This window comes from Symphalangus syndactylus, chromosome 21 (assembly GCF_028878055.3).
Source record: "Symphalangus syndactylus isolate Jambi chromosome 21, NHGRI_mSymSyn1-v2.1_pri, whole genome shotgun sequence".
Classification (NCBI taxonomy): domain Eukaryota; kingdom Metazoa; phylum Chordata; class Mammalia; order Primates; family Hylobatidae; genus Symphalangus; species Symphalangus syndactylus.
Genome location: NC_072443.2, coordinates 44,643,634 through 45,634,572, shown reverse-complemented (window position 1 = coordinate 45,634,572; position 990,939 = coordinate 44,643,634). Strand labels below are relative to the sequence as shown.

The following is a 990,939-nucleotide window of genomic DNA, read 5'->3' as shown; positions in this document are numbered from 1 at the left end:
TGCTCTTTGTAAAATGAGTGAAAATACCAGTATTTCTGGATGTAAAGACCAAATTGTATAATGTTATGCAATCTCTAATGTTAACTTTAGTAAAATTCTAGTCAAAATTCCTATATTTGTACATATAATTGGAAAAGAAATGTAGAAAAATTATGTAAGAGTGTTGCTCCCAATTTAGCAAAGAAAATGCCAGATAGTCTAGAACAATAATTTTTCTTGAGCCCATTAGATAGCTGAGGACTCAAGCCAACCATGTAAACTGGGATAGGAGTCTGTATCTGTGAAATGAAGTATTTCATCTATAGTACAGCACAAGAGAAAAGTGGCTAGGTAAGAAGAAATCAAATAAAATTTTAGCAAATTCTTAAAGGCCAGGTGTGGGCTAGCATGTCTATTTAGAATATCTAAGAGCCACAGACATAAGAAGTTGGGCCTCTACCAGATGCTCACAAGAAAGATTGAGAGTTAAGGCCAGGCACAGTGCCTCACTCCTATAATCCCAGCATTTTGGGAGGCTGAGGCAGGTGGATTGCTTGAGCCCAGGAGTTCAAGGCCAGCCTGGTCAACATGGTGAGACCCTGTCTCTACTAAAAATACAAAAATTAGCTGGATGTGATGGCATGTGCCTGTAGTCCCAGCTACTCAGGGGGCTGAGGCAGGAAGATTGCTCAAGTCTAGGAGGCAGAGGTTGCAGTGAGCTGAGATTGCACCACTGTACTGCAGCCAAGGCAACAGAGTGAGATCCTGTCAAAAAAAAAAAAAAAAAAAAAGGTTGGGAGCAAGGCAAGAGGCCTGAAGAAGACCTTCATGGTACAGGCAAGCATGAAGTGATAGGCTGCTACTGGGTGACATAGGCAAAGTTCCCACTTCCCCTTTTAAAAGTCTTAAGCTGCTAGAGCAAGGGCAGTGAACTCTCTTACCTTTAAGGCTCAGGCAAGATTCCATTGCATGTAAGGAAGGAATGAGGGAAGGATAGGAAACACTAGCCCCAGACACAAGCAAAGATCCAGTTTCGCTGAGGTAGAGGTAAAAACAAAAATGCTTCATCACCTAGCAGAGGGAAAAGAAATCGTCTTGGGCCCCAAAACCCCATATCAATACAAAAGAGAGATCTGCTAGCGATGGGGAGGAATCTCCTACCCAAGACCAACCACGGACACAAGGCATTTTGGCTTTTCTGGGACATATGAATAGGAACCCTGAGAAAGTCTTACCTTCAACCACAGGCAGAAGAGACAGCCTAAGATTTAAGATAGATTGGGACAACACCCCTAATCCTAACAATGATCCTGGCACCAGGTAATAAACAAGAGCAGTTTACCACTAGGATAGGAAAAAGTGCATGGAGAGAGACCTCTGGAGACAAAGGAATACAGAGATGGCTCAACATGGAGAGTGGAGCAAGAACACAAAAAGCCTCCCAGAACCCACCTTAAGCACAGGTAACAGCAGCTAAAAAAGGAATTTGAAGACTATGATGCTGTGTTAAGCTGTTCTTGCATTGTTATAAAGAAATATCTGAAACTGGGTAATTTTTAAAGAGAAGAGACTTAACTGGCTCATGGCTCTGCAGGCTTTATAGGAAACATGGTGCTGGCATCTGCTTGGCTTCTAGGGAGGCCTCAAGAAGCTTACAATCATGGCAGAAGGTGAAGGAGGAATAGGCACATCCCATGATGAAAGCAGGAGCAAGCAGAGAGAGAGTGGTGGGAGGAGGTGCCACACACCTTTAAATGACCAGATCTCACAAGAACGCACTATCATGAAGACAGCACCAAGCCAGGAAGGATCTGCCCCCATGATCCAAACACCTCCCACCAGGCCTTACCTCCAGCATTGGGGATTACAATTCAACATGAGATTTGGGCAGGGAAAAATAGCCAAACTATATCAGATAATGTTTTTAGGTAGGCTATGATGAGTTGTTGCAAACCCTAGAGCAACCATTGAAATAATAATAAAAAAGAGGTATAAGATAATAGTGAAGATATAATGGAATTGTAAAATAACTAGCAAAAGGATAGTTTTTAATTCAATTATATCAATAACACTAAATGTAAATAACCTTGATTTTGACTTTGGGAATCTATTACTAAGCAGATAAATGGGAGATAAGAAATGTTGCTTTCTAAACTTGTCCTGGCCCCTCTATGCTCTCTTTAAATTACATTTGCAAACTGGCCTTTTATCTCTTTAGCTCATCATTTGCTTATCGTACCTTATCATACTCACAAAGTGAAATCTTTTTTCCTGAAAGAGTCCTTACTCGCATACTAAAGTTCATCAGAACTTTTCACTCTGCCAAGTTTCTGCAGGTGATAGGTTTACAAATAGTTTCACTACTTAATGCAGTTTGTCAGTTTTCTAATTTCCTTGCATGTGTTTCCAGCCTATGCTTGCTGCCTAGTCACAAAGCTGGCACCACATATTGTAGGGTTTTCTTTCATGGAAACATCCCATATCTAACTACCAATTTTAGTTTTGATTATAGCTATATCACAAACCACCCTAAAACTTAGTACTTTAAGACAACAACTATTCCATCCAAGGCAGAGTAACAGAGACCATATTTGCCCTCCCGCCTGAAAAACACAAAAGCAAACAAATAATTTATGAAACAACAGTTTTAAAGACACTGAACATCAAACAATGAAGAAATGTCTCTACAGGAAATGAGTGAGTGAAACCAATTATTGCCACAGCTTAAAGCCAGGAGAAAATAGGTCATGGTGCATTTTTCCCAATTTCTGCTTTCCAGTTCACTTTCTACACTCACACTATAAGTATCCTCCATCTCACATTTCTTTTATATTCTTAGAGGCAAGGGACTTCACATATAATACTGTGATCCCCTGTATCTCTCTAGAATGTTTTAAGAAGCTTTCTTTATCATTTCATGTGTCCTCCTTCCACTGATGATTATCCCATTCATACTGATGAAGAAATCGGGCATTGAGACATAGGGATTTTGCTCCAGTCACTACAGCCAAATTAATGTTTGAGTGGAAAGACACTGAGTAAAGTGCTCAGACGTGACCTAAGACAACATTCTAGGAGTCAGAGTGCTGACAATGGTAAACTCAGATTTCCCTTCTCTTTCTGACACATTCTCCAGCCAAAGCAATGTACCCAGAAAGTTTTTTTTTTCCTGTCTTACGCTGTCTCTGCTAACTTTTCCCAGCTGAGTCCTTTTCTGCACCAAGGTTTGACAATCACTCGCCAAACAAAACCTACCTCTGCTTCTCTTCCTTCTCCTCCTCAGTACCCCAAAGTTTTCATGGCAATGACAAATCTAGGGATTGCCTGTTAAAACCAAGAGACAGTAGATGGGTTTTGTTTTCGTCTAAGGAGAGACTCCAGTTATGGAGAAAACCAGAAACAGGGAAGAAGGAACAACAGGTAGCAGACAGGTAAGGAGTGTTCTCTAAGTATGAAGGCAAAGGGCACAGGACACTCAAGACATCTGTGTGAGAGACTGCAAGTGTACAAAGAGACTGTGTGTATATGTGATAAGAGTGTGCTATCATTTTCTTCCTCTTGCTTTGTCTCATTCACTGTCTGTATTACTGCTGGACAAAAATCATAGAACTAGGCCCCCAGGAATTTATGTTCGGATCCTTATGCCTTCTTCCTCAAGCAGTAAGGCTACTATCTATAAAGACTGCTATCCTCTTTACCAGTCTCTCTCTCTCTCTTGATCTCTCTCTTGCTCTCTCTCTCTTTGGATCTTAACCCTGAGGGTCTGGAGATGGGTCTGAGCTCATTGTCCTGCTGTCTCCTGCATCTCCTTGCCTAAGCACTAAGGCTATGCTGGCTGGCTGGTTCCATTCTTTTTCATTTTAGTTTGCTCTCATTGGTGGTTTGATAATAGTGGGATGAACACCAGAGCCTAGGACTAGTGGGTGGTAGGCTGCAGCCTTCTTTCTGACACCGGGAATTTGCAGCTTATAAAGACCTTAATGTCTCTATGCACTCATTTCTAAACTGCAGACAGATGCAACCTTTAAAACATCCAATGTGGAGATTGTTGCCTCTTTTAATTTTAGAGAAAGGATAGTCCTCAATCAATTTTGATTTCAAGAAGATCTTAATATCTAATAGAACTTAATGGCAAAGTCCACTCTCTAGTTTAATCCTTTGAGAAGACGGGGAAACTAACTGGACAGCAACTTTACCCCCCTGGAATCATTTTATAATTACGCATTTCAAGTTTAGATAGTATCTATTGACTTTCTGCTATAGATAAGGAAATTAGCCTGCTCATGGCTTCTAACCTTCTTTCTCCCTTTAGACTTTTATTTTTTTAATTCTAATAACATTTATATTCTGTTCTATTACCTTAACTTCCACAATTATTCAGTCTCCATTTTACATTGAAATCGATTCAGTCCTCACTATCAGTCTTTTACGATTTCTTCTCAATTTCTAAATATTTTTATTCACCTCTTGGTTATCTGGATTTTGTGGCCAAAATTCTGTCAAGGAAGATTTATGAGTATTGTATTTCTTGAGTGTTTACATATTTAAGAATGGCTGTCTTTGAGCTTTACAGTTAAAATGACGACTTGACTGGACATAACATTTTAGGATCACACTTTAGGGTCATTATTTTCCTCCGAATTGTGTAGACATCACACCACTATTTTCTGTCACTGAAAGATGCTATGGAGAAATCTGCATGTAACCCAGAGTAGTTTAGTTTCTCTCTCTCTCTTTCTCTCTCTCTCCCTCCCTTCCCCCCTCCCCCTCTTTCCTGTTCTTTCAGATTAAGGGACAGCATACATAAAGTGCACTTATATGTAAAAATATGTAAAAATGACTCCTTCAAAGTTAGCATCTTTTGGTTTAAAATTCATTATCAAATCTCTTTGAAGACTGGTAAATGCCTCATTATTTTCTTTAGCCTGAACAGTGTGCCAGCTTTTCTTTTTCTTTCATTGTGAATACGGTTTTCATCTTTCTTGGCTGCTCTCTGTAGATTCTCCAATATTTCTTAATTTCAGTATAATTCCTCAAATATTTTTGAGCACTTATCATGTCCCAGTGACTGTGCCAGGTGCTGGGAACTCAAAGGAAGTAATAAAGGACTCTCAGGAAGCTCTCTCAGGAAGCTCTTTGTCTAGAGGGAGAGAGAGAGAGAGAGAAGAGGGGATGATAATGATACAGCCTTGTTACTGGCATTGAAAGCCAGTACCAAGGCTGGTTTGGAACAGAATAGAGAACCCAGAAATAAACAATGGAACAGAACAGAGAACCCAGAAATAAATCCACACATTTACAATTTAACTCATTTTTTCCCAACTTTTATTTTAGATATGGGGGTACATGTACAGGTTTTTTAGAAGGGTATATTGCACTCAGGTAATAAGCATAATACTCAATAGGTAGATTTTTGACCCATGCCTTTCTTCCTCCCCTCTCTAGTAGTCTGCAGTGTCTATTGTTCCCATGTTTATGTCTATGGGTGTTCAATGTTTAGCTCTGTTAAAAGAAAAACTTCAGCCAAATTAAATTTAAAGGAGTTTAATTGAGCAAGGAACAATTCAGGAATCGGGCAGCCTCCTGAGCCGAGTAGGCTCTGAGACTCAGGCGCAGCCCCTTGGTGGAAGAAGATTTATTGACAGAAAAAGGAAAGTGATAACAGAAAATGGAAGTGAGGTACAGAAGCAGCTAGATTGGTTACAGCTTGGTGTTTGTCTTATTTGAACACAGTTTGAACAGTTGGCTACATTTGATTGGCCAAAATTCAGTGATTGGTACAAGTGTAGGCTACCATCTGTTTACACCACCATTTGTTATAGTTCACAATGTACAGAGAAACCTTTGGGCTGAATTTAAAATACGTAAGGAGGCAGCTTTAGGCTAAACTTGATTTAATAGCTCCCACTTATAAGAAAATGTGATATTTTGTTTTCTGTTCCTACGTTAATTCACTTAAGATTATGGTTTCCAGCTTCATCCATGTTGCTGCAAAGGATATGATTTCATTCTTTTATGGACACACATTTAACTCATTTTTGACAAAGGTCCAAGAACATACATTGGGAAAAGAACAAACTCTTCAATAAATGGTACTGGGAAAACTGGATATTCATGTGCAGCATGAAACTAGGACCCTATCTTTTGCCACATACAAAAATCAAATCAAAAATCAAAATAGATTAAAGACTTATTTCTCTTTTTTTTTTTTTTTTTTTTTTTTGAGATGGAGTCTCACTCTGTTGTCCAGGCTGGAGTGCAGTGGTGTGATTTTGGCTCACTGCAACCTTCACCTCCAGGGTTCAAGCTATTCTCCTGCCTCAGCCTTCTGAGTAACTGGGATTACAGGTGCCCGCCACCAAGCCTGATTAATTTTTGTATTTTTGGTAGAGATGAGGTTTCACCATGTTGGCCAGGCTGGTCTCAAACTCCTGATCTCAAGTGATCCGCCCACTTCAGCCTCCCAAAGTGCTGAGATTACAGGCGTGAGCCACCGCACCTGGCTTAAAGACTTAATTCTAAGACATGAAACTACTAGAAGAAAACATTGGGGAAGTACTCCAGGACATTGGTCTGGGCAAAAATTTATTGAGTATGACCTCAAAAGCATAGGCAACCAAAGCAAAAATAGTTTTACTTTTTTTTTTTTTTTTTTTTTTTAAGACAGAGTTTCATTCTTGTTGCCCAGGCTGGAGTGCAATGGCCTGATCTTGGCTCACCACAACCTCCGCCTCCTGGGTTTGAACAATTCTCCTGCCTCAGCCTCTCGAGTAGCTGGGATTACAGGCACGTGCCACCACGCCTGGCTAATTTTTTGTATTTTTAGTAGAGATGCGGTTTCTCCGTGTTGGTCAGACTGGTCTCAAACTCCCAACCTTAGGTGATCCACCTGCCTCGGCCTCCTAAAGTGCTGGGATTACAGGTGTAAGCCACCACACCCAGTCAGTTTTACTTTTTTTACCCAAGATGGTGGATTAGAAACTTTCGGTATGCCTCAGCCATTTGGAAATAGCAAAATAGTGCATAAACTCAGTGCTGGGCGCGGTGGCTCATGCCTGTAATCCTAGCACTTTGGGAGGCCGAGGCGGGCAGATCACTTGAGGTCAGGAGTTTGAGACCAGCCTGGCCAACATGGTGAAACCCTGTTTCCATTAAAAATACAAAAATTAGCCAGGCATGGTAGCGCATGTCTGTAGTCCCAGCTACTGGGGAGGCTGAGGCAGGAGAATTGCCTGAACCTGGGAGGCGAAGGTTGCAATGAGCAGAGATCGCGCCACTGCACTCCAGCCTGGGCGACAGAGCAAGACTCCGTCTCAGAAGAAACAATAATAATAATAATAATAAACTCTGGGAAGAAAATGGGAATTCATCAGAATAGTGAAGGACACCCTAGACCCTGAGGAGGAGAAGATTAAGCAGCCCCTATGATGGCATTCAGCTGATAAAGTGAGTGAAGCCCCAGTACATGAAAGAGGCAGCCAGTCCCAATCTTCCTATATTTCTTACCTTCCTGCTAGTGATCCGTGCAACCCAGGCCAAGGGAAAGCATCCTGTTTCCTCCAAGCCCAGGAGCGAGCTTAGGGAGAGGCTGAGAGACAGAGAGGGAGAGACACTGGAAAAAGCTGCAGACATTTTCCCAGACCTAGGACTGAAAGGAGGACGCCATTTTTAATCTGGGCTCATACAAAGTCATTGTTTGGCGTCCTGGCAACAGCAGCCAGTGCAGACATTTTAGTCTCAGGCTAGAGATTGCTCTGGAGTAGGGGAAAGACCCCCACAGCTAGAACTGTGCTTGCTCTGGAGTGGGGGAAGAAACCCCACAGCCAGAATTGAGCAGTGAGTGTAAGAGCACCCCAGCAGTAAGTACTGAAATTAGGTTCTCTTCTATCGCGGGACTGGAGTGCGAGGAGAATTGCTGAAGCCAAGGCTTCTCCTGGGTAGGATGACTTGCAGCCAGGGATAGCTTTGTGACTTGGAACCAGTCTATGTGTGTCATTACTGAGTGCCTTAGCATGCTCCCTTGGTCAGTTTGGGAGCGAGTGCCCCACGTGCTCCTAGGGGAGAGAGGGAGTTGGACCCCTACTCGCCTGGCCATCCAACTCTTGGCATGGACCACCCTTCAGGGTGGGGAAAATGCAGCCCACCAAAGCCTCCCTTGGATTGAAAGAAATGAAAGTGCAGTGCCAGCCACTGAAGGAGGCAACACCAAAGCTCTTAGAGACTTGGAGAAGGGGTTATCTCTTGCACCCTGCCCCCATCACCGGTGCACTGCTACAGATGTGGCAGCAACACTTTCTATTGTGGCCCCAGAAGCATGGGCTGAAAGAGGCACTTCTCAGGCTTCTCCAGGGCCTCCACTCCTACCAAATACCAGCTACACTGGGGAAGGACGTTTTTCACCCTTTTCTGTTCCCTCTGTCCCATCAAGGGTGAGCATGCAGAGTAAGAACCTCGTAGTGGCTTTTACTCTCAAGCACTATCTATTGGTCTGCAGCTTGAATTATACCACCAAACAAAAATATATTGCTACATCAAGCAACATTTGAGAAAGTCACTGTACAAATCTGTCTGCAACCAAGGAACCTATACAGAGCCCTGGCCCTCTGAAAGCATCCAGAAATGAAGCCTGTCATATACAACATACACCACAGTCATACCCTCAAGGGAAAAAAAGAATAAAAAATTAAAAAGCCTCACCTCATCAAAAAGCTTCAGCTTCACTCACTTTATCAGCTGAATGCCATCATAGTGGCTGCTTAACCACTTTCTCCCCTTATGCACTATTTTGCTATTTCCAAGTGGCTGAGGCACCCTGAAATCCTCTAAGCCACTATCTTGAGTAAAAAAAGTAAAACTCTGTTTGCTTTGGTTGCCTGTGCTTTTCAGGTCTTACTCAACAAACGAGAAATAAAATCCTTCTCAGACAGGTAATTGCTAAGTGAATTTATCACCAACCTGTAAGAGATGCTTAAGGAAGTTCTAAACATGAAAATGAAAGAATGATACTCACTACCATAACAGCACACATAGGCACATAGCCCATGGATCCTGACCCACGTATAAAGCAACTACATAAGCAAAACTACAAATCAAGTAGCTAACAACAGTATGACAAACAAAATCTCACATATTAATATTAACTCTGAATGTAAACAAATCCTCCACTTAAAAGACGTAGAGTGGGAAATTGAATTTAGAAAAATGCCCATCTTTCTGCTGCCTTCAATAAATTCATGTCACATGTATTGATATCCATAGGGTCCAAGTAAAGGGAGGGAAAAAGGTCTATCACGCAAATGAAAAACAAAAAGGAGCAGGGGTTGCTATTCTTGTATCAGATAAAACAGACTTCAAAACAACAGTTAAAAAAGAATAAAGGGCATTACATAATTCAACGAGAAGATTTAACTATCCTAAATATGTATGCACCCAACATTGAAGCACCCAGCTTTATGAAATAAGTACTTTTAGACTTACAAAAAGATTTAGACACTCACACAATAATAGTGGTGTATCCCACTGACAGAAACAAATGAAAATAGAGACACAACACTTCAAAACCTCTGAGATGTGGCAAAAGCAGTGTTAAGAGGAAAGTTTATAGTGCTAAAAACCAACATCAAGATAGAAAGATCTCAAATTAACAATCTAACATCACACCTAAAGGAACTAGAAAAACAAGAATAAACTAATCCCAAAGGTGGCAAAAGAAAGTAAGCAACTAAACTCAGAGCAGAACTAAATACAATTAAGACCAAAAAAACCATACAAAGGATCAATGAAACAAAAAGTTCTTTTTTTAAAGAATAAACAAGACTGACAGACTGCTTTAGATTAACAAAGAAAAAAGAGAAGATCCAAATAAAATCAGAAATGACAAAGGTGACATTATAACCAATCCCACTGAAATACAAAAGATCCTCTGCGACTATTATGAACACATCTATGTGCACAAACTAGAAAATCTAAAGGGAAAGAATAAATACCTGGAAACACACAACCTCCCAAGAATAAATCAGGAAGAAATCAAAACCTTGAACATACATATAATAAGCTCTGACGTTGAATCAGTAAGAAAAAACCTACCAACCAAAAAAGTCCCGAACCAGATGAATTAACAGCGAAATTCCACCAGATATACAAAGAAGAGCTGCTATTAATCTTACTGGAAATATTCCAAAAAACTGAGGAGAAAGGATCCCTCCCTAACTCGTTCTACAAACCGGTATCATGCTGATATAAAAATCTGGCAATGTCACAACAAAAAAAGAAAACTGCAGGCCGATATTCTTAGTGAACATAAACACAAAATTCCTCAACAAAATACTAGCAAATTGAATCCAACAGCACAGCAGAAAGTTAATTCACCGCGATCAAGTGGGCTTTATTCCTGGGATGCAAGGTTAATTCAGCGTATGCAAATCAATAAATGTGACCCACCACATAAACAGAATTAAAAACGAAAACCATATGATTATTTCAATCGATGCAGAAAATGCATTTGATAAAATCCAACATCTCTTCATGATAAACACACTCAACAAACTAGACATAGAAGGGACACACCTCAAAATAATAAGAGCCATCTACTAAAAACCCATAACCAACATCATACTGAAGGGGCAAAAGCTGGAAGTATTTTCCCTAAGAACCAGAACAAGACAAAGATGTTCACGCTCACCACCTGTATTTGACATAGAGCTGGAAGTCCTAGCCACAGCAATCAGGCAAGAGAAAGAAAAGGCATCCTGATAGGAAAAGAGGAAGTCAAATTATCTCTCTTTGCTAGTGATATGATTCTATACCTAGAAAACCCTAAAGACTCTACCAAAAGACCCCTAGACCTGATGAACGACTTCAGTAGAGTTTCAGAACACAAAATCAACATACAAAAATCAGTAGCATTTCTATACACTGATAACTCTCAAGCTGAGAGCCAAATCAAGAACACAATCTCATTTACAATATCTACAAAAATAAAATAAAATTTCTAGGAATACATCTGACCAAGGAGGTGAAATATTTCTATAAGGAGAACTACAAAACACTGCTGAAAGAAATCATAGACAACACAAGCAAATGGAAAAACATTCCATGCTCATGGATTGGAAGAATCATTTCATTAATATTTTCATAATGCCGAAACCAATCCACGGATTCAATGCTATTTCTAACAAATGACCAAGGCCATTTTTCACAGTTCTAGAAAAAAACTGTTATAAAATTCATATGGAACCAAAAAAGAGCCCGAATAGCCAAAGCAATTTTGAGCACCAAGAACAAAGTCAGAGGTATCACATTACCCGACTTCAAATGATACTACAAAGCTAGAGTAATCAAAACAATGGTATTGGTACAAAAACAGACACAGAGACCAATGGAACAGAATAGAGAATGGAAAAAAACCTTAGACAAGTTTATATTTTAACTAAGTTTATTTGAGCAAAGAAAAACAAAACAGAGCAAAACAAAACAAAGGAAAGCAAAATAAAACAAGAATGATTTGTGAATCTGGCAGCCCTCCGAGCCAGAGCGGATTGAGAGAATGCCCATCAATAACATTATGACATGAGTTATAGGAAATGAAAGTGCAATGCAGAGACAACTTAATTGATTACAATTTAACTGGTTAATTGGTTACAGAGCTTCCTGCAATCAACTAAAGCTCAGCTGCTATAGTTAAACTCCATATTGGTTTGGCATGTTAGACTTAGTGTAGGATCCGAGTCCAAATCAGTGGTCTCTCATAAATTTTATTTAACAGAAGACATGATGACTAAATGTAATGTGCTATCCTGGATGAGATTCTACAACAGAAAAAAAAGACGGTAGGTAAAAACTAAGGAAATCTGAATAACGTATGGACGTTGGTTAATTTTAAAAGTTACATAAACTTATGGTTAAATACATAATATTTAAAGCAAAGTAATATGTTTACTGCATCTGTATGGGGGAAATTGTGTGTGTGTGTGTGTGTGTGTGTGTGTGTTCCTGCACAACTCTCCACATTCAATGAAGGCGTATTGATAGCTTAAAATTAGACGTGGTGAGATGGTGGGAATGGTAATATCACAGAAATAAGTAAACAGTACAAGTCCAAAATTTTTCCCTGCAGTAACATTTCTCCTGGTTGCTAAACGCTTACCAGCATACCACTAGCTATAACCCATCTAAATAAAAGTTCTTTGGGTTCCTCATTAATAGTTAAGTGCTTGAGAGCTGCCAATCAAAGATAATCATTTCAGCATTTGTCTTTTGTAGCTGGTCCCCTGCCTAGCCTATTGAGAATGTAATAGTATGCTATTTATAGATCCTTCATTAAATCATCCTACCTGACCCTTCCCAGGAACCTAAAGATAATAATAGCAATACTACTACTAATAAATAATTTTTAACATTTGTTTTGTGATATGTACCAGATTCTGTGCTGAGAATTTTACGGTCATTATCTTATTTAATCCTCACAACAACACTTTAAAATAGGAACATTGATAATTTCCATTTTACAAATGTAAAAAATAAGATGAGAAACATAAAATGGTCCAAGGTTCAGCCCATTTTATATAACTCTAAAATGAACTGCTTATTCATTTCATTTAATCATTCATTCACTCACCCACTCTTTTCGTACTTGGGATATGTGTAGACATTTAATTCTTTGTATGCAAATGGTCCATCCACTTTATGGAGGCCCTCTTGAGGGCCGGAATGGTGCCCTATAACTTTTTCTAGTCCTCTTATTATGTACTCTGAGATGCTCAATTAGCTAAATGACTGAGCTCTCAGTGTTTGACCAAGAATCTATTTTATCAGAGATATTAAACTCTAAAATACATCTATTCATTCAATGAACATCTATAAGCATTTATAAGGTAAAAGACACTGTAATAGATGCAGAAAACAGGTAAGAGTCTCTGCTAGTGGAGGTTTCATCTCAGTAGAAGAGATAAACATTTAAAAAATAAATGTGTATGTGATGACTATTATTTTGCAGGTAGGCATTTTTGTGTGAGAGTCATTAGCTTAGTCCTGGAGATGTTCAGAGGAAACACCTCAAAGAATGAACTGATGGATGAACTGACAGATGAAGGAGTAGAATGGGAATGTTCCAGGCAGAGGGAATGAAAAAAGTATTGTATCTGTTAAACCAGTTTATAATTTAGGAGGCACTCAGTAACTATTTGTTAAGAGTGGATTTGTCTAGCACACATGCAAAAGTGTACTTGCCCTGCCATTCAGATGTCCAAACAATTTTAAGTACTCTGAATTTTCATATAATATACTCAAAATAATAAAAAATAAGCAGAATAGAAATACAAATAAAAATAAGTTAAATGAATTAATATGGAATGAATAAATTGGTTTCACAGAATGCCCATATATGACATAGAGAAGACAAGAGAGTTGAGGCAAGGTCCTCGATGACCATCTCTAGAATATGCACCCCTCAGTGCCACACAGGCATAAAGAGGAAGTCACATATCTTAATGGAAAAGAATTTTCCAGGGTTAGGAGAAAACACCTGTTTCCTACAAAAGTTTTATAAGTCATCTCGTTACTAAATCTATGAATTATGTAGCCTTCATTTATATTAATCAGCCTGTATTTCTTGTGCCTGTCAGCTGAATTAAAATCTGTGTGAAGGATAGGACTGAGAAGGTTGGTTATCTGGAGGGTTGGGAGGAATAGGGCAGGAGGCAGAGGTTCAGGCTGAATTCTCTTCTGGGGTCAAAAGCGGGTCTGTAAACAGCTGGCTATACAAAACCTGTTGACAACTTGGTTTTGACTCTAGGTTGAATACACTTTCCTAAACAATGTGCTTAGGACCCTAAAGTAGTAAATCTAGAAAATATCCCAAATGTTAAAGATCTCCTGATAAAGATCAAGGGGAGTGTATTGAACAGGACACATCTAGGACAAGGTTAGAGACATTTAGGGAATCCGTAGACTTTCTCACAATATCTGCTAAACATGCAAATCTTCACATCTACTAGTTGTATCAGCAATAGTGGGGAGTGTTTTTAAATCCTGGTGATGTTCTTTGTTAGGGTAAACCTTAGTGGAACACTCCATGGAAGTGCTTGTAAAGCATATCTGAGATGTCAGTTTGATATGTAATTTGAGTTACAGTGGCCTCTTTGTGCTGGTATATTAACCCATTAAATAGATCTATGTCCTGAAGAAACTCTATAGTACTTGAGAGCTCCCCAAAGAGGGGCCTGCCACCTATCTCCTAAGATACATGATAATAACTTTCCTCACTTTGATGGCCTAGAGAAATCCTCCTCACAAAGCCTGCTTTCAGGACTGTGATTCTTTCTTAGATCCTGGATCAAGAATAAGCCACACCAGTGTCTGCCACAAGGTCTGTGCTTAGTTAAGTACTTGTTGAATGAATGCTGAGTAACAGCTTTCTGGTCACACCTCCTAGGAATTTTCTTTGATTTTAGATTTTAGATTCCTTATGCCCCTTGCTCTAGGTGCTCCAGGATGAGAAAGTCACCATTGCTCCTCATATGACTTCTTCATTTATTATAAATGCTCAGTAATGATTCATAGAGTAATAGTGCCTGAGTTCTTATGGAATGAATGCTGCCGCTGCTTCTCCATAGTTCCATTCCCTTTGAAAAGTGGAAATGGCATATGGATCCAAGCATAGAGACCGAGCCCACCTATCTGGGCCTTCTCTGACACATTGCTCATCATGGATGGATTTCAGAGTTTCATTCCTGGCTCCATGAGCTCCATAATGACCCAGAGTCTGCTGATTCTGTCAGGGAAGACTCTTGGAGTTAGCAGATGCCTTAATTTTAGAGCCTAGCCAACTCTAGGCCCTTCAGTCAAATAGCTGTGACATCTCTAGCTCCTGTAGACATGGAGTTTTAACAGGGATTTCTTCATCTATCAGAAAAGGAGTTCCCAGCTGGAAACCATGCTTGGGAGGCAATCCTTGCCATTCTTCATGCAAGGATGGCTGGCTCCTTTAGCTCTCCGGCTCCCCGATATGACAGCGTTCCTGCTCAGCCCTCCCTACCTTTGGGCAAACTATAGTGATGCTTGAGGATGCTCAGTGAGAGCTGAAAGACAAGCATTGAGATCTTAACACCAAGGCAGGAGCAGGAGTCTCTGATGCTTCTGAGAAACCTGGAACCATGACATCTATTCATTCTACATCTTCAGCCTTCCTAAGGCTCGACCTGCCATGCTCACTCCTCATTCCAAAATTAATCAAGCAGGAGGCAAGGAAGCACCTTGCCTGCAGCTCCACAGAGAACAGACCCCCAAATCTCAATCACCTGCACCTCAGAAATGGACTACATACAGGGACCTGCAGAGACCAAAGGCCTAGAGCTGGGCAGGAAAATACACATCAAGGGCTTCTGTACATTCTAAGTTTTGAGAAGTTCAAGAGGATGAAACAAAAATCATCAGGCCTTGCCTCAGTTTCCCTAAAGCTAGCCCAGTTCTCTGTAAGCCTAGTGCCTAAATAGGAGGGCCAGCATTCCAGAGAGGAAAGTCAGGAGAACAAAAACCCAAATTCCCCTAGAAAGCCTCCTCTGGCATCTGTTTCTAGGAGTCAATCGGTTTGAGGGACGGTTATCAACTGTAACATGGAGACAAATGGTCTGAAATCTATCTCATGTCATATTGGCCTCCTTTGAATACCAGAACAGAGCCCACACAATTCACAGAGCAGCAGTTCCTCTGTCATGAGCACTGATTGGTCCCCAGTTCATATCTGCTGCAGCTGCATTCTGCAGGTAGATCCTAGTCAAGCAGAGGGTACCAGTGTGTGACCAGGTATCTCCACATTTTCCAGAGGAGATACCCATGATTCACAGAACTTATCTTTTGAAGTGCCACCATCATGCTGCCTAACTTCATGCTTAAAGCACCTGACTTTTCAAACTTCAGAGCCTGTCTCCAAAAAATAAAGGATGGAATCATTGGTTTGGCTCTGGACCTGATTAGGAAGAAATAGAGAACTGATGCAGCCAGTAGTGCCAGATTCTGTGGGAGAATGCTCTGCTAAATGATTCCATCACCTACTTTTGGAAGCCCTTTGTTGGCTGTAGATTTTGCCTATTGTGTGACAGGAATTTTTCTTATCCCTGATAAGTGCCTTAAAATAAACCTGAGCTTCCTCAATTTTGAGCAAGTCTCTCAAGGGACTTCTCGGCTGAGGCTGTGTCTGAATTCAGTAAACCTCCCAAGTAGGCCTCAACTTGCTTAGAACCATGATACTGAAGCTGAATCATTTCTAACTAGCTTCGATTAGAGGTGGTTGAGGAAGTATCTATTCTGGAAATATGCTGCCTTAAGACAAGCCCAAACCATCAAAATGGAAAATTTTGAAAATTATGAAAAGAGGGACAAATAGCCTAGTTCCTTTGCATAAGCCATTCCACTACATTTGATGCCCTTCCTGCCACATCTCCCCTGCCCCACCCTGCCCACATATGCCCATATGTTCACCCTCTTCCAAACCTTTAATCCAGAGCAATTTCTAAGAGGCAATTCTTTAAAGCACATAACACTCTGACTAATCCTTCCATCTGTAATGCCTTGAGCTTCTGTACAACGTATGTTTTTCTTTTGAACTTACCTGTATACTGCTTAGAAGTTATTTTAAGGCATTGTGTGTTTCTGCATATATGTGTATATAAATATATACATATATAATAATCTATAACTGGATTGCAAACATCTTGAAAATAAAGGCAACATTTTCTTCTTTATTATGTCCAATAGAGCACTAGTTGTGTGTCCTATACCCAGGTTGACCAATGAACTCCTTTTCCCGTTTTCAGAGATAATTCACTGAGGAACAGGTTGTAAGCTTGCTTCCAGTAGCTATAGTCCTAAGGCTGCCAGGACCCTATAACTCCCAAAATGCTAAGTTTGCTGCCCTGAAAAATAGTAATTCCTCTTTGGAGAGTTCCCATTGCAAATGAGAAAGAGGAAAGGAAGAAAAGATCACAGCAGACTCAAGTGTCTGGAGAGGTAAAGTCACCCTGTGGGCAGTGAGCAGAACACCAGGCAGTGCAGTGTAGTGTTTACATGTCAGAATCTCTGAATACGAATCATGGCTCCACCATTTTACTGAGGATAAAGAGCCTAATCTACATGTATGGGATTGATGCCTAGCAGCATGAAGTTAACATAACATAAGTTATCTATAAGTCTCTTAGTTTCTGGGAGAGCTGCCAAATTGTGTTGTCTAGTATGATGTCTGATATGAATTTGGGCATTTGAGTTGAATCGGGGGAAGTGTTATGGGGCTGGAGTGGCCCATGATCCAACTTTCAGGTGCCTACTTGGGTGCAGGAACAAAGATGTGCTGCTCTGGCTGGAGATAGCCAGCATGAGTGAGGTGCTGCTTGGTAAGTAAATCTCTGTAGCCCTCACTGAATAAGCTGCATTGTCTCTGGTGAGGCAGGTGAACTCTCTGTTCTAAGTCAGTCATGATGACCCCACAGATAACTATTTGGCCATCATAAGAATAAAACTACTGAATTCTACTGCAGGAAACTGAAATAAATAGAGATGAGTTCAGGGACACAGGAAAGGTTAAGGAGCTACAGAGATAACATAAGGGGGCACCTAGATGGTCTCAGGGCATGTATGGCAATTTGGGTTCTATTCTCAAGAGATTGCAGTTGATTATCTCACTACAGGTCCTTTCCTCCCACCCTGAATTCCCCTGCCTTCAGTTCTGAGCTCCAGGGACCTCTAGCTAATCCATTATCTCCTTCTCTTTTTCCCCTAAATTGGCTTGTAATTATGCTCTTTTATGATTCAACTTGCCTCTCCAAAACTCCCCTGGCTGCCCCTGGTCCCAAGGGCAGTGGTTCCAACGACTCCTAGAAACAGATGCCACTGGATAGTGCCTTACAATAAACTTGAACTCCTTCAATTTTGAACTAGTCTCTCAAGGGACAGATGTCCCTGCTATCTTTTAGGCATCCTGGACCCTGGTTGTGACCACTAATCCAGCCCTGGTGTTTTTTTGTCCCTAGTGGTGTTCTGGCACCTCAGAGAGATGTCAGATTCAGCCCTACTGACATGGCTTGGCAACCATGGAAGCCTGCCAGGAAGGAAAAATGCAGCTGAAGATTGCTGCATCCATGCCCCAGCACAGGGGTCCCCAACTCCCAGACCACGGACCGGTACCAGTCCGTGGCCTGTTAGGAACCAGGCCGCGCAGCAGGAGGTGTGCAGCGGGCGATGGAGCATTTCTGCCCGAGCTCCGCCTCCTGTCATATCAGCTGCCGCGTTAGATTCTCAAAGGGGCGCGAACCCTACTGTGAACTGCTCACGCGAGGACTCTAGGTTGCACGCTTCTTATGAGACTCTAACTAATACCAGATAATCTGAGGTGGAAGAGTTTCATCCTGAAACCACCCCCTACCCCGCCACCTGCCCCTTCCGTCTTCCATGAAACCAGTCCCTGGTTTCAAAAAGGCTGGGGACCACTGCCCCAGCATATTCAGAAGCCCAGGTCAAAGGAGATCCAGGAATTTGCTCTTCCAGTCATCACCTCCTTGTCCCCTTCCAGAATGTGCATTTCCTCTGTATTGCTGATAGCAATAATCTCTGGCCCCTCCTACTGCTTCCTGTCCAGCACCAGCCCCTACTCTTGTGGATAATCTACAGTACAAGCATGGGGGTGGGGCTTAAATTCTAGTAGTCTTGCCAGCTTTTTGGTTTCCTGGCATATGAAGGCCAAGGAATTCAGAAAAATTATCTTTCTTAGGCTTGGACTATGTGGTGTTTGGTACACTCTGGATCCTTCTGGGAATTTTGCTCATGTAGAGAAATACAACAGATAAGGACCCAGGGCAGGGTAAGTATACAGAGATATTTTCATACAAAATCCAAATCTCACAGTTAAGGTTCATCTTCACCCTAGAGAATCCTGATTAATGCGGATTTTTTATTTAATGACTGTATGTAAAACTAATTCTAGAGACCAGCTATGTGAGAGACACACACATTATTAGGGAGCAGTGTCAGCTGTTGATGCGATCTGCTGGGCATCTCAGTCCTGAACAGCTGCAGTTGATATTCAGCAACATTCTGTTGCGCATTGAAGTCCTGCAGAGCCTGCAGAAGATGTTCTAAGCCCTGGCTCATGTCGAGCTTTGGAAGGGCTAGGGCTCTAACTGCGCTATTAGTTTCAGTGGCCCTGCCATGGAGCCACCACTTGATTGCCTACCCTCATTTTACCTCTTTCTCGTTATAGGCCCCATGAAGCTGCCCTGAAAATAGATACTTTTGTCAACAATATCTTTGGGTAGAGTAAATATGGAGACAGAAAAGTGTAATGACAAAGGTAATCACAGTTAAACTACAAAAAGACCTTTTTTTCTTTTTTTCTCTTTTCTTTTTTTTTAGACCTGAATTAGCTGGGAAACATTCCATCTGTTCATATGCTCTGTATAGATTGTATAGCATAGGAAATATCTGTTCCTTGAAAGCTTGTCTTAGTCTGGGATGCTATAACAATATCATAGACTAGATGGCTTATAAACAACAGAAATTTATTTCCCATAATTTTGGAGTTTGAGAAGTCTAAGATTAAGGCACTGGTAGATTAGGTGTTGCGTGAGGGCTCACTTCATGGCTCACAGACGCCATCTTCTCATTCATCCTCACATGGCAAAAGAGGCAAGGGAGCTAAGTGCAGTAGCTCATGCCTCTAATCCTAGCACTTTGGGAGGCCGAGGCAGGTGTATTGCTTGAGTCCAAGAGTTAAAGACCAGCCTGGGCAACATGGCAAAATCCAATCTCTACGAAAAAAAAAAAAAAAACCCACAAAAATTAGCTGGGCATGGTGGGTGTACACTTGTAGTCTCAACTACTCTGGAGGCTGAGGTGAGATGATCACCTAAGCCCTAGAAGTTGAGGTTGCAGTGAGCCAAAATTATGCCACTGCACTCCAGCCCAAGAGTGAAACCCTGTCTCAAAAAAACAAAAAAAAGACAAGGGAGCACTCTGGGGTCTCTTTTATAAGGGCACTAATCTCATTCATGAGGCCTCTACCTTCATGACCTAATTATCTCCCAAAGGCCCTAACCCCTCATACTATAAAATTGACAGGACATCAGCATATGAATTTTGCCGGGAACACAAATATTCAGTCTATAACAAAGCCCCAAAAGCAATTGCCTGAAAAACTGTCTGGATTGTATACTTTTCTTCTGAGATTAACAACTTTTAAATGTTTTTTTTTTTCTAGAACTTGTCAAATTCCTCTACTTTTTCTTGAGTCAAATTTGGAAATATATGTATACACATACATTCCTTTATTTTTTGGCACAGTTTTAGATTTACAGACACATTGAGCAGACAGACAGAGTTTTATATATTCATCTCATCCTCCCCCCACTTCCCACCTCTCAGCAGTTTCCCCTATTATTACCATGTTTATTACATTTGATGAACCAATATTGAGACATTATCATTAACTAAAGTCCACAGTTCACATTAAAATTTACTCTTTATGTTATACAGTTCTATGGAGTTTGACAAATGCACAATACCACATATCCACCACTGCAGTATCATACAAAATAGTTTCTCTCCCTTAAAATATTCTCTCCATTCCATATATTAATCCTTCTTTGCCCCTTCCCAACCCCATCCATGACAGCCACTGATTTTCTTTTACTGTTTCTATAGTTTTGCCTCTTTCAAAATGTCATATTGCTCCACACAGTATATAGCCTTTTCAGACTGATTTCTTTCACTTAACAATATGCATTTAACATTCCTCCATGTCTTTTCATGGCTTGATTGCTCAATTCTTTTTATCACTGAATAATGTTCAGTTGTATGAAATACCACAGTATATCTGTTTATCTACTGAAGGACATCTTGGTTGCTTTCAAGTTTTGGGAATTATGAATAAAGCTGCTATAAACATTCATGTGCAAGTTTTTTTGTGGACATACATTTTCACTGATTTGGATATATCTAGGAGCATGATTGCTGGATGGTATGGTCAATCTATGTTTAGCTTTGTAAGAAACTGCTTAACTGTCTTCCAAAGTGGTTGTATCATTTTGCATTCCCACCAGTAATAAATGTGAGTTCCTGTTGTTCTACTTCCTTGCCAGCAGTTGATGATGTCCGGGTTTTGGATTTTTGTCATTCAGATAGGTGTGTGGTGATATCTTATTGTTCCTTTAATTTGCAATTCCCTAGTAACGTACGATGTTGAGTTTCTTTCTTTTCTTTTCTCTTTTCTTTTCTTTTCTTTTCTTTTCTTTTCTTTTCTTTTCTTTTCTTTTCTTTCTTTCTTTCTTTCTTTCTTTCTTTCTTTCTTTCTCTTTCTCTCTTTCTCTCTCTTTCTTTCTCTTTCTTTCTTTTCTTTCTTTCCTTCTTTCTTCCTTCCTTCCTCCCTCCCTCCCTCCACCCCTTCCTTCCTTCCTTTCTTTTTTAGACAGGGTCACGCTGTGTCCCCCAGGCTGGAGTGCAGTGGTGCAATCTCAGCTCATTGTAACCTCCGCCTCCTAGGTTCAAGCGATGCTCCTGCCTCAGCCTCCTGAGTAGCTGGGATTACTGGTGCGCACCACCACGCCTGGTTAATTTTTGTATTTTTTTAAGTAGAGGCGGGAGTTTCATCATGTTGGTCAGGCTGGTCTTCAACTTCTGACCTCGTGATCTGCCTGCCTTGGCCTCCCAAAGTGCTGGGATTACAGGCGTGAGCGACCGTGCCTGGCTGCATTTTTTCGTGTGCTTATTTGCCATCTGTGTATCTTCTTTGGTGAGGTGTCTGTTCAGATCTTTTGCCCACTTGTGAATATTTTAATTAAAATGTTTGCATTATAAGTGTTCCTTGTGTATTTTAGGTAACAGTCCTTTATCAAATAGGTATTCTGCAAATATTTTCTCCCAGTCTGTGCCTTGTTTTTTAAATCTTCTTAACAGTGCCTTTTGCAGAGCAGAAGTTTTTCATTTTAATCAAGTCCAATTTATTATGTTTCCCCCCCTGCATTGGATCATGCTTTTGGTGTTGTATCTGAAAAGTCATCACCAAACTCCGAGTCACCTAGAGTCTCAAATTATCCTATAGATGTTTTATAGTTTTACATTTTGTATTTACATCTTAAGATCCATTTTCAGTTAATTTTTATAAAAGGTATAAGGTGTGTGTCATTTTTTACATGTGGATCTCCAGTTGTTCTAGCACCATGTATTGAAAAGACTCTTTTCTCCATTGAATTACCTTTGCTCCGTTGTCAAAGATCAGTTGTCTACATTTACGTGGATCTATTTTGGGGCTCTCCATTCTGTTCCAATTGTCTATTTGTCTATTCTTTTGCCAATACCATGCTGTCTTGTTTACTGTAGCTTTGTAGTAAGTCTTGAAGTTGGGTAATGTCAGTCCTCCAACTTTGTTCTTCTTGAATATTCTGTAGATTAGCCTGGGTCTTTTACTTTTTCATATAAAATTCAGAATTAATTTGTTGATATCCACAAAATAATGTGCTAAAATTTTGATTGAGATCTTATTGAATCTACAGATAAAGTTAGGAAGAATTCACATCATAACCATACTGATGCTTTCTGGGAATGTGGAATATTTCTCCATTTATTTAGATTTTAATTTTTTTAATCTGAGGTTTGCTAGTTTCCTTCACATAGAGTCTGTACATATTTTGTTAGATTTATGCCTAAGTATTTATTTCTTCTTTTTTTTTTTGAGGCTAATGTAAATGGTGTTGTGTTTTTAATTTCAAATTCCAATTGTTCTTTGCTGAGGAAAGCAATTGACCTTTTACCCTGTAGCCTTGTTAAAATTGCTTATTAATTCCAGGAGGTTTTTGTTTATTCTTAGGTATTTTTTTACATAAAAAAATCATGTCATCTACAAAGACAGTTTTATTTATTACTTTCTAGTATGAATATCTTTTATTTCCCTTTCTTGTCTTACATTAGGCAGGAGGTTTCGTATAATGTCACTTAGGAGTAGTGAGAGGGGACATCCTTACCTTGTTCCTGATCTTAGAGGGAAAGCATCTAGTTTCTCACCATTAAGAATCTGCAATATTTTTCTATCAAGTTGAGTAAATATCCTTCGATTCCGAGTTTTCTCAGTTTTTTTTTTATTATGAATGGGTGTTGATTTTTTTTCTTCCTCCCACCTTCCCTCTTCTTCTTTCCCCACCTTCTTTCCTCAGTTTCTTTTCCCTATCCCCACCTTCCCTCTTCTTCTTCCCCCACCTTCCCTCTTCTTCCCCTGCCATTCCTCTTCTTCTTTCCCCTTTCCCCACCATCCCTCTTTTTCTTTCCCCACCTTCCCTCTTCTTCTTTCCCCACTTTGTTTCCTCACCTTCCATCTTTTTTCCCCGCTCATCTCCCTTCCTCTTTCCCCACCATCCCTCTTTTTCTTTCCCCACCTTCCCTCTTCTTGTGAAAATATTTTTCTTCATTGGTTGATGTGATCATGTGAATGTATATTTTTGCATATAATTGATATGTCTCGAAGTTACATTTTTCAAGACAATTTCTTATTTCTCTAAGATTTTAAGATTTATTCATATAGAATTATATGTTGGATATTTTATTGAGTATATACTTATTGAGTATATACTATGCTGAAGATACATTAGGTATGGAAGATACATTAATAAATAAGGATGCATGAAAGTTTTGGAATAAGTTTGCATTTGGTATAGGGGAAGGTAAGATGATGATGAGGAAAGAACTGAAAAAGGGGAGAGGGAATTGGGCAATGGTAAATCACAGAAAATGTGACATTTCTTGTCTTTCAACTTTTCCTCCCTGTACTTTTAATTAGGGAAATGGTCACTCTCTAAGGGACACCTGAATGACTCCACACTTCTGTGATTTCTGCAGTCTCTAACTGCTCTGGAGCTTACAGTCATATCCAAACCCCTTAGCATAAAATGGCACAATTTTCTGACCTACTCTTTGCCTATCTGTTCAGTCATATCACTTATGTCAAATTGCCCAAATGGTCCATGCACATGCTGCTCCATCTACCTCCACTATTCTGTACCCTCTTTTTTGCTGGGGCAATCCCTAATTATCTTTTATTATCTTGATCACCATCTCAGAGCCTAAATTGCTTCCATTAATTTGCATTCTAAATTATTTCCAGTCCTTCAGTGAACTTAGAAATAATATCAGTTTTGCTCTCTAACTTCTCCACCTCATTTTCTTCCTTCACGCCCCTAGTGTTCATTATAATTCTCATCATACTGTGCTCACCCAATAATAGAAGGTAGAGCCATAAGAAGACCTACTAGACAGACAAAATTCTAATCTCTTCTCCTATAAGAAAGTTTCATTCTGTTCAAACTGAAAGGTAAATTCTAAGATTGAATGTGGAAATAAGTATGTAGAAAGGTAAATTTTGTGTAAGGGAGTACAATAGGATTCTCAGTGATGGTTTCTATTTTCTCTAAGATAGAAGCAAGTTCATCTGCTAGGAGTGTGAGGTGTAGACACAGGGTTGGGACTTAAAGAGGATGTTAAACGTTTGAATAATTGTGGCAAATAGGAGAGGAAGCTGAAGACAAGAAGGATTTGGGAGTGTGCTGAAGATGGAGTTCAGCTGGAAACTGAATGTGTAGTGGTCAGGACATTGATGTCACTGATGACATTGTCCTGATGTCTCCTGCAGCATTTTGCTCCCCAAAGGTAGGAGTAGAAACCAATGGTTGGACTGATGCAGGTTTAGGACTTTGCTGGGTGGATACAATCAGGTATATAAGAATACGATGTATTCATGAAGTACTGCAGCATTGACATTGAATACCCACTTCAAATTCTGTCTCTGCCCCTCACTATGTGACCTTGTGTGAATTATCTGACCTTCTGAAGTCTTATTGCCTCACATTTAAAATAAGGATAATCATATATACTTTATTAACAGATATTGAGTGCCCTCCTCTATACTTTTCTGGGACCTGGAGATAAAGCTGAGATCAAAATTACTACCTTCCTGGAGCTTATAATCTAATGAGAAGAGAGATACGAGATAAATGAAATATATAGTATGTTAGATGGCAAAATGCTTAGGGGAAAAAGAAGCAAAGAAGAAGTATAGTGCATGCAGGAAACTGCAATTTTATTTATGTTTGTATTGATACATATTTGTACATATTTATGGGGTTTGGTAGTTTGATATATACATACAGTGTGTAATGATCAAATCAGGGTGTTTAGGATATCTATCACCTCGAACATTTATCATTTCTTTGTGTTGGGAACATTTCTAATCTTCTAGTTATTTTGAAATATATAACATATTGTTAACTATAGTCACCCTACTGTGCTATCAAACACTTGAACTTATTTCTTCTATCTATGTTTGTACCCATTAACCAATCTCTTCCCTGCCTCCCCCAACTCCTCTGGTACTTATCTTCCCAGCCTCTGGTACTTATCTCTGCTCCATGAGATCAACTTTTTAAGCTCCCACATGAGTGAGACCATGGGGCATTTGTCTTTCTGTGCCAGACTTATTTCACTTAGCATAATGACCTCCAGTTCCGTAAGATGGGCAGCCAGGAAAGGCCTTACTGAGCTGATGTTTGAATTGCGAAGTTATGTAATCATTAAGATGAGTATACATACAATGGGCCAGCTGAGTGCACAGTTAGATTCAATAAATTCCAACTAACATTACTCTTATTGCCAAGAGAGTGCCTGAAATGACAGGTCATTGGGAGCTGGCTACTTTCCCTCCCTTTCCTTAGGGGTTTAAGGAAAGCATGAGTGATTTCAGTCTTTTGCTGGAGCTCCTCACTGACACTCATTGCAGAGCCTGAGCCCTCAACTCTCAATCTTTGCTTAGGTCCTGGCTCAGGCTCCACTTTGTAAGAGGCACCTTCCTAGTATTCACTACTCTCTCTCTCACAATCATGTCCTTACAGACATCGCTGATCCTCTTTCATACTGACACCGGGTTCTGGTCCGAGTTCCATCACTAAGTCGCTGTTTGACTTTGGGCAAGTTACTTCTATGGTTAATTATTTTTCATCAACAAATCAAAAGGTCAAACTAGACGAACAACTAAGAGGCTCCAGTATTTTTTGAATCTAAGAGTCCCATATCCCCGACTCCCTTCTCACAGCTCATTCAACAATCCTAATGGCAGCGGGTGCCCGCAGTCTCAAGTCTCTGCGGAAGCCCAAGCCGCAGTCTCGGTCAGTCACAGCCGACGAAGCGCAGGAATTGGAGAACGCCAGCATAACTACCTCACGCTGAGAACATCTGACCTTTCCCAGAACGCCCACCCACTCGGCATTTCCTGTCCCTCCCCAGATCTTGTTCCGGGGCACCTACTCCCGTCTAATCACGCCCCTCATTCACCCTTTAGGGTCCATTGGCTGTTTCTTTGAGGAAGCGGAGCATCTTCTGTCGTTGATTGGTTTCCGTCATTGTTGATAGGTTGTTAACAAACAAGGCGTGCCTGGTCTCCCTGGTAACGTCCTGCCGATAGTCCTGATTGGTCGGTGTCTTAATCCCATCTTCCGTCCCAACTGCTAGTGGCTGAGTCCCTGGCCGGGCGCGGCGGTGGAAGGTGTCGCGTACGGGGTTCCCGAGCTGACGTGGCTTGAATTGGGAGGGGGGCAGCTGGAGCCTCAGGCGGCAGCGCTTCTAGGTGAGTGGGGAACGCTACCCAACTCTTCCCTCTGCGAGTCCAAGAACGGTCACCCCCGCCAGAGGGGCCGCGGGAGCTGCCCAAGCAGCTACACCGGAGTCCCCTCCTCGCCCCGCCTCTCCCGGATTCAGTCCTGGATCCGGCCCTTCACCCGCCTCCTTCACCTACCAGGCCTCGTTCTAGTAGCCAACAAGCCTCTCGGCCTCTCCGGTGGGCCTTCGGGGTCGCCCTGCGCAGACTTGGACCACTTGCTCACAGTCTGTCCCCTCCCCGGTACGTTTCTCCTCTGGGAGCGACGGGGAAAAGCGCCTAGGTCAGTCCTGTCCGCACGGCCTTGTTCCTGGAGCGGCCTGCCTAAGTCGGCCTCGGTAGGCAGCCGCTGACGTCGGAAAGAACCTGCCGGGCCCCTGTGCTCAGGCCCTAAACAAACGTGGTGTGCCGAAGGGGAGGCGCGACCAAAAGAAATCAAAGGTCTTTAGGGCGGAGATCACAGAATCATTGGAGATATTAATGCAAACGGAGGCCTGTCCAATAATCCTGCTAATGCTAATGGGTTACTGGAAAGATGAGAAGAGAGGAAAGATCCCAACGATCCCGTCAACACGAAAATCCCAGGAATCAGAGGTGGGCAGGCTGTTAGAGAAAAAGGAACCTCGAAGAGAGTTCTCGAGGAAAAATAACTTGGTTTGATGGTGTGGAGTACGTTTAATCTGCACAACCGGAATGTGAAAGGGAGGGTGAGTCCCTTGAGGAATGAGGAATATATTTGTCTGACTTATTTAAAGAGCTCCAGTTGGTCTATGGGGAGCGGACAGTTTGAGAGTGGGACAGGGATATGTACAATCATGGATGAGTACTTTCACTTTTGGGGATAGTTGGAAGCTGTCCGAGCACTTAAAGGACCTTCTTACGATTCTGTGCAAGAGGCAAGCAAGTGGAGGGCTCTTTACAGAACGGCCGGAGGCCTTCCCAAAAGCGTGAATTGATAAGATTTAGATAGTCAGAATGGTTATGAAGGGGCAAACTCAGGAAATATCCTATTAGAAAAATGGCAGGATTTGGTTTTGGAATAGATGCAGGAAAAAGTTGAAGAGTACTCAAAAGTTGCCGGCATTGTGCATTAACTGCTTCATAGCTTTTACTTCTCATCCCTTGACCACAGAATGACCATTTAATGTTTTTCTTTTCACTGCATTAATATATTTTACTACCTCAGTAGCTTCCAAACCTTTTTAATTGCACTCCCTGTCAGTAAAACATTTTTGAGCATGCATCTCCCCAAATGTTGTATGTTTAATTATTTATAGTGTATGACTACCACTGTAAATATGTTGTGTATAATATGAAATATGCAAAAGCATAAACGTAAAAGAATGAAATTTTTAAAAAGGCTTGTCCACACCTTGGGACCTCCCAACCCAATTTGACAATCACGTAAAGATACTTCCTTGTTTTTCAAGAAGGTCATTGGCATTTCTGGCATCCAGACTTCGGGATGCAGCCTTTCTTAAACATGATCTTTAGAAGATTTTTTTCAACCTTCTGCTTGAGGTTTATAGGCCCCTGTTCTTTTTCTCCCTTTGATTAATGGATTAATTAAAGGGATGTTGACTTTATCCTTGTTTATAAAATAAATCATTCATTAGTTTATCTAGGTGAATTACTATTAGGAATACCACTGATCATTACATACCAGTCTGTAGTTAGAAACCATTATGTAAAAGGAGACTAGGCTCTATATTGCTGTATTTTTAATTAAGCTATTTAAAATCAGCTATATGTTTTTGATAAAAGGAAATTTAATACAGAAGGATACAATGTAAAAAAAGTCTTTTTCTTTCTCTATCTGCTGATCTACCCATCTCCATTCCCCACCTCCCAGAAGTAAGCACTGTAAATAATTTCTTGGTTATATTTAAGAAATTTTCTGATCATAATAAAGCACATGATAATATATACCCCTTCTGTCTTTCCCACAAGTGGAATCCTAATACACATGCTTTTGCCATTTAATACTGTATATTAGGCACTTTTGATATCCATGGGTATAAAACTACCTCATCCTTTTTATGGCTACACAGCAGTCCTTTGTAAAAATATAAAAATAGTATTTAGCTTGTCCCCATTGATGGACATTTAGATTTTCAGTCATTAGCCATCAAAACACTGCTGTAGTGAACATCCATGTATATACATATCCTAGGGCCCTTGTGTGAACCTGTCTGTGGTATAAACAATATGGAATTATTTGGGGCCATACTACTATGAATCATTTTAGTTTATGTACTGCTTAAAAAAAAAGTACTTACCTATTAACATAGTGCTTTTATCCCCTCATTCTGTTTTCAACCCGAGTGAAGAATATTGGATAATGAGATTATTCAGAAAATAAAATATTTTCTGTGTATCTTCACCCACCAAGAAGCTTTGTCAAACTATGTGACTGGGGAAATTACTTAACATCCCTCTGTCTTAGTTTACTCACCTTAAAACTGGGAATATTGACAGTACTCCCTCTTGCGGTTGTTTTAAGAATAAAGTGAGTTAGGCCGGGCTCAGTGGCTCACCCCTGTAATCCCAGCACTTTGGGAGGCTGAGGCGGGTGGATCACTTGAGGTCAGGAGTTTGAGACCAGCCTGGCCAACATGGTGAAACCCCTGTCTCTACTAAAAATACCAAAAATTAGCCAGTCGTGGCAGCGGGTACCAGTAATCCCAGCTACTCGGGAGGCTCAGGCAGGAGAATCGCTTGAACCCGGGAGGCAGAGATTGCAGTGAGATCGTGCCACTGCACTCCAGCCTGGGCGACAATAGTGAAACTCCGTCTCAAAATAAATAAATAAATAAAGTGAGTTAAATAATGAAAAGTAAGTTATATATAAAGATATTGGAGCAGTGCTTGGTGGGTCACGCTGTGTATGTATGTTATAGCTACCACTTACTTTTAAATTCATTTAATTAAAATAGTGGCTTCTGCATCATGAAAAATAGTTGTTCATTTTCTAATCGTAAAATTATGTCATAATATTGAATATGTTATTTCCAGCTATACAGCACTACCTATTAGCCCCTCAACTTGGTTGAAAATCACTTCGAGATTTAAGGAATTAAGGACAGCTACTGAGGCCTAACTAAATAAGCATGAAATAAGTTTGAGGAGTCACCTCAACTGAAACCTAACCACCTTCTCTGTTTCTGTGGGAAAATGTGATTTAAATTCCAAAGTAGATGGTGTATATGCATATACACACAAGCATGCACTCACTGTCTTCAGTTATTTCGCTTATTTTCCTGTGCATATTGTTCTGTTTTTGGTGGCTAGGGACATGCTTTATAATTCTTTTTATATTTTTATAGTTCCTAGCATAATGCTCAACACCGGGTGGTTGTTATAAGAATAATCATTGATAACAGTGCAGACTTGGAGAAAATAAAACTTACTTAATTCTAAGTGCCACTTCAACACATAAGTGTTAAGGTCCTATGGCAGGGTTTGTGAAAGCTGTGACCAGCATAGACTTTGAGGAATTGTTTTATTTGCCTTAGTGTTTTGTGGAATCCCTGGCCTTGGCATGAAGCTCTGCATTTTATTCTTTTCCTTAGTTGCTATTCATTATTTTGATGCTTTATAAGATAACAGCAATAACATTGTTTGTCCAACAGTCATACATATTCCTTACATGAATTTATGACTATGAATATGAATATTTCCCCTTTATTTTTACATATATGTATACGTATATATATACATATACATATGTATATATATGTATACATATGTATATATACCATATATATGTATATATGGTATATATACTTATACGTAAATGTATGTAAGGAATATATATGTATTCCTTACATACATTTATGACTATGAATATGAATATTTTCTCCTTTATTAATTTTTATCTATACATTTGCCCATTTCTGTCCTCAGTGAGCCTAATAGAGGGGAGTACCCATCTTTCTTCATTTAGCTTAAGCATGGCTACTTACTGGCTTTCTTGCCCTGTAGTTCCCAACCATTGAGCTACCAAAAGCCTACAACTGTGGCTGAGATGCCCTTCCATTTACATTTCCAGGTTTTTCCTTTAATGTCAACAGCTGTAGAGTAGGGGGCATTAGAATGGTCCTTGTCAGTCTTCATTTTAAGACGAGGAAACTGACGCTGTAAGGTGACTTACCGACTATGATGCAGCTTCTTATTGAGCCAGGATGGAAAACTTCCCAGTTTGGTGCTCTTCCCACTATGTCACCTGCTTTCCTGTGGATCTCTGAGTTTGTTGAATCAGTCTATGAGAGACTCCTTTTGTCCTGCCTGAACTGGTACATCCCTAGCACTCTCCCAGATTTTTATCTCATTTAAATATTAGTCTTTCCTTTCTTAAAATGTACATATTTTTAAATGGTTATGTGAGAAAAGTAATCTATTTTTCCTTTAAATAGCTTTTTATTTTATTCTATTAATCTTTTTTATTTTATTCTTTTTTTTTTTTTTTTTTTTTTGAGACAAGGTCTTGTTCTGTTGCCCAGGCTGGAGTGCAGTGGTGTGATCATAGCTGACTACACTCTCAAACTCCTGGGCTCAAGTGATCCTCCTGCCTCAGCCTCCCGAATATCTGGGACTGCAGGCATATGCCAGTATGCCCAGCTAATTAAAAAAATTTTTTTTGTAGAGACAGAGTCTCACTATGTTGCTCAGACTGGTCTTGAACTCTTGAGCTCAAGCCATCCTCTCACCTCAGCCTTCTAAAGTGCTGGGATTACAGGCGTGAGCCACCCTGCCTGGCTGCTATTGTATTATATATTTAACTGAGGGACCTTGAAATGTCTTAATTTCTGAGTGTCAGTTTTCCCTCTATAAAATGGGGATGATGATAATACTTATCTTGCAGATTTTGTTAAGATTAAGGAGTATATAGAGTTTGCATTTAAATTAAATGTTTCTCAATAATTGTTGCCATTAATATTATCATTATTATCCTGTGTTCATGTGTATGTGTTCTTCGTTTGCTATGATATTCAGTGATATTCAGTAGGATGCTGGTGGGCACACTCCTTTCTAGGGAGGGTCAATCAGAAACTCATGTGGTAGTGGTATGGGTTTCCGTAATGGATTTCATAATATTTAATGATATTTGAATTACTAGAATAAATCCACTTGGTGATAATTTTTTTCAGTATCTAGTCAGATTTAGTTTGCTAATATTTTATTTAAAATTCTAATTAAAATTTATTTAGAATGTTGGCATCAGTATTCATAGGGAGATGGTTTGTAATTTTTCATTTTCTTTTTCTATGTTTTGGAGCAATATAAATAGCAACTTCTGTAGCACTTAGATTATCTCATTTTTGACAATTTGGTAAAATTTTCTAACAGCAACTATTTCTGGTGTTTTAGCATTGGTGACTTATTTTATAATTTTTCCGTGGAAATTTACGTGTTTATAATTTCTATTCCTAGAGGTATTAATTTTGATTAACTGTATTTTTTTATTATACTTTAAGTTCTAGGGTACATGTGCACAATGTGCAGGTTTATTAAATAGGTATACATGTGCCATGTTGGTTTCCTGCACCCATCAACTCGTCATTTACATTAGGTATTTCTCCTAATGCTATCCCTTCCCCAGCCCCCAACCCCTGACAGGTCCCGGTGTGTTGTGTTCCCTGCCCTGTGTCCAAGTGTTCTTATTGTTCAATTCCCACCTATGAGTGAGAACATGCGGTGTTTGATTTCTGTCCTTGTGATAGTTTACTGAGGATGATGGTTTCCAGCTTCATCCATGTCCCTGCCAAGGACATTAACTCATCCTTTTTTATGGCTGCATAGTATTCCATGGTGTATGTGTGCCACATTTTCTTAATCCAGTCTATCATTGATGGACATTTGGATTTGTTCCAAGTCTTTGCTATTGTGAATAGTGCTACAATAAACATACATGTGCATATGTCTTTATAGTAGCATGATTTATAATCCTCTGGGTATATACCCAGTAATGGGATCGCTGGGTCAAATGGTATTTCTAGTTCTGATCCTTGAGGAATTGCCACACTGTCTTCCACAATGGTTGAACTAATTTACACTACCACCAATAGTGTAAAAGCATTCCTATTTTTCCACAACCTCTCCAGCATCTGTTGTTTCCTGACTTTTTAATGATCGCCATTCTAACTGGCGTGAGATGGTATCTCATTGTAGTTTTGATTTGCATTTCTCTGATGACCAGTGATGATGAGCATTTTTCCATGTGTCTGTTGGCTGCATAAATGTCTTCTTTTGAGAAGTGTCTGTTCATATCCTTCGCCCACTTTTTGATGGTGTTATTTTTTTCTTGTAAATTTAAGTTCTTTGTAGATTCTGGATAATATCCCTTTGTCAGATGGGTAGATTGCAAAAATTTTCTCCCGTTCTGTAGGTTGCCTGTTCACTCTGTTGGTAGTTTCTTTTGCTGTGCAGAAGCTCTTTAGTTTAATTAGATCCCATTTGTCTATTTTGGCTTTTGTTGTCATTGCTTTTGTTGTTTTAGTCATAAAGTCTTTGCCCACGCCTATGTCCTGAATGGTATTGCCTAGGTTTTCTTCTAGGGTTTTTTATGGTTTTAGGTCTAACATTTAAGTCTTTAATCCATCTTGAATTAATTTTTGTATAAGGTGTAAGGAAGGGATCCAGTTTCAGCTTTCTACATGTGGCTAGCCAGTTTTCCCAGCACCATTTATTAAATAGGGAGTCCTTTCCCCATTTCTTATTTTTGTCAGATTTGTCAAAGATTAGATGGTTGTAGATGTGTGGTGTTATTTCTGAGGGCTCTGTTCTGTTCCATTGGTCTATATATGTGTTTTGGTACGAGTACCATGCTGTTTTGGTTACTGTCGCCTTGTAGTATAATTTGAAGTCAGGTAGCATGATGCATCCAGCTTTGTTCTTTTTGCTTAGGATTGTCTTGGCTATGCGCGCTCTTTTTTGGTTCCATATGAACTTTAAAGTAGTTTTTTCCAATTTTGTGAAGAAAGTCATTGGTAGCTTCATGGGGTTGGCATTGAATCTGTAAATTACCTTGGACAGTATGGCTCAGTGTGCTGCAATTCTTATTCATACATATTCAAATTATCCTTTTAGCCAATGGGAACCTGTGTCCTTTGAAAGCTTCCTATCTTGTATGACAAGATGTTTCAGGATCATTTTGTACATTTCCACTTTAGAACTGGAATTAGCCATTTCTCTAAGAAAACCTTCTTTTAAAAACTTTTTTAAAAATGGGAAACAGTATTTCAAGACCCCAATCTAGGCACTAGAGATATTCATTGCTTCTCAGTTTGTCATTACTTTTAAGCCTTTTCAGTGGACAGAGCTAGGAAAATATGTGAACAAATATAAAATACTGAATTGTCATTTCACACTGATTGTTCCTATTCAGATTCAAAGATCAGTTTGTATTTTGGGGTTCTTAATTTCTTCTGTATTACATCTGTATCTTTTTTTAATAACTGAAAATACAGAATTAGTGTATCCATAATTACTCATTTGCTTTAATTCTATATTTCACATATAGTAATCTAGGAGTGATGATACTAATATCACCACCACAACCACTTTAGATGAGATCGGATGTGTTCAGGGTGGTATGGCCATAGATAACCACTATTTTTAATTATTGAAAACTGTTTAAAAATATTTATTTTTTGCATGTGCTATTCACATTCTTCCCGATTTTTTTTCATGGTTGTCCTATATATTGTCAGAGCATATAATCATTACATACTATGCTGTCTCTTCCCCAGTCTTTACTTAGTCTTAATTCTGTTAGTAACCGTATATTTAATGCTCACCACTAGTTCTTATAATGATGTTTCTTTAGTCATTTGGATTGCCTCAAGTTTTGCCTGTAGTAAATTCTTTAGGAAAGGCTTAAGGGAATATTCATATGTCATGAATTTTCTTGCTTGTTCATAACATTTTGTCTGTGTTTTTTATATCTAAAGTTTGTGTTTGCTAGAAATAGAATCCTTGGCTCACTTTTTCTTTTCTTGAATATCTTAAATTTGTAACTCATTTTTTTTTTCTGACAAAAGCATTGCTGTTGAAAAATCTAATGCTTTCTTTTCTTTGTCTTACTAGTCATATGATGTTTTAACCTAAAGTCTAAAGGATTTTTTTAAGTCCAGTAATTTTACTAGAGCGTTTTGTTGGTCATTCTGAGTTGACATTCTGAGGTACATTGTGGGCTCTTTCAAGATGTAGTTTCAAATCTTTTTAAAAAATTTTTCAAATAAATATTCTTGGATTATGGTTTTTCATATTTGTGCTGTTTCTTTGCTTTGCTTTTCTTCTTCAGGGAATCCTGTTATTCACATTACTTATCTTCAATATTTATCTGTTTCTCGCAAATCCTACGTAACTCTTAATTTCTTACTTTTTAAAAAATAAACAATTTATTAGGAATTATTTCAGATCACTACAGAAAGTTTACTACAGAAAATTTGCAAAGATAGTGCAGAAGTCTGGTGTATCCTTTGCTTAGTATTCCCTAAGATTAACATGTGACATTAGCAGTGTACAAAATTAAGAAACCAACATTGGTACATTAATATTAACTGAACTCCAGACATTGTTCACATTTCACCAGTTTCTCCATTAATGTCCATTTTCTGTTCCAGGATTCAATTCAGGATATCATGTTGCATTTAGTTCATTTCTTTTTCATTTGTTTTTTAAATATGAAGACAATTGTAGAGTCACATGCAGTTGTAGGAAATAATACAGAGCTCTTTTATACACTTTGTTGTTTCTTCCAGTGGTAACATTTTGCAAAACTGATACATAATATCAGAATTAGGATATTGAGATTGATATATTCCCCAGTTTTACTTGTATATTCATTTGTATATGTATGTGTGTGTATCATTAAGTTCTGCAATGTTATATCACCTGTGTAGGTTCCTGTATCCACTGCCATAGTCAAGGTATTGAACAGTTGCAACACCACAAGGATCCCTTGTGTTGCCTTGTTATGACCACAGTCGCTTCCCTCCCCAACCCCTCTCTAACCACTGGTAACCACTAATCTTTTCTCCATTTCTAAAATTTTGTCATTTCAAAAATGTTATAGAAGTATGGAATTGTATAATATGTAACCTTTTGGGACTGGCTTTTTTTCATTCAATGTAGTTTTCTGGAGATCCATCTAAGTTGTGGGTCCATCAGTAGTTCGTTGCTTTTTATTTCTGAGAAGTATGCCATGGGATCTATGTACCAGTTTGTTTAACCATTTCCCCGTATATACCAGTTTGCTTAACCGTCTGTTAATAGAAATAAAGCTGCTATGAATGTTTATATACAGCAGGTTCTCGTGTGAACTTAAGTTTTCTTTTCTCTAAGATAAATGCCGGGGAGTGGAATTGAGGATCATAAGGTAGTTGCATATCTAGTTTTTTAGGTCATTTCTTTTTGATTTTTAAAATTATCCTTCATTTCCACTTTGCTTTTTTTTAAATGATATGGTTTGTTATATTTACTCATTTTCCTGTTCCTTTTAGTTTCATCTTCATTTCCAAAATGATTTTTAAAATTTTTCAGTCACTTCTTGTTTTCACTTTATTTCTGGATTTTTCTATTTCTGGTGTTTATTTTTTCACATCTTATGTCATTTTTAATGCCTTTTAGTTCCTTCAGTAGATTTAAGTGGCTATAGTTTTGAACCGTTTTTTTGAGCATGGCTCTCTGACATGCTTCCATTTTCTGTCAGGTTGTTATTATGATCGTTTTCCTCCTTTTTTTTCTTCTAGTAACGTATCTGAATTGTGATACTTTTCAGTTGCTCTTTTTTTTTCTTTTTTGAGACAGGGTCTTACTCTGTCACCCAGGCTGGAGTGTAGGGGTGTGATTATGGCTCACTGCAGCCTCCACCTCTTGGGCTCAAGCAATCTTCCCACCTCAGCCACCTGAATAGCTGGGCCTACATGCATGTGCCACCATGCCTGGCTGATTTTTTAAAAAAATTTTGTAGAGATGGGATCTTGCTATGTTGCTCAGGCTAGTCTTGAACCCCTAGGCTCAAGTGATCCTCCCTCCTCAGCCTCCCAAAGTGCTAGGATTACAGGATGAGCCAGCACGCCTGGCCTCAGTAGTTCATTTTTAATATGAATTTAGTGTTGCTGAACTTTTAGAAAGAGATTTTATGCAGCTTTTCTAACTTGATAAGGTTTCCTCTTGTGCTATTTCAGACATTGTTCAACTACATGGCAGCTGGATTTCTCAGATTTCCTGCCTTTCTTTCCTTGCCACTTTCACCTGCTCTTTATCTGGACCTCCTCTTTCCTTAGTCACTTAATTTTAATTCCCTCTCAGCAGATTCTCCTCATTGTGGGACCCTATCCTTCAAGAGAGCCCCAACTCTTCAGTTCTGAGAATTAATAAAGGTCCAGACTGCCTCAGCTCTTTCAGCCCTCATAGGTCCCTGGCAGGTACCTGTTTTTGGAATGGGAAGACCCCTCCTTGTATCAACTACTGTTCTGTAATTGGCTTGGCACATTTGCCAGTGAATGCCCACGGGCTCTTTTGAGGTCCTCTTGGTGTTGTACTCCTCTGGCTTCCCTCAATTTCCTCCCATTTGAACACCAGTGACACCCAGATCTTGTGAGTGTTGCCGGTTTGTCTATATCCACGTTTACTTTGGGGTTTGTAGGAAACTTTGTTAAGTAGTTTTTTGCTAAAGGCTGTCCATGAATCTTTTGTTATCTAGTTGCTTTGTCTGTTTTTATGTGGGAAAGTATCTCTCATCACTTATTTCTTAAGAACTATGGCTGCCCTAAGCACTATTATTATCCCCAGTAGAAGAAAACCGTAGCAGAGCCTAGTTTCATTTAAGTGTTTATTTTGTACAATAGTTTTTATATTTCTTCCTGCTGAGGGGTTTTTTTTTTTTTTTTTTTGAGACAGGGTCTCGCTCTGTTGCCCAGGCTGGAGTGCAGTGGTGTGAATCTTGGCTCACTGCAACCTCCACCTCTCAGGTTCAAGTGACTCATCTGCCTCAGCCTCCTGAGTAGCTGGGATTACAGGCATGTGCCACCAAATCCAGCTAATTTTTGTATTTTTAGTAGAGATGGGATTTCACCATGTTGGTCAGACTGGTCTCAAACTCCTGACCTTGTGATCCACCCACCTCAGCCTCCCAAAGTGCTGGGATTACAGGTGTGAGCCACCACGCCCGGCCCCTGCTGAGGGTTTTAAAAGCCAAATAACATTTTATCACAAAGTGTAAAATTAGGCATAATCACATAAACTAATGCTATGCACAGTCCAGTTCTATTTTGATTTTTCCTATCACAGCATTAATATGCTTCTCATTTTCATGGACTTTATGGACTAGCAGTTGACACTGATCTGAATATGTAGCCTACACAGTGGTTATAAAAGTAAATTGATTTTGGAATAACTTTAGATTTACATACAACTTGGAAAGATTAGACAGTTATTGTATACACTATATCTAGCATCCTCTAATGTTAGCATTTTACACAACCATGGTAGGTTTTTCAAAACAGAGAACATAGGTGCAATGCCATAAACTAAACTATAGGTAGACTTCATTCAGATTTCACCATTTTTTCCAGTAATGTCCTTATTGTGTTTCAGAACCCAATCCAGGATACTGCCTTGCATTTATTTATTTATTTATTTATTTAGAGACAGGGTCTCACTCTGGCACCCAGGCTGGAGTGCAGTGGTGTGATCTCAGCTCACTGCAACCTCTGCCTCCCAGGTTCAAGTGATTCTCCCATCTCAGACTGCCCAGTAGCTGGGACTGCAGGTGCATGCCACACCAGGCTAATTTTTGTATTTTTTAGTAGAGACGGAGTTTCACCATGTTGGCCAGGCTGGTCTCGAACTGTTGACCTCAAGTGATCTGCCTGCCTGGGCCTCCCAAAGTGCCAGGATTACAGACGTGAGCCACTGTGCCTGGCCTACTTTGCATTTAATCAGCATGTCTCCTTGTCTTCTCTAATCTGTGACTGTTTCTTAGTTTTTTGTTGTTTTTCATTACTTCGACAGTTTTGAAGAGTATTGGTCAGGTATTTTTAGAATGTCCCTGAATCTAGGTTTTCCCAGTGTTTTCTCATGATTAGACTGGGCTTATGGGTTTTGCAGAAGAATACCACAGAGGTAAAGTACCCTTCTCATCATATTATATCAGGGGTTACATGATATTACGATGATTTATCACTGGTGATGTTAATCTTGATCACTTGGTTGAGGTGGTGGTTGCCAAGTCTCACCACTCTGATGTTGCTGTTTTTCTTTTTTCATATTCTATTCTTTGGAAGTGAGTCACTAGGTCCAGCCTATACTGAAGGAGAGGGAATTAAGCTCCATTTTTAGAGGGGGACGTATCTACAAAAATTATTTGGAATTCTTTTGTAAGGAAGATTTGTCTCTACCATTAATTTATTTAATGATTTATTTATATCAGTATTGACTGATGGATATTTAATTTATTTGGGTTATAATCCATATAATCCAATACTACTGTTATTTATTCTGTAACTCAAATTATTCTAGCATTGACCATTGGGAGCTCCTTCAGGTTGGCTCCTGATCACATACCCCGTTTTTTTTCTTTTTCTTTTTTGAACACTTCCTTACTTTCTGGCTCCTGCCCCAACCCTAGATAGGCAGCCATTTCTCCAAGGAGCCCTAGTTCCTTTTATTGGAGATTGGCATTTAGAAATCGACATCTGGATGCTGGATGCGCTCATTGCTACTGAGGTGTTACTGTTTCTAGGACTTTTCAGTGGACATGGCTAGAATATATATGTCTCTGTAATAACTGATTAATTATAATGCATACATATCTATACTTATTTCTGCATTTATCTATTTATATATATATTAAAATAAACATGAGTTCATACTGATATCTCTGACTCTAATCCAGTATCATGGGGTTTATCCTAGCCTTCTTGCCTTATTTGTAACTTCTTTCACTGATAGTAAAAAACCTGAATCTCATTATCTACAATTTACTTACTCATTTAAACCTAGTGTACAATGAAGTAGTTTCAGAATTGCTAACCCATACCACTGTGAGAAAAATATACCAACTAGAGTACAGTGTTTATGTCAGTTCTTTCTGTCTTTATCCTTATAGTACCCAGTCAAAACACCATTTTTGTTTCTTAGGTTAGCCCCATCTCCTTTAGTGAGGTTATATCATATATTTACAATATAGTTAGATCTATTTGTCACAGTCTGCATTCCATTTTTGGAACGCCTGACATCCTGGCTGAAGTTTTAAAAAAATTGTATACAATTAAGTTTGCTCTTTGGAATGTACAGTTCAGTGAGTTTTGACAAATGCATATGGTTATGAATTTACTACTTCAAGATCATACAGAACAGTTCCTTCACCTTAAAAATTCCCTTGTGTTGCTCTTTTATATTCAGCCACATCTCCTTCCCTCAAGCCCTGACAACTATATTTGTGTGGGTTAATTTTGGACTTGTTCAAAATGTTACATAAATAGAATAATATGATGTGTATCTTTTAATGTTTAGCTTATTCCATGTAGCAAAAGGCATTTTAGGTTTAAGTATTGTGTGAATCAATTGTTCATTCTTTTGCTGAGTAGTATTCCATTGTTCGGATGTGCTACAGTTTGTTATTCATTCACTTGTTGAAGGATATCTTGGCTATTTTCAGAATCTGTGATTATGAGTAAACCTACTATAAACTTGGTTAGATGCCTAGGAGTGGGATTGGTAAATGTACATTTAACTTTTAAAGAAAACTGTCAAACAGTTTTCCAAAGTAGCTGTACCATTTTGTATTCTAATCTGCAGGCATTGAAAGTTCATGTTACTCTATATCCCTGCCAGCATGAAAAAATACATATTTTAGCAATTCTATTAGGTAGGTAGTGGTATTTCATTTTGCTTTTAAAGAGTGTTTTCCTAATGCCAGATTAACTTAAGCATCTTTTCACATATTTATTTACCATCCATCTATCTTCTTTGGTGAAGTATCTATTCATGTCTCTTGCACATTTCTTTATCAGGTGTTTTACTTTATTGATGTTGAGTTTTAAGATATTTTTATTGTTTTAGATTCTGGATACAAGTTATTTACTGGATATGCTATTTGCAAATATTTTCTCCTAATCTATGACTTGTCTTTTTTTTTTTTTTTTTCGAGACAGAGTCTTGCTCTGTTGCCCAGGCTGGAGTACAGTGGCATGATCTCAGCTCACTGCAATCCCTGCCTTCCAGGTTCAAGCGATTCTTGTGCCTCAGCCTCCTGAGTAGCTGGGACTACAGGCATGCGCCATCACGCCCAGCTTATTTTTGTATTTTTAGTAGAGGTGGGGTTTTGCCATGTTGGCCAGGCTGGTCTTGAACTCCTGGCCTCAACTGATCTGCTTGCCTCAGCCTCCCAAAGTGCTGGGATTACAGGTGTGAGCCACCACGCCCGGCTTCAATGACTTGTCTTTTCGTTTTCTTAACATTGTCTTCACAGAGCAAAAGTTGTTATGTTTTGATAAATTTTTAATCAATGTTTTTTATAATGTATTGTGCTTTTTTGATGTAGAAAAGCTCATTGCCAAATTCAGCATCACAAAAATGTTCTCCTGTGTTTATTTCTAAAACCTTTACAATTTAAGTTTAGGTCTCTGATCCATCTTGAGATATGCTTTGTATAAGGTGTGAGTTGTATGTCAAGGTTCACTCTTTTGCAGATGTCCAATTGTTCCGTAACCATTTATTGAAAAGATTGTCCTTTCTCTACTTAATTGCATTTGTACCTTTGTTAAAAATCAATTGACTCGATTTGTATATGTCTATTTCTAGGCTCTCCATTTTGTTCCATTGATCTGTGTGTCTATACTTTCACCAGTGCTGCCCTGTCTTGTAATTGTAGTGAATAATTTCCACACTCCTTGCCTTTTCATATGTTTTAGAGTCAGCTTTTTGATGTTTACTAAAAGCTTGCTGGGATTAAGTTTGGAATTGCACTAATTTTATAGATCAAAGTGGGGAGAATTGATACTTTAACATTATAGAGTTCAAATGCATGTATATGTTTTATTTCTACATTTATTTAGATTTTTTATGTCTTCCTCAGTTTTTCAATAGTTTTCAGCATTCAGCAAATTCTGCACATATTTTGTTAGCTGTCTACCCAAGTCCTGCTCTGTTTATTCAGTGCTGTTGTAAATGGTATTCTTATTGGTTTCAAATTCCTCTTGTTCGTTGTAATGGGAATGCAGTTGACTTTTATTTATTTATTTATTTATTTTTTTGAGACGGAGCAATCTAGGCTCACTGTAAGCTCCATCTCCTGGGTTCACACCATTCTCCTGCCTCAGCCTCTAGAGTAGCTGGGACTACAGGCACCCACCACCACACCCGGCTAATTTTTTGTATTTTTAGTAGAGTTGGGGTTTCACAGTGTTAGCCAAGATGGTGTCGATCTCCTGACCTCGTGATCCGCCGGCCTCAGCCTCCCAAAGTGCTGGGATTACAGGCGTGAGCCACTGCACCTGGCCTGCAGTTGACTTTTATATAGTGACTTTGTATCCTGCAACCTTGCTAAATTCACTTATTCTAGGAGTTGTTTTTTAAGGAAAGTCTACATGGACAATCATTTTGCTAGTTGAGACAGTTTTATTTCTTCCTTTCCAATTTGTATTTCTTTTCTTTTTCTTGCTTGTTGCATTGGCTGGGACTTCCAGTATAGAGTTAGATAGAAGTAGTAAGAGATAACATCTTTGCCTTGTTTCTCATATGGTGAGAACATTCAGTTTCTCACGATTAATTATAATGTTGGCTGTAAGTTTTTTAAAGATGCCTTTTATTAAGTTAAGGAAATTTACTTCTTAGTTTGCTGAGGATGAATTATTCTCATTATGAATTCATAATCATGAATAGATATTGAAATGTGTCAAATGCTTTTTCTCAGTCTATTGATATTATGTGGTTTTCCTTATTTAGTCTATTAATATGGTGAATTACATTGATTTTCATACTATGAATTTACATGACATTTCTTGAACCCCACTTGGTTGTGATGTATTATCTTTTTATATATTACTGGATTTAATTAGCTAATATTTTATGGAGTATTTTGAATATTTTGTTGACTGTGACCATGAGGAACATTGGTCTATAGTTTTCTTGTAATATCTTTGTCTGCTTTTAGTATTAGGGCAATGCTGGTCTGGTAAAATAAGTTAGAAGGTGTTCCCTCCTTTTCTATCTTCTGGCATAGATTATATAAAATTGATATTATTCCTTAAATGTTTGTTGTTACCTACTAATGAAGATCTGGAGTTTTCCTTTTTTAGAAGGTTTTTAATGTATGAATTCAATTTCATATTTATGTGTGTGTGTGTATATATATATATATATATATGTGTGTGTGTCTGTACACACATGCACCCACACACATATACTCATTTATATTCAGGTTCTCTATTTCTTCTTGAGCTTTTGGTAGCTTGAATCTTTCAGTGAACTGACCCATTTTATCTACATTGATGAATTTTAAAGTATAGGGCTATTTGTAGTGTTTATTATCTTTTAATGTATGTTAGATCATTAATGATGTTTCCTCTTTCATTTATGATGCCAGTAATTTGTGTCTTCTCTATTTTTTTCTTGGTCATCTTGACTAGAGTTTTATCAATTTTATTGATCTTTTCAGATAATCAACTTTTGGTTTTGTTGATATTCTCTATTTTTCTATTTTTATTAATTTCTACTCTGATTTTTATTTTTATTTTTGTGCTTACACTGGCTGTAATTTGTTCTTCTTTTTCTAATTTTCTATAGAAGAATCGTAGGTTACTGATTTCTGTCGTTCCTCCTTTTCTAATATATGCATTTAATGCTGTACATTTTGAACAAAGTTTATGTTTAAATTTTAGCAAAGCCACATGGTTTATCAAGAAAACTTTCTGAAAGAATGGGGTTCATAGGGCACATAAAAAGAAAAATGTTGCAGTATCATGGAGTTTATTTGAACAAGTGGGAGAGAATAACAGTCTGGCAGAGGAAAAAAGAGTAAGACATTCATGTTTGGGCATGTGCCTGTAGTCTCAGCTACTCAAAAGGCTGAGGTGGGAGGATCGCTTGAGCCCAGGAAGCAGAGGTTGCAGTGAGCTGAGATTGTGTCCCTGTACCTCCAGCCTGCGTGACAGAGCAAGAACCTGTCTCAAAAAAAAAAAAGAAAAGAAAAGAAAAAAGAAATTCATGTTTGTAAGTGAAACTACTATGAAAGAAGGGCATTAAAGATAAAAATTACCTTTAAGGTGTATTTAACAAGTATAAATTTGTATTTAACATTGTATTAATGTTTAACGATTAGGTACTTATATTTTATTTTAGAAATGATGTTAGTGATGGTGATAACCTCTATACAATTGCCACTGAAAAGAACAGTGTGTGACTACACTGTAAGTACTCAAATGCCTTTTTGAAGATGTCATTGTGCTGCAGACTGTGTCTAATACAAATCACCTGTACAGTATTCTTTTTTCATTCACGGATGATATGGTTATCAATATAGGAGAAGCCCATGTTCATTTTGCTGATTCTTAGTTTTTTTCCCCCCTTCTTTTTTTACAGAAATGCTGAGCCGATTATCAGGATTAGCAAATGTTGTTTTGCATGAATTATCAGGAGATGATGACACTGATCAGAATATGAGGGCTCCCTTAGACCCCGTGAGTAGTTCTGTTCTAATTTAAACTGGTAAGACATATGTTCTGTGTTCTTCTAAGGAAAATAATTTGAGATAGAAGGGTATGAGAAGCCTCCCTGGTACTAGGTGAAGCGAGGATTAAGAAAAATATTGAAATTTTATAAGTGATCCTTCTCTTGTAAGTTTTTAGCTTAAAAGCCACAGTGATGGGAAACAAGTCCTGGATACAATTTGAAAGGGCTTTCTCGTTTTTCTCCCTGGGCCTTGTTTAGTGCCAGATTGTTTTAAGTCCTTTGTTCTCATCCTTGGCTTTTCCTGTTCCACAGGAAAGGTCTAAGTGACAAATGAGGAAACTGGAACACCTTTTGAGTTTCAGAATATCTGTTTGCTTTATAATTTCATTTACCACTTCTCCTATGGTTTGTATTGTATTTTCTTTTTTTTTTTTAAGATGACACAAATTGGCAGTATGTATTATGTTATCTGAAGTCCACGTAAGGAATTAATAAAAGTCCTTGGTTTTCTGAAAAGACAAGAAGTAATGCTTAGTGGTTAAGAGAGTTTTACTTAACTACTCTCTTAATTTTAACTTTTGGCCTTTTACCCTTACTGGTTTATGATTTTTGCTTTCCTTTATTTTTCTCTTTGGTAAAATTAGGATAATAATACCTTAAATGGGATAATGTTTGTAAAATGCTTAACATTTATAAAATACTTAATATATTGTAATGGCTATGATAATGATTATTATTGGATCAGAGTTAGATTCTTAACAAGAATATGAATTGGGCAAAACATAAAAAGTTGGAATGAAGAAACTCCTATTGGGAAGCTAATACCTTTTCCTGGTGCACTGGCAACTTTTTTCCTAAATATTAGGAATTACACCAAGAATCTGACATGGAATTTAATAATACTACACAAGAAGATGTTCAGGAGCGCCTGGCTTATGCAGAGCAATTGGTGGTGGAGCTAAAAGATATTATTAGACAGAAAGATGTTCAACTGCAGCAGAAAGATGAAGCTCTACAGGTACTATTGTTTTTATCCTTTCTTGTGGAGCATTTGATAAAGGACAGATGATACACTACTCACTTTGATTTTTGTCTCCACTTAGATTATGAGGGAATCTGATTATCTCTCTAGTACTGTAACCTTATGCCTACTGAAAATAACTTTTGGGTGGGGCGTGGTAGCTCACACCTGTAATCCCAGCATTTTGGGAGGCTGAGATGGGAGGATTTCTTGAGGCCAGGAGTTTGAGATCAGCCTGGGCAACGTAGTGAGACCCTGTCTCCACAAAAAAAAATTAAAAAAAAATTAGCTGGGCATGGTAGTGGGCACCTGTAGTCCCAGCTACTCTGGAGGCTGAGATAGGAGGATCACTTGAGCCTAGGAGTTAGAGGCTGCAGTGAGTTGTGATTGCGCCACTGCACTCCAGCCCTGGTGACAGAGAGAGACCCTGTCTCTAAAAGTAATAATAATAAAAATAACTTTTAGTATGTGCTAGATAAGAGGTGAATAAACATTTATGTATTTACCATCATTTTTGGGCAGGAAGAAAGAAAAGCTGCTGATAACAAAATTAAAAAACTAAAACTTCATGCGAAGGCCAAATTAACTTCTTTGAATAAACACATAGAAGAAATGAAAGCACAAGGAGGGACTGTTCTGCCTACAGAACCTCAGTCGGAGGAGCAACTTTCCAAGGTATGGTGACTGGGTATAGTGTATATTTCCTAAGTTGAAAAAGCCTAGCAATACAGCAGATCTTTACCAATCACAAACATTTAGGATGCTAAAATGATACAGCACTAAATAATGTTGTTGTTTTTTTCTTATAGAGCTTATAGTTCAGCTGGACTGTAGGCCACACACAGAGAGAATGAAAGGCCTACAGAAAACATGGATATGAAATGCCAGTTGTGACCTAGACTTTCAGGGATTAAAAAAGGCTTACAGGAAGAAATAAGTACTGAAGTGAGGCATTTAGAGAGGAAGGAAACATACTTTTTGGAGGAGTTTCATCATTGATTAGAAGATTAAACTAGATTATCTCTAAGGTTTCATCCAGCTCTGAGATTTTTTAATTCAATGACTTAACACAGAATATTCTGTGTCCTCATATAGTCACATAGTGGTGGATTAAAGCTTCATGCATGTGGGCTGAATCAGCTGAATTACCTTGGACTCTCTAAAAGGGAGGCTCTCTAGGTTTATGACTGCAGCCAACAAAGCAGTTTAAGGTTGGAGATACAGAGGAGGAGTAAGGAAAGTACTGCCCTGTGAGGAATATTGTCCCAATACTCAAATTTTCATTATCTTTCCTCTGTGGTTGAACTCCACATATTCACATTCAGTCAGCTCTTTAGAGAACAAGAAACTTCAGTTTTGTGGAGAGTTTGGTACAGATTATATGGAGGCAGGCATATCACATGCATACTGTAGTTACAGAGTGAGCCTAGACTTCACCGTGTGTAAGAAATCTTTTATTTTTTTAGTTTCATTTTGTTTTACTCTTTGACCTGCTAGCATCCTTAGTTCTTGGGAAATGAGATTTTAATCAGTTTTCTAGGCATAACCCTTGGGATCGCTAGTTAGTGACCCAGTTCCTACTTAGTCTTTCCTCTCAGGGGCTAATGTTCAGAGAACATTACTTTCCCTGAATTGATAACCTTATTTAACTTCTTGAAGCTTATTTTAAAAGCTTTTCTCAATATTCTCAAATAATTTCACCTTGATCCTTCTTTTCCTTTTGGTTTTTCCTCTATCAGTTCTCTTCCCCTCACTGTGGTAGCACCAACCTCTCTCCTCATACTGCTTTGTTCCCTCCAGCTTCTCTTCAGCTATGATGTCAGATTTTTAAATTATCCATTTTATACTCTGCTTTTTAATTTAATTTTTAGCTGAGACCTTAAAGCAGTAATGTCTTAGAGCTCATTTTCTTCCTCTGTTAAAGAAATGATTTCTAAGTTTCAGCAATCAGTCACAGCAACCCTTTAACTATTATATACTCCAATACAGAGCTAGGTATTCTGTGGAAAGTATAGTTGAAGAAATGACAACAGTCCTCAGGTGCTTGACTGACTTATGTGAAAGTATAAAAGTATTCTTTGTAATTCCAGTAAGCAGAAATAGCTTTGTTTAGGGGGTTGGGAGGGACTAAATTTACAGAGAGGCAGAATCTCAGTCTAAGGGAGAGCTTTTGGAAAAAAAAATAGATTATTGAAAAATTTGGATTTCCCCTCACTGGCTCTTTTCTGATGTTTTGCTTCTCACTTAACAACAGCTATAGTTTCCTGAGCTCTCTCCTTGATTTTTCAAGGCAACAAGACTTCGGGTTTTCTAATAAGGTTTAGTCCTGCATGGCACTGACTGGTTTTGCCCTCAGAATAAAAGCTGTCAAAATGGGAAACTCAGTACCATTTCTTCCAATTATCACATCCCCTCTAGTATCTTCCTGCTTTTGGTTGCTCTGCAGTATTTGCAGATAGCTGTTTTCTATGTTGTCCACAGTTTTGGGTTCACATGCTTGGTGTGGGGGGAAAAAAAAATTATATATATATATTTCACAGTTTATAGCTATTGTGTGAGGGAGGGTAGGTCTAACAGGAACTGCTTGGCCATACAAAAACTGGACAACCCTAAGATTTCTTATTTGTTAGATCAGCTGGTTTTTCTTGCTCCCATCAGTTTAATAAAATTATAACTAAATGGTTGTAAATGAAAAATTAGAAAAAAATATCAAATGTATATTAATTGTAATTCTTTTAAATAATGACTTTATCTCCTGCATTTTCAGCATGACAAGAGTTCTACAGAGGAAGAGATGGAAGTAGAAAAGATAAAACATAAGCTCCAGGAGAAGGAGGAACTAATCAGCACTTTGCAAGCCCAGCTTACTCAGGCACAGGCAGAACAAGCTGCACAGGTAGGGATGGAAGTTACTTCATAATCATTAGGTTAACGAATCACTAAAACCAATGGATTATTATGTGACAAATACATTTTTCTAGATGCACAATGGGCATTTATCTATGTATATATCAGTCTCCTTTTCTTCGTTTCTTCTTGTCTGGTAATTTTATTAGAATATGCATTGGTGTTTGTCATTTTTAGTTGTTATTCATAGATACCCAATATACTCTTTCAGTATATGGTTTCACACATTTTAAGTTTGTTTTTCTGTTTGTTGTTTTATTTCACTTTAGGCATTCTATTTTTTGTTTATTTTTGTGTTTCTTCTGTTTTTTTTTATCTTCTATACTGCAATGATTTTTTCTTTTCTATTGGATTTTTCATGAGTTCAGTCACCTCATTTCTGATTTTTCTAAATCTGATTTATGTTTTTCTCTCATCTCTGTATAATTTTTTTTCTTTTCCTTTTTTTTTTTTTTTTTGAGACAGGGTCTCACTCTGTTGCCCAGGCTGGAGTGGAGCAGCACAATCTCAGCTCTCTGCAACCTCTGCTTGCCAGGTTCAAGCAATTCTCCTGCCTTAGCCTCCCGAGTAGCTGGGATTACGAGCATGCACCACCATGCCTGGCTAATTTTTTGTATTTTTAGTAGAAATGGGGTTTCACCATGTTAGCTAGGCTGGTCTGGAACTCCTGACCTCAAGTGATCCACCTGCCTGGGCCTCCCAAAGTGCTGGGATTACAGGTGTGAGCCACCATACCTGGCCTGTATAATTTTCTTAATTTTTAAAAACTTTTTGAAATAGATTGCAATTTTGATTTTTTTTTTATTTTAGTGTGCCTCTGGTATGCTTTTATCACCTATAATCATATCATTCTGCTCCTTAGTTTTGTTTTTAATTTATAATAACAGAAATATAATTTAATTTAAATAAAAGAATTTATTTCTCACATTTATGGAGGCTGAGAAGTCTAAAGTTGAGGGACTGCATCTGGTGAGGGTCTTCTTGCTGATAGGGCTCTCAGTGGTGTCCCAAGGCAGCGCAAGTCATCACATAGTGAGGGGGCTGAGTGTGCCAATTTGCCAGCGCAGGTCTCTCTTCTTCTTATAAAGCTACCAGTTCCCCTTCTATGACAACCCATTAATCCATTAATCTATGAATGTGTTAATCCATTCCTATGTTCAGAGACCTCCTGAACCAGTCCTTTCTTAAAGGCCTCTTGTCACACTGGGGATTCAGTTTCAACATGAGTTTTGGAGGGGACATTCACACCATAGCCTTCCACCCTTGGCCCTCCAAAACCCATATTCTTCTCACATACAAATACATTAATTGCATCCCTGCAGCCCCAAAGTCTTAGCTCATTCCTGCACCAGTTCATCTGTGAGCCTGTGAAATAAAAACACATCATTTTCCTCCAAGATACAGTGGTAGGACAAGCATAGGGTTCACATTCTCATTCTAAAAGGGAGAACTAGGCAAGAAGAAAGAGAGTAACAGACCCCAAGCAAGTTTGAAAACCAAGAGAGTAGATATTAGGCCTTAAAATTCCAGAATAATCTTCTTTTACTCCATTTTCAGCATCCTCTGCAGGTACAGGGGTTGAGTCCCCAAGACCTCAGGCAGTTCTGTCCCTATGGCTTTGCTGGGCTTAGTCCAGCCAGCTCTCCTAGGCTGACTTTGCATTGCACACTGGTAGCTCTATAGTTCTAGTATGGCAGTGGTAGTCCCACACCATGGTTCCACTAGGCATTACTCTAGTGGGGACTCTGCAGGGCAATTCCAACCCCTCATTTCCCCTTGGCATTGCTCTAGTGGGGCTCTCTGTGGTGGTTCTGCCCCGAGACAAGCCTCTGCCTGAGCCCCCTGGCTATTGATGACATCCTTTGACATGTGAGTGGAGACTACCAAGCCTCCACAGCTCTTGCTTTCTGTGAGCCTGCAGAATTAGCACCATGTGTATGTTACCAAGTTTTACAACTCGTACCTTTTGAGCTGTGGCATGAGCCGTACCTGAGGCTGCTTTGCACTAACCAGAACAGCTGGGCTGCAAGGAGCAGTGTCCTGAAGTGGCACAGAGCAGTGGTGTCTCAGGGCCTACTCGCAGAAACCATTCTGTCCTCTTAGGGCTTTGGGCCTGTGATGGGGGCTGTTGGGGCAGCCTTAAAGATTTCTAAAATGCATTCTGAAATGCCTTTAGGGCCTTTTCCCATTGTCTTGACTATTAGTAACTGGCTCCCTTTTAGCCATGTTAATTTCTTTAGCAAGTGGTGGCTGTGCATTCTTGGATTCCCGTCCTGAAATCTTCTTCCATTCTTTACCACATGGCCAGGTTGCAAATTTTCCAATTTTTTTTTTTTTGCTCTGTTTTCGTTTTCTCTGTTCACTGTAAGCAGATAGAAGTAACCACATAGCAGCCCAAGCAGTTTGCTGCTTAAAATTTTCTCCTGCCATATACCCTAGTTCATCACTCTCAAGCTCAGCCTTCTACAAAGTTCTTGGCCATACAAAAACTGGACAAGTTCAGCCAAGTTCATCGCTAATTTATAACAAGGATGGGCTTTTACTCTAGTTTCTGATACTTCTTTCCTCGTTTCTGTCTGAAACCTCACCAGAATGGGCTTTACTATTTATATTTCTATCAGCATTGTTGTCACAACCACTTAACCAATCTCCAAGGAGTGCTAAGCTTTCTGTAGTTGTCTTATCTTCTAAGCCCTTATCAGAATCTAGGCTTTTTTTTTTTTTTTTTAGCTAGTTCCTTAGAATTCTTCCAGCCTCTGCCCATTACCCAGTTCCAAAACTGCTTCCACATTTTCAAATAATCATTATCAACAATGACCCCACTTGTCAATACCAATTTTCCTTTTTAGTCCGTTTTCTCTTGCTTGTAACAGAATACCTGAAACTGGGTAATTTATAAGAAGTTGTGGAGGCTGAGAAGACCAAGGGTGAGAGGCTGCATCTGGTGAGGGTCCTCTTGCTAGTGGGGGCTACTCCATTTTTTTAATAGTAACTTAAATGGGATATGACCTTCATCCTTTTCTGTTCCTTATTTTTGTGTCAAATTCATTTTCCTAAACCTCTATTTGGAAGGAGACTTGATTCAGGAAAGCTTTTCTTAACAGACTTCCTTTTTCTATTGTTTTTGTGTTGTGTTCAAAGATATGGGAGCCGGATTTCTGAGATTTCCTGGCTTTCTTCCTTCTGCCCTTCACTTTGGTTTATGCCAGCACTGTCCAATAATAATAGGTTTATTTGTAATAATTAAAGACTGGAAACAACTCACATGCCCATCAATAGGGAAATATTTAAACTGTGGTATATCCACACACTGGAATACTACTTAGAAGTGAAAAGGAACCAACTATACAACAATAGAAGGCCTTCATTTTAAATTTTGAAATGCGTCTATATTTATTTTTGAACTTGGAAAATAATTCAATTATAATAAATGTTTATATTGCAATTTAATTATTAGTTATGATTAAATTGGTATCAACTGTTACTAATGCTGTCTGCATTAAGTATACAAATAAACATATTACAGTGTTATATAGGGGTCTAGAAAAAAGTTAAACTGAATTAACCCACTGCTACCAACTGCATATACACTTGTTGCTTGTGCAACACCTCAACAGTAACTTAAATGATGCAACAGATAAGATGAAATATAGTCATACCAAAACAAAGTTGTACTTAATGGAAAAATAATCTATATTTCAGTTTTCAAATTAAAATTAAATAATGTTAAAAATTAAAAATATTTCTTTTCTATCAGACCCATTTCAAGCCCTCTATATCCACATGTGGCTAGTTGATACTGAATTATGCAATATGTTTGTAGACCTCTTTCTTCTGTCTCTTTAATTCCTCTTCTGCGTAATTTTTATTTCACTCCTGGCAGTTTCTTCTTAGTACAGGTTCATGTCTCAGAAGGGAGCCATGATGAGTCAGTTTTGAGAGTTCAGGGGGCCTAGATTGCTCTCGCCCTTTTAGTCCTTCTTACTGTGCACCCCTTGCATTTACCTAGTATTAAGGAATGGCAAAGCCCTGCCACTGTTCTAAAATTGGCCAACTGTGCATTCCAGCAAATAAATACATTGGCTGTTTAGGGGTGTCCCTTTCTCAGAGCCGTCAGATTTCACTCCTTTGCTGCCTTCTTTTTCTTACACAATGTAAGACTCTAATACAATGTAGTTCTTGTGGGTTTTGGTGGTTTGTCCTTATTAGCTTATATTTTAGGGTTTTTAGGACGGTCTGCCTAATTTTACTGTAAATGTTATCTGTGGTTTTTTTGGTTTTACTATCTTGTGCTGTCTCTCTATGTGAGGAATCAGAGAAATTGAAAAATTGCCACTACTGCTTCTGTCTTCTTCTGACAAATCAAATTTTGATAATGCATGCAATTTCCTTTTGTGTTCAATGGAAACTAGAAAGAAATATGGTAGGCATTTAGGTCAAGCAAGAAAGGGAGGTCAAAGAATTAATAATGCTATTTCTTTTGCTTAAATAATTTTTTTTCCTTGTATGTCTTCGGTTTGATAAGAGTTCTACAGAGATGGAAGAATTTGTAATGATGAAGCAACAGCTCCAGGAGAAGGAAGAACTCATTAGCACTTTACAAGCCCAGCTCAGCCAGACACAGGCAGAGCAAGCTGCACAGGTAGGGACCTCACAAAATTAGGATAAAGAGCCATGAAGTCCAGTGGGTTATTATGCACAAGTCAATTCAGTGAGTCACTTTAAAAAATCTTAGTAGATAAAAGTATAGTAGCATGGGTGTTGCACTAGAAATTAGAAGGATATGTAGTAGAAGAGATTAGGAGATGTGTGGTAGGTAAGTGTGTCATTAGGGAACACCAGAAAACCTCACAATGTGTTATTTACCTTGATGAATTTTCTATAGCCTAATTGATGACTGTTTCTTAGTTCTGCATGTCCAGAAACTTAATTTTAATAGCAGACAGAGATTCAGTCTTTTAGGAATGGGTTCATGCTGAGTTCAAAAGAGACCAATAAGTAAACCAAAAGAAATAAAAATAATTAGGTTCATTCTTTCCCTAAAATAATATCTATCTTAATAGGAAATAAATTATAGTTAGATTACTTAGTGAGCCTGTAATGAGAAAGTGGTGTAGGTCATGTGATTTTAGTTAAATGGCACCAGTATGTGACATTTTTTTCATCTGTCAAGACCAGACCATTTGGATTGGCATCCTCAACTTTTTCTATTTTTCTAGGTGTCTTGGTTGGCCACCCACTCCCACATATTTATTTTTGAAATTGCGTCTCACTCTGTTGCCCAAGCTGGAGTACAGTACAAGTGGTACAATCATAGCTCTCTGCAGCCTCAATCTCCTAGGCTCAAGCCATCCTCTCACTCACCTCAGCCTCCCAAGTAGCTGGGACTACAGGCATGTGCCACCACATCTGGCTAAATTTTTTACATTTTTTGAAGAGACAGGTTCTCACTATGTTGCCCAGGCAGGCCTTGCACTGCTGAGTTCAAGTGATCCTCACACCTCGGCCTCCTAAAGTGCTGGGATTACAGGCACTGTAATTTTTTTTTGGGAGGGGGGTGGCGGTGGGGGAATGCTTATGAATCATGAAAGATTTTTTTCCCTGAAGTACCTTTGTACATAGCTAATTATCTATTAGGTGTTTACTTTATTAATAATTTGTAGTATTAGTGGTGCCTTCTCTCTGTGGTTGGCCTACTGCTGTGTATACAGTTAAAATTGTATATCCTGAAATTCTTGGTTTTACCTATTAGCTTTTATTGTGTCCTTTTTAAATTTTTTATCTATTTTTTATTGTGTCCTTTTTATGTATAAGCACTATATATACAGTGCAGGGTGAAGAAATACAAAATATGGTTTTTAGCCTATGTGTTGCTAAAATATGGAAAGCCAAGATACGTAAATGTGTTAAGAGATTCATCGTAATTTAAGGCTTTCCGAATAAGTGCCAAAGCAAGCAGCAATACAAACAAAATATTCTGGGAGGCGAAAGAGGTTACTGTGAGTATGACAGTTAAGGAAAATTACATGGAAAAATTGGGATTTAGGCAAAACCATGATAGCCAAATAATATTCCAGACAAGCTGGGAGAGATATTTCAGTGATGGAGAACGGTGTGAGCAAAACTGCAGAGAAGGAAAAGAATATGGAACATTTATGGGAAAGGAGTTAGAAATGTTTGGCTAATGAAAGACTCCAGTGCCTACACACTTGAAACACAAGAGTCCAAATTCCTAGTGAGGTCAGAATCCAGATAATAAAAACATTATGAGGATTTTTTTTCTCCTACCAAAGAAGAGAGCCAAAGTTTGATTCAAGGTGTCAGAAACTGAGATATCAGCAGTAAAGGACCAATGCAAAATGGGAAAGCTAACAGCTAAGCAGCATGCTCCACTGTAGATCTTAAGGAGATGAATAAGCAGATGCACACATGCACAACCTAAAACCAAGACAGAAGCACTGATACTGAGCAGCTCACCATCAGTCCATTTATTTCCATTTCATTCTGTTCAGAGCCAGTTAAAAATGAGCATGATCTAGAAGGCTGCAAGTAATGACAGCTGAAAACAGCTGTCTGGGGAGGTGGTGGGGATTTAGAAGCACACGAGGTTCTTTGGTAGAAGCAATTCTTTGAAAATAAGACTAGAAAGATAGATTGGTATTTCCAGTTGTAGAGAATCTTGAATAAATGATACGTTAGTTTGAATTTTCACTTATAGGGCATGATAATTTTACTGAAAGCTTTTCAGCCATGAGCAAGAAGTGTCCAGGGTTTAATAGAAATCTAACTTAACTTCACCTTATGTATTTAATATCTTAATCTTTTTAGAACTTTAAAAAATACACTTCTTGTATATTTAAAACATTTCTAGTAACCATGAACATATGATTTTTGATCAAAATTTATGTTAGGCTAACTTCTGAATAGGCTTTCTCTCGCATTTCGTAGTTACTGTCCAGCCTCTCTTCCAACATCCTCCTCCTTGACAATCAAAATTTCACTTTAAAAAGCTACTATCAAGTCTCAGTGTCTGTCTTGGAAAGTAGTCTGTGAGTTTTATTTGTGCAATATTTGGGGAGTGTAACTTGCATAGTTTCTCTGGTATGTGTCTTCAGTTGAGTTCCATGCAGCAGGTGGTCCGAGAGAAAGATGCCCGCTTTGAAACACAAGTTCGTCTTCATGAAGATGAGCTTCTTCAGTTAGTAACCCAGGCAGATGTGGAAACAGAGATGCAACAGGTGTGTTGCTAAAACTCGGTAGAATGACTGTCATTTTGGTTAATATTTAATCCATCACAGCCAATTTCCTACCCTTACCCACTGCTCTTCCCTTGGTGTTAGTGTTTTCCTTATTGGCCTCTTTCGTGTCCTTGTCTTCTGTTGCATAAAAATTATTTATTTTTTCTTATCCTTTTCTTGCCTTTTACCCCTGTAATCAGGTTGTTGGTGCTCAAAAGCTGAGTTTAGTTGGTGAATTTATGTGGTAGTCAAAAATTGGGTTCTCTTCAGTTTTCTGATTATAGCTACCTTTGTGCATTACACACCTAACCCAAAGCTTCAAATCAATGAAGTCAGTTTTAAATATTCAAAAAATTAGAGAAGAAAAAGAATGATTTTGAAGCCATGAAGTCTTTTATTAGATCAATAATTCTTTTTTTAAAAAATTTGAGTAGATTTTGAAAATTGGCTTCATTGTATTTGAGTCCACCATCTACTAACTCAAAGTATTTAATTTCACTTAGTGTGTAGTGCAGTGTGGTACTGAAAGGCACTTCAGTGATACTTTATGTTTGATCTGTTTAATTAGATTGAAAATTAATTAGAGTTAATTAGAATGGAAACTTTTAAGTTCTAAGCAATCTTTCAGAATGCACTACTAAATAAAGTTTTAGAATACAACATATTATTAAGTAGAATACTAATTGTATATGTGTATCATTGCTTTATTTATTCAACAAGTGTTTTTCAAGTGCCTGCCCAGTGCATGAAACTAGGAGAAGAGAAATGATTCTTGCCTGCAGAGAATGTTCTCTTGGGTGGGTAAGATGTACATGTACCTGTGCTATCTAGGTACAGGTTATTAACTGTATGATTTTGAAGGCAGATATGTGTTACTGTTTTTTCTAATTTTTAAAGAGGCTCCCTAATTCAGGGACTTGCTTGGGTCTGGGTCTGGTTGTTGTTGATGCTCTGGAGAAGACATTTTGGAGAGTCTTCGTTGCTGCTGGATGGGGAGCGTGACATGCTGGTCTCCCACTCTTTAAACTGTCATTTTCAACACCCCAAAATTTAAGTACACAAATCTACATGACATTTTGAAAGATAAGCAAATACAAGCACTCATTTGTTAGCATATTATGTCTAAAATGTTTTCTTCTCAGAAATTGAGGGTGCTGCAAAGGAAGCTTGAGGAACATGAAGAATCCTTGGTGGGCCGTGCTCAGGTCGTTGACTTGCTGCAACAGGAGCTGACTGCTGCTGAGCAGAGAAACCAGGTACTGCCTTTTAATCTTTACTTCCTGCCTTGGGGGGTATTCATTTCCACTTTTGTTTGCCAGGCAGTAGATATAAAAGCCTATTTAAAGTCTTCAGAGAATTGATGCCATTTATTCATTCTTTCAATGAATACCTCGTACTTAAGTGGTGGGGATGCAGTATAATTATGAGCAAAATTAAATACAGTTCTTTCCCTCATGGAGCATACATTGCACTTCTTTATTGTTGCTCTTTCACTTTGCCATTTTAGATCTAGGGTTCTAGTTTATCTAGAATGGCATACAGATTGAGTATGCCTAATCTGAAAATCCAAAATGCTGCAAAATCTGAAACTTTCTGAGCACCAACATGACACCACAAGTGGAAAATGCCACAACTGACCTCGTGGAACAGGATAACAGATCAAAGGCAAATATGCACAAAATCATTTAAAATACTGTATAAAATTGTCTTTAGGCTATGTGTATATGATGTATATGAAACAAATGAATTTCATGTTTAGACTTGGGTCCCATCCCAAGATATCCAAGATATTCCAAAATCTGAAAAAAATGGAAAACTGAAATACTTCTGGTCCCAAGCATTTAGAATAAGGGATACTTGGCCTGTATTATCCTTTAGTGAGTTTCTTTTTCATCAGTTACTCTTCTCTGTCTTGAATGGTTTTTATGCTTTATGTACAGCCCCATCTTTTCTTGTTTTTGTAAATTGACCTTCTGTTAGATTGAAATGATCTCATTCTGCAATATTCCATTGAATCTGAAGGTAATCAGTAATGCTGATCTGACTCTAATCCATCCTGCCATTTTCTTTCTCATATTGTCCTGATCTTCATTCTCATTGAATTCCATTGAATTCCACTTTGCTTCTCCAGTATGTTAATTCTTTCTTACCCTTGCTCCTTTCTGTGTCCTATATGGACCCATGCTTGACAATTTGAACTACCTTTTTGCTAGCCCTTGGATTGCTTGTGTTCCTATCCTGTCACATCCAAGTAGTCTCATCATAATGCAGAATTGGTGCTACAGTCCACATTCTCTGTTTGTTTTTCTGGATGCCTGTGTGCTGCTGGAGAAAGTCAGCCATCTCCTCTCTTCTTAATTTTCAACTCTCCTTCTTGAGAAGGGCTTTCTCTCTAGCATAGAAACATGTTCCCATTTTTTTCCATCCTACAAGAAAAAGCACTTTACAATGCTTGTTGAAATGAAATAATGTATTTATGGCTCAGGAGACTGTCTTTTTTCTTAGATTCTCTCTCAGCAGTTACAGCAGATGGAAGCTGAGCACAATACTTTGAGGAACACTGTGGAAACAGAAAGAGAGGAGTCCAAGATTCTACTGGAAAAGATGGAACTTGAAGTGGCAGAGAGAAAATTATCCTTCCATAATCTGCAGGAAGAAATGCGTCATCTTTTAGAACAATTGGAGCAAGCAGGCCAAGCCCAGGCTGAACTAGAGTCTCGGTATAGTGCTTCGGAGCAGAAGCACAAAGCAGAAATGGAAGAGAAGATCTCTCATATTTTGAGTCTTCAAAAGACTGGACAAGAGCTGCAGTCTGCCTGTGATGCTCTAAAGGATCAAAATTCAAAGCTTCTCCAAGATAAGAATGAAAAGGCAGTTCAGTCAGCCCAGACCATTCAGCAACTGGAAGGTCAGTAGCTGATTGCTTTTGAAGTCCACATCTCTACCACCTGAGTGGCTTGTATTTCATATTTTCAGGGATCTGTTAATGAAATCTTTACTCAAACCAATTGAACCAATAGAAGGACTGAGAAAAACAGCTCTTCTGAACTTCTTGATGCATTTTTCTTGCCTCTGACTGGCTATAATCTTTCTTAATATTCTAATTATCATTACAATACTAAAAATGTGATAGTGATGTTCCAGATATTAAATAGAATGCTATGTTAAATATGACTGACCTGAAGGATTCAATGACTGAAACGAGTAGGATTTGAATTAATTTTTGGAAAACTCAGGCCAGATCTAGGTGCATAGGTTAGGAGACTAAATTGCATGGAGTCATCCATAAATCTAAAGAAGGATGGATCTCAGTGCTTTTCTTCTAGGTGAAAATCTCTTTTCACCTGATTTCTTATAGGTGAAAATTTATCCTTTATGAAGGTATAAAGGAAACTTTTTAAAAATGTGTTATTATAAAAGTAATATGTGCCTATAAAAAATTGAACATTTTAGAACTTTATAAATTAAAAAGTGAAACTTCCTCAACACCAATACTCCATCTCACCAATCCTCTTCCCCAAATTATAACCTTTACTAATATATTGGCATAGACATAAAGGAAAGATTTTAGAAAGAATTAAGTTGAAAATTTATATTGAATAACTGAACATTAGCCAGACAGTTTTGTTTTTTGTTTTTTGTTTTTTTTTTTGAGTTTCACTCTTGTTGCCCAGGATGGAGTGCAATGGCGTGATCTTGGCTCACTGCAACCTCTGCGTCCCAGGTTCAAGTGATTCTCCTGCCTCAGCCTCCCAAGTAGCTGGGATTACAGGCATGTGCCACCACACCTGGCTAATTTTGTATTTTTAGTAGAGACGGGGCTTCTCCATGTTAGTCAGGCTGGTCTCGAACTCCTGACCTCAGGTGATCTGCCCACCTTGGCCTCCCAAAGTGCTGGGATTACAGGCGTGAGCCATTGCACCCTAGCCAGACAGTTTTGAAGGGCATCACACAAGACCAGGCTGTTACATGAGCAAGCTGTTCTCTTAAGCATGTTGATGTTTAAAACCATGTGGTAGAATCTTGGTGGGATCCATAATACCTAAGTCGAGAGTGAAGAAAACAAAAACCGTAAAGCCATTTTCAAGGGGGAAAGGGAAAATGAACTTTTAAAAAATGCCTAGGGCCGGGTGCGGTGGCTCACGCCTGCTATTCCAGCACTTTAGGGAGGTCAAGGTGGGGGGGATTACCTGAGGTCAGGAGTTCGAGACCAGCCTGGCCAACATGGTGAAACCCCATCTCTACTAAAGATACAAAAAAAAAAAAAAAAAAAAATTAGTCAGACATGGTGACATATGCCTGTAATCCTGGCTACTTGGAAGGCTGAGACAAGAGAATCCTTGAACCCATGAGTCAGAGGTTACAGTGAGCCGAGATCACACCACTGCACTCCAGCCTGGGCAACTGAGGGAGACAGCGTCTCAAAAAAAAAAAAAAAAAAGTGCCTAGGCCTATTTTATTTTACTTTTGAAGGAAGTGATTTACTGAGGTGTCCTTTGGTTCTTGAGAACATTTAACATTTAGCTAATAATAATGTTGTCATTGGCATCATAATGTTAACTAAGGCAACTAAACTAGTAAACAGCATACAGTGTGTCTTTAGAAGATAATAATAACTACATTTCAGACTTGAAGCAAATATTACATTTATTTTTTTTCTTTTCCTTAGATCAACTCCAGCAAAAATCCAAAGAAATTAGCCAATTTCTAAATAGACTGCCCTTGCAACAACATGAAACAGCATCTCAGACTTCTTTCCCAGATGTTTATAATGAGGGCACACAGGTAATTAAATGTGAACTTCTTATGAATATTAACTATTTGTCTTTGCTGTATCTGTACTTCGGTGCTCTAATGAGGATTTATTGCAGAGAACTATATAAACCTTCTGCCTGAAAAAATACTTTTTTGAGGACAATTCCATTTGAAAGGAATCATGAAAGTCATCAATGCAGTGTTTCAACAATAAAGAATGAGAAAATAGTAGATAACAAATACCATGGTCTCAGAAGCCTTTCTGATTCTAAGGTCTTAACAATTTGTATCGGAGATGAATCATTACTTTTGCTTTTATAGTTAATTTTCCCAGTTTGGAAGTCTTTCTTTTTTGTTTTGGTAAACTAAGATGTGATCAGGTTTAGTGAACATGAGTCAGTCTAATCAAACTTAAAAGTCTACTATGGAAATCATATTGTTCCCATTAATTAATTAACAGTAAAAAAAATATATAATGGCCAAGTAGCTTCTTATTGGCCAGTATATTCTTTCTCCCATCTACAAAAATCTCTGTAGAGAGCTAGATTATAATCATCAAAGGCTGATTCAGGCTGATTGAGCCTGAATATCAGAATGAAGGTAGTTAGTTTGATGTTCTTAATTGACTAATGTCAAGTTGAGATAACTAGATTCAGTCATCTCCATTGTAAGATTATATCCTTCCAAACTCACAAACATATTGGTCAGCAGAGTCCTGTTGTTCCTGGGCTGTGCTGTCCACTGATGAAAATTTTTGCCTCTTGGTTTCTAGCATCTAGGCTTTCCAGTCTCTTGTGTTCTCCCATTCTCGACTTTTTCCTCCAATGTTTTGTTAAGACATTTTCCAACCATTCAAATAAGTTGAAAGAGTTTTGTAGCGAACATCTGTATACCCACCATCTGAATTCTATCATTAACATTTTACCACATTTGCTTTATCAAATGTCTATTTATTCATCCCTCTGCCCATCCATCAGTTCATCTTAAATTTATAATACATTTCACTGTAAGTTGTAGACATCAGTACATTTCTCTCTAAATTTGTCAGCATTCATATCATTGACTATATTTTAATATTTATTTATAATTGTTCTTTTTCTTTTGAGGTAAGATTTACAAACCTTTAAATGCACAGATCTTAAGTATACCATTCCTTGAGTTTTGTCAAATGCATACAGCTGTGCTACCCAAACCCCTATTCAAGATATATCACATTACCATCACCTCACACAGTATCCCTGTACCCCTTTACAGTCATCCTCACCCTTCCCCTCCAAAGACAACTACTGATTTTTCACCATAGATTAATTTTGCCTGTTTTACAACATCATATACATTTAACCATACAATAGGTCCTCTTATGTGTAAAGCTTTTACTCAGCATATTTGGAGATTCATCCATATTGTGCATGTATTATAATTTAATCTTTAATATTGCTGAGAAGTATTTTATTTTATGAACATGCTGAATTTTCTTTTTGCATGATTGTACTGCATTTTCCTATTGATGGACACCTGGGCTTTTTCATGCTTTGGCTATTATGAATTAAACTGCTATGAACATTCTCATACAAATAGTTATGTGGACGTATGTTTTCATTTATCTTCAGTAAATACTAGTTGAGGAATTGCTTTGCTGGGTCATAGAGTACCTATGTATTTAGCTTTATAAGGAACTGCCAGGTCTTTACCCAAAGTGGTTGTACTATTTTTTTTTTTTTTCAAGACGGAGTCTTGCTCTGTCGCCCAGGCTGGAGTGCAGTGGTGCTATCTCGGCTCACTGCAACCTCGACCTCCCGGGTTCAGGCAATTCTCCTGCCTCAGCCTCCCAAGTAGCTGGGATTACAGGTACTCGCCACCATGCCTGGCTAATTTTTGTATTTTTAGTAGAGACAAGGTTTCACCATGTTGGCCAGGCTGGTCTCAAACTCCTGACCTCGTGATCCGCCCACCTCGGCCTCCCAAAGTGCTGGGATTACAGGCATGAGCCACCGCACCTGGCTGTGGTTGTACTATTTTATACTCCCACCTAAAATATATGAGAGTTCCATTTGTTCCACATCTTCTCCAAGATTTGGTGGTGTCTGTTTTAAAACATTTTAGCCATTCTAATGGGTATGTAGTGGTATTTCATTGTGGTTTAAATTTGCATTTCCCTGATGACAAATTATGTTGAACTTTTTTTCTTGAGATTCTTAGCCATATATATACCTTCTATTGGTGAAGTGTCTGTTCACATCATTTCCCCATTCTTAAAATTGAGTTCTTTGTCTTTTTATTATCAAGTAGGAATTCTTTATATATTCTGAATGTCAATCTATTATCATATATGTTTGGTGAATATTTTCTCCCATGCTGTGGCTTTGTGGCTTGCCTATTTATTTTCATTATGATGTCTTTTCATTAGCACACACTTAAATTTTGATGAACTTAATTATTTATCATTTTTTATTGTTTTTTTTCTGTGTCCTATCTGTGAAACCTTTGCTTAGCCCCAGTTCATGAAGATGTTCTCTTATGCTTTCTTCCACAAGCTTTATGGTTTTAGTTTTCATTTGAAGTCTCTGAATCTCAAATGAATTTTTGTGTGTGTTGTAAGGTGAAGGTCAAGTTGTTTTGTTTTTTCCCATACGGATATTTCGTTGTTTCAGCACCATTTCTTAAGGAGACTTTACTTTCCTCATTGGATTCTTTTGGTACCTTCGTTGCAAATCAAAGACTAATACATCTATTTCTGAATTTTCTGTTCTGTTATATTGATCTATTAGTCAGTCCCTATGCCAGTATCACAGTCTTCATTATTGTAGTTTGTTGTTAGTCTTGAAGTCAAGTATTAATAGTATAAGCCCTACAACTTTGTTCTTCTTTTCAAGATTGCTTTGACTATTCCAGGTCCTTTTAACAGAAATTATACAGTCAGCTTCTCAAATTCTACTTTTTAAAAAAAGACAGATGAGATTTTGAATTGGTATTGTGTGGAATCTATTGATCAGTTTAAGGAGAATTGACAACACTACTGAACTTTTAAATCTACGAATATAGTATATATCTCCATTTATTTAGATCTTTAATTTCTTTCAGCAGTGTTTTGTAGTTTTCATTGGAGAAATTATGCACATTATAACATTTATTCTGAAGTAGTTAATATTTTTGATACTATTATAGATGGAATTATTTTTGTTTCATTTTCCAATGTATGCTAATACATAAGTATACAACTGAATTTTATTAAGCTTATATTCTGTGACCTTGATAAACGAATTAATTTTATTGGTTTTAGTCTCTTTTTGTAGATTCTCTAGGATTTTCTATGTAAGCAATCATGTCATCTGAAAATAAAGACAAATTTTACTTCTTTCTAATTTTTATGCCTCCAGTACACTGTTTAATAGAAGTGGTGAGACTAGACCTTCTTGCATTGTTTCTAATCTAAGAGGAAAGTGTTCCATAATTTACCATTGGCTGTGATACTAGTTTTAGGTATTTAAGGAATTTCCTCTATCAGATCATCCTCAATCTTTTAGAGGAATTTTTCTCTTAGTTTTTTTGATATTTCTTAATTTTTTCTTAATTTTTAAAATAAACTTTCTCTTAATTTTTTTTATATTTCTAGCCTATGTGGTTCTTCTATGAGTAATAACAAATGTCTAGTTGTAGCAAACCTCCTAAAAATTTTTCTATTTATTTATTTTTTGAGATGGAGTTTCACTGTTGCCCATGCTGGAGTGCAGTGGTGTGATCTCAGCTCACTGCGACCTCCATTTCTCAGGTTCAAGCGATTCTCCTGCCTCAGCCTTCCCGGTAGTTGGGACTACAGGTGCCCACCAACACTCCCGACTAATTTTTGTTAGTTTTAGTAGAGACAGGGTTTTGCCATGTTGGCCAGGCTGGTCTGAAACTCCTAACCATACCTCCTAACCATTGGTGATCTACCCGCCTTGGCCTCCCAAAGTGCTGACATTACAGGCGTGAGCCACTGCACCTGGCCCTTTCTTTTTTTAAATTTTATTTATTTCTTTTTTTTGAGACAGAGTCACTCCATCACCCAGGCTGGAGTGTAGTGGTGCGATGACAGCTCGCTGCAGCCTCAACCTCCTGGGCTTAAGTGATCCTCCCACCTCAGCCTCCTAAGTAGTTGGGACTACAGGCACATGCCACCATGCCTGGCTATTTTTGTGTGTGTTTGTTTGTTTATTTATTTATTGGTGGAAATGGAATTTCATCATGTTGCCCAGGCTGGTATAGAACTTCTGGACTCAAGCAATCCCCCTCCCTTGGCCTCCCAAAATGCTGGAATTATGGGCATGAGCCACCACACCCAACCCCAATATATTTGTTGAAAAAAATCTGCATATAAGTGAACTCATGTAGTTCAAACCTATGTTCAAGAGTTAACTGTATTACCCTTTTTCTATATTACTGAATTTGATTTACTAATATTTTGTGAAGGATTTTTGTATTAATGTTTATGAAGGATATTAGTCTACAGTTTTCTTGTTTTATAATATCTTTATCAGGTTTTGGTATTAAGGGTATGGCAGCCTCATAATATGTTCCCTTTTCTATTTTCTGGGAGTGTTTCCTTTCTATTTTATGAGAGTTTGTATATGATTGGTATTATTTCAGTTTTTGAAAATAATTTTTTAAATACTTTTTTTGAAAGAATTCACCAATGAAACCATCTGAGTCTGGAGTTTTAGGAAGGTTTTGATAATGAATTGAATTTCCTTTACAGATATAAGGCTAATAATAAGATTTTTTTTTTTTCGCTCTGTGCCAGTTTTGGTTTGTTTGGGCTTTTTTTTTTTTTTTCCTGGGGTTTTGTCCATTTCATTGAAGATGTTCTATTTTTGTCATAATGTTGGTTATAATATTTACTTTTTATCCTTTTAATGCCTGTAAGCGCTGATCCCTGCTGTTGTTAATTTGTGCTTCATTTTCTTTATCAGTCGATCTAGAATTTATTCAGCTTTTTCCTCCCATCTTTTCAAAGAACCACTTTTGGTCTTGTTAATTTTCTCTCTTGCTGATTATTTTCATTTTCATTGATTTCTACTCTTTAGTATTTCTTTCTACTTACTTGGATTTACTTTGCTCTTCTTTTTATAGCTTCTTAAGGTGAAACTTTATATCAAAGATTTCAGGTCTTCTTTTCTCATATGAACATTTAAAGTTAACACAGTTCCCTCTAAGCATAGCTTGTTATGTTGTGGTTTTCAGTTTTTGAAGATTTTTGTAAGTTTCTCTGTGATTTTTTCATTGACCATGGATTGTTTAGAAGTGTGTTCTAAATAAACACATTGTTGTAGAATATCCAGATATTTGGTTTTATTTCTAGATATCTTATTGATTTCTAATATAATTTCATTATGATCAGAGAATATGTTTTATATGACTTCAATCCTTTGAAATTTATTGAGACCTATTTTATGACACAGCATATGGTGTCTTGGTGAATATACCTTGTACACTTGTAAATAGTGTGTATTCTGTAGTTATTGGATGTAATGTTCTACAAATAGCACTTAGATCATAGTATTGTTCAGGTTATCTTGTCTTTGACTTTTGTCTGGTTATTGAAACATTTGCTAAGAGGGGGTTGAAATCTCCCAACTATGACTGTGGAATTGTCTGTTTCTCCTTTTAATGTAGTCATTTTTTGCTTCTTAGTAATTGGAATCTCTGTTATTAGTACATACACATTTATTTTTCAGATAAAATGTTCCTTTTTTCACTTACAAAATGTTTCTCTGTCTCTAGTAATAATTCTTTATTTACATTTCTCTGTATCTGGCATTAATAAAATAATTCAGTCTTATGTTTATTGCTTGAATGGTGTATTCTTTTCTATCCTTTTACTTTTAACTTATGTCTTTCTTTAAAGTGAATGTCTTGAAGGCAACATATAGTTGGGTTATACTTTTTTATTTCTTCTGTTCTTTGTGATTGGAGTGCCTAGTCCTTTTAATGTAATTATTGATGTGATTGGATTTAGGTCTACCATTGTGCTTTCTGTTTTTTCTCCTCTGTTTTCTCTTCTTCTTTTTTCCTGCCTTCTATTCAATAATTAGAAGTTTCTTGAATTTAATTTTCATTTATTGATTGACAACTTTTTCTTTTAAACAGCTCTATTAAAGGTATACTTGACATACAGTAATGTGTACACATTTAAAGTATACAGTTTAAAGAGGGTTTTGTTTGTTTGTTCATTTGTTTTTTGAAACAGGGTCTTGTTCTCTCACCCAGGCTGGAGCACAGTCACATGATCACAGGTCACTGTAGCCTTAACTTCCTGGGCTCAAGCAATCCTCTCACCTCAGCCTCCTGAATAGCTGGGACCACAGGCATGTGCCATCATGCCTGGCCAATTTTTTTTTTTTTGTAGAGACAAGGTCTCACTATGTTGCCCAGGCTGGCCTCAAACTAACTCCTGGGCTCAAGTGATCCTCCTGCCTTTGTCTCCCAAAGTGCTGGGATTACAGGTGTAAGCCACAGCACCCAGAACAATTTGATAACATATAAAACCATCACTACTGTCAAGAAAATGAACATATTCATTATCTCTAGAAGTTTTCTCATGTCCTCTTTTAATCTTTTCCCTCACATCTTTCCCTACCTAGACAACCACTGATCTGCTTTCTGTCATTATAGATTTTTAAAAGGTTTATATAAGTTGTATATGCACTTTTGTTGGCTTATTTTACTCAGCATACTTATTTGAGATTCATCCTAATGTTTGTTTAGTAATAATTCATTCCATTGTATTGTTGAGTATGTTGTAAACAGCACAATTTGTGTAACCATTGACTCATTGATGGATAATTTGGGTTGTGGACAGTTTTTGGCTAATACATATAAAGCATTTATGTTTATGTTTTAAGGAGATTAAAATAAGAAAATAAATCTTAACTACCATTGCAGTTACCATTTCTGATACTTTTCGTTCTTTGGTGGTAGATCAGAGATTGCCAATCCTTTTATATATAGTAAATATTTTAGGCTTTGTGGGTCATACAGTCTTTGTTGCAGGTACTCAACTCTGCCATTGTAGAGCGAGAACAGACATAGAGCCAAGGTAAACAAATGGTTGTGGTTATGTTCCAATAAAACTTTATTTATGTAGGCCTCCAAAGTTTGCCAAACCCTGGCTTCATATTTCCATCTGGTATCATTTTTCTTCTATCGGAAGGACTTTTTTTTTTTTAATAGAGACAGGTTCTCATTTTGTCACCCAGGCTAGAGTGCAGTGGCATGATCATGGATCACTGCAGCCTCATCCTCCTGGGCTCAAGTGATTCTTCCACATTTGCCTCCAAAATAGCTGCGACTACAGGCATGCACCATGATACCCAGCTAATTTTTTTTTTTTTTTTACTTTTAGTAGAGATGAGGTCTTGCTAAGTTACCTAGGCTGGCTGGTTTTAACCTCCTGAGCTCAAATGATCCTCCTGCCTTGGCCTCCCAAAGTGCTGGGATTACAGGTGTGAGCTACTGCACCTGGCTCTGAAGGACTTCTTTTAATTTTTGTGTCTGTGTGCACATGGATGTGTGTGCAAGTCTGCTGGGGTTTTTTGTTTGTTTGTTTTTGTTTTTGTTTTTTAGAGATGGAGTCTCGCTTTGTCACCAGGCTAGAGTGCAGTGGTGCTATCTCAGCTCACTGCAATCTCCGCCTCCCAGGTTCAAGTGATTCTCCTGCCTCAGCCTCCCGAGTAGCTGGGACTACAGGCACCCACCACCACACCTGGCTATTTTTTTGTTTGTTTTGTTTTTGTATTTTTGGTAGAGACGGGCTTTCACCGTGTTGGCCAGGATGGTCTCAATCTCTTGACCTCATGATCCACCTGCCTCGGCCTCCCAAAGTGCTGGGATTACAGGTGTGAGTCACTGTGCCCGGCCAGTCATGGGTTCTAATAACACTTTATGTCTGAAGACATCTTTATCTCACCATTGTTGTTGAAAGATTATTTTTTGCTGACTAGAATTCTACATGGAAAGTTTTTTTTTTTCTTTCATTTCTCTACGTGTATTACTCTACTGTCTTCTTTCTTGCATTTTGGTTTTTTTGTTGGTTTTTTTTTTTTTTTTTGAGACAGAGTCTCACTGTGTCTTCCAGGCTGGAGTGCAGTGGCGCAATCTCAACTCACTGTAACCTCCACTTCCCGGGTTCAAGTGATTCTCCTGCCTCAGCCTCCCATGTAGCTTGGATTACAGGCACCCACCACCACGCCTGGCTAATTTTGTATTTTTAGTAGAGATGGGGTTTTGCCATGTTGGCCAGGCTAGTCTCGAACTCTGGTCTCAAGCAATCCACCCCACTCAGTCTCCCAAAGTGCTGGGATTACAGGCATGAGCCACTGCACCTGGCCCTTGCATTTTGTTTTTAATAAGAAATCTGCTGTCATGCTTCTTTCTCTTTTTTCCTGCCTGCTTTTAGGATTTTACCACTGTTTTTGAGCACTCAAATTATGATGTACTTTGACATAGCATGTTTCTTGTGATTGGGGTTCATCAAGCTTTTTCAATCTCTGTGTTTATAGTTTTGGAAGATTTTCTGCCGTGAATTAGTCAAATATGCATATTTTTCTGACTCCTTACTCTTCTTTGGGAATTCTAATTACATGTATATTAGATTACTTGAAGTTGTTCCAAAACTCATTAATGGGCTTTTAATTTTTTTTTTTTTTTTGAAATGGAGTCTTGCTCTGTTGCCCAGGCGGGAGTGCAGTGATGCAATCTCAGCTCACTGCAACCTCCGCCTCCCAGGTTCAAGTGATTCTCCTTTGTTTCTATCTTTGTTTTGTTAACATATTTTGGAGCTTTTATAATGGGACTTAGTTAAATTCTTTGGAAAAAACCTGGTCCTTTCAGATCTTGCTGCTTTGATTTGTTAGGAGGGTTCGAATCAGTGCTCAGTCATTCCATACTCCTGAGGCAAGACCTTGCTGAGTATTCTACTCAATGCCCTGAGAAGTGTTTTATCACATTTGTCTATGTAACTGACACTTCCGGGTTTTGTGTGAGCACCAAGTGCTATTCTTTAATCTCTTCAGATAGGTAGGGGTAGTTCAGGTAGCCTTGGATGCTTTCCTCACATTCATGTGCTGCTCTGTACTTCACTGAACACTTGTTCAGTCCCTTTGCAGATCTGCAGAGTTTTCTCTTTATGTGACTTTTTCCCATCTGGTATTCTATTCTGTGAACTGCAGCCATCTTGCGCTTTCTTGACTGTCAGCTCTGTCTCATGAACTTAGGGAGTCTACCAGGCTCAGCCTATGTTCCCCCTTCTTGGACCATAGCCTGAAAACTCTCTTAAGGCATGAAGCTTCGTCAGTTTTAGGGATCACTTTATTTGTTTTCTGCCTCTCTCAGAGATAATTATCCTTTGTTGCTTGATATCCAGTATTCTGAAAATGATTATTTTATTATTTTGTCTGGTTTTGGTTGTTATTGTTTCAGGTAGGAGGTTAAATCTGTTCCACGTTACTCAGTCTTTACCAGAAGCAAAAGTCCTCTATTGGGTATTGAGCTATACCTTTTTACAAAAATTTTTCAAGTCGTTGCTCTAGGAAGTACAACATATATCCATAACTTTTCAGTCTTCTTGAGTTAATACTGTACTACTTCACTTAAAAGGTAGAATCTTCATAATCATATACCCTCACCCTATTCCTTATGCCACAGTTGTTGTATGTATTATGTTAACAAAAGTGATAAGCCTCAGCACACAGTTTTAATATTTGTGCTTAAAATGGTTATATATATTTGAAAGACATTAAGAGGAAAATATTGACCTTAACATTTATCCACGCCTTCCTTCCTTTTTTTTCTTTCTTTCTTTCTTTCTTTCCTTCTTTCTTTCTTTCTTTCTTTTCCTTCCCTTCCCTGTCCTGTCCTGTCCTGTCCTGTCCTGTCCTGTCCTGTCCGTTCCTTTCCGTTCCGTTCCTTTCCTTTCCTCTCTTTCCTTTCTTTCTTTTGTTTCTTTCTTTCTTTTCTTCCTCTGTGGCCCGGGCTGGAATCGAGTCGGCTCGCTGCAGACTCCCTGCCTCTGGCTCCCGTGATTCTCCTGCCTCGGCCTGCGGGCTGCCTGGGATTGCCAGCGCGCGCCACCACCGCTGCCTGCTCGCGGTTTCGCCATGTTGGCCAGGCTGGTCTCCAGCTCCTGACCCCGAGTGCTCTGCCCGCCTCGGCCTCCTGAGGTGCTGGGACTGCAGACGGAGTCTCGCTCACTCGGTGCTCGGTGTTGCCCGGGCTGGAGTGCGGTGGCGTGGTCTTGGCTCGCTGCAGCCTCCGCCTCCCAGCCACCTGCCTTGGCCTCCCAGGGTGCTGGGATTGCAGCCTCTGCCCGGCCGCCGCCCCGTCTGGGAGGTGGGGAGCGTCTCTGCCCGGCCGCCCATCGTCTGGGATGTGAGGAGCGCCTCTGCCCGGCCGCCCCGTCTGGGAGGTGAGGAGCGAGGAGCTCCTCTGCCCAGCTGCCACCCCGCCTGGGAAGTGAGGAGCGCCTCTGCCCGGCCGTCCATCGTCTGGGATGTGAGGAGCGCCTCTGCCCGGCCGCCCATCGTCTGGGATGTGAGGAGCACCTCTGCCTGGCCGCCACCCCGTCTGGGAAGTGAGGAGCGCCCCTGCCCGACTGCCCCGTCTGGGAAGTGAGGAGTGCCTCTGCCCAGCCGCCCTGTCTGGGAAGAAGTGAGGAGCGCCTCTGCCCGGCCGCCCCGTCTGGGAAGAAGTGAGGAGCGCCTCTACCCGGCCACCCCGTCTGGGATGTGAGGAGCGCCTCTGCCCAGCCGCCCATCGTCTGGGAAGTGAGGAGCACTTCTGCCCGGCCGCCCCGTCTGGGATGTGAGGAGCGCCTCTGCCCGGCCGCCCCGTCTGGGAAGTGAGGAGCGCCTCCGCCCGGCCGCCCCGTCTGGGAAGAAGTGAGGAGCGCCTCCGCCCGGCCGCCCCGTCTGGGAAGAAGTGAGGAGCGCCTCTGCCCGGCTGCCCCGTCTGGGAAGAAGTGAGTAGCGCCTCTGCCCGGCTGCCCCGTCTGGGAAGTGAGGAGCGTCTCGGCCCGGCCGCCCCATCTGGGAAGTGAGGAGCGCCTCTGCCCGGCCACCCATCGTCTGGGATGTTAGGAGCGCCTCTGCCCGGCCGCCCATCGTCTGGGAAGTGAGGAATGCCTCTCTCCTGCCGCCCCGACTGGGAAGAAGTGAGGAGGGCCTCTGCCCGGCCGTCCCGTCTGGGAAGTGAGGAGCACCTCTGCCCGGCCACCCCGTCTGGGATGTGAGGAGCGCCTCTGCCCGGCCACCCCGTCTGGGAAGTGAGGAGCGCCTCTGCCCGGCCGCCCATCGTCTGGGATGTGAGGAGCGCCTCTGCCCGGCCTCCCCTTCCGGGAAGTGAAGAGCCCCTCTGCCCGGCCACCACCCTGTCTAGGAAGTGAGGAGCATCTCTGCCCGGCCGCCCCGTCTGGGAAGTGAGGAGCGCCTCTGCCTGGCCGCCCTGTCTAGGATGTGGGGAGCGCCTCTGCCTGGCCGCCCCATCTGGGAGGTCTACCACGGAGGCCAGAAGCAATGTGGGGGCTGGACGTGGTGGCTCACGCCTGTAGTCCCAGCACTCTGGGAGGCCGAGGCGGGTTGATCACTTGGGGCTAGGAGTTCGAGACCAGCCTGGCCAACATGGCGAAACATATGAAAAATACAACAGACAAACCAACCAACCAACCCAGCGACAACAAAACAGGTCTACCCTGGAGTCATACTCTAATTTTTTCTATTTTCCTCCCTTTCTGATCCTTTATCCCACTTTCTTTTTCTTCCTCTTCCTTCTTCTTCTTTGTCAAATAGAGGATTGAGTTATTATCATTGATGCATACAAAGTCCCTCTCTCATTTATTTTCTTTAATTCCCACTCCCCATTTCTATTCCCCGTCTTCCCATGTGCAACCTTCCTAATATATTTGATATGCGTCTTTTTGTTTGTATGTATTTTTAGAAAATGTTTATTGTTTTGTGTGCAAAAAAATTGATAAAAAATTAAAATAAAAAATAAAAAAATTAAAAAAACATTTATCCACATATTTACTATTTGTAATGCCCTTTCCTCTCTGATGATCAGATATCTATTTGATACCATTTTCTTCAGCCTCTACAACAACCCATAATATTATAGTATAGGTCTGTCTGTGAAAAAATTTTCTTAGTTTTTTTCTTATCTAAAAATGTCTTTATTTTATTTTACTTTTATTCTTGAATGATATTTGCTACTGGATATTATAATTCTGGATTGACAATTTTTCTTTCTGAACTTTTTTTTTTTTTTGAGATGGCGTTTCACTCTTGTCACCCAGGCTGGGGTGCAATACTCAGCTCACCACAACCTGTGCCTCCTGGGTTCAAGCAATTCGCCTGCCTCAGCCTCCTGAGTAGCTGGGATTACAGGCATGAGTCACCATGCCTGGCTAATTTTGTATTTTAGTAGAGATGGAGTTTCTCTGTGTTGGTCAAGCTGGTCTTGAACTCCCAATCTCAGATGATCCACCTGCCTCGCCCTTCCAAACTGCTGGGATTATAGGCGTGAGCCACTATGTCCATCCAGCCTTTCTTTCAGTACTTTAAAGAAGGTGTTTCCCTCTTCTGGCCTATATTTTTTCCCTAACAATTGGTCAGTAGTCATTCGAATTATTGTTCCTTTATACGTAAAGTATCATTTTTCCATGGAGATTTTAAGACTTTCCTTTTATCCTTGTCTATGATGTACTTAGTTATAGTTTTCTTTGTCATTTTCTTGCTTGCTTTTGTTGAGTTTCTTACATATATAACGTTATGTTTGAGAAATTTTTGGCCATTTCTTAAAATATTTTTTTCTTCCCGTTCTGTCCCTCGTCTCTTCTGGTACTCCAATTACACGTATATTGAACCTTTTAATATTTTCCCACATGTCCCTGAGGTTGTTGTATTCATTTTTTTTTCAATTTTTTTTATTCTTCGGTCTTCAGATTGAATAATTTCAGTTGATTTATCATCTTCAATTCACCAAGACTTTCTTCTGTCGTCTATACTCTACTGTTAAGCCTATCACATTAAAATTTTCATTTCAGATATTATGTTTATTAGTTCTAGAATTTCAAACTGGTTCATTATTATTTTTTTTGTTCCTACTAAGATTTCTTTTCTTCTCATTCATTATGAGCATATTCATTTATATCCTAAGCATAGATGTAATAGCTTCTTTATTAAAATTCTTGTTTGCTACTTACAAAATCTGCATCATTTTATGGCTAGAATCTGTTGATTACGTTTTTTTTTTCCTTGAGAATGGGTCACACTTTCCTATTTCTTCATGTGTAAATGGTTTTGTTTTGAATTCTGGATGTTGTGTTTTGTTCTCAAGATTCTACTTTATTATTTCTAAAATTTCAATTACTTTTTATCTGACAGTAAGTTGGACTCAAACCCCAAACTCCGGCCTATGATAGAGAGGCATCAAAACTCAGTTCAGTTATTTTTGCCTTAGCTGGGCTGCTTTAAGTCAGTCCAACAAATACATTGTGCCATTGTTCAGCCAGAAATTTCAGCTAAGTTTATACACAGAATTCAGGGCTCCTCCTTCCTAACTCTTTTTCTTCTCTCCGATCTCCCTCCTCACATCCTGGCATCTATGTTTGTCCCAAACTTTTCTCATTCTTCAAGCCAGAAATATCTGTGGCTATTCTATTGGAATTTTACTTGCCCTGTATACTGCAAACTGGGAACTTCCCTTAAGGTAAAAGCCATAAAAACCCTAAATTCATACCTTGCTATTTATTTTAAACATCAAATGAAGATTTTGGGGTCAAGTATGCTGTAAAGACCCTCATGGCTTAAAAATTCTACAACTGAATGAAAATTTTATAGAATAATATCCATGGAGAATAAAAAAATATATATAAAGACATAAAACTAAAGATGTGGCATAATTAGATATATGCCTATCCTTAGGAAAACCAAAAATTCTGGATGTATAAATTAAGCCAAGGGAATTTTTATTATACTTGGAAAACAAAAAAAATTTTATAAATCTTCTTCCTTTCTTAAGAGGTACATATTCCTTTGCCTCTATTCCTCTTTGTGAAACCTCTCTTCATGTTCATTCTCCTTCAGGGGAGAGACCATGTTACTTGGTGGCATTAATCTAATCTTTTAATACTATTTTTTTGTGAACCTGAAAATGTTCTTTCTTATGCTATAGACTTGGGATTTCTATCTTTGTAATCCAGGCTTCAATCTTAAATTTAAAAGCCAATGAACTTGATATTTGTGTGAAATACTTTTTCTAAATCTTTAAATAAAACACTTTTCTTCAAAGATTGCCTAGGCAGATAAGTAGATGTTATTTTTAAAGTATTTTCATGGCTGGAGAACTAGAAGACAAAAATGCTGGAGGCTATCTGGGCATTAGTGTGAGAATTTTCTGCTGGAGAATCATTAATTTGTTGTCTTTCTACAATTTAGGCAGTCACTGAGGAGAATATTGCTTCTTTGCAGAAGAGAGTGGTAGAACTAGAGAATGAAAAGGGAGCCTTGCTCCTTAGTTCTATAGAGCTGGAGGAGCTGAAAGCTGAGAATGGTATGTATAAAAGAAAACCATAATTCTCTGTCTTCTTATCCCACAAGTGCCTCTACTTTTATCACTAATTATGTATAACATGTAGAATTCTCTGATTCCATGATAATAAAGATTTAGATAATAGAGCTGGTAACTATCAAAGATAATACACATTAAACAATTAGAGCATAGTATCAGTGTTTACATAAGTATAACATTTTGCAATATGGACTATACATGCTGCAGGATTTCTTTATAACTCATAATCATTTTGGAATGGTCATTGTATCCTACAGGAAGTATGGCTTGAACAGGACCTTAATAAGATGATTTTTAAAATAGGTAAAATGAAGAAAGAAAGGACATTCTGGTAATAAATTTGTGGGATGAGGTAACAGACATCAGTATAAAGGTTTAAAGGTAGAAACTATGTTGTGAGTGAGTGGTTTATGCTCGTGCTGTACCCTGCTTAGAATCCTGCTCCTTTCCTTTAGTCTGGATGATTCTTACTCATCTTTCCGGCCTCGACTAGCACATTATCTTTTTCAGGAATTTGGTATTGGTCCCCAAAAGTTGGGTTAAATGATTTTTTTTGTGCTTCCATAACATCCTTGTATACTTTTAACATTGTATTAAAATGATCTGTTTATATGTTTGTCTTTTTTACCATATTATAAGCTCTTCAGAGTTTAAATATAAGCTCTTCAAGGGCAGGGGCCATTTTTTTTTTCCGTCTTTGCTTTACCCAAAACTAGTATACTACCTGGCAAATAATGGCTACTGAATAAAGTTTTGCTGGATTGAACTGAACTTAGCATTTTATCCTATTGGATTGTGTGTGAACAGTTAGTGAGAATGAAGACGTGTCTCCTTCCACTTATCATATGCTTCATGTAGACTTTATGGATTTAGTAGCATGTCGTTAATGCTTTATTGATCTAATTCATCTTTAACTGACTACTACACTTTATCATCTAGGAGTGAGAATGAATAGCAAGTAAAGGTTGTAAAACTTTTATTAAACTCTAGAGCCAGTATTTCTAACTTAACTATTTGACAGTTTTCCACTTAGATCTAAATGGAAGCTTATGCACTTGTATTAGACGATTCCCACTATTTCTAATAAGTAAAGAACACCACAAATTCAGCTCATTATTTAACCCATTCAGAGCACTTCTTTGAGACCTTATCCATGATGCTTATTTTGCAGTTTTGCAAACAGTCTGTATCCTGTCCATGTGGCTTCACATGGTTTGGAGGTATTATATGGATTCCATTCCTCTTCCTACAGGGATCACTGACCTTAAGGTTTTCTGTATTGGTTTTTGTGTCTGGCCTCATAGATTACTTTTACCTTGTATGTCATGTTGTTTTCAACTCACCTTTTGCACTGACATTTCTACCACTGTACTCCTTTTTCAAGTAATCTTGTGAAATGTCTGAACATATATACTGTCTTGAATTCCCTTGTCTCATTTATGGTGCCTTTCCTATGTGCCAGGCACTATTCTAGTTGCTGGGGATATAGCTATGAACATATTGGAGGTGAAGACAGACTACAAACCTGTTTATACACATAAGAAAATTTCAGAGAATGATAAGTATTAGGCTAAAAATAAAACAGGGTATTTCAACTATGCCTTGGAGAAGAAGAACGCAGAATTGGAGTAGTGAGAGTAGGCCTTTCCGAGGACTTTAAACCTGAATGATGAAAAGGGGATAGCCATGCAAAGAGGCTAAGCAAAGAGCATTCCAGGCAGAGAAAAAAGCAGTACAAATGTTCTCAGGTGTGAATGAACTTGATAAGTTTGCAGAAGAGAAAACAGACCAGTGTTTTTGGAGCAGAGTGAACAAAAAGGGGGCAATACAAGAAGAGGAGGTTGGAGAATTAGTAGGGTCAAAGCATGAGGGTTCCTACAGGTCACATTAAGACATTTGGATACAGTGTAAAAAATATATATATATTTTTTCCTTTGGTGTATCTGTTTTATCTTCTCAGAAAGAATATAAGCTTCTTGAGGATATTGATATCGATGCTCAATATATACACATTGTCACAGAACTTGGGTTAAAACTCCAAAGACTTGGATTCTAATCCCAGCTCCCTGAACTAGCTGCGTAACCTTTCGGGTCATGTCATTTCTTTGTTTTCTTATATGATCATTGAGGAGATAGGATAGCTCCCTTTTAGTGCTAAAATTTGATATCTTTATGAACATTGAAGAACATTGTAAGTGCTATATTAATGCAAAATATATATTACAAACATAGTAGGATTATGGATAAATTATATGTATTGTCCTAGAAGTTCCAGATTATGCCACAGAAATAGCTGCTTTATGTCCTGCATCCTGGCCTCCTTCTCCTTTCAAACCTTCCACTATTTAGTATACTTCACTCAGGTTCGTTATCATCACCTAGTACTGTTCTATCTTATATCTCATGTAATCATATCCTCTTGCCACTTCTTTATTTTAATAAGGCTTTCTCCTCTCCCAAACTATTTTATTTTTTAAAAAATTATTTCATGCAATTCAAATAGCTTCACATGCAATCCTGTTTTTTCACACACTCCACATATATCTTCTAAAGATATTTATTTTGTGACTTTCAGAAAAACTGTCTTCTCAGATTACTCTCCTGGAGGCTCAGAATAGAACTGGGGAGGCAGATAGAGAAGTCAGTGAGGTAAGTGATGTGTTCTTAATATAACCAGAACATGAACTAAATTAAGAGAAGGTAGCTTCATATGAAAACACATCTATAATTTTCTAGTGTTGCCAGAGAAGTACATTACCTACAGAGTAAGATCTATTAAAGAGATTCATAATGGTTATTATATCTCATTTATTGTTACTTGTTTCTGAATATTAGAATTCATTGTTCTAAAGCAACATAAATACAGTAGCTACTAATTTGGGATTTGATAACCCATTTTTTATACTGGATTATCATCTATCTCAACTTCTTTGTTCATCTCAGAAAAGTTTCTCAGTGAAGAGATTAGATAAGATTGGCACAGTTTTACTAAGATTAAATAAAAAGGGATCTTTGGAGAATGATCCTTTTAATAATCTGAAAATTACTATAAGAAGTGTATGGTTGCTTAGTATCATTCTGTTGATTTAAGAGTATCGTTAGCTGCATTGTGTTTAGTTAGCTGTGTTTTTCTAATCAGTAAGTCAGTGATAGAATCATACATGCCCTTGAGGAATAATGTGGCTTCCTAACAAAAGTATCTGCTTACTTTTTAAAAAAAATCAATTAGGAGTTTTATTCTGAAAAAAAGCTTCTTATGTAAGGAATATCTAGAAAATGAATTCCAGATTTCCTTAGGTCTTATGAATAGGGCTTGACTTCAGTGCGGGATTGGCAGAGTGCCCTTGGAGGTCCAGTTGGGAGATACAAACTGATTTTAAAAGGATTTAGCAGTGTTATGGTACAAAGAAGGTTTTGACCAAAAAGTCTGAAGTTTTAGAAGATGAAATATAAGTTTTTAGTTGGGCTATTTTTTTAATGTTATAAAACATTTGATTACAGCTGTTTTTTTCTTTTTTAAAAATAGATCAGCATTGTTGATATTGCCAACAAGAGGAGCTCTTCTGCTGAAGAAAATGTACAAGATGTTCTAGAAAACACATTTTCTCAGAAACATAAAGAATTATCAGTTTTATTGTTGGAAATGAAAGAAGCTCAAGAGGAAATTGCATTTCTTAAATTACAGCTCCAGGGAAAAAGGGCTGAGGAAGGAGATCATGAGGTCTTTGACCAGAAAGAAATGAAACACATGGAGGGTGAGGGAATAGCTCCAATTAAAATGAAAGTATTTCTTGAAGATACAGGGCAAGATTTTCCCTTAATGCCAAATGAAGAAAGCAGTCTTCCAGCAGTTGAAAAAGAACAGGCGAGCACTGAACATCAAAATAGAACATCTGAGGAAATATCTTTAAATGATGCTGGAGTAGAATTGAAATCAACAAAGCAGGATGGTGATAAATCCCTTTCTGCTGTACCAGATATTGGTCAGTGTCGTCAGGATGAGTTGGAAAGGTTAAAAAGTCAAATTTTGGAGCTTGAGCTAAACTTTCATAAAGCACAAGAAATCTATGAGAAAAATTTAGATGAGAAGGCTAAGGAAATTAGCAACCTAAACCAGTTGATTGAGGAGTTTAAGAAAAATGCTGACAACAACAGCAGTGCATTCACTGCTTTGTCTGAAGAAAGAGACCGGCTTCTCTCTCAGGTGAAGGAACTTAGCATAGTAACAGAATTGAGGGCTCAGGTAAAGCAACTGGAAATGAACCTTGCAGAAGCAGAAAGGCAAAGAAGACTTGATTATGAAAGCCAAACTGCCCATGACAACCTGCTCACTGAACAGATCCATAGTCTCAGCATAGAAGCCAAATCTAAAGATGTGAAAATTGAAGTTTTACAGAATGAACTGGATGCTGTGCAGCTTCAGTTTTCTGAGCAGAGTACCCTGATAAGAAGCCTGCAAAGCCAGCTGCAAAATAAGGAAAGTGAAGTGCTTGAGGGGGCAGAACGTGTGAGGCATATCTCAAGTAAGGTGGAAGAACTGTCCCAGGCTCTTTCACAGAAGGAACTTGAAATAGCAAAAATGGATCAGCTCTTACTAGAGAAAAAGAGAGATGTGGAAACCCTCCAACAAACCATCGAGGAGAAGGATCAACAAGTGACAGAAATCAGCTTTAGTATGACTGAGAAAATGGTTCAGCTTAATGAAGAGAAGTTTTCTCTTGGGGTTGAAATTAAGAGTCTTAAAGAACAGCTAAATTTATTATCCAGAGCTGAGGAAGCAAAAAAAGAGCAGGTGGAAGAAGATAATGAAGTTGCTTCTGGCCTTAAACAAAATTATGATGAGATGAGCCCAGCAGGACAAATAAGTAAGGAAGAACTTCAGCATGAATTTGACCTTCTGAAGAAAGAAAATGAGCAAAGAAAGAGAAAGCTCCAGGCAGCTCTTATTAACAGAAAGGAGCTTCTGCAAAGAGTCAGTAGATTGGAAGAGGAATTAGCCAACTTGAAAGATGAATCTAAGAAAGAAATCCCACTCGGTGAGAGTGAGAGGGGAGAAGTAGAAGAAGATAAAGAAAACAAAGAATACTCAGAAAAATGTGTGACTTCTAAGTGCCAAGAAATAGAAATTTATTTAAAACAGACAATATCTGAGAAAGAAGTGGAACTAGAGCATATAAGGAAGAATTTGGAAGAAAAGATGGCAGCTGAAGAGCAATTACAGGCTCTGGTCAAACAGATGAATCAGACCTTGCAAGATAAAACAAACCAAATAGATTTGCTCCAAGCAGAAATCAGTGAAAACCAAGCAATTATCCAGAAGTTAACCACAAGTAACACGGATGCAAGTGATGGGGACTCCATAGCACTTGTAAAGGAAACAGTGGTGATAAGTCCACCTTGTACAGGTAGTAGTGAACACTGGAAACCAGAAATAGAAGAAAAGATACTGGCCCTTGAAAAAGAAAAGGAGCAACTTCAAAAGAAGCTGCAGGAAGCCTTAACCTCCCGCAAGGCAATTCTTAAAAAGGCACAGGAGAAAGAAAGACATCTCAGGGGGGAGCTAAAGCAACAGAAAGATGACTATAATCGCTTGCAAGAACAGTTTGATGAGCAAAGCAAGGAAAATGAGAATATTGGAGACCAGTTAAGGCAACTCCAGATTCAAGTAAGAGAATCCATAGACAGAAAACTCCCAAGCACAGAGCAGCAGGAATCGTGCTCTCCCACTCCAAGTTTAGAAGAACCTCTATTCAAAGCCACAGAACAGCATCACACTCAACCTGTTTTAGAGTCCAACTTGTGCCCAGACTGGCCTTCTCATTCTGAAGATGCAAGTGCTCTGCAGGGCGGAACTTCTGTTGCCCAGATTAAGGCCCAGCTGAAGGAAATAGAGGCTGAGAAAGTAGAGTTAGAATTGAAAGTTAGTTCTACAACAAGTGAGCTTACTAAAAAATCAGAAGAGGTATTTCAGTTACAAGAGCAGATAAATAAACAGAGTTTAGAAATCGAGAGTCTAAAGACAGCATCCCATGAAGCTGAAGTCCGTGCAGAAAGCCTGCAGCAGAAATTGGAAAGCAGCCAACTACAAATTGCTGGCCTAGAACATCCAAGAGAATTGCAACCTGAACTAGATGAACTGCAAAAACTCATAAGCAAAAAGGAAGAAGACGTTAGCTACCTTTCTGGACAACTTAGTGAAAAAGAAGCAGCTCTCACTAAAATACAGACAGAGATAATAGAACAAGAAGATTTAATTAAGGCTCTGCATACACAGCTAGAAATGCAAGCCAAAGAGCATGATGAGAGGATAAAGCAGCTACAGGTGGAACTTTGTGAAATGAAGCAAAAACCAGAAGAGATTGGAGAAGAAAGCAGAGCAAAGCAACAAATACAAAGGAAACTGCAAGCTGCCCTTATTTCTCGAAAAGAAGCACTAAAAGAAAACAAAAGTCTCCAAGAGGAATTGTCTTTGGCCAGAAGTACCATTGAACATCTCACCAAGTCTCTGGCAGATGTGGAAAGCCAAGTTTCTGCTCAAAATAAAGAAAAAGATACAGTCTTAGGAAGGTTAGCTCTTCTTCAAGAAGAAAGAGACAAACTCATTACAGAAATGGACAGATCTTTACTGGAAAATCAAAGTCTCAGTGGCTCCTGTGAAAGTCTAAAACTAGCTCTAGAGGGTCTTACTGAAGACAAGGAAAAGTTAGTGAAGGAAATTGAATCTTTGAAATGTTCTAAGATTGCAGAAAGTACTGAGTGGCAAGAGAAACACAAGGAGCTACAAAAAGAGTATGAAATTCTTCTGCAGTCCTATGAGAATGTTAGTAATGAAGCAGAAAGGATTCAGCACGTGGTGGAAGCTGTGAGGCAAGAGAAACAAGAACTGTATGGCAAGTTAAGAAGCACAGAGGCAAACAAGAAGGAGACAGAAAAGCAGTTGCAGGAAGCTGAGCAAGAAATGGAGGAAATGAAAGAAAAGATGAGAAAGTTTGCTAAATCTAAACAGCAGAAAATCCTAGAGCTGGAAGAAGAGAATGACCGGCTTAGGGCAGAGGTGCACCCTGCAGGAGATACAGCTAAAGAGTGTATGGAAACACTTCTTTCTTCCAATGCCAGCATGAAAGAAGAACTTGAAAGGGTCAAAATGGAGTATGAAACCCTTTCTAAGAAGTTTGAGTCTTTAATGTCTGAGAAAGACTCTCTAAGTGAAGAGGTTCAAGATTTAAAGCATCAAATAGAAGGTAATGTATCTAAACAAGCTAACCTAGAGGCCACCGAGAAACATGATAACCAAACGAATGTCACTGAGGAGGCAACACAGTCTATACCAGGTGAGACTGAAGAGCAAGACTCTCTGAGTATGAGCACAAGACCTGCATGTTCAGAATCGGTTCCATCAGCGAACAGTGCCAACCCTGCTGTAAGTGAGGATTTCAGCTCACATGATGAAATTAATAACTACCTACCGCAGATTGATCAGCTCAAAGAAAGAATTGCTGGATTAGAGGAGGAGAAGCAGAAAAACAAGGAATTTAGACAGACTTTAGAAAATGAGAAAAATGCCTTACTGAGTCAGATATCAACAAAGGATGGTGAACTAAAAATGCTTCAGGAAGAAGTAACCAAAATGAACCTGTTAAATCAGCAAATCCAAGAAGAACTCTCCAGAGTTACCAAACTAAAGGAGACAGCAGAAGAAGAGAAAGATGATTTGGAAGAGAGGCTTATGAATCAATTAGCAGAACTTAATGGAAGCATTGGGAATTACTGTCAGGATGTTACAGATGCCCAAATAAAAAATGAGCTATTGGAATCTGAAATGAAGAACCTTAAAAAGTGTGTGAGTGAATTGGAAGAAGAAAAGCAGCAGTTAGTCAAGGAAAAAACTAAGGTGGAATCAGAAATACGAAAGGAATATTTGGAGAAAATACAAGGTGTTCAGAAAGAACCTGGAAATAAAAGCCATGCAAAGGAACTTCAGGAACTGTTAAAAGAAAAACAACAAGAAGTAAAGCAGCTACAGAAGGACTGCATCAGGTATCAAGAGAAAATTAGTGCTCTGGAGAGAACTGTTAAAGCTCTAGAATTTGTTCAAACTGAATCTCAAAAAGATTTGGAAATAACCAAAGAAAATCTGGCTCAAGCAGTTGAACACCGCAAAAAGGCACAAGCAGAATTAGCTAGCTTCAAAGTCCTGCTAGATGACACTCAAAGTGAAGCAGCAAGGGTCCTAGCAGACAATCTCAAGTTGAAAAAGGAACTTCAGTCAAATAAAGAATCAGTTAAAAGCCAGATGAAACAAAAGGATGAAGATCTTGAGCGAAGACTGGAGCAGGCAGAAGAGAAGCACCTGAAGGAGAAGAAGAATATGCAAGAGAAACTGGATGCTTTGCGCAGAGAAAAAGTCCATTTGGAAGAGACAATCGGAGAGATTCAGGTTACTTTGAACAAGAAAGACAAGGAAGTTCAGCAACTTCAGGAAAACTTGGACAGTACTGTGGCCCAGCTTGCAGCCTTTACTAAGAGCATGTCTTCCCTCCAGGATGATCGCGACAGGGTGATAGATGAAGCTAAGAAATGGGAGAGGAAGTTTAGTGATGCGATTCAAACCAAAGAAGAAGAAATTAGACTCAAAGACGAGAATTGCAGTGTTCTAAAGGATCAACTTAGACAGATGTCCATCCATATGGAGGAATTAAAGATTAACATTTCCAGGTAAATGAGTAGTGAATTTTTCCTCCTCCAGAGGTAACTGGAAGCAAAGAAGGTCTCTAAACTGTTTCTGTTTCCTTTTAGACAGTGGGACTAATTTTGGCATAAATTTCCATGGAAGATATATTCTCTCTCACTTCTGACTTTTTTTGGCAAACAACAATCCTGCTACAACTTCATGAACATGAAAAGTTCACATCTTCTCTTCCCATCTTTCTATTGAGAGATTTCTGTACTTCTGTTTTGTTTTGTTTTGTTTTGTTTAAGATGGAGTCTTGCTCTTGTCACCCAGGCTGGAGTGCAATGGCGCGATTTTGGCTCACTGCAACCTCTGCCTCCTGGGTTCAAGCAATTCTCCTGCCTCAGCCTCCCGAGTAGCTGGGATTATAGGAGCCTACCAACACACCCAGCTAATTTTTTGTATTTTTAGTAGAGACGGGGTTTCACCATGTTGGCCAGGCTGGTCTCGAACTCCTGACCTCAGGTGATCCACCCACCTCGGCCTTCCAAAGTGCTGGGATTACAGGCATGAGCCATTGCACCTGGCCTCTGTATTTCTTTTCATTTCCATTTCAACTACTCTTGCCTGGATTTTTACCACAGTACTCTCAAATTAACTGCCTAGTCTCATCTTTTCTTCTTCCTTTAGTCCACATTAATTCATACTGCGTATACCTCTTAGAGTTATATTTTCTCAAATTTCAATTTTCTATCACTTTTTAAGCTCTAGAACTATGTCTCTCATCCTTTGTATTCCTTACTTCTAATAGGACCCTTCTGTTCTAAAATAGATTTCCTCACTGTCTTTCATATCAAGATTATCCCTTAGAGAAGCCAAACATTAGCTTGTCTGGAGCAAAGTAGAATAAAATAGGAGAAAATGTTACTTTTCAGTGTTGAAAACCATGTCACTAAAATAAGTGACATATTTTGGAGTTTATGACTTAAATATATGAACCCTTAGGTGTGATATACCTTTAATACATAGCACTCAGTAGATAAACATGTAGGTGCAGAGAATTAATACCTCTTCAGTAAAACATTTAACACCTGTTATGAATGTTAATTCATTTGTAAATCTGTTGAGTACCTGTTACAGTATTTGTTCCTTGGGAAACATAGTTTTTTTCTTGAAATCTGTAACTAATGACCTTCTCTGTTTCAGGCTTGAACATGACAAGCAGATTTGGGAGTCCAAGGCCCAGACAGAGGTCCAGCTTCAGCAGAAGGTCTGTGATACTCTACAGGGGGAAAACAAAGAACTTTCATCCCAGCTAGAAGAGACACGCCACCTATACCACAATTCTCAGAATGAATTAGCTAAGTTGGAATCAGAACTTAAGATTCTCAAAGACAAGTTGACTGATTTAAGTAACTCTTTAGAAAAATGTAAGGAACAAAAAGAAAACTTGGAAGGGATCATAAGGCAGCAAGAGGCTGATATTCAAAATTCTAAGTTCAGTTATGAACAACTGGAGACTGATCTTCAGGCCTCCAGAGAACTGACCAGTAGGCTGCATGAAGAAATAAATATGAAAGAGCAAAAGATCATAAGCCTGCTTTCTGGCAAGGAAGAGGCAATCCAAGTAGCTGTTGCTGAACTGCGTCAGCAACATGATAAAGAAATTAAAGAGCTGGAAAACCTGCTGTCCCAGGAGGAAGAGGAGAATATTGTTTTAGAAGAGGAGAACAAAAAGGCTGTTGATAAAACCAATCAGCTTATGGAAACACTGAAAACCATCAAAAAGGAAAACATTCGGCAACAGGCACAGTTGGATTCCTTTGTTAAATCCATGTCTTCTCTCCAAAATGATCGAGACCGCATAGTGGGTGACTATCAACAGCTGGAAGAGCGACATCTCTTTGTAATCTTGGAAAAAGACCAACTCATCCAAGAGGCTGCTGCTGAGAATAATAAGCTTAAAGAAGAAATACGAGGCTTGAGAAGTCATATGGATGATCTCAATTCTGAGAATGCCAAGCTAGATGCAGAACTGATCCAATACAGAGAAGACTTGAACCAAGTGATATCAATAAAGGACAGCCAACAAAAGCAGCTTCTTGAAGTTCAACTTCAGCAAAATAAGGAGCTGAAAAATAAATATGCTACATTAGAAGAAAAGCTGAAGGAATCTGAGGAAGCAAATGAGGATCTGCAGAGGTCCTTTAATGCCCTACAAGAAGAGAAACGAGATTTATCTAAAGAGATTGAGAGTTTGAAAGTATCTATATCCCAGCTAACAAGACAAGTAACAGCCTTGCAAGAAGAAGGTACTTTAGGACTCTATAATGCCCAGTTAAAAGTAAAAGAAGAAGAGGTACAGAGGTTAAGTGCTTTGCTTTCCTCCTCTCAAAAGAGAATTACAGAACTGGAAGAAGAATTGTTTTGTGTTCAAAAGGAAGCTGCCAAGAAGATAGGTGAAATTGAAGATAAACTGAAGAAAGAATTAAAGCATCTTCATCATGATGCAGGGATAATGAGAAATGAAACTGAAACAGCAGAAGAGAGAGTGGCAGAGCTAGCAAGAGATCTGGTGGAGATGGAACAGAAATTACTCATGGTCACCAAAGAAAATAAAGGTCTCACAGCACAAATTCAGTCTTTTGGAAGGTCTATGAGTTCCTTGCAAAATAGTAGAGATCATGCCAATGAGGAACTTGATGAACTGAAAAGGAAATATGATGCCAGTCTGAAGGAATTGGCACAGTTGAAAGAACAGGGACTCTTAAACAGAGAGAGAGATGCTCTTCTTTCTGAAACCGCCTTTTCAAGGAACTCCACTGAGGAGAACAGCTTGTCTCACCTTGAGAAACTTAACCAACAGCTCCTATCCAAAGATGAGCAACTGCTTCACTTGTCCTCACAACTAGAAGATTCTTATAACCAAGTGCAGTCCTTTTCCAAGGCTATGGCCAGTCTACAGAATGAGAGAGATCACCTGTGGAATGAGCTGGAGAAATTTCGAAAGTCAGAGGAAGGGAAGCAGAGGTCTGCAGCTCAGCCTTCCACCAGCCTGGCTGAAGTACAGAGTTTAAAAAAAGCTATGTCTTCACTCCAAAATGACAGAGACAGACTAGTGAGTAGCTAGTTCTTTCTTTCTGATCTGTTTATGAGTTTTTGAACCTTTCTTTAAATTTATTTTTATAGAAAAGGATAAACACATTCTTATACATATTATCTGGGCACTCAGGGGAAGTATTATGTATCCCACAGGTTCTGTTTGGTCTTAGAGAAACACAGAAACATGATTTAAATTGCTAAACCTGCCAATACCATTAGAAAAAAAATCAGAAATTTCCTTGGCACAGAACTCTCCATTGGTTATTAAAGGACTAAGAGGTGGAGAGCTGTTTTATGTATTTTATATACACAAAGACACATGTAAATGTTTCCAGAATTTGTCATAGCTTAACTGAAAGAAAGTAAAAGGACCACTTAGTGCCTTCTTACAGTGAAGTATAAGGGTCACTTAGTGGCTTGCTTACACTTTAGCAATAGATTATCTGGTAGAATTTGGAACAGAAAGGACTTAGTTCATCTCATGGGTAGCTCAACCCTAATTTGTCAAAAATTTAAAAAAGTAATGTAAAAAGAGTTTCTTTAAATAAGTTTAAATGACTTTTTAGTAAAGTTTTATTTGCAAGCTGAACCATTTACCCACTTCCTTTTAATACCCAACATTTCCAATGGGAGAAAAAGCTAAAGAGGCTTCCTAATGCTGACATTTGACAGCTTTTAGTAGGAGCCAGGAGTTTAATCCAGGTCTCCCAAGATTCAGGGGCAAAAACTGGAACTGTATGAGCCAAGCCAGGTTGTCGGGATTCTACTGCTCCTAGGCTCAAGCAGTCCTCCTGCCTCAGCCTCCCAAGTAGCTGGGATTACAGGCATGAGCCACTACTCTTGGCTTGTTAGGGGATTCTACTTTGCAACATTACTGTCTTCACTTTCATGATAGTCTGTTAACTCTATCAAGGCTTTGTATTTGTAGGAAAATAGGCCAAATAGGAAATAAATGGAGTTTTGAAAGGCTAGGCTTTCCATTTTGAAATGTGACCCATACCCAGAATCTGAAAATTCTGATTTTTAAGATTAGCTCTAGTGAAAAGATTATTTCCCCTAACTGTAGAGTGAGTTTTTTCTTTTCATTGTAGGTAATTGTGTTCATTCCTATCTCACTTAATATCCTATATTTATAGACAGTCTTTCCCCTTTTGTAATCTGAACAAAGCCCCTCTGTTCAATTATGGTTTTGACTTCCAACATACGCATACTTGTTTATATTTTTTAAATAATTTGAGTTTAGCTGACTTTGCCCCGGGAGCTTGGCCTTTTGTCTGTCTTTTCAGAACATAAATGCAAAAGGTTTTATTCATCAGGATGGTATGTGCCTCAAAGCTGTAATTTATGATATGCTGGTATTGATTATCTTCTAAGTCAAAATCTTTTTTCATGGAACTGTTAGGATAGATTCTGAATTAGCTAACTATGTTTAATTCAGTGAATTGCTTTATTATTCTTATCTGTTATAAACACTAGGCACTAAACTTCGCACATTTTTGTCTGCTGGATAGTTACAGCCAAGCCAACTTTTTTATTTTCGTGTTTCTGTAATTCACAGTCATATTATTCTGTTCCCAAAGGCTCATAACTGTGATTTTATTTTATTTAACCATCAAGATGCATCACTCCTTTATTCACAATGTGCCTCAAATATTTTTATTTTCCATCTTCAACATCCTAAGATAAGCTCTAACACTTTACCCTTAAACTGTTGTAATAATATTGCTTCCAGGTTATCATCTCACCAGTATTTTCAGACCATGGCCATATAAGTCTTTCTGAAACTCTACTTTATTACTGCACTACTCAAACATACTTAAAAGTTGTACTATCTCTAGAATAGACTTAGTATTCAAACCGCCTTTAGTCTGGCATTTAAGACCCTTTTTTTCTTTTTCTTTTTTTTTTTTTTTTTTTTTTTTGAGATGGAGTCTTGCTCTCTCACCCAGGCTGGAGTGCAGTGGTGCAATCTTGGCTCACTGCAACCTCCGCCTCCCAGGTTCAAGCAATTCTCCTGCCTCAGCCTCCAAAGTAGCTGGGACTACAGGCATGCGCCACCATGCCTAGCTAATTTTTGTATTTTTAGCAGAGATGGGGTTTCACTACATTGGCCAGGCTGGTCTTAAACTCCTGGTCTCAAGTGATCCACCTGCCTCGGCTCCCAAAGTGCTGGAATTACAGGCGTGAGCCACCGTACCCGGCCAAGACCCTGTAATTTATTCATACCTTTCCAGCATTCCCTTTTACTGCTCCCTACGGATACCCTTCATTCACACCAAACTGATCTACTCAGTATGCAATAATCACACCTGGTACTTCCTACTTACCCATATTATCATCTGCAGCCAAAATATTCTCCCAATTGCTTTCCTTTTTTAAGTATCTATTTCCCACTATTTAAAGGTCATTCCAGAGCTCAAATCCTCTTCTTACATTTCATGATTGCCTGATTTTCTTTTGCCTTTGTACTTCCCTAGTACTTTACTTATCATTTGTCCCATATTGCCTTATTGTGTGTGTGTGTGTGTGTGTGTGTTTAATTTCTATACACAATTTTGTATTTCCCCAATTAGATTGCAAACTCTTGGTAAGTGTCATGTCTTATACTTATTTGTACATCTTTAGCATAGAATTGACTAAGCAGATGTCATATCTCTAGGGGGTGCCTGTATTTATCTATACTCTCCTGATTCTGAAAATGACTTGGGGTAGCATATAAAGATATAAACAGTTTTTCAAGATAAAATAAAAGGGACTGAGAAGGAGGAGAAAAAGAGGATAGGCTAGAAAAAGATTAAACCAGGAGTAAGGTTAGTGTCCCAAGGGGAAGTCACCATATCCTGTACTGTGTTAGAAAGAGGGATCCATAGTTTGCTCTGAGGTTTCTATTAGCCATCCGAAAGAGGGAATGAAAACCACATGCATGAACTGTAGTATTTATAGTCTAGGAGAAAAGGAGAAAGAAAAATCACCTACTCAAGACAAGAATAGTCTTTAAGTATTGAGGCCTGTAAGAAATTTCTTCTGTGTTCCCATAAAAAGAACACTATGCAGTTGTGAAACATCCATTACTTCTCTACGGTAAATATCATAATGTGTTTTTTAGGGTTTTTATTTAGCTGTCCCTTAATGTAAGTGCAGAACAAAAGAATTATGTCCAGTTCACTAAAACTACCACTCCAAGGAGCTAAAATGCAGTCCCAGGCACATAGCTTTCTGATGATCCATTCTAGGATATCTCTAGTCTAGTATCTAGACTAGGAGTGAGTGTATTGCATAAAGGAATATGTTTTTGCCTTAAATCAAAACAAAAATATATTTTGGGGTTTGGGTTAAAAATAAAGTTATATGGCACATATTTAATTAGTCACTAAATTCTACAATGTTTGGTGGGAAGAGCTAAGAGCAGCACTACCTCAACCCCATTTCTTCTGGGGCAATTTGCTTTCAACCCTTTTAGCTTATTCTTTCAGTATTTCCTCTGTATCTAAATATCATGCTTATATTGCATTTTTGGCTCTTTGTTGCATCAACTATTGACTTTCTTTACACTAACAGGGTTTAGCTCGCTGTACTCTCCCTGCTTTCACAGTAAACCTTGTTAGTGTATCCACTTTCTATTTATTTATTTATTTATTTTGAAACAGAGTCTCGTTCTGTCACCAGGCTGGAGTGCAGTGGCACGACAGTTCACTGCAACCTCTGCCTCTCGGGTTCAAGCGATTCTTCTGCCTCAGCCTCCTGAGTAGCTGGGACTACAGGTGCGTGCCACCTTGCCCAGCTAATTTTTGTATTTTTAGTAGAGATGGGGTTTCACCATGTTGGCCAGGATGTCTCAATCTTTTGACCTTGTGATCCACCTGCCTCGGCCTCCCAAAGTGTTGGGATTACAGGCGTGAGCCACTGCACCCGGCCAGTGTGCGCACATTTTAATACAAACCCCTTCCCCATTTTCTTGATGTAATTTAATTTTTAATTTTGGTTAAATCAATTCAGAGTTACATTTTTATGACTACAAATGCTACTAGAGCATTAGAGACATGTTACTTTTATTTTCCTGAGTCTTTCTGTTTTTCCCAGATTAATAACAGTTTTTGTTATTGTTGTTACTTAGTTTTCTTTGTACTTAATGTAATTTAACCTCAGATTTACTGCCATTTGTCCACATCTCCTTTCAAGATGTTTATTCCCATCAATTTCTTCTTCAGGAAGAAAACTCTCCTGGAGTACCTGATTTGCTCCTATATCAACCAGTGGCCCTGTACTCCTAGGATACCCTTTCTATCCCAGAATATTTCCTTTCACCTTTCTCCTATATTAGATCTCCTATTTTGTCTATTCTATGTATTCCTTTTCTTGGTTTTGTGCCATCTTTTTCTTGGAATAAGTCATTCAGTAACTCCCTAAGAAATGATACCTGGAAGGTAAATTTATTGAAAATGTCTTTATATCTCTCTTATCTGATTGATAGTTTTGCTGGATATAAAATTCTAGGCTGAAAATAATTTCCCTTCAAAATTGTGAAGACATTGGTTTATTGCTTTTTAGCTTATACGTGGTTTACAAGTCTAAAGCTATTCTGATTCCTGATCCTTTGTATGTGATCTGTTTCTCACTTCCCTTCCCCTCACCCCACCTTCCCTCCCTTTCTCCCCTATTCTGAAATTTTTTGATAGTATAATTTGGTATAGGTCTTTTTCTTCATCATGCTAACTAGTCCTTTGAATCTAAGAAATCATACTAGTAGCTTTTTGGAAATTTCATTGAATTTTTTTTTTTACCATTTTCCTCTATCCTTTTTCTCTGTTGTCTTATTTCTGAAATTTTTGTTATTTAGATGTAAGACCTTCTTGATTGCTTCTCTAATTTTCTTACCTTTTCTCTTTTTTTTTTTGCTGTATTTCTGGAAGATTTTCACACCTTCATCTTTTGATTCCAAAATTTTTTTCATTTTTGCCATTATATTCTTAATTTCTAAGGTTTTTTTTTTTGTCTCATAGCTAGATTTTCTCTTTTTTTTTTTTTTTGAGATGGCATCTCGCTCTGTCACCCAGGCTGGAGTGCAGTGGCATGATCTCAGCTCACTGCAACCTCTGCCTCCCGGGTTCAAGCAATTCTCCTGCCTCAGCCTCCTGAGTAGCTAGGACTACAGGCGCCTGCCACCACGCCCAGCTAATTTTTATATTTTTAATAGAGACAGGGTTTCACCATGTTGGCCAGGATGGTTTCGATCTCTTGACCTCATGATCTGCCCGCCTCAGCCTCCCAAAGTGCTGGGATTACAGGCATGAGCCACCGCACCCGGCTGGTAGATTTTCTTCTCTTTCTAAGGCTAGTGGTGGTACTTTTGTTTTTTGACATTTTCTTATAATGAGTTTCTCTTTATAATTTTTAATTTATGCTATAGTGTTTCTTATTTACAATGTTATCTCTTAAATCTTTGAGTACATTACATTTTCTCCCCTGGTAATCTCTTCTAAATTACCTTCTCTAGTTGGTTTTCTTCCCTTCCTTAATGTTAGCCATTCTTCAGGTGAAGGTTAATCCTCGATGTACTCTTCATGTTTAAGGGGAGGGTCTAAAAGCTTGTGAGTAGGACTTACCAATGGAGTTTCATTGCATGATGATCTTACTGAGCTTATTGGTAGCCCTTATCTCAGTATCTTTAGTTTCTCTTGGGCTGGTCAGATTTTCAAGAGAAGACTTCTCATTTCCTTTGCGGAGGGAAAAGGACTTTTACCAGCACCCTTCAAGCTCAGTAGGGAAAAGGCTTCAAGCACTCAGGAAGCATGCATTCACTCTATTTGGAACAATACCCTTACCTGCAGCTGTGCGTCACGTGCCATAGTCCACAGACACTTCTTTTACCTCTCGAGAGAATAAAATTAGTTGTCTGTTGGGGTAACAGAAAGTGTGGAGCTGAGGAGAGTATCTATAGATGAAGTTGTTTTCTGGCCAGGCACAGTGGCTCACACCTGTAATCCCAGCACTTTGGGAGGCCAAGGTGGAAGGATCATTTGAGACCAGCCTCAGCAACATACTGAGACTCCGTCTCTCCAAAAAAAAAAAAAAAAAATTAAAAGAAATTGCTTCTTAAGCAGCTTTCATCTAGACCTCCTTATCTCAGCTATCACCTCCCTCCCACCCCCATCACCATATTTTCCAGAGGTACCTGATGCTGTTAATTCCTGAGCCTTTTGAAGATTCTGCAGAGTAAGTTCTACTGATTCTTGGATTTCTTACTGCCAGCTTTAGATTCTGTTTTCTCAGATCTGTTAAGTCAGTTACCACTTACTCATCTGCTTTTCAGCTTCCAAAATTAATTTTATTGCTGCTGATTCCTCTATTGTTTTTCCTGTTCTTGTGTTTTGTGCTTTAAAAAATGCTATTATTTTAGCTTTAGCAATGTTTCTAAGTGGGTGAAAGAGGTGTGTGAACAAGACCCCCATCTTTGCCCAGATGTCCTGACATTATTTCTCCCTTACTAAGCTTTTAATGGGTATTGGAAATAAAGAAGTTGAAAATATATCTGAAATGTAAGTAGGCAGTGTTGTTAATTAAAGGCAAGTCTGTCATCATCACTAACTTTATGTGTGAAGTGCATTAATTTGCTCGTTTACTTCTCATATTCTTATGAAAAAAAGTACTATAATTATCTTCATTTAATAGATGAGGAAAATTAGCCCGGGCGACAGAGCAAGACTGCCTCTCAAAAAAAAAAAAAAAAAAAAAAAGAGAGAGTATGAGGAACATGCATTGGGTCACATGTCCAAGAAGTAGTAGGATATCTAACTCCAGAGCCTAAGTGTCCTTAACCACTGATCAGCACTGCCTTCTTTATAATCAGTATCCACTAAGCTACAGTTAAGATTGATAGCCCTGTAGGAAAGTTAAGAACCGTAACAAGGACACATGACTAGTTCTTGTTTTAGGATGTGACCACCCACAGTGAAGCTATAGGTCTCTTAAGTCTACCCCACGTCAGAATTGTAGCCCTAAAGTGAACTTAGGACCTTAGGAGCCGGGGGAAGGAGTGGAAGTTGCAGGAATAGTCAGACCTTGTAGCCTTGATGGCAGCTCCATGGGTGATTTCCACCAGCCTAGCTGCATGTATTTCACCACTTTAGAGACTTATGCTGCAGTGATATGTCATCAGTGGACTGTTAGGTGCTGGTTTCATGTTGTGGTGTCTGACTACTTGGTAGGGAGCTACCAGTGACTTACAGTTAGATGAATGAGATGTGACAAATAATCCTTTTACTTTCCCTTTGGTTAAAGCTGAAGGAATTGAAGAATCTGCAGCAGCAATACTTACAGATTAATCAAGAGATCACTGAGTTACGTCCACTGAAGGCTCAACTTCAGGAGTATCAAGATAAGACAAAAACATTTCAGATTATGCAAGAAGAGCTCAGGCAGGAAAACCTCTCCTGGCAGCATGAGCTGCATCAGCTCAGGTACTATAATCCCTCCTTTTCAACTCTTTTCATTTTAACTTTTTATTTTGAAATAATTGTAGATTTGGGAAAATAGTGCAGAGAGGTTCTATGTATCCTTCACCCAGTTTCTTCCAGTGATGACATCTTACATAACTGTAGCACACTATCAAAACCAGGAAACTGCCATTGGTACAATTCACAGACCACATTCAGATTCCACCAGTTTTACATGCACTGATTTGAGTATCTGTGTGTGTGGTTCCATGCAATTTTGTGACATGTATATTTTAGCACCACCAAAACCAAAATACAGAACTACTCCATCACCACAAATACGTCCTTTGTGCTACTAGTTTATAGTCACGTTCCTCCCTTCCCTACCTTCCTCACATCCTTAACCCCTAGCAACCACTAATCTGTTTTCAATTTTGTCATTTTGAGAATGTTTTCTAAGTGGAATCTTGCAGTATATAACCCTTTGAAATTGGCTTTTTTCATGTGCCATAATGCCCTTGAGATCCATCAGTTTTATTGTATGTATCAATAGTTCATTCTTTTTAGTATAAATAATGTTTCATATTATGAATATACCACTGTATTCACCTGTTGAAGGACATGCATATTGTTTTTAATTTTTAGCTATTCTAATACTACTACTATGAACATTTGTGTATAGGTTTTTGTGTGGACCTACGTTTTCATTTCTTTGGGATAATTGCCCAGGAGTACAAATGCTAGCTCATATGATAAGTGAATGTTTTGTTTTTTAAGAAACTGCAAAACCACTCTGCATAATGGCCGAACGTCTTTTTAATGTGTGTATTTGACATCCATATATCCTCTTTGTTGAAATATCTGTTCATGTCTTTTGTCCGTTTTCTAATTGGGTTAATTTTTTACTGTTAAGTTTTAAGCGGAACAGCTCCAGTCTACAGCTCCCAGCGTGAGCGACACAGAAGACTGGTGATTTCTGCATTTCCATTTGAGGTACCAGGTTCATCTCACTAGGGAGTGCCAAACAGTGGGTGCAGGACAGTTGGTGCAGCGCACTGTGCGCGAGCCGAAGCAGGGCGAGGCATTGCCTCACTCGGGAAGTGCAAGGGGTCAGGGAGTTCCCTTTCCTAGTCAAAGAAAGGGGTAACAGACGGCACCTGGAAAATCAGGTCAGTCCCACCCTAATGCTGCGCTTTTCCAATGGGCTTGGAAAACGGCACACCAGGAGATTGTGTCCCGCACCTGGCTCGGAGGGTCCTATGCCCATGGAGTCTCACTGATTGCTAGCACAGCAGTCGGAGATCAAACAGCAAGGTGGCAACGAGGCTGGGGGAGGGGCGCCCGCCATTGCCCAGGCTTGCTTAGGTAAACAAAGCAGCCAGGAAGCTCGAACTGGGTGGAGCCCACCACAGCTCAAGGAGGCCTGCCTGCCTCTGTAGGCTCCACCTCTGGGGGCAAGGCACAGACAAACAAAAAGTCAGCAGGAACCTCTGCAGACTTAAATGTCCCTGTCTGACAGCTTTGAAGAGAGTAGTGGTTCTCCCAGCACGCAGCTGGAGATCTGAGAACAGGCAGACTGCCTCCTAAAGTGGGTCCCTGACCCCCAAGCAGCCTAACTGGGAGGCAGCCCCCAGTATGGACAGACTGACACCTCACTTGGCCAGGTAATCCTCTGAGACAAAACTTCCAGAGGAACTATCAGACAGCTGATTTGCGGTCTCACGAAAATCCGCTGTTCTGCAGCCACCGCTGCTGACACCCAGCCAAACAGGGTCTGGAGTGGACCTCTAGCAAACTCCAACAGACCTGCAGCTGAGGGTCCTGTCTGGTAAAAGGAAAACTAACAAACAGAAAGGACATCCACACCAAAAACCCATCTGTACATCACCATCATCAAAGACCAAAAGTAGATAAAACCACAAAGATGGGGAAAAAACAGAGCAGAAAAACTGGAAACTCTAAAAAGCAGAGCACCTCTCCTCCTTCAAAGGAATGCAGTTCCTCACCAGCAACGGAACAAAGCTGGACGGAGAATGACTTTGATGAGTTGAGAGAAGAAGGCTTCGGATGATCAAACTACTCCGAGCTATGGGAGGAAATTCAAAACAATGGCAAAGAAGTTAAAAACTTTGAAAAAAAATTAGACAAATGGATAACTAGAATAACCAATGCAGAGAAGGGCTTAAAGGAGCTGATGGAGCTGAAAGCCAAGTTTTGAGAACTATGCAAAGATTGCAGAAGCCTCGGTAGCTGATGCGATCAACTGGAAGAAAGGGTATCACTGATGGAAGATGAAATAAATGAAATGAAGCGAGAAGGGAAGTTTAGAGAAAAAAGAATAAAAAGAAACGAACAATTTCCGGCCAAGATGGCCGAATAGGAACAGCTCCGGTCTCCAGCTCCCAGCCCCAGCGACACAGAAGACGGGTGATTTCTGCATTTCTGCTTGAGGTACCGGTTTCATCTCACTAGGGAGTGCCTAACAGTGGGTTCAGGACAGTCGGTGAAGCGCACTGTGCGCGAGCCGAAGCAGGGCGAGGCATTGCCTCACTCGGGAAGCGCAAGGGGTCAGGGAGTTCCCTTTCCTAGTCAAAGAAAGGGAAAACAGACGGCACCTGGAATATCGGGTCAGTCCCGTCCTAATACTGCGCTTTTCCAACGGGCCTGGAAAACGGCACACTAGGAGATTGTGTCCCGCACCTGGCTCGGAGGGTCCTATGCCCACGGAGTCTCGCTGATTGCTAGCACAGCAGTCTGAGATCACGCTGCAAGGCGGCAACGAGGCTGGGGGAGGGGCGCCCGCCATTGCCCAGGCTTGCTTAGGTAAACAAAGCAGCCAGGAAGCTCGAACTGGGTGGAGCCCACCACAGCTCAAGGAGGCCCGCCTGCCTCTGTAGGCTCCACCTCTGGGGGCAGGGCACAGACAACCAAAAACTCAGCGAGAACCTCCACAGCCTTAAATGTCCCTGTCTGACGTGGTTCTCCCAGCACGCAGCTTGTGATCTGAGAACGGACAGACTGCCTCCTAAAGTGGGTCCCTCACCCCTGAGCAGCCTAACTGGGAGGCACCCCCCCAGTGGGACAGACTGACACCTCATTCAACCGGGTACTCTTCTGAGACAAAACTTTCAGAGGAACTATCAGACAGCTGAATTTGTGGTCTCACGAAAATCCGCTGTTCTGCAGCCACCGGTGCTGACACCCAGCCAAGCAGGGTCTGGAGTGGACCTCTAGTAAACTCCAACAGACCTGCAGCTGAGGGTCTTGTCTGGTAGAAGGAAAATTAACAAACAGAAAGGACATCCACACCAAAAACCCATCTGTACATCACCATCATCGAAGACAAAAAGTAGACAAAACCACAAAGATGGGGAAAAAACAGACCAAAAAAACTGGAAACTCTAAAAAACAGAGCACCTCTCCTCCTCCAAAGGAACGCAGTTCCTCACCAGCAACGGAACAAAGCTGGATGGAGGATGACTTTGATGAGTTGAGAGAAGAAGGCTTCAGACGATCAAACTACTCTGAGCTACGAGAGGAAATTCAAAACAATAGCAAAGAAGTTAAAAACTTTGAAAAAAAATTAGAAGAATGGATAACTAGAATAACCAATGGAGAGAAGGGCTTCAAGGAGATGATGGAACTGAAAGCCAAGTTTCGAGAACTACGCGAAGAATGCAGAAGCCTGAGTAGCAGATGCGATCAACTGGAAGAAAGGGTATCGCTGATAGAAGATGAAATGAATGAAATGAAGAGAGAAGGGAAGTTTAGAGAAAAAAGAATAAAAAGAAATGAACAAAGCCTCCAAGAAATTTGGGACTATGTGAAAAGACCAAACCTACGTCTGATTGGTGTACCTGAAAATGATGGGGAGAATGGAACCAAGTTGGAAAACACTCTGCAAGATATTATCCAGGAGAACTTCCCCAATCTAGCAAGGCAGGCCAGCATTCAGATTCAGGAAATACAGAGAACGCCACAAAGATACTCCTCGAGAAGGGCAACTCCAAGACACATAATTGTCAGATTCACCAAAGTGGAAATGAAGGAAAAAATGTTAAGGGCAGCCAGAGAGAAAGGTCGGGTTACCCACAAAGGGAAGCCCATCAGACTAACAGCTGATCTCTCAGCAGAAACTCTACAAGCCAGAAGAGAGTGGGGGCCGATATTCAACATTCTTAAAGAAAAGAATTTTCAACCCAGAATTTCCTATCCCGCCAAACTAAGCTTCGTAAGTGAAGGAGAAATAAAATACTTTACAGACAAGCAAACGCTGAGAGATTTTGTCACCACCAGGCCTGCCCTAAAAGAGCTCCTGAAGGAAGCACTAAACATGGAAAGGAACAACCGGTACCAGCCCCTGCAAAAACATGCCAAATTGTAAAGACCATCGAGGCTAGGAAGAAACTATAGCAACTAACGAGCAAAATAACCAACTAACATCATAATGACAGGATCAGATTCACACATAACAATATTCACGTTAAATGTAAATGGGCTAAATGCTCCAATCAAAAGACACAGACTGGCAAACTGGATAAGGAGTCAGGACCCATCAGTGTGCTGTATTCAGGAAACCCATCTCACGTGCAGAGACACACATAGACTCAAAATAAAGGGATGGAGGAAGATCTATCAAGCAACTGGAAAACAAAAAAAGGCAGGGGTTGCAATCCTAGTCTCTGATAAAATAGACTTTAAACCAACAAAGATCAAAAGAGACAAAGAAGGCCATTACATAATGGTAAAGGGATCAATTCAACAAGAAGAGCTAACTATCCTAAATATATATGCACCCAACACAGGAGCACCCAGATTCATAAAGCAAGTCCTCAGTGACCTACAAAGGGACTTAAACTCCCACACAATAATAATGGGAGATTTTAACACCCCACTGTCAGCATTAGACAGATCAACGAGACAGAAAGTTAACAAGGATATCCAGGAATTGAACTCAGCTCTACATAAAGTGGACCTAATAGACATCTACAGAACTCTCCACCCCAAATCAACAGAATATACATTTTTTTCAGCACCACACCACACCTATTCCAAAATTGACCACATAGTTGGAAGTAAAGCTCTTCTCAATAAATGTAAAAGAACAGAGATTATAACAAACTGTCTCTCAGACCACAGTGCAATCAAACTAGAACTCAGGATTAAGAAACTCAGTCAAAACCGCTCAACTACATGGAAACTGAACAACCTGCTCCTGAATGACTATTGGGTACATAATGAAATGAAGGCAGAAATAAAGATGTTCTTTGAAACCAACGAGAACAAAGACACAACATACCAGAATCTCTGGGACACGTTCAAAGCAGTGTGTAGAGGGAAATTTATAGCACTAAATGCCCACAAGAGAAAGCAGGAAAGATCCAAAATTGACACCCTAACATCACAATTAAAAGAACTAGAAAAGCAAGAGCAAACACATTCAAAAGCTAGCAGAAGGCTAGAAATAACTAAAATCAGAGCAGAACTGAAGGAAATAGAGACACAAAAAACCCTTCAAAAAATTAATGAATCTAGGAGCTGGTTTTTTGAAAAGATCAACAAAATTGATGGACCGCTAGCAAGACTAATAAAGAAGAAAAGAGAGAAGAATCAAATAGATGCAATAAAAAACGAAAAAGGGGATATCACCACCGATCCCACAGAAATACAATCTACCATCAGAGAATACTACAAACACCTCTATGCAAATAAACTAGAAAATCTGGAAGAAATGGATAAATTCCTCGACAAATACACCCTCCCAAGACTAAACCAGGAAGAAGTTGAATCTCTGAATAGACCAATAACAGGTTCTGAAATTGTGGCAATAATCAATAGCTTACCAACCAAAAAGAGTCCAGGACCTGATGGATTCACAGCTGAATTCTACCAGAGGTACAAGGAGGAACTGGTACCATTCCTTCTGAAACTATTCCAATCGATAGAAAAAGAGGGAATCCTCCCTAACACATTTTACGAAGCCAGCATCGTCCTGATACCAAAACCTGGCAGAGACATAACCAAAAAAGAGAATTTCAGACCAATATCCTTGATGAACATTGATGCAAAAATCCTCAATAAAATACTGGCAAACCGAATCCAGCAGCACATCAAAAAGCTTATCCACCATGATCAAGTGGGCTTCATCCCTGGGATGCAAGGCTGGTTCAACATACGCAAATCAATAAATGTAATCCAGCATATAAACAGAACCAAAGACAAAAACCACATGATTATCTCAATAGATGCAGAAAAGGCCTTTGACAAAATTCAACAACCCTTCATGCTAAAAACTCTCAATAAATTAGGTATTGATGGGACGTATCTCAAAATAATAAGAGCTATCTACAACAAACCCACAGCCAATATCATACTGAATGGGCAAAAACTGGAAGCATTCCCTCTGAAAACTGGCACAAGACAGGGATGCCCTCTCTCACCGCTACTATTCAACATAGTGCTGGAAGTTCTGGCCAGAGCAATCAGGCAGGAGAAGGAAATAAAGGGTATTCAATTAGGAAAAGAGGAAGTCAAATTGTCCCTGTTTGCAGATGACATGATTGTATATCTAGAAAACCCCATTGTCTCAGCCCAAAATCTCCTTAAGCTGATTAGCAACTTCAGCAAAGTCTCAGGATACAAAATTAATGTACAAAAATCACAAGCATTCTTGTACACCAATAACAGACAAACAGAGAGCCAAATCATGAGTGAACTCCCATTCACAATTGCTTCAAAGAGAATAAAATACCTAGGAATCCAACTTACAAAGGATGTGAAGGACCTCTTCAAGGAGAACTACAAACCACTGCTCAATGAAATAAAAGAGGATACAAACAAATGGAAGAACATTCCATGCTCATGGGTTGGAAGAATCAATATCGTGAAAATGGCCATACCGCCCAAGGTAATTTATAGATTCAATGCCATCCCCATCAAGCTACCAATGACTTTCTTCACAGAATTGGAAAAAACTACTTTAAAGTTCATATGGAATCAAAAAAGAGCCTGCATCGCCAAGTCAATCCTAAGCCAAAAGAACAAAGCTGGAGGCATCACGCTACCTGACTTTAAACTATACTACAAGGCTACAGTAACCAAAACAGCATGGTACTGGTACCACAACAGAGACATAGATCAATGGAACAGAACAGAGCCCTCAGAAATGATGCCGCATAGCTACAACTATCTGATCTTTGACAAACCTGACAAAAACAAGAAATGGGGAAAGGATTCCCTATTTAATAAATGGTGCTGGGAAAACTGGCTAGCCATATGTAGAAAGCTGAAACTGGATCCCTTCCTTACACCTTATACAAAAATTAATTCAAGATGGATTAAAGACTTATATGTTAGACCTAAAACCATTAAAATCCTACAAGAAAACCTAGGCAATACCATTCAGGACATAGGCGTGGGCAAGGACTTCATGTCTAAAACACCAAAAGCAATGGCAACAAAAGCCAAAATCGACAAATGGGATCTCATTAAACTAAAGAGCTTCTGCACAGCAAAAGAAACTATCATCAGAGTGAACAGGCAACCTACACAATGGGAGAAAATTTTTGCAACCTACTCATCTGACAAAGGGCTAATATCCAGAATCTACAATGAACTCAAACAAATTTACAAGAAAAAAACAAACAACCCCATCAAAAAGTGGGCAGAGGACATGAACAGACACTTCTCAAAAGAAGACATTTATGCAGCCAAAAAACACATGAAGAAATGCTCCTCATCACTGGCCATCAGAGAAATGCAAATCAAAACCACAGTGAGATACCATCTCACACCAGTTAGAATGGCCATCATTAAAAAATCAGGAAACAACAGGTGCTGGAGAGGATGTGGAGAAATAGGAACACTTTTACACTGTTGGTGGGACTGTAAACTAGTTCAACCATTGTGGAAGTCAGTGTGGCGATTCCTCAGGGATCTCGAACTAGAAATACCATTTGACCCAGCCATCCCATTACTGGGTATATACCCAAAGGACTATAAATCATGCTGCTATAAAGACACATGCACACGTATGTTTATTGCGGCACTATTCACAATAGCAAAGAGTTGGAACCAACCCAAATGTCCAACAACGATAGACTGGATTAAGAAAATGTGGCACATATACACCATGGAATACTATGCAGCCATAAAAAATGATGAGTTCGTGTCCTTTGTAGGGACATGGATGAAACTGGAAAACATCATTCTCAGTAAACTATCGCAAGGACAAAAAACCAAACACCGCATGTTCTCACTCATAGGTGGGAATTGAACAATGAGAACTCATGGACACAGGAAGGGGAACATCACACTCCGGGGACTGTTGTGGGGTGGGGGGAGGGGGGAGGGACAGCATTAGGAGATACACCTAATGCTAAATGACGAATTAATGGGTGCAGGAAATCAACATGGCACATGGATACATATGTAACAAACCTGCACATTGTGCACATGTACCCTAAAACCCTAAAGTATAATAAAAAAAAAAATAAAAAAAAATAAAAAAAAATAAAAATTTAAAAAAAAAAAAAAAAAAAAAAAGAAAAAAAAAAGAAATAATATATATAAATATAAAAAAAAAAAAAAAAAAAAAAAGAAACGAACAAAGCCTCCAAGAAATATGGGACTATGTGAAAAGACCAAACCTACGTCTGATTGGTGTACCTGAAAGTGATGGGGAGAATGGAACCAAGTTGGAAAACACTCTGCAAGATATTATCCAGGAAAACTTCCTCAATCTAGCAAGGCAGGCCAACATTCAGATTCAGGAAATACAGAGAACGCCACAAAGATACTCCTCGAGATGAGCAACTCCAAGACACATAATTGTCAGGTTCACCAAAGTTGAAATGAAGGAAAAAATGTTAAGGGCGGCCAGAGAGAAAGGTCGGGTTACCCACAAAGGGAAGCCCATCAGACTAACAGCTGATCTCTCGGCAGAAACTCTACAAGCCAGAAGAGAGTGGGGGCCAATATTCAACATTCTTAAAGAAAAGAATTTTCAACCCAGAATTTCATATCCAGCCAAACTAAGCTTCATAAGTGAAGAAGAAATAAAACACTTTACAGACAAGCAAACGCTGAGTGATTTTGTCACCACCAGGCCTGCCCTAAAAGAGCTCCTGAAGGAAGCACTAAACATGGAAAGGAACAACCGGTACCAACCACTGCAAAAACATGCCAAATTGTAAAGACCATCGAGGCTAGGAAGAAACCGCATCAACTAACGAGCAAAATAACCAACTAACATCATAATGACAGGATCAAATTCACCCATAACAATATTAACTTTAAATGTAAATGGGCTAAATGCCCCAATTAAAAGACACAGACTGGCAAATTGGATAAGGAGTCAAGACCCATCAGTGTGCTGTATTCAGGAAACCCATCTCACGTGCAGAGACACACATAGACTCAAAATAAAGGGATGGAGGAAGATCTATCAAGCAAATGGAAAACAAAAAAAGGCAGGGGTTGCAATCCTAGTCTCTGATAAAATAGACTTTAAACCAACAAAGATCAAAAGAGACAAAGAAGGCCATTACATAATGGTAAAGGGATCAATTCAACAAGAAGACCTAACTATCCTAAATATATATGCACCCAACACAGGAGCACCCAGATTCATAAAGCAAGTCCTGAGTGACCTACAAAGGGACTTAAACTCCCACACAATAATAATGGGAGATTTTAACACCCCACTGTCAACATTAGACAGATCAACGAGACAGAAAGTAAACAAGGATATCCAGGAATTGAACTCAGCTCTGCACAAAGTGGACCTAATAGACATCTACAGAGCTCTCCACCCCAAATCAACAGAATATACATTTTTTTCAGCACCACACCACACCTATTCCAAAATTGACCACATAGTTGGAAGTAAAGCTCTCCTCAGCAAATGTAAAAGAACAGAAATTATAACAAACTGTCTCCCAGACCACAGTGCAATCAAACTAGAAATGAGGGTTAAGAAACTCACTCAAAACCGCTCAACTACATGGAAACTGAACAACCTGCTCCTGAATGACTCCTGGGTACATAACGAAATGAAGGCAGAAATAAAGATGTTCTTTGAAACCAACGAGAACAAAGACACAATATACCAGAATCTCTGGGACACGTTCAAAGCAGTGTGCAGAGGGAAATTTATAGCACTAAATGCTCACAAGAGAAAGCAGGAAAGATCCAAAATTGACACCCTAACATCACCATTAAAAGAACTAGAAAAGCAAGAGCAAACACATTCAAAAGCTAGCAGAAGGCTAGAAATAACTAAAATCAGAGCAGAACTGAAGGAAATAGAGACACAAAAAACCTTTCAAAAAATTAATGAATCCAGGAGCTGGTTTTTTGAAAAGATCAACAAAATTGATAGACCACTAGCAAGACTAATAAAGAAGAAAAGAGAGAAGAATCAAATAGATGCAATAAAAAATGAAAAAGGGGATATCACAACTGATCCCACAGAAATACAATCTACCATCAGAGAATACTACAAACACCTCTACGCAAATAAACTAGAAAATGTAGAAGAAATGGATAAATTCCTTGACAAATACACCCTCCCAAGACTAAACCAGGAAGAAGTTGAATCTCTGAATAGACCAATAACAGGCTCTGAAATTGTGGCAATAGTCAATAGCTTACCAACCAAAAAGAGTCCAGGACCTGATGGATTCACAGCCGAATTCTACCAGAGGTACAAGGAGGAACTGGTACCATTCCTTCTGAAAATATTCCAATCGATAGAAAAAGAGGGAATCCTCCCTAAAACATTTTATGAGGCCAGCATCGTCCTGATACCAAAGCCTGGTAGAGACACAACCAAAAAAGAGAATTTCAGACCAATATCCTTGATGAACATTGATGCAAAAATCCTCAATAAAATACTGGCAAACCAAATCCAGCAGCACATCAAAAAGCTTATCCACCATGAACAAGTGGGCTTCATCCCTGGGATGCAAGGCTGTTTCAACATACGCAAATCAATAAATGTAATCCAGCATATAAACAGAACCAAAGACAAAAACCACATGATTATCTCAATAGATGCAGAAAAGGCCTTAGACAAAATTCAACAACCTTCCTGCTAAAAACTCTCAATAAATTAGGTATTGATGGGACATATCTCAAAATAATAAGAGCTATCTGTGACAAACCCACAGACAGCCAATATCATACTGAATGGGCAAAAACTGGAAGCATTCCCTCTGAAAACTGGCACAAGACAGGGATGCCCTCTCTCACCACTCCTATTCAACATAGTGTTGGAAGTTCTGGCCAGGGCAATCAGGCAGGAGAAGGAAATAACGGGTATTCAATTAGGTAAAGAGGAAGTCAAATTGTCCCTGTTTGCAGATGACATGATTGTATATCTAGAAAACCCCATCGTCTCAGCCCAAAATCTCCTTAAGCTGATTAGCAACTTCAGCAAAGTCTCAGGATACAAAATCAATGTACAAAAATCACAAGCATTCTTGTACATCAATCACAGACAAACAGAGAGCCAAATCATGAGTGAACTCCCATTCACAATTGCTTCAAAGAGAATAAAATACCTAGGAATCCAACTTACAAGGGACGTGAAGGACCTCCTCAAGGAGAACTACAAACCACTGCTCAATGAAATAAAAGAGGATACAAACAAATGGAAGAACATTCCATGCTCGTGGGTTGGAAGAATCTATATCATGAAAATGGCCATATTGCCCAAGGTAATTTATAGATTCAATGCCATCCCCATCAAGCTACCAATGACTTTCTTCACAGAATTGGAAAAAACTACTTTAAAGTTCATATGGAATCAAAAAAGAGCCTGCATCGCCAAGTCAATCCTAAGCCAAAAGAACAAAGCTGGAGGCATCACGCTACCTGACTTCAAACTATACTACAAGGCTACAGTAACCAAAACAGCATGGTACTGGTACCACAACAGAGACATAGATCAATGGAACAGAACAGAGGACTCAGAAATAATGCCGCATATCTACAACTATCTGATCTTTGACAAACCTGACAAAAACAAGCAATGGGGAAAGGATTCCCTATTTAATAAATGGTGCTGGGAAAACTGGCTAGCCATATGTAGAAAGCTGAAACTGGATCCCTTCCTTACACCTTATACAAAAATTAATTCAAGATGGATTAAAGACTTACATGTTAGACCTAAAACCATAAAAACCCTAGAAGAAAACCTAGGCAATACCATTCAGGACATAGGCATAGGCAAGGACTTCATGTCTAAAACACCAAAAGCAATGGCAACAAAAGCCAAAACTGACAAATGGGATCTAATTAAACTAAAGAGTTTCTGCACAGCAAAAGAAACTACCATCAGAGTGAACAGGCAACCTACAAAATGGGAGAAAATTTTCGCAACCTACTCATCTGACAAAGGGCTAATATCCAGAATCTACAATGAACTCAAACAAATTTACAAGAAAAAAACAAACAATCCCATCAAAAAGTGGGCGAAGGACATGAACAGACACTTCTCAAAAGAAGACATTTATGCAGCCAAAAAACACATGAAAAAATGCTCATCATCACTGGTCATCAGAGAAATGCAAATCAAAACCACAATGAGATACCATCTCACACCAGTCAGAATGGCCATCATTAAAAAGTCAGGAAACAACAGGTGTTGGAGAGGATGTGGAGAAATAGGAACCCTTTTACACTGTTGGTGGGACTGTAAACTAGTTCAACCATTGTGGAAGTCAGTGTGGCAATTCCTCAGGGATCTAGAACTAGAAATACCATTTGACCCAGCCATCCCATTACTGGGTATATACCCAAAGGACTATGAATCATGCTGTTATAAAGACACATGCACACGTATGTTTATTGCAGCACTATTCACAATAGCAAAGACTTGGAACCAATCCCAATGTCCAACAATGATAGACTGGATTAAGAAAATGTGGCACATATACACCATGGAATACTATGCAGCCATAAAAAATGATGAGTTAATGTCCTTTGTAGGGACATGGATGGAACTGGAAACCATCATTCTCAGTAAACTGTCGCAAGGACAAAAAACCAAACACCGCATGTTCTCACTCATAGGTGGGAATTGAACAATGAGAACTCATGGACACGGGAAGGGGAACATCACACTCCAGGGACTGTTGTGGGGTGGGGGGAGGGGGGAGGGACAGCATTAGGAGATATACCTAATGCTAAATGACGAGTTAATGGGTGCAGCAAACCAACATGGCACATGGATACATATGTAACAAACCTGCACATTGTGCACATGTACCCTAAAACCTAAAGTATAATAAAAAAAAAAAGTTTTAAGCATTCTTTATATATTATAGGTATGTGTTCTGTGTTTGATTTGTGGTTTGCAAATATTTTTCCTCAATTTGCAGCTTATCTTTTCATCTCCCTCAACAGGGTCTTTTTAATTTTGATGAAATCCAATTTATTGATTGTTTTCTCTTTATCATTCAGATTTGGTATTTTCTATTTGATTTTCAAGTTCTCTGCTTCCTACCTCCATTCTGCTATGGCATCCAGTGAGTTAACTTTTTATTTTGGATGTTGTATTTTTCAGTTCTAAAATTTCCATTCAGTTCTTCTTTATATCTTCTATTTCTTTGCTGAAGCTTTCTATACTTTTTCCGGTATGTTAGTAATCACTTGTTTAAGCATTTCTATGATGGCTGCTGTAAAATCCTTGTCATATAATTCTAATATCTGTGTCACCTCAGTGTTATAATCTGTTGATTTCCTTTTCTTAATCAAGTTGTGGTTTTCCTGGTTCTTGGTATGATGAGTGATTTTTAGTTATATTCTGGACATTTTGGAGATTATAAGACTTTCCGTCTTATTTGAATCTTCTGTGTTAGCAGGCTTCACTGATACCACACCAGCAGGGGAAGGAAGACACTAGGTGGATGGTGAACTCCAGGCACCCCATTCAACTTTCGTTGATACCCCTAAAAGGAAGGGATGCCCTGATACTGCCAGGAGGAAGTGGAAGTCCATGCTTCCCACATGGCCTCCAGTGATACTGTGCTGGAAGGAATGGAGAGGGGCATTCCTCAAGTCTGGGAATCCCTAGCTGGTTTGCCACCATCTTTCTAAATTTTCTTATGTTTGTTTTTATTTATAAGGCCCAAGGGTTTTATCTATGCAGGTTAAGTATTCCTTATCTGAAATGCTTGGGATTGGAAGTGTTTTGGATTGCGGATTTTTTTGGATTTTGGAATATTTCACCAGGTGGTGGTGAAAATCCAGGCTATCCGCTTAGCCTCCACTGACACTATGGGGAATGGTTGAAGAGGGGCATCTTGTTACCACTGGGTAGTACTCAAAGTCCAGATTCCCCACTTGATCTCTTCTGATACCACCTCTGCAGGGACAAGAAATAGTGCCTTATTAACCTTGTTACGGTGGAGGGGGATGTCCAGGCCCCACATGTTGCCTCCACTGATAGCACAGTGGGAGTGGGGGGAGGAGGGGCAGTCGGAGAGAGGCATCTTCTTAGCACTAGGTGATCATAAGAGTCCAAGCTCCATACTTGGCCTTTTCTGACACTACTCCAGTAAGGAGGGTGAGGTGTACCTTGTTATCACCAGCCAAGAATGTACCTAGCTTATCTACCAGGTCTTTGTTAATGGGAGTGGTGAGATACTGTGTTTTTTCTGTGTTGTTTGCCTGGAGTATGGTGGTTATTATCATTAATGTCTCTGTCTAGCTAGACTGTCCCTTCCTAGTCCTTTGGCAAGACTGAGTAAACTTGGTACTCACTGGTGTTTCCGGGTCATGGAATTCTCCAGTATCCAGTTTGGGATACGCAGAATACAAATGGTAAACCGAGGAACTTGCCACCATGTCATTCCTCAAGTCTGGGAATCCCTAGCTGGTTTGCCACCATCTTTCTAAATTTTCTTATGTTTGTTTTTATTTATAAGGCCCAAGGGTTTTATCTATGCAGGTTAAGTATTCCTTATCTGAAATGCTTGGGATTGGAAGTGTTTTGGATTGCGGATTTTTTTGGATTTTGGAATATTTGCATTATCTAATGAGCATTTCCTTTGAGTGTCATGTCAGTGCTCAAAAAGTTTTGGATTTTGAAGTATTTCTGATTTTCTGATTAGGGATGCTCAGCCTTAGTTGGCGGAATAAGGAGAAATGTGTCTTTTTTATCTTGTCTAGAACCAGAAATCATAGCTTTTTTCTTTTTAAGGAACAGAACAATAATAATGCTATCATGGCAGAAGAAATTAAGATAGGAGCTATAATTCTGATTTTTTTTTAATTCAGTTTTTCTAACAAATTTAATCCCAAGATTAAACACTTAGTGTATAAAAACAGGTCTAGTTGTTGCAGCCTCATTTTTGGGAGGTTGTTACTGTTTAACTTAAGATGGTTCATGCTGCCTTAATAAATTCAAACTTGGCCGGGTGCTGTGGCTCACACCTATAGTCCTAGCACTTTGGGAGGCCAAGGCAGGTAGATCATCTGAGGTCAGGAGTTCGAGACCAGCCTGGCCATCTCTACCAAAAATACAAAAATTAGCTGGGCATGGTGGCGGGCGCCTGTAATCCCAGCTGCTTGGGAGACTGAGGCAGGAGAATTGCTTGAACCCGGGAGGTGGAGGTTGCAGTGAGCCAACATCATGCCACTGCACTCTAGCCTGGGCAACAGAGTGAGACCCTGTTTCAAAAAAAAAATATTCAAAAAGCTTTCAAGATTTGATATTAAAAGGAGAATTACCATGTTGGACATTGCTGCTGATCAAGCAGCACCTGCTTTGTCTCACCAATGCTAGAGGACAAGAGGCAAATGAATACAGAAAATATGAGTTGGAGTCTCAATTTCTATCCAGCTTACAAGGGGCCATTAGAATGACAACTGTCAGTATAGTATAAATATCATAACATCTCTAAGAGAGTTCTTAATGTTCAGACGCAGGAGATTTCAAACCTTAAGCAACATTGATATAGCAAAATGCTTTTTAGAATTTAATGATTTAAACTTTATGGAGTAAAATTACATCTAAAAGATTTTCATATTTAACATCTTTATGGACTTGATTGTACGTGAACATTTATCAAGCTCATTGCATGGAGTTGGCAGCTTCCCCAGATAATACAAGAACAAATTTTTTCTTTAAACAAATGATGATGATTGCAGAGCAAGTAAAAAGAAAAAGGCAAAAGAACTGAGTTTTGCTCTCTAGAAATATAAATTTGTTTCTTCTTTTGAAATTGAATCTCAAGAGAAAAGATAAATTGCTCCATTTTAACCTCCATTTTTCTTCAGGGAATAGCACCCCAGCTTTATTCTGTTAGAATCTTAATTTAACATCAAAAGTTTAGGTGCTTTCTGTGTCCTTCAGATGCACTTGAATTTAGGGCCCTCCAAAGGTGATTGGTAGCATATCAGAGCATCTCTTCATGCCTCTCATATTATCTCCACATCACCTAGAACTACAGAAATATTAAAGTGTTCAGCTACTAGTGTAAACCTAAAAAGAGCTGCAAAGCTCTAAAGGCTTATTTCCTGCAGCCTTTCTTCTTTAAATTTCCTCTAGTGGCAATCTAAAAGGATATTTATTTTCCTTATTTCCTTCTATAATTGACCCTTAGGGAAGAGAAAAGGAGATAGAGAAAAAAAATTTCTGTTTTTTCCCCACATTTTCTCTCTTTCCACCTTTTTATTAGCCTTTCTTTCTTTACCTTCCAGATTTGAGTAACTGAAGATAAGCAAAGTGCTGAGGTTACAGGTGCGAGCCACCATGCCCAGTTACAAGTATATTTTTACCTGTGATTGTGTCATGTATTTTCTAGAATGGAGAAGAGTTCCTGGGAAATACATGAGAGGAGAATGAAGGAACAGTACCTTATGGCTATCTCAGATAAAGATCAGCAGCTCAGTCATCTGCAGAATCTTATAAGGGAATTGAGGTCTTCTTCCTCCCAGACTCAGCCTCTCAAAGTGCAATACCAAAGACAGGTGAGTAATTTCAATGCTGATTGTTACTCAGAGATAAATTTTTAAACAAATGATGATGATTGCAAGGTTTTTTTTTTTTTTAAGTCACTACCCAGAAAGCATCAGCTTCCTACAAATTAAGTGTCCATCTGCCACTATTAAGTGCCCATAAGCCACCTTATGACTTCTATGGGGCGGACAGGATTTCTAGAGGGAAGGAATTAAGCATGCGCAATCTTAGGAGAGAATCTCATCAATGTTTGTGTCCTGGCAGGCATCCCCAGAGACATCAGCTTCCCCAGATGGGTCACAAAATCTGGTTTATGAGACAGAACTTCTCAGGACCCAGCTCAATGACAGCTTAAAGGAAATTCACCAAAAGGAATTAAGAATTCAGCAACTGAACAGCAAGGTAAGTGTTTCTTGTTAGACTGGAATTCAGTTTCTTTTTTCCATGACTGGAACAAGAAGGCAAGTAGAAGCATAGAGTCCCAGCTGTAGCATATCTTAGGGTACAGAAGTTTCACCTTTCTCAGAACCTGGGTGCTTATTCCAAAGCACTGAACACAGGGCCATTTCTTGTTCTTTGCCCTTGGTGAGTCCTTGGGAATGACTGGATAAATCCAGACAGTAAGAGTAAAGAAGCCAACTACGTTAGGAAGCCTTCCCCCTGACCTGTATCACTTGTAGTAATGCTGAGGCTACTCCCTACCCCACCCTCTTAAGAATTGTCCTCCTGTTGCTCACTGACTATTCAAAATACTCTTTAGTGGCACCTGCCCTGGTTCTGCCCTCTTGAGAGGAACTCAGCTAAGTAGTGTATGATAGAACTACAAGATATTTAGAGATCAGTCAGAATCAGAAGTCCAGAGATTAGCTTTGAGGAGAGCCAAGAATGCCCAAAAATTGTATGCACACTAGTGTGTGTGTGTGTGTGTAAGCTTTTCATCACAAGAACTCATCAGTTGACCAAGGGGTCTGTGTTCCAAAAATGATAAAGATCGCTAGACTGTTTTCACAGATGAGGAAAAAGGCCCTGGAGTAGTAAGTAACTTGCCTGAGGTGTTAGGAGGAAGTCAGTCTGAGATAAACGTGATCATGCATGTGGAAAAGCACAGTGCCTGCATATATAGTAGGTACTTATTAAATGTAGTTAAATTCAACTAATTGACACTGAAGTATCAGAGACTACACTATTAACTTGGAGGAGACATTTGCAGTTTTTAAAGTCTGCAGGCCCAACTGAATTAGTTAAACTGCAGACGCTTTATTGGTAGATTTGTCTGGGAGTTTTCAAAGGGACTCCAGAGCAGCTCCCATGGAGTTCCCCTTCCAGCGAATCAGCTATTTCCAGAAGTTCCACCCTTTACAGCTCTAGCCTGTCTCTTTTTTCTGTAAACTAACCCCCATCTCAGCCCTGTTACATTTACTCTGCAAACATTAGACTCTGAATCACATTGGGCATTTGTCTGTCTAGGACAGTGTTTTAAACTGAAATTCAGGACCATTAATAAATGATGAAATCATTTTGGTGGGTAACAACTAAAACAAATTTTAATGTTTTATTGAAGTAAAACATACAGAAAAGTAAACAAATCATAAGTACAGCATGATATATTTTCACAAAGATACCCATATCATCAGCACCCAGATCTAGAATCAGAACATACCAGAACTCCAGAAGTCCCTTGTGTCTTCTGTTCACTCCTACCCACTTAGAACTACATATAAATGGAGTCATACCTTCTCTTTTGTATTGCTTCATTTATTTTGTGAGATTCATCCATGTCGTTGCATATAGTGTCATTTTTCCACTCTCATGCTGTGTAGTATTGCATTTTAGGCATATACCACAATCTCTATTCTGTTGAAGGACATTTGGGCTTCTCCAGTTTGGGGCTATTACAAACAGTGCAGTTGGTGTTTTTGCAAAAAAAAAGAAATGAGGTAAAAACATGTATGTAATATATAATAAAGAATATGTCTGTCTTTGACAAACTTTAGTTTTAATTGTATATATTTATATACTGGGTTCTAAGTCATAAAGTTGTGTTTTTTAACACCTTTATTGAGATATGTAATTGCACTTAAAGTGTGAGAAACACTGCATAGGTAGGTCACTGTCGTTCTGAGTGAGAAGCAGTTTTTCCTTTAGAACTCAACTGTAAGTCAGTGTGGCGATTCCTCAGGGATCTAGAACTAGAAATACCATTTGACCCAGCCATCCCATTACTGGGTATATACCCAAAGGACTATAAATCATGCTGCTATAAAGACACATGCACACGTATGTTTACTGCGGCACTATTCACAATAGCAAAGACTTGGAACCAACCCAAATGTCCAACAACAATAGACTGGATTAAGAAAATGTGGCACATATACACCATGGAATACTATGCAGCCATAAAAAATGATGAGTTCGTGTCCTTTGTAGGGACATGGATGAAATTGGAAAACATCATTCTCAGTAAACTATTGCAAGGACAAAAAACCAAACACCGCATGTTCTCACTCATAGGTGGGAATTGAACAATGAGAACTCATGGACACAGGAAGGGGAACATCACACTCCAGGGACTGTTGTGGGGTCGGGGGAGGGGGGAGGGACAGCATTAGGAGATATACCCAATGCTAAATGATGAGTTAATGGGTGCAGGAAATCAACATGGCACATGGATACATATGTAACAAATCTGCACATTGTGCACATGTACCCTAAAACCTAAAGTATAATAAAAAAAAAAAAAAAGTAAAAAAAAAAAGAACTCAACTGTAAGAAAGGCACCTCATTCCTAGCCTTATTCAGTCATTAAACTAATAACTATTATTTGTCTTTCATGAGCCTGGCTGTATGCTAGATACTGAGGATATACATATTCCTTCATGAGCTTAGTCTCACTCTGAATGAGTCCCAGCTAAATAGGAGAATTGCTTCTTGGGCCCCAGAATGAGATTGTAGTAGATGGGCTGTCAGCATAGATTGTTCTTCTCTAAGCCACTGCCCTAATTCTTTCTTCAGATGTTCAGGTTTTATATTTATAGTTTGCCCTTCATATTGGTGGTTTCTGCATTCACAGATGTAACTAACTGTAGATTGAAAATATTTTGGAAAAAGCATGAATTTTAAAAATACAGTATAACAACTATTTATATAGCATTTGTATTGTATTAGGTATTATAAGTAATCTAGAGATTATTTAAAGTATATGGGAGGCCACAGGTAACATTGTACTGAACAGGGAAAAATTGAAGGCCTTTCCTCTAAGATCCGGAATAAGACAAGGATGCCTACTTTCACCACTGTTATTCAATATATTACCAGACACCCTGGCTAGAGCAATTAGGCAAAATAAAAAATAAAAATAAAGCGCATCCAGATTGGAAAGGAAGAGGTCAAATTAGCCTTTTTTGCGATGATATGACCTTATACTTAGAAAAACCTAAAAGAATCCACCAAAAAACTGTTAGAACTGATAAATGAATTCAGTAAAGTTGCAGGAGACAAAATTAAGAGGCAAAAATCAGTAGCATTTATATATGCCAACAGCAAACAATCTGGAAAAGAAATCAAGAAAGCAATCCCAGTCAGCCATGGTGGCTCATGCCTGTAATCCTTGCACTTTGGGAGGCCAAGGTGGGCGGATCACTTGAGGCCAGGAGTTTGAGACCAGTCTGGCCAACATGGCAAAATCCCTTCTGTACTAAAAATACAAAAATTAGCCAGGCATGGTGGTGCACGCCTGTAATCCCAGCTACTCGGGTGGCTGAGGCATGTGAATCACTTGAACCTGGGAGGTGGAGGTTGCAGTGAGCCAAGATCGCACCACTGCACTCCAGCCTAGGTGACAGAGTGAGACTGTGTTTCAAAAATAAATAGATGATAGATAGATCGATAGACAGATAGATAGATAGCAATCCCATTTATAATAGCTACAAAGAATTTAAAATACTTAGGAATCAATTTAACCAAAGAAATGAAAGATTTATAAAACACTGTGAAAGAAATTGAAGAGGACACTAAAAAAGGAAAGATATTTCATGCTCATGGATTAGAAGAATTAATATCATTAAAATGACAGTACTACACAAAGCAATCTACAGATTAAATGCAATCCCTATCAAAATACCAATGACATTCTTCACAAAAATGGAAAAAAAAATTTAATGTGTATGTAACCACAAAAATCTTGATTAAAAAGAGGAAAACTGGGCCGAGTGTGGTGGCTCACGCCTGTAATCCCAGCACTTTGGGAAGCCGAGGTGAGTGGATCACCTGAGGTCAGGAGTTCGAGACCAGCCTGGCCAACATGGTGAAACTGCGTCTCTACTAAAAATACAAAAATTAGCTGGGCGTGATGGCGGGGGCCTGTAATCCCAGCTAGTCGGGTGGCTGAGGCAGAGAATTGCTTGAACCCGGGAGGTGGAGGTTACAGTGAGCTGAGATCACGCCACTGCACTCCAGCCTTGGTGACAGAGCGAGACTCTGTCTCAAAAAACAAACAAACAAAAAAACACAAAACAAAGCTGGAAGCATCACACTACCTGTTTAATGAGCATGATACTGGCATAAAACAGACACACAGACCACCAATGAAACAATTAAAAACCCAGGTATAAAGCCAGGCATTTAGGGGCAACTTGTCTTTGACAAAGGCACCAAGAACATATGATGGAGAAAGGACAATCTCTCCAATAAATAGTGCTGGGAAAACTGGATATCTATATGCAGAAAAATAAAACTAGACTCCTATCTCTCATCATACAAAAATCAAATCAAAATGGATTAAAGACTTAATTCTAAGATCCGAAACTATGAAACTACTAGAGCAAAACTTGTGGAAATGCTTCAGGACATGGATCTGGCCAAGGCTTTTTTTGTGTAAGTCCTGAAGAGTACAGGCAACCAAGGCAAAAATAGACAAATGGGATTATAGCAAGTAAAAGGCTTCTGTATAGCAAAGGAAGCAATCAACAGAGTGAAGAGACAATCCACAGAATGAGAGAAAACATTTGCAAACTACCCATATAACAAGGGATTAATAACCAGAATATATAAAGGACTCAAACAATTAAATAGCAAGAAAACAAATAACTCAATTTAAAAATGGGCAAAAGATCTGAATAGACATTTCTCAAAAGAAGACATACAAATGGCCAACAGATATAAAAAAAAATACTCAGCATCACTAATCATCAGAGAATTGTAAATCAAAGCTATAGTGAGATGTCATCTCACCTCTGCTGAAATGGCTTTTATCAAAAAGACAGGCAGTAACAGATGCTGGCAAGGATGTAGAGAAAGGGGGAACTCCCATACACTGCTAGCAATGTAAGTTAGTACAGCCACTGTGGAGAACAGTATGGAGGTATCTCAAAAAGCTAAAAATAGAACTACCATATGATCCAGCAACCCACATATCTAAAAGAAAGGAAATCAATATATGAAAAAGACATCTGTACTCCCATGTTTATTGGAGCACTATTCATAAAAAACAAAACAGAATCAACCTAAGTACCCATCAACAGATGAATAGATAAAGAATGTGGTATATGTACACAAAGGAATATTATTCAGCTATAAAGAGGTATGAAATTCTGTCATTTGTGGCAACATAGATGAAACTGGAGGACATTATGTTAAGTGAAATAGCCAAGAACAGAAAGACAAATATCACATTCTCACTCATGTGGGAGCAAAAAAAAGTGAATCTCATGAAGATAGAGAGTGCATTGGTAGTTACTAAAGGCTAGGAAGGATAAAGGAGAGGAAGGAATGAAGAGAAGTTGATTAATGGGTACAAATACATGGTTTGATAGAAGAAATAAGACCTAGTGTTAGGTAAATCAATAGGTGATTATAGTTTACCACAATCTATTGTATATTTCAAAATAGCTAGAAGAGAAGAACTTAAATGCTTCTAGCATAAAGGAAAGACAAATACTTAAGGTGATGGATATTCCAGATACACTGATTTGATCTTAACAAATTATATGAATATATTACATTATAGCTTGTATCCTGAAACTATGTACATCTATTATGCATGAATTAAAAAACATTTTAAGTATATGGGAGGTTGTGTACAAGTTATATGCGAATACCCTGCCATTATATATAAGGGATTTGAGCGTCCTCGAATTTTGGTATACTGGGAGTTGGGAGTCCAGGGGTGGTCCTGAAACCAATACCCCATAGATAAAAAGGGATGACTGCATTTCTACCAGCTGTTTGGATGTTTGTATGTAATGTAAGAATGTGCTAGAAACTTAAAAACATGAGATGGATGATTAGTGACATAATGTAGTCTAAATTGTTCCCTCCTATTTCATTTTTACAGGTATAGATACAGTGAAATATAGTAGCTTATAAGCTAGAGGAGAGGTCGGCAAACTTTTCCTTCAGGCTCAGACAATATTTTAGGTTTGTTGACTGTACGGTCTTTGTTAACAACTACTCATCTTTGCAGTTGTAACACAAAAGCAGCCTAGACAATATAGAATCAATTGGGCTGGTTGTGTTCCAGTAAAATCTTATTTACGATAAAAGGGCAGCAGGCCCTGGATCATAGTTTGCCAACCCCTAAACTAGAAGGACCTATGTTTTTGTTTTTGGTATGGTTTGGACTGTTCATTGTGGCCAAGAAAATTAACTTCCTCTTAGGTTAAAGGAAGAATATGTTGTTCCCTGTCTCAGAATCCAATAGTTGTCATTGTACCCAGTTAACTCTCTTCAAATTAGTATCACTTCCCAAATATTTACATCCTTTCCTATTCCCACCTCCTCCCACACCCCGCCCCCAAAAAAACCTATAATTTTCTTAACTTTCCTTGCTAGACTGTCAGATTGGACACCATCAGATAGTAGATAGAGTCTAGACTTGGAATCAAGAACCACACTTGAGTCCTGGTTTGACATCTACTAGCCATTTGTAAACAAGAACAGAAATCCTTTCTCTACCCCTCTCAAATAAGATGATACTGGTGAAAGTACCTTGTAAGCTAACATTGCTCTTCCGAATGACAAACACAAAAAACAACCCTACATCTGAAGAGCAATTTTCAGCTAACAGAGCACTTTTACAAGTATGTATGGATTATCTCGTTCTAATTTTCTATATGCATCAAATGCCCTTTCTCACAGTTGTCTCTAGAAAACTGTCGCCTCTCCTCTAAAACATTGTTTGTTTCAACTGTTTTTCACAAAAACTTACAAAAAAGAATCATCAAGAAAAAACTGAACATGCAACTGGTATACTGGGTTCCTCTCATATAATGTACATGGTCCTACAGTAGATAACTTGGAGAGACATCTCTGTGGTTATTAATGTACCTGGAGGCTAATCACAGCTAAAACTTAAAACTTGACAGCCTGCAAGTGAGAGAATTATAGTTCCAGAGTACCAAATTCAAATCAATGGGTAGAAGCTACAATAGGTAAAGTTTTCATTCCATATAAAAACGAATTTTCAGTTTTTTAAATGGTTTGGGTTGCTTTGTCAGGTAGTGGGTGCCCTGACACTGAACACGTTCAAGGGAAGACTGAACGATGACCTGTTAGTCATGCAGTAGAGGAGAGTCCTGCTTTAAGGGACTGGAATGTTTCTATCTGGGAGAATCTATGCTCTCAACACAGTTTCTGACATATACATATACATGTTGGGATTTATTCTGTTTCTCCCGTCTACCACATATTATAATTTTTTATTCTATTCTCTCAGTAACTTATAACTCTTTATGGCATTGAGGAATCTGCCTAGTAATATTATTGCACAGATTTTGGGGTGACAGCTCTCTCCAGCCATATTGAGTTCTAGAGATTATAGTCATTTGTTAGTAGCATGAACTTTGACCCTGAGGTACTGCCTTTTCCCTCTTATGTACCCAGAATAGCCTATCTAATTAGATTGCTTATGGATTTCTGCTTCATGGTTTTTCAGTTAATATACTGGGCACCATTTAAAAAAACAAAACAAAACGAAAAAACCTTTCTGTTACTCCTCCAGAATTGTTTTCTGTCTTGGTCAAAAAAAATTATGCTTTTTCCAACTTTGAAGGCACACAAAGTGCTATTGTTGCTGTTGCTGAAACAAAGGTCTTCCATAGGAAAATTAGATCCTAAAAACTCAGAACAGTTCACCTAAGCACTGCTTATAGTACTGCAGGATGGTGCTTATCCTCACCTCTCTTTCAGTTCTCTCAGCTACTGGAAGAGAAAAACACCCTTTCCATTCAGCTCTGCGATACCAGTCAGAGTCTTCGTGAGAACCAGCAGCACTATGGTGACCTTTTAAATCACTGTGCAGTCTTGGAGAAGCAGGTTCAAGAGCTGCAGGCGGTGAGTAAGGAGAAGGTGAGAGACTGGGAGAAGTGTGATGAAATTTAGTGCAAGTGGTGAAGCACTAAAGAGCAGTATGGAAGAAGTTAATGTAATTAGGGGTCAGGGAAGAAAGTGGGAGAGAAGAAAGAGTTAATTGAGATGGGAATAAGGTCTGAGAAAAATTACAGTGAAGCAATTAGAAGAAAAAAGATCAGTGAGATGGTGGGAGAGAAATCAAAACATGAGTAGGAAACAGTGATGACTGAGACTTTGGTACTCTGACACAGAGAAAGTGTTGATTTTGCTTTAAGTAATAAGAAAATTGTGGGAAACTTTGGACCTGAGAAACAAAACAGGCAGCACTGTTGACAGCCAGGGAGAGGAGTGCAGCGTTGAAGTTGGAGGAGACTGAGAATTAGTATGGAGACATATAGGATACGGAGGAGGAGAAGGGAGTTGGGAGGGGCTAGGCAAGCAAGGGAAGGATCAAAGTGGCATCTGGAAAAGCCATAAGCATCCACAGCAGACTTAACTTTTTTTTTTTTTTTTTTTTTTTTTTTTGAGACAGAGTCTCGCTCTGTCGCCCAGGCTGGAATGCAGTAGCACGATCTCGGCTCACTGCAACCTCCACCTCCTGGGTTCAAGCAATTCTCTGCCTCAGCCTCCTGAGTTGCTGGGATTACAGGCGCCTGCCACCACACCCAGCTAATTTTTTGTATTTTTAGTGGAGACAGGGTTTCACCATCTTGGCCAGGCTGGTCTTGAACTCCTGATCTTGTGATCCACCCGCCTTGGCCTCCCAAAGTGCTGGGATTACAGGCTTGAGCCACAGCGCCCGGCCCAGACTTAACTTTTAAGAGGAGAAATTCAAGAATGAGAATCTGGGAGAAAAATCTAATCAAGACAAGAGTTTTATGTAGGTGAGTAATCTGCTAGAGCAGAAGCTTCTCACTTCTAAATTTGGACTTGAGCATTATAAGCGGGGATAGTCCTCTGTAAACAAGCTCTCATTCTGCTCGAGTACACTTTCTTAAGAGCTTTCGTCACTGAATTACTAAGCTTATTCTTCTTCCAGGGGCCACTAAATATAGATGTTGCTCCAGGAGCTCCCCAGGAAAAGAATGGAGTTCACAGAAAGAGTGACCCTGAGGAACTAAGGGAACCGCAGCAAAGGTAGGGGAGTGGCTCTCTCAACCCTGGAGCATACACCAGAGTCCAGAAATTGGGCAGTAATCTAGATTTAACTGGAGTCCTTTATATGGATTTAATATGTCTTATTTTATTAGCCTCACAGAAGTGATGTGAGGATCAAATAGTAACAATAATAACTAACATTTGTGTGTGAAAAGTTTGTAAAACAAAAAGAGCAACACCAACACACACACACCACTAACAACTACTCTATGATAGTAAAATGAAAGCTAATCAGTTCCTGAAATTTCTTTAGGTATTTTCTGCAGCTTCATTTAACCCCTCTACAGCTTTGCTTTTAAAATATCGTTTTCAGACAAGCTTATATAAATTTTCTTGCTTTACAACCTTATGAAGACTTTGAATCCCTTGTATTAGCAACTGTTTTCTGCATCTGATGATGCTTTTTGTTTTCCTCTCATCCTAAAGCTTTTCTGAAGCTCAGCAGCAGCTATGCAACACCAGACAGGAAGTGAATGAATTAAGGAAACTGCTGGAAGAAGAACGAGACCAAAGAGTCGCTGCTGAGAATGCTCTCTCGGTGGCCGAGGAGCAGATCAGACGGTAAAGGCTGAGGGAGATAGCCTCTGTTCCCTTCCGATCCTTTCTGATCATACTCATATATATTTCCTGCCAGACTTAGGATTTCTTAAGATCTTTTTCTCATTTTGAGTTAGTTGCTGCAATGAGTTTACCGACATTGTGGTCACCCAAGAACGCTGTACTTTTGGAGTATAGGAGAGTCAGTGTTTTCTAAAACAGTTGTTCTTAGAGAATAATAATGATATCTACCATTATTGAAAGATATTTTATTTCATCCTAACCATAACTATATGAGGTAGGTGTTGGGTTCTCTAGAGGACCAAATAAGTGACAACCTCATTTTCTACCTGAGATCTGAATCCATGGAAATCTTTTTTCAAAGATTAAAAGATTGAGAGATTAAAAGACTGCTTTATAAATGATGTTAAAAGAATGTAGCTTTTTATTTGTTGGCAAATGCACTTCCTAACCCTGAACTTCCCCTCCCAGTCACAGACAATGTTGGGCCAAGGTAGACCTCCTTCACAGAAAATCCTGCTCTTGCCAAACAAAAGCATTGGAGTAACAGAGTGAACTGTGCTTCCTATGAGCAGTTTGCTCCAAGTGTAATTTGGAAGGGCAGAGCTACACATCCCTAGTTCCTTATTCTCATCAAAAGAATCACTATGCATGACAGGATAGAGAGTTGCTACAAGTATTTTGCTGCTGGAAGTCCCTTTCCATGGAAAATATCGTTAAAAGCAGGCACTTTTATTATATTTTGGGAGAAAGCCACCTATGTATATGATCACTTTCCTCAGAGAATGACATTTCTGATATTAATGCATTCTTGTAAAGTTTATGTGGCAGAGGTGACAGCCCCATTGAGCAGGTGTTACTTGAGATACCTTTCTTTCCAATCCAACATTTTCACAACTTCTTAATTTCCATCATCTATTCAGGCTTTTATATGCAGCTTTGAGGGTGGGCCAGCTTTGCTTAAATGCCTTGTGTGGTGTCTTGCCATCTCTGCCGAGCATTTTCAGGCCTGTGCCCTAATGACTGTTTCTCTTCTACTTGCTATTGAATTGTTTAGACCAGTGAAACCTGGCCAGTGGGGAGGTTGATCTCCCTCTTGTGTAACTAACCTGTCCCAAACCAACTGAGACTGCATGTGTGGGATGATGACCCTTGAGCCTGTGCAAGCCGTATGAATTCAAGCCACAATTCCCTCTTTAGCTCTGATGCAGAATGGAAGTTGGGGTAGCTAATTAAGGGCTGCCTGCCTAGTCCAGGTACTGCCATTGTAATGTTAGAATCTCACATGTACTCTAAAGAGCAGGTGGAACTCAGTGGCCTTCCAGTTTAAAGGCAGTCAGTACCATCTTCCTCATCAATACCTACAAACTTCTCATCCTTCCTCAGCATAGCCTATGTTGACAGACTGACCTCCATAGTAACAGACCATGCTGTTCCAGACTAAAGCTGCTTCTGAAAAGCTTATCACATGGAGGAATAGACACAGAGGTGTATTTTTTAGTCAGCCTGTCTCTCAGGAGGGAAGCAGGAAAGAAGGAGCTAGGCTGTGCATGCTCAGTTTCTCTGTTACATGCAGCTCCTTTGTTCGTTTGACATAACCATTGAGTGAGTAATGGCAGCTTCTTCATTAAATGGAGAAGTTCCAGTATTAAATAAGCAAATCAGTAAATCAGCAAAAACTGAGCCAGAAGGCAGTAGAGACTGCCAATTCAATTTAATTTTTTTTAGTTCAATTTAATTTTTAAAACCCCACAGAAATCTTCCTTGGATGCTTTTGCCTATTAGCCTTTAATAAAAGGAAAAAATGTAATGAGTGTCTCCAAGTCAGGTGTGGTGTGGTGGAAAAAAGAACGTGAGGCTTGAAAGACAAAGCTGGGTATTGAATTCTGGCTCTGCCGCTTACTGGCTGTGCCGCCATGGGCAAATAATTTAACCTCTGTAAGCCTTAGCACTTTGAAGATAATAAGACCAACCTCAAAACCTGAGGATTAAATGTATGTAAAGCACCCAGCCTAGAGCCTGATACATAGTAAGTAGGCAGTCAATTCCTGATAGTTATTGTCACATTTTGCTGCTGCTGAAGGAAACATATCTACTGGTACCCCCCTTGCATGGGGTTGGGTTTGTGGGAGCAGCTTTTGCTGCAAGTCTCCTCCTGTGCTGCATTGTGTGGCAGGATGACTGGGAAGACTGGGCCTCATCAGCCTCTCATGCTATGAACCAATGCTATGCCTCTTTTTTTTCTCAACTCAGGTTAGAGCACAGTGAATGGGATTCTTCCCGGACTCCTATCATTGGCTCCTGTGGCACTCAGGAGCAGGCACTGTTAATAGATCTTACAAGCAACAGTTGTCGAAGGGTAAGAAGGAAGAAGGATAAAGAGAGGGTGTTCTGTTATCTGACAGGGCTGGCTATATTGGGGGCAAGGAGCTGAGGAGAAGGAATGTGGAAGTCCAGCCACTGAGCAGCTGATGAGTCTAAGGCTGGAAGGGTTTGGAAGATTAGAAGAACCTGGTGGAATTTGCCAAGTTGTTGACTCTGAGGCAACTTTCCTCTCAGAATACCCCTTTCTACAGTGGTTGGGTCAGCTTTGCTTAAGTGCAAGACTACTAGGAGGGAAAGCAACATAGCCCTATAGGGTGAAAACTCTCTGACTTTTTTCTTTCAGACCCGGAGTGGCGTTGGATGGAAGCGAGTCCTGCGTTCACTCTGTCATTCACGGACCCGAGTGCCACTTCTAGCAGCCATCTACTTTCTAATGATTCATGTCCTGCTCATTCTGTGTTTTACGGGCCATCTATAGACTTAGTTGTTACTCTTTGGACCACTCCCTTCAGAACTTGGAATTCTCTCACCTCTAACATCAGAACATCAATTCCAGTGGAACAGTCTTCCCATTTACAGGTCTTCTCTCCAACTCTTCACGGAAAGTGCCTGCAAAAACAGAGGTGGATACAAGGACAGGTTGGAGCTGCAGGGACTGGCAAGTCTGCTTTCTTCTACTGCCCTGAGCCTGAACACTTCTGCTTAATCTGAGAATCACATTTGGTTTGTTGAGCCTGATATTTGTTGAGATTTTGCAGGACCCTGATCTTTTGTGGTCCTGTAAAAGATACTGAGCAATGTCTTTCAGCCAAGTCAAGAGGATGGTTTCAATAAACCTAATAATCTGAAGTTCAGTATCATTTTGATTGATAACTTTCTTTGCCTCGTTTGCCTGTATTTTCTCCTGTTTCAGGGAGAAGGTGGCTCTGCCATAAACAGAGTTCAGAGAAATGAACATGTCACCTCATAGGACGTCTGATTTAGGTATCTTGCAGAATAGGGTGGTGAGAGCTAAAGGAACTCCCTAGGGGTTTTAGCTATTAGATCACATGGGAGGACAGCATCTTCTTCCCTGCCAATTTCAGATATAATTGGAGGGAGAATTTCAGGTCCTAGACTATAAGGATAGAATCCCTTTGCTTTTACCCTTGATCACATGTATGCTAAGGTATTAAGTGGCCCAAGTCTTTCCTTTCACCAAAGGGCAGGGAGAAGTGTCTATGGACAGCAGGGTTCCAATTCTTGTCATTCCAGGAATATCTGGATATTCCTGGAATGTGGGCCCTGAGACAGTGCCCAGGGGCTACTGGGAGCCAGTATTAGGCATTGACTGTCAGTCAGGAGTCTGACTTGACTGGTCTAACGCCACACTGCAACTCCTGACCTCTTGAAGTACTAAGCTACTTTGCTGTTAGTGACAGTTATTACAGTTTCTCAGCCCCATTGTCTCTACCCTCTGTGGCAGTGGAAGGAGAATATAGAGAAGACAAAATTAAATATAGATAGACCTGAGAAGGACAGCCAGGATAGAATTCCATTTGTGCCTATTCCCTGCCTCCCCTCCCCTCCCCTCCCCATCCTACCAGTTGGTTATTTTCTCATTGTATACGTGATATGTTCACTGCCTAGTCTCTCCCTAAAGAAGAGAGAAGACCGGTGGGCTGACTGATCTGCTCTAAATCTACTGTGGTGATTAAATCTTGGTCACAACATCCTGGGAAGTTTCCTGAACAACTGTAAAATAATAAAATTATTTTCAGAATGAAGAGTTTATGTGTATGTGTGTGTATGTGTGAGTGAATGGATATGTGCGCAGGTGTTTTGGTACCTGTGTTTGCACGCTGGGAGGTGGAAGGTGGACAAGGGAAGTAGGGAAGGAGGTAGCCAGGAATGGTTATAGGGGTAGAAAGCTCTACATATTCAGGCTTACTTCTCACTGGCTAATATCAGTGACGGCAGCATACATTTTTCCAGCCTTAGCTGCTAGACCCCAGGTGATGAATGCAGTGAGGAAATTCTATCCTAACACTGAACCAAATACGCCGGGCCTTAGGGCATGAAATTGATACAGGTCCATGCATGGTCCTGGGAGAACTCTTGTCTGGCACATAGTGAAAACATTAGGCCCCTAGGGATCCCTCCGGGTGGGAATGGGAGAAGAGAAGCTTAATAGCATGTAGCAGGTTAGATAGGCATTATTATGTTTTGTTTTGTTTTGTTTTGTTGGGGTTTTTTTGAGACCGAGTTTCACTCTTTCGTTTCGGCTGGAGTGCAGTGGCACAATCTCAACTCACTGCAACCTCCGCCTTCCAGTTTCAAGTGATTCTCCTGCCTCAGTCTCCCAAGTAGCTGGGATTACAGGCACCTGCCACCATGCCCGGCTAATCTTTGCACTTTTAGTAGAGATGGAGTTTCACTATGTTGGCCAGTCTGGTTTCAAACTCCTGACCTTGTGATCCACCTGCCTCGGCCTCCCAAAGTGCTGGGATTGGAGGCGTGAGCCACCGTGCCCAGCTATTATGGATTTTTAATATTAAGTTGCTTCTTGAGAGAAGATAACTCACTTTCTCAAAGTACAGTAAGTGGTTTAATTGAACCAAGTCTATCTGGCTTCAAGGCCCATTCTCTTTCTGTGTGATACACCTCACTACCTCATCAGTAATGAACTTGTGACGTTTGCTAAGGAAAGATGGGGCTTCTTGGTGTCATCTCTGATTAATTTCTATACTTTCTCTAAAGAACTATGTACCTGGATGGTGTGTCACAGCATCTAGTCTAAATCGTATCTTGACACTACATGAGGATTCCAAGTGATTTTAAAAGACTATTTTCCCTTCTACGAATGTACTCTTCCTTATCATAACTTGGGTACCACCATGATAAATAGGTAATAAAGTAGGAGGAATAAATAAAGCTCCCCCAGGCATAGAATCCTTAGATTTGGAAGTGACAGAGGCTTCATAGTCCTAATGCAGAAAAGTGCCTGTATCATGGGCCAGTTTCATCCAGTCCTGCTTAAACTCCTTGGAGAATGCACCGTTGTGGACAAATCAAGAAGTCCACAATCAAGATTAGGAGAGGCTAGGTCGGATACAATAACAGACACCCTCAAATTCTCAGTAGCCAAAACAAAGGACTTTTTTAGTGAACGACTCCAATTCCCTCACATGGTGGATGGGGCTCCACTTGTGTTCTTTCTCACTCAGGGACCCAGTCTGCTGGAGGAGCCAATATGAAGAATTGCAGGTCGCCTTGGGCAGTGGTGAAAGCATGGCAAAGCTTGCAGTGGTCTTACGGTCTCCGCCAGAAAGTGGTATCTGTCACTGGCCAAAACAAGTCACCTGAGTGTAAGTCTGACTTCAAGAGGGAAGGGAGGGGCAGCAAGTCTTGACACACAGTAAAACAGGATACCACAAAGACCTTCTTCCATCAGCTGACCAGCACCTGATTCTTTCAGAATTCTTCCTACTCTCTGGAGCCAAATCTTTAGTTTGTTAGCTCAGGCTCCACAGTGCCCCAAACAAGCTAGGAAACTCTCCTTCCATGTCTTGCCTTTTCCCTCATGAGTTATTCCCTTCTGGTATTCAATTGGTCGGTGTTTATTTGAACATCTATATGAAAACTCCACTTTTAAGTGCTGTGGGTCATATAGGGGTGAGTTTCTTTTTAAGTCTCATGCTTCAAAACCCACATATAAATCACTTTTCCCATAAAGCCTTTCTAGATGAATACACCCAATACCAAATGCTCTGAATTCCTTTACTGTCTCAAACTTAACTGCCACCCTATTTAGGACACAATGCTGTTCTACAGCATTCTCTAATGTGTTTTCTGGTTGAATGTTTGTTTCTCTCACTAGATTACAAACTCAGAGTCAAAGCAGCATTTTCTATGACTGCCCTATGCCCCCCATTGTCAAAACCTTGCAAAAGACCAGGCACAGAAACATTTAATCCTTTTAAAATTTAAGTGTCTAAAGCAGAAGGAACTGACTCAAATTTCAGGAAGTAGCTGTGAGGATGGGGTGGTAGGAAATGACGAAAACCTGAATACGGAACTGAAGCAGCAGCTCAGTTTCTCACTCCGAAGTGGCAGCAGCCAGAGAGGGAGTCGGTGTGGACGCGAGGAGCCAGGCGCTTAGAACAGAGGCTCGTACAGGTGGAGGTGGGTACTCTGAGCCATGGGACAGTTGGGAAACACAGAGTAAGAGTTGAGGAGGAACCTACCTGGCTCTTAGTCCTTGGCGATGGGCAAGGTCACCACTAGTAGGCTTTTATCCTTTTATGGCCAGAAGGCCTGGTTGTGAGTGGTTGTAGCAAATCAGCATCTGGAGATAGAAAGAGAAGGGAGGGGCTTAAACCCAAGGCAAATGATTCAGGAGCCATCTAGCACCAACATCAAGCAAAGTGTTGCCTAGTTTCTGCTGACAATCTACAACCCACTCTAAGGCCTGTCTCCCCTAGGTACTGAGTTGGGAGGAGGACCACAGGAGACAAAAACAGTGTCTGCCCTTGAAGAGCATATGGTCTCAGGGAAACAAACCCACATAGGAAATGTAACAGATCAGGAAGTAGTCACTGATGTACACTAGCACTGAGTACCAAGTGCTGATGCAGCCCAAGAGAAGGCACGATTGTTCTGCTGGGGCTAGTTTCTGTGTTCGTAGATCATGGAATCCCAGAATGTCAGAAATCAAGGAGACTACAGATTAGCTAGGTTAACCCCTTCATTATTTTCCACTGGGGAAATCAGAGATAATTGCTGATTTGCCAAATTATTAAAGTTAGTATTTCTTAATCGCCTGGTCTGGTACCTGGCAAATGAGTACCTACTCTGTTGATGCCCTCGTGATGGTCCTTCAGAGGCTTAGTCACAGAGCTGGGGTGACAGCCAGGGCTTCTGACTCCCAGTCCGTGTACTTTGATGCAGGAGGTCAGCATCGCAACAAGGTCTCACCAGATTACTCTCTGGTTCTCACCTCTAGATAGCACTTCTTACCTTTCTGGTTTCTGGTCAATAGGTCAAGGATATTAGATAAATTGTCTCTATTTCAGAAACTCTTTATTTCAAAAATGGGTGAATGGGAGAGTCAGGCTGACAGAGGAGCCACAGGAAGGAGGATGGGACCATCAGTCCTCATTGCTTCCTTATTGCTCATGACTATTTCAGAAACTTCTCCATTCCAGTTTTCTGTGTGACAGTCCTTTTGTTGCACAGCAGCCCAGGAGCCAGGGGATGAGAAGCAGAGGGGATGATAAGTAGAATCCTTACTAGGATGCAGGATGCTAAGTCTTGTTTTGCTGTCTCCACCCGCATCAGGGAAAGCCGAGCTGCTTTCAGCCGTGACTCATGGCTGACTCAGTCAATATCTCTCCAGTGTCCCCTTAGCATCTCTTTAACTGATTTACCCAGACTTCCCCTGGGCTGGTTTTTAAGGGGTTGCTCAATGGAGAAGATGGAGTTTGCAAGTGGAAATAGAAAACTGGAGAATCTGAAGGCCTAGGTAGAGACAGAACCCGAGGAGTGGTTGTAAAGGGACTCTTTGGAGACAATGGAGAGCATGGGGAAGGTCTCCAATGGGATGAGGTGTCCGAGGAGGGAAGGGTTGCCAGCTAGCAAGTGCTGCCAGGGTCAAGAAGTCTCAGTGGCGACCACAGCAGATGAGCATTGTCTGTTGTTACTTCTTCACACCAAGATCCACAGATGCAGAGCAACTGTGCTGCTCTTCTGCCCAGTCCAGAAGGCCGACTAGAACACTGGGAATTCCCTAGCAGAATAAGTTTGGCACCTTTCCAAGCTAGTGTTCTCTAAATATTTCTGCAACATTTATTTAGTTGATAAAAATTGAATACCTCTTAATGTTCAAAATCAGATTTATTACATATTATTCTTTTTTCTACGATAAATTGTCAACTTGAAAACATGCTATTTTTTGAATTACTTTTCTTTAGCAATTAATTGAACCATTTTTTAAAAATTGAGTAATAACTGACTTATTCCCAGCAAATATTGCTTTCCCAATGCATTGTTCCGTGTGGAAATTTCAGCTGACTGTCCCTGCTGACCTTACACAGCTGTGAGGTGACCAGACTCAGGGTGGAGGTGGGACAGCACTTGGACCAGAGGCTGGAAAAATTCTCAGTATAGTTCAGCAGGTTGTAAAGAGGGATGTAGATGTTCACTTTGTGAGAAGCAGAACCAATTTGTATTTCAACAGCGACAAAGGAATCATATATAGAAACCTGAGTGAAATGAGGCCATAATTCTAGGGATATTATAGCACCCCTCATTGCCAACCACCTTCAGCCACTGCCTGGCTGGCCTCGGGACACAAGTGAACAATTCCAGCAATTTTGACTCGTGGGTTACCTAGTGTTACCCACACCCATGATGACGTCTCTCTAGCCCCAGGTGGGCCCAGGCCACATCAGTTCGTCTTGAATAAAGTCCCATCTTTCATCTTGTAACTGAGCAGAAAAGCCTTCCTACAACTCCCATTTGCTTTGCTTCATTTTCTATTTTCTTCTAAGAAAAAAAAAATGGCAGGAAATATTGGGCTGCTATATTTTGACTTCAGCATTCCTATTTTCCCTCCTCTTGATGCTTTTTTGTCCCTAATTATTCCCATCTCCGGTCACTCTCAGATGTGGAAGTCTGTAGTGGGCCATGATGTGTCTGTTTCCGTGGAGACCCAGGGTGATGATTGGGACACAGATCCTGACTTTGTGGTGAGTTCGGAAGTAGCTTTGCTTGGACAGTGCAGAGGGTGGGGTAGGGAGAGCATCTGGGCCACTCTGTGACCTTTGAGGATGCTTGGAAAAGGGCCTTCTAGGATGAGACAGCCCTCATGCTGGGACTAATTGGTAGGACAATTGGCTGTCACCTGTGGGGCATGCACGATACCTGGTATCAGGGATGAAAGGAGACAGGTGTGGGCGAGTTTGACAGTGTGATTGACAGGCCATGGCAGGCTATACTGAAGGTGAGAAGCAGGTGAACCTGGGTCTCTCCTGGCCCATGATCCAGGATTCAAGCTGGACATGTGTAATTGGGGGATTAAAAAGCTGTAGGAGACCAGATGGGGTAGGCATGAAGTATGAAGAAGAGGAATGGAGGTTTCAGAGCTCACTAGTTTAATTCTTTGTGCTTTCTTGTTTGTTTTTTGAGACAGAGTCTCACTCTGTCACCCAGGCTGGAGTGCAGTGGTGCAATCTCAGTTCACTGCAACCTCTGCCTCCCAGGTTCAAGCGATTCTCCTACCTCAGCCTCCCGAGTAGTCCCTGTAGCTGGGACTACAGGTGCATGCCACCACACCTGGCTAATTTTTGTATTTTTTTGGTAGAGATGGGGTTTCACCATGTTGGCCAAGCTAGTCTTGAGCTCCTGACCTCAAGAGATCCACCCACCTCAGCCTCCTAAAATGCTAGGATTACAGGCATAAGCCACCACGCCTGGCCTCACCAGTTGAATTCTTACATGGGGTCAGGATGGGATAAACAGAGAGAGGATGTGAATAAAGACCCAGACTGAAGAAGGCAGTGGACACAGGGGACATGGAGGGCATGTGTCAGTTGGGTGGCCCTTCTCAATGTGGCACATTTCTTGCCGTCATGTATTACTGAGTGCTGTCATTTACAGAATGACATCTCTGAAAAGGAGCAACGATGGGGAGCCAAGACCATCGAGGGCTCTGGACGCACAGAACACATCAAGTAGGTGCCAAAAGGACTGGGGAAAAGGAAGTGGGTTATGGGAAGAGGCCAGAGAAAACTCAGAGACTTGGGGGAAGGTGAGGGAGGAAAAGGTTAGGGTAGTTCATGTCTATGTATTATTGTGTTTGTTTTTTTCTAGAGTCTGTTCCTGTGTGTACCTGTGTGTGTCACTGCGTATTTCCATTTTATGTCTCTCCTCTTACCCTCCTCAACCCTATTATCTGTTTTTTATACCTAACAACTCTGCTATTTCCCCAAGTGGGTCTATTGGATTAACTGCCTCCCTTTCTTTAGTAAAGCATGAGAGATTCATAGAGGAAGTGGCCCAAATACTAAGGTCCTCTCTATCTATCTACCTGGCAATCATCTATCTCCTATCTATCTCTTCAGATAAATGTAAATGTGTATTTAGAATTCAGGGCGACTTCCTTCAGATGAACTAAGAACAATTCAGTAAAATGTCAAGGTGAAGAACTCAGAATAAATGCTATAAAAAGAAGGCACTTCAGCTCCCATACCTGGCCCAAATAACTTTTAAAATACAGGTTTGTACTTAGCTATCTGACAAAAGTTGGAAGCCATGAATGGTAATATGAAGAAATGTAACACTTGGAAAACCTGTTGATAAAAACTGTTTTGGCAACGATGTTCAGGGATCTTTAAGATTATAGCCCCATATGCATTTTACCAGAAACAAACAAACAAACAAAACCCTCTGATACCAGAAGATAAAAGGAACTTACAGACATATCCAGGGGTTTCTGTGGGATATGTCATACATTCAGGCTGAGAGATCCCCTCCTCTCTTCCTCATCATTCCATGGATGATTCAGGATCATCTAACCAGGACCATCTGCTTTGCATAGTATCAGAATGTCAAACATTAGTAGCAAGGTAGACACAATAAATAGTGTAACAAGCAAAAATTCAACAACTACACACAAAATGGCAAGATTAATAGAGTTTTAAGCTCCATTTTTAACTCCCCCCACCGCACCCTAAAAGCAGTGGTTTTACCTCTAGATTTTAAAAAATGTCAGTGGATGACCACATTGCACAAGCAACACACTGTGAAAGCCTGGCACAAGTTTATACAACTGGATGACAGTACCACATTGTTTAATCAGAAATAAATGGTTTCAGCCAGGCGTGGTGGCTCACGCTTGTAATCCCAAAACTTTGGGAGGCCAAGGCAGGAAGATCACTTGAGGTCAGGAGTTCAAGACCAGCCTGGGCAACATGATGAAACCCTGTGTCTACTAAAAATACAAAAATTAGCTGGGCGTGGTGGTGGGCACCTGTAATCCCAGCTACTCAGGAGGCCGAAGCACGAGAGTCTCTTGAACCCAGGAGGCACAGGTTGCAGTGAGCTGAGATTGCACCACTGCACTCCAGCCAGGGTGATAGAGCGAGACTTGGTCTCAATAAATAAATAAATAAATAAATAAATGGTTTTAATTAAGTAGCTATAATGAATATTATTCTAAAACCATGCCATTCTGGAAAAAGATTGAAACAATGGAACAGGGTCATTCAGGAAGCTTCTGTGATACCCCTCTATAGACTCATAGATCAAAAAAAAAAAAAAAAAACCACAAGACCCTTTTCCTTTTCTGAATAAAGGCCACTCAATGCTGGTATTCTGGGAATTGTCCAGATGAGGATGCACACTTCATACCTTTTTTCTCCCACTGCCTGTTTCATATATAGGAGGTAGGAATACAGTATTTTAAGGAAGTCTCCTAAATTCCTGCCATAATGTTATGGAAAGAGCTTGAATTTGGATATCAGATAGATTTTTAGATTCAATTCCTAACTCTGCCACTCTTAGCAATGTGAACTCGGTCACATAACTTTTTTGAACCTCAGCTTATTTATCAAACGGGGATAAGAATATCAACCCTAGCTTTGCACAGTGGTGGTATTGTAGCCAGTGAGGTTTATCCGAGGTGTGATTATTGCTAATTGAAAACTTTTCCCAACACTCCACCATGATGACTTGCAATATAGTAGGCACTGGCAAAAAAAAAAAAAAAAAAAAATAGCCACCCTGAAGATGTATAGTTAGAGTTCAATGGGATAGCCAATGTCTAATGCAGTACTTAGCACTTCTGAGCAGCTCAGTGAGGTTATTTTTGTTTCCTGTTAATATAGGTTAGTTTAATCAGATTTCCTTTCTAAAATCTAACAAACATGTAAACAGACAACAGCCCTCTTTTCTCCTAAGTGGTGTCTACCTGGGCTGTTGTATTGCGCAACTCCTATACACAGATCACTCTGACTGGTGCTGCCTGGAGTGGTACAACATGGTGACCCTGCACATTTCCTTGTTAACCTAAGTGAATCTATCAGATAGAATAAACGATGGAGATATTGACGAAAAAAGCTCGCTCATCTCCCATTTACCCAGGTTATCAAGGAGTAAAAGCCTGGTATCTGCTGGTAACAGGCCAGGTGGCTTTAGACAAGTCCCTTTTCCTGTCTGATTCTCATTTTGCCCATCTGGATCAAAAAGACCTCTAGAGGACTTTCCAGTAGTAAGTCTCCACTATTTGGGGATTCCCTCTCGTTAGTGTGGGCTAAGCCAGTCTTTAACATCTGATGGGAATCACCATGGTCCTTGGAAAGGAGAGGGAAATTGGAGAGGAGAACAGTAGCTGTAGATGCTAACACTGACAGATCCCAAAATGAAAAAACAAAAAGCCAAACAAACAAAACAAAACAGTAGCTGTAGAGCTGAGACGACTAAAAGCAGGAAAAGGAAGTGCTTGTAGTTCTTACTAATCTTACTACCTTCCCCACACCGTGATGTCTCTTTTTAGGTCTGTCTTGAATAAATTTAGTTTGGATAGTAATTTGGTAATTCAGTGAATAACTCAGATGGTCCTATGCATCCGTTATCCATTCTGTAAAGGAACTGCCTGGTTTTCAAGAACTATCACCCTTCTCTCCACCTTCTTTTCTCCACTCTTGCCCATTCATTCTCAAGACTCAAGGGTGTCTTTTCCCTTGACTAGTTTGTTTATTTTCAAATCTGTCACAGACTGATACTTTTGTAAAATAAAATAAAATTTGAGTTTCTGGAAAAATAAATGGTTAAAAATAACACAGACAATACAAACACAATTTTTATTTTTAAATTCAACAGATATAAAATCACGATGTTGTCAGGCATGCTAGTCTGTGCCTACAGACCCAGCTACTCAGGAGGCTGAGGCAGGAGGATCACTTGAGTCCAGTAGTTCTGGGCTATAGTGCTCTATGCTGATTGGGTCTCCACGCTAAATTCTTAATCAATATAGTGACCTCCCACCTCCCAGGAGTGGGGGACCATAGGTTGCCTAAGAAGGGGTGAACTTGCCCAGGTCAGAAGTGGAGCAGGTCAAAACTCCAGTGCTGATCAGTAGTGGGATTGTGTCTGTGAGTAGCCACCGCATTCCAGCCTGGGCAACAGTGAGACCCCATTTCTAAAAAACAAAAAGAAAAAGAATAAAATCACTGTGTCAAATTGCTATAAAAGTTTCTAAACGCATATTCTCAATTTTTATTCTTATTTCCCTGTGAAACAGAAACAGTTCAGCTTGTGGACCACACTGAGTGGCACTGCCCTGGAATAATCTTTCAGCACTTCCTGGAACCTGTCTGGCCTTCAGATTAAATCTTTACTAAGCTATAACCATAGGATGTCTGCCTCAGTGGCCCTGTCCTCTTTCTTGTGCCCTGACATTTTATAGCAAGTGGAAATAAAGAATGGTGTAATGCCAAGAGTATAGAAATAGAATTCTGGAGCTCTAGTGACTGATTCCAGCTCTGCTGTAAAAGGGCTCATGATGCTGAGGAGAGTAATAATATTTTACCATCCTATCTTGATTTCCAGCGGTGACTGGAGATTATAGTACCATCCCTGTTTCCCTCACAGGGGTACTGGGAAGAGCCATGGCTATAACTTAAGAATAATGGCTAACATTTATTAAACTATTATATGTCATGGAAAACACTGAGTACTTTTTAAAAACAATCCTATATCATAGATGATGTTGGCATCCTGATTTCACAGAAAAGTGAATGGATATATTAATGTTTAGCAATTTGTCCAAGGATACAGAGATACAGGTTGAGCATCCCTAATCCAAAAATTCTAAATCTAAAATGTTCCAAAATCTGAAATTTTTGAAAGCCCACATGATACCACAAGTAGAAAATTCCACACCTGCTACATGTGATGGGTCACAGTCAAAATACAGGTGCACAACAGTTTTTTCAGCATCCCCAAGGGAAAAATAAAGTTACCTCCATTTATTTAGGTCTTCCTTAATACCTTCCTTAATATAGTGTATATGACACATAAATGAATTTCCTGTTTACACATGGGTCTCGTCCCCAAGATATCTCATTATATATATGCAAATATTCCAAAATCTGAAAAAATCCTGAATCCAAAACACTTCTGGTCCCAAGCGTTTGGGATGAGGGATACTCAACCTGTAGTAATTTGAATTTGGCTCAGTCTGACTCCATGGGCTGAAATCTTAACCATTATATTGTTTTTGTCTAATAAACATAATATCATCATGTCCATAATTCTTTTGTTGAAATGAAATGCAAATTCCCATGAACTAAGCTATTGTCATTCCCTAAGGCTGCTTGCTATTCTGTTTACAGTGACAAAGTACTTGATAAGTTGGCCTTAATAATACTACAGTCACTTCATAAACAAACGTCTTTATGAGTGCCCAAAGTCTCTTTCATTTAATGTTTTCTTCACTTTATTATTTTTCAAAAATTAACTTTTTTTTTTTTTGAGACGGTGTTTCGTTCTGTCATCCAGGCTGGAGTGCAGTGGTACAATCTTGGCTCACCGAAACCTCCGCCTCCACCTCCTGGCTTCAAGTGATTCTCCTACCTCAGCTTCCTGAGTAGCTGGGATTACAGGCATGTGCCACCTCGCCCAGCTAATTTGTGTATTTTTAGTAGAGACAGGCTTTCACCATGTTGGCTAGGCTGGTCTTGAACTCCTGACCTCAAGTGATCCGCCTTCCTCGGCCTCCTACAGTGCTGGGATTACAGGTGTAAGCCACCATGCCCGGGCAAAAATTAACTTTATTGATACCTAATCATTATAAAAAAATAGTTCAATGAGTTTTGACTATATATATATATATAATATAACCACCAATGCAATCAAGATATAGAATGTATCTATTACCATGAAAATTTCCCTGCACCTCCTTGCAGTCAATACACCCCGTACTGATCTTTTTGTCACTATAGATTAGTTTTGTCTGGCATAGAATTTCATGAAAACAGAATAATATAGAATGTATTGTTTTGTGTTGTCTTCTTTCAGCATAATGTTTTCCAGATTTATCCATGGTGTTGTGTATATAAGTCTTTTGTTCTTTTATATTGTCAAGTAGTATCCCATTGTATGGATATGTCACAGTTTGATTATTCATTATCCTGTCGATCGACATTTGGATTATTGACAATTTGGATCTATTACAAATGAAACTGTCATGGGCATTTGGGTACAAATCTTTTTGCTGACATATCCTTATTTCTCTTGGGAAATTGCCAGAAGTAGAATTGCTGAGTCATGTAATAAGTGTACGTTTAACCCTTTGAGAGATTCTCAAACTCTTTTCCAAAGGGAATTTACCCTCTTTCATTCCTACCAGTAATGTGTGGGTTTCAGATGCTCCACATTTTTGTCAACATTTGTTATTGTTAGTATTTTTAAATTTAGCTGGGTGCAGTGGCTCATGCCTCTAATCCCAGCACTTTAGGTGGCCAAGCCAGGAGGATGACTTGAGCCCAGGAGTTCAAGACCATCTGGACAACGTGGAGAGATTCTGAGTCTACAAAAAAAATAAAAATTGGCTGGATGTGGGGATGCTCACCTGTGGTCTGAGCTATTCGGGAGGCTGAGGCAGGAGAAGCACTTGAGCCCAGGGGGTTGAAGCTACAGTGAGCCGTTTGCCCCACTGCACTCCAGCCTGGGTGACAGACTGAGATCCTCTCTAAAAGACAAACAAAACAAAACAACAACAACAACAAAACCAACTTAACCACTCTTTTAAGTATGTGGTGATTTTAATTGGAATTTCTCTGATGACCAGTTTTATTGAGTACATTTTCATTTGCCATTCATATATCTTCTTTATGAAGTATCTGTTCCCATCTTTTTCTCACTTTTAAAGTGAGTTGTTTGTCTTTTTATTAAGTTGCTGAAAGTTCTTTATATATTCTGGATGTAAGTCTTTTGTGAAATATGTGTTTTATAAGTGTATTCTCCCAGAACATAACTTGCTTTTTCACTTTATTGATTGATTGATTGAGATGGAGTCTCGCTCTGTCACCCAGGCTGGAGTGCAGTGTCATGATCTCAGCTCACTGTAACCTCTGTCACCTGGGTTCAAGCGATTCTGCTGCTTCAGCTCCTGAGTAGCTGGGACTCAGGCACCCGCCACCACGCCCGGCTAATTTTTGTATTTTTGGTAGAGACGGAGTTTCACCATAGTGGCTAGGCTGGTCTCGAGCTCCTGACCTTGTGATCCACCCGCCTCGACCTCCCAAAGTGCTGAGATTACAGGCGTGAGCCACCGCGCCTGGCCACTTTTTCATTTTATTAATGGCATCTTTTTAAGAGCAAAAGATCTTAATCCTGATGAAGTCTAATTTATTGAAAAAAAAATTTATGGAGCTAATGTTTTATGTATCTAAGAAATATTTACCTACCCCAAAGTTGTGAAGACTTTCTTTGATGTTTTGTCCTAAAGTACTTACAGTTTTAGCTTTTACATTTAAGTCTATGATCCCTTTCAAGTAGACTTTTCTGTGCAGTGTGAGGTCAAGATTGAGGTTCATTTTTTTCCATGTGATTATTTAGTTGTTCAACACTATTAAAAGAGTATCCTGTTCCCATTGACTTACCTGGCATCTTTGACCACGTACATGTGGGTCTATTTCTGGACTCTATTCTGTTCTGTTGACTACCCTGACAGCATACCATATTGCACTGATTATTGTAGCTTTATAAGTCAAGAAATCATGTAGTCCTCAACTTTGCTCTCCTTTAAAAAAAAAAAAAAAAGGAAACAAATTTTACTATTCCAGGACTTTACATTTTCACATAAATTTTACAATTCACTAGTCAATTCCTACAAGAATGCCTGTTCAGATTTTGATTGGGATTGCACTGAACCTATAGATCATTTTAGGGAGAATTGACATATTAATGATATTGAGTTTTCCAATCCATGAACATGGGATATCTCTCCATTTATTTAGGTCTTCTTTAATATTTTCAGAAATTTTTTTAGTGTTTAGATCTTGCACATACTTTGTTAAGTTTATCCTACAATGTTTCATGTTATTTCATGTATTTATATTTAACTTTCAGTTTCCAAATGTTTATGGCCAGTATGTAAAAATACAATTGATTTTAATATAATGACCTTGTATCCTGTGACCTTGCCAAATGCACAATGCTTTAGTAGCTTTTTTTGTGTGAATTATTTAGGATTTTCTACATACATGATCAGGTCATCTGTGAATAAAAACCTTATATTCTGAGTCACTCACATTTGTGCTTTTAGTTTTGTAATAAAAAACAAACACAGATTGAGGAATGAGTCATCTTTGAGGTGCTACATTTTGCTTGGTTCACATAAGCTGCATTGCTTTATCAATCCAAAGTCTTTTAAAACTTAAATTGGATATCTGAGAGTTAATATGTCAAAAGTTTCTTAGGCACAACACAGCATATTGAATTGGAATTTTTTGTTTTCCTCTCTATCTCTTCCAGCTGTCCTCTATCTCCATACATTAAACATCTTTGTGTCCTCAGAGCCTAACAGTACCTCACACTTAAAAGTTTTTTAGTTAGTAGTTATCAAATGAAGGAATGATATAATTAAGACCTGTTTAGGCCGGGCATGGTGGCTCACGCCTGTAATCCCAGCACTTTGGGAGGCCAAGGCAAGAGGATCACTCGAGGTCAGAAGTTTGAGACCAGCCTGGCCAATGTGGTGAAACCCTGTCTCTACTAAAAATACAAAATCTAGCTGGGCATGACATGCATGCCCGTAATCCCAGCTACTCCGGAGGCTGAGGCAAGAGAATCGCTTGAACCTGGGAGGCAGAGATTGCAGTGAGCCGAGATCATGCCACTGCACTCCAGCCTGGGTGACAGAGCGAGATTCTGTCTCAATAATAATAATAATAGTAATAATAATAATAATAGTAATAATAATAAAGACCTGTTTAGAATGACTTCAGCTATAACCTAAAGAAGTCTGTTTTCTTTGGCCCTCAACAATTTCATTCAAATTATATCATCTATTGGTATGATCCCCTGACTAGTGTTTCTGTTATCCTTTAGATGAATATTCCTGAGTATCATTTTCTAATCCCTTTTAAAAACTTGTTTTAACTATAATATAGTTATAACCCATTTAACAATTATTATATTCATTAAAAAATTGCAGATTTTTTCCATTTGAAAGTAAATTTTGGCCCCATTTTCTTCATCTTTCACCTGAATACTTCAGTTGGAAGATATTGGGCAGGCATTTACATGTCCTTGGTACTAGTAGCTTATGACACAGTGTTGGTGTTGAACTGACAACACAAGATCTCTGCTTTCAACGCTGCCAGAGAGTTTAGAGGAGGCATGGGAACAGGGGGTTCTTCCAGCACTTGGCTTAATTTCATCTGGTTCATAGCCAGCTTTCTAAAATTAACTGTGGCTAAAGCTAAGAAGGCTTTTTTAAAAGACCTTTAGTGGAATTATCCACTAAAGGCCACCAGATGGATCTATACTTCCGCAAAAGAAGACAATTTCTGCTGAGAGACAGCCATTCTACATATAACCAATGTGTCTGGTTGTCCTGAGCTGGTGAAGTCCCAGCTCACCATCTAACATCACTACTTCAATACCCTAAACCCTCATTGCTTGCTGCAGAAAGTCAAATTTCTTATTTAGGGTTCTCTTGCCCAAATGTTTCCAAGAATCCCCGGATCCTTATATGTGTCCAAATAACAGATCTGATTGTCACATGGGGCTGAGCTATCACTTCATATCCTCAAGCCAAAGAGGTTGGCCAAGATGGCTTTCTGCCCCTTTAATTGTTGCAGTCACCTTTCATGGTAAAGATGGAAGTGGGTGTGAAGTAAGAAAGAGAATGCCTTTTTTTGGTGGTGCTTTCTCTTAGGGATAGAGGTGTCCCTTCAAATCAAGAGAATTTGAGGCTTAAAGTGTTATAGCAATTATTGTGAGTGGATTTTGTTAGTTAGTTTTCATTAGTCCTTAGTTTTCTTAGGTATTATCAGCCTGGGGGGAAGGGGCAGAAGATCTTAATTCATGACCAAAAAGCATAAAAAATACTACTAATGTTTAAATAAATTTCCCCAATTCTGTGTTTTTATAAGCATTATTTTTAATGACTTCCTAGTACACTAGTGAAAGGTAGTTATTTCAATTTATTTAACTATTATCCAACAATTGGTCATATAGATTGTTTCTTAGTCATTGCTATTATGTACAATGCTTCAATGAGTATCATTTAGACATTAAGGACATTAAGCTTTGCCATATTTAAAATCATTTCCCTGGTGTAGACTCCTAAAACTAGAATGTGTAGGTCCAATGGTATGTGAATATTTTTCTGCTTTTTGAGACACATCCTCTAATTGATAGAAAGCAGATCCATTCAGAAAAGAAAATAACTTTCCAGTTATCAGAATATAGGTATCATTGTCCTCTAATATTTAAGAACATGAAAAATGGGACTAAAAATCACAAGGTTATTTTAGTGAGCAAAATAACAGACTAGAGGAAATATTACTGGCCTATGGAGAGTTTAAATCAGGCTATGGTATGCAGGCCAGACTGATCTTTTACTTCTAGACCCATCACTAGTATCTTTTGGGGGCCCAGGTTATTACTGAAAATAAACAGGACAGACTTCAAGACTTCCGTTTTTCTGGGAAGATGGGTTTGTTGATCTCCCTGGGATAGATGAGCCTTGGTCATGTGGTTTCTTCCAGCATCCACCAGCTGAGGAACAAAGTATCAGAGGAGCATGATGTTCTCAAGAAGAAAGAGATGGAGTCAGGGCCCAAAGCATCCCATGGCTATGGAGGTCGGTTTGGAGTAGAAAGAGACCGAATGGACAAGGTAAGTTGAAAGGGAAAGATTTGCTTTAAAAAAATACATTAAAAAAGAGATATATTATATATACTTATATATTTTGTAAATATATATAATTATGTACTTATATATAATTATATGTCTCTATAATAAGAGCCAATTATATATAAGTATATATAATTGACTCTATAATAAATCATTGGCTATAAAATAATTGGCTCTGTAAGAGCCAATATAAGTATATAATTATATAAGTATATATATAATATATAATATATATAAGTATATAATTATATAAGTATATATAATATATAATATATATAAGTATATAATTATATAAGTATATATAATATATAATATATAAGTATATAATTATATAAGTATATATAATATATAATATATATAAGTATATAATTATATAAGTATATATAAGTATATATACTTATATAATATCTATAAGTATATATACTTATAGATAATATATATTACATATTATATATAATATATATAATATATAATATATATTACATATTATATATAATATATATAATATATAATATATATTACATATTATATATAATATGTAATATATATTACATATTATATATAATATGTAATATATATTACATATTATATATAATATATAATATATAATATAGATATATCTATATTACATATTATATATATAATATATAATATAGATATATCTATATTACATATTATATATAATATATAATATAGATATATCTATATTACATATAGATATATCTATAGATATAATATAGATATTATATATTATATTATATATTATATTATATATTATATATAATATTATATATAATATAGATATTATATATTATATTATATATAATATAGATATTATATATTATATTATATATTATATATATTATATTATATATAATATGGATATATATTATATTATATATATTATATTATATATATTATATTATTTATATATAATATATAATTATAATATAAATATATCATATAATTATAATATATTAAAATATACATATAATATAAATTTATATATTTACATTTACTTATAATTATGTTACATATATTAATAATATATATTTATAAATATATTTATAAATCATTATATAAGTATAGAAGTATATAATATATAATGTATTAATATATAATATATTAATTATATACTTATATATAATATATACTTATAAGTAACTATATACTTATATATAACAGATACTATAAGTATATATAATATATCTATATTATATATATCATATATATACATATATTATATATTATATATACTAATATAATATATAATCTACATTATATATTATATATAATTATATAAGCATATATTTATTATATATACTTATATATTTTGTATGTTATAATAAATATAATATATATATTATATTTTATATATACATATATAAAATATATATTATATATTATATATTATATTTTATATATACTTATATATACTTTATATATACTTATATAAAATATAATATATATTATTAAAATATATATATTTTATATATTTTATATATATTATATTATATATACTTATATAAGTATATATAAGTATAAATATATTGCATTTTATATATATACTTATATAAGTATATATAATATATTATATGTTAATTATGATATATAATATTAATATTACATTATATTACATATTATTAATATATTAATGCATTAATTTATTAATATATTAATATATTATATTACACATTAATATATGTAATATAATGCATTAATAATGTAGATTATATATTATATTAGTATATATAATATACAATATATAAGTATATATAATATGATATATAATATAGATATATTATATATACTTATAGTATCTGTTATATATAAGTATATAGTTACTTATAAGTATATATTATATATAAGTATATAATTAATATATTATATATTAATACATTATATATTATATACTTATATAATGATTTATAAATATATTTATAAATATATAATATTAATATATGTAACATAATTATAAGTAAATGTAAATATATAAATTTATATTATATGTATATTTTAATATATTATAATTATATGATATATTTATATTATAAATATATAGTTTATTCATAAATATATAGTATATAATATTAAAGTATATATAAAATATTTCACTAAAACACCCAGATACTTTTGTTCTAGATCAGAATATATATTTTTTGACTCATTTATTGGTTCATGAGTTAAAACTCATTCAAAAGTACAGTATTCATTTGGTCTCTAAAATATAATGTCCACATGTTATTTGTATCAAATCTTTCTGATCTCAACACATAAGATATACATGGCAGAAAATAAGAGCCAAGATATTAGAACTGCTGGCCTGTTGTAGCCCCAACAGCACTGTAACTCCTAGACCAAGAAGACAGGGAGCACAAGTGGAGAAGGAAAAAATATGTTTTAAAATCATTTGCTGCTTTTAAATGTTTATGTATTATGTCTATGTTGCAACTTCTCTTTATTATTTTCTTTGCTGTGTATTTAGTGATTTTTTTTGTATATATGTCCTACATTACATGTTGTATAAAGCTCAGAGTTCACTTCTGAACTTTGACGGCCATACAGGAGCAAAGATCTAGAACAAAATCACTGACTTTCCTAATGAAATATTCCATCCTGGCTATGGCGTCCGGTCAGTCCCCTTGGTCGTTCCTCCACACTACCCCACACTACACTCTGTTCTGCTGCACAATTCTCTTGTTTCAGCTCTTTTTGTTTCTGGTTTAAAACCTGCTCTGTCTACCTAGTCTCTATCCCCTGGTTCCCAGCCCATCCTATGGGAGTGTTCAGAATGAAGGATTCCTTAATGATATTAAAGAAGAACAGGGATGAGCAGGTCTCCAGAAAAAGTCATCTTGCTCTCCCATCGCATATTTTTTGGCACCACTGTCAGAGGCCATAGATCTGACCCAGAATGGAATTTCTTACATGCCTACATCCCACTCCATCTCTGTATTTATTTTTTTAAGGTCATTTTTATCTTTTCACTCACTCCATCCTTGATTTTTCTCAGAGTGCAGTGGGCCATGAGTATGTTGCCGAGGTGGAGAAGCACTCTTCTCAGACGGATGCTGCCAAAGGCTTTGGGGGCAAGTACGGAGTTGAGAGGGACAGGGCAGACAAGGTAAGTGACCACTCTCTCCCAGCCACTCACCTCCAGTCATGTGAAAGTTGCCCACACTCACCCCTGGATGGAGGCACATGCTTCTTTGTTGAAAGACAGGCAGTGGATGCTGTGAGGACCTGACACCATCACAGGTATACCTCCGTCAGCAAGTCCCTTGGTGCCAATGTTGGAAGCCACATGCTGAGCTGAAAGACAGTGATTCAAATAAGGAGAAGACTCTCAAACTGTGTATTTGAATGAATAATTCCTCAAGCCACTGGTTTTTATTATACTCATATGCATGAAGATAGAACAGAGAATCGTCTAAGCTCTTCTTTTGGCTTAACATCAAAACCTTATAAATACTCATGCCTTTTAGGAAAACAGAGTCATCCGTTTAAATATTATTGCCATGGCAGCAGATAATCAAGTTAAACAACTAATTAGGGTTACTATTTACAGGATTTAGCGTCAATCTATGAAGTCCAGATATCTTTAAAGACTTCTTTGTACAAAACAAAACAAAATGTTGTTTTGAAGAGAAAAAAAAGTACCGTATGATTACAGCATCATATTGTTGACAGGAGAGTAAGACTGATAACTCATTGATGTTTTTAGTTCCATGTCTTATTAGGTCAGATTCTTTGAACTCATTTTTTATGGTGTAGAATAGTGTCTCCTGCCCTGCAGCTGCACACAGAGAGAGGACATCTCCTTCACAGTTAGCCGAGATTTTTTCTTTGTTTTTACCAACGGTTGTTAATTAGGTGGACATGAATCCTTAAAGCTAAAGATTGGAAGCTAAGGCAGCTAAGTTCTAGAACATTAATTGTTTGCATCATTGGAGGGTAAAACTATGAAAAACAAAACCAGGGAAGTTTAAAACATACTGCAAAGCTAAGGGAAGATGTAGAAGGCAATAGTGGAATATGGAGCATGCAATGTTCTAGAATCAGGACGGAATTCCCTGTTCCATCTTGGCCCCACTCTTGCCTGCCTTTGCTTAATCTCCGATTCTTACATCTTTTGCTCACAAGCCACAAATGGAATCATCCAGTCAGTGTGTCATGTAAATCAAGAAACAATACATGTTAATTAGTTCTTAAGATGCAAAAACCCAGACTTGCTTAGATACCCATAGTTCCTGAGCCAGATGGAGAACAAAGCTCCAAAACTCTGCAGTAATGTTGGGTATCTGGGCAACATGTCCAGTCCCGGAGCCAGCTAGGATCCAGACTCTCCTGGTTGCAGTTATCCCACCAAAATCCACATATTTGTGTTTCCATTACTGAGTAATGAAAGAGAAGAGGCACAGCATTATCAACTGGGAATAGGATAATGTCTCTTCATGAGCAGAGTGCTTTGTACCTTACAAGGCACTTTTCTAGGTATTACATTTCACTTTTATGAGGATTTGTTAGGAAGAAAAGCATTAAGTTAGTGAATGAACCTAAGTAGACACTTTACCTTGTCCCATTTAGTTCTCATGATATCCCAAAGGAAGAGGGATCATTTCTCTCATTTTACAGTCGAGGTAGATAAGGCAGGCATGCATGCCTCTCCTGATTTTATATTAAAAGAGACTGGGGCTTAGTAATATAAAGGAACGTGCCTAAACTTCAACAACTATAAATAGGGGATGTAGGGTTTGAACCTAAAACTGTCTGTGTCCAGAGCCTATGTTCATTGCTCTGTAGTATCCTGTGTCCATACCAGCCTGTTTCTACATTAAACACCCATACTCAGCCCGAAGCCCCTACAAACTACCTCTGGGGCTGGCTGGGAGTAAGGGGAGGTTAGGAAGGGGAAAACCTGTCAGCTCTGACTAACCAATTCTCTCTCCTCTTCTCTGTAGTCAGCAGTCGGCTTTGATTATAAAGGAGAAGTGGAGAAGCACACATCTCAGAAAGGCAAGGACACTGTACTTCACTCAGCCTCAGCAATCTGACTGGCAGGCTCTTCTGCTAAGACTATCTTCCAGCAGTTGTCATCAGCTTTTTAACTTCCATGACCCAGCTCGCCACTATTTTATTTACTTTTTGTTCATTTGTTTGTTTTTGAGATAGGGTCTTGCACTGTCACCCAGGCGGGAGTGCAGTGGCACCATCACGGGTCACTGAAGCTTCGACTTTCTGGGCTCAAGCGATCCTCCCACCTCAGCGTTCTGAGTAGCTGCGACTACAGGTGTGCACCACCATGCCTGGCTAATTTTTTATTCTTTGTAGAGATGGAGTCTCACTATGTTGCCCAGGCAGTCTTGAACATTTTGGCTGGAGTGATTCTCCCCTCTCACCCTCTCAAAGTGCTGGGATTACAGGCATGAGCCACCGCACCCAGCGCTATTTTATATACTTTTTTATTTTTTTGAGAGGGAGTCTCGCTCTGTCACCCAGGCTAGAGTGCAGTGGCACTATCTTGGCTCACTGCGAGCTCTGCGTCCTGGGTTCACACCATTCTCCTGCCTCAGCCTCCCGAGTAGCTGGGACTACAGGTGACTGCCACCATGCCTGGCTAATTTTTTGTGTGTATTTTTAGTAGAGACAGGGTTTCACTGTGTTAGCCAGGATGGTCTAGATCTCCTGACCTCGTGATCCACCTGTCTCTGCCTCTCAAAGTGCTGGGATTACAGGTGTGAACCACCGTGCCTGGCCCTATTTTATATGCTTTTTAAACCCAGTGTGTACTTGCTTCTGTTTTTCTCTATGATCACTTTCTGTAATATTGATCAAGTTTTTTTTTTTTTTTTTTTTTGAGATGGAGTCTGGCTCTGTTGCCCAGGCTGGAGTGCAGTGGCGCAATCTTGGCTCACTGCAAGCTCCACCTCCCTGTTTCACGCCATTCTCCTGCCTTAGCCTCCCGAGTAGCTGGGACTACAGGCGCCCACCACTACGCTGGGCTAATTTTCGTATTTTTAGTGGAGACGGGGTTTCACTGTGTTAGCTAGGATGGTCTTTATCTCCTGACCTCGTGATCCACCTGTCTCTGCCTCTCAAAGTGCTGGGATTACAGGTGTGAACCACCGTGCCTGGCCCTATTTTATATGCTTTTTAAACCCAGTGTGTACTTGCTTCTGTTTTTCTCTATGATCACTTTCTGTAATATTGATCAAGTTTTTTTTTTTTTTTTTTTTTGAGATGGAGTCTGGCTCTGTTGCCCAGGCTGGAGTGCAGTGGCGCAATCTTGGCTCACTGCAAGCTCCACCTCCCTGTTTCACGCCATTCTCCTGCCTTAGCCTCCCGAGTAGCTGGGACTACAGGCGCCCACCACTACGCTGGGCTAATTTTCGTATTTTTAGTGGAGACGGGGTTTCACTGTGTTAGCTAGGATGGTCTTTATCTCCTGACCTCGTGATCCGCCCGCCTCGGCCTCCCAAAGTGCTGGGATTACAGGCTTGAGCCACTGCGCCCGGCCATATTGATCAAGTTTTTGAATCCTTCTTTTTTCTCTAATGGATTGAAAATAAGGTATTCTATTCCTTTTTTTTAGAAGGTTATTGCTAAATTTTAACATGCATCTTTGACTTAAATTTAAAATTAATCACAATCTCTTCCGGAGTATATCGGAAACATAGAATATTTTAACTACATTCTTTTTAACCAACCATATTGTTGTTCAGTATGTTGGTTCCATCTTATTCCATCTTATTATTGATTCCATCTTATAAACCCCACAAAAATGAATCATTATTATTACTTAGTAAGTGCTTTTTTAAATTGACCAAGGTATTTACCCATTTCCTAGCTCGACATTGCTTATTGTATTTCATTGTTTCACCTTTGTGTCTTCTATTTCCTTCTTGCTAAAATATTCCATTGATAATTCTTTTAATGAGTCTATGAAAAAACTTTCAGTGTAAAATGTCTTTATGTTGCATCATTCTTCATTTTTATTTTCCCTTCATCACTTTGAAGATCTTATTTCATCGTCTCTGACATCTCTCTTGTGTCAGACTGTCATTCCTGAGTAGGTAACATGTCTTATATCTCTGGGTTTTTTTTAATTAAAGATTTTCTTTTGGTCTCTGATATTCTGCACTATTATTAGGGTGTGTCTGGATGTTAGATCTACTTTTATTATCCTATATGGGACTTACTGCCCTTTTTCAGCCTCAGATGTGACTTTCATTATAGAAAGTTCTCAGGCATTTTCTCTTTGAATAATACCTCTTCTCTCTTTCTTTATGTCCCTGTGCCACATTTTGGGTTATTCCTTTAGATCTAGGTTAAGTTCACTAATTCTCCCTTTAGCTGTATTTCATTATTGCTTAAGCTGTCCATTACATTTTAAACTTTCTTTCAAATATCTTCCCTTCCCTTCCTTTCCCTTCCCTTCCCTGCCGTGCCCTGCCCTGCCCTGCCCTGCCCTGCCCTGCCCTGCCCTGCCCTCTCCTTCCCTCCCCTCCCCTTCCCTTCCCTCTCTTTTTTTAGACAAAGTCTCATTATGTTGCCCAGGCTGGCCTCAAACTCCTGGGCTGAAGTGATCCTCCTGCCTGGGCCTACCAGAGTGCTGGGATTACAGGCATGAGCCACCACATCAGATATTTTCATTTCTGGAGTTTCTTTTGGTTCTATTGCACATCTGCTGATTCATTTTCCATAAGGCATTATGGTTTCATTACGGTTCCCTGTGCCACTTCTTTAAGCTCTTTAATTATTTTAAACATGTACTTTACAGCTTCTTTCATATTTTATATTATTTGCAGTTCTTGGCTGTGCCATTTCTTCTGACTAATCTGTTGTTCCTCATAGTTATTTATTTCTTTGATGGTTTGTAATCTTTGTTTATAAACTTATTTGAGTGAAGGAGAGGGATATTTGTTTTATGAGAATTACATGTGCCCTGGGTTTAGTAGGTACCTCATCCAGGGAAATATTGCCTCTACTTCTGGCTCAACTCTAGAGGTCTTAATAGTAATGGACTTTTTTTTCCCTTTATTATTATTTTTTCCCATGGAGTTCAAGTCTTTCTAGTTTTTAAGTTGTTTATGGTATGTTGTGCTTTTCAAGGAATTTGTTCATTTTGTCTGTGTTGTCAGGTTTATTGGCATAAATTCATTTATAATATTTTCTTCTTTTTAACTTCTGTAAGATTTCTAGTGATATGAAATGCCTATTTTCATTTCTGGTCTTATTTATTTATGTTTTTTCTCTTTTTAATTATTCTTACTGGAAGTTCATCAATTTTATTTATTCTTTCCAAAGAACAAGCTTTTGGCTTTGCTAATTTTCTCTATTGTTTACCTGTTTTAAAAAATGTATTGGTTTCTGCTCTTATGTTTATTATGTTTTTCTTCTACTTAGTATTGATTTAGTTTGTTCTTTTTCTAGCCTCTTAAGGTGGAAACTTAGATAATTGATTTTAAGCCTTCCTTTACTATATGGGCACTTAAAAAGCTATAAATTTCCCTCTGAACACTACGTTCATTTGCTACAAACATTTGCTACATTCAACAAATATTATATGTGTTTTAATTTTCATTCATCACAAACCTGTGGTCCCAGCTATTCAGGGGGCTAATGTGGGAGGATCACTTGAGTCCAGGAGGTTGAGGCTGCAGCAAGCCATGATTGTGCCACTACATTTTGGCCTGGGCAACAGAGTGAGACCCTGTCTCAAAAAAAAAAAAAATCATTCAGTTAAAAATACTTTCTTATTTCCCTTGTAATTTCTTCTTTGACACATGTATTACTTAAAAGTTGTTACTAATTTTCTAAGTATCAGGGAAATTTTCTAGATAATTTTATTGGTACTTTAATTTTATTGTGATCAGAATATGATCTCTAATATTTCAGTCTTTTGAAATGTACTGAGACTTACTGTCTTAGAGACTTATGGACCGGCACATGGTCTATTTGGTCAATGTTCTATATGCATGAAAAAAAGTATATTCTGTAGTTTGGGGTATAGTGTTGTATAAGAGTCAATTAGGTCTTATTAGTTGATAATGTTTGGATCTTCTATAATTTTACTGATTCCTTTTTGCCTAAAATACCTATTAATTAATGAAAGGATGTTGTTAAATTTTCAACTACTGTTACAGATTTATCTATTTCTCTTTCTACTTCTGTCAGCTTTTGCATTGTGTGTGTGTGTGTGTGTGTGTGTGTGTGTGTGTGTGTGTGTTAGAGTCTTGCGATGTTTCTCAGGCTGGTCTCGAACTCCTGGGCTCAAGCCACCCTCCTGCCTCAGCCTTCTGAGTGGCTGGGACTACAGGCGTTCACCACACCTGGTTTTTTACATTTTTCTTTTATTTGAGAGCTTCATGAATTTTGGTTCAGTGAATAGGTTTATGCCAGCATACATATTCCTGATGAAAGGTATTGTTCTTTTATCATTGGAGCATGTCTTTCTTGTCTCTTAGAATGCACTTTGTCTTGAGATCACTTTATCTCGTATTCATGTCATCTTTCTTATGCTTACTCTTTCCAAAATGTATATTTTCCTGGATCAGTATTTGGTTAATTTCTCAGCTTAGAATTCCTGCATCACACAAGTGGAAAAAAAAATGTGTATTTGCATTCTACACTTAGATGTAGGCTTGGAGTTTCCAAGTCTCATAAGCAAATCTTCCCCCTATCAAATATTGAACAGGTTACAAGCCCCCCTCACGATTTTCCTGGGTAAATGAGTAGAATTTTTCTAGCACTCTCTTATAGGAGTGGACAGAGCTTCATTTCTGGCTTTCCTCCCTCCTCCCCCATTCTTCTATGGAAATTAGAATCACAGAGCCTCAATCCTAATCCCTTTTCATTACATTTGGAATTTAAAATCTGACCAGGTGTGGTAGTTCACACATGTAATTGCAGCACTTTGGGAGGCTGAGGTGGGTGGGTCCTTTGAGCCCAGGAGTTGAAGGCTAGCCTGGTCAACATAGTGAGATCCTATCACTACAGACTTTTTTTTTAAATTAGCAAGGCATGGTGGCACATGCCTGTGGTCCCAGTTACTCAGGAGGATTGCTTGACCCGAGGAGCTCAAGGTTACAGTGAGCCATGATTGTACCCTTCACTCTAGCCTAGGTAAAAGAGCAAGACCCTATCTCTAAAAACAAACAAAAAATTCCCCAAAAATGGCCTTGGATTTTCTGTGGTGTCAGTTCATAATTATCTTCACACATACAGCTTTGATTCATCTCTTTGTCTCTGGTTTTCTGGAGCCAGGATTTTTTCCCTTCCTTTCTTCTGAGCTTCACTTTTTTTTTTTTTTTTTTTTTTTTTTTTTTTTTTGAGATTGAGTCTCGCTGTGTCACCGAGGCTGGAGTGCGATGGTGTGATCTCGGCTCACTGCAACCTCCACCTCCCAGATTCAAGTGACTCTCCTGCCTCAGCCTCCCCAGTAGCTGGGACTATAGACACACATCACCATGCCTGGATAATTTTTGTATTTTTTAGTAGAGACAGGGTTTCCCCATTTTGGCCAGGCTGGTCACAGACTCCTGACCTCAGGTGATCCGTCTGCCTCGGCCCCTAAAGTGCTGGGATTACAGGCATGAGCACTGCGCCTGGCCTGAGCTTCACTCTTTAAAACAAAATTGTTATGTTTTATCAGACATTTCTATGTGCTTATATTGGAGTAGGGGAAAGGCATAGATTTCATGTAACTGCCTTTTTTTTTTCCTGCAATCTCCTCATTCTCTATACTTGCCCCTTCTTGAAGAAGAAGGGAGAAAATGGGAATGTTCTTCTCATCTTGGCATGGAAATGAGAGAAGAGAGGGAAAAAGTAAGCAATATTCAATTAAAAGACTACTTAAGACACGGCTTCTCTTTAATTCCCCTGTATTCAAGCCCTGCTCTTTTCCCAGGACCCTAACACTCTGTACACATTCCTGCTGACCTCTCTTCTCCAGTGCTTCCCTGTGTGCTGGAGCCTAAGGGTGGGCTCTCATGACTGCTCCTTTGACCACAGATTACTCTCGTGGCTTTGGTGGCCGGTACGGGGTGGAAAAGGATAAACGGGACAAAGCAGCTCTGGGATATGACTACAAGGGAGAGACGGAGAAACACGAGTCCCAGCGAGGTGAGTTGGGGTTGGAAGGGGGAAGGTCACAGATAGCAGAGGGCTCTCCTTTCTTTCTTTCTGGAAGCTCACCCGAGGGCCCCAGAATACAGAGGGGCAGATGTGCAGAGCAGGGGGTACCAGGGCAGTAAGCACATGTGTGGGGACGGGTGATGGTAGTAAGGGGAGAGAGGAGAGATGGAGAGGAAAACAGCAGGATTAAGAGCAGGGCCTAGGAGGGAGGTGAGAGAGAATGGGGCATTCAGGAAGGAATGAGAACAGACAGGCTGGGTGATGGTCAGAAGATGGTTTGCCATGAGTCTTAGAGGGATCTCTGCTGTCCTCACAGAGGATAAAGAGGTTTACTGCTTCCCTGGAACCCATAGGGATGGCTGGAGTGCTCTCTGTATTTTTTCCTATTTCTTTTACATTTTTCCTTATCTGTTGCTTTCTGCTTTCCGTATTTCCCTATTTCCATCTTTCTCTTCTCCATTCACTCCCAGATTTTTTCCCCATCTGTTTCCCTCTCTTCCCATCCATGCCTCCCTCTATCCTCTGATTCTCACATTTCTTCCTACGTCTGTTTTCCACATTCCTGTTTTTCTTCCCACTGATTCTTCTCACTACCCATTCCCAGCATTTTGATCTCCTATAACTCAGAACTTTCTGTCCTGCAGATTATGCCAAGGGCTTTGGTGGCCAGTATGGAATCCAGAAGGACCGAGTGGATAAGGTAAAGCACCAGAACACCAATGTCTTAAGAAGAGTTCCCTAAGTTTAGGCAAGTGTGCAGAGAAGAGCGTGAAGAAGGCTGGGAGAGGGAGGGGATGGTGGTGCCGGGCACACAGAGCCTGTCCTGTTGGCATCATTTACTCCCCACTGACTGCCCTCAGCATCTAAGGGGCATGTCTTCCAAAGCCTGAGCTTTGAGGACAGTGGGAGATGCATACAGAGACACAGGTAAACCACAGGGAAAGGTCGCATTGGACTGGAAATTGTATTGATTTCTTGGCATTGCTTAACCCAATCTTAAGTCTCTTCCCACCCCATGCCACTGTCCTCCCTACACTAGTTCCTTCTCACGCATTGGCCAAGGGCCCTGCTACGTTCTAGGCAACTGGGCTTGGAGACGTGAGATTCTAAGGTCACTGAGCTGCTGAAAGTGGGAGCTGAACTCAGCAGTTAAGAACTTCTTTACCCCCTCTCTACCACAAAACAACATTGGAACATGCTGTCCAGCTGTTGAGCATCCAATGGTTAGGGATACCTCCTATAGTGGCCCCCAACCCCCAATACCGCCTCCAGGTCACCACTACCCTTGCCCCTCTCCCGCAACACACGTGCTGTTCTCCTGCCTGCAGAGTGCTGTCGGCTTCAATGAAATGGAGGCCCCGACCACAGCTTATAAGAAGACAACGCCCATAGAAGCCGGTGAGGCTTAGTGATTCACTCTCCATGCACCTCACTTCCTTCTCCCTCATTCTTTTTCTTCCCCAAACTATATCCTCCATGCCTTTAACTACCTAGATTAGCTGAGTTAGACCTGATCCCTATCCTCATATTCCCAGATTCTGTCTTTCCTAGAAAAACCAGGTAAGGCGGAGCTCACGCCTGTAATCCCAGCACTTTGGGAGGCTAAAGTGGGAGGATTGCTTGAGCTCAGGAATTTAAGAACAGCTCGGACAACATGGGGAAACCCCATCTCTATAAAAAATACAAAAGTTAGCCAGACATGATGGTGCGCACCTATAATCCCAGCTACTTGGGAGGCTGAGGTAGGAGAATCGCTTGAACCCAGGAGGCGGAAGTTGGAGTGAGCTGAGATCATGCCACTAAACTCCAGCCTGGGTGACAGAGTGAGATGAAAGAAAGAAAGGAAGAAAGAAAGAAAGGAAGAAGGAAGGAAGGAAAGAAAGAGAGAGAGAAAGAAAGAGAGAAAGAAAGAGAGAGAGAAAGAAAGAGAGAAAGAAAGAAAGGAAGGAGAGAGAAGGAAAGAAAGAAAGGAAAAGAAAAGAAAGAAGAAAGAAAGAGAAAGAAAACAAAAAAGAAAGAAAGAAAAGAAAAGAAAAGAAAAGGAAGAAGGAAAGTCAAGTGGATAGACAGAGTGACGTCGGGGAAGGAATTGGAGGCCCAGAACAAAGTGTGGCTTGGGACAGGGGTGGGGTGGCATGGGAACATTGGTGAGGAACCACTTGGGAAGGACACACAGGGATAGGAACTTTGGATGGGGTTGAGGATGAGTGGTGGCTCGAAGAAGGCATACAAATTTATTGAATATGGACAGGGGAAGATGCTGGTTGGAAGCCCAAGGTTTACAATTTAGAAAGGACACAAGTCAGCTGGGCATGGTGGCTCACACCTGTAATCCCAGCACTTTGGGAGGCTGAAGTAGGATAATCACTTGAACCCTGGAGTTCAAGATAAGGCTGGGCAACACAGCAAGATCCCCTCTCTACAAAAAATACAAAAATTAGCCAGGTGTGGTGGTGCACACTTGTGGTCCCAACTACTCCAGAGGCTGATGTAGGAGGATTGCTTGAGCCTGGGAGGTTGAGGCTGCAGTGTCCCATGACTGCACCACTGCACTCCAGCCTGGGCTGAGACCCTGTCTCAAGAAAAAAAAAAAAAAAAAGACACGAGTCTTAGGTCGCATAGCCTGGCTTTATACAAATCCAGGCTTCAGGGCTATGCCATCCTCCTATTATCCCCTTGTTCCTCTATCAATACCTCTTTACCTTCCTGTCCCACAAATCCCTCCTCCTGTATATTTAACTGATTCCCCTTCTTCCTTCAAGTGCCACGCCCTTCCTCACCCTCCAATCCAAGACAACCCTAATTTTTCTTGCCTGTGTCTGCAGCTTCTAGTGGTGCCCGTGGGCTGAAGGCGAAATTTGAGTCCATGGCTGAGGAGAAGAGGAAGCGAGAGGAAGAGGAGAAGGCACAGCAGGTGGCCAGGAGGCAACAGGAGCGAAAGGCTGTGACAAAGATGAGCCCTGAGGCTCCACAGCCAGTGATAGCTATGGAAGAGCCAGCAGTACCGGCCCCACTGCCCAAGAAAATCTCCTCAGAGGTGAGCGCCTGGCCCTCTGGGTTCCACATCCAGGATCTCTTGCCCAGACAGGAGCCTAAGGGGTCCAAACCATTGGCAGAAAATAAGGCAAAAGCCTCCCCTGGGTTAGGCAAGGTCTGTTGTCTCTGTCTTTAGAAGACTTCAGTCTGACTGTAATTGGACCTCCTATCAGAATGTTAGAAAAAACCCTCAAGATTTACATAGTACAACAGAAAGCAAGTCACCAGCCAGCACAGCCAATTATTGCTGTAGGAACTATGAGGAAGGGGCCGTCACTTCAGGTTGGAGCCCATCTTGAGGGGTGAGTTCCATTTGAATTGGCAGAGAGCAGGAGAGGGTGTTCCTGGTAAATGTAACAGTGAAGACATGCATGGTGTGGTGGCTGATGCCTGTAATCCTAGCACTTGGGGAGGCCAAGGTGAGAGTATCACTTGAAGCCAGGAGTTCTAGACCAACCTGGGCAACATAGTAAGACCCTATCTCATAAAAACAATTAAAAAATTAGCTGGGCATTGTGATGCATGCCTATAGTCCCAGCTACTTGGGAGGCTTAGAGAGGAGGATCGTTTGAGCCCAAGAGTTTGAGGCTACAGTGAGCTATGATCTCACCACTGTGCTCCAGCCAGGGCAGCAGAGTGACACCCTGTCTCAAAAAATAAATAAAATAAAATAAAAAGAATGAAGATGGGCCGAGTATGGTGGCTCATGCCTGTAATCCCAGCACTTTGGCAGGCCAAGGCAGCCAGACCATGAGGTCAGGAGGTCAGGAGTTCAAGACGAGCCTGACCAACATAGTGAAACCCTGTCTCTACTAAAAATACAAAAATTAGCCAGGCATAGTGGCGCGTGCCTGTAATCCCAGCTACTCAGGAGGCTGAGGCAGGAGAATTGCTTGAACCCGGGAGGTGGAGGTTGCAATGAGCTGAGATCATGCCACTGCACTCCAGCCTGGGCTACAGAGCGAGAGTCTATCTCAAAAAAAAAAAGAAAAAAAAGAGTGAAGATGGAGGCTTGCTTACTTGAGAGATGCTTCATTCTCCACAGGCCTGGCCTCCAGCTGGGACTCCTCCGTCATCAGAGTCTGAGCCTGTGAGAACCAGCAGGGAACACCCAGTGCCCTTGCTGCCCATTAGGCAGACTCTCCCGGAGGTAAGCAAACCCCCAAAGATTCTCTGCCCCCACCCCGTCTCCTCGAGTCTTAGGAAGATGGGCTGTGCAGGGTGGCCAACCATCCTGGTTTGCCTTGCACTGTTCTGGCGTTAGCACTGAAGACCTTGCCTTCTGGGAAACTCCTCTGTCCTGGGCAAACTAGGGGAGATGATTATCCTAGCTGTGGTAGCTCAACAATGTGCTTTTGCTTCAGTGTTTTCTTGGTCTCCCAAATAATCTGACTTGTTTTCTACTTCCCTCCCCGCACACTTTTTACATTCTCTTCCCATTGCCTCTGGAATGTGTTTTGGGTAGGTGGGTGTGGGAGGAGATTGAAGAATGAAGATGGATGAAAGGCTGTGTTCCCCAGGAGAGGCTGTTAGATGGAGTCAAAGGTGGAGGGGAGAAGAGGCAGGGTGGTGAAGGGAGGGGTCTTGGCAGTCCTCCATTGAGTCCTCCTGGAAAGTGAAAGTCACAGTGCTCCACACTGTCTCTTCTCAGGACAATGAGGAGCCCCCAGCTCTGCCCCCTAGGACTCTGGAAGGCCTCCAGGTGGAGGAAGAGCCAGTGTACGAAGCAGAGCCTGAGCCCGAGCCTGAGAATGACTATGAGGATGTTGAGGAGATGGACAGGCATGAACAGGAGGATGAACAAGAGGGGGACTATGAGGAGGTGCTTGAGCCTGAAGATTCTTCTTTTTCTTCTGCTCTGGCTGGTGAGTGATGGGAGGAGAAGCAGGAGAATTTGGTCATGTCCAGGGGAGGGTAAGAGGAAGAAGAATTTCTCCATTGCCCTAGTAGGATCTTTCTCTGCTTGCCTTCTTCATGTTGATGATACCATGTTTGTGTTTCTCATTATGCAGGATCATCAGGCTGCCCGGCTGGGGCTGGGACTCTAGGGATCTCAGCTGTGGCTCTATATGATTACCAAGGAGGTAGGTTGGGAGTGGCCTGAGGAGCCTGGTACCTGGAGGCCCCTGATATAAGACAGGGGGACATGTGAAAAGAGAGATTCATGTCTGACCATTCTAATATCCCCTCAACTTTCTCCCCAGAGGGAAGTGATGAGCTTTCCTTTGATCCGGACGATGTAATCACTGACATTGAGATGGTGGACGAGGGCTGGTGGCGGGGACGTTGCCATGGCCACTTTGGACTCTTCCCTGCAAATTATGTCAAGCTTCTGGAGTGACTAGAGCTCACTGTCTACTGCAACTGTGATTTCCCATGTCCAAAGTGGCTCTGCCTCCACCCCCTCCCTATTCCTGCTGCAAATGTCTAACCAGATGAGGTTCTGGACAGACTTCCCTCTCCAGCTTCATTAAGGGCTTGGGACAGAGACAGCATGGGGAAGGAGGTCCCCTTCCCCAGGAGTCCTCTCTATCCTGGGTGAGCTCATGGACATTTCTCTTGTGTTCCTGCCTCCTTCCCCATGAACACCTCTCTGCCACCCCAAGCTCTGCTCTCCTCCTCTGTGAGCTCTGGGCTTCCCGGTTTGTTTACCCGGGAAAGTACGTCTAGATCGTGTGGTTTGCCTGATTGTGCTATTTGCCCACTTTCCTTCCCTGAAGAAATATCTCTGAACCGTCTTTCTGTTCAGTCCTAAAATTCGAAATAAAGCGAGACTATGGTTCACCCGTATGCTGAGGTAAATAGTACTTTTTGTGTGGCCCTCATGGCCCCAAATCTTAAGGCTCCAACCTTTCCTCTTCCAGGCATATCCAGGAGACTTTCTCTTACCACTGCCAATTCCCCTGCACCCTAGATGTCAAAGCCTAGGCCTTTTCCTTAGGCTGAACTTTTTTTTTTTTTGAGAAGGAGTTTTGCTCTGTCACCCAGGCTGGGGTGCCGCAGCGTGATCTCAGCTCACTGCAGCCTCCACTTCCTGAGTTCAAGAGATTCTCCTGCCTCAGCCCCCCGAGTAGCTGCGACTACAGGCGTGCGCCACCATGCCTAGCTAATTTTTGTATTTTTAATAGAGATGGGGTTTCCCCATGTTGGCCAGGCTGATCTTGAACTCCTGACCTCAGGTGATCGCCCCCCTTAGCCTCCCAAAGTGCTGGGTTTACAGGCATAAGCCACTGCACCTGGCCTCCTTAGGCTGCATTTTAAACCCAGTCCAAAACAGATCAGCCTGAGCAATGGCTGGGCATGGTAGTGTGGGCCTATAGTCCCAGCTACTCAGTAGTCTGAGGTGGGAGAATCACCTGAGCCTGGGAAGTCAAAGTCAAGGCTTCAATGAGCTGTGATCACACCACTGCACTCCAGCCTGGGCGACAGAGGGAGACCCTGTCTCAAAAAAAAAGAAAGAAAGAAAAGATGGAGAAGGCATTGGGATCGAGGAGGAGCTAGAATGAGTTGCTAAGACCCACAGTTAGTTGCTCCAGGGCTTCATAGAGTTGGTGAGCTGCCCAGCAGGGTGTCCAAGGGAGCGAATTCAGCCGTGGGTTCGTAGTTTCTGTTTCTGGTTGGGCCAGTAAAGTCCCTTTCTCATTCCTCTTTTCTGCTTATCACTAGAGACAGAAACTAAAAACCATGGTTTCAGGCTGCTAAAAGCCTAAAACAAAAGAAAACAAAACAGAACAACACCACAATAAGGCAGGTTGGACAAGTTTGGTCTCGGGCTTGTGCTCTGGTCTTTCTTCATGATACACACTTGGTTTCAGCAACAACTTCTATGCCTGTGAATCACACATCTGTCTCTAGACCTAACTTATAAGATTCACCCAATTAGCCTTTCAGAGTGCAAAGCAGCTTTTATTTCCTCTTCTAGAGACACTGAGGTTTCTAGTATACGGAGGTCAGTCACCACAAATATACTCAATCTCATTCTTCATTTCAGTTTGATTTGACATCACACATAAATCAGACTTTTATAGTGATTTTCGTGACACATCTTCAAGTTCCACCTTGCTTTTCACTTTTTCCTTTGTTGTGAGATAGAAACTTCTTTTCCAGACCCTTATGCTACTAAGGCAGCAAGGTCTTCTCTGGCCCAGTTCTACAGACCTCAGCCTCCATATTTGGCTAATCTCTACTCTGGACTGCCTTTCTTGGTGATGATACTCACCAAGGGCTCTGCCCATAGACATCTTCACTCCCTGTGTACACAGTCCCTCTTTGCTCCCCTCAGCTGTTTCTAAATCTGAAGCCACATGTAGCTGTCTTGCCTCTGTCAGGTAACACTCGCTGTTCATGCTGTTCACTCCAGCTTCCTCTCACAAATCATTTCTGTCTAATCCATAGTTGCTCTGAAAGGCTTTGGTGCCACTGCCCTCTTACTATGAAGTGTGCTTGTCTTATTGAAGCTCATGCTTCAGTACGGCTCTGAAGGCAGCAACTGGAGGGGGAGAGTGCGGCTGGAAGTGTGCAACCCACAAAGCAGTTGTGGGCAGTGCCACTCTCCTGAACTGAGGCTTCCCCCACTTACCCAGTTTGGGAAGGGAAAGCCTTCTGCCCTCTTCCTTTCTCTTTGTAGCACCTTGTTTCTCCTCCATCCATCCATAGCCCCTGATTTTCATCTCCATTGGTCTATAGTTTCCCTTTCTATTTCTATTAAAATCACAAACCCAGAGTGGACTTTAGGAGCTTTTATCCTCCATGTAGGAAGGACTAGATTCAAAACACGTCAAACTACCACCTGGACAACTCTCTTCCTTCCTTCCCACTGCAGTGTTAGCTTCTTTCCAGTTACTCATCTTCACGGAATAAAACCTTAGGTCACACCCTAGTCATATTTTTAGAAAATGGTGCCTTATATACAAATATGAAATACAAACCAAAGGATGGGATTAGGAAAAATAGAGTGACATTACCAAATAGTACCGAGTGGCACATTACGATGAAAAGATGAGCATATTTCTGGTCTGGGACTTGCTCTACTGCCTTCTTGACTCTTTTCAGAGGTTTCACCTACTTCATCTACACCAGCTCTGAACCATGTTTAGAGAGAACCCAGGAAATAAAAGCACCCAGATTAACTAGATTGTTTCTTTTGTTGGCTAAATTCTTTATCCTCTGCTTCCCTACAATGCCTGTCCTTTTCTTTTCCTATTTCCCACTTGCTTGAGGACTGCTAGGACTGCTGGGAAAATGACACTAGTTGCAGTGAGAGGAATATAAACACAAGGCTAATAACTCAGCGCTCCTGGCTTCAGGTATAACCAAAGAGAGCTGAAAGGATACATTCTTGTGTGTGGCTGAAGGACATGAAGCCATACCAAACAAATCACTTCCTTCTGGTTCCCAACTTAAAATCACCACATGTCTAAAACCTATTTCATAAATAAAGAGCTGCATTAAATCATAACTATTGTGGATAGCTATGTGCGATAAGATTTTGCTGTACTAAAAAATAAGCATATCCTAACTTATTGTCACTAGTGTGACATCCTTTAGGGATTTTCAACGGGGAGCCATTTTGCTCCCTGACATTTAGCAATGTCTGGTGACATTTTTGATTGTTGCCACTGTGGGGGTGCTACTGGCATTTAATGGATAGGCCAAGGATGCTGCCAAGTATCCTGTAGTACACAGAACAGTCCCTTGCAACAAAGAATTATCCAGTTCAGGCAGGGCACAGTGGCTCACACCTGTAATTCCAGCACTTTGGGAGGCCAAGGCAGGCGAGTCACCTGAGGTCGGGAGTTTGAGACCAGCCTGAACAACATGGAGAAACCCCGTCTCTACTAAAAATACAAAATTAGCCAGGCGAGTAATCCCAGTTACTCGGGAGGCTGAGGCAGGAGAATCGCTTGAACCCAGGAAGCGGAGGTTGCAGTGAGCCGAGATCATGTCATTGTGCTCCAGCCTGGGCAACAAGAGTGAAACTCCAACCCCTCTTCACCCCCACCAAAAAAAAAAAAAAAGAATTATCTATTTAAAAATGTCAATAGTTCCAAGGCTAAGAAGCCCTGCTTTAGGGGATGCCAGTTTCTACTGTGTCTTTTTTTCTATTACTTTTGTTCTTATGAATATTCACTGTTTGTTACCAAAAACAGTAGTATCATCCATTTTTGTCAGACTGAAAGCATGACCAGAAATATGGATGGGTAGGAGCAATTTCAGGGAGCCATTATGTTCACGTGTCTTCCTCTCCAAGACCCCAATGGGGTACCCAAGTGGTGTCTAGGAGCTGGTGACTGGCGCCATAGGAACTGCAGTGGGCCTTGTCTGGACTTCGCCAAAGGTGTGGTCTCCCTGGGCTGCCCTGTGCATTCTAGCATGACGCTGAGGTTGGCATTAGTGTATTGAGGTCATTTCAGATAGCACAGGGTGGCCCAGGGCCATGCCTATATTCTGCCTAACTCAGAACATAATTTTCAGAAGAAAAAAATCTTGACCCTTAAGTCATTATTAAAATGTTACAAAGTAAGTTGGTGACTTTTTGTCCTAATGTTCTCCATAAATATGGTGTCTCCTTTGGACTCCCCATTTATCAAGGCTTTCCTGCTGTATGTTGCCAAGATTCTAACAACAGACTCTGTGATCCCGTTTCTGCCCCTCATGTTTTGGCCTGTGGTGTCTTCAAGGCTGCCATGCTCAGCCAGGGGCTCTCCTATGTCAGGCTGTGTTAGGACTACCCTGGCCTAGAGGCAGTAGAATAACCAAAACGAGCCCCGGACTTGACAGTCAAAACAGACCCAGCTCCAGAGCCTCCAGCTTTTTTCCCTTCATCCTGCATTCCCTGGGGAGTAACTGTCTGCTCCTTAGTCCCATCCTGCGTTTCCTGTCCCATAAATTTGAAAGTGCTTTGTGAACTAAAAAGCCCATGTAAAAGCACAGGCCTGTACTGGTTATGGAATTTCGTGCTCTCTCATCGCTTAAGAAATTGGGTCCATCTTCCAAATGGCCTCAAATTACTTATTTTCTTCTCAGACCAATCTATTTTAGAAAGAAAGAAAAAAGAAAAGAAAAGAAAAAAGGAAACAAGTCATCAATGTGGCACTATGGTACAAGACATGGCTTAGGAAATTCTTAGGCCTTGTGTTGAGGTTTCCAAGGACATTGTGTGTTCCAATACACCCCGATAAGCAAATAGGCAGTTTACAGAAGGGAGTCCTCAAAACCACACTCTGTCCTACTTCAGGAACTCCGAGAAGAAATCCAAGAAGGGTGCATCGAGTGGCATCTAAATTTTTAGGAGACGTATCTTCCTCGTGGTCTGACTCTAAAGGTGGAGACTAAGCTCTCTCGGGCCTGCTCACGGGGCTGACGCATGCTGGTCAAAAGAATCGGGTCAGTTTTGTGCTCTACAATGTTGAAAGGACAGGACTTCAGGTGCTCAGACATGGAGGTGACTTCATTAAACTCCCAGCTCTTGATTTTGGAGAATAGGCTGCTGAACTGCCAGATCTGTTGAGAAAGATAGAAGTTCAAAGGTGAATATAGGGGCGTTACCCTCTGGCTGGCTTTATTTGGGCACTATAAGGAAATATCCTCCTGTTCTTCATATTCTTAGACTCCAGAGTGTTTAGTGGCTCCTGCAGACATTTGGTAGCCCCTTCTCCAGCATCCAATTCCTAGTTCCCCCTGCCAACCAATAATCTTCCCAACCAGCCCTGTAGTTGTGAGAATCACTAACACCAATCAGCATATTGACACACACTCTCTCTTGCTCCTCCACCAGCAAGTGATTAATTTTCAAGTAGATGCACAGTTCAAATCAGGACAATTAGTACCAGTGCAACTCTTATTCCAGAACTTTTGTTGGAGATATCAAAAAGCAGATTCTCTTCTTCTTTCTGTACTTGAACTGCAAAGCTGAAGTCCTAGGAGGTGCCAGCAATCACCAGAGACCACCGAGTGAGAACTATCTTACAATGTAGCCATTATTGAGGAAGTAGAGGTAAAAAATAGAAAGAAGAGATGTCATTTGGGGGCATTTTTTGAGCTGTTAGATCAAGCCTTACCTGAAGCCATTACCTTTAGACTTTTTAGTTACATAGGCCAATAAATTCCCTTTATTGTTTATGCCACTTTAGGTTGATTTTCTATTGCTTGAAATTAAAGTATTGTAACTCATAAGAGTCTCACTAGAATGGGAACCCCATAGGAGAATTCTATGAGTTCTGAAATATCCTCTGGTCTTTCCACCTGGGATGTGATGGCAAAGTCACCATTTTCAAGTCTGGTTATGTGAGTAGGCATAACCTAATACTCTTTCAACCTGACTACTTCACCTATAGTTTCTTGTCCTTGTTGCTATGTAGGAAAAGTGGTTTTTTTGAGATCTTAGAACTGTTTCCCTTTTTACTTTAAAAATCCATTCTAATGTGAGTATCCTTTAGCCCCAACTAAATTTTCTTTATTTCTTTCTGCAAGGAAATTAGCTTGTCCCCAATAATATCTGAGAGTGGTCAGCCATCATTGAATTGGGGACAAACTTGAGCCAAAAAATAATGGGATTTCTAGTATCTAAATTAAATTATTTACATCGGATTTTAGGCATTTTTAGACAATACTATTCCTGAAGGCAGTGTGTTAGTCTTCATTCATGTTTCTTCCTAATATGTGCTTGGTTGGCAATCAGTATTTAACACTTGAATGCAGGCACGTATACGAGAGAGAGTCTTGTAATTACTTTTTGAGGAAGACTGCTCAGGAATAAATAATGGAAAACATACAAAATATTTTAGACATGATCAATACAAATAGATACAAACAACTCTAACTCCCCAATGCCAATTTGCAAATACCACGTATTAGGAAGAAATTCAACAGTGAGATTATAGAATTATTGACCTAAATGGGCATCACAAATTCATGGCTCATATTACCAACATGTTTACCATGAGAAAGGATGCTACAGGCCTTGGGATATGATGAATTAGGTGCCTCACTTCAGTATGGTACAAGCTGGTAGAAATTATAATACAGTTAAACAAACATGACCTATTGGGGAAAAGGAACAAGGTATTTCTGAAGGGAAAGGTTCTTTGATTTATACAGCAGAGTGTTTTTTGAACAATTAAGTTAGCACTTGAACCGGGGAAATCAGTGGGCCAAATTCATTTAGAATTTCAAAATGTCTTTATCAAAGGCAAAAACTGTTTTAAAAAATTAGTTGACACAGGACTGAGGAGATTTGTTGGCCTCCTGTATCAATCAGAGTCACAGCAGGGAACAGGTGGCACTCTCAGACTGGGTAATTTGAAGAGATTTTTTTTTAAAGGAATGATTTACGGACACGAGAGCAGGGTATAGGAAAGCCACGAGATACAGTGCAGTATCCAGGGTGAGTAGCTACCTAGAGAGTTATGTCCTGGGCCTGAAGGAGAAGAAGGAAGGTCGTTGGATCCCAGAGTGAGTAATTTTGTGTAGAGAGCCACCTGATAAAGCCACCTTCAGTGGAGGGACAGCCCCTGCTCAAAGTGTCACAAAGGGGAGGGACCATGCAGGGGGGAAGCCAGGAGAATAGATACTTCAACCTCATTCTTCCCTTTCTCCCATCTCCTGCTGACACACTCCATTTACGTTAGCCCCACTGGAAGGTGGAGGGTAAGGGAGCCAGCTGAGGCAATCTGTCCAGGTCAGCCTCCTGGGGGACAGACAGGGTGGAGAAGGATGGAGAATGGATCTTGAGAGCAAATAGAAGATACTCAGCACACATACACAGATGAACAGGCACTACCCGCTGGATTGCTATTTATGTGTTTATAGGTCTTTTTCTACTAAACTGACTTCCTTGAGTCGGTCTTATTCTCAGCAACTGTTCCCGTGCCTAGTACCCTGCTTGGCACATAAAAAGCTCTTTAATGCTGGGTGCAGTAGCTCACACCTATAATCCCAGCACTTTGGGAGGCTGAGGCTGATGGATCACCTGAGGTTGGGAGTTTGAGACCAGCCTGACCAACATGGAGAAACCCCGTCTCTACTAAAAATACAAAATTAGCCTGGCATGTTGGTGCATGCCTGTAATCCCAGCTACTCGGGAGGCTGAGGCAGGAGAATCGCTTGAACCTGGGAGGCGGAGGTTGCGGTGAGCCAAGATTGCGCCATTGCACTCCAGCCTGGGCAACAAGAGCAAAACTCCATCTCAGAAAAGAAAAAAAAAAGGGCCGGGTGCAGTGGCTCATGCCTGTAATCCCAGCACTTTGGGAGGCCGAGGCGGGTGGATCATCTGAGGTTGGAAGTTCGAGACCAGCCTGACCAACATGGAGAAACCCCATCTCTACTAAAAATACAAAATTAGCTGGGTGTGGTAGTACATGCCTGTAATCCCAGCTACTTGGGAGGGTGAGGCAGGAGAATCGCTTGAACCTGGGACGTGGAGGTTGCGGTGAGCCAAGATCATGCCATTGCACTCCAGCCTGGGCAATAAGAGCGAAACTCCATCTCAAAAAAAAAAAAAAAAAAAAAGGCCTTTAAAAATATTTGTTAAGGCCAGGTGCAGTGGCTCACACCTGTAATTTCAGCACTTTCAGAGGCCGAAATGGGAGGATCACTTGAGGTCAGGAGTTCAAAACCAGCCTGCACAACACAGTGAGACTCCACCTCAATTTAAAAATTAGTCAGATGTGGTGATGCACATCTGTAGTCCCAGCTACTTGGAAGACTGAGGCAAGAGGATCACTTGAGCCCAGAAGTTCAAGGCTGTGGTAAGCTATGATTGCACCACTGCACTTTTGCCTGGGCAACAGAGAGAGAACCTGTCTATAAAAAATGAAACAAAAAATTGCTGAATGAGTCAATCGATAAATGAGTGTTTACTTACCTCTCTGTGGACTCTCCAGGAGGTGCCTCCATGGGAATATCTCTTCTTCTTCCATTGCAAAAGGACCATTCCTCTCTCTTGTAACAAAGTGGCACAGATATTCCTCATCAGCACAGACACCTGGGAGAGCTGGGCCAGGCTGACACTGTCCAAGAACCCAGCAATGTACTGCAAAATCTCCAGGGGCAGGCTGGTTAAAGAATTCTGGCCTTTTCCTCCATGACCCAAAAGATGGTTGTTCTTCCTTCCCTCGCTCAGCTCTGGAGCAACCTCCGGCTTAATGGCAAAGGTCTTGAGCTCCTGGCTATAGATTACTTTTGCCTTTTGCCCTGGGGGACGGAAATGGTTTTGAACAAATGTACATCCCAAGTAGGCGAGGGGGCATCGATGCTGGAACCAGCCATTGAGACATGACTGAATGTCTGTGTGGACATTCTTGAAGTGCAGGGGGAACTCATCCCTCCTGAAGAATTTGTTGCAAGTGAAAGTGAAGGCAGAGCTGCTTTTGTTGTGTCTCCTGGTCACACACTCGCTGTGGAGCTCCACGTGGAGTCCCCCTGGGGTGGCAGCGGTTAGATCAGCCAGCACTGTCCCAGAGGAAAACTGTTCTGGCTCAAAGTTGTATGTTTGTGTGGCAAAATCCATGAACAGCCCATCAATGCTTCTGGATTCAGAGATGACGTGGCCTTTGAGTTCTCTTTCCAAAGCACACTGGAGGGTGGTCTTGATGAGATCTGATTTGGGCAGGTCCTCCACAGTGATCCCCAAATCTGAAGTATCCACTGCCTTGTGTTCACTTGGCTTACAACTCAACATGGCATCTCCAAGTCGAGCTCGCTTTCCACAGTAGCTCACAGGAACTTTGAAGGTGTAAACAGTCTTAACTTCCTGAGCCTCGAGCTTGCCATAAACAAAGTCTCTCTCCTTGGGTGTACAAGCAGGCATCTGACCAAAGTGAATCAGCATCCGCCCATTGTGCACTAGATACATGTTATAGTCCTTTGCATCCACAGCTGTTTTCAGTCTTTCCAGAACACCATCCTGCCAAGGGGCAAGCCCTGTGGTTTCCACAGCTGTATGAACATCCTGCTGCTTCTGATTTTCCTGTGGTTCTTTCTTTTTGGGGGCACCCTCTCCTTCTACTATGTTATTGCCACTGGAAATCTGTTCTTTCTCTGGGCCGTTCTTGTTCTTGCTCTCACAGCTCGCTGATGAATTTGTTAAAGCAGAGGCTGCGTGCTCTTTGCTGAAAATATTTTCCCACTGGCCAAACTTGACCAGGTCCATCCCTTCTTTGGTTTTGGCTAGCACCTCCCGTTCTTCTTGACTTAGTTCTGCCATCTCCCCATTAGTTGCTGACAGACCATGTGGTACCAAACCGATATCCACTCCACCCACTGCTCCTCCCATTTCCTCCACACTGTTTTCACCATTCATAGCTGGTTCCTCCTCAGTAGCCTCTCTAGTTTCTGGGAAAAGTTCCACCATTTTCAAGGATCTGAAGAGGACCTTCTGGTCCTGCAGGGCCAGGGCTGTGTCCAAACACTCCTCACTGGGGGTCTCTTTCATGATGTTCTCATGAAGGGTGGTTTCAGAGTCCACATTTGGCCAGCGGTTCCACTCCATGGAGCAGCAGACCACGCTGGCGGGGCACACCTGCAGGTGCTTGGCCAGTTTGTGGCGGGACATGGACAGAGGGCAGCCATATTCAGAGTTGAGGCACGGAACCTGCTCTAAAGGGCAGAGGAGCTGGTGCTCTGCCTCTTTGCACATGTGGAAGGTGGCACCACAGAGCAGGTGGCAGCTTATTACCAGGCAGGAGGTGTTGGGTTCCACAGGAATGTGGCAGTGGCGGTTGAAGCATCCCTCACAATGCCTGTGGTGCCCTGGTGGGGGCCTGCGGGCTTTCCCCTGGACACACCAAGGACAGGGGAAAGAAAACAAATGAATACTGAGTAGAAGCTCTATGCATGTCTATGACTGTGTTTTAATTGACACATTTCCTGTTTATACCTGCTTTTTGTAGAAACCTTGAAATATATGGAATATCACAATCCCACAATCCAGAAATAACAACTATAAGTACTTTTTAGAATTTTTCAATAGTTTATTGTATATATGTAGTAGATGTGTTTAGAATAGGAAAAAAAGAATTGAATATAATGGACTACACTGTTGACAATTGTTATTTCTGAGTTGTGGATTACAGCTTATTTATATCATACGGATAATACTATGAATACAACTTTTCATCCTGTTTTTTACCTTGCTATTAGAACATGAAACTAGATTGTTTTATTAGTTATTCTTTACAAACTTTCTTCATAATGGCAGTGTAACATTCTGGAATACTGGTGTGATATCATTTAATCAACTACCACCAGAGGGCGGGCTGGGAGGACAGCAGCCATGTCTGGTTTTGCTCGCCTTTATGTCCCTAGCATCTAGCATGGGACCTGGACCTTTGTGGGTATTCAGTGCTTGCTGAATGAAGGAATTGCTAGCCATTTAGATTATTGCTGGCTTTTTGACTATTTTATTTAAACTTTCACTTAAACTCTTTGCTCAAAAATTCTTCTCAACTGTTTTCCCCTTACTCTGTGTCAATTTCTTCCAAGTTCTGTTCAGCATCTCTGGTTTGGAAAAAAGTTCATAAATATCATCAAACCGTAACAGCAAGTCTGCTAGCTGCTTGGGCTACAGGATAAATGAAGGAAGACCTGGACCTCTCAAAGGTGAAGCCTCAATAAACTCCTGGTGCTTACCATGGCGCCCCAATTTCTTCTTGCTTCTTAGCTCTAGGGGAAAATATGAATATAAATAATTAGTAAGAAAAGCAGTTAGGTTACCTATATTAATAGGGGCTAAAGAGACTTCACACACTGTCTCGTTTGATTCCTTCCACCATCCTGGAGGTGTCTTTACCCCCATTTTTGAGTCAAGGAAACAGAAGCTTGAAGGTAAGTAACTTGTCCAAGGTCACACAGCTGCTAAGTGATGGACTCAGCTTTGTAATCCAGGCCATGCTGGCCCATGTTATTTTCACTGACCCCCACTGCCCACTGATAGGGCATATTACCAATCATGGGATGTGTAACTTCTGCTTCCTATAACTTTCTCCATTGTCTGCTGACAATTATCCTGGCATTCTAAACACTCTTCTACCCACAGTCTGGCCTAGGTTACCTTCTAACCTTCTCTTCCACTGGGGCTTCCTGTCCACTTAGAGGTTAGCCTGACATCTAACTTGGTCTAGGGCAGTGTGTAGGTGTCTGTGAAATATCTGTAACATGCCATTTCCCCTGGTGTATTCAGCTGTGCTAGAGCAGGGGTCAAAACCCCAAAGGTCGCAGAAGTTGACTGAATGGAGACTCTGGCAAGTGAAAGAGAAAATGCCCTGTCTTCAGGGAAATGAAATTTCTCAGCCCTGGTTAATTGATGCCATGTGGGAATGTGTTGCCAGACCTGGTTTTTCCAGAGACAGTGGGGAGGCGTACTTTTGTGAGTGGTGATATGGTTTAGTGGTTAGAAGGCAGACCGCACAGGTTTCCACCCTGGTGCTACAAGTCAGTGGCTGTGAGACTTTGGGAAAGTTACTTCACTTCTTTGTTCATCAGTTTCCCCATCTGTAGAGAGAGGATAATAATAGTACCTATTCCATAGTGCTGCTGTAAGGAGTAAATGAGCTAAATATACATGAAACTCTTAGAACAGTGCTTGTTTCACAGGAAGTGATCTATACATGTTTGCTATTATAAAGTAATATTGTATATTTCATCACAATGCAAAATATTTTACTACATAATATATCAAAATAAAAATACTCTGAATTTTAAATGTTAACAACTAACTTAATTTAAAACAACACTCTATTTGAGCCAAGGAAAAATGTGAATGCTGGCCAGATAGGATCTGTAGGTTGCCAGTTTGCAATATCTGGTCTAGAGAATTTGTAACATAATTTCAGCACTGTGTTAGTCTGTGAAGGAGTGGGGAGGTTAGCATCCAAATGTCAGAAGATCCATAAGTTTAAAATCTGGCCAGGCGCAATGGCTCACACCTGTAATCTCAGCACTTTGTGAGGCTGCGGTGGGTTGATTGCTTGAGCCCAGGAGTTCAAGACCAGTTTGAGAAACATAGCAATACCCTGTATCTATTAAAAAAAAAAACCAAAAAAAAACAGTTAAAAAATTAGCGAGGCATGGTGGTGCACGCCTATGGTCCCAGCTACTTGAGAGTGACGCTGACGTGGGAGGATCACTTGAGCCTGAGAGGTCAAGGCTGCAGTGAGCTGTAATGGCACCACTGCACTCCAGCCTGGGTGAGGGAGTAAGACCCTGTCTCAAAAACAAACAAACAAACAAACAAAAAACCATTTTACTTTACTTTAGAATTTGCCAATTCATTGTGGGTAAAATTTCCCCCAACTTAAAAAAAAAAAAAGACATTTCAAATATACAGAAAAGGTGAAGGAATACATACAACAAACACCAAAATATACTTTATCTAGATTCAACAATTGCTAACATTTTACCATTTTTGTGTCCTTTCTTTCTCTCCTGTCTCTCTCTCAATCTCTCAATCTCTCCCCGCCCCCCAACCACACACACACGCACACACACAAACATACACACACAGTTTTGGCTGAGCCACTTGTAAATAAGTTGCCAGCTGGGCGCGGTGGCTGAAGCCTGTAACCCCCGCACTTTGGGAGGCCGAAGCGGGTGGATCACCTGACATCAGGAGTTCAAGGCCAGCCTGGTCAACATGGTGAAACCCCGTCTCTACTAAAATTACAAAAAAAAAAAAAAATTTACTGGGCACGGTGGCATATGCCTGTAATCCCAGCTACTTGGGAGGCTGAGGCAGGAGAATTGTTTGAACCCGGGAAGCAGAGGTTGCAGTGAATCGAGATCACGCCACTGCACTCCAGCCTGGGCAACAGAGCGAAACTCCATCACAAAAAAAAAAAAAAAAAAAAAAGAAGGAAAGAAAATAAAAAGAAAATAAGTTGCTGATATAGGATGCTTTATCCGTAAGTACTTCAGCTTGTACTTCCTAAGAATAAAGACTTATAATAATATTATCTCACCTAAGAAAACTAAAAATACTTTTCTAATATCATGTAAAATGCCTATAGTCACATTTCACCAGTTGTCTCCAAAATGTCTATTATAGTTATTTTTAAATTTTTAATATTTTTATTTATTAAACATTTTTATTGATATATAACAGTTGTACATATTTTGGGGGTATATGCAATATTTTGATGCCTGTGTACAATGTGGAATGATCAAATCAGGGTAATTGGGATATCTATCACCTCAAACACTTTTCTTTGTGTTGGGAACATTATAATTCTTGTCTTTTAGCTTTTTTTTTTTTTTTGACAGAGCTTCACTCTGTTGCCCAGCCTGGAGTGCAGTGGCACATCGCAGCTCACTGGAACCTCCACCTCCTGGGTTCAAGCGATTCTTCTGCCTCAGCTTCCCAAGTAGCTGGGATTACAATCATGTGCTACCACGCCTGGCTAATTTTTGTGTTTTTAGTAGAGACAGGGTTTCACCACGTTGGTCAGTCTAGTCTTGAACTACTGACCTCAAGTGATCTGCCTGCCTCGGCCTCCAAAAGTGCTGGGATTACAGGCATGAGCCACCACGCCTGGCCTCTTTTAGTTATTTTGAGATACGCAATAAATTATTGTTAATTATAATTTTTCTACTGTATTATCAAATACTAGAACTTATTTCTTCTAACTGTATTTAAGAAAAATTTTTGTTGTTTTTTTTTTGAGACAGAGTTTCACACTGTTGCCCAGGCTGGAGTGCAGTGGCGCAATCTCAGCTCACTGCAACCTCTGCCTCCCAGGCTCAAGTGATTCTCCTGCCTCAGCCTCCAGCGATTCTCCTGCCTCAGCCTCCCGAGTAGCTGGGATTACAGGTGCCCACCACCATGCCCAGCTAATTTTTTTGTATTTTTAGTAGAGACGGGGTTTCACCATGTTGTCCAGGATGGTCTCGATCTCTTGACCTTGTGATCTGCCCGCCTCAGCCTACCAAAGTGCTGGGATTACAGGTGTGAGCCCCTGTGCCCGGCCCAAAATTTTTTAATTGATACATAGTATTTGTGCATATTTATGGTGTACATGTGATATTTTCTTATATGCATATAGAATCTGTAATCAAGTCAGGATATGTAGGTCAACATGTCAAGTATTTATCATTTCTATGTGTTGGGAACATTTCAAGGCCTCTCTTCTGGCTATTTTGAAATATACAATACATTGTTGCTAGCTATAGTCACCCTACTCTGCTATCAAACACTAAAACTTGTTTTCTCTGTCTGTTCATATCCATTCACCAACCTCTCTTCTTCCCTCTCCTACTATCCCCTACACCCTTCCCAGCCTCTGGTAACTCTCATTCATTCTCTACCTCCATGTGATCAACTTTTTTAGTTCTCACATATGAGTGAGAACATGCAATATGTGTCTTTCTATGTCTGGCTTTAAGACCTCTCATTTTTGAACAAGGATCCTGATTGCCAAGTCTTTTTAGCCTCTTTAATCTGGAACAGTCTCCCACATTTTCTTTTTCAGGAGAGACAGCCTTAAATCGCAAGGAAATTATAGTCTGGTTCATTCGTTTATTAGTTCCTCCACCCATTCACCCACTCAACAAACATTTGTTGATTACCTACTACTACTTGCCAGTAAGTGAGCATAAGGATCACCTGGACGGCTTGTTAGAGTCTTAAATACTGTTGTTCATTAGAGTCAGCTGTGATGCTTGCTAAACCTATAGATCTGCACTGTTCAATATGATAGTCACCAGCCACATGTGGCTATTTATATTTAATCAAAATGCAATAAAATGAATAATTCAGTTTCTCAGTCACATTCGCCACATTTCAAGTGCTCAATCGCCACGTGTGGCTAGTAGCTCCTCTTTAGGACAACACAGAATAGAACATTCCCATCTTCACAAAAAGTTCCACTGCTACAGATGCTGACTGTACCCCTGGACCTGAGGGAAGGAGGTGCTCCTGGAATTTACATGCTTAACACACTCCCCATCCGATTCTGATGCACATTAATAAATGAGAACCCTTGTTCTGTACCCCACTGGGGCTACTGAATGTGAAACAGGAATCAGGATAGAGTGCTCCATACTCCTAATAGCCCTAGTCAGGGGGCAGGTGAGAAGTCGCAAGCAGGGGCATCAAACAGGGTCAGGGCCCAGCAGAAGATAAACAAAGGTGTTAAAGCCAGAGAAGGAGAGGAACAGAGTGGGGTAGCTGAGAGGGTTGGACTGTGCTATGGTCTGAATGTTTGTATCCCCCCACAAATTTATATGTGGAAATCTAATTCCCAATGTGAGGGTGTCTGGTCGTGGGGCCTTTGAGAAGTGATTATGTTAGAGGAAGCTCTGCTTACCAGGCCTCTGGTTTAATAAGACATGACCAGAGTGACTCCATCTTAAAGTGAATAGCGAGGCACTCACAAGACACCTGTAAGGTTAATACTTATGGTCTGAAAATAGCCACATCCCAAGCTGACCACCGCTTATAATTACAGAATATTTATGGCCAGACAAAACTTCTCCCACCAAGCCTGCAGAGCATCCCGATGTCCTGAGAGTGCAGCCTTTTTTACTTAAAGATAATGTTAATGAGCAAGCTGAGGTTAAAAGATTGATGGTCTTCGATAACACTGACAGCCACTACCTTTAGTGAGCACATCTGCGCATTTCAAGTTTAATTTAGCTCCGTATAGTTTCTTTATAGTTTATTTTTTATTTTTTATTTTTTTGGAGACAGAGTCTCACTCTGTTGCTCTGTTGCCCAGACTGGAGTGCAGTGGCACTATCTCGGCTCCCTGCAACCTCCGCCTCCAGGGTTCAAACGATTCTCCCACCTCAACCTCCCCAGTAGCTGGGATTAAATGTGCGCACCACCACGCCCGGCTAATTTAATATTTTTAGAAGAGACAGGGTTTTGCCATGTTGGCCAGGCTGATTTCAAACTCCTGACCTCAAGGAATCTGCCCGCCTTGGGTTTCCTATAAGCAGAGACACTAACAAAAGAGGGAGCGTTCCTCCTGCTGCTGCAGATGCCCTAGTCTGTAACAGAGGAGTTTCCAACAAATGTGCTTTTTTTTGAGATGCTCTCTCTGTCACCCAGGTGGCACGATCTTGGCTTACTGCAACCTCCACCTCCCAGGTTCAAGCAATTCTCCTGTCTCAGCCTCCTGAGTAGCTGGGACTACAGGCACGTGCCACCACACCCAGCAAACTTTTTGTGGGGGTTTCATCGCGTTAGCCAGGATAGTCTGGATCTCCTGACCTTGTGATCTGCCCGCCTCGGCCTTCCAAAGTGCTGGGATTACAGGTGAAAGCCTCTGCACCCGGCAAATGTGCTTCTTTCACTTGCCTCAAATCCTTTCCTGTGAGAATCCAAGAACCCACTCTTGGTGTCTGGGTTGTGATCCTCTTTTCCTGCAACATCCTTCTGGTGTCCTTGTCTGGGGATGGACAATAAGAAGAGACTCCCACTTGGAAGGAAAACAGTCTGCACAGCATCAATTGGCCGACTTTGGGTAAGTGGGGCTCATTTTAGAGTCATTGAGCTATTCCAGGGGACAAGGATGCTTGTCCACTGCTACTTGAGTTTGAGGCCCAGGACCCAAGGAGTTAGAAGCCCCAGGGTTTATTTGGAAAATGGATTTGGCCCTATGAGATGTTTGCCACTATCTCCTTAGGAGTAATCCACCTGGCCTGAGTGTCCTGCTTCTTGTCTCCTGTTGGCTTGCTGCCTTTGTTTCACAGAAGCCCTGAGGCTGCCACGGGAAGGATGGCCCAAACAGTTTAGCATTTTTTTTTTTTTTTTTTTTTTTTGAGACAGAGTCTCACTCTGTCGCCCAGGCTGGAGTGCAGTGGTGCGATTTTGGCTCACTGCAACCTCTGCCTCCTGGGTTCAAGCAATTCTCCCGCCTCAGCCTCCTGAGTAGCTAGGATTACAGGCGCCCACCACCACGCCCAGCTAATTTTTTTTTTTTTTTTTTTTTTTTTTTTTTTTGAGATGGAGTCTCGCTCTGTCACCAGGCTGGAATGTAGTGGCGCAATCTCGGCTTACTGCAACCTCCGCCTTCCAGATTCAAGCGATTCTCCTGCCTCAGCCTTCCAAGTAGCTGGGACTACAGGCAAGCGCCACCATACCCAGCTAATTTTTGTGTTTTTAATAGAAACAGGGTTTCACCATGTTGGCCAGGATGGTCTCGATTTCTTGACCTCGTGATCTGCCCACCTCGGCCTCCCAAAGTGCTGGAATTACAGACATGAGCCACTGCGCCTGGTCTGATTTTTGTATTTTTAGTAGAGACAGTGTTTCACCATGTTGGCCAGGCTGGTCTCGAACTCCTGACCTCAGGCGATCCACCTGTCTCGGCCTCCCAAAGTGTTGGGATTACAGGCGTGAGCCTCCATGCCTGGCCACCAAACAGTTTAGCTTTTACTTTCCTTGCCTCTCCTCTGACTTAATTCACCACTTGTCTGAGGGACACTGGAAACAAGAAGTCACTCAAGAGCTAGTCTTTTTGTACCTTAATTATTGGAAGAGATGGGCAATAACTTCTCTATTACTGCAGTTACAAGTTAAAGTGTGGTATTTAACAGCCATATGTGACACGATTAGAAATGCCCTTTAAGCAAAAGCCTCTTTTATGTCTGTCCCTACAAAAAATTAGCCCCAGAATGGAGGACAGGAGACTTTTTCTTAACAGTTTTCTCTTGTCTATTAATCAGAAGATCATCTTTCATTGGCTGGTCATGGACAGCCGGGCCCCGCTTTCTAGACTGAGAATGTCATTTTTGCCCTGAGATAGTTTTGTCACAGGATCCCAAGTTACAGCTTGCCCGCTTCCCTTGTTTGGTTCAACATCTTTTTTTTGCTGGGTTCCTTGTGGCATTGCCTCAGGTGACCATGGGTCTGCTTACTTGTTCTTATTATCTGATATGAACAAGGGGACCCTACTGGCTCCAGGAGTTCCTCCCTTGGCCAAATTGGCACTAAGAATTATCTTGTCCCTTTTAGTGGAGCTCGGCTGGAGGCAGTACAATCTTGCGGACAAGGAGTGGTATTCAGCACCTTCAGTCCTGGTAGAGAACGTGGTATCAGTCCTGAAGAGCTCATTGCTAGGGTGCATTTTAACCTATTAGGGAAGGGAAGGTTTAAACTGGATGGACTTAAGAGAAATTTTTTTTTTTTCTGAGACGGAGTCTCACTCTGTCACGCAGGCTGGAGTGCAGTGGCTGGATCTTGGCTCACTGAAAGCTCCGCCTCCTGGGTTCTCACCATTCTCCTGCCTCAGCCTCCCGAGTAGCTGGGACTACAGGCGCCCGCCACCACGCCCGGCTAATTTTTTTGTATTTTTAGTAGAGATGGGGTTTCACTGTGTTAGCCAGGATGGTCTCGATCAGCTGACCTCATGATCCGCCAGCCTCGGCCTCCCAAAGTGCTGGGATTACAGGCGTGAGCCACCATGCCTGGCTGAGAATTTTTTTTTTTTAATATAACACTGGCCCCAATATCCTTTGAGAGGATCAGAAAGGTGGACCTCAGGTGTTACAGCAGCCCCTAACACTATACTTCGGCTTGATTTGCTTTGTAGAAGGGAAACTAAGTGCGGAAAAATACTCTATGTGCAGGTCTTCCTAATGGTTAGCCAGGATAAGGATTTAAAATACGCTTGTATATGCTTGATAGAAGGAAAGAAAAATGAGGGACTAGACATAATTCATGACCACTTATGCAAGAGCCTCCTAATCCCAGGCTTCCCCCAGCTGGTCCCAGACTCCCCATTGTAAGTTCAAGTGCTCCGAAGGAACAAAGTCAGACTCCTAGTTCCCCAGAAGTGTCCAAAGTATTATTAACCCCTCCTAGTTATTTGGGGATGTCCGATGTCCTGCCATCACCTCCTCCTTACCCTTCAAGCCCTGTCTTACATTTGTTCCCCAAAGAGCCTAGCCCCACAAGCACCACTCTCAGTGGGGCCTCTTACCAGCCGTCAAAGTTGACTCTTTGCTCTCTTCAGGAGGTGGCAGATGGTGACAAGGGCACTCTATGGGTACATGTACCGTTTTCTGTGGCTGACAGCCTTATGCTAGGAAAAATTCAGCTGGTTTTTAGAGGGTCTAGGAAAATTCATAGATGAATTTGAGAGACTAACACTGACATATTGTAGGGAAAAGAAAGAGGGATCAGACTGTTACTGCGTCTATGTAGAAAGGGAAGACATAAGAGACTCCATTTTGAAAAAGACCTGTACTTTGAACAATTGCTTTGCTGAGATGTTGTTAATTTGTAGCTTTGCCCCAGCCACTTTGACCCAACCTGGAGCTCACAAAAACATACGTTGTATAAAATCAAGGTTTAAGGGATCTAGGGCTGCACCTAGGACATGCCTTGTTAACAAAATGTTTACAAGCAGTATACTTGGTAAAGGTCATCGCCATTCTCTAGTCTCAATAAACCAGGGGCACAATGCACTGCGGAAAGCTGCAGGGACCTCTGCCCTTGAAAGCGGGGTATTGTCCAAGGTTTCTCCCCATGTGATAGTCTGAAATATGGCCTCGTGGGATGAGAAACACCTGACCGTCCCCCAGCCCGACACCCGTAAAGGGTCTGTGCTGAGGTGGATTGGTAAAAGAGGAAAGCCTCTTGCAGTTGAGATAGAGGAAGGCCACTGTCTCCTGCCTGCCCCTGGGAACTGAATGTCTTGGTATAAAACCCGATTGTACATTTGTTCAATTCTGAGATCAAAGAAAAACCGCCCTATGGTGGGTGGCGAGACATGTTTGCAGCAATGCTGCCTTGTTAGTCTTTACTCCACTGAGATGTTTGGGTGGAGAGAAACATAAATCTGGCTTACGTGCATATCCAGTCATAGTACCTTCCCTTGAACTTAATTATGACGTAGATTCTATTGCTCACATGTTTGTTGCTGACCTTCTCGTTATTATCACCCTGCCCTCCTACTACATTCCTTTTTGCTGAAATAATGAAGATAATAATCAATAAAAACTGGGAACTCAGAGACAGGTGCCAGTGCAGGTCCTTGGCATGCTGAGCGCTGGTCCCCTGGACCCACTGTTGTTTCTCTATACTTTGTCTCTGTGTCTTATTTCTTTTCTCAGTCTCTCGTCCCACCCGACTAGAAATACCCACAGGTGTGGAGGGGCGGGCCACCCCTTCAACATATGATTTATCCTGGCAATATTTGCATATACTTCTGTCTACCTGCTTCACAGAAGAAGAAAAGCAGCATATTATGGGAGCTGTTAAAGCATATGCAGATGGAGTGGCAGCCTGCAACCAGGGGCATGACATCTATCCAGTAGGAGGTACAGCAGTGCCTGACTGGGACCTAAATTGGAGTTATTAAGAGGAAGTAAGTTTGGGCAGCCAAGGTGGGTAGATCACTTGAGGTCAGGAGTTTGAGACCAGCCTGGGCAATGTGGTGAAACCCTGTCTCTACTAAAAACACAAAAATTAGCCGTATGTGGTGGCATGTGCCTGTGGTCCCAGCTACTTGGGAAGCTGAGCCAGGAGAACTCACCTGAATCTGGGAGGCAGAGGTTGCAGTGAGCCAAGATCTTGCCACTGCACCCCAGCCTGGGCAACAGAGTAAGACTCCGTCTCGAGGAAAAAAACAACAATAAAAAAAGGAAGTAAGAACCTAGAGAGGAGAAACCATATGATTATTTGCCTCCTTGAAGCAATGAGAAGATTTGTGATAAAGCCTGTTAATTATGATAAAGTCAGGGAAATTACTCAGGGAAAGGATGAAAACCCAACCTTGTTCCAAGGGCAGTTAATTGAGGCCTTGAGGAAATATACTAACACTGACCCTGACTCCAAGGAGGGACAGGCATTGCTAGGAGTTCATTTCATAACCCAGTCTGCTCCTGATATCTGCAGGAAGCTACAAAAGCAAACTTAGGCCCCTGGACTTCCATAAATCAGCTTTTAGACACGACTTTTACAATTTTCAATGGTCAAGATAGGGCAGAGGAGGCAGAGAAAGTAAAGCAAACCTCCCAAAAGGCCCAGCTTTTAGCTGCAGCCTTAAGCTCTCCACCCCTTCAGAGCCAGCCCCTTATCCCCCAAGCCCTGCCAGAGGAAGCTAGCAGGCAGAAAGCCCCATTCTGGGCCTCTGAGCCACTGCGCCCTGGGCCACTGTGCCCTGGGTGTAAACCAATGTGTTTTCTGTAAGAAGGTTGGTCACTGGAAGAGGGAATGCCCTGTGCTCCCAAGAGTTGGCTCCTGAACCCATATGGCCCAACAGACCTAAGAGTGACCGGTCTGAGACTTCACACCTCAGTTCCTGTTGGACAATTAGCCATTGCTCTGGAGGAGACTCAGGTGACTCTTGAAGTGGCAGATAAGATTATTAATTTCTTATTCAATACGGGAGCAGTTTACTTTGTTCTGGCCCAGCATAATGGAGCCCTGTCTTCTATAGCTGTACAGGCATTGATGGGCAAGCCCAGAAATGCCACTTTCCTTATCCTTTAAGCTGTCCTTCAGGGATTCTGGTTTTCTTGCATGGCTTTTTAGTACTACCTGCATGCCCTACCCATTACTGGGGAGGAATTTATTGATTCGGCTGCAAGGCATGGTTACCTTCAGAGAGCATAAAGCAAATGAGTGTTACTTTTGTTCCTCTCCCCTGAGGAGAGAAAAAAGGAAGATAAGGATGCATTTTTGTGCACCCAATGCATCCAGATCCACACGTCTGTTTGACTTTGAATGGAATGATCCAGATACTCATTCAACCTCACAACTAATCTGGACAGTTCTCCCTCAAGGGTTGCGGGATAACCCACACTTGTCTGGAAATGCTCTAGCTAAGGACTTGAAGAATCTACAGCTGCAAAATGGCACAACTATCTAGTATGTAGATGATTTGCTCATTGCTAGCCCAACTAAAGAGAACTCAGATAATACTACTGTTAAATTGCTAAGTTTCCTGGGAACTAGTGGATATAGGGTGTCACCACACAAGACTCAGATTTCTACTCAGAAAGTCAAATATTTTGAATATGTCTTTTTTTTATAAATTTTTTTATTATTTACTATTTGTTTCTCTTTTTCTTATTTATAACACTCCTCCAGAATCAATTTGGGATGTATCTTAACCTCTGGTACCCAAGCAATAGCCTCAGAACGGAAGGAAGCTCATTCAAGAGCCCCAGACCAAGAAACCAATGTGGGCCTTTTTAGGGATGGCTGGGTTCTGCCACTTATGGGTGCCTGGATTTGGGCAAACATTTCAAGCCTCTATGTGAGGTTCTATAAAGGACAGATTTAAAACCCTTTGATTGGAATGAGAATTGCAGACAAAACTTCAATACTGTCAAAGTGAAATTGGGCTCTGTTCCAGCCTTAGGAATCCCCAACTTGGATAAGCCATTTTTCCTTTATGTGGCCAGAAAGCAAGGTGTGGCCTTGGATGTTCTTGTCCAAAAATTGGGGAATATTCCACAGCCAGTAGCCTACTTTTCTAAGCAACTAGACCATGTGGCTTCTGCATGGCCTGGATGCCTTTGGGCTGTTGCAGCTACTGCTCTTCTGGTAGATGAAGCTAATACACTAACATTAGGATAGCACCTGGAGGTTTTGACCACACACCAAGTCCAGGGGGTCTTAGAAGCTAAAGGGCACCAGTGGATGATGGGAGGATGTTTATTAAAGCATCAGGCCTTACTGTTAGACACACCAGACATAACTCTTAAAGTTCTCCAAGTAAACCCAGCTGCTTGTCTGCCAAACTCCACAGATGCTCTAAACCATTCCTGCATACAGGTTATGGAGCAAATTTATTCTAGCGGGCCAAACTTAAGAGATGAGCCCCTTAACAATCCTGAGACAGAATGGTTTACAGATGGAAGCTGAGCTAATTGCTCTTACTAGGGCCCTGCAATTGGAAAAGGATGTAAAATTAACATTTATGATGATTCCAAGTATGCCTTTTTAATGCTTCATGGTCATGCCGACATTTGGAAAGAGTGGGGACTCCTCACCGCTAAGGACTCCTCCAGAAAACATCACTCAGATATTTTGAGCTTGTTAGATGCTGTTTTACTGCCAAAGGAAATGGCTGTAATTCATTGCAGAGCACATTTTGATGATATTATTAAAGGAAATGCCCTTGCAGATGTGGGGGCCAAAGCCACTGCACTAAAAGAGCCAGTTATGCTTATGGGCATCCTAGTGCCCACAGCCCCAGATACAGCTGAGCCAGTGTACTCCAAGGAAGAACAAAAATGGGCCAGGGATCACGATTTGGCCCGGGACCCCTCTGGCTGGCTAATGATAATAAATTACTAATGCCAAGTGCCAATCAGTGGAAAATAGTTAAGCATTTTCATTATTCCACTCATTTGGGAAGGGATTCTTTATTTCAGTTGATATCTTATTTATTTATGGGAAAACTTTTCAAGACACTAAAACAAATGACTTCAGCCTGAAAGCTCTATGCCCAAAATAACCCAAGCAGCCAGCCATTGCCCCCACCTCTAGTTAAACCTGTCCAACATAGAGGAACTTATCTGGGTGAAGTCTGGCAACTAGACTTTATTTAAATGCCTCTCTGTAGGGGATTCAAATATTTACTGGTGTTTATTGTTACCTTCACTGGTTAGGTTAAGGCTTTCCCCCACTCGATCCAAAAGAGCTTTAGAGGTCTCGGCCAGGCGCGGTGGCTCACGCCTGTAATCCCAGCACTTTGGGAGGCCGAGGTGGGGGATCACAAGGTCAGGGGATCGAGACCATCCTGGCTAACACAGTGAAACCCTGTCTCTACTAAAAATACAAAAAATTAGCCGGGCGTGGTGGCAGGCGCCTGTAGTCTCAGCTACTTGGGAGGCTGAGGCAGGAGAATGGCAGGAACCCGGGAGGCGGAGCTTGCAGTGAGCCGAGATCGTGCTACTGCACTCCAGTCTGGGTGACAGAGTGAGACTCCATCTCAAAAAAAAAAAGAGCTTTAGAGGTCTCTAAAATTTTTTTTTTTTTTTTGAGATGGAGTTTCACTCTTGTCGCCCAAGCTGGAGTGCAATGGCATGATCTCGGCTTACTGCAACCTCAGCCTTCTGAGTTCAAGTGATTCTCCTGCCTCAGCCTTCCAAGTAGCTGGGACTACAGGCATGCACCACTATGCCCAGCTAATTTTTGTATTTTTAGTAGAGACAAGGTTTCACCATATTGGCCAGGCTAGTCTCAAACTCTTGACCTCAGGTGATTCACCTGCCTAGGCCTTTCAAACTGCTGGGAATACAGCATGAGCCACCACACCAAGCCTATCTAAAAGTTTATTAAAAGAAATAATTCCTCAGTTTGGATTACCTGAAAGATTGCAAAGTTGTTTCAAGGCAGGCATAACCCTGCCTTGGTGTGTGGTCAAAACCTCCAGGTGCTATCCTAATGTTAGTGTATTAGCTTCATCTACCAGAAGAGCAGTAGCTGCAACAGCCCAAAGGCATCCAGGCCATGCAGAAGCCACATGGTCTAGTTGCTTAGAAAAGTAGGCTACTGGCTGTGGAATATTCCCCAATTTTTGGACAAGAACATCCAAGGCCATACCTTGCTTTCTGGCCACATAAAGGAAAAATGGCTTATCCAAGTTGGGGGATTCCTAAGGCTGGAACAGAGCCCAATTTCACTTTGACAGTATTGAAGTTTTGTCTGCAATTCTCATTCCAATCAAAGGGTTTTAAATCTGTCCTTTATAGAACCTCACATAGAGGCTTGAAATGTTTGCCCAAATCCAGGCACCCATAAGTGGGAGAACCCAGCCATCCCTAAAAAGGCCCACATTGGTTTCTTGGTCTGGGGCTCTTGAATGAGCTTCCTTCCGTTCTGAGGCTATTGCTTGGGTACCAGAGGTTAAGATACATCGCAAATTGATTCTGGAGGAGTGCTATAAATAAGAAAAAGAGAAACAAATAGTAAATAATTAAAAAAATTATAAAAAAAGCCATATTCGGCATTGGGAATCCAATACCATCTTCGTTCTGCATGGAGACCCCACTCCTCTGCAAAGGTGGAAAGGGTTAATCATAGGCTAAAGAGGACTCCAGCTAAATTTTGCCAGGAAACATCAGAGACCTGGCTATCTCTATTGCCTGTAGCTTTACTGCAGGTTTGAGCTGCTCCAAAGGGAAACTTATAATTAAGTCCCTTTGCATTAACATATGGAAGGCCTTTCCTAACTGCAAATCTCCTAATAGATAAAATGATTCATTAATTACAAAAACATGTTATCAATCTAGGACAAGTGCAAAACGCATTGTGTGAATATGGATATAAAAGGCTTTCCCTCCCCATATGAGAGGAAAATTCTGTTTCAGTTCAAGTAGAGTATTTAACCTTTCTGAAGACTTGAATGGAAGGGTCTGTAGCAAGCAGGTTTCCCCAATGTGGAAAGGACCATATCAAGTGCTCTGAGCACTCCAGTAGCAGTTAAATTGCAAGAGATTCACAGTTAGGTACATTTGTCTTGAATTAAACCTGTTTCTTATGGAGCCCCACGAGCTACCGACGCCCAGTTTGCTAATCTAGTCTACTCTTGTGAGCCAGTAGAAGGTCTACACTTCTGACACCCAGTCTCTTGTGAGCCAGTAGAAGGTTTACACTTCCTCTTCAGGAGAAATCCTTGGAAGCTTCTTACTGCAAAGTGATGCTCTGGATAAGCTTGGGGGCAAGGTTAGTCTTCCTGATCCTCCTCCTGGTCATCTTTTACTTTTACTGGTATGAGTCTGTCCCAGCTGTGGGTAAGCAATATCTGTGCCCTTACAGGATATAACTATAGAACGTAGCTTCTCTTTTATTCGTATCTGTTTTGGGGCTTCTATCCTTCCTTTCACTATTGCTGGAGGTTCAAGTCTGTTCTTACAATGGGCACAGGACTATGCCGATGTCCCCTTGCTGGATTTGTGAGCTATTGCCCTTCTCTAGCACCTCAGGCTTGCCCTAGTGGATATTCCCCACACAGGGACATGCTTAGATAACTTACGGACATACTTAGAGGGACTTAAACAATGGACAGAAGCACAAACGTCTGGCCTAACTTGGAACAATGTAACCCAATGGCCAATTAATAACACTTTTAACAATTCTGGGCATAGGAAGCCATTCTCAGTAAATGAGACCACAGAAAAGTTTCTTGCACTGGGCACCTCCTTTCTAGACCCAAAGATAAACATCCAAACTAAAAAGCTCAAAAACTCCAGTTTTGAAGAATGATTTCTTCAGACTTGGGATGGTTTTCTGTGACTAACCACTTCTGCAGGACACCTAAGTCAGGTAGTCCCATTGTGTTAGGAACAATGGAATCACTCCCTTGATGCTTTGACAAATGCTACTTGTGTCATGGGATGGATTCCTGCAAGACAATGCCAACATACCATAGTCCTGCAACAAATGGACTTATCTGCTACTGATTAGTCGCAACGACCAAAACCCAACTGATATGCATCCCTTAGGAGCTCATTGGATATGTAGCACCAATCTTTGGCCATGATTGCCTTCTGGGTGTCTAGGACATTGTAGATGAAGCTTATCTTGACCCCAGGTCACTGGACAAAGACTATTTTAAAAAGCCAGCCACCAGGCCAGCCTGTAATCCCAGCACTTTGGGAGGCCGAGGTGGATGAATCACTTGAGGTCAGGAATTTGAGACCAGCCTGGCCAATTATCCGGGTGTGGTGGTGCACACCAGTAATCCCAGCTACTTGGCAGGCTGAGGCAGGAAAATTGCTTGAATCCGGGAAGTGGAGGTTGCAGTGAGCTGAGATCATGCCACCACACTCCAGCCTTGGCAACAGAGGGAGACTGTACCAAAAAAAATAAATAAATAAATAAAAAATAAAGCCAGCCAACCTTCTCCACATAACCGGTATGTGGGCCAGATCCATTTTTCATAGGTATAACCACTTGGCCTCATTCTTCCTACCACCTATTAGATTATAAGATGGCATCTGGCATGTTGAGGTCATTGCCAATGATACCCAATGGGCTGTAAGTAACAGCCTGTGAGATATATCTTTTATAAATGCTGAAATGTATTATATGCGTAAGGCTGTCATGCAAAACAGAATGTCATTAGATACTCTGACTGCGGCACAGGGAGGAACCTGTGTTGTTATCAGAATCAAATATTGTATATATAGCCCAAATAACTCAGACAATATTTCTTTGGCCCTCCAGATATGCACCAACAAATTAAAGCCATCTCTAATCCCACACTTTCTTTAGATAATGGCTAACATTGTGGTTTGGGTCAGGGCCATCATGGTGGAAAAAATTCTTTTTGTCACCCCAGCTATAATAATTGGAATAGGCATAGCTTTACGTTGTGCATTTTATTGTTGCTGCATGTTTTGTATGGAATGTAGGGTTTACTAGGCCCTATTCTTATTATTAATCCTTAATTCACAATGTATGGTACTCATATATCATGATTTATAATTATAGCTATAATTTTTATTTTATAAGTTTCTATGTTTAGGATATCAACTTGTGAGTGACCTACAAACCTACAGACCTATCACTCCTCCAGTTAACTGCAACAGCTTCAAGTTACCTCTGGTTAAGACCTCTCCCAACATGACAGGTCCCTTAAAGTTAGGCAGAGTTAACATCAATGACCTTTCTCAGCAGGAAGAGGTTGCAGAAGACTGACCTCTGCCCTTCAGTGTCCCTTAGTATTAAGGGTCCACTCATGACAGAAGGGGGAAATATGTTAGAGGAACCTCTACTTACCAGGCCTCTGGCTTAATAAAACATGACCAGAGCTGGGCGTGGTGGCCCATGCCTGTAATCCCAGAACTTTGGGAGGCCAAGACAGGCAGATCACGAGGTCAAGAGATCGAGACCATCCTGGCTAACATGGTGAAACCCCGTCTCTACTAAAAATACAAAAAATTATCTGGGCGTGGTGGCACATGCCTTTAGTCCCAGCTCCTTGGGAAGCTGAGGCAGGAGAATCGTTTGAGCTGGAGAGGTGGAGGTTGCAGCGAGCCGAGATCGTGCCACTGCACTCCAGCCTGGGCAACAGAGTGAGACTACATCTCAAAAAAAAAAAAAACCATGACCAGAGTGATGTCTTCTTTCAGTGAATAGTGAGGCACCCACAAAGCACCTATAAGATTGATACTTATGGTCTGAAAATACCCACATCCCAAGCTGACCACCACTTATAATTACAGAATATTTATGGCCAGAAAAAATATCTCTCACCAAGCCTGCAGAATGTCCAGATGTCCTGAGAGTGCAGCCCTCTTTACTTAAAGATAATGTTAAAGAGCAAGCTGAGGTTAAAGGATGGATGGTCATCGATAACACTGACAGCCACTACCTTTAGTGAGCACATCGGAGCATGTCTGCACATTCCAAGTTTAATTTACCTCTTTATAGTTTCTTGTAAGTACAGACAGTAACAAAAGATGGAGTGCTCCTCCTCTTGCTGAGGATGCCCTAGTCTGTAACAGAGTAGTTTCCAATAAACTTGCTATTTCACCGTGCTCTGCGACTTGCCTCGAATTCTTTCCTGTGGGAATCTAAGAATCCGTTCTTGGGGTCTGGATCAGGACACTCTTTTCTGGCAACAATTAAGACATCAGGGTAAAATCCTCATGAACAGAATTAGTGCCCTTATAAAAGAAGCCCAAGAGAGATCCTTTGTCCCTTCCACCACATGAGGACAGGAGTAAAAGATGGCAGTCTGTGACCCAAGAAGGCCCTTACCAGACGCAGAATCTGCTGGCATCTTGATCTTGGCTTTTCCAGTCTCCAAATAGTTTCTGTTGTCTGTAAGCTGCCCAGTCTAGAATCTTTTGTTACAGAAGCCTGAATGGACAAAAATGGACTGTGATGGAGCAGACTAGGATCCACATCTTTCGGGTCCAAGAGTCCAGCTACTGATCTCTTAACATGCAATGTAATATACATGTAGATTCCTGCCATATTCCAGGTCACTTTTGGAAAAAAAAAAGTCCATTATGGACTTAATGTGGAAATTTTTAAATATTATGCTAAAGCATCTGGAATTATTTGATACACAATAGGGAGACATTTAATACTGTAATTGGGGTGTTAAGTAAGAGTACTGGAGGAATAAATGGAGTAGGAAGACCTAGAGTTAGAAACTGCTGTGTAGAGAATGCAGTGGAGGCTTGGATGGGTGAGACCAATGACAGTAAAAATAGTCAAGATGAGACACATAGAAGACATTACAAAGGGAGAATCACATTTTTATTTCTGGCTGGGATGGTAAAAAAGGAAACAAAGTTGATGCCAAGATTTCGAACCAGGAAAAAGGAATGTTGGCTATAATTTTTGAGAAAAATAGAGATCTAAAGAGGGAACAATTTGGGGAGGAAAGATGGGTCCTGAAAGTTTAACACAAGTTGCTTGAGAGGATGATAGATCTCATGGATGGGAAGATGAGGGACTGGAATGTGGAGATGCAGATTTGAGAAGTATCCACTTACAAGTGAGAGAGGAAGCCATATGTGGGAAAGTAAAAACAGAATAGAGATTGGAGCCATGGCACTCCAGCCTGGGTGAAAGAGCGAGACTCCGTCTCAAAAAAAAAAAAAGAAAAAAAAAGAAAAAAAAAAAAAAGAAATTGGAGCCATGAAGTACATAGCCAAGTATGATGGCTTTGGGGGAAATTAGGAAGAAGTAGAACCAGAGAAGGCGAGATCAGAGAGCTAAAAGAGTCAGGACTATGGTGTCACAGATGCAAAGGAAAAAGTGAGCTACGGCCTCAAATGATACTGCAAAGTTAAGAACAATGATGACAATGCCACTGCTTATGGCAGGTCCCCAAAGAGCTCTTGCCAGAGCAAGTGTGGCATTTTAGCTGTGCACTGGGACCCTTGGCCATTGAAAATGTGTTGTTTGCTTGTAGAGGAAGGAAAAGCTATTAAGCATACACTCCATTGTTGGCAGGGCCTGTCCTGGCTGAGAGAATGTGGCCATCTATTTTTATTCGGAAGAGAAATTCACCAGTGAGGACAAAGTCTGGATAATTCAGAGTCCCCTGCTGCTTTTTAGGTGGGAAAGAAGGGGAAAACCACAAATGGAATAATGCTCTGTGAAAAAAGCTACCAGCTCCAGGAATGTCTAACTTCATATTTGCCAGCCTGTTCTGTCATTAAGTTGAGCTCAGTTCCTGGGAAGGAAAAGAAGGGCTGGCTAGTTCAGTGTGCTTCCATGTGTGCAGTGAGAACTCTGCCCCAGCAGCAGGGATGTGTCTGGCTGGAGGGACACTGGTGACTAACACTTAAGCTCAATCATTTCTTACCCTTCAGCACTATGGAGTATGGTTCTTGGGAACAGTATTATTGAAGCTGGAAACATTTGTGGTACAGCCTTATTGTTCTCCAGCTCCTTGAAGTTACCTGAAAATGTCCCTTTAAGAGATAACAAAGATGCTTTTCTTTTTTCTCATGTTGCTATTTAAAGCTCTCCTACCAGGCTTTGGAGCTACACCCGATGAGTGACTTTGAGAGAGGACATGTGCATAGCAGAAAGGCACGGTGAGTGGAGACCACTCCAGAGAAGTTTGGCAATGAAAGGAAGGGGGAAGATGAAATAGCCTCACATCTATAAACAAATCACATCTGAGCCTTTTGTTGTATGTGTGGGGGAAATTGTTCTCACTGATATAAGGGTCAATCTGGAACTCTCAATAGTCTATTCATGGCTGGGTAAGTGGGATGACCAATTTGTCCTGGTTTGCCTGGGACTCCCCTGGTTTAGCACTGAAAGTCCCATGTCCCAGAAAATGCCTGAGTCTCAGGCAAATTTGGACAGTTGATTGATCACCTTAAGTAGGAGCCAACTGCTGTTGCCCCAAAATGATCAAATTAGATATATCATTGGTTGCCTTGCAATAGAAGATGCCCTGTTCTCCCAGTATTCTCTGTTCCTGTGCACATAACAGATCCTTATCCCCCATGGGGTTTGTGTGACTTTCCTAGATTGAGAGATTTCTCTGCATTTTGGATGTCATGGAGGCAGAGAAATGAAATTTTAGTGCCTTTCCTATGCTCTTACATAACACCTCATTTAATTCTCACAACAACCATGTGAGGTGGGTACTACCATTTCCAATTTATGAATAAGGATTCTGAGGCACAAAGAGGCCTAGGCCTGTCTGTCTTCAAACTCCATACTCTTTGCTACATCACCCTTGTCCCTCAAAGACCCACGGAGACACAGTGTTTGATCCACATGGTCTGGGGAAAATGCAAGCCCATTGCTAGAGTTGGGGCACAGAATAGTATCCACATGTATTAATTTTTCAGGTTGTAAAGGAGCCAGATGCCCTTCCTTGGGAAGCACCTCCATCCTTATGGTGATTATTTTGATACTTCTTTGGATCATATCCCATACTGTGCCCTCTCTGAGTACAGAAAACAAGAGGAGCATGCAGGCCCGATGGCTTTGCATTTCAGAAGATATAACTGTGAAAGGGAAGGTTGTAGGGTTAAAAAATATGCACTACATAGGTCAGGTGCTATGTCAAATGTCTGTAATCCCAGCACATTGCAAGGCCGAGGCGGGAGATTGCTTGAGCTCAGGAGATTGAGACCAGCCTGGGCAACATAGCAAGACCTTGTCTCTACTAAAAAAAAAAAAAAAAAAAAAAATCAGCCAAGTGTGACACATGCCTGTAGTCTTAGCTGCTTGGAGGGCTGCCACGGGAGGATTGTTTGAGCCTGGGAAATTGAGGCTGCAGTGAGCCGTGATCATGCCACTGCACTCCAGCCTGGGCAACACAGCAAGATCCTGTCTATATATATATAGTCTCTATACATGTCTATATAGACTATATATATATATATATATATATATTTAGACAGGGCATGGTGGCTTATGCCTGTAATCTCACCACTTTGGGAGGCTGAGGCAGGGAGATTGCCTGAGGTCAGGAGTTTGAGACTAGTTTGGTCAGCATGGAAAAACCTCATCTCTACTAAAAATACAAAAATTATCCAGGCATGATAGTGCACACTTGTAATCCCAGCTACTTGGGAGGCTGAGGCATGAGAATCTCTCAAACCTGGGAGGCAGAGTTTGCAGTGAGCGGAGATGGTGCCACTGCACTCCAGCCTGAGCACCAGAGTGAGACTCCATCTCCAAAAAAAAAAAAAAATATATATATATATATATGTGTGTGTGTGTATGTGTGTGTGTATGCACTACAATATGAATTCTGATATTTAAAATGAAATACCTACTAGATCAAAGCACTCAGATTACAGAAATTCTTCACTGTGAAAAGGTTGACAAAAATCTATGCCTGAGACAGAGTATGGCTATCCAGGTGCCATTTCCCTTTTAATTTCTATGCCTTGTGTTCACTTTTTTTTTTTTTTAGTAGAGACAAGGTCTTGCTGTGTTGCCCAGGCTGGAGTGCAGTGGCACGATCTTGGCTTACTGCAACCTCCACCTCCCGGGTTCAAGTGACTCTCCTTCCTCAGCCTCCTGAGTAGCTGGGATTACAGGCGTGCACCATCACACTCAGCTAATTTTTGTATTTTTAGTAGAGACGGGGTTTTGCCATGTTGGCCAGGCTGGTCTCAAACTCTGGGCCTCAGGTGATCCACCCACCTCGGCCTCCCAAAGTGCTAGGATTACAGGCGTGAGCCACCGTGCCTGGCCCCTGTGTTCACATTTAAATTCTTGCTTCTTGTCTGAAAAAGCAGTATGTTCTATCCTCTTAAAAGTGAACTACAGTTAAATATATGGTCAACACATTTTCTCCAAAATATGAGTTTTAAAGTTCCCCTGTCTAGAGGAGATAGCAGTCAAACTAATATAGTTTAGATTTAAATAGTCCCAAGATCTATATGGAATGTGCTGGACATAGTTTAAATGAAACATAGGCTGGTGGAAGGACCAGGTGTGTGAGCCTGAGGCATAGCTTGTTTTTTAAAGAAATAGGGAAGCATTTAGCACCTGGCAAGGCGGGCAGCAACTCGATTTGATGCAGATTGTGGTGCTGTGTGGATCACACAGAAAGCAGTAAATTGGGCCCAGTTCAGTGGCTCATGCCTGTAATCCCAGCACTGTGGGAGACCAAGGTGGGAGGATTGCCAATTAGGTGGGAAGGCCTTGACAAAAGATCTGGAAAAGGAGTGGGCAAATTCTACCCACTTCTTTCCATCTCCGCCACTGCCCAATGCCAGGCATCATCCTTGCTCACCTAGTGCAGTGCAATGGGTTTATAATCAGCCTCACTCCATTTTGCATCATGTCTCAATTCACACCCCAGGTCCTTCCACCAACTCATATTCCATTTAAACTACATCTAGCACATCTAGTAAAATCTAGTTCTGTATGAATCTTTGGAGTATTTAAATCTAAATTATATTATGTTGACTGCTAAGACAGGGGAATTTTAAAGCTCCTATTTTGGGGAGAATGGATTGGCAATATTTACCAGCAGAAAGCATAATTTTTCACAATTTACAAAACTAGGTTATTACTCCCCCACTTAAAATTTCCAGTGGATTCCCTTCACAAGGAAATAAACTCTGAAGTCCTTCTCTTGGCCCATGAGGCCATGCATGAGCTCTTCCTTGCTCGCTCTTTTGCTTACCTCCCGCCCTTATGCACTCTACTCTGGTCTTGTCACTTATTCCAGCACAGGGCCTGTGTACCTGCTCTTTCTACGAGGAGAATTCTCCTCTTGTTCTGTATTTGCTCTGTGGACTCCTTCTTGCCACTTAGTTTTCTGCTTACCTGTTACCTCCACAGAGAGTCCTTACCTGACACCCCCAATATAAAGTAAATCAATGAGCACTCCCATGAATAAGCTGAGTGATTTTTGACAAGTTAATCTACCTAAAACTAATTTATTAATTCAAAAATAGGGCTTATAAGCAGGGCACAGTGGCTCACACCTGTAATCCCAGCACTTTGGGAGGCCAAGGCAGGTGGATCACTTGAGGTCAGGAGTTTGACACCAACCTGGCCAACGTGGAGAACCCCTGTCTCTACTAAAAATACAAAAAAGTAGCTGGGTGTGGTGCCAGGCACCTGTAATCCCAGCTGCTTGGGAGACTGAGGCACAAGAATCACTTGAACCCGGGAGGCAGAGGTTGCAGTGAGCCAAGATCACGCCACTGCACTCCAGCCTGGGCAACAGAGTGAAATTCTGTCTCACACAAAAAAAAAAAAAAAAAAAAAAAAGGGCCTATAGTAACCCATATGGTTGCACAAGCATCCAATGAGATGAAATAGGGAGTGTGTAATAGATGAATCACTCTATGAGGAAGGTCATTCTCATGGTCACCTCCCTCCTCCAGGCCTTCATGTGTTCCCACTGCTCTCCTGTAGCCCGTGTCTGGCCTTTCCATTTTCAGTCCCCCTCACTCCAATGTATCTTATATTCCACTGTCAGTTTGATGATATTCAAATTCTATTTTTTAAAAATGATTTCCTCACTCTTTTAAGAATGTAAGCCTCCACACTTCCCCCCACTTTCAGCCCCCTTTAATCACCACGAGCCATTCCTTAAGCACTTAGGAATTCAAATAGTACTGCTTTAGGACTGAAACTTTGTAGATGCCATAAAGACAACTTGAAGGCATCTTTGTTTCCTAGGCCAAAATTTGTAAATATTTTTGCTCATCTGCATTATTCTGCTCATTAAGAAAAAAGGAAAGCGTGGTCCTTGAGACTTGCCTTCTCTCTTGTGATTGGCTGTGGCAGTTGGCAGAACCTGGCAAAGTTGCTGTGATGGTGAGAATGGTGAGAGAGGTTCCAATGATGGGCATAAGTATTGTCGCCAGCAAGGTGTGTGCAGGCAGTGGAAGGAGGTCTGACTGGAATATCAACAGAGGATGCTAATACCTCTTAAGGACCCACCAAATGGGCTTCTAGGGACTGAGAGTGAGTAGAGCCAACACTGGCCCCCTTCACTCAGTCAACGAACATTGAATAGGATTGAACTGAATTAAAATGAACCCTTAAAGAGGCAGCATTTTAAAAGCTGCGAGAGTAATTTGAAACAAATTTAGGAAGAAAATAGAGTGATGTCAGATGTATGCTAATTGGGGCTGCATTTTTTTAAGGTGAAAAGGAAATCATTTCAACTTAGGTTAATGTAGGCCTCATTGAAGAAAAGACCTCAGTGGGCTGGATTTATAATAGATACTCAGCACTGCCAGATTGTTTGCAGGGGATTAAAGTACTTGTTCTTTTAAACACTTGGCAGGCATAGAATCCGAAATCTGGATCAGGCAGATAATAAGAAATCCGCTATTCCATAGCTTCTCAAACTTCAACATGCAAAGGAATCACCCGGGCAACCTTTTTAAAAGGCAGATTCTGATCCAGTGGGACTGGGGAGAGGCCTGAGACTCTTCCTTTGTAACAAAATCCAGATGAAGCTGATGGTCTAAGGACCTCGTTTTGAAAGGAAAGGGTCTGTTTTAACCTCCCTGTTTCCTAAAGGAGAAACTGAGGCTCTGAGAAGTGAAATGTCTTGCCTATGCTCCCAGAGTCTCTGGCTCTAGTCACGTGCCTTTTTTCTATTGTGCTTTGATGTTTTATTGAGAGAGTCTATAGAAATCACAGCACCACACAAAGCTACCTGAGTGGTGACAGCCAAGGCATGTTGGCAGCTTAGATGGTACCAAGGGCAGAGTAGGACGAAGTGTGGAAGAAGGAGGAGGAGGTGGTGACCAAGTGTTGCTGGCCAACAAAGTCATGCTAACACATATAGCAGGTGTATTTAAATCACTGACTCAAGCAAAAGAGAATGGGATTAACAGATAATAGTTTTAACATTCTTTTCTATAATTTTAAAGTTAGTAGGCAAACAGGGTTGATGTCAGGGAGATATTTTTAGGTAAGGGGCCCTCTCAGCACCCCTCACATGATGTCAGTGACTAAACTATTCTGCCTCCTCATGTGGCTGGCGCTGGCAATAATGATTTATTTCTGAGCTTTAACTTCAGTGAAAGTGACAAGGTTAAAAGTTAAAGGTCATAGATATTTTTAACTCTTAACCTATTAACCAGCCAATTAATTCGTTACTTTAAGTATGCATTGTTGACCTGTTTCCCTGCTATGGAAATATTTAATTGTAGGGAAAGAAAATGTATAAAGTTAATTATTAAAGTAATCTCTTTGCCTTCTAGAGATTTTAACACAATCAATTTGCTGAGGCTAATTCCCACATTGGGTTCCATAATCCTTGGCTTCGACGCTACGATTCCAGTACCTTCACTGTCTCCTAAAACATAACCACCCTCTCCCAGATCCATTCCACTTCACAATCTGAAGTTTTCCACCTATACTAGAAATCTCTCTACCTTTATACTTATTAGTTACTGAATTAGCTAGTTAATTCTCATATCTGGTGCTTATGTATCAGTACTATTCTATTAAACTACTGTTGCATTGGCCAAGATAGTGCTAAAGTAACTGGATTATCTAGGGGTAGCTGGGACTCAACCTGTCTGCTTGGTTACTTGTAAGCCAACACACCCTAGTTTCACCAGGACAGCACCCCAGCATACACCTTGGAGACCTTGGTACTGTGGAAGCCCTGGAAAAATTAAATGAAGTTAGGTGACTATACACAGTGAATTTGCTTGTGCCCAGGAAACAGGCATAATTATAACCCAGACACCTATAGCAGAGTCTTGGGGTACATATGGAGGTTACAGAGACAGGCAGGCAGGAACCAGGAGTTCAGGTATCTGAATAGTTACTTTAGGTCTCCTTTTACTTGGCATCGGTGGCTTTTTAGCCTGTACACATCAAAGGTCAGAGTGTACAGAATCCCTTTTGCTGCATAGGCCACTTCCCAGGATGTCCTTAGCTGAACTTTGAACCAGTGAAAAACAAGAAAATAAACACTGCTCCCTTACCTTGCCAATTTTTAGTGCATGCAACACTATACAGTTATTCCAGAAGTGAGAAACTATCTGTCTAAAGTTATAACTTTTGATACCTCAAGTATCAATCATTTTACTTTTATCCCTCTGAATATGCAAAATTGTTCAAGCTTGTAACAACATTTGGTTTTGGTGCATAAGCCTATATAAGTTTTTCAACTTGGAAAATATTTCACTTATATTTCATGGATACGTTTTGGATTCAAGAGAGCTAGGGAGAAGAGGGCCACACTTAGAGAATATTGTTGGAGAAAAAAAAGGTTATAAACTCTGCGGAGTTTCAATAGTACATGCAGAAAATACAGTTGTACTTATTAACCAGTAGTATGACACAGCAGACGAAATTTTAAGCTACGTGAGAATGACTTGCAATTAAACATAGCAAGTGTTGACTGGAGAAAAGATCACAGCATTTAGACTTTAGAAAATAGAAATTCTGACCAGGCACAGCAGCTCATGCTTGTATTCTCAGCATTTTGGGAGGCTGAAGCGGGTGGATCACTTGAGGCCAGGAGTTCAAGACCAGCCTGGCCAACATGGTGAAACCCCGTCTCTACTAAAAATACAAAAATTAGCCAGGCGTGGTGGCACAGGCCTGTAGTCCCAGCTACTCAGGAGGCTGAAGCAGGAGGCTCTCTTGAACCTAGAAGGTGGAGGTTGCAGTGAGCTGAGACTGTGCCATTGCACTCCAGCCTGGCCGACAGAGTGAGACTCTGTCTCAAAAAAATAATAACAATGAATTAAATAAATAAATAATAGAAATTCTGGGCCAGGCACAGTGGCTCACACCTGTAATCCCAGCACTTTTGGAGGCTGAGGTGGGTGGATCACTTGAGGCCAGGCGTTCAAGACCAGCCTGGCCATCAAGATGAAACTCCGTCTCTACTAAAAAAAATACAAAAATTGGCCGGATGTGGTGGCATGTGCCTGTAGTCTCAGCTACTCAGAAGGCTGAGGCAGGAGAATCACTAGAACCTGGGAGGTAGGGGCTGCAATGAGCCAAGACGGTGCCACTGTACTCTAGCCTGGGCGACAGAGCAAGACTGTCTCAAAAAAGAAAGAAAAGGAAATAGAAATCCTGGGTTCTAGGCCTTCCACTTGTTTCTTCACCACCTCCTCCACTCCCCCACATCCCCCCACCCATCACCATGTTGTAACTTTACAGATACCATAACTACTCTGGTTGATTATAGAAGAAAGAACCTAAGCTGTCAGAAAGCAAGTACTCTACCTGCTCTTGAACTGGAAATAGAAATGTACACATGGCTGGATCTCATTCTCAGTGCCAGCGTTTCCCCCACATCTCTACATAACTAACTTGCTTAACAATCCTCTTCCACAGGACACAAAAGTGATATGCGGCTCAGCTTCATCTGCATATTCACCTCTGAATGTCCTCGTCATGGTGCACCTGCTCCTGTTCGAATGCTTACCTTAATGGAACGGGCTGAGTCAGCATCAGCTTGCACCTGAACCCTTGATTGCAAGTAAGCGGATTGCCGGGAGGTGGCCAGGTTGCATCAGCTGCAGTAGAGGACAGAGTTCTGTTGGGAAGGCAGGGAAAGGAGAGAAAACTTCAACAGAAATAGTCCAAGTGTTGCGAAGTTAAAAATAAAACGATATCACAAGGGGCAATGTGACCAGGCTCAGCTTACCACTTTTTCCTTCCCCTGTATTTACCAACACTCAGTCTCTACTGGAGTGGCATTTAGCAGGGGAAACTGAATGGGAAGTGTAGTTTTATATCAATAGGTTTTCTTTCCCTCGAGGAAGGAGGAAAATCCTTTTAAGAAGGATCATTTTCAAGGCCAGAACAGCCTCTCAGATTCCTGCATGTGCAGTCGGCAGGCCCAGCTGTGCTGGAGGAGGCTGGCAGAGCCTTTGGCACTGGCTGCTGCTCTAATTATAACCATGCTCCTCACCTAAACTCATCACTGGCTGAAGCAGCAACTTGTGCAAGTGACATGCTGTCCTGCTTCAGTTTCTCCTATCTCTTGTCATGACAAGTAAGTGTTTGTCCTCCCCTGGTCCTCATCTTTCCTAGGTGGCTGGAAAAGGAAGAGTTTGTAATTCAGAAACCAGGTGTAGAGTAAATCCAGTGTGAGAGAATTAGAGGTTGTAGGAGGCTTTAGCTGTCATTTAGTCCAACTCCCTCTTTTTACAGATGAGGAGACAGTGATTCAGAAAAGGGAAATTGCTCATCCAAGGTCACACATCTCATTAGTGGAAGGGCCGGAGGAAAGCCCCAGAGAGCTGTTTAACTCTCAGTCTAGTGTCATCTTATCATCTTCAGATAAACTCATTCAGGATCTTGTGAGAAAAAAAATATAGAATCCCGGCTTTGGTGTTTTCTTTCTTTTTTTTTTTTTTTTTGAGACAGAGTCTCGCTGTGTCACCCAGGACAGAGTGCAGTGGTGCGATCTCAGCTCACTGCAACCTCCACCTCCCGGGTTCCAGTGATTCTCCTGCCTCAGCCTCCTGAGTAGCTGGGATTACAGGCACGTGCCACCATACCTGGCTAATTTTTGTATTTGTAGTAGAGACGGGGTTTCACCATGTTTGTCACACTGGTCTCGAAATCCTGACCTCATGATCCTCCCACCTCAGCCTCCCAAAGTGCTGGGATTAGGTATGTGATTTTGACCAATTTACTTAACCATTTTCTATTTCAGTTTTCTTCATTGTGAAATGGTGATGATACTTGGTGTGACCACATGTAACTGTATCAGTACACATAAGGCACATGAATGATATGTACCACATACCAAGTGCTCCACAATGCCAGCTGTTATTTGTATGTATTTGAATGTATTTTGACGAAGAGCAGATGTGCTGTGATTAACAGCCATCGAATTAGCCTTTCCCCTGGATTCTTCATACATATATGTCCATGGAGGTAAACTTATTTGGAATGAGCAAATAGCAGTTGAAAATTGTAAAAAATTTCTACACTGATCTTGTATCTTGAAACTTTGCTGAACTGGTTTATTAGATCTAATAGTTTTCTTGTGGATTCCTTAGGATTTTTAAGATCATGCCATCTGTTAACAGAAATATTTTAACTTCTTTCTTTGCAATTTGGATGCCTTTTACTTCCTTTTCTTGCCATTTTTCCCTGCCTAGAACTTCCAGCACTATGTTTAACAAGAGTGGTGAGGCCGGGCGTGGTGGCTCACGCTTGTAATCCCAGCACTTTGGGAGGCCGAGGCGGGTGGATCACGAGGTCAGGAGATCGAGACCACGGTGAAACCCCATCTCTACTAAAAATACAAAAAATTGGCCGGACGTGGTGGCGGGCGCCTGTAGTCCCAGCTACTCGGAGAGGCTGAGGCAGGAGAATGGCGTGAACCCGGGAGGCGGAGCTTGCAGTGAGCCGAGATCGCGCCACCGCACTCCAGCCTGGGTGAGAGAGCGAGACTCCGTCTCAAAAAAAAAAAAAAACAAGAGTGGTGAGAGTGGCCACACTTCACTTGTTCTTGATCTTAGGGGGGAAGCATTCAGTCTTCCACCAGTAAGTATGATGTTGCCTGTGGATTTTGGTAGATGGCCTTTATCAAGTTGAAGGAGAGTAGTTTGATAGTTTGTTCTAGTTTGTTGAGTGAATCAAGAAAGAGTATGGATCTTCATCAAATGCTTTTTCTGTGCCCAGCAAGATGATCATGTGGTTTTTGTCCTTTATTCTATTAATATCGTGTATTACATTGATGAATTTTTTTATGTTGAATCAATCTTCCATTCCTGAATAAACCCTACTTGGTCATGGTATCTATCCTTTTTATATGTTGCTAAATTAATTTGTTAGTATTTTATTGAGAATTTGTTTTTTCAAGTCAGAGGCATAATGTGCCAACGTTGAAACAAGGTTCGAGGGTGGCACTCACACATCCACGTGAATGCTCAGTCATGAACTACAAAAGGATCTTATTGAGGATTTTTGCATCTATATTCAGAAGAGGTATTACAGGTCGAGTATCCCCAATCTGAAATCTGAATTCCAAAATGCTTTAAAATCCAAAATGATTTGAGCGCTGATGTGACACCACAAGAGGAAAATTCCACACTTGGCCTCATATGATGGGTCATAGTCAAAACGCAGTCCAAACTTTGTTTCATGCACAGAGTTACTTAAAATATTGTACAGTTACCTTCAGGCTATGTATATAAGGTGTATATGAAACATAAATGAGTTGTGTTTAGGCTGGTGTCCCATCCCCAAGACATCTCATTATGTATGTGCAAATATTCCAAAAACTCCAAATCTGAAACACTTCTGGTTCCAAGCATTTCCGATAGGGGATACTCACTTTAGTCCGTAGTTCCCTTATGGCGTCTTTGTTCGGCTTTGGTATCCGGATAATATCGATCTCATAAAATGAGTTCCCTCCTCTTTTGTTTTTTGGAAAAGTTTGTGAAGGACTGGTGTTAATTCTTCTTTAAACATTTTGGTAGAATTTAGCAGTGAAGCCATCTGGGACTGGGCTTTTCTTTGTGGGAAGTTTTCAATTGTTAACTCAATCTCTGTGCTTGTTATAACTCTGTCTTAGTCTGTTCTTGTGCTGTTATAACAGAATACCTGAGACTGGGTAATTTATGAAGAGAGATTTATTTCTTATAGTTCTGAAGGCTGGGAAGTCTTCCAGTCTCAGGTGGAAGATGGAGGGGCTGCACCTGGCCAGGGCCTTCATGTTTCATCCTCCCATGGCAGAAGGAAGGGAGAGGAGGAGGTGAGAGAGAGAGAGAGAGAGAGAGGTGGGGGTGGGGATAAAGATTTTGGGGAAGAAGAGGGCCGAACCCATTCTTTTATCAGGAACCCACTTCTGAGATAACTCACCCACTCCCACAATAATGGCATTAATCCATTCATGGGGGCTCTGCCTAGTAACCCTTAAAGGTCCCACCTCTCAAAGCTGTTGCTTTGGGGATTAAGTTTCCAACGCATGAGCCGTGGGGGACATATTCATACCATAGCAAGCTCTATTCACAACATCTATTTCTTGTGGAGTCAGATTTGGTATTCTGTGTCTTCCTAGGAATTTGTCCATTTCATTTAAGTTATCTAATTTGTTGGCATTAAATTGTTCATAGTATTTCTAATAATTTGTATTTCTATAAGTTTGGTAATAAAATCTTGACTTTTGTTTCTGATTATAATAATTTGAGTCTTTTGAGGGGGTAGTCAATCTAGCTAAATGTTTGCCATTTTGTTGATCTTTTCAAAGAACCAGCTTTTGATTTCATAAATTTTTTCTGTATTGCTTTTCTATCCTCTATTTCATTTATTTCTGCTCTAGGCTTTCCTTCTTTCTGCTTTCTTTGGACTGTTATTATCAATTATTGAGAATGTTGTATGAATATACCACATTATGACTATGTGTTGGTGAAGTTTTCTCAAGAATTTTAATTTTTGTTAAAATTTGCCTCATATATTTTGGGTATATGTTGTTAAGTATATTTAAGTTCAAAGTTATGATATATTTCAGGTTAATTGTTCCTTTTGTTGTTGTCTAATATACTTTATTTCTAAAAAAACTGTTTTGGCCAGGTGAGGTAGCTCACACCTGTAATCTCAGCCCTTTGGGAGGCTGAGACGGGAGGGTCACTTGAGCTCAGGAGTTTGAGGCCAGCCTGGGCAACACGGCAAAATCCCATCTCTACTAAAAATACAAAAATTAGCCAGGCATGGTGGCGTACACCTGTAGTCCCAGCTACTTGGGAGGCTAAGCCAGGAGAATCGTTTGAACCCAGGAGGCGGATGTTGCAGTGAGCCGAGATTGCACAGCCTGGGTGACAGAGCAAGACTCCATCTCAATAAAAGTGTTTTGCCTTAAAGTTTAATTTGACAGATATTAATAAAACTATGCCACTTCCTTCCTGTGTAAAACTATTGATCTGAGACCTTTTTTAAAAAATTTGTAAGTATTTGAAGCTATAAATTTCCTTCTAAGCATTGATTTAGCTTCATCCCATGTTTTGGTTTGCTGTGCCTTTGTTTTTTTTAGTTAACAGTGTTTTCCAATTTTACTCATGATTTCTTCTATTTATTTATTTATTGAGACAGTATCACTGTGTTGCTCAAGCTGGAGTGCAGCGGCACAGTCACGGCTCACTGCAGCCTCGACCACTGTGGCTCAAGGGATCCTCTTACCTCAGCCTCCCGAGTAGCTGGAACCATGGGCTCTGGCCGTCATGCCCAGCTAATTTTTTGTTTTTTTGTAGACACAGGGTTTTGCCATGTTGCTCAGACTGTGATTTCCTCTTTAACTATTGGTTATATAGGAATGTGTTGTTTAATATCCACATATTTGTGAATTTCCCAAATTTTATTGATTTGTAATATCATTCAATTGTGTTTGGAGAACACACTGCATAATTTCAATCCCTGTGATTCTTCTGCCTCAGCCTCCCAAGTAGCTGGGACTACGGGTGTGTGCCACCATGCCCAGCTAATTTTTTTTTTTTTTTTTTTTGTATTTTTAGTAGAGGCAGGATTTCACCATGTTGGCCAGGATGGTCTGGATCTCTTGACCTTGTGATCTGCCCTCCTTGGCCTCCCAACGTGCTGGGATTACAGGCGTGAGCCACCGTGCCTGGCCTATTCAAAACATTTTCTATGTCCTTTTTTAAGTTTTGAAGTTTTCTCCACAGAGGTATTAATTTTCTGTGAATTTCTAGGTACTTTCACATTTTTCATTGAGAGGTACTTATGTTTCTTTATTTTTTTATTTTTTGAGACAGAGTCTTGCTCTGTTGTCCAGGCTGGAGTGCAGTGGTGTGATCTCAGCTTACTGCAACCTCCACCTCCTGGGTTCAAGCGATTCTCCTTCCTCAGCCTCCTGAGTAGCTGGGATTACAGGCGTGTGCCACCATGCCCGGCTATTTTTTTTTTTTTTTTTTGTAGTTTTAGTAGAGACAGGGTTTCACCATGTTGGTCAGGCTGGTCTCAATCTCCTGACCTCGTGATCCGCCCGCCTCGGCCTCCCAAAGTGCTGGGATTACAGGAGTGAGCCACCGCACCCGGCTCTTATGTTTTTTTATTACTGGTGTTCAGAAATGGTATTAATTTTGTAGGTTGATCATGTGGCTGGAAAATATGCTAACTTGTCATTCTAAAAGTTTGACTCTTTATTTTGTGAGTTTTGCAAGTTTATCATCTCACCTTCAAAAATCTGTTTTTATTTCTTCCTGAGCTAGTTTTTACACCTCTTATTATGTCTGGACCATTGTACTCTATATATATATTTTTTTTCATTGTACTATATTAAAACTAGTGGTGACAGTAATTTCCCCTCAAATTAGGACTGAAAGTTCCCTTTTAAAAAACCCCAAATTCAGCCTGGGCAACAAGGCAAAACCCCGTCTCCACTAAAAATACAAAAATTAGCCAGACATGGTGGTGCATGTCTGTAGTCTCAGCTACTCAGTAGACTGAGGTGGGAGGATTGTTTGAGCCCAGGAGGCAGAGGCTGCAGTGAGCCAAGATGGTGCCACTGCACTCCAGCCTGGGTGACAAAGTGAGACCTAGTTTCAAAAAAATAAAGTGGATTATCCCCAAAACCACTGTCCTACTTTTAGAAAATTCAAGATAGTTTTGGGAAGGGAATTTTGGAGTCTCATTGGCCATGTAAGGGACTGGGCAGGCTTCTCAGGGAGAATCGTGGGGCTGATTACGTAGTGCCCAGCTCTACTTGGAAAACTCTTTTCGCAACATTTACATGGAAATCAGAGACACAGGCCCAGATGTTTGGGTTAAAATGAGACAAAGGAAAAGAAAAGTCATGTACAAGAGGCAAGAAGACCTCTTTTCTAAATGGTCCATATTTATTAGTACTCTGGCCAGAGAAATCCCAAGTCTACCATATTGGAGGTTTTCTGGAATTCCAGGCTATCTGTTAGATTGTAGGCTTCAAAGCCTTGGCTTGTTATACTGGGCCAGGTTTGTGCGGAAGATAGGCCTACAGCTGGACCAGCAAAGGTGCTGAGAGAGGAACCCTGTCCTCCTACCTGGTACTTTGTGGGTGAGAGATACTGATACAGACAGTGGAAAGAAGAACTGGCTATCTCATTCTCATCAGGAAGATTGTACAGTTGTATGATTTGGAATATGTCATAGGCATCAGAGTACAAAGCAGGAACCGAGGCCACCAGCCTCTCCCACTGAGTATCTTGCATTTGGAAGTCACTTGTGGAACTCTCAGTGAAGGTAGAGTTCCATGCCCATTTGGAAGGGTCTAAGGGATGAGGTGGAAGGGAGCTGTAGAAATCTGAAATCACAGGAGAAAAAGCATGAGGACTAGGGGATGTTCTGGGGGAGGTGGGCACATTCTTCTTGGATGGAAGGTTCTGGTTTCGTTGCTTTGCTGATTGCTGCTGCTGCCGCTGCTTCTTCAATTTGAATCGCCGGTTCCTGAACCAAACCTGGGAGTGGGGGAAGAGGGGAGATTGTGGTCTGTTATTGGAGGAGGCATTGGAGGTTTCTCCTGACTGAAAACAGCCAGGTTATAATCTTCATGTCCTCTCTAATTCACCATGACACTGGGCTTTGCAAGAGCAGAGATGGGCATGACTGGAGTCAATAGGAGGGATGATGGAGATCAGGTCTGGGACCCCGGAAAGGAAGAAAGCGGGTGTGTTTCAGGGTTTGTGCTGGGGGTTCAGAGATAGGGTCCTGAACTCTAGAGAAGAGAGGCTAGTTCAGGGATCTAGGATCTAGGGAGAGGTGAAGAATTTGAACTGAAGGATTTTTAAGGATTATTTTAGGAGGCCTCTCCTATAAGGAATACTCCAATAAAAATGTATGGCCAGTCACGGTGGCTCACACCTGTAATCCCAGCACTTTGAGAGTCTGAGGTGAGAGGATCACTTGAGCTCAGGAATTTGAGACCAGCCTGGGCAACATAGTGAAACCCCATCTCTAAAAAAAGAGAAAAAAGAAAAATGTCACGGGCTTTAGCAGGCTCAGAGGTTAGACGGAGTATTGTTTGTCCATTGGTAGCATTATGAATAAACAGATTGCAGGGCTTTGCTTAAAAAGACTCCAAGGGAGGAGTCTGTCTGGATGAGCACCTTTCCACTATTTGAACTCTATAGTACAAATATTAAAAATAAGATTTCTGGAGTTTTCGTTCTAGCAACACTATTTCTTATCTCTGTGGCCCAGTCACTTTGCCTCTGAACCTCATTTTTTCTCATTTTTCAAACTGCATGAGAGTGAGGCCAGTATTTGCGACGTCCCCAGTTTGATACCGTTTCAGTAGGTACTCAATTAATGAAATATTATTGTGGGGCAGGGGTGGAGGGTGGGGAATTTCCAGGCTGGATAGGTGAATGTGGCTTGGATGGGGGTACCAAGCACACCACAGGGGATCAGACCTTTACTGTTGACTCCGGTAGGTTGAGTCTCAAAGCTAGTTTCTCCTGAAGATTTCTATCTGGGAACATGGTCTGGCTAAACAGAGCTTCTAGCTCTTCATACTGTTGGTTGCTGAAAGAAGTACGTTGTTGATGCCTTCTCCGTATTGCTTCAGGGCAGAGATAAAGAAGGGGTGGTTACATTTACATTACCAATCTCTCCCCGCCACCAAAAAAACAAAAAACAAAAAACAAATCACCATGGTGAATCTCCCATGCCTTTCCTCCAACCAGGCTTAGGATCCAGAAAATGCAGATCCCAGGTCTTGAGTCTGAATGGCTGAGCCCTGCGTAACAGTGCTCTGTTCTCCACTGTCTGAGATTTTGTCTCTGTTAGGACATGAGTTACCTCTTCAATTTTCTGTGTACTCGGTCTGTTCACTCTGGAAACTGGCTCCCTTGAGTTTTAGTTTGCCCTGCCTGCACTGAAAAGTTTTCTGTTTTACTTTTACTCTCTGGTACTCAGTCTTTCTACCCTACCTAACCTCAGGACAGTGGATAGTAGCTTCTGTCTTCTCATCTTTTTCACACTTTTCTTATTCTAGAAACTAGTAATATTCTGTGCAAGAGCTAGCCAAAATTTTTTTTTTAATTATGAAATAGATAAAACTAGGAATAAACCCTATGTCTTTGCATCTGAATATAACCCACTCTTCTAAATGGGTGTCCTGTCTTCATTTATTTGTTCAGGAATCCAGTCCATCTCATCTGGCAAATAGGCTCTTTCTTTCTTTCTTTCTTTCTTTCTTTCTTTCTTTCTTTCTTTCTTTCTTTCTTTCTTTCTTTCTTTCTTTCCTTTTCTTCTTCCTTCCTTTCTCTCTCTCTCTCTCTCTCTCTTTTTTTAGAGACAGGGTCTTGCTCTGTCTCTAAAAAAGACAGTGCCAGGCTGAATGCTGTGGCACGATCATAGTTCATTGTAACCTTGAACTCTTGAGCTCCTGCAATCCTCTGGCCTCATCCTCCTGAATACCTAGGACTACAGGCACTATCACCACTTCTGGCTAATTAAAAAACTTTTTCTTTCATAGAGATGGGGTTTCCTTACATTGCTCAGGCTGATGTTGAACTCCTGGGCTCAAGTGATCCTCCTGCCTTGGCCTCCCAAAGTGGTGGGATTACAGATGTGAACCACCATGCCTGGTAGAGCTTTTTCTTTTATGGGATTTGAGGCTCTATTCACTACTTTGGGGAAAAGAAATCAAATGTGGTCAGCACAATATGCTCACACCTGTAATCCCAGCACTTATGGGAGGCCAAGGTAAGAGCATCACGAGTGGAGGAGTTGGAGACCAGCCTGGGCAATGTAGGGAGACCCTGTCTCTATGAAAAATTAAAAAATTAGCTGGGCATGGTTGCATGCCCCTGTGGTCCCAACTATTCTTGAGGCTGAGGTGGGAGGATTGCTTGAGCCAGGAGGTTGAGGCTGTAGTGAACCATAATGGTGTCACCACATAATAACTATTCTTGAGGCTGAGGTGGGAGAATTGCCTGAGCCTGGGAGGTTGAGGCTGTAGTGAACCATAATTGTGTCACTGCACAATCATGTGTCAGCCTGAGTGACAGAGTGAGACCCTGTCTCAAAATAAAATAAAAATAAATACGTATAGAAGATTGAAAAAGTATAGTTTTTTAATGGCAATGAAAAAGAAAAGGGTTTTTTCTTTAAAAATGCAATTATCGGCCAGGCGTGGTGACTCACACCTGTAATCACAGCACTTTGGGAGGCTGAGGCAGGTGAATCACTTGAAGTCAGGAGTTCGAGACCATCCTGGCCAACATGGTGAAACCCCGCCTCGACTAAAACTACAAAAATTAGCCAGGCATAGTGGTGCATGCCTGTAATCCCAGCTACTACGGAGGCTGAGGCACGAGAATTGCTTGAACCCAGGAGGTGGAGGTTGCAGTGAACCGAGATCATTCCATTGCACTCTGGCCTGGGTGACACAGCGAGATTCTGTCTCAAAAAAAAAAAAAAAATCCCGCAATTATCAAAATTTGGCCATGCACAGTGGCTCACAACTATAATCCCAGCATTTTGGGAGGCCAAGGCAGGAGAATTGCTTAAGGCCAGGAATTTAAGACCAGCCTGAGAAACATAATGAGACCCTGTCTCTACAGAAAATGTTTAAAAATTAGGTGGGCATGGTGGCACATGCCTGTGGTCCCAGCTATGGGAGGCAGAGGTGGGAGGATCACTTTAACCCACGTGGTCAAGGCTATAGTGAACTACTATCATGTCACTGCACTCCAGCATGGGCAACAGAGAGAGACCCTGGCTCTAGAAAAATAAATAAAATAAAAATAAAAGGAGGAAAGGTCCTCACTTGGACCTCCCTTCTTGTACTTAAAAGTCCATAATACCAACACTAAAATTAGGCAAAAATAAACACTATAGATAAAACTATAGGCTAATGCCACTCATGAACATAGATGAAAATAACCTATATAAAACATATTTAATCCCACTTTGAATGTACATATTTCTAAACTTCTATTTTTTCAGTTCATATATATACATATATGTGAAATCCAATATACTTAGAAATATTGATTTTTTTCTGCTCACATTTAATAAAATTATTCTACTCAAACTGTATTTACCTCAGATAGACATATCTTAAATATTCTGAGCCTGTTCTTTTAATTAAACAACATCGTTTTACCAGGCACTTATTCTTTACTTTCAAATAAGTAGTTTGTGATACAATATTTCTGGAATGTGTCTATGGAATACTGTTACTGGGAATTTTGTTCTAAGCCACAGGGAACTTATTTATATAATATTAAGATAACCACTTTCCCCCCACACTCATCCTATAGGGGTGCATTTGTGACTTCCACAACCTAACTACTTACTGTAAATTGTTTAAAAATAAGAACTTGATTTATTCATTTATTTTGAAAAGCAGTATGTACAAATAGTACAAAATTGAAACCATCCCTGTTCCCCAACTACCCAATTACTCTCTAGAGCTCTTCTGTTCAATACAGTAGCCACTGCTTCAAATGACTATTAATCATGGGAAATGTGGCTAGTTCCGCTGAGGAGCTGATTTTTTTTTTTTTTTTTTTTTTTTTTTTACAGAGTCTCCCTTGTCAGCCCAGGCTGGAGTGCAGTGCAGTGGCTTGATCACAGCTCACTGCAACTGCCATCTCCCTGGCTCAAGTGATTCTCCCACCTCAGCCTCCCAAGTAGCTGGGACTAGAGGTGCGCATGCCATGCCTGGCTAATTTTTGTGTGTGTGTAGAGATGAGGTTTTGCTATGTTGTCCAGGCTGGTCTCAAACCCCTGGGCTCAAGTCATCCTCCCACCTCCACCTCCCAAAGTCCTAGAATTGCAGGTATGAACCACCGTGCCTGTAATTTTTAATTTTATTAAATGTTAATTTAAAATTAAAAACTGATAGTGCAATTATTGAGAAACTAGTATGCTTGGAACAACTTGGGTAGGTCAACTTTTTTCAACTGTGATTTTATGAAATCTAAATGCAGATCAAGTATTTCTCATGAAATATTTAGCATCTAGACTGAGATATGCGAAGTGTAAAGTATTCACTGGATTTCAAAGTCTTGCTATGAACAAAGAATGTAAAACATCTCATTGGATTATATTTTGTCTGCTTAACAAAATTGTTACATTTTATTAATATGTTGCATTCAATGTTATATATACATTGTTTAATTACCTATTAAAAGTAAAGTTAGAAGCTTTAAACTTACTATTTTGGCCAGGCATGGTGGCTCACACCTGTAATCCCAGCACTTTGGGCAGACCACCTGAGGTCAGGAGTTCGAGACCAGCCTAGCCAACATGGTGAAACCCCATCTTTACTAAAAATACAAAAATTAACCTGGTGTGGTGGCATGTGCCTGTAAGCCCAGCTACTTGAGGCACGAAGAGTCGCTTGAACCCGGGAGGCAGAGGTTGCAGTGAGTTGAGATCATGCCATTGCACTCCTGGGTGACAAAGCAAGACTTGGCCTCAAAAAAGAAATAATAATAATAAACTTACTATCTACTTGTGTGTATCTAAACATGACATATAAAAGTAAATTAAATAAAAAACATATAGATGATAAAGTAAAGGAAGCAGTGGGTTTTTAAGTGTGTTTTAGCTTTTTACATACTTTTGAATCATTAGCTTGCTTCTGTATTTATTCAAAATGTCACCCCTTGAAATAGGACTGTCTCTACTAAAAATACAAAAAATTAGCCAGGTGTGGTGGCACACCCAGCTACTCAGGAGGCTGAGGCAGGAGAATCACTTGAACCCAGGAGGTGGAGGTTGTGGTGAGCCGAGACCGCACCACTGCACTCCAGCCTGGGTGAAAAAGTGAGACTTCATCTCAAAAAAAAAAAAAAAAAAATATATATATATATATATATATATATATATATACACACACACACACACACTTTTCTTTATAACTTAAAATTATAATTTATGAATATATAGAGAGTAGACTACAAAAATTATGAGAAACCTATTGTAATGACAACCTCAGAGAGGAGGTAGAATGGAACTGAGAAATGGTCAGGTACTTTTGTTTTATTTCCACTGTCTTAATTTATTTTGTTTATTTATTTTATTATTATTTTTAGAGATGAGGTCAGGCATTCGAGACCAGCTTGACCAATAGGGTGAAACCTCATCTCTACTAAAAATACAAAAATCAGCTGGGCATGGCGGTGTACGCCTGTAATCCCAGCTACTCAGTAGGCTGAGGCAGGGGAATCACCTGAACCCAGGAGGTGGAGGTTGCAGTGAGATAAGGTCTGGCTCTGTCTTAGGAGTTTGAGACCAGTCTGGACCACATGGTGAAATCTCGTCTCTACAAAAAAGGGTGTAGTGGCACGCACCTGTATTCCCAGCTACTCGGGAGGCTGAGGTGGGAGAATCAGTTGAACCTGGGAGATTGAGGCTGCAGTAAGCCGAGACCGCGCCACTGCATTCCAGCTTGGATAACAGAGTGAAACCTGTCTCAAAAAAAAAAGAAAAAGAAAAAGAAGGAAAGAAAGAAAGAAAGAAAGAAAGAAAGAAAGAAAGAAAGAAAGAAAGAAAGAAAGAGAAAAAGAAAAGAGAATATAAATTTGATTTTGGAAGGCCAGGTGCAGTGGCTTATGCCTGTAATTCCAGCACTTTGGGAGGCCGAGGCGGGCAGATCACGAGGTCTCGCTATGTTGTCCAGGCTGGTCTCTAACACCTGGGCTAAAGGGATCCTTCTGCCTCAGCCTTCACAGTAGCTGGGACTAAAGGTGCACCACCGTACCCAGCTCGTCAACCTCCTGATTCTATTCCAGGAAAACCCATCTCAATCAAATATGACGAACATACAAGATATTTAGTCCTAGATTTAGGTCTGTTATATTCACACCTGGTAGCTACCCTCTTGGGGAAGGACAAGTAGGCTCCCTGAGAAGAGAGACAGACTACAGAGTGGGCACAGGGGAACACTGCTTGCTGGAACTGGCTTGGTCCTGTGGTATCAAGGACACACTGGAATCACTCATGCTGATTAAACTATGTGGCTGACGAGTCGCAAAGGATACCCTATTCATCAGAGTACTGTGGAAATAAACATTATATACTTGAAAGCATTTTCAGTCAGCCTTGGCTAAAAAGAAAATTAAAGAAACTATAGATCAGTTTGGTATCAGATAAGGAAAAATAAAAAGCCTGGAGCCAGGATATACTTTGAGTTACAAATACTTCAGTAATTGTAAATGCAGAGCTAAGTTATTTTTTAGGGCAATGTGATAAGGAAGATTAAGTCAAGGAAACATCATACATGGACAACTACCAGTGACATCCCGGGAAAACTCACATCCATGTGGGGCACATTTCTTCCAGAAATTTAAATGTATACATGCTGTCTTCTGAAAACATTGATCTATGTCTTACTCAGTTAGCTCAAGGAGTCCATAATATGCAAGTTGCACTGTGGAAAAGTTTTAACCAGTAATCTTGATATATGTTCAATAGTAGAAATTTTGCTTTTAAAACTATACTTTTCAGGCCGGGCATGGTGGCTCATGCCTTCAATCCCAGCACTTTGGGAGGCCGAGGCAGGTGGATCATGAGGTCAGAAGATCAAGACCATCCTGTCTCGGCCGGGCGCGGTGGCTCACGCTTGTAATCCCAGCACTTTGGGAGGCCGAGGCGGGTGGATCACGAGGTCAGGAGATCGAGACCACGGTGAAACCCCGTCTCTACTAAAAATACAAAAAATTAGCCGGGCGTGGTGGCGGGCGCCTGTAGTCCCAGCTACTCGGAGAGGCTGAGGCAGGAGAATGGCGTGAACCCGGGAGGCGGAGCTTGCAGTGAGCCGAGATTGCGCCACTGCACTCCAGCCTGGGTGCCCGGGTGACACAGCAAGACTCCGTCTCAAAAAAAAAAAAAAAAAAAAAGACCATCCTGTCTAACATGGTGAAAACCCATCTCTACCAAAAATAATAAAAAAAAAAATAGCCGGGTGTGGTGGCGGGTGCCTGTAGTCCCAGCTACTCAGGAGGCTGAGGCAGGAGAATGGCATGAACCTGGGAGGCAGAACTTGCAGTGAGCTGAGATCACGCCACTGCCCTCCAGCCTGGGCAACAGAGCGAGACTCCATCTCAAAAAGAAAAAAAAAAAAAGATAAAACTATACTTTTCTAGGAATGTGATTATGAACCCATTACCCAAACTTTTCACCTCAATTTCTTCTTTAAAATTTTTTAATTTTTTTTTTTTTTTGAGACAGAGTCTCGCCTTTTGCCCAGGCCGGACTGCAGTGGCATGATCTTGGCTCACTGCAAGCTCCACCTCCCAGGTTCATGTCATTCTCCTGCCTCAGCCTCTCGAGTAGCTGAGATTACAGGCACCTGCTGCCGCACTCGGCTAATTTTTTTGTATTTTTAGTAGAGACGGAGTTTCACCGTGTTAGCCAGGATGGTCTCAATCTCCTGACCTCGTGATCCACCCGCCTCAGCCTCCCAAAGTGCTGGGATTACAGGCGTGAGCCACTGCACCCGGCCAAAATGTTTTAATTTTTTAAATACAGATGGAGTCTTGCTATGTTGCCCAGGCTAATCTCAAACTCCTTGGCTCAAGTGATCCTCCCACCTCAGCCTCCCAAAGTGCTGGAATTATAGGTGGAAGCCACCACACCTAGCCCACCTCAGTTTCATCAAGCATAAAAGGGGAATGTGGCCAGATGCGGTGGCTCACACCTGTAATCCCAGCACTTCGGGAGGCTGAGGTGAGCGGATCACCTGAGGTTGGGAGTTCGAGACTAGCCTGACCAACATGGAGAAACCCCATCTCTACTAAAAATACAAAATTAGCCAGGCGTGGTGGCGCATGCCTGTAATCCCAGCTACTCCAGAGGCTGAGGCAGGAGAATCGCTTGAACCTGGGAGGCAGGAGGTTGCAGTGAGCCAAGATTGTGCCATTGTACTCCAGCCTGGGCAACAAGAGCGAAACTGTGTCTCAAAAAAAAAAAAAAAAAAAAAAAGTGGGGTAGGGAGAATGTTAAGAGTATGTACTTTAGGCTGGGTGTGGTGGCTCAGCCCTGTATTCCCAGCACTTTGGGAGGCCAAGGCAAGCGGATAGCTTGAAGTCAGAAGTTTGAGACCAGTCTGGCCAACATGGTGAAACCCTGTCTCTACCAAAAATACAAAAATTAGCCAGATATGGTGGCAAGCACCTGTAATCCCAGCTACTCAAAAGGCTGAGGTAGGAGAATTGCTTGAACCCCGGGAGGCAGAAGTTGCAGTGAGCTGAGATTGCGCTACTGCACTCCAGCCTGGGCGACAGAGTGAGACCTTGCCAGACGCACAAAAATGAATATCTACTTTATAATAGGGTTTGTAAATTTTTTACATGAATGTATTAATGTAAGGCACTAATTATATTGATTTATTAATGTAAAGGCATTAATACACTAGAATAATGTGTGGTACATTGTATGCACAACATACCTCTCTTTTGTAAATTAATTTTATTTTAGTTTGGAGTATGTCACTGAAAATGAAGTATTTTCACTTAAAGATATAAGATATTGAGCGTAGGCTGTATAACTTCATCAAATTTCTGATAATTAACTCACTGCTTATGACCCTACTGATCTTACAATATAGTTAACCTCCTCTGCGTATCAACTATGAGTTAGGAAAATATTACTAAAACATGTACATAGTTTCATAGAAAACAAATTTTAAAAACTAATTTTTATTTTGCAATGTAATGTGACATGTAAAATATACTTTTCTGGCCAGGCGTGGTGGCTCATGCCTGTAATCCCAGCACTTTGGGAGGTCAAGGCGGGCGGGCAGATCACTTGAGGTCAGGAGTTCAAGACAAGCCTGGTCAACATGGTGAAACCCTGTCTCTACTAAAAATACAAAAAATTAGCTGGTGTGGTGGCATGCACCTGTAATCCCAGCTACTCGGGAGGCTGAGGCAGGAGAATCGCTTGAACCCAGAAGGTGGAGGTTGCAGTGAGCCAAGACTGTGCCACTGCACTCCAGCCTGGGTGAAAAAGTGAGTCCATTTAAAAAAAAAAAAAAAAAAAAAATATATATATATATATATATATATGTACGTGTATATATATATATATATATATATGTACGTGTGTATATATATATATACACACACACACTTTATAACTCAAAATTATAATTTATGAATATATAGAGAGTAGACTACAAAAATTATGAGAAACCTATTGTAATGACAACCTCAGAGAGGAGGTAGAATGGAACTGATAGAAATGGTCATTAAGTACTTTTGTCTTATCTCCATTATCTTATTTTATTTATTTTATTGTTATTTTTAGAGACAAGGTTTTGCTTTGTCTTAAGAGTTTGAAACCAGTCTGGACCACATGGTGAAATCTCATCTCTACAAAAAAGGGTGTAGTGGCATGCACCTGTAGTCCCAGCTACTCGGGAGGCTGAGGTGGGAGGATCAGTTGAACCTGGGAGGCTGAGGCTGCAATAAGCTGAGACTGTGCCACTGCACTCCAGCTTGGATAACAGAGTGAAACCTGTCTCAAAAAAAGAAAAAAGAAAGAAAGAAAGAAAGGAAGGAAAGAAAGAAAGAGAGAGAAAGAAAGAAAGAGAAAAAGGGGCCGGGCGCGGTGGCTCACGCTTGTAATCCCAGCACTTTGGGAGGCCGAGGCGGGCGGATCACGAGGTCAGGAGATCGAGACCACGGTGAAACCCCGTCTCTACTAAAAATACAAAAAATTAGCCGGGCGTGGTGGCGAGCGCCTGTAGTCCCAGCTACTCGGAGAGGCTGAGGCAGGAGAATGGCATGAACCCGGGAGGCGGAGTTTGCAGTGAGCCGAGATTGTGCCACTGCACTCCAGCCTGGGTGACAGAGCAAGACTCTGTCTCAAAAAAAAAAAAAAAAAAAAAAAGAAAGAGAAAAAGGAAGGAAAGAAAGAAAAAGAAAGAAAGAAAGAAAGAAAGAAAGAAAGAAAGAAAGAAAGAAAGAAAGAAAGAAAGAAAGAAAATATAAATTTGAGTTTGGAAGGTCAGGCATGGTGGCTCATGCCTGTAATCTCAGCACTTTGGGAGGCCGAGGTGGGCAGATCACAAGGTCAGGCATTTGAGATCAGCCTGACCAACATAGTGAAATCCCGTCTCTACTAAAAATACAAAAATTGGCTGGGCATGGTGGCGTGCGCCTGTAATCCTAGCTACTTGGTAGGCTGAGGCAGGGAAATCACTTGAACTCAGGAGGCAGAGGTTGCAGTGAGTTGAGATCGTACTACTGCACTCCAGCCTGGGAGGCAGAGGAAGACTCCATTTCAGAAAAAAATAAATAAATAAATAGAATTTGGAAATAGACACACTTCAGCCACTGGACCATCCAAACCACTACAGTCTCAGGGAACACATATGTCCATTATTATTAGAAAATTTGGGTTGGGCACTGTTCCTGACATCAGTAATTTCAGCATTTAGGGAGGCAGAGCATTCAGCTTGACCTCAGGAGTCCGTACCAGCCTGGACAACATAGTGAGACCCCCATCCTCCACAAAAAGGAAAAAAAAAAAGGAGAAAATTTGGTAAAACATTAATGTCTGTTTACATGGAGAGTCTCAGTTTTCACATTTATAAAATAAAAAAGAATAGCTTTATTTTATTGAGTCACTTCACAGATTATGTACAATGAGACCTTATTTTCCTCTTCCTTTTCTCTTTGTCCTACATTTATTTCATTTATTTCCAACCGCACTTTTTTTTTGTTTAATGTTTGAGACAGAGTCTCACCAGAACTCCCAGGCTAGAGTGCAATGGCTCAATCTCAGCTCACTGCAACCTCCACTCCACAGGTTCAAGCGATTCTCCTGCCTCAGCCTCCCAAGTAGCTGAGACTACAGGCGCTCACCACCATGCTGGCTAATTTTTTTACTTTTATTAGAGATGGGGTTTCGCCATATCGGCCATACTGGTCTCAAACTCCTGCCCTCAAGTGATCCGCCCACCTCGGCCTCCCAAAGTGCTGGGATTACAGGCATGAGGCACTGTGCCCGACCCAACCACACCTTCTTAATTGAGTCAGAGGCTGACACTCTGAAGTGATGATGCCCCCGCCTCAAGAGGCCGTGCATGCTTCTGTGCTCGCTCTCATGCCTGCCCTCTCTCTCTCACCCACTCTCTCTCCCTCCAAGCCTGGACTAGCCTGCTAGAGGATGACAGACTATAGCAAAAAGAGCTCATATTCTGCAACCTAGGCTACTTTAAATGAGTTTACAGCTAGTTAACCCTCAAGCATGCAAGAGATGCCAGCCAAGATCAGAACTGGCCAGCTGGCTTGTAGATTTTTTTTTTTGAAATGGAGTCTCGCTCTGTCACCAGGCTGGAGTGCAGTGGCATGATCTTGGCTCACTGCAATCTCTGCCTCCCGGGTTTAAGAGATTCTCCTGCCACAGCCTCCCGAGTAGCTGGGACTACAGGCACGTGCCACCATGCTCAGCTAATTTTTGTATTATTAGTAGAGATGGAGTTTCACAATGTTGGCCAGAATGGTCTCAATCTCTTAACCCCGTGATCCGCCTGCCTTGGCCTCTCAAAGTGCTGAGATTACAGGCGTGAGCTATTGCACCTGGCCTGGCTTGTAGATTGACAAACAACAACAAATGCTTATTTTTTTAAAACCACTGAAATTGTATGAAACAGCAATGACTAATAATTTGTACATACATTTGGTCTTCAAACATATCAATTTTCTGAACTTTCTTCTGTTCTCTCAGTTCTCACCACGTTCCTGCAGCCTGTATTTCCACATTACCATTCTGCTGGGGATTTTCTGCAAAATTCTTAGCCATGTACTGTGTGAGGTGTAAGAAATAACAATTCTATTTGGTATGTAACACATTCTTCCACATCTCCTAAATCTGGGGTCCCTAATCCCTGGGCCACAAACCGGTATGGTTCCATGGCCTGTTAGGAATTGGGCTGCACAGCAGGAGGTGAGCGGCGAAGGAGTCAGCGAAGCTTCATCTGTATTTACAGTCGCTCCCCATAGCTCACATTATTGCCAGAGCTCCACCTCCTGTCAGATCAGCTGGTAGCATTAGATTCTCATTGGGGCATGAAGCCTATTGTGAACTGCACAAGTGAGGGAGGGATCTAAGTTGCGTGCTCATTATGAGAATCTAATGCCTGGTGATCTGTCACTGTCTCCCATCACCCACAGATGGGAGCATCTGGTTACAGGAAAACAAGCTCAGGTCTCCCACTGATTCTAAATTATAGTGAGTTGTGTAATTATTTCATTATATATTACAATGTAATAATAATAGAAATAAAATGTGCAATAAATGTAATGTCCTTGGATCATCCCAAAACCACCCCCCAACCAGTCCTTGGAAAAACCGTCTTCCACAAAACAAGTCCCTGGTGCCAAAAAGGTTGGAGACTGCTGCCCTGAATGCTTCTGGAAAGAGCTTTTCACACCTTTCAGTAAATATATATATTTTATAAGATGGGGTCTCACTATATTGCCCAGGGTGGTCTTGGAACTGGGCTCAAGTGATCCTTCCACCTTGGCCTCCCAAAGTGCTGGGATTATAGGTGTGAGCCACCACGCCTGGTCTCTTTCAGTAAATATTTATTCAGCACCCACTGCATGCATGCTGCGATGCTAAGTTCAACAGTAGATGAAAGGATGAGTATGAAACAGCATGCTGGGATACCACAAGGCATCACAGTGCTTCAAGTACTGGATAACTTTGTACTAAAAATAAGTAATCATAATCAGAATTTGTATGTTATTCTCTCCCAGATCAATGCAAAGTTGTTTTGTTTTTAAGGAAACCAAACAGGTTAGACTGCCTTCTAACAAAACTTCCCCTAAATAGGTAATATGTGGAGCACTTTGGTATTGGTGCCAAAAAAGCAAATTTAGCAGTGGCTAAATTACAGTGGCTCACACCCATAATCCCAGCACTTTGGAAGGCCAAGGCGCATGGATCACCCAAGGTCAGGAGTTCAAGACCATCCAGCCTGATCAACATGGTGAAACCCTGTCTCTACTAAAAATACAAAAATAAGCTGGGTGTGGTAGTGCCTGCCTGTAATCCCAGCTATTTGGGAGGCTGAGGCAGGAGAATCGCTTGATCCTGGGAGGTGTAGGTTGCAGTGATCCGAGATCGCGTCATTGCACTGCAGCCTGGGCAACAAGAACGAAACTCCGTCTTTGAAAAAAAAAAAAAACAACAACAACAATAATAAAAATATTAAGCTGGCCAGGCGTGGTGGCTCACTCCTGTAATCCCAGGACTTTAGGAAGCAGAGGCAGGCAGATCACAAGGTCAGGAGCCAGCCGGGCGTGGTGGCTCACGCCTATAATCCCAGTACTTTGAGAGGCCAAGGCGGGTGGATCACCAGAGGTCGGGAGATGGAGACCATCCTGGCTAACACGGTGAAACCCTGTCTCTACTAAAAATACAAAAAAATTAGCCAGGCATGGTGCCACATGCCTGTAATCACGGCTGCTCGGGAGGCTGAGGCAGGAGAATTGCTTGAACCTGGGAGACGGAGGTTGCAGTGAGCTGAGATCACACCATTGCACTCCAGCCTGGGCAACGAGAGCAGAAACTCCATCTCAAAAACAAACAAACAAACTCCAAAGGTCAGGAGTTTGAGACCAGCCTGGCCAATATGGTGAAACCCCATCTCTACTAAAAATACAAAAAAAAAAAAAATTAGCCGGGCATAGTGGTGCATGCCTGTAGTTCCATCTACTTGGGAGGCTGAGACAGAAGAATCACTTGAACCTGGGAGGTGGAGTTTGCAATGAGCCAAGATCGTGACATTGCACTCCAGCCTGGGTGACAGAGCAAGACTCCGTCTCAAAAAAAAAAAAATAATAATAATAATAATATTAAGCCTTCCCATTTATGCACATAGAGTGTCTTTCCATTTGTGTCTTTAATTTATTTCAGCAACATTTTATAGTTTTCAATGCACAAGTCTTTCACATCCTTGGTTAAGTTTATTTCTTAGTACTTTATTATTTTTGATGCTATTGTAAATGAAGTTATTTTTATAATTTTCTTTTCTGATTGTTTATTATTAGTGTATAGAAAAATCTGATTTTTCTACGATTTTACATATATTTTTAAAGGTAAACATTGTATACGAACAATGTTTGGAAAATCTCCAGGATAAAATATCAAATAACAAATATATATTTCAGAACAATTCACTCAGATCCACCTTATATAAATAAATATCTTTATACAAATAAATATCTTTATACATGTATATACTACTACTCTGAATAATGAGGTTTTTTTTTTTTTTTTTTTCATTTTCCCTCCATATTGGGCCACAATTTACCTGCCTTGGAAAAGGAGATTTCTCAATTTCTATCTCTCTATGCTTCAGATCTTTTCTCCTAGAAAAACATGCTCACTTGCTCTATATATTATATTCTTAGCTAATCTCTCATAATTTGAATCAACCATGGGCCAAAGGCCCATTTGATTTGAAATGTATTTCTCCTTTTATGATAGGGAGACTTTTTGAATAGAGTTTTAAAAACAATCAATAGCTGCCTTAAAACAAATGCAAAATGCAATTATAGGGCCACATGAGAAGGGGGCAGTAGAAAGGGAAAGAGGAGAAAGAAGGATGATACTCACTGGGACCAGCTGGATCCTGTGGTGGTATCACCTTCATGTTGGAATAATTCCTGTTGATGAAAGGGTCTGGCTGGGGATTCTCTGGGGCCATTCTGTTCATTGTGGTTTCTGAAATCTGAGATGGAAGGCCTGTGAGATAGAGAATGCTGATGAAGAATTCATTCACTGGATAGCAATGTTTTCAAGGAGCCTGGGCTTGCTGTATGACCTCTGGCAAGTGAGGTTAACCCCCAATTCCTCTACCTCAGCTGGAAAATGATTCATATCTTATACCATAGAGAAATACTCTAGCTGTACTTGTCAAAAATGAAACTTTAGAAATAACAAAAGAAATTCTGTGTCAATATCTTCGTGACTCAAAGTAGAGGGATATTTCTTTGATGAGATTGTTGAAGTGCAATCTATACACGAAAAGATAGAGATCAAATGACCACAGATTTCTCATCAGAAACAAAGACAGTTCTTTTAGCACTTCAAAGATTTTGTTCCACTGTCAACTTAGATTCTTTTTTACACCACTTGCCATCACTCCCAATCAACTCAGATTCCATATCCAGGGAAAATATCTTTCAGGAAAGAAGGTGAAATGAAGACATTCTCAGAACTATGAGAATCTGTGGCCAGTAGTCCTGTTCTGTGGAGTATTAAAGAAAGCTCTTCCTAAGAGGAAAATTGGAACTTCAAGAATAAAGGAAAAGCCACACATATGGTAAATATCTGGTTACATATAATAGGTCTTAAATTTTTAAAAGCTATTTGGAATATATATGAATATTGAAAGCAAAAATTACCATATTGTTTATTGGTTTTGTTTTGTTTACTTTTAATTTTGAACTGATTTCAGATTCACAAGAAATTGCAAAATAATATATATGGTTAAGGTGCTGCACACACTTCAGCTAGCCTCCCTCAATGGTGACATCTTGCATGTTATTTTACTTTTTCACTCTTATTCTATAACAAATGTACAGGGGAATAAATTTAGAAGAGCTTCTTAATTCATAAACCAATATTTTGCAAATGAACAGTATGTAATGTTACAAAATCCTGCATGGGTAAAAGATCCACTCAAAGTTCAATGTAGAACAATGGATTTTAATGTGACAGAATTTGAAAAGTTCATTCATATGATTTCAAATTTTACATTGCAGGCCGGGCATGGTGGCTCACGCCTGTAATCCCAGCACTTTGGAAGGCTGAGGAGGGTGAATTACTTGAGGTCAGGAGTTCGACACCAGCCTGACCAACATGGTAAAGCCCCATCTCTACTAAAAATATGAAAATTAGCTGGGCGTGGTGGCACGCAACTGTAGTCCCAGCTACTAGGGAGGCTGAGGCAGAAGAATCGCTTGAACCCGGGAGGCAGAGGTTGCGGTGAGCCGAGATCATGCCACTGCACTCCAGCCTAGGTGACAGAGCGAGACTCCGTCTCAAAAAAAAAAAAAAAAAAAAAAAAATTTTCACGTTGCAACTCATCTTTAAGAAACTGCTACTTGTTGAGTTTGTGTTGTAGTTTCAAAGAATATCCACAATTATTTCAAAGGCTATAAGAATACTCCTTTTTCTAGCATCATATCTGTATGAGGTCAGATTTTCTTCTTACACTTCAACAGAGTAATGCATCAGAAAAGGTGACTGCAAAAGCAGAAGAGAATTCTATCATCTTCCATTAAGCCCTAAAGTACTAAAATGTAAAACAATGCCATTGGTCTCACAATTTTTTTGTGTGTGGAAAATATAGTTAACACATAATGCATTTATCATTTTATTTTGAAAGGAATGAATAAATATATTTTAATCTCAGTTTTCACTTTGAATATGGTAAATATCTAGGTATATTCTATAGAAACAAAAGTTCTTTGGAGTCCTCAACAATTTTTAAGAATATAAAGAGGTTCTGAGACCAAAATATTTGAACAGCAATAACAACAGATGGCCTAAGGCTTGGCATTTAATTGAAAAGAAATTAAACTTCACTAAGCATCTGTTCTTCAGTACAACCCTAAGAGTAAATAAATGATGCAGTAACATTCAGTAGCAACATTAGGATACTGTCAGACATCCAAGTGCTTCATATACATGATTCATGTGATCCTTGACAAACACATGGGGTAATGGACAATTATTATCAACCTCTTAAAGATGAAGAGACATGAGATCTAAAAGTTTGGCCAGGTAGAGGAGAAGCATAGCTGAGAATGAATCAGGTCTTACTGACTCTTGTACACATAGTCTAAACCCTGGCCCACTTTCCTGGGATGGGTATTGAAAGTCTGCAGCTTAAACTAGCATATTAAAGAAACAAAGAAGCAAATGATTCAACTGGTCTACAGTGCTTTCCCTGATTGAGGCTATCAAGAGCATAAGGCAGAATTGCCACTAGCAGAACCACATTTACTCAGCAAATTTTTATTGCCTGCCTCCTACAAATGGGCACTTATATAGGTCTGTGGATTCTGCAATGAACAAAGTACACAAAAATATTTGCTATAATAGAGTTTACATTCTAATTAAGGATTTCCAAAGGCCTGGCTAACACAGATGGGGAAAGTTTGGGAGCCCTGCAGAACAGACAACCACACTCAGTAAGTAAGGAGTCTCACATTCTCTCCCTGATTTTCATGGGGTGAATAGTCAGTCTTTCTGACCTTCCTTCTGTCCCCAACCATCTATATCATGTCCCTCTAATGTGAATGGGCTGAGTGGTTTGTATCCTTTAGTATTGCTCCTTTGATTTTTCAAATCCTCTTTGGGCACTTAAAGCCCCACATTCTGGCTACCCTCCCCGCTCCCTGATGCTTACCTGTCATGAATCCCCTTAGACTAACCATTTTCAGTCCTACGTGGTGTGTCTCTCTCCGGAAATGCAGTTTCCTTAGTGTTTCCTCATGCAGAAGACCCTGTATTTAAATGTAATTTTTATACAATCAGACCTCCTCCTGCCCTTGCACCACCCAGACACACCCTGATGTCCCACCCTTCATTCATTCATTTGTTCATTCAATAAAAGTATGCTTAGAGCATAGTGTAACTGTTGCTGAAAATAGTCATTATTCTTTTTTTATACTCAAACTTCCTACCTTTGACAACCCTTCAAGGCAGCTCCTGTGCTTTTTGATGCAACCACCTTTTTACTTTTACACTTGCGTTGTTCAAAGTTTTAGGTGTAAAATTCCTCTAGGCGTGGTAACACACGCCTGTGGTCTGAGGTATTCGGGAGGCTGAGGTGGAAGGATCACTTGGGCCTGGGAAGTTGAGGCTACAGTGAGCCCTAATTGCACCAGTCTACTCCAGTCTGGGCAACCGAGCGAGACAGCAAGACCCTATCTCAAAAAAATAAAAGTAAAGTTTTAGGAATGTATCTTTAAAATAGTGATCCAATCTGACAATTTTCATATGCAATAATCCATTTATGTTTGATAGGATAAGAACAGAGTAATCCCACCTTATCCACAGTTTTGCTTTTTGTGGTTTCAGTCAATTGCCATCCAAAAATATTAAAGGGAAACTTTCTTTTTTTTTTTTTTTTTTTTTTTTTTTTTTTGAGACGGAGTCTTTCTCTGTCCCCCAGGCTGGAGTGCAGTGGTGCGATCTCGGCTCACTGCAAGCTCCGCCTCCCGGGTTCACGCCATTCTCCTGCCTCAGCCTCCCGAGTAGCTGGGACTACAGGCGCCCGCCAACACGCCCGGCTAATTTTTTGTATTTTTAGTAGAGACGGGGTTTCACCGTGTTAGCCAGGATGGTCTCGATCTCCTGACCTCGTGATCCGCCCGCCTCGGCCTCCCAAAGTGCTGGGATTACAGGCTTGAGCCACCGCGCCCGGCCGGAAACTTTCATAAATAAAAAATGTGTAAGTTTTCATTTCTTTTCTTTTCTTTTTTAGACGGAGTTTCACTCTTGTTGCCCAGGCTGGAGTGCAATGGCATGATCTCAGCTCACTGCAATATCCACCTCACCGGTTCAAGTGATTCTTCTGCCTCAGCCTCCCACGTAGCTAGGATTAGAGTCGTGTGCAACCACACCAGCTAATTTTGTATTTTTTTAGTAGAGACGGGGTTTCACCATGTTGATCAGGCTGTCTTGAACTTCTGACCTCAAGTGATCCACCCGCCTTGGCCTCCCAGAGTGCTGGGATTACAGGCGTAAGCCACCATGCCCAGCCCTTTTTTTTTTAATGCTCGAATTTTAAATTGGCTGTACTGCTCCGCCCAGGATGTGAATCATCCCTTTGTCCGTGTATCCATGCTGTATAAGCTACCTGGCCTATACAATGTGGTCGTATAGGAAGAAACCGAGGATCCTGGAATGTATCCGCATGGATAATGGGGGGATCACTACTTATTTCTACCTAATTTCTTACAATCTTTGTGTGTTTTTAACTTTTCCAGCCTTCTGTTAGAATGGTTGCATTTTATTTTCTCCCCCTCTCAAATGGTGTGTAAGTTATATGCAAGATTTAAAGTTAACATTATTTTTATTTATTTATTCTTTGTTTAGAGATGGTATTCACTCTGTCACCCAAGCTGGACTGCAGTGGTGCCATCATGGCTTACTGTAGGCTTGACCTCCTGGGCTAAAATGATTCTTTCACTTCAGCCTCCCCAGTAGCTGGAACTACAGGTATGCACCACCACCCCCAGCTAATTAAAAAAAAAAAAATTTGTAGAGATGGGATGTTGCTAGGTTGCCCAGACTGGTCTAGAACTCCTGGGCCCAAGTGATCCTCCTGCCTTGGCCCCCCAAATTGCTGGGATTACAGGCATGAATCACTATGTCCAGCCTAAGTTTGCTTTTATGTTCCTAAAAGTGGTCATTATTATTTTTGTCATAAATATTTATTTAGATTTAACCATATGTTTATCAAGTGCTTTGATCATCATCGCTTCTTTCATCCTCTTTCTTTTGGGCACAGTTTTATTTTTTCTGATGTAGAATCAAAAATAGTTCTTTTAATTGTAAACATTTTCAAACTTTCTTTGTCTAAAATGTCTTTATTACATTATCATTCTTGCATAATAGATTAGATGAGTACAGAAACCATTTATTTGAGAATTCTGCTAACATCCAAACTTTTATTCCTTTGCAGGTAATTGTTCTCTGCTCTCTAGTTGCTTTTATTTTATTTTATTTTTCTAAGATGGAGTCTTGCTCTGTCACCCAGGTTGGAGTGCAGTGGCACAATCTCGGCTCACTGCAACCTCTGCCTCCCAGGTTCAAGCAATTCTCCTGCCTCAGCCTCCTGACTAGCTGAGATTACAGGCGCGAGCCACCACGCCCCAGCTATATCTATATATCTATATCTATATATATCTATATCTATATATCTATATCTATATATCTATATCTATATATATGTATTTTTTGTATTTTTTTAGTAGAGACGGGGTTTTACCATGTTGGCCAGGCTGGCCTCAAACTATTGATCTCGTGATCCGCCTGCCACAGCCTCCTAAAGTGCTGAGATTACAGGCATGAGCCACTGTGCCCAGCCTCTAGTTGCTTTTAAAAGATGTGTGCAGGCTGGGCGTGGTGGCTCGCGCTTGTAATCCCAGCACTTTGGGAGGCCGAGGCGGGCGGATCACGAGGTCAGGAGATCGAGACCACGGTGAAACCCCGTCTCTACTAAAAATACAAAAAATTAGCCGGGCGTGGTGGCGGGCGCCTGTAGTCCCAGCTGCTCGGAGAGGCTGAGGCAGGAGAATGGCGTGAACCCGGGAGGCGGAGCTTGCAGTGAGCCGAGATTGCGCCACTGCACTCCAGCCTGGGCGACAGAGCGAGACTCCGTCTCAAAAAAAAATAAAAATAAAAATAAAAAAGATGTGTGCTTTGTCCAGAGTGTCTCAGCCTCCTGAATAGCTGGAAGGCATACAGGCGCCCGCCACCATGCCCAGATAATTTTAGTATTTTTAGTAGAGACAGGGTTTCAGCATGTTGGTCAGGCTGGTCTCAAACTCCTGACCTCAAGTGATCCTCCCATCTTGGCCTCCCAAACTGTTGGAATTATAGGCGTGAGCCACCGTGCCCAGCTTCTCCTGAACTTTCAGAGCTGCAGCTTGTTTAGCCATAATGCCAGAGTCTGGTATGTATCTTTTATCACTGTAGCTGATACTTTTTTCTTGATGTTTAATTTTGTTTTTTTCTGTAGTACTGTGCCCACTCAGCCCTGCCACCATCTCCCTCAAAATGACTGAAGTCTTACTTATTCATCTGTTTTTTAAATTTATTCATTCATTGATGACTTATTTATTGAGCACCTACTGGTAACAAGCACTATTCTGGGACTAAGCAGGGTGGAAGGGGTCTCCAATTATGACTATAACACAGTTGTCTCTTGCTTCCCACTTTGGTAGTACTATCAGCTTGCTAGCCTACACTTCTCTGGACCAGGGAGGGGGCTCTGACCCTTGATCCTTCCTGCTGCTCTGCCAGCTGGCCCAGAGGGCACAAGTCTTAGACTAATGTATCAGATCTAGAAACAAAACATGAAAGCTATTGGTCTGCATCCTACCAAAGAAAGAAGATTCACTCTTATTGCCCAGGCTGGAGTGCAATAGCGTGATCTAGGCCCACTGCAACCTCCTGGTTCAAGCGATTCTTCTGCCTCAGCCTCCCTAGTAGCTGGGACTACAGGCGCCTGCCAACACGCCTGGCTAATTTTTGTATTTTTAGTAGAGATGGGGTTTACCATGTTGACCAGGCTGGTCTTGAACTCCCGACCTCAGGTGATCCACCCGCCTCAGTCTCCCAAAGTGCTGGGAATTACAGGCATGAGCCACCACGCCCAGCAATGCCTAAATCTTTTGGCATTAAAAGATTTAGTCATTTTTGGCCGGGCACGGTAGCTCACGCCTGTAATCCCAGCACTTTGGGAGGCTGAGGCGGGTGGATCACGAGGTCAGGAGATTGACACCATCCTGGCCAACATGGTGAAACCCCATCTCTACTAAATACAAAAAAATTAGCGGGGCATGGTGGCGGGTGCCTATAGTCCCAGCTACTCGGGAGGCTGAGGCAGGGGAATCGCTTGAACCCGGGAGGCGGAGGTTGCAGTGAGCCGAGATTGCGCTACTGCACTCCAGCCTGGTGACAAAGCGAGACTCTGTCTCAAAAAACAAACAAACAAACAAACAAACAAATAAATAAATAAATAAAGATGTAGGCATTAAAGGATCAATCCAGGAAATTGGACAATAATTGACAGATGTTGCAGAAAGAGCTAACACAGTAGCTACAGAGAAACCTCACAATTTAACCAAATATCTCTCTCAAAATCTCTGTCTTATTCTTTTCAGAAGTATCTCACTCCTTTTTTTTTTTTTAAGAGACAGGTCTCCCCTGAAGACACTGCTGGCGTGATCATAGCTCACTGCAGCCTCAAACTCCAGTGCTCAAGTAATCCTCAAGTAAGCCTCTTGAGTAGCTGGGACTACAGATGCACGGCACCACACCAATTATTATTATTATTATTATTTTGTAGAGATGGGATTTCCCTATGTTGCTTAGGCTTTGCTTCAAGAGATCCTCCCAGGCCGGGCACGGTGGCTCATGCCTGTAATCCCAGTACTTTGGGAGACCGAGGCGTGTGGATCACCTGAGGTTGGGTTTCAAGGCCAGCCTGGCCAACATGACAAAACCCCATCTTTACTAAAAATATGAAAATTAGCCAGGCCCAGTGGTGTGCACCTGTAGTCCCAGCTAATACTACTCGGGAGGCAGAGGTGGGAGAATTGCTTGAACCAGGGAGGCAGAGGTTGCAGTGAGCCAAGATGGGGCCACTGAACTCCAGCCTGGGCAACGGACTGAGACTCCATGTCAAAAAAGAAAAGAGAGAGATGATCCTCCCACCTCAGCCACCCAAAGTGCTGGGATTATAGGCATGAGCCATCGTGTCCAGCCAACTTTCATTTATTTATGCATTTTTGAGACAGGATCTTGCTCTGTTGACCAGGCTGGAGTGCAGTGGCATGATCATAGCTCACTGCAGCCTTGACCTCCCAGACTCAAATGATCCTCCCACTCTAGACTCCAGAGTTGCTGGGACCATAGGTGTGAACCACTGTGCCCAGCCCCTCAGCCAACTTTTTAAATGTCTCTTGGTTATCTATGCCTACCAAATTCTCTTTTTTTTTTTTTTTTTTTTTTTTTTTTGAGACGGAGTCTCGCTCTGTCGCCCAGGCTGGGGTGCAGTGGCGTGATCTCAGCTCACTGCAAGCTCCGCCCCCCGGGGTTCACGCCATTCTCCTGCCTCAGCCTCCCGAGTAGCTGGGACTACAGGTGCCCGCCACCACGCCCGGCTAATTTTTTTGTATTTTTAGTAGAGACGGGGTTTCACCATGGTCTCGATCTTCTGACCTCGTGATCCACCCGCCTCGGCCTCCCAAAGTGCTGGGATTACAGGCTTGAGCCACCGCGCCCGGCCCAAATTCTCTTATTCCTGTCAGTCTGTTGCGCTCCTATCCATCTCCTCCTTCCTCCTTCCCTCCCTTTCTCCTCTATTTCTCCTCTTTTACCCTTCCTCTCTCTAAATCTCTTTCAAAACTCAATTTCTCAGCCAGGCACGGTGGCTCATGCCTGTAATCCCAGCACTTGCGGAGGCTGAGGCGGGTGAATCACTTGAGATCAGGAGTTCCAGACAAGGCTTGCCAACATGTTGAAACTCCATCTCTACTAAAAATATAAAAATTAGCTGGGCCCGGGGGTGCATGCCTGTAATCCTAGCTACTCGGGAGGCTGAGGCGGGAGGATTGCTTGAGGCTGGGAGGCAGAGGTTGCAGTAAGCTGAGATTGAGCCACTGCACTCCAGCTTGGGTGAGAGAGCAAGACTCCATCTCAAAGAAAAAAAAAAAAGAAAATATACTGAAACAAAAAGGCCAATAAAGAAAAACCAAAATTAAAGAGAGAAGGAAGCAAACTATTAACAGGGGTTCTTAAGGGATTGGGATTCCCTTGAACAGATGCATTGTTCATTATTTTCATTTTTTTTATAAGAATGAGAAAAAGGCTGGGTGCAGTGGCTCACACCTATAATCCCAACACTTTGGGAGTCCGAGGCAAGGAGAATCACTTGAGCCCAGGAATTTGAGACTAGCCTGTGCAACATAGCCAGACCCTGTCTCTATTTAATTATTTTTTAATGAGAAAAAAATGAAAATTTAAAATAAATCAGATTTGCTGAACTCTTTCTCCATCTCTTCCCCATTTTCAGTCAGCCTGTTTATGTGCTGAGCTTTACCTTGAGTGGACCTAGGGTAGGGACAAGCCCAGCTTTGCCCTCAGGTAGCTCCTCCTTTCTTTTCTCTACCCTTCTGTTTTCCTAACTCATGGGAAATGCAGATTCCTTTCTTGCAGATAGAAGCCAGTCTGTGAAGAGATAAGACTGTAGGAGTGCCCGTAGCACGAAGGGGAGAGAATGCCCTAGGTGAGAGCACCCCAGATGACAGCAAAGATTCCCAGCTTCAGAAATGAGCCAGGAGAGAACTGTCAGCAGAGGTAGAAGCCCATGGCTTGTGTTGAAAGGGAGGGAAATTGTCTGGAAGGAGCCTTAGGGGCCTGCTCTTAATCTCCACTCCCACCCTGAGGGAAGATCCTGTGCATCTATGTGGCATAGATTATGGTTGTTGGGGATATTGTGTCTTCATTCCAGTAAATCCATTTATTCATTCTAAAAGACTGGTGCCCTTGGGACAAGACCCTTATTCCAGGAGCTGGTCTTGTTTCTGAAAGTCTGATTGGCTCATTCTTCCTTATCCCCAGGTTGCTTCTTCCCCAGCTCGCCCTCCTCTGAGCTTGGCAGGGCCTAAGACTCCTCCCTAACTCCTGCCTGCCAGTGTCCTTGTTCAAACGTGAAGAGCTAAAAGAAGGCAAAGATGTAAATAAAACTTTGGCAGTTCCCCCAGAAGTAAAAGTATCTGCAAGATGAGGAGAAGGACAGAAAAGGAAGGATAAGGAGAGTGAGAAAATGTAGAAAACAGTGAGAATGGGCCCTGGAGCCAGAATATATGCATCTAGGCTCCACTATTTACTAGATGTGTGGCCTTGGGCATGTTTTTGTTTATTTATTTATTTTTTGAGACGCAATCTCGCTCTGTCGCCCAGGCTGGAGTGCAGTGGCACAATCTGGGCTCACTGCAAGCTCCGCCTCCCGGCTTCACGCCATTCTCCTGCCTCAGCCTCCTGAGTAGCTGGGACTAGTGCCCACCACTGTGCCCCGCTAATGTTTTGCATTTTTAGTAGAGACGGAGTTTCACCATGTTAGCCAGGATGGTCTCAATCTCCTGACCTCGTGATCCGCCTGTCTAGGCCTCCCAAAGTGCCAGGATAACAGGCGTGAGCCACCACGCCCGGCCAACCTTGGGCGTATTACCTAACCTTTTGGGGTTGTTCTGAGGTTGTCAACCCAAGTAACAAATGGAAAGAGGCCCTCTAAAAGGAAAAGATATAAATCTGGGAATAGAGCATTGCAAAGGGAATACACATGCCATAATAAATTATGGGCATATTCAGGGAGGTAGAGGAAGACAAAGGTGTTTAAAGGAAAAAATGAAGAGAATTACATAATTATTTTGAAACAATTATCCCCGGCTACAAAAATCAATAACAAGGATGATGCCAGTCCGAGGTTGGACAGGCAATTGCTAGGCAGATGTCCTTGCAGAAGTATCTTTTGTGTAAGATTGGGATGGCCTCTGTGTAAGGTTGTATTTTTGGCAGAATCTTTTGTGATAGTTTTTGTTATCAGGCATATGAGCATGAGCACCTTCTATTCATGGCCTTCCCAGCTCTTTTCGTCACGATTTTTGTTTTTGTTTTTAACATTAATGACACCATTTTGGTTCTGATTACTTTCACAAGGTTAAAGTGATTAATATCACTGGAGCAATCAGAACATTAAATCATCTGTGATATTGTGATTTACAGTAAGATATATATGCACATGTATATTTCCTGTCACAGAGCTCCGGAAAGTCAGAATCTCTGGAGTGATAAGCATGTGTTTTGTATGTCAACACAATGACTGGTAGCTGGCAGCCCCTAGGTAGCTTCAGTGTGGGGCTGGTCACCAGAAAGACCAAGGCGTGATTAGAGGATTGGGGCTTTCAGCCCCACCCTCCAATCTTCAAGGAGAGGACAGAAGGCCAAAGGTTAAGATGGTCACTAATGGCCAATAATCTAGTCAATCATGCTTACATAATGAAACCTCCATAAAAACCCAAGAGGACAGGATTTAGAAGAGCGTCTGGATAGCTGAACATGATGAAGTTCCTGAAGGGTGGTGAGCCCAGAGCAGGCATGGAAGCTCTGCACCCCTTCCCACAAACCTTGCCGTAGGTATCCCTTCATCTGGTTCTTCAGTGTCTTTTATTATATCCTTTATTAATAAACCAGTAAACATAAGTAAAGTGTTTACCAGGTGCAGTGGTGCATGCCTGTAATCCCAACACTTTGACAGACCGAGGTGGGAGGATCACTTGATGCTAGGGGTTTGAGCCCAGTCTGGATAACATAGTGAGACTCCATCTCTACAAAAAAATAAAAAAAATTAGCTGGGCAAGGTGGCACATGCCTGCAGTCCCAGCTACTCAGGAGCTGAGGTGGGAGGATCCCTTGAGCCCAGGAGGTCGAGGCTGCAGTGAGCTAGGAGTGCACCACTGCACTCCAGACTAGGCAACAGAATGAACCCTGCCTCAAAAACAAAACAAAAACATGTTTCTCCGAGTTCTGTGAGCCACTCAAGCAAATTAATTATACCCAAAGACGGGGTTGTGGGAACCCAAATTTATAGCCAGTTGGTCAGAGCATAGACCATAACCTGTGCTTGCAACAGGCATCTGAAGTGGGGACAGCCTTGTGGGACTGAGCTCTTGACCTGCCGGATCAGATGCTATTTCCAGGTAGGTAGTGTCGGAATTGAACTCAATTGGAGGACACTCAGCTGGTGCCCACTGGAGAATCTGCTGCAGAATTGGTTGCTGCTGGGGAGAAATCCCCACATACATTTTGGTGACCCCAGGTGAGGTAGTCTTTCTTTTTTTTTTTTTTTTTTGAGACAGAGTCTCGCTCTGTTGCCCAGGGTGGAGTGCAGTGACACGATCTTGGCTCACTGCAAGCTCCACCTCCCCGGTTCAAGGGATTCCCCTGCCTCAGCCTCCTGAGTAGCTGGGACTACAGGCACCCACAATGACACCCAGCTAATTTTTTTGTATTTTTAGTAGAGACAGGGTTTCACCGTGTTAGCCAGGATAGTCTTGATCTCCTGACCTTGTGATCCACCGGCCTCGGCCTCCCGAAGTGCTGGGATTACAGGCATGAGGCACCACGCCCGGCGAGGTGGTCTTATATTGAGAGTTAGGGTAGGAAAAGACCAAAGTGGGTTTTTTTCTATACTTTTAGACTCCCTAATAATAAGCACTCTGTACCCCAGGAAGACAATAAGTCTGGAGGGAGGCAGACATAAAATAATTAACAACAGCTCTTGTTTGTTTAGTAATTGATTGCTTGGGTGATAGTGTACATTCACTTATGATGTGCCAGGTCCTGGGTTATGCATTTTATTTGTATTTAACTCTCATGTCAAACTTCTGAAATAGATTATTTTATATATATATATATAATTTTTTTTTTTTTTTTTTTTTGAGACGGAGTCTAGCCCTGTCGCCCAGGCTGGAGTGCAATGGAGTGATCTTGGCTCACTGCAACTTCTGCCTCCTGGGTTCAAGCAATTCTCCTGCCTCAGCCTCCCGAGTAGCTGGGACTACAGGCACGTGCCACCATGCCTGGGTAATTTTTTGCATCTTTAGTAGAGATGGGGTTTCACCATGTTGGCCAGTCTGGTCTCGAACTCCTGACCTCATGATCCGCCCAGCTCAGCCTCCCAAAGTGCTGGGATTACAGGCGTGAGCCACCATGCCCGGCCAGATTATGTTCTTATCAGTAAGAAAAAGTGGGGCTTATATGGATACGACAGTGTGCCCAAGGTTATACTCAGGAGGTGGCAGAGCCGGGTTCTAATTCAAGACTTTTCTGACTCCAAAGACTTTGCTCACAACCCCCACTCTATATATAGAGATGAGTCACAAAAATTAGAAATGTGAAAGAAGGAAAAAATTCAATGAGATTCAGAGATAGAAAAACAAAGTCAGAGGAAGAGAAGGAGAAAATAGGAGGAGGGAGAGACAGCAAAACAGCTGGAGGGAAAGAAATTGAAAACCTTGAAGACAGAGGCAGAGAGAGAAAGAGATTTTTATTTATTTATTTATTTATTTATTTATTTATTTATTTATTTATTTATTTATTTATGTTTTTGAGATGGACTCTCGCTCTGTTGCCCAGGCTGGAGTGCAGTGGTGCGATCTTGGCTCACTGCAAGCTCTGCCTTCCGGGTTCATGCCATTCTCCTGCCTCAGCCTCCCGAGTAGCTGGGACTACAGGCGTCTGCCACCAAGCCTGGCTAATTTTTTTTATATTTTTAGTAGAGACGGGGTTTCACCATGTTAGCCAGGATGATCTCGATCTCCTGACCTCGTGATCTGCCCATCTTGGCCTCCCAAAGTGCTGGGATTACAGGCGTGAGCCACCGCGCCTGGCCAAGAAAGAGATTTTTAAAAACATCTGGAAAAGAGACAGAGGCAGAGAGGCAGAGTTGACAAAGATGGAGACAAGATTAGACAGAAAAAGAAAGCACATGACTGAAATCTTTTTTATATTTGTTTTTTGGAGACAGGGTCTCACTCTGTTGCCCAGGCTGCAGTGCAATGGCATGATCATAGCTCACTGCAGCCTTGACCTCCTAAGGCCCCAAGCAATCCTCTAGCCTCAGCCTCCTGAGTAGCTGGGAGTATGAGTGTGCACCAACATGCCCGGCTCCTTTTTTGTTTTTTTGGAGACAGAGTCTCACTCCATCACCCAGGCTGGAGTGGAGTGCAGTGGTGCAATCTCGGCTCACTGCAAACTCCACCTCCTGAGCTCAAGCAATCCTCCCACCTCGGCCTCCTGAGTAGCTAGGATCACAGGCGCGGGTCACCACTCCTGGATAATTTTTGTATTTTTAGTAGAGATGGCGTTTCGCCATGTTGCTCAGGCTGGTCTGAAACTCCTGGGCTCAAGCAATCTACCTGCCTCAGCCTCCCAAAGTGCTAGGCTTACAGGTGTGAGCCACTGGAAATACAATTCTTGACCTTTGCCTCATTCTTCCTTCATTGGTGAAAGCCTCTTTCAAGGGTGTGGTGGTGCATGCCTGTAGTCCAGCTACTTGGGAGGATGAGGCAGGAAGATCACTGGAGCCTGGGCATTACAGGCTACAGTGTGCTGATTGTGCTTGTGAAAAGCCACTGCAGTCCAGCCTGGACAACACAGTGGGGCCTTGTCTCAAAAAAAAAAAAAAAAAAAGTCTTCTTCAAGGTTTTCATAGCTATTCCCTCTCTCATTCCAGGAGGAAGAAAAAGGACAAATCAGACTAAGGAAATCAGGGCACAGATAACAAACTCCAAGAGATTCAAAGTTTAGGAGTCATTCTCAAATGCTCACAACTCTTGTCTCTAATATGAGTGGTTAATATTTATATCTCAGGGAACATATCACACTCAGTAAAGCCTTCCTCAGACTAAACCTCTCTTTTTCCAAGTCAAAGAACAAAAGTGAAAAACTTTAGAAAACGTAGTCAGATGGTTTGAAATTGAGATTCGCAAAAGGGGAGACTGGGTCTCATTCATTCATCACTGTATCCCAGAACCCAGCAATGTGTCTGACATAGTGGTCACTCACTCATTCCACAAATATCTGTGAGTGTCTGCTATGTGTCATACATTGTACTAAGTGCTGGAGATAAGACACAGAAGGCAAAGTTCCTGCCTTCATGGAACTTACTTTCTGGTGAGGAAGTCTATAAAAATGTAAATAAATGCAAACCACCAGGTGTGGTGGCTCATGCCTGTAATCCCAGCACTTTGGGAGGCCCAGGCAGGTGGACTGCTTGAGGCCAGGAGTTCAAGACCAGCTAGGCCAACATGGTGAAAAAAACATGTCTACTACAAATACAAAAATTAGCTGGGCGTGGTGGTGCATGCCTGTAATCTCTGCTGCTTGGGAGGCTGAGGTGGAAGAATTGCTTGAACCTGGGAAGGGGAGGTTGCAGTTAGCAGAGACTGTGCTACTGCACTCCAGCCTGGATGACAGAGCAAGATTCTGTCTCAAAAAAAAAAAAAAAATTAAAAATGTAAACAAATAATACATTACAGAGACTTGTAAGTGTTATGAAGAATATAAAGCAGAAGAAGAGAAAAGAGCTGAGCCAATGGGGGATATTTAGAAAGGGTGGTCAAGGAAGGCCTCGCTGAGAAGATAACTTTTAAAGCAGAATATCTGTGGAATAGTTGCATTAATTAATGTAATCTTTTTCTTTTTTTCTTTCTTATTTGTAAAAGAAATGGGTGGGCCTTGATCAACTACAATTTTGATTGTGACAAAATATTTTAGGAAAACCCTAAAATCAATGTTTAAAGTTGGTCTTCCATAACTAAGTGAGCAGAAACCCTCAAGTCCAAACAGTTTCCTGAAAATTTTTCTTAAAGGACACAAGATAGTCTATGGGAAGAGGAAATGCCAAGATCCCGGCTGCTGGAAATATCTTTTTCCCAAGGAGGAAGAAATTAACAAATGGGGCCAGGTGAGGTGGCTCATGCCTGTAGTCTCAGCACGTTGGGAGGCCGAGATGGGGAAATCACCTGAGGTCAGGAGTTTGAGGCCAGCCTGGCTAACATGGTGAAACTCTGTCTCTACTAAAAAATACAAAAAAAAATTAGCCGGCCATGGTGGCGGGTACCTGTAATCCCAGCTACTGAGGAGGCTGAGGCAAGATAATTGCTTGAACCTGGGAGTCAGAGGTTGCACCGAGCCAAGATCACACCACTGCACTCTAGCCTGGGCAACAGAGCAAGACTCTGTCAAAAAAAAATAAGAAAGAAAGAAAGAAAGAAAGAAAGAGAAAGAAAGAAAGAAAGAAATTAAGAAATGGGGATAATAGATTGGGAAAGGCTAATGTATTTCTAATTAGAAATCTGGAAGTGAGAGACAATATATTTCAGCAGTGATACAGTTTGGGTATTTGTCCCCACCCAAACCTCATGTTGAATTGTAATCCCCAGTATTGGAGGTGGGGTCTGGTGGGAGGTTTGGATCATGGGGGCGGATACTTCATGAATGGCTTGGGCCATCCTCTTGCTGATAAGTGAGCTCTCAGACTCTGAGTTTATACAAGACCTGATCGTTTAAAAGTGTGTCACACCCCCACCCCCCAGCCATGCACTCTCTCTCTTGCTTGCTCCTTTCTCCATGTGAGGTGCTTGCTCCCCCTTTGCCTTCCACTGTGATTATAAGCTTTCTGAGGCCTCCCTAGAAGTTGAGTAGATGCTAGCACTATGCTTCTTTTAAAGCCTGCAGAACCGTGAGCCAATTAAACTTCTTTCTTTTATAAATTACTCAGTCTCAGGTTTCCCTTTCCGTCCTTCTCTCCCTCCCTCCCTCCCTTCCTTCCTTCCTCTCTCTTTTTCTTTCTTTCCCTCTTTCTTTCTTTCTTTCTTTCTTTCTTTCTTTCTTTCTTTCTTTCTTTCTTTCTTTCTTTCTTTCTTTCTTTTCTCCTTCCTTCCTTCCTTCCTTCCTTCCTTCCTTCCTTCCTTCCTCCTTCCTTCCTTCCATCTTTCTTTCTTTCCTTCTTCTTTCTTTCTCTCTCTCTCTCTTCTTTCTTTTTTTCATGGAGTTTCATTCACTCTTTTGCCCAGGCTGGAGTGAAGTGGCTCGATCTCCGCACACTGCAACCTCTGCCCCAGGGTTCAAGAGATTCTTCTGCCTCAGTCTCCTGAGTAGCTGGAATTACAGGCATGTGTCACCATGCCCAACAAATTTTTGTATTTTTAGTAGAGACGGGGTTTCGCCATGTTGGTCAGGCTCATCTGGAACTCCTGACCCTTAGCAATCCACCCACCTCAGCCTCCCAAAGTGCTGGGATTACAGGCGTGAGCCACCGCATCTGGCCTTGTTTTGTTTGTTTGTTTGTTTTTTAGATGGAGTCTTGCTCTATTGGCCAGGCCGGAGTGCAGTGGCACAATCTTGGCTTGGTTGGAGTGCAGTGGCCTGATCTCGGCTCACTGCAACCTCTGCCTCCTGGCTTCAAGCGATTCTCCTGTCTCAGCCTCCCGAGTAGCTGAGATCACAGACTACAGGCGCGCAGCCACCACGACCAGCTAATTTTTGTATTTTTAGTAGAGACGGGATTTCACCATGTTGGCCAGGCTGGTCTTGAACTCCTGAACTCAAGTGATCCGCCCGCCTCAGCCTCCCAAAGTGCTAAGTCACTGCTCTCAGCCTTAATTTTTTTTTTTTTAATATAGAGACAAGAAGAGGAGCTTTCATTATTCTCTGCATGTCCCACTCGACTATCCCTCCAATTTCTCTGATTTAGACTGGGTGTCTAAGAATGCTCTGGACAGGAGAACTTGAGCATTTTTCTACAGAAGACCAGGACAGGGACAGAAGGCTACTGGCAAGAGGGAGCACAGGGTGTGGCAGAGAACAGTGAGCATGGCAGAAGATAGTTGGGAGGAGTGAGACGTGTTCTGGACTGAGCAAGAGGCGAGGAGCACAATAAGATGGAAGAGCTGAGGTACCAAAGGAAAGCAGAAGATGCCCACCCTTTGCAGTGAATTTTACACAGAGAAAATAATATATATCTTTTACAAATTAAAGTATAAAATAGAGTAGGTAACATAAAAGAGTCTGAGGCAATGGAATTACAATACAAATTGCTCCTGTCTATTTTCTCTTATTGTGTTCCAAACCCTGTGCAAGTGCCTGTAAGTGCATGATCTTATGGAGTGTGTGAGGTAGGTACATTACTCCCACTTTGCTGATGAGATAATTGAAGCTTAGAGAGCTGAAGTGAGTTGAGATTAGCTTTGTCCACCTTGACATCACAGAAACACATTTAGAAAAATGGAAGGAGTGGCCGGGAGCGGTGGCTCACGCTTGTAATCCCAGCACTTTGGGAGGCCAAGGCGGGCGGATCACGAGGTCAGGAGATCGAGACCACGGTGAAACCCCGTCGCTACTAAAAATACAAAAAAATTAGCCGGGCGTGGTGGCGGGCGCCTGTAGTCCCAGCTACTCGGAGAGGCTGAGGCAGGAGAATGGCGTGAACCCGGGAGGCGGAGATTGCAGTGAGCCGAGATTGCGCCACTGCACTCCAGCCTGGGCGACAGAGCGAGATTCTGTCGCAAAAAAAAAAAAAAAAAAAGAAAAATGGAAGGAGTAAAAGAGGAGAACCAGAGATGGCCAAAGTGGAAACAGGTAGCAGGGGAGAGAGAGGAGGGATGGGAGATAAATGCATAAATAGCATTAACCATAAGAGAAAAGATGGATAAATTCAGCACCATAAATATCAAGAACATGGTCTCAGCTGCAGACTAGCTTCAGTCTCACTTCAGGAGGAAGCTCTGTAGCACAAATCTGCAGCATTGATAGTAGTCAGGCCCTGGCCAAAAGGGTAGATGGTGGTGCATAGGCCACACAAAGACAGCTTCTGTTTGTCCCTGAGATATTCCTCCGAGGAGGGTGCAGCTGTGAGTTATCAACCAACAAGGCAGCCAGGGGTTGGGTTAATCACCCAGTAAAAGTCCCTGAGCCGGGCGCGGTGGCTCACGCTTGTAATCCCAGCACTTTGGGAGGCCGAGGCGGGCGGATCACGAGGTCAGGAGATCGAGACCACGGTGAAACCCCGTCTCTACTAAAAATACAAAAAAAAAAAAAAAAAAATAGCTGGGCGTGGTGGCGGGCGCCTGTAGTCCCAGCTACTCGGAGAGGCTGAGGCAGGAGAATGGCGTGAACCCGGGAGGCGGAGCTTGCAGTGAGCCGAGATTGCGCCACTGCACTCCAGCCTGGGCGACAGAGCGAGACTCCGTCTCAAAAAAAAAAAAAAAAAAAAAAAAAAGTCCCTGAGATATCCTCTGAGGAGGCGGCAGCTGTGAGTTATCAGCCAACACAGCAGCCAGGGGTTCCGTCAAACAACCAATAAAAGGGATCTGGGAAGGGCAGTATCATACACTGTAAATGTCTGTTTGTAAAAAGACGGTTGAAAGACCAAAAGGTGAGAATTCTCTTCTGGGACGATGAAGTAGACATGCTTTCCCCTGTTCCTCCTGAGAAGTGGAACTAAAAGCCCTGACCATTATATGTAAACAAACTTATGAAGATTCCGAAGGCAGACCAGGCAAGGACCTGGGGAACCAAAAAACTAAACTTTTGTGAATCGCTTGGGTTTTGTTTTTGTTTCTTTTGTTTTATATATTCTAAACTGGACACTGGAGAGGCCAGCAACCTGAAAATGCCAGTGAACGCAAACCAAAACCAAAAACAAAACAACACAACAACAACAACAACAAGTCACAAGAAAATCCTGTTTTCTCTAGTACAGGGACAAAGGAAGGTCAGCCAAGCAAGACAGACAAGACAGAAAACATTTTTTTTTTTTTTTTTTTTTTTTTTTGAGATGGAGTCTCACTCTGTCACCCACGCTGGAGTGCAGTGGTGCGATCTTGGCCCACTGCAACCTCTGCCTCCTGAGTTCAAGTGATTCTCCTGCCTCAGCCTCCAGAGTAACCGGGATTACAGGCACACACGAGTATGCCTGGCTAATTTTGTATTTTTTGTAGAGATAGGGTTTCACCATGTTGGCCAGGCTGGTCTCAAACTTCTGACCTCAAGTGATCCACCCGCCTCGGCCTCCCAAAGTGCTGAGATTACAGGGATGAGCCACTGCCCCCAGCCAACAATACATTTCAGTTGTTTATAAATTATGCAGTCAAAGGAATTTTACTATAGCAGCCAAACTAAGACAGGACTATGTATGAATCTGGAAGTCATGGGTTTGTGTTCTTACATATTCAAGTAATTTAGTCTTTTTATTGGGATTCATTGTTTAATTTTACTACCTTCAAGTTGGCTTTCTGATGTTTTAACCTAGACTTTTGAAATTATTTCAATTGTGCTTTCATCTGCATCCACAAGTAAGCTATTTCAACTAGTTCTTTGAGGCATTGTGGAAAAATAGGTCTTTGTCAGAGTTCCTTGTTAATTTAAGCCTCTTATTAAAACTTTCTCACTGAAGCCACCTGAATTCAAGTCAGCTTCATCCCTTGGGTACACCGGTGGTTTTCTTTTCTTTTTTTTTTGAGACAGAGTCTCACTCTGTCACCCAGGGTGGAGTGCAGTGGCGTGATCTCAGCTTACTGCAACCTCTGACTCCTGGGTTCAAGCGATTCTCCTGCCTCAGCCTCCCAAGTAGCTGGGATTACAGGTGCGTGCCACCATGCCTGGCTAATTTTTTTGTATTTTTAGTAGAGACGGGGTTTCACTGTGCTAGCCAGGATGGTCTCGATCTCCTGACCTCGTGATCCACCCGCCTCGGCCTCCCAAAGTGCTGGGATTACAGGCATGAGCCACCATGCCCGGCCTTTCTTTTCTTTTCTTTTTTTTTTTTTTGGTAGAGACGGGGTTTCTCCACGTTTGTCAGGCTGGTCTCGAACTCTCGACCTCACGTGATCTGCCCGCCCCGGCCTCCCAAAGTGCTGGGATTACAGGTGTGAGCCATCGCGCCCGGCCGCACTGGTGGTTTTCAATTCCAGCATGTCAGAATACCTGGGGAGCTTTTAAGACATGTCAGTGCCTGCACTCCATCCCAGATCAATTAACTCAGAATCTCCAGGGGTATTATAATATTTTAAAAGCTCCTTAGGGATTCTAATGTGTACCACTGGACTTGTTTTAGTTAAGAGTCACTGGATTTCAAACACAAAATCTCCTTAATTAGCATCTCATTTGTTCTGAGTACCTTACACCTAATCAGTACTACTCTTATCCCACGTTCGTTGTTTATTTTCGAGCTCTTTCTTTTTTTTCCCTTTTGTAAATCACTTCCACTCACATCACATGAGAAACAGAGTTTTCAGTCTGGGTAGATAATTCTGTTTTAGTCAATTCACAAATGTAGTTTGAATAATTTTTTTGTTTATTTTAATTTTTGAAACCGGGTCACTCGGGGGATTGCAGTGGTGCCATCACAACTCACTGCAGCCTCAGCCTCCTGGGTTCAAGTGAACCTCTCTCCTCAACCTCCCTAGTAGCTGGGGCTACAGGCATGTGCCACCACTCCTGGCTAATTTTTAAATTTTTTGTAGAAATAGGGTTCCACTATGTCATGCAGGCTAGGCTCAAACTCCTGGGCTCAAGTGATCTTCCCGCCTTGGCCTCCCAAAGTGTTAGGTTTATAGGTGTCAGCACTGTGCCTGGCCTAGTTTGGGTAAAATTTTATTTTTCCATATAACTTCTGAAATTTCCATGGGAAATCACTCTTGATAATTTATGTAAACTTATAAAAAAATCAGATGATATTTTTGAATGTACATCAATTATTGTTATTTGAGGGCTTTTTTACTTCTGTTTTTAGCAATATTAAACTGAAAAAGAAACCACTTTGAGTATGGCACATCTTCCTTAAAATTCTAAATATTATATTTAAAAAACTTTTAAAATTCATAACTAAGTTGATTAAAATCAGGGAATCCTTTGTAGAACAGAAATGTCAAACACATTCTAGAGGATTAAGAAAAGCACTAGACCCAAAGTTTTCCATAATGATTCCTGCTGTTCCCCCTGGAGTCTAGAGCATGGATTATGGGCTCTAGGGGATAGGAATCTGTTGTTCCCAGCAGGGTAAGAGGTAAGATCTAAAATTCTTTGCATAGGCCAGCTGTGGTGGCTCACACCTGTAATCCCAGCACTTTGGGAGGCCAAGACGGGTGGATCACTTGAGGTCAGGAGTTCAAGACTAGCCTAGCCAACATGGTGAAACCCCATCTCTACCAAAAAATACAAAAATGAGCTGGGTGTGGTGATGCCCACCTGTGGTCCCCGCTACTCGGGAGGCTGAGGCACGAGAATCACTTGAACCTGGGAGGCGGAGGTTGCAGTGAGCTGAGATTGCACCACTGCACTCCAGCCTGGGCATCAGAGTGAGACTCTGTCTCAAAAAAAAAAAAAAAAAAATTTCTGCAGAAAGCCAAAACCCAAGAAAGGCAGCACTCTCAGTAAATGAAGCAGAGAAATATCTGTCCTGCAGATTGAGACAATAAGGATGCAAGCCTGCACAAACCTGACTCTGGGTATCTAGCATAATTCTACTACTTCTATATTTAAAAAAAAAAGCCAAAGATTAAATTTAAAGTGATCCACAATTGGTATGTCTCCCAGGTAACTGGCAGAAGTATGTGCAAATTTTAGTTGGAGGGGTTTACTCAGACCTTGAAGAATTTTTTTTTTTTTTTTTTTTGAGACTGAGTCTTGCTCTATCACCCAGGCTGGAGTGCAATGGTGTTATAGCAGGATAAGCCGCAGACAAAACCTCTCAGACACCGAGTTGTAGAAGGAAGGGCTTTATTCAGCTGAGAGCATCGGTGAGCTACTATCTCAAAATCCGAGCTCCCCGAATGCACAGTTTCTGTCCTTCTTAAGGGCTCACAACACTAAAGATTTCATACGAAAGGATTGTGTTGATTGAGCAATCTAGGGGATATGTAACAGGGCTTTCATGCACTGGTATTCAGAAAGAAACAGAACAGGGCAAGGAGTTTCACAATGTTCTTCTATACAATGTGTGGAATCTATAAATAACATCAGTTTCTAAGTTATGAGTTGATTTTTAACTACTGGGTTTAGGCCAGGCAGGCCCAGGCCTGGTTTCAGGCCTGGCGCAGGGCTGCCTGTCTTTGGTTTTACTTCCTTGTTTTTTTTTTTTTTTTAAAAAAAACAAACAGGTACTGAGTATAATACAATATAAAACAATATGAGAGGGTCTCTCTCTTCCCAATATGAGAGGGTCTCTCTCTTCCCTCAGTGTGATCCTGGCTTACTGCAATCTCCACCTCCTGGGTTCAAGCCATTCTCCTGCCTTAGCCTCCCAAGTAGCTGGGACCACAGGTGCACCACTAGACCTGGCTAATTTTTGTATTTTTAGTAGAGACAGGGTTTCACCATGTTGGCCAGGCTGGTCTCGAACTCCTGACCTCAAATGATTCACCTGCCTTGGCCTCCCAAAGTGCTGGGATTACGGGTGTGAGCCACTGCACCCAGCCTCCTTGAAGAATTATCACAGGCAAAATTCCAAGGAACACAAGCTTAGACACAATACAGATGGAAAATCCTTCTGGTATTTTAATATTAGTTATGATAACTGTTAGCATAAACACCTTTAATATTTTTGAGAAATAGCCTTCTCTTCTCCATTTTCAGAGTTTTTCTGAAAAAATTAGAAATGTTGAACATTTAAAATAACTTTAAAATAAATTATATATTTTAAAATATTCTCCAGGCTTTTGGTAGGATGACATAAAACTTTCCTTTCAATTCCTTTCTAATTATTTTTCTGATTTGATCGTAGTTCACCTAATAATAAAACAGAAGAGCTTTGTAAGAGATTTTTCTAGTTTAGTCTTTTCCCAGCAAAATGCTGAATTTAAATTGGGAGCTATATTAGAACACCTAAATATTTTCTCTCAATAGTATTTATTGTGTGTCGGCACTATTCTAAGTACTTTACACATACTGACTTCTTCAGTCCTCAAAATAACCAAATAGGTTGTTACAATTATTATCTCTATCATATAGATGAGGACATGGAGGCACAAAAGGGTTACGTTGCAATCCCAGCACTTTGGGAGGCGGAGGTGGATGGGTCATTTGAGGTCAGGAGTTCGAGACCAGCCTGACCAACATGGTGAAACCCTGTCTCTACTAAAAATACAAAAATTAGCCGGGGTGGTGGTGTGGGCCTGTAATCCCAGCTACTTGGGAGGCTGAGGCAGGAGAAACGCTTGAACCTGGGAGGCAGAGGTTGCAGTCAGCAGAGATCAAGCCACTGCACTCCAGCCTGGGCCACAGAGTGGGACACTCTGTCTCAAAAAAAAAATAAAAATGGGTTAAGCAAGTTGCCCAAGATCTCACAGTTAACTAAGTTTCAAACCTAGACTGACTGCCTCCAGAGTTGCACTGTTAACCCTTAAGTTACACTGCATCTGAGAAAGTTCTTTCTTGGCTACAATCTAGGGATCTCTCTCTCTCTCTTTTTTTTTTTTTTTTTTTTTTTTTTGAGACGGAGTCTTCTTCTGTCACCTAGGTTGGAGTGCAGTGGTGCAATCTCGGCTCACCACAACCACCGCCTCCCAGGTTCAAGCGATTTTCCCACCTCAGCCTCCCGAGTAGCTGGGACTACAGGCACCCGCCATCATACCAGGCTAATTTTTGTATTTTTGTAGAGACGGGGTTTCACCATGTTGGCCAGGCTGGTCTAGAACTCCTGACCTCAGGTGATGCACTCATCTCCGCCTCCCAAAGTGCTGGGATTGCAGGTGTGAGCCACCACGCCCGGCGAGATCTCTTATTTCTTTAATAGTACTCTTCATTTCTGCCCGAGCATATGGCACACTTCATTAACTGACTTGTTTAATGTCTGCCTTATTCTCTAGACTCTTTCTCTTTGAGAGCAGGAACCATTTTATGCCATTTCATTGCCATTTACCCAGTTGCTAGCTTACAGTAGATACTCAATAAATAGTTGTTGATTGCGTAAAAGGCGAAGGAAAAAAGTTTCATTAACGGAGTAATGTCGCCATCTCGTGGAACTTTAGAATATTGTCATTGAAATCACTTAAATGTTTTCACGGAAAGAATTGATGGTTCGAATGCTATTTTCCAGATTGTATTCGAGTGTGTTTTTTTTTTTTAATTGGACTGGACCTTTTGAGATTTTTAGTGCTCTAGAACTGCACAGCCTCTTCAGGTCAGGCTTAGGGCCTACTAGGTTTGCTTTGTGAAATGAATTGTGCAACTAGGTAATGAACGGTCACTGTTTTACCTTCAGAACTTCGCTTCTACCTTTACAAAAGGGATAACACAGATGCATTACTAAGCTCTTGGCTCATAACGATCCCTGGGGTATATTCAGAGCCCCTTCCTCGCGGCGTTCATACAATGTCTCAGGGGTCTGTCAGCCAGCAATTCCCAATTCCGCATTACATATTCCTCACAATGCATGCTGGCTAAAATGGAAATTGTGTTCAGAAATAGCCCTGCCCTACCATCATACACTAGGAGGAAGGGGGAAATTATACTCTATTAGAAACCCTAGGCTATCTTGCATAATGCTTCTCAAATAATTTTTTTACAGAATACCGTTAAGAAGAGCTACTTCCCTGACTTACCTATGTTTTTTTTTTTTTTTTTTTTTTTTTTTAGACGGAGTCTCGCTCTGTTGCCCAGGCTGGAGTGCAGTGGTGCCATTTCAGCTCACCGCAACCTCCGCCTCCCAGGTTCAAGCAATTCTCCTGCCTCAGCCTCCCGAGTAGCTGGGACTACAGACGCCCGCCACCACACCTAGCTAATTTTTTGTATTTTTAGTAGAGACGGGGGTTTCACCATCTTGGCCAGGCTGGTCTTGAACTCCTGACCTCGTGATCCATCTGCCTCGGCCTCCCAAAGTGCTGGGATTACAGGCGTGAGCCACTGAGCCCAGCCTCCTGACCTACCTATTACGGGCAGCCCATTTTATGAAGTTAGCATGGCCTTCCTAGTCAAACCAGAAATGGACAAAAAGAGAAGGAAGGTTTTTAGGTCAGTATGGTTATAACTGTAGATTCTGTATTCTTCCTCTTTAACCTACCTCTCATATTAACCAACCACGGAGGTTGGAGGCCGGAAGTCTTAGACACCAGCGAGAGCCGCTCCTTCCCCACGATTCTATGGCTTTCGGGTTACTTACGCCACGGAGAACTCTATGGTTCCGGGGCGGGCCGGGAGGTTTGAGTTTGAAGACCGGCGGGAAGATGTCCGCACCTGTTGCCAGGTCAGGGTTCTCCCGAGAGGGAGGACGCTGGGGCTGTGGCTTGCCCTGATCGGCCGAGAAGGATTTGCCATGAATCTTCTGCGTCGGAGTGGGAAACGGCGGCGTTCAGAATCAGGCTCAGATTCGTTCTCGGGAAGCGGCGGTGACAGCAGTGCCAGCCCCCAGCTCCTCTCCGGGTCCGTGCTGAGCCCGCCGCCGGGCCTGGGTCGCTGCATGAAGGACCGCGGCCGTCAGTCGGCCGCAGCTGCAGGTGTGCCAGGAACCCGGGAGGTCGCGGGCAACGGGGGCAGCTCCGCCGGGCCATGGGTCGGGAGGTGTCCTCACCCCACGGGGCTTGCTTCATTGCATACCCCATTGGGCTTCTACTCCCCTTCTCTGTGACTGGGGCCTGGTGTGGCAGGTCACTTTCTGTTCAGACATACGCGTGTTTTCAGTGATCGCCTGGTATTAATGTTCACGTGGCTTCTGGATCTTTCGACCTTTACAGAAACAACTTCCTAATTAGCCTCATCCCATCACCTGTTGGGAGGCTCGTTCCTCATAGTACCCAGTACTCCTTACAGACCCTTAAGACAGGATTGTTGGGCCTGGAGTATGGCAAAGGCTGTTCGGCGTCCAGTGGAAGGCTGGAAGGGATTCGTAATGAGATTGGTTGGGTGTCCCGTGGATGTCGACCCAGTTTCTTAAAATCGTTAGTTGTGCAGTCGTCATGGAACTAAAACTTACTATAAATAGAAACTCACCTAACTTAGCTTTGTAATGCTTCCATATTGCCCTACTCCCCCAACTACACCCGTAATTCCAACACTCTATCTACTGTGTATTGCACGCTTTTTTGTTTGAGGCTTTTGAGGAATTTTTATTATATGCAGTAAATAACAATTTATTACTTTTCTATACATGGTCAATTTCTCATAAGATTCTTGAAGTCAGGATGTGCTTTAAAGAGCTTCATTTCAACACATAGGAATTCCAACACACGGTGAAGGGCTAACTGTAAAACTCAAATATTAGAAGTAAATTAAATTTTAATTTTTTCTTTTTCCTAAAAGAAGAATGCAAGCCTACAGTTCCTGACTACCAAATAGACAAGCTACTATTGGCAAATTGGGGACTTCCTAAAGCAGTTCTGGAAAAATACCACAGTTTTGGTGTAAAAAAGATGTTCGAATGGCAGGCAGAGTGCCTTTTGCTTGGACAAGTCCTGGAAGGAAAGAATTTAGTTTATTCAGGTATCCAAATTTATGTAAACTAATTACTATTTTTAAGTTATGAATGTAAAGAATACTCTATTGAGGTAGTTGTTCTTTTAAAAGGTGAATGAGGCAGTGCTTTATAACTAGAGAAAATCTTACAATATGTGTGAAAAGTGGAGTTTTATTATTTATATTTAAATTACAAAAGTTTTATTGTTTGACTGTGGTGGGGGGAAGCAAGAAAAATGACAATTTAAAGAGTGGGCAATTCTGCCTGCCATTATTCTCAACAAACATATATCCCAGTGAGTGTGCAATGGGAGATATAAATCTGCCCTTCCCCTGTTTGATCCTGGTTGCTTTTCAGGGTATGAACATTATCATTATATGTTTGTTAACTTACCTTTTTTTTTTCTTGAGACAGAGTCTCCAGGCTGGAGTGCAGTGGCGCTATGTGGGCTTACTGCAACTTCCACCTCCCAGGTTTAAGTGATTCTCCTGCCTCAGCCTCCCAAGTAGCTGAGATTACAGGTGTGCGCCACCAGGCCTGACTACTTTTTTGTATTTTTAGTAGAGATGGGATTTCACCAGGTTGGCCAGGTGGGTCTTGAACTTCTGACCTCAAGTGATCTGCCCACCTTAGCCTCCAAAGTGCTGGGATTATAGGTGTGCATCACTGTGCCCAGCTATAGATTGACCTGTTTGTACAGGGTTGTATATACAAACAACAAATAATATACTTTATATAAAATTTTTATGGGTTTTCTTTTTTTTTTTTTTTTTTGAGATGGAGTCTTGCTGTGTCACCCAGACTGGAGTGCAATGGCATTGTCTCGGCTCACTGCAACCTCTGCCTCCTGGGTTCAAGTGATTCTCCTGCCTCAGCTTCCTGAGTAGCTAGGATTACAGATGCCCGCCACCATGCCCAGCTAATTTTTGTATTTTTAGTAGAGATGGGGTTTCACCATCTTGGTCAGGCTGGTCTTTAACTCCTGACCTCAGGTGATCCACCCACCTCAGCCTCCCAAAGTCCTGGGATTACAGGCATGAGCCACCGTGCCTGGCCCTATATGGGTTTTCAAGGGCAACTATGGCATACACAATTTTTAACCCATGCTTACTACACTGACTTTAAATCTAATCGTTTGGTAAGATGCAATTCCTTTGTGTCAGTTTTCTCCGAAATTATGAGTCACAGATTTTTCATTATGGCTGTAAGGAAGAATTAAATAATTATCAGCAGATATAAGTTCAGGCAGTGGAATTAGACCGGTTGGATTTGAAAACTATCACTGGCTATGCAGCCTCACAGATTACTTAGGAAGAGTGGGAGAGTGTATATCTGTTTGTGAGTATGTGTGTCTTGGTAGTACTTAGATTTGATTAAATTATTTCATATATAAAAGCTCAGAACAGTTTTTGGCACATAGAAAGTACTTGTATTGTGAAAAGCCATTACAAAAAATAAAATACAAAGTAAAATACTCGTAAATGCTAAGAAGTCATAGTTAGTGGCAGTGGCATAATGGCTTGACCATTTCAGTTGCTTGAAAATGAAACTTGGGTATCACTCAGAACTCTGGTCACCAGCTTATACAATTAATCACCAAGTCCTGGCGTCTGTTACCTCATATATCTCTTGCTTCTGACTCCTTTCTGTTTTTAGGTCCATTACCTGGTACAGCTCATTATCATCTTTCTTCTAGATTATGCAATAGCTTTGAAACTAGTTCATTCTTTTCCTCTGATCCTGCCCTGCTCCTGCAGCCAAAGTGGTCTTTTTTTTTTTTTTATGGAGTTTTGCCCTTGTTGCCCAGGCTGGAGTACAATGGCACAGTCTCAGCTCACTGCAACCTCTGCCTCCCAGGTTCAAGCGATTCTTCTGCCTCAGCCTCCCAAGTAGCTGGAATTACAGGCGCCCGCCACCATGCCCGGCCCCAAAGTGGGCTTCTTTTAAAAAATTTTTGTTTAAATTTTTTGTAGAGATGGGGGTGGCACTGTGTTGCCCAGGCTGGTCTTGAACTCCTGGGCTCAAGTGATCCTCCCAAAGTTTTGAGATTACAGGCATGATTCACTGTGCCCAGTCCAAAGTGATCTTTATAAAGTACAAATATGATCTTGTCACTCCTTTTCATAAAACTCATCAGTCACACTGCATTGCTTTCAGGACAAGGTTTAAACTCCTTAAATGGTGGGATTATAAACCTTTCTTGTGGCACTTTCATATCTCTTCTTTTATACCCCTGGGGTACTTTACTCCATGCTTACTACATTACCTACTGTGTCATCTGAACATGCCAGGCTTTCTTCTAGGCCTTTGTACCATATGCTGTTTCTTAGGCATGGCATTCCTTTCCTCTTCCTTTCTTTTTTTTTTTTTTTTTTTTTTTTTTTTTTTTTTTTGAGACGGAGTCTCGCTCTGTCGCCCAGGCTGGAGTGCAGTGGCGCGGCGCAATCTCGGCTCACTGCAAGCTCCGCCTCCCGGGTTCACGCCATTCTCCTGCCTCAGCCTCTCCGAGTAGCTGGGACTACAGGCGCCCACCACCACGCCCGGCTAATTTTTTGTATTTTTAGTAGAGACGGGGTTTCACCGTGGTCTCGTCTTTTTTCTTTTTTTTAGAACGGAGTCTCGCTGTATCACCCATGCTAGAGGGCAATGGTGTGACTGCAACTCACTGCAGCCTCCTCTTCCTGGGTTCATGTGATTCTCAGGCCTCAGCTTCCCAAGATTCTGGGATTACAGACGTACACCACCTTGCCCATCTCGGCCTCCCAAAGTGCTGGGATTACAGGTGTCAGCCACCACCCTGGCCTCCTCTTGCTTTCTTCCTTACCTTCTCATAAATTCTGTTTCATTTCCATAAGATTCCTTGCAACTCTTTTCCTTCCACTTCTTTTTTTTTTTTTTTTTTTTTTCCTTTTTGAGACGGAGTGTCTCACTGTCACCCAGGCTGGAGTGCAGTGGGGTGATCTCGGCTCACTGCAACCTCTGCCTCCCAGGATCAAGCGATTCTTGTGCCTCAGCCTCCTGAGTAACTGGGATTACAGGTGCCCACCACCACGCCCGGCTATTTTTTTATTTTTGTAGTAATAGAGATGGGGTTTTACCATGTTGTCCAGGATGGTTTCAAACTCCTGACCTCAAGTGATCCCCCGGCCTCGGCCTCCTAAAGTGCTGGGATTACAGGCATGAGCCACCGTACCCAGCCCTTTTCCTCAACTTCGATCATAGCTCCTATCATAATAAAATTGTTCATCTACTTCCTCAAAGCAGGCCTTTTACCCATTTGGTACTTAAAGGAAAGAATCCTTAGGTATAAACTAGGTACTCAGTAGTATTCATCATATTGCTGATATAAAGATTCGTTTACACTGTTTTTAGTTGAGACCGTTAAGACAGGTGGTTTAAAGTAAAGGGCATTTCAAGTATAAAGATTTTAAGTGCTATTGGTTAAAGTGCTATTGCCCTTAGTGATCAGTTAGCCTTAGGCTCTGTAGTACTACACATGGCTTAAAACATTTATTAATGAATTGTACCAAATATTACTTTTTTCTTATAATCTTGTGGAATAATCATGTTTTAGCTCCTACAAGTGCTGGCAAGACTCTTGTGGCAGAATTACTTACTTTGAAGCGGGTTTTGGAAATGCGGAAGAAAGCTTTGTTTATTCTTCCCTTTGTTTCTGTGGCTAAAGAGAAGAAATACTACCTCCAGGTAATGTTTTTTACTAAGTTTGAAATAGTGAAAGGCTCATTATTGGCAGTCTTGGTTTCATTCATTTGAAATAGAATTATAAAAGCAAGTGGAAAACAAAGTTTCTTCATTGTGTCCTATGTAGCTTTAAGAGGCTACTGCCAAAAGCATTAAAAATTTACAGCAGGGGGCTGGGTGTGGTAGCTCACGCCTGTAATCCTAGCACTTTGGGAGGCCGAGGTGGGCGGATCACCTGAGGTCAGGAGATCAAGACCAGCCTGGCCAACATGGTGAAACCCCATCTCTACTAAAAATACAAAAAATAGCTGGGTGTTGTGGCGCACACCTGTAATCCCAGCTACTCGGGAGGCTGAGGCTTGAACCTGGGAGGTGGAGGTTGCAGTAAGCCGAGATTGCACTATTGCACTCCAGCCTGGGCAACAGAGCAAGACTCTGTCTCAGAAAAAAAAATTAAAGAAAAAAAAATTTACAGAAGGAAATTAAAAGAAAATTATTATTGCATTCAGGAGGAGGGGCCATCAAATCAAAAGAATAATTGGTGAAAATTGTGTAAAACTTTGTAAACCTTTTCTTAGGAGATAAACAGAATACTTAAACTAGCTTATAAACATGCACATTAAGAATCAGCATTTAACTGAACAGTAGGACTAGACTGAAGCATAAAAAGGAAAGAGTGTTTAAGGAAGCCTATTCTGCCCTAATTGAGGACTATTTAGGAATATTTAAGGGATGAAGGTCAAGATCCATTGGTGCTTATGTAAAGCTCCAGGTATGTGATCTGTTCCTCTGTTCTGCAAAATGACTAATAGTAGTTTACATCAATATGATGCTCACAGTTTTTAGGACATTTTCACAAATACATCGTTTTATTAAATGGAATAAATTTACTGTTGTGATTTCTGCAGTGAAAAATATGTGCTTTTGGAATGGAAAGATCGTTATACTGATAAAGAAATGAGGGTTCTAGTCCCAGTTTTGCCACTAACTATGTCTTTAGGGCGGGCATATAACCTGCTGGGCCTCAGTTTTTTTATTTGTAAAATTAGGATGTTAACCCTTAGCACTGTGGGTTAACTCAGTAAACACTCAGGAAAACTTTATTGAATAAATAGCTCTAAATTTCTATGGTTCTGTAAATCTTTTTAACAGTTATTTCAGAGGCACAATAGCCAACAAAGCTGGTCCTACATGGTAACATCACTCAACTTAGACCCAAAGTAACAAAATGATGAAAGGATCCTTTTTATTGAAAGGTATGTTAGTTAAAAGTTAAACTAAAAGAAAAAATTATTATAAAAGTCCCACTGAATTTGACTTTTAAAAACTTTTCTCCCAATTACATTAAAAAATTGGTCATTAGTAGGATAATGAGACTATTTTCCTCATGAAGTATAAATTTGTTTCTTAAAGTGTTATAGCTAGTTTCTTGCTATTTATTAGATTAAAAATGTTAGCACTTAAGGTAGTTTTTCTCCAATTTTAATTCCTATAAATAGCTCTTAGAATTTCTTAGATTATTATGCTGTCATTAAAATGGCATAATTTTACTTGACTCTTAACAGTTTTGTCAGTTCTAAACTTTATATTTTTAGTGTATGATCTAAAAAGAACCAATGTGTCCTGGCCAGAAACAACTGATGACAGTAATCTGGTAGATATCTTTAGATACTTATGTCTATGTTCTGGGATAGAACCAGTTTATAACTCTTGAGTTTCAAGTTTTTTCACCTGTATTGTTCCTTTTTACTCAATTCAGAGTCTGTTTCAGGAAGTAGGAATAAGAGTAGACGGTTATATGGGCAGCACCTCTCCATCAAGGCATTTCTCTTCATTGGATATTGCAGTCTGCACAATTGAGAGAGCCAATGGTCTAATCAATCGCCTCATAGAGGAAAATAAGATGGATCTGTTAGGTAAGAAAGTTAGAAAATAAGTAAATACTTTCTATTGATATTTTTGATGGAATGAAGTGGAGCTGTTGTGATTTCTCTAGGTCCCATTTGTTTTTCTATTGTCTATTATCTACTTTTGGAGGCAAGAATTGGCATCTGTAATGTTAGGAATGCTGTGTTTATAAGTTTTGTGTCCTGCTGCTGTTATTGACTCTGTTATGCTGCATTTTTGTACTTTACAAAACGTAGAGGATATCCTTGAGCCCTCAATAATTTCTCCTTTCTTCTTTCTTATCTAAACTTTACCAGGAATAGAAGGAAGCCTGCTGGGCCAGATCTGCCATTTTGCAGTTAGTGTATATATGTTTTTGTTATTATATTCTGCTGCTATGATGTCTATTTTGGGCTTGGACCAGAGTCTACCATTTAGCATGGAAATGGTAGGAAGCTAAAGAAACTGACACTCTTTGGGCTTGGGATTCTGGGAAGATTTTCTATCTTAATGCATTTTTTTGCCATTATGGAAAGGCCATTATGTAGAGGTAGCAACAGGAATAGAAGGATTGCAGCAGCAGAAGTAGCAAGAATATCAGCTAATTATTGAGAACCTGGTGAACTTAAAAATACCATGGTAAAGTTATGGTAGGGTAGGGGTAGAGGGTGGGAATCAGACATAGGCTATGCTCCATAAAGCTTAGAGAGAGAAATTGCAATTGATTTGTATCAGAATTGTCTAATTACTTGTGACCCCATTGGACTTTAAATATTTGAGAGTTGCAATAGACTCCTAGTAAGTGCTATTTCCAATGTACCTAGCACAGTGCCTGGCACACGGCAGGCAGAATACTTTTTTTTTTTTTTTTTTTGGCGAATGAATGAATAAGTGCTAAAATAACCATCAGACAGTACAATTTTGGAGATAGCTTATTTTTTTTTTTTTTTTTTTTTGAGATGGAGTCTCGCTCTGTCACCCAGGCTGGAGTGCAGTGGCGCGATCTCGTCTCACTGCAAGCTCCGCCTCCCGGGTTCATGCCATTCTCCTGCCTCAGCCTCTCCGAGTGGCTGGGACTACAGGCGCCCGCCACCACGCCCGGCTAATTTTTTGTATTTTTAGTAGAGATGGGGTTTCACCGTGGTCTCGATCTCCTGACCTCGTGATCCGCCCGCCTCAGCCTCCCAAAGTGCTGGGATTACAAGCGTGAGCCACCGCGCCCGGCTGGAGATAGCTTATTGATAGGAAAAATAACATCATGTGTCATTAGGAAGTTCCCTATTGTCTCCTCAAATTCCTTTTCACCAGAAAGTTGTCTTTTGGTGGGGAGAATTTGGGGTGGGGAGAATACCAGTGCATGTGGAAATTATGTTGTTTTGAAAATGTTTAACTAAAGAAAGTATTAGTTGATACTGAATTGTCAGTAATTCTTAAGCATTATTCCAAGTATATACATTGGTTAAATTCTCCAAGTAATGAAGGACATTGTGATCATATTTATGTTTTGCAGTATGATGACTCACTAGCCTACCATATTAAAAAAAAAAAATCTCTTAAAATTGTCTTTTTCTTCTGGACCCTCTTATATTTTTTCTAAGCTACTTTCTAACATGAGTATGTATGTTTTCCCATTGAAAAGTCAATACATTGAAAACTGACATAGATGTCTTTGATATTTCATTGTATGTTTATTTCAGTGAAGTTGCCAATTTAGACGAGTAATGAGAGGCAGTTTTCCCTGGGTTTGTTTAGCCCTGAGTAAGCTAATAATTGTTTTTTTAGATCCAGTATACCTTGTAGTACGACTGCCTGTGGTACCTGAAACATCTTGGAAAAGAATTGTCCGTTATAAGGAATATGATTTTTGATTTATGGTTTGAAGTTTGCATCACTTGCAATGTATTATATAGTGTATTATATCTTATATCACATAGTGATATAAGATATTGAGTCTTTTAAATGTCTTCTTGGCGCACTCATAAAAAAAATGAAATCATGTCCTTTGTAACAAAGCCACAGGGATACAGCTGGAGCCATTATCCTAAGCCAATTAACTCAGGAACAGAAAACCAAGTATCACATGTTCTCACTCGTAAGTGGGAATTAAACTTTGAGTACTCATGGACATAAAGATGGCAACAACAGAAACTGGGGACTACTAGAAGGGAACAAGGTTGAAAAACTAACTATTTAATAATAGGGTACTATTGCTAAGTACCTAGGTGATGGGATCATTTGTATCCAAACCTCAGCATTACACAACATACCCAGGTAACAAACCTTCACATGTACCCCCTGAATCTAAAATAAAAGTTGATATAAAGGAAATTAAATAGAGTGAAATAAAAGTTGGAAAAAAATTCTTCATGGATGTGAGATTCTGTAAAAACCTAGTATCTGGAAAATCTTTTTAGGAATGGTGGTTGTGGATGAATTACATATGCTGGGAGACTCTCACCGAGGGTATCTGCTGGAACTTTTGCTGACCAAGATTTGCTATATTACTCGGAAATCAGCATCTTGGTAAGTACGTGAAATAACTGAGTTCCTGAGATTTCAAACAATGTTGAGAAAGTGTCTGAAAAATGCATAAGTATGAGTTAAATAAATTAAGGGAGTGTAATATTTTTCTTATTGAGAAAACTTATGTATAGTAGTTTGTTTTTGTTCCAGAAGTCAGTCCAGGCATGGTGGCTGACACCTGTAATCCCTGATGTGGGAGGATCACTTGAGCCTGAGTTCTAGACCAGCCTGGGCAACACAGTGAGACCCCATTTCTATAAATAATAAAATTAGCTGGGCATGGTGTCACACACCTGTAGTCCCAGCTTCTCAGGAGGCTGAGGCAGGAGGATTACTTAAGCCCAAGAGTTCCAGGCTGCAATGAGGTATGATTGTGCCACTTTACTCTAGCCTGGGCAACAGAGCAAGACCATGTCTCTAACAACAACAGAAAAAGTATTTCAGTTTGAAACTGATTTTAGATTACTGTGTAAACATTCTTAATTTTCTGACTGCTCACCTTTCAATGTATACATTTTTATTATAGATTTTTAAAAATCTAGTTTCTGTGTTTGTCATCTATATATGTATAAGTAGTCAGGCTAATTTTGAAAAATAGTATTTTTTTAGCCCTCACTTCTTAGAGGCAACTACCTTTCAACTCTTCTAGCTTTTTAAAAATATTTACAGCAGCATCTCTAATTGTGGCTACTTAATTTTTTAAATTTCAGACCTTATATATTGACTTTTACTATGAAAGATGAAGATCTAGCTTTCTTTTAAATTTTTTACTAACCACTACCCAATCTTCTCTCTTCTCTGCAGTCTCTCCTTATCCTCACATTATCTTCCTATTCTTCAAATGTAGTTATGTTATGATTTTGCTTAGATCATTATTCAGTGTTACACTATTATGACTATATAAATGACATTGGTAACTGGGCTATAGTATAATATGATTACTTTTGCTTTTCTAAACAACTTTTTGTTTTCTCTGAAATTAATAACTGTCTTTTTTGTTTGATGGCTTGGTTTTCCAGATACTTACTGTTAATTTATCCCTAGCCTCCTCCCCAGTTGTGTATTCTACCACATTTGCTATTCTGCCAGTCATCTTCTTGAAGATTTTCCTAAAGCCCTTCAGGTTGTTCCAATCTAGATAGGTGGTTAATCTGTATATGTGCTATATAGCAATCATCTTGGGATTCCCTTCCCCCAACCAATTTTTTGACCATATGTCTGTCTTGATTTACCATCTCGTTTTGGTGGGAATATCTTCCAGGAACTTCTACTTTATTTCAGTGAACACAAATAGGTATAAATTTTTTGAGAACTTGCATGTCTGAAAATGCCTCATAATTCTTTCTTTTTTTTTTTTTTGAGATGGAGTTTCGCTCTTTTGCCTAGGCTGGAGTGAAGTGGCGTGATCTCGGCTCACTGCAACCTCCATCTCCCGGGTTCAAGCGATTCTCCTGCCTGAGCCTCCTGAGTAGCTGGGATTATAGGCGCCTGCCGCCACACCCAGCTAATTTGTATATTTTTAGTAGAGACAGGGTTTCATCATGTTGGCCAGGCTGGTCTTGAACGCCTGACCTCAGGTGATCTACCCACCTTGGCCTCCCAAAGTGCTAGGTTTATAGGCATGAGCCACCATGCCCCGCCTCCGTAATTATGGACTGTCCAGGTATAAAAGTCAAGATTAGAAATACTTTTCCTTCAGAGTTGTCAAGGCATTACTTCATTTTCTCATTGCTATTGAGAAATTCAGTGCTATGCTGGTTTTTCATCCTTTGTATACAATTTTTTAAATTCTGTCTGGGAATTTTTAGGCGCTCCTCTTTTTCCACAGTGCTGTGAAATTTCATACTGATGTGTGTTGGTGTTGGTCTATTTTTAGTCATTGTGCTGGGTATTCAATAGATTCTTTTTAGTTAAGGGAGAATTGAACACATCTCTCTTGTGATAGAACAAGCAGATAACCATCTATATCCCAAATCACTAGGGATATAGAAAATATGATTAATATAATCAGCAAATTTGACCTAATGGATATATATTGAACAGTTACCTCAAAACAGCAGAGTACCTGTTCATTTGAGTTACGCATGGAACAGTTATTAAAAAGTTTTCCATATGCTGGACCATAAAGCAAGTCTTCACATATTTTAATGGATTCATATCATTTATTTTCTAACAACAGTGAATTTAGCTATAAGAAAAGCATAACTAGAAAATGTCTACATGACTAGAAATAAACACATTTTTGACACATTTTTAGATCAAAAAAGTAATCACAACAGAAGTTAGAAAATAGTTTGAACTGGCCGGGCGCGGTGGCTCACGCTTGTAATCCCAGCACTTTGGGAGGCCAAGGCGGGCGGATCACGAGGTCAGGAGATCGAGACCACGGTGAAACCCCGTCTCTACTAAAAATACAAAAAATTAGCCAGGCGTGGTGGCGGGCGCCTGTAGTCCCAGCTACTCGGAGAGGCTGAGGCAGGAGAATGGCGTGAACCCGGGAGGCGGAGCTTGCAGTGAGCCGAGATTGCGCCACTGCACTCCAGCCTGGGTGACAGAGCGAGACTCCATCTCAAAAAAAAAAAAAAAAAAAAAAAAAAAAAAAAAAAAAAAAAAAAAAAAAAAGAAAATAGTTTGAACTGAAAGTATAATAAAAATATCTCTTAACAAAACTTGTGAAGGGCAGCAAAAGTTGTTTTTAAAAGGAAATTGATAGCATAAAATGTATATATTATTAAGGAAGAGAGACTGAGAATCAATTATTTAATTATCCATCCCAATAACTTAGAAAAAAGGCCAAGCATGGTGGCTCATGCCTGTAATCCCAGCATTTTGGGAGGCCAAGGCAGGCAGATCACTTGAGGCCAGTTCTAGACAAGCCTGCCCAACATGGCAAAACCCTGTCTCTACTAAAAATACAAAATTTGGCTGGACATGGTGATGCATACCTGCAATGCCAGCTACTCAGGTGGCATAAGAATCACTTGAACCCTGGAGGTAGAGGTTGCCATGACGCAAGATTGTGCCTTTGCCCTCCAGCCTGGGTTGGCAGAACTAGACCCTGTCTCAAAAAAAAAAAAAAAAAGTAAAATAATGCAACAGAAAGCTTGATAAACTAATAAAAACAGAGCAAAAAATGAAAGACGAAATTCACTATCCAGACATTTAAAAATTCTACAAATGAATAAGAAAAACACAACCCACTATATCAATGGACAAAAAAACAGGCTTTTGAAACAGTATCAGCCAGGTGCCGTGGCTCACGCCTGTAATCCCAGCACTTTGGGAGGCCGAGGCAGGTGGATCACGAGGTCAGGAGATCGAGACCATCCTGGCTAACATGGTGAAAACCCGTCTCTACTAAAAATACAAAAAATTATCTGGGCGTGGTGGCGGGCGCCTGTAGTCCCAGCTACTCAGGAGGCTGAGGCAGGAGAATGCCGTGAACCCGGGAGATGGAGCTTGCAGTGAGTGGGCGACAGAGCAAAACTCCGTCTCAAAAAAAAAAAAAAAAAAGGGTATCCACATGGTTCATACACATGAAGTGATGCTCAGTAGTCTCACTGGTTATCAGGGAACTGCAAATTACTTTTTCAAAGAAATACTGGCTGGGCACAGTGGCTCATGCCTGTAATCCTAGCACTTTGGGAGCCCGAGGTGGGTAGATCACAAGGTCAGGAGTTGAGACCAGCCTGGCCAACACAGTGAAACCCTGTCTCTACTAAACATACAAAAATTAGCCGGGTGTGGTGGTACACACCTGTAGTCCCAGCTACTCAGGAGGCTGAGGCAGGAGAATCACTTGAACCTGGGAGGCGGAGGTTGCAGTGAGCCGAGACGGGTCCATTGCACTCCAGTCTGGGTGATAGAGCAAGACCCTGTCTAAAAAAAAAGGAAATACTACCACGTACTCTCTATAACTGCCAACATTAAAAAGATTAACAATACCAAGTGGTGACAAGATTATGGAACAATAGAAAACGCAGATTGTGGAGGTGTTACTTTGGAAAACAATGTGGGATTATCTACTAAAATTGAAGATAATCTGTGACTCAGTAATCTGTGGCTCAGTAATTTTATTCTTAGGTATACATCCTAAAGAAATGTATGCATGTATGTACCAAAGGACATAACCAAGAATATTGTTAGCAACACTAATTATTAATGTATTATATATCTTTTAATGTTCTTTTCATTTGTTTTTTTTACAGTCAGGCAGATCTAGCCAGTTCTCTGTCTAATGCTGTGCAAATCGTTGGCATGAGTGCTACCCTTCCTAATTTGGAGATTGTGGCTTCCTGGTTGAATGCTGAACTCTACCATACCGACTTTCGCCCTGTACCGCTTTTGGAGTCAGTAAAAGTTGGAAATTCCATATATGACTCTTCAATGAAACTTGTGAGGGAATTTGAGCCCATGCTACAAGTGAAGGTAAATCAATATATTTACATCACTACTATTTGTATCTGTGTGTTTGATTTCATTTTCTAGCAAATTGCTAACAAATTCTGAATGATGTAATTGGGAGTTACATATACATTAGGATTAATATTAAGCTAATTGGTTTCCTCTTAAAGAATTGGTGAGCTGGGCGTGGTGGCTGACGTCTGTAATCCCAACATGTTGGGAGGCTGAGGCGGGTGGATCACTTGAGGTCAGGAGTTAGAGACCATCATGGCCAACATGGTGAAACCCTGCAGCTACTAAAAATACAAAAATTAGCTGGGCATGGTGGTGGGCGCCTGTAATTCCAGCTACTCGGGAGGCTGAGGCAGGAGAATTGCTTGAACATGGGAGGCAGAGGCTGCAGTGAGCCGAGATCGTGCCACTGCACTCCAGCCTGGGCAACAGAGTGAGACTCCGTCCCCCACCAAAAAAAATATTGGTGGTGATGGTAAGAGAGGAAATATAGTTGTACCTTTAATTTAAATAAATAATTGTTTCCTGATATATAATATAAACATTTAAAAAAAAAAACTGATCTTGTAGCTTTTTCTTTTTACTGGGAGAAAATTTTCTTATGGTTTAGTTTACACTAACTGCTAGTGTGCAAGATTAACTTTTTTGTTAAATGGTAGGTATAATATATAGTAGAGTGAAAAGAATATTATTTTTGTAGTCTGATAGATCTATCTCTGATACTTTATAGAGATACTTGATATGGCTGAGATAGTAGTTGAATCACAAAACCTATCTGAACCTCATATTTTCACCTAAATAGGATATTATAATCCCTATTTTTTTTTTTTTTGAGACGGAGTCTCGCTCTGTCGCCCAGGCTGGAGTGCAGTGGCGCAATCTCGGCTCACTGCAAGCTCCGCCTCCCGGTTTCACGCCATTCTCCTGCCTCAGCCTCTCCAAGTAGCTGGGACTACGGGCGCCCGCCACCACGCCCAGCTAATTTTTTTGTATTTTTAGTAGAGACGGAGTTTCACCGTGGTCTCGATCTCCTTACCTCGTGATCCGCCCGCCTCGGTCTCCCAAAGTGCTGGGATTACAAGCGTGAGCCACCGCGCCCGGCCTTAAATATGATTTTTAAAAATTATCTGGCATCTAGAAAGTGCTTGATAAATAAGTACCCTCCCATACTCCCAAATACACTTTAATCCTGAGGTTAAAGAACTGACTCATGTACATTGATGGAGTGAGGCATCTGCTGTTTTTATGCGGAGTTGTGCCTCTGAGTACTAAAACAGCTAAGGGTCATTTTAGAATTGGAAATAGAATTGGAAATTCATGTGTTTCACTAACTACCTAGGTATGCATTTGAGGGAATTTGAGCACATGCTACAAGTGAAGGTAAATCAATATATTTACATCACTACTATTTGTATCTGTGTGTTTGATTTCATTTTCTAGCAAATTGCTAACAAATTCTGAATGATGTAATTGGGAGTTACCAAGCTTCTGCATGCTTGGTATGGAATCTTGCTTGCTTTGCTCTGTGCCCCATATTTCGCCTGGCTATGCTTTGGTTACTTCAATACATTTATGTGTGAACACATTCATTTGCTCTCCTGTTAATTTTTTTCTTCTTTTACCATGTCTGTGCCTCCACCCTTTTGAACCACTTATACCTCTTACCTGGATTATTGAAATATTTCCTAATTGTTCTCTCTGCTTCTGACCTTGTCCCTTTCAGTCTATGCTTACAGGAGCTAGTGATCTATTTAAAATGAACATCAGATCATGTTACCCTTCTTCTCAGAAACTTGCAGTGGCTTTCTGTTTCATTTAGAATAAAAGCCAGTGTCTTCTTAGTAGTCTGTAAGGTCCTACATGATCTACATCCCCCGCCCCTCTTAGTGCTCTGACTCTATCTACTATGTTCCCTCTCACTTCCTTCACACTGGCCTCTGCTGTTTTTTTAATATACCAAGAGTTTCCGGCCTCAGGTTCTCTTTTTCTAGAATGCTTTCCCTTTAGGGCCATCTGTCTGGTTTACTCTTTCACCTTTGGACTTTTTTACTCAAATATCACCGCCTTAGACCTTCCCTGGCCAACTTGTCTAAATTATAGTGTTCTCCCTTACATGGTCTCTATTTCTTTTCCCTTAGCACTTTTCAAAACCAAACATACTATGTTTTTGTTTTTGTTTTTGTTTTTTTTTTGAGATGGAGTTTTGCTCTTGTTGCCCAGGCTGGAGTGCAATGGTGCGATCTCAGCTCACCGCAACCTCCGCCTCCCGGGTTCAAGTGATTCTTTTGCCTCAGCCTCCTGAGTAGCTGGGATTACAGTCATGTGCCACCATGCCCAACTAATTTTGTATTTTTACTAGAGACGGGGCTTCTCCATATTGGTCAGGCTGGTCTCGAGCTCCCGACCTCAGGCCTTGGCCTCCCAAAGTGCTGGGATTACAGGAGTGAGCCACTGTGCCTGGCCCCTTATGTATTTTACTTACCTCATTTTTGTAATTATCTATCTCTTCCTACTGGAGTAGAAACGTTATGAGGGTAGAGCTTTTTTTCTGCTTTGTTCGCAGCTCCATCCCCAGTACCTAGAACAATATTTGACATATAGTAAATATTTGTTTAATGAGTGAATAGATGGATGCATTAATCCAGTTTTTAATACATACATTGACATACTTCCAGTATGGAGAACTTGCAGGGCCACCACAGGATATTCACACATGCCCTTTTGTTCATCTGAAATGTGTTACCTTTCATTGAGATAATGTTTCCCCACCTTCACATCTCAGCTAAATTGTTTTCTCAGGACAATTTTTCTTTCAGACCTTTCTGTCAAATATGAGGCCTCAAAACACTGTAAAACTCTCTTTTAATGGTATATATTATCGTTGTATTTTATATTTATTTATTTAGTACAGATGCTCTTCGACTTATGATGGGGTTATATCCTGATAAACTCATTGTAAGTTGAAAATGCCTTTAATACATTTAACCTACTGAATATCATAGCTTAGCCTAGCCTACCTTAAATGTTCTTAGAACATTAGCCTACAGTTGGGCAAAATCATCTAGCACAAAGCCTGTTTTATAATAAAATGTTGAATATCTTATAATTTAATGAATACTGTGCTGAGAGTGAAAAATAGAAGAGTTGTATGGGCACCCAAAGTATGGTTTGTATTGAATGCATACTGCTTTTGTACCATTGTAAAATAAAAAAAATCGTAAAGTCCAATCATTTTAAGTTGGGGACATCCGTATTTTAATGTGTCTCTCGGTGAGACTATAAACCCCTTAACTATTAGGATCTTGACTTTCTTTTTACTCAGTATTGTATTCCCATTGCCTGAGGGCTGGAGCTCAATAAATATTAGTTGAATGAATAGTAAGTATTTCTTTCACCTTTCATCATTAGGAGTTTATTTTTTCTTCTTTTTTTTCCTTTCGTTATTGACTTTGTAACTGATTTTCATTATGCCTTCAAGAAGAAAAAGCTTCCCCAGAAAGGAAAATGAGTGTTTTTAAACTGATATGAGAATCTTTTGAAAGTACCACTAAAGTGGTTATTTATCTTTCTTTTTTAGGGAGATGAGGACCATGTTGTTAGTTTATGTTATGAGACGATTCGTGATAACCATTCAGTATTACTTTTTTGTCCATCAAAGAAATGGTGTGAGAAGCTGGCAGATATCATTGCTCAAGAGTTTTATAATCTACATCATCAAGCTGAGGGTGAGTTATGGATGGAAAGGAAAGCCTTCATGCTTAGTACATTTGCTTGAAAGTAATGGTAGTGATTATATTAGGAAAAACATGGCTTTTGTTCATCATTGTCACTGCCTGCGCAATAGGTGGTACCCTTTTTACCAAACTGTGCTTTTGTGATTCTAATCATATTCCGTCCCTAGTATAGACTATGTATACACACACACGCTTAGACTAATCAGCTTTAGATTTTTAGAATACTGGGTATATACTACAGTTCTTTATCAGGGATCCACGGGCTTTAAGAGTTTGATCTTTAGAGCCCCTAAATTGGATGCAAAACTTCACATGCAGACATTTCTTTGGGTAAAGTAACCATATCTTTCTTTATATTTCCAAAGGAATGTGTAACTCTGAAAAGAATCATACACACATCCATATATATATATAAGTTGACCCTTGAATGACATGGGTTTGAATTGTGTGCATTCATTTATATGTGGATTTTTTTTCAATATATAATAGAAAATGTTTTGGTGATTTGTGTTAATTTGAAAAAACTGACAAGCTATGTAGCCTAGAAACAAAACATTAAAAAACAAAAAGAAAAAGGTATGTCATGTAGCCTAAAACATATGTAGATACTAGTCTATTTGATCACATACTACCTTAAAATATACACAAATCTATTATTTATTTATTATTATTTTTTGAGACAGAGTCTCACACTGTTGCTTAGGCTGGAATACAATGGCATGATCTTGGCTCACTGCAACCTCTGCCTCCTGGGTTCAAGCGATTCTTCCATCTTAGCCTCCCCAGTAGCTGGGATTACAAGCACCCGCCATCATGCCCGGCCAATTTTTGTATTTGTGTAGAGATGAGGTTTCACCATGTTAGCCAGGATGGTCTTGAACTCCTGATCTGAAGTGATCCGCCTGCCTCGGCCTCCCAAAATGCTGGGATTACAGGCATGAGCCACTGTGCCCGGCCCAAATCTTTTATTAAAAATTAAAATTTTTGCCAGGCGTGGTGGCTCATGCCTGTAATCCCAGCGCTTTGGGAGGCTGAGGAGGGTGAATCACCTGAGGTCAGGAGTTCGAGACCAGCCTGGCTAACATAGTGAAACCCCGTTTCTACTAAATATAAAAAATTAGTTGGGTGTGGTGGTGCACGCCTGTAATCCCAGCTATTCGGGAGGCTGAGTTGGGAGAATCACTTGAACCTCGGAGGCAGAGGTTGCAGTGAGCTGAGATCATGCCATTGCACTCCAGCTTAGGCAACAAGAGCGAAACTCCATCTCAAAAAAAAAAAAAAAAAAATTAAAATTTCCAGCCCAGCCAACATGGTGAAACCCCATCTCTCCTAAATACAAAAATTAGCTGGATGTGATGGTGGGCACCTGTAATCCTAGCTACGTGGGAGGATGAGGCAGGAGAATCACTCGAACCTGGGAGGTGGAGGCTGCAGTGAGCCGAGATCGCACCACTTTACTCTAACCTGGGTGACAGAGTGAGACCCTCTCTCGAATAAATAAATAAATATTTATCAAAACTTATGCACACAGACATAGACCATACATGGCCCCTTGTATGGGGCCATTCTTGTATGACCATACATACAAGAAAAATGTAAACAAATGTAAAGAGGCAGTGTTAAATCATAACTGCATAAAATTAACTGTAGTATATACTGTACTACTACTGTAATAATTTTATAGCCACCTCCTGCTGCTGTTGCAGTGAGCTCACGTGTTGTGAGTATGCACTTAAAATATGACGCTTATCATCGTCATATGAGCAGTTTGTGTCTCATAAATTGCATATTGCAGTAAAAAGTAATTTATCATGTTTCTCATGTACTTTTCATCATATTTAGTGCAGTACTGTAAACCTTGAATAATACCATGGGACCAATCTGAGGTGCCACTAGTGATGCTGGAAGTGTTCCGAAGAAGCAGAGAAAAGTTGTGGCATTCTAAGAAAAAATTGAATTGCTTGCTATGTACCATAAGTTGAGGTCTGCAGCTGCATTTACTATTTTAAGATAAATGAATCGAGCTTAAGTACTATGTAAAAAAAGAAGGAAATTTGTGAAGCTATTGCTGCAGCTTTGCACATTTTATGAAATACTTTTTCATCTGATTTTGAAAATGCAGTTTTATGTAGCTGCAGGATCCCTATATGAAAGGCATACCTGCTGGGTGAGGTGGCTTACGTCAGTAATTCCAGCACTTTGGAAGGCCAAGGCAGGAGGATCACTTGTGTCCAGGAGTTCGAGACCAGCATGGGCAACATAGTGAGACCTTATCTCTACAGAAGTTAAAAAATTAGGCCGGGCATAGTGGTTCACACCTGTAATCCCAGCACTTTGGGAGGATGAGGTGGGCGGATCACCTGAGTTCAGGAATTTGAGACCAGCCTGGACAACATGGTGAAACCCTGTCTCTACTAAAAAATATAAAAATTAGCCAGGTGTGGTGATGCATGCCTGTAGTCCCAGCCACTTGGGAGGCTGAGGCAGGAGAATTGCTTGAACCTGGGAGGCAGAGGTTGCAGTGAGCTGAGATCATGCCACTGCACTCCAGCCTGGGTGACAGAGCCAGACTCCATCTCAAAAAAATAAATAGCCAGGTGTGGTGATATGTGCCTATAGTTCCAGCTACTTGGGAGGCTGAGGTGGGAGGATCGTTTGAGCCTGGAAGGTAAAGGGTGCAGACAGCCATGATCGTGCCACTGTGTTCAGCTCAGTCTGGGTGGCAGAGTGAGATCCTGTCGCTACAGATGCGTGTGCACACACACACACACACACACAAGAAATGCATACCTATAGACTCTACTATGATTTGAGAAAAAGTGAAGTCCATGTGGCAACTTAAAGCAAAGGGATCTAAAGAGAATTTAATGCCAGCAAAAGATGGTTGGATAATTTTAGAAAGAGGTTTATATGTGGATTTTTTTCAATACATAATATATTGGAAAATTTTTTGGTGATTTGTATTAATTTGAAAAAATGTCAAGATAACAGGAGATGCAAGACCAAGAGGCTGCAGATGAGTTCCAAGATACCATTAAGAAAATTATTGAGGAGAAAGGATATCTGCCTGAACAGATTTTTAATGCAGATGGAAGTGCCCTATTCTGAAAAAAAAAAAAAAAAATTGCCACAAAGAGCCCATTTATTAGTAAGGAAGAGAAGAAGCACCAGGATTTAAGGCAGGAAGGGATAGGCTAACTCTTGTTTTGTGCAAATGCAGTTGGGTTTATGATCAGGACTACTTATATCTATAAAACAGCTAATACTCAAGCCTTAGAGGGAATAGATAAACACTGGTTGCCAGCCTTTTGGTTGTACAAGAAGGACTGGAGAGTGAGAACCCTTTCTCTGGATTCGTTTCATCGATGCTTTGTCTCTGAAGTCAGGAAATACATTGCCAGTAAGGGACTGCCTTTTAACTTTCTTTTGATATTGAACAATGCCGTGGGCCATCCAGAACCCCATGAGTTCAACACTTAAGGCATCAAAGTGATCTACTTACCCCCAAACACAGCATCTCTAATTTAGTCTGTAGATCAAGGGGTCATGAGGACGTTTAAAGCTCATTACGCACTGTACTCTATGGAAAGGACTGTCAACATTATGGAAGAGAACCCTGATAGAACATTGTGAAAGTCTTGAAGGATTATTCCATTGAAGATGCCATTGTTGTTATAGGGAAAGCTGTGAAAGCCAGCATGCCCAAAATGATAAATTCCTGCTGGAGAAAACTGTGTCCACATATTGCACATAGGATTTATGACAGAGCCTATTCACATAGGATTTATGACAGAGCCAATGAACGAAATCATGAAAGAGATTGTGAAAATGGCAAAAAAAAGGTGGAGGTAAAGGGTTTCAAGATAGGGATCTTGGAGAAATTCAAGAGCTAGTAGACACCACACCAGAGGAATTAACAGAAGATGACTTGAAGGAAATGAGTGCTTCCAAACAAGTGCCAGATGATGAGTAAGAAGACTTAGAAGAAGCAGTGCCAGAAAACAAGTTGACATTAGTCAATTTGGCAGAAGGATTCTAATTATTCAAGACTGCTTCTGACTTTTTTATGGCACGGACCCTTCTATGATATCGGCACTGAAACGACAGCAAATGGCGAAAGGATTGGTACCATATATAAACATTTTTAGATAATGAAAAAGCAAAAACAGGCAGAAATTATAATGTATTTGCATAAAGTTACACCAAGCGTGCCTGCCTCTACTGCCACCACTTCTGCCTCTGCCACCCCTGAGACAGCAAGATGAACCCCTTCTCTTTCTCCATCATCCTACTCAAGGTAAAGATGATGAAGACCTTTATGATGATCTACTTCCAGTTAATGAATAGTAAATGTATTTTCTCTTTTTTGTTTTCTTTTTTTTTTTTTGAGATGGAATCTCACTCTTTTGCCCAGGCTGGAGTGCAGTGGCGCTATCTTGGCCCACTGCAAGCTCCACCTCCCGGATTCACGCCATTCTCCTGCCTCAGTCTCCCGAGTAACTGGGACTACAGGTGCCCACCACCACGCCCGGCTAATTTTTTGTATTTTTAGTAGAGACGGGGTTTCACCATGTTAGCCAGGATGGTCTCGATCTCCTGACCTCGTGATCCGCCCGCCTTGGCCTCCCAAAGTGCTGGGATTACAGGTGTGAGACACCACCTATTAGTAATTAACTTTTGGGGAAGTCAAGTTGTGTGCAGATTTTTGACTGGGGGTTTCTGTGTTTCTAACTCCTGTGTTGTTCAACAGTCAGCTCGTGTGTGTGTGTGTGTGTATGTGTATTCATACACATATATATATACACGCACATGCATGTATATACAAATGTATTTTAAAATAAGCTTTGAGGTATTATTTATAATATAAGAAAATGGGCCGGGCGCGGTGGCTCACGCCTGTAATCCCAGCACTTTGGGAGGCCGAGGCGGGCGGATCACGAGGTCAGGAGATCGAGACCATGGTGAAACCCCGTCTCTACTAAAAATACAAAAAATTAGCCGGGCGCGGTGGCGGGCGCCTGTAGTCCTAGCTACTCGGAGAGGCTGAGGCAGGAGAATGGCATGAACCCGGGAGGCGGAGCTTGCAGTGAGCCGAGACTGCGCCACTGCACTCCAGCCTGGGTGACAGAGCGAGACTCCATCTCAAAAAAAAAAAAGAAAATGTACCCATTTTGTATGTATATGATAAATTTTAACAAACGCATGCATCTGTTTAACCATAATATAATCCACACCTAGAACGTTTTCATTACCCTAAAATATTCTCTTTTCTTTTGCTGTCTCTTCCCTCTATCCCAGACCTAGGCAACTGTTGATCTCTGCTTGCTGTCACTTTAGATTACTTGTGCTTTTCTAAAAATTCCATGTAAATAAAGTCATACAGTATGTATGTGTCTTTTGTATCTAGCTTGCTTTCACTCAGCCTGGTGTGGTTGATGTTGACCCAGGTTGTTAATTTATCAGTTTGTTCCATTTTTGTTGCCAAATGGTGATCTAGTATATACTAATGGCAATAATCATAGTATATATTTTTACTGATTCTAGAGTGAACACTGTTGCCTCACTATTTTTACTAGTCTGTGGTGCTCAAGATAAATACAAGGAAGACAGGGGCCAGTTCTAGTCACAGAATATTAGGATATTTTATTAATTAATTATACCAGTGACATCATGAGGATAAGTGATGGAAATCTCAAGCCTAGCTCTAACAAGTAAACTTTGCCTGAAGTTTATATTGGCTAGGCTGTTGTCTAACAGTGTATTATCTCTTCCAGTTTCCCCTTAACTGGTACTTTCTATACCGGGTTAGCTTATTTCCTTACATTTTACCATGGCCATTTATAATCCTTAATAACCAGAATCATCATCATTTTCTTTTCTTGAGATTTTGTTATCTTGGTTTGTAGCAGTGGTTCCCAAATGCTAGTGCTTGGACTGGAGCCTGGTCTATGATGAGATTTTTATCAGAAAAACAAAGACAAGGCAGCACATTATTTATAAAGCTACAGTTTACATTCTGAAATTATTCCTACTCATTTTTTAATGTTAAATGTCTTTTTTTGAAATAAAAATATTGATAGATAAGGTTTTAAAAAATTAATTGCCCTCAGCAAAATAAAACATTGGCAACTCTCTGTGATTCCTTAAAATTTTAAAAAATTTTACCTAAAAATTTAAAAATGTATGAAATATAAGATATATATTTAAATATACATATTTTTATTTTCAACTGACACATAATAATTCTAGAACATATATTTATTTATTTTCCTTTTTGTTTTTTTTGTTTTTGTTTTTGTTTTGAGACAGGGTCTTGCTCTGTTGTCCAGGATGGAATGCAGTGGCATGATCTCAGCTCACTGTAATCTCTACCTCATGGGCTCAAGTGATCCTCCCACTTCAGCCTCCCAAGTAGCTGGGGCTATAAGCGCATGCCACCATGCCTGGCTAATTTTTTTGTATTTTTTTTTAGAGATAGGATTTTGCCACATTTCCCGGGCTGGTCTCAAACTCCTGGATTCAAGTGATATGCCCACTTTGCCTCCCAAAGTTCTGGGATTACAGGTGTCAGCCACCATGCCCAGCCATATATTTACTGTTTATGAAAAGTTTTACAAGTTCAAAAATCCGAAAGTCTGGAAAATTTAAAGACAACATATAAGTATGTAAAGCTTTTACTGCATATAAGGAAGTTAAGGCTGGGTGGTGGCTCATGCCTGTAATCTCAGTACTTTGGGAGGCCAAGGTGGGAGGATTGCTTAAGCCCAGGAGTTTGAGATCAGCCTGGGCAACCTAGGGAGACCTTGTCTCTACAAGTGAAAAAAATACTAGCTGGGCATAGTGGCACGTGTGTCTGGTCCTAACTAACCAGGAGACTGAGGTAGGAGGATTGCTTGAGCCCAGGAGGTCGAGGCTGCCGTGAGCAGGGATTGTGCCACTGTACTCTAGCCCGGGTGACAGAATGAGACCCTGTCTCAAAAAAACGTGAAGCTCTTACTCAGGGAGAAGACAAAAAACAGAGGGTACTATTTAATTAACTACCAAATTAATACCAAAGAGGCAAGAATAATTTCACAGAGAAGTAGGCTTTTTCATGACAGGATTGGTGAAACCCTCGGATGCTGCTACTGCTGGTTGGTGGTACACACCTTGAGCAAGTGTTTTGATTTTGGGGCTTTGAGTGGTAATCAGTATCCGTAATACTCTACTTCCTCAGCAGGTTCCTTTGATCCCCTCCTGTGGGCTTGGTCTTACGCTTATACAGTTTCCTAAACTTTGGCGCACATTGGAATTGCCTAGGGAGATTTAAAAATTCTTCATGTCCAGGTCACACCCCACACCAATTATATAACAATGTCCAGGATTAAGAACCAGGCATCAGTATTCTTTTTTTTTTTTTTTTGAGACGGAGTCTTGCTCTGTCACCCAGGCTGGAGTGCAGTGGTGCGATCTCGGCTCACTGCAAGCTCCGCCTCCCGGGTTCACGCCATTCTCCTGCCTCAGCCTCTCCGAGTAGCTGGGACTACAGGCGCCTGCCACCACGCCCGGCTAATTTTTTGTATTTTTAGTAGAGACGGGGTTTCACTGTGGTCTCGATCTCCTGACCTCGTGATCCGCCCGCCTCGGCCTCCCAAAGTGCTGGGATTACAAGCGTGAGCCAGCGCGCCCGGCCTATCAGTATTCTTAAAAGATCTCCAGGGGATTATAGTATGCAGCAGTTTCAGAACAATTCCTCTGCTATTTAGCTCTATTATGATTTAGACAGATACATTTAAAGAAGCTGAGCTAAAAGCAAATGGTGTTGATAATTTTTTTGTGACAGGATTGGTGAAACCCTCTGAATGCCCACCAGTAATTCTGGAACAAAAAGAACTCCTGGAAGTGATGGATCAGTTAAGACGTTTGCCTTCAGGACTGGACTCTGTATTACAGAAAACTGTACCATGGGGAGTAGCATTTCATCATGCAGGTATTTCATACTTATAATCTGTTATTAAGAAACCTCCAAAATTCCTCATTCTGTCTTAACTTTTATATTTGTGTACATTTATTTCTTGTTAAACACACTTGATATCCTTAGATCTTTTTAAGAAATTGTGTGGGCCGGGCGCAGTGGCTCACGCCTGTAATCCCAGCACTTTGGGAGGCTGAGGCAGGCAGATCACGAGGTCAGGAGATCGAGACCATCCTGGCTAACAAAGTGAAACCCCGTCTCTACTAAAAATAAAAAAAATTAGCCGGGCGAGGTGGCGGGTGCCTGTAGTCCCAGCTACTCAGGAGGCTGAGGCAGGAGAATGGCATGAACCTGGGAGGCGGAGCTTGCAGTGAGCCAAGATCATGCCGCTGCACTCCAGCCTGGGTAACAGAGTGAGACTCTCAAAAAAAAAAAAAAAAAAAAAAAAATTGTGTGGGCTGGGCTGGGCGTGGTGGCTCACTCCTGTAATCCCAGCACTTTGGGAGGCTGAAGCAAGTGGATCACCTGAGGTCAGGAGTTCAAGACCAGCCTGGCCAACATGGCGAAACCCCATCTCTACTAAAAATACAAAAATCATCTGGGCGTTGTGGCACGCACCTGTAATTCCAGCTTCTCAGGAGGCTGAGGCAGGGAGAATTGCTTGAACCCAGGAGGCAGAGGTTACAGTGAGCTGAGATCGTGCCACTGTACTCCAACCTGGGTGACAGAGTGAAATTGTGTGATAGATTAAACAAGAGTAAAACGAACATGTTTCAGTTTACTTATTTGTATATAGTAGTCTCCCCTTGTTGACTGAAACTATATTCCAAGACCCTCAGTGGATATCTGAAACCATAGATAGTACCAGCCCCACATATATGATGTTTTTTCATAGCATGTTAAAACTTTTAAATGCATCTGAAATGTGTATGTGTGAGGCGGTATATATATACATATATATATATAGTATATAGTAGTCTTTTGTGAGGAATATGTTCCAAGATCCTCAGTGGATGCCTGAAACCACAGATAGTACCAAACCCTTTGTATACTATGTTCTTTCCTATATAGTCACATTATATAGTGCCGGTAGTGTATACAGCATGGATACACTGAATAAAGGGAAAATTCATGTCCTGGGTGGTAGGACATGCAATTTAAAACTTATGAGTTGCTTATTTCTGGAATTTTCCTCTTTATATTTTTGACTTTGGGTAACTAAAACTATAGAAAGCAAAACCACAGATGGGGGAAAACTACTATATACACACACACAAAATTTACATTGTATGTAATTTATGATGCATACTAAAAAAGTGAACACCTGTGTACCCACCACTTAATTTTAAAACTAGAACCCCAGCCCTTAAATTTTTTTTTTTTTTTTTTTTGAGACAGAGTCTTTCTCTGTCCCCCAGGCTGGAGTGCAGTGGCGCAATCTCAGCTCACTGCAAACTCCACCTCCCGGGTTCACGCCATTCTCCTGCCTCAGCCTCCCGAGTAGCTGGGACTACAGGCGCCTGCCAACACGCCCGGCTAATTTTTTGTATTTTTAGTAGAGACGGGGTTTCACCGTGTTAGCCAGGATGGTCTCGATCTCCTGACCTCGTGATCCACCCGCCTCGGCCTCCCAAAGTGCTGGGATTACAGGCTTGAGCCACCGCGCCCGGCCGAGCCCTTTAAATTTTTTTTTTTTTTTTTTTTTTTTTTTTTTTTGAGACGGAGTCTTGCTCTGTGCCCCAGGCTGGAGTGCAGTGGCGCGATCTCGGCTCACTGCAAGCTCCGCCTCCCGGGTTCACGCCATTCTCCTGCCTCAGCCTCCCGAGTAGCTGGGACTACAGGCGCCCGCCAACACACCCGGCTAATTTTTTGTATTTTTAGTAGGGACGGGGTTTCACCGTGTTAGCCAGGATGGTCTCGATCTCCTGACCTCGTGATCCGCCCGCCTTGGCCTCCCAAAGTGCTGGGATTACAGGCTTGAGCCACCGCGCCCGGCCAAAGTTTTTTTTTTTTTTTTTTTTTTTTTTTTTGAGACGGAGTCTTGCTCTGTCGCCCAGGCTGGAGTGCAGTGGCGCAGTCTCGGCTCACTGCAAGCTCTGCCTCCCGGGTTCACGCCATTCTCCTGCCTCAGCCTCTCCGAGTAGCTGGGACTACAGGCGCCCACCACCGCGCCCGGCTTATTTTTTTTTTTATACATTTAGTAGAGACAGGGTTTCACCATGGTCTCGATCTCCTGACCTCGTGATCCGCCCGCCTCGGCCTCCCACAGTGCTGGGATTACAAGCGTGAGCCACCGCGCCCGGCTTAAATTTTTAAACAAAATTGAAAATGAGCCAGCTAAGTATATATTCTGTACACTGTTTTTCATTTATTCATGTGTTTGTTCATCGTGTATTTATGTCAGAGGTATATCTGACCAGTGTGATGCATAGGCCCTGAAGATATCTTGATGAATAAGGCATATCACTACCCACAAGGAGTTCATTGTCCAGAACAGTGGTTAGCAAGTTACAGTCTGCTAGTCAAGTCTAGCCTACCATCTGTTTTTGTAAATAAAGTTTTATTGGAACACAGTCATGCCCATTTGTTCTGTTGCTGCTTTCATGTCACAGTGGCAGGGTGGAATAGTTGCAGCAGAGACTTGCTGTTTTCCACAGGAACAGGAAAAGTTTGTGGACCCCTGGTCTAGAAAATAAGATAGAGGTATACTAGAGGCAGCAGATTCTACTCTTTTTTTGTTATTGTTGTTTTGTGAGACTGAGTCTCGCTCTGTTGCCCAGGCTGGAATGCAGTGATGTGATCTCAGCTCACTGCAAACTCTGCCTCCCAGGTTCAAGTGATTCTCCTGCCTCAGCCTTCTGATTAGCTGGGATTACAGGCGCCCACCACCATGCACAGCTAATTTTTGTATTTTTAGTAGAGGCGGGGTTTCACCATGTTGGCTGGTCTCAAACTCCTGACCTCAAGTGATTCACCTGCCTCAGCCTCCCAAAGTGCTGGGATTACAGGCATGAGCCACCGCGCCCGGCCTGATTATACTGTTAAAGAGGTAGACTGTGATGACTCCTGTGTCAACAGTCATAACAATAGTTCAAAAATCTTTAGAGGCTTGAAGCAGACTCTCAAATCCATTTGTAAGTGAACACGTATAATATTTTCATTATATATCAATAAATATATAAAAACCTCCTTTTTTTAGGTCTTACTTTTGAGGAGAGGGATATCATTGAAGGAGCCTTTCGTCAAGGTCTCATTCGGGTCTTGGCGGCAACTTCTACTCTTTCTTCTGGGGTGAATTTACCTGCACGTCGTGTGATTATTCGAACCCCTGTTTTTGGTGGTCGACCTCTAGATATTCTTACTTATAAGCAGATGGTTGGTCGTGCTGGCAGGAAAGGAGTGGACACAGTAGGTAAGTGAGTTTGAATTTAATTGTAGCAGCGTTGCTGAAGGACAGTATCTATTTGAAATTTGACTAGTGCCTGGCAACCTGTTTCTCATCATGCTGTATGTCTTTATTATCCAGTGCACTAATGTCATCATTGTGGATTCACTTAATATTTGTAGTGAGTATGAGTTATGATTTTCATATATATCTATATATTATCAACTGTTGATTTTCTACAAATGTTGAATTAACGTTATCTTTTGTATACAATAAAATGATTTAGTATTATGTAAATCAAGATGACTTCTTATTACTTAGCTGGAAGATGATTTTTAATTTCTAGGTGTAGTCTACTCTTTAGCACTAATTAATTTTCATAGATGTTAGTTCAACTTAGGTACTGGTCTCAGAAATCAGACAAGGATGCTGGGACGCACCCTCACACTTTGGGAATAGGAACTTGACATCCCATCTTTTTTCTCGAAATTGGTGCTGGCTCTGAAAAAACACCTTTTCATTTTTTTACCTTGTATCAGCAAGTTATGATTTTTTTTTTTTTTTACCAGCAATCCAAACAAAAGTTTTTTCTTAAGCAGTGAGGAAGTGGTTTGTTTGAATTAAATGTCAAAACGGCAGCAAACTTTATTTCTAATGTGCTGTATCATTATATGTGTAACTAAATCATTATCAGCCATCTAACACTGAAGAACCTTGGGAGGAACATTCCCTGCCACTTTCTACTCTAGGACATAATTGTCATCTTTCTTTTTTTTTTTTGGCTGTTGGTGATTTTTTTTTTTTTTTTTTTTTTAACATTTATTTATTTATTTATTTATTTATTTTTTTAATTATACTTTAGGGTTTTAGGGTACATGTGCACAATGTGCAGGTTTGTTACATATGTATCCATGTGCCATGTTGATTTCCTGCACCCATTAACTCGTCATTTAGCATTAGGTGTATCTCCTAATGCTGTCCCTCCCCCCTCCCCCCACCCCACAACAGTCCCCAGAGCGTGATGTTCCCCTTCCTGTGTCCATGAGTTCTCATTGTTCAATTCCCACCTATGAGTGAGAACATGCGGTGTTTGGTTTTTTGTCCTTGCGATAGTTTACTGAGAATGATGCTTTCCAGTTTCATCCATGTCCCTACAAAGGACACGAACTCATCATTTTTTATGGCTGCATAGTATTCCATGGTGTATATGTGCCACATTTTCTTAATCCAGTCTATCGTTGTTGGACATTTGGGTTGGTTCCAACTCTTTGCTATTGTGAATAGTGCCGCAATAAACATACGTGTGCATGTGTCTTTATAGCAGCATGATTTATAGTCCTTTGGGTATATACCCAGTAATGGGATGGCTGGGTCAAATGGTATTTCTAGTTCTAGATCCCTGAGGAATCGCCACACTGACTTCCACAATGGTTGAACTAGTTTACAGTCCCACCAACAGTGTAAAAGTGTTCCTATTTCTCCACATCCTCTCTAGCACCTGTTGTTTCCTGATTTTTTAATGATGGCCATTCTAACTGGTGTGAGATGGTATCTCACTGTGGTTTTGATTTGCATTTCTCTGATGGCCAGTGATGAGGAGCATTTCTTCATGTGTTTTTTGGCTGCATAAATGTCTTCTTTTGAGAAGTGTCTGTTCATGTCCTCTGCCCACTTTTTGATGGGGTTGTTTGTTTTTTTCTTGTAAATTTGTTTGAGTTCATTGTAGATTCTGGATATTAGCCCTTTGTCAGATGAGTAGGTTGCAAAAATTTTCTCCCATTGTGTAGGTTGCCTGTTCACTCTGATGATAGTTTCTTTTGCTGTGCAGAAGCTCTTTAGTTTAATGAGATCCCATTTGTCGATTTTGGCTTTTGTTGCCATTGCTTTTGGTGTTTTAGACATGAAGTCCTTGCCCACGCCTATGTCCTGAATGGTATTGCCTAGGTTTTCTTGTAGGATTTTAATGGTTTTAGGTCTAACATATAAGTCTTTAATCCATCTTGAATTAATTTTTGTATAAGGTGTAAGGAAGGGATCCAGTTTCAGCTTTCTACATATGGCTAGCCAGTTTTCCCAGCACCATTTATTAAATAGGGAATCCTTTCCCCATTTCTTGTTTTTGTCAGGTTTGTCAAAGATCAGATAGTTGTAGCTATGCGGCATCATTTCTGAGGGCTCTGTTCTGTTCCATTGATCTATGTCTCTGTTGTGGTACCAGTAGCATGCTGTTTTGGTTACTGTAGCCTTGTAGTATAGTTTAAAGTCAGGTAGCGTGATGCCTCCAGCTTTGTTCTTTTGGCTTAGGATTGACTTGGCGATGCGGGCTCTTTTTTGGTTCCATATGAACTTTAAAGTAGTTTTTTCCAATTCTGTGAAGAAAGTCATTGGTAGCTTGATGGGGATGGCATTGAATCTATAAATTACCTTGGGCAGTATGGCCATTTTCACGATATTGATTCTTCCAACCCATGAGCATGGAATGTTCTTCCATTTGTTTGTATCCTCTTTTATTTCATTGAGCAGTGGTTTGTAGTTCTCCTTGAAGAGGTCCTTCACATCCCTTGTAAGTTGGATTCCTAGGTATTTTATTCTCTTTGAAGCAATTGTGAATGGGAGTTCACTCATGATTTGGCTCTCTGTTTGTCTGTTATTGGTGTACAAGAATGCTTGTGATTTTTGTACATTAATTTTGTATCCTGAGACTTTGCTGAAGTTGCTAATCAGCTTAAGGAGATTTTGGGCTGAGACAATGGGGTTTTCTAGATATACAATCATGTCATCTGCAAACAGGGACAATTTGACTTCCTCTTTTCCTAATTGAATACCCTTTATTTCCTTCTCCTGCCTGATTGCTCTGGCCAGAACTTCCAGCACTATGTTGAATAGGAGCGGTGAGAGAGGGCATCCCTGTCTTGTGCCAGTTTTCAGAGGGAATGCTTCCAGTGTTTGCCCATTCAGTATGATATTGGCTGTGGGTTTGTTGTAGATAGCTCTTATTATTTTGAGATACGTCCCATCAATACCTAATTTATTGAGAGTTTTTAGCATGAAGGGTTGTTGAATTTTGTCAAAGGCCTTTTCTGCATCTATTGAGATAATCATGTGGTTTTTGTCTTTGGTTCTGTTTATATGCTGGATTACATTTATTGATTTGCGTATGTTGAACCAGCCTTGCATCCCAGGGATGAAGCCCACTTGATCATGGTGGATAAGCTTTTTGATGTGCTGCTGGATTTGGTTTGCCAGTATTTTATTGAGGATTTTTGCATCAATGTTCATCAAGGATATTGGTCTGAAATTCTCTTTTTTGGTTATGTCTCTGCCAGGTTTTGGTATCAGGATGATGCTGGCTTTGTAAAATGTGTTAGGGAGGATTCCCTCTTTTTCTATTGATTGGAATAGTTTCAGAAGGAATGGTACCAGTTCCTCCTTGTACCTCTGGTAGAATTCAGCTGTGAATCCATCAGGTCCTGGACTCTTTTTGGTTGGTAAGCTATTGATTATTGCCACAATTTCAGAACCTGTTATTGGTCTATTCAGAGATTCAACTTCTTCCTGGTTTAGTCTTGGGAGGGTGTATTTGTCGAGGAATTTATCCATTTCTTCTAGATTTTCTAGTTTATTTGCATAGAGGTGTTTGTAGTATTCTCTGATGATAGATTGTATTTCTGTGGGATCGGTGGTGATATCCCCTTTTTCGTTTTTTATTGCATCTATTTGATTCTTCTCTCTTTTCTTCTTTATTAGTCTTGCTAGCGGTCCATCAATTTTGTTGATCTTTTCAAAAAACCAGCTCCTGGATTCATTAATTTTTTGAAGGGTTTTTTGTGTCTCTATTTCCTTCAGTTCTGCTCTGATTTTAGTTATTTCTAGCCTTCTGCTAGCTTTTGAATGTGTTTGCTCTTGCTTTTCTAGTTCTTTTAATTGTGATGTTAGGCTGTCAATTTTGGATCTTTCCTGCTTTCTCTTGTGGGCATTTAGTGCTATAAATTTCCCTCTACACACTGCTTTGAATGTGTCCCAGAGATTCTGGTATGTTGTGTCTTTGTTCTCGTTGGTTTCAAAGAACATCTTTATTTCTGCCTTCATTTCATTATGTACCCAATAGTCATTCAGGAGCAGGTTGTTCAGTTTCCATGTAGTTGAGCGGTTTTGACTGAGTTTCTTAATCCTGAGTTCTAGTTTGATTGCACTGTGGTCTGAGAGACAGTTTGTTATAATCTCTGTTCTTTTACATTTGCTGAGAAGAGCTTTACTTCCAACTATGTGGTCAATTTTGGAATAGGTGTGGTGTGGTGCTGAAAAAAATGTATATTCTGTTGATTTGGGGTGGAGAGTTCTGTAGATGTCTATTAGGTCCACTTTATGTAGAGCTGAGTTCAATTCCTGGATATCCTTGTTAACTTTCTGTCTCGTTGATCTGTCTAATGCTGACAGTGGGGTGTTAAAATCTCCCATTATTATTGTGTGGGAGTTTAAGTCCCTTTGTAGGTCACTCAGGACTTGCTTTATGAATCTGGGTGCTCCTGTGTTGGGTGCATATATATTTAGGATAGTTAGCTCTTCTTGTTGAATTGATCCCTTTACCATTATGTAATGGCCTTCTTTGTCTCTTTTGATCTTTGTTGGTTTAAAGTCTATTTTATCAGAGACTAGGATTGCAACCCCTGCCTTTTTTTGTTTTCCAGTTGCTTGATAGATCTTCCTCCATCCCTTTATTTTGAGTCTATGTGTGTCTCTGCACGTGAGATGGGTTTCCTGAATACAGCACACTGATGGGTCCTGACTCCTTATCCAGTTTGCCAGTCTGTGTCTTTTGATTGGAGCATTTAGCCCATTTACATTTAACGTGAATATTGTTATGTGTGAATCTGATCCTGTCATTATGATGTTAGTTGGTTATTTTGCTCATTAGTTGCTATAGTTTCTTCCTAGCCTCGATGGTCTTTACAATTTGGCATGTTTTTGCAGGGGCTGGTACCGGTTGTTCCTTTCCATGTTTAGTGCTTCCTTCAGGAGCTCTTTTAGGGCAGGCCTGGTGGTGACAAAATCACTCAGCGTTTGCTTGTCTGTAAAGTATTTTATTTCTCCTTCACTTATGAAGCTTAGTTTGGTGGGATAGGAAATTCTGGGTTGAAAATTCTTTTCTTTAAGAATGTTGAATATCGGCCCCCACTCTCTTCTGGCTTGTAGAGTTTCTGCTGAGAGATCAGCTGTTAGTCTGATGGGCTTCCCTTTGTGGGTAACCCGACCTTTCTCTCTGGCTGCCCTTAACATTTTTTCCTTCATTTCAACTTTGGTGAATCTGACAATTATGTGTCTTGGAGTTGCCCTTCTCGAGGAGTATCTTTGTGGCGTTCTCTGTATTTCCTGAATCTGAATGCTGGCCTGCCTTGCTAGATTGGGGAAGTTCTCCTGGATAATATCTTGCAGAGTGTTTTCCAACTTGGTTCCATTCTCCCCATCATTTTCAGGTACACCAATCAGACGTAGGTTTGGTCTTTTCACATAGTCCCAAATTTCTTGGAGGCTTTGTTCATTTCTTTTTATTCTTTTTTCTCTAAACTTCCCTTCTCTCTTCATTTCATTCATTTCATCTTCTATCAGCGATACCCTTTCTTCCAGTTGATCGCATCTGCTACTGAGGCTTCTGCATTCTTCGCGTAGTTCTCGAAACTTGGCTTTCAGCTCCATCATCTCCTTTAAGCCCTTCTCTCCATTGGTTATTCTAGTTATCCATTCTTCTAATTTTTTTTCAAAGTTTTTAACTTCTTTGCTATTGTTTTGAATTTCCTCTCGTAGCTCAGAGTAGTTTGATCGTCTGAAGCCTTCTTCTCTCAACTCATCAAAGTCATCCTCCATCCAGCTTTGTTCCATTGCTGGTGAGGAACTGCGTTCCTTTGGAGGAGGAGAGGTGCTCTGTTTTTTAGAGTTTCCAGTTTTTTTGGTCTGTTTTTTCCCCATCTTTGTGGTTTTGTCTACTTTTTGTCTTCGATGATGGTGATGTACAGATGGGTTTTTGGTGTGGATGTCCTTTCTGTTTGTTAATTTTCCTTCTACCAGACAAGACCCTCAGCTGCAGGTCTGTTGGAGTTTACTAGAGGTCCACTCCAGACCCTGTTTGGCTGGGTGTCAGCACCGGTGGCTGCAGAACAGTGGATTTTCGTGAGACCACAAATTCAGCTGTCTGATAGTTCCTCTGAAAGTTTTGTCTCAGAGGAGTACCCGGTTGAATGAGGTGTCAGTCTGTCCCTACTGGGGGGGTGCCTCCCAGTTAGGCTGCTCAGGGGTGAGGGACCCGCTTTAGGAGGCAGTCTGTCAGTTCTCAGATCTCCAGCTGCGTGCTGGGAGAACCACTACTCTCTTCAAAGCTGTCAGTCAGACAGGGACATTTAAGGCTGTGGAGGTTCTCGCTGAGTTTTTGTTTGTCTGTGCCCTGCCCCCAGAGGTGGAGCCTACAGAGGCAGGCCGGCCTCCTTGAGCTGTGATGGGCTCCACCCAGTTCGAGCTTCCTGGCTGCTTTGTTTACCTAAGCAAGCCTGGGCAATGGCGGGCGCCCCTCCTCCAGCCTCGTTGCCGCCTTACAGCGTGATCTCAGACTGCTGTGCTAGCAATCAGCAAGACTCTGTGGGCATAGGACCCTCCGAGCCAGGTGCGGAACACAATCTCCTAGTGTGCCGTTTTCCAGGCCCGTTGGAAAAGCGCAGTATTAGGACGGGACTGACCCGATATTCCAGGTGCCGTCTGTTTCCCCTTTCTTTGACTAGGAAAGGGAACTCCCTGACCCCTTGCGCTTCCCGAGTGAGGCAATGCCTCGCCCTGCTTCGGCTCGCGCACAGTGCGCTTCACCGACTGTCCTGCACCCACTGTTAGGCACTCCCTAGTGAGATGAAACCGGTACCTCAAGCAGAAATGCAGAAATCACCCGTCTTCTGTGTCGCTGGGGCTGGGAGCTGTAGACTGGAGCTGTTTCTATTCGGCCATCTTGGCTCCACCGGCTGTTGGTGATTGTCATCTTTCTACTCTAGGACATAATTGACTCCAATATTTTATTAGATATGTCAAAAAAAAAAAAAAAACAGGCAAACAGTTCTGTGGCTACTGAAGAGAAATTAGGAAATCCACGAGAATAAGGAAAGTAGATGGGAAATGGATATTCTGAGTAGAGGAAGCTGGGTAGAACTTTTATTCTAAAAGTTACTGAGGAAGTAACTTTTAGAATAAACTGACTTGTCACATGAAGTCCCCAAATATGTCAGTTCTCATTATTCATGGATTCCATATTTGAATTTTCTACCTTAACAGAATTTATTCAGAATCCTGAAATAATACCTCTGGGGCTTTTGCGGACATATGCAGATCTGCGAAAAATTTGAATCTTTCTAAGCACACTTTCCCTGCTGCGGTTGAACAAGCCAAAGCTCTGCGTTTGTTTCAGCTCTTATACTGTGAACAAGCTTCTTTTTAATAGGCTAGTTAGTGCCACATTTTTCACATTTTTGTGCTTTTAGTCGGTGATTTTGCTGTTTAACATGACCCCCAAGCAAAGTACTGAAATGCTATCTAATGTTCCCTAGTGCATTAAGGCTGTGATGTGCCTTATGGAGAAAATATGTGATAAGTTTTCTTTAGGCATGAATTATAATACTGTTGGCTGGAGCTCAATGTAAACAACTATATACATTAAATAAGATGTCTTTAAACAGAAACATGCATAAAACAAGGTTTTGTATTGATTAAGTGATGAAAACGTTTTTACTAGAGGCTTGCAGGAACCTAATCATCTATTTTCCTTGGCAGCAAGGGTTCAGTATTCTGTGTTCGTGGCAACTTTATAGAACATGACTACCACAAATACCAAAAATTGACTGTAATTTATTGGTAACTGGATTAGTTAGAATATAAATTCACTACTATAACAAAAACCAATACAGTAAGTGTTTAACAAGATAGATGTTAATTTCTTTCTCATATAACAGTAAAATTGTATTCTAGGCCTTATATGATGTAATTGTAATTTAGGCCTTATATGATGGCTGTAGTGTGTCGGGACCTAGTCTTCTATTTTGTTTTAATATTTTCAGCAATGTAGTTTCTATCCTCAGTATATGATGGCTAGTCCAGTCTCTCTCATCACATCTGCATTTCAACCATCAGGAAGGGAAGATGAGGAAGCAAAGAGCATGCCCTGCCCTTTAAGGCCGCTGCTCAGAAGTTGCACATAGTATTTCTCTTCACATATAATGGGCCAGAACTTTCACATGGTTACATTCCCCAACTGCAAGAGAGGCTGGGAAATATAATCTTTAGCTTGGGTGGCCACGTGCTCCACTAATACTTAAGAAGATGTGCATGGTTATTGGAACAGCTTTCAGTCTCAGCACCAGTAATAAATGACCCATTTACAATCCCTGAAGGGCATTGGTCAGCCTTTCTTTTAAGCCCTGAAAATTCTGATGACAAAAAAAAAAAAAAAAACATCTTCCAATTTGTTGGATTTTTCCTACAGCTGACATCAGAGACGTTTATCCTGTTTCTCTCTTACTTTACCTACAAAATATGCAGATTACATGTATATGCTTAAAAAGATTTGGGGGAAGAGATTGAGATTCTTCCTTCCCATTCCTATTTGCCTACCTCTGTCCATCCCCAATTTTCAACGGACTCACACCTCTGGGGAATGGAGTATAAGTCCATTTTACATAGATAATCGTCTCTCAGGGACAGAGGGTCTTTTAGTTAATGTAGAAGGTAAGGAGAAATAAGAAAAGAAATAAGATGAGATCTTACTTGCCTTGTTATGTTCTTAGCTTATATTTATTATGGGAAAGAACAATTGGAAGGTTAGTGCCCTGGGCTAATCATCAAGCCTTAAATCAGACAACATTCAAACAGAACTAAAATATACCGTAATAAGTTCATTTCTGAGGTCTTAAAGACTTCCAAGCTTTTGATCTTACATATCATTGTATTTCAGGATGTCATATGACTTGCTCATAACTTCAGGCTAATGAAGAATGTAGGAATATAGTGTTTTATATTCACTATGGAGACTTAAATACTTGGTCATGCTTTTTGTATCGTGTAGCATCATTGGAAATTCTGTGCATTTTATATTCCTGGACAGTACATGGTGTTTTATTTAGATGACACTTCAGTCTTTCCATAGACTACTTAGAAGCTTCCAGTATAGGATGATGGTGCTTTGTGCCAAAATAGCAATTTGCAAGTTCAGCAGTCAGTAATAAATTATTTGATTCTAAATAATTTCAACTTCCCTCTTGTGATGTGGATGAGTCCTCCCCAGACAGGTGGTTGCAGGAACCTGTACATATATACTGATGATCATTTGGACATTTTATAAACCTTGCCCATTCAGGAAAAGGGCAGTTTGTTTTGTTGAAGAATCAAAGCCCTGAAAGACCTTTAAACAGCCCAAAGTGGCTTGTTTATCTTGCTGCTAATGCTAGTTGATTCATTTTCTAGGTAATTTATATGTGTGTGTTTTCTTTCTTAAGCTGGGCTGTTTTGTAGCCATTGCAAGAGCCAGGTGTTATATTCATGTGATTTTTAAAAATTGGATATTGACAAATTATAATTGTATATATTTTTGAGGCACAGAGTGATGCTATCTGTATACAATGCAAAATGATGGAATTAAGCCAGTTAACATATCACCCCCAAATACTTATCATTTATTCTTCCTGTCTAACTGAAACATTTACTCTTTGACCATCTTCTCATCCCTCCAACTCCCTAATCTCTCTCTCTTCTGCTTGATTGAGCCTGCTACTAAAGCTTTGATTGCATTTTTCAGTTCAGTCATTGTATTCTTCATCTCTAAGATTTCTTTCTTTTTTATTGTTTCTATTTCTTTGTCAAACTTCTTGTTTTGTTTGTATATTTTTTCCAAATTTTATTTAATTTTTTATCCATATATCCTTGTAGTTCATTGGACTTTTTTAGGAGAATTATTCTGGATTTTCTCATTTCACAGATCTTCATTTCTTTAGGGTTCATTGTTGGAGCTTTGTTAGTTTCTTTTGAAGGTATCTTGGCTTCCTGGTTCTTTGTAATCTGTGTTCTTGTGTTGGTATCAGCACATTTGAGGAGACAGCTACCTCTTTGGGTTTTGTAGGTGTTCTTTGGCAGGGATAGAACTTCACTTGTCTAGCCTTTGATTCTGAATAGGCCAACTGGCAGCAGCCCTGAGCAGGCAAAGCTTGCTTTGGATTCTGTAGATAATTGGGCTGCTGCCTTTGCTCTGAGTTTGGGTGGGACTGCTGGCTGGGCTCTGCTATCAGGTGAACCCACAAGCTGAGCTCTGCAGTCAGGCAGAGTTGCTGGTTTGGCACTGCAGTCACCTCTCGGCTGGGCCCCAGAGTGTATTCCTTGGCCAGATGGTACCCCTATTTGAGATCTGTACTTGGACAGTGTTGCAGGCTGGACCCCAAGGTTAGGTGGAGTTGCTATTCTGGACCAGTGGGCCAGCTGCTATGCTCAGTGGAAATGCATGATTGAGCATGGTGGCGCATGCCTGTAATCCCAGTGACTTGGGAGGCTGAGATGGGAAGATCGCTTGAGCCCAGGAGTTTCAGGCTTCAGTGAGTTATGATCATGCCACTGCACTCCAATATGAGTGACAGAGATCCTGCCTCTAAAAATAAAATAAAATAAAATAAATGCACATCTGAGGTTTGCCTCCCTGTTTAGGTGGGGACTTGGAGTGGGTTTTGAGACTGAACTGAGAGCTGTTTAAACTTCCACCCTTGGCAGAACTCGTCCCTGCACTTTGCAAAAATACAGTATGATAGGCATCTTCCACCTGGGGCAGGTCCTTGAGGCTGAGCTTGAGCACTGTTTAAAATCCCAGGTTTGGTAGAACTAGCCCCTGCTCCTTTCCAAAATGCACTGTGATGGTCATCTCCTTTCCTGGGCAGGGTCCTCATGAGCTTTAACGCTGGGCCTGGAAGCTGGCCATCTAAAGATTCAAGCCAGGTAGAATTTCCTACCACTTCTAGAGGTGATCAGTTTGGCTTTGTCCTGGGCTACACTGTTTAGCTGTTAGCTCGTACCTCTGATTGGGCACCACCACTGGCAGGTACACAGAGCTACCACCAAGATCTGCATGCTGGTTGCCGTAAGCTCTTTGGTTGCCTCCTTGCTTTGTTTCTGCCTGACCCCAGGTGATCTAGCTGTGCTGTTACCCAGCATGTTCTCTGTGAGGTGAGACTGGAGTTGGCTTCTTGGGAAGCCTCTTCGAATGCTAGGGAAGCTCTATGTTTTCTGGTTCTCTTTTCCCACTGTAGAAGCCATGAGCCCTGGGGATTCCTTTCTGTGTGGTACTATGCTGACTTAGGGGAGTGGAAGGGGTGATGAGGTCAAAGTGAGATAGTTTCTCTTACTATATCTTGCAATTTTTATGTAGTTTTGTGGTCCATGCATAAGTTTCAGACTTATTCTGAAACCCCAAGTTTTGGGGTTTTTTTTTTTTTTTTTTGGTTATTGTTGTTGTTGTTTTTTTTTTAATACACGGAATTTTGCTCTTGTTGCCCAGGCTGGAGTGCAGTGGTGCAATCTCGGTTCACTGCAACCTCTGCCTCCTGGGTTCAAGCGATTCTTGTGCCTCAGCCTCCTGAGTAGCTGGGACTATAGGTGCGTGACCATGCCCAGCTAATTTTTGTATTTTTAGTAGAGGCGGGGTTTCACCATGTTGGCCAGGCTGGTCTCCATCTCTTGGCCTCCCAAAGTGCTGGGATTACAGGTGTGAGCCACCTCGCCCGGCTGTTTTGCTTTTTTAATGGTGCCTATCTTTATAATCATTTCTGGGATAAATAGCCGTTGATCATCAAGTTTATAATCCCTTTACTTTATCCTATCTTGATTCTCAGTTTGGCAGTTGGGAAGGATAATCTGTACTTTCTCTTTGCGTGGGGTGGTAAGGATATTCCAGCACTGTGCCAGTTTTCCGCTTGCAGTGAGCCGAGATGCGCCACCGCACTCCAGCCTGGGCGACAGAGCGAGACTCCGTCTCAAAAAAAAAAAAAAAAAAAAAAAAAAGGTATTCTTCATTTGTCTTTTTGAACCTCTTACCTGTTTTCTTTCCCACAGTATTGGATTCATTTTTGAAGAAAAATTATGATTCTCTCTAGTCATAATGGTTGCAATAATAGTTTGTTCAAATCGTATAGTTGTATATGGCTTTAACATATAAGTGCTTTCATGTATTTTTGTTCATTTTGTTGTCACAATAAAGTATTTAGATTAGTAAATGTTGTAATATAAATTTTGGGTATCTACAAGTATTTTTGAATTTATTTTATCATGTAACTGGTAACAATTTACATTTGCATTTTACTTTATAGGTTTGAAAGTACCTCTATTACTTCATTATTCAATAATAATGGTTAATCTTGTAGGGGAAGAAAAAGGCTTTTCCTCTACTTTCTTAGGTTCTGCAGTTGGGACCTGCTAATTAAATTGAGAGATTAACAGGAGAAAAGGCATATAAACTTTATTTGATGCTAATATTTTAATTTGTATGTACATGGAAGCCTTTATAGGAAAGGATTGAAGACCTGAGAAACTGTTTAACCTGGGGTCTTATATAACATTTTAACAATGGGCAGTAAATTGTGAAGTGACAAGAAAAAGGAAAAGGTATCTGGGCTTCTAGGGGCAACAAATTGTGAGAAGGTAAATATATGGGGGAAACTAATGGAAGATAGAAGTTATTTTAGTAGGTAGAGTTTGTTTGTGCAGACCCATCTCAGTGCTGACCTGTCTCCAGTGATAAGGGTTGTTGTCCTGTATGGGAGAGGGAACGGAAAACATCATCACAAAGGGAAAAATTTATTCTTGCTTTTACGCAGATAGGGAGAGGACAAAGAGTTCTTTCTGTGTTTGCTGCTTCCCAGTGGCTTTCAGCTCAAAATAATCCTTATGCCAAAGTGGCATATTTTGAAGTAGCATATTCTGATCCCCTTCTGTCCAAAGTTCAAAAAATAGCCATAATTTTATTACCATAACAACCACTATCATCTCTTGTCTCCTTTTAAGCAAAGTAGAGCAACTTAAAATCTCTTTAGCAGATATCTTATGGAACTATATTGGGATTTTGCAAATGCATATCTTTTGGTTATAGGCGAGAGTATCTTAATTTGTAAGAACTCTGAGAAATCAAAAGGCATAGCTCTCCTTCAGGGTTCTCTAAAGCCTGTTCGCAGCTGTCTGCAAAGACGAGAAGGAGAAGAAGTAACTGCCAGCATGATACGAGCTATTCTGGAGGTAAGAGAGTTTGCTAAATTACCATTTGCTCTTTTATGCCTAAATTAAAGTGGTAAAATATTAGTATATGAAAATCTTAGATTTACTTATTTATTTTTTTAGTTTATTTTTGAGACAGAGTCTCATTCTGTCACCCAGGCCAGAGCACAATGGCATGATCTCAGCTCACTGCAACCTCCGCCTCCCGAGTTCAAGCAATTCTCCTGCCCCAGCCTCCCGAGTAGCTGGGATTACAGGCACACACCACCATCCCTGGCTAATTTTTCTACTTTTAATAGAGATGGGATTTCACCTTGTTGGCCAGGCTGGTCTTGAACCAGCCTTCAGGTGATCTGCCTGCCTTGGCCTCCCAAAGTGCTGGGATTACAGGTGTTAGCCACTGTGCCGGGTGCTTTATGTTTTTTTTTTTTTTTTTTTGAGATGGAGTCTCGCTGTGTTATCCAAAATTTCAGATGAATTTAATGATTCATTTCTTTTTTTTTTTTTTTAGATGAAGTCTGGCTCTGTTGCCAGGCTAGAGTGCAGTGGTGTGATCTCAGCTCACTGCAACCTCTGGCTCCTGGGTTCAAGGAATTCTCGTGCCTCAGCCTCCTGAGTAGCTGGGACTACAGGTGCCTGCCACCACACCCAGTTAATTTTTTTTTTTTTTTTTTTTTGAGATGGAGTCTCCCTCTGTCGCCCAGGCTGGAGTGCAGTGGCGCGATCTCTGCTCACTGCAAACTCCGCCTCCTGGGTTCACACCATTCTCCTGCCTCAGCCTCCCCAGTAGCTGGGACTACAGGTGCCCGCCACCACGCCTGGCTAACTTTTGTATTTTCAGTAGAGACGGGGTTTCACCGTGTTAGCCAGGAAGGTCTTGATCTCTTGATCTTGTGATCCGCCCGCCTCAGCCTCCCAAAGTGCTGGGATTACAGGCGTGAGCCACTGCGCCCGGCTCACCCAGTTAATTTTTGTATTTTCAGTAGAGATGGAGTTTCACCGTGTTGGCCAGGATGGTCTCGATCTCCTGACCTCGTGATCTGCCCGCCTCGGCCTCCCAAAGTGCTGGGATTACAGGCATGAGCCACCATGCCTGGCCACTTATTTTTCTTTTTAAGAAAATATTTTATTTACTTTAAGGAGAACTTTTCTGTTGTCATTAGCTGTTATCAACAGTTACAGTGAGTTGTGATGGGAAAGTTAATAAAGAATTTCTACATTAAGGTTCTAAGAACATTTTAAAAAATGAGAATGAAATAGCTTTCTTTATTTTATATTCAGAGGGCTTGCATGTTTTGTTTATGTATTTTTTTAATTTTTTTTTTTTTTTTTTGAGATGGAGTCTTGCTCTGTCGCCCAGGCTGGAGTGCAGTGGCTGATCTCGGCTCACCACAAGCTCTGCCTCTTGGGTTCATGCCATTCTCCTGCCTCAGCCTCCCAAGTAGGTGGGACTATAGGTGCCCGCCACCAGCCCAGCTAATTTTTTATATTTTTAGTAGAGACAGGGTTTCACCGTGTTAACCAGGATGGTCTCCATCTCCAGACCTCGTGATCCGCCCGCCTCGGACTCCCAAAGTGCTGGGATTACAGGCATGAGCCACCGCGCCTGGTGGCTTGCATGTTTTCTTAAAAAGCTACAGAAATTTTCAAATATCTTCTTTCAGATAATAGTTAGTGGAGTGGCAAGTACATCACAAGATATGCATACTTACGCTGCCTGCACATTTTTGGCTGCAAGTATGAAAGAAGGGAAGCAAGGAATTCAGAGAAATCAAGAGTCTGTTCAGCTTGGAGCAATTGAGGCCTGTGTGATGTGGCTACTAGAAAATGAATTCATCCAGAGTACAGAAGCCAGTGATGGACCAGAAGGTAAGTGTGACTTCTCAGTTGTAATTTACTCACTTTTTCATCTTTAGTGAAAGTATATGACTGCTCAGTGAATGGAAATTGTCTTTTCATGTAGTATAAAAGGAACTTGATTTTTTGAGCAGCGTATCAACTCATTTTTAGTAAATCAGTATTGTATTTAGCAACTTCAGACCATTATTATAGAGCCTGCTCATACATTTTCATGCACTGGATAAGGTACTATTTGTAAAATTTATCAGCCGGGAGGGTTAGCATGGAATACAGAAAGATAGTATTTTGTTTTATTTTATTTTGAATGTTTGTTCCTCTGTTTCCTCACCCTAACCCTAAACCAGGAAAGGTGTATCATCCAACACATCTTGGTTCGGCTACTCTTTCTTCTTCACTTTCTCCAGCCGATACTTTAGATATTTTTGCTGACCTGCAAAGAGCAATGAAGGGCTTTGTTTTAGAGAATGATCTTCATATTCTCTATCTGGTAAGTTCTGTTTTAATGATTATGTTTGTGAAAATAGGGAGAAAAAAATAGATATATAATCCTGAACATCAAAGATACCCTAACAGAACATCTCGTCTGTTTTCCATGCCTAGGTTAGTACTGGTGGGAATAGAGAAGAGGTAAGAAGAGAATTGTTTTAAAGTAATAATCTAAATGTTCTAGTTACCTTTAAATTTATTTTCTCCAACCTCCTTTCAAAAAAGATTTGAGTTGTTTTATAAAAAATATATATTTTTACAATGTATAAAAGAACAGCAAAGAAAAATGGGATATCAGAAAATTAAAGATAAGATGATGATGTAAAACTCAAGCAAAGGTCAATACACAAACATGCATGCCATTAAGTCATGTCCAATGCTGTTGTCAACTTTGATTCTGGGTTTTCTAGCAACCAAAAGAAAGAGGAAAGCTTGATTAGTGTTAATATTCATAAGATAAAAAACAAAACAAGTTTAGGAAAAACATTGCATTTCCCTGCCTAAGAGAAATTTAGTCCTAAAAGGATACTTTGGAACTTAACATTGTTGATAAAAATCTCTATAATAAATGCAATAAGGAATTTTAAAAGTTTGTTTACATTAGACAATGCTCTGTGAATATTATTTTGTATAACAAAGATATTAATAAGAATTGGGTAGTGTTGGCCGGGCACGGTGGCTCACGCTTGTAATCCCAGCACTTTGGGAGGCCGAGGCGGGTGGATCACGAGGTCAGGAGATCGAGACCACGGTGAAACCCCGTCTCTACTAAAAATACAAAAAATTAGCCGGGCGTGGTGGCGGGTGCCTGTAGTCCCAGCTACTCGGAGAGGCTGAGGCAGGAGAATGGCGTGAACCCGGGAGGCGGAGCTTGCAGTGAGCCGAGATTGCGCCACTGCACTCCAGCCTGGGCGACAGAGCGAGACTCCGTCTCAAAAAAAAAAAAAGAGAATTGGGTAGTGTTTGAAGTCATATTCTCTGGCAAGAACCTGATCAGAAATAATTAATTTTGTCAGGTAAGAGCAGATGCATGCATTTTGATAAGCAAGTGATAGGGGGAGGTGAGTAAAATTGAAATTCTCATTAGAATGAAGGGGGCTTATCAGGAAATGTGTTTCAATAAAAAAACACTATGTAGTGAGCAGATGGGAAATGTCTAGACAGTGCCAATTTTCTTTTATTACAAACTCACATAATACATGGGTGATAATAGGCTCAAAGGTCTGTGCCCAAGAATGTGGCTAGGAGGAATCTCAAAGCAGGTTTCACCGGTCATTTATCATGGCCTTAAAAATAAGTCTCATTTATTATACAGTGGCTAAGATTGTGGGCTCTATGGTCAGACTGCCTTAGTTCAACTTTTGGCCTCATCACTTAGTAATCGTACAACCTTGGGTAAGTACTTAACCTCTCTTAAGATTCCATTTCCTCATTTGTAAAATGGAGATAATAATACCCACCTCAGGGCTGATAGTCTTTGATGAATGTTTGGTATCTGAATAAATATTTAATAACATCTATTATTTCTAGTAAATTCTCCCATAAACATTATGTAAGTCATTTGCCAAATTACCTAACTACTCCTACTCCTGTTCCCTCTCTAAAGCATGAAGACTGTTGGCAGTGTTGGTATGCTGAATGCTTGTGGTTAGTGTGGTCTTGTGTACTTCTCTCACCATTCGAGTTGTATGCCCTTCAAGAGTTAGTTGTGTTCCCAAACTTCTTCATGTCAGTTTGCTTCTGAGAAAATTAGGCTGAGGCAGAAGGATCACCTAAGGCCAGAAATTTGAGACCAGCATGGGCAACAGAGCAAGAATCTGTCGCTACCAAAAAAAAAAAAAAAAAAAAATTATTAGTTGTGTGTGGTGGTGCATGCCAGTAATCCCAGCTACTTGGAAGGCTGAGACAGAATAATTACTTGAGCCCAGGAGTTCTAGGTTATAGTGAGCTACGATCGTGCCACCATGCTCCAGCCTTGGTGACAGCAAGAGACCTCGTCTCTTAAAAACAAACAAAAAAATATAAGTGAGATAACTGAAAGCTCTGAGAAAAAGTTACAGGAATTTATACAGGGAAGAAACTAAAAGGACACTGCTCAAAGTTTATTTTACAATTATCTTTAATTTTTATTTATTTATTTTTTCGAGTAGAGTCTCACTCTGTTGCCCAGGCTGGAGTGCAGTGGCACAGTCTTGGCTCATTGCAACCTCTGCCTCCCAGGTTCAAGCAATTCTTGTGACTTAGCCTCCTGAGTAGCTGGGACTACAGGTGCATGCAACCACACCTGGCTAATTTTTGTATTTTTAGTAGAGACAGGGTTTTACCATGTTGGCCAGGCTGGTCTTAAAGTCCTGACCTCAAGTGATCCACCCTCCTCGGCCTCCCAAAATGCTGGGATTACAGGTGTGAGCCATCGCACCCGGCCAACGATTATCTTTAATATCTAACTTCACATTGCAAAACAGAAACTGGATTTCTTAGACAATGTATTGTGGTTATGGTTTAAGAAAGCTATGGTAAATTCTAATCAACAGACTCATGCTCAAAAGGCCTTGACCCCTAGCTCAAAGCATTGGCAATTAAAATACATTTATGTTTTAAGTTAGACAAAACATTTAGTGTTTGCATGTACTATTTTGTATTTTGAATATCTAAAACATGTCTGTGATTCAAAAGTCAGAACTATATAAACAGGAATAGAGTCAGAGAAGTCTGACTACTATATCCATCCCTTCCATGCCTTTTCCACCCACCTTTCATAGATGACTGTTTTCATTCATTTTTAATGTATCTCTTCTCTTTTTTAATTTTACAGAAATTATCAGACATACCTATCCTTCACCTTTTTTATACAGAGGGTAGCATGCTGTATACATTATACCTTTTTTTTTTCTTAGCAGTGTATCTTGCAAATCACTTCATATCAATTCATTTTTTATTCTTTTTTATAACTCTATAATTCTGTTGTGTAGGTGGATGTACCATTGTTTATTCTATCAGTTCCCTATTGATGGACATTTGGATCATTTTCAATATTTTGTTGTGGCAAATTATGCTGCAGTAAATAACGTGGTACACACAGTGTTTAATTTTTATGGAGGTGTATCTTTAGGAAAGACTTCCGGAAGTGAAATGTAAAACCATAAGTGATTTTGGTTTTGCAAAGTTGACCTTTGTAGAGTTTGTATCATTTTCCTGTTTTACCAGTGATATATTAGAATAGTTGTTTTTTCACAGCTTCACAAGTAGAGAGTATATGGTCAAACTTTTGTATTTTTGAGTGTAGTTTTAGTTTACATTTTTTTACATTATGAGTAAATTTGAACATTTTCCCCATTTATATAAAATGTCCAGAATGACAGTCTATAGAAACAAAAAGTACATTTAGTGCATTAGTAGTTACCCAGGGCTGGGGGAATGTGAGGAGGTTGGATGAAAATGGGGAGTGATTGCTAATGGGTACAGGGCTCCCCACCTCCCTCCCCAGTGAATTGTCCATGTCTTTTGCTCATTGTTCTGTTGTGTGTGTGTTTTTTTATTTTTGTTTTTGTTTTGCTTTGTTTTTAGTTTTAAAGGTTTTTTTTATATATTAGGGAGATTGTTCTGTTGTGTGTGTGTTTTTTTATTTTTGTTTTGTTTTGTTTTTAGTTTTAAAGGTTTTTTTATATATTAGGGAGATTGGTGCTTTGTGGTATAAGTAGAAGGATTTTCCTATTGGTTTTTCACTTGTCTTTTGACTTTGCTTATTGTATGTTTTGTCTAGTAGTTGAATTTATGAACTTTTGAATTAGTGAGAAATTTTTTTTGCTCTGAGATTATTAAGGAATTCACCCACATTTTCTTCAAGTAATTGTATAGTTGTGATCCCCCTATTTTTTTTTTTTTTTTTTTTTTTTAGATGGAGTTTCGCTCTCGTCGCCCAGGCTGGAGTGCAATGGTGCAATCTCGGCTCACTGCAACCTCCGCCTCCTGGGTTCAAGCGATTCTCCTGCCTCAGCCTCCTGAGTAGCTGGGATTACAGACATGCGCCATCACGCCTGGCTAATTTTGTATTTTTTTTTTTTTTTTTTTTTTAGTAGAGATGGGGTTTCTCCATGTTGGTCAGGCTGGTCTTGAACTTCCAACCTCAGGTGATCCACCTGCCTTGGCCTCCCAAAGTGCTGGGATTACAGGCATGAGCCACTGTGCTTGGCCTGCCCCTATTTTGAGCTCTGCTTCATTTGGAGTGTATTCTAGTACATGGTTCTTCAGTTTCATGTTTTTTTCATAATGGCTATCTGTAATCTCAGCATCATTTATTAAAAAATTCATTTACACAATGACTCAAGATGGCAACTTTTATCTTCTGTATTTCCATTTGTATTTGGGCACATTTCTAATTCCATTTGTCGTTGTGTATATTCCTGTTTCACTTGTTAGTTTGACAAAAGACCAGTTTGACTGATTTTTGTGCCAGTGCCTCTGTTTTAATTAAAACAAGTACAATAATTAAAAAAAAAAAAAAAAAAAAAACAAAACTTTCTGGTGGGGCAAGTTTCCCTTCATTGCTCTGCTTTTTCAGTGTTCATAGCTATTCTTTTTGGCTTACTGTATTAGTCTATTCTCACATTGCTATAAAGAAATTATGGAGACTGGGATATTTATAAGGAAAAGAGGTTTAATTGGCTCATGATTCTGCAGGCTGTACAGGAAGCACAGTGGCTTCTGCTTCTGGGGAGGCCTCAGAAAGCTTCCAATCATGACAGAAAGTGAAGGGGAAGCAGGCACATCTTATACGGCCAGAGCAAGAGGAAGAGTGTGAGAGAGAGGTGGGAGGTGCCACTCACTTTTAAACAACCAGATCTCACGAAAACTCACTATTGCAACGACAGCACCAAGGGGGGTGGTGTTAAACCATAGCAAACGGTCTTCATGATCCAATCACCTGCCACCAGGCGCTATCTCCAGCATTGGAGATTATATTTCAACATGAAATTCGGTGGGGACACATATCTATACTATATAAATCTACACTTGGGCCCCTAAATCTCATGACCTTCTTACATTCCAAAATACAATCATCCCTTCCCAACAGTCCCCCGAAGTCTTAACTCATTGCATCATTAACTCAAAAGTCCAAAGTCTCATCTGAGAGAAGGCTAGTGCTTTCCACCGATGAGCCTGTGAAATAAAAAAAACTAAGTTAGTTACTCCCAAGATGCAACGGGGTTACAGGCATTGGATAAATACTTCCATTCCAAAAGGGAGTATCTGACTTGGTTAGGTTGTATAATCCTTTTTATGTTGCTGGATTTGGTTTGCTAGTATTTTATTGCTAGTGTTTTATTTGGTTTGCTAGTATTTTTGTCATAAGATAGATTGACCTATAGTTCTGTTTTCTCGTGGTGTCTTTGTGTGGTTTTGGAGTAATACTAACTGCACAGTATGAGTTAGGATACATTTCTTCCTCTTCTGTTTTTTTGAAGAATTTGTTAAAGATTGCTATTAATTGTTATTTAAATGTTTAGTAGATTTCACCAGTCAAGCCACCTGGGCCTGGGCTTTACTTTGGAGTAAGTGTTTTGATGATGAATTTAATCTTTTTTCTTTTTATAACTATTCAGAGTTTCGATTTTTTCTTCAGTTGGTTTTGGTAGTTTGTGTATTTCCAGAAAATAGTCCACGTAGATTATCTAATTTGTTGGCATTTAGTTGTTCATAGTATTCTCTTATAATCCTTTTTATTTATGTAAGGATGGTGGGGGTGGTTCCTCTTTCATTCCTGATTTTAGTAATTTGAATCTTCCTGCATCATTTCTTGATCAGTCCAGCTAAATATTTTTCAATTTTGTTTTCATTCTTTCTTTCAGCGGATCATCTGAGGTCAGGAATTCGAGACCAGCCTGGCCAACATGGTGAAACCCTGTCTGTACTAAAAATACAAAATTACAAAATACAAAAATTAGCTGGGCGTGGTGGCACTCGCCTGTAATCCCAGCTACTCAGAAGGCTGAGGCAGAAGAATCACTTGAACCTGGGAGGCAGAGGTTGCAGTGAGCCGAGATTGCGCCACTGCACTCCAGCCTGGGTGACAGAGTGAGACTCCATCTCAAAAAAATTTTTTTCTATACTGAACTTACAGTTTATTTTGTGATTATTCCCTAAACAATACAGTATATCAGCTATTTACATAGTATTTATGTGGTATTAGGTTTTTTTTTTTTTTTTTTTTTTTTTTGAGACGGAGTCTTGCTTTGTCACCCAGGCTGGAGTGCAGTGGCGCGATCTCGGCTCACTGCAAGCTCCGCCTCCTGGGTTCACGCCATTCTCCTGCCTCAGCCTCTCCGAGTAGCTGGGACTACAGGCGCCCGCCACCACGCCCGGCTAATTTTTTGTATTTTTAGTAGAGACGGGGTTTCACTGTGTTAGCCAGGATGGTCTCGATCTCCTGACCTCGTGATCCGCCCGCCTCGGCCTCCCAAAGTGCTGGGATTACAAGAGTGAGCCACCGCGCCCGGCGGTATTAGGTATTATAATTACGCTAGATGATTACTCTGTATATGGCAAGATGTGCATAGGTTTTTTTTTTTTTTTTTTCCTTCGTTTTCTGTTTAATTTTGATTGTCAGGAAAAGAAATTATGTTTGATAGAGTATTGTTCTTTTTCCAGGCCAGTTAGAGAATATTGTCAGTAACTTAGTTTTTTAGTTGTGTAGAAAATGAGTTATGGCACATTTTACTTATTTCCCAAAGTCTTATGATAAATTTTCTTTGCACACAAAACAAACATTTTCTAAAAATACATACAAACAAAAAGATGCATATCAAACATATTAGGAAGGTTGCACATGGGAAGATGGGGAATAGAAATGGGGGGTAGGAATTAAAGAAAATAAATGAGAGAGGGACTTTGTATGGATCAATGATAATAACTCAATCCTCTATTTGACAAAGAAGAAGGAGAAGGAAGAGGAAGAAAAAGAAAGTGGGACAAAGGATCAGAAAGGGAGGAAAATAGAAAAAGGTAGAGTATGACTCCAGAGTAGACCTGTTTTGTTGTTGCTGGGTTGGTTGGTTGGTCTGTCTGTTATATTTTTCATATGTTTTGCCATGTTGGCCAGGCTGGTCTCGAACTCCTAGCCTCAAGTGATCAACCCTCCTCGGCCTCCCAGAGTGCTGGGACTACAGGCGTGAGCCACCACATCCAGCCCCCACATTGCGTCTGGCCTCCGTGGTAGACCTCCCAGACGGGGCGGCCAGGCAGAGGCGCTCCTCACTTCCCAGATGGGGCGGCCAGGCAGAGGCGCTCCTCACTTCCCAGACGGGGCGGCCAGGCAGAGGTGCTCCTCACTTCCCAGACGGGGCGGCCGGGGTGCATAGGTTATATACAGACACTATCATTTTATATCAGAGACTTGAGCATCCACAGATTTTGTTATCTGCAGGAGGTCCTGGAACCAATCCCCCATAGATAACAAGAGACAACTATACATTTTGCTATGGTTTGGTGGAGTTCTATAGATGTCTCTTAGGTCTAATTGACTTAGAGTGTTATTTTAGTCTTCTATTTCGTTTTGATTTTCTTAGTAGTTCTATTCATTGTTGAAAGTTGGGTATTGAAGTTTTCAACTACAGTCGGTATTCTCAGGGAATTTGTTCCCCTGTGCCTCTTTTACTGCTCTTTTTTGAATGAAGGGAATATTTTCTAGTATAGTTATTATTGCTTAAGGACAATGATACATTCTGAGAATTGCATCTTTAGGCAATTTCATTGTTGTGTGAATATTACAGAGTGTGGTTACACAAATTTAGATGGTATAGCCTGCTACACACCTAGGATATATGGTATAACCTTACTGCTTCTAGGCTACAAACTTGTTTGGCATGTTACTCTACTGAATACTGTAGGCAGTTGTAATACAATGGTAAGTATTTGTGTGTCTAGACATTTCTAAACATAGAAAAGGTAATGCAACACGCTAGATGTTTGATGACTATGATGTCACTAGGCAATATTAATTTTTCAGCTCCATTATAATCTTATGGGACTACTGTCATATATGCAGTTTGTCATTGACCAAAATGTCATTATGCAGCACAAAACACTATGACATTTTAATTTTGTACATTTTTCTCTATATTTTTTGCCATTTTTTTTTTTTAGTGGTTACTCAAGGGATTATCAGGTACAGCTTAAAATTTATACTAACTTAATTGTAGTGAAATAAAGAAGTATTCTTAAATAACTATTTTGATTCCTTTTTTGTGCCATTGTTATACTTATTACGTCATTATGTGTTGCAAACCTAACAGTAAGTTGTTATACTTAGTATTTTATGTAATTTAATGTTTTTAGAGAAGCTGAGAGAAGAAAGGAGAGCAAATATATGTTTACAGAGTTTTCTTCATTAACATTCTTATTTATGATTGTGGTTTTTTCTTCATTTATTTCTATGGATTTGGGACACCATCTCTTGTCATTTCCTTAGTCCAGTACAGCTTTGCTTCTGCCTGCCTCCTGTGGGCTGATACTGTCAAATATATTGTGAGTTTTATATGTTATGGGCCCAACAATACAATTATATGCGTATTGGCAGGTTGTAGTGGCTCATGCCTGTAATCTCAGCACTTTGGTAGGCTGAGGCAGGTGGACCACTTGAGGTCAGGAGTTTGAGACCAGCCTGGTTATCATGGTGAGGCCCCATCTTTACTAAATATACAAAAATGAGCTGGGTGTGGTGGTGCATACCTGTAATTCTAGCTACTCAGGAGACTGAGGCACAAGAATCACTTGAACCTGGGAGGCAGAGGTTGCAGTGAGCTGAGATTGTGTCCAGCCTGGGCAACTGAGTGAGACCCTGTCTCAAACAAACAAACAAACCCAATATAGTACAATTATATGCATATTGTTTTATAAGTTGCCTTTTAAATCAGTCAGGAGAAGAAAAGAGAAGTATGTAATGATACTTTTTTTTTTTACATTTACAAATACTTTATTTATGTAAGAGTTTAATCTGATATTTATGATTTCAATATTTAAAAATTTTTTTATTATTATTATACTTTAAGTTTTAGGGTACATGTGCACAATGTGCAGGTTTGTTACATATGTATCCATGTGCCATATTGGTGTACTGCACCCATTAACTTGTCATTTAGCATTAGGTGTATCTCCTAATGCTGTCCCTCCCCCCTCCCCCACCCTACAACAGTCCCCAGAGTGTGATGTTCCCCTTCCTGTGTCCATGTGTTCTCGTTGTTCAATTCCCACCTATGAGTGAGAACATGCGGTGTTTGGTTTTTTGTCCTTGCGATAGTTTACTGAGAATGATGGTTTCCAGTTTCATCCATGTCCCTACAAAGAACATGAACTCATCATTTTTTATGGCTGCATAGTATTTCATGGTATATATGTGCCACATTTTCTTAATCCAGTCTATAGTTGTTGGACATTGGGTTGGTTCCAAGTCTTTGCTATTGTGAGTAGTGCCGCAATAAACATACGTGTGCATGTGTCTTTATAGCAGCATGATTTATAGTCCTTTGGGTATATACCCAGTAATGGGATGGCTGGGTCAAATGGTATTTCTAGTTCTAGATCCCTGAGGAATCGCCACACTGACTTCCACAATGGTTGAACTAATTTACAGTCCCACCAACAGTATAAAATATGTACCCACATAATTTCCTTTGTTGACTCTCTTTTTTTGTTTGGAATTGAAATATGGTTTTGCGTGAGTTTCTTTCAACCTGAAGAGCTTTCTTTAGTATTTCTTTGTTTCTTTTTTTTCTTTTTTTTTTTTTTTTTTGGAGACAGTCTCATTCTGTTGCCCAGGTTGGAGTGCAGTGGTGCAGTCTCTGCTCACTGCAACCTGCATCTCCCGGGTTCAAGCAATTCTCATGCCTCAGCCTCCCAAGTCCCTGGGATTACAGGCATGCGCCACTACTCCTGGCTAAAATTTTTTTTGTATTTTTAGTAGAGACAGGTTTTCACCATGTTGTTGACCAGGGTAGTCTCGAACTCCTGACCTCAAGTGATCCAACCCCCACCCCCCACCCCCCCAGCCTGAGCTGCTGCACCTGGCTAGCATTTCTTATAAAATGGATTTGCTAGCAAAATTTTCTCAGGTTTTGTTTGTCTGGAAATGTTTGTGTTATTTTTATTTTTGAAAAATAACTCTCCTTTATATAATATTCTTAGTTGAGGCTGGGCGTGGTAGCTCATGCCTGTAATCCCAGCACTTTGGGAGGCTGAGGCAGGTGGATGGCTTGAGCCCAGAAGTTTGAGACCAGCACCATGGTGAAACTCCGTCTTTACCAGAAAAATACAAAATTAGCCAGGTGTGGTGGTATGCATCTGTAGTCCCAGCTACCTGGGAGGCTGAGGTGGGAGGATGGCTTCCGCCCAGGAGATGGAGGTTGCAGTGAGCTGAGATTGTGCTACCGCTCTCCAGCCAGGGTGACAGAGCCAGACCCTGTTTCAAAAGAAAAAACAATGTTTAGTTGACAGATTTTTTTTTCTTTGAGCAGTTTGAATATGTCATCTCACTGCATTTTTTGGCTTTCTTGTTTCTGGTGAGAAGTTAGCTTTTAATCTTATCAGGTTTCTCTTACATATGATGATTTTTTCTTGCTGTTTTCAAGATTTTTTTTCTTCAGTTTTTTGTTTTTTTTTTTTTTTTTGAGACGGAGTCTCGCTCTGTCGCCCAGGCTGGAGTGCAGTGGCGCAATCTCAGCTCACTGCAATCTCCGCCTCCCGGGTTCACGCCATTCTCCTGCCTCAGCCTCTCCGAGTAGCTGGGACTACAGGCGCCCGCCACCACGCCCGGCTAATTTTTTTGTATTTTCAGTAGAGACGGGGTTTCACCGTGGTCTGGATCTCCTGACCTCGTGATCTGCCCACCTCGGCCTCCCAAAGTGCTGGGATTACAAGCGTGAGCCACCGCGCCCGGCCTTTTTCTTCAGTTTTAATGTTTTGACTGTGAGGCGTCTTTGTGTGGATGTCTTTGTATGTATCCTGCTTGGAGTCCACTGAGTTTCTTGGATATGTAGGTTAATGTCCATCAAATTTGGAATACTTTTAGCCATAATTTCTTCAGATGATTTTCCTTTTCCTTTCTGTCTTCTCCTGGAACTCATGCATATGTTGGTACAGTTAATGTTTCCCATATTCCTTTAATGCTCTGTTCATTTTTTCTGCTTTCTCCTCTCCCTCTTTCAGATTGCATAGTCTGTATTAAGCTATTCATGTTTGCTGATTCTTTCTTATGCCAGCTTGGATATACTGTTGATCTCTCTAGTAAATTATCCATTTTAGGTCCAGGTTTTGTGGCTCAAGCCTTTAATCCTAGCACTTTGGAAGGCCAAGGCCAAGGCAGGAGTGTTATTTGAGTTCAAGACCAACCTGGGCAACATAATAAACCCCATTTTAGTTACTGCACTTTTTTTTTTTTTTTTTTTTGAGACAGGTTCTTGCTCTGTTGCCCAAACAAGAGTACAGTGGCACAATTACGGCTCACTGCAGCCTTGACCTTCTGGGCTCAAGCAGTCTTCCCACCTCAGCCTACCAAGTAGCTGGGACCACAGGCATGTGCCATCATCCCTGGCTAATTTTTGTATTTTTTTGTAGAGACAGTGTTTCACCATGTTGCCCATGCTGATCTCGAACTCCTGAGCTCAAGTGGTCCTCCCCTCTCAGCCTCCCAAAGTGCTGGGTTTATAGGCATGAGCCACTATGCCTGGCCAGTTATTGTACTTTTAACTCCAGAATTTTCATTTGGTTCTTTTAAAAATAATTTTCTCTTTATTGTATTCTCTACTTAATGAGACATTGGCATCATGCCTTTTACTTCAAGCATGGTTTTTGTTTTTGTTTTTACCGTATTTATAATATTTGCTTTGAAGTCTTATTTCAATAGCTGGACCCTCTCAAAGGTATTTCTTTTTATTACTTTTGCCTGCTTTTCCCCCTGTGTTTGAGACATACTTTCCTATTTCTTATATGTTTCATAATTTTTGTTGAATCTTGACATTTTGGGTAATATATCAACTCTGAATATTGATTCTTCCCTTATCTCCTCTATGTTATTGATTCTTTCTTGACAATTACTCAGAATACTTAAGATTGTACCTACAGTTAGAATATTGATATTAGAAGTGTCTATAATTAAAAACTTAGGTTCTGGCCAGGCGCAGTGGCTGATGCCTGTAATCCCAGCATTTTGAGAGTCTGAGGCAGGAGAATTGCTTGAGGCCAGGAGTCTGAGACCAACCTGGGCAACAGAATAAAACCCAGTTTCACCAAAAAAATTAAAAAATTAGGCAGACGTGGTGGCGCTCACCTTGTAGCCCCAGCTACTTGGGAGGCTGAGGTGGGAGGATTGCTTGAGCACAGGAGGTTGAAGCTGCCGTGAACTGGATCCCAGCCTGGATGATAGAACGAGACCTTGTCTCAAAAAAAAAAAAAAAAAGACTTGGGTTCTATAAAATCCAGTTTGTATGCTTAGTGATCTCTTTCCATTTGTCCTGGCAGTGCATTGTTTGTGAATAAATGATGTTTCCATATGAATGAGGTATTATCACAGTTAGACATTTTTGTAAATCCTGAGGCCTTTGTCTTGTTATTTTAAGTAATTTTATTTTATTGTAATTTTTTTTGAGATGGAGTCTTGCTCTGATGCCCAGGCTGGAGTGCAGTGGCACAGTCATAGCTTACTGCAGCCTCAAACTCCTGGGCTCAAGCGATCCTCCTGCCTTGGCCTCCTACAGCATTGGGATTACAGGCATGAACCACCACAGCCGGCCATTTTATTTATTTTATTTTATTTCATTTTTTTAAAGACAGAGTCTCACCTGGTCAGTTGAGCTAGAGCGCAGTGGCACAGTCATAGCTCACTGTGGCCTCAAACTTTTGGGTTCAAGCGATCTGTCCATCTCAGCCTTCTGAGTAGCTAAGACTACAGGGGCATACCATCATGCCTGGCCTTTGTCTTTAATATGAAGGTTGTGTATAATGGTTTTTTGTAATATAATAGTTTTAGTTAATGAATAATACTTCTTCCTTTTAGGTTACACCTATGTTTGAGGATTGGACTACTATTGATTGGTATCGATTTTTCTGTTTATGGGAGAAGTTGCCAACTTCAATGAAAAGGGTGGCAGAGCTAGTGGGAGTTGAAGAGGGGTTCTTGGCCCGTTGTGTGAAAGGAAAAGTAGTAGCCAGAACTGAGAGACAGCATCGACAAATGGCCATCCATAAAAGGTAAACGTCAAGGTCTCTGGGCTCTCCGGTATTTAACACAGTGTCTTGCATGTAGTAGATGCCCAGTTTATTGCAGTCACTTTCATTGTCAATAAAATCAAAATTTTGGCAGAGTATAAGATTTTTCAGTTTTCTTTTTTTTCTTTTCTTTTTCTTTTTTAATTTTGAAATGGAGTTTTGTTCTTGTTGCCCAGGCTGGAGTGCAATAGCACAATCTCGGCTCACCGCAACCTCTGCCTCCCAGGTTCAAGCGATTCTGCTGCCTCAGCCCCCTGAGTAGCTGGGATTACAGGCATGTGCCACCACGCCTGGCTCATTTTATATTTTTAGTAGAGATGGGGTTTCTCCATGTTGGTCAGGCTGGTCTCAAACTCCTGACCTCAGGTGATCCGCCAACCTCCGCCTCCCAAAATGCTGGGATTACAGGTGTGAGCCACCACGCCTGGCAAGTTTTCTGTATTTACTAAATTTATTGGTATTTTAGTTTCTTTCTGCAGCTCACAGTTTAGCAGCCATTATATGTAAAGATCTTATCTTTTAAAGTAGAATATTTAATTACCTCTCTTTTGTAAAAAAGGTGTTGATCAGAAGAACCACCAACTTACTGTGACTTCACCTGGGGTTATGCTTTATATCATGCTTAAAAGTGATTAATTACCAATAGAGAAGAAGAGCTAATTAAAAGATTCAGGTGGAAAAATTGGTACAGGCTGTTAGCTTCTTTGAAATATAATGAAATTGGCTGGGTGCAGTGGCTCACGCCTGTAATCCCAGCACTTTGGGAGGCCAAAGTAGGCGGATCACTTGAGGTCAGGAGTTCGAGACCAGGCTGGCCAATGTGGTAAAACCCTGTCTCTACTAAAAATAGAAAAAGCCATTTGTGGTGGTGCGCACCTGTAATCCCAGCTACTTGGGAGGCTGAGGTGGGGGAATTGCCTGAACCCAGGAGATGGAGGTTGCAGTGAGCCAAGATTGCGCCACTGCACTCCAGCCTGGGCAACAGAGTGAGACTCTGTCTCAAAAAAAAAAGAAATATAATGAAATGATTTTTCTTAAAAAGTCTCTAGTATATTATTTTTAATATGGTTAAGTATAAATTTTATAAGGATTTATATACTTGGATTACTTTTGCCACCATTGCCTTTCAAATCAAAATTGGATGCTATATTTATATTGTCATTTTATTGGAGTAATGATATACATGTAGCTGTACATCAAGTTATCTTTTAAATTTTTGTGTCATCACGTTTCTTGAACCAAGTCTCATTTCTTGTTAGCAGCAGTTTTGAATATGGGCAACTTTTTGTTATACAGACATTAGTTCTTTACTGTAGTACTAATGCATGTCAAAACTTGCTTTGCAAGCATTGATCTCAATCTTTGTCCAGTAACCCTATTTTCTATTAAGAATCTCACCACAATGTGTTATATAAGCCCTCTGTTGCCTTTCCAGTTCTTAGTCATTTTTCAGCACACACTGTATCTCCTAGTAGACGTGAAGGATCTCTTACCATGCTTTTGATGATTTATTCCCAGGTTTTTCACCAGTCTTGTGCTATTAGATTTAATCAGTGAAGTTCCCTTAAGGGAAATTAATCAGAAATATGGATGCAATCGTGGACAGATTCAATCTTTGCAACAGTCAGCTGCTGTTTATGCAGGTCAGTTAAACAAAGGGTTTCACATTTATTTAATATTGTGATTTGAGGTCGAGTTAAGATTACTTTTTTTTCAAATTCCATTTTATTGTAGGCTTCTTTAAAAGTGCTATAATTTTGTACAGTTCTTGCCATCATCAGAAAATTCAAAACTATGGCTCCTCAGGGCTCAGTACCATGTTACAGAGGATTGGTAACTAGCTGAATGTCTTGGCCTCTATTCCTTAGCAACCTGCTGACTATCCTCCTTTCTGTTTTCCTTTTCTTTTTCCTGTTGCAAGAAAAAACAGAAACAAAGTTCTCTGTGGTCTCCCCTTTCTTATTAAGGTACTGATTGCTGGGCGCGGTGTCTCATGCCTGTAATCCCAGCACTTTGGGAGGCCGAGTCGGGTGGATCACGAGGTCAGGAGTTCAAGACCAGCCTGGCCAAGATGGTGAAACCCCATCTCTACTGAAAATACAAAAAATTAGCCAGGTGTGGTGGTGGGTGCTTGTAATCCCAGCTACTCGGGAGGCTGAGGCAGAGAATTGCTTGAACCCGGAAGGCGAAGGTTGCAGTGAGCTGAGATTGCACCACTGCACTCTAGCCTGGGTGACAGAGCGAGACTCTGTCTCAAAAAAAAAAAAAAAAAAAAAAGGTACTGATTAATACATATTGTTGAGGAGAAGGATGGAAGATGGAGAGGGATTTCTGAACTCCTGTCTGACTGTTATAAAAATGATCTAAGGAACTAGTGGTCTGCCTTAATGTATTAAACCCTAAGCAAACGAGAAATTCTAGGTCTGATTTTACTAAGGAATCCTTACAAGCCCTTAAGAAGGAAACTATGGGCTACAAGAGGGTGTGTTATATGTATAATAGGTTTCATCATGAAGATAGGTGCTTATGAGGGAGTACCTCAGGGAAGATGAGAAGAGATAGTGGTAAGAAGGGAGGGACTCACTCTTTTTTTTTTTTTTTTTTTTTTTTGAGACGGAGTCTTGCTCTGTCTCCCAGGCGGAGTGCAGTGGCGCCATCTCGGCTCACTGAAAGCTCTGCCTCCCAGGTTAATGCCATTCTCCTGCCTCAGCCTCCCGAGTAGCTGGGACTACAGGCACCCGACACCACGCCCGTCTAATTTTTTTTTTGTATTTCTAGTGGAGACGTGGTTCCACCATGTTAGCCAGGATGGTCTCGGTCTCCTGACCTCGTGATCCACCTGCCTCGGCCTCCTAAAGTGCTGGGATTACAGGCGTGAGCCACCCGTGCCCGGCCAGGAGGGACTCACTCTTAGACTCACTGGTATCAAAGATGAAAGACTGCCTCTAGGGGTTTATGTTCTTGTAGGGAAGTGTAACAAAATTTTAATTCAACAAATGTCTTCATGACATGGCACTTGTTTTGGTTTCTTTATTCCAAGACAGTGCAGCTATTGAGCTCAGCAACCTTTCTTTGAGAAAATGCAGGTGGGAACTTCACTGTTTCTAGTTCTCTCAGCACTTGAAAACCAACTTTTGTTTTCCTCTAGGTAGAAAGAGTCCCTTGCTTTTTTTTTCGAGATGGAGTTTCTCTCTTGTTGCCCAGGCTGGAGTGCAATGGTGCGATCTCGGCTCACCGCAACCCCCGCCTCCCGAGTTCAAGCGGTTCTCCTGCCTCAGCCTCCCGAGGAACTGGGATTACAGGCATGCGCCACCATGCCTGGCTAATTTTATATTTTTAGTAGAGATGGGGTTTCTCCATGTTGGTCAGGCTGGTCTCAAACTCCTGACCTCAGATGATCTGCTCGACTTGGCCTTCCAAAGTGCTGGGATTACAGGCATGAGCCACCACGCCCAGCATCTTTACATGTTTTTTTTTTTGAAAATTTGTATTATTTTAATTATTTTTATATACAGAAAACTCAACAGTGTACATTTAACCCAGTTTAGTGGCAAGTTCTTTAGCCTTTGCCTTTTTGAGCGTGGCGATACGAGCCACAGACTTAGGACCCAGGACGTTGCTGCCCCAGTGACGGTGGATCTCATCGTATCTGTCGTTGTAATTGGTCCTGATAGCTTCCACCAGCTTAGCCAAAGTGCCTTTGTCTTCCGAGTTCACCTGTGTGAAGGCAACAGTGGTGCAGGTCTTCCTGTGGACTAGATGTCCCAGTCTTGCCTTCCCCTTGATAATGCAGTAAGGGACCCCCATTTTACGACACAGGGCAGGCAAGAAGACAACTAGCTCGATGGGATCCGCGTCGTGTGCAGTCACCACCAGCTGAGCTTTCTTGTTCTCCACCAAGGTGGTGACGGTGTTAACTCCTGCTCGAAGGACAGGTGGTCTCTTGGTGGGGACGTCCCCTTTGCCAGCAGCTTTCTTCTCGGCCCAGGCCAACAGCCTCTGCTTCTTCTCTTGCTTTGTCTCTGGTCTCTACTTGTGGGCCAGCTTAAGCAGCTGAGTAGCTGTTTGGTGGTTCAGGGCCTGGGTGAACTGGTTAATTGCAGGAGGCACTTTCAGCCGCTTATAGAGGATGGCTCTCTGCTGCTGCAACCTGATATAGCGGGGCCATTTCACAAAGCGGGTGAGGTCTCTTTTGGGCTGGATGTCCTGCCCAGTGCCAAAATTCTTAGGCCCTTTCTCAAACAGGGGATTCACCACTTTCTTACCTCCTGCTTCTTCACGACAGCAGGGGCTGGAGCCACCTTCTTTCCCTTGGCCTTCTTTCCTTTTGGCATCTTGGGCGGCGGGAGGAGAGAGACCTTTACATGTTTTTAAGAGTTCTCTTTTGCTTAAGAAAGAGAGAGAGAGATCGGAGTGAATTAGGGTGAGGGCTTCTTGTTTGTTTTGTGTTTATGTGCTCTGCCTCAGTTTTCATGTGTTAACTTGAAGATTAAGAATAAATAAGATGACATTTAATGTCATCTCATAAAACTTAGCACATTTATTGTCCAATTAGTTAAGGCTCTTAATATATATCTGCTCCCTTGTTAACTTACGTCTTGGGCCTTGTTAAATCTTACAATTTTGCAGGGATAAAACAAAAGAAAATATAAATACATCTAACGAAATGGAGAATTCGTCTGTAAAAAAAATTGAATTCAACAAATATTCTATGAATGTTCTAGGGATGATTACAGTATTTTCCAACCGTCTGGGCTGGCACAATATGGAACTGCTACTTTCCCAATTTCAGAAGCGTCTTACCTTTGGCATCCAGAGGGAGCTGTGTGACCTGGTTCGGGTATCCTTACTGAATGCTCAGAGAGCCAGGGTTCTCTATGCTTCTGGCTTTCATACTGTGGCAGACCTTGCAAGAGCAAATATTGTGGAGGTGGAGGTGATTCTGAAAAATGCTGTGCCTTTCAAAAGGTAAGAAAATACCTTTACCTACATGGCTTATTAAATAAAAAAAAAATCATGTCAATTTTAAAATAATAGATAATGTATTAAAGTATTTTTCTCTTAAATAATCTTATTATATACTTGGTGTAAGTGGAAGAAAATATGGCTACTTTTTCCCCGTTGCAGATTACTTTTTTTTTTTTTTGAGATGAAGTCTCACTCTTGTTACCCAGGCTGGAGTGCAATGGTGCGATCTTGGCTCACTGCGACCTCCTCCTCCTGGGTTCAAGCGATTCTCCTGCCTCAGCCTCCCGAGTAGCTGGGATTATAGGCACCCACCACCAGGCCCAGCTAATTTTTGTATTTTTAGTAGAGACGGGGTTTCACCATGTTGGCCAGGCTGGTCTTGAACTCCTGACCTCAGGGCAATCAACCCGCCTTGGCCTCCCAAAGTGCTGGGATTATAGGCGTGAGCTACCACGCCCGGCCACAGATTACTTTTTATTTTGTATATTTAAAAAATAATACATGACTTAAAAACATTCCTACCAGAACATCTGAGTGGGGCTGGGCACAGTGACTCATGCCTGTAATCCCAGTACTTTGGGAGGCTGAGGCTGATTGTTTGAGTTTAGGAGTTCAAGACTAGCCTGGGCAACATAGCAAGAGCTCATCCATACTAAAATTAAAAAAAAAAAAATAGCTGGGCATGGTGGCATGTGCCTATAGTCCCAGCTACTTGGGGATGTGAGGCTGGAGAGTTGGTTGAGCCTGGGAGGTCGAGGCTGCAGTGAGCCCTGATAGTGCCACTGAACTCCAGCCTGGGTGACAGAGTAAGATCGTGTCTCAAAAAAAAAAAAAAAAGTACTGAGCAAAAGTTTGGTATCAATGCTTTCTGCTTTGATGAATTTTGATTTTGATCTGCTTTGATGGATTTTGATAATTTTGATGTGATTTCATTATATATCTCGGGCTCATCTTACACTTTAGGCAAGAGCATTTTAAAATATATTCCTCTGAAATGTTCTTTGGAATGCTAGTGTCCCTCAAAACAATTTGTGAGAAGATTCCTTGATTATTTTTTTGTGTGTATGTCTGAATAACCAATTTATTGAATGGGCTAGACTCACTATATAAATCAAGGAATAGCTTAATTGTTTTTTCTACCACTGTTTTTTTGAACTCACCCTTATACGAAATCTCAGGCAGATTCTATAGGTATTTAGTTACTTTCAGGTACTAACAACCAGTTTTATTTTCAGGTATTAAACAATTTGTTCTAGATGGAAGCATCAATCTCATTTCCAGTTAGTGTTTCTTCCCTCCCACTCACTTTAAACCTGACTCCCAGCTCTGAGACCTTAACCTGTGTGGGAAGGGATGGGGTATAGTATTTTACTATCCTCTTTGCTCTTGCATATCTCTTGCCCATGGAAGACAATTTTCCACAGACCAGGGGTGGAGGTGGGGGTAGGGGGTGGGGGAGATGGTTTGGTTTTAGGATGAAACAAAACAATTAGATTCTCATAAGGAGCACGCAACCTAGATTCCTTGCATGTACAGTTCACAATAGGGTTTGCTGCAGCTGATCTGACAGGAGGCGGAGCTCAGGCAGCAGTGCTCCCTTGCCTGTAGCTCACCTCCTGCTGGGCGGCCCAGTTCCTAACAGGCCAGGGACTGGTACTGGTCTGCATCTCGGGGGTTGAGGACCCCTGGTTTAGACTTTTAACTGGCCACTTGAAATCTTTCCACACTTGCATGGTTTAGAGGTCAGTCAGAGATTATATGAAGAATTACAAGTTGTTCTTTCTAGTTATCTGTTCTAGACTGCCTTAAATTTCCAACTAATGTTACTCTTAACTCTCTTCTGACTTCTGTCAATCAGTGAACTCCAGGTTTTTATCTAAGTTTTTAGCCAACCTACAGGGTGCTGACTGGGCCCTGCCTTCAGGTAAAAAGTGAAAATTCACCCACTGCCGTTTCTTTCTTCCAAGTCTCAACCCCCCTCCAATTTTTACTCTTTTGTTCATTTTCTAGTCCCTTCATATATTTTGCCCAGAGTTTATATTGTGTATTGTACAGAAGGATTTGTTTTCTTTCTTGTCTTTTTTTTTTTTTTTGTGACAGAGTCTTGCTCTGTCACTCTGGAGTGCAATGGCGTGATCTCGGCTCACTGCAACCTCTGCCTCCTGGGTTCAAGCAATTCTCCTGTCTTAGCCTCCCAAGTAGCTGGGACTACAGGCACATGCCACCACACCCGGCCAATTTTTGTGTTTTTAGTAGAGAAAGAGTTTTACCATATTGGTCAGGCTGGTCTTGAACTCCTGACCTCAGGTGATCTACCCACCTTGGCCTCCCAAAGTGCTGGGATTACAGGCATGAACCACTGCGCACAACCTTTTAAAAAATTTTTTTAATGAGACAGGGTCCTGCTCTGTCTCCTTGGCTGGAGTGCAGTGGCGTGATCTTGTCTCACTGTAACGCCTCCTGGGTTTGAGCAATTCTCATGCCTCAGCCTCCTAAGCAGCTGGAATTACAGGTACTCGCTAACATGCCCGGCTGATTTTTTGTATTTTTAGTAGAGACAGTGTTTCACCATGTTGGACAGGCTGGTCTCGAACTCCTTGCCTCAAGTGATTCGCCTTCCTCAGTCTCCCAAAGTGCTGGGATTACGAGCATGAGCTACCGCACCAGGCTGGATGTTTTTCAATGGAAGTTTCATGGCTTTCACTTTTTTAAAGGCTTCTACTTTTAAATAATCTGTCTTAGCAAAGCCTTCCTTTATTATGCCGTTTAAAAACTACAGAACCACCCACCCCTTTCTGGTGCCTCATTTTTGTATACAACTCTTATCACCAGGTAATATAGAATGCATTTTAAACTTTTGTTTATTTTCTGAATTCCCCAGCTAGAATGTGCCATGAGAGCAGATACATTTCTGTCTCTTCTTCATTGTTATTTTTTCAGTTCCTAGAACAGCTCAGATTGCATATTTAATAAATATTTGCCTTATGAATGAATGAATTCATTTCTGTCTTTTCCCATCTCCTTGTGTAGTGTCCGGAAGGCAGTGGATGAGGAAGAGGAAGCAGTTGAAGAACGTCGGAATATGCGAACTATCTGGGTGACTGGCAGAAAAGGTTTAACTGAAAGGGAAGCAGCAGCCCTTATAGTGGAAGAAGCCAGAATGATTCTGCAGCAGGACTTAGTTGAAATGGGAGTGCAATGGAATCCATGTGCCCTGTTACATTCTAGTACATGCTCATTGACTCATAGTGAGTGCGAAGTAAAGGAACACACATTTATATCCCAAACTAAGAGTTCTTATAAAAAAGTATCATCAAAGAACAAAAGTAACACCATATTTAGTGATTCTTATATTAAGCATTCACCAAATATAGTGCAAGACTTAAATAAAAGTAGAGAGCATACAAGTTCCTTTAATTGTAATTTCCAGAATGGGAATCAAGAACATCAGAGATGTTCCATTTTCAGAGCAAGAAAACGGGCCTCTTTGGATATAAATAAAGAGAAGCCAGGAGCCTCTCAGAATGAGGAGAAAACAAGCAATAAGAAAGTTGTTCAGACTTTTTCACAGAAAACAAAAAAGGCACCTTTGAATTTCAACTCAGAAAAGATGAGCAGAAGTTTTCTATCTTGGAAACATAGAAAGCATCTAAAGCGATCTAGGGACAGCAACCCCCTGAAGGACTCTGGAGCGTGTAGAATCCATTTACAAGGACAGACTCTGTCTAATCCTAGTCTTTGTGAAGACCCATTTACCTTAGATGAGAAGAAAACGGAATTTAGAAATTCAGGGCCATTTGCTAAAAATGTATCTTTGAGTGGTAAGGAAAAAGATAATAAAACATCATTCCCATTACAAATAAAGCAAAATTGTTCATGGAATACAGCACTAACTAATGATAATTTTGTGGAACCTATTGTCACAGGATCTCAGAGTAAAAATGTGACTTGTCAGGCCACTAGTGTGGTTTGTGAAAAGGGCAGAGGAGTAGCTGTTGAGGCAGAAAAAATAAATGAAGTGCTGATACAAAATGGTTCAAAAAACCAGAATGTCTATGTGAAACACCATAACACCCATCCAATTAACCAGTACCCACGAAAGCAATCTCATGAACAGACAAGCACTTTTACCAAACAGAAAAATATAATAGAGAGACAAATGCCCTGTGAAGCAGTCAGTAGTTACATAAATAGAGACTCAAATGTTACTATTAATTGTGAAAGGATAAAGTTTAATACAGAAGAAAATAAACCAAGTCATTTTCAGGCATTAGGAGATGATATAAGCAGAACTGCAATACCCAGTGAAGTACTTCCATCAACTGGAGCATTTAGCAAATCAGGAGGCCAGCATGAGAATTTTCTAAATATTTCTACACTACAAGAAAAAACAGGTACTTATACAACAAACAAAACTAAAAATAGTCATGTTTCTGACTTAGGTTTAGTCCTCTGTGATTTTGAAGATAGTTTCTACCTGGATACTCAGTCAGAGAAAATAATACAACAGATGGCAACTGAAAATGCCAAACTAGGAGCAAAAGACACCAACCTGGCAGCAGGGGTAATGCAGAAGAGCTTAGTCCAACAGAACTTGATGAACTCTTTTCAGAAGGAGTGTCACATTCCTTTTCCTGCTGAACAGCATCCTCTAGGAGCGACTAAGATAGATTATTTGGACCTTAAGACTGTAGGTACTATGAAACAAAGCACTGATTCACATGGGGTCGATATCCTGACTCCAGAAAGCCCGATTTTCCATTATCCAATACTACTGGAGGAAAATGGTCTTTGTTTTAAAAAGAATGAACTTTCTGTTACTGATTCTCAATTAAATAGTTTTCTTCAAGGTTATCAAACACAAGAAACTGTGAAACCAGTTATACCTCTGATTCCTCAAAAGAGAACTCCCACTGGTCTAGAAGGAGAATGTCTTCCAGTTCCTGAAACAAGTTTGAATATGAGTGATAGTTTACTATTTGATAGTTTCAGTGATGACTATCTACTAAAAGAACAATTACCTGATGTGCAAACGAAAGAACCCCTTCCTTCAGAAGTAACAAACCATTTTAGTGATTCTCTGTGTCTACAACAAGAAGACCTAATTAAAAACTCAAATGTAAATGAGAATCAAGACAGCCGCCAGCAGTTGACTTTTTCCAATGATGAATCTATTATATTTTCAGAAATGGATTCTGTTCAGATGGTTGAAGCTTTGGACAATGCGGATATATTTCCTGTCCAAGAGAAGAATCATACTGTAGTATCTCCTAGAGCATTAGAACTAAGTGATCCAGTACTTGATGAGCACCACCAAGGTGATCAAGATGGAGGAGATCAAGATGAAAGGGCTGAAAAATCAAAATTAACTAGGTCCAGGCAAAATAATTCATTCATATGGTCAGGGGCATCATTTGATCTAAGTCCAGGACTGCAAAGGATTTTAGATAAAGTATCCAGTCCTCTAGAAGATGAAAAGCTAAAATCAATGACTACAAACTTGTCTAGTTTGAATGGAAAAAATACAGAGTTAAATGAAGAACAAGAAGTTATTTCAAACTTGGAGGCAAACCAAGTGCAGGGAATTTCATTTTATTCTAATAATGAAGTAAAAAGCGAGATTGAGATGCTAGAAAACAATGCCAATCATGATGAAACCTCATCCCTCTTACCTCGTAAAGAAAGTGATATAGTTGATGATAATGGTCTCATTCCTCCTACACCCATTCCAACATCTGCTTCTAAGCTGACATTTCCAGGGATTCTTGAAACACCTGTAAACCTTTGGAAAACTAATAATGTTTTACAACCTGGTGAAAGTAATTTATTTGGCTCACCTTCAGATATTAAAAACCACGATTTAAATCCAGAGAGTAGAAATGGGTTCAAAGACAACAGCTCTATTAGTGACACAAGCTTTTCACTTCAGTTATCACAGGATGGATTACAGTTAACTCCAGCCTCAAGCAGTTCAGAAAGTTTGGCCATAATTGATGTAGCAAGTGATCAAAGTCTTTTTCAAACATTCATTAAGGAGTGGCGGTGCAAAAAGCAATTTTCCATCTCACTGGCTTGTGAAAAGATTAGAAGTTTGACATCTTCTAAAACTGCTAATATTGGCAGTAGGTTTAAGCAAGGTAAGAATTTTTTTAATTTTATTTTTTCATATTTGTAAACTACTTAGTACACTGAGGTAAGAGTTAGATTTCTCAATGTTAGATATTAAATATAATCTATTCAAATTGTAGTATGTATCCTCTGTGGATTTATGTGTAGAACAGGCTTATTTACTCAGCATACCTAAATTAATTAATGGTAGTTGCCCTCCAGTATAAGAGGTGCATGTAATATATATTAGAATAAAAGTTTACAAAAATAAAGATAATATATATTTTGAATATGAGTGTGACATTTCTTTTATGGTATATTAATGTTGTAACATAATGGTTTTTATTAATCATCAGTGCTCATGAATTCTTTTCTTTTTAAAATTTTTCTCCTTTCTTTCTTTTCTTTCTTTCTCTCTTTCCTCTTTCTTTGTCTTGTTCAGTTGCCCAGGCTGGAGTGCAGTGGTGTGATCTTGATCTTCGCTTACTGCAACCTCCACCTTCTGAGTTCAAGTGATTCTCCTGCCTCAGCCTCCCAAGTAGCTAGAAGTACAGGCATGTGCACCATGCCCGGCTAATTTTTGTATTTTTAGTAGAGGTGGGGTTTCACCGTGTTGTCCAGGGTGGTCTCAAACTCCGGACCTCAAGTGATCCACCTGTGTTGGCCTCTCAAAGTGCTGGGATTACTGGCATGAGCCACTGCTCCTAGGCTCATGAATTATTATTATTATTATTATTATTATTATTATTTTAGACAGAATCTCGCTGTTGGCCAGGCTGGAGTGCAGTGGCGTAATCTCAGCTCACTGCAACCTCTGCCTCTTGGGTTCAAGCAATTCTCCTGCCTCAGCCTCCTGAGTAACTGGGACTACAGGCGCATGCCACCACGCCCAGCTAATTTTTTATTTTTTTTTGTATTTTAGTAGAGATGGGGTTTCACCGTGTTAGCCAGGATGGTCTCGATCCCCTGACCTCGTGATCCACCCGCCTCGGCCTCCCAAAGTGCTGGGATTACAGGCGTGAGCCACCATGCCTGGCCTCATAAATTATTTTCTATTAAATTGTAATATCCTTGTTTTCTTATGTAATTACAAAAGTACATTGCTAATAGGAACTTTGTTCTTCACAGTGTACATTAGCTACATTTTCCAAGATTTATCTTGAGTAGAAATTACACCTCCGTTGATAGTCATGAATTGTATACTGAAATGTTGCTTCCAAAACCTTGTGGAGCTATTCCAGGTTTTGAGAGAGTTGAACCTTTTGGTCAAGTAAGGCTATGTATATTCCTGTCTTATTGCATGAACTCTGCCTTTTGGATTGTGGGGACCAGTTGTAGTCAGCTTGACAACCTGCTGTGGAAATCAGGTGTTTGATTAGATTGATTAAACCTTGCTATTTTATGAATTAATTTGTTCATAAAGGTTTGAGTATTTGTCTGATTTTCAATTCATGGAGCAGATGTGTTAACCACAACTTTTATGTACTTTTAGTGTTGAATAGCACTTTGCATTTTTGATGCAACAAACAAAATTGAGCACATTTTCTGTATCAGGCTATATAATAGTGGCTAGAGGGATGAAAAAGTTCACCTAAATTTAATAAATATGTACTAATTTCCTATGTGCCAGTTGTTTTCCTGCTACTAGGGATGTAATTATCAATAAGACAGATTGATTCTTGACCTTTATAAAATTGGAGATACATTATTTTAGGAAAAAATATTGACTCTAGATACAAAATTATGCTTCTTCACTAAGGAATAATAGTCTTTATTTTTCTGGAGTTTCTTAGCTAAGAATTGCTGAATTTGCTGCAAAATATTTGTAGTATACAAATGATCTGTATTTTTGTTTGAGTTATAAAATTTGAAATGCAGCCTCCCTTTCTTGAAGTTAATCATTATAGATTTATTTTAACAAATCTTTGGTAGCTTTTTCATAGTGACAGTTATCTTAATTGATGGGAAGCCTGGAAAGATCTTACTTATACTTAAAATGACTGTCCAAATGCATATTTTAAGATCTGGAAATTTTGCCTATCAAAGTTAGGTTTTTTATTATAATTGTTTTAACAATTTATATAATGTCTTTATTTTTAGAGATTTTTAACTATTTCACTTTGTTTTACTTAGCTAGCTCACCTCAGGAAATTCCTATTAGAGATGATGGATTTCCTATTAAAGGTTGTGATGACATCTTGGTGGTTGGACTGGCAGTATGCTGGGGTGGAAGGGATGCCTATTATTTTTCATTGCAGAAGGAACAAAAGCATTCTGGTAAGTAATGAGTATTTGGCTAAGTCACTATGTAATTAGTGTAACATCCATTAGGGTAGTGATGTTATATTTTGAGAATAATTTCCTGATACTTACCTAGGATTTATTTTTAGAGTTTAAATTTTTTTTTTTCTTTTTTTTTTTTTTGAGACAGAATGTCACTCTTTTTCCCAGGCTGGAGTGCAATGGCATGATCTTGGCCCACTACAACCTTCACCTCCTGGGTTCAAGCGATTCTCCTGCCTCAACCTCCCAAGTAGCTGCTATTACAAGCATGTGCCACTGTGCCGGCTAATTTTGTATTTTTTTAGTAGAGACAGGGTTTTACCATGTTGGTCAGGCTGGTCTTGAACTCCTTACCTCAGGTGATCCACCCGCTTTGGCCTCCCAGAGTGTTGGGATTACAGGCATGAGCCACTGTGGCTGGCAAAAATTGTAATTTTTTGGAGAGCAGCTGGCATGTACATTATTGCATATATTAACTAGAATTAATGTTTTAAGAAGCACTTCCTCACTTCTCCCTGCCTGTCAGACGAGGCTATTCATGCTATGAGTTTTTCCTCTGAGGGGGCAGTGAAGCCTCAGGGACTCTCTTGCCACCTTTAGGGTTTGCTTTTGAAGACTAAATGATGGCAGTTTATTTTCAGTCTTCTGTCCTCCCATTGAATGGGTCTGAAACTCATCTAGAGGGCATGTTGAGCTAGAGATCTATAGTAGTCGAATCATATAAACTTTGGAGAAGTCTTTGGAGTGGAAAGGATGTAATCTGGAAATACCCTGTGATCTGACTGTGGTTGTTGGATACCCCAGCTGATAGGTTGGTTTTGGACAGGAGCAAAATTAATAAGGAAACATTTTAAAGGATGCTGTATAGTGTCTGTTCCTTAGTAAGCATGAAATATTTTCAGTTGTTTTGCAGGAAAATATGTTGGGGTGAGTAGTTACTTAAGCTTTTTTTTATTTTGGATAGAATAGTATCTGTTCATACTAAATCTCTCTTTAAAATTTATTTCCAAATACTTTTCCTGTCTTTAACTCCTCATTTTGGGAAATGTAATTTTGTTTTTAGAAGTATTAATGTTTAATATTTTCTCCCACCTAATTAAGTAGAGCACTAAAAATCTTCTAGCCCAAGTCATAATTTTTAGATTATGACACATTTCATCTACATAGCTGATATGACCTGGATAAGATGCTGAATTACTCGTCACATGGAACCAGACCCTTAGGCTTCTGAGTCTTTTTCAGTCTTTCTACTAAAGATTGCTGCTTCAAATGAATGCATGTAATTTTTGATTTTTGCCTTAAAAATGTTTTTTCCTTTTTTTTTTTTTTTTAAAGAAATTAGTGCCAGTTTGGTTCCACCTTCTTTAGATCCAAGCCTGACTTTGAAAGACAGGATGTGGAACCTTCAATCTTGCTTGCGAAAGGAATCTGATAAAGAACGTTCGGTTGTCATCTATGACTTCATCCAGAGCTATAAAATTCTTCTTCTTTCTTGTGGCATCTCCTTGGAGCAAAGTTATGAAGATCCTAAGGTTCTATGTCTTATTTAATTTTTATATACTTAAAACAACATTTTTAGTGTTAATTGTTAAATGACTTGGTATTTCCTTAGCGTCAATAATACAGCTTAAGTATTTTAGAGTAGTCACTTCTTTATTCAATAATCTCATTTACCCAGAATAGAATATCATGCACCAAATATCTCTGTGTAGATAAAAACAGAGATGTCACAAATTTGGAGCCCTAAAGAGTTTATGTCTTTCCTCAGAGATTTTTTAAAAATTTTAATTTGGGTCATAAATCCTAAGTTTTCTGTCTAATAGTAAATTGGAAGTGAAATGAGAACAGATTTAGGTGTATGGTAGCAGGAGGTCTTAAATATTCATGAGGGTGGAGGCAGAAAATTGGAAAAGAGTGTGAATAAGATGTCAAAAAGGATTGTAGTTAGTGGCCATTTAGCATAGAGGCAAATCCCCTTACTGGCTCCTGAGAACTTTCCTTTATAATAGCAAAGTATGATGCACTCTTCATAGTGATGACTCAGTTAAGAAACATGTTAACTTTTACATCAGACTATTTCATTCTATATTCCCCTATAAAACTTTATTCTTAACCTACAAAAGAAATAATTGAGTCATATAGTAAAGTAATTGTCAGAATTATGAACAGGGCTTAGATTCCTTATTCTAATCCAGTTAATGATCTGCCTGATCTAGTATTAGAAACTACAGGACTCCTAGTCTCATGAGGAAGTTGGAAACAGCAATCAAATGAATAATTGGATGGTTCTGGTGACAGACCCCCCATTCTGAGGGGAAAGTCTAGAGGCTTTCTGAAACTCTGGATATAAACTTTTAATGGTAAAACATTTATGCCTCTTTTTTTTTTGAGATGAAGTTTTGCTCTTGTTGCCCAGGCTGGAGCGCAGTGGTGCAATCTCGGCTCACTGCAACCTCCACCTCCCAGGTTCAAGCGATTCTCTTGCCTCAGCCTCCTGAGTAGCTGGGATTACAGGTGCCCACCACCACGCCCAGCTAATTTTTTGTATATTTAGTAGAGACAGGGTTTCACCATGTTGACCAGGCTAGTCTTGAACTTCTGACCTCAGGTGATAAACCCGCCTCAGTCTCCCAAAGTGCTGGGATTACAGGCGTCAGCCACCGCGCCTGGCACCTCACTTCTTTTGATGATGAAGGAACTAAATATACCTAAAACCTCACAGGCCCATCTTTATTACAGTAGCTTAGCCCAAATTATCCTTAAAATATGTTAGCCTTCGTGGAGGAGTCCATCTTCATTTTCACACACATGGTTTGAGTTTGCTGAGACACACTTGTTTTTCAAGCCTACTGCTAAACTGGATCGGCCTGAGCATTGTAGTAATGGAATAGTTACAACTTTTCTTTCTTTGAAAGCTACTGCTGTTGTTGCTACCAAAAAGGAGTCCTGTTACAATTATTCTTTCATTCTTTCCTGGGAAGACCACTGAATAAATATTAAATGAAACTAAGTGAGGTTAGAAATGAGCTTTCTTTTTTTCCTTTTTCATCTAGAGGTACAAAAGTGTCTTTGAAAAAAATCAGGAAAATATTCTCATTGCTATCCCATTCAGGTGGCATGCTGGTTACTAGATCCAGATTCTCAGGAGCCGACTCTTCATAGCATAGTTACCAGTTTTCTTCCTCATGAGCTTCCACTCCTAGAAGGGATGGAGACCAGCCAAGGGATTCAAAGCCTGGGGCTAAATGCTGGCAGTGAACATTCTGGGCGATACAGAGCATCTGTGGAGTCCATTCTCATCTTCAACTCTATGAATCAGCTCAACTCTTTGTTGCAGAAGGAAAACCTTCAAGGTAAAAACCAAGTTTCTGGCATTTTTATGTTATAGATTAGAGATAGAGATTTAGCCACTCTTTATCAAAAATGGGTAAATTACACATTTATGCAAATCGTACCTTTGGATTGTCTAGTGCTTTTTTTCTATAAAAGGCCAGAGAGTAAATATTTTTGGCTTTGTAAACTAAACAATCTCTATCACAAATACTCAAGTCTGCCATTGTAGCAAAAGAGCAGCTGTAGACAAGAGCAAAACAAATGGCTGTCTTCCAATAACACTTTACAAAAACATGCATCTAATGTTAGTTTGGCCATAATTGCTGATTTCTGGCCCTTGTGTGAAGAAGAGAATTACAAAATCGCATTTATGCAGTTGTTGCTAATTTTGTATTTCAACTTTATCAAAGGATTTTTTTTCACACTTAGAAGACATCCTTAATGGATTTCAGAAAGTTAACTCTTTTCTTTTTGGAACTATTAACAAACAGATGTTTTTTCATGGCAAGGGATAATCATGAGAGTCTCTTTTTTCCCTCATGACAACTAACATGAATTTATTGTCATTGTTATCTGCTGGCCCAGATCGAGCACCCTGACTACAGAGAGCTTAAGGGATGCTTATGGTAGAGATGTGAAGTAGAACAAATTTGGCTTCATTGTGAGGAGTGACCGAATTTATTGACTAATCAATAGGTACTAGAAAATAGATGGATGAATTCATACAGACTAGGGTTTGGATCTGGGCTATCCACTTATGAGCTGAGGGACTTTGGGCAAACTACTGAAACTGTAAGTCTGGTTCTTATAAAGTTGTTCTAAGGATTAAATAAGATAGTGAATATGGGCAGTGTTTGTCACAGAGAAGGTGCTTATTATGTTAGTTGATTATTATAATTTTTAACTTTCACAATTTCAATGTGCTTTTGAAAGCTCCTTTTTTTTTCTGCACTTTCAAAAATGTATGGCTAGCCTGGCTCAGTGGCTCCTGCCTGTAGTCCCAGCTACTCAGGAGTCTAAGGTGAGAGGATCACTGGAGCCCAGAAGTTCGAGACCAGCCTGGACTACATAGTGAGACCCCATCTCAAAAAAAAAAGGGTGGTTAGGAGGTATTAAATGCATTTTTGTACAGTGTTAATGCTTTCTTATTCATAGAATTCAAGAATTGAAGTGCATTGAGATAAGGGAAGTTTTTGGAGAGAATGTGGACAGCTATCAGATTTAGTTTGAATATAATTATTTCTTCGTAGAAAGAGATATAGATATGTTTTATTTTTAAAATTTTTCTGTTAGCCAGGAGGTATTCCTATCTGATATAGAAAGATATTTTAACTACAGCTTTGATTTCTTTAATAACTGTAAGATTATTCAGTTATTTATTTTGATATATTTGGTAAGCTATATATATATATTTTTTCCAAATCTTTTTTTTCTTTTTATTACTCCACTGTGACATTCCCATCCTATATACTTTATTTTTATTTACTTATTTATTTTTTATTATTATACTTTAAGTTTTAGGGTACATGTGCACAATGTGCAGGTTTGTTACATATGTATACATGTGCCATGTTGGTGTACTGCACCCATTAACTCGTCATTTAGCATTAGGTATATCTCCTAATGCTATCCCTCCCCCCTCCCCCCACCCCACAACAGTCCCTGGAGTGCGATGTTCCCCTTCCTGTGTCCATGTGTTCTCATTGTTCAATTCCCACCTATGAGTGAGAACATGCGGTGTTTGGTTTTTTGTCCTTGCGATAGTTTACTGAGAATGACGATTTCCAGTTTCATCCGTGTCCCTACAAAGGACATGAACTCATCATTTTTTATGGCTGCATAGTATTCCATGGTGTATATGTGCCACATTTTCTTAATCCAGTCTATCGTTGTTGGACATTTGGGTTGGTTCCAAGTCTTTGCTATTGTGAATAGTGCCGCAATAAACATACGTGTGCATGTGTCTTTATAGCAGCATGATTTATAGTCCTTTGTGTATATACCCAGTAATGGGATGGCTGGGTCAAATGGTATTTCTAGTTCTAGATCCCTGAAGAATCGCCACATGGACTTCCACAATGGTTAAACTAGTTTACAGTCCCACCAACAGTGTAAAAGTGTTCCTATTTCTCCACATCCTCTCCAGCACCTGTTGTTTCCTGATTTTTTAATGATCACCATTCTAACTGGTGTGAGATGGTATCTCATTGTGGTTTTGATTTGCATTTGTCTGATGGCCAGTGATGGTGAGCATTTTTTCATGTGTTTTTTGGCTGCATAAATGTCTTCTTTTGAGAAGTGTCTGTTCATGTCCTTCGCCCACTTTTTGATGGGGTTGTTTTTTTTTTTCTTGTAAATTTGAGTTCATTGTAGATTCTGGATATTAGCTCTTTGTCAGATGAGTAGGTTGCGAAAAGTTTCTCCCATACTGTAGGTTGCCTGTTCACTCTGATGGTAGTTTCTTTTGCTGTGCAGAAACTCTTTAGTTTAATTAGATCCCATTTATCAATTTTGGCTTTTGTTGCCATTGCTTTTGGTGTTTTAGACATGAAGTCCTTGCCCATGCCTATGTCCTGAATGGTAATGCCTAGGTTTTCTTCTAGGGTTTTTATGGTTTTAGGTCTAACATGTAAGTCTTTAATCCATCTTGAATTAATTTTTGTATAAGGGGTAAGGAAGGGATCCAGTTTCAGCTTTCTACATATGGCTAGCCAGTTTTCCCAGCACCATTTATTAAATAGGGAATCCTTATCCCATTGCTTGTTTTTGGCAGGTTTGTCAAAGATCAGATGGTTGTAGATATGCAGTGTTATTTCTGAGGGCTCTGTTCTGTTCCATTGATCTATGTCTCTGTTGTGGTACCAGTACCATGCTGTTTTGGTTACTGTAGCCTTGTAGTATAGTTTGAAGTCAGGTAGCGTGATGCCTCCAGCTTTGTTCTTTTGGCTTAGGATTGACTTGGCGACGCGGGCTCTTTTTTGGTTCCATATGAACTTTAAAGTAGTTTTTTCCAATTCTGTGAAGAAAGTCATTGGTAGCTTGATGGAGATGGCATTGAATCTATAAATTACCTTGGGCAGTATGGCCATTTTCACCATATTGATTCTTCCAACCCATGAGCATGGAATGTTCTTCCATTTGTTTGTATCCTCTTTTATTTCATTGAGCAGTGGTTTGTAGTTCTCCTTGAAGAGGTCCTTCATGTCTCTTGTAAGTTGGATTCCTAGGTATTTTATTCTCTTTGAAGCAACTGTGAATGGGAGTTCACTCATGATTTGGCTCTCTGTTTGTCTGTTATTGGTGTATAAGAATGCTTGTGATTTTTGTACATTGATTTTCTATCCTGAGACTTTGCTGAAGTTGCTTATCAGCTGAAGGAGATTTTGGGCTGAGACGATGGGGTTTTCTAGATATACAATCATGTCATCTGCAAACAGGGACAATTTGACTTCCTCTTTTCCTAATTGAATACCCTTTGTTTCCTTCTCCTGCCTAATTGCGTTGGCCAGAACTTCCAACACTATGTTGAATAGGAGTGGTGAGAGAGGGCATCCCAGTCTTGTGCCAGTTTTCAAAGGGAATGCTTCCAGTTTTGGCCATTGAGTATGATACTGGCTGTGGGTTTGTCATAGATAGCTCTTATTATTTTGAAATACGTCCCATCAATACCTAATTTATTGAGCGTTTTTAGCATGAATGGTTCTTGAATTTTCTCAAAGGCCTTTTCTGCATCTATTGAGATAATCATGTGGTTTTTGTCTTTGGTTCTGTTTATATGCTGGATTACATTTATTGATTTGCGTATGTTGAACCAGCCTTGCATCCCAGGGATAAAGCCCACTTGATCCTGGTGGATAAGCTTTTTGATGTGCTGCTGGATTTGGTTTGCCAGTATTTTATTGAGGATTTTTGCATCAATGTTCATCAAGGATATTGGTCTAAAATTCTCTTTTTTTGTTGTGTCTCTGCCCGGCTTTGATATCAGGATGATGCTGGCCTCATAAAATGAGTTAGGGAGGATTCCCTCTTTTTCTATTGATTGGAATAGTTTCAGAAGGAATGATACCAGTTCCTCCTTGTACATCTGGTAGAATTTATGTTTCATCTAAATTTTCAAATTTATTGGTATACAGCTATTGCTAAGTCTCTCTTTTTTACATCTCTGGTTTATTTGTTATATTCTCTTTTTCTTTCATAATATTATTGTTTAATGTCCTTGAAGTTTTCCCAATTTTCTAGTCTTTTCAAAGAACCAACCTTTGCCTTTGATTCTTCCTATTACTTTTGTTTTCTATTTCCTTGATTTCTGTCCACATCTATATTATCTATTTTTTCTAGTTCCCCTGACTTTATTTTGTAGTCATTTTTCAATATTCATAACTTTGACCTTAAAACCATTACTTCTCAAATTATTTTTTTTCTTTTCTAACTTAAGAATATAAGGCAGCCGGGTGCGGTGGCTCACGCCTGTAATCCCAGCACTCTGGGAGGCTGAGGCAGGTGGATCACTTGAGGCCAGGAGTTTGAGACCAGCCTGGCCAACATGGTGAAACCCTGTCTGTACTAAAAATACAAAAATTAGCTGGGTGTGGTCGCATGCACCTGTAATCCCAGCTACTTGGGAGGCTGAGGCATGAGAATCACTTGAACCCTGGAGGCAAAGGTTGCAGTGAGCAGAGATTCTGCCACTGTACTCCAGTCTGGGCAATAGAGTGAGGATCTGTATCACAAAAACATATATAAATATATATGGCTATAAATTTTACTCAAAGCACTACTTTTATTGTATTCCACAGTTTTGATGTGTATACACACACACACACACACACACACTTTTTTTTTTTTGTAGAGATGGGGGTCTTGCTATGTTGCCCAGCCTGGTCTCGAACTCTTGCCCTCAAGCAGTCCTCCTGCCTTTGCCTCCCAAAGTGCTGGGATTACAGTTGTGAGCCACTATTCCTGGCCTGATAATATTCTTATCATGCTAGATATTTTTAGATTTCTGATATATTTTTTCACTCACAAATTATTTAGAAGAATGGTTTTTAATTCCCAAATATTTAGAAACTTTTATTTTGTATTTTTATTATCTTTAAACTTAATTGTGTTGTAGTTAGAGTACATGGTTGTATAATACTAATTCTTGAACTTTTTAGAGAAGGATTAATTATCTAAAACCTGAACTATTGTGTAAATGCTGTATGTGCACACAAAAGAATGTGTATTCTAATTCTGGATGTACAATTTTATATGTCTGTTAAGTCAAAGTTGTTTTTAAAATATTCTATGTCTAATTTTCCCTGTAATTCAATCAATTTTAACTTTGTTTTGAGGCCATTTTATTAGGTGTGTATGTGTTTAAAATTGATTTGTCTTCCTGGTGAATTAAACCTTCTATTATTGTATTATGACCATCTGTATTACAAATAATGATTTTTATTCTTAGTCTGTTTTCTTATATGAATATGGCAACATCAGCTTTCTCTTAATTTTACTTCATATAGCTTTTTTCTATCCCTTTTAACCTTTCTAGGTTCCTATCTTCAGACATGTCTTATAAACAAAGTATAGCTCATTTATTTTTCAGGCTTAACATTTTTTTTTTTTTTTTTTTTTTTTTTTTTTTTTTTTTTTTTTACAAATTTGCCAATTTATTGTGATTTTTGATGTATTTCTGCTTATTTGATTATTGATACACTTGTTCTCTATTTTCCTACTATTTTACTTGTTTCTGGTCAGTTTTTGTGTTTTAAGTAGTTCATTCACAGTTGTACAATATTCTAACTAGTCCTTATCTGCAATTTTGGGGATCTAAATTTGTTGTTGGTTGTTTCTTCTGAGTCCTATTCACATTTCTTTGCTGTCTTGTATTTTTCATATTTTTTGTGAGTTCATACAGGATTTATTATGATCAAGGATCCCTGCAGGACTTACGTGGGGGAAATCTTCCCTTAGAAATGTTTTGCTCCTGCCTGTGCTGGGTACCACACTACTCTGCATCCAGGGACCACAGTAGCCTTTCAGAGTTTTGTTTCAGAACAGGAGTCTGAGACTCAGCTTCTCATCCTGTTGTTGTTTCAAGGATCTATATCCCGTTAACTTTTTTTGCTATGGGACTCCATTCCCATAATGACCTTGCTCCTTCCGAATGGCTATGGATGCAGGCTAGCTTCCTGCCACTCTTACTTTGTGCTTCTCTGATTGTTCCTGTTCTGATCCAAGTTCATTATTTCTCTAGTCTCAAGTAACATGAATTTCTCCACTAGTTCCAGGCTTCTAAAGCCCGGCTCTGATGGCCTTGTACCTTCTGCAGTTAGTTAGAGGCCAGTAACTCTCATTTGTTTCTTTGCTTTTCGTGGTGGTTATGGGTGTCCCTGGAGATTTCTCATGCTAATTGAGATCAGCAGTGCCTCATATAATGTGTTTGTGTGGAGCTGGGGAGGGTGGGCCAGGGTTGCTTAGATTCCTAGTGACTCAATACTGGAAGCTGAAGTCTTAACGGATTCTTTCTTAAGGATTTAGGACAGCATTTCCTATAGTACATTCCATGGATGCTTACTTTTCAAGATGTTAATAAGTATTATATGAAAAAAGGGTTTAATGGTCAAATAAGTTTGGGACTTTCACTTAAAATAAAATTAAATAGTTTTCTTTGCTTCAGGTCCTCTCAGGGCCTTTAATATATAAGTTAAGTCTGCCTTATCCAAAATGTGGGACCCCAGAAGTGTTTTACATTTCAGATTTTTTTGGATTTTGGAATATTTGCATATACATAATGAGATATCTTGGGGGTGAGACCCAAGCCTAAATGTAGAATTCATATATACCTATAGACATAGCCTAAAGATGATTTTATACAATGTATTTAATAATTTTGTGCACAAAATAAAATTTGTGTACACTGAAACATCAGAAAGCAAAGGTATCACTGTCTCAGTCACTCATGTAGGCAGTCTGTGGTTGTCTGGCAGAAAAGATATATTGAAGCTGAATGGGGCAAGGAGGGGCTTTTTTCCTTTAGAGACGCTGAATAAACTTTGTGTTGTACACCTGCATTTTGATTGTGCCCTGGCACGTAAAGTCAGGTATGGAATGTCCTACTTGTGGTGTCATGTCAGTGCTCAGAAAGTTTCAGATTTTGGAGCATTTTGGATTTCAAAATAAGGTTGATTGTTATGTTCCTGCTAAGAGTAGAAGCAGAAACATCTTAGGAGAAATACAGTCTCTTGTAATCCAGACTAGTCACAAGATTGCCGACTCTTCTACTCTCTGCAGAGACAAGGATAGTTGTCGAGTGCTAAACTAGCCTGTACTTTTCCACCTGTCATTGTTGGCTTGAGGATGCTGCTCGGGAGACTGGCTCCTGAAGGATACCTTGGTAGCATTTCTGGATTTTCCTAGATGAATTCTGTATAGTTTAGGTAAGGCTGCTGATCTAGCCACTTAGCCAATGAATTAACGTTTTAATTTTCTTTTTTCTTCCAGATGTTTTCCGTAAGGTGGAAATGCCCTCCCAGTACTGCTTGGCTTTGCTAGAACTAAATGGAATCGGCTTTAGTACTGCAGAATGTGAAAGTCAGAAACATATAATGCAAGCCAAGCTGGATGCAATTGAGACCCAGGCCTATCAACTAGCTGGCCACAGTTTTTCTTTTACCAGTTCAGATGACATCGCTGAGGTTGTATCCTGGGGCTATGGATATAGATAAATAATTTTTAGAGTTAAAATGATTTGTGTGTGTGTGTGTGTGTGTGTGTGTGTGTGTGTGTATTTACCTGAACACCAAAGGTCAGTAAAATGAAACAGCCAGTTAACTGGATTGCTTTGGGAATATTCTAGCATCTAATTTGTAAATTATATCTGTATTTAATTTACAAATAAAGGAAGGTAATAAAGAGGACTTCTAGAATGTAAGCTCCTTGAGAAGGAGATTTGCCTGGAACAGAGGAGGGACTCACTAAGTATTTGTTGAAGAAATGATTGGTAGTGGTAGTTGCATGACAGCATAGCTATTTCTCCAGGAAGTTAGTCATTTCATGAGCCCTTACCCCTTCCTTGCTTGCCCTAACATCTTTCTATAGAATAGGAAACTGGATATTTTTCTGAATTAAATGAAAAAGGGATTTTTGTGCTCGTGAGTTCTCGTCATTTAGCTTCCACTTATAAGTGAGAACATGCAGTATTTGATTTTCTGTTCCTTTGTTAACATATTTTAAAGAAAATGAGGAACTTGGTTTCTCTTATTCGTGTGTTGAATTCGGTGGTGCCTTTTTTTTTTCTGGTTGGCATCTGCTTTTCAATCCCCAAGCCAATACCTAGCTGACTGTACATAAAATTACACAGGGAACTTGTAGAAAATATAGAATCTCTGTTTCAGCACAAGTAGGTTTGGGGCAAAGGCAGGGGTTGCTGCCCTTTTGATTCAGATGGGCTTGAAAGCATGCAAGCTACAGGCCTCGAGCAAATCCTGGACTAAGAGTAAAGGGCCTTTGATATTATTGGCTTCTTCTTAGTCCTGCATGTCAAAATGGCAGTTACCTGGAAGGTAATTTGTATGTTAAGTTTCACGGTTAATTCTGAAAGCTTCACCAAAAAAAAAAAAAAAAAAAAAAAAAAAAAGCTTAAGCTAAAGAACTTCTAAATATATAACTTGAGATATTTGTGTTGTCTTTAATCATAATGGGTCTCTCTTCCTGGGTTTGTTGCTTTATTGTTACTTTAATAGTGTTTTATTTTTCCTATCCAGTTGCTTGGTTTTTTTCTCCTATACTGCCATTCATGTACCCTTTGATACCTATACTAGGGTTGCCTGATAAAATATGGCACATCCAGTTTGAAATTTGTATTTCATGCTGTCATTTTTGAAAACATGGATGAACCTGAAGGATGTTATGCTAAGTGAAATAAGCCAGTTACAGAAAGATAAGTACCATATGTTTCGGATGATCTCACTATATGTGGAATCCAATGAAGTTGAACTCCTCGAAGTAGAAAGTGGAACAGTTGTTACCAGAGGCTGGGGGAGTAGGGAGTGGGGAAATAGGGAGTTGCTAATCCAAGGGTATAAGGTTTTAGATAGGGGAATGGGGAGTTGTTTATCAAAGGGTACAAGGTTTCAGATAAACAGGAGGAATTGATTCTAAGATTTATTGTACACAAGGGTGACTACAGTCAATAGTAATGTATTATATATTTCAAAGTAACTAAGAGTAAATTTCAAATGTCTTACCATAAAAAATGATAGGTCTAAGTGTGGTGATCAGTATGTTAATCAGCTTAATTTAATCGCACCACGTTGTATACTTATATCAAAACATCATCTTGTACCCCATGAATGTATACAACTATAATTTGTCAATAAAATCAGGTAAACGACGGATAACAATTTAGTATAAGTATGCCCCATGCAACTCAAATTTAACTGGGCATTTTGTAATTTTATTTGGTATATGTGGCAACGCTAATCCCTATACATGCATGTGTTCATATCTGTGTAACACAGTTCTTGGGCTAAATAGTTACTGACATCTGTAGTAAGCCTCAGTACCTTTCATTCCTAAGACCCCAGTTCAAACTGGAACCAGATCATTGTTTCTGTCATCATTACTATTCTAGAGAAGCACAGGGATTATCTTCCCTTCCACCCCTGGCTCAACTTGTGGGAAAAATTCTTGTACTTATACAAACAGTTTCAATTTTTAGAATTATTACTGGGAAAATAATCCAAGGTTCATTAAAACCCACTTGAAGTATATAAGTGAATGATTAGGTATAGTAGATAATGTTCTGAATTGCCCTAGTTTCATCCCCTCTAATCTGAGCTTGTGAGTGTTACATGGCGTCTTCCACCTCCTGCACAGCACGATCCTGGTGTCTTCAGTGGGTGCTACTGGCCCTCTCTAGCATTCATTATTGCCACATTGTATTGGCCACCTTCTCCTAACTTTTTGTGCCTAGGGACTATCAGGGCCCAGCATTGTGGTGGTGGGACTAGATGACTTTTCAAACCCCTTCCTACTTTCATGTTTTCTGATTTTTGTAATGAGACAATAGCCATGTAAGCTTCCATGTTGATCTATGGGGCTTAACTGATTGAGCAGCCTCATTTAGGAGAGCTCACAATTCTTAGAGCAGTAAGTCTCAATGTCAATAACTTGTTTGCCAGTTGCTCAGCACAGAGTATACATGTGCCTGTGTTCCTGACTGCTTAAAAGCTGGCTATGTGTGGTGGCTCATGCCTATAATCCCGGCACATTGGGAGGCTGAGGCAGCTGGATTGCTTGCGCTTAGGAGTTTGAGACCACCCTGGCCAACATGGCGAAATCTTGTCTCTACCAAAGATACAAAAATTAGCTGGCCATGGTGGTACATGCCTGTGGCCCCAGCTACTCGGGAGGCTGAGGTGGGAGGATCACTTGAGCCCAGGAAGTCAAGGCTATAGTGAGCTGTGATCACACCACTACACTCCGGCCTGGGTGACAGTGAGATCCTGTCTCAAAAAAAAGAAAAAAAAAAGGCCTTGTGTTAGTATTAATTAATCTGATAGTGTCTAATTAGAGTATGGATAGACAACCTGACATAAATTTTGATTGCCATCACTTATTAAATATGGTAATTCCAAATTATCCACAGAAACATTATTTCAATCCATGTTGAACTGTAGAGATTGTTTTCTAAAATAACTTAAAATATTTTCTGAATGATAATCCTTGCAAGTTTCATTCTTGACTAAAGAGGCATCAATTTCTTGCAGGTTTTATTTTTGGAATTGAAGTTGCCCCCAAATGGAGAGATGAAAAACCAAGGCAGCAAGAAAACTCTGGGTTCTACCAGAAGAGGGAATGACAATGGACGCAAGCTAAGGCTGGGAAGACAGTTCAGCACTAGTAAGGTGCTCTTTGGGGCAGTCACGAGCAGGGCAGAACCTTAACATTTTGGTGTCTAGAAAGAATGCTGATGAAATCAAGATCTTAGCCTACCATTTGAATTTACCCAGATATAAATTAACACATTGGTTTGTGGTTTGGTAGCCCACAAATTCTGTGGAGATATTCCAGCATGGAAAATCCGAATCATAATCTAAGTTAGCAGTTGTGTCCTTCCTTCCTATCATTAAAATGGTATAAAGCTTTATAAAGGTGTACCACCATGCCTGGCTAATTTTTGTATTTTTAGTGGAGATGGGGTTTCACCATGTTGGCCAGGCTGATCTTGAACTCCTGACCTCAAGAGATCCTCCCATCTCAGCCTCCCAACGTGCTGGGATTACAGGCATGAGCCACTGCACAGACCCTGATTTAAGAATTTAATCTGCTAATTTCAAAGTACAATTGTTAATAATAATCCATGGAAACTGTGTGCATTAGTAGGAGGGAAGAGAGAAAAGGCTTAATTTTGCATTTTTACAGATGTTTCAGGAGAAAAATAGGGTAGAAAATATAGCCACAGAGCTGTCCAAGTTGCCCTTGTGTAGAATTGTGGTCCTTATACCGTTATCTATGATGTGTATGCTCCTAGGAAGTTTCCTTAGCTCCAGGCTATAGCACAATTTTTAATTTAATCTCACTGGCCCTTTTACTCACAAGTTTCTGTTCCTTAATATAGTTCACTGAAAGTCTATAGTATGAAAAATTCAAAGTTTTAAAAATAAATGTCTCCTGATTACCTTGATATGAAAACCATGTAAGTATCCACGCAAGCACAAAAACAACTGGGATACTTCCAGTCATGTGAGGAGCGAAGGAGGAAAATGCATAAAGAAAACAGATGATGTAAAATAAACTTTTGGTGGGGTGTGGGGAGGCAGTTACTTTGTTAAACTGACAATTCATTTATTTTTTTGAAAAAGGTAGTTTTAAATTGATACTGCTCAGTATTACCACATTTCCATTTTATAAACTGTCGTTATAGTTTTATCAATATGGTGGTTTAAAAAAAAAAAAACCAAGTAATAGTTTTGAGTTGTAGATATTACTCTCAAATTTAATTTTGAGACTGCATTATTTACAGAAAAGAGATTCTAGCTTGCAATGGAATTTGGACAAGAATTCAATATTACCTTATTTTTTTTGGCAGGATGTTTTAAATAAATTAAAGGCATTACATCCTTTACCAGGCTTGATATTAGAATGGAGAAGAATCACTAATGCTATTACCAAAGTGGTCTTTCCCCTTCAGCGGGAAAAGCGTCTTAATCCTTTTCTTGGAATGGAAAGAATCTATCCTGTATCACAGTCGCACACTGCTACAGGTGATGAGAAATCTTAAGTATAAACGATATCCAATTTTGAAGGAAAAACATTTTCATATGTAATATTTCTTATGATGGCCAAGAATTCAAGTGTTGATCAAGGAGTTCAGTGAAGTTTTACAACTATAAAATACATGCTTTATCCAAAGCATAGATAGATACTACCTGGGTACCGAGATGAGTATTTGTTCCTGCTTTTATATTTATTTATTTATTTATTTATTTATTTATTTATTTATTTATTTATTTATTTTTGAGACAGAGTTTCACTCTTGTTGGCTAGGCTGGAGTGCGGTGGCATGATCTCAGCTCCCTGCAACCTCCGCCTCCCAGGTTCAAGTGATTCTCCTGCCTCAACCTCCCGAGTAGCTGGGATTACAGGCGCATACCACCACATCTGGCTAATTTTTGTATTTTTAGTAGAGATGGGGTTTTGTCACATTGGTCAGGCTGGTCTCGAACTCCTGACCTCAGGTGATCCACCCGCCTTGGCCTTCCAAAGTGCTGGGATTACAGGCGTGAACCACTGCGCCCAGCCTGGTTGCTGCTTTTAAGAACTTGCATAGAGTAACTGGGATGTCTGAGACAGTACTTTCAATGTGCATGTACATAGGAATTAAATATTTGAGTCAGTGGTCTTATCGAATTTCAGTCCCAGCCCTTTTTTGAGCCTCTTAAGATTTCTCCACGTTGAATCTGAGTAGGCCTCTGGGGTATTTGTATAAGTAAGTGTTTTATTTTACCCAAGCAGAAAAGAAAGCTGTAGAGTCCTTTGGTTATCTCATGGTCCTCCTGAGATAAATAAGAGTGTAATCTTACAAAGAAAAATGTATTCTTTCTCTAGGCAGTACAAAACTCTAAATATTTGCTAAATGTGATGTGTAGTGGAAGAAAAGGTAGCTTTAACTCATTCATAGAGGAGGCAGGCAGTTTAGATTGGTGGTATAGAATGTGGGCTTTGACATCAGAAATCAGGGTTTGAATCCTGGTTCTGTGAATCTTTAGACAAGATACTTAACCTCTCAATGCCTACGTTTTTTTCATGCATAAAACAAGGTAATAGGCTGGGCACAGTGGCTGCCGCCTGTAATCCCAGCACTTTGGGAGGCCAAGATGGGAGGGTCACTTGAGCCCAGGAGTTTGAGACTAGCCTGAGCAAGATAGTGAAACCATGTCTCTAAAGAAAGTCAAAAAATTAGCCATGTGTGGTATCTTGTGCCTGTAGTCCCAGCCACTTGGGAGGCTGACGTAGAAGGATTGCTTGAGCCCGGGGGGTCAAGGCTACAGTGAGCTGTGATTGAGCCACTGCACTTCAGCCTGGGCAACAGAGTGAGACCCTGTCTCAGTCAATCAATCAATAAACCAATAAATAAACAAGGTCATAACAGTCTTACCTCACCTGGTAATTCTGAGGATTAAATAGGTTCATAGATGTAGAGTATTTAGAATAGTGCATGGCTCCTAGAAAGTGCTCACTATCGGGCCGGGCGCGGTGGCTCACGCTTGTAATCCCAGCACTTTGGGAGGCCGAGGCGGGCGGATCACGAGGTCAGGAGATCGAGACCACGGTGAAACCCCGTCTCTACTAAAAATACAAAAAATTAGCCGGGCGTGGTGGCGGGTGCCTGTAGTCCCAGCTACTCGGAGAGGCTGAGGCAGGAGAATGGCGTGAACCTGGGAGGCGGAAGTTGCAGTAAGCCGAGATTGTGCCACTGCACTCCAGCCTGGGTGACAGAGCAAGACTCCGTCTCAAAAAAAAAAAAAGAAAGTGCTCACTATCGGTTGCTGCTGTTACCCAGCGCAGAGGCTCCATGAGGTGCTGCTTTTCTCTGCTTGCTTTATCCCTTGTTCTAAACTTTCTGAACTTGTCCCATCCTAGTGATATCGTGTCCTGTTGGTATTTAAATTTCACTTTGAAACATATGCTAATGATATAAACTTATGTAAAATAAAATCCTCCGTGATGAAAAGACAACATCAACCTAGAATTTTCTTTTATATTTATTTATTTATTTATTTGTTTATTTATTTTTGAGATGGAGTCTCCCTCTGTCGCCAGGCTGGAGTGCAGTGGCATGATCTTGGCTCACTGCAACCTCCGCCTCCTGGGTTCAAGTGATTCTCCTGCCTCAGCTAATTTTTGTATTTTTAGTAGAGACAGTGTTTCACTATGTTGGCCAGGATGGTCTCGATCTCTTGACCCCGTGATCCACCCACCTTGGCCTCCCAAAGTGCTGGGATTACAGGCATTAGCCACCTCACCCAGCAACCTAGAATTTTCAATGGTGTTGCACATTTATTCTTTACAAAGCAGAAGAGAAAATCAGTAATAAGCCTTCTGCTTTGTTATTTGTTTGTAAAGAACAAATAAATGTGCAACATTTATTTTGATTTTATTACTGATTTTACTTATTAGTGATTTTAGAAATGTATTTTAATATTTTATAATGCTTATAATATTTAGAAATACAAACTTAAGCATAGCAAAGCCATTTCATGAATATACTTCATATCCATTAAGTTATATATTCATTCTTTGTAATTTATTTTTACCATTTTTTTGGTCTGCCAGTGTTGCTTCATTAATTCCACTAATAGACCAGAGTAGTGTGCTGAATATTAAGTGTTATAGAAAAGCAGACAATGTGTTGATGTAAAAAGAGCCTTGGATGCCTTCCTCTTCTGTTTGTTAGCTTTGTAACACTGAACAGGCCATTTAATGACAACAATTATATTAAAGGTTATCATTAACTGAGCACTTATTTTGTGCTAAAAGCTAAATGACAAAGACATAGTATCAGGGGATCATTCAAAAAAACAACGTCCAAGTCACTTAAAAGGTCTGATTTATCAGAAGATGATGGAGCTATACATAGCTAGTAGACAGCCTGTTACAATGAAGAGTGTGTCATAAAATAGAGTTTTAGTGTTGCTGATAGTGTTATAAAAAATCACAGTAACAAAATTACTCAAACTTTTTTGGAGTGATACTTAACATGTTTTCATGTTTTAGATAAATTCAACCAATAAGTAAACAAAAGATGTAAAATATATTTGGAAATAAAGGCTTTATAAGCTTTTTTTTTTTTTTTTGAGACAAAGTCTCACTCTGTTGCCCAGGCTGGAGTACAGTGGCATGATCTCGGCTCAGTGCAACCTCCGCCTCCCAGGTTCAGGCAATTCTCCTGCCATAGCCTCCTAAGTAGCTGAGGATTACAGGCACCTGCCACCATGCCCAGCTAATTTTTTGTGTTTTTAGTGGAGACGGGGTTTTACTATGTTGGCCAGGCTTATAAGCATTTTTTTAAAAAACAGCTTTCTGTTCACTGGAAAATTTACTATTAAGCACCTGATTCAAGTCTCACCTGATTCAGTACTTCTAGTAAGTACTATTGTTCATTCTCTTGATGAATGACAATGACGATGAAGAAAACAGCTAGATGATGTCTGAAAGTGATGTTTTTAGAAGCTTCAGTGGTTGTTTCTCCTAAGATCCATTTGATTAGCCTTTACTCATTAATATGACCGCTAACATGTTATAGTGCTGAAATCTGATACTCATTTTAGCATAAGAATAGTTCAGTTTATCAAATTACTTCTCATTGTGGGATGGTTTTCTGTGTAAAACATAGTATTGTAGCCAATTCATACATTCATTTATTTTGGGATGGTCTTGTACTTATTTTTTCATTGTTAGACACATGAACATGATGAAAAATATTTAAATATAAATGTATTTCAGTTCAGCATTGATAGTCTGCATTTTTAAGATAATCCAGAAATGTGAATACTGTTAAAACAAATTCTAGATTTTTTTTTCTAATTTTATGTCTTTATTCTGCTTGATTTTAGGACGAATAACCTTTATAGAACCAAATATTCAGAATGTGCCAAGAGATTTTGAAATCAAAATGCCAACACTAGTAGGAGAAAGCCCACCTTCTCAAGCTGTAGGCAAAGGCCTACTTCCCATGGGCAGGTAGGCGCTGTTTCTCTGTATCTGTATTAATAAACTTTTGTAAGTATGAATGGCTCAAAATAGCTTATTAGACAAATAAATGAAATTAGTTTTATTTTATGTTTCAGACATACCTATTTCTGTCCTAGACCATTTTGAATCCTGAGTTCCATCTATAAAGAAGCTAATTCATGTTTAATTCAATGTTTGCTTAAAAAAGTTCTAGTATCTTTGTTAAGCTTTAAAGTGAGTCTCAGATAAGTTTTCTTTGTTTGTTTGTTTTTTTGAGATGGAGTCTTGCTCTCTTGCCCAGGCTGGAGTGCAGTGGTGCGATCTCAGCTTACTGCAACCTCCACCTCCTGGGCTCGAGCAATCCTCCCACCTCAGCCTCCTGAGTAGCTGGGACCACAGGCGTGTGCCACCATGCCTAGCTAATTTTTGTAGAGACAAGGGTCTCACTTTGTTGCCCTAACTAGACCCAACTCCTGGGCTCAAGCAATCTACTCGTCTTGGCTTCCCAAAGTGCTGGTATTACAGGTGTGAGCTACCACACCCAGCCCTCAGTAAGGTTTTTATTAAGTTTCTTAGACGGAAATACTGATGTTACTGAAAATCAGACCTTTTTCATATATTTGAGACTGCTTCATGTCTAACTGATGATGTTGTTTGCACCACAGAGGAAAATATACGAAGGGTTGCAGCCTGAACCCTAGATGCCAAGCACAGATGGAGGAGAAAGCTGCAGACAGAGGAATGCCATTTTCAATTAGCATGCGACATGCCTTTGTGCCTTTCCCAGGTAAGGTGGCTGATAGCTTTGAAGCTTCTCATTGCTGTGAGAATGTTTTTCAAATCATGGATAAAGCCTGAAATATGAGTGAGACTTAGAGCATGCATTATAGCATGCAGAAAGATGGTCCCTCCATCTTTCTGTCTACGGTGGAGCCTGCCTTTCTCCTTTGTCATGCCAGGTTTATAGCAGTCATCGTCTCCATGATCTGCTCTGTGGGAAACTTTTATGGTGTGTGCTCAGCAGCAGCAGTCTGCTGAAACCAGGTTTTCTAACGTCACTGTAAACTTCTTTGCAAAATCCAGTTGGTTTTGTCAGTCTTCATCCTCTTTAACTTATTTACAGCATTTGTCACTGTTAATCAACTCCTTCTTCAATTTCTCTTCTCCCTTGACCTCTAAGGGCAGTTTTTCTCTCCTTCTAACTTGTTTGCTTTTATGTTTTTTCTCTCTCTTTCTGCACTGCTGCTTCCTATTGCATGGGGTGGCCCCTAAGGCTATTCTCATTCTGCCTGACCTCTCCTCAGTACTCTAGTCATAAACCTTTTGTTGTCAAGACATTTGGAAGTGATGATGTAACTTGCAGATCATCCCAACTGTTAGTATACATATTTGTTCTTTAATCTTTCACCAGCTGGCAAGTCCTAGTGAGCACAATTAACCATCCGAATTTATTTAAATTCCATCAGAAACTTATATGCCAATGGTGAATTCAGACCTATGATGACATGTCCTGCTTGGCAGTTTTTAGTTTTACTTATGTCTAAACTATCAGCATACACAATTCTATCAAAATTATCCAAGGGAGTCCCCAGAAGGTCTATGTGGGGTGTATGGTAATTTTTTTTTTTTTTTGAGATGGAGTTTCCTTCTTGTTGCCCAGGCTGGAGTGCAATGGCGCGATCTCGGCTCAGCGCAACCTCCACCTCCCAGGTTCAAGTGATTCTCCTGCCTCAGCCTCCTGAGTAGCTGGGATTACAAGCATGGGCCACCACGCCTGGCTAATTTTGTATTTTTAGTAGAGACGGAGTTTCTCCACGTTGGTCAGTCTGGTCTCGAACTCCCGACTTCAGGTGAGCCGCCTCCCTCGGCCTCCCAAAGTGTTGGGATTACAGGCGTGAGCCACTGCACCTGGCTAAGGTGTATGGTAATTTCTTTCTTTCTTTTTTTTTTTTTTGGAGACGGAGTCTCACTTTCGCCCAGGCTGGAGTGCAACAGAGTTTTCTTAAAACTCATGAATCAGTTTTTTTTTTTTTCCTGCAGCTTCCTCACCCTGCTCAGGCTTCATAGAAATTCTGGAGTAGGAAAATGCAATTGACATACTGAATAGTACATCAGAGTCTCCTTGCTCTGGGTTAGACTTTGGCTTAAGAGAATGTTGTGGCTGGTTTCATTTTTTTTTATCCAGACCACTTAAATTTTCTCCATATTAGGAATAAGCCTGTTTTGCCTTCTTATCATTTGTGTGTTCAGTGGAGTAACACTTTTAATTTCCTTCAAGAACTTTTCCTTTGCATTCACAACTTGGCTAACTGTATGGCACAAGAGGCCTAGCTTTCAGCCTATCTCAGCTTTTGACATGCCTTCCTCACTAAGCTTAATCATTTCTAGCTTTTTGGTTTAACATGAGAGAGACGCGACTTTCCCTTTCACTTGAACACTTGGAGGCCATTGCCATTGTAGGGTGATTAATTGGCCTAATTTTAATATTGTATCTCAGGGAATAGGGAGTTCTGAGAGAGAGGGGAGAAAGGTTGGGGAACAGCCAGTCAGTGGAGTAGTTAGAACACACACAAAATTGATCAATGAAGTTCACTCTTACATGAGTGTGGTTCATGGATTGTAATAATAGTAATATCAAAGATCACCATAACAGATAATAATGAGAGGGTTTGAAATAATGTGAGCATTACTATTAATAAAACGTGCCAGAGTGAGCACATGCTGTTGGAAAAATGGTGCTGGAACACTTGCTCCACTCAGAGTTGCCAAAAACCTTTAATTTCTTTAAAAAAAACAAAACCGCAATATCTGTGAGGCGTAATAAAGTCAAGTCCAATAAAGCAAGATATGCTTGATTTTATAAAACTTATATTTTGAAAAAGTAGATCACATGCCCAAGTTGTTTCAAACATACTCGAAAGTATTTCTCGCAAGGCATGGTGGCTCACACCTGTAATCCCAGCACTTTGGGAGGCCGAAGCAGGAAGATCGCTTGAGTCCAGGACTTCACAACCAGCCTGGGCAACAAAGGGAGACCCCATCTTTACAGAAAGTCAAAAAATTAGCTAGGCATGGTGGTGCGCACCTGTAGTCCCAGCTACTCAGGAGGTTGTGGTGGGAATATCATGTCACTTGAGCCCAGGAGGTCGGGGCTGCAGTGTGCCATGATCATGCCACTGCACTCCAGCCTAGGCGAAAAAGCGAGACCCTATCTCAAAAAAAAAAAAAAAAGAAAAAAAAATTTCCAGTAACTGAATTGAGTACCAGAAACTCATTTTAAAAAAAATTGCATCTGTATTGACAAAGCTGGTTCATCTTTTTTTAGAAGTATTAATTTGACTTTGAAGCAGAAACATCCATTACAAAACAATGTCTATACAAGTTAAGTAAATTTACTAGTTCTTATGTTACTCATTATTACAAGTTGAGTATCCTTTATCTCAAATCAGATTTTGGAATATTTACATGTACATAATGTGATATCTTGGGGATGGGATCCAAGTCATAACGTGAAATTTATGTTTCATATACATCTTATAGACATATCCTAAAGGTAGTTTATACAATATTTTAAATTTTGTTCATGAAACAAAGTTGTAACTTTGACCTGTTACAAGAGGTCCGTTGTGGAACTTTCCACTTGTGGCATCATGTCAGTGCTCAGAAAGTTTTAGATTTTAGAACAGTTTGGATTTTGAATTTTCAGATTAGGGATGCTGTACCTATAGTATGTCAAATTCAAAGGAGTATTACTTAAATAAAAAAGCGACTCTAAATTCATCAACATCAGAGCATTTTTTAAAATTTTTAATATTTTCAGTTTATATAGCATGTTGATTGTAATTAAACTATACTGCATATTGATTTATGCTTGAAAAATGCATAAAATTATTATTATTGTTGTTGTTTTTGGTAGAGATGGGGGTCCCACTATGTTACCCAGGCTGGTCTGGAACTCCTGGGCTCAAGTGATCTCCAGCCTTGGCTTTCCAAATTATTGGGATTACAGGTGTGAGCCACTGCACCCAGCCCATTATTAATTTGTTTTATGAAAAGTTTTCGTTTCCAAATACATTCTCTTACCTGTCTAGCTAGGTCAGAAGTACATTTTTCGGTTTCTTGGAGCCTCAAATATATGCTGTGTGATATCAGTCAAAAAAACATAAATCACATTGTTCTTTTTGCCTTTGATTACTGAATACTTGGCAAATGTTCTTTTGTTTCAAGAAAATATTGAATTGGAGTACAGTTAATCTTTGTAGGACTCTCATGAATCAAACAATGAGCTTTGACAGAGTACACAAGATTGTTAAATTCATTGTTAGAAATTTTCAGCAGTTCTTAAGCTGGTGATGACTCAGCATTTGTACACATATAAAATAATTTTAACTGTATTGTAACACTTTTGATGGTCTGATTTAGAAAACTAAACATAAATCTTTTTTCTATATATAGTGGAATGAAGAAATAGGGAAACATCATTCTCCTGTTTAAAAATCTAAAAAATAGAGGTTTTTAATGACAAAGCTAGAGCATTGTCTATATGATGAAAACTAATTTTTTCATATCTACTTAAATTCTTCTTTGACAAATGTAAAAGATTCCAAAATATCTGTGCCACTGGTTTGATTTTGTAAGCTAAGAATGATGTTTTCTTTATAAATTTGGAAGTCCACTGAAACAAAGCCTATTCACAATATTAATTAAGCAGTTTCTCTGTTATGGGACAATTTCTCCAAAGCCAAAAAACAAACACTTGCAATTTGATTGATCTATGATACTGTTAGGTTACCTATAGAATCTATAGGTAATTGTTTGGTGGTGTATTAGTCCTTTGTCATGCTGCTAATAAAGACCTACCTGAGACTGGGTAATTTATAAAGGAAGGAGGTTTGATGGACTCACAGTTCCACATTGCTGGGGAGGCCTCACAATCATGGTGGAAGATGAAGGAAAAGCAAAGGGACATCTTGACGTCTTACATGGCGGCAGGCAAGAGCTTATGCAGGGGAACTCCCATTTATAAAACCATCAGACCTCGTGAGACTTACTCACTACCATGAGAACAGTATGGGGGAAACTACCCCCATGATTCAGTTGTCTTCACCTGGCCTCTTGACATGTGAGTTTTGTTACAATTCAAGGTGAGATTTGGATGGAGACATAGCCAAACTGTATCAGATGTGTTATTTGAAGATCTTTTGCTTTTTGTAAAATGTGATTGATTCTTGTTATTCATGGTAGTTGCATTCTACAAAGCCACAGTGAACACTAAATTAAACAAACACTGAAGCATTGCTGCTAGTATGTGGATGTTATGGTTGCCACCTTGTTGAATCTTTGGATTTTGTCGTCTTCACTAATAGAATATAAAGTTTTCTTTTGTCAGACAATTTACTTTCACATCAGCTTGGTCATTTTGAGGCTTTTAAAGCTTTGCTAACAAATGTTTAGAGTAGCCTGAACTCTAGGGCTAGGTTATTCCTGTTCATAAGGTGTGGCCTTTCTGGAGTCTACTTGGTGCTAAAGTTGTTTAACAAGATCTCTTCTTAGTCTTGTTTGTTATAGCTTGATCATTTCTCAGCATTCAAGAATATGTTGTTGAAGTAGTTGTTTAGCTGAAAGCTATGCAGTATTTGTTCTTCCTTTAGTAATATTTATTTCTTCAGTGTTTGTTCTTTGCCTGGTGCCCTACACTTTCTCCCTGCACAACTTAATATTTGATCAAAAATCCAAGGGAATTCCTGTGCGTATTTCTGGTGCTCCTTTTATGCACACCTGTTTTCTCTCCAAATTCCAGCTGCCTCAAAGCCCCAAACTCTAGACTGTGTTTCCTTAGTTCAGGGACAGATACGGTGCTGTGCTTCAGCTCCCTTTCCCTGCTACTGATTCTGGAAAATGCCTCCATTCAGATCCCTGAGACCTTTGTGTGGCTCACCTCATTTTCTTCCCTTCTCAGTGATTATAGTTCTGCATGGCTTGTCTAACATCTGAGAACCGTTTTTTTTTTCCCCCATATAATTTGTCCAATTTTATGGTTGTCTGTGGTAGGAAGTCCACCAAAGTTGTGGCTGTTTATAGTTTGAGTATCCCTTGTGTGAAATGCTTGGGACTAGAAGTGTTTTAGATTTTGATTTTATTTTTTGATTTTAGAATATTTATACTATATTTACCAATTGAACATTTCTAATCCAAAAATCCATAATCTAAAATGCCCCAGTGAGCGTGACATTTGAGCATCTCGTTGGTGCTCAAAAGTTTTGGATTTTGGAGCATATTGGATTTTGGAATTTCAGATTAGGGATGCTCAACCTGTATTTTAAATTAGTATTTATCTCTGTTTTTGAATAGGTTATTCATTAACATAGTTCAGAAATCAACATGATATAAAAGATGTGTATTGGGAAGCTTTGCTTCCTTCCCTGTCATCTACACTATCCTTCCCAACTCTTACAGATTACTACATGTATGAGGCTTTTTATGTATTTTGACAGTATTTCTTTATGCAGATATAAGCAAATGTGGGTATATAATCTTTTCTTTCCCTATTTTTACACAAAATTAGCATTCTGTATACACTACTGTGTACCTTGCTTTTTTCATGTAATGTTTCTTTTTTTTTTTTTTTTTTTTTTTTTTGAGACGGAGTCTCACTCTGTCACCAGGCTGGAGTACAGTGGTGGGATCTCAGCTCACTGCAACCTCCAACTCCCTGGTTCAAGCAATTCTCCAGCCTCAGCCTCCCGAGTAGCTGGGATTACAGGCATGCACCACCATGCCCAGCTAATTTTTGTATTTTTAGTAGAGACAGAGTTTCACCATGTTGGCCAGGATGGTCTCGATCTCCTGACCTCGTGATCCGCCTGCCTTGGCCTCCCAAAGTGCTAGGATTACAGGCATGATTCACTGTCCCTGGCCGTAATGTTTCTATACTAGAGATTTGTGCTTATCAGTAAGGACATTTAAACAAAAACCAGTTTAAACTATGTTCAGGTAGTCCGTGCAGCAATCTGTGGGCTTGTTTGCTGAGTCATGGAGTAAAAACCTGTTTAATTTCGATAGATATTGTTAAATTGCCAACGAATGGGGAGGAGATTACCATTTTACTTCTCAGTAACAATGTACAAGTGTTTTTCTCCTCAGCCTTGTCACAGAGTGTTGTCCAACTTTTGTAATTTTTGCAATACAGGTGAAGAAAAATTGTTTCTTGCCACAGATTTTTCATTTCTCTTATGAAGTTGAATATTTAATATGTTTAAGGTTCTTTTGTTTTTAGTATGTCTAACTTCTTATTTATAGTTTGTCTTTTCCTCCACAAGTAACAAATCTTCTTATGAAATGGCAATGAGTCTTTTGTGAGATCAGTTGCAAATATTTTTCTAATTTTTCTTTGACCCTGCTTTTATTTTTTTAACTTTGTTTTTGTTTTGTCATGCATATCTAATCCACCCATTTCTAATCTATAGGTAAATTATTTTAATCCTTTTAATAACTTGCTCACCTGTTGACCACTTGATTTTTTTCACTGAATAACTTTGTTATTGTCAAATCAGGGCACATTTCTCTCTAGCCCACTTAACATTTGCACACATTGGACACCAGTTTTTTCATTAATTCATTCATTCAACAACCGTTTGTTAAGGGCCTATTATCTACCAGCAACTGTGCAAGGTTTTCTGTAGAATGAAAAGGAAAATTAAGCTTCCTGTTCTTAAGTACTCAGAGCAAAATAAGAGAGGCATGAAAGCACCATTTTGGATTATGTGTGAGGTGCTGTAGGAACACTGAGGAACGCACTCCACAGTGGGCAGATGTCAGGGTGGCTTTACCCATATTATATATACTTGAAAGCTACATGGAAAAAAATGACCTAAGATACAGAGCTGAATTCCATCATATTAAGAGGAAGGTTTTAACTTTTGACATGTGATTTCAAAGTTCTAAGTTAGAACTAAATTTTTGTCATCCTGCTCAATTATATGATATAGAACTTGGATTGTGTGATATAGAACTTTGTACTAGCTTTTCTAAAATCACTTCTACTTCAGGTGGTTTAATACTGGCTGCTGACTACTCTCAGCTTGAACTGAGGATCTTGGCTCATTTATCCCATGATCGTCGTCTCATTCAAGTGTTAAACACTGGAGCTGATGTTTTCAGGAGCATTGCAGCAGAATGGAAGATGATTGAGCCAGAGACTGTTGGGGATGATCTGAGGCAGCAGGCAAAACAGGTGATTTTAGTGAACATGCTTAATATAAAGGAGAAGAATTTAGTGACTCAAAAAAAATTAAAAATGGTCTCAATTATTTGCAATTGAGAAACAGTTTCTCCAACTTTGATCTTTCAAAGCACAGTTCATCTGAGCTTATCTCATGGTATTCATTATATTTTCTTTCGTGGAGGCAGTAGGAAGAACCAAAAAGACAGATCTGAGGCTACTTCGTGTCAGGAAAACCATATGCATTTAAAGCCATTATATGGCTAGTCACAGTGCCTGGTACTCAGTAGATGTCATTGTGGTAGTGGTGGTCAGAGTGTGTGTGTTCGTACACACCCGCATGTGTGCACATATGTATACTTAAAAAACATCTTTCCAGGCCGGGCGCGGTGGCTCACGCCTATAATCCCAGCACTTTGGGAGGCTGAGGCGGGTGGATCATGAGGTCAGGAGATCGAGACCATCCTGGCTAACACAGTGGAACCCCATCTCTACTAAAAATACAAAAACTTAGCCGGCTGTGGTGGCTGGCGCCTGTAGTCCCAGCTACTTGGGAGGCTGAGGCAGGAGAATGGCGTGAACCCAGGAGGTGGAGCTTGCAGCGAGCCAAGATAGCGCCACTGCACTCCAGCCTGGGTGACAGAGCGAGACTCCGTCTCCAAAAAAAAAAAAAAAAAATCTTTCTAGTCCGTAAGTGTTCTGAGGTGAAGTTCCATATTTTCAGTTTATATTTTTTTATAGCATCAAGCCATAGTGCTTTGTTTAGAAGGTGGTCTCTAAATGTTTGTTGAAAAAATATTGCTGACCTGTAGATTATAGTTAGTACCTGATAGCTTTTTAGCTCTTGAAGTTATTGGTTAGTTAATCCACCTATGAAACTTCATGCTGCCTTTGTAACTTTGAAATGGATCCATGTTAGTTTCTACTCTGGATAACTATTAGGCAAAGAGTAAGTCAGAGGCCACATTTATACCATTCCTTGGCCTGGGTTAACACTGATACTTTCTTACCACATGACCCGTGGGAAATCTGATGCCATTTGCAAGACACTAGGATTGCTAGCTGAGGTAAATGCACACCACCGTACTCTGAGATCCTGCTGTTTTTGTTTCACATTTACACTTCTAGTTCCTCACAGCTGTAGTTTTTTTTTTTTTTTTTTTTTTTTTTTTTTTTTTTTTTGTGGAGAGGTGGGGTCTCAATTTGTTGCCCAGGCTGGTCTTGAACTCCTGGCCTCAAGTGATCCTCCCACCTTGGCCTCCCAAAGTGCTGGGATCATAGACATGAGCCACTGCACCCAGCCTCACAGCTGTACTTCTTGACTGGCTCATCAAGCATGGAGCACTTTCTCTAACCACCTGTTTAGCACCAACACTTGTTTTCTTCCACTATTTAAAAAGCCAGCTCTGTCTTCTCTATTTAATCCCCGGAGAGGTTCAGCATTTAGCAAGAATCAAACCCTAGGTAAAATAGATAATATTCCCATATTTAATTCTCATAACCTATGAGATAGCTATTATTATTATTACTATCACCATTTTATAGAGGAGGAAACTGAACCACAGAAAGTAATTTGCTTAAGGTCATGCAGCTATAAGTGGTAGACCAAGAATAAATTCAGAATGCCAGAACTAGGGCACCCGACTTCGTATCCAACACACTTATCCGCCAGAGACAACTGCTTCTATTTAATAGACTCCTGCATGATTTAATAGTGTTTATGCTGTACCAGTTTTTGTTTGTGTCACCATGCACTGAACCACCTAATCCCTGAGCCTTGCTGAGATCTCAGACAGCACTAAGCAACATGAGTTAAAAAAAACAACAGGAGTAACAACAAAACAAAATGTGAAAAAGAAAAAAAGGAAAGGAAAAAAGCATTAAAAAACATGGCGATGGGGGCAGTTCCAAGATGGCCGAATAGGAACAGCTCCAGTCTACAGCACCCAGCGTAAGCAACACAAAAAACAGGTGATTTCTGCATTTCCAACTGAAGTACCAGGTTCATCTCACTGGGGCTTGTCAGACAGTGGGTGCAGGACAGTGGGTGCAGCCCACCGAGCGTGAGCCGAAGCAGGGCGAGGCATCACCTCACCTGGGAAGTGCAAGGGGTCAGGGAATTCCCTTTCCTAGCCAAGAGATGCTGTGACAGATGGCACCTGGAAAATTGGGTCACTCCCACCCTAATACTGTGCTTTTCCAAGGGTCTTAGCAAACGGCATATCAAGAGATTATATCCTGCACATGGCTCGGAGGGTACCATGCCCACTGAGCCTCGCTCATTGCTAGCACAGCAGTCTGAGATTGAACTGCAAGGCGGCAGCGAGGCTGGGGGAGGGGCACCCGCCAGTGCTGAGGCTTGAGTAGGTAAACAAAGAGGCCAGGAAGCTCGAACTGGGTGGAGCCCACCACAGCTAAAGGAGGCCTGCCTGCCTCTGTAGACTCCACCTCTGGGGGCAGGGCGTAGCCAAACAAAAGGCAGCAGAAACCTCTGCAGACTTAAATGTCCCTGTCAGACAGCTTTGAAGAGAGTAGTCATTCTCCCCGCACGGAGTTTGAGATCTGAGAATGGAGAGACTGCCTCCTCAAGTGGGTCCCTGACCCCCGAGTAGCCTAACTGGGAGGCATCCCCCAGTAGGGGCAGGCTGACACCTCACACGGCTGGTTACCCCTCTGAGACAAAGCTTCCAGAGGAGCGATCAGGCAGCAACATTTGCTGTTCAACAATATTCACCGTTCTGCAGCTTCCGCTGCTGATACCGAGGCAAACAGGGTCTGGAGTGGACCTCCAGCAAACTCCAACAGACCTGCACCTGAGGGCCCTGACTGTTAGAAGGAAAACTAACAAACAGAAAGGACATCCACACCAAAACCCCATCTGTATGTCACCATCATCAAAGACCAAAGGTAGATAAAACCACAAAGATGGGGAAAAAACAGAGCAGAAAAGCTGAAAATTCTAAAAATTAGAGTGCCTCTCCCCCTCTAAAGGAACTCAGCTCCTCGCCAGCAATGGAACAAAGCTGGACAGAGAATGACTTTGACGAGTTGAGAGAAGAAGGCTTCAGACAATCAAACTTCTCCGAGCTAAAGGAGGAAGTTCGAACCCATTGCAAAGAAGCTAAAAACCTTGAAAAAAGATTAGACGAATGGCTAACTAGAATAACCAGTGTAGAGAAGTCCTTAAATGACCTGATGGAGCTGAAAACCATGGCACGAGAACTACGTGACGAATGCACAAGCTTCAGTAGCTGATTTGATCAACTGGAAGAAAGGTTATCAGTGATTGAAGATCAAATGAGTGAAATGAAGCAAGAAGAGAAGTTTAGAGAAAAAAAATAAAAAGAAATGAACAAAGCCTCCAAGAAATATGGGACTATGAAAAGACCAAATCTACATCTGATTGGTGTACCTGAAAGTGATGGGGAGAATGGAATCAAGTTGGAAAACACTCTGCAGAACATTATCCAGGAGAACTCCCCCAACCTAGCAAGGCAGGCCAACATTCAAATTCAGGAAATCCAGAGAACACCACAAAGATTCTCCTCAAGAAGAGCACCTCCGAGACACATAATTGTCAGATTCACCAAAGTTGAAATGAAGGAAAAAATGTTAAGGGGAGCCAGAGAGAAAGGTTGAGTTACCCACAAAAGGAAGCCCATCAGACTAACAGTGGATCTCTGGGCAGAAACTCTACAAGCCAGAAGAGAGTGGGGGCCAATATTCAACATTCTTAAAGAAAAGAATTTTTAACTCAGAATTTCATATCCAGCCAAACTAAGCTTCATAAGTGAAGGAGAAATAAAATCCTTAACAGACAAGCAAATGCTGACAGATTTTGTCACCACCAGGCCTGCCCTACAAGAGCTCCCGAAGGAGACACTGAACATGGAAAGGAACAACCGGTACCAACCACTGCAAAAACATGCCAAATTGTAAAGACCATCGAGGCTAGGAAGAAACCGCATCAACTGACGAGCAAAATAACCAGCTAACATCATAATGACAGGATCAGATTCACACATAACAATATTAAGCTTAAGTGTAAATGGGCTAAATGCTCCAATTAGAAGACACAGACTGGCAAATTGGATAAAGAGTCAAGACCCATCAGTGTGCTGTATTCAGGAGACCCATCTCACGTGCAGAGACACACATAGACTCAAAATAAAGGGATGGAGGAAGATCTACCAAGCAAATGGAAAACAAAAAGGCAGGGGTTGCAATCCCAGTCTCTGATAAAACAGACTTTAAACCAACAAAGATCAGAAGAGACAAAGAAGGCCATTACATAATGGTAAAGGGATCAATTCAACAAGAAGAGCTAACTATCCTAAATATATATGCAACCAATACAGGAACACCCAGATTCATAAAGCAAGTGCTTAGAGACCTACAAAGAGACTTAGACTCCCACACAATTATAAACAGAGATTTTAACACCCCACTGTCAACATTAGAAAGATCAATGAGACAGAAAGTTAACAAAGATATCCAGGAATTGAACTCAGGTCTGCACCAAGCAGACCTAATAGACATCTACAGAACTCTCCACCCCAGATCAACAAAATATACATTCTTCTCAGCACCACATGGCACTTATTCCAAAATTGACCACATACTTGGAAGTAAAGCACTCCTCAGCAAATGTAGAAGAACAGAAATTATAACAAACTGTCTCTCAGACCACAGTGCAATCAAACTAGAAATGAGGATTAAGAAACTCACTCAAAACCACTCAACTACATGGAAACTGAACAACCTGCTCCTGAATGACTACTGAGTACATAACAAAATGAAGGCAGAAATAAAGATGTTCTTTGAAACCAATGAGAACAAAGACACAACATACCAGAATCTCTGGGACACATTTAAAGCAGTGTGTAGAAGGAAATGTATAGCACTAAATGCCCAAAAGAGAAAGCAAGAAAGATCTAAAATCGACACCCTAACATCACAATTAAAAGAACTAGAAAAGCAAGAGCAAACATTCAAAAGCTAGTAGAAGGCAAGAAATAACTAAGATCAGAGCAGAACTGAAGGAGATAGAGACACAAAAAACCCTTCAAAAAATCAATGAATCCAGGAGCTGGTTTTTTGAAAAGATCAACAAAATTGATAGACCACTAGCAAGACTAATAAAGAAGAAAAGAGAGAAGAATCAAATAGAGGCAATAAAAAGTGATAAAGGAGATATCACTATCAATCCCACAGAAATACAAACTACCATCAGAGAATACTGTAACACCTCTACACTAATAAACTAGAAAATCTAGAAGAAATGGATAAATTCCTGGAAACATACACCCTCCCAAGACTAAACCAGGAAGAAGTTGAATCTCTGAATAGACCAATAACAGGCTCTGAAATTGAAACAATAATTAATAGCCTACCAACCAAAAAAAGTCCAGGACCAGATGGATTCACAGCCGAATTCTACCAGAGGTGCAAGGAGGAGCTGGTACGTACCATTCCTTCTGAAACTATTCCATCAATAGAAAAAGAGGGAATCCTCCCTAACTCATTTTATGAGGCCAGCATCATCCTGATACCAAAGCCTGGCAGAGACACAACAAAAAGAGAATTTTAGACCAATATCCCTGATGAACATTGATGCAAGAATCCTCAATAAAATACTGGCAAACCGAATCTGGCAGCACATCAAAAAGCTTATCCGTCATGATCAAGTGGGCTTCATCCCTGAGATGCAAGGCTGGTTCAACATACACATATCAATAAACGTAATCCAGCATATAAACAGAACCAGAGACAAAAACCACATGATTATCTCAATAGATGCAGAAAAGACCTTTGACAAAATTCAATGGCCCTTCATGCTAAAAACTCTCAATAAATAGGTATCGATGGGACATATCTCAAAATAATAAGAGCTATTTGTGACAAACCCACAGCCAATATCATACTGAATGGACTAAAACTGGAAGCATTCCCTTTGAAAACTGGCACAAGACAGGGATGCCCTCTCTCACCACTCCTATTCAACATAGTGTTGGAAGTTCTGGCCAGGGCAATCAGGCAGGAGAAAGAAATAAAGGGTATCCAATTAGGAAAAGAGGAAGTCAAATTGTCCCTGTTTGCAGATGACATGATTGTATATCTAGAAAACCCCATCGTCTCAGCCCAAAATCTCCTTAAGCTGATAAGCAACTTCAGCAAAGTCTCAGGATACAAAATCAATGTGCAAAAATCACAAACATTCCTATACACCAGTAACAGACAAACAGAGAGCCAAATCGTGAGTGAACTCCCATTCACAATTGCTACAAAGAGAATAAAATACCTAGGAATCCAACTTACAAGGGATGTGAAGGACCTCTTCAAGGAGAACTACAAGCCACTGCTCAATGAAATAAAAGAGGACACAAACAAATGGAAGAATAGTCCATGCTCATGGATAGGCAGAATCAATATCGTAATGTATAGATTCAATGCCATCCCCATCAAGCTACCAATGACTTTCTTCACAGAATTGGAAAAAACTACTTTAAAGTTCATATGAAACCAAAAAAGAGCCCACATTGCCAAGTCAATCCTAAGCCAAAAGAACAAAGCTGGAGGCATCACGCTACCTGACTTCAAACTATACTACAAGGCTACAGTAACCAAAACAGCATGGTACTGATACCAAAACAGAGATACAGACGAGTGGAACAGAACAGAGCCCTCAGAAATAATACCACTGCTGATCTGATGATCTACAACCATCTGATCTTTGATAAACCTGACAAAAACAAGAAATGGGGAAAGGATTCCCTATTTAATAAATGATGCTGGGAAAACTGGCTAGCCATATGTAAAAAGCTGAAACTGGATCCCTTCCTTACACCTTATACAAAAATTAATTCAAGATGGATTAAAGCTTAAATGTTAGACCTAAAACCATAAAATCCCTAGAAGAAAACCTAGGCAATACCATTCAGGACATAGGCGTGGGCAAGGACTTCATGTCTAAAACACCAAAAGCAATGGCAACAAAAGCCAAAATTGACAAATGGGATCTAATTAAACTAAAGAGCTTCTGCACAGCAAAAGAAACTACCGTCAGAGTGAATAGGCAACCTACAGAATGGGAGAAAATTTTTGCCATCTACTCATCTGACAAAGGGCTATTATCCAGAATCTACAAGGAACTCAAACAAATTTACAAGGAAAAAACAAAGAACCCTATCAAAAAGTGGGCAAAGGAGATGAGCAGACACTTCTCAAAATAAGACATTTATGCACCCAACAGACACATAAAAAATGCTCATCATCACTGGCCATCAGAGAAATGCAAATCAAAACCACAATGAGATACCATCTCACACCAGTTAGAATGGCAATCATTAAAAAGTCAGGAAACAACAGGTGCTGGAGAGGATGTGGAGAAATAGGAACACTTTTACACTGTTGGTGGGACTGTAAACTAGTTCAACCATTGTGGAAGACAGTGTGGCAATTCTTCAGGGATCTAGAGCTAGAAATACCATTTGACCCATTACTGTGTATATACCCAAAGGATTATAAATCATGCTGCTATAAAGACAGATGCACACGTATGTTTATTGCGGCACTGTTCACAATAGCAAAGACTTGGAACCATCCCAAATGCCCACCATTGATAGACTGGATTAAGAAAATGTGGCACATATACACCATGAAATACTATGCAGCCGTAAAAAAGGATGAATTCATGTCCCTGAAGCTGAAAACCATCATTTTCAGCAAACTATCTCAAGGACAAAAAACCAAACACCGCATGTTCTCACTCATAGGTGGGAATTGAATAATGAGAACACTTAGACACAGGGCAGGGAACACCACACACCAGGGCCCATCATGGGGTTGGGGGAGAGGGGAGGGATAGCATTAGGAGATACGCCTAATATAAATGACGAGTTAATGGGTGCAGCACACCAACATGGCGAGTGTATACATATGTAACAAACCTGCACATTGTTCACATGTACCTTAGAATTTAAAGTACAATAAAAAAATAAATAAATAATAAAAAAGTGAAAAAATAAAAAATAAAATAAAAAACTTGGGGGTGGGGGTAGACTTTAGTTAGCTTATCATGTTGAAAATTTTTTTGGAATTCTGATAATCATGCAAGTTATCTTTTTAGATTTTATTTAATGATATTTATACAGAGCTTGCTTTATGTCAGTTTCCTAAGCAGTTATAAGTAATAGCTCATTTAAACCTAACAATCCCATGATGTAGATATTACTGTCTTCATTTTGTAGATGAAGAAATTAAGATACAAATTGGTTAAGTGACTTGTGCAAGATCATACATTTTGTGAATGATAGAGCTAGGCTTTGAACCCTGGCCGTCCTTATGATTAAACCAGACTTTCTTTAATTGACTATTTAGATCATTTCCCTTCACTACTCCCGAAATGTTCTTAGCAGTTTTTGTTTGTATTTAAATGAATGAAATGCTCCAGTTGTGGCATTTTAGGTGGCTGTGAGGTGAGGAGGATATTTTTTTCCAGTTAAGTCTTTGTCATAAGTCACAAAGCCTACTCTTTCTGCGCTTCAAGTCTTCTTCAAGGGCAAGAAGAGGGATGTTTGTAATGCTTCTCCTCCCTGAAGTTAATGAAGTTCTGTGAGGAGTAAAACATTGCTGTAAAGACTGCTGGATAAAAGACAAAGTCAAAAATAAATTTTTCCTTAGATCGCACATGCCTATTCATTCATACTTCCTCTTGCCCTCCTCTCTCTCTCTCTCAAAAAGTAATGCTGAAAGGCAAAAAAGATGTTTGCTGGATATCAGTCTCTGTGGATCTAACCCACCAAAAGCAATCTAATCATTTTTTCACTCACTGTGAAATAAAAAGTTTGCCGAAATTCCCATCCTAATGAACCCTTTTATTTGCATTTTATGTACTTACAACCTTTATTTGTTGGATGACTCGCTTTCAGATTTGCTATGGGATCATTTATGGAATGGGAGCTAAATCTTTGGGAGAGCAGATGGGCATTAAAGAAAATGATGCTGCATGCTATATTGACTCCTTCAAATCCAGATACACAGGTAATTCATCTTCTAGATAGTATTCTTTTCAACCATCCTGCCATATTATATTTTTAAAAATTTGTGTAATGGAATATTCTTTTGAAATGTCTATTAGAAGTTTTCATCAGGCATTGTTAAGGGTAAATAATATTAACCTTATAATCACTTGATAGATGTAATAACCTTATTTCATATTTTTCATTAAAGTAGGAACAGAACAGTAAAATGTTGATGTAAATCTACTGTGTCATTGTGAACAACCCATAAAATCTAGGAGTTGACTTGTGCTTTGGTTTAGATAGCTGTAGTTTGAAACAGTGAACTATTGAATATATATATTAGGAATTCTGATGATTGCTAATTAAATATACGAGGAATTCTGAGAACAATTGCTGTTATAGAGCAGTTTGAGTATTGTCTTAAATGATCTTTTTTGCCTGTTTGTTGTGGTATAATTTATGTATAATAATTAGATTCACCCTGAAAAAGGTATATAGTTCTGTGAATTTTGACAAATGCATATGGTCATAAAATTTACACCACAACCAAGATATAGAACCATTACTCTATCATCCCAAGAAGTTATTTTACGCTCTTTTTAAATCAGCCCTGTCCCTTATCCCCATTGGTACTGAAGCAAACAATACGATACTGGGCATGGTGGCTCACGTCTGTAATCCCAGCACTTTGGGAGGCCAAGGTGGGCAGATCACGAGGTCAACAGATCGAGACCATCCTGGCCAACATGGTGAAACCCCATCTCTACTAAAAATACAAAAATTACCTGGGCGTGGTGGCATGCACCTGCAAGTCCCAGCTACTCGGAGGCTGAGGCAGGAGAATCGCTTGAACCTAGGAGGCGAAGGTGCAGTGAGCCAAGATCGTGCCATTGCACTCCAGCCTGGGGGTCAAGAATGAAACTCCATCCCAAAAAATAAAATAAAAAATGAAAAGAATCAAGCAGAAATTATGAAGTAGGAAAATGCAGTTGATATACTGAAGAGTATCAGAGTCTCTTAATATAGCAGAATTATTCAAGCAGAAGAATTACTGAGTTTGAAGACAGGCTATTTGGAAATTCACAGAGGAGACAAAAAAGTATTAAAAAGGATGAAGCACACCTGCAACATCAGGAAATAGCTTCAAAAGGGCAAATCTAAGAGTCATTGGCCTTAAAGAGGAGTAGAGAAGGAGATAAGAGTAGACAGTGTATTCAAAGGGATAATAAAGAACTTTCCAAACCTAGGGAAAGATATCAATATTCAAGTAAAAGAAAGTTATAGAACAGATTTAACCCAAAGAAGACTGCCTCAAGACATGTAACAATCAAACTCCCAAAGGTCAAGGATAAAGGATCCTAAAAGCAGCAAGAGAAAATAATCAAATAATATACAATGGAGCTTCAGTATGTCTGGCAGCAGACTTTTTAGCGGCATGAAGTGCCAAAGGAAAAACAGCTTTTACCCTGGAGTAATATATCTGGCAAAAATTCAAACATGAAGGAGAAATAAAGACTTTCTCAGACAAATGAAAGCTGAGGGATTTCATCAACACGAGTTGTCCTACAAGAAATGCCCAAAAGACATCTACAATTACAAAGAAAAGGTTGTTAATGAGCAATAACAAATCATCTAAAGGTACAGAACTCACTGGTAATATTAAGTACACAGAGAGACACAGACTATTATAACATTATAATTGTGATATATAAACTATTATCTTAAATAGAAAGACAAAAATATTAATCAAAAATAACTGTAACAGCCTTTCAAGACATTGACAGTACAATATGATATAAATATAAACAACAAAAAAGTTAAAAAGTTGGCCGGGCGTGGTGGGTCACACCTGTAATCCCAGCAATTTGGGAGGCAGAGACAGGCAGATCACCTGAGGTCAGGAGTTCAAGACCATCATGGTGAAACCCCATCGCTACAAAAAAATACAAAAATTAGCCTGGCATGATGGTAGGTGCCTGTAATCCTAGCTACTTGGGAGGCTGAAGTGAAAGAATCACTTGAACCCAGGAGGCAGAGGTTGCAGTGAGCCAAGATTGTGCCATTGCACTCCAGCCTGGGAGACAGGGCGAGACTCTTTCTCAAAAAAAAAAAAAGGTTATAAGACATTATTTGCAAGTCTCATGGTAACCTCAAATAAAAAAACATACAATAGATGCATAAAAACTAAAAAGCAAGAAATTAAATCATACCACCAGAAAAAAATCACCTTTATTAAAAGGAAGACAGGAATGAAGGAAAGAAGGAGAAAAAAACCACGGAACAACCAGTAAACAACAAAATGATGTTGTCCTTAACTGTCAGTAATAACATTGCATGTAAATGGACTAAACTTTCCAATAAAAAGACATAGAGTGGCTGGATAGATTTTTTAAAAAAAGAAAAACAAGACCCAATGATCTGTTGCCTACAAGAAACACATTTCACCTCTAAAGATACAGACTGAAAATAAAGGGATGGAAAAGAGATTCCATGCCAATGGAAATGAAAAAAGATCAAGAGTAGCTATACTATTTATCAGACAAAATAGATTTCAAGACAAACACTATGAAAAGAGACAAAGAAGGTCATTATATAATGTCTTTTACATTATATAATACTCCTTTTGAGTCAATTAAGCAAGAGAATATAAGAATTGTAATATGCACCCAGTATTGGAGCACCTGGACATATAAAGCAAATATCATTAGAGCTAAAGAGAGAGAGAGAGAGAGATCCCAATAATAATAACTGGAGATTTCAACACCCCTCTTTGAGCAGCGCACAGATATTCCAGACAGAAAATCAACAAAGAAATTATACTAAATCTGCACTATAGACCAAATGGACCTAATAGATATTTACAGAACATTTCATTTAATGGTCACACAATACACATTCTTCTCCTCAGCACATGGATTATTCTCCAGGATAGACTATATGTTAGATAACAAAACAAGTTTTAAAATATTCAAAAAGTTAATATCAAGTATCTACTCTGACCACAATGGAATAAAACTAGAAATCACTAACAAGGAATTTTGGAAACTATACAAACATGGAAATTAAAGAATATACTCTTGAGTGACCAGTGAGTCAATTAAAATATTAAGAAAGAAAATTTAAAATTTCTTGAAACAAATGACAATGGAAATACAACACACCAACACCTATGGGATACAGCAAAAGCAGTGCTAAGAAGGAAATTTATAGCTATAAGTGCCTACATTAAAAAAAAGAAGAAGAAAAACTTCAAATAACCTAAAATGCATCTTAAAGAACTAGAAAAGTAAGCAAGGCAAATCCAAAATTAGTAGAGGAAAAGAAATAATAAAGATCAGAGCAGAAATAAAGAATGAAATTGAAACAAAGAATACAAAAGAACAACAAAACAAAAGTTGGTTATTTTTTTTTTTTTTTTGTGAGATGGAGTCTTGTTCTGTCACCCAGGCTGGTGGGCAGTGGCATGATCTTGGCTCACTGCAACATCCGCCTCCTGGGTTCAAGCAATTTTCCTGTCTCAGCCTCCCAAGTAGCTGGGATTACAGGTATGCGCCACCATGCCTGGCTAGTTTTTGTATTTGTAGCAGAGACAGCATTTTGCCATGTTGGCCAGGTTGGTCATGAACTCCTGGCCTCAAGTGATCTGCCCATCTTGGCCTCCCAAAGTGCTGGGTTTACAGGCTTGAGCCGCTGCACCTGGCCTGAAAATAAGTTGGTTTTTTGAAAAGATAAAATTGACACACCTTTAGCCAGACTAAGAAAAAAGGAGAAGATCCAAATAAATAAAATCAGAAATGAAAAAGGAGACAGCACAATGAGTACTCCAGAAATTCAAAGGATCATTAGTGGCTATTATGAGCAGCTATATGCCAGTAATTTGGAAAATCTAGAAGAAATGGGTAAATTCCTAGACACATACAACCTTTCAAGATTGAACCATGAAGAAATCTAAAACCTGAACAGTCTAAGAACAAATAATGAGATCAAAGCCATAATAAAAAGTCTTCCACAAAGAAAAGCCTGGGGCTCAATGGCTTCCCTGCTGAATTCTACCAAAAATTTAAATAACTAATACCAATCCTACTGAAACTGTTCTGGAAAATAGAGGAGGAGAGAACACTTCCAAACTCATTCTATGAGGCCAGTATTACCCTAATACCAAAACCAGACAAACATATCGAAACAAACAAAACCTACCTACTGGCCAATATTTCTGATGAAAATTGATGCAAACATCCTCAACAAAATAGTAGCAAATGGAATTCAACAATATATTAGAAAGATCATTCATCATGACCAAGTGGGATTTATCCCTGGGATGCAAGGATGGTTCAACATATGCAAATCTATCAATGTGATACATCATATCAACAGAATGAAGGATAAAAACAGTGTCATTTCAATTGATGCTGAAAAGGCATGTGATAAAATTCACCATTCCTTCATCATGAAAACCCTCAAAAAACTGGGTTTACAAGAAACGTACCTCTACATAATAAAAACCATGTATGATAGACCCACAGCTAGTGTCACACTGAATGGGGAAAAAGTGAAAGCCTTTTCTCTAAGACCTGGAACACAACAAGGTTGCCCACTTTTGCTTTCATCACTGTTATTCAACGTAGTACAGGAAGTCCCAGCCCGAGCAATCAGATAAGAGAAAGAAATAAAGGACATCCACATTGGAAAGGAAGAGGTCAAATTCTCCTTGCTTGTAGAAGATACGATCTTATATATGGAAAAACCTAATGACTGCATCAAAAAACTATTAGAACTGATAAACAAATTTCTTAGTATAGTTGCAGGATACAAGATGAACATACAAACATCAGTAGCATTTCTATATGCCAGGAGCAAACAATCTGAAAAAGAAATCAGGAAAGTAACCTCATTTATAATAGCTATAAATAAAATTAAACACTTAGGAATTAGCCAAAGAAGTGAAAGATCTATATAAGGAAAATTTATAAAACACTGATACTAGAAATTGAAGAGGACACAAAAATATGAAAAAATATTCCATGTTCATAGATTGGAAGAATCAATATTGTTAAAATGTTCATACTCCCCAAATCAATCAACAGATTTAATGCATTCCCTATCAAAATACCAATGACATTCTTCACTGTTCACAGAAATAGAAAAAAAAATAAAGTACTACAATTTACATGGAACCACAAAAGACCTAGAATAGCCAAAGCTATCCTGTGCAAAAAGAACAAAACTGGAGAAATCACATTACCTGACTTCAATTTATACTACAGACATATAGTAACCAAAATGACATGGTACTGGTATAAAACAGACACAAAGACCAATAGAACAGAATAGAGAACCCAGAAAGAAACCCACACATCTACAGTGAACTCATTTTCAATAAAGGTACCAAGAACATACATTGGTGTTGGGACAACTGGATATGCAGAAGAATGAAACTGGACCCCTACCTCTCTATATATACAAAATAAAATCAAAATGGATTAAAAACTTTAAGACTTCAAATTGTGAAACTGCTACAAGAAAACATGAGGGAAACTCTCCAGTATATCAGTCTGGGCAAAGATTTCTTAAGCAATACTCACAAGTGCAGGCAACCACAGCAAAAATAGACAAATGAGATCACATCAGGTTTAAAAAAAACTGCATAGCAAAGGAAACAACCACCAAAGTGAAGAGACAGCCCACAGAATGGGAGAAAATATTTGCAGATACCCATTTGACAAGAGATTAATCAGCAGAATATATGAGGAGCTCAAATAACTCTGTAGAAAAAAAAATCTGATTTTAAAATGGTCAAAGGCTCTGAATAGACATTTCTCAAATAAAGACATACAAATGGCAAACAGGTTTATGAAAAGGTGCTTAACATCATTGATCATCAGAGAAATACAAATTAGAACTAGAATGTGATATCATCTCTCACCAGTTAAAATGGCTTTTATCCAAAAGACAGGTGATAACAAATGCAGGTGAAGATGTAGAGAAAAAGGAACCATCATTCACTTTTGGTGGGAATGTAAATTAGTACAACTACTGTGGAGAACCGTTTGGAGGTTTCTCAAAAAACTAAAAATAGGCTGGGCGTGGTGGCTCACGTCTATAATCCCAACACTCTGGGAGGCTGAGGCAGGTGGATCACAAGGTCAGGAGTTTGAGACCAGCCTGGCCAATATGGTGAAACCCCGTCTCTACTAAATATACAAAAATTAGCCAGGCATGCTGGTGAGCACCTGTATCCCAACCACTTGGGAGGCTAAGGCAGGAGAATCGCTTGAACTGGGAGGCAAAGCTTGCAATGAGCTGAGGTCGCGCCACTGCACTCCAGCCTGGGCAACAGAGTGAGACTCCATCTCAAAAACAAAGCAAAACAAAACAAAAAACTAAAAATAGAACTATCGTATGATCCAGCAATCACACTGCTAGGTACATACCCAAAAGAAAGGAAATCTGTGTACTGAAAAGATATCTGCATGCACTCCCATGTTTATTGCAGCACTATTCACAATAGCCAGGATTTGGAAGCATCCTCAGTGTCCATCAGCAGATGAATGGATAAAGAAAATGTACATGTACACAATGGAGTTCTATCCAGCCATAGAAAAGAATGAGATCTTGTCATTTGCAACAACATGGATGGAACTCGAGGTCATTATGTTAAGTGAAATAAGCCAGGCACAGAAAGACAAACTTCACGTGTTCTCAGTTATTTGTCACTCAGCTAAAAATTAAAGCAATTGAACTCGTGGAGATAGAGAGCAGAGTAATGGTTACCAGAAGCTGGGAAGGGTATTGGGGGTAGGGGGTATTGTTAATAGGTACAAAGAAATAGTTATAATGACTAAGAACTAGTATTTGCTAGCACAACATGGTGACTATAGTTAATAATAATTAATTGTACATTTAAAGATGACTAAAAGAGGCCAGGCGTGGTGGCTTACGCTTGTAATCCCAGCACTTCGGGAGGCCGAGGCGGGCGGATCACGAGGTCAGGAGATCGAGACCACGGTGAAACCCTGTCTCTACTAAAAATACAAAAAAAAATTAGCCGGGCGTGGTGGCGGGCGCCTGTAGTCCCAGCTACTCGGAGAGGCTGAGGCAGGAGAATGGCGTGAACCCGGGAGGCGGAGCTTGCAGTGAGCCGAGATTGCGCCACTGCACTCCAGCCTGGGCGACAGAGCGAGACTCTGTCTCAAAAAAAAAAAAAAAAAAAAAAAAAAGATGACTAAAAGAGTATAATTGGAATGTTTGCAACACAAATGATAAATGCTTGAGGTGATGGGTACCCCATTTTCCCTCATGTGATTATTATGCATTGCATGCCTGTATCATAATATCTCATGTACCCCATAAATATGTACACCTACTATGTACCCACAAAAATTAAAAATTTATGAAAAATGTAAAAGCAAGGTACAAACTGTGAAGAAATATTTGCAGTACTTCCATCGAACAAAGGATGTATATCCAGAATATATGAGGAACTTTTACCATTCAATGCTCAGAAGCCAGACAGTCTGATAAATTAAAGGTCAAAAGATTTGGAGAGACACTTTACCAAAGATATGAATGACCATATTAAACATTTTCATTATTTGTCATCAAGCAAAAGCAAATTGAGATGCCAAGGACAAAGAGTTGCCATTACAAAAACACTAGAATGGCCAATATTAAAAACACCGTCTTTTACATTGTTCATTTATTTGTAAAATGGTAAAACTACTTTGGAGAACAGTATGGCTCTTTTGTATAAAGTTAAACATCCATTTAACTATATAACCCTGCAATTCTACTATCAGGTATTTGCGCAAGAAAAATGAAAGCATGTCCAAAGGAAGGCTCATATGTGAATATTATAGCAGCTTTATTCACAACAGCCAGATACTGAGAACAGGCCACATGTCTATCAACGGGAAAATGTATAAACAAATTTTGTTATACCTCCACAACAGAATAGTATAGATCAAGGAATAGTAATTAAATATTGATATTCAGTACAATATTGATGATTCTTAAAAATGTTTTTCTTAGCAAAAGAAGGCAGACAACAAATGAGCATATACAGTGTCATTCAATTTGTATGATATTCATGAACATGAAAAACTTAAGAGTATCATAAAGCAGATGAGTGAGTGTCTGAGGGTGATCATGGGGCCTGACTGTAAAGGGAAATGAACATGTTTCGTGTCTTGTAGTAGTAGCTGCAGGAGTGTGTATATTTGTTAAAATGCCTCAAGCTGTTTAAAGTGAGTGCGTTTTGTTGCATGTAAATTATACCTGAGCACTGATTTTTTTTTAAAGTAGCTTTTTCAATTTGAGTATTTGGAGGTCTCCTATAGGAGTTTGGTAAGAGATTTTGTAGAGGTGCAGCCTCTTAAATCTCACCTTTTTCTTTCCTCTTTACCCAAAAATATCACAGTAATTCTTAAACAGAAAAAGATGAGAGTCCAGTGGCTTTTGGAAATTCCCATGCTGTTGATTACATATCACCAACAGCAAAGGATTCATCCTGGAGATGCTTAAGACATAATGACTGACCCAGATTGCAAAGGATGAATGCTGGTTTAGGAAATACGAATACGTTTGAATACTACACTACACATAGTTTTTTTTAATTTTAAGAAGTGGGTCATGTTTATTCCTAGTGAAATATTTATCATAATCATGCATTAATTTCAGCAAGGTCCTACTTTGGATCATAGTGTAGATGGTAACAAGGAGCTATTGAAATGTTTTAAACCTAGGAATGATAAGATGAAAGAGTAAAAGGGGATTCACACAATCAACAGACACTTGTGAAAAGTGATGTGGAATAGTCTTAAGATCCTGGAGTAAAGACACTTAGATATCTGCCCTGTTCTGGAATTTTTAGTTTTATGTTTTGTTTTTGTTGTTGTTACTCAAAAAACAAAGGCCATGTAGTGGCTTACACCTGTAATCCGAGCACTTTGGGAGGCCAAGGTGGGCAGATCGCTTGAGCTCAGATGTTTGAGACCAGCCTGGGCCACATTACGAAACCTCATCTCTACAAAAAATACAAAAATTATCCTGGCATCGTGACGCGGTGCCTGTAGTCCCACCTACGCAGGAGGCTGAGGTGGGAGGATCTCCTGAGCCTGGGGAGATCCAGGCTGCAGTGAACCATGATAGCACCACTGCACTCCCACCTGGATGACAGAGTGAGCGAGATCCTGTCTCAAAAACAAAAAAACCCAAAGAGTTAGAGTATTTCATTTCTAAAGTCTCTTTTATTTCTAACTTTTTGAGACTAGAAAAAGTGAATGAAAGTTTGTATGCCTGGTTTGATGATATGATATTAATGTTAAGAATCATGGTGGGGTTTTGGTGTATTTTGCTATATTTAAGCCAGTGAATGAAGTGAAGGATAGACTTTGGTTCTAATTAATTATTTCTGTATTTTCTTTGTAGGGATTAATCAATTCATGAGAGAGACAGTGAAGAACTGTAAAAGAGACGGGTTTGTTCAGACCATTTTGGGAAGGCGTAGATATTTGCCAGGAATCAAAGACAACAACCCTTATCATAAAGCTCACGTATGTTGAAATTTTTTAGGAATTTTAACTTAACGTTTCAACGACATGTACTTTTTCAGCAAATACTACAGATGTCTGTTTTAGGGATTACTGGCGTATTAATTGGATTTTCTGTATAGACAAGGTCAACCATTGGTTTCATTAAGGACTTCTGAAGTGATGGCACATGCCAGTATTTGCTGAACAGAGTCTGGGGAATTAATGTAAACATGTGTTTACTTAATAATACTTTAAACATGTTCTGTTGCAGTAAACCAATTATTTATTCGCTTAGGTAATAAGTTGTAAATAAACTTAATTTTTACATTTGCTAATTATTCTTTGTTTCCTATACCATATACTAATTTATCATACCATACCAAATTGCTAACATTCCTCAGAGATTAGCCAGTCACTAAATTTTGATTAATTTTTGGTTCATTCTACTTGTTTGCTTATTTTAAAAGCACTATCTGGCCAGGCACGGTGGCTTATGCCTGCAGTCCCAGCACTTTGGAAGGCTGAGGCAGGAAGATTGCTTGAGCCCAGGAGTTTGAGACCAGCTTGGGCAACATAGTGAGACCCCCTATATCTATAAATATAAATAAATTAGCTGAGTGAGGTAGTGCAATGCCTGTAGTCTTAGCTACTTGGGAGGCTGAGGTGGGAGGATTGCTTGAGCCCAGGACTTGGAGGCTGCAGTGAGCCATGATTGAACCACTGTATTCCAGCCTAGGTGGCAGAATGAGACCCTATGTTTAATTAAAAAAAAAAAAAAAAAGCACTATCTCATGAGAGATTATTAAGATATCCCAAATAGTGAATAAGGCTATTTTTAACAGCATTTAAAAGATTTATTGATATTTGCTCAAATTATGTTTAAGTCTCTTTCTGAATTCATTGGGATTCATGAAAGTATTCTGAGTACCTGAGTATTTAAGCTTCTAGTATAGTTCATATCTTCCTTTTTTAACTAGATGTTTTTTGCCCTTCACCCATAACTTTGTGTTTTAGTGCTTATTAGACATTGTATGTAATGAAAATACCCCTCTAAACTTCTGTCTGGAGCTCAAAGCCTTCAGAGCATTAATGCTTTTAGGGACTGTGGAAGAATAGTTGGCTTTTTGTTAGTGCTTTACTCTCTAGCCTCCCATATATCCACATGCAAATATCAGATATTTATCAGGCTTTTACCATATCTCTAAGTGAATTAGTAACTTTAGTTGATGGACTAGGAAACTTAAGTTTTAAGTCTTGGAAGAGACAATGCAAACAAAAAAAAATATGAAAACATCATTGATATACTTAATTATTTAGGTTTCAGGGAGAAGGAAAGACTTAAACAGATTCTTGAAGGCTAAAGTTTAGGCTGTTGGGAATGAGAAAAAGACAATCACAAAAGGATAACTGAGTGAGGACTGGCTAGAAGCCAAACTGGTAGGAATGGAGAGTTTGAGTTGTCACGTAGGGGTAGATAATTTTCTCCTGGATAGATGGAGCCAGCTAGAACCTAGGAAACTAAAAGGCTTCTTCTAAATGACAGAAGGCTTTTAGTGGCAGGCTGAGAAATTTGGACTTGATCTAATAGGAATTGATTATGTTTTCTGGAATTTACATGATAAAAATGGAATATATAGTTATTAATATAAATGAATCATATGTTTGTGAAAATTAATATTATTGTACCTGAAGATGCGAGAGAGTAATAAGACTTTTTCATGCCAAATACTTCAGTGTTAAAGTTCTGATTCATTATGTTGCTGCTGACGAAAAATATTCCAGCCCTCTGAATTAGGAATAGAGTAAACATAGCCAGGTTGTTTTTTGGTTTTTGTTCTGGTTTTTGCTTTTGTTCAAATTTTGTTGTGCTGAAAAATACATTCTCACACATAGAGAATGTAGATTTCACTAAATTATCACAGAGCTACACCTGTGTAACTACCACTCAGGGCAAGAAATAGAATATTGTCAGTGCCCCAGAAGCGCCCCTCATGCATCCTCTTAATCATCACCCGTCACCTTCCCAGAAATAGCCACTGTTATAACTTCTAACACTATAGTTTTGTTTTGCATTTTGAGCTCCATATACATTATATATATTTTGTATATAGCTTCTATCAAAATTACATGGGTAAGTCATTCTTGTTGTTTCATGTAGGAATAGCTGTATACTCATATGAATATACCATAATTTATCTATTTTTCTCTTGATGAGAACTTGGGTTTTCAGTTTGAAGCTAAGCTATTATGTTTTTGAACATGCTTGTACAAGGTTCTTGGTGCACATATACATGCATTTATGTTTGAAAGACACAGTGGTGGGATTGCTGTGTATTTTCAACTTAAGTAGATAAAGCCAAATTGTTTTCTGTGGAGATTATAGCAGTTTGTCCTCCCATCAGAAGAGTATGTGAGTCCTCACTGCCCTGCATTCTTGTCGACACTTGCTATTAAGCTAATATAATTTTAGCTATTCTGGTGGGTATAAAGTAGTATCCTGTAGTTTTAATTTGTGTTTCCTTGGCAACTAGTGAGGTAACCTTACAAATGAGCAACCTTACAAATGTGTATTAGCTATTTAGTTATTTTTTCACAGGTAAATACCTATTCTGGTTTTCTTTTTAATTTTTCTGTTGAGTTTTCTGCATTTTTTCTTATCAATTTGTAGGAACCTGTTACTGGTTACATGTGTAGAAAATATTCTCTCCCACATTATGTCTGGCCTTTTCTCCCTCTCATTAGTAATTTTAGGTGTGGAGAGAGGTTTTTGTTTTATTTTGTTTTTCTTAAAGACAGGGTCTCATTATGTTGCCCAGGCTGGTTTCAAACTCCTGGTCTCAACTGATCCTCTTGCCTTAGCCTTGTGAGTAGCTGAGATTACAGGCATTTAATATACTAGAAGCTGGGTATAGCTCAGATGACAGAGGACTAGAGAATACCTCTCATGTTACATTGACCCCCCTCCCTGGAGTAGACCTTTTTCATTTTCTGAGACATTTTGGGGCACCGGGAGTGATATTCATATATAGATTACACTTGGATATTAACCCAGACTCCCTCCTCTACTCTTCCAAGATGATTAATTTTAGTAGGCATGGTTCCCTGCCAAGAAGCACTTGGCAGCAGTCATTTCAAGGAAGTTGTAACCGAATACCCAGGGATCTAGGAGGTGCATTTCCACTAGCGGCTATGGATTTGCCTCAGCAGCCCATGAAAAGCTCTGATTCACATCAGAGGGCTCCATACCTGCAGGGCTCAAACTCTATATTAAAGACCAAGAGGCCATTGATATAGAGGGTGTGCTTAGGACATTCCAACCCACCTCCCAAAGAATGATATTCTACTTATTTAGGATTAAGATTATTTTGAGGAGCAGATCTTTTAGAATGATGTCTAGAACACTGATGAGCTAAATACATTCTAAGTGCAAAGTAGTTTTTGGATCCTAACTGAGTAGTCAAGATATCTAAGCTGAAGCAATCTGACCTTGTTATATTTTTGTCTGCCCTAATGTGGAAACCCTGGATCATGATAGTTGTTATTCTTAGGATGCAGCCTAATAGTTGGTGTTCTGGGTCACATCTCAGTCCAGCTTTCCAGTCTGGCTGCAAATGTGAGTACTGAACTGTGGACACTAAAGGAAAGTATGAAACCATGTTGGCATATCTGGTAGAGCACCTGTTAATTTTTTTTTATAGGCTGAGCGTCAAGCTATCAACACAACAGTCCAAGGATCGGCAGCTGATATTGTCAAAATAGCCACAGTTAACATTCAGAAGCAATTAGAGACCTTCCACTCAACCTTCAAATCCCATGGTCATCGAGAGGGTATGCTTCAAAGTGACCGAACAGGTTTGTTCATAGATGAGACCTGTGCTGTAACATGATGAGAATAATTGTATCAGAAATGTAAATGGGAAGCATTTTTTATTTTATTTCTCAATAGTTCTCAAATGTTTTGGTCTCACGATGTCTTTATACTATTAGAAATTATTAAGGATTTCAAAGAGCTCTTGTTTTTGTGGGTTATGTCTATATATTTACCATATTATAAATTAAAACAGGGAATTTTAAAACATTAGCATTTAAAGTAATTACAAACTCACCGTATTTTGACATGTCACATATTTTTATGAAAATAACTACATCTTTTCAGAACTAAAGAAAATTCTTGATAGGTGACTTTATTTTACATATGTGTAAATCTCTTTAATGTTTGGCTTAAGAGAACACAGCTGGCTGTTTGTATCTGCTTCTGTATTCAATCTGTTGTAATATCACATGTCCTGTAACCCTCTTTGGGAAACTCTTTGTACAGTCTGGGATGATACATGTCTCAATTTGTGGGAGACAGATGGGTTTCTCAGGATGTGGAATTTCACTTCTATACCAGGACAGTTGGCCACTTTGCTGCACTCTTATAAGAAAATGAAACTGAAAAAGGCAAATAGCCTCATAGTGTTATTATGAAAGTAATTTTGACTGCAGATTTTGGGATCCCCTGTGGTCTTCAGACCATACTTTAAGAATATGTTGATTTTCCTATTTATGACCTTCAGTGTTCTCTGGTCTTAGAATACACTCTTGATCTCTTTATCACATATGTTCCTTTGCTGATATTGTTTTCTTGTTCTTACTTTCAGAATATTTTCCCTGAGTTTTTGCTTTATTGCTTGGATAAATTATTTCTTGTACTAACAAGTACAGTGAAATTTTCTTTTTTTCTTCTGTCACATGTCCATATTTCTGCTTTAAATACCATTTCACTGTCACTGAGATTGTCAAACCATGACAGCAGACTTTTTTTTCTTTTTTTTTTTGAGACAGAGTTTCACTCTGTCACCCAGGCTGGAGTGCAGTGTCACGATCTCAGCTCACTGCAATCTCTGCCTCCTGGGTTCAAGGGATTTTCCTGCCTCAGCTTCCCGAGTAGCTGGGATTACAGGAGTGTGCCACCATGCCTGGCTAATTAAAAAAAATTTTTTTTTTTAGTAGAGAGGGGGTTTCACCACGTTGTCCAGGCTGTTCTAGAACTCCTGACCTCAAGTGATCTGCCTGCCTTGGCCTCCCAAAGTGTTGGGATTACAAGCGTGAGCCATCGTGCCCAGCCAGGAGGCATGTTTTAAATTTTCCTGGGAAGAAATTAAGATTTGGTGCATACAGAGGAAGAAAAAGCTGCTAGGGATGGGGCAGAAAGGTCATGATTAGTTATTGAGGATGAGATTTGCTATTTCTAGAAGAGACATACATACAGGTTATAGAGAATAATACAGCCAGTTATAATGTGTTCATGTATGTGCAAAAATAAGTAGATACAAAAGTTTATTTTCTCATTAAGTGAGGATTACTAATTTTGTCATCAGTCCCCCTCAAAATATCTGAGGCCCCTCATTCATTTTGAGTGTGGGACTATGTGTGTATATACACACACATATACATTTATATTTAAGCGAGAGAGAATATATAATTAAACTTATTTGGGGAGTAATACTGTGCTGTGTGCTTTAGAAGTAAAAGTTATCAATCTATGTTTAAATTTAAGGTCTATTTAAGAAAGGAGGGGAAGGTATGATACCTGACTGAACTATTTGTATTAATTCCACACAGCAGAGTGATAAATGTCAAAATGAGGATACAGACAATAATGACTTTTAAGAGTCAGTGGAAGGCGATATGGCTCTGTCACTGAGGATGGCTTCATGGTGTCATGCCAGCTGAAAGTAGCACTAGGTCAGTGGGATGAAAGGAAGGTGAGCATGAGGAAGCAGACCACATGGGGAACAAGAGCATCATGGCATTCTAGGTCAGAAGCCAGGTAGCCAAGGAAAATCAAGAGGACAAAGGCATGGTCATCAGAAAGCAGAAAAGCTAGAGCATCCAGACAGTCAATGGTGTGAGCCAAGTGTGGCTTCATGGGGCAGATCAGATTTCAGCTGAACAGGTGAACAGAGGTACAGCCTTTGCAGTCCTAGTGTGGAAGCAGCTTGCTGCAGCCTCAGGTGCTTTTGTTTGCTTACTGTGTGAGAGCCACCTTTGAGCAAACTGGCACTGCAGATAGTGACAGTTGAAGAACTCTCTCCCAGAGGGAAGCACCAGATACTGAGGGAGATGGTACTCATGCTGGACCTGAAAGATAAGTAGGGAATTTGGACAGCAAAAAGGAAGATGACTGCTATGAGGTTTAAGCAAACAAGTAAAGGCATTTCCAGTAAAGGTGTTCATGTTGAGCTTTATCTTTTTGGTCAGAAGGGCATAATCTGTACCACTAGGTCCAGCTAATGAGGAAATAGTAACTAAGTCTAGTATATATTTTGGAGTTATGGCTACTGGAAGGTATGGATTATCTCCACAGAAAAATGTATAGACATAGACTCTTACATATAACTGCAAGGGGTTTATGTACTCTCTGAAGTCCACTTTGGGAGCCTAGGTTTAGAATTACTTGTTTGGAGTGTGTACAGTTCAATTGAGGAAGCACCAGTTCTATCACGATGACACTTCTGGCCATAAAAAGACATGAGGGAGTGTCCCCCTTAAGAAACACTGCCTAACAATATTAGTTTGCTTTCCTGGGGCAGGAATCAGGCCCCATACCTCCCTGGTGCTATTACTCAGATGGTGGTAGGGGGACTCCATGGATAGAGAAAATGTTAGTTATTCATGAGAAATAAGTTGGACTAGAGCTTGGAGCAGAGTTCCTCACACCCCATTTACTGACTTATTTGGGAGACTCCTTTCTGGGAGGAAGTTTGTGAGTTTATACCGGATACTTAGGGTAGGTAGCGACCAGCAAGTAGTTATTTTCCTGATAGTTCTTAGTCTTGTGTGTTTTAATCTTCTCATTAAAATTCCTCAGAGTTACTCAGAATCTCTAAAAACATTCTCCTATGACTTAGCGACATGCTGATCAGTTTTGCTCCTTTTTCGTGAAGTAGGATTGTCACGAAAGAGAAAACTGCAAGGGATGTTCTGCCCAATCAGAGGAGGCTTCTTCATCCTTCAACTCCATGATGAACTCCTATATGAAGTGGCAGAAGAAGATGTTGTTCAGGTATTTTTGCAATGCTTGTGTCCATTCCATAGGAAGCCAAGACACTATTGTCAGGCTGACAGCTTTGTTTCCTATGCATGAGGATTTTGGAACTCTACCCTAGCCCTGGGATGGCTGTGTAAATGTTGAGTCCTTACAGGTAGAAAAGGAGCTAAGAGTGTTCCATTTTGTACTAGTTCTTAATAAGTGAATAAATTGCCAATGCAAGATGTTTTTGTCTTGGAGGAATTAAACAAAAATTTGGAGTCTTTCCCTTAGGGTTTCTAAGCTCCAAGCATTCTAGCAAAAACTTTCAGAAATTCCTGCTCATCAGTGAAGAAGAGTTTGAGATGTCTTTTTACTTATTTATTTATTTATTTTATTTATTTATTTTTTCTGATTTAGCATTTTAAGCACCACTGGGTGAAGAGCTCCAGTCTGGTTTATAACCTTCTCAGGGGATGGTTTGGGAAACATTCTTTGACTGGGCAGAGTTTGTTAACCTCATTTTTTTTTTTTTCCTTAGGTAGCTCAGATTGTCAAGAATGAAATGGAAAGTGCTGTGAAACTGTCCGTGAAATTGAAAGTGAAAGTGAAAATAGGCGCCACCTGGGGAGAGCTGAAGGACTTTGATGTGTAACTGTGCTGCTGATGAAGTCCTCCCAGGGAAGCCTGTGCAGATACAGTCACCTGGAAAGAACAGAGATTACCCTTTCACCTACCTCAGGAAAACAAACTTTCAAGTCTTGATAGACTTAGCCTAGTAATTTTATAGTGAGAGTTTCAAACTATATATCAGGGTCTATCTTTATAGCATCAAAAACTTCTAGGGGGGTGGGGGAAGTAGAATACCAAGTATAATAGTTACATTCACTTTCAAAGAGCATCTATGAATTTGCCTTTTGTAACCTACTGTGGCTTTAAACATATTCAGAACAGATGCTTGAAATATGCACTTAGCACTTTGGCTCCACATCTGTCTGGGTAAACCGTGAAGAAAATGAAGCTGCTGCCTCTATCGACCCCGACAGGAGCCATAGGCAGATAAAGATTTGGTTTCACCCTGGTGGTGTTAGGCATTGTGTGTGACTTTTTTTCCTCTAATATCAATTTTAGAGTACTGAAATAGTATTTTAAAATAGCATTGGCTAATAAATTATGAATTCTATAAAGTGGTAAGACTTGGTATGGTTGGAGTCTAGGAATGAATATTCATGAAATGTTTCTTATTGCTTTTCCTTCCCTAATTCATACAATGAATGTGTTTGGAATACTTACATATTATAAAATAAACTATACCTCTTCAAGAGGTATCCTGTTCTGTAAGATTAGATGTTTTTATTGCAGGTAAATATAATACTGCCAGAGACAGAAAATACCCCCTTATCAGTCCCTTAGTGCCCTTTCTGTTTATGGCATGGTGAGAAAACCCATGCTGAAAAGATTGTACTTTGTGATCCCAATCAGAGGGATGGAGCTGATCTTTTTCCTGTTGAAATGAAATGAATTTATGAGAAACTTTATATCAACAATTGTTTTGTTAAAAATTATAGTTGGTCTAAGAGTGTCCCTTATTTAGTTACTCCATAGCTTGTTCATAGGAAGCACTGATTATATTCTTAATCAGTTAACCAGAAGAGCTCTTTTATGTTTATTAATCAGAATAATGAAAAAAAGATAGTTGCTTTATAAAATGTAATGCATTATCAGTAGTTGGGTATTAATGCATTAGAGACTTAGACATAGTTTTTTTGGGGGGGCGGGGTGAGAAAGGCAGAGATGGCAGCAGTAAGAGGGAAGAATATCATTATTTCTTTTTCCATATTTACCTGTACTATGTTTCTCAAAAGCTGAAGTGCTGTCAGTATTCTGGTAGGCTTGAAAGATCTGGCACAAGAGAAAGCTCAATCTGTTTACTTGTGAGTGTTCTTCAAACATGAGGGCAAGCAAAAGTCCCTTCTGCCTCATTCTCTGCAGCCGTGGCCCAGCATGTGTAGTCACATGCATTTTCTCATTCTTTTTGACCTGTCAGCTGGACCTGAAACAGGCCATCCCCATTTTGCATGATTCAGATGTGCACAAATTCCAGTTACTATGGTTTACTTAATAACACGAGTCTCCCCTGCAACACAATTCAAATTTCAGTTACCAGTGGATATTAACTGTGAGTAACTGCATGAAATTGAAACTTCACTGATAGTTCTTCAAACCACAACCACTGTGTAAATAAGGAATGCACATTGTGTTATGCAGAATAATGCCCCCCACCCCAAAGTTCACATCCTAATTCCTAAAATCTGTGAACTATTGTATTACATGGCAAAAGGGACCTTGTTGATGTGATTCAGTTAGAGATCTTGAGGTGGGGGATTATCCTGGATTATCTGAATGGTTCCATTGTAATCACCAGGGTCTTTGTAAGAGGGAAGCAGATGGTCAGAGTCAGTGAGGATGTGACAACAGAAACAGAGACAGATTTGAAGATGCTACACTGCTGGCTTTAAAATTGGAAGAAGGAGCCATGAGCCAAGGAATGCAGGAACCCTCAAAAAATTAGAAAAGGTAAGGAAATGGATTCTCTCCTAGAACCTTTTGAAGGGATGTAGCCCTGCCAACACCTTGACTCTAGCCCAGTTAAGACCATTTTGGACTTCTGTCCTTTAGAACTGCAAGACAATAATTTGAGTTGTTTTGAGCTAGTAAGTTTGTGGAATTGGTAGCAGTAATAGGAAATTCATACATGCATCATGATGAGGACCAGTTACATCACTTCTTCCAAAGGCTGTCTATTATCGGTCACTTCACATCTGTTACTCACTTTACTTGCAGATGGCAAAGTGTAGTTGTGTTGATTGCTTGTCTCCCAGTGGTAAATCCACATTATACAAAAATGGATAATCAAAGTGGAAGTTGGCTAATAAAGGTCAAAGTGTACCAGAGAAGTAAAAAATAACACTGGAAGTGAAATTCAAATTGAACATAAATGGAATTACAGAAGAACTACCTGCCTGGGAATGCTGACACTGCTGCTGTTTGAGATACGGTAGATAGGCAACCTGAGAAACAGTAAAGGCACAATTAACATAAATGAGGAAAATGGTTGTAACAAAAGGATAAAGATGTCCCAGAGGAAGTGATGCCAACAAAAAACTTCATTAATTTTTAATCTATAACTTGAATTCCATCAGTCTCATCAGGATTTTATATTTTTTAGATAGTATCTTAAAACTCACCTGAAGAAAAAAATACCAGTACCTGGCCGGGCGCAGTGGCTCACGCCTGTAATCCCAGCACGTTGGGAGACTAAGGCAGGTGGATCACGAGGTCAAGTGATCGAGACCATCCTGGCCAACATGGTGAAACCCCATCTCTACTAAAAATACAAAAAATTAGCCGGGTGTGGTGGCGGGTGCCTGTAATCTCAGCTACTTGGGAGGCTGAGGCAGGAGAATCACTTGAACCCGGGAGGCGGAGGTTGAAGAGAGCCGAGAGTGCGCCATTGCACTCCAGCCTGGACAAAAAGAGCAAAACTCTGTCTCACACACACACAAAAAAAACCAGTACCTATCAAACTTGAGAAATAACAAAGATTTGTATCAGATATTAGGATGTATTACAAAGATATAATAGTTTGAAATTATGTAGAGGGGATAGAAATAGACAGGTAAGAGTATTAAAACAGACTAAAGAATTTAAGAAACAGACTTATACACATATGAGAAATGATTAAAATGTCATTTCAAATTAGTGCTGAAAGATGGGCTGTTCATAAACAGCGATGTAGTGATAAGAGTATCCATTGGTAAAAATATCAAGTTGGATCTCTATCTCAAATGCTCACAAAATACTCCAGGTGGATTAAAAGCCTAAATATTTAAAAGATGACTATGAAAGTAAATTAAAAAAACATGAGAATGTTTGACTTTATAGAAATAAAAGACTTCTTTAAAACAAAGTTCTAAAATCATAAAGGTAAAAGATAAAACTTGACTACATTATAAAGAAAAATTTTCAGTATAAAAAGGACATCAATAAAGTTAAATCATGAAAGACACTGAACTGTCTAACCCAGGGGCCATGGCACAACAGCAAATCCAAAACAGATCCATAGCCTAATTAAGGCCGAGTTAGCAAGCGAGGACCATATGGTGCTAACCCCAAGTGGGAGCAAACCACACATTCATCAGTTGTACTTCAGCACATATCAGTGGAAGGTGCTCAAGGGTCACAACAGACCAGCCACTGTTACAGAGTCCCAGAGGATCCAAGGAGGAAGACGAGGACCAGCACCCCTCCTTCCTTATCATGAGTTAATGTAAGCCTTCCCCTAAGCCCAGAAGCCAATCTTGTAAGGAGGAAGAGGGAGAGACTACACAATTCCTAGGAAGACTCAAAGGCAAGGAAAAATCAGTCATAGAAAATAAGCTACATTTTAAAAATCAACAATAGACAAATAATCCGTAGTAGAGTCTGACTCCATCTTTTGATGTTTGCTGACAAGTTTTGAGCCTCTATTCTCCCACTTCCTCTTCTGTCCACATCTGAGTAAGCTGAGAAGAAATCCAATGCTCCCTTCTTTGGTGCCAGTGGGATTTTCAAACCCTGCAAGCCCCATGCTGCAACCCCTGGCCCACCTTCTGACCACAATAAAAACCCAGTCTCTTCCTTGTTCTCTCAAGTTGCCTTGCTCTCTGCAGAAAGCCTCACTGAGTAGTAAACCTTTTCATATCAGAAAAATTCCAATTAAAACAATAAGATGCCATTTTCATCTTTCACAGTGTGAAAAAATAAAAATATTTGAAAATAGGTGAAGATGAAACTAATTTTTATACACTGGTAGAAGAATTTAGTCAACATCTATTTAAATTAAATGAGCATGCCCTTTAATTCAGCAATTCCACTTGACATTAACATCTTCCCTAGAGAAAACACTTGCATGTATGCAAAATACATGTGCAGATGTTCACTGCAGTCTTGTTTGTAATATCAAGAGACTGGAAAATATCTAAATACTAGTAAAAGAGTGGTAGCAAGTTATGGTTTATTGACACCATGGGATAATATAAGTGAGTTAAAAAGAATGAATTATAGGTACTGACATAGAACGATCTGAGACATAGTAGAGACATGAATAAGCACGTTGCAGCATAGAAAAATTTTTTAGAAGGAAACACAGCAAACTATAACTCATTAATTTAGATGAGTAGGAGGTAACCAAGGGAAATACTCACTTGATCTTGTCTACATTTATCATATGACTATTACAATATGCATTTATGTATTGTGCAATTAAAATACATTTTAAAAAATGTTTAAATAATGGTTGGATTCCCAAACCAGCTCACGAGACCATTGTTTAAGCTGCAAAGCAGCTGTCCATTTGCTATGAAAGGTAGAAGACAATGCCATTGAAGTGCAAGTAATACAGCAAGATTGGAAATATTTTATTTTTATAATTTTATTTTGGAATAACTTAAAACCTAGGTAAAAGTTTGAAGAATAGTACCAAGAATCCCAATCAAGTCAGAAATCACCATTCAAGTTTTAATTTCTCCAGTTATGTCATTTATAGCAAAAGGGTCCAATCCAAGACCAAGAGTTGCACCTAGTTGTCATGACTGTCTAGTCTCCTTAAATCCAGAACATACGTCTTTCCTTGACTTTTATGGCACTGAAAATTTTTAATAGAGGGCAGATATTTTATAGAATGTCACTCAATTTGGTTTTGTTTATTGCCTCATGATTAGACCTTGATTCTGCCTTTTTGGCAGGAATATTGCAGAGGTGATACTGGGTTCTCACTCACTGCATCCTGTCAGGTGGCACATGATGTTGAATTGTTCCCTTGCTGGTGGTGGTACTTTTGATCACTTGATTAAGATGGTGTCTGCCATGTTTCTCTAGTTATATTTTTCTTTATGGTTAGCAAATTTTTTTTGTGAAGATACTTTGACTATGGAAATATCCTCTTCCTCTGTCCCACTTTACCTCACTAGTTTTAGCATCCACTGGTATTTGTTGCCTAAGTCATTATGATAATGGTTGCCAAATGGTAATTTTAAAATTCCATCTACATTTATTTATTTGTTGACATTCTATTGTAAGGAAGAGTTTTCGCTTTCTCCTTTTATTTATATTAATGTGGACTAGTGTGTACTTAGTAAGTTACTGTTACGACTTTTGATGCTTTTTCCTTTTTCTTTTCTTTTTATTATTATTATTATTTTTTTGGGTAGAGACAGGGTCTTGCTATGTTACCCAGGCTGGTCTTGAACATTTGGTCTCAAGCAATCCTCCCACCTTGGCCTCCCAAAGTGCTGGGATTACAGGCATGAGCCACTGCACCTGGCCTTGATGCTCAAATTATACCTGATTTGTCCTGTGTAGTTTTTAAGCTAGCTGCTGTGTCCTTTTGACATGTCCTTATTCTTTGAATACTTTATTTTCTGAAACAAAAATGTTCTAGCCTTAAAATCAGACATTTCTTCAGAGAGCTCCAGTTCCTTTTAGCAGAGAATAGTAATTGGAAATCAATATCCAGGCACTAGTTGTGCTCATTGCTCCAGGGGGTGAGGGGCTTGCTCCCTGTCCTCTTGGTGTGCAGAATTAGGAAATATATATATACCACACAGGCACGTGTGCACACACACACTTTTATATCACATATGTATGTAAACTATGTAGTGATACCCATATATATTTGTATACATTATTTATACATACTTTATATATATGTAAAAATTTACACTGATACTTCCAATTCTAATCTAATACCACAGGGTTTATTCTAGCTTTCCCTTTTAATTTTTCCTTTCTTTGTTCTCCATCAGTGAGAAACTTGGCTCCCATAGTATCAATATACTTATTAATTGCTCAATGCCCTGTATGTAGCCAACCTCCTGACCCCACTGGGCTGCCTTCTGCCCTGCTCCAATGCCAACATCACACGCCATCACTGACCACTGAAGGGTTGACCCTGCCACTTCACTCCAGTGCTGTCTCCTGTGGGCTGCCCTTCTCACCCTACTCCAATGCAGTCTTTGTATGGGGATGCCATCACCAATGTTTTTGAGTGTGGCTGATTTTTGGAATGAATGAATGAAAGGAAAGAAAGGAGGAAGGAAGGGAGGAGAGGAAAGGGCAGCAGGGAACAGAGGGAGGGAGGGGGGGAGGAAGAAACAGGAAGGAAGGGGAGGAGGAAGAAAGGAAGTCGAATAAGTATTTCAAATATTGAATGCAAGTATCTGAAGCTTGAGTTATTGTAATTCAAAAATAAGAAGGTAAATGGATCCCTTTGAAGAAATTCTGATAGAGAAAAATTCTGAAAAGGAATTTGTATTTTAAAGGGTCAGTATGCATATTTGTATTTTTAATCAATAAGTTTTTTAGCCTAGAGTTGGTTGGCTGTTTTTTTCAATTTTTATATGGAACTAAAATTAGGAGAAAAATTATGGTGGTGGGGAGATTTTCCTGAGATTAAATTAGACAGGATTTGGAAGAATAAAGTCAGTGGTTTACAGCTAGAGTATAGATAAATATGGGGAAAGTGCCTGGAGAGGAATTAACTATGCTTATGAAAGCCAGAGGCACAGGAGAGCACACTCTCCAGAGAACTGTTAGAGGTCTTGAGTTAATGAATGTTTATCATAACTAGTAGGAGCTGGAATAAGCCCATAGTAGCTTAATTTTTCTGCCTGGATGAGGACAAAGCCTGAGCTGAAAAGAAGTGAGGAAGTAAGGTCTGCATATTGAGTTTGTAGGTACATCTTATCCACCTTGGTTTCGTTTGATGCATTATTAACAAATTATTTTTGCTTGTACTTCACTGAAGGTGGACTTCAATCAGCATCGTCAGAAGTTAGTTATCTTTAAAGTCTTCCAAGAAAAAGTAACACATCTCCTCAAATTGATGGAGATTTTGAATGGCTACTGGGTTAATAAGTTCTAGTAAAATGTGTGAGTTTTGGGAAGTTGTGTTTGATAGATTTGCTGTACATTGCTCTCCCACCCCCTCCCTGGCTTTTGAAAACAATTACACTTTGTAAAACCATAGTTCATAGTGTTATAAATGGGTCTTACCTCTGTCCATATGTAATCTTGGCAAAAATCATTAGTGCATGACATCATGACATAAGAGAGCATCTATGTACAAACATATACAATTTTATTGATATCTCTACAGACTACAAGAATTTTGTTAAGTATAGTCACAATTGCTGAGTGCAACAGAAAAATAGTAATTTGTCATTTTCTGAAAAGATGCAAAAATTCTGAAGATGAAAGAAAGATACATCAATGATGTCATCTGTTTCTTATTTCCTAGAATAAAACATCACATAATTAAGTACTAAAAATTATAGGTTATTAGAGATTCTGTTCCTGTGTACAATTGTCCAAAACCACCATCTAGTTTATTTTCTGGCTTTGCAGTCAAGAAGGGCGGGCCAACAGCAGAGAGAAAGCAGTATGAGAGGTGATAACTCTGAGTTTCTTCTCATTATGTGTTACTGCCTTTGATAGGCTGGACTCTCCTTTTTTGAAGGTGTAAGCACCCTTTCAGGGCCCTGGATGTCATATAGGAAGTTACAGGTATTCTTTTCCTTTAAACACATGTCCAAAGACTAAGAAAATAAATCCAAGTGGCCCTGGGAGCTTTTGATTGAGATAACAATCAAAAGGGAAGATTTGTTCTTCCTTTTTGCTAAGACCAAGTCCAGTGAAATATACCTACAGCAGAACAGGTACCTGGTACCCATGTCTCCTCCAGAAGAAGAATGAATAATAAATTTGGACCTAATTTAGCAAATGATTGTTTTGAGAATTTCCACTGTCTAAGTATGAAGAATTAGTTTTCCACTTAGCTTTATATGCTGTTGAATTTACTGTGCTACTTCTGGTATCTTGTGATGTCACATGTGTAAGACAATTGAAAAAAAACCTAGACCTTTGAATTGGAATAACTGATGGACAAGTCACATAGGAGAATATCACAAAGATGGTTATTAAGATTTGATGGAGCACTGCCTGGTCAGAAATTCTCAAATGCTTTTGTTCTGTGAGACATACAGAATAAATACCATTACTATATCTTACATCTTGCCTTCCCTGACCACTCAGAACTGGGGCTGGAGCACCAGCCAAGGCAGACAAACAAGTTTTCCTTAGTTGGCCATAAAGCAGTGATAATCAACTTTGGCTGGACATTAGAACCACCTTGGAGGCTTTCACAAATATTTGTGTCTGGTTCCCACTCCAAATGATTTTAATATAATTGGGAATTTAAAAATTTCCTGAGGTGATTCTTACCTACAGTCAAGGTTGAGAATCACTCCTCCAGATAAATGTGTAAATCAAAGCATCCATCTGTGCATCTGATTCCTTAAAGCCTCTTTCACTTCACTGTGGCTCCCATGCCCTTCCTCACCACGATCTTCTTGCACCAAATTGGTACTTCCTCCTCCTTTTCTAAGACAGACCTTACCTATTCTACATTTCATGCTTTCAGGGCTATGTTGTCTGCAAATACACACACTAAACTTGTTATGTTGACAACCATGTTCCCTGGAATGGTGTATACTAGAGGTACTGCTCAAACCAAGTACACCACAAATATTTCTGGCACCCAGGACAGTGTGCATGTGAAATAGTACCTAGCCAAAAATGGAGTTGCATGACAGAGGACAGAGGTGAAGAAGCTGTGAAAGCTACCACGTTTCTCCTGACACAGAGACCAAGACCTGATATGAATGTTTTGACTTCTTTTGCATTGCCCTGTGTGAGCCAACATGGTCAAGTTACAATTCTTTTTTCTCATAGCAGCAGGTTGTAATCACACAGATATACTCCCAGTTTGACCCAATGATCCTAAGCCAAGGAGAGGATTTTTAGCTTACTTTTCTAGATTGCCTTCATTTTTCCCTTCTGCTTGAATATAAGAATCTATTTTAATCTTCTTCAACCAATCTTAGGCCTAATCTGATTCTTTTTTCTCTCAAAGTCATGGTGATCCCTTCATGTAGATAAAGTATAGATGGTACCTTTAAAACTGGTACATGGGTCACATAAAAAGGGACTCCAACAGTAAACTTTTTCCTTCAGATCCCTAAAAACTTTGAGGGAAAGAAGTTGGATTTTGACTTATTAATTTGAGAATCACTTTCAAAAGATTTGAAAAAATTGTCTTTGTGACTGAATCACTGGAACACATCTCATTCAGTTCTGTCACTGTCCTTTCAAAGTTCCAGTCAGACAATGATCTTGACGGTGATTGGGGCCCTAAAGTCTGGGGCTCAGTGAAGTGTAAGAAGCCAAGTCAGTAGTACCGCTTTTGTAGGCGATTGAAACAAATGAGGAATCAATCATCCCTCCCTCCAAACTCCAAGATTAATGGATGATTTCAAGGTAGGGACTATTGCTCACGTTATTATCAGGGAAACAAATACTTCTAGCTTCTCATAGATGAATAAATGAAAAGGCCCATTTTCTACTGTAACACTAAAAAGGCCTTATCTTTGAGGAAATCATAGGGAGACAAGGTCAACTTGTTGGGACCGTGGTTTGCAAGCCTTATCTTCTGATGTTGCTTTAGCAGATAGAGTGTAATTTTGATGGTAACTAAGGCTCAGAGTCGCTTTCTGTATCATTGTCCAAGTTACTAGGAGTATTTTTCTTATGTTCCAAAATAGAAGGAAGAAAGTAAAGATGAGACTATGCAAAGGATTACATGGATCAACAGTACTTATTTTCCAAAGATGAGGATAAGATGATGATGGTAGTGGTGGCGATGGTGTGTGTGTGTGTGTGTGCACGCGCGTGCGTGTGCACACTAAGGTCAGTGCAACAGAACAGAAATGTTCAAAGAGAAAAATCACATCCACATTAGATTCTTATTGCTATCTCTTTGAATTATAAAAATAATTTTGATACAGTAAAACCTCATTAATTTGGATTCCACTAACCAGGAGTTTGTGAGATGAAGTTACCCTTACGTTAAGGAAGGGCTTATAAAAACAATTTTGAAAGACACGTTTAAACTACTTCAAAGAGCCTTTTCTTTTCAAACATTTGAGAAGCACCTGTTTACTTCCAATTGGTGTGCTAATTATAAACTTTTGATTATTCACTGAGGCCAAAGTTTTAAGCACTTCTACAGTTAAATGCTATAATGTCCTTTTTGATATTTTCTCTGTGTGCCTTAAAATATTCTGTAGTTGTTATTTTTCACTGATTCCTATAAGCTTTCTTCAAAATTGTATTTTATTGCATATGAACCACACATTTAATTTTGGGTATAATAATTTATCTGCTAAGACATTGTATACTTATTGTACAGTTTTATACAACAACATATATTACATATTCACACAATCTACCTCTTTGTATGATGTAGAATAGTGGCTGTAAACTGGGAGAAATTTTGGCAATGACTGGAGACATTTTGATTGTCATTACTAGGAGGTTCTTACTGGCATCTAGTAGACAGAGGCCAGGGATGTTGCTAACATCCTACAATACACAGGACAGTTCCCCACAACAAAGACTTTCAGCTAATAGTGCTGCTATTGAGAAATCTCGATGTAGATCAAGTTAAAACAAGTTAAATCTTGAGGGCTTCAGAGATACTCATCAAATGTACTGCTACTTTGGACTGAATTTCATTATTTCTAAAATAAACTAATATTTTACTCTTAGTTTTTTTTTAAAATACAGAAATGATAAAGTATTTGTTCTGAAAATCAGAAAACTAAGTCTTTGAAACAGATGGTACAAATAATACATTGCAATTTGGCCACTAGTATTTTCTAGATCCTAATCTTAAGTTTCTTTAATATTTTTACCATATAATTTTATAATTCTATAAATTATACAGTCATGTAATGTCTGTGTTACCAAGCTGGATTCTGTTACCGTAAGGCTGTTCACAGGAGTCTGGGAGATTCAGAGAGCCTTTTTTAACAAGAGGATTCAAGGACTCTGAGAAATGCTATCCTAGTGTACATTATCTAACTCTTTCACTCATCTTTGTTCTTCTCAAAATTACTGAGAACATTGTACCACTAGAAACTTTTGCTAGAAAGTACAACTTCTAGCAAAAAATTAGACTAAAAAGGAAATAAAAATACCATTTTTTGGCTAATAAAATAACCTGAAATCCAGGAAAATTGTGAAGTCTTAAGAAACACAAATGTAAATCCAATAAGACCTTGATAAAAATTCAATAAGCCAAAACCATAATTAAAAATTTTCTTGAAGAAACAACATATTACAGGATGGGTCCTGGAATATGTATATATACATTCCTGTAACTTTTGACTTCCAGAATCATGTTAAATGGTAGTAGGTGTCTCTATTTGGTTTTGACTCTGGTGCTTTTCTGGTGAGTTATAGATACCTTGTATCATGTTAAGGATATTCTTTATTCCAGCTTTAAAAGAGTTTTTAATAAGGGACAGGTGTTTGGCATCTATTGACATAATCTGGTGGCTTATATTATTTGACCTAGGGACAAAAGCATTGATTTTGTATCATTAAACTCTTTATATATTTCTGTTGTCTATAATGATGACTGAGGCCAAGATAGCAAACACATCACTATATTTTATAAAGATTTCCAGTGGTAAGTATGGAACCAATTTCCAGTGGTAAGTATCAAACCGAAAGGTATTTTCTAAGGAAAGCCCTTGTAAATCAGAAATGTCATAAATCAGAATCCCTTTCCCAAAACATTAACTGAGGTTTTACTGAATCACACTAAAGAGAATGACCAGTTTGGTTTGTGAATGTCAGGCTGCAAGAGCACCTTTTGATTGCGGACCCTACTGGGTTTGAACAGTAATATACTGTGTAACTGGCAGACAAAGAGACAAATGAAGCTTTTAAAATATATCACTTAAGAAACTGAAATTGGGGTGTGTGAAATTTCCGTTTTTGTGAAGTCAGTTCTCATAGCTAACTCTATTGTTCCTACAGATCCCCAAACCTACTACCAACTCCCCTATAGAGTACAAGCCAGGCTAAAGAAAATGCTTTGAGGTGACCCAACCCTGCATGGTTTGTGCTAAAAACAGCAAGCCATTCTGAAGGTGATAGAAATGAAACTAATTGTGTTGGGAATAACTTACTATACTGGCAATATTTGATTTTGGCAGAACTGTGAATGATGTAAAACATGGAGAGAGAACATTAGTCAGACTCTTGCCATAAGAATTCAATAATGTTCTAGTACAGTGAAAGTTACAGATGAGGAGAAAACTCTGGGTTCTTGTTTTGTTTTCCTTTTCAGTTGGGTATGGCAAATATATTTGAAATGCACTGACATCTTCAAATGCAGATTTTTTTAATTGTTGAGTGTGGCCCAATTGATAGAAATGGTTTACCATGAATCTTTTTTCTTCTATCATAACATGCTTTTTTTTCTTTTCCTCTTAAGATGTTAATTTATCATGCAAAGATTTTTTTTCATTAAGTGCATTAATGCTTTTGTTTGTACAGGAATTTTCAAATCAAGAGGACTCCCCGTAGTTACTAAATATAAATCCTTATCGAATGACATGCCAAGATGATAGCTCCATTCCACATGGGAAAAGGCAAATTCAGCCATATCTTGGGATTTTAACCAGGGCTCCAGCCTTTGGGTTGCACAGCGTCTCTGATACATCTCCTTTATGATAATTTCAGATTGACTGTAAATGGAACATTTTGTAGAAGAAACTGGCTTCTAGCAGTTGAATAGTGATGCTGGGAATAAATTTGGTTTCCCTGAATATGGTTTCTCAAAGCAGTCACAGCTTCTTTAGAAGTTAGAATTGGTACCATTTCTTATCCTTGTATTTCAGCATTAACTGCAAAGAAAAAATAGCCACCATAAGATGCTAAAATACTTTAAAAGTGCTATTCAAAGCAAGGCCATTTTGAGCTAATCATGCAAATCTAATCTCAAATTATAATGAAAGTGAGTGGCTTCCTTTATTTTGTGAAATAAAGTGCATATGAGAAAGACTTTAAAAATAAGCTGTAAAGACTCAGCTGATAGAAAATGATTTTTCATGACTGAGACAAAATGGAGGATGTGGATCCCAGATGTATCAGAACCAATGGATAATTTTCTTTAATTATCCCCTAAGGTAAAGAAGTATTGATACATTAAAGTATTTTTTTTAAAAAAACCTTTTATCTCCCAAGCATTGGGAGAATTATAATACTTAGAAGAGATCCAGGTTATCATGATTCTCATACAGGATTACTTATGTGGATCTCTGTTTAAGCTTCCTTGTGCAGATCCTAAATGTTTCAAGTTACTCCTGTATGAAGATGTCTGTATTTACTTAGGCAGTTTACCTCATGTGCGTGTTTGGAAAATGCTTCTGCACTGGTCATCATGCCTGCAGTTTTCTCTTCCAGCTCTCCTAGCCTCTGTCCTCTTTCGTCAAGTGCAATCCGTGCACGGGTCAGCTCTCCCATCACCCCTCCAGCAGCGCCTTTCATCCCTTCTATACTACCTGGTCCAGGAATGTGTTGCGCAAGGCTGCGGGATGCTTTTCCTGCTGAAGCTTCCCCAACTGAGAATATAAGCAACAGCAATTTAAAACATTTTGTCAGTAATTCAAACAGTCAAGCTTGTCACCAAGACAAAGTACTAATATTACATTCTACTGTCATAATTCTCATTAAAAGAGAGTCTTATTTGGTCCAGTCATATATGTATTTGGAGATGTTAGCACTTAAGAAAAATGCTAAGAAAGAGACTGTGAGATATATTGTTATCATAGGCCTTTTGTATGTGTGTGTGTTCCATACAATATGGCATTATTGCATTTCTTGATGCTGAATTGGAATATTCAAATACGTGATTTCATATTTAACCCATATTAATGTCTGTTCCAAGCTTAGGCCTGATCATTTGCTTAAATTTCTGCCTAAGTTTTTATTTCAGCCTTCTCGGTTCACCTTCATGTATAAGCCTTTGTAGGCCTCCAGTTCTCTTTCTCTCTCTTTCTGTCTCTCTCTCTCTCTAAATACTGAAAAATGGGGTATATGAATATATGAATAATGGTTATGTATGTTAAAAAATTGATCTATAAAACAAACATAACATTTACCCATATAAGTTACATATGTTGAAAATTTGTGGCTGGGCACGGTGGCTCACGCCTGTAATCCCAACACTTTGGGAGGCTGAAGCGGGCAGATCACCTGAGGTCAGGAGTTCCAGACCAGCCTGGCCAACATGGTGAAACCCTGTCTCTACCAAAAATACAAAATTAGCCGGGAGTGGTGACATGCACCTGTAATCCCAGCTACTCGGAAGGCTGAGGCACGAGAATCTCTTGAACCAGGGGAGGTGAAGGTTGCAGTGGGCTATGATTGTGCCACTTTACTCTAAAGCCTGGGCAACCAAGTGAGATTCTGTCTTTTTTATTTTTTTAAGGAAAAAAACAGCTATTTTGGCAGAAATTTAGTTAGAATTCCCAAGGATGTAATATTGGAATAGATTCTATAATTTTTTTAAATAAGAGTGGATGGAATCTAATATTTTTTAAATAATAGCCTTACTGAGATATAATTCACATAACATCCATTTAAATGTTGTTTTTAGTGTATTCACAAAGTTGTACGACCATCACCACTATCTGATTGCAGAACATATACATAACTCCAAAAAGAAACCCTATGCTCATTGGCAGTCTCTCCCTGTTCCTTCCTTGCCTCAGCCCCTGGAAATCATTAATCTACTTTCAGTCTTCTTTTTTTATTATTATTATACTTTAAGTTTTAGGGTATATGTGCACAATGTGCAGATTTGTTACATATGTATCCATGTTTGTGTGCTGCCATGTTGGTGTGCTGCACCCATTAACTCGTCATTTAGCATTAGATATATCTCCTAATGCTGTCCCTCCCCCCTACCCCCACCCCACAACAGTCCCCGGAGTGTGATGTTCCCTTTCCTGTGTCCATGTGTTCTCATTGTTCAATTCCCACCTATGAGTAAGAACATGCGGTGTTTGGTTTTTTGTCCTTGCGATAGTTTACTGAGAATGATGGTTTCCAGTTTCATCCATGTCCCTACAAAGGACATGAACTCATCATTTTTTATGGCTGCATAGTATTCCATGGTGTATATGTGCCACATTTTCTTAATCCAGTCTATCGTTGTTGGACATTTGGGTTGGTTCCAAGTCTTTGCTATTGTGAATAGTACTGCAATAAACATACGTGTGCATGTGTCTGTATAGCAGCATGATTTATAGTCCTTTGGGTATATACCCAGTAATGGGATGGCTGGGTCAAATGGTATTTCTAGTTCTAGATCCCTGAGGAATCGCCACACGGACTTCCACAATGGTTGAACTAGTTTACAGTCCCACCAACAGTGTAAAAGTGTTCCTATTTCTCCACATCCTCTCCAGCACCTGTTGTTTCCTGATTTTTTAATGATTGCCATTCTAACTGGTGTGAGATGGTATCTCATTGTGGTTTTGATTTGCATTTCTCTGATGGCCAGTGATGATGAGCATTTTTTCATGTGATTTTGGCTGCATAAATGTCTTCTTTTGAGAAGTGTCTGTTCATGTCCTTCACCCACTTTTTGATGGGGTTGTTTGTTTTTCTTGTAAATTTGTTTGAGTTCATTGTAGATTCTGGATATTAGCCCTTTGTCAGATGAGTAGGTTGCAAAAATTTTCTCCCATTGTGTAGGTTGCCTGTTCACTCTGATGATAGTTTCTTTTGCTGTGCAGAAGCTCTTTAGTTTAATGAGATCCCATTTGTCGATTTTGGCTTTTGTTGCCATTGCTTTTGGTGTTTTAGACATGAAGTCCTTGCCCACGCCTATGTCCTGAATGGTATTGCCTAGGTTTTCTTGTAGGATTTTAATGGTTTTAGGTCTAACATATAAGTCTTTAATCCATCTTGAATTAATTTTTGTATAAGGTGTAAGGAAGGGATCCAGTTTCAGCTTTCTACATATGGCTAGCCAGTTTTCCCAGCACCATTTATTAAATAGGGAATCCTTATCCCATTGCTTGTTTTTGTCAGGTTTGTCAAAGATCAGATAGTTGTAGATATGTGGCATTATTTCTGAGAGCTCTGTTGTGTTCCATTGATCTATGTCTCTGTTTTGGTACCAGTACCATGCTGTTTTGGTTACTGTAGCCTTGTAGTATAGTTTGAAGTCAGGTAGCGTGATGCCTCCAGCTATGTTCTTTTGGCTTAGGATCGACTTGGCGATGCAGGCTCTTTTTTGGTTCCATATGAACTTTAAAGTAGTTTTTTCCAATTCTGTGAAGAAAGTCATTGGTAGCTTGATGGGGATGGCATTGAATCTATAAATTACCTTGGGCAGTATGGCCATTTTCACGATATTGATTCTTCCAACCCATGAGCATGGAATGTTCTTCCATTTGTTTGTATCCTCTTTTATTTCATTGAGCAGTGGTTTGTAGTTCTCCTTGAAGAGGTCCTTCACATCCCTTGTAAGTTGGACTCCTAGGTATTTTATTCTCTTTGAAGCAATTGTGAATGGGAGTTCACTCATGATTTGGATCTCTGTTTGTCTGTTATTGGTGTATAAGAATGCTTGTGATTTTTGTACATTGATTTTGTATCCTGAGACTTTGCTGAAGTTGCTTATCAGCTTGAGGAGATTTTGGGGTGAGACAATGGGGTTTTCTAGGTATACAATCATGTCATCTGCAAACAGGGACAGTTTGACTTCCTCTTTTCCTAATTGAATACCCTTTATTTCCTTCTCCTGCCTGATTGCCCTGGCCAGAACTTCCAACACTATGTTGAATAGGAGTGGTGAGAGAGGACATCCCTGTCTTGTGCCAGTTTTCAAAGGGAATGCTTCCAGATTTTGCCCATTGAGTATGATATTGGCTGTGGGTTTGTCATAGATAGCTCTTATTATTTTTAGATACATCCCATCAATACCTAATTTATTGAGAGTTTTTAGTATGAAGGGTTGTTGAATTTTGTCAAAGGCCTTTTCTGCATCTATTAAGATAATGATGTGGTTTTTGTCTTTGGTTCTTTTTATATGCTGGATTGCATTTATTGATTTGCCTATGTTGAACCAGCCTTGCATCCCAGGGATGAAGCCCACTTGATCATGGTGGATAAGCTTTTTGATGTGCTGCTGGATTCAGTTTGCCAGTATTTTATTGAGGATTTTTGCATCAATGTTCATCAAGGATATTGGTCTGAAATTATCATTTTGTTGTGTCTCTGTCAGGCTTTAGAATCAGGATGATGCTAGCCTCATAAAATGAGTTAGGGAGGATTCCCTCTTTTTCTATTGATTGGAATAGTTTCAGAAGGAATGGTACCAGTTCTTCCTTGTACCTCTGGTAGAATTCGGCTGTGAATCCATCAGGTCCTGGACTCTTTTTGGTTGGTAAGCTATTGATTATTGCCACAATTTCAGAGCCTGTTATTGGTCTATTCAGAGATTCAACTTCTTCCCGGTTTAGTCTTGGGAGGGTATATTTGTCAAGGAATTTATCCATTTCTTCTAGATTTTCTAGTTTATTTGCGTAGAGGTGTTTGTAGTATTCTGTGATGGTAGATGGTATTTCTGTGGGATCGGTGGTGATATCCCCTTTATCATTTTTTATTGCGTCTACTTGATTCCTGTCTCTTCTTTATTAGTCTTGCTAGCCGTCTATCAATTTTGTTGATCTCTTCAAAAAACCAGCTCCTGGATTCATTAATTTTTTGAAGGGTTTTTTGTGTCTCTATTTCCTTCAGTTCTCCTCTGATTTTAGTTATTTCTTGCCTTCTGCTAGCTTTTGAATGTGTTTGCTCTTGCTTTTCTAGTTCTTTTAATTGTGATGTTAGGGTGTCAAATTTTGGATCTTTCCTGCTTTCTCTTGTGGGCATTTAGTGCTATAAATTTCCCTCTACACACTGCTTTGAATGTGTCCCAGAGATTCTGGTATGTTGTGTGTTTGTTCTCGTTGGTTTCAAAGAACATCTTTATTTCTGCCTTCATTTCGTTATGTACCCAGTAGTCATTCAGGAGCAGGTTGTTCAGTTTCCACGTAGTTGAGCGGTTTTGAGTGAGTTTCTTAATCCTGAGTTCTAGTTTGATTGTACTGTGTTCTGAGAGACAGTTTGTTATAATAATTTATTTCTGTTCTTTTACATTTGCTGTGGAGAGCTTTACTTCCAACTATGTGGTCAATTTTGGAATAGGTGTGGTGTGGTGCTGAAAAAAATTATTCTGTTGATTTGGGGTGGAGAGTTCTGTAGATGTCTATTAGGTCTGCTTGGTGCACAGCTGAGTTCAATTCCTGGGTATCCTTGTTAACTTTCTGCATCATTGATCTGTCTAATGTTGACAGTGGGGTGTTAAAATCTCCCATTATTATTGTGTGGGAGTCTAAGAAGTCTCTGTAGGTCACTCAGGACTTCCTTTATGAATTTGGGTGCTCCTGTATTGGGTGCACATATATTTAGGATAGTTAGCTCTTCTTGTTGAATTGATCCCTTTACCATTATGTAATGGCCTTCTTTGTCTCTTTTGATCTTTGTTGGTTTAAAGTCTATTTTATCAGAGACTAGGATTGCAACCCCTGCCTTTTTTTGTTTTCAATTTGCTTGGTAGATCTTCCTCCATCCCTTTATTTTGAGTCTATGTGTGTCTCTGCAGGTGAGATGGGTTTCCTGAATACAGCACGCTGATGGATCTTGACTCCTTATCCAATTTGCCAGTCTGTGTCTTTTATTTTTTATTTTTTTTAATTTTTTTAAGTAATATTTTTTTTGCACACAAAACAATAAACATTTTCTAAAAATACATACAAACAAAAAGATGCATATCAAACAAACATATTAGGAAGGTTGCACCTGGGAAAACGGGGAATAGAAATGGGGAGTGGGAATTAAAGAAAATGAATGAGAGAGGGACTTTGTATGGATCAATGATAATAACTCAATCCTCTATTTGACAAGAAGGAGAAGGAAGAGGAAGAAAAAGAAAGTGGGATAAAGGATCAGAAAGGGAGGAAAATAGAAAAAATTAGACTATGACTCCAGGGTAGACCTGTCTTGTTGTCCCTGGGTTGGTTGGTTCGTTTGTCTGTTGTATTTTTCATATGTTTCGCCATGTTGGCCAGGCTGGTCTCGAACTCCTAACCTGAAGTGATCAACCCACCTTGGCCTCCCAGAGTGCCGGGAATACAGGCGTGAGCCACCACGTCCAGCCCCCACATTGCTTCTGGCCTCCATGGTAGACCTCCCAGACGGGGCGGTCGGGCAGAGGCGCTCCCCACATCCCAGACGGGGCAGCCAGGCAGAGGCGCTCCTCACATCTTCCAGACGGGGCGGCCGGGCAGAGGCGCTCCTCACTTCTTCCCAGACGGGGCGGCCGGGCAGAGGCGCTCCTCACTTCCCAGACGATGGGTGGCCGGGCAGAGGCACTCCTCACTTCCCAGACGGGGAGGCCGGGCAGAGGCGCTCACTTCCCAGACGGGGCAGCCGGGCAGAGGCGCTCCTCACTTCCCAGATGGGGCAGCCGAGCAGAGGCACTCCTCACTTCCCAGACGAAGGGTGGCTGGGCCGAGGCGCTCCTCACTTCCCAGACGGGGTGGCCGGGCAGAGGCGCTCCTCACTTCCCAGGCGATGGGTGGCCGGGCAGAGGTGCTCCTCACTTCCCAGACGATGGGTGGCCGGGCAGAGGCGCTCCTCACTTTCCAGACGATGGGTGGCCGGGCAGAGGCGCTCCTCACTTCCCAGACGGGGCAGCCGGGGAGAAGCGCTCCTCACTTCCCAGATGGGGCGGCCGAGCAGAGGCGCTCCTCACTTCCCAGACGGGGCGGCCGGGCAGAGGCGCTCCTCACTTCCCAGATGATGGGTGGCTGGGCAGAGGCGCTCCTCACTTCCCAGATGATGGGTGGCCGGGCAGAGGCGCTCCTCACTTTCCAGACGATGGGTGGCCGGGCAGAGGCGCTCCTCACTTCCCAGACAGGGCAGCCGGGGAGAAGTGCTCCTCACTTCCCAGATGGGGCGGCCGAGCAGAGGCGCTTCTCACTTCCCAGACGAAGGGTGGCTGGGCCGAGGTGCTCCTCACTTCCCAGATGGGGCGGCCGGGCAGAGGCGCTCCTCACTTCCCAGACGGGGTGGCCGGGCAGAGGCGCTCCTCACTTCTTCCCAGATGGGGCGTCCGGGCAGAGGCGCTCCTCACTTCTTCCCAGATGGGGCAGCTGGGCAGAGGCGCTCCTCACTTCCCAGATGGGGCGGCCGGGCCAAGGTGCTCCTCACTTCCCAGATGATGGGTGGCCGGGCAGAGGCGCTCCTCACTTCCCAGATGATGGGTAGCCGGGCAGAGGTGCTCCTCACTTCCTAGACGATGGGTGGCCAGGCAGAGGCGCTCCTCACTTTCCAGACGGGGAGGCCGGGCAGAGGCGCTCCTCACTTCCCAGACGGGGCAGCCGGGGAGAGGCGCTCCTCACTTCCCAGATGGGGCAGCCGAGCAGAGGCGCTCCTCACTTCCCAGGCGAAGGGTGGCTGGGCCGAGGCGCTCCTCACTTCCCAGACGGGGTGGCCGGGCAGAGGCGCTCCTCACTTCCCAGACGGGGTGGCCGGGCAGAGGCGCTCCTCACTTCCCAGGCGATGGGTGGCCGGGCAGAGGTGCTCCTCACTTCCCAGACGATGGGTGGCCAGGCAGAGGCGCTCCTCACTTTCCAGATGATGGGTGGCCGGGCAGAGGCGCTCCTCACTTCCCAGACGGGGCAGCCGGGGAGAAGCGCTCCTCACTTCCCAGATGGGGCGGCCGAGCAGAGGCGCTCCTCACTTCCCAGACGGGGCAGCCGAGCAGAGGCGCTCCTCACTTCCCAGATGATGGGTGGCTGGGCAGAGGCGCTCCTCACTTCCCAGATGATGGGTGGCCGGGCAGAGGCGCTCCTCACTTTCCAGACGATGGGTGGCCGGGCAGAGGCGCTCCTCACTTCCCAGACGGGGCAGCCGGGGAGAAGTGCTCCTCACTTCCCAGATGGGGCGGCCGAGCAGAGGCGCTCCTCACTTCCCAGACGAAGGGTGGCTGGGCCGAGGTGCTCCTCACTTCCCAGATGGGGCGGCCGGGCAGAGGCGCTCACTTCCCAGACTGGGTGGCCAGGCAGAGGCGCTCCTCACTTCTTCCCAGATGGGGCGTCCGGGCAGAGGCGCTCCTCACTTCTTCCCAGATGGGGCGGCTGGGCAGAGGCGCTCCTCACTTCCCAGACGGGGCGGCCGGGCCAAGGTGCTCCTCACTTCCCAGATGATGGGTGGCCGGGCAGAGGTGCTCCTCACTTCCCAGATGATGGGTAGCCGGGCAGAGGTGCTCCTCACTTCCTAGACGATGGGTGGCCGGGCAGAGGCGCTCCTCACTTTCCAGACGGGCAGGCCCGGCAGAGGTGCTCCTCACTTCCCAGACGGGGCAGCCGGGGAGAGGCGCTCCTCACTTCCCAGATGGGGCAGCCGAGCAGAGGCGCTCCTCACTTCCCAGACGATGGGTGGCCGGGCCGAGGCACTCCTCACTTCCCAGACGGGGTGGCCGGGCAGACACGCTCCTCACTTCTTCCCAGATGGGGCGGCCGGGCAGAGGCACTCCTCACTTCCCAGACAGGGTGGCCGGGCAGAGGCACTCCTCACTTCTTCCCAGACGGGGCAGCCGGGCAGTGGCGCTCCTCACTTCTTCCCAGACGGGGCGGCCGGGCAGAGGCGCTCCTCACTTCCCAGACCATGGGTGGCCGGGCAGAGGCGCTCCTCACTTCCCAGACAATGGGTGGCCAGGCAGAGGCGCTCCTCACTTCCCCGACGGGGACGCTGGGCAGAAGCGCTCCTCACTTCCCAGACGGGGTGGCCAGGCAGAGGCGCTCCTCACTTCCCAGACGATGGGTGGCCGGGCAGAGGCGCTCCTCGCTTCCCCGGCGGGGACGCCGGGCAGAGGCGCTCCTCACTTCCCCGACGGGGACGCTGGGCAGAAGCGCTCCTCACTTCCCAGACGGGGTGGCCAGGCAGAGGCGCTCCTCACTTCCCAGATGATGGGTGGCTGGGCAGAGGCGCTCCTCACTTCTTCCCAGACGGGGCGTCCAGGCAGAGGCGCTCCTCACTTCTTCCCAGACGGGGCGGCCGGGCAGAGGCGCTCACTTCCCAGACTGGGTGGCCGGGCAGAGGCGCTCCTCACTTCTTCCCAGATGGGGCGTCCGGGCAGAGGCGCTCCTCACTTCTTCCCAGATGGGGCGGCTGGGCAGAGGTGCTCCTCACTTCCCAGACGGGGCGGCCGGGCCAAGGTGCTCCTCACTTCCCAGATGATGGGTGGCCGGGCAGAGGCGCTCCTCACTTCCCAGATGATGGGTAGCCGGGCAGAGGTGCTCCTCACTTCCTAGACGATGGGTGGCCGGGCAGAGGCGCTCCTCACTTTCCAGACGGGCAGGCCGGGCAGAGGTGCTCCTCACTTCCCAGACGGGGCAGCCGGGGAGAGGCGCTCCTCACTTCCCAGATGGGGCAGCCGAGCAGAGGCGCTCCTCACTTCCCAGACGATGGGTGGCCGGGCCGTGGCACTCCACTTCCCAGACGGGGTGGCCAGGCAGACGTGCTCCTCACTTCCCAGACGGGGTGGCCGGGCAGAGGCGCTCCTCACTTCCCAGACGATGGGTGGCCGGGCCGAGGCACTCCTCACTTCCCAGACGGGGTGGCTGGGCAGAGGCGCTCCTCACTTCCGAGACGATGGGTGGCCGGGCAGAGGCGGTCCTCACTTCCGAGACGATGGGTGGCCGGGCAGAGGCGCTCCTCCCTTCCCAGATGGGGTGGCCGGGCAGAGGCGCTCCTCACTTCCCAGACCATGGGTGGCTGGGCAGAGGTGCTCCTCACTTCTCAGACGGGGCGTCCGGGCAGAGGCGCTCCTCACTTCTTCCCAGACGGGGCGTCCAGGCAGAGGCGCTCCTCACTTCTTCCCAGACGGGGCGGCCGGGCAGAGGCGCTCCTCACTTCCCAGACGGGGCGGCCGGGCAGAGGCGCTCCTCACTTCTTCCCAGACGGGGCAGCCGGGCAGTGGCGCTCCTCACTTCTTCCCAGACGGGGCGGCCGGGCAGAGGCGCTCCTCACTTCCCAGACCATGGGTGGCCGGGCAGAGGCGCTCCTCACTTCCCAGACGATGGGTGGCCAGGCAGAGGTGCTCCTCACTTCCCCGAAGGGGACGCCGGACAGAAGCGCTCCTCACTTCCCAGACGGGGTGGCCAGGCAGAGGCGCTCCTCACTTCCCAGACGATGGGTGGCTGGGCAGAGGCGCTCCTCACTTCCCAGACGATGGGTGGCCGGGCAGAGGCGCTCCTCACTTCCCAGACGATGGGTGGCCGGGCAGAGGCGCTCCTCACTTTCCAGATGATGGGTGGCCGGGCAGAGGCGCTCCTCACTTTCCAGATGATGGGTGGCCGGGCAGAGGCGCTCCTCACTTCCCAGACGGGGCAGCCGGGGAGAAGCGCTCCTCACTTCCCAGATGGGGCGGCCGAGCAGAGGCGCTCCTCACTTCCCAGACTGGGTGGCCGGGCAGAGGCGCTCCTCACTTCTTCCCAGATGGGGAGTCCGGGCAGAGGCGCTCCTCACTTCTTCCCAGATGGGGCGGCCGGGCAGAGGCGCTCCTCACTTCCCAGACGGGGCGGCCGGGCCAAGGCGCTCCTCACTTCCCAGATGATGGGTGGTCGGGCAGAGGTGCTCCTCACTTCCCAGATGATGGGTGGCCGGGCAGAGGTGCTCCTCACTTCCTAGACGATGGGTGGCCAGGCAGAGGCACTCCTCACTTTCCAGATGGGGAGGCTGGGCAGAGGCGCTCCTCACTTCCCAGACGGGGCAGCCGGGGAGAGGCGCTCCTCACTTCCCAGATGGGGCGGCCGAGCAGAGGCGCTCCTCACTTCCCAGACGATGGGTGGCCGGGCCGAGGCACTCCTCACTTCCCAGACGGGGTGGCCGGGCAGACGCGCTCCTCACTTCTTCCCAGATGTGGCGGCCGGGCAGAGGCACTCCTCATTTCCCAGACAGGGTGGCCGGGCAGAGGCACTCCTCACTTCTTCCCAGACGGGGCAGCCGGGCAGTGGCGCTCCTCACTTCTTCCCAGACGGGGCAGCCGGGCAGAGGCGCTCCTCACTTCCCAGACCATGGGTGGCCGGGCAGAGGCGCTCCTCACTTCCCAGACAATGGGTGGCCAGGCAGAGGCGCTCCTCACTTCCCCGACGGGGACGCCGGGCAGAAGCGCTCCTCACTTCCCAGACCATGGGTGGCCGGGCAGAGGCGCTCCTCACTTCCCAGACAATGGGTGGCCAGGCAGAGGTGCTCCTCACTTCCCCGACGGGGACGCCGGGCAGAAGCGCTCCTCACTTCCCAGACGGGGTGGCCAGGCAGAGGCGCTCCTCACTTCCCAGACGATGGGTAGCCGGGCAGAGGCGCTCCTCGCTTCCCCGGCGGGGACGCCGGGCAGAGGCGCTCCTCACTTCCCAGCCCGGGCGGCCGGGCAGAGGCGCTCCTCACTTCCCAGATGATGGGTGGCTGGGCAGAGGCGCTCCTCACTTCCCAGACGATGGGTGGCCGGGCAGAGGCGCTCCTCACTTTCCAGACGATGGGTGGCTGGGCAGAGGCGCTCCTCATTTCCCAGACGGGGCAGCCGGGGAGAGGCGCTCCTCACTTCCCAGATGGGGAGGCCGAGCAGAGGCGCTCCTCACTTCCCAGACGATCGGTGGCCGGGCCGTGGCACTCTTCACTTCCCAGATGGGGTGGCCAGGCAGACGTGCTCCTCACTTCCCAGACGGGGTGGCTGGGCAGAGGCGCTCCTCACTTCCCAGACGATGGGTGGCCGGGCAGAGGCGCTCCTCACTTCCGAGACTATGGGTGGCCGGGCAGAGGCGCTCCTCACTTCCCAGACGGGGCATCCGGGCAGAGGCGCTCCTCACTTCTTCCCAGATGGGGCGTCCGGGCAGAGGCGCTCCTCACTTCTTCCCAGATGGGGCGGCCGGGCAGAGGCGCTCCTCACTTCCCAGATGGGGCGGCCGGGCAGAGGCACTCCTCACTTCCCAGACGATGGGTGGCCGGGCAGAGGCGCTCCTCACTTCCCAGACCATGGGTGGCCGGGCAGAGGCGCTCCTCACTTCCCAGATTATGGGTGGCTGGGCAGAGACGCTCCCCCCTGCCAGACGGGGTGGCGGCCAGGCAGGAGCTGCAATCCCAGCACCCTGGGAGGCCAAGGCATGCGGCTGGGAGGTGGAGGGTGCAGCGAGCCAAGACCACACCACCGCACTCCAGCCCAGGCAACACTGATCACCGAGTGAGCGAGACTCAGTCTGCAGTCCCAGCACCTCGGGAGGCTTAGGCGGGCAGAACACTCCAGGTCAGGAGCTGCCCACCAGCCTGGCCAACAGGGTGCAACCGTGCCTCCAGCCAAAGGAGAAAAAGCAGGCAGTGGTGGTGGCGCGCACCAGCAATCCCAGGCAGCCCGCAGGCCAGGGCAGGAGAATCACGGGAGCCGGAGGCAGGGGGTCTGCAGTGAGCCGACTAGATTCCAGCCTGGGCCACAGAGGGAAAAGAAAGAAAGGGAAGGAAGGAAGGAAGAAGGAAGGAAGGAAGGAAGGAAGGAAGGAAGGAAGGAAGGAAGGAAGGAAGGAAGGCAGGCAGGCAGGCAGGAAGGCAGGCAGGCAGGCAGGCAGGCAGGCAGCCTGTGTCTTTTAGTTGGAGCATTTAGCCCATTTACATTTAAAGTTAATATTGTTATGTGTGAATTTGATCCTGTCATTATGATGTTAGCTGGTTATTTTGCTGGTTAGTTAATGCAGTTTCTTCCTAGCCTCGATGGTCTTTACAATTTGGCATGTTTTTTAGTGGCTGGTACCGGTTGTTCTTTCCATGTTTAGTGCTTCCTTCAGGAGCTCTTTTAGGGCAGGTCTGGTGGTGACAAAATGTCTCAGCATTTGCTTGTCTGTAAAGTGTTTTATTTCTCCTTCACTAATGAAACTTAGTTTGGCTGGATATGAAATTCTGGGTTGAAAATTCTTTTCTTTAAGAATGTCGAATATTGGCCCCTACTCTCTTCGGGCTTGTAGAGTTTCCGCTGAGAGATCAGCTGTTAGTCTGATGGGCTTCCCTTTGTGGTAACCCGACCTTTCTCTCTGGCTGCCCTTAACATTTTTTCCTTCATTTCAACTTTGATGAATCTGACAATTATGTGTCTTGGGGTTGCTCTTCTTGAGGAGTATCTTTGTGGCGTTCTTTGTATTTCCTGAATCTGAATGTTGGCCTGCCTTGCTAGATTGAGGAATTTCTTCTGCATAATATCTTGCAGAGTGTTTTCCAACTTGGTTCCATTCTCCCCATCACTTTCAGGCACACCAATCAGACGTAGGTTTGGTCTTTTCACATAGTCCCATATTTCTTGGAGGCTTTGTTCATTTCTTTTTATTCTTTTTTCTCTAAACTTCCCTTCTCACTTCATTTCATTCATTTCATCTTCCATCACTGATACCCTTTCTTCCAGTTGATCGCATCAGCTACTGAGGCTTCTGCAGTCTTCATGTAGTTCTTGAAACTTGGCTTTCAGCTCCATCAGCTCCTTTAAGCACTTCTCTGCATTGGTTATTTTAGTTAAATGTTCGTCTAATGTTTTTTCAAAGTTTTTAACTTCTTTGCCATTGGTTTGAATTTCTTCCTGTAGCTCGGAGTAGTTTGATCGTCTGAAGCCTTCTTCTCTCAACTCATCAAAGTCATTCTCCGTCCAGCTTTGGTCTGTTGCTGGTGAGGAACTGTGTTCCTTTGGAGGAGGAGAGGCTCTCTGCTTTTTAGAGTTTCCAGTTTTTCTGCTCTGTTTTCTCCCCATCTTTGTAGTTTTTTCTACTTTTGGTCTTTGATGATGGTGATGTACAGATGGGTTTTTGGTGTGGATGTCCTTTCTGTTTGTTAGTTTTCCTTCTACCAGACAGGACCCTCAGCTGCAGGTCTGTTGGAGTTTACTAGAGGTCCACTCCAGACCCTGTTTGCCTGGGTGTCAGCAGTGGTGGCTGCAGAACAGCGGATTTTCGTGAACCGCAAATTCAGCTGTCTGATCGTTCCTCTGGAAGTTTTGTCTCAGAGGAGTACCTGGCCAAGTGAGGTGTCAGTCTGTCCCTACTGGGGGGTGCCTCCCAGTTAGGCTGCTTGGGTGTCAAGGTCCCACTTTAGGAGGCAGTCTGCCCATTCTCAGATCTCCAGCTGCGTGCTGGGAGAACCACTACTCTCTTCAAAGCTGTCAGATAGGGACATTTAAGTCTGCAGAGGTTACTGCTGACTTTTTGTTTTTCTGTGCCCTGCCCCCAGAGGTGGAGCCTACAGAGGCAGGCAGGCCTCCTTGAGCTGTGGTGGGCTCCACCCAGTTCGAGCTTCCTGGCTACTTTGTTTACCTAAGCAAGCCTGGGCAATGGTGGGCGCCCCTCCCCCAGCCTTGCTGCTACCTTGCAGTTTGATCTCAGACTGCTGTGCTAGCAATCAGTGAGACTCCGTGGGTGTAGGACCCTCCAAGCCAGGTGCGGGACACAATCTCCTGGTGTGCCGTTTTCCAAGCCCATTGGAAAAACGCAGTATTAGGGTGGGAGTGAGCCGATTTTCCAGGTGCCATCTGTCACCCTTTCTTTGACTAGGAAAGGGAACTCCCTGACCCCTTGCGCTTCCCAAGTGAGGCAATGCCTCGCCTTGCTTCGGCTAGCGCATGGTGTGCTGTCCCGACTGTCCTGCACCCACTGTTTGGCACTCCTTAGTGAGATGAACCCGGTACCTCAGATGGAAATGCAGAAATCACCCATCTTCTGCGTCACGCTGGGAGCTGTAGACCGGAGCTGTTCCTATTCGGCTATTTTGGCTCCACCCTACTTTCTGTCTTTCTGAATTTCCCCATTCTAGACCTTTTATATAAATGGAATCATACAATATGTGGCCTTTTTTTGTCTGGCTTCTTTCACTTAGGAAGATGTTTTCAAGGTTTATCCATGTTGTACCATGTATCAGTACTTCATTCCTTTTCATGGCCAAATAATATTCTATTGTATGAAGGAACCTAGATGTTTTTGCATAAAACTTCCATAGAAACAGAATTTTGATCTCTGGGACCAAATGATGGTAGGATATTCTGGAAAATATATTCATACCTTCTCTCTGAAAATTTTCCCTAGTATCTTCCTATTATTTAAAAATCTACCAGTGAGGCTGGGTGCGGTGGCTCATGCCTGTAATTCCAGCACTTTGGAAGGGTGCGTTGGGCAGATCACCTGAGGTCAGGAGTTCAAGACCAACCTAGCCAACATAGCGAAACCTCATCTCTACTAAAAATGCAAAAATTAGCCAGGCATGGTGGGCGCCAATAATCCCAGCTACTTGGGAGGCTAAGGCAGGAGAATCACTTGAACCCGGGAGACAGAGGTTTCAGTGAGCCTAGATCAGGCCACTGCACTCCAGCCTGGGCAACAGAGCAAGACTCTGTCTCAAATAAATAATAAATAATAAATAAATACATAATTACATAAAAATCTACCAGTGAGACTTTGATAAACAATAATACTGTTTGATTTTGTTTATCAAAATCTCACTGGTAGATTTTTAAAGTAATTTAATCTGTAGGATTGATAAATCTTACGTTCTTAATAAGGAATCTGTTTTCCAGCAGTGATTAAAGTCAGGCAGATTCAAAAATCTTTTTTCCAGACTTTTTTGAATACCTTCACATTGCCATGCAGGTATGATCTACTTGCAAATGAAATATTTATTAGCTTGCTCATTATTTGTATGAATTATATGTATCATTTTTGTTAAACAATTTCCTAAAATGAAGTGACCACTTTCCATGTTTGGTAAAGAGAAATGATTTTTACGGTACAGAAGGAAACAAATATTCAAACTTTAAGATAGATGCAAAAAATACGTAGTCTAGAATTTGAGATCACATATTACATTAAGTTACACACACAAATACACATACACAGAAACATGTCTTCTATTTTGCAACACATTTCTATAATCAGGAATTTACTCACAGAGCTCTTCTCTGTCAAATGTTTGTCCGCTTCCACCAAACAGTCCCTTGAGAAAGCCTCTGCTTTGAGCTTCTGGTGTCTCTATGGGAGTAAACAAATCTCCTAGCATGTCCTGTATCAAATTCAAAGAAAAAAGCATTAGAACAACTAAAAAATCAATTAATATACAAAAAGGTAACACTGTGGTGTATTAGGACACATCATGAAAAAACAGTCTGCTTTTCATATATTTTCACGGTGATTTTTGCTGTGCTCACAGTTCTCCCTCTGGCATTTCTTTTATTCCTCCCCTTCTATAGTAACAAACATTCTAAAATTTTCCTTTGTCTGTCCTCTTCTCTTCTTCCTTCCACCAAAGCATGGGAAGTTAATATAGCTACCCTAGGATTAATTTCCATCTGTGCTCAATAATTACCACTAGACTTCTGATCCTTTTTCAGTCACTATAGCTTCTTTTTTATCCTGGTACCCTTCCCTGAACCAAGCATAGACTGCCCTATGAAATAGGACAGCTTTGGTGGTATATGGAAGGTTGGATCTTTTTGTAGGAGTACAAAACTATAAAACGATTAAAGATAATTTAAATGAGTCAAAATAGGCAGCTCCTGTATAGGGTGAAGTACAATTGTTTTCAATATTTGGTGAGCTTTACAATGACTAGAGAAATGCTTGTTAGAAATGCAGATATCCAGGCTGCATTCCACATGTATGAAATCAGACTCTACATAGATGTACTCTCGTTATCTACATTTTTACCAGACCTTGCTCCCCAGGTCTTTCTAAAGCAGACCAAAGTTGAAGAACCATCAGTGTGGAGAAAGGAACTTAGACTGAGTCAGGAGATCTGTGACCTAATATTGGTTTCCTATGAACTTCCAGTATGATTTTAACTGCATCATCTCCCCTTACCTCTACTGAGACCTGTGCTCTTCCTCCTGAAGCTCTTCTCTTTGGAAATGGCAACATCATCTACTTGGTTCCCCAAGCCAGAAACCGAGAAATGACTAATTCCTTCCTTTCCACTCCTATTATCTAATAACCCTAAATCCAGCTGATTACACTTTATAGCTATTGAATCCGCTAACTTTTCTCCATCCTCATGCTTCCTGAAAACCAACTGCCGTACTATAACCAGAATATTTATTTTAATAAACAAATCTGCTAAAACTTTTTAATGACCACGGCCCTTGGGATAAATGCTATAATAGATTCCTCAGGGAGCTTGCAAGGGGCTGCAAGATCTACTCGACTAATTCTCCAGCACAACACCTCCACTCTTTTCACCTCCCAATTCTGCACTTTCTTGGCAGTTTCCTTAGCCCTGAGGCTGTTGCATGCCACTACTTCTGTCTAAAGTATCTTACCTTTTTCATCCCAAACCATTCAGTCACCTGGATAACTCCTATTTACCATTTGGAAGTCAGTTGTGCCCATAATCCTTCTCTAACTTCTTTTGATTAAGGGACACACAAAATAAATATATACCCAGTGGGTTAGAATTGGGCATTTGTCTCTGATTATAGCAGTAGGCATAGACTAGAAACGGATAGCTGTAAAAGTTTATCTAACCTTAAGTGAGGACAGTCACAAAATTTTTAAAAAGCATGTTAGAGAGTCAACGGGTTAAACCACCTCCCTTCTGCTCCATCAACCCAGGTGTCCTTCTTATATGTCTCCCCAGTACTGGCACAGCCATATATAGCAGTTTCCACAGAGTAGTGTGATTGTCTGTTTACTTCTGTCTCTCCACACTAGCAGGCAGGGAGTTGTATCTTATTTATTAGCATGTTCCTAGAGTCTAGCCAAGTATTAGGCATATAGAAAAAAGTCAATAAATATCTGTAGAATGACAATGGTGATGATAGTAATATTTATTATTATTTATTTAAAAAAACATACTATATTCCAGGCACTGAGCTCAGTCTTTTATATGAATTCTTACTAAATTCTGACAACAATGCTCCAAAGTAGAGTGTACAGATAGGTTAAGTAAAATGCCCAAAGTCACACAAATGGAGGAGCCAAAATACAACTCGAATAGTTCAGAGCTTATGCTCTTAACCCCTATATTATAATAAATATGTTTTAATTTTCTTATCTGTAAAATGAGGGGGTTTAACTAGTTAAACGTCCAAGATGCTTTTAAAAAATGTTGTGACCATTCTTACACAAGGTTAGACATTTATATCTATCCTGTTTCTAGGCTATGCTTACTGCTACAATAAAAGACAAATGCTCAATTCTAACCCACAGGATATATGTTTATTTTGTGTGTCCCTTAATCACAAGGTTTCTTCAAGAGTTCTTGAACTCCCTGAATGGTATGGAAATTTTTTGTGTGTACATACATATTTTCCACCCTGAGGGGAGAGTTTATAATCTTTTATAAGATTCTCCATAGGCAAAAACAATAAAATAAATACAAAGATTAGCTATTAATATGAATGATCTTTCCATTGTCTCCCTCTTTCTTATTATTTCTGTGCAATATCTAGAACCATACTAGAAGTTGGTAGGCTCAAAATGAAGAATATATATTCAAAACATATTATTGGAAGGGCATATTTATTGTCTGACCTAATAATATTTTAGTTTTTAGACATCTTTCTCATTCTCTCAACCATGTCCAATGTCTTTTTCATAAATGTAACTTCTGACCTACCTGTAGATTATCACACATTTCTTGGCTGTATGTTAACCGCTGAATTTCAGTAGGAGAGACGAGGTATAATGCCTGTCCTTCATTGGTAAAACAAAATGTTCGGGCTATCCTCATGTCTGTCAGTGGCAAATAATTAACATCCAACAATGGGCGAAGACTAGGTAGGCTGAATGGAAAAAAGTAAATCCATATATCATATGCAGGTTGTTAGAAGCAGATATTTATATAAAACAGTAATTTTTATTATTTTATGGTTGTTTCTTTTTATTTTTTTCTTTTTATTTTTTTTGACAGAGTCTTGCTCTATCACCCAAGCTGGAGTGCAGTGGAGTTAGCTCACTGCAATCTTGCCTTCCAGGTTCAAGTGATTCTCATGCCTCAGCCTCCTGAGTAGCTGGAACCACAGGCGAGTGCCACCATACCTGGCTAATTTTTGTATTTTTAGTAGAGACAGGGTTTTGCCATGTTGGCCAGGCTGGTCTCGAACTCCTGACTCCAAGTGATCCACCTGCCTTGGCCTCCTAAAGTGCTGGGATTATAGGCATGAGCCACCATACCCGGCCTGGTTGTTTCTTCTTATCTTCAAGGCTCAGTGGTAATAAACTAGACTTTCTTTTTTTCTTTTTCTTTTTATTTTTGGAGGGAGAAACAACTTTATTTTCATCAGAAATAGTAATGTTTATAAACTTGTTTATAGTAGTTTGTAAACTATTATCAGAAATACTAATGTCAATAAACCACTTAAACTTTAAGAGATAATTGGGAACTATGATGAGGGTGATAATAAAAGGAGAAATCTTACAAAAATTAACCAGGATGTTATGCTTGCTCTAAGATTAAGTCACTTAGGGAAACAGATTCAGTATTATCCAATGGCTTAACCTTCCTTCCTTCCGTTTGTTCCCTTTTTGGTGGTGGCTGGGTTACAAAGAGTAGTGTCTTCTGCCCTGAAGGTAGCAGTAGTATGGTGGGTGCCTAGAGGTCAATTATTGGTTTAGAAGAGATTCAGGATCTTAACTTCTACATATGCTTCCCAGGAGGGGGAACACTTTCTTTCTCAGCCCTGTGTGAGGACCATGTTAGCCCAGAAAGTGTTCTCAGACCACTGGGTGCCCATTCTCAGTGCTAGAAACAGGAAGACCCTGGTTTCCTGGCAGAAATTATGGATCCTACATTTTCTCTCCATCAAACTTTAAGTCACAGTAAGACAGGACTCTGGAGTCACAGGCACAGCCAGAAGGAGAGGTCAGCATCCTTATGCTCACTCCTGTTCCTGGACATGGGTCTTAAGAGCCAATAAACTAGACTTTCACATAAAATCATATAAATAAAAAAATCACAGGCACAGTTCTTTTAATTCACATAGATGCTTAGCAAATGTTCTTGATGGATTAAATGCAGTGGCCAGCAATTTCAGGGGCACTTTTTGTAGCACTTCACATGTTCCTACAATGGCTTACAGCCTTTGGCTATGTCAGAAACACTACAGCTAGAAAGTGTCTGACTGCATACTTGGTCTATTGTCTTTCTTTAAGGCAAAACTGAAAGAGATGTGGTGTGGGTCCAGTTCACTGTGCCTGGAAATGAAGTGGCTTTGCTCCCCATTTCTTTACTCACTCTATACACAGGAAATGAAAATTACCCATAACTTAGGGCAACTGCACTGGAGGCATGACTAATAAGTAAATATGGTCAAGACTGTAAGGGAATGAGAATAAGTTATAAATAATAGATCAGAATTTGCACATCCAAATGAATACCATCTGAATTGTCTTACCCCATGGCTACATGCTTATCCTAATGTAGCAGATAATTTTGCTAAAATATTCATCAGAATGTCCTTTTGGATACTGTTTTTCGAGCCAGTTTTACAAACCACTGAAGAAAACCAGTCTCATTGCCTTTTAATCAGATCTTTAATGTCAAAAGGGAAAAGGTAAACTCGAAATTAATAAATTTTGAAACCATTATACTGATTCTAAGTGTGCACAATGATTTTAAATTGTCCCAGATCATAAAACCAGCACCTTGAAAAAAATATTGATTTCCTTTATCAAAGTGGTTTATAACTATACTTTGAGACCTGGAAATTTACTATGTAAAATGGGACCTGAAATCTGTGCTATTGGAATAAGTACTGTGCTATCCAATATGGTAGCCAGTAACCACATGTAGCTATTGAGCAGTTGATACGTGGCTTGTCTGAATTGAGATGTGCTATAAATGTAAATTACACACTGGATTCAAAAGCTTCATTGATGAATTACCTAATATCTTAAAAAGATATTAAAAGATGATCTGTTATAGCACTTTTGGTAACTAAGCTCCCTAAGATATGAGTCCAAACCAATCCCAGTTAAACAGATTTCCATGACAGATTCAGTCAAATTAAAGGGTGGAGCTGAGGAAGAGGTTCCAACTGACTTTTCTGATGTGCTACATTGTCTATATTGTATAATAACAAGTAAGCCAAGAAAAGAAAATTAAAGAGGTGTAGTCACTTCAGGTAGGAAAAGAGAAAGAGCAAGTCAGTTGCTAACTGCTAGGAAACAATTGCTCTTATAACAGAAGAAAAAAGACTTTCTTCTATGCAGCACACTTTAATAAAGAAATAGCGTCAAGTAACTAAAGGTGGATCTCACAAAAAGTGTCTCTTACAGCCAAGTTTGAGAATTCATGCAAAGAAAAGCCTCTTCTATTTCTCCTCTCTACTCTCAAACTTGCTTTTCTGGGTCCAGGTATTTAGGATCTAAGTAACCATTGGCTAGCTACCTGAGATCTATCAGAAAACTAGGACTTGAGAAGACTGGGCTCAGGAGAGTTACCTTCTGATAGGGTCTGGAAAGATCCTGGGAATATACTCAGTATGGGAAAATGAATGAGGCCAGGTGCATGCTAGTTTGTAGGATTCATTTCTTTAAACCATACAGCAGAGTACATACCACTGTTTCCTAGCTACACTTTATATATATGTATTATTAAAATCATATCAAAATTATTTCCTTTTCAGATATTTTTGAGGATCCTCAGGAACACATGAACGATTTCTACTATGACACAATATCAAAGTAACCATTATCATGTCAAGCAGCTTTTATAAAGGACAGAGGAAGACATACCATTTATCAATGACTCTGTATGTGTCTGAGAGATACACACATTTACACACATACACAAATAGACCTTTTTTTCCCCCCAAATCTGAGGCATGTCTGGGAGTTAAATCATTTTCAAACAAGATTGAAATGACCTTATCAGAAATTTCTAAATACAGTTTGAGAAAGAGGGAACTAGATAGATAGAAAAGAATCAGAAATATATGAGAGAATGAACAGACCATAAAATGACTATTTTTATTCAAAATTTTCTCCTTTACTACTTTCCCTTGGCTTACAAATCTGCTCATATTTTCTGCATTAAAAAAAAAAAACACTCTCAAAACCTAGTTTCACCCTTAAATGACTTTCCTGTCTCATCTCTCTTTTAACCACAAAATTTCCTGAAAGAACAATCAATACCAGGGGAAAAGGGCCCATAAATATTTATGATAGTAAATATTTTAGGCTCTGCAGGCCATATAGTCTCTGTTGCAACTACTCAATTCTGCCCTGTAGTGCAAAAGCAGCCATAGTCAATATACAGAAACATGGGTGTGGCTGTGTTCCAAAACCTTTATTTATGGGCATTGACATTTAAAATTAGTATAATTTTCACATATCATGAAATATTATTCTTCTCCTTGAGTTTTTTCAACCATTAAATATTTAAAAACCATTCTTAGTGCTTGCAGGCTGTACAAAATCAGATAGGGGAATGGAGGTAGATTTTGTTTTGGATATTAATTTGCCAAACCCTGATCTACACCACTGCCTCTATTCTTGTCTCCTTGAAAATTAGCTTTTGTTTCCACCATGCTGCTAAGATTTGCTTTCTCAAAGATCATTAATATCCCACCAGTTGTGAGATCTACTGTTTTTTTCTTGTACCCAAATTCTTTGACCGCTCTGCTATATTTTCCTACCTCTTGACCACCTCTTTTGTTTTAATATTCTTCTCTTTTTATTTAATGAAGTTATACAATTCTGGTCCTTTCCTATCTTTCTAATAACTTCTTCTCAGTCTCCTTTGCTGCATCTTCTTCTTTCTTTCACTACATAAACGTAGAATACCCCCAAGTTTCTATCCTCAGCTCAGTCAATTTCTTGTTTCTTTTTATGCTATCTTTATTATCTCATTTGCTGACATAACTTTTACTGATGCATTTACATAGATGACTTCCAAAGCTGCACCTTCCACATATATTTTTCTAAGAGTACGAATCTTAAATTTATTGCTAAACCTCTGCTGGATGGCTTATAACACCTCAAATTTCAAATATTTATTCTCAATTTATTATTAAATTTCTCTTTATCAGCTTTTTCAAATCCTTCTGACTTTCCTATATGCTAATAACATAACCGTTATCTAAGTTCAAAAAAATTTTTAACCTTTAAACTCTCTTCTCGAGATTTAACAACCTCCATTACTGTTCACAACCAATTAGCTTTGCATTCAATAAGTTTCCCTTACACCTGTTTCCTCGTTGCCTTCAATACAGACACCACCTCAGTTCAAAAGCCTATCTCGACTTCTCCCTCCCTGTGTATGTCCTAACACATGGCTAGAGAAGGTTAATTACCTGCTTAAAACCCCATTTCCTATTAATTGATAAATGTCAAACTCAGCCTGACATTCAAGGTCCTCAACAATTTGCTTGAAACTACCTCTCCATGTTACTGTCCTCCCAACAACTCTTCTTTTATAATACATGTTCAACTATGCTGTGACTTTGAACTCTGGGAACTTAGTTTGTAGCTAGAAAATTCAATCCCATATTTCCTCTGTTGGAATTTATATTTTCTTTTTGTTATAATGTCTGTGTATCTATCTTATCTCCCAAGTTAGACAGTGAGTTTCTTAACGGTTAGGACCATGTTTTACTAATTTTTATATCCTTCACAGGCCTAGCACAATGTTCGTCTCAATGATTTTTGGAAATAAGTGAGATATTAAAAAAAAAGACAGTGACTTCTATATAGTATATGTTTATGAGCTATTTGCTGAATTCATAAAATCATTAGGTAATTATTTTTGTGTCTCGTAAATTTTATTTCATTTCACTAACAGTAGAATGAAATCTCTTGACCAATATTTTATTTTAAAAGTATCTGATAACTTTTAGTTATCAGACTGGCCTCACTTTTCCTAGACTTGCAACCTCAGGCAAACTGTAACTTTAAGTTATTAACACATGTAAAATGGAGGATGCAAATAATAGTTTATTTTCCTATGTCCTAGAGAAGTTCTAGGGATCAAATGAAATTCTGTATGTAAATTTCTTGGGTGAAGTATGAAACACAGGAAAAGTAAAAGTTAACTTCTTTTCCATTTAGCTTATTAATCTTTTATTTCCAGTGCTTAGTGTAGCATCTGGGAGATATGCTCAATAAATATTTGCTGAATGACTGAAAAATCATTCTTTTCTTAGATTCCTTCATAGCAATTAAAAATATATTTACTCACAATGCCAAGCATTTTTGGCAAAAAAGAAAAACCAAAACAAAACACAAAAACCCCAAACTCTCATCAAACTGTTGAATAATAAAACATCCGGAAACATAATGAAACAACGATCTCAGGTTGCTTCTTGATAACATCTGCACATAACACATATATTTTTTAGAATTGTACCTTGCTGGTATTGTTGTGATTACCAGATAATTTATAAGAAGGCAAGTACCTCATTATCATGATATGTCCATTAGCACAAAAGCATGCCAAGCAGGCACTGTTACACATGACCACCACATTTGCTTGCAGTATAAAAGATGTCTCCGTGATGTTATGAACATAAAGGCAAGTCTGAGAAGGCAGTGAGAAGACTTTGGCTTGTTTTTCTGAGCAGATTATTGTATACTGATGATCTCCTATTTCTTGGGATGCAGAAGATGAGTTCATTACCACTTTCCTTCTCCAAGATTTTTCATTTTCATCTATGTTGTTTGGATCCCTCCAAACTTCATATGGCGGTTGCATTAATCCACCCATTTGGTCCATACAGGAGAATGTTAGCACAGCTCCCTTCAATGAGAGGAAAGTACCTGTAAAAACAATTGGACATCACTGACATGTCAAATTCATTCTAAAGCATCCATGGGGAATTAAAGTTTTACATGGTGATAATTTATACCTATAGAGTCATAATATTGCCCTAATGTATATGAATTTGTAGATTTGTGAGTTCATCTGTTATAATAATTTGGAATCATAGAACGTTAGGTCTAAAAGGAACTTAAGACACCAACTGGTCAAACCCTCTCATTATATTAAAAAAGAAGAAAAAACAGACCCAGAAAGATTATGAAAGTTGGGCCAGATCACACAGCAAGTTAGGTCACAGCCTAGATTAGAACTCGGATTTTTCTGATTTCTACCCCAGGATTCTTTCATTATACTATATAGTCCCCCTTAAAGTCCTTTTATAAAAAAGAAAATTTTAAAAATGTGCATATTTTATTTATTGAAATAACTTCAACTGAAAAAATAATCACACAATCATATTTGATTTTCTTATTTCATGACTAATTTGCTAGAAAATGCTTGATTTTTCTTCAAAATCAAACAAGAAGAAATTTCAATATCTAGAATTCATGGTGGCAATTTTAATCGTATGAAAAAGACAAAACAATTACCTTCAGCTCTTAGGTAGGCTTTTGCATCTTTACACAGAAAGGGGTTTTACTCACCTGGATTCTCCAAGGTTGACAATGTATGCCAGATTATTGCCTATAGGTGATTTTCACCAGTCTTGGAGGACAATATACTATAAAGCTTAGGAGGTAGTTTGGGCTCTATTGATCTTTGGATATTTCCAGAGTCTTCCCTAAGCAGTACCCTATTAGCCCTTTCTTTCCTTTGTCCTTTTACATCATGCAGAGCGAGTAAGTATGTTAGCTTAGACTGATATGCCTCAAGGGTGTACATGTGACAGAGACTTGAAAAGGGAAGGGTGACATAAAAATATACTCATTTAGAAAGTACTTATAAAGTCCTTAAAATTTATCAAATTGAAAAGAGTATATTGGGATGATCTAATATCTTAGTTGTGTTTTTAAATCCACTGTAAAACTAAGAAATCTATAAATGTATATAAGGGTAACAGCAGAGGCTAGGGGAGTAGAGGTTTAGGTGCTGCAGTTTAAGGGTTAAGGGAGAACATCTCTCCCAATCTCCCATGAAGGAAAAATGCCAAAAGCTATGAAGAATGATTTAATTAAAATTAACCTAGGATTGATCCTGCTATTCAGTAAAACCACATTTTCATAACTACCTGCCATAGAAAGACTTTTCTAAGTATATCTTTGCATTCTTGATTTAGAGACGGCTGACAGTAGGTTAAAAAGACAAGAAATCCACATTTTGAAAGCCATTTTACTTATACTCATTGCATACAATCTGTCAGCATCAAAATGAAGTTCTCAATAAGCTGCCCTTGCCAAAAGAGCTGCTTTGTTTCTTAATTTTTAGTCATAAATTCTTTGATTATATTCTGTTCATTAGGTTTATACAGGGTTTAAGTTTTCCAAACAATGTATTATTAATCGTTTAGAATTCTTTCTTTAATCTTTTCTAACTGGAAAAAACTCAAGTAAATCTAAATTATAAGCAGCTACTACTTCAGAAATACACTTACAAAGTATGCTTAAACTTATGGGCTTCAATAATAAGATCTTAATTAATTAGGACTTTCCTCTTAAAGAAGAACTCACTGGCTAGGAGTGTACTTTACTCCAGCTTTCCCAAACAACCAGCATTGCCCACTACAACCTTCATTCAATCAATACATACAGTATCAAGGACATTCTATGTGCTCTAGGCTCTATTTTAGTCATAGGCAATATAGTAGAGAATAAAACAGACAAAAGTCCCTGCCTTCATAAAACTTACTTTCTATGGTAGAGATAGATAATATGTCTGATAAATAAGTAATCATATGGGATATTAGATAGTAATGAGTACTAAGGAAAAAATTAAAGCAGAAGAGAAGATAGAAAGTGTTGAAAAAACGTGGATAAATTTTAAATAGTGTTATAGACTGAATGTTTGCATCCCCTGCCAACCTCTTGTAAAAAAAATCATATGTTAAAGCCCCAACGCCCACTATGGATCTATTTGAAGATGGAGCCTTTAAGGAAATAATTAAGATTAAATAAGATCACAAGGGTATGGCTCTAATCTGATAGAATTAGTGTCCTTTTAAAAAGAGATACCAGAGTACATGCTCTCCCTCTCTCTCCCCCTCCCTATGTGTACACAAAGGAAAGGCCATGTGAGCACACAGCAAGAAGGCAGCCATCTGCAACCCAAAGGAAGAGACCTCACTAAACATCTGCCCTGCTGGCACCTTGAACTTAGAGTTTCAGTCTCCAGAACTGTCAGAAAATAAATTTCTGCTGTTTAAGCCACTGAGTCTGTGGTATTTCATTATGGCAACCTGAGCAAACTAATAAAGAAGGGAAGCCTTCTTTTCATCATCCTGTGGGAATTAGGGTTCAGGAAACCAGCACAAAATACAGATATTCTATGACTGTTGTGAATAATAAATTATCTTTTGTCTCTGAGCCAGGAGTTTCATGTCTTCTATCAGCATCGAAACTGGCAACCTAACTTTATTAGCTTACAAGTAGAATAAAATCTCAGATTCTTTATAGATCTTGACTTTCTAGAATGCCAAGAAGATTCATAGGAGGTAAGATCAGAGAGATAAAGTAGAGCCAGATCATGTTGGTTCTTTCAGGACATGGTAAAGACCTAGACTTTTACTTATCGTGAGATGGAAGGATTTTGAGAATGGAAGTGATGTAATCTAACTTTCATGTAACAGAATCACCCTACCTCCTGGGCGTATCCTAAAGGGAACCAAGGCAGGAAGCAGGGAGAGCAGTGAAGAGGTTAGTGTATTAGTCTGTGTGAAAAATGGATAGAGGCTTGGTTGAACTGTGTGGTAATAGTAGAGATGGTGAGCAATGTCAGAATCTGAGTATATTGTAAAGGTTGTGCCAGCAGGATTTGTTAACAAATTGGATTTAGGGTATGAAAGAAATATGGGGGTCAAGGGTGATTCCAATGTTTTTGACCTGAGAAACTGGCAGCATGGAATTGTGATTAATAGATGTAGAAAAGTGTGACAGGAATGAGAGGAATACCAGGAGCTCAGGTTTGAACATGTTAAGTTTGAGATACTTACTAAGCATCCAAATGGATACCAAATAGCTGCATATATGTTAGGAATTTGGGGAGAGGTCCAGACTATAAATATAAATGTATGATCCATCAGACATTTAAAGGCATGAAGCTGGTTGAATTCATCTAGTGCTTCAATATAAAGAGAAAAGTTTCAAAGAATCAATCTTGGGGCATTCTGATTTAAGTCCACTGAAATGGAGGAGGAACAAGCAAAGGAGATTGAGAAGGAATAGCTAGAAGGTAGGAAGAAAATCAGGTGAAAATAGCACTCTAGAATTTGAAGTGTTTTAAGGTAGGAATGGTAGCCTGTGTAATACGTTGCTGAAATGTCAAATAAGATGTTGCCTGAGAAATGACCAAGAATTCCTATCTCCTTTTCTGCTCTAATTTTTTCCTTAGTAGTTATTAGTATCTAATATCCCATAAAATTACTTATTTATCACACACATTATCTATCTCCACCATAGAAAGTAAGTTTTATGAAGGCAAGGACTTTTGTCTGTTTTATTCGCTACTATATTGCCCATTACTAAAACAGCCTAGAATCCACTGTTTCTCCTTTTTAATGGAAGATATAACAATATATTTATATAATGATTCGGTAGAAAGAAAAACATTTATTATAAAGGAAACAAAGGAAAAATTGCTAGATTGACTTTCTTAAGTAGGTGAAAGCAGGTAAAATCTAGTATATAAGTGGAGTCTAGTGTATAAACAGAGTCCAGAGTATAAGTGGAATACAGTGAATAACTACCGCCCAGTTCACACAAGCCTTTATCCATTTTTCATCCAGACTATTATATTAACTTCTTCACTGCTCTGCCTGCTTCCAACCTTGATTCCCTTTAGGATAGGCCAGGAGATAGAATGATTCTGTTAAATGAGTCACCTAGTTAGAAGCTTAGTTTAGTAACTGTAACAGGAGAGAATATGCAGGCCATGAAGATACAAGCAGATAGGTTGGTAGATGTGATGATAGCTGCTGAAGTTTTTATCTGATTATTTTAATTTTCTCAATAAAAGACGACACATGGTGATTACTGAGATTGAAGATAGAAAAGTAAGTTTTGGAGATTTAAAGAGACTAGAGAAAATACGTAATTGTTAGCCAGGCATGATGGCATGCCTGTAGTCCCAGCTACTCAGGTGGCTGAGACGGGAGGATCGCTTGAGTCTAGTAGTTCAGGGTGACAGTGAGCTATGATTGCACCATTGCACTCCAGCCTGGGTGACAGAGTGAGACCTCATCTATACCAAAACAAAACAAAACACACACACACACACACACACACAACCAACCAAAAGGATAAACAAGAAAATATGCAATTGTTGTCCAGGAGTGCAGGGGCAAGGACTAGGAAAATATAGTATGGTTACCTAGCAGCATAAGAGCCCACTTGAAGTTAGTGATGATTTATGGTAAAATGAGACACTTTAGTGTGGTTATGTATTTTTCTCTAGCCATATTCAGCTACATGGGTCTAGAAATAGGATAGGTAGAGTTGAATTTAACCAGGTTTGAGATTAAGCTGAATAAGCATGACAAAGCAAACAAAGCAAAAAGGAAGCAAGAGAGTCAAAAATGCATGAAAGAAAAGCATTATAGAGCTTGACTGTGAAATTTAAGTTAGAAAGTGGGAACATGAAGGGGGTGAATGACAATGAAAATGGTAGGATCAACAGATTAAAGTTCCAGTGAGGCTGAAGAATTATATTAAAGTTGGAGTCTTAAGGAGCCTGAGATATTTACTTTCCTTTTCCCTTATACACATTGTTTAAACTTAAATTGTCTCTCAACTTCCACAGAACTTCTCAATTCCTATCTAGAATGTAAGCTATTTGAGGACAGAAACTTCATATGACTTTGTCATTACTTTATCTTCAGTGTTTATTATAATATCTGGACATGTCATGTGCTCAATAAACGTTTATTAACTTCCTGATTACTCCAGTTCAGTCTTAATTATGGATTTTTAAACTCTTATTTTATATTATATACTCAGGATCAGCTACAAAATTTGTGGGCCTAGCACAAAATCAAAATGCACTAGGCCTACAAATTATGGGGAACTTTTTGTTCAAAAATTGGGAGAAGAGGTACCATTGAATGTTGCAAATTATAAAGCTTTTTTCTTTCTTCTGTGGTCTATCTCTTTAGTGTTTTTATATTTGCTATTTATGTTCTATGTAAAGTTAAAATTTTTTATTATTCATCTTTATAATATTCTATATAAGAACATTTAACCTCTATTTTGAACTGTAGCAAAAACACAATAGCTAGTCCCCAGAGCTATGAAATGATTATCCACATGGAGTTGGCCAGAAGAGACAAACCAGTCAGTCTCAGGAAGGTTGGAAGGTGGAAGACAGGGTCCTTCAAGCCCAGACCAGACCTGAGGAAGCACGTTCTTAGGTATGGGGATATCTCTTTCAGCTTGAGAATACTTGCAAGATGACTGCAGACTTTCACAGGCAACTGAGGGTCTCACCACATGACTTCAGTTACTTAAGTACGTGTGAGTCTGATGGCTGCCAAGTTTCTCCTCTTGAGAGCAATAAGACCCCATCCTGCCACCTCAAACTATAAAAGATGGGTGACTCCCAGAAAGTCTTTAAAATTGTTTGCTAGGAAGTGCTAGTTATCTGGAACAGGACTGGTTAAGAGTCTCAATCTAGGACATGGCCTCTGGTTGGCTGACCACATGCTACAGTCACCAAGTGCTACCAACTCAGGATAAGGATGGCTGCCTCCATGCCCCAAAATGTCACCAGTCATGTGCCTGACCCTGACCACCTCTATGTATACTCCAGGCCCCAAAAGCAGTGGAAAGTGAAAGTAGAATGCCTCTCTTCCCACAAACTAAGTCATCGCCTGGGTGAGAGGTAGGTGGGAGGTAGACTGCTCATGAGCAGAGGCTTCAAGCCCCTGGTGCATGCTCCATTGTCTCATTGGTCTTTACTTACAAGCATACATCAAAAGATAAAATTATTAATAATTTTAAGACTTTAAGAGCAGAGAGCCTTCTGGGAGCAGAACCCTGTGTATCAGTAGACAAAAGGAGGAAGTAAGGCTTCATTTTTGTAGACTCAGCACATCTGGGAACTTGCTAAAAATGCAAATTCTCAGACCCTACCTCAGACCTACTGAATCAGAAACTTTGGGGGTGGGGCCCAGTAATCTGTATTGTAATGAATCCTTCAAGTGATTTTGATGCAGACAAAAGTGATAGGTGTTGGGAACAGGACCCCCAAAATCTGGCCATAAACTGGCCCCAAAACTAGCCATAAACAAAATCTCTGTAGCACTGTGACATGTTCATGATGGCCATAATGCCCATGCTGGAAGGTTGTGGTTTTACCAGAATGAGGGCAAGGAACACCTGGCCCTCCCAAGGCCGAAAAATGCTTAAAGGTATTCTTAAGCCACAAACAATAGCATGAGCGATCTGTGCCTTAAGGACATGCTCCCGCTGCAGTTAACTAGCCCAACCTATTCCTTTAATTCAGCCCATCCCTTCATTTCCCATAAGGGATACTTTTAGTTAATTTAATATCTATAGAAACAATGCTAATGACTGGCTTGCTGTTAATAAATATGTGGGTAAATCTCTGTTCAGGGCTCTCAGCTCTGAAAGCTATGAGATCCCTGATTTCCCACTTCACACCTCTATATTTCTCTGTATGTGTCTTTAATTCCTCTAGCGCCGCTGGGTTAGGGTCTTCCCGACCGAGCTGGTCTCAGCAAGTGGCATCCATTGTGGGGGCTTGAATCCAGGTTGAAGGGTCACCGGAGCAATGGTTGGAGAACGTGGAACTAGCTGGAGGACACTCAAGTACTCTTAAAGCAATCCTCGTGATGAGTAAGAAGGGGAGCTCAGAAGCATCAGTGTAACAACGGGACAAGTGTGGGGTCTGGTTCATTCCACCTTGGAAATTTTTCACACTGATGAGGAGGAAGGAGAGTATAATGAAGTAACAGAAGAGGTTACAGACCAGGTTTATTTGCCAGCTAAAGCTGAAGTGGCAAAGGAGGGAGAGGTTCATCCCTACCCTTCTGCACCACCTCATTATTATTTTGAAGAAAAAGAGTGGCCTAACCCTCCAGATCTTTCTTTTCCACAGGACACTGGGTAAAAAGTAGTTGCCCCAGTGACTGTTCAAGCAGTGCCTCGAGCGACCGCTCTTAGTTCTGTTCAGGCAGGAATTCAGCAAACTAGAAGAGAGGGTGATTTTGAGGCTTGGCAGTTCCCTGTTAGAATACACCCTCCAGATCAACAGGGAAATATTATAGCTACATTTGAGCCTTTTCCTTTTAAATTCGGGAAAGCACATTTAGTTGATTATATCAAGGCCTGTGATGGTATTGGAGGTAATCTGCATAAAGCTACTTTGTTGGCACAGGCAATGGCAGGACTGAGAGTGGATAAAGGAAATACTCATTTCCTGGAGCTTGTTTTAACTGTGGGAAGCGTGGTTCTACTAAAAAAGAATGTAGAAAACATCAGCAAGTCAGGCCACCAAATAAGGGAAAAAAGAAAATTGCTGAGCCTGAAATATGTCTAAAATGTAAAAAAGGAAAACATTGGGCTAAGCAGTGTCACTCTAGGTTTGATAAAGATGGGAACCCGATTTCGGGAAACGCCATGAGGGGCCTGTCCTGGGCGCTGTTCTAAACTGGGGCATTTCCAGCTCAGGCCATTCCCTCACCCCTGTACAATGTCTGTGCCCCGCCACAGCCGGTAGTGCTGCAGTAGATTTATGCTGCACAAAAGCTGTGAGCCTTCTGCCTGGGGAACCCCCACAAAAGGTCCCAACAGAGTCTGTGGATCCTTGCCAGCGGGGACAATAGGATTACTTTTAGAAAGGTCTAGTTTAAGTTTAAAAGGGGTACAAATACATACAGGAGTCATTGATTCAGATGACAATGGGGAAATTCAAATTGTTATATCTACTTCTGTTCCCTGGAAAGCAGAGCCAGGAGAGCACATAGCACAGCTCCTGATTGTGCCGTATGGGGGAATGGGAAAAAGTAAAATTAAACGAACAGGAGGATTTGGAAGTACGAATAAACAAGGCAAAGCAGCTTATTGGGTAAATCAAATTACTGATGAATGTCCTACCTGTGAAATAACTATTCAGGGAAAGAAATTTAAAGGTTTGGTAGATACAGGAGTGGACATTTCAATCATTTCTCTACAGCACTGGCCGTCTGCGTGGCCAATTCAATCTGCTCAATTTAACATAGTTGGAGTTGGTAAAGCCCCTGATGTATATCAAAGTAGTTATATTTTGCATTGTGAAGGGCCCAATGGACAACCTGGGACTATTCAACCAATTATAACCTCTGTACCTATAAATTTATGGGGAAGAGATTTATTACACCAATGGGGAGCACAAGTTCTAATTCCAGAACAATTATATAGCCTTTAAGTCAACATATAATGCATGAAATGGGGTATGTCCCTGGTATGGGACTAGAAAAAAATCTGCAAGGTTTGGAAGAACCACTTCAAATGGAAAGACAATGTTCCCACCAAAGATTAGGATATCATTCTTGATAGTGGCCATTGTTAAGCCTTCAGAACCTATACCTTTAAAATGGTTAACAGATAAGCCAATTTGGATAGAACAATGGCCACTAAATAAAGAGAAACTGGAGGCTTTAGAGAAATTAGTTACTGAACAATTAGAAAATGGGCACATAGCTCCAACATTTTCGCCTTGGAATTCTCCAGTTTTCTTAATTAAGAAAAAATCAGGTAAATGGAGAATGTTAACCGACTTAAGAGCCATCTATTCAGTTATACAACCTATGGGAGCATTACAGCCAGGATTGCCTTCTCCTGCTATAATTCCTAAAAATTGGCCTCTAATAGTCATAGATTTAAAAGACTGTTTCTTTACTATCCCCTTAGCTGAGCAATACTGTGAATGGTTTGCATTTACAATTCCTGCAGTAAACAACCTGCAGCCTGCTAAGCATTTTCATTGTTTCACAGATGGGTCTAGTAATGGTAAAGCTTCTTATTCTGGATCAAAAAGTAAAGTTTTCCAGACATCCTATACTTCAGCTCAAAAAGTGGAGCTTGTAGCTGTAATTGAGGTATTGATTGCTTTTGATATGCCTATTAATGTGATTTCTGATTCTTCATATGTGGTTCATTCCACACAGTTAATTGAAAATGCTCAGTTACAATTTCATACAGATGAACAACCGATGACTTTATTTACCCAATTGCAAACAGCAGTTAGAAGTAGAATGCACCCTTTTTACATCACTCACATTAGGGCTTATACACCTCTTCCAGGACCTTTGACTGAAGGGAATCAAATGGCTGATCGCCTAGTTGCTAATGCAATATCTAATGCTAGAATCTTTTTCACAATTTAACCCATGCTAATGCCTCTGGTCTCAAATGCAGATACAGCATTACCTGGAAAGAAGCTAAAAATATTATCCAGCGATGCCCAACTTACCAAATGGTACATTCTTCATCTTTTACAAGAGGAGTTAATCCTCGAGGATTGGAACCTAACTCTCTTTGGCAAATGGATGTCACACATATTCCCTCGTTTGGGAGACTAGCTTATGTACATGTATGTGTGGACACCTTTTTTCACTTTGTCTGGGCTACATGCCAGTCAGGAGAGTCTTCTGCCTGTGTTAAATGTCACCTTTTGCAGTGTTTTGCGGTGATGGGCATTCCAGCCTCTACTAAAACAGATAATGCCCCAGGCTATACTAGCCAAGCTCTAGCTACTTTTTTCTCTATGTGGAATATTAAACACATTACTGGTATCTCATACAATTCTCAAGGACAAGCCATAATGGAAAGAATGAATCTTTCCCTAAAACAGCAGTTGCAAAAAGCAGAAAGGGGAAAATAGAGAATATGGAACACTGCAGATACAACTGAATCTAGCATTATTAACTTTAAATTTTTTGAGCCTGCCCAAAGGCCAGATGTTATCAGCAGCTGAACAGCATCTACAGAAACCAGCTGCAAAGACAGAAGCAGAACAACTGATTTGGCAGGGAAATCTGATAACAAAAATTTGGGAAATAGGTAAAATAATAACTTGGGGTGGAGGTTATGCTTGTGTTTCTCCAGGCCAAAATCAACAGCTGATTTGGATACCATCAAGACACCTGAAACCTTTTCATGAGCCAGATGCCGAGGAAGAGATTCTGGGAGGATCCCGAGGATCCCCTGGTTGCAGCCATGTCTTGACTGATGCTAAGGAGGACACCAACTGTCACGAGCAACACCCACTGAACACAGCCACCCACCTGGGGACAGATCAAGAAGCTGTCACAGATGGTGGAAGAAAACCTGAGGAAAGCGGGACAACCACTCACAATGAGTAATTTAATGGTAGCTATGATAGCGGTATCACCACTGCCGTGAGTATTCCTTCAACAAGGGCTGACACAGAGAACAATTATACTTATTGGGCATATTTATCAACCTTGGCTGGCAATAATGCCTAGATGTAATCACTCTATGATGCAGTTACATATGCTTTCTGATCTCAGTATTTACCACAATAAATCTGCTCCCATAATTGAGGCATACTGCCCTCAAAAACCTATTTGTAAACAAAATTGAACCTGACCAGAAAAAATGCAAGAATATTTTATTAATGGCTAAAGCTTTAGCAGAAACAATTTAACGTATGTATCATACTCATCTGCAAGACTATGCTTTTGGAAAACTCAGCCTTAATTAAAAGTCATAATTTTTAATTTCCTATTTGTTTGAAAAAATTTTCATCATTTTGAATTTATATTTCCACAGTCCAAGATTATTTCTTCTGTTTCAGACTTTTCTTATGTGAAATAGAAGAGTTTTGTTTTGTTTTCGGTTTGGTTTAGCCTGAAAAAAGATGTAAAATTGTAAATACCTCAAAACTGCATGCCCAAGTAAGGATGTGTATAATTGACAGTCTTTCAATGTTTGCCAGTCACACATCTAAAGGGTTACTTACTATTTCTGCTCTATTAGGAAAAGAACTATGTATCTAGTTCATTGAATTTTCACAAAGAATGATAATAGATTTTTTTTCATCTGTCTGTATAAGAAGGGCCCTATTCTGGCAAAAGTCTGAATTCATGCCACTAACAAATGACAGAAGGGTAAGTGAAGTTTTGTTTTTGATAGTACCTGAAGGGAATTTCATTTTTCTTCAGTGAATTTTAAAAATCTAAAAATCCTTTAAAACCCTCAACAGCCTGTAATCCCAGCACTTTGGGAGGCCGAGGCGGGTGGATCACGAGGTCAGGAGATCAAGACCATCCTGGCTCACATGGTGAAACCCCGTCTCTACTGAAAAAATACAAAAAATTAGCCAGGCGTGGTGGCGGGTGCCTGTAGTCCCAGCTACTCGGGAGGCTGAGGCAGGAGAATGGCCTGAACCCAGGAGGTGGAGCTTGCAGTGAGCTGAGCTCGTGCCACTGCACTCTAGCCTGGGCAACAGAACGAGACTCTGTCTCAAAAAAAAAAAAACCCTCAACAAACTAGACATAGAAAGAATATGCTTCAAAATAATAAAAGTCATATATGACAAACCCATAGCCAACATCATACTGAACAGGGAAATGTTGAAAGCATTCCCCCTAAAAACTGGAACAAGATAAGGATGTATACTTTCACCACTCCTATGCAACATGGTACTGGAAGTCCTAACCAGAGCAATCAGGCAAGAGAAAAAAAAAGGCATTCAAATTGGAAAAAAGGAAGTCAAATTATTGCTGTTCACTGATTATATGATCTTATAACTAGAAAACCCTAAAGACTCCTTCAAAAGACTCCTAGATTTGATAAATGACTTCAGCAAAGTTTCAGTATATAAAAATCAATGTATAAAAATCAGTACCACTTTTATACACTAATAATGATCAAGCTGAGAACAAAAAGAAGAACTCAATCCCATTTATAATAGCTATTAAAAATACCTAGGAATACATTAATCAAGGAGGTGAAAGATCGCTACATGCAAAATTTAAAAAACACTAGTGAAAGAAATCGAGATGACACAAACAAATGAAAAAACATCCCATAGTCATAGATTGGAAGAATCAATATCATTAAAATGACCATACTGCCCAAAACAAGCTACAGATTCAACACAATTCCTATCAATTTGCCAACAGCATTCTTCACAGTATTAGAAAAAAAAATACTAAAATTCATATGGAACCGAAACAGTCTGAATAGCCAAAGAAATCCTAAGCAAAAAGAATGAAGCTGCACGTTGCCTGACTTCAAATTATACTACATTGCCTGACTTCAAATTATACTACAAGGCTATAATAACCAAAACAGCAGAGTACTGGTATAAAGATAGATAGATTAAATGGAAGAGAATAGAAGACCCAGAAATAAAACTATATACCTACAACTAACTGATCTTTGAGAAAGTCAACAAAAGCATCCACTGAGAAAAGAACATCTTATTTAATAAATGGTTCTGTAAAAATTGTGTAACCGTATGCAGAAGAATAAAACTGGACACATATCTCTCAACATACACAAAAAGTAACTCAAGGTGAATTATAGATTCAAATGTAAGACCTGAAACTATAAAAATGCTAGAAGGAAACCTAGCAAAAACTCTTGTGTGGACATTGGCTTAGGTGAAGAATTCATGACTAAGACCTCAAAAGCAAATGTGGCAAAACTAAAAATAGACAAATAGGACTTAACTGAAAAGCTTATGCACAGAAAAAGAAATAAACAACAGAGTGAATAAACAACTTGAGGAATGGGAAAAATATTTGCCAGCGATGCATCTGACAATGGGCTAATACCCAGAATCTGCAAGGAACTCAAGCAATTCAAAAAGGAAAACACAAATAACCCCATTAAAAAGTAAGCAAAATACATGAACAGGCACTTTTCAAAACAACACATACAAATGGCCAAGAAACAAAAAAAAAATGCTCAACATCATTAATCATGAGAGAAATGAAAATAAAACCATAATAAGATACCATCTTACACCAGTCAGAATGGCTATTAATAAAAAAAAAAAATAGACTTTGGCAAAGATGCAAAGAAAAGGGAACGCTTATACAGCATTGGTGGGAATTAATTTAGTACAACTTCTATGGAAAGCAATATGGAGATGTCTCAAATAACTAAAAATAGAACTACCTTTGATCAAGTGATCCCACTCCTGCTATTTACACAAAAGAAAAGAAATAATCATATCAAAAAGACACAAGCACGTGTATGTTTATTGCAGCACTATTTACAATAGCAAAGTCATGGGATCAACCTAAGTGTCTATCAATGGGCAATTGGATTAATAATGTGATACATACATATATATATGCCATGAAATACTACTCAGTCATAATAAAATGAAATCACTGCTTTATACTTGACTACACACTGGGCTTATTAAGTGAATGACAAGGAGTTTGGTTTATCTAGGGCCCAGGATATGTAGTGAAAGGTCAAAGACTATAAGGCTGGAAAAGAATGGTGGAGGTGGGGAATGGAAGATCTAAATGCCAAGGATTCCTTTCAATTGCTATATAAAAACATGTAAAGACTGGGGGGGGGGGGTGTTCCAAGATGGCTGAATAGGAACAGCTCTCGTCTGCAGCTTCCAGCTTGATCAACTCAGAAGATGGGTGATTTCTGCATTCTAACTGAGGTAACTGGTTCATCTCATTGGGACTGGTTGGACAGTGGGTGCAGCCCATGGAGGGTGAGCTGAAGCAGGGCAGGGCATTGTCACCTTACCTGGGAAGCGCAAGGGGTTGGGGGATTTCCCTTTCCTAGCCAAGGGAAGATATGACTGACTGCCTGGAAAAACAGGGCACTCCTGCTCAAATACTGCACTTTTCCCAAGGTCATAGCAACTGGCAAACAATGTGATTCTCTCCCATGCCTGGCTTGGTGGGTCCCACGCCCATGGAGCCTTGCTCACTGCTAGCACAGCAGTCTGAGATTGATCTGCAAGTCGGCAGCCTGGCTGGGGAGGGGTGTCTGCCATTGCTGAGGCTTGAGTAGGTAAACAAAGTGGCCGGGAAACTCAAACTAGGTGGAGCCAACCGCAGCTCAACAAGGCCTACTGTCTCTAGACTCCACTTCTGTGGGCAGGGCGTAGCTGAACGAAAGACAGCAGACAACTTCTGCAGACTCAAACGTCCCTGTCTGACAGCTCTGAAGAGAGAAGTGGTTCTCCCAGCATAGTGTTTGAGCTCTGAGAAGACAGACTGCCCCTTCAAGTGGGTCCCTGACCCCCATGTAGACTAACTGGGAGACACCTCCCAGTAGGGGCAGACAGGCACCTCATATAGGCAGCTGCCCCTCTGGGACAAAGCTTCCAGGGGAAGGATCAGGCAGCAATATTTGTTGTTCTGCAGCCTTTGCTGGTGATACCAAGGCAAACAGGGTCTGGAGTGGGCCTCCAGCAAACTCCAACAGACCTGCAGCTGAGGGACCTGATTGTTAGAAGGAAAACTAACAAATAGATAGGAATAGCATCAACATAAACAAAAAGGTCATCTATACTAAAATCCCATCTCTAGGTCACCAACATCAAAGACCAAAGGTAGATAAAACCACAAAGATGGGGAGAAACCAGAGCAGAAAAGCTGAAAATTCAAAAATCAGAGCGCCTCTTCTCTTCCAAAGCATCACAGCTCCTCACCAGCAACAGAGCAAAGCTGGACAGAGAATGACTTTGATAAGTTGACAGAAGCAGGCTTCAGAAGGTCGGTAATAAGAAACTTCTCCAAGCTAAAGGAGGATACTCAAACCCATTGCAAGGAAGCTAAAAAGCTTGAAAAAAGATTAGACAAATGGCTAACTAGAATAAACAGTGTAGAGAAGACCTTAAATGACCTGATGGAGCTAAAACCATGGCACGAGAACTCCATGACACATGCACAAGCTTCAATAGCTGATTCGATCAAGGGGAAGAAAGGGTATCTATCAGTGATGGAAGATCAAATTAATGAAATAAAGTGAGAAAACAAGGTAGAGAAAGAAAAGTAAAAAGAAATGAACAAAGCCTCCAAGAAATATGGGACTATGTGAAAAGACCAAATCTACGTCTGATTGGTGTACCTGAAAGTGATGGGGAGAATGGAACCAAGCTGGAAAACACTCTTCAGGATATTATCCAGGAGAACTTCCCCAACTTAGCAAGGCAGGCCAACATTCAAATTCAGGAAATATGAGAACATCACAAAGATACTCCTCGAGAAGAGCAACCCCGAGACACACAATTGTCAGATTCACCAAGGTTGAAATAAAGGAAAAAATGTTAAGGGCAGCCAGAGAGAAAGGTTGAGTTACCCACGAATGGAAGCCCAACAAACTAACAGTGGATCTCTTGGCAGAAACTCTACAAACCAGAAGAGAGTGGGGGCCAATATTCAACATTCTTAAAGAAAAGAATTTTCAACCCAGAATTTCATATCCAAACTAAGCTTCATAAGTGAAGGAGAAATAAAATCCTTTACAGATAAGCAAATACTGAGAGATTTTGTCACCACTAGGCTTGCCATACAAGAGCTTCTGAAAGAATCACTAAACATGGAAAGAAACAACCGGTAGCAGCCACTGCAAAAACATGCCAAATTGTAAAGACCATTGATGCTATGAAGAAACTGAATCAATTAACAGGCAAAATAACCGGCTAACATCATAATGACAGGATCAAATTCACACATAACAATATTAACCTTAAATGTAGATGGGCTAAATGCCCAAATTAAAAGACAAAGACGCAAATTGGATGAAGAGTTAAGACCCATCAGTGTACTATATTCAGGAGACCCATCTCACATGCAAAGATGCACATGAGGCTCAAAGTAAAGGGATGGAGGAAGATCTACCAAGCAAATAGAAAGCAAAAAAAGAGCAGAGATTGCAATCCTAGTCTCTGATAAAACAGACTTTACAACAACAAAGGTCAAAAGAGACAAAGAAGGCCACTACATAATGGTAAAGGGATCAACTCAACAAGAAGAGCTAACTTTCCTGAATATATATGAACCCAATATGGGAGCACCCAGATTCATAAAGCAAGTCCTTAGAAACATAGAAAGAGACTTAAACTCCCACACAATAATAATGGGAGAATTTAACACCCCACTGTCAATATTAGACAGATCCAAGAGACAGAAGGTTAACAAGGATATCCAGGACTTGAACTCAGCTCTGCAACAAGCAGACCTAATAGACATCTACAGAACATTCCATCCCAAATCAACAGAATATACATTCTTCTCAGCACCACATCAAACTTGTTCCAAAATTGACCACATAATTGGAAGTAAAGCATTCCTCAGTAAATGTAAAAGAACACAAATCACAACAAACTGTCTCTCAGACCACAGTGCAATCAAACTAGAACTCAGGATTAAGAAACTCACTAAAAACCACACAACTACATGGAAACTGAACAACTTGCTCCTGAATGACTACTGGGTAAATAACAAAATGAAGGCAGAAATAAAGATGTTCTTTGAAACCAATGAGAACAAAGACACAATGTACCAGAATCTCTGGGACACATTTAAAGCAGTGTGTAGAAGGAAATGTATAGCACTAAATGCCCATAAGAGAAAGCAGGAGAGATCTAAAATTGACACCCTCACATCACAATTTAAAGAACTAGAGATGCAAGAGCAAACAAATTCAAAAGCTATCAGAAGGCAAGAAATAACTAAGATCGGAGCAGAACTGAAAGAGACAGAGACACAAAAAACCTTTCAAAAAATCAATGAATCCAGAAGCTGGTTTTTTGAAAAGATCAACAAAATTGATAGACAACTAGCAAGACTAATAAAGAAGAAAAGAGAGAAGAATCAAATAGATGCAATAAAAATGATAAAAGGGATATCACCACTCATCCCACAGAAATACAAACTACCATCAGAGAATACTATAAACACCTCTACACAAATAAACTAGAAAATCTAGAAGAAACAGATAAATTCCTGGACACATACACCCTCCCAAGACTAAACCAAGTAGAAGTTGAATCTCTGAATAGACCAATAACAGGCTCTGAGATTGAGGCAATAATTAAAAGCCTACCAACCAAAAGAAGTCCAGGACCAGATGGATTCATAGCTGTATTCTACCAGAGGCACAAAGAGAAGCTGGTGCCATTCCTTCTCAAAGTATTCCAATCAATAGAAAAAGAGGGAATCCTCTCAAATTCATTTTATGAGGCCCACATCATCCTGATACCAAAGCCTGGCAGAGACACAACAAAAAAGAGAATTTTAGACCAATATCTGTGATGAACATCCATGTGAAAATCAATAAAATACTGACAAACGAATCCAGCAGCACACTGAAAAGCTTATCCACCACGATCAAGTTGGCTTCCTCCCTGGGATGCAAGGCTGGTTCAACATACAGAAATCAATAAACGTAATCCATCACATAAACAGAACCAATGACAAAAACCACATGGTTATCTCAACAGATGCAGAAAAGGCCTTTGACAAAATTCAACAGCCCTTCAGGCTAAAAACTCTCAATAAACTAGGTATTGATGGAACGTATCTCAAAATAATAAGACCTATCTATGACAAACCCACAGCCAATATCATGCTGACTGGGCAAAAACTGGAAGCATTCCGTTTCTGGCACAAGACAAGGATGCCCTCTCTCACCACTCCTATTCAACATGGTGTTGGAAGTTCTGGCCAGGGCAATCAGGCAAGAGAAAGAAATAAGGGGTATTCAATTAGGAAAAAAGGAAGTCAAATTGTCTCTATTTTCAAATGACATGATTGTATATTTAGAAAACCCCGTCGTCTCAGCCCAAAATCTCAAGCTGATAAGCAACTTCAGCAAAGTCTCAGGACACAAAATCAACGTGCAAAAATCACAGACATCCCTATACAGCAATAACAGACAAACAGAGAGCCAAATCATGAGTGAACTCCCATTCACAATTGCTACAAAGAGAATACCTAGGAATCCAACTTACAAGGGATGTGAAGGACCTCTTCAAGGAGCACTACAAATCACTGCTCAAGGAAATAAAAAAGGACACAAACAAATGGAAGAATATTCCATGCTCATGGATAGGAAGAATCAATATCATGAAAATGGCCATACTGCCCAAGGTAATTTATAGATTCAATGCCATCCCTATCAAGCTACCAATGACTTTCTTCACAGAATTGGAAAAAACTACTTTAAAGTTCATATGGAACCAAAAAAGAGCCCGCATTGCCAAGACAATCCTAAGCAAAAAGAACAAAGCTGGAGGCATCAAGCTTCCTGACTTCAAACTATACTACAAGGCTACAGTAACCAAAACAGCATGGTACTGGTAACAAAACAGAGATATAAACTGATGGGACAGAACAGAGGCCTCAGAAATAACACCACACATCTACAACCATCTGATCTTTGACAAACCTGACAAAAACAAGAAATGGGGAAACGATTCCCTATTTAATAAATGGTGCTGGGAAAACTGGCTAGCAATATGTGGAAAGCTGAAACTGGATCCTTTCTTACACCTTATACAAAAATTAATTCAAGATGGATTAAAGACTTACATGTTAGACCTAAAACCATAAAAACCCTAGAAGAAAACCTAGGCAATACCATTCAGGACATAGGCATGGGCAAGGACTTCATGACTAAAACACCAAAAGCAATGGCAACAAAAGCCAAAATAGACAAATGGGATCTAATTAAACTAAAGACCTTCTGTCCAGCAAAAGAAAGTGCCATCAGAATGAACAGGCAACCTACAGAATGGGAGAAAATTTTTGCAATCTACTCATCTGACAAAGGGCTAATATCCAGAATCTACAAAGAACTCAAACAAATTTACACTAAAAAAAATAAGGAACCCCATCAAAAAGTGGGCAAAGGATTTGAACAGACACTTCTCAAAAGAAGACATCTATGCAGCCAACAGACACATGAAAAAATGCTCATCATCACTGGTCATGAGAGAAACGCAAATCAAAACCACAATGAGATACCATCTCACACCAGTTAGAATGGCAGTCATTAAAAAGTCAGGAAACAACAGATGCTAGAGAGGATGTGGAAAAATAGGAATGCTTTTACACTGTTCGTGGGACTGTAAATTAGTTCAACCATTATGGAAGACAGTGTGGCAATTCCTCAAGGTTCTGCAACTAGAATTACCATTTGACCCAGCAATCCCATTACTGGGTATATACACAAAGGATTATAAATCATGCTTCTATAAAGATGCATGTACACGTATGTTTATTGCAGCACTATTCGCAATAACAAAGACTTGGAACCAACCCAAATGTCCATTGGTGACAGACTGGATTAAGAAAATTTGGCACATATACACCATGGAATACTATGCAGCCATAAAAAAGGATGAGTTCATGTCCTTTGCAGGGACATAGATGAAGCTGGAAACCATCATTCTCAGCAAACTATCACAAGGACAGAAAACCAAACACTGCATATTCTCACTCATAGGTGGGAATTGAACAATGAGATCACTTGGACACAGGGCGGGGAACATCACACACTGGGGCCTGTCAGGGGGTGGGGACCTGGGGGAGGGATAGCGTTAGGAGAAATACCTAATGTAAATGATGAGTTGATGGGTGCAGCAAACCAATATGGCACGTGTATACCTATGTATCAAACCTGCACAGCGTACACATGTACCCTAGAACTTAAAGTATAATAAAATAAATAAATAAATAATGAAATTATTGCCCTTTGCAGCAATGTGAATGCAGCTGGAGGCTGTTATCCTAAATAAAATGACTCAGAAAGTCAAAAACTACATGTTCTCACTTATAAGTTGGAGCTAAACAATGGGTACACATGAACATATGAAATAGAATAAGAGATACTGGTAACTCCAAAAGGTGCTAAATATTGAAACCTATAAATGGGGAGTATATATGTTGACTATTGTGTATGAGGCCTTTATTATTCTTGTTCAGTCAAATATAATGATTATGTTTGATTTTACTATGCTATTATTGTATTAGTTCTTATTGCAGTTTAGAAGAGATAAAATGCATGAATTTCATCAGTATATTTGAAATATACCCATCTTATATCAAAAGATCTTAACTAAATAATACTTTAATAAAGTTTTTCATCAAGGTTTAGACTTAGGATTAAAAATAATATCATTTTAATTTCAATTAATTTCCAGACAAAGCCTGTTAACCAGTTTTATATTATAAGAAAGCACATTAACCCATTTTCATATTTATATAAATTACTTTACTAGTTCTTCAATGGAGAAGTGGACTTTAATGGAATTGAATGCTGGAAAATAAGTTTGACTTAGGGAGTAAGGCTGGGACAACTCCAGAGTAGACAGGGTAGGTCCGAAAGTGAAAATTCAATGATGAAAATAATACTGGTATATGACCAGTGTGATGGCAGTGAATATAAGGGATCAGAAGAAAAAAATTGAAGTTATGGAGGCTATTTAGGTAGTATGACGGCTATTACATTTCTGTTAATATTCTACTACTAACAGAAATGAAAGAGTGTTAAAAAATAACTAGTTTGGAAGTTGATATGGTTTGGATGTTTGTCCCCTCCAAATCTCATGTTGAAATGTAATCTCCAATGTTAGAGGTAGGGCCTAATGGGACGTATTAGATCATGAGGATGGATCCCTCATGAATGGCTTAGCGCCATCTCCTTGGTGATTAGTGAGTTCTCTCTCTCTGCTAGTTCACATAAGATCTAGTTATTTAAAATTATGTGGTACCTCCCTCCTCTCTCTCTTGCTTTTCCACTTGCCATGTAATGTGCCTGTTCCCTCTTTGCCTTCCACCATGATTGGAAGCTTCCTGAGGCCTCACCAGAAGCTAAACAAATGTCAGCACCATGATTCCTGTACAGCCTGAAGAGCTGTGAGCCAATTAAACCTCTTTTCTTTATAAGTTGCCCAATCTCAGGTATTCCTTTATAGCAATGAAAAAGCATCTACCACTGGGGTAAGGATAATGAATTTATTCTGGAGAATCTTGACTTTAATCACGAATTTAAATCTTGAGTTTGATTATGAGATATATATTATATATATACACATATATATTATATATATATATATGTTACAAAGCATGCTAGGTACTCTGTATGGCAGAACTGATTATTATAGAATAATTTATAGTTGGCAGCATAAAGAGTTAAGTAGAAATAAATAAAACTTAAGAGGAGTTTTAACAAATTTCTCACCAAGTTGCTAGTGGAGAGCAAAATTCCTAGGGGAGGAAATGAGGGTGGGGAGGGGGACAGAGAAGGGACAAAGTTTGCTAGTGGCAGAATTTTCATTTTTTCCTTTACTTTTTGATTTTTACATTTATAAATTTTAAAATTTAATAACTAGATCTTTAAAAAAAACCCAGTATTTTGCATCACAAGTTTTGTACTGAAAAAATTACTAGGTAGTCTTTTCCTTCTTCACATGATTTATAAGGCACTGTGTCATCATTCTCTGCCTACTTTTCCATCCTCATTTAGTATCATTCTATCTATAGGCTCCAGCTATGCCATGTCCTCTCTTACTTCTAGATTTTTACTCACGCTGTACTGACTTACTCTTTCAAAAATTTTTTTTTCTAGAGACAGGGTCTCCCAGTGTTGCCCAGGCTGGTCTTGAACTCCTGGACTCAAGCATTCCTCCCACTTTGGTCTTAGAAAATGCTGAGATTACAATTGTGAGCCACTGCGCCCAGCCTCTGAATTACTCTTAAACATCAGTACTGTACACTTCCTCCCAAACTTGTCCAACTTCCACTTCAGATGTCATCTTTGTTAGGGAGCTCTTCCCCAAATCCCCCTGCCATGCTGCCACGGTATTCTTTATTTCTCTTAGTGTAATTTCCATTATTATACTTTCTTTATTGTAATTTTGTGTTTAATTTTGTTTTTCCCTACAAGTCTCTGAAAACAGGGACCATTGTATCCCCAGTGCTTACTTCGGTGGTATGGGCTTGGTAAATGTTTGTTGAATGAGTGGATAAATTTCAAAGTAGACTGTTTTCAAGTCTAAGGAAACTATTTGACTCATGAATTTTCCTAGGCCAACTGACAAAAGTTTATTTAACAATGTTTTTACAGGAAAAAAAAGATGCATTCAACGTCAGAGAGCATGTCACTCACTTCAGCACTGACAATGGAAAAGTGCTAAATGCCCCTAAATCCAAACCTTCTTTAATGGTTCCCATAAGCTATGGCAGCAACCATAATAACATAAACAGTACCCATAATAGTTCCCATAAGCTTGGGCAGAGACTCATGGGTATAGGAAACAAAATAGATACGGCAAGGAGAGTGAAGACTGGGACAGATAGTCAATAAGTAGGCTCTGAAAGAGGAAGCACAAAATTTTCTACTTTAAATTTAAACAAGATTTCTGTCACCTTTATCTTTTCCCTCCTTTCTTTTTACTGCCATAAATCATGGCTCCCAAGTAGACTTTCTTTCTTGTAATGGTTAATTACAGAACAAACATGGGAACCCAGACTCATGGCTTTCTCCTTTATATACATCTTTTTTCAACAAATTAATAGAGTGTATTTTTAACAGCAGTTTCAGATTTAAAGAAAATTGAACAGATAGTATAAAGAGTTCCCACATACCCCTTCTGTCATTTCCTTTATTATTAACATCTTGTATAAGTGTGGCATGTTTGATTTAATTAATTAACTAACTTTTTATTGTTTTTTATTGAGATGGAGTCTCACTCTGTCACCCAGGCTGGAGTGCAGTGGTGAGATTATGGCTTACTGCATGCTCATCCTTCTGGGCTCAGGCACACACCACCATGCCTGGCTAATTTTTAAAAATTATTTGTAGAGATGGGGTCTCATTACGCTGCCCAGACTGGTCTTGAACTCCTGGGCTCAAGCAATCCTCCTACCTTGGCCTCCCAAAGTGCTGGGATTATAGGTGTGAGCCACTGCACCCAGCAATTTTTTTAAAAATATGTATTTTAAAAAAATTTTTGGTAGTGAAGGGGTCTCACTATGTTGCCCAGGCTGGCCTGGGACTCCTGGCCTCAAGTAGTCTTCCTCCCTCAACCTTCCAAAGTGCAGGAATTATAGGCATGAGCCACTGTGCCCAGCCAATGAACTGACGTTGACATATATTATTAACTAAAGTCTTGAAAGAATAGAGACTTGGAGAAGATAGCTTCTCATTAAATCTTATTAAATAGATAAAGAAAAAGTTTTCAAATATTTACAAGATAGTGTCAAAAGTTAAATCTGTACTTATTTTGTACTTTGTCATCATTTTTTGGTCTAAGTATATGTGCTAAGAATGACAAAGAATTTCCCTATAATATTGAGAGATCCGCTTTATTAGTCCAGGGATTGCTTATTTCTATGCTTGTGATACAGAAAACCATATTTGTTAGAATATTTCTAATTACGAAATTGTCTTTCACTTACAGCTTTAAACTTGTGTGACAGTGGAAGCCGATTGTACCTTTAAACTTGTGAGGAATGCCTGGTACATATTAGATGTCCAATATATATAATCTTTTACTGAGTTAAAGAATGAATTGAATTAATAATTAATAATTCATTATGATCTCACTGATTTGACTCCAACTAAGTCACCAGTCAAAAGAATTGTGTATATTTCTTTATAATTAGGAATACAGTAAAATATATTTTTCATTGTGAACTATATGTTAAAATAAAGTAATCACCACGATTAACTTTTAAAACACAAATCTGAATTTGCCACATTAGTAGAGAACTGACTATTCTACCTACAATCTTGTCATAAGAACTTAGCACATTAGTTAAAGAAAACACAACTGTAAACTTCTATATAATATATATCCTTTAAAAATAAAACCCTTATCCTACAGAGTAACAAAATTTTTTAACTTAAAAACTATCTGAAAATTTCTTATATAGGAAACAGGGAAACAATAAAATTAGTGATAAGAACAAATTAGGAATAACAGGAGGAATCATACTTATCTCTTCTTCAAAAAGAAAAAAGATAATTCAAGGAGGAAGAGAATACAACATATGCTTGGCAACAATACTTACAACATTGGTCAAATTCTCTAGGCACTAGCATGAAAAGGAAAGAAATTGTGTGGCATGCTTTTGAAACAAGATGGGAAGGTTATAAAAGTCTTTAGAAATCCACCTTGGGTCAGATAGCTTCTAGCTTAATTATTCTGAGTCCTTCAAGGATGATGTAAAAACACTCATGCTCTGATCTGACATGGAACTTTGGGTAAATGCTTCAATTTGTTAAAAATAAATTTAAGTTTTGCATTAAGGTTTTCCTCAGTGCTTTTCAGGAACCTACTTCCCATGTCATTGTTCAGGTTGGCACTTCCACAGTTTACTACTGAAGAAATGGTTGTACTCTTTTACCCCAAAGGAAAGTTACAGTATGACAAATGTTGGGATGGTATATGATGTATAAAATTCTTAATAGTTCCCATTGTGCAGAATACTTTCAACCTTTGCTCCAAATCAATACAAATTTATGTTTATAATACCTTATATCTAAATTTGAAAAAGTAACAGAGAAGGAATGAATGAATACAAACTCTTACCACTTGGCAATACCATGACTGGCTCTGTAAACCTTTGTTCATCTGCTAATGGTAGGTTTAAGGAGATGATTAACACCATTCCCAGACTGGTTCCAACGAACAGACAAGGAGAGATGGTAGGGTCATTTTTCCGTGCAAACGATTCCATGAAGTATATTGCTGTAATTGCTTCTTTAGAATCTTTGTCAATACTGGAGATACTAGAGCTTCTAGAACGATTATAGGAATTTTCTCGGTTTTCTATGGAAATAAACCCACAGAAATTGTTAGTATATTTCCACAATAACATCAGATTTAATATATAAAAACCAAAATTATGAGGAGGAAGTAAAATTTCATTGTTTGTTAATTGACCTGGGAGGGAGCTTATCTAGTTCACCAGCTTATTTTGAAGATGGAGAAACTGAAGTCTAGAAGTATAATTCATAAGCTTCGGCAGACCTAGGACTAGAATTGGAGGCTCCTGAGTTCCAGCTCACCATTTTTCTTTCTCTACGTTAACTCACAAGTTAGTTGAAATTCTTTTTTTTTTTTTTTTTTTTTTGAGACGGAGTCTTGCTCTGTCGCCCAGACTGGAGTGCAGTGGCGCGATCTCGGCTCACTGCAAGCTCCGCCTCCCGGGTTCACGCCATTCTCCTGCCTCAGCCTCTTCGAGTAGCTGGGACTACAGGCGCCCACCACCACGCCCGGCTAATTTTTTGTATTTTTAGTAGAGACGGGGTTTCACCGTGGTCTCGATTTCCTGACCTCATGATCCGCCCGCCTCGGCCTCCCAAAGTGCTGGGATTACAAGCGTGAGCCACCGCGCCTGGCCTAGTTGAAATTCTTTTATGTAGAAAAAAGATTTAGTCTAAAAAGTAACGGTTACAAGAATTTCTGACATCACTTAAATTGTGCTTCCCTCCTACCTCTAAATTGTTGGAAGTATCCCTAACAGTTTCTTGTCAATTCCAACAACAATATTGTGGCTATTGGCATGAAAGGGCTTATCAGGATCACAAATCTTCTGTGGCAAATATATTCTATATCTGGGGTAATTACAATTGTAAAAATTAACATTTCTACCAAGGCCAAAATACAAATTTTATCTCCCTGAACTGGTTTCAGGCTGTTACTTTTAATTCAAATGGAGTCCTAACTCTGCCTAGGGCTAAACAAAGAGTATAGACTATATGCCATCCTGTTGATAGTGGTAATCTTTCTGAGAGTGCTTCAGCTCACTTAAAAAAAAAAACAGGATGGTTTCAGGTTCTCCTCTCATCAACACTTGTACATGTGCACACTCCAATAAGCATAAACTCATACAGCTCAGTGAAATGTTGTCAACCTTGTCCTGCTCTTATAATCTCTCCAGAGTACAAGTTCTTCATTATTTTCTTTCTACGGCCTTCACTCTCTTTTCCCTCTTGATAGGTACACATGTAACTCATAATCGTTTTTATAGAAAGAGGCTAAATATAGGTTCCTCAGACTATTTTTTTTCTAGGAAACAAAATATAGTATTCCTAATTTCTCCTTTTTATCTCTTAGTAAATTTATAAAAATAATTGTTTGTCATAAAATTTAGAGATGAGAGGGAGCTTGGAGGTTATATGTTTTACAGATTTGGAGACAAACTTAGAGTTTAGTAATTTTCCCAGAATCCAGGACAAATTAGAGGTAGAAGTATCTAAAATTCAAAATTCTCACCTCTCATTACAGTTGATTGAGAGTGCTACTTCTGGCTGGGTGTGGTGGCTCATGCCTGTCTGTAACCCCAGTGCTTGAGGCCAGGAGTTCAAGACTACCCTGGGCAACTTAGTGAGACACTATCTCTACAAAAACTGAAAAATAAGCTGGATGTGGTGGTGTGCACCTGTACCTCCAGCTGCTTGGGAGGCTGCGGCAGGAGCATCACTTAAGTCCAGGAGTTAGAGGCTACAGTGCGCTATGATTATGCCACTGTAATCCAACCTCAGCAACAGAATGAGATCCTATCTCTTAAAAAAATAAAAATTAAAACGGGGCTACTTCTTTTATAATCATTACATATTGCTTCTTTTTATAACATGCTAGATATTATATGGCTCCAAATCTTTTCCATTCATGGTTCATCACCATACAAAGTTGATATTCATAGACACCTGTTAGAGAAATAACATCATTATCTGCATATCTAAGGGATCAGATTTAGTATAGCATAATATTTAAAAAACCAAAAACTTAAATATAATTTTTTTTAATTTGAAGACCAATATAGATCACTGTCAAAAGTTTTCAGGATTAGTAAATAGAGACTTACTTCACAGCATAGAATTACTGTAGCAAATCTTCCTAAAATTATTTTTTCTCCTATCTCTCTCTCTAAAGTTCCTTATCAATAAGAGAGTTGCAGCAAAGTTACAAAATTCCTTTTGCCTCTGTAAAAATTTCTGGTCTCTAGCTCTTGTAATTTACTCCCCTCCCCCACCACCCCACACTCATTCCATAAATAAGCAAATAGACCTTCCTTTTAAAAATATATGAAGAGGAAGATTGCAAACTTTAGAATTTAATATCTTGCCTTTGTTCTTGGTCACATTGATTTGACAATTGAGGAAATTAAGGTTGCAATACATTAAATATCTACAGATAGAGACACCAAAAAGCTTACCATTGGGATTGAAATAAACTCTTAATTATTATGGGGAGGGTAGGGAACAGATTAATGCATAGGTCTCCCTTTGTACAAAGGAGGGGGTAGTTACCTATAAGCAGAGACATTCTGGTTTTAGAGGTGAGGAAGGAGGTGGAGTGAGGAATGGAGTTGGAGTTATGGCCACAGCCCCATCAGGTGCTCAGGTATTCAGTGACTAGTAGTTTTTTAATATCTTTCACATGTGATCTCCATCCAATATCTCTGTTCCCATTATCATGGTAAACCAAATTTTAACTGTACCAAAAAAATTTAATATGTTTAACATACCTTCTGTTGTAACTGGTAAAGAAATCTCCATGCAGGCTGCTGACTGGGCCTTTCGAAATGGTGGTCTTCCAGGACCCCAGCGATTTACTTTTGAAACATCGGCACTAGACAGACGTTTTCCAGAACTGCAACTCTGAGAAGTTGGACTTGTGCAGTGTCCATTTACATGGTCTGTGCCAAGAGGAAGAAGGCAGTATATATATAATAATTAACTCTTAATACAAAGGAATACAAGTGTGTAGATTAACAAATGAAAATGAACAACAATTCCTTTATTTTCTAAGCCACATGAATATAGTTAAATCCTTGTTCTTTTAAGACTTAGTCATAATTTTAGTAGTTAGCCAAAAATTTCAAAAGACATTTATTAAGATTCGTTTTTTTTTTAAATTTTGGCTGTGTAACATAGCTTAAAATTGATTCTATATCTCTACCATGTATTCTGTCATTATAGTATTAAACTTTTTATTGCATAACTTCAATATAAAATGAAAGTACTTTAAGTGCTTGGAGTTTAAAAAGATAGAATAGAAGCATTTTTTAAAAAATTTTACTTTAAGTTCTGGGATACACGTGCAGAATGTGCAGGTTTGTTACATAAGTATACATGCACCATGGTGGTTTGCTGTACCTATCAACCTGTGTTCTAGGTTTTAACCCCCACATGCATTAGGTATTTGTCCTAATACTCTCCCTCCCCTTTCCCCCCACCCCCCAACAGGCCTCAGTGTGTGATGTTCCCCTCCCTGTGTCCATGTGTTTTCATTGTTTAACTCCCACTTATGAATGAGAACATGTGGTGTTTGGTTTTCTGTTCCTGTGTTAGTTTGTTGAGAATGATGGTTTCCAGCTTCATTCATTTCCCTGCAAAGGACATGAACTCATTCTTTTTTATGTCTGCATAGTATTCCATGCTGTATATGTGCCACATTTCTTTATCCAGTCTATCATTGATGGGTATTTGGGTTGGTTCCAAGTCTTTGCTATTGTAAATAGTGCTTCAGTAAACATATGTGTGCATGTGTCTTTATAGTAGAAAGATTTATAATCCTTTGGGTATATACCCCATAATGGGATTGCTGGGTCAAATGGTATTTCTGGTTCTAGATACTTGAGGAATTGCCACACTGTTTCCACAATGGTTGAACTAATTTACCCTCCCACCAACAGTGTAAAAGTTTTCTATTTCTCCACATTCTCTCCAGCATCTGTTGTTTCCTGACTTTTTAATTATTGCCATTCTAACTGGCCTGAGATGGTATCTCATTGTGGTTTTGATTTGCATTTCTCTAATGACCAGTGATGATGAGGTTTTTTTCATGTTTGTTGGCCACTTCTTTTGAGAAGTGTCTGTTCACAGCCTTTGTCCACTTTTTGATGGGGCTGTTTTATTCTTGTAAATTTTTCTAAGTTCCTTGTAGATTCTAGATATTAGCTCTTTGTCAGGTGGATAGATTGCAAAAATTTTCTCCTACTCTGTATGTTGCCTGTTCACTCTGATGATAGTTTCTTTTGCTGTACAGAAGCTCTTTAGTTTAATTAGATCCCATTTGTCAATGTTGGCTTTTGTTTCAATTGCTTTTGGTGTTGTAGTCATGAAACCTTTGCCCATGCCTATGTCCCGAATGGAAGTTCTGGCCAGGGCAATCAGGAAAGAGAAAGAAATAAAGGGTATTCAAATAGGAAGAGAGAAAGTCAAATTGTCTCTGTTTGCAGATGATATAATTGTATATTTAGAAAACCCTATGGTCTCAGCCCGAAATCTCCTTCAGCTGATAAGCAACTTCAGCAAAGTCTCAGGATACAAAATCAATGTGAAAAAATCACATGCATTCCTATACACCAATAATAGACAAACAGAGAGCCAAATCATGAGTGAACTCCCATTCACAATTGCTTCAAAGTGAATAAAATACCTAGGAATCCAACTTACAAGGGATGTGAAGCACCTCTTCAAGGAGAACTACAAACTACTGCTCAAATAAATAAAAGAGGACACAAACAAATGGGAAAACATTCCATGCTCATGGATAGGAAGAATCAACATCGTGAAAATGGCCATACTGCCCAAAGCAATTTATAGATTCAATGCGATTCTCATCAAGCTACTTTCTTCACAGAATTAGACAAAAAGCTACTTTAAGTTTCATATGGAACCAAAAAAGAGCCCATATAGTCAAGACAATCCTAAGCAAAAAAAAAACAAAGCTGGAGGCATCAAGCTACCTGACTTCAAACTATACCACAAGGCTATAGTAACCAAAACAGCATGATACTGGTACCAAAACAGATATATAGACCAGTGGAACACAACAGAGGCCTCAGAAATAATACCACACATCTACAACCATCTGATCTTTGACAAACCTGACAAAAACAAGCAATGGGGAAAGAATTCCCTATTTAATCAATGGTGCTGGGAAAACTGGCTAGCCATATGCAGAAAACTGAAACGGGACCCCTTCCTTACACCTTATACAAAAATTAACTCCAGATAGATTAAAGACTCAAACCTAAAACCTAAAACAATAAAAACCCTAGAAGAACAGAAGCATCTTACTGTGCAGTTAAGAAGGGTACAAAAGAATATTGGTTCTGGGGCCAGGCCAGACTGCCTGGAATAAAATCTCAGTTCTGCCACTTACTAGTTGTATAGATTACTGAAATCTTCATGCATTAGTTGCCTCTTCTGTAAATTTGGAATATTATTACCTACCTGGAGTTTTTGTGACAATACATGTCAAATGCTAGAATATGTGCTGGCATACAGTAAACTCAGAATAAAAGTTAATTACTATTGTCAGTCTTGTTCCAGAGTATAAAACTACTCACGTCCAAGATAAGAGTACTGTTTATTTAGACCTTGTGAGTTTGGCTCTGTTTTGATAGAACTTAAAAACTTGGCAATGCATTAAAGTATATTTTATTTTTCTTAATGCTAACAAATTATATTTGAAACATCATCTCATAGTTCAGCAATATGCAGAATACATTTTAAAATGTGTTTCTTTGGTCATAGAAATGAAGATAGAGTGCCACGGAGAAAAATCATGTTTATTGGCCATATTGAACATGAAGAACTAGAACTTGGTATCCACTACAATATAGCCTTACTGTATTACAGAGTTTGAAAAGGTATGATTGTACATTTCCTGGATTCCCTTGCAGATAGTGCAAAGATGAAAATTAGTTTTCACCATTTAAATGGGCTGGCATGTTAAAAAATGGGAGTTAACATTTATCAAACACTTAAATGCTGGGCACTTTATACACATTACCTCATTTAACCTTCACAACAATCCTGCAATGTCGGTGTTTTTTTCTATTATCCTGATTTTGCAGATGAAGAAACTAAAGCTCAGAAAAAATCAATAAGAAAATTTTCTCATTTCACATATGTAATAATCATGGAGGCAGAATTCTAATCCAGAGTTGCTCACTTACTGTCTGTATGCTTAAACATTTGACTACAGGGTCAGGTAAAATATTTCAGAAGGAGTGGAAATTTTGAAGACATATTTAGTAGGGTTTAAGTGGCACATGTAATGCACACTGAGATCCAGGCCTTTTGGATTCTGACTATAATGTGCCTTGGAGAGGACATTTTAAAATTAAATCTATTTGGGGATTACTGAACTTTCCATATCTGGATGTTTATATCTCTTCCAAGACTTGGGAACTTTTCAGTTATTATTTCATTAAGTTTTCTTTTTTTGGTATAAATTTAAAGGGTACAAGTGCAATTTTGTTACATGAATATATTGCATAGTGATGAAGTCTGGGCTTTTAGTGGAATCACATCTGAATAAGTACTCTGTACCTGGTAAGTAATTTCTCCTCTCTCACTCCCCCTCCCACCCTCCCACCCTCTGAGTCTTCAATGTCTATTATTCTACACTCTGTGTCCATGTGTACAAATTATTTAGTTCCCACTTATAAGTTAGAATATGCAGTATTTTTCTGTCTTTTTCCTTCTTTTCTCTTTCTGCGACTTCTAAAATCTGATTATTTGTTTGCTTGTTTCCCACGTCTCCTAGGCTTTCCTAATTCCTTCTCATTCTTTCTTCTTTCTCCCTCCCTCTTTTCCTCCCTCCACAACACCCCCATACCACCTTTGTCTGATTGGGTTATTTCAAAAGACCTGGCTTCAAGTTCAGAAATTCTTTCTTCTGCCTGGTCTAGTCTAGACGAGCAATGGGGAAAGGATTCCCTATTTAATAAATGGTGCTGGGAAAACTGGCTAGCCATATGTAGAAAGCTGAAACTGGATCCCTTCCTCATACCTTATACAAAAATTAATTCAAGATGGATTAAAGACTTACATGTTAGACCTAAAACCATAAAAACCCTAGAAGAAAATCTAGACAATACCATTCAGGACATAGGCATGGGCAAGGACTTCATGTCTAAAACACCAAAAGCAATGGCAACAAAAGCCAAAATTGACAAATGGGACCTAATTAAACTAAAGAGTTTCTGCACAGCAAAAGAAACTACCATCAGAGTGAACAGGCAACCTACAGAATGGGAGAAAATTTTTGCAACCTACTCATCTGACAAAGGGCTAATATCCAGAATCTACAATGAACTCAAACAAATTTACAAGAAAAAAACAAACAACCCCATCAAAAAGTGGGCGAAGGACATGAACAGACACTTCTCAAAAGAAGACATGTATGCAGCCAAAAAACACATGAAAAAGTGCTCATCATCACTGGCCATCAGAGAGATGCAAATCAAAACCACAATGAGATACCATCTCACACCAGTTAGAATGGCCATCATTAAAAAGTCAGGAAACAACAGGTGCTGGAGAGGATGTGGAGAAATAGGAACAGTTTTACACTGTTGGTGGGACTGTAAACTAGTTCAACCATTGTGGAAGTCAGTGTGGCGATTCCTCAGGGATCTAGAACTAGAAATACCATTTGACCCAGCCATCCCATTACTGAGTATATACCCAAAGGACTATAAATCATGCTGCTATAAAGACACATGCACATGTATGTTTATTGCGGCACTATTCACAATAGCAAAGACTTGGAACCAACCCAAATGTCCAACAACGATAGACTGGATTAAGAAAATGTGGCACATATACACCATGGAATACTATGCAGCCTTAAAAAATGATGAGTTCATGTCCTTTGTAGGGACATGGATGAAACTGGAAACCATCATTCTCAGTAAACTATCGCAAGGACAAAAAACCAAACACCGCATGTTCTCACTCATAGGTGGGAATTGAACAATGAGAACTCATGGACACAGGAAGGGGAACATCACACTCCGGGGACTGTTGTGGGGTTGGGGGAGGGGGGAGGGACAGCATTAGGAGATATACCTAATGCTAAATGACGAGTTAATGGGTGCAGCAAAACAACATGGCACATGGATACATATGTAACAAACCTGCACATTGTGCACATGTACCCTAAAACCTAAAGTATAATAAAATTTTAAAAAAACCTAAAAAAAAAGCTTTTAATTTTTAAAATTTTAACTTCCTTAGAGTCTTACTTCCATTTAGACAAAAAGTTAATATTTTCTTTGAGTATCCTTCTGCAATTAGTCTATTTTTTTCCAACAGAAATAGAAGCATAGATTGAATTCCTGCTCCAAGATGGCTGACTATATGCAAGCAGGGGAATATCTCCCACCAAGAGACCGGGATACTGGGGAGACTGGCACACTCCTATCAGATCTTCAGAAGGAAGGCAATGACAGCAGATGGAGGGAAGACACAAGGGCTGGGCTAAAGGAGAAGAAAGCTGGGAAACCTGCATTGGGCTACCTCACACCACGACTTGTTCCCTGACCCCAATGACTCCTGCAAAAGGGGTGAATTGAGCAGTCAAGAAGGAATCTGCTATCTCCATGGGCCTCTGGAATCCCAGCAGGAGGAGACCCCTTAGCCACAATGGACATTTGAATTGGCAGGGAAAGCTGCTTAGAGAAGAGAGAAGCATTAAGGAAAGAACTCTAGCTAGCACCCAGAAGGTTTGGTGTGGGAGCACCTGTAATGGAGCAGACCAGGGATGCCCATCACCCTAGGATCAACTTGCTCCCATAAGAGCTTTAACCCTAGGGGAACTGTCAGGCCTGAACTCTATAGGGTGGTCTTGCCCATGAGACAGAGCCAGTCTGACCTGAGCACCCCTGAGTCTTCTGGCCTCTTCCAGGCCCCCAGCCTGGCTAAGCCTGCTTGTAGTGCAGCCCCTAGGTACCTCCTGGGGGCTCTTATCATAGCTCCTGTGCTGGTGGACTGTGCCTGACTGGCAGAATGCTCCAGCAGAGTGCCCCTGCCTGCACCACACTGAGCCCTCCCCCAACAGCAGCCTCTAGGCTGCTTTGCCCACAGGCACTCACCCCCAGCCACCCCCACATTGCTTTGCCAGCACATGTGTGTGCAGGTAGACATAGCTTTCCTTTCCCTGCCAGTGTAAATATGCATGAGCACCCTGTCATTACACTACTGCCAGTGGAGTGCACCTTGACCCACTTCTTCCAGTGGCACCACCATTGTTGTCAGAGCATTGGTGGTCAAGAAGCCAACTGGCCCTTCCCTGACTGTGCCCCACCTGTGCAGCAACACTGCCACTGGTGCAAAACTAGGCACAGAAAATACTGGCTCTGGCCCTGGCACTGGGTGGCCACCACTACCAGCATGAACATGCACAGAGGGCTCACACAGCACCCACTAGTGCTCCCATGATAACACCACCACTAGCATGAACACATGCACAGTTGCCTACAGGGGCCCCTGGTCCATACTGCCCCCACCCCCCAGACATACTGCCACTACTACTGCTGTGAATGCCTGCTCAAAGGCTGGCACCATGCTACCTGCCAGCACCCTGCTGCAGCCAATGAGAGTCTACCCTGCTGCACTGCTGCTGCTGCCAGCATGTGCAAATAAGAACAGAATCTGCTGCCACCACCCTACGAAGTGCTTTGTCTCCATGGTTGGCATTACCCATTAGAATGCTGTGACCAGTGGCCAGGACACTCTGGCCCCTCCAGTGCAGTAGATTCCTAAACTCAAGGAGCCAGAGATCAAAGGCAGGGCCTGAAAGGAGTCCTCAAGAGTTAGAGCATGCAGTCCAGGTATCCTAAGCTGAGCCTTGGCCCCCTAAAATCTTGCCATAATGAAGAAAGTAGTTGGCTGGGCCCATGTTATATGACAATCAAACCCCCAAGGTCATCAAATAGAATAAAAGAAAAAAATACTCATCCAAAGGACAACAACTTCAAAGACTGCAAGAACATCAGCCCATAAAGATGAGAAAGAACCACTGCAAGAACTCTGACCACTCAAAAAGCCAGTGTCTTCTTTCCTCCAAATTACCACATTAGTTCTCCAGTAAGGGTTCTTAACTGGGCTGAGATGGCTGAAATGACAGAAATAGAATTCAGAATATGGATAGGAATGAAAATCGTCAAGATTCAGAAGAATGTTGAAACCCAACCTAAAAAAGCTAAGAATCACAATAAAACAATATAGGAGTGGACAGACAAAACAGCCAGTGCAGGTAAGAATGTAACTGAGCTGATACAGCTAAAAAACACTCTACAAGAATTTCATAATGCAATCACAAGCATTAAAAACAGAATAGACTAAGGTGAGGAAAGAATTTCAGAGCTTGAAGACTAGCTTTATGAAATAATAAAGTCAGAAAATAATAAAGAAAAAAGCATGAAAATGAATGAACAAAACCTCTGAGAAATATGAAATTATGTAAAGAGACTGAATCTATGACTCATTGGCATGCCTGAAACTGATGGAGAGAATGGAAGCAACATAGAAAACACATTTATGATATCATCTATATTAGTCCATTCTCACACTGCTATAGAGACACACCTGAGGCTGGGTATTTTGTCAAGAAAAGGTGTTTAGTTAACTCATGGTTCTTTGGGCTGTACAGGCTTCTGCTTCTGAGGAGGCCTCAGGAAACTTACAATCATGGTGGAAAGTGAAGGGGAAGCAGTCATATCGTCACATAGCCAGGAGGAATGGGGGAGGTGCTATAAACTTTTTTTGAGACAGTGTCTCCCTCTGTTGCCTGGGGTGGAGTGCAGTGGTGCAATGTCAGCTCACTGCAACCTCTGCCTCCTGGGTTCAAGTGATTCTCTTGCCTCAGCCTCCCGAGTAGCTGGGATTACAGGTGCCTGCCATCATGCCTGGCTAATTTTTTTTGTATTTTTAGTAGAGACAGGGGTTTCACCATGTTGGCCAGGTTGGTCTTGAACTCCTGACTTCAAGTGATCCACCTACCTCGGCCTCCCAAAGTGCTGGAGTTACAAACGTGAGCCACTGCGCCTAGCCACTACACACTTTTAAACAAGTGTATCTCAGGAGAACTCTATCACAAGAACAGCAAGGGGGAAGTCCACCCCCATGATTCAGTCACTGCCCATCAGGCCCCTCCTCCAACACTGGGAATTACAATTTGACATGAGATTTAGGTGGGGACACAGAGCCAAACCATATCATCATCTATAAGAACTTATCCAACCTAGCTAGAGAGGCTAACATTCACATACAGGAAATGCAGAGAAACCCAGCAAAGAAGACGACAAGAAGACCATCCCCAAGACACATAATCATCAGATTCCCCAACGTCAAAATGAATGAAAATATTTTAAAGGCAGCTGGAGAGAAAGGACAGGTCACCTACAAAGGGAAGCCCATCAGACTAAAGTGGATTTCTCAGCAGAAAACCTACAAGCCAGAATCTCTAGTGAATTGACTGGGGAAAGGCTTTTCTGAAGCCAGTGAGTAAGGACTGGAGGAAGTGACTGCAGACTTCAAAGAACATGAAAAAAAATCAAAGAAAAAAATCAAAGAACTACAACACCACCACAGGAACAAAATAAACCTCCAGTGGCCAACCCCAAAGAAAGAGACCTTTAAGAAATGTCTGACAAAGAATTCAAAATAATCATCTTTAGAATTTCAGTGACCTACAAAAGAACAAAGAAGAAAGAAAAAACTAAACAAAATCAGGAAAACAATACCTGAAAAAATTGAAGTTCAACAAAGGGATAGAAACCATTAAAAAAAAAAAAAAAGCCAAACAGGAGGATTCTGAGATGGAACAGGAAGCATCAGAAAACTCTAGACAACAATTGCACTGACAGAATTTGAAAGAACTACTGTGGAACTCTGGAGTTTATTGAAGACATACAACTTACAGGGGAAGGCTTAGATTGTAAATTGCAGCTAATTTTGGTCAATTTTAGCTCTTAGCTCAGTAGTAGCTACCTATACCCCACTCCCAATCCCCTGCCAGGCAGCTGTGCACATGTTCCTGGAACAGCTTGCACGCAGCTTTCAGGAGACACGGTGGATCAAAAAAACCCCCCTCTATCCTAAAAAAATCAGGGATTTGTGTCCTGATCATTGATGACTGCTTCTGATCACAGAAGTGCAAACAAAGAACTGGGCAGCCATTGTTGTTGCACTTACCCTCATTCCTGCAAGCCCCACACCCTCTGTCTGAAATGACTTCCTAGGGATTTAAAGCTCCACTACCACTCCATCAACTCCTACATTTTTCTCTTTTTCTTCTTTTGAGAGCCAGACATTAAAGAATTAGACATTAAGAAAACAACTGCATATACAGGGAAAATTAGAAAATGACCACACATATCCAGAAAAAAGCTCAGAAAAGGCTTAAGAAGACCTTAAGATTACACTCCAGACCAGTCCTTGGCACAGAGACAGATTACAACTATAAAGCAAATTAATAAATAAAACCTAAAGCAATAATAGCAACAAAATAAACCCTAGAAAATGGAGAAAATATGATTTCCAGAGTTATTACATTATTAAAAAGTTCCCTTTTAAACAAAAAAAATCATAATGTATACAAAGAGACAGGGAAGGATGGCCCATTGAAAGAAAAAAAATAGCAACAGAAATTATCCCTGAAAAAGTCCTGAGGGTAGACCTACTAGATAAATACTTTAAAACAACTGTCTTAATGATGCTTAAAGAACTAAAGAAAGATGGGGAGAAAGCCAAGTAAAGGGTGTATGAACAAAATATAAATATCAGCAAAGAGACAGAAAACCTAAAAAGAAACCAGAAAGCTTTAAAATATAATAACTGAAATGAAACATTCACTAGAAGAATTCAAGGCAGATTTGAGCAGAAAGAAGAATTAGCAAACTTGTAGATTAAAAAATAAATATTATCGAGTCTGAAAAACAGAAAGAAAAAAATTCAAAATGGTGAACAGAGGCTAAGTGACATATGCAACCCCATTAAGTAAAAAGTCAATAGTGTAGAAATTCCAGAAAAAAAAAGAGAAGAGAGACATAAAGGGGCGGAGAGAATATTTGAATAAATAATGACTGAAAATTTCTCAAATTTCATGAAACAGATGAATATAGACAACCAAGAAGCTCAATGAATTCCAAGGAAGATAAACTCAAAAAGACTCACATTGAGACATTATTACTAAGCTTTCAAAAGTCAAAAATGGCTCATGCCTATAAGTCCAGCACTTTGGGAGGCCAAGGCAGGAAGATTGCTTGAGTTCAGGAGTTTGAGACCATCCTGGGCAACATAGGAAGACCTGGTCTCTACAAAAAAAAAAAAAAAAGAAAAAGAAAAAGAAAAAGAAAAAAAAAATTAGCCAAGTGTGGTGGCAAATGCTTATAGTCCCAGCTAATCAGGAAGCTGAGGCAAGAGGATCATTTGAGTCCAGGATGTTAAGGCTGCTGTAAGCCATGATCAATCAGGCCACTACATTCTATCCTGGGTGACAAAGTGAGATCCTGTTTCACAAAAAAAAAAAAAAAACAAGAGTCAAAGACAGAGAGAACCTTGAAAGCAGCAATAGAGAAGTGATTCATCATATACAAGGCATCCTTAATAAGATAATTAGCATATTCTTCATGCTGATTATGAAAACTTTGGATGGAAAGTAGAAGGCAGGAATCAATATATTTAAAATGCTAAGAGGAAAAAAAAATTCAACCAAGAGTCCTATATCTGGCAAAAGTGTCCTTCAAAGTAAGGGATAAATTAAAATATTCCCAGATAAACAAAAGCTAAGGGAGATTGCTACCACCAGATCCGCCCTATAAGAAATGTGCAAAGGAGTCCTGCAGGGTGAAATAAAAGGATATTAGGTAGTAACTCAAAGCCATAAGAAGGAATAAAGATCTCAATAAAGACAAATACAAGGGCAATTGTACAAGCTAGTGTTATTGGAACAATGGTTTGTAACTACACTTTTTGGTTTCTACATAATTTAAGAGATAAATACATTTAAAAGAATGATTAGTTCATGTTGTGGGGTACATATGGTATAAAGGTGTAATTTTAGAACATCAACAACTGAAAGAAGTGAGAAAGAAGCTGTAAAGTATCAGAATTTCTGTATGCTACTGAAGTTAAGCTGGTATCAATTAAATCTTAGTGTTATAACTTTAGGATATTAAATGTAAGCCAAATGGTAACCATAAAATTAGCTATAAAATATACCAAAAGGAAATGAGAAAGGAATCTAAACATCCCATTTAACAGTCAGCTAAACACACACAAGACCACACATAAACAGTAATAAAAAAATGGAGTACAAAAAAGCTATAAGGCCTATAGAAGAGAAATCATAAAATAACAGAAATCCCCTTTATCAGCAATTACTTTAAATGTAAGTGAATTAAAGCCTCTACTCAAAAGATAGAGATTGACTGAATGGATAAAAACACATAGTCTAACCATATGTGGTTTATAACAGACTCACTTTTGACACAGAGTCACAAATAAATTGAAAGTGAAAGGATAGAAAAAGATATTCCATGCAAATAGTATACAAAACAGAGTGGGGTAGCCATATCAATATCAGACAAAATGGCCTTTAAATTTATAAAGTTAAAAGAGACTAAGAAGGACATTGTATTTTCTAAAAAGCTGAGCATAGTAAGAAGATACAACAATTATAAATATTTAAGCCTCTAATGAGAGACCATCAAAATATATGAAGCAAAAAATGAGAGAAAATAGAAATATACAGTTCTATAATAGTTGTACAATTCAATATTCCACACTGAAAAACAGATAGACCAACCAGACAGAAGTAAAAGAGGACTTAATACAATAAACCAACTAGATCTAACAGTGATATATAACGCTCTATACATAAACAAAAGTATACACATTCTTTTCAAGTGCACATGAGACATCATCCAGGATAGGCCATATGTTAGACCATAAATGAAGTCTTGATAGACTTAAAAAGATAGATGCCATACAAAGTGTCTTCTATGAGCACAGTGGAATGAAGTTAGAAATCAATAACAGAAATACAATTGAGAAATTAACAAACCTGTGGAAATTAAATAACACTCTCTGAACCAATGGGTCAAGGCAGAAATCAGGAAGAAAATTAGAAAATAATTAGAGATAAAAGAAAACAAAAATACAACATACCAAAAACATATAAGATACAGTGAAAGCAGTGCAAAGGGGGAAATTTGTAGCTATAAATACTTATAATAAAAAATAAGAAAAATCTCAAGCCAACAACCTAACTTCACAACTCAAGAAAGCAGAAAAAGAAAAAAAGAACCCAAAGCAAGTAACAGAAAACATAAACATTAAAGCAGAGATTAAAAATTAGAGAATAGAAAAACCATAGAGAAAATCAATGAAATCAAAAGTTGGGTCTTCAGAAAATCAACAAAATTGATAAAACTTTAGTTATATGTAATAAGAAACAGAGAGAGAAGAGTCAAATTACTAAAATCAGAAGTGAAAATGGGGACATTATTGCTGATTCTATGGAAATAAAAAGAATTTTAAGGTAATGGAGAGGATGTGGAGAAATAGGAGTACTTTTACACTGTTGGTGGGACTGTAAACTAGTTCAACCATTGTGGAAGTCCGTGTGGCGATTCCTCAGGGATCTAGAACTAGAAATACCATTTGACCCAGCCATCCCATTACTGGGTATATACCCAAAGGACTATAAATCATGCTGCTATAAAGACACATGCACATGTATGTTTATTGCAGCCCTATTCACAATAGCAAAGACTTGGAACCAACCCAAATGTCCAACAACGATAGACTGGATTAAGAAAATGTGGCACATATACACCATGGAATACTATGCAGCCTTAAAAAATGATGAGTTCATGTCCTTTGTAGGGACATGGATGAAACTGGAAACCATCATTCTCAGTAAACTATCGTAAGGACAAAAAACCAAACACCACATGTTCTCACTCATAGGTGGGAATTGAACAATGAGAACTCATGGACACAGGAAGGGGAACATCACACTCCAGGGACTGTTGTGGGGTGGGGGGAGGGGGGAGGGACAGCATTAGGAGATATACCTAATGCTAAATGACGAGTTAATGGGTGCAGCAAAACAACATGGCACATGGATACATATGTAACAAACCTGCACATTGTGCACATGTACCCTAAAACCTAAAGTATAATAATAAAAAATAATAATAAAAAAGAGAGTATTACGAACATTTGTATGCCAACAAATTGGATAATCTAGATGAAAAAATAATTCCTAAAATACAAAACTTGACATGACCAAGTTACAAAGAAATACAAACCATGAATAGACTTATAACTAGTAAAAAGATTTAATCAGTCATAAAAAATCTTCTGATTAAAAAAAAAGAAAGAAAAAAAGCCCTGAACCTGTTGGCTTCACTGGTGTATTCTGCCAAATCTTTAAAGAAGAATAATATCAGTCCTTGTAAACTTTTCCAAAAATTGAAGAGGACCAACACTTCTAACTCAATCTGTGAGGCCAGCATTACACTGTTACCAAGCTAGAGAAAGACACTACAACTATAAACTATATTGACTATATTAATATTCCTCATGAACAGTGATGCAAAATACTCAATAGAATACTATTAAATAGAATTCAGTAGCATATTAATGGAATTATACACTATAACCAAGTGGAATATATTTCTGGAATATAAGGATGATTTAACATGTGAAAATTAATCATTGCAATATATTAAGGTTACAAATTAATAAAATAAATATACCAAGCAGACTCAGAGGGAGACTCAAAAAAAGAGGGGAAAAACCCACACGATCATCTCAATTGAGCAGAAAAAGCATTTGATGAAACTCACCACCCTTTTATAATAAAAACACTCAACAAATTAGAAATAGAAAGAAATTATCTTAATATAATAAAAGCCATATATAAAAATAAAGATTCCACAAAAAACTATTAGAGCAAATAAATACATTTAGTAAAGCAGCAGAATATGAAGTCAACACATAAAAGTCAGTTGCATTTCTTTATATAAACAATCAGCAAAGGAAATTATAAAAAATTTCATTTACAATAGCATGAAAAAGAATAAAATACTTAAGAATTAATTTAACCAAGGAGGTGAAACACTTGTACAATGACATCTATAAAACATTACTGAAAAAATTAAAGAACATATAAACAAAGGAAAACATATCCCATGTTCCTAGATTAGAGGACTTGATATTGTTAAGATGTCAATATAACCCAAAGTGATCTATGGATTCAATGCAACCTCTATGAAAATCCATTTTTTTTTTTTTTTGCAGATATAGAACAACACATCCTTAACTTCATCTGGAATCTCATCGCCAAATCTGATGGCCAAAATAATTTTGAAAGAGAAGAATAAAGTTGGAAGATTTACAATTTCTGATTTCAATACTTACTACACAGCTGTAATAAGACATTTTGGTACTATTACAGGGAGTGACATATAGACTATTGGAATAGAATCTAGATCCCATAAACAAACACTCTCATATATGATCAAATCAATTTTGACAAGGATACTGAGCCCATTGAGTTAAGAAAGAATAGTCTCTTCACTAAATGGTGCAGGTAAAACTTGATGGTGCAGGTAAAACTTGATTATCTCTTAGAAGCTACAAAGGGCAAAAGTTAATGACATTACATTTGGTAACAATTTCTAAAATATGATATCAAAGGCACAAACAAGAAATGAAAAAATAGACAACTGGACTTCATAAACATTTAAAAACTGTGTATCTTAAATGACACTATCAACACAGTAAAAAGGCCACACATAGAATGGAAGAAAATATTTGCTAATCATATATCTGGTAAGGGACTATTATCTGGAATATATAAAGAACTCCTAAAACTCAACAATAACAAAATAAACAACTCAATTCAATAATGGGCAAAGATAGGAGGCATAGCAAGATGGCAGAATAGAAAACTCCACCAATCATCTCCCCTTGCCCCCAGCAAGAACATCAAGCTAACAAATATCTACACAGTAAAAAAACAAACCACCTTCATAAGAACCAAGAATCAGGTGAGCACTCATAACACCTGGTTTTAACTCCATATCATTAAAAGAGGCACTAAGGAGATAGAAAAAACAGTTCTGAACCACTGATGCCACTCCTCCTCTTGGTAGTGGCGATGTGGTGTGTAGAGTATCTGGGTGCTCAGGGAGGGAGGGAGAAAACAGCAATTGTGAGGCACTGAACTCAGTGCTGTCCTGTTAAAGCATAAAGGTAAACTAAACCAAACTCAGCTGATATCCATCCACAGAGGGAGAATTTCAACCATCCCTAGCCAGAGGGGAACTGCCAATCCCAGCAGTCTGAACTTGAGTGTGTGGAAACATCACCACCAAGGGCTACAGCTCTCTGTGTCTCCAAATAAATTTGAAAGGCAGTGTAGGGCATAAGGACTACAACTCTTAGGTGAGTCCTAGTGCTGAACTAGGCCCAGAGATAGTGGACTGGGTGGGGCAGAGTGGGGGGCAAACAACATATTGAGACACCAGCTGGGTCAGCCAAGGGACTGCTGGTATCACCTCTCCCATAACCCCAGGCGGTACAGCTCATGGCTCCAATAGAGACCCCTTCTTTCTGATTAAGGACAGGAGAGAAAAGAGTGGAGAGGACTTTGTCTTGCATCTAGGATACCAACCCAGTCACATCAGGATAGGGCACTGGTCAGAGTCTTGAGGCCCCTATTCAAGGCACTATCTCTCAGAAAAAATTTCTAAACATCACCTGGGCCAGAAAAGAATCCAGTGCTTTGAAGGAAAGAACTCAGTTCTGGCAGCATTGATCACTTGCTAACTGCAGAGCCCCTGGGCCCTGAATAACCAGCAGCAATATCCAGGTCCAATGTTAAGGGCCTTGGATGAACCCCTGAGACTTGCCAGTTTCAGATGAGACTCAGCACATTATCAGCTGTGGTGGCTATGGGGCAAAACTCCTTCTACTTGAGAGAAGCAGAGGGAAATGTAAAGGGGACTTTGTCTTGTACCTTAGGTATTAGCACAGCCACAGAAGAAGAGAGCACCAAGTAGGCTCTTGGGGTCCCTGATTCCAGGACATGACTCTTAGATGGCATTTCTAGACCTGTCCTCGGCCAGAGAGTAATTCACTGCCTTGAAGCCTGAGTCCCAGGCCAGGCAGCATTCACAATAAGCTGACTTAAGTGACCTTGGACCTTAATGGAATGTTAGTGGTAGTCTGACAGTACTTCTCATGGCCTGGGGTGGTGGCGGCTATGGGGTGGAGCTCCTCTGCTTTTAAAAAAGGAGAGAAGAGTGGGAAGGACTCTGTCTTGTGTTTTGAGTGCCAGCCCTGGCTCCCAGACAGCACTTCTGGACCTACCCAGGACCTAGGGCGCCTTGCCACCCTTGAAGAGAAGGACGCAAGCCTCGATGGCTTTGCTACTTGCAGATCGTAGAGCCCCAGGACCTTCAGTGAACATAGGCATTAGCCAGGGAGTGATTATAGCAGGCCTTGGGTGAGACCCAGTGCTGTACTAAATTTAGGTCTGACTCAGCACAATAATACTAGTGGTGGCCACAAGGGTGTCACTTCACCCCCAGCTTAAGGTGGCTTAGAATAGAGAGAGAGAGAGACTCTGTATGTTTGGGAGAAAGTAAGTAAAGAATAAGAGTCTCTGTCATGTAACCCAGATAATTCTCCCAGATTTGTCCAAGACTATTAAAGCAGTACTTCTATGAGTCTGCAAGAACTATAGCATTACTGGGCTTGGGGTGCCCCCAAAGCAGATACAGTTTAGATTATAATACCCAAGTCCTTTCAAATATCTGGAAAGCCTTCCAAGAAGTATAGATACAAATAAGACCCGACTGGCCGGGCGCGGTGGCTCACGCTTGTAATCCCAGCACTTTGGGAGGCTGAGGCAGGCGGATCACGAGGTCAGGAGATCGAGACCACAGTGAAACCCCGTCTCTACTAAAAAATACAAAAAATTAGCCGGGCGTGGTGGCGGGCGCCTGTAGTCCCCGCTACTCGGAGAGGCTGAGGCAGGAGAATGGCGTGAACCTGGGAGGCGGAGCTTGCAGTGAGCCGAGATTGCGCCACTGCACTCCAGCCTGGGTGACAGAGTGAGACTCCGTCTCATAAAAAAAAAAAAAAAAAAAAGACCCAACCATGAAGACTAAGATAAATACCTAACTCTTCAATGCCCACATACCAAAGAATATCTACTAGCATCAACACTATCCAGGAAAACATGACTTCACCAAATGAACTAAATAAGGCACCAGAGACCAATCCTGGAGAAAGAGAGCTATGTGACCTTTCATATAGAGAACTCAAAATAGCTGTGTTGAGGAAACTAAAAAAAAAATTCGAGATAACATAGAGAAGGAATTCTGAATTCTATCAGATAAATTTAACAAGAGACTGAAATAATCAAAAGAATCAAGCAGAAAATCTGGAGCTGAAAAATGCAATTGGCACACTGAACAATGCATAAGAGTGTTTAAATAGAATTGATCAAGCAGAAGAAAGAATTAGTGAGCCTGAAGGCAGGCTATTTAAAATACACAATCAGAAGAGATGAAAGAAAAGAGAATAAAAAAGAATGAAGCATGGCTACCACATCTGGAACATAGCCTCAAAAGAGCAAACCTAAGACATGTCCTTAAAGAGGAGGTAGGGAAGGAGATAGGAGTAGAAGTTTCATTCAAAGGAATAATAATAGAGAGCTTCCAAAACCTAGAGAAAAATATTAATATTCAAGTAAAGAAGATTATAGAACACCAAGAAGATTTAACTCCAAGAATACTGCCTCAAGGCATTTAATAATCAAACTCCCAAACGTCAAGGATAAAGAAAGGACTCTAAAAGTAGCGAAAGAAAACAAACAAATAACATACAATGGAGCTCAAATGCTGGGCAGCAGACTTTTCAGTGGAAACTTTACAGGATAGGAGAAAGTAGCATGATGTATTTAAAGTGCTGAAGGAAAAACCTTTTACCCTAGAATAGTATATCTGGTGAAAATATCCTTGAAACATGTGGAACCAATAAAGACTTTCCTAGACAAACAAAACCTGAGGGATTTCATCAATACCAGATCCATCCTACAAGAAATGCTAAAGGGAGTATTTCAATCAGAAAGAAAAGGACATTAATGAGCAATATATAACCACTTGAAGGTACAAAACTTACTGGTAATAGCAAATACACAGAAAAGCATAAAATATTATAACACTGTAACTGTGGTGTGTAAACTACTCTTATCCTAAGTAGAAAGACTAAATGATGAAACAATAAAAAATAATAACTACAACTTTTCAAGACATAGTACAGTAAGATATAAATAGAAACAACAAAAAGTTAAAAAGCAGGGGGACAAAGTTAAGGTAAGTTTTTATTAGTTTTATTTTTCGCTGTTGGTTTATGCAAATAGTGTTAAGTTGTTATCAGGTTAAATAGTGGGTTATAAGATAGTATTCGCATGCCTCATGGTAACCTCAAACCAAGAAACATACAATGAATACACAAAAAATAAAAAGCAGGAAACTAAATCATATCACCCAAAAATATCATGTTCACTTGAGGAAGACAGGAATGAAAGAAGGAAGAGAAGACCACAAAACAACCAGAAAACAAATAACAAAATGCCAGGAGTAAGTCCTTACTTACCAAGAATTACTTTGAATGTAAATGGATTAAACTCTTCAATGAAAAGACACAGAATGGCTGAATGGAAGAAAAAAAGATCCATTGATCTGCTGCCTACAAGAAAACACTTCACCTATAAAGACACACGTTGACTAAAAATAAAAGCATAGAAAAAGATATTCTATGCCAATTGAAACCAAAAAAAGAGGAGTCACTATACTTATATCAGAAAAAATAGATTTCAAGAAAAACTATAAGAAGAGAAAACAAGATCACTATAAAATAATGAAGGGGTCAATTCAGCAAGAGGATATAACAATTTTAAAATATACATGTACCCAATATGGGAACACCTATATATATATTATATATATAATATATATTATATATATTATATATACATAACCACAAAAGACTCAGAATAGTCAAAGCTATCCTAAGCAAAAAGAACCAAACTGGAGGAATCACATTACCAGACTTCAAATTATACTACAGAGGTACAAATTATACTACAGAGGTATAGTTACCAAAACAGCATGGTACTGGCATAAAAACAGACATATTGACCAATGGGACAGAATAGAGAACCCAGAAACAAATCCACACACCTACAGTGAGCTCATTTTTGACAAAGGTGCCAAGAACATATGCTGGGGAAAAGATAGCATCGTCAATAAATGGCTCTGGGAAAACTGGATATCCCTTTGCAAAACAATGAAAATAGACCTCTACATCTCACCATATACAAAAATCAAATCAAAACGGATTAAAGGCTTAAATATTTTTAAGACCTCAAACTATGAAACTACTACAAGATTGGGGTATATCTCTAGGACATTGGTCTGGGCAAAGACTTCTTATGCAACACCCCACAAGCACCCTCAAAGCAAACATGAACAAATGGGATCACATCAAGTTAAAAAGCTCTGCACAGCAAAGGATACAATCAACAAAGTGAAGAAACAAAGAACAGAATGGGAGAAAATATTTGCAAACTACCCCTCTGATAAGGAATTAACCAAAATATATAAAAAGCTCAAAATAACTCTATATGAAAAAAATCTAATAATCTGATCAAAAGATGGGCAAAATATTTGAATAGACTTTTCTAAAAAATCACATACAAATGGAAAACAGACTTATGGAAAGGTGCTCAACATCAATGATCATCAGGGAAATGCAAATCAAATATCATCTCACTTCAGTTAAAATGGCTTATATCCAAAAGACAGGCAATAACAAATGCTGGCAAGGATGTGGAGAAGAGGGAACTTTCATGCACTATTGGTGGGAATACAAATTAGCAAAACTGTGAACAGTTTGGAGGTTCCTCCAAACTAAAAACTGAGCTACCTACTATATGATCCAGCAAACCTACTATTGGGTACATACCCAAAATAAAGAAAATCTGTATATTGAAAAGACATCGACAATCCTATATTTGGAAAAAACCTAAGCATCCATCCATACATGAATAAATAAACAAAACATGCTACATATATGCAATGGAGTACTATTCAATCATATCAAAGGATAAAAGCCTGTCATTTGTAACAAGATAGATGTTACTGGAGATTATTAACTGAAATAAGCCAGGCACAAAAAGACAAACATTAAATATTCTCACTTATTTGTGTGATCTAAAAATAAAATCAATTAAACTCAGGGACAGAGACAGTAGAAGGCTTATATGGTTTGGCTCTGTGTCACCACCCAAATCTCATGTTGAAGTGTAATCTCCCATGAGGTGAGGCCTGGTGGGAGGTGACTGAATCATGGTGGTGGTTTCTAATGGTTTGGCACAATCCCCCTAGTGCTGCCTCATGATAGAGTTCTCATAAGATCGGGTTGTTTAAAAACATGCAGCACTGCCCCCTTTGCTCTCTCTTCCTCCTTCTCTGGCCATGAGAAGACATGCCTTGCTTCCCCTTCCCCTTCCACCATGAGTATAAGTTTCCTGAGGCCTCCTCAGCCATGTAGAACTGTGAGTCAATTAAATTTATTTTCTTTATAAATTACCCAGTCTCAGGTAGTTCTTTATAGCAGTGTGAGAATGGACGGATACAGAAAATTACCAGAGTGTGAGGTTGGGGAGGTGTTGGGGATGGTTAATGGGTAGAAAAAATTAGAAAGAAAGAATAAGACCTACTATTTGATAGAACAATAGGGTGACTACAGTCAATAATAATTCTATCTTTTAAAACGACTTAAAGAATGTAATTGGACCCCCAGAAAATGATGAGTTCATGGATGAAACTGGAAACCATCATTCTCAGCAAACTATCACAAGGACAAAAAACAAAACACCGCATGTTCTCACTCATAGGTGGGAATTGAACAATGATAACACATGGACACAGGAAGGGGAATATTACACTCCAGGGACTGTTGTGGGGTGGGGGGAGCAGGGAGGGGTAGCATTAGGAGATATACCTAATGCTAAATGACGAGTTAATGGGTACAGCACACCAACATGGCACATGGATACATATGTAACAAACCTGCACATTGCGCACATGTACCCTAAAACTTAAAGGACAATAATAATAAAATTTTAAAAGAAGCAACTAGCTTTAGTAACTACCTTAGAACTCTACTCACTTTTATTATAACACACCTACAATTACAGACTAAAGTGGTTGAAAAGATATGTGACATGTTTTTTTCCACAGATAAAGCTATATGAAAATTGAAAATTAAAAATATAAATAACTTTCACATTTGAAGTAGCAATGTTATAAATTAGAAAATACAGATTGGCAACATAAAATATTTTTTAAAAATTGTTCTAAAATGGGATTGCAGTGGTCGTTGTATAACTCTATAAATTTAATAAAAACATTTAATTGTAAAAAAAAGAATGTAATTGGATTGTTTGTAACTCAAAGGATAAATGCTTGAGGGGATGCATATCCCATTGTCCATTATATGGTTATTTCACATTGCATGTATTCAAAACATCTCATGTGCCCCATAAATATATACGCCCACAATGTACCCACAAAATTTTTTTTTAAATAAAAGATTTTTAAAAAAGAAAAAAAGATTTTAAAATATTGCTTTTCCACTTCATAAATAGGTATTTGAGTGATGATGTTATGAAGCAGCTTCTCTGTAGCTCTATTGCTGTCTGTGGTTGTGGCTCTTTTGTATGTGTGTGGAAGTGTTCCATGGCTGACACTGTATGCTGCATGCTCTATTTTGGAATATCTAGTTTGGAGACTAAGATCAAGTATCCATCACCATCATAGTTACAAAGCCTTCAGCAGCAGTCTTGGCCAGTGGCTACAACAATGTTATTCTCCAAGACAAATGATATATTCAGGAGAGGGAGCAACCTCTTTCAAAGTTGAAATCTGCACTCTGAAGCATTAGTAAAGAACATGTTGCTATCATAGCTCATCCAGGCCAGAGAGCTCCCATAGACAAATTGAACCTGGGACCCAGTCTCCAGCGGCACAAAACTCTGACATCAGCTAATCAAAAGGCATCTTGCTGACCCATGGCATACTGGTTGGGTTTTCAAACATTAATGTATGCAGAAACACTCTTCATTTGAAGTCACATGAACCTGCTACTAGCAAAACATTGTTGGAATGCCAATCCAAACAAAGGACAATGAAATTAATTGGCCTTTAAATTAACTTGCTTATCCACTATTCATTTTCACACACACATAACAAGTGATGCTCCACTACCCACAACAATTTTTTTCTCTAGGAGGGACCACTTCACAAAAGTAGTTGCATGATTAATTCTCAGGATCACCAGGGTTAGCTTCCAGACACCATCTTTCTGACTCATGCAAATGATAATGTGGTCATGTTTGGCAGCCCAGTCAGTACCTGTGATTGTGCTTCTGGAGTTTATGAGGTTTCACTATTGGCTCCCATTCTTCTTACAGATGTGGACTTTGTGATTATTCAGGCCGAGGGCAATTTGGGTATGATCCCTGTTCCAGAAATGACACGTGATTGGCTCTAGGAAAAACTGTTGCAGAGACAAAATTCTTGCTGTTTTCAAAGGTAGAAAGCTGGGATTGAGGCACTCCTGAAAAGCTCAGACTGGAGAATTTGAAGACTGACCAGTCCCTTGAATGGGCTCTGGCCAGTTATACCACATTTTATAGTAGGTTATATCTTCTTTTCATTTAAAAATATGCTGGTCCAGGTTCCAAGATGGCCAAATACGAACAGCTCTGGTCTGCAGTTCCCAGCGTGATCGATGCAGAAGATGGGTGATTTCTGCATTTCCTACTGAGGTACTTGGTTCATCTCACTAGGAGTGGTTGGACAGTGGGTGCAGCCCATGGAGGGTGAGCTGAAGCAGGGCGGGGCATTGCCTCACCTAGGAAGCACAAGGGGTTAGGGGATTTCCCTTTCCTAGCAAAGGGAAGCTGTGACAGATTGTACCTGGAAAAATGGGATACTCCCACCCAAATACTGTGCTTTTCCCAAAGTCTTAGCAATGGGCAGACAAGGAGATTCTCTCCTGTGCCTGGTTCGGCAGGTCCCACGCCCACGGAGCCTTGCTCACTGCTAGTTCAGCAATCTGAGATTGAGCTGTGAGGTGGCAGCCTGGCTTGGGGAGGGGCATCAGCCATTGCTGAGGCTTCAGTAGGTAAACAAAGTGGCTGGGAAGCTCAAAATGAGTGGATCCCACCACAGCTTAGCAAGGCCTACTGCCTCTAGACTTCTCCTCTGTGGGCAGGGCTTAGCTGAACAAAAAGCAGCAGACAACTTCTGCAGACTTAAATGTCCCTGTCTGATAGCTCTGAAGAGAGCAGTGGTTCTCCCAGCACGGCATTTGAGCTCTGAGAACAGACAGGCTGCCTCCTAAGTGGGTCACTGACCCCCGTTCAGCCAAACTGGGAGACACGTCCCAGTAGAGGCTGACAGATACCTCATATAGGTAGGTGCCCCTCTGGGATGAAGCTTCCAGAGGAAGGATTAGGCAGTAATATTTGCTGTTCTGCAGCCTCCACTGGTGATACCCAGGCAAACAGGGTCTGGAGTGGGCCTCCAGGAAACTCCAACAGACCTGCAGCTGAGGGACCTGACTGTTAGAAGGAAAACTAATAAACAGAAAGGAATAGCATCAACATCAACAATAAGAACATCTACACCAAAACCCCATCTGTAGGTCACCAACATCAAAGACCAAAGTTAGATAAGACCACATAGATGAAGATAAACCAGAGCAGAAAAGCTGAAAATTCTAAAAATCAGAGTGCCTCTTCTCCTCCCAAGGATTGCAGCTCCTCGCCAGTAATGGAACAAAGCTGGACAGAGAATGACTTTAACAAGTTGACAGAAGTAGGCTTCAGAAGGTCAGTAATAACAAACTTCTCCAAGCTAAAGAAGCAGGTTAGAACCCATCACAAGGAAGCTAAAAACCTTGAAAAAAGGCTAGAAGAAAGGCTAAATAGAATAAACAGCATAGAGAAGACCTTAAATGACATCACGGAGCTGAAAACCATGGCACGAGAAATTCGTGATGCATGCACAAGCTTCAATAGCTGATTCGATCAAGTGGAAGAAAGGGTATCAGTGATGGAAGATCAAATTAATGAAATAAAGTGAGAAAACAAGGTAGAGAAAAACGAGTAAAAAGAAATGAACAAAGCCTCCAAGAAATATGGGACTATGTGAAAAGACTAAATCTAGTTTGATTGGTGTACCTGAAAGTCATGGGGAGAATGGAACCAAGTTGGAAAACACTCTGCAGGATATTATACAGGAGAACTTCCCCAACTTAGCAAGGCAGGCCAACATTCAAATTCAGGAAATATAGAGAACATTACAAAGATACACCTTGAGAAGAGCAACCCCAAGGCACATAATTGTCAGATTCACCAAAGTTGAAATGAAAGAAAAACTGTTAAGGGCAGCGAGAGAGAAAGGTCGAGTTACCCACAAAAGGAAGCCCATCAGACTAACAGCAGATCTCTTGGCAGAAATCCTACAAGCCAGAAGAGAGTGGGGGCCAATATTCAACATTCTTAAAGAATTTTCTACCTGGAATTTCATATCCAGCCAAACTAAACTTCATAACTGAGGTAGAAATAAAATCCTTTACAGACAAGCAAATGCTGAGACATTTTGTCACCACCAAGCCTGCCTTACAAGAGCTCCTGAAGGAAGTACTAAACATGGAAAGAAACAATTGGTACCAGCCACTGCAAAAACATGCCAAATTATAAAGATCATACATGCTAGGAAGAAACTGCATCAATTAATGGGCAAAATAACCAGCTAACATCATAATGACAGTATCAAATTCACACATAACAATATTAACCTTAAATGTAAATGGGCTAAATGCACCAATTAAGACAGAGACTGGCAAATTGGATAAAGTGTCAAGACCCATCAGTGTGCTGTATTCAAGAGACCCATCTCACGTGCAAAGACACACATAAGCTCAAAATAAAGGGATGGAGGAAGATCTACAAAGCACATGGAAAGCAAAAAAAAAAAAAAAAAAAGCAGGGGTTGCAATCCTAGCCTCTGATAAGAGAGACTTTAAATGAACAAAGATCAAAAGAGACAAAGAAACCATTACATAATGGTAAAGAGTTCAGTTAAACAACAAGAGGTAACTATCCTAAATATATATGCACCCAATACAGGAGCACCCAAATTCATAAAGCAAGTCCTTAGAGACATACAAAGAGACTTAAACTCCCACATAATAATAATAATGGGAGACTTTAACACTCCACTGTCAATATTAGGCAGATCAATGAGACAAAAGGTTAACAAGGACATCCAGGACTTGAACTCAGCGCTGCAACAAGCAGACCTAATAGACATCTACAGAACTCTCCACCCCAAATCAACAGAATATACATTTTTCTCAGCACCACATCGCACTTATTCTAAAATTGACCACATAATTGGAAGTAAAGCACTCTTCAGTAAAGTAAAAGAATAGAAATCACAACAAACTGTCTCTCAGACCACAGTGCAATCAAATTAGAACTCAGGATTAAGAAACTCACTCAAAACTTCTCAGCTATATGGAAACTGAACAACTTGCTATTGAATGACTACTGGGTAAATAACGAAATGAAGGCAGGAATAAAGATGTTCTTTGAAACCAATGAGAACAAAGACACAGTGTACCAGAATCTCTGGGACACATTTAAAGCAGTGTGTAGAAGGAAATTTATGGCACTAAATGCCCACAAGAGAAAGCAGGAAAGATCTAAAATTGACACCCTCACATCACAATTAAAAGAACTACAGAAGCAAGAGGAAACAATTCAAAAGCTAGCAGAAGGCAAGAAATAACTAAGATCAGAGCAGATCTGAAAGAGATAGAGACACAAAAAACCATTCAAAAAATCAAAGAATCCAGGAGCTGGTTTTTTGAAAAGATCAACAAAATTGATAGACCGCTACCAAGACTAATAAAGAAGAAAAGAGAGAAGAATCAAATAGATGCAATAAAAAATGAAAAAAGGGATATCACCACCTATCCGATAGAAATAGAAACTATCTTTGGAGAATACTATAAACATCTCTGCACAAATAAACTAGAAAATCTAGAAGTAATGGATAAATTCCTGGACACACACACCCTCCACAGACTAAACCAGGAAAAAGTTGAACCTCTGAATAAACCAATAACAGGCTCTGAAATCGCGGCAATAATTAATAGCCTACCAACCAAAAAAAGTCCAGGACCAGACGAATTCACAGCCAAATTCTAACAGACACAAAGAGGAGCTGGTACCATTCCTTCTGAAACTATTCCAATCAATATAAACAGAGGGGATCCTCCCAAACTCATTTTATGAGGCCAACATCATCCTGATACCAAAGCCAGGCAGAGATAGAACAAAAAAAGAGAATTTTAGACCAATATCACTGATGAACACGGATGCAAAAATCCTCAATAAAATACTGGCAAACCGAATCCAGCACCACATCAAAAAGCTTATCCAACACGATCAGGTTGGCTTCCTCCTTGGGATGCAATGCTGGTTCAACATATGCAAATCAATAAATGTAATCCATCACATAAACAGAACGAATGACAAAAACCACATGATTATTTCAATAGATGTAGAAAAGGCCTTTGACAAAACTCAACAGTCCTTCATGCTAAGAACTCTCAATAAACTAGATATTGACAGAATGCATCTCAAAATAATAAGAGCTATTTATGACAAACCCACAGTGAATATCGTACTCAATGGGCAAAAATTGGAAGCATTCCCTTTGAAAACCGGCACAAGACAAGGAAGCCCTCTCTCACCACTCCTATTTAACATAATGTTGGAAGTTCTGGCCAGGGCAATCAGGCAAGAGAAAGAAATAAAGGGTATTCAATTAGGAAAAGAAGAGTCAAATTGTCCCTGTATGCAGATGACATGATTGTATATTTAGAAAACCCCATTGTCTCAGTCCAAAATCTCCTTATCTGATAAGCAACTTCAGCAAAGTCTCCAGATACAAAATCAATCTGGAAAACTCACAATCATTCATATACAGCAATAACAGACAAAAAGACAGCCTAATCATGAGTGAATTCCCATTCGCAATTGCAACAAAGAGAAGAAAATACCTAGGAATCCAGCTTACAAGGGATGTGAAGGACCTCTTGAAGGAGAACTACAAACCACTGCTCAACGAAATAAAGAAGACACAATCAAATGGAAGAACATTCCATACTCATGGATAGGAAGAATCAATATCATGAAAATGGCCATAGTTCCCAAGGTAATTTATAGATTCAATGCCATCCCCATCAAGTTACCAATGACTTTCTTCACAGAATTGGAAAAAACTACTTTAAAATTCATATGGAACCAAAAAAGATCCCATATTGCCAAGACAATCCTAAGCAAAAAGAGCAAAGCTGGAGGCATCATGCTACCTGACTTCAAACTGTACTACAAGGCTACAGTAAACAAAGCAGCATGGTACTGGTAACAAAACAGAGATATAGACCAATGGAACAGAACAGAGGCCTCAGAAATAACACCACACACCTACAATCATCTGATCTTTGACAAACCTGACAAAAACAAGAAATGGGGAAAGGATTCCCTATTTAATAAATGGTGCTGGGAAAACTGGCTAGCCATCTGTAGAAAGCTGAAACTGGCTCCCTTACTTATACCTTATACAAAAGTGATTTCAAGATAGATTAAAGACTTAAATGTTAGACCTAAAACCATAAAAACCCTAGAAGAAAACCTAGGCAATACCATTCAGGACATGGGCAATGACTTCATGACTAATATAGCAAAAGCAATGGCAACAAAAGCCAAAATAGACAAATGGGATCTAATTAAACTAAAGTGCTTCTGCACAGCAAGAGAAACTACCATCAGAGTGAAAATGCACCATATAAATGAGAGAAAATTTTTGCAATCTACCTGTCTGACAAAGGGCTAACATCAAGAATCTACAAAGAACTTGAACAAATTTACAAGAAAAAAACTACCCCATCAAAAAGTGGGCAAAGGATATGAACAGACACTTCTCAAAAGAAGACTTCTGGAGAGTGGTGGTTATCCCAGCATGCAGCTTGGGATCTGAGAACGGACAGACTGCCTCTTCAAGTGGGTCCCTGACCCTTGAGTAGCCTAACTGGGAGGCACCCCCAAGTAGGGGCAGACTGACACCTCACACAACCAGGTACTCCTCTGAGACAAAACTTCCAGAGGAACAATCAGGCAGCCACATTTGCTGTTCACCAATATCTGCTGTTCTGCAGCCTCCACTGCTGATACCCAGGCAAACAGGGTCTGGAGTGGATCTCTGGCAAACTACAACAGATCTGCAGCTGAGGGTCCTGACTGTTAGAAGGAAAACTAACAAACAGAAAGGACATCCACACCAAAACCCCATCTGTATGTCACCATCATCAAAGACCAAAGGTTGATAAAACCACAAAGATGGGGAAAAAACAGAGCAGAAAAGCTGAAAATTCTAAAAACCAGAGCACCTCTCCTCCTCCAAAGGAACACAGCTCCTCACCAGCAACGGAACAAAGCTGGACAGAGAATGACTTTGATGAGTTGAGAGAAAAAGGCTTCAGATGGTCAAACTACTCTGAGCTAAAGGAGGAAGTTCGAACCAATGGCAAAGAAGTAAAAAACCTTGAAAAAGATTAGATGAATGGCTAACTAGAATAACCAATGGAGAGAAGTCCTTAAAGGACCTGATGGAGATGAAAACCATGGCACAAGAACTACGTGACAAATGCACAGGACTCAGTAGACAATTCGATCAACTGGAAGAAAGGGTATCAGTGATTGAAGATCAAATGGATGAAATGAAGCAAGAAGAGAAGTTTAGAGAAAAAAAGAATAAAAAGAAATGAACAAAGCCTCCAAGAAATATGGGACTATGTGAAAAGATCAAATCTATGTCTCATTTATACATTCAGATTGGTGTACCTGAAAGTGACAGGGAGAATGGAACCAAGTTGGAAAACACTGCAGAATATTATCCAGGAGAACTTCCCCAATCTAGCAAGGCAGGCCAACATTCAAATTCAGGAAATACAGAGAACGCCACAAAGATATTCCTTGAGAAGAGCAACTCCAAGACACATAATTGTCAGATTCACCAAAGTTGAAATGAAGGAAAAAATGTTAAGGGCAGCCAGAGAGAAAGGTTGAGTTACCCACAAAAGGAAGCCCATCAGACTAACAGCAGATCTCTTGGCAGAAACTCCACAAGCCAGAAGAGAGTGGAGACTAATATTCAACATTCTTAAAGGAAAGAATTTTCAACCCAGAATTTCATATCCAGCCAAACTAAGCTTCATAAGTGAAGGAGAAATAAAATACTTTACAGACAAGCAAATGCTGAGTGATTTTGTCACCACCAGGCCTGCCCTAAAAGAGCTCCTGAAGGAAGCACTAAACATGGAAAGGAATAACCGGTACCAACCACTGCAAAAACATGCCAAATTGTAAAGACCATCGAGGCTAGGAAGAAACCGCATCAACTAATGAGCAAAATAACCAGCTAACATCATAACGACAAAAAACCAAACACTACATGTTCTCACTCATAGATCACTTGGAGACAGGGTGAGGAACATCACACATGGGGTCCTGTCAGGGGATGGGTGGCTGCAGGAGGGATAGCATTAGGAGAAATATCTAATGTAAATCAGTTGATGGGTGGAGCAAACCAACATGGCATAGGTATACCTGTGTATCAAACCTGCATGTTGTGTACATGTACCCTAGAACTTAAAGTTTAATAAAAAAAAATGCTTTCTGTACTTACTTTTTTTATATATATGAAAATGTGTATATATATAATCTTATATATATATACTTAAAGATCTTATATGTATAACCTTATATATATAATCTTCTTTGTAATTTTAAAGTTTTGGGGTATGTTAATATTTTTGTAATGGTCACCTTGAAGATGTATTCTTAATTCTTTACTTTTTAAGTTATCCTCTATGTATAGTATCAATTGATTTCTCTTTATGAAAGGTGAAATTAGTTTAATTCCTCTTCCTTCTACTTCTCTTTGCTCTCAATTCACTACCAATTAACCACCAAATATAGTTATATAATTATTAACTCTTTTATTGGGTACTTTAACCTCCTCTTTGCCTCCTATATTTCAATTTTTAAAATTACACTATTTTATTTGTATTGTCATGGATTTTAACTTCACATTCTATTTTACAATCATATTTATCACCATTGCTTAACTTTAGTTCTACAATTAAATGAATTAAATAGCACCTGTCCTTTAACCATGGCCTCTCCATGTATGTTTTTGTTGGCTAAAGATAATCCTGTAGCAGATTTTTTTTGTAAGGGCTTAGGGGGACCAATGTTGCACTTAATAGTATTCTAGTATAATTCCTAATGTTATATGCCAGCCCCTCAATTACATACATTCAAGGCTTGAATTCTATTAATTTACTTTCAGGTTTTTAAATTAAAACTCCTGTTTATTAGGAATGAGAAATGTTTATGCAGTTTATCCTTGAACAACAAGGGTTTGAACTGTGCAGGTTCACTTGTCTGTGAATATTTTTCTTTAATTTTTAATTGTTGTGGGTAAATAGTATGTGTATATATTTATGGGGTACATGACATATATTGATACAGGCATACAATGTATAATAATCAGGGTAAATGGGATATCTATCACATCAAGCAATTATCCTTCCTTTGTGTTACAAAAAGTCCAATTATATTATTTGTTATTTTAAAATATACAATTAATTATTGTTGACTGTAGTCATGTTGTGCTAGCAAATACTAGTCTTATTCATTCTTTCTATTTTTTATACTCATTAACTATCCCACTTTCCCTTCACTACCCTTCTCAGCCTCTAGTATTTCTCTATGTCCATGAGTTCAACTGTTTTAAATTTTAGTTCCCACAAATAAGTGAGACCATGTTGTTTGTCTTTCTGTGTCTGGCTTACTTCACTTAACGTAATTACCCCCAGTTCCATTCATGTTGTAAACAACAGGATCTCTCATTCTTTGGTATGGTCGAATACTACTCCATTGTATGTATCTACCATATTTTCTTTATCCATTCATCCACTGATGGACACTTAAATTGCTTCCAAATCTTGGCTACTGTGAATAGTGCTGCAATAAATGGGAGTGCAGATATCTCTTCCACATACAAATTTCCTTTCTTCTGGCTATATACTTGGTAGTGGGATTGCTGGATCATATGGTAGCTGCATTTTTAGTATTTTGAGGAACTTCTAAACTGTTCTCCATAGTGGCTGTACTAATTTACATTCCCACCAACAGTGCTTTTCTCCACATCCTTGTCAGCACTTGTTATTCCCTGTCTTTTGGATATAAGCCATTTCAACTGGAGTGAGATAATACCTCATTGTAGTTTTGATTTGCATTTCTCTGAAGATCAAGGATGTCAAGCACCTTTATGTGCTTGTTGAGCACATAAACCTGTTTTCCAATCAAAATATGTCTTATGTTGAGAAATGTCTATTCAGATTTTTTGCCCATTTTAAAATCAGACTATTAGCTTTTTTTCCTACAGAGTTGTTTGAGCTCCTTGTATATTCTGGTTATTAATTCCTTGTCAGACAGGTAGTTTGCAAATATTTTCTTCCATTCTGTGGGTTATCTCTGCACGTAGTTGATTATTTCCTTTATTCTGCAGAATTTGTTTAGCTTGATGTAATCCCATTTATTTTTCTATTTTTTATTTGAGGTTACCATGAGACTTGCAAATAATATCTTACAACCCATTATTTTAAACTGATGAAAACTTAACACTGCCTAAACACACTAGCAAAGAGAAAACTAATAAAAACCCTACACTTTACCTTTGTCTCCCTGCTTTTTAACTTTTTGTTGTTTCTATTTATATGTTATACTATCTATGACTGGAAAAGTTGTTGTTATTTTTGATTGGTTCACCTGGGTCTTTCTACTTAAGATATGAGCAATTTACATACCACAATCCCAGTGTTATAATATTCTGTGACTTCATATACACTATGGAATACTATGCAGCCATAAAAAAGGATGAGTTCATGTCCTTTGCGGGAACATGAATGAAGTTGAAAACCATCATTCTAAGCAAACTACCACAAGGACAGAAAACCAAACACCGCATGTTCTCACTCATGGGTGGGAGTTGAACAATGAGAACATATGGACATAGGGCGGGGAATATCACACACTGGGGCCCTTCGCGGGGTGGGAGGCTGGGGGAGGGATAGCATTAGGAGAAATGCCTAATGTAAATGACGAGTTGATGGGTGCAGCAAACCAACATGGGCACATGTATACCTATGGAACAAACCAGCATGTTGTGCACATGCACCCTAGAACTTAAAGTATAATTTTTAAAAAATGTAAAAAAAAGACATTACTACTTTGAAAAAAATAATATTCTGTGCCTTTCTATATTTTGTCAAAGATCATTTGGTTGTAAGTATTTGGCTGTATTTCTGGATTCTCTGTTGTGTTCTATTGGTCTACGTATCTACTTTTATACCAGTAACATCTTGTTTTGGTTACTACAGCATTGTAGTATAATTTGAAGTCAGGTAATGCGATGCCTCCAGCTTTATTCATTTTGCTTAGAATTGCTTTGGCTATTTGGGCTCTTTTTTGGTTCCATATGAATGTTTGGATTTTTTTTCTAATTTTGTGAAAAATAATTTGGTATTTTGATAGGAATTTCAGTGAATATGCAGCTTCCTTTGAGCAATATGATCATTTGTGTGATACTGATTCTGCCAATCCATGAGCATGGCACGTATTTCCATTTGTTTGTATCATCTGTGATTCCTTTCAGCGGTGTTTTGTAGTCCTCCTTGTAGAGATCTTTGATCTCCCTAGTTAAATATATTCCTAGGTTTTTTTTTTTTTTCAGCTATTATATAACGGATTGAATTTTTTATTTGATTCTCAGCTTGGTCGTTGTTGGCATACAGCAGAGCTAATGATTTGTGTACATGGATTTTGTAATCTGAGACTTTACTGAATTCATTTCTCAAATCTAGGAGTCTTTTGGAGGGATCTTTAGGTTTTTCTAGTCACACAATCATATTGTCAGCAAATATAAATAGTTTGACTTCCTCTTTTCTGATTTGGAATTCCTTTCTTTCTCTTGACTGATTCGCCTGGCCACGACTTCCAGTACTATATTGAATTGATGTGGTAAAAGTGGGCATCCTTGTCTTATTCCAGTTCTTAGGGGGAATGCTTTTGACTTCTTCCTATTCAGTATAATGTTGGCTGTGGTTTTTCATATGTAGCTTCTATTATTTTGAGATATGTTTCTTCTATATCTAATTTGTTGAGGGTCTTTTTTTTTTTTTTGAGACGGAGTCTCGCTCTGTCGCCCAGGCTGGAGTGCAGTGGCGCGATCTCGGCTCACTGCAAGCTCCGCCTCCCGGGTTCACGCCATTCTCCTGCCTCAGCCTCTCCGAGTAGCTGGGACTACAGGCGCCCGCCACCACGCCCGGCTAATTTTTTTTTTTGTATTTTTAGTAGAGACGGGGTTTCACCGTGGTCTCGATTTCCTGACCTCGTGATCCACCTGCCTCGGCCTCCCAAAGTGCTGGGATTACAAGGCTGAGCCACCGTGCCCGGCCTGTTGAAGGTTTTATAAAAGGATGCTGTATTTTATCAAATGCTTTTTGCATCTATTGAGATAATCATACGGTTTTTGTTTTTAATTCTGTTTACATGTTGAATCACATTTATTGACTTGCATATGTTGAACCATCCCTGCATCCCTGGGATAAAACCCACTTAATCATAGTTAATTATCTTTTTGATGTGCTGTTGGGTTTAGTTTTCTAGTATTTTGTTGAAGATTTCTGCATCTATGTTAATCAGGAATATTGGTCGGTCATTTTGTATTTTTTTGTTTTTTGTTTGTTTTGTTTTGTATGCCCTTTCCTGGCTTTGGTATCAAGGTGATACTGGCTTCATGGAATGCGTTAGGAAGGATTCCTTCTTTCTCAGTCTTTTAAAATAGTTTCAGTAAAATTGGTGCCAATTCTTTGAATGTCTGGCAGAATTTGGCTGTGAATTTGTATGGCCTTTGGCTTTTTTTAGGAGGACAACTTTGTTAAATTACTGATTCAATCTCACTGTTTGTCGTTGGTCTGTTCAGAATTTCTGTTTCATCCTGATTCAAGCTGGGGAGGTTGTATGTTTCCAGGAATTTATTAATTCCCTATAGATTTTCTAGTTTATGTGCACAGAGGTGTTCATAGTAGTCTTAAATAATCTTTTGTATTCCTGTGGTATCAGCTGTAATGCTTCCATTTTCCTTCCTTCCTTCCTTCCTTCCTTCCTTCCTTCCTTCCTTCCTTCCTCTTTCTTTTTCTTCCTTCCTTCCTTTCTCTTTCTTCCTTCCTTCCTTCCTTCTTTCTTTCTTTTTCTTTCTTTCTCTTTCGTTTCTTTCTTTTTCTCTCTCTCTCTTTTTTTTTTGACAGAACTGCAACCTCTGCCTCCCAGGTTCAAGTGATTCTCCTGCCCCAGTCTCCCAAGTAGCTGGGATTACAGGCGGTGCAACCACGCCCAGCTAATTTTTGTATTTCTAGTAGAGACAGGGTTTCACCATGTTGGCTAGGCTGGTCTCAAAACTCTTGACTTCAAGTGATCCACCTGCCTCAGACTCCCAAAGCGCTGGGATTACAGGCATGAACCACCGCACCTGGCCATCCATTTTCATTTCTAATTGAGCTTGATTCTTCTTTTCTTGGTTAATCTAGCTAATAGTCTACCAATTTTATTTTTTCAAAGAACCAACTTTTTGTTTTGTTGATCTATTGTATTATTTTTCTTTGTTCCAATTTCATTTAGTTCTGCTCTGATCTTTATTATTTCTTTTCTTCTGGTAGCTTTGGGTTTGGTTTATTCTTGCTTCTCTGATTCCTTGAGGTGTGATGTTAGGTTGCCAATTTGTTTCATTTCAGACTTTTTGATGTAGGCATTTAGTGCTATAAACTTTCATCTTAGCATTGCTTCTGCTGTATCCCAGAGGTTTCGATAACTTTTGTAACTATTATCATTCACTTTAAAGAATTTTTAAATTTTCATCTTGATTTCATTTTTTACCCCCAAATCATTCAGGAGCAGATTAATTTTTAAGCGTTTGTATAGTTTTGAGTGTCCCTTTTGGTGTTAATTATTGGTTTTATTCCACTGTGGTCTAAGAAGATACTTGATATAATTTCAGTTTTTAAAAATTTATTGAGACTTGTTTTGTGGACTATCATATGGTCTGTTTTGGAAAATGTTCCATGTGCTGAGGAGAATAATGTATATTCTGAAGCTGTTGAGTAAAATGTCCTGTAAATTCTGTTAGTTATATTTGTTCTAGAATGCAGTTTAAGTACAACATTTTCTTTCTCACTTTCTGCCTTGATTATCTGTTTAGTGCTGTCAGTGGAGTGTTGAGTCCCCCACAATTATTGTGATGATGTCTATCTCTCTTCTTAGGTCTAGTAGTAATTTTTTATGAATCTGGAAGCTCCATAGTAAGAAGTAAGTAATGTATATTAAGGATTGTAATATCTTCTTGCTGGGGATTGATTCTTTTATCTTTATATAATGACTTTTTTTTTTTTTACTGTTGTTGCTTTAAAGTCTGTTCTATCTAACATGAGAATAACTACTCCTGCTGCTTTTTTTTATATTGGCATGGAATATCTTTTTCCACCCCTTTACCTCGAGTTTGTAAGAATCCTTGCATTAGGTGAGTCTCTTGAAGAGAGTTGATATTTGGTTTGTGATTTTTAATTTTTTTGTTTAACTTTTATTTTAGGCTCAGGTGTATATGTGCTGATTTGTTATATAAGTAAACTCATGTCATGGGGGTTTGTTGTACAGATTCCTTCATTACCCAGGTACTAGGCCTGGTACTGAATAGTTATTTCTTCTGATCCTCTCCCTCCTCCCACCCACCACCCTCAAGTAGACCCCAGTGTCTGTCTTCCTCTCTTTGTGTCCACGTGTTCTCATCATTTAGCTCCCACTTGTAAATGAGAACATGCAGTATTTGGTTTTTTGTTCCTGCATTCGTTTGCTAAGGATGATGGCCTCCAGCTCCATCCATGTTCCTGTAAAGGACATGATCTCATTCTTTTTTTATGGCTGTGTAGTATTCCATGGTGTATATGTACCATATTTTCTTTATTCAATCTGCCACTGATGGGCATTTAGATTGATTCCATGTCTTTGTTATTGTGAGTAAGTGCTGCAATGAATACACACGTGCATGTGTTTTTATGGTAGAATGATTTCTATTCCTTTGGATATATACCTAGTAATGGGATTGCTGAGTCAGATGGTAGATGTGTTTTCAGCTCTTTAAGGAGTTGTCACACTGCTTTCCACAATAGTTTAGCTAATTTACACTCCCACCAACAGTGTATAAGCATTCCCTTTTCTCTGCAACCTTGCAGCATCTGTTATTTATTTATTTATTTTTTACTTTTTATTAATAGCCATTCTGACTGGTATGAGATAGTATCTCCTTGTGGATTTTTTTGGTTTGTTTGTTTGTTTGGTTGGTTGGTTTTTTTTTGAGACAGGGTCTTGCTGACGCCCAGGCTGGGGTGCAGTGACACAATCTTGGTTTATTGCAATCTCTGCCTACTGGGCTCAAATGATCCTTCCACCTCAGCCTCCTGAGTAACTAGGACTACAGGCATGCACCACTGCTCCCAGCTAAATTTTGTAGTTTTTGTAGAGAAGAGGTTTTGCCATGTTTCCTAGGCTGGTCTCAAACTATTGAACTCAAGTGATCTGCCCACCTCAGCCTCCCAAACTGCTGAGACTACAGGCATGAGCCACCAGGCCCAGCCTCTTATTGTGGTTTTGACTTGCATTTATCTAATAATCACTGATATTGAGCTTTTTTTTCATATGCTCATTGGCCACATATATATCTTCTTTTGAAAAGTGTCTGTTCATATTCTTTGGTCACATTTTAATGGGGTTGTTTATGCTTTTGTAATTTGCTTAAGTTCCTCTTAGATGCTGGATATTAGTCCTTTGTCAGATACATAGTTTGAAAATATTTTCTCCCATTCTGTAGGCTGTCTGTTTATACTGTTAATAGTTTCTTTTGCTGTGCCGAAGCTCTTAAGTTTAATTATATCCCATTTATCACTTTTTGCCTTTGTTGTGATTGCTTTTGGTGTCTCCATCATGAAATCTTTGCCAGTTTCTATGTCCAGAATGATATTGCCCAGCTTGACTTCCAAGGTTTTTATAGTTTTGGGTTTTACATTTAAGTCTTTCCTCCATCTTGAGTTGATTTTTGTATGTGGTGTAAAGAAGGGATCCAGTTTCAATCTTCTGCATTTAGCTAGACAGTTATGCCAGCACCATTTATTGAATAAGGAGTCCAAAGATCAGATGGTTGTAGGTGTGTGGCCTTATTTCTGGGCTCTCTATTCTCTTCAATTGGTCTATGTGTCTGTTTTTGTAACAGTCCCATGCTATTTTGGTTACTGTAGCCCCATAGTATAGTTTAAAGTTGGGTAACATGATGCTTCCAGTTTTGTTCTTTTTGATTAAAATTGCCTTGGTTATTTGGGCTCTTTTTTGGTTCCATATCAATTTTAAATAGTTTTTTCTAGTTCTGTGAAGCATATCATTGGTAGTTTGACAGTAATGAATCTCTAAATTGCTTCAGCCAATATGGCAATTTTAATGATATTGATTCTTCCTATTCATGAACATGGATATTTTTCCATTTGTTTGTGTCATCTCTGTTTTCTTTAAGCAGTGTTTTGTAATTTCATTGTAGAGATCTTTCACCTTCCTTTTAAGCTGTATTACTAGGTATTTTATTCTTTTTGTGGCAATTGTGAATGGGATTGTGTTTTTGATTTGGCTGTTGGCTTGGCTGTTGTTGGTGTATAGAAATGCTTGTAATTTTTGTACATTGATTCTTGTATCCTAAAACATTGCTGAAGGTGTTTATCAGCTGCAGGAGCTTTTTGTCTATAACTATAGGGTTTTCTAGATATAAAATCATGTCATCTGCGAACAGGAATTGTTTAACTTTCTCTCTTCTTGTTTGAATGCTCTTTATTTCTTTCTTTTGCCTGATTGCTCTTTGCCAGGGCTTCCAATACTCTGTTAAATAGGAGTGGTGGGTGAGCATACTTGTGCCAGTTTTCAAGGGGAATCCTTTCAGCTTTTGCCCATTCAGTATGATGTTGGCTGTGGGTTTGTCATAGATGACTTTTATTATTTTGAGGTATATATTCCTTCATTACCTAGTATGTTGAGAGTTTTTAACATGAAAGGATGTTGAACTGAGATGATCATGTGGTTTCTATCTTTAGTTCTGTTTATGATGAATCACATTTATTGATTTGCATATGTTGGACCTACCTTGCATCCCAGGGATAAAGCCTACTTGATTGTGGTGGAATAGCTTTTTGATGTGTTGCTGGATTTGATTTGCAAGTATTTTTTTGAGATTTTTGCATCAATGACCATCAAGGCTATTGCCCCAAAGTTTTCTTTTTTATTGTTGTTGTGTCCCTGCCAGGTTTTGATATCAGGATGACGCTGACCTCAAAGAACGAGTTGGAGAGAAATCCCTCTTCCTCAATTCTTTGGGATAGTTTCAGCTGGAATGATACATTTTTTCTTTCCATATCTGGTAGAATTCAGCCATGAATCCTTCTGGACCTGGACTTTTTTGGTTGGTAGTTGTATTAGTCAGTTTTCACGTTGCTGATAAAGACATAACCAAGACTGGACAATTTACAAAAGACAGAGGTTTAATTGGACTTATAGTTCCACATGGCTGGGGAAGCTTCACAATCATGGTGGAAGGCAAAAAGGAGCAAGTCACGTCTTACATGGATGGCGGCAGGCAAAGAAAGAATGAGAACCAAGCAAAAGGGGTTTCTCCTTATAAAACCATCAGATCTCATGAGACTGCTCCCCATAAGAAAAGTATGGAGGATACTGCTGCCATGATTCAGTTGTCTCCCATCAGGTCCCTCCCACAACAATGGGAATTATGGGAGATACAATTCAAGATGAGATCTGGGTGGGGACACAGCCAAACCATATCAGTAGGCTATTATTAACAAGCTCAATTTTGGAGCTTGTTATTGGTCTGTTGAGTGAATCAATTTCCTCCTGGTTCAGTCTTGGGAGGGTGTCTGTGTCCAGAAATTTATCCATCTCTTCTAGGTTTTCTAGTTTCTATGTATAGAGGTGTTTATAGTAGTCCCTGCTGGTTACTTGTATTTCTTTCGGGTCAGTGGTAACCTCTCCTTTGTTGTTTGTAATTGCATTTATTTGAATCTTCTCTTGTATTTTTTATTAGTCTAGTTAGCAGCTTATCTTATTATTTTTTTCAAAAATCCAGCTCCTAATTTCATTGATCTTTTGAATGTTTGTGTGTGTGTGTGTCTGTGTCCACCAATCTCCTTCAGTTCAGCTCTGTTATTTCTTGTCTTCTGCTTTGGGGTTGGTTTGCTCTTGGTCCTCTAAGTTTTTTTTAGTTGTGACATTAGGTTGTTAATGTGAGATCTTTCCAACTTTTTGATGTGGGTATTTAGTGCTATAAATTTCTCTCTTAACACCGACTTAGCTGTGTCCCAGAGATTCTGGTATGTTGTATCTTTGTTTTCATTTGTTTCAAAGAACTTCTTGATTTCTGCCTTAATTTCATTCTGTATATGTTAAGTAGAGCATTTAGACCATTTACATTTAACATTACTATTGAGATGTGAGGTACTGTTCCAATCATCATGTTGATTGCTACCCAGATGCTTTACTTTCTTCATGTATTATTTTATAGGACCTGTGAGTTTAAGCGTTTCAAGAGTTTCCATTCTGGTGCATATTGACCTTTGGTTTCAAGATTTTGTCCCCTTTTAGCATATTTTTATAGGGCTGGTGTGGAATGGCAAATTCCCACAGCCTTTGCTTGTGTGAAAAAGACTTTATTTCTCCTTCATGTGTGCAACATAGTTTTGCTGGATTACAAGATTCTTGGCAGATAGTTATTCTGTTTAAGGAGGCTAAAGATAAAGCCTGAATCCCTTCTGGTTTTCTTGTATAGGTTACCTGGTGCTTTTTTTTTTTCACTGTTCTTATCATTCTTTACTTCACTTCGACTTTAAATAGCTTGATGACAAATGCCTTGGTGATGTTCTTTTTGCAATGAATCTCTCAGGAGTTCTTTGAACTTCTTGTACTTGGATGTTTAAATCTCTAGCAAGGCCAGTGAAGTTTTCCGTAATTATTCCCTCAGATAGGTTTTCTAGACTTTTTGGGTTTTCTTCTCCTTCAGAAACACCAATGATTTTTAAGTTTGGCCATTTTTCATAATCCCATATTTCTTGGAGACTTTCTTCATTCTTTTAAACTTATTTTTATTTTTGTCTGATTGAATTCAAAATTTTGTCTTGAAGCTCTGAAATTATTTCTTCTACTTTGTCTAGTCTATTGTTAAAAGTTTCTGCTGCATTTCATAATTACTTAAATGTGTCTTTCATCTCCAGAAGTTCTGGTTTCTTTTTTTTGAAAATATCTATCTATATAGAAAAGTTTTTATTCATATCCTGAATTGTTATTTTTAAAATTTTTTTCATGTTATTTTTCTCCTTTCTCTTGTATCTCCTGAAGTAACTTAATAATCAACCCTTTGAATTCTTTATCTGGTGTTTCAAAGATTTCATCTTGGTTTGGATCCATTGTTGAAGACCTAGTATGATCTTTTGGGGGTACTATAGTATCTTGTTTTGTCATATTGCCAAAATTATTTTTCTTCTCATTTAGGTAAACTATGTCTTCTAATTATTTTTGGATTTATTTTTAATTCATCTGTGATTTTTAAAAATTTCTCTTTTTTTTTGTTTCTTAAAGTTGTGACTTTAATGATTATAGTTTTTGTAACCTAATTTGGCTCTGGGCGCTTTCAGAGGTGAAGACTCTGTATGAGTTTCTTGGTTACAGAAAGTCTTTGTATGATGGCTTTCTCAGATGCTGGTTGTGGTAGCAATGTTCTTGGTGTGTGAGCAGATTCACTGTCTCCTGCAGGGCTAGAATGGCAGAAGTTTCTGGAAGCTTATCTTGTTCCCCATTGGTGTGCACTTTTTTATTTAGTTATTTTTTTCCCCAACATTTTATTTACTGGGTTGAAATGTTCAGGCTTCAGGCCAGTAGGGGAGATGTCTGGGGGTAAAAACCAGATGTAGCTAAAGTATGTGGGTAGATGCAATACTCAATGTTGGGGAGAGACCACAGCCTTGACAAAGGTAGCTGGGAGAATTCTCAGTGAAATGCACTGTGGTCTTTTCAGGGGGAAGGGAGAGAGCCACCTCAGCTCCTCTGCCAGGCCAGAAGGAAAGCTACTCAACTCCCAGACACACTCCTCACCCAGTGTTTCACCTATTCAGATTAGACAGGCACCTCTTTTCATCTGCAGGAATTTTGATATTCCAAGTAGAGAGGAACTATGATTCTACCTCTCATGCAAGCCTGAACTTGGAGGATGCTCCTTCTGTGGAAAAGCAGTCACCCTGAAATGTTCCAGAAAGGGTATCTACAGGTACACTCATGCTAAGCTCCCATGGGAGAAGCCTCAACTGTGTCTGCAGTGGTGAGCAAGGGGGAGAAGTTTCCATCTCCAAGATCTTTCATGAGCACCCGGGCTGTCTGACTGTTGGGGGAGAACTGCAGACTTTTCTTGCTGAGCTCAGCACTGCACCAGTGCCTCTGCTGAAAGAAACTTCCCACATGTGGAAAGTTTGGTACTCAAGACCTGCCATCTGGATTCTTTTGTTCCACAGGATGCCTCTTTAATGTTGTGCACTCCCTCTTCCCCTAGCAGTAGGAGTCCCTGAAGGCCATACTACTGTGAATGCTGCTCCTCTGGGTCTAGCTGCCCGGGCTGCCATGCTCCAGGATGGTAGTGGGGACTGTCTGCAAGGGATCCAGGCACATGACCTGTCCTCAAGTCTCCCAGCAGCAGGTATTAGCACCAGCTCTGATGGTGGTGACAGGTGAGTGATGTAGATTCTGTGAGATTCCTTTGTTATAAATAGGCTTACTGTGTTGGCTTTCTCAAATGCCAGCTGTAGTAGTAATGAACTGGTCATGTGAACAGACTCAGGATCTCTTGGTTAGCCAGGGTGATGCAGGCAATGTTGATAGCTGAGGTCATGCACAAGTTGTCTCCTTCCTGGGTGCTGTGTTATTCTGCCTGCAGATGCTGTTGTGGGCTGTCGGTTGGTTTCCAGCCAGGGGGTGGCATTTGCAAAAGAGCACCAGCTGTGGTGGTAGTGGTGGGATTTGTGCTTGTCTTATGTTAGTTACCCAGAGGAGGTACTCTGATGTCTCAAGTGTTACCCAGGAAAGGTAACCTACTGTCTCAGGCAATGAGTGGGGCCATAGACCTCCCGAAAGTTTCTGTCCTTTGTGTTAAGCTGTTAGGGTGGGTAGAGGAGCAAAGCCAGGTGGTGGCTGGGTCAGGTTAAGTCTGCACTCTGGCTCTCCACATATGGGTACAAGCAGCAGCCCCGGGGAAATCAGAAGGCAGTTCTCTGCTGTTGGGGTAATGTTCCAAGGAGAAGTGCAGCTGCCTTTGCTGCCCAGAAGAGTCTGCTAGGGGAGTGGGGAGTAGCAGGCAGCAGTAAGCCCCACCCAGCTCCCGTATACTTGGCAAGGGAGGTTTCACACCTACAGTGTTCCACTAGCAGCAGCTAGGTAGGTTCTGAGCAGTCTGCACTCAGAAGGCTTGTGCCCTATGCCATAAGCCTTCCCTGTTGACATAGAAACTGTGGCTTTCAGGCTATGCCCCTCCCAGTCTGCCCATGAAGCAGAAATGTTATAATTATTAAAACCTTGATGAACATTCCATTTAGTGAGCATGTATGGAAGCAGAAATATTATTCCAATATTAGTGTTTTGCTATTCAGTAGTAAATATTTAATATGCAAACAGAAATATGTGAAAAGCAATTGTCTTACATTAAATAAGTGTATCTTTATGTAGATTTTTTTCATATGTGGTGTGACAAGTAGTTTCTTATTTAATTCGGAAAGAGGAATGTGGGGGAACAGGGTCTTGCTGTGTCACCCAGGCTGGAGTGCAGTGGCGCAATCTCGGCTCACTGCAACCTCCTCCTCCTGGGTTCAGGCGATTCTCCTGCCTCAGCCTCCCAAGTAGGTGGATTATAGGCACCTGCCACCATGCCTGGCTAATTTTTGTGTTTTTAGTAGAGACGAGGTTTCACCATGTTGGTCAGGCTGGTCTTGAACTCCTGACCTCAAGCAATCCCCCCGCCTCAGCCTCCCACAGCACTGGGATTACAGGCGTGAGCCACCCGCCCTGCCCCTACTACATTCTTGACATTCTATCTGTTTGAGTATTTCCATGATAGAACCTCCAGAGGTATAAAAAAAATTCTAATTTGGGATTGCTATAATTGCCACAGAATGTCCTCCTATTCAAGCACAAACTACTTTTCTTTACCATTTATTGATTTGTCTCAGTTCTAACCACTGGACAAATAAAGAGTAATTAACTGGTTCTTGCTCCCACATGCCAGATCTTAAAGCACCCGGAGAGACTTAGTGGACACCTCTAGGTACGCTTAGGTCAGCAGGAATTTGTATTTTAAGAAGCATTGCAGGTTATACTGACATCAAGAGGTTGACAGATGGCATTTCAAAAAGCAATCTTTTAAGTCTTCATGAGTATTAATCAACCTACGGGACTTTTACTCAGGATAAGAAGGTACATAAGAAGTACTTCCTGAAGTGCAGCTCAGATTGTCCATACAAGAGAAGCCATATTGTTCTTAGTTGTTGAATTAGACATAGATGTGCATACAGATACAAATGTACATTATATATATAATATATATATACACATATATACATTATATGTGTGTGTGTGTATATACATATAAGCTTTCTGGGCTTTTAAGGTGATTATGATTAGTTCTTTTTTTAAGTAATTAAAATTTTTCATCATATTTTTTATATTCCATTTTCTAATGAGGAATAGAAGGTGGTAGTTACAAGGAACAGTAGTGCCCCTATTAGGAGAGGTTAGATACATTTTTTTCCCTTTGTACAGCTCCACACGGACACTCTTGCTTTTCTCCATGGTAGGTTTCCTGGCATTTATGAAGTGAAGCCTAGTTTTTTTTATTTTTTTTTTTGAGACAGAGTCTTGCTCTAGCACCCATGCTGGAGTGCAGTGGCGCGACCTCAGCTGACTGCAACCTCTGCCTCCTGGGTTCAAGCGATTCTCCTGCCTCGGCCTCCTGAGTAGCTGGGATTACAGGCGTATGCCACCATGCCTGGCTAAGTTTTTATATTTTTAGTAGAGACGGGGTTTCACTATGTTGGTCAGGCTGGTCTCGAACTCCTGACCTCAGGTAATCTACCTGCCTTGGCCTCCCAAAGTGCTGAGATTACAAGCGTGAGCCACCAGGCCCGGCCGTGAAGCCTAGTTTTTAAGAACACAAATGAGCTGGATTCAAATCATGACTCAACCATCTGCCCTGGGCTAATAGTTACTTAATTTCAGAAAGATTGATGCTTCCCTTCCTCTGTAAAATAAGGATAATAATTGTCTGTACTTCACAAGAATCTAGTCAGGATTAATGAAAGGAATGTGTGTAAAGCCCTTAGCATAGTGTATGGTATATGGCAAGCATTCAATGTTAGCTATTAGTTTCATTATTAAACTTAGTTGGCAAGAAAAGATTGTCATTCTATAGTATTCTATGTCAGAAATAATTTATCTGGGCAACATGTTCTACTGAAAATCTAGTGCCTGGCATTAAACAGCACACTTGATAAAGCCTCCAATATGTATATAATACTGTTATTTTCTCTGCACAATAGTATGTCCTAACAAACTTGAATTATAATGGGATTATTTATTTTCTCTAAAAATCTCCTTAAGTCACATTGTGCATCCTCACATTGAATGGTCTCTTTAATCCTTCACACCCTGAAAAACTGCCTGTCTTAGCTCACAAAAGTAACACTGCAAAAAGTACCATGTGTAATCCAGTTGGAGTCAGGGAATATTACCATAGCAAGTGTTAGAATTATAACAATTTGATTTCTTATGCCCACAGTCTTGTTAGATTCTGGGCAAATTGTCAGGAAATTTTTGTTACTTTAACATGCTGTAGCATACTTTTTGAAAACAGAAACAAAATCAAAAACAAAAGAAAGAAAATCTGTAGAATTATATACTAAAATGTGAATGTTATTTATATAAATTGTACTTTAATAAATATGACTAAAAAAAGAAACAAAATACATAGGAAAGCATCCCCACAGACTGGGTTAATCACTTACCTAATTACATCTATCAACTTCTGAATTACCTATTAATTGTTAAGTGGTATAGCATGAGAGACTAAAAATTATGAAAATCAGTGAAAGGATTCACTGATGGCAAAATACACAATAATAGTCATCTGTAAATTCTGACCTAAAGATCAGATGATGGCCTAGCCTCACAACAGCAGCAGATTATAAACCTTTGTGAAAGTATTTATCTCTACTCCTAGACTCATTCTTTCCAAACTTATGTTCAATTATAGTATTGCGGCAGAGTAGTCAATAGTCTGGTGGCTTACCATAGCTTATGTGGGAATGAGGTTTTATGCTTATCCTTAAATAAAAATAGAATTGCAGGCATTACAATATGGTTTTGTCTAGGGGACTTCATGTGTTTTGACTGTATCATCTTTCTTCAATCATCTGTATATTCGTATGCCTTTCTGCTGATTCCTAATTCAATTCAAAGTCAATGGATAGTGCAGCCTGGTTCATCATAAGGATGTTGTATTGGCTACAAATAAGTCTCAGTCAGATCATTGGTTCTACATCTGAAATAAAATTTTAGGAACAGATTAAACCCTGAATCGAAGTCTGCATATGGCTACTACTTTAATGGGCGATATCACAGAGATAGGTTAGAAGTTTCTAATTCAAAGCTTCTGATTAATTGCTTCTTACTTTGAAATGACAGAATTTACTTTTTGATTTCCAGTGAAGAATTTCTACTTTGTTATGGCTAAGCTACAACGAATATTTGGAAGTCCAGAATGGTCAAAGGGACCAAGCTGAGTCTCTTCAGGCCATGGATATTCACCACTGCTTTTATAATAATCACTACCATATATTATTGAGCATCTATGTTCTGAACACTGGCACACAATTAAGTGTAAGAAACCTGCTAAAGTTGTAACTGTAGAAAGTGAGAGGGTAAGGTCAAATTTTTCTCCAAAATTGACTCCAAAGCTATGCTATTTCCCCTAAGCAACATAATCTCCTTGATACAGAAGATACCACCTGTATGGTCTGGATATATTTTCTGAAATAAATATACACAACATTAAATTAAAATAAAAGTTGCTTAGATTAAAATGTTTTTAGTTTATGTACTTATGAATTTATCTATTTACTGATTAATTAGCTGACTGGTTGGAATACAGTAACAAATTTCATTTGTCTCTACCTTTCCCTAAGCCAGAAACTAAGATAAGACACAAACACCTGGTATGTATATAGACAAAGTTAAAAACAAAAAAAGCAAGCATTCTGGGGTCACCATGCCATGGTAAAGCCATGAAAAGCCTACATATCTCTAATTTTGTTGCAATTTTTCCCTTTTTTTCCCATGATGTGGTTAAGATACAACTGGGTAAAGAGGTATTTTTTTATTAGAATTTGCTTCAGCATGACAATGTTTAATGTTGTGACACTACTTTCATCTTAAAATATGTAATATATTTCTATTTGGACAATATTAATGAGTCTGTGACTATTAATGTCATATAGTTGTTCGATGATTATAAAACTTCATTTCTGTTAAGGTTAATGTCTATTTTGAATTATAAACTTACAGTGATAACTGAGTTTTTCAACCCACTTTTTTTTTTTAGTGGACATAATAGGAGGCCAAATAATTTGGGCCAAATAATCAGAGGACCTTGAAGTCTGAAGACTTGGGTTCAGACTAAGTCATTACTAACACAGTGACCTTGGGAAAGCTATAGAATCTTTTCTTAGCCATAATTTCTCCATTCATATAAAATAAGAACAATAGTAGTATAACATAGAGTAAGGATTAAAGATAATACATATGAAAAATACCTTGTTTGTTTTAAAGTACTATACAAATGATGATTATAATTTTTAGTAAAAAAGGCTTAATGTATTCAAAAGGTGATAATGTTGTTGATTTATGAACTGTAAGAACTAAAAATTACTTTGAAAATCAGTTTTTCCAGAAACTTTAATGGTAAACTATATTTTTTCTGATGTTTCATGGAATGTATATTTCTTAAGTTCTATTACATTTCTTTGTTAAAACATTTCACAGCTCAGCTACTTTTCATTTTCTCACTGTTTGAATGTCCCATAATTTTAATTGTGATTATTTTTTGTAATTCCCAAATTAATTTTTCTCATTTAATTAATGAACACTAGGGAAAAAACAAATATAAGTAACTTGGAATTCCACCTCTACTCACTTAAATAGCCTGAACTTTAGTTTTCTCATCAGAAAAAGGCATATGCCAGGGGTGTTGTATTACATAAGAGAAAAATAAAATACTGTTTGAAAAATTGTGGATAACTATTATCTCTATCTTCCTTGGCTACTGACTTTAGTTGGGGACTAGAACGTTAATAGTTCATACTTTGTGGAGTCGTAAAACTGGCCACAGTCACTTTGCGATAATGCCTAATTTCAGGAGGCTGTGCAACCTGTGTTTGAGTGTTTTTTTTTTTTTTTTTTAACCCTATGAGCTAGCATGGGGTAAAAGAAAGCAAATGTCAAAGACTCCATAAAATTTAGATTATAGGACCTTCCTTTCTATTCATTATTTTTGAGAGATAACATTGCCTCTTTGAGGCAATTTTTTCATGAAGTTTCCATGGTTATCATAGTTGTTTCTGATTATAGAAAATATTTCACGGCATTATGAAGAATTACAGAGAATATTTTAAAAATCTTACTATTGTTTGGATCTTAAGATTTCGCTGAATTCTCTATTGACCGTCCCCCCGACCCCCTTACTTTCTTACAGACCTGAGAAAACTAATCAGGTTTGGAGTACAAAAACAACACTACCAAAATTTTGTGGAAAATTTCCAAACATTTCACAAAAGCCTTAGGGATTCCTACTTCATATCTCATGAAGCGTCTCTGGCTTTATATTTGCTTCAGGGAAATTTGTTTTCATACACCATGAAGGACTTGTGCTTTCAGCACAACAAATGAGAATAAAGTTTTGAGACAAGTTGCGAAGCCTAGAAAATTGTGGAGATATGAATAACTTTTGTTTGTTCATAAAGAAATTTTCATCTTCAACTGGCAAGTGATGTACTTGATTCCTCTGTCTCACAGCTGATATTTCATTCCTATAAAAGCCTGGTGCTGACTCAGGGGTTCTGGTAGCAAGTCCTAAAGGAAGGGAATACAAAACTATTGGCATGGAGTACCTTAGCCTAAGTGAACCAATAATTTTTACCTTTAATAAAGTTGAATTCCATAATAACTATTTGGAAGGATCTGCATTTTGTATCCTTATCTAAAATAAAGATAAATACTGCTCCAACAAAGGACTGTTTGGAGGGAGAAGAAAGGTTTTTGGAGACTACAATAGGACTTTAGGCACATAGGAATGCCCAGAAGGAGCATTCAAACTAGGCTATAAGACCAAGCTCTGACCCAATCCTGAGAACAACAGAGTTTGGTACTCCTTTGTTAGTGTTTTGTGACTAACCTCTATGATATTTTAATAAAGACATATTTAATAAAGATATATATTTCTATCATCCTAGCCTTCACTTGAACTTGATAGCATAATAAATGTGTTGTAGATTGTGCAGTGAGAATTATGAAGGTGAATGTCTATACAGGTAGCAGAGGTGTCAGGACCTAATGCTAGTATAGAGAAAGATATTAATCCAAGTAAAGAATTAGAAAAAAAGGCATACATTCAAGTAGGACATTAGAAAAACAAACAACGTTTAGAAAGACACAGCCCCACAGTTGAAAGCTTGGTAAGTTTTCAATTCTTTGTCCAAATAAAAAGGATCTGTTTTCTTTAAGAGGTTGTAGTCCTGTGCCAGGTAAGTGAAGCTAGGGCTGATTGTTAGCACCTACTCACCTTCTTGGGAGGTCAAGTTGTACAGTACAAGTTGGTGAGTAAAAAAAGTTTGTACAGCCTTTAAAAAAGTATGAACAATTTATATAATTAAAGTTTAATGTTTATTTCTGCGTTTGAAGTATGTTTATTTTGTTCATTAGTTTATCCTCAGTGAATAGCATAATGTCTAGCTGTAGAAACTGGAAATTATTTGATGTATAGTTGAGTGAATGAATAGATAATAAAAAGTGTTATATTATCTTGGAAACTGAGAACACTGGCATTCCATTTGACTCAACGGATTCTTCAAGCTCCCAATCCCTGCTCTTTTCTCCTGTATTATCCTCAAGAAAATGTTTAAGTCTGAACCTCCACTCTATTTTATCTGTAGTTCACTGTGGTATAAGGAAGTTTGAGATCCACATAGAAAATCAGAGTTATAATCTTTCACCATATAAAAAAATGAATGCAAGATGGGTTAAATATTTCAATGTAAGACCTCAAACTAAAAGAATCCTAGAAGAAAACCTAGGAAACACCATTGTGAACACTGGCCTTGAAAAATAATTTATGACTTAAATCCTCAAAAACAATTGCAACAAAAACAAAAATTGACGAGTGGGACCTAATTAAAGAGCTTCTGCACAGCAAGAGAAACAATCAATAGGATGGACAGACAAACTACAGAATGGGAGAAAATATTCATAACCTACACATCCAACTAAGTTATAATATCCAGAATCTATAAGGAAGTTAAACAATTCAACAAGCACAAAACAAATAACTCTACTAAGAACTAGGCAAAAGACATGAACAGACACTTCTCAAAAGAAGACACAAGCAGCCAACAAACATATCAAAAAATGCTCAACATCATTAATCATTAAAGAAATCCAAATCAAAACCACAGTGAGATACCATCTTAAAACAGTCAGAATAGCTGTTATTAAAAAGTCAACAAACAACAGATGCTGGCGAAGCTGCAGAGGAAAGGGAACACTTATATGTTTTTGATGGGAATGTAAATTAGTTCTGCCCCTGAGGAAAGCAGATTGGAAATTTCTCAAATAACTTAGAACTACTATTCAGCCTAGCAATCCCATTACTGGGCATATATCCGCATCCCCACCCCCACCCCCACCCCCAACACACACAAAAAGAAATAGTTCTACCAAAAAGACACATACACATATATGTTCATTGCAACACTATACACAAGAGAAAAGACATAGAATTAACCAGGTGCCCATCAACAGTGGATTGGATAAAGAAAATGTGGTTCATATACACCATGGAATGCTATGCAGCCATAAAAAAGAAAGTCATGTCTTTTTTTTTTTTGGCACAGTTTCACTCTTGTTGCCCAGGCTGGAGTGCAATGGCACTATCTCACACACAACCTCTGCCTCGTGGGTTCAAGTGATTCTCCTATCTCAGCCTCCCTAGTAGCTGGGATTGCAGGCATGCACCACCACACCCGGCTAATTTTTTATTTTTAGTAGAGACTGGGTTTCTGCATGTTGGTTAGGCTGGTCTCAAACTCCCAACCTCAGGTGATCCACCCACCTCGGCCTCCCAAAGTGCTGAGATTACAGGTGTGAGCCACCACGCCCAGCCAAAAATCATGTCCTTTAAAGCAACATGGATGCAGCTGGACAGAAGTCATTACCCTAAGCAAATTAACACAGGAACTGAAAACCAAATACTGCATGTTCTTATTTGTGAGAGCTAAACATTAGGTATTCATGGACATAAAGATGGCAGCCACAGACACTGGGGGCTACTAGAGGGGAAAGGAAGGAAGGGGAAAAAGAGTAGGGTTGGTAAACTAACTGTAGGGTACTATGCTCACTACGGGGGTGATGGGATGATTTGTATCTCAAATCTTGGCTTCATGCAATATACCCATGTAACAAACCTGCACATGTAACCCCTGAATCTAAAATAAAAGTTGAAATTATATTAAAATGAGAATATCAGAGTTATAAAATGATTACTGGTTTCTGGTTTGCCTAATTCCTGACCTCCTTTATTCAGAGACATTTGCATCAATCTTTTGATTTGTAGCAGATTTAAAGGCGTGAGAGCTGAGATTCCCAAACAGATACCTATAGGGGAGGTAACTACTGAAAAAATATTTTTAAAATGTTTCACAGGGCAGTGATTCTCAAGTGGTCTGGAGACCAGAAGCCTTAGCATCAGCCAAGAGCTTGCTAGAAATTCAAAATCTCAGGCCCCACCTCAGATCTACTGAATCAGAATGCAGCAATTCCTACAACAGCAAGAGATTACAGAATGTAGTTTTAGCTGTATGTGTGGCTATTGTATATGTATTGTATTGTATTTTGGAAATAATAATGGGCACACTATCCTTTAAATGACCCTCTAACATAACACAATCAATTATCATTCTCTTTCATTGAAAATGAATAAAATCAGTAAATATTGTGATTATTTCGATTATTCTTATGTTGTAAGCTCCATTCGCACTTTTCCCAGAAGGATGCATTTCATATAGTTTAACAAATATAACATTTAATGATTACAAAACTGTTATAAGGAAAAACAATCTCTCATTCCTCAATTATTATTACTTATAATTTAAAGCTGCTACTAAAGAAGAGTGGGACCTGTCTAGTAGACCACTATCAAGTAACGTATTGAAGTGACAAATGAATCATATCACAATCCATCATTTCTGCCTCAAGTAACATAATACAAAAATAGTCAAAATTTTCCTGCTTTGAAACAATCTACTTAATTGCATGCACAGTTTTCTGAGTCTGCTTTGAAATTAAAAATAAAGTGTGGGCCGGGCACGGTGGCTTACGCCTGTAATCCCAGCACTTTGGGAGGCCAAGGTGGGCAGATCACCAGGTCAGGAGATTGAGACTATCCTGGCTAACACGGTGAAACCCCATCTCTACTAAAAATAAAAATATCAGCTGGGAGTGCGGCACGCTCCTGTAGTCCCAGCTACTGGGGGAGGCTGAGGCAGGAGAATCCTTGAACCTCGGAGGCAGAGGTTGCAGTGAACTGAGATTGCGCCACTGCACTCCAGCCTGGGTGACAGAGCAAGACTCCTTCTAAAAAAAAAAAAAAAAGTGTGCTCATTGTGCGTTATGGTGGTGTTCCTAAATCTGCTGTAACATTAACAAAAGAAGAAACATCAAAGGCAAAGGGCTAAAAACAGCACATCTACCAAAAACTGACAGCAATTATAATAATTAATAATAATTAATTATGAGTTACTGAAAGCCTTATCAATGAGACAGGGAACAAGAAAAAAAGTCTTCTTATACCACATCTATTCAACATTGTATTGATTAGTGGAGCCAAGATGGCGGAATAGGAACAGCTTCGGCATCCAGCTCCCAGCCTGAGCGACACAGAAGATGGGTGATTTCTGCATTTCTGCTTGAGGTACAGGTTTCATCTCAATAGAGAGTGCCAAACAGTGGGTGCAGGACAGTCAGTGAAGCGCACTGTGTGTGAGCCAAAGCAGGGCGAGGCATTGCCTCACTCGGGAAGCGCAAGGGGTCAGGGAGTTCCCTTTCCTAGTCAAAGAAAGGGGTAACAGATGGCACCTGGAATATCGGGTCTGTCCCACCCTAATACTGCGCTTTTCCAACGGGCCTGGAAAACGGCTTGGAGGGTCCTATGCCCACGGACGCTCCCTGATTGCTAGCACAGCAGTCTGAGATCAAGCTGCAAGGCAGCAGCAAGGCTGGGGGAGGGGCGCCCACCATTGCCCAGGCTTGCTTAGGTAAACAAAGCAGCCAGGAAGCTCGAACTGGGTGGAGCCCACCACAGCTCAAGGAGACCTGACTGCCTCTGTAGGCTCTATCTCTAGGGGCAGGGCACAGACAAACAAAGTCAGCAGGAACCTCCTCAGAATTAAATGTCCCTGTCTGACTGACAGCTTTGAAGAGAGTAGTGGTTCTCCCAGCACGCAGCTGGAGATCTGAGAACGGACAGACTGCCTCCTAAAGTGGGTCCCTCACCCCTGAGCAGCCTAACTGGGATGCACCCCCCAAGTAGGGACAGACCGACACCTCACTCGGCCGGGTACTCCTCTGAGACAAAACTTCCAGAGTAACTATCAGACAGCTGAATTTGTGGTCTCACGAAAATCCTCTGTTCTGCAGCCACCGCTGCTGACACCCAGCCAAACAGGGTCTGGAGTGGACCTCTAGTAAACTCCAACAGACCTGCAGCTGAGGGTCCTGTCTGGTAGAAGGAAAACTAACAAACAGAAAGGACATCCACACCAAAAACCCATCTGTACATCACCATCATCAAAGACCAAAAGTAGATAAAACCACAAAGATGGGGAAAAAACAGAGCAGAAAAACTGGAAACTCTAAAAAGCAGAGCACCTCTCCTCCTCCAAAGGAACGCAGTTCCTCACCAGCAACGGAACAACGCTGGATGGAGGATGACTTTGACGAGTTGAGAGAAGAAGGCTTCAGACGATCAAACTACTCTGAGCTATGGGAGGAAATTCAAAACAATAGCAAAGAAGTTAAAAACTTTGAAAAAAAATTAGAAGAATGGATAACTAGAATAACCAATGGAGAGAAGGGCTTAAAGGAGATGATGGAGCTGAAAGCCAAGTTTCGAGAACTACGCGAAGATTGCAGAAGCCTCAGTAGCAGATGTGATCAACTGGAAGAAAGGGTATCGCTGATGAAAGATGAAATGAATGAAATGAAGTGAGAAGGGAAGTTTAGAGAAAAAAGAATAAAAAGAAATGAACAAAGCCTCCAAGAAATTTGGGACTATGTGAAAAGACCAAACCTATGTCTGATTGGTGTACCTGAAAAAGACGGGGAGAATGGAACCAAGTTGGAAAACACTCTGCAAGATATTATCCAGGAGAACTTCCCCAATCTAGCAAGGCAGGCCAACATTCAGATTCAGGAAATACAGAGAACGCCACAAAGATACTCCTCGAGAAGAGCAACTCCAAGACACATAATTGTCAGATTCACCAAAGTTGAAATGAAGGAAAAAATGTTAAGGGCAGCCAGAGAGAAAGGTCGGGTTACCCACAAAGGGAAGCCCATCAGACTAACAGCTGATCTCTCAGCAGAAACTCTACAAGCCAGAAGAGAGTGGGGGCCGATATTCAACATTCTTAAAGAAAAGAATTTTCAACCCAGAATTTCATATCCAGCCAAACTAAGCTTCATAAGTGAAGGAGAAATAAAATACTTTACAGACAAGCAAACGCTGAGTGATTTTGTCACCACCAGGCCTGCCCTAAAAGAGCTCCTGAAGGAAGCACTAAACATGGAAAGGAACAACCGGTAGCAGCCACAGAAAAAACATGCCAAATTGTAAAGACCATTGAGGCTAGGAAGAAACTGCATCAACTAACGAGCAAAATAACCAACTAACATCATAATGATAGGATCAGATTCACACATAACAATATTAACGTTAAATGTAAATGGGCTAAATGCTCCAATTAAAAGACACAGACTGGCAAACTGGATAAGGAGCCAGGACCCATCGATGTGCTGTATTCAGGAAACCCATCTCACGTGCAGAGACACACATAGACTCAAAATAAAGGGATGGATGAAGATCTATCAAGCAAATGGAAAACAAAAAAAGGCAGGGGTTGCAGTCCTAGTCTCTGATAAAATAGACTTTAAACCAACAAAGATCAAAAGAGACAAAGAAGGCTGTTACATAATGGTAAAGGGATCAATTCAACAAGAAGAGCTAACGATCCTAAATATATATGCACCCAACACAGGAGCACCCAGATTCATAAAGCAAGTCCTGAGTGACCTACAAAGGGACTTAAACTCCCACACAATAATAATGGGAGATTTTAACACCCCACTGTCAACATTAGACAGAGAAATGAGACAGAAAGTTAACAAGGATATCCAGGAATTGAACTCAGGTCTACACAAAGTGGACCTAATAGACATCTACAGAACTCTCCACCCCACATCAAAAGAATATACATTTTTTTCAGCACCACACCACACCTATTCTAAAATTGACCACATAGTTGGAAGTAAGGCTCTCCTCAGCAAATGTAAAAGAACAGAAATTATAACAAACTGTCTCTCAGACCACAGTGTAATCAAACTAGAACTCAGGATTAAGAAACTCACTCAAAACCGCTCAACTACATGGAAACTGAACAACCTGCTCCTGAATGACTATTGGGTACATAATGAAATGAAGGCAGAAATAAAGATGTTCTTTGAAACCAACGAGAACAAAGACACAACATACCAGAATCTCTGGGACACATTCAAAGCAGTGTGTAGAGGGAAATTTATAGCACTAAATACCCAAAAGAGAAAGCAGGAAAGATCCAAAATTGACACCCTAACATCACAATTAAAAGAACTAGAAAAGCAAGAGCAAACACATTCAAAAGCTAGCAGAAGGCTAGAAAAAACTAAAGTCAGAGCAGAACTGAAGGAAATAGAGACACAAAAACCCTTCAAAAAATTAATGAATCCAGGAGCTGGTTTTCTGAAAAGATCAACAAAATTGATAGACCACTAGCAAGACTAATAAAGAAGAAAAGAGAGAAGAATCAAATAGACGCAATAAAAAATGAAAAAGGGGATATCACCATCAATCCCACAGAAAGACAATCTACCATCAGAGAATACTACAAACACCTCTATGCAAATAAACTAGAAAATCTAGAAGAAATGGATAAATTCCTCGACAAACACACCCTCCCAAGACTAAATCAGGAAGAAGTTGAAACTCTGAATAGACCAATAACAGGTTCTGAAATTGTGGCAATAATCAATAGCTTACCAACCAAAAAGAGTCCACGACCTGATGGATTAACAGACGAATTCTACCAGAGGTACAAGGAGGAACTGGTACCATTCCTTCTGAAACTATTCCAATCGATAGAAAAAGAGGGAATCCTCCCTAACACATTTTATGAAGCCAGCATCGTCCTGATACCAAAGCCTGGCAGAGACATAACCAAAAAAGAGAATTTCAGATCAATATTCTTGATGAACATTGATGCAAAAATCCTCAATAAAATACTGGCAAACCGAATCCAGGAGCATATCAAAAGGCTTATCCAGTATAATCAAGTGGGCTTCATCCCTGGGATGCAAGGCTGGTTCAACATAAGCAAATCAATAAATGTAATTCAGCATATAAACAGAACCAAAGACAAAAACCACATGATCAATAGATGCAGAAAAGGCCTTTGACAAAATTCAACAACCCTTCATGCTAAGAACTCTCAATAAATTAGGTATTGATGGGACGTATCTCAAAATAATAAGAACTATCTACGAAAAACCCACAACCAATATCATACTGAATGGGCAAAAACTGGAAGCATTCCCTCTGAAAACTGGCACAAGACAGGGATGCCCTCTCTCACCGCTCCTATTCAACATAGTGCCGGAAGTTCTGGCCAGAGCAGTCAGGCAGGAGAAGGAAATAAAGGGTATTCAATTAGGAAAAGAGGAAGTCAAATTGTCCCTGTTTGCAGATGACATGATTATATATCTAGAAAACCCCATTGTCTCAGCCCCAAATCTCCTTAAGCTGATTGGCAACGTCAGCAAAGTCTTAGGATACAAAATCAATGTACAAAAATCACAAGCATTCTTGAACACCAATAACAGACAAACAGAGAGCCAAATCATGAGTGAACCCCCATTCACAATTGCTTCAAAGAGAATAAAATACCTAGGAATCCAGCTTACAAGGGATGTGAAGGACCTCTTCAAGGAGAACTACAAACCACTGCTCAATGAAATAAAAGAGGATACAAACAAATGGAAGAACATTCCATGCTCATGGGTTGGAAGAATCAATATCGTGAAAATGGCCATATTGTCCAAGGTAATTTATAGATTCAATGCCATCCCCATCAAGCTACCAATGACTTTCTTCACAGAATTGGAAAAAACTACTTTAAAGTTCATATGGAACCAAAAAAGAGCCCGCATCGCCAAGTCAATCCGAAGCCAAAAGAACAAAGCTGGAGGCATCACGCTACCTGACTTCAAACTATACTACAAGGCTACAGTAACCAAAACAGCATGGTACTGGTACCACAACAGAGACATAGATCAATGGAACAGAACAGAGCCCTCAGAAATGATGCCACATAGCTACAACTATCTGATCTTTGACAAACCTGACAAAAACAAGAAATGGGGAAAGGATTCCCTATTTAATAAATGGTGATGGGAAAACTGGCTAGCCATATGTAGAAAGCTGAAACTGGATCCCTTCCTTACACCTTATACAAAAATTAATTCAAGATGGATTAAAGACTTATATGTTAGACCTAAAACCATTAAAATCCTACAAGAAAACCTAGGCAATACCATTCAGGACATAGGCGTGGGCAAAGGCTTCATGTCTAAAACACCAAAAGCAATGGCAACGAAAGCCAAAATTGACAAATGGGATCTAATTAAACTAAAGAGCTTCTGCACAGCAAAAGAAACTACCATCAGAGTGAACAGGCAACCTACGGAATGGGAGAAACTTTTTGCAACCTACTCATCTGACAAAGGGCTAACATCCAGAATCTACAATGAACTCAAACAAATTTACAAGAAAAAAACAAACAACCTCATCAAAAAGTGGGCAAAGGACATGAACAGACACTTCTCAAAAGAAGATATTTATGCAGCCAAAAAACACATGAAGAAATAAATGCTCATCATCACTGGCCATCAGAGAAATGCAAATCAAAACCACAATGAGATACCATCTCTCACCAGTTAGAATGGCCATCATTAAAAAATCAGGAAACAACAGGTGCTGGAGAGGATGTGGAGAAATAGGAACACTTTTACACTGTTGGTGGGACTGTAAACTAGTTCAACCATTGTGGAAGTCCGTGTGGCGATTCCTCAGGGATCTAGAACTAGAAATACCATTTGACCCAGCCATCCCATTACTGGGTATATACCCAAAGGACTATAAATCATGCTGCTATAAAGACACATGCACATGTATGTTTATTGCAGCACTATTCACAATAACAAAGACTTGGAACCAACCCAAATGTCCAACAACGATAGACTGGATTAAGAAAATGTGGCACATATACACCATGGAATACTATGCAGCCATAAAAAATGATGAGTTCATGTCCTTTGTAGGGACATGGATGAATCTGGAAACCATCATTCTCAGTAAACTATCGCAAGGACAAAAAACCAAACACCGCATGTTCTCACTCATAGGTGGGAATTGAACAATGAGAACTCATGGACACAGGAAGGGGAACATCACACTCTGGCCACTGTTGTGGGGTGGGGGGAGGGGAGGGACAGCATTAGGAGATATACCTAATGCTAAATGACGAGTTAATGGGTGCAGGAAATCAACATTGCACATGGATACATATGTAAGAAACCTGCACATTCTGCACATGTACCCTAAAACCTAAAGTATATTAAAAAAAAACAAAACAACAACAAAAAAAAACCTTAATTAAAAACAACAACAACAAAAAAAATTGTATTGAAGTCCCTAGCCAATTTTTTCCTTTAGAAGGAGAAAATGGAGGTTTCATTTTCACAAGGGGCATAGTTGGATACGTACATAATCCAAAATAATTTTACAAACTATAATAATTAAGAAATAGATTTAGCAAGTTTCCGCGATGCAAGCTCAGTATACAAAAATTAGCTGTATTTTCATATTCTAAACACAATTAGAAAAAGACATAAAAATAACACAATAATAGAAAAAAAAGGAATAAATTTAATGAAAGATGTGCAAGACCTCTACAAAGAATCCCAAAAATATTACCAAAAGAAAGTAGACACACATAAACAGAGAGATGCTAAACAAAAAATTCAATATTGTTGAATATGTTAATTCTTCCCAGTTGATCTATACATCTAGTGAAATCGTAATAAAAATCTAAGCATGTTTGTGTGTGAACTGACAAATTCTTTATAAAAGTTATATGAAAATACAAAAAGGTAGAACAGCTATAATGATCTTTAAAAAACTTTTTAAAATTATTATTATTATTATGTTTAATGAGATGGGGTCTCGCTATGTTGCTCAGGCTGGTCTTCAAACTCATGGCCTCAAGTGATCCTCCCTCCTTGGCTTCCCAAAGTGCTGGGATTACAGGCATGAGACACTGTGCCTGGCCAGCTATAACAAAATTTGAAGTTAGAGATGTAAATTTGATAAAGGGTATTGAATTATATTTTATATTGAAGATTTATAAACATGGGAAAATATGATCAAAGCAAAATTTTAAGAATATTAATTTTACAACATGACATGCAGAATTAATCATAAAAAGTGAAGAGACAATATACAGACATCTACTAGAATATTTGTATGATACCATAGGTATGAGGCAATAAATACCTAAATTGGGCTGACGTCAATGAGAATGCAAAAGGCAGGGTAAACATATGAGACAATCTTTACAATAAGATCAATACAATAAGAATTAAAAATATATGACTGAAAGAAAAATTTACATAGGATATAACTAGATTATACACAGCCTAGATTCCTGAAGAATAAGAATAAAGAACTAACAACTTTTCAGGGATGGAATAAATGGAAGAAATGCTGCAATTCTAAATTAATTTCAACAAGTCCAAATTTGTTGCTTTATAATGGCATAATTAAACTTTTATAAATTTGTATAAAGTTCAAATGAAAATGATGTAAATAAAAAGGAACTACAGTTTCTTGTCTGTAAAAACAGATCTATCATTCAGTAAAGACATACCTAATGATTTTGGTGTTTAAAAACTCACACAAAACTATATATACATTATAGAAAAATCAGAATTATCAAATATGTAAAAATTTAAAAAAACAGGCCAACCAGTCATATTCCCACCACCCAAAAATAACTGTTAACTTTTTTTTTTAACAGACAGTACCTTAAAGATTTATCCCTAGGAATCTTTATTCTCACATTTTAAATATATTTTAATGGGTGCACACTTTGTCTTGATGTTTTGCTTCATATCATATTCTATTATCATTTTTCCTTGTCAATGAATATACATTTTTCCAAACTGTGGTCTAGAGGAATGGTATCATTTGCTGCTGCATATATACTGTATATTTTCCACTAATTCAGCTCTAGCCAGAAGATGACAAGTTTCTGTATATTACCAATTTTTATTCGATACTTAGTAAGCATTATTAATGTATCTGCAAAATAACTTTCCTTTAAAATGTCTTTTAAAGTGTTGCACTTTTACCTCTAATCTTAATTTTATTTTGAGATAAAAATATTTTAAAAGACATTTATTTGTATTTGATATTTGGAATCAAATTTTCTTACAGTAAATTTAATGAGTGGAATTATATCTAATTACTAAAATTATAAATTTCACATTATAAAGATCATGAAAATAAAGCAATAGATTACTGCAGTGAATTACCAGAAGTCTGGAAAATACCACTCACGTTTACCTGAGGTAGGAGACTTGCAGCGCTCAAGTTCTAGGGGAACTGGACTATCATTCAGTTCAGTTAAACCTGAAAATACAACGAAAAAAAAGAGATAAATTTTGCTAGCATTTTGTAGGTTATTCTTATTTCTTAATTCCTACATGTTTAAAAGGCTTTTTTTCATGTGAAAACTACTTTACCATGTCCAAGTTACGTCAATTATTCTGAATTTTAAAAATAGTTTTATTAATTTTTTTTATTTTTATAGAGACAGGGTCTCACTATGTTGCCCAGGCTGGTCTTGAACTCCTGGGCTGAAGCAATACTCCCACCTCAGCTTCCCAAAGTGTTGGGATTACAGGTGTGAGCCACCATGCCTGGCCTATTCTGAAAATTTGTTTAAACAAGTGATACAAGAAAAAATAAGGAGAAGTAACTGATTGACATACAAGAGTATTTAAACATGGATGGTACAAAGATATAAAATCCTTTTTTAACTATTTTTATAAGAAATAGCTACTTTAATAAATGACCCAATTTTATCTGAAAATAGATAATAAATAATAAGAATTAGAAGGGGTTTTAACAATACCTAATCAAATATCCTCTCAGGAGATAAGATTATTGGCTTTTAAAAGATCTTTAAAAACTGCTACAAATTCTAAATTTTATATTTATTTATAAAAATGTAGTATTGTATATTACATACTGTGTTTTGTTCAACAGTATCAAATTCCTTATAATAAGCACTATATTTTTCTCTTTCTAATATTTCTTAATTTTTATTCTGCCACTTTTCTGTCAAATGCAACAATTAATAAACATTTTATAATTCTTTCTACTTGCCAATCTGTATTTATATGGTATTTGTAAAATGTTCTTCATTATGGTTTTTCTATCTTTGTTAGAAAGTCTCACAGACTTTCTTTTGTGAAATAAATATTCATAGTTTCTATTTTAATCTGTCTCCATGCTCAGAAACATTTGAGAGCTACTTTCAATGACCAAAATAATCTTTGTTCCTATTCTTTCCCATCACCCTCTTCTTTATACAATTTATAGCAATAAGTCTGTGGTAGGTCCAAAAAAATATCACAGAATTTTGGAACCAAAAGGTGCCTTGTGACAACCTAGCCCAACTCTTGTGTTTTATAAGTGAGAAACTGTACCTTCAAAGAGTTTAAGCTATTTATTCAAAGTCAGAGAAGTACATCAATAACAGAGCTTGAAAAGGACACAGAACTCAGATTTTTTATTCTGCACTCATATTTCAATTGCTTATAGAGCACTGAATACCAAATGCCAAGCTTACTGTTTGCTCTATTTTTTACTTCATTGAACATTATTTTCAAGACTTTCAATTTAATGCTCCTCCAATTTTAAATTTCTGTTTGTAATCATAGTACACATAATATTTACTGATATAAATATTACCATTAATTTGGAAATAGGCATTCATCAAACTAAACTATGTCAAACACGGTCTTAACCCTAGATACACAAATTAGATAGGAAAAAGTTTGACTAAATAAGCAGTAAGTGTTAATCCACAGAGTTGCTATAAGAGTTTTCCAGGCATCCTTGAAAGTGTACTGACTTAAACAGGCTTTGCTATCTGACAGCAAATTAGAAACTGCAAGTTATAAAGAGGAGGAGGCTGCTAGAACTAGAAACATTAAGAAAAGTAACGTGGAACAACAGTGAAAGAATGGGCAGAGAAAGGAACTGTAATGACTAGTGAGTGAGAGATCTGGGACCATTTAACAGAGGTGGGTGTTTTACAGATCTCTGAAAGGCTTTAAAGACATCACTGTAAGTTGAGTCAGTGAATCAAATTTATTGAATGCCTACTGTGCCACACGTTCTTTGTAGTAACAGTAATAATAGCAACTAATATCTATTATTTTGTGCCTAATCCTCCACTAGATACTTTATATAAATTATCCTTTTCCCATCTACCAATACAATTAGAGGGGTTATAATATTAACCCCATCATACAGATAAGAAAACAGGGGAAGAAAGGCTATTACATCAATTCTCCAAAGTTAAACAGTTAGGAGGAAGGATGGGATTTGGTCACTATAATATAGTTAGTAAGTAAGAAAGCATGATGTATATGTTAGAAAGAGTTTCATCAAAGTTTTAAAATACAAAATTGGGTGGTTAAAGAGCTAAGCTCATTTGTCTGGAAAATACCATCTTTTCTATTTCTGCACTGTCTATTGATTCTGTCAATTTCCCTAGCTCCTTCTGAACTCACCTACTTTCCTGATGAAGGTAGGAACTGAACTGAATATGGATCTAACAATAATAGTAAAACTACTTCCATGTGCCAATTTACAATTTGTCAAAACCCTAAAATAAATAATTTTATAGTTATCATCATTAAATACTATATAGTTATTCAAAACAATCATTATTTAAAAGTAAACATTTTTTGGACTATAGAAGTAATGCTTTGTCCCTCTAGAAAACTTGGAAGATACAGAAAAGTGATGGAGGGGATTAAAAAATACACAATTTCATCATAATTTTGGCTTTTTTCTTTTTTCTTTTTCTTCTTTTTTTTTTGAGACAGAGTCTCACTGTCGCCCAGGCTAGAATGCATTGGTGCAATCTCGGCTCACTGCAACCTCTGCCTCCTGGGTCTCAACCAATTCTCCTGCCTCAGCTTCTCAAGTAACTGGGATTACAGGTGTGTGCCACCAAGCCCAGCTAATTTTTATATTTTTAGTAGAGACAGGGTTTCACCATATTGGCCGGGCTGGTCTTGAACTCCTGACCTCATGTAATCTGCCTGCCTCGGCCTCCAAAAGTGCTGGGATTACAGGCATGAGCCATCACGCCTGGCCCCTTCCATGATGATTTTTAATCCAATAAACAGAGGTTCATTTTCTAATTTTTCTATATAACATTGATTTCATAAACAATTCTACCATTTAAAAAATTTATCAAATCATTACAAAGATATACCACGCTTTTAATTTAACATTCCTCCACTGTGAAGCATTTGGATTTTCCAATCTTTACTGTACTAAATAAAGCCACAATAAATACCTATATGTGAAAATCTTGTATTTGTTTGTGTTTTTCCTTTAAAGATTTCCATAATTTTTCCACTATAGTAATGATAGGGGCTATCCATTTTGCATTCTCCCTAGCAACCTCCGGGGTTCCAATTGCTCAATATCTCAACCAACACTAAGTAATAGTCTCTTAAAATCTTAGTCCTTCTGGTCATAGTAGTATCTTATTATGATTTTAAATTTCTCCGACGACTATTGATAGTTGGGACATTTTAATGTGCTTATTGGCTAATCATATATCTTCATGAATCTATCCAAATTTTTGACTTTTTTTTATGTTGGACTGCTTATATTTGTGCTATGTAGTAGTAAGAATTCTTCATATATTTTAGGTAAGAATTATTAGTCAAAAATAGGCACTGTGAATATTTTCTTTCAGTATGTGATTTGTCTTTTAATTTGCTTAATGGTGTCTTTTTATTTTTTTTTTTTATTTTTTTTTGAGACAGAGTCTTGCTCTGTTGCCCAGGCTGGAGTGCAGTGGCACGATCTTGGCTCACTGCAACCTTCACCTCCCAGGTTCAAGTGATTCTCCTGCTTCAGCCTCCTAAGTAGCTGGGATTACAGGTGCGGGCCACCATGCCTGGCTAATTTTGGTATTTCTAGTAGAGACATGGTTTCACCATGTTGGCCAGGCTGGTCTCAAACTCCTGACCTTCAGTGGTCCACCTACCTTGGCCTCCCAAGGTGCTAGGATTACAGGCATAAGCCACCACGCCTGGCCTTTTTGTTTTTGAGGCAGAGTCTCGCTCTATCATCCAGGCTGGAGTGCAGTGGCATGATTTTGGCTCACTGCAAGCTCTGCCTCCTGGGTTCATGCCACTCTCCTGCTTCAGCCTTTGGAGTAGAGTAGCTGGGACTACAGATGTCCGCCACCACGCCTGGCTAATTTTTTGTATTTTTAGTAGAGACGGGGTTTCACCGTGTTAGCCAGGATGGTCTTGATCTCCTGACCTCGTGATCTGACCGCCTCGGCCACCCAAAGTGATGGGAGTACAGGCGTGAGCCACTGTGCCCAGCCTATGCCTGGCCTCTTAATAGTGTTTTTGATGAGCAGAAATTTAATTTACTTGAAGAACAATTTATTATTTTTATTGTAATTCCGTTTTGATTCCTGTTAAGTAGTCAGTGCCAAACCTATGATCATAAAGATATTATTCTTTGTTTTCTTCTAGAACTTTAAAAATGATTGGTTGTGACATGAAGTAGGAATTAAAGTTCATTTTTCCTCCTATTTGTTTGCCCAGTTGTTCCACCATTATTTGTTAAAAAGACTTTCTTCATTGATTTTTATTGCTGCATTTGTCAAAAACATATTGGTCATACATGTGTGGATCTATTACTGGACTTTTTATTCTGTAATGATTGGTTTGTCTGTTTTTCAATTACCACACTATCATAATTAATCTGGCTTTAAGGCACATCTTGAAATCAGGTAGTGAAGTTCTCCAATTTTGTTCTTCTTTTCCAAGAGTGTTTTAGTTATTCCAGATCCTTTGCATTTCCGCATAAATTTTAGAATCACTTTCTCAAGTTCTACAAATAATATGTTAGATTTTTTGTAGGATTGCGATAAACATATGGCTTAATTTGGTAGAATAAAGATCTTTTAAAAATTGAGTCTTCCAACCTGTAAACCTGGTATTCCCCTCCATTTAAATAATTTTTTAAACGTTTCTTTCTGCAATATTTTGGAGATTTTGGTATCGAGGTCTTCTACATAGCATTTTTCCAGTCATCTAATTCTTTTTTGATCTTCTGTCTAGTTCTTGTATCTATTTTTAAAAGTGGAACTTTGAAATTTCCAACAATTATTATTGACTTTCTCTTTTTCATCATGTTAGGCATTGCTTCATGTATTTTGTAACTCTGTTATTTGGGACATATATGTTTTAATTATTATATCATGTTGATTGACACTTATCATTATTAAAGGTCACTTTTTATTCTAGTGACATTCTGTTTGCTTTAAAATCTATTTTTTTAAATGGTATTAGTACAGTAACTCCAGTTTTCTTATGGCTATTGTTCATATGATCTTTTCCCATTCATTTTCAACCTATTTACACCTTTAAGTCTAAAATCTCTCTCATAGACAGCATATAGTCAGATCTTGACTTTTTTTTAAAAAAAGTCTCACAATCTATGTCTTTTGATTGGATTGTTTAATCCCTTAACATTTAATATTATTGATATAGTTGGGTTACACTTGTCATTTTCCTTTTGGTTTTCTCTGTCTCATGTCTTTTTTTGATCCTCTAGTCCTCTTTTACTGCTTTGTTTGGCATTGAGTGAATATTTTCTTGTGTAGCATTTCATTCCTTTAATTAATCTTTCACCATATTTTCTGGAGTTTTCCTAGTGGTAAAACTTACCATATACATTAGAACTTACTGTATACATCTTATCAGAGTCTACTCAGATGTATACTGACTTAATTCCAGTGAGATACAGAAATGTTAATTTTTAATAGCTGTATTCTCTCTTATGTGCTGTTATTGGTATACAAATTAAATCTATATATTTTACAAACCAATAAAACATTATAATTACTACTTTATATAATTTTATTTCTTTTACAAAAGCTAAGAAATAAGAAGAACAAGCATATATTTATAACATTCTGATTTACCATTTACCATTTTTTGTTCTCTTTATTTGTTCTGGTGAATCCAGGCTATCATCTGGAATAATCTGTTTACTCAAACACAACTGTGCTCCCACCCACTTCCTTTATGCTGTTATTGACAAATATATTTAATTTCTATATGTTATAGATATCCAAATAACAATTATATATATGTTGTTTTATAAACTGCTTTAAAAATCAGCTGAGAGAAGAAATATGCATTTATACTCTTTCATAATTACATAGTTACCTTAACAATGCTCTTTGTTCCTTTGTGTAGATTTAAATTACAATCTAGGTTCACTTTCTTTCAGCCTGAAAAACTTCCTTTAGTATTTCTTGTAAGGTGGCTCTGCTAGTAATAAATTCTCTCAGTTTCTGTTTACCTGACAATGTCTATTTCACCTACATTTTTGAAAAATACTTTTGCTGGATATGAGGTTTTTTTAAAAATTTAATTTTATTTTAAGTTCTGGGATACATGTGTAGGAGGTGCAGGATTCTTACATAGGTAAACGTTTGCCACGGTGGTTTGCTGCACTTATCAACCCATCACCTAGGCATTAAGCCCCACATGCATTAGTTATTTATCCTGATGCTCTCCCTCCCCCGGCTCCAACAAAAGGCCCCAGTGTGTTGTTCCCCTCTGGATATAAGTTTCTTGAATGACAGTTTTTCATTTGACCAATTTGAATATGTCATCCCATTCCCTTCTGGCCTCCATTGTTTCTGATGAGCTGTTAATCTTGTAAGAGTTCTATGTATGTGACAAGTCATTTTTCTCTTATTGCTTTCAAGATTTTCTTTTTGTTTTTTGCCTTGTAGCATGTTTCAGCATGTTTACTATGACACATCTGGTTGTAGATATTTTTCCATTTATCTTCTCGGAGTTTATTGAGCTTCTTGGATGTGTAATTAATGCTTTTCATAAAATTTGGGAAGTTTTCAGTCATTATCTCTTCAAATATTTTTCTTTTTTCTCTGACTCTCCTCTCCTTCTGCTAATCCTATTATGTATATGTTGGTGCACATAATTGTGTCCCATGTTTCTCTGAGACTTTATTTTTCTTCGTATTTTTTTCTCTCTGTCCTTCAGAATGCACTGTCTCTATCAACCCATTTTCAATTTACTGGTTGTTATTTTTGCTAGTTCAAATCTACTGTTGAGTCCCACTACTGAATTTTTCTTTTCACTTACTGTACCTTTTAACTCCAGAATTTCCATTTGGTTCTTTTTGTAACTTCTATTTCTTTATTTATGTTCTTGATTTGATGAGACATTGTCATCATAGCTTCCTTTACTTCTTTAAGCATAGTGTCTTCCAGTTCTTTAAGTATATTTATAATGGTTGTTTTGAGGTCTTGGTCTGTTCAATCCAACATCTGGGCCTTCTCACAGGAAATTTTTGTTGCTTTTTTTCCATGTGAATGAGCCACACTTTGTTTCTTTGCAAGTCTCATGACATTTTGTTGAGAACTGGATATTTTAGGTAATATATTGTATCACTTCTGGGTATTGATGACTGATTCCTCTCTCCCCTCTCCAGTTTTTGCTGTTTGCTTATTTATTTAGTGACTCAGCTAGACTATTTTCATGAGTTTTACTTCCTCTACATTGTGAAGACTTTGAGGTTGCTTCTCAGAAGGCACAGTATTCAGTGTATATACAGTCACTCTGGGATGGCAGTGATTTTAGCAGAGTTCTCTTTAACTATCTCCTTCATCTCTCTGTTAACCTGTCTGCCTCTGTTAATATCATATACAGCTGTTACACTGCCGAATCACAGCTGGGTAACTGCTCTATTATTTTATTGTTTTTCAAGCTTAGCACCCACCAGATGTTCTATTATTTTTGACAGTACCCTGGGACATACATTGTACAGCATTCTGATCTAATTTAATTTGATAAGCAGTCATTTTTGAGGCTAGTCTTTGAGGTTTAAATCCCAGGAGGGGTCTTCTTAGCAGTCTCTTTCGTTGGTTCTCACTGGTGAACTGGCTTACATATGGTCTAGTTTGTTGCCCCTAATTAAGAGGTGCTATCAATTACTTCCTCTTATTTCATTATCACCAAATTTCCCATTGGTCTTGAGAGCACACTTAGGCTTGAACTTTCCCACACTGTTTCATATAACGCTAGTCACTTTGGGGAGGGCTTTGAAGCTCTCTATTCACGTAGACTGCATTTCTTTCCTGGGCAAAACCTTTGAGCCACTAGGCTGGGCCCTGGGCAAAGGTGGTATCCTCTGGTCTTCTCAGCTTATATTTTCTAGCATAAAACTTCTGCCCTATGAGCAAGATGGGGTAAGGGCAATCAGGGATTCAATATTTTATGGTACTGAGGTCTATGCCTGGGGTAGAGCTTCTGTCCTGTGAGTGGGGGATGGGCAGAAGGGAGCCTCTGACCTCTTGGTAACACTTCCCAGGAATTTGGTCTCTTCACCTTGGAGTTGGAGGGGATGAAAAATGCTGGCAACCTGGAAGGGGAGAGGAATTAAGTGAGTTGTGGTTCAAGTGCCACAGACTCTCATTGTTTCTACCAAGTTTCAGTAGATTTTCTTGAATAAATATGTCTTCATTTGCTATATGCCCTCAGGACAATTTCTGGAGATTTTATGTGGTTGTTTTTAAAATAGCTTTCACAGATTATGCATTTCCACTCAGGAATATGTCCATGATACTCCTCAGGCTGCCAGCTGGAAGTCTATCCTGTATACAGTATTTTTTTAAAGTTCATTTTCAAATTGTTTGCTGTTATTTATACAGAAATATAATTAATTGTTGTCTACTGACATGCGTTCTTCAATCTTGCTAAATTCACTTATTATTTTTGTAGTTTCCTTTGGGTTTTCTACATCACCATCATACCAATGGCAAGTAAAGACAGTTTTAAATTTCCTTTCTAATCTTTGGGCATAAAATTTTTTAATCTTGCTTTTTGTCCTTACTAGGTTATCAACTACAATGTTGAGTAAAAGTGATGATAGTAAACATCCTCCCCTGGTTACTGATTCTACAAAAAAATTTCAGTATTTCACAATCAAGTATGATGCTGTAGATTTTTCTTAGTAGGATTTATTCTACTGAGGAAATATTCTTCTATTCTTGTTTTGTTAAGGATTTTTATTTTAAAATATCTAATTTTGTCAAATGTTTTCACATGTATTGAGATGACTGTATTATTTTCTCCTTTATTATGTTAATCAGTATTTTACATTCACTGATTTTCAAATTTTAAACTTGCATTCCTGGGATAAATCCACCTTGATTATGATACTTTATCTTTCTTTTATATGTTTGTCTTCCATTTGCTAATATTTTATTTCAGATTTTTGAATCTAGTTCCATAAATGAGACTGACTTGTACTTTTATTGTACTGTCTTTGTCAAGTTTTAGTTATCAACATTGTGCTGGTTTCAGAAAAACAGTTGGAAAGATTTCCTTCTTATTTCCTGGAAAAATTTGCGTAAGATTGGTGTTACTTCTTCTTTAAATGTTTGATAGCGTTAACAAGTGCAGCCATCTGGGGCTTGTAGTTTTCTTTGTCGTGGGTATTTAATTTTGAATACAAAAATTTTAATGAGGGTGGAGCCAAGATGGCCAAATAGGAACAGCTCCAGTCTACAGCTCCCAGCGTGAGCGACGCAGAAGACGAGTGATTTCTGCATTTCCATCTGAGGTACCGGGTTCATCTCACTAGGGAGTGCAAAACAGTGGGTGCAGGACAGTCAGTTTAGCACACCATGCACGAGCCGAGCCCAAGCAGGGCGAGGCATTGTATCACTCGGGAAGCACGAGGGCTCAGGGAGTTCCCTTTCAGTCAAAGAAAGGGGTGACAGACAGCACCTGGAAAATCAGGTCACTCCTACCCTAATACTGCGCTTTTCCAACGGGCTTGGAAAGCGGCACACCAGGAGATGGTGTCCTGCACCTGGCTTGGAGGGTCCTATGCCCACAGAGTCTCACTGATTGCTAGCACAGCAGTCTGAGATCAAACTGCAAGGCGGCAGTGAGGCTAGGGTAGGGGTGTCCATGATTGCCCAGGCTTGCTTAGGTAAACAAAGCAGCCAGGAAGCTCGAACTGGGTGGAGCCCACCACAGCTCAAGGAGGCCTGCCTGCCTCTGTAGGCTCCACCTGTGGGGGCAGGGCACAGACAAAAGAAAAGTCAGCAGTAACCTCTCCAGACTTAAATGTCCCTGTCAGAGAGCTTTGAAGAGAGTAGTGGTTCTCCCAGCATGCAGCTGGAGATCTGAGAACGGACAGACTGCCTCCTAAAGTGGGTCCCTGACCCCCGAGCAACCTAACTGGGAGGCAAGGCACTGCCCAGTAGGGACAGACACCTCACTCGGCCAGGTACTCCTCTGAGACAAATCTTCCAGAGGAACGATCAGACAGCTGAATTTGCGGTTCACGAAAATCCGCTGTTCTGCAGCCACCACTGCTGACACCCAGGCAAACAGGGTCTGGAGTGGACCTCTAGTAAACTCCAACAGACCTGCAGCTGAGGGTCCTGTCTGGTAGAAGGAAAACTAACAAACAGAAAGGACATCCACACCAAAAACCCATCTGTACATCACCATCATCAAAGACCAAAAGTAGAAAAATCTACAAAGATGGGGAGAAAACAGAGCAGAAAAACTGGAAACTCTAAAAATCAGAGAGCCTCTCCTCCTCCAAAGGAACGCAGTTCCTCACCAGCAACGGAACAAAATTGGACGGAGAATGACTTTGATGAGTTGAGAGAAGAAGGCTTCAGATGATCAAACTACTCCAAGCTACAGGAGGAAATTCAAACCAATGGCAAAGAAGTTAAAAGCTTTGAAAAAAAATTAGACGAATGTATGACTAAAAAGACGAATGCAGAGAAGTGCTTAAAGGAGCTGATGGAGCTGAAAGACAAGTTTCGAGAACTACGCGAAGAATACAGAAGCCTCAGTAGCTGTTGCAATCAACTAGAAGAAAGGGTATCAGTGATGAAAGATGAAATGAATGAAATGAAGCCAGAAGGGAAGTTTAGAGAAAAAAGAATAAAAAGAAACGAACAAAGCCTCCAAGAAATATGGGAATATGTGAAAAGACCAAACCTACGTCTGATTGGTGTGCCTGAAAGTGACGGGGAGAATGGAACCAAGTTGGAAAACACTCTTCAAGATATTATGCAGGAGAACTTCCCCAATCTAGCCAGGCAGGCCAACATTCAGATTCAGGAAATACAGAGAATGCCACAAAGATACTCCTCGAGAAGAGCAACCCCAAGACACGTAATTGTCAGATTCACCAAAGATGAAATGAAGGAAAAAATGTTAAGGGCGGCCAGAGAGAAAGGTCGGGTTACCCACAAAGGGAAGCCCACCAGACTAACAGCTGATCTCTCAGCAGAAACTCTACAAGCCAGAAGAGAGTGGGGGCCAATATTCAACATTCTTAAAGAATTTTCAACCCAGAATTTCATATCCAGCCAAACTAAGCTTCATAAGTGAAGGAGAAATAAAATACTTTACAGACAAGCAAATGCTGAGACATTTTGTCACCACCAGACCGGCCCTAAAAGAGCTCCTGAAGGAAACACTAAACATGGAAAGGAACAACCAGTACCAGCCACTGAAAAAACATGCCAAATTGTAAAGACCATCGAGGCTAGGAAGAAGCTGCATCAACTAACGAACAAAATAACCAGCTAACATCATAATGACAGGATCAAATTCACACATAACAATATTAAACTTTAGTGTAAATGGGCTAAATCCTCCAATTAGAAGACACAGACTGGCAAATTGGATAAAGAGTCAAGACTCATCAGTGTCCTGTATTGAGGAGACCCATCTCACATGCAGAGATACACATAGACTCAAAATAAAGGGATGGAGGAAGATCTACCAAGCAAATGGAAAACAAAAAAACGCAGGGGTTGCAATCCTACTCTCTGATAAAACAGACTTTAAACCAACAAAGATCAGAAGAGACAAAGAAGGCCATTACATAATGGTAAAGGGATCAATTCAACAAGAAGAGCTAACTATCCTAAATATATATGCAACCAATACAGGAACACCCAGATTCATAAAGCAAGTGCTTAGAGACCTACAAAGAGACTTAGACTCCCACACAATTATAAAGGGAGATTTTAACACCCCACTGTCAACATTAGAAAGATCAATGGGACAGAAAGTTAACAAAGATATCCAGGAATTGAACTCAGGTCTGCACCAAGCAGACCTAAGAGACATCTACAGAACTCTCCACCCCAGATCAACAAAATATACATTCTTCTCAGCACCACATGGCACTTATTCCAAAATTGACCACATAGTTGGAAGTAAAGCACTCCTCAGCAAATGTAGAAGAACAGGAATTATAACAAACTGTCTCTCAGATCACAGTGCAACCAAACTAGAAATGAGGATTAAGAAACTCACTCAAAACCGCTCAACTACATGGAAACTGAATAACCTGCTCCTGAATGACTACTGGGTACATAATGAAATGAAGGCAGAAATAAAGATGTTCTTTGAAACCAACGAGAACAAAGACACAATATACCAGAATCTCTGGGACACATTCAAAGCAGTGTGTAGAGGGAAACTTATAGCACTAAATGCCCACAGGAGAAAGCAGGAATGATCCAAAATTGACACCCTAACATCACAATTGAAAGAACTAGAAAAGCAAGAGCAAACACATTCAAAAGCTACCAGAAGGCAAGAAATAACTAAAATCAGAGCAGAACCGAAGGAAACAGAGACACAAAACACGCTTCAAAAAATTAATGAATCCAGGAGCTGGTTTTTTGAAAAGATCAACAAAATTGATAGATGGCTAGCAAGACTAATAAAGAAGAAAAGAGAGAAGAATCAAATAGAGGCAATAAAAAATGATAAAGGGAATATCACCACCAATCCCACAGAAATACAATCTATCAGAGAATACTACAAATACCTCTATGCAAATAAACTAGAAAATCTAGAAGAAATGGATAAATTTCTGGACAAATACACTCTCCCAAGACTAAACCAGGAAGAAGTTGAATCTCTGAATAGACCAATAAGAGGCTCTGAAATTGTGGCAGTAATCAATAGCTTACCAACCAAAAAGAGTCCAGGACCTGATGGATTCACAGCCAAATTCTACCAGAGGTACAAGGAGGAACTGGTACCATTCCTTCTGAAACTATTCCAACCAATAGAAAAAGAGGGAATCCTCCCTAACTCATTTTATGAGGCCAGCATCATCCTGATACCAAAGCTGGGCAGAGACACAACAAAATGATAATTTCAGACCAATATCCTTGATGAACATTGATGCAAAAATCCTCAATAAAATACTGGCAAACCAAATCCAGCAGCACATCAAAAAGCTTATCCACCATGATCAAGCGGGCTTCATCCCTGGGATGTAAGTCTGGTTCAACATACGCAAATCAATAAATGTAATCCAGCATATAAACAGAACCAAAGACAAAAACCACATGATTATCTCAATAGATGCAGAATAGGCCTTTGACAAAATTCAACAACGCTTCATGCTAAAAACTCTCAATAAATTAGGTATTGATGGGACATATCTCAAAATACTAAGAGCTATCTATGACAAACCCACAGCCAATATCATACTCAATGGACTAAAACTGGAAGCATTTCCTTTGAAAACTGGCACAAGACTGAGATGTCCTCTCTCACCACTCCTATTCAACATAGTGTTGGAAGTTCTGGCCAGGGCAATCAGGCAGGAGAAGGAAATAAAGGGTATTCAATTAGGAAAAGAGGAAGTCAAATTGTCCCTGTTTGCAGATGACATGATTGTATATCTAGAAAACCCCATTGTCTCAGCCCAAAATCTCCTTAAGCTGATAAGCAACTTCAGCAAAGTCTCAGGATAGAAAATCAATGTACAAAAATCACAAGCATTCTTCTACACCGATAACAGACAAACAGAGAGCCAATTCATGAGTGAACTCCCATTCACAATTGCTTCAAAGAGAATAAAATACCTAGGAATCCAACTTACAAGGGACGTGAAGGATCTCTTCAAGGAGAACTACAAACCACTGCTCAATGAAATAAAAGAGGATACAAACAAATGGAAGAACATTCCATGCTCATGAGTTGGAAGAATCAATATTGTGAAAATGGCCATACTGCTCAAGGTAATTTATAGATTCAATGCCATCCCCATCAAGCTACCAATGACTTTCTTCACAGAATTGGAAAAAACTACTTTAAAGTTCATATGGAACCAGAAAAGATCCCGCATTGCCTAATCAGTCCTAAGGCAAAAGAACAAAGCTGGAGGCATCATGCTACCTGACTTCAAACTATACTACAAGGCTACAATAATCAACCTATTTATGTTTTTTTAATTAAAGTGCATCTTTCATAAATAGCATATACACTGTTTTTGGTATTTATTTCTTTTTAATTCTGTCTCAGAAGCTCTTTGTCTTTTTTTGGAATGTTTACTCTATTTATATTTAATATAATCTTTGATGGGGTTAAGTTTATGTCTATCATCTTTCTAATTGTTTTCAATTTTTCCCCTCAGTTCTTTTTTTTTTTTTTTTTACTGTTACTCATTTCTGTCTTTTGAGAAAATAAAATATACTTATTATTCCATTTTATCATCTCTTTGGCTTCTTAGCTACACCTCTCTGTTTTATTTTCTTTAATGGCTGTTTTAGGGAGTATAATGTGCATCTATTTGTTAGATTCATTACAGTCCATCTTTAATTATTCTTACATCACTTCTCCTATGTTAAAAAAACAACAGTATAATTCTGTATACTTCTCTTCCATACTTTGTGTTACTGTTGTTATACATTTTACTTCTACATGTTATAAATACCATAATACATTGTTACTTCTGAAAGAGTAACAAAGAATTTAAGGAAAGACAAAATACCTTTTTATATTTACCCACATATTTATTATTTCCAGTGCTTTTCATTCTTACCTGTATTCCTAATTTTCCATCGGTTTTTTTCATCTACTTTAAAAATTTTCTTTACTATTTCTTATAGTACAGATCTGTTAATTCATGTGCTTTCATTTTTGAATGACATTTTTGCTAGATATAGAATTCTGGATTGACAGTTATTTTTCTCTAGCACTTAAAAAATGTCATTATGTTGTCTCTAGCTTCAATTATTTCTGATGGAAAAAATCACTCATTCATATTTGTCCCTTGTATTTGTATATGTGTGTATGTTTCTGTACTGCTTTTAAGATTTTCTCTTGTACGTTGGTTTTAGTAGTTTGACTATAAAGTCTTAAGTGTGATTTTCTTTGTACTTTTTTTTTTTTGAGATGAGGTCTCTGTTGCCCAGGCTGGAGTGCAGTAGTGCAATCATGGCTCGCTGCAACCTCTGCCTTCCAGTTCAAGCAATCCTCCAACCTCAGCCTCGCAAGTAGCTGGGACCACAGGTGCATGCCCAGCTAACTTTTTGTAGTTTTTGGTAGAGACAGGGTTTTGCCATGTTGGTCCGGCTGGTCTTGAACTCCTGAGTTCAAGTGATCCACCTGCCTCGGCCTCCCAAAGTGCTGGGATTACAGGCATGAGCCACCATGCCTGGCCTTTTGGTATTTTTCTAGTTTAGGGTGTTTTGAGCTCCCTGGATCTTTAAGTTGATGCTTTTCATCAAATTTGGAAAAAATTTCAGCCAAAGTCACTGATGTTCATTTAGCTTAATTATTATTATTTTTTAACTCTGTGCTTCTGTTTGGATCATTTCTAGTGACGTGTATTCAAGTTAACTGATAGTTCCTAGTGCTGTACAATATATTGTTAAAGCAATCTGGTGAACTTTTGTTTTTCAAAGGAATGCCTTTTTATTCAAAAAGTCCAATTTAGGTTCCTTGGTAGTAAGTACAAAGGGTGCCTTGACACTTCCATAAACACGTTTAAATGTTACTGTCTCTGAAAAAACAGTTTTAGAATATGAAACCTTTATCTTCAAGGTTTCTATGAATATGAATCTCCTCAAGGAGGAAAAACATCACCAGCTTAATTATTTCTATAAAATGTCTTCCTCATTTGCTTTTCATGTTGCTAGTGGGAAAAGATAACAATACTATTTTCAAAAAATGACGACAATAGATGATTTCGTGAAACTTGCTTTTGAGTTTTTGTCTACTTAATACCTCAATTCAGAGGTCAGAGATGAATATAGGATTATATATTATCCTTCCATGTTGATTTTTACAAGATCTTCTATGAGAACAAATACAATTGAAAATATGCTGTTGGTGATTCTTACCCTACACTGACTTCACAAAGGTTCTTATAATTAGGAGAAGAACCCCAAAGACACTTAACTCTACATATATAATCAACACATATATTCAATGGTAAAAAACACACAACATGAAATCTACCTTCTAAACAAATTTTTAAGTGTACATTACAGTACTGTTTACCATATTTCACACTGTTGTACAGCAGATATTTAGAACTTGTTCATCTTGCATAACTCAAACTGTGTATCCACTGAACAGTAGCTCTCCATTTTTCCCTCTCCACAGATCCTGGCAATCATTATTCTACTTTCTGCTTCTGTGAGTTTGACTATTTTAGATATATGCCATATAAGTGGAATCACATAATATTTGTCCTTCTATGACTGGCTTATTTCATCTAGTGTAATGTCCTGAAGGCTCATCATATTGTAGCATACGACAAGATTTTCTTCTTCTTTAAGTCTAATATTCCATTGTATGTATCTACCACATTTTCTTTATTTATTCATCTGTCTGCAGATATTTAGTTTGTGTAGAAGCTTTTAGTTTGATGCGGTATCACTTACGTATTTTTGCCCTTATTACCTGTGCCTTTGATGTCATTTTCAAGAATTCGTTGCTAAAATCAATGTTATGAAGCTTTTCACCTACATTTTCTTCTGCAAGTTTTACAGTTTTAGGTCTTACGTTTAATTTTTAATTGCATTTTGAATTTATTGTCACGTATTGTGTAGGATAATACAAATAGCCAACAGTTATATGAAAATAACACCACTAATCAACATCACTAATTATCAGGGAAATGCAGATTGAAACTACAATGAGATATCACCTCATACCTGTTAGGATGGCCATTATAAAAAACAAAATAAACAAACAAAAACAGAAAATAACAAGTGTTGATGAGGATGTGGAGAAATTGGAATCATTGTGCACTATTGGTGGGCATGTAAAATGGTACAGCTGTGATGGAAAACAGCAATGAGGTTCATCAAAAAATAAAAAATAGAACCACCATACGATCCAGCAATCCTACTTCTGGGTATGTATCCAAAAGAATTGAAAACAGGATTCTCAAAGAAATATTAGCACTCTCATGTTCAACGCAGCATTATTCATTAACAGCTAAGAAACAACCATGAACTTTTAATTTCACATATTTTATTTTTAAATTCTGTAATTTCCATTTGGTTCTTTTTCAGCGTTTCAGTTTCTCTTCTAAAATTCCCCAACATATTTACTCAGCCAAACCATCTTTTCCTATATATTCTTTTGGCAGTTGGGAGCGGAGTCTCACTCTGTCGCCCAGGCTGGAGTGCAGTGGTGCAATCTTGGCTCACTGCAACTTCCACCTCCTGGGTTCGAGCAATTCTCATGTCTCAGCCTCCCAAGTGGCTGGGACTACAGGCATGTGCCACCACACCCAGCTAATTTTTGTATTTTTAGTAGAGGCAGGGTTTCACCATGTTGTCCAGGCTAGTCTGGACCTCCTGGCCTCAGGTGATCTGCCCACCTCTGCCTCCCAAAGTGGTAGGATTGTAGGTGTGAGCCACCATGCCCAGCCTCTTTTCCTATATATTCTTATAATAGTTCTTTTAAAGTTCTTGGCTTCTAATTTCAATTTGGGTCATCTATGGATCTGCTTCGACTGACTTTTGTCCCCCCACTCAATTATGAGTCACATTTTTTCTGCTTCTTTGAATGTTTTCTAATTTCTGAAGGTATGCTCTGTGTACAACAGTAGTAAAAACTAAAGAATCATTCATATATGTATATTATCACTAATATCAGGGATATCACACACACACACACACACACACACATATATATATATATAAAATGTAGAATCATTCGGATTCTGCTAAGTATTTAACTAAGCTAGGGCTGGGCTGTAGCTTTAATAAGATTAAGTTCCACTCTTGTTTCAAATTGGACTATGAAAATCTCTCTTTATTTCTCAATCCAACACTCAATCTTTTATACCCCCTTTGCCAAGGGACTGATTGTTATTTGTATTGGTATTTGTGCAGTAACACAGTTGGGATGCTGTTTCAGATAGTTTTAATTCATCTTAATTCAACTTTTGGTTAAATTCTATAATTACCCCAGAATATAGTACATTAAGACTGCATAAATTTTTCTGCCTTCTAGTCCACCTGCATTGCTACTTTTGCAGAAAAATTCTGAGATTGATGAGGGTTTAGTGGCAGACAATTGCCAACTTGAATAATTTATTTTTCTATTTAGGGCTCTTTCAAATTCTTTCAAATTACAATCTATAGGTCAGTCCAAACAGTCATTAAACCTCACTGGCTATTTTCTATTCCTTTCAGTCTGTATCTATCAAAAGCCCACTCCTTCCCCCACCTATACCTAGGTCAGTCACTAGCCCCAGGTATGGAAGCAGCAGTAGCTTTCTGCTCACCTGTGAATGGCTCTTATCTCTCTGGCATTCAGTTAATTAGACTTCTTTGAATGTATCACTCTTCCATATCCCCATAGAAAAGGATAATTTTAATTTTATTGTTGTCATTACTATAGGATTTTGTTGTGGTTTTCAACATTGTTCCTACCATGGGGATGAAGGTCTTTTATGTCTTTTAACATCCTATCTGGAAATGGAAAGCCCCTCTTTCACTTATATTTGAATATTGGAAACACTGTGAAAGCTGGATTGAAGACAGAAGGAATCAGTGGAATGCAAACCAGTTAAGTTGGTTAATCCATTACTGACATTAGTAGGTATTCTACTAAAGTACTCAGGGTACATGTCAAACATCATGCTTTTGCTAATACTCTAATGAGCACTAAATGGTGAAATTTCCCCAAGATTTTATGTGGATAAAGCTGTGTCTGACACGTGAATAGAGTAAAGCAAATTGGCTACTAAACTTGAAGGTTTTTACAGTGATTCATCAGAAAACACGTAATAAATTCTGGTTGGAACAGATGCAGAACTTTTACGGTAAATAAACAATTGAGTATCAGAAATATAATTTCCTGACTACTGTGAATCATAACAACTTTTATAACTTAAAAATATACACCTGTGCTGTAGCTTACTTGGTAATATAATAAGATAGTACTTTAAGTAATAACCTGTAAACGTCACATAAAATATCAGTATTCTCTAGGAGACTTATACCCAATATACAAATATTTCCATCAATATAGTCTACACTTTAAAATTTTTGCTTACTAAATTATTATTTGCCATTCTGTTCTAAATGTTTTCAATTTGATTTCACATTTTGGCCAGATAGTATTTTGTTGTAGAAATACATTGTAGATGTAGGTGTCAGTAGACTATCCCTACTCTTCAGTTGTGACAATCAAAAAGTCCACAGACATTGCCAAATATCCCTGGGGTACAATATCATTCCTAGTTGAGAGACTGTTTTATTTGTCTGACTCACAATGAGATTACTATTAACTAATGTCAAGAAAATTCACACATACAGCTAGGTAATATCTCCCGTATTTTGTATGTTTTTGTTGATTTTTGTAAATTCAAAGATAGAAACATTTTTTCCTACTAATTACAATTCAATGTAGTTGATTTTCACTATAAGGCTTTGTAGTAAGAAATTTACACTGTAAAGCTGATTTTAAAAAAACTACTAAAATACTGAACTGAAAATCAGATATAACAATCACTTGTTTCATCTCTCAATGAAACAAGGTACTTTTCAATGTATCTCTTCATTCTGTAGCTCTCTCATTTCTTTTAAAAAGTCTGTCTATAATAATAGACAAAGCCTCCTATTAAATGTCAGTCCTTGTACCTGTGCTTTGATTCCCATTCCTTCTCACTTTCTTAAGAATTTTTTTCCTTTAGTTATCCCCTCTCTCCCTTATTCTCAATCTCTTTTTCTATGGATCATTCTGTATTCACATAAATTAAAAATATGCTCTTCTCTAAAATTAAAAAAACCCCAAACTACTCTTTTTAACATCTCACTCCAATCCAGATATTAATCTATTTTTCAGCACCCCTTCATAACCAAATATCTTTAAAGAGGTATTCAGTTGTGCTGTTTCCTCACCTGCCACTCTTCAGTTTAACAATATTTTGGTTTCTATTTCATTGCTTTTCTAAAATTGCTTTTTAAAGGGTCATTAACAACTTTCACAGAGCCAGACACACTCTAATCACTTTTCTGAACCTATCCTACTTAGCTTATCTGTAGCATCTGATAGAGTTTACCACTCCTTGAAACATTCCCCAGGTTTTTTGTTTTGTTTTTTCTTCTGTGAAGGTCTTTTCCTTTTTCTCTTCTCCCTGGCAACTCCTTTTCTTCCTGAAATTAAATGTTGAAATTCCTGATACCTCTATCCACAGATCTCCTTTTCTTCCCTACTTCCTTCTCTCTCTCGCTTTCTCTTTTTCTCTCTTGTCTTCTTCCTTCTCTGCTTCCTCCTTCCCCTCCTCTTCTTCTAGGTAATTTCATTTATTCCCATGCCATTATATACCACTTATATGCTAAAGACTGAAATTATTGCCCTAGACCTCTCATCTGATATTCAGACCTACTTGTCCACTTGACATCTCCATTTACACAACAGACATAATAAAATTTAACATGTCTAAAACTGAACTCTTTATTTCCTACCACCACATGCCTCCTCCTATCTCAAGCTTCTTCACCTTTGTAAAAAATATCATGACAATCAGTGGCTTAAGCCAAAATCTGGGAAATAATCTTTGATTCCACTCTCTTATCTCTCACATTGAATTATAATCAGTAGCTCTGTAAATGCTAATCATTTCCGAATCTATCCTTTTTTCTCCAACAGCATTGCTATCACCCTAGTCAAGGCCACTTCATTTCCTGCTGGAGTGCAATACTTGCCTTCTAATGGGTGCACCAGCTTGCTTTCCTTTTTGGCTCCACAATATTTTCTTCACACAGCAGTGTGGATATTTTTAGTCATAAATCAAAGCATATCATTCCCCTGCTTAAATTAAAATAGAATTTCTTATAATTACTTCAGAAGCTTTTATGATCTTGTCCTTAATCATCTCTACAAGAAAATCTTCACTCACTTTTTCTCTTCCGCATGACACTGTCAGCTTCCTTGCATTCTTTCTGTTTCTAGATGATATAATTAAGTCCTTTACCATCTTAGAACCTTCTATTTTATTTATTTATTTATTTTTTGAGGCGGAGTTTTGCTCTTGTTGCCCAAGCTGGAGTGCAATGGCACCATCTCAGCTCACTGCAACCTCCACCTCCCGGGTTCAAGCAATTCTGCCTCAGTCTCCGAAGTAGCTGGGATTACAGGCGCCCGCCAATACACCCGGCTAATTTTTTGTATTTTTAGTACAGACAGGGTTTCGCCATATTGGCCAGGCTGGTCTCAAACTCCTGACCTCAGGTGATCCGCCCGCCTTGGCCTCCCAAAGTGCTGGAATTACAGGCGTGAGCCACCACACCCGGCCTAGAACCTTCTTATAAGATGTTCACTCTGCTTGGAATGTGCTGTTCCCTGCTCTTCTTTGTGTTAGTTCTTCTTTTAAAAAATAGGCTTGTTAAGGTTTAATTAATATGTTTATAAAATGTACTATTTGAATACATTTTGACATATGTATACATCCATAAAACCATCTCTACAATTAACATAATAAACACGTCTGTCATGCCCAAGAGTTTCTTTGTGCCTTTTTGTAATCCTCTCTTCCAGCCCTCACTACATGTGTCACTTCCCATTCCCAGGCAATTACTAATCTGCTTTCTGTCACTATGCATTGGTTTCCATTTCCTGGAATTCTATAGAAACGGAATCATAAAGTAATGTATCCTTTTTTTCCTGATTATTTTTACTCACTACAATTATTTGGGATTCATCCATGTTGTAGCATTTATCAATAGTATATTCTTTTTTATTGCAGAGCAGAGCACCATTGTTTGGATTTGCCAGAATTTGTTTATCCATTTACTTAATAAAAATTTGAGTTGCTTTAGTTTTTAAAATTAAAATTTTTTTTTTTCATTTTAATAGGTTTCTAGGTAACAAGTGGTGTTTATTTACACGGATAAGTAGTGGTGATTCCTGAGATTTTAGTGCACCCATAACCAAGCAGTGTGCACTGTACCCAATGTGTTGTCTTTTATCCCTCACCTGCCTCCCACCCTTTCCCTTGAGTCCCTAAAGTCCACTGTATCATTCTTATGCCTTTGCAGCCTCATAACTTAGCTCCCACTTATAAGTGAGAACTTACAATGTTTGGTTTTCCATTCTGAGTTTGGTAACTCCATTCTGAGTTACTTCACTTAGAATAATGGTCTCCAACTCCATCCAGGTTGCTGCAAATGCCATCATTTCATTACTTTTTATGGCTGAGTAGTATTCCATGATATACCACATTTTCTTTATCCACTCGTTGATTGATGGCCATTTGGGTTGGTTCCATATTATTGCAATTGTGAATTGTGCTGCTGTAAACATGCATGTGCAAGTGTCTTTTTCATATAATGACTTCTTTTCCTCTGGGTAGATACCCAGTGGTGGGATTGCTGGATCAAATGGTAGATCTACTTGTGGCTCTTTAAGGAATCTTCACACTGTTTTCCATAGTAGTTGTAGTAGTTTACATTCCCACCAGCAGGATAAAAGGGTTCTCTTTTCACTATATCCATGCTAAGATGTATTATTTTTGATTTTTAAATTATGGCCATTCTTGCAGGAGAAAGATGGTATTGCATTGTGGTTTTGATTTTCATTTCCCTGATAATTAGTGATGTTGAGCATTTTTACATGTTTGTTGGCCATTTGTGTATCTTCTTTTGAGAATTGTCTATTCATGTCTATAATCCACTTTTTGATGGCATTATTTGATTTTTTTTTCTCGCTGATTTGAGTTCCTAATAGATTCTAGATATTAGTCCTTGTCAGATGCATAGTTTGTGAAAATTTTCTCCCACTCTGTGGGTTGTCTCTTTACTGATTATTTATTTTGCTCTGAGGAAGTTTTTAGTTTAATTAAGTCCCATCTATTTATCTTTGTTTCTGTTGCATTTGCTTTTGGGTTCTTGGTCATAAAGTCTATGTTTAAGCCAATGTCTAGAAAGGTTTTTCTAATGTTATCTTCAGAATTTCTATGGTTTCAGGTCTTAGATTTAAGTCTTTGATTCATCCTGAGTTGATTTTTGTATAAGGGGAGAGATGATGATCCAATTTCATTTTTCTACACGTGCCAGGGTCATTTATTGAATAGGGTGTCCTTTCCCCACTTTATATTATTGTTCGCTTTGTTGATGAGTTGGCTGCAAGTATTTGGCTTTATTTCTGGGCTGTTTTGTTCCATTGGTCTATGTGCCTATCTTTGTATCAGTACCATGAAGTTTTGGTAACGATAGCCTTGTAGTGTAGTTTGAAGTCAAGTAATGTGATGCCTCCAGATTTTTTCTTTTTGCTTAGGCTTGCTTTGACTATGTGGGCTTTTTTGGTACTGTGTGAATGAATTTTAGGATTGTTTTTTCTAGTTTTGTGAAGAATAATGATGGTATGTTGATGGAAATTCCATTGAATTTGTAGATTGCTTTTGATAGTATGGTTATTTTCACAATATTGATTCTACCCATCCATTAGCATGGCATGTATTTCCATTTGTTTGTGTGTCCATTATTTATTTCAGCAGTGTTTTGTAGTTTTCCTTGTAGAGATCTTTCACCTCCTTAGGTAAATTTCTAAGTATTTTATTTTATTTTTTTACAGCTGTTGTAAAAGCGGTTGAGTTCTTAATTTGATTCTCAGCTTGGTCACTGTTGGTATATAGCAGTGCTATTGATTTGTGTACATTGATTTTGTATCCTAAAACTTTACTAAATTCACTTATCAGATCCACGTGCTTTTTGGATGTCTTTAGGGTATTCTAGGCATACAATCTTGTCATTTGCAAACAGTGACAGTTGGATTTCCTCTTTACTGATTTGTATGCCCTTTATTTATTTCTCTTGTCTGGTTGTTCTGGCTAGGACTTCCAGTATTATGTTGATTAGAAGTGGTGAAAGTGGGCATCTTTGTTTTTTTCTAATTCTCAGAAGGAATGTTTTCAGCTTTCCCCCATTCCATAAAATGTTGGCTGTACATCTGTCATAGATGGCTTTTATTACCCTTAGTTGTTTTCCTTCTATGCTGATTTTGCTAAGGGTTTTAATCATAAAGGATGATGAATTTTATCAAATGCTTTTTCTGCATCTATTGAGATGGTCATACAATTTTAAATTTTGTTTCTGTGATGTATCACATTTATTGACTTGTGTATGTTAAACCATCCCTGCATCCCTGGTATGAAACCCACCTGATTGTGGTAGATTATCTTCTTGATATGCTGTTAGATTTGGTTAGCTAGTAGTTTGTTGAGGATTTTTGCACCTATGTTCACCAGGGATATCAGTCTGTAGTCTTCTTTTTTGTTATATCCTTTCTTGGTTTTGATAATAGGGTGATACTGGCTTCATAGAATGATTTGAGGGAGGATTCCCTCTTTCTCTATCTTTTGGAATAGTTTCGGTAGGATTGGTACCAATTCTTTTTTGAATGTCTGATAGAATTCAGCTGTGAATCCATCTGGTCCTGAACTTTTTTTGTTGGCAATTTTTTAAATTATCATTTTAAACTCACTGCTTGTTATTGGTTGGTTCAGAGTTTCTATTTCTTCCTGGTTTAATCCAGGAAGGTTGTATATTTCCAGGAATTTATCCATCTTCTCTAGGTTGTCTAGTTTGTGTGCATAAAGGTGATCATAGTAGTCTTGAATGACCTTTTGTATTTCTGTTGTATTGGTTGTAATATTTCCCATTTGTTTCTAATTGAGTTTATTTGGATCTTCTCTCTTCTTTTCTTGGTTAATCTCACTAATGTTCTATCAATTTTGTTCATCTTTTCAAAGAACCACCTTTTGGTTCATTTATCTTTTGTATTTTTTTGTTTGTTTCAATTTCATTTAGTTCTGCTCTGATCTTTGTTATTTCTTTTTTTCTGCTGGATTTGGGTTTGTTCTTGTTTCTCTATTCCTTGAGGTGTGACCTTAAATTGTCTATTTGTGCTCTTTCAGACTTTTCGATGTAGGCATTTAATGCTATGAACTCTCCTCTTAGCACTGCTTTTGCTGTATCCCAGAGGTTTTGATAGGTTGTGTCACTATTACCATTCAATTCAAAGAATTTTAAAATTTCCATCTTGATTTCATTGTTGACCCAACTATCATTCAGGGGCAGATTATTTAATTTCTATGTATTTGCATGGTTTTGAGGGTTCCTTTTGGAGTTGATTCCACTGTGTGAATTTTATTCCACTGTGGTCTGAGAGAGTACTTGATATAATTTTGACTTTTAAAAATGTATTGAGCCTTGTTTTGTGGCCTATCATATGGTCTATCCTGGTTAATGTTCCATGTGCTCATGAATAGAATGTATATTCTGCAGTTATTGGGTAGAATGTTCTGTAAATATCTGTTAAATCCATTTGTTCTAGGTATAGTTTAAGTCCATTGTTTCTTTGTTGACTTTCTGTCTTGATGACCTGTCTAGTGCTGTCAGTGGAGTACTGAAGTACCGCACTATTATTGTGTTGCTGTTTATCTCATTTCTTAGGTCTAGCAGTAATTGTTTTATACATTTGGGAGCTCCAGTGTTAGATGCATATAAATCTAGAATTGTGATATTTTCCTGTTGGACTAGTCCTTTTATCATATTTAATGTCCCTTCTTGTCTTTTTAAACTATTGTTGCTTTAAAGTCTGTTTTGTCTGATATAAGAATAGCTACTCCTGCTCACTTTTGGTGTCCATTTGCATGGAATGTTTTTCTACTCCTTTACCTTAAGTTTATGTGAGTCCTTATGTGTTGGGCAAGTCTCTTGAAGAGAACAGATACTTGGTTGGTGAACTGCATATTGTGGGAGTTTGGCATACAGATTATTTAGTCACCCAGTAATAAGTATAGTACCTGGTAGGTATTTTTTAAATCCTCTCCCCACTCTGACACTCCACCCTCAAGTAGGCCCCAGTGTCTGTTGTTCACTTCTTTTTGTCCATGTGACATAGGACCTGACAAAGATTTCACGATGAAGATGCCAAAAGCAACTACAACAACAACAAAAATTGACAAATGGGACCTAATCAAACTAAATAGCTTGAGCACAGCTATAAAAACTATCAACAGAGTATACAGACAACCTTCAGGATAGGAGAAAATATTTGCAAATTATGCATCCAACAAAGGTTTAATACTCAGAATCTGTAAGAAATGTAAACAAATTTGTAACAAAAAAACAAACGATTTTATTAAAAAGTAGGCAAAAGACATAAATAGATACCTTTCTAAAGAAGATATACATGCAGCCAAGAAGCATATGAAAAAATGCTGAACACCTCCACTCATCAGAGAAATGCAAATCAAAACCACAATGAGATACCATCTCACATCAGTCAGAATGTCCATTATTACAAAGTCAAAAAATAACAGATGTTGGAGAGATTGTGGATAAAAGAGAATGCTTATACACTGTTGGTAAGAGTGTATACTAGTTCAGCCATTGTGGAAATCAGTGTGGCAATTTCTCAAAGAACTTAGAATTACCACTCAACCCAGCAATCCCACTATTATGTATATACCCAAAGAAATATAACTTGTGGTTTACTGTAAAAACACATGCATGCGTATGTTTACTGCAGCACTATTCACAACGGCAGTAACATGGAATCAATCTAAATGCCCATCACCAGTAGACTGGATTAAGAAAATGTCATACATATACACCATGGAACACTAAACAGCCATAAAAAAGAATGAAATCATGTCATTTGCTGCAACATGAATGGAGCTGGAGGCCATTATTCTAAGCTACCTAATGCAAGAACAGATTCTTCATTTTAAAAGCTGTTTTGGCTACTCTAAATCCTTTGAATTTCTGTATGAACTTTAGAATCAGATTGTCAGTTCCTACAAGAACATCTGCTGTATTTTTATTGGGATCTAGCATTGAAACTACAAATTGATTTGGAATGAACTGCCATCTTAATAAAATTGAGTTTTGTGAGACATAAACTTGGTGTAACTATTTATTTAAGTCTTCTTAACTTTTCTCAGCAATGTTTTCTGGTTTTCCATGTGTGGGTCTTTTTTTTTTTTTTGAGATGGTGTCTCGCTCTGTCACTCAGGCTGGAGTGCAGTGGCACAATCTGGGCTCACTGCAACCTCTGCCTCCTGGGTTCAAGCAATTCTCCTGCCTCAGCCTCCTGAGTAGCTGGGATTATAGGCAGCTGCCACCACGCCCAGCTAATTTTCATATTTTTAGTAGAGACTGGGTTTCACCATGTTGGTCAGGCTGGTCTCGAACCCCTGACCTCGTGATCCACCCACCTCGGCCTCCCAAAGTGCTGGGATTACAGGCATGAGCCACCGCGCCCGGCCCATCAATGTGTGGGTCTTTCGTATCTGTTGTCTCATTTATGGCTAAGTACTTCTTATTTTTGATGATATTGTAAATGGTAATTTTAAATTTCAATTTCAGATTGTTGTATGCATATAGAAATACAATGCAATTTTATATATTAACCTTATATCCTGCACATTGTTAAACTCACATTTTTAGTTCTAGCAGCTGTTTTTGGCAGATTTCGTTGTTTTCTTCATAGACGATCATGTTTTCTGTGAATAAAGACTATTTACCTTCTTCTTCCTTTCCAATCTAGATAACTTTTATTTCTTATTCTTGCTTGACAACACTGTCTAAAATTGCCAGTACAATGTTATAGAAGTGGATGTGAGTTATGAACTTTTTCTAGTTGGGATGGTGGAAATGGCACTATTTCCTTTATTTGAGTGTTGGGCAGTTTCCTTTAATCCTTTCAGATGGCTCTTTACCTGTTCCTGGATAGCTGCATCATATGTACACGTTGATCAGCACTTTGCTCTAGGAGGAAACACTGTAGATCTCTGAAATTCTTTTGTTAGCTGTAGATGCTTTGGTTTCTCTGGTTTCTCATCTTCATCTTCCAGCCTAAAAAGCTCAGTGGTTTCCTCCTGGGCTTCCCTTCCCTTTGCTACAGTCTAGAAATTATCTTGGGATAGTAAATGGGTGTGATTGTTAAGGTTTCCCATCTGTCCCATCATTTTTTTTTTCATTGATACCCTGTGTCTTAAAAACCATTGTTTTCATTTATTTTGTCTATTTTGGGGGAATGGGTGAGGGGGTTTTTGAGCAGGAGGTTAACTCTGGTACTTGTTAGTACTTGTTACTCTATCTTTCTATCTTGGTTCGTAGTGCAAATCTAAAGCTTCGACTATTTCTTATCTTGCAAAACTTCACTTAAATGTTTCTGTGTTGGATAGGCCATTCTCTGACAACACTTTCTAAAATAGGTCCACCTTATCTCATTTTTCCCTATCATTGCATTGCCACCTTTCTTCAATTATCTATGACTTTATTTATCTGTAGATTACCTGTTATAAATGAAAGGAAAGGACCATAATTGTTTCACTCATCACTATATACTTAATGCCTAGAAAAATGTTTGACACAAGAGATGCTCAACAAAATACTATTTGAATGAATGATTTTTTTCCCCATTTATTGTTTACCATATTTTTTGCTGATTTTTGTTTCTTAAAGCATTCCTTAATTTTTTTTGTTTACTTCTCCATTCCTGACTTTCTGTTCGTTTTAAAATACTTATTTGCCTTTCTTAGATAGTTCTCTTATCATCCTCTTTTATTTCTTCTTTATTTTTCAGGTGTTTTTAGGATCTGTTATCATAGCCCTACCCTCTGAAAAGAAAGGGATAATAGGCCTGAGACTCTCCAAGGATCCCTTGTTGCATAACTAGAAATTGATACACAAGCAATGTAGACAATTCTCTACATTAAGCCTACTTTTCAAACTTCTCTTGATTCAAATGGCATAATATCAGTTTTTAAATAGCAAAATTCATGTGATTATCACAAGTAGAACTGTTACTAGGCAATGAGGCAGCAGCCTGAGTTTTAGCCCTAAGTATTCCATAGATTTCTTATGATTGTGGAAGTTATTTAACCTCTCTGTAGTGTGGGTTGGTTCATCTTTTATAATAATTACAATAACTAACATTTATAGAATCACTTTTATTAACATTAACCCAGAAAAGTTCTACAACTCTCTAAGGGAGGTAGAAATTGCAATTTTTACTTTATACATTAGAAGAAAGAAACTCAGAGTGATTAAATGCCTTGTTTAAGATTATAAATGTATGAAGTAGCTAACAAATGGAAAAGGTTAAAACAATGTAAATCTTCTGATCAGATGCCTGCTGTTCTTTTCAAAGCATTTTTCTGCTTCTAAAAATCATAATCTGTAAAATATTAAAGTTTTCTTTCAACTACAAAATTTCATTATTCTATGATGTGAAAAGTTTTGCAGATTGGTAATTTAAAGATGTGGGGAGGTCAGCTGCTTGGAGACTAACCTATGGAATAAGGTGACCAGTAAAAGAGTCATTGATATAATTTCATTGATAGTGTGCAAAAACTGAGGTGTTTTCTGATTATAAAATAATGGATTTCGTTTCCAATGTTCCTGAAACTTTAAAAAAGACACTTAGAGATCCAAGATTATACAGTGAAAAGCCTATGAAGTAACTTTAGTGTCAGATAGGCATAAGTTTGGGTTCCACTTATTCTGTGTGGCTTTGAGAGACTAATTTCATTTTTTTCAACTTCAATTTTCTCATGTGTAGAGAAATATACTAATATATATCAATCTGCCTCAAAGGGTTATAATCACTAGTAGATAATATAACACTGAGTCAAACTGACTAGCAGAGTAGAATAGATAATCAATGGAACTGGGTTTTATCACCCCAAATATGAACAAAGCATATATGCTTTTCTGAAAGTTAGGAAACAATTAATGAAAAGGCTGAGCAGTGTCTACTATAATAAAGTTAGACTATAGAAATATAATCAGATTATATTATCCAATAGTTAAACTTCAAGTCAAATTTTCATAAAATGTATTTTGAAAAGCAATTGTAGGATATACCTTTGAGTGGTTAAAGAATCAATCCCTTTTCATGATATACAATATCAATCATTCAGAGAAGACTTTTAGGAAATCTGATTTTAAATCCTAGAGCTTGTCTGAGCCACTGTAGAGCCCAATGGTAGAGACATGGAGGATTTCTTTAAGTCCTTCTACAGACTTGATTTTACTTCTGACTTAAAACGTTAGGTCTCTAGTTAGAAACTATGATTACTTTTGCAAAATTCTGGTGAACCCGGTACTTAGTTCTTCTCTCATTTGTCAGATTTGAAAAGTTCCCTGGCAGTTCATGTGAGAGAATAAAGCCTGCTGCCATGTTCTATCCTACTGACATCATCATTTACTTACAGATCTTATGACTTGTGCTAGATGTAGAGAATATAAAGAATTTTAGGTACGGTCTTGAGATTCTTGTCATGCATTTGGAAAGGTAGAGCAAAAGTATAAAAGTAAGTAGCTATACAAATGAATCTAGGCTAAATGTCAACCAAATGGTTCAGGCAAGCCTGTACTGTGTACAAACCTGGACACTGGAAGCATGTAAATAAAGGAATTGGCACAACAGGGCTCTGATGGTGGTAGGAAAGGCTTACTATAGAAAGTAAACTTTTGGCAGGGCATTTCCAAAAAGGGGATAATATGAGTAAATCATAATGGTAGTAAGATACAAAAATTTGGCTTAAGAGGAGAATAGTAGAAAATCCATTTGAAGATGTTGATAGAAATTATACTTTAGAGGATCATGAATGATGGGCTGAAAAAAAAATTCTGAAGGAAATATAAGGAATATAAGAAAATATATTATTGAGATTTCTCAGAACTCTTAAAAACTTTACATCATGGCTGATACTATAGGATCCTGATGAACTAAGAGCTTGTTTCTGCTCCTGATCTTCAGTCTCCAATTTAGCTTCTTAGCATAAAATAATTACAAGTTTATTACAGAAAAACTAGAATATATTGTAAAGCTAAAAGAAGTCTGTAAAATCCACAAGGTCATGTTCCAGAAACTTTTCTGTCTACACACACACACACACACACACATACACACACACAAATGTAGGAGATTCTACCTCTAGAAGGCTAAACTGGGATTCTGAAGTCTGATTACGTGTATTAAACTACCCTGAGACTATTTACAGAAAGGTTTTGGCTGAAATCCTTTATGTGGTGCAGAGGATGGGTGTGAAAAAATGGCACAGAGCAGGAATCAGCAAACTTCTAATGTAAAGAACAGGATAGTAAACATTTTAGGCCTTGTGGGCATATAGTTTCTGTTGCAGCTACTCAACTCTGCCATCGTAGTGTGAAAGCATTTAAGGACAATTTATAAATGAATGATTGTGACTATGTTCCAATGAAACTTTATTACAGAAACTGAAATTTCATAAAATTTTCAGATGTCAAGAAATATCACAGTTATCATAGTATCAAATAAGCTTCTGTTTTAGGAGCAGCAGAAGCCAACATAGATACCAATATTCTCACACACAGCAACAGGAACAGAGAGAGTGGGAAGGATTCCTAAAAGGTGGTGCTCTGCTAGAGTAGAAAACTAGAGAATATTTATGAGCAAAAATTACTTAACTTCTGGGCATTCCCGGGAACATTTTAAGGATTTCACAGAGACTGACTTATGTAAGCTAAGGGCATAAACTAGTAAAGTTTTAGGTTTTATTACTGATAAGATTCCATTAGTATCTATGAACTGGTGAGGTCTGAAGAAATTCAGGTTACAAACAACAAATATGTGTGAGTGTGTGTATATAATGTATATGTTATACAACTATAAGGCCATTTTGTATATATTGTTAAAAAACCTGCTTTTTAACAGAATATATTAACATATGATAAACATTTTTTATGTCAATAAATATTTACCCATAACATCACTAGTCTCATCTGTACCTCCAGTCACACACACTCTCACTCTTCATCCTTTCTATACCAGTTTTTATAATTGCTTACTCTAGACATCTTCGGATCTGTGTTTGATACCATGGTAAATGTTGATCTTATTTACTCGTTTACTTTTTACCTTAATTATCCTACTTTATAATGTTTGAGTGCCTTAAATCACCATAGAAATATGTGTTTGTATATTTTAATAAAAATCATCAGAAATCAGGAATACTTAGTTGTCTTCAAGGAATGTAATTATTTAAAAGAAGCAAATATTGTGACCCTGGTTAGAAGAGTATTATAAAATGGCCAAAGCATAAGGTTGCCAAAATTAGAAAGCATTGACTTATTACTGATACTGGTATATCAGTAATAAATTTTATTATTTACAGGGCATCATAGCTCTTCCTCCTCGAAATAAAAGACAGTGACTCTTGGAATAGTAGGACATGGTCTGCATGGTTGGAAATAAACACTGAAACAATGGGTATGATTGAATGGGCACAGGACAATAATGGATTGAAATATTTCTATAATAATTTTTATTAAAATTATCAGGTTGCACACCATAACAAAACAAAACAAAAATTTGCATGCATGCTGAATGTGTTTTAAGAAACACATTACTGAGCACTGATGTATGGATTTAACTCAAGTATTATGTCTTAAAAAGGCTATTTGCCTAACCTTTATATAACTTACTCTGATAGGAAGTACGGATCCGTTTCGTTAAATCAGGATAAAAGTTAGACAGGCCACGCATGCAAAAGTTGTCTTTGGAACATGCCAGAACACCAGCATCAGCAGCAGGCAGAAGAAAGAGAAAAAAAGTCTAAAGTGAAAGGAAGTGATATCATACCAGAATCTGGAACAGCCAAGATGAAAAAATTGCAGCAAGATTAGGTAATTAAATTAGAAGGAGATATTAATAAAATAAATCAATTATAAAGTAAGATGGGATAGATGAATGATGAGAATGTGGTAGTAATTTTAATATTTATTTAAATATTTAATATAAAAATATTTGTAAATATTTATTTTTATCTTATTTAAATGTCTTATTAAAGTAGATGGCATATTTTCCTTATATGTTTTTACAAAATACACTTCTTCGGCTTGTAACTAATATGTATAAATTATTTCATTAATATAAAAATGATTGTCTTTAATCCTTCAGCAATTAAAAAGAAAGCTAAAGATTTCAGTCTTTAATACTTCATTGTTATAATATAAAGTGAGTTCTCATTGTGTCATCTTGTACACTAAACACAAACCGAGTTTATAACTTCACAGATTTTCCTGATTTTAAAGTCATCAATGTTCTAAGCTCTAGTAGTAACTGTCAAGGTTCAAACAGTTTAATTTAAATTAAACAACAATTGTATTACCTTTGTCAAAATACATACTTTTTTTTGCCCCACTGTATATATCCAGCAAGTGATTTAGATATTGTCATAGGATTCACAGCTTTTCTGATTATATTGGTGCTTTTAGCATTGCAAACTAAATTTTTAATTATAAATAGCCTACTGCCCCCCTAACACCTTTCTATCCTAGAGTCCATCAACTTCAAACTTGTCTTTCCCAATCATGAGGAAACCTCACGTTATGTGAATGTACAGTTGCTTTTTATTTTGTCTTCCTTTCAAAATCTGGTAGTGATAGAGGCAAAATCTCTAGAATTTGGAATTTCTAGCTCTCCTAAAATACTGCTAAAAGTTGAGATCCCTCACTAAAACCCCTTGGTTTCTGAAAGAGAAAATTTGTGTCTCTCAAAAGGGTCTAAACTGGTAATTTGGAAATGACTGAGTTTCGCAAAAGAAAGTTAACAAGAAGAGTTTCAGTATAACAAATTTCATTAGTCCAAAAAGGAAATTCATTTATTATCACATTTGGACGTTAAATTTGACATACCTGCCACTTGGAAAATAACACCTACCATCATGTACCCTTTTTATTTTTTATAATATTTTTCTATGGTTATATTTAGTAATATCATCAATATTCAATAAATTATTTTAAATAATAAAATGTACAAATTTTATTTTATTTATTTAAACAATTTAAAAAGTTATTGTTATTATTATTATTACTATTAGAGATGGGGGTCACACTATGTTACCTAGACTGGTATTGAATTCCTGGCCTCAAGAAATCCTCTCACTTTGGCCTCCCAAAGTACTGGAATTACAGGCATGAGCCACCATATCTGGCCCAAAGTAGAAGATTTTAAAGGATTGTCTAAAATAACACTTAATATTATAGAAGCATTTTCATCTGCAACATTTTCGCCTAATTTTTTTTTTATCAACTGGACTGTCAATGGACAGAAAATATGCAAAACTTTGGCAGTGTTTATAAAGCCAACTATTTGGATATATACTAAAATTTCAGTAAAACTTTGGATAATTGGCATATCAAAGTTTGGCATTAAATCCTAATTAGCTTAAGTTTATTTTCTTTTATAGTTAAATACATCAATTTATTGATCCTGCCAAGAAAAATGCCATCTGTCATAGTACTTAAAAATTGTTAATGAAAAATGTTTATTGAATTGTGAAAATACCTCCAAGAAGGTCATCATCCAACAAGGAAAGGTGTCAGCTACAATATGGAATTAATTAAAAAAATTAAATGTAGTAAATGACCTAAAATTATCTTTTTAAAGGGACCAGATATTTTAGAAGAAAGTTAACCTGTTTAACACAACCATTGCAAGCAGTTTTTTCAACTACAGAGCCCTAATTTTTGTAGCATTTTTACATTTAATAGCTTCTTATTTTCTGTTATTTCTTAGGAATTAAACCTAAGAAAGTTGAGATGCTTCCTAACTTCAATAGCAAATTGAAGTTTAAACATACACACACCTAACCCTTTCAAAGATTCTCACAATGTTCCTGCCCAATTTATTTTACTTACATGATTTTGTAAATTATGTTAACTTTATTTTGCCATGCATTTGAATAGTATCAGAGAAGAAAGACAAGAAATCTAAAAGTAAGAACACAGATGACCAAATCAAGTTCATAACTCATCTTGTTTTATCTCCTACCTGCAATGAACTGTTTGTTTTTTCGAGGAGATCGTGGTTGTCGCTGGTATAAGTCACTTGATCTATATAGGTCAATGGTCCCCATGCTTAACAGTACTGTCTTCTGTATAAAATCCACCACAGCCAACCCATTGCAGTTCCCAAATGCAACTCTAAGAGAGAAAAAAATACGCAACTAGAATGTATCACAAGAAGCATGATTATTTTTATCTTCAAATCAATCATAGGATTATTGAAAAGTAATGTCTTCGGGTTGGGGAAGTTGGGCAGTGATTTGTGTAAAGTCAAGAAGGATGCCTTGCCTTTATGATGGATAAACTGTCTTCGTATAATAGGCATAAAATTTACTGCAAAAAAAGATGATCGGCAATTATATTTTGCCAGCAATTTTATCATGTAAGTCGTGATTACCCAATCCGCTCTTTAAACTAGACCTTAGGTTTTCACAGAAGAATCACACAAAACCTTTTTGCTATGCAAGGGGGAGATAGGTTAAGAAATGTCACTAGCTAAAGATGTTTACGTACGTAATTAGATGCCTTTTTCAAATAAAATTATAATTACTAGACTCCAAATTAATTATCTTCTGAAAGAGAGAAAAATAAACATTAACTTCATATATCAAAGGCATCGACACTCTATTGGAAATGAGGAGATACAAAAAGTTAAATGTTTCTTACTTTTGTGCTCTTTATATTGTGCCCCTTTCAAAGGATAAAGAGACCATTTGATTAATTACTTAACTAAATCTCCTCAGAAATTTTAAAAAGACAGCTCTTCTAAGTAGGCATTTTGATTGTCTTAACCACTAGGCATACATTAACTCTCACTTTTCTCCATTTACAACATGCCCTCTAGCTGAACAATTCTGTCTGTACTCTCTGCTTCATAAACTAAATAAACACTAGTTACATGAATGTTGTTTTGCTTGTTTTATATACGTTCCATGTTGTATTATTATTTAGATTGAATCTTGTTTACAAACCATCTGCTTACTCTTAAAATGGTTCTTTCCACTTCACCACACAAGTTAAAACACAACAACAACACCACCTCTACCCATACTATATGTTTTGCTAATTCACATAGAGCTCTACATCTTCCAGTAAGACAAACTTTGGAAACTGAAAAAAAGTATTGTTATACTGGTCAGATCTGGGTTTAATTCTCATCTCCATCACTTACAGGATATGTCACTTTGAGAAAAATTAATGAATCTTGCGTGGCCTTAGCTTCTTTATAATGATAATTACACGTCTACGTTTATCTGGTGCACAGAGCTTTTATGAGTGTCAAATCAGAAAATTATTTTTAAAGTACATTGAAATTTTTCCATGCAAAAAAGAATTGATCTTAATATTATAAGTAAATGCAATATTATACATGTTACCAGTTTAAATTACTATATTTTTTTATCATTTATAGTATCTTTTTTTTATTATTATTATACTTTAGGTTTTAGGGTACATGTGCACAATGTGCAGGTTTGTTACATATGTATCCATGTGCCATGTTGATTTCCTGCACCCATTAACTCGTCATTTAGCATTAGGTATATCTCCTAATCCTGTCCCTCCTCCTTCCCCCAATCCAACAACAGTCCCCGGAGTGTGATGTTCCCATTCCTGTGTCCATGAGTTCTCATTGTTCAATTCCCACCTATGAGTGAGAACATGCGGTGTTTGGTTTTTCGTCCTTGCGATAGTTTACTGAGAATGATGTTTTCCAGATTCATCCATGTCCCTACAAAGGACACGAACTCATCATTTTTTATGGCTGCATAGTATTCCATGGTGTATATGTGCCACATTTTCTTAATCCAGTCTATCGTTGTTGGACATTTGGGTTGGTTCCAAGTCTTTGCTGTTGTGAATAGTGCCGGAATAAACATATGTGTGCATGTGTCTTTATAGCAGCATGATTTATAGCCCTTTGGGTATATACCCAGTAATGGAATTGCTGGGTCAAATGATATTTCTAGTTCTAGATCCCTGAGGAATCGCCACACTGACTTCCACAATGATTGAACAAGTTTACAGTCCCACCAACAGTGTAAAAGTGTTCCTATTTCTCCACATCCTCTCCAGCACCTGTTGTTTCCTGATTTTTTAATGATGGCCATTCTAACTGGGGTGAGATGGTATCTCATTGTGGTTTTGATTTGCATTTCTCTGACGGCCAGTGATGATGAGCATTTCTTCATGTGTTTTTGGGCTGCATAAATGTCTTCTTTTGAGAAGTGTCTGTTCATGTCCTTTGCCCACTTTTTGATGGGGTTGTTTGTTTTTTCCTTGTAAATTTGTTTGAGTTCATTATAGATTCTGGATATAAGCCCTTTGTCAGATGAGTAGGTTGCAAAAATTTTCTCTCATTCTGTAGGTTGCCTGTTCACTCTGATGGTAGTTTCTTTTGCTGTGCAGAAGCTCTTTAGTTTAATTAGATCCCATTTGTCAATTTTGGCTTTCGTTGCCATTGCTTTTGGTGTTTTAGACATGAAGTCCTTGCCCACGCCTATGTCCTGAATGGTATTGCCTAGGTTTTCTTGTAGGATTTTAATGGTTTTAGGTCTAACATTTAAGTCTTTAATCCATCTTGAATTAATTTTTGTATAAGGTGTAAGGAAGGGATCCAGTTTCAGCTTTCTACATATGGCTAGCCAGTTTTCCCACCACCATTTATTAAATAGGGAATACTTTCCCCATTTCTTGTTTTTGTCAGGTTTGTCAAAGATCAGATAGTTGTAGATATGCGGCATCATTTCTGAGGGCTCTGTTCTGTTCCATTGATCTATGTCTCTGTTGTGGTACCAGTACCATGCTGTTTTGGTTACTGTAGCCTTGTAGTATAGTTTGAAGTCAGGTAGCGTGATGCCTCCAGCTTTGTTCTTTTTGCTTAGGATTATCTTAACTATACTAGCTCTCTTTTGGTTCCATATGAAATTTAAAGTAGTTTTTTATAATTCTGTGAAGAAAGTCAATGGTAGCTTGATGGGGATAGCATTGAATCTATGGGCATGGAATGTTTTTCCATCTGTTTGTGTCCTCTCTTATTTCCTTGAGCAGTGGTTTGTAGTTCTCCTTGAAGAGGTCCTTCACATCCCTTCTAAGTGGTACTGCTAGGTATTTTATTCTCTTTGTAGCAATTGTGAATGAGAGTTCACTCTGTTTGTCTGTTATTGTTGTATAGGAATGCTAGTGATTTTTGCACATTGATTTTGTATCCTGCCACTTTGTTGAAGTTGCTTATCAGCTTAAGGAGATTTGGGGCTGAGATGATGGGGTTTTCTAAATATACAATCATGTCATCTGCAAACAGAGACAATTTGACTTCCTTCCTTTTTATTTGAATACCCTTTATTTCTTTCTCTTGCCTGACTGCCCTGGCCAGAACTTCCAATATTAATGTTGAACAGGAGTGGTGAGAGACCGCATCCTTATCTTGTGCCGGTTTTCAAAGGGAATGCTTCCAGCTTTTGCCTATTGAGTATGATACTGGCTGTGGGTTTGTCATAAATAGCTCTTATTATTTTGAGACACATTTCATCACTACCTAGTTTAGTGAGAGTTTTTAGCCTGAAGGAATTTTATCAAAGGTCTTTTCTACATCTATTGAGATAATCAAGTGGTTGTCATTGGTTCTGTTTATGTGACGGATTACGTTTATTGATTTGCATATGTTGAAGCAACCTTGCATCCCAGGTATGAAGCCAACTTGATCGTGGTGGATAAGTTTTTTGATGTGCTGCTGGATTCAGTTTGCCAGTATTTTATTGAGGATTTTCGCATCGATGTTCATCAGGGATATTGGCCTGACATTTTCTTTTTTTGTTGTGTCTCTGCCAGGTTTTGGTATCAGGGTGATGCTGGCCACATAAAATGAGTTAGGGAGGAGTCCCTCTTTTTCTATTGTTTTGAATAGTTTCAGAAGAAATGGTACCAGCTTCTCTTTGTACCTCTGGTAGAACTCGGCTGTGAATCCATCTGCTCCTGGACAGTTTTTGGTTGGTAGGCTATTTTAGAACTCGTTATTGGTCTGTTCAGGGATTCAACTTTTTCTTGGTTTAGTCTTGTGAGGGTATATGAGTCCAGGAATTTATCCATTTCTTCTAGATTTTCTAGTTTATTTGCGTAGTATTCTCTGATGGTAGTTTGTATTTCTGTGAGATTAGTGGTGATATCCCCTTTATCATTTTTTATTGTATCTGTTTGATTCTTCTATCTTTTCTTCTTTATTAGTCCGGCTAGTGGTCTATTTTGTTAATCTTTTCAAAAAATCAGCTCCTGGATTCATTGATTTTCCCAAGGGTCTTTCATGTCTCTATCACCTTCAGTTCTGCTCTGATTTTAATTACTTCTTTTCTTCTGCTAGCTTTTGAATATTTTTGCTCTTGCGTCTCTAGCTCTTTTTATTATTAGGGTGTCAATTTTAGATCTTTCCTGCTTTCTCTTGTAGGTATTTAGTGCTGTAAATGTCCCTCTAAACACTGCTTTAGCTGTGTCCCAGAGATTCTGGTACATTGTGTCTGTTCTCATTGGTTTCAGAGAACTTATTTATTTCTGCGTTAATTTCATTACTTACCCAGTAGTCATTTAGGAAAAGGTTGTTCAGTTTCCATGTAGTTGTGCTGTTTTGAGTGACTTTCTCAATCCTGAGTTGTAATTTGATTGCACTGTGGTCTGAGAGACGGTTTATTATGATTTCTGTTCTTTTGCATTTGCTGAGGAGTGTTTTACTTCCAATTATGTGGTCAATTTTAGAATAAGTGCATTGTGGTGCTGAGAAGAATGTATATTCATTGATGTGGGGTGGAGAGTTCTGTAGATGTTTATTAGGTCCACTTGTTCCAGAGCTGAAGTCCAGAATATCCTTATTAATTTTATGTCTCGTTGATCTGTCTAATATTGACAGTGGGGTGTAAAAGTCTCCCTATTATTGTGTGGGAGTCTAAGTTTCTTTGTCTGTCTCTAAGAACTTGCTTTATGAATCTGGGTGCTTCTGTATTGGGTGCATATATATAGTTAGCTCTTCTTGCTACATTGATCCCTTTACTATTACATAATGCCCTTGTTTGTCTTTTTTGATCTTTGGTTGTTTAAAGTCTGTTTTATCAGAGACTAGGATTGCAATCCTTTTTTTTTTTTTTTTTTTTTGTGCTTTCCATTAGCTTGGTAAACATTCCTCCATCCCTTTATTTTGAGCCTATGTGTGTCTTTGCACATATGATGGGTCTCCTGAATATAGCACACCAATGGGTCTTGACTTTTTATCCAATTTGCCAGTCTGTGTCTTCTAATTGGGGCATTTAGCCCATTTACATTTACGGTTGATATTGTTATGTGTAAATTTGATTCTGTCATTATGATGCTAGCTGGTTATTTTGCCTGTTAGTTGATGCAGTTTCTTCTTAGTGTGGATGGTCTTTACAATTTGGTATGTTTTTGCAGTGGCTAGTACCAGTTTTTTCTTTCCAAAACTCCATGGGAGTTTTATGGGACTTACTTTGGAGTTATTTCTTCTTTCTTTTTTCTTAATTCTTCCTTTAGAATGGGTATGTTTACTTTGTGCTGATGTCACCATTGTATTTTGGAAACATATAACTTGTTTGATTTCATAAGCTCACAGTTGGAGGAGAATCTGCCTCAGCTTTCCTCAGGAGCTCTTGTAAGGCAGGCCTGGTGGGGACAAAATCTCTCAGCATTTGCTTGTCTGTAAAGGATTTTACCTCTCCTTTGCTTATGAAGCTTAGTTTGGCTGGATATGAAATTCTGAGTTGAAAATTCTTTTCTTTAAGAGTGTTGAATATTGGTCCCTACTCTCTTCTGGCTTGTAAGGTTTCTGCAGAGAGATCCTCTGTTAGTCTGATGGGCTTTCCCTTGTGGGTAACCCGACCTTTCTCTCTGGCTGCCCTTAACATGTTTTCCTTCATTTCGACCTTGGTGAATCTGATGAGTATGTGTCTTGTGGTTGCTCTTTCGAGGAGTATCTTTGTGATATTCTCTGTATTTCCTGAACTTGACTGTTGCCTGTCTTGCTAGGTTGGAGAAGTTCTCCTGGATAATATCCTCAAGAGTGTTTTCCAGCTTGGTTCCCTTCTCCCTGTCACGTTCAGGTACACCAATCAAACGTAGGTTTGGTCTTTTCACATAGTCCCATATTTCTTGGAGGCTTTGTTCATTCCTTTTCATTCTTTTTGCTCTAATCCTTTCTTCATGCTTTATTTCATTAAGTCGATCTTCAATCTCTGATATCCTTTCTTCTGCTTGATCGATTTGGCTATTTACACTTGTGTATGCTTCAATTGCTGTGTTTTTCAGCTCCATCAGGTCATTTATCTTCTTCTCTAAACTGGTTATTCTACTTAGCAGTTCCTTTAACCTTTTTTCAAGGTTCTTAGCTTCCTTGCATTGGGTTAGAACATGCACCTTTAGCTCAGAAGAGTTTGTTATTACCTGCCTTCTGAAGCCTACTTCTGCCAATTCATTAAACTCATTCTCCATTCAGCTTTCTTCCCTTGCTGGTGAGGAATTGTGATGATTTAGAGAAGAGGCTTTCTTGTTTTTGGAATTTTCGTCGTTTTGCGCTGGTTTTTCCTCATGTTCATGGATTTATCTACCTTTGGTCTTTGATGTTGGTGACCTTCGGATGGGGTTTTTGTGTGAATGTCCTTTTTGTTGATGTTGATGTTGATGTTGATGCTATTTTCTGTTTGTTAGTTTTCCTTTTAATAGTCAGGTCCCTCTGCTGCAGGTCTGCTGGAGTTTGCTAGGGGGTCCACTCCAGACCCTGCTTGCCTGGGTATCACTAGTGGAGGCTGCAGAACAGCAAAGATTGCTGCCTGTTCCTTTCTTGGAAGATTTGTCCCAGAGGGACACCCTCCAGACGCCAGCCGGAGCTCTCCTGTATGAGGTGTCTGTCGACCCATGCTGGCTAGTGTCTCCCAGTCACGAGGCACGTGGGTCAAGGATCCACTTGAGGAGGCAGTCTGTCCCTTAGCAGAGCTCAAGCGCTGTGCTGGGAGATCCACTTCTCTCTTCAGAGCCAGCAGGCAGGAACATTTAAGTCTGCTGAAGCTGAGGCCACAGCCACCCCTTCCCCCAGGTGCTCCGTCCCAGGGAGATGGGAGTTTTATGGGACTTACTTTGGAGCTATTATCCCTTTCTTTTTTCCTAATTCTTCCTTTTAGAATGGGTATGTTTACCTTGCACTGATCCCACCATTGTATTTTGGAAACATATAACTTGTTTGATTTCATAAGGTAACAGTTGGAGAACAATCTGCCTCAGAATGAATCATACCTTGAATCTCACCCATATATGATTCAGGTGACTTTTTTTTTTTGAGATAGAGTTTCATTCTGTCACCCAGGCTGGAGTGCAATGGTGCAATCTCAACTCACTGCAACCTCTGCCTCCTGGATTCAAGCGATTCTCAGTATCCATAGTCGCTGGGATTACAGGCATGTGCCACCACGCACAGCTAATTTTTACCATGTTAGTAGAGATGGGGTTTCACCATGTTTGCCAGGCTGGTCTCAAACTCCTGACCTCAGGTGATCCACCTGCCCTGGCCTCCCAAAGTGCTGGGATTATAGGCGTAAGCCACTACATCCAGCCCAGATGATATTTTGATGAGACTTTGAATGTTAAACTTTTGAGTTAATGCTAAAATGTTTTGAGACTTTGGGAGCTATTAGAATCGAATGTATTTTGCATACGAGAAGGACATAAATTTTGGGATGCAAGGTCACAATGTTATGGTCTGAATTTTTGTGTTTCCCCAAATTCAGACCATCTAATCCTCAAGGTGATGGTATTAAGAGTTGGGGCTTAGGGAAGGTGACTGGGTCTTTGGGAGGACTCTGCCATTATGAATGGAATTCATTTTCTCATAAAAGAAGTCTGAGGGAGTTTGTTCACTCCTTCTGCCAAGCGCAAACAAAGCTAGAAGGTGCTATCTTTGAAGGAGACAGCAAAGCAGAGAGCCAGACACTGAATCTCCTGAGACCCTCATTTTGGACTTTCCAGCCTCCAGAACTGTGAGCAATAAATCTTGGTTGTTACAAATTACCCATTTGTAAGATATTTTGTTAAGCAGCCCAAATGGACTAAGAAACTTCTCTTATTTTTTCCTCAAAGACAAAGCCTCTAACATTTCACCATAGAGCATATTTGCTAAAATGTATCAGATTAAGAAAAATTCCTTCCATTTTAGCTATTAGTTTCTTTTAAAGTCATAAATGGATACTTAATTTTATCAGATGTTTTTGTCTTTTGCATTCCTGACCAGACCATCATATGGTTTTTCTAGTTTATTTGCTAATGTGATGAATTACACTGATCCATTTAAAATGTTTAAAAACTTTGAATTCCTGGCGTAAACCAAACTTGGTTATGATATGTTATCTTTTTTAATTGCTAGATTTGTCTGTATTTTGATTGGGATTTTAAATCCATGTTCATAAATGATATAGACTTACAACTTTCTCTTTTTGTAATACCCTTTTCAAGTTTTTGCATCGAGTTATGTTGGCCATAAAATGAGATGAACATGATTTCATCTTTAATAATTCTCAGGAACATTTAAAGTAATACTCATACAATTTATTTCTTTAAAACTTGGTGGAATTTGCTCTAGTAGCCACATGAGCTAGGATTTTTGCAGTGGAGGCTCTCTATGAGATAGATGTCCAAGCTGTCATTTTCATACAAGTGTCAGTTATTCAGAAGCTCTGTAATAACTTTCACCTCCACAGTTCCCTTATAAGGAAAATGTGTTTTTTTTTAAACAAAATCCACATTTTATTTAGATTGAAATAAACTATACAAAATTGATTTTCTTCACCAAAAATAACAGCAATATTTTCCATATTTTTCTAGATAAACCACAACACTTATTTTGTAGGTTTTCCAGGTTTTGCTTATAAATCAAGATGAGGCAGTAGGTAAGAGTCATGGAAAAAGACAGAAAAAAAAAAAAACCAGACAAATCAGTTGTCAGTATCCATGGCCTCTGATTCTGTCTCAACCATGAAACAGAAGTGTTCAACATATACCTGCTAAAAAGCTTAGGAAGATGTAGGCTCCACAAAGGAATGTAAACAGGAACGAGATGTGGAACAACAGCAGGTTTTTCCATTCAAACTTTGTCATTTGTTCCTTTAAGTTCGAGAAAGACAAAATCTACACTGAAATCCGTGTTTGGTGAGCTCACAAGCTTTTCTCCGGTAATTTCTTGTAACTGTCCAGTATAGATTTTTAACATACTTAAAACTCCTATTAGTCAAAGGTCAATTGGGGGCTTCACTATAACATTTTATAAAATGTATTCCTTCCTCCCACACCTCTTCAAAATATATTTCTTCAAAGAATTCATAACACCCAACAAGTAGAGATCCACAGTGATAATAAATGCTATGTCTAAAATGACTTAACTGAAACAATTCCAGAGTGCCGTCAACAGAGATCACGCAAAAGGAAACACGGCACTTTCAACGTTCTCTTCTGGAAGAACAGGTAGGTCTTCAAAGCATGAGAGTTCAAACACGTGCCATTTAAACAGGTAGATTATCAATGGCTAGTGTATTCAATGGAGTCCTATAGGCAAAGATATTTAGTTATTAAGTGGCCTACATACACCTTACGGCTTTTCTTCCAATTATCAAATATAAGAAAGCCTATTTTTAAAAGTCTCTTAGGTATTTTCCACGGTTTTGGAATTATCTGTAGGAAGCTCTGACTTACTTGTATAGAGTTTAATATATGTGTCCACCATTAAATCCAGGTCGTGTTTTATATCAAAATTTATGTTAAGCAAAGCCAAGTTACTTGACCTTTGGTCTGTCAAAGTGTTCCCCAAATATGCTTTAAGATGCTTTTGTCCATTTTCATACCGCTCATTCTCAACCTTCATCACAGGAAGAATACACAGGACCTTCAGCAATGCACACACATTAGAAAAAAACTTGATGTCAGGCAGGTGAAGGGCTTCATAGATGGTGGACGGAAGCTCTGTATCTTTCCCCCTGTTTCCATTTGATTCTCCAACAATGAAGCTCAGCTGACAGCGTGTCAGGATTGGGCAAGTCACTTCTATACATGTCAGCATGGTGTCCCTCCAACGTATTGAATTTGAGTTGTCCCATGACTGAGGGTACCAGAGATAAGCATTTAAGAGCTTTGAGGTGCTGTTCTGAGAATATATCTTTAAGTTCCTGAATAATGTGCTCCACTGTTGGGACCCTTAGGGTTTCTTTATAGTAACTCTCAGAGGTTAGCTGAGATTCCAAGTTACCCAGGTGAGCTCTGTGGAATTTCCCAGGGAGTTTCATTTGAATATCAAGTTTGGTTGCCAAATTTGTGGCTTCCTCAAACCAAAATTCATGATAAACTTCAATATTTTCCATCACTTCGTTGAGTGAATGCAGTACTGCAGTCAAGCTACCGGCTGCAAAGAAGACATCAGAGGTTTGCCCCTGGAGGTTTTTCCCAAAGGCTCTTGTAAAAGATAGGACATTTTTAAGAACAACAATAGTAACAATGAAATCAAAATCTGTTACTGCACTGCAGAGTACAAATGCTCAGCCAGCTACACAGTTATTCCATCTAATATTTGTGTCACTATTTATACCATCTAAACATAAAACAAGTGCTTGCAGGAGTTCCACCAAAATTTCAAAAGCATCATGCCTGCCTGTCCACTGAGAATGGCAGATTTCCTTCAGTTCTTTACCCCTTTCTTTACTGTTCTGAAAAAGAACAGAAATTACGTTGTCAAGTTCTAAAAGCGGTTGTGGCGATCGATGGAAAAAAGAACAAACTTCCTCAATTGTTCCTAATGCAACAGATACTCCCATAACAGGTACTGATTTTGCCAACCATATATTTAAGGCACAGGAAGAGCAGAGTGTGTAGATAGCTTGGGGGTATTTCTCTAAAAGTGTAGAAGCAACAACTTTCATTTTGGAAGAAAATCCACTAGAGACAGTGTAAGCCTGGCCACGACAATACTCCATATTTAATCCCCACTTCTCAGTTATCATAGTGTGAAATTTTACAGCCAAAATTTCTGCATTGGCTTCATAAGGCACGAAGCCTATGAATTCCTCTCTTAGGTTATGAGATTCATCAACAAACCTCACCAACACAGGTAGGTGCTCTTCCCCTGCTATGTCCACTACATCGTCAGTGATAATGGAAAAGAAGTGTGAGTCTCTCACTTCCCTGAGAGTTTCTGAATACAGCTCTCACAGATCTCTAGCATCTGCCTCTGCTGTGTTTTTGAACAAAACAACGTGTTAACTGCTGTTGTCTCAAACCGCTTTCTCAGAACCTCTTCACCACAATTTATCCGACACTCCAGCAGTGCCTGAAAGTTATCTGGAGTAAAGAGACCTTCTGGGATTTCATCAGCCTCATGTCCATCCAGAGGTACATTTTGCTTTCCCATCAGAATCAAGATTTCAAATAGAGATTTTAGGTATTCTTTGTTTTCCTTCTCTTCAAGGGTTAGAGGTAAAATGTCCTCATCTTGCCCTTCACCCTCTTCTTCGCTGGGGTTCTGAGCATTGCTATTGTTCGTTTCTTTATGTTTTTATTCCTGCTCAGAAGTTTCATCAATTTTTTTTTTGTTTCAGTGTCCTGATTTCGTCTTCACTCAGTTCTTTTATTCGTTTTCTGTGTCTACTATGTGGGTTGTTCAAATGACTGGTAAGATCAAATATTGTTGGTATTGCATTATCTCGAAGAACTGTCCTATAAGGACTCTCCCAGTGACTTCACAAGTATCTGCTTCAATTAATTTCGAGAAATAAAATAACGCAATCATTCTTTAGTTTTCTGATGCCTCTGCAAAATGTATAGTTCTACAGATCATAGAGGTCTCAAAATGTTTGGCACATAATCGATAATGTTTATTTAGCTGATCAGGTGTTTTATCTTCTAAGTCGGCTCTCCTACAGTTCTCCACCCACTTCTGGCATCCGGCAGGGTCCCGCGGGAACCTGAAGAAGGCCAAGTTGGACTGCGTGCTCTTCCGCGTGCAGTTGGGTGCAGCGCAGAAGTTCGGCATCCTCGCCCGCCCGCCAGCCGACCCAGCCCTCACCTCCCCGCCTCTTCAGGGCAGTCCGCCGGCCCGTCGGGGCCGGGGAGGGGAGCCAGGCCGGCCGGCCGGCTCGGCAGGGCCGACGCGCGGGGGAGGGGCGGGCGGGCTAGAAGCCGCGAGGGCCAGGAGGGGTGCCGCGAGGTCCAGGAGGGGTGCCGCGGTCCGAGGCCGGGCTGGGGACGCGGCTCCACAGTGCTGTGAGCGGCCCGGAGGATTTACCACCGCCGCCGCCGCCGCTGGTGCACCTCCCGCCCGCCTGAGACGCTGCCGCGTCCTTCGGGAAATGTGTTTTGTATCTGACCTATTCTAACAACCTTCAGCTTCTGAACCGGGTGACACATCTTTATGGTCTCTGAATTCTGAAGTCCCTTTGTCTTTACAGGTCAATCTCTAGAGAAGGGAACTCAGAAGATGGCTTGAGCTCAACCATCTTTCACGGTAATTACTTGGGCTAGAGAATAATCATATATTCTTACCATATCAAATAATGAAACAATAGGCTGTCCCACAGTCCATTCCTCCTCTCCCATCATCCATCAACTGTTGTTGCCAGCTTTCCCATCAAATAATATTCTAGTAAAGAAGCAAGCACCCAATACTCTATGTTCACATATATCCTCCACATCCCCCTGAAGAAAACTCCAGGTACTCAAAGATAAGACTTTTTTATCTCAAGGCATTCTCTTGGAGCTTATAAGACTCAGCTTAGGAAGTACAGAAATAAAAGTGAAATATATAAGGTAATGTATTATTTGATAGTTGATTCCAAATAAGCGTAGAAAGATGAAGTATTCAGGAAATGGTATTGGCACAATTCTTAGTCATCAGGAAAAAATATAGTTTAATACTTATTTCATATCTTATACTTAAAAAAATTCCAGATAGATTAAAGCTTTAAACATATAAAAGAAACAAAAAGCATATTAGAACATAATTTTTTTGTTTTTATTACATTTTTATTACTATCTTGAAGTGAGGAAGGACTTTTTAAATAAGACACAAATTCAGAGCCATAAAAGATAACAAAAAACAGAATTGCAAAAAATTCTTTAAAGTAGAAAGCTTCTTAAACAGAATCATAAAGCAAACAAAAGCAGGGAAGATCATTGCAAATTACACTATAGAGAAAGCTAACTTCCCTAATATGCAAACAGTTTTCACAAATCTCTATGAAGGCCAACAACTTTACAGACAAATGGACAAAGAATAGAAACAGAATGTCACAAAACAGGAAAAGATGTTCAATTTCACTTAAGATATAAGAAAATTTTACTGATATTATAATAACATACTACTCTTTACTTAACAAACTGACCAGGATGGAAAGTTTGATTATGCATTGTAGTTAGAAAGGTTGTAGGAAAGTAGACATTCTAAACATTGCTGGTGGGAGTATAGTTTGACACAACCTCTATGGAGGGCTACAACCTATAAACAAGGATGAACTGAAATTAAATTAGGCTTTAATGGGAATAAAATCCAACTTTCAAAGACCTGATGTCTGCTTGAATTATGTTGTTCTGACCCTTCAATAGTTTTTTAACCTAGACTGCCAGAGGAAATGTAGGTACTTTCTGGAGGAAAGTATCATCTAGAACCCCAAATTATAATGTTCATTTCTCAATTAAAAAAAAAAAAAACAGAAACAACTAAGAAAAAAACCATACAAACTGGCATACATGAACACAATATAATGTGACTCAAAACTAAGAAATGTAATAGACTAGATACCAAATATGGAAGTATCACACATATTTAAAGTAACACATTTTTAAAGTCATACATTCAATATGTTCAAAGAAATAAAGAAAAGAGTGATAATTTAGGAAGAGAACAGGATGTTTTAAAATAATCAAATGTAAGATCTAGAACTGAAAAATAAAATAGCTGAAATTGAACTCCACGGGTGGATCTAACCATCAGATTAGACACAGTTGAAGAGGGAGTTAGTGAACTCTAAAGGGTAAGTCAAAAGAAAATATCCAAAATGAAATATAAAGAGAAAAAAAGACAGAATATAAAAACAAACAACACAGTATAAGTGTAATAAAATCCTAACAGTCTCCTACTAACATCAAAATTGGGAACACTATCACAGGTTTGACTTCAAGAAAGAACAAAAAACCATAATGTAAATTTAAATTATTTTTCTTATATATTGTTTAATCTAATAAAAATCCAGGTGAGGGCTTCTTTTCATTTTTAGGACTTAAGCAAGGAACATCTAAAAAATCAAACATATTAGCTAAATAATACATATCAGAAAAAAGTTTAATTACTTACATTCCATATGCTGAGCTTACAGCAAGACTAGTAATCTGTTGTGGAGGTTCACCATCTACCCACACCAATTGAATAACAAGTTCTGCTTGATATCCTGGAGGCATTCGCACTGGCCGTGTCTTAACACTTTAAGAACAAAAACAATCCTATTATATACAGTTTAAATAAACATGTTTAAACCTATCTTGAGAATTTACATAGAATCATGCTACAGAAATATACAACACCAGGCATTGCAGGCAGCATGCCAATGGATAGTGCCTTCTAGCTTTCTCAAAATGTGCCGAGTCCGTTATGATTACTTAGTTATTTCTTTATGTGGATTTTCAGTCAGTTAGGTCCACAACTTCAACTGGCCTTTATCATTTCAATTTTTTCTTTTGAGAATATTATTTTAAGTTATTTTTATTATGTAATTATTTTTCTAATGTAATATATGTTACATATATATCAGTTATAAAGCATAACAATAAAACAAATGACCATTAACCTACCCTCCAGTGTAAGAGTTCAACATATCTAGCATCTGAATTCCTATTTTCCTTTAAAGCTGACTAATACTCTTCTCTCATACTTCCCAACAAACCAATTATCAAACACGATGCTACTTTCAAAAAATATATCCACTAGCTAAAATTTTATGATGATGTTTCCTCTTTGTAGATTTTCCTCCCAGTAATATTTGCTCATATTTCCTTCTTTTTATGTACTTCAAAAGAAAAGTTCTGACAGGACAATCGATTACAAAAGTATAGCATCTGCTAATTGTATGAATTTTGCTCCTAAAATCTTATTTCTAAATTTTCCATAAGCATATTTGTAACAAATGAAAAAACTAGCTGTCTAAAGTTTTTTGAGTGGCAAATGTAGATATGCAGCTCAAAGAAATTCCCTGCTTAGGCTTAATTCTCCAGCCAGCTAACACTAGAAATATGTGATTTGATGGTATAGAAGCGGTAAGCAGTAATTTATACTCTATTACTAAAAATCATAAAAACAATAAAATATTACTGTGGGCTTTGTTAACTTTAGGTTTTATTGAACATGATGCAAATCTTTGTTTAGCTTATTAATAAATAACAGTTTTAAAAAAGAAAGATTATGCAATATACTAGCAATCATGAGAGAAATCCTTTTTTCTAATATAGAACTCCTGTAGTAGATAGTAAACTTGGTTTTCTTTTTGATTCCAAGAAAGCTAAAGAAATTACATAAACATACTTTTTAAAAAATTATCATTATTTTTTTTTTGGAGGCAGGGTCTTACTGTCACCCAGGCTGGAGTGCAGTGGCAAGACCATAGCTCACTGCAACCTTAAACTCCTGGGCTAAAGTGATTCTCCTGCCTCAGCCTCCCTAGTAGCTAGGACTACAGGTGTGTACCATCACACTCAGCTAATTTTTAAATTTTTTGTAGATACAAGGTCTTGCTATGTTGCCCAGGCTGGTCTCAAACTCCTAGTCTCAAGCTTTCCTCCCACCTCAGCCTCCCAAAGTGTTGGGAATACAGGTGTGAGCCATCACATCCCATAAGCATACTTTTTCAATTGGAAAGTATCAAGCAAGTCGCCAAGTTTCTGCCCTGCCAAACTTCTTATTCTATGAAAGCCATGTTTTCTTTAGAGTCCTTCTTGGCAGGAAATATATAAATAAGTGAATGAAGGATGAAAATATTATGCCTTCCATCAGAGAAATGCAAATCAAAACCACAGTGAGATACCATCTCACACCAGTTAGAATGGCCATCATTAAAAAATCAGGAAACAACAGGTGCTGGAGAGGATGTGGAGAAATAGGAACACTTTTACACTGTTGGTGGGACTGTAAACTAGTTCAACCATTGTGGAAGTCAGTGTGGTGATTCCTCAGGGATCTCGAACTAGAAATACCAGTTGACCCAGCCATCCCATTACTGGGTATATACCCAAAGGACTATAAATCATGCTGCTATAAAGACACATGCACACGTATGTTTATTGCGGCACTATTCACAATAGCAAAGACTTGGAACCAACCCAAATGTCCAACAATGATAGACTGGATTAAGAAAATGTGGCACATATACACCATGGAATACTATGCAGCCATAAAAAATGATGAGTTCGTGTCCTTTGTAGGGACATGGATGAAACTGGAAAACATCATTCTCAGTAAACTATCGCAAGGACAAAAAACCAAACACCGCATGTTCTCACTCATAGGTAGGAATTGAACAATGAGAACTCATGGACACAGGAAGGGGAACATCACACTCCGGGGACTGTTGTGGGGTTGGGGGAGGGGGGAGGGACAGCATTAGGAGATACACCTAATGCTAAATGACGAGTTAATGGGTGCAGGAAATCAACATGGCACATGGATACATATGTAACAAACCTGCACATTGTGCACATGTACCCTAAAACCCTAAAGTATAATAAAAAAAAATAAATAAATAAAAATAAATAAATAAATAAATAAATAAAAAGAAAATATTATGCCTTCTTCACAGATGTTCAAAGAAAAGACCAGAGTAACCCCTGAAGAATTGTAGATCACTTGACAACAACTTCTTAATTAGAGAAAATTAATTTTATTTGTCACAGTTTCAAAGACATATGATTAATATCTAAAATTGTTTTAAAATTTGGTAGAAACTCTTACTTGAGGCATGGGATACTGTCCTTTGTTACTCCTTCACTAGCAACAGTGGTAGTGCTCCCAGAAAGACTCCTTGAAGAAGGAAGCTGGGCTGAGAGATCTGGAAATGGAGGACTTGTTTCTGGTTCAGGGGTGATAATATCTTCAACATCATACTGAAGTCGTACCTCTAATGACTTAAAAAAACCAAGTTTAAATTTAATTTAAGTCACACTAATAATCACTGTTTTAATTTAATCTAAGTCATAATAAATAATCACATTAAAATACCTGATAACTTTTTAGGAATCATTCACACAGTTTTTTTCAAATTAATAAGTTGAATACTATTTATAGGAAAGTTGAGAAGTATCTCATACTAAATCAAATAGTTAATTATATGGAATATTCAATGGCAATCACAAAAAATGTAAATTTTTAAACTTCAGAATTAAAGAAAAATACCTCAGTGAAGATAAAGTTTTTATATAATACATATACTTTAAGATATAGTAGAAATTACAATTTGATATATGATAAAATAAAAGGAGAAGTTGATTATGGTTATTCCAAAGAAAGAAATTAAACTTTTTTCATATACACACACAAACGTGTATGTGTGTGTAGTGTGTATGTTTGTGTATGAAAAAAATTACTTGTTTGAAGCCTTTTAGTATAAAAAACTTTCATTGCATTTTAACTTTGCATTAATTCACTAAAAATTTTCCAAAAGAAATTCCATATTTTTGGTTGTTTGTTTCATTACCTTGGCTTTTGTTTAATTTAATTAGATGATCAGAATTACTTGATAAAAAGCATATAATAATTTACATAGGAATAAAAAGGTGACCTAAAAACTAAAACTTTTTTATTAAACTAAAAAAGTTTTAAAACTACTTTATGAATGCATAAAATGCATTAAATGATTTAATTAGAACTGATTTTATAACACATATTTGCCTTATAATGTAAAAATGAGCATTTTTAAGACTGAAAACAATTACTTACAAAAATGTCATTATGGGAATATCACCAAAATTATTGTCATAATTATTTTAAAACTACAGAAAACCTCTGGTGGTGACAATACAGTTACCAATTATTGAGTGCTTACTACAGTAACGACACTATTATAATGTCTTTATATAATTATCACAAGAACACTATGAAATTGGTATTTGTATTTCAAGTTTATTTTTATTTTCCATTTTCCCATTTTATTTACACAGGGAATTGTACATGTGAGGAAGATGAATCATAGCTACATTCTACTACTGACTTATGACTTGTTCAGAGTCACATAGATATTTAATGGGAAAGCCAGAATTAAAACCTAGGTTGATCTGACTCCAAAGCCTTAGCTTTTAGCTACTATACAATAAAAGGGTGATATTAATTTTAGCTGTTGAGGTAAAAACACTTATACACAGGCCTACAGTAAATAATCTTTATATTCTGGTAAAAGGGGCAAGGTAGAGAAGGACAATTGTTTATAGGTGGCTTCATTTAGAATTAATTTATCCCATAAAATCATTATTCTTTTGAATAAGTAGAGTATTTCATTGATTTAAAAATTAAGATTAGGTAAGGTCACCCCATAATTAGATCCACCCCATAAAAATGTTGCTACATAGAAAATCATTAAAAATAACCTTATTGTAGCTGAGAAATAATCATTTATGGCAAACAGTTGATGAGAAAATATAAATCAGATAAACTTAAAAATTAATAAAAGTATAGAACAAAGCCTGCATTAATTTGATTTTTATACAAAAATAAATCAATAACTATATGTATAAAACCTATACATTTTATTAGTATAAACAGAAGAATATATAGGTGTATATTCCACAATATATACATATTTCAAAACATCATGTTGTAGAGTTGACTTATTTTGTCCAGGTAGATGCAACTCACATAACATCAAAGAGAAAAATGAGAAAATTGTGACATGTTTAATTTGTAACAAGATTAACTTAAAATACTAAGCTTGTTTTGACATTGAAAAAAATACCAAGTTTTGATAGAGAATTGTTTTGGCCTTTTAGGCCAAACCATTTATTAATATGTTATAGTAAGTAACAATAATAATTTAAAATCCTATGAATTGTATTACTGGCCACATACTGCACACTTCATGGAAACCATACCAAGTAGTAGTCAAATCTATGATAATAGCTTTCTTTTAATAACTGTGAAAGTGAAAGTTAAATTTTAAATAACTTACCACTATTTCTGTTGTAATTTCATGTCTGCTGAATTTATAAATTATGACATATGCAGAGACTCCTGACACACAGAATATTCTGCTCTCTGGACACCAGTAAATCATCTGAATGGCAAATGGATCTTCCTCTACAATTTCACATGTTTGTTTTCCTTCTCCTACCTTCTGTTTTTCAAACACTTTTGAAGTTTTTAGCTTGTACAGCATCTGCAGAGTTACTATAAGACATCAAAGCACAGTTATCTTCTAATTTAAACTTAATTCTTAGATGTTATTAAAGCTTTTACAATATATTTGTTAAACCACAGAAGTAAAACTAAGTAGATAAAGTGAATTACATTTTAACTAGTAAGCATTCAATGCCATGCTTTCATATCAGTACAGCAGCTACAGGGAGACTACAGGGAAAAAATAAACATTCCTTGAATATATAGTACATACCAAGGAATACATAGTTGCTTTCTTGTGTCATTCTCAGAAAAGTCTCATGAAGGAAGTATTTTTATCATTATTTATTGATAAAAATATTGGGGCATAGAAAGTCTAAAATGGGAATACTGAAAATAACTCTTCCCTAGCGGAGACTCCTCAATTCTTTATCTCAGTTTTCCCCTTTGATTGTTAGATGAGAGGGTGATGGTATTCCTAGAGAGTTTACTCCTCTCAACAAATTTTTAGACACTCCTTGAGATAAGAAACATTGTAATTTACCAGTTAGCAATATTGGGAGTCCAAGAATCTGTAACTATTTGAGAAGGGATCTTTTCTGAGTGGCTCTGTGTCAAGAAAGGGTCAGATATAATCTCATACATTGTGTTTGTGAACTGTTTTTAAGAATATTTGGGGGAATATTTTTCCATTGGAGACCATGATGATAATAACTCTATAAAAGAACTATGATTCTACAAAGAATCCTTGAGTAAAGTTTTAAATATGAGTCCCGTGAAAAGTGCATCACCTGAATCTAATAATGAGAAACATTAGTCAAAACCAGACTGAAAGAGATTCTATAAAATAACTGGCCTGAACTCCTCAAAAATGTCAATGTCATGAAATGAAGACTCAGGAACTTTTCCAGATTTCTTAAAACTCGGAAGATACAATGACTAAATGCAAAAATAATCCTGGATTTTTTTGTCGTAAAGAATATTAATTTGCGGCCGAGAGCAGCGTCTCACGCCTGTAATCCCAGCACTTTGGGAGGCCGAGGCGGGCGGATCACCAGATCAGGAGATCAAGACCATCCTGGCTAACGTGGTGAAACCCCGTCTCTACTAAAAATACAAAAATACAAAAAAAAAAAAAAAAAAAAATTAGCGGGGCGTGGTGGCGGGCGCCTGTGGTCCCAGCTACTCTACTCCAGAGGCTGAGGCAGGAGAATGGAGTGAACCCAGGAAGTGGAGCTTGCAGTGAACCGAGATTGCGCCACTGCACCCCAGCCTGGGCGACAGAGCGAGACTCCGTCAAAAACAAATATATGTGTGTGTGTGTGTATATATATATATATATATATACACACACACACACATATATATACATATATATACACATACATATATACATATATATACATATTTATACATATATACATATATATACACATATATATACATATATATATAAAAATTTGCAAAAGCTGAATAAAATCCGGAGATTAGATAATAGTGTTGTGTCAGTGTTAATCTACTGGTTTTGATGACTGAAGTCTGGTTATGTAAGCGAATGTTTGTAGGAAATACACACTGAAGTATTTAGGGGTATGTAATGTGTCTCCAACTTACTCTCAAATAGGTAAGAAAAAAAGCTATATGTATATATGTACGTGTGTGAGACAAAAATGTATGGAAGGAAGAGATAAAGAGTAAAAGAGAGAGCCAGGGAGAGGAAAGGAATATTTGGAGAATCTGGTTGAGCGGTATAAAACATTTCATAGTACTTTTTTTTTTTTTTGCAATTTTTTTATAAGCTTGAAATTATGTCAAGCTAAAGTAGATTTAAAAAAAAAATGGGCAAAGGATTGTATTGGGTGCTACAGCCTGGCTTCTGAGGTCAGATAGGGTATCATTCCTATGATTATTTATGTTACATGACAACAGTAAAATCATATTGCAGACATCATTAAGGTCCCTAATTAGTTGACTTTGAGTTAATCAACAAAGAGCTTATTCTTAACAAGCCAAATCTAATCAGATGGCCCCTTAAAAGAGGGACTGAGGCCCTCCCTGAAGGTAAAGAGACACTCTTGCTAGCTTTGAAGCAGCAAGCTACCATGAGCTCTGAATGTGCAAGAAAATGAAGTCTGCCAACGATTACGTAAGCTTGGAAGAGAACCTTCAGTCTCATGAAATCTCAGCCCCAGCCAACACCTTGATTACAGTCTTGTGAGACCCTGAGCAAAGGACCCAGAGAAGGTATAATCAAATTCCTAACACACAGAAACAGTGAGATGATAAATGGGTATTGTTTTAAGTTGTTAAATTGTGGTAATTTATTACTCAGCCATAGAAAACTAAGATACATAATAATATAAACTCAGTTATTAAAATTCATTTCGCTTTCTGTATTAGACAGTGTTTCACAAAGTTAGCAAACTAAGTAATTTTTTAAGACATCCATTAAGTTGGAGATATGACCTTGATTACAGTGAAAATATTAAACATGCTGCAATCATTTGCAATTTATATTCTAAATGTGATAAAATATTTATTTAAAAATTAACTTCTCAAAATACTATTATGCATGCTTAAGGGTGTTATTCACTCTAATAATTAAAGTGTTAAAGTGTCCTCTACATTTTATTTTATTTATTTATTTATTTTATTTATTATTATTTTTTTGGAGACGGAATCTTGCTCTGTCACCCAGGCTGGAGTGCAGTGGTGTGATCTCGGCTCACTGCAACCTCTGCCTCCCAGGTTCCAGCAATTCTCCTGCCTCAGCCTCCTGAGTAGCTGGGACCACAGGCGCACGCTGCCGCACCTGGCTAATTTATATATATATATTTTTAGTAGAGACGGAGTTTCACCATGTTGCCCAGGCTGATTTCGAACTCCTGAGCTCAGGCAATCCGCCTGTCTAGGCCTCCCACAGTGCTAGGATTACAGATGTGAGCCACCGTGCCTGGCCCTCCACATTTTAAAAGCCAAAAAGTGACTTTGAGGTGGTGGGAAGGAAGGAGCAATGGCATCACTATGCAATGAATTTTGTTCCAGGAACAAACTCAGGTTTGCGTGAGAAGATTCATCAACAGAAAGTCTGTTGCCCTTTGGAGTTTCTCTTTAGGCACTTGCTTTTTATTATGTGAAGTCAGAAGGGGACTTCAGAATGCATGGGTTTAGAACTTTTAATCCTTTTCTCTTGCTGATAGTTGGTTTGCTTGCTCAAGGGACTCTACCTTGTGGGCTAAGAGTATCATCAATATTCAACCTTCTTCCTCTGCTTGTGTGTTTATTGCAGTCTTCCTCAGAAGCTATTCATTTCTACAGCTTCAAACATCACTTTTATGCTGCTTCTTCATTGGTTTCCATTTCTGACTGTTCTCCTTACCTACTGGATATTTTTAGTTGAATTTTATGGTTTTACTAAAAAATTCAAAGCTCTCTTATATTCCTTATTTCCAAAAGAGTGACCTACATCTTCCTGGTTACTCATCTTCAGAAACTTAGAGTCACTGTTAACTTGTTCTTCACTCTTATTCCTGTCAAAAGTTAACCAACTTCCAAAACTCACACTAAATGTTAACTCCATCAAAATACCTTTCCTGGATCTACCAGGTCTCAATAAGACTCTTCCATTTCTGATAGCAAATAGATCTGGAGTACTGCATTTAGAGTTCTTATATTGTTTTCCCTATAGTTATATATGTGCATTTCTTTATCTTTTCTAAAGACTACAATTTTTCGAAGGGTATATATGAGTATAATGAAGTCTTAAGTATCTTTGCATTCCTTCAACAGTGAGCATCTTATTCTTTAAGTTACATAATTCTCAAGAATTTAAAAAGAGTTCTTACAGTTATCAAATCATTTGATCTTCGCAGGATGTGGTAGATGGGTCGGGAAAAAAAGTGAAGACTAGAGGGATATAAGCACTTGGCGAAGACCACACAGGTAGGGGGTGAAGGAAATTCCTTGAACAGAGTTAATTTGACAAAGTTTGGTACTTTTTCTGATGTATCATGCCTCTTGTAGATATAACGGGTTGCTGACAAAGAGTGACTTAGTCTTGTTTACCTTATATTATAGAAGAGAAGTAAAGCAGAGATAATACTTTCAACTGATCTAACAATGTAGGTAATGGATTTTTGTAACACAGCCACATATGTATGCTAAAAATATATCTGAAATTTTAATTGCCTAAACTAAAAAGTGGTAGCTGGCTTTAAGTAAATATTAACCAATTTGTTTCTGTTGTACAGAAACTTGAAACTTACTTGCAGAAGCATCCCAAAATTTTATTGATCCATCTGCATGACTAGATGAGAAATAAATTAGCATTAATTAAAGTATACTAAATAAAAATCATAATCACTCCAAATGTACAGAAACTTGAGTTACTGTTGATACAATTTTGATTCAAAAATACCACTTTAATGAAAACTAATGTATGCTAAACCATTTCTAAGCTTAAAACAATGGCTCATTTCTTAATATACTAAAATCTAAAGATTCGAAAAAGAACACTAATTCCTTAGACTTTACTGTAAAAAGGTTATATATGTAATGGAGAACAATCAAAAATGGCCTGTGGAAAGTGAACAACATATTTTCATGTAAAATTATTTATATTCAATAAAAGGATAGATAATTTTGATATTAATATAAATATGAATTGAATATCATAGTAAAATTAAAGTTAAGTTTCAAAATATAAAAGCAAATCACCAAATATATCTAGAGTTGCATCATTATTTGGTAATAATCAAATGTCACTTCTATAAAAACTTTCAAGAAAATAGAAGAAAATATAATACTTCTCAACACTTTTGATGAAGTCAGCATTACCCTGACACCAAAACCACATAAAAACATTACAAGAAAAGAAAATTACAAACCGATATTCCTTATGAGAATAGGCATAAAAATTGTCAACAAAATATTGGCAATGCAAATCAAGTAATATATAGAAAGGATAGTACATAATGACTAAGTGGGTTTTCTTAGGAATGTAAGACAAACACTTAAAAAATCAACTACCATATTAAAATTCACCATATTGACAGATTACAAAAGGAAATCCATATGATCATCTCAATAAATGCAGAAAAAGCATTTGACATGATTTATCATCCATTCCTAAAAAAACTTTCAATAAACTAGGAACACAGGAAATTTCTATAACCAGATAAAGGGTGTGTAGGAACAACCTACCAATATCTGCTAACATACATAATAATGAAAGACTGAATGTTTTCCCCTAAGATCAGGAGCAAAGCAAAAAAAAGTTCACTCTCATCATTCGTATTCAACATCTTATTGGAGGTGTTAAGCACAGAGATAGGGAAGAAAAAGAAATAAAAGGCAAACAGACTAAAAGGGAAGAAATAAAATTGTTTGTATTTGCAGATTATATGGCTATGTAGAAAATCTCAGAGATTCTATAAAAAGGATACTGGAACTCATAAATGATTAGCACAATTGTAAGACACAATATCAATACACAAAAATCAATTGCATTTCCATTGAATAGCAATAGATATTTGGAAATAACAAAATAGTACCACTTACAACAGTACCAAAACCAAGAAATAGATAAAATCTAACACAATTTGTGTCAGATCTGTATGCTGAAAATTATAAGATGTTGACCAAAAAATAAGGCATTAATAAAAGGAGATATATATTATTGATAATTGTATGACTTATTAGATGCTGTTCCCCTAAATGGCATATAAATTCAGTGTAATCACAATTAAAATATGGTAAAATAATTTTTTGTAGAAATAAACAAACTGATGGTCATACTGCCCAAAGCAATGTGCAGATTCATCACTATTCCTATCAAACTACCAATATCATTCCTCACAGAAGTAGAAAAAAAACTATTCAAAAATTCATATGAAACTGAAAAAGAACCTGAATAGCTAAACAAAAAAAACAAAGCAGGAGGAATCACACTACTCAACTTCAAACTACAGTATAAGGCTACAGTAACCAAAACAGCATGGTACTGGTACAAAAACAGACACATAGACCAATGGAACAGAAGAGAAAACTCAGAAATAAAGCCTCACACCTACAACCATGTGAACTTTGACAAGGCTGACAAAAACCAACAATGGGGAAAGAACTCCATATTCAATAAGGGGTGCTGGGATAACTGGCTAGCCATATGCAAAAGAGTGAAAACTAGACCCTTACCTTTCACCATATACAAAAATTAACTCAAAATGGATTAAAGATTTAAATGTAATATCTCAAACTACTAAAATCCTAGAAGAAAACCTAAGAAATACCCTTCTTGATATCAGCCTTGGCAAAGAATTTATGGCCAAGCCCCCAAAAATGACTGTGGCAAAACCAAAAATTGACGTGTAAGAACTAATTAAACTCAAGAGCTTCTGCACAGCAAAAGAAACTATCAACAGACTAAACAGACAACCTACACAATGGGAGAAAATATTTACAAACTATACATCTGACAAAGGTCTAATACCCAGAATCCATGAGGAACTTAACAAACCAAAAAGCAAAAAACAGATAATCCCATTAAAAAGTGGGCAAAAGACATGAACAGACGCTTCTCAAAAGAAGTCTTATAAGCAGCCAACAAACATGAAAAAATGCCATCATCACTAATCATCAGAGAAATGAAAATCAAAACATGGCCAGGCATGGTGGCTCATGCCTGTAATCCCAACACTTTGGGAGGCCGAGGCCAGCAGATTACCTGAGGTCAGGAGTTCTAGACCAGCCTGGCCAAAATGGTGAAACCCTGTCTCTACTAAAAGTACAAAAATTAGCCAGGCGTGGTGGCACATGCCTATAATCCCAGCTACTGGGGAGGCTGAGGCAGGAGAATTGCTTGAGCTCGGGAGACAGAGATTGCAGTGAGCGGAGATTGTGCCACTGCACTCTGGCCAGGCCAACAGAGCAAGAGTCTGTCTCAAAGAAAAAAAAAAAGGAAAAAAAAAAGAAAATCAAAACACAATAGGATACCATCATACAACAGTCAGAATGGCTATTATTAAAAAGTTAAATAGTAACAGATGCTTGCCAAATGGCATAGAAAAGAGAATGCTTAAACATTGTTGGTGGGAATGTAAATTAGTTAAGCCGCTACTGAAATTAGAAAGCAGTTGGGAGATTTCTCAAAGGACTTAAAACAGAGCTACCATTTGACCCAGCAATCCCATTACTGGGTATATAACCAAAGCAATATAAATCATTATACCTAAAAGGCACATGCACTCATATGTTCATTGCCATGCTATTTACAATGGCACGTGGAATCAACCTAGGTACCCAACAGCAGTGGATTGGATAAAGAAAATATGGTACATATATACCATGGAATATTACACAGCCATAAAAAAGAGTGAAATCATGTCCTTTACAGCAACATGGATGGAGCTGGAAGCTATAATCCTAAGTAAGCCAGAACAGGAACAGAAAACTAAATACCACTTGTTCTCACATATAACTGGGAGCTAAACATTAAGTACACATGGAAATAAACACAGAAACAATAGACACTGCAGATTACTAGACTGGGGAGGGAAGGAGAGGGATTTGGATTGAAAACTACCTATTCGGTATTATGCTTACTACCTGCGTCTAATATACCCATGTAACAATCCTACACATGTACCCCTGAATCTAAAATAAAAGCTGAAATTATTTTTTCAAAAGAAAAGAAACTAGATTAGTCAAAACAATTTTGAAAAATAAAAACAAAATTGGATAACTCAAACTACATAAGGTTTAAGTCTCACCCTAAAGGTCCAATAAAGTTTTTGTGCTACTGGTGAAAAACAGACACACACATCAGTGAAACATAGCAGAGAGTCCAGAAATAGAACCATATGTATACGGTCAACTGATTTTTTATTTTGAGAGGGAGTTAGTCACTGAGTGGCTTACTCTACTTTAATAGCTTTATTCAGATGTAATTTACATAACTATAAAATTCACCCACTGTGAGTGTACAGTTTGATAATTTTTAGTAAATTTACACAGTTGTCACATTGACATCATCATCCAGTTTTAGAACATTTCCATTACCCCAAGAAGTAACCTCATGGCAATATGCAACACTCTTTCCCATCCCCAGTAGATCCCCAATGATCTACTTTCTGCTTATATAGATTCTTTTTTTCTTAGAATTTTTATATAAGTGGAACCCACATAATATTTACTGCATTTTGTGTCTGCATTATGCACTTAGCATAATGTTTTTGAGGATAATCTTTCTTACATGTATTAATAATTTGTTCCTTTTTGTTGCTAAATAATATTCCATTGTATGGATATACTCTATTTACCCCTTCACCAAATGATGAACATTTGGGTTGTTTTCAGTTTTTGGCTGTTACAAATAAAGATGCTACGAATGACTTTGTATGTTTACTCTAATTATAAATATATTTTTAAATTTTGTTACTAAAAAGTCTGTAGGATGTTGGTCTGAGACTCTATATACCCTAACAAAATTTAATTCTATTTTATTTTTCATCATGTAATACTTGATATAAAAATAACAATGTATATAACATAGATGTAATGTACAGAATATAATCGTATTGAAACCACTCAACAAAGAACTAACATTACTAATAACCTGCATCTACAGATGTGTGGTCTAACAGAGCAGTCCCCAATCTTTTTGGCACCAGGGACTAGTTTCGTGGAAAACAACTTTTCCACAGATGGGGGTGGTGAGAGATGGATTTGAGATGAAACTGTTCCACCTCAGATCATCAGGCATTAGTTAGATTCTCATAAGAAGTGTGCAACCTAGATCTCTTGCATGTGCAGTTCACAATAGGGTTCGTACTCCTATAAGAATCCAATGCTGTCCCTGATCTAACAGGAGGCAGAGCTCAGGTGGTAATGCTCACTTGCCTGCCACTTACCTCCTGCTGTGTGGCCTGGTTCCTAACAGGCCATGGACTGGTACTGGTCTGCAGACCAGGGGTTGTGGACCCCTGGCCTAACATATTACTTATCCTGGAACAAGGTCCATGTGTGCTTAAGGAGAATATTTTTCTCCTGTTGCTAGGTGTAGTGTTTTGTATATCTGTTAGGCCCAATTGTTCTATAGTGTTTTTCAAATACCCTGTTTCCTTCTTGATCTTTCGTCTAGTTGATCTATTCATTATTGAAAGTGCGACATTGAAATATACTACTATTATTGTGTTATTCTGTTTGTTTCTTCCATTTTGTCAATGTTTGCTTCATATATGTTGATGCTCTGTTGTTACGTTCGTATGTATTTGTACTTTTTATATCTTTCTGTTGGATTGACTCTTTTATTATTATGTAATGTCTTTCTTTGTCCCTTGTGAGTTATTGACTTAAAGTCCAATATAAATGTGTCCATCTCGTTTCTTTCGGTTACAATTTGCATGGTACATCTTTTTCTATCCTTTCACTTTCAACCTATGTGTGTCCTTAAATCTAAAGTGAGTTTCTTGGAGGCAGCATATAGTTCTACTTTTTTCAATCAAGCCATTCTATGTCTTTTGATTAGGGAGTTTAAGCAATTTACATTTAACATAATTATTGGTACAGAAGAACTTACTAATGCCATTTTATTATTTTCTATATGTTATGTGGTTATTTTGACTTTCTTTTCTTCTCTTGCTGGCTTCCTTTGGGTTTTGTTTATCTTTTTTTAGTGACATACTTTTATTCTTTTTCATTTTCTTTTGTGCATCTTCTATAGGCATTTTCTTTGTGTTTATCATCAGGATTACATAAAATATCTTCTAGTTATACCAATCTATTTTAAACCATAACAACTTTAACTACATACAAAAAAATCTACTCCTTTACATTCACCCTCTCTTCATGTTATTGATGTCACAAATTACATATTTTTATATTTTGCATCTATTATCATAGTATTATAGTAATTTTTATGTTGTTATTGTTTAAATTATATGCCAGAAATCAAAGTGATTTATCCACCACCTTTACAATCTTATAATATTCTATATTTGTCTATAAATTTAACTTTACCAGAGAGCTTTTAAGTTTTTGTATGCTTCGGTGGTGTTGTCTAGTGTATTTGTTTCAACTGAAGGAACTCTCAGCAATTCATGTAAGACATGTCTAGTTGTGATGAATTCCTTCAGTTTTTATTTATATAGGGAGGTCTTATTGCTCCTTCATTTTTGAAGTTGGTTATGCTAAATATAGCATTCTAAGTTGGTGGGGGTTTTTTCTTTCAGCACTTTGAGTATATTATCCCACTGCCTTCTAGTCTGCCGTGCTTCTGCTAAAAAACCTGCTGACAATCTCATGGGGATTTCCTTGCATATGATAAGAACTTTTCTTCTTATGCTTTCAAGATTTTCCTTTTGTTTTTGATTTTCAACAGTTTGATTATAATGTGTCTCTTTATGAGCTTCTTTGGGTTCATATTATTGGACTTGTTTAAGCTTCTTGAATTTGAATTTCCATTTCTTTCCTCCAACTTGGGAAATTTTTGACCATTATTTCTTCAAGTAAGCTCTCTGTTCCATTCTCTCTATTCTATCTCTGTCTCTCTCTCTCTCTCTCTCTCCCTCTCTCTCTTTCTCTCCCCGCCCCTTCTTAAATTCCCATAATGTGTACATCAGTCCACTTGAATGTGTTTGTAAGGCTCCTAGGCCCTCTTCTTTTTGTTCCTCTGACTCAATAATTTCAAGTGACCTATTTTCAAGTTCACTGATTCTTTCTTCTGCTTGGCCAAGTCTGTTGTTGACACTCTGTAATGAATTTTTCAAAACAATTATCATATACTTCAGATCTAGAATTGTTTCTTTTTTAATAATTTCACTCTGTTGATATTCTCATTTTGTTCATGCATCATTTCCCTAATTTTGTTTAGTTTTCTATTTGTATTCTCTAATATATTGAGTTTCTTTAAGATGATTATTTTGAACTCTTCATCAGGTAATACACAGATTTCTGTTTCTTTAACCCTTTTCCCATTTAGAATAAAAAGTACAGCTCGCTTCCAGTGCTCCTTTAATTTTACATAAACACACTTTTTGAGGCTGAAGAAAGTCTGACTGGTTTTCAATGTGAAAATAAAATATGAAAACTGTTTCTGGAGTTATTTCTGGACAGAACTAACATCAGAATAGTCTATTTCAGAAAAAAGTAAATTCACTAAATGAATCCTCAGCCAACAACTGTACAAGAATGATGTTAACTTCACACGTAGGAATGCTATGTTTTCTAGGATAAGACATTTTCAGTGATGGAGAATTACTATATTTTGTAAATGGAAATACCACTACTAAAACCAGAATGCTATAAATAGAATGATGTCTTTTATTTCAAAAGTCAATATACTAGAGTGATACAACAATAATAATAAAAGTGAGATATTTTGAGGCAAAGTTATCTTGGCATAAATGTTACAGCTGCAAGTGCTGCCAGTGAGTATTCTTGGGGCAAGTAGGAAAAGGGTTAAAATCAGTTACTGGATTTTTTTTTTTTTTTTTTTTTTTTTTTTGTCTCTTTGACTGGGCCATGTTTCCCTGTCTCTTTGTATGCTTTATTTTTGTTGACTTTAATGTGAAAAAGTAGTCACATCCTTATTGACTGACTTTGTACAGGGGACATTTTTCATAAATCAGCCCGGGTAGAGATTCTAACAGCCTCTCAAACCTTTTATGGGAATTTGTCTTCTCTGGGCTTGTGCATGTAATTCCTAACCAGTGAAGTTTTCCAGTTTCTTTTTCAGGAACTTGTAGTATCTTGCTGCCTCTAGTATCTGTCTGAAATACTGCAGGTTCTCTGATGCTACAAGCCACTGAAATATATTTTGCTCTCAGTGGCACCCAAGTATCCAAAGTATGCCAGATCTCTATCAGATGATACAGAAACTAGTCCCTTGAGCAGCCGCTATAACATATATCCAGAACATTGTGTATATCTTCCACTCTTTTCTTTCCCTCAAAAAGGTGAAGCCATGAGTTGCACTTTTCCTCCTAATTGTGAGCTGTGCCAGCTTGGAAAAAGGACTTACGTGGCTGAAACGCCCTGCTTTTCTTACCCATTTCAATGTGACCATTCTTGGCTTTGAGCTTGTCTGGGGTACTGTGACTTCCTAAACGGTTTCTGAAGTTGTCTTAATGGCTTTTTGGACCATATATTGTTGTAAAGTGAGTGTGCCTGTGGAGAACAAAGTCTAGGGCTTCCTATTCTGTCACCTTGTTGATGTCACTCTCAATTAATTCTTTTTTATAGTTTTTTTTTCTGTCTTTTTACTCTCAAATTGTCTATGCTATTATATTTGAAGTGAGTGTATTGCAGATAACATATAGTTGGTCACGTTTTTAAACCACTCTGTCAATCTCTATATTTGAATGGAAGTATTTAGACCATTTCTATTTAATATAATTATTGATATGTTAGGGCTTCAGTATACCATATAATTTTTTCTGTTTCCTTTTTTTTCTGCCTTCCTGTTACTTGAATTATTATAGTGCTTCCATTTTGATGTGTCAGTAGTGTTTTTAAGTGTACCTCTGCATAATTTTTACAGTTTTTTTAGGTATTACATTGTACTACAACTTATCACATTCTATGAGTGTCATCTTATTACCAGTTCAAGATATATAAAAGCCTTAACTCTTTTTATAGCCTTTTACCCTCTCTTATTTATAATTGTGTTAAATATCTCCTCTATACACATTTAGAACCACACCAGACAATGTGATTATAGTAACATCAGACACTGTTACTATAATCTTTGCTTCAACCATAAAATATACATTTAAAAATCCAAGAGATGGAAAGCCTATTGTATTTATCCATACTTTTGTTATTACATTATTTCTTCCTTCTTGATGAACCAAGGTTCATTTCCTTTCTGCATAGGGAACTTCCTTTAGCTACTTTTTTAACGGTAGATTTGGTGTTGAAAAATTCTTAGTTTATTGCATCTGGAAATGATGGATTTTGATCTTGATTTGGCCTTAATTCTTGAAGGATATTTTCATTGGGTATAGGATTCAGGATTGATAGTTCTTTTCTTTCAGTACTTGAAAAATACTCATTTTTCCTTTTGGCAGGCAGGTTTTCTGATGAAAAATCTGCTGTCATTCAAATTGGTTTGGCCCTATAGGTTAGATGTCAATTCTCTATTGTGGCTTTCCAGATTTTTTTCTTTTAGTGTTTACTGTTCAGAAGTTTGACGATAATTTATCTTGGTATAGATTTATTGGGGTTTGCTCAGCTTCTGGAATCTGAAGGTTCATGTTGTTTTGCTAAATTTGATAAGTCTTCAGCCATTACTTCCTTAATACTTTGCAGTCCCACCCTCTTTCTTCTCTCCTTCTTCATTTATTTCTGTTGACACAGGGAAGGGGATAGGGAGTGGTAGCTACTCATTACTGCTAGGCAGTGGTGAGAATTCTAGCTCCCCACTGACACCACAGGGGAGGGGTTTCACCCACCATGATTCAAAGCCCAGTTCCCTACTCTGCTTTATCTGACACTCTGGGGAAGGTGGGGTACCTCATTATACCCTGATGAGGGTGAAAGTCTAAGCTCTCCACTTGGCGTTTACTGGAGTGAGTTGGGGTGGGGCCACAGTTGTGTGTGTGGGAGGAAGTTGTGTGTGTGTGTGTGTGTTGTTGTTAAACCTAAGTAGAGAGATTATTTTCTAAATGTTTTCTGTCTTGATACACTGCCGCTTTCTTCATTCCATGGTTAAAGAGAGCTAGATTTTGTTGGGATTTTTAATTTGTGTTCATTCTCAGTTCTAGGTTACTATCTTCTTTAGCTCTAATTCTAGGATATATGAGGCAGAAAGAAAACTTAAGGAACTGACTTCCATGCCATTCTCTAAGACTTACGGGTCCTACCTGGTCTGACGCTTCTTCACATTTCCCAGTCATCTTATGTTTGTCTTATATGTAATATCCAGAGTTTTTAGTTGTTTAGTGGGAAGAATAGGAAAAAATATATTTACTCTATCTTCCCATTAGCAGATCCCTTAATTACTTTTTAAATCTCATATTTATCATTAGCTATGTCTCTATTTTTGTTCCTAATATTAAAACATCAAGTGGGTTGTCATACAAAGAAGTGTTATTTCTGGTGCTGTAAGTTTTGAGAAATATTTAAAATAACCATCTCGTACAGATACAGAGCAGTGATTCCTAAATTTTGCAGAGTTTGTAAGGGCCTTTGTAAAGCTAATATTCTGTGATTTCCACTGAAGACTAATATCTCATGACTTCCCCACTTTGACCTTCTCCTGGTGATATAATCTATGCTTTCTTTTTTGTTATTATGTTTCCAATGGTTTGATTATATCCTCTGTCAAGATGAGAATCTTTGGGTAGAAGATATTTCTTATATTTTTACTTTTACTTAAACTATTATTCTGCATAGAACACAATTATGGAAAAGTATCAAGACTCAGTAAACATCTTTTTGTTGATGAACTAATAACTCACAAAACACATCTACTTACCCAGTAATAATAATTTCTGGATATGTTTGTGCTCCAAGGTTCCAAGCTCCTCCACTGATTGGCCACTCCTAAATAGATTATCCAGAAAGAATACATACACACGTTTAAATGGCTTAGAAATTTAAAATGAAAATAGCTTAAAATAATGATAAAAAGTTCACTTAAACAAAAATAACTGTAAAATAATCAAGAATGAAGTGTGTTGCTGTCTTTTAATTCTTTCATTGAACAAACACCTCTAAATGCACAATTCCATCTCCCTTAAAAATACAGATTTTAATCAATCTTACCATTTATATAAACAAATCAAGGAAGTATTTTTAATTGTACAAATACAGTGTTGCTACATGTGTCATATAGTCTGTGTACCACCAAACTGTGGTGCCATTTAACATAGAAGCTATGTAAATAGTGTCTCTTGAAGTTGTCCACCCCAACAGCCCCGGGAGAATAACAGAAATCATAATAGATAATCTGTTACAATTGTAAATAGTTGAATCTTGTAGTAAACTATAACAAAAAATTCTAGGATGTTATTTAACAAATAACTTTTAATATGTTTCCTAAACCATTAATTAATTAATTAATTAATTATAAACTAGGAAAACCTGAGTCTTTTTATTTTCTTAAAACATATTTTTTCATCTAAAATAAAGGTTACATCTTACGACTCAAATATATATTAGTATAAGTACATACTTAGTATATAAATGTACATAATAGATAAGTATATCTTAGTATATAATTATATACCTTCTGTATAAGAAATTATATTTCTATAGGCTTAAAGCTATGTAGCATTTAGAAAATTTGAATTTAAGAAGTTATGTCTTTAACAGATGTTGGCTTATAACTTAAAAAGAATTTAGTTAAGTCCTCCTATATGGAATGTAAGAAAATAAAGTAATGGGAAAAAGTATGATCATGTGATATGAATACAAGAAAAGTTATTTATAATTTCTACTTTTACCTTATTACTGTATCCTTGTTTTTTATGCTTGACTCCTATAGAATACAGTACTAGAATCAAATCCGGAGGACAATCTGCAAAGTATGCTGTGCATGTAACTGGTGATTCATGAATGTCCATGGGATATGGATTTTCAAAGATTGGAAAACTAATAGATAAAGACAATATATCAGTGTTATTTTACAAAGAAAAAAATAGAAAATAATTTTGATAAAGTAAGCCCTAAAATGTCTCTAAACATTACTATAAATTTTGCTTGTTTTTTAAGTACCATAAAACAAGAATTGTATGAACAAAAATGCTCTTTTTGTAATAGTAATTTATAAAATGTAATATTAATAGTAGTAAAATTTTACTCAAGCTCAAAATTTACTTCTCATAATTCTAACATTCCACAGTGGCATTGCTTTGCTAATATAGATACAATGAATTCTATTAATCTGAAACTATTATATAACAAGTTTACTTAATTCATTAAAAATAAACTAAGCACTTTACCTATAGACAATGGTAAATATTTATTTAGTATCCTTATAAATATTAAAATATAAGTAAATTTTGATTTTCTTTCAATGGGAGTGCTATGGTTTGGATGTATGTCCCCTCCAAACCTCATCTTGAAATTTAGTCTCCAGTGTTGGAGGTGGAGCCTAATGAGAGGTGTTTGGCTTATGGGGCAGATCCTTCATGAATTGATTAATGTCCTGTCTTGGAGGTGAATGAGTTCTCCCTTTTTGTTCCTGTGAGGGCTGGTTGTTAAAAAGAGCCTGGAGCCTCCTCCTTCTCGCTTGTTTCTTCTTTCATCATGTAATCTCTGCACACACCAGCTCAGCTCCCCTTCACCTTTCACCATGAGTGAAAACAGCTGAGGTTCTCACCACATACAGATGCCCAATCTTGTAAACAAAATAAACCTTTTTTTAAAAAAAAAAAAATTACTAGCTTCAGGTATTCCTTTATAGTAACACAAAATAGACTAAGACAGAAAATTAGTACTGAGGAGCAGGGTATTGCTATAAAGATACCTGAAATTGTGGAAGCACTTTAGAAAAGAGTGATGGGTAGAGGTTGGAAGAGTTTGGAGATCTCAGAAGATAAAAAGATGAGGGAAAGTTTGGAACTTCTTAGAGATTGGTTAAGTAGTTGTAACCAAAATACTGACAGAAATATGGGCAGAAAAGGCCATGCTAATGAGGTCTCAGACAGAAATTAGGAACTTATTGGAACTGGAGCAAATATCCCCATTGTTGCACTGTAGCAAAGAACCTGGCTGCAATGTTGCACTGTAGCAAAGAATTTGGCTGCATTATGGAGGGCTAACCTTAAGAGTGATGACCTAGAGTATCTGGAAGAAAAAAATTCTAAGCAGCAAAGTGCTCAAGAAGTGGCATTGTTACTTTTAACAGCTTACACTAAATTATGTCCACAATGGAATCACCTAAAGGAAGAATCTATAATTAAAAGGGATGCAGAGCATTAACATTTGAAAAATTTGCAGCCTGGCCATGTGGTAGTAAAGAAAAGAGTGTTTTCAGGAGAGGAATCTAAGCAACTACTTGCTAAAGAGATTAGCATGACCAGTAAGAGAGCAAGGTATTAATAGTCAAGACAATGGACAAAAGGTGTTTCAGAAATATTTGAGGCCACCCATCCCATCACAGTCACAGGAGCCTAGGAGAACAGAATGGTTTTGGGGGACAAGCCTAGGGCACCACTGCCCTGTGCCCCTTTGGGTCACTGTTCCTCACATCCCTACAACTCCAGCTCCCACTATGTCTCAAATGGACCCAGCCACTGCTAGGTTTGCTGCTCCAGAGGGCACAAGCCATAGCCTTGGTGGCATCCACATGGTGTTAAGTCTGCAGGCACCCAGAACACAAGAGCCATGGAGGCTTGGCAGCTTCCCCCTAGATATCAGAGGATATATCAAAAAGCCTGGGTGCCCATGCTGAAACCTGCCACATAGGCAGAGCCACCAGCAGTGTGCAACCTCAGTCTGGAAAAGCCTCAGGCATTCAACTCCAACATATGAAAGCAGCCACATGGGCTGTGCGCAGCAAAAACATGGGGACAGGACTGCCAAGGCCTTGCGAGCCCACCCCTTGCACCAGTGTTCCCAGGATGCAGGACATGGAGTCAAAGAAGATTATTTTGGAGCTTTAAGATTTAATGTTTATTCTGCTGTGTTTTAAAGCTGCATGAGACTTGTTACACCTTTCTACTGGAATGGAAATGTTTACCCAACACCTATACAACCATTGTTACCTTGGAAGTTAAGAACTTGTTTCATATTTTATAAGCTTACAGCTGAAAGTAACTTACTTTGTGTCTCAGATGAGACTTTGGACTTTGAACTTTTGAATGGATGTTAAAATGAATTAAGACTTTTGAGACTATTGGAAAGGAATGATTGTATCTTATACGTGAGGACATGAGTTTTGGGGATTCAGGTGAAGAATGCTATGATCGGGATGTTTTTCCCCTTCACAGGGGCAGATTCCTCATGAATAGATTAACGTCTTCCCTTAAGGACGAGTTCCTACTCTTAGTTCCCATGAGAGCTGGTTGTTTAAAAAAGCCTGAAACTTGTCCCCTCTCTCTCTCTCTTTCTTTCTTTCTCACTGTGTGATTTCTGCATATTCTGACTTCCCTTCACGTTCTGAGATGAGTAGAAACAGCCCGAGACCCTCAACAGATGCAGACACTCAAACTTGGACTTTCCAGACATCAGAATCGTGAGCCAAACAAATAATTTTTCTTTATAAATTATCTAACCTTGAGTATTCCTTTACAACAATATAAAAGGGACTAAGACAAAGAGGTAATATATAGGAAACTTTTAAATTTTTTTGCAGGAATAATGAAAAGATGTGTGGCATATGTAGGTTTGTGTGTATGTGACTGTGTATATCTAAAAGATCATTTCCTATGTAAACTAGAGAACATAGTTGGAATGAAGACTTATGGATGTAATAACTTTCATATCCTCAAGCCTACTATAGCCTTAAAAAGGAAATGAGTAAAGAATCAAATCAAAAACTCCTGTAGCTATTTAGAACATCATATGTACAAGGCACTGTACTAGGAGGAAATTAGTATTATTCTACGCTATATCTGTTCCAGCTCTGTGTCATCCTATAACTTCTGACACACTGTGTTTTTTTAGGGTAGGAGGTGCTTGTTACAAAACAGTTTTTTGCCATATTATTAGGTACTTAATTAAAAAATTAGGAGTTTAGTCCAATCTCCAGAGAATATAGTGTGTGTGTGTGTGTGTGTGTGTGTGTGTGTGTGTGTGTGTGTGTGTGTGTGTGTTCTGGCAGGAGTTCTCTTTCTACCAATCTAAAATGTTGCAGATAGTATCCCAAATAAGAATAGTTATATATGCAAAATCAGGTAAAGGAACAATTCATGTCTAGTTAAGTGACAAGTAGGTTAAACTAGAAGTACCAGAGGTTAAACTAGATATATCAGAGATTCTCTGTTTCAGAGTAGAAATTATTAATATTTCTAAGATTACAGAGTTAGAAGATAAATGGATCCCCTTGAAGACCAGGCCTACAATTTAGAATTTGATAATAGCAAGAGGTAACGATAATAGGCTCCTGACAAAGTGAAATATTGTGAAAATTTTTGAGAAAAATTATTTTAGTACATTGGCAAAGAGTAGGCAAAAAGATATTAAAAAAAGAAATAATAACTAAAAATTTACTAGAGAAATTTAGACATAAAGAAATCAATAATAGAAATAATTTGTAAACCCTAATGCTTGCCTTTGGGTTGGGGATTAAATGGAAAGAAAAAGATCAAAAGAAAAAAAATTGAAAAAGATTCCAAAGTTACAACCTGTTTAACATTCAATATAGCTGAGAGGTAACTCTTTGGAGGGAAAGAGAACATACATGTTAAATTTCACGTAATAACCAGTGAAATGGGAAGGCCACATAGATTTTAATACATGCTAAAGAAGGTAAATGTTAGATGAAAACTTGCAAACAAAATGTTAATTCACATACTTACATAGGGTAATGAAAAGCACAAGAATGTATGTATACATAAAATGGTAACTTTTATGTTATACATAGTCTATCACAATAAAACAAAATTTAAACGAAAGTATATATATATATATATATATATATATATATATATATATATATACCGAAGAAAGTGGGCATGAAAGGTAAAGCATAATGGGCCTGCAAAGATGTTAGATACTTACACAAAGTATGAGTAACCAACAAATATGATGTAGAAAGAAGAGTTGAGTATCAATGAGATTAGAAGAGTACGTTTTAATAAGACTCATATTAGAAATTCTTAGAGGAATAAGCATAAATCCTTACATCTACACAAAAAGTGTAATGTTGATAAATAGGGCAGCTAAGCAGAATTCCCAGTTATGATGATTTTATGGCCCAAATCCTACATCCCTTTCAAAATACTGAGAACAATATCTGCAAATTAGTATGAGGAAGAACCCTGGATCTTACATTTACAAACAACTTGAAGAGTAGAATTCGGACTGATTTATTCAACAAAAATTTATTGAGAGCTGACTCCATGTGGAGACAGAGCCCCTCCTGCATGGAGCCTACAGCCTAGTGGGGAGACAATCTTTAAGCAACAGCAAATAGAAAATTGTATCTGTGTCAAAAGCTATGAAGAGAGAAATGTGGGAGGTATGAGAGCCCATACTAGGATATGTGACCAAATTATATAGATAATGATTTTTTTTTAAATAAGGAAGTGATATCTGACTTGTGAATCTTACAGATAAGATATTAATAAGAAGAAAAAATGAAGAGAAAGTTATTCCAGGCCAAGGAGAGACAACTTACAAAATTGTGTTACAAATATATGAGGCTAAAAGATCAGTGGGTGAAGAACATATAATGATGGAAATTACTTTCATGCTATTACCATAATCATAAAAATGTATAGTTAGATTTTTACGACAATGTAAAGGAGTGGAGAGCACCACTATTATAGCATTATTCTACACTTGTTTCAATTGCCTGTAACATAATGAAAAAGGAAAAAAAGTAAAAGAAGGCCCCTGTCTTCTCTGCCCCTGAGATTCTGGTCTTCCGTGTTGTCTGCAGCACTAGTGCAATAATACTTTTATCATGTGTCATTTTCCATTACTCAGCTATCACATTGTAAAAGTTTTCATAATGATTGATTTTCTTTAAGGAAACAACAAAAATGTGATCAATTTTATGTGTCCTGAGTCTCCAATGCTTCTGTCCAAACATCAGGTGCTGCCTTTAAGTTGTCTCACAATTTTCTCAGTGTTTCCCAAATTTCCCTGGTTTCATTTCCACCATTGAACCAAAGTGCATTTCTGTAATTCTAGCAAACCAATATTCACACAAAGAATATTTCCTATCTAAAGAATACAAATGCCAATAATCTAAAATAAATAGAGTTTAAAAGTGTTAATCTGTACATGGATAACTTACTTGCTTTGTGTCAGATCAACTATAATGAGATCTTTCTCCAGAAGTACTACGACAGCATAGGGCTCTTGAAATTCTACAAGTAAAAATAAAACATGAAAAGTTTTCATATTGTATATACTATAAAATCAGCAAAATTGCAGTTCCTTTATCCCTATACAAATATTATTTAAATGATGTGAGAAGACCAAACTATATGCCAAAGTAAGAAGTAACAAACAGCACTTAAAAAAAGTTGTGCTTCTCAGATTTAATATTAAGATCACTAGAAAGAACAAGAAACAAATTAAAAGTAGCATAGTATAGAGTTAAATATATCTCAATAATCATGGAGTGATGATAATATTGGATTATGTGAAGACAGTGAATCTGTCACCTGATCTCACAAACATTTATCTTATTCTTCCATAACCTTTGTATTTTAGATCTGATTTTATGCCGACAAGGAGATGTACTGAGGGAATAGTATCTCTGCTTCTCTGGGATATGACATATATTCACATCTGTATAAGAGCAACACTGCCTATAATAAAAAGTTTACTTTCAATTCAATGTAATTTGAAATATATTTATAGGTTGTGTAACCATATCATATCAATCTGGTTCAACTTTTACATAACAAAGCTCTTCAGTTGCCATGGACACCCAGATTGAAGGCCACATAACCTGAACATGCCAAGATAAACCAAGCATGCAACCACAGGTAGAACCTAAGTGCCCAGAACAAAGAACAGGGACTAAAATTAAGAAGCATACATTGCATGGTAGGCTGCAGGATCCAATCAGATAGAGCCCTGGTATCACACCAGGGAAGGATCCAGTCAGAGCATACCTCCTGGCATCATCCTATGGCAAGATCCAATCAGATCATGCCTCATTACCCTCTGATTATAAAACCTTCCCCAGTCCCCAGCTTAGGGAGACAGATTTGAGCTCTGTCTCCTTGCCAGTTCACTCATGATAAATCTTTCTTGCTGCAAAAACCTGGCGCTTCAGTGTTTGGCTTTCCATTGTGCATGCGCAAATGGACCCAGTTTAGTTCAATAACAAAGTTGGTGACCCAGATCGGACTTCTCTAAATCCTTTCAGGACAGTTTTGTCTGGGGCTCACCAGCTCCATATCCGGGATGGGATCCACCTGAGGGTCTGAGCAACTGTCTAGGTGTTTTACTCAGTGATTTGCTCTTGGTTCCTGTCTCCCCAGCATGGCGCTGCTAACTTTTGGTACTTTTACTCTCATTTTTGCAGCAAAGAGAAGTTTTGAATTTTGGAACACATTTTTTTTCCTCTTTTTTATTTTTATTTTGTGGTGAATTAATCTCTGTACATGTGACCAACTCTCGCCTCCTTTCTTATCAACTTCCACTAGGGAGCCTTGTCAACCTCCACAAGGGGGCTTTGTTAGGGGATTTCAACTTTGATTGAAAGAAGAATAAGGGGGTATGCTCACGTGGCACTCTTGATTATAAATTTGACTAGGAACTTGACTGGGAACTTGGAACTTGGATGTGTATATGTATACGTGTCAAGTTTACGGTTTGTCTAGTCACTTGTTTAATGTTGTTAAGACCACTCAGCAAACCCTGAAGGAGCTGCCAGTGGCAGCCAAGGAGGCCTGACTCAGGGTCGCTGTCTATTCCAGTCAACTAGACTGAGTAAATTATTTGCTTAATTATCGGCTGGAGGTCAACCTTCCCCATCCAGAATGGACTAAAGATACCTGAAGTTTGCAGGGACAAGTTTGAGCCTTGTCTGTTTGCTCCTATTGAGGGGATCAAACTCAGAGTCCAAAATGCTGTGGTTTGTCTTGTTTGATTGGCTTTTTCTGTTTCTGTTTGTATTCTGATATTAGCAGTAATATTTGGCTTAAGCAGCAGCTAATATTTTGATGGCACAGAAACAGCCTAATTAGAAAATTATTTAATTGAAGGACTACATTGCTCCCTCCAGCCCTTTTAGGTACTCCTAGGTGACTAGGGGATACCCAACCCATTGGGTGATTCACTGGGAAGGAAACTCCATAAAGTACCACATTGCAGACCCAAAATGTATATATCTCTTTCTAGTACAGGGCCTTGCTCTAGCCATCTGAGATAAACTTCCAAGCAAAATGGGGAATGTTAATTGTAGCAGGACTCCAGCAGCACAAGCCATGAAGGTACAACAGTGGCCAAAGAAAATGCTTCTTCCTTTCTTGTGGTCCTTAAAGCCTTCAGGCAATACACTGACATTAACCCTGAACACCCAGGTAACCTGAGAGTTTTATCAGTCAGAGTGCACCTGGCATAAGAGGAAAACTACAAAAAGTAGAAAAGGTGTTGGGAATATCAATATCTCAAGTAGTCGAGACTGCCTTTAAGGCATTTAATCATCTTATTCAAGTCCAGGAAGGGCGAAAGCAATGCGACATGAGACAATAAGCTATGCTGCTTGCTGTGGCTCTTGGCCACAACCAGTCGAGGTGCAAGATGGAGCATGCTAGGAAAAACAAATGGCCGTGGGTAAGACCCCTAGGGACCCCACTGCTGGCCAAAATGGCCGTACACTCTTGAGGCCACGATGTGCATATTATAAACAAGAGGACCATTGGAAATGGGAGTGCCCTAACCATCCCAGGCAGGTGGAGAAAGAAGCTGCCCATCAATCAGCCCACCAGATACCAGTTTCTGATAGTCATTAAAAATAATGGGACTGGGGATCCTCTATGATCTAGGAACCTTAGGTAATAACGAATGTAGAAAAGAGACTTATGGGCTCTCTAATTGATTCTAGAGCCAACCTTCTTCCACTAGCTCCTCTTTTCCTGCCGATCCGCCTGACTACTTTGCTACTCTGGTTTCTCTAAAATTCAGTAAGGGGCTTCAGCCACATGGAACAGAAAAATTTAAACTAAAATTGTTAGTTTAACAGTGACAAAGTTTGAATCTAACTATCCCTTTTAACTAGTGAATTATGCCTGACATATGGCTAAAGCTTTAAAAATTAAAGCTACATGATCATTATTTGTATCTGGCTGCATGTACAAGTCTGGTTGTATTTGTCTATGGTACCAAATCGGCTTATAAATAGATGAGTACTCATAAATTAAGCAAATAAGACCAGGCACTTTTCAAATTCATGTTTGACTTAGAAATCTTTTGGCAAATGGGACTAGTCTAAGATTGTCGATTTGATGGGAATGCCTGTGTCCTCTGAATTATTTGACTTTAAGGTCATTACTTTTATAATATTTGCCTGATATAGACAAATACAACCAAACTTGTATCTGGCTGCATGTACAAGTCTGGTTGTATTTGTCTGTGGTACCAAATTGGCTTATAAATAGATGAGTACTCACAAATTAAGCAAATAAGACCAGACACTTTTCAAGTTCACGCTTGACTTAGAGATCTTTTGGCAAATGGGACTAGTCTAAGGTTGTCAGTTTGATGGGAATGCCTGTGACCTCTGAATTATTTGACTTTAAGGTCATTACTTTTATTATATTTGCCTGATATGCAGTTATATAAAATAATTAATAGATAAATAATTTGGAATGATGACTAGTTTGTCTATTATCTTAGTTTTCATAAGTAATCTCAGCACACTGCTAAAAATAAATAAATAAAGGTAAATGGGATAAATAGCTAAAATTTTTATGTAATTTGAAATCCTAAATTATAGATACTCATTAAATGTACAAGTCATTTTCAAATATGATAAAAACTGAAACAAACTGCTGAACATAAATAGGGTTGCCCTTGGCTTCTTTAATACAAAGACTAGAAAGACTAAGAGAAAGACTAAATATGCATAAAAATATGTTATAAGGAAATATGTTTTTCTGACAATTATAAAATGGCTCTTGGCCAAGCATGGTGGCTCACGCCTATAATCTCAGCACTTTGGGAGGCTAAGGTGGGAGGATTATTTGAGGCCAGAAGTTTGAGACCATCCTGGGTAACAAGGCAAGACTACATCTCTACAAAAAAATAAAATAATTAGCCAGGTATGGTGACACACACTTGGAGTTTCAGCTACTTGGGAGGCTGAGGTGAGAGGACTGCTTGAACCCAGGAGTTTGAGGCTGCAGTGAGCCATGATCATGCCACTGCACTCTAGCCTGGGCAAAAGGGCAAGATCCTGTCTCTAAAAAAAATTTAAAAATGAAAAATAATAAAAATAAAATGGTTCTTATCTGTTAAATAATGATATGTAACAGGCAATTCAAGATTTTGTGCTTTCTATGTTTTTAATACAATTTAAGGTTACTAGAAGCTAAAAATTCCAATTGATATATAATTCTGTATATAAAGTATGCCAAAGTAAGGTGTGTTTAATAAGAGAAAAAAATTATAAGAGAAAAAAATGTCTTTTATTGAGAAAAAATAATTTTTTCTAATTCAAAGGTTATTTAAAGGGAGTGTCAAAATGTGGATTTAGGAAGGAAACAGAAACAAGATAGAAAGGAACTGTAAGTAGGAGAGACAGAAAGAGATGTAAGGAGAGTTATAGATATAAAGATAACAGAATAATTTTGCATGAAAAAGTCTTGCATGGTAAATCTTTTTCCTAGAGTGATATAACTGGTTACTTAAGAAGAAAGAGGAAGTATAGAGTGAGGCATGTGTCTGAATTATTTCATGTAACCAGAACTTCATAAGCTCTTGCTAAGAATCACATATTCCCTGCTCAAGGAATATATGAGCCCAGGAAACACAGATTCTGTGTTTTACCAAGAAAACTTCCTGTACTTCATGCTGTCCCTGTTGGGTTTTGACTACTTCAGAAAACTGAACTTTACAAGGGTTAAGTTTTTTACATCCATGTAACTTTCTGTATTGTTTTTGAAATCTTCTGATTTTTACTCTTACTTTGGCTGAATAAGTAACTATTATTTAGCAGTGAACTACCATTCCATTAAAGAAAGTAGTTTTTGAAATTTTTGACATCTTTGGCAGGTCTCTTCAGGACCCAAATCTTAAATTAAGCCTTTTGGCCTAAAATTAATTTTACAATTTTCCACATAGGTCCCCTGAAGAGGCTCAAAGGGTTTATCTCTCATCTTGCACAGATATTAAATGATTAGGTTTATTTGGTAAATAATACAGGAAGTGCTGTCAAATAATGAATGGTGTTTAACTTCCCTTAAGTTATATTTGTGTGCTTTATTAAAAAGTGTAAAATTGTATAGGATTCCTAAAATTCTGATATGCCAAGATATGTGTCATAATAATGATTATTATGTTAAATGATTATATGCCACCAAAATATCTAAATTGCCTTGTCAATTGAAAATTCTCATCATATCTTTGGCTATGATTGTTCTGGGTTTTTGTCATCCACAGTTATTGTTTTAAATTCTTCTCTAGAAGTATTTGCAATGGGCTATAGTCCAAAATTGCTAATCAAAATAAGGAAAAAAAATTTTTTTGAAACACAGTCTTACTCTGTTCCCCAGGCTGGAATACAGTGGTGCAATCATAGCTCGCTGCAGCTTCCATCTCCTGGGCTCAAGCTTGATCCTCCTACCTCAGCCTCTGGAGTAGCTAAGACTACAGGCATGTACCACTACACCCAGATAATTTTTTTGACTTTTAGTAGAGACAGATCTTGCTATGTTGTGCAGGCTGGTCTTGAAATCCTGAGCTCAAGCTATTCTCCCACACAGCCTCCCAAAGTGCTGGGATTATACAGGTGTGAGCCACTGTACCTGGCCAACCAAACAGAATTATTTAAATGAAATTAAGTAATTGATAAGGACAATGTTTTTGTTGCTTAAATGTTTTGTTTTCCAAATTCAAGGAAATTTTCTGACATAAGCTATCTATAGTTTGCAATATTTTGGTAAAGTATCCTCTACTGAACAAAGGTGGAAGCGTTTGCTTTTTCTCCCTACTTGATTCCTTAAAATTCAGAAGCTATAAATGAGTATTCTTATTTTTATTTATATACGTTAAATAAAAATCTTATCTCTCTTGAAAGCAGGATACAATTGGGAACATTGGTTACATTACCAAGGTATATACTGAAATGTTATGTGTAAGAATGTGCCTAAAACGCCTGTCTTCAAGAGTTCCTAGCTTTATAGTGAGTAAGTAAAAACTATCACTTCCTGGTAGGCCCAAGAACCTTAAGACTATAAGTAAAATCTAATGCCTGACTTGGTCTGGCCATCTAGCTTCAAGAGGTTCTAATATCTGACATTTCTTATATGATCAATGTGGAGAGGAAAAGTTATGCTTCTAAGAAAAGCAAAAGTGTATCTGTTATTAGATTGTAACAATCTATCTGTTATTAGATTGTAACAATCTATCTGTTATTAGATTGTAACATTGTGCATTTGCCCTAAAGTCCTTGTTATTTGGCTATATTGGGCCATATTGAGAATGTTTGGACTAGATTCTGAATTCTCCTAAGATCCTCTAACATTTGGTTATAACTAAATCCTGATGGGGTCCCCTAGCCCTCTTTCCCCAGTCCAGACTAGGGATGCTCTGGGGACATTCAGGGGATTTCCCCCTTTAAAATCTAACCCACGAGGTGAATTAAAATATCAGAATTGGACACAAACCGTACCTATAGGATACTATAGTCTCCTTGTCTCAAAGAAGTTGATGTTGTCTCTTCTGTTGTAAAAGCCACAATGAAAATAGTAACGGGGTCCCCCTCACTGTCTGTGTTCCACACTCTAATGGGGCTCTCCTCAATTCACATCACAAGAAGTCTAGCAAACTATGCAGTTCTTTTTCTATCCTCACCTCCCCTTACCATGACCCAATATAACTTGCTTAATTCTGCCACTTTACTTATCTTTCCTGATGTCAGGTCTGTCCAACAGGCAGAACTGCATGCTCTTACTAGACATGTCTTTTAGCCAAGGTAAAATGGCCAATTATTTATACAGATGGCAAGCATGCCTTGGGATAGCTCACAACCTTAGTATCTGTGTGAAATATGTCCACAATACCATATTGGAAAACCATTTCATGCCTTCATGGATCACTTCACATTACCAAAAAGTCTCTTTGAGGCATGGCAACAATATTTTTTTCAGCTCCCTGTCTCTCAAGGATATCGGTATGTACTAGTTACAGTTTGCATGTTTTAGCATTGCATTGAAGCCTTCCATTGTCAACAGGCCACAGCCATGGCAGTAGTTAAGGCCCTGTTGGAAAATTTATACCAACCTGAGAAGTCTCTCAAGGGCTTTATAATGCACGAGGAACTCATTTTACAGGGCAAATTATTAAAAATATTTGTGTAATTTGGCCTATTTATCAACATCTCCATTGTGCTTACCACCTCTAGTCCTCTGAACTGGTGAAACAGACCAAGGGAATAATAAAAGCCCAACTGGCAGAGATTTGTGGTGTGGCATTTAGCCTGCCATGGCCCAAGGCCTTTTCTTTAGTCCTCCTTAACCCTGGCATGCTTTCAATGTTCCTTCGTAGAGTTCTAAATTCATCTAGATGGTCAGGGTAGCCAACACATTTGTGGTAGTCACTAATCTTTACTGATCCCCTTCCAATTAGGACTCCTCATTAGCAGTCATTTCTGCTTGTCCCATTGGTCCCTGCACACCTCCTGGGAAAGAATTTTGTACAAATCTGCCAGGTCCATATTTCCTTCTCCCAAAAAGGGGGAAATAATATTAGCATTATCTCACCAGGAGATCTGGCCTCAGAAATGGCTTTTACCCTAATTCTCATCTCTTGAGTTGGCCTCAATAACAGTATTCACCTTCCTCTCCACGAGCTACCAGTTGTGCCCCGAGAGTCCTGGGGCACAATCCAACACCAATGATAATCCCAGAGATTACAGCTGGGGATGTACTCAAGGATGTGATTTACATGGAGAATAATCCTCTAATGAAGGAGCTAGATTAGGAAGGTTTCTGGGGTCCTGGTTTGGACTAGGTTCTGCTTGAGATGGATATATGGTCAGAAACCTTTCCGGCACTGTCAATAGAGTTCAAGTACATCTCCTAGCTTTTGACAAGTGAAAAGTTCCATCCTCATTACCACTTTCCTAAAAAACAAAGATTTTCATATATGGCTTGAAAGTGAATAGGAATGGTTACATTGCATTTATGCTTTATTGAACATTATTAGAAACTGTCCTAACATCTCTTCCAACGTGCAGAAATTTATATACATACAGACCACACATTCTCAATTTCTGTTGCTCACACATCTTCTTCCTCAAGGCTTTTCATAGGAGGCATTTTCCTAAGCTCAGCTGTTGGTCCTCTGTTCTTTCTTCCTACATTCTTTCATTATTCATTTTTGTAACGCCAAAGAACACTTATATTCTGATGATTCATAAATATTGTAAGACAGTTTCTCTCTTCTTCTGTTCTCTAAACAACTCTACTCTCTCATAATCAGACTTACCTTTCTCTCTTTCCAAAAACTGCTATTACTGTGCATGAAACCACGACTATTTAGCTTAAAAATTAATACATTATTTATACTCTGTACCATACAACTCAGCATTTACTTAAGGTCTTTCATTACTTAAACTTAACAAGTCATAATAATCTCACTCATCTGACCAGATTTTATGCAATTTGACATCAGAGATTAGTTTAATACTTTATCTGTATTCTCAACAAGTTCTTGTGGTACTGGGGCCATAGAATCATTCAAAAATTATTTGACAATTAAAAACATAAGTAAATTGTCTGTCCTAGTAACTTTGGAAATAAAGTGCTACATTGATTATTATTTAATATCAATCTATCCCATCTTTTAAATGTGAGACTAAATAATTTAAAGTAAGTTAATACATATAATAATGGAACTCACAACATATATATTTTTATAGTTTAAGAAGTATGCTCACTTAACCTTCCAGTAGTCATGTGGAGACCATGTTACTATTCTCTTTCTACAAATGATAAATAAAACTCATAAATGTAAAGTGACTTTCCCAAGGTCACCTAGCTAGTAAGTGGCAGAGCTAAATCATAACCTCACATATTCTGTCCCCAAGTCCAGTGCTCGTTCCCTTATATCTGCATATTCCCTCTTAAAAATATAGTAATGTATATACACATACTATGTTGTTGTAACATGACTCATATTTCCTTTTTTATGTTTTCACTTTTCTCACTTTTTAGATTTATTTATTTATCTATTTATTTGTTTGAGATGGAATCTCATTATGTTGCCCAGGCTGGTCTTGAACTCCTGGACTCAAACGATCTGCCTGCCTTGGCCTCTCAAAGTGCTGGGATTACAGGCATGAGTCACCACACCTGGCCACATTATTAAAATATTTCATCATTATTAGATTTCATTATACAGATTGCATATTAAGTTTAGACTAATTGTTATGTTTACAAAAAGTCTTTATATTCAGGATAATAAAAATATATAAGAATTTCTCCTCCCAAAGGCCCTTCCGACTATTCTCAAAATTTTAAAAAGTCATTAACCACACATCTGCAATACTAGAGTAATCAGAGGTGCTGCAGTTGCATCTGAAGCAAAGTCAGATGTGAAACAGATGCAGCACCACCACAGTTACAGATTACTGATATCAGGTAAGTGCTTTAACTTTGATTGGCTTTGGGATGGAATTGATGGAGCTGGTCTGAGAGAGGCTATTAAGAGACCTCAGCTTCCCCAAGTGATTTCACCCTGGACCCTTATCAGACCCTCCCAGCTCAGCTTCCACCATCTAATCAAAGTTTAAAGCACTTACCTGATATTAGAACCTGAAATGCCAGCATTGCTGTACTACATCTGTGTTATTTCCAGTTTGTCAAGTAGGTACAATTGCAGAACCTGTTCCAGCACCTGTAGCTCACAGCGTTATACCACAGTAGACATCTGCTGCCAAAACTGAAAACATTTAACCTTAATTTTGTTAGAACCTTGTCATTTCCAAAATGATTTTCAACATTAATAGTTTCATTTTAGTTACTTACCATTTGGATAGGGCGTTTCACATAAAGTTAGAAATTCAACAATAGGATGATCCATTTCAAGTACTGTAATTGCTTTTCCATGCATGATGGTTAAACTTGGTCTTCTACAAGCTTTGTCATAGGACAGCCCACCAGAGAATATTATGAATGGTTCGCTACATAGGAAAAAACATTAATGAGACTCAGAAGTCCTTTAAAATGACATAAAGTCACAGGACTGAACCTATAAAGAACAGGTTTTTGTTGTATACCATATAATATGACAGACAGCAAAAAACTTGCCTGGCTCAAAATTTCTCATTCAATAACCTACTATTCTACCATTTCCCACTTTCTAGATGTACATTCTCACATTAAATTTACTAATGGATCAGTCTAAACATGTGGGGGTAGGTTTGGGGAAAGGCAGTGAGCTTGGAGGAAGGTAGATGTGCTCACTGACTCTCAAAAGGACATCTTCACATACTTTACTTGGTTCCCAAACTCTAAATCACTATCATTGGAATATTAGTCTATGTTAGAATATCAGATTAATTAGCTGGCCTATGGGTCCTAAAATCTGTACAAGAGAAAAGAGACAAATTTTATATAAAATGAAATGTGACAGTGGAAAGCTCAGAATGGCAGAGGGCAAAATAAGAATTCTAGATAATGGAGTTTCTGTGAAAAAAGAGTAAAGATAAAAAGATAGAGAAAGCTAATATGTAAGAGAAGGATAGCTAATCAAAGATAAATTGCCTTTTCTATTTTACTGGTGGCCAGTCTATAAATCAGTATAAACTCCATATATCTTACTCAACTAACTTTAAACAAGATTTTTGGTCTGTTGCTTTATAAGATACAATTAGATAATAGAGTGGGGTTAAGATTCCTCTAAAACATTATAGCTATCTGAAAATTATGAAATTGTTTCACAGTTTTTCATTTTTCATTTCTCAAATCAATACTTACATATCTCTAGTGTATGTGTACAAAAGAAAAAGTGTGTCAGCAGGAAGTATTTTCAAGAAGTAAGAAGTAAATACCAAATTGAAAATATTCTTTTCTAATTTTTTTAAAGAACTAGAGGCTTTTATTGTATCAAATTATTCGAGAATATAATGCTCATCTACAGAATTCACTTACATCCTATTTGCTAAGCTGAAGAATCTACTTGTTTCTAGAAATCGCTCTGTAAGATTTCCTTTTCTCTTCCGTTTTGTACTGTGTGTGGTGCCAAACATTATCAGTGGGACATTTACTAATCTTATGCTGGCTATATAACCAAAAAGGGGGATTTTTTAACAAAGTTTCTACACAAACCTACATATAAAATGTGTGTACTATTTTCTATTTATAATTCTATCTTAATATTCTGACAAATATTTGAGTTATAAGCAAAATAAACAAAAATACTCTAACTTGTTTTACTTCAGTTGATTTGAGTAATAGTCTTGCACCAGTGATTTGATATGGCAAATGACCAACCTACTAATGGCGCCATTAAAAAGCATATTTGTTATTTCTATAAAATGTATATTTATATTATTAATAAGATTTATCCAGATTTAAAAACCATTTCTAATATAGTTACTCATGAAATAGTGTGGAGGTTTTTACCTTTGTTTTTTGCTTTGTTTTGCAAAAAAAGGCCACGACTTAAGAGAATGTAGTATCTTTTCATAATATTAATAATAATATTAAGCTTAACTACCTACTATTAATATTAATAAAGGCCATAAGTATCTATTATTTTCCTGTATAAAAGTAGGTGAATTTACTCTCATCCCCTAATACTAATCCAAACATAGGATAAGGAGCAATTTACCTCCCCTGCTTTTTTGTATATACATTGGAAATATGTCCTCTCTAATATTGAAAGGAAGTAAAACCTCTTCTGCTCTAATTATGACTCTGCATTAGAATACTCTGGGTCTGAAGTTAGTTGTTAATATATAGGCATTTCTCTATAAACTACTGAGTGATTGAATAAAAACATTTCCTCAGAAAAGTGCTCAGGGAACCACTCATGGTTAACTGTACTAAATATTTAATTATCATATTTAATCCTCATAAGCAATGTCCTCATTTTATTAATGAGGTTAAATAACAGCTAAGAAGCAACAACCAAAAGAAAACTGAGATCTACCAGACTCCAAAGCCTATGATTCTAAATACTCCTATATATTGCCTCTACTAATAAATAGCTACCATTTACTGAGTGCTTACCATGTGGCATATATTGTGCTGTGTGTATATATAAAGTAAATTTTGTGTAATCCTCACAACAACCTTGATGGAGAAAGTACTATTAGTACCATTGTATACATGAAGAATCTGGGATTAATGCAGATTAAACTTGTCCAGGGTCAAGCAGCTAGTGAGTACCAGGACAAAGATTCAAACCCAGACTCAAAAGCCCACATTTTTCATTTTTAGTTTAATGTTTCCCAAATTGTGGAATACAACTTGGTAGTTGTTCAGCAGAAAAAAATTAAATTTGATAATTTGATAAGCACTTGCAAAATCATATCTCCTTTTAGGAATTTTGCATTTCATAGCATATGTTAAAAATTCTGAGAAATCATATGGCAAGCAATCCAATTTACTTTTATAAAATTCAAAATTTCTCACATTTATTAGATTACAGATCCTTTTTATTCCATGAATATCATTAGTGATTAAAGGAACACAGTTGTTTGATAATGCTGTACCACACTAAATGTTGTACCACACTAAACTGTGTCAGGTGTTGATACAAAGATTCTATTAAGGGATACCTATCAGATGGATTCTTACAAAAGAAATAAATGACCATGTACTTGAAATGTCCTCATACTTAAAGAAAGCATTAATAAAAAATAACAAATTATGGATACATAACTTGGATGAATCTCAAAGGCATTCTGCTGAGTGAAAGAAGCTAGGCTTAAAAGGTTACATGATATATAACCAAAAGACAAAACTATAGTGATGGATAACAGATCAGTGGTTGCCAAGGGTTAGGAGTTGGGGAGAGGAGTGACTATAAAGGGACAGAAAGGGAGAGTTGTGGGAAATGATGGAAATATTCTTTATTTTTATTGTGGTAATTGTTTTAGAAATCATACATGTGTTTAAAAATATGAAACTGTACACCAAAAGAAAAATAGTTAATTTTACTGTATGTATAATTTGTAAAATACATAAAGAAAACAGCATTAAACGTTTGTTCCAATGAAGGCAACAAGATTAAACAAGTTGTGTAACATAATATAATAAATATTAAATGCTAACATATATTGAGTATTTATAATATTCTAGGCATCGCATGCAGAATTTTACATGCATTCTTTTTTTTTTTTTTTTTTTTTTTTTTTTTGAGACAGAGTCTCGCTCTGTCGCCCAGGCTGGAGTGCAGTGGCGCAATCTCGGCTCACTGCAAGCTCCGCCTCCCGGGTTCACGCCATTCTCCTGCCTCAGCCTCCGAGTAGCTGGGACTACAGGCGCCCGCCACCGCGCCCGGCTAATTTTTTGTATTTTTTAGTAGAGACGGGGTTTCACCGTGGTCTCGATCTCCTGACCTCGTGATCCGCCCGCCTCGGCCTCCCAAAGTGCTGGGATTACAAGCGTGAGCCACCGCGCCCGGCCGCATTCTTTTATTTAATCTTTATAACATCCCAATGAGATAACTACTATTATTATCTCTGTTTAACAGATGGGTATATTGAGGCTTGGATAACTTAATTATACATAAAGCCTATCAGTAGGCTGCCATAATAGGAACAGATTAAAAGATCAGCAGAAAATAATTTTCTTTAGCTTAAGAGAACCTAATAATTCTAGTGGTAGTCAGTATATAAATCAATATTCCTATCTTGAAGAGGATAAAATTATTAAGCCTAGAGGCCATCTTAGTTGGAGTGTCAGTAAGCAAATTGGTGATTGGGGATAAATGATTCCCATATACATAGCTGTTTATCCCTGGAAATGTAAAGCAAGTCTGCAATCGGCTGGTCTGACATACAACCGAGAAGAAAACACATCCTTACATGTGTTACCTATGCAGTCCAGTAAGAGACCCTATTGATGCAGCTTATATGGTAGAGCTTTTCCTAAGGTTCCTGTTTCTGTGTCAGCCATCCTGACTTAACTGTACAGTTTCTGCTGTGTAATAATTGGAGCAGGGATATAGCTATATAATTCCTAACTGTGGCCCATTTTGCTGTGGCAATAAATTTTGGTATTCTTAACCTCACTGCCCCTCTGCTTTTTAATCTCCTTGTGTGCTAAGCTCCAGAGGTAATAAAGTAGTAATCACAAAAAATAGAAGCAATGTACTAATGTACACAAGTAGGTGGGATGACAGTAATTATCATCAATAATATGATTATTTCACATTACAAATATGAAAAATTAATTTACACATAGTTGTATTATTGACTAGCAAAAAATTAAGAATACTTGAATAATTTTAACAATATGAAATAATGATGACAATAATAATAGTAACATATCTATTAAGAAACCCACTATGTGTCTTCATCAAACTGAAGACATTACAGGCTGTATCCATTATTTCATTTAATTCTCATGAATATCATAGTGAGATAGGTATTATTGATAAGGAAACTAAACTTTAAGAGAGTTAATTAAACTTTGCAAGGTCACACAACTGTCTTACTTCAAAGCCAATGATTTTAATTATTATTTTACACTGCCTTAACTTGAGTTTTTGATTTCTAAAAATATGTTCTCTTCACTTTCATCTCTTCCTCCCTTTGCTTGGCAACATCTGATCATTCTTAAAGTCCCATCTCAGGCATCTCCTTGCCAAAGAATTTTCCTGATCTCTCTCTTCATGGTTTTCCTCCCTACTCCCCTCAAGGCTGGGTTAGGTGCTCTTTTTCTGTGCTCCCATAGCATATCTCTATAAAAGTAACTTCCATGTTGTATAGAAACCACTAGTTTATGTACTTGCCTTTACTGCTAGAACATAACAAATTCAAAAGCAAGCAGTAATCTTATTTCAGAACATCAAACAAATCGCATATCTTATTTCAGAACATCAAACAGATTGCATAGTACATGGTATATAGTAATAACTACTAAATTATACTATATATTATATAGTATATTATGCTATAGTATATATACATTATACTACATATTATATAGTAATAACTACTATAGTAATAACTACTAAATGTTGTTTTGACTGAATTAAACTGAATACTGTTAAGAATCCAACAGAAATACAAATTTTAAAGACCTCCGAGCAATAAAATAGATGTCATAAAGTCCATGCATGTATACATTGTCATGGAAGAACTTCTCAGGTATCATATGCATCTATTTGCTCTCATTTTACAAGTTTGGCTTTAAAGTTTCTTAGTCTATAGAAAATCAAAGATTGGATACTAGTAGACAACACAATAAAAATTATAAGAAATCCTCGTGGCTCAAAACTGAAGGAAAGAGAAACGATTTTTAAAAATATATAAAAGTGAAGCAGAATCTGGGCCAGCAAGATGGCCAAATAGGAACAGCTCTGGTCTGCAGCTCCCAGCGAGATCAACACAGAAGGTAAGTGATTTCTGCATTTCCAACGGAGGTACCTAGCTCATGTAACTGGGAATGATTAGACAGTGGGTGCAGACCACGGATGGTGAGCAGAAGCAGGGTGGGGCATCACCTCACCCAGGAAGCACAAGGGGTCAAAGAACTTCCTCCCCTAGCCAAGGGAAGCCATGAGGGAGTGTGCTGTGAGGAACAGTGCATTCTGGCCTATATACTACGTTTTTCCCATGGTCTTCACAACCCGCAGACAAGGAGATTCCCTCCAGTGCCTACGTCATCAGGGCCCTGGGTTTAAAGTGCAAAACTGGGCAGCCATTTGGGCAGACACCGAGCTAGCTGAAGGGCTTTCTTTTCATACCTCGCTAGCACCTGGAATGCCAGCAAGACAGAACCATTCACTTCCCAGGAAAGGGGGCTGAAGCCAGGGAGCCAAGTGGTCTAGCTCAGTGGATCCCAACCCCACAGAGCATAGCAAGCTAAGATCCACTGGTTTGAAATTCTCGCTGCCAGCACGGCAGTCTGAGGTCGATCTGGGAAGTGCCAGCTTGGTTGGGGGAGGGACATCATCATTACTGAGGCTTGAGTAGGTGGTATTGCCCTGACAGTGTAAACAAAGCCTTCAGGAAGTTTGACCTGGACAGAGCCCACCACAGCTCCACAAAGAGAATGTAGCCAGAGGGCCTCTCTAGATTCCTCCTTTCTGGGCAGGGCATCTCTGAAAGCAAGGCAACAGCCCCAGTCAGGGGCTTATAGATAAAACGCCCATCTTCCTGGGACAGAACACCTCGGGGAGGGGTGGCTGTGGGCGCAGTTTCAGCCGACTTAAACATTCCTGCCTGCTGGCTCTGAAGAGAGCAACAGATCTCTCAGCACAGTGCTCGAGCTCTGCTAAGGGACAGACAGCCTCTTCAAGTGGGCCCTTGACACCCATGCCTCCTGACTGGGAGACACCTCCCAGCAGGGATGGACAGACACCTCGTACAGGAGAGCTCCAGGTGGCATCTGGTGGGTGCCCCTCTAAGATGAAGCTTCCAGAGGAAGGAACAGGCAGCAATCTTTGCTGTTCTGCAGACTCCTGTCGTGATACCCAGGCAAACAGGGTCTGGAGTGAACCTCCAGCAAACTCCAGCAAACCTGCAGCAGAGGGCCTGACTGTTAGAAGGAAAACTGACAAACAGAAAGGAATAGCATCAACATCAACAAAAAGGACGTTCACACAAAAACCCCATCCAAAGGTCACCAAGATCAAAGGTAGATAAATCCATGAAGATGAGAAAAAAAGTATAAAAAGTCTGAAACTTCCAAAAACCAGAAAGCCTCTCCTCCTCCAAAGGGTCACAACTCCTCGCCAGCAAGGGAACAAAACTGGATGGAGAATGAGTTTGACGGATTGAAAGACGTAGGCTTCAGAGGTGGGTAATAACAAAATCCTCTGAGCTAAAGGAGCATGTTCTAACCCAATGAAAGGAAGCTAAGAACCTTGAAAAAAGGTTAAAGGAACTGCTAACTAGAATAACCAGTTTAGAGAAGAAGATAAATGACCTTGGAGCTGAAAAAAACAGCACATGAAGCATACACAAGTATCAATAGCCAAATTGATCAGTGAAAGAAGGGATATCAGAGATTGAAGATGAACTTAATGAAATAAAGCGTGAAAACAACATTAGAGAAAAAAGAATGAAAAGGAATGAACAAAGCCTCCAAGAAATATGTAACTATGTGAAAAGACCAAACCTACGTTTGATTGGTGTACTTGAAAGTGATGGGGAGAATGGAACAGAGTTGGAAAACACTCTTCAGGATATTATCCAGGAGAACTTCCCCAATCTAGCAAGACAAACCAACATTCAAATTCAGAAAATAAAGAGAATATTACAAAGATACTCCTAGAGAAGAGCAACCTCAAGACACATAATCATCAGATTCACCAAGGTTGAAATGAAGGAAAAAATGTTAAGGGCAGCCAGAGAGAAAGGTCGGGTTACCCACAAAGGGAAGCCCATCAGACTAACACCAGGTCTCTCTGCAGAAACCCTACAAGCCAGAAGAAAGTTGGGGCCAATATTCAACACTATTAAAGAAAAGAATTTTCAAACCAGAATTTCATATCCAGCCAAACTAAGCTTCATAAGCGAAGGGGAAATAAAATCCTTTACAGACAAGCAAACGCTGAGAGATTCTGCCACCACAAGGCCTGCCTTACAAGAGCTCCTGATGAAAGTACTAAATATGGAAACAAAAAACTGGTACTGGCCACTGCAAAAACATACCATATTGTAAAGACCATAGACACTATGAAGAAACTGCATCAACTAACGGGCAAAATAACCAGCTAGCATCATAACGACAGGATCAAATTTACACATAACAATATTAACCTTAAATGTAAATGGGCTAAATGCCCCAATTAAAAGACACAGACTGGCAAATTGGATAAAGAGTCAAGACCCATTGGTATGCTGTATTAAGGAGACCCATCTTATGTGCAAAGACACACATAGGCTTACAATAAAGGGATGGAGAACTGTTTACCAAGCAAATGGAAAGAAAAAAAAAAGCAGGGGTTGCAATCCTAATCTCTGATAAAACAGTCTTAAACAAAGATAAAAAAAGACAAACAAGGGCATTACATAATGGTAAAGGGATCAATACAAGAAGAAGAGGTAACTATCCTAAATATAGATGCAACCAATACAGGAGCACCCAGATTCATAAAGTAAGTTCTTAGAGACCTACAAAAAAACTTAGACTCCCACACAATAATAGTGGGAGACTTTAACTCCCCCACTGTCAATATTAGACAGGCCAATGAGACAAAAAATTAACAAGGCTATTCAGGACTTGAACTCAGCTCTGGACCAAGTGGACCTAATAGACAACTACAGAACTCTGCACCACAAATCAACAGAATATACATTCTTCTCAGCACCACAATGCACTTATTCTAAAATTGACGACATAATTGGAAGTAAAATATTCCCCAGCAAATGCAAAAGAACAAAAATCATAACAGTCTTTCAGACCACAGTGAAATCAAATTAGAACTCAGGATTGAGAAACTCACTCAAAACCACAAAACTACATGGAAACTGAACAACCTTCTCCTGAATGACAACTGGGTAAATAATGAAATTAAGGGAGAAATAAATAATTTCCTTGAAACCAATGAGAACAAGGACACAATGTACCAGAATCTCTGGGACACAGCTAAAGCAGTGTTTAGAGAGAAATTTATAGCACTAAATGCCCACAGAAGAAAGCAAGAAAGATCTAAAATTGACACCCTAACATCACAGTTAAAAGAACTAGAGAAGCAAGAGCAAACATATTCAAAAGCTAGCAGAAGACAAGAAATAACTAAGATCACAGTAGAACTGAAGGAGATAGAGACATGAAAAACCCTTCAAAAAAATCAATGAATCCAGGTGCTGGATTTTTGAAAAGATTAACAAAATACATAGATAACTAGCCAGCCTAATAAATAAGAAAAGTGAGATGAATCAAATAGACACAATAAAAAATGATAAAGGGGATATCATCACTGATCCCACAGAAATACAAACTACCATCAGAGAATACAAGCACCTCTATGCAAACAAACTAGAAAATCTAGAAGAAATGGATAAATTCCTAACCACATATACCCTCCCAAGACTAACCCAGGAAAAAGTCAAATCCCTGAACAGACAAATAAGTTCTAAAATTGAGGCAGTAATTAATAGCCTACCAACCCAAAAAAGCCCAAGACCAGATGGATTTACAGCCGAATTCTACCAGAGGTACAAAGAGGAGTTGGTACCATTCCTTCTGAAACTATTCCAAACAATAGAAAAAGAGAGACTCCTCCCTAACTCATTTATGAGGCCAGGGTCATCCTGATACCAAAACCTGGCAGAGACACAACAACAACAAAAAAATTTCAGGCCACTATCCCTGATGAATGTCAATGCAAAAATCCTCAATAAAATACTGGCAAACCGAATACATGAGCACATCAAAAAGCTTACCCACCACGATCAAGTTGGCTTCATACCTGGGATGCAAGCTTGATTCAATGTATGCAAATCAATAAACATAATCCATCACATAAATAGAACCAATGACAAAAACCACATGATTATCTCAATAGATGTGGAAAAGGCCTTTGATAAAATTCAATACCCCTTCATGCTAAAAACTCTCAATAAACTAGGTATTGAAACATATTTCAAAATAATAAGAGCTATTTATGAGAAACCCACAGCCAATATCATACTCAATGAGCAAAAGCTGGAAGCATTCCCTTTGAAAACCGGCACAAGATAAGGATGAGGTCTCTCACCACTCCTATTCAACATAGTATTGGAAGTTCTGGCCAGGGCAATCAGGCAAGAGAAAGAAATAAAGGGTATTCAAATAGGAAGGGAGGAAGTCAAATTGTCTCTGTTTGCAGATGACATGATTGTATATTTAGAAAACCCCATTGTCTCAATCCAAAATCTCCTTAAGCTGATAAGCAACTTCAGCAAAGTCTCAGGATACAAAATTAATTTGCAAAAATCACAAGCATTCCTATACACCAATAACAGACAAACAGAGAGCCAAATCGTGAGTGAACTCACATTCTCAATTGCTACAAAGAGAATAAAATACCTAGGAATACAATTTACAAGGGACATGAAGGACCTTTTCAAGGAGAACTACAAACCACTGCTCAAGGAAATAAGAGAGGACACAAACAAATGGAAAAGCATTCCATGCTCATGGATAGGAAGAATCAATATTGTGAAAATGGCCACACTGCTCAAAGTACTTTATAGATTCAATGCTATCCCCCTCAAGCTACCATTGACTTTCTTCACAGAATTAGAAAAAACTACTTTAAATTTCATATGGAAGCAAAAAAGAGCCTGTATAGCCAAGACAATGCTAAGCCAAAAGAACAAAGCTGGAGGCATCATGCTACCTGACCTCAAACTATACTACAAGGCTATAGTAATGAAAACAGCATGCTTCTGGTACCAAAACAGATATACAGACCAATGGAACAGAACCAAGACCTCAGAAATAACTCCACACATCTTCAACCATCTGATCTTTGACGAACCTGACAAAAACAAGCAATGGGGAAAGGATTCCCCATTTAATAAATGGTGGTGGGAAAACTGGCCAGCCATATGCAAAAAACTGAAACTGGACCCCTTCCTTACACCTTATATAAAAATTAGCACTAGATGGATTAAAGACTTAAACTTAAGAACTAAAACCACAAAACCCTAGAAGAAAAGCTAGGCAATATCATTCAGGACGTAGGCATGGGCAAACACTTGATGACTAAAATACTAAAAGCAATGGCAATAAAAGGCAAAATTGACAAATGGGATCTAATTAAAGTAAAGATCTTCTGTACAGCAAAAGAAACTATCATGAGAGTGAACACGCAACCTACAGAATGGGAGAATATTTTTGCAATCTATCCATCTGACAAAGGGCTAATATCCACAATCTACAAGGAACGTAAGCAAATTTACAAGAAAACAACAAACAACCTCATCTAAAAGTGGGCAAATTATATGAATAGACACTTCTCAAAAGAAGACATTTATGCGGCCAACAAACATGAAAAACAGCTCATCATTACTGGTCATTAGAGAAATGCAAATCAAAACCCCAATGAGATACAATCTCATGCCAGTTAGAATGGCGATCATTAAAAAGTCAGGAAACAGGCCGGCGTGTTGGCTCACTCTTGTAATCCCAGCGGTTTCGGAGGCTGAGGCGGGTGGATCACAAGGTAAAGAGATGGAGACCATCCTGATCAACATGGTATAATCCCATCTCTACTAAAGTAAATACAAAAATTAGCTGGGCATGGTGGCACATGCCTATAGTCCCAGTTACTTGGGACGCTGGGGCAGGAGAATCGCTTGAACCCAGGAAGCAGAGGTTGCAGTGAGCCGAGATCACACCACTGCACTCCAGCCTGGTGACAGAGCGAGACTCCATCTCAAAAAAAAACAAAGAAAAAAGTCAGGAAATAAGAGATGCTGGAGAAGATGTAGAAAAAATAGGAATGCTTCTTTGAAAACTGGCACAAGACAGGGATGCCCTCTCTCACCACTCCTATTCAACATAGTGTTGGAAGTTCTGACCAGGGCAATCAGGCAGGAGAAAGAAATAAAGGGTTTTCAATTAGGAAAACAGGAAGTCAAACTGTCCCTGTTTGCAGATGACATGATTGTATATTTAGAAAACCCCATAGTCTCAGCCTCAAATCTCCTTAAGCTGATAAGCAACTTCAGCAAAGTCTCAGGATACAAAATCAATGTGCAAAAATCACAAGCATTCCTATACACCAATAACAGAGAACCAAATCATGAGTGAACTCCCATTCACAATTGCTACAAAGAGAATACAATACCTAGGAATCCAACTTACAAGGGATGTGAAGGACCTCTTCAAGGAGAACTTCAAACCACTGTTCAACGAAATAAAAGAGGACACAAACAAATGGAAGAACATTCCATGCTCATGGGTAGGAAGAATCAATATCATGAAAATGGCCATACCGCCCAATGTAATTTATAGATTCAATGCCATCCCCATCAAGCTACCAATGACTTTCTTCACAGAATTGAAAGAATCTACTTTAAAGTTCATATGGAACCAAAAAAGGACCCGCATTGCCAAGACAATCCTAAGCCAAAAGAACAAAGCTGGAGGCATCACGCTACCTGACTTCAAACTATACTACAAGGCTATAGTAACCAAACAGCATGGTACTGGTACCAAAACAGATATATAGACTAATGGAACAGACCAGAGCCCTCAGAAATAATACCATACATCTACAACCATCTGATCTTTGACAAACCTGAAAAAAAACAAGAAATGGGCAAAGGATTCCCTATTTAATAAATGATGCTGGGAAAACTGGCTAGCCATATGTAGAAAGTTGAAACTGGATCCCTTCCTTACATCTTATACAAAAATTAATTCAAGATGGATTAAAGACTTAAATGTTAGACTTAAAACCATAAAAACCCTAGAAGAAAACCTAGGCAATACCATTCAGGACATAGGCATGGGCAAGGACTTCATGTCTAAAACACCAAAAGCAATGGCAACAAAAGCCAAAATTGACAAATGGGATCTAATTAAACTAAAGAGCTTCTGCACAGCAAAAGAAACAACCATCAGAGTGAACAGGCAACCTACAGAATGGGAGAAAATTTTTGCAATCTACTCATCTGACAAAGGGCTAATATCCAGAATCTACAAAGAACTTAAACAAATTTACAAGAAAAAAACAAACAGCCCCATCAACAAGTGGGTGAAGGATATGAACAGACACTTCTCAAAAGAAGACATTTATGCAGCCAACAGACACATGAAAAAAATGCTCGTCATCACTAGCCATCAGAGAAATGCAAATCAAAACCACAATGAGATACCATCTCACACCAGTTAGAATGGCGATCATTAAAAAGTCAGGAAACAACAGGTACTGGAGAGGATGAATAGGAACACTTTTACACTGTTGGTGGGACTGTAAACTAGTTCAACCATTGTGGAAGTCAGTGTGATGAGTCCTCAAGGATCTAGAACCAGAAATACCATTTGACCCAGCCATCCCATTACTGGGTATATACCCAAAGGATTATAAATCATGCTGCTATAAAGACACATGCACATGTATGTTTATTGCGGCACTATTCACAATAGCAAAGACTTGGAACCAACCCAAATGTCCATCAATGATAGACTGGATTAAGAAAACATGGCACATATACACCATGGAATACTATGCAGCCATTAAAAAGGATGAGTTCATGTCCTTTGTAGGGACATGGATGAAGCTGGAAACCATCATTCTCAGCAAACTATCACAAGGACAAAAAACCAAACACTGCATGTTCTCACTCATAGAACATGAGAACACTTGGAAACTCATGAACGTTGTTCTCACTCATGAACAATGAGAACACTTGGAAATAGGAAGGGGAACATCACACACTGGGGCCTGTCATTGGGTGGAAGGAGAGGGGAGGGATAGCATTAGATAGCAACCCTAGAACTTAAAGTATAATAATAAAATAAAATAAATATAATAACAAAATAAAAGTTAAAAAATAAACATAGAAAAATAGGAATGCTTCTACAGTGTTGTTGGGAGTATAAATTAGTTCCACCATTGTGGAAGACTTTGTGGCGATTCTTCAAGGACCTAGAACCAGAAATACCATTTGACCAAGCAATCCCATTTCTGGGTATGTATCCAAAGGATTATAGATGATTCTACTATAAAGACACATGCATATGTATGTTTATTGCAGCACTATTCACTATAGCAAAGACTTGAAACCAACCCAAATGCCCACCAATGATAGACCGGATAATGAAAATGTAGCACATATACACCATGGAATGATACTGTGCAGCTATTAAAAAAGACAAGTTCATGTCCTTTGCAGGGACGTGGATGAAGCTGGAAACCATCATTCTCAGCAAACTAACACAGCAACAGAAAACCAAACACTGCATATTCTCACTCATAATTGGGAATCGAACAATGAGAACACATGGACATAGGGAGGGGAACATCACACATGGTGGCCTGTTGGGGGTTGTGGGGGTTGGGAGGCTAGGGGAGGGATAGCATTAGGAGAAATACCTAATGTAGATGACGGGTTGATGGGTACAGCAAACCACCATGGTACGTGTATAAGTATGTAATAAACCTGCGCATTTTGCACATGTATTCCAAAACTTAAAGTATAATAAACTATATATAAATATATATAATTATATATATTTCACATATATATGTGTGTGTGAAAAAAACCCACAAAATAATACCACAAGCTGCTAGGAATAGTTAATATACTGTCCTGCATCTTAATAATTCTTGAAGTACAATACCATATAAGAAATATTGTAAATAATGTTGAACCTGAAAACTCAAGCAAAGCTTAAACTATAAGTAATATTTTAAAAGGCAAAATATGTCATATATTTCATATTTCCATTAATAATGATTAAATTTGAAACTTTCTAATACTTTAGTTATAATGGTATAAAACAGTGGTCTTTTTTTGTTATTGGGTTTTTTTTTATTATTACACTTTAAGTTCTAGGGTACATGTGCACAACATGCAGGTTTGTTGCATATGTATACATGCTCCATGTTGGTGTGCTGCACCCATTAACTCATCATTTACATTAGATATATCTCCTAATGCTATCCTTCCCCAATCTCCCCACCCCACGACAGGCCCTGGTGTGTGATATTCCCTTTCCTGGGTCCAAGTGTTCTCATTGTTCAATTCCCACCTGTGAGTGAGAACATGTGGTGTTTGGTTTTCTGTCCTTGGGATAGTTTGCTGAGAATGATGGTTTCCAGCTTCATCCATGTCCCTACAAAGGACAGGAACTCATCAGTTTTTATGACTGCATAGTATTCCATGGTGTATATGTGCCACATTTTCTGAATCCAGTCTATCACTGATGGACATTTGGGTTGGTTCCAAGTCTTTACTATTGTGAATAGTGCCGCAATAAACATACGTGTGTGTGTGTGTCCTTATAGCAGCATGATTTATAATCCTTTGGGTATATACCCAGTAATGGGATGGCTGGGTCAAATGGTATTTCTAGTTCTAGATCCTTGAGGACTTGCCACACTGTCTTCCACAATGGTTGAACTAGTTTACAGTCCCACCAACAGCGCAAAAGTGTTCCTATTTCTCCACATCCTCTCCAGTACCAGTTGTTTCCTGACTTTTTAATGATTGCCATTCTAACTGGGGTGAGATGGTATCTTACTGTGGTTTTGATTTGCATTTCTCTGATGGCCAGTGATGATGAGCATTTTTTCATGTGTCTGTTGGCTGCATAAATGTCTTCTTTTGAGAAGTGTCTGTTCATATCCTTCACCCACTTTTTGATGGGGTTGTTTGATTTTTTCTTGTAAATTTGTTTAAGTTCTTTGTAGATTCTGGATATTAGCCCTTTGTCAGATGAGTAGGTTGCAAAAATTTTCTCCCATTCTGTAGGTTGCCTGTTCACTCTGATGGTAGTTTCTTTTGCTGTGCAGAAGCTCTTTAGTTTAATTAGATCCCATTTGTCAATTTTGGCTTTTGTTGCCTTTGCTTTTGGTGTTTTAGACATGAAGTCCTTGCCCATGCCTATGTCCTGAATGGTATCGCCTAGGTTTTCTTCTAGGATTTTTATGGTTTGAGGTCTAACATTTAAGTCTTTAATCCATCTTGAATTAATTTTTGTATAAAGTGTAAGGAAGGGATCCAGTCTCAGCTTTCTACATATGGCTAGACAGTTTTCCCAGCAACATTTATTAAATAGGGAATCCTTTCCCTATTTCTTGTTTTTGTCAGGTTTGTCAAATATCAGATGGTTGTAGATGTGTGGTGTTAATTCTGAGGGCTCTGTTCAAACAGTGGTCATTTTTATCAGTTAATGCATAGTAGGCTAAAAAAATATTTATATATAGATAAAATAACAGGTTAAAAATGAGCATAATTTTGTACTATTAAAATTTTAAAAGAGCAGTTATAAACAAACATTCAGTATACCTATGATACCAAGAAAACATTATAAAATGATCACATTATTAATATAAACTAGGATTATTTAATTTGAATTAAAATAAATTTAATGTTTAGGCAAGATTTATTATGGTAATTCTCAATGAGTGTATTGCCACTAATTATTATTCCCAAGTAAAAGGAACTTGTTGATGTATATAGGATATGGCTACTTTTGTTTTTTTTTGAGACAAAGTCTCACTCTGTTGCCCAGGCTGAAGTGTAGTGGTACCATCTTCACTCACTGCAACCTCCACCTCCTGGGCTCAAAGGATTCTTGTGCCTCAGCCTCCCAAGTAGCTGGGATTACAGGCACGTGCCACCATGCCCAGCTAATTTTTTGTGTGTTTCTAGTAGAGGCAGGGTTTTGCCATGTTGCCCAGGCTCGTCTCGATCTCCTGACCTCAGATGATCCACCCGCCTTAGCCTCCCAAATTGCTGGGGTTACAGGCGTGAGGCAAGGCACCCAGCCGGATATGGTTACTTTAAACACAAAATAATATTTTACTAAATATTGTTATTTTTGTATTTTTCGACACCTTAAAATTTAGTACTTTTTATTACATTAATATACATAACTTTATCTTTCGAACAAACTGTAATCTTCCGACTTCAGAATGTAAGATCTTAAAGTACAGACACTTGGTTATGTATTTAAGTCTTTCACATGCAATATTAATGGGCACATTGCTTCTGCTTAATAAATCCTGCTACTTGTAATATGCATGGCCAGAAGTCCTTTACTGTTAAAATTAAAGTGTATAATACTTGTCTAAATGTTCATTAAGAATCCTGAAATAATTAACACTTGTAATTTACAATTTTATAATAATCATCAGAGATATGTCTACAAGACAACAAGTCAATTGTGTTAATATGGAGGATTCAGTTGTATTTATAATTATGTAAAACTTTAAACAATATGTTAACATTAAAAATCATCGGCAATTTTTGGTCTCTGCTTCGTATCCCTCTTTCCCTAAAGAAAAAATGCATACCTGTTTTTGCAGGTCTTGTATTCTACTTTAAGAATTGGTTTACAAGATTCAGATTTTCTTCCTTCTCTTTGACTTTTTCCTAAAGAAAAAAAAGATTTAGTTGAATCTAATTTAAATTATATTCATCTGTTAAGAATTAAAAAATTTGACTAAAGGAATTTAAAGATAAAGGAATAATAATGTAATTATATGTTTGTCATCACAGGATAAACTTATATCTATGAATCCTAATATTTTTGTTGAATTTGTAAACAATCTTTAGAGTTGCAATAATTGTCTGCTATATAATTCATAAAATTACCTGTACAATTATATAACTTTTATCACTTTACATCCTTCACACATAAATCTAATTTCATGTGGAGTTATTTTAATTATTTAATTTTGAAGACAAAATAAGTTTAGAATTGAAGACCACACATGCATACTTATCTACATAATGAAATGTATTACTATTGCTATGGTTTGAATGTGTCCCCCAAAATTCATGTGTTGGAAACTTAATCCCCAATGCAACAGTATTGAGAATGAGACTTTTAAGAGGTGATTAGGACATGGGGGCTTTGCCCTCATGGATGAATTAATACAGTTATTGTGAGAGTGGTTTGGTTATCATGGGAGTGGTTTTCTGATGAAAGGATTAGCTCAGCCCCCTTCCCTCTCTTCCACATCCTTCAACATGTGATACCTTCCACCATGTTATAACACAGTAAGAAGTCCCTCATCAGATGTTGCCCCTCAATCTTGGACTTGCCAGCCTCCAGAATCATAAGCCAAATAAACCTCTATTGTTTATACATCACGTAGTGTGTAGTATTCTGTTACAGCAGCACGAAACAGACTAGGACAACAATGACAATCCATACTAAGATCAATATTTTATCTATAATACATGCAAACTCCTTCATGATTTTTAAAAATCATTTTAATGATGTATTCATTTTGCATAAAACAAAAATGATAATTTCTTATAGGGGATGGGTTATTCTGTTTAGACTCCGTAAGATTTTGAATAAAGGATCAAAAAGAGAAGGAAATAGAAGTGAAGCTACTTCTGTACATAACATGCTTATCTTCCTAGTTATCCTTTCAGTTTAATTCTATGTCTCATTTTGGTTAAATTGGCATGTGTTCTGAAATGCAATATTTCTTTTTTATTTTCAGTAAGTACCCTTATTTATTCTTGTATTACCACAGTTGTTTATCTAGTACATAGATATCTAGGTAATACATTGTTTATCTATTACATATCTATTACATAGAAGTTTACATGCATATAGCTTTAAGTTTTCAGATTAGCTTCAGAATAACATAAGCAAATCCAAACAGGATATCAAGATAGCTTTATTCAACTTGTTTAAAGGGCAAGGAATTAACAAAAAACAAATCAATATCTGCTGCTTGGCATGCTTTCTGAAATTGCCTTTTCTTTATTTTACCCTATGTTGACTAAAGAAGAAACAAATAATAAAAAATTGACCATAATCATTCACACTGTACAAAAATATACATATCTGTGCCATATGTAAGATAGAATTGCTGACATTATATTTAGATGTTGATGCCTTAGAAAGAGAAAACTTTTGCTCAGGGACTTGTCTGAACAATAGTCTTTTTTTTTTTCTTTGAGACAGAGTCTCGCTCTGTCACCCAGGCTGGAGTGCAGTGGTGCAATCTTGGCTCATTGCAACCTCCGCCTCCTGAATTCAAGTGATTCTCCTGCCTCAGCCTCCCAAGTAGCTGGAACTACAGGTGTGTGCCACCATGCTCAGCTAACTTTTTGTATTTTTAGTAGAGACAGAATTTCACAGTGTTAGCCAGGATGGTCTCAATCTTCTGACCTCGTGATCCACCTGTTCTCAGCCTCCCAAAGTGCTGGGATTACAGGCATGAGCCACCAAGCCCAGCGCTGAACAATAGTCTTAAGATTGAGAAATAGATGGTTGGAGATTACTGGCTTTGGTAATGACGTGGGAATAGAGAGAAATAAAAAAAGTGATACAGCCAGGGGAGAGATCCACTCCCCTTAGTTTATATGTCTTTTCCATCCAGCACTTCACTAAATTGTCAAACCATTAATTAAACAAAACAGTATATTTGCAGTTGTTTGTATATATTAAAGCATTTTTAATCAATGTACATCAGAGTCATCAATTGATTTCAGTGGGAAAGAATAATTATACAATTACTTGTTAAGTTAATGTTTTCCTTCAATTTCCAACTCTACCAATTTATTCTTAGGAGAGAATTTTTGTGCTTTGATTATATTTATTGACTGTCAGTAATTGAAACATGATTAAATGTCATGTTGTGTATAACAACATTATCAACAATTACATTTCTTACTATTCCTAACATTCAGAGTAGTGTACCAAGTGTTATGGTATTAAAAAACTAAATTCCAGAGGCTTAAAATTCACTGTATTAAAAAATAAGTAAAAATGACAATATGAAGTACTATAATGAAATGAGTGATAAGCATAAAGTGCTGTAGAGGTTGAGATTAAAACTGGTTTATTGACAGGCCAATTTGACTAGATTAAAAGATCTGTGAAGGGAAATAGGTGAAATAATGTTAATGAAGTACAAAATAGCCAATCAATGGCAATCTCTAAACTTATTTTCAGTATAAACAATGGAGAGTTAAGAGAAGCTTTCAAGTTAGGGAGTGACAAGTGTAAAGCAATGTTTCAAAAATATTAATGTGACTTCATTTAATAGAGCAATTTTGAGGGTGTAAGAGACTGATGCTAGAAGAACACAGAGATTATCGCAATAGCACAGAAAAAAACATAGAAAAAAGAATGAAGGAGTATGAACAATCTCAAAGAAATGTGGAATACCATTAATCACAAGAATATACATAATGGAAATAGAAGAAAAGGAAAGAAAGGAATACAAACATTTTTTAAAATAATGGTTGAAAACTTTCCTAAATTTGATGAAAAACATTATCCATGCTTTAAGAAGTTCAATAAACTCCAAGTAGGATAAAGAAATCTCTACTCAGACACATCCCAGTAAACATGCTTAAAAGAAAAAAAAAACACCTTGAAAGCAGTGTGTACAAAAGAACCCTATTAAGATTAACTGCTAACTTTTAGAAACAATGGAGGCTGAAAGGCAATGGAATGTGATACGACATATTTAACATAGTAGAAGAAAAAAAATCTGCCAACCAAGAGTCTTATGTTGAGCAAAACTCTTTCAAAAATAAAGATGAAATAAAGATAATTTCCAGATAAACAAAAACTGAGAGAATTTGTTGATAACAGAGCTATCTTACAAAAAATACTAAAAATAGACCTTCAGGCTGAAAGAAAGTGAGCCCAGCAAGTAACTTAAGTCTACACAAAGAACAGAGTACCAGTAAAGGTAACTAGGTAGATAATTACAATGGCATAATTGCATATTTATTCTCCAACCACCTCTTAACTGACTTAAAATCAATTATATAAAACAATGTGTATATAATTGTATTGTGAGATCTGTATATATATTTGAAAATAACAACAAAAAGGAGGTGGGTGAGACACAGCTATATTGGAATGAGGAGAAGATACCAGTTGGTAATTTGAATCTACAGCAACAAAGGAAGAAAACCAAAAATGATAAGCAAAAACGTCAATGTAACAGATTCTATGAATATATACTTGATCTACATTTTTGTCAACATCCTTAAAAGACATACAATTATATAAGATTTAATAATAATTTAAATCAAACAATGTATTATTGGATTTGCAGCACATATAGATATAACATGTATAACAAAAAATTGGACAAAAAAAGGAGAAGAGCCGAGCACAATGGCTGATGTCTGTAATCCCAGCAATTTGGGAGGCCAAGGTGGGTGGATCACCTGAAGTCAGGAGTTCGAGACCAGCTTGGCCAACATGGTGAAACCCCATCTCTACCAAAAATACAAAAATTAGCCAGGTGTGGTGGCACGTGCCTGTAATCCCAGCTACTTGGGAGGCTGAGGCACGAGAATCCCTTGAACCCAGGAGGGGGCCAATATCATCATTCTTAAAGAAAATAATTTTCAAATGAGAATTTCAGATCGAGCCAAGCTAAGCTTAATAAGCATATAAATAAAATGCTTTCCAGACAAGGCAAATAAATGTTGAGGGATATTGTCACCACCAGGCCTGCCTTACAAGAGCTCCTGAAGGAAGCACTAAACATGGAAAAAAAAAAAAACAGTATTGGCCACTGCAAAAACATACAAAAATATAAAGACCAATGACACTATGAAGAAACTGCGTCAACTAATGTACAAAATAACCAGCTAGCATCATAATGATAGGATCAAATTCACACATAACAATATTAACTTTTAATGTAAATGGGCTAAAGTCTCCAATTAAAGACAAGACAGGCAAATTGGATAAAGAATCAAGACCCATTGATGTGCTGCATCAGAAGACCCATCTCACATGTAAAGACACACTTAGGCTCAAAATAAAAAGATGGAGGAATATTTACCAAGCAAATGGAAAGCAAGAAAATAGCAGGGGTTGCAATCCTAGTCTCTGATAAAACAGACTTTAAACCAACAAAGATCAAAAAAGGAAAAGAAGGGCATTACATAATGGTAAAGGGATCAATGCAACAAGTAGAGCTAACTATCCTAAACATATATGAACCCAATACAGTAGCATCCACATACTGGGATATGAGCCAATATCCCACCCAGAATCATAAGACAAGTTCTTAGAGACCTACAGAGAGACTTGGGCTCCCGCATAGTAATAGTGGGAGAATTTCACACCCCACTATCAATATTAGACAGATCAACAAGACAGAAAATTAACAAGGATATTCAGGACTTGAACTCGGCCCTGGACCAAGAGGACCTAATAGACATCTGCAGAACTCTCCACCACAAATAAACAAAATATACATTCTTCTCAGTGCCACATAACACTTATTCTAAAATCGACCACATAATTGGAAACAAAACACTCCTCAGCAAATGCAAATGAATAGAAATAATAACAAACAGTCTTTCAGACCACAGTGCAATCAAATTAGAACTCAGGATTAAGAAACTCACTCAAAACCACACAACTAATGGAAATTGAATAACCTGCTCCTGAATGACTACTGGGTAAATAACAAAATTAAGGCAGAAATAAACAAGTTATTTGAAACCAATGAGAACAAAGAGAGAGACAATGAACCCAGAATATCTGGGACACAGCTAAAGCAGTGTTAAGAGCAGAATTTATAGCACTAAATGCCTACATCAGAAAGCAAGAAAGATAAAAAATCAACACACTAACATCACAATGAAAAAAACTAGAGAAGAAAGAGCAAACAAATTCAAAAGCTAGCAGAAGACAAGAAATAACTAAGATCAGAGTGGAACTGAAGGAGACAGAGACATGAAAAACCCTTCAAAAAATCAATGAATCCAGGACCTGGTTTTTTGAAAAGATTAACAAAATAGACTGCTAGCTAGACTAATGAAGAAGAAAAGAGAGAAGAAACAAATAGACACAATAAGAAATGATAAAGGGGATATCACCACTGATCCCACAGAAATACAAACTACCACCAGAGAATACTATTAGCACCTCTATGCAAATAAACTAGAAAATCTGGAAGAAATGGGTAAATTCCTGGACACATACACCCTCCCAAGACTAAAACAGGAAGAAGTTAAATCCTGGAATGTACCAATAACAAGCTCTGAAATTGAGGCAGTAATTAATAGCCTACCAAATAAAAAAGTCCAAGAACGGATGGATTCACAGCCAAATTCTACCAGAGGTACAAAGAAGAGCTGGAACCATTCCTTCTGAAACTATTCCAAAAAAAGAAAAAGAGGGACTCCTCCCTAACTCATTTTGTGAGGCCAGCATCATCCTGATACCAAAACCTGGCAGAGACACAACAAAAAAAGAAAATTTCAGGCCAATATCCCTGATGAACATCAATATGAAAATATTCAATAAAATACTGGCAGACCAAATCCAGCAGCACATCAAAAAGCTTACCCACCATGATCAAGTCGACTTCACCCCTGAGATGCAAGGCTAGTTCGACATACACAAGTCAATAAACATAATCCATCACATAAACAGAACGAATGACAAAATCCACATGATTATCTCAATAGATGCAGAAAAGGCCTTTGATCAAATTCAACATCGCTTCATGCTAAAAACTCTCAATAAACTAGGTATTGATAGAACATATGTAAAAATAATAAAAGCTATTTATGACAAACCCACAGCCAATATCATACTGAATGTGCAAAAGCTGGAAGCATTCCCTTTGAAAACTGGCACAAGACAAGGATGCGGTCTCTCACCACTCCTATTTAGCATAGTATTAGAAGTTCTGGCCAGGGCAATCAGGCAAGAGAAAGAAATGAAATGTATTCAGTTAGGAAAAGAGGAAGTCATATTGTCCCTGTTTGCAGATGACATGATTGTATATTTAGAAAACCCCATTGTCTCAGCCCAAAATCTCCTTAAGCTGATAAGCAACTTCGGCAGAGTCTCAAGATACAAAATCAGTGTGCAAAAATCACAAGCATTCCTATACATTGATAATAGACAAGTGGGGAAGGGATTCCCTATTTAATAAATGGTGCTGGGAAAACTGGCTAGCCATATGCAGAAAACAGAAACTGGACCTCCTCCTTACACCTTATACAAAAATTAGCTCAATAAGAATTAAAGACTTAAATGTAAGATCTAAACCCATAAAAATCCTAGAAGAAAACCTACGCAATACCATTCAGGACATAGGCATGGGCAAAGACTTCATGACTAAAACATCAAAAGCAATGGCAACAAAAGCCAAAATTGACATATGGGATCCAATCAAACTTATGAGCTTCTGCACAGCAAAAGAAACTATCATCAGAGTGATAGGCAACCTACAGAATGGGAGAAAATTTTTACAAGCTATCCATCTGACAAAGGTCTAATATCCAGCATCTACAAGGAACTTAAACAAATTTACAAGAAAAAAAACCCATCAAAAAGTGGGAGAAGGATATGAACAGATACTTCTCAAAAGACATTTATGCAGCTAAGAAAGATATGAAAAAAGGTTCATCATCGCTGGTCATTAGAGAAATGTAAATCAAAACCACAATGAGATACCATCTCATGCCAGTTAGAATGGCTATTAAAGAGTCAGGAAAGAACAGACGCTGGTGAGTCTGTGAAGAAATAGAAATGCTTTTACACTGTTGGTGGCAGTGTAAATTACTTCAATCAATGTGGAAGACAGGGTGGTGGTTCCTCAAGGATCTAGAACCAGAAACACCATTTGACCCAGCAATCCCACTCCTGGGTATATATCCAAAGGATTATAAATCATTCTACTATAAAGACACATGCATGCATATGTTTATTGCAGCACTATTCACAATAGCAAAAACTTGGAACCAACCCAAATGTCCATCAATGGACTGGATTAAGAAAATGCAGCACATATACACCATGGAATACTATGCAGCCATAAAATAGAATGAGTTATGTCCTTTGCCAGGACATAGATGAAGCTGGAAGCCATCATTCTCAGCAAATTTACACAGGAACAGAAAACCAAACTCTCACTCATAATTGGGAGTTGAACAATGAGAACACATGGACCCAGGGAGGGGAATATCAAATACTGGGGCATGCTGTGGGGTAGGGTGTAAGGGGAGGGAGAGTATTAAGACAAATACCTAATGCATGCAGGGCTTAAAACCTAGATGATGGGTTGACAGGTGCAGCAAACCACCATGGCACATGTATACCTATGTAACAAACCTACACATTCTGCCTATGTATCCCAGAACATAAAGTAAATAAATAAACAGAAATTAAATGTTTTAAAAATATTCATTTAATGTTAAAAAATCAGTAAAGGAGGAGTACAAGGAAAAAAGGCATGAACATATGGAAAATAAAAACTAAATTTACAGACATCAATCTAACAGTACCAACAATAACATTAAATGTGAATTGATTAAACATTTCAATCAAAAGGAAGATATAGTATGACTGCACAAAACAAGCAAATAGTATCCAACTATATGCTTTCTACAGGAGACATGCTTTAGATCAAAGATACAAAAAAGTTTAAAGCAAACCATAAAAAAGGACATAACATGGAAATAGCAGCTGTAAGAAATCTTCAGTGGCTGTAATAATATCTGACTGAATAACAAATGAAAGAAACCAAAAATACTTTGTGAAGAATGAAATGAAGATATAACACACTAAAAATAATAGTATGCAGCTTAAGCAATGCTGAGAGGAAAATTTATAGCCATAAGCAAGTATGTTTAAAAAAGGAAAAGAAAATAAAAGAAAAGGAAAGGAAAGAAAAAAAGGCTGAGCCCAGTGGGTTGCACCTGTAATCCCAACACTTTGGGAGGCTGGGGTGGAAAGACTGCTTGAGTCCAGGGTATTGAGACCAGACTGGACAACACAGGTAGACCCTGTCTCAATCAATCAATCAATCAATAATCCGGGCATGGTAGCAAAGGCCTGTAGTCCCAACTACTTGAAAGGCTGAGGTGGGAGGATCACTTGAGCCAGGAGGTTGAGGCTGCAGTGAGCCATGATCCATGATCATGCCACTGCACTCCTGCCTGCGTGACAGAATGAGACCCTGTCTCAAAAAAAGAAGAAAAGAAAAAAAAATCTCAAATCAATATCCTCACCATTCACATTAAAACATAGAAAAAAAAACTAAACTGAAAGCAAACAGAAGAAAGGAAATAAAGATTATAGCAGAAATCAATGAAGTATTAAAGAAAAAAATACAAAAATAATCTAAAAGTTGGTTCTTTGAACACAGATAAAAGGAAAGACCTCCGTTTTTATGGACTGGGAGAAAATATTCCTGGGTGCGGTGGCTCATGCCTGTAATCCCAGCACTTTGGGAGGCCGAGGCAGGTGGATGAACTGAGGTAAAAAGTTCGAGACCAGCCTGACCAACATGGTGAAATCCCATCTCTACTAAAAATACAAAAAAATTAGCCAGGCATAGTGGTGGGAGGCTGAGGCAGGAGAATTGCTTGAACCCGGGAGGCGGAGGTTGCGGTGAGCCAAGATTGCGCCACTGCACTCCAGTCTGGGTGAGAGAGTAAGACTGTCTTTAAAAAAAAAAAAGAATTGATATTGTTAAAATCCCCATGCTATCCAAACTGATCTATAGATTCAATGAAATCCCTATGAAAATACCAAGGAAATACTTTACAGAAATAGAAAAAAAAAAATCCTAAAATTCACATGGAACCACAAAAGACCCCAAATAGCCAAAGTAATATTGAACAAGAATAACAATGCTGGAGGCATCCCACTTTCTGATTTCAAAATATATTACAAAGTTAAGTGGGATTGAATCAAACTAAAAAGCATCTGCAGAGCAAAGAAAACAAGCAATAGAGTGACAAATGTGTCCCGGGGGGCAGGGCCAGGGCTTGGATCCTACTGTGTGCCCAGTCTCCTTCTCTTCCCTGCGGATTCCACCATTCTCCCATCCTAATGGCATCGTTAGGGATTGGAAAGCAGGTATTGTTGGGAACCAGGGGATTTGAGCTGTAGTCCTGTCCCCACTGCTCACTGACTTCGTCCTTGGATGAGTCACTCAATCTATTAGTTTACTAAAGCAGAAAATGTGATATACACACACACACATACACACACACACTAATTCACTGAAATATTATTCAGCTTTTATAATAAAGTAAATCCTGACATTTATGACAACTTGGATGAACCTGGAGGATATTATGCTAGGTGAAACAATTCAGACACAGAAAGACAAATATTGCATTATCTCACATACACAAAAGTGGAAATATACTTAGAGAAAGTAGAATGGTGGTTGCGAGGGTGAAGCAGGGGAGGGGAAAAGGAAGACAATGACAATTATGTGTCGTGATGGACGTTAATTTATATAAAATATTGAGTTGTATACCTTAAATATATTCAATTTTTGTCTCTTATAATTCAATAAAGCTGAAAAAAAGTTGCCTCTTTGAAAAGGTCAAAACGATTGACAAAACATTAGCTAGGTTGACCAAGACAAGAAGAGAAACTAACATTATTATCATCAAGAGCGAAGGCCGGGCACGGTGGCTCACACCTGTAATCCCAGCACTTTGGGAAGCCGAGGTGGGCAGATCACGAGGTCAAGAGATCGAGACCATCCTGGCCAACACGATGAAATCCCATCTAAATTTAGTATAAAAAAATACAAAAATTAGCTGGGCATGGTGGCATGTGCCTGTAGTCCCAGCTACTCGGGAGGCCGAGGCTGAAGAATCGCTTGAACCTAGGAGGCAGAGGTTGCAGTGAGGGACCTGTTTCAGAGAATTAAAAAGATTGTAATGGAGTATTATGAATAACAATATTCCAACAAATCAGATAACCTGTACAAAATGGATGAATTCCTAGAAAAACACAAACTATCAAAACTGACGTTAGAAGATATGAATAGACATAACAAGTAATGAAATGAATTTGTAATTGGAAAAATCTCTCACAAAGAATAGCCCAGGCCCAGAGGACTTCACTGTTGAATTCTACCCAACATTTGAGGAATAATTAGTACCAATTTTTCACAAACCCTCCTAAAAAAACAGAAGAGGAGGAAACACTTTCCAACTCATTCTATGAGGCCACTTCTTACAGCAGTCTGTTATGTCCTCTAAATGTTAAACACAAAGTTACTTTTTTTTTTTTCAAGACAGGGAGGGCAGTGGCATGATCATAGCTTACTGCAGCCTGCAACTCCTGGGCTCAAGCAATCCTGGGCTCAAGCAATCCTAGTGCCTAGGCCTCAAAAAGCACCGATAAATGAATAAATAAAATATGATAAAATGGAATCTTATTCACCAATAAAAAGGAATAAAGTACTCGTACGACATGAATGAATCTTGAAAGAATTTCGTTAAGAGAAAAAAGCCAGTGACAACATGCCAAATATTTTATGGCTTTATTGCTTTGAAATGGCTATAACAGACAAATTCATACACACAGAGACTAAAGTAGTTATTGCCTAGGGTTGCAAGGTTTGGAGAGAAAGGGGAGTAGCTGGTAATAGGTACGAGGTTTCTTTTTAGAGTAATGAAAATATCGTAACATTGATTTGGTGATGGTTACAAACCTCACTGAATATACTCAAAATCATTGAATCATATACTTTAAATTGGTAAATTGTAGGATACGTCATTTTATTTCAATAAAACATTTACTAAAACAAGTATCTAAAATTTCTTCTTATTATCATTATATGTTAACTTCTAGGGTACATGTGCACAATGTGCAAGTTTGTTACAAAGGTATACATGTGCCATGTTGGTTTGGTGCACCCATTAACTTAACATTTACATTAGGTATTTCTCCTAATGCTATCCCTCCCCCTGACCCCTACCCCATGACAGGCCCCCATGTGTGATGTTCCCTGCCCTGTGTCGTGTTCTCATTGTTCAATTCCCACCTATGAGTGAGAATATATGGTGTTTGATTTTCTGTCCTTGTGATAGTTTGCTGAGAATGATGGTTTCCAGCTTCATCCACGTCCCTGCAAAGGAAAATGAACTTATCCTCTTTTATGGCTACATAGTATTCCATGGTGTATATGTGCCACATTTTCTAAATCCAGTCTATCATTGATGGACATTTGGGTTGGTTCCAAGTTTTTGCTATTGTGAGTAGCGCTGCAATAAACATACATGTACGTGTTTCTTTATATTAGCATGATTTATAGTCCTTTGGGTATATACCCAGTAATGGGATGGCTGGGTAAAATGGGATTTCTAGTTCTAGATCCATGAGGAATCGCCACACTGTCTTCCACAATGGTTGAACTAATATAAACTCCCACTAACAGTGTAAAAGCATTCCTATTTCTCCACATCCTCTCCAGCACCTGTTATTTCCTGACTTTTTACTGATCGCCATTCTAACTGGTGTGAGATGATATCTCACTGTGGTTTTGATTTGCATTTCTCTGATGGCCAGTGATGATGAGCATTTTTTCATGTGTCTGTTGGCTGCATAGGTGTCTTCTTTTGAGAAGTGTCTGTTCATATCCTTTCCCCACTTTTTGATGGGGTGCTTTTTTTTTTCTTGTAAATTTGTTTAAGTTCTTTGTAGATTCTGGATATTAGCCCTTTGACAGAAAGGTAGATTACAAAAATTTTCTCCCATTCTGTAGGTTGCCTATACACTATGATGGCAGTTTCTTTTGCTGTGTAGAAGCCCTTTAGTTTAATTAGATCCCATTTGTCAATTTTGCCTTTTGTTGCCATTGCTTTTGGTGTTTCAGTCATGAAGTCCTTGCCCATGCCTATGTCCTGAATGGTATTGCCTAGGTTTTCTTCTAGGGTTTTTATGGTTTTAGGTCTAACATTTAAGTCTTTAATCCATCTTGAATTAATTTTTGTATAAAGTGTAAGGAAGGGATCCAGTTTCAGCTTTCTACAGATGGCTAGCCAGTTTTCCCAGCACCATTTATTAAACAAGGAATCTTTTCCCCATTGCTTGTTTTTGTCAGGTTTGTTGAAGATTAGATAGTTGTAGATGTGTGGTGTTATTTCTGAGGCCTCTGTTCTGTTCCATTGGTCTATCTCTCTGTTTTGGTACCAGTACCATGCTGTTTTGGTTACTGTAGCTTTGTAGTATAGTCTGAAGTCAGGTAGCATGATGCCTCCAGCATTGTTCTTTTGGCTTTGGGTTGTCTTGGTAATGTGGGCTCTCTTTTGGTTCCATATGAACTTTAAAGTAGTTTTTTCCAATTCTGTGAAGAAAGTCATTGGTAGCTCAATGGAGATGGCACTGAATCTATAAATTACCTTGGTCAGTATGGCCATTTTGACGATATTGATTCTTCCTATCCAGGAGCATGGAATGTTCTTCCATTTGTTTGTGTCCCCTTTTATTTCCTAGACCAGTGGTTTGTAGTTCTCCTTGAAGAGGTCCTTCACATCACTTGTAAGTTGGATTCCTAGGTATTTTATTCTCTTTGTAGCAATTGTGAATGGGAGTTCACTAATGATTTGGCTGTCTGTCTGTTATTGGTGTATAAGAATGCTGGTGATTTTTGCACATTGATTTTGAATCCTGAGACTTTGCTGAAGTTGCTTATCAGCTTTTTTTTTTTTTATTATACTTTCAGTTCTAGGGTACATGTGCACAATGTGCAGGTTTGTTATATATGTATACATGTGCCATGTTGGTGTGCTGCCCCCATTAACTCATCATTTACATTAGGTATATCTCCTAATGCTATCCCTCCCCCCCGCCCCCCACCCCACGACAGGCCCCTGTGTGTGATGTTTCCCACCCTCTGTCCAAGTGTTCTCATTGTTCAATTCCCACCTATGAGTGAGAACATCCTGTGTTTAGTTTTCTGTCTTTGCAATAGTTTGCTGAGAATGATGGTTTCCAGTTTCATCCACATCCCTACAAAGGACATGAACTCATCCTTTTTTTATGGCTGCGTAGTATTCCATGGTGTATATGTGCTACATTTTCTTAATCCAGTCTATCATTGATGGTTATTTTGGTTCGTTCCAAGTCTTTGCTATTGTGAATAGTGCCTCAAAAAACATACATGTGCATGTGTCTTTATAGCAGCATGATTTTTAATCCTTTGGGTATATGTCCAGTAAATGGGATGGCTGGGTCAAATGGTATTTCTAGTTCTAGATCCTTGAGGAATCGCCACACTCTCTTCCACAACGGTTGAACTAGTTTACACTCCCACTAACAGTGTAAAAGCATTTCTACTTCTACACATCCTCTCCAGCACCTGTTGTTTCCTGACTTTTTAATGATCACCATTGTAACTGGTGTGAGATTATATCGCATTGTGGTCTTGATTTTCATTTCTCTGATGGCCAGTGATGATGAGCATTTTTTCATGTGTCTGTTGGCTGCATAAATGTCTTCTTTTGAGAAGTGTCTGTTCATATCCTTCACCCAGTTTTTGATGGGGTTGTTTGAGTTTTTCTTGTAAATTTGTTGAAGTTCTTTGTAGATTCTGGATATTAGCCCTTTGACAGACAGGTAGAGCACCTCCGACTCATAAAGCAAGTCCTTAGAGACCTACATGGAGACTTAGACTCCCACACAATAATAATGGGAGACTTCAACACCCCACTGTCAACATTAGAAGATCAAAAAAACAGAAAGTTAACAAGGATATACAGGAATGAAACTCAGCTCTGCATCAAGTGGACCTAATAGACATCTACAGAACTCTTCACCCCAAATCAACAGAATATACACTCTTCTTAACACCACATCACACTTATTCCAAAATTGACCACATAGTTGGAAGTAAAGCACTCCTCAGCAAATGTAGAAGAATGGGAATCACAACAAACTGTCTCTCAGAACACAGTGCAATCAAACTAGAACTCAGGATTAAGAAACTCACTCAAAACCATTCAACTACATGGAAACTGAACAACCTGCTCCTGAATGACTACTGGGTAATTAACAAAATGAAGGCAGAAATAAAGAAAACCTAGGCAAAACCATTCAGGACATAGGCGTGGGCAAGGACTTCATGTCTAAAACATCAAAAGCAATGGCAACAAAAGCCAAAATTGACAAATGGGATCTAATTAAACTAAAGAGCTTCTGCACAGCAAAGGAAACTACCATCAGAGTGAACAGGCAACCTACAGAATGGGAGAACATTTTTGCAACCTACTCATCTGACAAAGGGCTAATATTCAGAATCTACAATGAACTCAAACAAATTTACAGGAAAGAAACAAACAATCCCATCAAAAAGTGGGCAAAGGACATGAACAGACACTTCTCAAAAGAAGACATTTATGCAGCCAAAAAACACATGAAGAAATGCTCATCATCACTGGCCATCAGAGAAATGCAAATCAAAACCACAATGAGATACCATCTCACACCAGTTAGAATGGCAATCATTAAAAAATCAGGAAACAACAGGTGCTGGAGAGGATGTGGAGAAATAGGAACACTTTTACACTGTTGGTGGGACTGTAAACTAGTTCAACCATTGTGGAAGTCAGTGTGGCGATTCTTCAGGGATCTAGAACTAGAAATACCATTTGACCCAGCCATCCCATTACTGGGTATATACCCAAAGGACTGTAAATCATGCTGCTATAAAGACACATGCACACGTATGTTTATTGCGGCACTATTCACAATAGCAAAGACTTGGAACCAACCCAAATGTCCAACAACGATAGACTGGATTAAGAAAATGTGGCACACATACACCATGGAATACTATGCAGCCATAAAAAATGATGAGTTCATGTCCTTTGTAGGGACATGGATGAAACTGGAAAACATCATTCTCAGTAAACTACTGCAAGGACAAAAAACCAAACACCACATGTTCTCACTCATAGCTGGGAACTGAACAATGAGAACTCGTAGACACAGGAAGGGGAACATCACACTCCGAGGACTGTTGTGTGGTGGGGGGAGGGGGGAGGGACAGCATTAGGAGATATACCTAACGCTAAATGACGAGTTAATGGGTGCAGGAAATCAACATGGCACATGGATACATATGTAACAAACCTGCACATTGTGCACATGTACCCTAAAACCTAAAGTATAATTAAAAAAAAAAGAAAGATGTTCTTTAAAACCAATGAGAACAAAGACACAACATACCAGAATCTCTGGGACACATTTAAAGCAGTGTGTAGAGGGAAATTTATAGCACTAAATGCCCACAAGAGAAAGTAGGAAAGATCTAAAATCAACACCCTGACATCACAAATAAAAGAACTAGAGAAGCAAGAGCAAAGACATGGAAAAGCTAGCAGAAGGCAAGAAATAACTAACATCAGAGCAGAACTGAAGGAGACAGAGAAACAAAAATCCCTTCAAAAAAATCAATGAATCCAGGAGCTGGTTTTTTTGAAAAGATCAACAAAATTGATAGACAGCTAGCAAGACTACTAAAGAAGAAAAGAGAGAAGAATCAAATAGATGCAATAAAAAATGATAAAGGGGATATCACCACCGAACCCACAGAAATACAAACTACCATCAGACAAACTATAAAACACCTCTATGCAAATAAACTAGAAAATCTAGAAGAAATGGATAAATTCCTGGACACATTCACCCTCCAAAGACTAAACCAGGAAGAAGTTGAATATCTGAATAGACCACTAATTTCAGGTTCTGAAATTGAGGCAATAATTAATAGCCTACCAACCAAAAAAAAGTCCAGGACCAGACGGATTCACGGCCGAATTCTACTAGAGGTGCAAAGAGGAGCTGGTACTATTCCTTCTGAAACTATTCCAATCAATAAAAAAAGAAGGAATCCTCCCTAATTCATTTTATGAGGCCAACATCATCCTGATGCCAAATCCTGGCAGAGACACAACAAAAAAAGAATTTTAGGCCAATACTCCTGAGGAACATTGATGTGAAAATCCTCAATAAAATACTGGCAAACTGAATCCAGCAGCACATCAAAAAGTTTATCCACCATGATCAAGTTGACTTCATCCCTGGGATGCAAGGCTGGTTCAACATACACAAATCAATAAATGTAATCCATCACATAAACAGAACCAAAGGAAAAAATCACATGATTATCTCAATAGATGCAGAAAAGGCCTTAGACAAAATCAACAGCACTTCATGCTAAAAACTCTCAAAAAACTAGGTATCAGTGGGACATATCTCAAAACAATAAGAACTACTTATGACAAACCCACAGCCAGTATCATACCGAATGGGCAAAAAGTGGAAGTATTCCCTTTGAAAACTGGCACAAGATAGGCATGCCCTCTCTCACCACTCCTATTCAACGTACCATTGGAAGTTCTGGTCAGGGCAATCAGGCAAGAGAAAGAAATAAAGGGTTTTCAATTAGGAAAAGAGGAAGTCAAATTGACCCTGTATGCAGATGACATGATTGTATATTTAGAAAACCCCATTGTCTCAACCCAAAATCTCTTTAAGCTGATAAGCAACTTCAGCAAAGTCTCAGGATACAAAACCAATGTGCAAAAATCACAAGCATTCCTATACACCAATAACAAACAGAGAGCCAAATCATGAGTGAACTCCCATTCACAATTGCTTCAAAGTGAATAAAATACCTAGGAATGCAACTTACAGGGGATGTGAAGGACTTCTTCAAGGAGGACTACAAACCACTGCTCAAAGAAATAAAAGAGGACACAAACAAATGGAAGAACATTCCATGCTCATGGATAGGAAGAATCAATATTGTGAAAATCAATGCCATCCCCGTCAAGCTACCAATGACTTTCTTCACAGAATTGGAAAAAACTACTTTAAAGTTCATATGGAACCAAAAAAGAGCCCACATTACCAAGACAACCCAAAGCCAAAAGAACAATGCTGGAGGCATCATGCTACCTGACTTCAGACTATACTACAAAGCTACAGTAACCAAAAAAGCATGGTACTGGTACCAAAACAGAGAGATAGACCAATGGAATAGAACAGAGGCCTCAGAAATAACACCACACATCTACAACTATCTAATCTTCAACAAACCTGACAAAAACAAGCAATGGGGAAAGGATTCCCTGTTTAATAAATGGTGCTGGGAAAACTGGCTAGCCATCTGTAGAAAGCTGAAACTGGATCCCTTCCTTACACTTTATACAAAAATTAATTCAAGATGGATTAAAGACTTAAATGTTAGACCTGAAACCATAAAAACCGTAGAAGAAAACCTAGGCAATACCATTCAGGACATAGGCATGGGCAAGGACCTCATGACTAAAACACCAAAAGCAATGGCAACAAAAGGCAAAATTGACAAATGGGATCTAATTAAACTAAAGAGCTTTCGCATAGCAAAAGAAACTACTATCAGAGTGAACAGGAAACTTACAGAATGGGAGAAAATTTTTACATTCTACTCATCTGACAAAGGGCTGATATCCAGAATCTACAATGAGCTTATCAGCTTAAGGAGATTACGGGTGAAGACAACGGGGTTTTCTAAATATACAATTTATGTCATCTGTAAAATGGGACAATTTGACTTCCTCTTTTCCTAATTGAATGCCCTTTATTTCTTTCTCTTGCCTGATTGCCCTGGCCAGAACTTCCAAAAGTATGTTGAATAGGAGTGGTGAGGGAGGGCATCCCTGTCTTGTGCCAGTTTTCAAAGGGAATGCTTCCAGTTTTTGCCCATTCAGTATGATATTGAGTGTGGGTTTGTCATAAATAGCTCTTATTATTTGGAGATATGTTCCATCAATACCTAGTTTATTGAGAGTTTTCAGCATGAAGGGTTGTTGATTTTGCCAAAGGCCTTTTCTGCATCTATTGAGATAACCATGAGGTTTTTGTCTTCGGTTCTGCTTATATGCTGGATTACATTTATTGATTTGCGTATGTTGAACCAGCCTTGCATCCCAGGGATGAAGCCCACTTGATCATGGTAGATAAGCTTTTTGACGTGCTTCTGGATTCAGTTTGCCAGTATTTTATTGAGGATTTTCACATCAATGTTCATCAGGGATATTGGTCTAAAACTTTTTTTTTTTTGCTGTGTCTCTACCAGGCTTTGGTATGAATGAGGCTTTGCCTTCATTTCGTTAATGACTCAGAAGTCATTCAGGAGCAGGTTGTTCAGTTTCCATGTAGTTGGGTAGTTTTGAGTGAGTTTCTTAATTCTGAGTTCTAATTTGATTGCACTGTGTTCTGAGAGACAGTTTGCTGTGATTTGTATTCTTTTACATTTGCTGAGGAGTGCTTTACTTCCAACTATGTGGTCAATACGGGGGTAAGTGTGATGTGGTGCTGAGAAGAATGTATGTTCTATTGATTTGGGGTAGAGAGCTCTGTAGATGTCTATTAGGTCTGCTTGGTGCTGAGCTGAGTTCAAGTCCTGGATATCCTTGTTAATTTTCTCTCTTGGTGATCTGTCTATTATTGACAGTAGAGTGTTAAATTCTCCCACTAACATTGTGTGGGAGTCTAAGTCTCTTTGTAAGTCTCTAAGAATTTGCTTTATGAATCTGGGTGCTAATGCATTCGGTGCATATATATTTAAGATAGTTGGCTTTTCTTCTTTCAGTGATCCATTAACCATTATGTAATGCCTTCTCTGTCTCTTTTGATCTTTGTGGGTTCAAAGTCTATTTTATCAGAGAGTAGGATTGCAACTGCTGCTTTTTTCTTTTTTTTTTTTTTTTTTTTTTTTTTTTGCTTTCCATTTGCTTGGTAAATATTCCTCCATCCCTTTATTTTGAGCCTATGCATGTTTTTGCACATGAGATGGGTCTCCTGAATATTGCACACCGATGGGCCTTGACTCTTTATCCAATTTGCCAGTCTATGTCTTTTAATTGGGACATTTAGCCCATTTACATTTAAGGTTAATATTGTTATGTGTGAATTCGATCCTGTCTTTATGATGCTAGCTGGTTATTTTGCCCGTTAGTTGATGCAGTTTCTTTTTTTTTTTTTTTTTTTTTTTATCGTTCATGGTTCCTTTTTTTTTATTTTTTATTTTTATTATACTTTAAGTTTTAGGGTACATGTGCACAATGTGCAGGTTTGTTACATATGTATACATGGGCCATGTTGGTGTGCTGCACCCATTAACTCTTCATTTAACATTAGGTGTATCTCCTAATGCTATCCCTCCCCCCTCCCCCAACCCCACTACAGGCCCCGGTGTGTGATGTTCAACTTCCTGTGTCCAAGTGTTCTCTTTGTTCAATTCCCACCTACAAGTGAGAACATGCTGTGTTTTTTTTTTTTGTCCTTGCAATAGTTTGCTCAGAATGATGGTTTCCAGCTTCATCCATGTCCCTACAAAGGACGTGAACTCATCATTTTTTATGGCTGCATAGTATTCCATGGTGTATATGTGCCATATTTTCTTAATCCAGTCTATCATGGTTGGTTCCAAGTCTTTGCCATTGTGAATAGCACCACAATAAACATACGTGTGCATGTGTCTTTACAGCAGCATGTTTTATAATCTTTTGGGTATATACCCAGTAATGGGATGGCTGGGTCAAATGGTATTTCTAGTTCTACATCCCTGAGGAATCACCACACTGACTTCCACAATGGTTGAACTAGTTTACAGTCCCACCAACAGTGTAAAAGTGTTCCTATTTCTCCACATCCTCTCCAGCACCTGTTGTTTCCTGACTTTTTAATGATCGCCATTCAATCTGGTGTGAGATGGTATCTCATTGTGGTTTTGATTTGCATTTATCTGATGGCCAGTGATGATGAGCATTTTTTCATGTATCTTTTGGCTGCATAAATATCTTCTTTTGAGAAGTGTCTGTTCATATCCTTTGCCCACTGGTTGATAGGGTTGTTTGTCGATGCAAAAATCCTCAATAAAATACTGGCAAACCAAATCCAGCAGCACATCAAAAAGCTTATCTACCATGATCAAGTGGGCTTCATCCCTGGGATGCAAGGCTGGTTCAACATACACAAATCAATAAACGTAATCCATCACATAAACAGAACCAAAGACAAAAACCACAGGATTATCTCAATAGATGCAGAAAAGGCCTTTGACAAAATTCAACAACGCTTCATGCTAAACACTCTCAATAAATTAGGTATTGATGGGATGTATCTCAAAATAATCAGAGCTATCTATGACAAACCCACAGTCAATATACTGAATGGGCAAAAACTACAAGCATTCCCTTTGAAAACTAGCACAAGACAGGAATGCCGTCTCTCACCACTCCTATTCAATGTGGTGTTGGAAATTCTGGCCAGGGCAATCAGGCAGGAGAAGGAAATAAAGGGCATTCAATTAGGAAAAGAGGAAGTCAAATTGTCCCTGTTTGCAGATGACATGATTGCATATCTAGAAAACCCCATCGTCTTAGCCCAAAATCTCCTTAAGCTGATAGGCAACTTTAGCAAAGTCTCAGGATACCAAATCAATGTGCAAAAATCACAAGCATTCTTATACACCAATAACAGACAAACAGAGAGCCAAATCATGAGTGAACTCCCATTCACAATTGCTTCAAAGAGAATAAAATACCTAGGAATCCAACTAACAAGGGACACGAAGGACCTCTTCAAGGAGAACTACAAACCACTGCTCAATGAAATAAAAGAGGATACAAACAAATGGAAGAACATTCCATGCTCATGTGTAGGAAGAAGCAATATCATAAATGCCATCCCCATCAAGCTACCAATGACTTTCTTCACAGAATTGGAAAAAACAATTTTAAAGTTCATATGGAACCAAAAAAGGGCCTGCATTGCCAAGACAATCCTAAGCCAAAAGAACAAAGCTGGAGGCATCATGCTACCTGACTTCAAACTATACTACAAGGCTACAGTAACCAAAACAGCATGATACTGGTACCAAAACAGAGATATAGACAAATGGAACAGAATAGAGCCCTCAGAAATAATACCACACATCTACAACCATCTGATCTTTGACAAACCTGACAAAAACAAGAAATGGGGAAAGGATTCCCTATTTAATAAACGTGCTGGGAAAACTGGCTAGCCATATGTAGAAAGCTGAAACAGGATCCCTTCCTTACACCTTATACAAAAATTAATTCAAGATGGATTAAAGACTTAAATGTTAGACCTGAAACCATAAAAACCGTAGAAGAAAACCTAGGCAATACCATTCAGGACATAGGCATGGGCAAGAACTTCATGTTGCAATGGCAACAAAAGCCAAAATTGACAAATGGGATCTAATTAAACTAAAGAGCTTCTGCACAGCAAAAGAAACTACCATCAGAGTGAACAGGCAACCTACAGAATGGGAGACAATTTTTGCAATCTACTAATCTGACAAATGGCTAATATCCAGAATCTACAATGAACTCAAACAAATTTACAAGTTGATGCAGTTTCTTCAGAGTGTCGATGTTCTTTAAAATTTGGTATGTTTTTGCAGTGGCCAGTAGTGGTTTTTCCTTTCCATGTTTAGTGCTTCCTTCCAAAGCTCTTGTAAGGCAGGCCTGGTGGTGGCAATGTCAGCATTTGCTTGTCTGTAAAGGATTTTATTTCTCCTTTGCTTATGAAACTATTTGGCTGGATATGAAAGTCTGGGTTGAAAATTCTTTTAAGAATGTTGAATATTGGTCCCCACTCTCTTTTGGCTTGTAGGGTTTCTGCTGAGAGATCTGCTGTTAGTCTGAGTGGTTTTCCTTTGTGGGTAACCTGACCTTTCTCTCTGCCTGCCCTTAACATTTTTTCTTTCATTTCAACCTTGGCGAATCAGACAATTATGTGTCTTGGGTTTGCTTTTCTCGAGGAGTATCTTTGTGGTGTTCTCTGTATTTCCTGAATTTGAATGTTGGCCTGTCTTGCTAGGTTGGGGAAGTTATCCTGGATAATATCCTGAAGAATGTTTTCCAACTTGGTTCCATTCTCTTCATCACTTTCAGGTACACCAATCAAATATAGATTTGGTCTTTTCACATAGTCCCATATTTCTTGGAGGCTTTGTTCATTCCTTTTCATTCTTTTTTCTCTAATCTTGTCTTCACACTTTATTTCATTAAGGTAATCTTCAATCTCTGATATCCAGTCTTCTGCTTGATCTATTTGGCTATTGATACTTGTGTATTCTTCATGAAGTTCGTGTGCTGTGTTTTTCAGCTCCATCAGGCCATTTATGTTCTTCTCTAAACTGGTTATTCTAGTTAGCAATCTCTCTAACCCTTTTTCAAAGTTCTTAACTTCCTTACATTGGGTTAGAACATGCGCCTTTAGCTTGGAGGAGTTTGTTATTACCCATCTTCTGAAGCCTACTTCTGTCGATTCATCAAACTCATTCGCCATCCAGTTTTGTTCCCTTGCTGGTGAGGAGTTGTGAACCTTTAGCGGAGAAGAGGCATTCTGGTTTATTGAATTTTCAGCCTTTTTGCACTTTTTTTTTTCTCATCTTCATGGATTTATCTACCTTTAGTCCTTGATGTTGGTGACCTTTGTATGGGGTTTTTGGATGTACATCTTTTTTGTTGATGTTGATGCTATTCTTTTCTGTTTGTTAGTTTTCCTTCTAACAGTCAGGCCCCTCTTCTCCAGGTCTGCTGGAGTTCGCTGGAAGTCCATTCCAGACCCTGTTTTCCTGGGTATCACCAGCGGAGGCTGCAGAATAGCAAAGATAGCTGCCTTTTCCTTCCTCTGGAAGCTTCATCCTAGTGGGTACTCGCCAGATGCCAGCTGGAACTCTCCTGTATGAGGTGTCTGTCAACACCTGCTGGAGGCTGTCTCCCAGTCAGGAGGCACAGGGGTCAGGGACCTACTTGAGGAGGCTTTCTCTTTCCTTGCCCTTCCTTGCTTCCTTCCTTTCTTTCTCCTTTCCTTCCTTCCTTCTTTCTTTTTCTTTCTTTCCTTCCTCCCTCCCTCCCTTTCCCCCCTCCCTCCCTCCCTTCCTTTTCTTTCTCTTTCTCTTTCTTCTTTCTTTCCCTCTTTCTTTCTTTTCTTTCTCTTTCTTTCTTCCTTTCAATTTTTCTTTCTCTCTTTTTCTTGCTTGCTTTCTGTTGTAAAAGGTGCTGTGTTCTTGATCTGATTCTCAGCTTGGTCACTGTTGGTGTATATCAGTGCTACTGATTTGTGTACACTGATTTGTTTTGTCCTGAAACTTTACTGATTTACTTATCATATCCAGGAACTTTCTGGATTAGTCTTTAGGGTTTTCTAGGTATACAATCATATCATTGGTATATAGCAACACACAGTTTGAGTTCCTCTTTTCCAATTTGGATGCCTTTCATTTTATTCTCTTGTCTGATTGCTTTGTTTATGACTTCCGGTATTACGTTGACTAGAAGTGGTGAAAATGGGCATCCTTGTATTGTTCTAGTTTTCAGAGCGAATGCTTTCATCTTTTCCCTATTCAGTATGATGTTGACTGTGGGTCTGTCTTAGATAGCTTTTATTACTTTGACATGTGTCCTTTCTATGCCAATTTTGTGAGTGTTTTCATATTAATGGGATGCTGGATTTTGTCAAGTACTTTTTCCCCACCAATTTTTGTTTTAAATTCTGTTTATGTGATGTATCACATGTATTCACCAGTGTATGTTAAGCTATCCCTGCATCACTGGTATGAAACCCACTTGATCATGATGTGTAATCTTTTTGATATGCTGTTAAATTCGGTTAGCTAGTATTTTGTTAAGGATTTTTGCATCTATGTTCATCAGGGATATTGGTTTGTCATTAATAGTAGTCTTGAATGATCTTTTGTTTTTCTAAGGTATCGGTTGTAATATCTCTCCTTTCATTTCTAATTCAGCTTGTTTGGATACTCTCTAGTTTTCTTGCTTAATCTAACTAATGGTCTATCAATTTTGTGTATCTTTTCAAAGAACAAGCTTTTTGTTTCATTTATCTTGTGCATATTTTTTGTTTCAATTTCATTTAGTTCTGCACTGATCTTTGTTACTTCTTTTCTTCTGCTAGGTTTGGATTTAGTTTGTTCTTGTTTCTCTAGTTCCTTGAGGTGTGCTCAGACTTTTTGATGTAGGCATTTAACGCTGTAAGCGTTTTCTATCAGCACAGCTTTGCTTTATCCCAAAGGTCTTGATAAGTTGTGTAACCATTATCATTTAGCTTAAATAATTCCTAAATTTAAATCTTGATTTCCTTATTAACCCAAAGATAATTCAAGAGCAGATTATTTAATTTCCATGTATTTGTTAATGTTGAAGATTCCTTTTAAAATAAATTTCCAGTTTTATTCCACCATAGTCTGAGAATAAACTTGATATGATTTTGATTTTCTTAAATTTATTGAGACTTATTTTGTGGCCTATAATATGGTCTATCTTGGAGAATGTTCCACACGCTGATGAGAAGAATGTATATTCTGCACTTGGGTAGAATGTTCTGTAAATATGTGTTAAGTCCACTTGGTCTAGGATATAGTTTAAGTCTACTGTTTCTTTGATGCCTTTCTGTCTTGATGATCTGCGTAGTACTGTCAGTGGAGTATTGAAGTCTCCCACTATTACTGTGTTGTCATCTCTCTCATTTCTTAGGTCTAGTAGTAATTGTTTCATAAATTTTAGAGCACCAGTGTTAGGTACATATATATTTAGGATTGTAGTATTTTCCTTCTTTTTTTTTTTAACTGTTGTTGCTTTAAAGTCTATTTTATCTGATATAAGCATAGCTACTCCTGTTTGCTTTTGGTTTACATTTGCATGGAATATGTTTTTCCACCCCTTTACCTGAAGTTTATGTGAGCCCTTATGTGTTAGGTGAATCTCTTAAAGATGGTGGACACTTGGTTGTTTTTTGTTTGTTTTTGTTTTTTGTTTTCTTTGAGATAGGGTCTCTATCGCCCAGGCTGGAGTGCAGTGGCACAATCTCAGCTCACTGAAGCCTCCAACTGCCTCTTGGGTTCAAGCAATTCTCCTGCCTCATCCTCTCCAGTAGGTGGGATTACAGGCATCTACCACCACGCCCAGCTAATTTTTGTATTTTTAGTAGAGAAGGGGTTTCACCATGTTGGCCAGGTCGGTCTTGAACTCCTGACCTCAAGTGATCTGCCCACCTTGGTCTCCCAAAGTGCTGGGATTACAGGCATTAGCCACCGCGCCCAGCTGGTTGGTGAGGTTTTATCCATTCTGCCATTTTGTATCTTTTAAGTGGGGCCCTTAGGCCATTTACATTCAGTGTTAGTATTGAGATGTGAGGTACTGCTCCTCTCCTCTCCTCTCTTCTCCTCTCCTCTCTTTTCTTTTCTTTTTTCTTTTCTTGATGGAGTTTCACTCTTGTTGCCCAGGCTGTAGTGCAATGGCACGATCTCAGCTAACTGAAACCTCCACCTCCAAGGTTCAGGCCATTTACATTCAGTGTTAGTACTGAGATGTGAGATACTGTTCCCTCCTCTCCCCTTCCCTCCCTCTCCCCTCCCCTCTCTTCTCCTCTCTTCTCTTCTTTTCTCTGCTTTTGTTTCCTTCTTTTCTTTTTGAGACAGTTTCACTCTTGTTGCCCAGGCTGTAGTGCAATGGCACAATCTCAGGCCATTTACATTCAATGTTAGTATTGAGATGTGAAGTACTGTTTCCTTTCTTCCTTTCCTTCTCTCCTCCCCTCCCCTCCCTTACCCTCCGCTTCTTTTCGCTTCTTTTCTTTTCTCTTTCTCTTTCTTTTCTTTTCTCTTCTCTTGTCTTCTCTTCTCTTCTTTTTCTTTTTGAGTCAGGGTTTCACTCTTGTTGTCCAGGCTGGAGTGCAATGGCACAATCTTGGCTCACTGCAACCACCACCTCCCAGGTTCAAGTGATTCTCCTGCCTCAGCCTCCCAAGTGGCTGAGATTACAGGCATGAGCTACCATGCCTAGCTAATTTTGCATTTTCAGTAGAGACGGGGTTTCACCATGTTGGTCAGGCTGGTCTTGAACCCCTGACCTGAAGTGATCCATCTGCCTCGGCCTCCCAAAAGTGCTGGTATTACAGGCCTGAACCACTGTGCCCAGCTGGTGAGGTACTGTTCTATTCATTATGTAAGTTATTGCCTAAATACCTTGTTTGTTTGTTTTTTCATTGTATTATTGTTTTATAGGCCCTATGAGCTTTATGGTTTAAGGAGTTTCTATTTTGGTGTATTTTGAGGTTTTGTTTCAAGATTCAGAACTCCTTATCAGCATTTCCAGTACTGCTGGTGTAGTAGTGGCAAATTCTCTCAGCATTTGTTTGAAAAAGACTTTACGTCTCTCCTTCATTAATGAAGCTTAGTTTTGCAGGATACCAAATTCTCAGCTGACAAGTATTTTGTTTAAGTACGCTAAAGATGGGACCCTAATCCCTTCTGGCTTGTAAAGTTTCTGCTGACAAATCTGCTGCTAATCTGACAAGCTTTCCTTTATGGGTTACCTGATACTTTTGTCTCACAGCTCTCAAGATTCTTTCCTTCATGATGATTTTGGACCACCTGATGACTATGTGCCTTGGTGATGATCTTTTTTGTGATGAATTTCCCAGGAGTTCTTTGAGCTTCTTGTATTTGGATGTCTAGATCTCTAGTAAGGCCAGGAAAGTTTTCCTCAATTATTCCCTCAAATAAATTTTCCAAACTTTTTATTTCTATTCTTCCTCAGGAACACCAATTATTCTTAGGTTTGGCCATTTCACATGATCCTATATTTCTTGGAGACTTCGTTCATTTTTTAAAATTCTTTTTTCTTTGTTTTTGTCTGATTGGATTAATTCGAAAGCCTTGTCTTCAAGCTCTGAAGTTCTTTCTTGTACTTGTTCTAGTCTATTGTTGAAACTTTCCACTGCATTTTGTATTTCCCTAAGTGTGTCTTTCATTTCCAGAAGTTGTGATTGTTTTTTCTTTATGATATCTATTTCTCTGGAAAATTTTTCATCCATATCCTATATATATTTTTTAATTTCTTTAAGTTGGTTTTCACCTTTCTCTGGTATTTCCTTGAGTAGCTCAATAATCAATCTGAATTCTTTATCTGGCAGTTCAGAGATTTCTTCTTGGGTTGGATCCATTGCTGGAGAGCTAGTGTGATCATTTAGGGGTATTAGAGAACCCTGTTTTGTCATATTACCAGAATTACTTTCCTGGTTCCTTCTCATTTGGGTAGACTATTTCTTCAAATTGTTTTTGAATTTCTTTTTGACTGGACTGTTTATGTATGGTATTTTTTGCTTAGAATTACTTTTTTTCCCTCTTATGGATCATACTTTAATGTTTATTTTTGCCTATTTTGATTTTTTGTGCTTTAGAGGTGAAGACTTTGTATGACTTCCTTAGTTATAAAGTCTTTGTGCACTGGCTCTTCCTGATGTTGGTTATTGTAGTTATGTTCTTGGCGTGTGGGTGAGTTCACTGTCTCCTATGGAGTTGGAATGGCAGGGATCTCTTGAAGCTTATCTCGTTCTCTCATGGTGTACAATTTATTTATTTTCTTTTTCTCCAGTTTTTAATTTACTCAGTTGATGTGGGGAGGTTTCCTTTGGTGAGCACCTACCCCAGGTCATAAGCTTTCCCACTGAGAAAGCAAGCACAGCTTTCAGGCCATGACACTCCCCATCTTCCTGTAATGCCAAGTGCCCACGCCTGTGCTCGTATCTGCCACAGTTCCCATTTGTGTCACAGTTCCCATTTGTGCCACAGATTCTTTTAAAGGGGGTTTATTCCCACTATAAATTAACACAAGATTCTGCTGGAAGCTTCTTTCACCCTGTGACTCTTCCCTAATTCTGCTGGCTGCCTGACTCTTCCCTAATTCTGCTGGCTGCCTTCCCTCCGGGTGCCTGTAGGATATAGTCAGGGATGGCTTCCCTGGGCTTGAGCTAGAGACTGAGAATGCCTGCATGGCTCTTCTCTCAATGCTACTTCTACTTTCATATTTTGCACCATTCCCTAAATCCATTCCAGCTCCAGGTAAGGTTAAAGCCTTCTCCTGTGATCTGGATTTTCAGATTCCCCAGTGGAGATGTGCATTCAGAGGCAGATTCTCCCCATCTTAGACCCTGCAAACTTGTTTCCCCTTTTATTTTATGTTGTTTTAAAAAGAGTTTTTATGTAAATCAGTAGAAGATCATTTATTTTTTAATTTTATTTTACTTCAGTGTCATCAAAAGATGCCTTATTATCCATACTTTATAAAATTTATTAAGATTTTCCTTGTTATTTAACATATAGCCAATTAAAAAATATTCCATATATGTTTCAACAGATATAATGTGCCATCATCTTTCACTCACTGGAACACGGAAACATGGCCAACTTACCTGTAAGGGAGACTAGAAAATTTAGTTGTTGTTTTTTTAATTGTAGTAAAATACAACTAACATAAAATCTAAAATCAACTATTTTTCAGTGTACAGTTCAGTGGCAGTAAGTAGATTCACATTGTTGTGCAATCATCACCACCATTAATCTCCAGAACTTTTTGTCTTCCTTAACTGAAACTCTGAACCCATTAAACAGTAACTCCTTATATCCCCTTTTCCCTTAACCTCTGGCAACCACCATTCTCCTTTTTGCCTCTGTGAATTTGATAGTATAGGTAACTTATATAAATGGAATCATACAGTATTTGTCTTCTTCTGCCTGGCTTACTCCACTTAGCATAATATTCTCAAGGTTCATCCATGTTGCAGCATGTTCAGAATTTCCCTATTTTTCAAAGCTGAATCACATTCCATTTGATGTATATACCACATTTTGTTTATCCAGTCATCTGTTGAAGGACAATTCAGTTGCTCCCTTCTTTTGGCTCTTATGAATAATGTGGCAATGAATATGAATATACACGTATCTCAAGTCACTGTTTTCCTTTCTTTCGGGCATATGCCCGGAAGTGAAACTGCTAGATCAAATAGTAAGTCTACTTTTAATTTTTTTGAAAAGCCACCATACTGTTTTCCACAGAAGCTGTATCATTTAAATTTGAACCAACAGTGCACAAATGTTCCAGTTGCTCCACATTCTTGCTAACATTTGTTATTTTCTAGTTTTTGTTTTGTTTCGTTTTTGACAGTAATCATCCTAATGGATGCGAGGTGGTATTTTCATTATGGTTTTAAGTCACATTTTCCTAATGATTGGTGATGTTGAGCATCGTTTCATGTGCTAATTGGCTAACTGGCATATCTTCTTTGAAGAAATGTCTATTCAAATTGGCTGCCTATTTTAAAAATTCGGTTATTTGTAGTTGTTGAGTTGCAGGAATTCTTTACATTTTCTGGATATTCACCCTTTATGAGAGATATAATTTAGAAATATTTTTCCCCACTCAGTGAGTTGTCTTTTCATATTGTTGATTGTGTTCTTTGATGAGAAAAAGTAAATATATTTTTATTTTAGTAGGTGAATTAAGCTTATCTAAACTTATGGTTATAGTTGATGACATGTGGGCTCAGCCATGCCATATTATTTTATAGTGTCTTTGTTTTGTTCATTGTTATATTTAATATATGTTGTGATGCTTCATTGTGGGTGAGAATTCTGATGCCACCACTTTTTTTCCTTTATAAATGATCTAGTCTTTTGCAAATTGGCCTAGCAGATTTTTTTCCCTTTGTCTTAAAAGTAAAAATTTCCTAAAAAATGAGATATCAATTTTCCCAGACACAAAGTAGGTCCTTCAAATATATAGATTCAGAGTTTTTATTTACAAAAAGCTATCTCAATTATAATTTTAAATATTACTTCTGTTTAGTGCTTTGTTCTTCTTTCTAGATACTTCAATTAAACTTTTGTTATATTTTCTTTGCTGATCTTCTATATTTATTACTTTCTGCTCTGCTTTTTTTTAAAAAAAACTCCTTCATTTCGTAATGTTTGTTTCTTTTTTTTTTTTTTTTTGAGACAGAGTCTCGCTCTGTCGCCCAGGCTGGAGTGCAGTGGCGCAATCTCGGCTCACTGCAAGCTCTGCCTCCCGGGTTCACGCCATTCTCCTGCCTCAGCCTCTCCGAGTAGCTGGGACTACAGGCGCCAGCCACCACGCCCGGCTAATTTTTTTTTTTTTTTGTATTTTTAGTAGAGACGGGGTTTCACCGTGGTCTCGATCTCCTGACCTCGTGATCCACCTGCCTCGGCCTCCCAAAGTGCTGGGATTACAAGCGTGAGCCACCGCGCCTGGCCTTGTAATGTTTGTTTCATTGGTTGTTCTCACCCCTTTTCTCAGTCACCCTTATAGGATTGTCAGTTGAGAACATTTGTTCTTTGTAATTTTATCTTTATTTTTGAGATGATTTTGTCTTTTTATTGACTTACTTTCTTAAAGTCAGTTGATTTTTATTTCATATTTCCTAAGGTTTTGTTGCCCATTTCTGTCATAATTTTTAAATTTTTGATTTGAGATTACTTTTCATATCTGAAAATGCTTAAGAATATTAGTTATTTTGGGAGTGTTAAATCACAGGTTTTCAATACTTGGTCTTTTTTTTTTTTTTTTTTGGCCAGTTTGGCTAGATGTTTATTGATTTTAACCTTTTCAAAGAACTCCCTTTTGGTTTCATTGATTATCTGTTTTCTTTTTGTCTTTAATTATATTGATAGTTGCTACAATCCTTATTTCTTTATTCTTGCTTTGGGTTTGATTTCGTCTTCTTGTTTTAAGTAAGCCTTGCTTACTGATTTTAGATCTTTTCTAACGTAAGCATATAATGCTCTAAATTTCCACCCAAATTCTGTGTTATTACTATGCTTCAAATTTTGGTATGCTATAGTCTCATTTTTATTCATTTCAGAACAATTTTTTTTGAGACAGAGTCTTGCTCTGTTGCCTAGGCTGGAATGCAATGGCGCAATCTCGGCTCACTGCAACTTCTGCCTCCTGTGGTCAGGTAATTCTCTCGCCTCAGCCTCCCAAGTAGCTGAGATTACAGGTGTGTGCCACCACGCCCAGCTAATTTTGGTATTTTAGTACAGACAGGGTTTCACCATGTTGGCCAGGCTGGTCTTGAACTCCTGACCTCAAGTGATTCACCTGCCTCGGCCTCCCAAAGTGCTGGGATTACAGGTGTAAGCCACTATGCCTGGTCAAAAAATTTTTAATTTCTCTTAGGATTTTGTCATTGTCTCATGGGTTATATAGAAGTGAGCTGTATAATCTCCAAACAAATGGGGATTTTATAGATATTTTTCTGTTATTCTACCTGAGACTATTACAGCCTGTGATCATATTTTGTATGATTTCTATTACTTTAAATTTGTTAAAGTTCATCTTATGGCCCATAACATGGGCTATTTGGATTAGTGTCCCATTTCCACTTTTAAAAAAATGATGTGCATTCTGCTACTCTTGTGTTGACTGTTCTATATATGTCAGTTAGGTCAATCAGTTGATAGGGTTCAGGCTACCAGTATCATGCCCACTTGTTCTATCAATTACTGAGGGATTAGTTTTGAAGTTTCCAAATATAGCTGTGGATTTGTCTATTTCTCCTTTCACATCTATAAATTTTTGTCTCATGTATTTTGAAGAGCTGTCTTAGGTACATACACAGTTAGCATTATTATGTCTTCTTGAGAAATGCCTTTATTATTATTTTATTATTAGGTTATGCCACTCTTTGTCTCTAATAATATTCCTTTATATCTACATTGTTGAAATTAGTACAGCTACACTAGCTTTTTTTTGGTTGGCATTTGTAAGCTGTTATCTTTTTTTTTTTTACTGTCAACTTATCTATAGTTTTGTATTTAAAGTTTGTTTCCCGTGGACAACATGTAGTTGAGTCTTGCTTTTTTCAAAATTGAATATTAAAATCACTGTCTTTCAATTGGCATGTTTAAGCATTAAAATGAATTGATATACTTGGATTTAAAATCTACCATATTTGTTATTTTCTATTTGTTCTTTATTTCTTTTTCCCTCCTTTTCTGCCTTCTATGGGTTTAATTGAGCATTTTAATGGTTCTATTTCATCTCCACTATTTACTTAACGTTTATACTTGAAAAACTTTAGTGATTGTCCTAGGGCTTAAAATATACATTTTAAAACTTATAATTTAAAATGTATCAGCATGCTTGCTTTGTCTCTTGAGACTGTGTGTGTTTGCCTTGTCATAGGCCTCATAAATTTATGCAGAATGTTGAACATGTACAGGACAAGAGATATGGAGATAAATGTTTTATGCTTGGAGATGAACATATTTTTTTTCTAGGCCTTTAGTGAGGGTGTTAGCATTAATCTAGCCAGTAGTTACAGTGGGTTTGAAGTTTATTGTTGCTATGGTTACCTTCAGTGCACCAAACCTTCAAATTTCTCTAGAGATGCCTGGTATTTAGGGCGTGGGCTATTTGTCAGAGGGTTTTTCTCAATCTTTGTTCCCCAGAGAGAATCTGTCTCCTACAGTTTGTCCAGTTGTATCTACTGTTATTTTTTCTTGTTACATGTCATATAGTTTAAATTTTGGCAAACTGGTGTGTGGACAGTAGATACAATGTTCTCTTATTTGTACTGTGAACACAGTTTTTTTTGCAGGATAAGCTTCAAAAGTGTTTCTCTCTCTCTTCTGGTAGTTGTGCAGGCCTGGCATATATTCCTTCCATTCCTCTAAAGGTAGGGTTGTCTGGGGTTTTATTCCTGTTCCCTTTCCCAAGCTCAGTGAATTTCATCCAGTGCCCTAAATTGACAGTTTTGTTACTCTTCTTCCTCTACAGGCTTTTGTCAATAAAATAAATAGAGGACATTTGGCTTTGGCTGCTGTTTCCTGTCTCCAGCAAGAACCCTGAAGGAAGCTTTCTCTGGATTCACTCTGATTTTCCCTGTGGTTGGTTGGTAAGGCCATGGAGGAAAATGCTGAAAGAGGGTACAAAGACCTTATGTCTGTAGTCCCAGGGGGCTTTATACCTTCATATTAGTCCATATTCAACTTTCAGAAATTCATTTAAAAATTTTGCAAAATCTTTCTATTGGCTTTAGTGGCCTCCAAGGGTGTCTGCCCTAAGCAAGCGAAGATTCAGGTCTTGTTTCTCCCAGATTGGCACCTTTCTCTCACCAGATTTCAAATTACAGTTGACCCTTCAGTAACATGAGTTTAGACTGCATGGGTCAACTTATGCACAAACTTTTTTCAATAAGTATATTGGAAGTTTTTGGAGATTTAAGACAATCTGAAAAAACATGCAGACAAACAGCTTTAGCTTAAAATATCAGAAAAAACTAAGGAAAAGCTATGCCATTAATATGTAGAAAATATATACATACTAGTCTATATTACCATTTACTACCATAAAATATATACAAATCTATCATAGAAGTTAAAATTTATTAAAACTTATATACACAAATATTTACAGAATGTACAGGTGCCATTTGCAGTCAAGAGAAATGCAAAAAACTGTAAAGAAGCAGTATTAAACCATAACTGTATAATATTAACTATAATCCACACTAGAACTCTGAAATAATTTCAAAGCCACCTCCTATTGCTATTGCAGCAAGCTCAAGTGTTGCAAATATCTGCTTAAAATGCCATGTGACACTAGTCATCTCAGTATGAGCAGTTCATCTCTCCAGCATATTGCATATCACAGTAAAAGGTGATCCCTCTGGTTCTTACATATTTTTCATTGTGTTTAGTGCAATATCAAAAACCTTAAATAGCATCATGGAACCCACACAAAGTGCCACTAGTGATGCTGGAAATGTTCCTAACAAGCAGAAAAATGTCATGACATTATAAGAAAAAGCTGAATTGCATGGTATATATTATAAATCAAGGTATGCAGATGCGGTTGTCCACCATTTCAGACACGATTCATCTTGTAAAGAGATAACACAAACTTATGATATTGATAAATACAGTACAGTATTCTAAATGTATTTTCTCTTCTTTACGATTTTCTTAATAACATTTTAAGTTATTAAAATGGGTACAGTATATAATACATATAATACACAAGATAGTTGTTAATCGATTGTTATTTGCAAAGATTCTGATCAACAGTAGGCTATTAGTTGTTAAGTTTTTGGAGAGTCAAAACTTATACATAGATTTTTTACAGCATTGGTGGGGAGTTGGTGTCCCTCACACTCATGTTGTTCAAGAGTAAACTATAGTTGTTTGCCCTATAACCTGAGTTCTCTGATAAGTTTAATAAAAGTTGTTAAAGTTTGTCCAGGTTTTTTTGTTGTTACTAAAGTGAGAGCACTATTCTATTATTATTATTATTATTATTATTATTATTATTATTATTATTATTATACTTTAAGTTCTGGGGTAAATGCACAAAGCATGCAGGTTTGTTACATAAGTATACACGTGCCATGGTGGTTTGCTGCACCCACTAACCTGTGATCTACATTAGGTATTTCTCCTAATGCTATCCCTCCGCTAGCCCCCCATCCCGACAGGCCCCAGTGTGTGATGTTCCCCTCCCTGTGTCCATGTGTTCTCACAGTTCAACTCCCAATTATGAGTGAGAACATGCAGTGTTTGGTTTTCTGTTCTTGTGTTAGTTTGCTGAGAATGATGGTTTCCAGCTTCATCCATGTCCTTGCAAAGTACATGAACTCATCCTTTTTATGGCTGCATAGTATTCCATGGTGTGTATGTGCCACAGTTTCTTTATCCAGTCTATCACTGATGGACATTTGTGTTGGTTCCAAGTATTTCCTATTGTGAACAATGCTGCAATAAACATACATGTGCATGTGTCTTTATAGTAGAATGATTTAAAATCCTTTGGGTATATACCCAGTAATGGTATAGCTGAGTCAAATGGTATTTCTAGTTCTAGATCCTTGAGGAATCACCACAGTGTTTCTACAATGGTTGAACTAATTTACACTCCCACCAACAGTGTAAAAGCATTCCTATTTCTCCACATCCTCTCCAGCATCTGTTGTTTCCTGACTTTTTAATGATTGCCATTCTAACTGGCCTGAGATGGTATCTCATTGTGGTTTTGAATTGCATTTCTCTAATATCAGTGATGATGAGCTGTTTTTCATGCTTGTTGGCTGCATAAATGTCTTCTTTTTAGAAGTATCTGTACATACCCTTTGCCCACTTTTTGATAGGGTTGTTTTTTTCTTGTAAACTTGTTAAGTTCCTTGTAGATTCTAGATATTAGCCCTTTGTCAGATGGATAGATGGCAAAAATTTTCTCCCATTCTGGAGGTTGCCTGTTCACTCTGATGGTATTTTCTTCTGATGTACAGAACCTCTTTTGTTTAATTAGATCCCATTTGTCAATTTTGCCTTTTGTTGCCATTGCTTTTGGTGTCTTAGTTGTGAAGTTTTGCCCATGCCTATATCCTGAACGGTACTGCCTAGATTTTCTTCTAGGGTTTTTATGGTTTTAGGTCTTACACTTAAGTCTTTAATCCATCTTTAGTTAATTTTTGTACAAGGTCTAAGGAAGGGGTCCAGTTTCAGTTAGCTGCATATGGCTACCCAGTTTTCCCAACACAATTTGTTAAATAGGGAATCCTTTCCCCATTGCTTGTTTTTGTCAGGTTTGTCAAAGATCAGGTGGTTGTAGATGTGTCGTGCTATTTCTAAGGTCTCGGTTCTGTTCCATTGGTCTACATATCAGTTTTGGTACCACTACCATGCTGTTTTGGTTACTGCAGCCTTGTAGTATAGTTTGAAGTAGTGTGATGCCTCCAGCTTTGTTCTTTTTGCTTAGGATTGTCTTGGCTATACAGGCTCTTTTTTGCTTCCATATGAAATTTAAAGTAGTTTTTTCTAGTTCTGTGAAGAAAGTCAATGGTAGCTTGATGGGGATAGCATTGAATCCATAAATTAGAGCAGTATGGCCATTTTCACGATATTGATTCTTCCTATCCATGAGCATGGAATGCTTTTCCATTCATTTGTGTTCTCTCCTATTTCCTTGAGCAGTGGTTTGTAGTTCTGCTTGAAGAGGTCTTACACATCCCTTGTAAGTTGTATTCCTAGGTATTTTATTCTCTTTGTAGCAATTGTGAATCAGAGTTCACGCATGACTTGGCTATCTATTATTGGTGTATAGGAATGCTTGTGACTTTAGCACATTGATTTTGTATTCTGAGACTTTGCTTAAGTTGCTCATCAGCTTAAGGAGATTTTGGGCTGAGACAATGGGGTTTTCTAAATATAAAATCATGTCATCTGCTAATAGAGACAATATGACTTCCTCTCTTCCTATTTGAATACCCTTTATTTCTTTCTCTTGCCTGATTGCCCTGGCCAGAACTTCCAATACTATCTTGAATAGCAGTGGTGAGAGATGCCATCCTTGTCTAGTGCCAGTTTTCAAAGGGAATGCTTACAGCTTTTGCCCATTGAGTATGATATTGGCTGTGGGTTTGTCATAAATAGCTCTTATTATTTTAAGTTACGTTCCATCAATTCCTAGTTTATTGAGACTTTTTTAGCATGAAGGGGTGTTGAATTTTATCAAAGTCTTCTCTGCATCGAAGGCCTTTTCTGCATCTATTGAGATAATCATGTGGTTGTTCTCATTGCTTCTGTTTACATTTATTGATTTGCATACGTTGAACCAGCCTTGCTTCCCAGGGATGAAGCCAACTTGATCATGGTGGATAAGCTTTGTGATGTGCTGCTGGATTCGGTTTGCCAGTATTTTATTGAGCATTTTTGCATCAATGTTCATCAGGGATATTGGCCTGAAATTTTCTTTTTTTTGTTGTGTCTCTGCCAGGTTTTGGTATCAGGATGACCCTGGCCTCATAAAATGAGTTAGGGAGGATTCCCTTTTTCTATTGTTTGAAATAGTTTCAGAAGGAATGGTACCAGCTCCTGTTTGTACCTCTGGTAGAATTCAGCTGTGAATCCGTCTGGTCCTGGGTTGTTTTTGGTTGGTAGGCTAATAATTACTGCCTCAATTTTAGAACTTGTAATTGGTCTGTTCAGGGATTGGACTTCTTCCTGGTTTAGTCTTGGGAGCGTATATGTGGTTAGGAATTTATCCATTTCTTCTAGATTTTCTATTTTATTTGCATAGAAGTGTTTATAGTATTCTCTGATGGTAGTTTGTATTTTTGTGGGATCAGTGGTGATATACACTTTATCATTTTTTATTGTGTCTATCTGATTCTTCTCTCTATTCTTCTTTATTAGTCTGACTAGCAGTCTATTTTGTTGATGTTTTCAAAAAACCAGCTTCTAGATTCATTGATTTTTTGATGGATTTTTCATGTTTCTGTCTCCTTCAGTTCTGCTCTGATCTTAGTTATTTCTTGTCTTCTGCTAGCTTTTGAATTAGTTTCCTCTTGCTTCTCTAGTTCTTTTTACTGTGATGTTAGGGTGTCAATTTTAGATCTTTCCCACTTTCTCCTGTGGGCATTTAGTGCTATAAATTTCCCTCTAAACACTACTTTAGCTGTGTCCTAGAGATTCTGCTATGTTGTGTCTTTGTTCTCATTGGTTTCAAATAACTTATTTATTTCTGCCTTAATTTCATTATTTACTGACCAGTAGTCAGGAGCACGTTGTTAAGTTTCCAAGTAGTTGTGTGGTTTTGATTGAGTTTCTTAATCCTGAGTTCTAATTTGATTGCACTGTGGTCTGAGAGACTGTTTGTTATGATATCTGTTCTTTTGCATTTGCTGAGGAGTGTTTTACTTCCAATTATGTGGTCAATTTTAGAATAAGTGCAGTGTGGTGCTGAGAAGAATGTATATTCTGTTGATTTGGGGTGGAGAGTTCTGTAGATGTCTATTAAGTCTGCGTGTTCCAGAGCTGAGTTCAAGTCCTGAATATCCTTGTTAATTTTCTATCTCGTGGATCTGTCTAACATAGACAGTAGAGTGTTGAATTCTCCCACTATTATTGTGTGGGGCCTAAGTCTTATTGTAGGTCTCTAAGAACTTGCTTTATGAATCTGGGTGCTCCTGTATTGGTTGCATATATATTTGGGATTGTTAGCTCCTCTTGTTGCATTGATCCCTTTACCATTATGTAATGCCCTTCTTTGTCTCTTTTGATCTTTGTTGGTTTAAAGTCTGTTTTATCAAAGACTGGTATTGCAACTCTTGCTTTTTTTTTTTTTTTTAACTTTCCATTTGCTTGGTAAATATTCCTCCATCCCTTTATTTTGAACCTATGTATATCTTAGCACCTGAGATGGGTCTCCTGAATACAGCACACTGATGGGTCTTTACTCTTTATCCAATTTCCCAGTCTGTGTCTTTTAATTGGGGTATTTAGCCCGTTTATATGTAAAGTTAATATTGTTATGTGTGAATTTGATTCTTTCTTTATGATGCTAGCTGTTTATTTTGCCCATTAGTTGATGCAGTTTCTTCAGTGTTGATGATCCTTACAATTTGGTAGGTTTTTGCAGTGGCTGGTACCAATTGTTCCTTTCCATGTTTGGTGCTTCCTTCAGAAGCACTTGTAAGGCAGGCTTGGTGGGGACAGTATCTTTCAGCATTTGCTTGTCTGTAAGTGATTTTATTTCTCCTTTGCTTATGAAGCTTAGTTTGGCTGGATGTGAAATTCTGGGTTGAAAATTCTTTTCAAAAATATTGCATATTGGTCCCCACTCTCTTCTGGCTTGTAGGATTTCTGCAGTGAGATCTGCTGTTAGTCTAATGGGCTTCCCTTTGTGGGTAACCTGACCTTTCTCTCTGGCTGCCCTTAACATTTTTCCCTTCATTTCAACCTTGGTAAATCTGACAATTGTGTCTTGGGGTTGCTCTTTTCAAGGAGTATCTTTGTGATGTTCTCTGTATTCTCTGAATTTGAATGTTGGTTTTTCTTGCTAGGTTGGGGAAGTTCTCCTGGATAATATCCTGAAGAGTGTTTTCCAGCTTGGTTCCATTCTCTCCTTCACTTTTAGGTACACCGATCAAACATAGGTTTGGTCTTTTCACATAGTCCCATATTTCTTGGAAGCTTTGTTCATTCCTTTTCATTCTTTTTTCTCTAATCTTGTCTTCACACTTTATTTCATTAAGCTGATCTTCAATCTCTGTTATCCTGTCTTCTGCTTGATCAGTTCAGCTATTGATACTTGTGTATGCTTCACGAAGTTCTTGTGCTGTGTTTTTCAGCTCCATCAGGTCATTTATATTCTTCTCTAAACTGTTTATTCTAGTTAGCAATTCTTCTAACCTTTTTTGAAGGTTCTTATCTTCCTTGCATTGGGTTAGAACATCCTCCTTTAGCTCGGAAGAGTTGTTATTATTCACCTCCTGAAGCCTCCTTCTGTCAATTCGTCAAACTCATTATCCACCAAGTTTTGTTCCCTTGCTGGCGAGGTGTTGCAATCATGTGGAGAAGAAAAGCCATTCTGGTTTTTGGAATTTTCAGCCTTTTTGTCCTGGTTTCTCCCCATCTTCATGGATTTATCTACCTTTGGTCTTTGATGTTGATGACCTTCAGATGGGGTTTCTCAGTGGGCGTCTTTTCTGTTGATGTTGATGCTCTTCCTTTCTGTTTGTCAGTTTTCCTTCTAACAGTCAGGGCCTTTTTCTCCAGGTCTACTGGAGTTTGCTGGAGGTCCACTACAGACCCTGTTTGCCTGGGTATCACCAGTGGTGGCTGCAGAACAGCAAAGATTGCTGCCTGTTCCTTCCTCTGGAAGCTTGTCCCAGAGGGGCACCCACCAGATGACAGCCAGAGCTCTCCTGTATGAGGTGTCTGTTAGCCCCTGCTAGGAGGTGTCTCCAAGTCAGGAGGCATGGGGGTCAGGGACCCACTTGAGGAGGCAATCTGACCCTTAGCAGAGCTCAAACGCTGTACTGGGAGATCCACTGCTTTCTCCAGAGCCAGCAGGCAGGGACGTTTATGTCTGCTGAAGCTGCATCCACAGCCACCCCTTCCCCCAGGTGCTCTCTCCCAGGGAGATGCGTGTTTTATCTGTAAGCCCCTGACTGGGGCTGCTGTCTTATTTTTTTCAGAGATGCCCTGCCCAGAGAGAAGAAATGTGGAGAGGCAGTCTGGCTACAGTTGTTTTGCTGAGTTAAGGAGGGCTCCACCCAGTTTGAACTTCTTGGTGGCTTTGTTTACACTCTGAGGGAAAAACAGCCTACTCAAGCCTCAGAAAAATGGCAGACGCCACTTCCCTAAAGTGGGATCTATACTCTTTCCAGGTCTACATCTAGAAGGTGCAACCTAAACTACCTGTGGTTGTTTTTGATGAGAATTTTTAGCAGCTAAAATATCTTTATTTTCTATTTACTTTTTTCTTTTATACCACCTTTTTATGAGGATGGATTCCAATGGTTGTTAATTTGAAATGTGTATTCTTTATGGGCCAGAATTAACACATAGCAGTTAGGTTAGCTTAATATATTTCTTAGATTTAGAGCAACTTCTCATTTTGGCAAAGTAGTTTTATTAATTGTACTTCATTTATGTGTGTGTGGAGGTGTTGATATGTATTCTGATTTTGTAATTTTCTTTTGTTTCTGGAGGACCCTCTATTTTCAGTGCTTGCTTCCTTGTTTCTCTTTACCACTTGGCCTCCAAGAGTCATATCCTCCTTTATTTCAGAAATGGTATCCTCCAAAGACTGCTAATTCTAGTCTCGCATATTTTTAGGCTCCTTCATTTTTTTTCTGAACAGTTTTATTTTGATATAAAATTAGGGAAAATTTACTAAAAAAATCTCTTCTATATCATTTACCCAAGTTCTCTAGTTCTTTATTTCCACAATTGCCTTATCATATTCTTTCTCTTTATATGCTATTATTTCACTACTGAGCTACTTGAGAATAAGTTGCAGATATTGTGTCGTTTCATCTCTAAGTAAGTCAGAGAAGCAAGAGAAGACTTTCTCTGAAAAACTTTCAAAATCCTCAGTCTAATCCTACTCTATGTATTAATATTGAGCAATGACCTTTCAACCCAATATCATTACACTAAAAGGAAGTTAGACACTATGATAAAAATCAGCAGAAACAGTAAACAGCTTTATACTTCCAATAACTGCAGACATTAGAATAGTTAGACCCGGAATATAGAAGACGTGTATGTAATGATTAAAGAAATAAAGGATATAATCCAAAGATCAAAAGATTATTAGATTTGCAAATTATGAATATGTAAAATTATAATCTGCAAAATTAACTTTAGAAATAAAAACTAATTATAGAAATTAAGAAAATTAATTTCACAAAAAGCAGAATACACACAGCTGAAGAGAAAATTAGTGAAAGAAGTTATATCTGAAAAAAATTACCCAGAATGCAGTACAGAAAAGCAAGGAGACAGAAAAAAACATTATATTGAAATATATGAAAGCCAGGAATGGTGGCTCAAGCCTGTAATCCCAGCACTTTGGGAGGCTGAGGTTGGAGGATCGTTTGAGCCCAAGAATTTGAGACCAGCCCAGGCAACATGCGAAAACCTGTGTCTACAAAAGGTACAAAAATTAGCTGGGTGTGGTGGCACACAACTGTAGTCCCAGCTACTCAGGAGGGAGGATCACTTGAGCCCAAGAGGCAGAGGTTGCAGTGAGCTGGGATCACACCACTGCACTCCAGCCTGGGTGACAGAGCCAGACCCTGTCTCAAAAAAAAAAAAAAAAAAAAAGAAGTGAAAAGCTTAATATGTCTAAAATACATTTGAGAAGAGAATAGAATGGAACACGGGCAATATTTAAAGAGAAAATAGCGGTAACTTTTCATGACAAATAAAAAACATAAATCTATAGATAAAAAAAACCCAATGTATTCCAAAATGAGACAAGCCAAGTATAAAGGGGTGCCCGGAGAATCTCCAACCGGCCTGTGCACTGGGAGGAATGCACACTGGGGTGGAGCCTCGGGAAGCTCGCACCATTTGCAGTGGGGAGGAGCCTGACCTCTTCTGTTTGGGAGTGGCAACCTGGGGTTCAATCTGTGAGACAGGAAGCCTGTTAGCAGGACTCTCGCTTTGCTGAGAGTCCTTGTTTCCCTTTTTTTCCTTTTCACCCAATAAACCCTGCTCTTCTCACCCTTCAAAGTGTCTGCGAGCCTAACATTTCATGGTCGTGTTATAAGAACCAGTTTTTCCTACAACAAAAGCAGGATAAGGAAAGAGATGTCCAACCTAAACACACTTTAATGAAATCAGAAAACATCAAACGTACGGATAAAATTGTAATAGAAGTCACAGAAAGGATGAATCACCACAAAAGAATTAAAATTGTGTGACTGAATACTTCCAACAATAAAATGGTAGCCTGGCAAACATTGTATAACATCATCATAGTGCTGGGGGAAAATAGTTCCCAATGCAGAATTATATATATATGCAGACAAAACATCTTTCAATAATGTGGGTGAAATAGAGGCATTTAGAGATTAGCAAAAGATGAAAAAGCATTCATATATAAACTAAAGGAACTTCCAAACTTTTAAAGCATACGCTTTTTTTTAACCTTACCTAGAGGTGAAACACTTCATTTTTTAAAATAAATTTTATCGTATATATTTAAGGTATGCAACGTGACGTTATAGAATGTACATAGATGGTAAACATGTTACTATAGTGAGGCAAATTAACATATCCATCATCTCACATATTTAACCATTTTTTTGGTGGCAAAAGCAGCTAAAATTCTTAGCAGAAATCTCAAATACAATTTTATTAACTTTAGTCCTTATGCTGTGGATTAGATTTCAACTTGTTCTTCTATATATCTGCTACTTTGTATCCTCTGACCTACATCTCCCTGTTTTCTCCCCCAGGCTCTCCTGCCCCTGGTAACCACTGTTTTATTCTCTCAGTATATTTGACTTCTTAAAAAAATTTCACATGTGAGACAATGCAATACTTTTCCTTCTGGGTCTAGCTTATTTCACTTAGCATAATGTCCTCCAGGTTCAGCTATGTTGTGGCAAATGACAGGATATATTTCTTTTTTAAGGCTGCATAAAATTATATTGTATTTAAATACCTTGGTTTCTTTATCCATGCATCAGTCAACAGACACTTAGGCTGTTTCCATATCTTGGCTATTGTGAATATTGTCATGAACATGGGAGTGCAGATAACTTTATAGGGTGGTGATTTCATTTCCTTTGGGTATATACCCCTAAGAGAAACTGCTGGGTTTCTATCTTAGTTCTATTTTTAATTTCTTTAGGAACCTCCATACTCTATTAGTTTTCCATAGTGACTGTAGCAAACTACATTCCCACCAATAGTTTACAAAGATTCCCTTTTCTCTATATACCTGCCAACATTTGTTATGTCTTGACTTTTTGATAACAGTCATCCTAATAGGTGTGAGACGATTTCTCATTGTGGTTTTGATTGGCATTTCCTTGATGATAAATGATGTTGAGAACCTTTTTACATATGTGTTGGCCATTCTTATGTCCTCTTTGGAGAAATGTGTATTCAGGTCCTTCACTCATTTTTTAATGGAGTTATAGAGAGATAGAAAAAGATTAGTGATTACCTAGGGCTGAAGCAGTGGTGATGGAAATGAACTGCTAGTGGGTATGGGGTTTTTTTGGGGAGTGATGAAAATGTTCTAAATTTATTAAACGATTAAAAGAATTGTGTTGATGATTGCACAACTATGAATATATTAAAAAATCATTGAAGCTTATACTTTAAATTGCTGTTGTGAACTATATCTCAATAAACCTGTTTTTTAAAGAACGAAGCTTAAGTTCTCCAAAGTATAGCAGAAAATTTAGAACAAAATCTATTGTCACTTATCTCTCAGAGTTTCTAGTTTAACATTCTGTTTTAGAGTCTTCAGATTCCTTATTCTCATGCTTACCATCTCAATGACATTTAAAATTTAAAAAAAAACTTGACATATTCAACATTTTATTTATTTCAGTAAGAATCATTCAGGGCATCAAACCTTCCAAATTGCCTGTAATTAACCATTACTTCTTGTTTAAATAATTTTCCTATTGTGTTTATCTTTGCTACATATTTGCTCATCTAATTTAAAAAACCCCGAATTTTTTTTTATTATTTATTAAACTATAAGTTCTGGGATGTATGTGCAGAAAGTACAGGTTTGTTACATAGGTAATCATGTGCCATAGTGGTTTGCGCACCCATCAACCCATCATCTAGGTTTTAAGCCCGGCATGCATTAGGTATTTCTCCTAATGCTCTCCCTCTCCTTGCCCCCCATCCACCGAGAGACCCTACTATGTGTTGTTCCCCTCCCTGTGTCCATATGTTCTCACTGCTCAACTCCCCACTTATGAGTGAGAACATGCAGTGTTTGGTTTTCTGTTCCTGTGTTAGTTTGCTGAGAATGATGGTTTCCAGCTTCATCCATGTCCCTACAAAGGACATGAACTCATTCTTCTTTATGGCTGCATAGTATTCCATGGTGTATATGTGCCACATTTTCTTTATCCAGTGTATCATTGATGGACATTTGGGTTGGTTCCAAGTCTTTGCTATTGTGAATAGTGCTGCAATAAACATACATGTGCATATGTCTTTATAGCAGAATGATTTAAAATCCTTTGGGTATATATCCAGTAATGGGATTGCTGGGTCAAATGCTATTTCTGGTTCTACATTCTTGAGGAATTGCCAGACTGCCTTCCACAATGGTTGAACTAATTTACACTCCCACCAACAGTGTAAAAGCATTCCTATTTCTACACATCCTCTCCAGCATCTGTTGTTTCCTGTTGATTGCCATTCTAACTGGTGTGAGATGGTATCTCATTGTGGTTTTGATTTGCATTTCTCTAATGACCAGTGATGATGAGCCTTTTTTCATATGTTTGTTGGTCGCATGAATGTCTTCTTTTGAGAAGTGTCTGTTCATATACTTCACCCACTTTTTGATGGGGTTGTTTGATTTTTTTCTTGTAAATGTGTTTAAATTTCTTGTAGATTCTGGATATTAGCCCTTTGTCAGATGGATAGATTGCAAAAATTTTCTCCCATTCTGTAGGTTGCCTATTCACTCTGATGATAATTTCTTTTGCTGTGCAGAAGCTCTTTAGTTTAATTAGATCCCATTTGTCAATTTTGCCTTTTGTTGCCATTGCTTTTGTTGTTTTAGTCATGAAGTCTTTGCCTATGCCTATGTCCTGAATGGTATTGCCTAGGTTTTCTTTTAGGGTTTTTATGGTTTTAGGTCTTACGTTTAAGTCTTTAATCCACCTTGAGTTGATTTTTGTATAAGGTGTAAGGAAGGAGTCCAGTTCAGTTTTCTGCATATCGCTAGCCAGTTTTCCCAGCACCATTTATTAAATAGGGAACCCTTTCCCCATTGCACGTTTTTTGTCAGGGAAAACCCTGTAATTATTTTTCTTGGGAACAAACTGAATTTACAAAGTAATATGTGGGAAATCAACGTCTTCATACTATTGAATTTACTATGCATACATATGGTATGTTTTTAATTTATTCAAGTTTTCTCTTGTGTGTTCTGTATTAGAAATAATACTTCACATGTACATTAAGGTTTATTCCCATGTATTCTTGTGGGTGCTGTGATCTAAAATGGTTCTATTCATCTATTATATTTTGTTTGTTTTGTGTACAGAATTCTACTGTTACATGTAATAGTTTTCCTAATTCATTTTTGTTTTGTGTTGTCTAATTGCATTATAAGAAAGTAACTAAAATTTTGAATACTCTAAATTTTTAAATATCATATTTCATTTTCAAGTCTAATAATATTGGCTAGTATTTCCAGGAAAATATTAAATAAAAGTGGTAATTGTGGATACCCCTGTCCTGCTTCTCAGCAAAATTTTCACTATTAAGTATTTGATGGGATTTGGTTTAATAACATATATGTAGATATGTGTTGCATATGTATGTGTGTATGATTGCATGTGTAACTGGTAGCACTGCAACTGAAAAATACACATTTGAAACCATAAATACATATTTGAAACCATTGAATAGGAAAAATCGATGTTTGCAGCAACAACAGCAACCAGCTATAAGAACAATGCCATCAACAGTGCTAATCTTGAGTAAAATAGCTGATGGTCCAGCAAATTATATATCATATATATATATATATATGAGAAGCTTGGTAGAACCCTTAACAGAATGAACTTGAAGAAACCAAGCCTAGACATAAAGTAGTCAAATTTCTGAAAATAAAAGATACCCCACAAAATTTTGAAAGCAACTGGAGAAAAGTGACACATTGTATAAAGAAGAAGCAAAATTCAAGCTACTACAGATTCCTCATTCAGAAATTATGTAAGGCAGAAGATCATGTAACGTGTCCATCACCTTAAAACCAAAACACACATCCCCACACAAACTGTCAGTTCAGGAATCTAAATCCAGGAAAAATGGCCTCCAAAAAACGGAAGCAAAAAAAAAAAAAAAAAAAAAGCAAAAGCAAAACAAAACAAAAATGAACTTCCAGATAAAGGAAGCTACGTGAATTCATTTCCACTAGGCCTACAAGAAAAATTAAATAACGTTCCTGTATCTTCAGGAACAAATGAAAATGATAAATAGCAAAGAAAATTCAAAAGACTGTTTTTCCTCTTAATTAAAAAAAGACGTGATGATTTAAAGCAAAAATTATAACAATATATTTGGATGTACTATATGATAACCACAGCATAAAGGACAGTAGGGGAAGAGAAATAGATCTATATGGTTACAAGATTTGCACATTTTATGTTAAGTGTTACAATGTTAGCTCTAATAGGCTTTGAATAGTTAAGGAAGTATATTGTAATCCCTGGAGCAACCAATAAAAAATACGTGAAAATAAAATGCTTAGATTAATATTTAAATTAAAATGGAATTCTAATAGAAAATATTGAAATAACCTCCAAGAAGGCAAAAAGAGAAGAGGGAAAAATATGACGGGACCCACAAAACAAATAATAAAGTGGTAGGCCAAAATTCAATCTCATCAGTAATTACATTTAATATTAATAAATTGAACTCTGACTAGATAAATGCACAAGACTCAACTATGGTTATTGCCAGTATCCGTTGATTCCAGGACTCCCCCTCCTATACCCAAATCCACAAATGCTTAAGTCTGTTATATAAAATGGCATAATATTTGCATATAACCTACATACATCCTCCTGTATAATTTAAATCATCTCTAGATTACTTACATGCAATACAATGTGACACTATGCAAATAGTTGTGATACTGTATTGTTTCTTTTTATTTGTATTATTTTAAATTTTTGTATTTGTAATTGTTTTTTTCTCAGAACACTTTTGCTCTTTGGTTTTATTGAGTCTATGGGTGAAGAACCTGGGTATACAAAAGGTGGACTATGCTCTTTATAGGATATGTAATGGATGCCTAATAATAGATCCCCAAAATAAATAAAGCAAAAATGGGCAGAATTAAACTGAGAAGTGTGCACTTCTATAATCATATCAGGAAATTTAATACCACTCTCTCAGCAATTGATAGCACTAGACAAGTATCAGTTCAATTACAGGGAATCTGGAAAACACCATCAACTACCTTGACCTATTTGTTTTTTAAAGTACATAAAACAGAAATGAACAGAATTACAAAGGAAAATCCATTATAAGAGAAATGTTAACTTGCTTCTCTAAGAATTGAAATACCAGAACAAAAAATTAGCAATGATTTAAACCATACAAAACGAAAAACACAATTTCAAGTTTGACCTTTATGTAACAATGTACATTCTTCCCAAGCACACTTAGAATGCTATGGTAATTGGCTCTGCACTGATTATAAAGCAAATCTCAGTAAATTTTATAGAACTAGTTATGTCATATTCTCTGGCTACAATTTCAAAATCCATCATAAAATAGAAATTGAGGCTGGGTGTGGTTGCTCACACCTATAATTCTAGCACTTTGTGAGGCCAAAGAGGGAGGATCACTTGAGGCCTCCAGAAGCTTAGGACCAGCCTGGGCAACATAGCAAGACCCATCTTTTATTAATAATAATAACACGAATAATAAAAATTAAAATGTTTGGAAATTAGAAAGCACATATCTAAATAACTAATGGGTCAAAGGAGAATTATAATAGGAATTATAGAAAATATCTCAAACTAAATATTAATGAAAATTATATATGATTAATAATATTACATTTAAAGACTTATAGGATATACTAAAGTGGTACTTAGAGAAAAGTTTTATTTTAGAAAATAAAAATGGCTAAAACAAAAGCGAAAAAAAAAACCCAAAGAATGTCAATAGATATGACAATAAATGCCTCTATTATCAAAATCACTGGTGCTTATGTTATTGTGAGGCAACAGGAATATAATCTGATTTATATATTATAAAAGACATCAAGGCTGATGCATTGAACAACCTGTAAACAGAACTTTATTTCAACAGAAAAGCAGAATAATAGAAAACAATCTAAACTGATGAAATAAATATGGATATGGTAAAAAAACGAAAGTATCAAGTGTCCAGTCTAGCTAAAAGAACTAATAGAAACTGATATTTGAGAAGAACATAAGGAAGTAAGTAGAAAATTTATGACTAGCTCATATTACACTTTTACATATAAAAGGCATGAGAATTGGGGGTTAGCTGGGGGTGTGTGGAGAGAACCTATCCTCTATCGTAGAAATAAATAGTTAATCCTGAGTGGTATGTATAGCTAATATCTATCCAAGGTTTCTGTAACAGCAATCTCTAAATAAAGCATCTCTAAGTAAGCATCTAAATGTAAAGTAATCTCTAAGTAAACCAGCTAAAGACTAAAACATTTACATCCGGGAAGAATGTTGCAATAATTTAATCATTTACTGATGGAGCATGTAACTCTGGTACAAAAAAATGGCAGACAAACAGCATGAAATAATTCTAAGAATGCTTGTGATCTATGGGTCACCCATTACAGAAAACATACCACTACTTTCCAAATGTGGCATGATAACGAATGCTCAGAAACTGTAAAATAGAATATGCTTGATCAACTGTTAGGTTCTGACATATCTATTATTACAAATAATCAATGGTATGAGGTAAACATAGAACTCAGATCATCACCAATATTATCAAATAATTTAGTCATCTGAATTATACATATTTATACATTTGAATTGTTTATTCTTCCCCGTTAGGTATACAGATCCAATATAAATCCTCAATTAAGATTAAAATCCTCATTTAGGATTAAAATGCTCTTCTCAATGTGGAAGGCAATAAGAAAAGTAAAACCTAAAATTAAAACCACAGTCTTCATAACTTAGTGGAATCAAATGGCAGAAATGGAAACAAGTGGGAGAATCTAGAAAACAATAGACTATAAAGTAGTATAGGAATTAAGTCTGAAAGTCAGATCTAAATAGTGCCATTCTCTCACTGGCTCCTCGGCCCTTAAAAGCGACAAAATTTCCTATATTATCTCCTCTGCCCCAGATATATCAATCATCCATTATCCAATTTTTGGTTGGGACAGTATATAAGTACAGCTTACAAAATAGGGATGTGGGTTGGTAGGAAGAAGGGAAGTATGGAAAGTTTGGGGTACAATGTTGGGATCTGTAGGTGGTATAAAAGGGACATTTAGAACCAGCATCTATGTCCTATTACTTTTTTCTACCAAACACATTAATACCATCTCTCTTACTTCAAGTCAAGGCACTGAATCGCCAGTGTTTATTCCTTTCGAAAGCATACATCTTACCATGTGGAATTGTGGTCTGGAAAGGGCGACTTGGGCTTTTCAGGTTCCATAAAGTCAAACTACCATCTGAATGGCTGCACATGAACTGTTTGCCCTCATGATGCCAATCAATTGAATGAATAGCCTAATAAAATAACAATTAAAAACAAGTAGGGGGGGAAAAAGTAGATAGGTTATATCATTCTATATTCCAAAGAAAAACTATTCTGATACAAAATTATTATACTAACAACACTTAAAAAACATAATTTTTCTGACTCATATCAGACTATAATTTCTGGTAAGATGAAGTCCTATTTCCTCCTAACATAGCCAATTAAAAGAATAATTTAAGTAAGAGCTACCATCTGAAGGCTTTCTATGTGCCAAACCCCAAGGCAAGCATTTTATACACATTATTTCATTTAATCCTATAAAAAAGTGTATTGATTTTTCAATTTATACATAGTGAAACAGGCCTTGAGAGATTGAGATACTTAAGTCACAGAACTCAAAACCAAGGTCTAACTACGAAAAACATTCTCAATCATTGCACTGTATTGCCCTCTTGCATATACTATTTAAATCAATTTAAAGCAAGAAAGGTTTAAATTTTCTTTTATATTTTCAGGTTAACTGTGTAGTTTTGAGTCAGATAAGATTCAAAAGTAATTACAGCCATCCCTCGGTATCCATTGGGGATTAGTCAGAGAACTCCCATACTCCCTCAGATTCTAAAATCCACAGATGCTCAAGTCCCTTACATAAAATAGCACACTATTTGCATACGACCTATGAATATCCTCCCATATACTTTAAATCATCCCTAGATTACTAATAGAATATAAATGATATGTAAGTAGTTATACTATACTGTCTTTTTATTTGTATTATTATAAATTATTATATTGTTTTAAAATTATTTTTTGTTTTTAAAATATTTTCTATTATAGTTAGTTGAATTCAAGGATATGGAATTTATGGATACAGAGGGCTGACTGTATTCCATTTTCCCAAGCTATTGTATTCCCAATGCTAGCATAGTGACCAGCATAAAGTAAGTACTCAATAAATATCTGTTGACTGAATTAGTAATTAATGTCACACGCATTTCCACACTCTTGGTATTCCTTCTAAATTAATAAAGTATATACAGAACTTGGGTAAAGTACTAAGTACTATGTGAAAAATTCTAGTAGACATAAAGGCAGAAAAGAAGCATCCAACATCTTTTCCTTAAAGACACTTATAAAACAGCAAGAGAGAGCAGATTAATATAAGTGAATACTAATCATATTTATTTTTTGAAACTTCACATAGACACATACAACTAAAAGTTCCAAACTAAGTTATACATACATAACTGATAAAAGTTCTAAACAATCAGTATTATTAGAGTGGCAGATAACTGATGGCTAAAGTAATTATTAAACATATCATCAAGAAAATAAGATTTGATTAAATAGAAAAAGCAACATTAAATCCTGGACTTGTGTTTTCTCTCACTCTGTGGCCTTCATTACTAAGCAGAGATTTCTTTTTTGCTACAGTCCAGCAGAGGAAGTTAGAGGGAAAATACTTCTTTCTCTTTTCCTCTGCTTATTTCTTCTCCCTTCTGTAGGTGGTTCAAGGGAAAGTCACATCTTCTTGCCTCCCCTACATGTTAACTTTGATGAGCCTCATTTAACTTAAAGTTGTCTCAAACTGTTTTGCCATCGAAGATGGAGGCAGAAAAGGCACTCTCAACCCTAAACTTTCTTATTTCACTGAATTTCTATCTACTGGAAAGGACAGATATAAAAATAATAGCTAAAATAAAGCCAAAGTAAGTCAGTACTATTAAAGAAGCATATTTATTGTTTAGAAAAGCAAGCATGTAAAACCAACTTGTTATTACAGATCAGGGTCTCATATAGTGCATTACTGAGTAGCTAGCATTTGATCTAACTTGATGGATATTCAATTTCTATTTATTAGATTCTACCCCTCTCTTTTCTCAAAAAAAGGGAGTGGGGTTCAGATGGCTTACTGAAAAAAACAAATACAATACAACTAATCCAAAAAGAATTTTAAGAGACAGAAAACAGAATTTTAAATATAAAATACTAGCTAGTTTTATCAACTCAGTGGCTGAGACTGAGTTTCTTGAAAACATGAAAGAAGAAGGAAATCCAAAAAACTGGATAACAATACGGAAAAAAGGAAATACAGCAGTTCTTAAGAAATTAAAAAATTTTCCTCAGGCCAAACTCTGAGGGATTTCTTTGTGAAAGATTACTTAAGAATTATTGACATAATGAAATAAAAATTTTACAGTTAATGTGAAAGTAAAATTCATATATTTGTTTCTAAAAATAATCTTGGATTTCCAAAACAAAACTCAATTCATCAATGGCTATTTATGAAGAGGCTAGTTAAATTGTCTAAATAGTTTTACAGGGGCTAAAGACCTAACAGAAATTTGATATACAGAAGAGGAAAGAAGGCAGTTCATGATGAGAAGTTAGAAGGAGCAAAGGCTCAGGGATAAACAATAAGTGTTATATATGGAAGATAGTGAGTAATATGTCTGAAATGTGGGGAATGTGTAGAAGGATGTTGTAAATTTAACTAAAGAGGAATGATAGCACTAGGACCTTAAATCTCAAGTCAAGCAATATGGACTTTGTATTGTTGACAACTGAGAGCTATTCAAAGGTTCTGTTGTAGAGAATTCCATAATCTGTTTTAAAATGATAATCTTGTTAATGAAGGATATATTGAAGAGGTAAGACATCGAAGGAAAAGTGGTTGTGATTAGTTAAAATGCTCTTATAGTCATCCAGGCAAAAGATAACAACTTAAACTAGGACATTGGAAGTGGGAATTAGAAAAGAGGAAATAAATGAGACAATATAAAATCAGAATCAGAAAGGCTGCAGAAACTGATTGCATATACTACATGATGATGGAAGAGACAAATATTACTTTGAGGGGTCTAAACTGAATTAACTAAACAAGACTTAAAAACCAGAAGAAAACATAGAAGGAGGTTTAGATATTTAAATACAAATTCAGTGCCAATGGGATATTTTGCTGGATTTATCTAATATATTGTTAGATATTTAGATCTAGAGCTCAAGAGGGAGGTAAAGGCTACAGATATATGGATGTTCTTTTTTTTAGCATAAAGGTAATATTTGAAATAAGAGAGAATACAAACATTAGAAAGTATAAATTAGAGAGAGAAAAAATGAGGGTGAAGACATAATATCCTGAAGAATATCAATAATGTAAAGGAGAGCTAAGGGAAAAATCAGTTATGGAAAAAGGGTGCATGATAAATGAGATGGAAAGACACAGACAAGTGAATAAATTATTTTAAGGAGGAGAAACTGAGGTAAAACCACAGGTTTAGTGAGGAATTTAAAGGCTAGGAAGAGGTCACTGTGTGTAGTAATGAAGAGCTCACTGGTGACTTATGAAAAACCATTTCAGGTTAAGTATTAAGCATGCTTTCTAGATATGAGAGGTAAAGTGCTGAGGAGAGGCTGAGAAGTTTCATAGTAAAATGAAGTATTTAACTATCTCTATTAAAACAATAGAGCATATAATGACACATTAAAGTAGATAAAGATGATAGATTTATATACATATATCAGATGTCAATAACTTCTAGGTATAAATTACATATATTTATACTAACTCAGGCAGCTGCTAATCCTTATTTTAAAATTTCACTGAAATTTTACTCTTTTTAAGGCTCAAAACGTTTCCTCCATACTTTTTAAGGCCATAGAAAAGCTAGATGATTCAGTGTTTTCCTCCCTGGGTTTCCTTTTGAGCTGGTTATTCTACTTCCAACTGGTTAAACATTCCCATGGTGTTTGTATTCTTACTTAGCTGCTAATGTTGAGAGAGGGACGAGAGGGAACACTATCTATCCCCATCTTTATGATTTGTATAACAAAAGGAAAATCCTAGCTTAGCTCCCTGAGACCTTCTTTTCTTATGATTCAAGATGCTCAAGAATTTGATTATAAAGAACATAACTGCATGATATTATTTATCAGATTATTTTTCACCAATCATGAAAAAATTACTCAGCTGTCATTTTATTTCTAAACTTTTTTACCACTATGAGAACCACTGATAACAAATTGTGCAGCCTATGAAATAGGTGAAGGCTTATAACTTTAAGCACCGAAACTTAAAAAATTAACTGTTATGAGGGGGATGGGAGAGAACACGTAAAGTATTCTAGGGTGACTACAGGTTCATTTGGAGACTTTTTTTTTTAACCCTCCAATGATAAAATGAGGAAGTGTTCTAAAATAAATGTGTGTGTGTGTGTTTCATTTGCTAATTATTTCAGTGCTGCTTTAAATTATTTGGCACTCTTCCTATATAAGATTAGGTTTTACTGGACATAAATTTTTGACTTATGTTTTCCTCCTATCTCTTCCTACTCTCACCATTTTCAAACTGAATTAATAGCACAGATGATCACCTTTGTTTCCACAGGTACAAAAGGTAATTTCCCTTTTAATCTGTTGCCCCCAGTTTTACCATCTTCTTATTAGCCTCTTCTGAATGGAAAAATAATTAATGGCCTGGAATTAATATGAACAACTGAAGTGTCAACTGGGAGATTATTCCTTGATGAATAGGAGTTTCTTGCTTCCCCTAAATACAAACTTAATCGAGTCTCAATTATATACAATAAAACTTACTTCAAGATCTTGTCACTTAATAAGTGTCACTTATTAAGATCTGGTCACTTATTAAGTATTACTATTTACAAAATTTTTCTTTATTCTAAGAAGGCAAGTATTAGAAGACAAGACCTTTCAAACTGACTTGAACTTCTTGCCACTGAAAAGGAATTTTCTAAGGAAGGTGTGAATAGTGTCTTTAGAGACCTTAAGGACAATGACGCACAACGTAGCATGGAGCCTAGAGAAAGGAAAAGCAGTTGAGACAAAGTTGGGGATATAGTACAGGTGACAGGCACCCAAGTATATAAGATTGACAAGCCAGGATCTATTAACAAATGCGAAGTATATAAGATGCCGCAAGAGGGCCCCGAAATAGGCAGTCAAGGCAGAATTTCCTCTTAAGAGAAAAATCTAGAGATGGAACTTACACAAATAACTAAAAGACAGTGTGAAGCATTGGGTCAGAATCAGGGAACTTCCCAAGGCTAAACATATTGGTAAAGTACAAAGCTTAAAAGTAGTAAACAGACATAACGTCACAATATTCTCAAACATTTCGGTAGAAATCACTTACCTCATCATAATAAACTCTCAGTTCTGCTCTTTTAGATTTCAAGTCCCAGAATACTACAGTACCATTTTCATAACCTATTAGCAGCTGGAAAACATTAGAACAATCATTTTCTTAATTCTAACATTAATTTTAACTTGCTTCAAATAAAGTTTAATGTTAATAAAGTAAAATCATACCACATAACACAACCTTATTTAGAATAAATTTTTCTAGAACTTGAACATAGGTTTTCACCATTTAAAAAATGGCAAACTCTGCTTCAATATGAACACTTACCAATAAACTCCACCTAATTTCAAAGAGGAAATAAGGAAGAATATAAACATATATGACATGATATAAAATAAGTATGAAAATTGGAAGAAAAGAAAAATGGGATAGAAAATGAAGATGAAATAAAACATGAAATGGGATAAGATTAATGAACTATGTATATGCCATTCAGTCCTATGCACTTGAGAAATGTGGCTTCAAATTTGGCTTCAAATTTCTTCTATCAAATCCTATTTTCTCTATGACCGAATTCAATATTTTAAACTGATGTTTTATGAACCCTCTGAAGATTATAAAGTTATTCTAGAGATTCGTGTCATTAAAAAGATTAATATTTATTTTTAAATCAATAAATGAGTAATAAAATATTATTTCTTTAAAATAGAAGAATTTTAGAACATATCATGATTATAATATGATCACCTTTAAGACTCAGTCATTAAGCTAAACAATGCTAGCCATACTGATAACTTTTGCTGTTAAATGATTCTCAATTATTATTTGTATCCTTCCTATTTTTTTGTTACCAATGACAGAAAATTTAACCTATCATTGGTTAGGGAAAAAAATAAGAAGAAGGATAAAAATAGCCAATGTTAAAATAATGATATATTTCTGACAGATTTGCCTTAAGATGATTTTCTTGAAATACATTAGTAGTATTCCTCTGATGAAAATTCTTATACGCTGCATAAAGATGTATCAATAACTTCAAAAAACCATTGGTAAGAACAGAAAATATAGTGGTAGTGATAACCTAAGCCTGCAGAGCATCCTGAGACCTTATTACTTATCTCGACATCTTACAATGAGACACAAAAAATAACAAAAATAAACCAGCTAGTAGTTTTCGCAGTAAAAACACAAAAGGTTTCAAATATCAGTTCATTAAAGCAATATACATTTATTTTTGAAGCTATAACAAAAATGCTTGGTTATTAAACCACACACAATAAATGTTAAAATTGATTTGACAAGAAATTGAGCTTTTTACATGTTAACTTGAAGTAAATGGCATATATGACTTGCTAAGTGAAAATGTCAAAACTAAATACATATTTGAGTAATATTTCCTAAAATAAAATTGATATGACTGTACTAAGTGTACTAAGGTATGTTTTAACTTCAAATTGATTTTTTTTACATACAAGAGAAAATGATGAACGATGAAACCAATTTCTTTTCTTTCTTTTTTTTTTTTTTGAGACAGAGGACAGAGTCTTACTCTGTCACCCAGGGTGGAGTGCAGTGGCACAATCTCTGCTCACTGCAACCTCCGCCTCCTGGGTTCCAGAGATTCTGTGCCTCAGCCTCCTGAATAGCTGGGATTACAGGCATCTGCCACCACACCTGGCTAATTTTTGTATTTTTAGTAGAGATGGGGTTTCACCATGTTGGCCAGGCTGGTTTTGAACTCCTGACCTCAGGTGATCTGCCCCTCTTGGCCTCCCAAAGTGCTGGGATTACAGGCATAAGCCACCATGCCCAGCCAATAAAACCAATTTTATTGAGTGTATGAGACTCTTGGCAAGGAGATATTGGCAAGGAGATTCATTAGCCTAAAAAGTTTGGAAAATATAACTTAAGCAATAAAATGAATAATATAATCTTTCTAAATTTGAGCCCCAAGATTTAATAAAATAATATCCTAAAACACTATTATATTTTATTAAAGTAAATATCTGAAAGATAAAAGTTGCTTTGCTTATAAAACATTGCTAGCAATAGCCCCAGTAAATCACAAAATATAACATACTGAACCTCAAAAACACCATAAACTGTTGAGATAAGTATACAAGATTATGATTTAGAAAACATGATATTAGAATCAGTTAGAGAATTAGAAAAGAGAAAAGCATCCCCCTGACAGCCAGGAGACATTAGACAAGGCCACTCTGTGACCATGAGGAACCAAGACAAAAATAAGTGCACTCTGCAATAATATTTGACCACACCAAAACAGGAACAATGCCCAAACCACAAATTATATATACATATTTTTTAAACAGAAAATGTCTCTCACAATAGAAGCAAGTACCATAAAGGCAAAGAAGTAGGGTTACTTCTTCACCATGATATCATTAGAACCTACACTAGTGTCTGAAAAAAAATAGGTATTTGGTCAATAACAAATTAATTGTTAAATAACAAAAAATCAAAATTGTAGATATTATATTCTAACCACAGTAAAATAAAATTAGAAGTCATGACAAAAATATTTTGAAAACTAAAAAATATATCTGCAGGTAATTAATAAGCAAAGAAGAAATCATAATGAAATATATAAAATAGAACTGAACAAAAATGCCTCACAAGACACAGATGAATCTTAAGAGGAAATTTTATGGTTTTGTAAATATGTACGTAGAGAAGAAAAACTGAAAATGTTTTAATGATATAAGCATTTGACTTTGAAAAGTAAAGAAAAAAGTAAATCTCAGAAAGCAGAAGAAAAAATAATGAGCCACCTTATTCAAGAGCAAAGGATACCACCTTTTATTTATTCAAGTATACTTTTATATCTTTTAGGAAGTTTGAAAGTTTTCCACATATTGACTTTCTTGCTAATTTTATACCTAGTTATTTTAACTTTCTTATTGCTATTTTATATGGGTTCTTCTCTTCATTATCTTTTCTAATAGGGTATTATTTCTATAGTTAGATTTTAGTATACACCTTTCTAAATCCTTTTGTTTGTATTCATTTTAAGGTTGATTCTCTTTGCCATTCCAGTTATATTATCATATAATCTAAAATAGAGACTATTTTTTCCAATTTTTATGTCTCTAATTGTTTGTATTTATCTAACTGCTTTGCTAAAAATCATCCTAGAGTATTAAAAATAGTAGAGAGGCTGAGCATCCTTGCCTTCTTCCTGACTTTAGTGGCTATGCCTCTAGTGTTTCCCCATTAAATAAGATCCTGAATTCTGGGGAGGGAGGGAGGGAGAGGGCATAGAAAGAGAGAGAGAGAGAGAGATTTAAAGAAGTATAAATTGATTTATATGTTATACATTTCTTTTATTAGGAATAGGTGTTTAATTTTAAAATAAATATTTTTGTTGAAATATATATAATGTACACAGATTATAGATGTATATTTAATGAATTATGATGAAGTAAACATACCCATGAAACTACAATCCACATTAAAAAATACAATAGAAAGACAAGTAATACAAGAAAAACAATACAAGCCATTCAGAAGCCTATTTCGTACTCTTACCTAGTTAATATTCCCACTCTCCTCTCTAAAAATAACCACTATCCTGACTTCTAACACTATAGGCTACTGTTACCTGTTTTGAATTAGACAGGTAGAATTATACAATACATATTGCTCTCTTTCTTGCTTCTATTTCTATTATATTTGTAGCTAATTTAATTTCATTATTAAAATAGCATTTCATTGTTTGGCTATGGCACTACCACAAATTATTCATTTTACAGTTGATGTAATAATACTACCATGAACAACCTTGTACATATCTTTTGGTAAATACATATATGCATTTCTGTTAAATGTATATTGATCCATAGGATATTAGTATGTTTAACTTTAACAGATACTGCCAAGCAGTTTTCCAAAGTGGTTATACCAACCACTTCATGTTTTCATTTTCACAAAATGTATATGAGTTCCAATTCCTTCTCATCTAATGACCAATATTGTGAATAGCTGTACAATGTTAAATTAAAGGAATAAATCATAGCCATCTTTGTCTCATTTCTCATTTCAGGAGGAAAACTTATATTAATTCATCATTAAGGAGGATGTTTTCATAGCTTTGGGAAAATTAACAAAGTTCATATTAATGAAATTCCTTTCTTTCCCTAGTGTACCAAGAGATTTTTATAATGAAAAGAAGGTAAATTTTATGAAATGCTGCTTATTAGCTGTTTTTATTACCATATATTTTTCTCCTTATTTCTGTGAATTGCATTGACTGATTCCGAAAAGTTAAACCAACTGTATTACTAGGGGGAGAATAAATTGGTTGTGATTTTTTGTTCCTTCTCTTTCATTCTTGATCAGACTTGCCAGAGACGCATCAATTTTGTTAGTATTTTCAAAGAACTGCTTTTGCTAATGTACTAAATTTCTGTTTTCTATTCTTTTAATTTCTGCTCTCATCTTTTGAATTAGGGTTCTCCGAAAAATTAGAACCAATAGATGTTTTTCTAGGTATAGAAAAAGATATTTATTATGAGGATTGGCTCACGTGATTATGAAGGCTGACAAGTCCCAAGATCTGCAGGGTGAGTTGGCAAGCAGGAGATCCAGGAGAGCTGATGGTGTTCCAGTCTGAGTCTGAAGACCTGAGAACCAGGAGAACCAATGGTATAGTTCCAGTCTGAAGGTCAGCAGGCTCAAGAACCAGGAAGAGCCGATGTTTCAGTTAGAGTCCAAAGGCAGGAAAAAGCTGATGTCTCAGTTCAAAAGCAGTCAGGCAGAAAAAATTCTCTCTTACTTGAAAGAGGGTTAGCCTTTTTGTTCTATTCAGGCCTTCAGCTGATTGATGAGACCCACTCGCATTAGGAATGGCAATCTGCTTTACTCAGTCTACAGATTTAAATATTCATCTCAACCAAAACATCCTCACCTAAACCTTTAGAATGATGTTTGACCAAATATTTGGTCACCTCAAGGCCCAGTCAAGTTGACACATAAAATTAACCATTATATCTTTATTGTTATTTTTCTACTACTTTCTTTGGGTTTAATTCACTGTTTATCTAGCTTACTGGGTTGGATACTAAGATCACTGATTTTCAGGTTTTCTTCACTTTTTAATAAATGCAATATAAACTATAAATTTTCCTGGAGGCACAGCTTTAGCTACATTCCACAAGTTTTTGATATGTCATATTGTTACTGCAATTTTGTTTAAAATATATTCTAATTTTTATACTGATTTCTTCTATGACATAGAAGCTATTCAGAAGTGTAGTACTTAATGACTAAACAATTAGGGGATTTTTCATTTATCTTTTTCTTATTGATAATCTTGCTAAATTCTCTTGTGGTTACAGAATATATTGTGCATTATTTTAATCCTCTGAAATTTATTGGCATGTTTTTGGTTCAGTAAATATACAACTTTGGTAAATACTCTATAAGCAATTGAAAATAATGTGTGGTCTGCTAGTACTATATATATAATGTATTATATGTGTCAACTTGGTTAAGTTGTTAATTGTGTGGTTTTAGTTTTCTTTATCCACACTAATTATTTCTTTGTTTGCTTGTTTTCTCAGTGACTGGAAGAGGTTTGTTAAAATCTCCAACTACAATTGTAGATTTGAGTATTTTTCATTTTAGTTCTGTCCAATTTTTAAAATATTTTTTAGTTCTATCAAATTATACATACACACACATCATGATTCCATGCAAAATGAAAACACAATTCAGATAAGCACATGTTTTAGTTAACATGGTACCATGCAAAGTAAGCACTACCTGTATAATATAAAACTATGTCATCATTAGGCATATACGAATTTAGGGTTATTACATCTTCTGCTGAATTAACCAATTTCTATTATAAAATATTATCCTTAAAAAAGTTTTTGCCTTAAAGTCTATATCCTCTGATATTAGTATAGTTACACAAGTTTTCTTTGGTTATGGTTTACATACTATATCCTTTTGCAGTTTTGCATTAAACTTTTCTACATCTGTAAGTTTAAAGTGTATCTCTTGTAACAGCATATTGTTGTTTTAGCAGTTTGCAAATTATTGTCCGGTAATTAGCCTATTTAGTTAGTTTACATTTAATATAATTGCTGACACATTTTAGAACAAAGCTACCTACTTATATTTGTCCCATTTGTTTAATGTGTCCTCCCTTTTTTTGGGAAGGGAGTTGGTTAGTAATTTTTTCTTATCCTAATTTTCCACTCTATTAACTTATCCATTATACATACATTTATTATTCTTTTAGTGTTACCCACCAGAATAAAAATTTTTCATGACTTACCAAATTATAATGTAAATTAGTACTTGTGCTATTTTCTGGAAATTATAAGGACTATATTAGGGTTCTCCAGAGAAACAGAATCAATAGGATATATATTTGTATAGATATATAAGAAGGAATTTATTATGCAAATTGGTTCATGTCATTATGCAGGATTAAAAGTTCCACAATATGCTCTCTATAAGCTAATGAAGTAGGAAAACTGGGATTGTAATTTAGTTGTGTTTGAAGGCCTGAGAACCAGAGAAGTGGGAGAGGCCTGGTGTAAGAAGAGTCTGAAGTCCTGAGAACCTTGAGCTGATATTCAAAAGCAGGAAAGGATAGATGTCCCAGTTCCAGTAGAGAGAGTAAATTCACCTTTCATCTTTTTTGTTCTATCCTAACCTCAATAAACTGGATAATGTCTACTCACATTGGTGAGGGCAGATATTCTTCACTCAGTCTACTAATTCAAATGGTCATTTATTCTGGAAACACTTTCACAGACATACTAAAAATAATGTTTTACCAACTCTCTGAGTATTCCTTAATCCAGTCAGCTTGATGTGTAAAATTAACCATCATAAAGACATTGGCAATTAAATTTAGTGAACGTCATCCCAACTTGTATCATAATTCTCAATTATTACATTCCAAGAAGTCATTATTATTTTTATAAAATATTTCCTTAGTTTAACGCATGTTTGTGGTTCTTTATTCTTTTCTTCATCTCTGTTCTTATATAATAGATCATTTTCATTTTCTTAAACAAGTCTTTTAGGTTTTTCCTTAGTGAGGATTTGATGTTAATGAATTGTTGCAAATTTGTTTGCTGAAAATAATTTGATGGCATGTTTTAAATTATATTTTTGTAGAGTATAGAATTCTCCCAGTGGAAGGACTGATCTGATTATCAAAACTGGAAATATAATGGGTGCTAAATTTTATTCAAAGACTTTTTCAGCATCAATAAAGATAATCATTTGTTCTTAGACCTATTAGCGATATAAATTATATTGATAGATTTTGTTAATAGTATCTATCCTTACAACCCTGGAGTAAAACACCACTAGTCACAATGAATTATTTTTTAATGTGCTGGTGGGATTCTGTCTCCTAATATTTTATTTAAGATTTTTCCATTAATATTTTATTTTACTGTAGTAAGAACACTGAACATGAGATCTACCCTATTAACAAATTTATAAATATATAGTGCATTACTGTTGACTCTAGATACAATGTTGCACAGCAGATTTCTAAAGTTTATACATCAATCAAGCTTGCTTGACTGAAACTTTAAGTTCATTGATTAGTATCTCTGCATTTCAACCTCCCCCAGCCCATCAGCCACCATTACCTTTGATTCTATATATATGACTATTTCAGATAGCTGATATAAGTTGAATAGTGAAGAATTTGTCTTTCTACGACTGGTCATTTCACTTCACATAATATCCTCCAGGTTTATCCATGTTGTCACATATTGTAAAATTTCCTTATTTATTAAGGCTGAAAAGTATTCCATTGTAGAAATACCATGTGTATTATAGGTACACGAGGGGATACTCTTCCGCCCTAATAAGGGCTGTGTAACCACATGTTTATTCATCTGCCAATGGCCATTTAGGCCATTTCCGCATATTGGCTAAAAGTATTATGATTTATTTCTCTTTCAGATCTTGATTCCAATTCTTTTGTATAAATATCCAGAAGTGGGACTGCTGTATTATATAGGTAGTTCTGTTTTTAATTTTTTGGGGAACCTCCACATTGCTTTCCATAGTGGTTGAACCATTTTGCAGTCCCACCATACAAGTGTTCCAATATCTTCACAATCTTGTCAAAAGGTGTCTTTTGGTTTAAAATATATATACATAATAACCATCCTAGTATCTATTCTTGGTTTTGATTTGCATTTCTCTAATCATTAGTAACATTAAGCACTTTTCCATATACCTGATTTTAGGCATTCTTTGTGTGTGTGGTTACCTTAGGACTTACATAAAATCTAATGCTCTGTTTTAAGCTGATAACACCTTAAGTTCAATAGTATACCAAAACTCTACACTTAAACTTCTCTTCCCCTGACACATACTTTATAGGTTAGACATTGGAGAAATGTCTATTTAAGACCTAAGCCCATTTTAAAATCGGGTTACTAGATTTTTTTTTTTTTTTTTTACTATTGAGTTGTATGAGTTTCTTATGTATTTTGCAGATTAACCATTTACAGATACATGGCTTGCAAAAATTTTCTCCTATTCTCTACATTGTGTTTTCATGCTGTTGATTGTTTCTTTTGCTATGCAGAAGCTTTTTAGTTTGACCTTGTCCTACATGTTTTTGTTTTCATTGTAGTTACTTTCAGTGTCATGTTTATAGAGCCATGACATTGTCAAAACCAGTGTCATGAAACTTTTCTTCTATGTTTTTTCTACATGTTTCAGAGTTTAAGGTCTTATGTTTAAGTCTTTAATCCATTTTGAATTGATGTTTTTAGTAAGATGTATGAAAAAGGTCTACCTACATTCTTTTACATGTGGATATCCAGTTTTCTTAATGCCACTGGTTTAAAATATTATCCTGTCTACACTGTGTATTCTTGGCACCCTTGCCAAAGATCAGTTGACCACATATGTGTGGATTATTTCTGGGCTCTCTATTCTGTTCCATTGGTCTATATGCCTGTTTTTATGCAATTGTCATACTATATTAATTATTGTAGCCTTGTAATTTAGCTTAAAATCAGAAAGTGTTATTATTATGTGTTGAACCATCCTTGCACTTCAGAGATAAATCCCACTTGATCATGATGCATGATTATTTTAACGTGCTCTTCGATTCAGTTTGCCAGTATTTTGTTGAGGATTTTTGCATCTATTTCATCATGAATATTCACCTATAGTTTTATTTTCTTGTGATATATTTGTCTAGTTTTGGTGTCAGGGTAATGCTGATGACAATGTTTTCCCCTCTTCAAGTTTTTTTTTTTTTTTTTAATTTGAGGACTGATGTTAATTCTTCAAATTTTTGGTAGAATTCACTAGTGAAGCCATCCTGAGCTTTTCCTCATTAAAAGGTTTTTCATTACTAATTCAATCTCTATACTAGTTCTTGGACTTTCTATTTCTTCATGGTTTGTCTTGGCAGGTTTTATGTTTCTAAGAATTTACTTAGTCGTTCTAGATTATACAGTTTGTTGGTATATAATTGTTCTTATTAGTCTCTTATGATCCTTATTTCTGTGGCATCAGTTGTAAATCTCTCCTTTCATTTCTGATTTTATTTATTTGAATTTTAAATCTTTTTTACTTAGTATAGCTGAGTTTGTCAATTTTGTTGATCTTTTCAAATAGTAACTCTCAGTTTTGTTGATTTTCTTTTTTATCCATTTCATTTATTTCTGCTCTATCTTTATTTCTTTCCTTCCACTACATTTGTGCTTAGTTTGCTCTTCCTTTTCTAGTTCCTTGAGATAAAGTTGTAAGTTTGCAGGTCTTTCTTATTTTTTAATGTAAGCATTTATTGCTAGAACTTCCCTCTTAGTATTGCTTTTGCTGCATCCCATAATTTTGGGTAGAGTGTGTTTTCATTTTTGTCTCAAGATATTTTCTAATTTCTTTTTTGATTTCTTATTGAGGCAATGGTTGTTTAGGGATGTGTTGTTTAATTTCTGTATATTTATACATTTTGGAGTTTTCTTCCACTATTGATTTCTAGTTTTATTACATTGTGGTCAGAAAGGATACTTGGTATCATTTCAATCTTCTTAAATGTATTAAGGTTTGTTTCATGGCCTAACATGTTATCTATTCTGGAGAATATTCCATGTGTGCGTGAGAAAAATGTATATCTTGCTGCTGTTGGGTGGAAAGTTCTATATATATGTTAAGTCCATTTGGTCTGTAGTGTGATTGAAGCCCTCTGATTCCTTTTAATATATCTGGATAATCTGTCTATTATTGAAAGCAGAGTACTGAAGTCTCTTACTATGATTGCATTGCTATCTATTTCTCTTTTCAGTTCTGACAATATTTGCCTTATATATTTAGGTGCTCTGATATCAGATGTGTATATATTTATAATCATTATTTTCTTCTTGGTGGATAGACCTTTTTATTGTCCTTCTTTGTCTCATGATAATTTTTGACTTAAATTCTATGGTGTCTGCAATAATAATAGCATCCCTCCTCACTTTTGTTTACTATTTGCATAAATTATCATTTGCATGAAAACATCTTTTTCAGTCTTTATATATCCTTAAAGGGAGTTTACTGTAGACAGCATATGGTTGGGTCTTGTTTTTTATTTTTTATTTTTCTAAATCAATTCAGATACTTTGTATCTTTTGATTGAGGAGATCAATTCATTAACGTTTAAAATAATTATTGATGGAATGATTTGCCATTTTGTTAGTTGTTTTCTGTTTGTCTTATAACTCTTTTGTCTGTCTTTTCCTCTCTTGCTGTCTTCCTTTAAGTTTTTATTGATATGCTTTTATTTCTTTTTATTTTGTGTAACTTCTTAGGCATTCTTTGTGTGTGTGGTTACCTTACGACTTATATAAAATCTAATGCTCTATTTTAAGCAATAACACCTTAAGTTCAATAGTATACCAAAACTCTACACTTAAACTTCTCTTCCCCTGACACATACTTTATAGTATTGTTGTCACAATTTTCATCTACTTATATGGTGTATCTTCTAACATAATTTTCAGTTATAGTTATTTTTAATAATTGTGTCCTTTGAATTACTTTAGTGCAATTACTTTTGCACTGTCCTAATTGAATTAAGTGATGTACCCATCATCATCTCACGCTACAGTATTCTGAATTTGTTTGTATATTTACCCTTATCAATAAGTTTTACACATTTTTTTTTGAGACAGAGTTTCACTCTTGTTGCCCAAGCTGGAATGCAATGGCACAATCTCAGCTCACCGCAACCTCTGCCTCCCGGGTTCAAGCGATTCTCCTGCCTCAGCCTCCCGAATAGCTGGGATTACAGGCATGCGCCACCACCCCCAGCTAATTTTGTATTTTTAGTAGAGACAGGGTTTCTCCGGGTTGGTCAGGCTAGTCTCAAACTCCCAACCTCAGGTGATCTGCCCGGCTTGGCCTCACAAGTGCTGGGATTACAGGTGTGAGCCACCATGCCTGGCCTAAGTTTCACACTTCCTTCTGCTATTGCATTGCTGTTTAACATACTTTTCTTTCAATTTCTGTATTTTTTCAGTCTTTAAATAAAGTTTATTTCTTTTATATTGACAGATAACATTGTATATTTTTATCACATATAACACAGTATTTTGAAATATATATACATTGTGGAATGGTTAAACTTATTATAGTTAACAAAAGCATTACCTCACATAATTATCATTTTGTGATAAGATCACATAACATCTACTCTCTATATTTTTCAACAGTGCAATATATCATTAACTATAATCACCTTGTAATACATTAGATCTCTTAAAATTTATTCCTGCTACATAACTGTAATTATGTTATTCTTTGACCAACATGTCCTCATCCATTCCTCCTCATTAACCACCTCAGCTGCCTGTAAGTACCTTTCCTCTCTCTACTTCAATGTAATCAATTTTTTAAAATTCCACATATGAGTGAGATGATATGGAATTTGTCTTTCTGTTTCTGGCTTATTTCCCTTAACACAGGGTCCTCCAGGGTCATCCATGTTGTCCCAAACGAGAAGATTTCATCATTTTATATGGCTGAATAGTATTCCATTGTGAATATATACCACATTTTCTTTATTTATTTATCCAATGATGGATAATTACATTGATTCCATATCTTGGCCATTGTGAATAATGTTGTGATGAACATGGGAATGCAGATAGCTCTTGGATATATTGACTGCAATTCATTTAGTTATATACCCAGTAGTGGTACTGCTGGATCATATGGCATTTCTATTTTTAATTTGAGGAATCTCCATACTATTTTCTACAATAGTTATACAAATTTACATTACCTTCTCTCCATATCTTCACCAGTACTTACTATCTTTTGTCTTTTTGATAATGGCAATTCTAAATGCGGTGAGGTGATAGCTCACTGTGGTTTTGATTTGCATTTCCCTGATGATGAGCGATGTTGAGCATTTCACCATATACTCGTTGGCCATTTATAATATGTCTTCTTTTGAAAAATGTCTATTGTCATTCATAGTTTGAGGAATTACACTTAATTATTTAATCTATTTTAATTTTTTAATATAGTGAGAAATGAGTGTTTCATGTTATTCTTCCACATGTGCACATATATGTCTATTTTGTCCATTTTTCAATTGGGTTGTTTGGTTTTTTATGGTGAGTTGTTTGAGTCCCTTATACTCTTGAATGTATAGCTGACAAGTATGTTCTCTCATTCTGTAGGTGGTCTTTTTTTCCCAAGTCTTTTATTGTCACCTTCAGCATAAGTGATGGTTTGTCCAACAAACTTTGAAGTCTGCTTATAGTAATAACTGTTCTGCTACTAAGTATGGTTTCCTCTGCATTGTCCTCCCTCTTCAAGGTTCATACATTTGAGAATTAATCCTGACTGGTTGCAATAGAAAATGTATCATTTTCTTTTGAGCCTAAATGATGGTGATGAGGTTAATGTTCTCATTGTCTTTGAATTACCATTTTGATTCAGAACTCGGAATAAAAATAGAATTTATATCCTCCAGGTAAGTAGATATTTATTTTATCTGTTCTTATAGTGTGATTGTTAAGAGCATTGACTCTGAGCCACATTGCCTAGCTTTGAACACTAATTCTGATACTTACAAGCAACATGATCTTGGGTATGTAATTCATATTCTGCCTTAATTGTTTCATGTGTAATAGTACCCCTCTCATAGTGTTTTTTAAAATGTGACATGTGTCATTCCTTTTCTTTTTAGTTGACATATAATTGTACACGTTTATGAGAGAGAGTGCTTTTTTACATTTGAACAATGTGTAATGACCAAATCATGATAATTAGCATATCCATCACCTTAAATATTCATTTGTGTTATGAACATTCAAAAATCTTCTCCTTGAGCTTTTATAAATATACACTAAATAATTGTTAATCATATTCAACCTATAGTGATACAGAATGCTAAAACTCATTGCTTCCATATAGCTGTAATTTTGTATCCATTAACCAACTTCTCCCTTTCTTCCCCTTGCCTTCTACTATTCCTAGTTTCTAATAACCCCAGTGCTACTTTAATTCTGTGAGCTCAATTTTTGTTTAGCCCTCCAATATGTGTAAGAACATATTTATTTTTCTATAACTAACATTTCACTGAGATTGTCTTTTCACTCTGTTGTTTCCTTTGCTTTGCAAACATTTTTGTGTGTGATATAATCTCATTTGTCTATTTTAACTTTTGTTGCCTGTGCTCGAGTTCTTATTCAAAAAACTCCTTGCCCATACCCATGTCATGAAGCATTTCCCCTATGTTTTCTTCCAGTAGGTTCATAGTTTGAGGAATTACACTTAATTATTAATCTATTTTAATTTTTAATGTAGTGAGAAATGAGTGTCTCATGTCATTCTTCCACATGTGCATATACAGTTTTCCCAATATTATTTATTAAGGAGACTTTCCTTTCTTTATTGCATGTTTTTGGCACATTTGTCAAAAATCAATTGGCTGTAAATGTGTGGATTTTTATGTTGGGCTCTCTAATATGTTCCATCAGCCTATGTGTCTGTTTTTATGCCAGCACCATGCTGTTTTGGTTACTATAGCATTGTGGTATACTTTGAAGTCAGGTAATGTGATGCCTCCAGCTTTGTTCTTTTTGGTCAAGACTGCTTTGGTTATTTAGAGGCTCTTGTGGTTCCATACAAACTTTGTGATGTTTTTTTTTATTTCTGTCAAGAATGGTATTGGCATTTTGATAGAAATTGTACTGAATCTATAGATCACATTGAGTGGTAAAAATATTTTAACTATATTAATTCTCATCCTTGAATATGGGATTGCTTTCCATTTATGTGTCTCCTTCAATTCTCTTATCAATGTTTTATAAGTTCCAACGTAGAGACCTTTCACCTCCTTAAATTTATTTCCAGTTTTTTTAATGGATATGGTAAATAGAATTGTTTATTTCTTTCACAAATAATTTACTATTAGCATATACATATACTACTGACTTTTGCATGTTGATTTTATAACCTGCAACTTAACTCATTTATAAATTCTAAAAGCCTTTTAGTGGAGTATTTAGGGATTTCTATGTATAAAATCATGTCATCAGCAAAAAGGGGCAATTTAACTTCCTCCTATTAAATTTGGTTTCACTTGCCTAGTTACTCTGGTTAGGACTTCCAGTACTATGTTGTATAGGACTGACAAGAGTGGACATCCTTACCTTGCTCTGGATGTCAGAAAAAAAGTTTTTAACTTTTTCCTATCCAGTATGATGTTAGCTGTGGGTCTGCCAATTGTGGCCCTTATTGGGTTGAAGTACAATCCTTCTATCTAATTTACTGAAAATTTAAATCATAAAGGAACATTGACTTTTGTCATATGCCTTTTTTCCATGTATTAAAATGACCATATGGTTTTGTCCTTCATTCTGTTAATATGATGTATTATGTTTATTGATTTGAATATGTTGAACCATATTTGTATTCCTGCAACAAATCTCACTTGGTCATAATGAATGATCTTTTTAATGTGCTGTTGAATTTGGTTGAGTATTTTGTTAAACGTTTTGCATCTACGTTCATCAGGGATATTTGTCTGTAGTTTTCTTTTTTATTATGTCCTTGCCTGGATTTAGTATCCAGGTATTTATCTATTTCTTCTAGGCTTTCCAATCTGTTGGCATAAAATTGTTCATAAGAGTCTGCCAATCCTATAAATTTCTGTGGTATCAGATGTAACTTTTTTTCATCTCTGATTTTATGTATTTGGTCTTCATTCTTTTTTCTTAGTCTAGCTAAAAGTTCGCCAATTTTGTTTATATTTTTAAAAAACCAACACTTTTTTATTCTTTTCAACTTTTATTTTAGGTTTAAGGGGTATGTATGCAGGTTTGGTACATGGGGAAATTGCATGTTATCGGGGTTTGGTGTACAGTTTTGTCACCCAGGTAATTAGCATAATACTTGATAGGTAGTTTTTCAATCCTCACCCTCTTCCCACCCTCCACCCTAAAACAGGCACCAGTGTCTACTGTTCCCTTCTTTGTGTCTGTGTGTACACAATGTTTAGCTCCCATTTATAAGGAGCACATGGAGTATTTGGTTTTCTGTTCCTGTGTTAATTTGGTTAGGATAATGGCCTCCAGCTCCCTCCATGTGCTGCAAAGGCCATGACCTCATTTTTTAAAATAGCTATGTAGTATTCCATGGTGTATATGTAGCACATTTTCTTTATCCAGTCCACCATTGATGGGCACTTAGGTTGATTCCATGTCTTTGCTATTGTGAATAGTACCGCAATGAACATACACGTGCATGTGTCTTTATGGTAGAACAATTTATAATTTCTTTGGCTATATACCCAGCAATGAGACTGCTGGATCAAATGGTAGTTCTGCTTTCAGTTCTTTGGAAAACCTCTAGATTGCTTTCCACAATGGCTTAACTAATTTACATTCCCACCAGCAGTGTACAAGTGTTACCTATTCTCTCCAACCTTGCTGGCATCTGTCATTTTTTTAAAAATTGTAGTAATAGCCATTCTCACTGGTGTGAGATGGTATCTTATTGTAGTTTTGATTTGGATCTCCCTAATGATTAGTGATACTAAGCACGGCAACTAAGGTTTATTCTGGTCTCAAGGCTGCTGCAGTAGGCAAGAAGTGATGTGGGTTGGGTTCTGAGTCTGCTTTGCTGGGGCTCATGGGTTCCTAATTGACACCAGGGCAGGTCTAGAGGCTCTGCCTGTGCATACCAGTCTAGAGTCAGGAGCTGTGGTGGGGAGGGATCTGCCAGATATTGAGTTTTACTCTGGTGGGCACTATACTGGGTTCTACAGCAAAACTCTATGCTTATAGTTTCCTTTCCTTTGCCAAGTGAATGATTTTTCTCTCTGTGCTGTGCTGCCTGGTGTTGGAAAAAGGGAGACATGAGTTATCTTCTGGCTGCTGAACTTATATCCAAAGTCCACTGCTACTAAGATGAGCATGGCACCAGGGCATGCCTAAGGCCCGCAGCAGCTATAACCTGCCTGCCACTGAGGTTTATTCAGGGCCTAAGGGCACTGTAGTTGGCCAGCGGTGACGCAGGCCAGAACTCAAACTTATTCCACCACTGCCATGGGTTCCTGTCTGGTACCTGGACATGCTAAGGCCTTCAGTAGCTATAGCCTGCATGCCACTGAGGATTACTGTGGGCTTGAGGCCAATATAGTTAACTAGTTGTAATGCAGACTGGAACTTCAGGCCATTGGATGGTGTTGTGGATTTTCATGACAGCAGGGTGGTCTAGAGCAGGGGGTCCCCAAACACTGGCCACAGTACCAGTCTGTGGCCTGTTAGGAACCAGACCACACAGCAGGAGATGAATGGCAGGTGTGCAAGTGAAGAGTCTTCTGTATTTACAGCTGATCCCCATCACTCACATTACCACCAGAGCTCCACCTCCTGTCAGATCAGCTGCAGCATTAGATTCTCATTGGATTGTGAACCCTATTGTAAAGTACACATGCAAGGGATCTAGGTTGCATGCTCCTTATGAGAATCTAATTCCTGATGATCCATCACTAATCTAATTCCTGATGATCCATCACCCCCAGATGGGACCGTATAGTTGCAGGAAAACAAGCTTAGCACTCCCACTGATTCTACATTATGGTGAGTTGTATAGGGTGACTATCACTGAAGAGTCTTACATCACCATTGCTACGGTTTGAATGTCTCCTCACAGGCAACCTACAGAATGGGAGAAAATTTTTGCAATCTACTCATCTGACAAAGGGCTAATATCCAGAATCTACAAAGAACTCAAACAAATTTACAAGAAAAAAAACAAACGACACCATCAAAAAGCGGGCAAAGGATATGAACAGACACTTCTCAAAAGAAGACATTTATGCAGTCAACAGACACATGAAAAAATGCTCACCATCACTGGCCATCAGAGAAATGCAAATCAAAACCACAATGAGATACCATCTCACACCAGTTAGAATGGCCATCATTAAAAAGTCAGGAAACAACAGGTGCTGGAGAGGATGTGGAGAAATAGGAACACTTTTACACTGTTGGTGGGACTGTAAACTAGTTCAACCATTGTGGAAGACAGTGTGGTGAGTCCTCAAGGATCTAGAACTAGAAATACCATTTGACCCAGCCATCCCATTACTGGGTATATACCCAAAGGATTATAAATCATGCTGCTATAAAGACACATGCACATGTATGTTTATTGTGGCACTGTTCACAATAGCAAAGACTTGGAACCAACCCAAATGTCCATCAATGATAGACTGGATTAAGAAAATGTGGCAAATATACACCATGGAATACTATGCAGTCATAAAAAAGGATGAATTCATGTCCTTTGTAGGGGTGTGGATGAAGCTGGAAACCATCATTCTCAGCAAACTATCACAAGGGCAGAAAACCAAACACCACATGTTCTCACTCATAGGCGGGAATTGAACGATGAGAACACATGGACACAGGAAGGGGAACATCACACACCAGGGCTTGTTATGGGGTGGGGGAAGAGGGGAGGGAAAGCATTAGGAGATATACCTAATGTAAATGATGAGTTAATGGGGGCAGCACACCAACATAGCACATGTATACATACGTAACAAACTTACACGTTGTGCACATGTACCCTAGAACTTAAAGTATAATTTAAAAAAAAAGAAATTTAATGTCCAATGTAGCAGTATTGACAAGTGGGGCCTTTAAGAGGTAACTTAATCATGAAAGCTCTGGCCTAATGAATGAATTAATGGGTTAATGAATTAATGAAGCATCATGGGAGGAGAACTAGTGGCTGTATAAAAGAAGAAAGACCTGAGCTAGAATATTAGCACACTCTGCTCCCTCACCATGAGATGCCATGCACCACCTCGGGACACCACAGAGTCCCTACAAGCAAGAAGGTTCTCACCAAATGCCTTCCCTAGACCTCAGACTCCCCAGCCTTCATAAATGTAATAAATAAATTCCTTTTCTTTATGAATTTCTCAGTTTTAAGCATTCTATTACAATCAACAGAAAAATGGACTAAGAGAGCTGATATGGTTTGGCTCTCTGTCCCCACCCAAATCTCATCTCATGTAATCACCATGTGTCAAGGTTGGGAACTGGTGGCAGGTGACTGGATCATGGGGTCAGTAATCCCTTGCTGTTCTCTTGATAATGAGGGAGTTCTCATGAGATCTGCTGGTTTTAAAGTGTGGCATTTCCCCTTTACTCGCTCTCTCACCTGTCACCATGTAAGACATGCTTTGCTTCCTCTTTGCCTTGAGCCATGATTGTAAGTTTCTTAAGGCCTCCCCAGCCATGCAGAACTGTGAGTCAATTAAACCTCTTTTGTTTATAAATTACCCAGTCTCAGACAGTGTCTTTCTAGCAGTGTGAGAATGGACTAATACAACAGCCATCTTGCTTCCCTTTTGCTTCAACTTGAAGAACTCTTTAGCATTTCTTGTGAGTCAGATCTAGTGGTGGTAAACTTCCTGAGCTTTTGTTTGTCTGGGAAAGGTTTTATCTCTCTTACATTTTTGAAGGACAGTTTCGTTGAGTACACTATTCTTGATGGACAGTATTTTTTTTTCTTTTAGGTTGTGAATATATTATACTACTCCTTTCTGTCCTGCAATTTTTCTGCTAAAAACTCTGTGGATTATCTTATAAAGATTCCCTTGTAGCATCATTTCATTCAGAAATGATGCTGCATATCTACAACTATCTGATCTTTGACAAACCTGACGAAAACAAGAAATGGGGAAAGGATTCCCTATTTAATAAATGGTGCTTGGAAAACTGGCTAGCCATATGTAGAAAGCTGAAACTGGATCCCTTCCTTACGCCTTATACAAAAATTAATTCAAGATGGATTAAAGACTTACATGTTAGACCTAAAACCATTAAAATCCTACAAGAAAACCAAATCTAGGCAATACCATTCAGGACATAGGCGTGGGCAAGGACTTCACGTCTAAAACACCAAAAGCAATGGCAACAAAAGCCTAAATTGACAAATGGGATCTAATTAAACTAAAGACCTTCTGCACAGCAAAAGAAACCACTATCAGAGTGAACAGGCAACCTACAGAATGGGAGAACATTTTTGCAACCTACTCATCTGACAAAGGGCTAATATCCAGAATCTACAGTGAACACAAACAAATTTACAAGAAAAAAACAAACAACCCCATCAAAAAGTGGGCAGAGGACATGAACAGACACTTCTCAAAAGAAGACATTTATGCAGCCAAAAAAACACATGAAAAAATGCTCATCATCACTGGCCATCAGAGAAATGCAAATCAAAACCACAGTGAGATACCATCTCACACCAGTTAGAATGGCCATCATTAAAAAGTCAGGAAACAACAGGTGCTGGAGAGGATGTGGAGAAATAGGAACACTTTTACACTGTTGGTGGGACTGTAAACTAGTTCAACCATTGTGGAAGTCAGTGTGGCGATTCCTCAGGGATCTAGAACTAGAAATACCATTTGACCCAGCCATCCCATTACTGAGTATAAACCCAAAGGACTATAAATCATGCTGCTATAAAGACACATGCACACGTATGTTTATTGCGGCACTATTCACAATAGCAAAGACTTGGAACCAACCCAAATGTCCAACAACGATAGACTGGATTAAGAAAATGTGGCACATATACACCATGGAATACTATGCAGCCATAAAAAATGATGAGTTCATGTCCTTTGTAGGGACATGGATGAAACTGGAAACCATCATTCTCAGTAAACTATCGCAAGGACAAAAAACCAAACACCGCATGTTCTCACTCATAGGTGGGAATTGAACAATGAGAACTCATGGACACAGGAAGGGGAACAACACACTCCGGGGACTGTTGCGGGGTGGGGGGAGGGGGGATGGACAGCATTAGGAGATATACCTAATGCTAAATGATGAGTTAATGGGTGCAGCAAACCAACAAGGCACATGGATACATATATAACAAACCTGCACATTGTGCACATGTACCCTAAAACCTAAAGTATAATAATAAAAAACAAAAAATAAAAAATAAAAAAAAAGATACCCTTGACTGTGACAATCCACTTTTTCTTGCTGCTTTAAAAATCCTTTCTTTGTCCTTGACTTCTGACAATCTGATAATAACATATCTGAATGTAGATTTCTTTGGGTTCATTTTATTTGGTGTCCTTTGGGCTTCCTGGGTTTGGATATCTACATTCTCCAAATTTGGGAGGCTTTCAATCATTACATCTTTTTTCTTTTTTCATAAAATCGGGGTCTTGTCATGTTGTCCAGGCTGGTCTCAAACTCTTGGGCTCAAGCAATCCTCTCACATCAGCCTCTCAAAGTGCAGGGAATACAGGCATAAGCCACTATACCTGGCTCTCATCATTTGTTTAAATAAGCCTTCTGGTCCTTGATATGTTTCTTCTTCTTATGGATCTTCTATAATACACATAGTGGCCCACTTTAATTGTACCCCATAAGTCCCGTAAGCCTTCTTCCCTGTTCTTCATTCTGTTTTCCTTTTGCTTTTCTGTCTGAATTATTTCTAGTTACCTGTCTTTGGGTTCACTGATCCTTTCTTTTACTTTATGTAGTCTGCTATTGACTCCTCTAGTGATTTTTTTTTTCAGTTCTATTATTGTGTTCTTCAGCTCCATGCCTTCTGTTTAGTACTTTTAAATATTTTCTCTTTGCTGAAAATTCTAGTTTTGTTCATGAATTGCATTATTGACCTCAGTGAGTCTCTTTTTGAGAATTATTTTAATTCTCTATCACGTAAGTCATATAAATCTATTTCATTAGGGTTGGTTTCCATTATCTTATTCATTGTTTAAAAATTTTTTGCCTGATTCTTCATTTTCCTTGACTCTCTATGTTGCTTTCTGCACTTTAGGCATAGCAGGCATCTCTCTCAGTCTTCCTGAAGTTCCCCACCAATTGGCCTAGACAGAGATTCTGAGGACTTCTATCTACTCTTTCCTTTCCCATGGAGATACAGGCATCTGTGGTGTTTACCTTCTCACTCTGTGCCGACCCCAGTGGGGTAGCTATGGCATCTACCAGCTCAAGCCACCACCTTGGTTCTCCCCAGGCAGCTAGATGTTCCAGACCCATCAGAGCTTCAGGACTGGTGAGATGTGTGCTAGTTTTTTCAGCACCCCCAAAGAAGTTGGGGCACTGGATGCACAGATCCACTCTTTTCAACCTAACGGGTAAGCTGAGGGCTGGGACTTTTCATCTGTCCTCTGTGCTAAGCAGCAGGGCAGGGACGGTCAAAAGTGTTTATCAGCGCAATTTGCTGCCTCCATTCTTGTCTAGGCAGCTAGGCTGTTTCAGAGCTGTCAGTGTTCCAAGACTGGCAAGACAGAAGCCAATTCTCTGGGGAGCCCCATTGGAAAAACTGAGGTGCTAAACATATGAACAAAGTTCTTACCTCCCTTAGGTGAAGCTGCAACCCAGGAAATCTCTCCTTGACCATATGGCCCTGCACCAGGAGCAATGTTTCTGGTAAGAAGGCGTCCTGCATCTCCTTACTGGTGTTAATGAATCTGGTTTCATCTTCTCCTGGGGTTCAGAAACTTTTCAATTACTTTGTCATTTCTCACAAAGGGAATTTATATGTGAATTGTAGCTGAATCTGTGTGTTCATGAGAATGAAAGCCCAGGCTTCCTATTCTGCCACTTTGCTGATATCACTCCTTTTCCGTTGATATTAATACATCCAATAAATCCAGTTTTCTTTTTATGCAACTTTTATTAGGTTTAGTTATCACTCTTATAATTGCTTCATAAAAACAATTTGAATATTTTTCTTTTTTGAAACTATACTCAGAACAGGGGTTGGTAAACTTTTTCTGTAACAGGCCAAATAGTAAATATTTTAGGCTTTCCAGACTACACAATCTCCAGCAAAACTATATTTAAAATAATAACAGGCAGGCCATATCTGTCCCACTGGCCATAGTTTGGCAATCTCTTTTTAAGAACAGTCTGTGTAGCATTGGTATTATCTAATATTTGAAAAATTAGTAAAATTCAATTATAAAGTCATCTGTGTCTTATACTTTTGGGTAGGAGTAGTAATTTAATAACTTTCTCATTTTCTTAAACTTTCTGTCTCCATTGGTATCACTGTTAATAATTTCCCTATGGGATTACCCATTTTATGTAGGCTTTTCTATCTACCTGCTTAGAGCTGTGTAAAATGATTTAACTCAAAAGTTTAAAAATGTTCTTAGCTTTAGTATGATTTCCTCTTGTTTCGTCTATTATTCTGTGTAACTTTGTTTTCTCCCTATTTTTCTTGATTAGGTTGGATGTTGGTTTGCATATTTTGTTTATGTTCTATTCAAAGAACTAGCATGTTGATTAATTTATAACATAGCTTACAATCAGAACTAACTGAAGTTCTGCTCTTATCTCTTTATGTCTGTTATGCTTCCTTTTGCTTTATTTTCTTGATCTTTTTTCTAGCTTTCTGTGTTACAGATCAGATTTATGTATTTTAATTTATAATTCTATTGATATATGATTTAAAGGCTACAAATTGTTTTTGATAATTATTTTCATTATATTCCATAGATTCTGATATATATATCACTATTTTGATGTTTATATGTTCACCTATTTTGATTTGTATTTTCTACTTGATCTAATAGTTGTTTAATGAAGAGTTTTAACATTTTCAAGTGGAAGAAAACTTTTTCTAATTTTAAACTATTGTGTCATTATTCATATGAAATGCATAATACAGTATACTGCTATTGGCTCTACCCATTGTGATGATTTTCTTTACCAGGGTCATTCAGGGTTAGCCCTTAGGAGAGATGTAATTGAGCAACAGTCTGTAACCAGCTAATGGCAACCAGTCCTCTGACTTGTTTATGAAGCAGGCATAACTTTTTTACTCCTCTGTCAATTGGTTTTAGGTATTTCCCTCCAATCCCATGAGATTATATATGTAGGTCGAGAGGGAGGCATTTTTGCAACAGATGGAATTCTGGGCTCAGTGTACATCTAATTCACTAATAACTTTTGAAAACTCAAGGCTAACATCCTAAATATACCATGTCTCCCACCCAATTTTATGACTCAGTGAATATAATATGTAACTCATGATGGACAGCACAGGTAACATAGTCATTCGGCGTTCCATGGTTCAGTCTCTACAAGGGCCCAGGAGCATGTCAGGAGTTGCTTTGAAAATGGATAGTAACTGCTATGACTCCTCTAGAGGGCTTTCCAATAGAATATTTTATCTACCAGATGCATTAAGTTCTATCAGGTCTATAAAATCATACATCCCAAGTAGTACAGTAGCTTGCAAAGCATCTTTGACTTAGGGGACAAACACTACTAGCTTTTTCTCTAGGGTTTCACTCAAAACTGGCGGACTTTTGGGTGATATAAAAATTAGTTGGTTCAATAATTTCAAGGACATTATAAACTATGATTCAAATCCAAAAGCCCCATCAAGTGATGTGACACTTTCTTAAGAGAAGTAAAATTGCTTATGCTTTAATTTAGAGGAGATGCTCTGTATGCCCCAGACCCTAAGACCCTCAAAATCTTCATATCTGGTACAGGCCCCTGGATCTTTGTGGTATTTTCTTCCCACCCTCTGAAACATGAATCTTATGAATTATAAAGGTACTCACCAGGTCTGCTCACCAGATCCACTTAGCATTACATAGGCAAAAAAGTGAATTGGTATACTTTCTAAAGAATGTCCAGACAATCAAGATTCCTGAGAATTATATTATGACCGAGAGCAGGAAAAATAACATAGTCCTGGAGAAAGATTTTGAATTTATACTGCAGTCCTTTCTTTCATTCCCCTCTGTTGATGAATATGGGGTCCATCCCACATCCATGTGAAAAAAAAGATTTCACTAAATATGTAACTGTATATTAGGTACTATAGGTTGTGTTGATCTATACCCATAAAAGCTAAGCAGCTGTGATTGGGACTGTCACCTGGTTATTGGGTCTGTACATGCCCTGTACACCTTGATGTACTATTACCAACCTCAATCTATTTTGTTTTTTTGCAAACCCTACATAATGGAACTCAACAATATGTATTGGTGACCACTACCGTTACATCATTCAAGTCTAATTGTGCTAATCTCTGCAGTTCCTTCAGAGATGCTGTATTGCTTCTGATTACAATATTGGCAGAGGAAGACAGTTTCAGGAGATTCCATTTTCCTTTCCCAGTACGTGCCTCTAATTACAGGGTAAGCAAACCAATATGAGTATTACTCCAGCTACTAAGCATATCTGTCAAATTATACATTTGGAGAAAATAGCTAGGTATGTCTGCATACCCACTAGATCTACTGTGAGATTAGACTTGGGCCAAAACTCCATCTATCAACTGGTTATTTAATTCCATATGTCTTGCCTCTAACTGGAGGACAATAATTGCTTTTTTTTAAATTTCCCAGTATTAATGTCTGCTCTGACCCTATATCTAACAGTCCTGAAAACTAAACAGTTACTCCTGCAAATGATCACAGATGTTTCTATAATTACTATATGTACTTATTATAGCATTTCGTATTCTTTTTCAGTGACAACTAGCTCCTTTTTTAATCAATAGATTCTGAATCTGCAAACCGATTTATATTTGAAAACCTGATGAGATATTGTGATTTTCCATTTTGATGGTGACTGTCAAAAATTAAACTGCTCTTATTTTTTTTCTGATCATGCAAGGCAAACAACATCCCAGTCAGCTTCTCACCTTATTTTGCTCCTACAAACATCATGATATATTAGCCATTACCATAGATTCCTGCATTGCCACTCCAGCCTTGCTGCTTATTATGGTAAGTAAGCCCATATTGCCAGATGGTTAAATTTTGTGACCTGGCCTCTACAATCCATGAATATTATGGAACCTGGCTCTCTTCCACCAACTCCTACTGTCAACAAGGGCCTTAAAAGGGACAACCACTACCAAGCTTCTGAAATATGCTAATATTTTCCTTTCTAGAGCATTTCTTATTAGGTTAAGTGAAGACAGTCTCCTCAGAAGCCTCCTAGGGAACACAGTCAAAAGGTGAGTTGCCAGAGCAAACATAATACATTCATTTTAACATTATCATCCCCCCGATCCCTTCTTAATACCATACCAAAAGACTCTGACCTCTCTGCTTTATTTACTATATGCCTTTTTTTTAGTCTAGGCTTCAAGGAGCCATCCCAGAAAATTACTACTAGGAGCATATCCAAGTGTCCCTGCCAAAGCACTAAATCCAAAATCATAAGTAACTGCCCCCATAAAAATAAACTCTCCCCTATGCAGCCCCCAAGTTCAAGTCCTTAAAAACCACTCTAAACACATTTCATTGGTGAATGACAGTATTAGTCATATCCTCAATTCCTTTGGTAGGTATTCTATTTCTTTCAAATATAGTTTATTTATTCCTGGAGGAAGATTTATGCTTCTGTGTTAGGCTGTGCTGAGATCTGATTCTGGTTGTTTGCCTGGATGTAATGATACTGGAGGTGGTCCTGTGGGGAAAAACATCATTATACGAGGAAATGATTTTAGGTGAAGTCATTACACAGTCACCCAGAAAAGGGAAACTGTTCTCCTCCAGAAATGGTGAAAGAGGTACTTCTGCTGACCAGAAGGGTTTGAGGAAATTGGGGGCTGCTGGGGTTTACAATATTCTCAGGCTTATCTATACAAATTTTTCCATCCCAGGTTAATGGTTGAATAGTGCTCTCAAAAATTCATGTGCACCCAGAACCTCAGAATGTGACTTTATTCGGAAATAGAATCTTTGCAGATGTAATTAGTTAAGGATTTCAAGAAGAAATCATTCTGGATTTAGGGTGGGCCCTAAATCCCATCCTAGGCCCACCTAAATCCAATGACTGCTGTTGTTATAAAAAGAGAAGACATAGAGAAGATCATGTGAAAGTGGAAAATAAAGGCAGAGATTGGTGTTATACTGCCACAAGTCAAGGAACATCAGGAGCCACCTAAGCTGGAAAAGGCAAGGAATAATTCTTCCCTACAGTCTTCAGAGGGAGCACGGCCTGACACCTTAGTTTTAGACTTCTGGTTGTTAGAACTAGGAAAAAATAAACTTCTTTGTTTTAAGTCACCCACTTTGTGGTCATATGTTATGGCAGCCATAGGAAACTAATACACAAAGGTCATACTCTTTCCTTACCATGGCTCTGACTTTAACAAATGAGACCTATCAAAGTTATGTATTTGGTCTCCTTATAAGCAGCTCCTGGGCCTATTTTTAGCACAGTCTTCCCTAGAGCTACATGAGGTAAGAGTTCCTTTAAATCTACCTTAGAGGACTTCTGAGATTTGGTAAATCAGTAATTAAGTGTTCTGAGATGATGTAGGGAGAAAAAAGGACGCCCAAAGACACCCACACTCTAATCCTTGGAATCTGTCAATATGTTCCTTACATAACAACAACAACAACAAAAAAAGATTTTATAAAAGTGAAGAACGTTTCCCAGTTGTGGTGAGAAAGAGGCACAATTGTGGAAGAAGAGTCAGAGAGATACTATGCTGTTGGATTTGAAGATAGACAAAGGGGCTGCAAGCCAAGAAATTTTGCAGCCTCTGAAAAAGGCAAGAAATCAGATTATCTTCTAGAATTACTAAAAAGGAATGCAACCCTGCTGATACCTTGATTTTTGACCAGTGAGACCTGTGTTGAACTTCTGGCCTACAGAACTGAAGGATAATAAAGTGTTTTGTTTTAAGCTATTGAATTTATGATAATTTATCTTGACAGTGGGAAACTAATTCAAGTGCCCTCAAAGGAAGTTATTTTATTTCATCATCATTATATAATTATCATTACTCCATATCAATTAAACACCATGACTACTTGATCTCCCTTTGTCTTATCTTTCTAGCAGAGAAAGATTAGTCCCTAATCACAGAATAACATTTTTAAAGTAACTGTGATGTCACTGCATGGAAGAGTTTAATTCATTTCACCTGGTACCTTCAACAGGTTTGCTGATTTTAGACAGGAGACAACCTAACTTCAAAAATCCAATACTGAGGGTTTACAAACTAGAACAGGAGTCGGCAAACCTTTTATGTAAAGGCCAGACAGTGAACATTTTAGGCTTTGCAGCCCAACTGCTCAGCTTTCCTTTTACAGCAAGAAAGCAGCCACAGACATACGTTAATAAATGAGCATGGCTGTGTTCAATAAAACATTTTGAGAAAACAGGCAGCATGCCAGATTTGGTTTGTGGCTGTAGTTTCCAGTCCCTTATCTAGAATGATTGTAGTAACTGTTATCTTAACCAGGAGTGTGTACAAAAAAAGCCTGAAGCAAGGTTTAGTCCTAGTGTGTAAGGGAGGAGTGCAATCTCAGGGTTGTAATAATAAAAGAAAGATGATTCATTATCACACTAACTACTATTTCATGGGGAGAAGCAGAAGCGACATCACCGGTCAGGTGTAGCATGGTCTTGCAAGAAATCTCCAAAAGTTTATGTGAGAAAACTGTGACTCAAATTAGCCAAATAATAAGGAGGAAGAGAGGAAAAATTTATTACTTGTCTCTTGCCTAACATTGGTTAAGCTTTTCTCCATGGGAGGTTAACACCCCCTCTCTTCAGAATTGTGTCATTTGACCCCTTTGGTGTGTGTTAGGGAAGCCAGATTGAATGCCTTATGTTGTAGCACATCTTCTGAATCCAGAATTAATGAAAGGAGCCAGAGACCTGGAAATAGCTCAATTAATTTTGCCAAACATGAAGTGAAGCAAACAGCCCTTGTTTAGGAGAGCATTTGTTTGGGAGACAAGAGAAGCTAAGAGAATTCAAGCAGATTCACTCAATGCTGTATCAAATCAATACAGGCATCTCTCAGCTCAAGAGTACCCTTTTGTATTCGATAGACCAATGCACAGTTTCTTTATAAATGATATATTGGGGGAAAGATGGCCTATTTTCTGATTCTATGACATTATCTTGATTTTTTTTTTTTTTTTGAGATGGAGTCTTGCTCTGTTGCCCAGGCTGGAATGCAATGGCATAATGTCAGCTCACTGCAACCTCCACCTCCTGGGTTCAAGCAATTCTCTTGCCTCAGCTTCTGAGTAGCTGGGACTACAGGCACATGCCACCACACCAGGCTAATTTTTTGTGTGTTTTTGGTAGAGACAGGGTTTCACCATGTTGGCCAGGCTGGTCTTGAACTCCTGACCTCAGGTGATCCGCCCACCTCGGCCTCCCAAAGTGCTGGAATTACAGGCGTGAGCCACCGCGCCCATCCATATTATCTTGATTTTGTAGGAACCTTAACCTTAGCAGTTTGTTCCTTCTTGCACTTCGCCAATTAGCTTCCAAGGGAAGCTTTCCCCTTCCGAGTTGAATTTATCCCAGAAATACAAATGTGTTTAAAGTTAGAAAATCTATTAACATAATTCAACAAATTAACAAATTAAGAAATAATAATCTTGATACATGTCGAAAGCATTCAATAAAATTTGACACTATTCGTAATTTTAAACTCAGAATATTGGAAATAGGTGGAATGTTTTTAACCTCATAAAAGCAATCAAAGATCTGCAACAACCATTTTACTTAATGCTGAAATCGTGGAGGCATTTCCTTTGAAGTTGGAAACAAAAAAAAGTTCCCACTAAAACCATTTTTACTCAACACTGCACTGGGGTCCTAGTCAATAAAGCAAAAAAGATATATATAACCATAAATATTGGAAAGGAAGAAAATTTGTCTATATTTTCTGTTTTTATAAATAGAATATTCCAGAGAATCTAAGGACAGCTATTAAAAACAAAACATTCAATGATGCAACTGAACACAAAATATTAAAAAATCAATATTTGATAATCTAAAGATAATCAATTATGAAACTTATTTTAAGAAGATTAAGTCACAAGTCACAAGAGCAATAAACTCTATAAGGTACTTATTATCGAATTAAGCTAGCAGAAGATATAAAAGACTTTTATAAAAAAATTTATAGTTATATAGCAAAACAAAGAAAGCCAAAGTAAACATATTTATAGATGGAACACCCATATCTTAAACACGTAAATTTTCTAGAAGTTATACATTCAAATTTCAAACAAAATCCCAATTGAGAATCACATTGAGCTTGATAAGCTGATTCCAAAATTCATATACTAGAATAAGAGTCAAAAATAGCCAAGATAATTTAGAAAAAGAAAAGGGACCAGCTTACCAGATATCAAGACATTTTGTAAGTTATTATAATTAATAAAGTATGTCATTAGTACAATAGTAGATAAATAATTCAGCAAAAGGTTAAGCCCAGGAGACCAACCCAAATATTGGAACTTGATATATGAGTGAGGTGTATAAATCAATGGAAAATAGATTCACTATACAATAAGTGAATTATTTACATGTGCAAATAAAAGTCTACTATATCAAACCATCATAAAATAAATTACATGAAGATTAAAATCTAATTGTGAAATGCAAGGTCTTAAAACCAATAGAAAAAAATAGAACTGTATTTTCTCTCTGGTAGGGAAATATTTACTGAATAAGAAACAAAAAGCAAGAATCACATGAAAAGACTGATAAAACTGAATATATTAAAATAAAAAAAACTTCAGTGACAAAAGACTATTGATGGAAAAACTGATATACAAGAAGTAAAGTGATGATTATTCAAGATTATGTGCTAATAAATGCTAGAGCCACAATTCAAACCTATAGTTTTCTGATGCCAATATTCATTTATTTTGCAGTCCTTTTAATTTGTAATTAAACAATTGCCACATTATATTCTTTCATAAAAATTTGAACAACACAAATAAAATAAGAATATCTTTGACCATCTTCCCCAATTCCAATCTTTAGTGTTCTCCCAGATTTGTCTATATTCTTTCAGGCTTTTTTTTCTTAGGCATTTGAATATATAAGTACAAATATAAAGGCAATGTTCAAGTGGTTTTATACCTTACTGTTCTGCAACTTTTCTTTTAAAAAATGTGTCTTAAAGAACTTTCCATATCAACACAGCATTCCACAGTATGAATATATCAGCATTCATTTATTCAATATTCTATTAAGAGACATTTAGACTATTTTAATAGTTTGCACCATTAGTCACATAAACAGTATAGATATCAGAAATGAATTTTCTAGGTCATAACAAATTCTAAAAATGAATATATGTTTTAAATGTTGATAATGCTTAATTGCTCATCCTGGTATATATACATATATTTAGATGGCTATTTCCCAGTGCTTTTTCCATTCTCTGATATTTTAAAATTAATATTTTTAGTGTTTAACATTTTGTCAGTATGATGTCGACAAATTGTATATTGTATTTCCCTAATTACTACTGAGACTGTTTCCTCCTCACTGCCAAATCCTTCTCTCTAGAAGTAAGAGGCAATGACATCAACTCTTAAAATCATCTTTTTTGGTAGACTTATTTTCATATGTCTAAATATGTTTATATTGCTATTTTCTGATTTAGTCATTAGATATTATATATTGATTTCTTACTACAAGATGAGGATTTAGTACAAGTTCTTTATATATTTTACATGTTCATTATTTGTGACATGTAGGAAATATTACCTCCCACTTTGTTGCCTATCTCTTATTATGAGAGTCTTGTTATAGCATATGCCCTAAAGTTTTTAGATTTTGCCCAAGAGTGTCCCTACTCCACAGTAACTAACAACCCTATCCTACGAGCATCTTTGAATACTTTCTGAGTTGTGATTTTAATGTTTATTAAACATTGGTTCTTTATGTATCTATGAGGCAGAGGTCTTACTATTCTTTTCAAAGTGAAGAACCAATTGTCCAGTACCATTTATTCAATAGCTAATTATGTCCTCAGATATCTTCTTTAAAATATGTAACATTTTTCCAAATACCTGAACTATTTGGGGATTTATCTATTTAGATACATTGGTCTTCTTGTGTACCCCTGTACCAATATAACACTGTATTTCTTTTTCAAAAATGTCTTGGCTATTCGTATACATTTTCTTTTCTTAATAAATTTTAAAATCACCTTTTGAATTCTTAACAAATAAACTCTGATGGCACCTGACTGGAATTACATTGTACTTGTGGATCAATTTGAAGGGATCCAATTTTACTCCTTGGGTGGGTGGACTTGCCTTTCAGGTTCGATTTTTGATAGGCTAATTCAGTTTCTATCGTTTAAAAATAAAGAACCAAACCTATATATTAAATAATTTATTAATATTAATTAATATTAAAAATATCTAATTTTCATGTTTTCAACTGTTTCCTCACCATCAAAGGCAAATTATGAAATAAAGTGAATAAGAATTATTTCTATAATCTGATAACATTTTATATATTAGTACACATTAATGAAATCAAGATTGGCTAATTTATGTTATTTAATATTGGTCATTTTTCATCACCAAACTGAGTAAGAAAGGCAAATTATAATCATATTATTAAATTCAAGCATAGAGTATTTGAAAATTAAAGTTGTTCTACATGTTATCGTTCTCAAAATGCCAGAATTAAATACCGATTTTATCTCTCAGTAAAGCTAAAGACTTAATTTGGGACCATCAGTAGCATGATTGATTCATTCATTCATTTACTTATTCGTTGATTCAACACATTTTCATTTCACATAATATAAAATGCTATCAACTGGGCTAGATATTAGATATAAAATAATAGTAAGAAACACCTTTTCTCAAGAATGAGGAAAACAGAAGTAACAATAAAGATGTCATAATACTCACTTTGCCTTCATCTCTTGGGCTATCACTTAAATGTACAACTGGACCTGGATGAGTCTTGGTGGATCTGTTAAATCAATTCAAAACAGTAATTAAAAACCAAACATTAAAATACCTTACCACTAGAGACTGAAACAAAGAAATTAAGATTATACTGGAATAAAATCCCACCATTCTAGGGTTAAGCTCAGATTCACTTAAGTTTTTGATTTACTTTACCAATACTAACTGCATTTCTGTTTACTAACTGCAAACTACTTATTTATGTTTTTTTTTTAAATCAGGTTAAAACACAAAGGTCCTAATAACAATGGGGTTCTTTATTATTTGAAACGTTGTCAGATAAGGGCCTCTGAATTTTTTTAATTGAATTTTTATTTACACAGATAAAAGAACACTACAGCTACAAAGGTAATGGTGTAAAACTGTCTCAATTAAATTGCAAAGTACATGCCTGATTTAAGATTCCCTTTTACGCAGAATCTCCTCTGATTATTTTCCCCTAAAGAAAAGTACAGTGGCACCTTTGATTTAAAAATAAATCTACTCTAATGATAACCCTTTTACAGAAAAACAACAAATTGGAGTGAAACCTAGTTCATTGGTTATACCACACTTATCAGGTTATTTAGTATAATAAATAACAGATAATTATGAGTCTAACAGAATATTGTTAAAAGACCTGGGCTCTCTATCAATCTGACTTTAAATTTGTTCTACTCTCATATCTGGCATGTTTCTTTTATAATTCCTAGTTTAACTTACATCACTTTGAAAATGATTATGTCATGATTGAATATGATATGATCTGATATAACAAGGGTTTTATTAGTGCTCCACTTTCCACAGCCTTTCTCTGCGACCTAACAGTGCCAAATTATTCTTATTATGATTATATTAACATAGTTTCAGTTTCTTTCTTAAGCACACATGAAAACTATCAAAGATTCTATACAAAACAATGAAGAAGATTTAAATCTTAGAAACTATTTGGAATCAGAGATAAGTGACAAATTAATTCTAGGATCTCCTGATACTGACTCCTCAGAGTTACCAAGGGAAATAAACACAGATTCATTGGATATTGATGAATTTTGTCAGTGGATTCATCTTAAATATTTTCATCTAAAAATGGAAATATTAGCACTGAACCTACTGAATAATTGTGCAGTTTCAAAGATACATACAGCATCTAATACTATGGCAAAACATAGTATGCATTCAATAAATAGTATGTATTATGATTGATGTGATAATTGGAAATCAGAGTTACTATTTGCATTCTAGAATATATGCAGAAAGAAAAGAAATTAAACAGGGCTTCATAAAAAGTTTACAGAGCTTTCTTTAATTCTTTCCACATTTATATGTAACATATCATTCATACATAAATGCAGTGTTCTATAAAGGTATAAATGCCTCTGATAAGGGTTAATGTCTTTAAATTATCCTCCAGGAATTCATAATTGCCAACAAACCATAGCCTCTCCCTCTCTTGGTTTGATTGCACTAACACTTACCAAAGTGTACTCTATGATAAGTTAGTGTTCTATATTTTAAAACTTTGAGAAACCCTGAATTAAAGTTAAATATTTTTTCCCCTACAGAATTTCTTAGAGCCTGTTCTATGCAAATGAGCATTGTAAATCTTCAGTACTTTACAAAATTATTAGTCCATTGAATCCTTTTTCATTGATCATATTAATGAAATCACAGAAATTTGTTTTGGGAAACACTACTTGGATCACATGCAAGACTCTTGTGTTTAGATCCTTAAACTATAAAATATTCTACTTCTGAAAATAATCTAACATTAAACTTCTGTTATTTGTAGTTACTTTTTCAGACTCTAGAAGAAACATTATTTATTATCTTAAACAAACATAGAACACATCAAAAGTGAAGAGGAAAAAGGGTTCACATTATTTCACCGCGTAGAGATAATGCCTATTAATATTTTGGGGTATTTCTTCTGGCTTGTTCCCTAACGTTAAACTTCCAAAACCACAAAGCACTCCTGGCAAAACTTATGGTCATGAGAAATTGACCTAAAAATAAAAAAGCATCTGTGGACTTTGGATTCGGAAAATTACAAAAAAATTACTTTAGATAGAATTATCAATGAATTATTTTCATGTACTAGCCACCTAAAAAAATGTGCAGTAATTCTTCTAGGTATCCCTATTTAGTTCTCTTTCTTCCATTCACTAAAGTAGCCTTCTTGATATTAGTTTCCATTATGGACTTTTCATTATCTTCCCATGTCTTAAATATTGATATTCTATGTCAGTCCTAGACTGCCATGTATTCCCATATAATATATTGCCACAAATTCAAAACCCTACAGGAATCAGGCAGGTATTGCAAATGAGTTAAATAGGCTGAATAAAAACTGTACCAACCTGGATAGCACATTACCGACTTACATAAGGAAAGTTACTACTCATTTGCAGTTGATTATTGCCATACAGGAATGCTAGACTAGGAGTGTTTCACCAAAAAGTCCAAATTTTTATCTTCATTCTACCAATTTGTAAATATTAGACAATAATAATTCAGAGCATATTTAAATACTCTGATGGCCAAACAAAATATATCTATGAGTCATAATTAGTTCAATGGCTATTAGTTTGCTAACTTTTCTCTACATATCCTTTATGCACAATTTCATCTGTTCATCTGGTTTTAACAATCCAGTAAATTCTGATCTCTCTCATTACCTTCAGATCCGTATATATCCCGCCTCTTGCTATTCTTTTTTTTTTTTTGAGACAGAGTCTCGCTCTGTCGCCCAGGCTGGAGTGCAGTGGCACAATCTCGGCTCACTGCAAGCTCCGCCTCCCGGGTTCATGCCATTCTCCTGCCTCAGCCTCTCCGAGTAGCTGGGACTACAGGTGCCCGCCACCACGCCCGGCTAATTTTTTTGTATTTTTAGTAGAGACGGGGTTTCACTGTGGTCTCGATCTCCTGACCTTGTGATCCGCCCACCTCGGCCTCCCAAAGTGCTGGGATTACAAGCGTGAGCCACCGCACCCGGCCCTCTTGCTATTCTTCTATACCAACTCCACCTGAAAGTCTTATAAACACATACAATTCAATGGACCTAAAATTGAACTTCTTATTTTACTCTCAACCTACTCAATCTCTTGCACTTTCACTAAATGGCACAATTATACACCATTGCTCAAGGCAAACACTGGGAAGTCATCCTTAATTTTTCCCTATTATTATTCCCTCTTTTAAATATTTATTTAATATGTTGTTTTATCTCCACTCCTACAACCACCAACATAATTTTTACCAAGAACACAGTCTTTCTTTCTCTCCAATTATTTCTGCATACCTGCATTCAGGGTAGTACTCCTAAAATATAGATTTGATTGAGATCTGCTTACAACCCTCAAAATCTAGCTCCCTATTAGTCTTAAAGTCTGAACTTCTCAAATTGGCTTACAAGACCATTCATGTTATAAAACCTGATTACCTTCCAGCTTTATCCCTTGCTATCCTATCTGCCAGCCATTCCAACAAACTAAAAACTGCAGTACTTACAATTTCTGGGCATAGAGCAGAAAATTATCTTATATTTCATCCTTTAAATATTCTGTTACCTCTGCCTGGAATGTCCTTGTCCCTGGTATTTTACTCATCTAACTGAAACTCACCCCTTGGATCTCAGCATAGATGTAACATTCTTCACAGATACCACTTTGAGATCCCATGTCTATATTATAATAGATGTCCTTCTTATGGAATGCCATATTATATTACCAATATATTGTAATTGCCTTTTTATTTGACTTTGCCTCCATTAAACTGGAAGTCCCAGCAGGACAGAAATTATATCTTCTCTGTTCATAGTTGTTTCTAGTATCTATCATATAATAGAGCTCAATAAACATGCTTGAATGATGTTAAACATGAGTCTCAAACTTTTATGATTTGATTATAAATTTCATGCTCAAATTTTAATCATATGTGGAAAAAAAGCCTACATTTTTTTAAAATGTTAGGGCTGCCCTACAGAAATAGCTGTTTCTATGCTATCACCCAGTATATATTTTCCCATATAAATATTTTTTAATGATAGTTTAGTTCTATACTGTTATTTTATAAGGTATTCTTCAAATATCACTGTTTAAATGAAAAATTTGTCCCAGGTTCCAAATAACCAATATATACATTTTGGAAACACAACTATTCATACTCGGGAATTGCCTCTAATTGCAATTAGAATAATTCACTAAAAATAGAAACAAGCTGAAAAATAAACATTAAATGAAAAGTATTTCAATAAGGACTTAAAATAGAAACAATCTCATTTTTTTAGATAATTCTTGCATTTGTCCTACTTAGAAAATATATTATTAAAATTCATGGACTAAAATTATATTTATTAAATGAGTCTTCTTAATTAAATGCATATTTTATTACTGTCCCATACACTTGACACATATTAACAGGAAGTTACATACATTTTCTAATGTATCTCAAGAGGTAGAGGGCAATGAAAAGACAGTTCCAGGAGATTGGAAATTGGCATTTAAAATGTTATCTGTCACAGTGGAATTAGAATTCTATGGAACATATTTTTGGAAATCTGGTCTAAATAAATCAAGAGACATTCAGGAAGTGATGACATGTGGTTTACTAATAATTTCTCAGAGATATATCAAGAACATTTTCAGAGGCATGTACAACTCAATAAAACACAAGTTTATATACAAAATAGTAGATGCTATTCTAATGCTGAATCGTGTATATTATGAAAAATAAAAATGCTTTATTTTAACTCTTTAATTTCTCCTGATTTTAGCCTCCCTTATAATATACATTTTGAAAACTCTTCATTAGTCTTGAAATTCTATAGACTATATAAACACATTAAAATAAAGTATAAGTCACTAGTTCACATAGTAATCTGAACCATGAAAAGGATTTGTTACATAAATGAATATAAGAACAGCATTGCAAGAGTGGTGAAATGTTTGATTTGCTTAAGATAATAAATTCTTCTCGATTACTTTAGCAGCATTCAACCTGAACACAAATGATGCATCCATATATTTTCACTAATATTGAATTTGTTTAAAAGTTTTATAACTGAATCTTCTCATGTTCATCTAAGCCTGTATGTTTTTATCAATATCCTGAAACAATATTATGTAAAAACTATTAAATTCAGCCCTTTTATTGCTTTTATAGGACTAGGATTACAGGGGAAAAGGACCCCCCCCCAAATATCTAATAAAGTAACTTTGGGGGGAAACATAATTGTTTATAGGATTAATGTTTTTAGAAATATTCACACAGAACAATAAAATGAGCAAAATAGCTCAAATCAATTATCTTGAAAACATAAATGAAAGTTGTAAGTCAGTAGTAGTGTGTATGTAACAATTTATCATACTAATACTTCAATAATGTCATCAATCATTTAGTATCTACTTTGGAAAGCACAGAAATAAGCCAAGTATGAAGAACAAGAAAAGAACAATAAACAAAAATCCTGCTCTGGAGCAGTTCCTAATCTAATGAGGGAGAAAGAATTATCATTAATAAAAGACTCATTCAGACATAATACAAAAGGAGTATCATGACAAGAGTATAACTAGTAACAACCCTCCCTATGAAGCAATATACATGCATATTGAAACATTAAGATTAGGTAAAAGATTTATTTCCAGCGTCAAGCTTCACAAAAATAGGTGTTTTAATCAGAATTTTGCAGAATAATTTTGTAACTTAGACTATATATGAGGCAGAAAATGAGCCAGCTTCAAGTCAAACATCTTATCAAGGACCTAATATGTATAGTGCATAAACATGTGTTAAATAAAAGTTGTTTTTCTGATTAATAATTTTACTAGAAGAATTGCTTATGTATGTACTACAAATAGATGGTGATATAGTTTGGATATTTGTCCCTGCCCAAAGCTCATGTTGAATTGTAATCCCTAAATGTTGAAGGTGGGGCCTAATGGGAGGTATTTGGATCATGGGAAGTGGATTTCTCTTGGATGGTTTAGCACCATCCCCTTAAGGCTCTTCTTGTAATAGTGAGTTCTTGCCATAGTAAGTGAGTTCTAGCAGTAGTGAATGAATTCTCGTGAGATCTTGTTGTTTGAAAGTGTGTGGCACCTCCCCCTAACTCCTCCTCTTGCTCCTGCTTTCACTATATGACATGCCTGCTCCTAACTTCTACCATGATTGTAAGCTTCCTGAGGCCTCCCTGGAAGCTAGGCAGATGCCAGCACCATGCTTCCTGTAAAGCCTGTAGAACCATAAGCCAATTAAACTTCTTTTCTATATAAATTATCTTGTCTCAGGGATTCCTTTATAGCAATGCAAAATGGCCGAATACAGATGGCTTGAAATTCCACAGAGTTTGATATTTGGAGAATTTCACATTTTACATGTACAGAAACTTAAATATCAGTGCCAAAGCCAAAGTGGTAATTGCCATCAATCATACACCCAAAAAAACCATGTATAGCTTAACCTAAAAGATATTTGAGCCCTGAACAATATTTTAATAAGGCAAGAAAAGAATAAGCTACAAGCATTAAAATCATATGCAGTGATCATGATTATTTTTACATAACACAATTCATTCTCACTGAAAGTGGCTATATACTAAGCTTGATTATAATGAAGTGAGATTTCTATGTATAACTTTTAGAATAAGCCTTACTATTTTGTCATCACATTTTTAGATATAAAGCTTAATTATTTATGGTATTTGGAAAGCCTAAAATATTGTAATATCTATTTTTAAAAGCTTTTATGGCTTTAAGTTATTTTACTGAACTTTTCACTCAAATTCATTATAAATTAGTAATAGATGTATCAAATAACTGTGATTTGACCCATATGTTACATCACTATATGAAGTATTTAAGCCAATAAAGTGATATCCAAGTTCAAACTTACAGTTCAATTGCCTTGTTCCACATGATAACATATCCAGAAAGAATGAAAGATTCAATATTTACAATATGTGTATTTCCTCTTTCTGTTCCAACATAAAGCCATTTACTCTGGAAAGGTAGATGACAGTAAGTAATTCTGAAAGAAAGAAAATTATAATTAAAATATCTAAATTTTACATTTGGTCAGCATTATATTTTCCTTACATGTATTATGTAGTGATAGCTATATAAATAATAAAATGTACTATATACTCAAGTATAGCATGTAGTTATTCATTGAGAGTATAGGATAAATAACAATATTATAGCATTAAAAACAGTAATGTTAATAAGCACTATTAATAAGTGCCTATATGGGCATTAATTTACATTATTTCTAATTCTGAAAACAGCAAGACAGATACGTATTTCTGTTTTACAAAAATGAAACTGTGGCTGAATTTTTCTGTTTACTTGCCTAAGACAGCTAATAAGCAGCAAAACCGGGATTCAAATCCTCTCCTGTTTGGTTACAAAATTAACATCTTTCACTAAGCTACATTTGTTTCTGTTTTTAAGATCATATTTGCTTCAAATACATGAATTTCATATTATCATATTTCATAAACTTAATATTTGCTTCAAATACATAAAGATTGTATTTGCTTCAAAACATAAATTTCAGAGTTCACAGAGAAGTGGTAGCTATGTCTACATGAGATGATAAATTAGTTTTTATTCAGATGTTTGACATCTAAGCAGTAAAAAGAAAACTTATAAAGTCAGAGATCCACTGTATTTTTCCCTTCATTTTATTGTTCTGTTTTCATCTTCACAATGGGCTTTCTGACTAGCTCTAGGACCTGTTCCATAGCCAGACCAACCATGACTCCTACATATGAAATATGGGAATTTATCAGAGTCCTCTATTCACAACATTATCACTCCTTCTAGTTTGGCCTAATCATGCTTTTTGGTTACTCTACAAAAGAGAAAGAGGATAAGTTCATAGTTATCTCTTGTCAGACCAATAATTTTTTTAAAAAAAATGTGAATGACATATTTCCAATATGATATTGTCTTGTACTTCTTTATATAAGAATAAAAAGGCCAGGCGCGGTGGCTCATGCCTGTAATCCAAGCACTTTGGGAGACCGAGGCAGGTGGATCATGAGGTCAAGAGATCAAGACCATCCTGGCCAACATGGTGAAACCCTGTCTCTACTAAAAACACAAAAAATTAGCTGGGCGTGGTGGTGGGCGCCCATAGTCCCAGCTACTCGGCAGGCTGAGGCAGGAGAATCACTTGAACCCAGGAGATAGAGGTTGCAGTGAGCTGAGATTGTGCCACTGCACTCCAGCCTGGCGACAGAGAAAGACTCCGTGTCACAAAAAAAAAAAAAAAAAAAAGAATAAAAGTGAACATCCAGTGTGTCCAATTTATATTCTCAATCTGGTTCACTGAAGTTTTCAACAGCCTGTTTCTTTGAATCAAACTTCATCTATTATTCAAAGTACCCTGCAAGCTACATTCAAAAAATTAAAAGCCCCGCTATTACATAAGCAATTACTATTGATAATAGTAATTGTGTAGCCTATATGATGTCAGAAAATTTTGATTAAAACCTAAAAATCTAGAATTGCTGTTGCCAAGGGATATTTAATAATGTTGCACAGGAAATAACTTGATGGTCATGTTTCAAGGCAATGAAGAATCAATTTTCAATTCAATCTTAGGTAGAAAGAGGAAACTCACTTTAAAGAGGATTAAGATCATCCTTTCTGAATTACAGGGACAGTGGAGAAAACACTAATCCCATTAAAGAAAACATAAATATAGGGTTTCAAGTAGAAAAAAAGCAAACCTCAGTATTACATAGTCACGTCCAGGGTTAAGAAGAAAAGTGTAAGAACTACCAGGTTTCAGTAATGAGACAGAACTAGAACTATTCCTTGAACTAGTAACTACTTTTTTCCTCATCCTTATTAAATATAAACTACAGCCTTTATATCAGACAGGTTTCACCTTACATTCAATGTACAACTGATGAGTAGTGGTTACAACAACTAGATAAAGATTTTCAGGTTTTAACTGAACCCCCCCAAAAAAGAGTAATAGGATTACTTAGAATGATTGCCATAGATAAAGGAAAAGATATACTAACACTTGTGCTGTGTATTTGCTAACTCTAATATATGATTAGTTAATACCTTTATACAACTTAATTTATTGTATTTTATAATTACACTTTCACTTGTAACTTATTTCTACCACCACTACCTGATAGATGAAGGATTTTTTCTATTGCATGTAAGCCTTGGAAAAATAATCTTATTCCTATATCCATATTAACTATCATTAAATAATCGAAGATGTCCTTAGCTTTCCATCCATTCATCCATTTATTCAATCTTCACTGAATAACTCTTTATAAAAAATTACTGTTGCGGGGAGGGACCAAGATGATTGACTGGAAAGAGCTGCGGTCAGAGGCTCCCACCGAGAAGAATGAAAACGGTGAGAGAAGAATGAAAACTGCAAGTGAATCCCACACTGGCAACTGAGGTATCCAACTGAATAGGCAGTTGGCACAACCCACAGAGAGCCAGGAAAAGCAGAGTGGAGCAACAGCCCACCTGGGAGCTGCAGGTAACAGGGGAACTCCCACTCCCAGCCAAGCAAGGTGGCCTGGAAAACCTTTCCTGCCACCTGGAAAACCATGCTTTTTCCACGGATCTGTGCAACCCTCAAATCAGAAGATCCCCTTTGTGAGCCTATGCGACCAGGGCCTTGGGTCCCAAGCACAGAGCTGTGCAGATTCTCGGCGGCCGCTCAGCTAGAGACTAAGATTACCAAGTTCCCGAGGGGAGGGGCAGCTGCCTGCTGCCTAAGGTGACTGAGTCCTGTGGGGAGGGGTGGCAACCATAACTGCAGCTCCAGTCTGCCACTTTTTCCCTGCTGGTGCGAGGGAGACTGAGCGGTTTGGACACAGGAGGAATTCCCCACAGTGTAGCACAGCGGCTGTGGTGGATCATGGCCATACTGCCTCTTTAGGCTGGACCCTGACCCATCCCTCCCTCACTGGATGGGGGCCTCTCTGCAGGAATTTCAGAAACTCCAGCTAGGGATTTACAGACAGAACTCTGATCTCCCTGGGATAGAACCCCTTGCAGGAGGGGCAGCCATGGTCTCCATGGATCAGTGGACTTAGTCTTTCCCCCGATGGCTCTGCAGAACCTGGGAAGTGCAGATGAGTGGGATTCCCCCCACCACAGTGCACTCTCTCTGCCAAAGGCCAGCCAGAGTGCTTCCTTAAGTGGATTTCGGATCCCATGCCTCCTGACTGGGTGAAACCCCCCAACAAGGGTCGCCAGACACCTTATTTAGGACCATTCGTGCTAGTACAAAGTTGGTGCCCCTCTGGGATGGAGCTCCCAGAGAAAGGAGCAGGCAGTCATCTTTGCTGTTCGGCAGCCTCCACTGGTGACACCTTCAGGTGTGGGAGGGACCCAGGCAAATAGGGTCTGGAGTGGACCCCCAACAAACCAGAAGAGGGGCCTGACCGTTAAAAGAATAACAAATAGAAAGCAGCAACAACATTAACAAAAAAGTCCCCACAAAAACCCCATCCAGAGGTCAGCAGCCTCAAAGATCAAAGCTAGATAAACTCATAAAGATGGGAAAGAATCAATGAAAAAACACTGAACACTCAGAAAGCAGAGTGCTTCTCGTCCTCCAAATTATTGCAACACCTCTCTGGCAAGGGCACAGAACTGGGCAGAAGCTGAAATGAATGAATTGACAGAAGTAGGCTTCAGAAGGTGGGTAATAATGAACTTCACTGAGCTAAAGGAGCATGTTCTAACCCAATGCAAAGCTAATAACCATGATAAAACATTAGAGGAGCTGTTAACCAGAATAAACAGTTTAGAGAGAAACATAAATGAGCTGATGGAGCTGAAAAACACAACATGAGAACTTCACAATGCACCCACAATTATTGATAGCCAAATAGACAAAGTGGAGGAAAGAATTTCAGAGCTCGAAGACTATCTTGATGAAACAAGACAGGCAGATAAGATTAGGAAAAAAAGAAAAGAAAAGAAAAGAAAAAATATGAAATGGAACGAACAAAACCTCCAGGACCTATGGGGTTATGTAAAAAGACCAAACTTCCGACTGATTGAAGTACCTGAAAGGGAGAACAGGGCCAAGTTGGAAAACGTACTTCAAGATATCATCCACAAGAACTTCCCTAACTTAGCAAGACAGGCCCACATTCAAATTCAGGAAATCCAGAGAACCCCAGTAAGATACTCCATAAGAAGATCAACCCCAAGGCACATAATATCAGATTCTGTAAGGTCGAAATGAAGGAAAAAATATTATGGGCAGCCAGAAAGAAAGGCCAGGTAACCTACAAAGGCAAGTCCATCAGACTAACAGCAGACCTCTCAGCAGAAATCCTACAAGCCAAAAAAGATTAGGGGCCAATATTTAACAATCTTAAAGAAAACAATACTCAACCCAGAATTTCATATATGGCCAAACGAAGCTTCATAAGTGAAGGAGAAATAAAATCCTTTTCAGACAAGCAAATGCTGAGAGAATTTGTCACCACTAGGCCCACCTTGCAAGAGCTCCCAAAGGAAGCACTGAATATGAAAACAAACAAGCAAACAAACAAACAAACAAAAAACTGTTACCAGCTACCACAAAACCACACTGAAGTACAAAGAACAATGACGCTATAAGGCAACTACATCAACAAGTCTGCAAAATAACCAGTTAGCATCATGATGACTGGATCAAATTCACACATAACAATATTAACCTTAAATGTAAATGAGCTAAATGCCCCAATTAAAAGACACAGAATGGCAAGCTGGTAAAGAGTCAAGACCCATTGGTGTGCTGTATTCAAGTGACCCTTCTCACACGCAGGGACACATATAGGCTCAAAATAAAAGGATGAGGGAAAATCTACCAAGCAAATAAAAAGCAGAAAAAAGCAGCGGTTGCAATCCTAGTTTCTGACAAGACAGACTTTAAACCAACAAAGATCAAAAAAGACAAAGAAGGGCATTACATAATGGTAAAAAGTTCAATTCAACAAGAAGAGCCAACTATCCTAAATTTCTATGCCTCACTTCAAGAGCAACGAAATTCATAAAACAAGTTCTTAGAAATCTACAAAAAGATTTAGACTCCCACAATAATAATAGGAGACTTTAATACTTCACTGTCAATATTAGATCACTGAGACAGAAAGTTGACAAGAATCTTCAGGAATCAAACTCAGCTCTGGCTTAAGTTGGTCTGGGTATCTACAGAACTCTCCATCCAAAAACAGCAGAATATACATTCTTCTCAGCACCACATGTGGCTTACTCTAAAATCGATCAATCATTTAATTGGAAGTAAAACAATCCTCAGCAAATGCAAAAGAACTAAAATCATAACAGTCTCTCAGACCATGGAGCAATGAAATTAGAACTCAAGACTAAGAAACACAGTCAAACCCACACAACTAAATGGAAATGCAACGACATGCTCCTGAATGACTCCTGGGTAATGAAATTAAGGCAGAAATCAAGAAGTTCTGTGAAACCAATGAGAACAAATAAACAATACACCAGAATCTCTGGGACACAGAAAAAGCAGTGTTAAGAAGGAAATTTATAGAACTAAATGCCCACATTGAAAAGCGAGAAAGATCTCAAATTGACACCATAATATCACAACTAGAGAACCAAGAGCAAACAAACCCCAAAGATAGCAGAAGACAAGAAATAACCAAGATCAGAGCAGAACCGAAGGCGACAGAGACATGAAAAACCCTTCAAAAAAGTCAACAAATCCAGGAGCTGGTTTTTTGAAAGAATAATGAAATAGACCACTAGCTAGACTAATAAAGATGGAAGAATCAAATTGATACAATAAAAAATGATAAAGGGGATATCACCACTGACCCCACAGAAATGCAAACAACTACCAGAGAATACTATAAACAAATAAATTAGTTTATTTGCATTAATTTATTTGCATACTATATAAATTAGAAAATCCAGAGGAAATGGATAAATTCCTGAACACGTACACCCTCCCAAGACTGAACTAGGAAGAAGTTAAACCCCTGAATAGAAAAATAATGAGTTCTGAAATTGAGGCAGTAATAAATAGCCTATCAACCAAAAAAAGCCCAGGACCAGACAGATTTATAGCTGAATTCTACCAGAGGTACAAAGCAGAGCTGGTACCATTTATTCTGAAACTATTGCAAACAAATTAAAAGGAAGGACCCCTGCGTCAATCATTTTATGAGGCCAGCATCATCCTGATACCAAAACCTGGCAGAGATACAACTAAAAAAGAAACTTCAGGCCAATATCCTGATGAACATCAATGCAAAAATCCTCAATAAAATACTGGCAAACCAAGTCCAACAGCACATCAAAAAGTTTATCTACCACGATCAAGCTGGCTTCATCCCCGGGATGCGAGGCTGGTAACAACATATTCAAATCAATAAATGTAATTCATCATGTAAACAAAACTAAAGACAAAAAAACCACAGGATTATCTTAATAGATGCAGAAAAGGCCTTTTATAAAATTCAACATCTCTTCATGTTAAAAACTCTCAATAAGCTAGGTATTGATGGAACATAACTCAAAATAATAAGAGCCATTTAGAACAAACCCACAGCCAGTATCATACTGAATGAGCAAAAGCTGGAAGCATTTCCCTTGAAAACCAGCACAAGACAAGGATGCCCTCTCTCACCACTCCTATTCAACATAGTATTGGGAGTTCTGGCCAGGGAAGTCAGGCAAGAGAAAGAAATAAAGGGTATTCAGATAGGAAGAGAGGAAGTCAAACTGTCTCTGTTTGTAGATAACATAATCATACATATAGAAAATCCTATTGCTTCAGCCTAAAAGCTTCTTAAGCTGATAAGCAACTTCAGCAAAGTCTCAGCATACAAAATCAATGTGCAAAATCACAACCATTCCTACATACCAACAACAGACAAGCAGAGAGCCAAATCATGAATGAACTCCCATTCACAATTGCTACAAAGAGAATAAAATACCTAGGAATACAGCTAACAATGGATGTCAAGGAGCTCTTCAAGGAGAACTACAAACCACTGCTCAAGGAAATCAGAGAGGACATAAACAAATGGAAAAAACATTCCATGCTCATAGGCAGGAAGAATCAATATTGTGAAAATGGCCATACTACCTAAAGTAATTTAAAGATTCAATGCTATTTCCATTAAAATACCACTGACATTCTTCACAGAATTAGAAAAAACTACTTTAAAATTCATATGGAGCCAAAAAAGAGCCCATATAACCAAGAAAATTCTAAGCAAAAAGAAGAAAGCTGCAGGCACCATGATACCCGACTTTAAGCTATACCACAAGGCTACAGTAACCAAAACAGCATGGTACTGGTACCAAAACAGACAGACCAATGGAACAGAATATAGATCTCAGAAATAAGACCACACATCTACAACCATCTGAACTTCGACAAACCTGACAAAAAGAAGCAATGGGGAAAGGATTCCCTATTTAATATACGGCACTGGGAGAACTGGCAAGCCATATTCAGAAAATTGAAACTGGATCCCTTCCTTAAAACTTATAAAAAAAATTAACTCAAGATGGATTAAATACTTAAACGTAAAACCCCAAACTATAAAAACTCTGGAAGAAAATCTAGGCAATACCATTCAGGACATAGGCACGGGCAAAGATTTCATGATAAAAACATCAAAAGCAATTGCAACAAAAGCAAAAATTGACAAACGGGATCTAATTAAGCTAAAGAGCTTCTGCCCAGCAAAAGAAACTATCATCAGAGTAAACAGACAACCTACAGAATGGGAGAAAAATTTTGCAATCTATCCATCTGACAAAGGTCTAATATCCAGAATCTACAAGGAATTTAAACAAATTTACAAGAAAAAAAAAAAGAAAAAAAGAATCCATTAAAAAGTGGGCAAAGGACATGAACAGAAACTTCTCCAAAGATAACATCCATGCGTCCAAAAAACATGAAAAAAAGTTCAATATCACTGATCATTAGAGAAATGCAAATCAAAACCACAATGTGATACCATCTCACTCCAGTCAGAATGGTGATCATTAAAAAGTCAAGAAACAACAGATGCTGGCGAGGCTGTGGAGAAATAAGAATGCTTTTATACTGTTGGTGGGAATGTAAATTAGTTCAACCATTGTGGAAGACAGTGTGACAATTCCTCAGAGACCTACAACCAGAAATACTATTTGACCCAGCAATCTCATTACTGGGTATATACCCAGAGGAATATAAATCATTCTATTATGAAGATATGTACATGCATATGTTCATTACAGCACTATTCATAATATCGAAGACATGGAATCAACCCAAATGCCCATCAATGATAGTCTGGATAAAGAAAATATGATACATATACACCATGGAATACTATGCAGCCAAAAAAAGAATGAGATCATGATCTTTGCAGGGACAAGGATGGAGCTCAAAGCTATCATCCTCAGCAAACTAACGCAGGAGCAGAAAACCAAACACCGCATGTTCTCACTTATTAAGTAGGAGCTGAACAATGAGAACACATTGGGAACAACACATACTGGGGCCTGTTGGGGGAGGTTGGGAGGGAGGGAAAGTGTCATAATAAATAGCTGCATGCAGGGCTCAATACGGATGTGATGGGTTTGTTAGGTGCAGCAAACCTCCATGACACATGTTTATCTACATTAACAAACCTGGATGTCCTTCACATGTATCCCAGAACTTTAAATTAAATTTTTAAAAATGTATTGTCCCAGATTATAACACACACATCCGTTTTTCTTCAAATCATACTATCTAACAAGAGAGACAAAACAAGCAGACAAGTAAGAAAAATAAAACTAAAATGTAATAATTTCTATAGACTCTAAAGAAGGAAGAGATTAATTACAGTAAGAAAAATCAAGAAAAGCTAATGTAGAAAGTTGTGTTTCAATTGGGCCATTAATGATCAAAACACAAAATAAATAAATTTTTCTCAACTTTGAATAATGGGCAGACCTTTGAATTTTTTAATATTCTTTACTTTTGACTTACTCTTAGAAATTTTACTTACGTATAAAAACAAAATAAAATATAAATTTTTCACACTTATGACTCTTTACACACATAAAACAAAAAATCTAAATTAATTACAAAAAACTACAACCAGAATTTAAATGAATATTCATTAATGTGACAGTTGAATTTTTTTTACAGAAATAAAATAACCTCAAAATATGAATATGGTTCTAACTGCACAGGTTCTATTGAGTTTCATGTGTCCATACTTAGTTTGTACCTTTTCACTGTATTTATCTATTCTAACAGCTTTTTTTTTTTTTTATCAAAAGTTATTTAAGGAATCTCCATACTGTTTACCAGAGTGGTTGTACTAGTTTACATTCCCACCAACAGTGTAAAAGTGTTTCCTTTTCACCACATCCACACCAATGCCTATTTTTTTTATTTTTTAATTGTGGCCATTAGTGCAGGAGTAAGGTGGCATTACATTGTGGTTTTGATTTGCATTTCCCTGATAATTAGTGATGTTGAGCATTTTTTCATATGTTTCTTGGCCACTTGTATATCTTTTTTTTTTTTTTTTTTTTTTTTTGAGACAGAGTCTCACTCTGTTGCCAGGCTGGAGTGCAGTGGCATGATCTCAGCTCGCTGCAACCTCTGCCTCTCAGGTTCAAGCGATTCTCCTGCCTCAGCCTCCCAAGCAGCTGGACTATAGAAGCACGCCACCACATCCAGCTAATTTTTGTATTTTTAGTAGAGACGGGCTTTCACCATGTTGGCCAGGATGGTCTCCAACTCTTGACCTCATGATCCACCCACCTCAGCTTCCTAAAGTGCTGGGATTATAGGTGTGAGCCACTGTGCCCAGTCCACTTGTACATCTTTTGAGAACTGTCTATTCATGTCCTTAGCCCACTTTTTGATGGGATTATTTGTTTTTATTTGTTTTCTTGCTGATTTGTTTGAGTTCATTGTAGGTTCCGGATATAGTCCTTTGTCAGATGCATAGGTTGCCAAGATTTTCTCCCACTCTGTGGGTTGCCTGTTTACTCTGCTAATTATTTCTTTTGCTATGCACAAGCTTTTTAGTTTAACTAAGTCCCATCTATTTATCTTTGTTTTTGCTGCATCTTGGTCATGAGCTCTTTGCCTATGCCAATGTCTAGAAGAGTTTTTCCAATGATATCTTCTAGGATTTTTGTGGTTTCCGGTCTTAGATTCAAGCCTTTGATCCATCTTGAGTTGATTTTTCTATAAGGTGAGAGATGTGGATCCACTTTCATTCTCTACATGTGACTTGCCAATTATACCAGCACCACTTGTTGAATTGGGTGTTCTTTCCCACTTTATGTTTTTGTTTGGTTTGTCGAAGATCAGTTGGCTGTAAGTGTTTGGCTTTATTTTTGGGTTCCCTATTTAGTTCCATTTCCCTACATGTCTATTTTTATATCTGCACCATGCTGTTTTGTTAACTACAGTTTTGTAGTATAGTTTGAAGTCAGGTCATGTGATGCCTCCAGATTTGTTCTTTTTGCTTAGTCTTGCTTTGGTTATGCAGGCTCTTTTTTGGTTCCACATTAATTTTAGGATTGTTTTTTCTAGTTCTGTGAAGAATGATGATGGTATTTTAATGGGAATTGCATTGAATCTGTAGATTGTTCTTGGCAGTGTGGTCATTTTCACAATATTGATTGTACCCATCCATGAGCATGAGATGTGTTTCTACTTGTTTGTGTTCTATTATTTCTTGATTCTTTTGTCAGGATATTATTTGTTACCTACCATATAAGTTAAAATTATAAAACTTTTATTATCTTGCCTGGATCAAGCAAGAAAAATATATGGTCAAAAGATTTCATGAGCAGTCATAAATTCATATGATGATTGACATATAGAAGATTTACTAATGTAATAAACACTTCGCAGATACTATGTACCAGCACGTAGATGCTACAGACACATATCATCTGACACACTCATAGTCCTTCAGAAATTCATAATTAAAAATAATTTGACAGAACTGAATGATAAATATTATTTTCATTTATGTAATACCCTGTCTGCAGTAAATACCCAAAAATATTTCTTCACTAAAACTTAAGTGGCAAAATACTAAGATCTTTGTTTTGAAGACTGTTAATTTTCTTTATCTGTTCTTAAAATAATCACCTAATCATCTAATTTTCTCTAACTTTTCTCTTAACCAACAGAAGTCATTTGTAATGCAAGCATTTTATGTCATATGTACTAAGCTTTATATTCTCTATACTGTCTTGTCTTTTTATATATTCATGTATGTTTATTTTGTGGTTTGTAAAAATAATTTCAACTTTTATTTTAGATTCAGGAGGTACATGTATAGGTGTGCTGCATGGGTATATTGAGTGATGCTGAGGTAAGCATAGTACCCAACAGTCAATTTATTAACTCTTGCCCCCTACTAGTCTCTAGTGTCTATTTTTGCCATCTTTTATCCAAGTACATCCAATGTTTAGCTCCCATGTATACTTGAGAACATGTGGTGTTTGGTTTTCTGTTCCTGTGTAAATTTTCTTAAGATAATGGCCTCCAGCTGCATCCATATAGCTGCAAAGACCGTGATTTCATTTTTTTATGGCTGCATAATACTCTGTAGTGTATATGCACCAATTTGCTTCCTCCAATCCACTGTCAAGGGGCACCTGGGTTAATTCCACATCTTTGATATTGTGAATAGTGCTGCAATGAACGTACTTGTGTCATTTTGGTAGAACAATTTATTTTTCTTTGGATATATATATCCAGTAATGGGATTTCTGGGTCAAATGGTAGATCAATTTTGTTTGTGAAATCTCCACACTGCTTTCCACAGTAGCTGAACTAGTAACATTCCCACCAAAGGTGTACAAAGATTCCTTTTTCTCCACAGCTTTGTCAGCATTTGTGGTTTTTAGACTTTTTAATAATAGCCATTCTGATGGGTAGGAGATAATATCTCATTGTGGTTTTTGATTTGCATTTCTCTGATGATTAGTTATGTGGGGTATTTTTTCATTTTTATTGAACACTTGTATGTCTTCTTTTGAAAAGTGTCTGTTAATGTGTTTTGCCCAATTTTTAATGGGGTTATATGTTTCTTGCTTGTTGAATTATCTAAGTTCCTTATAGATCCTGGATATTTGACCTTTCTTTGATGCATAGTTTGTAAACATGTTCTACCATTCTGTGGTATATCTGTTTCTTCTGGTGACAGTTTATCTTGCTGTGCAGAAGTTCCTTAGTTTAATTAGGTCCAACTTGTCAATTTTTGATTTTGCTGTAATTGCTTTTGAAGACCTAGTCATAAATTCTTTCCCAAGGCCAATGTCCAGAATGATATTTCACAAGATTTCTAGGATTCTTATAGTTTGAGGTCTGACATTTAAAACTTTAAACCATCTTGAGTTAATTTTTGTGTATGGCAGAGGTCTAGTTCATTTTTCTGCATATAGGTAGCCAAGTATCACAGCACCATTTATTGAACAGGGAGTACTTTTCCCACTGGTTATTTTTGTTGACTTTGTCAAAGATCAGATGGCTGTGGGTGTGTAGCTTTATTTCTGGGTTCTCTATTCTGTTCCATTGGTCTATCTCTCTTTGTGTACCTGTAGGATGCTGTTTTGGTTACTGTACACTTATAGTAGTATAGTTTGAGTCAGGTAATGTAATGTGTCTGGCTTTGTTCTTTTTGCTTAGGTTTGATTTGGCTATTTGGGCTCTTTTTTGATTCCACATGAATTTATAATAGTTTTTTTCTAATTCTGTAAAGAATGACTCTGATAGTTTGATAAGTATAGCGTTGAATCTTTACATTGCTTTGGGAAGTATGGCCATTTTAACAATATTGGTTCTGCCAATCCATAAGCATGAAATATTTTTCCATTTTTTTTGTGTCACCTATGATTTCTTTCAGCTGTGTTTTGTGTTTCTCCTTAAAGAGATATTTCATATCTTGGGTTATATGTATTCCTAGGTATTTTTTGCTTGTGATTATTGTATATGGGATTGTTTTCTTTGTTTGGTTTGCAGCTTGAACATTATTGGTAGATAGAAATGCTACTGATTTTGTATCTGGAAACTTTACTTAACTCATCAGTTCCACGAGCTTTTCAGTGGAGTCTTCAGGGTTTTCTAGGTATAGAATTATATCATCAGCAAAAAGACATAGTTTTTCTTCTTCTTTTCCTAGTTGGATGCCTTTTATTTCTTTCTCTTGCCTGATTGCTCTGGGTAGGACTTCCAGTACTATGTTGAATAAGAGTGTTGAGAGTAAGCATCCTTGTCTCATTCCAGTTCTCAAGGGAAATGCTTTCAGCTTTAGCCTGTTCAGTATGATATTGGCTATAGGTTTATTATAAATAGCTCTTACCATTCTGTGGTATATATTCCTTCGTTGCCTAGGTTGTTGATGTTTCTTATTATGAAGAGATGTTAGATTTTATCAACAGCATTTTCTGTGTAAATTGAGATGATCATATGGTTTTTAATTTTTTATGTTGTGATTTATTGATTTGCGTATGTTGAATCAACTTTGCATCCTAGGAGTGAAGCCTAATTGATCATGGTGAATTAACTTTTTGTTGTGTTGTTGGATTCTTTTTCTTAGTATTCTGTTGAGGATTTTTGCATCTATGTTCATTGGGGATATTGGCCTGTATTGTTCTTTTTTCATTGTGTCTTTGCCAGGTTTTGGTATCAGTGTGATACTGGCTTCATAAAATGAATAATAAAGGAGGTCCCTCTTCCCTGAATTTTGGAATAATATCAGAAGAATTGGCACCAGCTTTCTCTGTATGTCTGGTAGAATTTGACTGTGACTCCATCTTGTCTGGAGCTTTTATTTTTGTTTGGCAGGTTTTTCACTACTGATTTAATTTTGGAACTTGATATTGGTCTGTTCAGGGTTTCAATTTCTTCCTGATTCATTCTTGGGAGGCTGTGTTTCCAGGGATTTATCCATTTCCTCTAGATAACGTAGATTGTGTGCAAAGAGGTGTTCATAGTAGTCTTACAGGATATTTTATATTTTTGTGAGATCAGTTATAATGTCACCTTTGTTGCTTCTGATTGCTTATTTGGATCTTCCCTCTTTTTTCTTTGTTAATCTAGCTAGTGTTCTACCAATATCTATTCTTTCAAAGAACCAACTTTTTGTTTTGTCAATACATTGTATGGATTTTGGGGGTCTCGATTTTATTTAGTTCTGCTCTGATTTTAGTTCTTTCTTTTCCGATGCTAGCTTTAGGATAAGTTTGTTCTTGTTTTTCCACTTCCTCTAGATTTGATGTTAGATCATTAATTTGAGATCTTTATGACTTTTTGAGACATGCGTTTAGTACTATAAACTTTCCTCTTAACATTGCTTTTGCTGCATCCCAGAGATTTTAGTATGTTATGTCTCTGTTTTCATTTATGTCAAATAATTTTTTTATTTCTGCCTTAATTTCACTGTTTACCAAAAGTCAATCAGGAGCAAGTTTTTAAAATTTTCATGTAATTGTGTGGTAATAAAAGATCTTGGTATTGATTATTTTTATTCCACTGTTTTCTGAGAGTATGTCTGATATGATTTCAGTTTGTTTGAGTTTATTGAGACTTGCTTTATGGACCAGGATGTGGTCAAGTTTGGAGTATGTTCTGTGTGCAGATGAGAAGAGTGATTATCCTATAGTAGATGGGTGGAACATTCTGTAGACCTATATTAGTTCCAATTAGGTCAAGTGTTGAATTTAATCCAGAATTTCATTGTTAAGTTTTCTGCTTCAAGAATCTGTTTAATGCTCCCAATGGGGTTTTAAAGACCTCACTATTATTGTGTAGCTGTCTAAGTCTTTTTATAGGTCTAGGGGTACTTGTTTTATGAATCTGGGTGCTCCAATTTGGGTGCATATATATTTGGCATAGTTAAATTTTCATGTCAAATTAACCCCTTCATCATTATGTAATGTCCTTCTTTATCCTTTTATATGGTTGTTGGTTTAAAGTCTGTTTTATCTGATATGAGAATAGGAACTACTTTTTTGTTTTTGATTTGTGTGACAGATATTTCTCCAACCCTTTACTCTGAGCCTGTGGGTACTGTTAGGTGTGCAATGGGTCTCTTGAAGACAGCAGAGAGATGAGTCTTGCTTTTTTCATCTACCTTACCACTCTATGCCTTTTAAGTGGGGCATTTTTAAGGACTGCAAATACTTGAAAGCTTTTCCGCATTCCTTAAATTTGTAGGGTTTTCTTGCAGATGCATAGCAAGGCTTGGAGTCAGGGTGAAGACTTTTGCAAACTAATTAAACTAAGGAAGCTCCTGGCCAATAGAGGTTTTCTTCTACAGAGTATGAATGTCTTTTCTACACTGGTTACACTCAGAAGTGTTCCCTCTATTCTGAGCTCTCATGTGTGTCATATTGATTGATATTGGTCTGTTCAGGGTTTCAGTTTCTTCCTGATTCATTCTTGGGCATAACTATTCACTGAAGTTTTCTCTACAATTCTTACAATCACAGAGTTCCCCTCTATTGTAGCTTCTTGAAGAACTCCACTCTCAACTGTCTTCAACTCTTTTTATTGTAACTAAGAGATCAGGCTGTGTATAAAGAGCTGAAATCTCTGAGCCCAGGTGCTTGCTGTTCTCCAGTATCATGTATCTGCAGACGTATCTCTGAATCATGTCCAGTAAAGTTCACTCCACTGGGTGAACTCCACAGTCATATCACCAAAGTTCACTGAATCCTGATACCAATTTGCCAGACAGTCACCCACCATCCTTTTTATTATGTCTTTGTCTTTTTCTCATAAAGGAAGATTGGTTCCCTGGTAAGGAAGCCACAGGACAAATCAATGGCTGCCATGCTGTGAGGCTGACGGTGAAATGTACCTGAATTCTCCCTTCATTGATACCAAGATCATTTTGGGGAAGCTTATGAATCTATGTAGATAGAGGCAATCTCTATCTCTCTATATATATACACAGGGTTATTTGGAGTCCAGAATGCACCAGAATTGCAGGATCTGTGAGATGGGAGGATGCTGGGGACCATGATAATGTGCCTGAAATGGAGAAAATTATTTTCTTTCTGGAAAAAAAAATTCACAATAACATCCTTGGAGGCCTTTGAAGGGAGTACAGTGGATGCTCCCTGCAGACATGCCAATTATAAACCAGATTCTTTGTAGGGAACAATGGCCAGAGTAGCCTTTTGAACCTGGCCACATCAGGAGGACCCATCGTCCTTGCAGATGCAAGTGGAGCAGGCCAGGCCACTCTACAAAGGTATTCCTGACAAAACTTGAACTTTACCATTCCATTCCACAGCTGAGCCATTTCATTTCTCTGGCCTCATAATACAGTTTGAATATGTGTCCCCTCCAAATCTCATGTTGAAATGTGATGTCTGATGTTGGAAATGGGTATAGTGTTTGGGTCATGGAGGCAGATCTCTCTGCCTTGATGACTAATCTTATAGAGTCAGAACTCACTCATTATCATGAGGACAGCACCATCATGGTATGGTAGTCTTCACAATAATGAGTGAGTTCTTACCCTATAAGCTCATATGAGACCTAGTTGTTTAAAAGAACCTGGCACCTCCTGCCTCTCTCTCTTGCTCCCTGTCTAACCACATGATACTCTGCTCCTCCTTTTCCTTCCACCATGATTGTAAGCTTTCAGAGGTGCTCACAAGAAGCAGATGCTGACATCCCACTTCCTGTACAGCCTGCAGTACTGTGAGCCAAAATAAATCTCTTTTCTTATAACTTACCTAGTCTCAGGTATCCCTTTATAGCAATGCAAATAAAGTAACACAACCTGTCTTACTCAAATTTAAACACTGCTAATTTATATCCCCTTCTAGTGAAAAAGAGCAGTCATCAAACAATCACCAATTTTCAAACCAACTCTAAAAAACATATCAAGATATTTGATAATATAATGTGCTTTCCACATATCTTCATATCAGTACCACAGGTTGAACAGAAAATTATACTAATAGGGATACATAGAAAAGTCTACATTTTCATTTAAAAAACATCAACTGCTAAAGTATATGATTGAAAAACTGTTTAACAATGGTTAAAACAGAAAAAAATGGGAGTATTGCTTGGCTTCAAGTTCAACATAAACCAACAGTATAACCGCTCTATAACCAAGATTACAAAATTAAACGTAATCTTAAGTATAATATATTCAGTAATGGCATCCATTGTATAGATCACATTTCAATTAGTTCCATTTGATATGCAAAAAGCTTAAAAAATACTGGCAAACAAGGGGATTGCTGGCAAGATGGCCAAATAGGAACAACTCTGGTCTGCAGTTCCCAGCGAGATCGACACAGAAGGTGGGTGATTTCTGTATTTCCAACTGAGGTACCTGGTTCGTCTCATTGGGAATGGTTGGACAGTGGGTGCAGCCCACGGAGGGTGATCTGAAGCAGGGTGGGGCATCGCCTCACCCAGGAAGTGCAAGAAGTCGGGGAATTTTCTCCCCTAACCAAGGGAAGCCATGAGGGACTGAGCCTGAGGAAGGATGCACACTCCAGCCTAAATACTGCATTTATCCCATGGTCTTCACAACCCCGCAGACCAAGAGGTTGCCTATGGTGCCTACCCCACCAGGGCCCTGGGTTTCAAGCACAAAACTGGGTGGCCATTAGGGAAAACACCGAACTAGCTGCAGGTGTTTTTCTTTCCACACCCAAGTGGCGCCTGGAATACCAGCGAGACAGAACTGTTCACTCCCCTGGAAATGGGTGCTGAAGTCAGGGAGCCAAGTGGTCTGGCTCGGTGGGTCCCACCCCCACAGAGCCCAGCAAACTAAGATCCACTGGCTTGAAATTCTCACTGCCAGCACAACAGCAGTCAGAGATCAACCTGGGACACTTGAGCTTGGTGGGGGGAGGGGCATCCACCATTGGTGCAGCTTGAGTAACCGGTTTTAAGCTCACAGAGTAAACAAAGCAGCTAGGAAGTTTGAACTGGGCAGAGCTCACTGCAGCTGAGCAAGGCTGCTGTGGCCAGACTGCCACATTTCTCCTCTCTCGGCAGGGCATCTCTGAAAAAAAGGCAGCAGCCACCATAAGGGATATACAGACAAAACCCCCATCTCCCTGGGAAAGAGCACCTAGGGGAAGGGGTTGCTGTGGGCACAGCTTCAGCAGACTTAAACATCCCTGCCTGACAGCTCTGAAGAAAGCAGTGGACTCCCAGCAGAGTGTCTGAGCTATACTAAGGGTCAGACTGCCTGCTCAAGTGGATCCCTGAACTCCATACCTCCTGAATGGGAGACACCTCCCAGTAAGGGCTGACAGAAACCTCATAAGGAGAGCTCTGGCTGGCATCTGGTAGGTGCCCCTCTGGGACAAACGTTCCAGAAGAAAAAACAGGCTGTTTTTTTTTTTTTTTTTGCTGTTCTGCAGCCTCCGCTGGTGATACCCAGGCAAACAGGGTCTGGAGTGGACCTCCAGCAAACTCCAGCCAACCTGCAGCAGAGGGGCCTGACTGTTGAAAGGAAAACTAACAAACAGAAAAGAATAGCACATCCACTCAAAGACCCCATCAGAAGGTAATCAACATCAAGGACCAAAGGTAGATAAATCCATGAAGATGGGGAGAAACCAGTGCAAAGAGGCTGAAAATTCCAAAAACCAGAACACCTCTTCTCCACGAAAGAATCACAGTGCCTCGCCATCAAGAGAATAAAACTAGATGGAGAATGAGTCTGATTAACCAACAAAAGTAGGCTTCAGAAAATGGGTAACAACAAACTCCTCCAAGCTTAAGGAGCATATTCTAACCCAGTGCAAGGAAGCTAAGAAGCGTGAAAAAAGGTTAGAGGAGAAGGCGGTTCCAAGATGGCCAAATACGAACAGCTCCAGTCCACAACTCCCAGCATGAGTGATGCAGAAGATGGGTGATTTCTGCACTTCCAACTGAAGTACCAGGTTCATCTCACTGGGGCTAGTCAGACAGTGGGGGCAGGACAGTGGGGGCAGGATAGTGGGTACAGCCCACCAAACATGAGCCGAAGCAGGGTGAGGCATCGCCTCACCCAGGAAGTGCAAGGGGTCAGGGAATTCCCTTTCCTGGCCGAGGGAAGCGGTGACGGACGGTAACAAACAGAAAGGACATCCACACCAAAACCCCATTTGTACGTCACCATCATTAAAGACCAAAGGTAGATAAAACCACAAAGATGGGGAAAAAACAGAGCAGAAAATCTAAATATTCTAAAAATCATAGCGCGTTTCCCCCTCCAAAGGAACGCAGTTCCTCACCAGCAACGGAACAAAGCTGGATGGAGAATGACTTTGACAAGTTGAGAGAAGAAGGCTTCAGACGATCAAACTTCTCCGAGCTAAAGGAGAAGTTTGAACCCATCGCAAAGAAGCTAAAAACCACGAAAAAAGATTAGACAAATGGCTAACTAGAATAACCAATATAGAGAAGTCCTTAAATGACCTGATGGAGCTAAAAACCACGGAATGAGAACTACGTGATGAATGCACAAGCTTCAGCAGCCGATTCAATCAACTGGAAGAAAGGTTATCAGTGATTCAAGATCAAATGAATGAAATGAAGCGAGCAGAGAAGTTTAGAGAAAAGAGAGTAAAAAGAAATGAACGAAGCATCCAAGAAATATGGGACTATGTGAAAAGACCAAATCTACGTCTGATTGGTGTAACTGAAGGTGACGGGGAGAATGAAACCAAGTTGGAAAACACTCTGCAGGATATTATCCAAGAGAACTTCCCCAACCTAGCAAAACAGGCTGAAATTCAAATTCAGGAAATACAGAGAACGCCACAAAGATACTCCTTGAGAAGAGCAACTCCAAGACACATAATTGTCAGATTCACCCAAGTTGAAATGAAGGAAAAAATGTTAAGAGCAGCCAGAGAGAAAGGTCGGGTTACCCCCACAAAAGGAAGCCCGTCAGACTAACAGCGGATCTCTCGGCAGAAACTCTACAAGCCAGAAGAGAGTGGGGGCCAATATTCAACATTCTTAAAGAAAAGAATTTTCAACCCAGAATTTCATAACCAGCCAAACTAAGCTTCATCAGTGAAGCTTTACAGACAATGCTTTACAGATATGCCTTACAGACAAGCAAATGCTGAGAGATTTTGTCACCATCAGGACTGCCCTAAAAGAGCTCCTGAAGGAAGCACTAAACATGGAAAGGAACAACCAGTACCAGCCACTGCAAAACCATGCCAACTTGTGAAGACCATCGATGCTAGGAAGAAGTCATATCAACTCACAAGCAAAATAACCAGCTAATATCAAAATGACATGACCAAATTCATACATAACAATATTAACCTTAAATGTAAATGGGCTAAATGCTCAAATTAAAAGACACAGACTGGCAAATTGGATAGAGTCAAGACTCATCAGTATGCTGTACTCAGGAGACCCATTTCACATACAGAGACGCAAATAGGCTCAAAATAAAGGGATGGAGGAAGATCTATCAAGCAAATGGAAAACAAAAAAAAAGGCAGGGGTTGCAATCCTAGTCTCTGATAAAACAGACTTTAAACCAACAAAGATCAAAAGAGACAAAGAAGGCCATTACATAATGGTAAAGGGATCAATTCAACAAGAAGAGCTAACTATCTTAAATATATATGCACCCCATACAGGAGCACCCAGATTCATAAAGCAAGTCCTTAGAGACATACAAAGAGACTTAGACTCCCACACAATAATAATGGGAGACTTTAACACCCCAATGTCAACATTAGACAGATCAACAAGACAGAAAGTTAACAAGGATATCCAGGACTTGAACTCAGCTCTGCATCAAGCAAACCTAATAGACATCTACAGAACTCTCCACCCCAAATCAACAGAATATACATTCTTCTCAGCACCACATTGCACTTATTCCAAAATTGACCACATAGTTGGAAGTAAAGTACTCCTCAGCAAATGTAAAAGAACAGAAATTATGACAAACTGTCTCTCAGACCACAGTGCAAACAAACTAAAACTCAGGATTAAGAAATTCACTCAAAACTGCTCAACCACATGAAAACTGAACAATCTGCTCCTGAATGACTACTGGGTAAATAACAAAATGAAGGCAGAAATAAAGATGTTCTTTGACACCAATGAGAACAAACACACAACATACCAGAATCTCTAGGACACATTTAAAGCAGTGCGTAGAGGGAAATTTATAGCATTAAATGCCCACAAGAGAAAGCAGGAAAGATCTAAAACTGACACCCTAACATCACAATTAAAAGAACTAGAGAAGCAAGAGCAAACACATTCAAAAGCTAGCAGAAGGCAAGAAATAACTAAGATGAGAGCAGAATTGAAGGAGACAGACACACAAAAAACCCCTCAAAAAATCAATGAATCCAGGAGCTGGTTTTTTTAAAAGGTCACCAAAATTGATAGACCACTGGCAAGACTAATAAACAAGAAAAGAGAGAAGAATCAAATAGATGCAATAAAAAATGATAAAGGGGATATCAGTCCCGATCCCACAGAAATACAAACTACCATCAGAGAATTCTATAAATACCTCTACACAAATAAACTAGAAAATCTAAAAGAAATGGATAAATCCTGGACATATACACCCTCCCAAGACTAAACCAGGAAGAAGTTGCATCACTGAATAGGCCAATAACAGGCTCTGAAATTGAGGCAATAATTAATAGCCTACCAATCAAAAAAGTCCAGGACCAGACGGATTCACAGCTGAATTCTACCAGAGGTACAAGGAGGAGCTGGTACCATTCCTTCTGAAACTATTCCAATCAACAGAAAAAGAAGGAATCCTCCCTAACTCATTTTATGAGGCCAGCGTCATCCTGATACCAAAGCCTGGCAGAGACACGACAAAAAAAGAGAATTGTAGACCAATATCCCTGATGAACATCCATGCAAAAATCCTCAATAAAATACTGGCAAACAAAATCCAGCAGCACATCAAAAAGCTTATCCACCATGATCAAGTGGGTTTATCCCTGGGATGCAAGGCTTGCTCAACATATGCAAATCAATAAACGTAATCCAGCATATAAACAGAACCAAAGACAAAAATCACATGATTATCTCAATAGATGCAGAAAAGGTCTTCAACAAAATTCAACAACCCTTCATGCTAAAAACTCTCAATAAATTAGGTATCGATGGGATGTATCTCAAAATATTAAGAGCTATTTATGACAAACCCACAGCCAATATCATACTGAATGGGCAAAAACTGGAAGCATTTCCTTTGAAAACTGGCAGAAGACAGGGATGCCCCCTCTCATCACTCCTATTCAACACAGTGTTGGAAGTTCTGGCCAGGGCAATCAGACAGGAGAAAGAAATAACGGGTTTTCCATTAGGAAAACAGGAAGTCAAATTGTCCCTGTTTGCAGATGATATGATTGTATATTTAGAAAACGCCATTATCTCAGCCCCAAATCTCCTTAAGCTGATAAGCAACTTCAGCAAAGTCTCAGGATACAAAATCAATGTGCAAAAATCACAAGCATTCTTATACACCAATAACAGACAGAGAGCCAAATCATGAGTAAACTGCCATTCACAATTGCTTCAAAGAGAATAAGATACCTAGGAATGCAACTTACAAGGGATGTGAAGGACCTCTTCAAGGAGAACTACAAACTACTGCTCAATGAAATAAAAGAGGACACAAACAAATGGAAGAACATTCCATGCTCATGGATAGGATGAATCAATATCGTGAAAACGGCCATACTGCCCAAGGTAATTTATAGATTCCATGCCATCCCCATCAAGCTACCAATGACTTTCTTCACAGAATTGGAAAAAACTACTTTAAAGTTCATATGGAACCAAAAAAGAGCCCGCATCGCCAAGACAATCCTAAGCCAAAAGAACAAAGTGGGAGGCATCACGCTACCTGACTTCAAACTATACTACAAGGCTATAGTAACCAAAACAGCATAATACTGGTACCAAAACAGAGATATAGACCAATGGAACAGAACAGAGCCCTCAGAAATAATGCCACACATCTACAACCATCTGATCTTTGACAAACCTGAAAAAAACAAGGAATGGGGAAACGATTCCCTATTTAATAAATGGTGCTGGGAAAACTGGCTAGCCATCTGTAGAAAGCTGAAACTGGATCCCTTCCTTACACCTTATACAAAAATTAATTCAAGATGGATTAAAGACTTACATGTTAGACCTAAAACCATAAAAACCCTAGAAGAAAACCTAGGCAATACCATTCAGGACATAGGCATGGGCAAGGACTTCATGTCTAAAACACCAAAAGCAGTGGCAACAAAAGCCAAAATTGACAAATGGGATCTAATTAAACTAAAGAGCTTCTGCACAGCAAAAGAAACTACCATCAGAGTGAACAGGCAACCTACAGAATGGGAGACAATTTTTGCAATCTACTAGTCTGACAAAGGGCTAATATCCAGAATCGACAAAGAACTCAACCAAATTTACAAGAAAAAAACAACCCCATCAAAAAGGAGGCAAAGGATATGAACAGACACTTCTCAAAAGAAGACATTTATGCAGCCAACAGACACATGAAAAAATGCACATCATCACTGGCCATCAGAGAAATGCAAATCAAAACCATAATGAGATACCGTCTCACACCAGTTAGAATGGCCATCATTGAAAAGTCAGGAAACAACAGGTGCTGGAGAGGATGTGGAGAAATAGGAACACTTTTATACTGTTGGTGGGACTGTAAACTAGTTCAACCATTGTGGAAGTCAATGTGGTGATTCCTCAGGGATCTAGAACTAGAAATATCATTTGACCCAGCCATCCCATTACTGGGTATATACCCAAAGGACTATAAATCATGCCACTATAAGGACACATGCACATGTATGTTTATTGCAGCACTATTCACAATAGCAAAGACTTGGAACCAACCCAAATGTCCACCAATGATAGATTGGATTAAGCAAATGTGGCACATATACACCATGAAATACTATGCAGCCATAAAAAAGGATGAGTTGATGTCCTTTGTAGGGACATGGATGAAGCTGGAAACCATCATTCTCCGCAAACTGTCACAAGGACAAAAAACCAAACACCACATGTTCTCACTCACAGGTGGGAATTGAACTATGAGAACACTTGGACACAGGAAGGGGAATGTCACACACCGGGGCCTGTTGTGGGCTGGGGGGAGGGGGAAGCGATAGCATTGGGAGATATACCTAATGTAAATGATGAGTTAATGGGTGCGGCACACCAACATGGCGCATGTATACATATGTAACAAACCTGCACATTGTGCACATGTACCCTAAAACTTAAAGTGTAATAATAAAAAATGATAAGTTACTGGGTGCAGCACACCAACATGGCACATGTATACATATGTAACAAACCTGCACGTTGTGCACATGTACCCTAGAACTTAAAGTATAATAAAAAATGATAAGAATAATAAAAAAAGAAAAAAGATTAGAGGAATTGCTAACAAGAACAACCAGTTTAGAGAAAAACATAAAAGATCTGATGGAGCTGAAAAACACAGCACGAGAACCTCGTGAAGCATACACAAGTATCAATAGCCGAATCTGTCAAGTGGAAGAAAGGATATCAGTGAATGAAGATCAACTTAATGAAATAAAGTGAGAAGACAACATTAGAGATTTTAAAAAAAAGAATGAAAAGGAATGAACAAAGCCTCCAAGAAATATGGGATTATGAGAAAAGACCTAACCTATGTTTGATTGGTGTACCTGAAAGTGATGGGGAGAATAGAACAAAGTTGGAAAACACTCTTCAGGATATTACCCAGGAGAACTTCCTCAACCTAGCAAGACAGGCCTAGGCCAACGTTCAAATTCAGGAAATACACAGAACACCACAAAGACACTTCGTGAGAAAAACAACACCAAGACACATAATCATCAGATCATCAAGGTTGAAATGAAGGAAAAAATGTTAAGGGCAGCCACAGAGAAAGGTCAGGTTAGCCACAAAGGGAAGCCCATCAGAATAACAGCAGATCTCTCTACAGAAACCCTACAAGAAAGAAGAGAGTGGGAGGAAAATATTCAACATTATTAAAGAGAAGAATTTTCAACCCAGAATTTCATATCCAGCCAAACTAAGCTTCATAAGCAAAGGAGAAATAAAATCCTTTACAGACAAACAAATGCTGAGAGATTTTGTCACCACCAGGCCTGCCTTACAAGAGCTCCTGAAGGCAGCACTAAACACGAACAGGAACAACTGGTACCAGCAACTGCAAAAACAAACCAAATTGTAAAGACCATCGACTCTACGAAGAAACTGCATCAACTAACAGGAAAAATAACCAGCTAGCATCATAATGACAGGTTCAAATTCACACATAACAATATTAACCTTAATTGTAAACGGGCTAAGCGCCCCAATTAAAAGATGCAGACTGGCAAATTGGATAAAGAGTCAAGATCCATCATTGTGTTTTATTGAGGAGACCCACATCATGTGCAAAGACAAACATAGGCTCAAAATAAAGGGATGGAGGAATATTTACCAAGCAAATGGAAAGCAAAATAAAGCAGGGGTTGCAATCCCAGTCTCTGATAAAACAGACTTTAAACCAACAAAGATCAAAAGAGACAAAGAAGGGCATTATAAAATGGTAAAGTGATCAATGCAACAAGAAAAGCTAACTATCCTAAATATACTTGCACCATACATAGGAGCACCCAGATTCATTAAGCAAGTTCTTAGAGACCTACAAAGAGACTTAGACTCCCACACAATAATAGTGGGAGACTTTAACACCCCACTGTCAATATTAGACAGATCAACAAGACAAAAAATTAACAAGGATGTTCAGGACTTGATATCAGCTCTCAAGCAAGCAGAACTAACAGATATCTACAGAACTCTCCACCCCAAATCAAGAGAACATACATTCATCTCAGCACCACATCATACTTATTCTAAAATTGACCACATAATTGGAAGTAAAACACTCTTCAGCAAATGCAAAAGAACAGAAATCATAACAAACAGTCTCTCAAACCACAGTGTAATCAAATTAGAACTCAGGGTTAAGAAACTCACTCAAAACCACACAATTACATGGAAACCGAACAACGTGCTCCTGAATAACTACTGGGTAAATAATGAAATTAAGGCAGAAATAAAGATGTTCTTTGAAACCAATGAGAATAAAGACACAATGTACCAGAATCTCTAGGAAACATTTAAAGCAGGGTTTAGAGGGAAATTTATAGCACTAAATGCCCACAAGAGAGAGCAGGAAAGATCTAAAATTGACATGCCAACATCACAATAAAAAGAAATAGAGAAGCAAGAATAAACACATTCAAAAGCTAGCAGAAGACAAGAAATAACTAAGATCAGAGAAGAACTGAAGGAGATAGAGAAACGAAAAACCCTTCAAAAAAATTAATGAATCCAGGAGCTGGTTCTTTGAAAAGATCAACAAAATAGATAGACCATTAGCCAGACTAATAAAAAAGAAAAGAAAAATCAAATAGTTGCAATAAAAAATGAAAAAGTAGATATCACCACTGATCCCACAGAAATACAAAGTACCATCAGAGAATACGATAAACGCCTCTATGCAAATAAACTAGATAACTCAGAAGAAATGGATACATTTCTGGACACATACACCCTCCCAAGACTAAACCAGGAGAATTCGATCCCTGAATAGACCAATAACAAGTTCTGAAATTGAGGCAATAATTAATAGCCTACCAATCAAAAGAAAGTCTAGGACCAGATGGATTCACAGCCGAATTCTACCAGAGTTACAAGGAGGAAAAGGCACCATTCCTTCTGAAACTATTCCAAACAATAGAAAAAGGGGGAATCTTCCATAACTCATTTTATGAGGCCAGCATCATCCTGATACCAAAACCTGGCAGAGACATAACAAAAAACGGAAATTTCAAGCCAATATCCCTGATGAACAACGAAGCAAAAATCTTCAATAAAATACTGGCAAATAGAATCCAGCAGCACATCAAAAAGTTTATCCACCACGATCAAGTTGGCTTCATCCCTGGTATGCAAGGCTGGTTCAACATACGCAAGTCAATAAATGTAATCCATCACATAAACAGAACCAATGACAAAAACCACATGATTATCTCAATAGCTCCAGAAAAGGCCTTTGAGAAAATTCAACAGCATTTCATGCTAAAAACTCTCAATAAACTAGGTATTGATGGAATGTATCTCAAAATAATAAAAGTTATTTATGACTAACCCCAGCCAATATCATACTGAAGGGGTAAAAAGTGGCAACATTCCCTTTGAAAACCAGCACAAGGATGCCCTCTCTCACCACTCCTATTCAACATAGTATTGGAAGTTATGGCCATGGCAATGAGGCAAGAGAAAGAAATAAAGGTATTCAAATAGGAAAAGAGGAAGTCAAATCGTTTCTGTTTGCAGATGACATTATTGTATATTTAGAAAACCACATCGTCTCAGCCCCAAATCTCCTTAAGCTGAGGAGCAACTTCAGCAAAATCTCAGGAAACAAAATCAATGCACAAAAATCACAAGCATTCCTATGCACCAGTAACAAACAGACAGCCAAATCATGAGTGGACTCCCAGTCACCATTGCTACAAAAAGAATAAAATACCTAGGAATACAACTTACAAAGGATGTGAAGGACCTCTTCAAGGATAACTACAAACCACTGCTCAAGGAAATAAGAAGGACAAACAAATGGAAAAACATCCCATGCTCATGGATAGGAAGAATCAATAACATGAAAATGGCCATATTGCCCAAAGTAATTTATAGATTCAATGCTATCCCCATCAAGCTAACAATGACTTTCTTCACAGAACTGGAAAACACTACTTTAAACTTCAACTGGAACCAAAAAAGAACCCACATACCTAAGACAATCCTAAGCAAAACGAACAAAGCTGGAGGCATCATGCTACATGACTTGAAACTATACTACAAGGCTACAGTAACCAAAACAGCATGGTACCAGTACCAAAACACATATATAGACCAACGGAACACAACAGAGCCCTCAGAAATAACACCTCACATCTACAACCATCTGATCTTTGACAAACCTGACGAAAACAAGCAATTTGAAAAGAATTCTCTATTTAATAAATAATATTGGAAAACTGGCTAGCCATATGCAGAAATTGAAACTGGACCCATTCCTTACACCTTATACAAAAATTAACTCAAGATGGATTAAAGACTTAAATTTAAGACCTAAAACCATAAAAATCCTAGAAGAGAACCTGGGCAATACCATTCAGGAAATAGGCATGGGCAAAGACTTCATGTCTAAAACACCAAAAGCAATGGCAACAAAAGCCAAAATTGACAAATTGGATATAATTAAACTAAAGAGCTTCTGCACAGCAAAAGAAACTATCAGAGTGAACAGGCAACCTACAGAATGTGAGAATATTTTTGCAATCTCAATCTAACAAAAGGCTAATATCTAGAATATACTTAAACAAATTCATAAGGTAAAAACAAACAACCCCATCGAAAAGCGGGCAAAGGGTATGAACAGGTACTTCTCAAAAGAAGACATTTATGGCTGGGTGCGGTGGCTCACTCCTGTAGTCCCAGCACTTCGGGAGGCCGAGGCAGGCAGATCACAAGGTCAGGAGATCGAGACCATCCTGGCTAACACAGTGAAACCCCATCTCTACCAAAAATATAAAAAAATTAGCCAGGCATGGTGGCGGACACCTGTAGTCCCAGCTACCCAGGAGTCTGAGGCAGGAGAATGGCATGAATCTTGGAGGCAGAGCTTGCAGTGAGCCAAGACTGCACCACTGCTCTCCAGCCTGGGCGACAGAGTGAGATTCCATCTAAAAAAAAAAAAGACATTTATGCAGCCAACAAACATATGAAAATAAGCTCATCACTGGTCATTACAGAAATCCAAATCCAAAGCACAATGAGATACCATCTCACGCCAGTTAGAATGCCGATCATTAAAAAGTCAGGAAACAACAGATGCTGAAGAGGATGTGGAGAAATAGGAATGCTTTTACACTGATGGTGGGAGTGTAAATTAGTTCAACCATTGTGGAAACAGTGTGGCAATTCCTCAAGGAACTAGAACTAGAAATACCATTTGACCCAGCTATCCCATTACTGGGTATATATCCAAAGGATTATAAATCATGCTGCTATAAAGACATATGCACACATACGTTTATTGCGGCACTATTCACAATAGCAAAGACTCAGAACCAACCCAAATGCCCATCAGTGATAGGAGTGGATAAAGAAAATGTGGTGCATATACACCATGGAATATTATACAGCCACAGAAAAGGATGAGTTCCTGTCCTTTGCAGGGACATGGATGAAGCTGGAAACCATCATTCCCGGTAAACTAATACAAGAACAGAAAACCAAACACCACATGTTTCCACTCATAATTGGGAGTCGAACTGTCAGAACACATGGACACAGGGAGGGGAACATCACACACTGGGGCCTATAGGGAGGTGGGGGACTAACAGAGGGATAGCATTAGGAGAAATACCTAATGTAGATCACAGGATAATGGGTGCAGCAAACCGCCATGGTACACGTATACCTATGTAACAAAAGTGCACGTTCTGCATATGTACCCCAGAACTTAAAGTATATAAAAAAATACTGGCAAACTAGAGTTACTTTCAGGGAATGGTGACTGGAATGATGAAATGTTAGAAAATCATAGCATGCAAATATTTCTTGGGTTACTAATATTAAATTAAGAAATAATTTCATCAACTGGCAATTTAGGTAACCTTGTTTTGGAAGAGAGACATTTTATATAGCTACAGATAATAGAAGTAGTAAGCATGTATTAGGAAGTTTAAAAAAGCAATGTTTGGTTACACTTGAATGAACTTTCCAAGGGCTGTAGCTCTTCAAAAATGTTAGGCTAATTTGTGAGATATTTTCATTCATGTTCTGACATTTAGATGGAGGTTGTAATAGATAATTTCCAAATACTCTCCAATACTAGAATTCAGATATTCTATGGCTTTTAAAAAATTCATACCATCTGAGGCACTAATTGTGTCCCCATGAAGTAAAGCTAAACGGTACATGATAAACAATGTTATTAGTACAAATAAATGACCAAAAATGATTACTCTTAGGTACAAAAATTTTTAGACAATTCAAATCTGTATATACCCCCTTTAGAGACTTTAAAATATTTTACACATAATTAACTAAACTCATTCCCTTTCTGTTCCACAGGGGCAAAAGCCATGATTTCTGGCAGAGGTATGGAAGTCTATTTTCATGCTCTTGAACAACAGAAATAATACTCTCTACATGTATATGGATAAAATATTTCAATTTCTGAATGAGAATTGGGTCAGTAGAATCCATTTGAAGAGCAGTAAGGAGGTACTCTTATTCTTCCTTGTAAGAGGGGTAAAAGTGGAGGCATAGTGGAGAGCCAAAAATCTCACCCCACCCAGCAGCTACAAGGTGTCTCTCCCTATCCAAGATGTCAGTGAGTTTAAATGGAGCACCTGAACTTCAATTCCCACCTATCATTAATAACACAACATCTGACCTTCCCCTGCCAGACCAACGTCAAATACAACCACCTGTAAAAGGGGTTTAAATAAAAACTGAAACCTCATAACAATGCCTAGAATGTCCAGGTTTTAATTTAAAAATCACTTATTATAATAGGAAATAGAAAAATCTCAATTTGAATGAAAAAAGGCAATAGATACCAACAGCAAGATGACAGATATTAGAATTCACTAACAAATATTTAAAAGAAGTAATCATAAAAAGGTTTCAACAAATATAGACACATATGAAACAAATAAAAAATATAAAGTATCAGCAAAGAAAAAGTAAGGAAAAAGAACCAAATACAAATTTTACTACTTAAAATATAATGAAGAAAATTTAAAATTCTGTGGATAAGCTAAACACCAGAATAACAAGGACAGACAAAAGAGCCAGTGGCCTAGAGGATGTAATAATATTTATTCACCAATCTGAACAAACAAATAATAGAAGTAAAAAAATACCAGAGCTTCAGAAACCTATGGGACAAAACCAACAGATCTATCATTCATATTATCAGGATAACAGAATGAAAGGAAAAGAGGATGAGACTGAAAAAGCCGTTGAATAAATAATGGCTAAAAAATGCAAGAAGCTGAGCAAAACTAAACAGAATAAACCCAGAGAAATAAACGGTAAGACAAATCACAGCCAATTATCTGAAATAAAAACAAGGAAGAAAAGAAAAAAGAAATCTTTAAAGCAGCAAGAGAAAAAACAACACCTTAACTATGGGAGAAAATTTCCAATGACACTAGATTTCTCATCAGAAACCACAGAGACCAGGAGGAAGTAGAATGTTATTCAGGTGTATAAAATGAAAAACAAAGAAACACTACCAACCTAGAATTCTATATTAAGCAAAATTATCCCTCAGGTATGAAGAAATTATGACATTATCAGGTAAAGGAAAAGTAAAAATTTTTTCATTAAAAGACCAATAAAAAATTGCTTTATGGAGTTCTCTAAACAGAAAAAAATCTGATAGAAGAAACTTTTAAAAATCAAGTATGAAAAAAAAGAGACAGTAAAAATATAGTAAATGTACTATGTACATACTAAGTGTATTTACATATTTTTTCCTTCTCCTCTGGGGCTTCTAAACTATATTTGATGGTTAAAGCTAAAATAGTCTAATGTGGTTCATAATATATATAGGTCACAACAATAAAATTTATTATAAATGAGAGAAGTAAAGGGAAGTAAAGAAAGGAAAAGTCTCTGCATTTAATTGAAACTGGTAAAACGTAGCAGCAGATTCCAGTAAGTTGTTCATATATAATAAAATACCTATAGCAACCTCTTTAAAAAGTGATACAAAGAAATACACTAAAATTAACTAATAATAAGTCAAAATGGAATTCTAAAAAGTATTCAATTAAACCACAGAAAGGCAAGGAAAAAAAAAAAGAGCAATAACGGGCCGGGCGCGGTGGCTCACGCTTGTAATCCCAGCACTTTGGGAGGCCGAGGCGGGTGGATCACGAGGTCAGGAGATCGAGACCATGGTGAAACCCCGTCTCTACTAAAATACAAAAAAAAAAAATTAGCCGGGCGTGGTGGCGGGCGCCTGTAGTTCCAGCTACTCGGAGAGGCTGAGGCAGGAGAATGGCGTGAACCCGGGAGGCGGAGCTTGCAGTGAGCCGAGATTGCGCCACTGCACTCCAGCCTGGGCGACAGAGCGAGACTCCGTCTCAAAAAAAAAAAAAAAAAAAGCAATAACAAATAGAACAACCAAAAAACAAAAAATAAAATGGAGAGCCTAAGCCCTAATATATCAATAATTATATCTAATGTAAACATTAATTAAAATATATAGACTGACAGAATGAATTAAAAACCATGACCCAAATATATGCTTGTCTATAAGAAATACACTGTGAATATATTAACATAGCTAACTTTAAAGTATAAGAATAGACAAAGATATATCGTGCAAACATGAATCACTAGAAAGAAGACACTATATTATGTTAGATAATGAAAATTTCACAGTAAAGGAAATTATGAGACAGAGAGGGACACCAAATAATAATAAAATGGTCACTCTACCAAGAAGATATAGCAACCCTAAATGTGAATGCACCAAACAGCCTGCAAAATATGTTAAATAAAACATGACAGAACTGAAAGGAGAAAAAAGAAATCCATGATTCTTGTAGGAGACTTCAATACCTCTCTCTCAGAAATTATCAGAATAACTAGAGGGAAAATCAGTAAGGACATAGAATGCAAGAAAATCATAACCCTATAGAATCTAATCAACTTTTACAGAATAATTTGTCAACAACAGCAAAATAGACTTTTTTTCTAGCATACACAGAACATACACAAAGATGAGCTACATCCTGGTGTTGAAAAACAAACCTCAACAATGTTAAAATAACTCAAGTCATATAAAATATTTTCTCTGAATACAATGGAATCAAACTAGAAATCAGTAAAAGAAAGATATAATAAAATCTCCAAGTACTTGGAAATAAGAAAAACACTTCTAAACACAGTCATGCATCACTTAACAATGGGCATAAGTTCTGAGAAATGCATCGTTAGGTAATTTTATCACAGTGCAAACATCGCTCTTATATAGAGTGTAAGTACTTACACTAACCTAGATAGTACACCTTTTTATAAAGACAGATTACATGGTACAGGTTGAGTATCCCAAATCCCAAAACCCAAAATCCAGAGTGCTTAAAAATCCAAAACTTTTTAAGCATTAACATGACACTCAAAGGAAATGCTCATTGGAACATTTAGGATTTTGAATTTTCAGGTTTGGGATGCTCACCTGGTAGGAATAATCTCAATATTCCAATATTCAGAAAAATCTAAAATCTAAAACACTTCTGGTCTCAAACATTTTGGATAAGGAATGCACAACTTGTATAGCCTATTGCTCCTAGGCTACAAACCTGTACCGTATGTTACTGTAGTGAACAAATCACAATTTGTACTGTAGGCAATTGTTACATAATGGTAAACACTTGTGTATCTAAATATAGAAAAGGGCAATGCATTGTGCTATAATGTTAAAATGGCTATGAATGCACGAGGCAATAGAAATTTTTCAGCTTCATTATAATCTTATAAGACTCCTCTTTTATATGTAGTCCATCATTGACCAAAACATGATAATGTCATGCCTTATTGTAATCTTTGTGTCTAAGAAGTCACAAGAAAGTTTTTAAAAATGTAATGAACTGAGTAAAATTGGAAATATAAACATTTGTGAGATACAGCTAAAAGACTGACAAGAGGGAAATGTGTAGTGCTAAATACATTTAAAAAGACAAAAAGTCTTTAATCCATCTTGGGTTAATTTTTCTATAAGGTGTAAGGAAGGGGTCCAGTTTCAATTTTCTGCATGTGTCTAGCCAGTTTTCCCAGCACCATTTATTAAATAGAGAATTCTTTCCCCATTGCTTTTGTCAGGTTTGTCTAAGATCAGATGGTTGTAGATGTGTGGTCTTATTTCTGTGATCTTTATTCTGTTCTATTGGTCTATGTGTCTGTTTTGGTACCAATACCATGTTGTTTTGATTACTATAGCCTTGTAGTATAGTTTTAAGTCAGTGGGGTGCCTCCAGTTTGTTCTTTTTGCTTAGGATTGTCTTGGCTATATGGGCTCTTTTTTGGTTCTATATGATTTTTAAAGTATTTGTTTCTAATTATGTGAAGAATGTCAATAATAGTTTAATGAGAATAGCATTGAATCTATAAATTGCTTTAGGCAATTTTCACAATATTGATTCTTCCTATCCACAAGCATGGAATGTTTTTACATTTGTTTGTGTCCTCTGATTTCCTTGAGCAGTGGTTTGTAGTTCTACTTGAAGTGCTCCTTGACTTCCCTTGTTAGCTATAGTCCTAGATATTTTATTCTCTTTGTAGCAACTGTGAATGGGAGTTCATTCACGATTTGGCCCTCTGTTTGTCTATTGTTGGTGTATAGGAATCCCTGTGATTTTTGCACATTTATTTTGTATCCTTATCCTGAGACTTTGCAGAAGTTGCTTATCAGTTTAAGAAGCTTTAGGCTGAGACTATAGGGTTTTCTAGATATAGGATCATGTTATCTTCAAACAGAGACAGGTTGACTTCCTCTCTTTCTATTTGTAAAACCGAAAACTATTTTTTTTTTTTTATTATACTTTAGGGTTTTAGGGTACATGTACACAATGTGCAGGTTGTTACATATGTATCCATGTGCCATGTTGATTTCCTGCACCCATTAACTCGTCATTTAGCATTAGGTGTATCCCCTAATGCTGTCCCTCCCCCCTCCCCCCACCCCACAACAGTCCCTGGAGTGTGATGTTCCCCTTCCTGTGTCCATGAGTTCTCATTGTTCAATTCCCACCTATGAGTGAGAACATGCGGTGTTTGGTTTTTTGTCCTTGCGATAGTTTACTGAGAATGATGTTTTCCAGTTTCATCCATGTCCCTACAAAGGACACGAACTCATCATTTTTTATGGCTGCATAGTATTCCATGGTGTATATGTGCCACATTTTCTTAATCCAGTCTATCGTTGTTGGACATTTGGGTTGGTTCCAACTCTTTGCTATTGTGAATAGTGCCGCAATAAACATACGTGTGCATGTGTCTTTATAGCAGCATGATTTATAGTCCTTTGGGTATATACCCAGTAATGGGATGGCTGGGTCAAATGGTATTTCTAGTTCTAGATCCCTGAGGAATCGCCACACTGACTTCCACAATGGTTGAACTAGTTTACAGTCCCACCAACAGTGTAAAAGTGTTCCTATTTCTCCACATCCTCTCCAGCACCTGTTGTTTCCTGATTTTTTAATGATGGCCATTCTAACTGGTGTGAGATGGTATCTCACTGTGGTTTTGATTTGCATTTCTCTGATGGCCAGTGATGAGGAGCATTTCTTCATGTGTTTTTTGGCTGCATAAATGTCTTCTTTTGAGAAGTGTCTGTTCATGTCCTCTGCCCACTTTTTGATGGGGTTGTTTGTTTTTTTCTTGTAAATTTGTTTGAGTTCATTGTAGATTCTGGATATTAGCCCTTTGTCAGATGAGTAGGTTGCAAAAATTTTCTCCCATTGTGTAGGTTGCCTGTTCACTCTGATGATAGTTTCTTTTGCTGTGCAGAAGCTCTTTAGTTTAATGAGATCCCATTTGTCGATTTTGGCTTTTGTTGCCATTGCTTTTGGTGTTTTAGACATGAAGTCCTTGCCCACGCCTATGTAAACCGAAAACTATTAAAACCCTAGAGAAAATCCAGGCAATACCACTCAGGACATAGGCCTGGGCAAAGATTTCATGACAAAAACGTCAACTGCAACTGCAACAAAAACAAAAATTGGCAAATGGGATGTAATTAAACTAAAGAGCTTCTGCACAGCAAAAGAAACAATCATCAGCATGAACAGAAAACCTACAGAATAGGAGAAAATTTTTGCAGTTTATCCATCTGACAAAGGTCTAATATCCAGAATCTATAAGGAATGTAAACAAATTTCCAAGAAAAAAAAACCAACAACCCCATCAAATAGTGGGCAAAGAATATGAACAGACACTTCTCAAAAAAAGACATACATGCGGTTGACAAACACATGAAAAAAAGGTCAACATCACTGATCATTAGAGAAATGCAAATTAAAACCAGAATGAGATACTATCTCATGCCAGTCAGAATGATGACCATTAAAAAGTCAAGAAACAACAGATGCTGGTGAGACTGTGGAGAAATAGGAATGCTTTTATTCTGTTGGTGGGAATGTAAATTAGTTCAACCATTTTAAAGAGTGGAAGACAGTGTGGTGATTCCTCAAAGATCTAGAACCAGAAATACCATTTGGCCCAGCAATCTCATTACTGGGTATATACCCAAAGGAATGTAAATCATTTTATTATAAAGATACATGTATGAATATGTTTATTGCAGCACTATTCATAAGAGTAAAGACATGGAATCAACCCAAATGCCCATCAATGATAGACTGAATAAAGAAAATATGTTTCATATACACCATGGAATACTATGCAACCATAAAAAGGAATGAGATCGTGTCCTTTACAGGGACATGGATGGAGCTCGAAGCCATTATCCTCAGCCATGTATCACAGGAACAGAAAACCAAACACCACATGTTCTCACTTATAAGTGGGAGCTGAACAATGAAAACACGTGGAAGAAGGAGAGGAACCACACACACTGGGGCCTGTTGGGGGTAGGCGGGGAGGGGGAGCATCAGGATAAATAGCTAATGCATGCAGGGCTCAATACCTAGGTGATAGGCGCAGCAAGCCAACATGGCACAAGTTTACCTATGTAACAAACCTCCATGTCTTGCACATGTATCACAGAACTTAAAATAAAATAAAATTACAATAATAATAAGAAAAGTCTCAAACCAATAACTAACCTCCTGTCTCAACAACCTAGAAAAAGAAAACCAAAATAAACACAAACTGAGCAGAGCAAAAAAAATAGTAAAGAGCAAAAATCAACAAAATTGAAAACAAAAAGAATAGAGGTAATCAATGAATGACAAAGCAGTTTCCTTGAAAAGTTACATAAAAACAGTACAAATATCAGGAATGAAACAATGAGTATTGCTACAGACCATGCAGCTTTGAAAATGATAACAACTCCACACAAACACATTTAACAACTTAGATGAAATGAACCAATTCCTCAAAAACTGTAAACTAGCACAATAACCCCAACTGAAATAGGCTGAATATCCCTGTAGCTACTAGGAAAATTGAATTTATAATTTCCAAATTTCCAAAAAAGAAATTTCCACACACAGATGATTTTGCTAGAGAATTTTGCCAAACACTGAAAGAATACTTGACACCTTTTTTTTTTTTTTTTGAAACAGAGTGTCGCTCTGTTGCCCAGGCTGGTGTGCGGTGGTGCAATCTTGGCTCACTGCAATGTCTGCCTCCCAGGTTCAAGCAATTCTTCTGCCTCAGCCTCCCGAGTAACTGGGATAACAGATGCCTGCCATCATGTCTGGCTAATTTTTTGTATTTTTAGTAGAGATGGGGTTTCACCATGTTGGCCAGGCTGGTCTTGAACTTCTGACCTCAAGTGATCTGCCCACCTCAGCCTCCCAAAGTATTGGAATTACAGGCGTGAGCCACTGTGCCCAACAATTGATACCAATTTTAATAATCTCTTCCAGAAAATACAAGAGGGAAAACGTTCCAATTTATAAATAAAGACTACCTGAGAACAAACCAGATAAATTCAGTAAAATAAAGAAAACTACAGACGAATATCCCTGATGAATACAAATGTAAAAGTGATTTTTTTTGTTTTTTTGTTTTTTGTTTTTTTTGAGACAGAGTCTTGCTCTGTTGCCAGGCTGGAGTGCAGTGGCGAAATCTTGGCTCACTGCAACCTCCACCTCCCAGGTTCAAGCAATTCTCCTGCCTCGGCCTCCTGAGTAGCTGGGACTACAGAGCACGCCACCATGCCCAGCTAATTTTTGTATTTCTTTTTAGTAGAGACCAAGTTTCACCATGTTGGCCAGGATGTTTTGATCTCTTGACCTTGTAATCTGCCTGCCTCAGCCTCCCAAAGTGCTGGGATTACAGGCATGAGCCACCACGCCCAGCTCAAATGTAAAAGTTCTTAACAAAAGATTACTAAATAGAATTCAGCCATACTTCCAGAAATTTATGGCTAGCTCAATATTCAAAAATCAATCAATGTTGTTCACTAAATTAACAAGCTGAAACAGAAAAATCATCAGCTGATGCAGAAATAGTATTTGACAAAATTCAAAACCCGATTACAGTAAAACCTCAAAAATAGGATTACAAATATATATATACACACACACTGTCATGTCCCTCCTGCTTACACATGTACTCCATTTTCCTATGAAACTTCATTTAAAAAACATGGATTCAGAGATAAAATTAACAAGAATTTCAAGACGGTCAGAGCAGAACATCTAACCAAGCATTGGACCTTATTAGTACAGACCTTGGTCCAATGGAATGGGTCCCAAGCACATAAAGCTGCCTCTGCCTGAAACTTACTAGTGAGTTCAGCAAAGTTGCAGGACACAAAGCCAACAAAAATTAATTGTATTTCTAGATATCAGCAATGAACACGTGCAAAACAAAATTTTAAAAATACCACTCACAATCAAAAAATACATAGGTATAGATCTAACATGACATGTACATGATTTATATGCCAAAAAAAAACAATGATGAAAGAAATCAAAGAAGATCTAAGTAAATGTAGAGACATACTATGTTCATGAATTGGAAGACTCAACATAAGCAATGATGTAAATTCTCCCTGAAGTAATATATAGATTTAATGTAATTCCTATCAAATTCTCAGCAAGATTTTTTTTTTGAAAAGTAAAAAAACTTATTTTAAAATTTAGGTAGAAAGGCATAGGAACTAGGGTAACTAAGACAATTTTGAAAAAGAATAAAGTTGGAAGAATCAGTATATCCAATTTTAAAGCTTACTATATGGTTACAGTAATTTTAAAAGTGTGGTTTTGGCAGAGGGACAGACACATAAAAATAGAAAAAAAATATATAATCTTGAAATAGACCCATACAGCCTGTCTGATCTGAACAGCCAGAACACTTGGACAAGAGTAAGGCTGCGAGGTTGATAGCTTTCCAGCTAGTCTGGCAGGGGAGCTGAGGTAGCTCCCACTCTTTGCCCTGATAAATCCTCTCCACACCTAACTGAGAGCTCCCCCAACCAACTTAATAAATACTGGGCCTCTGCCCACCATTGGTAGTATGTCTCCTCAACCTGCCTTAGCTACAACCAGTGCCTAGCCAGGAATACCACCCCTACTGGCCTGAAGGTTGAATCATCAATTCAGTAAATAAAATACCAGGGAAAAATTAAATAAGTAAATAAAGTACACACTATGAGAGAACAAGATAAGCTTCAAGAGATCCCTGCCATTCTAATCCCCTAGGAGACAGTAAACTTGCCCATATGCCAAGTACATAACTACTACAACCAGCATCTGGGAAAACCAGCAGACAAAGTCTATAACTAAGTAACTCATGTAGAGTCTTCACCCGTAAAAGCACCAAGAACCAAATTAGGCTAAAATAAACTACAAACATTAAAGTTTGATCCTTAAGAGGGGAAAGAAATTTAAAAAACACCACAATCCAATCAAAACTAAATTCAAGAACAACTTGAAGAAATAGTTTACCCAAGGAAATACCAGAGGAAGGTAAAAAACAACATAAAGAAATTTTTTAAAAATACAGGATATGGATAAAAAATTTTCCAGAGAGATAGCATAAAGAAAAAGAACCACAACTTCTGGAAATCAAATACACACTTAGGGAAATATAAAATGCACTAGAGAGTTTCGACAATAGACTAGAACAAGTAGAAGAAAGAATTTCAGAGCTCAAAGACAAGGCTTTCAAATTAACCCAATCAGAAACTGAAAAAAAAGAATTAAAAAAATAAAGTCTCCAAGAAATATGAGATTATGTTAAACAGCTAAACCCAAAATTAACTGGTGTCCTGAGGAAGAATGAAAATCTAAATTTTGGAAAACCTATTTGAAGGAATTATGGAGGAAAACTTCACTGGCCTTGATAGAGATCTAGACATCCAAATACAAGAAGCTCAAAGAACTTATGGGACATTCATCACAAAAAGATTATCACCAAGGCACACAATCATCAGGCTAAACAATGTGACTACAACAATTACTACTAAAGTCAAGATGAAGAAAAGAATCTTAAGAGCTGTGAGACAAAAGCATCAGGTAACCTATAAAGAAAAACCTATAAGGTTAACAGCAGATTTGTCAGCAGAAACCTTATAAGCCAGAAGGGATTCAAGCCAGAAGGGATTGTGGTCCCATCTTCCGCCTTCTTCAACAAAGTAATTGTCAGCCAGGAATTTGGTATCCAGCAAAATTAAGCTTCATGAATGAAGGAGAGATAAAGTCTTTTTCAGACAAACAAATGCTGAGAGAATTTGCCACTACCACACCAGCACTACAAGAAATTCTAAAAGTTCTAAATCTTGAAACAAAACCTCAATATTCACCAAAATAGAAACCCCTTAAAGCATAAATCTCACAGGCCTTATAAAACAATAACACAATTTTTTAAAAAAACAAAGTATTTAGGCAACTAACATGACGAATAGAACAATACCTCACATCTCAATACTAATATTGAATGTAAATGGCCTAAAAACTCCACTTAAAGGATACAGAATGGCAGAATGAATAAAACACCACCAACCCAATATCTGTTGTCTTTAAGAGACTCATCTAACAGATAAGGACTCACATAAACTTAAGGTAAAGAGCTGGAAACATGTTCCATGCCAATGAAAACCAAAAGTGAGCAGAACTAGCTCTTCTTACATCAGACAAAACAGACTTTAAAACAATAACAGTTAAAAAAAAGACAAAGAAGGACATTATATAATGATAAAAGGATTAGTCTAAAAGGAAGATATTACAATTCTAAATTTATATCCACCTAACACTGGAGCTCCCAAATGTATTAAACAATTAGTACTAGACCTAAGAAATAAGATAGACAGCAACACAATAATAGTGGGGCACTTCAATACTCCACTGACAGCACTAGACAGATCATCAAGACAGAGAGTCAACAAAGAAACAATAGACTTAAATTATACCCTAGAACAAATGGGCTTAACAGATATTAACGGAACATTCTTCCCAACAACTGCAGAATACATTCTTCTCATCAGCATGGGGAACATCCTCCAAGACAGACCATGACAGGCCACAAAATAAGCCTCAATTAATCTAAGAAAATCAAAATCATATCAAGTCTCTTCTCAGACCACAATGCAATAAAACTGGAAATCAACTCCAAAAGGAACCTCCAAAACTATACAAATCATGGAAATTAAATAACATGCTCTTGAATGACTTTTCGGTTTGAAGAAGGAATAAAATCAACTATAACTTAATAGTAGTAGTAATAGAAATTTTAAAATCCTCTTAAAGTTGCTGCAAATTGTGACCCTCCCATAAACTCAAGTTAAAAAAGAATATTAACAGCCTGTCTTCTCGCTGTGGACAGTGAACCTTATCTATACTCCCCAACTCCACATTCCCCAAAGTTTATTACAGGCCCAGCGAGTTCCTGCATGGCTGCAGGGTCACAAGACCAATAAGTTTAGATTGCAAGACATGTTTCTCTCAAGATGTAAGAAATGTTGTAATGCTGCCTTTGTTTCTTGCATCTGTAACTCACTTCCTGCCTCACGTAGTTCCCATTTTAAGATGTTTAAAAGTAGGAAAAGCCCTTTGTTCAGGGCTCAGACTTTCTGGACGTATGTCCGGCTGAGCCGGTGAGCACCTTAATAACCTTTCCTCAACCTTTTTCTGGTCTCTCTGAGTGGTGACAGTGTGCTGGCAGCCCTTGCAGCCCTCGCTTGCTCTGGGCGCCTCCTCTGCCTGGGCTCCCACTTTGGCGGCACTTGAGGAGCCCTTCAGCCCACCGCTGCACTGTAGGAGCCCCTTTCTGGGCTGGCCAAGGCCAGAGCTGGCTCCCTCAGCTTGCAGGGAGGTGTGGAGGGAGAGGCGCAAGTGGGAACCAGGGCTGCGCATGGCGCTTGTGGGCCAGCTGGAGTTCCGGGTGGACACGGGCTTGGCAGGCCCTGCACTCGGAGCAGCTGGCCAGCCCTGCCAGCCCTGGGCAATAAGGGGCTTAGCACCCGGGCCAGCGGCTGCAGAGGGTGTACTGGGTCCCCCAGCAGTGCCGGCCCACTGGCACTGTGCTCCATTTCTCGCCAGGCCTTAGCTGCCTCCCTGCAGGGCAGGGCTCGGGACCTGCAGCCCGCCATGCCTCAGCCTCCCCCACCTCCGTGGGCTCCTGTGCGGCCCGAGCCTCCCCAATGAGCACCACCCCCTGCTCCACGGCACCCAGTCCCATTGACCACCCAAGGGCTGAGGAGTACGGGCGCATGGTGCAAGACTGGCAGGCAGCTCCACCTGTGGCCCCGGTGTGGGATCCACTGGGTGAAGCCAGTGGGGCTCCTGAGTCTGTTGGGGACTTGGAGAACCTTTATGTCTAGCTAAGGGATTGTAAACACACCAATCGGCACTCTGTATCTAGCTCAAGGTTTGTAAACACACCAATCAGCACCCTGTGTCTAGCTCAGGGTTTGTGAATGCACCAATTGACACTCTGTATCTAGCTACTCTGGTGGGGATTTGGAGAACCTTTATGTCTAGCTAGGGGATTGTAAATACACCAATCAGCACTCTGTATTGAGCTCAAGGTTTGTAAACACACCAATCAGCACCCTGTGTCTAGCTCAGGGTTTGTGAATGCACCAATCAACGCTCTGTATCTAGCTATTCTGGTGGGGACTTGGAGAACCTTTGTGTCTAGCTAAGGGATTGTAAATACACCAATCAGTACTCTGTATCTAGCTCAAGGTTTGTAAACACACCAATCAGCACCCCGTGTCTAGCTCAGGGTTTGTGAATGCACCAATCGACACTCTGTATCTAGCTACTCTGGTGGGGACTTGGAGAACTTTTGTGTTGACACTAAGTATCTAGCTAATCTAGTGGGGATGTGGAGAACCTTTGTGTCTAGCTCAGGATTGTAAACGCGCCAGTTAGCATCCTGTCAAAACAGACCACTTGGCTCTCTGTAAAATGGACCAATCAGCAGGATGTGGGTGGGGCCAGATAAGAGAATAAAAGCAGGCTGCCTGAGCCAGCAGTGGCAACCCACTCGGGTCCCCTTCCACACTGTGGAAACTTTGTTCTTTCGCTCTTTGCAATAAATCTTGCTGCTGCTCACTCTTTGGGTCCATGCTGCCTTTATGAGCTGTAACACTTACCGCGAAGGTCTGCAGCTTCACTCCTGAGCCAGCAAGACCACAAACCCACCAGAAGGAAGAAACTCCGAACACACCCAAACATCAGAAGGAACAAACTCTGGACACGCCACCTTTAAGAACTGTAACACTCACTGCGAAGGTCCACGGCTTCATTCTTGAAGTCAGTGAGACCAAGAACCCACCAATTCCGGACACATCTCCAGTCTTTGATTGTCTCGTAACATTTCTGGGGACCCATCTGGGAGTGGAGACAGCAGATATTCTGTCTCGTTTGCCTGTGGGCTAGAGCCCCAGGATGCGGGAGATCTGGGGTCCTTGATGCCACCAGAAGAGTTTCAGCCCGGAAGGAGAACAGCCCTCCCACGTCCCGGAGCTTTCCCCCAACAGTGCAAATGGAACCTGTGGAAAGGGTTGCAGGACAGTCATGGGAGCAGCATGCAGACATCTGAACTGAGGTAAGGTTTGGGCCCTAAGGCAAGAGCCATCCCATAAGGATGGAAGGAGAGCCTGATCACCTCCCAGGGCATGACAACTAGTCCGACCCAAGGGGGTTGAGACAATGGGAGAGGCCTGTTGATTCGGACGAAACTCACACCCTAAGTGACACCAGATGCGGGTGGGGCTCGTGAGTCGGTCAGAAAGGAAAACTGTTTCAGGGACAGGGGAAGTGTGTGAAAGTGTGTGAAAGAGATGGTCTCAGGAGAGACCAACACAGAGCATTGTGTTGGGAAGCACAGACCTCTTATCATGGACTGTGTGCTCTGAGGAGAGTATGGGAAAAACCAGACCTAGGACACTGCATACAGTCCATAGAACCAGCTCCATAGCTGCAGCTAGCTGTGACAGGAATTAAGGCACTCTCCTGGCTAAGTAGTGTCTAAGCCTCCTGTAATAGGACCCAGTCTGGTGGAACCAAGAGTGAAAGTGAGAGTGAAAGCGCGCCATGAGGGAGAAAATGGGTGGAAAAGCATCAAAGCCTACTCCACTGGAGTGCATGCTGAAAAACTTTAAAAAGCGGTGGCTCACGCCTGTAATCTCAGCACTTTGGGAGGCCGAGGCGGGCGAATCACGAGGTCAGGAGATCGAGACCATCCTGGCTAACACGGTGAAACCCCGTCTCCACTAAAAACACAAAAAATTAGCCGGGCGTGGTGGCGGGCGCCTGTAGTCCCAGGTACTCGGGAGGCTGAGGCAGGAGAATGGCGTGAACCCGGGAGGTGGAGCTTGCAGTGAGCCGAGATGGTGCCACTGCATTCCAGCCTGGGTGAAGAGTGAGACTCCGTCTCAAATTAAAAAAAAAAAAAAAAAAAAAAAAAGGTTTTAATGGTGATTATGATGTTAACCCAACCCTACAGAAACTGAGAACCCTTTGTGAGATAGACTGGGTCACTCAAGGTAGGGTGGCCAGCCAAGGGGACAATAGACAGGGAGATAATTGGCTGAGTGTTTGGGTGGTCACCAGGCTTGGAGAACAGCCTGGGCACCTGGATCAGTTTCCATATATCGCCTCCTGGCTAAGTGTAATTCAGACCTGCCCTAAGTGGCTGCAGGACTGCTTTGAAACCTACTGTAAGACTCTAATGGCCTGGACAAAACCAGGAACCATAGAAAAAGACTGCAAGGCATCAGAAAAAGAAAAGGAGTCACAGAAAAAGCAGAAAAAAACCATCTTATAGGCCCCACCTGAAGAGTTAGAAAGTCCACCCCCCTATGCACCTATTTATCCATCTCTGACAAGGCTTAGACAGGAGGCTGTCCCAGCTGTCTACAGAGGCTCAGACTCAGAAGAAAGCAACACCATGCAGAGAGGAGCCAGAGCCCTTGCCTGAAAACCCAAGGGAGGAATTCCAGGGGGATGAGGTCAGCTGCCTTAAGTCGGGCCATGCCCAAGCAATGCAGGCGCCCCTCCGAGAAACATGAAGACAAATTTATTTGAATGCACAGAATGAAGTCCAAGGGGGAGAACAGCTCTTCATTTATCAGCCCTTCTCTACTACTGATCTCTTAAATTGGAGTCAACATACTCCCTCCTATACAGAGAAGCCTCAGGCTCTTATAGATCTAATGCAGTCCATTTTCCTAACTCACAATCCTACCTGGGCTGATTACAAACAACTTCTTCTGTCATTATTTAATACAGAAGAGCACTGTAGTTATACAAGCTGCTCTCTAGCGGCTGGAGAACAAGGCACCTGCAGGCACAGGAGATATCAGACAGTATGCACAATAAGCACTCCCAATAGAGGCTGACCCAAGCTGGGACCCTAACCAGGCTCAAGGGCTACAGAGTTTGCAGCAGTATCAAGAGGCACTCCTAAATGGAATAAAGCCTGCAGGGAAAAAGGCCACCAATATCAGAAAGGTCTCAGAGGTCTGCCAGGGCCAGATGAAAGTCCCAGTGAATTTTATGAGAGGCTCTGCAAGGCTTACTGGCTTTACACGCCATTTGACACAGAGACTGCAGGTAATCAGTGTATGGTTAATGCGGCATTTGTAAGCCAGGTGCAAGAAGACATAAAGCAAAGCTTCAGAAGTTAGAAGGTTTTGAAGGCATATTACCAAGCTTATACAGGTGGCTACTAAGATGTTTGTAAATCAAGATGAAGAGGCCAAGAGAGAAGCTAGATGCAGAGCTAAGGAAAAGGCAGGCTTGCTGGCAGCAGCCTTAGTTGGAAGAGAAACTGGTTTTGTGAGAGGACATGGTCATGGTCACAGTCATGGTAGAGGACTAGCTAGGCAAAACCAGGAAGCTAAGCCAGGACAAGGGTGCTGACCTAGGCTTGAGAAAGATCAATGTGTGAGATGCAAGCAGATGGGACACTTGAAGAATGAATGTCCAGAGAGAGAAAAGGATAGAGGCAACAATCAAGGACAAAACGACTGGCCAGAACTCCCTGCCACCAGTCAAGGGGTTCAGAAGTCAGATATGGATTTAATCGGACTGGCAGGAATCAATGATTATTACGAGGACTGAGACAGACTGGGTTCCATTTCGTTAGGCCCCAAGGAGCCTATGGTCTCAATGGAGGTAGAGGGCCAAAAAGTGGACTTTATGGTCAATACTGGTGCAGAGCACTCGGTAGTAACTCAAGCAATTGGGTCATTGTCTAAAAATTATGTCAATATAATTGGAGCTACAGGAGTAACAGAAAAGAGGCCTTACTTCAAATCTACAAGATGTGTGATTGGAGGACAGCAGGTTCAACATGAATTTTTATATTTGCCAAATTGTCTGGTGCCCTTGTTAGGAAAAGCCTTGCTCCAGAAATTGTAAGCACAAATCTCCTTTACACCACAAGGGGGCATGACTCTAAACCTAGGTCAAAGAAAAGCCATGATAATGACCCTTACTGTCCCAACAAAAAAGGAATGGAGACTATGAGAGATGCAAATTTATAAAGATGCATTTTGCCAGCGGGAAAATGAGGCAATGTATAAGAAATTATTTCTCAAGCTGCCAGGGGTCTGGGTGGAAGACGGTCCCCCGGGCTAGCCATAAATCAGGCATATGTAGTGGTGGAACTGCTGCAGGGCACTTACCCAGTGTGAATCCGTCAGTATCCCATCCCAGCAGAAGCCAGCCATGGGATTACAAAGCATATAGACTGGCTCCTTAAATTTGGGATAATACAAAGATGTGCCTCGTCTTGGAACACTCCATTGGCACTGGTATTAAAGCCCTCCAGAGATTACCAGCCGGTACAGGATTTGCAGGCTGTAAATAAGGTTGCAGCTACATTATATGCCATTGTGCCCAACCCATATAAAATGCTTGGGTGAATTCCTGCAGATGCTGCTTGGTTTACCTGCTTAGACATAAAGGATAAATTCTTCTGCATCCAATTAGCTCCTGAAAGCCAGGGCATCTTTGTCTCTGAGTGGGGCTTATCACAGTATACTTGGACCAGCCTCCCCCAAGGATTCAAAAACTCCCCAATCATTTTTGAGGAAGCACTAGCCTCAGACCGGAAGGCTTTTGTGCCACCAACTGACCCCTGTGTCCTGTTGCAGTACATGAATGATGTATTGTTGGCTGCACCCACAAAAGAAGAGTGCTTTCAAGGCACAGAAAGCCTCCTTCGTGTTCTGTGGGAGGCTGGCTATAAGGTGTCTAAGGAAAAAGGCACAAATCTGTGGCCAAAGGGCAAGATATCTTGGCTTTAACATCTCTCAGGGGCAGCATGAGCTTTGGACGTGAGTGAAAAGAGACCATGTGTGGCATTCCTCTACCTGACACTAGGCAACAAGTGCAGGAGCTTTTACGGGCAGATGGTTTCTGTCACATTTGGATTCCAAATTACTCGCTTTTGGCAAAACCATTGTATGAGGCTACCAAAGGTGGGGCAGGCGGGGGGCGGGAAGAATCCCTCCTGTGGGTAAAAGAGCAGGACATGGCCTTCAAAGACATCAAGAAGGCTTTGATCCAGGCCCCAGCATTAGGACTGCCAGACATGACAAAGCCTTTTTACCTGTACGTCCATGAAAGAAAAGGAATAGCTACAGGAATCTTGGTACAAACACCAGGGTCATGGTATCGGTCCACGGCATATTTGTCCAAGTGACTAGACTTGGTGGCTATGGCATGGCCACCCTGTTTCAAGGCATTGGCAGCCATTGCCCTGTTAGTGGAAGATGCTAATGAGCTCACATTTGGACAAAGGTTAATAATTCGGGTGCCCCACATGGTCGTCACCCTGATGGAGCAGAGGGGGCATCACTGGCTTTCTAACCCTAAGATGTTAAGATATCAAGGGCTTTTGTGTGAAAACCCCTACATAACCCTGGAGACTGTGAACACTCTAAATCCAGCCACACTGCTGCCAACAGAATGGGTGGAGCATGGAAAGCCCCATTTTGTGGCCCAGGGTATCACTGTTGTATGGAAACAGTGGATGAGGTTTTCTCAAACCAAAAAAACTTAACGGACTAGCCCTTAAGAGACCCAGATGTTGAATACTGATGGAAGCAGCTTCATATCTGAAGGTGTCAGACGGGCTGGATATGCAGTGGTAACACTGAATTCAGTGGCCGAAGCCCACCCTCTGCCAGTCGGAACTTCGGCCCAAAGAGCTGAGCTAATAGCTCTCGCTAGAGCATTGCTCTTAGCCAAAGGAAAGTCAGTAAACATCTATACTGACTCAAGGCATGCTTTTGCCACTTTGCATGCCCATGGAGCCATATATAAGGAAAGAGGATTATTAACTACTGAAGGAAAGGAAATCAAAAATAAAAAGGAAATAGAGCAGCTCTTAGAAGCTGTATGGGCTCCAAAAGAAGTAGCAGTCATCCATTGCAAAGAACAACAAACAGGAGGAGGTGACAAGGCTAGAGGAAACAGAAAGGCGGACAGAGAAGCCAAAAGAGCTGCAATGACAGAGGTAACTAAGAAGGAAAAGGAAACCCTTACCATGCCCTTACTGGAGCTTCCCCTAACAGAACTCCCTAACTACTCTTCTAATGAAAAGGCTTCGTTTGAGCAGGAGAGCGGAAGTTACCAGAAAGGATGTTCGTGGAAGTTCTCAGATGGGAGGCTTGCCATCCCAGAAGCAATAGCCCCCCAGTTCATAAAGCAGTTTCATCAAGGAACGCATATGGGAAAAACTGCATTAGAAACTCTTATAGGATGGCATTTCTATGTGCTGCTCCCAACTGCCATCACTCGAGCTGTTTGTAAGCAATGCTTGGCTTGTGCCCAAAATAATCCATGGCAGGGGCCAACACGGCCCCCAGGGATTCAAGAAACTGGAGTTATACACTGTAAAAATCTGCTTGTGGACTTTACGGAGCTGCCTCAAGCCAGGGGCTACTGGTACATGCTAGTGTTTGTCTGCACTTTCTCAGGGTGGGTGAGGGCATTTCCTACCAGGAAAGAGAAAGTCGGGAAGTAACCAGAATCTTACTAAAGGACATTATTCCTAAATTTGAACTGCCTTTAACTTTAGGAACAGACAATGGCCCAGCATTTGTGGCAGAAATAGTACAACAGTAATGCAGATGTTAAAAATCAAATGGAAACTGCATACAGCTTATTGCCCACAAAGTTCTGGAAAAGTTAAAAGAATGAACCGGACACTCAAACAGCTGTTAAAGAAGTTTTGCCAAGAAACTCATCTAAGGTGGGATCAGGTGCTGCCCATGGTCCTTCTCCAAGCCAGGTGAACTCCTACTAAATTAACTTGGTATTCACCCTATGAGATAGTGTTTGGCCGAGCACCCCCGATCATAACTCAGATAAAAGGTAATTTAAGAAAAACTGAGGAATTAACCTTAAGAAGGCAAATGCAAGCCTTAGGTGAGGCCATGCAGGAAATATAAGGGTGAGTAAGAGAAAGAATACCTGTTAGCCTCACAGATGCAGTACATCCCTTCCAACCTGGAGACTCTGGGTCAAACAATGGAACCCAACCACTTTAGGGTCTTTATGGGATGGTCCCCATATCGTGATCTTGTCTACCCCCACAGGTGTTAAAGTTGCAGGTATCATACCTTGGGTTCATCATAGCTGGCTGAAACCAGCAGCAGCTGTCACCCAGGACCAGTGGACCAGTCAACAAAACCCAGACCACCCAACATGGCTGATCCTGCAGTGAAACGAAGCCACTGCTGACACGGACAACTTCCCTGCTCTGACCGCACCAGAGGCTGGTCAGTCCATGCACAACTGAAGCTTGAGGAAACATCGAGCCCTGCTCTAGTCACACAACCAGAAGCTGACTAGTCTATGTGTGGCCGAAGCCTAAGGAAGTCAATGATAGATAACTAAATGTGGATTAAATGTACAAACATAGTTATGTATTTACTTGTACTGATTATTTTGCTGTCATGTTATCTTTGCAAATGTTGCCCAGCTTGTTGCCTAGAAGGGTGCCCTGCATAGTATAAGTTTAATCATATTAGTAATACTAAAGCCACTGACACTTTCACCTGTAGTTATAATTGGGAACCAGGATGTCTGTCATCACTGTATGATAGAAGCTTGGTCCAGAAAAGGTGTGACTAAAACTCTGTTACACCAGACCTACTATGACTGTACAGGGACTCATACAGGAACTTGTGTCTATAACTAGACTAGTTACTCAGTCTGCAATCCTGGAAATGAGCAGCCCCAACTATGTTATAACCCAGAGTTCTTGCCCTATGACTTCGGGTTTAAAGTCCAAATTGGCGAACCCCTAATGCCATTATATACCAACCCCACAGAAACCAGGGTCAGTAAACTTGTAAACAAAACAGAAGTACTCCCTTACTCGCATAAAAGGCCTGTCTCCATATATTTTGATGCCTGCCAAGCTGCAAATCTCAGTAAACTAAATAATATTAAAACCACCTGTAAAAATCTAGGACAAGAAAACCTCAGCAGCAGAGCCATTATTCGGGTGGTGGTATGTCTGTTCTTGGCGGCTTTGCAAAAGTACCAACTGGTATCCCAAGATGGGTATGTGCCCACTCAAGAAGAAATAGCTAACTGTGGCGCTCTTTACTAATCTACATTTGTGTCGAGCACTAAAAGGGAGGAATGAAGAAGGAAATAATGAAATCAACTATAACCTAATAGTAGTAGTAATAGAAATTTTAAAATCCTCTTAAAATTGCTGCAAAGTGTGACCCTCCCCCCTTACACTCAAGTTAAAAAGGAATACTAACAGCCTGTCTTCTCTCTGTGGACAGTGAACCTTATCTATACTCCCCAACTCCACATTCCTCAAAGTTTATTAAAGGCCCAGCGAGTTCCTGCATGGCTGCAGGGTCACAAGACCAATAAGTTTAGGTTGCAAGACATGTTTCTCTCAAGATGTAAGAAATGTTGTAATGCTGCCTTTGTTTCTTGCTTCTGTAACTTACTTCTCACCTCATGTAGTTCCCACCTTAAGATGTTTAAAAGTAGGAAAAGCCCTTTGTTCAGGGCTCAGACTTTCAGGACATATGTCCAGCTGAGCCAGTGATCACCTTAATAAACTTTCCTGAACCTTTTTCAGTCTCTCCAGTCTTTGATTGTCCCACAACAGGTTAACAATGAAATCAAGAAATAAATTAAAAACTTCTTTGAAATGAATAATAATCATGACACAACTTTTCGAAACCTCTGGGATACAGCAAAAGTGCTGCTAAGAGGAAAGTACATAGCATTAAATGCCTACATCAAAAAGACTAAAAGAGCATCCAACTGAGTTTCGACAAAGGTGCAAGAGCGATTAATGACAAAATAGTCCAGCAAATACTGCTGGAGCCAACTGGACATCCATAGGGGAAGAAAAAACAACCTTGACCTAAATCTCATACCTAAACAAAAAAATAGCTCAAAATGAGTTATAGTTTTAAATGTAAAACCACAAAAACTTTTAGAAAAAAAATCGGAGAAAATCTTTGAGACCTAAGGCACCGAGACATGACCTATATGTCACAAAATTCTAGTTAGTATATGGAGAAACTGGATCTCCTACATATTTCTGGTAGAAATATAAAGTGACACAGCCACTCCAGGAAATAGCTTTGCATCTTCTTATAAATGTAAACAAATGTCATACAACCCAGCAATTGCGCTTTTGGGAAATTACACCAAGAGATGAAAACTTATGTTTACAAACATACTTGCACACAAATGATCATAGCAGCTTTACTTGTAATAAGTTCACAATGGAAACAATCTAGATATCCTTCAATGGGTGAATAGTTAAATAAACTGCAGTCATTAATACTGTAAAATACTACTCAGAAATAAAAGAAAATAAGCTCTTGATGGATACAACTTGAATGAATCTCCAGGAAATTATGCTTTGTAAAAATACAATCCCAAAAAGTTACACATTGTATGATTCCACTTATATAACATTCTTGAGTTACAAAATTATAAATATGGAGAGCAGATTAGTGAATTCCAAGCATTAGAAATAGAAGAGATAGGGATGACAATGGAAGTGACTATAAATGGGTAGCACAAGAACAATCTTTGCGGTGATAGAACCATTTTGTGTCTTGATTATGGTGGTTGTTACATTAGTGTAGTTATGATAAAATTACATATAACTATGCACATTCAAGTATACACACACATACACACACACATATGAGTGCATGTACGACACTAACATATGGGGTGAATTGAACATAAAACCTCTGTACTAGTTTTGCAACTTCCTACAAATCTGCAACTATTATGAAATAAAAAAGTATTTTAAAAAGTGAAATAATAAAAGCAGAGAAAATTTGTTCTAACAAAGCTGCAGTAAAATAAAGAATAAAGAAAATTTTTCAGGCAAAAGAAAAAGAATGCAAGTAGACTTACAGTAAGGAATGAGGATCAAAAGAAAGAATAAATACATATGCTGATAAATATATATGAATATAAACAATATTAACCTACTAAACTATATCAGCAATGTATTATAGGGTTTAAAACGGATGTGAAAATAAAATACAAAAAAATAATAATCCAAAAAGCAAGAGGAATGGTAAATAGTGGGATAGTAAAGTGCAAGTTGCTGTCATTATTAAAGAAGTGGTAAAAGAAATGCTCTATTTTAGATTGAAATAAGTGAAGGATTCATGTTGAAATTCTCAAAAAGAGGTTATTCAAGATAACCCCTCAAAAAGCATGAAAAAATACATATTAATGTCATATAGAGAAAAATAGGATAATAAAAAGTTTAAGTAAAAAGAAAGTAAAATAAAAAAGAAACAAAGACTGAAATAAAAATATGGCAGATAAAAACCTAGCTATATCAGTAAATTATATTAAATGTAAGTACACCAAATATAAGACTAATATTGTCACCAGGTACATTGGTTCACACCTGTAATCCCAGCACTGGGAGGCCGAGGCAGGTAGATCACAAGTTCAAGAGATTGAGACCATCCTGGCCAACATAGTGAAACCACATCTCTACTAAAAATACAAAAATTAGCTGGGCGTGGTGTGTGTGCCTGTAGGCCCAGCTAATCAGGAGGCCGAGGCAGGAGTATCACTTGAACCCAGGGCGTGGAGGTTGCAGTGAGCTGAGATTGTGCCACTGCACTCCAGCCTGGTGACAGAGTGAGACTCCATCTCAAAAAAAAAAATTGACTAATATTGTCAGACTAATTTTTTAAAATTGTATGCTTAAAAATGACTATGAAGAGTTTACAATAATATAATGGAAATATATATGCCATGCAAACACCAAGTAAAGATGGACTAGCTATGCAAATATCAATGTATATTTCAAGACAAGATGTATTACTACAGAGAAAGAGATATTTTATAATGATAAATAAATATATATACAGAATATAAATGTATGCATCCAACAACTTAGATTCAAAACATAAGTCATCACTACCAAAAAGAGAAATTCTCAAATTTATAATCATAGTGGGAGCTTTTAACTGTCCTCTCTTAATATCAGATAGAACAAATACAAACAAATTAGTAAGAATTTACAGATCTAAAAACACAATTAATGAACTTAGTCAAATTTACATATATAGTACATTGAACCTAGTAACAGAATAGTAAAATTAGTTTGTGCACATTTACTAAAATTGTCCATGTGCTGAATCATAAAAGAAGTCTCAACAAATGTCAAAGAAACTAAAACCATATACTATGATCTTTCCACAGTGGCATTTTATTCTTTACTAACAAAAGATAGAAAACTCTCAACTTCTTGAAAACTAATTAACTTCTAAATAACACAAGGTTCAAATAAGAAACTATAGGAAAAATTATAAAAGTTTTAGCTCCACATTAATAAAGATTAGACATAAAATCTGTTGGATGGAGCTAAAACAATTTTCAGGGAAAAATTATGGCCCTAAAGTCATATATTAGAGAAGAAGAAATACTGAAATCAGTTATGTAAGGTTCCATCTCATTAATCTAGTTAAAAGACAGCAAACCAAACCCAATGAAGAATAAAAATCAGTAAACTAGAAAAATATATGTACATTTGAAAAAAATCAAGAATTCTATCAGTACTTTGAAAATACTGAAAAAAATTATAAATCTCCAGAAGACTTATTTTTAAAAAAGATAACTTAAAAATAACCAGTATTAGGAATTGAAAATAGCGAACTACTACAGGCCCTACCATTAAGGCTGATAAATTTGAAAAATGAGATGAATAGAAAAAATTTCTTCAAAAACACAACTTACCAAAACTGACTCAAGAAAAAACAGAATATCTGAACATTTCTACACTTATTAAGGAAATGTAATATGTCATTTAAAATTGCCCCACATAGAAAACCCAGTCCTACAATGCTTTACTGGTGAATTTTTCCAAATTTTAAGAGGGAACACCAAAATTTCACAAATATTTGTAGAGTATAGAAAAAAGGAAACATCTCCCATTCATTTCATAAAGTCAATATAACTATGAAGTGAGAACTTGACAGGGGAATCAAAAGAAAGGAAACTTACATACTAAACTTTTGTGAACATAGAGATTAAAATCTCAACTTATTAGCAAAATATTAGCAAACCCAGCATATATTAGCACATATAATAATGCTAATACATCACAAAATTTGTGTGTATTCTGGGAATGCAAGGGTCATCTAACATTTAAAGATCAACTGATGCAACTTACCACATTAACACATTTAAAAAGGGAAAAATTACATGCTCATCTCAATAGATGCATGAGAAAGTATATGATAAAATTCAACACCCATATATATATGCTTACAGGAAAATAAGAGCAAAATAAACTTTCTTAATCTTACAAAGAACGTCTACCAAAAATCCTGCAGCAAATATCAAACGTAAAGGTGAAATAATGAAAACATTCCCCCTATAATCAGTAATGAGACAAGAAAACCACTGTTCTTTTCCATTTTAGTCAGTACTGTACTGGAGGCCTATAGAGGATAAACTCAAAGGTAGTTTCCATGAGTCCCACCTCATAGTATTCTTGCCCTTGAGTGTGCACGGGGCCTGTGACTTCCTTTTAACTAATAGAATATGGCAAAGGTCATGGGCTGTCACTTCTGTGATCACATATGATTATGACCTCCATCTTGTAAGGAAACTCACACCCTTATTCGTTTTGAAGCAGCAAGCTGCTCTGTTGTGAGCTGGCTTATTGAGAAGGCTACATGGCAAAAAACTGAGGATCACCTCTGGCCAAACAGCCAGCAAAAAGTTGAGGCCCTCAGTCCAACAACATGCAAGGGATATGAATGCTACCAACAACAAAATCAGCTTGAATAAAGATCCTTTCCCAGTCAAACCTCAGAAAATCGCACAGCCCTGGCCACAGTTTTAATTTGTGAGACCCTGCAATAAAAAAGTCAGCTAATAATATATACTTTTTAATTCTCAAATAAGCCAGGCATGGTGACACATGCCTGTAGTTCCAGATATTCCAGATACTTGGGAGGCTGAAAAAGAAGGATCCCTTGAGCCTAGGGGTTTGAGGCCAGCCTGAACAACATAGTGAGGCTCTATCTCTGAAAAAACATTTTTAAAACTTTTTGTAAACTCAACTAAGCTATGACTAGTATCCTAACCCACTGAACTATGAGATAATAAATTTGTGTTAAGTCACTAAGTTTATGGTAATATTGTTACATAGCAATAGATAGTTAATACAAGGTCCTAACCAGTGTAATATGGTAACAACAACAAATAGAAGACGTGTGTGTGTTTATATAATGTATAAATATGTATGAATATATATTATAAAATATGTATATACAAGTACCATTTACAAAAGCATTAAAAAATATCAAATATTTCTCAAAGAACTTAAAGCAGAGCTAACATTTGACCCAGCAATCCCATTACTGGGTATATACCCAAAGGAAAATAAATCATTCTACCAAAAAGTCATCTGCCCTCATAGGTTTAGTACAGCACTATTCATAACAGCAAGGGCATGGAATCAACCCAGGTGCCCATCAACAGTGGATCAGATAAACAAAACGTGGTACATATACACCATAGAATACTATGCAGCCATAAAAAAAATAAAATCACAACCTTCGCAGCCACAAGAATGCAGCTAGAGGCAATAATCCTAAAAGAATTAATGCAGGAACAGAAAACAATACTACATGTTCTCACTTAAAAGTGGGAGCTACACATTGAGCACACATGGACATAAACATTTGAAGAATGGACACTATGAACTGCTAGAAGACGGAAGAAGGCAAACTACCTACTAGATGGAAAAACTACCTATTTGGTACTATGCTCACCACCTGGGCGACAGGATCCATACCCCAAACCTCAGCATCACACAATATGTCCATGTAATAAACATGCCCATGCATCCTCTCTGTCTTTTGTTTTGTTTTGTTTTTTCTTTTTCTGGAGAATGGGGTCTCGCTATATTGCCCAGGCAGGTCTCCAACTCCTGGGCTCAAGCTATCCTCCCACCTCTTGCCTCCCTGAGAGCTGGGATTACAGGTGTGAGCCACTGCGCCCGGCGCATCCTCTCTGTCTAAAATAAGAGTTAAAATTTTTTTAAAAATCAAATATTTAAGACAAAACCTAAAAAAATGTGGAACACCTCTACAAAAAAATCTATAAATGTTACCTGGAGAAAGCAAAGACTCTAAGCAAATAAAGGAATATAACATATGTCCACAGATTGAATGAATCACTATTGCCATTGCCAATGACAGAGAGTCAATATTGCCATCTCCCACAGTCATGTCAGTTCTCCCAAAAATGATCTATAGATTCAAGGTAGTTCTAATCAAAATCTCACAAGGGTGTCTGTGGCATTTTTCAAGCCAATTCTTAAACAGAAATGCCAGGGCGGCTGGCAAGATGGCCAAAGAGGAACAGCTCCAGTCTGCAGCTCCCAGCGAGGTCAACACAGAAGGCGAGTAATTTCTGCATTTTGAACTGAGGTACTCAGCTCATGTCACTGGGACTGGTTAGACAGTGGCTGCAGACCATCGAGGAGGAGCAGAAGCAGGGTGGGGCATTGCCTCACCCAGGAAGGGCAAGGGGTTGAGGAACTCCCTCCCTTAGCCAAGGGAAGCCATGAGGGACTGTGCCATGAGGAACAGTGCATTCCAGCTCAGATACTACACTTTCCACAGTCTTCACAACCTGCAGACCAGGAGATTCCCTCTGGTGCCTACACCACCAGGGCCCTGGGTTTCAAGTGCAAAATAGGGCAGCCATTTGAGCAGACACCGAGCTAGCTGGAGGCGTTGCTTTTCATACCTCAGTGGCGCCTGGAATGCCAGTGAGACAGAACCATTCACTCCCCTGGAAAGTGGGCTGAAGCCAGGGATCCAAGTGGTCTAGCTCAGTGGATCCCAACCCCACCAAGCACAGCAAGCTAAGATCTACTGGCTTGAAACTCTTGCTGTCAACACAGCAGTCTGAGGTCAATCTGAAACACGCCATCTTGGTGGGGGGAGGGGCGTCCGCTATTACTCAGGCTTGAGTAGGAGGTTTTCTGCTGACTGTGTAAACAAACCCGCCAGGAAGTTCCACCTGGATGGAGCCCACCACAGCTCCACAAAGGTGCTGTAGCCAGACTGCCTCTCTAAATTCGTCCTCGCTGGGCAGGGCATCTCTGAAAGAAAGGCAGCAGCCCCAGTCTGGGGCTTATAGATAAAACTCTCATCTCCCTGGGACAGAGCACCTGAAGGAAGGGGCAGGTGTGGGCACAGCTTCAGCAGACTTAAATGTTCCTGGCTGCTAGTTCTGAATAGAGATCTCCCAGCACAGTGCTCAAGCTCTGCTAAGGGACAGACTGCCTCCTCAAGTGGGTCCCTAACCCCCATACCTCCTGACTGGGAGACACCTCCCAGGAGGGGTCGACAGACACCTCATACAGGAGAGCTCTGGCTGCCATATGGTGGGTGCCCCTTTAGGATGAAGCTTACAGAAAAAGAAACAGGCAGCAATCTTTGCTGTTCTGCAGCGTCCACTGGTGATACCCAAGCAAATAGTCTGGAGTAAGCTCCAGCAAACTCCAGCAGATGGCCTGTTACAAAGAAAACTAACAAACAGAAAGGAATAGTATCAATATCAACAAAAAGGATATCCACACCAAAACCCCATCCGAAGGTCACCAACATCAAAGACCAAAGGTAGATAAATCCACAAAGATGGGGAGAAACCAGCACAAAAAGGCTGAAAATTCCAAGAACCAGAACGACTCTTCTGCTCCAAAGGATCACAACTCCTCACCAGCAAGGGAACAAAACTGGATGGAGAATGAGTTTGATGAATTGACAGAAGTAGGCTTCAGAAGATGGGCAATAACAAACTCCTCCAAGCTAAAGGAGCATGTTCTAACCCAATGCAAGGAAGCTAAGAACCTAGAAAAAAGGTTAGATGCATTGCTAACTACAATAACTAATTTAGAGAAGAACATAAATGACCTGATGGAGCTGAAAAACACTGAACGAGAACTTTGTGAAGCATACACAAGTATCAATAGCCAAATCAATCAGGCGGAAGAAAGAATATCAAGAATGAAGATCAACTTAATGAAATACAGAATGAAGACAAGATTAGAAAAAAAGAATGAAAAGGAATGAACAAAGCCTCCAAGAAATATGGGACTATGTGAAAAGATCTAACCTATGTTTAATTGGTGTACCTTGAAAGTGACGGGGAGAACGGAAGAAAGTTGGAAAACACTCTTCAGTATATTATCCAGGAGAACTTCTCCAACCTAGCAAGACAGGCCCAGGCCAACATTCAAATTCAGGAAATACACAGAATACCACAAAGATACTCCTTGAGAAAAGTAATCCCAAGACACATACTCATCAGATTCAACCAAGGTTGAAATGAAGGAAAAAATGTTAAGGGCAGCCACTGAGAAAGGTCAGGTTAGCCACAAAGGGAAGCCCATCAGACTAACAGCAGATCTCTTGGCAGAAACTCTACAAGCCAGAAGAGAGTGGGGGCCAATATTCAACATTCTTAAAGGAAAGAATTTTCAACCCAGAATTTCATATCCAGCCAAACTAAGCTTCATAAGTGAAGGAGAAATAAAATCCTTTACACACAAGCAAATGCTGAGACATTTTGTCACCACCAGGCTTGCCCTAAAAGAGCTCCTGAAGGAAGCACTGAACATGGAAAGGAATAACCGGTACCAGCCACTACAAAAACATGCCAAATTGTAAAGACCATCAAGGCTAGGAAGAAACTGCATCAACTAACGAGCAAAATAACCAGCTAACATCATAATGACAGGATCAAATTCACACATAACAATATTAACCTTAAATGTAAATGGGCTAAATGCTCCAAATAAAAGACACAGGCTGGCAAACTGGATAAAGAGTCAAGACCCATCAGTGTGTTGTATTCAGGAGACCCATCTCATGTGCAAAGACACACATAGGCTCAAAATAAAGGGATGGAGGAATATTTACCAAGCAAATGGAGAGGAAAATAAAGCAGGTGTAGCAATCCCAGTCTCTGATAAAACAGACTTTAAACCAACAAAGATCATCAGAGACAAAGAAGGGCATTACATAATAGTAAAGGGATCAATGCAATAAGAAGAGCTAACTATCCTAAATATATTTGCACCACATACAGGAGCACCTGGATTCACTAGGCAAAGAGCTGGTATCATTCCTTCTGAAACTATTCCAAACAATAGAAAAAGAGGGACTCCTCCCTAACTCATTTTATGAGGCCAGCTTCATCCTGACACCAAAACCTGGCAGAGACACAACAAAAAAGGAAAATTTCAGGCCAATATCCCTGATGAATATCAATGTGAAAATCTTCAATAAAATACTGACAAACCAAGTCCAGCAGCACATCAAAAAGCTTATCCACCACAATCAAGTCGGCTTCATCCCTGGGAAGCAGGGATGGTTCAACATATGCAAATCAATAAACATAATCCATCACATAAACAGAACAAATGACAAAAACCACATGATTATCTCAATAGATGCAGAAAAGGCCTTCGACAAAATTCAACACCCTTTCATGCTAAAAACGCTCAATAAACTAGGTACTGATGGAACGCATCTCAAAATAGTAAGAGCTATTTATGACAAACCCACAGCCAATATACTGAATGGGCAAAAACTGGAAGCATTCCCTTTGAAAACTGGCACATGACAAGGATGCCCTCTCTCACCACTCCTATTCAACATAGTACTGGAAGTTCTAGCCAGGGCAATCAGGCAAGCAAAAGAAATATAGGGTATTCAAATAGGAAGAGAGGAAATCAAATTGTCTTTGTTTGCAGATGACATGATTGTATATTTAGAAAACCCCATAGTCTCAGCCCAAAGTCTCCTTAAGCTGATAAACAACTTCAGCAAAGCCTCAGAATACAAAATCAATGTGCAAAAATTACAAGCATTCCTAGACACCAATAATAGGCAAACAGCCAAATCATGAGTGAACTCCCATTCACCGTTGCTACTAAGAGAATAAAATACCTAGGAATACATCTTAACAAGGGATGTGAAGGACCTCTTCGAGGAGAGCTACAAACCACTGCTCAAGGAAATAAGAAAGGACACAAACGGAAAAACATTCCATGCTCATGGATAGGAAGAATCAATATCGTGAAAATGGCCATACTGCCCAAAGTAATTTGTAGATTCAATGCCATCCCCATCAAGCTACCATTGGCATTCTTCACAGAATTAGAAAAAAACTACTTTAAATTTCATATAGAACCAAAAAAGACCCACAGAGCCAAGAAAATCCTAAGCAAAAAGAACAAAGCTGGAGGCACCATGCTACCTGACTTCAAACTATACTACAAGGCTACAGTAACGAAAACACCATGGTACTGGTAACAAAGCAGATATACAGACCAATGGAACACAACAGAGGCCTCAGAAATAACACCACACATCTACAACCATCTGATCTTTGACAAACCTGACTAAAACAAGTAATAAGGAAAGGATTCTCTATTTAATAAATGGCGTTGGGAAAACCGGCTAGCCACATCCTGAAAACTGAAACTGGACCCCTTCCTTACACCTTATACAAAGATTAACTCAAGATGGATTAAAGACTTAAACGTAAGACCTAAAACCATAAAAACTCTAGAAGAAAATCTAGGCAATACCATTCAGGACATAGGCATGGGCAAAGACTTCATGACTAAACCACCAAAAGCAATGGCAACAAAAGGCAAAATTGACAAACGGGATCTAATTAAACTAAAGAGATTCTGCACAGCAAAAGAAACTATCATCAGAGTGAACTGGCAACCTACAGAATGGGAGAACATTTTTTGCAATCTATCCATCTGACAAAGGCTAATATCCAGAATCTACAAAGAACTTAAACAAATTTACAAGAAAAAAAAACCCCATCAGAAAGTGGGCAAAGGATATGAACAGACACTCCTCAAAAGAAGACATTTATGTAGCCAACAAACATATGAAAAACAGCTCATCATCACTGGTCATTAGAGAAATGCAAAGCAAAACCACAATGAGATACCATCTCACGCCAGTTAGAATGGCTATGATTAAAAAGTCAGGAAACAACAGATGCCAGAGACGATTTGGAGAAATAGGAACACTTTTACACTGTTGGTGGAAGTGTAAATTAGTTCAGCCATTGTGGAAGAGAGTGTGGCGATTCCTCAAGGATCTAGAATCAGAAATACCATTTGACCCAGCCATCCCATTACTGGATATATACCCAAAGGATTAGAAATTATTCTACTATAAAGACACATGCACATGTATGTTTATTGCAGCACTGTTCACAGTAGCAAAGACTTGCAACCAACTCAAATGCCCATCAACGATACACTGGATAAAGTAAATGTGGCACATGTACACCATGGAATACTATGCAGCCATAGAAAAGGATTAGTTCATGTCTTTTGCAGGGACATGGATGAAGCTGGAAACCATGATTCTCAGCAAACTAACACAAGAACAGAAAACCAAACACCGCATATTCTCACCCATAAGTGGGAGTTGAACAATGAGAACACATGGACACAGGGAGGGGAAAATCACACACTGGTCCTGTTGGGGGATGGGAGTGTAGGGGAGGGATAGCATTATGAGAAATACCTAATGTAGATGATGGATTGATGAGTGCAGCAAACCACCATGGCACATGTATACCTATGTAATAAACCTGCACTTTCTGCACATGTATTCCAAAACTTAAAGTATAATAAAAAAATTTTAAAAAAACAATAACAACAAAAAACATAAATAAAAGAGCAAGGTGTTATGCTACTTGGGAGACACAAAACAATATCATGAGTCAGGCTATAGTGTGTATTTGGAAGATAGAGTGATTGAGAGAATGAGAGATAGAAAAAAGAGATAAAAAAGAATTAAAAAATTCTTTATTATTATACCAAATTATTGATATATTTTCTAAAGAAATAAATGTTATAAAAAATAGAAATGCAAAAGTTAAGTTTAAGAAAGAGAACTAAAATAGAATGGTTAATCAAATTGCAGAATATTCATTAAATAGAATACTACATAACCATGAAAATAAATAAACTACAGCTAAATGCAACATGGATGAAACTCATAAATACAGTGCTGAGCAAAGGAATCCAAAAGCAAAGAACTATATACATATTATTCCATTTTTACATGTGTCAAAAACAGGCAAAATTAATCTATAGAACTGGAAATTAGGATACCTGGGGGTAAGTGACTGGAAGGTAACATAGGGGAGTTTCTATGATTCTAGTAATTTTCTGTATCTTGATTTAGGTGTTTGTTACACAATGGCAAAGTTATTTCAAGGTGTACACTTAAGATTTAAATAGTTTCCTGATGATTCAGTAAAATTTACACACAAACAAAAAAATAGGGAAAGTCTATATAAAGAGTGATCCTTTAGAATATACTATAAAGAGGGAAAAAGGCAAGACACAAAACTGTCTAACATGCTACATTAACATGTAGCATTAATTTTGCCTGTTTTTTGACGTGTATAAAAATGGAATAATATATATGTAGTTGTTTGCTTTTGGCTTCTTTTGCTCAGCACTGTATTTATGAGTTTCATCCATGTTGCATTTAGCTGTAGTTTATTTATTTTCATTGTTATGTAGCATGTTATGCAGTTTTGTGTCTTGCTTTCTTCCATCTTTATAATGTATTCTAAAGATCTTCCTAATTTGTTTAACAGTATATTGGGTGTATATAAAATATATATAAATATGTATCTATATTTTGTCTTGCTTTTTTCCCTCTTTATATTATAAAGACCTTGCTAATTTGTTTAAAGGTCTTGCTAATTTGTTTAACAAAAAAATATGATATTTTCTCTATATATGATATATGTGAAAATACATGATTTTCTATTTGGCTTATGTACATATAAAAAAGAAAATTACATTACATATTATATTTGCTTATATATGTACATAATGAATGTCTACAAAGAAACAATAAATTAGTTACACTGTTTAGCTCTGCTGAAGGGAAGTAAGTAAATGTCCAGGGGACAGGAATAGAAGAAAGATCGTTTATTGTATATACTGTTACACCTTTTGAATGTCAAACCCAGTAAATATATTAGTTATGCAACACTTTGAAAAGAATCAAAGCCAGTTCAAATTGCCTTTATAAAATAATATTTTAAATGTGGGTTATAAATTGGGTCTGCAAAAGCCAATTCAGATGGATCCAGTTTGCCAGAGATTTCATAAATTATGGAGTTTTCAACAAAATATTGCTTCCTTCCAGTTTAACTAATATTTTTCAGAAATCCTCTGATAATAAGTAGCAGAACACTAGAGTAAGAAAAATTAAATACACATAAGTACAGATAATTTAAGGGTCTGTATATCATAGCCTACATATGAATTTCACTCAAAAGCCATATAAAACAACTCTATGCTTTTGCCAGTATTACATAAATTTATGATTGTGATAGCAGGGACTGCTATGCCTAAAATATGAATGTTTTATTTTATTCATTACTCAGATCATGCATTACAAAAATCAAGACATTTTTTCTTCCTTATTTAGGTTTAAAATTGTATTTGTAAGAAGTCCAAGGATCATCCACCAGAAACAGAATATATAAGCCTTACCAGATGCAACGGTTCATACTTGTAATCCTAATACTTTGTAAGGCCAAGGCAAGAGGATAGCTTGAGCCCAGTAGTTCAAGTCTAGCCTAGGCAACACAGTGGGACCCCAGGCCAAGCACAGTGGCTCACGCCTCTAATCCTAGCACTTTGGGAGGCTAAGGTGGGAGGATTGCTTGAGCCCAGGAATTTGAAACCAGCCTGGGCAACATGGAGAGAATCTGTCTCTACAAAAAAAAAGAAAAAAAAATATTAACATTAGCCAGGCATCATAGTGCACACCTCAGGAGGCTAAGGTGGTAGGACTGCTGGAGCCCAGGAATTCAAGGCTGTAGTGAGCCATGCTCATGCTACTGTACTCCAGCTTAGGTGACAGAGTGAGACCCTGTCTCAAAAAAAGCATAGTAAGAAACCATCTCTACTTTAAAAAAAAAAAAAAATAGCTGAGTGTGGTAGCACATGCCCACAGTCCCAGTACTTAAGGAGGCTGAGGAGGGAGGATTGCTTGAGCCCAGGAGTTTGAGGCTGCAGTGAGCTATGACCACACCATTGCACTCCAGCCTGGGAGACAGAGCAGGACCCTGTCTCCAATAATAATACTCCAATAATAGTAAAAATAATAATAAAAGCCTATTACTTAACAATCTAAGGCTGGTTTCTGCCTTCAAAAATTGTAAGACTAAAGACTGTAGGTGCCCTAATAAAATAAGCTAAAATTTATAGTATAAATTCTATAAACTGAAACACATTTAGCATAAACATAAGAGTACTTAGAAAATTTACAAAATTAAATGGCTAACATCTGATGTTTTGGAGACTGTCCCAAAAGATGCTTGGTTAAATTCTCTTATATGACCTGAACCTCCCATTCACCATACTTTGATAGATAATTTTATCTCCTCCAATAAGTTATGATCGTAATGAATATTCTCATGTTACATGACAATATGTATGTATCTTTCTTAAGAGATAAATATCACATTTATCTTTAATGTAAGCATTAAAACATTTTCAAAGTTCCTGTGATTGAAACATCTCAAATCTGTCAGCTTGCTCTTTTATGTTTCTACTAATTAATCTAACTCAGTTGAGATAATAAAATTACAATTGGAAATCATCACCACTAATCAATTCTTCCTCCCAAAAAGGCCATAAAAGGGGCCAGAACATTTCCTTCAACATTCCAATTGTGAGGGGAAATAAAAACACCTGTCCATCCACATAAAAGTATACAGTCAGATCTACTCAAGGTGTTAGAAGAAAAATCTTACCAGCAGAGAGAAAGATAAAATCAATATGGTAATCTACATAGGTAAAATAGTATAACAACTCTTTACTGATCTTAAAATTTTTCGATATCCTTGAAATTTCTGCTACATTACTTATTTTAAACTAAAATAACCAAAATTAGGACTAAAGAAATAAGTCCTATCTAGTTTCAACAAATGTCTAAAATATAAATTCCCTTCCTCATAAAAAAAAAAAAAAAGACTAAGTTTAGAGATTTGGGGTGAGATAGCTGACTAGAAGTGGCTAATGAGCACCACTCTCATGGAGAGAAGAAACAGTGGTGAATGGATACTAGCTCTTCAACCAGAAAATCCAGGTGGAAACATGGGGATTTATCAGGGAAACAGCATCACCCACAGTGAACAGAGAAGAGCAAGACAGGACAACTGCCCACCCAGAAGTGGCATGGAGCCAGGGGAGTCCTCACATCACAGGGAACAGTGAGTGAGTGAGAGTCCCCAGGGGTTCACACTTCTGTCATGGACCTTTGCATCCTTGGACTCAGGATCAGATTTCTCATGATCCCCGCAACCAGGGCTTCCAGACAAACATGCAAAGAGTTATGTGGAGTCTGGGCAGAGCCATCACTCAGGTACTCACAGACTCCAGGAGTATTGGATCCCCAGGCACCTCAACAACAGCAGCTGCAGCTCTAGCAATGGAGGAGGCCAGGCTTCCTCACACGTCCCCAGGAAAGGGGCTGAATCCATGCGGCTGAAGAGTAACAAGGCCCAGTAGGCCTTATCCCGCAAGGTGCTACAGGCCTCGTCTCTGCAGCACCTTGCAGGATAAGGCCCATGGGCCTGGGACACTAGTGGGACCACCACAGCTCTACCAGAATTCTCAGACCAGGAGCAGCTCTGTGCTTCTCTGGGACAAGCTCCTAGAGGGAGAGGCAGACCACATCCACAACCCTCCCTCCTGTTTGCCCTCAGGCTGGGGAGTGTATGCAGTGATTAGGGGCAATCGTAGACACCCAGTACAAGGCAGCCACCTTAAGGAAAAGTAGCCAGATTGTTTTCCACATGAGACCCCACCCCTGCTACTTCTCACTGAGCAAGGCCTCCTGACCTAGAACCTCAACCACCCCACACTGGGCTCTTAGGCCACTACCAGTTCTCCACTTCCCTGGGACAGAGCTCTCAGTGGGAGAGGCAGGCCACCATGTTTGTTGCCCTACAACCTTCCCCACTGATGCCCTCAAGATCAGGAGGGTACACAGTGATTAGGGACTACCATGAACCCCTAGCACAGTGCAGCCACCTTACAGAAAAGCAGCAGACTGTTTTATACCTGGGTCCCCAACCCTGCTATGCTTCTCTGGGCAGTGTCTCCCTATCGGGGTCTCCAGCCACCCCCTACCTAGGCTCTCAGGCTAGTAGTGGCTCTGTGCTTTTCTGGGACAGAGCTCACAGAAGGAGCAAGCAGGCCACCATTTTTGCTGCCCTGCAGCCCTTGCTCCTGTTGCCCTTGGGATTGAGAGGAAGTATAGTGGTTGGGGACCAATACAAACCTCTAGCACAACACAGCCACTTTATGGAAAAGCAGCCAGACTTGTCCACATGCCTCCACTACTCTTCACTGGGCAGTGCCTCTTGACCTGGGCTCCCAGCACCTGTAGTCCCAGCTACTCAGGAGGCTGAGGCAGGAGAATTGCTTGAACCAGGGAGGCGGAGGTTGCAATGAGCCAAGATTGTGCCACTGCACTCCAGCCTCGGCAATAGAGCGAGATTCCGTCTTAAAAAAAAAAAAGACTCAAACTGATCTGATAGAATGGAAAACATACTACAAGAATTTCATAATGTAATTGCAAGTGTTAACAGAAGAATAGACCAAATTCAGGAAAGAATCAGAGCTCAATGACTGGTTCTCTGAACTAACTCAGTCAGAGAAAGAAAATGAACAAAACGCTCAAAAAATAAAGGATTATGTAAAGAGACCAAATCTACAATTCACTGGTATCCCTGAAAGAGATAAGGAGAGAGCAAGCAATTTGGAAAATATATTTCAGAATATCACCCAAGAAAACGTCCCCAGCCTCACCAGAGAGGCCAAAATGCAAATTCAGGAAATGCAGAGAACCAACGTGAGATGCTACACAAAAAGACGGCCAAGACACATAATTAGACTCTCCAAGGCTGAAATAAAAGGGAAAAAGTGAAAGGCAGCTGGAGAGAAGGGGCAAGTCACCTACAAAGGAAACCCCATCAGGCTAACAGAGGACCTTTCAATAGAAACCTTACAAGCCAGAAGAAATTGGGAGTCTATATTCAGCCTTATTAAATAAAACAATTTCCAAGCAAGAATTTCATATCCAGCCAAACTAAGCTTCATAAACCTAGGAGAAATTAGATCCTTTCCAGATAAGGAAATGCTAAGGGAATTTATGACCACCAGACCTGCCTTACAAGAGGTCCTGAAAGGAGTGTTAAATATGGAAAGCAAAGACTCTTATAAGCTACTACAAAAACACACTTAGGTATACAAACTGTTGACTCTATAAAGCAACCACACAAACAAGTCTGCACAATAGCCAGCTAGAAACATGATGAAAGGATCAAATTCATACACATAAATATTAAACTTGAATGTAAATGGACTAAATGCTCCAATTAAAAGACACACGGTGGCAAGCTGTATAAAGAAGCAGGACTGAATGGTATGCTGTCTTTAAGAGACCCATCTCACATGTAATGACACCCATAGGCTCAACGTAAAGGGATAGAGGAAAATCTACCAAGCAAATGGCAATCAGAAAAAAGCAGGGGTTGCTATTCTAATTTCAGACAAAACATACTTTAAGCTAACAAAGACCAAAAAAGACAAGGAAGGACATTACATAATGGTAAAGGGTTCAATTCAACAAAAATACCTAACTCTCCTAAATATATATGCACCCAACACAGGAGCACCCAGATTCATAAAGTGAGTTCTTAGAGACCTACAAAGAGACTTAGATTCCCACACAATAATAGTGGGAGACTTCAACACTCTACTGACAGTTTTTAGATAGACTATCCAGTCAGAAAATTAACAAAGATTTTCAGGATCTAAACTTAACACTTGACCAAATGGAACTATTAGACATCTACAAAATGCCCTACCCAAAAGGAACAGAATATACCGTCTTCTCATCTGCACATAGCACGTACTCTAAAATCAACCACACAATTGGACATAAAACAATCCTCAGAAAATCTAAAAAAAATGAAACCATACCAACCACACTCTCAGGCCATAATGCAATAAAAATAAAAATAAAATTCAATACTAAGAAAATCGCTCAAAACCATACAATTGGATGGAAATTAAACCTGGTCCTGAATGACTTTTGGGTAAACAATGAAATTATGGCAGACATCAAGAAATTCTCTGGAACTACTGAGAACCAAGAAAACATACCAGAATCTCTAGGACACAACTAAAGTAGTGCTAAGAGAAAAGTTTATAGTGCTAAAGGTCCACATCAAAAATTCATAAAATCTCAAATTAGCAACCTAACATTACACCTAGAGGAACTAGAGAAACAATACAAAACAAGCCCAAAGCTAGCAAAAGACAAGAAATAACTAAAATCAGAGCTGAAATGAAGGAAACTAAGAGGCAAAAAAAACATACAAAAGATCAATGAGTACAAGAGTTGGTTTTTTGACATAAGAAATATGGCAGACCACTAGCTAGGCTAATAAAGAGAAAAAGAGAGAAGATCCAAAACAAGACATTACCACCAACCCCACAGAAATATAAAAAACCCTCAGAGACTGCTATGAACACCTCAATGCACATAGACTAGAAAATCTAAAAGAAATGAATACATTCCTGGAAACATACAAACTCCCAAGATTGAACCAGGGACAAACTGAATCCCTAGACAGACCAATAAAGAGTTCCAAAATTAAATCAGTAATAAAAAGCCTACCAACCATAAAGGACCCAGGACAAGAATGATTCACAGCCAAATTCCACCAGATGCATAAAGAATAGCTTGTACCATTCTAACTGAAACTACTCCAAAAAGTTGAGGAGGAGGAACTCCTCTCCAACTCATTCTATGAGGCCAGCTTCATCCTGATACCAAAACCTGGCAGAAATACAACAAAAAAATCTTCAGGCCAATATCTTTTGATGAACACAGATGTAAAAATTCTCAACAAAATACTAGCAAACTGAATCCTGCAGCACGTGAAAAAGCTAATCAACCACACTCAAGCAGGCTTTATCCCGGGATGCAAGGTTGGTTCAATAATCACAAATAAATAAATGCAATCTACTACATAAACAGAACTGAAAACAAAAACCACATGACTATCTCAACAGATGCAGAAAAGACTTCTGGTACAATTCGATGTCCTTCATGTTAAAAATCCTCAACAAACTAGACATTAAAGGAACATATTTCAAAATAACAAGAGCCATCTATGACAAACTCACAGCCAACATCATACTGAATGGGCAAAAGCTGGAAGCATTCCCCTTGAAAACCAAAACAAGACAAGGATGCCATCTCTCACCATTCCTAGTCAACACAGACTGGAAGTCCTAGGCAGAGCAATCATGCAAGAGAAAGAAATAAAAGGCCTGTAAATATTAATAGGAAAAAAGGAAGTCAAACTATCTCTCTTTGAGGATAATATGAGTCTACACATAGAAAACCCCATAATCTCAGCCCAAAAGCTCCTTAAGCTAATAAACATTGCATTAGTAGGTGGGTGACTGGATCTGTATCAATTATGCATTTTCTACAAAAAAAGAAACCACTATGAAAGTAAGCATAAACATTAAATTATTTCTAGCTGTTGAGATTATGAGGGGAAAAGCCTGTCAAGTTAACAAAAACTTGCTCAGGAAATAATTTTGTTGTACATTAAGAAACTGTTTAATTCATAGGTTCTTACCGTTCCCGGTTAAATTTAAGAGAATGGAGAATGGCTGGCCTTTTTTGTCTAAGGTTCCACAAATGAAGTGTATCATCTGAATTTGCACTGACCAAGGCACCCTAGAACAAAAAGAAGGTAAAGTAATTGTGTGATTTACTTAATTTAGGGTTTTTATGAAGCACAAACAAGCTAATTTACTCAATTTTTACTACCTGAAGAGTTACTTGTGTTAACTCAGAAATATAAGGAAGGATAGGTGCATAAACTTCAATCAGGAAGGGTAAGAATGCTGAAAGTAGAAGAGGTAAATGACCCACTGCATTTCGACGGTCAAGGAGACTAGCTTAAGGAATATTTATTTACCAATAGAGATGATTAATTATTACAGCATTGTTATGACCATTAAAGGTTTTTCTTTGGGAAAAAATAGTTTAGGGATGTTTTTTGTTTCTACTATTTACACATATACTATATAGCCTTACAGAGAAGAAAATATTCAATGCAGTCTTACAAAATTGAATACAGGTCATATAAAAATTTTCCTTTGCAAGAATTTTCTGTATATTTGGGAAGTGTATATTCTTCCTAAAAAGTATATTTGGTATAATTTAATTTGCTTCTTATAGTCCAAGAAGCTTCATCAATTATAAAGGAAGATATCCATAATAAAAGAAAACATTTCTCCAACTAGAATTTAGTATAACTATAAAATTATACTAAGATTCCTTTTATACAGCACCACCAAATACAAATGAATCCTATTTCGCATATAATAGGATATTTTCTACCTCTTAATGTGGCAGAAAGCATATGGACAGATAATAACTGTATGACTTTGTATATATGCTTAAACTATTTATTTGACTGGGTTAAATCAGATCATTTAAAAATGTTAGAACTTTTACCATAATGACAGTTGACCAGCTGAAAATGTTGATGCTTACCCATTAACAGATCCTAAAACCAGAGCATTAAATGTGTTCTCTAAGAGTGATCTTTCAGAACCTTAGTTGTCCTGAGATACCTAAAAGGCTTTTTATATTTTCCAAAGTACTTTGTTAGAAGTAATCTCTCATAGTTTACAGTTTCAATCACAGATATCCCATTTAGATACTAGGAAGAACTATATTGAAATTGCTAGCATTTATTTCTTCTTTATGAATTAGAAGAGAGAAGATAGGAATCTAAATGCCCTTCTATAATAATTTCTAAGCCAAAAAAACGCTCATGTATCCTATGATGGGTCTCTTTATATTGGGTACGTGTGATTTTAGTCTCAGAGAGGAATGCTTTATAAAAATAGAAACAATCAAAGATCATATCCATGAAAATATTTAGAAATTTGTACAATTTGCATATTTATATCTAATTACATACATACATGTTCAAAGATGTATATATTGATATATACATCTTAACATGAACTCAGGTAATTTCCTGCCATGAAATAGGAGGTATTCTCTATAAGCCTTGAGAATTTTTGTGTTTGTTTGCCTGTTTTATTTGTATACTGTACATATGCTTCCTATAAACAAACTAGAAATTTATTAGGATTCCTTGGAAGCATTTGATGAGTTACACATGAATTTTTGAGATACGGTATACTGGTCTCATTTCTCAGAGAGGTGGAAGTTCACCTGAGATGGGGTGAGGATAGAACATGATATGTAACAGCAATAAAACATTCTCTACAAGAGATAGTTACATGCTATACAGAAGATATAACATGCCAAAGGCAATGTTATTAAAGTAGCATATATTCAATAATATCTTAGTGTAATACCTAAATAATTCTAGTGAGGAACTCAGTATTCCTTTTTTGTTTGTTTGTTTGTTTTTGAGATGGAGTCTCGCTCTGTCACCAGGCTGGAGTGCAGTGGTGCGATCTTAGCTCACTGCAACCTCTGCCTCCCAGGTTTAAGCAATTCTCCTGCCTCAGCCTCCCGAGTAGCTGGGACTACAGGTGTGCACCACCGCGTCCAACTAATTTTTGTATTTTTAGTAGAGACAGGGTTTCACCATGTTGGCCAGGATGGTCTTGATCCTCGTGATCCACCCGCCTTAACTTCCCAAAGTGCTAGGATTACAGGCATGAGCCACAGTGCCCAGCCAGTATTCTTAATTCTGTGATAAAACTGAGATGTGACTTATCATCGGAGGGAAGTGAATGGTACCACTAAGCATAACAGCACCAACAGAGACAGACACATGAAAGTAAGCACAACAGCAGAGTGTCTAGGTTCGTTTATAAAAACAAAGTGAACCTACCAAAAGCACTATAAAGATCTGTGAAAATGTTTAAAACTAAGAATAGAAAAACCAGTCACGTCAGGAACTGGGAAGTTTGGGAAAACATACAGAAGCTTTGTGTGAGGTACATAGGGCGAGTAGTTCAGGATAAATGACGTGAACAAGGCAAGGAGGTTGAAGGCTTGTCTTTATTTATTCTTAGTTTTGTACCACAGGGGCAAACTTAGGACCTGGAAGACAAATCTCAAAGGATCAGACCCAGTACAAATCACACGGAAACAAATTATGCCTGTAGGTATACAGCCGTGCAGAAAGCAAAAAGCTGAGATCCCTCAACAAGGAACTACAGAGTAGCACTGAGACCTCGAGAAGCCTGACATTCTAGATAATAATGAGCAGTTATTACAATGAAATATTTTTCAAATGTTTTCTTTACCTTCCTTTCTCATTTCAGTACCCCACAGCAAGTGTGCCTACATGGTGAAATATGTCAATAAAGAGGATCTCATAGTCTTCTGAGAAAGATTTTGAGCCAAGGGAAGTGAAAAGTGAACATTTGCCAATATCTTTCTTGCCTTGGGTCATCTCTGATATGAAGTTCTATGAGATATTTTACCCACATTTATAATTGTAAGTTCTTAGGAAGATAAACAGATATAGATATATGCAAATATATGCAGACACTGAATGAAAGATCATTGTCATGCCATGAGAAAATAACCAAACTTTTTTTTCCGAGGCACTGAGTTCAATCTTCTAAGTGCCTGCATTTGGCATGGCATAAACTTTCAAAGCATTTTTGCATTGACTGGCTCACTTAATATAAAAGAAGCTCTAGAAGACTCTAATTTCCACTATAAAAATCTGATTTAAGAAAGCCTAAAGTAGCCTTCTACTAATGGTATATCTGCAACCTCTCTGAGCTTCATAAATACATATTTTGTTTTTAGAGAGTTCCTCATCACCATAATTTTATAAAAATGTAGATACAGTAGAGAGCTAATTTCCATAATAACTATGGACACAAAAATAAACGCCAATGCATGTCTATTCCAACAAATGTATTTGGAGATATATACAGATAAAAGGGCCCATAGGTATATAAGCAAAAAGATCATTTCAGGGAAGATAAAGATAAAATATGAAGTTAGGCCTTGATTACAAAATTTAAGTTGGTGGGAAGTGAATGGAGAGAAAAAATTAATGGCCAGTGAAACAATCAAAAGACATTAGGATTTTTTTAATTTAAATAATTAAACTAAATTATGCTACATAGTAACAATAACAGAATATGGTATATACAATCTTTTTTCTTTAAAATTTAATAAATTAACCAATACAGGAGTACAATCTTTTGTGAAAAATGTAATCAGAAGTAATATTGCATGCATATCATTTAGAATCACAGTATTTAAAAGATTACATCAACTGATTCACTGTGTAGTGGGGGAATGTGTGATTTAAGTAGTCAAAAAATAACCCTTACCTCATTGATCAAAAATTGGAGCTGTAGGACAGCTGCACCACTTTCATGTTGGCAATAGCAATCAACACCAGGTCTCCCGAGTCTAATATAATAAAAGTCAAGGATTCTAACATTTTAATTAGCACAAATATTAATGAGCAAAGAAACTAACTTATTTATCAACAGATGTTTTGCTATTTAGTTTCCCTTATTTTTATAAATAGTTGAAAAATCTTACTCTTAGTAGATGTAAGTTAAATTGTATAGCTCAGATGTTTAATACTCCAACAATTTGAAAAAAAGAATGACAATAAGGAATTTGAAAGATAGCAGCTTTTTCCATGAAGTTAAACAAGAATTGGGAATCTAGATATACCTCATTTCATTTAAGATTTTTTAATTGATTAAACACTATTTTCACTACAATAAATTCAAAGTGAGTCAATAATTTGGTATCATTAAATCATAAGATGAGTTTAAAAAGACACAGGTAAATATGTTGATAATCTTGACATATAAAACATCTTCTAAGCATAATTTAAAACCCAGAGATCATAAATAGACTGATATATTTGATAAATAAAAGTATAAAATATCTACATAGAAAAACATGATAAATAAGGTAAAAAAACAAGAAAACTGGAAAATAAATGGTAACAAGTCATCTACACTATGCTACATAACATATAGGTAAGAGAGAGAGAAAAAAAGGAAGGAGGAGGAATGGAGTTAAAAAAAAAAGAATGAGAAAACACCATATAACAAAATTTACTTACATATTCTATACCAAATGATCTGATATATATGTATATTTACTTATCATTTGTTTGCCTGCATAAAGATATAAATTAGATGAGAGTCTCCACTTATGGTCATAATGAGGAATGTGGGCCAGATTTATTCACCACCTAAAACAATTAAAAATCTGTACAAAATGTATGTAACAAATTTTAAGACACTGCGTATCAGGTAGGAAATGACAATGATCCCTGAAAGAGAGAAAATACATAAGGCGAGGCTTATGATAGCCCCAGTTTACTGCCTAGAGAGAATTTCAAGGCTCTATCACAAGGAGGGGGAACCTAGATAAAATCTAGCAGGCCTACTGAGTGAGGAGACAGAACTAACAGTCTAGGGAGGCCAGGGACAACTAGAGTTCATAAGGTTGAGTAGCAAAGAAGAAAATGTGACACACAAAAAGAGCTCTAGAGATTTGCAGATGGGTCCTCCTCAAATCTTTAGCTAAGTACTAATGAAGGAATAAGTTTGAGGAAACTACCTGAGATTGAGGAAAGAACAAACCAAGAAGAAAAAGCATTCTTCTTGAAGAATAAATCAAGAAAACAAACCAAAAATAAAGTTTATGTTGAGGCAAGAATTTTTCATGTTCCCACCAGCAAAAGTGCAAACCCTCAGAATTCACATGCAAAGTACTCAGAGAATATTACCTCAGTGTGAGGAAAAATTCCTCCCTGAGATAAAGACTGCTTTGGTTCTGCTTAACAATACATAAAACCAGGTTACAAAAGGATCAAACTGTTCCACACAGCTTAACTGCATACTAAACAAAGATCAAGGATAATTGTAGAAATACGAAAACCTTTAGCACTCAAAAAGGTAAAATTCAAGAGTATGGCATTCACTGCAGAGAAGTAAAAAATATAACTTGTAACAAGGATAAATATCAATAGAAAGAGACCCAGAAATAAAACAGGATAGAAATAATAGAGATAGAAAAACATTTATTATACTACACTGCATATGTTGAAGAAGGTAGAGAGGAGATTGAGCATGTTAAGTAGATACACAGAAGATAGATCTATCTATCCATCCATCTATCTGCCTATCTATCTCAAATAGAATATCTAGAGATTTTTTTAAAAATACATTGAAGGTTAGTGAATTTGAAAATATGTCAATAAAAACTATCCAAAATATAACACAGAGAAAAAAATAACTGAGGAATATAGGAAAAACAGCACACCATTGAACTGTGGGTCAATATCAAATGGCCCAATTAGTCGTAATTTGAGTAATAAAAAAGAGAAAGAGGAGGGAGAGAAAAGATAAAATATTTTTTTAAATAATGACCAAAATTAAATTTTCTTCAAAAATGAAACTGAAATGACACTTTTCAGACACATAAAACTGAAATAATTAATCATAAAAAGACCACTAAAAGGAATGTTAAAGAGGGTCTTCAGGCAAAAGGGAAATGATATCAAATAGTATCTGGATATACAAAAAGGAAAAAAGAACATTTAAAATGATAAATATATGGGTAAACATAAAATACAAGTTATCTTTAAAAAATAATTTACTGTTTAAAGCAAAAATAATAATAGGACATTTGTGGTTTATAACATATGTAGAAGTAAAATGATAACAATAACACAAAGGCCAATGGGGGGAAATAGAAAATTTACTATTATACCATTCATAAAGTAGTATAACATTAATTGAAGGTAAACTTATATAAGGTACAGCTGTACACTATTAATATAAACCATAAGGCAATCACCAAGATTATAGCTAATTAGCCAACAAAGGAGACAAAATGAAATCATTAAAAAGTTTAACAAAAAATAAGGCAGAATATTGTTTGGGGGGGCTAAGAACTAGTAAGATAAATAGAAAACAAAGAGCAAGATGGTAGATTTATACCTAGCCATACCAATACCACCCCCCCCACACTAAATGCAAACAGTGTAAACATCCCATTTAAAATGCAGTGATTGTCAGAAAAGACAGAAATGCAGACCTAAGTATATGCTTTGTACAGAAACCTCCTTTAAATATATACAAATAGGTTAATATATACAAATAGGTTAAAAGTTAAAACATGGAAAATTGTACACGATGCTAACATTAATTAAGATATAGGTGGAAAGATATATTAATAGACAGTAAAGTTGATTTCAGAACACAGGACATTACCAGGGTTAAAGGTGGTCACTTCATAATAATAAATGGGTCAAATTATTAAAAAAACATAAAAATCCTAAATTATACACCTAATTACAGAGCTTAAAATACATAATACAAAACTGATAGAACCACAAAGAGAAACAGATGAATTCACAATTATAGTTCAAGTTTTTAGCACCCCTTTCTCAATAACTAATATAAGACAAAATCAGTAAAAATGAAGAAAACATAAGTAAAAGGCTATCAACCAACTTGACCCAATTGGCATTTATAAAACACGCAACCCAAAAAGAGCAGAATAAATATACTTTTGAAGCATAAAAGAAACAATTACTAAGAGATAAAATATTTCGAACTATAAAACAAGCATCAAAGCATTTAAAAATATTGAAATCGTAAAGAGTATAGTTTCTGACCATAATTGAATTTGAAATTAATAACATCCAGAAAACCCTCCAAATGTTTGAAAATTAAATTATAAACTACTAAATAAGCATTGATTAAAAAACCATGAGTAAATAATTTAATAAACTAATAAAAATATATCAAAGGTGTGGGATGCAGCTAAAGCAGCACTTTGAGAAAAATTTAGAGCTTTTATTACATATATTAGCAAAGAAAAAGATCTTAAATTATGTAAGCTTTCGTCTTAAGAAGGTAGAAAAAGAAGAGCAAATTAATTTCAAAACCAGAAAAAAAGAACAAGAAAGATGATCAGATAAGTCAATAAAATAGAAACAGATTAACAATTTAAAAAAACAGTGAAACCAAAAGCTGGTTTGAAAAATTCAGTGAAATTAATAAACCTTCTGCCAGAGTGATCAAGGTAAAAAGAAAGAACACACATTTCTTTTATTAGGAAAGGAATATTACCATAAAAACTTCAGAAATTAAAAAGACAATAAACAAATATTATTTAAAAAATTATGCCAATAAATTTGACAATCTAAATGAAATGGACAAATTCCCAGAAAGACAAATTACATAAGGAGAAGTAAGAAATTTAACAGCACTATACAAATTAATGAAACTGAATTCTAATTAAAATTATTTCCTCAAAGAAAACTCCAGGTCAAGATACCGTTACTTATAAAATAAAATCGATGATACATTTAGAGGAAAAAATAATGCCAATTCTATAAAATTCCTGCAGAAAAATTGAGAGGAAGAAAGATTTTCTGACTCATTCTATAAAAATACTTTTACTCTAATACCAAATCATGACAAACGATATCATAAAACAAGAAAATTTCAGACTAATATCTCTCATGAATATAGATTCAAAAAATACCAATAAAAAACGTTGGCAAATTGAATACAACAACATATAAAAAGACTATAGTGCTTCATAAGGCCAAGGCAGGAGGATCACTTGAGGCCAGGATTTCAAGACCAGCCTGGGCAACATAGCAAGATCCCAACTCTACAAAACTTTAAAAGATAATAAAATTAGCTGGGTTCAGTGGCACATACCTGTGATCCCAGATAGTAAGGATGGTGAGGCAGGAAGATTGCTTAAGTCCAGGAGTTTAAGGTTATAGTGAGCTATGATCATACCTCTGCACTCCTGTCTGGATGACAGAGTAGAGCCTTTCAAAAAAAGAAAAGAAAAAGAAAGACAGAAAAAAAAAAAAAAAAAAAGCCAGGTGTGGTGGCTCACTTCTGGAATCCCAATACTTTGGGAAGCCAAAGCAGAATGATTGCTTGAAGCCAAGAGTTCGAGACCAGCCTGGCCAACAACATAGTGAGACCCCATCTCTACAAATAAGATTTTTGAAAAATTAGCTGTGCATGATGATGTATGCCGGTAGTCCCAGCTATTTAGCAGGCTTAGGTGGGAGGATTGCCTGAGCCCAGGAGTTTGAGGCTTCAGTGAGCTATGACCATGCCACTGAACCCAAGCCTGGGTGACAGAGAAAGACCTCATCTCTAGAAAATATATATTTTTAAAAATTTTTAAAGGATTATATAATATAACCAGTGGGATTTATGCCAGGAATGCAATGTTGGCTGAACATTTAAAAAATCAATCGATGTAAGTCATCCTAACAACTGAAAACAAAACCAATCATTTTGATAGATACGGAAAAAGCATTTGACAAAATTTAAGATGCTTTCATTATAAAATCTCCCAGTAAACTAGGAAAAGTGAACTTCCTCAATCTGATTAAGTGCATTTAAGGAAAATTTGTACATTATTCTTAACAGCAAGAAGAACAATACTTTCTACCTAGGATGATGAATAAAGCAAGAATCATCTCTCATTATTTCTATTTACTATCATGCTAGATACTAGAAGTACTATCAAGTGCATTAAGGTGAGAAAAATAAAAAGCATGTAGGCTGGAAAGGAAGACAACTCTATTTGCAGAAAACATAAAGTTTATATAGGAAAACCATAAGAAAGCCATAAAATATTACTGAAACAAATAATAAGGTTGTAGAATGCAAAATCAATTTTTTTTAAGATGGAGTCTCACTCGTGTTGCCCAGGCTGGAGTACAGTGGCACAATATCAGCTCACTGCAACCTCTGCCTCCTGGGTTCAAGCGATTCTCCTGCCTCAGCCTCCCAAGTAAGTGGGATTACAGGAGCCCACAACTGTGCCCAGCTAATCCTTGTAGTTTTAGTAGAGATGGGATTTCACCATGTTGGCTAGGCTGGTCTCAAACTCCTGACCTCAAGTGATCCGCCCACCTCAGCCTCCCAAAGTGCTGGATTACAGGTGTGAGCCACCATGCCCAGCCCCCAAATTTTTAAATCAATTGTAATTCTATCTACTAGCAAAGACCAATTATATATTAAGAAAAATTCATTTAAAACAGCATCAAGAAATACTTTGGAATAAGTTTAACAAAAGATGTTTTAAGACCTGCTCACTGAAAGCTATAAAATATTACAAAGAGAAATTAAAGAACAAAATAAATGAAGATGTTCAAGACTCAATATTGTTAAGATGGCAACTTTCCCTAAATTGATCTAGATTCATTAAAATGACAATACTTCCCAAAGCAATCTACAGATTCAATGCAATTTCTATCAAAATACTGTCATTTTTCACAGAATTAGAAAAAAATCTTAAAATTCATATGGAACCAACAAAAGTGCCAGAATAGTCAAAGCAATCTTAAGCAGAAAGAACAAAGCTGACGACATAACATTGCCTGGCCTCACATTATACTACAAAGCTACAGTAACCCAAACAGCATGATATTGATATAAAAATAGACACATATATCAATAGAATAGAATTGAGAACCCAGAAATAAAGCCACATGTCTACACCCAACTGATACTTGATAAAGTCAGTGAAAACATACACTGGGAAAAGGACATTCTTTTCAATAAATGGTGCTGGGAAAATTGGATTGTCATATGCAGAAACATGAAACTGGACCCCTATCTCTCACTATATACAAAAACCAACTCAAGATGGAGTAAAGACTTAAATGCATGACCTCAAACTATAGAACTGCTAGAAGAAAACTTGGGAAAACTCTTCTGGACATTGGCCTAGGCAAAGGTTTCATTATTAAGACCTCAAAAGCACAAGCAACAAAAACAAAAATAGGCAAGTCGGGCTTAATTAAAATAAAACCTTCTGACAACAAAGGAAACAATCAACAGAATGAATAGCCAACCTGCAGAATGGGAGAAAATATGCGCAAACTATACTGGGGACTGACATCCAAAATCTACAAGGAACTCAAACAACTCAACAACAGTAAAACAAATAACCCCGTTAAAAAACAGGCAAAGGACATGAACAGGCATTTTTTCCAAAAAAAGACCTACAAATTGCCAACAAGTATATAAAAAATGCTCTACAGCACTATTCATTAGAGAAATACAGATTAAAACCACAATGAGATATCATCTTATGTCAGAATTACTATTATTAAAAAGTCATTAGGAGATACACCTAATGCTAAATGACAAGTTGATGGGTGCAGCATACCAACATGGCACATGTATACATATGTAACAAACCTGCACATTGTGCACATGTACCCTAAAACTTAAAATATAATAATAAAAAAAAAGAAAAAGAAATAAATAAAAATAAAAAGTCAAAAAATAACAGATGTTGGCAAGGATGTGGAGGAAAGGGAACACTTATACATTGTTGGTGGGAATATAAACTAGTACAAACTCTGTGGAAAATAGTATAGATATTTCTCAAAGAACTAAAAATATAACTACTATTCAATCCAGCAATCCCACTATTAGGCACCTACCCAAAGGAGAAGAAATCATTACACCAAAAAGATAACTGCACTTGTAAGTTTATTGCAACACTATTCACAATAGCAGATACATGGAATCAATCTAAGTGTCCATTAATAGATGATTCGATAAACAAAATGTGAGCTAGCTAGATACATAGATCTATCTTTATCTATCTAGATAAATAAAGCTAGATAGATAAAGAAAATGTGAGCTAGATAGATACATAGATCTATCTTTATCTATCTATCCATCCATTCTATCTTTATCTATCTATCCATCCATCCTATGGATGGATAGATAGATAAAGATAGAGATAGACAGATGGATAGATAGACAGATAGATAGATAGATAAATAGACAGATAAATGATATAGGTACAGCTATATAGAGAGATATATAATGGAATACTACTCAGCCATAAAAAATGAAATCATACCTTTTGCAGCAACATGAATGGAATTAGAGGCCATTATCTTAAGTTAGGTCAACTCAGAAACTGTCAAATATTACAGTCTCACTTATAGACGGGAGTTAAATAACGTGTGCACAGGGACATAAAGTGTGAAATAATAGACACTGGACACTCAGAAAGGTGGGAGGGAGGAGGATGAGGAATGAGAAATTACTTAATGGGTATAATGTATATTATTTGGGTAATGGTTACACTAACAACTCAGAATTCACCACTATGTAGTATATTCATGCAACAAAACTGCAATTGTACCCCTTAAATGTATATACATTTCAGAAAAAAAATAAAGAAAACAATGGTTTTCTGTCTTGTTTATATCACTAACCTCCATTTGCTACCTAGAGAGTGGCATATTATAGATGCTCATTTTAAAATAATATCCAAAGCTTAGTTTCCTGGTGCTATTTTAGTAGTTACTATCCAAAAGACTTGCATAGAATCAATTTTTAAAAACACAGAAATGGCATGAGAAAATACTATTTTTAATAAGAGTTAAAATATTTCAAGATCTTTTAAGTATTTCTTAAAGCAGTAATGTATTAATCAGTTTAATTCATGTTTTCACAGGCTGCTTAATACTTTTCAGCTGTGACATTTAGTTTATATAATTATAACAAATGTTCACAAAACTCAAAGTATATAATTTTATATAAAACACTATAATTTATCTTTCAATTATTAAAAAAAGTTCTTAGTTATAAGAATATATAGCAGTTAATGCTAAAATTACAAATACAATTACAGACTACTTGGTAATATATTGGTTGAACACCAAGTGGGTAAACATACCATAAAAAACACATGAATTTATTACCTAGTGGCTAATAAGGTCACGAATAACAAGTTTCTAGTAGCTAAATTCAATGATCACTTTTCAGTCTTTCTCTAATTTGATCCCTATTGCAATATTTGACTTTATAATCAAACCTTTCTTCATGATACATTCTTCTTCCTTTGGCTTTTTATAGTAACAAGACTCTCCAATTCCTTTCTTTTTGGCCATCACTTCTCAAGTTCCCTTGGGAAATTATTTTTCTCTACTTCTTATATATTTTCCTACATTCTTTTCTAGACCTACTTCTTTTCATACCTTACTCACTCCTCCTGGGCCATCTCAGCCTTCAATTACCATTATATGTTTATGATTCCGAAATCTTTATCTGCAGCTCAGAATTCTTCCCCAAATTTCAGGAAATGTATCTAAATACCCAGTAAATCACTCTACTTGCATGTACCACAAAAACCTTATACTTAGCATGTAACAAACTTGTTATCTTTCCTACCAAATCCTGCTTTGCTTTTTCTGTATCCTATCTCAGTGAGTGGCAAAACCTTCCACTATGATGGTCAGGCCTATCATCCGTTATTCTATTCCAAATTCAACATATTATGTTAGTCAATTCTACTTTCAAGCATCTCTTGAGTACATCTATTTTTGCCCATTCTTAATGCTACTATCAAATCTTTCACATTGCAACTCCTTAACTGGTCTCCTTGTGTAGTGGTTAATTTTATGTCCACTTAGGTACCCAGTTTTTGACCAAATACCAGTCTACATCTTGCTATGAAGATATTTTTTATGTGATTAATATTTAAATCAGCAGACTTTGAATACAGCAGGTTACCCTTCATAATATGGATGGGCCTTCTGTTGAAGGCCTTATAAGACCGAGTTCCCTGAGAAAGAATTCTGACTCCAGACTGCCTTTAGATGTAAGACAGCAACATCAATCATCTCTGGGTCTCCAGCCTGCCAACCTGCCCTACAGATTTTGGATTTGCCAGCCTCCATAGTTGTATGAGTCAATTTCTTAAAATAATCTAGATAGCTGATTGATTGATTGATTGATGAATAGACAGAAATAGAAATACATACACATACATAGATATATACATATACATCCTGTTGGTTGTGTTTCCAACCAATAGGATGTACATATACATATATGTATGCACATTCATGTACATAAACATCCTATTGGTTGTGTATTCTGACCTTGCTTCTGACCTATTTTCCACAATGCATCCTCAATAATCTTTCTACAATGAAAATCTCATAATGCCATTCCTGTTTAAAAGTCTCCTGCCATGAGAATAATATTCAAATTCCTTATGAGGTTTTAATCATGTGGTTTATGGGGTGTTTCACGAACTGCTTGCTGCTTATCTTTCAGCCTTTTCCTTCTCTGAGTAATCGTTACATGCAATAAAGATACAGTGTCTATCTATATAGACAGAAATTAAATCCACAGTAGCTAGGATTAGGAGGATTTGGGGGAAATAGAAAATAGAAAGTGACTGTCTAATGGGTACAGAGTTTCTTTCTGGAGTGATGTAAATGTTCTAAAATTCACTGTAGTAATTATTGCACAACCTTGTGAACCTACCAAAAGCACTCAATTGTTTAAATGATTAAATTATGTGGTAGCCAAGTTATGTGTCAATAAAGCAGCTTAAAAAGTTTAACAACAAAACAAAAAAAAGATATAACAAATTCATTATAAGTGTCCAGCTTTGGATGGGAAAGGGGCTGAGAAAGCGGATTTGGGATCTTAATTGTATCTGTAATAACTGTTTTTTTTTTTAAAAAGTGAATATTACCAGGAGTAACATCTGTTCATTTTGGATGGCTGATTTATTAGACTTTGTTACAGCATTCTAAGTATTTTCTAACTATAGAAAACACTTAGCTACAGTACATTTAGCTATAATGGTAAGCAGGTAAATGAGGATGAAGCTTGAAAGGAACAGAGGGTACCAAGAACTGATAGTGGTGCACTAGTATCACTTGTCCTTACACCATTTGAGTGTCCACTAGGCTAACTCCCAATTATTTGAAAATCTCAGAATGCTCAAACTGGGAAAATATTGTCCCTGCTATAAAAATAAAGTGTTGCAGGACTCATCTAATAGGTACTGGCAACAACCAGGAGACCATACTGAGAAATGGATGTTAGAGGCACTGAACTGGGGAGAGTATAGCATATAAGAATGAATAAGGGGAGGGGGATTTTACTGATGCAGAGACACTTTTCTAGAACTGAGGATTTAACATGGTAGAAAGTACACCTGCAGCCAATCCTAAAATGTTACCGGGATAGTTCCAAGGCTTAAAAATGACTATGATAATGAGGTTGAGATGCTATAACTACCTCGGCGAAGTACAAAGAAAGCAGTCCCAAAACTCAAAGAGGTAGGCATACTAGATTTAAAACATAATACAAGAAAGACAACCAACAGATTATATTCCCCTACTGAACCCAAATAATATTTCTTTCACCAAAGCAGTAAGTACAATTGGCCCTTGAACAACACGAGTTCAAACTATGTTAGTCCACTTACACATGAATTTTTTATTTGCCTCTGCCACCCCAGAGACAGCAAGACAAATCCCTTCTCTTCCATCTCCTTCTCAGCCTACTCAAAGTACAGATAACAAGAATGAAGACCCTTATGACGATCTACTTCCACTAAGTGAATAAATATATTTTCTCTTTCTTATGATTTTCTTAATAATATTTTCTTTTCTCTAGCTTTCTTTATTGTAAGAATACAGTATACAACATATTTAATGTATGAGATAGGTATTAATTGACTGTTTATGTCATTAGTATGGCTTGCAGTCAACAGTAGGCTATTAGTAAAGTTTTCGTAGAGTCAAATTTGTACATGGGCTTTTGACAGTGTGGCAGATCAGTTCCCCTAACCCCCGTGTTGTTCAAGGGTCAACTATTATCTGCTAGTGAGAAGCTCAGTGATAGTTTCTTCTGCTTGCCAGGACTGATGGTAGGGAATAGTGCTATAACACTAGGTTCTCTAGTATCAATGGGAAAAAAACAGAATTCTGGAATAGCAGAAGACTAATGCTAGACACCAAAATGGAAAATTAAAATACCTTGCCCAGTTTCCATAAATGAGCCAGTTCTCAGATCCAGAGCCTATCAATTGAAGGGGAGACAAATTCTTCTTGAAGAAGATGCTGCAGTGCCACAACAACTATGTGTAGTAGTGATTCCCTCACTCCTTCCCCAAAGATATATATAGCCATTTATCTAAACAATTATGTACTGGTGAAAGGGGAATACTCGAATCTTTTAAGGACTGTTGAACTGGGAGACTCAAAACACTATCATGGCCCCCCATATGCCCAATTAATTAATAGGTCTGAGTTCTCCAAAAATCATATGAATCATAGCAGACAATTGTAAATTCCTACAAATTTAATAAAGTGGTAGTTCAATCACAGTTGTAATGTCAGATGAAGTATCTTTACTGGAACATGTCAACATAGCCTCTAGCATGTGGTGTGCAACTGTTGATGTGTTGAAGACATCCCCTTTTGCAAAACTCAGTAGGAGTCCAAGCAGATGCCATTCGAGTTCTTGAGCAAGGCCATGCTGTCTGCATTGAGAACGTTCATCATTCAAAAAGAAATTCCTGACATGCTACTAGGCCCTTGTAGACACTAAATAGAAAAAACATTATGATCCACCAAATAAGAAGAGTTGGCACAATAGCAAAAACATGATAGAAGTGGTACATTCAGAATTAGGCCCAACTAAGTTCATATATAAGTGACTCAGATCCCCATTTCACTTTTCTCTAATTGCACCACTACTGCTTCCTCTGCTGATACCTATGAACATGTAGGTGTTTCCTTATAACTACCACAAAGAGGAGAAATAAGAATGGGCCTTTTTAATAAATGGGTCATCTCCATAAGGTGGCACAGTAATAAATGAACTGCTACCACATTCAGATGTGGTTGTGGAAAAACAGTGGTGAAGGGAATTCCTCCCATTGAGCAAGGATCCAAGCAGTACACTTAGTCATAAACTTGGTGTGGACAGAGAAGTAATGTGAGGAAGGATAAATGCAGACTGTCGGGCAGTTGCAAATGGCCTGATTGGTCAGGAGCCTAGAAAATAATAAATTGGAAGATTAGAGACAAAGAGGGGGAAGAAGCATGTGAATGAATCTATGGGAGTACATGCAAGGTATGTGGATTCTTATTTCTTATGTCAATGCCTAACATAGTACATCTACCACTGAAGAGACACTAGAAATCCAGTTAAGTAGGATGACCATCTGGTGAAGATAAGTCAGCCATTGTCTGTCCTCAGCCACCCCACTGCCTTCATAATGAGGAACAGAGTGACCAGGTGTCAGGAATGGAGGCTACGCATGGAAACAATGTTGTGAAATCCCTCTCTTTAAAGTTCATCTACTCACTGTCTCTACTGCATATCCAACCAGTCAGAAGAATCCAAGCTAAACTATCGATATGGTATCATTCCTCAAAAGATCAACCACCCACTTGGTAAAAAAACAAACAAACAAACAAAAACTGATTATATTAAACCCTAAGAAACTATTCCATCCGGGAAAAGATAGATATTTTATTTATTAGGATTACTACATATTCCAAATATGGATTTTCCTTGTGCTGGACCACTACCTGAGAAACATAAAGTGATTTGGCATCAACAAATTCCATATAAAATTGCCTCAAACCAAAGGACCCAGTTGACAATGAAGGAGATGAAATAAAGGGCACATTACCATTGAATATACTAGTAGTACTATTATCACATAAGCTAAAGGCTAGCAGCCTGGGTGTGCTGGAATAGCCTCTTAAACCATTGTAAGGAACCAGCTTAAACATGATACTATATAGTTTTAAGTGTGTTATTATTCAAGATGAGGATTAATACTTCCAGTCAATGGCCATTATTTGGTGTTGTATCCCCATTAGTTGTAATACATAGGTTTGAGAACCAAAAAGTAGAAGTAGAAATGGCTTCCTCATACTATCATTCTCAATGTCTATTTTGGAAATGTGCACTTCCTGTCTATATAAATTTAGTCTCTGTTGCACTAGAGACATTAGTTCCAGGGGAGGAAATGCTTCTACAAGGGGATATAAGAATTACGCTAAACCTAAGGCTACCACTTGGATACTTTAGAATCTCTCATGACACTAGACCAGCTGGCAAAGGAATGAGTTATTATACTGGGAACTGACCCTGATTATTATGAGGAGCTAAAGTTGTTGCTACAAAAAGTGGTCCAGGAGAAGCTTATTACTGAGGCGTCCATGGCCAGTAGTAATCACATATGAGCAAATGGAGAAAGCACAGCTTAACAAGTACTTAGACACCAAGAAAAGGCCTACATAAATCCAGTAGGAAAGAAACCTAAAATAGTAGAAGTGCTGGCTGAGAGTAATGAAAATCTATAACAAATGGTAAAAGAAAAAAATGATAAATATCTATTACAACCTTAGAATTAACCATAGCAGCAGGAAAGTATAGCTTTTTCCACTAACTCTCCTATTATACTTTTTTTTCAATATCATAACTGAATACCACCTGTAAGAATTAGTTTACATAGTAAACTTAACATGGAGCATAAGAGTAACTGTGTAGTAAAAGATATGTATCTGTAGAAGATGCTGTCAGTATCCTGACCATATTCTTTTGACCATTACAATTTCTATGCAGGCAGGGTAACCTTCAACTACCAGCAGTTAAAGGCTTTCTCTAGCCACTGATGCTCATACTGCCTATGTAAACAACAGATCAGAAGTACTAGTGAATAATATCCCACCCTCATCCTGTTATCTCCTGCTGCCTCAAGTAATGATTAACAGAGTTGAATATCTCATTCCTGAGGAGAATAATGATGCTATATCTATTAAAGAATTTTAATTTCCAGTTTAAAACTTTCCAAGAAAAAAATTCATACCCAAATGGTTTCACTGTTGAATTCCAACAAACATTTAAGGAATTAAAAAAACACTAATTTCACATAAACTCTTCCCAAATATAGAAAAGAAGCAAGTAATTCCCAATTAAATTTATTGAGGCCAGAATTTCGTTAATAACTACACCAGCCAAAACCATTATCTAAAAGAAAGCTACAGACAAATATTCTTTAAAAACATGGAAAAACAGTCAACAAAATCCTTAGTGATCAAAAAGAACAATATATAAGATAGATAATATATTATAATTAAGGGGGCTTATCACAGAAATGTAAAGTAAGTTCAACATCTTTCAAAAATTAATGTAATTTAACATACAAGTAGAATTTTAAAATGTAAAAGTATAATTTCAATAACTGTTTTAAAAAGCCGTAAATTATAATATTTTAATTAATAATTTTTAAAATCTCAGCAACATAGGAATAGAAAGCAACTTCCTAAACCTGCTAAAGGTTATCTAAAAGATGATACATTTAACTCCTATGATAAGAAACGAGGCAAGGTTGTCCACTTTTACCTATCCTATAGGTACACTGTAGAAGAGGAACCAGCCACTGCAGTATGGCAAGAAAATAAAAGGCAAACAGATTGTAAAAGAGGAAAGAAAACTGCCTTATGAGTAGATGAAATTATTGTTGAGGTAGAAAAACCTCAACCCACAAAAATACTACTAGAAACTAAGTACACTTAAGAAGGTCACTGTTTATAAGGTCAACATACCAAAGCCAGAAAAAGACACCACAAGAAAAAAAAAAAAAACTACAGGAAAATATTTCTAATAAACACAGACGCAAAAATCTTCAATAAAATACTAGCAAACCAAATTCAAAACACATTAAAAGAACCATACACCACGACCAAATAGGATTTATCTCTCAGATGCAAGATTGGTTAAACACACACAAATCAATCATTGTGATAAACCACATTAACAGAATAATAAAAGATAAACAATAAAATGATCTCAACAGATACAGAAAAAAATTCAACAAAGTTCCCCACCCATTCACAGTGAAAACTCTAAACAAAATAGGTATAGAAAAAACTTATTTCATCATAATGAAAACCATTTATAAAAAGCCCAGCCCTAACATCATATTCTATGGCAAAACAACTGAAAGCTTTCTCTCCAGTAAAGTCAAGGATGCCCACTTTCAAAACTTCTATTTAACATAATTCTGGAAGTCTTAACCAGTGCAATCAGATAAGAAAAAGAAATTTAAAAATGCAAACTTGAAAGAAAAAAAGTAAAATTATTTCTGTTTGCATATGACATTATGCTATACATTTAAAAAAGCCTAAAGACTTAGATCTAATAAACAAATTCAATAAAGCTGCAGAATACAAAGTCAACACACAAAAATCACTAGTGCTTCTACATACTAAACTATACAAAAAAGATTTTTTTTAAACAAATCACATTTACAAAGCATCAAAAACAATAAAACATTTAGGAATAAATTTAACCACAGAAGTGTAAGACTTTTACAATGAAAATTATAAGATGCTCATGAAACAAACTAAAGAAGACACAAATAAATAAAAAGATAGCCCATGTTCATGAATTGGAAGAATTAATACTGTTAAAATCCCACAATATACCAATCTAGATTCAGTGCCATCAATATCAAAATTCAAGTGGCATTTTTCACATTTTCACAAATATATTTTTAAATCACAAATATATTTTTAAAATCCTAAAATTCATGTGGAATCATAAAAGACCCCAAATAGCCAAACCAATCTTAATTGTTTTTTTTTTTTTTTTTGAGATAGAGTCTCACTCTGTCACCCAGGCTGGAGTGCAGTGGCTCGATCTCGGCTCACTGCAAACTCTGCCTCCCAGGTTCAAGCAATTCTCCTGCCTCAGCCTCCCGAGTAGCTGGGACTACAGGCACGCACCACCACACCCAGCTAATTTTTGTATTTTTAGTAGAGATGGGTTTTTACCATGTTGACCAGGATAGTCTCAATCTCTTGACCTTGTGATCTACCCTCCTCGGCCTCCCAAAGTGCTGGGATTACAGGCATGAGCCACCGTGCCTGGCCCAATCTTAATTTTAAAAAATAACCAAGTTGGAGATAACATACTTATTAATTTCAAAATATATGACAAGGCTACAATAATCAAAACAGTATTGTACTGGCATAAAAACAGAAAGACAAATGGAACAGAATACAGAGCCCCAAAATAAACCCATGCCTAAAAAATCAGCTAATTTTTTTTATTTTTGTGGGTAAGTAGTAGGTGTATATGTTTATGGGGTACATAAGACGTTTTGACACAGTCATGCAATTTAAAATAAGCATATAATAGAGAACAAACAACTAATTTTTAACAAAGGTGACAAAAATACACAATGGAGAAGGGACAGTCTCTTGAAAAATGTTAGGGAAGCTAAATAGCCACATACAAAATAACTGAACCTTCATCTTATACTATGCACCAAAATCAATTGAAAATAGATTAAACACTTAAACATGAGACTTAAAACCACAAATCTCTTAAAAGAAAATATAGTAAAAATACTTTGATACTGATCTTGGCAATGATTTTTTTGAATATGATACCAAAAGCAAAGGCAACAACAACAGAAAATAAACAAATGGGACTATATCAAACTGAGTTTCTGCAAATAAAATAATCAACAAAATTAAAGGCCACTGAAGATTAGCAGAACATATTTGCAAACCATATATCTGATATACAATATATAAAAGAAACTCATATAACTCAATAACAACAAAAAAAAAAACTCCAATTTTAAAACGGGCAAATGACCTGAATAGATATTTTCCAAAGAAGACACATAACAGATGGACAACAGATATATGAAAAGGCGCTCAACATTACTAATCATCAGGGAAGCACTAATCAAAACCACAATGAGATATTACCTCACATCAGTTAGAATGCCTATTATCAAAGAGAAGAAAGATAAGTGTTGATGAGAATGTGAAGAAAAAGAAACACCTGTACACTGTTAGTGAAAAACATAAATTGGTACAGCCATTTTGGAAAACAGTAAAAAGGATCATCAAAGAGATAAAAATACCACACGATCCAGCAATCCCTCTTCTGGGTATATATGAAAAAGGAAATAAAATCAGTATGTCATCGATATATCTGCACTTGAAGGTTCATTAAAGCATTATTCATTATAGCCATAATATGGGAACAACCTAAGTGTCTGTCAATGGATGAATGGATAAAAAAAAAACGTGGTGAATGCATACAGTAGAATATTATTTGGCCTTGAAAAAGAGGAAAGAGCCAAGACGGCTGACTAGACACAGCTAGGAAGAGCTTCTCTCACTGAGTGGCCAGACCATGAAGATCAGCACACCCCAAGGAAATCTTCAGAAGGAAGGCTTTGAGAGTGAATGGACAGAGAATGCAGGATCTGAGCTGAAGGGAGAGGAAGCTGGCAACCCTATACAGGGTTGCAGAGCACCAGGACTCATTCTTGGCCCCACAAAGCTCCTGGAGAAGGAGTAAGTTAAATAGGCATAGAGTGGCCCATTCTTGCCATGTAAATAAGGACTCCTAGATGCAGGAGACTCCATGAGCTCCAAGCGGGAGCTGCTTGGGAGTTAGCAGAGACAGGACTCCAGCCTGCAAAGCCCAGAGGGTTTGACATGGGAATGGCTGCAGTGGAGCACGGCCAGGGATACTCATCCCCCAAGGCTCACCACACTGTTCCAGGTGGCTTAGGCCTTTTTTGACCGTCAAATCTGGACAGAACAGAGCTATTGTGCCTGTGGGATGTGACCAGTCTGATCTGAGTATCCCCTTTCCGCAAAAATTCCTGAGGGTCCCTGCCGGCCACATCCACTTGCAGTGTAGCTTCAGATGCTCCACCAGGGCACTTCCCAGCGGCTACTGCTATAGCTCGTTTACTGGAAGACCAAGCCTAACTGTAAGAGAGTTTTTTCACATGGGACTTGCCAGCATGCATCCACCTGCAGCCTCCCCAATGGCTACGCCAGTGCACATGCCTATGCACAGACCCTGCCATGCTGCTGCCACCTGCCACTCCCAGCACATGCATGTGGGCATGGATCCTGTTGCCATAACCCTGACAAAGTGCTTTTGCCAGCATCCACCAATGCAGTATCATTGCCAGAGGACCAGAAACACTTGCCCTCCACCCCCCGCCACCACCCCTGCCGAGTACATCAAATGCTTAACTTTGAGAAGCCAGAGAACAAAGCCATAGGCTTGGTCCCAGCAACCCCAGGATTAAAGTGCACAGCCTAAGAGTGCTGAGTTGAGCCTTGGCCTCCTGAAATCATCCAGAAATGAAGCCAGTCAACTAAACCCAACTTATACCACAGTCAAACACTCAAAGGTAGCAAAGAATATAAAAAGAAAAAGCCCCATCCAAAGGACAGCAACTTCGAAGATTAAAGGAACATCAGCCCACACAGATGAGAATTAGTGCAAGAACTCTGGCAACTCTAGAATCCAGAGTTCCTTCTTACTTCCAAATGACCACATTAGCTTCCCAGCAATAGTTCTTAACCAAACTGAAATGGCTGAAATGACAGACATAGAATTCAGGATCTGGATGGCAATGGCAATGATCATCAAGATTCAAGAGAAAATTGAAATTCAATACAAGAAATCTAAGAAATCCAGTAAAACAATTCAAGAGCAGAAAGATGAAATAGCCATTTAAGAAAGAACCTAACTGATCTGATAGACATGCAAAACTCACCACAAGAATTTCATAATTCAATTGGAAATACTAACAGCAGAATACACCAAGTTCAGGAAAGAGCCTCAGAACTCAAAGACTGGTTCTTCAAATTTATTCAGTCAAGACAAAAATAAGGAAAAAAGAATGTAAAAGAATGAACATAATATATAAGATATATGGAATTTTTTATAGACCAAGTCTATGACTCCTTAGTGTCACTGAAAGAGACGGGGAGAGAGCAAGCAACTTGTAATACATATTTGAGAGTTTTCTTCATGAAAATTTCTCCAACCTCACTAAAGAGGTTGACATTCAAATTCAGGAAATTCAGAGAACCCCTGGAAGATTCTATGCAAGATGACCACCCCCAAAACACACAGTCATCAGATTCTCCAAGCTCAATGTGAAGGACAAAATATTGAAGACAGCTAGAGAGAAGGGGAGGTCACATAAAAAGACAGCCCCATCAGGCTAACAGCAGAACTTTCAGCAGAAACCCTGTAAGCTAGAAAAGATCGGGGGCCTATATTCAACATTATTTAAGAAAAGAAATGTCAATCACAAATTTCATATCCCACCAAACTAAAGGAGAAATGAAATATTTTTCAGACAAGCAAATAAAGGAGACAAATAAATAAAGAAGAAATGCAATATTTTTCAGACAAGCAAATGCTAAGAAAATTTGTTACCATCAGACCTGCCTTACAAGAGATCTTTAAGGAAGTGCTAAACCTGAAAATGAAAGACTTACCACCCGTCATAAAAACATATGTAAGTACACAGACCATTGACACTATAAAGCAACTACACAATAAAGTCTACAAAAAAAAACCCAGCTAACAACACAATGACAGGATCAAATTGGCACATGTCAATATTAATCTTGAACATAAATGGGCTAAATGACTCATTTTAAAGGCACAGCATAGTCAATTAGATAAAGAAGCAACACCCAACTGTACACTGTCTTCAAGAGACCAATGTCACATGTAATGACACACACAGGATCAAATTAAAGGGATGGAGAAAGATCTATCATGCAAATGGAAAAGAAAAAAGAATTGGGGTTGCTATTCTTATTTCAGACGAAACAAACTTTAAACCACAACATCAAAAGTAACAAGGAAGGTATAATCCCAGCACTTTGGAAGGCCAAGGTAGGCAGATCACTTCAGGTCAAGAGTTCGAGAGAAGCCTGGCTAACATGGTGAAACCACATCTCTACTAAAAATACAAAAGTTAGCTGAACATGGTGGCACATGCCTGTAGTCCCAGCTACTCAGGAGGCTGAGCCACAAGAATCACTTGAACCCGGGAGGAAGAGGTTGCAGTGAGCCAAAATCATGCCACTGCACTCCAGCCTGGGTGAGAGAATGAGACTCCATCACTCAGACCATAGGACAATAAAAACAGAAATCAATATGAAGAAGATCTCACAAAACATACAATTATATGAAAATTAAACAATCTACTCCTCAATGATTTTTGAGTAAACAATGAAATTAAGCAGAAATCAAGAAATTCATTGACCATCTTAACAATATTGATTCTTCCTATCCATGAGATTGGAGTGTTTTTCCATTCATTTCTGTCATCTCTGACTTCATTCAGCAATATTTTGTAATTCTGATTGTACAGATCTTCCACTGCCCAGGTTAGCTGCATTCTTAGATTTTTGTTCATTTTGTGGCTATTGTGAAGAGGAATGCATTCTTGATTTAACTCTCAGCTTGGATGTTTTTGGTGTCTAGGAATGCTATTGATTTTTGAACATCAATTTTGTCTCTTAAAACTTTGCAGCAAACTAACAGAAAAACAGCAAACAAAACACCACATGTTCTCACTCATAAGTGGGAGTTGAACAATAAGAACACATGGACACAGGGAGGGGAACATCACACACTGGGGCCTGTTGGGGAATGGTCAGCTAGGGGAGGGCTAGCATTAGGAGAAATACCTAATGTAGATGATGGTTTGATAGGTGCAACAAACCACCATGGCACGTGTATACCTATGTAACAAACCTGCACGTTCTGCACATGTACCCTAAAACTTAAAGTATAATATTAAAAAAAACTTTGCCAAAGATGTTTATCAGATCAAGGACCTTTGGGGCAGAGATTACAGGGTTTCCTGGGTATAAAATCGTATTGTCTGCAAACAGGGATCATTTAACTTCCTCTCTTCCTATTTGGAGGACTTTACTTCTTTCTCTTCCCTGATTGCTCTGGCTAGGACTTCCAGTACTAAGTTGAATTGGAGTGGTAAAAGGGGGTATATTTGTTTTGTTGTGGTTTTCAAGGGGAATAATTACAGCTATTGCCCATTCAGTATGATGTTGGCTGTGGGATTTTCATAGATGGCACTAATTATTTTGAAGTATGTTCCTTCAATGCCTAGTTTGTTGAGGGTTTTTAACATGAAGGGATCTTGAATTGTATAGAAAGCTTTATCTGAAACTATTGGGATGATCATGTGGTTTTTGTTTTTAGCTCTGTTTATGTGATGAATCAAAATTATTGATTTGCATATGTTGAACAAACCTTGAATTCTAGGGATAAAGTGTATTTGATCATAATGGATTAGCTTTTCGATGTGTTGCTGAATTCAGTTTGCTTGTATTTCATTGAAGATTTCTGCATCCACATTCAAAGACAATATTGACCTGAAGTTTTCTTTTTTCATTGCCTCTCTACACAGCACAGGAAACTATCAACAGAGTAAACAGACAATCTACAGAATGAGAGAAAATATTTGCAAGCTATGCATCTGACAAAGGTCTAATATCCAGACTACAAGGAACTTAAAAACAAATTAAAAAGCAAAAAACAAACAAGCCCACTAAAAATTGGGCAAAGGACATTAACAGATGCTACTCAAAAGAAGACATACACGTGGCCAACAAGCATATGAAAAAATGCTCAATCATTAGAGAAATGCACATTAAAACCACAATAAAATATATCATACCAGTCAGAATGGCTATTGAAAAGTAAAAAAATAACAGATATTGGCACAGTTATGGAGAAAAGGCAATGCTTATTCACTGCTGATGGCAATGTAAATTAGTTCCACTCCTGTGGAAACCAGTTTGGAGAATTTTTAAAGAACTTAAAACAGAACTACAATTCAACTCAACAATCCCATTAGTGGGTATATACCCAAGACAATATAAATCATTCTACCATAAAGACACATGCATGCATATGTTCAGTGAAGCACTATTCACAAAAGGAAAGACATGGAATCAACCTAAATGTCCATCAATGGTGAACGGGATAAAGGAAGTGTGATACATATACACCATGGAATATTATGCAGCCATAAAAAATCATTTCCTTTGCAGTAACACGGATGGAGCTAGAGGCCATTATACTAAGCATGCTAACACAGGAACAGAAAACCAATACTGCATGTTCTCACTTATATAAGTGGGAGCTGAACATTGAGTACACATGGATAAAAATGATGAAACACCAGTGCCTACCTGAGGGTGGTCAGTGAAAGGAGGATGAGGATTGAAAAACTATTGACTACTATGCTCATTATCTGAGTGATGATATAATCTGTAGACCAAATCCCCATGACATGCAATTTACCCGTGTAACAAACCTGAACATGTACCCCTTGAACCTAGAATAAAAGTTAGAAAGCAAGAAAAGTGGGAATTTCTCCCATTTGCAACAACATGGATGAATGTGGCGGATAGTAAGATATGTGAAAAGCTCCAGACACAGATAGAAAAACAATGTGTGATCACACATATATGTGAAATCTAAAAAAAGTTGAATTCATAGGAGCAGGCTAAAATGGTGGCTACCAGTAGCAAGGAGGTTGGGAAAATGGGGAGATATTGGTTAAAGTGTACAAAGTTTCAGTTATATAGGATGAATGAGTTTTAGAGATCTAATTTAGAGCATGATGACTATAGCTACTAATACTGTGTTGTATACTTAAAGTTTGCTAAAAGAACAGACCTTAAGTCTCCTCAACACCCCTCAAAATGGTAACTATGTGAGTATATGAAGACAAACATACATAAGTTGACTTGACTATAGTAATCAGTTCAAAAAATATATATGACATTGTATACCTTAAATATACATTATATTAACTTTTTACATTAAAAATAACGATCACTAAAAATTTCCCAATATTATTGAAAATGTAAACTTAAAGATGCAAAAATCCGAGTAAACACCAAATAAGATAAACCCAGAGATACGCATGCCAAGGCACATCATAATTAAGCTTTAAAAACTAAAACAAAACAAAAATATGGAAAGCAGCCAGAAAAAAATACTGTATTACAAATAAAAATAAATTTGAATGATAGCATGTCTCTCTTCTGAAACTATAGAGACCAGAAGGAAACATTACATTTTTCAGGTTCTGAAAGGAAACTGCTAATTGTGCATTCTACACCCAGAAAAAAATATCCTTTAGGAATGAGAGTGAAATAAAGACATTCTCAGATGAAGAAAAACTAAGATAATTTGATTCTGTAAAACTTACCCTTGAAAATGGCTAAAGGAATTTCCCTAATAGAAAGGAAATGATAAGAAAAGAAGGCTTGAAACTTCAGAGAGGAAATAGTAACATAAGAATGGGTGGAAAATGTGGTTCAATATAATGAACTATTCTAATTCTTATTAGTTTCTTAAGTCATATTTGATTGTCGAAGCCACAGTTATAACATTATCTGATATGGTGCTCAATGTGTGTAAAAAAATACTTAAGAAAATTATATTATCCTAGGGTAAGGAGACTTAAATGGAAGTAAGGTTTCCATGCCTTACTAAGATTTAAAAAATGTTGATAACAGTAGACTGTGATAATTTACATGTACTACCGAGAGAAATCATTAAGAAAATTCTACAAAGCAATATACTCAAAACAACATAAATAAATCAACATTAAATCATTAAAAATGTTCAATTAATGCATAAGAAGGTAAGAAAAGAGAAATAGAAGAACAAGAAAAAGAGGAAACAACCAGGTGTGGTGGCTTATGTCTGTAATTCTAGATATTTGGGAGGCCAAGGCAGAAGGATCACTTGAGCCCAGGAGTTCAAGATCAGCCTGGTTGACATAGGGAAACCCCACATCTACAAAAAAAAAAATTAGCCAGGCATGGTGGCACACTCCTGCAATCCCAGCTACTGGGGAGGCTGAGGTGAAAGGATCGCTTGAGCCTGGAAGGTTAAGGTTGCTGTGAGCCATGATCATGCCATTGCACTCCAACCTGGATGACAGAGCAAAATTCTGTTTCAAAATAAGAAAAGAAAACAAAAAGAGAAAACAAACAAAACAATTTTTTAATTGGCAGACTTAATCCCTAAAATATGATTACCTTAATGGTAAATGTCTTAATATACCAATTTTTAAAAGTAGGTTGAGGAAATGGATAAACTCCTGGTTACATAAAACCTCCCAAAATTGAACCTGGGAAAAAATAGAAAACCTGGACACACCAATAATGGATAACAAGATTGAAACAGTAATAAAAAGTCTTCCAACAAAGAAAAGCCAGGACCCAATGGCTCCACTGCCAAGTTCTACCAAATGTATGAAGAACTAACACCAATTGTCCTCAAACTATTCCAAAAAATTGAAGAGGAAATTCCCCCTAATTCAATGTATAAGGCCAGAAATACCCTGATAACAAAACCATACAACCATGCAACAAAAAAACTCCAGACCATTACCCATGATGAAAAAAGATGCAAAAATCAACAGAATACTAGCAAACCCAATCAAATGGCACATCAAAAAGATAATATAGCATGATCAAGTAGGATTTATCTCAGAGAGGCAAGGGTACTTCAACCTATGCAAAGCAGTAAATGATATACATCAACAAAGTAAGGACACAAATCATATAATCATCTAAACAGAAAAAAGGACTAGATAAAATTCAACATCCCAACTCTCAAAATCAAAAATGCTCAACAAACTAGGCATTGAAGAAACATACCTTAACATGAGAAAGGTCATATATGACAAACCCACAGCTAACATCACACTGAATGTGGAAATGCTGACAGCCTTTTTTCTAAGACACAGAAAAAGAAAAGGATACCACATTTTCACCACATCTATAAAACATAGTACTGAAAATTCTAGCCAGAGCAATTAGGCAGGAAAAAAAAATAAAATGCATCAAAATTGGAAAAGAGGAAGTCAAACTGTCCCTTTGCAGAAATAATCTTATATTCAGAAAAACTTAAAGACTGCACCAAAAAATTCTTAGAACTAATAAACAAATTCATTAAAGTTGCAGGACAAAAAAATCGGCATACAAAAATCAGTAGCATTTCTATACATCAATTATGAACAAGCTGAAAAAGAAATTGAGACAGCAATCCCATTTACAACAGTCACAAAAATAAAAAGGAATACATTTAACAAAGGAGTTGAAAGACGTCTCCAAGGAAAACTACAAAACACTGATGAAAGAAATTTAAGAGGACACAAACAGATGGAAAGATATTCCATGCTCATGAATTGGAAGTATTATTATTATTAAATGACCATACTACCCAAAGCCATCTGTATATTCAATGAAATCTCTATTAAAAAATCAATGACATTCTCACAAAAATAGAAAAAAATCCTAAAATTTATACGGAACCAAAAAGAGCCTGAGTAGCAAAAGCAATCCTAAAGAAGAAGAACAAAGCTGGAAACATCACACTACCTGACTTCAAACTATATTACAAGGCAATATAGACAAAACAGCATGATATGGATATAAAAACAGATAAGTAGACCAATGGAACAGAACACAGAATTCACAAATAAATCCACATATTTACAACCAACTCATTTTGGTGCGAAGAACATACAATGGGGAAAGGACAGTCTCTTCAATAAACGGTGTTGGGAAAACTGGATATATCCATATGTAGAACAATAAAACTAGAACCCTATCTCTCAGAATATGCAAAACTCAACTCCAAATGCTTAAAGCCTTAAACATAAGACCTGGAACTATAAAAATACTAAAAGAAAACAGGGGAAACACTGCAGGACATGGTATAACAAATGATTTATTAAAAAAGACCATAAAAGCACAGGCAACAAAAACAAAAATAGACAAATAAGATGATATTAAATTGAAAACCTACTGCAGAGCCAAGAAAACAAGAGTGAAGAGGCTACCTGTTTAATAAGGGAACATATTTACAAACTATCCATCTAACAAGGGACTAATATCCAGAGTATATAAGGAACTCAAATAGTTCAACAGCAAAAACAAACAAACAAATAAATAATCCCATTAAAAACTGGGCAAAAGACCAGCGCAGACATTTCTCAAAAGAAGACATATAAATGGTCAAAAGGTACATGAAAAATGCTTAAGATCACTAAACATCAGGTACATGCAAATCAAAACCACAATGAGATATCATCTTACTCCAGTTAAAATATCTATTACCAAAAATACAAAAATAACAGATACTGGCAAAGATGTGGAGAAAGGGAACTCTTATACACGGGTGGGGGCAATCTAAATTAGTATAGGCATTATGGAAAACAATATTGAGGTTCCTCAAAAAGCTAAAAATAGAACTACCATATTATCTAGCATTCTACTACTGAGTATCCAAAGGAAATTAGTGTAACAAAGGAATATCTGCAGTTCCATGTTTATTACAGCACTATTCACAACTTCAAAGATATAAATCAAGCTAAGTTTCCATCAATGGATAAATAAGTAAGAAAAATGTGGTATATATACAAAATGAAATCTATTCAGTTATTTAATAAAAAGAATAAAATCCTGCCATTTGCAGCAGCATGGACAGAACTGCAGGTCCATCATGTTAAGTAAAATAAGCCAGTCACAGAAATATAAACATCATATATTCTCACTCATATGTAGTAGATAAAAAAAAATTGATCTCATGACAGTAGAGTGTAGAATGATAGTTTAACAGAGGTGAGGAAGGTTGTATGGGGGAAGGACAAGAGAAGTTGGTTAATGGGTACAAATATACAAATAGATAGAAGGAATGAGGTCTAATGTTCAATAGCAGAGTAGGGTGATTATAATTAAAAACAATGTTATTTTATATTTCAGAATAGCTAGGAAAGAGGACTTAAAATGTTCCCAACATATATAAATAATAAATACTTGAGGTAATGGATATCCTAAACATTCTGAGTTGATCATTACACATTGTATTCATGTAAGGAAATACTGCCTATGCTCTATAAATATAGAGAAACATTAAGAATCAATTTAAAAATAAATAAATAAATAAGTTTTTTAAAAGAAAAAAGCAGATTGACATAGATTTTCTTTAGTGATCCAAAAAAAATGTTCTCTACAATAAACCATTTCAAATACAATGACACAGGTCGATTTAAAGCAAAAAGATGGAAAGAAATATACCACATAAATATTAATTTTTTAAAAAAGCAGCAGTCACTATATTGATATTAGATAGAGTAGATTTTAGACAGAAAAATTATTTGTGACAAATAAAAACATTACATAATGGTGAAAGGATCAATTCACCAGTGGGACATAACAATCCTAAATGAGTACAAACCAAACCACACAGCCTCAAAATACGTAGTACACAAAACAAAAACTAGTAGAGCTGGAAAGAGAAATGGAGAAACACAAAATTCGAGTTACAGTCCCCAATTTATTCCACTCTCAGCATATTATAGAACTACCAGACAGAATGGGAGAAATATTTGCAAACTATGCATCCGACAAGTTAGTCACATGCAGAATCTACAAGGAATTCAAACAACTCAACAACAGCAAAAAAAGCAAACCCATTAAAGAGTGGGCAAATTACATGAACAGACATTTTGCAAAGGAAGACATATAAATTGCCAATAAATATATGAAAAAATACTCAACATCACAAATCATCAGAATAATGCAAATTAAACAACAATGAGATACCATCTTACACCAGTCAGAATGGCTATTATTTAAAAGTCAAACAATAACAGATGTTGATGAGGATGCACAGAAAAGGGAACAATTATACATTGCTTGTGGGAATGTAAATTTGCACAACTTCTATGGAAAACATAAAAGAGTTGACTCAGCAATCCCACTACTGGTACCTACCCAAAGGAAGAGAAATCATTATATCAAAAGATAACTGCACTTACATGTTTAGCACAGCACAAGTCACAACAGCAGAGATATGGAATCAACCTAAGTGTCTATCAATGGATAACAAGAGAAATAAAATGTGGTGTATATATATTCCATGGAATATTACTCAGCCTTAAAAAAAGAATGAAATCATGTCTTTTTGCTGCAACATGGATGGAACTGGAGGCCATTATTTTAAGTGAAATATCTCAGAAATAAAAAGTCAAATATCACATGTTCTCACTTGTAAGTAGGAATTAAATAATGTGTACACGTAGACATAGAAAGTGAAATAATTCACACTGGAGACTCAGACAAGTGGAAGAGTGGGAACAGAGAGAGGGATAATAAATGACCTTGTGGGTACAAAGGACACTATTTGTGATGGCTACACTAAAAGCCTAGGCTACACCACTACATAATATACTCATGTAACAAAACTGCACTTGTACCCCTTTCATCTCTAAAAAATTTTTTTAAAGAAAATTAGCAAGGATATAGAACTCAACAACACAATCAACCAACAGTATCTATTTGACAAATATAGAACATTTCATCCAACAAAAGAACAACATACATGTTTCTCCAGAGTCCATAGAGTATTCCCAAGACAAACCATACCCTAGGCAATAAAACAAATCTCAAAAACTTTAAAATTTAAAACAATTGAGGTGAAGCAGAGTGTTTTTTCTTAACACAATGGAATTCAACTAGAAATCAATAACAAAGCAAGAAGAAAATTTCCAAACACTTGCAAATTAATTAGAACACTTCTAAGTAGCTCATGATTCAAAGAAGTCTCAAAGGAAATTTTGAAAAATAAATATAACTAAATGAAAAAAACACCTGCATTAAAACAGCTAAAGCAGTGCAGAGAGAATAATTAATAACACTTAGTGAAACCTTACAAAAGACAGAGTACCAAATCAATAATCCAAGTTCCTACTTCAGGAAACTAGAAGAAAAGAGCAAAATAAGCTAAAAGCAGAGAAAGGAAGAAATAATAACAGAAAAAAAGGAGAAAATCAACTGCAGCAACAGGCTAGTTCTTGAAAAAAGAAAAAATAAGTATACCTGAAAAACCATTAGGTAAGACTGACGACAAACTACAAAAACTAAACCAAGATGAAAGCGACAAACAAAATAGTCCTATAATTACTAAGTAAATTAAATTTGGAATATCAAATCTCTCATGAAATTATCTCCAGACCCGGTGGTTTCACCACAGAATTCTACCAAACATTTAACAAAGAATTAACATGAATTTGTCACAATAACTTCCAGAAAGCAAATAAAAGGAATACTTCCTAATTCACTTCATGAAGATAGTATTACCCAGATAACAAAATCAGATTAAGACAAATAAAATAAAATATTAATTCAAAATAAAACTAATATTTAAATATAAAATGAACTGTAAATTTTATTTTTTTAAAAAAAGGAAAATATCATCAGTATTCAGAGCTAAGCAAAGAATTCTAAGAGGTGAAACCAGGAGCACAATCTATTTTTTAAAAAACTGATAAGTGGTCCTCTGTGAGGAACCCTGTCAAGAAGGTGAAAATACAAGTTAAGAAATGAAAGAAAATAAATGAAAACCATATAACCAACAAAGAACTAGTCTCTAGAATATATAAAAACTCTTGAAACACAACTTTAAAAAAAAGAAATAATCAAAATATAAAATGAGCAAAAAATATAAATAGATATTTCAAGGAAGATATTATACAGATGGCAAATAACATGTTTATTCAACATCATTAGCCAGCATGAAATGAAAATTAGTACCACAATTAGTTCTTACGACGGAATTATCAAAATGACTAAAACTTTAAAATACTGATAATACAATATACTGGTAATAACGTGGAAATATTGGACCATTCATACACTGCTGGTGGGAACACAGAATTGTACAACTACTCTGGAAAATTGGCATCTTCTTAGAAAATTAAATGTGCTTTCAGGATTCTTTCTTTGCTTTGACTTTTTAAAGTTTCATTATAATGTGTCTCAATGTGAATCCATCTTACCTGGAGTTTGTTGAGCATCTTGGATGTTTATATTCATTTCTTTCATCAAATTTGGAAAGTTTTGGTCATTATTTCTTCAGATATTCTCTCTATAACTTTCTTTTTTCTTTCTGGGATTCCCACAATACACATGTTGGTCCACTTGATGGTATTCCACAGGTCCCTTCTGTTCCATTCACTTATATTCCACCTTTTCTCTTTCTTTAGACTCAATAATTTTCATTGCCCTACCTTCAAGTTTGCTGATTCTTTCTTCTGTCTGCTTAAATCTGTCTTTGAATCCTTCTGGTAAATTTTTTATTTAAAGTATTGTAATTTTCAGCTCTCGAATTTCCATTTTTTTGTTTGCTATTTCTTTATCAATATTTCCATTTTGCTTATACATCATTTTCTTGACTTTCTCCATATCTTCCTTTAGTTTTTTCAACATCTTATCAGAACAGGTGTGTCTATACTAATACTAGACAAAATGTACTTTAAATGTAAAAAGTTTACAACAGACAAAGAAGGTAATTATGTATTAACAAAATGTTTCAATACAACAATAATATTTACTTATTTAATGACAGACCATCAAAATATAAGCAAAAACTGACAAAATTGAAGGAAGAAGTAGACAGTTCTATGATAGTAGTTGCATACTTCAATGTCAAACTCACAATATTAAATAAAACCAGATAGAAGATAAAGAGAGAATTTAACACAATAAATCAACTAATCTAACAGACATATACAGAACACTCGACCAAACCATAGCATATACATTCTAATCAAGTGCACATTTTTCAGGACAGATCATATGTTAGGCCAATAATTAAGTCTCACTAGATTTCAAAAATACAGATCATACAAAGGATCTTCTCCAGCCACAAAGGGATGAAGTTAGAAATCAACAGATGTAAAACTGCAATATTCACAAATTTGAAGAAATTAAACAACACACTGTTAAACAACCAATTGATCAAAGAAGAAATATGAAGGGAAATAGAAAATACTTAAATACAAATGAAAATGAAAACACACCAAAACTCGTGGGATGCAGCAAAAACAGTGCTAAGGCCAAAATTTTTAGTTTACTTTAAAAACAAGTCTCAAACAACTTTATAACATAAGGAACTAGAAAAAGAACAACAAAATAAACACACAGCTATCAGAACAAAGGACACAATAAAGATTAGAGCAGAGATAAATTAAAAATAGAGAAACAATAGAAAAAATCAACGAAACCAAAAGTTGGTTCTTTGGAAAGATCAATAAAATTCACAAACCTTTAGCTAGATGAACGAAGAAAAAAAAGGGAAGACTCAAATTACTAAAATCAGAAATGAAAATGGAATATTACTACTCATTATACAGAAATAAAAAGGATGATAAGGGAATCCTATAACAATTACACATCAACCAACTGAATAACCTAGATGAAATGTACAAATTCTCAGAAACACAAAATCTACCAACACTAAACCACAAAGAAATAGAAAATCTGAATAGACCTACAACAAGTAAAGAAATTGACTCAGTTGTCAAAAAAATCTCATCTCTGATGTTGATGAAAAAATGCAAAGTTTCAGTTAGGAGAATTAGTTTTAGAGCTCTATTACACAGCATGGTGACTATAGTTGATAATAGTATACTGTATACTCGAAAATTGCTGAAAGCAGATTTTAAATGCTCTCGCTAGAAAAAAGATACGTATTTCAGATGATGGATATGTTAAGTAGCTTGATTTAATCATTTTGCCATGTATACATATAATAAAACATCATATTGTACCCCATAATTACATACAAAAGACATCTCCTGACAAAGAAAAGCCCCCATGGCTTCACAGGGGAATTATAACAAACATTTAAAGAAGGATTAAAACCAATCCTTCTCAAACTTTTTCAAAATACTGAAGATGAGGGAGTACTTCCTAACTCATTCTATAAGGCCAACAGTACCCCAATAACAAAGTCAAACAAAGACACTACTAGAAAAAAAAAACTTACAGAACATTATCCCTTATGGACACTGGCATGAAATTATCAGAAAAATACTGGCAAACCAAATACAGCAGCATATTAAAAGAATTATACACCATGACCAAGTGGGATTTATTCGTGGGATGCAAGAATTGTTCAACATATGAATATTGATCAATGTAATATCTAACAAGAGACTGAATGGGAAAAAAACACAAAACATCTCAATTGATGCAGAAAAAGCATTTGACAAAATTCAACACCATTTTATAATAAAAACTCTCAACAAACTAGGAATAAAAGGAAACTAACTCAACACAATAAAGGCTATATATGAATAACCCATAGCATACATCATACATCATACTCAGTGGTGAAAGACTGAAAACTCTTCCTTTAAAATCAACAATAAGAAAAGAATGCCCACTTTCACCACTTCTATTCAACATGGTACTTACTAGAAGTTCTAGCCAGAGCAATTAGGCAAAAAAAAAAAAAAAGGAAAGAAAGAAATGAAAGGCATCCAGGTTGGAAAGAACGAAGAAGTAAGTAATCTCTGTTTGCAGATAATATGATCTTACATATGTAAAACCCTAGAGATTCCCCCCACCAAAAAAAAAAAATCCTGTTGGAACTAATAAATGAATTGAGCAAAATAGTAGGACACAAAGTCAGCATGCAGGAGAGCCCAGGGTATCAGCAAGGTAGCAGAATAGAAGATGCCCTGGCATCACTTCCCAACACAAAAATTGAAGAAACTATTCAAAAATGAGAATACTATCCTGAGTTCACCAGAACTCTGGGTTTGGAGGAGAAGTGGAGAAAATACCTGGGTCCACAAAATCAAGAGAAGCCATGACTGGTAAAAGAAATAGTCATTTTAGGCTCCATCAGCCTATCCCCCAAGCTGTCATAATGTCACTCATAGAGACTCTAGACCTCTGATTTCTGAGGTGAGAGAGAACTGGAGGTTAATCTTTAACCTCTTCATGAGTCTAAGAGAAGAGTCTTAACAGAAAGCTTACTCCAGTCCCACCCCATGGGAACCACTGAGAGTGGAGTGGCTGAATCATCTGGGGTGAACTAGGAACAAAGAGCAGGATGCTGATCGTAGCAACTGACGTGTGAAACTCAGCAGCTACTCTGCAGGGTATGCCACAGTTAAGAGACTGACTGGAAGGAGGGTTCAAAATGGCTGACCAGATGCAGATAGTAGGTGCCTCTTCCATTAAGAAAAATCAAAATAGCAAGTAAATATAAACACTTTGAATGGATTGTCTAAGAGAGAACACTGGAATTCAACAGAGAAGTGACAAGAATCACAGAAAGCAAATAAGAATGAATCCAAGCAGCCTACTGGGCTGGGATAGGTGTGAAGCTGATAGAAGCTCCCTGATGTGGGGAAAAGGTGAGTGAGAGACCCCTAGGGCTCCACACTCCTATAATAGACTTTTTCAATTCTATCTGCAGAAGAGTCCCTCAGTCCTCCCAGGCCTCCAGGATAACAGGGAACTGCCTAGAAATTACACAAAGGCATTTTCGAACTCGTGAAGCCCCACAGGCTTTTGAGGCCTGAGCAGCTGTAGCCTAGTCCCAGTCTGAGAGCCCAACCCCCAGAGGCCTGTGTGTTACCCTGGGTCTGCCATCAGTATCGCTGCCCCAGCCACCAGGCCAGAGAGAAAGCAGGGCAGTCAAACACCTTCACAAGGCCCCAAAGACAGATACGACCACCACTGCTGTGGGACAGAGAAGTGAGCAAACTAAGCACCCCATAACTGCTTAACTTTGCTGATCCCACTGAGAGAGGCCTGCCCCGCTATACACATACCATGGGAGACCCACAGTGCTGCCACCCTGCCCCCATCTGAGCATTTCCACTGAAGCCAGCACCACTCTGAGAGCCCAGACCCCAGACGCCTGTGTTCTACCCTTAGACTTCTGCCATCACTGCTGCCTCTGTCACCCTCAGGCCAGAAAGAGGCAGGCAGGTCAGGCACTTTCATATGCCTCAAGGACAGATACCACTGCCACTGCCGTCAGATGGAGGTGTGAGCAAAACATGTGTATCGCAGCTGCCTGCCTCCACTGCTCAAGGCAGAGAAAGGTCCAGCCTCCCTTGGTGGCAGGTCCACAGCACAGCCACCCTGCCTGAGCATTCTGCTGGAGGACTGGAGACCAGCCCACTCCTCCCTATCATAGGCTGCACCTGAACCCTAGGGACCTGAGGACAAATCCACCAGTCCAGTCCAAACAGGACTCATGCATACCATCCAAGGGGCCATCTAGGGGCCTAGAAATTGGGGGACTGCCTAGCCCAGTCCACCACAACTGGCACCTGATCATTCCAGGGTCTAAGTCAGGCCAACCCAACCAGCTGACAACATCACAGCTGGCATGCACTTGCACATGCCAAAAAGTGGAGCCACTCCCCCTCTATACACAAAGCAGCAGTGTTCCTGCATTGGAGGCCAGGCACACCACAAAGATGAGATAAGAGGTTCTACTCCAAAGCCACTTCCACAGGGAGCCATAGGACAGGAATTTTCTGCAGCCCTCAGTTACACTGTGGCCTGGAGGTAGACAACCGTGTCTGACTAAACTGAGAGTCATGAGCCCTGTGACAGGGGTATAATAGGGAAATGGATTGCATTCCCACGTGCCTAGGATGTGAAGCTGGTGCAGCCAACTCCCCTCCTTCAGAGAACTCAGTACATTTCACCAGGAGCTCTCCCTGCCACTCCCATCAGTGTCGATGTCTGCTCTTGTCAATAGGGTATTCATGGGTGAGCTTGGCTGTCCAGTTCCACCCAGCTTTGTCCCCCCACCTACGGAAGCTCAGCAGGGAATTCCTGGAAACTGGGCATTCCACAGACCAGCCCACCACCTGAAACAACAGAGAGCACCTCCCAGTGTATAAAGATCAAGCCCATACCCATCTGCTTCTGCCACAGCCACTCTTACACATAGGTGCTACCTACTAGCCTGGGGGTTGAACTGCACAACACAATACAAAACCTGATAATGGAAGTCCACAATGTTGAGGAATGAGATAAGCTTCCTGAGACAAATACAATCCTCTTCCTGCAGAAGGCAGTTAGCCTGCTCAAATGCCCAGGACATCACTACTAAAACTGGCACTTAAGAAAGCCATTGCACAAAGGCTATCTATAACCAAGGAACTCATACAGTACCTTGCTACCTGAAAGCACCTAGAATTGAAGCTAAACAATCATACACAACATACATGACAATCATACCTTCAAGGAGGAAAAACAATGCCCCACCAAAACAAAACTAAACTCAAAGATAAGAAGTGACAGCTTCTTCAGATGAGAGGGAACCAGCATAAGAACACTGGCAGTATGAAAAAACAAAGTGTTGTACCACCTGCAAAGGATCACATCAGCTCTCTAGCAATGGATCTTATTCAAAATGAAAATTCAAAGATAAAGAATTCAAAATATGGATGGTATGAAAGCTCAATAAGATCCAAGAGACAGTTGAAAACCAATACAAAGTAATCAGAAAAACAATTCAGAATATGAATCAAAAATTTACTAAGGATAATTATTTTTTAAAAAGAACTTCTAGAACTGAAAATTCATTAAAGGAACCACAAAATAGAGATCAAAGCCCTAATAATAGGCTAGAACAAACAAAAACAATTTCAGAGCTAGAAAACAGAGCTTTTTAATTAACCCAGTTAGACAAAAAAAATTAAAGAATAAAAATGAGCAAAAGCCTTTGAGAAACATGGGATTATTTAAATTTACTAATCTACAAGTTATCATTATTTCAGAAGAAGAAGTAAAAAGTATTAAAAAATTGAGGGAATAATTTAGGAATACTTCCCTGGTTTTGCTAGAGATTTAGATATTCACATACAAGAAAGTCAGAAAACTCCTGGAAGATTCATTGCAAGACAAACTTCACCATGGCATATAGTCATCAGACGATCCAAAGTTAACATGAAAAAGAAAGTCCTAAAAGTGGTAAGAGCATGAACCCGGGAGGCAGAGCTTGCAGTGAGTCGAGATTGCGCCACTGCACCCCAGCCTGGGCAACAGAGCGAGACTCTGTCTCAAAAAAAAAAAAAAAAAGTGGTAAGAAAGAAGGGGCTAATCAGCTGTAAAGGAAATACTGTCAGACTGACAGTGGACTTCTCAGCAGAAACCTTACAAACAAGAAGATGCTGGGTTCCTATTTTCAGTCTCTTTGAAGAAAAAAAAATCCAGCAAAGCGTTTTGTATCCTGCTAAATTAAGCTTCATTAATGAAAATAAAATAAAATCTTTCCTAGACAAGAAAAGGCTAAGGGAATTCATCACTACTAGACCAGCTATACAGGAAATTTTCAATGGAGTTCAAAACGTGGAAATGAATGGGCAATGCCATCATAAAAACACAGGGATATAAAAAACTTGTAGAACTTATAAAACAATTACACAACCAAGATTGCAAACCATCTAAGTAACAATTAACATTATGATAGGAACAAAAACCTCACATATGAATATTAACCTTGAATGTAAATGAACTAAATGCCTAACTTGAAAGATATAGACTGGCAGAATGAATTTAAAAAAAGAAGATCCAACAATAGCTTCTTATAAGAAACCCACCTAACTCATAAAGACATTTAAAGACTCAAAGTCAAAAAGTAGAAAAAGATATTTTATGCAAATGGAAACCAAAAATGAGCAGGAATAGCTATACTTACACCAGATAAAATAGACTTTAAATCAACAACAGTTAAAAAAAAGCAAGACATTATATAATGATAAAGTGATAAATTCAACAAGAAAATATAACAATTCTAAATACATAGAGCACCCATATTCATAAAACAAATACTACCAGATCTAAGAGATAAATAGCAAAACAATAATAGTGGGAGATTTCAATGCCATTAGACAGATCATTGAGGCAGAAAAATCAACAAAGAAAGTCTTTACTTAAATTGGTCTCTAGACTAAATAGAAAGATAGAAATTTACACAACATTCTACCCAACAACCACAGAATATATATTCTCCTGTTCTGCACATGAAACATCCCCCAAAATATACCATATGTCAGGCCACAAAACAAGTGTCAATAAAACTTTTAAATTGAAATCAAGTATTTTTTTCAGACTATAGTGGAATTAAAACCGGAAATCAACACCAACCGAAACTATCGAAAAGATACAAATATGTGGAAATTGAACAACCTGCTCCTGAAAAATTGTGCATCAATAATGAAATAAGGCTAGGAATTTAAATTTTTTTGAAACAAATGAAAACAGAAACACAACATACTAAAACATACAGGATACAGCAAAAGCAGTGCTAAGAGGGAAGCTTATAGTGTTAAATGCCTACCTCAAAAAGATAATAAGATCTCCAATTGACAACCTACTGTCACACCTCAAGAACAAGAACAAAGCCAAAGGTAGCAGTACAAAAGAAACAACAAAGATCAGAGCAGAACTAAATGAAACTGACACCAAACAAAAATACAAAGGATCAAAGAAAAGTTAGTATTCTGAAAATATTTTAGAAAATGATAGACTGCTAGCTAGATTAACCAAGAATAAAAAAGAGAAGATTCAAATAAGCATAATTAGAAATGGTAATTTCTGACATTACAACTGATATTATAGAAATGCAAAAAAATCACCAGAAACCATCATGAACACCTCTATAGTCTCAAACTAAAAACCTAGAGGAAATGGATAAACTCCTGAAAACATATAACCACCCGAGATTGAACTAGGATGAAATAGAAATCAAGAAAATACTAATAATGAGTAGTAAATTGAATCAGTAATTTAAGAATGTCCTATGAAAATAAAGCCTAGGACCAGACAAATTCACAGCCGAATTATACAACACGTACAAAAAAGAACTTATGGTGGTCCTATTAAAATTGTGCCAAAATATCGAGAAGGGAATCCTACTTAACTCATTCTAGGAAGCCAGTATCACTTTGATACCAAAGCCAGGCAAGGACACACAACAAAAAGGAAAACTATAGCTCAATATCTCTGATGAACAGAGTTGCAAAAACTCCTCAACAAAATACTAGCAAACCAAATCCAACAGCACATCAAGAAGATAATACACCACAATCGAGTGAATTTTATTCCAGAATTGCAAGGATGATTCAACATATGCAAATCAATAAATGTGATTCATCACATAAACTGAATTAAAAACATAAAAACTACATGATAATCTCAATAGATGAAGAAAAAGCATTAGATAATATCCAGGACCCCTTCATAACAATTCTCAACAAAACAGGCATACAAGGAACATATCTTAAAATTATAAAAGCTATATACAACAAATCCACAGCCAACATCATACTCAATGAGGGAGAGTTGAAAGTATTCCCCCCAACAACGGGAAAAGACAAGAATGCCAGCTTCCAGCACTCCTACTCAACATAGTACTGGAAGTCCCAGCTAGAGTAACAAAAAAGAGAAAGAAATAAGAGGCATGCAAATTGGAAAAGAGAAAGTCAAATTATCTGATGACATATTCTTATATGTACAAAACCCTAAATACTCCTCCAAAAGACTCCTAGATTTGATAGATGAATTCAGTAAAGTTTCAGAATATAAAAATCATTGTATAAAAATCAAAACCATTTATATACACCAATAATGATCAAGCTGAGAAGCAAATCAAGAATTCAATCGGATTTGCAATGGCTAGAAAAATTTATATGTAGAAATACATTTAACCAAGGAGGTGAAAGATCTCTACAAGGAGAACTACAAAATACCAATGAAAGAAATCACAGATGACACAAATAGTGGAAAAACATCCATGCTTATAGACTGGAAGAATCAATATCATTAAAATGACAGTACTGCCTAAATCAATGTACATATTCAATGCAATTCCTATCAAATTACCAATGCCAACATCATTCTCCATAGAATAAGAATAATTGTAAAATTCATACAAACCAAAAAAGAGTCCCAATAGCCAAAGAAATTCTAAGCAAATAGAATAAAGCTAGAGACAGCACATTCCCTGTTTGTCACAGTAGGTCACAGCAGTAGCCACAATAACAAAGTCATGGAATCAACCTAAGTGTTAATCAATGAATGATATAAAGGGTTGGTTAAAAACAGTCATATACGTGTGTGTGTGTGTGTGTGTGTGCGTGCACATATGTGCGCATGTGTATTATAGTAGTATATTATACTAGTATTCCATGGCACAGACATATATATATACACACATACACATATATGCACATATATAAAGTGTGATATATATACACACATGTATGTGTGTGTACATATATGTATTATTCCATGGTGCTTATATAAGTGTGTATATAGATGCATGTATATGTGTGTGTGTATGTATGTATGTGCCATGGTATACTACTCAGCCATAAAAAAAATAAAGTTGTGTATTTTGCAGCAATATGGATGGAACTGGAGGCCACTATCCTAAGATGTGAAATGACTCAGAAATAGAAATAGAAAGTCAAAAACCACATGTTCTCACCACATGTTTAGCAGAAGCTAAACAGTGGGTACACGTAGACACACAGAGTTGAATAATAGACATTGGAGGCTCCAAAAGGTGGGATGGATTTAAGGAGTTGGGGGGGTGGGGGCGAAAAATAAAATAGTACATACTGAGTACAATGTACACTATTTGGGTGATGGGTACAAAATCCTCAATTTCTCCACAACCCAATATATCCATGTAACAAAATTGCACTTGAAAAATCTACAAAAAAATTTTTTAAATAAATAAAATTGTAAAAGCAACTTACTGGTATCATAAGGCTGCAGAGAACACAATCTGCAGGAAGGCCCAAATTTCTAACCAGATTTTCCCCAATGCCCAGATGCTCAATCTGGAACCTACCCCCTACAGAGAAATAACTAAAATGTCAGAATTAAGTCCTAGTTTCTGCTTAAGTCTTCCGCAGACTGGGAAACAATGGCGGGGCAACAATACAGTTCTGGAGCAATGTCTAACATTTGGTGCTCACTATAAATGTTCCCCATTCCAGGAAGCAACAGGGCAAGGTTTTAATTCCAGAGCAGCATTTAAGTTCTGTTGTTTACTGTAAGTCTTCCCCAGACCAGGCAACAATGGAAGAGCAATGAGTTAGTTCCAGTGAATTGTTTTAGTTCCTGTGCTCAATATAAGTTCCCCCTAGAATGGAAAGAAACAGCAGACCAGTGTTCAGGAGACAAGAATGAAAAGACCTGGAAAGCACATGTAAAAAAATAATAATAATGGTTAAAAAATTCCAAAATCTAGAGAAAGAAGACACCATCCAGGTATAGGAAGTTCAGGGGCCACCAATCAAATTCAACCCGAAGGAGAAATCTCTAAGGCATATCATAATCAGTGAAATGAAAAGACAGGATACTCAAAGCAACAAAAGAAAAGAAACTTCATATTGAACAGCATCCTGAATACAGACTGCAGCAGATTTCTCAGCAGAAATCCTGCAGTCCAGATGATAATAGGATGTTATATTGAAAAAGAGATGGGAAAAATTGCCATCCAAGAATACTGTACCCAGCAAAGGTATCATTTAAACACATTCAAAGACTCCCAAACAAACAAAAGCTGAGAGAATTCATCAAAACATAACCTGTCTTACAAGAAATACTAAAAGCTATTCAATCTAAAATGAATGAGCACTAGTGTATAATAAGAAAACATTTGAAGGTGTAAAACTCACTGATAATAGAAAAAAAAGACTACTTCAGAATACTCTAAAACTGTAATTTGAATAAGTAAGCCATTTATATCTTGAGTATGAAGGCTAAAAGACAAAAACCTATTAAAATCAATAATTACAGATAACAATAAACAATAAACAGATAATATAAAAAGATGTAAACTGAAACACCAATAAATCAAATTATTGGGGGAGTGTTAAAGGGTAGAATTTGGTTTTGTTATAATACTTTTCTTCTCTATGCAATAAGAGTTAAGTCATAATCAGTTTTAAATGACCTGATTTTTTGTAAGCCTCGTGGTAACCACAAAGCAAAAACCTATAAAAGACTAAAAATAAGTAGCACAAAATCAAAATGTACTACCAGAGAAATTCTCTTAACCACAAAGGAAAACAGTCACAGAGGAAAACAGAAAGAAAGTATCTACAAAACAACCAGAAAACAAGTAATAAAATGTCAACAGAAAATAATCTTGAAGGTAAATGGACAAAAGTCTTCAATTAGAAGAGTGCAAGCCACATGTAGAAAAATAAAACTGGATCTCCATCTCTCATTTACACAAAAATCAACTCAATATAGATGAAAGACTTAAATATAAGACCTGAAACCATAAAAATTCTACAAAATAACACTGGAAAAACTCTTCAGGACATTGACTTAGGCAAGAATTCATGCCTAAGACCCCAAAAGCAAATACAACAAAACCAGAAATAAATAAATGGGACCTAATTCAACTAAAAAGCTCTGTACAGCAAAAGAAATAATCAGCCAACAGACAACCCACAGAGTGAAAGAAAATCTTCACAAACTATCCAGCCAACAAAGGACTAGTATCCAGAATCTACAAGGAACTCAAATAAATTAACAAGAAAAAAAACAAATAATCCCATCAAAAAATGAGCAAAGGACATGAATAGATAATTCTCAAAAAAGATACACAAGAAACCAACAAACAGATAAAAAAACACTCAACATCACTAATTATCAGGGAAATGCAAATTAAAACCATGATGAGATTACACCTTACGCTGCAAGCATGGCTATAATTTAAAAGTTAAAAAAAAAATAGATGTTGGCATGGATGTGGTAAAAAGGGAACACTTTTACACTGCTGATAGGAATGTAAATTAGTACAAACACTATGGAAAACAGTATAGATGTTCCTTAAAGAACTACAAGTAAAATCACCATTTGATCTAGCAATCCCACTACTGAGTATCTACCCAAAGGAAAATAAGTCATTATATGAAAAGACGCATGCACACACACGTTTATGGTGGCACAATTCACAATTGCAAAGATATGGAACTAACCTAAGTGTCCATCAACCAACAAGTAGATAAAGAAAAAACGGCATATATATACCATGGAATGCTACTCAGCCATAAAAAGGAATGACATAATGCCTTTTGCAGGAACTTAGATGGAGCTGGAGGCCATTATTCTAAGTGAAGTAACTCAGGAATGAAAAATCAAATATCATATGTTTTAAGTGAGAGCTAAGCTATGAGGATGCAAAGGCATAAGAGTGATATAATGGACTTTGGAGACTCAGAACAGGGGAGGGATAAAAGACTATATATTGGATATAGTATACAATGCTCAGGTAACAGGTGCACTAAAATATCAGAAATCACCACTAAAGAACTTATCTATGTGTCCAGAAACAATCTGTACCCCCAAAGCTTTTGAAATTTTTTAAAAAAATTAATATGCAGAGTGGCTGAATGGATTTTTAGAAGATCCAACTATATATTGTCTATAAGAAACTCAATTTACCTGCATAGACATGCACAAACTGAAAGGGAAGGGATGAATAAGCTATTACATGCAAATGGAAGCCAACATAGAGCAGGAGTAGCTATACTTATATCACATAAAATAAACTTTAGTCAAGAATGATTTAAAAAAAGATACAGAAGGTCATTATATGATGATGAAGGGGTTAATACAATAACAGGATATTACAATTATAAATATATATGCACTCAACACCAGAGGACCCAAATATACAAGACAAATATTAACAGACCTAAAGAGAGAGATTGACTGTGACACAATAACAGTAGATAACCACAGCACTCCACTTTCAGCATTAGACAGATCATCCGAACAGAAAATCAACTAAGAAACATCAGAGCTAAACTGCACTCTTGACCAAATGGACCAAACAGACATTTATAGAACATTCCATCCAATAGCTGCAGAATACACATTTTCCTCAACAGCACAAACAACATTCTCTGGGACAGACCATATGTTATGTCACGAAACAAATCTTAACAAATTTTTAGAAGTCAAAATTATTAAATAACTTTTCTGACCATAATGGGATAAAATTAGAAGTAAGCCACAGAAGGAATATCAGAAACTGTACAAAATCATAATTATTAAGCAACATATTCCTAAACAATGAATGGTTTAATGAAGAAGTTTAAAAGAAAATTGAAAATTTTCTTGAGACAAATTAAAATGGAAACACAACATACTAAAACCTATGAAATACAGCAAAAGCAGTTCCAAGAGGAAAGTTGTGTATAGCAATAAAAAGCCTATATCATAAAAATTAGAAAGCCTCCAAATGAATAACCTAACACTGCACCTCAAGAAATGGAAAGTAAGAACAATTCAAACCCAAAATTAGTAGAAGAAAAGAAATAATAAATATTAGAGTATAAAGATATAAAATTGAGACTAAAAAAACAAATATCAACAAAATGAAAATTGATTTTTTGAAAAAATAAACGAAATCGAAAACCTTTAGCTAGAGTAAGAACAAAAGAGAGATCTAAAAAACCCAGCACAGGCTTGCTAGGCCAAGCAGCTTAGCGCTACTCTAGAAAATCACACAACTGAAGATGGCCGAATAGGAACACCTCCAGTCTGCAGCTCCCAGTGTGACTGACACAGAAGACGGGTGATTTCTGCATTTCCAACTGAGGTACCTGCTTAATCTCACTGGGACTGGTTGGACAGTGGGTGCAGCCCACGGAGGGCGAGCTGAAGCAGGGTGGTACGTCGCCTCACCCAGGAAGTGCAAAGCGGGGGGGGAGATTTCCCTTTCCTAGCCAAGGGAAGCGGTGACAGACTACATGGAAAAATGGGACACTCCCCACCCAAATACTGCACTTTTCCCAAGGTCTTACCAACTGGCAGACAAGGTGATTCTCTCCCGTGCCTGGCTCAGTGGGTCCCCCACCCACTGGGCCTTGCTCACTGCTAGCGCAGCAGTCTGAGGTTGATCTGCGAAGCAGCAGCCTGGCTGGGGGAGAGGTGTCCGCCATTGCTGAATCTTGAGTAGGTAAACAAAGTGACCAGGAAGCTAGAACTGGGCAGAGCCCACTTTAGCTCAACAAGCCCTACTGCCTCTAGAATCCAACTCTGTGGGCAGGGCATAGCTGAACAAAAGGCAGCAGACAACTTCTGCAGACTTAAACGCTCCTGTCTGATAGCTCTGAAGAGAGCAGTGGTTCTCCCAGCATGGTGTTTGAGCTCTGAGAATGAATACACTGCCCCCTCAAGTGGGTCCCTGACCCCTTGTAGCCTAACTGGGAGACAACTCCCAGTAGGGGCCAACAGACACCTCAGATAGGCAGCTGCCCCTCTGGGATGAAACTTCCAGAGGAAGGATCAGGCAGAAATATTTGCTGTTCTGCAATATTTGCTGTTCTGCAATATGTGCTGTTCTGCAGCCTCCACTGGTGATACCCAGGCAAAGTGTCTGGAGTGGAATTCCAGCAAACCCCAACAGACCTGCAGCTGAGGGACCTGACTGTTAGAAGGAAAACTAACAAACAGAAAGGAATAGCACCAACATCAACAAAAAGGTCATCTACACCAAAACCCCATCTCTAGGTCACCAACATCAAATACCAAAGGTAGATAAAACCACAAAGATGGGGAGAAACCAGAGCAGAAAAGCTGAAAATTATAAAAATCAAAGAACCATTTCTCCTCCAAAGGATCACAGCTCCTCGCCAGCAACGGAACAAAGCTGGGCAGAGAATGACTTTGACAAGTTGACAGAAGTAGGCTTCAGAAGGTCAGTAATAATAAACTTCTCCGAGCTAAAGGAGGCTGTTCGAACCCATTGCAAGGAAGCTAAAAACCTTGACAAAAGATAAGACGAATGGCTAACTAGAAAAACAGTGTATAGAAGACCTTAAATGACCTGATGGAGCTGAAAACCATGGCAGAAGAACTTTGTGATGCATGCACAAGCTTTAATAGCTGATTCGATCAAGTGGAAGAAAGGGTATCAGTGATGGAAGATCAAATTAATGAAATAAAGTGACAGAAGAAGGTTAGAGAAAAAAAAGAGTGAAAAGAAATGAACAAAGCCTCTAAGAAATATGGGACTATCTGAAGAGACCAATTCTACGTTTGATTGGTGTAACTGAAAGTGATGGGGATAATGTAACCAAGTTGGAAAACACTCTTCAGGTTATTATCCAGGAGAATTTCCCCAACCTAGCAAGACAAGCCAACATTCAATTTCAGGAAATAAAGAGAACACCACAAAGATACTCTTTGAGAAGAGCAACCCCAAGACACATAATTGTCAGATTAAACAAGGCTGAAATGAAGGAAAAAATGTTAACGACAGCCAGAGAGAAAGGTCGACTTACCCACAAAGGGAAGCCCATCAGACTAACAACGGATCTCTCGGCAGAAACCCTACAAGCCAGAAGAGAGTGGGGGCCAATATTCAACATTCTTAGAGGAAAGAATTTTCAATGCAGAATTTCATATCCAGTCAAACTAAGCTTCATAAATGAAGGAAAAACAAAATCCTTTACAGACAAGCAAATGCTCAGAAATTTTGTCACACCAGGCCTGCCTTACAAGAGCTCCTCAAGGAAGCTCTAAACATAGAAAAACGAGTAACAGCCACTGCAAAAAACAGGCCAAATTATAAAGACCATCAATGCTATGAAATAACTGCATCATTAGGAGATACACCTAATGCTAAATGACGAGTTAATGGGTGCAGGAAATCAACATGGCACATGGATACATATGTAACAAACCTGCACATTGTGCACATGTACCCTAAAACCTAAAGTATAATAAAAAAAAATCAAAAAAAAAAAAAAGAAATAACTGCATCAATTAGCAGGCAAAATAACCAGTGAATATCATGAGAGAATAAAATCCACACATAACAATATTAACCTTAAATGTAAATGGGCTAAATGCCCCAATTAAAAGACACAGACTGCCAAATTGGATAAAAAGTCAAGACCCATCAGTGTGCTGTGTTCAGGAGACCCATCTCACATGCAAAGACGCACATAGGCTCAAAATAAAGAGAGGGAGGAAGATCTACCAAGCAAATGGAAAACAAAAAAAAAGCAGGGGTTGCAATCCTAGTCTCTGATAAAACAGACTTTAAACCAACAAAGATCAAAAGAAACAAAGAAGGCCATTACATAATGGTAAAGGGATCAATTCGACAAGAAGAGCTAACTATCCTAAATATATATGCACCCAATACAGGAGCACCCAGATTCATAAAGCAAGTCCTTAGAGACATACAAAGAGACTTAGACTCCCACGCAATAATAATGGGAGACTTTAACACCCCACTGTCTCTATTAGATCAATGAGACAGAAGGTTAACAAGGATGTCCAGGACATGAACTCAGCTCTGCAACAAGCAGACCAAATAGACATCTACAGAACTCTCCACCCTAAATCAACAGAATATACATTCTGTTCAGCACCACATCGCACTTATTCCAAAATTGACCACATAATTGGAACTAAAGCACTCCTCAGCAATTGTAAAAGAACAGAAATCAGAACAAACAGTCTCTCAGACCACAGTGCAATCAAATTAGAACTCAGGATTAAGAAACTCCCTCAAAACCACACAACAAGGAACTGAACAACTTGCTCCTGAATGACTACTGGGTAAATAATGAAATGAAGGCAGATAAAGATGTTATTTGAAACCAACGAGAACAAAGACACAGCATACCAGAATCTCTGGGACACATTTAAACCAGTGTGTAGAGGGAAATGTATAGCACTAAAAGCCCACAAGAGAAAGAAGGAAAGATCTAAAATTGACACCCTAACATCACACTTAAAATAACTAGGGAAGCAAGAGCAAACACATTCAAAAGGTAGCAGAAGGCAAGAAATAACTAAGATCAGAGCAGAACTGAAAGAGATACAGACACAAAAACTCTTCAAAAAATCAGTGAATCCAGGAGCTGGTTTTTTGAAAGATCAATAAAATTGATAGACTGCCAGCAAAACTAATAAAAAAAGAGAGAAGACTCAAATGATGCAATAAAAAATGATAAAGGGGATATCACCCCCGATCCCACAGAAATACAAACTACCATCAGAGAATACCATAAACATCTTTATGCAAATAAACTAGAAAATCTAGAAGAAATGGATAAATTCCTCGACACATACACCCTCCCAAGACTAAACTGGGAAGAAGTTGAATCCCTGAATAGACAAATAACAGCCTCTGAAATTGCAACAGTTAATAGCCTACCAACCAAAAACAATCCAGGACCAGACAGATTCACAGCCGAATTCTACCAGAGGTACAAGGAGGAGCTGGTACCATTCCTTCTGAAACTATTCCAATCAATACAAAAACAGGAAATCCTCCCAAACTCATTTTACGAGGCCAACATTATTACCCTGATAACAAAGCCTGGCAGAGACACAACAAAAAGAGAATTTTAGACGAATATTCCTGATGAACATTGGCGCAAAAATCCTCAATAAAATACTGGCAAACCGAATCCAGCAGCAAATCAAAAAGCTTATCCCCCACAATCAAGTCGGCTTCATCCCGGGGATGCAAGGCTGATTCAACATATGCAAATCAATAAACATAATCCATCACATAAACAGAACCAATGACAAAAACAACCTGATTATCTCAATACATGCAGAAAAGGCCTTTGACAAAATTCAACACCCTTTGATGCTAAAAACTCTCAATAAACTAAGTATTGATGGAACATATCTCAAAATAATAAGAGCTATTTATGACATACCCACAGCCAATATCATACTGAATGGGCAAAAACGGGAAGCATTCCCTTTGAAAACCGGTAGATGCCCTCTCTCACTACTCCTATTCAACATAGTGTTGGAAGCTCTGGCCAGGGCAATCAAACAAGAGAAAGAAATAAAGGGTAATCAATTAGGAAACGAGGAAATCAAATTCTCCCTGTTTGCAGATGACATGATTGTATATACAGAAAACCCCTCGCCTCAACCCAAAATCTCCTTAAGCTCATAAGCAACTTCAGCAAAGTCTCAGGATAGAAAATAAATCTGCAAAAATCAAAAGTATTCCTATACACCATTAACAGACAAACAGAGAGCCAAATCATGAGTGAACTCCCATTCACAACTGCTACAAAGAGAATAAAATGCCTAGGAATCCAACTTACAAGGGATGTGAAGGACCTCTTCAAGAAGAACTACAAACCACTGCTCAATGAAATAAAAGAGGACACAAACAAAATGGAAGAATATTCCATGCTCATGGATAGGAAGAATCGATATCATGAAAATGGCGATACTGCCCAAGGTAATTTACAGATTCAATGCCATCCCCATCAAGCTATCAATGACTTTCTTGACAGACTTGGAAAAACTATTTAAAGTTCATATGGAACCAAAAAAGGGCCCGCATTGCCAAGACAATCCTAAGCAAAATGAACAAAGCCAGAGGCATCATGCTACCTGACTTCAAACTATACTACAAGGCTACAGCAACCAAAACAGCATGGTACTGGTACCAAAACAGACATATAGATCAATGGAACAGCACAGAGGCCTCAGAAATAACACCACACATCTACAACTATCTGATCTTTGACAAACCTGACAAAAACAAGAAATGGTGAAAGGATTCCCTATTTAATAAATGGTGCTGGGAAGACTGGCTAGCCATATGTAGAAAGCTGAAACTGTATCCCTACCTTACACCTTATACAAAAATTAACTCTACATGGATTAAAGACTTAAATGTTAGACTTAAAACCATAAAAACCCTGGAAGAAAACCCAGCCAATACCATTCAGGACATTCATGGGCAAGGACTTCATGACTAAAACACCAAAAGCAATGGCAACAAAAGCCAAAATTGACAAATGGGATCTAATTAAACTAAAGAGTTTATACGCAGCAAAAGAAACTACCACAAGAGTGAAAAGGAAACCTATACAATGGGAGAAAATTTTTGCAATCTACTCATCTGACAAAGGGCTAATATCCAGAATCTACAAAGAACTCAAACAAATTTACAAGAAAAAATACAAACAACACTATCAACAAGTGGGCAAAGTATATGAACAGACACTTCTCAAAAGAAGATATTTATGCAGCCAAAAGACACATGAAAAAATGCTCATCATCACTGGCCATCAGAGAAATGCAAATCAAAACCACAATGAGATACCATCTCACACCAGTTAGAATGGCGACCATTAAAAAGTCAGGAAACAACAGATGTTGGGGAGGTTGTGGAGCAATAGGAACGCTTTTACACTGTTGGTGGGAGTGTAAACTAGTTCAACCATTGTGGAAGAGTGTGGCAATTCCTCAAGGGTCTAGAACTAGAAGTAGCTTTTGACCCAGCAATCCCATTACTAGGTATAGACCCAAAGGATTATAAATCATGCTACTATAAAGACACATGCATACCTATGTTTATTGTGGCACTATTCACAATAGCAAAGACTTGGAACCAACCCAAATGTCCATCAATGATAGACTGGATTAAGAAAATATGGCACATATACACCATGGAATACTACCCAGCCATAAAAAAGGATGAGTTCTTGTCCTTTGCAGGGACATGGATGAAGCTGGAAACATTCTCAGCAAACTATCACAAGGACAGAAAACCAAACACTGCATGTTCTCACTCATAGATGGGAATTGAACAATGAAATCCCTCAGATGCAAGGAGGGGAACATCACACACTGGGGCCTGGTGGGGGATGGGGGGCTGGGGGAGGGATAGCATTAGGAGAAATACCTAATGTAAATGATGAGTTGATGGGTGCAGCTACCAACATGGTACACGTATACCTATATATCAAACCAGCACGTTGTGCACATGTATTCTAGAACTTAAAGTATAATTTAAAAAAAAAAAACAAAAAAAGAAAGACCAAGGTAGACCAATTGACCTCGGTGAACAAAGAGATGTATCACAGCAAAAAAAAAAAAAAAAAAAAAAAACTTAATAAAATCAAAAACTAAAAAGGAGATATGATATTTCATACCACAGAAATACAAAGGCTCATTAGAAACTATTATGAACAATTATGCACCAACAAATTTTAAAACTTCAAAGAAACTGATAAATTTCTAGACATATACAACCTACCAAGAGTGAAATATGAAGAAATAGAAATCCTGAACAGACCAATAACGAGTAATAAGATTTAAGCAGTAATTAAAAAAAAAAATCTTTCACCAAAAAAATACCCAAGACCTGATAGTATCATGGCTGAATTGTTTTTTTTTAATTATACTTTAAGTTTTAGGGTACATGTGCACAATGTGCAGGTTTGTTACATATGTATACATGTGCCATGTTGGTGTGCTGCACCCATTAACTCGTCATTTACATTAGGTGTATCACCTAATGCTATCCCTTCCCCCTCCCCCAACCCCACAACAGGCCCCGGGGTGTGATGTTCCCCTTCCTGTGTCCAAGTGTCCTCATTGTTCAATTCCCACCTATGAGTGAGAAAATGTGGTGTTTGGTTTTTTGTCCTTGCGATAGTTTGCTCAGAATGATGGTTTCCAGCTTCATCCATGTCCCTACAAAGGACATGAACTCATCATTTTTTATGACTGCATAGTATTCCATGGTGTATATGTGCCACATTTTCTTAGTCCAGTCTATCATTGATGGACATTTGGGTTGGTTCCAAGTCTTTGCTATTGTCAATAGTGCCACAATAAACATACATGTGCATGTGTCTTTATAGCAGCATGATTTATAATCCTTTGGGTATATATCCAGTAATGGGATGGCTGGGTCAAATGGTATTTCTAGTTCTAGATCCCTGAGAAATTGCCACGCTGACTTCCACAATGGTTGAACTAGTTTACAGTCCCACCAACAGTGTAAAAGTGTTCCTATTTCTCCACATCCTCTCCAGCACCTGTTGTTTCCTGACTTTTTAATGATCGCCATTCTAACTGGTGTGAGATGGTATCTCATTGTGGTTTTGATTTGCATTTCTCTGATGGCCAGTGATGATGAGCATTTTTTCATTTGTCTGTTGGCTGGATAGATGTCTTCTTTTGAGAAGTGTCTGTTCATATCCTTCACCCACTTTTTGATGGGGTTGTTTGTTTTTTCCTTGTAAATTTGTTCGAGTTCTTTGTAGATTCTGGTTATTAGCCCTTTGTCAGACGAGTAGATTGCAAAAATGTTCTCCCATTCTGTAGGTTGCCTGTTCACTCTGATGGTAATTTCTTTTGCTGTGCAGAAGCTCTTTAGTTTAATTAGATCCCATTTGTCAATTTTGGCTTTTGTTGCCATTGCTTTTGGTGTTTTAGTCATGAAGTCCTTGCCCATGACTATGTCCTGAATGACATTGCCTAGGTTTTCTTCCGGGGTTTTTATGGTTTTAGGTCTAACATGTAAGTATTTAATCCATCTTGAATTAATTTTTGTATAAGGTGTAAGGAAGGGATACAGTTTCAGCTTTCTACATATGGCTAGTCAGTTTTCCCAGAACCATTTATTAAACAGGGAATCCTTTCCCCATTTCTTGTTTTTGTCAGATTTGTCAAAGATCAGATAGTTGTAGATGTGTAGCATTATTTCTGAGGGCTCTGTTCTGTTCCATTGGTCTATATGTCTGTTTTGGTACCAGTATCATGCTGTTTTGGTTACTGTACCCTTGTAGTATAGTTTGAAGTTAGGTACCATGATGCCTCCAGCTTTGTTCTTTTGGCTTAGGATTGACTTGGTGATGCGGGCTCTTTTTTGGTTCCATATGAACTTTAAAGTAGTTTTTTCCAATTCTGTAAAGAAAGTCATTGGTAGCTTGATGGGGATGGCATTGAATCTATAAATTACCTTGGGCAGTATGGCCATTTTCACAATATTGATTCTTCCTATCCATGAGCGTGGAATGTTCTTCCATTTGTTTGTATCCTCTTTTATTTCGTTGAGCAGTGGTTTGTAGTTCTCCTTGAAGAGGTCCTTCACATCCCTTGTAAGTTGGATTCCTAGGTATTTTATTCTCTTTGAAGCAATTGTGAATGGGAGTTCACTCATGATTTGGCTCTCTGTCTGTGATTGGTGTATAAGAATGCTTGTGATTTTTGCACATTGATTTTGTATCCTGAAGTTGCTTATCAGCTTAAGGAGATTTGGGGCTGAGATGATGGGATTTTCTAGATATACAATCATATCATGTGCAAACAGGGAAAATTTGACTTCCTCTTTTCCTAATTGAATGCCCTTTATTTCCTTCTCCTGCCTGATTGCCCTGGCCAGAACTTCCAACACTATGTTGAATAGGAGTGGTGAGAGAGGGCATCCCTGTCTCGTGCCAGTTTTCAAAGGGAATGCTTCCAGTTTCTACCCATTCAGTATGACATTGGCTGTGGGTTTGTCATAGATAGCTCTTATTATTTTGAGATATGTCCCTTCAATACCTAATTTATTGAGAGTTTTTAGCATGAAGCGTTGTTGAATTTTGTCAAAGGCCTTTCCTGCATCTATTGAGATAATCATGTGGCTTTTGTCTTTGGTTCTGTTTATATGCTGGATTACATTTATTGATTTGCATATGTTGAACCAGCCTTGCATCCCAGGGATGAAGCCCACTTGATCATGGTGGATAAGCTTTTTGAAGTGTTGCTGGATTCGGTTTGCCAGTATTTTATTGAGGATTTTTGCATCAATGTTCATCGGGTACATTGGTCTGAAATTCTCTCTTTTTGTTGTGTCTCTGCCAGGCTTTGGTATCAGGATGATGCTGGCCTCATAAAATGAGTTAGGGAGGATTCCCTCTTTTTCTATTGATTGGAATAGTTTCAGAAGGAATGGTACCAGCTCCTCCTTGTACCTCTGGTAGAATTTGGCTGTGAATCCGTCTGGTCCTGGACTTTTTTTGGTTGGTAAGCTATTAATTATTGCCTCAATTTCAGAGCCTGTTATTGGTCTATTCAGGGATTCAACTTCTTCCTGGTTTAGTCTTGGGAGGGTGTATGTGTCGAGGAATTTATCCATTTCTTCTAGATTTTCTAGTTTATTTGCATAGAGGTGTTTATAGTATTCTCTGATGGTAGTTTGTATTTCTGTGGGATCGGGGCTGATATCCCCTTTATCATTTTTTATTGCATCTATTTGATTCTTCTCTCTTTTCTTCTTTATTAGTCTTGCTAGCAGTCTATCAATTTTGTTGATCTTTTCAAAAAACCGCTCCTGGATTCATTGATTTTTTGAAAGGTTTTTTTGTGTCTCTATCTCCTTCAATTCTGCTCTGATCTTAGTTATTTCTTGCCTTCTGCTAGCTTTTGAATGTGTTTGCTCTTGCTTCTCTAGTTCTTTTAATTGTAATGTTAGGGTGTCAATTTTAGATCTTTCCTGCTTTCTCTTGTGGGCATTTAGTGCTATACATTTCCCTCTACACACTGCTTTAAATGTGTCCCAGAGATTCTGGTATGTTGTATCTTTGTTCTCGTTGGTTTCAAAGAACATCTTTATTTCTGCCTTCATTTCGTTATGTGCCCAATAGTCATTCAGAATTCTACCAAACATTTAAAGAACTAATACCACTTCTCACACTCTTAAGAAAAAAACTGAAAAGTGGGGAATACTTTCAAACTCATTCTATGAGGCCAGCATTATCCTAATACCAAAACCAACAAAGACAGAACAAAAAAGAACACTACAAGCCAATATCCTTGATAAACCTAGATGCAAAAATCCTCAACAAAATCGTCACAAATCAATTTCAACAAGACAACATATTTTTTAAAAATCATTTATCATTATCAAGTGGGAATCATCTCAGGAATTCATGAATGGTTCAACACATGCAAATCAATAAACATCATGTATCACAGTAACATAATCAAGAACAAAAACTATCTGATCATTTCAATAAGTGCTGAAAACTCATCTAATTTCAAATTTCACAGTATCTGGTTTCCAATCTACAAAGCTACAGTAAATAAAAACAGTGTAGTAGTCACATAGAAACATACCTATAGATCAGTGGAGTAGAATAGAGAGCCCACAAACAAACCCTAACATGTATGATCAAATAATTTTTGACAAGGGTGCCAGTACCATTCAATGGAGAAGATAGTCTTGTCAACAAATGGTGCTGTGAAAATGGGATATCCACATGCCAAATAGTGAGATTAGACCCTTTTACTATATACAAAAATTCACTCAAAAATGGATAAAAGGCCCAAATGTAAAACCTAAAACTATAAAACTCTTAGAAGAAAACAGGGTAAAAGCTTCATTCCATTGGATCTGGTAAAGATTTCTTACATAAGACACCAAAGCACAGGCAACAAAAGAAAAAAATAGCCAACTTGAACTTCGTTAAAATTTAAAATATTTGCATCAAAGGGTAATTACTATTGGTGAAAATGTAAACTAGTATAGCTGCTATGGGAAAAAGAATGACAGTTCCTCAAAAAATTAAAAATACAATTATCATATGATCCAGCCATTCTTCTTCTGGATATATACCCAAAAGAACTAAAAGCAAGGTTTCAAAGAGATATTTGTACACCCATGTTCATAGCAATATTATTCATAATAGCTAAAACATGGAAAAAACAAGTGTCCATAAATTAATGAACAGATATCAAAATGTGATATATACATACAATGAAATATTATTTAGTCTTAAAAAGAAGAAAGTTCTCACATATGCTACAACATGGATAAACGTTGAGGACATTATGCTGAATGAAATAAGCCAGTCACAAAAAAGAAGAATACTGTATGCTTTCACTTATGTAAGTTACCCAGAGTAGCAAAAATTATAGAAACAGAAAGCAGAATGGTGGTTTCCAGGGGCTACAGGAAGAGGGATATGGAGAGTTATAATTCAATGGGTGTAGAGTTACAGTTTTACAAAGTGAAAGATTTACAGAAAAGTACGGTGATGATGGTTGCATAATATTACAAATTTATTTAATAACACTGAATGGTACACTAAAAAAATTAAAACTAAAATATCTAATTACCACATGACCCTTCAGTTGTACTCCTGGGCATTTACACCAGAGAAACAAAAACTTAGGTTCACACAAATATACGTACACAGATGATCATAATTGTTTAGTAAGAATAGCCAAAAACCGGAAACAAGTCAAATTTCTTTGAACAGGTGAATGGCTACGCCGCGGTACATCTATACCATGGAATATTATCCAATTCAGTATAAAGGAATAAACTACTGATATAAGCAACAATATGAATGAATCTTCAGCGAGTTATACTGAGTGAAAATGGCCAATCACCAAAAATTATAAACTGCATGATTCCATTTATATAACATTTTTGAAGTGGCAAAATTATTGAAATAAAAAACAAATTAGTGGTTGCTAGGGGTCAAGGATGGGATTGGAGGGACAAAGTGTGACTATAAAAGAGTAATATGAAGAATCCTTGTGGTGATAGAAATGTTTTGTATCTTGACTGTATAATGTCAATATCCTGGTTGTGATATTACACTATAGTTTTCTAAGATATTACAATTGGAGCAAAGTAGGTGAAAGAATATGGATATCTCTGTATTATTTCCTATAACTACATGTGCATCTATAATTATCTCAAAATAAAAAGTTAAATTTTAAAAAACAGGATGACACTAAAGTAGAATTTGGGAGGAAATTTATAGTACTATAGGCACATATTAGAAAAGAAGAAAGTTCTCAAATTAATTACCTGTTTCCACTTTAAAAACTAGAGAAACAAGATCAAATTAAACCAAGGTAAGCAAAAGCAAAGAAATTTAAACGATCAAAGCAGAATTCAATGAAATCGAATATAGAAACACAATAAAGAAGAGCAATGCACCCAAAAGTTGATTCTTTGTGAGAATCATGAGAATCAATACAATTGATAAACTTCTAGGCAGATGGATAAGGAAAAAAGAGAAGATACAAATTACAAATAACAGGAGTTAAAGAAGAGACATCAATACTGATCTCAAAGACATTAAAAATATGCCAATAAATTTGAAAGTGTAGATTTTTCACAATAGTTACTCATTTCTTAAAAAATAATAAACTTTATTTGGTCATAAATATTTATCTTACCTGCATATTTACAGAAATGTAATTGGCATTAATGTGGCAAATAATGAACCAAAAATTAAGGATACATTCGTATAGCACCTGTTCTCGTCCCAATAGCCAAGATTTTCTGAACTGGATCAAAGGCTAATGCTGTGGGCTGATGAGGAAAACCATGCCGAACTGTCTGAAAGAGAGCAAATAATACAAATAAGTCTCCAGGGAAATAAAAATTACAATCACAAGCTACCATTATACAGCTACCAGAATGTCTAAAATTAGTTTAAAGGAAAAAAAAAATGCTACCACCAAATATTAACACAGATATGGTGTAACCTAAACTCATACATTGTTGATGGGAGTGTAAAATGATACAAACACTTTTTAAAAATATCTTGCAGTTTCTTATAAAACTAAATATACATCTGTCTTACAATCTAGCAATTCCACTCCGATGTATATACTCAGGAAAATTAAAAGCATATGTTCATAAAATGATTTGTATAAGTAAGACCCTACCAGCTGTATTCAAAATAGTAAAAATCTGGAAACAGCCCAGGTGTCCAACAAGAGAATCAAAAAACAAGCTGTGATAGGATATAATCATACAATGGAATACTACTCAACAATTAAAAGACACAAACTACTGATAGATGCAACAATACAAATGATTCTCAAAAACACTATGCTAAGAAGCCATACACAAAAAAGTTTATAAAATCAGAACAGTAGTTGTCTTGAAGAGTTATTGAATGGGAAGGAATACGAAGAAACTTTTCTGAGTAAAGATGTAATATTCTGTATTTTCATAGCAGTTTGGGTTACACAAGCATATACATTAGTTAAAATTCATAAAATGGAACAATAAAATTTGTGATTTCTCTGCATGTAAATTATAGCTCAAAAAATGTTGAGAAACTATTAGAAACAAATATTAAAATCTATTTAACGTTATGTATACTGAGGTGTTAAAGGGTAAAGTATACTGACATGTGCAACTTGAAAATGCATCCACAAAATAATATAGATAGATGGGTGGACAGATAAATGGATAGATACATGATAAGCAAATGATAATTGTCAAATATTAGTGGTAAGAATACACATATGAGTGAGTGTTCACAATATAATTCTTTCAACTTTTCCTTCTGTTCCTGCCTTATACATCTAATAAATGGCATGTATAAAAAAACCACATCATAAAAATTAGTGAAAGAATCAATGTTTTCCTTCTAAGGTTAGGAATCAAACAAGTATTTCTACTCTATCCACCTCTATTCAATATTGTACTGAAAGTTCTATCTTATCCAGAGGAATTAGACTAGAAAAAGAAATAAGACACATCCAGATAGGAAAGGAAGAACTAAAGCTATCTGCAAGGAACACAATTTTGTATAAATGCAATCCTAAGAAATACACTAAAAAATTATTAGAACTAATAAAGGAGCTCTGCAAGCTAAGATTACAAAATTAATGTAAAAAAGTCAATTGTGGGCTAGGGACAGTGGCCCATGTCTGTAATATCAGCACTTTGGGAGGCCAAAGCAGAAGGATTGCTTGAGTCCAGGAGTTCAAAGCCAACCTGGGAAATATTACAGGACCCCATCTCTACAAAAAAAAAAAAAGGGAAAAATTCACCAGGCATGATGGCACACACATGCAGTCCCAGCTACTCAGGAGGCTAAGGCAGAAGGATCACTTGAGCCCAGGAGGTTGAAGCTGCAGTGAGCCATGATCATGCCGCTACACCCCAGCCTGAACAACAGAACAAGATCTCATCTCAAAAAAAAAAAAAAAAAAAGTCAATTGTGAGATCTTTCAAGGCTATTGGAGCTACTAGCAACAAGTTACTGTATAGATTTCCACTGCTGCTTATTTATAATGAGTAGTTTTCCCCACTCCAAGTTTATATTTCACATCATGTTTGTTCAACAGCTCTTTAAGTGAATCTATTTCAAGCATGCCCTTTAGATCCATTTCTTATTAGAACAATGCCTGACAATTGCTTAGAAACTATATGGAAAATGGGCTGGGTGCAGTGGCTTGCACCTGTAATCCCAGCACTTTGGGAGGTCAAGGCAGGTGGATCACTTGAGCCCAGGAGTTCGATGCCACCCTGGGCAACATAGTGAGATCTTGTCTCTATTTAAAAAAAAAAATAGCTGGGCATGGTGGTGCATGCCTATAGTCCCAGATACTCTGGAGGCTGAGATGGGAGGATCACTTGACCCTGGGAGGTTGAGGCTGTGGTAAGCCATGATCACACCACTGTACTCCAGCCTGGGTGACAGAGTAAAAAAGAAACTATATGGAAAGAATTTTAAAAATTGTTCACACCTTTATTCATTGACCAAGGATATTGTTTATTGATAAGGGCATAGGGCACTTTATATAGTTGCATGATCAAGCATCCATCAATGCCAAAAGAAGAAAAATGACACTAATTGTTGTCAGAACTATAGAAATGGTTGAGTTGAAGTCACTGCTTCAAAGTGTTTTTATGAAGATAAATGTCTTGATTCATCATGTGGCAAAATCAGGATTGTAAATCCAGTGCTTTACCATTAGGCTACAATAAATGCTTTTATGAGGACTTAAAAGTGAAATTTTTAAAAAATAAAAGGTCAGTTGTATTTCTGCATACTTATAATAAACTATCCAAAAATAAAATAAAGAACCCCATTTATAATAAGTAGAATCCAAAGGAATAAAATAAATAGGAATAACATGAACAAAAGTGCAAAATTTGTACTCTGAAAACTACAAAATATTGTTTTAAAAATTAAAGAAGAGCTAAATAAAAGCCATCCCAGATATCTATAGATTAAATGTTAATGTGGCAATACTCTCCGAATTGATATTAAAATCAATGCAATCTGTCAAAATCCCAGCTGACCTTTTTGCAAAAATTGACAAACTAATCCTAAAATTTATATAGATATCCAAGAGACTCATAACAACAAAACAATCTTGAAAGAGAACAAAGTTAGATAACTCACATTTTTCTATTTCAAAACTTATACAAACCTAAAGTAATCAAGAAAATAAGGTATTGGCATAAGGATAGACATAGATTAATGGAACAGAAATGAGATTCCAGAAATAAATCCTCACATTTTCAATCTATTGATTTTTGAAAAGAGTGCCAAGACAATTCATTGAGGAAAGACTAATCCTTTCAGCAAATGGTGCTGTAGCAACTCTATATCCACATGCAGAAGAATGAAGTTAAATCCCTTACTTATAACATACACAAAAATTAACTCATAATGGATCATACATTTAAATATAAAAGCCAAAGCTATAAAACTCAAAGAAAAAAGAAATCTGTTTAAATCTTAGTGACTTCAGATTAGGTAATGTTTTTTAAATTTTTTTAATTGACAAATAAAAATTATAAATGTTTATGGTTAGAACATGGTGTTTTGATGATGTCTACACTGTGGAAAGGTAGACAATGGTTTCTTAAATAAAATACCAAAAACCCAAGCAATGAAACAAAAAACAGACATATTGAACTCTGTCCAAAGCAAAAACTTATGCGCTACAAAGGACGCCATCAAAGAAAGTTAAAGAAAACAAATCTGGAGGCATAACATTATCTGACTTCAAACTATACTACAAGGCTATAGTTATCAAAACAGCATGGTACTGGTATAAAAATAGGCACGTAGACACATGGAACAGAATACAGAAGCCAGAAATAAAGCTAAATACTTTCACAAGGTATTTGACCTTCAACAAAGCAACCAAAAATATAAGGTAGGGAAAGGACACCCTATTTAACAAATGGTGCTGGGATAATTGGCAAGCCACGTGTAGAAGAATGAAACTGGATCCTCATCTCTCACTTTATACAAAAATCACCTCAAGATGGATCAAAGTCTTAAATCTAAGACTTGAAACCATAAAAATTCTAGAAGATAACATTGGAAAAACTCTTCTAGACATTGGCTTAGGCAAAGAGTTAGTGACCAAGAACCCAAAAGCAAATGCAACAAAAACAAACATAAATAAATGGGACCTAATTAAACTAAAAATCTTCTGCACAGCAAAAGAAATAATCAGCAGAGTAAACAGACAACCCACAGAATGGGAGAAAATATTCACAAACTATGCATCTGACAAATAATTAATATCCAGAATCTACAAGAAACTCAAACAAATCAGCAAAAAATAAAAATAAAAAAATAGTAATCCCACGAAAAATTGGGCAAAGGACATGAAGAGACAATTCTCAAAAGAAGATATACAAATGGTCAACAAACATGAAAAATGCTCAACATCACTAATTATCAAGAAAATGCAAATTAAAACCACAATGAGATATATCACCTTACTCCTGCAAGACTGGCCATAATTTAAAAATAAAAAAATAATAGATGTTGGCATGGATGTGGTGAAAAGTGAACACTTTTACACTGCTGGTGGGAATATAAACTAGTACAGCTCCTATGGAAAACAGTATAGATATTCCTTAAAGAGCTAAAAGTAGAACTACCATTTGATCCAGCAATCCCACCATTGGATATCTACTCAGAAGAAAAAAAAATCATTATATGAAAAAGACACATGCACACGCATGCTTATAGCTGCACAATTTCCAATCGCAGAAAAATACGGAACCAGCCTAAATGTCCATCAACCAATGAGTGAATAAAGAGAATGTGGTATATATACACCATAAAATACTACTCTGTCATAAAAAGGAATGAAATAATAGCATTTACAGAAACCTGGGTGGAGTTGGAGACCATTATTCTCAGTTAAGTAACTCAGGAATGAAAAACCAAATATCATATGTTCTCACATATAAGTAAGAGCCAACCTATGAGGACACAAAGGCATAAGAATAATATAATGGATTTTGGGGGCTCAGAAGGAAGGGTGGGAGTAGGGTGAGTGCTAAAGACTACACATTGGGTACAGTGTACACTGCTGAGGTGATGGGTGTCAAAAATCTCAGAAATTAGCACTAAAGTAGTTATCTATGGAACCAAAAACCACCTGCTCCCCAAAAACTATTGAAATAAAAATGGGAAAGGATAATCCACAGAATGGGAAAATAATTTGCAAATCAAATATCTGAAAAAGAACTTATATCCAGAATATATAAAGAACCCTTAAAATTCAATAAAAAGACAAATAACCTAAATTTAAAATGGGCAAAGGATCTTAACAGACATTTATTATATAATAAATAAATAATATATATAAATGGCCAATAAACACAGAAAGATCCTCAACATCATTAGCCATTAGGGAATTGTAAATCATATTAACAAGTTACAACTGTGAACCCACTAGGATAACTATAATAAAAAACAGATATATTAACACATATTGATAAAGATGTAAAGAAATTGGAGCCCTAATACATTGCTGTTAGAAATGTAGAATCATGCAGGCTCTTTGGAAAATAGATGGTAGTTCCTCAATATATGAAATATAGAGTTACCATATGATTCAGCAATTCTGCTCCTGGGCATAAACCCAAGAGAAATGAAAACATAAATATAAACAAAGCTCTTGTAATGTTCCTAGCAGCATTATTCATAGCAGCCAAAAAGAAACAATTCAAATGTCCATCAACTGATGAATAAATAAATAAAATGTGGTATATCCACACAATAGAATATTGTTCATCAATTTAAAAAAATGAAATACTGATATGTGCTACAACATAGATGAACCTTGAAAATGTTATGCTAACTGAAGAAGCTAGTCACTGTATGATTCCATTTACATGAAGTGTATAGAATAGGAAAATCTATAGAAACAGAATTTATATTAGTGGTTGCCTAGGGATGGGGGTTCAGGGTAATAGGAATTGACTGTTAATGTGTACAATATTCCTTTCTGGACTGATGGAAATGTTCTAAAATTGATCGTGGAGGTTGTTGCACAACTCTGTGAACATACCAAACACCACTGAAATGTACACTTTAAATAGGTGAATTGTATGGTGGGTGGGTTATATTTCAATTTGAAATAAAAGATTTTTTTCTCCTCAAGAACACCAAATCGTATTACGAGACAAAGTATGCAATAAAAAGTTGAGATCAGTTGGGGTACCTAGTTGATTTCAAAAGAATCAAGGACATCAACTGGAATGATATAGATGCAGTAGGAAAAAAGAAGCAAAAAAAATGTAGAACAGAGTTTGAAGACAACTACGTTAAGCTTAAAAAATTCTCAGTTTTAGACAAAGTCAAAAAGCGTTCTTGAAATATTATAATTTATGCTCAGTGAAGTAAGATAATGGTAGCAAAGCTAGTAAAAAATAAGTGAGTTTCTTAAATATCTAGCTCTTCTTAATGCTACTTTGCTTTGCTTGTTTTCTTTTGTTCCACTCTCCCTTCAAAATATTACAGGAATGAAGTGAAGTGGCCAACGTATCAATAGTTACACAAATCTATCTAGATATTTGAAGCAAATAAATATGTAATAGAAAGAATTGGTTACAAATATGTGGGAGGGCTGGTCATATTACCTTGAGTTAAGGAAGTTGCTACCACTTCTGAGGATGAAATACATAAACCTGTACTCAGTGCTGATATTGCAAGAGGCACTACCAGAAACAAAATGACTTTTGCTTCCTCTCTACTTTTTAATCTGGCGTAAGTGCCTCCCATTGGCAGAATCTAACCAGAACCCAGCTACCAAAAAAATCTGAATATTTTAGTGTAGTTTTAGTTTTAGTTTTCTTAGTATAATTGGGAACACAAAGGGACCAGGATAGAACTAACAGCAGTACTTTGGCAAAGCAGAATTTATATTAGGCCCGATTGTCCAGGCTTAATACTATCATAATATTGCAGAATAGCCTCAAAACCACCTGTGACAGGGACTGCCTACTGTTACCCAATGTCTGCATTTTTCCCTTCTTCTGTACTAATAGAAGTTTTAGTTCAGCTGGTAACAATCCAGTTAAATACTATATTTACCAGCCTCCATTGCAGGCTAGACCAGATCGTGAACAAAGGAAAACAGAAGAAATGATATATAATATATTCTTAATGGTAAAGGCAAATATTCTATTGTTGTTATCTTCTGACTGATTGGAAAATAGATACAATAGCAGGAGTTAGAACAGCCATCTTAGGATATGAGATGGAAGCCATATGTTGAGGATGGCAGAACACGATAGAAAGATCTTGTTGGATTATTGACACCATACAATCACTGAATCAGTTGATTGGACAGATTCATAAAAGAAAGATAAATTTCTATATTGTTTAAGCCACAGTTATTATGGCCTGTTACAGTAGCCTAATTTGCATCCTAAAACATACCCCAACCATTCATTTTTAAAAAGAAGTAAATATTAGATCACCAAGTTAATTTATGAGGAATGCTTCCCAGTATTGATCATCAGCCTAAAAAATGAAAAAAATAAATACGGCTTTTGATTCTAAAGGCTTCTAGCGTGCTACCATATTAATGGTTCATGCTGTGAAAGTTGCAGATACCAGAATGAAATCTTTGGTAGACCCAAACCAACCAGAGCTGGAAAAGCGAAAAGCAAGAAGGGTTCATGCTTGCACGTCTGAGATAAAGACTGTCTCAAGGACTTTCTGAAACAACTCCAAGAGAAATTCTTTTTTCAGTACTGCTATAATTAATATACGATCCTCTTGAAAGAACACTTGCCCAGTAATAGCGTTTCCACCAATGAACTGATGCCAACTCTGGCTTTGAGTCTCCAAAACCAACGACCTCTATTTCCAAGCAGCTTATGTGAACTTCACCTTTTGCCAACACCAGCTTCCCTTTACTCTCGCCTCTTCAGATGCATACATGGCTTGGCATGTCTATGCATCTCAGGTTAAAAAAACTTCATTTATAATTCCCAAAAAAATTCAACATATTTGGACATATTTTTCATCTGATTTTTTTGGTTGACATTGCATATATATATATCATATTCAAATAATACTGATAGGCCAAAGCTATCATTTCTATATTTGAACACAGAACTCCCAGAAGCATTGTACCAGGTTTCACTTAATAATATTAATGTAACCATTGGAAACTACCATGTATAGAAAATAATAATACCTATATGTAACAGGGAATAGAATGTATGTATTCCAATTATGTAATACATTTATTTTATTTAAAAATTATTCTGGGTAGAAGACTTGCCAGTAAATAGTTATGATTACCTAATATATGCTATGCCTTTTCTGATATTAGGTTACTTGTCTGGCTTTCGGTCTACAAATGTTACACTCTGGGTAAAGTGTGGATTGGGGCATATCATTCCAGATCTTGAATTCAGAAATTGTATATAAACTGTCTCCAAATTTATGCAGTAAGTCATGAATCAATATAATTTGAGATAAAATATCTGTAGTAAGGAAAGTGATGGACACAACATATTTTGCCACTTTGGTAAGCAAAAGCCAATTATTACTGGAACTATGGAGCAACTCTCATTGTTGAGAAAGGTCCCTCAATTTCAATGATACTTGTTTTCAATAACAGCCAAATCATTGAAACCTTGAGTTTTTTAGGATTATGTGTGTATGTTCACAGCTCTTACCTAAATCTGATGTCATCTTGGGTCACTGAAAGTATTGCTGAATAATTTCCTGCTCTCTTGGATGAAAGAAAAGACTAAGTAAAAGGTCTATAATGCATATGACACCATAGAGTGGCATAACGGTGATAGAAATAACAAGTTCCCATGAAACTCCATCACATTGTGATTGAAAAAAAAAAAAAAAGGAAGATTGTTCTGTATGCACAAGTGTGGCAAACTACCTGCTCATGTAAGCTGCCACTGGTCATTGGCAATGGAAGTATTGGCACTAGTTTCTCAGTAAGACTTACAAATCTCTAGAAATAATAAGGAAACTATCACATTCAAAGATCCAAAAGGTAGTTGATATTAAATTTTTAAAAGAATAAAGCACTAATCCACTCCCATTTTATATTTAGAAATATATATAATAGAAATGGGATATTTGTTCATTAACTCATTAATTTTTTGAAATTTTATATCTTTTTTCTTTTCTCATGCTAGTTTTATTTTTAACATATTCTATAATGCACATAGTTTAACAAGTCATATAATTCCATAGGACATATTAGGATAATTAAGTCATATGTCTCCTTCCCTCTCCCATTTTCTACTTCCCATATGCAACCACTTTTCAATCTTTTTTGCTCTTTGTTTTGGTATTTTTACCTAATGTGTCTCAAAATAACATTTTTACTTGCTACTTACTGACTTTTCCAAAGGAAGACAAAAGGATTCACTTTCTCACCTACCCCCATTACACATACAAGCATATTTCCCATATCCCCATCCTCCAAAAAAATCCTAACTGTTCAGTCTCTACTAACTACTACTCTTTTACTTTGCCACACAAATGTTTTTGTTCCCTGGGGCTAATTTTTTTTTTAATTTTCTTCATCTCTTTAGTTTTTATGTGCTTATCACTAATTCAATCCCAAATTCTTCCCCCAATTGCCCTCATCTTTCAATATGTTAAACATCAGATACATATATTCAAAGAGAGAAGAGACAGAGAAAAAGAGAGAAAGCGAGACAGAGAGAAAAATAAACTATATAAGACACTAACAATCCACAGTTTAAAAAAAAAAGAAGAAGAAGAAGAAAACAGTTGTTTCCTGGGTCCAAGGCAGAAAAGATGGATGGGATGCTGCAAAGGGCCACAAAGGATGAAAATGCTATTTTGAATATAGTAGTAATTTCACAGGAAACTCATCATATTTTATAGTCTACATAATATCAGATTGTTTTAAGCATTATAAAGCAAATGAAGACTTATAAATATAGGTGCAAAACACTAAATAAGATACTGATAAATCAAAACCAGTGATGTATCCAAACAATATAAACCATGGCCAAACACATTTTATTCCACAAATGTCTAAGTATAGATGTTAAATATATATACCTCATACTCTATTAGTTACTAACTTATTTTTACCCTTTTCCTTTCCTTAATTTAAATTTTGAGTTTTCCAGACCCTAGCCTTCAAATTGTGAGAACTTCTAACTGCTTACAAAATAAACCTTGGAAAGATACAGATACAGAAAAGCAAACGATACTCTTCATCATATAAATGTCTTTGCAAATGTTGTTTCCAAAAAGGAGTCTTACAAGACAGCTATACTTTACAGATTGCTGCTACCTCTTGTGAATATAATCTTTAGTCTCTAAGGAATCTGTAATTCTGATTGTTTGTTTTACTTAATTTTTCCCCTGATAATAATTTTTAATTGACATAGTATTTTCAGAAAAATGTAAATATGAATTAGTTTTATTTACAAAGCCAGAAAATTATTCGCACTTTTTCTCTTTCATGGAAGGGAAAATAAATAAAATTTAAAGCATATTTCTGTTAGATTTCAACAAGAAGTTGAATAAGGATTTGTACTGACATTATTCTTTAATCAACAAATTAAAGAATAAAACCATGATTATATCAATAGGTTCTGGAAACGCATTTGATGAAATTTAGCAGTCAATCCAGGTAAATATGTGAAATAGGATTAGAAGAAAATGACATAATGAAAATAACAAACATATGCTAAACAACAAAAAACTACAGTGATTCCCATTAAAATCAGGAATAAAATATATGTATTTGTATTCCCATTAAAATCAGGAATAAAATATATGTATTTGCTATTCCCATTATTATTCAACTTTGTTTTATAAATTCAAGCTAATTCAGTAAGACAATAAATTGAAATAATGCATATAAATACAAGAAAATAGAAACAAATTACTAAAAATTTTTTGGAAATAAAAGAATGTGGTAAATTATCTAGGTAGATTAAAACAAAAAAAAATCAGTAGCTATTACCTATACTAGCAATAAGCAATTATCAAAAAAAGGGGGAGGAAATTCTTATTTATATTTCTAGTTGTAAATCTGAAGTCTGTTAAATTTGCTAAAAGTTTCAAAACAAAGGTTTTATTCAGTAACATTGAATAATATATTTTCTATTATATAAAGTGGTTAGAAAGACAAAATACTTTTCACTAGCTTGGAACTTAGATTAACCTGTTTTCATAATCTTCATTAATAGCAGGATTATATTCATATATCTCAATGTTTATTGAATACTACAGAAATTACAATTGTTATAATTCTATTAGAAATACAGAGCTGATGTCATCAATTTCTATTGTAGTTGTGACAATAAAATCCCATCAGAATTTAGTATTCAAGAAGTAATTATTTGTTTATATATCTCAAGAACAATTTTAATATTTTGCTTTGATTGGAGCTGCTAATAAAATATCTTTTCGAACTATCTTCAAAAACCTAATAGTCATAAAATTATACACAGTGATTAAACAAATGAGGTCCTAAATGTTAGCATTTTTCACAAATAAAATATTCACCTATTTATCTTCTCAAATTCCAAGTCAAAGCCTTACTGCTACATAAAATATTTGTTAAAATGGTAAGCCAACACCACAGCTTAGGTGTTTTAAATGCTTGTGTTTAAATGCTTATAGGAGCATATGTGTATTGAATTCTCATTGAAAATAATATTCAGCTCACTGTGGAGACATTTAATTTTTCCTTTTTTGATTTTTCCATTTTTATTCAAAATTATTGAAGAATGATTATGGCATTTTGGTTTCCCCAAGAAAGTTCTAAACTCCTTTATAAACAGACCTCATGCCTTCCATTTGCCCCCTTCACTGAGCCTAGTGCTACGATTAAATATTAATAGTTAGAGTTTTCCAGTTCATTGATATAATTTGTGTATATAAGCAGTTTTTCCTTCAAAAACTATTGTCATATTTTAAGAAAGGTAAATAATTGTAATAAAGTATTTTGTAAAATTTAAATAAATTCTTTATCTAGAATAATGTTTAAATCAATATATAATTATCTCTGTATTCGGAGCTGTTGTCTGAATTTTCCATAGTAATGAAGGCACATTTAAAATTTTTTTAAACAGTTCAGTAGCTTTCATTCTCACCCTTTTCCCACTGATCATCCTTGTGACTATTGTCACCATATTAAATTGAATTATATAATGCTAGGATGTTAGAACAGAATGAGCACCTACATTTGTACAATATTTTATGCAGTTATATAATTGCCAATATGTTATGCATACTAATGTATTATTAAATCTAGTGATTTATTATAGATTAAAAGTAGATTATTCTTTACTACCTGTGTTTCTTCCCTACCATATTAATTACTTGAGATCAGAGATTCTATTTTTTAAAGCTCAAGAGCCTTATAAGCATTCAAAATACTACTTATTTTCATCAAAATTCATATATATGAGTAACTTATTCTGTAGTTCACACTGTTAATCTTACCCCAAAACTCATGATTGAGATAATGCATGTTAATATGCTTTGTAAATTCAACATATTATGTAAATATAAGTTTATAGTACTTAAAAGAAAAGTGTCCTTTCAAAATACGAGAGAATCAAGTTCAAATTAAATTCATTTACCATCTCTAAACTATCTCATCATCTCTCATACTATGACTTCTTTTCATGATATTATATATATATATGTTAAAATGTATCTTCAAAGAAACACATCAAATTATATATATTAACAGGCCCAATTCTTGCTATTGAAAAGTATATATACATACAAATATATAGTGACAGAGTAATACGAATACCAACACACTAATAACATGAACTAACCATGGGTATAAGCCCCAAAGGATATCCAATTCTATTATCTTTATTATTCAATAAGGAACACAAGACTAAAAGAACAATCTATCATGTAGCCAGATAGTGCTCTACAAATAAATTCCACTGTTTTTTTTTTCCACCCCTAGGACTCATTTTCATCTTCTTATGTGATTTTACCATCTGGCTTATATATTTTCTTTCTAGTCTGGACCCTATCAACAGCCTCAGAGTCTTCAATATCCTTGCTTCAATTTATCATACACTTTGACCTCATCATTCTGTCCTCTCTTTTTTTTTTTTTATTGTACTTTAAGTTTTAGGGTACATGTGCACAACGTGCAGGTTTGTTACATATGTATCCATGTGCCATGCTGGTGTGCTGCACCCATTAACTCGTCATTTAGCATTAGGTATATCTCCTAATGCTGTCCCTCCCCGCTACCCCCACCCTACAACAGTCCCCGGAGTGTGATGTACCCCTTCCTGTGTCCATGTGTTATTGTTCAATTCCCATCTATGAGTGAGAACATGCGGTGTTTGGTTTTTTGTCCTTGCAATAGTTTACTGAGAATGATGGTTTCCAGTTTCATCCATGTCCCTACAAAGGACATGAACTCATCATTTTTTATGGCTGCATAGTATTCCATGGTGTATATGTGCCACATTTTCTTAATCCAGTCTATCGTTGTGGAAGTCAGTGTGGCGATTCCTCAGGGATCTAGAACTAGAAATACCATTTGACCCAGCCATCCCATTACTGGGTATATACCCAAAGGACTATAAATCATGCTGCTATAAAGACACATGCACATGTATGTTTATTGCAGCACTATTCACAATAGCAAAGACTTGGAACCAACCCAAATGTCTGTCCTCTCTTTCAACTCAACAAATCATCACTAATTAATATCAGCCTCAAATGAACACAGCCTCATCATCATACACTTCTAGACTCTTAAGAACTCAAATTTGGTATTCCATTTCGCAATATCTTTTATGGTCATGGCTTCTACTCCATCTTTCTTCTTGCCCTAGTACTTCCACTTAAACTCTCCTGCTTGTCTGAAACTTTTATTTTCTTCCTAGCTACACTAGCTTCTCTCCCCAGAGTATTTAACATCTAAACACATTGCAACTTAATACTGTATCACATTTGAAAAACATAAATACATCTTGTGTTGAATCTATTTTATGTGTCTATATAGCTATCAAATTTATATGAACTTAATGATCTTTCTCATTGATATATAATAAAAATGGAAATTAGCAGTCATAGAAAATAATTTGGCTTTTGGGTAAAATAAACACCACTTTTAAAGAAAATGAAAATCTTGTGAAACAAAATTACAGAAATAGAATGACATGTAAAAATATTTTGTTAGAAGTCAGGAGACGTAGTTCAGTTTTCAGGTCTGTCACTGGCAATCTAACCTGGACACATTACTTAATCTCTCAGTTTCTTCATCTATAAAATAAAAGAGTGAACGAGATCACTTTAAGGTCCTCTTCCAATTCCATCTGTACTTCTAATACAAATACTTGTACCGGAAACCATGTTAAACTTATAGACACCTGATAGGTATTTGTACATTTCTTACTAATAGTGTATTTCTTAAAAGAAACAAGAATGGGGTTATGTTTAATGTTATGTTCGATGATTGAAAAAGATTAGTTATCTAACTAATTATGGTGTTAAACTACTAAAGATGATTTGCTGTTGCTTTAGTCTGATTCCCTCATGAGCTACACACTTGCATTTCAAAGAGTCCACTGAGATATCAGGTACTGTTGTTATTTCTATAAATATAAATAGCTTTTAGGTATCTGTGGGTCACCTCTTTTCCTCAGATGGTGCCTTCTTCAATTTCCAGTAGTAGACGGAGAGGGGGAACATTTTGAGCCTCCATCATAAATAAAATAAAATCTAAATACACAATCTACTTACAGAAACAGTATTTTTGTCCCCTACCAAAGAAGTAATATAGTCCATGTCTTTCTTTCTTAGCTTGTTTGTTGCCAGTTGCAAAGAACTTGAAAATGACAGCTGTCCTCTTGCTACATTAGAAATAAACAAAGAAGTCTGTATGTATACAATCCTTGCACCCAAGGCTGATATCCCTACCATTTGTTTACTATGTACTAAACACAATGAAAAACACTTTACGTGGATTATATCATTTAATTTTCATTTATTTCTATAGCCCCATGAGATGGGTGGTATCATTACAAATGACGAAATTGAGGCTTACAAAGGCTAATCAAGGCCAGGAGTGCTGGTGCAAGCCTGCAATCCCAGTACAATGGGAGGCCAAGGTGGGAGGATCACTTGAGACTGGGAGTTGAGACCAGCCTGGGCAACATAGTGAGACTCCATCTCTACAAAAAATAAAAATAAATTAGCCAGGAATGTTGTTGCTCCCCTGTAGTTCCAGCTACTTGGGAAGGATGAGATGGGAGGATCCCTTCAACCCAGGAGTTCGACACTGCAGTGAGCTATGATTTTGCCATTGCACTCCAGCCTGGGCAACAGAGCAAGGCTCTGTCTCTAAGAAGAAAAAAGAAAAAGAAAGGCTAATCAACTGTTCAAGGTCACCAACCTAGTGAATACACATAGTGTGACTGATAGCTTTAGAATGAGAGCTATATAGCATTTCAGTAGTTTGATCCTATCTCAAGATGAAAGAGCTTGATTTGCCCTATATGAATTTAAGACCAGACACAAAAATGGCTTTCAAAAGAATTATAGCTTGGGGTAGAGTCAAGATCAACCATTGAGTTAAAGGAACGACAGGATAATAATCAAATACTTTGGATTTGGGTTGCTCAACCTGTACAACCTTTCAGTGGGACAATTTGGTCGCATATATCAAAAAGCTTTAAAAATATGCTAACTCTCTAGCTGTGAAGTTGCTCTCCTGGGAATTTATCCTAAGGAAGAATTCTAAGTATATAAAGATGCACAAATATATTTAATGTGGTATCTTTAGGAAAGTAAAATATTAGAAATAATTGAGGATTGATTTAAATAAGCCAGGATGCTTAACAGAATTCTATGAACCATTTAACCATATATAAAAAGTAAATAAATGAGCAGACAAGGAAGATGTTAATAACATATTAAGTAGAAATATTACCAAGAAGAATGTATCAATCCCATTTTAATATAAAAACTTTTTACATGTAGTCCTAAACATAGAAAAACATCTGCATATAAATACTGTGAAACATAATGATGGTTATATCTAGGTAAAATAATAGATTGTTCTGTTTTTGCTTACCTGTATTTTCTAACTTTTTTACATGGAAGATACATTACTTGTAAAATAAAAAAAAAAACTTTCAAAAGAAAAAGAATGCTGGATACATCTTAAACACTCACTAAATACTTCTCAATTTTAAAATAACTCATAGTAAACCTCAATATAATTAAAAGGTTAAATTTATGCCCCTATTATTGCATATCAAAATCAGATTTGAGTCTACAAAGTAACTCAGAAAGTTGTAAATCATTAACAATTATTTACTATTATGATACTGAGACCCTTGTTTACGTATATAAATTAATTCCAACATAGACCCTAAGGTTTTAAGTTTTTGTTTGTTTGTTTTTTAAGATACTGAAGTTTCCATTTCTAGTCTGGCATGTGGAAGCTTAGATAGAAGTCATCGCTCTCCTCCACAAACCAAGAAAAAAGCAAAGAAACTGAAAATCAACAACTTTCTTTAGATCCATCAGAAAACTAAGGTCACAGGAAAAACTGCTGTCCCAAAAACAGAGAGACAGACAGACAGATATAGGGATCACAACATACCTGAGCAGAAACCTAAGGGCAGAAACTTCCATGTGGGAACCAGTAACAGGGTTCGAGGCTACAATGATTATAGCCTAAAATTTAACTGACAAATTGCTGGAGGTTTAATGTGAACAAGTTTGAGAGTAAAAACTCTGGTGGAGTGGGGAGGGTTAGAGGTGTCCCTACACTTTTGTGAGTTTTACCTGCAGGAGTCCCACCAGGTTATTACAGTGAAGATCAGAACAAAATTTCAACCTGCTTCCAGCAGAGGGAGGGAAAAAGGAGCCATTTTGAAATATACTCCGAGCATTCTGTTCTTAACAAGAACTGTCCTCAAGAGAAACTAGTTTCCACTTAAAACTAGTGGAAACTAGTTTACTTAAGTAAAACCTTATCTGAGTGACGTTTTACACACAGCCTAACCAAACTGAAGGAAGAGATATGCCCACCTCCAGCCATCTCCAGCCTTCCAGGTAGGGGAAGAGAAAAGAAATACCAACTCTAGCCTTCCTGTCTCCCCTAATAAAAGAAAAATACATCAACCTGAGAAGCACTTGTGAAGGTCATAGCCCAAGGACACAGGCTCACTAAAAGACTGAGTCCTAATCATAGACCTACAGAATGTTTTCCCTCCCCCACACCTTAACACCACATCAATAGGGCTCCTATAATAACAGGGGAAAACAACTTTTAAAAACTGCATGTGGCCGGGCACGGTGGCTCACGCCTGTAATCCCAGCACTTTGGGAGGCCGAGGAAGACGGATCACGAGGTCAGATCGAAACCACGCTGGCTGACAAGTGAAACCCCGTCTCTATTAAAAATACAAAAAAATTAGCCGGGTGTGGTGGTGGGCATCTGTAGTCCCAGCTACTCAGGAGGCTGAGGCAGGAGAATGGCATAAACCCGGGAGGTGGAGGTTGCAGTGAGCCGAGATCGCGCCACTGCCCTCCAGCCTGGGCGACAGAACGAGACTCCATCCAAAAAAAAAAAAAAAAAAAAACCTGCGTGTATCAGACTTTATTTAAGAAAGAGTCTCTAAGCAAACCCAAAGACCACCAAAGATACAAAAACAACGACACCAAAAAAAAATTTTGGCATCTGACATTACAGCTACAGCTACAGCAAAGAACAATCACAGCTTGACCCCAACCAGATAAACATAATCTCAAACTAAAAGCCTATGTATCTCAGTCCCTTTTATCCAGTGCATCCTTTCTTTCCATTTTAAAAATTACAAGATGTACTAAAAGACCAGACCAAAAAAGACATAGTTTGAAGAGACAGCAAGTGTCAAAAACTGCATCAGACGTGACAGATTTTTTTGAAATCTATGATTAATATGCTATGGGCTTTATAAAAAAGTGGATACCATGTAAGAACAGGTGGGTAATTTAAGCAGAGAAATGGAAACTCTAAGAATCAAAAAGAAATGCTAGAAATCAAAAGCCCTCTAACAGAAATGAAGAATGTTCTTGATGGGCTCATCTATAGACTGGAAATGACTGAAGAAAGAAAAGAGTGAGCTTGAAGAAAATTCAACAGAAATTTTCAAACTGATATGCAAAGAGAAAAAAGAAGAATAGAATATCCTAGCACTATGAGATGATTATCAAAAAATGTAAATACGCATAATGGGAATATCAGAAAGGTCAAGAGAAAGAAACAGAAGAAATATTTGAAGCAATAGTGACTGAGAATTTCCCAAAATTAACGACAGACACCAAACCACAATTCTAGGAAGCTCAGCTCACCAAATAGGATAAATACCAAAAAGTATATGCATAGGATATTATATCCAAACTACAGAAGATCAAAGACAAAGAGAAAAGTCTTTAAAAAAAAAAAGGCAGAAAAACTAAACTTTATCTATTGAGGACTTAGGGTAAGAATTATATCAGACTTCTCTTCAGGAACAATGCAAGCAATAAAAAAGTGAAGTAATAGGTTTACAGTGTTGAAAGAAAAACACCACACCAACCTAGAATTCTGTATCCAATAAAGTTATTCTTCAAAAGGGAAGGAGAAATAACTTTCTTGAACAAACAAAAATTGAGGGAATTTGTCACCAGTAGATCTCCCTTGCAAGAAATGCTAAAAGAAATTCTTCAGAAAGAAGGAAAATGATATGGGTCAGAAACATAAATCTACATAAAGAAAGAAAGACTGTTAGGGAAATAATAAATAAGGGTAAAAAAAACTTTTTAAATTAAATTCTTAATTGAGCTAACAGATATTTTTTTTTTCAAAAATAGTAATAGCAACAATGTACTTAGCGATTATAACCTATGGATAAGTGAAACGAATGAACGCAATGTTATAAAGGACAGGAGGGAAAAACTGGAAATACTTTATTATAAGGGAACTCGCATGGCTCATGTAGTGGTACATTGTTATTTAAAGTGGGTCTTGGATTAGTTGTGAATATATGTTGCAAACCTAAGGGCAACCACTAAAAAAAGTATAAAAATAAGTAGAATTAATAAGCTAAGAGTTAAGGGGTGGCCTGCCCCTCCACACCTGTGGGTATTTCTAGTCAGGTGGGACGAGAGACTGAGAAAAGAAATAAGACACAGAGACAAAGTATAGAGAAACAACAGTGGGTCCAGGGGACCAGCGCTCAGCATGCCAAGGACCTGCACTGGCACTGGTCTCTGAGTTCCCAGTTTTTATTGATTATTATCTTCATTATTTCAGCAAAAAGGAATGTAGTAGGAGGGCAGGGTGATAATAACGAGAAGGTCAGCAATAAACATGTGAGCAATAGAATCTACGTCATAATTAAGTTCAAGGGAAGGTACTATGACTGGATATGCACGTAAGCCAGATTTATGTTTCTCTCCACCCAAACATCTCAGTGGAGTAAAGACTAACAAGGCAGCATTGCTGCAAACATGTCTCGCCGCCCACCATAGGGCGGTTTTTCTTTGATCTCAGAATTGAACAAATGTACAATCGGGTTTCATACCGAGACATTCAGTTCCCAGGGGCAGGCAGGAGACAGTGGCCTTCCTCTATCTCAACTGCAAGAGGCTTTCCTCTTTTACCAATCCACCTCAGCACAGACCCTTTATGGGTGTCGGGCTGGGGGACGGTCAGGTGTTTCTCATCCCACGAGGCCATATTTCAGACTATCACATGGGGAGAAACCTTGGACAATACCCCGCTTTCAAGGGCAGAGGTCCCTGCAGCTTTCCGCAGTGCACTGTGCCCCTGGTTTATTGAGACTAGAGAATGGCGATGACTTTTACCAAGTATACTGCTTGTAAACATTTTGTTAACAGGGCACATCCTGCACAGCCCTAGATCTCTTAAACCTTGATTTCATACAATACATGTTTTTGTGAGCTCCAGGTTGGGTCAAAGTGGCTGGGGCAAAGTGATTGGGGCAAAGCTACAAATTAACAACATCTCAGCAAAGCAATTGTTCAAAGTACAGGTCTTTTTCAAAATGGAGTCTCTTATGTCTTTCCTTTCTACATAGACACAGTAACAGTCTGATCTCTCTTTCTTTTCCCTACAAAGAGAGGAGAGAAAATTGAATGATATAAAATGCTCAATTAAAGTTAGACAAGACTGAAAAAGAGTATAAGACCAAAAAAAAACCCCAAAAAGAACAAAGCCAACAAATAAAAATGGTAACAAATATGATAGATATTAATTCAACTCTCTCAATAACCATTTTAAATGGCAATGAATTAAATATATCAATTAAAAGCAGAGACTGTCAAGGTGGATTAAAAAACCAGTCCCCCACTATATGCTGGATACAAGAAACGCACTTTAATACAAAGACACAGACTGATTAAAACTAAAGGGATAGAGAAAGATACTATGCAAACACTAATTAAAAGAAAACAGGTGTAGCTATAGTAATTTCAGATAATGCCAAATTCAGGACAAGGAAAAATACCAAGGATAAAGATGGACATTACATAATGATAAAGGGGCAAATTCTTCCAGAGGAAATAAGAATCCTTAATGTCTATGTGTCTAACAACAGAGCATCAAAATACATAAAGCAAAAACTAATAGAAGTACAAGGAGAAATAGATAAATCCACTATAATCATGGGAGACTTCACCCCTCTCTCAATAATCAACAGATCCCACAGGCCAAAAATTAGTAAAGATATAGTAAAAGTAAAAAGTACCATCATCAACTGGATCTGATTGACATTTATAGAATATTTTATCCAACAACAGCAGAACACACATTCTTCTCAAGTTCACACAGAACATTCGCAAAGGTAAACCACATTCTGGGCCATAAAACATACCTTAACAAATTTAAAAGAATAGAAACCATACAAAGTATGCTGTAAGACCACAATGTAATTAAACTAGAAATCAATAACAGAGAGATAACTGGAAACCCCCAAAATACTTGGGGATTAGACAACACACTTCTAAATAACACATGGGTCAAAGAAGTCATAAGAGAAATTTACAATATACTGAAATTGTAAAATGCCCCAAGACAATTTAGCACCAGAAATTATTCTTAATCTTGGAACACAGGCAGAATGTAACTTGACACAAACAACTGAGACAGCAAAAAGAAAGACCAAAGAGAAATGAAAAAAGAAAAAAACTAAGGAAAGAAATAAATCATGAAAAAAAAGAACAGCTCATTAGAGCTAACCTAAGCAGAGAGAATACGAAGGGCAAAAAAAAGCTCAAAATTTTTTGCAGTGTGAAGTTACAAGAAGAAAATGATTGATGATTTCATTCAAAATGAAATTGAAGGTTTCAGCAAACTACAATCATTCCTTTAAAAGTAATCCACTCGCTAGATTAAGGAGATTTTTTAAAAACTTTGGTCAGTAGACCCGGTATTGAATTAGTTTTGCTACTGGTTCCTAAGTGATCTTTTTTTTTTTATATGTGTATATATATATGTATACATATATATTTATTTTTTTCTTTTTTATACTTTAGGTTTTAGGGTACATGTGCACAATGTGCAGGTTTGTTACATATGTATCCATGTGCCATGTTGGTTTGCTGAACCCATTAACTCGTCATTTAGCATTAGGTATATCTCCTAATGCTGTCCATCCCCCCTTCCCCCACCCCAAAACAGTCCCCGGAGTGTGATGTTCTCCTTCCTGTGTCCATGAGTTCTCATTGTTCAATTCCCACCTATGAGTGAGAACATACGGTGTTTGGTTTTTTGTCCTTGTGATAGTTTACTGAGAATGATGGTTTCCAGTTTCATCCATGTCCCTACAAAGGACATGAACTCATCGTTTTTTATGGCTGCATAGTATTCCATGGTGTATGTGTGCCACATTTTCTTAATCCAGTCTATCGTTGTTGGACATTTGGGTTGGTTCCAAGTCTTTGCTATTGTGAATAGTGCCGCAATAAACATACGTGTGCATGTGTCTTTATAGCAGCATGATTTATAGTCCTTTGGGTATATACCCAGTAATGGGATGGCTGGGTCAAATGGTATTTCTAGTTCTAGATCCCTGAGGAATCGCCACACTGACTTCCACAATGGTTGAACTAGTTTACAGTCCCACCAACAGTCTAAAAGTGTTCCTATTTCTCCACATCCTCTCCAGCACCTGTTGTTTCCTGACTTCTTAATGATGGCCATTCTAACTGGTGTGAGATGGTATCTCATTGTGGTTTGACAAACCTGACAAAAACAAGAAATGGGGAAAGGATTCTCTATTTAATAAATGGTGATGGGAAAACTGGCTAGCCATATGTAGAAAGCTGAAACTGGATCCCTTCCTTACACCTTATACAAAAATTAATTCAAGATGGATTAAAGACTTACATGTTAGACCTAAAACCATAAAAACCCTAGAAGAAAACCTAGGCAATACCATTCAGGACATAGGCGTGGGCAAGGACTTCATGTCTAAAACACCAAAAGCAGTGGCAACAAAAGCCAAAATTGACAAATGGGATCTAATTAAACTAAAGAGCTTCTGCACAGCAAAAGAAACTACCATCAGAGTGAACAGGCAACCTACAAAATGGGAGAAAATTTTCGCAACCTACTCAGCTGACAAAGGGCTAATATCCAGAATCTACAATGAACTCAAACAAATTCACAAGAAAAAAACAAACAACCCCATCAAAAAGTGGGCAAAGGACATGAACACACACTTCTCAAAAGAAGACATTTATGCAGCCAAAAAACACATGAAAAAATGCTCATCATCACTGGCCATCAGAGAAATGCAAATCAAAACCTAAATGATCTTTAATCCTAGTTCTTCAAGATCAACCTATTTAAATTCTTGTCCACTGCCATAGTTCCTCCCATATCACTCTTTCCTCTAATCTTCTAGGATCTGGAATTTTCATCTTGAATATTAATCTCTGCCTATGCTTAATCATATTAAAGCAAGTAAATACAATTTTTAGACAAATTCCTTCTGTGACTATGCCCTATGCACTTCCTTGTCTGAACCTCCACCCAATCCAGTAAGTTTCTGAGTATGATTAATTCAACAGTCTGGCTATCTTACTACCAAATATTAATACAATGCTCTCATCAAAATCTATATTTGTTAAAGATATTATTTTACCTCATATAATTTTCTTATATCAAACAATTTATGTTTGCCAGTATGAGAGAATGACTAAAAGTGAAGGGTTGAAAAAAACAGCAGTGAGACTACTCCAGCAGTATAAAATGCAGTGATGTTGGCCAGATAATTTAGCTTCTGAGATTCAGTTAAAATAACTGCATTAGCTAATGTTGCACAGTTTAGGTAAAAAATCAGAATATTATAGCCAACTTATCTCACTCAGCCTAATTCATACACAACAGAGCTTCCTGTAGGATTTTTGGAATTTAATTTTATTTCTATAATAGCTTCTATAAACAGTTTTATTTTTTCAAATTCACTTTATTTCTACAGTAACTGGAATTTTGTGGATTCACCTAGCTACACAAAAATACTAAAGCGATTTGCTGGGTTGAACTACTCTTAGAAAAATAAAAGTTACTTCAGATCTTCTATTTATCTGCTAGAATTAAAAATGGCTGGGTGACAGAGCGAGACTCTGACTCAAAAAAAAAAAAAAAAAAAAAAATGGCTGCCTGCTAGACCATTATATGGAGGAAATAACATCTGCATTACTTTCTCAAAGTGGAGAAGAAAAGAAAATGTAAATAAATAGAGAAATCATGTAAATAAAAAGAGCATAAGAAATTTATATACTTAGGAAGGTTGTTTCCAAGAACACTATTTCAAGTTCATACCATCATGTGCTGCATGACATTTTGGTCAACAATGGACTACATATCATGGGTGGACCCATAAAATTATAATACCACACTTTTTACTGTATCTTTTCTATGTTGAGATATACTTAGATACACAAATACCATTGTCATACCTTCCTACAGTATTCAGTATAGCAACATGCTATATAGGTTTATAACCTAGGAACAATAGGCTATACTATATAGCTAAGTGTGTAGTAGGCTATGCCATATAGGTTTGTGTAAGTACACTCTGTGACATTCACACAATGACCAAATTGTCTACCAATGCATTTCTCAGAACCTATCCCTATCATTAAGTGACATGTGACTGTATATAATTACACTGTAACAATAGCTGTTGTCCAACAATTATATAACAAATACAAATATGGCAGTCATTGGCCATTTCCTGATTATTCTGGTCTGACGATTGCAGAGATTGTGGTTTGACTTCCCAGACTGGTTGCTGCAGGGATTTTGGTTTGGTTTCCTTGTCTGGTTGCTGCAAATCAACCAGTACAAATTGTTGCCTAATAATGAGAAAATTTTTTTCTTATCTAGTTCTTAAAGCATACCTGCTTAGCAACATATTCTAGCAACTTTATCTACAAAAACTACTTTAAAAGTAATAAACTAATTTTTTAACAAAAGAAAAAATAAGCAACCTCTAACAGCTGTAAGCTGCAGTTTACCTGGCACTAAGGGCTAGGTCATGGTTTTCTCTTTTGGAACATGAATAATTTCACAGAAAACCAACATCAAACAAAGCCACTCTATGACCATAATGAAACAAGACAAAAATAAAACCACTGTGGAATCATGTCTGGGTAGTGATAACTGTAAGAATGTTGCACAAACCACACTAATAGCTAAAGGCTCCCCTTATCCAGCTAACATATGCAACTGCTTCTTCTTTACCTATTATGTAGCCTCATGCCACTCTTCCTACCTTCTGGATAAAATTTCTTAGGATAACAAATGATAGAATTAGCCCCCCTTTCTGACAATACCCAATTCGTGTTTCTTTGAACTTTGTCTAAAATGACCTAACACGAGTTCAAATCCTGTAACAAGCCCTCCCTATGGTATATAGTCTCCCTTATTCTAAAAAAAAAAAAAAAAAAGAAAAGAAAAAAAAGAAAACCTAACTTTGTTTAACTACAGGGATGCAGTCTTTGGCTGATAGGCACACAAACTGTATTTCCTTTTAAATATTCCAGAACTCAGTCTACACAGCATTTTGGTCAGCCTTTAGACTAAAAAAAGAAATTGGTATGTGATTGCCACAAGAACAGGCAGAAAGATAGAAAAATATAGTTATGCCAGTTATAAATCCTAGTACATTTCAAAAGTTAATATATGACAAAAGAGTACCACGTTCAGTGGAAGAGGGAAGCAGCAGTTAAATGGTATGGTGCAACTGATGGGCTGTTTGGGGGAAACATCATTTTGGAGTCATACTATATACTAAAATGAATTTGGTTAAAATAAAAATGTCAAAATGTGATATATCAAAACACCAAAATGTAAAAGAAAATAGAAATGAATATTCAATCAAAACTCTGGATTGTAGAGGAGAAAAAAGAAATCACTAAGGATAAGTCAATAGATTTGACAACAGAAAAAATATGAATTATGCAAATTAGAACTATCATAAACTATTATAAAAAATTAGAACTATCATGAACAAGATGCAAATAATGAACTGGGAAAAATTTTACAAAACTATAACAGATGAAAGATTGATCAATTTAATATATAAAAATCTATACAAGCTAATAGAAATTACTAGGAACCAATAAATAGGAAGAAAGAGGATATGAAAGGACAATTCATAAAAAGAAAAACTCAGCTGGCTAGTAAGTATATTGGAAAATAATCAAGCTCACTAGTAATCATAAAATATAAATTAAATAATTACAAAAGTGTATTTTTCACTTACTAAGTTAGTAAAAATATTTCTAAATATTGAAAGCTGGTAAGAATACCACTGAACTGACAGTTATATATTACTAGGTGAATCCTTTTGGAAAGTAATTCAACAAGATATATAAAGACCTATAACCTAACTATTTTACAACTAGAAATCTCATCTCGGGAAATAATACTAAATATGCTGAAGGTTTAATGCTCACAGATGTTCGTAAAAGCATTACTGTAAGAAGAGAAAAACTGAATGAAAATTAAATTTCCAATAATAAGAGTACATCCCCTAGATTGATTGTTACACAGCCATTAAATTTATATGAAGAAAAAAATCCTTAACAACCAAAAAGTGTTTATATTCTAATGCTAAGTGAAAAAAATAGGATGTAAAATTCTATATAAGATCCATAACACATACCAAAATATAACCAAGAGACTGACTATACAATACAATATATAATTACTAAACTATATATTATAATAGAACTTTAACCTACAACCTCTGCAGCAACCAGACAAGGAAGTCAAACCACAATCCCTGCAGCAACCAGTCTGGGAAGTCAAACCACAATCTCTACAATCATCAGCCCAGAATAATCAGGAAATGGCCAATGACTACCAGATCCCTAACTTCCGTAGCTCCCTCATTCACAACACTTCCAGCTCAATACTGACTAGAGAAAGCCAAATATGCTTCCCAAACCAATAACATAGAATGTCTCCCTTGTACACAGCCTGCAGCTCCCTCATTCACAACACTTCCAACTCAATACTGATTAGAGAAAGCCAAATATGCTTCCCAAACCAATCACATAGAATGCCTCCCTTGTACACAGCCTGCCTCCAGCTTCCCATGCCAACAACTTACAATAAGAACATACTTAAAGCTTACCCTTTTTTCACTACAAAGCTCTCCCACTCTTCTGCCTGTGTTTGGGTCTCTGCCAAATACAAACAAAGGTGGGTTTTGCCATAGCAAAATCTGAATAGCCTATGTCCTCCTTTGGGTGGTCTTTGTTAATTTCCACATAACAAAAAACTAAACATAAAAAAATACTAAAATGAAATGCACCCAAAAAAATCAATAATCATTGCCTGCATCTGCATGTTTGAAGTATAGATACTTTTGAAGTATTTTTCTCTCTACCTACTACTCAGCAATAAAAAAAGAACAAATCACTGACACATTCAACAACTTGAATCAATCTTGAAAAACACATTGTGTTGTGTAAAAGACACACACACACACACACACACACACTCTGTATACCATATGATTCTATTTATATGAAGTCTAAGAACATGTAAGCATAAGCTATGGTGATAGAAGTCAGAATTTAGGCTTGGCACAGTGGCTCATGCTTGTAATCCCAGCACTTTGGGAGGCCAAGGAGGGCAGATCACGAGGTCAGGAGTTCGAGAGCAGCCTGGCCAACACAGTGAAACTTTGCCTCTACTAAAAATACAAAAATTAGCCGGGCGTGGTGGTACATGCCTGTAGTTTCAGCTGCTCCAGAGGCTGAGGCAGGAGAATTGCTTGAACCACAGAGGCGGAGGTTGCAGTGAGCCGAGATTGCGCCACTGCACTCCAGCCTGGGCGACAGAGTGAGACTCCATCTCAGGGGGAAAAGAAAGAAGTCAGAATTTAATTGTCTCTGGAAAGGGGTAAGGATGGGAAATTCACTGGAAAGTGTCAGGAAGAAATTTTTAGAAAATTTAAGATATTTTATATCTTGTTTTGACTGATGGTTACACAGATGTATATAATTATCAAAAGTCATTGAAATGAGTACTTAAAATCTGATTTTTATGTGTAAATTATACCTCACATACTTCCCTCCCTGATCTTTCTTATTTTGCTTTCAATTGTCAACTCCCAAATGTTCAGCTCTTAGCACCCTATTCTCTCAATATTTATCTTTGTTCCAAGTTCTTTAAATCTATAGCTCTTCACAGAATAAAATATATGAGCACTGTAAAAAACATTAGCAATAAATAAAATTACTTCTAGTAAATATATAATCCTGCTTTGTATGAAGACAGAAATTGTAGTATTAGGGAGACTACAGGTTCCAAAACGGCAGCATACAAGCAAGGTTGTTTCACTGCCCACACAGAAAACCTAAACAAATATACATCACTGAGATTATTGCCAGAAATATCCCAAAACTCAAATATAAGAACAAGTCAGTTTCTAGGGCCACAGGGAAGTGAAAAAACTCCAAGCAGACAGTAAAGAGAATAAGATTTTCATATCTGTGATGCCACTCACACCAATCTGCCTGACACCAAGAGCTAAGAAAATTTCCCCCAACTCATGATTTCTACTTTGGAAAAAGTGAGCTCAAGGTAGACAACCAGCTTCCCCCATATTTTGGGTTCCCTAACAGGAGCCCTGTCTCTACCCCAACCCAGGGAAAGCATTAGGGGTACCTGAAGTAAGAAATATTCCTGATGACAAAGAGAAACAAAGGGGGAAGGTGGGACTGCCATCCCTAGCCTTGGAAATTCTGCTCTGTAACTCAGTCAAAGGAGACACCAAATTAGAGGCTGTTCAGCAGTATTGTGCTATAGGAAGTTCATCCATCATGTCTGCTGGGCATGAACCCCTAGCCAGCCTTCCCACACAACACAGAAAAGCAATTAAGAAATTTATCAGAGAAACTGGCTGGGTGTAGTGGCTCACACCTGTAATCCCAGTACTTTGGGAGGCCAAGGCGGGTGGATCATGAGGTCAGGAGATTGAGACCATCCTGGCTAACACAGTGAAACTCTGTCTCTACTAAAAATACAAAAAATTAGCCAGGCGTGGTGGCATGCGCCTGTGGTCCCAACTACTTGGAAGGCTGAGGCAGGAGAATCGCTTGAACCTGGGAGGCGGAGGTGGCAGGGAGCTGAGATCGCGCCACTGCACTCCAGTCTGGATAACAGAGGGAGACTCCATCTCAAAAAGAAAAGAAAAGAAAAGAAATTTATCAGAGAAATTTAACAAAAAGATTGAAATGATTCTTTAAAATCAAACAGAAATTTTGGAACTCAGAAATATATTTGCTGAACTGAAAAACTCACTAGAGGCCCTCAACAGCAGAATGTATGAAGCAGGGGAAGGATAATGTGAGCTCAAAGACAGGTCATTTGAAAATACACAGAGGAGAAAAATGGAATAGAATGAAGATTGCTTACAAAATATAGAAAGTTACCTCAAAAGACCAAATCTAAGAATTACTGATAGTCAAGATGGAGTTGAGCAAGGGCAGGGGGTAGACAGTGTATTCAAAGAAATAATAACAAAAAACTTTCTAAAACTAAAAAAGAGATAAATATCCAAGTACAGGAAGGTAGAATACCACACAGATTCAACTCAAATAAGACTACCCCAAGGCATAATCAAACTCTCAACAGTCAAAGACAAAGAGAGGATCCTAAAAGCAGCAAGAGAAAATACGCAAATAACATAAAAAGGAGGTCTAATCCATTCAGACTTCGCAATGGAAACTATATAGGCCAGCGGGGAGTGGTGAAAGAAAAAAAAAGAACTGCCATCCAAGAATACTATATCCAGCAAACATGTCCTTCAACTATGAAGGAGAGACAAAGTTTTTCCCAGACAAACAAAAGCTCAGAGAATTCAACACCACCAGACCCATCTTACAAGAAATGCTAAAGGGAGTTCTTCCATCTAAAATTTCAAAAAAAAATTAACTTACAAAAACAAAACATGTGAAGGCATAAAACCCACTGGTAAAATTAAGCACACAGACAAACCCAGAATACTCTAATACTGGAGCTGTAATGTGCAATCCACCTATAATTATAATATGAAACCTAAAAGACAAATCTATCAAAGACAATAATACCTACAGCAATCTGTTAAGAGATAAGCAATTAAAAATATATAGAGAGACAACAAAATTCAAAATGAGGGAAGATGGAGTTAAACTATAGAGATTTTTTCCCACTCTTCTTCATTTGTCCTATTCTTTGTGTGATCTAATATAAGTTGTCATCCCTTTGAAATAAACTTGTTATATCTATAAGATGTTCTCTGTAAGCCTCATGGCAATAACAATGCAAAATCCTATGGCTTCACTAAAAATAAAAAGCAACAAATTAAGACATATTACTAGAGAAAATCACTTAACCACAAAGGAAGACAGCAAGAAAGGAAGAAATGAAGAAAAGAGTTACAAAAGAACCAGAAAACACACAATAGTATGGCAGTAGTAAATCCTTACTTATCAATAATTATCTTGAATGTAAATGGACTCAATTATCCAAGTAAAAAGCATAGGGTGGCTGAATGGATAAAGATACAAGACCCAACTATATACTCCTTACAATAAATCCACATTCTGAAACTGAAGGGGTGGAAAAAGATATTCCATGCACCTGGAAACCAAAAAAGAGCAGGAGTAGCTATATGTAGATCAGATGAAATATACTAAAAATCAAAGACTATAAAAACAGACAAAGAACGTCACTATATAATAATAAAGGAGTCAATTCAGCAACAGGATAGAATGATTACAAATAACAACGCACCCAACATCAGAGCTCCCAAGTATATGAAGCAAACATTAATAGATCTAGAGAGAGGGGTATACTGCAATACAATAATAGTAGGGTACTTCAACAACCCACTCTAGGCTGCTGCTTATCCCTTCCTCCAGAAGTGTGGACATTGTCATTAGGGCTTCATGGTTACATTTTAGGAGGTGAAGCCCAGGCAATGGTGTGCATTCCTTGTATCATAATTTCAATTCTGTTCTGGAAATACAAAAGAATTCTAGAGCCATGCATATACCCTCTTATTTCTCCTTTTGTTAGTTATATATAGCCCATAAAGCTATACAAGAATACAACAATTTAAAATAAAGACGAGGGCCAGGCGCGGTGGCTCACGACTGTAATCCCAGGATTTGGGAAGCTGAGGCGGGTGGATCACGAGGTCAGGAGATCCAGACCATCTTGGCTAACACGGTGAAACCCTGTCTCTACTAAAAATACAAAAAATTAGCCAGGCGTGGTCGCGGGCGCCTGTAGTCCCAGCTACTCGGGAGGCTGAGGCAGGAGAACGGTGTGAACCCGGGAGGTAGAGCTTGCAGTGAGCCGAGATCGCGCCACTGCACTCCAGCCTGGGCGACAGAGCAAGACTCTGTCTCAAAAAATAAATGAATAAATAAAAATAAATAAAATAAAATAAAGACGAAGTAGACTGTAAGGATGCAAACAAATGGATTACCAACAAAAGGACCAATGGAAATCTCTGACAAAAAGAAAGACTAAAGCCATTCTTCCAAAGGATCTCATTAGTTAGAAAAATGGACCTGACAATATGAAGCATCATCTTCTTTGTAATCGTCTGACATTTTTCGCTGAGACCAGAATTTAAGATAGATAGTTTAGATATTTACCTGATACTAATTACAAAATACATCTATATTTAAATATTACTGATCTCATTTCTTAGATTGTTTTTCATTAATGTAGCTTTCATTTCTATTATTGTAGTTTTAATAATATGAATAAATAGAAGTCTTATGCCTGTAGATTTAGTAACTGTTACTAAATCAATACTTTAAAACTTTGGTCCTCTAGCATTAATTCACATGAATTTGACTGTTTTTTCTCTCATTTCTTTGGGCTTTTCTAATTTAAGTGGAATACAATCGTATTGTGAAACAATGCAGTGGGACTGTGTGGTGAAATGAAGGGTAGAGTTTTTGAAGATGATGATGTGAAACGTACTGGTATAATTACTGTCTAACACAATGAAATAAGCTTGTCCATGAGAATAGTAATAACTACTGATTTGAGAAAGATAGAAAAGATAGGGACATAGGAGAAACGTCTTTGAAAAATGAAACATCTTTTACATAAATGTCTAATGTAATTATAAAATTCTAATCCTTGTTGCATTCCTTCTATTTCTGCAAATGTGTTAAACATTCAGTTAACAAAAAAAAATCTTTCTCAGTAACGGACAGATCATCCAGCCAGAAAGTCAACAAACATCACTGTAAACTACACACTAGACCAAATAGGCCTAATTGGCATTTACAAAATATTTCACCCAACTGCTGCAGAATACACATTTTTTCATCAGCACATGGAACATTCTCCAAAATAGACCATATATTAGGCCATAAAACAACTTAGAACAAATTCAAGAAAGTAAAAATCATATGACATATCTTTTCTGACCACAATGGAATAAAACTAAAAATCAGTAACAAGGGGATCCTCAGAAACTACACAAACACAAGAAAATTAAACAACATGCTCTTGAATGACCAATGGGTCAATGAAAAAAATTAAAAAGGAAATTTAAAATTTTCTTGAAACAAATGAAAATGGAAATATACTGAAATCTATGAGATACAGCAAAAGCAGTACTAGGAGAGAAGTTTATAGCATTAAACACCTAGATCAAAAAAGCAGAAAGACTTCAAATAAACAACCTAAGATACACCTCAAGGAACTAGAAGAGCAAGAACAATCCAACCCAAAATTCATAGAAAAAGAAATAATAAAGAGCAGAGAAGAAATAAAGTTGAGAATTTAAAAAAACCCTACAGATCAACAAAATGAAAAGCTTGCTTTTGAAAATGTAAATAGACAAACCCTTAGCTAGACTAAGAAAAAAAGAATATCCAAATAAATACCATCAGAAACAAAAAAAATTAGAGACATAATAACTGAGACCACGGAAATGCAAGGAATTTTTAGACACTATTATGAACAACTGTATGCAAAATTAGAAAATTTAGAAGAAAGGAATAAATTCCTGGACACATACAACCTACCAAGATTAAACCAAGAAGAGATAGAAAACCTCAACAAACCAATAATGAGGAATAAGATTGAAGCAGTAATAAAAATTCTCCCATCAAAGAAAAGTCTGATGGTTTCATTGATGAATTCTACCTAACATTTTAAAGAAGAACAAACAGCAATTCTACTCAAACTCTTCAAAAAAATTGAAGAGGGAATACTTCCAAACTTATCCTATGAGGCCAGCATTATCAAAACCAGACAAAGACACAATAAAAAAAGAAAACTACAGGCCAGTATCCCTGATTAACACAGATGTGACAATCCTCAACAAATGCAAAACAATAAACATGATACATCAAACTAACACAACCAAGAACAAAAACCAAACAATCATTTTAATAGATGCAGAAAAAGCATTTGATAAAATTCAATATCCCTTTATGAGAAAAACCCTCAGCAAACTGGATAGAAAAAAAATACCTCAAAATAATAAAGGCTATAAATGACAAACCCACAGGTAACATCATACTGAACAGGGAAAATTTGAAAGCCTCTCCTTTAAAGTCTGGAGCAAGACAAGGATGCCCACTTTCACCACTTTTAGTCAACCTAATACAGAAAGTCCTGACTATAGCAATTAGGCAAGAGAAAAAAATAAAGGGGTATCCAAATTGGAAGAAGGGAGTCAAATTAGCCTTGTTCACAGGTGACATGATCTTACACTTACAAAAACCTAAAAACTCCACCAAAAAACTGTTATAACTGATAAGCAAATTCAGTAAAGTCGCAGGATACAAAATCAACATGCAAAAAAATCAGGAGCATTTATATGCACCAACAGTGAACAATCTGAACAAAGAAATCAAAAAGCAATCTCATTTAGAATAGCTACAAAGAATATAAAATACCTATGAATACCTATGAATAAATTTAATTAAAGAAGCGAAAGATCTCTACAAGGTAAAACACTGACAAAGGAATTGACAAGGACACAAACAAGTGGAAAGAATTTCACACTCATGAACTGGAAAAATTAATATTGTTAAAATGACAATTCTACCCAAAGCAATTTACAGATTCAATGCAATCTCTATCAAAATACCAATGACATTCTTCACAGAAACACAAAAAAATCCTAAAATTTATATGAAACCACAAAAGATCCTGAATAGCCAAAGAAACCCTGAGCAAAAGAACAAAGGTAGAGGCATCACACTACATGACTTCAAAATGTACTACAGACCTAAAGTAAACAAATCAGCATGATACTGACATAAACAAAGATACACAAACCAATGGAAGAGAACAGAAAACCCAGATACAAATCCACACATTTACAGCCAACTAATTTTTGAAAAAGTTACCAAGAACATTCAGTGGGGAGAGTTTCTTCAACAAATCATGCTGGGAAAACTGGGTATCTATATGCAAAATAATGAAACTAGGCCCTTTCTCTCACTATATACAAAAACCAAATCAAAATTGATTAAAAACTTAAATCTAAGAACTAAAATCATGAATCTACTAGAAGAAAATGCTGGAGAAATGTTCCAAGACATCAGTCTGGGCAATTATTTTTTTGTAAGACCTCAAAAGTACACACAACGAAAGCAAAAATAGAAAATGGAATTGCATCAAGCTAAAAATCTTCTGTATAGCAAAGAAAACCATCAACAAGGTAAAGAGACAACCCACAGAATGGGAGAAAATATTTGCAAACTATTCATCTGACAAGGGATGAAGAACCAGAATATATGATGAGCTCAAACAACTCAATAGCAAAAATAAATAAATAATCTGAGTTTTAAATGGGAAAAGATCTGAGTAGACATTTCTCAAAGAAGACATACAAATGGCCAACAGGTATATGAAAAAATGCTCAACATCACTAATCATCAGAGAAATGCAAATCAAAACTACAATGAGATATCATCTCACTCCAGTTCAAATGGCTTTTATAAAAACACAGGGAATAATGAATGCTGGCAACGATGTGGAGAGGGGGGAACTCACACATTGTTCGTGGGAATGTAAATTAGTATAGCCACTAAGGAAAACTGTATGGAGGTTCCTCAAAATTAAAAATAGAACAACCAGCAATTCCACTACTGGGTATATGTTCAAAAGAAAGGAAATCAATATATCAAAGGGATATTGGCACTGTTATGTTTATTGTAGCACTACTCATAATAGCCAAAATATAAAATCAACCCAAGTGCCCATCAATGAATGAATGGATAAAGAAAATATGGTATATATACACAAGGGAATATTATTCAGTCATAAAAAAGAATGAAATCTTGTCACTTGCAGTAACATGAATGTAATGAGAAGTCATGTTAAATGAAATATACCAAGCACAGAAAAACAAATATAACAGGTTCTCACTCATGTAGGAGCTAAAAAGTACATCTCATGAAGACAGAGAATATATTGTTTACCAGAGGCCTGGAAGGAGGGTGGGAAAATGAAGAGAAGTTGATTAATGGGTACAAATATATATTTTGAATCAAGAAATAATATCTAGTATTTAAAAGAGCAGTAGAGTGACTATAGTTTACAATGATCTATTGTACATTTCAAAATAGCTAGAAGAGAATAATTCTAATGTTTTTAGCATAAAGCAAAGACAAATATTTAAGGTGATATATATCCCAATTACACTGATTTGATTTTACAAACTATATAAATGTTTTAAATTACCATATGTACCCCAAAAAATATGTGCATCTATTATGCATCAATTTAAAAGTATTAAATTAAGAAGCAAAAAAGTACCCCAAATCATTTTTCAAAAAAAAAATTGTAAGAAATTTGAGTCTGTTAGCAGAGAACAAAGAAGCATGATTTAAAGATAATTATTTGATAATTATACTGAGCTGACCCAGATTAAACACTTTTCAATCCTTTCAAGAAGAAATTGGTGAATAAAAGAGAAACTGTGACTTAAAGAGTTATTTTGTATGTTAATACTCTCAATAACTATTAGACTTGTTAGGGAAATGAAATTGTACCAAAAGAAATATATTTCAGACATTTTCCAGGTTCTTTTATTTTAGAATAAAGCAGCTTTTAGCCAAGAAGATATAAATGGAAATTAACATAAGCTAAGGACAAAGAGAAAGATATCAAATACATTATAAAATAATTCAAAAATAGTAGAATACAAGGAAAAAAGAAAGAAAGGGACAGAGAGCAAAAAACCTGAGCCACTGAAAAAACAATAAGAGGGAGTTTCATAAAAGTTATAAAGCATGAATTAAAGTTCACATGATGCAAATTATTGTTAATCACATAAAAATATAAATGGTTCACAGAGTGTGTGCTTGCCTTGCAAAGTCATTCCTAAAAAAAGGTTGCCCAATTAAAAAGTCTAGTTTTCAATAAATGTTTAAATAATAAGTAACTGAATTCACCAAATAGCTAGTGGGGAGCTATGGCAGAGCACAAGAATACTGAATATTACCTCAAACAGCAAAGGAGTTTTGGTTAAGATGAAACCGGAAAAAACAAAGAAAGATCCAACAATAAACTACCATAGCATGGCAGAGAATCAGAATAAGGTACCTTTTGAATTATGTAAGTATTCAATAAATGTAATGTACAGATTATTTATAAATGGAACTCAATAAATCAAAATGTGTTCCTCATCAGTATTTTAATCCTCTTCCTACCACTTTCCAACTCAGTTCTTCAAGTATATTTAGCCTATTAACCCAAGTGAAGAAATCTAAGTTACTATTAAAACAGATTTTGTCCAATTCAATTTCAGCTTTTTGCTATATAATTCTATTCTAAGTAACTGTAGAGTGAATCCTTATCAAATGTTCTATTCTTTCACTTAAAAGAAGAGCTATACAAAACTGAATCTCATCCTATCCCTCAAATAATTTATTTCATGGGTAAAAATCAGTAACGTTGAGTGCAACTTAAAGAATCCACCCCACTTTTATTCACTTTGACACATACTATGTCTTTTATGACACTTTTTTCTTTTCTAACATTCTCAGCAAAGCCTATCCTATAGTAGCATCACAAAATAGTACAACAGCTCTCAAGATGACCTAAAAATATCCTTTTTCCCATTCCTTAAAGAATGTTACCATGTCTAGAAAACATTTAGAAGTTCTCTATTTGGCATCTTGTGGTACACTGAACAACCCACCCACTTCCTCACATATAGCTTTCTAGTTCATAAAGAAATCAGGACAAAGAGTTTTTTTTTCATTAATATACACAAAAGCACTAGATAGCTGATCTTATCAAAAAACCTGTGACTTTACACAAATTGAATTAAGACAACTTCAAGCCAAGTGAAAAATGCAACATGGACCTTGCTTGGATCCCAATCTAAACAAATCAACTACAAAAAGACAATATGGGACAACTAAGGGAATTTAAACATTAACTACATGTTAGATTATATAAAGAAATGTTAATTTTTTTCACTATGATAATGGTCTTTAGGATTATAGTGTAAGCACAGGGTGAGGGGAAGTGCTTATCTGCTCTGTAAGGGTTTTACAGATGGAAGGGTACAATGTCTGAGATTTGCATTAAAATAATGAAATGTAAGAGTAGCAAATAAGATAATATAAATAAGCAAGATTTGCCAAGGATGATCATTGTTGAAGCTGGGGGTTCAATACTATTCTCTCTGTTCTTGTGTGTTTAAAATTTTCCATAAAATAACTCAAAAAACAAAAACAGGTGAGGTGATGAACATCTAGGTACAGAGAATAACAGCCCCCAAAGAACCTGTGAATATGTTAGGTTATATGGTAGGGAGGAATTAAGGTTGCAGATGGAATGAAGATTGCTAATCAACTAACCTTGTAATGGGGAGATTAACCTGGATTATCCTGGTGGGCCCAATGTCATCATAGGCATCCTTAAATATAAAAAAAAAGGGGAGGCAGGAAAGTCAGGGTGGTGACATGTTGGAAAGATCAACTGGCTTTGAAAATGGAAGGGGGCTGGTTTTGAAAATGGGAGGGGGCCATCAGCCATGGAATTGTAATCAGCCTCTAAAAGCTGCAACAGTCAAGAAAACAAAATCTCCTCTACAGCCTCCAGAAAGGAATGCAGTTCTGTAAACACATTAATTTTAGCCCAGTGACATCCATTTCATACTTCTGACCTCCAGAACAATAAGATGATAAATTTGTGTTGTTTTAAGCCAGTAAGTTTTTGGTAATTGAAGCAGCAATACAAAAGTCATATGATCTTCTAGTAGAATCACATGCTTTTATTTACCTGAAAGGACATAAAGCACAGATTTCACTGAGAATTCAAACGAAATATGTATTCTTATCAGGTAAGGAGAAAAATTCCAAATTAGATACCTACTGTTTTATTTTACTTATTTATTTTAGAGATGGGGGTCTTTCTATGTTGCCCAGGCTGGAGTACTATTAGTGGCTATTCATGATCACAGTGCATTAGAGCCTCGAACTCCTATCCTGAAGGGTTCCTCCCCCTCATCCTCCTCAGTAACCAGGACTACAGGCATGTGCTACCATGGCCACCCCTTGCTATTTTAAAAGGCAAATCTTACCTCCATTCCCCACCCTACCATTCCCTTTCTGGTAGCCTCAGTTGCTTTTCTGTGGATTAATTGCATCACCACCCCTACAGTGTAGCAAAATGATATTAAAACCTACTGTCTCTGCTATTTTTTCACCACTTTTCTTTTCTATAAAGTCAACTCCTCACACATCTCCTCTACTTCTACTCTTGGTACTGATGCTACTAATTATATTCTCTATTATACTGTTGACCTTAATTCTACCCATCACCTTACTGAAAATATGTTTACCCTAATCAATTTCCTCTTGGCCTAATTCACTTGTCTCTGACAATTCTGTGTTATTTGTTTGTTGTTTTGAAGTTTGTTTTGTTTTTACTATCTTTGACCACTCCACAAAGCTGGGACATGCCTGAGTTTCTCTCTTACTATTCTTTCTAAGGAGTGCTTCAGATTACCTGCCTCTACTCTTGAATTTTCCTCATATTACTCTGTTCGGTTCTTCTCTGTCCCCTTTGCTAGTTTCACATTTTCCATCTACATAGATGTTTACCAACTATAAGCATTTCCCCCAGACTCAATCTAACTTCAAAATTTATTATACTACTGCTAATTTTCAAACTTTTACAGTTTACAGATTTATAGACAGGTTTTTAGTCAATTTATAGGAACAAATTAAACTGAACATTAACCAATCCAACTAGTTTTCTTCAGAGTGTAACTAATTTTATTGTGTTCATTTTGGTAAAGTAAAAATAAAAGAAAGATAAAAGAAGTATAATAATTTTCTCTCAATTCCAATCATTACTTTCTAAATCCAGGTATTAAGTCTGCATCTAAAACCACCAAAATGATCAGTTTTATTTGTAATAAAATTTACATGTCCAAATAAGATGTTGATTTTATGCTATTGTCAATTCAAAGGACATTTATTGAATTATAAAACACTTGCCAGGCGTGGTGGCTCACGCCTGTACTCCCAGCACTTTGGGAGGCTGGGGTGGGTGGATCACCTGAGGTCAGGAGTTTGAGACCAGCCTGGCCAACATGGTGAAACCCCATTTCTACTAAAAATACAAAAATTAGCCAGGCATGGTGGTGGGCACCTGTAATCCCAGCTACCTGGGAGGCTGAGGCAGGAGACTCACTTGAACCCAGGAGATGGAGGTTGCAGTGAGCCAAGACTGCACCATTGCACTCCAGCTTGGGCAACAAGAGCGAAACTCCATCTAAAAATAAAATAAGATAAAAATAAATATAAAACACTTAACTGAAACTAAAACAAATACTGTATTTTCAATTTCAAATTAATTATATTGATTATATAGCATCATTACATACCATTATATTCAAAATAATTTTATACACCATCAATATTAACTGGTAATTTTGGACTTCCAATAAAACTCAAATCATATTCTTCTTTCTAATAGGTTAGATAAGTCCAGAATATATCATAGGTGATTTTGCTGATAAATCAATCCCAGAAAGCATGATTTCATTCTTATTGTAGTCAGTTGGCTGAGAACAGTTTATATCTTAATTATTTTTAAAGGTGTATAATAAATAAATTTTCGACAATAAACATGTCAAAATACCTTCTTGCTGTGTTCCTTCAGCGACTATGAATGCTTCATTTAATCAAGCCTCTCCCTAGGTATCATGGTGAACCTACTATATACTTTTTGGAGGGCTTATATTCTATTCTTTATAACTACCTTCTCTAAATCCTTTAAATGTTATTTCTATTTTTGGCTGTATAAAACTTAATCAATGATTTTTTACTAGTCCTTATAAAGACATTTTAGTATTACCTAGGAAATTAGGAACAATTATTCAGAATACTTAATCTATATTTTTAAATAAAAATGCTAGTATATTGTGCACATTAAAAGATTAGCCTTTCAATACTAAAAAGAAATTAAGAAAAGTTATCCTCCTTTTAAGACTAAAAAAGAAAATAACTGTCACTATAAACAGAAGCATTTTTATAAAGATCATCATTTTGATACTTAAGTAGGAACGAAAAGTTCCATTTTTCTCTTATGAGAAAAACAAACTCAATTTGAAAGTTTAAAGCAGGGCTTCTACTTGAGACCTTTAATGGATATAGTCAAAGTCGTTGCTATTAAACCAATATGTAAATGGCTTTACAGAACTATAATACAGGAAATCAGTACAATCATCCTATTATTAAAAGTAAATATAAAACTTAATCCTAAGATTTTTCACAGGCACATCGTCAAGTGAAGGCAGAGAAATATCTACAGAAATGCACTAAATTTTAACAAATACAAATTTGGTTTACTCACTGATAATAATCCTACAGATAAACATACTTGGAAATTATGTTAAGATTTTAAATTAGCTCTGTATGAGAAATACATAAAGTATGACAGCACTATTTGTTTTTAAGAACATTTAAGAACCACCATATTATACAAGACCAACAACCCAATTTGCTGACAAATACTAGCACCAAAGGACTTTTTGTGAGAAAACGTGATTGCCCTCTAGGTAACTTTAAAATTTTACAAACGTACTTTCTACACATCTATAATCCTTTGCTCAAGCCTGCCCCTACACTCTTATGCTCTCAGGATAAGCAAAGCAGACAGCCTGGAGTACTGAATCATCTGGTTTTGGTTTCTGGTTCTTAAAAGAAAAAAAAATCTTTAATTCTTTCTGGTTATTACGCTTGTTAGCATCTCAGTCTTAATGGTAGATTAATTCTTCCTTGCCTCCATTACCATTCTTAAAGATGCCTCTACTGTACTTTTTGGTGACAGGAGAATGTAACAAATCCACACATCTCAGGGAATCTTCTGTTATTCTTTTTATGGATGAAAACTGTATAACTGTGGAACTGTGATCATGATCTTGTCCCAATCTCAGTTGCAAAACTGCTTAAGTAAAATGGAGTGAAATTAGGAGAATGTGGAGACAATGAAAATCTTGAGGAAGAGATAGTATTCAAGGATATCTGAGCAGTTAATCTCCTTTCATCTTGCTAGGGTCCTGGAAAGCCCAACTCTCTACAGTTCATGCCTGTATTTCTGATCTATACCTATTTACCTGGTATGATCTGATATTATGTCAGATATGAGGATCATTATTATAAATCCATTTCCCTGCAGAAGTTATACTAGTTAACTACATGTTGTTTCTGACATTGTGACCATTCATAAAAACAGTTTATAAATGATTATGAATAGTGAGTTGGCTAATTTAAGAGTTTATTCAGAAATTTAGGGATTATGTCATCTGGTTCTGGTAATATACTTATTTTACTCTTTTTTTGGTAATATACTTATTTTTATCTTTTGTTAATTAGGTCTAGAACACCCCATGTGTTTGTCACTGTCAATCTAGAATTTCTGAGTTGTTGCCCCAAAAAGATCATTTAAAAATAAGAATGTTCCTAATATCTTCTTCAATACAAACTGAAATAAATTTAATTGAATCCTCCTACAATATTCTTTTCTACATCTGTTTGAAAAGCATATACCATGTTCCTAAAGTGGTATCAACTCTTTCACTAGATGCTCTCCACCTCTTTATATAAACGTTATTTCATAAAAGCAACCCCAAGAAGCTGTTCAAAATAATATCTAGTTTGCTTTTAACACACCACTCTGTATAGCTTCCCTTCTTTAATTTATTCATTTATTTGCTCAACAAATATTTGACTGCCTTCAGTGGGCCAGGCACCATTCTATACATAGATGATGCAGATGTGAACAAAATAAAGCCTTGTTTTATACATATCACTGTATATATAATCTAGAAGTCCTTGACACTTGGTTTGCTTCAAAAGCATGTAAGTTCTTACTCTGCTTTAAATAAACCAAAACTGAAAGTTGTAGATATGAATTTGGAAAGGTTTATGGAAGAGAAGTCCACACAGAACTCCAATCACAGAACCAATATTCAACAGAAAGACATAGTCATTTATCAAATGATTTGTAAATTGTATATTTAAATGTTTTCAATTAAAATAAAACATTTAAGGCATATATAAGTAGTAATTGCTCTCTGCTTTAATATCTTTTTCAATTAACCGACCAATCATATATATGCATCTTTACTCATTTAAAAAGTGTATCAAGTGCCCACTATAATGGTTCTCACTAATGGCTGTGCATAGAAATCTCCTGTGGGGCCATTCAAAAAAATGCAAGTGCTTAGGACTCATCCCTAGAGATTTTGATTCTCTAAGAATGGGGAGGTGCTGGAAATCTCTATTTTAGACACCAGAGTTGAAAATTACTGGCCAGCTAGATAGTGTATACCCTAGCAATAAGAAGGAAACAAGAAAAAAAACATTTATTTGCTTCTCAAAGAGTTCATAGTATAATGGCAGTGATAGATATTTAAGAAACTTTTTTAATCACAAGAAGATGCTAAATTCACACTACAGGTATATGCCTGATGCTACAGAAAAACATAGAAGAGGTTTTTTAAAAAGAAAAAGAACCTGGTAGGTAGTTGAGGTGGCAGTGGTCAGAACTAGTCTCATAGAGGTGATGTTTGAATTATGAGGTAAAAGATGGCTGGGAATTATCTAATCATATGAAAGTAGAAAAGGTATTCTAGCCAGAAACGAGAGAATGAGAGAAGGCATTGAGATATGAGAAAACATGGTGTCTTTTAGGGAATGCAGTATACTTAGGGAATCAAGCAAATAAAAATGGAAAGGTGAACAGGAATCCCTTCTGAAGGAAACTCTATACCCATCAAGGTAAGCAATTTGAAATTTATTTTATAGAGCAATAGTTTCAAATTATATTTTACAGAATTCAAGTTCAGGAAAGGCAGTTCATGTATCTCACAAATACCTGAACAATGCAGGCATTCAAATGTATACACATTCTGAACTTAGATTGCAGTAACCCAATGCATTAACTTTTTTTTTTTTTTTTTTGGCTGACCTTAAACCGAAGTTTCTTCTGCCATTTCTATGGCTTTGAACTTCTTATAGATATTTTGTTTATTATGAAGGGTACAGCTTTATACTTTCACTTTTTTAAGGCTAGTGAGCATCCGACTACCTTCCTATGGGTGATATTACACAACAAAAAAACAAATATAAAAAACAATTTTTTATCAATTGGCTGTATAATTTATTCTTATAATTTCTAAAACAAATGTGTGCCCATGAGGTGCCACATTTATTTGTTTGAATAGATGTTATTTACTGTGGTTTCAAATAAGACTTTCATTTTAAGAGCATCATTGCAGTAAGAAACCAATATAGAATTTTTAGCAAGAAAATGACATAATTAACATCGTATTTCAGAAACAGCCATTATTGTAACAAAATGAAGTGTAATACAGTAAAACTAGAAGTAAAGAGATGAGTTAGGAAGTGATTTCAAAAGACCAAGCAAGAAAATATGATGGAATGAACAAGTACTGGGGATGTAGAAAAGGTTATAAATTTCAGAAATGCTAAGGAAATAGAATAGATGGGATGTGATGATTAACTAGATAGTAGAGAGGAGGCTTTCAAACAGCCAAGTCTAGATTTATACTTTAGTTTTGCCTATGTTGAAAAGGTAGAAGCACCCAGAATATGACAACTCCTTAGAACTCAGAACAGAATGTTTTTTGCACATTTAATCAGTGAGCCTATGAATCTAAATAAAGTCCCCATTTCAGTAACGGTTCTAATTTTGGGATTTTCTTAGTCCATTTTTATATATTTTGTTATAGACCAGGTAACTATAATACATCCATATGACTACTTTTTAAAATTAACTATATTCCTATCCAAAGATGCTACAGTATTTAGTAAGACTTTTAGTAAGACTTCAATACTGTTAGTGGACAACTTATATAGCTATCTATCTTATAATTTATTTGAAAATCATAAGCTAATGTTATTATAACCCACTAGTTATATTCATTCTACTGTGAACACGTGATTTTAGAAACTTTAACAATAATATTAATATATATTTTATCATCCTTTCCATTTATGCATTACCTTCACCTTGTTCTGTCTGATCCTCCCAATAACCGTCTGTTAGTTAAGGAGAGCAGATACACTTATTCCCACACTGCAGATGCAGAAATCAAGGCTCAAGGGAGATAAATGGCTTACCCCAGATTATATGGCTGTCAACTAGCAGAACTTTAAATAAAACACAAATTTTCTGATTCCTAGGCCAATGCTCTTCCTACCATGCCATATGTTTTTAAAGTAGTATGTATTTAACTTCTGCCACTTCCTATCTCTTGCCTGAATAAATGGGAAGATAACTATGTATTCCATTATCTCTTGCATTCACCCATTTCCCTGAAGTTTTTTATTTAAAACCTTCTCTACAAGCTTTATAACCTCAACAGCTCAATGCCATTCTGTTTCAGAAGTCTATCTTTCCTATACCAATTTTACCTCTGGTAAAATTCTCCTATATCACTGTCATATACATGAATTGAGAGAATTGGGAAAAAATTTTCAGAATCTGATCGTGAAAACTGCAAACACATCCAAGATTAGAGAATCAGGGCATAATTCATCTTCCTAGCAGTTCAAATTTGAACTCCAGGACTCTTTTACATTTGTCTCATAACCACTATTAAGACATTCCCTCATCTAACAGAATATCTGTTATTTCCTATCGAGGAAAAAAATTATTACTGTACAAAAATTTCACAAAGTAGCTTAGAATTAAATCTGTTTATCTAACTTAACTCTAAATAAACTTGCTTTTATGTAAACTAATAACTATACATTTAATGTTTTTATAATGACCCTGCTAGGAATATAGGCTGAGGCAGTGATTGAAATATATCTCATTATACATATATCACTTGTTTACTACAAAAATAATTTTAATAATTTCAAAAAACTTTTCTTTTGTGAAAGTATTTTAAAAAAATTGTTAATTTCAGTAATTTTGCAATTTTGCTATTTCTTCTTATGTAGCCAAACACATTTACAAAACTATATTCATTTATATGACATAAATAACTTAGTAGCTTTTGTTGCATATAATAGGCACATTCTAAGACAACTCAAAAAAGGGGCAAAAAATTATAATTCACTTTATGTCATAAAATATAACAAATATAGCAATAACAATATTTCTATGCATTAACCTAATGCTTGTTTTATAAAGTCTCATCTTCTCTACCTATCAGAAACTCTTTCTTTTGCATATTCATTAGAAGTTCAATATCAAAGTAAAATTACATAAAATGTTTTCTCACTAAACCAGAACACCAGCTATTTTTGAGTTCCTACAACTACAACAAGTTCTTATAAGCCTGTGCATTTGTCTGTTTGTGTATTTATGAAGAGTTTAAGAATGTGGAGGTGTTTTTATTCGGAATTTTAAAGCAATGTCATTGGCCCCCTTAAAAGTGGACATATTTTCCTATTATCTACTTAATCCTAGCAACATGCTAGTAGCTTTATTCATTTCATACTGAACAGTGAAATAACAATTATTTTCTCTGATAACACAAAAAACCAAACGACTATTTGCTTCTTCAGTTAATACACAAATATTAAAAATTTTGTCCACTATTGGATCTTAACATTATCTTGCAAATTCTACTTTTTGTGTGTGCTCATTTCCCCCTTAAACTATCATTGCTTTTTAAGTTGACGCCTAAAATATCTATTAAGTCAAACTGATCTACCCACAGAGCTTTCTGCAGCAGATCCTGATGCTGACACCTCAACAGTTTCCTGTTCCTAGTGTGTGTTTTCCCCCTTGTTTCCTCACAACAGTATAATAAAGAAATAATAGGCTTTAAGCCAATTCAAAACTTACCTTGCAAATCTGGAAATACTCCGAAGTCAAAGTTTCCTGAATTTCCTCTCGGAGAACCCCTGCAGTCCCCGCTGGATGTACGGAACCACTTCCAGCCCCACCACCACTGTTACTGCCACTGCTGCTACCACTGCCAGGGGAGGAGGCAGTTAAGCCATCCAAAACTTTTCGGAAATTAAACTTCTTCATTTTAAACACTGTTGAGAAATTCAAAGGAACAAAAGGGAAAGGGGTGACTTAACACATGCAATTAGACCTTGGTAAAAGCCTTTCTCTTTTTATTAGTCAAGTCAGTCCCCATTTTATAAGCATTGGTTATAACCGACTGGAAAAAAAGAGTCAGGCTTCGTTTTGCCAAATTTTAATTCTAAAAAACATATCCTTTTAAAAAAGACAAATATAACACAACTCTAAAGGCAACAGTATTCCCTCCTCATACATCAGATTTTCAAGGACTGTATCCCCAGCTGTAACTACGCTTTATCAGCACTGGGGTAAAAATAAAAGGCAGTGTCATCATCGTCATTAGCATTATATCATCATTATTATACAATCAAACCAGAGTTCAACAGACCAAGACTCCGTCTCTCTCTTAAGGACGGACTTTCCTTCTTCGAAACGTTCAGCTCAGAATATTTTATTCTCAGAAAAACGATGTTGGGGGAGCCGGTATTTATTCTGCCACCACCTTCCGGGCTCTTCCCCCATCAGCTTCAACGCTTCCTTTTTTGTCACTATGAAAGGCGGCGGGAGGGGGGTACTTTTTCTAGTCCCCATCCCCCAGCAGCCCGGACCCCAAAACATCTGCGAGTGACCCACAGCAACAGCTGTCGGAGGGAGGAGGAGGAGAACGGCGACACCGTCTGCTTCCACTTGTCCCACCGTCTGCTTCCACTTGTTCCTCCGCCTCCCCCTCACCTCCCCCTCATCTCCCTCCCCGCGTCCTCTTTCCCCCCTCTCCCCATCTCCTGCTCCCCTCCCTCCACCTCTGCCCGCAGCCGCAGCCGCCGCCGCCTTCTCCCGCCTGTTCGCCCGCCCGCCGTCCGCTCTCCTCGCTGCACGGCGGCCGCTCTCGGGGGACGTGAAGCGGTGGCGGCGACGGCTGCGGCCCGAGTCCCGCCTCAGCCTGCTGGGCGCGCAGAGCCGCCGCTCCCGGTGTCCCTCGCCCAGACCGAGCGCTGAGGCTCGGGGCTCTCGCCCGCGGGCGCGCGAACACACAAACACCTCACACCGAGGCATTCGCGCGCCCAGCCAGAACACACACAAACACCCTCACAGGGGCATTCGCGCGCTGGTGCGCTCGCTGTCTCTCTGTCTCTCTCTCTCAAACACACAAACACACTCACACAGACACACACAGGTGCGAGGGAGCCACAGCTGGACGGCGGCAGCGGCGGCGGCGGCGTCCCAGAGGGATGACTATCTGACCCAGGACTTAGGCACCTTCCTCAGACGCCACTCGCCGCCTGCCAGCCCGGGAAGCTGAGGGGGCCGAGGGAGGCGGGCTCGCAGGCGTGGGTCCGGCCCGGGCTCCGGCCGCTTCTCTGGTCCCTCTGGTCGCGGCTCCTGGCGCTCTGCGAGGTCCCAACCGAGCAGTCAGGCTCCAGCGCAGGCTCCGCCCTCCCGCCGTGGGAGGCAGGCCCCGCCCCCGGGCCGGCCCCCTAGCTTGCCCCGCCCTGCTTCCTCCCCGGCAAAGCTGAGAGGTGAAGGGGGCGGAGTGCCCGGGGACGACAAAGGGCGGGAGTAGCTTCGGCGCCAATCCTAGATTCGATAGGGTAAGTTCCGTGGTCTCCAGGGCGGAAGAAATCTGTGGATAGGCCGAAGGTAAAGCCAATGACAGTGGGAGGGGAGAATTTAGAGAGGTAGGTGAGGTATTTGATTGACAGCGGTATTGGCCAGTATGCTGGGGGTCGTGCTCTGGGGGATGTAATTGGCGCTACCTGTTGAAGAACTCAAGTGTGAATCAATAGAATGCCTGCAAGCGTGCGAATTTGGACGCCTGGAGTCTGAGGATAAGGGGAGCGTTGCTTACCTTAGGTATGGCTCTGGGCAGTATGGTGAACTGAGCAACTGTTTTGCACCTTTTCGCTTCTGCGAGCCTCTTCCCGGTCTTCAGGAGCATCTATCTGGCTCCCGTCACTCTCCTGCTACCTGCACTCAACTTGTATCTGTGATTAACCCCTGCTGTTACCAATAATGGCTTAATGGTTCGTATCTGCCAGAGAGAATTGTATTTCAATAGTTTCAGAATATATAGCCTTCTAGAGCCTAAGGAATTGATTGCTCACTTTGCTCTCTAGTAAGTAGAGTTACTCCTTCCCCATCATCCTCACATATACAAAGATAATTTATTTAATTTCTTTAAAGAAATATCTCACTCTGTAAACCGTATCAAGAATATATTTTAAGCTATTTCTGCGAGTCACAATAATCATTTTGAAAGATGCATTATTCAGTGCAGAAAAAAAAAAAAACTGTATCAGGATAGATTTGGTTCTGAGCCCTCACCTGCTATTGACTTGGGGAAAATTTGGACCCCGATGTCTTTGCAAAATGAATGGCAGTTCAGCGGGTCACAGCTAACTGAGACTTCAATTTGGGCATCACAACAGAACTCATTAGTGATCATTTCAAATATTGTCTTACATCTTACAATCTTTGACCTCTTTTTTTCTTTTCTTCTTTTCCTTCTTTTTCACCTCTCCTCTTCTCTCTCTCTCTTTTCTCTGTCAAGGGAGAGAGTGAGAAGGAAGAAGCAGGAGACTTGAAGGATAATGACTTTTCCAAGGACATAGCAAGGAAATGGTAAAGATGAAATAGAGCTCAGTTTTTCAGATCCTCAGCTCAACGTTGAATCTTTCTGTCCTGAATGACTATTTCACTCCTTTTGGGACTCCCTACACTGCTGGTAGTCTCTCATTGCCACAGCTAGACAGTAACCTTCTTGAAGGTAAGCATGGAATTGTATAGTTCTCCTAGATTATTTAGCACCAGGCACAATATTTCACTTAAAATAGGCACTTTAAGGGTTTTGAAGGGTTGGTTTATTAATACTTTTTATTAAAGATATATGAGTTGGTACCCAATTACATAATGTTTGAAAGGGGTAAAAATAATGGTGGAAACAAGTGCTATGTCTGACACAAACTAGATCTTGGTAGGGTTCCAAATTCTATATTGAGTCCCTAACAATAGGTATGTTTTTACTCTTTTCCACCTTTTTTCTTCTCCTCTTCCTGGCCCATTGCTCACCTCAAAGTATGGATGCCAGTTAAGGCTAAAGAGTTTGCTTTCCTTGTTTTATGTCTGGCTTTTCTTTTTAAAAACAGAGGCAAGGAGGGTTATAATAAAGTGGCTGAGTTTTCATTTTTCTAATAAATGAAAGCAAGCCTATAGCAAGTAGTGGTTTGATATTTTGATGGGAGTGAAGAAGGAGAATAGCCCCAATTCAGCAAAGTAAGATGTAATGTTTGCAAACAAAACCTCTTAAACTGATCATCACTAGCACTATATTATCACAAACTAAATGATGGTCGTTATTCTAAAAATTGGGGGAGAGCTGGGGAAAAAAGTACAGAAAAGATTGACAGAGATCCTTCTTGAGGACCCTGGAGAGAATTCAATGGACTGCCTGGGTTAGATGGGACAACAAATAGGTATAGGAAGTGGGAGAAAAGCCAAGTCAAAATGTATTCATGTTTCCAAATAAATATTGGAAGCCTAAAAAAAATGATCATCAGGATGCTTAGATTGTGGACTATTTGGGACTATTTCAAATATCTGTGTTCCTCCACAGTGAATAGCATAATGCCTTCTACATAGTAAGTGCCCAGTGAATATTAATTTGAATGAATGGCAGCAAGTAAAAATCATAACATAATTGCAGTCTCAGAGAGCCTGTGGACACAGAATATTGTGATGCCAATTCACAAACTGTGAACAAAGGATAGAATTAAGCAAGAGGCAGAGTACATTGTGTGTAGGAGGAGACAGCAGAAACAATAGCCTAAAAATCTTACTAGGTGAGAGAAGCATAATGAAATATCTATGGAAGCAAATTTCATCCTGGATTAATTAAAAAGCAATAAGATGTTATTTTATAAACCATCTGTTAACAGCAATGAGACCAGACCACAGCATATATTTTATAAATAATGTGAGAAACTTTAGAGTTGGATCGGGTAATAATAATGATGACCCCTTATCATTCACTGCGAACTGGAAGAATACTTTGTGGAGAGGAATGGCTGAGGTACGGCTTCTGAATAAGGCTTGATTTCTTCCTAAAATGACAAGTATGAAGAACTACAAAAAGAAAAATACTTTCAGCTTGATCCATGGAGAAAATCATCAAAGCAATTAAATAAATCTAGTACATCAGAAGGATTTTTAGGATGTGTGTTGAAAATATGTTACAACTCACTCTAAGTGTTTGTGATTTTGGACTCAAGCCAACAATGAAGCTAAGAGAGGCTGCCTTTCCACACCCGCAAAATAATTAAATAATTGTAGAAAGTATGTACATGTGTGGCGCTTCACACAGAGAAGAAAATTTAACTAGCTAGGGTTAGAGAAAACTAAGCGAAATTGACAAAACCATATGTGAATAATCCATTGCATATAGAGATAATAATAATTCTACCAGTTATTTAGCACTACATCAAACATTGTACTATGAACTTTACATACAACTCTTTTAACTTGATCCTCATTATAACTCTATAAGATAGGTATTGTCCCCATTTTATGAACGAGGAAATTTGGGGCTCAGATATATTTAAGAAATTCACCCAAGGTCACTTAGGTGGATAATCCAGTCTTCGAATTCAAAGCTGTCTAACTTCTAAGATCATGCTCTTAATCGGTGCCTTATTATTTAATACTATTTAGAAGATTAAATAGAAACTAGAATAGAAAAAAGGTGGCGGGTCAATTCTCCACCTAAAATAGTGAATATATGTGTATTAGTCTTCCAGGACTGCCGTAACAAAATACCATAGACTGGGTAGCTTAAAAAACAGGAACTTAGCACAGTCTGGGAGGCTAGAAATCCAAGATCAAGGCATCGGCAGATTTAGTGTCTTCTGAGGCTTCTCTCAATGGCTTGCAGATAGTCACCTTCTCTCTGTGGCCTTACATGGTCTTTTTTCTGTGGGCTCACATCCCTCGTGTGATTTCTCCATGTGCGTAAATTTCCACTTCTTATAAGGCTACCAGTCAGATTGTGTTAGAGTTCACCTTCATGGCCTCATTGTAGCTTAATCACCTCTTTAAATATCCTGTCTCCAAATATGCTTCCATTCTGAGGTACTGAAGGTTAGGGCTTTGACATATGAATTTTGGGAGGACACAATTTAGCCCATGACAATATGATCATCAAATTCAACATTCTTTGAGGAGAGCATCTACTATGAGCTGGAATTGTATTTAAAAATTTACATTTATTGGCCAGGCGCGGTGGCTCACGCCTGTGATCCCAGCACTTTGGGAGGCCAGGGTGGGTGTATCACGAGGTCAGGAATTCGAGACCAGCCTGCCCAACATGGTGGCCTGTCTCTGCTAAAATACAAAATTTAGCAGGGCACAGTGGCAGGCGCCTGTAATCCGAGCTATTCGGGAGGCTGAGACAGGTGAATTGCTTGAACCCAGGAGGCAGAGTTTGCAGTGAGCCGAGATCACGCCACTGCACTCTAACCTGGGCGACAGAGTGAGACTCCATCTTAAAAAAAAAAAAATTACATTTATTTTCTCATTTAATCCTCACAACAATAATGTATGGTAGCTATAGATTAACTCTTTTTTACAGGTAAAAACTGAAGCAAAGCAAGGTTAAGTAATAAGCCCAATATCATGCATCTGGTAGGTTTTGAAACAAGAATTTGGACTAATATCAATCTTACTCCAAAGTTCTTTCCTCACACTAGTAGTTTTCTGTTGAGGACCCAGAGAAACCCTTTATAAAGGTGTTTTATATTAGAAAAGTTAATTATGACAAATTCAAGTATTATGTTAAAACAAAACAGAAAAAAATGGAAAATATCTGATCAGGAATTTGGATACTAGAACTAAAAAGATATTTGAGAGTTCATGGGCACTGAGTACTAGAAACAGAAGACTTTGGGAACGGTAAGCTAATGGGAGGTTCTTATCTCACAAGAAATCTCAGTATAATTTGAAATACATTAACAGAGTCACAGGGGAGTACCCCATCAAAATTGAAGAAAATCAGTTATCAATAACTAATTAGATGTAGTAAGACAGTATTAATTTGCTGAGAAAGGCTGTAGTCTGAATGAATATCAGAACAGCTGGAAGGAGAATTTGGGTGGAGGGAGAATGATGACATAATACTTACCATAAGGTGGGGCTGGCAATTGTTTACATTAGCAAGTGCAAACATTTCCATTGTGCGTGATGTGAACTTCTAGGTCCTGGCATGAGCAACCTAATTTGTCACCCACTTCTGACTCTTCAATCAAGTTACAGCAGTGTCCTTATTATTTGCCAGTTTAAAAGTTAGAATTTCAGTAAGAGAACATAGCTTCCAGAGCATTAGAAATTACCTTTCCTTCCTAAGTTTTCATCTAACTCTTTTTTGACCCTATTATACATCCTTCAAGAGGAGTACTGGTTAATAATTGTCAGCTTTCTATTATATGGCAATAAATAACAATCAGCATTAAAACCCTTATTCCTAGTACAAATCCACAAAGGAAAAACCACAGGGTTAATTAGATAATGTCATAGCTGTCATGGGTTTCAGATAAACAAGCAGGGGTCATTAGGATCGAACCAAGACACAAAATATGGCTCAGCACACAATCAACAACAGAATAGCAAATAATTTTGCCCTGCTAGGGGCAAAACTCAAATATTTGCTGTTAAACATGTACTTAAAATCAGCTCTTCATGCATATTCTAAAATAATTTTCACACATTCATCCATCACATTGTGATGTGGTAAGAAAAAAGATTTAGTGTTGGGACAGACCTAAGTTTACTAACTGTGGCACTAACAAGCACTTTTAGACTCTAAGCCTCAATTTACCCTTTTATATGGGAATAAATATAGAGTAGTATAAGAAACAAGTGAAATTATATATGTAAAAGTGACTTGTAGAATGCAAACCACTAATAAATAATATTGTCATCATTCTCATTATTTGGTACTTTAGTAAAATAGTTTATAGGAATTGGCTTTAGATTTGAATTTATGTTCCCATTACTATTAATATGAAATTCCTTTGCATCTGTGGATTGACTACAGCTGAAATTGAGAAAGAGAGGATTTGGACTAGGTGACTTTTAAGGTTCTTTCCAATCAAAAATTCTGTCTTCGTAAGATTTGATTAGTCAAGATTCACTACAATCTCTTCCTAAAAACTACACAGACTTATTGAAAAGGTAATTAAGGGGAGTAGAGCCAAGATGGCCGAATAGGAACAGCTCCAGTCTACAGCTCCCACCGTGAGCGACACAGAAAACAGGTGATTTCTGCATTTCCAACTGAGGTGCCAGGTTCATCTCACTGGGGAGTGCCGGACAGTGGGTGCAAGACAGTGAGTGCAGTGCACTGTGCGTGAACCGAAGCAGGGCAAGACATCGCCTCACCCGGGAAGCGCAAGGAGTCAGGGAATTCCCTTTCCTAGTCAAAGAAAGGGGTGACAGACGGCACCTGGAAATTCGGGTCACTCCTACCCTAATACTGTGCTTTTCCAATGGGCTTATCAAATGGCACACCAGGAGATTATATCCCGCACCTGGCTCGGAGGGTCCTATGCCCACAGAGCCTCGCTCATTTCTAGCTAGCACAGCAGTCTGAGATCAAACTGCAAGGTGGCAGCGAGGCTCAGGGAGGGGCGCCCGCCATTGCTTAGGCTTGAGTAGGTAAACAAAGCAGCAGGGAAGCTCGAACTGGGTGGAGCCCTCCACAGCTCAAGGAGGCCTGCCTGCCTCTGTAGGCTCCACCTCTGGGGGCAGGGCACAGACAAACAAAAGACAGCAATAACTCCTGCAGACTTAAATGTCCCTGTGTGACAGCTTTCAAGAGAGTAGTGGTTCTCCCAGCACACAGCTTGAGATCTGAGAACAGGCAGACTGCCTCCTCAAGTGGGTCCCTGACCCCCTAGTAGCCTCACTGGGAGGCACCCCCTAGTAGGGGCAGACTGACACCTCACAAGGCTGGGTACTCCTCTGAGACAAAACTTCCAGAGGAACTATCAGGCAGCAGCATTTGTGGTTCACCAATATCCACTGTTCTGCAGCCACTGCTGCTGATACCCAGGCAAACAGGGTCTGGAGTGGACCTCCAGTAAACTCCAACAGACCTACAGCTGAGGGTCCTGACTGTTAGAAGGAAAACTAACAAAGAGAAAGGACATCCACACCAAAAACCCATCAGTATGTCACCATCATCAAAGACCAAAGGTAGATAAAACCACAAAGATTGAGGAAAAAAAGAGCAGAAAAGCCAGAAACTCTAAAAATCAGAGCACCTCTCCTCCTCCAAAGGAATGCAGCTCCTTATCAGCAATGGAACAAAGCTGGATGGAGAATGACTTTGACGAGTTGAGAGAGGAAGGCTTCAGAAAATCAAACTACTCCGAGCTAAAGGAGGAAGTTTGAACCAATGGCAAAGAGGTTAAAAACGTTGAAAAAAAATTAGACAAATGGATAACTAGAATAACCAATGCAGAGAAGTCCTTAAAGGACCTGATGGAGCTGAAAACCATGCCATGAGAACTACGTGATGAATGCACAAGCCTCAGTAACCAATGTGATCAACTGGAAGAAAGGGTATCAGTGATGGAAGATGAAATGAATGAAATGAAGCATGAAGAGAAGTTTAAAGAAAAAAAAATAAAAAGAAACAAAGCCTCCAAGAAATATGGGACTATGTGAAAAGACCAAATCTACGTCTAACTGGTGTACCTGAAAGTGACAGGGAGAATGGAACCAAGTTGGAAAACATTCTGCAGGATATTATCCAGGAGAACTTCCCCAGTCTAGCAAGGCAGGCCAACATTCAAATTCAGGAAATACACAGAATGCCACAAAGATACTCCTCAAGAAGAGCAACTCCAAGACGCATAATTGTCAGATTCACCAAAGTTGAAATGAAGGAAAAAATGTTAAGGGCAGCCAGAGAGAAAGGTCGGGTTACCACAAAGGGAAGCCCATCAGACTAACAGCTGATCTCTCAGCAGAAACTCTACAAGCCAGAAGAGAGTGGGGGCCAATATTCAACATTCTTAAAGAAAAGAATTTTCACCCAGAATTTCATATCCAGCCAAACTAAGCTTCATAAATGAAGGAGAAATAAAACACTTTACAGATAAGCAAATGCTGAGAGATTTTGTCACCACCAGGCCTGCCCTAAAAGAGTTCCTGAAGGAAGCACTAAACTTGGAAAGGAATAACCGGTACCAGCCACTGCAAAAACATGCCAAATCGTAAAGACCATCGAGGCTAGGAAGAAACTGCATCAACTAACGAGCAAAATAACCAGCTAACATCATAATGACAGGATCAAATTCACACATAACAATACTAACCTTAAATGTAAATGGGCTAAATGCTCCAATTAAAAGGCACAGACTGGCAAGTTGGATAAAGACTCAAGACCCATCAGTGTGCTGTATTCAGGAAACCCATCTCACGTGCAGAGACACACATAGGTTCAAAATAAAGGGATGGAGGAAGATCTACCAAGCAAATGGAAAACAAAAAAAGGCAGGGGTTGCAATCCTAGTCTCTGATAAAACACACTTTAAACCAACAAAGATCAAAAGAGACAAAGAAGGCCATTACATAATGGCAAAGGGATCAATTCAAAAAGAAGAACTAACTATCCTAAATATATGTGCACCCAATACAGGAGCACCCAGATTCATAAAGCAAGTCCTTAGTGACCTTCAAAGAGACTTAGACTCCCACACAATAATAATGGAAGACTTTAACACCCCACTGTCAACATTAGACGGATCAATGAGACAGAAAGTTAAAAAGGATATCCAGGAATTGAACTCAGCTCTGCACCAAGTGGACCTAATAGACATCTACAGAGCTCTCCACCCCAAATCAACAGAATATACATTCTTTTCAGCACTACATCTATTCCAAAATTGACCACATAGTTGGAAGTAAAGCACTCCTCAGCAAATGTAAAAGAACAGAAATTATAACAAATTGTCTCTCAGACCACAGTGCAATCAAACTAGAACTCAGGATTAAGAAACTCACTCAAAACTGCTCAACTACATGGAAACTGAACAACCTACTCCTGAATGACTACTGGGTACATAACAAAATGAAGGCAGAAATAAAGATGTTCTTTGAAACCAACGAGAACAAACACACAACATACCAGAATCTCTGGGACACATTCAAAGCAGTGTGTACAGGGAAATTTACGGCACTAAATGCCCACAAGAGAAAGCAGGAAAGATCTAAAATTGACACCCTAACATCACAATTAAAAGAACTAGAGAAACATGAGCAAACACATTCAAAAGCTAGCAGAAGGCAAGAAATAACTAAGATCAGAGCAGAACTGAAGGAGATAAAGACACAAAAAACCCTTCAAAAAATCAGTGAATCCAGGAGCTGGTTTTTTGAAAAGATCAACAAAATTGATAGACTGCTAGCAAGACTAATAAAGAAGAAAAGAGAGAAGAATCAAATAGATGCAATAAAAAAGGACAAAGGGGATATCACCACTGATCCCACAGAAATACAATCTACCATCAGAGAATACTATAAACACCTCTATGCAAATAAACTAGAAAATCTAGAAGAAATGGATAAATTCCTCGACACATACACCCTCCCAAGACTAAACCAGGAAGAAGTTGAATCTCTGAATAGACCAATAACAGGCTCTGAAATTGAGGCAATAATTAATAGCTTACCAACCAAAAAAAGTCCAGGACCAGATGGATTCACAGCCAAATTCTACCAGAGGTACAAGGAGGAGCTGGTACCATTCCTTCTGAAACTATTCCAATCAATAGAAAAAGAGGGAATCCTCCCTAACTCATTTTATGAGGCCAGCGTCATCCTGATACCAAAGCCTGGCAGAGACACAACAAAAGAAGAGAATTTTAGACCAACATCCTTGATGAACATTGATGCAAAAATCCTCAATAAAATACTGGCAAACCAAATCCAGCAACACATCAAAAAGCTTATCCAGCATGATCAAGTGGGCTTCATCCCTGGGATGCAAGGCTGGTTCAACATACACAAATCAATAAACGTAATCCAGCACATAAACAGAACCAAAGACAAAAGCACATGATTATCTCAATAGATGCAGAAAAGGCCTTTGACAAAATTCAACAACGCTTCATGCTAAAAGCTCTCAATAAATTGGGTATTGATGGGACATATCTCAAAATAATAAGAGCTATCTATGACAAACCCACAGCCAATATCATACAGAATGGACAAAAACTGGAAACATTCCCTTTGAAAACTGGCACAAGACAGGGATGCCCTCTCTCCACTCCTATTCAACTTAGTTTTGGAAGTTCTGGCCAGGGCAATCAGGCAGGAGAAGGAAATAAAGGACATTCAATTAGAAAAAGAGGAAGTCAAATCGTCCCTGTTTGCAGATGACATGATTGTATATTTAGAAAACTCCATCGTCTCAGCCCCAAATCTCCTTAAGCTGATAAGCAATTTCAGCAAAGTCTCAGGATACAAAATCAATGTGCAAAAATCACAAGCATTCTTATACACCAATCACAGACAAACAGAGAGCCAAATCATGAGTGAACTCCCATTCACAATTGCTTCAAAGGGAATAAAATACCTAGGAATCCAACTTACAAGGGATGTGAAGGACCTCTTCAAGGAGAGCTACAAACCACTGCTCAATGAAATAAAAGAGGACACAAACAAATGGAAGAACATTCCATGCTCATGTCTAGGAAGAATCAGTATTGTGAAAATGGCCATACTGCCCAAGATAATTTATAGATTCAATGCCATCCCCATCAAGCTACCAATGACTTTCTTGACAGACCTGGAAAAAACTACTTTAAAGTTCATATGGAACCAAAAAAGAGCCCGCATTGCCAAGCCAATCCTAAGCCGAAAGAACAAAGCTGGAGGCATCATGCTACCTGACTTCAAACTATACTACAAGGCTACAGTAACCAAAACAGCACGGTACTGGTACCAAAACAGAGATATAGAGCAATGGAACAGAACAGAGCCCTGAGAAATAATGCCACATATCTACAACTATCTGATCTCTGACAAACCTGACAAAAACAAGCAATGGGGAAAGGATTCCCTATTTAATAAATGATGCTGGGAAAACTGGCTAGCCATATGTAGAAAGCTGAAATTGGATCCCTTCCTTATACCTTATACAAAAACTAATTCAAGATGGATTAAAGACTTACATGTTAGACCTAAAACCATAAAAACCCTAGAAGAAAACCTAGGCAATACCATTCAGGACATAGGTGTGGGCAAGGACTTCATGACTAAAACACCAAAAGCAATGGCAACAACAGCCAAAATTGATAAATGGGATCTAATTAAACTAAAGAGCTTCTGCACAGCAAAAGAAACCACCATCAGAGTGAACAGGCAACCTACAGAATGGGAGAAAATTTTTGCAACCTACTCATCTGACAAAGGGCTAATATCCAGAATGTACAATGAACTCAAACAAATTTACAAGAAAAAACAAACAACCCCATCAAAAAGTGGGCGAAGGATATGAACAGACACTTCTCAAAAGAAGACATTTATGTAGCCAACAGACACATGAAAAAATGCTTATCATCACTGGTCATCAGAGAAATGCAAATCAAAACCACAATGAGATACCATCTCACACCAGTTAGAATGGCGATCATTCAAAAGTCAGGAAACAACAGGTGCTGGAGAGGATGTGGAGCAATTGGAACACTTTTACACTGTTGGTGGGACTGTAAACTAGTTCAACATTGTGGAAGTCAGTGTGGTGATTCCTCGGGGATCTAGAACTAGAAATACCATTTGACCCAGCCATCCCATTACTGGGTATATACCCAGAGGATTATAAATCATGCTGCTGTAAAGACACATGCACACATATGTTTACTGCGGCACTATTCACAATAGCAAAGACTTGGAACCAACCCAGATGTCCAACAATGATAGACTGGATTAAGAAAATGTGGCACATATACACCATGGAATACTATGCAGCCATAAAAAATGATGAGTTCATGTCCTTTGTAGGGACATGGATGAAGCTGGAAACCATCATTCTCAGAAAATTATCACAAGGACAAAAAACCAAATACCGCATGTTCTCACTCACAGGTGGGAATTGAACAATGAGAACACATGGACACAGGAAGGGGAACATCACACACCGGGGACTGTTGTGGGGTGGGGGGAGGGGGAGGGATAGCATTAGTTGATACACCTAATGCTAAATGATGTGTTAATGGGTGCAGCACACCAACATGGCACACGTATACATATGTAACAAACCTGCACGTTGTGCACATGTACCCTAAAACTTAAAGTATAATAATAATATTAAAAAAAAGAATAAAGTGCCAACTTGTAAAAAAAAAAAAAAAGAAAAAGAAAAGGTAATTAAAATCGTATCCACATAGGTACTGGCCAACAGAGATGAACTGTAGCCCACAGTAGACAAAAAACACACGAATTCTCAAAAGTGTCCTTCTACCAATTAGAGATTCCTGGAGATCACATTTTTATTAATATATTTCTATTTACATCTGTGTACATTTATATCTGATTATAAAAGTAAGGTGCATGTATTAGAGAAACTTTAGAAAATCTAGACATCTATTTCTAGTCCTTTTCAGGACATTTTTAAATAAATTGGAAGTGTCTAGTATATAATATTTTGATTTCTGTTTTTTTAACTAAACATTTTGTTGTAAGCATTCCCCATTTCATTAAATATTCTTCTTCAGACACATCATTTTTGAATGCCAATATTATATTTAATCATGTAAATATTCCACAATTTATTTAATCATTTCCATATTCTTGAATATTTTATTTATTTCTAACTTTATACTATTATAAATAATAATGAGGAGAATACCTTCATACTAAATCTTTGGTAAGGTTTCAGTATTTTAGGGGATATTACTATGTCAAAATAATATGTCTTCATATGTAATTCTAAATTTTATTATTAAGAGGTTGTGCAAATTTATACCCTCATTAAGAGGTTAGGTCTCTGTGGAGAGCTCGTGTTGCAAGGGACTTTTGGAAAGTGAAATCTCATACCACCTACACTGACGTTTTCATTTAGATGTTGACAAAATTCAGAGAGATTTTAAAATGATAAGAATTGCTAAGCATAATCAACTAAACAGAACAGAAAAACACGACCATGTAAAACATGACTGCATGTGATTTCAGTTTGGAGGGAGGAACTATAAAAGTTTTCATAGAACTTTAAGGCTAGAGAGAAGCTTAGTAATCTCTAAGTTTTACTTCTAAATTTTGAAAGTGATGACACAAACTTTCATCCAATTTTATCAATTAAGAATTATAGTTTTGTGTGTAATTGTTATTTGAGGGGGAAATGAGAAAATAAGAACAAGGAGAGCTGAAAGGGTAGAGAAAGAAATATAGATATATCTACAGAAGGAGAATTTCATCTTAAAATAATACTAGAGGCCTTTAAAAACCAGTTTTGGTTTTTGCGATGATAGACAAAATAAACAGAAATATGAACCCCTGAAATTTTTATTCATACTGAAGTTGTGAGCAAGATTCAAGCCATAGACCATAGATTCTTTGATCCTGATCTAGATGAAAAAAACTACAAAGGGATGTAAGCTTTTCTTGGGTTTGGAATATGGAGACAAGAGGAAACAATTCTTTTTAGACCCAGCCTCTCTTGTTTCCTGAAACTTTAATTCATCATGACTCATGAAGATTGCACCAGTTTAAGTAGGGATATGTATTTATTTTCATGATGGCAATAACAAATTTAATAATGCCATTACTGAATTAATTTTTCTTAATGGCTAACAAAGGATTATAATGTTATGATTTTGTAAATGGCCATATTAATTATTAGCTCTGCTAAAATTGGCACACTGGAGTTTCAGACAATAAGCCAGGATATCAGCATGACTTTGCTTTACCATAAGCAGAAGTTCAAAAACACAGTAATGAGGGTAAGAAAAAGGACGAGTGACTTCGTGCCTGTCTGATTGCAGACTCTAAAACAAGAAAACCCTTTAAATGGGTCCTCTCTGGCTATGAAGGATAAGCTTTCTGTTCTAATCAGCTCCTTGGCTAGCTCGGGCTGACAAAACATTATTGTTCTCTTAACCTTTGCCAAGCTGAGGAACTTTACAAGCATTTTTTCAGTAACAGCCAGAGTGATTTATGGGTTTTTCTCCCTCTAGCTCTCCACAGTTAGAAAAACAAATTTTATTTCTCAGTCTCCTTCCTTCCCCCCCATCATTCCCAGTTCTCTACTGTCTTTAGCCATAATCCTTCTTTATTTAATGCAAATATTACTTTATTTTGCATAGTTTTTAAGTATGTCTGTGTCTAATGTTCTTTAATTATGGAGACCAAATATCTTGAATTTTCTGGAACAGTTCCTATTTAAATATTGTGTACCTCTAAATATACTAAGACTTTAAATTTAAAAAAAAAATCTGTATTATTGTTTTCCTAAACCATCAAAATCATCCAGTTTCTCAACAAATACCACTGTTTTCCATAAGGCTGTTTTTAAGTTTGAGCAGCAAAACCTAGAGGGGAGAGGGATACACAATAGTTTGTTTTTAAGAGCAAAATCTCTGGTTTCAGACAGATTTGAGGCTGCCACATTTTTGGTGTGTGATGTTGGGCAAGTTACTTAACTTCTCTGTGCTTCAATTTTCTTATCTACCAAAGGAATATAAAATTACCAACCTCATGAGATTGTTGTAAAGATTGAGTGAGAGAATTCATGCTAGCACTCAACACTGCCTGGCACATAGGACGACTTCCATAAATCTTTGCTACTATTATTTTTCAACACCAAAAGTCTCATATGAATATTAGTGATTATAAAAGAATTGAAAGAAAAAAATATCAATTTTACTATGCAAAGTAAAAGAACTTAACATGAACATTATAAAATACTGTTTGTTATGATTTGGACCTTGGGTAGTATGTACCTGGATATTTGTAGGTTGATAATTACCTAGTCATCTAGAAAGGAAATCTCATTTAGAAAGGAAATCTAAGAAACTATAAGCTGGCTAGATTCAGTTGAGGAGACACAGAGTGATAAATCCTGGAAAAGTAGGTAATTAACTCAGTCATATTATCCATTAAAGGAACACTGTGGCCTTAATTTGTATCTTTACAAGAACTTGCTAGCAAAATGAGACAAATGTAGCTATAGATCAATGATTGTTGAATATATTTAAAGATTTTCAACATGGAAACATTATTCTTCCACAAATGGAAGGAAAATATACAAGCTTAGTCTCTATTTAAACTCCAGAACTGAGGAAAGCTGTTGTTTGCTTGTTTGTTCTTTATTGTTTGTTTCTTCATTAACAATTTTTGGAGATTTAAATAACTATTGGCATTGTAAAATCTTTCCTAGTAATCCGCATGGAGTACTCAGAGACTTGCCAAGAAATTCGGGGGGAAAAAATAGAAAGAATAAACAATTATTAAGCAAGATGAGTTCTTCAAACAAGTATGAGAATAATAATGTGCCATCACTTCAACAGCAGATGATGAAAGTGACAATGCAAATATTGTGTTAACTAACATTTGTCTTGGATGAATTTTTAATTTCTCTTTATGTAATTGTATACTTTTTAAAAAGTATTTATTATATATATAATTAAATGTGATTTAAATTTTATACCACAGTAAGATGTTATGTAAATTAGTTTACAAATAAGAAAATAATAAGCTTTTTGTAAGAATATGTGCCCTAATTTATAAACATAAAAATACAGTTACCATATTTATAATTCATCAACTCAGAGAGATTTCCACAGTCCAAGAAGGGAAGAAAGTTGAAAGAATTAAGGTTAGTAGCTACCAAAACATGTGTTTCATGGAGTGTGGGAAGCAAACAAGATGATGTGGGAAGCAAACAAGATGATGCATATCCCTTTATGCATATCAGGCTTCCTGAAGGCCTTAGCCTTTGATAGGACAGGAATAGAAAAGAGGAAAAATACCAGGGAATAGACAGAAGGGTCAGTTTTATGTTTTGTAAAAAGGCTTACAAAAATAGATTTTTGTCTCTTTTGTCTATGGTTATATCCCCAGCACATTACATTAACAATAGTGACTGACATGCGGCAGGTATTTTGTAAATATTTGCTGAATGAATGAATACTAGTATATAATATTCATGCTTCATGCTAGGATTTCAGGCCTGAGTTTGAAGATAATTAAGGCACAAGTTAGATAAAGTACTTCACCTATTCAACAAATATGTATTGTGTGCCTATTTTGCACTAGGTACAATGCTAGATGTTATAGGGGACAAAATCATAAAGAAAAAAGAAATGAAAAAGAGAGGAATATTAACTTGCAGAACTAATAACAATTGAGTATAAGGGAATGACAGACATATAAACAACTAATAATAAACCACTGTAATAAGATTATTGATGTGAATTGTAAAAACAGAGTCTTGTGATTGTATTAAAGGAATAACCAATTATTCCTCAGTAAAGAAGAGGTGAATGAATTGAGATGGATTTTTAGCTCTTTTGGAATCTTATTCTATGCTTAGCTTCATTAACATGACTCTGTGCTGATTTTCTTCTGACTTCTTTGAGGTCCCTTTCATCTTCTTCACTGGTCATCTTCCTTTTCCCAACCCCTTGGGATCCTTAAATCCTAAGGATTTAGGAGCAAATGAAATATGAGCAAGAATTGGTAATTAACTCAAATTACTATTTCAAGAAGTTTGGTAGTAAAGAAAAAAGGGAAACAATAAAGAGGCAAAAAGAGAGGGACTGGAGGGGATATGAGTGAATTGGAGAGATGTTATAATATTTTCAAGCAGAGTGGTAGAACTAGAAAACAAACTACTAAAGATCCAAATGTAAACTAAGATAACCAGTAAAACAAGGTCATTACCTGATACAACTATTTCATAATCTTTCTACTTTTCTCAGTCCTCCAATTTCTCCTTTCCCACTGCAACTCCAGCTGATGACTTTGCCATAAATAGAGAAAATGGAAGCCACTCAATGTGAATGTCCTCGTTATTCTATCATCAAATCTTCTAGACAACACTAACATCAGCACTCATCCTTGCCTTCTCTAATTACCCATCCCCACCCCACCCCTTTGACAATTGACAGATTTCTCCTTCTGTCCCAAACCATAAGCTCTGGATCTACCCCTCCAGGTTTCTCAGGAACCTCACCCTATTTAGTAGCTCCTTCTCTCTCTCATATCTTCAGCCATTTCCTTTTTAATCCTTCCCTCAGCATTTAAACATGATATAAAATCATCTATCTTAAAACAAAACAAACAAATTATCTTGACTCTCATATTTCCTTTCAGCTACCTGTATCTCTCTACTCCCCCTTTATAGACAAATAAATATCTTGGAGTTGTTTAAACTTCCTCATTTTCCCTATATAACCCATACTAATCTGGTCCATTCTCACCACTACAATGCAAGTGCGTTTGCTAAGGTTACCAATGTTCAACAGGTTTAAATTCAATGTACACTTCAACTTCCTTTCTATTTGATTTATCAAAGGCACTCAACACAGTTGACTCTCTCTCCTTTTCAAATACTCACTTCTCTTGGCTTCTATGGCTCACTCTCCTAGTTGTCCTAATTTTCTGGCCACTCCTTTCTGGACCCTCCCCCTCTCCACAGAAGGAATTGGACTGCCTCAAGTCTTTCTTCTAGATTTTCTTTCTTCACACTCTACATTCTAATTCCTATAACCTATGATCTGTCTAGTCCCATGGCTTTAAATACCATCTATATGCTAATCACCTACAAATTAATAACTGGAGCCCAGATCTTTTTTCTGAGCTCCAGAACCACAGTCACCTTTCTACTTGACAGCTCCATTGGAATGTCTTCTAGAAATCTCAAAAAAAACATGTCCGAACTAAACTACTCCTGCTCCCCATTTCAGTGAGTGGTACTTCAATCAACTAGATTTCTCATACCGGAAACCCAGAAATTACTCTTGATCCTTTTGTCTCCCTCACTGGGTGACAGCCAATCTATGACTAACTCCTGCGTTCTGTCAATTCTACATCCTATACCTCTTTTTAGATATTGTTGGGCTTTGAAGAAAAAGAGCACATTTACTCTCTGCATCTCATAGATTAGGCCACTAAAAAAGAGAATATTTGTAGATTGGAATTTTGAAAGGAGGTTGATACATTATATAATATTTAGAATTAAATGATGGTCTTGGAAATGTTATCTTCCTACCCTACTAACAGCCCCTACCTCCCACTTTATTCCTGCCTTCTCCCATTTAATCACACTCTCCTGCTTCTATCAAACATTATGTATATATCTCTTTGTGATATGGTTTGGCTGTGTACCCACCCAAATTTCATCTTGAATTGTAATTCCCACAATTTTCATGTGTTGTGGGAGGGACCCGGTGGGAGGTGATTGAATTATGGGGGCGAGTGTTTCTTGCACTGTTCTCATGATAGTGAATGAGTCTCATGAGGTCTGAGAGTTTTAAAAATGGGAGTTTCCCTGCACAAGCTCTTTCTTAGCCTGCTGCCATCCATGTAAGATGCGACTTGCTCCTCCTTGCCTTCTGCCATGATTATGAGGCCTCCTCAGGCATGTGGAACTGTAAGTCCAATTAAACCTGTTTCTTTTGTAAATTGCCCAGTCTTGAGTATGTTTTTATCAGCAGTGTGAAAACAGACTAATACACTTTGTTTATCAATATGACAATTAAGAATCCCTAGAGACTTCTCACCTTCTCTATGTACAAAATTTTGATAGTTTACCCTGATTCTTCAAGCTATGGTTAAATTTTAGGGAAAAAAAATCCATGAGAAAAAGTCCTACACAATTATGGAAGCATTAGATATTCTTTCATCCTGCAATAGGAAAGATGAACAAAAGATTTTCTTTCTTTTGCCGCATCAGATAGCAGGCTTTACTGAGTGGGAAGAATTAGGAGATTCCTACCTAGCAGTATTATAATAAGGCTTTATTTATGTTTATTTAAAATAATTAACAATTTTCCTCAGGATTTTTTTTTAGTTATTTGAGCTCATTTTTTTAAAGCCTGGATTAAAATCAAAATTAACTGTTTTAGAGTTTGCATGATGTTTTGATTTTCAGATAAAAATAAACAGAAGCTCAGTATTCTTTTCACTTTGGCATTTAGATTTTTTTCTAATACCATAAAAAAAGCAAGCTTGCCTCCTGGGTGTAAGAAGAGCTTCTAGCTGTAAGAGTCAATCAATTGGGAAAGGGCATTTGTGGGTAGGAGTTGTGAAAAATTGCCAACTTGACCTTGAAAAAAAGAAAAATAATTGAGACTAGTGGCAATGAGCATTTATTTCCCATGTGCTGCATGCGGTCTCTGTCACATTTTTAATTTGCTTTAAATTTCTGTCCCCTACCACCTACTCAACACACATTTATGTGCACTATTAACATCATAATGTATATTAACGAGCCCTCACAGCTGGTTAAGAAGCTTCTTCTAGCAGGCTAATAACTTTTCTTTGACTCAATGATGCCGTGCATAATGTAGTCTAATAAAACTATGTCATGTGCATTGAAAAGCAGTCAGAATAAAAGAATAGTTTGCTCACCCAAAGAGGCAGCAACTAAGAATACAGGTATACTAGCAAAATCATCCCAATTTGTATAGCTCGGTAGAATTTGTATCCTTGTATACATTTCCTTGTTTCCATATATGTGTATTGTGAAGGCTAGACACAAGATGACAGAATCTCAAGGTTGGAAAAGATAAAAGGCTACCTACTCCAATAAACTGTTTAATGCTTAGATTATTTCAGCAACATTTGCTCAGAGTGGTCCTCCAACACATACATGAAACACTACCCTCACCTCCATGTTCCCTTATCTATCCTCAGCAACAGAAAGAAGGACTAAAATATCTCTAGAGAAGAGGTTTTCAACCTTGGCTGCACAATGGGACACCTGTGGGAGCATTTTAAAATCACCATGCTGAAGCTACAGCCCAGATCAACGAAATTAGAATCTGAGGGTGGGACCCAAAAATCAGAATTTTTTAACCCTCTCAAGTGACTTCAACTGCAGCCAAGATTGAGAGCCACTACTCTAGAGGCAACACATCCTGGAAATGATAAGTCATTTTCATAGAAAGTCAAAATTTGTTACTCTGCAACTTTGACCTATTCGTCTTAAAAGTTTTTTGGGGGATTTGTAGCTGAAACTCAGGGAAATAACCTCTTCTACTTGCTAAGTCAAAAATTAAGTAATAGATTATTGTTTATAAAGCATAGGTGAAAGACTCAGAACTATATATGACAGACATCACATATAATTCCAATTTGTTTTTCAGCCCTTGGGAGAAAGATCTCTTTCCTTAAACTTGTACATATCTGAGCAGAAAAGAAGCCTCTCTCTTAAGAGGATTGGACAGCAACATTTTCATCTAGAGTCTCGTTCTTTGGACATGATCCAGTCACTACTTCTCTACCTATGAGACTGTTGATCATCTCTTTCTCAGATGAGGTATGATAACATCCAACTAAACTTTTTGTTTTGGGACACTGAATAAAGGGTTTCCTTTATACTCTAGTAAAGATATTGCAAAGTAACAATCATGGACATATAGCAATTTATTAAGACTGTGAAACATCTCAAGATATTATTCCTTTCGTTTTTTGTTACACACACACACAGAGAGAGAGAGAGAGAGAGAGAGATGGTCATAGATATACATATATAGTCTTTGGAACTAAATGGCCTAAGCCTTGCAGTATTATGTTATTTTAGTTGCTGATTATCAAGTCTATCCATTCCCAGAAGAAAGCATTGTCATATTCCTAATGGCTTAACTGTACTAGGATAGATAGTTCAAATTGTGGTCATCATCCTTCCACATGAAGGACTGTAGAAATATTTGACAACAGATATAACTTCTCCTTCAATTTTTTTCTTCTCTATCCTCAATTTCTTCAACTATTCCTCATAAACTTGGCTTTACTTTCTCTCAATATCTCAGTGATTTTTCCTCTTAACACCCTCCAGATGCCAGTAGCCCTCTTAAATTATAGATCCCAGAAATGTAGAGATTATCTTCTTAGTCTTAGATACCATAAAATAGAAAGACTCTTACTTGAAAGAATGGGATAGGTAATTGATCAATAACCAGAAAAAAAGTACTGATATGAAGAACCGTTAAATAAGTAATAATCAGTTGGTGCAAGCTGTTACACAACTGCTGGAAGTTTATAGTCTCAGGCCTGAACAATTTAAAAAATGGAGTTGCCATTAACTGGTCAGGGAAGACTTTGAAGGGAGAAAGTTTTTTTTGTTTTGTTTTGTTTTTTATACTTTAAGTTCTGATATGTGCAGAATGTGCAGGTTTGTTACGTAGTTACACACATGCCATGGTGGTTTACTGCACTCATCAACCTATCATCTACATTAGGTATTTGTCCTAATGCTATCCCTCCCCTAGCCCCCTACACCCCGACAGGCCCCGGTGTGTGATGTTCCCCTCCCTGTGTCCATGTGTTCCCCTTGTTCAACTCTGGGGAGAAAGTTTTTAAGGGCAGATCAGTACTTAGTTTTAGACCTGTTAATATTTTGGCCCTGTTCATTGGCAGTTGGATATTTAAGTCAGGCATTCAGGGGAGAGACCTGAGCTATGAATTTATAAAGACATCTTATGTCTTTATAAATTTATAGCTGTGAATCACCAGGGTTTAGATTGCATTTAAAGAGCCAGACACAGTGGCTCACACACTTGTAGTCTTGCATTCCAGCTCTGGGCAACAAAGTGAGACCCCATCTCTAAACAAACAAACAAACAAACAAAAATCATGGTACTGAATCAGACCACGAAGGGAATGAGTATGGATAGAAAAGAGTGGAGATGTAATGACTAAAACCTAAGGTATTCCAATGTAAAGAAATGAGTAATAACCAAGAAGAGAGAATAAAAAGGAACAGTAAATGAGGTAGTTGAAAACTAATAGAGTGTGTTGTCCATGCCAAGTGAAAAAGAGGGAGTGCTCACGTCTGTCAAATGCTGCTGAAAGTCTAATAAGATGAGGATGTGAGGTCATGGATGATATTGACAGGAGTGGTTGTGGTGGAGTGGCAAGGGTAAAAGCTTATTTAGAATGCATTCCAGGAAGAAGGGGAAGAGAGAAATTGGAGATCAAGTGTATAAATACCGTTTTCTTAGGGTTTTGTTGTAAAGGGAAATGGCATGTGAGCTGGCAAGGAAGTGAGTTCAAGAGAAGGCTAATTTGTTTGTTTATTTATTTATGATAAGATAATAAAAGAATGTTTACTATTGGGAAATCAATGATGCATGAAAGTAGGAAGAATATTTGGAGGACATCCCTGAGTGGGAGAGAAGGGAAAAGATCTAGAAAAGTTGAAGGCCTGGACTTATTTAGAAGTACATAGAACTTACCCATAATAACAGAGGAGAAAGCAAAGTATATGGTCACAAGTGTGTTAAGAAAGGTAGAAAAGGTGGTATAACTTTTTCAAGTCCTTAAATATTGCTTCTATTTTATCAGGCAAAGTGGAAGCAAGGTCATAAGCTAAAAGTGAAGCTTATGAGGGAAGAAATGTTGAAAATTTAAAGAGAAAGGAGAAGAATGAAATAATTATCTGAATCTAACAGAGTAGGCCTATGTGTAATTGGTAGGCAGCATTAAGAGTCCACTTAAGGTTAATAATCATGAATACAAAGTGAAACAAGTCAACATTGTTCTGTGTTTTTCTCTAGTCATGTTGACTAAACAAGTACAGATATGTAACGGCATAAAATTGGATTTAGTCTTGATTGAAGACGAGTGAAAGCAATATAGTGAGAGAGTACTGAGTGGAAAGAAGCTAACGGTATAAGTACAGGAGTTAGTATACTGATAGATCATAGAATTCAAACTGAATAACAAACGGACAAAAGACATGAGTGATTAGATAGTAGAATACTTTATTGTCTTGGTGGGTTCAAAGGATTGCTGGAATTCAGGTACTGAAAGAAATGAACTGAAAAGGTTAAAGGAGGTGGAAGTCAGAATAGAAAACTTGTAATTGAGATTATGCAGAGATTTCAGTTATTCACAATCACAAAATGTAAGATACGACCTGTAGAGTGGCTGAAGGAAGGTGTAAGACAAGGACATTGGAAGGATGGAAGGAGGTAAAGAAACCAAAAAGTCAGGCAATTGGAAGGATTATCCACGTGTATGAAGAAATTACCAAGAATAAAGACAGCTGTATTATTGGAGAAAGAGACAGAAATGAGGAGGAGTGATCTTCTTGGGGTCAGTACATGACTACAAAAGGGAGGGCTTGTGGGTGGAATAGACATCTGATGATATAGGAATCAAATCTTGGAAAGGAGATGGGGTAGAGGTTGTTTTGCATATTTCTTCTTCATGCACCATATTTGTTTTCTTCTCCAGCTTGTCATTAATATATTTGTTTAACACATTCTACACTTTTATTTGTGACTTCAGTTAAGTTACAAAATAAAACAAGTTTGGGATAGGGCTCTGAGGTATGCCACTAGAAACCTCTCTCTGGATTGATACTGACCATTTAATAAACATTCCATGAATTATTGCTATGGTTCAATAATTATTATCTTGTCCATCCATGAGGATGTCCAGTGTTGTGAGAGATGTCATGTCTTGCTGAAATGTTGATATTTCACAACAAGTGCAATGTTTTTCAGACTATTTCATCCAGCTTTTGGTAATCCACATATTCTCAGATTCTCAAGTCCCTTATGAGAATTATGCTAATGTTATCATTTCATTTTAATAATAATCATTTTTAAATTAATACAAATGTATTCAATATAATTTGAATGACCCTTTTATAACTGAGGATTGGCACACTACTTTTGTTCCTGGGTCTGCATTTATCCTCACACTGGTACCAAAAAGTACTACTTTAATTGTTTTTAATTTAAAAAAAAAGGATGCCTTAAGACTTAAATGATGCACGCACACCAAAAGCAGGCTAAATGACATCATTGTGTCCTCTATAAATGATGATTTTGCAGTGTTTCAAATAAAGAAAAAACGTGGGTGACCTGAATCATCACACGGCATGTGATAGAATTGGAAGACTAAACCTATGGAAGTCAGTACCATGTTCACATTACTAAACAGCAATTTTATTTTAATTCATGGGATGAATTTTAATAATACTAGTTTTGTAGCTTTTTTAGCATTCATATTTGATGACCTTGCTTTATAGTTTTATTTATATTTAGCTATCATTAAAATAAAAATAATTTAAACAGATTCTATCTTCTTTCTTCTTCTTCTTTTTTTTTTTTTTGAGACGGAGTCTCACTCTGTTGCCCAGGCTGGAGGGCAGTGGCACGATCTCAGCTCACTGCAAGCTCCGCTTCCCGGGTTCACGCCATTCTCCTGCCTCAGCCTCCCGAGTAGCTGGGACTACAGGAGTCTGCCACCATGCCCGACTAATTTTTTTTGTATTTTTAGTGGCGCAGGGTTTCACCATGTTAGCCAGGATGGTCTCGATCTCCTGACCTCGTGATCCGCCCGCCTCGACCTCCCACAGTGCTGGGATTACAGGCATGAGCCACCGTGCTTGGCCCTCTTCTTTCTTCTTAATAGGGTTTACATATTACTTAAGTTAGGAGAGAAATTCAGCCTTTTCCATTCCTCTTATATTTCTGGTCTAACAACTCTGATTTTTAAAAATGAGAGTAAAATATCTAACATGTCTTATCCTGGAGGACTCCATGCTAGCTGGCAACCAGAAATAACTCCCCTTTTTTCTACATCCTCTAAAGTCACTCTTATATGAGTCAGAATAACGGCTTCCCAAGCTATCAATCTGGCCAAATCTTAATAGTTTAACATGGCAAAAGTTTATAACTACCTTATACTACAAGCCTAATGTAGGGCAGCAGAGAAGCTCTTTTCATCATAGTCCGTCAGATACCCATGCTAATAGAGACTTCATTTTGACACAAACTTCCCTGATCACCAGAACAGTGGCAAACTGCACACTGGTTTTCAAAGTTTTCACCTAGAAATGCTACATATCACTCCAAATCACCTTTCATTGGCCAAAGAAAATCACATGAGCATACTTCACTTCAAAAGGGACTAGGAATAGGAGTCCCACCACATCAATGGTAGAAGAATTAGATTTGGTAGATAATCTCTCTAGAAACTTATAGGATAAATATCACATTTACCAGTTTAGAATGAATATTTGTGCAATTACTGTTCTTTTCTGTTGTTTTGCAAACAACAGAAATGAACTCTAGCTAACTTAGCAATAAAAAAGAATTCGTTGGAAGGACTAAAAAGAGAAGATTAAATAACCAGGTTCAGAAAGACCAAGAACCAAGGTAGTTCTAGATGTCTCAATAGCAAGAATAAATGGATGGCCTGTTTAAAATGCCCTAAGGGTAAATAAAGTCCACAAAAATTCAGTCATTTTAACATTTTCAAGGTGTGTGAATTGATTGGCTATATTGAGTCACAAGCCCATCCCCTGGCTAGAAGACATCAAGGCATTGTAATATGCCACTCCAATGGGGAAAGAGGTAATTTCCCAACAGAAAAAAAATAGAGTTATAAAAAAAAAAAAGAAGGATACTAGACAGTCAAAACGCATCCTTCTTTCCCTTTTGAAAATCTGAACTTTATTAAGCTATCTCCCAGTATTTCTTCTATTCTTAATTCCTCAGAAATTTGTTGATGTTCTCATGATCACAGTATAAAAGACTAATGAGAGAAAGATCCTTCCTGCCCACAATATTGTCTTGCCTATTGACATGCCATGTAGCTAAAATCTTTTGACATTATAGCCATTGTTTTCTGTAGTCATCTCCGGGAGGGGTTTAACACCAAACAATCATCACTAAAACAATTCATGGATGAATTTGTGAGATTAGATGGCCACAATTTATCAGCACAAAACCACGTGAGAAGGAAATGAAGGACCATGAGGGCATTTTTTACTACTTTAAGTTCTGGAATACTTGTGCAGGATATGCAGGTTTGTTGCATAGGTAAACATATGCCATGGTGGTTTGCTGCACCTATCAACCCATCCCTAGGTATTAAGCCCAGCATACATTAGCTCTTTTTCCTGGTGCTTTCCCTCCCCCTGCTTCCCCACCAACAGACCCCAGTGTGTATTTTTCCCCTCCGTGTGTCCATGTGTTCTCATTGTTCAGCTCCCACTTGTGAGAACATGCAGAGTTTGGTTTTCTGTTACTGCATTAGTTTGCAGTAACAGAGGATAATGGCTTCCAGCTCCATCCATGTCCCTGCAAAGGACAGGATCTCATTCCTTTTTATGGCTGCATAGTATTCTGTGGTATATATGAACCATATTTTCTTTACCCAGTCTATAATTGATGGGAATTTGGGTTGATTCTATGTCTTTGCTATGGTGAATAGTGCTGCAATGAACATATGTGTGCATGTATCTTTATAATAGAATGATTTATACTCCTTTGGGTATATACCCAGTAATGTAACTGTTGGGTCAAATGTATTTCTGGTTCTAGGTCTTTGAAGAATCACCACACACAGTCTTCCACAATTGTTGAACTAATTTACATTCCAACCAACAGTATAAAAGCATTCCTATTTCTCCACAGCCTCGCCAGTATCTGTTGTTTCTTGACTTTTTAATAGTCACCATTCTGACTGGCATGAGATAGTATCTCATTGTGGTTTTGATTTGCATTTCTCTAATGATAGTGATGTTGAGCTTTTTTTCATATGTTTGTTGGCCGCATGTATGTCTTCTTTTGAGAAGTGTCTGTTCATGTCCTTTGCCCACTTTTTAATGGGGTTCTTTGGTTTTTTTCTTGTAATTTTTTTTAATTCCTTGTAGATTCTGGATATTAGACCTTTGTCAGATGGATAGATTGCAAAACTTTTCTCCTATTCTGTAGGTTGTCTGTTCACTCTGATAATAGTTTCTTATGGTGTGCAGAAGCTCTTTAGTTTTAATTAGATCCCATTTGTCAATTTTTGCTTTTGTTGCAATTGCTTTTGACATTTTCATCATGAAACATTTCCCCATACCTATGTCCTGAGTGGTATTGCCTAGATTTTCTTCCAGAGTTTTTATACTTTGGGGTTTTACATTTAAGTCTTTAATCCATCTTGAGGTAACTTTTGTATAAGGTGTAAGGAAGGGGTCCACTTTCAGTTTTTTGCATATGGTTGGCCAGTTCTCCCAGCACCATTTATTAAATAGAGAATCCTATCCCCATTGCTTGTTTTTGTCAGGTTTGTTGAAGTTCAGAATGTTGTAGATGTGCAGTCTTATTTCTGAGTTCTCTATTCTGTTCCATTAGTCCATGTGTCTCTTTTTGTAGCAGTACCATGCTGTTTTGGTTACTGTAGCCTTGTAGTACAGTTTGAAGTTGAGTAATGTGATGCCTACAGCTTTGTTCTTTGTGCTTAGGATTGTCATGGCTATACAGACTCCTTTTTGGCTTCATGTGAATTTTAAAATAGTTTTTTTTTCTAATTCTGTGAAGAATATCAGTGGCATTTTAATGGAAATAGCATTGAATCTATAAATTACTTTGGGCAATATGGCCATTTTCACAATATTGATTCTTCCTATCCATGAGCATGGAATGTTTTTCCATTTGTTTGTGTCCTCTCTTTCCTTGAGCAGTGATTTGTAGTTCTCCTTGAAGAGGTCCTTCACTTCCCTCATTAGCTGTATTCCTAGGTATTTTATTCTCTTTGTAGCAATTGTGAATGATAGTTGATTCATGATTGAGTTCTCTGCTTGTCTGTTCTTGGTGTGTAGGAATGCTTGTGATTTTTGCACATTAATTTCATATCCTGAGACTTTGCTGAAGTTGCTTATCAGCTTAAGCAGCTTTTGGGCTAACACATGGAGTTTTCTAGATATACGATCATGTCATCTGCAAACGGAGACAGTTTGACTTCCTCTCTGCCTATTTGAATACCTTTATTTCTTTCTCTTGCCTGACTGCCCTTGCCAAAACTCCCAATACTGTGTTGAATAGGAGTGGTGAGAGAGGGCATCCTTGTCTTGTGCTGCTTTTCAAAGGGAATGCTTTCAGCTTTTGCCCATTCAGTATAATATTGGCTGTGGGTTTGTCATAAATGGCCCTTATAATTTTGAGTTATGTTCCATCAATACCTAGCATATTGAGAATTTTTAACATGAAGAGATGTTGAATTTTATCAAGGCCTTTTCTGCATCTATTGAAATAATCATGTGGTTTTTGTCTTTAGCTCTGTTTATGTTACAAATTACGTTTGTTGATTTGCGTATGTTGAACCAGCCTTGCATCCCAGGGATGAAGCTGACTTGATCACGATGGATAAGCTTTTTGATGTGCTGCTGGATTCGGTTTTCCAGTATTTTACTGAGGCTTTTTGCATCGATGCTTATCAGGGATATTGTCCTGAAGTTTTTTTATTGTATCATCTCTGCCAGGTTTTGGTATCAGGATGATGCTGGCCTCATAAAATGAGTTAGGAAGGAGTCCCCATGAGGGTAGTTTTACAAGTCTGCAGCCTGGGGAACTTCCTGGAGAATAGTGATTTGGCTGGGGTTTGGGGTCAAGGCTCTAGAAAGAGGTCCTGGGCAGCCTTAAGCACTACTATTATAGTTGGGGAAAGGAGCCATAGGCAAACATTTTTACAGTAAGAGTATGAACACAGAATGCTTCCTCTTATTCCACACTTGCAGCATCTGACCTTTGAAATTTGGCTACTATCGAGTTCTTCATGAGTACCACCTGTTTCTCCTACTTTGGAGAATCAGTTATAAATAAAATGAGTTACTAATATCTGACAATGCAGCTTCAAACATGGAATAGAAAGTTTTACTGACTACTCTGCAGAGTCCTTGATGACAGATGGACCAAGCATGTGTGCATCATTTGAAAAGGCAACAGTTTGCAATGGAGGGCCAAAATCTTGTTCTGTCCACTCCGCCCCCACACACACTGCTTCTGCAGGCTGAGCTCTCTGGATAATCAGAGATTATCTGATTTCTGCATATGCAAGAAAAAAACAATAGCACGAGTCTGGGGGTAGGTTTAAATTATATTTAGTTACTTTTGATTATTTAATTTTTTAAAAGGAGATTGATGCCAAAGAGTCACTGGATGTGCTTATAATATAAAGCATTTTATAATAAAATTCTTCCAGTACAATCTTTCATGGACACAAATTCAGCAGTCTGAACACTGCGTTTATTCTCAGGCCATGAGTAACTGCCACTTTCAGAATGGCCCAAATGCAAAAACAAATACAGTACAAAGATAAGAAAATTGGCTTCCATGCCAGTTTGCTAATAAATTGCCACTTCAATTCCCTAAATGAATTCCTAGTGGCCTAAGAGTTGAACTAGATTCTGAATTCCTGTCAAACTTCTGAACAGGAGCTTAGAGGCTAGTAGAAAAAGTAATAAATTATTTAGATTTTAAAAGAGTAAAGATGAAATAAAGAAAACAGTAACTGTTTATTCCATAGACCAAAGAGTTAGTTAATTTTTCTTGGAGTCAATGTGGGAAAAAATGATCCTATGCTTTGAGGAATTACTTCAAGAAGGAACTTAGAAATGCATTATATAGAATGCTGCTGATTGCAGTATAGCAGACTGAGGCAGCTATTTGCTACAGGCTAATTTGAGGGTGTAACTACATCTATGTGGGGTCATTAGAGACTAGAGACTGGATCTAAACTTTAATCTGATCACATCATTCTGATTAAAATACTCCAGAGCCAAGAGCAGTGGTGCACACCTGTGATCCTAGCTCTTAGGGAGTCTGAGGCAGGAGGATCACTTGAGGTCAAGAGTTCAAGTGCAGCATGTGCAGCATAGCAAGATGCTGTCCCTAAAATCATAATTATAATCATAATAAATGAAATACTACAGTGGCTTCTTATTGATATTAGAGTGAAGTCTAAAATCTGTAACATGACCTAAAGCATCCTGCTTTATTTGGCCCTTACCTGCCAGTCCAGCCTTTGCTCATGCTAATATGCTCTAGACACACTACCTTTTTTTATTTCTTCCAATGCCTCAAACTTCTTCTCACCCTGGGTTTTTTGCAGACACTGGCCCCTTTAACTGGGATACTAATTCTCCACTGGTTTAAGTGGCTAAATCTTAATCGTCTTTCAGGCCCCATATAGCCTTCCTTTGTCTTCCCTAACTCCCACAAAAGGTCAGGTTCCCTTACTTAATTTTTTTTTCCTAGCACTGTCCCTTTATAGAACTCCACAGAGTCATAGTTAATTATTGGTGTGGTCAACTGCTTAGTATTTGTCTTCCCTCATATAAACTGCAGGTTTCATGATAGCATGGAGTGCCTCTGTTCTAATCATTCTGTATCCCAAAACCTAGTACAGTGCCTACTAATATGTGGTAGCTATTAGTGAATGAATGAATCTCAGTATTGCAATTTAGGACTCTCAATCTTAATTCAGCATGAATTCTTCCTACCCTAAATTCAAAGATAACAAAGCCAGGATGATTATAAATTAATAATGGGTAATAATTTATAATAATGAGAGAGCAAAGGCATTTCTCAAACTGAGAAACAGACTGCTTCCAAAATTTCACTTGTACATATATGTTTATGACTGTGGAATATGTTTTTCAATCATTTTTGGAGTCCTAGGCTAATTCAAAAGGATTGATCTAGCAAAAAACATGCTTAAGTATGGTACACTCAGTACTATTTAAACTAAATTTAACCACAATTTATAATAGTATTTCTATAGGAAAAGACATTCAGGATTCTACATAAAGATACAAGAATTTATCTTGTTTCAGCAGCTTTCCCTTGACCCTCCCCCTCCCATGACAGAGGTGGCCAAGGGGTCTAAGGAAAAAGAGGTGGAAGAGGGGGACTGCTGTTGGAGTAGTCACCCATGGCCAGAGTTAATACTTCTAGACACCCATAACATTTTATTTCTTACCACTATCCTTCACTTTTCATGTGACTTGCAATAGTAGAAAAAATAGCAGGGGTGTCACCTATGGGAAGAGTGGTACGTGGAACAGGGTTATGAGTGATATGGAGAAAATACTACAGTGCTACCAGTTGCTTTTAAATCAGATAGCTATTCATACATCAAGGATTACTTGTTCTCATGTCTCTTAGCTAAGACATACTTTTCCCAAAATAAGATTCTTCTTAAGCTTAAAGTGAGAAAGAAGGCACTTGAATAATTTATATAGAAGCCAAATGATTTATACCTACTCTATCCAGAGAACACCTTGCTAGTGGCTGAAATTCCTGTGTTTTATCTAGGGGCCAGATACACAGTGCCGTTTTTCCTTGGATGCTGCTAGCTAAATACTTACAATTTCTTTACTTTCTCTCTCTTCATTTTTAATATTTGCTATTGGCCTACCAAGTGCTTCAGTCATTACAACCTAAATATAATTTCCAAGGTTAGAGTTTATTCTCTATCATCATATTTTAGATTGGCTTAAATTTGATGAGATGTTAGGAAAAAAACACCTTAACGTTACCAGCAACACTTTTTAAATTATATTTAAAGTGGATCTCCTTTTGTGAAATTGTTTTCAAATAATCCTATCCACTGTGTGTTGATTTCTGTGCCCCATCCCTAAATTCAAAGCTGGGATGTCTTTGAATGTTTGGAGTCTTTTATGTTGAGAGTCTTTTAACATTTATCCTCTTCCTACATTTCTCTTGTCTCATTTTCCACACTCATTGTCTTAAGTCTAGGTTAAAATTACATATGAATCTAGAGGAGACCGGAAGTTGGTGTGAGGGTTCAGGGTGGCAGGTAACTGAAGTAAATTCCTATAGAAGAGGGCCTTAGAAGCAGCGATCTAATTGATTAAAAAAAAGTCAGGGAGCTTCTCTTAAAGTTGTGATTTTGGAGTGAGCACACTTTTTTCCTAGACTATCTGCTTGTTTAAGGGTGGCTTCAGAGTGGGTTTGGCCCTTTTGATTGATTTTTTTGTTTTTTCTTTCCCTACTTTTGAGAGTATTGATATGGGTAAGGAAAAAACTTTTTCCTCTACCATAAGGAACATCAGCAGTCCAAGTATGATAATAAATGGCAACTGACATTGTTCTTAGGGAGAAAAAAGGAGTGATAGGAACATGATAAAATGGAAAGTGCCCCATTTAAAAGACGCAGCTGCTTCTTGGTTTAAGTGGATGATTGTTATGTGGGAATGTTGGCAGTATGTTATCAGTGTTTTCTATTTTTCTAAAGAAGCCAGAAATCCAGACTTTTATGTGAGCTCTCCCAATTTTTTTCAGCGTTGGCTCAAACTAATGCTTTTTGTGACTCTTACAAGACAGTATGGCATCTTTCTTATTTTTTTTCAGGAGACACTGACATCCGTTCTATCTCACTGACTCATTTGGTGGGAACAAGAAGTCCACATGCCAATGCAAATAAAGAAGGGAGAAGAGGTTCAGGAAGAGGGGGGAGTGGGGGAGACATTCTGCAATGTATAAAGATAATGAGCATTGGTGCTTTATTTTTTACCAAAATATATATGTTTCACCAAGCTCAATTCTTGAGATTTCAAAAACATGTATGTTAGTGAGAAACTTACAATTTTAAAAAGAAATGCTATAACCTTTAAAACAGGAGATGAAGAAGGAATATTGATATATAGAACTGTGATAAGTCTGGAAAGATTCTGCTCATTTTTAAAAATTGTTTAAAAAATACCTTTTATAGAGACAAGGTCTCACTATGCTGGAGTGCAGTGGCATGATTATAGCTCACTGTAACCTCTAACTCCTGGGCTTAAGTGAACTCCCACCTGAGCCTCCTGAGTAGCAGGGACTACAGGCATGTGTCACCATGCATAGCTAAAGATATGCCCTTATAAGGAATTGATGTTGGTTAATGGAAAAAATACAGAAAAATGTATTGTATGACAAACAACAAAATTCAAGATACTGCTTATCTGGGATACAATCTCAGAGGGGTACCAAAAGTCTTATTTTGTTGGTGTTTTATTTCTTAAAGTGGGTGGAAATGTTAGTGTTCATTATAAATTGTTAAAATTTTTTATATATCTGAATTATTTCATAAGTACATTTTAAAAGAATAAACGTTAGTTCTTTGTCAGACCTGTGAATGTTTTTTTTTTCTGCCAAACAGTTATATTTTCTTTTCAAGGCCAAGAAGGAAAAGACTCTTAGGCTTTTCTTCCTGTGCTAAAAATCTCTCAGCCTCTGACAGAAAAATGACAGGGGTCTGAGCTGAAAAGTACATTTCAGCTTGTCATGAAGGTTGAGGAGTATCAGAAATGTTCTAGCTAATAGCACAGAGAGGACTCCAGCAATTGAACCCTAGATTTCCGTTTGCTCCCTAAACCCAACCAGGGATGTTTATAGAATGACATTGCTCAGGCGTTTGCTGTGATTTCCAGAAGGAAGTGATTAAGATGGATTAGTAATTCCTGAAAAATACCAGTCTCCATATTAGGCATATCATCATCATCATCATCATAACAATTAACATCCATGTAACATTTAACAGTATACAAAAAGACTTTACACACGCTTTCTTTTTTTGTTTGTTTGGTTTTTATTATTATACTTTAAGTTCTAGGGTACATGTGCACAATGTGCAGGTTTGTTACATATGTATCCATGTGCCATGTTGGTGTGCTGCACCCACTAACTTGTTATTTACATTAGGTATATCTCCTAATGTTATCCCTCCCCCCTCCCCCCACCCCATGACAGGCCCCGGGACACACACTTTCTTATCTCTGCCTCAGAACAACCCTAGAAAGAACAGACAATAAGTATTATTATATCCATTCTGCGGCTGAGAAAATTGAGGATCAGAGTGATTTTTCCCAAGGTCAATGAGCTATTGTCAGAGCACTGACCTAAAACCCTTCTGATTCCAAACATTTGCTCTTTCTTCATATGCTCTGGTTTAGCTCAATGGTTCAGCTACCCTAACTCCAATACCGAGTGACATTTGATGAGGCAGTTCCAAGATTCTAACCCTCCAAAATTAAGAATTAATAAAATATCTCTAATCCTCCTAATAGGTTGATGGGGATACATAGCCATGACTTTACCAAAATTTTCTAGACAATTATCCACCAGTCACTTATCTTTTCCAATCCCACAGTCAAGTCTGTGTATCTGTCTCAGGCTATGGGTTTGCAATGTAAACAAAAAAATAAAATTCTAAGCCCCTTGGTTGACTGATGGACCCTCCCCTTAGCCAAGGGCATTTCAAAGTTAACCCGAAAAACTAGTTCAGATCATAATGGGAAGGGGAGTTGGACATGCCTCATTATTTCCTCCTCCCTGTTGGAATTCTGGCACAGCTGACTAGCATTAATACTAAAATAGATCTTAAGACTGACAAAACAGACTTTGTAACAACAAGATACCAAATTCTAGCCTGACTCTAATATAGCATCACATGACAGATAGCAGGCCCTGAAAGAAATTGAAGTGTTTACCCCAAATTATGTTCCTTTGCCGTATCTTGAAATAGTCCTGCAAAGCTGTCTCCTGTGGGAAAAATCTACGTTCTAAAGAGAATCCCCTTCCTTTTCCAGGCCCTTTTCCTGATTCAGGAAAGAATCAGCTGTGATAAGAAACATTTACAATGTATTCCCTCTGAAGCCTGCTATCTGGAGGCTTCCTCTGCATAACCCACAACTCCTCTTCTTAACCCAGACATTCCCATCTATTGATTGTAGGTCTTTGGACAATAACTTAACCTTTCAGCCAATTGCCAATCAGAAAATCTTTGCATCTACCTATAACTTGGAAGCCCCCACTTCGAGTTGTCTTGCCTTTCCAGACCAAACCAACGTACATCTTACATGTATTAATTGATGTCTTATGTCTCCCTAAAATGTATAAAACCAAGCTATAGCCCGACCACCTTGGTGGATCTCCTGACAGTTGTGTCACAGGCCATTGGTCACTCATACATGGCTCAGAAGAAATCTCTTCAAATATTTTAAAGCAAATATTTTACAGCATTTAACTCTTCATCGACAGCTATGCCCCAGACTTGATAACCATCCTGTTCTTAATCCTGAGTAACTACAAAAAAAGCCTCACATGTAAGAATAATATCTCAGTCTGTCAGTCCCATCTGATACAGTATCTATCTTCTTGTAAACATGCTTTTGCCTGTGAAAGGAAAATAAAATCTCAGGATTCCAAACTCACTATGCCAAAGGGAAAAGTCAAGCTGGAAACTGGGTCATGTAAACCTGCCTCCCATTTTGTTCCTAAATAGATAGCTACAAAGATAAAAGGCTACATATCTCCCTCACAATTTGCTCACCAGAAAATTCCATGAGCCCCAAGATCTTTACCCTAAAACAAATCTGTTGAATTTCACCCTGACGATGTAAATTGACAGCTTATTGTCACAGCCACAGGACAAAGCAGAAAACTAAAAGTCATCCCTCCGTTCACCTGAGACAAGTGCATATCTGACTGCTTCCTCAACTCTATTTTTTTTATCATATGTAAAAATACAGAGTCACTGAGCACAAGATGAATGCATAATTGCCTATTCCTCTACCCGCTCCTTTCACATATAAGATGTGGATTCAGTGAGCACTAATTGAAGACTCAAGAGAATGCAACAGCTGCCCCCTTTATCTACCCTTCCCTCTTTTTATTTTCCTTCCTCTTTCTCCTACTGCCTACTCTTTCCCCTAAATATTGAAGTTCCCAGATCCTCTGTGGAAAAAGCATGAATCACAGATTGTTCCTGTGTTTTGTTTTGTTTTTTTGGGGGGGGTTTTCTTGTTGGGTTGGTTGGGTGTTTTGTTTTGTCTTGTTTTGTTTTGCTTTGCTTTGCTTTTTGAGATGGAGTTTCACTCTTGTTGCCCAGACTGGAGTACAATGGCGCAATCTTGGCTCACTGCAACTTCCGCCTCCTGGATTCAAGCAATTCTCCAGCCTCAGCCTCCCAGGTGACTGGGTTTACAGGTGTGCACCACCACTCCCAGCTAATTTTGTATTTTGTATGTGTGTGTTCCTTTTTCCTGAGTGTGTCTTTAACCTTGGCAAAATAAACCTCTAAAATGATTGAAATTCACCTCAGTATTTTCTTTGATTTACAGCCTATAAAACATTTTTTAAAAAATTCGCACAGGCTTTGTTTTTAAGTAACTGGCAACAGCATTTCTTAACTAAATGGTTTTCACTCATTGTTCCCATCTTCACAGTTCTGCCATTAAACTGAATATCCAAATGTGCATAAATCCTGAATCCTAGGCTATTCTGGACAATCAGCAAGAGAAAGGTATGTACTGGCATCTGGTGTGAGTTTTAAATATGTTTCAATATGTTCTCTACTCTTCTGTCTCTATGTATTGGCCAAGTGTTTGAATGTTTTTGAAAATCTGACTAACGAAGGCTTAAATATTTAGTGGTTTATTTTTCTCCTATTACAGAGAGCCTAGAGATAAATGTTTCTCTCTGCTGGTATTAGTTAATCTTCTCAACAATGCCAGGAGCCTAAGCTCTTTCTATTTTTCAGCTTTATCATCCAAATCATGTTGGATTTTATCCTCATGTTTAGTGCCTCATAGTAGCAAAATGGCCTCTGAAGCTATAGACTCCATATCTGCATTCAAAGTAAGAAGAATACTTTGGGGGCTGGAAATAGGGAAGAACAGTATCAACAGCATATGTTCCTTTTTATTTAAAAAAAACACCAGAAATTTCATCAACAGATTTCACCTTAGGTCTCATTGGAGATAAGTGGATCATGTGGCTACCCCAAGCTGAAAAGAATAGGAAAAGAAAGGTGTCATAATTGGCATACCAGTCATCAGATTTCTGTAGCAAGAAAGAAACAAATAATAGATTTAGAGCATATAACTAATTTTGTTTGCCTTAAATATCCAATCTGAAACCATATTTTTTTGCAATCCTTTAGCAAAGAGGTAAGGTAAAAAAATCCAATAATTTCTTATACATAAAAGAAATATAGAAGTATAGTAAATTATGAATACTTATTTCTCCTTGTTCTCTCCTATCCATGCCATAATTAATTTTAGTGAAAATCAGCAGCAGCAGACTTTCTTCTAGTTGAGGAAGGTCCATGAAATATGAAAATCTTAGGCTCTTTATTCACTAGAGAATATTCTAGTATGTGATCTCTCTGTCTCCGTCTCTCTTTCTCTCTGCCTCCCGCTCATTTTCTCTTCCCTCATTTCTTTCTGAAAATTCATTCATTCTTCTATTTCCAGGATGATTTCTATGGGCTACTCTAAAGTCCATCATACCCTAATTTAGGAGAGAAAATGGTGATCACTTCGCACACAAAAAAACCTTGGCTGAAGATAGAGATCCATTGTATTCAATAACTACAAATTGTTTTATATTAATGCTATAGAGATGACAATTTTCTTTCTCTTGGCAATATTTTTCTCATAAGTAGACAACTATTGCCTTTTGTAGTCTTGTAACAAAGTGCACCTACCATTACTGGACATGTCAACGGACACTTTGAACAGGTTTGAATTGCCTAGAGTTCTGAAAATTGATAAGAAAAATTAGAGCCTATTTCAGCTTTTCAAAAGCTCGAGTATCAAAATGTAAACCTCACTTTGTACTAACTTTCTTGTCCCAAAATGCTGATTTGGTCTTTCAAGTTGTTTGCTTGTTTAGATGTAAGAATTTCCCAGTTTTCATGGTTTCTGCTCTGTCAAATAAAGGAATAAAATGTACTTTCTAAATTTAATCCTATATGTTTAATCTCTGGAAACTGAAATGTGAATTTTCTAAGCTTCAGTGTTAAAACCCATTGATTTAACATTCAACAGATATTTTGGGGGTGTTTACACATTGTGTAGAGACACTGTAATAAGAACAGAAGATAAAATAGTGAATAAGATATTGGTGTCTGTCCTTATCAAGCTTATAGTAGAGTACAGAAGACAGATGTTTTCAACCAGAGAAGGTTTCCCAAAGTTATGTCAACAAAAACCTTGAGTCACTTAAGGATAGTAATACCAGCTGCTGAAACAACCCCAAGTCCTCCACAGTTCAACACACTAATGATTTATTTCTTGCTCATGTTACAGTCAAATGAAAGTCCCAGGCACCTTTCTTAGGACTCTGTCCTCCTCAAAGTCCTCTGAGTCCTTTCCAGTCAAATGGGTGGATGGAGAGGTTGTGGCAGGTTTTTTTATGGGCTTTTGGCAGTCATACCACTTCCACTCACATTTTATTTAGTCATATAATCACACCTAACTACAAGGAAGGCTAGGAAATGTAGTCTAGCCACATGCCAAGGATCAAGAAGGAAAGATGGATACTGGCGAACACAAATAGTTTGCCTGCCCAAACCTGAGAGGTGGGTAGAAATTAGCCATAAAATTTGAAAGTAGAGAGAAGTAGGAAAGAGGCAATGAAGAAAGTTACAGGCAGAGAAAACATAAAGTGCAAGACTCAGAAGTGAGACAGCATGACATTTGGGAACTAAAAGTTGTTCAGTGGGGCTCGAATATGGAATTCAAATTGGAAAAGCAAATGACGAGAAGATTATGAACATCTTCATAGACCATTTTAAGGAATGTTGGCTTTATACAAAAAAAACTGGGTACCATTAAAGGTTTGAATCATAGCAATGAAATTAACAGGTTAGATATTTAGAAAAACAGTAATTGCTGTGTATGGAAAAGAAATTGGAAGAAATAAGGGAGAGCTAGATTGGAAACCAATTAAGAAGCTGCTTTAATAGTCCAGGTGAAGGAGCTTGAACTAGGTCAATGTCACAGTAAGTTGAGGGAAAAAATTATTTTTTTGTTTGAGAGATATTTAGGAGGCAGAATTAAAATAATACGATTTCTGATTAGATGTGGGTTGCATGTAGCATTAACCTGCAATATTTTGGGGGTTTTTCTGTATTGTAGCTAGGTCTACTTACTTGTTCATCTAGGTAAGCAAGAGCAAACACTCTTACATCATATAACTACCCATTTATCAATCTTTGAAATGAGATTAGGGTGTTCCCAACCCAAAGATGAAGGTATCACCAATATATTCCACTTGGAATTATAAATGCAGTTTGGGACTTGAACTCCTTGTCCAAGGCCATTTGCCAGACATCATTATATAAGTCAGTAACTGAGATGAATTAGGAAGTTATCAATTGACTCTGGGCATCTGATATCTCATTTGTTTCATTTCACATATTTCTAAAATTTATAGAATTTCCCAAATTAAAACAAGTTTATCTGTCCTATCACAAATCGGCTTATGTATTGGTCTGGAGTGAGTGTTTAATTTTGTCACTAGCTGAAGAAATTGAGGACATCTTCATCAGACAAGAAGCAAGAGGCACCAATGGCTTTGGCTTGCACAGGCCTTGTCATCACGTTTCTGGAATTATTTGTTTGGCAGAACCCCAGACTGTGTCCTGGGACTTACTACCTTAGGACATTTTGTTTTGTAATATAAAATCACAAGGATGTTGCTTGCCAAGACTCACACTGTTGTCCACCTGGCCAGGTCTGACCATTTTACAAATTGAAAATAGTGGACAGAAGATGTTATGGAAAATAGGCTATGCCCACAAGTTCATCATTAGGAGTAACTGCCTGCTGGATTCTAAAACTCCATGGTGTGTTCCCTACTCTACTCCTGATCAGTGATCCTGAGTGACGTCTTGTTGTTCCTGGTTCTATTTCTTCATTCCTTTCTCCCTTAGACATAGCTAGTACCTTCTTACTTCCTTATGAATCCCATTCGCTTCCTTGTGCACTGCATGTATTCTGATGCCACACTCTGACCTCCAGTCTTTCTGAATCTGGTTTCTGGCTCCTCCCCAGGAGGGAAGTGTGTATTTCTTTCAGGTGCTATACTTCTATCCCATCTTGGAGCTTCCCTTACCCTCTGGAGAGCAGCTACCTTACACCTACTGTTCTGACTTCGCCTCTACGCACTCTTTTGCTCTCTGCAACTGGAATTATCTGTTGGACCCCATCTGTTGCTCCAACTGTAATACCACTTGTTTTCTAGTCCTGCAAGATGTGATCATACAGCTAACTTCATATATTTCTCCTTTTTAGATTTGAGATTTAAGAAATTTGCAGCAACAAGAATTGACTAATGGCAACTACTATTTCTTAATAAGAGTATTTTACTTATGTTCTCTGGTTCTTGAGATTCAAAATGTATTTTGAGGTGAGTTTATTCTACTCATTTAGTTGACAAATATTAGCTAAAACTGCACTATCTGAGCCAGATGCAGTGATTGCTAATGTCATGGTTTTAAAATATTATGAAGTTTATATCTCTGCACTTAAGCTCAGAAGGTATTGTCTTAGGGGGGTTGCCCCTGTTTTTCTGAGTGCAGTAAGACCCTCAATAACTATTGCTATTTCTTGAAGAATCATTTTTAACTCTCAAAGGAAATTTTTACTTCACTCTATCAAGTTTTACTGCAGTGTTTCAGTGTTACTTATTCATTTTTCCCCCCTGGTTCTTTTTTAAATGGAAGAAACTTTTTTTTTATTATTATACTTTAAGTTCTAGGGTACATGTGCACAACGTGCAGCTTTGTTACATAGGTATACATGTGCCATGTTGGTTTGCTGCACCCATTAACTCATCATTTACATTAGGTATTTCTCTTAATGCTATCCCTCTCCCTGACCCCACCCCACGACAGGCCCCCGTGTGTGATGTTCCCCACCCTGTGTCCAAGTGGTCTCATTGTTCAGTTCCCATCTATGTGTGAGAACATGCGACATCATGCTACTATAAAGACACATGCACACGTATGTTTATTGCGGCACTATTCACAATAGCAAAAACTTCGAACCAACCCAAATGTCCATCAATGGTAGACTGGATTAAGAAAATGTGGCACATATATACCATAAAATACTATGCAGCCATAAAAAAGGATGAGTTCATATCCTTTGCAGGGACATGGATGAAGCGGGAAACCATCATTTTGAGCAAACTATCACAAGCACAGAAAACTAGAAGAAACTTTTAAAATAGTTTTTAAATAAACTATTCTTTGTTATAAGTAATTTTTACATATTTTATAACTTCCATTTTCCTAAATATCTTTTATGGCATTCAACTTCATGATGACATGATGAAGCAAATTTAGGCCATGGGATGTAAAGTTCTTTGAAGGCAAAAGGAGACATGCATATGATCTTCCAAAATGCTTTCAAGTTACTTACATCATTATTATTCAACAGAGCAAATATCTTCCCATTCTCTGCCTACTGCAGGACAGCACACATTTCACAATTAACTCAGTCTCCTGAGTGCTGTCCTTTTCTGTTTCAGAGTGTCTCCTACAAAAAATAATTGGACATGTTTTTGACAGTTTTATGTTTTCTTATTCCTGAACATTTATCCATTTACCAATAAGTACTATAAGACACAATGCCTCACTGATTCTTCCTTTCAAGATCCCATTACTTGTTTATATTTTGAATCTAAAATGAGACTTGGCCAGGCGCATTGGCTCATACATGTAATCCCAGCACTTTGGGAGGCTGAGGCCAGCAATCGCTTGAGCCCAAGAATTCAAGACCAGCCTGGGCAATATGGCAAAACCTTGTCTCTACAAAAAATAAAAAATAAAAAAAATTAGCCGGATGTGGTCCCGTATTTGTGGTCCCAGCTGCTTAGGAGGCTGAGGTGTGAGGATCGCTTGAGGCCAGGAAGTGGAGGTTTCAGTGAGCTGAAATTGTGCCACTGCACTCTAGTCTGGGCAAGAGACAGACCCTGTCTCAAAAAGAATAATAAAAATAAAATGAGCCTTGCTTTAAAAATAACATGTGCTGGAAAAATTAAATGGTGGGCTTAAGAATTTAAAATGCCTTAAGAATAGCTACTACTTATTGAATACCTAACATGTACAATGCATTGTGTTAGGTGCATTTAAAGATTTTATTATTAATCCTCACAGTAAAAGGTATATCTTATTATCTCCATTTTATAGATAAAAAAGAGGTAACTGAAGCTCAGAAAGGTTTAATAATTTATCTAAGGTCACACAGCTAAAAAGTAACAGAACCAGAATTTGCAGTCAAGTCTGATTCCAACACCTATGCAAATTCTATTACACCACGTTGCATCTAATGCATGTTAATTCTAAGTTTTGAAGTAGTGGCAAAATGAATTAATTGGAATAAGCCTAGGAGAACAGGAAGAACTTTCAGGGTAAGATAAAGGCTGGCATCCAAATATGAGGGCATGCCCAGGAATTTTTTATTCTAAGATGTATTAGATTTCTATTGCTGCCTTAACAAATTACCACAAATTTAGTGGCTTAAGTCAATTCAAATTTACTTTTAATTCTGTAGTTCAGGAGTCCAACATGGGTCTCACTGGACCAAAATCAAGGTGTCAGCATGGTTGTGTAGCTTTCTGGAAGCCATAGAAAATAATCCATCTTCCTGCCTTTTCCATCTATAGAGGCCACCTGCATTCCTTGGTTTGAAGTCCGCTTCTTGCATCTTCAAAGCCAGTAACAAAGCATCTTTTTAACCCTGCTTCCATTAGCACATATCTTCCTCTGTCTTCTTTCACCTCCTTCTTCCACTTTTAAAAGCTTGACTACATTGGACCCGATTGGATAATCCAGGATAATCTCCCTATTTTAAAGGCAGTTGATTAGCAAACTTGATTCCATCTGCAACTTTGATTCCTTTTTGCCATGGAACCTAACATATGCATAGATTCTGGGGAATAGGACTTGGATATCTTCGGGGAACCATTATTCTGCGCACCACACAGAGCTAAACACAATGATATGTAAATCTCAGGGTAAATATAGACCTAGGACATTAGTGTCCTAAAAAGAGGGCAGGAAGATCATGAGTACAGTCAGGTGAAGTTCAAATCAAATCTAAGAAGGGTGTGTAGTAAAATAAGCAATCAAAGGTAAATCATGTATAGGCCATTGACAGAAATCAAGCAGGGCAGCATTTGGAAATTAGGACAAGAGTTAATAAGCTGTTATGGGTTGAATGGGCTGAATTGTGTATCCCCAAAATTGATACATTGAAGTTCTAAGCCCCAGTTTCTCAGATGTGACCTTATTTAGGAAGAGTAACCCTGCAGATGTAATCAGTTAAGATGAGTTTATAATGAAGTACATTGTGCCCCTAATCCAACATGACTGATATCCTTATAAAGAGAGAACACCATGTGAGCCTGAAGGCAGAGATCAAGGTGATGCCTCTACAAGTCGAAGAATGCTAAAGATTGCCAGCAAACCGCCAGAAACTAAGGGAAGTTGTGGAACAGATTCTCTCTCATAGCCCTCAGAAGGAACCAACCCTGGTGACACTTTAGACTTCTAGCTTTTAGAACTGTGAGACAATAAATTTCTGTTGTTCAAGCTATCCAGTTTGTGGTACTGTGTTATAGCAGCCCTGGCAAACTAATACATAAGCTTCAGAGAATAACATGAGAGCTGAAGAAATTGGCAGAAAGCTCAGTCAATGGTGTAATTAGGAGATAGGAAATAAACACAACCAGGAACAGATGGGACACCAGGGTTAGAGAGGGGCCAGAAACAAATCGGACTTGATCTCAAATTAACAAATTGGGTAGGACTTATTCCAAGACCCTGAAAGGAAGCAGAGCCTGGGTTTGGGACAAACGAGCTGCCCAGATTAACAAGCCAGTCAGGTGCACTGTCAGTGAGGAGCATAGCCCTGTGACAAATACATTCTTCTTACAAGTGCTTGGTCAATTTATTGACTGATTCTCCGTGGTTACCTTGCCTACAAATGAAGGCCGCTGAAAGGTTTTTGTGTATTCATTTGTTTTAAATATTTGGTTACTCAAGAAAGTTAATTGGCTACCTCTCTCTGTTCACTTTGCAGAAGCAGCAACAGGAGAACATCTGGAGAGAGAAGGGTGAGAAATGCAACTTGTCTTTTGTGTGGTTCTTCCTCTCTTATATCTATGAAAGATTTCTTTAAAAAATAAACTGCATCGAACTTCTTACATACAAAAATGCACTTGGTCATCCCAGTAGCAGTGGAATTGTACATTTTGGACAGTATATGAGTCTTCCTTTTTCCTCATTAGCATTAAATTTCTTAGAATTATACATGCAAGAAATTGGTTTCACCATTCTGCTGTAGGATAAACAAATAAAAATACAGATAATTGGCTACTTTGCATATAAATGCCAACCTACAGCACCTACCAATGTAGAGATGGGTTAAATGTAAACAAATTTCTAGTCCTACAAGCTTTACTTCACTGCCAAGATCAAGCAGGTGATTATACAATAACACCACATAAGTAAAACTTCAATGGCAATTTATATAAGCTAGGAAGACATGCTAATGTTGTTGAAATATGGTCCAGTATTCTCACTCATATATATTTAAACCCCTGCCTATCAATGATCTTTCAATTCCTTTGTGGAAATCCATATTCTAATTGCCATATTTTTGTTTTTAGATTTATTTATTCTTTTTTCTCTCTTTCTTTCTCTTCCTCCTCTCTCTCTCTTTCTCTCTCCCTTTCTCTCTCTCTCATGTGTTTTAAGTATTAGGGCAATATGCTTCTTGATTCCAGTCCCTAAGGGGCAGATTTCTGCTGCAACCAGTATTTACCCCCAAGCTTCAAGTCTTAATCAGCAGAATAGGAAAACTTACCAACTTTTAAATTAGAACTCTATAAGCAAAGAAATCTCTTCATTCTTTCTTCTTCTCAGCTTAGGAAAATGGATGGGTATCCTGATTTTTACTTTTATATTTGAGAACTATACTGTGTTGCTTGTCAACTGACATTGTGCAGATTGTTACATAAGAAAATATTCTTTTGAGTTTGGGAAATGCAAAAGCTAGAGAGCAATAGAGAAAAACTTCATTCGGAACTTTTTATTAATATTTTAAATAATTTTATTTTTAGTATATATTTTTAAATTCTGCATTTAGAAAATAACTATTAATTTTTCCTTCCCACTACCCCTTCATCCTGACTCATCTCTCCTACAAATCATGTGAACACTCTCGGCAATCTTCTTTTCAGAGATTCTCTCTTAGAAGGGAAATAAAAGACGACACAAACAAATGGAAGAACATTCCATGCTCATGGATAGGAAGAATCAATATCGTGAAAATGGCCATACTCCCCGAGGTAATTTATAGATTCAATGCCATCTCCATCAAGCTACCAATGACTCTCTTCACATAACTGGAAAATACTTTAAAGTTCATATGGAACCAAAAAAGAGCCTGCATTGCCAAGACAATCCTAAGCCAAAAGAACAATGCTAGAGGCATCATGCTACCTGACTTCAAACTATACTACAAGGCTACAGTAACCAAAACAGCATGGCACTGGTATCAAAACAGAGATATAAACCAATGGAACAGAACAGAGGCCTCAGAAATAACACCACACATCTACAACCATCTGATCTTTGACAAACCTGACAAAAACAAGAAATGGGGAAAGGATTCCCTGTTTAATAAATGGTGCTGGGAAAACTGGCTAGCCATATGTAGAAAGCTGAAACTGGATCCCTTCCTTACACCTTATGCAAAAATTAATTCAAGATGGATTAAAGACTTAAATGTTAGACCTAAAACCATAAAAACCCTACAAGAAAACCTAGGCAATACCATTCAGGACATAGGCATGGGCAAGGACTTCATGACTAAAACACCAAAAGCAATGGCAACAAAAGCCAAAATTGACAAATGGGATCTAATTAAACTAAAGAGCTTCTGCATAGCAAAGGAAACTATCATCAGGGTGAACAGGCAACCTACAGAATGGGAGAGAATTTTTACAATCTACCCATGTGACAAAGGGCTAATATCCAGAATCTACAAAGAACTTAAACAAATTTACAAGAAAAAAAATCAAACAACCCCATCAAAAAGTGGACAAAGAATATGAACAGACACTTCTCAAAAGAAGACATTTATGTAGCCAACAGACACGTGAAAAAATGCTCATCATCACTGGCCATCAGAGAAATGCAAATCAAAACCACAATGAGATACCATCTCACACCAGTTAGAATGGCGATCATTAAAAAGTCAGGAAACAACAGGTGCTGGAGAGGATGTGGAGAAATAGGAACACTTTTACACTGTTGGTGGGACTGTAAACTAGTTCAACCATTGTGGAAGACAGTGTGATGATTCCTCAAGAATCTAGAACTAGAAATACCATTTGACCCAGCCATCCCATTACTGGGTACATACCCAAAGAAGCATAAATCATGCTGCTATAAAGACATATGCACATGTATGTTTATTGCAGCACTATTCACAATAGCAAAGACTTGGAACCAACCCAAATGTCCATCAGTGATAGACTGGATTAAGAAAATGTGGCACATATACACCATGGAATACTATGCAGCCATAAAAAAGTATGAGTTCATGTCCTTTGTAGGGACATGGATGAAGCTGGAAACCATCATTCTGAGCAAACTATCACAAGGACAGAAAATCAAACACCGCATGTTCTCACTCACAGGTGGGAATTGAATAATGAAAACACTTGGACACAGGGTGAGGAACATCACACACCGGGGCCTGTCTTGGGGTAGGGGTAGGGGAGAGGGATAGCATTAGGAGATATACCTAATGTAAATGATGAGTTAATGGGTGCAGTACACCAACATGGCACATGTATACATATGTAACAAAGCTGCACGTTGTGCACATGTACCGTAGAACTTAAAGTATAATTGAAAAAAAAAAGAAGGGAAATAAAAAACAAAAATAAAAGAATACATTTTTCCGACATTTCAAGGAATGGGATCTCTAGGTAGGAGGAGACAACTGACCATCCCACCCCAACTCTGTGTCCTTGGGGTTCACCTTCCCATTGATGCCCCCATTCTGAATCCTCAGGGGTCTACAGCAAAACTCCAACCGAAATAGGAAGAAAACCCCTTTCCTTGGTTTCCTTTGGCATGGCTTAGGCCAGATAGAACTTTCAGTACAACTCTACTATAGGGAGGGAAGAGGAGAAAGGGAAATAAAAGAGTACAAAAACATAAAAACAATACAGTTTCCAAGCACAGGTTCCTGATACTCTTGCTGTCTGTCCTGCATGTACCTGCTGTCTGAGACATGTGCATAGCCTCAAAGCATCCTCTTAGTAATCTCCACCAAGTTCTTTTTAATCATCTGTAGCTAGACTAAGCAAGACTAGGTGACTTTTGCTTGCAACCTATTACTGATCCAATTTCTAATCTGAAAAACTTTCCTCTTCCCAGGTACTTTATTTCTGTAATAATCTCGCCTTTCAGGTGAGATCCTAATTCCTTGACTGCCAAGATGTGGCTACATGTATAACCACGCTTATGAGATATTGTGTAAATTTAAAGTTTAAAGTAATTTACCTTCAACAACAGGAGACTTGTTTCGTTATACTACTTTTAATACCATCAGAGGTATAAAAAGAATGAGCATTTGGTGTTAGAACATCCAAGTTTAAATCCTAAATCCATCATTTACTAGTTACTTCACTCAAAGCAAGGCAGAAACTTCACAGATTTCCAGTGTCCTCATCTGGAAAATGGGGATAATAATGTCACCTCTGCCTGCATCACTATAATATTCTACTGAAAAATAATGTATCAAAATGGCTTTATAATTACAAAATTTTAAACAAACACAAGCTCTTAGCATTACTGTTCTCTGTATGCCACTTTAAATAAAGCATTTTTAGAGGAAGACAGAAGATAAACACACAAAAAGTATACAAATAATCTAAATAAAGCTCAGTTTCAGCATGGCATCATTCTGAAAGAAACAACAGTTTAACAACCAAAATCATAATGATTGATAGTATTATAGTAACTAAAAAGCAATTTAAATATTTACAGAAGTCTCTCAAAAATACCAAATGGAAATTTTAGCCTAACACATAGAAAAAGTTCTTAAAATTTTCTTTCTCCATCTCTTTCTGTGTAGCTTTCATCCTCTTTAGTTCTATCTCCAAACCAATTTCAGAACTCAAAATAAACCTCTTCCCCGAACCAGCCCTCTCTGGCTCTTATCCCCAGTTTCTTTCACCTTTTTGGTCTATTATTTTAGTTTTCCAGTAACTCTCTTCTTTTACCCCTATAGCAAGCCCTTCTAGCTGGGTTCCTTTCAAATATCTTCTTCACCTCTCACACTGATTCTGTACAAGATAGACCCATAAAACTCAGCTGGTAAACACATAATTCTCCTTATGGATCAAGAGAAAAGAAGTTCTGGATACTTGTGAGTTATTTTTTCATGTGGCTATAAATATGATGTTTATTACCATTACATCTTGCAAAATTTCGAGTGATTTTCTAAAGTCTTCCTCAAAACACTGTATATGGACACAGAGTTATGTGGCTCTCTGACAGTCCACTGGCACCTTTTCATCCACATTTGTTATTTACTTTGAAAAATTGTTCTTTCAGTTCTTTAGAACTTTTAGGTAACTACTATCTTGTTTAGCTCATTTGTTTGTATGATATTTATCAATTCTGCCAGAAGTGAGATTGCAAATACATAGAGCACTTGCTGCCATCCCTCCCTCCCATGTTCATGGCAGATATCATTAATGAATTACTGTGTTTTTTTTCTACATGGAGCCCAGATTAGAATCCTCAACACACTCCTGCAATCCTGTATTCTCAAACTTTGGTGTGCATCAGAATAACCTGGAAGACTTATTTAAGATAGAGATTACCTCAGAGTTCCTGATGTAGAAGGTCTGGAGCAAAGACCAAGAATTTGCATTTCTGACAAGTTCCCGAGTGATGCTGATGTTGCTAGTTGGGGGTCCACACTCTGAGAAACACTGTTCCTGTCAACTACTACCATGACCAAACTCAGTTGACCCATAACATAGAACCTATTTGTTATCCCTTATCTCCACGAGTCTTCAGGAAACAGGTAATAGCCTTCCAGAAGAGATGAGAACCCTTAACAGTTCATGTTACAGGTATCCTTTAAAAGCTTTCTTCTCATTGAGTCAGAAAACTCTGGTTTCCCCTTCCAAAATACTTCCACTCAATATCATGTATCCTCCATCATAAATCATTTGTTTGGGACTTAATTCCAGCTTTTTGGACTATGCCTTTGAACTTATTGCTATGACCCATCAAATCAATCTTCAATCCCACCTTCAATCAGAAGAAAGCAAGTGAAAGGGCTCCTAATTATCCTAGAAGATAATTTGGACAGGAATCATGAGGCTTTCTAATAGGGAAAAAAATGGTACAAACAGGATCTAAATTGATTTAAAAAATTTTTTGTTGGATTTTGCTTGTTTCTGTGCTATCAACCATTCAGTATGGAAAACAAACTAAACGGCTAAAACTTAGGAAAACCGAGGAAGGAAATGAGGGGGAACACTCAAAGTGAAAAGGGAATACTAAAGAAGCAATTAATGTCTTCTCTCTGATAAGCTGCAAACAAATAGTTAAGAGCTTTTAACACTGCGTGGAAGCACAGATGTGCTTTGCAGTGTACCCACCCACACAGATACCTGTATATGAAAACTAATTTTTTTAAAAAAAGCTAAATACAACACATAGTTACACAACATGGGGGGACTAACACCTATTGAGTGCCCACTTTGTACCAGACTTTTAAGCAGACATAATTTGAATGCGGGACCAGTCATAAATGATGACTAACTTGTAAAACTGATGTAAATATTCATTGAATACAATAAAATAATCATCCAGTGGTTATCACTTGGCAGCCTTGGATAGCCAAATGTTATACCAATGTAATGCAGAGATGACTCAACAACATTCAACAAATATTTATTGAGTACTGAGTTGGAAAACATCTGTGTACATGCCAAAAATGTCCTGCTATTATGAAGCTTATATTCTAGCTGGAAGAGAGAGACAGTAAGCAGAAAATGTAATAAATAAATAAACCAATTGTATGATATGCTAGGAGGTGAAGGTTGCAATGGAGTGAAGAAAACAAATAGAGTAGGACATGGGAGATCAGGGGCTCCGGGGATTGGGTGTGAGTCAGTTTTTAGTAGGTCTGGGGTAGGTCTCATTGAAAGCATAACATTTGAACCAAGATTTGAAGGAGGTTCTCTACAACTTCCACAGGTGACTTCTGCTTTCTCTGCCTCATATGCCTGTCTTAATTTACTGTTATTTCCAGGGAATCTCTGCTGGCCCAGAATGCATGTTTTTTCACCACAGATCTTTGGACAGGAAGGCTGATTTAGATGCTTGCAAGAGGCGGGCAGAACCAGGTCTGGTCTTTGTCTAAGTGAAGCACTTGTTTCCCCACCCAGACCTTTAGATTTTCAAACTACTCTTCCTTCAAATGGCTCACTTTTGCTGGTTTTATATATTCTTCACCATATTATTATTATAAATAATAATAGCAAACATTAAAGTTTATTGGGCATCAAGCTAAGTATCAAGCACAGTATTAAGCACTCTATATATACCATCTCATTTAATTCTCATAACAGTTCCATGAAATAGAGAATGTTATTACTTCTATCTTACGGATAAGAAAACTGAGGCTTGGGGAGGTTAAATAGCTTACTCAAGATTAAAGAGGTGGTAAGTGCCAGAGTCAGGCTGCAAGCCTGTCTGATTCCAAAGTCGATTTAGTTAATAAATTTAGTACTGAATTAAATATATTCCTTAATACAAACTTTAAACTGTAAAGATCACGAATTTAATGGTTTTTTGAAGACATTGCTTTAGCCATCTTGGGTAATTTACACCCACAAAGAATATGACATTTGTTCTCACAATGCTTCTGATTGTCCAGTGCCATGGTTTCACAAATTTCATTTAGCAACAAAATCTTTTACTAAACAAAACCTTACAATAGAAGACTGGATCAGTCATAGTCCTGGCATGACAAATTCAAACTGAAGGGAAACTCAAAAAGGGTAAGTGAATAGGGTTTAATGAAGGGGCTATTCACAAAGGTCTGGGTAGGATAAAGGGAAAACTACAAGGGAAGGTGAGAGTACCTCAGGGCCAGGAATCGTGTTGCACCCCTAGGCCTGAAGGTGCAAGAAAGAGGGCAGAGTGATGATCAAGACCTGGCAAGAACTGAAGCTATGGGAGAGGGCCACCAAATAAGAGAGGTGGGCTTTGGTAGAGGAATGAAGCCATTGCCAACTACAACCTAGAAATTAAGGAATATGGAAAAGAAATACCCCTGCTTCTCTCTCCTTCTGCCCTCCAATCTCCTGCTGCTTCTTCCATTGGCTGAACCCAATAGAAAGCTAAAGGTCAAGGAAGTCCAATTAATGCAATCCAGAGAAGTCAGCCTCCCGAGACAAAAGGCAAGATGAAAAGGACAGAGAATGGATTTAAAAAAGCAAACAGAAGATATCCAGCACAGAACCAAATATGCAAAACTCATCAAGCAAAATTTTTCCTGTTGAATAGGGGTGGGGTCTTCAGAGCCTGCCAACTTGCTTCTCCACACTCACTTACTTTCACTACAACAATCTCTGCGAAACCTTTGTTGAACTCTAGTGCTCTAGTCTAGTCCTTATGTTATAAATATCTCAGTCACAATCAACTACAGGTATGTGTGCATTGCCAACCACCATTTTTGAAAAACACAATACATGTGTACATAATCATAGCACAAAAGGAGAGGTACCAGACCTGTCCCTGAAGGCTCAGAGTTCCAGGCTCTGGAAAGAATAGTCTGATAGTGCATGTGATCATACTGAGGGTCCCATGAATCTGGGAACCTGGGGGCTAAATGAAACATCTATGAGATGTATAGGCCAGCTGAGGACCCTCTTTCCCCACTAGACAGGCTTTGGGCTTATACGGGCTTCCATGGGGCAGCCTTGTCTGTTATTAAATGGGACTTTCCCAAAGGGATTCACAATTAAGTTTCGTGTGTCCATCAGATTAGAGAGAGGAATTTATATCCAAAGACATTGAAATATGTAGTTATTCACAAGGATAAACAAGGAAATTGATATAAGGGGAGAGGGGGCAAAAATAAAGGGTAGTCGGAAAGAGGGTCATGTAGGTAAGATAAGTTATTAATCAGAAAAGTGACCGCAAAGTGCCCATCACTAACCAAGTGCAAGTCTAATGCAGTTACTGGCAGCTGAGAAGCAATACCCTCCAAATATGCTCTGAAGTCTGAATCACAGCCTGGCCTCCTCCGCGGGGGCTGCTGCAGGTCCATCAGTCATTGGGCAGAGCTGCTGAGCACACCCTCTGCTGCTATGCAGAGAAGTCTGACTAGGAAAGCCAAAACTAGGATGGGGATGGGCGGGGATGGAGGGGCGCCAGCACACAGGAGCCAGACTGCCAGCCAGATATTCTGTCACTGGAGCTGCTACTTAAATCTCTTGGTTCACTGGAGAGAGAGTTTTTTTTTTTTTTTTTTTTTTTTTTTTTTGTGGGGGGAGAGAGGGATGTTGTTTTTAATCTCAGTAGCTAGAGTGGCCTTCATGGGGAACAAAAATAAGCTAAACGGAGGAGAAAGGCACAGCTGTTCTTTGCTTTCTGAAGAGTTCTCCAAATCTCTTATTTTATTATGTGTTGATGCAGCTGCCCAGCCAGAGGAACACGGCTTACCTCTGTGCCAAATGCAGGTAGAGAACAAGGTAGTGTGAAATGCAGCCCATGCTGCCCCATCTCACTTCTGTGTTATGGCCCCTGGCCCTGCCCCCCTCCACAGCATGTCTCTCCTCTAGATTGGCAAGCTTTATATTAATAACATAAAACCTTTGTCACACATGAGATGGAATGCAAATCATCTTACATATATTATCATATTAATTAACAACATCATGAGGTAGGTACTATTATTACCACTGTCTATCTAGATGGGGAAATTAGGACTTGGGGAATTCAAGAAACTCATAAACAAACAGCAGGCTGGAGTTTGAGCCCCAGCAGGCTGACTCAATACCTGTGCACATAAACACCAGACCATCCTGTCTTGTCCATATATGGTTAGTACTTCATCTTACGATTTTGTTTCCTCTGTCCTCTGAGTCAGCCTGGCCTCCATGTTTCTGACTGTAGACTGATCACTTAATATTTGGTTTTTAATTATTTTCTCTGTCACAGATGCTATAAAGGGAAGGCCAGATGCCGCTTGCCTGGCTTCTCTCTTCTCCTAAGAAAACCCAGTCAGAGGGCCATCTGCAGGGCAACCAGTCCTGGTCAGAGGAAAGCACCCAGGCCTGTCCCTTGGAGGGCCATCCCTCCTCCACATAGAATCCCATTCTCAGATCTAATGTTGAATGCAGAGCCCTGCCTTGAAGTGTAGTTTAGCTGAATACAGAAAGCCTCCCCAAACCTTGTACGTTCTCTAATGAGGAAAAGGAAGCTGGGCCATTAGCCTGAATCTATGACAGTGCCCATAAAAAGCAATGTTTGCTTCGCAAAACTGAGTCAGAGAGGAGAGGAAAATAACTCACACTTCAAAATCACCTCACCAAGTGTTTTCAGAGAATTAAGAATGATTTAAATGCTCACATTTAGGAATTCAGTTGCAATCCAGAGAGCTACTAAAATTTTCCTTATTCAGAATAATACATGGGTTTAGATAAGACCTTTCAGTTTCATCTGTATATTTCAGTATTATAGGGGTAGATTTTAAATTGCTTTCTGTGTGTATCACGGAACTTCATGCTTCAATTCCATAGCCTCTGTCTTTTTTCTTTTCCCAAGTAAAACTACCATTTTTTTCTGGTATATTTTGCATATGTATATATTCATACATACATACTCATTCATATTTAAATGAAAATTAAGAAGATTAAATTTTTAATGTAAACTTCATTTGAAGTTTACGTGAATCTTGGAAGCAGCTACTTTACCACCTCAGTTTTTCCTCGCCCTCTTTGTGGTATAGGCTTTGTCTCTTGTTCTAGAGAATAAAAGGATATATGGAATTACATATATTTCAGGATATATCTGTGGTTATTCATGGTTTTAGTCTCTAAAGCTTAATCTCAGCCTTAGAATTAATTTTATCCTTTGTATTATGGCACATTTGCTTGCAGGGAAGAGAAATCTACTTAACATGGCTCAAGTAAAGGGGGCCTATTATAACGATACAGATCTACAAATCAAGAGGCCTCAGAAAAACCAAGCAAATCAGGAAACTCCAGCAATAGTCATTCTGTTTCCACCATAAACACTATTCAGCTACCAATGTGTTTTTCAGTTTCTAGCTTTCTTGGTTCAAATTAGAGAGAGAGAGAGAGTCTGCTCAGTCAGCTCAGTCTGTACATTAGTTCTCTTTGAGTCAAATGACACCCCTGTGGTCACTGTAGCCAAGCAAAGTAAGACGGGGTTATTTGCTACCAACAGAGCCACTAGAGCGATATTGCAGATTCTCTCAATAGAATATGTGGTTAAATGTATATGAGTGCATGTTTGGGGTTGAATGGGGATGGGGGAGAAAATGATAAATATCAATTTCTAATATCTCCATTAAAGAAAATCTAAAATAGATGAAAAATTATCTTTCTTCAATATTTCATATTGTTTGCTCAAACCCTAGGTTTCTAGGGGGCACTTCTAGCATATCCTTATTTTAAAGTTCAGTGAAAGACTGGGTGCTAAAATGTCTGTTCTCTGCCCCACAAACTGCTTCAAGCCCTAGGGCTTAAGGTAGTGAAAAATAATACATAAGAGCAGCATACAACTTAACAATAAATTATGTCTTAAGAGTTTCTTGATTTATTAGTTTGCTATGGCATCTCTAACAAATGAATACAACAATAAAGAAATGTATTTTCTCACAATTATGGGAGCCAGAAATTAAGATCAAGGTGTGTTGCAGGGTTGGCTTCTTGTGACCTTTCTCCCAACTTGCAGATGGCTGTGTTCTCCCCATATCTTCATATGGCCTTCCGCGCGCGCGTGTGTGTGTGTGTGTGTGTGTGTGTGTGTGTCCTAATGTCCTTTCCTTATAAGAAAATCAGTCATATTGCATTAGGGCTAACCCTAATTTTCTTTATTTTAATTTAGTTACCCCTTTAAATATTTTGAAACATGGTCACATTCTGAGGTACTAGGGGGTTAGGACTTCAACATGTGAATTTTGGGGGAGACACAATTAAGCCTAACACAATTGGGAGGTCTATTATTTGGAACAGGAATAGAAGACGCATTTTCCAATCACTCACCTGGACAGTAAACTCCTCCCTGGTCTTCCCACTTTACCATGTTGTGGTAAATCCACCAGAAAGCCAGAGATTAATCCTTTTCTAAACCAATGACAAATCTAATTTTGTCATTTCCTGCTTAGAGGACACCCTCAAGGTCCAAATGCCTCCCATAGCACACACAGCTTCCCACAATGAGCTCCAGTGAGTATCCCCAGCCTCACCTCCAGCCACTCTTCTACCCTTTCGCACATGATGCTCCAAGCCCCTGGACCACTGACTGATGGCATGTTGGGAAATTTCTGCCTTATGCACTTTATATTCTTATTTATTCTGTATTTAAACAAATTTCATGGTACTTTAAAGACAAAAGAATTATTCTACATTATTGCTTTCTACCATTCATTACTTGTACACTTATTTCAATTACATTGTAAGTGAAATAGAATTCTGGACTCTCTAAGAACCTAGCTTGTTATTTCTGATTAATTCCATAAATATTTGTTATACACCTATCATATGTCACTTATGTCTTGACATTTATTACATAAAGATGAAAAGTGAAGTCTCTGATTTTAGGAAGTTCACAGTGTAGCTATGAAGGAAGACAAGCATGTAAACAAGAAACTGTAATATAAGGTGACAAGTGCGGGAATAGAAATACGCATGCAGCACTCTAGGAATGCAAAACAGATTAATTTTACCTGAGGTGGCCAGAAAAGCTTCAGGGAAGGTAGTTGATATTTGAGCTAGAAACTTGATAAGATGAAGTGGGAAATTTCAGATACACAGCAGGAAAAGCAAAGATAAGAGTCGTTTACAGATACCTGCCAGGACATTAGGGGACCCTCAACTGCTATCCCTTTTCTCTGTCTGGGAATCTGCAGCTGAGGGTTATGTAGCCTTTGCTTTTGAACTGTCAAAATGCAAAGCATCTAATTATACCCCCCTTATTCTAGACAGCAACTGTTGAGTTCAGACTCTAAGAACTCCTATCCACCTGCCTGTCTGAAAGAAACCACCTTCAGATTCCACAGTATTTTCCCTTCTGAAGGAGAAGCCTAAGGTGATTCCATGGTGTTTTATGGTGTCTCTCTCTCTAAAGAAAAGAAAAAAATTAATCTCTGGAAAATGACACTGTTGCATATGATCATTTCCTTTTAGAACAGTGGTTCCCAGTCTTGACTGTTAGATTAGATTTACCTAGACTAATTTGAAAGATCCCAATGCCTTGCCAGAACTCCAAACCAATTGAATCAAAATTTCTGAGAGTGGGTCAAAGGCATCAGTACTTTTTAAAGCTCCCCAGATGATTTCAATGTGAAGCCAAGCTTGAAAATCACCGATTCAGAATATATGAGTATTTTCCCCCTTATTACTGATATTTAACTATCATAATTTTCAAGCTTTTTTGACAAGATTAGAATTGCTTGTTGGTTCAGAGATGGAAGGGGACAGACACTGCTTGTTTTCATCTCCAACATGAAATTTGTCTTTTCCTGTTGTGGTTTATCTCAGTCACATAGTCTATCTGGTTTCTGTCAGCATTCCTTTATCTTTCTCAGGCACATGGCCTCAGGTTAGGAGACAGGTTTTGGCCAAGTGAGTTTAAGAGAAAGGCCTGCAGCCTGACCCACCTCTGCTTCATTGCTTCCATAGCTAGGAGGTCACCTTAACTTAAGGATGCATGCAATGGTATCTTCACCTAACTTCAGAGTATTCTTTGGAGCTAAATCTCTGCAGTGCCCTCTTCGTGCATGGACTGATCCCAGTCCCTGACCTGTAGACTGAAATTAGGCCAAATACATCTCTTTCCATTGCCTAATCCTCCAAATATGCTGCTGAGGAAGGGGATGAGAGGAATGGAGAGATCCTGACATCAGAAGAGAAGGGAAGAACTTTAGGTGGGGAGAAGATGGACCATCAACCCTCATCCTCAGACATGACACCTGATCTCTACTCCTCTTTTTTCCTGATTTGAAGACAGAGATTGTGAGAAAGCAGTTGGCTGGAGGGGACTAGGCAGAGCAGAGAAGAGTGAGCCAATTAGCTAGTCTACTAAAAAGTTAGCATCAGTAGAGCGGGGAAAGGAAGAACTCAGAGACCCAGCAATCACAGTGAAAGTGACAGGTAAATGAAGCCCAGACCAGGCAAAACTGCTGGTGCTGCAGTCCACTGAGTCAGAAAGAACTAATTTATCATCAAATTAACCAGCTAACGCCTGTGGATGAAGCATCCCACACAAGTGTTGGCTCTAGCCAGGCTGCTCATTTGTCAGCATAGAAGTGACATCATCCAAATTCACAAGCAGATGCCCAACTTGATGAAAACTCATGATTCACCCAGAATCTGTTGGGCATACATAGCTGACTGGATGATCTCTAAGGCCTCTTCTGGCTTTTTAATTCTAAAGTTTTGTGATCCCAAGTTACTGCCATGAACCTGGCATGTCCCAGAAAGTGCACTCAGGGGAATTTCCAAGGAGTTTTGTGTCTAGGTGCCAGTGCATTTTATGTGAAAAATGAGGGCTCACCATGCCAAGGGAAAGAAATTGCTAAAAGGCAATTTCCAACAAAGGAATGGCTGCTTCTATGTGCCCATTTTTCCTAAGCAGTCCTCTAAATGGTATACAAACACAGGGCCATTATCTCAACCAGTTTCTACCCAGGCAATGAGATATTTGTATGGCAGAGATCCTACTCTTCCTTCTTCCTGGTTGCCCATAGATAGAATTCCCTTAGGACCATACTACAGAAGCCACGCCCCACCCCTTTGCTATTAGCAATCTGTCTCCCCTTCTGTGGCTTTCTAAGCTTGCTTGTTCAGAGGCACCATGGGGGGTTTGGTCTTTATTTCTGATCCCTCCTGGTAGTAAACATTGTGCCAGCTCCTTTTGGACTGAGAACTAGAGTCAGCAGAGCACTCAGCGGAAATAAGGGCTCTGCAAGGATGGAAGCAGACCATGTGTTCCTCCTGCGTGCATAACAGGTCTCTGTTCTCACACTGAGGTAGCAGCTGCAGCTCCACACCCTATCCTCACCAGACCCTTGCCTTATTCTCTTTTTTAATCACTTATTCTGGCTGTTTTTCCTGCCAACAATAATTCATAATGATTTCAGATAGAGTGCTCCTCTCATTATGGTGCAGTATAAACAGTGAATTTACGATAAGTACCACTTACATAATTCTTTGACTGCATATGAAAATAAGGGGAAAGACTTAAAATATTTTCCTTCTAATCGTGAGTTAGAAACATTGGTGGATTTGGATTATAATCATTTGTTTTTGTGTTTTTTACAAAAGCATTTCCCATTTCCTGGATTTTCTTATATTAAAATAGGAGGCTGGGATCGCTTAAGAATGTTTTCTATGGCTCTGTATTTTTAAAAGGAGAAAACGGACAAAAAATTAGACATCATGGATGTAATTTTTAAAGTAATTTTAAAGAATGTCCTGAGTAATAATGAATCAGTACAATCTTGCAAACTTCTGCTGTGTGCATTATCTGCAATGATAGGTGATTCACTCATTCACAGAAAGATTCACTCATTCTATAAAATCCTCAAACTTTGAAGAAACATTACATTCTTTGGTATTTCCATATCTTCAAATTACCCAGGGTTGTGAGAATAAGTAAGTTGAGTTCAAAAAGGGAACACTCAAATACTTTGCCATTCTGTGAATAAGGCACATCCCTCAGATGAGAAATCCTGGTTAAATGTGAGGACTCAATGAATTCTGGGAGTTTTAAACTAGAAAAAAAAAAAGGAATTTGCTCTGAGAGGAAACAAGAAGGCCAATTAGGCCAATTCATAGGAAGTAAGATATAATCAGACCCCCAGAATCCGAGTAGCCAAGAGGAGGCTGGAATTTGAGAAGGAAGGTAGGAAAGACATCTATAAATCTGCACCATGCCTCAGACCAAAGTATATTTATTTTAAGATAAGAAGATTTGAGATTCAGATAAGTTTTGCCATCTTTACTAGTAACCTTAGAACCAAAAACATATGCTATACTTCAAAGATTAGATAATTGTAAAGTCTTTATACTCTCCCTTATATATTTTCCCATTTCATTAAATTATAGAGTCACCTTATCTTTTTTAAGAAAATTGTTGTTTTTCTACCTTGTATAGTGTAATTTCTTAATTACAGCTCTTAAGTTTGGAGTATATCTCCCTGCCATACGTGGTCCACTATTAAGTGATTACACTTAACTGTGATGGAAAAGAAGACTACTATGGAAAATGTTTCATATGTAAGATTTAAAATTTTTCCTGACTAATTTTAAATTAGCAAGGAAAGTCAATTTCGGTGTAAATTTTTACATTATAGGTAAACATTTAGTGATCGCAGAAGATAGTAAAGGAAATTGAAGATTGGAAATGGATAATTTTTGCCCAATTAACAAAAATGTCAGGGTAGAAGAGAGAGTAGCTCTCTATGACTAGGAACTATGGACAAATAAGTATAAAATTGCATCTTGCCAAAGGTCTGAAACAGATTTATTTACAATGGTTTGTAATCACATGGAATTTGAAGCGGTGAACATCAGAAGCCAGCATGGGATGCAAAGAAAGAAAAACATCATTTCCCTTAATAAGATTAGAGGTATACTAAATAGAAGGAATTCCAAAGACAAATTATGATTTCAGTAAATCTCTTAGAATGTCACGGACAGGATGATTTGGTGTGAGCTAGGATGATGGTTTAGATAGCTGACATTTCTTAAGACTATGTCAGTCTCTCCCACTAGACTGTGAGCTCAATGACAGAAAAAAAAGCATGTTTTATATTTCTTTGTCTCTATGGCACCTAATTCAATGCCTGGCAAATACCAGGTAGCCAGTCCATTTTTCCTGAATTCATAGGTGCTTAAACAAACCTACTCAAAATGAACTGTATAATGGACAGATCAACCATGAAAGAATACTTGAGGTATATTTCAAATACTCTGTGCATGACCATTATTCTACACTTTAATACTAGCAAAAAATAAATAAAATTTTACAGGTAAATGTTCTAGTGAATAAGAATTGGAAAATAGAAGCCATAAAGAAGACAGTGGCTCTGTATCCTGTAGTGCCCAATATAATGCTGCATACAGAATATATATGTTCAATAGCTTTTTTCTTATGGTGATTAGGACATCTGAATATCCTTATTTGGACCCCTACCTCATACTACATCTAAAAATAACTCAAAATGAATCAAAGATCTAAATCTACTTTTTTTCTTGTTACAAAAGCCATTTTTTTATTATTTGAATTATAAATGTTAGAAAGTACAGGTAGGGAAAGACAAGATTAAAAACACTCCTAATCCTACTTATGAGAGTTAAACACTACTAACACTTTGGGGTGGAATATACACCCTCCCATCCATATTGCTTTGAAATAATCTTCATTTAGTAATACATTGTGAACATAATTTCTGCCAATAAATGCTCATCTCAGTTAGGTCTGAGAGAGAGAAACCATTAACGCTCCAGAAGGGTGAAGTTTGGGAGGAACTTACCCAGCCCTCTTCCTCTACCCCAGGGTGGAGTGGGCTTATTGAAAGATGTGAGCTCAGGAAAATGGAACTGGACACGTATGGTTCACATTCTTCTGGATTCTCTCTATTCTGGGAAGAATAGGACAGAAGGCAGACTCTTATTTTTTGGTCCCCTCTAGCCCTATTATTACTTGGTCACATTGCTGCTACTGCCAAAGTTTCAATATGAAATATTTTGCTGAGATTCTTTTGCTGTAACTTGGAATTGTTAAAGTAGAAAAGACCTAAATTTACAAGCCTAAACTATAAAACTCTTTGAAGAAAACATAGGTGTAAACCTTCATGACTTTAGATTATTGAATTATTTCTTAGATATGACACCAGAGGCATGAATGATGAAAGAAAAAATAGATAAGCTGAGCATCATCAAAAATTTAAAACTTCTGTGCTTCAGCAGACACTATTAATAAAGTGAAAAGACAACTCACAGAATGGGAGAAAAATATTTGCAAATTGTGTATCTGATAAGGGACTTGATTCTAGAGCCTAAAAAGAATGATTACAACTCAATGATTAAAAGGACAAATAACACAATTTTTAAATGAATAAACGATTTTAATAGATATTTCTGCACATGAAAAGATGTTCAACATTATTAGCCATCAAGAAAATGTAAATCAAAACCACAAGGAGATATCACTTCATACCACTAGAATGACTATAATCAAAAAACAGATAATAACAAGTATTGGCAATGATGTGAAGAAACTGGAATTCTCATAAACTACTGATGGGAATGTAAAATGGGGTAGCTGTTTGGAAAGCAGTATGGCAGGGCTTCAGACAGTTAAATAGAGCTACCATATGATCCAATTCCACTTCTAGGAATTCATATCAAGAGAAATAAAAACACATGCATACGAAAACACATCAACACAAAAACTTGCACCTGAGTATTTATAGCACATTATTTGTAATAGTCAAAACATGTAAATAACTCAAATGCCTATTAACTGATAAATGGATAAATAATATTCATATAATGGAATATTATTTAGCAATAAAAAGAAATGAATAACTCATATATGCTTCAACACTGATGAACTTTGAAAACATTATGCTACATGACAAAAGTCAGTCACAAATGACCACATGTGGTATGATTTCATGTATATAAAGTGTCCAACATAGGCACAGAAAGTAAATTAGTGGTTGCCTAGGAATGAGGGTGATGAGGGGACTGAGAGGTGACAGCTAAGGGGAGCAGAGTTTTTCTTGGTAGTAATGAAGATGTTCTAAATGAATAGTGGTGGTGGATGTACAACTCTGAATATAATAAAAGTCACTGAATTGTATACTTTAAATGGGTGAATTTTATGTTACATGGATTATAAAGCTGTTTTTTTTAACCTATAGTGGGCTTCCCGTTTATGGTAGACATGGCTACCTAAATTCCCCTTCAAGGAAGGACTTGCTGCCTAGCTGTTAGGAGTGCAGTCAGCAGATAGCCTACAGCTGTCAGCTCCTTCAGAGTCAGCCACCGCTCCAGGGAGCTGCCTTGGCCAAATCTACACCATTCCCAGGGCAGCCCACATCCCAGTGAGGCAGGGAACAAAAGCCCAGCCATTTCTGCTGGATGAAAGACAATTCTTACCAGCACTGCTTACTCCAGAGCTCCCTGATGGGTTGGCTGAGGCTTTGACAGACCTGCATCATGCTTTGACTGACCTGCATCATGCTTTGACTGCTTCCTCTGCTCAATCCTGCTTCCTCCCGCTGCCTCTCACAACACTGATCTCTAACCTTGAACCCCAAACTATCTCAGCATCTGCTTCCAGTGAACACAAGCTATAACAATATTAAACACGGCAGATTAGGCATGCTCATATCTTCCATATCTCAGAAACCCACTAAAATGAAAGTAAAGTAATTTTGTTTATTTTTTAACTCATTAGATTAAAGAGAACAAGAAAAGAAGTTCAGTGGAATAAACGTTATCTTAGCAGAAAGAAGAAAGCAACAGAAATGCCTTGCAAAGTGTGATATCAGTGAGGATTTTAGTGATTTCTTCCATAGAATCTCTGAAAGACTCAGGATTTGGATGGACAGGGGTTCCTGGAGACAGATGCAAGAGCAAAGCTGAAAACAGGGCTTGATTAAAATCAATGTATCAATAGAGTACAACCCCAAGTCTTTTCCTTTATCTTTGCATAAGACTAGAGATTTATTTCTTGGAAAAATGGACCAGGGAGACTCTAAATTTGAGAATACTAGAATCGCTAGAACAGGGGTGAGGCTTGGAGCTAAAAATAGGGGGACTAAATGAAAGCTTATGTGTTCAAGAGGAAGACTGCTCCCCTCTAGTCTGCTTCCTCCCATTAGCTCTCTCTCACAAAGGCCAGCTTGTTGCCCTCATATATCAGATGGGAGATTTTTCTCTGGAAAAACTGAATGACTCCTGAGAAAACATAACTACCCAACACTGACACTTGCAAGTCTTCAACAACAAAAAAAACTATTTGGCTGCTCTATCATCCTAACTGTCTCCACACCCAGAGCTTCCAGCTTTGTATTTCCTCACTCTTAAATATAAATGGGCAGGTGAGGACTACCAGACAGTTGAAGAAAACCTTCAATAAGAAAAATAGACCAAAACAAAGAAAGGCATAGAACAAACAGTGAAAATACAAACAGAAGGAAAAAAATGCTTCCAATAACAAAATACTCATAACTTAATATCTGTCGGGAGAAAAAAGAGAAGCAGTAGCATCCATGAAGCAAAAATGGGGAAGGAAGAATAATTAGAGATGAAGAACTTTTGGTAAATAAAAATTTGATAATAAAAATGCAATAGAAAGCTTGGAATACCAAGGTATGGAAAGCTCTTAAATACAGAATAAAGCCAAAGAGATGGATAACAGAAGGGGAGGGATAAGAGAAAGACCCAGGAACCCAAGACGTGTAGAAAATAATAGCATAAGATAAAGAGAAAGTTTAAAAAAAAAAAAAAACAGAGAAACAAAAACAAATCACAAAGGAAAGGATTGAAAGTCACTGGACTTTTGAATAGCAACACTTGCTGTAAGACAGTAGAGAAATATTTTCAAAACTCTAAGAGAAAATTTAACATTAAATTATATACATAGTCAAATTATCAATCATTTATAAGAATAAAGGCTTTTTAGGTATTCGAGGACTCAAAACTGATTCTTTAATGTATGCTTTCTTAGAATACTACTGAAGGATGTGCCCCACTAAAAGCAATAGAGTAATAGGAAGATACAGAATTCAGGAAACATGAACTCCATGTAGTGGAGGAGAGTAGTGAAGGATGACAGCAGAGCAATTGGTCCAGATTGAGGCAGGAGATGGGGCAGAGAGAGGTTCTCAAGGACTGAAAAAAAAAAGGAACTGATAAATTATCTGATACATTTAACCATATGTAAATAGCATTGTGAGGCATTTTAAAAATATATGGGGTATAAGAAACAAAATTGTTAAAAAATGGAGGCAATTTTTTACTTCAAAAAGCAAAAAGTTGTACAGGAAGGAAACATAATCAAGGTACATTACCTAATGGGGCAATAAACGGTATCTATATTATGATTATAATGTAAGCATTGAATATTAATTTACCTTAAAAATTATATAACTGTTGAAAAGATGCAGTAGAGAGAGGAAGAAGAGGTGGAGCTATATAAAACATAAATCTTCATCTACAAAAATAAGATAATAGATAATGTTAAAAATGATAAAGCAATAAATAGTATAAGCATATCATTTTGAAATATGGAGAATGCAATAGAATGAAAAAAAAATAAGAAAAATGGACATGGTTACCTCTGAGGAGCAGTACCTGAAGATGCGGAGGGAAAGGTAGATGGGGAACTGCTAAATTTGTCATGTTTTTATCAACTATACACATATGTTACTCACAAAAATAAAATGTAATTAAAAATGAAACCTGTAAAAAAATAAAATTTCCTAGCATAGTCAACTTAAACTACTTTAAATTGTGGAAAGGGGAAAGACCATGAGCTGCAGAGTCAGACAGAAGTGCCACTTATTAGGCCATGTGACTTTGGTCAACCATCTTAACCCCTTTACCGTATCATCTAAAACAGGATTCATAACACCTTTCTCAGAGGATTATGTGAACTGTGGTAAGTGGTTTATTTGGGGTAGTTTCAGAATGAGTGCTGATAAAGATTATTGGCTCTAAGCCCACCTAAATCATCGCTTGACACCCTTTACTCTTCTTCCTACAAGCCACCCCTGTGTAATGCCACCTGATTGCTTTATTCAGAATTCTCTTGATTCTCCTGTATGTACCATCATATATAATTTTGGGCACCTAGTTAAAGGTTGCTTTACTTAGGTGATCTCATTCATTATCTTCCAGACTAGTGGTAATGGTTCCTGAGGGCAGGTACAGGTTTCTATTTGTTTTGTATATTCCTACAACATCTGATGCATACCCTACTCAAGAAATCTTTGATAACTGTGTTATTTGCTCCTTACTGGTACATGGAGTCAGGTATCCCACCATATAGAGGGAAAAAAAAATAGAAACTTAGGCATCTCCTTGGAAGAAATCCATCATCAGTCGGGCACGCTGGCTCATGCCTGTAATCCCAGCACTTCGGGAGGCTGAGGCAGGTGGATCAAGAGGTCAAGAAATCGAGACCATCCTGGCCAACATGGTGAAACCCCGTCTCTACTAAAAAAAATAACAAAAATTAGCTTGGCATGGTGGCGCGTGCATGTAGTCCCAGCTACTCAGGAGGCTGAGGCAGGAGAATCGCTGAACCCGGAAGTAGGAGGTTGCAGTATGCTGAGATCGCACCGCTGCACTCCAGCCTGGCGACACAGTGAGACTCCATCTCAAAAAAAAAAAAAAAAAAAAAAAAAAAAGAAAAGAAAAAAATATCCTTTATCAAGAACCCATGAGAATACACGGTGAGCCCCTTCAAAAGAGAAAATAATGGCTGAGAGAGTAGGAAGGAGAGAACCAAGGGACGTATATGGGGACAGCAGGGATTTGGCTGGAGACATTACATAAATGGGAGGGAAGTTATATAATCAGTAAATGGCCACAGCTCTCCTTCAAGTGACGTTCAGGTACTGCAGTAGCACTAGGGCTGGCAGCATCACCATGACTATTATTATTTAGATCTTTAAAATGTGCCCATCACTGAGCCCTGAGGCACATGTACAGAAACAAACACATGTTTCAATATTTACTCTCTAGGGACTGAATCCATGGTGGTACAGTTGTCGATCCTCCCACAGCCATCAGGCAAATGCTTGACTAAACAGATGGCTTTGCCAGAAATTTTTCATTTGGGTAGGAGGGTGAAGGCTTACGCAGCCAGAATTCTTAATCCAATATGTCTTCCTGCTTATATTCCCTGAATAGTCTGGCTTAGAAGTACCATGTGGAATGGGAAGAGTACTAGATGGGAAAGTGAGGGAGAAGAGGGGCAGAAACTCTAATATAGCATTAAAAAACATACAAAACTTAGAGACCAAAAATCTAGTTTCAAGTTGTTTCTTGCTGCTAAATTGCTATGTGACTGTGCAAACATCTCTTCATCTCTTTTAGTCTCAGTTTCCTCATCTGTGAAATTTAATAATAGTGTTTCTCATGCCTACTTCTCATGCTTTTATAAGAATCAAGCAAGTTTAATTTGTCTCAAAATACTTTGTAAACTAAAATATTATATCCTCATCTCGTGACACTCTAGTGTCTAGGACAACTCTTTTAAGTCTTAGTTTTTCCAAAGGAGAAAAATAAGCATTCTTTTATTTTAAAGACTTTGTAAAAAATATACATAACAAAATATTTATTACCAAATATACTTTAAATTTCACAATTATTCAAGATTAAGATGGAGAGAAATAATTTATTTTCAAGAATTAAGAAGGATGTTCTGGACAGACAACCAAAAACTCAGCGAGAACCTCCACAGCCTTAAATGTCCCTGTCTGACTGACAGCTTTGAAGAGAGTAGTGGTTCTCCCAGCACGCAGCTGGAGATCTGAGAACGGACAGACTGCCTCCTAAAGTGGGTCCCTCACCCCTGAGCAGCCTAACTGGGAGGCACCCCCCCAGTAGGGACAGACTGACACCTCATTCAACCGGGTACTCCTCTGAGACAAAACTTTCAGAGGAACTATCAGACAGCTGAATTTGTGGTCTCACGAAAATCCGCTGTTCTGCAGCCACCGGTGCTGACACCCAGCCAAACAGGGTCTGGAGTGGACCTCTAGTAAACTCCAACAGACCTGCAGCTGAGGGTCTTGTCTGGTAGAAGGAAAATTAACAAACAGAAAGGACATCCACACCAAAAACCCATCTGTACATCATCATCATCGAAGACAAAAAGTAGACAAAACCACAAAGATGGGGAAAAAACAGACCAAAAAAACTGGAAACTCTAAAAAACAGAGCACCTCTCCTCCTCCAAAGGAACGCAGTTCCTCACCAGCAACGGAACAAAGCTTGATGGAGGATGACTTTGATGAGTTGAGAGAAGAAGGCTTCAGACGATCAAACTACTCTGAGCTACGAGAGGAAATTCAAAACAATAGCAAAGAAGTTAAAAACTCTGAAAAAAAATTAGAAGAATGGATAACTAGAATAACCAATGGAGAGAAGGGCTTAAAGGAGATGATGGAGCTGAAAGCCAAGTTTCGAGAACTACGCGAAGAATGCAGAAGCCTCAGTAGCAGATGCGATCAACTGGAAGAAAGGGTATCGCTGATAGAAGATGAAATGAACGAAATGAAGAGAGAAGGGAAGCTTAGAGAAAAAAGAATAAAAAGAAATGAACAAAGCCTCCAAGAAATTTGGGACTATGTGAAAAGACCAAACCTACGTCTGATTGGTGTACCTGAAAATGATGGGGAGAATGGAACCAAGTTGGAAAACACTCTGCAAGATATTATCCAGGAGAACTTCCCCAATCTAGCAAGGCAGGCCAGCATTCAGATTCAGGAAATACAGAGAACGCCACAAAGATACTCCTCGAGAAGGGCAACTCCAAGACACATAATTGTCAGATTCACCAAAGTTGAAATGAAGGATAAAATGTTAAGGGCAGCCAGAGAGAAAGGTCGGGTTACCCACAAAGGGAAGCCCATCAGACTAACAGCTGATCTCTCAGCAGAAACTCTACAAGCCAGAAGAGAGTGGGGGCCGATATTCAACATTCTTAAAGAAAAGAATTTTCAACCCAGAATTTCCTATCCCGCCAAACTAAGCTTCATAAGTGAAGGAGAAATAAAATACTTTACAGACAAGCAAACGCTGAGTGATTTTGTCACCACCAGGCCTGCCCTAAAAGAGCTCCTGAAGGAAGCACTAAACATGGAAAGGAACAACCGGTACCAGCCCCTGCAAAAACATGCCAAATTGTAAAGACCATCGAGGCTAGGAAGAAACTATAGCAACTAACGAGCAAAATAACCAACTAACATCATAATGACAGGATCAGATTCACACGTAACAATATTCACGTTAAATGTAAATGGGCTAAATGCTCCAATCAAAAGACACAGACTGGCAAACTGGATAAGGAGTCAGGACCCATCAGTGTGCTGTATTCAGGAAACCCATCTCACGTGCAGAGACACACATAGACTCAAAATAAAGGGATGGAGGAAGATCTATCAAGCAACTGGAAAACAAAAAAAGGCAGGGGTTGCAATCCTAGTCTCTGATAAAATAGACTTTAAACCAACAAAGATCAAAAGAGACAAAGAAGGCCATTACATAATGGTAAAGGGATCAATTCAACAAGAAGAGCTAACTGTCCTAAATATATATGCACCCAACACAGGAGCACCCAGATTCATAAAGCAAGTCCTCAGTGACCTACAAAGGGACTTAAACTCCCACACAATAATAATGGGAGATTTTAACACCCCACTGTCAGCATTAGACAGATCAACGAGACAGAAAGTTAACAAGGATATCCAGGAATTGAACTCAGCTCTACATAAAGTGGACCTAATAGACATCTACAGAACTCTCCACCCCAAATCAACAGAATATACATTTTTTTCAGCACCACACCACACCTATTCCAAAATTGACCACATAGTTGGAAGTAAAGCTCTTCTCAGCAAATGTAAAAGAACAGAGATTATAACAAACTGTCTCTCAGACCACAGTGCAATCAAACTAGAACTCAGGATTAAGAAACTCAGTCAAAACCGCTCAACTACATGGAAACTGAACAACCTGCTCCTGAATGACTATTGGGTACATAATGAAATGAAGGCAGAAATAAAGATGTTCTTTGAAACCAACGAGAACAAAGACACAACATACCAGAATCTCTGGGACACGTTCAAAGCAGTGTGTAGAGGGAAATTTATAGCACTAAATGCCCACAAGAGAAAGCAGGAAAGATCCAAAATTGACACCCTAACATCACAATTAAAAGAACTAGAAAAGCAAGAGCAAACACATTCAAAAGCTAGCAGAAGGCTAGAAATAACTAAAATCAGAGCAGAACTGAAGGAAATAGACACACAAAAAACCCTTCAAAAAATTAATGAATCCAGGAGCTGGTTTTTTGAAAAGATCAACAAAATTGATGGACCGCTAGCAAGACTAATAAAGAAGAAAAGAGAGAAGAATCAAATAGATGCAATAAAAAACGAAAAAGGGGATATCACCACCGATCCCACAGAAATACAATCTACCATCAGAGAATACTACAAACACCTCTATGCAAATAAACTAGAAAATCTAGAAGAAATGGATAAATTCCTCGACAAATACACCCTCCCAAGACTAAACCAGGAAGAAGTTGAATCTCTGAATAGACCAATAACAGGTTCTGAAATTGTGGCAATAATCAATAGCTTACCAACCAAAAAGAGTCCAGGACCTGATGGATTCACAGCTGAATTCTACCAGAGGTTCAAGGAGGAACTGGTACCATTCCTTCTGAAACTATTCCAATCGATAGAAAAAGAGGGAATCCTCCCTAACACATTTTATGAAGCCAGCATCGTCCTGATACCAAAACCTGGCAGAGACATAACCAAAAAAGAGAATTTCAGACCAATATCCTTGATGAACATTGATGCAAAAATCCTCAATAAAATACTGGCAAACCGAATCCAGCAGCACATCAAAAAGCTTATCCACCATGATCAAGTGGGCTTCATCCCTGGGATGCAAGGCTGGTTCAACATACGCAAATCAATAAATGTAATCCAGCATATAAACAGAACCAAAGACAAAAACCACATGATTATCTCAATAGATGCAGAAAAGGCCTTTGACAAAATTCAACAACCCTTCATGCTAAAAACTCTCAATAAATTAGGTATTGATGGGACGTATCTCAAAATAATAAGAGCTATCTACAACAAACCCACAGCCAATATCACACTGAATGGGCAAAAACTGGAAGCATTCCCTCTGAAAACTGGCACAAGACAGGGATGCCCTCTCTCACCGCTCCTATTCAACATAGTGCTGGAAGTTCTGGCCAGAGCAATCAGGCAGGAGAAGGAAATAAAGGGTATTCAATTAGGAAAAGAGGAAGTCAAATTGTCCCTGTTTGCAGATGACATGATTGTATATCTAGAAAACCCCATTGTCTCAGCCCAAAATCTCCTTAAGCTGATTAGCAACTTCAGCAAAGTCTCAGGATACAAAATTAATGTACAAAAATCACAAGCATTCTTGTACACCAATAACAGACAAACAGAGAGCCAAATCATGAGTGAACTCCCATTCACAATTGCTTCAAAGAGAATAAAATACCTAGGAATCCAACTTACAAGGGATGTGAAGGACCTCTTCAAGGAGAACTACAAACCACTGCTCAATGAAATAAAAGAGGATACAAACAAATGGAAGAACATTCCATGCTCATGGGTTGGAAGAATCAATATCGTGAAAATGGCCATACTGCCCAAGGTAATTTATAGATTCAATGCCATCCCCATCAAGCTACCAATGACTTTCTTCACAGAATTGGAAAAAACTACTTTAAAGTTCATATGGAACCAAAAAAGAGCCCGCATCGCCAAGTCAATCCTAAGCCAAAAGAACAAAGCTGGAGGCATCACGCTACCTGACTTTATACTACAAGGCTACAGTAACCAAAACAGCATGGTACTGGTACCACAACAGAGACATAGATCAATGGAACAGAACAGAGCCCTCAGAAATGATGCCGCATAGCTACAACTATCTGATCTTTGACAAACCTGACAAAAACAAGAAATGGGGAAAGGATTCCCTATTTAATAAATGGTGCTGGGAAAACTGGCTAGCCATATGTAGAAAGCTGCAACTGGATCCCTTCCTTACACCTTATACAAAAATTAATTCAAGATGGATTAAAGACTTATATGTTAGACCTAAAACCATTAAAATCCTACAAGAAAACCTAGGCAATACCATTCAGGACATAGGCGTGGGCAAGGACTTCATGTCTAAAACACCAAAAGCAATGGCAACAAAAGCCAAAATTGACAAATGGGATCTCATTAAACTAAAGAGCTTCTGCACAGCAAAAGAAACTATCATCAGAGTGAACAGGCAACCTACACAATGGGAGAAAATTTTTGCAACCTACTCATCTGACAAAGGGCTAATATCCAGAATCTACAATGAACTCAAACAAATTTACAAGAAAAAAACAAACAACCCCATCAAAAAGTGGGCAGAGGACATGAACAGACACTTCTCAAAAGAAGACATTTATGCAGCCAAAAAACACATGAAGAAATGCTCCTCATCACTGGCCATCAGAGAAATGCAAATCAAAACCACAGTGAGATACCATCTCACACCAGTTAGAATGGCCATCATTAAAAAATCAGGAAACAACAGGTGCTGGAGAGGATGTGGAGAAATAGGAACACTTTGACACTGTTGGTGGGACTGTAAACTAGTTCAACCATTGTGGAAGTCAGTGTGGCGATTCCTCAGGGATCTAGAACTAGAAATACCATTTGACCCAGCCATCCCATTACTGGGTATATACCCAAAGGACTATAAATCATGCTGCTATAAAGACACATGCACACGTATGTTTATTGCGGCACTATTCACAATAGCAAAGAGTTGGAACCAACCCAAATGTCCAACAACGATAGACTGGATTAAGAAAATGTGGCACATATACACCATGGAATACTATGCAGCCATAAAAAATGATGAGTTCGTGTCCTTTGTAGGGACATGGATGAAACTGGAAAACATCATTCTCAGTAAACTATCGCAAGGACAAAAAACCAAACACCGCATGTTCTCACTCATAGGTGGGAATTGAACAATGAGAACTCATGGACACAGGAAGGGGAACATCACGCTCCGGGGACTGTTGTGGGGTGGGGGGAGGGGGGAGGGACAGCATTAGGAGATACACCTAATGCTAAATGACGAGTTAATGGGTGCAGGAAATCAACATGGCACATGGATACATATGTAACAAACCTGCACATTGTGCACATGTACCCTAAAACCCTAAAGTATAATAATAAAAAAAATAAACAAAATAAAAAAAAAAAAAAAAAGAAGGATGTTCTGTACCAAAATACTTTTCAAAAAGAAATAGAATTTGGGTAAAATTTATGTAAGATAATTTTATTCATACTTTAATATTCTTATAACTTGATTATTTAAACTACTGAAAGGTCTGTATGTGAACATTTTCATTATATAATTAATTTAAAATCATCCTCCAATTGAACCTGGAAATAAAAAGAATGAGTTGAGTGAATAAAAACAGATAATGAAAGACTAGGTAATATTGGGAACAGGCAGGAAAGAGGAAATCTTTTATGGAAGAAAAGAGGAGGAATGGAGAAAATTTTATTGTAGGAATATTTTTTTAAAGAAGAGGCTTTGGGGGCATTTATTCTACAATTTGCACTCCCAGTTCTATAATCATTATTTAATAGCTAGAGTTTAAAAACTGAAAATAGTTTAAGTCTCTTCTGTGCCCTGAAACTGAACTGAAACCAGTTTTAAAAGTAATAGATAACATACATCACATATTACTCAGGGATGACACAATGTATTGGCCTGGGCTCCAGTCACCATCTGTGTAACCTTGAATGGGCTCTGCCTCCCCATCTATAAAAATGAGGAATTGGTACCAGGTGGTCACTGGAGTTTCTTCTACTTAGGACTGCAGGCCATAAGGCTTCTTTTGACTTCTGAGAGTTTGTTTTCCAACTTAGTGGAAAATAATAACAATGCATATGTTAATACTTCATTTCTGGATGGAAAATTGATCAAAATGTTTCTGAAGTTTTGGCATTGTGTAGATAAAAGTCATTTAGAAGTAATTGGGCCAGGTGCGGTGGCTCACACCTGTAATCCCAGCACTTTGAGAGGCCAAGGGGCGGGGGGGGGCAGATCACGAAGTCAGGAGTTCGAGACCAGCCTGGCCAACATAGTGAAACCCCGTCTCTACTAAAAATACAAAAATTAGCCGGGCATGGTGGCGCACGCCTGTAGTCCCAGCTACCCGGGAGGCTGAGGAAAGAGAAATACTTGAACCCAGGAGGTGGAGGTTGTGGTGAGCAAAGATCCGCCACTGCACTCCAGCCTGGGTGATAGAATGAGACTTGACCTCAAAAAAAAAAAAGAAGTAATTTTGTAGACATTCCAGAAACAAGTAAAAGCCATCACGAATAATGCTATACATTAATGATATCTGGGATTGAAATATTTGATTCTTTTCTTTTTATTCTGTGGCTTAATTCACTGACCCAACCAGGTGAGGTTTCAACCACTTGAGAGAGTCTTGTCAGAAAGTAATTTTTAGTCTTATTTCCTGCAGACAGACCATCAACCTTTTCTGAGAACAAAAGCAATTCACTTACATAAATACTGTTTGAAATCGATAAAAGATAAAATTTGGTCATAGTATTGAAAGAATAAGTAAGTTTAGTATTTTTGTTTATATTAAAGAATAAATGGAGCACTTGTATCTTGTTTAAATGTTTTTATTTGAATATTACAACCTATTTTTTATTGAGCATATTTCCCAAAATAGTCATCGAAAGTTATGTGACAAGCAAATGTAAAACATTTTCAGAACAGTTTGCAAGTAGTGATTTATAAAGTGCCCCACTGAAGATGGAGGCTTCCTTTCCTTCTTTTTATCCTTTCCTCCCCTTTTTTTTTTTTAATTTCTCCTTCCTCCTTCAGCCATGTCTTTCTGACAAAGCCCCCAGACTGTGTAGAACTTGGCTATTCTGTGATGGGTAGGCCAAGGGAAAATGGCTATTCTCGAGAGAAGGTCTAGTAGCTAACAGCAGAAGTGAGTGGTAAGGGCTGACACTGACTGATGGGACCTCTCTCTCTCTCACTCTCCTTTCTTCTTTCCTTTCTTTTTCTTTCTTTCTTGCATTCCTTACTTTTTCTTCTTTTTTTTCTTTTAACTTTCTTTGTTCTCTTTTCATTTGGTTTTAACATTTTAAATCTCTACTTCTGTTCCTCTTTTAAATTTTTAAGATACTGACCAAAAAAAGAATGAAAACAGGGAGAAAAGAGAGTATTCAGTTGATGATTGGGGAAGTAGGGGATCTTTAGTCCCAAAGAAGTTTTTTTAAAAAATTAATATATAATATATACCTACAGAAAAGTACATATAAGCATTCAAACTGATGAATTTTCAAAAACATAATACAGTCATTTAACCAATACTCAGATCAAGAAAAATATTGCCAGCATTCCAGAAGCCCTAAATCCCAATGACCCCCTGTAGTCCCTACTTTCCTCTTCAAGGATGACTGCAATTCTTATTTCCGGCAGCATAAATTTGCCTGTATTCATGTTTTATAGAACTTGAATCATTTTGTATGTACTCTGTGTGACTGTTTTCTTTTGCTTAATGGTACATTTATGCATTTGTTTCGTATTGTCATGTACAATTTTATATCTTAATTGTCCATGGCAGGATAGTATTTTATGGTGTGAATATACCACAATTTATTTTTCCTTTCTATTGTTATTCAACATTTGGGTAGTTTCTAATTTGAGGTTATTATAAATTGTGCTTCTATATATATTCAAATACCTTCCTTTTGGTGGATATATATATGTGCCTTTCTGTTGAGTATATACCTGGAAGTAGAATTGCTGAGTCATATGATATTTGCATATTTGACTTTTAGTCCTGCCAAGCACTTTTGAAGTTCTAATGATTTCACACTCCAGGGGGAAAACCTTGTTCTTGTTTTTTGCTGTCCACACCAACAGTGACTTTCCTCTTCTTCTCCTTTTCTAGTTACACTTATCCACGTGCATCTATGTGTTACTCTTTAACATGAGGCTTGTTTTGCCTAGATTTAATAAAGTCAAATAGTCTAAGCATGATGGAGCCTTATTCTGTGAATAGAGACTGAGAACGTTGCATAAAAGCCTTCATTATCCTCCTTCTCAAAACCATGACAGAAAATTCATAATTATCTTCGGTGATCTTGTCAGGGAGTTTAACCTTACGTTTAACTTTTCTAAACTCATGCAGAGTTCCATTCCCTGATCATACCAGGCTGTCCTTCTCCCCATTTACCTCTTGACCTCACATCTGCTTTTTTAACTATACTGAAAGAAAAACAAAAATCCACAGGTGGTTATCCTTTCAGTTATATACAGGAGCTACAGAAAATATTTAAGGGCAGAAAAAAAAAATCTTTCAAGGGACAGACTAAGAGGATATGAATGCCTTACCTCAGCTTTTCAAACCAACTGAACCAGAAGGCACCATTAATCTTTAGTCTGTTAATCCAATAATTTATCAAGTTTGATGGTCACAGGAGGGATTTCAGCAAAAACTAGGTCAAGGGTCTGTCATGCTTGATTGCTGATTAGCCTTGAAACCTATCTAGGGTTTATGGGATTATAAGACTCCAGATGACTCCAGCCAGGGTGCACTTTTACTCCCAACTACAGTTAATAAAAATGTTTCTAATATATGTATTTCTACAGGCTTCCCATTCAGCCTATTTTAGTTCAAAGTTTTGAGTATTCATCATCAATGAAAAGCCTTGAAACACTCTTCATCACATAGTTTTATTGAGTTAATGCTGGCATATTTGTCTCCTATCAAGGTTAAATCCAATCGAAGCGTTCATTTACCAAATATTTATTGAACACCTACAATATGCCATGCATATTTAAATACTTATTTAAATCAGCATGCTCTTTATTTAATATCAAACTAACCAAACATAGTTCTTGTGTCCTTTTAGAATTTACAGCCTAATGAGTATACAAAAAATAAAATAGATATGAGGCCAGGTGCAGTGGCTCAGGGCTGTAATCTCAGCACTTTGGGAGGCCGAGGTGGGTGGATTACCTGAGGTCAGGAGGTTGAGAACAGCCTGGCCAACATGGCAAAACCCCATCTCTATTAAAAATACAAAAATTAGCCAGGTATGGTGGCACACGCCTGTAATCCCAGCACTTTGAGAGGCAGAGGCGGTGGATCACCTGAAGTCAGGAGTTCGAGACCAACCTGGCCAAAATGGTGAAACCTTGTTTCTACTAAAAATTAGCTGGGCATGGTGGTGCATGCCTGTAATCCCAGCTACTTTGGAAACTGAGACAGGAGAATTGCCTGAACACGGGAGGCGGAGGTTGCAGTTAGCCAAGATAGTGCCACTGCACTCCAGCCTGAGCGACAGAGTGAGACTCTGTCTCAAATAAATAAATAAATAAAATAGATATGAATAAAAATAAGATATGAATAAGTATACAAGTACCATTTGTGATTAGGCAGAAAACAAACAGAATAAAGTATCTGAGCATAGTGGAACAAGAAGGAAGAAACATCTTAGAGGGTCAAGGAGTCTGGAAGGTAATGTTTAAGTTGAGATATAAATGATGAGAAGAAACCAGCTATGTAAAACGCAGAGGGGAAAGTGTTAGAAGGAAACAGCATATGCATAGGCCAGTGCAATCTGTGAATCGTGAGTTAATTTTTACATTTTAATTTATTTTTTAATTGACAAGTCACAATTGCATGTATTTATGGTATACAATATGATGCTTTGATGCATGTATACATTGTGGAATGGCAAAATCAAGCTTTTCCTTACAGATTACCTTACAGATGTATCTTTTGTGGTCAAAACACAAAATTTACTCTTAGCAATTTTCAAGTGTACACTGTATTATTATTAACCACAGTCACCATGATATACAATAGATGTCTTTAACTTATTCCTTCTCTCTAACTGAAATTTTGTGTCCTTTAACTAAAATCTCCCCAATCCCCCAAAGCCTAGCCTCTGGTAACCACCATTTTTCTCTGTTTCTGAGTTTGATTTTCTTTTAATTCCACATAATAAGTGAGATTGCGAAGTATTTGTCTTTATATGCCTAGGTTATTTCACTCAACATAAAGTCCTTCAGGTTCATCCATCTTGTTGCAAATGACAAAATTTTTTTCTTTTTTAAGGCTGAATAATATTCCTTTGTGTATATATACCATATTTTCTTTATCCATTCATCTGTTCATAGACACTTGGGTCAACTTTTAAAGAAATGCATATTTCCTTTCAGTTTATTTTGAATATATAGTACACGGTTTGGATTTTTCAACTCTTTTAAAGAGGAGCAAGAACAGTCAGCTTGTTCGTAGTAAATCTTATACGGATGTGAGAAGGTCCTGATTGCTCTATGCGAAGAACTTGTTTGACAACAGGTCTGTGGATTAGAACTGGAAAATGGGGATAGGGACAGGAGCCCAAATTAAGTGTCAGAAAATAATCAGTTTAATGGCATGCTCAGGCAGTTGACAAAGGCATAGCATAAACACAGGCAAGGTCCAAAGTACTAGTCAGGAGCCAGAACTGAAGTCAAATAATATTGGCAAGGTAGCACTCTAAAACATCTAAAAGGCTGTTGTCAAGCCAACAGAGTTCCTGATTCCTTACCTCCTTTGAGGAGGAAAAACAGTGGCTTGGGCAGTTTGGAGTAGGAAAAGGACCAGAGTAGAAATTCAGAGTCAGAATAGCCAAGAAGTGAGAGGGTGATAGGGAGGCTGGGTCAGATACTGGACAGCAACCAAGAAATGAGGTCACAAAGCCAGAGAAGCAGGGAGAAACCATCAGGTAACAGATATAAGGCACCCAGAAGAATGTAGCACTTTCATAACAGAAGGAAAAGATTTTAGGCATCTATTTTACCATCTCAGAGGAAGATAGCTGCAGTTGTGTAAAACAGGGACCAGGCTTTTAAGAACCAATAGAGCCTAGGGGCTTCCCTTCAAAAGGCCATGTGACTGGGAGCTAAGGAGTCTGCGTCCCACTCTGTGGTCAAGTTGGGGCAGATCTCCAGGGATGGCAACAGCTACAAAAGAAAAGCAGAATGCAGAGAGCTGCTCTAGAAACCTTGAGGCTGAGAGGAAGGGTCTGTGTGAGGTCCTCTAAAGTTTGGTGACCAGATATGAGGTTGATTCCACTTATGCTAAGTCCCCAGGGAGGTTCAGCTGGAAGCTCAGGGATGCAGGAATAAGGGTGAAAGGGAGCATAATTGGGCCAGGCAGATGCAGTGGTTACCACATTAGAAGGAGGTGGCTTACTTAGACCCGAGCTGGGATACCCCTGCAAAAAGAGAGTCTCCAGGTCTTCTAGGACTAGGACCCTGCTACTCAAAGTGTGATCCATGGATCAGCAGCATCAGCTTCACCTGGAATGCTTTTAGAAGTTCAGAATCCCAGGTCGCAGCCCAGACCTACTAAATTAGAATCTACATTTTAAATGACCCCCAGGTGATTCCTATGCAACTTAAATTTGTGAAGCACTGGTCTAGGATACCCCTGGAGAATCCAAAAGAGTGGGCCAAGTATGGTGGCTCATGCCTGTAGTCCCAGCACTTTGGGAGGACGAGGTGGGAGGATCGCTTGAGCCCAGGAGTTTGATACCAGCTCTGGGGCAACATGGATAAACCCCATCTCTACAAAAGATAAAAATTTAGCCAGGCATGATGGCATGTGTCTATAGTCTTAACTCTGGAGGCTGAGGTAGGAGGCTGAGGCAGGGGAGGTTGAGACCACAGTGAGTTGTCATTGTACCACTGCACTCCAACCTGGGTGACAGAGTGAGACCGTGTCTCAAAAAAACAAAACAAAAACAAAAGAGCATTACAGACATATAAAGAAAGGATGAAAGGAAGAGGCTAATCTGTGGAATTGGAGGCAGATGATGAGTTGCAGTTTGAAGCCACACTCAGACAAATTCGACGGTAGAGAGCCAGGCAGCACTAGTGCAGGTAGGAGGATGACACCTCTTGGGGAGAGAACAGATTCCTTTTCTTGGTCTGCAAAGAAGGTGACAGTGAGAGAGAGAAAAGGCAATTCTAAAGACTCTCTCAGAAGAAAGTCCCAAAGACAGTGTTGAGGCCTAGAGGTAGGTAGATGTTCATTAGAACAAACTACAGAACTTTGTGCCATGAGGTATACATGGAACAACAAAAAGTAAAAATTAACTTGGAGATTTTGAGTAAGGGAAAAGAGAGGATACATGTGTCCTCATCATATCCCTCTTCCTATCTAATCCCATAGGCATTATTCTCATGGAGGCCCTAGTCGCTTCATTGTCAGCATCATGATATCTTCCCAATTGAACTTTCTTCCTCTGGCATCCAGTTCTTCCTGGCACAACTTTCAAAACAACCTTTTAATCATGTCATTCTTTTGCTTAAGAACCCAATTCCTTCCAACTTCATATTGGCTCAAAAAGAAAGAAATGGATAGATATGCATGTGTATTAATATTTCCACATTTCTTGGTACTAGAGTACCAAGAAACACTACTACAAACCAAATTGGTAGCCTTATCATTTTCTCTCAACTCTTGATCATTCTCATTTTTGTTCATATGTTTATGATTTTTCCCTTTGCCTGGGTGGCTCTCAGCATCTCCCCATCAATTCATGACCACCACTCAGTTAAAATCAGATTCAGTATTCACTTGCTACTCTCCTTGGTGATCATCTTGGTTTTCATTTCCATGTACTATCAGATAGATAGACAGATAGATACAAATACATCTACATACATCTATGTACATATACCTATATATAAAATTCTTTTTACATATTATTTTCCAAACTAATTTATATAAAATAAAGGGACTCTACTATTTTTTCATCAGTGTAGAGTGGAATTATTCATAAACTAGATTATTATTAAGGCATTTTAAAGAAAGAAATAATTTTACTTTGAAATGTTGGCATTGCCACTTGTTTTTCTTCATGGATAGATAACTTGAGTCATTCATTCATAGATTTATTTATTCAAAAATCAACTATTTATGGAATACCTACTTTGTCTTGAGCCCTGATGTGAGAGCTGGAGATTCCAAGATGAATAAGACACCATCGCTACTCTCAAGGAACTCACAGACCAGTGAAAGACACAGAGAAGAAACTAGATAGTTGTAGTTGTATCAGACACCTGTAGTTGCCATCTACCATTCTAGGAATTGTTCTTTCCCACCCACACAGTCATAAAAGGCAATATGATTCTACCCTCACTTTCCCAGGATGATTGGTCCCTCAGTAAGCAGTTGACTCATGAGTATTCTACATTGTTATTGAAGTGATGATTCTTCTGACCAGTGAAACAGGGTCATATTTTCTGCATTTAGAATTTTATTTGGTTCCCAGCAAGACAATAGCAGTTAGATTGAATAACTCACTAATGGGAGCACTGATTGAAAAAGAAAGATGAGAAGAAACTTTGGGACTTGAACAAGATTTAATCTCTATTTTTCTCAAAGAAAAGAGGTCTGCATAAAAGAGCCCAAACGGAATTGTTCTAAACTGGAGGGGAAGGGGATTTCTAAATAGCCTATTATTTGAGATTATCCAGATTATATAACTTAATTCCAGATACTTAGGAATCATTTTATTTCAAATAAATTCTATCTTTCCATCTTCCCTGACGTTTTGTGGTGAGTGGCTCTTATCTGGTTTTCAATTATAGATTTCCTCACAATCCCATATTCTTCGTGCTTTTCACTGCTATGTTCTTCAGTGAAACCTGATTTCTGTTGGTTCCTTATTGGAACATATATTTCAGTAGTGCCATGGTTTATGACATTCTGATATTGTAGGCCCAGGGACACATCTATTTGGTAAGATGAAGTGAAAGGAAAACATTGATAGTAACCTTGATAGGTGAGAAAATAAAACAGGATGAAAGTCAAAGAAAACTCCAGGTAGTTGATTTATAAACAGAAACACAAACATAAATATAAGGTAGGGAGCGACACTGTGCAATTGTGTAGAGCTTTGCAGCTAATGATTTGGGGAAAAGAAGAAGAGAAAGATGAATTGCATTTAAGCTGCTTATGTACTTTAAAAATTTTTGAGAGTCTAGTGCTTATCAGTTGTTCTCCATGGAAAAGAGAGAGAAGAAAGGAAGAAAAGAGAAGAAAAAAGACAGAGAGAGAAAGAGAGAAAAGAAAGAAAGAAAGGAAAGAGAAAGAGAAAGAAAGAAAGAAAAAGAAGAAAGAAAAAGAAAGAAAGAAAGAAAGAGAGAAAGAAAGAAAGAAAGAAAGAAAGAAAGAAAGAAAGAAAGAAAGAAAAGGAGAGAGAAGAGAAGAGAAGAGAAGAGAAGAGAAGAGAAGAGAAGAGAAGAGAAGAGAAGAGAAGAGGGGAGGGGAGGAGAGGGGAGGAGAGAGGAGGGATGGGGAGAAGACAAAAGAGAGGAGAGGAGAGGAAAAAAGAGAACAGAAGATTGGCTTAGAATAAAGAATATTATATTTGGTTGTACACCAGCAAGGCTTTCTTTACTGTTGAGGGATAAAATACTGAAATGGGCTTCTAAGGGAGACTGTGGAATCTCTAGTCAGTCAATAAGATTTATTGCTATCCTTGGGGAATCATAAAGAGAATAAAAAACTCCTTGAGCTGAAGGATTTAGTTCTTTGCTTACTTAAAGAAAGGTAGCTGAACAATCTTTCAGCATCCTCTCTGGCCCTTGATTACCTTCAAAAACATGATTCAGGGAAATTCAGGAATCTAGTAAGGGAATTGTTCAGAACTGTATGTTGAATTGGTCCCATGCTATATCCTGACTCTATAAAAAAAGAGATATCTGTATTTTATATAGGTATTTCTCCTAATTTTTAGTTTGACCCTTCACAGTTTGTTGACATCCACAACTAGCTATGGTGTGGGGAAAATGGCTTCTATTTTATAGTAGCATTACTCTCACTCACCACTTATGACAGCTAACATTTTCTGTCACTAACTGCAGAATGAACACCAAAGATAAAAATAATGTACCTAATTAGCATAATAATATAATCAACGTGGTCTGTCATAGTTTCTAAAACATGCCCTTGAATCCTATATTCTATCCCAGGACCTAAATTCCTATTCCTCTTCTACCTCTCCCAAATTATATGCTAATGATAGCATATATGTGAGCCCTATGCTTGCATTCCTTGACCCAGAGGCCATAGGGAGAAGAATTCTAAAGAATGCAAAAGGAAAGACATATAGCAAAATGAGATGACTTACCTACCAAGGCAAGAGTGACATACATGCTAATAGCAAAACCCCCATTTCAAGTTCTAGATACGTGCTGCCCAATAGAAAGATCAAGTGAGTTACGTGCATATTCAAATTTTCTTGATAGCAGGCCAGGTGCACTGGCTCACGCCTGTAATTCCAATACTAGGGGAGGCTGAGGCGGGAGGATTGCTTGAGGTCAGGAGTTCAAGACTAGCCTGAGCAGCATAGTGAGAACCTATCTGTACAAGAAATTTTAAAAATAAAATTTTCTGGAAGCTACATTAAAAACTTAAAAAACAAAATTAAATTTAGAAATACATTTTATTTAATCCAACATGCACACAATATTCCCGTTACAACATGAAATAAATATGAAAACATTAAGGAGGTATTTACATTCTTAGAAATCCAGTTTGTATTTCCCACTTAACAGAATATCTCAACTTGGACTAGCCACATTTTAAGAACTCAATAGCCACATATGACTAATGGCTACTATATCGGACAAAGAAGTTCTAGGTCATATATCTGGTTTCAACTGCAAGGAAAGGCAAGAGCAAAGCAACAAAGGCTGGGCCATTGGGATGGAGACTCCTCTTAGGGGCCTGCTTCTCCCCTAGCCCCGCACTCCCTCCCCAGGGAGCCTGGAAATAAAAGAAAATCCCGAGTTCCTTCAAGGGAAATTCCAGGTACTTAGCTAGTCCTGAAAAGTAAATAAGTAACTTGATAAGCAAGAGGTAATAGTAGCTTAAAACAATAGCCAGGGAAGTTAGAGCCTTGAGATGTCTGGTTCCATATAGAAACTAGCGATAACATCTTAACATATGTCCCTGAGTTGTTTTTTAGAGACCTGGACCCCCGTCAAACAAATCCACTGGCACATAGACCTCAGCTAGGGAAAAACTGAGGACTGAACTCTGACAGTCATTCTTTGTTCTAAAGTTCTTCCTCAGGGGCGCAAGCTTGTCCAACCCACCTTATTTTGTTGTTGTTCTGTTTTGCTTTGTTTTGTATTAGGCTTTTAGCAGCCTGAAGTGACGGTTTTCAGTTTCTGTCTCTAGTGATAAGTGGTAAAGAGGGATGAGGAAGGGGCTTTACTGGTTCAACCAGAAACAGAAACTAGGAACCCATGACTGTATTCTCTCCCTTGGACACCCCTGTGAGGAAGCCATACCCATGAGCCAGACCTACGCTTTCTTTCTGCTGACCCCAGATTTTTAAACACAGCTTCTCTTCTTTAAACAATTGCAAATCAGGAAACTTTTAACTCTACCTATGACTTATAAGCCACCCGCTTCAAGATATCCAGCTTTTTAGGCCAAAGCAATGTATAACCTCCATTTATAATTTGCCTGTAACTTCTGTTTTCCTGAAATTTATCCCTGCTTTTTAAAATCCTTGCTTGTATCAGAGAGGTTGGATCTTAAGCGTGAGCTGCCCAATTCTCCTTTCTTGGCATCTTGCAAATAAACACCCTCCCTTCTCCCACTGAAAACCCTCAGTGTGAATGTTTGGCCTTACTGTGCTGGGTGAGTGGACCCCAGTTTGATTCGGTAACACTATTTCTGTGGTGTTTGCTCCAGCACTTCTTTAATATTTTTCCCTCATACCATACAGAAAAAAACATACTTTTTAGAGGGCACTGGACAGGGCATTGTCAAGTCTTTTCTTGAATGACATCTCCTTAGTCCCACCTGACCATTCTATATAAAATTGGAACTCCGCCCCATCCCACACTTCTGATTCCCTCTTACATTGTGCACATTATTCCATAGCACTGTAACCTTCTGATAAATTATTTTACTTATTTATTATTGTGTTTACTGTTCATTGTTTGTCTTCCTTCACTATAGAATGTGAGGGAAGAGGAGGGTAGGCATATGTGTCTGTTTCAGTAACTAAGGCATCCCAAGTAACTAGACCATTGCCTTGCATGTAGTAGGTATGTAGTAGGTACTGCAACAATAGCTGATAAATGTTAGAGGAGTGAGTAGAATTTTAAAGCTCAGAATTTACAGATTAAAAACACTGGAGCCCAGGTAAGTAAAGTAACTTACTAAAGTCAAACAAGCTGGTCAACAGCAGAGCCAGTCGGAAGACTCAAGCTTTTGAGCCACTCATCTGAAGCTTTTTACACTATTGGATGTATAAAAAGAAAGAAAGGTAGAAAAATAATTCCATCATTAGATATGAAATATAAATTATTATATTGAAAATACAACATATTCGTGTTGGATTATAAATTCCTTTGGGATAGAAATTGTGTCTTATTCATCATTGAAACTTTCTCCCCTCCTCCCATAATTAGAAAGAATGTTTTATACACAGTAGGTGCTGAATTAATAAAAGAATGAGTTGTCTGTAGTATCAGTTTGTGGTATAATGTGTGGTTTTCTTTTACTGGGAAGGCAGTGGAAAGAAGTTACTGTGATCACCACAGATGATTAGCTTTTCATCGTGGCTTGGAGAGTTTGGAATCAGGTTGACGTATCTTCTGCTACTATTAGCAACCAGCCTCTGGAACCAAAACACTAAAACCTTAGAAAAGTGTAGAAGATGCCAGAGGCAAATTTTGACAACTGTCTGGTTCCTAATTCTACCTAAAGATTTTCAAGGCCATGAGTGCTGTCAGCTTGAATCAAATTTAATATTTGTTTCTGAGAATTCTGGCTTTTTGGACTGAAATCAATGTGGTGATGACAAACAATGAGGCTGACTAATGAGTAACAAAAACTGTTCATTGTATGGACCTGTAATAAAACTCAGCTATTGCCATGATGTGATTATATTTATGAGCGTTACATTTAATTAAATATAACCTCTCTTTTAATAATGTTCACCAACATCCTTAATCCTTTGATAACCCTGGGAGAATGGAAAGAGGCCATTGTTGCCTTTCTTTATCAGAGAAGGAAACTGAGATGGAGAAAAGACATTCGTTGGTTATTCAGCAAGTTACCAGCCAGATCACAAATCCATATATCTGCACTATGAATACCCTTAAGAAATACTTCAGATCAGAGTCTAATAATTTTTGATATTCATTTGAACTAAAGGGCATGTCCTTAGTTAAACGCAAAACTAGCCAGAGAAGTCCTATCTGCCTAGGAAATTCACAATCAAAAGTTTACAGAAACATACTATTGGCATCCTAGTAACTTGCTCAGCTTGAACATATGCTATATCATCCTTTTTTAGAATCTTTAAAAAACTGATGCTGGAACTTTGGGTGCAGTTTAAAGTACAAACCTAGGACAACTAGGAGCAATGCTCCTATGATTGAATCTGAAGATTAGTAGAGAATTTCAGTGGCTGAAATAAACTGTAGGCATCTTACTATCATTTTCTTTGAATTTGAAGTTTTCTTTAAGGGACCATAGATGGAAAGCTATTAAAAATTGAGCCATATTTTGCAGATTAATTTAGCTGGAGATGTCAAAATGTCTTCATTTGCCATGACTGGTGTCCAGCACAAGAGAGATAGTCTTCAGGAGCTGATGCTGGCCTGAGCTAGTGGTATTTTATTATTAGGCAAACTCTATACAAATGTAATTTGAGTTTCCATCTATGAATTTCATCCTATGTTCATCTTATTCTGAAACAAGTAGTTGTCACTGAGGAAAGCAAGCACAGTCTTGAGGATTAGAATAGGTTTAAATCCAGGTCAACTGCCTGCAATTTGACCTCAAGAAAATCATTCAACTCTGAATGGATTTTTCATCCAAAAAAATAAGAGGGAGAAAACTGTAGGTGAAGGGAAACTTATGAAGAGAGACCTCCAGGTGAAGGTGACAGATGACTCTGGGCTTGATTAGGGCAGAGACAACCTTTTTTGTTTGTTTGTTTGTTTTTTGGTTTTTTTGTTTGTTTGTTTGTTTTGCTCTCGTTGCCCAGGCTGCAATGCAATGGCATGATCTTGGCTCACTGCAACCTCCGCCTCCTGGGTTCAAGCGATTCTCCTGCCTCAGCCTCCTGAATAGCAGGGATTACAGGCATGCGCCATCACGCCTTTTGTATTTTTAGTAGAGACAGGGTTTCTCCATGTTGATCAGGCTGGTCTTGAACACCCGACCTCAGGTGATCTGCCCACCTCAGCCTCCCCAAGTGCTGGAATTACAGGCATGAGCCACCGCATCCAGCCCATATGAAAAAAAAAGAAAGAAAGAGAGATGGCATGGATAGAGTTAAATAAATACAGCCAAAATAAGGATGTGGATTCAACTCAATGGGCCTCAAAGGCAACACCTCAAAGGGTGTGTAGAAGAGCAGCCAAGGGTGGTGGTGAAATGCATCAAAGAGCAGAGGATCTAGAATCATGGAGGCCCCTAGTGTCAGTTGAAGTAATTCGTATGTGAAGTGAGGAGGCCTGAAGTAGCATTATGATGAAGGGACAGAGGGAAGAAAAATCATCAGGACTTGTTCTCTCTCTCTCTCTCTCTCTCCCTCTCTCTGTCTGCTTCTTTCTCCATATATCTATATGTATATACATCATATATATATTTAGAGTAATATGTATCTATATCATATATAGATACCTATGTATTAATCAAAATAACTGCAAGATTTAAATCTGGCTTATGGCAAATATGACAATTTAATACACAAGGAAATAAGGCAGAAGTAATAAAGAAGAAGAGTTTCTGAGATGTTGAAGTCAAGACTGGTGATGGCAAGTCATCCATGGGAAAACACCGACTGAGCTTTTGGTGATATGGACCTGGAGATGTAGACATATCCAGATTTTGAGATTAAGTATGATGGTGATAGCTGAAGCCTTTGGAACTGATGAGCTCCCCACAGTGAATAGAAAAAAGAAAGAGCATAATTCAGGATTTAAGATGGAATATTGGAAGATTAAATGTGATAATGTATGTAAAGTACTTAGCACAGTGGCTTGTATATAGTAAAAGATCAATAAATGGCAGTTTTTACTGCAATTAAGTACATGCAGCTTAAAAAGATAAGGCAGAGAAGGAGCTTGTAAAGGAAAGAGAGGCATGCATGGTGAACTACCACAGCTCCTCTTTCAGACTGAAAAGTGTGATCTCTAATGTAAGGGAGCCAGTTCTCTGTATGAGGATACCTCAGGGCTCCCAAAGATCATCTTCCACAAAACTCCTTATTAGCTATAAAAGAAAACTAAATATTAACAGCTTTGTTGGTGGGTGGAGTTCCTAAGAGCTATATCAATGGTTCATTCAGGCATTAACTGGGAGTGATGTAAAATATGACCCATGCTCTTTTTATGGTTTTTTTTTTTTTTTAAGCCAGAGTGTGTAAGAGTCTACCATTATTCTTCTCTTAGCCAGTTCAGGTCACCCTTGGGAGCATAAAGTGTGGATCAAACTATTTTTGTTTAGGTTGAGTGTATAGACAATTAGCATCAACTAGAAAAGAGACCTCCCCTTTATGATTATCCCTCCAGTTTTACGGCCACTTGACTTCAAATCCATACATCTGGTCAGCTCTCTGATCAAGCAGCCCTCACATGAGGCCCTTTGAATGTTATAGTACCCATGGAAACTTATATAGGTAGATACTACTAGAAAAGCAGTCATTCATTTATTAACATATATCAGGCACCTCCTCTGATCCAGAGCAGTATCACCCATACTCAAAAAAGAACAAGCATAAAAAAGGATGGTCAATGAATAAAGGAGTAGAGAAAAAATAATTAGTGAGGGCTAAAGAGACACAGCCTGTTGATAAAATGCCACAAAGCATTTAACTCTTCATCTGTCTTCATAAGCTTTCTCCATTTTATAGCAGAGAAGACAATTAGACATGTAGGCTACTCAATCGTAATTTGTGAATTCTAGGAGAAATTAATGATTCTTAAAAAAGAAGAGTTTTTTCACTTTTCCTACATCAATCCAGCATGAGCACAAATGTATCTCTGTTAAGGCTAGGGGGAGAAAGGGGGAGGGAGAATATGAATACTGCCAGAACAAGCTCAACAGACAGGAACAGAAAAGAATTTTACTGGCAGAAATTAGAAATTGTTCTTTCTCACTCCACCAACACATAAGTAATAAACGCAGAACTACCTTCTGCTGCCTTTATAAGCTGTGTTGCAAAATGGTGCCTCAAGGGACAGAAGTAGAATCTACCATGCAATAAAACTATACCACCCTACTCAGAACACCTGAACCTATTACAAAAATTTTCTTTTTTTTTTGCTCATGATGTCTTTGATATAGACCCAAAGTTAGCTCATAAATGAAGTTAAAACCTTTTGGCCATGGGTCTTTGTAAACCCTCCAGAACTGAAAAGTCTATGATGCAGTCTATAGAATTAATAAAAACCATTACACACATGATTTAAAATGAGTGTTTTATGCATGAGACATGTAATATTTCAGAGTGTACCAGACATGTAATAGAATGTTTAAAAAGAGTCAGGCTTGATGGCTTATGCCTGTAACCCCAGCACTTTGGGAAGCTGAGGCAGAAGGAAGGGTCACTTGAGCCTAGAGTTCAATCCCAGCATGGGCAACATAGTGAGACCTTGTGTCTACTAAAAATAAAAATAAATTAATGGGGCACGGTGTCATGTGTGTTTGTGCTCCCAGCCACTTGGGAGACTGAGGTGGGGATATCACTTGAGTATAGGAAGTTGAGGCTGCATTGAGCCAGGATCTCACTACTGCACTCCAGCCTGGGCGACAGAATGAGGCCCTGTCTCAAAAAAAAAGTAGGGGAGATTCTGTCTCTTGTCGACTGAGAACCCTAAGATAATGAATGGCAACCCATCCCCTATTCAAAAGTGCGGTGAAGCTCCTCAGAGCAGGGCTTACAGCTTTATGACCATTAGTTGTTCACTCATCCCCTGCCTATAAAAGTAAGGTTGAACATGCTGAGAAAGTTTTTGGCGATTAAAAGAAAAAGTTTATTCTAGAGTGAATTGTGGAACCATGGTGTCATTTTCCTTCTCCATTGTGCCCACTTTGCCCCAACATGGAGCCCCCCATAGTACCCCAAGCCCAGTGACAGGAGTGTTAAGGACAGCATCAGAGAATTCAGTATGTGTCTCCAGGTCAACCATGAGAAATCTAAAGGGTTAAAGGCTGCCTGAAGTAACCTGAGCTAGCAAGACAGAGCACTGTCTTGTTGGTAGGTAACTAGGTCACTGCTAACAATAGGGCTAAGGTGCTTGCGTGCCATGGATCAGTTGTGAGAAACACAGAAGAAAGGCTGCTGGCCTGGAACTGGCTAGGAGAGTGCCCAGGAGGATTTTCAGAGGGAGATAAGACAATCTTCAGCAGAAAGAGGCTCAAAAGTATCAATGGGTACAGAAGATGCAGTCAGGGGAGGAGGGTACGGTTGAGTGACCCCCCCAGAGGAATGTTTGAGGAGGTCACAACAGTACCACTAGATGCTTTGCTTGCATCTCTGCCATAGCTAGAGGAAATTAAGACCACTAAAGTGGTGCTAGTCAGACTTTTGCTATCCCACACCTCTGCTGCCTTCCTGTACTTCAATATTAAAGGAGCCAGAGAGAACCTAGTGAGTGGGGCAGAAGGAAAGGAAACAACCCACGTGCTCCCATCCACATCCAACTGCACAGCAAGCTTCCAGTTGAAGCAGGTCCAAATTGGGGAAAAGGAAAAGATGTAACTTTGAATGAATTTCAAAATTTTTACTATTACAGTGGACTAGATATATTAATTATTGAACTAAGGCTGTTTTAGGAAATCAAGTGACCAGAGGAGACAGATTTTATTGTCTAATTGTAAGCATATAAGATATGAGCTCTACCCAAGATTTCATCTGAGAGCAGAGGAAGATGTAACAGCAGAGAGTACAGGCAGTAAAGGGAAAGTACAAAGCTATTTCCTGATTGCACCCCACTTTGTGCTATCTGTCCACAGGTCCTGCTGAAAGGAGCCAATTTGTCCCTTGTGATGCCACCTCATTCCCAACTCCTGGCCATAGTTCATTAGACCAGGGAAGGCTATCTGACCAAAGTCAGCCAAACAATAGCCCAGCCAATGACCTGTGACATAGCCTTGAGAAAAAGATAAATCATTTTCCTTGGTATGACAGTATGAGAAAAACAAATAAACAAACAAGAGAATTAGTGTACTTCGCCATGAGAGTTGAAGCAAAAATATCATTCATTCATCCAACAAATACTTATGGAGTGCAGTACTATATTATAACAAAGAATTAAAAATATAAAGTCCTGTCTTCAAGGAACTAACATTCTAGTGGGAAAGAGGACAAAAAGCAATGAAACAAATATAAAAATGAAAGAACAACAGATGATTATTATTGCCATGAATGAAGTAAATAAAGTATTTGGATAAGGAATAGCAAAGGGGAGGGACACTCTATATAAGGCGGTTTGGGAAGGGCTATCTGAGATGTGGTATTTAAACTGAGATCCGAAGAATGATAGAGATTCAGATTTGTGTATAGTTGGGGAAAGAATGTTCCAAATATAAGGAGAAGCAATTGCAAAGACCCCAAGGAATAAAATTCTCAGCAGATTCCCAGAACTGACAGACAGCCAGGGCAACTGGAGCAGAGTGAGCAAGAGGGAAAGATGAGATCAGAGAGGGAGACAGAAGCCAGATCATGCTGCGATTGGGAAGCCATGGTGAGCACAATGCAAAGCAATGACACAGAATTGAGGCCAGTGTGGACTGTGTGAAATGTACCTTTAGAAAAGAGTAGAGACTGAGCAGTAACTGAACTATCTACTAAAGCTTACAGCTGACAAGTATCGAGTGTTTTCAAACCTGTCGATGTTCTATATCAGAGGTCAACACACATTTTCTAAAAATGGCTAGATAGTAAATATCTGACGTTTTGTAGGCCTTATAGCCTTGGTCACAACTACTCGACTCTGCTGTTATAGTATGAAAATATCCATAGACAACATGTAAATGAATTAGTATGTCTGTGTATCAAAAAAAAAACTTTTATTTTCGGACACTGAAATTTGAATTTGATAATTTTCATAAGTCAAGAAATAGTATTTTGAGAGTCTCTGAGCCTATTCTGGTTTGGGAGGCTGCCTGATTTAAAAAAATTAATAAATAAATTAAGAAAGGGCTTTTTATTTTTAATCCATTTATAAATGTAAAACAAAAAAAAATTCTTAGCATCCTTCTGGCCATAAAAAATAAATAATGAACAGGATTGGCCCACTAGGCATAGCTTTCTAACCACTGTTCTACATGCTTTTATTTGTAAATAACTCATTTAATAGTTTCAACAACCCCATGAGACAGAAGCTATTAGTATATTCACTTCGCAGAAGAAGAAACTGAGGCAAAATATCTCACAGCTAGAAACTGGCAGAACCAAGAGATTAACCTAAGTGAATCTGGTCCCAGATCACATGCTTTTAATTTTTCAATCCTGCCTCATGTTAATAAATAATTCAAATTTAACATATGACTGTTTTTACCAGACCCTACCAGGCCTTACTTAATCGGATCCCTGGATACCTTCCTGACTCTATTATCCGTGAATTTCCCCTCTGCTCTCAGCACTCCATCCCCAGCTGATTTTGGTGTTGATCCTAACACAACAAGCATATTCTTGCCTTAGGGTCTTTGCACTTGCTGCTTTCTCTACCAGGAACACCTCTGCCCTGTGGCTTCCTCTCTCAATTCATTCAGGTCTCTGCTCAAATTTTACCTTTTTGGAGAGACTTTCTCTGATTATCCTATCTAAAATAGCATCCTGCTATTCTCTGTTTTCTTTCCCTGCTTTATTTTTCTCCACAGCATTTATTGCTGCTTGGCATTATATATTTATCATCTGTTTGTTGCCTGTCTCTTTCTATTAAAGTCTGAACTCCATGATTTTGTCTATTTTTTTTCAACACTTCATTCTTGGTACATAGGGCAGTACCCTGCACATCAATAAACATTTGTGAATGAATGAAGAAAAAGCAATCAGGAGAAACAAGAAAGTCACAGAGTTGATATTATTTAGAGAAGCCATATGTCCCTGAGAAAATTCAAAAAAGCAGTTATTTTCTAAATTGCTTTGGCTCTCACCAGATTTTCAGGCTTGATTATAGTTCAAGTATATCCTTAGAATAGCTACCCCCTCACCCCATTTGTCTCTGTTCCTTGCAACCCAAGGAACTTAACTAAACCTGAAATTGATACCAGGAATAGGGTGTTATATAATAGGTCCAATCAAAATGTGGCTCTGGGTGTGGCCTGTTAGCAGGATGAAGGGAAGTAGCATCTCATTCTAGTATGAGAATACAGTAGTGTAGAGTATGTGGAGCTAAGCCTGGAAAGACAAAAAACCAGGGGCTGGGATATCTTGGGCCCTTGAAAGACAAGTCTTTCAGGAAACTTGTGGCCACTGCCTTAAAGCATTTCTGAGCAATGAAAGTAAATAATTGTGGTTTATTACTTTTTATTTTCTAAGGTAAAGTGCAAGAAGAAAAGAACAATCTTTGCTTCCAGGTTGCCCAGCTAGCAGCAGATAGAGAAACACAGGGCCATTTTACAGCCTTGTAGGTAATCCTTTTTGCATCTGTCCTGTGTCTTACAAATCAACATGGCATGGTATGCCCATGCTGAGTGTAAAGAAAAAAAAAAGACAAATTATGCTGCCCAGAACTGGGGTAATGAGCAGGAAAGGATTGTTCTGTAGGGCCTCCCCTCATGGGGAACTCCTACAGCAGTGTGAAAACTCAGGCAGTGTGATTGGTGACCAACAGCAAGTTCCTCTCCAAACAATCAAGAATGTAAACTGTTACCTATGGGAACTCCTGGTGCTATCACATAGCCTACAATCCACAAGAAGCTAGCCAAACATTTCAAGCTTGACTGCTGGTTGTAGGGTGTGGATAGGGGGATTGCTGCAGATGATTGCAAGCCTAGAGTGTAAATAGGCAATGAATGAATTGTAGGTGTATTTATGTTGCCTGCCCACTTTCAGCCCTTCTGAGAGGAACTGCTCCGTTCAGCAACCCGACGGTGTCCGGTTAACCTGGTTATATAGCAACCTTTGCCCTGTTGCTTCAACAACTGTTGCTAAGAGAACCAGGCAGGCTGCACATCCCAGGCTTACTTAACATAGTAAATGTTTCTCAGTTGCCTCTATTAGTTATTTGAATTCATAAGAAGCAATGAACATTTTAAAGCTATAGTACAAAAGCCCAATAAATTCAGATAGACAACTCTTGTGCTCTATTCTGCCACATTTAACAAACATAAATATCCAATGATTTTAAAATGTAAGATAATTACTGTTTTCTAAAATAGTCATTATTTTAAGAACTATAATGAAGCCCATCTCAGCCTTTATTTAAAAAAAAATCCTTATTTAAAATGTTAAAGGGCTGGATGCAGTGGCTCACGCCTGTAATCTCAGCACTTGGGAGGCCAAGACGGGTGGATCAAGAGGTCAGGAGTTTAAGACCAGCCTGGCCAACATGGTGAAACCCCATCTCTACTAAAAATACAAAAATTAGCCAGGTGTGGTGGCGCATGCCTGTAGTCCCAGCTACTCCGCAGACTGAGGCAGGAGAACTGCTGGAACCCAGGAGGCAGAGGTTGCAGTGAGCCAAGATCATACCACTGCACTCTAGCCTGGGCGACAGAGCGAGGCTCTGTCTCAAAAAAAAATAAAAATAAAAATTTTAAAGTAACTGAATGTATTCATTTGGAATAGATATGACTGTAAATAACAGTGAATTAAACAGAGCAGTTTATTTTTCTATCAGATAAAAAGTAAGGTGGTCCAGGGCTAGCATGAGAATCCACAATCCTTAATATTAATGCTTCCTCCAGCTCTCTGTTTTGACATCCTTATGACAAAGTCCATATTCATGGTCCAAGATGGCAGCTAGAGTTCAGTCATCACCTCCCTTTTCCAGGTTGCATAATGGAGAAAGAGATGAAGAAGAAAGGGAGAAGGCACTCAGCGAATGCATTTTCAAACTGTTTCCTGGAAGGTGCTGCACAATCTTTCTGCTTATGTCACATTAGCTAGAACTTAATCTTAGCTGCAAAGAGAGTGGGAAATGTCTATGTTCTGGGTGGCTGTGTGCCTAGATAAATATTGAGAGTTATATAACTATGGAAAGAGAAGAATAGATATCGAGGTAAACAACTAGCAATCTGTGCGACATTTCAGAATGGAGCTCTGGAAATTCTGTTTCCAGAGCAGCTTAGCCACAGTAGTTGCTAAGGATAAGGAAAGATTAATCCATGTGACGACTGAGATATGCCTGGATAGATGTAGAAAAAAAAATGGAGGTATACATTTATGCAAAAGAGTAAGGATAGAATTTTTTTTTTTTTTTTGATGGAGTCTCACTCTGTCATCTAGGCTGGAGTGCAGTGGCATTATCTCACCTCACTGCAACTTTCACCTTCCAGGTTCAAGTGATTCTCTTGCCTCAGCCTCCCAAGTATATGGGATTATAGGCATGCACCACCATGCCCAGCTAATTTTTGTATTTTTAGTAGAGAGAGGATTTCACCATGTTTGCCAGGCTGGTCTCCAACTCCTGACCTCAAGTGATCCTCCCGCCTCAGCCTCCCAAAGTGCTGGGATTACAGGCGTGAGCCACTGCACCCAGCCGGGATAGAATGTTTTGATTCTTAAATATAAAAAGGAAATTAACTATTGATTGGAAAATACTAATGTGGGGTTGGAAAGGGGAGCTATGCTCTTAATGGATACCTCCACTGCCCTTCATGTTGCAGAAGTGAGAGCGTAGCAGGAATGGGGAAGAGTCACTTTAAAGTGATGAGTAAAAGCAGGGCTGGGAACACTATGGCTCTAGGATCAAATCCAGCTGTTTTTGTAAATAAAGCTTTATTAGAACACAGCCACTTTCATTCATTTACATCTTGTCTGTGGCTGCTTTCATGCTATAATGGCAGAGTCAAATAGTTGCAACAAAGACCATGTGGCCTGCAAAGCTGAAAATATTTGCTATCTGGGTTTTTACAGAAAGTTTGCTGACCTCTGATAAAAACAGCTGAATGATGTGATCCAGTCTCTGACTTTAATACTTCCTATGGTCTTAAGCAATTTCACATATAGTAAAATTGTGGATTTCACTATAACAGTGGGTTATAAATATGGTCTGATCTACAATCACAAGGATGCAGTAGCTGCATATTTTTGGGGAAAGGGCAATGTTGCTTTTCTTAAATAATGAGTTGTCATTTTCCTTGGAGAAGTTTCTATTTCTTATTGTAGCTTGTTAGGTTTTCTCTGGACTCTGCATTCTCTTGTTTTCATAAGACCGCTTGCACAAACTAACACAGGAACAGAAGACCAAACACCACATGTTCTCACTCATAAGTGGGAGTTGAACAATGAGAACACATGGACACAGGGAGGGGAATATCACACACCGGGGCATGTTGGGGGGGCAGGGGCAAGGGGAGGGAGAGCATTAGGACAAATACCTAATGCATGCATGTGGGGCTTAAAACCTAGATGACCAGTTGATAGGTGCAGCAAAACACCATGGCACATGTATATCTATGTAACAAACCTGCATGTTCTGCATATGTATCCCAGAACTTAGAGCAAAAATTTTTTTTAAAAAAAGACCCTTTGCGCTGCTATTGGAACAATCAAAGGTGAACCTGAGCTCTGATACAGGATGATAATATCCCCAAGAATTCATCAAACATATTGTGCTGCTGTTGTTTTAGTGCAAAGTAAAGAGATTTAATGTTCTTAAGTTAATGAATTTACCTATTCAAATAAAACATCAATTTACAGAGCAAAGAAAAAGAAAAGAAAATCATCTTTCAATTTTTAGATCAAATGACCCCTACTCCTTGAAGGATTCTGTGATCTACTAGAGAGAATCACCCTTAGCCTCTTCTGTCTTCCTGTAGCATACAGCTTCTACCTCTATTGAATCTGTCACATTATGCCTTGTTTTGAGGTTGTCTATGAACACAGCTACCTTATTCTCTAAAATGTTATAATGGTATAACTTATTAGCTTCTAAATGTCCAGGGTCCAGCACAATACCTGGCACCTAATAGGTGCTCAACAAATGTTAGTGGACTTCAAATGTGCAAAGGGAAGACTGTAAGGCTCCACCGCACCTCCTCTGTCTTCTCCATTGTGGAGGCTGTCAGATCTGCCTACAGCCGACCTTGTTCTGGACAATGTGTTCTCTCCTCCTTTTCCTTCTCAGTTTACTTGTTCATTTCCAGATCTATATAAGCTATAAATGTGTGACAATCTATCACATTTAAATTTTCAAAATATGGATTTTCTTCTATCTCTAAAAATTCTTATTCTGTGATATTTTTGTTCACTGGACAGTGTTTTCCCTTGCTTCCTTTTCCATCCTTAAATTACCTTCACCCTTATGCACTCCACAGAGCAGTGAGGCAGAAGAGACAGAAAAGGAGCTTGATTTCCCTATATTCCCCACCTCCCTTCCTCTGTGCTCCATTGATCCAAAATCTCTGGACCTGTCTTGGAAAGAACTGACTGATGAGAAGTGCAGCAGCTCCTCTGTCCTGAATTTTAAGCCTCATAACAGAGGAAGAGTCTCTTCTTATTCCCACTCTCATCAAAACATGGCCTTAGCTACGAGGACATATAAATATTTTAAAGAATTATTTTAAAAAACAATTTCCTGAAAAACTAATTATGATAAAACTAGGAACCCCCAAGAATCGATACTCCCATGATGCCTTTCATAGGCCATGGACCAGCTCTGCCGTGTTAGCAAGGGGCCTAACAACAAGGATCAATGCCTCTTTTGGCCCCAGTCCTTTGTCTGTGGGCCCTTTTGCCTTTTCCTAGTGTTACTGTTGCCAGGGCTGATTCTTAGTGTTCTAGCTTCTGACGTACCCACCATATGCAGCTGCCAGACTGAAAGGGAAGAAAAATTGATTTCAGCTTCCAGCTTGAGAATGTTCACGCTGCTCTGACCTTGAACAGGGCTACTTCACTTTCTTGCCAATCCTCAGTCCACAGCCAGGGTTTACTTTCAGTACCGTTTTGATGCATTTTGCAGGTTTTTTTTTTCTTCACATCTTCTCTGTGGCCTCTCATCTTGCCTGGCCTTGTGCCCTGACCCTCTCCAAACCCAGCAGGGCCTCCTAGCCAACCAGGAGAATCATGGGCACTAAGACAGAGTTGCAGCACCAGCTCCTGGCAGGCTGACAGGTACCAGCGAGGACCAGTGGCCAGGAGAGAACTGGGGCTGCCTGGTCCATCTCTCTTAGCCTGAGAATTGCCTTGACCCTTGTAAATGAAGAGAGACTGGTCCTAATATTGAAGTGGTATGACCTCTGGCAGGACATATGCCTATTTTTGCCTCCTTTTAAATGTATAAGATAAAAATAACACCAGGAAGGTACAAATATTCACAAAGAAAGAGACTCAATGTCAGAGCAGTGGTAAGCATTCCTTGGAAGAGAGTAGTGATTGCTTTAGGCTAGAACCACTAAAGATTTGAGAAAGTCATACAGGAGAACTCAAATCTGATCAGACTTTCCAACAATAAGATCCAAACTAGATTAGGGATCCCTGTAGTCAAGCAATTACACTTATCTTTCCAGTGAGTATATCTTATTATCAGAAGTTGTGCTTGTCTAGGAAATACTGATTCTTGCACAGTACTGTGATTCTAGAATCTTCTATGCCTGCCACAGCCCATACCTCTTTCCCTGGGTCACATCCCAGCAAAAGGTAGGCTGCATGACTCTCTCTGAGGCAAAGTTCAGCCTTACTGCTAGGAAGTAAAATGAAGGTTCTTAATTTCTTCTGTAGGTTGGAAGTCAGTAAAGGAGAGACATGAGATCTCGTTCCAGTTCCATCTTGGCTTGCTTTATATCTCTGAACCTCAATTTCTTCCCTTTACAAAATAAATAGGCTAAATCTTTCTTTAACATTCCTTCCAAGCTCTGCTGCAATAATTCATTCCTAGCAGCATCAAGTGCATCATAACTCTGAAGGCAAGAGGAAAATGATTGGTTCTCAGGTCCACTGATTTCTTTTTGCAGCACAAATGGAAATTCTTTACAGAGAAAAGCTGCCGTATAGCCTTAGATATGGAGGAGAGGAGTTGTTATCAAATAAAGCTGTACTCCAGCTGTCCTGGACATCAGTTCCTCTTGAGAAGCAGTAGAGTCTATAGAGACCAGCAAGAGTCATCTACTTCAAGCATCATTTCTGTCCTCCACTGCTCATCCAGTACACTACACACTGAGCAAGCACTTTTATGTGCCAAGCACTATTAGAAATACAGAAATGAATTAAGATCCTTTTCCAAATCAAGCTCACAATGTTTGATAAAAGAAAAACCTAGCAAGGTAAAAACCCAAGGGTCCTAGCTGATGAGCCATTCTGAACCTCTTGTTCACCTGCTCAGGAAGAAAATTAAGTAGAGATTCAGAAGAAGATCTTGGAAATCAGACACACCTGGATTCAAATTTGGGCAAGTTAATATCTCTCCTTCAGTTTCCCTACCTTTAAAATGGCACGATGATAGTATATTTCTCAAAGAATTAGTGAGATAGTTCATGTAAAAGTTCTTCATTTTTTTTCCACAAATATTTTTTGAGATATTCTATGTATCAAGCATTTTGGAAGATAACTAAGGATACAACTTTGAGTTGTTGATGTGGTCTCTCCTCATAAATTTGCAGTGTGGTGTCAATATTTACTAGGTATTACATAAATAAATTTATAGATTGAAATCATGATAAATGCTATGTGTCATTGGGTTCTGCAGAGGTAGATTCAGAGGAAGAGTCAGAAGCATACAAGATTCATTGGGGGTTAATGTCTGAGAAAAATTAAGGGTGGAAGAAGCAGGATTGGGCAGGAATGAGTGTCAGACTGCAATGCTCTTGTCAAAGTCTTGGCCAATTCAAGAGAGACTTGGAAACAAAGATTGCCTAATAGAGGAATCCCAGATTGGATAGAAATGATCAGATGCTAGTCCCCTTACTACGTCCAGCCACGACACTGGGGCTGTTCCAGAAGAGTGTGGCTGAGGTAGGCCCTGAGACACTAACGACTGGAAGCAGTTCGTCTGCACTCCTTTCGGCTGAATGGCAAGGTCTTGAAGGGACATCCTCTTGGTGTACCCCCATAGCTGTCTGCACTGTGAAGGAAGCAATAGGAGAGGTTGCCTAGGCTTTCCTGACAAAGTTTCTCGGAGATGTGGAGGACGAGGCAGTGTAAACCAGACCCAGAGGTGTAGGAAGGATCTGTCCAAGATTAAGAAAGAACACGTGAGAAGCACCAAGCCAGGAGACGGCAGTGCTTGTTTTGAGGGACAAAAAGAGAGCAAGAATTGAAGCTGAAGAGGCTGGAGCCAGATAAAGTAGGGCCTAGTAGGGATATGTTAGGATTTTGATCTTTATCTTAAGAGCAAAGGGAAGCTGGTGAAGGGTTTTAAGAAAGATGTGGAGGAGTCAATAACATGATCAGATTTGCATTTTTAAAAAATTACTGTGGCTGTTATGTTGGGAAAGAATTAGCAGAACAAGAGGAAATGCAGGAAAACCACTCGGGAGGTTCTTGCACAATGTTTCGCACATAGTAGTAAGCCCTCTAAAAATAAGACCGACATAGTCATTATTAATAATTATAAGTCTAGCCGGGTGCAGTGGTTCACACTTGTAATCCTAGCACTTCAGGTGGCCAAGGTAGGCGGATCACTTGAGCTCAGGAGTTTGAGACCAAGCTGGGCAACATGAAGAAACCCCGTCTCCACAAAAAAATACAAAAAAATGTTAGCCAGGCTTAGTGGCGTGCGCCTGGAGTCCCAGTTACTTGGGTGGCTGAGGCAGGAGAATCACTTGAACCTGGGAGGTCGAGACTGCAGCGAGCTGAGATCATGCCACTGCACTCCAGCCTGGGTGACAAAGTGAGACCCTGTCTCAAAATAATAATAATAATTATTATTATAATTATAAGCCTGAATTGCATAATCTTACTCTTACTCCCTCCATTAAATCTAGACACTTTTGAATTCACTTTAAGCTCTCTACCAGTTACCTCTTTATTTATCATAAACAGTACTGTTCAATAACTTTACATTTCATTACTCTATTTCAGACATTATGCTTTGTTTTAAAACTCTTCCTGTTCTCTGAACACATTTCTACATTTTTGCTCCAAACCACAGTTCTTGCCCATCTGAATGCCTTTCCCCATTCTCTGCCAAAAATTATTTTCCTCTTGTTCCAAACTCTGCTAAAGTCTTTCTGGCCCACTCCACATAGCCTGATATTCCCTTCTTTTCATCATCCTTCTGGTAATAACAGAGCACTGTAAAGCTATAGTGTGTATTGGAATATGTGCTTATGTTCTTTTCAAGTTCTTTTCACTTCTTTTGAACTCTTAGAAATCAGAGACTTGAGGAGGAAATAGGCATAAAGGATAGCTTATCTTTCCGAGAAGCTTAGCATTTTTTAAAAAAAGAAAATAATAGTTGGAAATGATCCAAAAACGTAGGTTGTTTTGGACAGAAAGCAGGAGCAAATGCAATATAAAAACTGCTAGAGAAGCAAACGTAATTGTTGTGTGCTGGGAAAAATAGCTAAAGATGATAGGAACTAAAATGTGTTGAGTTATTACCTAGTGCCAGTCACTATTCTAAAAGCTTGGCATATATTATCTCTTTTAATTCTCACAACAACTCTATGAAGTATAATTCTTATCCTTGTTTTATAATGTTGAATAATGTATATCACCTAATTGCCTGAGCTCTAAAGAAAAATAAAATTTTCTTGGGCAGCTAATTGTTGAGCCTTAGTTGTACCATGTGATGAGGAGGAGGGAGGGTCACTAGAAAAGGTGATAGCAGCCAAATGGCATCAGATAATTAATTTCATTTCCAGCAGAAAAGACTGGGTAGTGGGAAATAGAGGGAAGAGATACAGGCAAGGAAGTAGGAGTTAGAAAGGAAAATCAACAACATATTTCAAGGAAGGTTTGTATATTCCTTCTGCATCTCCTTAAGAAACTTTAGTGAAGACCTAGACTGCTCATTTTTGTTTCAGGGTTTTTGTTTGTTTTGTTTTGTTTTGTTTTTATTCTCCAATTATGTACCTAATCTGGCCTTGAATGAAGAGCTAGATAGCCCAACTCATTCAGGTTTATCTGGAGATAAGTTCTCCCAGGATTTTGGAGGAGTATAAATTGCAAGAATTAACTTTAGACAAAGAGGTACCTATTTATCTGGATCAACAGGATAAAATAAGGGAAGAAGAATGAGAACAGTTTTCTCTCTCTATGTTACAGTGAAGGAAGATTTTGAAAGAGCAGACTCGTGAGGAATGATGCCAGTGCCATTTGCTGAAAATGAAAGCAGGAACTTGGACCAGAAGTTTTAGAATCCTGAATTTATCAAAGAAATGTGAAGGCTGAGGCTTACAGAGATCAAAGAGTGGAGGATGCATTGAGGCCACAGTTGAAGGAAAGAAGCCTGGATTTCCACTGAAATTGGGCTAAATTTCCACTATTCTTCTTCCTCTTCCTTAAGATTCTGCTCATTGGCCTACCCACCAACCCAGGAAACAGACTTATCTCCTTATCCTCAAGTTGCTGAAGGCAGGAAGAATGAGCAAGGTTTTGCTCAAAGAAGAGCTATTGTAACAAAATAATTGTAATTAGTCTGATAGTGCAGGGAAAGAAACTCCATTTCTTCTTTGGAATTCAAGGCATTATTTGCATTTGAAAAAACAATCTCATTAGAGCAGTATGTTGTATTATAAGATATTTTCCAGGAAAATGTTTGAGAAGAACCATAGCAGTCTCTTGCATGTGCATGTGTGCCCACACACAGACACACACACACTCTGAATTTTCCACTTAAAAGTTGTGGGGAGCCAAATTCGCATTCCCATGCATTGGCAAAGCCTGCAGACAGGAAAGTAGGTGTCATGGCAAAGACCTGACCACTGAAGATCCTGTTATGGGTAGCTTCCTGTTCTTACCAGATCAGTGAAGCGCTGTGAATGGCTTTTCATAGTTAATAGTTAGCATAAGACAGACTGCAGAGGCCGCATCAAAGGAAGACAAAAATAATTATTGTCTGGATTTTTAACCCCTGGCATGTATAAAAGCACTGACTAAACCAGAGCTTGTTGGCGCTTCCCTATCAGGGGACCGTCCCTCCTAATCCCGCTTCTCTGTGTCTTTCTTTCATCATTCTTCTCACTACTTCTCGGTGCATCCCTGAATAACCCCTGTGGCAGGACCGCTAGAGGTGGCGCCCGAGCAGGGACCCGAGAAATACTGTGAGAAGAACGCCCAGTTCTGGTAAGTTCTGCAGAAGTTGTGAGTATAAACAATTGTGGGCGCATAGTCATACATTAGGAGTAAAAATGGGACATTCTGGTTCTAAAGAACGAGCTCTTTACATTCCAGTGTTGCAATCTATGATGCATGCCCGTGGGGCTTCTATAAAAACTAAGCAGTTAGAAAAATTCTTGGAGACAGTACAAGAGGCATGTCCTTGGTTCCCTGAGGAAGGTACTATTAACATGGATACCTGGTCAAAGGTGGGGGAAGGCCTGCGGAAGCATTATACTCTGCATGGCCCTGATGGAATTCCTGTAGACACCTTTGGGCTTTTTAATCTGGTCCAAGAATGCCTAGTCCCATGTCCTGAGGCATACAAGCCTTTTTCATCTCCTCCTGAGGATTTGCCTCCTCCTCCTCCGTCGGCCCCTGAGGAGACTCCTGTAACTTGTACACAGCCTCAACCCTTGGGAATGAAATTATCTAGAGAAGAGAGTATGTCTTTTTCTCCTGCTTCGCCTGTTTCACCTACTTTGCCCATCCCTGTATCTGAAGAGGAACAGGAGGCCCTGGTACGTGCTTTTGCAGCTACCTTTATTAAAAAGCCCCCTGAGGCTCCTAATGCTTGCTTGCCTCCCTTAAAATTGAGCACCTTGCCTGCAACTGTTATGTCTCCCCTTGAAGGGGCTCTTTATCAAGCTCGTATGTCGGGGGAAACTCTTGAGGGATTTCATGCTTTCCCTGTTAGACTTAATCCCCAGGATCAACAGCAATATCATGAGCCTCTGCCTTTTAAGACTTTGAAAGATCTTAAGGCTGCTGTGGTTCAATATGGGACTACAGCACCCTTTACTTTAGCCATGGTAGAAACTTTGGCAGAGGATGCTTTACCTCCTAATGATTGGAAGGGTATAGCAAAAGCCTGCCTAGACGGGGGTGATTACTTGTTGTGGAAAACTGAATTTTTGGAAAAAGCTGAGGAAATTTCTCGCTGTAATCACATGGCGGGTAATCAGGTTACTTATGAAATGCTCACTGGCTTAGCTAACTTTTCAGATACTGCTAATCAAATTGGTTGGGAAAGATGGATTTATGATCAAGTATCCAATATTGCCCTCTCTGCCTGGAAGAAATTGCCATCTTCCAAACGCACAGAGGAACTTACAAAAATTCGCCAGGGACCTGACAAGCCTTATCAGAACTTTGTGTCTCGGTTATTACAGGCAGTGGGCCGAGTGATCAGTGACTCTGAGGCAGGTACCGTTATTGTAAGGCAACTTGCTTTTGAAAATGCGAATGGCGCTTGTCAAGCCGCTATTCGCCCATACAAGAAAAATGGGACTCTGGAAGATTATATTCGTTTATGTTCTGAAATTGGTCCTGCTTTTAATCAAGGTGTGGCTTATGCTGCAGCTATGAAAGGAGTTCCTGTTTCTCAGATTTATTTGCAGGTGCAGGGTAGGGGCCAAAATAAGCGGCTTCAAAACAAAGGAGGTAATCAAACTTGTTTTAATTGTGGTAAACCAGGACATTTTAAGAACCAATGCTGCCACATGCCCGCAAGTTCAGGGAAGTCACCTAAGGCTCGACCTACTTCCTTGTGCCCTCGATGCCAACGTGGGTTTCATTGGATGAATGAATGTAGGTCTCGTACTGATTCTCAAGGCAACCCTCTTTCCCCTCAGGGAAACCAGAAGTGGGCCTCTCCCCGGGCCCGACAAACAATAGGGGCCCTTCAGACAGTCCCTCCAGTGACCTCCATGAGTCCCTCCAATCCCTTTCGCGAGCCACCCCAGGGTCAGCAGGATTGGACTTATGTGCCACCTCCGGCTACGTACTAACACCTGAAATGGGTCCGCAGCGCATTCCTACAGGAGTGTTTGGGCCTCTCCCTAAGGAGACTGTTGGGTTGATTATTGGAAGAAGCAGTGTCCTCTTTAAGGGGTTAATTGTCTATCCTGGAATAATTGACTCTGACTATACTGGGGAGCTTCAAGTTATGGCTTCCACCTCTCAAGCTGTGGTCACTGTATCTAAAGGTCAGCGTGTGGCCCAACTTCTACTTCTACCCTATGTTTCTCAAATAGGGCAAACAGCTTCCTCTACTGCGCGCGGTAGTCGCGGTTTTGGTTCCTCTGATATCTATTGGCTGCAGGCTGTTGATGCCGAGAGACCTACCCTGCAACTTCAAATAGAAGGAAAGACTTTTTCAGGCTTAATTGATACTGGAGCAGATGTTTCTGTATTCAGTTTACAATTTTGGCCTGCTTCATGGCCTCTTACTGCCTCTATAACTCATCTACAAGGTATTGGAATGTCTCAAAACCCCCAGCAAAATACACAAGTATTAACTTGGACTGATCAAGGAGGTCACCAAGGAAAATTTCAACCCTATGTGTTACCCCACTTACCTTGTAATTTATGGGGACGTGATGTGTTACAACAAATGGGTGTTTATTTGTTTAGTCCCAACCCCATTGTGTCTCAACAGTTGCTCCAGCAGGGACTGCTCCCCAACCAGGGATTAGGAAAACATAACACTGGCATTCTTGCTCCAGTACAAGTTACACCAAAAAATGATCGACATGGTTTCGGTTTTCCCCAAGGCCACTGATCCTAGCTGCCTCCTTAACTGCAGATGCTATTCAGTGGAAATCTAATGAACCTGTTTGGGTGGATCAGTGGCCTTTAATCAGGAGAAATTATTGGCAGCCACTCAATTAATTCATGAGCAGCCCCTTGCTGGTCATATTGAACCATCTACTAGCCCTTGGAATACACCAATATTTGTTATTAAAAAGAAATCTGGAAAATGGAGATTATTACAGGATTTGCGGGCTGTAAATGCCACTATGTTACCCATGGGGGCATTGCAACCTGGCCTTCCTTCTGCTACAGCTATACCAAAATTGGCCAGCTTTTGTCATAGATCTTAAGGACTGCTTCTTTACAATTCCTCTCCATTCAAGTGATAAAGTTCGATTTGCTTTTAGCCTACCCTCTATTAATTTTCAACAGCCAATGGCTAGGTATCAGTGGAAGGTCTTGCCTCAAGGCATGGCTAATAGCCCTACTTTATGTCAAAAATATGTGGCCATGGCTTTACAATCTTTCAGGGCTCAGTTTCCTCACATCTATTGCTTACATTACATGGATGACATTTTAATTGCAGGAGAGGTTTTCGCAGAATTGCAACAAGCTTTATTATTTTTACAGCAGCATTTGCCTACCTTTGGTCTGCAAATAGCAGAGGAAAAAATCCAACAAACCTTTCCTCTTATTTATCTTGGTCAAAAAATTGCAGAAACCACTGTTTCTCCTCAAAAGATACAACTTAACCTCTCCAAATTACAAACACTCAATGATTTTCAAAAATCGCTTGGAGACATAAACTGGGTTCGACCTTTTCTGTCTCTTACTACTGCTGACTTATTACCCTTGTTCAATATTCTAAGAGGAAGCAGTGATCCCACTTCTCCCCGAACTCTTACTCCAGAAACAAAACTAGCCTTACAACTTGTAGAGTCCGCAATTCAGCAAGCTCATGTTTCTCGCATAGATTACACTCAACCTCTGCTTCTGTTAATTCTTACCCCTCACTTATATCCCACAGCAGTGTTTTGGCAACACTCCCCCTTAGAGTGGTTACATCTGCCCTCCACCCGTCATAAGACTATCCAGCCTTATGCAGACTTAGTCAGTCAACTTATCATGGCCGGCTGCAAGAGATCTCATCAGATATATGGAAAAGACCCCGATATCCTCACTGTTCCCTTTACTCAACAGCAAATTGTTTCTCTTTATCAATTCAACCTTCCTTGGCAAATAGCACTTAGCAATTTTACTGGGCAATTGTCAACTCATTACCCTAAACATAAATTGTTAACCTTTTTTCAGCATACTTCATTTATTCTTCCTCTTCATCATTGTCATCAACCATTAGCCCATGCTCACCTTTTGTTCACTGATGGTTCAAAAACAGGTGTTGCAGCCGTCATCGCTGACAACCGTCCTTTTCGATTTCCCGCTACTTATTCTTCTCCGCAGCGAGTTGAACTTTTTGCCGTGTGCCAAGCCTTACAAATGTTCCCCTCTGAGCCCTCTAACACCTATACTGACAGTGAGTGGGTTTTTCGCAGTAGCACTCATATCGAATCTGCTACTATTTCTTCCTTGCTTGATGATGAAGTTTACCAGTTACTTTCGCTTCTACAATCATGTTGTCAACAGCGTACCGCTGCCTATTTTGTAGGACATATCCGGAGTCATTCTCTGTTGCCTGGACCGTTGTCTGCCGGAAATGCAGCTGCTGATAAACTTTGTTTCCTCACGGAAAATGCTGTCCAGCGAGCAGCTAATTCCCATGCCATACATCATCAAAATGCTCACAGTTTACGATTGCAGTTCAAAATCACTCGTGAAGCTGCTCGTGCTATTGTAAAGCATTGCTCCACCTGCCCTCAACTGCAACCTGTTCCCCATTATGGAGTTAATCCTCGAGGCTTGCAGCCCCTACATTTGTGGCAGATGGATGTTACTCACTACCCTCCTTTTGGTAAATCTAGTTATATCCATGTTTGTGTAGATACCTTCTCAGGTTTTCTTTTAGCCTCCGCACGCTCTGGGGAGGCTGTTAAAGATGTTAAAGCTCACTTACTCTATTGTTTTCAAACGTTGGGAATTCCCTGGCAACTCAAGACAGATAATGCACCAGCCTATGTTGCTAAAGCTTTTCACTCTTTCCTTGCACAATTTAATATTTCACATTGCACTGGCATCCCTTATAACCCACAGGGTTAGGGTATTGTTGAACGTGCACACTCCACCATTAAACATCAACTTGAAAAAATTAAAAAGGGGGAACTTTACCCCCGCACACCTGCGAATTATTTGCATCATGCTTTATGTGTTGAATTTTTTGCGCCTGGATGCCGCAGGACGCTCTGCTGCCGAGCGGTTTTGGCATCCGGAGGCATCTATAAAAGCTCTTGTGAGGTGGAAGGACCCACTGACTGGACAATGGCATGGACCTGACCCTGTGCTGATATGGGGACGAGGGAGTGTTTGTGTTTTTCCTGAAGGGTCTGATGGCGGACCTCGGTGGATTCCGGAGAGGCTCGTCCGGCATGCGGAACGGATTTCTGGTGAGCCGGATGAGAAACCTCAGTCTGCACACTCCCCCGAGCAGCCCTCCGGGAGTTCGTCACGGAGCTCCTCGCCGTCGTCAGCGCCCTCGCCGTCTTGCCTTGGAAACACGTAACTCTCCCTTTCCAACTTGGGGTCAAATAAAGCGTCTTGCAGTTACCGCACAAGATATGCTTACTACTGAAGGCAAGCCCTTCACTCCTGAAAATTTGTTCCTGGCCATGCTGGCTCGCCTGAGCTTCCAGGTATTGCCCACTGAAGGGAAAATTTACTGGGCTTATGTGCCTGAACCCCCTCTTTTGCGTCCTGTTACGTGGAATGACGCTAATGTGCCTGTATATACCAATAACACAGACTTATTTGGGGGCTTAGATGGAGACTTCATTATCCCTGTTTCTACCATATATAATTATACAGGATCCACTGCTACACTGCCTATTTGCCTTTCCTTTACTCCAAAGGCTGGCTGCCTTACTCTTGGGCATGAAATTCGACGTGTGGCAGGATATCTGCCTACAGCGTTACATACTATTGTGCAGTGGCAGCTTTCATTCTGGGGATTTTCCACTGTGGCGGTCGCCCCAAACAGCCAACATCCGCCTCATGTTCTTCCCCCATGTCCTGTTGTCAGGCCTGGACAACATGTTGTCTCCAAATATCCTGTATGGCAAAGTTGTGCCTAGCTACCTGGAACTCAACATCAAATTCCTCATTATGACATTAATCTTACTGACTGGTCTCGTCCATATGCTTACCTTCCTCCCATTTCTGGGGCGCGTAATGTCGCTACTGGAGATTGGACGATGCCTATTATTACCACTCAGAAGGGACAAGTACAAGAACACATTTGGCGAGCCGCCGCTGCTTTAGGAGTGGTAGAATTCCTCTATCCACAACAGACCACTCCAGAACAGACCACTCCCAAGCGAGTTCGAACTGGGTTGCGTGCCTGTGTGCGTGCTCCCTATGTGTTCCTTTCTGGACCTTTTAATATTACTGTACAAGTCCACATGGGTAAGTTAGTGTCCCCACATTTAGCTCATAGCATTCCCCATCAAGGTGAAAAGGAATACATTATTCATTGCCTGCATTGTAACCTTACCAACTGTGTTACTAGAGACAATTTCAACTTAACTTTGGCTATTTTACAGCAGCCTCCTTTTGTGATGCTGCCTGTTAATCTTAATGAGACCTGGTATACTGATCCTGGTTTTGCTGCATTACAAATAGTTGTTGAGTCTCTCACCCGAACAAAACGATTTTTAGGACTTCTCATTGCAGGAATCATAGCACTTGTTACTGCTGTAGCTACTGCAGCAACTGCAGCTGTGGCTATCACAAAATCTATTCAAACTGCTCACTTTGTAAACAATCTTGCAAAAAATACTAGTACTGCTTTAGGAACTCAAGAATGAATTGATTTAAAAATCAATGCAAAATTAAATGCATTAGAAGAGGCTGTTGAATTTCTAGGCATGAGAGTAGAGACCTTATCTACTAGACTCCCCCTAAAATGTCATGCTGACTATGAGTGGATTTGTATAACAGCTCATGAGTATAATCAATCTCAATGGAGCTGGGAAGAAGTGCAAGCACACCTTCATGGAGTGTGGTCAGCTAACAACTTCTCTTTAGATGTTGCCTCATACATAATGAAATACAAAAGATGCAACAAGCACATTTAGATATCGTGAATCCAAAGGATGTTGCTGATAGCATTTTGTCTATTCTCCATAAATTATCCCCTACATCTCATTTGTCCGCTATAATTATCAGTCTAGCCACCCTTGCAGGTATTGTTTTATTAATTCTTTGTGTTTTCCCAGTCTGTCTCCGAGGAGCCTTCTCTGCCATCACCCAGCTCCGGATAAATCATCAACGGCTTCTTTTAGAAAGAAAAGGGGGAACTGTGGGGAGCCAAATTCACATTCCCATGCATTGGCAAAGCCTGCAGACAGGAAAGTAGGTGTCATGGCCAAGACCTGACCGCTGAAGATCCTGTTATGGGTAGCTTCCTGTTCTTACCAGATCAGTGAAGCGCTGTGAATGGCTTTTCATAGTTAACAGTTAGCATAAGACAGACTGCAGAGGCCGCATCAAAGGAAGACAAAAATAATTATTGTCTGGATTTTTAACCCCTGGCATGTATAAAAGCACTGAATAAACCAGAGCTTGTTGGCGCTTCCCTATCAGGGGACCGTCCCTCCTAATCCTGCTTCTCTGTGTCTTTCTTTCATCATTCTTCTCACTACTTCTCGGTGCATCCCTGAATAACCCCTGCGGCAGGACCGCTAGAAAAAGTACATATACTTCAATTAAAAAGCAATTTGAAAAGGAATATAAATTGATCAGGGGATGTTCCTAAATTTAAAGAGGGAAAGACTTGTAGAGGTTTAAAAATGAAAGGACTTGGGGTTGGAGGAACAGGCATTAGGGAAAGCTATATGACAAGGTTAAAAGAATTGTGGAATTAATGCTATTTAAAAATAATTGCATCAGAAATCTTGCTAATGGGAATTAGTCTATTTCATTGACTTAGATAGTTATCAAATTAATTCCTTTTTGTGGGAATTTTAGTTGGGTGGCTACAACCAGATGCACATGAGGAATCCCCTCCTGGTGCTAGAATTGCAATCAGGATGTTCAATTCAACAACAGAGTTTGATTCATCAGTTGGGTGACTCTCCCAATCTAAAGAGGTTCTGCATAGCTACTATGCACCTAAAATTGCCCCCAAATGGTTTTCTTACTTTAATGTTATTCTAGGTTTTTTACTCTTGGTGAAACATCTTCACATGTTAGGCTACTTGTCTATTTTCATTCCCCCTTAGCCTCACTTCCCAAAATATTTCATCATTTTCTCTTTTGGCTCAACAATTAGGGAAAATAAAATTATTTCTATTTCAAAGGATTTTAATTATCATCTTATTCTCTTTTCTCATTTTATAGGTTAAAAATCCAAGACTAAATAGGTTAATTTCCCCAGGATCATCCAGCTGTTTAAGGGGAAGAGTGGGAAAAGGCTTGAACCCAGGTCTTTCTACCACAGGCCTCCAAACGTGCCACCTGCTCTTCAATAACTTTCATGGAGTAGCTTTCTCATCCTCTAATTTTCCCTCCCAGGAGCCTTTGCCACTCATTATTGCTCCCCTGTGAGATGGAGATCAATATTACACACACACAACATGTTTATGCAAGTGCAATCTCACATGCCCTGGTTTGTTTCCTAAACACATTTTGTGGCCTTTTGGCCTAATTTGCACATTGGGCATATGTCTCACTTTAAGTAGGCTGGCCCAAATGCCCTCCTTCTCCAGGGAGTCTTAAAACAGGAAAAAAGAATTCAATAGGAAATTAAAAGAATACAAGAACATTTGAAATAATACAAATACATAACAGAAAACTAGAAAAGTCATGATCCCATCACCTCACCCAACACTGTAACCATTATGATGCATGTATTAGTCTGCTTTCATGCTGCTGATAAAGACATACCTGAGACTAGGCAATTTACAAAGGAAAGAGGTTTAATGGTCTTATAGGTCCATGTGGCTGGGGAAGCCTCACAATCATGGTGGAAGGCAAGGAGAAGCAAGTCACATCTTATATGGATGGCAGCAGGCAAAGAGAGAGCTTGTGCGGGGAAACTCCCATTTTTAAAACCACCAGATCTCAAGAGACTTATTCACCACCATGAGAACAGCACAGGAAAGACCCATCTCCATGATTCAATTGTCTCCCACCAGGTTTCTCTCACAACACGTGGGAGCTACAAAATGAGATTTGGGTGGGGACAAGAGTCAAACCATATTAGTTCAGTTCCTTTAGACTGTTCCTGTAAGCATCCCTTTTTTATTATCATTATTTTTCCTTAATACAACTTAGTTCAAACCCAGTGTTGGAATAAGCTGTCTATAAACTGCCTTGCCCTTCCCTGGAATCCATGAAAAAGCATCCCAAGAACATCAATACATCTAGAGCCTCACCCAACACATAAGTGGGAGTTGGAAATAACTTTTCAGCCATTCTTTGGTTAGGAGGTTGTGGCAGAGATTTCTAATTGCCTATTTAATGTCCATAATTCCCTTTATCTTATGAAGATAACTCCAATTTTATTGAAGGCAACTCAGTGCTAAGTTTAAAAACTGTATTTCCGATCTGTCGGGGTGGAGCCAAGATGGCCGAATAGGAACAGCTCCGGTCTCCAGCTCCCAGCCCCAGCGACACAGAAGACGGGTGATTTCTGCATTTCTGCTTGAGGTACCGGTTTCATCTCACTAGGGAGTGCCTAACAGTGGGTTCAGGACAGTCGGTGAAGCGCACTGTGCGCGAGCCGAAGCAGGGCGAGGCATTGCCTCACTCGGGAAGCGCAAGGGGTCAGGGAGTTCCCTTTCCTAGTCAAAGAAAGGGGAAACAGACGGCACCTGGAATATCGGGTCAGTCCCGTCCTAATACTGCGCTTTTCCAACGGGCCTGGAAAACGGCACACTAGGAGATTGTGTCCCGCACCTGGCTCGGAGGGTCCTATGCCCACAGGGTCTTGCTGATTGCTAGCACAGCAGTCTGAGATCACCCTGCAAGGCAGCAACGAGGCTGGGGGAGGGGCGCCCGCCATTGCCCAGGCTTGCTTAGGTAAACAAAGCAGCCAGGAAGCTCAAACTGGGTGGAGCCCACCACAGCTCAAGGAGGCCTGCCTGCCTCTGTAGGCTCCACCTCTGGGGACAGGGCACAGACAACCAAAAACTCAGCGAGAACCTCCACAGCCTTAAATGTCCCTGTCTGACTGACAGCTTTGAAGAGAGTAGTGGTTCTCCCAGCACGCAGCTGGAGATCTGAGAACGGACAGACTGCCTCCTAAAGTGGGTCCCTCACCCCTGAGCAGCCTAACTGGGAGGCACCCCCCCAGTAGGGACAGACTGACACCTCATTCAACCGGGTACTCCTCTGAGACAAAACTTTCAGAGGAACTATCAGACAGCTGAATTTGTGGTCTCACGAAAATCCGCTGTTCTGCAGCCACCGGTGCTGACACCCAGCCAAACAGGGTCTGGAGTGGACCTCTAGTAAACTCCAACAGACCTGCAGCTGAGGGTCTTATCTGGTAGAAGGAAAATTAACAAACAGAAAGGACATCCACACCAAAAACCCATCTGTACATCACCATCATCGAAGACAAAAAGTAGACAAAACCACAAAGATGGGGAAAAAACAGACCAAAAAAACTGGAAACTCTAAAAAACAGAGCACCTCTCCTCCTCCAAAGGAACGCAGTTCCTCACCAGCAACGGAACAAAGCTGGATGGAGGATGACTTTGATGAGTTGAGAGAAGAAGGCTTCAGACGATCAGACTACTCTGAGCTACGAGAGGAAATTCAAAACAATAGCAAAGAAGTTAAAAACTTTGAAAAAAAATTAGAAGAATGGATAACTAGAATAACCAATGGAGAGAAGGGCTTAAAGGAGACGATGGAGCTGAAAGCCAAGTTTCGAGAACTACGCGAAGATTGCAGAAGCCTCAGTAGCAGATGCGATCAACTGGAAGAAAGGGTATCGCTGATAGAAGATGAAATGAATGAAATGAAGAGAGAAGGGAAGTTTAGAGAAAAAAGAATAAAAAGAAATGAACAAAGCCTCCAAGAAATTTGGGACTATGTGAAAAGACCAAACCTACGTCTGATTGGTGTACCTGAAAATGATGGGGAGAATGGAACCAAGTTGGAAAACACTCTGCAAGATATTATCCAGGAGAACTTCCCCAATCTAGCAAGGCAGGCCAGCATTCAGATTCAGGAAATACAGAGAATGCCACAAAGATACTCCTCGAGAAGGGCAACTCCAAGACACATAATTGTCAGATTCACCAAAGTTGAAATGAAGGAAAAAATGTTAAGGGCAGCCAGAGAGAAAGGTCGGGTTACCCACAAAGGGAAGCCCATCAGACTAACAGCTGATCTCTCAGCAGAAACTCTACAAGCCAGAAGAGAGTGGGGGCCGATATTCAACATTCTTAAAGAAAAGAATTTTCAACCCAGAATTTCCTATCCCGCCAAACTAAGCTTCATAAGTGAAGGAGAAATAAAATACTTTACAGACAAGCAAACGCTGAGTGATTTTGTCACCACCAGGCCTGCCCTAAAAGAGCTCCTGAAGGAAGCACTAAACATGGAAAGGAACAACCGGTACCAGCCCCTGCAAAAACATGCCAAATTGTAAAGACCATCGAGGCTAGGAAGAAACTATAGCAACTAACGAGCAAAATAACCAACTAACATCATAATGACAGGATCAGATTCACACATAACAATATTCACGTTAAATGTAAATGGGCTAAATGCTCCAATCAAAAGACACAGACTGGCAAACTGGATAAGGAGTCAGGACCCATCAGTGTGCTGTATTCAGGAAACCCATCTCACGTGCAGAGACACACATAGACTCAAAATAAAGGGATGGAGGAAGATCTATCAAGCAAATGGAAAACAAAAAAAGGCAGGGGTTGCAATCCTAGTCTCTGATAAAATAGACTTTAAACCAACAAAGATCAAAAGAGACAAAGAAGGCCATTACATAATGGTAAAGGGATCAATTCAACAAGAAGAGCTAACTATCCTAAATATATATGCACCCAACACAGGAGCACCCAGATTCATAAAGCAAGTCCTCAGTGACCTACAAAGGGACTTAAACTCCCACACAATAATAATGGGAGATTTTAACACCCCACTGTCAGCATTAGACAGATCAACGAGACAGAAAGTTAACAAGGATATCCAGGAATTGAACTCAGCTCTACATAAAGTGGACCTAATAGACATCTACAGAACTCTCCACCCCAAATCAACAGAATATACATTTTTTTCAGCACCACACCACACCTATTCCAAAACTGACCACATAGTTGGAAGTAAAGCTCTTCTCAGCAAATGTAAAAGAACAGAGATTATAACAAACTGTCTCTCAGACCACAGTGCAATCAAACTAGAACTCAGGATTAAGAAACTCAGTCAAAACCGCTCAACTACATGGAAACTGAACAACCTGCTCCTGAATGACTATTGGGTACATAATGAAATGAAGGCAGAAATAAAGATGTTCTTTGAAACCAACGAGAACAAAGACACAACATACCAGAATCTCTGGGACACGTTCAAAGCAGTGTGTAGAGGGAAATTTATAGCACTAAATGCCCACAAGAGAAAGCAGGAAAGATCCAAAATTGACACCCTAACATCACAATTAAAAGAACTAGAAAAGCAAGAGCAAACACATTCAAAAGCTAGCAGAAGGCTAGAAATAATTAAAATCAGAGCAGAACTGAAGGAAATAGAGACACAAAAAACCCTTCAAAAAATTAATGAATCCAGGAGCTGGTTTTTTGAAAAGATCAACAAAATTGATGGACCGCTAGCAAGATTAATAAAGAAGAAAAGAGAGAAGAATCAAATAGATGCAATAAAAAACGAAAAAGGGGATATCACCACCGATCCCACAGAAATACAATCTACCATCAGAGAATACTACAAACATCTCTATGCAAATAGACTAGAAAATCTAGAAGAAATGGATAAATTCCTCGACAAATACACCCTCCCAAGACTAAACCAGGAAGAAGTTGAATCTCTGAATAGACCAATAACAGGTTCTGAAATTGTGGCAATAATCAATAGCTTACCAACCAAAAAGAGTCCAGGACCTGATGGATTCACAGCTGAATTCTACCAGAGGTACAAGGAGGAACTGGTACCATTCCTTCTGAAACTATTCCAATCGATAGAAAAAGAGGGAATCCTCCCTAACACATTTTACGAAGCCAGCATCGTCCTGATACCAAAACCTGGCAGAGACATAACTAAAAAAGAGAATTTCAGACCAATATCCTTGATGAACATTGATGCAAAAATCCTCAATAAAATACTGGCAAACCGAATCCAGCAGCACATCAAAAAGCTTATCCACCATGATCAAGTGGGCTTCATCCCTGGGATGCAAGGCTGGTTCAACATACGCAAATCAATAAATGTAATCCAGCATATAAACAGAACCAAAGACAAAAACCACATGATTATCTCAATAGATGCAGAAAAGGCCTTTGACAAAATTCAACAACCCTTCATGCTAAAAACTCTCAATAAATTAGGTATTGATGGGACGTATCTCAAAATAATAAGAGCTATCTACAACAAACCCACAGCCAATATCATACTGAATGGGCAAAAACTGGAAGCATTCCCTCTGAAAACTGGCACAAGACAGGGATGCCCTCTCTCACCGCTCCTATTCAACATAGTGCTGGAAGTTCTGGCCAGAGCAATCAGGCAGGAGAAGGAAATAAAGGGTATTCAATTAGGAAAAGAGGAAGTCAAATTGTCCCTGTTTGCAGATGACATGATTGTATATCTAGAAAACCCCATTGTCTCAGCCCAAAATCTCCTTAAGCTGATTAGCAACTTCAGCAAAGTCTCAGGATACAAAATTAATGTACAAAAATCACAAGCATTCTTGTACACCAATAACAGACAAACAGAGAGCCAAATCATGAGTGAACTCCCATTCACAATTGCTTCAAAGAGAATAAAATACCTAGGAATCCAACTTACAAGGGATGTGAAGGACCTCTTCAAGGAGAACTACAAACCACTGCTCAATGAAATAAAAGAGGATACAAACAAATGGAAGAACATTCCATGCTCATGGGTTGGAAGAATCAATATCGTGAAAATGGCCATACTGCCCAAGGTAATTTATAGATTCAATGCCATCCCCATCAAGCTACCAATGACTTTCTTCACAGAATTGGAAAAAACTACTTTAAAGTTCATATGGAACCAAAAAAGAGCCCGCATCGCCAAGTCAATCCTAAGCCAAAAGAACAAAGCTGGAGGCATCACGCTACCTGACTTTAAACTATACTACAATGCTACAGTAACCAAAACAGCATGGTACTGGTACCACAACAGAGACATAGATCAATGGAACAGAACAGAGCCCTCAGAAATGATGCCGCATAGCTACAACTATCTGATCTTTGACAAACCTGACAAAAACAAGAAATGGGGAAAGGATTCCCTATTTAATAAATGGTGCTGGGAAAACTGGCTAGCCATATGTAGAAAGCTGCAACTGGATCCCTTCCTTACACCTTATACAAAAATTAATTCAAGATGGATTAAAGACTTATATGTTAGACCTAAAACCATTAAAATCCTACAAGAAAACCTAGGCAATACCATTCAGGACATAGGCGTGGGCAAGGACTTCATGTCTAAAACACCAAAAGCAATGGCAACAAAAGCCAAAATCGACAAATGGGATCTCATTAAACTAAAGAGCTTCTGCACAGCAAAAGAAACTATCATCAGAGTGAACAGGCAACCTACACAATGGGAGAAAATTTTTGCAACCTACTCATCTGACAAAGGGCTAATATCCAGAATCTACAATGAACTCAAAGAAATTTACAAGAAAAAAACAAACAACCCCATCAAAAAGTGGGCAGAGGACATGAACAGACACTTCTCAAAAGAAGACATTTATGCAGCCAAAAAACACATGAAGAAATGCTCCTCATCACTGGCCATCAGAGAAATGTAAATCAAAACCACAGTGAGATACCATCTCACACCAGTTAGAATGGCCATCATTAAAAAATCAGGAAACAACAGGTGCTGGAGAGGATGTGGAGAAATAGGAACACTTTTACACTGTTGGTGGGACTGTAAACTAGTTCAACCATTGTGGAAGTCAGTGTGGCGATTCCTCAGGGATCTAGAACTAGAAATACCATTTGACCCAGCCATCCCATTACTGGGTATATACCCAAAGGACTATAAATCATGCTGCTATAAAGACACATGCACACGTATGTTTATTGCGGCACTATTCACAATAGCAAAGAGTTGGAACCAACCCAAATGTCCAACAACGATAGACTGGATTAAGAAAATGTGGCACATATACACCATGGAATACTATGCAGCCATAAAAAATGATGAGTTCGTGTCCTTTGTAGGGACATGGATGAAACTGGAAAACATCATTCTCAGTAAACTATCGCAAGGACAAAAAACCAAATACCACATGTTCTCACTCATAGGTGGGAATTGAACAATGAGAACTCATGGACACAGGAAGGGGAACATCACGCTCCGGGGACTGTTGTGGGGTGGGGGGAGGGGGGAGGGACAGCATTAGGAGATACACCTAATGCTAAATGACGAGTTAATGGGTGCAGGAAATCAACATGGCACATGGATACATATGTAACAAACCTGCACATTGTGCACATGTACCCTAAAACCCTAAAGTGTAATAAAAAATAAAAAAATAAAAAAATAAAAAAAAAAAAAACTGTATTTCCACAGCTTCTTTTTTAGTTAGGATTGGTCATATCAAACAGAATTGATGAAAGGATGTAAGCGGAAATCACAGGGTGGAGTACTGAAGAGAATGCTCTTTAAAGGGGACTGGCTGACTTAGTTGATAAGTATAGTTTGCTTTCCTCTCTTCCTCCTTCTTCCTCCCTGTATGGTGGATGTGATGGTTGGAGCTGCAGTAACTAACTGTGACCATGAAGCAATACTGAAGATGAAAATTAGATGCTGAGGATATTGGCATCTGAAAGAATAAGGGTGGGATTCTCTGACATTGTGGTGCTTCTATAAGAGCTCTGGACTAACAACTGCTCAACTTTACATTGCTTGAGAGAAAGGCGCATTTCCATTTTACTTAAGTCACGCTTTTTATTAGATTGTTTTTTACTTGAAGCTAAAAAGTACTAGTTAATATAGGAGCCAAATAATCCTGAAATGTGTACAGGAAAGCTTCCCTTGAAGCCCTAATGGCTCCTCTGAGCCTGAATCTTTTGGTTACCTGTGATTCCCCAGTCATCTCTATGCACTCCTACCTTCCATGTTGGTATCTTGGCAAAGCCAAAACCTCAGCTTTTGGACTCTTTGGGCTTGACACTCTGGACTCATAGTGCTGAGCTCTTTTCCTCTTACACTGCCCCTGTTTCCAGTTGCATTCCCCAAGAGGTCCTGACTGCCTGGGAAGCTCTTGCTGCTTCCAAATCTTACCTGTCCTCACCCCCATTCCCACCCCAATTTAGTTTGTGCACCTTCTAGGGGTCATCTTGGCCAACTTTCTAGCAAATGCTTAAAGAACATTTACATGTAGTATTTATTTGTAGGACATTCTCTAACATCTTCTCTAGTGATTTTTATCTAAGATTTCCAGATTGTTTTTCCCCCTTTCCTAACAATCTCTATCAAACTGAGTGACTAGGTCCCCCATGGTTCTAGAGAGGGGCAATCACTGTGAATTAGACTCAGCCTAAAATCTGTCCATAGGTGGCTAATGAAGAAGCTTCTGTTTCTATAAAATTATTTTCCCAAAGGTTAGCCATAGAAATAGAGAGGGCCTATTCCATTTCATTCTTTTTACCTCTTAATCTTTCTAATCGAGTTATGATTCTGGCAATACACAGGATCTTCAATCTTTAGGGTCCAGATTTACTTAATGGAGAAGTGATAACTTTCTGTTTTTATATAATTAAATCCTAATTTTATTAAGGATTTCAAGTTACATACTTCAAATTTCTAGTATGGAATGGAATCATTTTGGAACTGGAAAAACGGCATAAACACTGACATCCCTTGAAACTTCAATTTTATAAAGAAAATTCTTCTGCAAACCACGTCCCCATTATATAACAAGACTAGGTATTATCTACACCTTCACTTTGGCAATAGCTATTTCCTAAAAGAATGAAAAGATGATTTTGCTACTTCAGTTCATTAGAAATGAGATTCTAGCTTTAAAGTTAGAAAAAACTGAATTCAGATGAACTATGATTACAAAAAAAAAAAAGCACAGTGTCTAATCAAAGCAAAGGAAATCATTTTGAAAATAAAGAGAAAAAAACTATCATAATTGGTTAAGGATTTCCGGTAGTAGGTTAAAAATCTCAGGAGAGGAATGGATAGCACTACAAACAATGTGTTCACATTCCAAGACCTTAACACTAACTTCTCAAAAAGGAAGTTTTCATCACCTTTAAAAATGAATTCAATGTAATTTTATTAACAGCAGGAAATCTAGACCTTCCTCTAAATGACAACCCAATAGTCCACGCTTGCTGTCCTCAAAAAAAAGTTCAACCCCAAATTTAACAGTAATTAGCCTGAGGTATTATAAATGTGGCTCTACAGTCTGAAATTTAATGGCATATTTTTATCAGAAATAGTCTTATTTCCACTTTAATCTCATGACCACAATACTATAGTGCTATGCAAGTAGTATTTGCTACTATACAGTCATCAAAAATACCCCCAAAAAATTCTTGGACTTTGTGAAATAGTGCATCCATCCACTTCTATAAAAATAGGAGCGACACAAAGATCTAAAAGAGTGTTGCCTGCCCAGGTCCAGAACAGAGGTACTTAACCTTTGTTTTCCAATTTAGTTATCAAAGTGTGGTATGAACAAAATGCTCAGTGTCACACTGGCATTACAAATAGGCCCAAAATTTTGAGCTTTTAACAAGATTGAGAAACATTTTATGAGATTTAACTCAATATGCCTTAACACATCCATGAGGTAGTTAGGTAAACAGTACTACCCATTTTAATAC

General features: G+C 38.4%; 7 protein-coding genes, 1 long non-coding RNA gene and 3 pseudogenes across 43 annotated transcripts; 4 read left to right on the top strand and 7 right to left on the bottom strand.

The window, feature by feature from the left end:
• The first annotated feature begins 26,308 nt into the window (after nucleotides 1-26,308).
• Nucleotides 26,309-124,270, top strand: GOLGB1 (golgin B1). 19 transcript variants are annotated; one of them, XM_055259030.2, is made up of 22 exons: nucleotides 26,309-26,623; nucleotides 44,246-44,343; nucleotides 45,201-45,353; nucleotides 45,879-46,031; nucleotides 48,124-48,252; nucleotides 52,789-52,905; nucleotides 55,379-55,501; nucleotides 56,644-56,757; nucleotides 58,007-58,409; nucleotides 60,171-60,286; nucleotides 74,722-74,836; nucleotides 77,430-77,503; nucleotides 78,381-83,569; nucleotides 84,732-86,643; nucleotides 93,906-94,084; nucleotides 110,875-111,040; nucleotides 111,294-111,431; nucleotides 119,214-119,372; nucleotides 120,415-120,512; nucleotides 120,960-121,094; nucleotides 123,345-123,450; nucleotides 123,760-124,270. In XM_055259030.2, exons 2-22 carry the CDS (start codon nucleotides 44,248-44,250, stop codon nucleotides 123,892-123,894), a joined length of 9,810 nt encoding a protein of 3,269 aa, XP_055115005.1. In that variant the 5' UTR covers nucleotides 26,309-26,623; nucleotides 44,246-44,247; the 3' UTR covers nucleotides 123,895-124,270. The 19 variants fall into 19 exon arrangements, with proteins under 19 accessions (XP_055115005.1, XP_055115009.1, XP_055115008.1 ...); XM_055259034.2 differs by having other exon boundaries at nucleotides 26,471-26,623; nucleotides 55,397-55,501; XM_055259033.2 differs by having other exon boundaries at nucleotides 26,471-26,623; nucleotides 55,394-55,501.
• Nucleotides 124,271-126,543: 2,273 nt separating this feature from the next.
• Nucleotides 126,544-137,640, bottom strand: LOC129471138 (uncharacterized). The gene is made up of 3 exons (XR_008653495.2): nucleotides 131,872-137,640; nucleotides 127,643-127,743; nucleotides 126,544-126,739 (listed from the first exon to the last, which is right to left on the bottom strand). It is a non-coding gene; the product is annotated as an uncharacterized lncRNA (long non-coding RNA).
• On the top strand, nucleotides 127,402-158,288 carry HCLS1 (hematopoietic cell-specific Lyn substrate 1). 2 transcript variants are annotated; one of them, XM_055259488.2, is made up of 14 exons: nucleotides 127,402-127,580; nucleotides 130,061-130,144; nucleotides 131,055-131,128; nucleotides 141,179-141,308; nucleotides 144,340-144,450; nucleotides 146,288-146,342; nucleotides 152,340-152,450; nucleotides 153,107-153,162; nucleotides 153,791-153,860; nucleotides 155,288-155,499; nucleotides 156,544-156,648; nucleotides 157,150-157,363; nucleotides 157,511-157,582; nucleotides 157,703-158,288. In XM_055259488.2, exons 2-14 carry the CDS (start codon nucleotides 130,061-130,063, stop codon nucleotides 157,837-157,839), a joined length of 1,431 nt encoding a protein of 476 aa, XP_055115463.1. In that variant the 5' UTR covers nucleotides 127,402-127,580; the 3' UTR covers nucleotides 157,840-158,288. The 2 variants fall into 2 exon arrangements, with proteins under 2 accessions (XP_055115463.1, XP_055115464.1); XM_055259489.2 differs by lacking the exon at nucleotides 152,340-152,450 and having other exon boundaries at nucleotides 127,424-127,580.
• On the top strand, nucleotides 133,033-133,282 carry LOC129471790 (uncharacterized; annotated as a pseudogene).
• A 177-nt stretch (nucleotides 158,289-158,465) lies between the features above and the next one.
• FBXO40 (F-box protein 40) lies at nucleotides 158,466-196,901 on the bottom strand. The gene is made up of 4 exons (XM_055259487.2): nucleotides 196,778-196,901; nucleotides 169,128-169,160; nucleotides 166,363-168,273; nucleotides 158,466-163,001 (listed from the first exon to the last, which is right to left on the bottom strand). Exons 2-4 carry the CDS (start codon nucleotides 169,128-169,130, stop codon nucleotides 162,786-162,788), a joined length of 2,130 nt encoding a protein of 709 aa, XP_055115462.1. The 5' UTR covers nucleotides 169,131-169,160; nucleotides 196,778-196,901; the 3' UTR covers nucleotides 158,466-162,785.
• A 2,271-nt stretch (nucleotides 196,902-199,172) lies between these two features.
• Nucleotides 199,173-199,264, bottom strand: LOC129471771 (uncharacterized; annotated as a pseudogene).
• Nucleotides 199,265-203,165: 3,901 nt separating this feature from the next.
• Nucleotides 203,166-221,770, bottom strand: ARGFX (arginine-fifty homeobox). The gene is made up of 5 exons (XM_055259587.2): nucleotides 221,699-221,770; nucleotides 218,896-219,010; nucleotides 213,664-213,780; nucleotides 204,714-204,862; nucleotides 203,166-203,759 (listed from the first exon to the last, which is right to left on the bottom strand). The coding sequence occupies exons 2-5, from the start codon at nucleotides 218,993-218,995 to the stop codon at nucleotides 203,166-203,168; spliced, it is 960 nt and encodes a 319-aa protein (XP_055115562.1). The 5' UTR covers nucleotides 218,996-219,010; nucleotides 221,699-221,770.
• Nucleotides 221,771-244,789: 23,019 nt separating this feature from the next.
• Nucleotides 244,790-370,553, top strand: POLQ (DNA polymerase theta). Of its 8 annotated transcripts, none has more exons than XR_010118469.1 (30): nucleotides 244,790-245,084; nucleotides 245,887-246,066; nucleotides 249,615-249,745; nucleotides 251,502-251,658; nucleotides 254,044-254,152; nucleotides 258,361-258,580; nucleotides 262,146-262,293; nucleotides 270,125-270,271; nucleotides 273,456-273,668; nucleotides 286,786-286,928; nucleotides 288,572-288,776; nucleotides 289,112-289,254; nucleotides 302,299-302,492; nucleotides 304,029-304,153; nucleotides 307,235-307,478; nucleotides 310,509-313,615; nucleotides 315,720-315,863; nucleotides 317,205-317,401; nucleotides 318,982-319,222; nucleotides 326,688-326,881; nucleotides 329,957-330,094; nucleotides 331,279-331,453; nucleotides 335,306-335,432; nucleotides 336,089-336,210; nucleotides 343,472-343,656; nucleotides 352,575-352,686; nucleotides 362,094-362,218; nucleotides 365,896-366,049; nucleotides 367,805-367,947; nucleotides 369,130-369,162. XR_010118469.1 is itself a non-coding variant. In XM_055260420.2 (30 exons), exons 1-30 carry the CDS (start codon nucleotides 244,904-244,906, stop codon nucleotides 369,865-369,867), a joined length of 7,791 nt encoding a protein of 2,596 aa, XP_055116395.2. In that variant the 5' UTR covers nucleotides 244,790-244,903; the 3' UTR covers nucleotides 369,868-370,553. The 8 variants fall into 8 exon arrangements, 7 of the variants coding, with proteins under 7 accessions (XP_055116395.2, XP_055116394.2, XP_055116393.2 ...); XM_055260420.2 differs by lacking the exon at nucleotides 367,805-367,947 and adding an exon at nucleotides 369,754-370,553 and having other exon boundaries at nucleotides 245,890-246,066; nucleotides 369,130-369,248; XM_055260419.2 differs by lacking the exon at nucleotides 367,805-367,947 and adding an exon at nucleotides 369,754-370,553 and having other exon boundaries at nucleotides 369,133-369,248.
• On the bottom strand, nucleotides 305,868-306,844 carry LOC129471613 (large ribosomal subunit protein eL8-like; annotated as a pseudogene).
• Nucleotides 370,554-377,370: 6,817 nt separating the features above from the next.
• Nucleotides 377,371-871,246, bottom strand: STXBP5L (syntaxin binding protein 5L). Of its 10 annotated transcripts, none has more exons than XM_055260425.2 (28): nucleotides 871,039-871,246; nucleotides 869,596-869,792; nucleotides 823,962-824,059; nucleotides 767,663-767,744; nucleotides 763,945-764,045; nucleotides 693,278-693,412; nucleotides 686,348-686,411; nucleotides 654,175-654,258; nucleotides 648,925-649,048; nucleotides 598,962-599,040; nucleotides 581,843-581,997; nucleotides 571,930-572,002; nucleotides 566,465-566,612; nucleotides 565,495-565,562; nucleotides 555,287-555,327; nucleotides 550,855-551,072; nucleotides 548,649-548,821; nucleotides 546,006-546,131; nucleotides 531,624-531,775; nucleotides 529,274-529,345; nucleotides 496,714-496,785; nucleotides 435,697-435,867; nucleotides 432,753-432,992; nucleotides 407,686-408,046; nucleotides 401,907-402,072; nucleotides 399,245-399,356; nucleotides 383,565-383,785; nucleotides 377,371-383,068 (listed from the first exon to the last, which is right to left on the bottom strand). In XM_055260425.2, the coding sequence occupies exons 2-28, from the start codon at nucleotides 869,782-869,784 to the stop codon at nucleotides 383,027-383,029; spliced, it is 3,567 nt and encodes a 1,188-aa protein (XP_055116400.2). In that variant the 5' UTR covers nucleotides 869,785-869,792; nucleotides 871,039-871,246; the 3' UTR covers nucleotides 377,371-383,026. The 10 variants fall into 10 exon arrangements, with proteins under 10 accessions (XP_055116400.2, XP_055116402.2, XP_063486215.1 ...); XM_055260427.2 differs by having other exon boundaries at nucleotides 496,720-496,785; XM_063630145.1 differs by having other exon boundaries at nucleotides 496,720-496,785; nucleotides 870,954-871,230.
• On the bottom strand, nucleotides 541,223-545,996 carry LOC129471612 (52 kDa repressor of the inhibitor of the protein kinase-like). The gene is given in 5 exon segments (XM_063630151.1): nucleotides 541,223-541,647; nucleotides 541,649-542,855; nucleotides 542,858-543,245; nucleotides 543,247-543,384; nucleotides 543,471-545,996. Coding segments are annotated over 5 exon segments (2,286 nt in total). The 5' UTR covers nucleotides 543,690-545,996; the 3' UTR covers nucleotides 541,223-541,313.
• Nucleotides 871,247-990,939: the final 119,693 nt, after the last annotated feature.

Bases quoted from the DNA above. Each gene is read 5' to 3' on its own strand.
- GOLGB1 (XM_055259030.2), top strand. From the start codon at position 44,248: ATGCTGAGCCGATTATCAGGATTAGCAAATGTTGTTTTGCATGAATTA. The intron at 94,085-110,874 runs GTACTATAATCC...TGTATTTTCTAG, and splicing joins CATGAGCTGCATCAGCTCAG to AATGGAGAAGAGTTCCTGGG. The intron at 123,451-123,759 runs GTAAGAAGGAAG...TTTTTCTTTCAG, and splicing joins CAAGCAACAGTTGTCGAAGG to ACCCGGAGTGGCGTTGGATG.
- HCLS1 (XM_055259488.2), top strand. From the start codon at position 130,061: ATGTGGAAGTCTGTAGTGGGCCATGATGTGTCTGTTTCCGTGGAGACC. The intron at 146,343-152,339 runs GCAAGGACACTG...CTTTGACCACAG, and splicing joins GAAGCACACATCTCAGAAAG to ATTACTCTCGTGGCTTTGGT. The intron at 153,861-155,287 runs GTGAGGCTTAGT...CTGTGTCTGCAG, and splicing joins GACAACGCCCATAGAAGCCG to CTTCTAGTGGTGCCCGTGGG.
- FBXO40 (XM_055259487.2), bottom strand. The intron at 163,002-166,362 runs GTAAGTAAACAC...CTTTCTCAACAG, and splicing joins CCTGGAGAGTCCACAGAGAG to ATCTGGCAGTTCAGCAGCCT.
- ARGFX (XM_055259587.2), bottom strand. From the start codon at position 218,995: ATGAACAGAATGGCCCCAGAGAATCCCCAGCCAGACCCTTTCATCAAC. The intron at 204,863-213,663 runs GTGCATGCCACT...TCTGCCCTGAAG, and splicing joins CCGAGTAGCTGGGACTACAG to CAATACGGAGAAGGCATCAA. The intron at 203,760-204,713 runs GTCTGATCCCCT...CCCCACTCCCAG, and splicing joins TACCGGAGTCAACAGTAAAG to GTTTGGTTCAGGAACCGGCG.
- POLQ (XM_055260418.2), top strand. From the start codon at position 244,904: ATGAATCTTCTGCGTCGGAGTGGGAAACGGCGGCGTTCAGAATCAGGC. The intron at 246,067-249,614 runs GTATCCAAATTT...ATCATGTTTTAG, and splicing joins AAAGAATTTAGTTTATTCAG to CTCCTACAAGTGCTGGCAAG. The intron at 288,777-289,111 runs GTAAGTGTGACT...ACCCTAAACCAG, and splicing joins AGCCAGTGATGGACCAGAAG to GAAAGGTGTATCATCCAACA.
- STXBP5L (XM_055260425.2), bottom strand. From the start codon at position 869,784: ATGAAGAAGTTTAATTTCCGAAAAGTTTTGGATGGCTTAACTGCCTCC. The intron at 496,786-529,273 runs GTAAGTTATATA...TTGTATTTTCAG, and splicing joins GATCCGTACTTCCTATCAGA to GTTTAACTGAACTGAATGAT. The intron at 435,868-496,713 runs GTGAGTGGTATT...CTCTTGGCACAG, and splicing joins GTCTCCTACCTCAGGTAAAC to ACCATGTAAATGGACACTGC.